Source organism: Spodoptera frugiperda, chromosome 26, assembly GCF_023101765.2.
Source record: "Spodoptera frugiperda isolate SF20-4 chromosome 26, AGI-APGP_CSIRO_Sfru_2.0, whole genome shotgun sequence".
Lineage (NCBI taxonomy): Eukaryota > Metazoa > Arthropoda > Insecta > Lepidoptera > Noctuidae > Spodoptera > Spodoptera frugiperda.
In genome coordinates this window covers 2,743,530-3,771,633 of record NC_064237.1, presented here as the reverse complement: position 1 = coordinate 3,771,633, position 1,028,104 = coordinate 2,743,530, and the positions used below count along the sequence as shown (strand labels likewise).

At 35.5% G+C, this 1,028,104-nt stretch overlaps 38 protein-coding genes and 2 non-coding genes across 69 annotated transcripts; 22 read left to right on the top strand and 18 right to left on the bottom strand.

Moving 5' to 3' along the window:
• Positions 1 to 803: 803 nt before the first annotated feature.
• On the top strand, positions 804 to 19,747 carry LOC118264180 (protein CLEC16A homolog). Of its 4 annotated transcripts, none has more exons than XM_050704719.1 (16): positions 804 to 1,299; positions 2,115 to 2,254; positions 2,564 to 2,712; positions 8,238 to 8,380; positions 9,453 to 9,539; positions 9,768 to 10,840; positions 11,483 to 11,677; positions 11,946 to 12,141; positions 13,261 to 13,387; positions 13,697 to 13,835; positions 14,424 to 14,584; positions 15,636 to 15,794; positions 16,192 to 16,333; positions 16,544 to 16,643; positions 16,861 to 16,996; positions 17,326 to 19,747. In XM_050704719.1, the coding sequence occupies exons 1-16, from the start codon at positions 1,097 to 1,099 to the stop codon at positions 17,443 to 17,445; spliced, it is 3,270 nt and encodes a 1,089-aa protein (XP_050560676.1). In that variant the 5' UTR covers positions 804 to 1,096; the 3' UTR covers positions 17,446 to 19,747. The 4 variants fall into 4 exon arrangements, with proteins under 4 accessions (XP_050560676.1, XP_035432495.2, XP_035432494.2 ...); XM_035576602.2 differs by having other exon boundaries at positions 16,532 to 16,643; XM_035576601.2 differs by having other exon boundaries at positions 9,753 to 10,840.
• A 147-nt stretch (positions 19,748 to 19,894) lies between these two features.
• On the bottom strand, positions 19,895 to 112,439 carry LOC118264443 (uncharacterized). 3 transcript variants are annotated; one of them, XM_035576946.2, is made up of 8 exons: positions 112,199 to 112,439; positions 51,963 to 52,105; positions 51,500 to 51,679; positions 27,010 to 27,165; positions 26,326 to 26,478; positions 25,261 to 25,400; positions 24,828 to 25,059; positions 19,895 to 24,646 (listed from the first exon to the last, which is right to left on the bottom strand). In XM_035576946.2, the coding sequence occupies exons 2-8, from the start codon at positions 52,002 to 52,004 to the stop codon at positions 24,353 to 24,355; spliced, it is 1,197 nt and encodes a 398-aa protein (XP_035432839.1). In that variant the 5' UTR covers positions 52,005 to 52,105; positions 112,199 to 112,439; the 3' UTR covers positions 19,895 to 24,352. The 3 variants fall into 3 exon arrangements, with proteins under 3 accessions (XP_035432839.1, XP_035432843.1, XP_035432844.1); XM_035576950.2 differs by having other exon boundaries at positions 24,837 to 25,059; positions 112,199 to 112,434; XM_035576951.2 differs by lacking the exons at positions 51,500 to 51,679; positions 51,963 to 52,105; positions 112,199 to 112,439 and adding exons at positions 50,053 to 50,894; positions 64,436 to 64,590.
• Positions 112,440 to 117,379: 4,940 nt separating this feature from the next.
• LOC118264025 (E3 ubiquitin-protein ligase CHIP) lies at positions 117,380 to 127,877 on the bottom strand. The gene is made up of 7 exons (XM_035576340.2): positions 127,541 to 127,877; positions 126,690 to 126,888; positions 123,251 to 123,392; positions 122,256 to 122,358; positions 122,003 to 122,059; positions 121,613 to 121,729; positions 117,380 to 121,342 (listed from the first exon to the last, which is right to left on the bottom strand). The coding sequence occupies exons 1-7, from the start codon at positions 127,658 to 127,660 to the stop codon at positions 121,217 to 121,219; spliced, it is 864 nt and encodes a 287-aa protein (XP_035432233.1). The 5' UTR covers positions 127,661 to 127,877; the 3' UTR covers positions 117,380 to 121,216.
• A 360-nt stretch (positions 127,878 to 128,237) lies between these two features.
• On the bottom strand, positions 128,238 to 133,842 carry LOC118264024 (uncharacterized). The gene is made up of 11 exons (XM_035576339.2): positions 133,676 to 133,842; positions 133,176 to 133,380; positions 132,583 to 132,703; positions 132,154 to 132,309; positions 131,757 to 131,837; positions 131,241 to 131,396; positions 130,413 to 130,580; positions 129,669 to 129,869; positions 129,138 to 129,269; positions 128,813 to 128,934; positions 128,238 to 128,705 (listed from the first exon to the last, which is right to left on the bottom strand). Exons 1-11 carry the CDS (start codon positions 133,776 to 133,778, stop codon positions 128,519 to 128,521), a joined length of 1,632 nt encoding a protein of 543 aa, XP_035432232.2. The 5' UTR covers positions 133,779 to 133,842; the 3' UTR covers positions 128,238 to 128,518.
• A 154-nt stretch (positions 133,843 to 133,996) lies between these two features.
• Positions 133,997 to 142,170, top strand: LOC118264023 (neprilysin-4). Its single transcript, XM_035576337.2, has 13 exons — positions 133,997 to 134,592; positions 134,730 to 134,858; positions 135,420 to 135,556; positions 135,932 to 136,100; positions 136,176 to 137,173; positions 137,256 to 137,406; positions 137,572 to 137,758; positions 138,067 to 138,185; positions 138,358 to 138,750; positions 139,261 to 139,433; positions 139,780 to 139,964; positions 140,450 to 140,593; positions 141,001 to 142,170. Exons 1-13 carry the CDS (start codon positions 134,012 to 134,014, stop codon positions 141,175 to 141,177), a joined length of 3,543 nt encoding a protein of 1,180 aa, XP_035432230.2. The 5' UTR covers positions 133,997 to 134,011; the 3' UTR covers positions 141,178 to 142,170.
• Positions 142,171 to 143,049: 879 nt separating this feature from the next.
• Positions 143,050 to 144,183, top strand: LOC118264717 (prostaglandin reductase 1). The gene has a single exon (XM_035577319.2). The coding sequence runs from the start codon at positions 143,087 to 143,089 to the stop codon at positions 144,092 to 144,094; it is 1,008 nt and encodes a 335-aa protein (XP_035433212.2). The 5' UTR covers positions 143,050 to 143,086; the 3' UTR covers positions 144,095 to 144,183.
• A 3,624-nt stretch (positions 144,184 to 147,807) lies between these two features.
• Positions 147,808 to 153,502, top strand: LOC118264098 (prostaglandin reductase 1-like). 2 transcript variants are annotated; one of them, XM_050704730.1, is made up of 2 exons: positions 147,808 to 148,361; positions 152,492 to 153,489. In XM_050704730.1, exons 1-2 carry the CDS (start codon positions 147,849 to 147,851, stop codon positions 152,975 to 152,977), a joined length of 999 nt encoding a protein of 332 aa, XP_050560687.1. In that variant the 5' UTR covers positions 147,808 to 147,848; the 3' UTR covers positions 152,978 to 153,489. The 2 variants fall into 2 exon arrangements, with proteins under 2 accessions (XP_050560687.1, XP_035432381.2); XM_035576488.2 differs by lacking the exon at positions 147,808 to 148,361 and having other exon boundaries at positions 151,864 to 153,502.
• LOC118264102 (uncharacterized) lies at positions 149,296 to 159,012 on the bottom strand. The gene is made up of 4 exons (XM_035576491.2): positions 158,563 to 159,012; positions 157,650 to 157,729; positions 150,062 to 150,224; positions 149,296 to 149,805 (listed from the first exon to the last, which is right to left on the bottom strand). Exons 1-4 carry the CDS (start codon positions 158,900 to 158,902, stop codon positions 149,645 to 149,647), a joined length of 744 nt encoding a protein of 247 aa, XP_035432384.1. The 5' UTR covers positions 158,903 to 159,012; the 3' UTR covers positions 149,296 to 149,644.
• LOC118264101 (prostaglandin reductase 1-like) lies at positions 154,481 to 155,667 on the top strand. Its single transcript, XM_035576490.2, has one exon. It carries the CDS (start codon positions 154,633 to 154,635, stop codon positions 155,632 to 155,634), a length of 1,002 nt encoding a protein of 333 aa, XP_035432383.2. The 5' UTR covers positions 154,481 to 154,632; the 3' UTR covers positions 155,635 to 155,667.
• On the top strand, positions 156,415 to 157,552 carry LOC118264099 (prostaglandin reductase 1). The gene has a single exon (XM_035576489.2). The coding sequence runs from the start codon at positions 156,496 to 156,498 to the stop codon at positions 157,495 to 157,497; it is 1,002 nt and encodes a 333-aa protein (XP_035432382.2). The 5' UTR covers positions 156,415 to 156,495; the 3' UTR covers positions 157,498 to 157,552.
• Positions 159,013 to 160,542: 1,530 nt separating the features above from the next.
• On the bottom strand, positions 160,543 to 162,163 carry LOC118264792 (prostaglandin reductase 1-like). Its single transcript, XM_035577427.2, has one exon. It carries the CDS (start codon positions 162,107 to 162,109, stop codon positions 161,111 to 161,113), a length of 999 nt encoding a protein of 332 aa, XP_035433320.2. The 5' UTR covers positions 162,110 to 162,163; the 3' UTR covers positions 160,543 to 161,110.
• Positions 162,164 to 163,751: 1,588 nt separating this feature from the next.
• On the bottom strand, positions 163,752 to 170,400 carry LOC118264472 (nuclear autoantigenic sperm protein). Its single transcript, XM_035576986.2, has 9 exons — positions 170,233 to 170,400; positions 169,317 to 169,492; positions 168,834 to 168,934; positions 168,469 to 168,629; positions 168,068 to 168,173; positions 167,551 to 167,691; positions 167,187 to 167,261; positions 166,842 to 167,086; positions 163,752 to 165,336 (listed from the first exon to the last, which is right to left on the bottom strand). Exons 2-9 carry the CDS (start codon positions 169,490 to 169,492, stop codon positions 165,124 to 165,126), a joined length of 1,218 nt encoding a protein of 405 aa, XP_035432879.2. The 5' UTR covers positions 170,233 to 170,400; the 3' UTR covers positions 163,752 to 165,123.
• A 245-nt stretch (positions 170,401 to 170,645) lies between these two features.
• Positions 170,646 to 172,459, top strand: LOC118264321 (uncharacterized). 2 transcript variants are annotated; one of them, XM_050704737.1, is made up of 4 exons: positions 170,646 to 170,818; positions 171,325 to 171,625; positions 171,909 to 172,167; positions 172,351 to 172,459. In XM_050704737.1, exons 1-4 carry the CDS (start codon positions 170,808 to 170,810, stop codon positions 172,404 to 172,406), a joined length of 627 nt encoding a protein of 208 aa, XP_050560694.1. In that variant the 5' UTR covers positions 170,646 to 170,807; the 3' UTR covers positions 172,407 to 172,459. The 2 variants fall into 2 exon arrangements, with proteins under 2 accessions (XP_050560694.1, XP_035432689.2); XM_035576796.2 differs by having other exon boundaries at positions 170,649 to 171,170.
• Positions 172,460 to 173,707: 1,248 nt separating this feature from the next.
• LOC118264471 (uncharacterized) lies at positions 173,708 to 225,124 on the top strand. Its single transcript, XM_050704735.1, has 7 exons — positions 173,708 to 173,913; positions 177,655 to 177,879; positions 196,061 to 196,199; positions 219,179 to 219,266; positions 219,674 to 219,781; positions 221,899 to 222,036; positions 222,247 to 225,124. The coding sequence occupies exons 2-7, from the start codon at positions 177,788 to 177,790 to the stop codon at positions 222,522 to 222,524; spliced, it is 843 nt and encodes a 280-aa protein (XP_050560692.1). The 5' UTR covers positions 173,708 to 173,913; positions 177,655 to 177,787; the 3' UTR covers positions 222,525 to 225,124.
• An 886-nt stretch (positions 225,125 to 226,010) lies between these two features.
• On the bottom strand, positions 226,011 to 237,305 carry LOC126912474 (small subunit processome component 20 homolog). The gene is made up of 14 exons (XM_050704718.1): positions 237,110 to 237,305; positions 236,582 to 236,868; positions 236,104 to 236,437; positions 234,652 to 235,881; positions 231,118 to 234,557; positions 230,868 to 231,032; positions 229,697 to 230,744; positions 229,368 to 229,594; positions 229,082 to 229,247; positions 228,822 to 229,004; positions 228,192 to 228,740; positions 227,700 to 227,891; positions 227,066 to 227,326; positions 226,011 to 226,660 (listed from the first exon to the last, which is right to left on the bottom strand). Exons 1-14 carry the CDS (start codon positions 237,152 to 237,154, stop codon positions 226,478 to 226,480), a joined length of 8,310 nt encoding a protein of 2,769 aa, XP_050560675.1. The 5' UTR covers positions 237,155 to 237,305; the 3' UTR covers positions 226,011 to 226,477.
• A 173-nt stretch (positions 237,306 to 237,478) lies between these two features.
• On the top strand, positions 237,479 to 240,303 carry LOC118264309 (hydroxyacylglutathione hydrolase, mitochondrial). Of its 4 annotated transcripts, XM_050704733.1 has the most exons (6): positions 237,504 to 237,582; positions 237,702 to 237,760; positions 238,429 to 238,657; positions 238,910 to 239,136; positions 239,224 to 239,453; positions 239,861 to 240,303. In XM_050704733.1, exons 3-6 carry the CDS (start codon positions 238,452 to 238,454, stop codon positions 239,999 to 240,001), a joined length of 804 nt encoding a protein of 267 aa, XP_050560690.1. In that variant the 5' UTR covers positions 237,504 to 237,582; positions 237,702 to 237,760; positions 238,429 to 238,451; the 3' UTR covers positions 240,002 to 240,303. The 4 variants fall into 4 exon arrangements, with proteins under 4 accessions (XP_050560691.1, XP_050560690.1, XP_050560689.1 ...); XM_050704734.1 differs by lacking the exon at positions 237,702 to 237,760 and having other exon boundaries at positions 237,479 to 237,582; XM_050704732.1 differs by having other exon boundaries at positions 237,557 to 237,760.
• Positions 240,304 to 241,012: 709 nt separating this feature from the next.
• LOC118264310 (uncharacterized) lies at positions 241,013 to 242,616 on the bottom strand. Its single transcript, XM_035576782.2, has 4 exons — positions 242,384 to 242,616; positions 242,067 to 242,310; positions 241,719 to 241,898; positions 241,013 to 241,180 (listed from the first exon to the last, which is right to left on the bottom strand). The coding sequence occupies exons 1-4, from the start codon at positions 242,533 to 242,535 to the stop codon at positions 241,103 to 241,105; spliced, it is 654 nt and encodes a 217-aa protein (XP_035432675.1). The 5' UTR covers positions 242,536 to 242,616; the 3' UTR covers positions 241,013 to 241,102.
• Positions 242,617 to 243,030: 414 nt separating this feature from the next.
• Positions 243,031 to 247,616, top strand: LOC118264295 (heparan sulfate glucosamine 3-O-sulfotransferase 3A1). The gene is made up of 6 exons (XM_035576762.2): positions 243,031 to 243,469; positions 243,567 to 243,775; positions 244,251 to 244,331; positions 244,681 to 244,854; positions 245,181 to 245,406; positions 245,666 to 247,616. Exons 1-6 carry the CDS (start codon positions 243,359 to 243,361, stop codon positions 245,900 to 245,902), a joined length of 1,038 nt encoding a protein of 345 aa, XP_035432655.1. The 5' UTR covers positions 243,031 to 243,358; the 3' UTR covers positions 245,903 to 247,616.
• Positions 247,606 to 254,289, bottom strand: LOC118264294 (uncharacterized). Its single transcript, XM_035576761.2, has 7 exons — positions 254,143 to 254,289; positions 253,094 to 253,258; positions 252,575 to 252,722; positions 251,605 to 252,325; positions 251,275 to 251,481; positions 249,331 to 251,047; positions 247,606 to 248,910 (listed from the first exon to the last, which is right to left on the bottom strand). The coding sequence occupies exons 1-7, from the start codon at positions 254,163 to 254,165 to the stop codon at positions 248,745 to 248,747; spliced, it is 3,147 nt and encodes a 1,048-aa protein (XP_035432654.2). The 5' UTR covers positions 254,166 to 254,289; the 3' UTR covers positions 247,606 to 248,744.
• Positions 254,290 to 256,303: 2,014 nt separating this feature from the next.
• On the top strand, positions 256,304 to 511,978 carry LOC118264716 (caskin-2). Of its 9 annotated transcripts, none has more exons than XM_050704725.1 (10): positions 256,304 to 256,586; positions 504,083 to 504,280; positions 504,607 to 504,803; positions 505,221 to 505,400; positions 505,880 to 506,092; positions 506,432 to 506,539; positions 506,887 to 507,030; positions 508,353 to 508,478; positions 508,980 to 509,561; positions 509,658 to 511,978. In XM_050704725.1, the coding sequence occupies exons 2-10, from the start codon at positions 504,091 to 504,093 to the stop codon at positions 509,964 to 509,966; spliced, it is 2,049 nt and encodes a 682-aa protein (XP_050560682.1). In that variant the 5' UTR covers positions 256,304 to 256,586; positions 504,083 to 504,090; the 3' UTR covers positions 509,967 to 511,978. The 9 variants fall into 9 exon arrangements, with proteins under 9 accessions (XP_050560682.1, XP_050560681.1, XP_050560684.1 ...); XM_050704724.1 differs by lacking the exon at positions 256,304 to 256,586 and adding an exon at positions 256,906 to 257,204; XM_050704722.1 differs by lacking the exon at positions 256,304 to 256,586 and adding an exon at positions 392,028 to 392,281.
• On the top strand, positions 374,588 to 374,667 carry Trnal-uag (transfer RNA leucine (anticodon UAG)). The gene has a single exon. It is a non-coding gene; the product is annotated as a tRNA-Leu (tRNA).
• Positions 511,979 to 513,310: 1,332 nt separating the features above from the next.
• On the top strand, positions 513,311 to 527,821 carry LOC118264297 (synaptogyrin). Its single transcript, XM_035576764.2, has 5 exons — positions 513,311 to 513,596; positions 515,333 to 515,567; positions 521,155 to 521,291; positions 521,688 to 521,865; positions 523,126 to 527,821. Exons 1-5 carry the CDS (start codon positions 513,495 to 513,497, stop codon positions 523,155 to 523,157), a joined length of 684 nt encoding a protein of 227 aa, XP_035432657.2. The 5' UTR covers positions 513,311 to 513,494; the 3' UTR covers positions 523,158 to 527,821.
• Positions 527,822 to 532,358: 4,537 nt separating this feature from the next.
• Positions 532,359 to 536,213, bottom strand: LOC118264162 (histone acetyltransferase KAT8-like). Its single transcript, XM_035576579.2, has one exon. It carries the CDS (start codon positions 536,122 to 536,124, stop codon positions 534,796 to 534,798), a length of 1,329 nt encoding a protein of 442 aa, XP_035432472.1. The 5' UTR covers positions 536,125 to 536,213; the 3' UTR covers positions 532,359 to 534,795.
• A 1,082-nt stretch (positions 536,214 to 537,295) lies between these two features.
• Positions 537,296 to 567,441, top strand: LOC118264163 (ras-related protein Rac1). The gene is made up of 6 exons (XM_035576580.2): positions 537,296 to 537,625; positions 560,002 to 560,073; positions 560,561 to 560,741; positions 561,817 to 561,951; positions 563,517 to 563,697; positions 564,659 to 567,441. The coding sequence occupies exons 1-5, from the start codon at positions 537,591 to 537,593 to the stop codon at positions 563,670 to 563,672; spliced, it is 579 nt and encodes a 192-aa protein (XP_035432473.1). The 5' UTR covers positions 537,296 to 537,590; the 3' UTR covers positions 563,673 to 563,697; positions 564,659 to 567,441.
• Positions 567,442 to 569,037: 1,596 nt separating this feature from the next.
• Positions 569,038 to 584,365, top strand: LOC118264031 (dihydropyrimidine dehydrogenase [NADP(+)]). The gene is made up of 22 exons (XM_050705164.1): positions 569,038 to 569,225; positions 571,417 to 571,527; positions 572,475 to 572,645; positions 573,146 to 573,307; positions 574,004 to 574,191; positions 574,548 to 574,674; positions 575,057 to 575,207; positions 575,646 to 575,815; positions 576,336 to 576,413; positions 576,775 to 576,907; positions 577,413 to 577,600; positions 578,216 to 578,422; positions 579,003 to 579,167; positions 579,928 to 580,080; positions 580,621 to 580,741; positions 580,986 to 581,069; positions 581,690 to 581,868; positions 582,390 to 582,566; positions 582,740 to 582,985; positions 583,563 to 583,627; positions 583,961 to 584,053; positions 584,197 to 584,365. Exons 1-22 carry the CDS (start codon positions 569,184 to 569,186, stop codon positions 584,285 to 584,287), a joined length of 3,102 nt encoding a protein of 1,033 aa, XP_050561121.1. The 5' UTR covers positions 569,038 to 569,183; the 3' UTR covers positions 584,288 to 584,365.
• LOC118264033 (alpha-(1,3)-fucosyltransferase 10) lies at positions 584,300 to 588,373 on the bottom strand. Of its 3 annotated transcripts, XM_035576352.2 has the most exons (4): positions 588,120 to 588,373; positions 587,863 to 587,936; positions 586,767 to 587,779; positions 584,300 to 586,176 (listed from the first exon to the last, which is right to left on the bottom strand). In XM_035576352.2, exon 4 carries the CDS (start codon positions 585,699 to 585,701, stop codon positions 584,346 to 584,348), a length of 1,356 nt encoding a protein of 451 aa, XP_035432245.2. In that variant the 5' UTR covers positions 585,702 to 586,176; positions 586,767 to 587,779; positions 587,863 to 587,936; positions 588,120 to 588,373; the 3' UTR covers positions 584,300 to 584,345. The 3 variants fall into 3 exon arrangements, with proteins under 3 accessions (XP_035432245.2, XP_035432246.2, XP_035432247.2); XM_035576353.2 differs by lacking the exon at positions 586,767 to 587,779 and having other exon boundaries at positions 584,300 to 586,715; XM_035576354.2 differs by lacking the exon at positions 586,767 to 587,779.
• A 176-nt stretch (positions 588,374 to 588,549) lies between these two features.
• Positions 588,550 to 594,980, top strand: LOC118264291 (DNA-directed RNA polymerase III subunit RPC5). Its single transcript, XM_050705165.1, has 8 exons — positions 588,550 to 588,728; positions 588,842 to 589,060; positions 589,497 to 589,656; positions 590,482 to 590,594; positions 590,968 to 591,108; positions 591,493 to 591,664; positions 591,974 to 592,170; positions 592,543 to 594,980. Exons 1-8 carry the CDS (start codon positions 588,690 to 588,692, stop codon positions 592,978 to 592,980), a joined length of 1,479 nt encoding a protein of 492 aa, XP_050561122.1. The 5' UTR covers positions 588,550 to 588,689; the 3' UTR covers positions 592,981 to 594,980.
• A 324-nt stretch (positions 594,981 to 595,304) lies between these two features.
• Positions 595,305 to 614,402, bottom strand: LOC118264356 (multiple inositol polyphosphate phosphatase 1-like). Of its 3 annotated transcripts, none has more exons than XM_050705166.1 (10): positions 614,235 to 614,402; positions 612,389 to 612,551; positions 605,011 to 605,156; positions 603,543 to 603,719; positions 601,511 to 601,630; positions 601,086 to 601,184; positions 599,619 to 599,747; positions 599,122 to 599,272; positions 597,818 to 598,019; positions 595,305 to 596,652 (listed from the first exon to the last, which is right to left on the bottom strand). In XM_050705166.1, exons 2-10 carry the CDS (start codon positions 612,543 to 612,545, stop codon positions 596,403 to 596,405), a joined length of 1,431 nt encoding a protein of 476 aa, XP_050561123.1. In that variant the 5' UTR covers positions 612,546 to 612,551; positions 614,235 to 614,402; the 3' UTR covers positions 595,305 to 596,402. The 3 variants fall into 3 exon arrangements, with proteins under 3 accessions (XP_050561123.1, XP_050561125.1, XP_050561124.1); XM_050705168.1 differs by having other exon boundaries at positions 612,389 to 612,548; positions 614,235 to 614,399; XM_050705167.1 differs by having other exon boundaries at positions 614,047 to 614,395.
• Positions 614,403 to 619,428: 5,026 nt separating this feature from the next.
• On the top strand, positions 619,429 to 625,303 carry LOC118264488 (eukaryotic translation initiation factor 3 subunit B). The gene is made up of 10 exons (XM_035577009.2): positions 619,429 to 619,612; positions 619,821 to 620,136; positions 620,494 to 620,680; positions 620,927 to 621,153; positions 622,711 to 622,887; positions 623,138 to 623,717; positions 623,811 to 623,929; positions 624,340 to 624,493; positions 624,710 to 624,818; positions 624,952 to 625,303. The coding sequence occupies exons 1-10, from the start codon at positions 619,486 to 619,488 to the stop codon at positions 625,047 to 625,049; spliced, it is 2,094 nt and encodes a 697-aa protein (XP_035432902.1). The 5' UTR covers positions 619,429 to 619,485; the 3' UTR covers positions 625,050 to 625,303.
• Positions 625,304 to 631,905: 6,602 nt separating this feature from the next.
• On the top strand, positions 631,906 to 920,516 carry LOC118263955 (uncharacterized). 6 transcript variants are annotated; one of them, XM_050704742.1, is made up of 20 exons: positions 631,906 to 632,156; positions 728,616 to 728,973; positions 749,598 to 749,749; positions 788,941 to 789,145; positions 813,067 to 813,207; positions 838,490 to 838,674; positions 899,009 to 899,170; positions 899,727 to 899,805; positions 901,927 to 902,030; positions 911,902 to 912,022; positions 912,705 to 912,809; positions 913,867 to 914,024; positions 914,424 to 914,621; positions 914,880 to 915,072; positions 915,286 to 915,418; positions 915,530 to 915,665; positions 916,003 to 916,208; positions 916,404 to 916,549; positions 916,637 to 918,176; positions 918,367 to 920,516. In XM_050704742.1, the coding sequence occupies exons 2-20, from the start codon at positions 728,855 to 728,857 to the stop codon at positions 918,700 to 918,702; spliced, it is 4,419 nt and encodes a 1,472-aa protein (XP_050560699.1). In that variant the 5' UTR covers positions 631,906 to 632,156; positions 728,616 to 728,854; the 3' UTR covers positions 918,703 to 920,516. The 6 variants fall into 6 exon arrangements, with proteins under 6 accessions (XP_050560699.1, XP_050560702.1, XP_050560701.1 ...); XM_050704745.1 differs by lacking the exon at positions 899,009 to 899,170; XM_050704744.1 differs by lacking the exon at positions 899,009 to 899,170 and having other exon boundaries at positions 899,712 to 899,805.
• On the bottom strand, positions 656,724 to 666,924 carry LOC118263736 (uncharacterized). The gene is made up of 2 exons (XM_050705134.1): positions 665,373 to 666,924; positions 656,724 to 656,809 (listed from the first exon to the last, which is right to left on the bottom strand). Exons 1-2 carry the CDS (start codon positions 666,922 to 666,924, stop codon positions 656,724 to 656,726), a joined length of 1,638 nt encoding a protein of 545 aa, XP_050561091.1.
• LOC118272538 (uncharacterized) lies at positions 682,762 to 683,941 on the bottom strand. The gene has a single exon (XR_007707268.1). It is a non-coding gene; the product is annotated as an uncharacterized LOC118272538 (transcript).
• On the bottom strand, positions 731,465 to 733,357 carry LOC118263956 (uncharacterized). Of its 2 annotated transcripts, none has more exons than XM_035576237.2 (3): positions 733,209 to 733,357; positions 732,353 to 732,497; positions 731,465 to 732,189 (listed from the first exon to the last, which is right to left on the bottom strand). In XM_035576237.2, the coding sequence occupies exons 1-3, from the start codon at positions 733,209 to 733,211 to the stop codon at positions 731,501 to 731,503; spliced, it is 837 nt and encodes a 278-aa protein (XP_035432130.2). In that variant the 5' UTR covers positions 733,212 to 733,357; the 3' UTR covers positions 731,465 to 731,500. The 2 variants fall into 2 exon arrangements, with proteins under 2 accessions (XP_035432130.2, XP_035432131.2); XM_035576238.2 differs by having other exon boundaries at positions 732,359 to 732,497.
• On the top strand, positions 735,144 to 743,012 carry LOC118263957 (uncharacterized). Its single transcript, XM_035576240.2, has 5 exons — positions 735,144 to 735,311; positions 738,192 to 738,314; positions 740,130 to 740,292; positions 741,894 to 742,007; positions 742,709 to 743,012. The coding sequence occupies exons 1-5, from the start codon at positions 735,279 to 735,281 to the stop codon at positions 742,975 to 742,977; spliced, it is 702 nt and encodes a 233-aa protein (XP_035432133.2). The 5' UTR covers positions 735,144 to 735,278; the 3' UTR covers positions 742,978 to 743,012.
• Positions 777,330 to 779,263, bottom strand: LOC118264108 (galectin-4). The gene is made up of 5 exons (XM_035576505.2): positions 779,133 to 779,263; positions 778,937 to 779,025; positions 778,254 to 778,446; positions 777,973 to 778,114; positions 777,330 to 777,442 (listed from the first exon to the last, which is right to left on the bottom strand). The coding sequence occupies exons 1-4, from the start codon at positions 779,151 to 779,153 to the stop codon at positions 777,995 to 777,997; spliced, it is 423 nt and encodes a 140-aa protein (XP_035432398.2). The 5' UTR covers positions 779,154 to 779,263; the 3' UTR covers positions 777,330 to 777,442; positions 777,973 to 777,994.
• Positions 920,517 to 921,861: 1,345 nt separating the features above from the next.
• On the top strand, positions 921,862 to 932,102 carry LOC118264668 (hydroxysteroid dehydrogenase-like protein 2). 2 transcript variants are annotated; one of them, XM_050704747.1, is made up of 12 exons: positions 921,862 to 922,040; positions 922,117 to 922,280; positions 923,404 to 923,495; positions 925,124 to 925,245; positions 926,967 to 927,053; positions 927,322 to 927,440; positions 928,104 to 928,200; positions 928,700 to 928,794; positions 929,852 to 929,931; positions 930,649 to 930,757; positions 931,020 to 931,148; positions 931,459 to 932,102. In XM_050704747.1, exons 1-12 carry the CDS (start codon positions 922,018 to 922,020, stop codon positions 931,569 to 931,571), a joined length of 1,230 nt encoding a protein of 409 aa, XP_050560704.1. In that variant the 5' UTR covers positions 921,862 to 922,017; the 3' UTR covers positions 931,572 to 932,102. The 2 variants fall into 2 exon arrangements, with proteins under 2 accessions (XP_050560704.1, XP_050560703.1); XM_050704746.1 differs by lacking the exon at positions 929,852 to 929,931 and adding an exon at positions 929,418 to 929,548.
• A 732-nt stretch (positions 932,103 to 932,834) lies between these two features.
• LOC118264822 (adenylosuccinate lyase) lies at positions 932,835 to 971,177 on the top strand. Its single transcript, XM_035577479.2, has 3 exons — positions 932,835 to 933,107; positions 969,064 to 969,359; positions 970,069 to 971,177. Exons 1-3 carry the CDS (start codon positions 932,940 to 932,942, stop codon positions 971,081 to 971,083), a joined length of 1,479 nt encoding a protein of 492 aa, XP_035433372.2. The 5' UTR covers positions 932,835 to 932,939; the 3' UTR covers positions 971,084 to 971,177.
• LOC118264824 (uncharacterized) lies at positions 934,587 to 966,145 on the bottom strand. Its single transcript, XM_050704751.1, has 9 exons — positions 965,977 to 966,145; positions 955,797 to 955,993; positions 955,267 to 955,396; positions 953,957 to 954,049; positions 951,913 to 952,023; positions 941,627 to 941,797; positions 940,203 to 940,308; positions 938,397 to 938,528; positions 934,587 to 937,305 (listed from the first exon to the last, which is right to left on the bottom strand). The coding sequence occupies exons 1-9, from the start codon at positions 966,025 to 966,027 to the stop codon at positions 937,160 to 937,162; spliced, it is 1,137 nt and encodes a 378-aa protein (XP_050560708.1). The 5' UTR covers positions 966,028 to 966,145; the 3' UTR covers positions 934,587 to 937,159.
• On the bottom strand, positions 971,146 to 1,006,557 carry LOC118264823 (uncharacterized). Its single transcript, XM_050704741.1, has 9 exons — positions 1,006,026 to 1,006,557; positions 982,050 to 982,358; positions 979,740 to 979,975; positions 979,277 to 979,474; positions 978,833 to 978,956; positions 978,199 to 978,309; positions 977,767 to 977,920; positions 977,226 to 977,438; positions 971,146 to 977,101 (listed from the first exon to the last, which is right to left on the bottom strand). The coding sequence occupies exons 1-9, from the start codon at positions 1,006,269 to 1,006,271 to the stop codon at positions 971,508 to 971,510; spliced, it is 7,185 nt and encodes a 2,394-aa protein (XP_050560698.1). The 5' UTR covers positions 1,006,272 to 1,006,557; the 3' UTR covers positions 971,146 to 971,507.
• Positions 1,006,558 to 1,012,777: 6,220 nt separating this feature from the next.
• On the top strand, positions 1,012,778 to 1,018,449 carry LOC118264382 (fatty acid-binding protein, muscle-like). The gene is made up of 4 exons (XM_050704750.1): positions 1,012,778 to 1,012,942; positions 1,015,614 to 1,015,783; positions 1,016,105 to 1,016,218; positions 1,018,033 to 1,018,449. Exons 1-4 carry the CDS (start codon positions 1,012,873 to 1,012,875, stop codon positions 1,018,090 to 1,018,092), a joined length of 414 nt encoding a protein of 137 aa, XP_050560707.1. The 5' UTR covers positions 1,012,778 to 1,012,872; the 3' UTR covers positions 1,018,093 to 1,018,449.
• The last annotated feature ends 9,655 nt before the right edge of the window (positions 1,018,450 to 1,028,104 follow it).

Below are 1,028,104 nucleotides of genomic sequence, written 5' to 3'. Positions count from 1 at the left end.
AATGGATTCATTTCAATGGATGCATTCAAAATTCAAAATGAATTAGCAAGACTAATGTCTAAGCAAACATCATTAGAGATTTTTTGGTTTTTGAATATTGCCTTGAAAGTTTTTAATAAGGAGTTTAAAAATATGACCGTTGTATTGGAATAGTTCCGTTTTAAATACCTACTTAAATTGGCATTAAAATATTTAACCAACATCTACCCTTTTTGGATTAAAAGGTGTGAATGTTATGTTATAATCATTCCCTATTTATTTATAAAATAGGTTGCAGTTATAGTGCTCCGAATCTGTAATACAATAAAATAAAGTACTTAATAAGTAATGGTTTCTAAAATTGTCACTACTTGTAAAATACTACTCCTCGGAAAGTAAACGAACTAAAATAAAACTTAACCTCATTGAAGAAAAGCCTTTGTGTTTATTAGAGTCTAAACCAAATACATAACAATAATATTTGGTGTTAATTAAAATACATAAATATTATGATTTAGCCAATGATCCAAATATAAAAGGGGGAAAATAAGATTAAGATTCAAAGCTATCTCTGTAAACGCTTACTACGTTTAGTTATTGCAAGTTCATACTTCGATGTCAGTCCTTGACAGCTCACAGCTGCTGCACAATAATAAAACAAGTGCGACGAAATAAGTAACTCACAAAATATAACCATACCACATACAATAAATATAATCAAGTACAAAGAATATCAATCGTTGTTTTAGCTTTGTACTTGAGAAACAAAAAATACAGAAACCAACAAGCTAATGGATCAACTAAACGAAGTTACCACTGTCATCGAGAACAACCAGAGTTCTGTCAAAATTACGTTGGTCAAGTAAATCGTGCGAGTAATAATTATAAAATTACAAAAATAACATAATTCATTAGTAAATTTCACATAGTTCAACAAAACACAAACTGTAGTTAATACGTGTAACACTATGAAGCATTAAAGTGGTTGGTAGTTTAAATAAATAACAAAAAGAACATGGTGCTAATGATCTTGTATGACGACGTGCCTCAATGAATTAAAAAAAATGAAAAAGTGTGTAGTTTTCGTTAATCAAGTGTAGAGGAAACAAGCGTCATCATGTTTCGCAGCAGAAGTTGGTTCGGTGCGTCGTGGGGGCGTCCTAAAAACCCCCATTCTTTGGAGAGATTGAAATATTTACATAATATTTTGTGTAAAAACACAACAGTGTCTGAGAGTAACCGTGGTACCTTGGTGGAGTCGTTGAGGTGTATAGCTGAGATATTGATATGGGGAGATCAGAATGACAGTTCCGTTTTCGAGTAAGTAATGTTTCTGTGATCACTATTTCATTATTTGTAAACAAAGTTGACATGGTGAACAATGATCAAGGTAAACTAGTTTCTGCAGAATTATTGAGCAGAGATACTTGTTTGTTCTATATGTAACATTTTATGAAGGTCTTTCCTAATATTATTAAAAGTAATAATATTTATCTGAGTTATGACCTCAGTGAATATTGGCACCATAATTTATTATAAGTCATAAAATCTTAGTCCGATGTTTGACTAACCATTAACTCATATAAGGAGTGTACTTCTTGCCTAATAAGTTGAATATATTGTACGCAAATTACTTATAATCTTTATGTTTTCTTAATTTGATTAACTAGTTAAAGTGCTATGCTATTTGTGCGTAAATGTTTTTAAAATATATCAGAGTCAGTACTGTTTAGTAGTTATCTATTTTTTAATAAGTTTAATTTTATTACAAACTATCCTTTAAGAGATTGGAAACAAAACTAAAAAAGGAAAATTACTTTTAAATAAAAAATTATTGGCACTTAATACTTAAACTAATTTATTTTCTGTTGTTTTGTCCTACAAACACAAACCAACTATTTACAACATTTTTTTAACTGTTGTCTTTATTTATTACTAGAGTCTGCCACCGGCTTCGCCCACATTCCTGTGGGACAAAAAGTAGCCTATATGTTATTCCAGATCATAATCTATTCCACATTCTGATCCCTTAACTAAATTTGCACGAAAGAGTAACAAACATCCATACTCACAAACTTTCACATTAATATAATAACTAGTAGGACTGTATTACTATCTCTTCTATTAACTTGCAGTTTCTTTCTGGAGAAGAATATGCTGTCATACTTCTTGAAGATCATGCGACAGAAGTGTGGAGGCTCATCCTATGTATGTGTGCAACTGCTGCAAACATTAAATATACTCTTTGAGAACATAAGGAATGAAACATCACTGTGTAAGTAAAAATAACATATATTTATTGCAAAATAATAACTAACTACCATGATTTTTATAAATTTTGGGTCTAAATGTTGGTTAATAGCTACTAATTAGAATTACTTGTTAACATCTTTAAATAATTTATTTGTTGCTTATTGCTAATTTTATATAGTAAATGGTATAAGCAACAGAATAAGACTATGTATTGTAGTCTATCTAAGTATAGAATAGTAATAGGATAATTTGTAGCAATAAAAAACAAAATTAAAAATTTCTGAAGTATTTTTACTTTAAGAGTTTTATTCAGTTTTAATATTTGTTACAGATTATTTGCTCAGCAACAACCATGTCAACTCAATAATAGTGCACAAATTCGACTTCTCCGATGAGGAGGTGATGGCATACTACATTTCTTTCCTCAAGACTCTCAGCTTGAAACTAAACAACCACACCATACATTTCTTCTACAATGAGGTAAGATCTCTTGACATAGGAAAACAATCTTTATTGACATGTATGTGAGTTGCTGCCAATGTCAAATTGGTGTGAGTTTATGTAATGGATTTTGTTTTGTTTATTTCCTCTTGAAGAAATAAACTAACATCTTTATTGTTTTGTATCTAACTAAAACTTTATTTTTAGTTTTGCCCCATGTGTTATAAGGAAAATTACTTTTAATATAAGGTCAGAGGATATGAGTAAACTACATGTGTTGGTAAAATTCCAATGAATGTTAAGTTTTACAAACCATTCTCAATAAAACCATCATCCACATTTAAATTAGTTACTTATTAAATATTTTTAAATTAGACAAAGTTTTAAGTAAGAGATCGCCTTGTGCGATAAGACCACCCATTGTACACTGTGCTTATTTATGTTGTCCTATGTGTTTATGTGGTGTACAATAAAGTATAAATAAATAAATAAGTAAGCAATAAATGTAGCTATTAACTTAATAAAACAACTAATTGCATTGGGTATGCTGTATACATTACCTATTTCATTGAAATACATAATTACCTTATCAGTATTGTATGATTTATCGTTTTAGGTCAAATAAGTAGGTAGGTACTTAATCTTTATCTTGTCCTTGAAATTTCCTGTAGTTAATAGTTAATTACAAATTCGTCAATAACTAGCTAATGAAATAAACAAAATAACACTAGTTATACATTTTATTGTAATCATCAATATTTGGATTTTTTTTACTAAGTTCCTAAAACACTAGAAAATGTTTGATGATGTTTTTTTAACTAACATTAGTATCAATTTCCCTTATCAATGGCCAATGTTCTGTGATAACGTCGTTAATGGTTACACAGCTGTGACATAATTGTGACGATTGTGTCATTCGCGGAAATGCAAATGTCACAGGGATGCTGAATATGATGCAAAAATCGATAATAATTAAGTACAAAAGAAAAAGACCAAAGATTATTTCGGTACTATGTTTTAGTATAAATCAGTACATTTTGTTCCTCTAAAAAACCTGTCCTATTTTACTATGTTCTCTTCTGTCTTTTTAATTTCAAGAAGGTACAGCAAGCATTTGTGTAAAAGTCGATATTTGAATCGACCTATCGATTCGGTCACACATTTGAATAGTGTATTTGAACAATCGAAATGCAGAAATGAATCGTCGAAATCGACATGTCGTGGATTGTTTCAAACAGACAGACAGTTATTCAAGGTTGAGTTTTCACGTGTTACAACCGAGTCACGAACTATAGCGTGTATTGTTTGCAGGCATCGCCACAAAATATCAGTATCACATTGTCACGGCATGTCTAGTACAAAATTTGTAATATTAATATAACAGTGAATTCAGCACTTTACTATTTTGTCTAGTGATCGCAAACATTTTTGGGTACCACGCTACCTTGGGGGTAATCTTGTCTTCGGATCGGTGATTTGACTTACCCTCTATAAACCTAAGGAACCTAGTTCACCTCTAAACTAGTCTACCAGGTTTGCAGACTTTAATAAATCTCTCAATGTTTATTTATTTTTAAAGTCATTCGAATTAAGGGGAATTCAGACATGTTGTTTAAAATGTGGGTGGCATCAGTAGGTACGCATTGTTTTAGAGCGAAACGAATGCCTGTAATACAATTTTTTTTTTTTTTTTTTTTTTACATTTAATGGGTCGACGTTTGACCGCTATCTCACCTGATGGTAAGTGATGATGCGGCCTACGGTGGAGCACGTCTGCCCATAAGCAACCTATTCACTCGGGCCTTGAAGACACCCAGGTTATACCCATCAGGAAACACAGACTCCGGCAAGGAGTTCCACTCCCTAGCAGTTCGCACAAGGAAGCTTGAAGCGAAGCGCTTCGTGCGAGTTGGTGGGATATCTACCATGAAGCGGTGACGCCTCGCCGATTGTCTTGTGGTTCGATGATGAAAAGGACTAGGGGGAATCAAGTTGTGCAATTCCCCCGCACACTCTCCGAAATGTATCCGGTAAAAAACGGAAAGGCTTGCGACCTTGCGCCTGTGTTCAAGGCTTTGAAGCCGGGCCTCCACAAGCGCATCATCGTTGATGAGCTTCTTGGCACGCCTTTCAATGTGTTCGAGCGCATCTAGCTGGCATTTAGCCGAGCCGTCCCAAAGGTGAGAACAGTACTCCATACATGACCGAACCTGCGCTTGGTACAGGCTCAGCAGTTGTTTCGGTGTGAAGTACCGTCTCACCTTCGAGAGGATACCCAACTTCCTACCAGCCAGATGCGCCTTCGACTCTATATAAGAGCCGAAGTTTAGCGTTGGCGATAGAGTTACGCCAAGAAGCTCTAGATGATCCGATATTGGAACGGATACATTTCGGAAAGTAGGAGCCAGCGGAAATTGACTCCGTTTGGCAGAGAATAGACACGCCTGGGTTTTGGTAGCGTTGAACTTGACCAAGTTGGCGTCACCCCAATCAGAGACCGCCTTCAAGGACGAGTTCAACCGTTCGACCATGGATTCTCTTAGAGACTGGATCTGTGTTCCGCTAGTCCGCGCATCGGACACATACCTTTCAACAACTGTGCTGTCATCTGTATACCCAAAGATACCGGGCTTAAGCAGGTCGTTGATGTGCAGCAAAAAGAGCGTTGCTGAAAGTACTGACCCCTGAGGGACTCCGGCGTTGATACCAAATTGGTCAGACGAGCAGCCATCGATGACTACTCGAATTGACCGATCCCTCAGGAAGTCTGCAATCCATCTGCACAGATCAGCGGGAAGTCCATATGCAGGAAGCTTGCCGATAAGGCTGTCGTGCCAAACCCTGTCAAAGGCCTTCGATATATCGAGAGAGACCGCTATTGCCTCCCCGTGCTTCTCGATGGCCTCGCTCCAAATGTGGGTGGCATACGCAAGAAGGTCCCCAGTGGATCGGTTGCGGCGAAACCCATACTGCTGATCGCTGAGGAGGTCGTTACCTTCAAGGTATGCCAGGAGCCTGTTGTTGAGTACACGTTCCATACTCTTACAGAGTATGGACGTGACCGAGATTGGTCGGTAATTGTTAGGGTCGGCACGACTACCTTTTTGGGCACAGGCTGCACGTTGGCCAGCTTCCATGCAACCGGCACTTGACCAGTCTCCAAGGAAAGTCGAAACAGGCGTGTCAGGATTGGAGACAACTCAGGCGCACAGGTTTTTAAAACCACGGCCGGGATTCCGTCGGGGCCACTGGCCTTGTTCACGTCGAGATTACGCAACGTCTTATACACCTCCTTCTGTCGGATGCGAATTTTCGACATTTTCGTCTCGCATACGTTATTTAGAGAAGGAGGTATAGCGCCACCAGTATCAAGACGTGAAGATTCCGCAAATAGAGAAGCAAACAGGTTTGCCTTCTCTACCGCGGTGTGTGCCAGCGTCCCGTTAGGCCCCAGGAGAGGTGGGAGTGAAGGGCGGCAGAAGTTCGATTCAACCGCCTTGGCCAGGGACCAGAATGCTTTACTACCCGCTGGGTAAGAAGCCAGTTTGTTCCCTATTCGGCCAATGTGGTTGAACCGGGCCATCCGTAATGCCTTTTTGCATGACTTGGCAGCCCTGTTATAGGCTCTCTTCCTCTGAAGAGTGTCGTCAGCCTTACGACGCCTGGCATCCGCCCATGCCAAGTATGCCGCATGCTTTCGCGCTTCAGCACGTCTGCAGTCGGCATCGAACCATGGACGAGTCCCACCGAAAGATGTCGCGTCAGAGAATGGAATGTAGTATTCCATGCCCTGACGCAACACCCCTGTTATGGCATCCGCACAAGCTGACGGGTCTTCAGTAGAGAAGCAGACAGGCCGCCAAGGATAGGATGCAAAAAAGGATCGCATCCCATCCCAATCTGCTGACTTGTACCGCCACATCCGCCGAGATCCTCTGGGACAAGGATCCGGTGGGGAGTACGTGGATACGGATTTCACCAGACAGTGGTCAGAGCTACCCAAGGGTGAAGATACTGACACCGAGTAGCTGTCTGGATCAGTTGTCAGCAGAAGGTCTAGGCAGTTGGCAGTGTGCGAGTCGACATCGGGCACCCTTGTGGCCTTCTGGACCAGCTGGGTCAGGCCAAGCGTTAGCGCAAGCTTACGCATTTCCTCCCAGCATGGTCAGTGCACTGGTATGGGAACAGCCACTCCTGGTGATGAGCGTTAAAGTCCCCCAGTAACACCAACTGGGCCGAAGGGTACCTCTGCCGAGCCGCATCCGCCGTCTCCACAAGGTGTTGAGCTAATCTGGTCGTCTCCAAATCTCCGCTGTGCGACCGGTAGACACAGGCATAGAGGATTTTCTCTATGCCTGTGTCTACCAGTATCCACAAGGTTGAAAAACTGGGGTCCTCAAAGTTTCGGAGACGCCGGTAACAGACGCCGTCTTGGACGTATAGGCATACGCCTGCACGGGGAACGAAGTTGTGCTCCAGAGAAAAGCCTGGGTAGTTCAGGTATGATACGTCCGACGGACATCTGATCTGGGTCTCCGAGAGAAACAAGAGCGTTGGGTTCTCGGTCTCCAGATGGTGATGGACCGCAATGAGATTTGAGTGCAAGCCTCGGATGTTGGAGAGGTGCACTTTGAGGGAGAGGGAGTGCAGCCGCTGTTGAACCCTTTTCTTAGCTCTCGTTTTCATAGTCGTAAATAAGTTGCTGAGAGGATGGCAGTGAAATGTTCCTCCTCACAGGCGACCCCAGACGCGCACTGCAGTTAGCCACATCAATGGGAGGCCAGCCTGGAGACTGCGGGGACGCCCGAGCCCCCCCACGTAAATCCATCGGGCCCTCTCTTCCGGTCGCCAACCGGCACGATGGCGTATACGTGGGATTTTTCGCTAGATGGCGGGGCAGCCTTTCACGTGTGGCTAGCACGCTAATTGGGCCCCCAACTATCTGCGGTCGGCCAGCGGTGCACCGTGCCTCGGATCCCGCTACCCTCCGCGACTGGCCACCCGATGCAGCCACACCAGCGCGCGCCAGATCGGTCTACCCATAGTGGAACAAACATTTCGACCCATCCTCTCGTACGGCGTCACCGAGCATCGTGGCGGAACACGGCTAGGCCGCTTGGCGACACGGTTTTGCTCGGTGGGTGGTTATAATGCCGTCGGCCGAAACCTACCACCTGAGTGTCACCTGTTTAGCACCACCCAGAGGCCACGTGTAGGGGTTCAGTTTTTTAAGGGTGCTCTCCTACGGACGAGGGTGACTCAGCCTCCAATTGGTGACTAATTGGTATATTTTATGTAACAAGCTCGTTAAAATTTCTCTGAAAATGTTTGTTTTGTGACCTTTGTAAAGGACTTTTAAATTGACTTGTTTTCTACATAGGTATACCTATGTTAGAAAAGTTTACTTACCTAGTGGAAACTTTTGGGAAGGATTTGCAAGTGGCAAGTGTCTAGGATAATAATTACAAGTATTATGAACTGGCTACTGATCAGTAGTGAGTCTGTAGTGTTCCTTATGTATTACAGTATTGCATTAGAAATGAATTAAGAATTAATATTCACAGCACACAAAGGATTTCCCGCTGTATACAGAGGCGATCAAGTTCTTCAACCATTCCGAGTCGATGGTGCGCATCGCCGTGCGTACGCTGACGCTCAACGTGTACCGGGTGCAGGATGCCAGCATGCTCCGGTTTATTAGAGATAGGTATGTATTATAATTTTTTAATCTTATTACTTCCGAATGAGACACAACACACAGCTACTTATATGAGATTATAGCTAGATACATAGTTTCTCGCTTGGATCTGCGTTCCGGCAAACAAAGACTAATTAATGGTTAAGATTATAAATAAAATCCTCAATGTTTTAAGATCTTCTTTATAATGTTCATCGTAAATTAATTTTAAAAATGTTCCATAAAATCTCTCGTTAAGTCCTTTTTGGGGTCTTCGATCCTTAGTTGCAAAAGGTTTAATCTTGAAGTACTAACGTAATAATGAAGGGATTTCATAAACTTAATATGTGTTTACAATAGAGATTGATTCTAGCACAAATATGGGGCTACTTATTATATTTTTAACTACATGGAACACTGTAATAGAATTTAGCATATTGTACTAATCTTTTCGCACATTAATGGCATATCATAATGTCAGTACCTAAATCGTTCTGCATTTTGATGCGAATTGATTTCCAAAGTAGGTTTGGTTAGATATTTGACTTTCCACAGTTGTTAGTACACCTATTTTCCACGAATGCGTGTCTAACCTCTATTGACATTGAACTTCAAACATTTACATCCTACAATTTATTATGTGGTCTTCGTTTCGTGAAGTCAAAGCGGCGGCGACGGCGCGCTTTGTATGAACACAGACGGGTTTCAGATTTCAACCAAGTCTAAACTCTATTTACTTTGTAGCTCCGAAATCCGACTTGTACATTACTGAGCTAAGTTTATTCTATCTAAATGTGAAGTGTTGAGTGTCCAGTGACGACCTAAACTAATTCAAAATGAGGATCAAAGATATGGACAATAAAATCTTGCAGTCTTCGACGTATGTTTTAGTTTTGTACAATTTGAGAACAATACAGTATTTTAAAGCTAATGATACAGTTCGTAGACTTTAATATAATCTATAAATATACTCTACATTTACACATTATTTTACGTTAGGGAATAAAACGTAGTAGTATTTAGAAGTCATGCATATTCAAGGAGTATCTCGGTCGTTTCATTAGTGGTCGTCAATATGCTAACACAACTGTGTGTCCCGCAGGACGGCGGCCCCGTACTTCAGTAATCTGGTTTGGTTTATCGGCAAACACATACTGGAACTGGACGCATGTGTCAGAAACGACGCTGAGTAAGTCCATCTATTATATTATTTGTGATTTTGTTTTGGTCTGTTTTGTTATGTTCGGTTTATTTACTTATTTATTTTGTAGATAGACTTATATGTAGATGTAGTTTGTTTTACTGATTCATAATCAACCGGTTACATACTAAATGTACCAAATTCAAAATCCTTTTTTTTATACAATTCGAACTCAGACTTTATTTATGACTCAAAATTCAGAAATTCTTTTTCCAGCCACCAATCACAGCAGAAACTCGATGATCTTGTAGCGGAACATCTCGACCACCTCCATTACATTAATGACATACTATGTCTCAACATTCCCGACCTCAACGATGTACTGACGGAGCATCTCCTGCACAAATTGCTAGTGCCTCTATACATTTACTCACTCACTTCCGAAAGTGTAAGACGGTTACAGACATCTTCACCGTACAACCGAGACCACATACAAAGCATTGAAGCTATTACAAGAAACCTAGAAGCAATACTTAAAGGGAAGAACGCGGAGTCTCCATCACGAATGACGTTCCCCAGACAAAGGATGGAATCAGAAGACGAGAGCAAGCCGTCGGTGTCGTGCGTCGTGTCCCTGTTTCTGTTATCGCAAGTGTTCCTTATTATAACGCATGGCCCGATTGTCCACGCGCTGGCCTGGATCATACTGCAATCAGACTTATCTGTGTTCGAGGACGGCGCGACCAAGATACTAGAAATGTACATTAGCAATGCAAAGTCCAATGTCAAATTAGAGTTCTCTAAACCTCAATTAAGTTTAGAGAAGGCATTAGAAAATACGTCAATTGAGAGGGACTACACCACCCCGGAGTACGGTGGTCCCAAAGCATTCGGATATGATACGGATCAATCGAGTTGCGATCTCGATCCCGAATTAGTTTCAACTTCTCTTCCGTCCACGTCGCATATAAGCGAATCATCGAGTATTGGTCACGACTCCACTGAGGATTTGGTGACACAAATACAGTCGACGAAAACTAATAGCTCAGGGACTCTCAAGGAGAACATGCCCGACTCGCCTTTGCCAGATTCTGGTATCGAATCGAGTTCGTCGAAAACGAACGAATACAACAATATTACTGATGAAGAGAAACAGAAACTGCTTGGCGTAGCGCCGAGCACGTCTGCCGAGAGAACTGTGACACTCGACAGCATCATAGAGAGGGAAAGTAAAGAGATCGAGAAGAGGCCGTTCTTAAAGACTATTCTGGATTCTCTGGATTGCAGCGAGAATGACTACAAAGCGCTGTTTGCTCTATGCTTGCTGTTCGCATTGATCAACAATAAAGGTGAGTACTTTATGTGCCATGTGGCTTGGATGTAATGTAGATAATATTGTCATGTGGTCGGATATTTATGATGCCATTCACTTTACTTTGGTTGGGAGTAATCTAAAACATAATTTGATATTTAGGCTATTGATTGTTCTTTATTTTCGGACCTTGTTTTGCACAACTTCCGAACAACGTAACCTTGGCGCCGCTCGAAGGTTGCTGCAAAGTGCAATGCTCGGTTATAAAAATATTTTTTTATTATTTTTGGCCGTATTTAGATATCAGGCTTGCATGTCCTTTACGTTAAGGCTCTTAAAATGTTAAAACGTTTTCTTTTTTACTAATTTTGTATTCTATTCTGTCCTTTGCTTTCTTTGGATTAAATAGTGGGTAAGTTAGTTACACTCATGTTTACGTCTCACGTTCAGGAATGCCACAGAATGTGTGCCGTGTGCTGCGTGACATGTGCATTGCTTTACACATTACATTTCATCACATCTGTAGTAATTATTGAAATGGAATGGTACGGAATGTTGTATGGATATAATAATGTAACATTTCAACACAGATAGACATCAAGTCATACTTAAATATTGTTTTGGTAGTGTGTAATAAGGAGGAAAAAGCAATAACAAACAATATATTTTTTAATTTTAGGAGTGAACACAGAACTACTAGACACGCTCCTATGTCCTGAGGAGGAGATCACGAATGCGCAAGAGTCGAGCGGTTCGCAGAGTTCAGCGCCCTCTGGTGACACAATGTCGCCGCCACCAAAACGTCCCCTGCAGAGTTTCAACGCATTGCTGATATCTAAGCTTATGGCCATCGCCAACTTGAGCTGTAAACCTGGTGAGTGTTCACTTATAGTACAGTCTTTCCTGACTTAATTACCCTTGAGATTGGTGTATGGATGTCCCAAGACTGAAATGGTGCAATAAGGTGCAAATTGCATGGTCGTGTAAAACTCTATGTAGGTGTAACAAAACATTAAATTATTTGCTCAACCACTTGATTGCCTGTATATGAGATTATAGAAAATATATTGTTTCGTGTGGATCTACGTTTTAATACCACGGGTTAATGTTTACAATTCTGTCATTATTCCCTTTCCTTCCAGCATCCAAGGTCCGTTTGGTGACGCTGGAGCTGAGCGTGACGTTGATGCGCGTGGCGATGTGCGGCGCGGGCGGCGGGGGCGGCGCGGGCTGCGCGCGCCACGCGCCCGCCGCCGACAACCTGCGCGCGCGCGCCGCCGCACTCGCGCGCAACTTCTACAAGTGCGACGATATATTCCTCGACATGTTCGAAGACGAGTGAGTCGCTATGTATAGTTAAGAAAATTTCAGGAAATTTAACGCCGAGATAAATCATTTATTAAGATTTTTATCAGCAAATATCATTAAAAGAATACAATTCACTTAATACTAAAACACATGATGCTTAATTTAAAATTCATCATCATTTATTTTGTTGTTGGATTTTAAGAATTTAATTCGCGTAAGATAGCACTCGTCTCTGTACAGTAATGATCCATTACTTCTAGAAAGTATCTGTCACCTAGTTCACGCAAGCGAATATAGATCTTATCGTTTTACGACATACAAATGATATTCCAACGAAATTTATGGTTCATTCCACATGAGTTATTGTTACTGAAGTATCGATGTGATATGTGATACAAAATAAATTCGTTCGAAATGCCAGATAATGTATTATTTCATATCGTATATGAACATTATCAATTACAATCATAAAAGCGTAATTCCGGTGTGTCAGTACAATATCTATTGATCATGTAAGCATGACTAAATACTTGTATAGTAATTTATTTATTTATTAACTTGGAAAACCAATAACTAATACATTTTGACTAAGAAAATAATGACTAGACACATTACAATAACTCAGGAAATGTAGGGATTACTACTAAAAATACTCATATACTTAAAGAACTTGACCGAATTCGTAAGCAATTAATTTAATAATTACCGGTACCGATCCCACATACACCTCTACACTATTAGCTAATGTATTTGTAATGGTACCAAATAGGTTTAAGGCAATATACCTACACTTTAATATCATATCTTTTATTAAGCTACTATGACATTAGCTAAACTATACTAATGTGAGAATTCATTACAGGACAATGTCTATAATATTAGATCTCTCTCTCCGGTCCTTTAGGTTGTTTTTTCTAGTAATAAAATTGGGGTAATAACCAATTAAAGAAATAGAAATGCTAGAAGAATGAGATCTTAAAAATGGTATCTAGTACTACTAACAAATATGTACATTGAATAAAGTGTGTATATAAACAATAATTTTAATTCATCTTATCCTAAAAACTAAAATCTTTTTCAAGCTACAACAGACTAAATATTTATCCCAAGTTTTATTATTATTAACATAAAGTTTGTTTTCCTTCGCAGGTATTGTGAAACGAGCAAACGACCTTTGAACGTGGAGTGGCTATGTATGGACGCGGCCATTTTGCTGCCACCGACTAGAACACCGATGTCGGGCATCGCATTTGCTAAGAGATTGCCTAGTGGAGAGGTAAATAATACGCTTTTCAATATAAGTAACAAAATAAATAAGATTTACCCGGACGTCAGGGCAACTCTTTGAATTATTAAAGCATTGCCTTTGGCTTTATCTAGTCATGTCCTTTATTACACTACTTGAGTCACCTTTACTTTGTTCTGACTGACAATTTACTCTTCCAAAAATGATATTTACTCTGGAATCATGTAAACGTATAAGAAGTTTTACTTGATACGATTTGAGAAGTTTTTGTTATTTGATAATAATAATAGTTAGGTATAAGTTTTTGTTTAATATTTAACTTTAAAACGTATCAAATAGATGGAGAGAGCGCGGCGAGCAATACGTACCTTCTTCTTGATTCGGGACCTGTATTTGAAGCTGACTGGGAAACCAGAAACACAGTTGCCTCTAACTAATCCGGCGCCATTCGTACAAGTTGGAGACGTTTTGGACCTTAGTAAGTTGCAGAATATATTATTTTAGTATTCTCCTATCAATTTAATTTCAAGCAACAAAATAATAACTTCATGAAACAACAAACAGTATTGTAATAAATATTTACAGATAAACAATAAAATTATTCAAAAGAGATCGTCAATATATTTTACATAACATATTAAATCTCTTTTGATGTACGAAATATTGACTGCTTTTGCTAAAAAAAAATTCGCCGCCATTAAACGAAAAACGAACAAAACAAAAAAAAGAATCTATATGGCATCATCGATTTTTTTAGCATGAAGTAGCCTGTATTTTGTGTAACTTTCATAAGCGTTAATAAAACTTTTTTCTAATTTACATTAAAACGCAACACTGGCAACTTTTGCCAAAAAACACCTCGATCGCCATTAGATGAAAAAGGAAGAAAAATTTAAAAATAATATTTAATGGCATCCTAATATTTTTTAACGAATAAAGGCCAGTTAATTGGCGTTTTGATATAAAACCTTTTTTTAAAAATACATTATTTTTGACAATTACATTTTTTTATTGGTTGTAAAAATGGCGGGATTTGAATTTTAACTGTTATATTTTTCTATTACAGATGATTCTGATCTCATATCGTGTGATATTATACAAAAGGATGGAACATGGCAACATAGGTTTCTCGCAGTAGATAATATACAAATAATTTTAGTTGAACCTGATAAACAAAGGCTTGGATGGGGTGTTGCGAAACTTGTTGGAAGTTTACAGGATTTAGAAGTAAGTTGAAATTTGTTTTATCTTTATTTACTTAAATACACATTAAATTAGTTTCATAAAATGGTCCTATTTATTAGCGGTTGCCATTGTAAACTATTAATGTTAATGAAAAGTAATTGTTAGAAGATATTTAAATATACTTATGTTTTATTTACAAAAAAAAATATTGATTAAATATTTATTAGCTTACTTAATGTAGTAAAATTTGTTAGAAGCTACGATTCTTTACATAATTGACAATGTAATAATATCCTACTGAAGTAAGTACATTTAAATGTTACCGTATAAAATATGTATGTACTTAAATGGCAGTCCGCTAGTGATATAGGACTCAGTATATTCTCTCATTTCTCTTTTACAACATAACATAACATAAATAGATTTCCAATAAATAATCGTTCTCATTCTGTTTTTCTTTGCGTTCTAGATCAATCAGGTACCAAATTGAACTAATTTTAGTTTTTCTAGTAATTTTTGTGTTGGTAATTACTGTATATTGTGTATTATATAGTTATGTATATTATACATTACGTATATTAGCACTTTTTCATAATACAAATACATACTTCACGTTTTTCTTCTATTATAAGTATATTTTATTAATTTATTGCTTTTCAATGTCGAATGTTCCGACACTATAACCAATTAAGCTTCATAGAATAAATTTTTAAATTGTACTTTGATTTATAGTCTTTGATACTTTGGTTATGATATAACTATGAATCGAAGTATAAATATGTTCCAGGGTTGTTGATTCATAGCTGCGGATTAATCTTTTTACTGATATCGTACTCACCTCACTTAGATGTCAAAGAAAAATATCTGTACCATAGACGAGAATTAGAATTTAAAAATTACATTCAAAGCTTTTTAAGGTATCTTATAAGCAGTACAAGTAGAATCATAATGTCTACCAAGGAAGTTATAAATTAATTTAAATGTTACTCAGTTGACATATACAACACTGGTACATAAAATAGTTACGCTTCTATTATTTCACATAAAACACCAACAATATCTTAAATTCCAATCTTCTATCCCTTTCTAATAGATACAAGGTGACAAGGAGGACCCCCGTTGCCTCCACCTGACGATCCACAAGCCTCGAGTGGGCGCGTCCGGCGCACTCCCGCGCACCGTACTACTTAGGGCCAAGTTCAAGTTCGATGACCATATACGCAGTATGGCTGCTAAACAACGACTTACTAAGGTAGATATTGATGTTACTAGTGGTTTTTCTTGGTCTTTATCCAACGATTTTGGAGGTTTTATTGAATGTTGTGATTAATTTATTATTATGGTCTATGTTGTATAATGCGATTTAAATTAATTTAATGCGAAAGAAATTAGAAACAGCTTCGATTACTGCAATCGTGGATTTACACCATAATGCATTACTTTGCTTTTGCAGGATATACAGGTAGATGTCAAAGTACCACCAAATATTCTGATTACCATTTGTAGAAAGTATTAGTTGTCCTAAACAGTATTTCTAGATACTTCTAGAGTACTAAGAATTTAATTCAACCACTTGTGTTATTTGGTTTTACTTTTAAAATTTCCTTGTTGGTGTAATAGTAATAAGTTATGTGACGTCTTTTCTCTAGGGTCGCACGAAATCCCGACAAAAGAAAATGCAGCAGATTGGTCGATTACTGGAAGTGTCGGGGATGTGTGCTCCTTCAATGGCGCCCCGACACCGACCGCTGTTTGCTAGGCCAGCACTCGCCACTGTACGACGATCCACAGGTAATTATTGCAATTTTAAAATTTTTTATTGTTATTTTTCATCTCAGTGATAGGCACTCGTATAATTATGTTGTTACGTAAAAGATTGGTCCTCAAATTCATACTTTCAAAAGACTTTATTAAAATAAAACGTAATTAACAATTGTTATAGTAATAATAAAATATTATTACAAACCCGCAATATGGTATTGTATACAGTGGTGTCGGTAGGGGGGGAGGACGACACGGAGCGGCGCCTGCGCCGGCCCAGCGGACACATGCTCAAGGACGGCATCGTCGTCTACAGGGAGCGGACTACTAGCAGGGAGAGGTATGGTACTACTGTTATGGTATATTACTTCACTATTTTTTAAGCAACAACTATAAAATCATTTATCACTACAATACTATACCATCAAAGTTTCAAGTTGTGCAAAGATGAAAAAAAAATTATAATTATATTCATAATCTTTCACAATACCTAAAAGACAGTATAAATCATGTAGTGGCATGAATATTATTAAAGATTAATTTTATTAATATTGCAGCAGTGTATCGCGCAGCAGTAGTGCGCACGGGTCCCGCGAGGGGTCGCCGCGGTCGCGGTCGGAGGAGATACCGCTCGAGGATATCAAGAGGAACAACGTCGTGTCCAGTCTCGCTGCTACTCCCGTGGTAACTCAGGTATGTACCTACATTTGTACATGAATTGAATATCCCTGCCATTTGTTAAATACAGAACATGTATTCACTCGCTATTATGTGGGACTCATAACATAATTGATGAAAAATGGTTAGATTGTATGTTTATACCTCCGTCCACCATTTAGTAGATGTAAAGGCGTGATAAAGTAGTACAAGTTGTTAAAAAGATCAAAACATTAGGCTCAATCGCGATTATTCCATATTTTTAAGGTGAAAAACAAAACCGCAATATGGCGCAATATAGTCTTTAAAATTACCTTAATTTTCAGTATAACTGTAGTAATATTATAACATTATTTCATTTCCAGAGCCAACCCAGCACGTCCTCGACACTTCTCAACAAAGTGAACAACTCCTCAGAAGAAACATCGTTCATATCGAGCGAGCCGTCACGACCTAAGCGCAAGGGGTTAGTGGAAACTATATGATATTAAATAGCACACACACTAGACAAATACTACGATAAATCGATGTACTTTTAATGTTTTAACTATATCATACCCGAAATTAATTATCAATACTTACTGGAAAGTTATTGGCTCACTCACATTACTAGATCTTAATTTATTTACTTTATCAGATTTCTTTTAAATCTTCGACTGCCTATAGTAAACTTTTCAAATCCTCCGCTAACTTCAGTTACCGATGACCCCTATGCCGTTTATAGTGACGTAACGTTTGGAAAAAAATGTAGTTTATTGTTTATTCAACTGTATTATTTACGGTATCTAGTTAATCGATAAGTCAAATCCTTGGTATTGATGTTAATTTCGGGTGTTGGTCAGATATTACAAACTTCAGTTCAGTCTCGATGTAACAGCGATGTTATGCAAAAATTGTGATAAGATTCGTGTCAGAGTATGACACCAGGACGGACAAGGCCTTTAAATTGTATTAAGAGTTTTGGTAAACGTAGTGAGAGGAATAGAAAACGGGAATGGGATGAATTTGTGGCTCAAAATGTGATGACAAATATAATTTCTGGGTCAATGATCTCCTTGATCCCTCTCCCTAAGAATATTTTACATGTTTTCAATTACTCAAACACGACTTGCTTTGAATAAACTTATAGTACAGTCTGTCCAAAGTGAAGAGTCTTGTTTTCAAGTTGTGTTTGAGTAGTTGGAAGAAAAGACGACTTGTATTCGTACTGTGTTAACCGGTGATGTGATTTATAAAATATTTTTTATTTACATACATTTTACTGCCTGTTATTTATGTTTAAATTATGACATTTATAGAAACGGATCGAAAGTTATACATAGATGATATATAAATCGACATTGTTTATTGTTTTTTTTTTATGATTGTCAGTTGTGGGAACTGTGGTATGGGTGTGACGTAAATTAACTACGTTTCATGGATATGTTCTAGTTGACAATAACTCAGATATGTTAGTTTAAGAATTGTCTTGTGACGGTTCCACGGTGACCGTGTGTGAGCCATCAATATGTATGTGCTAAGTAAAAGAGAAAGAAACATCTTTTATCTTTATCGCACACTCGACATGGAGCTTGCGTCATTGTGGTTACTTTAAAGTGACGTCATACCTACTCATATCATGCTTTGAGAATATCCAAGATTTCAAATACTTCATAGAAGTATCTTAGTAGTCAGTTTTCCCTGCACACACACGTAAGTATTATTTTAGTTACCTAATAAAACAATGTAATTCCTAGAAATCCTATACTTTGTTATTTTAAATTAGTTATATTAACGTAGTTTAGTCCTCATTGCACTTCCATTTCATTGTTTTAAATCGTTTCATAAATATAAATTACTCTTTAAAGAAGTTAAAACAAACATCAATTTTACAGTATATAAATAAGTAGTATTTAAAAGAATAGATATGGTGACAAATTAAATGAAACATTGTAAATCTTATTATAGGAGATTTCAAAGTAGTTATTTTTCTAAAAATTAACGGAATGGATCTCTTATTACGTCCATTTAGATTATGGAATGAAGTAGTTAGGTTGTTTTACACAATACGCTATTGGTGGCGCTTGTGTAAAATAAACTAACTGAGTTTGCGTTGATTGACTGCAAACCCGATTTACCTAGATTAAAATAGAAAGTAAATTCTCTGAAAGTCCAAATATTTCTAATAAATGAATGCTATTTACTTGTTTCATTATTGTGTACTTTTCAAACTTTGTGAAATTAAGCACTTTCCTATTACCATTGGCAGCGCAAACTCTAAAGTTAGATAGAAAAGAAAATGTAATGTATTTATGAAATATTTATGTATCGTATTTTGTATGTCTGACGTATTTATTGTATCATTCGATGTTAGGTGTCTCAAATGTTAATTCGGCGGTTGTATTTGTACGTAAAATAAGTTATATAAGCTTGCTTTTTGTGTTGTTTCACGTAAAACAAGATTTTTTTAAACATCGGTATATTTATTATGACTAACTCTGTGTGCTCTAACGGTAAATATCTCCATTAATGCCCAATACTGGAAATTAATAATATTTCGTTAAAATATCATTCCTTACAATGTGCTAATAAATAACAAATTTTATGAAATAACAGGTTAAGTATGACTACGATACAGATCTAACTAGAATATTCTATTGATATAGGTAAACCTTAAGAAATTTATGTTGTGATTTTTTTATTATTTTAAGAGTTGCAATAACTATCGATGTAAATAAATGTATTTTTGTGTTCTTAAATGAAAATATTGTAGTGTTGAAAGGAAATATATCACATGTTACATTTAAATTGTGTTTTACTCTTTTCTTTCTTTAATCATATTGTTTTTCTTGTTAATAATGTGCATCTTTTTTATTATTTTCCAATCTAATTATGACGGATAAATCGCTAAATTGGAGCGGTCAGAGGGGTATGGTATAAAATGAAACATCAGCGTCAACTATATTTTTGTTCTAATTTATTTGATTAATCGTCTGCTCTATACACATGATATGCACCAATGCCTATAAATAATATAAACGATGATGAACAATACCGGTAATGACATAAAATATTTACATTAACGTAACAAAACATATAACATACGATTGCTCTTTATTATTATATAAAACTCTATAATAAAAAATTACTTTAAGGTAACCCTTGAGCTATGTTATTAATTTTATTTCATTATACTCTGGAACTAAATGTTAACATTCATTTTTGTCCAACACGTCTTTACATCCTTCATTTAACAATAACATTTAAATCACAGTTCTATCCTTTAAGTTTGCACCTCAATTACATTCCTAAAATATAGGAAGATGGAGAATCCGCACACAGGTTGGAAACTTGAAAATAGTATCAGATAGGATAGCCTTGTCTTATTCACATTGTTCACGTAGAAGTTACATCTGTCTGTTAGTTGGGAAACTAATTTGTATCAAAAGATTAGAAGACTAGCGTAAAATCATTTAGTCAAGAAGTAACTACTTCATATTTTAAAATAAACAAAGAGCATAAATATTTCAACAATGAATCACATTTTAAGAATTATTTCGATAGAGAAAGGAACACTTTATTACAATAAAATATTATTTACTTTAATAACAGACTATAACTAAGTTTTAGCATCACGATTTGGTCGTCGCAACATAATGACAACACAGCTATGTGGAAGCGAGAGCAACTCATACACGTAGGTACACAGAATAAAAATATCACACATTAGGCTGATAAAGTTTTCATTCAACAATTCTACCTTATTTAAAGATTTTATTACACACACAAAAAGTCTATGGCAGGGAATATTTCACATATTTTATTTAATATTACGACATCATCCAAGTTTACTAGTAGCACGAGTTTTAACGTAACAGAATACACTATAAAAATAATAAAACATTATGAACGAACTAATTTTACGTAACATTTTGAGAAGACAGTCGATTATTATTCATAATCAAAAACAAACCGCTACATTGACCTGACAACAACTGCTGTTTGAGTAAAACATGCAATAGATAGTAGGATAAAGGCGCTCTGTCACAAAAGACTTAGTTTTCCTCTATTATCTTTATATAGCAAGTACACCATATTTACATAAATCTATCCACACGTAAACATCTGGAGGTTCCACAGACCGCGTGTCGATCACACTCCGCAAGTGATGCGAGGAATGTTACACTTACTTGAAAGTAACAGCTTACAATTATAATAAATTACGAAATGTTGAACACTGCGCTTAAATATAATCTATGAAAACATGCAGAATGCCATCAACACGCAGTCACTATTAGGCCCTGGTATTTGTTACTTAGCTCATTAGGTAAACGAATCTAGGTTCGACGCTTTGCCGTTGCACTTATTAGGAAATACGAAAAAAGCATCTTCAATGCAAGCTTTAATGGAAGCACGTATATACTAAAATATTAAAATATATCAACCGTGTGAAAACACTATCTCTTCGTAACCTGGATATTTCAGAGTACATCTTTCTATTTACGACAATTCAATTTCTGCAGTTGGCGCAAATGATTTATTTAGGTACATTATAAATTGTAAGGGAACAAAATGTAAATGTTTATTGGTGTATAGCATTATTACAATATCGGAAACAGACCAAGGTTCGACATCTCCATTGCTTATTTACACAATTTCATTTGGAGAAACAGAATGATTTTCTTAATTTTAAACATTGGTGTCTTCAGTACGAACTGTGAAGTGAAAGTTTCAATATGTCAATATTACAGTTTTTCTATAAAACGATCTATATAATTTTATATACGTAAATAAGCAGACGAATTTTCCTTCGTAAAATAGAAGTGATGTAGTTTCTAACAAGTAAATGAAAACTCGTCTGCTGGTAGACAAAAATAAATGAACCCTGTCACCAGTTTTATGTGCGCTTAGATCGTAGTAATCAAAAGTGAAGCGAAAATATTGTTACATACCAGGTGATGTTCAAACCAAAATGTACACACGATGAAACGAATGGACTACGAAGTATGAAGAATGCGAGGAGTGACAACGTTCAATGGATCATCTATTTCGTTAATGTACACAACACTTTGTTATACAAGCCAGTTAGTCTAAACGAAGCTCATATTTTTCTTAACATCTATGTACGTCTATTATGTTCTTGATGTCGAAATTATTTTATACGAAATTTAATTTAGGCAACTTGAATTTTAGTTACCATAATGTCTATCATGGCATGCATGCTCACCTAGTCGCCAATCGCAGTAAATCGGACATAAGTTTGTTTACATAACAAACAATAAAAACGACAAAATTGAATAAACAAATACGAATGTACATACTTCATTTGTATTATATTGCTATCCAGAATTTAGAGACGTATAAAGCATACCGACGGTTACGATGACTTTATAATTAAATGGAGTATTGTATGCATTAGTAGTAAGTACATGTAGTGCTCGATACAGACAGCAAGTAAAACAAAGCGAATCTTATCCCGAAAATAATACGTAAGTAATTGACCCTCCTTAGATTTAAACAATTCAAAGTAACTACTTTAATTTGATTACAAATATATAATTGACAAAAACTAATCAAAAACTTTTACAATAATTTTCTGTTTCGTCTACAGAAACGTAATTTTCAAAATATGTTTTTATGACACGTCGTTCAGTGTCTTCCACAATATTCTAGCTAAAATCTGCAGATATACATTTTAATATTTCACTACTAATGGTGCAAATATTTCTAAAATATATTATATATTTATAAACAGTAATCACTATATTGTGCCATATACAATGCACGCGTAACACACATGTATGTATTATTTAATTTACCGTAGTTACTTACACATAAAAACATTACTGTTACACAGTATCACTTGCTATACACCAACCTTTATGTAATTAGCTAACTATTATATTATATCCTTTGGTGTATATACGTAGTTCACTCGCCAAGTTAGTTTATCGTACAAAATGAAGCGCTCGACCAAGCTGCAAAGTAACGTTCCTTCTCTGTGCGCCCCGTGGCACGCGGCGCGCGGCTCGTGGACAGTCGGACACAGTGTCGGGTGTCGGCACTCGGCGCTTGAACTACTCACGATTTGTTGGACATAATCAAAATAAAATCAACGCACATACGCCATAACATTTTATACATCAGTTAACAATCATTATTGTCAGTTATAAATCTATTTTTATGAATTTTATATTTAAGTATAAATTCGCGTCTAGTAGTAAGTAGGCAGTTTTAAAACAATTGTTTATAATTACATTTACTATTTAGCTCCCGACTGCTACGAGGTGTGGTCTTGTATCTCTACTAATAAATTATTCTACTGTCTATCATGAACGTCTTAAATATCTTTGGATGGACTGTCACGTATTGTTCTCATTCTTCATTGGACGCTCTACCAAACTTCATTCGTATATTATAATGCCAGACTCTTTGGTCTCCGCTGGACCATTGTCCACTCTAGGAACATACATACTTAAAGATGTAAATGATTCTACTGTTTACTTTTTAGTTTGTAAGTCAGAGTAATAGTTGCCCGGTATCCCGGCCAATATAAATAAAATTCTGTTTAAATAATTTTTACTATACGTGTTGTAAATATAAAGTTGGCTATATGTAAATATTATATCGTTACAATTATATAAAAGTTTGGTCGTCAATACCACACCTCGTCGTGCAGCGCGGCGTCTACTAGTCGGCTGAGATGGAGGGATCTAGCACATTCAGTAATTAGCTACACAGTTAGAGTTAACGCTTACACTTACATGATACGAGTACTACGGTAAAATAGTTAAGGTGTTGCCAGATCGGTGATCGAACGTCACGCTTTGTGGCATAACCATGCAAGTCACTTACGTTTGGTCTGGCAGACCCTTTTCACTCGTTGCTCAATAAACATGCAGTCGAAGCATTCTGCCACAGAAACTGAACATATCTAGTCATGAAGTGTAACAAAATACAGGCAACTATTGTAATCCGACATAGGAAAGAACTTGTGTGATTTGAATTGTTTTGTTATACGTCAGGTATTGTTCTATAAGTCAGACTTAACGGAATATATTGTTCTGTGTGAAATGTTCTTTACAAATTGAAATAGGTTTTCATGTATTTTGTTACACGACACACTCTAATGTAGGCATTCCAAAAAACAGTCAAGTTAGTTCTAGCAAATTATACTTAAAGTTAGTTACGAGTATCGATAGGAGTTTGCGAGAATATTATCCAAACGTGCAAATAAATCAACGACCTCGTAGCTTATCGAATAGAAAATTCACTTAAAAACTTTAAAACTGTCAAGAGTCTCACGCTATCACATAACCGATATTCGTAGCGGTTCGCATCGATATAGTCACATCGTCCGAAGAGTATCTTGGTAAAAAAGGGAGTATTGCGAAAACCTTTATTGCTTGTGGGTTAGGAGCGAAGCTGTGCGGGGCTAAGCACGAGTTCGCCGTCGGGTCCACCGGCAAAGGAGACGTTGCGCGGGGGCGGGCGGCGCGCGGGAGCTCCGGCCATCGCGCTCGGCAGCGGCGGCGCCTGCGCTCCTGGGCTGGGCGACGCGGGCACGCTGTGCGCCGCCGCGGCCCGCGCGGGGCCCGGCACCGGGCTGTGGCCCGACCCGCTCCGCTGCAGGCCGCTGTGGTGCGACCCGTGCGACCCGCTCTGCTGCAACCCATTCGGTGAGCTTGCCCCCTGGTGCGCTGTGACCTGTCGACACATTTCAAATATAAATTACTTTTTCTGTTCATAAACTTCATAATTCAAACTCTTGTTAATATGGAATGTGGAATCGAAATAGGATCAGCAATTCATCTAAGCGACAAACTAACAGACAGTCAGACAGACGTCTTGCTCGTATGTTACTCGTAAATAAGTATGGATATCATACGTGAATGACCTGATGTAGTGGGGGTGGGTGCAGCGAGGCGGTGCGGTACCGGCGCAGGCGCTCGTCCTCCTCGCCGCTGGACAGCGAGGACACGTCGCAGGACGAGGCGTCGAGGCGGCGTGCGGGCGAGCACTGCGCGGGCCCGGCGCGCGCGCCGCCCGACCCTCCGCCCGCGCCGCCCCCCGCACTCCCCGCCAAAGGCATCTCCTCGCCTTCCCCGCACCCAGACAGTCTGAAAACACATAATCATAACTAATTTCAACCAATGGGCTTAGTTTATAAGGTGAAGAACGGCAAAGATACCAAAACCACGCATCAAATTCTTGACTTCCGAAAAAGATAGATATAAAATACTCATCGATTTTGAATCCTATTTACCTCTATTCTGATATTTCTAAATTAGTACAATGCTAATAGTATTAGATGAAGGTACCTTCTGTTCTCCTTGTAGATGGTTCGCCGTCGACAGCAAGGCTTCGCAAATATGCAGAAGAGAATACGCAGCAGACAGCAGGCCAGACCTGCGACAATGAGCGACGGACCCACCAGGCGTAGTGCTGGAGTCTTGAAACCCTGCAACAGTTATAACAACCCTCATGAATTACTGCAAATGGTATTTCTGAAAATTATATGAATCAACAAGAGTTTTGTTTAAACAAATCCAATACCAATACGAGAAAAGGTTGAAGTGATTTTTTTTATAATGAATATGAAAATAACGGTACGTTTTATTAATTAGTCAGAAAAGACAATTTGTATGAGACCAGATCGCGCTGAGCAAAGAAGTTTTTGAGTTCATTATAAACAAATTAATGCGCACGCAATGAAAAGATCCTAATTTATCAGTATAGAACAAATATTTACAGTTTATATAAGTCATTAAAGAAAAGGCACCCTAAATATAATATAAAATAACTATACTTCTACCACTACTAAGACTCACAATATTGTCGAGTGTCATAAATATGAGACTTTTCGCAGTGTGTAGTGGAAATAGACATAAAAGGACAAGCCTACGACCGACTACGCCGTAGCTCGTAGCCGCTACGAGCTACTACGAGTGCCTGTCGACGTTCATTGTCACTCGCTACATAAAGGATAACTTGTGCTCTTTTTACAACTTTTATGCACCCGCCTAGTAGTAACAGTAAAAGTTATGACGATATTTTGTGTAAGTTTTCACTTTATAACAATGCAAAATGTTTTAAAGTGACGATTTTTCAAGTTTAAAGTTACGCAGGTATGTATATTATGTGACTGTGTAAACATATTTGTAATTTCGTCAAATGATTATTATGAAACTGCCTATCATATAGTCGGTAATGAATCTCCAATATTTTCAATGTAGTAGTACAGCACCAACACTGTAAGAAAACAAAGATTGTTACGCCACATGTGATGCAGAAAAATACGCCACATCTGGAATGGAAGCTGACATATTTTTGGAGTTAGCATTTCATAGCCGTGGTGATAATAAACCATGAGGTTAGAGCTGTACCTTGTCGCCGGTCCCGACGAAGTAGACGACGAGGCCGAGCGCGAGCGTGCCGAGCCCGGCGTAGAGCAGTCGTGCGACGCCCCACGTGTCGCCGGCCGCGCCGTCCGCCTCGCCGTCCGACTCCGACGACGACCCGTACGAAGCGTCTCGCACCTGCAAACATTGCACCGCACTATAATATACTACACAAAGAAACAAATAAAGTTGAAAGTAAACAACATCAATATTTGTCACCGAACAACAACAACTCTTTGAAATAATTACATATTATATTTACAGAATTATGTACATAATTTACATGTTAGATAGTTGTTTATTTTTTCAATAACAGTTTCTGTAGACTCCAACGTAGCTGCATTCGAGTAGTGTACAGCCTGTAGACATCCTAAATTAAAATCCGTCGCCCTAGCACTACTTAGCTAACTACCCATTTACATCGTTTAATATTTAGCCTCAAGCTTGCTTACTTAAAAACATGATTTTAAAAGCTACACTAAACATGGTGTAATCCTGACTGATTTTTTATTGTAATGTACCATACAGTAGTATGTCCTCTTACTCTCTGATTCAATGGCAATAGAACGGAATTTGTCCCCGAAAATGCGTTATAATCTAAGCTATTCTTGATTATATAGTCGGTCTTCGTCTGGTAGCTGTAAATAAGACATTGGTATATTATTGTACCCGGTTGTTCCTGTGCCATTTGCCGGCCTGGCCCTTCCTTGCCCCGGGGTGGTCGCCGAGCACGGAGCAGCGCCGCGCCGCGCCGCCTGCGCCCGCGCACCCGCCGCCCACTGACAGCGCCGCCGCCTCCGCCCAGGCCGCGCGCCCGGCCGCGCACTGCACCACAACACACCAACTCATCAAACTTACTGGGTAAACACCAAGTTATCTGCTGTTAAATGATGTCCATTTATGGCCCCCATAAAACATTTTATTTTTTACTTCAGTTTCTGGGTAGGTTTGAATAATACAGGTAGATCTGTTCTAGATGCGTCTTAACGGAATAAGAACGTAGAGAGGTTTTTTCTAAGATATTTTTTTTATCCGATTATTTTATTTGAATACCCAAAACTAGCAAAGGCGGGTTCCTCATAAAATAATATCCATCTAAAATGTAAAAGTCGTGAAATAGATTATGTCCTTGTGTGAAATTGTATTATTTGTAGGTTTCACAAAGCAATTTCCTCGGTGCAGAATTATGGCCGGTCTCAAGTGCACAACGCCAATGGTTTAATTGAGCGTTTCGTTCCTCAGCCTCAGACAATTTCCATTCTGGTTAAAGCAGATTGCAATTTTCATGGAACTTAAACGTTGACAGACATAGTTTGAAATTGAAATTCGTATATTTGTAGTTTGCTGAATACGTTGTTATCACGAGAAACGTAAATATTATTTGTCGTAAAATGAAAATAGGTGCACATTTTTGTCGTGAAAAGCCTTGTTTATTTACTTTTCTATAGCTTTATATCGTACAAACCTCATATTGTCTTGTAAAACGAAAGCATAATTACATCCGATACTGAAACCAATAAATACATTAGAGGGCAACCTTCTTTCAGTAAAAATTGTTGATACAAGTCACGATTTCGATAAACGGAAAATGAGGACATATAGGTAATAGCCAGTGGATTTGAGAGCATATTACACGGCGTATTGGACCGCCCGCGATATTTCATGTCGTGCGCACAAGGAAACACTGACTGCAATAAAAATCCTCTAAAAGTGGCCGTAAACAAGTCCAAGAAACAGCGAAAGGAAGACTGTCGATATATCAAACAAGTTGTGCGGATGTCGCCCGCGTCTTATTGTTCGCGGGATTTTGATTTACGGAAGTGGTGTACTTTTGACCTACTATTCGATATAGTGATAGTTGACCGAGGCAACAAACTCAACTCAAGCACTGTTTTAGATGGCTTGGAGAGAGTGAATCAGTTCGTCTATTTGAATTCGATGCTTGACAACCACAGTGGCTGTGTAACAGAAATAACAAGAAATTTCAAATGGTTTACCAGACATCCTGATCAAGTTGACAAAAATTACATGTCTCACAAAGGATCAAAGTAAGACACTTGTCAAATCTTTGGTATTCTCAGTAATGTTATGCGGCGTGCAGACCTGGACTCAGAGCGTCGGAGTGAGAAACAGTGGATGCTTTTAAGGTAATATCCTGGACAACGAGACCACGAGATTGTCTATAATCTGCCTCAAAAAAATATTATTTTACTTTGGACATGTGCCTCGTTGAGAGATTGACAGTATGATGACGGGAGAAGTGAAGATAAGGATAGTGTTAGACGAAATAAAAAAACCTCACGGGCCTTCCAATCAACATTGCTCTCAAATATACAGATGACAGGAACTCATGGAGATACTAAAGACCATAGATATGGATTACCTATGCAGACACGACCTTTCTGTAATGAACAAACGAAGATCTAGATTACTCTTAGAGACATTAAAATTCCTGTGTCTATTGTTTTCATATAAAAAGATATAAACTAATACAACACCGTTATCTGTAAACATTTAGACAAGTTTGTTTTACATAATAAAAACATTTGCTGACACAGAACTTTTAAAAAAATGACGTCGATACGGAAATTGTCACAAATGTAGTCGTGGACAAAGAAGTTGTTTTATATAAGCGTACAGCAAGCCTGCAAGGGTACATCATAAGTATGCAAATCGTTCGTTTCTGGGTCAATAGACGACGTAAATAGTGAAATGATTGCGTCTAATAGTCTGCTTTAGCGAGCCTACTAAAGTATATAGCGCGTGGGCGGACGATGTTTCCACGGGCCGCCATTTTTCAAACACGCCAATATGCGGTAATAAATTGTATAGAATCTTTTATACGTAACCCGTTGTTTTTACCTAGAATAAATTGACCTATTAGCAGTATTTGGGGCAGGACAGCTTATACGTTAGCTCTTATTCAAGTGAAACAAGAATTGTTTGTTCGTAATTATAATGTCCAAAGTCGCTTGAACCCGCTTGCAATTCCTTTGCCCAATAAATTACAAGTTCAAGGAACACAGTCATGCGGTTTAATTGAGACTTTTATTCATAGCAACATCGAAGCCTACATTATGTTAATTTGAAGTCCTTTGTACAAATTATTACAACTTGATTTATGTGGACAAAAATGTTATTACACGGTGGGCGCGGCTCACGCTACCCTGTCATGCGAATGTGGCTTAAATGTTTTAAAATTATACTTGGCTTCATATTATACGCTAGTTGACTTCGCAGAAACACGGGTGCTTATTATCTTTTAGAAACACACAATTTATATGCAATGATTCTGTCGTCACGTTATGTTTCAGTCATTCAAACAATTCCATGAAAATATAATACGAGTAATGCAGAATTGGCTCAAGTAAGTTTTAATATTGATTTTAGAATGTTAGGTAGAATAACTTATTATTGTCTCATAATATGTGTACTACAACCACTCGTTTTTCGCTCTCTTCAAAGTTGCTGCTCATCCTATGCATAAATAAATACCTGGTACAACCAAAGGAAAAGTCAACCATTTATAGATGGATATAGTAAGTGTATATCAACATTAACTAAAGCCTAAAAGTTATAAAGTATCATTGTTCACCTAGTTATTATGAAGTTATTCGCTTATCATAAAGGTTACACCAAAGAGGTACGTTACTATAACAAAGTCACATACAGAAGAATGTTTAATCTGTACGGTAATAAAAAAGCTCTGTGACACAGCTACTACCACGTGAATTTTTCGGAGTAATTAAGAAGGGAAATGTTTAATATACGCAGGTATTTGGGTCACATACATAATATATAATGTATATGTATACTCGGGTGAAGTGTGTGTATTCTGTAACATAACCTTTTCCTTGGCTATTCGTTATATTATGCACGTTTGACACGTGACTATTATGGAATAAGTAGCGATAGTGCTAACTACTTCTTTTGGCAAATAGCGAGCGAGTACTGTTTTGTATGAGGTGAACATACAACAACAATTGAATATTTATCATTTGAAATACCCAATTAGCGCATCTTACCAAGCAGTTGGTAAAGAATATAATTTGATAATCAATGTGTAAACAGTAAAATTTTTATTTTTAATCAAACTCACTTAAAATGATTTTATGTTTCCCACTTTTATATTAATGGTCAATAATAACAAAAAACATAACACATACATCTTTAATATGAAGCCATGACATATTTGACTGCATGTTTTTAATTTGCAACAAACTGGCCCCGCTGGTACAACATTTTTCAACGAGACGAAAATGGTTTGTTTCAGTCAAAACTCGCGTCGTGCATTCACAGTCGGATCGATTGTTATACTTTGTTTTATAACTTGTTTTTCAATTGTTCCCACAAGGTTTGCTCGTTTCCAGTTATCGTTTGTATTTTTATATAACAAAAACTGTTTAAAGTTCTTTTTTGCTTAAAACCACGGTTTCTGTGATGTAGGTCAGTGAAACTGTTTGATAGAGTTAGATAGATAATATATGTAGTTACACAAATATTTATGCTTTTGCTTCTATACAGACGTTGTATAGTAACTAGCTTATAACATTCTTGTAATATAGGTATTTTAGTAAAACCAATTTTTACATACATAGTCATCGACAAAGTCAAAATACGAATACGTAGCTAATCAAAAGAGCAAAATTACCTCTACTCAATGCTCTATAGTTTCTAGATTAGTTTCACATTCTCTTCCTTTTTACTGAATATATGACATATCTTTAACCTCTGAGTTATTGGTAAGATCGAGTTTCTTTTACCCTGGTGGTTAAGTTTGACCCAAATTCTATAACCAATAGGAATCCAGAACAAAGCGTAAATTAGCTTTTCATTGGTCCAAAAGTTTATGTCAAAGTTACCCCCCAAAGAAATCCGATCTTACTGTATGTTATTTCCAAATAATAACAGTGAAAGATTTTTTGAATGCGTCCAGATGTATCCAACAAGATTATACGTAGAGAATGGATTTGTTGTATTAGCTTAGAAAAATCGTTCCTAATAATATAAACAGAAACCTAATAACATTTTAAAAGGCAAATTAAAAAGAACAGTTTAAAACGAATTGAACACGGTTGTTGCGCAAAATAATTATTATTGTGGGCCTTGTCTCAGGCCGTCGCCGTTTAATTTATCACCGCAAAGCCGCAGACGATTGCATCAAGTAATACATTAATTTCCACCCGACAACGTCTGCAACTTGGACAAGGAAAATATTTATTTTTCCTTTTAATTTCGTTGGAACAGTCGACAATTTCCATAATTTCAATAAATTGTACTTTTTTCTGAACAAAAACTGCAATTGGAGTTCATAAATCAAGTGCAGCATTTTAAATTTCGTAATGGAGCAATAAAATTATAATAAATATGATTTTTATTTTTCATCGCAAAATAATTTTATAGTCGACGAAATAAACGATATCATAAATTCAACATTGTGACGTTTAGGAGTTGCGATAATATTATTCTCGTTTTTATTTTGTTCTTTTGATAGAAATTTTGTTTCACATTCACTTAGAACATTTGGATTTGTTTGGAATTATCTTGAAAACACGAAGGTGGTTTACAGTGTGGTTTAATAATAAAAAAAAGTTTACTGAATTAGAAACTCACTAAATTCTGTCACTAGTATCGACAAAATATTTTAATCATACAAAATCCATTTGATGCCGTAATGTGCACCTCTGCTTACCCTTTCGGGGATAAAAGGCGTGACGTTGCACCAAATTACACTTGAGTTTTTAAATACTGAACTACTCTAGTCTAAATAAATCCAGTATCTGACACACTATTATAGACACACAAACACACACACATACCTGATACGTCATCAAAGCACTTAATCTTCAATCAACAACTCCTAAACCGCGACTAAGTAAGTCTCATTCCAAATAATAAGCTCACAAAGTAATGTTTATATAATATATTAATATTGCCCAGGCATGTCGCCACGGTTATCAGCACCGCACTTAGGTACGCCACGGTTCGTAATTTTTCGAGCAAATTAGCATTCACGTAAATTAAACATGCTATGAACTTACGTTTAGATTTCAGGGTTCAATAAACTTATGCGAATAAATTAAATATTTCCTTCCGAAACAATCTTTGTTGGTATTTTGATTAAGGACGTAATTTTCATTAATGAGTGTACATGCGATTGTTAGTTACGTGTTATAAAAAGGTCGTTATACTAAAATCCATGATTAATTTTACAGTAAGATAAGCTACCAAAGTAAGGAAATCATTAATTCCATCAAACATTTAAAGTTTCAAATTGCAACGGTCGTGGATGTTCTCCTGTGTCGTTTCTATGTTTACTAATATACAAGTTCACATGCACATGATTCCCAAACCCGAAACAACAATTTGTAGATCACACAAAGAGTTGATCAGTGCGGGAACCGAATCCACTACACGTTGTACGACAGTCAGTTGCCCGGCCACCGTGGAGTCTGTATTATTGCATTATTTTATATTTCCATTTTTAAAAAAGGATTTCATAACTTCAATACCTTTATTTACACACCAATTATAATATAAATACTATTTGTATAGCATATTGTATTTAATAGTTAACAAAAATCATATCATCAAAACACGAATCAGTGATTCGTAGCGAAGCTTCGTAGCAGTTCGTAGCACATTTCAAACATAAATATTTGCTACGCTTTCCGCTACGATTACGGTCGTAGCGAGTCACCGCTACAGTTCGCTTCCTCTAGGTAAAAGTCAGGTCAAAGGCAGGAACAGGAAACGGCAGTAACTACCGACTGTTAAAGAAAAACTCGATTCATGTTTAAATTGCTCTGATTTTACTGACGAGAAGTGAAAGAAAACATTTGTTGATTTAAACTTAAACTTTTTATAGCTTTACTAAATGTTTGTTATATTGGCCATTAAAACTTGTTTCAAGCTATCATAAAATGACTGTTCCTTTTGATAGTACATATAGAGAGAAATATTTTAATTAGAAATACGCGATGTGTTGTTAAATATTTCATTAATTATTTTATGTAATTACACAAAAGAAGCTTTCCTAGTGACTTATCCCAATAATTATGCTTTTATAAACATTATTTGTATCAGAACTCTGTTGTGACCATTTTTAAATTATAAACACACTATGGTGGGAGTTAAATCTATGCATTGGAAGTCTGTCGCTTCAAGGGATAGTCAATTTATTTAATTCTCATAATAAAAAAAATAAGTGGGAATCTTTGACACGGAAGCCGAGTATGCTAATAAGTCCGCCTACAAAAGGCTTTGCTTTAAAAATTCACGACGCGAAAATTAAGTTCCTAACTTCAGTATGCATATTTGAAGTTGAAAAATGTCCGAGTAAAAGTTTATGTCGACTCATAAATAAGGGTGTTTCGAAATTTTAGGGGACCAAGGTTGGGGCTCTTAATTTAATATTCAGCAGCGATAATGTATCAAAACCGGTTTTGTTTTCAACCAGCTTGGTAAGTACCTTTATATAAGTAGACGATAAGCTAATGTGGCAGCCTTCTGACCACCACAAATGGGGCCCAGTAAGGCTGATGCCGACTCGGAGTTGCGGATTGTCTAACGGGTTACGGGAGTTCTGGCTTGAAAAACAGGATTAGGAACAGTTTTTAGTCAGTAAGAGTCTGACACTCCCTCTAGCCTTGCCCAAGTAACGTACTTCAAAAATAGCTAATGTGATAGATAGTTCATGCCAATTACGTTCTATGTTCAAGTTTATCTGATACGTAGTGACTATTGAAACAGTCCAAGACATATAAATGTACAGCACGTAGGTACAGATGTACTCTTTGTATGTTGAATGACAAAGGACTGTAAACTGACATGATCGGACGGAGCCCTGTCACGAGATTGACGTCTTTTGTCGCTTTGGTGAGAAATCGACTTGAGATAGTGTGGTTTGGACATAATAAGTGATATTGCATTGTAAACATTACACTAATTTATGTTAAATTTATTAACGTATATATAATGTTAACAGCCGTACTCAGAGTCATTTAATGGTTACTTAACTCAATCCTTAGCAATTGTGTTTGATACAAAATCATTACTAAGGAATAGCTTAAGTAATCATCGTGTCTGAGTATGGCAGTTAGTTAAATAAACATGCTATTAAAAATTGAAAATGTCGACAAACTAAAATCAAATCATAAAATCAATTTTAAACGTAGAACGTCCACATCACTAGTTTTGATTCTAACCACGTGATTGTTCATTCGAGCTCAAAGATCAGAATTGTTCAATGACCGAAAATGTAGAGAGGCATTTTGGATGTTTAGGTTCATCCAACCATAGCCAACGTATATGCAAAGTGTAACGCGTCACTTGCAGCGTTCGCTCTGCAGTTTGGTATACGATGTGCTTTACACACGGTTCATTGATGCTTAGTACAGGCATAACTCGAATGAGAACATTTTGTAATAGGAGTTGCAATTCGTGCAATTCTTTGTGCTATATAATTATAGGAATGGTTGAGTATAAAGTAATAGAGGCGCTGTAGTGTAGTTTATGGGTGATGTGTAATGTGATCGAAACATTAGGTACCGTATCTATATTTGTAGCTCAAAACTTAATTTGTATACTTTATAGTTATGAAACACTTATCTTCCATGCATTCATAATATGTACATTGTTCACTAATGATGTGCACACATAAATATAACACATGACACGAGAAACCCACACGACCCGAGTTACTACAATCCATCAAAAATTCAGAATTTACATTACAAAGAATATTTTTTCTAGCTGTAAAATGTTATTTTTATTCCATTCAAACGCCTGACCATTATGTCGAATGGTGGAAATAAAAAATTCGTATGTATGTGGAGTCGAGTAAACGTGAACTGCACGATATCACAATACGTTCATTTTCCACCACAAGGATGGGTTCATAATATGATGTGAAGGAAATACACTATCGTTCCTTTCAACCCCGCCGTGTGATCATTAGAACAACGAAATAGCAAGAACATTATTACTTACGTACCTTTAAATATTTTGGCGTTATTTAATTGAATACAATATTGTTCCTAATGCACACAACACACCTTATGATGTAAATGTACAGTCGGACTATGCAGTTTTAACTGTACAATATTATCTATTCTTAATTCGATCTAGTTAAAACTATACAGTTCCACTGTTCTACTGCTCTACACACCTACAATTTAACGTTACAGTCAAAACTGCACAGTTAAATCGCAAGCTGTGTAGGCGGCATTACACATTCTATTTACCAATGTTTTACTGATACGTGTTTTTAATCTGTAGTTTGTTTAGGTTCCCCAGTTACGTACCTACATTAAAAATTGGTTCACGGGATAGGTTAAGGTTTCGCGTTAGTAACCTTTACTATGACGTAGGCACCAAAAGTCAGGCACGGTAAGCATTGCGTATTGTTCCTGCTTAGAATCGATAATTACTAAAACTGCGCGAGGTTCTAAGTTATAATTTAACACTATTGGACTGTAAGTGGTAACTAATTAGACTTTATTGAAAATCAATATCTATAAAATATTGAAGAAAGTTCGTTAGTGTATTACCTATATCATTTAATTTTATAGCACACAAACGTTGAACGTTTTCTAAAGGATTTTTATTTTAAAATGGAGACAAATACAATATACTTGATTTTATTTGTATACATAATATTATGTAGACAAATAAAATCAAGTTTTTTTGGTTGATTAGACGCAAGTGTAGAGCTACCAAATAAGTAAATCCTACTAATATTATCAATGCGAAAGTTTGTATGTTTGTTTGTTACTCCTTCACGTCAAAACGGTTGAAGGGATCGAGACGAAATTTAGAATAGGAGTAGATTAATATCTGGAATAATACTTAGTAGAGTATTTTACTTTTTAAAAACATTTTATATGAACAATGAAATTGATTCTAAGCCGATATACGTATAAACCATTCACAGACTTAGTAAATAACAAATGTAAATCTATCAGAATCGATTGTAAGTGTCCTATTACCTATCCGCTGTTTAATTTGTGTAATCCAAGCCACTCACTCGTATTCATTACATCTAATTCATTACTAATGCAGGTCTTAATCACATAGTTTCCACACACCGACTATACACACATACATAGAAACGTAATTATTGGTTTAATTTTCACGTCATTTCACATGACTACATATTGTACTCCAATAATGACCAAATTGAAGCTATAAAAATAATTTAACAAGAAGTAAAACGTTAATCATTTCATGGAACGTTTAATTGGCAGATAACGTACTATTGAAAGATTTGATTATGCAGGGTGAAGTCCTGTGAATTCTTTGAAGAAAAAGAAGTTCGAAAACCGTATTTCTAGAAATCCGTACGACATTGGGTAAAAAATTATATGTGACGTGAAGGACGAAAACTAGTTATAAAATCTATAGCAACACAAAATTTGACCCATTATCAGTAAGTAGGTTAAAAACGCAAACAGCATTGAACATTACTACTACGTGGTACGTAAAACGGCTAGTTATGGCGGCGCGATGCATGCAAACGAACGGATCGTTCCCGATCGACTCTCCGGGTCACTGATATTCATTGTATGCACTATGAGGGAGTTGCTTTCATCTGCCCTATATTTTCTCCAAAGCAAAAACTTTTAACTATGAAATACAACTCCTGAGAGAACTTTGAAAACACGAAGATTCTAGATCGTTTTACGTTTGAACTATTACAATGAAAGTAATAAATCTCTTTTATTCGCGACTTGAGACCGAGTTATTCTTGTGAAATACCAATATTTTATTCATTGGTGTTTTGAAGAATTTGTTCACATACAGTGCGGTGGGTCTTAGCAAAACCTTTAATTAGCGACAGAATGACATTATCTAATAAACATAGCTTGTATTAAATAGTGGAGCCATAAAAGTTAATAATAGTAGCTGAAAAAAATCTTAGAATGGTGCACTATTAGGACACTAAGAAGCATCCTAGTGTGCCCAGTTATCACTAGTTATTTATAGTTCTTCAAAAACACTAACATACGTCATCACCTATATGCCAGGTTAATTAAAAACCGTCAAACGTACATGTAAATGAGCCCTTATTGTGCATTACACAGAACATAGTACCCACGCATTCAGTTGGTAATTTGATTGATGCGAGCGCGGCGCACTGCGTGATGTAACTCGCAGTACACAATACCAGGTTATTACTGCCACACTGTCACTTCAATACAGCCACGTCGAATACTTGATTATCAAGTGGGAACTGTTCAAAAATGAATGGATTTTTTTCATTGATTTCACAGAATTCAAGGGCTTGTAGGCTTTGTTACCGTTTCGCAGCGTCACCTCGTGTTAAGGACTTGTCGAGTACTCCGCTGAACGTACGAGAGGGTTCGCAATTTTGCAACTGCCAATCTGATATTTCTTTTTCGTTTTTTAAGAATATTTTTAGTCTTGACGTGAAAAACTGACGTTCAAAAGGTCAAGTAATCCTCAGTTCGTGCTAGTGTGTCGCTCTCCCATAATCTAAAAGGACTAATTCTCATAAACCGAATAAGTAGAAAAATTTAATAACACGATCCCTAATTTAATGACTTGTTATGAAAAATATCATGAGTTTATAAAAAAGTATCGTAACAGCCATTACAGTGACTGATGAGGTAAACAAGTTTAAAATTTAAAAATAAAATCGGCCTGACGGTCAGCTGATAAAGCATGGCAACATCGAACGGGAAAAAAGATTAAAGGTGTTGCCAAGTATCGAACGATTATTTTGAAGTCAATAACTTAAAACGGTTGTTATAGCTACATAAAGTTCTTATCGATTTTACAATCAACAGGTGATTCACTTGGTAATCTGTTCAAGGTGTAAATTACGGGGTTGTATTGATTTGTTTGTCCGTCCTGTGTTTTTCCGTCGATGGCTTCAGACAGACGATTTTATGAGTTCAACTTTTGAACTTTTTGTGGATGTAAACTAAACATTTAACGGATGCAGTGTTTATTTCTTTACGTTTAAGAATAAATGAACTGCTACGAGTATAGTAAGTTACAGGTAAATATACTGGTGTAGATAAACATGACATACATTTTTGATTAAAATTATTTTGTAAACACAAGAGATATACACAGCACTGTTCGCCACGATGCCATACCTTATTATAGTCAGCGATGGAGGTTGTATATAAAAAAATCTAACATAGTACCTCCTCCTTTTTTAGATATCGGTAAAAAAGTAAAACACTATTCAAAAATGTAATTTCAGTCTGATTCAGAAATTATATCGGTAAGTAGAAAATATTCATAAAGAGTGCTTATGTAATTAACTAGCTTCTAAGTTGTTAACGTCTAAATAATTACTTTGAGCAATATTATTAAAAGAACAGATAGCTACTAAGTTAATTACCGAGACCATAAAACATACTGAGTACAAGTAAAAATAGCGATTTTATACTCTTAGAGAGACGTCATTGAAAGGTTTCCTCTGTATTTACTTTCGAATCAAATCCTTTTAAATTAAAAGGCAACTTTATGTCTCTGTTATTGTGTGTATTTTCTGTTTGCTGGTACTTAGTGTAGGTAAATAATAGAATTTATTGTTTTAAAACACATCTATAGTTATTGGTAATACACAATAACCACTTTTCGCCAGCTTTTGAAACTAATGAATGTTAATCTTGTGACTTTCACTTCGAGGCATTGCATGAAAAACTGCATATATTTTGTAACGCATGGAATGTTGAACTTAATTACAAAATAAAGAAAACTTAAACTTGTCTGCTCACACGTTTACCATTAATTGGCGGATTGGCAGACTGGTGTGCTGGCGTACTGGCAGACTAGCAAATGTCAGGCTATTTAGGTACAACAATACTCTATACACATCGATTTACCTCTGAATAGCCATGAATGAGGGTTCAAAGTCGGTCATCGATTTAGGCACGGTCACCATTACTGAACTTCGATAATAACCTCTATCAGCATCGAAATAGATCTCTTAACAAATTAACACAGCAACAAATTGCTGTGTATGTTACCTTAAACTTCCTTCATATTGCAATGTTTAATGCCTGTTTACGTCAAACTTACCTATAAATAAATAAATGGTATATATCTTGTTTTATCTCCATATTAGACGTGAATTAGACGAAGGTAGTTTTCAAAACACGATACTTCTACGACTGGGCTTTATTATGTTTGTTAATGAAAAATATTTGGCTCATAATCTTTGTCCCACTTCCTACAAAACGTTTGTACTAACATTTATCAGTTGACCAGTCCAGTAATTCCGTGAATTTGTTTAAGGTACAGTGTCGTGATTTCACCTGTCACCAGTTCAACGACTTTTAATGTCTCACAATAAAACAAAAGAGTCGCGTTACGTGTCACCCGGCGATACAATTTAATAGTTTAGAAAAAATACAAACGAAAAATACTGCTTAGTCAGAATAGCGAAATACAGCCATGTCCTGTAGTAAGCTAATTGTAGGTCAATGACCTTCAGTTTGTAATCGAGAAGTGTCAAATTAATTAAAATTGTAGAAATACAATGATCGATCTAGAATGTGCGAGGTATGGTGTAAAAGAAAAGGGCAATTGATGTGATGATGTCTGATATGGTGGAATGGAAGATGAGGACATTGCACCGATAAGGGTAGGGCGAAGAATATTGTCACAGACATAAACAAGAAGATAGACAAAAAGATTCATAAAGTGAAAGCGTTTTATCAGTCTTCAATACAAATTATTTTTTTCTATTTTTGTTCACCTAATTATTACTATGACTTAACTTCGAAGACTTTAATTAAACTTCGATTATGCCACAACGTCGCATAATTAACTATATTTCTATGAAGTCTCTAGCAAAATGTCGTTAAATTATTACAAATAAATATTGTTACGCTGAACCAATTTAACTTTTTAATTATTCATTCTGAGGACATTTCTGATATTTTCTGTAGATTAAAAATAACGAACGAACTTGCTTATGAAAAAACCTAATAATGTACTAATTTTGTTGACTCACTATGAACAAACTTTGCGAATCATGGTTCAGAAAACTTTTGTTCTGCTTGAAGCCATTTAAGGTAGAGGAGGCCCAGTGGATAATTATCCACTACTAAATCCTACATCAAATAATCCACTAGATCCACATGTGTGGCAGATAAATTCTATTATAATAAGTTCAATAAAAAATACACTTATTGTAATAGGTGTAAAAGATTGCAATCAAATGTAAACTCTCTTAAGTTAAAAAATCACTGACCACCGTGACCAGCCTTATCTTAACGTGATGATTCATCAGATAATGAAGTGTTCGTCATCGTGTCACGTCACTAGTCATCGTGGCTATCGATCGTAACGTCGATATCTGCATAGGCAGTCCTTGACACGCGCGGCCGTGTCACTACACTAGCCGTCAGATTTCTATTAAATATATGCTCTATGCTCACTATCATAGTGTTTGTGAATATTTTATCATCAGTTACGTGCATGGACGAGGCGCTGTGTAATTATAACACTATCAGTCTAATTGGTTTAGTTTGACCTTATTTTAGTAATGTACAATCGTATCGTACCTTTCGGATGTTTGTTGCGAATGCAATTGGAAAAAGTTTATTTACAAATATGTGTAATAGGGACATAAAACTGCTCATAGTTAAATTGTCTCAATAAGAAATCTTTATAAATAAAAATGACTATTATTAGAACTTATGACGGGATATTTACCATGTTTATTGATTTTGAGGAGTTTCCGATATTTCGGCACTGTTTCAAGCGCCATGATCACGGATTAACTAACTAAAAAAAATAAAAAAATAAAAATGAATCGCCAAAATGTATGTACGTGCATAACTTCTGAACGACTGGTTCGATTTGAAAAAATCTTTTTGTGTTGGATAGTCCATTTATCGAGGAAAGTTATAGGCTAAAACTACACGCTATGATCGAAAGAAGCTGAGCAGAACGCATGAAACCGCACGGAAGTAGCTAGTAATGAATAAGTTTCGGTTCGCAATCACAAAAAATACCAAAACCTATATAGGATGGGTTGTATTCTTAAATAAAATATGTAAACTGTTCTTTAAGAAAAACCTACTTGTGACAACAAATAGAAAACTAAAGTATAACGTTAAACAGTAATCCAGTAAAATCTAGTTAAATCCAGTTAAACACTTAAAACGTCCTAAAAGAAAAACAAATGGCAGAAAAATTAAACCAAGTACCTAAGTGGTTACATACTCGCATAGAAGCATTACTTAAACACGCTGTATTCGAGCGTTTGTTCGAGGCAAACAAACAGGGTGTTGTACCTCAGGATAATTGCTATATTACACTCAATTATAACACCACTTTATAGCACAACACCGTACTTTATAACAAATGGAAATGAATCGTTTGCTTACTTGCTATAATACTAGTAAGTAGCTAAAGTGTTGTGATAGTGAATTTAAGATTCTGTATTATTTTCTCAAGTAATTTGGGACTAAATGACGTTTTAGGTGGAACGGCTACCAGTCCACTTCTATTATGTTACATTAGAATTAATAATTACAAAATTAGTTTGTTGGCAACGATTTTGCATTTTATAGATTAGTACAAAGAACGATTTTTGTAGAAAATCTAGTATGAATCATGAGCACATAAAACATTTTCAGAAACTCCTCTTTGATAAATTATTTCGTGGTAATTTTAGCTCACCAAAACGACCAAAATTACATTTTGATTTTGTATTATGGCAATTCATTTATCATTTACCGGCATTTCATTGTTTAAAACAAGCGGGTTCTAAAACAATGTAGACCTCAAAAGCACCATCTCTTTCACCTCAACATTTCCTTATCACCTCAAAGATAAGATAGGGACCAACATTGTAAGGAAAATAAAACAATTTAATCATAAAATTGTCTTTTACAAAGCATTTACACTAGGTACAAAAGGTTTAGGACCATCTTCCGCAAGCAATTGCATTTTCCGTAAATTAATTAGCTTTGTGCCAGGGATTCTTGGAAAAATTCCGCTTTTCATATTTTCCGAGTGAATGCTGGCTGGTAGCCCGTGGTTGGTGGCTCAAGGCTCGTTGTGAACTCATCATGTTTTCCACCAAGTGTTCTAGCTAATTTAGTTCTGTTAGCAAAACTTTCTATCTCGGATTTTTACCGCGCAACTCTTTTTTAAATTAGTTTTGAAAAATGATTATAGTTTAAACGATGTTCTTTTCAATGCAGATTTTAACCATTTTTTATTTTGTGAGGTAAGTATAATAGATTATTCAAGTATATTCAATAAAACTGATTCCTTTCTGTTATTACAATTTGATTTGTTCTATGTATTCCACTAATAATCTAGAATGACTTCTAGGTTTGCTATCTTAATACAACATCATAGAAAATTTAGAAAACTTATTATGTCCCCAACCCCTGCAAGCGACTAATTACCTACGTTATACTTGTTAATTATGTAGACGTGAACCTTATTGAAACACTGCCATTAGCATGCACGGTAATAAATAAAATTGCAGTCAAATTGTATTACCATCTAACAACATCATTTGCAAGAAATACTTCCAACACAAAACTCCAAAATTAAAACCACAGCGAACAAAATATGTATATTTTCGTTCACAAAAATAATTTGGTCATTTCCTCAGTAAAAAGGTGTTCTTCGGTAAATAAGTCAGCCAGTAAGTAAAGCTTCTGCCGCATCATTCGCCTAACACAAGCTGACTTTATCATTGGCGTTCATCAGCGTTGTGTGTGCAGTATTTTGTACTTTATTGGGAAGGCAGTAAGGTGTGTTTTGGAATATGAAAGTTGAGTGATGGTGTTGGAAAGCGCTTGTGGGGCTGAGAGCGATAATAGCTTCCTAGCGATAGCTGAATGGGCCCTGACAGCACTCGCTCGCTTTATAAACTCGCTTACAAACTGAATGATTTTTCATAGAAGGTCCTACTTAAGGGGTGTTGCTGGAAAATGACGTAATTAGGGTATAATGTACAGGTTTTAAGAGCTCTTTTTTATCTTAACGCTGCTTTTGCTGTTTTACTTGGGTTTATGTTTTTATCTAGTAAGTCAAGTATGTCATTTATTTGTGGTTGGTAATTAAGGTACGTTTGAGTAAGGAAAGGTAATTTATCATGTGATTGTTAAACTTGTAAGATTCAAGTGGTGGATAGTGGAGGTATAAACCTGAAAATTTATTAAATTTAACCCTATACTTGACCATGTGCACTGTAATGCACACATTTAAAAAATAAATATAGCGACCAGACACAGCAGTATTTATGTTTTATTTTACTACTACTGTATAGATAAATGTACTAAAATGTCATAAAAAAGAGAATCAGTGTTATTTGGCAACACTGGTTGTCAGTCGGCTTCAAAATAGCAGCGCGTGCGCACACGTCGATGACTAACATGGTAAAAATCGATTATAATACTTATTTATAATCGCTTAAACTTGCGTTTTATAATGTTAATCTACTCTTGAATGTGTTTGCTTGGATGATTGCTAATATTTCAAAACGATGGCGGTAATTTGATATCGTAATATTTGTTTATTTCTTGATGTGTCTGCAAATGCACATTGCCAGCTTGCTTGCATTTCTACCTTCCCTATTTTGTGTGCATTCAAATGCACATTACCAGATCACTTAGTAGGTACTTATAATTGTAAATTGAGGAGGTTTACGTTCAGTAGCGGGCTGCAATAGGCTTATTGTATGTAATTAATAATAATGAAAGTCCATAGTAAAATTTTTATTTTCTGTACAAGATCAGAGGACAAAAAATATAGCGTTAGTCGCAAAGCAAGACTTGAGCAGGATCTGGCGCAGAGAACATTGATTCCTCAGGAGACGAACTAACGTTTCATCGTAGTATTTCTAATCATGGCCGCAGACGTGACTCCGACACAAGCTCAGGGACTCCATCCTTACCATCTTCATTAGAAAATCTACATTGTTGTGGAGATGGGATGGCTGGTTGATGAACATGGGTGGTTTTCTGATTCAAAGTTATTGGTCCAGACGGAGAGTCTAACGTTGTAAAAACTTCACAGAATTCATTCTCTTCATCTGACAATAATAAATGCCCAGGCATCTATTCTCCGCCAAACGGAGTCAATTTCCACTGGCTCCTACTTTCCGAAATGTACCCGTTCCAATATCGGATCATCTTGAGCTTCTGGGCGTAACTCTCTCACCAACGCTAAACTTCGGCTCTTATATAGAGTCGAAGGCGCATCTGGCTGGTAGGAAGCTGGGTATCCTCTCGAGGGTGAGACGGTACTTCACACCGAAACCTGCTGAGCCTGTACCAAGCGCAGGTTCGGTCATGTATGGAGTACTGTTCTCACCTTTGGGACGGCTCGGCTAAATACCAGCTGGATGCGCTCGAACACATTGAAAGGCGTGCCAAGAAGCTCATCAACGATGATGCGCTTGTGGAGGCCCGGCTTCAAAGTCTTGAACACAGGCGCAAGGTGCGACCTTGCGCCTTTCCGTTTTTTACCGGATACATTTCGGAGAGTGTGCGGGGGAACTGCACAACTTGATTCCTCCTAGTCCTTTCCATCATCGAACCACAAGACAATCGGCGAGGCGTCACCGCTTCATGGTAGATATCCCACCCACTCGCACGAAGCGCTTCGCTTCAAGCTTCCTTGTGCGAACTGCTAGGGAGTGGAACTCCTTGCCGGAGTCTGTGTTTCCTGGTGGGTATAACCTGGGTGTCTTCAAAGCCCGAGTGAATAGGTTGCTTATTATAGACGTGGTTCATCGTAGGCCGCATCATCACTTACCATCAGGCAAGATAGCGGCCAAACGTCGGCCCATTTAACATAAAAAAAAGATAACATAAAAACAAAGTAAAATTATATTTACTTTGAGTAACTGTTGAGATTATCACACAAAGTAAAATTATATTTACTTTGTGTGATAATCTCAACAGTTACTATCAGATTTTGTAGTAATTACGCGACTGCGACTCAAATTGTGATCTCAAATATAACTTATGTGATTCTTAAAGACTTGTTAAAATAATTAGTGTTAAGAATATTATTCCTGTACTACAGCAATGTGCATTCTGGGACACACACGCTTTTTTCCATTGTTATTCAGACCCCTTGGCAATGTGCATTTTAAGACACATGCAATATTACAATAACTATAGACGTAGGATTTTTTTTATTATTTTTTACAAGTTCCTTGCCCATGTCAAAAACAGGGTAAGAAAAAAAAATTTTAAAAAAAGCACCTAAAATTCTTTGCCAAGTATAGGGTTAATACCTTAATACCCCAGTTACTAAAAACACGTTGCGTAATTTAGTGTATAGGTAAAGCTGTCAAGATCTAAAAATATACATCATATGTATAAACATATGGTGAAGAGTTGAAATACTTTGTTTTTAGTACCGTAATATTTACCCAGAATAACGCACGTTCATATTATTAAACAATACTTAATACCTATTACGCTAAACTATCTAAACGTATTTCGATTGGTTGATATTCAGGCTATGTAAGGCAAATCGTAAGCGTTGCCTTTACGAGATATGTAGTTATGTCGGGTACCATTTGAAACCAGGCACAGTCGAGCCCAAACTGAAGGTCGCTACTACCCACGATACTCAGATAATTACTTAGGCACTACACTAACTACCTACGGACACTCGTTTCGAATACAATTTCGAAAAAGTTTTTAATGATAGGTATCCTCTTTTAACCGTTTTAAAATATTTATAATATTATAGAATAACAAAAATCTATATTTTTCAAAAATAATGAGCTTCAACAAACTATATAATTATCGTATCGTATACTATATTTATATAAGAAGAATTAAAGAAGTGATACCGTATTTTATATACTTTATGTCACGTTGCTGCCATGATCTCACATTTTATTCTACGTCAAGACCAGTATTTCTCTTTTCTGTGGTCAGTATATTTCCTTTTAACGTAATATTAATCTGTAATTGTTAGATACGTATAAAATACTTATATTCGCAATTTAAATCATGTAGCATAAAACCGCACTGAGATAGGAAGTACAAATCCAAACTTTATGCACGCATTACCGTAATAACTAGTACCGTAGTAAATATTATTATAACAACTACTCGAAACAACTGAACTGACAATTTACACGGTGCTTGAGATTTGCACAGCAAGTCACACCAAAAACTAGAGAAAATATGATAATTAAATTAACGTTTCTCAGAATGTACTCTCACTAATTACTCGCCCTCATTTCGCCTGATGGAATATGCAACGGAGTGTACGTCCTTCCTTTAGAGGGAACTATTATGCCACAGGGCAAACACTCACACAGAGAAACAACTCAACTAAGTTGACAAAGCATTGATATGCTTCTAGTTAGCTGGTTTGGAACCATTTTGACAAATTGTTTAGTCTTACTTTCTGTGTGTAATTTTGTGGTGAATTCAATTAGAAATAGGTAGTTCCAAATGAGGGTCATGTGATCGAACATGATGAAAAATAAATATCACACTAATTCCCTGTCATTTCCATATTTCCCTTTCTTTCCTTTAGATAATATTGCAATGATTAGTTTCAATCTTGCTATTCTACATAATAGTATAAATTATGAGCACGTGTAAGTATAAACTTGTCACAATAAAAATCAGAGTCGACCTATTGCTTTATATCTACACTGTGACCAGTCCGTTCCTACTTACCTAGATAATTATGTGCGTTCACTTAGAATGGTGTCACTCCGGTTCAGGGAAAGGCATTATTTATCTCGGAGACTGCACCAAACGGCATCCAACCTTATTGCTGTGTTTGTTTTATTTCACGGTGCAGTGGGTCATTCGTTGATGACATTATATCGACATTAGTAGTAGTTCTATTCTCGTAAAAAGTAGATCGAATTGTACATGACGATGTACGAGACCTATGTTGCGTCATAAATACTATGAAATGAGGTGGGAACTAATCCAAATTCAAAAGTGATAATATAGGTATAACTAGAGACTAGTTTTACTATTGGAAAACTTCACAAATCGTCAAAATGTAATTTTATTAAAGTCACCATTTTGAAAGTCTACTCACAAAAGTGATTGTACAACTCACAACAATGTGTAAACTAACGAACCAGAAACAAAGCTACAACAACTAAAAAACCTCTAAACTTTAACGTTTAAGCCTAGAGTCACTAGATGGCAAAACACAACTAAGTCCACAACCGAAAGCTATCCGTAAATAGAGAACATTACGATTCAAAATCACAAAACAAACTTTCCATACTTGATAACTCCTGGAAGTGGAACGTCACACAAAGAGTACAAACTAGCTGCGAGTAAGTACTTATTTGTATTGTGTCCCAGCTGCGAGCTGCGAGCCGTGAAACAAAAGCCGGCAGGCTGGCGTAAAGCTTGGAGGGGACACCGTAACTTATAGTCTGATTTTTCGTTGTTTCAGACACGTTAATACATGAGATTATTATTACGATTGCAAATCAATTTTTACAGTTTTATTTAAATAATTTACCTAATTTAACACATTCAATTTAAATAATGGCATACAAATACTATCACATTTCAGTTTTACATATAAGTTATTCAGATTAAAAATAAACTATCTACTATGTATTTATTTATTTATTTCTTTATGCACATAAATGTGTACATAAGGCGGGCTTAATGCCGTAGGCATTTCTAAGAATATTCTAAGAAATCTGAGAAAGTAATATTCCTTTTATTATGAAATTGCTCATTAAATATTTGATATCGTAAGCTCAAAATAAAGCCTATATTTATTTATTTTAGGATTAAGCTACAGTGTACCGTCCGCCCAGTACACAGTGAACGAGCCCGCGCGCGAGGACAACTCTTCTGATAAATGGCCGAGCCATTCGCCGTACATACTAAGTGGGCAACCATCACTCATTTTTATAGTCTCCCGCTCGAAATCTACGTATTTCATCATTGTAAGCCGAGAACTTTTGAATATATTGGCTCTCTAATATAATTATGTTGTGTGAGAATTGTTTTTATGTGCGTTTCACTGATTTTTAGGTATATTCGAAACAGGTTGGAAGTTTTTCAGCTGTTTGGTAGCGGTGGATGGACCTAGAGGATAACGTAATAAATGTAGAGAAAATAATATATGAATTATTAAAATAAAAAATCATCATATTTTTTAACTTATGATGAGATATCGAATTGCTATTGTTGATGGTAGCATTATCGTGTGACATTATCATCATTGCTAATTCTTATACATTAGAAATACTTTACTTTATAAAAGTAATTGAGCAATTGAATACTAATTAAAATAAAAAAGTAGTACCAGAACAAAATAGAACTGCATGTCGCCACTAAATATGTACGAGTATGTGTTACTTACAAAATTAAGTACCGGAAAAACAAAACGGTTAGTTAAACGGTTGAAAAAACGAAAGCTTTTAAAGCTATGCTTTAACTTTTTAAAAATAAGGTTTTTAACATCGAATATTCATGGTCATCGCAGTGGTGAATGTATGTTCAATTTATGGAAAGTAAAAATATAAAGAATCAAAATTGCCGCACGTCCTATAACAACATAACATATCTCAAAAAAAAATTATGACAATGTATAGCATTATACTTATCTTCATTTTTCACACCTTCATACGAAAACCCTGCTATCAAAATAGAGATATATGGTATTTTTGTATAGAGCCATTAGACCACCACAGATGGGGCCCAGTAGGGCTGATGCCTGATCCGGCTGATGTGTATATCATAAGTTTGTAGACTTAACTGTTTAGACCATTAGCATCTATTTAGTTTTGTTTTTTATCAGTTACTATGATTTTAATAGCACTGACGAATATGTCTCTGAAGACAAAGTCATATAATAAATTTAAAAAAAAAGAATCGACGACGACACGATTTTCAAAATGATTCCTACATAGAACATTTTTTTACATAATCTACGTTGTTGTTCCGGATCTTAATTTGTGAAACTGTGTTTTTGTAAATGCACTCACAACTTTTGAGAAAACCATAGTGTTAGATAGATATTGACAACAGGATTACAATTTGTTACTCCTTGAATTTTGTGCTAATACCGATACGTTTGGACGTATGTAGGTACATTGCTAATGTTGTTCGCTTGCCTGTAACTTTAGTATTTAATTTACCTTTAACCTTTTCATTTCAAAGAAAATAACTAAACTTATCAAATACGTCATTTAACATAGATTGACCAGCCAGGTCAATATAACACGGTTTTAAGCTTAGAGTAATATATTACTGAGTCACCGCCTACGGAACATTCGCCAACACTTCATCAAGCGATACCAAACACGTTACTTCCATGCTGCATTCCTACTATGTATAAATATAGAACCTCTTTTCACATCGAATTCAACAAACCCTCTTTTGTGCTTGATTTTATCGTACTTTGTTTAATTTTAGAACATTTTGCAAGAAAATGTTTGGTATATTTTACTTGACGATTATATCAGGTTGCATTGACGATGGTTTTAAGCATACAACACAAGCTTTAGCATTCTGATCACAATATCAAAGAAAATATACTTGTAGTATGTAATATTTTTGTTGGACCCAAGGATAACCTTGGGTTAGCTTAGTTTGATACATGTAAATATATATCGACAATAATCAAGCACATAAGAAAGTATTACGACATAACATCCACATAATACGCTTTAATCGTTTCTACCATTCAGCATGCAACCACACGTCTCATAAGAAGTCAGTAAGTACATACCCATGACGCCGGTGGGTATCGCGGGAAGGGCGCGATCAGTTTGGTCGCTATGTTGCTCGGCAAGTCGTGCTTGATTCCTCTCTTTAAACGCTGTTTTCTTCTCTCCCGCGATTTGCTTCTTAGCATAAGAGCTGCCTGCATACTTGCCAGGTTTGTGGCCGTGGATACGCGCTGCCACAAGTCTCAGCCAGGGGCCCCGGATAGCTCGCGGGCTATCCACTACGCACTTTGCTTCACTCACGTCTGTCCACTCACTTATATTTGACAAAGTTATCGCGAATCGACCACCTTTTACTAGTCTTTTAGTAACGTTTACAGAGAAGATCTACTTCTAGCGCATCTACTCTACCCCTAACTAGCGTTTTAAAGAGATAAAGATTATATACACATCAAACGTCGATATCACTCTTATGTTAATCCCATCACAGAATTAATTACTTTCAATTATTAAATCTCACTTTAGAATGCTTTAGAATTAGATTGAGATAGGCACAAGAAAGGCGCGAAACTATTTTAAGTTATATCTAATTAATTATTTATTTAAAATTTAACTATAATTATAAAGTGGTCGATCTTAGGTTTACGATATGTGAAAGAGAATACGTTATGGAAGCAAGCGCAATTTGGCGTTTTTAGTGTTGTTTAATAGTTTAGTTCGGAGTGTTTGTGACACGTATCGCTCATGTTTCGTTCCGCACGTCGAGCCGCAGTCTCTGGTTCTTCGACACCTGCCATCGGACGCTACTGTTCACTGGGTGTCGCAGTTTCATGGCCGGCCCACTTTGATCACTGCACTCAATAACACTTCACAGTAACACATGTTAAACGGTCTCTAACACGAGCTAAACACAACATTCTTGTCAACGAGCGGCTAATTACGGATCATTCGCGACTCATAAAAGGTGACGTTCCCCATAAGTTGCATTGTCTCAGTACATGCTTACATTTACTAGCTATGGATACATTGAACATTGAATACATACCGACATACATACCAGCGCAGCTACTATTGCTTACCTCTAGAGCATAGATGCGAGGCACAATGGGCCTCTGTACATACACAACACATATAATGAGATACCATGCTTACGCTAGTGTACACTGAACACATATTTACAGTACTGAACGGTATTGACAAACATCGGACATCAGAAAGAAATGCTCAAATACTAAATAACGTTTATATTAAATGTAAAATTGTGAAACTAGTCAATAAATCATTATAGGTACACTCAATAGATGCATTAGTAGAAGACATCCAATCAGCGAGTATTTGTACGAGTACATGATAATAATCTTGCCAACAACTTGCAGTATCCAATCATGTAAACAAGTCGAGGCTAGTCACGGAAAATTGCTTGTTGACGAGCGAATAATTTGTAATCGATTTGCGATCACTTCTGTGTGATGTCTGATGTTTGCAATAGGTAGTACTGTAGTCGTGTACCTCGATGAGTTCGCATGGCGAGGGCGGGTCGGAGAGGGGCGCCGAGACGCGGGACGGGGGCGCGGCGAGGCGGGACTCCCAGTGCTGGCAGGAGTAGGCGCGTACGCCGGTGGGCGCGGGGTGGAGCGGGCTGTGCGGCCGCGGGCTCGGCGGCGCGGGCTGGCGGCCGTGCTGGCGCGCCTGCGCAACAATACATCATGCTTACTTCATTTGAAGAAACACTTAGCTCTACAGAGCTTAATCAATTATACTCACATTAAGTTCTATGATACTACCGATCGAGGTGGTCCAAGTTCGATTTCCAGTTCGAATTAATTGATGTTGAAAATTCAAAACAGTCAAATATTCGTAGGAGTGACACAAAATTTTGGATGTTGCACTTTATGAGATTTATAACATAACTGTGCTTAATGTTACTTCTAAATAAAGAAATACTGAAGGTAAATAAAAGTTTGTTAATTACCTTACGGCCCGCGAGCGAGGCGCCGCCCGCCGCCGCGTACATGCACCGCCGGCGCCGGCGTTCAGCTAGCGCGCCGCATGGCTAGCACGGGGGGCGGGGCCATGCGCGCGCGTCGCCGCCGCATCCGGGCTACTCACCAACACCTGCCGTACCGTATCACACCATACAATTTAACGAATACAGTTACATTACACTACAAGAAGAAAATAAAAATATTTTTTTTTTACTAAGTTAAGGTATATGTAACATTTGTCGCAATATTTTGTACAGGTAAACAGTAGTAGAGAAGGGATTCCGTTCCATGCAAATACATGAAAGTGGTTATAAAGTTGTGTCTCTAATTGGAATTGCACTGCACGTAAATAATAGAGCACTGCACCCCTCTACAAAAAAGAAAAGGTACTACGACATTACGCAGATAGGACAGGTGAAAATTAAGGATATTTGTGAATTCAATCAAAATTAAACATATTATGTGCCTAACTCGCTATAATTCAAGTTTGTTCATACAATATGTTTCCCAATATCATTAGAAAGTCATTTCGCAACAAAACAATTTCCCAAAATAATCCACGGCGTCCTAATATTGAATTAATTGTGCCAGTCTGTAATTACAGCAAAATGTCCATTTGATAAATTAATTCGCGCAGATCGACCGGTAGCCGGTTCGGAACGTTCTCAACTAACGTGTGGGATGCAATTTAAATAAATTAACTCTTTAATGGAAATTAATTTTCAATTACTAATTAATTTGTGTACAATGCTGGTTTTATGCAAATAACTACATAATTAAAGAACGAAACGCTCTAGATTCAGCTGTATTTTAATTGATTTAGTTAAGCAATTATGTAACTAGTGACTAAGGTGTAGGTACGGTAATTTGGTCGTAAATTGCCTGCTTGTTGGACCACTGACGTAATGGGCACACAACAAATATTTTTGAGACAGTAGAGCTTTGCTTCGTGTAGGAATTGGTGATAAATTTCATTACAGTTTTGTGACAAGGCAGCATAATCGATGCCACACGTAAAATATGTACAATAAAAGTTAAGAAAATAACACCTACTCTATCATTTTCTACTTATTTCAAAGGTATGACTATAAAACTTTCCTAATCACTAAAAGTCTATAAACTAAGCTGGCTATTAAAAGCAGCTGGTGAATTATCATCGTGTTTAAGCCGCATCGATGCATACGATTAGCTAAGTAACTCAGTGCCAATGCATCACCTGCAGTACTGAGCCGTGACCCCGTTTCTCACTTTTACAACACCGATGTGATGTTTTATCAGATGCATTTGCATACTTGTATTTGTCCAATTTGTGATTTGGAGATAAAGACGAAATAAGTTTGCAAATGACGTAAAACGTTAATGTTATTTTAATGACATAACATAAATTAAGAAAATTGTTTTAATACGAAATAATTATGTTAGTAAAAAGTAAAGAACGTACTGAAATCAGTTAAAAACCTGAAAGTGTATATAAACGTTCAATCAATAAAACATTGGAATTCCTTAGAACTTTACAACTATAGGTACAATTCCACCCAGCTGCTATATTTCTAGAAATGTCTAGTAGAACTAGAAACATAAATTGGAAAAGCCAAATAGCCGTAATCACAATTACCGGTAAGTTTCTAAAGTTATTTAGTAAAAGGTCGCCGTAAGGTGATTTCGTGCATTGTCCGTCGCGAGCGCACCACAGCTCCGTGAACTGTGGCAGCTCCCGACGAACATAGAACGGTGCGAGTTTCCCAACAACGATATAAGTTTAATGGAATAAACAATCGAAGTGCTCCACCAATCTAAATTAATGACGCGCTCTGAAGCCGTTCACTGGATCTTGTTGTACAACGAGAGGTGCTTTACATTCGCGTGTCTGATGGACAGCCAATTGACTGCTTTTGGTAACTTAGTTATATATCTTTGGTGTTTAGAATTTTTTATTGATTGATTTAGTTTAGTTTACGAAAATGAAGAAGACAAATTAAGAATGAAGTTTACACGAGCCTATACAATTAAACGTCCATGATACGGAAGTACCTGAACCTATAATAAGGATATGCCACATGAATCTATCAGAAATTCAAGAGTCCGAAGGCCCGATTACACACCTTTCCAATCCTCAATTCTCCAACAACCCTTAAATTTCTATCCCTCAAAAGGCCGGCAATGCACTTGTAACGGATCTGGTGTTTCGGATGTCTATGGGTGGCGGCGATTGGTTACCATCAGATGAGCCGACTGCTCGTTTGCCGGCTTATATTATATCATAAAAAAGTTATATCAAATTATTATCCTGTACCCTTGAAACTCAGTACTCCTCTAATAATGAAGAATGGATGTTCAGGTACTACATCAGTTTAACCAACATAATAATCAAATTTAATAGCGTAACGCATGTCTGAGTTGTAATTAACATCTAGTAGGCGTTTGTTGAATCTTGTAGTACATAGTACACCTCCCCGAGGATGGCTCGACCTGTGTTACGTGCGGAATGATGTATCGTTCATTACATATACATAATTGTGCGTCGGTGTGTATGTACAGTAGGTGGGTGCTAGGTATTACGTGGTTTCATTAGAGGTGTGGATAATTCAATTGTTGGAGGTTATTCTGTTTTGAATTTAATGTTGTGGTATGAAAATAATTTAAATTCATATTTTATTTTATAATTATTTTTCAGTGTAATATACATCTGCACGTCGTGGCATACATCTTACTAATATTTAGTTTATTACCACAACAACTAATAAATGAAATACCAAAATATTATTTTCCAAAACGACTTTCTTTAAGAACAATTCCCAACGATCTAACCTCAAAAATTATGCGAGATTTAGTCAAACAAAAACGTTACCCGTACCGTTGTTACGTAAGCAACCCAATAACCGAAGTCATTTTAATATTTTCGTTATGTTTAGGAACTGAATTGGAATTCCGAATTGCTTTATGGTTACATTCTAAGGTCGGTAAAAGTTCAAAGAACGTTTAGATCGACCGATAACACAGAAATATCGTGACGCCGCTTCGAAGCTAAAGCGAAATAAGATTAAAATCCTATTCTGGTAAATTTAAAACTGCCTGAATAATGTTTTACTAGTAAACTGTTAATACACGATAAGATACTTGTACAAATTTTTATGGGGCACTTCAAATTAGAGCTTGCTACGAGAAGGCGTAGCGGTCGTAGCACTTTGCTACGCAGGTGCTACGACATTTTAAACGTAGATATAATTTGTGCTACGGTATTTTTATAGTTCGTTGTGTAGTTTGATAAATACCTTGTTTTTTAAGCCTCATTTTGTTTATTGTCAATGAGTTAAGGTTTAGCGGAAATTAAAAGTGAAGTGGAATTGTGGCTCATGTTGTAGTTAGTGATGGAAGTCAGGATTGCCATTAACATTACCAGTAAATATTCTTTTGAGAGATTTTATTGAACACCTTGTATAATAATATTTGTTTCTAAACTAGAAAATACATTAACAGTCGTGTTTAAAGCCACTTAAGATTTTCTTTTAATTACTATGCGTCCTTATGAATGACTTTTATATATTTTTAAAATTTATTGTAAAAGTATTTTTACATTTACGTTGCATATTTAAATTGAAACCAATTAGTGGCAATATGGTTATTCGCTTGTGTTTTCTTGGTTCGTGTTCAAACTATACGGTAGTCATAAATTCAGTTAATTCCCTCAAATTATGGCCGATTTATATTAAGTGAGCTAGTATTTCAACGTTTGTTATTAAGTTAATTACTGTAGGACATAAATTATAAATATTTGAGGGCCATATAAAACAACTTAAGTCAATGGAAATAGACCTAAGTTTATATACGAAGTTTTTATTTGACTATCGTCCCATGTCCCATTTCTAAAATTCAGAAAAAGCTTAAACACATTACAACACTTCTACAATCGACACAAACATCATTTATTTATCCACAAACCACGACCAAACAATACTCCTTAATTGCAATAACAGCTTTCATATCGGTACATCGTAACTCGATTCGTATTGTAATCGATTCTAATCGATTCAACTGCACCCGCTTATCCGAGTAACCATCGGTTAGAGCTAACTGGACTAAGTTAACTACTAACTGTTGAATTTCTGTAATTGTCGGTTGTTACGCTTGCTAATGCAGTTATGTGTTTCGAACGTAATGGTAGCTAAACGGCCTGCAGTGCAAGCAAATATTATTATTCTGTGGCAAGATCTACATTACATTTTATTTATTTTCATTTTTATAATAACCTGAATCCAATATATAGTATACCTGTATACCCAACTGCAATAAGAATATGAACATGATCTATTATTGTTCAAAAAATCAAACAGATACACGTTATGTAATAGTTTACAGATCGTGGGTAAGAACTTTATTTTAAAACAAACTGTTCAAAAATATTCATAGCTTTTTAAGAATCCACGACTTCAAGCTCAGCCTTTACTAATCTCAGTTATGTACCATTATCTTCACTCAAATAGAACTAAGTATAAGCATTTCTCACCCGCATAAACCGGTGCATAAAAAAGTAATATTAAACTACACATTAAAACTTAGTTTAAACAACACAGATACTATCTATAATTAAACTGAGATAACTGCGAGTTAACACGTATATTATTTTTAATTATAAAAAGTTGAACAATGGCTAATAAACGCGTTCGCGATATAAATGTGTTCATAGAGAAAGTTCACAACTCCAGTTTATACCACAATATGAAGCCATAGTTTTGTATGAATTCAAGTTAATTACTGACGAACTGACAGCTTGGAAATAGGTTAAAATTATGATGAATGAATTAACTAGAGGGCGGGTTATATTGAAATGGAAAATATAGAAAAATGCAGAAGTTATTGTCAATACAAAAAAAAAATATGTTCAGTTTGCTTAGCTTCTTAGAGTAGTTTTTAATTAAAACTGAATCCAATCAAATACATTTTTAAGCATTTATAATCTGATTGCGTAGTTTATAATCAAAACCCTCATAGAATAAATAATATAAAATATTTTACATTCCACACAAGGAGCGGGTTTTGGCTGGATAACCATATATTTATCTAATAAACGAACTACTAAAACGACTCATTATATACAAGTCGACCTTCTGTACCTATTTGCGAGTTCGCAGTCTATCGGGCAGGGCAGGCGTAAGGTAAAATAGGTGAGTGACGTCACCGAGCCACTGCCCTTTGAGAGACGTCAAACATCTGACAGTCTGGATCAATTGTTTTAAGCGGCACTTTGTTTTTGTTGGCTATCTGTTTGTACAGCTTTATAGGTCAGGGCTGTACTTGGGAGTGTTGTTCTAGATATTTTGTACGGAATCATGTCTTAGAACGTGCTGTAGAGTTTGTAAAAATATTGGTTGGAGAGTGGTAAGTTGGTTGGTGGTTTCTGATAATTTTCATCTTTCATTATTTACGTTACCTACTAAGTTTAGTTTAGTTGTAGTTTAGTGGAAAGTAGTTATTTTCTAACTGAATTAATTTGATATTCAGAAAGAATTTAACCCGTATTTAGACTGCAGTTTGCTGAGTTTCGATGTTTGTACTTATGGTGACCCGGAGGGTTAAGACGTCTAAAACCTACCAACGGAAAGTATAAACTTTCTAAGATCATTTAGGCACCACTAACAAATGGTAAAGGAAAAAATCGTGTGGAAACCTAAACTTATAATTTTTAATTATAAGTATGAAATCGCCAACACGCATTATGCGAGCGCGGCGATTAGTGGTCAGGTTCTTTGGTCAGCAGTGGTAACAAATAGGCTGTAAATGTGTGATGCGATGTGTGTACGAAAATTAAACAAAGATTAGCATACTTATCACTGTCTATACTGAAAATGGTTCAACAATTTGCTATTAATAAATAACAAGTTATAAAAATCACAATATTAAACCTTAACATTTAATGTAAAGACTACTGCTAAAGGAAACATTCATAAAACGTTCCAACAAAGGTGGGTAATAGGCGCAATTTGTGTTGTGTACTAAAAATTAATAAACTATCTGTTGCTGGTACAAAGTAATTGCACGATAGAATATTCCATGCAATTGTTATAGTCCCACATTATGTTCAAATTGCAAAGTTATTCAACAGTAATAGTAAGAATAAGCCATAAACTGTGAAACTAGTTTGCGTGAACATTTTGCTGTAGAGAAGGTAAACATGTGTAATCCCGACGTTCATTACATAAGTGAACATCATATAAAATGTGCACAATTTCCGATGTGAGCGCTGCAATAAGCGAGCCTATGCTGCCTCGAGCTGTGTTTACACGGAGGCAAGTAAGTAGTCTAGTGTAGTGGCTTGTACGAAGTTTTTGATAATAGTAATAAGATATAAATATTTTACGTAGCTTTTAGAGTTTTTTTTTAATGATATGCCAGGTATATCATACGTATTTTAATAAAAAAAGTACAGAGCTTTAGGTTTATTTCTGCTGAGCCATATCGTAAAATATTACTGAAAATAATCTTACACTGTATTTTGGGCGCCATACTATATAATACCTAAATAGTAATAATATCCATTTCTCTCCTTCACAAGCTTTTCATTCATAAAATGCAAGCACAGAATCTTAAATCACATTCTAGATAGCAAACCTCTTCTTGCAAACTCTCAGACCATCCTCAGCGAATTGACTCTCCAGTGTAAACGCGGCTTAGTTCTGGCGTTATTAATATGGGATTGCGTTCGCCCGACCCAAAACCCGCTGTAGGTTAATACTAGGTACGTATACTCGCACAGACCCACAATCCCGCACAGACTCGCACTATTGAATTTTAAAAATAAGCTCAATCTCACAGTGATTCAACATTTACGTGCTACAGAGTAAAACTAACAAAGGAGGTTCGTGTGGTACAAAGCCTGAATACAAGCAATGCATCAACCTTTATTCCTTTATTTTCATTTTTAATAAACAATATTGAAGAGAGCTCTTTTAAAAATGGTTTTCAATTTTATTTATCTTTGTTGGCTGGGATTTTTATTTTGTAGAGCTTGTAGTATTGTTTGTGATTTAATGGATTCGTGTTATGAAATTGCTTAGCATTGATATAACACGGAGAAGGTTTGAGCAATAATCAACACCCGCGTGTACCCAATGCGGGTTGGCGATTTCAAACTTATAATTAGTAAGCCCAGGTTACCATACGATATTTTCACCGTTTGTTAGTGGTGTCTAAATAATCTTAGAAAGTACATACGACTCAAAAAAATGTACAGTAGTACTTGCCGTTGGTAGGTTTTCGCGGTAACAGCGAGCGGCACGCGCGAGCGGTGCGTTATATTTTATTAATATAGTGAACGCTATAAATTCTTAGTATCGTTAAAGCAAAATGCAATTAAAAGGCGACAGAATCTCACCATGTCACCACCAAATGAGATTTATTCGTCACCTAGACAAGGTAAGTCCTAATGATAATTATTATGGAATTTTAGCACCCGGTGCATAATCTACGTAGTTACACATTGTATACACTGGATTCAATTTTAATTGTAAAATGTATCTAGGCACTTAACTACTTATTCCATGGATATCGCGTATTCGATAAATATTCCATTGAAAAAGTGTGGATGTGGCAGTTAGAGTATTTTGATACATTCTAAGACCGGAGTAAAATTATCTATGTGTTATAAAACAAAACCATAAACCTTTACAAACAAAATTTCCTTGTAAACATAAACTGTACTTAATTTTAAACTCAGTTACCAAATTTCAATCTTAAATTCGCTCTCCTGTAAAATTTAACTTTTTCAGTTACTTACTTATACTTAGGACGTGTCGATATGTACATGTATTATCAGAATAATAAAATACATGAAAGATGGGTCTTAAATCTTCTCATAAGTGCCTACCTATATCTTTTACAATTTTACATGTATTTATTTATTTATAAACCGCTTTTAACTAAACTGCTTCACTTGAGTCTCTAATCCAATAACTTATTACTTGATATGAAAATCGAAACTAATAATATTCCAAGCTATAAAATAAATATGCGAAAATAAGTCAAATTACGAACATGACTTACAAAAATTAGGTCAATTGTATTCGACCTGGTGGAATTAGAACAACGTACTGGAACTATTAAGAAGTATTACCAACTTCCTTTTTCTTTTCGATGGTAGATTTAAAAGAAAACAAAAACGGTCAACAGAAACAATGACCTTCCACTTTCGCAGTTTTTTAACGAAGAGACAAATATGATGATATAACTTTTGGTTAAATGGTATATACTAATGTATGCAGAAAATCAAAGCCTAATTATAGCAGCAAACCATCACAGTTCCTTATCTGATTTTCTACTGCGTTACAAAATACTAAAGTAGAAAATCTAAAGATAAATTATCGTTACTTTAATGTACTGGTTTTCCGACCCACACTTCACGGGTGGCATACACATTAGACAAGTTTATTGTCATACAGATTTAGTTAGACAACAATCAAAATTGACATCAACGATTATTAATCTAGAAATCAAACATCAATTAAGTGTTCTCTCTGTCTATTACTGAAATCAAGTATTTCTAATAATTGCATCGACAGCTGATAACAAACGTCCTATACACACATACATTAAGGGTCTCCATATACATTTCCCATATAACGACTGGTCATCAAAACAGGTCTACCTGATTGCCACTCAATAAACAAACAAATATACCTAGAAATGTTGTAATGTACTTTTAATCACAGCATGTTATTTTTATAAAACATGGTTGATGTCCTCACTATGTACAGGTTGATTCCAAAATATAGGTTGGATTGTTACAGCTTATAACGCTTTAGTTAATGACGAAACTATTGATTTATATGTCTTGTAGGTACTTATACTTATGTTTATAAATACCAATGGCCTAATAGTTTAGTAGTCTATCCAAAAATAGTTTTTATGTATTAATTCTATAAGTAATCTAGGTTTCAAGCGACTGGTTACTGTTTTATTTCTAACATTATTGAATTGAGTTTGAAAGTCAAACACATTAAAATACAAAGGAAGGTGATTAAAGCAAACTGTTACCTGTGGTGAATAAATTAATTGAGTACTCGAATAAATAGACAGGTCTAATAAGGTACTAATTCGATAGGTAAGGCTAATTAGTTGTAAATGTAATATCAACTAGTAGTTAACCACAAGAATAGGAAAAAATATTAAAAAAAAACGTTTAAAAATCTAGTTTTGAACAAAATGCTACAAAATTTAGTTATATAATGATATTTTTCGGATTGTTGTTATATTAAACAATGTCATCAAAATAAATGAGCTCAAACAGACAAACTCTATAGAAATGCTAGTATAAAACTAAGGAAATAAAAAAAGATTACCTTCAACCATAATTTAATCCATCCATCCAAAGCACGGCACTGTCACAACACAGCATGATCTGACATGAATCACTGTTATATAACAACAACAAGAAATATAACAGAGTAACCACAAATATAGTCTAAATTTTCGTCAAAATCTTATTCACTGAAACATGAAAAGTATCAGAATATGTTATTCAATTACCCACACATCTTTTATCAAAATTAAATGTACGTAAATACGGTATCGCGGTAAGTAACATATTTGGTTACTTATCGAAACATTTAATCAGTCGGTGGAAAAATAAACAACCTGTATGTAGCCCTGTACACTGTAGCACTCGTACATCGTTACGTTAAATGTATAAAATAAATAAAAACGTGTGTCGATTGGTTTGGTGTTTGTTATTGGTATCGAACGACTAATTGTTAATATGTAATGTAATTTTGTATTCAACAAGATAAAAGTAGATTTATTTGACACATTATTTAATATTTACAGGATTTTATGTGATTGATAATAAGGTTGAAAGTCCTATCTAAATCTATTTTGCCTCCTAATCGTTTCAGCTAAATTGCTTTAAACCAGGAATGAAGGGCTACCGATTCACAGACACGGCGAGGTGACAATCTCGTAATTAATTATTGACAACATTTTGAGTAATGATAGCTACGGTGTTTAGTTGAAAGTTTTTGTTCGGTAACAGTAAATGGTAAAGTTTTTCTTGTTTTTATTTATGACTAAGTAGCGGGTGATTCATGAGTATTTAATTTCTGTTGCTAAAGCATATTTTAGTCAACCGAATATTTATGAAGCTACTATTTTTTTTTTCTTTAAATGTGAGCAATTATTGGTATGATAAGATAGAAAAGAAGTCGTCGAAGTCATTTCTTTTTTAATTCAGAAAAAAATAAGGTTTATCGTCATACCAATTATAATAGTATATATTATGTTACACGTGTATTATAAAGTATTACCTTATAAACTTTTTATTTCGTATCTTATTGATGCGAAACAATGATAAAGAGTTTTAAGGAATCAATATTTCTGAGGTTGAGGTAGCAGTTCAATATTAAATAATTGGTTTTTGAAGTTATTCTTTGAAGATATTAAAACGATTCCCCACAATCACAGAAAGGTAGGTAATGCCATCATTTTCCTGCAATAATAATATTTCTGTAATATTTCTAAAGCAGCTTAACAATCATATTTTTTTTTAATCGGCTTGTGTATTTTACATTTTAACTCGAAGAAATTGATTGACATAATTTTGTTTTATATTTTATCGTCTTAAATCATCTTAAAAAATAACAATATCATTGAATTAGTTCTTAAAAGACAAAATACGGAAATAAAATAAAAATGGAACATGGAAAGAGTTTTCCTTACTGTTTTATTTTTAAAATTTTCTGGAAATCTGATTTGGCACTTAAAAGACATGGATTGGTCATCTGTCACCACTAATTATTTGAATTTAGTTTACAGAAAGTGTACACTAATATCTAGTGGTGGACTGTGTGTTTTTAGCGATTCAGTCTCTTTAATAGAATGTTTACTCCGTTGTTTGTAAAAATAAAATATGTTGATTACGTATTTGACCTACAGGGTAAGCTGTGTATTTCTTCCCCAGGTACGATTATATTACTTGTTTCGACCTTTCACGGTATATTTTTAATTAAAACCTAGTTTATAAATAAATTTAAAAAATATGTATGTTAGGAATTTTTATGTTTCTATTAACAAAAAACATTGAATGACGAATGTACCTACAAAATTCGGCCGTGACCGCTCAATTACTGGTTTGACCTTTTGAAAAATGTAACCAAACGAATGGAAATATTTTTGACATTTGCCGAATATTTGGTCCGCTTACCCAATATACACTAATCACTGTGAATATTGACTTTTGTACAGTCATTTGTGATTCTACAGTATTTCAAGTGAGTAATACTATTCTTGATTTCAAAATGTAGTTAGGTATACATAACTTGTGGTGTATTTTTAGTGCAAAAACTGTCATTAAGATTTGAAGGGGTTTTAGGTAGGTACTTTACATTCACACTTTACAAAGTCATGGATTTAGGCTGTATCAATTTAGATGTCTTACAATTTGTTTAGTTTAAGTACTCCTGAAGCAAGTTACGATAGAGAATACATCCTGTTTATATATTTTAGATTCGCCGAAACCAAACAGCGACGCAAATCCAAGGCAAGAATCAGTGTATCGCATACATATATAAAGTGTTATTGCCTGTAATATATTAAGAAACAAAGAATGTAATACATTGATGGAGATAGCTTGAGAAAAATACCGCGAAAATGTCGTACAAGTGGAGAGGAGCGGTATATTCATGTTATCTCAGCGAATACGGCGAAATATTTTATTGCCGACAGTAATATATTGTTCCATGGTTATGTGTAATACTAATACAGTGAAATGTTGGACGGTGCGTAGCTAATACTGCCAGAGATGGGCCTCGGAAGCAAACTGTTAACGTCTTTTAGTGTAATTGTATTTTGAATTTATTACAATTTTTTGCATGTGGAGTTTTTATTTCAGGTTCGATTGTGTTAAATGTTTTAATACTGCTTTGTAAAATTGTGACTGGAAAATCATTTTTAATTAAGTAATATGTAGGTATAGCTACTAACCTCTATTATTTCATTAACAAACGATAATAAATATTTACTTGTGAAAAAATATTTTACTTTGCAAAAGTTTTTCTTTCGAAGAAAGTTGTCATAAAAGTTTTAAAAGTAAATACTAAGTATCCAAACCTTCGATTGGGTGAAAAGCGTAAATGAATCATACTGCAGATATGTAGGCTTATGTTTGTTTAAACACAACGTTAGAATGCAATAATGTTTAGTAATCAATAAATAGTGAAGGCCGTAGTCCTGCGGATTACGCCCGCATCAACGACACCACTTATACATGAGACAATGCAACAATTAATCAACCAACAAACTTTTATTATCCACTAACACAATCGCGAATTTATCGCGATTACACAAAAATCGACCGCGGGAGTGACGTCACCTTTTAATGAAGAAAGAAACGAGCACGAATTTATGTGGTCGGGCGACAAACTGACCCACGATCGGGACGGCCGTTGCCAAACCCATAATCCCTTAATTAGCCCACCGTGTGCGACAGAATCAGGAGTAGAGAGAGTGCACCGGGCGGCGGTGGGAGCGCGGCGCGGCGCGTGGGACGCGGGCGCGTGGCGGGGCTCGGCGCGCGTGTTTGATGCACGGGGCGCGCGCGGGCGCTGTGTGCGCGATGTTCGCGCCACGCCGCCTCAGCCTCGACTGCCGGCATGGAAATTCGATTTTTCTGACGTTTCCTCCGCGCCTTGCTTCGCCACGATCGAACTGCACGCCACATGAATAGTCACCCACCGCTGATTTTGCACGTTCATTTTACTGTAACTGTAATAATTCCAAATGTTTTATGACACTTTTGGTCGAAGTAGACAGTATGAATGTGGTTAGAGTTTCGATCACGCAAAATTTCGATCTTTGCGATACGACCTCCGCGTCCTGACCTTGATATTTTTCGGTATCCGCTCATATTTGCTTATCAAAAGGCTGTAAATGACTAGAGGCCGCTACCTACAAAAATCATAAACAGAGTTTGGAATAAAGTTTTGTTTTTGTTTGGTCCGTTTAATTTAGTTTGAATCCCTACACAGCTGTACACCTGTTTTAAAATTGATGGTGTTTGTCAGAGTAGGTGGGTTTATCGCGGCTGTAGTCAACCCCAACATTTTTTAAGTTCTCGGCAAGAACCTTTGGTTAATGGGAGTGCGCGGCCATTAGGTCAATATTACGGAAGCGAAAATAAATTTCTCCTCACGCCATCGACGCACGAGTCATATACTTGTAGACATGAACGTATTCGAAGTTGCAAATGAATTTTTTTATGGTAACATGATACTTTATGCCAAATACAAGTTTGTGGGCCATGAAAACTTTTGCTAAGGAGAACTTTTATTTGGTTAGTAAATGTAAAACAATATTTATTTAATATTTTATTGCGGTGTCGATTAACGTAATAGCTAAGTGATTGTTTTTGACGTGTCTAGTCAAAAGTTTAGTTCTATTTTGATGCAATAAACATTTGTCTTTAATATCATGTTGAGTTTGCAGGTGAAGAGTAGAATATAGACAAGCTTGGCCATAATAAAAAGTAAACTGTCATTCAAAACTGATCTTTAATCTAATTACATTAAAGAACATGTTTTATTAAGTACCATCACGTGTGATAACAATGCGAGTCGCTGCCAAATCTTCAAGCGAGTGTTAACATGAGAGGGTTGGCAGCAGTCTCGATAACTTTAGACGATAATACCGCCTGCTTAGACTGTTCACTTTTATTGCTTGTATTCTCTGCTTTCAAACTACAGTTATTTGTAATGAAGGTTTATAGGACTAGTTTACAACAGACAGACAGTTTAATCTAGTCTAGTAGAAGAATCAGTTATTTTGTGTCTGATGGCAATCTGTCTAGCAGTTCCATGACTTCTAACAAAGTATTCTGGTCTATACATTTAGAACTGAATATTTTTCATTAAACATTAAACAAGTCATTTATTCCCCACTTTTCACCTCTACTCTCTCTTTATTCGACTTTCAACTCTAACCCAAAGTCCAGCTAGTGATGATGCAAGAAAGTTGTTTAGCTTCATGGCCTTGATCAATTGATTCCGTTGGTTTGATGTATAAATAATATTATAGGTAAATACACTTTATTAGGGTACGATGGGACTGACATACGCTGTGCGTTATAAAAGTCCCTAAACATTCATAAGAAATGTATTTGTATAAAATATACCAGAACGTAGTCTGAAACTATCCCAAGTCTAAGTCTATATGCATAATCTTGTTAGGAAGATCTACCTTCGAATAGCTGCATTATTAAACAGGGCAATTAGAGGAAAAATGCTGACTCCGTAGACGTAGCTCCTCGGGGTCCATGTCGGAATATCTTGAGATATAATTGGCAACAATCTGAGAACTTGCAATTTGTTGTTATGTAAAGTTTCTTGCTAAGACTTGCTTTGAGTGAACCAAACTTTGTTAGTTCTTAATTTCGTTGCTATTTTAGTTCTACTATGAATGTGAAACTGTGATCATATTTTGAGTAACATCCGAGCGCATGACAAAGTTTGTTTATATTTTTTTGTTTCTGGATGTAACCAAATGACTCGTTAATTCGAACTTATCGGCATCAAACTCTGGACAATTCGAAGTTGTAGAAAGAAATGGACAGGTATATCTCAGAACTTGCTGAGGTCAGTTCCGACATTGAGTCAAATTCGAATTTCAGTGTTTGATAATAAAAAAAACGGTAATACAAAATGTGAAAAGTCCCTCCAGTTTCGAATTAACTAGAATCGACTGTAGTTATATTCATCATAGCACATTTTTTTCAAAAATAAGATACTAAACGCTTCCATCCTCAAAATGTTATTTTTATGAGATTTTAAATTACAGTAAAACGTAACATAGCATATAACAGAGTCAGTTTACAAAGAATGCAGAGGTATTTCAACCAACAATGTAGTTTAAAAACCTAACCACAGTTGTGTGCATTAGAAACATTCAAAACTAAAGCAGTGGAACGTTTGATCGTAGCCACCGATACCTTACATGCAGGCGCCAATCGCAGTGTAAAAAATAAAAAATAATAGCTTCTTCACTTTACATTTACAGCAAAAAGCAATAAAACCCGAACTAACCTTCGTATTTCCGAGGAAAAAGTCTCTATTATAAAACGAAATTCAACATTTCCTTACATTTGTTGGCAAGCGAAACTGTAATTATTAACTGATACAGTCAACGAATTAAGGAGTAATGAAAGTGCTCATACATTACAAGCAAAATTACAGACGTTTAAATCTACATTACACTGGGTATCATGAAAGTCGAGCTACTTAAACACTAGTAGCTGGCAACACTCCAGCTCCCTCGTACTACACGCCATTATGGTCAAATTTCATTTTTTTACAAACACTCGATGCTATATTTTCATATACTTGCTACCTTTAAATATTTTCACTTGATGCTGAAAAATTTAATCACCTACAAAGTTTCTGACCATACAGTGATGAAGTTTTTCAGGAAAATGTGAAACGAATTTTTTGCATGACATTCTGCCTTTTGCCGTTTTTATAAAAACAGCGGTAGGTCATGTATGGAGATTCGCTTTTGTCTATGCAGTCCGTTCAAAAGAGGTATGTTGTGTGCAGTTGTTTATTTGTTTTTGTAAAGGAACGGTACTGTCGGTCGGAATACGGTACGAAGTTTTTAATCAAAATGCAATTAGTTAAAGGTAAATTGGATTCTTTTTTTTACTGAAGTAGTGAAATTCTTTGTTGTGTATTAGAAAGGTGTACTAAATACTACAGTGACGTGTATGCTTGTATAATATGTCTACTATTGTATTGAATATTTTAATTTAAGCAGGATTGTTTCCGATACAAAATAAAGGCACTACGCCACATATTAAAATGAAAAAAATAGTAAACCAAATTCTATTTCATTTTATTAATAAACTATTTCAACAAAAGAAATTAATTACCATACACATCGCGATTCGTTTACTACCCCGACTATTGATAATGCATTTTCCAAAACCTCGGTTACGTAATAAAATGAACCTTCAATTTTTGCCGTGTCACACGAGCAATATAGGAGAGATAAAGCCGTGTTCAATTCACACTGTCCATCAAATCCTATCTGTTAATATGTGAATTCAAAGCTACGCGAGCGTGCGAGGTTTTTTCATTTTTCAGTCCCACGTTGGGTGCCAATACCAGGCTCGAACATTTCAGTTTGTTTTTTCGTTAAAAAAATATTTGTTCGTACGTCGGATTTTTTATTAAAATAACAACTTGTTACATGTCGAAGTTTCATTTTTATTGTGTGATGTGTTTGTTAACCGCAAGCATTGTATGGAAAAATAAATATAGTTTGTATTGTACTTCATTTTGATTGCTCGTTCGACATAGACACAAATTTAATGGAATTTTTCTAGTTAATGCATATCTAAACTAGACGTGACAGACATTATCTTATCACTTATCTTATAAACACACTTTCCAAAAAATACTGAATTTTTACTTGATTTTCTTTTACTGCTCATCTAACAATAAATCTAGGCACGTTATTGTCTGATAAAACTTGCATCAGTCAATAACATAGATGATGCCTTCACTTACATCAGGCGAAGAGCAACATCTAGCAAATCTTTTGGGAAATCGAGATTTTGCCGCACAAATGCGATCATATAAATATTGTATACCACAATCCTAAGACCGTTACTTAGCCACCTGATACTACCTTTGTAGCTCTGTTTGCGGTTACCGACTACACAAATACACTGGGAGTTTATAAGTCAGATAGCAAACTAATAACTAGGTCGGCATGAGAAGTTCAGGTAGACGAGAGCAAATTCATAGATTTTATATCTATCTATCTATCTAGCACTGCTTTGCGATTTTACGTATAGATATATACGGAGAAATGAAACTCTTTATGAACTAATGATTTTATCACTTAACATGATTCTTTTTCACTTTCACTCTATTTTGATCACTGAACATGATTCTTTTTATCTTTATGGCCTCAGTAAAGATGTATTGTGTATTAGTTAAAAGTCGCATGTATGCAATAACAAAAGGAAACAGATCAATACCTATTTCTATTACCTATACTTTAAACATTAAACTGACTAGTAACAAAACTCTAAATAACTTCAACATATATTTATATAAGCAACAATAAATTGATAGCAACTAGCACAAAATCAAACACCATGTACGTTCACCGTATAAAGGGTCATTAGAGTATCAGAAACCGCTGCAATACCACTTTAGAACGGGTTACATTCAATAAGTAATTCCATTATGTCCGTTTATGTACCGAAATACGTACTCGTGAGGTAAACCGGTTAGTAGCCCGCAAGTCAATCTGCTGTCGAGTTTACATTGCAGCGCCCTGGGACGTTGCAACGTCTACCGCCGACCTTGTTTGTAGCGCAACGGGCCACGTACCACGTTGCTGCAACAGTTTAAAGGGAAGTAATGTTTGCTGTGCAGGTAAGTACATTATTAATAAGTGACATTATGTGTTGGGTTATGTGAAAAATGTGCTATGAATTCTTTTATTACTTTTTTTTATAGTTGAGTAAACTTTTTGGTTCTGTTTAAGTGTTTGTTTAAAAATGTTTTGCGTTACATGTATTCTTTCCTGGTTACAGTTGGTAACAAGCGTTGTTATCAGTTCAGAAAATATGAACCTAGTGATACGTACTACAAGTAAGTAATTAATATCGATACGGTACCAATGATTAAGTGCGTTACTTTATATCTCTAAAATGCCAAATTAGAACTATTCCTGTATTGTCAGTTTTACTAAATACGCCGGTACAATTTTAAACTCTCCACCTAACAAAATATAGTTCAAAATATAATTCAACGAGGTTTATTATAATTTCACTAATACACTAGCGAAAAAAGTTTGGGCGTTTCACTCAAGTGACGTAATGTCGACATTGTACTCAAGTTGGACACGACATACAACAATTCACCTTGGATAATAAAACATTAATATTCTATAATAAATGATAATTTCTGATTACATTTTCGTATTAACGTTTTTATGTGTTTCGGGTTCATTATGCACTTGATGGCTTACCTCGACGTGCCAAGGAAATACAAAAAATTGCACGCAGATTATTAGGTTATTTTGTAAAGCAAAGTTTAGACCACATAGGTAGTTTGCTACGTTTTACCTGTGAGAATTCGAATACATTCATACATAAAACAAAATTATTTAAATTATAAAATTGATTAACACAGAACCTCATTTAACACATCGTGTGCCGAAACGTAATGTACGTATTTTCACACAATGTATATTCTATTGTGTCTTATATACACAAGAGATTAATGAATTATAACTGTATCTATAGGTAGATGAAGAAGATAGTGACACAGTTAAAAAGGATTCGCTTAAAAATATTACAATAATGATTGTTTGCTCTGACCTGATTCGCTCTGGTCAACATGGGGTGAATACAAGAGCTTAGTAGCCAGACTGAAGAGCCTTTGAGAAATGAGCGAGATACCAGGGCAGGGATGAAAGCGAGTCAGCTCATCGATACTTGTGTCTCTGCTCTATCGCACCCATCTAACAATACTTGTACGTACTCACTTTAATTTTATCACTGACCCTTGTCAAAGGTCTTTGTTGTGATTTTCTAGAGACGTCAAGCAGGTGGGATAGGCAGATATATAACTATATCAACTAAATATAGAGTGGTATGTCTTATGTGTGCATTCATGTAAAATAATTTTTGCCTAAGTTTTTGCTAGTTCTACTGTTAAACAACAAGGATGGAACAGGAAATATCCCTACTTGATTAATGCGTAATAATATCATAATTACATGACAGACTCTTGGCCATGAATTAATTGAAATTATTTTGCCAATGCGACTAACAAGCATTTATAGCATCTATTTCCTCCACCGGCAGTTAGCTTATAATTTATGTTGTGTATCGTTTAAATACTCGTAAATATTTATTGTCAAGCGTACGTCATTGCTATAGCTAATTAAAATTTCTTCGGAACAAAAAGTGAAGAATTTACAAGGAAAGAAGAATCTGTGAGCACTAGAGCGACAAGGCCAGGCCGACCCATGCTGAGTGATAGCCGAACGTAATTTGTTTAAATAACATTCCACTTGATAAAAAATGTAAATAATTAAAGTAGCATTTGGGTCGTAACTTAAAATATACGCTGTACTTGACATTCGTTAGTTTAAAGATCGCAAGCATTAAGCCGAATAAATAAGAATACATGCAAAATCTAATGAAAAGATACATAGTAAAGTATATAACTTTCTAAGGATGGGTATTTTAATAATTCTGATTAGCTATAATTCATATAAATTCCATAGTCAATGCTAATAATAATGTTAAAGATCTCATCGTTAATCATCTTAATAGTAATTATCCTAAAATTTTGCAACTTTCATTCAACTCTCAACGCAATAATGATTCATTCACAAAACGGCAATTAAGTACCTAATATTAAAAGCAACAAAGTAACTTCCTTAAGGAGTTCATAAAATCTGTATAAAATATTCACGATCTTAACAGTCCCCGGGATACACGAAATAGCTTATTAATGAATAATGACAGGAACGGAACAACAAATATTCATTACGTCGAATTTAACATCCTATTAAATTCAAATTGTCTGCTAAACGATTTTGACACAAAATGGCGTTATTTTATGCCCACTAAAAGTCGGTAAACATGAAATTAGCTTATAGAAGTATACGTATATGTCCGTCCCTTGGGACTTACTATGTGAACTCGACTCACTTGAAGCAAAAACATATTTTTACTATCCAACTAATCGCCAAAGCACTATTGCTTCTAGTACTAACCGGAACGGTTGAGGTAATATATGCAATTGCATCTATATTCCGTAGTGGATTGTCAGGTAGTAATGGTCATAACTATAGTATATATTAATATAATCAATAACTTTACCACTTACAAATAATACTTAGATGACGAACGCACCCTACCCATGTGTCACATATTATTTGCAAATAAATGACCTGAAAACATTGACCACCAAGATTTTATTAAAAATTTCCTGTATTACCTACTACATTAAAATTTTTTGCACTCATTAATAACTCATTTACAAATTTTCGAGTGAAAAGTGAGTTACAAATAGTAGAGGTTTTAGTAATTAGTGGTGAATATTTGAAGGTTCCGCGGCTATCAGGGCAAGCGGTCTGTTTGCCCTCCACCCCTCGAACTATCTTCATACCCTCCACACGTTTTAAAATATTTACGTCAGCATACTTTCATAATGCAGACATTATTATGATGTATGCGGTCTGTGATATATTTATGAGAGGCAGATTTTATCAATTACTGATGGATAATATTTTAATGAAGTAATTTGGTTTCCTTTATTTTAATTTTAATAATTAACTAGCTTTTGCCCGCGACTTCGTTCGCGTGGAATAGTGACTTCCGGCAAATTTTTGGTTTTAACCACATAGTTCCCAATCTCGCGGAATCTCTTCAAAAATGAGATGTGGAAGATATTCCAGGGAACTCTTCAAAAATCAACATAATGAGCTCTGCGTTTGAATTTAATAGATGTATACTCACTTAGGGCATTGAAAAAATATTTTAAAAACGGACTTAAACTAACTTAAAACTAAAGAAAGCTACGAATTACGAATTTATAACAATTAAAAAAGAAACTATATTACAACCTATCCTCTATGCTATAATAACCAAGCTTAAACTAAATAATTTAAAAGAAACGACTTAAATCTAATCTAATTAAAAAAAATAGACTTACAATTTTATTCAAAAAACTAACTACAGTAACTACTAATAATCGATATCAAACTAAACCTACGTTAAATAGTTTAACCAAAAAACCAGGAAAACCCAACAAATAAACTTATTAATTGACAAATACAACGAAACCAATTTAGAATATACGAAACAGCAGGACCACTACAGACAAATAATCATACGACTGATAATACACTTTTTCTACGATAGTACCGAAGCGCTCGGCCGATACCCAACCAAATGAATGTAACGAAACCATAGCGCGATCTATTTCGATCCCAACGCCATCTATCGAGGATAAAGACAACTTGGATTATTTATTTATACTCCGTTCGGGCATTTTCTTTGTACTAAAAGTTTAATTATATTGATATTATTTTTTTCATACCTTTTTACTATTTATTTACTTTGTTTCGATGAATTAAAACAATAACATGAACCGAAGTCGTGTAACGATCGACATAGAATTATCTATACTCCGTTAGAGCATTTTCTTTGTACTAAATGTTTTATTATATTGATATTATTTTTTTCATACCTTTTTACTATTTATTTACTTTTTTCGATGAATTAAAACAATAACATGAACCGAAGTCGTGTAACGATCGACATAGAATTATTTATAAATAATTTATTTCTTATTTTTATTTTTTGATTTTTGAAATAAAAATATATCTATGTCCTTTCTAAGGTTCTAAACTATATCTGTACCAAATTTCAACCAAATCCGTCAAATAGTTGCGGAGATTAATGGTATAAGCATAGAATGTTCGACGTGATTCTTTAATTTGACATAACTTTTTTATTTATGAACCGATTGACATGAAACAAACACTAAATGTAAATTTAAGCATCCCACAATATATTCGTGAAAACCGCATCCAACTCGGATCAGCCGTTTCTGAGATTAGCGCGCACAGACGAACAGACAAACAGACAAACAGACAAACAGACAAACAGACAAAAAAACTGTTAATATTTTAATGAAGTAATTTGGTTTCCTTTATTTTAATACTTAATAATGACATCAGAACTGAACACAGTTTCATCTTCGGATATAGACCAAGTATGGGGATTATTTGTAAACAGACGGTCTTTGGTCAATTTTGGTCTCGAATTATTTGTAGAAGTCCAGGGAAGGTTTAAAAGGCGAGAAAAATAGTTTGTGGCAGCACGGAGTTTGCCGGGTCAGCTACTTATTGCTAAAAGAATAACTTGAAACAAAACTACCACCAACACAGTAACAAGACGAAGTGTTGATTTCAAGACGTCGGACACGTTGATAGGTCGGCGGCTAGTTTAATCTGTTTGTTCCTGGCGACCGTCCAGCGGCGGTCACACTCCACTACGCCTAATATATTCGATTTACACTACACTACATTTATCAGTTCAACAGCAAATTTTATTCAAATGTAAATTCTTATACTTATTCGGAAAATTTGTTTGGTGTTATATTTTACCTACATAACAAACAAACTGGAGATTTAGTTCTTGTAACTTGTATTATTTTTCTATTACCGTTATTTTTAAAGATAAGTACCAAATACTTAATAGCCAACACAATCCAGTTTCCATATAATGGTACGGGAATACCAAAATCCTAAACATACCAAGACTTTGCCTGGGACAAGAATCAAAACCAAAAACTTACGCTTCGCTCAATTGCAAACTCTCAGTGAACGATGAAGCAATGAAAAAAAATTTAATACCATTCTATTTACAACAGGCAATTTGCAAGTCCGGGCGCCAATTTGTGCCATCGGCAGCGAAAGGAAATAAACAACCATAAATAAGTAGGTACGTACGTACAACCATAAACAACTATCAATAATTACACGACGGCCGCCGGCCTCCAGCCATCTACGATTCTTGTCTATTATTATTTGTCTCTGATTTATTGAACTCGGCGTAAATTAATAACAAATTCTGTTGTCACAATTATTATTTTTATGGCTAATAGATCACTGTCCTTTCTGTTTGTGTTTGTCAAACAGAGTACTGCAGTGTACATTATAAAAAATCAATGTAAAATTACATTAACTATTACGAATAGGAAATTAAGGTTGTGTATCGCACTGCTTTTGAAATTATGCTGTTTGTACATTAAAATAAAATCTCGTTTCTCTCAAACAGAACAAAACAAATCTAAAAATCCTCCGTCAGTTTAAATATTTGATTCGTTAAAATCACAGCTCTACACTTTTAATATAAACCGTCTACAAGCACGCTCGGTAAAAAGAGAATAAAGATATCTGCGCCCAATTAAGTTTTTGCAATGTTCTAACGAGATACAAGATTCAATTAGAAATGAGAAACGGGAACATGTAATCTAATGGCGCAGCACATAATACCAAGATCGGATACACGTAAATCGCTTTATTCCCTGTTCTACAAACCGTTTTTTTCCACACGTACAACAAAATTGTCCTATTACAACACAAAATGATATTCCGCTGAACGGAATGATATTCCGACGCGCATCGGTTCCGTGCAAATCGAGTCCGAGCCGGATAACTCGATTGCATTTTAAATGCAACGGTGTATCGGACCCGGATGGGGTGGTCGCGGCGGTGTGTCAACCAGCAACTGTTCTAGAAGTCTAACTAGAACTGTTGAACTTTATTAGTATGAATTAATTATTACAGCATATTAAACCACATACATATAACAAAACCTAATAGGAGTGTTAATGCTTACTCATAATATGTATTTTTATCTTTCTACGTAACATTATAACTTTTAAATGATATGTAGACGAAAGTCAAATTTACATGAAACTCTTGGGTATAATAATTCATCTAGTAATACTATAGTAACTCTGTCTAAAAATTGTACAGCCAGGACAAACCTACATTGGTATTTTTCCATAAACCACAGTAAGTAAACCTTTTGCTCTTCATTGTGTTACGGTTGCAGGCAGATGAGAGGTGTGAGTGGAAACGCGAAGTGGCTTGGAAAGGGGTGTTGTTAAAAAATCAACGCCCATTCACACTCACTCGTAGTAAAACGCAATATGATTACATTCATGGAAGCACATTTTTATGAAATTGAATAAAATCGGTTATGGAAATGACCGATTTTAAAATGTCTGCCGTAATTTTCGCTTACATTATTTCCAGGCTTTTAATTTAAATATTTATTATATTCATGCATATTTACAGTTTGCCAATACTTGGAACTGAAATGATACAATTGAAGCGAGAACATTACCCATTTAATTTGAGAATGAATCTGGTTATGCCGTTTGTTGACATTTAGCCACCATCTGAATATAGTCAACAGTCCTTTCGATAAAAAGTAAACTGACGTTTTTACAGTACTTTAAATATGAGTTTTACAACCTAAACATTGAGCAATTATATTCTCTCCTCTCGTCGCTAACATGACAGTCGTGCATCAAATTTTCAGTTCAATTTCCAATTACGGCAAACCAATTGTTAGACTTTAGAAAACAAAATTTTGAATAAAAAGAAATCCTAAAAATTATCACACGTTTAATCATATGAATAAACAACATAACAGATTCGCTTTAACGGTTGTAAACACAATAATTTAATACGCGAGTATCATTACCTGCTGGTCGTTATTTATTGCAAGTACCAAGAACTATACGTCATGAGTGACAGTTGACAGGTCGAGTTTATAAACTCTGTCATTATAGGCTGCTAACAGGAATTTCTTTATTGTCTTTTTAATAGCTTAGAAATTTCCAGGACATACTTGAATAGATTTATTTTTATTTGTTAAGATTTCTTTTTATAATGATATGTAGTTTTAGCGTAGAGTTACTCATACTTTGTGATTCACCAATCAGTTTACTCGTTCGATCATTGCTGATCCAACCTGAATTTGAAACAACCAGTAAAAAATATTTGTTCAAAAAGCAACCTTATTCAGGACCTCATACACATTACGAATGTAAATAACAAGTGCAGTCAAAACACAAAACTCACGAAAAATAAGTAAATACATCCAATAACCCGAACCAATCACAAAATTAAACCTTACTTACCATAAATTAAACCTTAAATTTAATTAAACAGCTGTCAATAACACGTACGCATTGACAATGCATTTTGATCCTTGATTTGATCGTACGTCAATATGTCCGTGAACGGATTTATCCCCGTATCGCGACCGGCGACCGGCCGGTCAACGGACCGTGTCTGACAACAGGTGGTAATTACGGGTTAAATATTTAATACGCAAAGGGTTAAATGAAGTGGCTCAGCTAAACTGAATTATTGAACAGGAGGGTTAGCGAGTACCATTGATTTATTTTCTTTAATTGAAATTTATTTTCTGCTGAAGAAAGTCAGTTAATATCCCGTTGTCACGGAATAAATTGAACAAGATTTAAATCCTGTAGTCCGGAACTTAATTTTGGGAGAAGTAATAATATTTTTTCATAACTAAAATATTATATGTCTTTGGACTAGAGTATAAAGACATCGCATGCATAATAAAATTGTTAGGTACTACACATCTTCACCGAAGGAGTACATTGCTATAAAAATCTGTAAATAAACTCTAAAACTAAATCTATGTATAGACTCAGATTCTAAGTAAAATCGTGCAATATTAAAAAAATAACCATAACTTTCATATGTTTTCTAGTAATTATATGTATTACTTAGTCGCCAATCAAAATATGTAGAGTAAATCTTAATTTTTTTCACATCCATTTTTATTTTCTTAACTAAACAACAAGGAATCAAAATCAGCTTGATTTTTCATTGAAAACTCTCGTCTTCGTCTTCGTGTAAAAGTTACAAAAAGAAACATAACTATAAAATCTATATTATGCATTGAAACTAGTTGAAACTGTACGGCAGCGCCACCTACACGGTTTGGCGCGAACTAACAACAAAGGTAGTTAAGGTAAAGGTACACACGGTGGCGGGTGGCGGGTCAAACGCTCACAATGGAGCTGGCGCTCGATCGGGTTCATATCTACTAGTATGTAATGGGTAATGTTGTCCCTTTTACTGTAAATGATTGATTGTAATTTGTGCTAATAAAACAAAAAACAATATCACTAGGGTAGTTTCAAATATTAACATAACACATATGAAGCGTTTAGTCTCAAGTTTTTGAATGGATTCCTTTGCTAGAGTCCTTGTTTTCTGAACAATACCTGGGTGTCTTCAAGGTCCGAGTGCGAAAACGTGCTCATCGTTACCCACACATATAAAAATAGTGGCCAAACACTGGCCCATGAACAATAAAATTGTTTTAACAAATGTTTACATAATTAGCCAGTAGGTTTGCATTATAAATCGTAATATCAAATTGTAGAAACTCACATTCCAGTGTAAAATATTAAATATTTGCATGCTTTTAATAGATAAAGTAAAACATATAAATCTCATTTAAATTCTAAGATCCTTGAATACCATGTTTTTCAACAAATAAATCTATTCTTTTTATTATAGAAAACGATCAAATTAAAAAGCCAAGTTGAACAATAGAAATCTCAACAATGCTGCCTAACTCACAGCTTGCATTCAGAATTCCTATCGGTACAAGTTAGTCTTACAGTTCACTAACTATTTCAACTAGTTAGCATTTCGCTTCCCTGGTCTGCTTGCTGCGGTGGCGACTGTGGGCCGCTCTGCACTGGTTTGTTAGTAAAAACTTAGGCATTGAATAGATTGTATTCCAATTATTCCTATTTACATTAAATAACAACTTTAGAGTGCCTCATTGTGTAACAACAGCTGTTATATTTAACATTATTTTCATGTAAAAATGTTCAATCGTTTTTTCTCTCCTTCTCTATAACCACTCTAACGTCCAGCCGCGCACGGCATCCGAACCGCGCGCGACTCGCAAGTTCGTCGTAACAAAAAACCTATATAGCTACTGAACCGTAATGCCCAGGAAAAAGAAAAGAATACCAAAAAAAGATTGAAGAATACTGATCAATCTTAACGATTTTTTTAAATCTTTAGTTAATCTTTAAAATACAATAAAACGGGTTAAACATGAAACACAGAAAAAAAAACAGAATTATTTCTACCTTTTTAGAATATACGGCACAACTATTGCATATTTTATCAATAAAATATTTTTACAACAAACTAGACTCATTACCCTTTCTTTTGATGTATATATGATTATATTCGGTTAACTCTAAGTATTGTAATTAAATCGAAAGAAAACACTACTCGTAATTTTACACATCAAAAAACCTGAGGAACACATTGACATTATTATGGAATCTTCAATGAATTTAGTATATTTCTCTTTGAAAAATGTATTATTTTGCTTATTACGAAATGTATTTCGATATTTTATATACTATTGTAATGCAAAGTATGTAAAATATGTATAAACAAAACTAAAAGTGGCCAACACCAGACCGGCCATTTTTTTCGAAACAACAATCGTTTGAAGTTAAAATTAGACTAGATTTATCAGCTAAAACTGTGATATTTGTACATCATCGTAAAGCACAAATCTTCTAGTTTATTTTGATGTATAACACTTGCAAGATAAATTAAACAAAACTGTAGTATTTACGACATAATTGTTGGAACTCACAAAAACACTTCAAAAACGAGTCAACTAACTTTAAAAATTTATATTTTGTTTGTCAAAGCATATTACAACGCCATGTCTTATTTTTTCGTCGAACAATTTATTCAGCTGTATAGATAATCAGTCAAAACTCACCAAACAAGACCGTATTTTAAACTAGAGGGAGTTAAACAGAACTCGTCACTTTGGATACTATAGTATCCATGGACGCTAGAGTGGATAAACCATATCTCTCTCTGTAAACGTTTAGGGGATGAAAAATTTAAGGTAATATGGTAGTACAACGTTCTATGTTGGTACCTACCTGCTTCTTTAGATATATTTTTTTATTACTATTATTTTCTTTAGAGTAGATTTGCAATCGGTCGATGAACCATAAGTAAATTGGTTGTATGTCTTGAGGCTTTTCTGGTGAGGTAGCCAGTGCCGCCCCTACCAATCAATCTAGATATAATGAAATTGGATAAATACAACTTTTAAAAAGTCAACAACATTGAATACCTGAGCGACCAGATAAAACATAAACCCTTCCTCCTCAATTGTCTATAATAGAGTATCAATAACAGAGAAATCCTACGCAATTTGTAAAGGTCAATCAGCTCAACTTAAAAGGTAAACAAACAATAAACTTAATTTTATAATAGATAAAGTTTATTTTTGTTATTGCAGAATAAAAACAATTCGAATCCATTTTTGTTCTAGCTACTCTTACATTAACAAAAAAAGATTCTAAAATTATTATAACGATAAAATAAGGTTTTAATATTCCATCGGCACATGTAAATCGCATCGGGATCAGTATCGTTTTCGACCAAATGACCGTTTAACTGATAATGACAAAGAGGTAATCCACATGAACGAGTCATCTCTCTCTCTCTCTCTCTCTCCTCTAAATACCTCTCTAAATACCAAACCTGATATTGCAGCAGCATGTGCTACTAGATCAGTAATGATATCATAATGTCGAGAGCATTGGTATACTGGATACTAGGACTAGGTGATAAGGATCATTATCAACAGCCCGTGACGATTGACTGCTGGACTATGAGCCTCCTTTCCCAAATTATCTCCTGAGTCTGTAATTAGACGAAGATCGAAATCTATACGTAGTGTACATTATCTAAATGACCGAACTACAATCAATTGTATCAAGTATTCGTGCTAACTGCAATTTATTGTATCAAGACAGTTATTTACTGACTCTTAAGTAAAGATATAATCAAAACAGCATCGTATCGTAACGTATCAATTAAATTGCAACAAAACGCAGAGCACCAGAGATTGAAAATCTAAAAAGCTACTTCCTATGTTATTCGACTAGTAAATTATTATACCTACTAATTTCATTTTTAATGTGTTATGACAAACATTCGATTTTTTCTGCCAAATGCCAAGAAAGTCAACAAACAGACGTTGCTAGTTGCTACAACGAAAAGCGGAACACACTCTCCCCACCATTAGCCGACTTCGCAAACAATCATGAATCATCAATCAGGGTCGCTGGTGTTAACACTAGTATACGTTCCTGTCAACAAACATAAACTTACAACCAAAAAACACAGGTTTCTGACAATTTTCAACCCTATCACCAGTGGATAGAGGTGTTAGTAACTGACAAGTATTGTAAAATGATGCGGAATTTACGGGTAATAATCGAACATCCCGTATTGTTTGTTAGACAAGGTATGGCCTACCGGGCCCGTGATGATTTATGAATGCAAAGCTAGTTGATTTTCATATGTAGGTATAGAATGAAAATATTGGATTTTATATTGTAGTTCTGAAAAAATTAATAAAGAATTTATTATTTACCTTTTCCACTACTATGAGAACAGTGTTGTAAGTGTAATTTTATTACTTCTGAAGGCAACAAACTTTGTTTAAAATCTTTGTCGGTAGTGTCCACAAAGAAGCTCGAAGTTCGCTTTCACAAAATCGATCGCATCATCAATTTCTATTTGAAAGACATATCAAAGAAAAATCACCTCCGAACTCACTTTAAACAACATTACAAAATTCACAACACCAAAACGGCATTCCATTAAAAAGACATTTTTGACATCCCTCCAATTCTGTTCCACACAATAGCAGCGACCAGCATAAATTGACACTTGGATACTAAAAATTGTTTTAGAATGAGGGTTCATGGGAATTGTCGGGGGGTAATCAAGATCTGAGCTAATCAATCAAGGTGGGGTAGCAGGCAATCGATTGTTGATGTTTGGGGGGGGGGGATCTGATCGCTTTTATTCAAACAGCGTTATTGTTTGGCGATGTTACAACAAGCCGATCAATTTTTGGGGCGGGACAGTTTTGCTGTCTGTGTTTATCATACTTTGTATGGTAAGTTAACTTGTTGAGTTCAAATGTTATGTATTTTTATATAAGTAATTTATTTTTAATGTTCGAATCAATATTTTAAACTAATCTGTAACAAATATATTACTAATAGCGATGAGCTTACTCTTACTCTGCTACAACTCTTAGCAAAATTTTACGTAAAGACTTTTCAAATGAGCTAAACATTAAATAAAACGCAAAGATTACTTTAACCGCCTCAATTCAACAGTTTTCATCCCAACACCGATTCATCAGCTATAAAACGAAATAAACCACTTTAAAAATAACTTTAAACTTCCATTTAAACCAAAACTTCAGTTTGCCAGTTCCAATTTTCCCTCTAACCTCTTTCACTCCGACACGAAACTCGGAGGGATCAAGTTTAATTGCATCGGCACTCTGGCACACACAGGCTACACTCCAACATTCTTTAACAGCGCACTATTACAGATAACAATAGTGACTATTAAAGGAACAATATTTGTGGTCTGTGTATAGAAAGTAGAAGTTTCTTTAGTCCGCTGTTTAAAACAGTAAACAGTAGAATGTGTAGTCTAAATTACTCGTAAGTATTATAAACGAGAACACAAACTGAAATGTTGCCTTAGATTCAAATTAAATCTTAATTTTCATTCCATTAATTTACATAAGTACGTAAAATGAATAACTATTTAAACTTTATAGCCGTGCAGCTACGGCTTCATCATCATTATCAGCCACAAGACGTCTACTGCTGAACATAAGCCTCCCCCAATGACTTCTAGATAGGTCGATTGGAAGCGACCAGCATCCAGCGGCTCCCTGCGAACTTAAGCAGACTTGACGCTTGCTTATAGTGACTAAAACTAATATGAAAGATCAAATGACATTATAATCTTTCCTTTTTCGAAGAGATATAAAATATATAACATCTTTATAGCCAGCTATTTTGTAGAGTTTCTCAACAAATATTTCACTCAATTATTCACTCTGACAATTGTCTGTACAAGCACTTGTTTCCAAAGTCTCTAAGAACGAAACAACCGCTACAACGTATAATGCTCTTGTGTCGGCTGGCATGTGGTGATGCACTGTTCGAGCACTTTATTGCTGCGCTGGCTGAGGGCCAGTACTCTGCCATATGTGGCACTTTAACACCTTCTGCTGCTTGTACACATATTTTATAGCTAATACTACAAGCTTACTTGTTGTAGAACTATGAGTACTTAAATTTTAATTTACTTAAGTATTATTCAAAGTATTTGTACTTAAATTCCGTATAACAAATCTTTCCAAACACACATTCAGTCTCTTGTATCTATGAAATCAAAACCAATTCGCCTATTTTTATTTTCAATATAAAACTATTTAAGAACGATTGCAACTTCGAAACATAAAAAATGTTTACTCACTATCACGCCGTCATCGTTTCACAACACTACTACCGCCATCTAGTGACACTTTTCCGGAACTAAAATCAAGATTCCTTAGTAAAATCTTGCGAGTAAAGTTTGGAATCTCAAGTAGTTACTAGTTAGTAGTTATAATTAACTGGGCGATAACAGCACGTAGTTAGTAATACATTTCTCGGTTAGCGTGGCGTTAACTTTAACTTGCAAATTACTTCCTTCCGTTTACTTTTAATTAGTACGGTTCAACATTGAATTCAATTGTGTAGTGTTTAAAGTATTATTTTACATGAAACATGTGAAATTGTAATTTAGTGTTGTTTAAAAGTTGCAATATATTTTGTAAATAAAATAACTACTACAAATCAGTTATTTACTGAAATTATAAGATAATGATATCTTAAGAGTACATACTTCTACTTTTTTTTTACCAACTAGGCACCTCATAAACGATCCTATAAAAATAATAAACAAAACTAACAACAATATTTTAATGAATGTTGTCTCAACATTATTTCAAACAAAAATGCCGCGATGGTATGTTATATGAAAATAATTTTCCAAGCAAACTCATAAAGAATGTATATAATCATACATTTTGCATCTAGAATATTTCAATACTTTATTTATTCACCGAGTACTTTGCATAGTTTCGTGCTACGGGTAGTATTTTGCTTGTTTTTGTTTTACATAGCTATTCAAGTCTACATTGTTGTGTAATTATTGATTAAATTCATATAAAATGCTTACCAATGGAATATAAAATTTTAATTTGCACTTAGGAAAAATCTACAATATCAATTGCAAAATATGCACATGATATTTTTCTGAAAAACCATAAAATTATAACATAAAAAGTATGGATATTATAAAGAAATCCCTAAAAACAGCTTACATTGAACATAAAATCCTAACCTAACCTAACTGAATAAATCATCAAACATTAAACTGAAATGAACAAGGGGTTGAAACGAAATAATTTAATCAGAACAAAATAAACATATCAGAAATGACCGCAAACGGGTTCAATTCACTTTTGATACGGTGTACGGGCGGGCGACCGGCCGACCGGCTCGCTCGTCGGCGCGGCGCGTAATAAACCCAACGCGGCCGTTTATTACTGCCAATTACACGGGCCGCGCGGTTGGCACCCCTGCATTCGTAAGGTTGCTCACATAAGAAAGGAGTGAAGCGGGTAGCGGAGCGGGTTGATAATAATTATTACACTTCGTTGGATTCCTTTTGTTGCTCTGGGCTCTTATATCGTGGGTGCGTTCACAAAAATAAATTTAATAGGTTTTTCAGTCATATTCAAAATACTACCTCCTGTGCAGTAGCTCGTCAATTACTCTAGTTGATCCTTACTTTGCATAACAACGGATCACAGCAATCTAAATAAAAATTAACTAAATTTTACACCAACCTTCAAAGCAATCCCAAATGTCCACTGTTAAACAACAACAATTAATACGTTTTCTCACTCACACTATAACATAAAAACTTCAACAAAACATACACCTATAACACAAGTATCACCTAATTAATTACATCAAACTTATCGTCCCTACACTTTTCCCCACGGCTTGCAATCACGTTGGTAGATAAACCAATAAATAATACAGGTACAATCCAGTCCAATATCACGCTCCACGAGACATGGAAACTAGGTAACGTTCCCTCGCAGGCAGAAAACATGATCAACGAAGCACATACGACTGCATTACTTTGTTACACAATTCATACGCTTCAGGAAATATGTGATCTCAATTCTTGTGAAGCTGATACGTATGTTTTCTTAAATATAACATAGGAATAATGTTGGACAAAATTCAGTAAATTTACAAAAGGTTATCAAATAAATGACGTTGTTGTTTTTGTTAATTACATTTAAATTACATATTAACAAAAAATCAGCATCTCGTTTCTTTAGATGGTACTTACTAAGTATTGAAAAGTCAACATTTTCTAAACAATAGATCATCAGAGAATCAATATTAACCAAAATTATTTAGACATGTAGTTGCTACGAAACTGCTACGAGATTGCTACGAACTTCGTAGCGCTCGTTAGCGTAAGTTTATAGAACGTTTTTATATAGTAACGGACTTATATACTCGTTTTCTGTTATTTTATGGTGTAATAACAGCTGTTATTCACAGAGTTGCTTATTAACTATTTCCCGTTTTCACCTTACATCATAAGTAATGTAACATGGTCAGACGCACACTGATTGCGCTTAGTTACTAAAAAATATAAAATAATTTCACTAAATTACGTAAATAACTTCTTTATTTCACACTGATAATATAGTGACTATAAATATGAATACTGTGAAATAAGATGTGTTAAATTTGACATAAAACAAATATGTGATTATTCCTTTGATATTGGGACAAACAAAATACGGTACCGATAAAACATTATTCCGCTATGCTACCCGCTCCACTCTTTAACATATCCGCTCCCCATAGCGAGCAAGGTCTACGTTCGAGGCGTATTCTCTTGTGGCCGCTTACTATGCAATACAATGCTCTATTATTTCTACTTATACTCTTACTACTGCCTGATGTAATATATCATTACAGAGTTTTGGTAAAGAGTGTGTAGCGTCTTATACTAAAGATATCGATTGATTCATAAAAAATAATATTTTGCTATGTAGTTATATTACTTGATGTTACTTGGCGGTTTTTTTACTTACTTAACTTGATAAAATTTAGACAGATTTTTATATATGGGCTAGGCAGCAAACGACCATGAACCATTTATCTGATAGTAGTTCAGCGCCACTGCTGTGGTACATTGCCAGCCTTTTGAAAAGAAAAACAGTATTTTATTGAAGGTCATATCAGTTCATTCTATAATTTTCTTTCACTGTTAACATGCAACAATGTAAGCGTAACACATTTTTCCTTTACGTGCACCCATTAACATGTCGTGTATGCCATTCACGGATATAAATAACATTAGAAATCGCATGTAGACCAATGACTACATTTATTTATAGATCTGTTTTTATTTTGCAATTTTATACAAGAAGATTCATAATAATAAGGAATTGACATCTGTGTAAAAAGACAATCAACAATCACAGTAAGCGTCGAAAGCCTGAAAATATTATATTAAAAAATATTATGTTTAACGAAATTCTCTAAAGGATTATAACTTACAAGAAACTCCATAAACGATTCAGTTACTATATACCTGTCGATCAGTGTTATACCACAAATTGATTGGAAGATCGGTTCGAGAAACGTTTAATCACCTCACATTCGATACCTGGACCGGTGTCGAAAGCAAAACAAATATGGCACCAGATTTGCTCGCTTTTGCGTAAATATTTAATGGAAGGATGAAAGCCACCGGACGCCACGTGGGCTTCAATACACTTCCCATGTGATACGATGTAAACAACGCTACACAGAGCAGTTGAAGTGAACTGAGATATGTTTATTTATTATTAAATACAACTGATATATCTTTAAACCTGTGAGGATATTGGTAAAAAAGATTATAATGCATTTATAGAGGTGCTAAAATAGCCATAATATCTATTGAAAAAAAGAGGTTACTAATTTATAAAATGTATGTCTAAATCGCAGGAACTAAAACTGTTTTTAATAACAATAATATAAATTAATATAAGCTAGTAAAAACCAATAGTTTTATAAAATTCAACGGCACACATTTAATTCATTGACAGTCGGATGTTGGAATAATAATATATGCCTGTGCGGCCTGGTCCAAATGGGTCAGCACATCACATGACAGAGCTGCCAAAGGCATTGCCAGTGAAACCGAAATGTTTAATTAATTCAGTAGAAAATAGAAATAAATATATTAATTGGAGTTTCGGTGTTTGTCACTCAAACGTTCTCTTTCTAAACGGATTAACATATCAGCTATATTTATTACCTTATTTTTATTTTAAAGCTGTGAATTAATGTGTTATCGAAAATGAAAGAGAGAGAATAGTATGTTTCTAAACCATCTTTGCGTAATATTAACTTATTAATCTAAAACACTATTTCTGGATATTGTTTTTATGGTTACTACAATAATTTAACATTTTCATCAAAAAATCATTTATGCATCACATTGGATAATTATATTTTACTTAAAACACACAACACATAAAACGTCACGCCTTTTATCCCCGAAGGGGTAGGCAGAGGTGCACAATACGGCACGTAATGCCGTTATACAATGTACACCCATTTTTCACCATTTTTGTTATAAGGCCCATGTAATAGGGGGTGAGCCTATTGCCATATCCTGGACACAATTCAAGACTCCGTGCTACTATCGAGAAATTTTCGAAGATTCGAAAAAAGCCCAGTAATACTTTGCCCGACCCGGGAATCGAACCCGAGACCCCTTGTTCGGGAGTCGCACTTGCGACCACTCGACCAACGAGGCAGTCTTTACTTAAAACTTTTAAATATACTACCAACCTATCATATAAAACGATCCTTATAAAACTCCAAACACATAACAAAATACAACATTAAAAGCAGTAACCAACCATTACATCCATCAATAACATTCTAAATGAGTAACAACAAACGACAGAAAAATCCAATTAATGTAAAGAGGTTCAGAGTGACATAGGGCGTGACGTCATTGGTTAAAATCGAAATGAAAATGAGTCACCGGGCGATGGGAGAGCTCACTCGTCACTCGTTAGTGACAGGCCACAGAGCAAACATGAACAGTAGGCTAAACTATAGACACGCTATTAATTTTTTTAATTCATAGGTGAGAGAAATTGTGGATATTTTTTCTGAGCTATTATTTGGCTAACCGAGAATACGCGTATCATTTTTCCACCCCATCTCATACACACATACTTTTTACAAAATGATATGAATTTTTTTTTATTTGAATACCTAATACAAGCTATATAGCTAGTATACGGTAGTATACGGCAAGCTATACGGCTGAATAACATCGACTCAAAAATATACCCCTTAGGTTTATGAAAGCACTGTCTTACTAACGATTGAGTAATACTGTTGAGTACTACACTCACATTAAAAATCAAATACCTACTGAATATCTACGTTCACTTTATTTAAACTATGATGCATTTTACTACGGTATTTTATTTAACTTTTAAGGCAATAAAATGTCAGATCTGAAAACCTATAAAGCACTTTGACATAAATTAATAATTGACCTGCTGCTTCACGTTTGCAGTGACGAGCCATTCTCCGAAATCCCTGAAAGCTGAGCAATTAAAGCGCACTGTGAAACTGAATCTTTCACACCTTTTCATTCGCTGAAGAGCTTAATTTTCCTTTCGTTTCGCCAATTCTCGTTCAGAGATCATAAGGGTAGGTTTAATTCTAATTTAGTAGATTCTTTTTATTAAATGTTTAACGTGGGAAGTTGTGTAAAGGTCACGTTTGAGAACTTCCAACGGTTTGAATGTTGCGATTCCTCCGTAGGTGTATGATTTACATTTTATTTGTTTAATGTTTGGTTTTGTTAAAGCTATGCTGATTTGATCACCCACGGTTTGGTCTGCGCAGTTCCACAACTTCGTAATGAAATGTAGAGGACAATGGAGTGTAAAAGTAGTTGGAATTTGCATACAATTGAATTTTAATTTTATAAGCACTGCTTACTAACTGTACTAAGAGAAAATTTTAATAAACTTGAAAAATATAAACAACTAACGTTATGTTTATAACAAATCAGCTAAATCTTAGACGAAACTAAAACAAACTATCCAGGAATACAGATAGATTTAGTAAGCTAAGTAAGCTAAATGGCGAAGTACGAAACTGTAAAGTTTGGAGATGCACTGCCCACCGAACTGCTTCTAACACTATTGATAAATGTTGCTAACTTCTAAAGGATTGGTACAGGAGCAACGAAATGCACTCTAGCTTTAAAGCAGGCGATAAATTTAGATTGAAATTATTGCTATATCGTACCATTTGTCGGATTGTATGTGTATGCGTGTTTCCTATTATTTCACACAAAACTACTGAACGGATTTAAATAAAATTTAGCCTAAAGACAGATATTTTATAATTACTATTTTATGCCGATGACACCGGCAAATCTAATTGCGGAACTTCGGTCTTCCGTCGGGGTGATTACCGAGGAAAAAAGGGGAATTTAACATTTTTGGTTAAACGTAGAGGTTTGACCAAAAATGTAGCTTAACCGCAGAGGTCTAACCAAGAATTTGGAACAACCAGAAAGACGTGACAAGGGTCAAGCCGGGGTTACAGCTACATATTTTACGTATTTGCATGCCGATTGACATTTTTCACATATCACATTATCGTGCTTGTTTTTTCTTGAAAATAATTAACAAGAAATGCATTCTACTACATCTTATTTATAATGGAAGGTTATATTCTAAATTTTGAGCATAACTTTGTAATCTCCGTCGGCATTCTCTTTTTCAATACGGAAAAGCTGTATGCGTGATTCAAAATTCAAGATTTCGTACTCAACAGTCGCACAAGAGATTCCTTAATTATTCACATATTTCTCAATATATCCTAATTTCGTTAATTTCAGGTTAAGCATTAGAAGCTACGGCTCGTGAGAGAGCGGGTGTATCGGTATATATTACAGCAAATTATGCAGAAACATCCCACCCTTGATTTAAGAGTAATTGACGCGTGAGCGCTCATTAGTGAACGCAAGATCGGTTGATTTAGCTTGTTAGCGCGAACCTGTTATTTATAAAGCAACGCCTTTAGTCTGGGTAAGCGAGTAAGCATTTTTCTCTATAGAAAAATATTAATTTCCGCAATTTTGGTTCATCATAATTATTTAGTTCATTTAAAACATACTTTTAGTGAACACAAAGATAAATTATTGCATGTCTCTTAATAATGCTTCTAAAACCATCGATTGCACTAATAACCTAAGGCCAAAATTTTAAATGTATTTATATAAGTATAAGAATTATGTATCATTATTACAAAAAGAAATACGTAGCAATATCTTACTGGATGAAACCAACTCTTCCTCTGATTACAAAGGACAATACGACTTACTCTGTCAGACAGCAAGCAACAACAACAACATAAAACAGTACTAGCAACTTCCACATTCACATATCTACATTTCAGTCCTGAGAAGTGGAGTTAATACTATCTAGTGCCATAAATCCAGGTCATTAGGGGAGCGGATGAGTTCTGGCCGGCGGCGGGCCGCGTAATCGTTGCACGAATTAATGGGCCGTGGATAAATACGGCCTGGTTATGAACTATGTAAGATTCGGCCTTTGTTTGTGAGGAGTGCACTTGTCTGGTTAATGTGTGGAGATTAGGGGTTGTTGGTAATTATTTTCGCAGTCAGTGTGTTTCGTACAGGTAGTAACAGTTTACTTGGCCTTAACTAAACAATGAGCGAATAGAAGAATATAAATATGCTTTTCCCGATACTGCTAATTCTAATCTTATAAATGTAGATCTTTGTCTAACATAAAATAAGCAAACAATAGATCGCATTAAAAATTTAAATAAATTATTCACTTCTGTACAAAAATCCATGTCGTATTTTTTCGTAAACCAAAATGATCGTTTTACATTTCCGTGAAAAACCCTGGAGTACACTAGTTAAATGAGGTCGGAGTAAAACTTGCTTTTAAGTTTGAACGACACCTCGGAACGTGGCGGATGAAGCACGCTGCAGTTTAACATGTAAACTACTTAGTTTAAGACTTGAGAGCTCAGGGCTCATTGCTTCATTCATCTATTTCTCTTTCTGTCAAAAGAATTTAGTTTAAAAAAATATCCAATAGGTATTTAGTAAAAAAATACATGAACATACTCTCTTTTTCTAATTAATCAATATGTGGGCTTAAAGCGATAGGAATTTAATTCCGGACTCAATTAAAACGCGAATTAAAACCTAGTATGTTTCAGCATTGAAAGATTAAAAAATGCAACAGTATTAACGAAGCATCGGAATACTATACACATTTAAAAAATATGCTTAATAAAAAACAGCTTAAAGAAAATGGGGCTATTAACTTAGGATATTATTTTCATAAAGCCGCTTGGCTTATGAAACTGCTATGCATATAGGAACCATAAATCTTACTTATAGTTAAGGTGATCGCAGTTAAAATATGCCAACACTATTTTCCATGGTGGTTTAAATGAAACCGTGGACGGTCATAATTACTGCACGTTGTATTTTACACGAGGTATGCAGTATACTTAATGGGCTGAAGAACAGGCATTTTACAACATTTATGGTAATCATGCAAGGTGTAAGAAACCATTACTTATAAGGGTGCTATAATTAATAGAACGTGAGGTCATAGATTCTTAAAGAGGGAAAGTGACTCATAAATACCTTTGTCATTTCATGTGCCAATTTCGAATACTTGTTTAGTAAAATCAATAGAAAATATAAAATGTACTTTAGGCAATACGACTCACCTATTTTATTTATGTAGTTAATCTACTTAAAGCATCGTCACGCCTTTTATTCCCGAAGGGTTAGGTAGAGGTGCACGTTATGACATGTAATGTCACTGAACAAGATACACCCATTTTTCACTATGTGTGTTATAACACACATAGTGAAAAATGGGTGTATCTTGGGTGTCCCATGTAATAAAAAGGCAATAAGGCACAATTCCAAAATCCGTGTTGCTACTAAGAAAAATTAACTACTTACTGACGAAAAATTGGTGTAGTACTACCCACAAGTGACCCGTTTCCAAATCTTCCACAAATAACTAAATACTTTAAAGTAATTGAAACAAAGTCTAAAATCCCTTACACCACTCTTACAGTACTTACTGTTTAATTTGAAAAAATCCTGGAACATAGTAATAAGAACAAATATAAATCCTAGTTAATTAGTCTTTCAGTTAGAACCTGATTAGCTTTCTTCATCCCATCTCCTATGTAACTAAGTTTCAATGCAAAACAAGGAGAGCGGAGCGGGTTCCGAGCAAAATTAATGTGGAGCTAATCCTCGCGAGGCAGCTGTCTGCTCGTAATAATTAATTTGTCGAATGTGCACCTGTCGCATATTAGTAGGTATTAGCTAGATCCGATTAAATTGTGTTTAGTAAGCAAATGCTTCATTATTGATGGTAATATTCGACAGCTGCGTTTGAATTGGAGATGTGCAGTAATCTGATACGGATTGGGTTAATGCTTTCGACCCTTTGAATATATTGTAGATATATTAATCTTTATACAACTACCGTTAGTAATAATTATCTAATATATCATTTAGATTTCTATTCAGTCTGCGGTAGTTTTTGTACAAATTATAGCGATGTCATAATTATTGATGGACGAATCAAAAAGCTACAAGACTCTTAACTAACAATAACTAGCCAATGAAAAAAGAAATATTCACCCATTAAACCCACCCACAAAGCCAAGATTACATTTGCTGTAATCGATTTATTACGCACTTCATTGCTAAGGCATTATAATTTATGCATCATTGCACTGCAAATATTTTACATGTAATCTTGAAAAAACAACTCAATGAAATTAAATTTAAAGAAAAGTAATACAAACAAAATAAAACATAGCCCAAAAATGTCTTACAGTCTCCTTCCAAGTTGTTTCAAAGAACACGTTTCATTTCAACGCTATATAAATATGTAGGCCTCTCTTAGACCAGAGGCTAAGCGATAAGCTGGGAAAGACGGAAACGTACCGCGGATTCATATCAAAAAGCGTTTAAGTATTCTAGACATTTGTTTATGTTTTTGATTACGTGCTGGGCTGTACTTGAGGGCTGGACATGACTTCCTTTTTTAGTATTATTGTAATTATTAAAAGTCATACGTCGTAGCTTCCAAAAAATAATGGTATTTAGTTATATGGTTTATTTATTAAAGTCTTCCTATATTATTCTAGTTAAACGTTACTTTCTTTTTTGAAACATATATGATGAATTACCTTGTAATTATAAAAATACATACACAATATCACGCCTTTTATCCTCGAAGGGGTAGGCAGAGGTGCACATAAAGGCAAGTAATGTCGCTATACAATGTACACCTACTTGTCACCATTTGTGTTATAAGTCCCATGTAATAGGGGATCAGCCTATTGACATATACTGGGCACAATTCCAGTTATAAAACCCTATAAAAACACTTTTTAGACTGAAAATGTATACGTCAATGAACTAAGAAACGTTCAATACAACACTTGAAAAATAGTCTAAAGTTACTACAGCATTGTTTCAGGCAGCATGTAAACTAATTACTTATAATTGTTTCTAAAGAATTACTTTTAGCTTCGCTATGCTTTGTCGCGGAGCAAATGACAAAATAATTGTCATTCAAATAGTACGACAGTGCGGCATTTATACAATTGTACATGAATTATTATTATAGGTTTCAGTTGACGCTGTTACATTTCAATTTAGATGGAACAGATCACGATAAGGGGATAATAAAGACTGGAATAATCAGATAACGAGTTTACGCTCGCCTATAAACGTCACCTCCCGTGGAACGAGGGTTCAGCGAGCAGTGACGTGTCGTTTCACTTTTGAAAATTTGTTAGTTTTGATTTCACATATTTGTACTTGTACGTAGAATTCAGACGTTAAGAGGTTTATTGTAACAATCATTCTATACTAAAAACTATCATTCATTCACACTTAGTTTGTCTAATTATAAAAGTAACTATAAATGGCCTGCCTTTTTTCTGGTTCTATTTGTTGGAGCTTCTAGTCAGCATCTTAGTTAGGTGGCCAACAAGTAGACGGTTTAACTGATGGTAAGCGATCAGCGCCGCCCCTGGATACCCGCAACACAAAAGGAGTCACAGGGTGTTGTATTCTTTCTAAAGAAACGATACGATTCTCATTAACAAAAAACTATAACTTTTTAATTTACGCTGCAGAATAAACATAAGACATATTACTGCATGACTTCGTATAACATTCAAGAAAATAACTCTTAAAACCAAATATTCCAGAATGGCAACTGCAAAAGAACTATGCTAAAAAGCTGAGAGTAACACAAAAATGCGGTATTAACGTACAAACACTCGCCTTTAAAACCAGGTTTCGTGGGTAAATGTAAAGTTTTTGACTCAAAATGTGCATGTACGAAATACTTTCATGTTAAATACTTTTACCACAGACTGAAAAGACTCAGCGCATACAAGCACGTGAAAAATGCAACACAAGAAAGTTTTCTCATCAAACAGGTTACTGGTTTCTGTTAATAATTACTAATAGAGGAAACGATCAATAAAAGTTATTAGTTGAAATCTTATAATCGATTTTCAACTAAAGATATACTGTATAGAGATCACTCATGTGATTTAAATTAAACTACAAGAAGTACTGTCCACAGAAGCATAATATAACTAAATATTTCATACGTTATGTATACAGGTAACAAAGGATATAGTTCAAAAATGGACATCTCACGTTATATAATATATAACTTATTGACCCGTATCAAACCCAATATAGTTGTAAAGTAATGATAGGTTCATCTCATGAGAAATTCGAATCAAACAGCACAGTAAAATCCCAAAAACGATCAATTCTAAACAAGAGTAATAGAGAGACAGTCGCCGCTTCGTGTGTTGCGGAATACTGCTCATGAATATGTACCTTTGGCATGGCGTAAAACTAGTCGAGTTCCTCGTCAAATAGTTACATGGGTAAGCCGAACAACATAATAAGTAATTTAGTATGTCTCACGAAAGTTATAATATAAACAAGACTTTATACCTTACGGTTTTGCAATAAATTCGAAAATCAATTGAAGGAAAACAGATGAGGATAGCTTAGTATACCTCTGTACATCATCCTCACAATTACACCGATGAAGTAGTCAGACAAGTATCACCATTTAGATCTGATTCAGCGGATTTTCTTCGAGATTTCGGATACAATTTCCGCAGCAAACGTTACGTGTCGGTAAAGTAGGGAGGCAGTGAAGCGCGCAAACGTTTAATTATGAGAATTCCCACTGAATATGTTCCACGTTTAAGCAAGAATAATTTCTTGTTCCCAACGTCTTTACTGAGGGTTTTAAAGCAGATCTTTCGTACATTTATTCGAACGTAAAATTTAAAATCATACATACATTACATGTATATAATGTTATGCTACAAATTATATAAGAAACGATTACGATTCATATTCATAGATTAAAATTCATACATGTATGCTTTTTTATTTACTTCTTAATTTTTGTATTCTTCATTCTTGTTGAGGATGTTTTTCCACAACAGATGTGCTTTGCTAAGTATGCGTGGATAACACTGGTGAAAACGGACTCGGACGGAAAAATGCGTGCTGCACAGATATCAAATAAAGATGCATACATACATTAATCGGACATTAAAAAACTGTATAAACAAGACCCCATTACTTCTAGATAAATAAGAAGATTGATTGGTCAGTGTAGCCACATCCTTATAGGGCAATTATAATGACATAACATGTCATCTTTACAATGGTCATGGGAACGCCTAAAAGCAAATAATGGAAACAAAAATATTCTTCCAAGAAACCGTAAATTCTTGGTAATTGGTATTTTCTTTACATCTCCGTATGTAATTATAAAACAAATTCTTTGTCCGTCATTCCGTTAATGCGCTTAAAACTCAAGAACCAGTGATCCGATTAACGTAATTTTTGCTCTAAGTACCGTACATAAGAAGGTATTTTAGAATAATAATATATGTTTGAAGTGTATTTAAGTAATCGACGCAAGTGAGTTTAGGTAGAATTAATTCTATTTGTTTTTAGTGACAAACCTATACACTGGGTACGATTTATGACTGCTGCTAATACTGAGAATATTAAATCAAAACTCAATAATAAATGTCATAGTTAAGAATAAATTGACGAAACCTGATTGTGTATATCTTTGATCAACTTTTTTGTACACTGAAAAGAATAAGTAGGTGCTCTTCTGGGAATAAATAAATGGATATTATATAAGTACGTTATGTATAACACACATACCTATGTATGTCGGAAGTAGTGCCAGAGACCACTTCACTCGCTCATATAAAATATATGACAAATACTGTTGACCACAATGCGCTATGCGGTCTGACAACCAAATGCTACACAATCTATACGCATGTACCTACAAATACAATGTTTAGCGTTGAGAAAACAGTGAACAAAATTTGTGCAAATGGCTTGATAGTGATTGCTGGCTTGGAGTCCGGAATTATACTAGAAGACTGGTAATAGACACACCTCCTCCATCGTGGGAGTTGTAAGTTATGAGAACTTATATTAAATGAGGTATATTTGTGCTGCGGATTATAAAATAGATATCTCAGTTCTAAATAATGCCAGTAGGAAACCCTATTCGAAGCAAAACAAGATGGCAGTCGCTTCGCAGTACAAGACGAATAGAGAGAGAGGTCAGGACAAAGCAAGACAACGCCGCGTTAAGTCTCATGTTCTCTTAATAAAAAAGAAATGTCTCGTTCCAGTTTCCACAATGCAGTTATCCTCCAATTTCTTTCAGTCCAACTTCAAGAGAAATCGGAACTTAATACGAGTGCTCCTTTGATTCAAAACAAACTTGATATCGATAAAATCGTTTCATTTCAAACAATTTCCCAACCAAATCGCATAGCATTCATTACTTTATTCTTTGACAAGTACACTAACGATATTTGTGTCACTTTATGTTCGTTGTTGCAGTTTTTAGATTAACTGGTCAAATTAAATACAATTTAATGCGACACCTACTTTCTTTCTCTGATAGGATAGACGAAGAAACATTTCAAAATCACTTTTTGCCACTTGTTTAAACTTCAAAACGAAAATAGTTAAACAAAATTGTTCCTTAAATTAATGTCACAATGCCCTAAAACCACGAAGCCAACTACCGTATTCCACTAGTAAGAAACCGGCCGTCAGCCACACAGCCGACTAGTTGTCACTTAAAGTAAATGATCATAAATAGTAATTATTTGATGTGGCCGTCCTTGTAACGAGGACACGAGACGCACTGTTTCATATCATTTATTCATCATAATGACACAAACACCCGAATTCTGTTTGCTGACTGAACTGAATGTCTCATAAAAGGCATGACACATTTTATAGTACACGTGTTATGGTGCCTCTGTTACTAAATAAATGTGTTTATTGTATTTTTTGTGTTGTCAGCAGTTTCATGTGCTCGCCTACCTATTATGAGTTAATGCTCTTTTAGGGATAAAGCTGTGTGACGCGTTTAGCTAACTGGTGCTTGGAAGTGTTTAAATATCATTAAAGACTTTATTTTTTATTGTATGTGAGTACGGTGACATGTGACGATAGAAGTTACGTAATGGAAATTATAATGCTGTAATAGACGTTTTAAAGAAAACTCCCCTAAAAGCATACTATTTTTATACACATAGAAAGAATGAGAAAAACTAAAAGAGGAATATTAAAACACTAACAAGACTCAAAACGTTCTAAAAATATAGCACTAAATGCTATTTTAATTTCATTTCTTTATTTAAGAGAAACACAGTACCTACAAGAATTGGTTTCAGACAAGAGAGCATTCAGCTGGTTAACCGTACCAAAAATAGAGAGCACATTCGTATAGTCAAGATATATTTTAATCTTTACTTGTATTTTAAAGAGATGTTACATGTGTATGTGTGTGGCAAGATCCTTCTTAAAGGAGCTTGCTTTGAGGAGATTACGACAACAATAGATTTACGTCGATTCAAAAGTGTCTTTGTGTCGAGAAAATTCGATTTAAGCTGAGAATATGTTTGAAATACAGCAACAGTTTCGAGTTGTATAAACATATTTATTTAAACTTGCGTTATAAAATAAAATTCGTCGTTTAATATTTTATTTTTATTGTTTATTTATGTTTAATGTGTAGAAGTGTAAACACATTCGAGCTTTATCTTTAGATTTACTATGAACGCTACGACACTAAAAATATTTGTAGACAATCTATATACTCGTAAATTATTTGACACTATCCTAAGGAACATTTTATAACAAGGTGCTTGATATTTTCACAAACCATTTAATACAAGTGTGGGAGACCCATGCTTCGGCACTAATGGGCCGGCTCAACCGGAGTGACACCACGGCCTCACAGTAAACCGACGTGAAACAACGCTTGTGTTGTGTTTCGTTGTGTGAGTGAGGTTACCGGAGGCCCAATCACCACCCTTCCCAAATCCCGATTCCCCACCAACCCTTAAATTCCTAACCTCCAAAAAGCCCTCGTAACGCCTCTGGTGCTTCGAGTGTCCATGGGCGGCAGCAATTATAAACCATCAGGTGATCCGTCACCTCGTTTATTAGCTTATACAATAAAAAAATATGTGTTACGAAATTACGATTTCACAATAAAGAAAACTTAAATACCAACTGAATCGGTTCTAATATGACAAACTGCCGTAAAATAGATTTTAGAACAGTCAAAACCCAAAATTGTTCCAGAAGACTCAATCATACATGGCCGAAGGCGTGCAAAAGGTTGTCTTTTTTAACAATACAATAATAGGTATGTAACGTTTTTTTACAGAAACCGATAAAATCTATTATTATCATATAGGTCCATATATATAACTATGAGTCACAATTCTATCTACAATTTGTAAGTCAGTTCGTTCCATCAGAAGAGATGATCGTATCCTATCAAGTACTCGATATTAATTGTTGCAGAATTAGGTCAACGAGCTGTAATTTCCCCCGAGTGAGGGTACTGAAGGTACGTCACTTATTAAAAAGAATTTATGTTATCAAACTGTGTATGTGCTAATAGTTACATGTGTTTCAAACTGCAGTTAAATTGTTAGGAGTCTTTTTTTAAACACAGTCGTATCAACCTTTAAACATAATCTAAAAATATCAAATGGTCTAAACAGTTACAATATAGATTTGAAAAAAAAAATCTAAAGCACGACATCTTTTATAATCTTACATAATGAACACAACTAAACTAATATGGATGGATAACATAGAAAATGAAACATTTCATTTCAATGGGATTTCGAACTCATGATCAGTTGTACTTTCAACCACTACACCACAAAACAATCCACACTAAACACACACACTTTATAAAATTACGCCGACATAAAAATAAAAACCGCTTCTTGATCTAATCCGCGTACAGGCACGCCCTCTATTATTATGGCCAAACTGAGGTATCATTATCTTAATGCTTCACAGCGGGAATATTCCGTAACTTAATAGGCTGAACAGTGAAACTGAATAAATGATGTGCAACGCTCAGTTTACATTCATAAGCGGAGCGAGAGCGGGGAACCTGCGAAGTTGTGGCGAACATAAACTCCGCGCGACTCTAGCTAAACAGAAGTATGTTGCATATAAAGTTAGTGTAAACCAGTGATAGTAATTTACACAAAGTAAACAGGAACGCGGAGAACACAAATACGAGTAAATTAACAATACTAGGTAAACCACAAGTCTCTGTTTGCGTTTTATTTATGTGCAATTCTGTAATTAAATGTGTGGTGCAGTGCCAGTGCTGTTTTTATTAATGCTGTAATTAATAAACAATGTTTTATATTTGTTCTTCTTTTTTCTATTTCTATTCTATTTGTTCTATTCGTATTTTTATTCGCATTGTGTTTTGCTAATCCAGTAGCGGCTATTGCGATTACGGATCATAATTTCTAATAGATAATAACAATATTTTGACATCAAGGAAATACGAATTAGAAACAGAAATCCAAACTCTGAATTTTATAAAAATATCTGAGGTGAGTTTAGAAATGTTAGGTAGTATCGAAAGTGATTATAACCCTATAAGTTGAAGAAACAAAAGAAAAACTATAAAACCAAATTTTAATTAGCGATTTCTGTCCCTCTCAGCTCATCACTATATCCTCAGTAAGTGTCAATGGTGTCAGCACGGCGCGATGATCAACCGCATCATGGTTTATGTCGCCTGTTAGCATAATGTCATCAAATAAACCGCCCCTGTTCACATCCCGGCCTGGTATTTCAGGGAAATGCCGCACTATTTATCATCGATGTTGACTGTCACTGCGAGAATGTCACTATTATGGAACTGATAGTTTGTTCTCTACATGCAATTGATTTACAGATGTGTTTAGTTATAAAACATCAGTTTGTGGTCTTGAGCTTTGCTTAGTAATACGTGTGCTTGTGAAATTGTATCTATATTCTATATTATGTGGAGTAATTTTAAATGTAAGAAAATATGTTTTATCAGACATGCTAACATAAGATACTACTGAAATAACGAACTTATATTTAATATCAAGATCATAATTAAATAGCATTATATATGTTTTAATTTTCTAATTAAAGGCACTTAAAAGTAAGTGCTGTTACTAAGGAGTAAAGAAGATCTCTAAGATCAATATGAAGTTATCAGTAGATTTCATATTGCTTCACAACATTCAGCATTCACTCTACCAAAACCCAAACCAAAACTATTCTCCTCTTTAAATCAAAACAGTTTCTCGGAATCGGAAACCAAAAACCACGAGGTCAAGCGGAGCAGTCAAGAGAAATTAATTTGCAACTTAATCTAGGCCTTCTAAATTAAGTTGGGCCCCAAAAACCACCTGATTTGATTAACTGGAACACGACAACGGAAAGAAAAGTTCAGGCTCGAAGCAACTTTATGACTCCACGTCAATACTTTGTAGTTTATTGGACAGATTTCCATACGCAATCTGATTACAAGTTGAAAAAATATTCGCACGCGAACTCCTTACGTAAATGGTTCGTTCAACCGACATTATAAGTGCGCAAGTCAAGTATTCCAAAAAGTATCTCAAGGCTGTATGTTACAAAACTTCATAAGCTCGCAATTTCAAACAAATTACTAATTGTTAAGCAAATAGCAAGGAAATTCGGAATACTCAAATATTTATGAAGTTAAAAATACTTTTATACGTATTTTTATACAATAATGGCTAAAAATACATTAGAGTCAATAATATAAAACTGCATAATTAAGTTTTCATAATTAGAGCATTTTTGCATCAAAAATTAATTACGTAAGTACATTCACAAAAAAAAGTAATTATCATTTTGAAAATTAACTAGTCCACGAAAGTATGATAAGGTTGCGTTAAACGGAACCCCAGTGTAATTCCCTTGGCGACACAGTAGTCGAGTGTACCTGGCCTTATTTCCATAGCCTGTTTACATGACCTCGGGAACAAGCTGTAAATAATAAGAATTTGTCTGTCAGTACTATCAACATGTTATTTGATTATGTAATCTCAGTTCGGGATCACGGGACGCTCCCGGGCGGAAACTATCGGCCGGAATCATCTACAACTTCTTTACAACTTCCAAATATTTTGTTAAAGATTTTTCTTCTCTAGTCCGGTTTATTCCTTATGATATTGTTATATATTCTTCTTCCTCTTGAAATGTTTCTGAATCTCGCAAGTAATATTGAATTTCATTCGATTACAAAATTCCCATTGTAAGAACTGTTATAATTTGCATCTTGATAGTGCATACTATATGCTAGTCATAGATGACGTTTAACTTTTAGTTCTGAATTAGTATTCTTTAACTTATTTAGCAGGATAAAATTTAATTGAAATTAATAACAGACAGAGGAAACTATTATAATAATATAAACTTGCACAAGTTGAAGTTACGTTAAATGGCATTCGAGATCACACGACATAAATAAAATAATACGAGAGTGAATCTAAACAATAACATGGCATCACATTGCGTTGTAGAGGACAGATGGCTACCGCGCCGCTAAAATATTCCCATTCAGCCGAATCTGTTTAGAAGTCAGTACGGACTATGGACCCAAACCTATTTGGCAGAAGGCCAAGAGAAAGAAGAAGAACACACCACTGACTTGACTAAAAACTTGTCTATCTACAAAATGTTTTTATGCATTTTATGTAGAGCAAAATACTTGAGTACAATGTGAAGACAAAAGGCTGTCCAATACGTGCTTCAGGCTAAGATGTGGGCCCTTGACACTGGCCTCATTTGCAAGCTTAAGGCCACTTCCATCCGCCTCAATTTTATAATAAACTAATTCCGCCTCGTTGCTTCGTTCCTCCTTCTGTCCCCGAGCGTCGGATTTTTAACCCTCTTCGAGGAAAGGACTTTCAAAATGTTTGTGTTCTTAAATCTGAGTACTTGTTTGGGGTGAATTACTACTTAAGAATGAGTTCAAACAATTAATTGTGAAAAAGATTGTCTTACAAGTTGGAAATTTTAAAGGTTTTCTTATTTTTTTAAGATAGCAAGTGTAGGTATTTCAAGAGAAGAGAGTAGGCATAAATTACTTTTACTATTACTACCTATTACTGTAAGGTAACACGCAAAACAATGGTGTCACTGAAATACCACATAATCGATTGTGCTCAAAATAAATGACGATCGATGGCCAACAACGAATTAAATCTTCACAAACACTACATACAATGAAATGTAACACTAACACACTAACATACTTCTATGTATAACATCAATTCTTATCGAATTTGGTGACAAACATTCCATACAAAAATGATTTCATACAATATTTTTTACCGGCTTAATTAAAGGTAGTCTTTTTTGGGGGTGAAAATTATTCAATGTCTTCTCCTTCCTTTGGTAAAACTCTTAGAGAGTAAAAACTAGAATATATTATTATTGTAACTTCTCATACGAATATTATGACTTATATTTTCTAAAGACTTTTTTTTATAATTTGCCATTAATAAATTTAAATAAAATCCCATACAAGAGAAAATAGAAACACTACTAAATAGAAACACCCTAAATACAAATAAAAAAACAAGCACAAAAACTCACCAACACACATGTATCATCATACCGCGGCACCACCACATACGATACGATCGCACATAAATTCGCCAGAACTACTAACTCACAAGAAAATTAATAATACACTGCTCTTACTAAGAAAGCATCTTGAGTATTCTACATCGCTACCACTTCGTTCCCGTCCTAAGTTCACGACCCGTTCAAACACTGCCAGCTACTGCACTGGGCTATATAATAATGTCACTAGAGTTGCCACGTCGCGTCGCCTCGCCTCGCCTCATAGATTATACACTATGCATAGTGATGAATTGATACGTCGACGTGTTTGTAACATTGATGTCTCTGAATATGCAGTGGGAAATCGTATATGGATTAAGTTTCTGTTACCGTTTGTGTTTTTTTTTCTGCCGTTCAAAACCAGGTTGATTTTGTCCAACGATGTTTGACACCGAACTTAGTACTGACGACCTTCACTACGATTACTAAACTATCATCTGATTTAAAGAAAAAAACATCAACTTCAAGGACAGTTAAACACTGAAAATTCAATTGTACAATTCATTCAAATTGATAAATTAATTTTAACGTATATCAGTGGCGTTCTCTTTATTATTAAGTTCACCTCAAAAACGTATCTATTGAACCTATGTCAGTAGAGTTCAAAGAACCAAGTTACAAAACCAAGAAAGACCAAAGTTTCGTCAGCTGTTGTGAAAGGTCAACCAACCTAATGAGGCTTTAATGTATAATAAACTCTTCAATGAAGGGCATAGTTTATGACCCACCTACATACTTGTAGGGCAAAGAGCTCAATTCATTTCAGACATCACGCTTAATTAGACAGAAGTCGACTAAATAGAAAGAAAAACAAAAGCAAGGGAAGGATAATGGAATGTTTCGTTATTCTTCCTCCTACTTTATAAATGCGAATTCTCTTGGAGATGACTCACTGGAATTGTTAGTGTTTATGCAAAAACAGTTGTACAGGTTTCGATAAGATTTTTCACACAAAAACTCAAATACATTAGCGTTTTTAAAGAACACACATACATAAATAAAGTATCCTAATGTCCTTATACATGTCGTGTAGTATAGTCGCTGCAGCTGCAAGTAATGCAAGTAAGCAAGGACACAGAGTGACCTACATACCAGTACGGATGTGAGTTAGACGTTCGTCCGGGACCTCCATGTACCTGATAGCCCGCGGACAGTTTTGGCAACAGTCTCGCCGACGAAGCCGCTATTTGTTGCCGGCTCGGCTCTGTCAGGCCGTATGTCAGAAATAAGCTTTGGAATATATTTATTGGTTTACTTCATCTAGTTTCTAGTTCATGTGTTCACACAGGTTTTGGGAATTATTTGTGTGTTTTGGTCTGTTATTAATACATGGTTGGTTGGTATTTTATGTCTATGGTGGTGAACTAGAATAGAAGGCAAGGACTTACTTACACACACATTAGAATCATCGCATGTTGACTTGTATTCATATTATGTTACACATGTTTTTTACTTTGTGTGTTATTACGATAAGCAAAAATAGCTGGTAACGTACGGTTTATCCTACATGTACATTTTATACAATAAACTTACGTAATACTATTCAAGACTGACGTCAAAGTTAGCAAAATGGATTTAAATCAATTGAATACAAAATTTGTAGCAATTATAAAACATTTCATCAGAATAAGATGTTTATTTAACAACACAGTATATGTATATTTACGTTTTTTAATCCAAATACTGAGAACCATTGCAGATTCCCTAACAATCCGAAATCACGAAATCGAAAATCTTTTTACGTGTTCAGATTTTCCCAGTCATCGCTTGTGACAACTCAACGAACAAATCAGTGTACTAATTGAGTACTACATAATCTTCTGAAGTAAAGTTCTAATAAATCCTGTTATTAGAATAGATTACTGTGACGGAAACTATAGAGCGTTAAGTCAATACCGCTCAGGTTTAGTGTCGACTCATACAAGTTATTAAGTTAAGAAGCCTTACACTATAATCTGGTTCGTTCACGAGTGATTACGTAATGGAATGCCGTACTATACGAGGAAGAGCCTCGAAGATAAATAGCTGTAAATAAATTAGGGTCGTTTAAATGTTGTTGTTTTCGCTTGGAATGGGATGAGTGATGGAAGAAATGTAATTATTAACAATAATTATTTTAATTACATGATTCTACTAGTTTTTTCAAAGTTGAAGTAATAATCTGTAAATCCTTTCTTATACTCTCAACTACCACTCTTGTTAGTCTAGAACACTAGATCCTCATCTAATAAAACACCAAATTACAAGCTCCTTTCTCAAATAAGCAACAAAAAAATCTGTAACTTTTTACCAGTCCCCTTTATGTCCACTAGGACACTAGTACGTACGACCAGCCTCAACCAACCACCCAAGACGACATATTGAAAATTGAATCTACATCAGTTTAACATCGTTAGACAAACGATAAATAATTGATAATTCCAGTACAATAGTATAGCACTAGAAATAATAGGGCAGTCAAATCTGTTCACTATATTATTAAGGCCGCCATTGTCTCGGCGAGATAGTGCTGTGTCCGTGACAGGTGGAGTCTGATATATGGTGTGGATGTCAGAACGCCACGCCAAGCCACTCGCACGAAACTCGTCCTAACCGCTAACGTAATAAAGGTGATGATAACATCTATTTTTTGGTGTAGTCTGCACGATATTTTGTGGCTAGCCAGTTTTGTCTGCATTCTGTTGGTGGCCGATTGTATCTTGCATATGGAATTAGCTTTAAAATTCGGTGAGTGCATTACATAGGTAGATAGCGGTTTTATTTTATTGCTTAAAATTTAAAGGAATTTCTTACGATGATATGAATGAGTAAAGGTTTATAAAACACTTAACATTTTTAACACACCATATTATATTAACATTCTAATTAGATACTGCGTTCAGTTTATCCATTAACAAACTGACCATATTACTTTTCAAGTCACTCAAGGTCAAAATAGACTACAACATCAACGTAATTAAGACCCAGTCAACAAGAAAACAATAAAGAAACAAAATCCCTATAACAAAGTATAGCTACACAAGACAGGTACACATTGAGTTAATAAGTAAGTATATAACTAGTTACAGCCAGTTATTACTAGTAGCACGGACTCAATTACCAACGTATGCTTGGCAAACAACTCAATACTAATATAACCGTGTTCCAACAAAGAAGTATTCTGTTTATCTTGTCACTGTGTTATGATATTCCTCTACTCAGACTAATGAAACGAGAGGGCAATTCTATGAGATTGGCTTACTATCGCGACTTTCTTAGGGCGCGTTTATGTTTCACGTTTTGTCATACGGCTGATTCTCTTATGACTCCAAATTATGAGTTCTAGTTTTAAGATGTATTTTGACATATCAACTAGTGTAACTGAACTCCTAACAGAATGGCAGTGTAGATGGGTTTCTTCTATCAAGGGCCACCACCTTTATCAATTCTTTCCATCTCTTCTTGTGCCTTTAGGCTTCAGTCATTCTGTCTCCTGCGTTAAATTTTACCGAGGGAAGTGAACACTATCGTTTACTTTTCTTCTCCTCTAATTATTTCTTCTAATTTATTTCGTTGCGAGATCTAAGACAGTTGGACCGCTGGACTGCAGTATTTTGGTGCTTTCATTGTTGTACCTATTGTAGATCCTGGCTTATAGGAGTCGTAGCGATATGGGAGGGGGTGGCGGGCTTATCCCATAAAAAAAATATACTGGCCTAATTAATTGTAGTGTAAAATAGATCTTAATGTCATACATTCCAATCCCACACGAATACGTATAAGCCACACTCGAGAAACATTGTAACCAAGACAAATAAAAATAGTGTACCTGTCTTTCAAAAGATATTTTGAGGTAAACCTAGAGGAGACAAGCGTCAGACATCTTGGAAATGTCACTCACAAAGCTAATATTGCATGTGTCTGCAACCTGCTTTACAAAATGATTGCACATAGAAGGAAATTCTGCATATTTACCAAATATTTGACATGTACAATTTGTACAAAAATTAAAAAATGTATGAAAAAAAAGATAAGAATTGAACGCTGATCTCAACACTATCATGACGTGTTGTTTATAGAGTCTAGAAAACCTAGTCACATAAAGCCAACTTAGCTTAAAATGTTATGCCCAAATACTGAATGCTAATCATTTTTAAGTTATACTTAGATATAGTACTATCTCTGTAAATTTACAAAGAATTTGTAATAACAGAACAATTCTTAAGAACGTCTTGAAGTCAACGGCGTAAAAAATATCATAAGGTAGTAAATACACACCTAGCGGGCTCGATGTGAACACAGCCTAAGTTCATAAGAGTTTGTACGATAACGAGCGAGGTACAATGATGGATGGTTGCCTACAGTTATTGTATGTAATGTGGACGGTTCTGGTTAACTGATTTGTGATCGGACTCCTCCAAGATAACCGATGAGCTGGCGCTTTTGTTCACGGCGCGCTCATAACATGTTTTTGGGGTTTCGTTAGCGATATTTCATTATTATCTTTACGTGATTTAGCAAAAATAGTTTTGAAATAGATTACGAATGTCGCGTGTGTTGAGATAAATCATAAATGCTGAAGATCTAGCTTTTTGATACCTTCGAGAGTGTGACAAAATGTTCCAGAGTACGTAGAAAACAGTATACGTATCAAGATTCCACATTCAATAACGATGATGGAGACATGATCCCACATATATGCAAGTCTTTTACATTCATACCTTCAGTAGAAAGAATGAAATGCAATATTTAGACACACTTACTAAAATATAATATACAGAAGCATATTATATACTTTAACACCACCAATAGAAAAATTTGCAAGTAAAACCTTCACATAGAAAAATTCATTCACCCACATTCATACATCATACGATTTACTGTAACTTGCCATTATAGTGGGGTGTAAAATAAACCTACCACGTTATATACTGCGTGGGATGTCCGCTAAGTCGCGAGGAACCAGTACGTACTGTATAAAGACACCCCCCTACCCCCCTTCGCAAATCCGTGTCCTCAATTCAAGGATCGTTCTCATATGTGCGACGTCTCTGAATGTGAACATTTTATTTGAATATTTTATTCAATCAGATGCACACGTGTGCGAATTTATCTGTGTCACTCTAAATCTGTATGGGTTTATGTATTTATTTACGGTTATGTAATTTGTCTTGGTGAATTTAAAAATTTAAGTCAGTTTTGCCGGATGTCTAGGATGCATTGTATAGTGCGTAGATGTAACTCCAATGCATACTATGTGATTATTAATTTTTAAAAGTGAATGTGTTTCTTACCGAATCTCTAAATTCGGTAACTGTACCGACTTGTGTCTCTGTTAAAATTATTATTTAAAAATAATAATTTATCTAGTAAGTGAAGCGAACATAAAACCCAACTAAATGACTCAATCAAGAAAAAAAAGCTTAAAGAAAAATACGAAACACAAAATCTATTATTCAAATGCAAGCAACAAATCTATTTTAAATTGAAATAAATCACCATATCAATCGGATAAGCAGTTTCATATAAATTCTGTACATACACATCAACAAACAAACTTTTCTCGTTATACCATTAGTACAATTTCCGCCAGCACCCGTATAGTTTCAAACTATTTTACACATTGTAATAGGGCTGTTAACGTTACGATTCTTAAAGCAAACATTAACAGGGTTGTCACGCCATGGTTTACGAGATTAGTAGGTATTTGAAATATTTTAATACCTTCATCATGATAGCAGATTATATCGGAGGCCCGACACGGTATGATTTTGCTTTATAAGGTCGTTTTAGTTAGTAATCTAGGCAATTTGTAGGTTATAAGTACATTTATTTTATCGTAAAAATAATAAAGGATTGTAACTTCAATCATATAAACAAAACAACGATGTTTTACCTAAAGACTAACTTGAAATAAATACTAAATTATGTACTGATTATAATAGGGTAAGTATCAAAGTGAAAATAACATTTTAATCATACTAATGAGACTCCAAACTCGGCTTAATCAAGAGCTCATAATCCCGTAATCATCGGAATTAGCCAAAAGTTTATGATCCATCATAAAATCGACGAAACACTGGCCAGTAAGATTTCACAATTCATTTTTGGATAGGAATGATGACAGAGTATGAAAATTAAACATCTACATATATTTAACAGTATGTATTCCAGTATTCTTATTAGTCTATTAATATGAGATACGTGTTTAATTTTTTTTTTTTTGGAATAATAAAACAAAGCCTAGATAGTGCGAATTGAAGTTTAGAAGTTTAATATGTGATATTTCAAATCAATACGGTATTTAAATACGTATACAATATTTGTTTGAATCAATTAAACGTTTGTAATATTATTATATTGTACGGTACTAATTTATACGACTGAAGTTATCTTGTCATGTTTCAAAAATAGAATCCTGTTTAAATATTTAAAAAAGCAAACGTGCTCCACAAGCTGTTTTACTAACTGACTGTCATCACGACAAAAAAGGTTTTATTATTATTGTTATAATTTTAGCATTTTTAGCTGTTTTATATTTTTAGAGCCCGCAATAACCACAGCGACGTAACGAAACAGGCCCGTTTGAAAATGGGCACAAAAAAGCTTGCGGCGAATCCCTTTAAGAGGGGAATTAAAGTGTTCCCTTTGACACAGAGTGAGATTGGAAACGGTTGCATTCGTTTGTGGGCCGGCTCGTAAATAGAGGACTGTATAAACAACTACAAAGAACCAATGTGCCGTTACGAGAATACGTACTCACTAGATTAAATATATCTGATTGGGGATGGAGAAGTTTAGATATTTTTACTTACAAATACAAAGTGTTGTGTATAATGAATTCACTAACATTATAATATATATTTTGATATACTAAAAATAATTAATTAAGTCTGTTAATTTAACTCGATTATTTCAGTTTTAGATATAACATCAACGTACTTCAATATTTTCTCTACTCATCATTCTAATTCTAATTAATCTAAAATAAATATGACAAGAGATAAACTAAGTAATAAAAATGTTTTATTAATGCACTACATCATCATCACTCCATAGTATACCTTAAAATTTTGTAATATCACAAACATTTTACAAACTACAAGCTTCGTAGCTCTTGTACAAAACGGCGTAGCAAAGTCGTAGCAATTTCGTAGCAGTCGTAGCCTTGACTACGATGACAGTCTACGAGACTACGAGCTATTTGATTTGCCTTCGTGCTACAGCTGACATCTGCAAATAAATCCGCGGCTTCGCAGGTTGTATTCTAAGTGCATCTTTCAGGTGTTTTCAGTACCGTACCTAGTGAGATTTTAAATTGCTTTTGTCAAACGAGAGAGTAGCTGTGCGAACGAATTTGTTTGAAGAAAATTGAAACGGTGGAAGTGGAGCGTGTGTGCGATTTTGTAATGTAAAATGTCTCATATTGTTTGTAGAAAACGTACTTAGTACTTTAAACTGTGTACTGAAATCTACTGACGTAACATATCATCTTGTGATTAAAGTAAATCCTGATATTATATAAAAGTATTCATAATACGATCGTCTTACTGCTCATTTATGGTTAAGTTAAAAGGGTCCCATAAAAGTAAGCCGTGCACATTTGATGAAATCCTTTAATCTCCTCTCGAGGCGGGGCGAAGGGCGCGGGGGCGCGGGGAGGGGAAGATGGCTGCTAAGACATGGACACAATTTATAACCGATTATAAACGTATGTACGTAGCTCTGTTGTTGGATTAATCTTGTAAGCAAATTACGGGATTTATTTTGATTTATACATCAGATAACCTCATGGCTTTTCAATCCCCTTGGGGTAGGCAGAAGTGCATATTTAAATGTAAGGATATACTTCTCGTCAGTTACGATTTCGATGTAACGTTAAATGACGTTACCAATGCTGTTATTGAGAATTTTCTACAATTGTAATTTGGTCTTGATCCCAACCTGGAAATCAAACCTAGGTACTCGTCAACCAACAGGCTTAATGATACGTATTTGAAGATGTTAATGAACGACAGAGGACGTTATAGTCGGGTGCACCATAACCTCAACTGATCAGGAATCATCCTTTATTATGTCATTCTTAAGTGCAACTACTGGCCACTAGTGGACACTGCAAGAATTTGCCGTACTTACTAAGTCTGTAAGTATGCTATTTGATAATAAAAATAAAACATACCGTTATACCTATTCGGGCCAGAACAACTGTGAGGTTAGAGAAAATAATGACATAACCTTATAGTCCATATTCGTTAGTTACATCAGTTCTAAGTTGAATGTTAAATTGCTGTCATTCTTTAAAAATGCTGCTTATTTACACGTATAAGAGTGTCTCCATGTTTGAATATAAATATCAATTATCATGAAACGGGATTTGAAATATTAGCTAATACTATTACTTGTTTGCTTTATAAATATTAGAATAATATGTCCACCAAGAAATCTTATTTGTTTTCGACTATTATGTGAAAAATAAGCTTTCCTTGCCGTTAAAAAATCTATCAATATTTTGAGAAAGATCTGATGATAAATAATCCTCAATTCACCCTTTCGACTACTCGTATTCGTATTTTATTACGTTCTAAAGCTGGGTTGTAACTAATCATCAATCAATCATATTGAGCCTTCGAGCCCCTACCTTCGATGTTACAGCATCGTAACGGTAAATATCACTTATCAGTGAATGTCGGCCCCAAACGCGATGCTCTTCAATTAGGGAGCGATCGCAAGTTGTTACATATTGTATAATAAAGCAGGAGCTTGTAACATGATTGACAGTTTGTTGGCAGCCCTGTCGACTGTAACAGAAGGCAGCTACATGCCATGAACAAAATTCAACGCTTCGTATTATTACTTCATTATGACTTGTTGCTAAGTAAATATTGGCGATACGTTGTTAGTTTCTAAGACGTTTTAACATTAATGATCATTTCATACACTGTTATGATTATGTTTGTGTACCATGGGGTGCGATGCAATTAGTAAGACGTCGACATGTTCAGCTCGCAGTTGGTGGAGTGTTTAGGTTTGTAAGAAAGCTCACGAAAGGACTAACGATGACGACAGGTCGATAGAGAGCGATTGGAATGTTTTATGTAATGATTGGGGTGCGTGTCTCGTACACACCTCGCAGATATCCGTGGCTTTCAATAACAAACGATCACACTGTCCTTCGATTACGTAAACCGATACTGAATTTTTATAAATATTCTGTCAGAAACGAACGATACTTTGGACGATCGATAAGAAAAACGCTTCTATATAGAAAATTTCCGCCGCTAATGTAATGAGAAGGTGGCTCGAGGAACGGGTCGCAGTAAACATCACACGGCGCAGTCGCATAAATTGTCTCCGGGTATTAATGCTATCGGAAAAACCATTATTTACTAACGGATTGGGGTGGCAGTGCGTGTACGTGTTTACGCGTGGCGCGCTCAGGTGCAGTGCAGCGCGCGGTACTTACGAGACGGGCGGGTGCGTGGCGCGGCTCGCGGGCTCCGACGGCCGGTCACCTCGGGCACTCCATTGATGAGCTGAGGCGGCAAGCAGCGCGGGTGGGGTCGCATAGAGCGGGCGCGCGCGCGGGCCGGCGAGCGCGGCGGGACTGGCGGCCGGCGCCCGCCGCACGTGGCCGCTCAGGTATCAATCAATCGATGCGCAGCGTCGGCGCGGGCGCGTCGCGGGCGCGGCACATTCATGTCGCGCGAACAGCTGACGGCCGAGCCCCGTAAACATGAATCGGGCCCCTCCCCGGACCCCGCCGCGCGCCCGCCGCCCCGCGCTCCCCTGTCCTGACCTACTCTGCGCAGGGCGCTGCCGAACGCAAATGCTTACACTAAACACCGCTCAGCCAAATACGGTGAAACCTTTCAGTGAACGTGTTTCATAATTCAAGTTCTCAACTAAGTTGGCAAAACGCAACTAGTTGGCATCAGATGCTATGTCGTATGAATACATTAATGTCGTAGTCATATAATGGGCTTTCATTTAATTTCTTACACTGCTGAAACATGAAACCTAGCCAACTTAGAATATAAAAAATAGTCACTTCCTTTAGCTATTATGACATAATTATAAAAAGGATTACAAATATCTCACATGAATGTAGTGGATATTCTAGGATCAGTATAGAAGGGGCGGGCGGTGTGCAGGGCGCGTGCGTGCAGGATTTCGTCCTGATGCCACTGCCTCCGCATCTCGAAGGCACCAGTCCACTGGCAACCGCTGCGAAGCACACACGTACTAACTTCTCATCGACCTGCACATGATACACGGAATGATCGTAGCTAAAATATCTGGGATAAGTATTCTGTTACGAATAAGAAGCAGCAAATAGATAACTTTTGAAACATTACTTATTTTACATTGAACATTAAATTGATTTTAATGAACGAACATAAACATGACATTGAAAATATGAACATTCACTTATTTATTCTAGGGATTATAAGATACAAAAGTTCACACCTCATGCATATAAGAGAAACATATCCGTACTCACATAATAACCTCATTTTACTCACTTTAAAAGAATATTCCACGTCATAATGTTACAACACTTGCCACACACGACATTATTAGTTAAACTTTGACTTTTTATGTTATTGCTTTCTAGGCGATAAACATAACTTACAACAAATTGTAAACAACAACTCATTACGCAATTGATCTCACAATCATAACACCAATCCCAACATGAGAAAATGAAGAAAGTATTAAAATAAACCGCTTCATTCCTCAACTATAATGTTCATAAGAAAGTGTGACCATTCATCATGCGAGCTGGAGTTATATTTAATGTGTAATTGAATGGTAGCACCGAAACCTACTCGCCTGGACTGGCGCCAGGAGCAACAGTTCTAAACGAGGCTTCGATGCAATTGTTACAATACACTCTTTCTTTCTACCGATATACTTTGGCAGGGAATCAGGGTAAGGCGGGGGTCGTTTGAGAGCGGCGCGAGAAAATAATGGTTTTATAAAAAAAAATCTTATTGAAACGTGAAACGTTTAGGTATGGTAAGTTACGCACTTAAAACTTTCTGCCTTTTAGCATTAAAGTGAATTGAGTGAAAGGGACCGTCTTCAAAAGTTATAGTGAGAACCTCGAATTTTAATTTGTAATATACCTTAAACCTTCTCCTAAGTCAGAAAAATACTATACTAAAAATGGGACCAAAATCGGTTTAGCCAAACGCAAGATATTCGCATACAAACATGCTTACATACAGGTATACGTCCGTCCGTAGACGAAGTCATTATTTTGAAGTCAGAAAATAACTGGTATTTTATAGAGCACATTGCATAACATAACAGATTTTATGTATTCCCTGATGGGTAGGGCTCGTGAATATTTCCCCATTTTGACCTAATAAAACCCATAACAAATTAAAATCATACTCATTCTCGCTGACATAGAGACAAGTCCTTAACTTTTAAAATGGGCGTCTTATTTGAACACGGTCTATTTGGTTAGCGACACTCGTTCCCAAGTCAACTGCAGAATGAAAACGATACGCGCCATGACAACGCGATTTATCAACTTACAACAACTTGTAAGTGATTTTCTTTTCAGTTTCGACGAAAATTTTCGCCGATTTACGAAATTATTATGATATGTGGGCGGCACGTGGGATGAAAGTCTTGTGCTTATAATTAATTTCGAAAATAAATGGGCTGTTCTTTTATTCCTAAGATATATTTGGAGAACGTTTTTTAAGTAGTGGTTTTAAAAAAGTTTTAAGCATTTCATTTATATGTCGATACCTTATGCCCTATAAGATAACGACAGATTTAATGTCATGGGCATTATTTACAAATTTTATTGTAGTAGATATCAATAAAATTAGGGAAAAGCTTGAAGACAAATTAATACCATTAAATGTAGATATTATGATATAACACCATTCTCAATTAGTAAGTACCCAATGTGAATTTATTTATTAAGAACGCATCAATGAAAGCTTTAGACACAAATGGGCATAAAAGTGACTACTGAGTAAGGTGGACTCGGATTTGATTCTGGTGTCGGTAGAGTTACCAAATAGAATAAAGATGGTGAATGGTAGTCTCTAACCTACATACGTGTGAGTGCAATATATTTCTAGTCATATAGTACTTAATCAAAGTGGATGTGGTAACAGCAAAGATTTGTTGAAATAGCCTATCGACAAAACTGTATCTTCCAAACAATTTATTGCACTTCCAAACTTCGTATTCAGCTTTCTCGGGGAACGCGAGAGACTGCCAGGAGTGCCGTGATTTTGCGTGGTAAGCCAAACTCATTCATGTGTCAAATGTTCAATCTCGTACAATGGCATATTAGGTAAGTAGGTACTTAAGTAGGTATGTAGACCGATTGACTGCGTCTTGATTATACAAGTGGCTTTTTTATCTTTTTTAAATTTAAAAGGTACTCATTACGGCACGAAAGTAATTCCGTTATACAATATAACACACTTTTCACCATTTGTGTTATGAGTATGTAATAGGTGAGCCTATTGCCATATACTGGACACAATTCTAGACTCCGTGCTACCGAGACACTTTCGGAAAACCGAAAAACGCCCAGTAAAATTTTGCTCGGCCCGGTGCAATTGAACCCAAGACCCCTTATCCGGCAGTGGCACTTGCGATCACTGGACCAACGAGCCAGTCAATATATATACCGACAACCTCCTTCTTATTTGAAATCGGTTAAAAAGGATTGCGAAATGCTCTACTCTGCTGTCAGCAGCATTGTAACATCATAAGCTTAACTTAACGCGCTCTTGAATTAACCAAATTTCATTAAAGACGTACACTTTGACAAAGTCGGGACCTCATTAGCGAGGACTAATTTTGGCTGGCTAACTAATTGAATTTATCCAAACACCTCGGCCCCACTTGGCTATGGCCAAATTATTCATGTGCTCATTAACAGGCGCGCATTCCTACGTTTACCAGTGAGGTAGGTATGTCGGTCAGTATGTTTGCTTTGTGATTTCAAACGCAAATGCATTTTGATCTGCATAACTGTTAAGGAAGTTTAATAGGTACCTACCAATAATCAATGAAGGTATACTTAGTTAACTTAATAAGTATAAATTAATTGATTACTGGAATTATACTTACTCATATGGACTGCACGGTTGTTGGGGTGGCTGGGCAATCGGCTGCCGTACAACGTGTAGCGGGTACGATTCCCGCAAGGAACAACTCTTTCTGTGATCCACAAATTGTTGTTCCAAGTCTGCTACTTTCCTATCTACTTCAAATAAATTCTGGAATAAACATTTTCCGTGACACAAAAATAATTACAAAAACATTATCTTCTAAAAGAGTAATCAAACATGAAATTGCTATTCTGCGTTAACCGCATGCAATTTAAAGTGATGAAGAAACTTGCATAGGACCTGGAACTCGTTAGGCTAATGTCATTACGTCAGGGTTCGTTACCGATGACCGATGCACCGTGAAGGTAATAAGGGAGCCAACGAGGTAAGTAATATGGTTTTGTGGGAGGTAACTAAAATGGGGTGAATAGGATTCGAGAGGAGAGTGGAGACAGAAGAGGGGCGAATAGATATTGGGTAATTGTTCCAGTAGTTATCTATTCGCATTTCGAGGCCTTATAGGTACCTATGTTTTTTAATTCCTTAAGTTTTTCGAATAACAGACTAAAAAGAAGTTTGTTTGATACCTTACACTAGAATCTGCATCTGGCTTCTTTTAAAAACGCTGAAAATCTCAGCTTTGAGGACTATTTCTTAGAAAGTATAGGCAGAAATTTAATACATACAGTATTTATTATGATACCAAACACGAGACCCATTACTTAATACTCGGTACCTAATTGCACTCATATCCACTTAGTAGCCACTATAAAATTTTCCGCTTATAGAAACCTCCCCTAAACATTACCACTGCAACAATTGAACGAACAAACACCTAATCACAGGAATCAATCAACCATCAGACATAACACGAAACCCCTAATGAACTCCCTTTAATGACTTAACAAAAACATCGCACGCTTTAACACAAAACGTAGTACATTTCCGCATCTTCAAAGGCCTTTCAGTAGTCGTGGGGAACATAAAGTGCGATGTAAACACTCCGTGCGGTATCGCCGTGCATTAGAGAAGCAACAGGTAAGCGAAGTGGTCTTTAATAAACAATTGAACACGGTAACAGGTTGCCACTGTACTGCTTAATGCCTACCCAACTCGTGACGGTGCAACCCTTGCGAATTATAATTTGAGGTGAGTAGATAATATTATTGTTTGTTGTTTTTTTTTTTTAGTCAAGACGTGTAAGACAAAAGGCGTTTTAGTTTTTATCTTTTTGATTGAATTATCGTACTTTTAAGATATAAATAGAAAAATAATTTTCAATTCATAGACCAATTTTTGTATATTATCGGAATATTCAACTCCGCTCTTCTTACAATTGAAAAGATAATAGATAATCGATAAAAGTCCATTAAAATTCTTAATGCTTTTAAATTAAGATTATTAAATAATATAGAATATTGTTTTCTATTTTGTGTTGGTATATTATTGGATTGAATAAGTGCTTTTGGTATAAAATTTACGTAGTATAGTACCTCATCTTTTTTTAAGTCGGTGAAAATGGGACAAGGAGTAAAAATGAAAGTCACGGGTACAAAATAACATTTACTTAAACGTAACTTATTACAAGTGTCTGGTTACGACATACAAGTGAATCTGTTCCTCTAGCGATCCAATGTACCATAATCTCACACTTACAACAAACACCAATAAGATTGGCCCGCGCTAAATGAAACTGGGCAAACTAAATAACTATTTCTTTGTAGTATTTTTCAGTTCGTAATAACAATCCATCACATCAAGTCCAGAGTTGATTAGAGGATAAGTAGTTTCAAACAATTGTCATTGTAAATACCAGTTCATTTAGTGTGGACCAATCTTTTAACAACAAGCCCAGATGGCGCTACATTCGTTTCAACATTACCACAGATAACGCAAATGTTGGCATGCGTCAATAATATCCTACCATTACTTACCAATCAAAAATTAAATACTTTATGACTATAATAATGCTGTGTCAATTTTATTTGCAAAATTCCTGTAAATACCATTTATTGGTTCAAACAATATAACCTAAAAATTTTGTAAGTACCAAATCTACATTTGCTGACATATATTATTATAATTTAGACAATTTAAACAGCCATATATTAAATTTAAACTTAAATTATCTACTAATATAATTTTAGCAAACCTTGCACGCTTATGATGTACTGCGACACAACTACTAAAGTATGCATGATTTGTTAAACTTAATGAAAGCAGCGAATCGATAAAATAATCACTAATTAATAGAATACAATCGCATTATCAATAACTACTTACTAGGTACATTTTATCACATTTAAAAACAATAATAACATGAATTAATCAACATTTATGTTCGGTAGACATTATACGAACTTCTTAGATATAGTGAGCTCTCTGGTCTGGGCTGATGGTCCAAATAGTGTAGTCACTAGTCTAATTTAGTCAATAGAAAATTCAATGGTGTACCTCGAGTGAGTTTATCGCCAGAATCACAAATGTAGCGAGAGGTCTAATGGCAGTCATTGAACTTTCACAATATTTGAACAAACATGACCTAAAGCTACACTAGCGCCCTCTGGTGAGCACAAAAATGGTAGCCGTAAACCATTGACACTATCATTCAACAAATTGAATCGAAAAGTATCCTTTCTCTTCTATACTCTCAGTCGACTGTCGCTTAAATGCGATTCAACTCTGGTGAGAATTGCTGGCAAAACAGATTCAGTGTTTTAACACAAGAGATGTTTTTTGTTATCGACAACATTTGCAAATCATTTAGTACACAGTACAGTCTATAAAAGAAGTACGAAGATTTTATTGAAATATTGCATAAACAATGGAATTACGATATCGTAAAAACTCAGTTTAATGTTGTAAAAAATAAGGTGCCTTCTTATTAAAACAATTTCACTCAATATTTTATTTTAAAGAAGGCATTAAAACAAACAAAATTTTCCCATATTAATTTTTTTGTCGTTTTATACTTGAATACCTTAGCCCTTTACTGCATTTCTTATCGCTGAGATCTCTAATACAATCAATTGAAAAGCGCAACTAAGACTACTAATTATTACTATAACACGAATTATTTGAAAATATTCATATACAAAGAATTAGCATAAAAAGAGTAGGTAAACACATCAATACCATTATATAATGCATGGGTTTGTGAAGTTATATATTAAAGTACCAGAGACAAATAGAATTATGGTATTCATAAAAGTCATAACGAACTACATAAATAAGGAATTTGTTAAGAAACTCCATAAAACATATTGTAAGGAAACACTCCGAAAATTATTTACTATAAACTATTAAAAACTTTCAATTTATGAAAGATGGATAGTTTAGAAATAGGTAATTACATTATAATGTTTAATTAATTAGTTAGTCAAAATTAATTTATATAAATAATGATGAAAGAACGCTCATTGAAAACATTCAGATGTACCTAACATCAAAACTCAATGAGAGGGAAATTTCCAAATGAGAGTTAATGAGAGCTTGTGAACAAAACGAAATGCCCCTATCAGACCCGGAGAAAATGTAACAGATAATAATAATTCCTTCAGGATACTGTCGCGCAAAGAAACCCTTAACCCATAGCTCTTTCCATTAGGAGGCCAGAAGTCAGGGACCACGAGTGCGTACCCTTAGTACGAGTTTGCTTCACGTTTTAACGAAATCCAAACGAGAGCACGTTCGGCCCTCTGATTGGCCGCCTCAAAAAACAACCAATCAGAACGCCGATCGCTACCTCGTTTCGATCTCATGAAACGTAAAAAATTTCATTCATAACTAATGGATGGGCCTCTTGGCTTTTTCCGTGATATTATCAACCAATGAAAACAATCCGATTGTAGCTGACAGAACTGACTGGTTTAAGACACTTTGACAAACTATAATTTAAACTGTTTTCAACATACTTTGTGACTTAGTTTTCATCTTATTCACCATTGGAGAGTACATTTTTCAAGCGGTTTCCATTACATATTTCGTTCTATCTTAATTTTGGAGTATGTAAACGATGTAATTATAGTAAGTATAAATAGGTATATTATTCTATAGAAGGCAAGAGAATTTTAGTCCATTTTGTGCATAGTGCTTCGTATTTGTGAGCGAATAGATACTACTTGAGGCAAAAACAGACTGTACAGTCAACCAAGCTATTTGGTATAAAGGAAAGAAAATAAAGATTTATTCAATTTTGAGGCAATACTCATACAAAAAGTTCGGCTTCGTTATAAAGCGTAACGAGAGCTCTTGTCTTTGTACTGTTTATTATTCGCATACCAATTAACTTTGCTGACTGTACATGTCCGTTGCAAGATTAGCTTGTATTTACGTTTAGAAGAAGTTGGGAGTAACACGAGAAATTGAGCTAAAAGTCTATAACAAGCCACTCTAAGGTACTAAATTAATATAGAGACAGGGAAAACTAACCTTTATTCCTAAGGATTACAGTACAAAATCTATGAATGGTGTTGTTAGCAAGCTCATTTCCTTATATTCATGTGACATAATTACTTTTTTTCTAGCGATTTGGACTATTTATGTTTACCTTATTAATTAAGTTAAAAGGACCACGTTTGTTACATACTATCGTAGTATAAGACAAGTTTGTTTATTTAAGGCTACACGAGCCAACTTTGGCTATAATAAATTGGCTATCTCAAACATTACATTATTATTATTCCAATCATACAGAGCTTAATTTTCTAATGCACTATATTTATTCATAGGTGTCTATTGCTTGCAATTACATTTCTACTTTAAGTTTTTTTGCGTCGTGTAATTCGGTTAATAAAGAAGCGGCTTTAAAGTCAAAGGTTTATGGTCGAATTTGCCACAGCGACCTATACCTATGATCTATGTTGACTTTGATCCTCCTAATATTACCATTCTTCATTTAACTTAACACCGTATTCTCGGACGAACTGAGCCGAAAGTTCATGATTTAGGACCCCTATCTAGTTCGAAACTAGACGGGCTAACATGAAACGAGCACGTGAATGGAACCGGACACATTTGTAAGCAGTAATACCCCGACTTAAGAGAATTTTACTGATGTGGCAACTATTATTGTAACAGTACTTTTAAGCGAGCTCAAAATGTAGGTGGTAAAATAAGATGTCATTTGACATCAAAATCCTCCTCAAAGACCCGTCTCACATACTGGACATCGACCAAAATGTATAATTATTGCATAGCAGTATCATCAATCCGTTACATTCGTCATGCACATTTTAAACAGCTAGAGCTCTTGTCTTTCATTCAACCATCATTAAGTCGGGGTACTACTGCAACACATGGACATAACAACACACATACATAACTACCTAGACAACGACACGAGTACATAGAGATGAGCCCAATACTCAATACTCAGTACTAAGTACTCAGTAGTCGAGCGCCCACTCGTTCTCCTGCAGGAACGCGTCCACAACCTCCTTCATCGTGAAGTTAGGAATTAATTGATCCGCTGTCAACTTCACACGAGTCACCGGGTCGAAGTGCCCGACACGCTGTAAAAGAGAATTGTAGGTAGAATTAACTCATGATTAAGTGTTATTATTGGAAATGACAAAACTATGCGACCACGATTACTATAACTTAGTCGAAATGTTGAAACAACAAAATAACTAAAGGAGTTTCCTTTATTTTCTTTTGTAATTCCTCCATTTATAGTCATAAAACTACAATTAAGTCGATTATATTAAGTAACTACTTCAAACCAAAACCAAAAATAATAAAAAAGCTAGTACATTTATTTTAGAATAGGTAGTTATTTTTACCTCCAAATGTTCCTCGATGTCTTTCTTCTCATAAGTAATACCGCTGGGCGTGATCACCGGCTCGTTCAGTATCTCGAAACTGATCTTGCCGCACAAATAATCCGGCACGTCACGTTTCTATACATAAATACAATAACAAGTTAATATATAGTGAACTGAAAATCACGGTTTACTCACGTAAATTAATGGACAAAACCTCTGCTAGTTTCGAGTCACAGAGGGACTCTTCATCATGAGCAGCGTGTGCAGACGAGGCGACGTCGCGCAGTCTACTAAAGAGTCCCTCGGTGACTTTTGGTTCATTAAGTATGTCTCACGCTAGTTTTTATTAAAATTCTTACATATACTGAGTGAAATAAATTAAGAAATCTATTTTAAAATACAACATACCCTTCTTCTTTCGTCCATTTTAGAAAATAGTATATTTAATTCACTCCTGTAGTTATTCTGTAAACAAATAAATGTTCATTAGGTAGTGTTTCTTACTCATTCATTTCAAACTACTTACCTATATTAGTTCAACGAGCCATCCTTGTTCACTCTCTTAATACGGAGACAAGTCAATTGTTACGGATAAAATATAAACAACAAGTTTAGGTAAGGGATAAGCAAAGTAAACACAATTTTTGACTTATATACTTACACATTCGTCCTCTATTTTAGACGCCTTACTACTAACATCGTCCTTGTTATTAGCTTCTAATTTTAATGCTTCTATTCTACGCTGCATATCCTCATTTATTAACCTGAAAAAGAAGTAATATTCGTTAGTTAGTATTAACAAAGTAAACCAAAGCAACTTACAACGAAACAACCGACATTTCATTAATTTTGTATAGGTATGGTTAGGCCGTATTCATTCCCTACTTTGACATGATGTAAAAATATTCCATTCTTTTCATGAAAGAAACGGTTCTTTGTATTAAAAAAAAGTCGACTCAATATTGATGTCACCTTGCGTCCTAAGGCCCTAAGTAAACAGACTTAGGCCGTCGACCGTCTAAGCCAGTCAAGCAGTCGACCGTGATGTGCATGGAAGTGTATCTGAATTATTAATTCAATGCAAAGCTGTCCCCGAGCATACATAAATAAAGCGTAGCCACTGATGCATGACAAACAAAGCTACCTAATGTCACCATTCATTGATAAAATTTTTGATGTACGCATTCACAGTACAGGGCCACGTTTCGAAAATTCCTTCCTTCGAAGTTATCTCGTAGAATTTTGTTCAAACAACAACTTTCTTTGTTTTCGCCAATACGACATTGTGTTGACAAAAAAATGTTACTAATGTAAAGACAAATAGCGACTACTATTTAAATAACGAATGACGATTCTGCAGACAGAAATAAAAGGAAAACAAATCTTGATACTTTATAGGTTTTAAACTCGATACAAAAATCAATAGAGTAGGTACGATGCTTTGCTTTGAGTCAGAATAGAAGATCATAAAGAATACGAGTCAGTTGACTTATTACATAAGTGGTGAAATGCGAGTGTTACATTGCTTGAAATGTACACCTCTGCGAACTCCTCAGAGTTTTTTTTTTATTCTTTAATAAATATATTGGAGGGTTTAATCACATAAACTCCTCAGGGTTGAAAGGCGCAAGTTTATGTATGGAAATGTCAGTTTACCTATTCAAATAAGACTGCAGTTCGATCTCCTGCGCTATTCTCTTCTCTTCTTGTACGTTCCATCGCTTTTTCCTCGCTATACGGATTTGTGCGGCGATGTCATCGCCGAAGTTTAACTTCTGTTCACGCGCCAAGTCATTCGCTGGAACACATAATTAAGACACATTAACGATATTGCGTAGTTGTAAATAACTCATTACGATTGTACTTTGGTAACAAATAATTTATAAAATTTCAAATGCATAAGCTTAAACTCTCCGAGAGTTACTTTTGACCCTTTTTTAAGGCGGGAATACCATCCAATAAATTATCTCGCCATGGGTAAGGCGAGTCGGAGTGTCAGACTCTTATTGACTGAAAACCACCCCGTTCCTTCTCCTGCTTTTCGAGCTGGAGTCCAGTAAACCCGCTAGGTAGTGCCCTGCTCTGGACTCTTGACCCTATGCTTGGATATAGAACCAATTCACATCACGCTTTGTAACGTGTATGCTATACTAATAAACGTTAGCTATTCTAACACTCAAATAAAAAAATTACATCATCGACGAATTATCTAAAGTTGAGTCTCATAAAAACAAACAAGGAAACAGGCGACTATCCACTTTTTAAAATGTAAATAGGTATTTCCAGAACAATCTTTTAACATATGATTCATTCACTCATAATATAGAACAACACACACTTAGAATTCAATGATCACGGCTCAAGTCTACTTTATTTTCGAAACAACACATTTTGAATCATAGTTTTTGTATGGCTGCTAGCCAAAATAAAATTGTTGTAGAAAAACAATATTGTTTGATACAAAAAACTACTCTTTGAAAAATGCGGATTCTTCTAATAGGTAGTGAATACTAAACAAGTCACATCATAGAAGAAAACCAACAAATAGCATAATTATACAGGGTGTCCCTGAAGTCGACGTCCAACAGGCACCAGATGATCGGCAAGGTTCAAAATGTTATCAGAAAAATATAAAAAAAAATCTAAGTCCTACAGTTTTTAAATTACAGTGACTTATGTGTTATCCACGAAAAAGTACACCCTGTGCCAGTCTTTTGACTCTTGTTGCTACAAATCTTTATACAAATACATGTTATATCAGGAAAAGGGGAAAAGTAAAATTTTCACCTGTTTATTAATTATTATGGCGGTAGTAGTGGCAAATTTCATCAGATTTATACTTTGCAAATTATTTCAATTATCTTTCATAACATTTCAACTTAAAAAATTCTTCTAGTCAAATCAAAACCATCAGAGAACAAAATGATGTCAAATAACAGGCCCTTTTTAAGGGGAGAAAATCATCTAATTACTTCTCCTGCTTTGGGCGAAGCGAGAGGGAAAGTCAGACTCTTACTGACCAAAAACCACCCCATTTCTACTCCTGCCCTTTGGGCCAGAGACCCGGTAAACTCCCTAGGTAGTCCGGAGCTCCAGGAAATAACAGACCCTTTGCTAGAAATATTCATACCTTTTACTAGTGACTAATTACTTTCGAAATGAAACAAACTATAATATAATAAATAGTATTTCGGTGACAAAAGTGTCACCTTGAATTAGTACATATTAAAATTACTATAATTGGATATACATTTGAACTGAATCCTTTTGACTGTGTGCTAAAAATAGACTAACATTGATTTTGTAATTACAAGCCCATTATATTCTATTTACCTATATTCAGCTGATAGTGACGGAATGGTTACTGTCATTTAAGTTTACCTTAACAGACCCTATGCTAGAAATATTAATATTTTACTAGTGATTACTTTCGAAATGAAACAAACTATTATAATAAATAGTATTTCGGTGAGGTGTCACTAATGATATTTTACTATAATTGGAATACATGAACTGAATCCTTTTGACTGTGTGCTAAAAATAGACTAACATTGATTTTGTAATTACAAGCCCATTATATTCTATTTACCTATATTCAGCTGATAGTGACAGAATGGTTACTGTCATTTAAGTTTACCTTGTATTATTAATATTTAATTATATTTAAGTTTATGATAGTTAATGATTTTTAAATGTAGGATAATATGGAATGAATCTTCTGAAGTGTAAAATAAAATATTAACGTTGTTGATGATTACCTAACTATCTACATAATATATAGGATATTACCCTCTATTCCTGATGAATAAATTATTTTTATGTAGGGCAAAACTGGCCTGCAGATTGCTAGAATAAAATCAATCGGTACCAGAATTTATACAAGATAATAATTTTAAAGTCTATTCATAATTTTTATGGCTGGCTTCTTAATTCATAACAATGGGATTACAAGCAGTATTTTATTCACAAATATACTCTATTAATTGTTGGTCATGCAATGACAAATTCTTTTATTTATTATTTATAATGGCATAATGATAATAAAGAAAATAATTATGTTGAATCATTTAAATAAGTAACTATTGGAATTTCCAAATAATACAATGCATACTTATTTATTTATTGTGAAATACTTCAAGGCAGAGATGGTTATCTCCTTTGATTGAATAATAAAAATTCATAGATATTTCTAGACTGCCACAATAATTATAACAAAGAGTTGTTCCACCAATTTTGTTGGATAATTATCTAAGTAGTAACAAAATTAACTGTGTGGATGTGTATGTTTCTAAATACACCCACAACATAGGACAAAATCTTAATGCGACCACTTTGAAAAAAATGGCGAAATTGAATTCCTTTCCTCAATATTGTATTCAAACTTCAAATATTCTTGAGCATTACCAGTATTTTATTGAGTAACATACAATTTGTTTTTAATTAACATATTTTTGTATATTCTACTAGTTCTAAGTCTATATAATATGCACATATAAACTGTTTAAGGTCAAGGCTAAAGTCTAGTATTTAAATGAGACCTTCAAATTAATAGTAAATCAATTTTATTGAGTCACTAGGTCTCTCGCTGTGTGTTCTACTTTACTTACAATCACAGGTGTGAAAGAATTCAAGAATAATGACAGATAATAATTTTACCTGTAAGCTACATAATGGTAAACAATAAAACCACATTCCTCAAATAGATATGACTTAATTAAACAATCCATTTCCATATCAATTAGTGTAATGTATTCCTATCTAGCTAAACAAAAATTCCATATAAAATCCAACTAGCTAGAGAAATATTTATAAAAAAAAAAAAACTAGTTTCTAGCAATGCCATCATCTGCATTACTGTGATAAAAGTGTATGTACTATTCCAAATTATACCCAACCTGTGTCAAATTTCATTCAAATCCATTCAACCATATTGACATCATTGAGTAACAAATCAGTATTCAAACTTTCACACCTTGTATTTAATATATAGCCTTTTTACTCAGACTTTCTCCACTTCTGAGTGTCAATTTGCCAGGTGACAAAGGCCTCCTCCAATCTTCTCCATTCACACCTTATAGTATAGATCAATTCTTACCTCTATGCAGATGCTTAATGGCTTCATCGTAACAGTCCAGTTCCACCAATGCTTGTCCCAAAAAGAAATGGCCTTTCACTTGATTATTGTCTATGTCAAGAGCTCTGCGGCAGTCCTGGCACGTTGCCTCCCATCTCTTCATCTTCAGGTGGCACAGTGCACGGTTTGTGAAGTATGTCGCTACTGAAGGGTTTTTTATCTGTAAAGAGTCATCAATTTGAAGTTAGAATCACACAAAGAGCTAAATTATACATGTGTTAGATTATAATTTTACATATAAAAACAAAGATTGCTTTGATTTCAGTGTCACATTAACACATAAAGTAAGTACCTACCTAATTTGAAATAAAATACATAATGTAGAAAATGAAAATACAAACATAAAATTGTAAAAGTATATAATAGAGATGAAAATAAATAGCCTGTTAATATTAACCCACTTTCCTCATAGTCATACCAATAAAATTCTTATCTTATAAGATGTAGGTACAAATAAACATCACATTTAATATGTACTTTCTAATGAGAAATAAACATGTGATACTTTATGACTCATGGAAACGATTCCAAAACAAAGAAATTATCACTGGTTTAACATTTTCCTCTATTTTTTTTTATGTAACTTCAATAATGTCACAAAACTTAAACTTCTTGAAAAGAATATGGAGTTTGAAACTAGAACAAGCACATTTAAATTAAAAAAAAAACAAATGATTTATTTTCAAAATAAAGGTTTTACTTTTACCTTAGTGTGTGAAAATTAAATAGAAAATGAGTTAATTTCCTTTACTTTGCGTTGAAAAAATCGCATGTGAAGTAACTATATTTATAGATAAACGGTTAGTACTCACGATAGCCTTTGTATAGCAGTTCATAGCATCCTCAAAGCGCCTTAGGCTGAACAATCTGTTTCCCTGTTCCTTCAGCTCTTTATCGGTGAGGTTCGCTGTGGTATACGTATGTTTACTCATTTTTCTAGCAATATCCGCACTTCGTTCAAGCCTATTTAATCACATATATCATTATTCGCCTTAAGTAAACTAGTAAAAGTTTACGAAATATTATTTTCGTACACAATTGAATAAAATATCTTGTAATTATTTTTCTTCTAGAAAAATATGTTTGTCAGCCTTTGACATTAGCATTTTTTGTTTTTGACAGTCAAGCCAGTCAACGACAAGAACAGTGCTGCCAGTCTAACTAGAGTGATCAATGTTGCCAAGTAATCGTTAAACTAATTTTCCACAGTTTGTAGTATTTATTGACACAATGTTAATTAAATTACTTTTTTAACAATAGCGTGCATACTTCACCTGACGATAATCAGACGGTTTCAGCCTGGACGGCGGACAAAGCAACTGATTCCTCAGAAGTATTGATTTGAATTGAACATCTTTTTTGTTTTGGATAGATGCATTTTTGTGATATAAGACTAGTTACCTATGGATAAATAGGCTATAAAACATCATGTTACAACCAATAGGCGCTAAGCAAGTAGTAAAACTGTATGAAAATAACTTAGTATAAACAAATAATCAAACTCAGAACCATTTAATAATTTGTTTATTAAGAGTACCTAAATAAACAGAATAGCAAATATCTGATTATTATTCATTAACACATTAAATGCCATGGGGGCAGAAGTGACCGGCGCTAGCGGAGGATTTGCCTTCAACTGATTTTTGTAGACAGTCAATGTGTTAAAATATGTACCTACCTATTATAAACGGTTTATTTTCGCTTGCTCCATTTTACAATGACGCAAACATCGAGTGAAAATGTGTAATTTGTATAACAGATCATTAAATGATAAATCAATGCTAATATTATTATGTATCACGAAACTTCACTGGTAGGGTCACCGCAGGTAACTCAGGATTCAAGTATGATGGTATTTTGAAAACTCGATAAAGTGTCGATAGATCTCGGGTCCAAAGGCTAAATCGCTTCGTAATTTCTTTTGGGACATGGGCGAATGTACATTCTGATAGATTTTTCCTTTGCTTAGCTGAAGTGCTGCAAACACGCGAATTAATAATTAAATAAAGATAAAAATTAAACCATTTAACAAAAACTTGGCATTATTCAAACAAGATTTTAATATTGAGCCTTATAATTCTCACCTTATTATTGGATCCTGGTACATAGGAGGGATTAAAGGGATTTCCATACTGACTTTCATTAGAGGGCAAGGGAAATGCACATTGTTCCCCAAACACAGCACGCCATCTTCGTCTTCCATTTTCTAGAATAATAATCTACAATCATAACTATGTACTTGAAATTAATGATGTTCAAATTTAATATAATTATTTAAAGGCGGATTTATGCTAGTATTGCTAGATTAAAAAATGACGTATCTTAATGCGATCTCACTCTTTATAGAAAAAAAAAATTGGGTACCTATTTTTTTAAATGTTTAATAAAAGCTAAAGTACTTCGCATCACCTCTCTAATTTTTTGAATTTTCTTGGCGTGTGCGAGGATACAGTCGCACCATTTCCAAATGTTTTCATCTGTAGCACCGCGTCGCTCGAGCCGCTCTGATAGGTCTGCCATATTGCGTATCGGTTTCTGTACCTAAACAAATTAATAAACGTATTTAATTTAAAAATATGCAACGTCATGCCGTTTATCCCCGAAGGCGTAAGCAGAGGTGCACATTACGGCAGGTAATGCCGCTATATTTTGTACGCGCACTTTTCACGAAATATGTAACTTATCCCATGTAATAGGGGGTGAGCCTATTGCCATATACTGGGCACAATTCCAGCCTCTGTGCTATAACTGAGTAAATTTTTCCAACGATTGACGACGACCCGGGAATCGAACCCGAGGCCCCTTGTCCGGGCAGTCGTACTTGCGGCCACTCGACCAACGAGGCAGTCTAGTAGCCTGGTTGAACTTCCCAGAGTCCAATACTAACCAAGAGGTTCATATAAAATGATGTGAGGAGATATTTCAAATAAAGAAACGTACTATTATCGGCCTGACCAGTTTGCTAGGCAAGAAATGCCTTAAAGAGTACGCCCCAGCTGATCGTTCACTGGCTCTCATACTAGGTAGGGGTTGACGTCCTTTCGAAGGGGCCAAGCTCCATCCCTGGGAACTAGGTGGCGCGCCCTGGTCATCTTGAGTAGCGAAGAACTCTAAACTCGTGTCATGACGCAGCAATAATTCCTGGAAATGATAAATGTTGCATTATCATCTTTTTCATTATTGTGTAAGTATACAATTACAGGCTTCCTTCTCTACCTACTAACTACTCGTATATTGTATGTTTCCAATGAATGTTCCATTGTTTAATGATTCCGATATGATCATGTAGATGTAACGTTTTTCTGAACACCATTTCAGTTTCGCTGTCAAAAAAAAAAAAATGATAAGATGCTTACGGCCCTTGACTGCCCTTCGATTTATATCGATATAGAGTTTTGGAGTACTACAAGGTTCCCTTAACCTTGTATAACCGTTTTGAGCATTGTTTTTTAGCCTTAGACAATCAACATAATACTTTCGTATCTATGTATTAAAGTCAAAAATCTTTTGAAGAATAATAAACAAGTTTCTTAGCATCATGTACAATTCCCTTTGTATGAGTGCAGCGTTTGGCGCTCTGATTGGTTGGTTTATTCGAGCCGGCCAATCAGAGCGCAGAACGCGCTCTCGTTTCGATTACTTTATTCGTAAAGCAAACTCGTACTAAGGGTACAGACCACTTACATGGAACTTATCGAAGTCACTATTGATCTTGGCTCTAGTAGCTAGTTCCGCCTTCAACTCTTCGACTAGATAGGCCCAGTACTTATTGACCTTGCCATAGTCCCCCAGCTGCGCACGAGGCAGATAAGACAGGATCCTCTTACCAATAGCTGATGGTAGCATTTGTATCTGGAGGAACAAAATAACTACTTAAAATGTTACGAGGTAAAAGTGAAATAGAGACAACTTAAACCGACTGTTATAATGTATTATTTGTGAAGAAGACATGCCTTTAAGGTAAGCGCATGGTACGCGTCGGACGGATCACATCAAACGGATTAATTTTTCAGACTACGTCAACTGTATCGACAGCGATTGGTCGCCGACGCGAGTAGTTAGCAATCGGATTGTCGATCCCACTTTCGGATTTTTGTCATTGCCGATGAGCAGTCCGTACGGCGCGGATCATTGGACGCTGCTGCATGAGTTTCTATACAAGACAAACTAAACATGCGATGCGTCCGATGCGGGCCTATGGGCGCTTACCTTTATGCGTACCTACCGTCTAGACAGCCTCACAGATCTAATCAATAAGTTAAGGGTCAAAATCCTCAGCCGACTCTAAGAAATTAAACATTATTATGTTTAGGTTAGCTTTTATTCCACGTCAAGTTCAAGTACATAGTTTCACTCAGTCGATCTCAAGAGTTTTATGTATATAGATTTGTGGAGAAAACATGAAGAGCCTCACGTATCTAATCAATAAGCTAAGGGTCAAAATCCTCAACCGACTCTCCGAAATTAAACACTATATATGTTTAGCAAAGTAATATAATAATAACAACTTACGAAGTCTACAGTTTCCGTAACTTCAGGTTTAACTCGGTTAACCTTCCAGATCTTTCTCTTAGAGCCGTCGTTGAAAATCATTTCTATTTCGTCCAGTTTCAAACTATCCCGCATTGTCTTAATGGTGGCATTCCAACTAGCCAGGTTGGCGTCCAACTGAAGAAAGTAAAATTTATAGTGAAAATGAAAAGATTTCGATTGGGTACATAATTATTACCCGTATCTTCGTAATCTCTACTTGCTTATTTTTCTTTTAGTATCTGATGGTTGTGTTTAATTATCATATACTTTTTTCAATTTACTATTGATCCACTAGCAGTTTAATATTAGTCCATATTTATAGGCAAGGTAATTCCAAGGTTGCAGAAAAAATGCAATAGCTGAGTTACTGTAGTCCAACATGGAGCTGGAGTTGGTTGCTTAACACTAAAAGAGTATGGCGACAAATATGTTCTAAGTATTCTATCGTCACCAAAGATAATGTAATATTTTATTCAAATAAATATTTATACTCACCGCTTTATGTGCCTCTCCTGGAGTTGGCGCTGTTGCTGGAGACTCAGCCGAGTCGTGTTGAGTAGAGTCATGTTTTGTTTTCTATCAAATATAACATATTTTTTTAATGTTAGCTTTGCCATACGGTCCATTTTAGCAAGAGGGTTGGAGATCAAAGTTAAAAAATATAAGGGATTGTCAGAGAATGCTACTGGTTAGTCTCTGTTAAATATTGGCTGCAACAATGTAAAGGAGGATCTCATACAATTTCTTGTTTGAGGCTGATTAAGTTACGGTTTGTCTGAGGTTCGCCCCTTTGCGGTGTTGGCGACAATATGTAGTCCCTTAGTCGACTCTTGTGACCCACTCAGCAAGGGTAAGAGTGTTATCAAATATGTATACTCTGCCTACGTCATACCTGTTGCTGATCATTGAGCACGATGCACTCCTGTATGTTCTTCAGCATGAGCTCCCTGTTCCGTTCGAACAACATCCGCGCCAGTTTCAACACCTCCCACATGGCTGGGCCACCGGCTACCGTCATTAATTCCGACAGGACCAGGGCTTGTGACTCCTTGATTTCATAAAAAATGTTATGACAATGGCAAGTATACATATCGGGTCTTACAAAAAGAAAATATCAAACAGAGAGTGTTTTTTTAAACGTTGCCCCACACTAGGATTTTCTCCTGTATCGTGGGTGCGTTTACAAACATACAAGCTCACATAGGTACACATGACATCCAGACCGAAACAACAATTTGTGGATCACACAATGATTAGAATGATGGTAGGAAGAGCTTTGCACATTTATTTTATCTTCAGGCTAATTAAATGGGTAACAAACCGGGTCAAGTGATAGGAACCAAATGCGATCGCTCTTCATGACTTGCGCCAGAGTGTGCCCAGGCAGGGCAGTCCTGTTGTGATCCAGCGGCACTTGGTCGTAGCTGGTATACACGTTACGTCTGTACAAATGTTTAGAATTTAATACTTGATCCTTTTTAATTATTTATTTTATTACAAAAGTAGATTTGTTTTTTAAACGTTGCCCAACATTAGGATTTTCTCCTGTGTCGTGGGTGCGTTTACAAACATACAAGTTAACATGCACATAACAACCAGACGCAAAACAACAATTTGTGGATCACACAAAGAGTTGCTCCGTGCGGGAATCGAACCCACTACCCGTTGCGCGGCAGCCAGTTGCCCAGCCACCGCACCAACCGTGCAGTTAAACGTTGTATTATGCTTCTGTGAATGAATGCTACTTGTAGTTTTACCTAAGTCATATGAGTGATCTCTATTTGACGGAGGACATCATAATATTCCAGTAACCTAATTAAAACGTACTTTAGTCACCTATGTACGGAATATTAATTGATTTACGAACCATATCTATGAATAGCCTAGTGACTAATGTGGCAAGTATAAACTAACTCGCTAGCAGATAGCACTGCATCCTTAGGCCGACAGTTCCACATAGATTTGAGAAGCAGCGACAGCGCCCACGCGCTGCGCATGTCATGAAGTAAGGCGAGCAGATACCGCTTCTTATTGGAGTACGAGATGCGAGCGAACCAGTACTTCGTAGCCAGGAGGTGCTTGCTGAACTTCACTGCTTCTTTTGAATTGTCCACGTCCTCTGTAAAAGGAAAATGGGTTTTCTTATTACGTTTTTAGTACTAGTTTTGTATTCAATGGGAGAAAATCAGAAAAGGAAGGTAAGGTAAAACGGGATAAATAAATCTGTATTTATTCATCCCGTTTTACCTAGATATTCACCCTTTGAATTCTATTTACCGTGTAGTAACAGTAGTACAGTTTTTAAAGACATATACTGTTGTTCAGGTAACCTATCTTACAACTTACCTCACCTTACTTAGGCATACAATTATATACTACAATAAAATCAAACACAATATTATTTCGGTACCTACCACATGCCATATCAGCTAAAATCAAGTCATTAATTAAGTGCACTTGTTTCGTCAATTCTCCGAAGGATGTCACTCTTGGTACATTTTTATTGTGTTCAAACATTTTCTTCAACTCAATTTTATTTACAACAAATAAAACAACTTCGGTTATAAAAATAAATACTTCACTGTCTGACTTGTCACTTGTCATTAAATATTTTTACAAGTTTTTATTTTTCTCATCATCATCTCTGACTCCAACTGCCAGTACCTATATACAAATATTGAGTACCAAACATTTTCAAAAAGTTCTATTAAATGGGGTGAGCTAAATATAGTTTGCCTGCATAAATTGTGATGCTGATTGCAAGCAATTTACTTGCCGGCTGCAACAACAGGGTCAAGATTACAACGATCACTACGCAGTTCATATACCTACGTATGATGTTCCAGTTACGAATCTCCGCCGTTGCTCTGTCAGTCTGTCAGTCAGAAGCTGCCATGACGCGCGTGGAGACGCGGTTCCCAACACAAACACTATCAGTCAATTCGCGAACAAAAAGTGCTAATTTCTGTCGATTCCTGTCTGTTATAGCGTTTGCTACGTTTGTAGCTGTAGCATACTTCCTAATTAAAAGACCTTTTGACTCTCTAGGCGATCCTTCTGATCAGTATACTGTTAAGAATATTCCCAAAATCTACACGAAGTTAGAAGGGGTTGATCCCGAAGAAAGGGACGTGTTCCAAGGGTTCCGCACGTCGTTCCTGCCGCCTGAAGAGATAGTGCTTGCTCGTTCTAATGCAAAATCAAAACGAGAAGTGTACGAGGGTAATGTGACCAGTGATATTTTGATATGGGGCTCCTCGGACAAGCAGCATGGGACACCGACCAGGGTGAAGCGAATGAGTCATTTCACGTTTACTTCACAAGATTATGAGTAAGTTTTCGAATAATAAGTTGTATATTGCTAGTAAAGATAGACAGAACTCTATTTTAAACATATCTATTCACTTGTAGTTTTTATTTTAATTGCAAAAGGGATTTAGTATGTTGCCACAAAGCATGTTGTTTTAGCCAAGAAAGACATTTGAAGAATAAAGAAGAAGTCGGAGAAGCCGACGACGAAGGAAATGAGAGTGAGAGTGAGGTCGACGAAGAGTACGACTCCAGCGACCAGTACGATGAGGACGATAGAATTGATAGGTAAGCTAATACTTCATAGGTATTTTAAATGCAATAAATCATAGTTTAAACTCTCGCCTTTTCTCAAACACAAGCAATGTAACCGATGCTTTTGCCCAGTCATGATTCAAAATCCATATAATGCGGTTACTTAAAATTAATGTCATCCTAGTTAAGCAGTTGCATTTGTGACCACAAAAGCGTCAGAAGACGAAATTAATTGTTTTACGAATATTTATTTATACTATTATATTGTATCAATGTCATAAGTTTATTTAATGCAATGAAAAATAAGTTTATTTGTATAGGGGGGGCCCGGGGGCAGGGCAGTACCCCCGCCAAGGTACCCTCTTAATTAACCTATAGTAAGAACTCTTAGCTACTTCTTATGAAATACATCTTTCTATAAATAAACCACTAATATTACATAAGCAAACAGACAGGTTCTTAACGATTGACTGCCTCATTGATAGAGTAGTCACAACTGCAACTGCCGAGTAAAAACCCACTGAATTATTAAAGTATATTATGCCTTTTAAGTATTAGGTAAAAGTTGTTCATATTGCTCGCTTGACTGTACAGCATAGTCCGTCCGGGGATGCACGTGGACCGAGGTCCACTCGACGACGTGGTGGAACAAATCCGCGGCCAACCAGAACTGGAGGAAGGCGAGATGATCTCCTCAGCACACATTTACAAACCTTCCCAGTCTTATGCAGGTGATTATATTATTTGGAACAGTATCAATCTCATAGTAAATGCAAACATTTAATAAAAGTAGGTTAATTTTTGCGAGTTCGAGATACCTATATACGTTCAAATGAACCAGTTCAATCCAGTTCCACTTCACAGGTAATTCTAGGGTCCCATTAAACAATTTGTTCTCCTGTCCACACACAGTTCCATTGTATGATAGAACGCCAAACCAATTCGATAACAGTGTGTACATTGTGGTACGAATTATTCAATTGAGTCTTGTCAAAAATGAGCCAAGGTTAGTCATACGACAGTTTGCCAGTCTCGTGTACTATACACGAGATGTCTCAATTGAAAAACTGCACACGAGAAGTTCAACAGTACTTATTTTCATTCAGGTATTCATGCTTTCTGGAAAGGTCAAGGCGATAGAAACCAAATCAGAAATACACAAGCCAAGATAATGAAACAATACATGGACGCGGAAGCCGACCCGTGTCACGACTTCTACCAGTACGCATGCGGTAACTGGGCTGCACTCAATCCTATACCAGCGGACAAAGCAGGGTGCGTTATTGCATGATACTCGTAGCATACTATATGTAAAAACAGCAAATTAAATATAAACATTCACATTTTTAGGTACGATACATTTGAAATGCTCAGAGAAAACTTAGATACTGTTCTAAAAGATTTATTGGAATTCAAAAGTAAAGACAAAATACCTTGCAAGTATCCAGGATCTCATTTAGATCTAGATGATAACTTTTTGCTTACTTTGAACCCTATACACAAAAGATCTAAATCGCATTTTTACTCCCACTCCGAAGATTTGGATGTAGTGGAGTCACCTTCCAAAGACTTCTTTAACAACACACATCATTCCGCCTATACTAGCGATAAGGAAAAAGAAGAAATTGTGAACCGAATTCGAAGATATTTAGATAAAAAGTCCAAAGAAGTAATGAAACCAATATCAAAATTCAAGAGTAAATTTAGAAAGTACATGTCTCAGAATCATAAAAGAGAACGAGTGAAAAGAGCAACAAACAATTCTGAGGATGATCATAAAGTGTTTAGAAGGAAGTTTGTAATTAAATCCAAAGCAATACGATATGGGAGAAAGTTGATGTCGTATAGAAGTAGATTTAAAATCCGAAAAGAAAGAGAGACCACAGTGATTAAAGAATGGAGCACAACAAAAACGAAAACCGCAAAAGTAGAATATGAAGTTGAATCTTATACATATCCCACAAAGCCGAAAGTTGAGTCGGTTACCGTGCACTCGTCTAAAACAATAGGTAAAGTGGAAGCACAAACTCTTCTCCCAACAACAAAAGCACGGCCTAATGATGAACCAGCGCATGGTGATGCTGCGATGAAAGCGAGGTTCCTCTTCAAATCTTGCATGAACTATGAAATCTTACAAAAACGTGGTCATCAGCCTCTGCTAGATCTATTAGACCTCCTTGGAGGATGGCCGATCCTGAAGAATGAATGGAATTCCAGTCGTTTCGATTGGCTAGAACTAATGGCGAAACTTAGACTATACAATAATGATATTCTAATATCGGAATGGGTTGGACCCGATATCAAAAACTCCGATGAATTTGTGATACAGTTTGATCAAACGAGCCTAGGTATTAAAGCCAAGTATTTGTCTTCGTTATTTTAATTGTGGTTGATCAGTAAAGGTACTTATTATTAGATATTTTCTTACAGGACTACCAACACGAGATTATTTCCTCCAAGATTCAAATCAAATATATTTGGATGCTTACAAGAATTATCTGGTTAAAATTGCTATACTGCTCGGAGGTGATCCAGATCATGTGAAAATGAGTGCAGATCAATTAATTGAATTCGAAATAAAGTGAGAATCTATTTTGTACCCTTTGCACTACCTTCTTAATTCCATTATTTAAAGCTTTCCTCAATTTTCCTGTTGTAACATTGTTTTCTTATTAACGTGGTTGTTCATAATTTCAATTACTTTCATTGCTTATTACTAAAATTGTTTTATTGATACTTTTGTCAGACTAGCAAAGATTACATCAGCTCCAGAAGACAGGCGAAATGTATCAGAGCTGTACCGTAGAATGCCACTGAAAAAACTGGAGGAACTGGTTCCTCAAGTGAAGTGGAGACGATACTTGTGTGTGGTGATGAATAGGACCGTAGACCCCAATGAAACTGTTGTGCTGTTTGCTCTGTGTTACGTCAGGGTAAGTAGTATTTAAAAAAATCAACTTCAAAAATATCCAACCTAACCGTATCTGATGTTCGAAACAATTTCTGTGTTCCGAACAGATTTTTTTTGATTTTGATCACGCTACACATGAGACTCTTAAGAAGCCTGTTCCTTGGATGTCTTAAATGTGCTATTGTGTTACTTGACTATAAGAACGTGCAGTCAATGTAGAATGTCAATTTTGATCAAAATGTACAATTTTTGGCGAGCTATACTCATCCATCTTACCGACACAATATTTGTGCAATCTTAACCCACTGTAACGTATGTTTTCATTGTCAGCATTTAGTTAAATTGATAAAAGAGACTGAACCCAGCACGTTGGCAAATTACCTGCTCTGGAGGTTCGTGAGACACAGGGTCAACAACCTCGACGACAGATTTCAGTCTGCCAAGCAACAGTGAGTTCATTAATTGAATTATTTTTTACTAATAGCATGTTCATTTTTGTTAATTATTAATATTACACCTTTTAATATGCTTTCATGAATGTGATGCACAATAGGAATCTTTTGTTATTTTCTTATTGTCACCTAAATATATTCGTAGCTAAATCTATCTACATATTCTCAGATTCTACTTCATATTATTCGGACGTGAACAAGCACCACCAAGATGGAAGAACTGTGTATCACAGGTCAATTCCAACATGGGAATGGCACTAGGCTCCATGTTTGTTCGTAAATACTTCGACGAAATGAGCAAGAACGATACTTTGTACATGACAAGAGAGATACAGCAGTCTTTCCGAGAACTGCTCCATATGACAGATTGGATTGACGATAAGACGAAGAAATTGGCTGCACATAAAGTAGATGCTATGATGCTCAGAATAGGGTACCCAGACTTTATACTGAACAAGAAGGAATTGGATGATAGGTACAAGGAGGTCAAAATACACCCGGACAAATATTTCGAAAATATTTTAAATATTCTCCAGCATTTGACGAAAATGGAACAAGCTCGGTAAGTGTTGTGTTGGACTTTTTGTTTGATTGTGTATATCATTTTTAATTATGAAGATGTTTGGGATCGGAATTATGACATTTTGTTCACTTTGGCCTTTGAATACTTACTTAGTATAAAAGTTTTCCACCAACCCATCCATATCTAACGAATAAATCTGAGTATTAAGCAATTGCAAATCATGACATGTAGTGAGTTGCTACCAATGAACCGATGATAAAGTCAATGACTGGCTGGGAACTAAATCCCTACAGATTGCAATCGATATCAAATTTCTTGCTTGCGCTACGTTCAACACTTACTAGTTCTGTGAAGCAACATGTACTAGTATTCATTGTAATAAGATAACTTTATTACTAACACTAGAATATCTCTACCAACTAGACTATTTTCCAAATATTTTCCATATGCGGCATTAGTATTATAATTTTCAGAAGTTCTTACAGTTTAATTTTAACTTGATATATACCATTCCATAATAATATTATCTAGGCAACCGTAATTTTCCAGTATTGGCCAACCAGTGAACAAAACGCTATGGAACACTGCCCCAGCTGTCGTCAACGCCTATTACAGCCGAAACAAGAACCAAATCATGTTCCCGGCGGGAATCCTGCAACCACCGTTTTACCATCGACATTTCCCGAGGTCACTGAACTATGGCGGGATTGGTGTTGTTATAGGTACTTACTTATACCTGGACATTTATTTAAACATCAAATATTAATTTTATTCTACTGATAAGATGTTTACTTAAATGTCTAGGATTCAAATAATTGTCAGGAATCGGAATAACATCACACCAACAGATTCAGTATATATTAATGAAATGTAGAGTTAGTATTCATGTCACGGATAGTGTGAATTATCCTAAATTAAAGTTCTTCTAAACTTCCATTAAACTTCCATCCGTCCAAATATAACATTTTTTAGTTCTAGTCCAAATTAAATATACGATACTTTACCTATAAATTCCATATTTCATTTAATATCAATAAAAATAATGCATTTAATTAATGAATGCTGCAGGCCACGAGATAACTCACGGGTTCGACGACAAGGGTCGCCTGTTCGACTGTGACGGTAACCTCCACCGCTGGTGGTCAGACTCGGCCATCGAGGCCTTCCACCGTCGTGCGCAGTGCCTCATAGACCAGTACGGGCGCTATGTAGTGCCTGAAGTTAATATGAAGCTCGATGGAGTTAACACACAGGTAACCAAAAGTCCTTCTTTAAGACTTTGACAGCCAACAAAAATCTGTTAAAGGTAAATCCTCCGCTAGCTCTAGCAATTTTTGCCCCCATGGCGTTTAAGTTAAGGGATGATTTTCCAAGACCAGATAAATTTTATCGCAAGAATAATATTCAATGTTTGATAATTCGTCCATACTGAAAACTGTCAAAAATCATTTTTATTCTACTGAGGGCTACGAGTTGGTTTTACGTTTAACGAGATCGAAACGAAAGCGCGTTCGGTACTCTGATTGGTTGGATCATTGATGCCAGCCAATCAGAGCATTGAATACCGTCTCGTTTCGTTTTTATTCAACGTAAAGCAAACTCGTACTAAGGGTACTGATAAGATTTTTTTGTTAATTGAATTATGCCCATAGTTTTTATTTTAATGTTTAAGATAAAATAAAATGCAATCATGAGATAATATAACCAATATTAATGTCGTACACTATATTGCCACCAGGGTGAAAATATAGCAGACAACGGTGGCGTGAAGCAAGCGTTCCGTGCATACCTCCACTGGGTGCAGCGGCACGGAGTCAAGGGCGAGACACTGCCCGGCCTCAACCACACGCACACGCAGCTGTTCTTCCTCAACTTTGCTCAGGTTTATTTATTTTTATTTTCAGCCATGGTCGTCCCACTACAGGGCCTCCCGTCCCTCCTTCCACTCGTCTCTATGAATTACGATAAGATACATTAACCTCTTGTCTGTTGGTGTATGAAACACAATAGAGAACACATTATATCTCGCGTAGATTTACGTTCGAGACATAACGAATTAATTAATAATTAATACATTGTTCATAGACATATTTCAATAGTCACTTAGTCACTGAAGTGGCATCGTTTCTTAATGTCCCAAGCTATAGTATATACGGTGTGAATAAAAACTACAATATGAAATATGCTAAAAAATTAGTTGGTATCTACACTTACTTAAGTCGAATCTCTGCGATTTATATTAGCTTACCCATATTTTAGTTATTTAAAGATCAATTATGTTGTACATAGGTATGGTGTGGTGCAATGCGTCCAGAAGCAATGCGCAACAAGCTGAAGACAGCGGTGCATTCTCCGGGCCGGTTTCGAGTCATCGGCACTCTATCCAACTCACACGACTTTGCAAGGGAGTTCCAGTGCCCTCCCGGCTCACCTATGAACCCAAAACACAAATGTACTGTTTGGTGAAAGGATAAGATAGAGTCGATTCTGAATCGCTCTTTTAAAGTAAGGTTCATCATCGTTTATCATCGTAAGTAAGGTTTTGTGCAACATCACACGGCTTAATTAAATGTGTTGGAATAATTTAATCACCCGTTGACCTGATCCGCTTTCGGATAAATATTTGCGCGATCATTGTAATCAATAAATTATAATTTATGCAAGCAATCGTAGCTTATCGATTCGTGATTTGCAAAAAATACGTTAAATAATGAAAGACTAACATTGTGCTACGCTTCGTAGCAGATGTGCTACGAAATTTGGCTACGGGGCTACGACGGCAAATTTGGCTAAAACATCATAATAATTGTTATACTTTTATGAATTTACTATCAACTTGGATTATTAATCGTGTTTTATCTTTATCTTAATATATATTTCTGTTTTAGATAAAGTATTTTGCTGAGTGTTAAACGAAACGTACTAGAAATCATTGTGTAATTTTTACTTGCAATTCATTCATTGATATATTTTTGTTTATCATCTTTATGAATGAAAAGTCACCTGAAGATTCATTTCTTATCAAAATTGGGGAAACCTTACACGACTTTGTGTTTGTTTAGGTACTATTAACATTAGGTAGGTATATAAGATTTATTTAGAATGTTTTTCACTTATAAATGTTACCATATTTTTCGAGTTTACTATGAACCTGTAACATTAATGAATTCACGTTTAAAGGTAAGAAAATAAAACCTCAAAACTCTCATGAAAAATACGAAATATTGTGAGGAAATTGGATTTTTCTTAGTTCAGTACAAAAAATACATTTGTAACTAGCATTATACTCGTAGTACCAAAGTCGATTGTGATAATATTTTTAGCAATTTGTATTTTGTTACAGCAGTTTAGTATTATTAGTAGTTGTATATTTTATACTTAGGATTTACTTCAGTCTTTATATTTAAGCATTTTTATAAGAATAGGATTTTTGGTACCCAATAAATTAATTAATATGTACCTATTTGTTTTTGTTCTACTTAAACGCTTAACAAAACGCAATTTGCATTTGCTATTCTTTACTATAATCCACATAATTTGTCAGCGCTCTACGTAGTCCCATGCTTTTTCGGAAGTTCTTGAGATATTATTATATTTACTGATCCAGTGGTTACAAATTCTAATTATTTTATCTCGGTACCACTTAGAAATCGGTCATAAACAACAACCGAGCTTATTTACCTATTTGTCGCTGTACGAATTCGATTTCTTTCATTAAAACTATATCATATTTTTCAAAGACTCTTGTCTTTGTTCAACAATGGACGTATTCCGGCTAATAATGACAAGGATGATGTTGCAAGTTTTCGAAATTCGAAAATTCATTCGATATTCCTCGAATTATGTGCTTTCTATGATAATATCTTTACGATACTGAATCACGGGCTATTGAACCTGAAGTGTTATCGTTATAACCATATCGAAAATACTAGTATCTATTACTTGCATATCTGTAATCATAATCATTTACTAAAAAGTTATATCATTCTGATGATAAAGATAAGATGCTGCAATAATTTGTAAGATTGCATAATTCTTATTTTGGGTTTTCCAACATTGTTGATGTACAGAATTTTCAAGGAACTGAAAGGTTTACTATGTGCCTGTTTTGCTTTAGGTTCGCTTTTTTATATATTTTCCAAACTATCCTCTACCTATGAGATTTCGGGGAATGAACTTGATCATTTAATTGTTGTGCGATTACTTAACTATTAACTTATAATGACTTTCTTTTTCTATCCCACGAGATAGCAAATGCAAGTCATTTAATATCATATTTCTTATTCATATTTCTGTTATGACAAGATAACACTTGCAGTAGACAGATAAATAGCCCGCGCGTCAGTCACTCGCTATTCAGTATCGTAAAATCACAATGGTGAGAGCACGCAAGTACGTCGTAGTCAACGAGTTCAAGGGTTGGCCCAAACGTGAAGATTTCCAAATTGAGGAGCACGAGCTGCCGCCCCTCAAGGATGGAGAGATTCTGGTCAAGAGTCAGTGGCTGAGCGTTGACCCATACATGCGGGTCTATAGCTCGAAGCAGAAGTACGACCAGTTTGGTTACAATGTAGGCGTAGTGGTAGAAACAAAAGCCGCAGACTACCCTGTGGGCACCAAGGTGGTTTCCCATAAAGGCTGGTGTGACTACTGCATTCTGGATACCAACAAAGTTTACGCTGAACCCCACCGAACAGGAAAAATTTACAAACTTCCAGTCATGAAGGGTCTACCAGACTCCCTGGCGGTTGGTGCTGTAGGCATGCCAGGTGTTACTGCATACTTTGGATTCCTGGAACACTGCAAACCCAAACCTGGTGAGACAGTGGTCGTGACTGGCGCTGCTGGAGCTGTGGGCTCTCTGGTCGGACAGATTGCGAAGATCAAGGGCTGCAAGGTGATCGGCTTCGCTGGCTCCGACGAGAAAGTCAAGTGGCTGGAGAGCATCGGCTTTGACAAGGCGATCAACTACAAGACTGCCGACACCGCGGCTGCACTGAGAGCAGCTGCTCCGCAGGGAGTGGACTGTTACTACGACAACGTCGGCGGAGAGCTGAGCAGCACCATCTTGTACCAGATGAACCAACATGGACGAGTCGTAGTCGTCGGTTCCATCAGCTCGTACAACGAGGATCAAACCAATTTGCCCAAAGCTGCAATCTTGCAACCTGCCATATTGTACCGTAGACTAACAGTCAGCGGTTATATCGTATGGGATTCACGTGATAGATTCCCTGAAGCGTTCGATCAGATTATCAAGTGGATACAGAGTGGGAAGATAGTGGCCAAAGAACATGTCACGGAAGGTTTTGATAATCTCTATGACGCTTTAGTGGGAGTGCTGAAAGGCGACAATATTGGAAAGGCGGTTGTTAAAATATAAAACCCATACTATTTTATTACCTTTTTTATGTATGATTTATTTTATTTTATACCATCATGCTTAAATAAAACCATATTTTAATATAATAATTTGTATTATTTACTTTAATTACATTGTTTTTCTGTTTTTGGTACGTCCTCTACTTTGCTACGGCAGTATCAACAAACAGCAATCAATTTTGTCACCTTGTCTGCCTTACGACAAAGTCTTGTTCAACTGAAAATTTTATTTAAATGATTCCCGTACGAAAAAGTACATATTCTGGATATCGATGTGAATAACATCATAACATCATACCTTTGCCCCGAAAAGATAGGATGTGAACGTCATTCACATAATACATATTATACAATGTAACACTTTTTACCAAATGTCTTCTGAGTAGTTAGTTATAAGCAGAGTACCCAACCTAAACTTAGCCTACCATTATCAGGATTAAAAAAATGTTGAATAACTTTATAGTCCAGTCATTTGGTAGATAAAAAGGGGGTTACCTGGAAAGTTTTCCGGGAGTTTTGAAAATTGGTGAATTTATAGATTTGGGTATGCTCTTTTCGAATTTCAACTTTGCCACCTCGTACGCCCGCCGCTCGCGCCGCCATATAGAAAAAATGGCGCCTAAAAACGGTTTTTTATTAATATCTCCGTTCCGACGCATTTTACGAAAAAATATTTATTTACAAAATTTAACTAGAAAATTTTTTCTACAATTTATGTATTGATAACTTTTTCATAAAATCAATAGTTTTTGGCGTACGAGCGCCGCAGAGTAATATTAGTCCAGTCAAATTAGGATTTCACCTCGGAATTTGAGATACCCAGCTGTAATTTTGTATATACTTGTATATTGACTGCCTGAAACTTGTCTCAAAACCTACATATGGTAGGGTGTAAGCAACTATTAAATTTTAAGGTCCAAAGGTCCCAAAAAACGTTTTTTTTGCGCTTTTTTGGAAATATCTCATTTCCTATGGGTTTTTGGTATTTGCATTTAATACCAATATTGTAGAATACAAAATTCTCTACAACTTTTGTCTAAACTTTTTTTTATACGGTGCACCGTTTCCGAGATAGAGGGCGGAGAGCGCGCGGTCACTGCACCTCTTCAAAAATTTTTTTTTCGTCTAACCTATCCGTGATGGTTGTCTATGGATAGGCCATTAAAAATACGTCATGGTTCCTAAAACCATTTTTCGGCAAAATCAATTGTTTGAAAGATAGACACTTCCAAAGTGGAAAAATGAGGTCTATCGAATGTGTCCTGCCCTCTAACTTTTAAAATATGTGAGTAAGAAAACTAAAAAAAATATATGCTGTAGATTTTAATGGAAACTTTCAAAGAAAATTGGTTTGAACGAGATATCATAATTAGTTTTTAAGAATTGATACATTTAAAAAAAACACATAGTTTGTACACGCGGTGGTGCAGATGAATAATACTTTGCGGCGCTCGTACGCCAAAAACTATTGATTTTATGAAAAAGTTATCAATACATAAATTGTAGGAAATTTTTTGTAGTTTAATTTTGTAAATAAATATTTTTTCGTAAAATGCGTCGGAACGGAGATATTAATAAAAAACCATTTTTAGCCGCCATTTTTTCAATATGGCGGCGCGAGCGGCGGTTGTACGAGGTGGCAAAGTTGAAATTCGAAAAGAGCATACCCAAATCTATAAATTCACCAATTTTCAAAACTCCCGGAAAACTTTCCAGGTAAAACTACCAAATGACTGGACTATTATACAATGACTAAGGTTATAAAAACAGGCCAAGTCAAATCTTACCTATTTTAAATTACAGCAATTGTTATAGGTGTATCCAATAAAACATAGAAATAGAGTTTTATACTTGTTCATAATGTTATTTTGTTCCTATAAATACATATTTGGATTTTGTACAGAACTTGGCACTCATTTAGATCTCCATTCTTTTTGCGGCGAAGCCCACAACCAAGAATACGTTTTGTATTGAACTTGGCTTTCCTTTTTTACACTAATGTTTCTGGTGGGTTATATCATTACCGTAATTTTAATGCTCTAACCAAAAGCAGGTAACATCGTCAACCTAACCAATTTGAATAAATATAATATATTTGATAATTTTTAGTTTTCTTTATTTTTTTAGTTTAATTGTTCAATAAAATAAAGCTATGTTCAATCAAAAGTTAAGGACAATGAAATAAAATAAAGTTAAAAAAACAATTTGAACAATAATTACGTTATTATTCTTCCACAACCTTTCTCAGCGTGTTCAACAAAAAGTTCGTAAAACTTTCATTCGTAACTCTGATTTCAAAATTACATTATGGCCACAGTATTTAATTCTGCTGTAAATCATCGACAGCCTTAAAATTCTGCATAATCAAATGAAATATCTGAAATCATTTGAACTAATCGACTCATGATGGGCTGAATATTTGTGGAAATTAAATTGGTAAGTACTCGTAACCGGTCTACAATCTGCTACGCTGCGTAGCACGACGCTACGCTTTTGTTCGTAGGCGAAGTAGGTACGAGTAGTAATCTAACTTACTGGCTACGAACTTTTGTATCGATATAATAATATTATAAAACAATTACTGTGTTATAATCAGGCTAATCTTTATCTTATAACACATCTCTACATCTAAAACTAAATAAAATATTTTGCTGAGCGTTAACCGGAACGTATTAGAAATCATTGTGTTATTTTATTGGCAACTCATTCATTGATACATTTTTGTGTATCATCTTTATGAATGAAAATCGTGAAAATCATCACTTATCAAAATCAATTACTCGTCGAAAAACGGGTTTTCCAGAAATGTAATATGTACAGATTTTATCACCATTATTAAGCACACAAGTTTCTTAAACATCTTTTTTTAATGGAATAAGCTGGTAAACGAACAAACGGATCACCTAATGGTAAGCAATCGCTGCCGCCCATGGACACTTGAAACACCAGAGGCGTTACAAGTGCGTTGCAGGCCTTTTGGAAGTTAGGAATTATAAAGGGTTGTAGGGGAATTGGGGATTGGGAAGGTGTTAAAATTTATTATTCCAAAGTATTAGTATAGTGCTTTACCAAATACTGCTTCACAGTGCGTTTAATAAATCACTAGAGTTGATAGTTCCTAGTCAATAAGCGTAATGCTCCATGCAAGAAATCAGGGTTCGACAGATGCAACAGGAAGATAGATAAATTAAGTACTAATTTAAGTGTTTGCGACAAATCTTTTCTATGTTCAATTTATTATCTTATCAAAGCAGGAGGTACTTTAAATAAACACTACAAACTAATTGCTTGTGCTTGAGGCACACGAGCATTGTATAACCTAGGTAAGGTTACTGAATGCCAAATATAATTTTAATTACTTCAATACCTTACTCGTATTCTATTTCAATACAAAAATACATCAAACGACGTACGGTGTTAACAGATTTTATTCTAATTAGAGACAAACTCCAAACTGTATTTCTGCTTCATTCGAATAAAAACCATTTGATGATACGTTAAGATACATTCATAATGATTGATCGAAAACATACTTACATTTTGCATGATTTGTAATTATACACATGTATGATGCAACTTGCTATCAAAATGATTTACCTATTATTCAGGAAATGACTCCCATTTTCTACCCCTGATGTAACATTGCAAGTCATTTGAAGCACTTGTAATATGATATGATAATATAAGGACACAGATAAATATATAAAACCCAAGTGTCCAGTTAATCAACATTCAGTATTGTGAAGTAAGTCACAATGGTGAGAGCACGCAAGTACGTCGTAGTCAACGAGTTCAAGGGTTGGCCCAAACGTGAAGATTTCCAAATTGAGGAGCACGAGCTGCCGCCCCTCAAGGATGGAGAGATTCTGGTCAAAACCCAGTGGTTGAGTGTCGACCCATACATGCGGGCCCACAGTTCAAAAGAACGGTACGACCAGTTTGGCTACAACATTGCTGTAGTAATTGAAACCAAGGCCGCTGACTACCCAGTTGGAACGAAAGTGGTGTCCCACAAAGGCTGGTGTGACTATTGCATCCTGGATACTAATAAGGTATATGAGGACACCGGAAAAATTTACAAACTTCCAACGATGAAGGGTTTACCCGATTCGCTGGCAGTCGGTGCTGTAGGCATGCCAGGTGCTACTGCGTACTTCGGATTCCTGGAACACTGCAGACCCAAACCTGGTGAGACAGTGGTCGTGACTGGCGCTGCTGGAGCTGTGGGCTCTCTGGTCGGACAGATTGCGAAGATCAAAGGCTGCAAGGTGATCGGCTTCGCTGGCTCCGACGAGAAAGTCAAGTGGCTGGAGAGCATCGGCTTTGACAAGGCGATCAACTACAAGACTGCCGACACCGCGGCTGCACTGAGGGAAGCTGCTCCGCAGGGAGTGGACTGTTACTACGACAACGTCGGCGGAGAGCTGAGCAGCACCATCTTGTACCAGATGAACCAACATGGACGGGTCGTAGTCGTCGGTTCCATCAGCTCGTACAACGAGGATCGCAATAATTTACCCAAAGCTACAATCTTGCAACCTGCCATTCTGTACCGTCGGCTATTAGTCAGCGGTTATATTGTATTTGATTCGCTTGATAAGTTTCCTGAAGCATTCAAACAAATCACCAAGTGGATACAGAGTGGGAAGATAGTGGCCAAAGAACATGTCACGGAAGGTTTCGAGAATCTCTTTGATGCTTTAGTGGGAGTGTTGAAAGGCGACAATATTGGAAAAGCTGTTGTTAAAATATAAACTGAATAATATTTTATGGTACTTTTATTAAATAGTAAACGTAATTATCATTATAATCATCAACTTCCACCGCTGTACAAAGGTTTGTTGTAAGAAGGGATTGACGAAATCTTCACACTTGATAGTCAACATGGAGATCACAGTTGAATCGCCCAAAAACAACTTTTAGCTTTCAAAACATACTTGAATTCATATTAAATTGTATACCTGAATAAAATTTGTTTTGTATTTTAAGTAGTCACTGTAATCCTTGGTCAACATGCAAAAAATAAAACCGGGAATTTCAATTCGACCAGATGGGTGCTGACCTAGCATAGATATAAGAAACTAAAAACTGATCAGAGTGCTTAGTGTAGTGTATCAGTAGTGATGTTTATGTTATGCCTCACAATAGTTATTATAAAAATATAGGTATAAGTACAACAAGTACAAAATGAAAATGCCAAAATAACTAACAACAATCTTTATTAAATTAATTAAAAAGTATCATTAAAAAATTTAACTACGTACGTACAAAAATATAACGGAATAATTACAAAAATAGAAATGTATGGCTACAAAACCGACAGTGATTAGGTACTAATTAAATTACCCAAGCGACTAAAAATTAAAAAGGTACCCACAGAGATACGACATGCAACATTTTGTCAGTTCGCCTCCCTAAAGGAAATCACGTCGTCGACCATTTAGAAAAGCAACAAAACAGTAGATATAAATTATTTTTAAAATATTTTAAACGTTCAGTTATCCATTACTCGGTGACTAAGTAAATATTAGCGAGGTATAAACGTAGCAAGCTAATAAACGTAGTTTCTCATTTCAATGCTTTGGACATCGTCGTTGCTCCATAGAGTTTCGACTTCGTACTCCGAGCCCTGCGAGGCGATGGCATGCTCGCGCCGCTCCCACCTCGAGCGCACCAGACGAGCAATCTCCAGCCACAACCGCGCTTCCAATACTACGAGATAACGATGTTATTATTACTGGTTGCTATTATCTAAACTGATTAGTTTAGGACTGTAGAGATAGTGAAACTAAGGCCTAGTTTACAAAGACGATGATTTTGATTATCATTTCTAGTATTGTAAATGCGAAAGTGTGTTTTACGACAAACAAACAACAGTCTCAGTCTCATATCAAGTCCCATAGATTTTCGGGGACTATGGGGCCCAAATACCTACATTTAATATTTCTGGAAAATATTGAGTACTTACGGAATAAAAACGAGAAAGCAGTCAGGAAGAGAGGGTTGACGTTGCCGTTGATGACTGCCATCGTATAGAGGAGGGCTCCGGCTGTGGGGGCCTGCCGCAAAAACAGACCGCGGAGGGTTGCGCCTAGCCAGGGGAGGAATAGGTACTCACTTAGTGGAGAGCGCTGAAATATGAAATCAAATTATTGACACATTAGCATAAGTACAAAAACAAAATTCACTGTCTCAGTTACTTGACCAACACATACTCATCAAGATTTCTATCTTATATTATTATATCTCTATCTTATAATGTTGATCATTTTGGCTATTCGGTTGGAACCATGCAAGATTAAAAAAGTAAACTATCCAGTCGATACCAGCGTTATGTCACATCACGGCTGTGGTGATTACTGAATCGTAAACCGCGTTTTTTGAGGGAGAAAGTTATCAAATTACTTCTCCCTCTTTGGTTGATAAGAAGAGAGAGAGTGTCAGATTCTTAATGATTAAAAGCAACCGCGTTCTAACTCCTGTTTCAAGCAATAGTCCCGGTGAACCATATCTGTCTATGATGGATGATAGTTTTATCCAACAGTGAGGCTGGACTGGAATAATAAGCATTTCTAACTTTAAAATAACGAATTTGACCTTCAATATACGAATAATATTATTTTTAGACTATTTAAATTATTGCACAATATTTTGACATATTTGTATTTCATAATATGGTGCAATACATACCTTCAGGAAACTCTATGGAAGGTCTGCAATACATAATTATTATGCAAGTCATATCAACTTGTTGGTGATAATATTTTTAAAAGTCAGTAGAATAGTCAATTCTGTAATTCGTAAGATAGTAGTAAGTATCGTAAAAACACCATGGTGGAAGCACGCAAGTATGTCGTAGTCAAGGAATTCAAGGGTTGGCCCAAACGTGAAGATTTCCGAATTGAAGAACACGAGCTGCTGCCCCTCAAGAAGAAAGGGAGATTCTGGTCAAAACTCAATGGTTAAACGTTGACCCATACATGCGACTCCACAGTTCGGAACAGTAGTATGACCAGTTCGGTCACAATATTGGCGTGGTGATAGAAACGAAAGCCGCTGACTTTCCGATTTGGACCAAAGTGGTGTCCCATAATGGCTGGTGTTGACTAACTACATTCTGGATACTAACAAGTTTTATGAAGACCCTTCCGGAAAAAAATACAAACACCAGTCATGGAAGGTCTCCCAAACTCTCTGACAATCGATGCTGGATATATTTTAAACACGATATTAAATTTTTGAAAATAGCCTTGCGTCACATACGATATTTTTCCTGTGACATGATGAGTTCTCAAACAATGAATTTCACATTCATAGCCACGTCCAGATTCGGAAGAAAAATAAATGGATCATAAAAATTATATTCCGGGCAAAAATTTTACCCACGATATGCTGTGCAGCATCCACTGCGTCAGGCATTCAAAACTTTATTGACTATGATAACACAGTTTAACGTACTTTCTTATCACTACTTTGTTAGTGAAGACAAATCTAATGAGACAATCGTCATTTAGACTATTTTCATTGTAATTTTTATTTAGTTCTATAAAAATAATATTAGTAACCTAGACTTGTATGTTTAATTTAAAACGGAAATTGCAAAAACGATTTATACCGTGTGTCTAGCATACAAACTATGTAAATACTGTAGTCGAATCCCATAACACGTTACATTTTGGCACCAGGCTATTTTTAGATCATTTAAAGATTGCGCAACATTTTATCCTCAACATTACGATGAGCACAGCTGCTTCAAAAATAAACTGGATGCGATAGAACATGCAAGTCATTTTGGTTTGTCAGTGATAACAACATCGAAAATCCAGTTAAATAGCCGGCGTCCCGTCTCTTGTCAGTCAGTATCAGTGAAGACACAATGGTGAGAGCACGCAAGTACGTTGTAGTCAACGAGTTCAAGGGTTGGCCCAAACGTGAAGATTTCCAAATTGAGGAGTACGAGCTGCCGCCCCTCAAGGATGGAGAGATTCTGGTCAAAACCCAGTGGTTGAGTGTGGATCCATACATGCGGATCTACAGTTCGCCGCAAAAATACGACCAGTTCGGTTACAATGTCGGCGAAGTAGTAGAAACGAAGGCCGCTGACTACCCAGTTGGCACCAAAGTGGTGTCACACAAGGGCTGGTGTGACTACGTCATCTTAGATACTAACAAGTTTTATGACGAGTTTCATCCTTCTGGAAAAATTTACAAACTACCAGTCATGGAAGGTCTACCAGACTCTCTGGCACTTGGAGCTGTAGGCATGCCAGGTGCTACTGCATACTTTGGATTCCTAGAACACTGCAGACCCAAACCTGGTGAGACAGTTGTCGTGACTGGCGCTGCCGGAGCTGTGGGCTCTTTGGTCGGACAGATTGCGAAGATCAAAGGCTGCAAGGTGATCGGCTTCGCTGGCTCCGACGAGAAAGTCAAGTGGCTGGAGAGCATCGGCTTTGACAAGGCGATCAACTACAAGACTGCCGACACCGCGGCTGCACTGAGAGCAGCTGCTCCGCAGGGAGTGGACTGTTACTACGACAACGTCGGCGGAGAGCTGAGCAGCACCATCTTGTACCAGATGAATCAATATGGACGAGTCGTAGTTATTGGCTTCATTAGCTCATACAATGAGGATTCTAAGAACTTGACCAAAGTAACACCCTTACAACCTGCGATATTATTCCACCGACTATCGATCAGAGGTTACGTTGTATGGGAGTCACTTGACAAGTTCCCTGAAGCATTCGAACAAATCACCAAGTGGATACAGAGTGGGAAGATAGTGGCCAAAGAACATGTCACGGAAGGTTTTGAGAATCTCTTTGATGCTTTAATAGGAGTGCTGAGAGGTGACAATATCGGAAAGGCTGTTGTTAAAATATAAACAATGTATTGTCTAAGCCTCTTACTGCCGAAATCAAGGGAAATTTACTGATTACTTAAACTATTCCTTAGTAACGATTTTGTATCGAAAATAATTGCTAAGGATTGGGTTAAGTAACCATTAATTGACTCTGAGTACAGTTAATTCATCTTCTTTTTTATATTGATTAAATATTTTTTGTAATGCTTTTTTCTCTTTATATTTTTATTTAATATAAATGTAGTTTTAACAAAACTTTGATTGTATGTTGTAAATAAAATTGTAAATGTGACGCGTATTTAGTATTCAAAGTGTGGATGCTCTTGTTGTAAGTGTTCTAACATATATTTAACTTTATTTGCGTGAAGTTCACGTAATGCATTTACCACGAAAACTTCAGTATTGTATATTGTGTATTATAATATTTTACAAAAAATGGCGAGATACCTAGGTTTTCCTGAAAAGTTGATGTTTTTATTTTATTCAATATTCTGTATTATGATCTATTAATCTATGTATTATCAATCATGATATAAATTGTGAAAAGTGTGAATAATTGCTATTTTCTATTTAATGGTTTTTTTTTTGAGACAACATCGGTTCCTGCATTAGTTACTTCAAATGATCACTTGGTATTTTTGTAGTAAATACAATAATTCTGTAATACACTAATAATAATAAAATAATACTGATGACTGCACGGTTGGCGCGGTGGCTGGGCAACTGGCTGCCGTGCAACGTGTCGCGGGTTCGATTCCCGCACGGAACAACTCTTTGTGTGATCCACAGATTGTTGTTTCGGGTCTGGGTGTCATGTGTATGTGAAATTGTATGTTTGTAAACGCACCCACGACACAGGAGAAAATCCTAATGTGGGGCAACGTTTAAAAAAAATACTGTGTATTACACAATATTAGACTAATTACAATAAATTCAATATTATAAGTCCACTATCAATATACAAAAGTTTCGAGAATAATAATAAACAGCTATCACCAAGCGTTTGTTTTGATAGGTATAATATTAATAAACTATCTATAAAAGATAGTGAGACTTGAGTTTTATCATTATTCAAGCCAATGAGATATCACTTGCCAGTCACTGAGGCGCTTCAGTGAGATATTAAATAGTGAAGCCCAGTCGATTGTCAGTCAGTGTTTAAAAGACAGCAAGACAGATAATAGACTCCAAATGTAGTAATTTCGGAGATCAGTCATTTTAGGCGCAGCAGATTTCCAACTGAAAACCAAGGCGCTTCAGAATATACTTATGCTTTTAGGAAATTCTCTAGGCATAATCATATGAGGTCTGAATATTTGGTACTGAGACTTTACAATATTTTATAAAGGAAAACATAAATGAAAAGTTATATACAATCGTAGTAGCATTACTTGCATAAAATTATTAAACGTCAAGACTTATCATGAACATTTTAACATGATTTTCCTTATATTTATCAACAGCAAAATGACTGACAGAATGCGCCACTCCATACACGTACTCCAGTAATCTTCTAATCTGATAAACAGCTAATATGTAAGTGAGAAAATGAACATAAATATACAGGAAGCCTGATACCTGATACAATGACGATAGCATTATTGATCGAGTATAAACTACGGTCAGCTTGTTAATGAACTCAGTCGCTCGTACCGTCTCGGCAGCACAAGATCACAATGGTGAAGGCAAGAAAGTACGTGGTCAAAAAACATTTCGAGGGTTTACCCAAACGGGAGGACTACGACATTGTGGAATACGAGCTGCCTCCGCTCAAGAATGGAGAGATCCTCGTCAAAGTTGAGTGGATCAGTGTGGACCCATACTTACGAGCGTACAACTCGCGCTTCCCTGTTCCATACGACCAGTTCGGTTTCCAAGTTGGAATAGTAGAAGACTCCAAAGATCCCAGATATCCTGTCGGCACCAGAGTGGTCTCTCACAAAGGATGGTGTGACTACTGCGTCATTAATACAACTGATACTAGTGTTGCACCGGCTGAAATACCTCACAAGCTACCTAACTTGAAAGGATTATCAAATTCTTTGGGTGTTGGTGCCGTTGGTATGCCAGGGTGCACTGCGTACTTTGGATTCCTAGAACTTTGTCAGCCCAAGGCTGGTGAGACAGTTGTTGTGTCGGGCGCTGCCGGAGCTGTGGGCTCTCTGGTCGGACAGATCGCGAAGATCAAAGGCTGCAAGGTGATTGGCTTTGCTGGTTCTGATGATAAACTTAAGTGGCTCGAAGAGATCGGTTTCGACAAAGCTATCAACTACAAGACTGCCGATATAGCAAAGGCTCTGAAAGAAGCTGCTCCCAATGGCGTGGACTGTTACTTCGACAATGTTGGTGGTGAGCTCAGCAGTGCAATTATAAATCAAATGAATGAATTTGGAAGGGTATCAGTATGTGGTGCCATCAGTTCGTACAATGACGCTGAATTGCCAAAATCAACCATCCTGCAGCCGGCATTAGTATCGAAACAACTGAGGATCGAAGGGTTTATAGTGTGGCGGTGGTACAGTCGGCACTCAGAAGCGTTTGCTGAATTAACGAAATGGATTCTGAGCGGAGAGTTGAAGCCTAGAGAGCACATCACTGAAGGATTTGAGAATATGGTCGACGCTTTTGTGGGAATGTTAAAAGGTAATAATTATGGAAAAGCTGTTGTTAAATTGTAAGTTATGTATAAGTAAAATTAAGATTTAGCAAAATTTTTATGTTTTATTTACAAATTACTAGACCCACGGGCCTAGTGACTACATTCTATTAATTAAAAGATAAATGAGATAACAATTTAAAAAGTGAACTCTAATTCTTATATAAAAGTACGAGCTACATTTTGAATAAAATTAAATTGATTAAGAAACGAGCAATCAATATTATAGCTACAACACGTTGCTAAATTAATGCTATCCAAATAGATAGGGAATACTTGTAAGATAAAAACAACGAGAATGCTTATCCTAAAACTAAATCCGGTGGTGATATTCCAGTAAGGGAAACTAATTCTTTTAAATCTTTGCGAACCATAAAGTTATAAGTTATCGCAATGAATAAAGAAATACACAATAACAATTTTCGATTATTACCAATATTACTTTAGGAATTAGCATGGCCTAAAGATTAATAAAAATATATATTCATAACAATCTAAACTGAATTTATGTAACAAAACAATACAGCAATGCAATAACATTGATAATACTTATTCTTGAGGTCAATACACTTGTTAATAAATGTAATAAAAGGTGACGGCCAAGCCGGTAACATAAATACATGCATAATCTGAATGTTTACTTATTTTTTGTCGACAAACACCGGCACAAGCGACTGTGTGCGCGGTCTACACACACATTACTTATCTTCTGATAAACGACGAGTGTGTAAGCGAGAACATGACCATAACCGAGTGAGACACGAACATGAGTATGCACGTCGCGTGACACGCAATGACGATAGCATTACAGATCAAGTATAAACTACGTGCCGGTTGTTTATAAACTCAGTCGCTCGTACCGTCTCGGCAGCACAAGATCACAATGGTGAAGGCAAGGAAGTACGTGGTTAAAAAACATTTCGAGGGTTTACCCAAACGGGAGGACTACGACATTGTGGAATACGAGCTGCCTCCGCTCAAGAATGGAGAGATCCTCGTCAAGGTCGAGTGGGTGAGTGTGGACCCATACATGCGAGCGTATAACCCACGCTACCCAACTCCATATGACCAGTTTGGTTTCCAAGTCGGATTAGTTGAAGATTCCAAGGATCCCAGATATCCTGTCGGCACCAGGGTCGTTTCCCACAAAGGATGGTGTGACTACTGCGTCATTGATACCAATGACCCTAACGCCGGCCCCACAGGACAGCCTTACAAACTACCTAACTTGAAAGGATTATCAAACTCTTTGGGAGTCGGTGCTGTTGGCATGCCGGGACTAACCGCGTACTTCGGATTCCTCGAAATCTGCCAACCTAAAGCTGGCGAGACAGTCGTCGTGACTGGCGCTGCCGGAGCTGTGGGCTCTCTGGTCGGACAGATCGCGAAGCTCAAGGGCTGCAAGGTGATCGGCTTCGCTGGCTCCGATGACAAAGTCAAATGGCTGGAAGAGATTGGTTTCGACAAGGGGATCAACTACAAGAGTGCCGATATAGCAAAGGCTCTGAAAGAAGCTGCTCCCAAGGGAGTGGACTGCTACTTCGACAATGTTGGAGGAGAGCTCAGCAGTACGATTATTAATCAAATGAACGAGTTCGGAAGAGTTTCAGTTTGTGGTGCTATCAGTGCGTACAACGACTCCAACTTACCGAAAGCTACCATCCTACAGCCCGCTTTAGTATTCAAACAATTGAAAATTGAAGGATTCATGGTATGGAGGTGGTTCCACCGCCAAAACGAAGCATTCGCCGACCTTATCAAGTGGATTCAAAATGGAGACCTAAAGCCTAGAGAACACATTACTGAAGGATTCGACAACATTTTCAACGCTTTTGTTGGAATGTTAAATGGCGAAAATTCTGGAAAGGCAGTTATTAAATTGTAAGTTTATTTATAAAATGACAAAGTTTGAATAAAATATAATGTTGAATTTGTTACAATTAATTATTTAATTTGCTTTGCACCTCTTCTACACACTAGCATAGCAACGACTACTTATATTACTTATTTACCTACTAAAGAATAGTAGGAAGTTACCACGTTTGAAGAGTTCCATATTAGCAAACTGCTAATTAATATAACAAGACTGTCAGACGCCTCCACACACCACATCACACCTAAAACAACATAATTATTAAACATAATACTCTGGACACGATATCTAAACAGCATATACTTATAGATATAATACTATTATGCAATAAACGTAATGGGAGTTGGAAAACCGGTTGAACACTTCTTTTACTGTGTTGTGCTTTTTATAACAGAAAACCTTAAAAGAAACTCATATTTTGATAATGTAAATTCTTCATTATTACCATTGTGATCGTGGCACTGTCAAATATAAACGCAGTAAGTATTAGCAGTCAGGACAGGACTCAGCCTTAATTGATAAATTGGTCCTATTTTTAGCGTGATAGCATGATGATAAACGTTTGGCCCGACAACTCTTACAACGAGAATAATAATATTTTTATATATGGTTTGTACCTACTATCAAACCTGTTATTGAAGTTTCTACAGAATAAAAACATTGTTTTTTCTCGAAGACTAAGTAGGTAGGTAACAGAATCTAAAGGTCAACGTTTTATCATTAATTCTCGAAAGAGTGCATCGGCACTGTGATAATAGTGTCGATGCAACAGTCACAACTGACTCGTCTAGACACAGTATAGAGCAGCAGGTATATTGTGTGGTAATAGATGTAACCTCTTGTGGTAGGAACTTTAGAGGACGATTTGTTCATTAATTTAACCGAGTTGTGGGACCAAACCAATGGTGCTGTACTTTGACCATTTAACACGTCATTTGGACCTTGAAGCGTGAGCTCATACATACTATAACAAATACTTATAAAAAAGTTATATAATAATGCCTATTCACTATCGACAATAACACGATATCCTGTTATCGAATCTAATCAAATATCGACATAGTTTTGAACACTCACGCGACACGTCAATATCATCGATGTACAGCTTGTCCTCCTTGCTCATTAGCATGAAATGCAAGTCATTAGGCAGAGGCTCCTCGTCCACGGTCACCACCTCAAACTTCACGTTGCATACGAACCCTAGCATCAGACAGACGGTAGCGAGGAAGCTGGCAGACAGTGTCGCCCTCGAGGACTTCGCGTGCAGTTTCTCCGCTTGTGCGAAAGTCTTCTTCCTCAAATATTGGATGCTGGTGTCCACATAATCAATCAACGCCCCCAATACCGGTACTCTAGAATTCGAGTAAGTCATATGTTTAGGTAGAACAGTAACCGGCGCGTCTCCGCCACTCGCCATATCGAATAACCGAACTTTCTTAATTACTTTGAAACAAAAATTTCCAAAATATTTTTTTTGGATACTTCTTAATTTGACACTCGTGATTTCCTTTTCTGGTAATGAAGTTTGTTTGAAGTAAAAAGTTTGTACTCATTAATTAGATTCTATTTTTGCATATGAACTAGGACGTTGAAAAAAATGTCCTTGTATAATTATGGAAAATTATGTTTGGTCAATTAACAACAATCACCTAACAACATAAAGTTAGTATAAAAACGTGTAGCATTTTCCTACTCAGTAAACAGTCACGTTTTGTTTTTTTACCAAAAGATATGTTATCATGTACCTACCTAGATACTTATCTAATTTTTACCTAATGTAACAAAAGTATTGACATAAAAATCAACACAATTATTATCCAAGTATTTATCAATGAGAATTTGCAAATCATTTTCCAAATGGCAAATTCCAAAGGTCTTTTACTAGCTAATACTAAGTTAATATTGTCATGTTGGTTTAATGCTGACTTGTGTGACAACGTAAAATTGAAGGTCGCAGGCTTACTGCAAGTTTCGCTAGTTGTATGCATCATACGAGGGTAGGGACCCAATTCCTGATTATGGGATTGCTGCATAACTTAATATCAGAGAGGAGAAAGAGGGGGAAGGAGGAAGCTCCAAAATTGCCTCAGTTCTCCACGCTCTACAAAGGCTAACATAAAAAATAAAACACAATAATAAAAATGTCTTAGCATAGCAACAGTAGTGCTGTAAAGCCTTACTTATTTAACTGTGCAGTTCGACTGTACGGTTAAAACTGCACAGTTAAATCGTAAAGTGTGCATATGTTAAGTGTTTATAAACACATGATCTAGGTACTTTCTGAGCACTTAACAACGGCCTTCTATACTTTTGTTGATATGAATAACAACATTACCTATATGAAAACACTAAAATCCCTTTAGGTACTTATGCGACATTTTATCTGATACCAATAGGCATAAGATTGATATGAATACGTGACAATTCCTTTAATCAGATCAGATAAATGTATCAAAGATCGTTTACATATTACATAGGACACGTAAGCATAACATTGAAAACCCCAACGATTTCGTAACCAAGAACCTGACGAATTTTGAGAAGATTATTTATTTTGATACAAAGATTACGTACGGCTTTTTGTATAAAATTATTTTAACGTCGACTACTCTTGTAAGCCAGTAGACCAACTAAAAGCATGAGACGAAGAAGTAGACTCATTTATTGAATGTGAAGAAACTCCCATAACCTGACATGAGCCTTAACCACTTCTTGAAAGATATCTTAGAGCTTGTTCTTCCAGTACCAGATCAAGTTGCAAATTATTAAAAGGCTGAAGAAAGATACAATTGACTCATACTTATTTTTTCTGTGGGTATCGTTCTTAAATTAAATTCCCTTAGAACCAACGCACCGACTGCACCGTAGTTATGCATGTACATAGGTACATAATAGTAATAGGATGTTGGCAGTCGCATTAAATATAAGTAAAATGTAGTTAATATTATTGTCATTTTTTACACTTATGGTAAAGAGAATATACAATATAATAATATCTATATAAGTACCTCCAGCTAGCCTAAACTTATCTATAACAAGAGCAATAAAAAACAGGCCAAATTATCAACAATATATTTATATCAGATTTTTACTAACGTAGGCGAGCGATAAACGCACATAAATTAGTGATTTTTTTCAACAATAAGAATGATGAGGCAAAAAGCTCGTATCATTTTAGGCGTGATTTAGATAGACTAGGTATTTTTATTCTAACTAAGCATAAATAGGTACTAGGTACCTTCTTCACAAACTTGGTTTCTCTGTCTACGTCTTCACAATATTATCACCACATCAACAGCCTACATTATGTAGGCTACATATAAGTGGAGCACTGCTGACCATTACTCTTTTGTCACACGGAGAAGGTTTCTTAGAAATTATACGATATTTTCTTTCATCGTTCATCATTGGTGTCTAAATAATCTTAGAAAATACACATAACTCAGAAAAATCGCATTGGTACCCAGTTGCTATTAGTAGGTTTCTAACCAGCATTCTCATGCATGAGAAGTCGGCGTCTTAAACCTCCGGGCCACCATGACTTAGGTAGGTACTTAAAGTAAAATGAATCGACAATATTATTGAACCCTATGATGTGATTGTGATCATGATGTCTATAAAGATGTTACAATTTAACAACAGCTTTTCCATAATTGTCTCCTTTTAACATTCCCACAAAAGCGTCGAAGATATTCTCAAACCCTTCAGTAATGTGCTCTCTAGGCTGCAACTTTCCGCTTTTGATCCATTCTGTGCCATCTTTAATTAATTCATCTAGTCGATCGAACCATCGGTCAACATAAATCCCTTGGATAAGCAATTGTTTGTACAGCACAGTCATCAAAGGTATGTTTCCTGTAGCGCCACTGGGACCATTGTACGAACTGATAGCACCACAAACTGAAATCCTGCCGCCAGTATTCATTTGACTTATGACAGAATTGCTGACTTCGCCTCCAACATTATCGAAGTAGCAATCCACGCCATTGGGAGCAGCTTCCTTCAGAGCCGCCGCGATGTCAGCAGTCTTGTAGTTGATAGCTCTGTCGAAACCAATCTCTTCAAGCCACTTGACTTTATCATCGGAGCCAGCGAAGCCGATCACCTTGCAGCCCTTGATCTTCGCGATCTGTCCGACCAGAGAGCCCACAGCTCCAGCAGCGCCCGACACAACAACTGTCTCACCAGCCTTTGGCTTGCAAACTTCTAGAAATCCGAAGTAAGCAGTAGCACCTGGCATGCCCAAAGCTCCTATTGCTAAGGAATTCGAGAGACCTTGCAACTTTGGTAATTTATAGGGATCCCAAATGGTCTCACTGCTGTTAAACGTTTTAATGATACAATAATCGCACCACCCTGAGTGAGATATTATTCTGGATCCAACTGGGTATCTAGGATCCTTGGATTCTTCAACTAATCCAACTTGGAAACCAGACTGATCATATGGCAGAGTTTTTCGGCTATTGTACGCTCGCATGTACGGGTCCACACTCACCCATTCAACTTTGACGAGAACTTCTCCATTCTTGAGTGGAGGCAGCTCGTATTCAACTATTTCATAATCTTCACGTTTGGGATAACCCTCAAAATAGTTCTTCACGACGTATTTCCGTGCTTTTACCATGGTAATCGTTGAACAATTTACAATCAACTGTGCCGTGCCAGTGGAGCATGGTGCTTATATAGATACATTATACTTATAAAAAACAGAATTACCTGATTTGGAGTCACAATGACGATACAGTTATCTGTAAAAACGAAAGCATGCATGACATACCAAGTCATGGTGGTTTGATAATTTAAGTATGACTAAACGATGAGTGAACTGGTATACATTTATTTTGTTAAGTTTGTTCTCGAAACATATATTAGAAAAAGTTAGCGGACCTAAGCCAATACGAAATTGATCGAAGAAAAAATATTTGATGTACATATTTATTTATTTCTTACTAGCAAACTCGGTGAACTCCGTTTCGCCACCAATGATTTTCCCTGTTTACCTGCTTTTCTCTTGAATTTTTTCTGAATTTTCTTTGCTATAAACCTCACAGAGCCCGAGACCTTTCCAACGAATACAAAACCGTGAAAATCGGTTCGTGCGTTCTGGAGTTATAGCGTCAGGAAGGAAAACCCGACTTATTTTTATATTATAGACTAGCAAACCTGGCGAACTCCGTTTCGCCTGTGTTTCCTGTTTTCCTGCATTTCTCTTGCTATAAACCACACGGAGCCCGAGACCTTTCCAACGAATGCAAAACCGTGGAAATCGGTTCGTGCGTTCTGGAGTTATAGCATCAGGAAGGAAAATCCGACTTATTTTTATATTATAGATTATTTTAATTCTTATTTCATGTATATTTCTAAATAATAATGTACCTAATATACAAATAGTTGTGAAACATAATAAAACTCTGATATACATAATTGAGCTTCGACAATAATATTCAACGCATACTTTACAAGTAAATATTGTACGTTTACGGAGATAACGACTGAACATTGGCCAATTGCGTGGCATGATATAGCAATACTAATTCGGCAAGTCATTGTACTCAGTGATGTCTACGAGCTGCAAAGGTGACGAATGTGTAAATTAAATAACGCACCTAGGTTTTATTAGATATATTATGTTTAAATGCAAATGTCATTGCTGGTATTAGTATTTTTATAAACGTGTTTACAAACACATATTGTTTGTACCCACTAAAATAGTTCCATGCAGTAATCGAGCCTCAGATCAAGTTGCACAACAGCCGGTCACCCAGCCACTGCGCTAATTAAACTACTGACATTTCTTTCACCGAATTCTCGAATGATATATCACCATTTTTCTATTGTATAAGCCGGTTTACCGAGCCTACTGTTCACGTAATGGTAAGCAAACGCCGCCGCCCATGGACACACGAAACACCAGAGGCGTTACATGTGCGTTGCCGGGGGTTGCGGCAACGCACGGGGTTGCGTTTTGGGGGTTAGGAATTTAAGGGTTGTTGGGGAATCGGGGACTAGGAAGATTGAGAAGGGGGTATTTACCTAATATCCAATTATCCCTTTAAGTGTAAATATTCTATTAGTTTAATTCATATTCGTATTCTTCGTATTTTTAAATCATATTATGTCAATGTCTTCAAAACGAACAGTCTACAAAAACAGCGTATTGTGCTAAATTTCACACGCCTTTTGTTATATGTATGTATGTTATATTATACCCGCTATCCTTCAGTTTAAAAATAATATAAATACGATACTAAAATAAAAGACAAAAATATATCAAAACTATTAATTTTATTGTAAACTAAATGTGATATTACAATGTAAATTATTTAAGAACGAAATAGCTTAACATTATAACTTCCAAAGCGTTATACACTTATCATACCTTTTAAATCAAGATTAACGAAGAACAATTTCATTTAAGAATATTGAGGCAAAATTTTACATTTTGATATTCATCATAATCAATGTTATCAAAAGATAACATTCTTCTGGAAAAGCTATTAAACTTTGTGTTGTGTTGTAAAGCTTATCTTATTGGGTAGGTGCTAAATAATTCAGTCTGTCACCTATCGGGGGGGCGGGGGAGGCTTAAATTGGGAAACTATTGGGGTAAGAATAATTAAGTATAAATTGTTATTAATAATCTATTCCATCTATGTTATCATGTGTCTGTGATATCGAGAACATAACACCGATTGTTTAAAAATGTAACATAAAATACTATTATTAGAGTTAGATTTTCAAATCCCTATGAAGTATTCATAACTTAGGATAATACCAATAACTTAAGAAGAAATCCAATATTAAAGAACTAACAATATAAAAAGGTATTATTGTGTGTATTCAGGAAATCAAAAGGACGCTTAATAACTGTTTGATACTAATAAGAAATTAACAATATAATTCTTAGTTTTTATACCAATTATGTCGTTGTCCCAATTTTATGACGAAAAAAGTCAGTTCAACTAAACATAGTAGATTCTTTGATTTAAAATCTAATTACAACAAACTCAGAGACATATCTTATGTAAAACGAATTTAAAATTCTTAAGGACTTAATTGACCACACTAGATGTTTGATTATTAAAATTTGGGGAACAAAAATGTCCCATACAACCAACCTAACAAATAGTCAGACAAACACAACAAGATCCATACAAAATATACATCTGTTTGTGCTTTCATTGTAAGAAAGCATTTTCCTAGGACGATACATTCACTTGAACATTGACAATCACGCGTTTTTTTGTACACAAGGTTACTTGTTTGGGCCCCAACACTTAATTATAATAATTAATTTAAATAATTTAGACATTTTTCATGTATTTTCTTTGAGCCTAATAAGTTAATAGCATAATATAGTTATCAAAAACCGTAGTTTCTTCACCCTAAAACATTAACGAAACATTACCTTACATTTAAAACAAATAAAGATTATTGCTTTCTTCAAATCTGAGGTGATATACAGAGTGGTTTCATTTCTACATATTCGTTAAAAACTATATTGGTCCAGGTGAGATTTAAATGAGATTACTATTATCTGATAGACTCAAAGAATACATTCCTGTTCAACGATTTTTCAAATAATTTACAGATCCGTCGAGGCCCTTACAGGTACTTTAATGTGTTGGGCGGTGACATTCACGTATTGGCCTTCTTTGCAGCGGAGGAGTCAGCTTCTCCTTCGCTCGCCTTTCTCTTTCTCTTGATGAGATGGGAAATGTCGGAGGCAGCTGGTTTAGGAGCTGATGAACTAGAGCCTGCACCTGAGCTAGAGCTGGGTCCAGCACCATTGGATGTCGAAGCTCCTTCACCGTTCGACGGACACAGCGTTTCGCGAACTCGTTTTATCGTCTGTGAATTAAGTAAAACAGATTTTAATACTAAGTAAACTTCCATAGCAGGTTACTGAATATTTTTTCATGTTATGATCTTGGATTTTTCAAATCATTGCTAACTACTACTACAAACATAGCCACAAATGGTAAAAGAGTACCAAAAAAGTAGTTTTATTATATTGATTCTGCCTACCTCTTAGTTATTTGTCGTTTCCAGTAAAGTTTGGTGAATAAATAGACTAAGACAGTAAGTAAACTCAATAGTCGGAATTGGCCGATGATGTCGAGCAGTGACTGCTTGAAAAGATTCCTTATCTAATGACTTACTACCATTATTGCCAGTCATCTTATGAATGACATCATCAACATCCTATAAGTAGCCACTGCTGACCAAAGGTCTCTTCTCGCGCGGAGAATGTTCGAGTATTAATAACCGTGATTGCTAAATCTTTAGGAATATAGTTGTGATAAATATTTGCTCTCTAGTATACTTATAATTCTTGTTTATCTTCTTGATATAACTTCTGCTTTTTGATAAACAATGAATTTAAGTTGTTATGTTAGCATATTTCACACAGAGCACTTAATTAAAACCATGAACATCAATGGCCATGATCATAACAAAAACAAGCAACAAATCAACCACATGGCCATTAATGTATTGGGTACAATCTGAAATAACACACAGGGTTTAATTTTGAACAAATTTATTTCAAAATGTTGCAAAACACAATATAAAAATGGCCTTGTGGTAAAAATGTTGGCTTAAAACTAACATGATTCAGATAAAAAAAAATCAGTACATGGAACTTAAATCTACGAGTATTATAAATGCTGCTGAATATAGCTGGCAGTCTACATTATTGAGATTATAGTTTCTTCACATACATAAGCAGAAACTGCAGAAATTATTGTATAATCTATACAAGGCATAATACACACCCAAATATAAATTACCAATACTAACACTAAACAATTAAAGACACTGGAAATTAATTGTAACAGTACAAAATTATTAATAACCACTTTCAGTCCTTCAGTCTATCTAATTTCTCAGTCTATTAATCACATCAACAACATTCAAAATTAAGGCACACATTCATTTCAATTCAAAATTTCTAAAAATAATACTGATTATAAGTAACAGTCAATTATTAAAACAATCACAATATCACAAATTGGTGGCAACAATTTAGCAATTTGGCACAATATTATAATTTAGGAACAAATTCAATATTATGTAATAAGTAATATCACAATGTCATGGAATGTTAACGAATTACTCTTAAGCTTACACAAAGCTTGTCATGTATCTAAGGCTAAAATACTGATCAATGTATTTGTACACATACATTGGTCTACCTAATTATAATGATTAAACAAGAATGCCAATTGAACAGGTGTTTGCAACATAAGACTTCTGCCTTAAGCTTGGCATTCCAACTGACATTGAGACCTCTCCTTGATAATCATGTTGCGCAGCATTTTCCTAGTATCCTCAATGCAATCGCAAGGTCTTACCTCAGCCTTATAATCCATCATATCCTGGATCTTCTCCTGTATTTCAGGGAGAAGTTCCTTCAACTCCTTAATTTCTCCCTCGACGGAATAGAATGGGTCCGCAGTCGAGAACTTCTTGACTGTAGCATCTTCAGTAACAGTGGCGGGGTTCTCCAAAGTTTTGATTCTAGTTTCCAGAATGTTCGCTGCATTCTTGAAATGTGTGATCGCATCATCGAAGTTTGATGCCAGGGAGTTTGCGAGACCTGCAAAAATATGAGAAATGTTAAATTCACGAATGTTGATTGTTGTCTTTAGACTTAGCTTAAGTGCTAATGATATAATGAGTATAATGATTTTGCTTACCGATTTGGTAATGTGTCTCGGCAATCCGCCTGTCGTCGCTACGGTACAGTTCCTTTTGCAGATCTAAACAGCTTTCTGAAAATAAGAACAAAATACAATAAAGATGTGATGTTAACAGTGCAATTGCGTGCAGTCCACAAGAGTTATTGGATAAATAGCTTAGTTTTCTCTCTGTGAATGGCCCATTTTATAGTCCTCTACTTATTCAACTATTATGTTATTCTGATAAGAAAAGTACACTTTCCATATCAGCTAAGTTATGTTGTTAGTCTTTATTCACCATCAATATCTCAACCCAGCAGTTACCCATACTTTATTATAAGGATATTTAATTTCTTGTGTATAAGATGACGGTAATACTAACGCATATCAGTGACCGCCTTGTCGTAAGTCTCGCTCTCCAGCGCGACCTCTCCGAGCGCGAGGTGCACGTCGGCCAGCAGGGCGCGCGCCGCGTCGCCGCCGCAGTCCTGCACGCGCCGGTACAGGATACTGCGCGCTAGGTCTGATGGACAGATATACATGGTTAGTTATATTAATAGAAATAATTGCGACATTTACATCATACTTAGACAAAAGAAATGATTTAGTTCATCAGTAAAATGAATAAAATTATAATTTATATGTTGGCAAGAAAATATTATGGGATTTACGTCAAATTATGTTAAAGTTATGATAACAGTGATGTTTCACTGACTTTGCAATAGTTGTGTTATCTGTAAAAATTCTCAAGTTGGATTTATTGTACATTTTATATACTTCTAATTAAATAATAACAGGACTGATATAGTCAATAAGCTGCTATCATATAAAATTAAACAATAGTCTCAGCAGACCAAGCCATCTGAAATAAATAAATTAATGAATTGCGTCATACTTACCAAGCATCTCCCAAGCAAGTTGTAGGTTGTCAACATCATCCTCTGCATCCACATTCATCACAGATTCATCATGAGCTTCGCCGTCGGCGTCGCCATTTGTTGTTCCCTGGTACAAAACACAACTTTAATATGAAGTATTTTTATTTGAATTATGACTATTGTCATTGAATTTTACACATGACATATCACAAAACTTGCTTAATTAGAATTTCTTCTTGGAATACATAAAATATTACTAAACCTTTTAATTTTTGAAGGGATAGGGAAGTATGTAACATCTACTTTCCACCTGTTATCCAATCAGTCTCATGTAATAGGGGGTAAGACTTCTATCTGCTAGACATAAAACCCTAAAATTAATTGATGATGATCAATTAATTAGACTAAGTCTTCAAACTTACCGGCTCCTCACTTTCTTCAGGGGCAGCACTGCTGCCTGGCTCCTCATCCTTGGTTGTGGACTCTGCCTCACTCTTTTCAACTTCTCCATTTTCCTTCCCATTCTCTGCAGTTTCAGCCTCAGCTTCACCGTTCTCGCCGTTTTCTCCATTCTCTTCTTGTTCTAAAGAAAATATTTATTCAGTTCAAAAAGTCTATAAATACCACTATACATTATTTTAAAATTATAAAAAATAATAAGACCATAAGTAGCTTAGCATAGCTTCAAACTAAAAGATCCCTACTACAACAATATAGCTCCTAATATTACAAGAAATATATATTTTTATCAGGTAGTAAAAGATGATTACAGCCTTATAAGATTTACCTTCATCCTCTTCTTCTCCATCAGCATTTCCTGAGCCTGGCACACCATCACCGAGGACACCACTCTCTTCTCTTGACAGACCAAGCAAAGCTTTTCCATACCTGGTAAATAAATAAAAAGCTTCCTTAATAAATAGTTATCATATTTATAAAACCTCCAAATTTAGGTAGAAAGGTAGTTATAATAATATGAGCTTGAATGAAATAGCAGATAAAACTGCACATAGTAAATACTAAAAACCCACTTTTCACCCGTTATAAAACCTATGGATACAATAAGTACAAGTCTATTCCAGTCTATTATTACCACACCCAGACTCCATCCTATTATTTCTTTTAGGAAAAGTCTGTACTTAAGTGAAAATTATAATAACCCTTATTTTAGTGAAATTACTTTGAACAATTCATGTGACAATAAAAATATTTGAAATGAAAACTTTCTCCAACAAAAATAATAGATTCCCCGATTAGAAATAAGAATTACCATAAGTAAGCCTCAGCACACTGGTCGGCAGTGTCTCCATGTTCTTTAGCAAGTCCCTCGCAGGCTTGTGCTAAGGTACTGGCAGCCGCGCTGAAGTCTCTGACAGCCAAATGTCTGCGGCCTGCAGCCAACAGCTCAGTTGGGGAGGAGGTCGACACTTCTGATACTTCAGTCATCTGAAATTAAGACAAAGGATTAATGGTAATGGTAACCTCTAATATAAAAGTTTAGTTAGACTTTTGAATCTTAGTTTCCTTCTAATGTATGTTGTGTGTTGAAAATAGACTGAAATAAAATAGAAAACAGACTTTCGGTATAAGAAGTATGGTGTAAATACCAAATACAGTTTTTTTTAACCGAACATAGAATTGTTTGTATGGATCCACATTTCCTAAAAAGGCTGTCTATTATAATCAAGTTAGTAGACACAGTATGATACATTTACGCGGAAAAATGAGATAACATACAAACTATAGAAAAGATGACATCAAACAAGCTATGTATATATAGGTACCTACTTATGTAGTTATGTATAAGTTAAATCTACAAACAAGGAATGTAACAGGATGTCATGTTTAACTTTTAAAGTAAATTTACGTTAGAAAGTATCGAAAAACTCACAATGATACAGACAATAACTTTCTTTTCATCACTACTGCAATGTAACGGTCGGCTCAGCGGTATTGTCCTAATACCGACACAAATACAATGGTTAACTATCCAATTCCACGTGGAACAGCCGCAAAGGGTAATAAACTATAAATTACCTCGAAAAACATGAAATAAAGAAGACTTATAACAGAAATAATCAAATTATTTAGGAAATTAGACTATTGAATGAAATAACCGCGCGAAAATGTTGGTTTCCGCATTCGATTGCTAAGCACGTGAAACTTATAAGAAGGTCAATACTTACTCTGCCGGCTTATTTTAAGACAACAATAATCTAATTCCAACACAAATCTATGAACAAATTCTAAATGAATTCCGGTAAAACTTGAAGAAATGCACGCGTGTCGACTTTATTCCGTTTGCTCGTCGTTAAAAAACAGACAGATAAAACATTGAAGAATGAATGGAAGAAGAACTGTCAAAGAAATATTATCTATGTCATAATATTGTTTATGAAACTATGGTGTTGTGGTGAAATATTATTTTCCAGCGCACATTTGATTTTTTTTCACATTATAATATATTAATAAATAATCCATTATACTAGTTTTCACAATTTCATATAACTGGCTGTTAGCAAAATTGATTCTATGTCTAGATTGTCTAGTACATTGTCTATTCCGTCTGTCAACTGTCAAGGTCATCTCAACTCATCTGTCAGTAGTCAGTACTGTACTACTGTCAGATTTTGACGCGACGCGCTCATCTATTTATTTACCCTATAGTCGAAGATTTATTTACCCCTGTATTCAACCAGCCCTATGCCCTTGCCCTTACCATCAGCTAACCCAAATAGAAACCTAATGCCATTAGCATGTTATGCTAAACATGTTAGTTATCCCCATACTGTTTTATTATAAAACACTCCTTGACTTGTGACTTTTTAACACTCTTTGCGCTAAGTGACACCTTAGCTACTAGAGCATTCCTATCGGCTAGTCTTTTCTCTTTTTATTTGGTTTTAAATTGGTAAATTCGTAAATAAAATTGTCACTAAATGGCTGAAAAAAGAAAACGGAGTCAAAATTTTACGGATGACGAAAAACAAAAATTAATTAAATTGCTCATGCAGCATAAAGACATTATATTAAGTAAAAAAACAGATGGATCCACCAATGAAGCAAAATTATCTGCGTGGATGCAAATAACTGCTTCATTTAACGCTACTGGATCAATAATCAGGTATTAAATAATGCCAAATGTAAAGTACATAAATTCATTGAACAAAACCTCTACTAATTTCAAGTCCCCCCAGGACTCATATAGTTATTATATTTACATATTGTTTGGTTTTGGTGTTTATACCTTATGATCATGAACTTTTTTCATTTTATAGATCAAAACAATCTTTATTGAAAATGTGGGAAAAACTGAAAAGTGCTAGCAAATCATATTATTTTTCTACGAGAGAAAGTATAGAACAGACTGGTAGCACATGTACTGTTAAAAGGGACCCTATATTGGCACAGGTCTGTACCATGTTGGGTCACAGTTGTTCAGAAATTGAGGAAGAGAATGCTTCTAATGTTGTTGAGGCCATAATATCTGAATGTGATAGCGATAGTGAAAGTCTACCAAAGGTTGTCAATTGTGAAATTGATGTGGACATACCATTTGCAGCTAATGATCCATTAAAGGTAAAAGCAGTTTATAAAAAATAATACCTTTTTAAGTTTGTTTTTTCAATAAAATTGGTGAATGAAATATTGGAAACACTAAGGGCCTGTTTCACAATGTCTGGATAGCTGCTATGTTCCAGATAAATTTGAATTAAGAACGTAATTTGTATGAACCATCTGTCTTATAAGTTTATCAGGTACTTATAAAGTGGTAAAATAGGCCCTAACATTAACAACATAATTATTATTTATTACTAATAAAACTAATAAATGAAATGGTAAAGCTTGATCATTATTCTAGGTTCCTAGACTATGGTCCAGGTCAAGGAGACGAAGAACCTCCTCAATCAATGAAAGACAAGAAGCCATGAATTCTAGGGATTCTGGCTTCAAAGATGAAAAGAAGAAAGATGCGGATGAGTTAAAGATTATGTTACTTGAAGAGGAGCTTAACACTAAAAGGCAACTAAATGAGCTACAAATCCAGGCTGCTAGAAAAGAACTCATTATTAAAGATTTGGAAATAGAAATAAGAAAGGCAGCACTGGAAAGAGTACAAGGTACTTTGCCTGTTTAATAATTGTTTAACAATTGAGGCTGGAAATCTTCTTTTATTTTGCATAATTAGGATGGATTTAAAAATGATGTTAAAAATTACCTCTAAAAAAATAAAACACAAATCATCTATGTAGTTCCCTATTTCTGTAAGTGTATCCATAAAGAATCAATTTTTTTGTTTACAGGAGGTAATTTACCATGGCCATCCATTTTTGGAGGTCCAGTCAAGGAGGAACATTGAATTAGTTCTATTTTTAAAATAAAAAATATATTATAAGTAATATAGAAAAGTGATTTTTATTAACTTATTTACCTTCAAAAGATAATTACTAATTCCCAAGCTCCTAAAAAAAATTATATCTTATCCTCTGCAGTTTCCCAATGTTTTAGCTACCTAACCCTACCTATCCTGATTTTTTCGGGAGTATCGAGTCTACCTCTAATATTAACGGCTTCCTAAGCGTTTAGGTATTTAACACTTATAAGTTGTTATGGATAATTTGAAATTCTAAGTCTTTAAAAGCACATATAAAGTGGAAAAAGTCACATTCGATTACATGCTAACCTACACCCTTATGTTTAAGGAGCGGACTGGGGCTACCGACATTTAGAGATTGATTTACAAAAATTGAAATTAATGCACAAACACCATACCCAAATCGGAAATATTAAGTTGTGGATCAGTGGATCACACAAAGAGTTGTTTCATCGTTCGCGCAACGCGTTGCGTAGCATAGGTTGTTACGGAACCACTGCGCCAAGCGTGCAGTCGCATTGAAACATACAAATCATATTCACGGGAATAAGTATTATTTTGTATTACCGAAAATATAAAAAAAAAACTGAATATTTTTTCTCGTTAGAAGAGAAAAGAGAAGTAGGCTATCTACAGCTATCTACTTTATTTTAATTTTTTTCTAGTTATTGTTTGTACTGTGACACAAATGAATATTTCACTCATTAAATGATTAATAATAATAATATTGATATAGTTATTTTACTAATTGTGGTGCAGCTTGCATCGTATAATGACACGGGGTGGTATCGACTTTTCCCCACCCCACCCTAGCGGTCACCCGCCCAATCACACTTTAGTAATGTTTCTGCATTATCGAGACATTTGTCGATAAAATCTCAAGTACCTAGGCTATCAGACTCTTGTATTCTTTAAGTAAGTAAAGTTAATTCGTTCCTTACTCCTTAGTTACACAATAGGTATCAGTTGGCAGATTCAATGCCTACATGGAGTTGGAGAAATTTACATGTAAGGGCCTCTAAACTTACAGTACCTTATCAGCAACTTTAGGTTTCCTAATACTGAAAAGCTTATTTTTAGGGACAACTAGGTATTTATAATATCCACCTATTCCCTTTTACAAGGAACACCTTTTCTACTTTTTAATTAGGCCATGGTTAGTAAAACCTATACTTAATCAGTGCAATCAATTTTATACGCACCAAAATACCGCTTAAGTACCGAACGGACACAATCACACTTTACTACGTATCGATAAAACAGTTTTCCGACCGCCAGCACTAGATACCGCTACATTTTCCCACTTTCCCTCAGTTTGTCTGCAACGCGTGGACCGGGCGCTCGTGTCCGCGTGCACGAGAACCTCGCGGACCGATTACAACCCTTTATTGACATACCTATCACGCGAGATCTAAATAAAAAGTTTGTCTGTACTCTTTGAAAAATGTGACAAAAGACTACGTTTCATGCAAGGTGGTGTGAACACCATAAAGTAAGTTCTGATTTTTGTTTATTAGCCTTTCGTATTACGTTAGCATTTTAGTAAGTGTTTGTAAGTAGATAAAACCTTAGAAATACTTACGGTGCTTTTGGGATTATGTTTTTCGGATGTTTTGTGTGTTTTATTACTTCCTTATAGAAGCGTAGATAGGTAGCTCTAGGTAGCCTTTATTTAGATTTATTAGATAGTTTAGTGCTACGTGATACCTATACACACAAAAAGGCCGTTCAGTGAACCCATAGGATTTATTATAGGTAACTGAAGCCTACAGTCTCGTATTTCACGACTAGTGTAGTGTAAGTAGGTAACTAGGTACAAAATAAATAATATTGGTTAAGTTACACTAACATACAAATTCTTTTTTTAGCGAAGTGGTTAATGGCATTAGAAGAATACTGGTTGTAACAGTCATAGGCCTATAATTTCTTGAAATGCACGTTGAGAAAATGAATTAAAGACTAATAAGAGTCAATTCTATTTGAAGTGACTCCATTTGTTATAATTTCGTACCTACTCCCATCAGTAAATTGTATCATGCGATGGTTAATTACTCAGACGACCTTTAGCGAAGGTTCAGATATATAGAAGTTAATCTAGGTATCTATGTATACATACCTACTATGTCTATTCATGTAATATGGTATAGATGTACATACCTGACAACATATCTCCCGGGTACACATCATGAAGCAAATACAAAGAGGAGATGTCATAATGTGATTTGTGCACCGACAAAGAATCGGTATCTGCTTCATGGTACTCATACATAATTATATAAATATCGCACGGGGTTTAAACTCTAGTAACTAGATACTCTAGTAAAATTCTACATTTTTCCATAAATAACATGAAAATGTAGGTATTAAGTATTAAGGTGTGCTTAAGAAGAAAAAAATATTGAACAATAGGATTCATATTCTTATATGTTCTGTTCCGGAGTTGCAGACTGCTTAGCGAGTTACCGGAGCCCCGGCTGGAAAAGCAGGAGTAGGAAGGAGTAGGCTGGTTTTTAGCCAGTAAAAGTCTGACATTCCCTCTCACCTAACCCAAGGCGGGAGAAGTAATTGGATGATTTCCTTCCTCAAAAAAAACTCATCTGTTCCAATCTAATTCAGCGTAACAACCTGAAGCAGAGTTAATTAGCGAGTAACCTTTCCACATCCGTTAAGTTACGCGTGTCAATGAGATTAGGTTCATCTGTATTAGACGGTCATTTCATCATTCATCAGCGACGTCTCACAAAAACTACCAACAAGATCACCTCGGTAGTTTCTTTAGCATGTTTTAAGAGTCCCAACTTTGCCATTTTGCAAAGACCATTAAATAGATCACTAGAAAGAGGTGGTACCTTTCGTGTATAGAGTGAATGATTAATTTTTAGTAATAGGTAACTATGGCGGTACTCCTACCGCTCAAATGTGGTACATAAAAGACGGGCGATTACATTACAATGGTCATTTGACAAGCCTCAAAGGACTTATGAGTCCTTTAAAGCCTGTAAACGTATCCCTTTTATGTTCTGCAACAGGCTGTTTAAAATTACCCTAAGCAAACAAGGCGATAAAAAATAAGTGTCTACCGTTTATCCAGAACCATGGTCACTAAGGGAGAATAATCAAAAAGTTTTTATTCATGTGCAATGAACTTTTACGATCAGTTATCCTTGTTTGTGGCTCTCAGGGTTCGGGCACTCCCACGAACGAATTATGACGGTTCTACTTGTAGGCACGTGAACTCTACTACTCATAAGTGTTAAAAAATATTTACTGTCTTAATTCGATGACTCACGACTTCGTACCTAGGTATTAGTTAGTCATTTGCTTGTCATAATATGAAAATTAACTATTGGCTATTGGGATTTGCCGCAGCGTTGGAAGTCTCTTAATAACCGTTAAATCATCAAGTTAAATCCCTAGGGTGTTTTAACTAATTAATAGACATTATTAACAGTTCCTGAAAAAAAAGTATAAGTAGATACCTACGTAAAAACTCGAGGTCATTTTGGTACCTTCTTAGGAACAGGGTATGAGCTACCTAGGGTGAAAGGATACTTTTATCCCACCCGGGCGAAGCCACTGGTAGAAGCTAGTACGAATAGGTAAATAAAGCTCTAAATTCCGTGTGTAAACTAGATGAACAGCTAGGGGTACAAACCACAATTTGCTTGCTTACATTACCCGTATATTTCACAACCTGTAGGTACGAGTACCTTCACCTACCTCACTGTGACAGGTTGTGTAAACTATATTTATGCCTCAATTTAGGATATTAAACGTGTAGTACCAATAACTATATATCAGGCCGACACCTGTCTCCCATTGGTGCAGGCTGGAAAACCGATCGCCAGATACCCTGATTGAATGTCATGCATCAATCTCTCCATGCAATTTCGTCAGTTGAGGGAACTTTCAACATGTTTCTGCACACCTCCCTAGGTACCTTTTCGTGCGATATCATGACGCAGGTAACTACGTACCTAACCTGTTTGATAAGACAGCATAGGTAGGTACCTACCATTTTTAAACTTACACATTTTGTTCGTGCGGGAAAATGAAAAGAGCTTTATAAAGTTCCAGCAATTCATCTCAAGTAGGTACCTCCATCTTTTACTGGATACAAATGTACAACACTTACAAGTAGGTGGGTGACTACATAGTACATAGGTATCTACCGACACCCACCTGTGATTCTCACGCCGAGAGCGACAGTCAGCCAATAAATCAGAAGGTGGAGAGAATGTGCACTTTATTCAGAAACTTGTTGTGTGAGAATAAAATAACACCCGTCTTACATAACTCTGAACTTAAGGTATTATACACATATCTATATACTGAGATAATGCATTAGCTATATCCACAATATGGACGGAAAATAAATAAAGGCAAAAGAAACCTCTTGACCATAACGAGTCTATATACTTTATAGGCATGTTTCGACGAGGGGTGAGACTACGAATGTAACGTAGGCGTGACAGGAATACCGAAATCAGCACTTCGGAATAAGTAGGTTACTTAATAATGTACGCAGATTAATTTTCAACAGCTGTAAAACTAAGTTACTAAAGGACAATATTATTTTCACGCGTCTGACTTTAATTTAACTACCTAGAAGTCCTTCAACTAAGTTATTTAAAAAATATGTATTAAAATTCCTGCCACGCTTGTCCTCTACACAAAGACGCGTATGAATAACCTATTTGAAATATTCTGAAGTGTAAACGCGTTTGTCACACGCAAATAAATGGGATTAGTGTGAATATTTCCAACGAATATATTCAACATGCGGCTTTCGTTCGTCATTTAGGCTGAGATCAGACTTGCGTAGGTACCTACTTTAACCTACAGACAAAAAATGTTTACACATAGGCAAGCCTTAAGTAACTAGGTACGGTACCTAAGTGAAAACACAGGTAGGTTCGGGCAAAGGCACACTGATTTTATACCTAAGCCGCGTTTAACAAAAACTATTCCGTAGTATTCGAGTCGGCAGTAATCCTCTGAAACTAGCGGTTTCCGAGCCTCGTACTGTTTATTACCACTATTCTGACCTTTGTGCCTCGCCCAGCTCTAACATCTCACCCGGAACGATAAACATACGGTTTATTATGACTATTTCTTTTGTTCACGGAGAAATAAGCAAAAACAGATGTATTAAGTTCTACCCGAAGATGGGTTGGTTTCCTTAGAAATGTTTGCAGAAATAAATATTGTAACAATGGTTTTTGTTTTCTAGGTGAGGAGTATAGTCTCCTCAGCGACCAGATGATCAGTTTCAGTGTTATCGGGAGCGAGAGAAGGCCACAAAAATTGCTCCCCACGGCAGTCCAGCGCGCGCGTACATCGCCTATCACAAACTCGGGACAGGCATGGAGGCCCAGACCGCCACGCCGCAAACCGAGTGCGAATGTGGCGTACACCCTTCAGTCTTCTACCTGCTGGCCACCTTGCTCCTCACCAGGTTAGTACACGATAAATACTACGTCACAATATAATATTTTTGTTATTGTATTGTAAATTATTGATCTATAGAATATCGACACGTAAAATAAAGCTTCTGGGGTAATAGGAAGTAAGATATCCAGTGACATAATTTATCAGACAAGTTCTCCAATCAATCATTTATTGTCTTCGGAAACTTTCAATCATGTAATTTGACAATGGCACCGCCTCTCTAAAATGTAACAACCCATCGTTCAGATTGACGTGGGAGTTAGTGAATATCCCGGTAGACCTACTTACAGTCAACACAAAGTTTTTCATTCGGACGGCTCAAACCTGTAGGAGCCTCTATTCCATTAGCTCGTAGATTCTCGTCGTACCCGTCTCAAGTTTACGGCTTAATGTAGGTAGGTATCCCTAAGTTATTGGTAACCCGCCCAAATCGTAGCTAGTATAGTATAGGTACCTATATAAACCTCTGTAATAACTAAATACCGGTGGTTACAGAGGATAAAGTACTTATGATTCAGATGAAATATCGAATTGTGTGAAATATTAAGGCAAACCGAAATACGAAATTGCTATAAATGATTTGAAAATGAGTTTCGTATTTAAATTTAATTTGGCTTGAACACGGGCTATGATTAATTCATCGGGGAACGTAACTAACTCCGTTACCGTCAAAAATAATAAAGCTGCTATAAGATCGCCCGAGGGAATCAGTCTGTCTGAAGTCTTTGAGAGATCATTGAATTGCAAATTTTATCCAATCCAGCAAATCAGTTTGGAGTTGGACCTAATTCATAAACATACGCATTCATTGAATAAACGCTACATTCAGGTAGTAAGGCTGAGCTACCAAAACAAAATACGTTGAAAGTTGAAACAATCGCATGACACAAACCAATTTGATGTAGATCTCCGTCGGATTGGCCCATAAAAAATGTGTTTATCGAATATCAACATCATTTCGTCGACATTTATTGCTCTCGCTACCATCGTACAATAATCCGGGGTATAAATATTGTCAAAGTATGTAATACGAGTTAATTGCGAACTCTAGTTTTACTCGGAGCCTGCTGTAGCCTGAGAAGCAATATTCATCTTGCGACAAACGTCTTGTAAAATTGCCACTCGACGCCACTCCCGGAATATTTAATATTTTTCATAAAATTACAGTGGACGTAGAAAAACGAGGTTTCCTTTGTACAAAGTTAAATCTTCGGATATAAGGCAAAGCTTTAAATCGACGTTGATAAAATTGGACTTTGGAACACGCTACCCTTTTCGCTTTTCCAGAACGCGGATTTAAGGTGAAACGTCAGTTAGCTCTTTTGTAAATCCTTAAATTGATTGTAACAATTGTTTTAGTTGGATGGAGCTACCTAAAATATCTTAAGGATTTGTAAGCTTTAGTAATCTTAATTCTTGTTTTTGGTAAAGGGATATTTCGAAAATGTGAAATGTTTTGTAACTACCACCAAGTTTGCTTCAGTGGTACCTCAAAAGTTGTGAGATCCATGTAATACCAAGTCGGTTAATCAATTTAGTGTCTACTTGAAGGACCTTCTGTCTTAAGTTATTACATAAGTTATTATCATGCCAATATTAAAAATATTTAACGTTTTAAACAAATAGATTGACTTGGACATACTTACATGATTATTAGTATGTAACACTACACAGCGACGGGCCAGCGACCAACAAACGAGAGTTTCAATCGCGTGAGGCGCGAGAGACTAAAGAATCTAATATAATATTGTAATATTCATTTTGTTTTCATGGATGTCCAAGTCGATCTATTTGTTTAAAACGTTAAATATTTTTAATATTGGCATGATAATAACTTATGTAATAACTTAAGACAGAAGGTCCTTCAAGTAGACACTAAATAGATTAACCGACTTGGTATTACATGGATCTCACAACTTTTGACGGTAGAAAGACTGAGCTGCGAGACTTGGGTTTTTTACAGGATGTTTTTGATTATCTCACTTCTTTTTGTAGAGCCTTTCTTTTTGATCCATCTACTTCTAACGAATTTTGTTAAAGGTCTTATGATATTTTCTTATTTTTATATGTAGTGGAACTCTTTTTCTTTTCCGGTACTACCCCACCCTATACCCCCTCCCTTGCCTCATATGGTAGGTACCTATCTACACCTATTAAATTTATAACTACCACCAAACCAACTGCATAAATAACTTTGTAATCCCATATATTTATATGGGATTACAAAGTTATTGATGCAGTTGGTGTATTTGGAAAACTGGACCGAAATTACAAAATATTTAAGTTTTCCCATGATTAAGACACTAAACTCTATATGTATTCCAAATATGAAGCTTCTAAGTCTGCTAAAGTGCCTTGGACTTTTGATGACGGTGAGTCAGTGAGTGACAAAATTTAGAAACTTTAACAAGTTGTCATTTTAAACTACTGGTTCAAATTGACTGAAATTTTAAATATTCCGTGTTTATACAATGCCGGATTAGTTACAAGATTCAGGTTTCTTGCTTTATCCACAACCGAATTATAGGGGGTCGAAAAAGGCCGAATTGCTTCGAGAAAAGGATGGTACGGCCGTGCCGCTTCTCGACTTGCTGGGGAACTGCCGTGCCCCCAGATTTCGAAAATAAATGTTTTGTAACTACTAACACGTCTTCAGGAAAAATATTCCTCAAAAGCTTACATTGTCTCTTGGTGCATATTACTCGTAATAGCGAGACACAACGCGTCAAAAATATTATGTAAATGTTAGGTACCCCATTCTGTAAATATGGACAGAGTGATAGATAATATAATTAAAACTTATTTTTACTACTTGTATCATATTGAAATACAAAGTATCAACATTAAACACGTAGAAATATCCAAAAGAAGTAATAAATTATCCTAGATTATATTACGTACCTGGGCTATTTATCTTATAAATGGGATTTTGCTTACTGGTCGTGAGTAGATTTCTATTTACAAGATGGAACTCCTTGGACCCTTCCTACGAGGGTAAATATTACTTAGGCAAATAACTAACCGAACATTATATTATGTGGGAGGATTGCTTACCTGAGAACGTGACTTTTGGTTTAATTTATCGTTTGTTAACATTATATTCGAATGTTACTCCGTTTTATTTGTGCTACCTAATGTAACTTTAGGAAAGTACTTACTTGCTAGTTGAAATTGAATTTAATTATGTACTGTGTAGGTCGATTTTAGTAAAACAAAACTGTTAGTTTGATTTTTTTAAATTTTGTTTTATACGGTTATTTTGTTTTAAAAACTATTAGACAGACTTTATGCTATAGAGATGCGTGTTATGGATGGTGTCTAGATAATACAATAGTCTTTCCCGGCCGTTTTACTTAGTCCCGAAAATCAACTGTACTATTAATCTCGGGATTTTCATAGGACTTGACATTAAAGGAAAAGTTACAGCTGGACTTGATATATGAATGCTCCTAAAGTACAAATACAACAATGAATCAGGGTTGGCAAATAGTTTTCATTAGGTGAAATTAAAAATGGATCAACTCGTGGATATCACTTAGAAATAGCAAATAAATATCCTACCTCCAACCAGCGTAGAACGAGCGAGCGTTTTCAGCTGCTGCTTATATTGGCAATAAACTACGAAGCAGGCTTGGAAGTGAAACGTCTTTGATATTCCTGCTTGTATTTTCGAAATTCTAATTAGTTTTGTTGTGTTGTCAAATTTCTTGCAAAACAGTATTTTGTTTTGTCAGTTTCGTACTGTATTGTGTTGTGATGTGAAATTGTGCAACGATATTAAAATCATTTTTTTTAAATAACTCAAGTTCTGTTTTCATTTGAGCCCAATTAGAAACCACAAAGTCTACCACGGGATAGCCCTAATTTCGGGATTACACATTTAAAATCCCGTATTTTTATCCCGGGATTTGCTCGGGATTGTATTCTCTAATGCCCTACTATCGATACATATACTCAAGCTACACCTGCCAAGCACAGCTAATATAAGCTTAGAAAATTGAAACGGTCACTTAGCTACTTCATCTTCATAGCATAGCTACATAGCACACCTCTAAAGGAAAAGCACCCTTAGTTTCACCACTTGAACAACACGACAATGAATTTTAATACATTAGGTACTTTACAAGAAGTATCAACACAGCTAAGCACTTAGCTAAACATAACTAGCATTATTCTTTAACATTGTATTAAAATAACCCTCTCACGCCTCAACGACCAAACGACAAGCATTCGAGGAGGAAAAGTCTCAGCATTCAAAGAATTCTTTCTACTTTTATGAAAACTACTAACCCATAACCGTTTACATACATTTTCTTACTAGCTTTCCTCAATAAGACAAATGGATTGACATAATCATAAATTATATGTAATAAATAAGCTAAGAAGATGAAAGGGCTTAGGAAAACATTGCTTATGATATAAGAATAGAATTTATTTTGGTTGGTAAAGTTAGCAACGGTCAATGGGATGGAAAAGTAAGTTTTCGGCATTAGGACTAACTTTTTCTATTGAGAGCGCCATATTGTTTTCCACTAGAGACCACAAGGGTCGTTTCCAGCATCTACTTAATACTCAATTCAGTGCGAGCTATGATAAGTACCGTAGTATTTTTATTACTTAGAAACAACTTTGTTACTATTAACGGGATTGAATGATCATATAGTTACTTTGTACTTAATAGTTTAATTACATATCGTACTGTACTGTACTCATATTGATCTATCCTAATTAAATGACAACAATGCGTTCAAAAAAGATTTTCATTAGGTTTAAAAATAAATCAATTTTGGAGCAGACAAAACTTTTAAAAACTCCTACGCTGCGTCGTAAATAAATTAAAACGACTACAATATTCAGGAGCCCAAATTAATTACTAATCCAATTTATTAGAGCGCCAACCAGAATAATTCGGTTGTATTCTCTTGTTTGATCGATAATTGGATGGTTGCTAACAAAAACGGTGAAACAACAGCACTATATAAGCTTGGTTTTAAAGTAGGTAATGATAAAACGCTCGACGTTAAAAAACAACAACATTTCGAGCAATAGCGTGTTGATTACGTAACATTTTAACATATTGAACGATAAAAGTTGGCCACCAGGGAGTATTTGACCTAATTTCAAGGACACAATTTACGTCCATACTTTCGAATATTTTGTTAAGCCTCGTTAATCCGCAGATAATAAATAACCAAACAAAAAATATGGAGACAGCAACTATAATAATAGGTAGGTACCGCGCCATATTTTACTAGTGGCCGTAAAAGGGTCCATAAAATCCGAGCGGAAAGAGGAACATTACTACAAAAAGGAAACAACACAATACAAAGAAATAAGCGAAATTCTCCTGTCAACGATGCCCATCCGCGGACAAAAGTGCGTCGCTGCGTAGAATTTCACTCGCAAAACATAGATGTGAGTACCTCTACATACGTAGTGTGGTCTAGTAATATAACGTTTTGTTTGGTAATACGATGGGACACAAAAGTAAACAGGGATAGAACAAAAGACATGAAACTAACGCTAACGCCAAATTGACAGTATAAACATATTGACCGAACGTGACTACTAATGAAACTCGCAGCGAATTCGTATGTAAATGTGAAGATTTTATTCGATAAGGTTAAAGATACACAAGGACAAGGGTATATAAAATGTGCTGACGTTAGAATTACTTTAGAAAATACGATTTTTTATAAGTAAATAGACCCACGTACATTAGTGTGAATACAGAATACTGAGCAGCAACTAAGTCGCAGTACCCTTGTAGTGTCAAAAGACTACAGTCTACAATATTGACTTTGAACGACCCAATTGCGATTACATATGTCCTTAATTCAAAAGATACAATCTGCAGAATAAGCAGGCTGGTACAATTTTTGTCGTAAAATCGATATCGGCAGGTTACTGACGATAATATGAAAGTCGTCATTTGCATGTTCCCACCCAGTCAGCGAACGTTAAATGGATTCATTTCCTACAATTGCCTTGTACAAATTGCTTTGAAAAGATAAGAGGTTGAAACAGTTTTTTCCATTATAGTCAGCTACTACGACATTTTTATTATAATGAAAGAATTTGTTTCTTTATAAAGTAAAAGTTTTATAATTAACGTTACACGCCACGAATCTTTCGTTGTCTTTTCGTTAAAGAAAAAATTGTAAAGAAAGTAAGGACTTGTAACTTTGTGATGGCAGTTGTACGTACATTAAAGACTATGTTGTCATTATAAAGACTAGTACGGCTGAAAGGCCTTCTTTTAAAATTGTATTATATTTTTTGACCTATTTCGCAGTAGACACAGACGAATAGAAAAATATTTTCAGAAATAGAATATCTTTGCTCTTTAGCAAGGTTTTTTTACAGAACGAGAATATGATTTGGGTTCGAGACACTTTAATCTACCATTACCATGTTTCGACTTAGCAATAGTAGGCGCTTGTATCGACCGCACAATCGTCTATCTAGGTACTGCAGACATAGTAATTCCCACAAAATTGTTATCGACAGCAGGTATCAATTACAAACAAAATGGCTCTGAATAAACAAACAACTGGCTAAGCCAACCATTAGCATATTGTGTTCGTCGCCACTCGCTTCATCACAAAGTCCTTTACTAAACATTTATAATTCATTCGTACACAAACCATAGACTAGAACATGGCAGGAACTGAAAACTAATATCGTATAGTGCACGTAACTAATTTATAATGTCTATATTACCTTGTTGGTCGAGTAGTCACAAGTGCGACTCGGTCGGACAAAGTATTTCTCGGTTTTTTTCGGCTTTTCAAAAATATCTCAGTAGTAGCACGGAGTCCGAAATTGTGCCCAGTATGGCAATAGACTCACCCCCTATTACATGGGACTTATAACACAAATGTTGAAAAATGGGTATACATTGTATAGCGGCATTACATGCCGTAATGTGCACCTCTGCCTAACCTTACGGGGATAAAAGGCGTGACGTTGCATATTTATAACTCGTACGTATACATGCATTTAAGGACCAAATGTTCTTGATATAAGAACCTCTTAAGGAATTGGTTGTAATATACACTAAATGTAATACAATTCTCTTGCCCGGTTCCTTTCTCTTCTCACTGACATCTACTACAAGAGAGTACAGAACGATACCCTTTGTAAACCTTATCTTTTCTTCTTGCAACACTTACGTAATTCCTGTCTCCCATTACATATTTTCTCTTTTAAAGCGGCGATTGGGTTTTAATGAGTTTTCTTATCCCTAACTGGAGGAATATTTATAGCTGTTTTTCATTTTTGGTAAACTTTCGTCTGGATTTTTGGTGTAGCCTTTTCTCTATTCTTTTTTTTTTTCATTTATAAATGGTAACTGTTAATGGGGCTGTTCTTTAAAATGCTTCTTCACGTTCCCAAGGACGATTGTGTAATAATCATTAATTCTTTAGAAACTAATTGTATACTAGCAATTATGAATAATAACAGTAATGTGTCACCCTTGAATATTTTTCAAGTTGGATCATGGTATAATTACCATAATTATGGTTGCCTTCCTTGTACATTTTATAGAGTGTATAAAAGTATTCGTAATATATTGACTTTGTTCTACCACAAGCCATTCCGAAGCAAGGCTCGGATACCGGTTAAATTTTCAAACCGTTATTATGTACTTGTACGCAAAACCTTTACATTGGGTTTCGTTCGCGAAACCGGTTTTTTTAAACCGGTATTTGGAACAGTATTTTCATAAAGGTTTTTCGGATTAACCGGTTTAGAGCAATAAAAACCGGTTAATACGACGCACATCAAAGAAACGCCGCGCGCTGTTCAGCTTATTTCAATAATAATATTTCAACGCGTGTACCGACATGCCCCTCGTCGAATAAACCGGTTAATTTAGGTTAAAATAAAGTTCTTTAATGTTCACGTTCTTAAGAAAAGTTCGGAGGAAAACCGATATAAACCGGTATTAACCGGTATTTTTTAAACCGGTTCCGAGCCTTGTTCCGAAGTACCTAGTCGAAATGTCCAATATATTATTAAATTTTATGTGCTAAACAGACATTCCGAATCGAATCCAATTTCCTGTCTCCTGTTATATGTAGCGGACCAGCCCAATATCCTAGGATTTTATGTAGGTAGAACATTTGTTTGGGCATCAAAAAGCAGTTTTTACAAGGTCTTTCTTGCTGGAAAATACAAACTTTTTCATAGGCTGTACAACAATGCCGGTATTTCAATGACGCGTTGATCGGACTATGCAGTGTAGTGACAAGTGAAACAACACTGAAAACTCGCTATGAAAGCCTCGCCTCGCCTTTTATTTGTTGGGGACTGTAGCTTTTGTATGAAAATGGAAAGTGCCGCGTCGAAACATGTTATTGAGGAAGGCTGACATAAAAAAATATTGGACAGAACAAAGAGCCATCTGGAAATATTACAGAGAAATAAAACAGAACATACACGTTTATATTACCTATCTATATATTTATTTGCTTACCTAGTACAAAGCGACTATATCTACAGTTATTGGTAGGTAGGTATTTTCGAGACTGGTTTTGTCTAGACTAGACGATGCAACGATCTCTGATAGCAAACGCCCTTTGCCTCTTTAGGGATTTTAAACAAGTTTCTATCTGTACTTAACGAGGCACAATTCCTTTATCTGATCTACTGCCTGGGAGACACAGCTAATCTTCAATCGAATATTGATCTGGGGGACATATTGTCGGTACAGAATTTCGAAAAACAAAATTATATATTTTTTCAATATTTTTTAAAGGTGAACACCATTTTCTAAGCCCTTTTGCTTGTCGTTCTTTGTAAATAAGGTCACGAACTCATTAATGCGGTGGGTCACGTAAACTGGCAAGGATTTGGGCGAGTTTTATTATTCGCCCTCACTACTAACTATAGCATAGCAATAGCACTCATCCAATACCTGTTTCGGAAAGGACGATATTTTTCAACAACCTTTTCTGAAATAAAATGTATTCAATTGGTATAATTTAATTTTTTTGGGACGTAATGAAGCGTGACCTTATTTTCATGACTGAATATTGAGACCTTTGTTCATCAAACATTACCTATCATTGTCTATTTCTCTTTCTTACAATCCGCATTCAATGGTGAAAGTTTTTCTACTGTCACATATATTGCTTTATTGATCTTGTTGGAATGTAAAGCATCAAAGTTAGAACATTTTGGTCATTTAGTACGTCCGCAAGTGAAATTGGCAACAATAACTTAACGCTGAGAATAATCATGATGTATGGAGGTAGGGCTCCGAGCCTCCAAACCAGACGCTTTGGCGCCTCGCCCGACAATCGATGGAGCACCCATCCCACTCCCCGTCAGGTTAACCCAACAGACGTTCAAGAGCAATATACGTATTTATTAACACTGTCCGGGCGTTCGCAGACACCAAATTATAAGTAATTAACTTTAGCAGTGACGTGACTAAGTCCGTTATTACGTACTTACTTTAGTTTAGAAAATTGTGAACCAATCGGATGTTATTTATTGGGTAAAGTGAAAATCATAGACATTAGACGTCGTTTACACATACATGCTAATACATGCTAAGTATTTGGTATCAACAAAGCTATTGGAAGGAGATCACAAGACGTGCAGCTTCAATCACAAGCCATTGCGCCCCGGAGTATTCTTTCACGTACTCGTGATGTAGTATTCCATTCTGGTGCAATCTAAATTCTACAAGACTGAAGATCTGATTTCTTTTTCCTCGACTTTTCCCAGTTGAGCTACGAATTCAGTCTGCTTAGTATTTAAGAACTTCAATACGTATTTTACAGATGGCATCGACATATTGTTGGAGGATCAAATAAGTAGATATTTTTATTATTACCTAGGCTTAAAGTCTAGTCGTTTTTGATCAGCAGAAATAAAAAATAAAAGAGATTTCAGAGCTTCGGTATGAATTATGTATATTCCAAAAAGGTATCTGAAACTAAAATCAATTCTAGACAAAATGGAAAAATATTTATTATATTCAAATTCGGTGGACAAAATTGCCGTGGCTCAGTGATTTCTGTTTACGTGGCATTAAATTGGCTGTCGGGACGGCGAAGGTAATCCTGCACGAAAAGGTATACGCTCACTTTGTTTTTACGACTGTAGACTTCACCTGCATAAATCAGTTCTGAGAGGAACTTCGAAAACAAAGGCCTTTACATTGAAACCGGGGCGAATAACTTTGTCTTCATTCGTATGTATATTCCAAGTTACAGTGACAGAATCACAGAACCCCTTTCACGATTCGAGTTGAGTTTATCGAGGCGGCGAAACAGGGAAAATCTAATTCTAACACGATTTTCATTCTTATTGTGTTTGGATAGAGACGTGAATGCTTAGAATAAATTCAGTTTATTATATCTAAACATCACATATATGGCCTGTGACAATCATTGGACTGGACTTGGGATTTTTTTATTTAAGACGTTTGTCTAAATCTTCACCGTTGACAGTTTCGGTGATCGGTGATCGAAGTTAAAAAGTTCAGGTCTTTTTTTAATGATATAAGCCGGTAAACAAACAGTCGGATCACCTGATGGTAGGCAATGTCCACCGCCCATTGACACCCGAAACACCAGAGGCGTTACAAGTGCGTTGCTGGCCTTTTGGAGGTTAGGAATTTAAAGGTTGTAGGGCAATCAGGAATTGGAAAGATTTGAGAGGGGGCGATGATGAGGGAGCGATGAAAGAGCTATGAGAGAGCTGATATAACATACGGCACAAACTACATACTTTTATATCTGAACAATATCGTTGAAACTTGTCATAGAACATTAATTATATAGCATACAGCAAAATAGTAGGTACCTCATTGCAATATCATTAATCAAATTTGCGGAATCTTGAATATATACCTACTACCCACGTATCCCCAATAGACTCAACCAGGTATAGACAGATACGATGTTAATTTAAAACCAATCACTCGTCTTGGGCAATCACATCTCGAAAGGCTGTCCCGATCTAATCTCAAGTTATAGGGTAGCTCCCATAATATCCGCAGCGTAGGTGAGAGTTCACTTACCTCTCTTATTGGATCTACCTTACCTACGCTTACTTAAAACTTTTAATTATAAGAAATCTCAAGTGCCTGTTTAGATTCTATTTGTATTCTCAATTGGATTTAGTTCAAAATTTAGGGAATAGAGAGAGAGTAAAGTTTCCTAAGAAAAGGAGAATCCTCGGACCAGATGAGGTGATCATGCCTGGCGGGCTTTCTGCCCAACTGTTGTTCGTTAGGATTTTCTATCCATGATTATTCGCATATAAACTTCACATGTGCGATTTAGGATTTTTATAACGTCATCCGTTGATATGTTCGTCGATGGTCTATGTGCGACTTCACATGTGGCGAAACTTGTCATGTGTCGCCACAAACATATTTTAGATTCCCATTCAACAATTCATTCAAATTGAGTAAATTAAAATAAAAAATTGAAAAAGTACTTTTAACAAAAACAATTTGGTTTCGTTATGAAAAAAGTTGAGTAAATAATAAATAAATAAGGTAAAGGTAAGTGCCCATCTTCCTCGCCGTTCCCGAAGGCACGATGCTTATTAAGATAGCAATATCTTTCATTGGCTTTCTGAAGAACAAAGTTCATGGAAGTCGTAAAAATATATAATCTTTTTTGTTTTTTATCTTTTAAGAGAATGAAGTCTCGGCCCACCTGATGGGAAGTAAGTACTGGCTTTACTTCTTAGTAATACATCTTACTAATATTGTAAATGCGAATGTTTGTGAGTTTATGTGTTTGTGTTTGTTACTCAATTACGTCAATATAGCTAAAGGGATCGAAATGAAATTTGAAACAGGAGTAGATTATGTTCTGGTATCTGTATAGGATTATATTAACGCGGGTGAAGTGATTAACACATAGGACTTTTTATCCCACGGAACCGCAGGCGAAGCCGTTGTCAGAAGTAAGTATCTAATAAAGCCAGCGGCAAGAAACTGTACAATAAAATTATCCTTTGACTGCTATATAAAGCATTATTACAGGAATTGTAAATCTCTTTTCTTTGCAAGTCGAGAGACAATGTAACAAGATTGTTGTCGACCTTTTCCTTTATAAGACTCCGAAATATTTGTACAGTTGAATTGTGCGACGAAGAGTAAATTATATTGATTTTTATTACACATTTCTTTATATGTATGACTTATATATATATACTAGTGAATTTATTCCCGTAAATGGCGCTAATAGTAAGGTGTAATATAAATATTTTTTCTTTATTTCTTTCTTTCTTTCTAAAAGTGTATAATATCAGCCTAGACAAGACGTTCAGGACACATTATTGTAGGTGGGTGTTTATCCCTAATATCATAACACACATTAGGGAGAAATGTTTTATTTTATCCCTGATATTACGAAAATCTACGTCAATATTTGTATGAGTTGAAGGGCCTGTGTCTATAATAATTTATTTCATATCCAACCAAAGTAATTTTGTAAAAAAGAGCTTATCAAAACAGAATATGTTTATATTACGACCTTAAAATTCTTATTATTTTTTGCTGTCGACGGTTCAAAAATTTTACTATTTCTATTTCGCTCACTTTATTAAGTTTTCGTCTCTATCATTATACACATACAGTGTAAATTCCTCTACAAAATTAATTATAATCACGACTAAAGTACCAACACATAAAATCTCTGTGGAGATGCGTAGGTACCTTTGTATTTAATGAAATAGTTTATCTTGATTATATGCTAGACTATTTGATGCGTAGACAACTTACGATTTATATAATTGTGGTAATTTTATTCGCTCCACGTACCCTAAAAATAAGTGATGTTATGAAACTCCGATACCGAAACTATGGAACCGAAATTGTATCCGTTGAGCAAGTTTTTTAACCATCCATTGATTTCTCCCGTCCTGGATGAGGCGAGAGGGAATGTCAGACTCTTAATAACCACCCCGTTCCTACTCCTGCTTTTCGAGCCAGTCTCGGTAAACCCGCTGAGTAGTTGACAGCTCCGGATCAGGATCCGTTAAATAAGTTACGGTTGTATCATATGAAAGTGCAATCTAAATAAAACGACCAGTTTTATTCTACACAATATTTGTGTTTATATTTTACTTCAATCCCAGATCCGCAACGGAAACAAACGGTTAATACGAAATCGTTAACATATCCGTAACCGTATCCGAAACCGATATTATTTTATTTCTTTATCTATATCCTTATCCAGATCCGAAATATCATAATTGTAGAACATCCCTATTAGTAATCCCGTCTGGGTTTGTGTACGTGTGAAGTAAAAGATGACTAACATGTAGCTACACTGCTGACTAATTTGTTGCAGTTATTCGTTGAAATAAAACAACCGTAACCAGTCCTTTGTGGCTTTCTTCATTAGCTTTTGTAGATTGTTTTCTACTTATCTTGTCTAGTTACATTCGTTCTATTCTATTGCTGCTCTACACATTTCTTTTTTTGTGGTATAGGCGGTTAAACGACTAGACGGATCACTTGATGGTATGCAATCGTCGCCGCCCATGGACACCCGACACACCAGAAGCGTTACAAGTGCGTTGCCGGCCTTTTGGGACTTAGGAATTTAAGGGTTGTTGGGAAATCGGGTATCGGAATATGGGAAAATTAGGAAGGAGGGTAATTGGGTCTCCAGTAACCTCATTCACACGACGCAAGCGTTGTTTCACGTCGGTTTTCTGTGAGGTCGTGGTGTCACTCCAAGTCGGGCCATTACTACCGAAGCATGACTCACCGATACACTAAAGTTGAAATGATAAACCATAATAAAACTAAACAAGTTTGTTACAACTTCTACGGCATAAAGTGACTTGTTAATGTGTAACGTAAACTTGTATAACTTGTCATGAAGATGCAATATTTAATTTAATGTTTAATTTTATTGGTCTAGTCCAGATGTTTATGCAGTACATTCTCTGCAGCGTCCAACTTATGACAGCGGTTTTCATTTTCCTCAGCGATACAGCGTCTCCGTGTAACGCTGAAAATTTCATATTATGTAACTTCGCTGAGAGGTTGCCAAGAAAGTTTAACGAAACTCTCCGTCGAAGGAAGTTCAAAACGACATTTATGACGGAGTAGCGTTATCGGTTAACTTCCTTTGAATATAGATTTACAACGGTAATTCAAGTTTTGAGGAAATTGAAAGTCTTAGAAGTAAAATCGATAACTTTATTCCCAAAGTACGGTATCTATAATGTTCACAAACTTGTTATACAACATTTGTAGGTCAAGCTCATCTATCTAAAATATTTCAAACTGTATATAAAACTAAAAGATTTTTGTGTGTCAATAGATTACACAAAAATCTTTTAGTTTTATTAAGTATTCGCATTCGCTAAGTGCTAGACATTACTTCCCCAAAGACATAAGTACTGTCATTACAAATCCACATTCTGGATTATTAGGAAAATACTCTAGTCATAAATGTAGTAGGTACAAACCTGAAATCTCGACTGTAAGAGCCTCTGAGAATATGATTCCGCAAATGTTGATTGCTTCATTAATGTCTTTGTTCGTCTCAAACACAAAGACCTCAAGGCAGAGGTGTCAGTGTAAGTTGAGCTCCAATTTATGAAACTACTCGTCGCGCTATATATTATTCTACAAGTCGAGTAGGTACAATAATTGAAACGTCAAAGGAAGGCCCATTCTATTACGTAATGCTTCAACTATAAGTAGCTACTTATCTCTTTTACTTGAAAAGTTTTAATTGCCTTTCTTCCATTGAATGTTCTTTCTTCAGTCTTTTTCTAAAGAAAGAAAATATGTTGGCATTTGGCACAGAATACATTTAGTAGATTTATAAAACAAACTGTCTCAGTATGACTGGAAGACAAAGTTATGTAGGACGATAAACATGTTTATACATATATGTACTATCTATTAGGATTAAGAACATAAATCCATGTAACAGACATGTTGACAACATAATCTTTTTAATGCTTTATATTTTTTACCCTTTGTGTAAATAAATCGCTTTGGATAATATTCCACGTTTGTTTTTGTACAAATGCCTACGAGTAACGCCCACAGACATTAGTAGCTAATATTTTCAAATAACAGTGACATTATGATGCTACATGTACCTTCTACCTACGTTAACATATTCATAGAGATAAAATATCAAGTCACATACATTACTAGTTTAAATAAAACTTTGCATATTAAACATACATGTTCGAACTTCAACTTCGACATATAATATAGGTACCAAAGATACTTACAACCATTTAACTTTCGAACAGTAATTATAATAAATACAATATACCAGATACAGATAAAGTATCTAAATGGCACTACCTCCAAAATTCTTCAGATAAGTACGGTACCAAAGTTTTCGATAAATATTAATGGAATAAATTATAACAGCCAATTCGATTATAAACTATAGCTTCAAATTAATTGATTTTAGATCGAACAATGCCAAGGTTGGACATCTAATTATTTCTGAAGTATTTTATAAAGGAAGGAACTGTTATTCCAGCTATAAAAGGATTCGTGAAATATCATTTGCTATTGGTAATTATAGTTCAAAGTAAAACTGACGAACTAATTTGTTTATATTGAAATTGAGTGTTATTACAAAATACAAGTTAGTATTTTATTTTATTTAATACTGAGTGGGTATTGGAGGTGAAATGAAGGTTGTAATGAAATAATATACTCTGTTAAAGGACAATGGTATTGACAAAGTAATTTCGTTAGTAGCGTAGCGTGTCTTTGTTTGGGTGCCCTTTTTTGAGGGGGAAAATGATGCAATTTGAGGGGGGATAATCATTCAATGACTTCTCTCGCCTTGGAAGGGGCGAGAGAGAGTGTCAGTCTCTTACTGACTAAAAACCACCCTGTTGCTGCTTTTCGAGACGGAGCTCTGGTTACCCGCTAGGTAGTCCGCAGCTCCGGGTCGGCATTAGCCTTACTGGGCCCCATCTGTGGTGGTCCCCGTATAATTGGACTGGCAGAAACGGCGCTAGCTTCGCCCCTGAATTTCGTTATAATACTGCGATATGTCCATTACTAAACAATACAAAACTCAATAATAAATTCTGGAATATTGCCAAACAAAATGATATTAAGTACATACATTCACAAAAACCATTCGTGAAAACTGTTCAACATTTCCCAGCGGCGGGTTTTTATCAAATATTTTGCTGTGACACTTGACATTCGTTGGCTATTACGATGCAGCGGAAAATTATCGACCCGCACATAAAACTGTATCTTCCTACTCAAAACTTAACCCAGATACAACTGTTGAGAGCTGAGATAAATAAAAAAGGGGAATTTTATGACATATAGTCTGTATACTTGAGAATTTATAGCTGTGCTCAAGCTTTATTCAGATAAACTGTACAGCTTCTCAAGATTTAAGATACAATATTGTTATAAGACAGAGTCTTTAAATGTTTTTTGCATAAGCCGGTAAACGAGCAGACGGATCACCTGATGGTAAGCAATCACACCCGAAACATCAGAGGCGTTACAAGAGCGTTGCTGGCGTTTTGGTTGTTAGGAATTTAAGGGTTGTTGGGGAATTGGTTATAGGGAAGAACTACATCGTAACTAAGGAATAGTTTAAGTAATCATTAAATATCTCTGACAAAGACTGCACACTGCTCATTTCTTGAACTTTCACATATTGTTTAATATAATATTTATTAGTTCAACCCCAAAACTGTCTTCTGATTCCCTTTGAGACGTTTTCACGGATTTTGGATTTAGCACACGTTTTTGATATTAATGGTCCCATATTCTGACGATGGAAGCAAATTAAATGCGGGTTTCGGTATAGCATAAAGCAGAATTGACGTTTAAATTCAACCAGTTTTGTAGTCGTTTTCTCCCCGGTCTAATAAAATATGCACGCTCAGCCGCTATAAACTTTATCCAGTAAAACTTCAGTCTAGTGAATTCCGAAACATCTTCAAACTTATACCAATTGCTTTGACTTTTCTTGTCTTGGCGAAATTCTTCTAGTTGTTTTTTTTTCTTCTTTCTTTTACGACAAATAGAATTTTTGTCAAAAGAAAGGTAATTCAACTCTAAGTGACTTCTCCGAAGAGTAAAAAGTCGAGTATAAAATTTTTAAAACAATTCTTATTCTCTTCACTTTTATCACTTTCATCTAACGTGTATGAAAAATATATTTACCTAAGTCCTGTCAATAAAATTAATCTATTTTCTTAAATGAATAAAGTCTTTGCTAAACTATGCAAGTAATTTGATACGATAGCTGACAAATTACAGCACTTCGCACTTTGAACACCATTTATCTTCCAAGCCATCTGTTTCTAGAGTCACGTTGCTTTTTACCAGATGCTCTAGAGCCCAGTGATTGAAGAGGCAAGCGAGCTTAAGCGATTCCTAAACACATCGCTTAGGGATCGCTTCACTGGCAAAGAAGACTATAATGCATCGCTCATACGTGTTCCATTTTATATAAACGATTTCTTTAAAAGAGGATTTACGATTTTGCTACTTTGTAGTTACGTCACGATACAAGTGCTTTCCCACTAGAGATGTGCAATGCTACATTGTTGAAGATGCGTTTAGCTTCCACCAATCAAGTTCATTGGTACACATAGCTCAGCACTGGTAAAAACGGACTCAGCTAAGCTATGATTTTATCATTATAGAAAGATACGTGATATGGATTACTTCCCTACTATCGATACTTCGTATACTGATGCATCTTCCTTGCACATCTACATAGCTTAGTCTCTGTGGAATTAGTCACATAGTTTCACAGTTTAGCTATTACATCTTCGTAGCATTGCTACATAGTACATCTCTGGAGAAATTAATCTTAAAATTTTATCAACAGCAAGTAAAGTAGACTAAATGGTGTACTGGTGTAACTTTACGTCAGTATATAAGTAATGTACACCTCCAATTTACACGTTCGCGCTCTCACAGATTTTTGCTTCGAGCTCAATCGATCGGCTGAAAAGGTCCTGTGTCGGTTTTCTTTGCTAAGTTGTCAGTTATTCAGGTCAGGATTTAATCCGTGTTTGATTAATGGCTAGGGGCCTGATTTACGAGAGGATCAACTTTACTGTCACTCGGATATTCAGGGCGGAAAAATGTCCTTTTTTTGTTAGAACCTAGGTCTTTGTTCGTTGGAGTTCATTGGTGCTGGAATCAATTTGTTTCTTTTTTGTTGTAGCTGCTCGACGGCGATGCTATGTGCGGCCATCATGACAGAGCATTGGGAGCATGTGGTGTGGGAGCACGCTGCATTGGCTGCTCTCGCCAACGCTTCCAATACCGCCCTGCAGTGGCTACTCGACGAGAAAGTCGCAAAGGTTTGTTTTTTATTTATTCGCATTCGCATCAGTATTCTCAGCAGCTCTTATTTATGAAATGCTATACAAAAAAGTTTTAACGTCTATATTGATTGCCAAACAAAGTTTCCATACTCTCGTAGTACGGCTACGAATCGTAGCACGTAGCGCGCTACGAGCAATACTTCGTAGCAACTTTCGTAGCACCGCTTTATAGCCACGTAAGACTTTAAAATGGTCTTCCATTCGAAATTTAATCTAAAATTCTGAATCATCTTTCTGGGTATGAGGAAAATTGCACGTACTTAGATAAAATGTTTGAAAATATAGGTATAAAGGGCTTAGTTACTTTATATGTGATCAATCAACGTAATCAACCCAATTTAAAGTAAATAAAGTAGACACTACAACATAATTCATGTGTACAGTCACCATCATAATGGAAAGCTTGCATGACAAACGTATTTTACATGAACCGTCCCAACAATTTCCAAGGTTAAAAAACTCGTAACAAGAAATTGGTAAAGTTTGGAATTGATATACTTAGGGGTTTACACACACATACGTAAAGAGTCTATACATTACACATCAAGGTATGCAAAACCAGTATAAGCTGGCCGTTGAATGTGAAGAATGTTATACAAGGCGTCATCATGATAAACTAGTTATGTATAACTTGTTTTTAACATTGTCCACTACACTAGCATTTTCTCCTGTATCGTGAGTGCGTTTACATACATACATATTCACATACACAGAGCCGAAACAACAATGTGTGGATCACACAAACCGCCGTACTCAGAATCATATAAAGGTTACTTACCCCAATCTTTAGCAATTGTTTTCGGAACAAAATCGTCACTAAGGAACACTTTAAGTTATCGTTAAATGTCTGTGAGTGCTACAGAAAGAGTTGCTCCGTGCGAGAATCGAACCCGCTACACATTAAGTGGCAGCCGGTTGCCCAGCCACCGCGCCAAGCGTACAGTCGAAGCTTGATGTTAAGCCTGTGTGTAGTAAGTCGAGTTGCATTATTAATAAGGAATCTAGTCGACAATGGCGGAAACTTGCCGCAGACGAGGCGACGAGGTGTGTGTCACATCGCTGATGTTATTTCCCACGCGGCAGACTTTGTGGTAATTGGAATTGTTTGTAGGTTTGTACGTGTACAGGTAAAGGTGTGTGCGTGTAATGAATAGTTGCTGAAAGAATATGTTGATGAGGTATGAGGACATTTTTTTTTAATTTAATTTATTTATTTTTAATGTAAATTTTGAGACTTGTACTGATTGATAAGAAAGTAAGAATTTATAAAGGCTTGCACCACTTTTTTAATTATTTGGATTTTAATATTTCAGATTATATTTCTATTGAAGTATCTAAGTATTATTATTTAACTACGAGGTTGATTTTAAAACTTTCGTAACATAGTGTCATATGTGATAAAAAAAATAAGATTAAAAACATCTTTATACCCGTGGTGTGTCAGAACGTATATCTACGTGAGACACTATGTATTTTCTATAGCTTCCGCCCGCGACTCCGTCCGCGCGGATGTCGGTCTTCGCGTGGAAGTTTTATTTCTCCATTTTGAGTAACTCTGACAATGACATCTTATAAATATCTATTGGACCCAAATACGGCGAGGCCCATAATAATTAAGGAGATCCCTCTATTGGTCGTTCTGTAGAATAAAACTGAAAAATAAAGATATTATTTCTACGTATTTTTCCAGGATAAAAAGTATCCTTATACCCAGGATAATAAGGTATAATTATACCAAGTTTCATCAAAATCGAACCGTTAGTTTTCACGTGATGCATGAACATACAGACAGACAAAAATTAATCACATATTTGGGTTTGGTAACAATCCAGTGCCATTTATTCTTTCAATATTTTCAATGTACAGAATTGACCCTTCTAAAGATTTATTATAATATTTTTGGTTTTAACCACATAGTTCCCGATCTCGCGGGATCTCTTCAAAAATGAGATGTGGAAGATATTCCAGGGAACTCTTCAAAAATCAACATAATGAGCTCTGCGTTTGAATTTAATAGATGTATACTCACTTAGGGCATTGAAAAAATAGTTTAAAAACGGACTTAAACTAACTTAAAACTAAAGAAAGCTACGAATTACGAATTTATAACAATTAAAAAAGAAACTATATTACAACCTATCCTCTATGCTATAATAACCAAGCTTAAACTAAATAATTTAAAAGAAACGACTTAAATCTAATCTAATTAAAAAAAATTAGACTTACAATTTTATTAAAAAAACTAACTACAGTAACTACTAAAAATCGATATCAAACTAAACCTACGTTAAATAGTTTAACCAAAAAACCAGGAAAACCCAACAAATAAACTTATTACTCCGTTAGAGCATTTTCTTTGTACTAAATGTTTTATTATATTGATATTATTTTTTTCATACCTTTTTACTATTTATTTACTTTTTTTCGATAAATTAAAACAATAACATGAACCGAAGTCGTGTAACGATCGACATAGAATAAATAAATAAATAATTTATTTCTTATTTTTATTTTTTGATCTATACATATAATAAAATCGTAGAAAAGTGCTGTCTGTACATTGAAAATAAAAATAAAAAAAATAGCAGGGGTTATTGTTATGTCGATGTCGAACCCAAATATGTAATTAACTTTTTTTTGTCTGTTTGTCTGTTTGTCTGTTTGTCTGTTTGTCTGTTTGTCTGTTTGTCTGTTCGTCTGTGCGCGCTAATCTCAGAAACGGCTGATCCGAGTTTGATGCGGTTTTCACGAATATATTGTGGGATGCTTAAATTTACATTTAGTGTTTGTTTCATGTCAATCGGTTCATAAATAAAAAAGTTATGTCAAATTAAAGAATCACGTCGAACATTCTATGCTTATACCATTAATCTCCGCAACTATTTGACGGATTTGGTTGAAATTTGGTACAGATATAGTTTAGAACCTTAGAAAGGACATAGATATATTTTTATTTCAAAAATCAAAAAATAAAAATAAGAAATAAATTATTTATAAATAATTCTATGTCGATCGTTACACGACTTCGGTTCATGTTATTGTTTTAATTTATCGAAAAAAAGTAAATAAATAGTAAAAAGGTATGAAAAAAATAATATCAATATAATAAAACATTTAGTACAAAGAAAATGCTCTAACGGAGTATAGATAATTCTATGTCGATCGTTACACGACTTCGGTTCATGTTATTGTTTTAATTCATCGAAAAAAGTAAATAAATAGTAAAAAGGTATGAAAAAAATAATATCAATATAATTAAACTTTTAGTACAAAGAAAATGCCCGAACGGAGTATAAATAAATAATCCAAGTTGTCTTTATCCTCGATAGATGGCGTTGGGATCGAAATAGATCGCGCTATGGTTTCGTTACATTCATTTGGTTGGGTATCGGCCGAGCGCTTCGGTACTATCGTAGAAAAAGTGTATTATCAGTCGTATGATTATTTGTCTGTAGTGGTCCTGCTGTTTCGTATATTCTAAATTGGTTTCGTTGTATTTGTCAATTAATAAGTTTATTTGTTGGGTTTTCCTGGTTTTTTGGTTAAACTATTTAACGTAGGTTTAGTTTGATATCGATTATTAGTAGTTACTGTAGTTAGTTTTTTTAATAAAATTGTAAGTCTAATTTATAAATTAATTAGATTAGATTTAAGTCGTTTCTTTTAAATTATTTAGTTTAAGCTTGGTTATTATAGCATAGAGGATAGGTTGTAATATACATAGTTTCTTTTTTAATTGTTATAAATTCGTAATTCGTAGCTTTCTTTAGTTTTAAGTTAGTTTAAGTCCGTTTTTAAACTATTTTTTCAATGCCCTAAGTGAGTATACATCTATTAAATTCAAACGCAGAGCTCATTATGTTGATTTTTGAAGAGTTCCCTGGAATATCTTCCACATCTCATTTTTGAAGAGATCCCGCGAGATCGGGAACTATGTGGTTAAAACCAAAAATTTGCCGGAAGTCACTATTCCACGCGAACGAAGTCGCGGGCAAAAGCTAGTTTTTGAAATAAAAATATATCTATGTCCTTTCTAAGGTTCTAAACTATATCTGTACCAAATTTCAACCAAATCCGTCAAATAGTTGCGGAGATTAATGGTATAAGCATAGAATGTTCGACGTGATTCTTTAATTTGACATAACTTTTTTATTTATGAACCGATTGACATGAAACAAACACTAAATGTAAATTTAAGCATCCCACAATATATTCGTGAAAACCGCATCCAACTCGGATCAGCCGTTTCTGAGATTAGCGCGCACAGACGAACAGACAAACAGACAAACAGACAAACAGACAAACAGACAAACAGACAAAAAAAAAGTTAATTACATTTTTGGGTTCGACATCGACATAACAATAACCCCTGCTATTTTTTTTATTTTTATTTTCAATGTACAGACAGCACTTTTCTACGATTTTATTATATGTATAGATTATGCCTCTTATACCAGCAGACAAGAGGTTAATAATATCTAGCTCAAACATAAAATAACAATAAATATCAAAAACAAAGCTCTTCAACAAAAACATTAAACCCTCATTAACCGTTGTAAGCTAAACGATAAAAAATTATAGAAAATTTCCACTAAGCCGCTCTACACCATTTGTATCTGACAGGCGCAAACTAGAGTTTAATTGTAACTATTCGCTATCGACCTGCAGCTCGTTGTAACTTGAGGAACGTTGGAACTTCAGGCTTTGAGCACGTACTGGACTCTCATCTACAGAATACTTTTTATTTTTGTAAAAGAAAAATATTTTGTTTTCGTCCAAAGTTATAGGCAATTACAACTTCGATGTTTTAAAAAGAACCGACTTCAAAAAAGAGGAAGTTATCAATTCGTTGGCAACTTTTTTTTATGTTCACCGATTGTTTGAAGACGCCCCAATCGATTTGGATAATTCTTTCTTTTTGTTTGTTTGAAAGGATGGTCCCATGGTCACCAGATCAAGATCTGATGATGGGATCCCCGGGAAACCGAGGGTAGCTTCGTAGGGACAATTAGTGCGTTTGTTTTTTTTTTAATTAAGTATTTAAAACCACTACAAAAAGCAGAAGTAAAGGTAAGGAATCGATCTGATGATGCAGACGAGAGGCAGTCGAGGGAACTCCTCGAAGATTACCAGTAATGAAACTGTGTTTGGGCTTGAACTATTTGTGTTGATAAGAACTTTACACCTAGCAATTAGTATTAATTAATATATTGGACTGTGTTCTTATCCATTTGTCTTGCAGATTTTAATAAATTGTATAGACATAGTTCAAGAGATCGACGGCTCAATGTACGCCAGGCGTAATTAATTAACATAAGTAATTATCGCTACTATTACTCTTGGGGGATCTTAATTAATATAATACGCATGCCTATTTATATTTATTCTTTTTAAATTGATGAGGATTAAAAAATGGTTATTTACAAGCTTATTGAATTATTGTTACATAAAAAATAAATATGTAATGTAGAAATATAATATGCCTATTGATTATTAATAAAAAAATGTGGTTATCATTTTTTAAATTCATTCTATCTTATAATTTACAAGACAAAAGTGAGCTATTACGTAAGTAAAAGAAAATAACATCACCAAAATGCACAATTACTTCTACTCATATACCTACATTGTTTAAATTATTTCTAGAAGGCCGAGTTTGTCTTAGTAAGACAGATCAAATTTAGGGCACGACGACAACCAGTTGTCTCTGTCCCAGATTTAATTTATTTCGTTCCATATATCTTCGTCAGCGCTGGGATGTCTTCCTCACGGCTACCTTTTTCCTTTGGCATTGCAAATAATTATTTACTTAATAACAAAGCAGAATATTTTATTAATTTATTAATATTAATAAAGGTTTACCCACAGTTTCTGTATAAACAATATTAAGTGCAGTAAATACATGTCAGTTTTGTACAAAACTCTCATACTATAGATAATATTATGACTCTTTAAGTTATTAAAAAAAGGACAAACCAAACAAACAGTTTGGTTTGTCCGTCAATCACGCTGAAACTACTTAACGGATTTTAATGAAATTTGATATACAGACAGGGTATGAGCTGACTTAGATGATAGGACTGACTTTTTATCCCACGAGAACGCGGGCGAAGCCGCTGACAGGAGCTAGTAATTTATATTAGGTAAACATGACCTTTACAACTTTCAACGAAAATGAACCTCTTAAAAGATCAGGTTTCATAATCAAAACTGAAACAAGGCAAGCATTATTAACATTCCTATTTATAAATGAATTTTACATCGTCTTAAGTAAATATAAATACAGTTATTAATGTATTTATTATACATGTAACACCCACTTATCGTAATTAACCATTTTGATTATTATTAGAGTTATTTTGTTCGTACCCAATTTTTTATTCGACATTAAATATTCATACAATTTAGCTGGCGATAGGTGGGCGGGGTAATAGCAAGACTTTACTTCAAAAACAACTTAACCTCGCACGTAATTTTAATCTGAAAATGCCGAAGAAAATAAACCGTGTCACCTCGGATTAAATTTTAATCTTTAAAACAAACTTTAATGAAACTTTATGTTTGTGTTACATACTAAACTAACTACTCCCGCGAGGATTCATAATGTGTAAAGCCTTCTTCGATTATTAAACTATCTAACACAAATAATAATATTCAATTCGATCCAGTCGTTCCAGAGATTAAGCGCGTTCAAACACCATAAACTCTTCAGATATATATGTATAAAGTTTTGATAGTATAATTTGGCTATATTGAAGTAATTCTATGTATAATTTTTATATGTATAATTTTAGCAAATAATTATTTGAATTGCCAAGGAAAACCTTGGCAATTCAAATAATTATTTGCTTAATAACACAACAGAATATTTTATTAATTTATTAATATTAATAAAGGTTTACCCACAGTTTCTGTATAAACAATATTAAGTGCAGTAAATACATGTCAGTTTTGTACAAAACTCTCATACTATAGATAATATTATGACTCTTTAAGTTATTAAAAAAAGGACAAACCAAACAAACAGTTTGGTTTGTCCGTCATTCACGCTGAAACTACTCAACAGATTTCATTGAAATTTGATATACAGACAGGATATGAGCTAACTTAGATGATAAGGCTTTTTATCCCACGAAAACGCGGGCGAAGCCGCTGACAGGAGCTAGTAATTTATATTAGGTAAACATGACCTTTACAAGTTTCAACCGAAAACCGAAAATGCCGAAGAAAATAAACCGTGTCACCTCGGATAAATTTTAATCTTTAAAACACACTTTAATGAAACTTTAGGTATGTTTGTCTTACATACTAAACTAACTACACCCGCGAGGATTCATAATGTGTAAAGCCTTCTTCGATAATTAAACTATCTAACACAAATAATAATATTCAATTTGATCCAGTCGTTCTAGAGATTAGCGCGTTCAAAGACCACAAACTTTTCAGATATAATGTATAAAGTTTTGATAATAATTTGGTCATATTGAAGTAATTCTATGTATAATTTATTACATGTATCTATAATATATATTATCGTAACTATCTCTTTGTCTGTCGTCCTTGAATGTATAGCCAGGGCCGTAGTAAGTGAAATTAATTGCTTAGGGAAAAATATCCCCTTTTGTTTTGAAACACTACAAACTTTTTCCATTTCCATCGTTAGCAGAATGATAAATGGTATTTAATTTCGTTGACTGGGAAATAAATGGAAGCAAAGATTTCTTAGTATTTAAAAAGTAAGCTAGCTATTATATGGAAAGGTGTTAATAAAGTAATAGGTGTTTCTATTTTTTTCACGCATATTTCCGAACCGACTTCTAAAAAGAAAAAAATAAAAATTATTAGTCATAACTCTTACGTACAAATAAGTTACCCACCCACTGATATGTAACAACTCAAGGACATAAGGTTGAAACAAAATTTTTATACCCATAATAATTGAAACCTGATATGAAGCTATATACAATTGTATCACACAGTATGACTGTGATAATGACAGCTAAGTTATATTGTTTGTTAGGGACCTGTGGCATAGACTTAACCTAACCTACCAGTGGGTAAAAAGTTTCCGACGCATTCTTAACCTCCGAAGTCGATTAAAAAAGAAATAAGCAAGACGTTAACATATGTATACCTAAAGTATGACTCACCACACAAAACTTGAATAAATTTTCAACAATAATAAACCCTACCGCCTTACAAATAAGAACTCTTTATCGCAGTATCACATGTATGTACGTAATAATTTCCTTTTCCCCTTCTATTAGTACATGGTAAAAGTTTCTAATACAGTCACCTTGACGGATTTTTATTTCTCACGCGATGTTTCGAGTTAAACAGGCCTATTAAGTCGCAAAATATTTTTTGTCAAATTAAATACGCGAACATGTTTATGGAAGAAATAAAAATTCTAATGAATAAAACGGAGAAAAAGAGGTCATTGTGGCTGGAAATTATTTATTTAACAGTTGGTATATTGCCAAAATAGAACCTAATTATGTATCTGTAACTTTATCTTTTGGTACTAAAATATTGAAATAAAATCATCCAGTAGATTTAACTATACCATTTGTAATCTTATCTCTATATTTGTTTAAAAAATCAATTGCTGTTGCTGTTCGTTCATTCGATATCGGCTGAACAGAATTGGCTAATTTTGGTCTCGAGTTGGCTGTAGAAGTCCAGGGATGAGGGAAGGTTTAAAAGGTGAGAACAAAATATTTGAGGCTGCACGAAGTTTTCCGGGTCAGCTAGATTTCCAAATAAATACGCTGACAATTTAAAGTTTTCGATTGAACATTTAGAAGTATTTTAAATTGCTGACTGTATTTAAAAAAAAGTATCCTAAAATGTTTGACATAAATATAACATTTGCTACACATTTTATCGCTTCGCTAGAAATCATGTCAGATAAACGGTGATGTGTCCTCGTTTCGTCCTTTCGTTTACTTTCATCAAAACACGCGACCCAGATGTCATGGTTCGGTGATACAAGATATTACTTCTACCCCTCCCCCTAAACACGCTTAAAATTAATTTATTCTCTCTGAAACCACACAACGTACACAATTATTTACCGTAACAATTTCGGGTGCTTTCATTATCTTAGCTTCTTATGAAAAACAAATAAGTCGAGAGGATATTGGCGTCAATATCTCCTTGGCTTTGTATGATCTAGAGGAATATAAACTTCCTACTATAATCTGACATTTAGGACTGAAGGCACGATCCGCTCATATATCAGAATGTTATGATACGCCTTCAATGACCTCATTGTACCAGTATTAAGACGATTTGCACGAAAAAATTTTAAGCACAAACCTATTAACTTGAACCTCATTTTACATTAAGGTTTGGTGAAAATGTAATAAATATCACCCTGTAGAAAGGTTGTAAAAAGATACTGAGTTTATTTAAAACATGAGTCACAATTTGTAGTTTCTTTTTTGATTTATAACTTACATGTAGGAATATTTACTCTATTTACTTAATTGCCCTATTTAAATAAAATAAACATATTTTTAGGTATAATATTTGCACAAACATAGGTAGGTACTTTACTTGATATAAGAAAAACACCAGCTAAGCAATAACATAAGATATTGCTGATACCGAGAAATAACGCCATGCCAATTTATTCCACTACTCTACATATTATACACACTTATACACATACACATATAATATATACACTTATACATAAGTGCTTCATGTTATTATTCCTGGCTCACATCAACCCTCTCCATTTTTCCGGAAAATCAATCAGTTACAATGGGTGACAATTCACATCGTCAATTTCCATTGTATGCCGCGAATGGTATCAATCTTGTCGATCACAACGACGCATAATGGCCGCTGACATGAATCCATTATAACTGAATTGAAAATTGAAATCTACGCGAACAATGAGAGAAAATTATGTTGTTCTACGTTAAAACTATTTGATGAAACATTTTGAACTGTTTCGAGGTTTGAAACTCTCAACTATTTGAGTATCTCAGTAAACCACAATGTTTAAATACAAATTAAATTAAATGAAAACGTGAAACATAATCAAACATTACTAATTACTACATATGAACTATTGACTGTATTTGAACCAATAATACAGTCAATAGTTAAAAACCACAATTTTCAAATAATAATTTCAAACATAATCAAACTAATGTTTGATTATGTTTATATATGTATTATAGTATATATAAATACAGCCAATGAATGTAGATTTAGATTACTAAATCTACATTCATTGGCTGTATTTGAACTACTAGATATTTTAACTATTGACTGTATTTGCACCGATAATACAATCAATATTTAAAATATCCCCATTTAGGTAACACACATAATTAAAATGTTTCCATTTAATACACAATCAGGCGAGTATTTTACCGCCATATTGACAGCTTTGTTCCTAATTTAGCTGACCATAAACCGAACATTAACAACTTACATCACTTTGCTGTTAGCTTCAATAAAACAGTCCTACATTTTGAGTTACGATTTTGGTTTGAATGATCACTGAGCTTATCAATCCCGGCGATATTACTCGGCTATTCTTTTCGGGAGAATGTCTCCTGTATTAGTAAGCCCTGTTGATTGATGAACGAAGAATGAATGGATATCTTTTCGTAATAACTAGGTCATTCATTATTTTCGATAGTTTTTGAAAGAAAATCTGACTTGTTTCTATTGAATCTAAAGATTTTTGAGCTGATGTAATCAATGACTAATAATGACCTATTGAATGGCTATTAAAATTATGGAGAATTCTATTCGCCGTATTTTCGTAAATTGGGAATTACTCATAAGTACCAAAGTACACATGACGCTAAAAATACACTCTTTTATTTCATTTTATCGACAAGCAAAGAGCAATAATATGAAGAAAAGAATAACTTGACTTCAGAAAACAAACAATTGTGATTTTCATAACAATCCTTAGGAACGAGTCAAGAGTACTTTCATAAATTCCTTCAACAAAAATCACAAATATAAAAATGAATATTTGATCAAACATTCACAATACGTGTGCAGATTTCTTGTTCGTCATAGTGTTACGTCAGTGAGGTTCAACGTACGTTCGTGATTACCCACGTATCTACGTAACTGGAGCAAAGGGGTCAGAACAGCTCTCTAGCATATAGTAGATACCCATTTCATTTAAGAATATTCTTAGTTTTAGTGGCGTCCAGAGTTTGTCAACGTGTGTGTCTGTCCCAGTGGTGTAAGATTACACTTGAGACACAAAGTTATCGCGAAGCATAAATCAAGTTACGGTTCATGTTATCTGCGGTACCTAACAAAATATAGTGATTTTCGTCTACGTATAAAATTACCTAGTTCTTCTTGTACATACATTTAGTTTCCTATGTACAAGTGTTTGAGAAACACCGGAACAGTATAACTCTTACACAGGTATTAGGTTTAATGTAGCGTACTGCAAATGGGTAGAACATTGTACTAGAAATTAGGTCAGCCAGGTACTTATTGTTGAAATTTAAACAAAAGCATAGTAAAGTGAGCACCTAATATGCATTTTAATCATCTCGGGTTTAAATGTCGCTTGAAAGTGTAAGGGCGTATTTTATGGTTGGTTATCTTGTGCTATTATCATCGCTTTAGTTTAGTAGTACATTAAGCTCATGAGCTTACTAGTGTACAAAATACTTCTAGGTGGTATCTTGGTTTATTTATTAGTATCGTTACGCCTTTTTATCCCCGAAGGGGTAGGCAGACGTGCACTTTACGGCGCGTAATGCGACTGTACAATGTACACCCCAAATTCATCATTTAGTCTCATGAAATAGGGTTAATAGAAATAATAATGTTTTTTGTGATGGATTGTCCATTTATCGAGGAAAGTTTTATGCTATAAAATATCACGCTACAATTAATAGGAACCGAGCAGAGCGGGTGAATCCGCGCTGGAGCTGGTAAAATATATTTACCGTCTTTAACTTACCTCTCAGACTTTTAAGGCTCTCTCTCCTACTTCTATAATATTAACACAAAACACGGCGTCGCCTGTTTCCATTTAATATTTTCTGTTCCCAGAACAAGGTACAGCTGGCATACAAATATGATAATAACACAAATTGAGTGTAGCCAGTGTAGGCACAATACATACAAAATTCAATAGAAATTGGACGAAGGCAATGAAATTTATGTAAAAGCTCGTTAGAACACTTCGTTGTGGTCATGTTTAGCTTGAAAGAAGAGAAAGTGGTAGTGTATGCAGAAGGAGTTGCATTTTAATCAGATTTTCACGTGATTAATGTAATGTATGGACATATATTCTTAGATAATTCTCGAACATATAAAAGTATGATAAATGAAATACCTACCTCAAACACAAAATTTTCCTGTCCCTGGTCGCTGATCACTCATCTTCCATCATGTGTTCATTTATCTATATGTATATCCCATAAAAATCATATCCACACATCTTTTCTTTTTTAAACGTTTTAAAATAATACAAAAGAAAAATGCCCTTCGTAAAATATAGTACCATCGAACTACTTACGTATTCAGTGCCTAAACAGTGTAAATCTAGGAAAGTAATGGAGCTAACGTATCAACGTAATCGTTTTTACAGTAACAACACAACTGCACATTACTTATTCAAATACCTTTCTCGGAATTACAATTATTCAACTAAATTGGACCTTTCTACAGTCGTACTAAAAACTAAAGTAGGAGCTTGCTTTTTTTATCTCCAAAAAATTTGCTATTTTTCACTTACAGTCCTATTTTCTTTTTTTTTTCTTTGCCTTTTTTAATGACGTATCCCACAAAAACATTTCATGTTAAATGTTGCCAAGACGAGACCATATAGCTCGCACTGTCAAAAAGTAATCAGATCCCGTGTAGAGCCAAGTTTCTAACCCTATACTTTTGAACTGGCGAGTCGGCCGCACGGACTTTTTGCTATTCGTCATATGGGCTTGAGCTTAAAAATCTATTCAATCTTCTAAACTCTTTCCGTGCGGCCAACTCGCCAGTTCAAAACCGTCAACGACGTCTGCCCTCGCGCGTCTGCCCGCGTTCGGGTGCCGCGCTCGCTGACGGGCCGATTATTTTTAGCTACTGCGCGGGGACGAGGGGGCAGGCGGCGGGCGTTGGCGCATACTATACTTACGATGCTTATGTTCAAAAGTATAGGTTGATTAATAAACACTTACCGAAGTGAAGTGTAGTAATATTATTCATATCTAAGTACTTATGGGTTCATCGCAGCGGTAAGTCCCCTCTTTGAGGAGTGGCTTGAGAGGCGCCACGGCGTCCTCACCTACCGCCTGACGCAGGTGCTTACCGGACATGGGAGTTTCGGTAGGTTCCTGTTCCTTATTGGGCGGGAGGAAACGCCCGGGTGTCATCACTGTGAGGACCGCCCGGAGGACACGGTAGAACATACGGTGGCGGTGTGCCCTGCGTGGGCTGACCACCGCCAAGTCCTCAGGGATGTGGTCGGCGACGGCGACCTCTCGCGCCCGGCACTGGTTCAGGCCATGGAGCGGAGCGAGAGGGACTGGGATGCCGTCTCCTCCTTCTGCGAAGCAGTCATGCTAGCTAAGGAGGAGGCGGGGCGCTAACGTGAGAGAACAAACCTCCTCACGCCCCAGCCGTCGCGAGAGACACTCCGGGCGTCGGGGATCGCGAGACGATCTCCGGCCACCGTAAGTGCGGGCCTGCGGACGGCGAGCAAGGGTAGCTCACCGCCCGAACAGAACCAGACCCGTGCGTACGGCGCGTTGCGTTCCGCGCGCGCCTCAAAGAGCCATCAGACCACCACAGATGGGGCCCAGCAGGGCTGATGCCTGATCCGGAGCTGCGGACTACCTAGCGGGTTTACCGGGGCTCCGGCTCGAAAAGCAGGAGAAGGAACGGGGTGGTTTTTAGTCAGTAAGAGTCTGACACTCCTTCTCGCCTCGCCCAAGGCGGGAAAAGTCATTGGATGATTTTCCCCCTCAAAAAAAAAAAAAAAAAAAAAGTACTTATGGGTAGGATAATGTTTTGATTTGATGAAAAGTTTGTGTTCTATGTACTTGTGTATAATTTTCAGATCTCAAGCAGGAAATAGGGAATTAAGTTTCCCTATTTCAGACTTTTACCCCTCCGCGGCCGCATTCAGACCTCTAGCGTCAAAAGTTGCGGAAGTCTCGAACAAACTTTCACCCCTAGTTTAAGGGGTTGGGGGTAAAAGTTCCAAGTTTTAGGATTTTTTTGTTGTTTGGGTACTAATACTAGCTTACATACCAAATTTCAGTTTTCTAGGACTTCAGGAAGTACCTTAAGAATTTTGTTGATCATCAGTGAGTGAGTGAGTGAGTGAGTGACGAAATCGGGGTATTTTAGATATCAATAAAATCTAAAGTATAAGAGCTATGCAATTGAAACTTTAGAAGTTTATTAAGTCTACCACTGACATTATATCCTGAAAATTTTGTTTATCTGGTATAACCCAAACTCAAGTTATGAAGGTTCAAAAATACGACGAAGCGCTTCGAGAAAAGGTAGGTAGTGCCCTTGCGCTTCGCTTGGCTCGTCTTAGCGGGCACTACCGTGCCCCCAGATACTTTTATTTCCTTTTTCTAGGAAATATTTTTAGTAAAAAGGGAAGGAAACGTTTTTCCTGCCCTTAATATTATTTACCGTTTTTCTCGACATTCATTGTAAGTTTTTATCGTTGTTTTTTTTTGGTACTTGAAACATTTTTTGTCAATCAGTTTTTATTTTATTCCACATTCAGAACACTCTATACCCATACGATAATAAACAGAACTTAAAGAGGATTTCGTTCAAAGCAATCTTAACACGTTAAACGCCAATCGATGGTGGAGAATTAGCTGAAACGGCAAACTTCGTACCGCCACAAACATTTTTTCTCACCTTTCAGACCTGCGCTGGCCTTCCACAAATAATTCAAGACAAACAAAAAATTAGCCAGATTGGTCCAGCCAGTCTCAAGTTTTACCGAGACTAACGAACAACAATTGATTTTTATATATATTTCAAATTTCAAACAAGCGTAATATCTACTCTAACATCTTTACAACAAGGTAACAACCAAAACCGATAGTCCTCATTACCAACCTCCAACTAACCACGCTACTTAATTAAAAGGACAGAACGAACCGTAGCAACCTACAACCCGGGTTAGTTTAATTCCTAATCTACTGCCATGGAGGCAACACGTTCGCTAATCCCTTGCGGTCGACCCGGCTCGAGTATCTTACGTTATATGTTATATGTTACCGAACTAGGAAGTAATGGCTGCTTTATGGGACATTTATTGTGAATTCTGTTTCTTTATTACGTGTTACGTTTATGTTCGGGCGCCTTGGAAGACGGTTCATGTGATTGTGATTTTGAATTCTTAAAATGGATTTTGTTTTATAATCTAGCTAAAGGGTTCTCAACCTTTTTCTAGTCTAGAAACACTTTTATTGTGTTAGGGACTACTATTACTATATCTTTTGATCCCATCTCACACTCTGATTTTATCATTCACTCATAAAAATAATGTCTTTTGGATTATTGAAATCAGTTGCTCCACTCTGTTGCTTTTATTTTTTTGTTATAGGTTTAACTCAAGCTTATACCTTTATTTATTGGACAGAGGTCTTGTGTATTATTTTTCATTTCTCGAACCATTTTTTGCCTTCTGCGGACTACTATAGTGGTCCACACGGTCTAGCTACTACCATTGATCTAGTTAGAAGGACATTAAACCAAAAGCAGTTTCAATAGTGTGGTTTTTTGTCACTGGTTACACTGTAACTTTTTTTAAGAGAAGCACATGTGTATGTGTAGTATGTGTGATTGGTTTCAAATTATTTGACTATAAGTATGGAGGCGGTCCGCAGGATTATAGCTTGTAAGGTTTCGAGTTCAACTGTAAAGATGATGAAGATGACTAATATTATACACCTTTATAATAGGTCTTCCTAACACAATAACAAACAGCTCATTTAAAATACAAGAGCCACCTCTAGGTCCCCACTCTACACATCCGTGGCCCTAAAGGGCCGCCTGAAGTTAATGCAGGTGGGACTTCGGCGTGTTAAGCGTGAAGGCGGTTGCTTCCTTGATGCCTTCAACGAGTAGGATCTTCCCTCTCATGATCCTACTCTCGTTACTTTGCAAAATCCATACAATTAAATCCAAAGCTTGCAACCAGAAGCTCTCAAAAATTGTAAAAACATATCAATTAGAGTTGCCCGCATCCAACCCTATTCAGAAGGAAATATACTGCCCAAAAATCAAAACCAAATTGCAAATCATAAAGAATTCTAAATTAGAATACCTGTTCCATAAGTAATGTTGCCATAATGCCTCGTTATACAAACCAACATCAAATAAAACCCTCAGTGTATGAAGGTATTTTTCTTCCATTTATAATTCATACTTAAATAAAAAGTTACGGGCGTCGGTCCGTGGGATTTCGTTTACTTTCCGTGGTCCTATACAAGGTGTAACAAAAAGGGGGTATACATATCAAGTGCACGGTTTCTAGACAACATAACAAACGATACAAGAAGGGTTTTTAAATTCATGTTTTCATGAAACGAAGTTATGAATTCTTCCAAACCGAAACCGAAAATCAAGTGTAGGTAGATACAGGTCCTAGGCGATCAGATTTACAGAAGAAATGTTTCGTAATTAGTGACCCCGTATAGTGTATTGTGATACGTTTGTATGACGATTTAAAATCAAAAACCATGCGACACCAAGTATTTGGTACCAATTTTTTTTAAACATATTTTAAGCTGAAACTTTGTGTAGAGATTCTATTCAACCTGCATTCTTCAGTGCTTCTTGATGTATATGGGTATTTTGTTACACGCTGTATAACTTGATTCGCATAACAAGACTTGCTCATGGAACGGAGCGCAATGATGGCCGTAAAAACGTCTGCTTTACGATTTTACGTTGTATGTTTGTTTACATTTACGTGGGTCTCATACGTAGAGTAAACAGAAAGGTTATTACACTGTGCTGTGTACTGTTTGATGTTAAGATTGTCCGTTTCATTTTTAATGTATCAACCAAATCTGCTTTTAAATGAAACAATATTTTGTTATGATAACATGAACCTTTTATCTTAAAAATCTCATTGAAAAAACCACCTTATAAATACTATTGTTAAGCTTTTAGTTATAAAATACATTTACAAACCTACAAAATTGGTATAAGGAATTCTAAAAGTTTCTACCAATTTTGCGGTATATTAGCTACGAGCTAGCATTCCTTATCTGGCGCTACGTGATTGAAAGTGAGAGGCCATTTATCACAATCAATACGAATTCTGACCGACAGCTACATCGGAAACGATAAGGCTCACGTCCAAACTTATATCGGTCAATCTCTGGCTACGTAGTTCAATCACGCCAGACTTTGATATCTCTTACTAGAATTGTATATATGTGCCTATGTTTAGAAAGACGTAAGGTAATAATCATATCCTGATATCAAACTTGAATTTCTTTTGTACTCATGTGAAACACAACAGGTATCATTTGTAAAGTAACCAAAGAGTTAACTTATTATTAGACACTTGAAGTGCAATCTAAGACTAAGCAAGCATTACGGTTATCTCTGTCACAATGTTAATTTAATAGTCTCTGCAGTGCTATTGTCTTAATCTTCTAATAGGAGAGATCTACACACCTTCCCTACTTGAAAGTTGAACTATACTTATAATTTTAACTTAATCCAATCAAGAATAGATACAACTACACAGTTAAATCGTAAGATATATTGGACTATGATTTTACTAGTCCGATTGAAATAGCCATACTTAACACGAAAAAACCTTCAAGTTAGTATCAAACTAGGTGCACATTGTATTTCATTTTACTGACCTTAAAAGTAAATAAGTAGGTAACTAACATACACCATACACAACCTGCATTGTTAGAAATAGGATCTGATAGGGAGAAAATATACATTTCCATAGAGATAGCATTGAAAACTGATTCTATATAGATGTAGATAGCAAGACTTCATGGCTTTATTTGAAAGAACCACCCACGTCGCCTTGACCGCACCATAATGCATGCAACGTCACTTCATGCCAGGGTCTACTCTACAGGCATTCCATCATCGATTTTATTGCGTTCAACCCTAGCTGGCAAACGATTGTTCAACATGAATAATTAGAAAACACAATGGGAATATGGCGAACGCTCATTACGGTAAATGGTTTACTTGAATAAATTATTGACTAGCCTTTATTCTCTAGGCACACTGCTACAGTTAGTCTTTCATTAGCTAACTAGAAATTACAAAGGCCCTGAATAGAACTTCCTATCAATTTAACTCAATAACTGCATGAAACAGAATTTTCAAAGCCAGAGCCACTAATTAGATTTTAAAATACTTTAACTTTAACATTGTTTCATTTTAAAGCTATGAAAATGAATATTTAAGGTTTTAATCCTGTTATAACATGAAGAGAGTTAATTAGTTGTCGGCACGTGAAATTGGACTTTATTTCTGTGATATACGATTTTAAATAGCACGCGATGGAGAGCCATTTCGTAATTACAATACTTATATGGAACTCTTTGCTTTTATTGTATCAACATGCGTAAAGTGGAATTAGTCTAGTATTATTTTTTTAATCTCTGAGTAATTTTTGTTTGAGCACTTACCGATTACTATATAATTAAATTAAACTTTTATATTAAGGTAGCATTCCCAAATCATAATACATATTATGTATCTATTAGTAATCAACCTGGGTGTGTCACACCCTTATAGCGAACCTTCACAGTTTTGGTAATCATGAGATTTGTTTAACAAATCATGTTTATTTATTTAGTCAATCCTGTTATACATGTTAATAGGTAAACAACCCACAAAGCCGGTCAATTGTATGAATACGACAGACAAGTAGCTACTTATCCTAATTTATTTCACGTGTAGGTTTCAGGGACGCGAATGTACGATTATTCACTTGTGGAATATCTATTCTAGAAAGTTACAGAATATATTCCGTTTCGCTGCAAAGTCTCGTCGAACCTAACTTTTACGATATGTTTCCCGTCAAACTTTAAAAGTGATTTATGTTCGTTACGGGGTTACTGGGGAAGCTGAGAAATTGCATGTTTTTGCGCTAGATTTTACTCTTGATTTAACTGAAATACTTTTAGTAACCAAAGTACAATTATCTACCTATGCCCTAAATCTTTGAAAATATCATATTTCAACAAGATTATCATTCATGAGTTTAAGGAGAAAGGATGAAACTTATCACATTACACTTGTCACTTACTGTGTGTATGTCTTGATAGTATACGTAACACTATAACCAAATAACGGGTAGCCAACCTTTCATCATCATCATCATCATCTTATCAGCCATAAGACGTCCAGTGCTGAACATAGGTCTTCTCCAATGACTTCCAGATAGGCCGGTTGGAAGCGACCTGCATCCAGCGACTCCCTGCGACTTTAATCAGGTCGTCTGTCATAATCTGAATTAAGTTGTATACCACCCTTAACCACTCTCTAACTCCACCAAATTACACCACAACATTCAACAATAATATTACTGTAATTACCAAAATGCATCTGTGTTTACTACAACAGGATTACCAACTACCCGATTACCAGTTTGCCCTCAGAATTATCCGTGGCCACACGTGTAATTATAAACAACGATACGACTACAACGATACAATTAGACACGGGACATAATAACCTCACTAATTAAATTAACGATACACATTCGGTAATTGGTTTTACTCCGGTCTCAGATACATATTATTATAATTCAATTCACGAATTACACGTTGTCTCACTTCCCCAAATGAAAATATTTGCCGATTAAAGTTTTAATGTTTTAATTAAATCATCTTGTGCTGGAAGCTGGAAGCGAACGTAAATATTTGGACGGATAATTTGATGGTTTGGAATTGTCTAATTTGTTTGAATTATATTTAGACTGTGAGGCCATTAGATAGGTACATAAAACTTGTTAAACATTGTGCCATTTGTTTGTAACAGTGTTGTTTTGGAAAGGGTTGAATTTGGGACGATGAAGAAATTATCTAATGAAACTTGCTGCCGCGCACCGTGAAGCGGTTTCGGTTCCCGCACGGGGCATCTCTTTGTGTGATCCACCAATTGTTGTTTCGGTTTTGGGCGTCATTTGTATATGAACTTGTGTGTCTGGAGTGTGTATATGTATTTGTAATCCAATCTACTAAAACACCTATCAACGATTAAACAACATCCCAAACCCAAACGAATACAAAAATAATTGTTTTTTTTTAATACGAACTCAACTTCTACTCCGCCATTAATGTTCTATATTCAATGCCATTTTCCCGCCCCAACGGTTCAGCCTCGGCGCAACCCTTGATGTAAAGCCATCAATCAAATAGAAGAACACAGGGTTTCACTTGAAATCGATGTTAATGATAATGATTATATTCAATGCCTATATAATGTACCTACGTGTATTATTTCCCTTAATTCGTCTACTCTATGAAGGACACTCTTTGTAATAGGTTAAAGGTAATAGACGAACAGAGAATTAAGTTATACATACTTAGGTACATGTATCTAGAGTAGGTATGTGTGTGTAGCTACGGATTAACCAAATATCTACTTTGAACGCGACAGTAACGCAAATTAGTTTACGTAGGCAGATGCTTTGCATTTTGTCGTGGTTAAATTAAAACTGATTAGATACTTAATGCCGTACTCAGAGTCGTTTAATCGTGTGTTAACCATGTTCTCAGTAATTGTTTTCGATACAAAATCATTATTAAGTAAAGAATAGTTTAAGTAATCATTAAATGTATCGGAATGCGGCAATTAGTTCTATATGTAATTAGCAAACCTGGCGAACTCCGTTTCGCCACCATGACTTTTTTCTTGAATTTTCTTAGTTATAAACCTCACAGAACCCGAGACCTTTCCAACGAATGCAAAACCGTGGAAATCGGTTCGTGCATTCTGAAGTTATAGCATCAGGAAGGAAAACCTGACTTATTTTTATATAATAGATTACGTTCGCAATATCTTCAAACCCCTTTATATAATTTAAACCGACTTCATTGTGCGCAGCTTTTGTTTTTTCGTCCACTTGGTTTTTAGAACTTACCAAAAAAAATTGCTAAATAAGCTAACTCTATCGAACCTTTATCACCATTATCACAGAGCCTACATGCCCTACATAAAAATCTAGTAAAAGGCATTATTCGCAACAGACTGTTTTTTATTTTTAAAACATTACATTATCACAAATATAAAACTTAAAAGACACAGCAGTGCAGCACAATAGTTGCAGTGTTAAAATATAACTCATATTAATTATTGAACATACTTCGATATTACTGATATTGGCACTTGCGTTCAGTTCAAGGCTGTGGAAGCGAATAAAACAATGCCGTAATCAGGTGAGCACTGCCTTGAGACTGCACCTAAAGTTTGCACGCGACGCAACCGTGCAATGTTGAATATGTATTATTGTACATAGGTAGATATTGAATCTATGTTGGAACGAGAAGTTTTAATTTTATTCCAAGACACCCTGTTTTATTTACTAAGGCGTATACTGTAACGGTATATGTATTTCTCTCTTATTTATACGTCCACCCTTTTTGACGGGGGTAAGTCATCCAATGATTTCTCTTGCCTTACCCAAGGCGAGGGCGAGGGAGTATCAGCCTCTTACTAACTAAATACCACCCCGTTCCTTCTCCTGCTTATATGTCTACTCTACACTAAACAACAGTAATATTGTAATTTGTACTCGATTTAAAAAAACATGAGTCAGTTGTTTCTTCTTTCTCTATTAAACATATCTACCTTTATAAGTATCCACATAATCTACCTGTAGAATATTTCCAACTAATTCATGTAAGTATAATACTTTGTACAAAATACTGAAGCCCATCAAGTTCACACACTCCAAATGTTCCATATTTGCTTCTATGAAAATAAATCCCAACTTCAAAAGTTATTGGCCGCTAATCCTTCGCTTCGAGGCTTATAACTTTCGTAATATCCGGACAGTCCTCACGTTATTAGATACGTATCTAGTCATCTAGGAAAATAAATTAAATTATTTCGGTACCTAACAATATTATTTATCTCTTCTTAGCTCTTTATGTCTGTGATAGCTTACACATACATTTGCCGAATTGGTAGGCATGAACAACGTTCAACCCAGCTAGGTAATTATTGTCAACTAGTGGTCGCCTAGTGGTCGAGAAATTCAACCATATACGATTTAATTTACAATACCACTTAACATGCGTTCAAGGATAATTTTTATTTAACTCAAACTCAAACAAACTCTTTTATTTAAACTCTATTCATATGACACGTGAGAATATCATCGCAATGTCTATCTATTTTGACGTTTTGTCAAGTAGGATCAGATACTATGCATGTGGGTGTAATGTTTTATTTATTGATTTAATATACTTTATAAGCATTATTTTTGAAAAATATTAGCGTTCTGTACTTCTCCTACACATAAACTATAAGTGTACCAAATTTTATGCTCCTACGACCGCGCAATTTTAGTAAAAAGCGCTCCAAAGTTTTTGTATCACGTATTAATATATAGATTCCTAACATTCGAAGTGAGCTCATGTCATTGGTTGGGAGAATAATCTCGACCAATGACGAGCGAGAAAAAAACGAACAGTTTTTCCATTTTCAAATAGCTATTTAGTAAAAGAACATAGAAAATATGCTACAAAAAGCCTTTAGCTAAACTAAGTGGTACGATGGAATGGTGGCTCATTCTCAGTACTAATCTACCGAAGTGTGAGTAAGAAAAGCCTATTTGACAACATTTGCGTCGAGAATACTTTCCTTCGACGTTTCATTTTTGCCTTGAACTTGTTCAGGCGCGCGTCAAATACCTACACACTTTGTTCTTTACCTACATATAAACATAATCATGAAATATTTCCTCTTTACAGATTGAAGATACAAGTAATCGAAAGGGCGGGGGGACCTTTCTAGTGCCGATGAACGGAGGCATCTGGACGATGTGCGTGTCTCTTGAAGGTATTTCTATTTCTATAAATATTTTGTGCAATTTCTTATGAAGAATTCACGACCATGTGAAAGGAATTTTCCTTTTTCTCCACAAGTGGTCGTAAGGGCGACGGTCTTGAATTTCATTCCTGTTCTATGGGACAAGTGACCGCATTGTACATACAATTAACCCTCCTTACGCCTATGTGCATGACGTCATGTTACTTTTCTTAATAGATCTATTGTAATGAAGGTAATGAATACCTATGTGTATACGGATCTTCAGAATTGGTTAATTGGTACGTAATACCTAATGAGGTTTCGCATTTGGCTTCCAGATTATGTGAGCCGTCGCCGACATATTTAGTAGTCATTATAATAATATCAATGTTACTTACAAAAGTGTTTTCGAGTCTAACGCTGAATGTCTTTTCCAGAGGAAGAGGTGTCGATATTGTCCAGGGTCGGCTTCCCCTCGCAGCCAGTATGCACAAATTATTTAGCAAACAGTGACGATGAGGAGCCTCGAGCTGATTGGCAACATCGTAAGTACTTCGTTCCTATCCATTATGAATTTAAATAACTAAAAAATAACTATCTTTCATAATGAACTCCTTAGCGGTTAGTCTACCTACAGTGTTTAGTGAGTCTTATCGCCATACTCAGAGTCATTTAATGGTACTTAACTCAGTCCTTAGCAATTGTTCTCGGAACAAAATCGTTACTGAGAAATAGTTTAAGCAATCATTAATTGTGTCTAAGTGCGGCAGGAGATACAACTCTAGGGTTCATCATGACCAAAACAGTTTCGAAACTGTGAGATATAAAACTGGGCTTATTAATAATACAATTTCGTTAACATTATACCTATTTTGTCACATTTTTGCCTCACGGCCTTAGGCACCCTTAGGCTATAGCTTGACATTATAAAACATCATACGATACCTATTTTTTTTTAAATTAGGCCTAAAGGTCGAGGTCTACAATTAGGCACAAAGGGTAGGTTTGATATTTTTTTAAATGAGACCACGTAAAGCCTTTGCAAACTTTTTAACGTAATGTAAAAAAATATTTTACACCTAGAAACACCACCCGTTTCTTGCGTCACATAACGCTCATAAATGATACCTAATAAAAAAAGAAAAACAAATCGAATTTAGCATTTAAAATGAGTTGTTAACGCGACATAAAACTGTCATAATTATCCTTTCATGATAATAAAAGCTGTGTTCATTATGAAAACAAGAGGATAAATATTCAACGGCGATAAGTCAAGGTATGCATAAACAACGCCCTTTACTTCGCTCGCTGAGCAAGGCCTTGAAGAACCATTTGCTTTCGGCCAAATTCATTTATCAACGTGTTTTTCGAGTAAAGTATTCGAGTACCTGGAAGACATATTATCGGTAAATAGACCTACGTCCGCCTAGACAGGTTCGACCTAGTACGTACGTACCTAATGTACCGAATGAATGTGAATCTATAGGTTTTTTTATACTGTAAATACTCGTATGGCTTAACTAGAGACCTTCTTAAACGTAGGGTTTAGTAACATAATTAATGTTTAATTGTATAATTGCCAAACTCTGTCTACATACCTACATAGGTAGACACCTAGGTATCTAGATAAGTGCCTAACTCAGTTGATACCTACCCTACTTTATTTCGTTCGCAAAACTCAAGCCGCATTTTAAAACTTTTTTAATTTTCCTGATTACAAAGTTTCGGAAGTAGCCCTCTGCAACATTTTGGAAACGAAACCGACAGCAGAAAGTTTCGGTTTTATATCCACTTTCATAATACAATTAGGTATTTGGAGCACTCACTCAGAAACTTTGACATACGAAACGAAAAATAAAAGTTCATGGAATTAAATAATTGGTATTACATCTCTTATTACTACTTATATTGAAAACAGTCTCGAGGAAATATCTAGCCTTCGCTTACACGAAAACCTATCCAGCGTCTACATAATTATATACATAATTATCTACATACCCATGTAACTATAATATTTCTGCTTCATAAATATAATCAAACTTAGAAATGTAACTATAAGCTTTTAAATATTAACACAACACACACAACCTAGAAATATTTCCCAGTAAAGACACATTACTTGGCAATATCCAAATTAAAAATTAATGAACTAAGGTATTTTCAGCTAGGAAGTGGTACCTAATATATTTTCAGCACCGTCGTTAATCGCCCCAACCCTTTACATGTTTAAAGAGCCGACCATTCGCCTCCGACCTCCGACGTGGAACGATAAACACCTATTCGAATACAAAATCAACTTTCAGCGATTAATTAAATTTCAGAGCAAATGTTTGAAATCTATTTAGCTTAGGTATATTTACGTACCTATGTCTACAAATTCGATTAGCTAGGTACCTATAATAACTCCTAATTAATAAGTCAATATTGAAGAACTTCGTTAAAGACAACATTTAATATTTTAAGTCCAATTCTGGAAGTCTCGATAGTAATAAAAGCGACAGAAATCGGCCGTTACATAACATCTAACTCTATATATAAATGATAAGGTTGAAAATATATTGTAAATCCTACCCAAATTAACGACAAAGCGACTGAATCTGACTCATCGCTCACACGTAAATCTATTTTGTAAATTTACAAAAATCATATCTTGTAATTCCAGGTATGCAGAATCTATCCATATCATGCGCCCTAGTCTGCCTCATAGTACTGGGCAGCGCGGCCCTGGTGGGCGCGTTCGGCATCTGCAAGCATCAGATCAGCGCCGTACTTATTACAGGCGTCATGTATCTGTTAGCCGGTAAGTTAAGACATCTTTAACAACTATGCTTTTCAAAAGGAAACTATATTAGTATTTCATGATATAGAAAACGAGGACGACGAATATCGATAGTGGCGCCACCTTGGGAACTTTAATTATGTTGACAACAACTAGAAATTACAACAACAAATAGAGTTTATTGAACAACAAATAGAGTTTATTGAAGTCGTAATGTATCTTCGTTCACAGGTTTGTTCGCCATGTTCACACTAATGATCATCCACTTCAAGCGGGTGCAGCGTGTGTCAGCTCGTGGCAGCTCGCACGCAGACGGCACAGGGGACGGTGTAGTCGGCCCTCGAGGACCTGCACTCTCACTCCTCTCCGCTAGAGAGTTCTCCACCGCCTGGTCTCTCGAACTTGGCTGGGGAGGAGTCGCCCTCGCCACCACCACCTCCCTCCTCTGGATCCTCCTATCCAAAATCATGAGGTACAACCCTATCTCCGCTATGCTCCTCTTAATCTAATCACTCCTCGATTGAAATCTTCCCTAGATTTTCTTTCATACAAATTACTAGTCAATTACCAATTTTAAGGTTTTGAAATGTTGGTTAGCAGGCGTAACCGTGCAGGGAAGATCTCATTTGATGTTAATTTTATAAATACTTAGTACATAAGAATTAAGAAAAAAAAAGAACAATTCACAGAGATATTATTTGCATTATACCCCAAGGCTTTATAGAAAATAGTACGTAAACGTGCTCGTTTCGCGACCTTTTTAAATTCTTAACAGCTATGACTTACTTTACTCCAACGTTACGCTTTGAATTTGAATAAGCTTTAGATAATCGCCGAGCTTGCTGCCGTCCATTGCTATAAATGTTATTGTTATACTTCTCCTTTCTATTATTATACTTTTACGTAATTCCCTTACCTACCTATAGTAGGGGAGCCCACGAAACAAAATTTGGATTTACTCGAGCGTCTTCGTCTTCGAGAAACCTACTGAATTTTTGAGGTGATAGAAAGAAAAAATGGTTTAGTGACATTTCCTAGCACCGGTGGAGGAAAGGGGAACAAATCTTTAACTTTTGTTCTAGAGCGTATCAGATATTGCTCGTGTACAAGCTACATGTGTCTCTGATAATGAAAAACCCTTAATCTGCCAGTTTGGATAGTGGGGTTAAATGTTAGGGCCAACGAACACAACACCCTACCACTCGTAGAAATCATGCTCAAATGAGCATTTTTTCTTAAATGCTTCCTTTAGAATGCCTTCGATCTCTCTTCCTTTAATCTGTCAGAACTAAACAGACTCCATTTAGATATACATTTTTTTATTTTTTTAATTCCCCTGTCAAAGCAGATCGGAAATATGGTGGGTATATTCAACATGACACTAAGTATTGCACATACATATGTTAATTTCACGCGCTCGAGTAACTACTGAAATCCCATCATGGGCTCCCCTGCCACTAATATTGCTATCTACTAAACTAATTATACAATGTTACATACTTACTAAATAAATAAAGTTTTAAAAATATTTTAAGTATTCGCTCTACTTGTTCTACAGATGAACTATTAGACGCTTTCATAGTCGATAAAGTTCTGTGCATTTAATAAATTAAAAAATAATATTCGAGTTACCAGCTCCCGGCCTAATATTTAAAAATATATTTCAATATCTCACTGTTGGTAGTTGTAGACACACGAGGATAAACAAAAATAGTTTCAGAGTCTTAACCAATAATAAATATAAAGCTAATTATTATTTTAAAAATAATATTTAGCGTTTTAAAGAGTTATGGTGCTTTGAGTATCAAATTTATTGAGTAATTTAATTGTGTGTATTAGTAATACATGTTTTTTCGGAAAACGGAGTGAATAGAATTCAAGGGGTGAATAAATATTGAACATATTCTAACATCTATTCACCCCATTCCTGTATCTATTCATCCTTTGAATTCTATTCACCCCGTTTTACCGTATTATAGTAATAGTTGTGTATGCTTTGGTTTTACTATGATGAACCCTTTTTATTATACTTTAAGATATTAAATGTGAAATTGTCAGTCCGATATAATGAATATTGTACTACACTGGACAAGTATCAGACATTTAGATCACGCACATATTCTTTGTAAGAGTTTCGGTTCAAATTATAATATTACATATAATTTAAGTGTATCTAATATTAATGAGAATAGTTTAAGTTAGTTACAATAACTTAATAAGAAGGGTATGAAATATATAATTAAAATTACTTATACTTTATATTATTTCAGTAGAATTAAATTAAATCTCTATTTATAAGTATATTAATCTCGTAGATCGAGGGTGTACTTATAACTGTATAGTTCCATGGTTTGCATTAGATAATATGTTAAGTTCTATATAAACCTACTTATCTTTAGCTATTTATTTAAGTGATTCTGGCATACCTCTTTCGCTTCATCGACATTCATCAATCTCTTCATGCGTATTCGTCGATTGGAAGTATCGAAATGTACCTATCAATATGTCGACACCCGCTAAGTATAAGTATGTATCTGCCAGATACACGAAATGGTTTTTATTGCATTTTTAGCTTCAACGTACCTGTATCTATCCAATAAAAAAATATCAAAAAAATTGTAACAGCCGAACATGGTTTTTTTCAGACGCATAAGTATTTATCTGAATTAGCTAGGAAATAAATACAACGTACAAATATGGAAGTTCCAGTTAAATAGTAGTACGCGGGGGGATCGAGACGCGGGATGCGGGCATCTGCCGCTCGCTCAGTTCTTCGCGGTAACAGCGAGCGACACGCGCGAGCGGTGCGCTATATTTTATTAATATAGTGAACGCTATAAATTCTTAGTATCGTTAAAGCAAAATGCAATTAAAAGGCGACAGAATCTCACCATGTCACCACCAAATGAAATTTATTCGTCACCTAGACAAGGTAAGTCCTAATGATAATTATTATGGAATTTTAGCCATTCCCGGTGCATAAGTGTGTATCTACGTAGTTACACATTTATACACTGGATTCAATTTTAATTGTAAAATGTATCTAGGCACTTAACTACTTATTCCATGGATATCGCGTAAAATATTCGATAAATATTCCATTGAAAAAGTGTGGATGTGGCAGTTAGAGTATTTTGATACATTCTAAGACCGGAGTAAAATTAGTAAAATAAGTGTTATAAAATAAAACCATAAACCTTTACAAACAAAATTTCCTTGTAAACATAAACTGTACTTAATTTTAAACTCAGTTACCAAATTTCAAACCATAAATCCTTAAAATGACAAAGATATGACAATTTATAATTTTTGCAATCTTAAATTCGCTCTCCTGTAAAATTTAACTTTTTCAGTTACTTACTTATACTTAGGACGTGTCGATGTATTGAATGAGGTATGCTAGTATCCTATCATTTGGCGTTCTACTGCCTCTGCCTACCCCAATGGGAGACAGGCATCATATGTGTGTATGTTTAAGTGATTAATGTACTAAAATACAGTTGCTGATATAAAATATTACAACTACCTATGCTTAAAAGCACGTATTTTGTAAAAAGGCATCGTTCCCATTGTGATGTTCGTTCGTTCGGTGTTTTTGTTAATTGTTCTTTTATACTTTGAATGCATAAAGCAATATATTTATTTTGTTTATAAAAATGGAGTTTTATTCGTACCTGTCCTTTTGAGTTACTAAACTGTATGGTCAATAAGATTATCCTTTCCTTAAGGGGCGGCTCATATCTGCCGGAACATGCGTTGCGTATCATTTGCGTAACGCCAAAACAGACAAATGTATAGTAAAATAATTCACCGTTTACACTCAAACGATGTTACGTTAGTACGACCGATGATACTTTCGATGTATTTTACGTCAGATATGAACCGACCCTAGTAGAAAAATAAAATGCTACTAGTACCGACAGTACAGAGAACCACTAGAACGACTATGGGAAACTGGTAGTATAAAATAACGTCAATAAATAAAACAGTAAGTATTCGTTAACAAAATATAATATACATACCTAATAACTTGCTTAAAACTATATTTACAAAACTTATATCTTAAAAATAGCATATACGACTTACTGCCGATCTCAATCAAAATCAAATTAGATTAAGATTGAAATTGATTTTCAACATTAAGTTTAGTTCAGTCAAAAATGAAGATTTTACATTAATATCGGTTATTGAAATCGGCAGTTAGAATACAAAGTCAATTAACCTCTTGTCTGCTGGTATATGAAACACAATAGAAAACACATTGTGTCTCTTAATACTTCTATTAGATACTTATAGTATCCATAGGACATAGGATAGGGGCCTTCAGACGAAATATATGCTTATGTACCTACATATAGATACTAAAATAGCATTACAAACAAGATGTTAACATAAAAGAAAATTCATAAATGTTACTACATGAATTAAATAAATGTTTGATAGTAGTACTACTGTTATTACTCTAGTCGTCATTAAGCAGTTGGTCTTCAATATCAAAGTCCTCAGCTTTTCGTTTCTTAGGCCGCGGCCTCTTGCCCTGCAACATTTCCATTTTGACCTTCTTGAATTGTTTCTTCTTTTCTTTTAGTTGGAGTTTTCTCTTAGCTGCCTTCTCTGGATTGTTCACTTTCTCTTGGAGAAGTAACTGAAACAAATATCGTATAGTTAGTCAATAAAGCTCAATGTATGTTAAACGATTTTAGATATTTATTATAACTGGCAACATATATACTGTAGTGTTGCCAATTACTGGAATGTTGTTAAAATCGACTGTAAACTAAAAAGAAGTGTGACACTATAAACCAAATTACACATCAATAGATTCTAATAAAGATTTTGAACAAAATCTTCAAGCAATGCACCCAAAATATATCCGGAGCTGCGGACAACGTAGCAGTTACCGGGGCACCGGGTAAAAGCAGGAGAAGGAACGGGTGGTATTTAGCCAGTAAGAGTAAGACACTCCCTCCTGCCTCACCCAAGGCGGGAGAAGCCATTGGATGATTCCCCCTCAAAAAAACATCCAAAATATAACAAAATCGATACAAACCTTCTTCCTCTCAGCCCTCTTGATATTCAGCTTCATCTGTGCTTCAGCAACGAGTTTGCTATACTCTATTTCTCCAATCTTTCGCCGTAATTTCTTGCCAAGTCTACCGGCTAGTTGCTTGGCTATGGTTGCCGGCGTGGCCGCGTCACCCGTAGACAGTTCACGCACTATTGGCGGGAGAATCACGTCGATCACTTTATTCACGTCTTCGCTTTCTAAAGAGCTGATCACGTGTGTCCACATTGTGAATATTGATGTTCTCTGTGAAAATATAGCAAAGGGATATAAAATAACAACAATTATTAATTGACATGCGTATTACGGGCCATGGGTGTATTTTCTTTTTTTCGCACGAAATAATTATTTGTATAATCCACTAACTGTGGTTCCAGCTAGGCTATTCTGTAACTGTCGATAGGAACTCGATCGCATTCTCGCCCGTCATTGGTCGAAATTATTGTCACAACCAATGACATGGCGGGCCGCGATCAAGTTCACCTCAATCTTTCGAATTGAACGTTATAGAATAGCTTAGCTGTTCTGGATGTGAAGTCTATGTGAAATGTTAGCAAACGCACCAGAAAATTAATTCTAGTAGGGCAATACGTTTTTGTCGAAATAAGTATTAACTTACAATATTCATATTAGTAGGTGCTCTCGCCACTTCGACATTGATGGCTCTCCTCAGTTTGAACAGGATCCAGCGAATGTTCATCCTGCTTCCACCTTCAGCCTCCTCGCTGTCAGTCTGCTGAGGTTTCTTGTCTAGCTTGAAACTTGACATTGAGTGCACTAACTTTAGTATCAGGAATAATACTGCTGTCACCTGTAACAAAAACAATAATTGTAAATATTATTTCATCTAAAGTTAAGTTTATGAGTATAATATATTAAAAGCGTGAGTATAAATAAATGCATTATTTTTATCAATTGGCAACACAACGTTCGCCGCGTCGCGTGTTGGGCTATTCTGCTCAAAAATATGAGCCTCAAGCGTGGCTTGAAACAAGTTGAGTTATCTTAAATAGACACGTGAGTAACTCGTTAAATACAAATGTCTCATGAGAGTTTAAACTCTCATGAGACATTTATTTAAATAAATAATGCAAAAGAAGAGAAACCTCACCTGTTCAACCATTTCTTTCGAAGCCCCTGTAGTGTACTGCGCACATAAGTCCAGCACCAAACTCCTCAAAACGTCTTCAGTCTCATCATAAATAAATCCTCTATCACATTCCACCTTCTTCTTCACAATATTATCTAACTCTTCAGCATCAACAACAGACAACAACTGCCCCAATATGTGCGCAGATTTTAGCCTCACCCACGCATGAGGGTAAGCCAACAACGCTTTACAATGCTGTCCTATTTCATCAAATTCTTGCACGTACTTCTTATCAGTCAAACTGGACGCGCAATGTAAAGTGATCTTCTCGATCAAGTTCAATATTTGAATTAAACTGTGATCCTTTTCCTTCTGTTTGTCTTCATCAGTCTTGTCATCAGATTGTTCTAGTGTTATTTTTACAAAGCGACCCTCAGAAATGTCGTTGCTTAATAATAATATTTTGCCGCTAACAAAAGATAGGATTGTATTGAGTCTGCTCTTGAAATCTTCTTGTTCTACGTTTACGAAGCGCGTGCTAAGTTGGGCGGCTAATTCGAAGTGTATTGGCTATGAAAGTGAAAAAAAAACAGTGTTAAAATAATAATAACATTACATCAAACATGTTTAAACAGTTTTAATAACACATACCTGATTATCTTTGAAGAAATTCATAACTAGATTGAAGAGCTTATTCCTTTCTTTTACCGGGAACTTTTTAAGCATGGCTTCTATACAACCGGCGGCCGCGGCGCGGCACTCAGGCGCGCTGTCATTGATCATACATGTACCCAACGCTAGGAGGAGGTGAGAACCGTGCTTTGATAGTTGTGCCTGTAATAACAAGCTAGCTTTAGTATTTATAGATATGGTATAAATAGTACAATAAAACAAAAAACAATAAATCTTACCGCATTCAATTTATTTATAATCATGTCTATGAACTTTAGCGAAGATTCTCTACCGTGTTGAAGTTCATAGTTGAGCTGTGTCACAAAGAAATCTATGAATTTCTCCAGTCGTTTACCAGGAGAGTAGTGAGTTAAGTAATTGACGAATATCAAGCGAGCCTCATCTCTGAAAGTAATACACAATTTCATAAATATAAAAATAAATGTAATACTAAAAAAGTTTGGGCCTATGATTGCACCCTGAGGAACTCCTATTTAATTTAAAAGAAACTTATGAATCACTTACCGAGATCTAGCAGATTCACTCAATATACAGATCCTTGATATTTTCGTCATAACTTCGTGCAATTCATTGGATACTAATCTAGCTTCTAGTATGGCTTTCAATAGAGAGAATGAGTTCGATTGCTTCTCATCATTCTGACAATCTTCCTCTGCATACAGGAGTAGAGTTTTCAACTGTTCCTCTTCTAATTTGTAATATTTTACATTTCGGACTAGAACTGTTACGGCCTGAAAATGAAAATTAATTAATATTTTTTGATATTAAACAATAATCGAAAAAAAATATATATATCTTGTTACATTATAAAAATTTCACAGCAAATTTCTTACCTTAAAAGCTGTCCTAACTAAATTGAAGTTATCATTCTGTTTGCTTATTTCAGACGTGGCATATTTGTGTAGGGTAATAAATATAGTTTTAACAATATCTTGAATCATTTCTTCTAATGTTGGCGTTGACACTCTGATCGTCCACAAAGTCGCTATGCACTTCATGGCTACCGTCGTCACTTTTACATGATCACTCTTCAAAGCATCTACTAGTAGAGGTATAAGTGGATCTACAAATGCTCTACAATCCATCCTTGGTACTTTCTCTCTCTTCAGAATTACGTATAGAATATTCAAACTGAATTCTACTAAAACATGAGCGTTAGCCTTACCAGAAGTCCTAACGTGTTTAGCTTGAGATTCCTTATTACGTTTCGGAGTTTCAGGAATAAGGAAACAATCTGGTTTCGCTCTTAGCATTGATTCTCTTTGCTTTTCAGTTATCTCTCGCTTTGGAGCACCTAGTACGAACTCTGGTATGCTTTCGGAAGCCACGCCGTGTAGGAATACGAAGAGTGATTCAATGTCTATAAAGTTGTTAGTTACTAAACCACTTGTAATGTGCATGAGGGCTTCTTGAACTTTCAACACAATTTTCTTCGAGTGATGTTTCTGCAGAACTTCTTTGAAAGGCAGAACCAAATTGATAAGGCATTGTTCCGTTATATTTTGTGAGACTATCATTAGTGTCACGTAACTTTTCTTGCTGGGTTTTGCTTCTGGCGTCTTATAGTGTAGTTTGTCAACCTCTTTCTCTTCAGATAAGGCACCGAAGAGATCATTAGTACACACATCTAGTATGTAATGTAGATTTTCATTAAGATCTCCTGGTTTGAACTCTGATTTCAAAGCGTCTAGCACTGTGTGTATTGTGGCAACCAAGACATGTACTTGGAATCCTCTGGTTAGTAATAATGTTAAATGCTCAAGCAAAACTCCTAGATATGACGTTCCAACAGTCAGCATAATCTTCTTGACGATATCTCGCGCCGTTATTCTGACTTGTTTCAAAGGAGATTTGAGGAATGAACAGAGTTTTATGATGATTCTAAAAGAAACAAAACATAATTAAATTAAGATGGATTTTTTTTCTGATGACAACATGTTTTTAGTGTGGAGGCTTAACATATGAAACACTTGCCTCTATGTTAGTATACATAAATGAACTCACCCAGGCAATTGATGTTTCAGTAGATCACCAGGCAGTCTCTGCAACAACTTGACAAGCGCCAAAGCTATCGGCACTCGCAACATATCCTCTTCCTGCCGATCGAAGCCGGTCTTTCGCCGATTCACCTTATGAGACTCTTCATGTTCCGTCATTTTGCCAATAGCACTGAATAAAAGAAAATATATTTAGTATTATAATTACAATTTAATAGCATAATACCATTAAGGTGTATAAAAGGTTTCTTACTTACCGATTCAACTGTGGCAATAAACCAGCAGTCAGGGATTTAATGATCCTCTTAGCTACTGACGGAGATACATTTGTTATTCTTTCAAATGCTGGTACATTTGTAGCCTCTTTACTAGGTTCATCCTCTACTATTTCGTCGTCTGCTGCTTTAAGTTCGCTTTCTTCGTCTAATTCAATGTTTTCTTTAACTTCTGATTCATTTTCTTTCTCTTCGTCATCTTCGGCTACTTCTTTATCGTTTTCCACATTTTCCTTATTCTCCGACTTTTTGGTCATTTTAAATTGATGCACATTTGTTATAAGTGCTTTAGGAAGTTCTATATTATTAACTTTAGAGAAATCAAAATGGAATGCATCTATAATTCCAACCAATATACGAGTCAATTGCTTTTGATGCTCTGAAGAATGTCGCATTTTATTCAAATAAAGTTTTAATATCACTTCGTAATGGTACCAGGGTAGTAATCTACAACAAGTAGACACTACTTCTATACACGCATCAATTAAAGTATTTTTATCCGTATATTTGTCATCACAAATATACATAGACGCTAGAGGGAGAATGAAGTTAGTCAAGGTCCTGGGTGTAGGGCATTTCGTCATCTTTTTGGCAACTTTACAGAATTTTAACAGTGCTCGTACACGTCTGTGCATTTGAAGGTGACACATATTATCGAAGAAATCTACTTCTCTATCTTCTTTGTTCACGAAATGAGCTAGATCTGATATAACTACATCAGCGTCCGGACATTCTCTAGCAAGTTCACCAAGTAAGTTGATACACTCGTTTCTTAACAATTCATTTTTAGTATCTCTTATGCCTGTGGATATTAGTGACAAAACAGTGTCTCTAACAAGAAACTGGCCGTCGGGAGTGGACCTATATTTCATTAGCAGTTTTGGGAGTATCCGTTTTAAACATAGTCCAGCACTGTCGCGCAAACCAATATCCTTCTCAGTTCGAATAAAATAGAAGCAATTGTTTACTATTAATATTGCGAGATCTACGTCAATTTCATCTTTGTCTAATAACTGATAGATTTTCTTGTAGGCATCTATTCTTCTATCAAAATCTGGCTGTTCAATCCATCTTTTGTTGAAAGCATTCATTTCTGCGACTGTCTCCGCCATTCTAGTAAGTACATCTTTATTTTTGGTAGCGCCTTCAGCTATGGACGAAAGTAATTTTAGAAGCAATTTTCTAACTTCTACAGGACCGACTTTGTTGAACAACACGGCTATATTCTTTATGTAAACTTGAGGGTTTGAACTGTGTCCAAGCAGATTGATTATGGTATTCACAGCATGTTCCATATTTTCTTCCGCCATATTCATGCATACTTTCTTGACCAATATTGGTAGAAGGAGATTGAGTAGTTCATCACAGAGCTCGGGTGATGCAACCAATTCTGTGATTCTTGACAAGATCAACAAATCTCTCTTGTTAACAGTGTTTGACTTAGCAGAGTTCGCCATCCTTCGCTTCATGACTTCCAAGATACTCGGTATATGCGGTATCAGAATTTTACTACCGAAATTGATGACAGTAACGTTCTGAGGAGACTCGACTGGTAAAACGCTGAAAGATTCTATTCTGGGAATTTCTTTATCTTCTTCGTCTTCAGTTAAAGTGATTAATTTTTCGATCATATCTAAAATCATGTTGACTACACCTGGACTTGTTTTTGGGGCTAATAGAAGTTTAAAAATAGCTGGAAGTGGACTTATTGAATCCTTTTCTGATTTAGTAATAAGTAAAATGTAGTATCGAGGGTTTTGACACCATGCGTTTAACAGTCTCAAAAGTGCCGTTGGACTATGAATACCTTCAATATGTAATTTGGGCATCAATGGCCAGATTAATGTCTCGTACATAACAAATAACTCATCTTTATTCCAAGGGTATTTTGTAAACTGTTCAAATAGCTTCCTTGTGGTACCCAAGGCTAGAGTGCGAAGATTTTTCATGACCTTCACATATCCGACATGTACTTTGTCACCTTGGTTCAGTACTACTGCTACAGTACTACAAATGGCAAAATATATATTGAAGAGTTGTGACAATAACTCATCATTCATGTATCCTCCAAAATATTCTCGAACAACTTCAAACAGATTTAAAATACTATGAAGCTTTCCAGGACTGGTGACAGACTTCAAGTCCATTTCAGTCATGATTTTCTCAAATATCTCACGAGGTTTCATGTCCAAATATTCTTTGTAATAAGAGAAAGCCATTTCAATGAACATTTTCAGTTCATTTTCGTTACAACCAGCCAGATACCGCATTACAAGGGATCGTCGTGTTTGGCCACCTCCTTTCTTTTCTGCTACAAGTTTAGATGTCATCTTTCCATAAAGTATCCTTAATATAATAGGAACTACATGTTCCCTGTCCTCAGGCTGAATACTTTTGGCATCCTCAGTGATTTTAAACAGAGTTAGTTCATCTTTGAATTTCTTCTCATCAACCAAGTTGCACAAATTGCTCTTATACTGAATAACATTTTTGTTTTTATAGTTTAGTACGCAATCCAGAGCATACTTCTGCAGCCCAGGATTTTTGTGTTTTAAAAATTCCATGTAAAGTTCCCAGAAAACTGGCTCTTTATGTAAAGCTCTTGGGTTTTTAAACTGAGATAGCACTTGCATTATATTTATGAGAGTTTTAAAAACTATTTTTCCTGAGACAGTTTCCTTTGGATCTTCTTCTAATTCTTCAATGACCTCCTCACCGTTTTCAACATTTTGTTCTGGTTGTTCATCATCAGTTTCCATCTTATTAGCATGTGTCTCCATATCAATCTTAAGAGCATTCATTCGGTCATTCTTTCTGTATTCCTCTTCAATAAAATTCAAGAACAAAACTACGACATCGCGATTCCTAGCTTCACAAACTTGGATGCAATTCATCATAACTTTAAGGATCAAATTCCTATAATTGTACAAATCAGGTCTTTCACTAATGCTATTGTAGTCAGAATATAATTTCTGTAGTATTTCAAAATTCGTGTCAATTTCGTCATCGAATTGGAACTGTTTGAGATTTTTCTTTGCGTTTAAAAACGAGGATTCTAATGCATTATGAAAAGTCGGCCAGAAGTCATCTACATTTAAGGAGTTTCCATAACCGGCTATAAACTCAGTCACCGGTTCCCAGAGCAGTTTGAAATTGACATATAAAGTGCCGAGCATGTAATTGAGAGCAAATAGATGGAAATCTGTGTCCTTTGCTAGAGCATACTGACTTGTATTGAAGGCCATCTTCTGAAGCAGGTTCAACTGAGACCTATACTCCTGGATCGATGGCTTTATGGATTCGACTGAGTAACAATTGCTGAAGATTGAAAATTTCTCCACATTGCCACCAACTTCTACAGTTTTGTTGAGTTCTTCTATATTTTCAAACAGTTTGTAAATGTGAGTAGTTAGTAGGCGAACCTGAAAACACACAAAAAAATATTGTAGTACTTCTATATTCAATTTGAAACATAACTATAACAATATGTTCCTGAAAATTATAAATAACACTTACCACATGAAAAGGTGAAGATACATTCGTTTTTAGGTACGAATTGACTAATGATAAATATGGATAAGTTAATCCATTCTCATGTTCATAAGCTGTAAGATATAAGTCCAGAAGGTGCAGGGAGCAAAGGTAGTTAGGATCTGCAGCACATGGCAGTATCACTGGCAACAATGTGTCAATATCACAAATCTCTTTCAGCTTCTTACAACTTGATATATGAACTGCACTTTCTAGAGCCACTGATAGTATGAAAAGCACTTTCCTAGCACATTTTGATAGTGCAGTAGTGTCACAGTGGAATTTATTCTCTTTAGGTTGGTTCTCAAGGTTGTAACTCTTCAATATATCCAACAATTTCGTAATTAATTGAGCTAACATCTTCACACAGTGGTCAACATCGATTTTTTCTACATGGGGCAAACAGAATAAGACATTTGTAAGCTTCACAGGATTCTCCACATATTTCTCTATGTCTTCTGACATAATATTTTCAAAATGCTCCATAAAGTTTGGAAGGTTCTTCCCAAAATCCAAAGGATACTTCACCCATTCAAATAATTTTATACCATTCATTGATAATGGTGATTTTTTGAGGCATATCTTAGTCAGAGTGCCGAGAGCCTCATTATCAAAATTGGACTGAATCACAAACTTTATAAAAGGAGGTAAGATGTGTAAATCGAATTGTGAATACTCAACAACATTTTGTACAAAGTTAATCAATATATTTGGGAATGGCAAAGGCAGTAGTACTTTGACAATGATGCCAGCATGTTCTTGAGATAAAGAAACATTAGGAGAGAGTAGTAGAACAGCTCCAATTTGAGAACAAACTTCAAGAACACTCTCGGAGGCCTGTTCACAAATAACTTTTATGAGTAACAGTACAAACTGAGGAGGGTTTGTCAGATACTTCCCCTGCTGATGTTCTATGACCTGGCCAGCAAGCCTTAAAATGTACTCCAAGCCTTTACTCTCTTCATCATCATCTTTCAAGATTTCCTCAGTGAATTTTATGATGCTAGACCAGAACACACCATATTCTTTGTGTGATATGACTTGCAAACTGTCCTCTATTGTCTGTGTTAGTACTTTGAATAGTATTTCTTGGTGTTCCTTATTTTCTTTAAGATATTGCAGAAGTAAGGGAAGGAAAGTTTCTATGCAGCTATGGAACTTGCCAGTAACTCCTCGTAGTATTTCAAATATTAGATGGCCACAACCAGCGATGGCCTGTAAAGGATTAAAAAAATAACATTATAACACTGAGGATTAAATTTAACAGTGTGAGTAACTGACTCATTTAATTCTAACTACCTGTTACACAAAACATTGCTCACTCAACTCATTCAAAACTTGCAACTTACTTTACCAAAATTATCATGAAATTGAGCTATCAAACAAAAATAAAACTTAATTATAACAAGTTAGGTTAGTTATTAAAAAAATACTCACATCATCATTAGTCTGCAAATAGTTTAGTACAAGACTAACAAACTTCTTCTTATCCCTTATATCTCTGGCAACAAAAGCAAAGCTTTCAGCCGCAAAATTATTTATATACTGTGGTTGAGATTCACTCAGCAAAGGTATAATCCTCTTTAGTACAACTGCAATGTCCTTTTTCAAATATGGTTTGAGGATTTTGAACAAGAATGCCAAGCAAACCAGTGTCCATTCTAGTCTGTCCGCATCTTTTGTGCTTAGCAGTTTTATGAGGATATCCAAAAATCTTGGAAAGTATGGATAGAAATCTTCTCTCAAGTCTTTTGCTACTGACACTAGAATTCTGAAAAAAAAAATATAAACACTGTATTATCTGTTAACTTTGAAGAGGTCACTAATACTTATTCTAGCAAATACTTTGGAAATCAGAAACAGAATAGAAATGTAAGTATAGTGGAAAACAATTATTAATATTGTATATACTTACTCGAGCAGAGGCTGCAAGCATAGTTGGTCTTCTAGTTTCAAATATCTTTCCAATATCTCAACAACATCATCTTTCTTGTGAACAAGTTGTGGCACAGTTATAATACCAAAGACTTCCTTTCTAAACTTTTTAAAATTCTCTGTTAAATTGAGCACATGCCACTTTTGCAGAGCCACAAAGAAATGAGTTTCATTTTCTTCAGGCTGCTGGGCATATGCATGCTCAATGTGGTAAAGAGCAGCATGCCGGATATCAATAGCATTGATTCGTTCCGCAAAAGGAACAAACTGTAAAAATAAATGTTATGATGTAGTTTCATAAATACCATGTAAATTGTTGGCAGAAGGAGTAAAAACATGCATTACAACGTCTCACACAGATAATTTTGAAAAAGATAATGAAGATTTCTACGTAATGCCATGAGTTTTTCCACTGTGATGTGAATAAAGTAATTAAAAATACAGAAGATTGTTCAAACCTCGCACTTAACCTATATCTACATGGCAATAAATGTGTTTTGTAACTTACACGAAAAGTATTTGTTGACTTATGTTTAACGGGTTTGCTTTTCATGTTGCAGCCGTTTATTTAGAGTATCATTTATTTACACAATTCTCAAAAACTTTAACAAATTCAAATTGTAAATAAATCCACATGCCAACGACAGATCGTCAACTTCAAAACACTTCACTCGTGCTGCTTGACATTGACAAATTGACATTACATATTGACTTTGACACTTAGTTTTAATGTTGCCAACACTTATCTCGCAGCCCCTATTCATACCTCTTCTCCTTGGCTACATGGATTTGAAACTCGTAGCTCAAATTACTAATTTTATTCTTACTTTACCAAGCATAAAATAATATAAATTGTAAGTTGTAATTTTATGGCTTACGTACGATTTAAATGCACGACCAAAGACAAAATAATATTTTTATTGATCGGTAAAAATATCCGTCTGTCAGTATCTGTCAATACAGCAGCAGCTGACTGATAAGGTATTTTGTTTTTGCTTGTTTATCAATTCATTAAAAATTATAAAAAAATACACAAAATCTTCATTTAACAATTTTATTTTAAATGTAATAAACCAAGTCTATTATACAATGCTTGCCAGGTTTGTGAATTCTTTGCCGACTGGCTTATCGCAGAGAATCACCAAGCTGTACTTTCAAGGTATATTTTTTACATATTTTTCAAAATTTGGTTGACAATGTTTGATTATTCTGACTTTCTGAGTTGTCCATTGTCCATGAAAAAATAGAAAGAGTATCTAAGCATAAAGAAAAATTTAAAATCAGTCAAAAATATGTTATGAAAATAACAATTTTGGCATTGCTTTTCGTAACGTTTTCTTCGATTACAAAAACGGCAGAGATGAAAAAATCGAATAAATTGAAATCACGTAAAGGTTGTTAAATATATTTAATTAAATAAAATATAATTATACAAAAAATATAGTTAACAGATCATGAAACTCATTCAAGTACTTATCACTATGAGATAAGAAATACAATATCATTGTCAATATTAACGCTAGGTTGATAGGCTTTCTCAGTATGTATGTAAAGTAACAATAAAATCATGTAATAAGTCACTACACAGCACACACAATAGGGATTTCATAAATTTCATGGTTGCTATTGTAGTTACACCAATGCATGTAGAGCTAGGTAATTGTTAATTGTGCAAAAGAATTTGAAATCAACATTTACTGAATAATAATTTATACAAATGCTTGGGCTTGTTGTTTATAGCCACTTTGAATTAAGACTATACAATATGCAGACAATAAGAAAAGCTTCAATAGTACCTCAAAATATTTACAACAAAATTAATTTCAGTCCTAGTAAGGAACCAGCGCGAGATGCACAGTTGCATGGAACATCACCAATACAACAACATGGATGTAAAAATATTGCCTGCTCTCAAGGACAACTACATGTACCTACTTGTGGATAGGACAACTAATGAGGCTGCAGTTGTCGATCCAGTGGAGACCAAGACTGTCCTACAGGCTGTTCATGATCATAAACTTAAACTCACCACTGTCTTAACAACACACCATCACTGGTAAGTGAATAAATAATATAAAAACACAACATATTTCCTGGATTTATATAGCTATATTTTCAGATAAATTTCAATTTGGAAATGTGTTCATAAACCTAGCTCGTCACTTTTACCGAGACTAATTATTTCATGACATTTTATAATTATCTTAATTTTGCCCAAGTTCATTTGTTGAGCTTCTGACTATCAAGTATTTAAGCTAAATTGAATTTTAAATGATTTTGTTGCAACACAACTAAAATATTGTTACAGGGATCATGCTGGAGGCAATGAAGAGCTGGCTAAACAAGTTCCAGGGATTGAAGTATATGGTGGTGATGACCGTATTGATGCACTGACTAAAAAAGTGGAGCACAATACAATCTTCAACATAGGGAATTTAATGGTTCAATGCCTGTCCACTCCCTGCCACACAATGGGCCATGTCTGCTATTACGTGACTACTCCTGATGAAGGATCAGATGGTGTTGTGTTTACAGGTATGTTTTACTTTATAATGATAAAAATATATTGTAAAGATTAGTTTTCAAATCAATAAGTAACTTAATAATTGATGACTTTTACAGGAGACACATTGTTCCTGGCTGGCTGTGGACGTTTCTTCGAAGGCAATGCTGAACAGATGTACAATGCATTCGCAATCCTTGGCAGCCTCCCAGATAACACCAAGGTTTACTGCGGCCATGAGTATACTCTGCAAAATCTTAAATTTGCTGCACATGTAGAACCAAGCAACCAGGAAATTTTAAAGAAAATTGCATGGTCAGAACTGAGGCGTGAGGACGGAAAGCCAACGGTTTGTATACATTTTAATTTTTGTTTCATTAGGTATTTATTCATAATATACAGTGAAACCTCGATAAGTGAGACATCAAGGGACCTTCAAATTGGTATCACTTATAGAGGTATTCCACTAACCCAGTGTCTCAAATAACCAGGTATAAATAAACAGTTGTGTCATTTACAGAGGGGTTCCATTAATGGAGGTCAAAATACAGGTTATTTCAGATAAAGAGGTGCTATTCTTAAATGATACAATGTGTTATATGCACATTATAAATGAATAAGAATAAGTAAATCAACAAACAAAACGATGTTGTCTCAGTTACTGAGGTTTATGCATTAAAATTCACTTGTTGTCTCAGTTATAGAGGTAATTATGATGTATGTATTTAACATGAACCAAGTTTTTTTCTTCTCCAGGTGCCATCAACAATTGGTGAGGAGAAGACATACAATCCCTTCATGAGAGTATATGAGGCAGAGATAATGCAGCATGCCGGAGCACAGAATGCTATTCAGGCCATGAAAAATATCCGTTTAGAGAAAGATTCATTCCAATAAAAGAAATATATAATGTAACTTATCTTGCTTGTATACAACTATTCAAACAATGAAAATACCTACTTTGATAATAATAAATATCAGTAGGTGTACTCCAAACTTATTACTCTATTTTTTGCAGTTGAATAGTTGTGTACAATGAATAAAATATTTCGTCTCAACTTTTCGGATTATCGGGGTATATTTAAAGTGCTTTACATTCGTTTTTATTCTTGATTATATACTGACTGTTTGATAAGTTCTCTCACTCTCTCATAGAGAGCAGAAAATATGGTACCAGTAATAAATTTTTGTTATTTTTATTTGTTTTCTTTTTTTGTTTCAAATTGATTATTTAATTTTATCAAATATCCATACAAGAAAAAAGTTTTTTTATCAAGGGTAATGGTAGTAGTGAATTTATCAAAATATTTACAAGAATCTGAATGTATCTTCTCAATTTAATATAGGGTGAATAAGGCCAGCTGTACACGGACGGCTTCAAGCAGTTATAACCGACTGCTTGAAGCCGCGACTGCGCGATGAACTATAGCCATTCATTCGCTGCCGTACACACGACTGCTCGAGCAGTCGCGACCGCTTCAAGCCGTCAAATGCACGATGAAATTCCATCGTGCCGTCGACGGCTCGCAAGCAGTTGCGAGGCATACACGGACTGCTCGAGCCGTTGACTGCTCTAGAGCAGTCGACAGCTCTCCGACTTCCCTCCCCCCGCCCTTTGCGGCCTCGCGGTGTCTGCTGAAAAAATCAAAAGAAAATCAACTGCTCGAGCAGTTGGGTAGCGTGTACACAACTGCTCGAGCAGTCAACGACCGACGGCTCGAGCAGTCGACGCCGACCGCTCGAGCAGTCCGTGTACGGCCGCCCTAAGGATCGAGAGGTGAATGGGTACAGAAGGTTGAATAGATACTATGAAGAATTTCCCTGTACCTATTCACCTCTCTTCTGTCCCTATTCACCTTTTGATCCCTATTCAATCCGTTTTACCATATAAGAATAAATAATAACCAGTTGTATCTTACAAAATACTGTTTAATAGTTAACCTAATCTTAAAGCTGATGATCACAAGAAAATTAAGTGCTACTATTGGCTGGTAATTGTCATTGTTCCTTCTTTATGTAAGCTGACATCTGTTCTGCATACTTTTCCTTTGATCTCTCAAACATTGCTACATACACCTGAAAAATTAATTATAACTTTAAATTATTCTTAAATAAAAGAAAGTACTTTATATTAATTAATGGGACGTCCTGCTTGAATGACAAATGATACGAAATGATATGTTTTGATGCAATGCGATGTGAAAATTGACCTATGTGATTTGGTTCATTGCTTCTTAAATCATAGAGAAGTACAATAAACTTATTATGTAGTGTGGTCAGCTTCACTATGACTATGTGTAAGATAAAATCACATTGTATCACATTGTATTCATTGTTCAAGCAGGACTACCCATAAAAAAATCTCTTTATATCAAAATATTATATAATTATTAAAAATAAATAGTTTATTTTTTTAAGTAAATCTATTTAAAATTATTATAGTGTTAAGGTCTATCTCTTGTCTTGTCAAAAACAACAAAAAATATAATCTTATTCAGTCCTAAAGTATAAGAGTTCCAGTATATTGAAATTAATATTATTCCAGAAAATATGATAATAAATGGATGTATTTTGAATATTCAATAAATCAAATAAATAAAAGGGTAAAACTTACTCTCTTCTCTTCATTATTGAGTGCCCTCCAACGAGAAGCCAGTTGTCTGGTAACCTCCTGCTTTGAAGGTTCGGATCCCAACTCAGAGTTAGCCTCTGCTACAACCAATGGCCGCTGTTCTTGGCAGAATTGGAAGAATGCATTGCAGGGCTTTTTCGGTGCATTTGGATCTCTTTCAGGCTAGAAAATATATTATAAGTCAAAAGTTAGTGATAGAAAGATTACAGTTAGATTTAGTTAGCTACTATTCCAAAAAACTATAAAAAAGTTAGTCAACACATACAACTTGAATGGTTAATGTTATAGTCAAAATATCCTTGAATGTTTACAAAATAATCAATGGTTTACCTTATCTGCTTTACTCTTTCGTTTAGGTCCAGGTTTCTTACCACCAGCAGCATTCTGTTTCTCAATTTGTTTCGACACTGCTTGAGTTTTGCCACCAGCACGAGCTGGTCGCACTATCACCTCAGGTTTCGTCTCAACTTCCAAGCATGCAGTTCTGAACTGATCACCATGTCTGTCTAATCTCTCCACCAATAACTTAATATCTTTCCGGTACCGTTTGGTTATTTTCTTCGCTTCATGTATTCTGTAACATTATAAGACGTTAGCTCATTCACAAAATATCGTTTATCAACAATAATTCAATTCAAAACACGAACCTATTAATAATTCTCTCGTTATCCTGTTGTAGGACCTCACATCGTTCTAGCAGCAACTGGTATTTTCGCCTATAAATCTCCTCTTCGGATGGTAAACTAACCATATCATCAGAGTCGTCAGAAATATTCGAGTTAATCTGTTGGACTGTCATTTTAATTTATTTCACAGCTTCAAAGTTCAACGCGATCAAATTTCTTTTTATTTAGCTGTCGGCTGTCAACTGGTTTTGTTGTCTTGACGTTGGTATCACTGTAAAATACTCTATTACACGAAAAAAAAATATAACAAGATCGAATAATCGAATAAACAATCTTGTAAAAATCTTTAATTTGTTAAACGTTTTTATGTAAATGTACATAAAAAATATAATTTCCAATTTCATAAGTAAAAGAAGATATTAGATGTAATTCTAAACCAAAACCAAATTCAAAAATATTTCAGTTGGTATTTTAATATTTGGATATATGTACAGCTAAATAAATTATATTTTATTGGTACAATCGAATGCTCCCTTTTTCAATGTCCTTAGTACAATCTGTATCCAATAATAAATTTGGATTGCAGTTTGTTGCAACTTTTTTTACCAACATTAAGAACCGGAAATACGCTAATGCCGGGGGTCTGGGGAGCAGGCAGGGCGCGGTAAATTAACGTTCGCGCGAAATGCGATTTTCCTTCGGACTCTGTGTCGATACGACAGCGATTGCGCGCATCGTGATTCGTCCAGATTCCAAAGAAAATTACATCGATCGCTCGTAAACACTGCTGGTGCGAGAGTTACTTTGGTGTGAACAATGCAGTAGTTCTACCATGCATATCAATATTAATTAGGAATATCATGAAACAAAGAGTGCCAGAGTACTTTATTTTAGTTGTTTCAATTAAATATATTGGTGGAAAATGCTGAGTGATGTGTACTTCGTATATTGACGAAAGAAAAAACAAAACACCACAAATGAATCCTCAAAACAGCAATGAGATGGATACCAGTTTTATCAAAGCGAACTATGTTTATTTGTTTCATATTGTTATTTCTATTATATTTATTTTATGCTTTGAATTCTTGTTTAGTTGACGAAAACAAGGTAAGAATGCACCTAAACTATTAGGTAATAAGAAAGTACCTAATTTACTTAATTAATCAGATGCGATTAAAGCGCTAATTTTGAAATTCCTTTTCAGTTTACAATAAAATACATAATATTGAAGCAACACATTACTAAGTACAAGGCAGCCGGGGCACATTTCGCTTCTCTCTTTGGGTTCCACGTGGACGAGAATTATAAATATAGACATTTGAATCAAAACCAGATGCCGGTGAAAAGACTACCTGACGCACTTATTATTGGTGTCAAGAAATGTGGAACTAGAGCTTTACTGGAGTTTTTAAGGTCAGTTTTGAATCTTTTGGTCAAGATAGAGACTTTTGTCGTAACACTGTAAGATACCTACCTAAAAGTAAGGTAAAGTCAAAGCATTTATTTGAATTAATCCTTAATTAAGCACTTTTGAGACGTCAATTGAATTTTCCGTCAGTCTGTCTGTCAGTGAAGGTCAAGTAGATATCTAAGTAGGTCGTAATAGAGTTCCTTGAGATGTGCCTAATGGGGATTCCGATAGTCGTAGGTACTAAGGGAACCGGGCTAACTTTTACAAGTTTACAGGTACCTATAGATAATCGTGTAAACGGTAACTAAGTACTAGGGTGATTTAGGTGAAATAAGACTCGAAGTATCTTTAGTCACTAATCAGCAGCAATATTATAGTCTTAAAATTTAATCACTATGTATTTAAGGATGTCCTCATTACTTCTGTTCATTTAGTAAATATTTTTAAATTACTTTGATAACCTTGTTGTTGCTTCAGATTACATCCCGATGTGCGAGCTGCGGGGTCGGAGGTTCACTTCTTCGATAAATTTTATCACAAAGGCTTTGAATGGTATAGGTAAGATAAAAATTGCATTTAACTCACATATTTATATATGACATCACGCCTTTCGTTCAAAGGTAGGCAAAGTTATACAATTAAATGTAAGTAGGTAACCTACTTTTCAACAGTTGTGTTAATTAGTCCCACCCATGAAAGAGAGGCGAGCCTATTTCCTTAGACCAGATAATATCTATAGACACTTTCAGACCGCGTTACTACAGAGATACAAAAAAAAACAAAATTAGGTAAGTACTTATTACTTTGTCCGCCCCGGGAATCTAAACCAAGACAATTAACTCTCGACGTCAATGCCGCATTTAATTTAGCCCTATTAAAACTTCATAAAAATATTGTTTATTTCCAGGGACAGAATGCCCCCCACTCTTGAAGGTCAGATTACGATGGAGAAGACTCCCTCGTATTGGGTGACGAGGTCAGCTCCAAAGCGTGTGTACGCCATGAATCCTGGCGTAAAGCTGCTGGCGGTAGTCAGGGATCCGGTCACTCGAGCCATCAGTGATTATACGCAGTCAGCTAGGTACCTGAATTGTAATAATCAATGAATTATCTTTAAAGTTACCTAATGTTAAGATTTTTTCGGCCTAGGCCCATTCTTCCCTGTTATCGCCAATCCCCAAAAGGCCGGTAACAGCCTTCTTACTTACCTAGGTACTCCTCTTTGCTAGACAGCAGGCGAGGCATGGACTGCATTGCAGAGCACTGCCATCAAAAAAGGTAGACTGTGGAACAAACATCGGATTTTCAAACCATTTCACCAGTTATGTTTATAATACCCCATTCATGACCGCATGTAGGTACTCCTAGCTATGTATGAGGAGGTAATAATTATCCACTTCTACACAGTAAAAGGCCAACACTCCCTCGTTTCGAAGACTTGGCTCTGGTGAACAGTTCGGTCGGTTGGGGAGGATCACCGTCAGTGGTAGACGCATCATGGCCGCCAGTACGGCTGGGAGTCTACGCGAGGCCACTGCGCCGCTGGCTGCGAAGGTTCCCGAGACAAAGGCTGTTGTTGATCAGTGGAGAGAGATTGGTAGCTGATCCTGCTGCTGAAATGGCTAGAGTGCAGGTATTTTCTTAATACTTTATGAGCAAACTTGAGTATTTATTTAATTTATGTATCATATAAGAAGTTTCTCTATGTTGATTCGTTATCAATGACCACATTCTAAACCACAAGTTACTTGGAGCCAGTACAATATGCTTTCATTTTGCATTCTACTCTTAGATGCTATTTTATCACAAACTGCAAACAATTTTTTTTATATTGAATGTAAGCATGTAGGTACAAATTATTCAGTTATAAAACATTTCTTCTTTCTTTACAGGAATTCTTGGGTCTAAAACGCGTGATAACAGAAAAGCATTTCTATTTCAATTCTACCAAGGGCTTCCCTTGTTTACTGAAGTCTGAAAGTCGGTCTACTCCACACTGCTTAGGCAAGACGAAGGGTCGGAGCCACCCCCACATAGATCCTAGAATTCTAGAAAGACTGAGAGACTTCTACAGGCCGTTCAATGAGAAATTTTACCAGATGGCCGGGATGAACTTCCGATGGCCTTGAAATGTTGTGATTTTGAATTTTTGTTGTATACGGATTGAAGAGAAATATTAATATGTAAGTGGTAAGAATTTGCAAGCTTAGTATTAGGTATTTCACAGGCATAATGCACGAGCAAGAGCATTACCAAAGGCGTAAATTATTAAGGCTTCTTTGAGAATATTGTTTTTCAAACAAGAATTATATTTGGCCTTACAAAAATTAATATTTTATAAGCCCAACAATACCTACCTATTTGTGATTATGCTTACTTATGTAACTTCGTATGTTTATATAAAAATTCGTATAAACATACGTATTTCCTATAATGTGATATTGTTAATTTAATTATAATTAAAAAACACAATACCCTTCCTAATTGTGGCTGAATGTGCCATAAACATGATGTTGATTTTATTTTGTTACTTAATTTAAATTTTATAACAGTGATTGTTTTAAAATATTGCAAGTCAAATTGCATAGTTGTAGAATAAGTTCAAAATTATAAGTAGTTGCTTCTTAGTTCCTAGTTATCATTCCTTACTGATGTGTTCCATTGAATATCATTTTACGGTGATCACTTCATAATTTATACGATTATGAAGTTATATCATTATGTATTGTTAGTAAATATGTTTAATAATTTAGTAATGTAGAGAAAATCAAGAAAAACATAGTTACGTTAATAATGATAACTTGATTTGTAGAAAGTAAATACGAATTTTTATGTTGGTGACGATCATAATATTTCGCATCAAGCTTAAGTCATTTCCATATTTGATCAAGTCTCTTTCAAAACCATAAAAATAAATAAATAAATGTCAATATTAACTTAAAATATTATGCTAACAGGAAACTAAAAACTCACTACATATGTATTATGTATAACAAGATATATCCTATATTTTATTGTACCTGTCTTGCCAGTAATGTGAACTAAAGGTTGTGTAAATCGAACGAATGAGAGATAGGGTAAGCGTAACGTGCCATACAAGTTAGTTAGGAAATTAAAATTATATAGATTAGACACAATTTTGTACTAAATGCTATAGCGATACTCCTCGAATTTTGTTCCTAAATAGTTCTTAGTTATTATGACTTTTAACAAAATGTTATGACAAAATAATATTAATTCAAATATTATATGGCTCACGTAAACTCACGACAGGGTGTGGTAAAGTCGCGCCGCGCACTCAGTTCATGCACATGAGTGCCGGTCTGACTCGAAATTAGTAGATATTTCCTCGAATAGTTATAGTTTGCGTGAGTAACCTATATAATTTTGTTTACTATGATTAACTATACAGTGTGTAAACGGAACGCCCCCATGTTTTCGTGTTATTCCTGCAACAACAGCCTTAAGCAGTTGATTACAATTATTATTATATAAAATAAACATTGTTTTTTTTTTTTATATAATACTCGTTTCTTACCGTCGTCCCTTGTTTCTGGCGTTTGGTAGCGTTCCGTTTACACTCTGTATTATTCTAACAAAAAGACAATGTGTCACTGCGTAGTAGCTTTGGATTTGCTTTCTTCCTTTTGTAATACTTATATTCAGCTATGAGGAGTATAAATAATAATATAGTTAAATAAAGCGACATTGTATTAAGAATATTTGCACTGAGCCCTCCAAATCACTTGTGCCATGTAGCTGCTTACTAGGGTAGATAGCTAATATAATAATATAAGGCTGTTTTAAACGTTATTTAAATAAAATACACATATTGCAATTAAATGATGTTTTACTTTGAATAAATTAGGTACATCCTTTACATTGTTTGAATTTAATGAAAGTCCAAGTAGTTCCACTTTGCCTTATCACATCTACCCTGCTGTAGCCAAAGAGACTTATGCCCGAATACTCAAACGCTACTCAATTTTAAGACGCTCTCAAATGTAGTACTGTCACTATCAATTCTTTGTAAAATGACAGAGATAGCACGATATTTAAGTACAACCTAAAATTGTGTAGTGTTTGAGTATTCGGGCGTGAGTATTTTAGTGGGGCTCCGATATTAATCCCGATAAATTACATATTGCAGATTAAAGTACCATAAACATAGTAATCTGATCAAATACAATATTTACGTGAAAACTAGTTTTTGATACTGGTTTTGGAGTGCGAGTAAAAGTAGAAAATAGATTAGATTAGATTTTTTTGTCAACTCAAGTTACAGAACATAGGAGCATTAGTTCGGTTCTATTAAACCCTGTAGCTTAGAATAGGAGCGAAACAAAGTCAAAAGAAAGAAAAGTTGAGTTTATAGCGGTGTACAGTGGGGCTCCGTTGTCTAGACTTCATTCATGTTTGATTTCATTGAAATTTGAACCCTTAGTATAAGTTTGCTTTACTTTGAACGAAACCTACACGAAAGCGCGTTCGATGTTATGATTGGCCGGTGCGAATGGACCAACCAATCATAGTACTGAACGCACTCTCATTTCGATCTCGTACTGGACCATCAGACCTAGTGGAACTACTCGACACCAACCTTTGTTCTTGTATTAAACATATTTCATCATCAACACTAATAGATTGTTATTAGTTACTATAAAATTAGAGCTTTGACATGATTAAAAAAAACATTACAGAAACATGTAACAAGTCACACTTCTTACATTCAGTTTTAGTTTATTTTAAATTCAACCATGTTTGGTATGGATCAAGTAAGTTAAATACTCTTTAAAATATTTTGGAGTTTTACACAAAAAAGTTTAATGAAGTCTTTACGAGAAACTGCTACACATTTTTATGGAAGCATAAACGTTAAGAAAAGCAATCACATTATGATACAATTTATATGAATATTTTAGTTTACATTTGTACAAAATATTATTATTATTATACAACTTACTGCTAAGCTTATACTAAGTCATTGCTTGGAACATAGATGGGCAAGTCTATAGGATTGAGTTGTATGTAGGAGACCGATCCTAGGCCAACTATTGCAAATACGATTGGTACTTCGTCCTTGTATTTTGAATGTAGGGCCATCACATGCGACGCTGATGGGACTCCTGCCGATTCTCTGAAACGGACAATATTATGGAAAATTTAAAAGGGTACTAATGGTAAGATGGTTTGTGCATTTTTAAACGTTGCCCCAATAGATTTTTTAAACCCAGGCCCAAAACTACAATTTGTGGGTCACACAAAACGTTGTTTCGTGCGGGATTCAAACTCGTTACACCTTGCACAACAGCCGGTTGTCACCAGTCACCGCACCAAACGTGGAGTCAAAATATTGAGTATTTGTAAACTAAACAAAAGGAAGCAAATGTTTGCAAAGGTCATGGTAGAAGGCGCCCTGCATTTTTTGCCTATACTCATGAGACAAAGGTATCTCACCTTTATCTGGGGGCACGGTAGTGCCCCCCCCAAGTCGAGCATATATATATATTATATTATGTATGTAAAAAGTCATAAATGTACAAAAAGGGACACTTACTCTAAACAAACAATCCTAAAATGTGGCTTTGGTGGTTTCCTTTTCCTATAATTCTGTACATCTCTATTGTATACGTCGAAATCCACTTGCAGACTAGTTTCACAATCTGTGTCTCGATTATTTTCTATAATTCTTAGCTTTTCTAGTGCTTTCGACATATCGGTACTGTCCTCAAAATCTATTAAAGGTTTCAAACCCGTATTTACATCTGATTCGGCTAATAATCGTTCCCGCTCGTTATTGATTGCAATATTAGTTTCTTCTAAATACTTAAGAAAGGATATTTTGGCCTCTAGCCAGTTGGAATATTGACCAAATTGGTCTTTCATAAATTCTTGTAAGTATTGCTCTTTGCTGTTAATTAAAAGGCGCGTGTTCATATCGAATTTAGATACAATTTCAGCTCTTCCAAAATCGTCTTCTTTTGGCAGCCATTTTTCATTAAACGTTTTAAGTATATGTTCACTATATTTGTTATTTTCTTCTTTTCCAGACTCTGGTAAACTAATTTCGAAGCTATGTTCAGCCTGACTAGTGCTTGGGCCATTAAGGGCTGCTAACTTCTCAGTGCGCCGTTTTAAAATATTAAACGGATTTCTTAATTTCTTCCTTTTCGGTGCTGGTGCTTTTTCAACCACACATTCAGATTCTGAACTAGAATCAAGCGTTATACATTTCCTATCAATGATTTCATAATTATTACTGTCTAAGTAAATATCTGCTTTGTAAGATTGATTGAATGTTTTGATCGCTTTGGATAATGCTCGCCTGTGGGAAGCTGTTGCTTTGTTCTTTGATTCCAGATCTCTCAGTCTCAAAGCTAATTGTTTCAGTCTGTACAGATTCTCATCAAACTTGTCATCTCCATCATCTAATCTTGGTTTTTTACTTTTTGATTCTTCATCATCATCTAACTCTATTGTTTCAACAATTTTCTCATCATTGATGACATCAAAATTTTCACTCAATCGTAATCTAGCTTTGTATCTCATGTTGTAAGAGTGTAGAATGTTGTGTAGCTCTTCAAGTTTCCGCATGTCCGTGATACCAGAGATGAGACTTTGCTTTAGCCGAACAGCTGCATTCCTTATAGCTTGGAAGTGCGCCATGTTAGCGAGTCTACCGCGTTTCCTTGCGTTACTTACATGAGGGATAAAATCAAAAGTTCTCGAGAAAGGAGGTGGCCTCTGATTATATTGAAAACGTGCTTGGAAAAACATTAATTGGTAAAAGTTGATGTTATTTTGCGGGCGCCAGAAACCGTAAGGTCTGAATTGATACCTGGGGAAACGCATGTTGGGGTAAAATTGCTGATTATGAGATAGTTCGGTTCCAGAGGCGCTTCTAATGCGCCTTATATTCCTTCCATTGACTTCGTCGGAACTTGAATAAGAAGCGTCTGATGACGCGGAACGTCGTGATCTCGCTTTTATATTCTGCATATCCAGTACGTAATTTTCTTTATTTACAAATACATTTTTCGGGATGAACTTTTGATCAGGGACATTGATGGCAAACACGCGTTGTTTGGATAGGTCAGGAATATTCTCGAAATATGTTTGTATACTTCCTGAGTTGCTAGGCTTCATTTGCCTTTTGCTCATTTTGTCTATTTTGCTCACGTAAACTGAATTGTTTTGTTGCAAGTAATTAGTATCCCCTAGGCCTGTGTTCTTTGATACATTTTCTTTAATATCATCTTTATTTTTACCTGTTCCTGAAATAAAACCAATTTTACTTCTATTAATCGGAAATTATTATCTGAATCGAAACGAAATATATATTTTTTTGTTAATTATAAAATTAAAAGAAATGTATGCAGTTGCAATTTGAAATCAAAAGTTTGTTAATAGAAACATCAAACTTATTAACAGAGTTGTAATATACCATACTGATTATGATATAAGCAATTACAATAAATTATTTAAATTAAAAAATACTTACCAAGATCCACTAATACATTGGAAGTTCCTGCACTATTTTTTACTTGAACCGGCGAAGTATCTTCATTGATTTTATCATCACTGATTTCAATTTTATCATCACTGATTTCAATTTTATCATCACTGATTTCAATTTTTTCGTCGCTGATTTCAATTTTTTCATCGCTGATTTCAATTTTTTCATCGCTGATTTCCATTACAACAATTCCTAGAATAAATTCGAGTACATTTTAATATACATTTCTCTCATTATTGTTCCAAATTTGCTTTTTGGCTGTGAAAATATTTACAGGTCAAAGTAATATAGAATAAGTAATAAGAGAACACGTACCAGAATCAGTAGCAGTAACATGTTCAGTAGAAACTTCCATTCTATTTATGTTGGTATCACTTGAAGAAGAAACCTCTTCATTAGGTTCAGTCCTTACATTTGCAGTCTTTGTTACTTCATCGTCTACATCCATTTTATTAGGAGATTCTTTTTCTACTACTGTTTCGCTTATAGCATTACATTTCTCAGTACTATCTTCACTAACTACAGGATTATTACTTATTTCAACAACCTTATTACTTACTTCACCACTATTCACTTTTGTTAATTTAGTTTCTGTAGACATGTTAGCATCTTTGGGAACAACAGTTTTAATTTCTGTATTTACTGTTAAACTATTTGGAACACTATCTAATGTATCAACATTATCTGATTCTATTGCTTTATTAGTTCCTAAAGAATCAACATTTTTAGTGTTATCATCAACTGTTTTAATATCTTTATTTTCAGAATTGCTAGTATCTTCTGACATACTATCATTGGTAGATTGTGAATCTTCAAGTTGACTAGTGGTTGTTGCATTACCATGATCCCTTACTTTATTAACTTCTTGGGGAGTTTCATCATTCCATTTAGGACCTACATGTCTGAATACTTTGTAGCCTACCCTACTGAGTGATGCATACACCTGATATTGTATCCTATTTGTTGAATCAAGTAATAAAGAATATGCTTTTTGTAGTGATACTGTGACTTCATTGTGCTTTAGTTGTAGACAGTTCTGTAAAGAGAGTTATAGTAATAATGATTAGAAACTAGATAGAAATATTTTTTGACAAAAAGAAATGCCAAAAAGACATATCTAGTTTACTACAAAGCCCTGGATACACTAGGGGACAAATGTATATTATATTAAATGAAAATAAAATAAGTACTGACATTATCCCTATCACCAATTTTTTTAATACATGGTTGTGAGTTTTAGCTTAGAGAACTAAAGTACATATAGAGAAATAAAACTAAAACTTACAGTTTCCATTAAGAACAGTGTTTCCTCAGGGTTAAGAAACAAAGTTTTGCCAACATTATGACCTAAGTACTGCCAGTGTCCACCACTCTTCTGTGTGACTTCAGCAAGCTTCAGATCATCTCGCCAAATTGCATGGCTCAGGACTCCGCTGGAATTATAAAACATAATTTACTTAATACATATGTATAAATAATAACAGGTATTGTTTTGGCAGGTTATTATGCTTCTAATATAATTGCTAACTGTTCTAAAATATTTTTTTTTTTTATATTTGATGGGTTGACGTTTGGCCACTATCTCGCCTGGTGGTAAGTTATGATGCAGTCTATGATGGAGCACTATACTATAATATGGAAAGGAATGAAAATGTAAGTTGCCAATAATTTTATTTGAACAATAGTTTGACTTTCTTGATTGATAGCCTTGTATAAATGTGTGACTGCATGGCAACAAACCCCTGTAACTACCGTTATAAGCTGGTGAATGTTTCTCGAAGGGTAGAAATTAAAAAACACATACCATTTCTCAATCCTCTCAACTTCAATCAAATACTTCCTAGCTTCCAAGGCAGCTTGTATTTGTTTCTGCTCCAACCAGGAGCCATTGGGTGCAACATCTTTCAACCCTATTTCAGGCAGGGAAGCTTCTATTTTAGTAATACCTTTCGCTACTAAAGCTGCTCCCCTGAAAATAAAATTAATCTAATAAGAATATTTTTTTATATGTACACAATATTAGAAGACAAGACAAGGGGGCTAATAATATAAGGGGTGTTAAGTTGTTTATGCTTGCCTCTGTAATCCCATCACAGATTAAGAGATGTAACATTGTGTTAAGTAAAAAAAAAACAAAGTGGTTTCGAAGATAGAGGTTAAATTCCAGTGCAAAAGGATTAAACAATCTTAATGCCATTTTTTTAATAAAAGCTTTTTGTTGCGTTTCTTACATTTTTATAATAATTCTTTTTGAAATAGTTTTTAGTCTTGAGTTCCATATCAAGTACCTAATATATTAAAATAATTTTAGTTTAATTATGTAGGTATGGTTTATCAACATAATATTTATGTAACTTTGACAAATAAAATTAGTTAGTCTCAGTAATACAGTGAGCACCGGTTTATGCAGACTAATTGTTGTCACAGAATACTTACAGATAAATCTAGATAATTTTGTGTATGAAGAAAAACAATATAAGTATGTGTTAATAACTCTAATATGATAAGGTATCATGACGGTTCTGGCAGAGACATGTTTATGTGGAAAACTACTTAACATTAATTACATTTTACAACTACAATGAGGGATTAATAACCAAATTATTACAGTTTTTGGAAGTGTTCAATTACATAGGTAGGTAGTAAGTATACTGTTACACATTAAATATCAAGAAAAATGCGGCTGATTGCAAACGTTACAAGAAATTGTTTAACATTCATAAACTTGTTGTATCGTTCTAAAATAAAATCGAACATTATTTTTCAGAACTATTTATGTTCTTCAAGAGGTAAACCGCAATAAGGAAAAAGCAATGAATACAGAAAAAAATGTTTCAAAAATAATTTACTTACGACAGTACTCTAGTATTCTCCATTATTTATTTATACAAGGTTCATGACTTAGCTTTTCATATAATTTTATAAACGAAAACAAAACTCCGAACCCAATAATCTTGTGGCAGATTCTTTTGACACTTTTGTTTGACGGTGGTTTGACGTTTCATTTCATGTTTCGTGCCAAAAAATATGTATTATAGTGTAGTTTAGCATATCTTTTATTCAAGAAGTAAAGTCATCATAGAGAAAAACCATAGTTATGAAAGAGACAGAGAATTTGGTCATGTCAATTATCAGCACAGTAGAGGACGAAACGTTTCGTTTGACTTGACATTTCAGATAGTATTACCAAGTCACTAAACCAGAAAATACAAATATTTAAATGTATAATTTGGTAATCCATAAAAAACTCGGTCACCAGTTTACATCAGAGTCAACATAAGAAACTTAAAAAAAAATAACAATATTTCAGTTACTGCACGATCTTTATTAAGTTTTGTTAAACACAATATCATTTATAGGACATTATTTTCAACGTCCATGTATTGTATGGGACTCGGAGGTTTGAACGTTTCTTTGATGTACTCGATAGATGGCAGTAGTTGTAGCTTGTTTTATTTTCGGTTTCAAAGTTTCAAAAATTATTAACAACAATGTCGAAAAGAAGTTTTGATATGTTATATTGTAATGTTGATCGCTAAACTGTCATTTTTGATGCAATAAAATTGGAATGTTATCTCTTAAGGTCGGTACTTTATTTCACTCCTACTAATTTAAAGAATTTATAGAACATAACTATTTCTTTTATGTTTGTCAAATGTAGTTCAAAGTTACTTCATTATAATTATTGGTATTGCAACAATTTATGTCTTTAAAATCAATACAATCAAATTTATCTAAAATCTATGTAAAGTGAACCAACGCAATGAACAATTCAATTGAAAGCTGTTCACACTAATAAAAACGAAATGTTGATGGTGGACTCAATTATTAGCGGAGCAAAATATCATAGCTCGAATAAAATGTATTATGTATCTGCATTGGTGCAACCGGCCATCGCATCGTCGCGACATTGGCTGACTGCAAAAACAATTAACTAGAACAACACCATCAAAAAATGTACGGTGCGACAACCCCACTCGTAGAGTCAAGTTCGCTGACTTTTTAATTTAGTTGGATAACAACAACACAACCGTAGCGTAAGCTACAAAGTTGTAGACTCGCGTAGTAGCTACGTTGTAACGTAGCACGTTTGTAGCATGCCTAACGCGTATCGATTAGTCTCCCGGAATTACCCGACGACAGGCGAACGTACCCGAATACTTCCGACTTCACCCGAGATCTACGTCCATACATAGCGGAAGTAATGAAATGTACAGAAAGATATGAACCGGAAAAATTGTCGCTTTCTTTTTCTTCACGTCGCGTCTTATCCGGATCCCTAAAAAGGCTTCCTTTGTCGGTTTTCCCTTTCAGCGCATTTTGCCTTCGGGCTGTAACGAATGGATGTTTATATCAAAGATGACAGACGACAGACGACCATGCATTTAAATTCCAAGCTATTACCATTTTTGAATATTGAAAAATATTATTAGATAACATAAAATTAGACATCCTAATTTCAGAAATAGGACCAAGTCTTATTTTAAAGTACCTTAATAAAATTAAAAATTCTCCTCATACTTGTCACAAAGACTTCCTACTATAACAGAGAAAGCTACCCAAGTTCTTTAATGGAAAAGCGTCATTAAAGTTGTAGTTAATTGGCTGTATGGTGAGAGCCTAGTCGGGATGTCGCCGGGAAGTTCCCGTCGCGTTACGACCGCAGTCGGCGAGGGCTGGAGGCGATTTAACGTATTGTAATGTGAGTTTATACGACATGCCTCCCCCTCGGCCCCGACGCCTTGCAGCTAATGCCATAGCTCAATGATAGTCGCCAGTTCACGCAAGCTGAGCCCAAGCTAGCATCGATTCAAAGAATTTAAAATTTGAACTTTCAATATTCGAATAGAAACCAAACCTTCTGTTTACAGACGATCGAAGGGCGGGGAGGAGGTGGCGCACCCCAAATACATACCATGTTATTTATGGTATATTTTGACGTGCTCGCTCGCAGCTAACTTCAAGTCGCGTAGGATAATGGGGTGATGGATAGTGTTATCGGTCGCTATTCATGGTGTTCCGCGTTCAACTCGTGTATTTATTATTATTGTGCCGTGGAAATCCCCGTAATTATTTAAAATGCTAGTGAATAGTGTTCTTTCAGTGCTTTTCTAGATAGAAGACTACCGACCGGCATTTCTCTCAATGCAGATTTTAGAACAGGATAAGCTGAACTGGTTATTGGCTTGCAGTTTTCCTTTAGTTCTTGAGTTAAATTTTATGAATTCAACAGTTACAGTGAAGTGAATTTGATCCTCAGCGTTTTTGGTCCTGAACATAATAAAAATTTCACTAAGGTAAGTTTTAACCTAATCTGAAAATAGTATTACATTTTTATATTTATTTCAAAATAATTCCTAATACAAAAATAATACAAATTTTAATCAACGTTCTATAGATAGTTACTTTCATTCTAAATGAATGCTATTTAATTAAGTGAACATGTGTTTGTTTACTATTTTAAGTTAAGTATTGTTGTATGAAAATTCTATGCCAATCGTAGGTAAACATAGTGCATTTCCCAAATGTTTTGAGTACAGCGCCATCTCTTACTGGCTTTGATTACTAACGGTAGTTCACGCGCTTGCCGTCATCAGTGGCGCCAAAGTGTCAACCGGCGACACGCCTGCAGTCACGCGGCGTTGACGCGCGTCGCAACATGTTTGCGTGGGTGTAGATCGCATCGCGATAAACAATTTATGTGTTTTCATCCTTATCAAGTAATCAAAGAAGTGTACTGAAGTTATCTACAATGTTGTTAGCATAACATAATTGGAGATAGTTACGAATGTTTACAAGTGTGCATTGTGGTGTTCTTGTTAGTGTTTCGTATGTGTGTTTTGTTGTTGCCGATAACGAGGGCAGGATTTTGGCCGTGCAGTAAAGGTCTAGGGCCGGCATGAGGAAAATAAACGGTGAGGACATGAAAGTACAAAATGCTTTGAAGCATGCTTGCAGTGCATGAACTCGAATAGTTTAATAACATAGATAACGGCCATGTGAGAGTGTCACCGGGTTGCGTCCACTGATAACGCTAAATAGAACGTAAAGATCAAAATAAAACACGTTCAAATATTCAGAATGAATAAATATTAAAATTTCGAAGTTTATAGCAAAATGCTGTTGCCCGTAGCTATTGTGTCAAGAACATGGGGTGCTTGTAATTTAATAGGGGACCGGTGTGCCGTAATAATAGCTGCAGGGTTCGCACTTTTACCCTTGAATTTATCATCACAGAGACATTAACGTCCGCAAGTCCACTAACTTTTATAATTATATAGATATTCTATGACCTTCTGAAGATATTTCATAACATGTTAATATTCACAATAGAAAAATAATTTAACTATCTAATAGGTGGCTATTTAAATATTTGTCTTCAAAATAGAATTGCATAAGAGATGGTGGAACGACCGAAAATCATTAACCGTAGCAGATCCCATACAAATGGTCCATAAACGTAATCCGACAATGTTTGATGGGTTGCCGGCCGGGCGGCCGTTCCATTGCGAAACCGGCATTCTGGGACTGCCTAGACAAAAGTGGCGTATACATCGAGACTCACAACCTCACAAATATCCATCGTAGAGCGATGTATTAGTTAATGCATCCTTTCTCATATACCTATTTAGTAACAAGACTTCATCGGTCAAGGTCGCAACATAGAGATCGTTAAAACATCATCTACCGAGGACAAAGCCGATGATGTAATAGTTAACAACCTTAAAGGAAACCAATAGCATTATAAAACCATCGAGCTGCTTAGCTACCTACTTAATATTCCATGCAGAATCAAATTTAAATTTTCATACATAATTTAGAGTTTCCATTTTGTGAATATGACGCGTGAGGTCTGCGTTAGACGCAAAGCGAGATTTATTGTTTAATGATTGCGTCGCTAGTCGCTACGGTGCAGAATGTCTGTTTGCTTTAATAACCTGAACTTGTTGGAACAAAGTCCTTCAGACAAAGTTGTAAGGATGCCTCCTACTGATGTGATGGCTAATTAAACTGTATCCATCAAACTTTACCTGCCAATAAACAGGAATTCGGACAAAGTTAATTATTAGCCTGACCTTACGGACTTACGGTAACACGGTGCGAACATCAAACTTGCGGCAGTTTTATGAGCTCAAGAAATGATGGAGCAGGAGGGGTCGATGGCCGAAGCTTAGTTAATATGCTTGCACGTACCGGCACAAAATCAAATAAACAGTCGCTTTCATCTCCGGTTTATCGGCGATGCACTTGGAAGCCTTGCACTTTGTGTGTGTGAACAACTGTTCAGTCGCAACGACCATTACTCAGACATTCGAGGTTGCCGACTCAATTGCAATTCATATCTATTATTTAATTTGCATTGCCTGTCGACTATAAAAAGTGTACACTTCGCTGGCATTTCCCTAGGGCTTGATTAAAGTTTTAATTCCTTTAGTTAATTGTTGAGCAGTCGTCTTATTTGACTTTAATGAGCTTGAGTTAATTTCTTAAGGTGGATAATTAAGCTTCTCTGACTTGATGAAATTCCGTATAAACACACTATTGCATTACATCCTTCTTCTGGCATTTGCCAGACAACATAGGTACTCACAAATGCGTGTCTATTGTCTACACAGGGTGCACTTAATTCAAGTGCATTGTTTGTTATTCATTAACTCATAAAACAATTTCTAGCAATCATACGTCTAATAACCGATAATGCTTCTATTGATTTTGCCAGTGGCTCGGAACAGCACTCCAATATTGACAATGAGCGGTAGTTTAGACGCCACTACGTGCTTTGGGAGTTGATGAGAATGGTACGTGACTCCCAGTTCATTGCTCCAGTTTTTTGCCACTTGATCTTGTGAATGAGTTTGCAGACCTTGGCTCGAAGACAAGGATCTTAGACGGCAGGATTTATAGCTACAAAAACACTTTACGAGTGTCCGGACAAGCTCTGTGCATACCTACTCACTGCCTACTTATTCAGCGAAATAAACGTTTTACTGGCACTACGGTAGAGGCGAGACTGCCGAGAGCCGGACCCGCATTATAATACAATTGCCATTATTGCGGAACGATCATGAAACGTTGATGAGTCTGTGTGATAACGTTGTCAAAACGAGTTATCACTTTCAGCGACATGTAAATTGTTCCGTGTGAAATCAATGAGTGTAACTAGGCGCGTTAGTGCGGAGTCGACGCCGTGAATGCTGATTTTCAATAGCATCACATTAGGAGTAGTTGTGGTGGCGCCGCGCGTGATTGCCATGTTGATTGAGATCACACGTATGTTACAAATTGTCGCTCCAATTCGCCTGTGAGGAGAATACGCACTTGTGCACATAAAGCTCAACCGAACCGGCTTAATGAAAGTTTCCTTTGAATTGTTCTGATTGTGTAGGATTTTTACAGTTTTAATATTGTGTATAACTGGTTAATGAAGATACCGTTATTTATTTACATCCTCAATCTAGAGCGCAGGTAAACGAGTCTACTTGGCTCGTTTACCTCGAGAGGGTGGTGTGATATATTCAGGGCCCATTTAAATATTCCCAGGGGTGATAAGGGGAAGGGATGTGCGCCGGTTAATCAAGTAACGTGATCCATTTATCTGGAGCACTCTTGATATGGTGCCGGTGAACTTTGGAATATTGTAGGCTCATTTTGGGGTTGAGATTGAAAACGAATAGATAAGATGTATAGCTCACATTCGCTTTACATCACTTATTACTAAAAGAAGACCACTAACACTAATTTGGAAGGAAAATGCTATAATTTTGTGTGAAACTTGGCGGAATAGCACGTACACTTTATACGAGGCAAGTCACATTCGCATTAGCATCTAGCTTTGCTCTCACATTGTTGCTCGGGTACAAGTCTTTTAATAGCTTAATTAACGAGTGGAAAGTTTTCTAACAAATGACCAGACCAGGCCCAGTTACCATGTGTCCGTAGATAAGTGCCCAGGTATTGAGATATTTCCTTTATTTCTTGCTGTAATTACTTACAATCCGGACGCAACGATTTCTATGCAGTCTTGTACTTATTGACATTGAATTTATAAGCTTGTCTTATTTATCAACATTGCTAATGATTTACTATTCAAGTGTCGGTTATTATTTATAAAATTATCTGATTTATGTGGGACGGCTTGTGTAATGAATGAGAGTCAAACCTTTTTTTAAATAACTGAGCTATATGTTGATGACTTATTTGACTTAACTTAAGGTCCTATGTGCCCTAGAGGGCGTCCACAGAGGTCCTCCATTTCGATCGGTCTTGAGCTTCCCACTTCAACTTGCTCCATGTCATGCCGATGCTCACCTCTTCCACCAATACTGTACGTCGCCAGGTTTACCAAGGACGACCACGCTTCCATTTCCTCTGGGGATTCTACTCTAAGGCTTATATTGGAATGTGGTCGGGGCCTTTTCGGAGAGTGTGGCCAATCCATCCCCACTTGCGGTGTTTGATTTTGCATGTTGATTATTGTGACTTATCAGTAAAGTTATCGATTAAAGTTTGAAAGAATCGTTAACTACCTAGTTAGGTATTACTTAAATGCAAATCGTAGCCAGTACGATCCCTGTAGTACCTTGTCGATGTATTCTATTGAATTTCAGTGATCGCATTGCAGTGAAATGGTAATAGACATGTTCAGTGACTGGAGTGCAGTGTATGCAACGCAACGTTCCCGGTTTTACTGTGTTCGATCTATTTACGGGTTTATGAACGTCGATAAACTTGCGGCGCGTTGAACCGTGCACCCGTCAGCCTAGTGCCCAACTGATACGTCTGCATACAAATTGACTTGTGATATTATCATTGGCATTATACCAGTTAAACACAAATTTACTTTACCGTAGCCTTTTATAAGTTTTAATTTAAAACCTATTGAGTTATTAAAGCAAAGCTGCTAAGTTCTAACTTTAAACTTTGACGAACTTTACTCTTTCTGTACGATGTTTTTCTTAGAAATGTATGTTATAACTACAGGTAACTATTTGCTCAAGTTCGTCTGACTCGATTTTTAATCTTCTTGGAATACAAAACAGCGAAAGAAACTATTATTTCGCAATGCAGTCCAAGTTATGGGGAACTTTATGTTAATTCAATTTGCGTTAAAGGCTAAACTTGAATGCAAATTCAGGGAACACGTCTGCGACCAACAATATCGATCTTCCGCGATCCAAAGTTGATGTTGTAACTGGTTATAAAATTTACAATAAAGGAGGGCACTTAAATCTCGCCTGCCCAAACGGCCGCCCACATTGACCTTTAGAAAATTGGAAGGTATAAACTTTGTTCGGTCCATGATCCCGAAGGAATGCGGCGATCGGCATAGCCGTTAAAATTAGTACGTTAATCGTTGAAACCTTAACTCTAATACCAGTTTACACTGCTAGTTATCGCGTCGAATGCCTTAGCATAATGTAAGTCGTTCATCGGCCCAGGAAGTGACGTCACCGCTCGGCCTCACACACACTTCCTGTACGTCTTCTCGACCTTCACCTAAAAGCCTTAGATTGTTTGTTCTTTTTTGTTCAAAACCCTTTAGTTTTAAAGAAGAAGTGGTAATTTGATAATAATTAACTATGTTACTAACTAACTAGATAATATTAGTTAGTTATGTTATGTCAAGGTGTCGCTATACATATAACTAGTAACTATATAAGTCTGATACTTGAAAAAGATATCAAATTGAAATTGTATGCCTTAAATCATCAAGACCTAACTTTTTAGGACTTAATGTCAGAGGTTACAGTCATTTACGAAAGGCTAAGTGATATTCTATCTTCACTAAAATATTAGAAGCCATTAATCCTCTTCAAACGAGACGCCTACGTTCAATTTGAAGTTGAATTATTAAGCAGATCTCGATATGCCATTGTGTTTGCTTATAGCAAAAATCATTGTCATTTGGAACAAAGACGCCATAGTTCATAGTCTAGCCTTAGGGTATCCTGAGGGTCATGTTCGACAAATAAATAAACATTTTGTATGACTTTCTTTGCTGATTAAGCGTGGATCGTGAGTCACGAGGTTGTCTTAGACCATCTTGCTACCGAGTTCACAATGCGCTGTTTGGTTGCAGACTGCAACAATATGTGTTTGGACTTTCGACAAGGAAATGTCCGCTGTTCACCGACATTGACTTCATAATATTTCATTGAGAGACAATCGTTGCAGGCAACTTTGTCTTGTCCGACAGGTTGGCATAAATTGTGCATTGCTACTGTTTACTATTCGAGCGGGTTCATCCCAAGTTCCTTCTATTTGCAATATAGGTATGTGGGTAGGTACAACAGGAGAAACAAATAGTCAAAGTAGTTGTATTAGTTAATAGAATATTGTATATTATGCTGTGTTGTCGTTAACTTATTTCTTAATAGACGTCAAGGTTTTACTCTTTTTTATAAAATAAGTTTTTTGATAGTCACAATTTTGGCAAAAGTTGAATATTGAAACCGGATATAAGTTACAATAGTGGTAAAACCGGTTATTCTAGGAAATATCATGTGTTTTCTGCGTAATTATAATGACTACGAGTTAACTAACAGGTTTAACAGGGCTTTGTTGACAAACTCCCTGCCAGGTGCCAGGATCGCCCACAAACCACGCAAACGTTTAACGTTATAAAATTATAACTAGCTGTGGTGGACCTTTTGTTGCTCTTTGCAAACGAGACGTGAAAATTCAGTTTGATTTAAATAGTTATTGACAGCTCTATTTAAGGCGCTGTGCATAGTCAAAATAGGATTGATTTAACAGTGTTTTTGCCCAATATTTACATGTTATAGCAACAAAAAAAATATATGTTAATCTTGATCATGTTTATAAATGTTTATATATGGAGGCTGAGTCACCCTCGTCCGTAGGAGAGCACCCAAAAAAACCGAAACCCTACACGTGGCCTCTGGGTGGTGCTAATCAGGTGACACTCTGGTGGTAGGCTTCGGCCGACGGCATTATAACCACCCACCGAGCAAAACCGTGTCGCCAAGCGGCCTAGCCGTGTTCCGCCACGATGCTCGGTGAAGCCGTATGAGAGGATGGGTCGAGATGTTTGCTCCACTATGAGTAGACCGATCTGGCGCGCGCTGGTGTAGCTTCATCGGGTGGCCAGTCGCGGAGGGTAGCGGGATCCGAGGCACGGTGCACCGCTGGCCGACCGCAGATAGTTGGGGGCCCAATTAGCGTGCTAGCCACACGTGAAAGGCTGCCCCGCCATCTAGCGAAAAATCCCATGGATACGCCATCGTGCCGGTTGGCGACCGGACGAGAGGGCCCGATGGATATCCATGGGGGGGCTCGGGCGTCCCCGCAGTCTCCAGGCTGGCCTCCCAATGATGTGGCTAACTGCGGCGCGCGTCTGGGGTCGCCTGTGTGGAGGAACATTTCACTGCCATCCTCTCAGCAACCTCATACTCATAAAATGAAAACAAGAGCAAAGAAAAGGGTTCAACAGCGGCTGCACTCCTCTCCCTCAAAGTGCACCTCTCAAATATTCGAGGCTTGCACTCAAATATCAATGCGGTCCATCACCACCTAGAGACCGAGAACCCCACGCTCTTGTTTCTCTCGGAGACCCAGATCAGATGTCCGTCGGACGTATCATACCTGAACTACCCAGGCTTTTCCCTGGAGCACAATTTCGTTCCCCGCGCAGGCGTATGCCTATACGTCCAAGACGGCATCTGTTACCGGCGTCTCCGAAACTTTGAAGACCCCAGTTTTTCAACCTTGTGGATACTGGTGGACACAGGGATGGAGAAAATTCTCTATGCCTGTGTCTACCGGTCGCACAGCGGAGATTTGGAGACGACCAGATTAGCTCAACACCTTGTGGAGACGGCGGATGCGGCTCGGCAGAGGTACCCTTCGGCCCAGTTGGTGTTACTGGGGGACTTTAACGCCCATCACCAGGAGTGGCTGTTCCCATACCAGTGCACTGACCATGCTGGGAGGGAAATGCGTAAGCTTGCGCTAACGCTTGGCCTGACCCAGCTGGTCCAGGAGGCCACAAGGGTGCCCGATGTCGACTCGCACACTGCCAACTGCTTAGACCTTCTGCTGACAACTGATCCAGACAGCTACTCGGTGTCAGTTTCTTCACCCTTGGGTAGCTCTGACCACTGTCTGGTGAAATCCGTATCCACGTACTCCCCACCGGATCCTTGTCCCAGAGGATCTCGGCGGATGTGGCGGTACAAGTCAGCAGATTGGGATGGGATGCGATCTTTTTTTGCATCCTATCCTTGGCGGCCTGTCTGCTTCTCTACTGAGGACCCGTCAGCTTGTGCGGATGCCATAACGGGGGTGTTGCGTCAGGGCATGGAATACTACATTCCATTCTCGGATGCGACATCTTTCGGTGGGACTCGTCCATGGTTCGATGCCGACTGCAGACGTGCTGAAGCGCGAAAGCATGCGGCATACTTGGCATGGGCGGATGCCAGGCGTCGTAGGGCTGACGATATTCTTCAGAGGAAGAGAGCCTATAACCGGGCTGCCAAGTCATGCAAAAAGGCATTACGGATGGCTCGGTTCAACCACATTGGCCGAATAGGGAACAAACTGGCTTCTTACCCAGCGGGTAGTAAAGCGTTTTGGTCCCTGGCCAAGGCGGTTGAATCGAACTTCTGCCGCCCTTCACTCCCACCTCTCCTGGGGCCTAACGGGACGCTGGCACACACCGCGGTAGAGAAAGCGAACCTGTTTGCTTCTCTATTTGCGGAATCTTCACGTCTTGATACTGGTGGCGCTTTGCCTCCTTCTCTCCATAGAGTTTGCGAGACGAATATGTCAAAAATTCGCATACGACAGAAGGAGGTATATAAGACGTTGCGTAATCTTGACGTGAACAAGGCCAGTGGCCCCGACGGAATCCCAGCCGTGGTTTTAAAAATCTGTGCGCCTGAGTTGTCTCCAATCCTGACACGCCTGTTTCGACTTTCTTTGGAGACTGGTCAAGTGCCGGTTGCATGGAAGCTAGCCAACGTGCAGCCTGTGCCCAAAAAGGTAGTCGTGCCGACCCTAATAATTACCGGCCCATCTCGGTCACGTCCATACTCTGCAAGAGTATGGAACGTGTACTTAACAACAGGCTCCTGGCATACCTTGAAGGTAACGACCTCCTCAGTGATCAGCAGTATGGGTTTCGCCGCAACCGATCCACTGGGGACCTTCTTGCGTATGCCACCCACATTTGGAGCGAGGCCATCGAGAAGCACGGGGAGGCAATAGCGGTCTCACTCGATATATCGAAGGCCTTTGACAGGGTTTGGCACGACAGCCTTATCGGCAAGCTTCCTGCATATGGACTTCCCGCTGATCTGTGCAGATGGATTGCAGACTTCCTGAGGGATCGGTCAATTCGAGTAGTCATTGATGGCTGCTCGTCTGACCAATTTGGCATCAACGCCGGAGTCCCTCAGGGGTCAGTACTTTCAGCAACGCTCTTTTTGCTGCACATCAACGACCTGCTTAAGCCCGGTATCTTTGGGTATGCAGATGACAGCACAGTTGTTGAAAGGTATGTGTCCGATGCGCGGAGTAGCGGAACACAGATCCGGTCTCAAAGAGAATCCATGGTCGAACGGTTGAACTCGTCCTTGAAGGCGGTTTCCGATTGGGGTGACGCCAACTTGGTCAAGTTCAACGCTACCAAAACCCAGGCGTGTCTATTCTCTGCCAAACGGAGTCAATTCCCGCTGGCTCCGACTTTCCGAAATGTGTCCGTTCCGGTAGCGGATCGTCTTGAGCTTCTGGGCGTAACTCTATCGCCAACGCTTAACTTCGGCTCTTATATAGAGTCGAAGGCGCATCTGGCTGGTAGGAAGTTGGGTATTCTCTCGAAGGTGAGACGGTACTTCACACCGAAACAACTGCTGAGCCTGTACCAAGCGCAGGTTCGGTCATGTATGGAGTACTGTTCTCACCTTTGGGACGGCTCGGCCAAATACCAGCTGGATGCGCTCGAACACATTGAAAGGCGTGCCAAGAGGCTCATCAATGACGATGCGCTTGTGGAGGCCCGGCTTCAAAGCCTTGAACACAGGCGCAAGGTCGCAAGCCTTTCCGTTTTTTACCGGATACATTTCGGAGAGTGTGCGGGGGAATTGCACAACTTGATTCCCCCTAGTCCTTTTCATCATCGAACCACAAGACAATCGGCGAGGCGTAACCGCTTCATGGTAGATATCCCACCCACTCGCACGAAGCGCTTCGCTTCAAGCTTCCTTGTGCGAACTGCTAGGGAGTGGAACTCCTTGCCGGAGTCTGTGTTTCCTGATGGGTATAACTTGGGTGTCTTTAAGGCCCGAGTGAATAGGTTGCTTATGGGCAGACGTGCTCCACCGTAGGCCGTATCATCACTTACCATCAGGTGAGATAGCGGCCAAACGTCGACCCATTAAATGTAAAAAAAAAAAAAAAAAAAAAAAACCACCTTCTTCAAAACACGTTTTCTATAAATTTTCTCGATAGAAAAAAATCATAAACTAACCATTTAAATTGAAATTCTAGCCATTGTAACTATATTATTTATGAACATATCTTAATAAAATTAATAACAGTGACGTAATTTAAAATAATAAAAGGATCTGCCGCATTTATTTATCGATTGAAATGAGATATTTGTAAGGATTAATATAATTCATGATAAATAACTCAGAACGAATCGAACAAAATGTCGTCCGATCATGACATCTATTCGTTTCTCTTTCATTCCTACGCGGACCGGCAGTGACCGCTGAGGCGCGCTGCTTGGTGGACCTATGTCAGTTTGTGTCAATCGCCGCTCAGAAAATAATTATTCACTAACATATCTTTTTGCTGTTTGTAATATTTTATTTTGTAATTAGCATTTTCTAAGTTGGGTTGTCAGTATATTTTTTTGTACGAAATCGATTTGAATTATAAGTTGTGTAAATACAATTATTTTTTCTTATACTATTACCGCGTGGTGCAGATGACACATTCAGTAACGTTCCGTATCATTCTTAAAAGGAGAAGGGGACTTTTGGGCCCAGCAGTTAACTAGTTGAAATGTATATTAAAAAAACCGTCATATTTTTCTAAGGGAAATCACAAAATATGGTACCTTGTTTCTATCTAGGAAGCGAGAAAACTTAAATTAAGTTGTGTAATAATGTATGTAAAATAATGTATGTATAACGTACTCTTTGATTTAAACTTCTGTCTGACTTCAGTCAGTCACCGATTGACAGATGACACTTTCCCTATACTTATTATACTCTTTGGATGACACTCGTTCGCTGTGTTTCGTTCTAAGTGCGCACGTATTTTCCATGTTTTATTGTTTAACCCCACGACCTCGGCTTTATAAAGGACTTTTGACGGATCTTGAATCTATAAATTATCTGACTCTCTATTTTGGACAACTGCAACAAGCCTATCAATCGAATATTGACGACATAGATCGCTGTGTAAATTGTACGATTGCGACTGGTCGCTGTAACTCTATTGGCAGAAGAGTCTTGGAAGATGTGGCGATTTTATCAGTTATTCGTTAGTGGCGTGCATCTCAGCCTGTATAATATGGTATCTCAGTTGGGAAAGATACCAAGAAAATATACGTACCCCGAACCCCTACACAATTCTAAGATGACATTCTCCTAATTATTCAAGATGATTAATACATATTTTATACTAATATTGGTGTTTTATTTATATATCCTCCTGTCCCTTCTTTAGTTTTTAAAAGGTTAGTGCCTACCTACTGCTTCTTAGGGCCTATGCACACCACGTTTTTTAAACGCGCCGGGGCCGCGCGTTTGTATCGATACAAACGACAACAAACTACGCTGTAGGAGAAAAACGCGCCGTCGACGCACGTGTAGCGATACAGACGCGGTGCAAACGCGCGTGTGTAGCGATACAGACACGCGTGTGTAGCACTGCAAACGCGCGTGTTATCGATCCACACGCGCTAGTGCCGCGCGTTTGTATCGATACAAACGACAACAAACTGCACTGCAGGAGAAAAACGGCCGGCGACGGACGTTTCCAAAACGCACGTCGACGGCGTGTTTAAAAAACGTGTTGTGCATAAGCCCTAAGTGCAGAATATTGAATGTAAAAACTTGTCATATGTCGATATCACCATTCTTCATGACGAGAACCTCGTGAAAGCTGAAAAAGATAAACAAATAAAATATCTTGACTTGGCTCACGAGGTTGTCGACATGTGGAGTGTGGATTCGGCTATCATTGTGCCGATAGTCGTGTCAGCTAACGGATTAATACCCAACAGCCTCGACAATCACCTTAGGAGGCTGGGGTTGGGCGGATGGATCAAGGGCCTGATGCAGAAGGCAGTACTTCTCGAAACGGCACGTATTGTGAGAAGGTTTCTGTCTCTGGAGCCCTAACCACCGGTAGCTTGGACCATGCTCCCGCTACTGGTCGGCTCCTATTTTTATATTTTTAAATATTATTTTATTTTGTATGTTGTAGTATTTAAAAATGTAAATTTAGATAATTTTAAATAAATGTAGACAAGAAATTAATGAGAATTCAATGTACGCTGCGAGTATCGATAGCGATAAAAAAGATCTTTCTAATGTCCATCCCTAATCATGTGGTACTGAGAGACGTCAACGTCATACAGGCAACTGTCACTAGCGCAAAAACTATAGTAGTAGAAAGTTTATGTAAATTATTGTTCGATTTCGGTTTTAGTCATAAAAAAACAAAATAAAAAAATAAATAAAAATAAAATAAAAATGTATACAACATAATATTGAAAAAATAAGAAAACAAAAACTAATACGAGTAATGAGATTCGATCTTAAGGATCACGGAACGCGATTCTAGACAGCAACGCATTGGGCCAATCGTCCATGAAACTATGGAAGCGAAATTACGCTCCTAAATAAAATGGAATACGCGTATCAATGACATTTGCACGGTGCACCCCTCAGTACACGAGACCCACTTCACCTGCTTCACCCCTCAAATACATAAAAGTCGTCTATTCACCGCGCCTTAAGACTTACAGTCAATTTACAGTCAATTTAATCAAATCAAATATTGTTGCAGATGAAGAAGAAAAGCTTTGTATTAGTTTATGTGTTTATGCAATGCTATTTAGCAAATATTAAACATGAAGACAAAGTGTTTTGCGTGCAAACAGAAATGTTTGGAGCACAAACAGAAATTATTGTTTAATATCTCATCTAGTGCTGTTGAAAATTTGTACCACAGCATTTGTGACCAGCAGACTGAACGCGAATCGCTTGTCCGTGTAATTGCCTACCGCGCGACGTCTGTCGCACGCGGACAAATTTTGTATCGTGTACTATTATTAAATCTCCATAATAACACCACGATAGCGAGTAATGAGATACAATATTGTAATTGGTGGGCTATAATATTGCCTACGTGATGCATTCGAAACGATTATTTATTATTTGACTTGCAAAAGCGGGATCAGATAGCAAATGTAATAATAAATTTCATTGGAGAACAAAAAAAGATGTAAGAAACGTACTTATTATCAGATCCAGCCAGTAATAAACTAGTTACATTGATTTCTTAAAATACTTTTAGCTTGGAAACCAAAGAGGTATTGGACAGTTTCTTGTGGTGTTTACCCACTCAAGAATTCCAATAAAGATCAGTTCAACTTAAAAAAACGTCTGAATGAAACAGTCAACTAATTCCTCAATTTCAATTTTCTCTATTGCAATGATAATGAGTGAGAGCTAGCCTGTCATGTTTATATTCAAACGACAGCCCACGTGGAACAAGGGACCGGACGGTGGGAATCGCGACACAGCCCCACTCACATAACCGCACCATTCTTCACTACAACTCCACAAATCCATTGTTTTGCTATCTTAATAACCTATGGATCCTTACATTATTAATGGCGGCATTTCTAAGCTCTGTTCCACGTTTCGAAACATTATAATCTTAGGAGATGCCGGAAAGATCGTTTACATTATCTTGGTCTTAAATCCTTGTATGTTTTGTGAAGATAGTCGATAGCAAGATGGAGATACGATATTACCCAACGATGTATCCTATAAACTTGTCTACTTAGTGTTATTTGAGTGGAAATAGGTTAAATACGAGGAACACATCATTCTATACTGGCAGTTAAGCTAATTTAATCCACAGTCGTTAATGAGAGGAGTGTTCTTTATCGGACGTTTCGATGTGTTGTAACAGCTAACTATAATTAGATGATTGATATCGATATTGCATAATGGTATTATGTAAATCCAATTTAATTCATGACTAGTTAATAGACTTTAGGAAGGAGTATTACTGACAGATATTAACCAACTAACTACCTAATCCCTGACGTATACACTTTCTACAAAGTACCTAATTCTTGAAGACGCTATTTCAAGCTTGTAAATTTCTATGAAATGTTTGGACGGGACCCCAGCAGAGCCATTCAAAGTAGGTACCAATCAATGAGACAATGGCATGGTCGGTTCAAGATCACGACCGCGGTGCACGGTGGCGCGCCGTCATCGCTGTCTTACGTAAAGGCACAAGAAACTTTACATTCAGCCAGCTCGTTATGAAAGCCCGTGTACGTAGAAGCTACCTCGTAGGCTGCACGTCCACTGACCTTTGCTTTTATTTTGTATGTGGTAATGTCAATGTTCTTTTTTTGAAATGCTTTTTTTTTAAAAACAAATGGTGATGTGGGACACCAAAGGACAATAATTTTATCCACACTAGGGGGTTATCTATGGCTGTCACATAATTTTATTAGTTAGTAGCCGTTTGAATTTGAAATCACTTTTAAGAAATAAGAAAATAGAGGTGTCTTGTATTTTATAATAAGAAACTGGTTACTTAGAAATAAATACGGAATAAACTTATGTTGGTAGGTAACTTGATAATACAATTAGAATTAACATAATAAAAATAGATTTGACTAAGTAGTTATTACGCATTTACATGCGAAACTCATTTTGACAAGAATTGTTATAAATTGTTCTTTTTATCACAGAGTAGGTAAATCATTATAAGTGTTAACTTTCTCGAAAACTCTTTTAAAACTGTAATAACGAAGTTCAACCAAGTTGATACAACAAGTACTGATAAGTTATCAACAGCTACTTTGTCTTGAGACTTATCTCTGGGCACTCGAAAAAGGTTAAGTGTTAAAATTGTGCCCAATTGTGTTGCGTCAGTGTTTCGAACAAAGAAATCGAAAGCGACAAGATTAAAATCGATACAATTTAATATGGGCGAAAGAAACAATGGTCCCAAATACTAGTTACAAAGGCGTCCGGTCATTGAAAGAGCTGTTTCCAAATAGATTAATGTTAACGTCAACCAATGTCAACGAGCTCTAACAAGAAGCGTCAAAATGATATTAAATAATTTTGATGGAGATTATGTCACAGGTAACAACGCTTCGAGGAAGTATAGCCGACGACAACAGGTCGAATAAATTGGAGCATTGGAATTTTATTATGAATACAAAAACAGTTTCTATTAACACTGTAATAAGGACCATGACCATGAAAACATAAAATACACGTCTCGGAAGACCAGTAAAGTTCAGGAGGCTGTCAATATCGCTCACGGTGAACTGTTAAATTGAATGTTCCGAGGTTTTACAGCCGGATGCAATTTGCACTTTTATCAGTGTCTGTACGTGTAAGTTGTCACTTTCGAGTCGTGACTCACGAAGACAACAACGAGCTTTCGTTGCCTCCATCTAATGCTAGGGTCACTGCTGTCATAAATTGCGAATAGTTAGCATTTAATATCCTCGCACCCCTGACTTAAGGTACAAATCATATCGTTAGCATTAACTATTACTATTAGTAGCGGTTCTTGCTTGATGTATTGTGCAAGTGCTCTAATTAATAGCAATCTGTGAATGTCCACATCAATATTCATGTAGCTGATGTTATGTCTGTGTGTTTGTGTTTGTGCACGCGTGTGTTAAACGTGCGGTACGTAGCACATTGTAATGATATGATCTAGTTTATTTAAAAATCAGTTGCGAAATGCTACGAATGCTAATTACAATTCAATAGTGTTTTATTTATTAAAATATTGCAAGGTTAAGATTCCGTACTAGTTATTTCCATTTGTGAATAGAATGGAAAGGAAAATAGTGATTCAACACATTCAATGAATGGAACCTAATAAGCAAAATATTCTGCTTAGATAGAATGTAGAACAGTACCTAGAGATTCTTCAAAGTCTTTTTGAAACATGATTTGTTGATATTACAAGCGATTTGATAACATTCTCAAAGTTGTAACGAGCAATTTCGGTCACGTCTTTATCGAAACGATGTTTTTATACCAGAATGCAAAGTTATAAAACTTTCTTAATCAGTATTTTCCTTGGCCCGAGTGCGAAATAAGAGTTTTTCGTAAATAATTTTCATCCGAATTCTATCTTTGACTTCGTAATCATTCCGTCGCCATTATAATGTGACACCAATTCTCCGGAAATAAGGTTCGATATCCCGGCGACGGACAGTCGAAATCCGTAAAGTACTTAATGTTTTCAATTCCGTATAATCGGTTTAGAATTTCCGGAGTTCCGCGTCAGTAATTGGATTGGACGAAGTTGGCCGCTCCTGGGGTGAATTTTTCAACGGTTTTAACCGCAAAGCTTACTTAGGAATCAATGGTAGGCAGATTGCGTCTAATCAGCAATTTTTATTTATTCAATTCTCGCTTAAATTTCATTTTAACACTGGGTGACAATTTCACAGTACCAGGCGTTCTTTCAGTCACCGTAAAACACGCGGAATGATTGTCACTGCAAAATGTAGTCTCTCGAAGTCGTTTGCGAAATAAAACGTGAAGCAGACAATACACTCATTAACAATGTAGTTTATTGGAAAGGCTCATATCACGTTTCCCTTAAACGTCGTAGTTTGTATTGTCTACCCATGTTGATCTTCCTTCATTGATTTGATTAGCAGAAGAATATTTCTAAAGAGCGAGAAAGAAGCAAGGTTTTCTGTGAATTTATGAGGAGTTTGATTGTAAACAACTATGCGAACTCAGCATCACAGGAAACATAATAGACGACGAGATGTATGGAATCAGGCGCGTGACTTTTCCTGAAAACGAGGAGGATCAAATAAATATCTCGTGTAAGGATTATTGTCGGTTCGCGACCAAAGAGAGTGTATTAAGCTCGTTCTATACACAGTCAGGTTCAACACCGCCATATTTCCAGACGACGTTTTTTATAAACTCGCACCCACTTTGCACAAGTTTTAATATTGTAGGGGAGCAGATGTTCAAAACCTTTTACGTATTCGCGCTCATATCAAGGGTAGGCCTAATGTGCACGTCGCGACGCGTCCTACGGCAAAATGTTGAGAGTACTTCACATAAACGTTTAAAAGGAGAATTTTCTTGATTTCGTCTCACCTACGATTAGTTGAGAATTTATGATAGTATTTCTGCATTTTTTCTTTGTGTTTTAAGTGCTTTAGAGTAGGTGCATATTACTGCTAACGCTAATTTTCAAACAGACCTAGATTCGCAATATGCTTATTGTTTGATAGAGAATTTAACAACTAACTATTGAATTATTTTTGTATTTTTGAGGACATAGTAACTATGAAAAAATAAAAGTAAGGAACCCATTTATTGCAGTCAATTTAATTTTCTTAAACACATCTTTGTGTAAAATTCTAATTACAAATCACCTTGCACAACTTTGCAGTTATTATACCTTAGTACTAAAATCTGTTCCTCATCAGAAATACCAGCAATATGAAAATACTGAAAAGGTGTAGCTAATTCTGTGTCCTCGATACCCATTCTTGGTTCGCAAAATGTGCTTGAACCACGGCTGGCGACCTTTAGCTTGACATTCAGCACTCCGCGAGGCTTTATAGGCTCTTAACATTGACAATGGTGTATAGAACAGCATAGATTTTAAACTATAGCTTTAAACTGGGACTGTATCGGTTTATGGGTGCTCTCCATACATGTATGCCTCTACAACGGTTTCACTAAATCATTCTCGTTAAGGCATTTAACTCGGTCGGGGATCAAAGTCAAAAACATTTAAATTAAAGATATGGTACTCTAAAACTTTCTTTAAGTTATTAACTAAACTAAATTCAATATCTGAGTTGTTTTCTGTAGAAAGTGGTTTGTTCCTAATTTACAATTTATTATAGTAAGTTACATTTGAACTAGCAGTGACAAATGCCACTGATACGATAAAAGAAATGCCTGCTCCAGAAATTGTTATCTTGTGTCGAGCAAATATTCAATGAAAGTAAAGCGTGTGGGTCTAGTTGTCACTAGTTTTAGTGCGACACTTCACAGTCGCGTAGATATTGTTATCGATTGGTCGCAGGAAACGGAAACGTCGCGAGAAATGCTCAGGGAGCTGTTTGCGGCTGTCGTTCGTTCACCTCGCGACACTTTGTTGCGATGTGGCGTGTGATCATGTCCTTATTTGTCTGTGTGCTTCGTTTTGCTATTTGAATCTCGTTTTGTGGAATTGCAGCTTTTGTGCACCAACCGCTTCCCCATTCCTAGGTCATAGCACTAACATTAACCACTCAAATGTACATTGTATTTACCATTTTCAAACCAGCACGAGTCTTAATTAATAATACCCTCTTTAGTTTAACTTTCGTCTCAACGTAACAAAACATTCTATTAAGTTAGTCTGCAGCGTCTTGAGCCCACAATGCCATAACACAATAGTAAATGACTTCGTCTTGTTTAAGGCTATTATAAATTTACGCTTACTTAATCCCCAGGACGAGATATAATAACGCCTACTGCAAAGTCTGGAAAGTTGGGAAACGTACGACCCTTTTACACAGATCCATAGAACTAACCATCTTAGCACTCAGCTACCCTCATGAGCTCAGTGCTCCAAACCTTTTGAAATATTACCACGTAATTATAGTTGGTGATAACCTTCAAAGGGGCGATTGTACGACACCCGGTAGCACGTTTGAAATATTCAGAAGTATCCCAACTTAATTAGGCCGGGTACTTTTGCACAGGAAGAGAATTTATGAGTCGAGGGGGACGTCGTCAGACGAAAGTCATGGCCGATACAACCCGGCCGAATCGAGTGAAAGGTGTAATGTATGTAAGGGCTCAGCAATAAGTGTTTTCCCTTCTTGACCGGATTGAATTACTGGCGCCATGCCGTCTAGTGTTGACCGCACCTGCGTATCGATTTTCGGGACTCCCTCATGTGAATTCGTGTAATTAGAATGGAACGAACACGCGAACATTTCAAATTCAAGCGAACGAAATTTAATTAATATGAACAAGGGCAGGTGTAGGTAGTGTTGGGTTAATTGTTTGAGATATTGCTAAGCCGTCACTCCATCACAGCGTTAACGGGTTTAGCTTTCGTAATTCACGAAACATTTCCTTTTAACTAATCTCCCGATAATAAAAACTTATTTGAATTTGAGTAGGTAGTTCACTTATAAATTATAATTTCTGACTGGGTGTTGTGAATAAAATATGAAGTTTATTTTTGAAATGAAACATTCGATTGGTTCAATTTATCGACATCATTTCCATGTTTCCCAACACTAATAAGAGCAAATGCTCTCTGGTCTAAGTTATAGGGTCTTGAGCGACGACCGCCTGTCGCACACTATTTCCTCTTTGATCCACTCGAATATGTCGACGGCAGCTATTTCTTTTATACAATACTTTTCTCCCTCTTTTAGTAAATGTTTTGGATTTTTTCGATACTGTGGCCACCGTAACAGTAAATATCTTTTATCGTACAAGTTTGGTGGTATGCCAGTATCTTGAAGAAATGAAATTTCTAGCTATATGATACAAAATATAATTCACTTAAATAACTAGGTAATTAATTATACAGCAACACTTTTATTAATGAACACTAACACAATCTAAGCTGTTTGGCCGAAAACGTTCACCGCCGTACACGCCATTCTGTGTACCAACAACATGTAAAGCAAAGTTGTCAACGACACCAATTCACATTTATGGCTTGTACTTTAACTTGAACACATGTTAAGTGGTCACCCTAATGAAACAGCCGTTGCAAACGTTGAGCGAAACCTCACTTATTTGTAGTTGGCAATGCCCATCTTTCAAGCCCTTTGAACCAATATGGACGTCAAATATCGTCTGGGTAATTGACAAGGCCCTGACATTTTAAGCCCTTTGGTCCTCAGCGTGCATTAGGCGGCGTTGGTAAACCCGTCAGAGATTAAGGATTTCACGAAAATAAAATGGCCGTCCACGGTACAAGGACATGAAATCCGAATCACTGTCAACAGTTTAATGACGTGAATGTTGTGGCAACAGCGCCATGTTTTAATAAATTGTGGATTTTTGTGTTGTAGTTTATAATATGAAAGGTATTGTAGAAGAATAAATTGTATTCATACGAGGTGTCAAACACACTCATGTTTATTTTCTAGAAAGATATATGACAAATATGTGTTATTCAAAGCCTGGCTGGGTTAAGGTACCCCTATGTTTACTTACCTCTTCATATCCTCAGTCTTTGTAGGCGACAGGTGTTTTTTCATCGAGAGTTATGTTCGGACCCTCACAAAAGGCCGAGTTTTTTCTATCTGAATTATATATCAAGGGCTTAGAAGCTCAACCATAATCACAAGCGTGGAGATTACGAAGCGAATCATGTTTTAGGGGAGCACTAATTGAAGTTATCCTCAGAACTAATTACGTTTGATGAGTCACTTAGGAAGGAGTTCTTTTGGTAAATTTTTGAAGGATGTGTTAAGTGCTGTTGAATTTCAACAAATAATTAAGCTAACTACAGCTAAAACGTTTAGCGTTAATTCGATACACACTACAATAAAAGCAATAGTTAGGTATTTGTATTTAAAACAAATGGCTAAAGAGTTTAATACAATATAGATAACATCAAACAATGCTTAACCTAAATAAAAATGCGATTTCGAGCACAACAAAAAAGCGTAGACAACAATCGAATTTATTTTTAATGTCTGGGAACTGTTTTGGGTATCAAAAAAAAAGTTGTTTGAAAAGTAAAACGAAGAAAAAAATCCGCACGCGTTCACTTTCAAACAATGGTTGGCACAATATTTGCTGTGGGATTAGTGTGTTTGTGTTTCTCATGCGATCCACTCGGTCAACCGATGTGTCTTAAGCCAATATAATCCTTCAAACATTGTACAAGTTTCATAATAACAATGCAGACAGAGTCAAAGGCTTTTATGTAAGCGCAGATGAACCGAGCACCACTAAAATTACTTACTTTTTGTCGTCTGCAGTCAAACGGTTCTTGCAATAACGGATGGAATTAATATTTGATTTTTATTCTAAAAGCTATCAAGTTTTTATTGAAATTCTAGTCTAGGTTCATTTTGAAGTTGGATAAAAATGCGGATAGATAGCATTTTTGCATTGAATTTTTGCATCACTTAGCTCTAGACATGATTTTTTATCTTGTTGTATAACTGCAGGGTCCGTACTTTTGTGACCAGTGTCTTTTGCCCCTTGTATCCCTTCATCAGATGTTCATTACAAAGTGCGTGCAAGTCGTATTCACGCGACATCTTATTAATGGGCGACAACATTATCTTCACCATCGGCACCGGTACCTGTTTGACACGATCAGTATCTTCTGACACCTGCATCTAGTTGTTGCTTCGTATGTAGCACATCTGAACGAGTGGTGAAGGCTCGCTTAATTACTGCGCATCTTTGGAATTTGTTTGTAGTCACACCAGTTTATTTATGGAAATTATTTGTGTTTTTTTAGCTGTTTCGATCTATGCTGTTGCAGTATCGTAGATCAGAGATATAAAACTTCAAAAGACGAGATCTGGAATAATCTAGTAGAGCAACACCATTGTCATTGGGTAAATTATTGACTTATAAATTATCTACTATATTTTTTAATATATGTGGTGGCGCGATTGCGTCGTTATTAAGTATTCTATTTTCGCTTAATATTAATCAGAAACCCTTCAATACATTGCCAAATAAATGTAAGACATCTGTCAGGAGTCAGGCTTCCGCAATAAACATGTGCACATTGCGTGTATTCGTTGACACCTGCATTTACCCCATTTAGTTCGATACAATCTTATTTCTTTCCGAAAGTTCGCAGTTCTTACAATTAGTGGTAGTTGCTAATTATCTTAAAAACATGTTCGTACAAGGAAAAATTTGCACGATGTCATTAATGAAAGTGGAGTAGTTATTCCACAAGTGAATATCACTTGTAAAATTGTTTGGAAGTATTTCAGATTTCTGAGAGCTAAACTTACAAATCAGTCACTCAACATTTGGGTTTTTCAATTACTCTTATCTCGTGGCATATCCGTCTTGTAAATGAACGATTGTTGGCCAAATTGGCTTTGTAATCTCAAATTTCATCTCCAACCGCACAATTTTGCAAAGGATCACGCCGCAGAACATGTTTAATTCAGGGTATGCAAAATTAATTACACAGACTTAATTCAAATAACTCTCTCTGTAGTTCATTGTTAGCGCTAAAAAGCTTATTTTCCGCCTCCTAGGCTTTATTCTCTTCAAGATATTTTAGTAGGACGTCGAACAAAGCGTGGACTACTAATGTGAGTATTATGTAGATGTCCCAGTGCGTTCATTTGGAATACTTGCCGTAATTTCTGGTTTTAGTCAATATCACGCTTTCATATCTTTCACCGTAATTACAAAACCTGTTTTTAAAAGTCTGTGGGCGTTCTCGGAATCTGATAGAGGGAATACTTTTCTCGTTTTGTGAGTGCATAGTAACCCTTCAGTTCTGCGAAGAATCACGAGCTCGTGACAGTTGAGTCGGCCGTGCTTCCAAAAATGGTAAGACGGCGCGACTCGCGACGTTTGCGCTCGTCGATAGATCCACTAACACTGTTTCAGACCGCAAGTCTTCGCATTACTTACAAACTTTTAATCTAATCTTCAGAAGTCTGTTAACGGGCTTGACATAGCGCGATTGATCGTTTTCGGCCGACAACAACTTAATCCAAGTTCTTAACTTTCGATTTACTTAGACATTGTCGAGGTTAAGAGAGCAAGATGGTTGCGAAAATATTGTTGTTTTTGTAATCTTTATTTCTTTATTTATTTATACACCACGCAAAGGAAAAAATAACAATACAAATGTACATAAGTTAATTGTAATTAATAATTACATAGGGTATTCCCTAACTGTCTATAAAATAAATGTGTTGTTTGTCATTTCTATGATGTAACAAATGTGTTCTAACAAATGTGCAAAATACATAATAATACCTATGTACAACACATGTATCTTGTTTATTAATAAAAAGCTATAACTAGTCTATTTAATACATAAGCGGTCATGACTTGCGCGTACGCAGTGGGTCGTTCCGTGTCAGTGTCGCTTTAAAAAATATTGCTTAGCGGAAAATCTAGTTCAGGTCCGACCTAGTTTATTGGTTTACATTGTACAAATACTATCAGGGACAAGTTAACGAGCTCTTGAAAATGTAAAATTACATTGTACAAATTGTTACACCATGTTTTGTTACAATTGTCCCTTTGTAGGTTTACAGTTTGAATTGTTTTTGCTTTGGCAAATAAATTGTGTGTAGTTGTTTGATGTCAGGTCACTGAGCGGTTTCATATTGTGCTCTAAACTTCTGTTCTAACCTTTTTAAGCTTAAACTGTACAAGATCTGGATTTGTCTACAATAATGGGTTTTATTATTTTGGCAATGAGGTCATTATTCCTTTACACAGTCCATGGCTAAGTTCGTGGTTTCTTGAACACATTTATTATAAGGTACCTCTATACTATCTAGTAAGTACTAAGGTACATAACCTCATACTTAAGCAAATAGTTCGTCATATTTGCGAAGATTTTCAACCAGTTATGTTATATTCAAATGTCCTACTTCTGACTGTCTCCTTATCACTGGGAGATAAGTTTGACATGGTCTAATCTCTCTCGACATGGAGATTATGAAAACAGGGACTAACTGTGTTAGTCGGTAACATGTCTGTTACTGATGAGTAATAGTTATATCTGGTTTATGTGAGTAATAGAATATGTAGTTATCATTTTAATTTGGGAAGGCAGTTAGTTACTTATAGACAAAAAAGATAAAAAGATAGACTGAGATTGAAAGACTTAAATGAGCTTAAACTGCTTATTAGGTAACTATGGACAGAGTTGCTCTATCGTAGGTCGCAATATTCCTTACCATCAGGCGAGATAGCGACCAAACGTCGAACCACCAAATGTAAAAAAATTATAAAAATACACAGTTATTTTTGAACATATGCAAAGGTAAGACAAAGATAAATTACCTAGTTTGAGTTGCGAATGCTTGGTTTTCTTCTCAAAGAACTATTCGTAAAATACTAGCAATTTGACCATATTGGTCAAACGTTTCAGAATAAAAATAGTCATTCAGATCTAAAACACCCACAAACCTAGATTAGGAATGATAGCCGAAGAAGTGTTTTCGGTTCCAATTCCAAAGACTTTTGTTCTAGATATTTACTTGGAATCAACAGGTCGGCGTTTCCTTTATTTCTTTTGATCCACGGTTATGTTGCAAGATAATATGAAAGCACCTGTGGATCTGGTATTCGGACGGCCATTAAATTCAATGAATTACGTTAAACATTCATTTCGTAAGCATATTTATATCGACAATAACTTTTTTGTGTTGAAAAATTAATGGCCAGTATACCATACAGTGATAATTATACTTCGACAGATATAATGGTAAGTCGACGCCCCATAATGGAGCTAGTTGTCAATGATTGATGTCCGTCCAATGTCCCACGGTATTAATTTCCCTCAACCAACCGATTCTATTTAAAGAAACCGTCCGCATCAATCAAAACTGATTTTTATCTTTATCTGATTACAGCACAAAGTTGGACGCACAATCTCAATACCTAGTTTAGCAATGTTAAGACGGAATTTTACAAGTATTTTAAAAGATTTTTCTGTATAGTACTTAACTGTAAGTGGAATGCAGTGGGAACTTTAATGTGTTAATGCGTAAATTGTTATTGATATGGTTTTTCGAAACTTTATCTTAACGTTAACTGTTTATGCTTGTTAACACTGGCTTGATAATGTGCGAGGTATAATTAATTGATGATTTATTATACAGGAATAAGCTGCGGCCTCTCTTATTTTCTCGACGATAATTTACAGCAACAATAGTTTTACAGAATGGTGACAATATTTTCTTCTATGGCGACATCAACTCTAACGAGTACAACTGAAGGTAACTGTTCAAGTGTAAACAGTTTAGCGACCATAATGTGCCTCTAATAAACTCTAACTGCTGTCAAAAAAGCATTTACGTGTTTAAACATGACCTACCAAGGCACAAAAATGTTAAATGAAACTCATCGGGAATTCTCCTCGTGTCAGCCTTATCACGCGTATTATGAGTATGATCTATACAAAACAGATATTTCAAATCGTGCGTGCATTGTTTGTGCGAAAACAGTATCTCGTTTGCAACTCCGTCACGCAATTTTCCTCCTTTCTGCGTAAAAATAACGGAGTATGCGACGTGTGTTGCCATACTTCTCATCGTTCACGTAACACGTCATCACGGTGACGTGTTACCCGTTCATATAAAAATTTACGACTGTACCTCACATGTTAATATGTCTGCTGATGGCGTACCCTCGTATAAAAGGGAAGGTATTTTGTGTATCGCTAACAACGACATGTATAGGTCGGACTCCATGTACCGAATGAGGGATGTCCGTTTGCTCGTGTTCCACTTCGTTTCGGTGCGTCAACTAGCTGACTTGCGTTTGAATTTAGAATATTCAATTTTTTTCGTGCCAGTATTTTAGACAGTCTCTTTGGAAACTTTGCTTGGTATGGTGCACTTTGTGAACAGAAATGGCATTTGGCAAGAACGCGATTTGCCGTGATTGGAGAAACGTTTGCGATATTTTTGCTAGCGTGCCCTGTTTCAAGCCAAGTTCTTGGATACTAGAATGTAGAATGAAACTATAGAAAGTCTAAGAATTTAAAAAAGGTTCCAAAATATTTTCTTGCTTAATAAATTCAAAGCAAAAGTGTGAAAGATTGAGCTATTGTTGTGGTGTTGAGGTTGAGCTAATAGTCGACCCTCCAAAAAGTTCCATCCGCCTTCCTCATAACTTTATTGACTCTTCGAAAGATTTACTTTATAAAACCGCTGTCCAAAATTTCCTTTTGGAAACTTTCACGCGAAAATCTGGAACGTAAAATTAAGTACAAATAAAATTGTGATTGAAAAAGATGAATGAAAACATCAATCAAGAGTGTAGAGCGGTGCCTAGTTGGACCGAGGTGCACCGCTATCACTATTGAATGGGATTGGGAGTGTACGACTTGTGAATTGAACGTGATTGAAGCCAGATGAACCGAGATCATTACGTACTGTTGCTCTAGTGCCGTGCCACTGATGCAGTTTCATTGGTCCTATGTGTATGTGATACTTTGAATTGAGATACGGTACTGGTTTGATAGAATAGGTATGCAGGTGGATTATTCAACTTGCTGTTTCTAATGCAACAATGGAAACGATCTTATTTGGGTTCTTTATTGTTCCATTTCCAAAAAAGTTGATCAGTTCTGTTATTTTATTTCTGAATGTAGATTCCTTAAGTTTAGAATGCCGCTTGCTTACTGTTAACTTCCTTTAAAGAAAACATTTGCACGTTTCTGAAGAAAACAGCAAAAACTTAAGCCTTACTCATTTGTAAACTCCTCTTGATTAAAATAAATACTAAGATCGGCTTAACTAAAAACCCACGTACACTGGCATAAAATCTCGCTTCAGCCATTACAAAGCTTCGTAATTCTTGTCACGTCGTCCTATGCTTCAAGTATAACAGTACTTCAACACAAGTTTCTACAATAAATAAGGCTTTTACGACCAATGCTCAGGCACCTTGGAGGCGTCCGCGTTAGTCCGCGTTCTCCCGGACTCTCGCTTCCGCATCTCACATTATCGAGAGAGCTTTACCAAAACGGTGTTAGCATTCGCGCGGCGGTGTTTTTGTGGTCGTCTGTAGGTGCACTTATAATGTGTCATGCATTATGTATGGTCTGACCGTTTGTTACTTGACACTGTGAGAATTGAACGCGATTATTGTGCGGAGATTGTCGCTAGTTAATATTGTTTGTTGCCTGCTTTATTGTTTTTGGTTTTGATATTAAATTGGTTGTTTGTTTTCGGAATTTGTTTTTCTTTTCTGTTTTTGTTGTTAGATAGAACATTGATTCGTAACCTTTTTCAGAGAGTGTTCATTCGTGACATTTTCAATAGATTTGATATTTTTTAAAAAGAAATAGTTCGTTCTTCTATGAAACTTAATATTTCAATTCAGATGTTTGCTTTAGCATAAACACTAGTTCTTGGAAAGTTTCTAATATACTTACTCAACTTCCTGACGCCTACTAAGAGTGGTCCAAGTTTTATGACTTCTGCAGGCTATAAAAACTGGGGCACTAAGTTTTCTTAAACGTCTCTTGCGATTTCCGTACCAGATTTTTTTGTGATGAAATTATGCAATTTGCTATTCCCTGAGATAGTTATTGCCACATTAGTTACATTAAGGCGTTCTTTGAGTTCCTAGGCTAGGATTAAAGTTATAATGAAATTAAAGTATTATTTTACAGCAAGCATTTAAATGTGGGAGGACAATGCTTCGGCACGGATAGGTCGGCTCGACCGGGGTGATACCATGGTCTCACAGAAAACCGACGTGAAACAACACTTGCGTTGTTTTTAGTTGTCTCAATGAGATAACCGGAAGCCCAATTACCTCCCTTCCTAATCTTCAAAATTTCCGATTCCTCAACAACCTTTAAATTCCTAACCCCCAAAAGGCCGGCAAGCACTTGTAACACCTTATAACTAAAGATAAAATACAAATCATGAGCTCTAAACCAAAAATATTCATCCTAGACTTGTCAGCAAAACATGGCAGTAAGTTACACTAAGCTGCTCAGTCAAGTAGCGACCTAATAAGCTAGAACAATATAATCCTCTACACAGTCCACACAAGGAGCACAGAGGTCCGACCTTGTGAATTAGTGTTTCGGCTTAAGTCCGTTACGGTCCGTACATTAACCCCCAACATGAAACCAGGCGTTACTATTGGCTGAATAACTAGCTAGGTTCTACATATAAAATGTGGGCGATAAACACGCTAGTTGGCTGACTTCGAGAAATAATGTGTTATAACTATTTGATGCTTTTTCATGTGTTCGGAAACGTATAAGACCAGCAATGCGAAGGATGATTAAATTTGTATTTTTGATTGCGACTTTGACTTCATATTTAATAAAAAAAAACGTTATCCCGTGCTAGGTTTTTTTTCCTGGGTGCGTTTACAAACATAAAAGTTCACATATACATGACACCCAGACCAGAAACAATAATTTGTGGATCACACAAAGAGTTGCTCCGTGCGGTAATCGAACCCGCTACGCGTTACTTGGCAGCTGGTTGCCCAGCCACCGCCAAACGTGCAGTCAAAATGATTTAAATGATGTCAGAATGCGTCTTTTGGAGGATAGATTATAATATATAGTAAGAGTCGTGATCATAACTAATTAACTGGTGTAAAGTAAGTAAATAGGTATTTTCGGGGCTTAAGAGGCATGATTTTTCTATGTTATGCGATTTTAATCCATACTTTGGACTGTATCATCCAACAAAAATGAAAGAGGCGAAGAAAATACAATAGATTATTCGTTTTGCCAGAACACTTTATGTAGGTCGTTCACAGACGTTAGAAAAATAGAATTTTCTTCTATTTACTAACTTTCCACCCGTATAAGTTGTGACCACGGTTGGAAAGAACTAGTTATGTGGGCCAAACTGGAGTGTTCGTCCGTATCTCTATAGAGTGTTTATTGTTGAAGGCCTGGCACATATCCACAGCCCGCATACATCAATTAACTTTCAATAAAACAGCGATATATGAGCTGTCGATGGTTCTCAATCTTTGTTACTTCATTCATATTTCTATTTTGTTTGATATTATTACGAGTAACTATTAAGTCTTTGACTGCCAATAGAAAACTGTTGAAGGCAAATCCTCCGCTAACGTCGGTCACCGGTGACCCCGTGGCGTTTAAAGTGTTAACTAGTTAAATCTAGGTCTTAGCCCTTAGTAAAGTATATTACCTATATGTAGGTGTATGCCTGTGACATTTTCTCAGCAATTGTTGAATATTATTTCTGAATGGATTCCATTGTTGGATAGTTAAGTGAAAATCGTATTCTGTTTATATTTATAAACTTCCCGCACATTAGTTAGACATCGATCTATTGTTTATCTCTCTATGTTACTTAAACGTCTCTTTAACTCGTCTGTTTTTAATTATCCGAACAAGAAGTCTTCCTCATAACTTTATCTGATTTATTATAAAACATATTTTTTATTTGTATTTTTAATATAACTTTCGTGAGAACTCACGTATGACGTACCTAACTGTTTGGCGAGGAACTCGACTAATTTCAAACTGTTCTTGAATGAGGCCCTAGCATGGCTTGAAACTAGTCGAGTTCCTCGCCAAACAGTTAGGTACGTGAGTAAGCGTTAACATTATAATCAATATTTTTATTTGTTTCTTCTCAACTGAGATCTTGTGGTTTAACTCGGTTACAACAATAGTGCCTTCTCGTGTTTCTTGTAAAGAACTATCACGCATTCAACTTCTGTCTGCTCGATTTCAACTCGTTTCCACCACTGACACTTACAAACTTTCACAGAATGATTAACATCTAATAAATGCTGTTTTTCTTTAATTAATGCTCAGTGTAAATGTCAATATCTGTTTAATATGGCGCTGGTAATGTTATTTGTAATTTTCTGATCCCTTAGGACAAGTTTTCTTTACTTAGTTGCATGTTTCCTTTCTATACGCTGTGAATGTTGTTGGAAACGTTCAATTACCTATCTGAATAGTTAAACGTTTGTTTCCCCTGTTACGTGTTGATATATCTTTACTTAATGGTCTAACTAATGAGAAGAGAGAATTGATATAGTTAGTAAAGCCTATAAAACAGACTTAGATATTGCGTTACCTGAGTGAGGTAGTTATCAATAGGTTAGAAAATGACTTTTTGTTTTAATGTCCGTCTTGTAGATTATTTGAAAATATTAGACACGAATTTTATATTTACTTTTGACGTCATTTCTAGGTACGTTTTATATGCAGAAATAATGTTTTGGCTCCCGCTCCTAAACTTTGAATCGTTCTAGAATTATTTGTAGGTGCTCAAGATAGTTTCAAATTGATTTTAGTAATAAAACTAATATTAACAAACTAAGATGACGAGACTTGATCTAGATTTGTTCGTTCTAGACTTAAGTTTATTGCTCGTTTTAATACTTCAATTAGCTTCCAAGAAACACGCTGTTTATTGGGTAGTCTTATGTGGTAACTGGAACGGTGTTAAATATTATATTATTGGTGTTTTAATACGGTGCGGATAACTTCTTCGTACTTCTAACGTCAATGAAGTTTGTGATGTAAAAAACACACTAGCATTACCTACGGTGTCGTGGGTGCGTTTACAAACATACAAATTCAGATACATATGATACAACAATTTGTGGATCACATAAAGAGTTGTTTCGTGAATTGAACCCGCTACACGTTATTTGGCAGCTGGTTGACCAGCCACCGCGCCAACCCTGCAGTCAAATGGCAAACCTAAATTGGACGGAGATTTAATATAAGGCAATTCTTCTTACCTCCTTTAAGAAATAGTTTAACCTTTATTTATTTTGCCTAGCCCTTACTGGTTCACGCTTGTGGATTTCTTCGAAGCGTCATTAAAATTTTGTCAAATTACCATTCCGAGTATTACGCCTACCGTTTCTGTTTCTACTCATTGACTAGCTTTCGTAAGTAGCGTAAGTGCATCTTAATCTCAAGTGCTCCTCGATTTAAGTGTTAGGTATGCCTTTAAGTTAGACTTAAGTAGACCTGTCGTTTAACTAATGACTTTAAAATGACTTCCTTTTAACTTAAAAAGAAATGTATAGGTGTCGTAAACGCTTGACGCTTATCACATAGTTGCTTTGTTGCACGGAAAATATTTTTGACATCTTAATTAGTTGTGTTGGCGATAGAAATATATTTTTTTTACTACATTTCTCAATAGTGTTATTTGTTGATACTGTGTAGCTACATAATTGTGTATAGATTTTTGGATTACCATAATCTTATAAATTCTCCAAAGTGAATTAAAAAAATAAATTTGCTCCAGGATATACATAACTATAAAATAGGACTACAAACTGAAATTATTCATGTATAGAGTTTCAATAATTTTGGTAGAAATATCGAGTAACTAACTAAAGCTAACTATTTGATCAACCTAGGTTTCGAATGCAACACTACGTGACTCGCAACCGGGTATCCATATTATATTCACAATCACTAACTATAGTTAATAACAAGGTATAACTATAGCTGATTATTCCCTTATTACGTCTAACAATAATATGATTCTAATATGAAAATTGTGTTGTTATTTCGTGGAGAATGCTTTCAAAACTCGTGATTGTGGGAATGTTCCCTTTATTTGTGAACAAAAGAGCCTTATAACCTTTTAATTTATGAATTGTTGGGCTTATGAATGTCATTACCAGCCCTAGGCATGTAGGTATTAAAAAGAAGACCAATGTTATTTGATTTTAGTCACGTCATACTTTGAATAGTTACTAAAATTTCCATTATTGCGTATTTAATTCTATTTGCAGAAGTACGTAGCGTGATTTATTGGCGGTTTTACGAGTAACGTTTAAAGTTTGAGCACCAATGTGCTATCGGCTGTTCGATCGGAATGATTGATCAACTCACGCGCAGCCACTGGTGTGGTCCGCTGCCGTGACGCAATACTTCACAATGATGGGAATACTGTCAGCTGATGCTGCTTCAATTCTAATGATTTGTTGTTATTTGAGTCATGGTTTTACAATCTCCGATTGCTGTTTTTACAAATGCAGAAGGTCGTTTGCAATGAGCTGGCATACAATAGTCTACCTGTACTATTTCTTATTCTGCGGTCATAGTCTTATTTTAGAATATCTTTGAACCAAAAAGTTCAAAAAATGTTTCTAGAATAAGTAAACCGAACCAATTTCAGCGCAAATAATATTCCCAAGTTCTTTGTTACGCTTTTTCTGTTCATAAAAAACTTCGTGCCGATCATAAACGTTCAGTAAGTACTCCACGTTTTTCAATAAAGTTCAGCGTCAAGAAAGTTACTGAGTTTTAGTTACAAAACAACTTTACAACGTTTGTAAGTCCTTACACAAGTTAAACAACTCGTGCGCACTTGACGTCATCATTTCCTTCCGTGATCGCTAAGTGTTGTTCTGTAAAAGCTGTTTTATTCGATTTATGTGCTCGCCGCGTTCCCTTCTATGTACTTAAATGGCTGTAGTTTCAAAGAAACTATTTACATGTGAGTACGGTCAAGGGGTCCAAAGTTCCCAACTGTTAGTTATTCTGAGCCCGAACTAACCACAACTGTTATTAACTTCATAAGTTGAACGCTTATTTGATGTCATTATGTAGGTTTACTTTTGTGCGATTGAAAAGGGGCAAGGTTGTGGTTTAATCGGTTTTCATTTGCATGCGGATTGTGTGTTTAATTGGAACATTTCAACGTTCTTTTGTTTGGAACAAACGTTGTAAAATATCTTGTTAGTTTTATTTAGGTTACCTGTGTAATCTGTTAATACTTACAAATAATTTATGAATCAAGTCTTTGCTATTGCTGTTATAACCAATAGTTTTATTACGATTTTACGCAGAACTCACAAAATGGCGTTTTACTGATTTGTACAGTAACCATTTTTGTATTCGAATATATTACTGTAAGCTAACAATTTCCATATATCTACATATTTCGTTATAAAACTATTTGAAAAGGCAGATCGTAAAACAAATACCAGTAATTTTAAAGCCCGGCCGTTCACGAACGTGCGCTCAGCAAAATTAATAGCCAACATGGTATTTTTTTTATAAAAAAATCCTTGTCACCGCCACCGATTCAATTTCGGGGGAAAAAACTACACTACAAAATGGTTTTGTGCGAAAATTGTAAAATTCAATGCGTAACAGGAGTCACGGACTTGCGACCGGGTTGTGATACCAAAAAAGTGTAGTCGGGACGAACCGTGTTGTTGCCAGATTTGCCGGCGCTGCCATAGTCTGCCACACAGCCAGGATTAGCTCAATGGTCATCTGACGTTCGATTGAAATCACACTTCACTTTGCCATACTTTTTCAATCTTTTTTCCATTTTCAATCTTTTTCGATGCTGTTTTTTTGAGGAGGGAATATCATCCAATGACTTCTCCCTTGGGCGAGGCGATAGGGAGTATCAGACTCTTACTGATTAAAAACCACCCAGTTCCTACTCCTGCTTTTCGAGCCGGAGCCCCAGTAAACACGCTAGGTAGTCCGCAGCTCCGGAATATTTTTCGATGCTAAGCTAAATAAGTTGGCATTTGTTGTGACTAAAGCGTTAAGTGACGTTTACTTTTTTCTCTTTGTCTCGCATGAATGACACGTGTAAGTAATTGTGGTTCCTGGGTGGTCATTCACTGTCTGCTGAATGTAATTGAAGGCTCCATTAGTCTCATATGTGGCTCGTTACGGTGTTATATGAAGAGATATGATATTTTGATTACATACAGGTCGATGATTTTGATTCCAGTTAGAAAAAAATTTTCATGTTGATTCTAGGTGTATGGCGATATAGGACTAACTAATTACATATGTTTCAGGTTTTTATCACATATCGTTGTTTTATTATACTCCAAACAAACATAACCGCCGGCAATTCGATCATAAAAAGAAATCATACAAATAAACCGCAAAATATTCTAAATGAAATGATACAAACACAAAAAGATTGTCCTTTTAATATTAAAGCCACAAAAAGCGAGCCCGAGGTAAATTCAAATTTATTATTCCATCGTAATTTATCCAGTCTCCGTCTAGACTAGCTAATACGTGTGTATTCAGCGGACAAAGAGCCGAGTTCCCTGCGAACTTAATAAAGAACCTGTACCGCGCACCGTGACCTACAGACAAAGGGAACTTTGTTTTATATGACGTCATATGCCGTTTATTGTTGCCAACGTATAAAATATATATTCCCGACAAACAGAGCGGAAAATATCATTATTATTTTTTTGTTTACTGCATTTTTGTATCGCCCAGGGAATTCCGCGGGACTGTCCGATCTTTCGGGACCTTATGCTTCTTATTTCATTTTTTTCTATTAAATTTTATCAAGCGGATATTTTTGTTGATATGTTCATGTAATATTCATATTATTATTTTTCCTCTTGCTGAAATATTTGGGCGTTGTTTTTTTATCGTCACGTTATTAGACGGAGCATTACTCTCGATATTATTTTTGTAATAAATATGGGACTATGGATGGCTTCCTCTCTTAGTGGCCTAACATACTTGTAGCAAATATCTTTTGGCAAATGTTATGGATATACAAATATTTGTTAAGTTTGTCTCCAATATCATAATGTGATACATGATATTTGAAGTACTTATCCATTATCTACTACCTCTAACCACAAAAAAATAATCATTATAATCCTTTAAAATGCACGTCTGTTTGGTAAAATGCCCATAAACATAGATAACTGTTAGTAATCGGTAATTATCAATAAATAATTTAAATTAAATTCTGATCACAATCCTTCGTCAAATGATTTTATACGCAGGAGTTGTAATGATATCTAATTCTCATGTTTCAAAACTCAGTCAGATGTGGTTTGAGGTTTTACACCGATATTTATTTTTGATTACGTAATTATTATATTTTGTAATCAATAGTTGGTACCTAGTTTTTTTCTTAATTTATTATAAATTTTCTTGATCGGTGGTTTAGATATTTGGTAGGGTTATTAAGATTAAAAATGCTTTTTGGTCAGATTGTGTCTTGGGAATTTGTTAATAAAAATAACTGTAAAGTCCTTTTATGACTTTAATCGTATCTTCAATGTTATATTTCGGTTCTTATTTCAAACTACAGTTACATGAAAGCTTATCATAAACTTTAATTCTTGAAATGTTAGGCAGTAACTATATCCATCTTCGCCATTAGATGTCGTAAATTTCAATAAGTGAGTCTATAGCCAAACATTGTTGTAATTTCCGTATGATTTTAATATGATATCTCAGATTTTTTTTTGCTTAACACCTTAATACATTATGAACCTTTTTTATTTACACCGTGCATCATAAAACAACACCAAATTAGGTTTATTTTTTACAAAATTTGCATATCTGTGTAGCTCAAAGGCAATAAATCACTTTTTTTACATAACCAAAAAGGTTTGCAATCATGAAGTTATCGTCATCTTTCTCGTTTCTTTTTTAATTTTATTACCGACTAACGCCTTATTCTGCCACCAAATTATGGCATGTCAGTGTTCCATTAACACTGATATTTTGCTGTTATAAAATAAAACATTATATTTAATATGAGTTAGCAACCAATTTGTCATCTTTGAATATAAAATGTTCTTAATATTATCGTTAGTTGTTAACTTTAATATACGTTGACACACAAATGGGCGGTTGGTGTCATTTTCAATGTAAGAAATCAGATTAGTATTTCTTCGGTTGTGTTCCGTTGTTATGTCGGGCATATTTATGGCAGTGAGAAATTGGTGACTGCATCCATTTGAGTGGAAATTGGAATTCCTTGCCGGAGTCCTATATTTCCTTAAAAATACAACATGGGTGTGTCTTTAAGTCTCGAATGAACTAGGTGTTCATAGGTGCTCCATCATCAGTAGCCGAGATGGTGGCCACACCTCATCCTATTAAATACGTAAAAAACATATGTTGGGGATCTAGCCGTTGAAAAAAAGATTCGGAACACAGGACCTAATGTTAATTATTGAGATTTTAGGCACCGATTACCTACCTAATATTACATTACAGAACACCCATCGACTAGCCCAAAGGTGGAAAAAACAATGTTAGCTGTTCCATTACATATTCTAAATAGAAGCTGAAGCACAACTCCATACACCCAGATCAAATTCCACAAGTTTCCAACCTATATATAGTGATAATTGTGAATGTATTTACATCTTTTATGTACTAGGCGTGGCGTTTCGATTAATTTGTCCAGGGGACTGATTAAATAGATTTTCTCCCGGAATTTGTTCTAGTGGTGTTGAAAGCTTGATCTTTGATACTCGCCAGAGCAATTTGTATGGGTTGGACACGTTTGCAAAGATTTGTAAGAAGAGATTACTTATTTGGATTGATCTTGAACCAAGTTACACGGAAAATATTACGAAGATATTTTAGTAAATATTTTGTACTTATTTACAAAAAATTGGTCCTTTAGGTCAGTTAATGGTGTCAGTTCAGTTCGTTTTGTTTGTGTTTTTTGTAATGAAATTCCTTCAACAAGATTTCACAAAACAAAACTAAGTTTTTTCCATTTTGTTTCAGGTCAGTATATTGCGAAAAACTAGTAGATAATGGATGTAGAACAAAAATGGGAGAAGAAATATTTTCATGATCGGTAAGTATTTTTTATAGTAATCACCTTTTTATTTAGTGGAGCGTGTCGTTAGCAGACAGTAGACATTTTTTGTAATATCTCAATTCAATTGAAATCAAAGAAATGGCCGACAAGTTGGATCGTTTAACAAAAGCTTCGATCATTGTACGTGGTGTTGCCAGCCGTTTTTATTTACAGCCAGTCTTGTGTCCGCCATTATATCTAGACTAGTACCCATTCTATATTTGAATTCAATTCGATTTTCAAAAGATTTGTTTTTATGTGGCCTGTTTGATTACTTTATTAATTGAATAGAATCTTTGTTTATTTTTGCATTGTTAACAGTTTCTGAACAGATTTTTAAGTTGTTGATAGATAGATGTATAGTTTATTTTCTTATTCATTAATTTATTGTTGACAATGCGGCTTTCTAAAAACGTTTTATGATATTGATGCCACAGTAGCTGTATATTTAATAACATTTCAATCAAGATAAATAGTTAGTAGCACAACGTTTCCGACATAAAGATGGCGATCCATATAAAGATATAAATAACTTTGTGTTTCTCGAAACTGTCACGTAATTAGTGAGAGCCATGAATCAATATTAATATATTTTATAGCTTCTCATTAAACACATAATATTTCACCAATGACCCGGTCAAGCTCATCAGAACTATTTAATTTGCATGATAGTGGCATAATTAACAATCATCGATTCATGGTGGAATGATCGATGTGAGAACATTTTGGATGCGGTTTAGAGACTTGATGGAAGCTAAAGAAGTAATTGAAACTACGTACATACCATACAAATATTATGGCAACATATTATGTCGAATGACGATGCAGATGATGATAAATAAAGTTCTATTATCTAAGTCTATAATGATTTCACTAAGTGTCAGCATTGTGATGTAGCTCAGAAATCATATTCCAGTGTCATTCTGAAAGTCTTGAGGCGTTACAAGTGCGTTCCCGGCCTTTTGGGGGTTAGGAATTTAAGGGTTGTTGCGGAATCGGGGATTGGAAAGGGCGGTAATTGGGCCTCCTGTAGCAGCAAAACAGCACCATTTCTATATGAAAACGGTATTTTTGCCTCTTATAAAGATTGCTGCGCGCCGGTCGGCTAATCCCCGTGAGTCCGTCGAAGATATACGATTTTTACCTCCAATTAGCAAAATTTAAGAGTGAGTCATTGGCGAGACAGATGTGTTTGTTTTTTTTCTTTAGCCCACTTGACTAGAGACGTAAGTTGAATCGTCTTGGGACTGTTGGGACTGTCGTCGGATTGACAAATGTGTCAATTGCCAGCACCGGATGTTGGGTCAAGCGCTGTCGGACAAATCGCGTGTGTCAGCCCTGACGGCCGCTCGTTTGTGACCGTGAAGGGATAGCGTTTGTATGTACTAGAATTTGCTGTAGGGCTGTCCGATTAGAAAGTGTTTTAGTTTAGTTTTTCTTGGTAGTTTTTAGACTTATAATTTTCGATGATTATTAACTATTTAATCGTTATGATAAAAATACAATTAAATGAAATGTCCATATTTTAAATTGGTCGTAAATAAAGATGGTGTAAATTTTTTTAATGTGTGCTTGGCTGATTAGTCACTGTTTATTCACGGAATAAAAATTTTGTGAGTGTTATTTATGCAAATGGCGGACTTAAAGATCTAGATGTTTAATATTCATACCCTGTCATCACCCTATTGCACATAGCTTGTGTCTTGTATTGACACTTTACATTGTAGGTGCTTAAAACAAGGAAAAATGTTTCCCAGAAGTCGCAGAGAAACTAACTTACAAACATACATGCATGTTCAAACCATTTGTCAGTTCATTTTACTTTGTGTGGTCATGCACAAAGTATTCGGCACAGATGGATTGAACAATGACATTCTTCAATTTAATGTCAATTGTAGAGGTACGTAAGAGTACGTTTGAAGTTCATTATGATGATGTTGCGCGTGCGCATCACTTTTTGACTCCTCGTGCTGCTATGTAATTGAGAGTTTATTCACATGGTACCTACATACAAGATTTTTATTGTTGTTCTATTACTTAATGAACTGAATAAATTGAGCCTGGAAGACTTCATATTTGATATTATTTTTGAATTTGAAGTAGTCTGTAGTATGTCACTTCTACAAAATACAGTAGTACAGTTTGCGAGTATGAATTTGGCTTAACACTAACTACTACTTACATTCACTTCTTCCATTTTTCTTCGAAATCGAACTTCTCCGTTGCCTTGGTCAGCGAATAAATCTTTGCTATATACGAACTTTTACAAGTACGTCCTTATTTACTCGTGACAGCCCTACTATCTCCATCATCAGGGCTGTCAGGGTGTTTACGGCCGGTTTATTACGAGACGGATGTGTCAAATGGAGGGCGTTCAGTTCACACGATTATGAGGTACCCTAGCAATGCTCAATGTTAAATGAAATTCATGTAACACTACTAGTTGACACCCCTACGGAACGAATTGATATTAATTACGTTTAGTTCGTGATTTGAGGAATTTCTAAATAAGGATGTTACTCGTTGGTATTAATTTGTATACTGTAATAGTTAGATATTTATTGTTTTAATGTGTATTGTATTGTATAGTCAATGTATATGATATACACTAAAGTATGAAGTATTTTTTCTACAACCGGTGAGGGTGCTGGGCTTTAGGCCTCGTCTACAAAAGAAAGGTTTGCTCTAATCGCCATTATTGGCAAGCGGATTTGGGTGTTTATTGTTTTCACTATCAGATGATATATGTTTTATACGACTGCACAAGTGGAAGTGTAGATTTTTTTGTGAAGGTCTAGTTGGTTTTGCTAACATGACATGAAATTAAAATATACTAATTATAAAGCTGGACAAAACACGAGGACTTCAAAAACAGAATTTATTATTCATATAGGACATGAATATAAACAAACTTGACTTGATTAAACTATACAAAAGATAAAACCAGCTTCCTAATGATGATTCCACCACATTACCTTTGAACCAATGTTTATATGTTCATTTAACACTATATCGAGTCACGCTTATCTGCTTTGCATTAAAACGCATTCCTTTTCAGTTTACGTACAAAATGACCAAAATATCCTGACACGTATGCATGGCGCCACTTGCTAAATACATTGGTGGGATTCGGTACTTGCAGCTCAGTTCCCCATTCCGCCGCATGCCAAGATATACTGGCCTCTGTAAATAAACCCGTATCACTCAGCAACTGTGTTGTTCGTAATTGATCCCTTCATACTCCATTTCGCTTCCTTACTAACACTTTAAACGGTTCAATCTATTTTGAACTTTATGTTTTTTGTTGTAAAGTTGAGTGTGCCTAGTTGAAGGTTTTTTAAGAACTTTTACTATCGAATTTCTATGGAATCCTAGTACCGAATAGTTTAATGTTCTAGTAAGTTAAGAGCATTATTCTCTTTACGTGTTTGTTGGGGAATGGATATGGGAATACTTAGAAATGGAAACTTTCCTAAAAGGCTTTTAAAGTTGGACACGCAACTTGAACATAGCCAATTGATATACGTACTTTTTTATTCTCCACTTATAAAGTTGTTTATGGTTATTACTAGGGGTGCTTAGCTTAGAGGAGGAAATTGGTAGAAAGTACCTACCTATAAGTATTCGTTTCACAAAAGAAAGTTGAATGGATATGCGTGATTTTACGTTTGTCAAATGGTTGGCTGTGATTCCTTATCGTCTGGTGATTACTCCAAATGCTCAAAATAAAAAAAAATTAACGATCGATGATGATAAATATTTTTCAATCAATCATCCTTTAAGGGTGTGCCTGTGCCTACTCCTGCTATTCGAGCCGGAGCCCCGGTAAAAACGCTAGGTAATTCGCAGCTCTGGACTACGTATCTCTAAGTAGGATTGCATTATTCCATTGTCACTGTTTAATTCTTTAAAAGATAGACTTAATTAAATTAACGAATGCGTAAATTAAATCAACTTGTACATACATAAGTAAGTATCTCCATTCCTCCATTCGTCTTAGATTTCTTACAAGTTATCAAAAGAGGAGAATATTACCATACATTGACTATGTTTATTATCATTGTATCAAATACAATGAATGCTATTTACTCAGATAATATAGGATTTGCATATTACATTAGAAGTGTAACAAGGTTTCTATAGAAGCTGCTTGTTAGGATTATAATAAGAAAGTGGTCTGGTTTTGCGGATTAGTGGTATGTAGTAATAGGTATATTTTAAATATTTTATTTGTCATCGCTATTGTACTCAATGGGAATCATTTAGAAGACAACTTTTATAGGTTACAATCATTTTCTCACTTTTTAAACTTTCACTAAACTTCCAAAAATCAAGACCAGAATTAGCCAAAACGGTTCAGCCGTTTTCAAGTTTTAGCAAGACTAAGGAACAGCAATTGATTTTTATACATACATAAGATAGAAAAATCTATAATTTTATTTTATTTTTTCAACTTTTTTTTTATTTTTTCTTTCTCATCTCTCGTCTCTCTCTTTTTCCAGAACAAATATCTTTTTCAATAATATTTCACATTCGTAACATGAGTTTGAATGCTCTAGAAAGGCCAAGTAAAGTAAGTTCCTGTAAATGTAGACTAGTAAAATTCAATGGAAAATATAAGAAGTATTACAAATGCCTACACTATGTCTTAAGACGGATTTCAAAACTTCTAGGAACCTTAACCTCAGACGTGGTCAGGGCCCTCCACAAATGGACAATGACAGAATTCCTAGTCCGTAATGTATTTTCATTTTCTGTCTCACTTTAATATACTATGTTCTCTAATGTAAGAAAGGGATAGAACAAGTGCAGTACAGGTACTAGCTACTTGTAATTCTAGTGTCGTTAGAAACTTTGTTTCTTTGAAGGAAACAATTATCTATGTGAAATGCAGTTTGTGTCTTTGATCATGCGCAAGCAAATGACGTCATTAAATTAAACATAAAATTAATATGCTTAGTGTATCAAAACTAGTCAGGTCAGTATAGTGCAGTGTTCTCGATATAAGTCGTATTAATTTATATGCTTAGTAAGTACTAAGCATCTTATGTCTCTTGATGTCGATTAATAAGCTTGACATGATGATAATAATCGATAGTGGCGCCAACAAGTGGTTATTGAATACATTTAAAACACTTCAAGAACGTTTGTAAGTAAAACCTTTCTTAATTCTTGGATCACAATCAATTAATTTAAATCTTCTTATTTAGACAATTATAGTCTATGTCTCTCTCTTTCTGTTTTTAATAACCCGCCACAATAAAATCATCATCAGCAGCCAACAAGTGTCCACTGCCGAGTAAAAGCCTCATCTCACATGGAGAAGGTTTTTGCATTAATCACCACATTTGCTATACGCTTGTCCAATGCGCACGCAAACTTATGATTAGTTTTCATTTTCCTCACGATGTTTTCATTCACCACCACTGCTTGCTGCCAAAATATTAATTATAATAAAATCAATTCTCCCATCGTGTACAGTGAATCAAGAAGAGTGTTTACGGTTTCTCTGTATCTAATACGGATAATACAGTGTGTGTGTCTGTCTGTGTGTCAGTGAAACGCATGTCGTGACCTCACGAGCTGTCATTCTCACTCACTGCTCCGAGATAGTGTAACGATGTGATTTTTAGTTCATACTTCAGTTTGAGACAGGAGCTAGCGTGTTGATCGTATTTTAAGATGCTTAATGGGACCTGGTTTTGTTAATTTAATTTATTTGGATTTGTAAGTAAACTTCTTCAAATGGTGAAAAGTGGGTGTACATTGCATAGTAATGTGCACCTCTGCCTATTTCGTTGGTAAAAGGCGTGACGTTGTGTGTGTGTGTGTGTAAGTAAACTTATTTACAAATCCAAATAAATAAAATTAATTAATACCGTAAAGATATATTGAAAAGCTCTTAAATTATGAAGTTTGTTTAAATTACCGAGTGCCAGTAACCAGCATATTTGACTGCTTCTGGTGCTAAAATATAGAGGAAACAAAAAAGCATGTAGAAACGTATTTTTGTTTTTTTTTTTTTTTGAGGTCGATAAGTATCCATTGATCCTCCTTCTCTCGCCTTGGGCGAGGCGAAAGGGAGTGTCAGACTTTTACTGACTAATAACCACCCCGTTCCTACTCCTGCTTTTCGAGCCGGAGCCCCGATATTCCGCTAGGCAGTCTGCAGTATCTACGTATGATGTGCCGTTCAAAGCTTCACAGATGAACCATATACTCTGGCTATATGATTAAAAATATCCATAAAAGTAACATTACCAAGTTCTCATTGGAGTCCGCTTCAACTATCAATTTATACCACAATTCATTTCAGACGGGAGTACCTACCGAGTACCAAGTACCAAGGATAATTTGCGATTTGCGTCGCACCTTCGCTGCCACTTTCACGTAGAAGCCCTGATACAATTTCACAACACGATATGAGAACGGAGAATATAATATGATATATATTCTATATTAAATGAGATCACCTCTAAGAAAGGTGACGAAAATATACCTTCCATGAATACTACAAAGATGGCTGAAGCTAAGAGTGGTTGGCTTCGCAATTCTATTGTGGCCTTGTGTCACAGTATTATCATTCTTATTGGAACAATTTTGGATAAAAATAGGATAGGTTTCTATGGTTTTTGTGTCAGTATTATTACATATTATGTAGTATGGATATGGATGGAAATGGAATCGCCTATCTTTATCACAGAATCATCACATCATAATCAGCTAGAATAAGTCGACTGTTAAACAACATAGGGTTGTTTTTAGAAAGAGAAAAGCTACAGAGAATGTTGCTGCCCGTCTCTCGGTGACCGCAGTTTTAAGATACATAGCATCACTGAATCATAATCGCCTAATTTTAATTTCAGAAGCTCTTCAAATGGTTGTAGGCATTGCTGGGATTGATATACAAACATTCTGTCAATGGTTTTAGGGTTTATTTTTGCGGATTAGCCGAGCAAAAGTTTTGCCTATCATAAAAATAACTCAGAACCAGACCTCAGTACTCTATCAACTGCATTAGTAAGAGCAACATAAACTCAACAATCCGATGGTTTACAAGCTCTTGAATGCACAGATATAAACAGCAATCGGTACAAATAAACTTGCAAGTGGCTACCGACTCGTATTTTCTCACATAATTACCTATAAACTATAATGCTGCAGTATTGATTAGAAATGCCACAGTTGTTATGTGTTCTCAGTGATTCACGTGGTGGAAAATGTTATATAAGAACATTATTATTTCATAGGTTTCACAGTTGAATATTTTGAGAATCTGATTAAGAATAATTTCTCAAGGAATGAAATGTGGGAAATAACTATGGAGTAAGAACTGCACAGTTGGCGCAATGGCTAGGCAACGGAGAAAATCTTAGGGTCTAACGATTCATAAAAAAATACATTTCATTTTCACAATATCTTGAAAAATGTTCTACGTAAATTGCATTTGGGTTTTAGTATAAAAAATGCACTCCTAATAGTAAATTGTAAGATGTGATAGAACTCTTGTTACACCAGAGTCGTGATGCTGCATAATATTTAAGACTCAGATCTCACTCAGAATGCTTGAGAATGCAAACCAATTTTAAGGATTTAAAATGAGTAGTAATACGACCATCTCGTCTCCAGTTCCTACTCATGGCATCCAATTCTTAATACTGTTCAGATTTCAGAGAAACCTAAGATATAACTTGTTTACGACGATATTTTTTCTCTCAAAATAAACTGAAATAACAAGTCCAAACAAGTGTGATGATATACTTACTAAGTTGTTTTCTGGCAAAAATTCAATGTTATACAAAAACATTTCTTATTTATCTCTTTTAGGAAAAATAAATATTTTAAGAAAAAGATTGCTTTACAAAGGATTGAAATTATGAAAAGAAATTATTTTCCTACGTACATTAAATGGGTGGACAACACACTTAATATTAAAAATCAGTAAGTTTGTTTGTTTGTCCGTCAATCACGCTAAAACTTTTGAACGCATTTGGTAAACAACAATTTGGTGGTCCAGACAAGGTATGAACTGGCTTGGGTGATAGGATACTTTTTATCCCACGGGACCGTGGATGAATCCATTGGTAGAAGATAGTGTAGGATATTATGTAACTTCACATTTATTTTAAACATCAATTCGATTTCAAAATCGATCATAAACTCCATTAAGATCGATTTATTACGGAATACAAATCCTTCCTATATTGAACTTTCACAGTTTGCATCGACAAGAAGCAAAGTGAAGCATTTTTCATCATTATCCTATTTTCAAATGGAAAGTTAACTTCATTTAAATGAAAATAAACGTTGTAGTTACATTTATTCTATGACGTACTGTATTCCGCTTATAGCTCAGTGTGATAGGAAAGCTGGTTAGTTCAGGAGCGGGACCAATTGTACCGACACGGTTGGACGAGGGAAAGTCACCTCGCTACCTGGTTTTATACTATTATGGACACGTATTTTGCATCGAATATTAATATATTTTATTTATGCTGTGATCTTATGGTATGTCTCTGGTATTTTACTTTAGTTGGGTGAAGGTTTCATCACTAAGTACTTACAATTTTTTGTGGTATGTAAGGTAACCTAACCAAATAAGACCTTATTTTTATTACCGCCTAGCTCGTAGGTTTAAAATGACAATGAGCTGATAATTTCAAAATCTTATATTTATTTATTAAACTTTGTAATAATGGAATCAAAATGGCTTTAGAAACAAAATTTACAATTTTATAAACACAAATAACTAAAGTGTCACTTTGGCCTTATTGGGAACCCTATGTCTTAATAAGGCCTCAATAAAAACTAGTAAGTATTCAACTTCTTAATTATAACAAAACTTTGTCAATGCTTATAATAAATGTAATGAGATCTTATTAATTAATTTTTGTCATTATACATTTAAACGAGTTTCTCATCATGTAATACCCAAGTAACATCTTTGAAGTCATCGGCACCCCAGCATCAGTCAAACGAATGAGAATAACTTCTTGTTCTGTAGCCAATTTAGCGACCGACCTAGCTTTCGTGTAGTGGAAACCACTCTTTAGATGATGCGTACTTCTTTGGATGTTATATCTGGCTGCAGCAGCCTACCGGGTAAAATTCGAAGGGTGAATAGATACTATGAAGAATTTCCCGATATCCATTCACCCCTTTTCTGTATCTATTCACCCCGTTTACCCCTTTCTACCATTTTAACAGCGTTTTCCATCTTTTGCAAAATCCATTGGCTTTCTTTTTGACAGAAGCTGGTGATCCGTTTTCTTTGAAATTACTGAAAAACAACTATGCCGTAATAAGGCCTACACGTTTTTTTTGTAGGCTTTATTAGGGCATGGCACATGGGTAAACAAAACAACGATTATATGAAATAGGTACACCGATATTATAGCTATTTCACTAATGTAAGGAGATGGCTAAATGTATAATTGTCATACAGACAAATCACGGCACATCGTATACTGATAAATATAAAAATACTAACAGTTTATGCTACTCGAATTTTATAAAAACTAAAGTGCGCTCCACGTCGTGATTGTTTTCGTCTGTAGGTTCCAACATAATCGCGACACGGGTTGTTTGCTGTGCTCAAATTAGTTAAGTAATGTGCATGCACACTTCTACAAACTTTGGCGACCATTTGACATCGGGAAGAGGGAAATTTTCAAAATAGGCTTTATTGGGGCATAGGCCTTATTTGGTTAGGGTACTATATTTGAAGATTTTACTATCAAGATTATATAGAAGGCAAAATCATATCTACTTTAAAGTTGAAAAAATACTTATTTACTTGTATGATTACACCTAGATAACGGTTTAATTCTATTGTAAATATACATTATACATTTAAAATAATATTTTCTACAGCACAAAGTTATCCAGTATTCCCAAGTCTTTCATATTCCTATAATCTGGATGTTTCTATAACCTTACTTGGTTCAATGTTTCGTCGTCTTTGTTCCCAAAATGTTTACGCCATTGCTTAGTATTCTGAAACAACAATGATCAAAAACTTTACGAAATATTAAGTAGTTTACATTGCTTTAATGTATAGATTTTTCTCCAAATTCTTGTTTGGTATCTACGCAGCTTCTTAAGATTATACGGTAGATATTATTTTGGTAAATTTCATGGATCGTTATGGCGGAAATTGTGTATTTTTAGATCAATGGAATGATGATTGAATGAAGCTTTCAGTAGTTAGCTATTTATTTATTGGATAGTGTTTATGTTTCAGTATAGTTAATAGTCAAGAGGATAAAAAAATAAAAGAATTTGATAACTATGGCTATCAAACAGTTGACAGTTATTTTCAAATTAAAGGGGGAATATCGTCCAATGATTTCTTCCGGCTTGGGCGAGGCGAGAGGGAGTATAGGGACTTACTATCTAAAAACCATCTTGTTCCTACTCCAGCTTTTCGAGCCGGAGCCGGTAACCCGCTAGGTAGCCCGCAGCTCTTTCCATGAGGTCAAGAGTTCATTAATCAATTTTCCAAATACTAAATAACTAGTCCCTTCGAATGTGCATTTGTTCGGTAATACAAACGAGCCCAAAAATAATGGTAGATGAAATACTAATACCACTTTACAGTGAACTCAAATACCTAATTGAATTTCAATGTTAAACACTTAATTTCAATAGGGATTTAAATATTGTTAAACTGTTAAATCTTAGTGTAAATTCTATTAACAAAGGTGGATTGAATTAAGCATTATCTAAGGGTTAAGTTGATGAATTACAGCGATTAATACTCGAGCCCACAATGAGATTCAGAGAGTATAAATCACTAATGTGCTTTATTAATGTATTCAATAAACATGGGGTTGTGTAAACCGTTTGATTTGGTTAGTTGTGGCTACTTCAGCCGCGGTCTTGTTACGTCGAATGTCAATCTTTGTTATTTAGGGATTGGTGGGGTTGGGGAGAGGGGTACATGTTGATAAGTGCCTTTGTTCTACTTTTCTGTTGTTTGTAATGTTACTCATCTTCGTCGTACCTAATACTTTTAACTACCCATAAGTTCGTGTTACTATAGCCCTCTGTAACTTTAAACCAAATTATACATATAACTAACAGGAATCCAGGCAAAGCCTATATTAGTTTTTCATTGGTCCAAAAGTATTGTTCAAAGTTATCATGTAGGGTCTAAGAAACCTGGTCTTACGTTGTATTTAATCAATATCAAAATACACTCATATTAATTTTTGTTAATATCACAAGTAATTGTAAAAATACTTGTAATATTTTTGTTTAATTACTATATAATTATTATTTTTACGTAGCAGTACGGTAATGAAACAATGAAACAGTTTAGTCTCTATAGAAACTGTCACCAAACTCACACAAATAAAATGAAAGAGTAAAATAACCGTTAATTAAGCATTAGAAATACGCACACACCGTCACTAATAAAATTAAATTCACACATATGTAGGTACCAATAATAAAACTAACGAAGTCACGTACACATTGAAAGAAAAACAATTATTTTTTTATTAGCGGAACTATTTTATTACTGCGGTACATATTCATTGATTCCTGTTTGTAAGGCGGATACTAAATCAAATACATGCTCAAATGCTTTGCACATATTTGTACCTAATTTCCGGCCTGACTGCTGCCCTTTTTATCGCGAAACGGTTTTAAAGTTTTATTTAACCTGCGTGTTATTTTATCTGTAACATGTGTTTTACTGTGATTCCATTTTCGATTTTAAAAGAGATTGGTTTTAAATTCAGTATTCTTGTAATCACACTTATAAGTATAAATGTGAAAGTTTGTTTGTTTGGATTTTTGGATGTTTGTCCATCAATTACCCTAAAACTACTAAACGGATTTTGATGAAATTTGGCATACAGATAGGGTATGAGCTGACTTGGATGATAGAATTTTTTATCCCTATGGGCGAAGCCGTTGGCAGAAGCAAATGAAATTATAAAGAAGTCATTCTCTTTCCGAAAAGAAGTAGGCGTAGGCAGGCAAAAGTGTACTCCACATAACACCAGATTTTCATCTTTGCTTAATATTGACTATCCTAATATTCATAGATTGAAGAAAATACTAAGTATTCGGCGCTTATAAGCCACACATTTCTCCACTGAGCCACAGGACAAGTAATTAACAATCTTATAAACCCAGTTATAAAGTTCATTATGTCCCTGTATGGCTATTTCCTTCAAATGTCCTGTTATGATATATTGTTCCTGTAGTACATAGCAATGACATTAATAATAGTATTGTGTTGGGTCTGTATGACCTTAACCTTTGCGTAATTTATGGAAATGGGATAGCATTATCTAGGATGCCTAGGTTTTATTATATTCGGGAAAGTTTTGCTGTTTCCTTCCATCTGAAGTAAAGATTTTTCTTGTGGACTTTTTTCGTCTAGTTTTTTTTTGGCTTTAGGTTTATTCAAATTTTGTTATGATGTGATTGTCATCTGCTCTTCAGATCTTGCTTGTTACAATGTTAGTTACCGCCTGTGGTAACCGTACTCCTCCGAAACGGCTTTACCGATCTTTAGCAAAATTTTATATGCGTATTCAGTAGGTCTAAGAATCGACTACTATCTATCTTCTTCTTTTTCACCCTTAGACATATTAAAGTATTTGCGAAATTTTATAATGTGGCAAAGTTTGCCAGGTTAGCGCTAGTATTATAGAAAATTGTGGAATTGAGAACTTAGCAGGTACTTGTAAACACTCGACCAACGGCACTCTTTCTAATCCATATTCTAAGAATAATTATTCATGAAACCGCCTTAAAAAGGAAATAGGTAAATACCTAACCGATCTTGTTGACGTCATCAGCAACCGGAACTGCCTAGATAGAGATGCCTAGATTGTAACTATATCGATAAACAGGTTATATTTATCGACATCCAATGTCCAAGAATGCATTTATCGATATCGAAACAACATTTATCATTCATACGTTATAAGGAATGTCATATTTATCTCAAAAGTAAGGATTTACGGACAGCACATTAACATACACCAACCCTTCAAGCTTTTTCAAAAGATATCCAACCTTAACCTTTTAGCAATAAGGGTGAAAATCGCTTATAGAAATTTGGCAGTATAGGGTATCTTTACATGCGTTAGTCTTCTAAAATTGTTCGGGTTTCGTGATAAATCTCACGTACGCATTGTTTAGCAGACATTGTGGAGCCGTGTGACGTCACAGCTGTCGGATTGTCGGGTATTTAGGTATCTAGATAAGGTGTAACCTTGTTGCCTAACTCGGCGATAGTGAATCAATATCGACGTACAATTGTGTGTGCTATGTCAAACCACTAATGAGTCATGTTGTTCTTTGATTGGGGTCTGGTTTTATTATCTTTACATAGGTACTTACATAGTGTCTACGAAATTTAATTATGAAAGAAATCGGGGTTTCTTAAAAAGACGTTTTGTGCTTCTAATAACGTACACACATCAACGGTCTTTAGGTAACCACAACCACTGCTGACTAAAGGCCTCTTATCAAACAGTGAAGGTATTTTTTATTTACATTTGCTCTCCACGGACTCTTGGTCCGTGTCCTTGTACAATTTGTTTTCCGCAGCTCCGGGTATAAGTAGGATAGAATTCAAATTATTGCAATTTCGAAAGACAACCGCTGCAATTAAATTTCACCTGTAATTAAAATGAAGTCTCGCAAATTTCCCAGAATTCTAGTTAGTCTTGGATTGGGTAAAGTTCAAGGAAACAATTAAAACAGAACAAAGGGTAATAATGCTTCACTTGATCAGGTCAGGTAGGCACAGTGCACATGGTTGGTAACACACGATGTAAGACACGTACAGTACGTACACACATCTGTATTTTCATTTAGATTTCAATGTGTAAGCGCAATAGCGAGGTGATGCGATTTTGCAAATATGTGTGACCCAAATATATTTTTTATAAAATAAATACTTTGCTTCAGAAATACAATACTCCAGTGTCGTGGTCTTGGGTGACCCGACCCTAAACATCAATTTGTGGATTACACAAAGAGTTGCTCCGTGCGGTAATCGAACCCGCAACACCTTACGCGGCAGCTGGTTGACCAGCCATCACGCACGCTGCAGTCAATATCTATTCTAGAAAAAAAAATGCTGGGTTAAAATTAGTAGTAAAAAATATGATATTAAATTGGTACATGATGACTAAAGTATTTAGTGATTTGAAATATTCAGCAATATTACCTAGATATAATGATAGTTATATGAAATCTGTCAATAAGTATATTTTCTATTAAACAACCTACTTATTGTAAATTATGTCATGTTGTGATCTTATGAATGACACATAGGTACCTGCTATTATTCATCAGTAAATTAAAACAATGCATCAATCGTTTATTAATACCTTTATATTATTATAGCTACACGTTAAGTATTTTATTACATGACCGATAGTTGTGTTGTTTCCGTGTGAAGATTGTATGTATATGAAAACAAAGACAATGTTCTCTCACGATTCACTCTGGTTGAAGTTCACTAATTTCTGTCCTTTGATGAAAAATAACCACTTATCAGCAAAACTTTAAAGTAGTTATTGCTTCTAAATTTTGGTAGTACGAATCACCGCTACGTAAATTATTTAATCACCAATTCCTTCCAACAGATTCAACCAATACACCCAATACGCAGAAACAGCATCAAGACAAACACAACACTAGATAGCATCTCACATTACGACACACGAAGCGTGTGACGACACTACCTTAGATACTAACTACATAGCTTGATGCACTGCTCCGCAAAACGGTTAGAATAAATACCGATATTTAGCCAGGCTATTACAATACCACGTCGCTACGGTCCCCTGCAGCGAGGCAATTTGCACAAAAAGCAAAGTTCTGTACGATTGCTACACCGCGGCACCGCTTGACTCTGATCCACTGCATGTACTCGCTGTGTCGCTGATCATACTTTGTTGTGGCTTTCTTTGTCGTTTTTATTCGCAATGGTGGAATTAACTGGAAAAGGCTAGTGGAATTGTGAGTCTTTTCAATCGAGACTGAATTTCTATTAATTCTTAATGCGTTTTCTTGCATTGCATTGTACTCTGATTAGCTATCCTATTGCTGATGATTTGGTAAGGTTTGATAATGATTTGATAAAATTAATTTCCCCATGTTATCATAGTAGGTAGGTACTATAAATAAACGATAAACATTCTGCAGATTTAATGGGGATTCCCAACATATATGTACCTCTACCGTGATTTGGAAACAATAGTATTTGTGGATAGTCGCTAGCGACGACGTAAATATTTTGTATGGCAAATTTTAGTTCCACAGGTGACCGGTAGAGGCGTTGTAAAATTTGACATACAAAAAATTTACGTAGCAACTATCGACAAATACTATTGCTTCAAACTCATGGTAGAGGTACAGTTCTCACGGACCTTCCCCGGACTTGCAGATCTATCATGGAAAAGTGCCTATGAATTTCTTCAAGCACATTTGCAGTAAATCACAAAACTTGGCAAGGATACTAAGGTTACGTGTGGTCCTGTCTTCGCAAGGAATATAGACCACCCATCACTATCAGTTGCTTGTAAGTGATGGGACTATCCCAGGAAGAGAGGACAGACCTCATCTGCGTACTAATCAGATGCTAGCGCCAATTCTCTTGCCAAGTTGAGGCTTTGGATATTCATTGTCTACTTTTATGGCGGTCTCTCCATCTATGGAGAGTTCTAGTAGTCATAAAAGTAAAAGGTGTATGACCTATGATTATAGTTTTTCTGTCCATGTGCCCCTTAATTCAATCACTAGTAAAGTTTCAATTGATATCCTTTAAGATGTGTAGATTAGCTTTGAGTTTAAATGCTAGACAATTTTTACTAAGAGCCAAGCACAATTTTTAAGAATTCCTTTATAATTTTGGTAGTAAATGAGAGATTAGGGTGGAAATATTCGGATAGAAATTAGGGATTATTTTACCCCTACAATGTATTTATTTGAGGGGGTGGTCACCCTTTTATTATACACAGCAACCAGATGATCCCATAAAACTCCGTTATATTGCGCTTAATTACTCTCAAAGAATATATTCATTCACTCTCTGTTTTAAAACTGATAGCATTGCTTATTTAAATTGTACGCCGCCCGGGGTGAATCTATTTGTAGTTGTCACATCTAAATCTCCGTTTTAATTGCCTTTACTAGCACTAAGTTGTGGTGAATATTTCAATTTCATGTTCTCAATGTTTATTGCATGGTCTCGTTATTGATATCTCTGTATTTTATAGTTTATTGGAAATGCTGTTATTGTTTCCACGAGAAATCACACTATATTATTTATACTTATAGTTCGTGAAATCGATGTCGACTTGATTTTTAAAATATTGTAGAAATTAATTTGAATTAATGTTAGGTATTTTACTTGACCCCAATAACTACAGCGCCTTTCAAATTAATAAAACATACCTCAGGCCAATCTTGGTTGGTTTTACATTTGTCCATTGCAGACAAATCGCCCCCTAATGGTCGCGTCGTGATAGAGCAGCCTTACGTCACACCAATCGACTGATAATACACCCGATTTATCGATTCATTTGCAACATAATCGAGTAAAACGTTTTACCGATAGACCGCTAATTTTGTTATCGTTGCCAGGATGTTGTGACATCTTTGAAATCGTTTGAAATGCTCGTTTAATTCAATTACTTCTCGTTTTATGCGATGAAAGATTAAATCAATCCGAATTGATTTAAATTTTCTGTTCTGTTTACTATTGTTTATTGTGAAAATGTCGCCATAACCTAATTCACTAGGATCGATAACGAGCTCGATATGGAATAGATACAGTTTACGTATTCGGAATATTAAAACAATCACGTTGCGCCAGTCTTTGGTATTCTTATTCAAGTCACGGATTAAACAAGGCAAATAAATTCCTTCCCTAATAAATCTGTAACAATAAAGCATGTAAATGAAATTATTTGCTACATTAGATCAATTATAAACAAAACTTAGATCGCACCTGAGTCCGGGAGCCCGTGGGGCAGAAGAAAGTTCCCGATGTTGCCGTTGTCCTGGGGGAGGGCGCGAGCGTGCGGCCCGCAGCGGCGCGTTGATCAAAGCTAACAAGATTTATAACCAAGACGATATATAAACCAAATGTACGGAAGAACTCGCCGGACTAAAACCGTGAAATTCAGAACGAGTTAAAATTGGGCTTCAAATGAAACGCTTTGAAATTGTAGACGTGGTCATAAAGTTATTTGTTGGACGTTAGTCGGCGCGATGTTACAATTTGTAGGTTTCTATAATGTTTTGTGTGATATTAACGACCGTGTCATTGCTGCTAAGGTTGGGGAACTGTGAGTTATGTTCGACACTTCAACAGATGAATAGGACATATTGTCGACAGTTATGTCATGTCTAGGTAACACCATACAGACATATATTTAATAGCCGATTCATCTCGCACTTTCTATAAGAGAACTTATAAAAGAATCAATCACATAGTTTATAGTTATCATAACAAGTGACCGTAAAAATATGTATTGATTGTGTGCGAAAAACACCGTGGGTATTCTTCACTTAAATCAAAGGCATTCCATAAAATCTTTATTCAATAACACTTCTCAAGCGCAATATTCTCAAGAACTTCAATAAAAATTCTTCAAAGTTTCAATCGAAAAAAAATGTCGTAGAAAATGTGAAATTGTTTTAGATGTGCATGGGATTAAAAGTCGTCTTTACTTCATAATAATTTAGCAAAGTAACGCTATTATGGGCTGAAGTAGAATAAAAGGTCCTCACGAAGACGCAATAAATAAGCGAGGCGACGCCGCAAATTTCCTCATAGTATTTATTAAACTATGGCCAAGTTGAGTGGAGTCGATGAAAGGCGGTTTAAAACAAAACCCTCTTTGAAACGAAACTTATGCTGCGGCTGTGACCCCACCGATATACCCTTCCCAACCTTCTATTATATTTTCAAGAGCGTTTTTCCACCGCCGTCACCATTTTATTTTCTGACCCAATTTGTTTTTCGTCCTCAAAAATGTGTACAAACCTGCCACCATCGTTATTATATCAGAAAGTTTATTTATGCATATAAAACATTTTTATTCCTTTGTCAAATCAATACAAAAGAACGTTAAATTTAGCAAATTCCTTCTATTATATAATTTATAGCCTGATTTAAACTTGTCTTCAAGTAAAGTTATTTATTATGACGAACACAATATTATTCAATAATGTTAATGATTTATAAATCACGACTCCATGTTTTGAAAACATCGAGTGGCGCTTGAAATAAGATTAGCATAACAGTCTGTACTCGGAAGCAGAGTTTTGGTTACCAGTTAATAACAATCATAACTTAATTTGTAGGCCATGTCAACTGCATTGTTGGTGCTCAATTAGCAATTATAATTCCGTAGATAACATGATTGATTCATGTCGCAACTTGCTTCGATATTCCCATTCCCTCAGCCGTAACTGTACTTTGGGAATTCAGTGTAATCAATAGCCTATTCTGCATACACTATAGACGATGAGATATTCTTTTTTTATTTTTTTTACGCAGCAAAATAATATTTTTTACTCCGACTTGTTTGTCCAGACAAATCTTTTTCATTTTCAAACATTTCAGTTTAGCAACCAGATTGTTTCCAAATAGAAGAAATAAAGTTCATAGCATTGTCGGAAAATGTGCGACTCCCGGGGGAAATCAGAATAACCGCGTAACAACGAGTGGCTATCGGTCTGTCGTAAATCACAAAACCTAAATGTAGATTTGAAATAGACTCCGAAAATATTTGTACAAGCAAGCGAAACTTTAGTAGAGGGACCGAGGAAAAACAATAAATTGCAAACATGATGCATATTCGAAATCGTTTAGCACGTAATATGTAGAACAGAACCCCCTGATCGCTGACGCATCGGAAAAGGTGTTTGGAACAATCAATAACACGACCACTTTCATAGATCCCTCCTTGAAACTTGGGTTTTATTAATAAATTCAGCACTTGAGGGGATCGTAAGGAGTATCGGAGATCTCCGTCGCCTGGTCCTCAGCCAGTTCTCGCACGTCACTCGGTATAATCCGGTCAATAACATAAATTTCTTGGAGGCACGCTTCTTTATTGGATTTGTCGTTGGCGGCGAGCCGTTGAACCCCGCTCATAACCTATTCGTGTAAGGAACTATCGAAAATAAAATTTGTGGAAAGCAGGGAAATCTGTAGACGAAATTGGGTAGAATTATTGGGGCTTTGGCAAGGTGAAAACGTACTGTTGTGTTTGGGTCTAAGCGGTGTGGGTATCGACGACCGACGTAAAAGTCCACCTTACTTAGAGATATTGTTGTTGGGACGACAACGCATCAGGTGGACTGTATTTGTTTCCTAAAACATTGAATAAGTTTACGCCACTTTTCCTTTCGTAGTTCTTGTCTAGGTACGTCTGTTATTGAACAACTCATAATGATTAATAGACCAATATTCGCTTCTCAATTGTCGTCACATTAGTTACGCAAATCTTTCACGTGGTCGGAGCATGTGATTGTTAATAGAACTGATGTGTCTAGTTTATGTTTATGTGCCCTTGTTGTTGTTATGTGTGGGCCATCGATTTATTGACGATTGTCTCGTAATTACTATTGATAGTCGTCTCAATAATTACAGGGTTGGATAATTTGGGACGTGCACTATTAATATTTAACAGGTTTCTCTTAATCACCACATACTCACAAGTTTAAGTATTAATTAGAGAGAAAAGGAGATAAATGTTTACAAGCGCAACAGACGAGGTACATGTTCTACAAACATATTCATCAAAACACCACCAACTTTCCGCATTCAAGGTTTTGACAAATTGTATCCACTGGAGAAATGTACAAGAAACATTTCAACACATGTCTTAGGAACTCATGCAAAGCACCTCACTTGCAGTGAGCGTTTTGTCTAGACGAATGTTCAACATAAATGTTAGATATTTTGCTCCTGTCCCGACCGAGCAAAGTTCCCGCCTCTCGTCGGGGACTTGCATGCCTTTCACAGCAAAACTTCGCAGACCGCCATGACAAATTTCCAATTAAATGTTTCTTTGCAGATATCTAAAGAGGTTTAAGAGGAGTTTATCGCGTAAGTTCCCATTCCCGCGAAGCAATATCTGTTTCTTTCGCTTGTACATGCGAATTGTTATAGCTTCCTTGACATCGGCCGTTAACGGCACATGTGTGGCTTAATTACGTCCATATATCAATACACATATTTAGTAAGACAGTGTACGAGATCGGCGTCTCATCCAACGCCCGGTTGCCATAAAAGGATCGTCGACATTTTTCTTCGGCGGGAGAAAGTTTTTGTATGCGCGCCGACGACTCGGTCATCCCTGGCCTTTTAAAATATTTGCATTTCTTTTACATACACCATGCAGATAGGTTTTTAAGATTCTCGGTCCAGGTGGGCACTGTTCAAGGATTGTCTAGCATACTAATACAGGGATCGATTTGACAATCCTTCTATTAGTTCACCGAGAATTCTTAGATAAAAATTCTTTCGGATAGGCATTTTGGATGACTGCCAAAGATCATAGTCGGATTAATGGACAGAAAAGACATAGACCAAACGGTTTTCAACAGTTTTCTTTTTCTATTTTCCATTCATGCTATAATGTCTTTAAAAAGCTTGTTTTTGTAGATCGTTTTTAGTGAAAGAGATCTTTATTTATTTAAACCCTCATCAGTTTCAATATTTCTACATTGTTAAACATTCAAAGCGAAAGTTCGCATGTTTCAGAATATTTTTATAAGGCTTTGAGCATGATGTAGTTTAAAGGGTTTTTTCCAAGAGCTAACCTATGTCACGCTTGGCTTTTTATCATGTCTACATTTCAGTTGTTCTGAAGGATCGATATACACGAGTCGGTGCTATTATAATGTCATAGTCTACAGAGTGAAGATACGTAACCCGTGTCACATCACCGTCTACCTGCGCCGGGAACAATTAAAATTCAGCTATTGTGGTCCGACACGTATTGTGTCCTCCCTTTATCCGTGACGTCATAACCCAACCCTCACTATAGTACTACGGTCTAATTAAACCCTCTTTAATATAACCGGCGTTGCGTCGGCGTTGATTGGATTTTAAGGTGTTAAGGAAACGGCGATTGAAATTGAATGGGCGTCCTAGAAAACGTAGAAGCCTTAAGAAGATAAGTATTTTTAGGATAATTAATTCTGGGTCCACGTTAAGTGAATAGGAATTAATTTTTGGAAGTAGAATTAGATGGGTTCTTTTGTTCCTTTAGTTTTTATCAGCCTCTTCAATTACTAGTGATCTTTTGTGCCTTAATTTCCTGCACGTGTTTACTTGATATACGCCCGAATACTGAAACGCTACTCAATTTTAAGTTGTACTGAAATATCCTTCCATCTCTGTCTTTTATAAAACATTTATAGTGACACAACAATTTCTGAAAGCGTCTTAAAATTGAGTGACGTAAGTATTTGACCTATAGTCTATTGTTTTTCTGCTACTGTCTTTCTTACCATGGCTACTGCGCCACTAAGTGCAACTGTCATTAAACCCTACAATTCATTAACCTCAAGATAACTAAGAACAAAGTCAATGTCCTGTGCAAGTTTTACGGCATTTCCTGTAACCGCAGTAAAAGTGAAATGTTAGTAATTACTGCCAGTGTTATCATGCTGTTTACTGATAGACTGATCTATACAGAATGTGGGTCGGTACTTGTTTAATATGGCAGTTAGTTTATTGTTTGCTTACGAGCCAATTGAAAGCAACCCGGTTATTTCATCAGGAATTGATGAGATGTTTCGATGATTGCATTCCGATAACTTCGGTATCGATTGTTTTATTGTTGTCGTTCATCGTTTTTGTGCACGAATGTTTGTTTTTAAAAGGTATACAGAATTAAGTGTTTAAATATTGGACTGGGAATATTGAAAATTTTGTAAATATTTTTTTTTCTATCGATAATTGGGACATTGTATTGGACGTGTATTATTAACTTATCGGTGATTTATAAAACATCAGTATAAAACTTTTTGTAAAATAAATGACTCCCACATTACAAAGTAACATGACATTTTTAAATTAATGATCGAAAGTTAATGATTTTTACGTAAGTCTACACCTACGTAGAGTTGTGGAAAAGCCCTTTATGAACAGTTCATTATAATATTTCTAGACCAATAAATGATTTAACAGCACTATTACCACCTAATAAATTCTAAATGGTACATTAGCTGCTTTCAAGCAATTGCTAGATCCATTTGAAAGAACCCTGGGGGCAAAGTCGATAAATTTCAATAAGTTCATTGACTGAAATGGAATTCTTAAGACACATTAGATTAGATTAGTTTTAAAACACGTTGCTGTACTAATTGTCGGTAAAGTGAGTGATTGGTAACGTGTCGCCTTCGGGAACGTTCTGTTGAGTCCACACGAATTAGTTTTTCTCGATCTGTCTGTTACGGTTGCGTGTGAATAAGTTGTACGTGTCGTTTTATCGATGTTCAATCGATTGCTTGATGCTTTTGATTATTTTCTGGAGTGAGCTTCACTGTGACGATGAGATAATGACGATGGCGTTTAAATATAAAGGTTCATAATTAGTAAATCAATTGTTTGTTAGTGACAGTACCTATGTATATCTCCTAGGAAAATAAAATTGTGTAACTCCCTAAATACACGAAGTGTATGATTACCTTACCTGTGTAAATACGTGCATTTCCCCGTGACATGTTATGCTAATACCGTGAATCGAACTACGAAGAAACAAACAATCAACTAGAATCAGTTTATACGGAGCGTAATGCAGGGAGACGATCGAAGACAACGCGAAACAACACAAACAAGACTGTTAGCATATTCTGTATCATAATACACGAACAATAACCCCTAAACTAAACTGTAAGCTAACATTGTTTGAAAACTGAACGGTTCAGAAATTAGGCAGACGGCTCACGGTGCGGCTAAAAACCGCAACTCTCGATACGGAAGCGTACGTTTAAATGATGGAGGCGTCTCGACGGGGTCGTCGATCTCATACGTCATATCTAAGGTGCGATCCACACGGCGCGACACGCGATTAGACGCGCGGCTAAACGAATCCCGCGTTATCGAGGCCGATGAGCCGCGATATGTTTCCGATGCGGACGTCAATGGAGGTGTGAGATCAGATAATTTTAAACTGTGTGCAGAAATTTTGGGGTGAAAAGAGTGAAGGGGGAGATTTTGAAACTTGTGTGGTTGGTCTAGTTTTCGCAAATGAATTCTAAGTTTGACAATGTTTTCATCTGAGTGTACATATGTTATGTTTTTAGAAAATATCTGGTAAGTAATAGGAATAATGGTTATTCATCAATGGAAATTGACTAGTAGGTAATAGGAATAATGGTTATTCATCAATCAATCAGTAATCCTCAGTAGTATTTAAGACTTATTAAGAAAAACCAGGAACAATGGTTTCAGTTTCTACTAAAGTATACATTTACAATCACCTGTATGCAGGTAGATAATACACGTTATGTATAAACAAGGAGCCTGAACACACATCGCTCAATCGCCTAATGTGCAAACAGCCTAAAGCCCACGGCGGGTGCAAGATGATAAATAGTACCCGAGCGTATCCATACCCACGTGTTTACTGCATATTGATAGCTCCTGAATAATTAGGCGGCCGACTAATTAACGCGGCCGTACTAAATAATGCATGCTTATGAATTAATTACTTCTCTTCTGTTGAGCAAGATGCTGTGGGAACGTGAGATTGGAAATTTGATGTTTTTAATGTGTTTTAGGCGAGGATGGGAAGACTTACTAATTCATACAGTTTATGAAACAACACAAGCTACAGATATAGTCTTGACACAAATAGACATCTAAATATAGCCCACATCATCAATATTTTCCTTCTATCAATATCAGAAGCTTGTCAAACGTAAGAAAACAATATTAATATGCTGTCTAACCCCCACACAATGATATCTGTTCCCTATTCAAACTATTCCATAGGAAAGCTTATATAATAAATCAGCCATTTTTTTCTGATCACGCGTATTTGTAAGTACAATTTGTTCTTGTCCTGCGTCAAAGTGCCATCGATTTTCTCCTTCCTGGCTTCACTCCAATCTCTTTCCTTGGCCTAATATATTTGTGAATAAAACTGCGGGGTATTGCGTAACAAGACGGCTGTGAGTTATACGACGTGCCAGCATCAACTTTTTCGGTAAAATTAAAGTGTGTACCACGGAAATAGTGATTGATGTTCTTGAATCAACGCTCTATATTTGTCGGAAGTAATTTCTCGCTTACATTAATTTTAACTTAAGTGTATTAAAGTTTAAAAATAAATAGATAGTTACTAAGTACTTACATTGATTTTGAACAGTCTCTCTACGATAAATCATATTTAACCGACTTCCTAAAACTGGAGGATGTTTTAAATTCTATTCAGACCACACTCAATACGTCGAGGTTTGTGGACCGATTTGCGTGATTATTTTTATTAGTTCGACGCGGATTACCTGTTCTTTTTTTTAAATCCTACAACAACCCTTTAAATAAACTTCGCACTCATATTATAGGTATAGACAGAGACTATCATTATCACCGAGCTTGTCGCTCGTTTTACATGCGATAAACGAAGGTGCTATGTGCTAATAAAAATGGTGGATTTATTCCATAGAAACGTGAGGAGTAAGAAACAAAGCGGAAAGTTTGGGAGACTGCGGTCAAATCATAGGACCCTTGGGACTATAGTTCCTGAAACTTTTCGATCGCATCCAACTCACCTTGTGGTGCGGTCATATTGCTAGGAAATAGCGAGTTATCGGGTTGGTTATACCACCAGTATTACAAAACGCTTGTTGCTATTGTGACTAGCACCGTCGTGCATATCTTTATCTTATTTTTTTTTCTGTTAATTATTTTTATTACGGCGCAAACTGTTTTTCTTTCCTTGGCACTGTAATGTTTGTTACAGTGACTATCGTACCCCCAATTCCCTAAATCCACAATTTCCTAATCCCCAAAAGGTTGGCCACACACTTGTAACTCCTCTAGTGCTACGAGTGTTAATGGGTGAAGCCGATTGCTTACAATCAGGTGATACGTCAACTCGTTTGTTGCGCTTCGTGACATACGTTATTACACTTTATTAAATAAAATAATTAAATTAAACTTAAAAAAATCCTTAATGTAACAATAGGTATACGAGTAATTTTGTGAAAAATTTGATTCAGAAACTTTTTAAAACGTTAAGTGACATCTGAAATTGGAAGTAAACAACTTACGTTGCTTATTCTGTATGAATCTTGGTTGGACGTAGCCAAATCGCGTCCGCTTATACTACAGCCTAGGGCCTAGTTTAGCGATCCGATACGACCCTGATGTAGCTTTGCAATAAAAGTCTGAAATAAGTTCGAGCAGTGCGTCCAATCCGGCCGCCGTACACATTTATTTTATTTTGCTTTGAATATTTCACCACCACCGGCCGTTTAAATTTATTTAGTCTGGCAACTTCATTTTCTAAATTAAAAAGCTTGTTATTTTGTTTCTAAATTTAAATTTTATTTAGTTTTTTTTTATTATTACAGTAAATAAAAATAAAAAATCCCATGTGTTGTTATAAAACTTAGTAAAATAATAGAAATTTTAATTGAAACTGTATTTTAAATGGAATTATTGTTATTTGCAGGTAATTTATTCTTTCATTACTCGGGGCTTGGAGCTGGTAAGCGAGATTTAATATTCCTAACAAAGCGGTACTAAGCGATTTATTTCTATTAACTTGGCTCGAAATCAGTCGCCGGGTCTTGAATATTAGTTGCCGAACAAAGAAGTATTTTTTGGTAAGTTAATTATTGTTTTAAAAGGAAATGAGTAAAAAAGTATATGGTTTCAACAAGGCAAAACTTCAATATCCTGTGAACGGTGAAAGCAGTCGGATGATATCTAATGTAATTGTTTGACGTTATAATGTGCTGATTTGCTGAATCCATGAAATCTCTGGTGGATTAAAAGCTGGTCCTGCAGACTTCACACTGCATTAAGTAATTATATTTTTCACACCTTTTAAACCCTCCCTGGACTTTCACAAATAATTCAACACCAACATTGACCAAATCGGTTAAGCCTTTTTCAAGTTTTAGCGAGACTAATGAACATCAATTGATTTCAAAACACTAAAATGCAGCTATTTTAAAACACACGGAAAGTATAAGCAACTACTCTCAGCACCAACGTTGAACCGAAACTATATTCTATACTTATATAGACCCCGGATCTAAAACACTAAGCCAGCTACTAAGTTTAGGAACCACCTTCAAACAGGGAAACATTATGAACATCATCATAATAGTCTCCATTAGAATCTGTCAGCGTAACCTCGCTAACTGACGAGGACAACCGTTCATAAAGTTTACGGTAACTGTATTAGCAGGAGCTAACTGCTACAGTTAACTCGGAGCTTATTGATTCTGTCTTTAACATAAGAACTTGTTAGCTCTTCCTTCAAAGTTTACTGTTCATTATTTGGTGATGTTGACTTATGTATGGAGATAGTAAATAGATGAGTGGATTAAATAAAATCACACTAATATTATAAATGTGAAAGTTTGGATGTTTGTTCGTCAATCATGCCAAAACTACAGAACGGATTTTGAGGTATACAGACAGGGTATTGATGAGTATATGAAATAACATACATACATATAAGCGGACTTGGTGATAGGAAACATTTTATTCTACGGAAACGCTGGCAGGGCATATATTTGGAAAACAAATAATGTTTATGCACCTAAACGTAATAATTCCAATGATAAACTCAGGAGTGCCTGTATGAAGGCAGAGAATAAAGACTCGCGCACTTTTCCAAGCTCCAATGGCTCTGAAGAGGAATATTGAGGTACAAGTTGAAGTGTTTGCGGTACTCAAGTCAATCAGAGATACGTTTTAGTTAAATCAATACAATTTAGTACTTACTTACATCATTTGTAGGTGCACTTTCCAATGGCACTTAAACAGAAAGTGTAGGCAAAAACTAGACATCTTGAATTTAATAGTATTTGATTATAAATGATTTTTGTCCTTTTTTGGTTTTTATTTGCATGTTAAGTGTTAGTTTAGCCTGGGGTTAAAACCCAAGAATCCTAGATTTCATGCAAAATAAGTTGAACTTCAAAATCGGCTTGTAACCGTCTCACGGAAAGGCCAAGTTCTACTCTAAAACGGAGATTGAATGATAATGATTATTTTCAGATGTGGGCTGATAGTTTAACTAAAACAGTCTCAATATATCACTGCAGTAATTGGAATCAATTAAACCATTAATCCTATCCTAGTTATGACCAAATCTATTGCCATAGTTAGCTTCCAGACTGTATTTACCAAGCTATATGATTCTCAAACATTTCATAAATAAAGAAAAAACGTAAGTGAAAGTGCTCTGGTCCCAGTCCCGAAATTTATTTCTTTTATGTGTACTATCTGAAATCTAGAATAGGTCCTACATAAATCTAAAGTGCTCTTACACGTAAGTAGCTTTTTTTATTCAGGTCAAACTACATTTTGGCAGGATTTCTTTTTATGATATGCTCTTTCAACTCGTATTATGGATGGGAGAGACTTTGCTGGCGATTTGTGATTGTCATTTTATATGTTCCCATGTTTTATTGGAGTTTTGTGGCGGCAGGATGTTCTTGGATTATAGCTAGAAGATATTTTTATTGGTATTCATTGTGGAGTATGAATAAGAAGCTTTTCAATGCATGTGTTTAATATATTTCTCCCAGACACAAGAGTCTGGTGTGTAGACGAATATGCATTACATATTCGTCAAAAAATCTTTAACAAATTTAATATCTTCTGTAGCGACTGCACACAACAAATAGGAAGTGTAAAGAGCAAATAGCAATATACATATTACTGAAACAGTATATCAGTAAAAAAGTAATATACTGTTCTAGTAACATGAAAAATCAAGTTCAACATAAAGGGAACAGGCAGTTCGTCGATCATCAAAGCCTTACTCATGTTCCAAAAAAAAAAATTAAATTAAAAATTTAAAAACCCCCGACACAAAAACTTAGTTTCCCTTTAAAAAGTAAAAAATAATAAAAGAAACTTAATCTTAAAGTACCTAAGAATGTACTAAAAATTCTAAAAAAATACCCCTCTTTTTGCGTCGGGGGTTAAAAAAGTTAGGCCCGGAGCACCGCCTCAATGAAGATCCTCGCGCGAAGAAAGACATCAAAGGTCACGAGGACGTTATTGACGCACCTTAAAGAGCTGAACATCAAAAAGAAAGAATTCAATAAGCCTCATAATCCATTGTTCGTAAGTGTCATAAAATTCAATTCTGTTAGAAGCGGATCACTCAAAATAATACTTTGTGTTGAAAGTGTTAGATGAAAAAATGGCGGATAGAGGAAGATGTGATATGGGTATAGATGTGTTATTATACGCACATGTACGCACTTAATGAAGGTCTGTACCCTTAGTACGAGTTTGCTTTACGTTTAAAATAAATAATCGAAACGAGAGCGCGTTCGGCGCTCTGATTGGTTAGTTCATTCGCGCTGGCCAATCAGAGAGCCGAACGCGTTCTCGTTTCGTTTTCGTTCAATGTAAAGCAAACTCGTACTAAGGGTACTGAATACGTCTTTGGTCTAATAGACCACTATATTTGTAGATACTGTGGATTTATGACAAGGAGTTGTAATATATGGTTTTCCCACACTTGATTAAAAGTAGTTTTTTCTGAGAAACTTTGTTGCAACATAATTAAATTTCTCTCCTGTAGGTTCATTTCTGCATCATCGGTTAAATTAAGCAATTAGCAATGAGAAGAACAAAAACAAAGTCAGCATTTAATTTGTTTTTCAAATGAATGTCAATTTCGCTTGGATTGCAAAAGCAAAAGATTGGATATTTCAGTCAATGCTTGCATTGCATTCGGTAAATTATATGGTCAGTTGTCAAATTGTGCTGACTTCTTATTGTTTTCTCCAGTATATTATAAGTTCGTGAAATTAAGTAAGTAGGTAATTGTATTTTTTGTCCTATTCCCATGTTTTCTCCCGCCTTTGGTGAGGCGAGAGGGAGTGTCAGACTCTTACTGACTAAAAACCACCCCGTTTCTTTTGCTTTGAGCTGGAGCGCCGTTTACCTGTAACGTTGTCAATCTCGGAATGTTCTAGGCCCTAGAGAGATTGTTTGTCTATTGACTTGAACTTAGCAGATTTGAAGAAGTATTTCTAAAATAATTAACAACTATGAAACAAATAAGAAAATACCAACCACACTTCTTGTAACTTAAGACCAGCTACTTAATCCTTAGTAACAAAAATAAAACAAGATGCTATAATTTAATTTTCCGCGAATTCAGCGTCTATCGTAAAGTGAGAAGGGCTGTAAACGTTGAACACTTTTTATGACTAACTACAGTAACTACACAAGTATAAGAGTAACCATAAAAAGTTATTTAACGACGTAGACTTACTAAGTTTTACTTGTAAGTGTTGTTAAAAAAGTAAGAGAGCTGTAATGTTTACCTAAGCTTCAAGATTTGAGGTGATTGTGTTCAAGTTAGTGTACTTATGTATAAATTCTTCGAAGCTAGATGGTAAACAATTAACATTTTTAACATGACAGAATGTTAAATCTGTGTTGACGGTAGTCATTTATGCAAATGCAACATCACTCCGTCACACATTTTACCCCCGAAGGGGTAGGCAGATGTGCACATTATGGAACGTAATGCCGCTATACAATGTACACCTACTTTTCACCATTTGTGTTAAAAGTCTGATGTAGTAGAGGGTCAGCCTATTGCCATATACTGCACACAGTTCCAGACTGCGTGCTACCGAGAAATTTTCGGACAACCGAAAAAAGCCCAGTAATACTTATCCGGGAATCGAACCCGAGATTCCTTGGTCGGCAGTCGCACTTATGACCAATCGACCAACGAGGCAATAATCTACTTGATGCAAAAGCTTATCCTCCACAACATCCAATTCATAACAATAAATCAAACGCAGTTTGGCTCCACCGTTAATACATTAGTGAAAAGCGTACTCCAGTTGCACCTCTACCTACCCCTCTTAGAACAAAGCGTGTAATTGCCATGTTAACATCCAGCACAGCCGTACAGGTCACGAAGTCGCTTACCCACATTGCGTCAGTAAGGACGTGGGCTCATAAGCCACTAACAGTTAGAATTATGACATTTCATTCCGTTGCCCAACCACAATAGGATTGTCAGGCTCACACCTAAGTAATGAGACTGGTATGAGTTACTGCTTGAGTGCACCTTCCATGTCACTGCTATGCTTGTAGGTCGGTTGGTAATATGGAAACAAGTTGTTCTATTTTGTTGTTTTGCTTATTATGGTTTGGTTTTGTTTTATATATTCTTATATTATGAGGCTAGCTTCTGCCAGCGGCTTCCTGTGAGATAAATAGCCTATCATCCAAATCAGCTCATACCCTGTCTGTATACCAAAGTTTATCAAAATCCGTTTATTACTTTCAGCGTGATAGTAGGACAAAATTTCGGAATCAAAATTATGTAAATCATGACTTCGACATACGGTAAATGTTGAATCAATTGTATTAAACTTTGTGTACCCAAAAGCAGTGTGCTTATTGGAGAAAACAGCTCAATATCCTCAATAAACATCAGATCTTCATCCAGGTGTACTGGTAAGAAAATATATGGCTCCGACATTTGAACTCGCGTAGGTTTTCATTACTAATTATTGTCGATCACACGAGAGCTGCTTCACAGATCACAAATATTCCTAGTTACCAGTGAAATAAGGCTGTATACCGTAGTGTTTTATTGTTTTCGATGTTGCCACAGTATAAATAAATGCAGTATGTCAATTTGAATTAAATAAAATTTGAAACTAAATACAAACGTAACTGATTAGGTTTTGCTTCTTTATTTGAACTAGTGGTCGCCTAGTGGCCGAAATTCGACCATATACGATTTAATTTACAATACCACTTAACATACGTTCAAGGATAATTTTTATTTAACTCAAACTCAAACAAACTCTTTTATAAAACTCTATTCATAATTATAAGACGTGAGAATATCATCGCAATGTCTGTCAAAATTTTGAATAAATTTCGTTGCACTTCTGCGCATCAACCATGCTCTGTGGCTTACCATAAAACTGTCGGGATTGTCACGGCCAGGCTTCGTCAGTTAGGTCTGATTCATGTGCATGGTGACTATAAATGACACACTCCATGATATATGCTGGAGATAGCTCCGTTTGATTATCAAGGTGGACGCTTTCGAACAGTTTCTGATAAGCTTGTCAAGGCAGTGTTGTGTCAACATCGTATAAACTATAAGTGTACCAAATTTTATGCTCCTACGTCCGCGCAATTTTCGTAAAAAGTGATATAAAGTTTTTGCATCACGTATTAATATATAGATTGCCAACCCGCATTGAGTAAGCATTTTTTCTTTCGGTGGGAGGTGTTTATTTTCGGAAAATGTGCCCAAAATATCGGAAACTTACAATATTACATATAGGAGGCCTATATGTAACTAGCAAACCCGGTGAACCCCGTTTCGCCACCATTGATTTTCCCTGTTTTCCTGCTTTTCTTTTTAATTTTCACGTGATTTTTCGTTTGCTATAAACCTCACGGAGCCCGAGACCTCCCCATCGAATGCAAACCCGTGGAAATCGGTTCGTGCGTTCTGGAGTTATATCTTCAGGAAGGAAAACCCGACTTATTGCTATATAATAGATATTGTAAGTTATAGCCCATAATATCGGTCACGTCCATACTCTGCAAGAGTATGGAACGTGTACTTAGACAACAGGCTCCTGCGCATACCTTGAAGGTAACGACCTCCTCAGCGAAAGAGCAGTATGGGTTTCGACCTTTGCCCTGTAGTCGGACGGCTGTGATCACGGCTTAGCGGTCTCGCTCGATATATCAAAGGCCTTTGATAGGGTGTGGCACGACAGCCTTATCGGCAAGCTTCCTGCATATGGACTTCCCGCTGATCTGTGCAAATGTTGCACTTCTGCACATCGAACCTTGCTCTGTGGCTTACCATAAAACTGTCGGGATTGTCACGGCCAGGCTTCGTCAGTTAGGTCTGATTCATGTGCATGGTGACTATAAATGACACACTCCATGATATATGCTGGAGATAGCTCCGTTTGATTATCAAGGTGGACGCTTTCGAACAGTTTCTGATAAATGTATCTGTTCCAGTATCGGATCATCTAGAGCTTGTTGTCGTAACTCTATCGCCAACGCTAAACTTCGGCTCATATATAGAGTCGAAGGCTCATCTGGCTGGTAGGAAATTGGGTATCCTCTCGAAGGTAGACGGTACTTCACACCAGAATAACTGCTGAGCCTGTACCAAGCGCAGGTTCGGTCATGTGATGGATTACTGTTCTCACCTTTGGGACGGCTCGGCTAAATGCCAGCTGGATGCGCTCGAACACATTGAAAGGCGTGCCAAGAAGCTCATCAACGATGATGCGCTTGTGGAGGCCCGGCTTCAAAGCCTTGGACACAGGCGCAAGGTCTCAAGCCTTTCCGTTACTTGCCGGATACATTTCGGAGAGTGTGCGGGGGAATTGCACAACTTGATTCCTCCTACGTATAAAATACAAAATTATTATTAGCAAAATCTTTGCATAAACTGTACCTACTGGTCATTTGTTATTTTTTTTCGTGTGAAATTATTGTTTTTTTTCTTTCTTTCTATAAGCTGAAACTTATCATATTAACTAATACTCTGTGATGCAACACTTGTATAGTCTAAAGTTGAAACAAAGCCAATCGCACAGTTGCTATAAACTTCGTGGGCACCAATTCCCTACTTTCCTGTAGACAGGGTCTACTTGAAAGTCGTCAAACTGTTTTATCACAGAATTAAAATGTAATCTTTTGTTGGACGGAGTTTCATTTGATCTGCATCTTTTATTGTATTCTCGGATTTTACGGCGTAAACTGTCAGTTTGTAGCGCCTTACAAATAAACTAGGACGTCATGGAGTATGTAGAAAATGGAGCGGTTATTTGTGTATATCCGCGTCGATTGGTTCTCATTGTTAATGTTACTTGTTAGTGCGAATTGGTCTCAAATATGTATTTGAGACATCTCAATCGAAACCTCTGTTGATTATTGTCGTTTAATGCATAACTATTGTTTAGTTGTTGTGTTGTGTGTCAATTACCATTTTGAAGATATACAATAGATTTAAATGCCTACATTTCAATCATATTTTTAGTTGGTTGGTCAGGGTCTAACTAAATATTTTTATATTGTGTTAGCAAATTGCTCTATCTCAAAAGCAAACAAAGTTAATCATCTACATTCTAGCTAGACCAACCCGAAGGTATCATAACAGCTATCTCAATCGATTTGTCATTCAGTCTCAAATAGTCTGTTAATGTCCAACCATCAGTTTGTGCGTCGATAGGCTCATAAATCCACTTCTGACGGGGGCAATCTTACGATAAATTGAATATCGTTGGCCACATAAGCCCAGTATGGGCTAGTATCTAATATCTGCCCGCTGTGCAAATAGCCAATTTATACATCGGCGACTACAACCGGGCGACGGTGGAAGTCGCGAGTTACACGATAAACTCGATTGGTATTGCCGCGTTATCGTCTTCATAGCGTTCGATGTTCGAGACAGTTTGATAACGATCCAACTGAATTTTTCTTCTTAGTTTCGTTTCATTTTTGTTGTTATGAAGTTTAAAAGTACCTACACGTAGTTTTACCCTAGTAAAACTATTAATTCTAATACAAGTTCATTGTTGTGGTTATGATTGAATACAGACATTTTGCCATTTATATAGACACAATTCAACACTCCATCATATTCTATTATTAAACTAACTCGAAAATCGATCCTCGGCAGTGAAACTTCGATCAACAAAAATTTGCATTAGTGCGGATCTGGGTGTGACGTGTATGTAGAATTTATGTTTCCGAACGCATCCATGATACAATAGCAAATCCTAGGGTGGGGACTGGGGAACGTTTTATAAAAAATAGTTTTTTGGAGTGATATCTATGCGAATATAAATTACCATACTTTTTTGATCTGACTTTGTTTGGTAAAAAGATGAAAAGCTTTTTTGTACGCTCTCATTTCATGAAGTGTAGAAGCCAAAAACCTTTTCGGTTTTGATAGCTTCATTTTTGAGGTAAACCTTATGAAACTAGGTTTTTTAAGATTACATCACGTGGCTATCAGCATAAGCTAAAAAATTTTCTTAAAAGCCTAGGCGTCTGGAAATATTTTCAGTCTTCGGAAATAGGCTTTGAATATGTAAGCCTGTCTGTCTGGCTTGATAACTTGACACTAAAATTCGACATATTATGTCAAAACTTTTATCATAGGTACTCCCAATGCATTCGTTCAACTAAGGTTTAAATGTCAATTATCCAGAAGAGCTGATTGCAATCCGATCAATAACATAATTGACGAAAAGTCCTATAATGACTCTTCAGCCTACCCCTTTAGGGAACCAGCCAGATCATCGATAACTTCGACTAAAGATCTTTCGATACTTCAAAGTTTTTCAAGTTCATTGAAAACTTTTCCACATCGACTTTACCCTGAGGAGTAGGAGGGTTTGAGTCTATTAACAAACTGAGAGCTAATTGGAATGCATGCTGGATAATTAATCCACTTCAGTACGCCAACACCCTGTAGGTCTTAGATTAATTAAAGTAAAAAGTTATGCTACTTAAGTACTAAGTGTTGCATAGTTTCAAGCAAGTATCTTATGTTTGGTGTTTCCTGTGTTGGAAGAGTATTTTAGGGTGAAATATGTTTTTTTTTATTAATTTAACAATAAATATCCATATTTTTCAATTTCAAAAAAGCACTAATAATCCAGTTTGAAGAATAAATTAAGCTAAAAAGCTCTATTCTATACTAATAAATATCAAGAAATGTAACCTACAGAGTCCCACTGAACCAGGCTATCGAAATTCTTGTTCTTACCAAACACAACAGTCACAATACTCCAAAGATATTTCCCATCATAATAAAACTTCAGGCTGACAATACTAGGTCACTATTGTAATACCTAGATTGACTAGCCAATACAAGAATACCAGGTCAAGACGGTTTGAAAACACCAAGTAATAGACCTCCGAACAGATTTTATAGTATTGCTTTATTTAGACAACAGCTGCATTTGTGGGGGTTATAAGTGTGATATAAATCTCACGTTTAAGAGCTTGATTTACAATGGATTCTGGGCCATAAAATCTACGATGGTAATGAGAACTATTGGGAGTATCAGCGGTTTGTATTGTATGGATCATATTATTGCTAAGCTAAGCTTGTGCTTTGTAGACTACGTTTTTCATATCTGCATCGCAAAAATAAGATGGTTGAAGAAAAACCCATTTCTATATCGTGAGCATGTGAACCAACTTGGTATTCTATTCATATTTTATTTGAAAAAGAAAACTGCATTCCTGTGCACATAGAACGAAATAAATCAGTCGGAACGAGTCCCGATTCTGATAGCAATATCGTGTAGTCAACAGTTAGAGAACAGCTTTATAGAAAGCAGTTAGGTCCACAGAATGGTTCCGATAGTGCTGTGAGTGCAGGAATCTAGTCACAGTCAATGTTTCCAGCATCCGCTCACAAATCACTTGGCGCTTAATTGAACACCGACCGGTTTACACACGCAACTCTATTGTCCGCGGAGACGATTATGAGAGATGCTTTGAAGATTCTATTAGAACTCATTTGGGACATTTTATAAACTGAAATAGACAACACATGACGTTAATGCCATCCATAAAGACTGCAGTAAACGGTAAATAGGTAATATACGTTAGAAATAAAGCGGCAGGTATGTCAAATGTAAATTTATTCAAATGTATGGCAAATTGCGATGCGTTTTATGAACAAGATGAGCCATTAATCCATGGAATTTCTCTGTGCATCACTGAATTCAAAACTAAAGTCAATGTAAAGGCATACACGTCATTCTGTACATGAAGTGTTATTGTCTCGACTACTTATGGGCTTTGTCGCTCGTTTCACTTCTCTGTAGCCAATTTATTGCTTCTACGTCGAATAACATCGTCTGTTTATGTAAATGAGTACCATCTACAGTGTTTAGAATCTCCAACGTCGTATTAGAATTAGGTTCCCTATTAACAGTAAAACTTGCTAGTTTACCTCAATCAAGATGGAAGTTCTATTCTAGAATGTCTTTAAAGAAAGTTGTATAGTAAGTGGTGGTTTCAATTGGTCCCAGAGAATTTATCCTGATAACAGATATAAGACAATTTGCGTCGTTAAAATGGCTGGAAACAGTAGTTTAATCAGATTTAAAAGGTGACATCAGATAAATGGCCTCGGTTTTTCGTTCCTCGCTACTAAAATAATCTTACTGAAGAGGTAACCAAATTGCATGGTGGTATAAATTCCGCATTTTTGTCAAACCGGTTTGGACGAAAAAGGATATTAAGTGCTCCAGTCGGCAACCTGGAGCATTAACCTTGTTTGTTTTAACCTGCGTTTGTTTCTAAACAATTCCTTCTATGTATGTATTTTATTCTTCGTCTGACACAATTCCTGTTTTACTTAGTGTATTCAGGTGAACTTAGTCGTTCCGTGGTGAGACAAGAGTTTCACCGCGTGGGCTGTCACTTTACGGTCGTCTCGCATTAACGATTTGTGAGCGAACCATGTCACTGTTACAACACGCTCCGTTGTCTAAATCTTGGAAAACATTAACCAGACCAGAAATGGAGCACGTCCTTGATTGGTTGTCGTTTTGCGGCTTGTTTGGAGTTAAAATTGTTCAGCACAAAGTATTTTGAGTTATTTAGAAACGCGCTGCGGAAGGGGAAAAGGTTTTTCATAAGCTCTTTGTACGGTACTATGGTAGGAATTAAGGGTAAACTCATTTAAATCCCAAAACTCTTTTCATACACATTTTTAGTCTGCTTTTTGGCTACGTATAACAACGTAGAGTAGATGTTGTTTTACATTTATTTTGAAAACATTATCGGATATTTTTGTATATTCTGATGTTCAAGTTTACTTTGCGAAACTACAAAATCTACGAAAGGTTTAGTAGCTGGTTGAAATATTTTTTCTTTTATTTAAAAGTTTTAAGTAAAAAATAAGGCTCATGCATAAGTTAGTAAGTGAGTGTGTTATACGCTGTTGTATATTCATAAACTTTACGGTACAACAATTGAAAGAATAAAACAAAGCAATAAACGACTTGAATTTTTTTGAAGCTGAAAGAGGCAATATCGTTAAGACTCACAAGATAGCTTCACCAAGAAAAATGTTCAAAGTTCACGTAACATCGGCGGAATTCGACGAGAACTGAAGACGATTTTTCGAACAATCGGCCCCGAAGGGAGATTTTATCTTTATAGGCCAATGAATGATAAAATCACTTTATTTCATAAGCTCACCTAGAGCGTTTAATAATTTTATCCATTGTGGTGGCGATAACCTGGCAAGTTGGGCCGTTGGCGCAGATACCTCCATACTCCCATGATATACGAGCCACTTTGCGACAGTCCCGCCCAGGGTTAGCGAGTTTTGTTATTTAGGGTGTTAGCGTTAACGTTTGCCGTGGATTTTGCCAAGATTGCGATAGTTTATCAAGTTTGTTTAGTTTAAATTTCAGTGGAAACTTCGAAGAATTTAAATTTAACGCTCGAATATCTGAAGGCTAAGGAACTGACCTTTGATAGCCGGTGTTGACCTGCTCCTGGTGTTAGTTATCGCTGTAGTTAATGACGTCTTTTGGGGTAAAAACATTGCTATCATCTACATAACAAAGATCAAAATACAACAAACTCGTTTTTTTTATTCTTTTGCGTGTAGATGTGACTACAACGTATAAACATGTATGTGTAATTACAAAGAGCTCCGTCAAAGGCTCGTCTCATAGGAAAAAGGTAACACTTAGCAGACAGCCCTAGTTTTCCTCGCTTCCCTCTCGTCTGTGACACTCCTATGTCTCGGCACTTGATTTTATGAACTAGCACTCTCTTTTGTAATTTGAATATATCTCTGATGGAAGGAAGTGCTTTAAGCACTTAGCCTGAGAAACTTTGCATCATTAATTCCGTAGACATTTAGCATTATAGTTGGGTTTATTGGAATACTGGTGCTATTTGCTGATAATTATAATTGTTGTAAGTCGTAGGTTTTCGTCGTTACGTTTCTTTCAAGAATTTGATTCATAAACCCATATACGTGAATATTCAACATCGTATTAAGTTTTTAAATATCGATAATAAAAAACTAGGTACAACTAACCAATTACAAGAACACATAAGGTGTAAAGTTTCTGTTGCGGTATTCCAGGCTTAGGTAACCATGACGAAAGTAAATGCTATAAAATAAGGAATTTTGAGATCGTCCATAAAATATTGACAGTTTTACGCATCTGCTAGGCTTGCGCACATTCCTTAGGTAATTGATAGTGCAATCCTATGAATAATAATATAATTTGCAAGCCTTCATTCTAATGATATTAGTTTGCGACTTAATTGAGCACTTAGTTAATTTGGATAGAGATGTAGGTAATCATCATACATTATTAGATACATAATATACTATTTTTAGATGCTATCGACTCGAAATATTTCAATTAAAGTTTGTCAAAGTAAACTGGACTTTAATCGATGTAATAAGTAGCTTAATCGATGTGGGATAATATTGCCATTTGGTACACAGGTATTTAACCTATTGTACAAAAGAAAATGTTGTAATTACCTAGTAACTTCGTGTTACTTAGTTACGATCAAATAAATAGAAGAAAGTACTAAGTTTATGTTATCTACAGACAACTAACCAAATATTTTGATAAACCACGTGTCTTGTCTCCATAGGATTAGATTATAAATAAGTATAAACCAATATTGAATCATGTTGGAAAACGTAATGACGTAGATAAGCAGCCATGTTTACATTTGCGCGGGAAATATGACAGCTGTCACCTGTCACTTGCAGGTGACATGGCGTCGATAGACACAAACTTTTTAAATGAAAATAATAAATACGTTACTATTTGGAAATGACAAGGATATCTGAAAAACTGTACTGGACAATATTTGTAAAGTTAGAATAGTTTAAAAGTAGTAAAATATAGGATAGACGACTTGATTAACCGGCCTATGTAAGTAAATATATAACTATTTAATTGTCTGTCAGTATACTTAAGAATTAACTTCATGCAGTAAACACCAGATAATGGCAGAAAATAACTAATAAAATAGTAAACGACTTTCGTTAATTCAAAACTGTTGGGATTCATTACCGAATGTTCAAAATATGAAATGATTCGTTCAATTCGCTTCAAAATGTCGGTATTGACGTCTCAAGCTCTCAGATATTTCTGTCCCTTTCTCTCTGCAATTTCGAAATGTCGAGAGTTAGAAATAACCAATATAATAGTAAAGTCGACTCTCGTTAATTCGAAACTGGAGGGATTGATTACCAAATGTTCGAAATATGAAATGGTCCGTTCAATTTGCTTCAAAATGTCGCTATTGGCGTCTCAAGTTCTGAGATCTTTCTGTCCCTTTCTCTCTGCAATTTCGAATTGACGAGAGTTTGACGCCGATAAGCTGGAATTAACGAGTGATTTGGTTACGTAGTATTGATTTTTTTGTTCCAATTTGACCAATTGTATAAAAATGTACTGATTTAGTTCAAAATATATATAAAGAGATTTTCTAGGGACCTCGTGATAACTTCGAATTATAGAGAGGTTCGAATTATCAAAAGTTTGAATTAACGAGAGTTGATTATCATAACAACTTAAGGGAATATAACCTTTTCAGGTATTCCAATAATTTCAATTCTATCTGAAATACTGCTTGATTTCCATTATAAATCAAATGAATGTTTATTATAGATAGGCAGCAATCAGTCAGTATAAGTTTGAGTTTAATCAATAATTTTCCTTTGATCGACTGTTTATACTTCGCTGTAAGCCACAATTTATATAAACCGCTATAAATCTACCCACAGCCGCAAATTATTTATTAGTTTAAGTAAACTGAGAAATTTTTGCTTTCATGTTTAACTTTTAAGTAATTAACTTTTGGTGCGCTGATTAATAAGATTAAAGGGTTTTAAATAGCATGGTTCAGTGGTGTTGGGATATTCTTACTTGGCTATTTGAAGAGAATTTGTGGTTGAGTAGATGAGTTTCTTGTGAGGACTTCTGTACCCTCCATGATTAGAGCCAGTAGAATACCAGCGCAAGGCCCTGTCTTGCATATGCTGAACTGGTCCCATTTCACATCGTCAAATCTCTGCATAAACTGTACCTACTTACCATTGTTTTATGGCGTGTGAAATAAATGGTTTTTCTTTCTTTTATCTTTCTATATAATATTCCTCCTCAAAAGAAAAAGCTATGCATCTTTAACTATGTATAATACAAAAACCTAACGGTTTTTTTTCATTGTCTTTCCAGTTTATATCACTTGCATGATCTACATATCCTAACGTATTTTCGGTTCAAAATTCTTAACAGTCTATTAAACTCCTGTCAGTTGATAGATAAAGTGTAAGTACTTTAGGTAGCCTGATAAGGCGTAGGTTACGTCGCAGAAGAGTCGCACGCTCGTCATACTGATAACTGCTCTCATATTTTGTACCTGCACGATAACCGAACATTGAACTTATTGGCGATACACTTTCTATGCTTTTGGTAGATGGAATTCTTAGGATTCTTCATAAGTATGGATCGGTTTCTATGTAGGTAATGGCCCACCTTTTAAAAAAGGGGTGATAACGGTGCACATATCACATATGTAATGCAATGCTCATTTATGCCAATTATAAATCTCCAAAAAGTAAGTCTATTGATAGCAATAGACTTGACCGGTATATAGATACCGGATCACATAAACTGGTAACATTCACTATTTTTATTCAAGTAACGAATAGTTTTCGGTCCATTTTGCCACCTACAAAAAAAGTGTAATAGTGCCTATTTTATATATGTATAATCAATCACATAAACACATAAACATCATCACATTCACAATGACTGTCATAAATATAATCCAATCAAAAGATCAAAAAATATTGCCATGATTCGCAATTTTTCCTCATAAATTCGTAGCACGAGTAATTGTATGGAAACATACTTTATTTGGTTACTCGATATAAGCAATTTATTGCTATTTTATGTCTGTTTACATATTTAATTGGACAATTACAAAGTTTAGACGTAATGTGTTTATAATAGATCCACCATGGAAATTATGATTAATGAGTTTGGAATAAAAAGTTGCTAATACGTCAAGAATAAGCTTGCATGTGACCTACTAAACAAGTTAATATTAATTTAATATAAGGCTCATATTTATTTGATTCGTTATGATAAGTTTTTCATTCATTTTGTACTTAAATCCGTATAGTCTACTTTGAGATGAAATAAGTTTTAAGTACCTGTGACTGTACTTGACACAGTTGGAGCTCAAAAGGTGGGTTATGTTTTTAGTACTTTTCTTCTATTTTTCAGTATCGTTCTTCATCTGACTCATTATAAAAAAGTTAACTGTTCATTATAGTCCGCTCGGAACTGGATAAAGTCTAAAAGTTAATTTGTCTTTTGTTTCAATAATTGAACAATTATTATTCACGATATCTCGAGATTGGTCATCAATCATCATTGTCTAATCTCATATGCGTTGCAAGCAGTAGGCAAACCCTTACTCCTGTTCGCTACCTAAGGAGCGGCCAACTAGTCCCGCACGCACTACTAGATAATAGAAATCCTAACACGTGGTTATTTCAAACATGTAAAGGAAAAAAAAACCTTATAACAAAACTATCTCAAAGTGTTATACCCGAAGGTACATTCTGTTTAAAACGTGCGCCTCTGTTGACCTCGTGTATAATAAAAGGGCGTGTTATTATGTTATGTTAATAAGACCTGTCGATACCCACATTAATTGCCGGCGTTCATTATTAATTACCGCTTGCCGTTTTACTGATGTTTGTTCGGGTAATTGAGCCATTTGATGTATTCATTTTACTTTAATATTCGGTTTGTGTGATTGGTAGACGATTAGACAGATATGTGTCATTAAAATTGTAATTTATGACACTTAAGTCCTTTACGTCAGTTATTTGCTGTCTAGGATAAGTTGAATAATAAAAAGAAATAAAAACTTAATTTTTTTAGCGAACAAGCGTAATATCGCGCTTAAAAACCATTAATGAAATTCGCTTACAAGAATAGTTGTGAATGCTTAGTAAACCAAGCACATAACACACTTTTCCTAGGTCAATTTCGTTAGTTATATAACCAACTATTGTTCACTAGAAACTCAATGTAACATTGTACAGACCAGACTTGTTTATTTTATTGGTACCAGAAAAGTGCACGAATTAGTTCCAGAACATCGCCTTTACAATATCAAAAACAGAATAGAAAAACTCATTCACATATTAATCTTGTGCAAAAACCCGCCTCGGAGCGTCCACCCTAACCCTATAAAACGCAGGCGGGTCGTATCTACCCGAGGCATGCGACAATAAATCAGAATTTAATAACGCGTTACGCTGCACTAATACTTACTGCAACTTATTTATAGAAATAATATTGTTTACTTCCGCGTGTGTGGATGAAAAACGAGGATTTTCTAAGTTTTATTGCTTGCATTTAACGTTGGCCTCGCTCTTATTAATTAAAACACGAAATGCAAAGCTGTGCGGGAACACAGCAAATATGTGTGTATTTTTCTGCTACGGTTTTAACGTCGTTGTCATGTTTATCTTTTGATTTTAATTACGGTTTATACTGCCATGACATGTAAATAGGTTTTGTTGTGAAATCTAATTCAAAACCCATTTTGAATATAATGTAGATCTGACTTGTACCAAAGAGCTTTCAGCCTTTCACACGATTGTTAGATTCATGGTAATGTTGAAATGGGAATCTTATTTCATAGAAACGTTCAAAGATACAGCATACAAGGCAATTTGTAAAATGAAAATTAGCATGAACAAGACTGCGGAGGTGCTTCAGACAAATAGTTGTTCCCGTGTTCTCGAGACGATGCCCGTTTCAAGTGCACCGGTGGGTACGTATTTATTATGCTAATGAACGTCTGACTCCAGTGCTCTTGCCAGATTCTCTCAATTGTTACTCGATGTTTTGTATTTTCGTTTGTCATTCACGAGATTTTGATCGCATTAACCCGAACTTAATTAACAAAGCTCGTTATATTTCCGAACTAATTCCGCCAGACTGTCGAAACAAACCAAATGTGTTTTCCTATTAACAAACAACGATCGCTGCTCACGAAAATAGTGAACCACTTAAAACGACATCATTATTCTTCAAAGAAAACGACCCCCGAAGCGTCTACACATGAAAGAAAAATTTACCCTACGGCGACACACACAAAGATGTTACAGCCTCCGTAAGACGTAACAACTCCATTCGAATTTGTCTGAGAAGAAAAATTGTAAGCACCTGCAACTAAATGCATTCGAGGGTTGCTGGGAGCCCCGTTTGAAGTGCGCTCATTTCACACGCGTCTGGGGGGTTGACATGTCGTATCATTACAGACATGTGTCGAGGGTGGCAAGTTTGTGCAAATAATTCGGATGTTTTTAGTGCCACGCGGATCTTTGTACCACTGTGAGCGCGACGAGGTTAAAATGCGCAGCTGTGCAATGACACTGTTAATATTGATGGGACCGATTTAATAGACTTTTCTGTTTCATAAATCTCTTAGTAAAAAACCAATTTTCAAATAATTCTGTGTAAGAATATGAAGTCTTTAAATAAATAAAGTTCCTCTTGTTTTCTTAAAACCCATAATCGTTAACGCCTTGATTTACAAGATAGATTATAATTAAACAACATTATGTTCGGCGTACTAAAATAATTAAACTCGCTAATATCTTTAGACAAAGAGTTTATCCAACGAATTAATTTGACATTATGCTAAAAGTTAGCCCGGTTGTTACGGTAATGACGATGCAAGTTGGTAGGAAACTCGATGCTGGAGTTTTCCCAACGTTTCGTCCGTGTTGTCGGGCGGGCTGGTCGAGGCATCCGTAAATTGTTTCAAGCATTTGAGCGATCAACTTTTCCATATGTTCTTATCCTACACATGTTTACTGCGAATTCCTTTGTCTGCTTCATCAAAGCCAGGAATTTACCCGGTTGCTTTTGTTTTTCAAATGGAATGCACGTACAAATTGTCTGTATTATTACGCAGCCAGGATGCACTGCCCGAATTTTGCGCCGACAGAAAATGAGAACGGAGCTCAATTGAAGACAATTGGTGGTAAACACTGTTTTTATCAATCATTGTATTTTTGACAAATGATCTTGTTCTGGTTAGCGCCTATTGGTGTCTGTCTGAGTAAGCTCCTTGTGATATACTTTGCGACGCATGAATGAATGTATGCCTCACGCACGTACCTATTGAAGGATACAAAACATGAATCGGTGAGTTCTTAAAAAATATTGTTACCGAATAAAATTCTTAAAAATCCCTAAATAAATAGATTCACTATTCCTAACGAGTTCTGCTGGGACGATCCCTTTCCGTAACACATACCTATTTATTTAGAATCCTTTTTTATCTCCCTCGAATGTTTCGGACAATGGGCTGCACAAATACGAGCGAACAGCTATCGTACCGTCACTGCACATGTGACGAATGATGGGGTGCTCACGAGGCACAGGGGGCTCAAAAGTCCCAGGGTCCCTGCACACCCTCGCTAAGTAGTCGCTTCTTATTGTTATTTACTCTTTCCCACTCGAAACACGTCACTACACTGTTTGTTTTCCCCGTTTGTTTTGATTTAGAGTAGGATGCTTGTCGAGTGTACACGGAAATACGGTTGAAATATTGTAACTAGGAGTCTAATGTTGTGTAGCGAACATTTGCTTTGAAATATGCAGCGATACAAACATTGAGACAAAAGAAATGATAAACCTCTGGTAGGATTTTATTTATCAACATCGTCATATTGTTGGAAATCAGATTTCCTTCCTAAAACAACTTTAAGCATAACACTACGTTGCAGAAAAAGCGACCCATTTCGCGGCAATAAATATTTTAGCTGACGAGACACGGAAACCAAGTTTTATACAGGTTTTCAAAACTTAAGATTTATAGAGGGAGTTCCAGAGATTTATAGATATTTTTTTAAAGTATAAAAAGCCCTGAATCCATATCGATTTTAACATTAGTCGCGGAGGAGCTCGAATCCCTAATATTTCCGTCGGTTTTGCTCACAATAATCTTCTTTACAGAAATAATTTCGCTCGTTTCATTTTGGTTATTGGATTTTCCGGAGTGAGCCCCGAATTCAGTTCCGACTTGATATTTGTAATAAATTTTTACATTCCCTTTAACGCGGTCTTCAGTTTTTATTGTTTGCTTCATTTGCATTTATTTTATAAAGATTTCGACCTCTTTTGTGTCTGATTACGGGATTGTTGCTTGGTAATTGCCTAACAACTTAATGATGACATTATATTAGCATTAGCATGTCTCGTGTTTAAATCTCGTATATTTTTAGTCTAGTTTGTTCAGGAACTCGAAGGAAGAAAGTTCTTTTTTCCAAATAGATTTTTCAACTGGGATTCTGATAAACAAATCGTGGGTGTAGTGCTTGTATGAAAATGAAACTATGTTTCTCGTCTAAATCTACAACTGGAGCCTATAGATTTTAGCTTTCGTGAGATAAAGTCATGTTTATTAATGTTTACAGTTTTACTTACGATTATTTCGAGCTTTCCCGACCAGTTTCAATCTCTAACGGAATAACACAAAAGTGTGGGGCAGCAATGCTTCGGCACGAATGGGCCGACTCCACCGGAGTGATAGCACGGCCTCACCGAAAACCGACGTGAAACAACGCTTGTGTTGTGTTTCGTCGTGGAAATGATGTCACCGGAGACCCAATTAAACTGTAACTTTTGCTAAACATCTAAAAATCTTTCAGTTAGAAAGAAGTCAGAAGAAAATTCTTAGTTACCTCAACGTATTATTTTAAGTATGGACGTCATATTCTCTTTCGTCAAAATCACGGTATTTTTGGGACTGGAATTTATCACTGAATTATTTATGTAAAGAACTGTGGGTTTTATCCAGAAACCTCTGACCTCTTGAGGATAAGCGCGTTAAGATTATTTCGTTAGTAAATATTAAAATGTGTTAATGGAATTACGCAGTTTAATTAAGAATGGGCTCACGTGATACTGAGGTTATCAAATATTAAGTGGTGATCGAAAATAAAAGTGGTTTGAATGCTTAAAATGTAACCTTATCTGAATATTGGGAGCCAACCTACGCTTTGATGTAAATTTAATTTTAAAGTAACATAATAATGTGTTATAACTGTGTATTTTTGGGGACGTAATAGAAAGATATTTCAATGCATTAATCCCGCACACTTTTAGGCAAGAAAAATTTAGTTTTTATAATTTCGCTTACAATATTACACAGAAATTAGATAATTATAAAGAAATCAATTCACTGAGCCCCGAATAAATATCTATCATGCTATTGGGATGTAACATCCTTAGAGAGGAAATAACGTCTGCGAGCGAGAAAGTCCAGAAGACCAATTTACACTACATGTAAATTTCCATAGATATCGTCCAATATTTCATAAACTAACAACTCTAACAGCAACCTAATTAAAACTAGAGCTATACAGACAGACAGACAGACGGACATAACACATCAACTAAGCCAGTCGATATTCAATAAACAAATTTGGCGTCTACTAACAAGTTTCCTAGTCCATAAAGCAACTCATTAGGGTGCTAACCTCGGTCAACACGCGACTTTCTCCACTGATCTAATATCAATTAATTCTAACTCTTACTTTATGTTTATCGAACATGTAATTGAGCCCAAGTAATTATCGGCTACCGTAATACGCGCCCCGCCTGTACACTTGCGTGCATAGTTATTAGCTGTTTAACTTTAATATGACAATCGATTTTGTTGATTGATGCTATTTTTGTATATTACTGTACGTGGTCGGGATTTGGGTCTAATTAATTACATTATCTGAGGATAATCTTAGCACCGTCAGATGTAATATACTATTGTTGTCAATATAGGGCGAAGACACGAGTGTAAGGAGGGTAGGGAGGCCTTTGCCCCGCCATGAGACAACCATGGCTAAAAATAAAATAAATACATAATAAAGGCTCAATAATATTGTTACAAAAATATCAATGTTAAAGTTTCTGAACTTCTTTTTCAATTTCGTACATTGGATATGCTATATTTATCGATACAGGTATGTTTTATAACACTTGTCTATATTTTATTAATCACATAAAAGTCTCAATCGCCGAGAAAATAAAATATAAAATATTTTTACGCATTTTCCATTTTACGTTTATCAATTTATGGACGAAGGGCGATAGCCGACAAAGTAATATATAAGGGCCATCAATTAAGTATAAACGCTTCTAATTATGTGTGGGTAATTATTATCAACTGCTGAAGTGAGAAAATTTAAATAACATGAGTTCGGTTATTATTCAAAATCACTTTATATTATCAGAAAGTCATCTAGTGTCGAGCAATAAAAATTGTGAATAAATTATCGTTTAACGATTATTTTTAAAGTACATTCTACAAATGATATCAAGAAATGTTAATGTGAAGACGTCTGCAGCGATTTATGGAAATTGAAAATTTTATTTTAAAATAAAATACTGTAAATTGGTGAGTCAGTAATATTGTAGTAAATTTCTATTAGCAGTAATGTGAGTATGATTAAAAATACAAAGATATGAAATGTAATTGTCATCGTTTTGTCGTTTAAAATGATTATAAATTCGTCAGTGTGACTTATTTCGATGTGGTTATGGATATTTTATTTTAATATAAAAATGAAATCGTGTGTTTGTAGTGGGTTGATGTATTTTATGGAAATGTTTGGTTGGTTCATAAAGAATGAAACATACGCCAACTTAAATTTCGTTCCGTTAACCTCAATTATGTTTCACAGTGCAGTGTTGCGGTATTTTCACGGCAGGGTAGAGCTTTGTTTACCCACTGCTAACAATTTATACGTAGTGCCTCTCATAGCATTCACTGAGTGTAGTTCTCTTTGCGATTATGGCTACAATCGTAACTTCATACGAACATTAAGTTGACTACAGTTTTACGCGTACAATGTTGACTACTTTCTGTGCGATGGTAATTTTTTTTATTCACAGAAAATATAAAAATCAGATCACACATTTCACTAAAGCTTCTTAACGGTCTTTCTTTTAAAGCTTGCTTAGGTTTTTATCCTGATTTCCACCATACCAGGTTCATAACCAACGATTTTTCTCAAATATAGACATTTTAAATAACCAAATAACCAAGTCTCAATATGAATATAATCTACATACACAGCTAGCAACATTATCCCTTATTGAGTTTCATAAGACCGGACTGCCTACATCAGTCTGTCTGCAAAATACTCGGCGAATGGAAAAATGTGATTCGCTTATAACTCTTTTAGGTCGGGACCCGTCAGATTTATGTTCGGGGAAATCGGTTGCTTTTCCTTCTTCGACTACGTAAATCATTTTCACATCGCAAGCTAGGGTGCGGTGTTCGCTACACATATTTTGTACACTTTCTGCCTTGAGAAAGTGTGCAGTACCGCGCTGCTTGGATAAAAGGCCGATGGATTAAAATACCGGTCTAGGTTCGTTATCTGAAGCCGACTGGTATGATTAATGAGCCGTTTTTGGAGTGAACTTTTTTTTTAACGCGGTTATTTATGATATTTTTTACGTTTCAATTTATTTCGAGCATTTGTTTTGTAAAATTGAGTAAAATCTCTATTTTTATCTGATATTATAGCTATCTGTCGTATATTGACATTAACAATAATCATGTTTATTATTTTCACAAAAATGTAAATTAATTTCAATCGTGCTCCATTTTTTTGCGCCCGACGTGTACAAAATGTACATGCACACGTACTCGGGACTTATTTGCCAATTTAACGTCTGTTTCGCTAGAAAAATCTAGGCGATTTGCTTTGCTGCTTGCCTGCAAAAGGTTGTACATCAAGTACCAACATGAATTACGTTGCTCCGATTTTTATTTTGTTGTAAAAGAGTTTCATATGGATCGTTAGCAACAGCTTTCTGGGATTTGCGATTCGTAAATACTGGAGTTTGTGGTTTGGGTAAACATTTGGCTAGATTTGTGCACGTACACAGGTATATTTCTTCTTTTATTTGGCTTGTGGAAATACGGCGAGTTGTTCATTGATTTGAAGTTGTACCATGCGTTTGAAATTCGTGGTGCTTTAATAACTTTTTCGTTTGCAAATTAGTAAAGGATGAGACCATACCCAATGGTAGAGTAAACAATTTGGTATTTTGAATTAGTTTATCTGTACACTGTAGTTTAGATTTAACACAAATGTATACCTATAACAGGCTTTAGGCACTTAATTCTGAAATGTGTTGATAGTTTCAGTCCCAAAATATCTGATGAATACCTAAACAAGTCATAGCACTTGTAACTTTCTTAGCACTTACTAAGTAAAAGTAATTATGAATACAAAAGCTAAGTTCGTACTTGAGAAGTATTTTGTAATTCATCTTGTATAATTCAGCGTAATTCTGGAGCGTAATCCCATCTAGTTTTTTATTATTAATTTGAGCGAGACTTGAAGACCAATTTAATTAAAGTTTTTCGAGACAAAGTAACAATTGCTGAAACTTAGGATTTATTGAAATGAATTTAATATTAGAGATCGGTGGCTATAAAAATGTGACGGGTTTCAATCAAGAAACAAGTTGACGAGGACTCCATTAGAAATATTGCAGACGTTTTGAAATAAGTCTGACGAAGAAACTGTAATTAATTTTGTTAATAATTTTTCTTTTTATTTCATTTGCGCGAAATTGATTTTCATCTTTACAGGTGCATTTGATTGCTACTATTACTCGTTCTGATTTAATAGTCTCAGTATTTTATATCCAATCATAGACTAGAGGCAGATTTTTCTTGTTTCTTGATATAATTTACAATTACCAACTTCTTAAATTTGTGAAATGTTTAGACCCTTTAAGACAAGTTGTGTTTCAAATGTAACTGACAAACGCTATCACTTTAAAAGTTTACTTCTAATTGATCCAAGGATGTCTATAAAAACTGTAAAGAATCGTTAGAGCCTTCTAAGACGTAGTAAGGGATTAATTAAGATAAAACCGATAAAGCGATTAAAGATAATAACTTTCTAACTAGACCATTTTAGGCGGATAGTCGAATTGGGTGAATCGTCGAATTGATTGGTTGAAATTAATATGACGGTTCTTTAAAAGATAACTTGTAAAAGTATTTTCTATACCTTCTTCTTAGTATTCTTTGAGGGGGAAAATGATCCAATGTCTCTTTCCGCCTTGGATGACGCGAGAGGGAGTGTCAGACTCTCATTGACTAAAAACCACCCCGTTGCTTCTCCTGCTTTTCAAGCCGGAGCCCCGATAAACCCGCTAGGTAATACGCAGTTCTGGATCAGGCATCAGCCCTAGTATGCCACATCTACGACGCGCACGGAAATACATATATTCTAGTACGAGCACTAGAATATATGTATGTTTATAAAATATGTACGTACTTCCTGGTATATGTTTTTATATCAATTTATAGTTTTGTTGACGACGACTTTTTGTCATTCAAGTTGGTCAAGATGATGTTAGATAAAAGGGGAGGTGAATTTGTGCAGAGTTTGTTAGTTAAGAACGAAAGACAATGAATTTGTACTAAAGAAGAATTTTCTTTTAGAAGAGTCTAAAAGAAAATTCTTCTTCTTATCAAGCAACACTTTTTGTTGTAACTATCAAAAGTCAATTCATTCAGTCCTATTCGTTTTTGCTGAAACTGAAAGATGTAGACGGTGTCGAACTAGATCTCAGTGAAGAATTAAGATTGAAGCAGACGCATTAATGATAGTGAAATGTTTGATTGATCGACATTCAACTTCAGTAGTAATAGAGATAGTACTGTAATATTAGCTTTTAAATTAAGACTGGATTGTTCTATACCTACCTAAAAAAAGTTGGTAATTCAGTTCACACTAAAATGGAATGGTCCAAATTAGAATCTCGTAATTGTATGTGTTTACATTTAATTCACAATAGTAACTTATGTTTGTTACTTATACATATTATTGTATGGCTGTAGGTATTATTAATTTTTTTCTGTTTGATTTAGGTATTTTTTTCTTCTTTAAATATTTTTTCGCGGTTCATTTAAATATAGGTACACATATGCACAGTGCACCAAACTAAAGAACATTTGACTGTCACACTTCAAGATTTGCATTATAATTTGTGATATTCATATTAATAAAATGTAACACAATAATTTGTCGTGCACAATAAAGATGCGCACACTGTGCGGTACCCAGATTTATGTTTATACATTTTTACAGTGTCCGCGCACGATGTTACCGTGTATTATATCGGTGATTTAAATTTATTATTATAAGCCGTGCATTAAATACAGCTTTATTTAGTCGTAATAAAAAAATAAGTGTTTCAATTTTAGGTCGCTAAGTTGCTGTGTGAGGTCTCTGTTTGTCTCTTGTAGGATCACAAAGGTTGTGGTTTAAATGTGTGAAAACTTTCATGAAATTAATCATGAATTAAAATAAACTTGTATGTTGTTTTTGAAATTTATTACTTATGTAAGTATTTTATAGTTAGTGGGTTTAATCTGAGGCAATAATTCATTTGAATAACATCATAGTTGAGCGACTGTCTGGGTTTCATGTGAAGAGCAGGAGTACGAACGGGGTGGTTTTAGTCGGTAAGAGCCTGACCCTCTCGCTTCGTCCAAGACGGGAGAAGTCATTGGATGATTTCGTCCCTAAATAAAAGGTTTGATGTGAAGGTGATGAATCTATTGCATAATACCGGGCACAATCCATACTCCGTGATCTTACTTAGAAAGTATGGAAAAACCGAAAAAAAAACAACACACTAACAAAAATCTCTCCTTTTCTTTCTAATCTAAGATTAAAGCAAATGCTTCCTGCACACAGGAGGTCTAGGATACAGCCTGATTACGTCATATTTCTCAGCTAACCCAGGTTCTCATAAAAAGCAAGCAACGACTGGGCATGCAAGTAATATGTTAGTCTTGTGGGGGCTATTAGCGTATTATATTGTACACTTAGCTTTTATTATGAAATAGTTTAAGCTTATTTTAATCTGAACTATTAATTATTTTAATTTTAAGAGTACAGAAATGGTCTTGCTTGTAATCTTTTGTTCTCCTGTGAGCTTGTGGGAGATTTTATTGTGACAAATTGTTATGTGGATATGTTTTGTACGATTATATTAACTCTTGTATTTATTTTGTTGCAGGTAAGATAAGAAGTGGGCAAGTTACCGTCTCAGAAAATGTCGACAATTTGGGAGTAAAAAGCCTGCCTTACGTCGACGCGCTACTGAAGAACACTTGTTGGGGAATCGGGGATTGGGAATATTGGTAATTGGGCCTCCGGTAACCTTACTCAACTCAACATAATCAACAAACATTTCCCCACCGAAAATAACATAAAAATACCAGTTTTAATAGTAATTGTGAGAAGTAACAGTAGCCTTGTGTCAAAAGCTTTTCATTGTTTCGGAATGAATATAATCGATCTGATTACCGTGTTTAACTGATCAAAAGTCAACATTAATGGCTTGTACTGATTACTTCGTCAATATGTTGAGTTCACAACTCGTGTAATTAGCTGCTACCAATTAAGACGGCTTATTTGAGCAACGTGGCCATGTCACCTGATGAATGTCGTAGGGCTGTGTTTGTCATGACCGTTTATAGGTTCCGTATGTGTTTTTTGTAGTTCGGTAATGTCGGTAAAGTTATTAAATTAAGGTTTATTAAATAAATGTGATAATAAAAATATTTATTAAAAAACTTCATAATGATGATCTTAATCTAATATCACAGGTTATAATGATTCTTATGTGTGACATTAAATTTATCGCTCGTCCCCGAACTAAGATGATCCTGTATCTTGGGGACTTGAAGGGTTCAGCAAGAATTTTGGGGCCTGCGGATTAACCCAAATTGATGAATAAGTATAGTAATGTTACTATAAAGCTCGGCTGTCTTTAAGACATCTGAGATTATTTCAAATGATTTTTTTTTCTTAAACTTCTTACAAACTACTTTTGTTAACTTTTTCCTTTCACACTCACCTTAAAAAGCCGTAAAGAACAGTACACAAACAACATAATCTTGATGTGAAATAAAACAAAACATAACTGCACAACTTTGAACTTAGACAGCCCTAGATGGTCAACAATTGAAGGGAGCCAAGCATATGGCGGTGTTGCCCGCCAATATATTTCGAAATAAAACTCGCTACGACCATATTTGTTAGCGAAAGTTAGCTCTCTCGATGCAAAATATCGCTATAAGTATTTGTATTAAGACGTGTCGTGTCATAAACTTTATATCGACGCGAAATGTTCATAAACCACACGCTCGCTGATAAAATCATTGTGATAAAAATTCAATGCGATACTCGATTGTTATTGTATCGTATGTATGTGTGTGTCGCCTTAACTGGGTTGGAGAAATGACTCCATCTTGTGCAAAAGACATGGTTTTGTGAATTTGAAAATTGAAATGTGTAGGTAGTTAGGTACTTCATTGTAGTTTTGAGTTTTGAGCGGTTTGAGGAAAATAAATATCCAAAGGTTTATATAGGACTTGAGATGACGAGGCCTTCTAAACTTTACTATCATAGACTTTAATATAATCGAAGAAAACTCTTAAATAAGTATCACAAAAATAAAGCTATCTTAATTCTCTTTTGACAAGAAAATAAAACAATGGAAGTTACGACTAGCTATTATAAAAGAGGTCAGTCATAATCGTGTTAACCTTTGCACTTGAAACCTGATAGATAAACTTTGTGAACTTGCTACCATAACTGACTAGTCAACGAGCTGATCGAGTAAGGCATTGACTGGCGATCGACTCCACTGTCGTGAGACCAAGGCCCGGTTAACTGTTACGGCGACAGAACAAGCATAACGTTCATCTTAGTTCGATAGCTTGATAGGAATATTAATAATATCCAGCTTGAACCAGATTGGAACTCTGCCCAGTAAGTGCTGAGGTTAGTTTAAGTTATGCCCTATGCCCAATAAATGGTTCAGGTCTCCCTCAATATTGTGCGTCTATGAAATAACTAATTAAAGGAAACGTGATTTTCACCTTGCCTTTGGTGATTTATAGGCTGTTTTTGGTGCATTAATTAGCGTATTAAAAACCAGGCACAATAATTCTACGACGGCTTTTATCTGAATTTACACTTAATAAACCTTTACGACATTTCTAGCCATTGTCGATTTGCAATTATTATTAAGTATCGCCATAAAATTCTCTCAATTAATCGCCGTTTTAGACACCAACTTTCCCGCCATTTCCACGTAGACTGAGTCCGGTTTCGTGCGCCATGTTTTTTTCAATTGGCGCGAATTTGTTTATGCGGATTTCGTTCGGATACAAGTTTTTGAATGGTTTTTGTGCGGCTCAAGTTGGCGCAGGGATGAATAATGATTTTGTCGCTGCTGTATATCGGTCCCAGGTGTGGGTTGCATGTGTGCGTCGTGTGTCGTGTAGGAGTGCCAACTTTTGTTAATATGAATGCGGGACGCGGACCTTTTGAAATATTAACAACGAACCCGTAACAATTATATCTATGGCTACTGCATTGGCGTTTAAATGGGGGAATTGAGGGAAACCGCAAAAACTTAAAGTTTATTTTTATAAAATTTTTCAACGACTATTTATTTGCTATTAGAAGCCCTTGGCACGTGCGTTTCAATAGCGTGAATTGTAGCAAAAACTTTCCATACAATTGCCTTGAATTGTCCTGTCCATCTTGAGAGGCTTGGTGTCCCGAATGAATCCGTCGTGGACATGGCCGCGTTCGCTTTAGGTTTTTTATCGAGTCTAAATAAATAAGGCACGGGCACGGAGCAACCGCGTCGATGAGAGCCCTTTTTGATTTATTTATACTTTTGCTCGGAGGGGAACGATTTCCTGATTCAATTATTATAATTGTGCCGGGTCGGTGGCTCGGTTCAAGAGTTGTCGATAGCTGCTTTACGATTATTATCGATTTATTGGCGTTTTCTTCCGGCTGCTCGCACGGTGAGAGCCGACGATTGAGGCACTCTATAACAATTCAACTCTTACGACACCAAAACGAGATTATTTACGAGTATTATCTACATTACCTTGTTTCATAAGATCGCGAATTTATATCTGAAGGATCAATGTACTCTTTATTACGAGTTCGTTTCTTCTGAATTACGTCTGGGTTGCACTTTTATACAAGGTGCATCAAGAGAGTAATGCTGACTTAATGTAGGTACATCTTAAGAATAATATAACTAGTGTTTCTTTTCTATATCCAAACAACCTTCACAAAATTGTTGGCGAAGGTACGTTTTTAGTTCTCATTACTTGCTACCAAAACACTTACTTTTGGAGCACACAGGATTCGATTAATATTTTGCAAAAACGTATATAAAGGTTAACCATACTATACCCATTTTATAACCATACTATATGCGTAAAATGGTTAAAATTCAACACAATTAAATACTCCTACATGCATGCATTGAACAAAATCACATCGTGAACAGCTACAACTACGGTTCATTGGCAATTTGTTAGCACAATGAGCATCTAATTCAAGTATTTGTGTGCATACATTGCGCAGTGGACAAGCTGAATGGTATCGAAACGAAAATAGATACAATTGAATATTACGGGAAATAAGTATTGCTGTTTTGGGTTAATTTAGTGGATATTTTTGTCAATAAAAGTTACGGGTTATCGTGTAAAGTTAGTTATGTATGTTTGTCTGTAAATTAGCTGTCTATGTTTCAAATAGTAACAAACTTTATTTAAATTGTTTAATAATGGCTCGCATAACATTATAATATCCTTAACTCTTTATACATTCGAAAATTTTGTTTACAAAAACTAAAATCTGTCGTGCGGTTTTGGAACGCGCGTCTCAGTATTCAACTGATTTAAGAAATAACCGCGTAATCGCGCGTCTTATATTTTGTTTTAAGTGTACATTATTATACTATATTTACCTAAAACTTTTAAATACCATGTTTATCAATTAACTATTAGCACAAAACCATTTAGTTATTTATTAGGTACGCAGAAATACATAGTACCTACATACAGTCTACAAAGTTTACCGATCCGTCTAGACTAATATCCCTCATCTTTTGTGTTGTGTCTTTTGTGTTGCCTACCTGTATCCATGGAAACTGCTTTAGAATTTAGATGTTTATTTCTTAAATATTGACGGTTCCTCTCCATAGTTTAATTATTATTCAGACATTTTGAAACTTACTTGTGTAAACTGCTAAGAAATGGAATTCATTGGCGGAGTCTATGTTTCCTACAAAATATAACTTGGGTGTCTTCATCGTCAGGCACATCATCGCTTATCACTAGGCGAGATGGTGTGATCTGGAAACTAAGATCCTCTACTTTACTTGTTATTTTTTATTCCGTCCTTCGTCTTTCATTCTTCTATAATTAGTTACAAATAAAATTACATACTATAACATACCATACAACTAAATTCCTTCAAACTAGCGGGTTCAATGTCCTTCCTCTTCATACCAGAAACAAGATACATTCGTTGAACAAAAACAGCAACATTTAATATTTAATTTCCATTTCCAACAACGCGTTCCTACATATAATTTCCTCTATCCGACTACAAACTAGGTTTTATGTTTCATGTCCAGCTTACCACTATTTTCAATGGGAGAGGACGTTACAAATTGCATCTGGCGCGAAATCCGGAAGCGAAATGGGCGGGGCGGACGCGGCGGCGCCGGTGCACTCTGACCGCGTCGTGTGAGCTCGCTCTAATATTCTAAGCCATTGTGTGAACCAGACGTTATGCGCGGTGTAGGCAACGTATTTACTTACGTTGCTATTTTGTTTATTTCTTAATGAATATTTTTTTATGTGACTTATAATAACGCAAATGGTGATAAGTGGGTGTACATTGTATAGCGGCATTACGCGCCGTAATGTGCACCTCTGCTTACCCCTTCGGGATAAATGGCGATATATCGCGATCAAGTTTTATTAACAATCGAAAATGTATGTAAGGTGGCGTATTAACCAGCAAAGCATTTCAGAATGCTAGAATAAAGCTAATCATGGTAATGATACTAGAAAGCAAGGCATGTGAGAGTCCTTATAGATGAAGCTATTCTTAAGTGATAAACTTTGACTCACATATTCAATCGTACATTTAACAAGCAAACACGGTGCAAAAACTCACAATAAAAACATAACTAACTTACATTTAATTGAAGTAAAAACACACACCTTTAACCCACACTCAAATTATTTAAATTACTATGTAGTGTTTAATTTTTTAGTACTTAGTAACATTATTTTAATCACCTAAAGAAATTAAAGTTTCTAATTGCAGTAATGAGGTTTCTGTTAAATAAATGAGTGATGTATTGTAACAACTTTCTCCTCAGTTTTTGTTTGAATAACATTGTCTGGCCTGTGTCTGGCATGAGATTGATTGATTGCCAGACAATTGGTAGACTATTTGTCTTTATACACACATAGATTATATGTCTAGGTTTATTTGAGCTCGTGTTTGGACTAACTATCGACTCTCAAACTCCTCTAGGGCAAATACATTGCTAATTGAACCGTTCGGTTGTGTTTCTTTGTGTATATTTAGCTGTATTTATGTAGCTCGTTATAACAAGAAACTGTCGAAGGAATGTACAGTTTGTGTTGTAATTTATTAACATCCTGTCTTAGTTTTAATTTTGGTTTTATTGCTGTGTAAAAATGTGTTGGAGCAATAGTGTTGCTGGGTGTGAAAGCAGATCATTTCATTGCTGAACGGCTAATGGTTACTTAAAGTATTCCTTAGCAACGATTTTATGCCCAAAACAATTGCTACGGATGTAACCATTAAATGACTCTGAGTACGGCGATAAACCTTTTAAACTGCAAACTTAATTTTATTTATTCATTTAACCGTGTGAATTCTACAATACTTCAACTCTCCTAATAAGAGAATAATCTGAATGAAGGAGGTCTAGAGTCTAGCAGTGGACTATCACGGGGATCTCCAAGAGACAGAGGTGTTTCGCGAAACGTCAAGTTAAGAGTGGTTTATATGTATCAAGTCTTCCAATATGCTAAGTAAAGTCCTCTTCCGTTAGTAATCATGATAAAAAGGCAGAGGTATGTAAAATTAGTCAATAAAACTTTTGTAGGGGTTTCGTGACAAACGCTAATGTAGGCTCCTAAAGGCTGTGTGCTTTATCCTTAATTGGATGGCGATGTCCTCTTTAAAAGACAAAAGGAAAAAAGATCATTTTAAAAATTGGTGGGTTAGTAAATTGATTTGATTACATTAATTAATTTATGGGTTTTGGTGGTTCGTGCTAAAAGTGGGTTTAGTTTCCAAAGTATCAATACACATATTACATTTCCAGTGGGATAGACAGACTGCTACACTACTTACCATTGAACGATGTCTATTTATCATTATTTTTCAAACGAAGCGACAAGATTATTATGAAGATTATTATCAACATAAGTGCAACATTCTTCACGTTTAAAATGTTTATCATTAAATACACTTACTACAACTTATTCATTAAGGTAGTTCAGGAAAAACAACAACAATTAAAAAAATACTTTGTAAGCACACGAAGTTCGTAATAAAGACAAGTAATTTTGTACTTCAACGCCTATAAAATAAAGTTAATTTTGGATTATTCCTGCTCGTTCCTGCCACTGTAACACCGCAATTAAACTCGACGCTCATATAAACTCATTTCCGTTTGCAATCGCATTCTGTACTCGCGTACAATAAAACATTGTAAAGGTTTTAAATTAAGTATTTTGATGTACAAAGGAAATAACTTTTGTCTCGAATGTAATTCGTTAAATTACCTGGGCCTCGCACTTTTATACGATTTCCACGCTCTAAACTTTAACTTTTATATACCAACTTTTTTTAAACTGGCATTATTGAAACTCTTTGGCCTATCAGGATCATAACTACCTAAATGTTAATGAACGAATTCGTAATTCAAATTTAAAATCAGAGTTCCACCATAACCGACGTTACCGCCAATATTGTCGATGATTCTAATTTTAATTTCAAATTCGAAATTTAATTTGCATGCATGGAGACCTAGCGAGCGATCACTTCATCTTCTCAACTTGATTAATCTTCTATCTCTATTATGTGTTCTCTCGCTCGCACTGTCTTGTTTTTGTTGTGATTGCTGCTTCTAATTTCGCTCATGTTAAGACTCCAATATGCACGCGTTTGTCCCGTAGGTGGGGACGCATTACCATTACAAAGTCCTCGCGACGAAATTAACTACACGCATCAAGCCTTTGGCGTACCTTCGCGGATAGAGGCTCTTATGATGTGCAAATGAATGAGAAGAATATTTTTTTTTATTATTTGCCGTGTTTGTAATTGTACTTGAGCCTAGCCTAAGAGCTTTTTATTGTATTACGTACATTAACTGACGTAGTCGCAAAACCGTGATGTGTGGTTTGGCGACAAGAGCCAAAAAGTTATGACCTATTTCATCTGTGTCTGAGTATGTTTTGAGGTAGAATGAGTGATAATATTTATTCATTAAATAGTTATTACCTACTGCTTTTCATGTCTATGTCATTATAAGTGATAATAGGTATCTATAAACAAAACAACACAACACAAATATACTTAATACAGAAATTATTGTAACAATTATCCGAGCGTTTAAGCCGATTAGTAGCGAGTCTAATCGCATTAGCCAAAACGAATATCTGCCACCAAATAATTAATATAAACTCGTCAAAGGAGATTGTTTGTTTGATACCTAACCAATTTTCCGACACAAAGACTCAATTTTGGGCGTTAGGCGGTTTTAACCACATTTACTAAATGCGCCTTCGACATTATGAGGTAACTTAGTCATCTTTCCTTCGTTTAGAAGTCAATTTATTATTTAAAAGCCACAGAGTATATACTTAGAGGACTGTCACTTATCTCCGACGGATTACATTAAAGAGATGAAAGCTGTTTTTACAGGCGTGAATTTTAAATTGCGTTTACGTAATGCGGTGTACCTTGAAAATGCGCCATTTTGTTTTGTAAACAACAACGCTGGATGTCCGGGCGCGGCGGCCGAATTAATTAAAGTAAATAAATTCACTGTTACAAATGATCTGAAAATAACTAGGCGACAGTTTTGCATAGATAGATGGATAAATTAATTAATTGTTGTTTTATGTCAGTGGAAGAAAGATATTGAAGCATACAATGAAAATAGTCAGTTAAGTAGGTATAAAAAATATAATTTATATACATTTCAAATCGACATATCTCGAAAGTATTTATTTCCGTAAGATAATAAAAAAAACATATCTAATATTGTAAAATAATCTACAAGGTGGACATTAAAATAAAAAATAGTCATCTATCCTATTGTTTAGACTTTAGACTCCCTTTATATTATGGATTTTGTAACATAACTGGTGAAGTTAGGGCGCGTAGTCATCTCTGCCCACCCTTCCTTTGACCTAGAAGGCGTGAAGATATGACGTCATGTTATCTTGTAATCCAACCCGAGATGCTAATGTTTTTAACACGGTGAGAACTTTAGAGCAAGGTTCTATTGTTCTCAATAGACTAGTACATGTTTGTTAATTGTTTAAAGAAACATTACTATGTTAATTTTAAACTATTCAAATTCTAAGGAATTAGATCAAGGTCAAGGTTATTGTTAACCAAAAGTTGGTTAAATGGTTTCAACGTTAACAAGAGAAGGATGTATAATGAGAAGTACCGACAGAAATTAATTCATAATTTGAACGATTATTGCTGGTTTTCATTTAGAGGAAAACTAGCTTTTGTCCGCGACTTGGATGAAAAGTAGCCAATGACTAGCCTACACCATCATCTACCCCTGTTCCAAATTTCATCCCGATCCCTTCAGCCGTTTTGACGTGGTTGAGTAACAAACAAACACACAAACTTTCACATTTATAATATTAGTAAGATTACATATCTATTTAGATTTGAATCACTTTGCAGATTTACTAAAAAACTTTTGTAAATTATTAAGCAATTCCGAGACGTATTCATACCCGGAAAATTTTCATAAAGCTCTCCTACTCTAAATGCCACCCATATTAATAAACGTTCTAAAGCTATCTTCTCACTTGACTGTATCAAGTATGACACAGTCAACGACTTTAAACCCAGTAACACAATACTATCAGGTAGATCGCTAAGCAAGCAAACTTAACTGGGATTATCCTGATGCTCTTAATTCGCCTGTTTCCAAATCTGGCCTAAAGCCAAGGTCAATAAACCCTTTTGTTTATTCGTGCATACCTTAAACTTACAACAGCCTCTGTACCGCACCATATGAGAACACGCCCCAATCGATTTTGAAACGTACACGCCAACAATTAAAGTACAGTTTCCGCCGTGGATGTATATGTAAATAAAGAGGGATGTATCCTAAACAAATATACAGGGTGTCGCGCGGTAGCTATCTGCGACTGCGATTGTGAACGAGCCAATCTGTATTGGTCCCTGTAACCCCTGCGCTGGTTCACTTTTCACGCGTGTAAACTTTGCTCCTCGGTCCTAATTATGCTGGTTACAAACAAAGGTTATGATTTTTTAAACAGAACGTTCGGATTAAATGAGGGTGTACCTGAATATCTGTTTGTTATGAATCTCTGTGTGAGCTGGCTGTTAGCTAAAATTAGCTGTTTCTATCCATTCACCAGCTTGGCCTAACTTTCAATCTGTGTTTATGATCGTGCTTTGACAGATGTCTTTTTCATAACACATGTTTGAATGGAATCAAGAAGGATTCCCGATTGAGCTCCTATACAGGTTGAATATTTTTAGTTCTCAATGTACCTATGCTTAAAAAATAGGTGATCTAGGGACTTAAACGGGAATATTACCAAATCAATACTTACCTTATATTAGGTAATATCTTATATTAATACTTGTACAATAACACTATAGTAACAATGTTTGCATGCAAGCTAGAACCCAAGGGGTTATGTAGATTGCAGAGCACGCTATTAGATACGATCTTCAGATAATTGTGCAGTAACATAGCTTCTTGCAATTTGGTAGTCGACTCCTCTCGGGAGCGGGCTTGCGATATACTCTGCATATACTCGGTGATATCGGCTGTACGGTAACTCTATTTGTATGTTAAAGGAGCTAGTAGAATCTTAAGTTATATGATGCAATATTATTTAGGTACTCTGTGCATATAAACTAGATCTAATCACAACGTTTTTGGCTAGTCCATAGTTTTATATTGTCCATTGCTTGTAAAAATTGACTGTTCTTGGTATAATTTAATAGTAACTGCCCTAAAATTAAATTAACGTAACAAACCAACTACATATGGCAAGTAATGGCCTCCGTAAACAAAACAATAAAGATGAATCGATAAGTCACACCGTACACAAGCATTATGCATTCGATATTTATAGGCCCTGTTTAGGCATTTCGGGGCAAATGTTCCGCCGTCCACGTACACGCCAAACTAACCACTATCTTCTATAACACATGGGTTATTTTGCCTTTTATGTTGTGTCAAGTGAAGCATAAAGAGGACCATTCACGGACCGTGAAAGCCTGTCGCATAGACAAGGGAGGCACAAGCGCCGTAAAAATGATTTATGCTCGTCTAGAGGTCTTATCTAGTGTTGTCGAACTTTAAAAAATGGGTTAATGTAAAAGGTGCTTAATGGTGTTAGGTTTAGGGTCCAATATGAGGTTTTATTGATGTCTGGAGGCATGTGATAAAAAATATAGGTAGATAGATATAAAATATATTGAAATGTCACGTCATGTTTGATGTTCGTAATGTTTGATGGTGAGTAAAAATGGTTTACTGCTTTGTCTAGGTTCGTTTGTGGTCACAGATGCGAATTTTCCACTTAATAGGAGCTTTGATTTATCTGCTTCATATTATAAGTCCACTGCCGAACGTAAATACATCCCCCAATCACCCGCATTGATTCATTATTACATGTTGACTTTAAATGTTGCTAGTTCATATCTTATAGGGTATAGGAAGAACAATTGAACATCACATTACAGCTGCCTGCACATCAAGGTATTCCAAACTAAGGATAATGTTGATGAAAATCTAAAGTTTTTTTTTGGAGTGTTCCCTAATGTCTGTTTCTACGACTCACCTACTTATCGCTAAACCTTTTTATTACTTGGTACATAGTACACTGAAAGACGTATTGTATCTCGTATAGCAGTGAGGCTATCAAATTGGTGTGAATTGACCCTAATAACCCTTCAAACGATGGAATGTTTTCGTTTTTTCATCGTCTGTCAATAGAAATGCTGTTACTAACGCATTCAGCCTCTAACATTCTTTTTTCAACATGGCAATGAAATGTAAAATCATAAATCTGACGTTTCGAATAGTCCCAATAAATATTCTAACTTATTTTTTTATTTAACTTATTAATCTGTTGTCGTATCTACATTAATTTATAATTTGTAGTGTGAGTTGTGCGAGAATTTCCGAACATATTTTAATAAATCATGGCAACATTACAAATGGTGTTTTATTTAATTTATAAAACAATGTTTTATAATTTTTTATCTGTTTACGCATCTGTTAATTTGATTTTTTGTTTAACACGCGTGAGAACGAGTCAATAAACATTGGTAGTAAAATATTAGTTTTGACTATCGACGCCTAGTAAAATTAACCTTAACTAATTTTGAATCTTGTGGCTATGGTTATTAAATTCATTATCATTAAGTATGTTTCCTGACTATATAATTTTGATTTATTTATGGAAATGGCGATACGTACACAGAATATAATATTGAAATACGATATTGTTTATTGGTTTAGGAAACACCTGGTTGATATAGAAGTCTACATAATCTCGTAAAATATGCGAAATCATAATATGTCATTTTGAACGAATCTCATTCGAATTCACAAACTTCCATTTTGCTTTTATAAGTATACGTAAGTACATAAAATATAATACAAATGTTTAGCAGACCTAACATAAGCGACTACGCTATTTACTTTTCCATATTTGGCGATTTCTGCAGCGGTATCGCAAGACTGGAACAAGTCTGCACAAATAACAGGGATAACTAATAGGTTCCTAAACTAGACGCTGTATCTACAGACAGATTTGTTAAAGTAATCACACGGGAATGTCGATCACAGATACGCGTGCCTGGCTGCGGACATACGGACAACTGAGTTGGCGAGTAAATTGGGACACTAGAGCTGTTATATATTTCTATGGTTGTTGTAGTAGTTACAGGGTTACTGGGCTTACTGGAACCCGTTTAGTCTGGAGAGTTTTTGGTTGCTTGAGACTGTCTTTATCTTTTTTCATCAGGTACGTACTTAGCGGCATTCAGTTGTACAGCTGTAACTGAGTGACTACATGGGCGCGTGTGGATATAGAGAATTCAGAAACAATACTTGGTTTATTTAATAAATAATTAATCAATACAAAAATGCTAATCAGAACAGTTGCTCATAATGACAATAGTAATCAGAAAACTACTCATCATTATCAGTCATGTAGATTTCTTGTAAAGGGTGAAAAGATGATGACAGTCACAGTAGCACGACCCGTGTAGAAAATTGTGGCCCAACAAGTAACCAACTTGCTCATTGACCTATGGACCCGTATATCGTTAAGGGGCGGTCGAACTGAACCGATGTGATTAATGACGGTGACCCCACGGCATCGGCAGATATCGGTATCTACGTGAGCCGCGATCACTCTTGATTGCCCCGTATTGTTTGAGCTTACGGCTACTGTATCTACAACTATGTCGGATGAAATATTGGATACTGTTGAGAATGCTGTGGAAGGAAATCTGGTTGAAATAAAAGATAATGTGTCAGTGGATAATGTTGTTAATGATGTTGATGAAGTTGTTACTGGTAAGATAATCAGTAATTCCATTGTAAGTGAAGAACGACGAAAATGCGAAGAACTAAACGTTTCTTGAAGATTTTCAATTAGAAATCCAAATCTTTCTTCCTTTAGCATCCTTTGTTGTCTACATCCCTTCGCGTCGGGCATTGTCTTAATCGTCTATAGACATAAAAAATACTTCAAAACAAAACTAAATATATTTGAACCAGAAGTTTTGCTTTTGAAACCAATAATTATAACAAAAGTTACAAAGAGAGTAAAGATAAAAGAGAAAATTAACCTCCGCACAATAATTTGAAACTACAAAAGGTACACACAAAGGAAGGTGTCTCAAACACAGAAATTAAATGAGGCAGGCAGAAACACACCATAAGCTTAACCACAAGTAAAATTACCCTGAAGCGGGTTCCGTAGGCAAATGTAAAGCCAATTAGGTACGAATTAGATGTCGTAATATTACACACGGGTTCTTTGTTGCTATTCTTTGTGTAAGTGGTAGGAAATGTGATAATGTATCCCCCTAGTAAATTGGGCAAACATGAGATTTTGTTGGAGTTGTTTCATTTGTTTTTTGGGAATGAGCCTTTTTGTGGACGGCTTGTCACTCGTTCGTGATTTTGATTGTGTAGTCAATTATTGTACCTACAGACAAACTTCAAGATTATTTGCTTCCTTGATAATACGAATGGTAATTCGTAAATAAAGATATCTTAATGTCAAGTTTACCTTTTCATAGCAAAATAAACTGAGCTACCTTAGAGCATTAAATCGTTTCCACTCAACTATTTAAATCGTACGCATATTTTTATTTTTGCAACACTTAAGTTGGCATGTCAACGTTGGCAGAATAGGATTTTCCGTTGCGTCGGGGTGTGCTAATGATTTTTTAACGTCATAAAAATGCGACGCTTTTGTTAGCATTGTTGAATGAAGATGAGCGCCACGAAACGTAATGTGGAAAAAACGTAGTGTGAATAATGTTTCCAGGACTTTTTGTAGTCGCGACATATTGTTCAGAGACCAAGTTAGATGAACACTCTTTTATGTAAATATTTCATTATTTTGCTTGCTTTCATTTTCACGAATGAGTTCTTCAGATGAAACATTTTCTTTTCATACTTGTGTGAGCTTTTTAAATTGTCTTTTTAGCGGTTAGTTTTGTATATCCTGGAAATTATTCATCGTGATAAATGTGCCACATAAATAACATTGTCATGTCGATGTTGCTGTCTCGTTCACTCCGGTCAATGCACATGGGACTGGTGTACTGAAGAACAATACTCCTACTAATGTTGTTACCACAAAACAGTGAAGTTAAGTTCGTCAGGTCAGAACGGGGCGTGGTGTCCCCCATTAGGGCAGCCGCACCTAAATCCGTACTTATTTTAATCACTTGTACCCCGCTGGCTTTTATCATGCGTGTTGTTGATGGCCTATTCTGACCACAATCAATAAACAACGTTACTTCTTCAAGTTAAGGTTGATTTTACACTAAAAGAGCCACCCCAACTACAGTTGGAGAAGGAAAATAAGGATATAATGTGGATAGCGAGGAAAGCTGCATCATGAGGCGAATTGTTCTTGTAGATTTTTTGCGAAGGAATTGTTTAACCACTGTTTTCCTCATAGCTCTTTATGGAGCTTATAAAACTTTGCTTATTATAACAGTGGAATCCTGCAGTAAAGTTGATTCTAATCAACCAAGAAGCCCAAGATTCATTAAACCGTCTAATATTAAATCAAGCTCAAGATTTCCTCTCCATTTTAATCTAATAGGACCCTAGATTTAAGTTTCCATATTCCCAAAACTTTGTCAAAGGCAAACGGATATATTCGTCATCCTGACACCCTTCTAAAGAGCAAATAGACAAAACTGGAAGTGAATATTATAGGGGGCAATATATTGCAAGGGGACCCTTTACTGCTCAAGTAAATGACTTATTGCGAAAGTTAGGAGTCGATATGAGTCAGCCAGCCTCATGATGATGAGACAGATGGTATGGAGAAGGTTCACTGACGACTCCATAATACTATCTAACTAGAAGAATTATGTTTGTAGATCTCATTGTAAGTTATGTTATTGGTGGCTAGCCAACTAGGACAAATCTAACCTCCTGTCTATTGACAATATCTATGTAGGTTGGATCGGACCGGTCATTTAGTCTCTCGCTGTATCCAAAGTGATCAATTGTGTGTCTTAGCTCAGTCCGACCATGGCTTAATGCACTTGACTTGATAGACCTGACTGGAGTGGTATACAGAGGCTATAGTTCTTGCCAATATGATAGTATTACTCAGTCCTGCGCCAAATATATACAGGGCATTTCCTTGTCGTGTCCACTGATACTGTTAGTTTTAATTCTGAAATGATGTTTTATTCCTGAACCAATAAGTATATGATTCTCTTCATAGTCATTTCTATTTGGTCTTGTATTTCTGCTTGTTTCCCTTACAATATGATCATCTGGTTAATACAGTGATTTGCGTAAGACGTAGTGTGTGTTTAGGCGTTAATATCATTTCATATAATTGGGTGTCATTACACACGTTATCCGCCCAGTTTTTGCTTAATCAATCACTATATCGCTTAGTAGATTGCTTAACGGATATTTTATCGTAGGTGCTTTGGTCAAGAGGGATCTTAATATGAAGAAAGAAGAGACTTAAAAATATTACAACGCTGTAAAAATTGTCTAATTCGTCTTTGTCTAGACATATTGTATGTACTAGTTCAAACACTTATAGAATCAATAGAAAGGCAACTGCAGTGACATCTCGTTGAAAACATGCACCAAGATTATTAGAAGTTTAAACCTTATTTAGACGTCTCTGAATTACATAATTATTAAAAGGAATTAAGACAAAGATACACACCATAACAGGCTTTAACCATAATAATCTCACGAGCCATTGAAACAAATTCACCGAATCGTCAAACAGATTAGAAAACAATAGCTACAAATCCGGCCGGCTAGTTTATAAGCCGATGGTTAGCGGGGATTATCGCGGGTTTCAAAACGCACCCTTTCAGGGCATCGACCCTCGTTACTACCTACGAGCCGTTACACATGTGATGAATCTTTCCTGCGAAATATATTGAAGGAATGATGTGTTGGATGTTTCTGGGAACTAGAACTACGGATGCTTCTAAGGTTGTATTAAAACTGAAAGCTGTTCGTTAAAAATGCTAATAATTAGAAGTGTTTAATGAAAACCTAAGGGGTTTTTAAGCATATAACCCATTCTTTTAGATATTAACAAGCGTAATGCGTAGTCAAAAATTTGGTTGTTAGATTAGAATTTTTGTAAAGTAGGTCTTTCCGTCGTTAGTTAGATCAGTTCCATTAGAAAATGCCATTCGTCTAGAGTAGCTAAAAGGTTCTAAAATATAACTTTTTTGTAGTCATTCTCTCCAAAATCTCCATGTAATGTTTCCTATGTAAGTGATATATTTGTACATAGCTTCTGCCCGCGACTCCGTCCGCGCGGATGTCGGTCTTCGCGTGGAAGTTTTATTTCTCCATTTTGAGTAACTCTGACAATGACATCTTATAAATATCATCGAAATCGAACCGTTAGTTTTCACGTGATGCCTGAACATATATAGACAGACAGACAAAAAAAAATCACATATTTGGGCTTGGTATCGATCCAGTAACACCCCCTGCTATTTATTTCTTCTATATTTTCAATGAACAGAATTGACCCTCTATTAACAGAGTTATGGAAGAAGGAGAATCTACCAGCTACCCAGTAGAATTTTTAGAATCTCTTAGTGCTCCTGGACTACCAGCTCACAAAATAAAATTAAAAATCGGCGTACCCATAATGCTCCTTAGAAATTTAAGCCCACCAAAACTTTGCAACGGTGCTAGATTAAAAGTAACAAATTTACAACGAAATCTGATAGAAGCAGAGATTTTAACAGGGTGCGGAAAAGGTGATAGTGTTTTTATTCCTCGGATTCCTCTCATTCCAAACAATTTTCCGTTTAGTTTTAAACGAATTCAGTTTCCAGTGAGCCTATGTTTCGCCATGACAATTAATAAAGCTCAAGGTCAGACTCTAAAAGTTGTGGGTGTAGATCTAAGTATCAGCTGTTTTTCGCACGGTCAATTGTATGTGGCTCTGTCCCGTGTTAGCAATCCCAGCAGCCTGTATGCTTTCACCCCCGAAGGCCATACGTCTAATATTGTATATAGAGAAGCATTACAGTAAAGTAGGTTTTTTAGCTACCCAAAATTACCGTGATTATGATCCAAAATAAAAATAATCTATATATACTTATAATTTGACGTTTCAAAAGTGCCTAATTTAGGATTAATTGAAATAAATGCTTTGACTTTGACTTCGAATAAATCTGTAGAGAGGTCAATTCTGTACATGAAATATATTTCCAAAATAGTGACTTCCGGCAAATTTTTGGTTTTAACCACATAGTTCCCGATCTCGCGGGATCTCTTCAAAAATGAGATGTGGAAGATATTCCAGGGAACTCTTCAAAAATCAACATAATGAGCTCTGCGTTTGAATTTAATAGATGTATACTCACTTAGGGCATTGAAAAAATAGTTTAAAAACGGACTTAAACTAACTTAAAACTAAAGAAAGCTACGAATTACGAATTTATAACAATTAAAAAAGAAACTATATTACAACCTATCTTCTATGCTATAATAACCAAGCTTAAACTAAATAATTTAAAAGAAACGACTTAAATCTAATCTAATTAAAAAAAAATTAGACTTACAATTTTATTAAAAAAACTAACTACAGTAACTACTAATAATCGATATCAAACTAAACCTACGTTAAAGAGTTTAACCAAAAAACCAGGAAACCCAACAAATAAACTTATTAATTGACAAATACAACGAAACCAATTTAGAATATACGAAACAGCAGGACCACTACAGACAAATAATCATACGACTGATAATACACTTTTTCTACGATAGTACCGAAGCGCTCGGCCGATACCCAACCAAATGAATGTAACGAAACCATAGCGCGATCTATTTTGATCCCAACGCCATCTATCGAGGATAAAGACAACTTGGATTATTTATTTATACTCGGTTCGAGCATTTTCTTTGTACTAAAAGTTTAATTATATTGATATTATTTTTTTCATACCTTTTTACTATTTATTTACTTTTTTTCGATGAATTAAAACAATAACATGAACCGAAGTCGTGTAACGATCGACATAGAATTATCTATACTCCGTTAGAGCATTTTCTTTGTACTAAATGTTTTATTATATTGATATTATTTTTTTCATACCTTTTTACTATTTATTTACTTTTTTTCGATAAATTAAAACAATAACATGAACCGAAGTCGTGTAACGATCGACATAGAATTATTTATAAATAATTTATTTCTTATTTTTATTTTTTTATTTTTGAAATAAAAATATATCTATGTCCTTTCTAAGGTTCTAAACTATATCTGTACCAAATTTCAACCAAATCCGTCAAATAGTTGCGGAGATTAATGGTATAAGCATAGAATGTTCGACGTGATTCTTTAATTTGACATAACTTTTTTATTTATGGACCGATTGACATGAAACAAACACTAAATGTAAATTTAAGCATCCCACAATATATTCGTGAAAACCGCATCCAACTCGGATCAGCCGTTTCTGAGATTAGCGCGCACAGACGAACAGACAAACAGACAAACAGACAAACAGACAAAAAAAAAGTTAATTACATTTTTGGGTTCGACATCGACATAACAATAACCCCTGCTATTTTTTTTATTTTTATTTTCAATGTACAGACAGCACTTTTCTACGATTTTATTATATGTATAGATAACTCAATTAGATAAAAACAGTAAGATATAAGCATACAACAATACTACAAATGACGAGTCCCTTTCCTTTGTAGCTGTGTCGGTTTCCTGAGGACGTAATTTGGGATTACAATAAGAATAATAGAATGTTCCTGATGAAACGTTTTTGTTTGACGATCGAGTTTCCCAGGAATGTAATGACGAAAATATGTTAGTGAAGGTTCCGTGGATATTGTGCTGAGATGATACTGAGTTTAGTTGACCTATTGTTTTCTGAAGAGGTCTCTGTTAAGATGTTTTTCTTTCTTAATCGATGTGTGTAACCCAATGTAACTGGCATATACTTGTGTATAAAAGTTCCTAAATAAGTAAAGAATAAAAAAAAAAATAATACAATGTGGTCGAATAACTTCAGCTCCTTTCGTGTTCCATACGGCCTTAGGCGACACTAATCACTTGACATCAACACAAGTTAGTGATCCATCTGTTCGTTTGCTCATTCACAAAAGTCAAAACTACGAATAGACTATTTTGATTTTTTTTACTATCATAGACCCCATTATGAAACAATACAAATTGTCATCTTGGCGCCAGACTCCAAGGCAAGACCTCACACAAACCTTTGACTGTTGAATAAACAATCATAACTTGACCCAAACATGACAAGACGAAAAAAAAAACACTTTCAATTTCTTGCATCATTTCAACTACTATAATCTGGTCCGTCGCCTCACGAAATAAAACCAGTGCCATTTCAAAAAGATCACAATGTTCATAGCTCGTAGTAACAGCATTAACTAAACAAATGCTCGCCGCGGGTGGCAACCATTTTTTACGAGCGATTCTGTCACAAAAATTCGCCCCCGCTGTTCCTCAATCAGTAATTCGCATATCTCGGTCAACTCCACACGGAGGAACACACAATCTAAATATCTAATACACCAATAAATTATCGATTTTTATTACTATCTCCCGTTATTCGATTCTTAAGAATGCTCTTACCAGGCACAAAATACTAACGAAATTACCTGGAATGCCATTAACGTAAAATGAAACAGCAACTCACAATTTAACGTTCTCTATATTCGGTAAATCACTCGACATACATTAATTCATATAATTATAATTCGACAATAAAGTTTAACACAGTAACATCTTAACTCCTCGACGTCTCAACAACAACAACCACCGTAGGCATCGCACCGGTAAGCCCGGCTCACCGTCCTCTCCCCACCACGTCACGTGACTAGAGAGGTCGGCGTGCGACGTCATGGTGTCGATAGCCGAGTAGACATACTAGTACACATTATTTTAGTTTAATAAACGTGTGAATAGATCAAATTACTATTCTTATTTTTATTAAAATTATAGAAATATCTTAAAAATCATGACATTCGGCCATCAGACATCGTGCCGACTCCTGGCGCACGTCTTACTAACAATTTTATTACAGTTCTTATACAAGTGCATCTTTTGCTGTGATTTTGGGATAATCGACTGTTTTATAATAAACCTTTATTACACTTAGCATTACATCTAATGAACTCTTAAATCTACTTACTGTAATACAATAATATTGTAATAAACAAACGAATGGTAAAATTACAATTCGTAGCTTGCTTTTATTTTTACATTCAAACATAAAATCATGACATTCGCAAAATAAATCGCATAGTAAATGTTAATTAAGTATAATATGAGACACACAGTGAAAACCTAATCTATAGATACTCTACAGTAAATAATACATATTTGTTATGTTATTACGGAAATAGGTATAATAAAATACAAGGTATTGGTACCAAAAATAATATGTAGTTGGTAGACAGTTTAAATTGATTTAGACCCTGTATACATTCAGCCGCTGTTATAGTCATAACTATGCTCACTGGAGCTGCTATTGTCTGAATCATGAACCTCGACAGCTTTTACATGTATCCAGGGCCTTATCCTATCTGCCGCTATCACAGTCTTATAGGGCTTGCCCGTTCTTTTGAAGCCTGGGACATCGGCTATCCTATATCTATCGTTCCCTATAACCTCTACAATTTTATATGGACCTATGAACTTTGACAGAAGCTTTGTGCTCTTTCCATCATTAGCAAAATTGTTTCGCGAGATCTTTACTAAGGTACCTACTTCATACTTAGCAGCAGGGAGTCTATTTTTATCATATCTTAGTTTCATCTTTTCTTGCTCTCTCTGTATATTAGAACTAATGTCTTGTCTAAGGTCTTGTAAGTTAGGGGTCATGCATTGATTTTCGATATTGAGTTTATTTTCTAATTTGTCCCGCATTTTGAGCCCAAACAAAGCTTCTGTCGCCGTTTTTTGTGTTGAGGCATTCACGGTGTTGTTAATGCCCCATTGAATCTTCCCAAGACACTTGTCCCAGTCACGCTCATGACCAAAAGAATTTTGTGCCGCTAGTGCATTAAGAATAGTCTGGTTGAACCTTTCGGCTTGACCGTTGGCTCTGGGACAAGCGACCGCATTCAATACATGTTTAATTCCATGTCCCTCACAAAAGGTTTTAAAGGCTGTCGACGTGAAAGAAGTACCGCGATCAGAAATTATCCTAGCCGGAATACCGAAATCATAAAATATTTTTTCGAGAATTTTGGTTGTGGTTTTTGTTTTAAGGTCCTTTACTGACCTCACAAACACGTATTTCGTGAAGGCATCGACTACGGTCAAAATGTGAGTGTTGCCATCTTTGCTGCGAACGAACGGCCCGAGATGATCCATGTGGATCGTATGAAAAGGTATATTAACTTTTTCAATTGGGTATAAATGTCCAGACTTTTGTTTGGCCGCAGTATCTTTATTATATGCACACTCTAAGCAAGCGGCTACATATTTGTTTACATATTTTCTTAGTTTTGGGAACCAGTAAATACTTTTTATTCTTTCTAAAGTTTTAGAATAACCGTGATGTCCTATATCGTCATGATTAGCGCGACATACTTGCCACCTAGCACTTCGTGGCACAACTAACCGTAATTGGTCGTCAATTTTCCTATAAACAATGTGGTTTTTAACAACGTAATTTTTGCGAATATCTTGGCATTCTAGGTCATCTTCTGGTTTTAGAATTTGCAAAATACGCGAGATATCGGGGTCTGCTTTTTGTAAACTTAGGAACCAATTATCTTGCTCTATAGAATAGATATTGACGGATAAATGATCATCTGATTTCGCGGGTAGAGTAGTATTTCGGCTGAGGGCGTCCACATGCTGCATTTGTACCCCTGGCCGATACTCTATACTAAAATCAAATTCGCTTATTTGCAGCCACCACCTTGCTATTCGCGGAATTAAATCCCTCTTTGTTAAAGTCGTCCTAAGTGCAGCACAATCGGTAAAAATCTTAAAAGTTATGCCCAAAAGATAAACCCTAAACTTTTTTAAAGAACATACAACGGCCAGTGTCTCTAGCTCGTAGGAGTGCAGATGTCTCTCCTCTGGTGTTGTTTGGCGACTAAAATACGCCACTGGTTTTAAAACTCGCGAATCTTTCTGCCATTGCATCAATATGCCTCCTACGCCCAGAGAGCTGGCGTCCGTATGCAATTCGGTCTCTAATTTTGGATCGTAAAGAGCCAGAACGGGACGGCTAACGAGACGTTCCTTCAGAAGGGAAAATGCTTGGTTCTCGATTTCAGACCACTGCCATTTTGTCTCCTTCTTTAATAAAGAAGTCAACGGTCGAGCGATTTCCCCATAATCCTTAATAAATTTTCGAAAATAACCAGTTAAGCCGAGAAATTGTCGAACTTCGTGAATATTGCCAGGAGTGGGAAATCCCTTAACCGCTGATACTTTAGCCTCACCGGGTTGTATACCTTGTGGGGTAATCTCATATCCCAGGTAGCTGACTGTGGTATCGAAGAAACGGCACTTGGAGAGCTTTAAAGTTAATCCGTATTCTCTACAAAGTTTAAGCACTTCTTCTAGTCGCCGAAACATCTCATTCACATCCTTTGATGGTATCAGCACGTCATCCAAATAGGCCAAGGCATATTCGAATCGCCTGTTTCCGAGAATTTTGTTGATCATTCTCTGGAAGACGGCTGGAGCGTTAGCGAGTCCAAAGGGCATTCTCAAAAACTCGTAATGCCCATCAGGCGTGACAAATGCAGTGAGATGTCGGCTACCAGGAGCCATCGGGATTTGATAATACCCAGATGCAAGATCGAGGGTTGTAAAGTAAGCATTACCGCTAAGATTAGATATTTGATCTTCAATGAGGGGAAGAGGAAACCGGTCCTTGATTGTTTTATTATTTAAAGCCCTAAAATCAACGCATAGTCTTTGCTCACCGGTTTTCTTTTTGACCATTAAAATTGGACTAGCATAATCAGATGTTGACTCTCGAATGATTTTGTTTTGTAATAGTTCATCAACTGTTTCTCTGACTTTTTCGCGTTCGGAATGAGATAGGCGGTAGGGTCGGTAGACAATCGGTTTGTTATCAATGAGATCGATCTTCATCTCTACGTCAACCGCACATCCTATCTCTCCCAAATTGGTAGCAAAGCAATCTCGGTATTTCTGAAGCAACGAATAAAGTGCATCTGTTTGACTTATGTCAAGCCCTGGTCCAACTTTAATATCAGTTTTATCGAGGGGTTCTAACGTAGTGATATCCTCTACGATCCTATTGATTCGGAAAGTGTCTTGTTCAACAAAGGGAATTGCTCTGGCTATCAAAGTGTTACTTACAAAAGTTATAGTACTGTCAGACAAATTGCATACAATAACTTCACCCTTGCCACAAGAAATATGGTAAGCGCCCTGAAACAAACGGTATTCCTTCCGAGGTTCTGCCGCACTATAGCCCTCAATAAAAATATCCCCGGTAAAATCATGATCAACGTGTACAGGGACAGCACCGGTTTTCGAAACATCAGTGGTATTGGTAACGTAAAGTTTTAGTGTATTCTCGTGACTATCAAAAGGATTTTTATTAGGACTTAGGTAGAATGTCAGGCTGTTACTATCTTTTAAAACTGTAACGAATGACTGTTCTGTGAAATTTTGTCCAATAATTGTAGACGTTTGCATATGCACGTCATCAATCACTAATACTTCGATGGTCGATTCGATATCATCTACCTTCACGGAAGCGAATGCTTTATACAAAGGTACTACAGAAGACTGACCAAATCCTCTTACAATTGGAATATTGTCATAGTTTTCCGATAGTTTCAACTGTTTCGCGTCTGTTTTACGCAATAGAGTACATTCGCTCCCAAAATCAATATACGCCTCGAGAGAGTGACCATTGATTGTGATGGTTTTAAAGAACTTACTATTAGCGTCACTGGTCGTATTGATTTTGAGAGTGTTTTTTTCAGAATTTTCGTCGGTACTGTTTGGATTAGGATTGGTGGATGTTAAAGGGACTAATTTGCATTTGTCATTGTTGTGCCCTACCCGGTTACAACACTTGCATTTTATAATCGGTTTAGTACATTTAAAATAGGGATGGCCTTTAGTGCGGCAATTGTAACAAATTATAGAACTCGCATTTGAATTTTTAGTGTCCGTATTGGAATTTCCAAAGTTATTAGGCTTTTGAAATATGCGTTCACGTGGTTTATTATGGTTAATCATAGCCGGTTGTGATTTTTGAGAGGAAAGATAATTTAGTAAATCTTCGGGTTCCACACAATTAAGAGCTTGTGCCCCATTCCTAACGGATCGATCGCTAATGCCGTACACAATGCAGTCGACAGCCTTTTTACCAGTAATATCGCATCTATTTAACAAACCCAACTTATCATAAAAATATTCACGCAGGGGCTCGTCATTACGTGCCGTACGACTTAACATTTCTTCTAAAAGACGTCCGAAATTTTCCTCATTGGGAAATGACTTGCGTAATTTCAGCTGCCACTCGTTCCAAGTGTATTTGACTGTCTGCAAGGACTCAAACCATTTCTTTGCCAGTCCAACTAACTTTTGTAAAGAGTAGTGCATTGTTTGTCTATCCTCCCAACCGTATATAGAAGCGCACTCATTTACCTTTCGCAGCCAGCAATCGATAGTTTGAGTCCTATTAGACGGGTCGAATTCCGGAATAACATTATTAAAATTATTATTACTACCAAAAGAGTTCTTACTTGATTCTCCCTTCCATTTCGTCAGTAATTTCAGCACGTTCCTAGAGGTTAGTCTGCTTGATTCCTTACGCACTTTTCGCGGCGTCGGCTCATCACTGGATGAAGACTTGGAAGACGAACTCCTTCGCCTCCTTTGCCTTTTTGCCTTCTTCGGCCGCCGTCGTCGCTTTGGAGGCGTATCAGGCGGCGTGTGTCCATCATGATCAGACGACATCGCCTATAAATTCTGAAACGTTTTAACTTCATCTGAGACATAAACTGTTCATCATTTAGGTAACCATATACATAGAAATAAACTGGTAGTCGTAATAAAAGTATCTTATATTTACTGAAACAAAACAACATTCAATCGAAATAAAAAGTAGAACTCATAAAAATAAAATCATGCTTGGTATATCTCGTAACGATAGTATATCAGTTTTCTACCAGGCTATAAATTACTTGGTCTATCACTTTTCACACTTCCAGGCACAATTAAGATTGAGAGAATTCAGTAAGCATACATAACTCACTACTAATAGGCAAGAATGCGCCTACATGTGACTAGTGGGTAGCATACCTGCCACCAGCAAGATCGTACGTATGTGTGCACCGGTGAATAGATCATAGTTCACCCCATAACATAATCCGATGAACATACAAAGTCCACCTCCTAACATGATCCGATGAAGGTGCATAGTCCACCTCCTAACATGATCCGATGAACGTACATAGTCCACCCCTAACATGATCCGATGAACGTACATAGTCCACCCCCTAACATGATCCGATGAACGTACATAGTCCACCCCCTAACATGATCCGATGAACATACATAGTCCACCTCCCAACATGATCCGATGAACATACATAGTCCACCTCCCAACATGATCCGATGAACATACATAGTCCACCTCCTAACATAATCCGATGAACATACATAGTCCACCCCAATGACATTTAAAGTTAACGTTTATTCTCCCAAAAACTCCTTCCAATCTAAAAATATCTCTGCCAAACTGTTAAAACAGTTGGCAGATGTAGCTCCCATACAATTAAATTATAAAATGTATGTAGGTACTAATACTCCCGAACTCGAACCGAAGGACCACACAGTTCGTGCGCATGTCACCACTATTAAACAGCATAGTAACAACATACAAGTCATTTGGATAATGCATTATAATATCATCTGATGCTCAAAATGACCATGACCTATTTCGCACGTAAGTACACCTATTGTTCTTTAGTTATGACTGTAATTAGGGTAGTCGAAAGCATAACACGTCAACATAGGGTAGTTGAAAACAATTTTATGATCTTTTCCGCAAAAACCACTACCCGACTTCTCGCATTTTCACGATTGGCGGAGAAATAATAAAACGAAGCTGTATACCGGAAAATTATAATTCTCTAGTAGACAAAATCTAATCTTGAATATCTAATCGAGCTATGAGGATCAGCCACTAAATCTAATTTATTTTTATTTATTTTTTTATTATACCTACTATACGGGAAAAAAAAACAAACCTACTAAATATCAGACAACTTTACTCATATCACACCTATTTTCTAGTGAAAAATTACCATAAGTTATGTACGGTCGAACATCCAACATACACACTTTCAACTAACGACTTGTTCAGAGAATAGATTCTCATAACCAAAAATGTTGTAGGTTATATCGAGATTATTTGTCCGCTGGCAGTATTAAATATGAATAGTTATAAATTAACGATATTTTATGTAACAAACAAATTTTCTCGATACTTAAATGTTGAAATATTTGTTCAAACATACCTTTTAATCTGGTCTATCCCACTTCTGAAGTAAAATGAAACAGCAACTCACAATTTAACGTTCTCTATATTCGGTAAATCACTCGACATACATTAATTCATATAATTATAATTCGACAATAAAGTTTAACACAGTAACATCTTAACTCCTCGACGTCTCAACAACAACAACCACCGTAGGCATCGCACCGGTAAGCCCGGCTCACCGTCCTCTCCCCACCACGTCACGTGACTAGAGAGGTCGGCGTGCGACGTCATGGTGTCGATAGCCGAGTAGACATACTAGTACACATTATTTTAGTTTAATAAACGTGTGAATAGATCAAATTACTATTCTTATTTTTATTAAAATTATAGAAATATCTTAAAAATCATGACAAACGCGCGTATTCGAAAAATAAACATTGTGACAACTGTCAATTTTGAATTTATTGTTTATATTCGATGACCTGAATTAAAACATTAATAAAATAAACACCAAATGCTTGTGGCGTTAAGTATGATAACGTAATATAAAACTAAACACTTTCATTTTAATATCAACATTATGAACACGATGTTAACCTCTCCAATATTAAAAATAATAAATTCAACGGATCGGACATCCAAGATGGCGGATTGTAACAAAGTTATAGTGTTGTAAACTTCTATGATGAACAAAATGAATAATAAAATCTAAATATTTTGGCGCGAATGAATACTTTGGTGCTTTGCTTTCTTTATGGGTGTGTTTTTACATTTTTTAGGTCTAGTATGATGTAATTTCCTTCAAGAAGTATTATTATGTTTTCCAAGACTTTTCAACTGTTGTTAAAGAACACCCAAGTTTCATACAACCAGGACGCCATGTTTTATTTTCGCGTGCATTCCACCCGTTACTCACAAGGCATTGAATACTAATTCATCCTTTATTTATTAAATAACGTTAACTCTTATTTTATTTCCGAATCGATTGAGAAACGCAATAAATCACACCGTTAATTATTTTATAAATCCATATTTTGTTAATTAAAACCAATCGAAAATAATTCACGACCAATGATTTAAGTGGATTGCAATTAAATAACTTCAAAATGGTATCCCTTATCCGTACTTAAATAAGTTTGATGATATTGCATGTTTACAGTGTCGTAAATCTGCTGACACTCGAGATTTATTGTTATAGGATGCTGGGGCCACAAATTATGTTCGACACAATCCGGCCATTGTTTGAACCAAAACGATTTTTGTGATTGCTTTCCAAGACTGTCGTAGTCTAAGTGAATTGTTCTAAGAAACACTTCGAAATATTTCACTCTCAACTCTGAGTATATCAAATTATTCTAATGAATGATTAGATAATGTATATGTTTTCTAGTATATTCCTAATGTATTCTGAAGTGGTTCTTCAAATTGAATGCTAACAAATAGTTTCAGACTGTTAATTATTTGATAACATCGATACGCTTCATCAATTGAAACCAAGGTCGTTTTTATTTCTGTTGAAGAATTGTTATAATCACAGTTATATAACTTAAGTATTAAATAAATAAAAAATCTTTCTTTGCTCAAATGTTGTACATAATACAGGTGTTAGATATCTACATATAAGTAGTAAGTTCAGCACATTTACCATTAGCGGCATGCAAATTTTGAAAGAGAATGCAGAAGTTACAATATTAAATCTTGAGTTTGAGCCCACTCCACACAATGGAGATTTAACAATTAACACAATAAAGTAGAAAATCAATATACATGCGGTTACAATAAATATGTTTTAATTGTTTACGTATTTTTACATATTGTTAATACAACATTTATGCTTATAAATAGGTATCTATGAATGAATAATTTTAATTTACAACTCACAGAATTACCATTATTAATGGCTGCCCATTTGAAATTGCTATATCTTACCTATTTGCTTGATCTATCATCGCCAAACAATGCAAAGGATGCTTAAATATCTAATCACAACAATAAATAACAGACGATTGGTAGATTTAGTCCTGATGGGCGTACGTAGGAAGGCCTAGGTGTTCCTAATGATTACGAAATACAACTGACTCATGAACTTATCACGCAATGAAGTTTAAAGCCAAATTAAATCTGATTGAAGACGACTATTTGATGGTAATTTATGATACTATAGATATTAAGATACTTACACATCCAAAGAGAAGAGAAATATAAAACGAACTCAATAAAACCGAACAGGATGTCCAGCCTATAATCAGTAGAGATAGGCTATAGTAAATCTGTAATAACAGAAAAAATATACAACTCATGAATATCCGTGGCTGCGGTACGGAGCCAACCATGTAAGTTTGTAGGCGTACCCTGACTAGGGCCAAGTTATTATCGGGCATAAATCCATAATGATTGCCCGTCGCAAGCAGATAAGTGCCTATTACAAGTGATCGGTGTAAATGAGGTGCGTCACTCACATTAAACCTTGTTTCAGGTCTAATGCGTTGCCAGTAATGAGAGTGGTGCACTCGTAAGCAAATTAAGGTTTTAAAATCTGTTAGTAGACGTAATTATTTCCGTTGCGTTCTCTAAATGGTCGGAAAATATAGTGTCTGATGAATTATAGCTGTCGTGTGATTGGTTTTCGAGTTGGTTTACTTGTTTACTATCCTAGTGGTCAAAGGAAACTGGTTGCTATGGTAACCAGAGCTGTAGGTTAGTAGTCGCATTAAGCAATCATTATTAGTCTGATACAAGCATTATTTATTTTGAAAGTCTTGTCAAAGGAAAATGTTCTTCCGATCTTAATGATTAGCTTTAAGTTGATTCGTTGGTTAGGTGTGATCAAAGTAATCATTGAAGTGGTTTAATAATTGTGAGCAGTCTTCGTCACATAAAAGGGAATTTTTGCACCCTACTTAATACCAGTGCGTATTCTTTTCTTTTATTTTGTCTTGGAAACACCCCGCTATTTTCGACCCCTCTTCATGTAGGCAGCGTGGCCGAGTGGTCTAAGGCGCTGGTTTTAGGCACCAGTCCGAAAGGGCGTGGGTTCGAATCCCACCGCTGTCACATTCCTTTTTACATTTTGTTAATTCTTTTTTATTATTTCCTAAAAATTTTATGTAAATTGTGCAAATAATCTTAATTTTTAATTAATTTTAATGAAATTCATTCTTATTGTTACAGGTACGGTGCAAATTAGTATTCGAGACGACTGAAGATTTATTTCTGAGTGGTAAAGTAAAATAAATTAGCATAATTTTTAATTCTCCGACAGCCCTAACCACACGACATTAAAAGAAAAAGAAAAAAAATGTGCGGTCACTGAAGGGAATTTCCCAAATACCATAGATAAGTTGTGCCATCTCGCGTCTGTATTTGGAACTAAGGAAAATGTGTTTTATTGCATCGAAGTAGGGTGTAGGTTTGTGGTATAATTAAGTTTGTCAGGACGACAAAAACGGGGCCAGAAATCTGTCATTGCATTTGTCAGTGGCATGCCATGGACAGGGTGAATCGATGGGGTTTCGTCCGCCCGTAATGGTTTATTTTTTTGCTTTGTCTCAATATTTATCTTGTTTTCGGAAGCTTTCATTATTAGCTGCTATTATTATTATATGGCATGCTTTATTTTAGGGTAAACAAGTTTGTTTTCATTTGTCCAAACTTCTTTAAAATGTTCGTGATCTTTGGCTCTCAGGTTATCAAGTTTTGCCTTGAGACGATAAAATGAACCTCTGACATCATTATTAACACTTTTTCATTGTACCTTATCTAATTTAAATTGTTCTTGTTTATTATCATTATGCATTATTACGTATTTGCAATAATTTTGGTACGTAACTGCTTGTGCAGTTTAAGTTAACGCTTTATTCTGTTCTTCTTACAGTTTAATTTGAATTTACTAATGAATTTAACAATGGAGTTCTATTTTTGTGATTAACTGGGTAGTTTCTTCAGTCAAAAAATATATATCGACTTTTCAATGCAATAAAATATTAAAAAATAATCACACTCTCATTCGTAGATGTGATGATTTACTTAAAGGACATGGCTAAACCAAAGTATGGACGTCGTAACCCGTACAAATAAATATTGAATAAATATGGTACCTAGCAATAAATAAAGTCGCATAATTAAAAATTGATATTTTGTAATTAAGAAGGTCCAGAAACTTGGCATATCTGCGCAATCCTGAAAATAAAGTAGCGTTCCTACGTCAAACAACGTTACAAAAACTTCAAACTACAACTCATTGCTGTGAACTTTTACCAAGGCGTTTTGATGTAACTGAGCCGAAAGTTATTTATATATGAGGTAGATAGGTAAACAATTCTGCTTATACTAGATAATGAACACAAAGTAACCAAGGACAGACACAAAATATATAGTAAGATTGTGCAATCTTATACAAAATATATATTTTGTGTTTGTGTCGATCAAAACATTTACAATTATTTCGTTTCAGAAAAAAGTCATTATATTACCGTTATTAAAAATTGATGTTCGTTTAATTATTTCGATTTGATTTTCGGGGAAACTAATGTCCTAATAATAGCTTGCAGTACCTACTTCCGTGTTGTCATGTCAAACCACAACAGAAAAAAATCAATTATGAAACTTATTTTTTGTGAATTTTTGTTCACCAAGTTATAAGAATTAGTTAAACACAAAATAATTCATAAGTGAATATTTAAATGATACGGGTGAGCGTGAAATTCGTATTCTTGTTATTATGCCTGGGTCAGTCATTTAGCCATCTCCTTTCACATTTTTCTAGAAATATGTTTGCTATTTGAAGTAAAAATATTATGACAACATAACTCTCAATTTCATATAATATTCATAGAAAATATAGTTTTTGACGTTTCGATATAAGTATTGAATTTGACTAGTAGGAAACTAGCCTCTTCTACCACTGTTCCGTCTGACATATCCTTAAGACCTTTAACTCACCTTCATAATTAATTACATGATTAGATATTAATAAATAATTAACACATTAGAGGTCATGTCAGACAACGCTGACCAACGCTAGTGGAGAATAGCCTTTAACAGTTTTTTGATGGCAGTGAAAGGCTTAATCACACCACTTAAGTGTCTACATCACCAGTTAACACTAGACCTTCAAGAGTATATCTATCATTCAGCGGTTTTTCAAGAGGTCGGGTCTTAAGGACCGTTGTTTCATGGCTGTTGCCCACACAAGTATTGACTTTGACGGGCTCTTTCATATGAAATTCAAATTCCATGAATATTAGGAGGGTTAAGTTCCGTATGTGCCCGGGGCATGTAAATATACACTTAATAAAATTGGTTAGTCGGTTTATTGAGAGACATGCTGATAATGAATTGGATTTTGTGTATTATTTGAGTGTTTTAGGGAATTTTGTTAAGGATACTTAAGTACGCTTTAAGTTGAAATTGTCATTTGAGCCCAGAATTTTAATTCTAGACGTTATAATCTTGAGTTAAAAATAAACTAAGCCAAAAAAATGTGGGAAATGATCTTGGAAGTAATAAAATCAAAAATCCACACTAAGTTCAGATTCACTAAGGTAAGAATGTCAACCATTGATTTGTACTGATAATTTGTATGCGAACGACGCCACGGCGGTCCATCAGTCAGATGTAGTGTTTTCATGGAGCGTTCTGTATTAGGCTGAGGAAATACAACTCATTATGCTTGGACATACGGACAAGAGCGGAGACGAGCAGAGATTTTAGAATTTTATGCTTTATTTTTAAAGTTATTGAAGCTAAATTGCTGTAACTGTCGTTAGTGTGTTCTAATTTGGTTATGCTAGTCGAGAAATTAACTACTAACGTGTGAGATTTATCGTATCAGAATTCGTTCAGGCGTTATTCGAGTAAGACAAGCCAATTTAATTTCCAAAGCCAAATTCCAATTCTAATATCGTGTGCACACTCTAACTACTGTTCTGTGAGAATGAGCACAAGATCTGAAGCGTGGCGTAGTTGCTACAGCAAACAGCAATAGATCTCTGAAACCATTAGACATTCAGCTTGCAAACAACATGCTTGTTGATACCCAAAACAGTGTGCAGCTAAGCTGAGGAAATACAAACCATTACGAGGACTCTATATATAGCGAGGAACGCTCGTCCGTCGGTCACGTTCATAGCCCATTAATACTTGTAACTAAGAACGGGCAAACACTGAACTTGCGTCTTGTTCAACTTTGTGAGACGCTAAAATTAATATGTGAGAACAAATAAACGTTCGAGTTTCGATTTCAATATTCAATCTTGTTTTCGTTTTGTTCGACGTGAGAGGGTATGAGAAGAAAGTTATTAATATATTTTTATCTATTATGCTGTTTTGTTAACACGTTGTCTGAAGCGATTAATTAATTGGAAACATTCTGCGAGGATGATCAAATAAGACAGATTTCAAGTAGTTATTTGACCATATCACTATCCTAATAAAAGTCATTCTCAACCCTAATGACTTAACCTTACGAAAGCTTTAAAACACATTGTTTACTAACCATAAGGGATCGCCGTTAAATAACTTAACTATATCTTATTAGGGCCTGTTATCTCGTCACTCAAGCATCTAGCGTCATTTATAATAATAAAACGAGTTTAAAACTCGTGTGAACAGCAATCAGTGCTGTATGTAAACATCAGATCCTTGCCACATGTGTTGATAAAATGTTCGTCAGTTCAACTACAGAAATAGAACAATGTGGCTCCGGATACAGTAATTGAATAATTCAATTCTCTTTTTGGAGACGTTTTTTCTTTAAAAATTGATTGTGATTTGTATTCTGCTTTTCTTTTGCTCTTTTATTTTATCAATTAGTTTTGTTGTCGTTTTGAGTTTTAAGATTCGACTGGAGTGACTGTCATTTTTGATTCAGCGCTTTTGGTTGTTTGTATAAATGTGATAATCTATAAAATATATTTAATTTAAAAACAAAACATTATAACAATAAGCTTTCTTTTATTAAAGTGCATTCTGGTTGACTTATAAACATCAAAACTTAAATTTGACCCACGTGATACGAGGCTGAAATGTATATAGGTATGTCGAGCAGTGATGATGTTGCTAAATTTGGGATGGTGTATAAATAATAATGTTTGAATAGATAATGATAGGTTCGAGATCTGTGTAGCAATAACAATATTAACACATAACAAGAGACAATTCAAGGGGAGGACATCTGTCACATCTATTGGTCACATGTGATGGATGGACAACCACATCATGTGAGGAATTTTAATGGTTGAATACAATTTATTAAACTGTTACCTATGTACAAGTAGTCTACTCTTAAATTAGTATTATATATGATTTAATGCGAGTAAAACTTCTTGAGGAAAAAGAGGCTGATTCCAATTCTTAGCTCATTCCTGTTAATTAAACCGATATTGTAAGTACAGACACTTATTGAACTATCTTACTCTGTCAAGCCTCTCCGAATGATTAACCCAATTACAAAACAACAAACTTTTTAGTCAATCTGCAAAAATACCAACTTTAAGTGAGATTGAGCAACACGAATGAAACCATCCATTTCTCAAATCTGCAAATAAACTGCGCATTCTTTAGTGAATAAAACAACGGTTTTCCTAAGTCCTTGATTTTGCAAACGAGTTCCCACTGAATTAATGCTTTGGGCAATTAAAATTTTAACTCCGCCGACCTTCAGAGCGTGCAAAAAGGCAACAATTATGGAAGGCCGTACGTCTGACCATAGCCTGTGTTTTGGCGATGCATACCGTTTTAACAGCAACGAATTTTGCGTTTTTAGCTTTGATCACTTTGTAATTAATCTTTTTGTGTGTCCGTGTCGTCTTTGTGTTGTTAGACACGGCTCCACTAATTATTGTTTTATAAATGCTGTTGATATTTTTGCCGCGTCCGCCATGACAGATTGGATTCTTGCAGGATTGCGTAAGATTATTTTTTTTATTTGGAAAAAGTGCGTACCTAATTCCAATTGACAAGCAAAAACTCACATTAGCTCGTCGGTAAGTCAAATTAAGGGAAAGGTGTAATTTAATGAGGTTGCTCGATGACGCATTAGTTAAAGAAGCACCTGCTGCTACATAATGCATTCAGCTTAAAATTCAATGGAACATTGTCCCTTACAAGTTCCGGTTTACATAGGGTCATATGACCCGTTGTTGCTTTACCAAATAGTTCTTTTATAAGGTACTAGCTACTTCCGCACGGTTTCACCCCCTCTGCTTGGCTTCTATTAGCCATAGCGTGATGTTTTATAGCCTATAGCCTTCCTCGATAAATGCACTACCCAACACAAAAATAATTATTCAAATCGTACCAGTAGTTCAGGAGATTAGCGCGTTTAAACAAACAAACAAACTCTTCAGCTTTATAATATTAAGTATAGATAGATGTGACTAATAAAGTAATGATCCTTATATGACAATTGACACCCTAATCCAGTTTGAAGATGCAGTAAACGCAGTCTAATCGTACCTGTAATCTAACATGAATTTAATTTGGACCGCGGCCAGTAATAAATAAAACAGTAGCAACCTACACGGACTAAGCTTTTATCCCCGTTTCATTCGGCACGTAACATTTATTTTGTCTTTCGTTTACCGGTGTTTTATTTCTATTTCCTTCGTAGGAAACGGGAATGTTCGTTTGTGTCGTAAAAATAATATCCATTATTATAATTGGGCCGGCAGCTAGCCCACGTGCCGTACCTTCTAGTTTTTATGTTTTCTTTTAACATTTCTTCCTTGTAATGGTGAGGTTTTGTAAGGGCTTAATTAAGAGTGTTTTTCGCTATTTTATTAGTTTCCTCTTTGATTGCTTTGACTTTTATGTTTAGTTCATTTCGTGTTTTTTCTATAATGTTGCCTAATTTTCTGTATGTTTCAAGGCTTTTATGAATGCTAGCGTAAAGGAGTTGTGATATTTTTTCCTTTGCATCCTTTATATGAAGTTTTCTTGGTTTGTTTTCTATTTGTATGGTTATTAAACACGACTTGTGATGTTTATTTGCTCTATTCTTCGTAATCAACCATTTCTTAACTCAGTTCAGTATAGACCAATTCGTCTTATTTCCTGACAGAAATGCAATTTTCTTTCCTCTCCAAATGAAATTAATAAGTTCCTACAATGTTAGTGTTAGAAAATAATAAACTCAACTTATTAAGGACTTTAATGAGTTCCATGTAAAAAGTTCCAAAACTAATTTAAACTTTGTTAAGTTGCCGACATATTTAACTGAATCGTTTAACTTTTTAGTTTGGAAATCGTTCAATAATTAAATCACTTAGAATGTTGATGGTAACAAATGAAGAAACTGCAGTTTTGTTATTTCAAAATATTAATAAATCAAGATTGTCTTTTTTGTCTAGAGCCAAATTGTATAATTATGTGTATGTAGAATGTAGTTATATTACTGATGTTAAAGGACGATTGATGACCCCAAGGTTTTTTGCTAACTACTAATTAACCAAACTGATGTATTGTGTACATTTTATTTATCATTTTAATATTCTTCAGAGAAACAAATAACAATAAATAGAAATCAATTCACAGAATGACAGCTGCATTTATTTATTAAAGAATTCTTTAGAACCGACAATCTTACGTAATGAACAATTTTCTTAGAAGTTTTAGAGTACCTACTCTAGGTACCTTCCTGCTTTAAAGTGGAAAATGCGTGTGTTTGTAATGTTTAACAGAAGAACTTTATCATCATGTTTCAAGCATTTCTCTTGAATACATTGGTCTTCAAACATAGTATCGGGACTTTACCCAATGTTATAAGAATTCTTAGGTAATGCATAGATACCTAGCCGACTAGACCTGTAAATAAAACCTGCGAAAATAGAACTTAAGATTGTTTACACAGCTATACTTTTTACAACAACTAGGTACTATAAACTTTATAGTATAAAGCAACAAAGGTAAAATCTGGGTGTCTTCAAATCTCGAGTAAATAGGTTGCTTATGAGCAGGCGTGGTCCTTCGTAGGTGCATCGTCGCATCGCTTACAATCAGGCGAGATAGCAGCCAAACGCCTATCTATTTATTACCAATATAAATAAAAATATCATCTTCATCACGAACCCACAAAAATGTACACTTCCAACTTCCTTCCTCTACCATCGAGAGCTCGTACAATTCCTGTTATTTTTACAACAAAAATGGCTATAAATAATTCATTCACAACATGCCATATGGCACGACAACATTAATTATAAATTTAGATTTGACATTACACGCTTTAGATGTATTTGAGTCAGCCACACGTGAAATTATGGGTTGTCGAGCAACTCCGAGTTGTCTTTTATCTTTATCTTTCATTATAGTGTTGGAAAAAGATACGTATGTTATGTTGTTACACTCTGTTGCGTTGTAGATGAGTTGATTGTGTATATTATATCGTTTGTTTGTGTTGAACTATGCGTATAATTGTTGTATTTAAAGTTAGAACTACATATGAACGACATTGTGTATTAATGGCTAGTTCTTTCTTACCTGGATAAATTAAGTTTCTTTCAAATTCAAATTATTTTATTTGCGAAAGTATTGGTACATTTTAGGTCTTAAGCTGATAGCAGTAGTACAGATCCATAACACTTGCAATTTTGTGATCTTAAATTATAATAATTAGTAATGTCATACATCTTCTGGTAATTACGTTTAAGTTTAATAGAACGTTTAACTTTTAAAAGGACCTAGCTTAGAAATAAACACATAATTTGTTATTCGATAAAATTAGTCCGTCTTTATTGATGTTGTGTCATTAATGTATCAAAATTGGAATCATTCAAAATCAAAAACGTAATGAATGTGTTGCTTAGGTAACAATCGTAATGTAATGTCCCAATACTATATTAGATAACATACTTAATGTTTATCTACTTTATCATTTTGGGAAGTATAAATACTCGAAATTAATTTGCATATCAAAATGTAAGGTCTTGTGATCCAATCACAGTTCTCGATATCCTATAGATAAATGATCTACATAATGAGATAAAATCATCGATAAATCCATGCATATTACGTAGAAATTAGATTAGATACATTAAGATATAATTATAGAAAGCTATCGTGACGTCCATTTACTTTACAAGACAAGATCTTAGTTAAAAGATTGTAATTAAATACTATCATAAATACTGCCCTAGTCTAATAAATAGATAAGAAACATTAATAACTTTTAATATAATTTAGATTCGTTTATTAATTTATTGAACGTATCAGAGCCATCGTAATGTCCCTTCGTAGAATATAAATATATTACGCTAGAGCGGACCTTACCCTAAATTAATAGGCCCCTATCAATTGAGCGTTAAAATATGCAAATAAAATTGTCGAAAATAGCCCCTCGGTGACGGTATGACACGCTGTAGGACGACCACGATTTTAAATTGTTTCTGATATGATTGGTCTTTTTAAACTTACAGATTGATATTGAATAAGAAAATGGTAAAACCTAAGCAGCTATTTTAGTTTTTTGTGCGAATTAATGGGCTTTTAACATAAAATAAAAACCATTTAATAAGCCAGTCAGCAAACTCTTTTTATAATGGCGAAAAGAGCAAGATGGCGCTCTGCCGCGCATTTAGAGCCACAGATTACATATAGAATAATTTGTTATTTTAGTATTTTAACTAACAGTAATGTATTTGATTTTCTATAAGTAAATCATAAAATTAAATATACCTTACACGTATTCTGAGGAGTGTGTTCTTTTGTTTTTCATTCATCTTTAGTATCAAAATAAACGTCTTCTTGTACCAATTTACGTTTCTATAATGATAAAGCTTTACACATACATACATTCTAAGATTAACGCCTATTTTAAGAATTAATCTTAGCACAATGAAATGAGTAAATTGTCGAAAAGTCATTGTCGTACTACTTCGTAATCCTATACTGAAGCGCTCGAGCAATTAGCGCGCGGGAAACTTTGTATCCAATTACACAGTTTTTGTGTCAAATGAGATGGAATGCTGGCTCCGTGGCTCTATACTGCAACAGTATTAAGTAACATTAAGGAAATTTACATTAAAACACATTGTTTTGATACTTTTCTATGTATCTGTCGTTTGTGACGGGATATGTTATTTGGTCTTTTGGAGCTTAAATGAATGATGATTGTGAATGATGTCTTTTAGATTTGTTTATTGTGTTAAGTAAAGTATTAAGGAGTATTTATTTGTGAATAAAGGTGACAAACGATACTAGGATCATCAGAGATGACGATTACGGTCATATATGGATTCGTTATACAACTAATTACAAAAATATAAATTCTTTTGCACCTTTGCACACTACGGGGATAAAAGGCTTGATTTTATACATGTATGTTATGTTTAGAACCTCTAAAAGAGAGGCTTTATAGCATAAAAGTGAAGTGTTACTAGGCGACCAAAGATAAGATGGTCTCTTATGTGCCATAACCAAAGGGTAACTTAATCCTAGTGTTATGGTCCTACCGTCCATTGCTTTGTTGTAAAATCTTTTCCGTCTTAAAAAGTACATGTTTTAAAGGTTCAGGAACATGGAAAAGGTGGCTTTTTAAACGGCAAACAAACCTGAAAGAGAAATCCTTGATGTAAAATGTCTTCTGCATGACTTTAGATCTTCATACGTGACATTGCTGAAACATTTAATCACGTTCACAAAATGCATTGTAGCACTTATGCAGTCACCAGCACATCAAACTATCTCACATCGTCAATAGATTTTCAACGGTATTTCAATCCGATAAAGTTGAAAATCTACTTAAAAAAAGGAATACCTTGATATGCCACGTGATTACAAAGTTAAAAATAAATGTTTGTACTAAGAAGGACCTTGCAAGTTTAGATATGTATGAATGGTGTCTAACAATAAGTCGTTTGACCTAGGTATTGTTCTACTTAAGGAATGATTAGATCTATGACGTAACAATACAAATGTTTGAGCTTTATACAACTGCATGCCCAATCCGTCAAGTAAATTGGTATTCTATTGTCAATGTCGTTTGAACACGAATGAAGCTTGTCATTGTAATGGCTGCTTTTATTTTTAAGAGGTAATTTTTAGTCTGATTTTTATGAGGGTGATCTTGTTTTCTAAGCACAAGGTTTTTGATTAAGAGAAATGTTCTCACTTTTTTCCGTGAAGGAGTTGACAGAATCATACATTTAAATTGTGATCCTACTTTTTAGTAGTAACGCTAGTTATTATAAGTTCTGATTCTCACAGTATTTATCTTTTCTGTGTTCTGATGCATGTAGTAAGGTGTAAACATACTGCCATTTATGTACATAGTAGAAAAAATAGCTAATCGGAGAATAGTTCTGGATTCTGAGTTTGTACGGTTTATTTTAAATTTTTCTGTAGTGACTTTTGGATATAGGTAATGCAATAACCTTTCCCTATACAGCACTTTACCTTCGTCCTTTATTTAGCCTTCGCAACTGATCAATGACCGCTAGATAACTAGAATTAATGCACAATTAAGCCATAAATAGCAGCATACCACACAATGACGTTTGTTAACTTCGAACATCAAACAAACCTTTCAATCGTTATCAAGGGATGCAATGAGTGTAAATAACTGCGACAGCAACGCAGAAAGAATTCCAATAAATATAATCGATAGTACTATCAGTTGTGATAACGATGTATCGATCAATCACGAGTATCGATTGTTGCTCAACACAAATATGTTGTTTGCAGACGGTACGGCACCGGCTTATCACTGCTCTACTGTTATGAAATGCATTGTTTTGTTAAGAGGAGACAAAGTCCGAGAGTGTTGTAATACGTGATTTTAATTGCGGTTTGTGTATTGTAGTGGTTTTTATATTTTCTTGATCGTTTGTTCTTCGTCCAATGAATAACTGACTAGTGATATTAACCTACTATTTCATGTCACTGGAAGAGGTAGTTACTTGAGCATTTACCTCTATAATAGGTGGTGGTCATTAAGTCCTAATTAGAAATAATTATTGTTCATAATAACTATCGAATACTATATTTAAAAAAATACAAAACGGCCTAAATTGTTTCAAAACACCAAAATCAGAGCAAATTATTTTCGGTGCTTATCTCCATTTTCCGCGGACTTAAGCACAAATAATTGGATGTTGGCAGGAAGAACTCATTTGCATATGAAATATCTCTCAGCAGGTAGGTAATGTTGGAATGTTCGGTGAATTAGCATGAGAGGGCAACGGCACTCGTAATTACTCTGCACTCTGCAGACGATCTATACCTACTGTTTCTGCTGAATGAATTGAGGAGTCCGTATAAATTTTGGGTCTTTCGTTAAAATTATTTCGTTTGATCTGGTCTTTCTAATTTCAAAAGAGTTGGTCCTTAGTATTTCTATTCATTCAGTTCTGTGTACATGTTAGTCTTTTAGTGCTAATTAAGTACCTATAATTAATTCTTACGTACGTAGTGAATTGTTTATTTTTCAATAATTATCTAAAGTAAAAAATCTCGGTTATATAATTCCTTCACAGCTACTCCTTATTTATTTGCAAACGAAAAACAAATAAATTCGTTACATAATGTTGATTGGCTGATAAAAGTAGGATATATTGACCTGAATCATTCCATAAATGGTCCTTAACTCCTTAAACAGATATAAAATGAGCACCTAGCTCACATGTTAACTCATTTTCGCTGAAAAACATGACAGTTCCCACTTAAAGGTTCCCACAAAAAAGGAGAAACTAGGATTGTAAGGGATACGATCGTAATGGCTTATTTTAAAACTAAAATGGACTTAACTGGTCTCAGGTCTAAAGGACCAGTTACTTGGTAACCTTTGCGCAGATGGTATGAATAAAATCAATATAAAGTGTATTTATTTTGAAGATTTATAATTGTGTGTTTCTAATGGTCATATACATAAATGACACTGTTTTTGAGTAATTAAACTATAAGTTGATTCCCTTGGTCTTCCACGGTAAAAGGGGAATGATTAAATAATTTTTATTTTAATGAAGCCTTTACTGGTCTGTAGGCAGTATTCTTGGAAAACCGAACTTAATTATTATGTCAAAATTATGGCGTGGAAGTAAAAAGTCAAAAACGATGTTTCCTCAACTAGTGTGAAAGTTTTAAAGACAAGGCAATAGCAGCCTTATTGGCTTTTGTAAAAGGATACTTTTCAACAATACCCATTACCCGGAATTTACCTCATGAGTCATTATTTCTTTGAAGTTGTTAACTGTTTACTTACCAATTATCCAGTACCGAACAAATTATCAAGTACTCGAATTTGTATCATAAACACATGTAACATTCTCATATTTTATTTCAACCGCCATGTTGAAATATTATCCTGAACAGTTTTACAGTAATAACCTGGGGCTAAAAAAATACTTCAAATAAAAATAAAAAAGTAAAGTGATGTTTTAAAACAAGCTAAAAATAGCGTCAAACTTCTCGTTTAGAATAATTCTCTCATCTTTCTTCGGAATACGTATTCGCTCACCTATTATTGCTTAATTGGATGCAAACGGAATGCCAATCAATGCAAAACAGTCAGATATAAGAATAAACACAGTTTTATATTCTAACAATGCATCGTTTACACACGCCTACACATAAAGTTATACAAAACCATTTTATACTGACCTTTGAATATGCGGAAAGATCATACAAACCAGGATCATGATAAACTGGTTCTGTATAGCTCGATGTATGAGTACGTGATTAGTTATGTGGGTAACAGACTTCAGATTACAAAACATATCAGTTAAATACATTGATAAAATAACGCTTATGATAATATGACACATTCTGTTTTATGAAATCATCCTTATTATTAAACGAGTTTGGTTCTAGAATTTTATCGGTGGTTTACAAAAGGGTAAACCAAATCACCATTTCTGAGTCTTTTTGTAGAATATGCTGGGGCTTCTTCTTACTATCCTTATGATCCAAAATGAAGTAAAAAAGGTTATCCTTACCCTAAAATTAAGTAAAACATACCTACCAAATATGTAAGTTCTAAAAATAAGAAACAAGCTCATTCGTTCAAAAGGACCACAAACTTGGTCCTTTCATACGCAACACTAAAAAGCGTACCGGTGATGTCACCTTAAATCAGACGCAACCAGTGATCGCAACGCAACCTATTTACCAATTTAAATACAACCATAATTAAATAAACGAGGTTGTAAGTAAATCCATTAAGGACAATCAGTTGAATGAGAGATCAATTAAAAAAAGACCGAATAAAAATATGTGGAAAAAGTCTTGTTAATGAACGTGCCGCGTCGTACATTACGGACGGACGACTTGACGTTTTAATTATTATTTAATTTATATCTGTTGTACCTACACATAGTGAAGCTGAAACATTTTATTGCCAGATTGTGTATCTTCGTTTATTTGTTACTCGTGCTTCCAATGGCCGCCTGCTTTTATTTGTTGTTAATAACTTCATTGATTGGTCTAGTAATTGCGAATGTGACCGCTAGGCATGAGGCTTTAAATGTGATTCTTAAAGTGTGGTCGAATTGGTCTTTTATATGCATGTGGTCCTTATTTTTGTCTTTAATTAATATATGAACCTCTTATTGTACAGCTGTTGTGATGTACATTAACTATCTGTTTATAATTCATTGAATCAACACGAACCAAACTTCGCAAATTAAATATTTAAAACATGGTACTCAAGTAAAATTAAATGGCTGTTATATCGAAATCATTCGTGAAAAATATTAATCTTGCATTTAATTGGTCGATCAGCATTTAAATGTAAAAATAACGTATCCATAAGAAATATGTCGGTTGCGCCGGCGCCATTTATCGGTTCTTTATTTTCATCTTATGAAGATCTGAATATGTTAAACACTAAAAAAACCCTTGAATGGGACAAATGGCTACCATAATAAAAGATACCTTTTCAAAATAAACGTGGATACTTTTTCTACCTTTGAGTTTTAAAATAGCAGGTGCTAAATGAACAAGGTTTATTTTATGCAAACATTAATATAGTGTTAAATATTTATTTTTAGTATACTGAAATATTAAAGTAACAATTAAAACAATATCAAATAGGTAATCCTTAATACCGTAATCCTACGAAATGTTTTCGATTTATAAATGTAATAATAATATCTTCCATACAACTAATTTCATTTAATCTTTAATAATGTGTCGTGTTTTCAATTATCTTTATCCCTACTTCACAAATGTGCTAATCATGATGTTTTCAATACATTTCATTTAATCCGTATTATTTTCATCACAGTCTCGTGTACTACACAGTCTATTTATTGTACCCATACGAATACGAATTGTATCCATAAACATGAGAATATATGTGAATGAATAAGTAATAAATAAAATCAATTGTAGTCATCTTACTTTTTATAAAATTATAAGCATTCTTACATAAACTATTAATTATGAGATTATCGATAAGCCACAAAGAGAAGACGCCGTAGACCTGTCCGGTAACATTGTTGCCTCACATTGCCATAAATAATTGAATTAATAATCCATAACCGAAAGGCGCCAGAAATAATATTAATGATTGATGATGGACCTCAAAACATAATTATTATAATCTTGCCGAATTAAAATTGGCTAATGTACTTGAAGAGATGAATGTGGATGAAGCCAGTGATGTAGCTAACGAAACATTGGGGCTGCTATGAGGCTTATGTCACATTAAAAAAGTATTAAAAGATTACATCGACAAAGCTATGGAAAGATGTATAACGTTCAATCGATTGTGTGTAGATAAAGATGAATTGAAAGTCAAACACAAATAATATACAGCATGTCAACGAGTGGAAGCGATTGGACGAGAATGCGTGGCCACATGACAAGTAGGGCTCCCAAGAGCGTAGGCAGACGCGATTATGAACTCAAACCATGAAATATGATGGCAAGAGAATGAATATTGCAACAGGAAAAGTGAGAGAAAATACAAGGTGTTTTAAAACAGACTCACTGAAGATGGATTATGTTGTTGAAAATTAGTAGGAGTATTGGAAATTAATTCCTTACTTAGTACTAGTCGTAGATTAATAGTAAATTGACGAACATCATGCCTCATCTCATATTTTTAAGTGACGTACGTAGCTGTAACAAAAACTTTGAAGGAAAACAAGAACGAAGTATAGATTCCTTCAAGATAACATATTAAATTACATTGACATGTATGAGAAAACATACAAATTCATTGTAACACGCTACGTATGACATACGGTGTCAATAATTCATTAATGATTACACTCAACAACTTTACGAAGCCAAGTTAAATTGGTAACTGAAAGCGAAGGAAATTAAATGTCATACGTCTATTTATTTTGTATCAAGATGTTTTAAGATAACTTTCCAATGCTCTTAGTTCATATATTTCAAGTTAAATTAAATTTTAATATTTGAAGGCGGAAAATGAACATGATTTTAACAAACTTTCACCACATTGCAAAATGAAATATAATTTTCTATAAGAACGTGAACGCAATTAAGCTCCTCATTATATCATTCCTCCAAGTGTACAACTGGATGAATTACGAAAAGTTTTACAATAATTTCCAAGTTTTTACCATGTAGTAGCACTGCAATAATGTATTTTGAAAGTAGCCTCAACTGGCAAAAATGTTCGATCCAATCTTTATTTCTTGAAACTTTATCTCTTTCCCTTTCGAGTGAGCGAGTGCAATGACCAACAGCACCGGTTCATTAGCTAATTATCAGTTTTCGAAAAGATATTCCTAATTATGAGACCCAACATTTAAGGCTGAAGCTTCTCTTTCAATTCCTCCAGATTTCCAACCGGAACAACTTCGATGCCCGGCACCCTCAAAACTTGATTGATCTGAACATCAAGTTTAATGAAATAAATTGCCAAAGTTAAATTTTCGAAGCACAACTTGCTGAACTAATTAGAACTCGTTTCTGTTAATCCTACACAAAACTCAAAAGTTTTAATATCAACGTCTAGCTCCCATCAAATAATGTTAATAATAACGGGCGAACTGGAATCGTGACCCGTCAGACGTCCTTGAGGTCCGACCTTCCCAGAACTTATTCAGAAAATAAAACTAAAAGTACAGGGCCTCAAGCTGATAGACGGCTCTGATCCCAAACTAGTTTAACAATTTATCGCTTCTGTCCGATCTGTGTTGGGATGGGATTATGTATCTAATTACTCAAAGGAAAGATTTCGTTTTAGCGTGGAACATGAATTAGAAATAAATCCTTTTGGAATTTAATTTCATAAATCTGAATTCATATTTTAAACCAGTGTTATGGTTATGCATTGTGATACGGTTACATTAGAAAAGAAAGTCTTAGATAAATGAAAGAGAGTAATGTGGTAGCAACTTTGCAAAAGGAGGCTCATGTGAAATAATAGATTGAATGACAATGTTGGCCGTGGGGCACTCGCCAACTAATTCTTCATCAAATGAATTTAGCTCCTTTTTTTTTTTATGGAACAAGCCGGCAATCGAGCAGACGTATTACCTGATGGTAAGCAATCGCCGCCGCCCATGGACACTTGAAACACCAGAGGCGTTACAAGTGCGTTGCCGGCTTTTTGGGAGTTAGGAATTTAAGGGTTGTTGTTCGGGAATCGGGGATTGGGAAGATTGGGAAGGGGGAATTGGGCCTCCGGTAACCTCACTCACACAACGAAACAAAACGCAAGCGTTGTTTCACGTCGGTTTTCTGTGAGGCCGTGGTATCACTCCGGTCGAGCCGGCCCATTCGTGCCGAAGCATGGCTCTCCCACACTTAAAAGTTATTCTATTCAAGTTATTCTATTCTATTCTCCTGGAGTTATTCTATTCAAGTTAAATGTATCATATTATGTATTTTGTTATAATTAATGTTTTCGTCAATCGTCATTCAAATTGACATGATTAATCGAATGGACCTTTCAACTTTGAAATGTAATCGAAATTCATCCATCTTTCTAACATTGGATTTTACGAGTGTGCCTTTCTTTGTACACGCTGTCATATTATTCATATTTACATCTGGAAAAACATTATAATCTTTTGATATGGAATGTTCTGTGTTGTATTTATGAGTGAGATCATCTTTCACGGTGTTACATTATGTTGGAGTGTTTGATTGTGTCGCAGCGTTATCGATGCACTCGACGCTGCTGTCGCTGCATCGAACACCACACGTCAGATAACGGTCGTATCGTAGCGTAAATAAATTTTACAATCGGTTTATTATAAAGCTGAACACACTCTGCGAAGCCTACGCGCCTACACAAGCGCATCAAATAATGACCTGCTCAAATACCGCGTAAAAAACGAAAAGAAATTTCATATAATACAAAGGTAGGTTTCGAGTCATGACACTTCCATCGAGCCATCGACGGATTTGTTGGGTGCAGTGCACGGGTTCGGCGACAGCGCGGGAAGGGGGGAGCTACCGCGCGGCAACACCGGGCCGCGCCGCGTGCGTAGCGTCACCCGGCCGCCGCGACCAGTCTGCCAATCGCTGAGCGCAAGGACGGACGCGCGTTTCGGTGGTGCGACTCTCCGACGAGTGTTTAACAACTTGTGACAAAACTTAGTGCACTCCGATTACGAGTGGATTGGATTATCTGCAGTGTTTGTGACGTTCGTTAACAATGAAAGTGTGTTTTTAGTGACGAAACTTTTAAATTTAAAAGTTTTGTAAACCGAGCCGATGGTCCTCTTGAATAGTAACATGAAAATTAATGGTAAATAAAGTCTTCCAATAAGTTTTTGCATGTGTTCTTATGGATATGTTCACTGTCACTGTTGGTATGCTGTTATTTACCTGGATGATCTGATGATCTTGGCTTGCACGACGCACGACCCATTCGTACACACATTACGTGGTGGCAGCACACGGGAGATCTGGCACGGGATAAAGGATTCTGAGAGGAGCCGGGGTTTATTTATTAAAACTAGTGGTCGCCTAGTGGCCGAAATTCGACCATATATGATTTAATTTACAATACCACTTAACGTACGTTGAAGGATAATTTTTATTTAACTCAAACTCTTTTATAAAACTCTTTTCATATGAGACGTGAGAATATCATCGCAATGTCTATCGATTTTGACGTTTTGTCAAATACGATCAGATACTATGCATGTGTGTGTAATGTTTTATTTATTGATTTAATGTACTTTATAAGCATTATTTTTGAAAAATATTAGCGCTATGCACTTCTCCTACACATAAACTATAAGTGTACCAAATTTTATGCTCCTACGTCCGCGCAATTTTCGTAAAAAGAATTACAAAGTTTTTGCTTCACGTATTAATATATAGATATTCAAATGAGCGCGGCGATATTCCATCCGGACCACCAAAACGGCCAAAACAATAGCAGACCTTGTGTCTGGCAGGCGACATTGACTCTCCGAATGTAAATTTGAGTAAGCGCGAACAATCGAACCTAGTGAGTTAGTCGATATATGAATAAAAGCTAGTGTGTGTGACCGTGGTGCGCCTACGGGACCAGCCGCTGTGGGTGGACGGCATAGTTCCGAACCGCCTAGAACGACAGTGGGTGTTTGAATGGAGCCAGTTAATAATAATGGTGAGATTTAATCACCGCCATAGAGGTTACACAACAAAGCTATAAGCATGCCCATGGCTCGATTTGTAGATGAAAAGCCCTTTATAACAAGTTCCGAATAGTCACTAACAAAGCTTTCGACAAAGTAGCAAATATTTGCTTGTAGTTTTCATAGGTACTAATCATTAATCTGAATACTTGTGTTGTATTGTTTATTTCATGAATGTACAGCGTTAAATTTGTCCGTCTGTGAAATTCGAACGATAAATTAATTGTATCTAGGTGGCACATTTCACTAATAAAACCATAAAAACGTCAGAAGTTGAATAGATCAAGAATCCTTACAATCTCCAACATCCTGTTGCTGGTGGCGAGGGACATAAATTTCGCACATGTGACGGAATAGACCTCAGATGTCGACTGACAAAAAACAGACATCGTTCCGCACATGTGTGTCCAAATTCAGGCCAGACACCGACCCGACAAACGAAGGTACCATAATGGAATACAAGCATTCAAAATAAGAACGAACTCTAATGATAAACAAACGAAATGACGCCTTCGCAGCGAAATCAAAACAAAGGGGAGAAATTTAATTAAAGAATGAATTACTGAAGGTAACCATGTTATTACCGCATGCATCTGTCCGTAAATGATGAATGCGTTCGTTGAGAATATAACAAAAAAAGCTTAAGAGAAACCTGCGCGGGCGAGGGTGGCACGTGGGCAGGCAGATGTGCAAGCGCATCCCGAAGCATACGTCTCTTTATCTTACCATCTTACTGAGTATGCTTGCAGTTGAGATTTAAGATCCATTATTGTGCACTTTATACTTTAAAGGGCCTGATATAATCTCACAAAAGAAACTGCCAAGGGTCACGTTTCTTCGCCCAAAAGAACTAACACTTACCAAAAAAATACAATAAGCATGTTCATAAAGATTTTTGTGGGTATAGAAGCTGTACTTGAAGTAATGGGTGTCTAAGTCCCAAAGAGGTCAAGTCCGGCTGTTAGGACCGAGTTTTTCCATCGATTATGATCGCCTGTATCTCGTAGACGGCCGTCGCCTTTTACGGCAACCTGCACTTGCGCGGACTTAGTACTGACAACTGTGGGATAGTCGACATCAGTATCTGCGATAACTATCGACTCTCTAGGTGTTTTCATAATTTCTCTATCCTTACTCAAAGTATGGATATCGAGTACATAGTCTGTACCCATTGACTAAAATAGCCTTTGATATTACAGTCTACGATTCTAAAGCTCAACACACTGTCTCTGTGTGATTGATGTGCTTATTCACCAACTTTTGTCTTACACAGTGAGGTACAAACAAGCACTCATTATACTACAACTTCTTGTAAAGAAACAGCGGCAACTGGTTTTTGTTGTGTTTAGCAAAAAACGAGAAAACAAAAGTCTGCAGATGAAAGTAGTACTATTGTTGGTCATAATAACACGTTCCTAAAAACGAAAACAAGCAAAGTAATAAAGTATAACAATTTTACGCATCAGTGGAACGTGGCAACCAGCTTAAACATAGTTTGTAAGTGGCAAAATGTAATACAATACTTCCATTTGTTACCTTATTGACTGTTACTTGGTACGACAAACACATTGTTAACTTAACAGTTCTTAGGTAAAACGTATCGAGTGAACTCAACTCGGAATAATGTCTGAGAACGTTTTAGGAATATTAATGGGACACAGATACGTGTAAGCAGAAAATTATAACAGATGCCAAGCATCTCGAAATATATATTTAGCTTGCAGAAATAATATGTTACTCTTAAAACGAGGCTCGTGGATAATTATGTTGGTACTGAAAACAGAATCCGCTTTGAATAAATTACAACACAAAATATACTTACGTAGATGTAAATTATATTTCAAACAAGAATCTCTATAAGAAATAAGAAAATAAACATGTGGATGGAATAAATAAATCTGTTATACAAATTAAAAGAGGACAGCAGAGACCACATTTAGAAAAAAAACAAAATGAACTTCTAAATCCAGAAAGCAATCCAGATAAATTGGAATTTAGTGAAATGACAAAAACAGCTGGATCAACAATTGAAACAAATGCATTCGTTAATCAAAACAACCCAATAAAGATGTAGTCGTTCAATAGCGGGCACGTTCCAGCCACCTGCCCGACAGCTGTGTGAATTTACATCTGACGGTGAAAAATTACTCCCCTGACTAAATCCCACAAGTACGCAGATGTTTTTAAGTCATGGTGTACAAGCCACAACAACAATTTTGGAATTTCACTGGAATTAAACACTTTGGTGAAATGTAGTTTGAAGGCGCAAACTCGTTTATTTAATTGCAATAATTGAAGGTAGTTGGAGAATTGATCGCGGTGACGGTATTAGCGATGATTTAGAAAGCGCAGAAAGTTGATATGAATAAATGGTACCAAATTATTACGACGAAACGATAATAACTGTTGAAACAATTTCCAAGATAAACAAGTCAGTGTTTACTGTGCCTACATTATTAAAAAAATACTGGAGGAACATTTATTAAAGTTTCATCTTTTATCAAAGAAACAACATTAAAACCATCACAAAGGTAAAATTCGCAATAAGCTTTCAAGAGTTGCCAACAAGAAAAAAGTAACATAAAAACTTGATAGGAAAATAAAAATTAATAAATTCCGACCTCAGAAAGGCCTCTGACAACGTTAAGCTTCTTCATTACAGCATCTAACAGAGTTTCATTCCAACTTAATTTACTTCAAGAATCTTGACGGATTCATTTATAAAATTAATTCCTTGAAACGCACCCAAAGAAGGGACCTCTTAACTGAAAGTGCCAAAGACGAGCCGAGTCTAATATAATTAATCTCATCCCACCTTTAATCCCCTATTTCGTGCCCGATATTCTTCAAAGACCGTTTGTATCGTAACCTTGCGTACCCAAATTAAGTTCGTCCATGTGACTGCCACTTTTGTTTTCATTTACATACACATGTGCGTTACTCAATTCAATGAACATGTTTCGCCTAGCATACAGAATACATATGCATGTAAAATTCGTCCTACGTTTACACCCACATTAACACAAGTTAGCGACGTATCTATTCGGTAGAAGTGGTATCACATCTCCGACGGTGCGTCTGGAGAGGAAATTGAGCTGAAAATAAATCGCCCTTACAACGAACTTATACTAAAATAGTCAAACATTCGACGACTTCCATTTCTCTGCCACCATTACCATATCCTGTGCAGCGATGTGTTTGGCTGAGTGCGCGTGCCCATAACACTAAGTTACAAACATTTTTATGTCGCTTTTAAATTTTGTAAAAGCACTTTCCGATTCGAACCCTTCAGAATTAACTCAAATCATGTTGAGATTTTAATAAAAGTCCTGACACAATAACGATAAGATCATTCTTGCACCTGCATGTTTCATGTTGCATTTACCGCTACAATTATTGAAAGCAAATTAATTTGTTTTGTTAAGATGTCAAGTTAAACGCGAAATCGATCATATCGACCGACATAATGTGCGGTGGTCTGCATCTGAAGTTATGATTTCTTCGTCATTATATAATAACTGTTAATTATGGGAGGGAAGGTAATTTACTTCGCGCCAAAGCATTACAATATTGCTATTATATAGCATGACTTGGACATTGTGGCTTGACGAGGGGAGGTCCCGGTGACATTACATCGTTAATCACTCTCATTCTTCATAAAGAAAATTTTGATTTTCAATTTGAATGGCCCACACTGATTACCAAATCCAATACTTGTTGATAAATGACATTGGTTAATTAAAATTTCCAATACCAATGACTTGATGGGCTTTCTTTAACTCGGACAAGTTCATAATGGGTTGATTGAACGATGAGAGATATTGACAAACAGTTACCATTTCAAATACTCTACTCTCATTCTAATCTTTTTCTTTTATCCGTCATTTCTAATGCAATGTTAGTAACAAGTCTGAATTCCTTTTTATTGAATAAACAACGACGTAGGAAAGGATCCTTATGTCGATGGGAATTAACATCACCATCATTAGGATTTCCGACCATGTGAGATAACTCATTATTCCATAATTCATTCTCATCTAGTTATTCTTCCATATCCTTTCGCTCGTTAGGGGTTAGTTTAATTTCAAACATGGCTCAAGGTCCGGATGTGAGTATTTTTTATTTTGTTACTTTCCCATAGGGTTGTGCTTTTTATCATCCTGTTTGTATAAAATTAGGTCGGATTCGGTTTTGGTTACAGATGTTAGTTTTTAAATTTCCTCTGTTTTTGTTTTGACTGTTTGGGGTGGCTTTTTGTGTGTCCTTTGTATGTTTTTGTATGTATTACACTTAGTTTAGTATAAACATCTTCGTGTGATTCTTTAAACATGTGCTGATTTATTACTTAATATTTTTGTTTAACCGCTTCTGTGACTAAGTTGAGTAATATTACACTCATCTTTGTAATATACTGTTTAATTAACAAACTGTGATATGCAGCTTCATCAAAGCTTTTTTAATCACATCAAAATACACATTATCCCATTTTCTTTTTCATTTTTAGTTCAAAGCTTTGAAATGTAGGGCAAATTCATTACTTTGTAAAATAGAACAATTTCTGTTTTGCTATTTCTTTTCGTCTTCTGAATGTAATATGACGTCATTTTACAATTGTACCATCATGACTCAATTGTTTAGTTCACTGCGCTATCTCGTTGAAAGGTTGAAATGAGATCAATTGAATTTACGGTGTATTCTAGTGTAGCTAGTAATTCTTACTTATAAATTATTGTTACCTCAGTCTTGCGCACGATAGTCACGACTTTTAAACATAATATTGAGAAAAACGGATGTTAATTAAGACGACCTTGTGTTGAATGCATTGATATTACGTCATCATCTGACATTAACTTGTATAAACAATATAATTTATAGAATTAGGAATGTTTATTTATGGATAAAGTTAAAATTTACTTGTAACTATTGTTTTCTACAAAAGATGTTGCGATTTGCGATTTATATTATGCTTATCCATGGTCCCCAAAACGAGTAAAGTAGGTTAAACCACAGTTCTGCTAAAAGTCTGTAGCTTCTCAGTAGTGTAATTCACATTTGTGTTAACATAAACAATAAGCCAACACGACAAAACGACGCTTCTTCAGCTCCAAGTCTGAGACACAAATCTCGTGTAATACTGCTCTCGGTGTCATCTCGTACAGTGCTCCCGTTGAACACCTCACACCTGACGGGATGAGTGTGAATTGCAGGTACCTCACTCTGATTAATGTGCTGGCACACTGCCAGACTTGCTTGCAACAAGTCTGCGTCGCCTCCAATGAACTTTTACTCAGAAACGATCGTGTATTGTAAACAATCCGTTGTTGATATAAAAGTAAACGAACTTTGGACTTGAACTGATTGGAGATCACTGCTTGCTGGTTCTTTTGTAAATAAATACGATCTTTGCTAAAACATTCTTCTTGTAAATTCAATTCCTCGTGGTGTTCATAATTTGTTTGGTTTTGTCTATCACGTGCAGAAATAATATCAGACTAAATTGACTTTGTATTGTTATAATTGAAAGTTAAATCTTTCGGATCATCGTTACCATTTTCGCTATCTACTGATTCAAATCTACAAGCTTGTGTGCTAGGTGGAGCAACATCCTTACTATTGTTAAACCGAAAATAAACATCATCACACAGCTTTCTAACATATATCTAAACATACGAACACTAATAGTACACCTTGTACCATCGCTCAGACATTTTATCTCTCCGCCAAATCCGAAGACGTTCCTTAAGATTAAATCTCAGATAAAACCTTACCCATTTGCATAGCACCTAAATTAAAAAAGAAAAATGAGGTGTTTGATGTCCGATTATCTGCGCCACGATTTTTTTATTGCATTTAAAATGTTCTGGGTATTTTTATCCTGTCCGTCGTTAAAACTAAGTATTTTATTTAATCATCATTTGTCGCTGTTTCTCTTTGTTCCTCTCCATACTTTATCACGGTTTATTTCCTTGGCGTTGGCAGTTTGCCGACAGACTTTGGAAATGATGCGACGGTTGCGGTTGTAATACAAAATTATTATGCAACTGGAAATTTTGTTAAAATATTTGACAGTTATTTTATAAAAAGTGGCAAAGGTGGCATATAAAAGAAATGGATGTCATCACTCGCTAAACGTTACACGAGCGTCGTCCATGTCACAGGTGGCATGTAAAACACATTTAACGATATTAAAATTTTCTTTTACTCTTGTGAGATGTTGTAAGGGCACAGTTTAACTCGTGTATCCTCGTCGCTGTCTCACGTGCTCTTTTTAACAAAAGTGCATCTGTCTCGAGAACTTCGACCCATTTCGTTCCGTCGAGCTACGATTAGTCAAGGTGTCCATTCCGGGCGATGTTGTATCAAGCAAAGACACTTGGTGTAATCTCTGTACCATATTTGGCACTGCAATTAGCTGTCATTTCATTTTCCTTTGTGCATGTTCTGTTTGTGTAATTTGTATGAATGATGCATTGAGTCGCTTGTGTTTGTTTAAGTTTTTAACATGTGTTCACGTATTTCATGCCTATGTTTAATCTATATGTAACATTGCATTGTTTAGCGTTATTGTTACTTCATCCAAATATTTCTCTTCAATTAATCTGATCATGTTCTCAGTATCTTAAATACTAACTTGAAATATTGTACCAGTTTGGTTATCTTTATTGTCTGAATTGATGGTACCATAAATCCTATTATCACTTAACCCCTTCAAAGCGAATAGTGAAAAAAGTAATCGATTAATTCAACACACGATATATTATTCGAGCCTTTCGAAATATAAGACAAGATCTTCAATCGATTTGTCAATAGTAAAATAATAAATCAAGTGCATTCGACGAATTTAAATGAGCTTCGATTGAACCGCTTCACCTGTACGATATTTATCTTAAAATATGTAAATAGCTATGTTGTTTGGTTTGTATTTGATACATTCTGAACTAAGATATTTTATTACCGTTCGTTAAGATGCAAATAACTCTGCTAATCGTGGTATAAATCTTCAAATTCCTAAATTAGGTATTAGTCAAACGATCGATCAAATAGTCAATAATTTTCTGGTTGAAGCTTTCTTTCCAACGGTATTTTGGTAGCAACGTCTAAATATTTACTTAATGTCTTCTCAAACAAAATTAAAAACAAACTTTATAAGATCACGTCTTCTCAAGGCGTGACCACTCGGTTCGTCCACTACTACCTTAAGACCGTAATAAAAACTAATTAAGTGTTACGAACAAAGGATACGGTACAAGAACATATTATTACCGAGTTATCAGCTAAACAAAGGGCCGATGTGTCTAAGAAAGCCGTTTTAATGACTCCATAAGCTCCACGAAGCGTAAACAATGACTACATGAAGGTAGAAACACATTTATGTGACGCTACGACATTTGAGGTGTATGGAAACTGATCCGTATCAATAGAAGATAGTTTGGTAACGACTTCGGATATAGATGAAGTGCCAAATTTAGTCTTTAATGACAATGGTTTTAGGGATCAAAATACAATATGTAGGGATGTTCTGGGATGTTTCATAATGCATACAAGTAAAACAAAATTTTATGAATTCCACCAAGGAAAGACATTCTTAGTAGAATTTCCAAAGACACCAATTTGAACCCAAAAAAATAGGGAAACCTGTTCCCAGGTTTCTGTTATCAGCCAGGATGCGTGTACAACGTAAGTTTAGTATGTCGTAGCTATCACTGAGCGTGTCCACAGTAATTTATATTCACCCAGTGACAGCATGAATACTCAATTTATTTCCGACGATAATGTCAACCAACCAATGATTATCATCAGACCTACCAGTACCCCTGAGGTAACACGATACCAAATATCTGTCATCGGTAACACAATTGATTTTTGTTTGTTCAACTTTGGGCACTGCATTTGTCATCTGGTGGAATTCCTTACACATTTCCATGTTCCCAAGAACTTATTGAGCCATTTGTCAAGTTTTCTTACCTTGTTACGAAGGAATTTGTGTTAGAATTCGTATGGTTTATTGCTTCGACAGTATCAATAATTTCAACTTTAGTAGCAGCAGCAATGATATTAAAATTAAACTGCTTATTACAAGCAATCAGCGATTGTCGTTCCTATATTTTACTGGAGCTATTATTACGTTACGTTTTTAATCTCATTACTTCAATAAGTACTTTACACAAGCATCATGACTTAACTTATTACACATATTTGACTTTCACCATTCCAATAATGAATTTCAGAATGCTCTCGTATCCAAACATTATGATTATTAATTGAAACCCATAATAAATATTAACTTTTAGAAATTGGATGAATATACAATAGAATCGGAGTTACTACACTTGACAGGCCAATCCATCATACGACGCTTGTACGTACTATGAGTACAGTTAAACCACCTCCGGTCCAATCAGGGTTTTTATTTGATGTCAACGGCCGCTCAATAACGAGACGGGGAACAGAATCACGCCGTAGACACACACACAATCAAACCAAATAAAAATTATATTAATCACTATCTTTTACAATAGACGTTGTGAAGCGAAAAGGCATTTTTTATAGTAACTAGAACTCGTTCGTTTTTGCATGATACGCAATTACGACTAACGACTCTAATATGAGCTCAATACATTTTCGCCATGTCTCTATTGAACGCATTTTAACGGTATTAAGTATTCAGCTTTCTAATGCGAGCTTTGTCGTGAGGCTTTACATTTGGCTTAACATTCGATGTGTTTATCAGATTTATCGATACAACAATTATGAGCATGTCATGACGCTTCACATATTTCGAAACTGCATAATCATTTCTGAGCCGAAGTGCGTTCGTGGAAATACAAATCGATAATGTCTCGACATTTATGGTCGGTGTTCCGTTACGTATTGATAATCACTCAGAGTATCGTCATCGTGTTAACAACTGCTAACAAGCATACCATCGCTACAAATCACAGGAATTTGCATTGTCGTGTTATTATGAAGACCACTTGAATTTCCATGTAAGACGTTAAAAATACACTGACAGCTCAAATACTTATTTTACTTTTGGAAAGGTCCTTCTGCGACCTCACGTATGGGCCCTCGCCCAAAAAAACAGAATACATTCACAAAGAACAAGAGAATGTTTTAATAACTGTCAGACCTATCATGTTTTTGTCAGGGAAATCTCGTTAAAAATTGAGAGGAATGCACAAAAACTGGCTTTCATTTAAACAGCTGTCCGGTAAAAAGATAAAATAAAGGCCCTCACAACGTTCGTGCACTCGAAATGCAAACGAGACGACAGAGATTGGCAAAATTCTGTCACAACGTGCGGTGTGCCTGACATTCCCAATTTACGTCCTCACTCCGCTCCGCGCTCGAGACTGTAGTAAGTTGTAACACACTTCTGTCGACTTGTAATATTGTTTCCTATTTAGTTTTTGTTCACATTATTATGTCATCGTGTAATAAATTGGATGTAAGCGGTCGCCATCAATCTCGTTAGCTTCAGTAACCTGTATCTACGTCAATGTCAATGGCTCGACAAGGTGAGGTCGTTTACTATCCATTGACGAATGATTTGCAATTTCGTCGACCGTTCCTACATTTTGTCGAGTCTTTATAGCGGACCGGGTAACGATAGCCTTACTCGTGGCCCGGGGTAATTTAGGACTATCAGTTGGCCCCGCTTTCACTACTGATGAATGACCCGGGTCTCGCGTCCCTTCACACTTCATGACGTGCTATTGAGCGGCACAAATCGCTTCCCTTTCATCGCTCTCGCTGTCTTGTTTACAAGAAATTTCATTTTAAAGGCTCTCGTTAAGGTGTCAACAGCGGTGGCGTCTGCTAAGACTTCCAATAAGACTTTGCTTCGGTCGGCAGTATCAATTTCGCAACCGGCAATTGCTCTGTCAGTTGCGAATTATCAATGCAACAATTACGGCTTTCGATGTTGATCTGTTATTACCATACGTCTGGTATCCGATGCCCGGGGGACTCGGCAGATTAATCGATTGGATAGTCACTTTCTCTCATGCTGGGGTCAGGTATTGTTGGCACTAATGTGACTGGCGATTGCCGGTGGTCACCGTGCGAAAGTGCCTGTTGTTTAGTGTTATCAGTTTGTGGATTTCTCTGAGGCATAATGGATGAACAGGAAACTTAATATTCACTTCCCTATCTTGATGTCCAATTAAATGGTACAATGGCTTGAATAGAAGTAACGTAGGTTGTGTTTTGTGTGCAAATTAGTCGCTTACATAACAGTATGCTAAGTTATTAGACTATCGACATCCGCATCTCTTGTGATATTTTAGCGAACACGCTATAATTGTCTGGACCAACACGGGTGTTTATTTAATCAATTATTATGAGGCTTATTTTATCTCGGGGCGCTGGCCGTTGACTATTTTCTTGGTACGTTAATGTAATGCAAATTCGATTTATAAGCATTGAAGCAGGTGTTAATACTAAGAATACTAATTAGTATTAAGATGTTTGGTATTATTAAAAATATCTGGCGCCACCTATATTAACAGTGAGACATGTTCCAGTCTTCTTAGATTTTTTAGTCGCTGTTTATGGACTAAAAACTTACGATATACCTACCATTAGATAAACCCAATTTGTTCGTATTAAATAACAGTTATTCTTAAACTAGATTACATAGGAAATACAACTCGTTATGGAACTAGGTAAACTTAAAATGGCGTTGAAGAAAACTCGGCATCCTATTTAGCAGTTTAATACGTTGGTGTTAGTAATTGCTTGTATTTTCTTCTAATTAGAGTTGATAATTAGACAGCAATTGTAGGGTAAGCTTTCCAAGTGCTTTCTCTAGTTTAATTAACGCTATCAATTGTGAACTGATTGGTTCTCGTTGTCAGTTCCCCGTACAATATTCACTAAACGATTCGAAGCTTCAATTTACTTTAATGTATTGAGTTTGGGTTATTTTCTCGTGTGAAATATGCTTAGTAGAACATTATGTTTTATTCTTTTAATAGTGTTGTTTTACGCTATATTTGGTATACAATGATTTTCTAGGTTCTACCGTAGTAAAATTTGCATACCTATTTGTTATTTAGCAGATACCGTTTTGTTTCCATTTAGCATATCTGTGTTACAACTAAAACTTGATTCTAGAAGTTACGTACTGAACTTTGTGTCTTCAGATTTCACAATAAATCCAATAAGTACATTAAATTAATTAATCAGTGCAATATTCAGTCCTACATTATACCCTTAAATACCTGAAACGTTGCCAAAGCATGTCACCAGAACATACCCTGTAATTGGCTTATTACGTAAACTGATAGCAAGTCCTCACCATCACGCGAGTTCATTCAAAATTACAAACAAACTTTATCGATCTGAAGACTTGGTATTTACATTTTGTACCAATCTTAATGGATATCAAGTAGGTTAAAAGCTGTAATAATGTACAAAGTTATTTTGGTAAAAGGACCAAGGGAATACTGAGTTGAAATCTTGTCCTTGAACTCGCCTACATTTTAATGTTAATCGAAATTCGGCCTGTTATTGTTTTGACTATTGTCTTTGTTAAAATTCAGATCTAAATCTTACAGTTTACGACTGGTGACATCTATTAAATTAACCAAAACGGGACTCTTTCTTTCTTGGTGACTTAGTTTCGGAAAGGAATTTTATTTGCAATTCAAATAAGTACGTAATAGTGGTATTTCTTTGCGAGTTTCCTTTGTAAATACCGATATGTAGATAAATCGGTTTACGATCAGTAATGACATTGTAAATATTATTTATTATTGTAGTTTAACGATAACTGCTTGTCAGCAATGTCTTTGTACATTGGTAATTTACGTTCGTGATGCTAATTATCAGTTTTCTTACACCTACATACAGAGTGTTGTGGGCTCAATAAGTCACTGAAGGTCATTGACACACAGATAATATTAATTGGCCCTAACAACTGTTTGATGTCAAATAGTATGAAGTCCAACCTTTTTTCGGTTTCCTCCTTTTGATTTTTTTTTATTTTCTTTCGGCGTAATGGTTGTTTTCCTAGCCGGAAGCGGTTATTAAAAATAATAAAACGGATGAGAAAATAACGTTTTATATTTGGAACAATCTGAAACGTTCGCGATATTTGTTTTTATTAATGAAATGACTGCCTCATTGGCCGAGTGGTTGCAAGTGCGACTGCCGGGCAAGGGGTCTCGGGTTCGATTCCCGGGTCGGGCGAAGTATTACTGGGTCTTTTCGGATTTTCGAAAATTTCTCAGTAGTAGCACGGAGTCTGGAAATGTGCTCGGTATATGGCAATAGGCTCACCACTTATTACATGGGACTTACAAAATACATTGTAAAAAGTGGGTGTACATTTTACAGTGGCATTACGTGCTATAATGTGCACCTCTGCCTAACCCTTCGGGGATAAAAGGCGAGACGCTATAAAAAATAAAAATAAAATGAGATTTATTATTAAGTGTTTGTCTTAGTACAAAGATTGAATGGATAACAAACAATGTTCAAATGTCAGTGAGCTTGAAATATTATACAGGAGGCGCGCTATTTTATGTTATACAGGGTGAGCCATAAGCCACAGAAGCCAATTAGCAATTCTAATAGCAGTTGTGTCGAGCTATCGCGAGCTCATGCTGAGCTGCATCGTAGATGGATCGCTCTTAGAGTTTCACTAGCAAACACTAATATTTGTATCTTTGCTTATTGTGCTATAGAAGCTAGAAAATCTGTAAGACTCGCTGATAGATTTATTTGGTTTATAAATTCCACATAGAGATAGCGATGAAAGCTGCCATTCTATTAAATGATTTGCGTTGATTCTCTTTGTAGTTGCGTTATAGTTTTATTGGTGAGTTCTAGGTACAAAGTTAGAAAATAAGTTAATAATTTCAGATAAATATTAAATTGATGCATTTGTCCATCAATTACGCTGAAAGTACAGAATGGATTTTGATGATATTTGGTATACAGACTATGTAGGAGGTTATAGGCTGACTTGGGTTATAGAATATTTTTTATCTCGAAGCTAAAGCAAAATATAAGGAAAAACATTGTCTAGCAATCGGATTATCGTCTTAACATTCATAATATAATAAACCTATTAATACTTATACAAAAATATCCATGTCTAATTACGAATTACTTTCTTTGTACGTAATACCATTATCACGTATCTACAATTAGTTCAGGTATCTTCAATCTGGGAGTGGCTTCAAGTATTTCATATACAAACGTAATATATGTATACCTACATGATACATAAATATTTATCGTATAAATCCATCTTAGATACCTAAATATTTGTTTTAAATATCACGTAGCGGCAGTTGAATATGATGTTCATTACATTAATATAATTCTGTGACTGTGGTCATGTTCTGTAATATAGGTACTTTGTGAATGTGTGAGAGAGTCATGCTTCGGCACGAGCCGGCTCGACCAGATTGATACTACGGCCTCAGAGACAACCGACGTGAAACAACGCTTGCGTTGTGTGAGTGAGGTTAGCAGAGTCCCAATGCCCCCCCCCCATCTCAATCTTGCCAATCCCTGTAAGATATGATCATAAAAAGGACCAAACCAAATTATTTTAGCTATTTCTTTCAGTTCTCAATATTCACATATTAATACACGATTTATAAACAAGTACACTACGTATGTGTAAACATGCTAATTCAGCTCATCATGCCATGCTGTGTAAATAGTACATAATAGTAATAACATACGAATGTGCATTGAGTCATTTCATTGGCAGAATGTCGCAAACTCATGTTGAATTCAAAGATATCAAATGTCGCCTCTTTTAACATTGTAGTTGAATAGACTATTTATAAATGTTTTATTTTTATTAAACTTTAACTTATTTGTATTTGAATTCATTAAAACAAACATACCGGCCGAATTAAGAACCTCCTCCTTTTTGGGAAGTCGGTTAAATAGATAATGGTACAATTGCTTTTCATGGATCACAGTAAATCAAATAGGTACGCCTCATATTTGATGCCTGACAATCCCATAAACTTCTTTCTGTCCCCAGCTCCAGTGTAACAAAAATAAACCTTGATGATGGAACCTACTGCAAGTTTACAAACTAAGCATTTACGAAAAGTATCGTATGACATTTTTTCAACACTTAATTAATTGCGAGAACTGACAGCTGATTACGGGGTTAACGACCGCGGGATGGTCATCCCAATTTATTAAGTAAATGTCTGTAAGTAATTCCAAAACATTACTTTCGTTGTACTGGACATGAGAATGTATAGTTTTATTTTAACTTGAATATTCTTTCCTTTGTTATGATTTGATTAGATAGGACATTATCGATATCTAATCACAGGTAATTCCGCGAGCAAAGTTCTAAGATATGTGTCAGATTTGTCAGCAGTAAAAATTGTTTTAGGTCAAACATACTTTCAAACATTCATTTATTACAGAAATGTAGCTGGCCACTTAGAAATGGAATTGACACATTCGAAAAATATAAATGACGTACATTCGATAGTTAAATTTTGTTTTCGCTCCAAATTTCAATTTTCGAATGCGTCGCAGTCGGCGGTAATTTTCCATGTATTTACGTTGTCGTTGGTCCAAACGCCATATTTGGTTCACGTTACCCAACCGAATGCATGCATCATAATACATTACTGTGCCTTGTGTTGCAATCGCATGGCGTGTATTCCCCCATTAACCCACAACTTACACTGCACCACCATTTACGTACTGATCATTAAGAATACTTAAATTGTTTTCATCATTTAATCATAGTTTTTATTCGTTTATCGAAATTGTTTTATGTCGGCTCTCTGTGTCCGTTAATTGACACTTAAGGTGTGTATATTTCTTGATTTTTCTGTGAAAATAACGAGCCTTTACGAGTGCCAGAAAATACCTTATTGCATTTATGGCTATATAGAGAAATTCAGAAGCTTTAAGTACCTATTCATTCGCAGTATATTTCTGAAAAAGTATGCGTATTTCCATAGTCTGTTAATTAGAAAAAGAAAGCCGAGTTTGTGTGATAAATCATTAAATACGCCGCGGTATTCTCCCGCGAGTCTAAATCTGATACTTTATAACGCAAAGACCCTTATCAAATAAGATTCTCATTATCATATTCTCGTAGAACCAAATAACTCCGAAGTACAAAATGGAATGAACGGCCATCAGTTTTACATAAACAAATACGGAATTAGCAGCCAAAACATGGATCCCATTACACTTCACACTGTTGTAAACACAATTAAAATTACAAAAGCGTTATAGTACATAATCAATGGGTTTCGTAACTGACGCGACGGTTTCCGGCGCCCAAATCTTTGTTTAAAACCTCATTCAGAATAAGTGCCGGGTAAGTGGCACTGCCACTTATAAAAACTATTTTTAAACCGACCATTTCGAGTGCTACTCTAAAGCGCTGGTAGCCACCAAGTTTTCGGTTTGAGAACCGATTACATTTTTGCGATAACTACTTTTTCAACTCGAGTTTTTGGAAGTCAATATGCTTATTTAAATGAAGAGAGTATTTATAAAACTTCAAAAGAATATGTTTGCTAAAAGTAGTTCAACCTACATTTTTTGCGCGTATCCGCAAAAAAAAATGTACTGACATACATTTAGTGTATTCTTAAGTCTACAACTCTGTTATATTTCATAACAAATGGCTTCTAGGTACTTACATGTTCGTTCTAGTATACGCTTGACCGGAATAAACAGAATTGTTTGAGATGTCGCAATAGTAATAAAGTCGTCACGGAACTTGGTAAGCTGGTATGTTCTCATATAATTCGTTGCGGTCGTCACAGGGGGAAAGGTTACAATGCTGGTCGTAACTCAAACCATATTAATGACAGCAATTAGTCACTAGTCTAGAAGATCCTTAGACTTTCTGTCGGGGCAAAAAATCGTGCTAAAGTACGCAACATGCGGCCATAAATGAAATTGTCGTGTCTAGTTTGATTCTTGTTTCAACTGACTTTGAATTCAAATCTTATACAAGGGATTGAAAGCGTAACTGTGGACGGTTATTTACAGATTTGAATTCTGTAATTTTGAAAATGGAATTCGCAGTGTTAAAGTCTTTGCCAGCATTGCAGCTTCATAAAGTGAGACAAGCAACGAAGTAATACTACATATCTCTTTTATTTCTTTTTCTCTCAACCAAGATTAAATCTAGTCTTCTAAGATATTTTTCTAAAGACGAAGGTTTCTCAATTTCGAAACCATCAGCCGTGTCTAAATAGATTTTCAACGCGTTGTTTTTTACCAATAGCCAATATAAAAGTGTCTTGTGCAATGGTGTTGTTGTTTTCATTACAAGTCCACGGTTTATTTCACGCACGAGCGACTCCTGTTCGTTGTAAAATATCTCTAGGCTATGATAGGCAATAGGATGATAGACAGTGATAGGTGAAATGCAACTTGTGACGATGGTGAGAGTTTTTACCTTATCTATAGAATCTATTATAACCTAGCACTAGTTTCTATTCTACTTTTAATAAACATTTCTAAAGCAAATACAAATCAATAGACTAGAAATGTCCAGAATCAAAAACGATAATAATTATTACATCTTTAATGAAGCAGTAAATGAAATAGCCAATAATTTTCACTTGTAAAATCATTAAATAAACATGTATAAAAGACAACAAAATCAAGAATTCATATTTATTTACTGCCGTTATATCTGCGCTATGAATGAGGCGAATAAAGATTCAAGCGATAGAAACAACGAGGCACTGCCGCAAGGCACACGAGTATTTAGCATTGACTTATTGAAATATTGAACATTAATATTCAAAATGCTGTTCCAAAGGCAATTTCTAATTGCTTTGAAAATTAGCAAAAGTGTATTAAATTAATGGTCTCGCCTGCAGCGGTACACACGGTGGGTTTACCTTTGAGTTTTTTTTAAATTGCTTCTTTATCGTCCCTGGGCTTCTATACAATTATATGGTAGCGGTTTCAAAAGTGAAAGTCTCTTAATCTCTGTGGGTACCATTAAGGTTTGACTGGACAAGTAGTTCGAAGAAAATGTTGGGGACAAGCTTACTGATTTGAAGCAGTCTCAATTTTACATTCCATACTTAGCTAGCCTTTGGAAAAATACCCTTTGGTACATCTCAGTGGCATAATATATTGAGATCCCCTAAACCAATGAAGCAATTCGGTAAATGTTAAAAGAACTTGAATAATTCAGCCAAAGTAAGACAAATTGAACCGAGTATGGTACGTGGGCGCATGATGCAATCTCACAAATTTTATCTGTTCCACGCTTTAATAATGATAAATACATCAGAGTTTATGTAATAGTACGTGATGCTAATGATTATGGTGCATTTCATACAAATGTATCTACAGTAATGAGGCAGAGATAAATTAAAGCAGAATTTGTTGCTGCAACCAAAACCAAATAAATGATTAGCAGTATACAATTCTTTAATGTTTCCGCGTCATCATTATCATCTTTAAGTTTCTTTTGTACCTCTTCTTCATCTAGATTGAGGTTAATACTAAGTCTCAGATTCAGCTCTACATCATAAACCCCTATTCAATTGATAAAACCCCAGCAATCATCATTTATCTCGCCTCCTCTTTCACTTCAATTACAAAGTTCTTTTGAAATGAAAAAGAGACAGCAACATCGTTAAGAATTCATTAATGAGTCTAATTGACATCACTTCATTCAGCTTGATTGCCTCGTTGAGTCTTAATTGGTATCAAGGCTACAATTTATCTATCATTTACTTACATAATCATCAGTCCTACTTCTTCAGCAATGAAGATGTCAACCCACTCTTATATTGCACTCAGACTTGCAAGGCTAGAACTAATCTCTTGTCAATATTTTTGCAAGTCATATCCTGTCAGTTTGCCATACCACTCAAGTTTATCGTTCTATGCAAATTAACGAGCATTTTAACAACTTAACCTCAATAATTTACCAAAAAGTTAGCAAGATTGAAAACATAACATTTGAAAACTTTTAAACTTCAATTGTCGCTTTCTCAAAACATTCGACTGCTCTTGAATAAGGATCAAGTTGACGTCGAGTGTCCTAACAAGCAGGAAACGCTACCTAATTCGATAATTGTTCGAATTCCGTCTCACTAATCGGATAGTTTCCGAGGACAGTAGTGGACGCCAGTAGGCAGGCTAGTGCAATTGTTGGTAATTACGTGTCGGTCATTAGCCACTTGAATTGGCGGTCGAGTCCCACTGGCTCCCTGTGTGTTTATCACTTGAGACACTCGACGTATGTTTACAGTTCTAAGCGAGACTAAACAAGTATTTTATATAATGGTATGATTGTGTTACGAATGTGAATTATTTAATGTCTTTATTAAATAAACGGCTTTTCAAGGCTAAACCAACGCTTCGTTTGACAAAGCTCCCTGCCTGTTCATTGTATCTAATATAAAAAAGTTTTACAATAACACAAAGTTTGATGCTTGAAGACAAATAAAACACCGTGCCAGTTTTCCGTAATATGAAAAACAGAAAAATAAAATCGACAAATTATGACCCGTTAGAAATGTAATAAGTTAGTAAAAAAAAACTTTTTCCATGAAAATTAGGCCTGTCAAACGTTTCTGCGTATAAACGTTTCGTGATGGTATCAATAGATTCGAGTTTACCGCGGCGTCGGGGATGGTAAACAAATTTTATGGGCATGTTGCTCACAAGGTGCACTAGTCACGGCATTGTTGTTCAACTGCTGCCTTACACGCACTTAACACTATGTGACCAATCGCAGCTCACCCTCTGTAAAATGAAACATTTTATTCACCAGAATTCGACATCTACGAAAAACAAGAAACACAATACCAAGAAGCGTTACTGCTATCTTATAACAAGCCAAATTTTCACTAAAAAGTGTTAATTTTATTACCATAATAAAAATAAACTTTAAACATATGCTTATAATGAAGTTCCCAATTAATTTACACCTAGCATATCTTGTGACACTACATGTGAATCATTATCATAGTCGTGATGTGCCGCTTACATAGTGTTTGTTGTGTGACTGACAACTCACCGTCGCTTGTTCAAACGTGTGCTACACCAGTGTTTACTTCACCGAGACCATCATCACCTGTGTGAACCGTCGTGCAATCCAGGATACACTTGTAAACTCGATATTCAATTTGAGCGTTTCTTCGTCAGGTCACTAATTGGACATCGGTTAAAAATGACGATTGACAGAGCTGGCCGGCCGCCAGCCCCCCGGCGTGCCTCCTCTACGTACAGGAGCTACGATGAACTCGGAGTCATAGATCGCGCGAAACCTCTCAAGTACCGACATGGAGGTATTGAAGACCTCACCGGAATAGAACAGATTAGAACCTTCCGAACTTACGAACCACAAGACATGGATGATATCACTGTCATTAGCTCCGAAGAAGTACCAAAACCGAAAAAGAAAATAGCTGAGGGTCTAGCTAATGGTTTTAGAAGAACGTTTTCTGTAAGAAGTCGCAGAGAAGAATCAGAAGGCATACCGTTAGATACTTTCAATGTGACTTGTGAGGAGAACTTTGCGACTGTTAGAGGAGCGCCTTTCGGAAGGCGTCGGTCTTTGTCGAGGGATAGAGGTTCCTCGCTGCTAGGCAGAAGTTCTTCGGAGGGCGATGTGAGGATGGTCCCACCTCGAGCCCCACCGGCTGCGCCCGCGCCTCGTCTCCACCGCTGTCTACGAGCACTTGGCGGCAGTTGGAAGAATCTTTTACTATGTGAGTCTCCGACATATGTGGTTTCTCTGCTTTCTTTATTAATTCTGGATATCCTGACGACAGACTCGCGCGAGGATTAACCGCTAAGCAACCGCAGACTGTTGTAATTAACATCATACATTAACCATGTCTAAAAACGTTACCAATGCGTAAACATAACTCTTAACCTTTACAAATCCGGTTTCTGCTCATTATTCTGTTATTTAAATGGTAGTTAACCGTTTACTGCTCTCGCCTTGTCCGGGTTAATTATTGGTGTGACGGGAACAAATGACCACTAGGAGCTTAGTTAGTTTGAACCTGTGATTAACCGCGTAGCTTAACCGAATTAAACGCTTTCTTTTATGTAAATTAACTGATTGTTTGTACTAGCAAGTAGGGTGGTAATTAATCTCGGATCAGACAGTGCCAGTGTGGTTGTATTTTATTAGAAAATGATAGCGCTTAATTAAGTTTGACATAATAGCCGAATGATATCGATGGTTCATTAAAGTTTATTGTGATTTATCGCCCCATGGCGCCTGCCTTGACTAATTGACCATAAAATTTACTATAAAAAGAACAAATTAGACGATCAATCTTGTGTTTCGTAAACAAATCGTTGTGCCTATTATGTGAAGCCTAATTCTAGACACAAAACAGCGAGTGTCTGGCTTACTCGTTCGCATAATCGTTATCGCGGGGCTGCGATGTTCTAGGACGTAGCTTCCTATAGCCTTGACACTTAGCGTGCTCTCTACAATGTTTACTTAACTTTATCGCGTACATTTAACTGACAACATGTTACTTATAATGTTACATGTAGGTGGCAAATGTATTTAAAGATTTAATTTAATTAAAAATGTACAAGCCTTGAGTTTAATGGTTATACAAACATGTGTAGTACCAATATCCTGACCATATTTTGTAATAAAATTGAGGTTTACGCCTCTGTCTTCGCCTACAGAATCGTGTAGGAAGCGTATATCACATACTAAATTGTGTTTTAATGCTTATGTATGGTAAATTATTGTTTCATAGGCCCATATGGCTGTGTAAATGGTCATTTTATTTCTATTTTGACATTTTGTGGCTACCTCTCGACTATTTCATATGAGTTTCTGCTTATAAGGAATGTAACGTGCGTAAAATATTTGAGTCAAGTAAATATCAAGAAAATGGTAAATGAATCGTGGCATTTGGCATATATAAGGTATGTAAGCGTTTATTTAAGCCTGTGTTTCCTTGTAACGTTGCCTCGAAACGAGAGCACTCGGTGAAAACATGCTGACATAAGCTCCACATAAATAATGAACACATACCCTTTGTATTTGAGCGGCTGTTATCTCGTGTAGTGTCGTGTAAGCCATGCGAGCTAACCCCCGCGCTGCGAGTAGGCTCATTAAGAAAATTGCCTTTTTAATTTTCCGTTACACTGGCCTTACAGACCCTTGTCGAACAATACACGGTTAAGTGGAAAATGCTCCAGTTTTGTTCAGATAATATGTGTTAATATTTTCATGTGAGCCTTTATGAATACTTGCACTAACTAGAGCTAACAAGGCATACTTATAGAAGTATGTCTGCCATCATAATTGTAAAATTTTCTTTATTTGAAATAGAATATGAAAAAGAAATACATAATACCGTTTTAGCAAGTCGTAGTTAAAATTTATTACACGCTAAAGTTTTTCGAAGACAGATTAACGTCAAATCCAATGTTCTTAATAGTAATAATAACTGTTATTTGTATTAGTTTTATTGCGGCTTTTAAACTTCACATTCGAAGTTACGTTTCTATTTTAACGACCAATTGAAATATTACCAGAAATAAAGGTTGTTGTGGATCGAATATTTTGCTCTTAACATACGATCGACATTGATATTTCATCGTTTTGTAAGCAGTGAAGGGCCGGTCCTAAAAATTACCTCATTTCAGGGACATTTGGCACCAAAAACCACTATCAGTGTGTCAACCCCATACAAATAAAACATATTAATGTCGTCTACATAATCTGGCAGAGTTACAAATGTGCGAAACACCATGTTTACGGATATTTCACAAAGTCTTATGTAACATTTATTTTTTCCGTTACAATTTAGGGTTGACTTAAATAGAACAATTTCAACAACAAAGTAATTAATCTTCCGCATACATTTGGCAACAATACGATTAGCGGTCGGAATATCCCCTTTCCCTAATATCATTCTGAATATCCCTGTCCGCAATATCACGGGCGTTCGAGGGTTGTCCTGTCGCCGACTGTCCCGGATGGACACTGACAGAAGCTTGTAAGGCATTTTAGCGAAATTGCTTTTGTTCGTACATCTGTCGTTGTTCCTACCTTGTTAATTAATTATTTAAGCCATATTACGGATAAAGGGGGATTCGTGAACCGTGCGGAGATTCCCATAAATATTTCTGTTCACCGTAATGAATTTGTTAGAAATTCTCCTTATCGCTGGTTTATACACGTGTAGCTAATTTCGAATGCCTTGTAGTCTCACTCATTTTAATATTCCTGGGAATACTGACGGTGATTCATGCACGAAGGAACGAACACGTTACGCTACGCATAATTACTTACGTGAGTTGATGCATTTTGTGTTAACATTTCTCATCGTAAACAGAGGAAAATAGATAGGGGAACTAAATGAGAATAAATGTATTCATTAACAGTGAATTGGCAGTCATAACAGTGCTAATCTATTTTTATCTGGTGCGGGTCTGCCGAGCCACCTCACGTAGGCACAGGGTCATCGCAGTCACGTCAGTAGTGTTGAGCTGTGAGCATGATATCTGCACATTCCTCACGCAGAGCCAGTCTGTGCATTCGAATTATGAATTCCATGTTTTTTATTCCTCTTTTATAGTTGGAAAATTAAATGGCATTTCATTATAAATAGAAACTTGTATTTAAATTCCATTTAGTTTGATTTAGACCTTATTACAGTGTAAATAAGAGACATTTTTGAAACAAAAGTAACTTAGGAACGAATCTAAATGTGTAATGAAATCCCGATAAACATTTACATACGCACGATACAAAATGGCCGCTACCGCCAACACCCATAACTTGTACCAGAACATAACTGGAGTATAAAGATTACCCTCAGATTATTAGGTCAGAGCAAACGACACTGAGATTACACCACGACTCGCATGGCCGGTAATAAGGCCATAAGGCCATAAGCGGTGCCAATAACCGTCCACCGGCCTCCGAGGTACGTGTTTCAATGATCTCCGACGACATGTTTTGATGAATTTTATTAAGTCGTTAGATACAAGGACAGTTAGGTAACTTTCAGAGGATTTTAAACTAGATCATTGATGGGTATCCGTTTTTAAATGTGCGTCATTTTATGACAGAAAATAAAAAGTCAAAGTCACGCCTTTTATCCTCCGTGCTACCATTGAGATTTTTTTTTAAACCCAGTAATACTTTGCCCGACCGGGAATCGAACCCGAGACCCGAGTCCCTGAGTCAGGCAGTCACTAAGAATGAGAAAAACAGTGAAATGATACTAGTAAAATAATTAAATTACCCATTCAGATAACGAATAAATAACAATAAACCGTAAATAAATGTTGGTTAGGTACAAAATTATCTACAACATTATTAAACTATGAAGGTACTACAATTTCTGTTATAATGTAAACTATTGTTCCCATTTCCCAATTGTGGTGTAGAAGGTCTAAATTCATTACGTTATCAATATGCCTAGTTGGAGTCCCAACCTTCGTAATTAATAATAATAACGCGGTCAGGTCTGTTACTAATTTCCCGTCTTATGAATTTAATCCTTCTTGCTACTCTGCTTGCTTACAATTCATCAATTTCGGCAGACATTTTGGTTAGAATATTTGTTCTTGATATTTAAAGTAAAGTAGTAAACTAACTTGTTTGTAAATTAAAAAGTGTAGGAAATAAAAAGGCTTTTTTATTTCTTTTAAGTAAAGGCTGAATGTTTTGATTCCTTTGCCTATTTGCTAGTTGGTTACGGTGACATTTGTTGATTTTGAATATCGAATTCTGGTATTAGTCGTTTGTTTTTTTTTCTCGATGCAATCTTGGGTTTTAAGGAGGTTTTAAGAATAAGATTCTGTTAGTCTGAAATGTTTCTGATATTTAAACTTAAATACTATTTGATATTACTAATTAGGCGTAAGTTCTAAGTAATCTAAGTGCTTAGTTAGAAGTTATACAACTTAATTATAAGCTTTCGTATGGATTCCCTTAATCATAGTTTAACCTCTTGTGGGTATGATCGTTAACCTTGGTGTAATAACAGGTTATTTCGAGTTCCCCATACAATTACTTAAATGGTTAATTGTTAAAGTTAGAAATTAAACGGACTTAAGTATTGGGTCACTGACAACCTTATCAAAGTAACTCGTTGCTGTCACAACTAGACGATATACAAAAGCTTCCATGTCTTGTAAGAGTTTTTCATTTAATCCTCGATGATATTGCACCACCTAAAGGTTTGGCTGATAGAAAATGCTTACGGCATTAAGCCCACCTATGTACACATTCATGTGCATGAAGAGTAAAAGAAATAAAAAATATAGCCAGAAATGGTTAATCAATCAACTAAACTAACTAAAGTATTCTACATATTATTATAAGTGTTCTATTGACCGGTTCATTACTTATAGAGCAGCCGTTTAGTAGAACACCGCCCACACATTCAATCTGTTGCTTACGATACAAATGACACTGTTGCTGCCACTACTACTGTTCCAATCTCACTAATAATATTGTAAGTGAAAGTTTGTATGTTTCGATTTCTGTTAGGGAATTGGAAAATCAAATAATGATCTAATAATAAGTTGAATTTTATTTTACTATAAGATATTAAAAAGTAGATATAGGTACATGATGATGAAACACCATCAGTTTACAGACTTAAGTTAAGGCAATAGTAATTTCGATTAGAAAAAAAAACACATTATAAGTCTTTAACCAAATAGGAGACTAAGGTTGAGTTGTTGTAATACACAGGCCCAAAACATAATCCCCTAAACTCTAACCTAATCCCCAAAAAAGGTCCGGCAACGCACTTGTAACGCCTCTGGTGTTGCAGTAGATCCATGAACCGTGGCGATTGTTAACCATTCAGTGATTCGTATGCTCGTTTGACCAGCCCTGCACCCATAAAACGTTTATACAACTAAGACAATGGAATCTTTATACGGTTGTAATGTCATATAAGGTCAAAATAATAATAATATTATAAAACAAAACAACGTAGTACTACGCATATAAAACAAAATAACGAATGCATTGCATACTTCAAGTAGGAGTAATAAGACGCGATCAATTGTCCACCGGTCGGCAAATGTCAATTACAAAGCAATCAGAAGTAAATAGCGTGTAATAACAGTAAATCACGGCCTTGTTATTTATTTACTATGTCTTGTTTACTATGTATAGGAAACTTCCTCGTATATAAGAGAAAACAATTATTTATCAATTTTGTTTATCATTGTTATTGAATAATTCTAAATCTATTATCTATTATTATCATTCTAATTGAATGATTCTTACTTTTGTCCTATGATAAGCTATTCTTTTATAAGACCAAAACATAATATAATATCATGCAAACCTGTTGTATTTTGTGCCTAATAATTCTTGGCACAATACGAAGGAAAAAAGGGCTTAAATCATAGCAAGCTGTCTTTTACAGAAAGACCTAAATGATTAATTAAAGATCAACGAAAACGAAGCTTTTTGCATACATCAATAAGTATTTAATTACAACACCATGTAGGTAAGTTAAGGGACGCTAAGGTGTACTATGACGTAAGAGTCGGCCATCTTGTTTTGAGACATTTCGACTAAGGGCCAGTGTAGAATGGGTGGAGCGCAGTTTATGCCCCACGGTGTGAATAGTACCGTAAATTCAATTCGGTGGATGTATTATCAAGCGCCGCCATATACGGGCAAAAAGATACAGTTTACCTAGTTATAGTAAGTTATAGTTACATTTTGTGTCCAAGTTAGTATTATTTATTGAGCCAACCGGTGTTTGGATTGGACGTTTCAATTTATTCATTAAAATAAGGATTGAAATAGCATACAAAATTATGACTAGACTACATTCAGTGTCCTGAAATAAATCATCTTATGAATTAGGAAGGATACAATAATTTTGAACCGTTTAGCACCAACTCGTTGCTATATATGAACGCTACACCATTAGCATATACTCCTATGAACTATACTTGTAATTACCCATATAAGTAAGTCGTAGTACATATTACACATGTATGTTCAGTATTGTACAACAATACAACGTGATAATTTCACAAAACCCCGAAATCCACTCGCTCTCACAGATTCCATTACCAAAACGTACAAAAATTACGGTAACTGTACATTGTTCCCAGGTCCCAGATGTTAATCAATGTGTCCCACTTTTAATTTCAAGTGATTTTACAACGCACACTGTCAACAAATCCTATTGTTCGCAAACACATATAAAACTACTGTAATTGACACTTACAATGAAAGTTACGGTCGAAAACTCACTGATTTACAATCGATATAATATTTCGGTAACTTTCGACATGTTACCGATTATCGATAAAAGAATCGTTACTTTTTGTTTTTATCGAAGTCGTTCCTAATAAAGTAAGGTGTTCGAAATGTTCTTTCATACTAGTCGATTTTTCTTTTACCGATTAATCGGTATGTTTGTTCTGTTTTACTTATGTTTGGGATATTTAAAGTAATTTTGCACGATCAACTGACTGACTGTATTATTGACACAGTTGTCTTGTTCATTTCCAAAATTCAACTTGTATAATTTTCAACATTAGTTAACAAAGTCAGTAAGCAAATATAATTAAAATGCCGTTGAACTTTCCTTATTTCCTTAGCATGTTTGCCTGTCAATAAAAAAATATTAATAAGTGAATTGACTATAATATTTGTACGACTGTACTGTTTGTCTGTCGAATTTAATAATTTCATCAAAGCGGGTGTTTGTCACAATGGGATGTCTCCAAATAAGTAAAAGTTGACGATATTTTAATAAATCCCCGCTTTTGTCCCAAAACCCCGTCTCATTGCGCGTCAGACATTGAACAAAGCATTCGTGCAAACATTTATAAAAAGTTAAGCATTTCGTTTTTCTCCGCACGATTGTCCGTCCCCTTTTAGGGACTAACAAGAGGACATTTGCATTTAATGGATAGCCTAGCAACGATATCATTTCTGCACTTCTGTACACTTAATAGGGGATATGTCTATTGTTACGATATTTTTCTGCAGTTTCGACACGAGTAATTACATGGTGTGCGAATTCGTTGAAGTTCCAATTATATCAATCTTTATCTTTCAATCTTTACAGCTTATTGCAAATTGCAGACCAAATTATAAATTGATTGATCCCATGATTCTCGCTATAGCAATAAACCATTGATATAAAAGACGTGCTCCATAAAACACTTGATTCAACCCTATCAATAGAGCTCGCATCACGTCCAAGCTTTTTACTTTTTTTATCAAAAAATCATACGGTTTGTTTCGCGAGACGACAAGTCTCACAAAAAGTCGGACCTCGTAAAAATTCTTTGGGTACGTCGACTTGGATTCTCTGAGCTATTATTTGAAAGCATGTGCCCTTTCCAGACTGCCTTCAATACCTTTATTGTTCGTCCCTATACGCTGGCCCTTTGTGTCTACCCTTCGACCGAGGGCAAGCGGCAAAAGTGCTTAACTCAGATTTAAATTTATTCAAGATATTTTTGTTTGCTTTTTTAAAGGGAAATTCGAAGCGATTGTTTTCTTTGTTTATCTAAACATTTTCTTTAGAAGCGTTGCAATTTAGAAGTTTCTAAACTTTTCAAAGAAATACAGACAAACATGCATACGTAAGGTAAATTCTTCTAACCAATGACAAACACTTCTAAAAATTACTCTCTAATGGCAAAGAATGATATTACACCAAACCTAAGAAAATATTTTTTAACAATAAAGTTCTACGAAAACCGTTTACGTCTGTGGACTATTCAAAAAGGCGATATTTGATTTACCTCATTTTGCTACCCAGCCGTCGCTTTGTGTGCGAGTGAAAAACTTGTTTCCTACTTAAGCTCATATGAATAGAGTTGAATTTCCTTTGTGATATTATGAATACGGTTATTAGGTGGAATTAGGCGAAGTTTCGCGACACACGTGCTAGCGATTACAATGGATCAGGGATCCCACTCGTTCTATAGGAAATTAGATCTATTGAAGTGTGGAGTTGGGAACTTTGATAAATTGACCTATTAGAAGTGGATAATACAAACTTTATGAAGATATTTATTTATTGTTTTTGTTTCAGGTAAGTACTCGAGGCTGTTAACCCGTTTATACTTCAGTAAGTCGAGTTTAGAGAGAGTTCGGAATTAATTTGTTCGGTAAGTTTTCAGCAAGTTGGAAATTTTATCAGGTTCTTATAAAATTATGTGTTGTGAAGTTTATTTTGATAGAACCCAAAAGTTTGTTTGTCCATATTTATTAAATAGAAGCCGATGAGAAAAGTTATACTTCACAGTAGTGTAAATAGAATCTAAGATCTTAGACGTTACTCATTCTACTTATATAATCTCTAGCTTAAATTATGAACCTTACACCCAAACCATAAGATTGCCTATAAACCTGCCACCCACAAGATACTAAACATCATCAAGCATTCAGATCAATAAGATAATGCTAACTAATCGAAAGTGATTCAGAAAACAATTACTGGAGATGTGGGTCGGAGATACCCCATCGATCGTCAATCAGCACTGCCACCTGACCCACGATGCCATCAGTGTAATTATTGTAAACAGACTTCATATACATAGTTATGTTATCAGTAAATCTAGTGTTTAGGAGATGGAGGCGCCGGATATGGAAACAAGGGGTGGTGTAAAACATGAGAGAAAGATGATAATTAAGAAGACAGATCAGATATGTGTTCGTTCAATTCTCCAAATTTGGCTGCTTTGGAGAACTGAAGATATATTTTGGTATAGTTTCTGATATAAATGATAAAATAAAAAATGTTTTGGGGCGTAAGGAACGCAAAAGGTTAAATGAAGCAGGTAGAAGTCGAAACCCAAAGGGTTGATTTCATTCAATGCAGGTAAATGGCGGAAACCATGAATATGAACAGAATTTTTATTAATCAATCTTTTAAAAGATCTCGTAGTATTCTATCCGACTGTGTTAATCAATATAATTAATGCAACTATCAACTCAAGTTCTCTATTAAGCCATCGTCACCTCTTACACCTTGTCCCACGCACATAATGCTCGAAGCAAGTGTTGCCCGCCTCTGACGAGCCCCAAAGATAGACCGTCGAGATAAACATGTCCACTCTATGAAAACTGTTTACTTTGACGCCGCTGCGACGCATTTGGCATCACTCCACGATAATTCGTAGGCTCGGGACGAAATCGATCAACCGACACACTTGGGTGTAATTTGGGACTTAATATGGCCGTGGGTCGCTATTGATTCAGTTATGGGACGATATCATGTGAGTAGACAATTTAAGAGCAGTCTTTGAGATTGTTTTGCTTTTAGATAGGTTCGTTCAACTTTATGTATCGTAGGAAGTTACTTAACAAAATGGCTTTGTCAATGGATTAGATTTAAAGGTTAAATGTAACCACTTTGTAACCGATTTCATGAATTTAATATGTTTTATGAAAATGAGCAATACTCTACGGTATTTGTACAGAAATTGTAATATGATGTGTTATGAAACACAGAATAACCAGTCCAGCGCTTTTGCTAGAAATACAGACTTCTAAAACAATAAATAACAATACAATGAAACAAGATAGTCGCTATATAAACAGTAAATTGAAATAAAGCGTTGGCGGGCAACTTGCTAAGCCAGACATCTTGAACTTTTCTGAATTTATTACTACTAAAACTAATGTTTCTGGCATTAAATGTTAGTTCTAATGCTAAGAGGCTGCGGTAACACGAATCATAAATAACATTGAAATGATCATAATTTGAATTAATATATAACTTACTATTTAGTATGAAATGCCTAATCCAATGAATTGAGAGATTCAAATGGTTGAAATGATTCATATGTACACTTATAGCCGCTGTGTATAGGCATATTCTTTAAGTCTTTATAAAATACCCGGCCGGTATTAAAAAAATCACGCTATAAACCGCCCAGTTAGTAGCATAATACAAATAAGAACATGTTTCTTTTGTTTGGTGCACTCCCTAATGATGGGTAATCCTGCCAATCTCTTATAAAAAGGAAACGGGCCCTTAATTCCTCCCAACACGAGTAATCCACAAGGACTTGTTAGTAAGGAATGGGAAGGAAAGAAAAATATAACTGGAAGCTTTTCGTTACATGTGGGAAGAAGGAAAACTGTTTGTGAAAATGGTCATAAGGATTTAATGGTGGTAACTTATTCATATTTTGTTGGAATGAATTATTAAATTCGTTTGATTAAATATTCACACGAGCAATGAAATTGATCAAAATAGCTTACTCGTGGATAAAACTGTTCTATCTAACATTTTTGAAGAAACCTTTAAAAACAATGGGAAATCAAGGGCAAACATAAACGTCCCTAATAATAAAGAGAAATCAAACTGGAATTGAGATTCACATACAAATTCGCCGTAAGTAACTAGCAGATAGAAGCTGAATGATTTTATGACCAATTAGCGCACTGGAAACCGCCAGAGGAGATTATGTTTGAAATTCAAAGTGGTAAAGTGGACTAGTTTTTAATCTTAGAGTCCCAGTGGGATTTTATCGTCATGTAATTCCATATCTACTGCTTTGTAAATGTCAACAGTACGGTATAAACGTTCAGCTGGATCAGTTATCGTTGTTATATCTGTTGTTTCGAGATCTTCTCTATCATTTTCTTCATTAACCATTTTTGCGTCTATAGTTTCTGCTCGTTAATATTTTTCTTTAATTATAATTTTTTGGCATCAGAAGATTTCACACGCATCTAAATATAGATTTAATTTCAAATATTTACTTTTTTAATATCTTTTACCGTTATCATTAAACATGTTTGTTAACCCTAGAGAAGATATCGGTACCGTGTGAACGTTCACTTTACGATCGAAAATTACTAATAAAAGTGTGCAAAATTACATTTTTACATTTGCGTTTAAAATCGTTAAGGTATCTCTTACTTCATTTTATTGCCTCCCATCTTTAAGTTTAAGTGTGTTGACAGATATTTGGGTGAATATTTAATGTTTTGCCATTACGATCCGTGGATCTGGTGGTACAAGTGCTTGCTCAAGGCTATGTGTATATCAATATAGTATAGAAATATTGCATCACTTTAGCATACGCGTAAGGCAATATTTCTACTATAAACATTCATTTTAATCTACTAAATAAAGTTATTGTATGTACTTTTCCTATTACAAAATACTCTTACGTAGGAGCATGAGCTTTATTTTAAGAAATGAGTGCTTACAATGTTACTGTCACCTCAATTACAAGAACAAGTAATAAAACATCACCTTTTTAAGAAAATAAAGCAGTACATGCAACATTTATTGCCACACATAAATTATCGGTTGACGACTGTCCATCACAAGTTTGGCAGTTTTATCTCTTAATTTAACATTTACTTTTATTCTGATCACTTTTTTTCGGGCATTGTGTGAAAGTGTATTGCTGTAGGCGGTTTCGTACCATACGTCTTTCTAATAAATGGCACTTTCTAAAAAAACATTACTTTGTGTAAAACAGATCCTTGCATTTTGAATAAGCAATTCAAGATAATTCTTATTACAATTTCGACATTAAAGAAATAATTCAACCGTTGACAGTAATAAAAATCACGTTTCCAGTTGGAACTCGTAAGTACATATTAACTTATTATTGGACCTTAATTTATTGCCCCTGATACACTGCAATTATGGATTTAAAGCGAAAACATCAATATTTTCTTTTGACTGATGACTAAATTGTGGACTTCATATAATTATGATGACGATTTTATTGGTCCAAGAAGCTTTAATTGTTTTTGCAAAGTAACTGATAGACAACAAAGAGCTTGATATAAAACGTCGTGAATCTATTTAGTTTATTGTAAAATCGTCCGTATGCAGCAAACGTTAAGAAACAGTTTCCATCATCTTCATTTTTGACCATTTGGATGCGACTACTTCTTCGTCTGCTGTGCTATAATATAAACATTATAATAATTTATTTTAAACATTTTTTTTTTCATAAATTGCTCCTGTCTCCGCTATCACCTCCATCTTGGGCAGAGACGTCGACAGCCTCTCAGATTTCTCATCAAGTAATTGCATAACGCGAATCAGTACTGAGTTATGACTCTGTAATTGCAACTTTATCGATACTACCGAATCCATCAGCTTTGACCTCACCTGTAATTATATTCCAAGTCGAAATTATCTTTTCTTTGTTTATTTTAAAGGTCTTAATTAAATTTTATTTATGTGTTCTGATGTTGAGCCGTAATGGATACTATGGTCCATATACAATCGCAAATGAAGAAACAGTTATTTTATGGGCGGTTATTTGGCTAATGGTGGGAATTAAGATATGGGGAGGATGAATTTCGTAATTCCAGTATAAAAGTAATTACTGTTGTTAATGAAGGCGCCTCATTCTTTTATTGGGCTACTATACTGCGCGATGTTTGATTAGCTTTTCATCAATGATCGTGATATTTTAATATCGTATTTCTTTTTAAGTATTTTTTATCGCCTGCAATGTGTCCTAATCATACATCACACGCTAATGCTAATCACACAATCGCTCCTTTATCTCAACTCTAGTATCTAGTAGAGTTCACACCAAAACGATTGCTTCAATCACACTTTGACAGTTTAATACCTCTGTTCAATCTCAACTGCCAATATATTTGTATCACAACATGTTATTAAAATGTTAGGATACAGTTACAACCTTGTCGATATGATGAATCCGGGTGATATCAATGATATGAATGCTACCAATCAAGTAATATTCATAGTTAAGATAAGATATTATTTACGGTTACAAAGATCATCGAAGTTATTCATAAAGCAGTAATTGACTGGGCATCATTTGAACATACAATTTGTATTTTTATGTTTGGTAGCTCCTATGGGAGAATCTTTACGATATGGATTTGAAATGTATGTCATACGCAATTTAAATCTACGTATTTCCATATTTTTCTTGTTTACACCGCATTACTTTATTTGGAGACCAAACAACAACAGACATGTTTTCCACGTTCCAACCAACCCTTTATCAAACATCGCTAGTAGGCCAACTGATTTGTTTATCGTTCGTAAACCAATAAAGAACGTCGGTAGCTCCCTTATTGGCACAAATTTTGCTCATACTGTACGACAAACACAATTTTGTACCCCTCGCGTTACTGCTACACTTGTATCTACTTGTTTATATCGGGCGGCCTTGTACACGTGCTCTATCTGTATCAAGGAACAAAATGTGCACAAACACACGCTGTTAATACTCCATGGGAACTGGAGTTGAAGGTTACTGCATGGATTCGGAACGGCTATGAAATAATGGATGTGTTACGGCTATATAAAGCTACATTTTCTGTTAGTTTGGATAAAAACGGTATGAATATGAAAAAGTGTAAAGTGTACATTATGTACCTACCAGAAAAATGGAAAGCAAAGAAAACCCCAATAACTGAATAGTCATAGAAAACCGAGATATCTCACAGCAGCAGAATAACAACGTAGATCTAACACCAAAGATCTTTCACAGGCTTGCACCCACTCGAAAATCAAATAGGCAAATATTGATAAAATGCAAAGCCGATAAACTTGGCAGATGTCTCAGTGTTCAGAAGGCACCCTCCCATATAATTTAATGTCGTAGGGGGAATCACAATAGCTATCGATTCCTTTGTGCCCGAGGGAAATCGCTTCTTCATCCGCGTTTTTACAATGTCACCGCAAAACAAGCGAGCGTTGAACAGTCGCCGGCTGGAGGTAAACTGTACATTATTATGCATTAAGAAGCCAGAGAGATAAATTACTTGGGTATTTACTCACACACGCGTATTTATAGTATTCTGCTTTACGATTTCTGTTTTTGCTGTGGTTTGTTCAGTTTCTGTTCGCACACTGTGAGTAATGGCTTGTTTTGTTTCTCTCTCTTTCTGTCTCAGCCACGATTCACAAAACGTCACAATTTTTGGATGTGTCCAAGACATTATTTATTACGCTCCGTTCAAGTTCTTAGCCCCCAAAAATAAGAATAATCCAAATTGTGTATGTTCTTGTCCAAAACAATTATTCATGTAATTAGCGTACATTCATGAAACCAATTCTCAGTCCGAACATAAATCTTTCAGGTAAACGACTGAAGTACAAAAGCAATAAATTAAATTTGGTCGACATCGCATCATCACGTTTCCAAACCACATTGTTTCCACCTTCATAATTCTAATTTAGGAAAGGAAACACTTGGCGTTGATTCACAGGGAATCGGTGCTGAATAATTAATGGGGTTCTGGGGAGCAGGGCCGGCTGAATGATCGCTGCTGGCAGATCTATTGTCGCTACTACAGAAGACAAACTCGATCGTCATCTAGAACAAGTGAGAGATTAATCGCCATACTTAAGAAATGACATTTGAATGAAGACACACAAATAACCTCATCTCCGAACCGATGAAAAGGATTAAAGTAAGAGTTCGGTAAATTACTTATTGATTACGAAGTATCTCGAACTGGAAGTGACGAAAATAAATACATATTTCGGTGAAATCGAAATGATTCCGAACGTATGATGCCCTAAAAGCGTCCTAAAGGTCACGGTGATATTTGAAGTAATTGGCGATGAAATTATAGATTTTGATTCATTATTATATGTTATTTTATAGGTAATGAAGTTATTAAACTAAATTATGTGTTGGAATCTGATATTAACGCGTTTCTATGTAAAGACCCGTTATTTAATATTCAAATAGCTCAGTAATTTCTGACAATAATAGAGACATAGTAATTTCAAGCGTAACTAAAACATTTAGGGCATAATTTTCAAAGAAAACTAAAACCTACAATTGTGTCGTATTGCCCAAAAGTCAGGTAAATATCAGACCAATTTCGTTGATGGTAGAAAATAAACGGTTTCATCGCAGAACTCGGCTCGAAAGGGTTGAATTAGTATTTCCGCCAGCCTTTGTCGTACTCAACGCATGCGGATAGAATACTTAAGTTTTTCCACGTTTTATAGAGCCGATTGTAGAACCGTCGAGATTTGGGAGAAATACTTCTACATCTCTGTATATTTTCTTCAGTCTCTCGGCTTCCTGACCGTGTTGTTTGTCGACTGATTCGCAAAACTCTGCATAATATAAATTGCAAAATCTTTAGAACTCTCATTTTGAACGTGAGAACTGGCGCGATCTGCGTTACGTGTTTTTGTTATTCGGTCGGCTTTTTGCTTTTGTTTAATTCAGATGTCTGCTGAATATTTTGTTTCAGGATAATAGAAAAACCCACTTTTCTTTCTCTTCATGTGTTGATTCATCATTGTAGCTACATAAGTCCGTAGTAAAATTGCGTCCAATTGAAAAAGTGCTCTGACTCATAGTAAGGGACGATAGTAGAATGGACACGTTGTTACTCACTAATTTAATCAACACCCGTCCACAAAATCTCTTGCCATGATTGATCTGCCTTCAATATGATTGCACCCGGGGCCACTGTATCGTTTTATACGTCTATCTTCGTTATCTTTTACATTCTACACATACGAGAACTTTCTACAAAACATACTTTTCGTATGAATAGTTAATAGGTACTTTGACTGTTACTGAAGAAAGTACTACCTAGAAGGAATCTATCGAATCGTGAACTTTTCTGCCTGATTTATTTATTCATACGGAATAAATCGTAAGTACAAATTCGCAAAAACCTTTACAAATAAGATGCTTCATTTGAAATTACGAACAAATTCTCGGAAGGTGTCCCCACATATTTCGAATTCCCAACAAAGAATAATCGGAATATTTTTCCTTAATTTTTCATTCAGCTCAGTGGGGCACTGAATCCCCCGGGTTTGCTTTTACTTAACGGAAACCTTATTTAAAATAAACAGGCTGGTGTAAACGGGCGACGTGCCTAAAATTCTGAGCGCGTCGATACCGGTGTATTATTTTCACTGGCAATAAAACGAACTCGACCTAAAATGTGTTTTTTATTTGTTTTAACTTCTCTTTATTTATTTTCGCGGCGGTGATATTTAGAGGTGTGCCGATTGTATCTATTGTGTCATTGTGTGCTAAGGTACAAATATTGACTTTTATCGTTTTGCTAAGATCAAGATACTGGGTATACTTGTTGATACCGCTCATGTTACTTTCGTTTTACGTCAGGCGTTTAATACGGAATGTAATGGTGTGTAGGAACTTTTTTTTTATCTTTTATATCTCCGAAAGACCCCATACCGTTGTAAGGCTATAGACAGAAACGATACATCAGTGCTTGATGATTGCTTTTCCGAATTCGATGCGGTGTCCGATCACGTATTGTAGACATGAAATATTACTTTTAAAACCTGCAACGAGCGATTAACGGTTCTTTAGTCTACTAGTGGCTTAACCTGCATTTTGATGCCATTTTTCAACACTAAAAAGTCACCAAATCTGTATACAAGTTCTGTAAGCTATATTTATTTTGGTTTTAATATTAAAGATTAACTTGTATTAAATAAAGACACATGGCTTACTCTAATTCAGAGATTCCACGAAGTCTTAAGAAACTGAATTGATACGTCAATAATTACACCGACGTAAATCGTTGTTCGGCCGCAGTAAAAGACGCCTACTGGCGAGCAGATCTAGATTTATTGCATTGTTATTAGCACAACCATTAAACGAAACTGAATTCTGAGTAACAACCTGAAATCGATTTTATATGGATAATGTAATATTCGAATACCCTGAGTATAAAGATCAAATTTCTATTCCCAGATCATGCAAAATTTTATCACCATCTCTGTCTAACTGTACCTTTATCATTTCTTTTAAATTTCTCTTATCTATACCTACACAATAGTCCATCTCGTGCAAAATATTGCGCTCAACTTTAAGTTAAAGTTTATAGTGACAAAATACTATTTTTTTTAATGACTATCGTTCATACTAAATTAACTTAAAATAGCGGTTTCCTCACGTAAATTACAATAGGCTGCGTAACGCTGCCGCGTCTGCGCACGCTGCTCATGGTGAAGAGCCCCTCTGTGACTCGAAACTAGTAGAGCTTTTCTCAATATATTTACATGAGTAAACCGTTATTTTAGTTAAATGTATGCCTAAATGTACAACCTATAATTTAAAACCGGCACATTTACTAGGTTAATAGACTGAAAAATTGATAACTATCTTCACGATCGATATTTAAATTTGTTCAACAATTACTCCTAACCAACAGCTGTTAACAATTTTCTAATTACGATGTTTTCAAGAACAAATATTTATCAATATCGACCATCGAGTGCCTGGCATTTGCTTTGCCACCTGTTTATTGATAATTTAGATTGCATATCTAACTAAAGCTTAAGGTGAAGTGTTTTCTAATAATAACTGAGGTCACCAAGTATTTAAGTTGCGAATTTCATAGTACTGGCTTGCTCAACTTTGGTAAGTTAGAGTAAGTATGGGACCAGTACTTCTGATAAAAGAAATGAAATAATTGAATAAGTATCGTGGATTGAATTCGTAATATAGCTGTAGATATATGAGAACTATATGTGTTTTTAAAAGCACCCACGTCAAAAGTCTAATGCGGGTTATGTGGGACAACTTTCGTAAAAAGTACACTATTATTTTTAGCTAAGCTCGAATTCTAGCGATCAATCTTCAGAGGTCATATTTGAATGAACCTCTCAGTGGCACCCATTAATCTCTATGTGTCAACCACTTTACTAAGTAGCTTATACGAGTAGTTGTTACAGGCCGAGAGGGCAAACAAAACTTAGCAAGAAATGACTTAGTTGTTGGCTGGCCTACTTAATAGCTCTAAAGTAGCGACTCTTAGCCAGCGAACAAATAGAGCTAAGCGAGTAATGACAGAGCTGACCATTCGCATTATATGTAAAGTTATTCGCCGCGAGCGCAGGTAGTTCATCCCACTCGGCGTCGTGGCGGCGCCAGCGCACAGAACAAACCCATACATTTGATCTAAAACCAATCTAAATGCTCATTAAAATTGATGAATTCTCTAAACTCTTGTTTTGAGGCCACCATATTTACGTTTTAACATAAATTTCGTGGCTTATTTGTTGATAGAAGTGGCCTAGCCATTTCAATTCTTTGTTTACAGTTAGGTACTCGTAAAAACTCTTGTTTATGTCTGCCTTAAAATTTATTCGAATTCATAACGTTTATCCCATGTTGTTGAATCTTAAATTGTTCAGATACCGTTACTAGATACTGCAGTATCGTCAGATTTGTATTCATGTTATTGTTCCCTTTTGTGTCATCAATATTTTCAACAAGAGTATTATCGGCGTCGTTATTATCATTCAGAGCACACTCAACTATTCTAGATTCCCAGACATCACTTTAGATTCCTATCTTTATTTCCGCATAAAGTTGAAAAAGTCTATTACTGGTTTAGAATTCCTAATGTCTGTTACCGTCGCTTTGTGTTCTAATAAATTAGTGGCGCCTGCCTTTAGTGCCTTTACAAGTGATTAAGTGGACAAGCAATGTACTTCACTTTTACCTAGTTAGCGATCGACGACGGCCGCCAGTCGCCGTCCTACCACGTCTCGCCGTATCAATCATGTTACGTCGGTGTTGCCATGATTCTATCAGTTTTTATAGCGGTCGCTAAGCAGATTATCTTTACAGCTATTTTTTGTTCCATATTAGAAAATGTGTTGAGGTAAATGAAGATTAATATCAGAAAACGTAACTCCTGTTTTAGCTGTTATTTGTTCTATTATTACTAAGTAGTGAAGCCGAGACCATTAATAGAGGTATTTTTTTATTGATGAATTAGAGAAGCCTTAGGAGTCTGTTCGAAGAGTCATAATCCCTTGCCGTGTGTTTAAGATTTTAGAACATTCACGAAAACCTTCACAGTTTCAAAATACACGTACGTTACTAGTATCGCTAAGTTTATTCTAATTATTTTTATGGCAACCCAGCACGCGTGCGCGGCCTCAATAGCGAGCCAATAGTCGACGATAATTGAGTCACTGGAGCCTTATAATTGGCGCCTTTTTATTTAATAACACACCGCGTAATTGTTGTGACTAGACTATGACGGTGGTTGCTAATGAAAAATGGGGAAATAATTGTACTACCGACAATTTTATTGATATCCCTAGTCTGGACACAGTTTACAGTAGCCTGACAGGCCACTGAACTATCAAAATGGCTTACATAGTTGTTAAATTGGATTAGAAATCAGTTGCAATTGCAGTAAGCAATAACAGGTTGAATTGAGTTAGCTAATGTAAGTTGTTTACCTTAGTTGACGGTAATGATTTGCAGAACCCAACAGTATGAGGTCATTAATGAACTTCAAGTGCTGTAAATTTTCATTAAATTCAAATTCTAGTGCAGTGGAGTAGTCTCGTTAGGCTGATGTCGAAAGAACTTCTGTTGAGTACAAGTTTCCCGATAAGGCTACTGAAGTTTGCATAATCAAGAACTAAAAAAATACGAATAAAAACCACTAACATAAGCTTAAGCTTAAATACATGAGACTTTATAATGCAACTTGCGAAGTAAATTGGTGTACAACGGACGATTACCTAACTGTTGGGAGAAAATCTTGTCTGATTGAAATTCTAGAAAGAGAAGGATAATGAACAGTTTTCACAAGTCAAATTAAGTTTAGTGTAATTTCTATTAAACTATTTCGCTCCAAGGAAGGCTGGATAACCACAAATAAATTACATAAAGAATCCAAAGCGCTGACATTTATCCCTCAAGGCTCGGCCGCTTTCGAAGGCTGCCTTATAAAAAATCGTCTTTTATAGTTCTTTATTCGCCTCAGACTAACCGTAGTCATTTCCAAGCGATAAACTGCTATTTATAGACATTTCGTCCATTTTCTTGTCGGCCCGCGTATTATTCTGAAATGTATTGATCGTAAATTGAGACAAATTACATATTTGCGTCAAATGTTTTATTCAATGAGCATCAACGTTTGGTCTTGTAACGTTTCCATTGTTGGTTTTACATTGCTTTCTAAGGCCCAAAAAGTTAACGATGACAAAGGGTCAACAGCCGTTGGACATGAGACATAAGCAAATGTCATTCCAGATAATTTCAGAGATGGTACATACGACAGTCATAAATATAACATGGACGCTGGCACAATGCGTGAATTTTACAACGTTTTTATTTTACGAGACTCACTAAAACATTTTGGTCCCAACAATAAAATAGTCCGTGTTTTTTACGACACCTGAACGTGAATGCGCGTTTCAAAGTGATTTTGGACCAATACGGTGTTGTGTGGGACGTTAGTTGATGTATTACTTACGAATCGGAGCACGTAACTAGCCGCTGCGGTGTTAAAGGTTGCGGTGAGCCAGATCGAGTCTGTTTACTGCCATTAAAATTGGTCTAACTTCTCTAAATGGGGTCATGATGCCAATACTTGGAGTTTCATCATACTTACCACTATTTAGTTCAGTTGGTTTTGTTTGTTGGGTTTTTGTATTTGTAGGGCAGATTTTCTATTTTTAGCTTTCCAATAAGATGTTGTTTTTTATTCTTACAAAAATGGTTTAAACATTGTCATGTCAACCTAGTTCAAAACGATGTAATGGTCAGTTTATATTCCTACAGTGACTCAATAAATAACTTCCACAATGTAATGTTATCATTATTTCATATAAACCTTACATTCACATCCTGTGCGGATCACATTATTGCCACGTTCAATAAGTAAGCCTTCCTGTTTAGAAACAATTGCCTGCACCATATGTATGCGTTGTTATGATTCTCTATCATAAATAGTCCTTTAACAAATCCCGGATACCGTATACAGAATTGACTAATTTCAACGTACTTTAGAGGTCTAAGAATATAGTAAAAACCTAATGTAATATTCAGAATTTCTTTTCAAAATACATTGACTCAAGAAAACGGGCCTCAAGTCGGCAGCGGTAAGTAGCCCGCCCATAACACGTGTTGGTTATTTGAACATTCCCCCGCAATTCGCCAATGCATTCGATAACTTTAAGAGACTGCATCATGCACTTAGGATATTAAACAGCCCGGAACGTAGTAAACTAGTCCAACTACCGGTCTGTTGTCGATATATTTGTCAACGCTATCACAGAAATAGCACAGAGGATTATGAAACCTGATGTTTTGTGTTCAAGTATTGGATCAGAAGTCGGCGTAGGTAGTGCATTCCAATCGGTGTGGGCCCAAATAGCATCTATTATATTGTCTCCAAGTCACCACATTCCGAGGTTGGGCAAGATATTTATTGCCACGTATGTGTCCTTTGATACAATGTTTTTCCGGGTTCCTCGAGGCATCGAATGTAATTGAGGATTGCTGTCTTTCGCTGCCATTGAAGCTTGTAATCTGCATGGTAATGTGTCTGAAATATAGGCTTGCTTGCGCATTTGTAACACGCATTAATTTTAATGTGTTTGTACTTTCTCTTTGAAGTATCTCCACTTTATCGATCTGCTCCAACAGGTACGTTTTGACGTGCCATTTCGGCTGTTCGTGCGAGTGAGGAAGATCCGCTTACCCGTTTTTGCCTTTCATTCCAATAATGAAAAAATGTTCAAAAGAATTTGATTAAATCCGCTTTGTAAACATTAATTTAGTTTGATGGTTTTTCCTGTCAACGTTATCTTGATACTATCAGACTTTTGTCATTTAGATAAGCTGTCAGTAAAAGCAGGAAACATCGTCAAAGAATAGTTAACGGGTCTGTAATAGATTCTATTGCTTCTTTTATCTAGAATATCAGTATCAACACAGAAAAACGAACTAAAGTTGAATAATAGCAAGAAATCTTTTTCGGATTACTTTCTCTACCTATCTAAAAATGTCTGTTGTGTGTGACGGATAAATACGTTGGTAGGTGCGCTACTGTATCGTATTAATAGGATTTGATAAAGCTGATTATTGTATACTTGAACTAGGTGTTAAAGCTTATGTAAGGGAGTTTATAGTCGACACACGTGTTAGCTTAATGCGTACCTAAGGTAAAAGGTAGGTTTATGGCACAAGTTTACGTAACTAAGGACCTGAATAAAGAATATTATACAATTTATGTCGTGGATTGGTCTAAATATTTTTTTAAGTTAGACTTAGTGTATTATAATGAAGAGCTCTATGTCCAAACCAGACCACCGCGTATTAAAATAAAACCAATTAGGTACAAGACACATGGTCCCGCCCATTTCTCTTGGACCAGTATTTTGACCACACACGACAGTCATTTTGTTGATGAACAAACTGCCTAATTTTGTTTTCTGTCCATATAAAGAGTGTTGTTTTGGGTTCTTGAAGATATTTGGCATGTCTGTTTAATCGCTGCTATACTTATTTACGTGTCACTGTTGTAATTATTTTACCCAAACTAATTAGTTAAAGAAATTTAAATGTAAGTGACCAAAACCAAAAGTCAGATTTGCACAAATGCGGTTTCAGTAATGATCTTTTTTTTTAAAAAAAAAGCAGTTTCGTCGGTAAACTTACGATACCAAACTTTTTACCTATTCAAAAATATTGTGACCGCCTTTGAGTTCCAAAAAAAAAACAAAATCCTTTTGTTCACAATGTCTGTTAGTGCCGTGCGTCGCCGCGATGCCGGCAGATAGCCGGTTCGAGTCCGGGCTGCAAATATTTCCGTCTAATTACCTACGCTTTAGCTTAAAGGGATTTAAGCTAAGTATGGGATTGAGATAAAGACTTCTGATATAGTTCTACTGTTTTATTTGCCTCTACTGCTAATTCTTCGTAATAGGAAGGCGGTGAAGTGAAAGCTAGATTAAATGCAAATTGCTTGGGATGGATATATTTTACAGTCCGTTGTAGGAACGGCTTGCTGCCACATCTTATAGTACTTTTAACTCTTTACTTCTTCTTGTTTAAGACAAATATTTGTTATCTGTGTAGTTGATCCTGTTTTACGTGTGTATGGAGTTTGTATGTGAACCACACCCACGCTGAATCCTAGTGTGGGAACATTTTTGTTTTAATATTTAGTTCGTGTTAATTGACTTGACTGTCTCAAGAGCTCTAGTGTTGAGGTCTCATGTTTCCATCGGAAAGAGTATTAGTATATTTTATGATTATTGAAATTCTAGTATCCAGTATATGGCAATAGGCTCACCTCCTATTACATGTGACTTATAACACAGTGAGTGTACATTGTATAGCGGCATTACATGCCGTAATATGCACCTCTGCCTACCTCTTCGGGGATAAAAGGCGTGACATTATTTCGAAATTCTTAGTGCCAATCAATAAAAAGTCTGGAAATGTAGGTATCCTATATTACGTCATAGTCCTTTTAATATAAGTAACTAACATAACTGTTTACTTAAATCTATTATTACCTAACAGTGTTGGCTCTTGACAATCGCCATCTAAACCCTATATTTATAAAGACCTTGATAATTTTACGGGTTTAGTTCATTGCTGTATTATTTAATTAATGTTCTAAGTTTCCGCCATTACGAATTATTAATCTGAGTTAGTGGAGCACGATCGTTGTTCGCGCACGATTTGTGGATTATCATAGCGTAGGTACTGAGCCAAGATAGATATATTATCTTGTTGTTTTTAGGGGTTCATTTGATTTAGGAAGTCATATTACATGAGTAAATATTTACCTATTGAACACTAGACCAAAATAAAGAGGTCTTTTTTAAATAAAATCTGCTTTTCTCTCTCTCTCTCACGGTTTTAAATAAACACAAAACTGCCTCCACCCATTCATCATTCATCCAAAAGAAATTTGGAATAACTTCCAAACAATTTGTGAAACTCCAGTCAATCAAAATTGTATGTCAGAAATCATGTGTGTATATGTTTTATTAAATTGAAAAACTAAAGTAAAACATAACTAACTGCGTTAACCCGAACGAAGGCAACTCGTAAATAAAGCGATTGAATAATAAACAACAATAAAATAAGTTAACGTAAATAGACACGGCACTTTTTGACGGATTATCACGAACTTGAATAATGTTATGGACTTCTGTTTGGCGGCCATGTTGTTTAAACTGTCATCCTGAACATAGAATTTATACAAACTGATTGCTAGTATAAGTAAACATTTTTTGTTTGTGTGTGTGTGTCTCAAAATTGTGTTATTCTAATTTGTCTTTTATCTCTTTCCAGGTAAGTTCCAATTCTGCTTCAAAAGTTTTGCGTTCAAGTTGGCCATTAATATGGTAAGAAAAAAGAATGAACATTTTATCAACACTTCATGCATGATCGTAAAACAAATGTACCTATCACTTGTATAAATAGTATTTGGTTTTCTGGTCCGTCCCTAACTACTTTAAATGATACACATTCATTCGGCCAGGTCAATGAAACAACAAAATCACGAACCAAATTGAATCAGTTCCACAACAAACTGAACATCATCGTCATTTATTTGTAACGACGATCTGTGAACACAGCTCGCGTCATCTTTAATTACGGCAGATTGTACAACGCGAGGCTGACCAGTCTGCCCCGTGACGGCATCCATGCTACAACCATTTCAACCTGACCTTCCACATCTCTCTTCAATTACACCGTAATAGAACACAATCAGGTATTTAGAACGAAGTTTAGAGGTCCACTGTGAATGGTAGCTCAAAAGTGCAACATATCAAGGTTACCAGATTTTGCAACCGTATTATATTATGATATTAAAAATTCATATTGATTTTGTTGTAGCTTTAAGAGGAAATAAGAATAGCATTGCAAATAAATTATATATCACTGACGTCACTAATAAGATTGCACAGTTACTTCACGAGAACATACGTAACTTTATATTTTTGGAGATCATATTACTCTTTTAATGTTCCTTTTAATGGCAGTACTCATTATAAAAGTGGGATAATGAAATGCAAGCAACACAAGACTTGTTTGTTTTATTGTTAATAAAACTGTGAACTTGCTCCAGCGCAACTTTCTGTCTTACGACAAATTGATCACATATTTCTCCACGCTTCCCGTTTTACAAATACGTCGATATATTTTCGAAATATTGACAACAATTAATATGTAAAAATACTTTGTGCAGCCAAATCGCCGCCATTATCCAGTGCCTTAGCCGTCACACCAACATTCCCAATTTGTCGCCTTTCGCATTTCATCTTAAGACATTTATTTCATTTTAATTCTTATCTCGGGGTGATAAAGCACTCATTCGCGTGTTGTGATGTTTCATAATATTGTAGGTAGTTAAGTCCGCGAGTGTATAACGGTGCCGCACCATGGAGGGAAACGCCAAATATGGCGTGCTCCTGACATTCGATTTGTTGCAGTTTTATCTCGCCTCTTCCTCGTCTTAATGTCCGTACATTGCTCGGATCTTCATTTCGATAAAATCTTATTCTTTTAAAGATCGTTTCTTGAGTAAATTCTTTTTCTGGCAGATCTTGCACGGTATTATATCTACCGTAAGTTTATTAACCTCATACTCTATAGCTTCCTACAAAAGTACATTAACATGTGAATTCATTCATGAACTCATCGAAATGTTAATAATTTGGCCTTTGGATCGAAAACAATCAACCTCAAATGAGGTTCATTAAATTCAATAGCATTTAATAATCTCATTGTCAAACTAAATTAAAATAGTGTTGTTGAGCGGTGCTCACTCGGCACGAATCCGTTTAATATCGATTATTCGATTTAATCCATTCGAGTACTGAGTGTACGGATATCGAATAGTTTGGAGCTCGTTTTATGGTCCGGTACAATATAAGAGAGCAGGTTTTATGACATGCTGTAAGCAACTCTATCATGTAATTGGCTTTGAAAAAGTAATCCATGTTAGCGGTCCGTATTTGATCATAAGTTAAGTGTTAGCTTATCTCCGACTATCTCATTATATGATTAGATTGAATTAACTATTTGATTTCTTTTTCAAATTGAAAACTGGTTCGTGTATTTATAATGTCAGTTAACAAAACTGTTCAATCTTTCTATTTGACTGGCTAAATATATCTTTCCGTTCAAGTTGCACCTCATTAACTTAGGTATCATCGTTTTAAAATTAAGGTGTTCCGTTTTTATGATATCGTGGTTTAACAGTAACAAGGATTTTGGGTCTGTACCCTCATTAATAGACAGAGCACAAAAAGCCGAACCCACAATGTAACCTCGTATATATTTTGACAGACGCGAATTTCGCGTAATTATAAGCTGTCACTCAGTCGGATACACACTACGATAATTTTGCAACAACTATTGTTCGTCTCAAGGCTGTACGCCTGGATCTTTGCCAACTTAGATAAAAAAAAATAGAATGGTTATTTATGAATGAATGAATGAACACAAACTGGTTTGAAGCGAGACATCCTGATGTTACTCGTTCACTTCTTTATGATATTTAGAATTTGTTTAACGTTGCTATAAAAAGTCGAATGATTAATGAGTTGGTAGCTGCTTTTTTGATGAGGATTTGAATAAATGAGGCCAGAGATTCTTATCTGAGGATGTACTTCGTTAATTACTGAATCTAATTAAGGCAGGTCCCCATTCTGGTCATTTCGGAAACTGTTTTTGATCAGGGCCTTGATGACAACTACATTATTAGCTCATTTAGCTCCAGTGAAGAGTTGCATCCGTCTCGCTTGGAGTAAAAGTAGTCCTCCAATTTGCGTTTTCCATGCAAACGAAGTTGTTCACTGTAATGTGATACCACTAACTTAGAAAGTCTGTGCTGATTAAATCAAATTGCTTCATCAACATCTGAGATTGCAACAATCATCAACATTATTAACGAGACTCTGTGGTGCATTCCGTGGCTCTCACGTTTCTAGCATTCCTGCCTTATCTTCAACTACTTTATTAATTTCTTCAAGGACTTATTCAGGTTGCTTCGCGTACATTTAATTAAATCTTGTCATTGAAAAAGGAGGTTTACTCATTTGCCGTGCATTTCTATCTTCTACACCGTTACGAGCATTCCAAAGTTTGCAAGCAGAGATCTACATTAGGAACCTCTTCAGTTTTACTGGAAATGTGTGGTTGGTACGCACAAGCTCGTGTGTCAATGGAAACGGTGTTTCTAAGTAGAATCGCTCGGCACGTCTCAGTTTTCTTGCCTGTCACCGAACCCGATCTCATCGGTTCTTAGAACTACACTTATGTCAGTCGTTTTTGCACCATTATACAGGGCTGCATGCAATCCTGTTTGCATCCCACGTCGACGAAATAAAACATTGACGCTCATTTGATTTTCTTACAACCTCTCAACTAATTTAAATTCGTATGATCAAAATGATGCTGCTAGTAACAGTTAGCAATATACAAGACCTTAAAGCTATTACCATAAAAGTGCTTTCTTCGTAAAATTATTGCCATGGACGAGCCATTTAGTTTACCAAACAGAACAGCAATTATAATAGCAATGTTAAGTCGTAAAATCTACATAATATTGTTAGTAATTATGTAGCTTGTTAGTTTGCGCGTTAAAGGGAACAAAACGAGTGTTTACGTACATTTCTCCTACTTGTGACCTAGGCAATAGCTTCGAGAGTGTGGAACAAATTAGACAAACAAAGGAACCATTATTAGTATAGCAAGAATTCATTATAAGTGCGTCAAGAAACTTTACTGCTAACTAGCAAAGTATTTAAAGCTAAACAAACAGCTATTTTAGAAGAATCTCTTAAAACAAAAGATAGTTGAGTGTTTATTTGCTTACCTCTGCTCTTGTAACTGGCCAGTAAGAATAACAAACTATCGTCTATGACTTTATTTTTAAATATCGAATGATGTCATTTTAAAATTAGATAAGTATTTATTTTGTTTCGAGTTCCTAGTTAAAAGGCCCCACCATTTTGTTTGTAATTAAATCTAAATCAATTAATTTTATTTCCAAATGACGCGTACCAAAATGCATTCGTTGTAAATAAATTGTTTAGTTTATATTGCTGATTAGAAATTTATGGTTTATTAATGCTGTTTTACTAAAATTAGTTTGAAAATCAATGTTATTGGTAGTTAAACTTAGGCTCAACTGTATTAAATTAATTTTAAATAAGAGCTTCGACATTAAGTTTAATAATATTAATAGATCTGGTCTAAGATAACTCTATGATGTTTAATTCTGTCTTTAAAATCGATTGTACAATAAATCGATGTTTTTGCGGTACTCGGATTAGCTCATAAAATGTTATCTCATAGCATAAATCGATATTTCTTGTTTCGGAAACACTATCTTATTAATTGATCGTTTGTAGAACTGCTATTAGATTAGTTAATAAATAATAGGATGAATAAATTAATTTGAATATACCTAGTAGTAGTTGTTTAGGTGGATACCTAACTTTAAATAGAAATAGGTATGATGTTAGCGTTTAAAAAAATAATAAAACGAAAGACTAATTTAATTTGTCTGTAGCAAAACTATATTCCTTTATACAAACTTAGGTACGTCGGATGCCGCCAATTTATTTCATTAAAACTTCTTGCAACGCTGTTTTAAAGCTTCTAAACTAATGAAAACAAAAGAAATAGAGAACCATTTTTAGTTTTGCTCATACCTAGGGTGCGTCTATGCAATAGACAAATTGATGTTAAAGAATAGACAATGTACATAACATTGTCTCATGTGTCAAACAAGCTGTCACTAATGTCAGCTGTCAGTCAGTGACAGAGCAGGCTGTAAAAAGGTTTTATATTATTGACGACTCGGTTGAAAATTCTAGAAACATATATCGTTAGGTGACACTGGCTGATTAGTTTTTCTTTTTTTAGAACCTTGTAAACTGTGGCTCTTTGGTCATAGTCAGCTAAGTTTTACCATACTTTCGTAAGTTATTCATTGGCTTATACATTATGCAGAACATAAGTATAAAGTGTCGGTTTTCAATAGCTATGTCCAACCATAAGTCTTATTGAGAGACAAGCACGCGGAATTGCAATGTCAATGGTTGAATACAGAGGTGTCTCGATCCCAGACGAAGATTTATTCCTACATTGAGGTTTGAGTAATTGCGTCGCGGTCATGTCGGAGGAAATTAACGTGTTCATCTTTTAAGGACTGGTTGGTTAGCTGCCTTTGTCCTGATGTGGGTCAGGTCGAGGAAGTACCCCGGTACGAGTTACGACAGATTGATTCGCTTGAACCCTTGATTGTTTCAGATTGTTCGATATTGTGATTGATCGTTTATTGTTATGTGCGTGGAAAGTTCTCGGACGTTTTGTTTTGTTTATATCGCGTTGGGTATAGGAGAAATTGCGTATCTATTCGGATCATATTCATATTAGAAATGTTTACAGTAGTAACTTCCTCTAAAACGACAAATACGTAAAGAGGATTAATAATGCTCCCATAAATCTAACTTCGAAATTAATTTACTGCCAAAAAGCATCCGTTTTCTGTATCAACAGCGCTAACCAAAAGCTTCTCAGCGCAAATTAAACTCCTGACGCTAACCGCCTCAAAATATCTAACACACCAGTTATTCAGTTTCAAATAAATCGAGTATAAACCGCATAAATTCAACATAGTTTACGATCAACACGCGGAAGCGACAATAACGTATTGTCTTAGTTACATTGACAGGCGGCAGCGATCATTTCAAAGCAACTGACAGTGTAAACGCGCAAGGGAACGATAAACTGCAAATTGAATAGACAGTGTTATGATCGAGTTGTAACTACACAACTTTGATGTTCGTAGTTTGTAGAGATTTGAAGTGTTTGTACACTTTGGTTTTGCTTTGAATGTAGATTGTGGATTGTGCTTAAACATTCTGTGTTGTACATGTTTTTAGTAAATTGTGTATTCTGTGCTATAATTTTGTGTAAACAGCGGTTTGGTGAGAGAATATCCTGTGATTTTAACAAAAAGGACTCTTAGTGTTTGCTGTTTGCAGCGGACTGCCTAGCGGGCTACCGGGGCTCCAGCTCGAAAAGCAGGAGTAGGAACGGGGTGGTTTTTAGTTATTAAGAGTCCTCCTCGCCCAAGTCGGGAGAGGTCATTGGATGATTTTCCCCCTCAAAAAACAGTGTTTATTGTTTGCACCTCTTCTATTCCCTTTTTGCTTAACTAATAAATACACTACAGCACATATTAAGACCATATAACAAGCCAAATTCGGTAACCTAAACGTTTTCCCACTAAAATTGCGTCGTCAGATCTTTTGTCTCAACACTTCTATTGTCAACTATCACCATTACAATGTCCAATTGCTTTATAATACCATCAGAATCACCTCTCCCACGGTGCTTTACACCTTCGAATTGTGTAATGACAATCATTTGACATCGGCTAGTAAGCACGAGATTACTCTGGTCTCCTGTGGTCCGCCACGATCTCCCGTCGCTTTACATATGTCTTCACTCTAAATTGTGATTGGTTACTGTTTGTGTTTACACTCGTTTAGTAGTTAGTAAATGAGGCTTGGAATTTAATGGCTTATTATGTCAAAAATATTATAATTTAATTTATCATTAGAACTTAAAACGGGATGTGGATCTACCATCTTTGTTAGTTGATCATGGCTTGCAACAGTGCCGAAATACCGAACTCACAAAAATTAATAAACATGGTAAATGTCCCGTTTTAAGTTGGTAAATGGTGTCAGTTTAAAAATGTATATTAAAATTTTGATAATTGATTCTATGTCTATCTGTTTTACTTTAGCTATGTACCTATTTGAATACAGGTTACGATTTTCTGCTTAACATTTTTCTATATCAGCGAATCGATTCTTCGTGACGTGACCAAATTAAAAGCAATTGTCAACAAGAATTACATAACCATTACTTTATAGGGACAAGTACACTGACCAAAAAACGGTGTTCATTTCTGTGATTGAGTAATAGTGTCAAAATTCAAAGAAACACTTTTTTATCAACCAACTTTGGATTTTCCGACCATCTGCATGTCCGTATGGCTATCTTCGCCATCACAGACGCTTTCTTCATGGCCCGCGGTGTATTTGGACCGCTATGCTATACCACTTTTCCTTAACCTCTCAATATGGACGGCAAAATTCAAGATTATACAGATTAACACAAACTGGTATTGTTGCACACATAAGATTCTTGACGTTTTGTCACTTCACAGTGTGAGAAAGAGAAATAAATGGTTTAAAGTAGCAAAATACCGGTTTGTTGTGTAAAATATTATGTTAAATGACCATAATTTTGGATAAGGGAATATGTATAATACATGTCATATTTTTATATTACATATCAACTATTTATCTTTAATCTTTGTGTATGGAATAAAAGTTGAATCATTTAAGTACTTACTTACATTCACAAAAAAGCAAAAAAAATATTGGTTGAATTGGCAATGTTCAACGTATCACCTTTCTTTCTCCGTAAGCCAAAAACTAAGGATAATAAACAAGTTAATACAAATGAACCCTAACTGCAAAAGAAATGAAACTTTTCGTATCCATTCCTTGCGTGTATCAGCAACATAAATGTAGCTGTTATCAGCCTCAGTAGGTCAGCGGTCTCAATTTCCGCTTATCATTACGATTGAGATCTCCTATCGGTATGTTCTCAATCTTATCAGTCAATGCTCTTGTAACAAATTGAGAATACGTCTCTCTATACTTTGTTGCAGTAGTGGAAAATATTTCATGTTTAGCAAATAGGCTCATGTTACTTCGTTTCAGGTTTCAATTCTACTTTCTCTCAAATTGATGTTGGGTTGCATTTCTTGTTTTAAAGAAAGTTTAGGATGTTTTGTTATAAAATGTTCAAGTTTTTTTTTTAATGTGTCTGGTTTCATCTCAGTTTTATTGTTAAGAGAAATTGTAAGAATGAAATGAGCTTATTTTCATTTCCTTAATTAGATAAAAGAAAAAACCAACACTTATCTAATTGAAAACAATAGAGCGCTCCATTTTTTCTCTCTTGCTAATGAAAACAAAATAAAGTTCCCAGGATTTTGTACTAGAACCATCTCAGTTCCTGTTCTCGCGGCTGCTTTAAAGGAACAAGAGCAAACATGCAAGCATTTCCTCGAAGATAAACCGCTCATAAACGCTATCATCAAGATAAGCTTTGTTAATTTCTTAAGAAACTATTAAGCGGTCTCTGTGATATTCAAATCTGACCTCCGTAGAGTTTATTGTCAGTTTTTTTTATGTTTGACGTTTAGACGCGGTGTCAAATGTCATGTGTCAAAGCGACCAAAGAGTAAAAATGTGTTTAAAAAAGTTGTTAACTGATTAACTATTTATAGAAACTTGATTTTCATTTTGATCTTTTTAATTTGATTTGTCCAAAAGTAAATTGTTTTTTTTTTACAAAAACAGCAAAAGATAATTACTTCATCAGTTCACAGATAATACAAAAAGAGAGAACGTTCTCGTTGTGCAACCGATCACTATCCTGTCATGTTACATCACTATGGACATGTTGTATGTAAAATGTAAATTATATAGATCCGACTGCCCTATATGGTAGCTCGGGTTTACATTGCCGTCACTGATGATAGGGCTACCACGCTTGATATATATAGAAAGCCTACGGATAACCACAATTGACATACAGAACTGCAGCAAAATTAATTTCAGTGTTAAATTTCGACTGACTTGCTTTAAAATTGACATCGAATTAAATTAAATTTGAAAACGGCAACCCTGCTTTAGTTTATGGTCGAATGCACCTGAGTATGTCATTGACACAAAACGCATTTGGAATAAACATAATATTACTAGTTTGATATAATTTGTTACGCGTAGAAATGTAAACCACAGCTTGAATAACACGTAAAACGTTTTACGATGATTAATCCTCACCTAACATTAAGTTTCACGTCGTTTTAGTAATATTTACAGAAAGTTTTATGGCCGACTAATGAATATTCCCGATTCAATTAACACCTACATAAAATAATAACGCTAACAAACTGTTGAATAACAAATCTCACCACAATAAACTATGTTGGCGCCATTAGTTGTGGCATTGACCAGCCCCCGCTGAGCATGACCGACCGAAATCACTATCATATAAAGGGGTTTGGGTAAAGTTGGCGTCGTTTTGAAGTTGAGCGGCCAGTAATGAAACTTAAATATTATGAAAGAACAGAATACAGCGATCAAAAGCTATTATGGCCATATTTCTCTAAACCATATCGGAACTGAGATATTTGGTTTTATATTGGTAATTGAAATCGAAGAAGTTATTAAATGTTATTGCACTCTTTTGGGTGTCTGCCATATTTTTTTAGGAGTGCTAAATAAAATAATTCAAATACAGTGACGTAGATGAATCGAACGGACCCCCAATGTCTTTTATCTATGGGCCGATGGTGTTTAGTAACAGTAACAGTAACAGCTCGTCCCTTACTGTTGTGTGTTACTTTTTACGCTTCTAATCTCTCGTGGACTTGTGGATAATTATAACGACTTGGCATTTCATTGGACGTTTCATTGACTGACCCAGCATACAAAAAAAAAAAAATACGGTGCATTTTGTATCTATTGCCGACGCAGCTTAAATCGTGTTGGCGGCACTCGTCGTAGATCGTATAATTTGACAGGCTGCTGTTCGCATATAATGTCCATTATATGGTACATGGGATGGGGCAGATATCAAAATAATCTGACTCCGCCGGCACAATTTTTAGATACCATTATTCGACATGACATTGAGAACGAAATGGATGAAGAGAGTTAATATGTAAAAGTGTTTTTAAAAATCATGCAATAAATGCAATAAGGTATAATAGGTACTGTGTTTTTATTATTTCCTAGGGCCCAATACTAACGTCACATTTACAGACGAGAGGTCGAGAAACAGTAAAGCCAATAACTAATATCAATCTTCTAATAATATACAATAACTAAGATTTTTTCACACAGGACGGTATTTGAAGTATTTATAGAGACTACATTTTTAAATTCTTCAAACTCAAATATCTCAGCTTTGATATAACTTAGGATAAAAATAATTGAACATATATGTGTAATGAACACAGCAGAACAATGTAACATGAAAATTATTGGTGGCCGCTGAAAAAAAAATGACGCCACAAGTCCATACAAAGTTACTCAAACCCCTTTCGTATAAATTAATTGACATTTATGACTTTTAATATTTATTATATGAAAATATTTGAGCGAATATAGCCATGGCTATTGTCACTGAATCGAATTTAAATATTATTTAATCTATAGCGAAGATGGTAATGTTTTTAAATGTCACATTTGGCGCCTTTTTATTAATACAGTCGTCGGGCACAGATAAAAAATATCTACATAGTACTGTTGTATCTTTTGTTTTTATTAATATTCTGTCCCGTTCCTCGTGTTTCGTTATCAAGTAAGATTAAAAGACAATGTACAACAAAATATCTAAATGAAGTGGCATGCCTTCAATTGCTTAATGGAATATACGTGTAAAGCTTAAGTTTACTGCATTTATTTTCTGTGAGAGCCCGAAGCAATATTTGTGATATTTTAATCTTCATCCTACAAGCGTACTCATGACATAAAATAGAACATTTATTACCCAATATAAGGCCAGGTGTATACTATTACCGGCCATATTTATTTTTTGAAATTGCCTTTTTAGTGCGATACTTAAAGTAAAACTCTGACCAAGTAAATATATTGGTTATTAAAATTTTGTCCAACGCCACGTCAACGTTATTACAGAATGTTAGTTTATAAAATAACATAAACACGTCGGTGCCTGAATAATTTGAATAATTGCGTTGTCTGTCTGTTCATTGTAGCGTGAAATACGATAATAAACATTGTTTTAACCTTCGTTCATAAAGACTAACACCTGAGAATTGAATCTAACGCCTGGGGCAATTCAATTGTCACCAGATCCTTGCCTTATACAGTGGAGTAGGTAATATAAAGTTTCCTGTTTTGTACAATGTTTATACCCATGGCCTATAAAACTGAGTGAAACATTTACTAAGAAATACGTACTTAATTAATAATGTCGTAAAAATTGACATAAAAGTTTGTATAAGCCCGAAAAACAAAAGCTAATTATTAATATAGTATGAATTTAAAACGCAAAGCTATTTTTAAAAATAAATTTCGAACACCAAAGAGAAACCAATATCGTAAAAATTGACATAAAAGTTTCTTAAAACCCAGAAAAACAAAAGATAATAATTATTAATATGTATGAATTTAAAACTAAAATGCAATTTTTCAAATCGAATTTCGAACACCATAGAGAAACGAACTCGCGATAAATCTAGGACTACACCAAACGTATACCACAATCAGTGTATTGAACTCGAGAGATGCGCTCACACCGCGTTATTAGCGAAACGAGAATTAAAAATAAAAGAAGTATAAAACCAGTCCACACGCCCACGCCAGCAGGTCCGACCAGACCTTTATATCTAGAATTGCTTATTTATTACCTGCTTACTTGGCTGCATCGGAAACGTTTTAAATCGTTCGTGTTTTCAAGGTTTCTGTCGTACACCGTTAGATATTAAAAAGGATCTTACATAGTAGTTTACTGTTTGACATACTAGCATCGATATGATGCGACACGTGCCTTTAATCGATTTGCTTTTAATCGATATTAAAAAACAACTATCTCAAAATACTAAATATTATTTCAAGACACAGATTTAGCTTTGCTTCTAATTCTAATTTTATCTAATAATATCACAAAATTAGAAAATATTTTAATTTTGTATATTTAATTTTCGTAGATTTCTACAATAAAACACTGTTTTGACAATTTAATCTGTCACAACACAGATAAAATCAGCGGTGTGTTTTAATAAAATTATTATCTGTGACCATAAATCCATGAGATCTTTCTTAGCATCATATTTTGCTTAATAACATCCTCGGTTTCACATCCTATCATTAAATAATTATCATTAACGTGCACTTCATTTATCTAATGCTACCTTCTGATTAAATGTAACTCGATTTCAAAGCAAATTATTTAATTCGCCCACTCGTACCGTTTGGTGCAAGTTTTCTTTAAGAGGCAACAGATTATCTAATATCCGGCCATTAGGTAAATTTTTATGAATAAAACCTTGAACTTCAACGTTGCTGTTCGATTTTCAAACTAGGTGATTTGAATAATATAAATGATCTCATAACATTTACCTATTGCTTATTTTTATTATTTGTTCATCTTAGACAAAACTTTAGCATAAAAGTCCATACTAATCGTTGCATTTGGAAAGTTTTGTTATTTATATTTAACTTTCTTTTTACATAAAAAAGTCTATTCGATTATATCTGTCTACTCAAATCATCTATCTGTCATACACAACTGGGTATACAACAAATTAAGACATACGATAATTTTGTTCAACCCAATGACAAGATTATGGGTGAAAACGTTTGTTTAAAGCATCAAATGACATTTTAAAAACGTGTTAAGTTAATGCCCGTTGATGTAGAAAGTTTAATAGTATTTAACTAGAGATAGGGATCTCTAAACACAATCATAAACATTTTATTATGAGCATTAATTTCTAAGGGTCAAGCGAAGTGACCTTAAGGTGTTGATTTTCTTATAAAAGTGTGTTATTTGTAGTTTTCAATAAAATATAAATCCGATTTACATATTTGATGTTGGAATGAAATTAAAAACAAACCGAGGGACTTCGTATTTAAAACCTATTAGACTTACCTACATAATCTTTACGTAATTTATTATTCAATAATAAAATGTTTTAATAAACTTCTGGATAAACCTTCTTACCTATTAAAAGTAACTTTAATTTTTAAAGTTAGTTTCCATACTAAATACTTGTCTAAAAGCGACTATGAAATAGACCTATAATAATTTTGCTTCGGCATTTCTTCTCAGAGTAGTCTGTTAGGAAATGCCGACCTCATCTAGATTTTTTGATGGTAATTTTGACATATAAGAGTGATCTTTACAAAAATAAATTCATTGTTTCATTGCATGGTGCCATCTGTCTATACCTACCTTTATAAAAACCAAAACTACCAAGTTCTTGTAGTAACAAGAAAATTTATTAAATATTCATAAAGGTTTGTACACTTGTTCAGCGTTATATTATTAACGAGGCAGCCACAAATTCATTTTTGCATCTCTCCAGGGGTATTCATAATCGGATGGTAGATTTACATAATGCTTCGTTTACACCCAACGACTTTTCGCAAGGAGTTTTAATTTTACAGAAATAGTGTTATACTAGAATGTATTAATACTTAGAGGATTATATGTAGGTAATTGTGGTAATCCATTTACTTCATATATTGATAGTAATTGGTTTCATTAATTTAGCTTTGTTCCAATAGACCTACCATATATAATATAGCTTTAAATAAAGAAATAAACACAATTAACAGACAATAATAATAAATTACGTTCATAAGTAACTTTCGACTGAATGCCCAAATCTGCTCATGCGATTTCCTTCCCGCGATGTGTAAACGTCCTAATGTAAAGGTATAACTCATATTGTGTATTGTGACGATAATGACCCCCTACTGGGCGTCGTGGGGCCCCAACTTATGGGCCCCCGACCCGCAGGGAGTAAGCAGACTTGCTATTAAGACAGCGCTATGAACAGGTGAATAAGAGTAAGCTACCGAACATTTTGGGCGCCATCAAATATAATGATAATGTGTTAAAACAGCGGTGTAATTAAGTCATTACTTTATTGTACCGATGAAAGAGTCGTAAAATCTTTTCGCGTATTAAGTAAGTCTTATAATTATCTTCGTTGATGTATTTAATGATTTTATTGAGAAAAAACATAAAACAATGCATAAAGACGATAAAAACTTAAATAAGGATGCCATTAATGATGATCAGAATGAGGTACCGAGAATATTTCACTTTTATTTATTAAAATAAGGAAATATTCAGATATTGTCCTTTCGTTTGCAAATGTTCACATTAGCAAAGTTTATAAGAAAACCTAACAAGGCCCGCTCACAACTGCACTTCGCAATTTCTATTAACAATAATTTGCATGCGTGTCTATCGGTTCTAATCGAATGACTAAATGCTTTCGAAACACGGGATTAGCATTCCTGAATGATCGGTCCTCAGGGTATTGCTCGGTAGACTGGAAAGTGGACAGCAAACCTAGAAAGATTAGCGGTAAAAAGTTTCCATATAACTCTCCAATTTAGATAAAATGAGAAATTGAAACCAAATGGACAATATGTCGATTTACAGAGACATTACGGTAATGCCAGTAATTTGCACTCACACACAGTAGCAGACAAAGAACCCCCACCCAAAATACTTATTTTCTGAACCGTCAAGGACTATACAATCTATTTAAGGAGGGACTTGACTACATAGATCGTTTCTAAAGTTCACTAGTTTATATTAATGACCTCTATTGCTAGCCCAATCTGATGGCAGATCATGACCAGATGGCCGAATGACAAACTGGTTGTAACCCGATAGGAAACCTTTCCAGGCAGCAGGACTCAATACATTAAGACTTACGTACGACCTTTAACTATTGTTCGACTGTTTGCTTAGACTAAACTTGCTTCCTAACAATAGACAGCTGTCAGAAATTAATTACATTGAATTATCTTGTCCCAATTTATGTCTTCTGGTATTCAGGTGATCACCTACGCTTAGTGCGTTGGTTTCTGCAATTAGTGTAATCAAATGCATTAGACGTTCATCGTCTCCATTACATCGTACCTAAATGTGCTCTTAGCACGATTCAGTACTTACATAGAAGCCAAAGATTAAATCCAAATGATCAAGTCATTTAAACAGCTTCTTCTCCAACGGTATCAAGTATATTAAGCTTCTTATTCACACTTCAGTAGTTTGGTAGCCACGCCCTATCACTGACCACATCGCTCATCAGGTGGAATAGTGACCAAACAAGTTCATATCGATTACCGACCAAAAAACTTCCTCATATCATAGCCCGAGTTACTGTCCAACTAAATTTAACTACCTCATTCACTGGCTAAACAACGATAATGTAAGTTTAGAGCAGGATCCAAATACTAAACTATCAGAAGCATCCAAACTGTGACACGAGATAATTCCCGGACGGTCCCGTGCTTGTCCCGTATACGGCCCGATTATGCAAATGACACGATATCAGTTCGCTAACTGGATATGACTAGGCGTAGGTATATATGCTGCTATATGTTAGGATGTGCTTGCATTGGATCGGAGGACTATTTTAAAATACTACATCATTTTAAAACTTCGTTAAAGATTTTGAAGAACATACTTGAAAACTACCAAGACAACATTGCTACCATACTAGTCATCAACCCAAAATAGTTTTTAAGTCAATAGAACAAATCATATTTTGCCTTCTTACCAAATGTTTTTTTTGAGAATCTAGCTACTAGATGTCTTATGCAATATAAACACGCCCTATGCAAATTTGATACGTATCATACCACGGGTTTAATCGGGAAATTATATATGAAACAGCCCGGCCGTGGTTAGGAGCTAATTGGCTCACAAACGGACAAGTGATAGTGTACTTATGTGCGAACAAGCTTATGGCTACTTGAATTTTTAATAAGCATCGTTTTCTACTGGTAATATTTTGTGAACATGTTTGTGTAAGAAAAATACCGCAAAACATTAATGTAAAACTTTGCAAGGAGCTTTGAAAAATGGAATGACTAAACAATGTCTGTCTATGCCAGTCTCTGTCTATGCTTGATAAAAAAAGTTGTTAGTAATCTTCAAGATAGTTTCAATATTCCTTTTCTCCTCTTTGCTCTTCAACGTTTAAATGAATTCGGTGTAGTTACTATCTATTTCACTCTAATCTTCTCTTCATAAAACGGGTTCATCTGCTTGCTTATCAAAATTATGTTCTCATACGTAGTGGGCTTGTAATGTTACGGTCTTGCAACAGCTGGCAGTAATTTGTGGCCAACACGACTGTTCGCCACGACCCACCAGCTCACATGCTGTTGTGACGTGATGTTATATTATTTATCATGCATGGTTACCCCTGAAAGAGTAGGTTGAAATGTGTCTAATTTTTAGGTATTTGTACAGTTAAACCAAATGTGAATGGAAGTTCTTTGCTAAATACCAGTTGTAATTGAAGACTTTATGATGCTTTAACAAAAAGCAATTGAAAACCAAGTGGTCTCAATAGAGTAGCTTGTCCTTGTCAAGAAGACACTTTTGATTGAATATTATTTGTATAAGTTTTTTGGTAGCAATTTAAATATTTACAGATACCAACATAACTGATTCCGTAGACTATTTCATTACACCAACCAATACGAATACATGTTTATTAATTCAAATTGAAACAATTCTCTACCGTTCCATTACAACACATATTAATAAAAGTACTTGTTTACTTCGGTCCGGCATTAAAATGGCCGCCCATCGTCCTATTACCAACGTTACATGCAAATAATGTTCTATTAAACGCTTGTAATAATATGGTAACATCGACGTAAGTGTTGCCATTCTTAATAACTATTCTAGTTTTAGAACCTCGTTTATGTTTATTAGGAGTACGTTGGTATATAACTATTAAAAGCCTTATATGGTATTTTTACATATTTGCACATAACAGCTTAAACATAAAAGCGGGGAAAGGTATCGTTCTAACGCCATATCCAAAATAGAGAACAGAATCAACAACTTTATTCAAGAAAATCTAAGTGCTATTTTATATCTCTTTTAAGCTTAGAAAGGAATCAAAATCCCGACAATAACAATTCAAATAAGTGTGTGATCTCACAGGATCCTTTCACATAACCCTTTCAACGTTAAAGTCTGGTGGCTGTCGCCTCTGATTGGTTAATTCGATCGTTATGGTGTAACGTGCGCCCGGCCGGCATATACACCGCCCGATTATGCAAATGTGAGATAACCGGGGCTCCTGTCATGCCTAGAGCCTCCATGAACAGTGAGACAGCTGCAAAAATTTACTGGACTTTTAATTAAACGTGTAATTATAATTGGTCGTTGAAAAATCTAGTTTGATTTGCATGAGCAGTCAAGACGTTTAAATAGGTTAATTCTCGAACCAGTAAAGCAAGAAGATCATGTTTCGAAATAATAAGCAGAATATGAAAAGTAAGATCTTATAAAACAGCTTTTCCCAAGCAACCTTAATCACAGCCATCAATGACATTCACACTACACAACAAAACCAATGACTTGGCTGCGCATCTTAAAATTACTGTCAAAGATATGCATCTTGGAAATTGTCCGGAGACTTTAGAATCATATCTACCGTATCGCTAAGCACCTTAGAAGCTGTAAGCATCGGAACAACGTCTCCTCGCATTGAGGTCGGTACAATTCGCAGTTTGCATTGAAAGCGGTTGGCTTGTAGTTGCCTGTAGCGGGATTAGGGCATTATAAATAGCAGTAACAATAGCATTAACTCGCCAGCCTCCGTGTTACGCCTAACCCTATTGTATTTTAAAGAGATAAAAGACTCGCATTGTGGTTATCGATTGGTGTACTTTGTTTTATGGAGTTGTGGAGATATTGTTTATTAGAATGGGCTTTAAGTAGTAGCTGATGGTAGAAATTATGATGGGATATTTATGTGGAAAAGAAATTCGAATACGTCTCTAATGTTAGGGTTTCTTCTATGATCTCCAATGGCTATTGTACTTTTTGAGTTTATGCAACCACATAAATATTCGGTTATAAATGCGAAATAGCTGCCCACTTCTAATGCCATAACACCAAGCACTAATACTTACATTAATAGAGAGTTGAACATCGTAAATCCTTACCTAACCAAACCGTCTCCAATAGAATCAAACAAAAACATTCCCAAGTTGATCGGTTGAACAACATCGATGACCGTATGGTAATGAGGTTCCATTCAGCTCCAAATAGGTAACATAATTATGCGCGGCCCGTCTGCCTGTATGCCGCGCATCCACCTGACTGGTACCGGCTATTCAAGTGACTGGACTGTCGTGTGGAAGATGGTGCAAGGTATAGATGATGGCGAAGATGGACAAGTCGCACTGGAGAAGCTTAAAAATATGAGTAAAGATAGAGTAAATAGGCGAAAATAGTCTTTTGATGTAATAGCAACGATAGACCTTTTTGAAGTAGAAGGCGTAAATAGTTGGCATTTAACAAAATCTCTTAACATAATTTTTGGGTGAGGTTCAATGGAATTTACGTTCGCTTATGTTAGAACTTCTTTGCATTCTTTTTAGCACTAGCTTGCATTCTCGACCAGTTATCCTATCCTTTATTGTTGCAATAAGAAGCAAATTTGACAGATAAATATCTTAAGCGTTTGGACCCTTTCCTGCAGCGTCTTTTCAACTTGGACCAAGCAGGAAGATTTCAACGCATCCATGGTGGACAATGAACGACAAACATTAAGCAATGTGTCAGTTGTCAGTCGCCAGTCACAACCGGGAACCGAACGCCAAATTGTAATTCTAAACATACGCGCCTGATCTCACGCTGTGGAATATCTTGGAATGTTACGATCAATAAGCATAACTGTCTTTTTATTTACATTAAGACGTGTTATTTGTTTGTGATTGTGCGTAGAATTACATTGTGCCACGTTTTTTTCGATATGTCATTCTTGATTTATAAAGAAATTCAGGAGCACCAGCTAAAAAGTAACTCTAAGATAGTCCACTAAAGAAAAGAGCGTATTCCTTTCTAAAAGGCCGGCAACGCGACTGAGAGTTCTCTGGTGTTGCCGGTGTCCATAGGCAGCGCTGATCGCTTAATATCAGGTGACCCGAATCCTTGTTTACTGCAAACTATTCCATAAGAAAGACACAACAGCTACAGTTAACGTATTATCAAGCACCTTAATAACTTTATTTATTTTAGTAGTGTCCCCTCCTTCCAACTCTTGAGCAAATTCGAACGTATCTTGCTTCACTCAATAGTCAGGTACTTACTATGGATTCTTCTCAATCAATCATCAGTTGCATGATCACAAATCCTCTTCCCACGCCATAGCGCTGCAGTGTCTCAAACAAATATAAATCTTAGCCTTACAGAACAATTAGTCTTAATAACTCTGAGTGTTACAACAAAAGCCGTACAGTTCCATGTGACGCTCCCATAATGGTTCGATAGGGCTATGAAATAGGCGACGTGGACTTAGCGATAAAATTCTTTGGGAGACCATGCAAACGCACCTAAATTTTGTTCATTCTTGCGTTTGTTACAAAAAGCGGCTCATTCCTCCATACCTATTCTTAAAAAGATCGACCGGCAGATTACCAAGAAACTCTAGATGCACGTTACAGAAAAAAGGCCAAAAATCACTAAGTATTACGTCACCGTGTCCCAATTAAAAACACGTCGGGTCATTTATCAATGTTTTAAGGATAACAACCTGTCAAAACAATCGGATTGCAACGCAGTTTTTCATAACAGTTTTTTTTATTGCCGCATTCCATCAAGAATAAACAAGAAAAACATCAAAGGTAAACGCGGATCATTAATTTATTTATATTGAAATGAAATATTTGGCAGGTTTCTATATTATGACCTTTTTTGGTTAAGCCACAAGATCTGAGGGCCTAGCGCGAGTTCTTTTTAAGTTATCGCGATCGAAAGGTTGCCGCGTTTAGGCCTCTGATTGGTTGGTTAATTGGAGGTGGCGTCAAAATAACTCGCACTAGGCCCTCTGGTACCCCGCTGACTTTGTAGCCCATCTCCACACAGATGTAATCCACGGTGTTAGGTATTCGAAACCACAGTAATCTGTTCCACAGATTATTCTGTTACGCCATAAATTAATTATGTCAAATGTTTAACTTAATGGGGTTTAGTTATGTGGTTTTTGAGAGCTTTTGAAGAGGCTGTAAGTTGAACGAAGGGATTTGTTTGTAATTAATACTGTTATGGAATTTAATGAGTATTTGTAAATTCTCATTCACTTTACAATTTAGTCATAATTATGAAAAATCGTCGAAATAAAATGTTCATGCAATTTGCACCTCACACTAAAATTTGTAAATCATTACCCTGCGCTTGAGCAAAAAAATTAATGAAGCAATTCCGAATGACTTACAACGTACCGTGGTTTGCCCTTAATAAATTATAGTCCCCGCTAATAATGCCTACGCTTTACAAATTATATTAATGATTATGTACGTATGTCTTATCGCCATCTTAAGATCTACAGGTACATATTTATCCTGAATAAATTAATTGAAGAAAACAATGTCGCCGGCATTCCTTACCAGACATTTACACGGTACCATTTAAAGAAAATCAAATCAAACCGTGCCGTCAAAGTGAACGCTGCGCACACGCATACATAATTCAAAGGACGTCGCAACTAGTCCCGTGTAATTACGACGTCGAATATATTACAGAGAGCACTTTAAGAACATCTCGTTAAATATATTATGTGCTATAAATAAGTACCCGTCATTTGACAAATTGTATGAGAAAGTTGTGCTTACAAGTTACAACTTAGGTTACGTCAAATAGTAATGTGTTCTGGATCTAATCTGTTCACTAAAGGAAGTGCCATACATAAATTGGGCACTTAATACATTAATTCCAAACAGCAAAGCTCGCTAACTCCCAATTATCAATCTCCATACATTTACTAATATCCGATAGCTAATCTTCCGGATAATAAAATTAATTAGAGTCGATCATAAAACCGATTAATCGAGTAATTGCATTTAATGCTTTCTCAAATCGGATCGACATGGGACTTCTCGTTGAAGTATTAATAACTGAATGTCTTATTGATCCAATTACAGGTAATTAGAATAGTTAGTTAGCGAAAGGTGAAAATACATATTCATAAAATGTAATTTTTAATGGTGATATCGCAAATTTCTGTTATATAATAATTAATTGTGATGGAGGGAATAAAAGGTTGGACGTGGGAGTGAGAAGTGAAAAGAGATCGTATACCGTGATTGAGTTGTAAAACTTTATTGGTAAACATATTAAAAAGAAAAGTAGCTCAAACGAGAAATATTGACCAACGCAAACCTACGTGCTAAAACTATCGTCGTGGGAATATTTAAAATAACTTCTTTATTACCATGTGCCTAATTTAATTGATTCATTCGACCAGATACCTATGCAAACCGTTAATTAGTTGGACCATAACCGTCCAACTTAATTGGACGAAAATATTGCCAAACATTTGCACTATTCCGACCATTTTAGTCCACATTCAAATGAATTCGATTACTTTAAATACTAGTCTAGGTTAGTCCCCAAAACGTGTGGGCGAAATAATCGTGAGAGCGATCCCGGGGCCCAACGGTTATCACTGTAATTTACACCTGATAACGCACTTTAACACCTACACAGTAAGGATTATATTCGCTTATCATAGCCACAAAAATTGTTATAGATTAGGTAAATAACCTCACTCGTTTGTCCGCTCCATATCTGTATGTTTATCTATTTGATGTTTATTAGATGTAGCATCCTTACTTAGATTAACCAGAATAGCTTGATACCCCTAACGTCCTGTCTGCTTCGTAAATCAGATAGCAGTTGGTTAAAATTACAAGGTCTTAGAGGTCTCAATAAAATTGTTAAGTTTAACGTGTGGCTGTAATCTTTCATAAACATTATGACGTTTTATTGGTTTCTGTGTGCTGTTATTTACTTTTATATGTTGTAAAGGCGTAGGTGCTGTTTTTAATTTACGATGGGATCGATTTACTTAACTGTAACAATGTATACAAATTGTATTCTAGTATAGATATCGGTTATTTCCGTATTTCGTATACTTTACATGACGAAAATCTTCAGAAAACATTTTAAAGGTATTTAAACTGACAATGGTGCCTCATAACAACAGCTTTTCTGCGCATTAACACAGAGTAAGTACCTAATTCTAAGCCGATCATAAAATCCCAACAACGGCAGTCACAACAAAATGACAAAGGCTTGGCCAATCATTACGTAAACACCAAATTAGCAGGTGACTATTGACGGAGGTTTTTCTATAAATATCGCTGATTCCTTTCACTCCCGCCCACGTGGCCGGCCGGCGCCTAGCTCCGTGGACCCGTGGGTGCGACAATCCCTACGATATGCTATGAATGTCGAATCCTAGATAAAGCATGACTTGTAATTAAACTGGACAACGATTGTGATTTATAGTGTTAAGGTGCGCTCGTGATTTCGTGATGCGAACAGAATATAGACGAATTTAATGTCAAGTATGTCATCGGCTTTATTTATTGCTGAATTATCGGCGCCATGCTGTTTAGTGTTGGGCACTTGTGCGTTATAATAATTTAAATTATTCCATCCTTCGTATTTGTTTCATTTAACAAATATTTTGTATTATTCCCGAATCTCAAAGTATTTCTGTTCTAAAGAAAAAAAATAGACCACCGCGCACTGCATCACAGAATATATAACGCACATAAAACATTTTACAATGTTTATGATGTTTAATGTCATAATTTATTTTAAAAATGTCTTTAAACAAACAGAAAGAGAGAGATTTATTGCTTTCTTAATTTTTATCTTCTTTCCTGGCTTTTGCCCAACTAGGTTGGGGTCAACCGAGTTTGACAAGATTAGATACGATAGCTTTTGTTTTAGGTTTCTTTGGCAGTCAGGAGTAGGAACCGATATGACATTTTTGTCTAGTATTAATAGCATACCTTATACTTTTTTTAAAACGATGTCCCACACTAAGCATTCTCCTGTGTCGTGAGTGCGTTTTACAAATATACCTACAATTTCACTACTTGATCATAGCAAAACTGTTTCTAAAAGGCAGAGGATCCATTCAACTCTAGCATTACCTACCAAATGTTATTATTTAAAGTAACCTAAAATATATTTTATGGTTTTATATCTGGTCTCCAGTAGGTCAGGGTCTCAGAGTGGCTTCGCCCACGACGCCACCGGCGCCCTGCCCAATTCAAATATTCCTTTGATTTACACAAATCAACATAAACGCATAATCTAGACCATAAACTGACTGAGCCTTGTTGTTAGGACTTCATCAATATTCTGATGGACTATTGCTGTAACGACAATGTAGTTGGCATAAGCATCACAGGAATTTAATCCTTTTTAAAACAAATATAAGGAGGAAAATCCTTTTTTGTTTTTCGCTGAGGATATTTTTAATAAACTCCATTTAATTGGCTTTCACGAAAAGTACAGTCTGTGCTTTCAAACATGGCTGTCGAACATTTTATGAGCAATTAATTTTCTTTCAGTGCCTGCGTCTTACGTTTCGTTACCCGTATTAGCTCCTGCCGTAGAATATTGGCGATTTTATTTCCAATCGCTTCTCTTTATGGCTCTCGTGTTATGAGCTATGGTAAAATGAAATCGTGAGTAACCGGTTACGTATATGGAAAAACGTCTTATGTAAAATGTATGGGAAATCTGGAATATCAGAATTCGATGTCTCAATTTTAGCGAATATGGGCAGATGGTAAATGAACCAGCTGTTAAGTTCCGAAGAAACTGCTTAGATTAAGTGCCTTTGATTGCCTCAATCAGATTCGAAATAGAGAAACAAATCGTGTTCGGTTTGCAAAGGTTTTGATTTAATGCTATTAAGTTTTCAATCGATTTCCTTTACTTATCTTTACCAATTGTTCGAAAATGTCCGTGTCAATTTCTGTAATTATAATTTTTATCCCTTTTCTAAAATTCAATACTTAAAGTGTTGCTTAGAACTTTTAACTCATGTTTTCTCCATAACCTTAAGCATGAAACCCTATATTTAACAAAACTTTATCACGAACCAGTAATCATAACACTGTAACTGAATCATTAAACAAGTTGACCCTGTCGTAGTTGTACCGAAAACCATTAGAAATCATGGTTTCCATGCAGGAAGGAGAGAATCTAGTAATCAGCCAGCCTTTAGACGTTTGCCGGCTAAATGATTAACTCAATCAACATAAACTGAGGCAAAAGTAATCTATACTTAGCAATAATGTGTATGAGTTTCTAGCACTTTGAAGAGGAATGATGTGGGCCGGTGAGGAAGGGTCGTACAGGTTAATGACCCGACCACACCTATTACTGCGTTATTGTACATAAAATTAAACATAACACAGGTTATAGTGTCACGTGAATTAAGGAAGTTATGTCCTTGTGTAGAGTTAAACTTTAATGGTTTTGTATCGTGTTTTATTGTTTTGTTTCTGTTGGATTCGTTTCTAAAGTTTTTGAAGGTCCTAGTCGATCTTCTATTTATATCTTTTAGGGCTGATTTTTCAATCAACAGATTTGTATCAGTAGAATGAAATTGGTAATGACATTTTTTGGTATGGTAGAATTGTCAAATCGACACCAGCAATTTATACTACGCTAACTCGAAATTTAGAAAAAACTTTTTTTATGCCAAGTTGCTTAAAATGTGGGTTTACATACGTCATAAAAAAATTGAGAAGAAATATGCAAAAATTAGAAAGTTACAAATCTTATAAAACGCTAAGTAAAGGTACTTTTTGAAATCACTCGATTTATATTACGCCAACTATTATTAGCGGAGTGTGCGCGGGGATCACTTTGGTCAAAATCTGTGCAACATTGCGCTAACTCATAGTTAGCGTAGTTTAGTGCGTTCGTGTGAATACTTGTTCGTCTGTAAAATGAACTACTTAGCGACTTTTACATAGTAAATACTTATGTGTTAACGTATTAATTAGCTTATTAAGGGTACGTTGACTATTCTTTTTGTAAGTAAGTACATGTTCTTTATAAAATATTGAAATATGCATCAGATGATTGATCATGCACTACGACGTCCCGTACTAAACTACGCTAACATAAGTTAGACGTGTATAAGATGTAATTTTTTTTTGATGAATTACGTTAAATACGGCTAACTTGCGCTAAATCAAAAAATAGAAATAATTAAGAAAATATAAATATGAGATATTACAATGAATAAATTAAATATTAAGCATACCAAATTTCAAAAAAGTATCTTAATTAATGTAAAAGTTATCACGTTTTTCCCTTTAAACGCCTCTACTGTAAAGTACGCTTTTTGAGTTAGCGTAGTATAAATTGCTGGTGTCGAAATATTCAAATATTTATTTCAGCTCTTAAGCTTTTGATGTAGCATAATCTTTTAGCCCCTGACAAACGATCTTGGACAACACAACCTTTTTTTGATCTAGTTTAAGGCACATTTATAATCAGCAAGTCCCATTTACAAACAAATAAATTAAAAAACAAAATAGGATCTAACATAATAACTTTAACCAACAACTCCATCAATTTGCCTGGCACTTGATTAAATCTCAAATATTTTCTTAATTGAAATTCTGCCATCCTCATAAGGAAACGTAGAGAGGTTAAGCATAGTTAGTGCTTAATATGAAAGCCTAGTAATTACCTAATTCTTGGAAGTACGTGTGAGTATGACATGGATGGTAGTCAAGCAATCAACGGCCAGTATCGAGTAATAGAAGGCGATTTATAGGCATGCCTGGCGGGTCGCGAGCCGCTGAAGAGCCGTTACCTATTACGTAGCTAAATAGACATAGACTAAGCTGTTAGACAGACAATTGATAATTTATTGTAACTTTCGTGAGACATACTAAATTAATTATTATGTTATCGGCTTACTCACGTAATTGTTTGATGAGGAACTCGACTAGTTTCAAGCCATGCTAGAGGCTCATAATATAGGCTACACTGTAGCAGTGCGACAATCGCCGCGTCGTGTGTCGCGGAATGCTGCTCATGAATATGAGCCTCTAGCATGGCTTGAAACTAATCGAGTTCCTCGTCAAACAATTACGTGAGTAAGCCGATAACATAATAATTAAATTTATTGTAAATTACCACATTAAGATCATATGATAGATCAAATAGATTCAAAGAAAGCATGTAATGAAGAATCTATACGTACCAGTTTATGTTGGTATTCTATTGAAATTAATAAGAAAACGTACAAATTGGGTATTCTTAATGTCGTTAATGAATATTTGGAGGTTACGAAGTCAAAGCTTAGTAAGACTTTAAATATGAACTGTGGCCTGTAATCATTGTCTCAGTTTTGGAATCGGATTAAAACAAACTTATGTCAAAAGTTTAAAAGCATGAGACGTAAGCTCCACCAATCTTTGTTTATTGTTAAAATACCGCTATATGCTGATTATATCGTCCTTTAATAATGCAAATACATAATTAATTTGTATTTAATCCGCATGTAAGAGAGATTACGCTTATACGATTAATAGCGTGTCGTGAAAACGAGCTTTAATACATATTAATGTCGAATTTAATTAACATACCATCGTTATTCACGTATTTACAAGATTCGCTTGTCAAGAAACATAATTAATTTTTCATCTTCGGAATTTTTGCAAATTCTCCGCGTATCTTTGCAATCTAATCTATGATCGAGTGCGAAGTCTGCGTGCGGCGCTTGCGCAAGCGCGTCTCAGTGGCGCCGTCTACCGTGATCTATTGGCGCCGGCAACCGCCCGCCTCATTATACTCTTATCGCCTCAATGCAAATCCGACAACATTTTAATCTTAGAAAAGTCCGTTTTCGTGTAAATACTCCGCGTATTTTAAAGGCTCTGGCGGAGTGTGGGCGGCCAGGATTGTGAAATTCTGTACGCTTTTTCCTTTGCGCGTGGGCAGCTAATTATATACGTCTGAATATAAATTTATGTTGGATAATATCGTCGAAATTAATGGTGCACTGTTTGTATACTCTAGCGTGATAAGCGGACGAACTCCGTGCCATGCCGTAGATACGGTTACCTCACCTCACTTTGTTTCGGTCTTTACCAACTTTTAGAGAACATTAAGATTTTATCGTTCTGTTTATTAAATCTATGTTTCTTTTTGTTTTCAGGTAAGTACGAGTCTTTTCTCATCCACGGGCGAGTAACAAGTTTTAAATGAAAGCTGTAAAATGCGGTGTTAATATTCCGCTCGCTACACCTCCATTTTCACGAAGCCTGGTACACAGCAAATAAGATTTGAAGAAACAACGAATCCAAATTTAATTCCCCTGTTTATAATCGTATAAATGAATAAGTAAGTGTACAGATAAAACTATATCTTCAGGACGCGATACGAGCATGCAGGATTCAATTTAATAATTCAGACATAGGCGGGGGTACTACGAAACCATAAAAGCAATTCTAAAACTCGTATTTGACTCGTAAAATCGAAACGAAACGAGGAAAAACGTTTACATGCCCGTTCTGGGAACCGTACATGCGATCCAAAAGGTTAAATTAAGGAGAACGAATATTGTGAGAGTGTACAATTGGAAAATGAGTCGCTTGTAAAGTTACGCCGGAATGATAACACAGGGGAGTGAGACAAATGGTTGGAACTGTTCATATTTTATCCTAAAAACTGTCATAGGAGAATCAAACGACTCATTTGTGTAGGTTGTGTATTTATCTACAATCATAAAACATATTAATTACTATGTTTTTCGGATTATTACGAAATTATTTGACGAGGAACTCGACTAGATTGCTGCTCATGAATATGAACCTCTAACATGGCTTGACACCAGTCAAATAATTTCGTGAATAATCCTAAAAACATAATAATTAATTTAGTAAGTATGTCTCACAAAAGTTATAATATAAACATAAAAAATATTGATAACTTTTAGAACACATTGTAATCTCCCAGTTCATAGGTAAGAAAAATTGAAATGCGCAACGATTTCTGAATAAGTAATGCCTCCACTCCTACTCAAAAATATTGAAGCCTGTCTGCTTTTTTATGTTCATCATGATTTATTACGTAATAAAACAATACTTAAGCTTAAATAATATTTTCTTTGCGTTTTTAAAACGCTATAATCCTCGCAACCAATGTGTAGGTGTTCTCTAATAAGGGCCGGCCCGCCTGATTGCTAACGTCCACTTTTATTTTTCTCTTTAAGCATTTCATCTTTCATGCTACGTTTCTTTTTGTAGCGATACCTTTTAAAGATGTAGTTTTGAAATGAATTTTGAAAAATTGTATTTTGGTATATGTTTTTTATAGTTTTTCTTTCATGTTTGCTGACTTGATGATTGTATCGAATCTATAATACAAATGCACTCTATTGTGTCAATATGTCACAATAGCTCGGTGACAATAGCTAGCACGTTATTTCCGAATTTAATCACAATATTTTTTTAATCTTGAAATAATGCATACTTTAAAAACTTACTGCCAAACTATGTAGCAATACATACGCGTATAAAATAATATTCGCGAACATTTCTGAGAACCGTGCATAGTGGTTGCGTAGGAGGCGTGTGGGTACATAGGTTTTGTATTTTCTATATTTACGACGTTTTTACGCCTGTCAGATTAAGCCTTAAACATTTCCCGTGACTAATACATAATGTTTGTACATTTCGATTTTATGCCCAACTTGTGTAATTCCAAACAAACTAGGTGTTTAAAGTTCGCGCTTAAGTTACTGATAGCGATCTGCCCCCAAGGCTTACTTTAGTCAGATGTAACCCAAATAGGTCACAGGTATTATAAATATTAACTTGAAACTTTTATACGAAAACACGAATCTACAATCCCCTCAGGTCTATTCGGTTTCAACGTACATTTCGCATTTTTGCAAATAGAATAAAATAAGTTTAGCAATGTGGTTGTATTTTTCAATAGAATACACGATATTGTTTAATAAGTGCTTGCAATAAGGTCTAAAAGAAGTTTAACTTCTGTATTGACGTCATTCACAAAGAATACCATCTGTCTGATGTTGAAACCTTCATTTAAATCAACATTTATGTACCTCGCTCCCCCGCGTCCATCTAAATGTTACTTCACTCCGCCGAAATTTCAAATCCTTTTCAATCTAGCCTCGATATACAACAAATATTTTCTGTCTCGTTTATTATACACGTGTTGGAAAGAGAGGTGTGTATCAGAGGCCGTGTTAGAAGCAATCCCCATGGAAAATCAACAAGAGAACGTAAACAGGGGAGGGAGTATTCTTTTTCTCTGTATAAATTATTCAGGATCCCCCAACCGCTTGTTTGGACGACGATTTCATCAGCTGACTTACCCGCTTTGTATTCACATTGTATACATAAAAAACGCTTTTTTTCTATATCACGCAGATGATTTTTTTCTCGTTTTCAAATGGAAAATTAAGGGTTAACTTTCACTTCGCTTTGTTTTTCGCTCGACTGCTCCCGTTAAGCGCTTAGGGTGTTGATTAGGTGCTTGTTTTAAATGCATATTGAACCTTATTTCTGGTTAAATACTAGCCATCAAAGATGAATGGATTAAGCTAGTTTTGCTGCATAATATCCAGGTGTTAATTAAAACCAGCGGCGAATGATACCAGTCTTATAAAGTCCTTACTCAGACTAAATGAGAAATGTGTTCAGTGGTTCAAATAAATGTATATCTGTTATCAGTGTTCACACGAAGACTCAAGCTGAAAGGCAACGGGTTTTTATCCAAGTATGGTGATCGATGTTTAAATGTTATCGCGGTATTTGCAAAAAAATGCTGTTTGCTCTCTTGATAGAGTGCTGTTATTTATTTTACTCTTTGACGGAATTTCGCGCTGTACTTTACGAATATTTAAGGCCAGCTCCCTGACCTGCTTTTAAGTGATGTTCAGAACATTCCAAATAAATGTTTTAAAAAAACATTTTTCGCACTTTCACAGTGTTTGTGATGAGAGCTTGCAAACATCATTTACATAAATGAAAAGGCTCTGTTCAAACCACGCCCAAGTATTACTTTTTTTCGTTTTACAAAGTATCTAAGTAAGTGTTAGTGTCTGAGTTAGTTAGAAAACAGCCTTATTGTAAGAGTAAATTCATGTAAATACTCAACAAACATTGCTACATGCTCTATTCATTACAATATTAATTAACAAGAGCGTTGTTTATCACGAATTAATTAAAATGTACGTCTCGACAAACATAAATATCGTTGTGTCAATGTGACGGAGTTCATTTAGACAGAAATTCACATTTAAAATCTTATTACTACGTTTACGGGAGAGATCTATTCGCAATCTCATTTCTCTGCCATGTTCCCGAGTTACGAGGGAACGATGCCATCGCTTTGTGAATTATCCTTCCAACGAATGAATTATTTAGTAAAATAAATTGGTGCCTCTAATAATACTCTTACATCCATTCAGCTTTATGAAGTGAAAAACTGAGAGATTGAAAAATTTTCTCCAAGTGTCATTGGCCTGACTCGCCTTTTTCCAATTTAATTTTATTTGCGTAAAGACCATTCGGAACCCGCTTCAAGGAGTTCTCTAGAATTTTCATTCTGTTTTGAAACAAAATTGTCGCTGAATACGAAGACTTGTTCTCTAAATAAATTCATCAAGGAATTTAAAGCAAAGTTTATTTTCATAACAGTTGAAATTGAAAGAGCAAAACGAGAAAGTATTATAAAAGGAACAATAGGAACAGAATATAGTAGGTAACTCCCGCCGCTAACCCTAGACAACATCGAGTTTCCAGTACTTTTATACAAGTGCTGAGCTTCCAAAAGTTAATTTCGTCGAAATGAAAGTAGCGACTGTACAAAGGCTGGCTGGCGTGTAATTTTTCTTTCATTACATGTCAAAACGGGACTCCCTCCCGTGCTCTGACGAAGTAATATTTCACGAAGCACTCTCCCTTTTAGCGACACTCACTACAAATAAAATTTAATTCAAAGAAAACTTTTTTTTTTTTAATTTAGAACAATGCGTGATGGCCTTTTAAAGTCACATCAAACGCGTCTTCATTATTTATTTTAGTATCACATGCTTTATTTGACTGCGTGAGAATATTAAACCTTTTTTAACCGACTTCTTTGAATCTAGGAATAGAACAATGCAGGTCTAGGCATTAATAATGTATATTGTAGATCTAATTTATTAGCAATGCACGCGTTGAATTAATGATTGTTTAAACGCGCCATAACTTACGGCATTGCTTGAGGGGGATGGCATTGAGTGATGTTATTACTATAGCAATTAGAATGAGCATCTACTCAAGCAATGAGAAATGTGAAGTAGTTCTTGCAGTAGTCAGAGTTGGACAGTGGTCAAGTGTCAAACGTTTCAATTAAGTGTCGTGGTGACGTGCTCGCCTCGGTCGCTGCATTGTTTCTCAAAAATTTAATTTCCGCACCCAGCCTGGATTAGCTCGCACTCGTTCCGTATACTCATACCTACGTGCGTCCATCGATTGGCCGGTCGCCAAGTGATCTGTCACCTCGATCCCTGGTCCTAATGTCGCTATACGTTCTGCTAAATGACATGTCACGATTAGGATCTCATCACGACGTTTAATTAATTCATTATTGTAAATTAATCATTTCATTTGCTCGCTTCTTATGTGGGAAGGGAACTGAGGATGGCATAATTCTTTAATTGATAAGCAAAAATATTCGTATGCAAATTCGTAACCCTTTACATTTTATTCTTTATTTGTTCTTCTTTCACACAATTTACTTTGCGCACAACATCATCTCCCAAACGTTGTTTTTTATTGCCATTGTCATCAAATTCGATTTTAATCCATTCACGCCGCCATATTTATCGTGAACGAGACAGATACAAATGTGGTTTTATTAACTAAGTTGACTTTGTTACCCGAGCCGTTTATTGCAGGATATGGAGTCGATTCGTGTCGATATTTATCCTTTTATTTATGTATGGAGAATTATTGTCAAGCAGACTATAATTATTGCCTTATATATCTGATTGGCGATAAACTATGTAGTACTAAAGGTCAGTCGTTAGATCTCTAGATAGTGACGACGATACGTCTTGGTGTTACGTGTGTAAGGATTGACGATCTCGAAGATTTGTATGAATAAGTTGGAATTCCTCTCGTGAGCCATCGAGATGTAGATTGGAATCTTACAAGCATAAGCTTGTATGGATTGTTGGATAAGACACCTTGGTTGTTTCGCAGCCCGTTAGCTGTCTAGTCAGTTATTTACTTAGCTATCTCTCTCGTGTCAACGTGAGAAAATTTCTCATGGAAATGGTAGCCCTTATAGCAGTACAGGAATCGACCAGTCAATGGATAAGGAATACAACTGACCATGATGCGACAAACATCAACCTCTTCATGGGCTTAATATCAATAATTGGCACCTTCATTAAGCTATATTATGCAGACAAATTTTGATCACAAAATAAAACAAACGTGTGTCAACTTATCCTGAAACTATAGACACAAGCTAGGAGAAACTAGTTATTGTTGTACGTAGGCGATCTCAACCAGCTTTCTCTAGTTATGCGCTGTTACCCAACATAACCTGATGCATTGTATAAAATGTTCTCTTGTAGTTGCCTACACGCTGTAACGGTACAACACTACGACAAAATGTATTGTTTGCACATAATTTCAATAGATTCGCAAATGTTATCCCATTTTTCATTACATTAGAAAGTAGTTCAATAGTATCGTACTGCTAATTCAAGAGTATTTGACATCTGTCAACTCTTGTCACGTTTGACAGCTGTCAAAGTGACGTTTGTGGTGGCCTAGTAGGTCATTAGTACAAAAACGAAGTCAAGTGTTGCTTGGATTGCAAAATGCCGATAAACAGATATTTATATGTACCTAATTACCACCGTAAAGTAGTGAGATAACTATAAATTGAATGACCACAAATAAAAATAGCTTCCAGCTTCCATACAACCAGACAACAGAGACCTCAAACTTCTATGAACTATGATCTAATTCTGACATCACCGAACCTAGTTTTCGAAACGAATAAAATAACTCATTGATCCACTTTTTACAAGCCACAAGGACACGCGAACCTGATTATACGTATATTTTACTACATCGTCCTACATAATGTTAATATTCTGTTCTAGTTTTGAAGTAAATCGGTCGTTACGGTAATTAATAAAACCGCGAAGCTTCGCATCGGGCTGAGCCGCAAAATGTTGCCATGTGTAAATAAGTTTCGTTTAATATTTCACCTAAATGGTTTTACTGCTTCCTGATTGCAATAATTAATGTTATAAATAGATTGGAAATATTTACTTAATCGCTATTCATTTGTTGACGTACGAGTAAGTGCTTTGGGAAAGGTTAGCTGCGGATGCTAAGATTGTAATTAATTCGGATGCTCAATACTTAAGATAGTGGTTATCGTGTTATTAGTTAAGTGATAATATTTATGTTTATGGGAATATTTATGTTCTACAGCTTCTGTTTATAGATATTGAAGTAAAATATCATTTAGCTATAGCATAAATACTTTATTTCTCTCTCCATTTCGTTGATGTTTCAAAAGTATTTAAGTATGTATGGTTCAATTGGAATAAAGGTTTTGACTTTAACTTTGACTTCGTCCTTAATTCTGGATCTCTTAAGTATATTTTATTTTTAAGTAAAACTTGTTAATTACCTTCAAAAAATATTATTATTACTTTATTTATAGAAAGCTTAACAATTTGATTAAAGAATGTGGTATAATGTGACAAAAAGCCAATTATTTCACAACTAGTAGATACTTAGTAGAATCTATAGGTTTATTAAAAAGATACCAAAACACCGACAATGACACATAAATAGGTGCCAGTATTACTCATACAATTCCCAGAATGACATAATAATCTCCTACAAATAAGTAATTTAACAATTATTACGAAACTATTACTCGCTATCAGTGGAGACTGTCTCTGTTCTAATTAGAACTTATAAATCATATCAGATATCTGACCTCCATTGACCTCAGACGCCTCCGCAAACTAAAACTAGCTTTAAATGCTGGTTTCGTTCATTTAAATGTCATTTGATACCTTGATGTGGAGTAATTTGGTAAATGTTTTGATTTGTACATGAATGTAGTGCGATTATGAAAGGTTTTTCAAATTGACATCCAAAATATTGTAACAGGTCGTTGTTACAATTATTTAGTCATTAAAAATGTTTCCAGATTCAAATAAACTTAAGTAATAAAAAAAAAACAATTCTTTTGAAAATAGAATTCAATTTTTTCTACGTAAAACTGAACTTGCTTTTCTTTTCTACATTTAAAACGTCAATTTCGTTATTAGAAATGTGTGAATCTATTTGAGGTGTCTACCAAAGTTTAATATTATTATAACTATCTCTTAAAAGCTATTCCTAACATAACTTACAGACATTGTACGCCCATTGGCGTTACAAATGTGCCGACTCCAAGCACTGATATTACAAATTGGTGTCGTGAACCGTAATTAAATAGCATACTTTATTTATTAATATCTACGAACAGTAGTCACATTTATTCATAAATAAATGTAATAAAATGTCGGATTATATCATAACACTGGCAGTCTTCTGTCATTCGTGACATTTACTTTAATTAAATTAGGCATAGAAAAGCCGTGATTGAAAATGGACACAATTTATTCATTAAAATGTCTATCGTAATCAAAAAGAGTCTTTATTGTAACGAAATAAATGTGCTATTCATTTTGAATTATGGACATGACCCCTACCACAGTCACAGGTCAGTGCACTGTAATGAAAGTCTTAGAGAACAAACGCCCTCTCACTCACTAATTAATTATAATATTCAATGTCATGAACTCGTGAGTGATTTATTGAAATAAGACGTTGGAACCAATAGTTGGGCACGTCACGGATCAATGCCTTTCGACGTACTAAGGACCCACTTAGACTACATACATTAACCGCCGCACTCAGAGACAAAAGAGTACTTAAACTATTCGTAATCATTAAATGCCTCTGAGTACGGCGGTAAGTGTTCTCTTTAAACTAATAAACGTCACCTGATAAGCATGAATCACATTTAACGCGAGAAAGTAGGGTGACACAAAATGTCACTAACTCTAAAATAGGAAGGAAAAAATACTACTGTATGGTAACCATAATATATCTTTAAAGCCATTAAAATCGTACAAGGAAGCGCGGATAAATCAAACGGTCATACATTTTTATGTCTCTATCAGCCCGTAGAAGGAAAGTTGGCTTTTGCATTTTTTTTTCACCGCCACGACAAACGACATCTGTCGCCAATTAGAGCAAAATCGATTTAATAGTCACGTGTTATTTATAACGTTATTAATATTATAATAGGTATTTTTAAGTTCATAAAAGAATCTATAAATAATAATGAAGTTGGTAGCGAAATAAATGGTTTATGAGAATGAATGAAAGGCTATCTAGAGTATCATTAAGGTTTTAATTTAATGAATGCGTTTCTGATATTATCTGTTAATCAAATGATAATAGATATTGGATATTTATGTATACCACCCTGTTTAGTTCTTTAAATTAAAATATTTATGTCTTAATTCTGAATTCTAGATTTGGCCATAAATTATTAGCTTTCAATAACGATATTCTAATTTCAAAAATAACAGGTATTTCTGTAATGAGCTGTTCCTAATGAGTTTTAATAGATGTTTAGGAGATATTATACTTAATTTATTTTTAAATTAGAAACCAACAGATGTTTTTAGCCAACTGAAAAGTTTTCTATAGCTCCATAAATTGTTTTATTTTATTTATCCGTAATTGAAGTTAGCAGTAACCGCTATCGAGTTTTAACTTAATAGTTTCTTCAGATAATAACGATCGAATCGTAAAATATAATTGGCATTATAATCCTTATTTAATAACGCGTATTATACAGTTAATAAAGTAACATTATACAATTTGGTAGTAAATCTTTATGACAGTCTTATGGTACCTACCTAGCTACTGTTAAGCTTCTGTTAGCAGTCTTACCTATTAGTTAGAATATTCTGAATTCAAATTACATACATATAATCATACATTATACCATTAGCAATTAGGCGGCTAACGGCCTAAACAATGTCCGATTTCATTGCAGTTTTTAAACTGAAAAAAATATAAAATCGATTATTGTGGAGTATTGTGTTGTGCTTGTGGAGTGTCTGGCAATTGTAATCAACATGCAGATTATGGATTAAGAGCGGTTGTTAATGTCGGGTATAAGTAGACTAATGTCCTGCTAGAACCATATTATAGTATTAACTGGGCTATGGTCACACACAAATACACAAGCAGTATTCAAAGAATTCCTCTGGTGTCCATGGGCGGCGCTGATCATTTACCATCAGGTGATCCGTCTGATTTGCCTCCTATTCCATAAAAAAGTAGTCACATTCTTTAATATTCCAACAAACGTGATCACTACAATGTTGTATGGCAACCTTCCTACCTCTCATAGTTTTAATAATCAACACAAAGTTTCTTCACATAAAATCGTATGATGTCGGAGGCACGGCGCGACCTCTGCTATGGTGAATTACCATGGGGTCTCATGGTGGCGTGCTAATGCCGTAATTTATACCCCATTGTCTACCACCATGTGACAGGGGACGTGACGAGAACGCCTAAACTCTGCACGGTTTTAACCATTTTGTATGGGAAATAAGTTTTTTTTTACAAACGTAAAATATATTGGCTGCTTCGTGAATTTCGTGATCGTTTGCCGTGACGTTTTCCAATTTTCCCGCCTAAGTAGTTTTTTTTTCTATGTTGTTTCTGGTCTTACCGGCAACAACGTTCTTTTTTTCAAAATGCTTCACAGATAAAGTCTCTATAAAGTTTATTCGGTCATCATTTTAGGTTTTATTGACATTTATGATCAAATATTATTCTAGTTCCTTTTTATTAATATTTAATTTTATAACTAGGCTGGAATAGTAAATGATAATATCCAGTTTAATAAAGCAAAGGAAATTATAAAAACTCAAGTAATATTATAAAGAATGGTTGAACGATTTCATTAAACATAGATAGTTAGATAACTCCAATTCATTAGTGAATTATCCATAAATTATATTTCTTAAGATAAAATGACACAAAAAATTAACAGTTCCTTTTATAGGAATAAAACAGAGTAAAAAGTAAACTATAGACAACGCTAAAGACGCGATCAAAATCTCAACGGTTATTTTAAAATTTAGTGTTGTAATAATTAGCTGTTATAACGTTAACGAGTGTTGTGCTATTAACGTTATTAACGTGGTCACAACAGTTTTAACGATTAAGGGAAGTCGTTTTAACGAGCGCGACAAGAAAGTTTTTATTACATCACTATTTATTTGACAATTTTTTCCGCTTTTTCGGACTTTGTTTTCCAGTTATGATGACATTTTAATTGTTAATTTACAAGCTAAAGTAATTATGAGTCATTCGTAGAATTACCTTAAGAGTTCTTTGATGTTTGTAGATAAAAATTCCGAGAGTTAAAAGGTGTTGAGATCAAAGTTGTTTGCTACCGAATTTGTCCGTAGAGAATTAACACTGGGAAGTACTAACTTAACCACAGAATAAAAATACACGAGTAGTTTTACCAGTTGGTAATGTCATCACTTCTTATGTTACAGTCATATTATGATGTAGGTATAAACTCATAAAAGCATATGCTACAAACGTGATGTTTACTTCATGCAATAGGTACCTACTTAACACAGTTAGATTGAGTATAAAATAAAAACAACAAGACCAAGTTTAGTTCCCACAAATAATGATGATCTAACTGCTATTTACTATCCAGTAGGTATTGATACAGTGTGGCTAGACGCAACACGTGCAATACTTATACAAAATATGTAAGATGAATTATGAACAAATGCATATTTTTCTTTAAAATCTTCAATAACATATGGTGTTACAAATTAGTATATGTTTAATTTAACCTAAACTTAAAACCATCACCAACTCATCAAACTTCTTCAATAGATTTTAGACTTTATTCAAAAACAAATAAGTTATAAAGCTTGTTGTACCTAGTCACTTCAGAGACAGAACACGTCCCTTCTTTCAACCCTCAGCGGCCAAATCAAAAAAGCTAATTTTCATTTTCATTTCCTCCTGCCAAAGGTAGCGTCGCTGCATGTATATGGTGTTTTAATCTTAAACACGTTCGTTATGGCCGCCGAAAGCCGAACTCCAAAAAGGAAATGCTACTCACGACGTCATTACGTCACGGTTCCCGTTTGTATGTATATTCATAAGTTGACACTTGTCTGTGGTAGGTTCCTATAATTGACTTGAAATGAAAGGGATTTCCTCTGCCTCGCTACTTGAGTGATGAAATCAAAGACTGGTGTGTATTGCACTATTCATCATTGTATCGAACAATGCACTCGTTTTTATTATCAGCTTAATGTATTGAGGATGTTAGAGATTTATGTGAAAAAATACCCATCTGGTATAACTAGTTTTATGACAGTTTTATAACTATCTGAGATAGCGCATTGCATTTCCAAACATAATATTATTAGATTCAATAATACCACTAATGCTTCCTTATTTTCATAGCCTCTTCAAATATTATCGTTTAAATAATCAAACTGTCACAATAAAATCTATTTATAAAAGTTTTAAGTCATTTAAAGTCCCGCCACATCGCCGAAGGAGACGCGCCGTCATAAAAGTCATTGTCAGTTTTATTTCATAAATAAATATGACTGTATTTTCATATGGATTAGGTTTTATTTTGCTATTTTTATAAGGAATTATTCTGCCTTTTGCACATCGATGCGCTATACATGCTTAATTTCTATGACATTATCTAGAATACGTTTTAAATTTGACAGCTGTCAAATGTGACAGTTTTACTAATGTAGCGACTTTAGTTAGTGTCTTGATTACATTAAATTTTATATGAATTAAAAGATAAAGATGAACCTATTGTTTTTTTTTTCGTATTGGTATACATGGTGTCTTATACAATGTGTTTAATATTCGTCGGATGGTCACATTTGGGAATCGTGCCGTATGTTGCCACAGACCTCACGACCAAATAACACGATGCTTGAACGCCTTTTGTATGCTAATCAAACGATTTTTTGATATTTTAAATTACTTATTATTTTTATATTTTATTTTATTATCTTCGAATTTGATTTCAATGAACGGAAACATATTTACATTTTATTTTAAAAGTTTAGTTTAAAATGATAATTTTATTATGATCCAGACTTCGATCAAAAGTATTATTATATTATTGATAGAATTCAATTACGTAATAATTGAGCAAATTATTTGATTTTAGAAAAGGAAAATTTATTGGCATCATAAATATTTATGCCAATTTTGCAGTATGAGTTTTATTACAAAAAGGACAAGCACCACAGACGTAAAAAAGCTTGTAGGCTTTGATTGCCGTGACTCTGTTCCACGACATAAAAGTATAATCGTTGCATTATTAAGACCCCGGGTAAACACACAACACTGGCCGTTTGCCGCCACTTGTGCGGTCGAATTTGGGCCTAACGATGCATAAATATCAAGTTTGCACGTTTACGATGTAAAATGTATCACAAACCTTAAATGCAGGCTAAAGATTTGTTACATACAGGTTATATACGTTGGAAAGATTCATGTTTATAAACAAAATTTTATATAAGTGCAAAGTTAAACGTGACATTTTTGTCAGAAAATATTTTTAAGCCTTAATTTTTATGAATTACGGCTATCGGTTGTAATTTTTTCATTGTCCTTTTTTAAAATCATAATACACGTTCGCATTTTAAGGAAAAACAAGTAACACTTTATGCATAATGAATATTATCGCATAATGTGCATGTCGAGTGAACACGTCTAAATTTCGGCGCGACGCATAAATCTGAGACGCCCACCATTACGGATAGATAGGGCTGGCGACACAGAGAAACAGGATTCAAAATATAAAATAAAGTACTAATTCCAAGACACGTCGATTGGCGAACAAAAGAAAGTACACACAATAAAATTGATTCCCCAGAACCCTTCCGCTCCTCAGTAAAAAGAGTAAAAACTTTCTTGTAATTCGTTTTAGTTAGAGACCATAACAATTACATCGGAAAAACTTCTTCAACAACTGCCATAATATACCTATAGTACTTACTTACGATAGGTAGCTATTCCTCCGTTCCTGAAGTTAGGAATTTCATTGAGGGAGCAGGACACAAACAACTTGACCAATAGTGAGCGACAGGGAAAGCACTACACTTGTAACGCACTTCAGACGTTAAATTACCTGCAGTTTATTCAGAACCGGATCGCAAGTTCCGAGAAAACTTTTTTCTTTCCAGTTGGCATCCCTGCGTGTCGCCGAATAGGGTTGTGCCAACTCGTTTATTTACGACAAGCCCATTACAAATTCTGCGTGTGGGTCGAGGCGTGCGGTGCATCCCTGTTGCACAATGATGCATAAAAGAATACGTGATGCTTTTGAGATGAGCCGATTTGTCGTCGTTTGAGGACAACGTTATGTTGGCGACATTGTTCGCATTAGGATGTGTGTTTAATGTATACTGTGGTTTAGTGTCTGCGCAATTATGTTGTGTGATGTTACTGGATATACTTATATGTGAAAACCTATTAAGAAAAAAGCAAAATGAAGGTATCTGAGGAAGCAAAGTATTGACATATAGGTAACCAGATAATTGACGATGGCGCCACTATGATCACAAACTCACTCTTTAATCATAAACCCACAATTTTCCTCCCAAACTTCTCAAAACATATGAAAATCCAAGAACCTCACAAATTACATACAATCAAAACTCCTGCCCAGAGAAATAACCCTTTCGATGCGAAAAAAAGGAACGAAAAGTTACAAGAACTTCCCGCCGGCGGGTTTGAGATGACAGCTTGATATATAACGCGATATGATTTGTAACACATTGTTACATGTTACGGTTTGATTTGTTACACTTGTAACAAGCTTATTCTTTTAACGAGCGCGCAAAATAAAATATGTTACGTAATATTAGGTTTTAAGGATTCCTTTGAAGCGCTAAAGACATTCTTGATGCATAACTCCCATTAAATGATGGTCGTATAGTGAAATGAATGCGAAATGAAGACGAAAATGTAATTTTGTTAAACGGGCACGTAAAATAACCCGTAATTGTGGGAACGAGTGAAAAATTGCATCAACTATAGGTATGTACGTGTGAAATATTTTAATATGTAAGTATGTAATCGAGGCCGATGAATTGCTAAAATGAAATAAAGACTATTTTGAAAGCATGCGTTATTTAGTTATAACGATCATGACTTAGGTGTACACATTAATTAGTGAAACTACATGATCCGTGCTCGTAACATAACAATTATTGTGTTTCATTAGAAAAGCCACAAGTAAGTATAAATAACAATTTACTTTCTCGATACAAATCGATTTTTGCTCGAGCGAAAGTGTCCTATTGACATTTCGAGAGAGTAACGAGCCCCTTACTAACAAGAAATCTTACTTTGACGATATATCGACATCTTAATCAAATTACGCACGAATTATCATACGGATAGACACGGACGCACGAGTCTGCACGACAAACTGAAATTTAATGCGTGACAGCCCTAAACAGGGCTACCATATTTCTAGTTTTGAATTAGAAAGGACATTTCGTATTCCAATTCCAAATTCGAAAATGCTGCATGGCCAGTACGTGTCAATTTAATTATGTTATTGACGTTTGGCGCCATTATTTTACATTTTGGTATACATAGTACAACTATGTTACACATCTGAATATAATTTATTTAAAACATCATATGTCTAATCTAAAGTTTAGCAATTTCTATGAGTCTTCTGTAGATATAGGTCATCATTCCAAATATCTCAACACTCGTGCTTCATCTCATACAGCAATCTAAATCCTCTACTAAATGATAAAATTGAAAAGATACTTATTTGCAACTTTATACTCAATGAAAGAATTCTTCTTCAGTGCGTGGATAATGAAGTACAAAAACATGACAAATTAATTTAGGGTACCACAAGAGGGCAAACCGCTTCAAACATTCAAGGCCACAGATCCTTAAATAACCGAATCGGACAATATTAATAGCAGCCCTAATGTATCCAAAAGTCAATGGTGTGTAATGGGCACGGTCCAATCAATTAAGATACGGCTCTGTGTCCAGACAACGCCACCCGCACCGATGTAATCGCGGCTTTACGCCTCAATTACTTGCTGCAAGTGTGTGCCCGACTTTATACGTTATGAATTTTGCCCGACGAGTTTTGCACGCGACCACTAGCCACTATGTTTTACGAGTTTGATCCTAGTTTATGTTTAATCTGTGATCGGTTCATTTTGAATGTCGAATCTTGGTAGGAATTAGGTAGCGAGTAAGTTGTTATTAATTTGACTTTTAGTCTTCTTCGTGGTTTAAATTGTTGATAACGAATTTTAATATATCACACATAATTCAAGTTTGGTTTTTGTATAAGTACTTGTAGGTTCATAGGTAGTATGTTCGAGTACACAATTGCAGGTGCACTCTCTGTGCCACATGCACATTATCCATTGTAACAGCCATTCAACACGATTCACACAAGACATGACAAGCACAAGGGTCAAAGGCAAGACCATGTAAAGTTGGTATAAACAAAAATACGAATAGAAGTTATTACTTTAATTACTATAAACGAAATACTTATTATTTACTAAAGGAAATTCTCTAAATGAATATTAACTGTATCAGAGTTCTTGTAATTTCAGAAGTTGACCACTTAAATCACACCTACTCAGAATAAACGATTAAATGCTGCATAATGTTATCATTTTGTTCATAAATTATCTTCCTGATATTAATGAGGTGAATAAACGTCTTGTAGCAACAAGATTAAATCATAATATAAACATAGATAGAACAATTTACAGCCTAATTAAGTATACGTTATATCATGACTAACATAAAAGGGTGAGAAAAGATGTATGATGTGATGTACAAACAATTCAACGTCATTTATCTATGTTAGGTTACCTTCTAACGTGTTCTACAAGGAACATTGTTACAAAAATCCAGGGTATAAAACGTAGAATTTTTACGTCAAAATCTTTACAAGCCTTTCTGGCTTCACCTGCGCAAGAATCCTTCAAACGTCACATTTCCACGATGAAATATCACGCGCCGACGCAAACTACGACTTCTAGCGAGTAACAGATGGACGGACATGATGAAATTGTAAGAATTTCCACTCGCTGCTACATTTATATTAAGTCCTTTGAACTCTAGATATGAGACTAGCTTTTATTACGAACATTTTCTTTTCCATTCCTTCCTTGTTGGAAAATCTCATATGGTACCTTCTTTGTGTAGCCACTACCTTACATTGTGCACAGAATCTAAACACGTCGACTTTCTACTCAAATCCGTTAAAGCGTGCTCTCAAAATATTGCAGACCTTTCAGTTGTAAACGTCCATTTAATTGTGTAACTTAAACGCGAACAAACGCTTGAATGTTGGTACTTGAATAGTAAATTATGTAAAAACGGTAACAAAAGCAGACACAATATAAAGGGGGACAATTAACTAGCAACAGTGTCTGTATTTAGGGTTATTACGAACTAAGTATATTTATTTGCAGTGCTAACACAACTGCTCAATTATAGCCGTTCCTGCAGTGTTTCGGTCACCGATTTCTATCATAATGACGATTTACCGAGCTCTATACAATAATTATAGCCCATAGCCACTGCGGTGGATGGAGTTTTATTACTTCTATTGCATATTATCACGTCAGCAGATATCAGATTCAATTGTTTTTATTGCTTCAAATATCGTTTAAAATATTGCTGTTTTAATTTTATGAGTCTAAACTAAAGCTGCTGTTTTGTAATTGGTAATCCGTAACGTTTATATCGAGATGTCACGTTTAAAGGAAATACCTTAATACCTTGTCACCTTTTTATAACTCATAAAACTTTAAAGCGAACGCATATTAGTGTTCTTCAGAATCTGTAACCATTTTTAAACAACGTGTGAGCAAAAATTCAACATTTACAGAAACGTAGCGTCTACCGTGAAGCGGAATTAAGTAAGTAGACGTGACACCATCTTAAGTGGACTTTCTACTTTACTTCTAACTCCTTGTTATCATAACAAACAGTCATAAAACGGCTGTCAAGAGGTAATCAGCGAGGAATCTGTCGTGCACACACAAATGTCGCATTAGTAAGACTATTCTGAGAACATAGTTTCGAATCTTGACCACCATTCTTCGTTGCGGATATACTTCTTTTGGTTTTATTTAGTTTCACTTTTAAATAAATCGATTTTGACGTTATTTCCAAAGAACTTTACTTTAAGGTTAGTGATGAATATTTCTTAACTAACTTTTTGGTAAGACGAAGCTATCCCAACTCTTTCTCTTTCAAGATTATCATCTCATCCATTCATTCTTAAAAGTTGCTTGCAAGCTGCAAGTTGCATTCTTACCAAAAAAGTAACTTAATGCATAAAGTAATGCATCTCAGGAAAAGAATAATTCATCCAACAGTGACGAAATTAGTTAAGTTTACTTAGAAAGTCATGTTAGGACTTTAATAAATCTTAAAGAATCTCGAGAATAGCCGCGTGCTACTACTAGTTACAATACTACCAATAGCACAAATATACAATAGTACCATAGTACTACCAGTTTGTTTGTAGTTATCAATTGGCGCCTACCAAAGTTAGTTCTAATTATTGTTAATTTACAATTCTGTTAGTATCATTGTCTTTCTTTGCCGAGTTGTAAACGTTTTGTTATGGGGTTACGAAACTCTTTGGTTAGTCAGATTTTACCTCTATTTCTAGTGCTCGCTGTCTTTGCTGTAAACTTAGTATGAGTTTGCTTTACGTTTAAAATAATCGAAAATGTTTGGTTTATTCGAGCCGTCCAATCAGAGCGCCGAATGCGCTCTCGTTTCGATTTCTTTAACCGTAAACTAAGGGCAGTGAATGTGAGGATCTGGATTATATTCTTAGGTTGACTAAAGTATTGTGGGGTTTATAATATTAATTAAGAACTTGAGGTATTAAAAGGCTATTGAAACATATTCCGAAATAAATGAAAGAGATTATAATCAAGACTTTTTTGACACAGTTAGGAAGGCAAATTAATATTACTTAGCAAAACTTTGAATAAAGCATGTTCTTGTCACATTTCAAAGTATAATCTAATTAAGTTACACCTAATAAGACTACAGCCTAAATTGAGAACAAGAATTTAAATGAAACCAAACCTTATAATGTTGTAACAAAAACCAAACTCAAGTAATAATTTACTTATCTCACATGTTAATCAAAATCTACAGAGGTGTAAATAATTTACTGATTTCCATAAGATATCTACACATAGGAGTTTTTCTCGTTCCCCTTATATGCTCTGACTGACTTTCTAGGTAAACATGCACCTAAATAGGCATAATCGAATAATTCCAGTACTTGAATAACTTGTTAAACTCGGGGATAACATAATCATTGCAGTTTAATAGAGGAAAAACTGCACGCGTCTACATAATGTATTTTAAATGCTATACATACGCGAAGGTACACAGATCTTGTAGAGTTAAAACCGCTATTCAATTTATATGTTTAAACTGTACTATGTGCATCCATCTCTCTTTTATTCACATTAAACAACCAAATAGTCATCATAATAAATCATACGCATCTTAGCAAACATATTATTATTCATTTACCATACAAATACTGAGTCTAAAATAGAATTGTCATTTGAATAGTAAATCTTTGCTTTCCCTTTGTATAAACAAACCATAAATCATTGTAACGAAAAGCCATTAGATTGAAAGATGCTAACTCGAGATTGAACTGCAAGTCGGAACTAAGATCGCAAGAACTACTACTTTATCTGAAGAGATATGACGCCCACGTACGCCGCGACGATACTGACAATAAATCATTCATGCACACGCCTTTTGTGTATCCCCACCACTATCCAAAGTTCAAAACTTGCACCAGAAATACCTACGTTGCCGAATATCCAAAATATTCTGGCAAATTAATGGATATCTTAGGTTTTCGTCGAGAACTAATAATGTTATCTGTTGTGGACACATTTACGACTTTTCCTAGGTAATACAGTTAGAATACTGTAGATACTAACACCATTACGCAAGAAAGCTAAACTGTCTAAATGTGTTCGGGGTCTTCTATTGAGTTACTGCCGCACTACTGATAACTTAGATAAATACTCGGTTTATTACCGGCAGTTCATAATGAGAAAAGCTCTATTCAGGCCTCCAGGTGCTTGCCAATATAAACCGATATAAATGACAATAAACCGTTGATCTATCGCGTACTCACTTTTGTTTTCAAATCAAGCAATTTGATATACAGTACCGACAAACAACTGACAGATCATAACATAATTCAAACCGTTTAATGGCAAGCCGGTGTAGACATAACTTATTTTTAATAAAGCATTCGATTAAATTCGTACGACTGCCGATTGAGTGCAGAACTAATAAAATGGAGGCAAGCATCATAAATCGTTCCTATATTGGATATCGAGTGGGTTGGCGCCAAGAGGTAACATGCGCCAGCCATCTTAGTGAAAAATGCGCGTGAGTTGCCCGAACGCGCTAACAAGCTGCGTGCAGTGTGCCCGCGCACAACATCGTGCAACGCTCTCCGGCCATATTGAAATACGGCGCCTATACGACAATTTATCAAAATTAATACGGTTCCTGTCGTATGTTTACTTTGGTGACATAGTTATTTCCCAAACACCACAAACCTGTTGTGTTGGCCAAAGTTGTTCTATAAATAAATCACCAATAACTAAATTAACACCTTAAGGTGCGAATAAATGGTAATTTTGTAACACTATTGACAGTAATTGCGTATAAGACGTTTGGACACAGGACATTATTGAAGCATTATAATGAAGTTTGACGAGGACTTAATCAGAATCCATATGTTTTAAGATTAAAACGATTTAATAGACGGACACTGGCTGCTAAGGAAGTCGTTAATTAAAGCTTAATCTAGAACCACTGAGTTTATAGCGGACACCATTTTATAATAAGGGAAAGAGTTGGTGATTTATCATTACTGTAAGAATGACACATGTTCCAGAATATAATTATCAGTTCGAAAGTGTGACTTATATCAAAACTTCTTGATATTTGTTTAATCCTTAGATACGAATCAGAAACACAGAGTAAAAATGATTGGAAGCCGTCACCCACGCTCCAGATAAACAAATGCCCTTGAGACGGCGACACCAATTTAAATTTACACATTCAACACTTAATACCGAAGCTTATATAAGCGGGTCCAGCCAGGTCGGTCGTCCCACGTCCAATGGAACCTGTCCCTCTTTCATACCGGCTTGTGATAAAATTTCGCCGTAAATACCCTCAGATAGGGAGAGGAATGCCGATAGCAATCACGTGACACGTTTTATGGTCGGACCACATAAACGGACGATGGCATTCAATCTACGCAGAAAGAAGAAAGAATTTCATCTTTTTGCACACGATTTCTTATGATGGTATTGAAAAGTTAATCTTTAATTGAATCGTGGATAAGGAAGTCGTGGGCGCATCTTTTAGGGCCGTTGATACGTTTCTTAGAAGTGAGATGTTTTATATGGAACGCCAATTGTCTCGAGCCGTAGTGGGTGTTACGGATCATGTCATCGTAGACTTTCTCTTAAATCCGATGCGTGTATAATACCATCGTGTTCTCAAATAACTGTCACTGTCATGTAATCATACACCTGGACCACCCAGGCTCGTAAATCGGTCCAAAAACAATAATATCGTGTGTACCGAATATCGTTGGATATATAACCGATGTAGATAGTGGTATCATTAATAACGGCCATGTCAACAGCACAGCGAGTCGATAACATTTGTTAACAGCGGCCGGTGCCGCGGCACAATGCGACTAACAGCCGCTCGGACGTTAAAATGTGCTTGTGTCAACATCGCAGAGAAAAATGGGATCGACTAAATTGAAACCACTCAATTTTGACTCCATACATGTCTTTTAGTGATTTAGGACAGCCTTTGATGAAAGTTTCAAAGTTTTTGGAAGTTAGTAGACAAAATTAGATGATGTTTGAACTTAATTTTCTTTTACATCCATATATTACAGAGTAATTACCTATAGTATCTTTTTAAGGTCTCCACGAAAACAAAATTCTGTTACACCGGCAAAAATAAACATACAAAGCCACAGAAACCCTTGCCTGGTCCCTACTTGTAAAGTAACACAACACCTCAATTTATTTCACTAAGTTCGCGTCGCCAACAAGTATTCAGCGTGCGTAACTAACGCACCTAAAATAGTGCGGGTACCTGCGAACATCCGCCTAAAGACTATCGCAATTTAAATCGTACTGCGCCACCGGGAATAAACTTTAAATGGAACAATCTTGTTCATGCTACGTTTTAGTGCCCCGAAGACCGAGGATGCATACTGTTTTCGTAATGCAAAACTGCATCGGCCATGCTTTGTTGGGATACAAACGACGATCCGGTTTTACGATTGTCGGATAGCATTTTGACCCCTGTGGAGTGCCATCTAGCGAACAAAACACTAATCCTTATACTTATGTTGTAACCATACTTTGGCTGTTCGCACGCAGAATGTATGTTTATCTCAAACATGCGTGGATGTAACGACCTAATTCAGTGTTGTGGATATTCATTTTAAGGTCATGGTTTGAGTCCTTATACTGTTTCAGGAGCATCTATTTCTTCCTGGCTGTCTTTCTATTTTAACTTAAAACTAGCAATATATTATACATCAACTTAAAGCTCCAGCGATTGCCAATTTGAAAGCAATAGAAATTAATAAGCTAGTTATCTTTAACGATTATTGACAAACAGATGCCATCAAACTGGCTTTAATTATACATATTTCAATGAATATACACCTGCAATTAGCTTAGCCGGTCATAAACCGTCAACTAGTTATTAATTGAAATTTACCTACCGCGATTTTCTTTATCAATGTTTGATCAATACTTTCCTCACAAGCGCAATAGGCAATTTGTAATGACGAAGATTAATTCTAAATTCGACATGATAATAAGTACCTATGTTAAGAAAGTAGAAATTACTGTTTAATCCGTCTGAACTGCTCGCAAAATTACTTATGTAATCTATAGGTACACATATCTCTAGTATCACAAGGAACAACAGGTTCATTGCGACAATAATAACTTCAGAAAAGCAAAAGCTTTCTACTCAATACTATACAGTACACAAGTCACATGTGTCATTCAAATCACCAATAAATAACTTCGAGAATCATGTTAAATCATTCGGTTATAAATTTATAATCCCCGCTGATGGATTAAGAATCACATCGAAATCAGTGTTGGAATATCTATCAGCTGAAGTATTTATTTAATTGATATTAGCCAGCCATGTTTCAATTTGATTTGATTTAGTGTAATTTCCGTGAGATGAATGTGATTGATGCTAATCTCGTTACAGCTTGATACGACTTGATTCATCGGTTATGTGCTTAAGTGAGATTGAATGAGGATAGTTTTATAAACTGACTTGATGATAAGGAAGGATTTATTAAACGAATTGTTAAAAAGAATAAGTTAATTGAGGAATGAAGTCATAGAACCTTAAAAATATACATGCGCAATGCAGAACAATCTTCTTCACTAGATTATAAAAACCACATTAGGTGCAAATACCAAATCAATCGTATCATGCAAAAAGCCTAATGATAGACAGGTTAAAAACAAACAAAGGCGCTACCTAAATTAGCATAAGTAAAAACAACTGAATAAATAATACAAAACAAATAACAGCTAAAGAGCTATCAAATAATGCAAATAGACTAATACTAGGAATTAAAATTCCTAGAAATAAAGTCAGCCTTGCAGTAGACGAGTTCGCTATCAAACGCCTTACGTGACTCCAGCAACGTTGAGAGCACCACAGGATGATGTCAGAACAAAACTGGTTAGTGGTGCCACCAATGAGTCAAACTCAGGCGATTTTTTGGAGAAAGAAAAAAAACGCCAAACGGAAATTGAAATCGCACGATGCAATAAATTGACCGTGTCATAGTACCGCGAATTTGAAACAGGCTGTATGTTAAGTGAGAATTTTTAAAACGTTTTATTTCAATAATGATGTTAAGAAAAAAAGTAAGAATGTGTCGTATCAGATTCTGCTTAATCATGTTTGTATTAAACTTTGGGATATTTTGCTCAATATTGGCTAAGATTCTTCTAAGCAAAATTAATTCAACCTTTAAGTAAGTAAACGTTATCAAAATACCCTTTTAAACCGAACATGACATCTTCATAAAGATTAAAAGTCATAACTTATGCTTGCAATAGAAACGTCAGGCAGTGCATTAAAAGCAAATCTATAATATATCGGTAATCTTAAAATTTACGGGCAGTAAACATGTTGTGTGCTGGTAATCCGATGTCATAGGCTATCGGTAGCCATGTACCGGTAGCTTTGCCAACTAGGTACTCAAGCTCGTTACAAACGTACTCATGTAATGCTGGTAGCATGGTGGTGTAACCACATGTTTCCCGAGTGCTATCAATTAAGAGTTGAAATGTGATTTTCATTTTAATGAATTCTGTTTACGCAGGTACTTAATTGGTTATGAAATTAATGGGACGATGTCTGTAAGTTACAGAGGGCGTGGAAACACTGTGGGGAATGAGATAGATACACTCTTTGATTTCTGTACAGATTACTGATACAGCATTAAATAGTAAAGCATCATCAAGTTGAAATACAACATCGATAAAGTTTAAAAACAAAGATGACAATAGCAACATCTAAACAAATTGGTTCTTTTAATACACAAAATTGAAAAATCCTGTAAAGAGAGTAAAATCTACAGCAGCTTTATTGCCAAAGAAGACACCGTACCAGTTCTTTAGGTTAATCCCTTTACTTACGACAACACTCACACCATTTGTCACCATAAGCTGTAACTCAAATAAAAGAGCGAGTATTAAAATATGGCAAACAATTAAACGAATGACACGTGCGGTTTGAATATTAATCAGTAGATGTAAGGAGGTTATATAAATTGAACCTGTTTCGCTGGCGCCATACGAGACGTCAGCGTCATCAGACGAGACAAGTGTGCCACGGAAGAAAGGGAACTGTTGACTTTTGGCGTCTTTTGTTTATTATGTTTCTATGATGAGTGTTTCTGGTTTTGTCGAGTCATCAATTGTTACTTCGGTTGGAATTACATCAACATTCTGATTTACTGGCTACTAGTAATGTTATAAGCATAATAGACAATTTGACAATATTTATAAAAGAAGATGAAAAGATTTAAGACTGTAAGAAAGAATGAGAAAATGTTGTTAGTAACTGGCCCAACAGACATGACATCATGATTTAAAAGCATACAACATAATAATAAGGAAATAATTCTGCCTAACATAAATTCAAAAGCTTATCCCAGTACGACACAGAAGTTCAACACGAAGCCAATTCGAGAAATGTAATTCGGAACACGAAATCTGTCCCAAACTGTCACAAAGCTCAGTTACAAAAACAAATTGCCACAATTTGCTGGACCAATTGGCACTATTTATTCAGCGGCCAAATGCACAATGATACATTCGTCTTAGATTATAATCTGCGACGGACAAATCGCAATGGTACTCGTATTTGCATTTTGATACAACTTCAATTTATTCGGAGTGGAACGACCTGCTAATGTCTGTTGCTAAGTAAGTAGATGATACACGAGCATAAGCGTCTTCAAAATTAATTTCTAATGTGCTCAAAACATAAAGAATTTAAGGCTCATACTCAAAATCTGCTTTAAAATGTCGGATTTCAACTTACATATCTGCCCCATTAACGACTTTCCTCTTCATAATAGACATGTTTCCTTTCAAATGCAGTAACGTATGTCAAGAGAAATTATAGACATAACTGACAGCCAATAATCGGACGTCGTACCATGTTGGCATTTTAATACAGCATAACTTAAGCTTAAATTATTGCTAAACGACGAACCGTGCAATCCATCATCTCGATTGTGGGTAAATGAACTTTAAGACGCAAATAGAACTTCAAAGAAACAAACCAGAATGGGGATTAAAAATACAACTGCTCTAATGATGTTTTAATTAGGATTTATTAACGTTTAGAAAACTGGAAGGCGAACTAATTCGGGTTTTACCACTTCCTAAGTAACGGTACTATTTGGTTTGATGATCAATTTTGTTCTATGCGTAGATTATGACGGAAGTCATCAACACTTGTGTGAAATAGTAACGTACAGCAAAGATCCCTCAATTTTACCAAGTTTACCAAAGAAAGTAAAGCAGCTAGAAGAATGCCTGAATATTCACATGCAGAATAAATTACGTATAAATTGTCACCGATAGATAAAAAACCAGACGGTATACCGGTTTCTTCACCAACTGGAAATCATGACAATGACATTGAAAGCGTATTCACAAATCAAAACATATTTATTTTAAAACTACATCAAGCATTGACACCAATGCATTCAGCCTCAGGGTCGAGACGGCACGCTTTCTCCATACTACATCGTTTGGCGCCAAAATTCCTAACCTCACATTTGACAATCATATTCGAATTTGACATCTCACTTAGTTTTTTATTATTACTTATAAAAGAGAAATGTTTTTAAATTAATAAATTTGTATTTTCTGTATCATAAACAGGTTATTGAAACTGTCGTTTTAATGCGATACGCTTTAAAACATGTTCAGACAAGCGTAGAATTAGCAGCTAACTGAGAAACAAAATAGTGATATAGGTATGGATAGCAATGGACCGGGTTATTGCATATGACATGTTGACGTCTACTGCGCCACGACGATAAAATATAATAGAAACTTATTCTAATTTAACATAACGTTCGTAAGTGAGGAAGGATGAAATGTCACTCCATTTTGCACTTATCTGCTCAATGAGGGAAGATTGTAATCTATTTAATCTTTATAGCCTTGCAGAATAGTTGTCATAAACTAGGTTTAGTCTGACTAATAAAGGATTAACAGTAGCAGTTAGGGCTAACATTATCAGCACCTGTTTCATTAGTTGCGATTTATTAGTCAATCTATTCTCTAGTACTTAATGTGGCTGATGCAATGTCTCTATCACCTTAAAATTACAGTAATCGATTAAAGAAACCAAATAGTTGTTCCAAATTACCAACTACTAACGTAATGACCATCTCCAAGACCGCAGACATCCCATTATGAACGACAGTCGTCTTCCATTCTTCAAACTTCTCAACATATTTGATCTGTTGTTTGTCGAAGGCTCGTAAGTACGTACTTGTCGAACAGTAAACCATTACTATTTAATAGATCGACTTGACCCAGTGGCTAGTCACGACTGTCTGAACCCGCCTCACGTATGCAGATGCACGAGTCATTGTAATTTTTTTAATTGCGTTCTGTTATTGCATGCGTTGTGTTTTGTTTGCCGTGTAATGAGATTTAATTGTGAGGTTTGATAGTCTGTGGTAGTGTTTGTTAGATTGGCACCCCTGTTGTGCCAACTTAATGATACTGCAGGATACAAGAGGTTCTGTTATTGTGATAATGAAGAATTGACACTCCAAGAGTCAGCAATGACTCTTTTGACTCAATCATAATTTCTAGCAATTTAATATTGAATGCAACGGCCGAAGGGGTAGGCAGAGGTGCAAGTTACGCCGCTAAATAATGTACACCCACTTTTCACGCTTTATGTTATAAGTCCCATGTAATAGGGGCCTATTGCCATATACTGGACACAATTCCAGAATTTAATATTATAAAGCATAAATTAAATACTAATGAACTGTTTTCTTTTGTTTACAGGTAAGGCCAGATCTAAAGTCACACCACTGAGCAACATGGCTAAGTTTCTTATTTCTATAATTACCTATGACTAAAAGTCACCAATCTATCCGTGGCTTCGTAGGAACAAATCAAACTGCTTCATAAATTCTTCAATCAAATAAACGCCTAACACCAATTAATACAAAAGTAAATGAACTCACCAAATTATTTGCACTGCAATGATATCATTGATTTCAATAAGCAACAGGAATGGTTTAATCATTGTTTATTGTCGACTATAATTCATGTTATTGCCGCAAACGTAAGCTATAAAATAATAATTTACTGTTTTGTTTTAATTAACTAGTTACAATACTTGTGTTTCAATTCAATATCTGGAATTATCTGCTCTGATAGTGACGTCAGCATTTAGACTTTAGACATACCAACGTTCGATGTTGTTACCGAAAATCTTACTCATTGTTAAACTATAGTATCCAAGGAAATGTACGACTTTTATTGATAAACATACGTCGATAAGTTCGTTCTACAAAAAAAAAACAATATAATGTGCATTCGGTCAACGTCTTTTATATTTAAAAACAGAACAATGACATCGTTTTAAAAAAAGAACGAATAGGTACCAATTCGAATAAAAACTTTTTGAAATAGCAACATTCCTCTGTCCTATTAACCAGCTAATAAAAAATAAGGCATGGCATACAAATTGCGAAGAACAAGCGAACGTTCTGAAGAGGCGACTTTTTTACAACCACATTTAATTTAGCCCCCAACAAAATAATGAATAAGACCATTTACAAAATTGCTAATTACCTGACCGTTTAATGATGTCGGCCCGCCCCACGGCAAGGCGGCCATTTTAATTACATTTTATATTTTGTCGTATATTGTTACATGAATTTATTAACAGCCAGTAGTTATGCGTAATTTGGGTAGAAGCTTCGTAAAATATATTGAAATTTAATTATAATTGATGGAAATTATTACCGTTATGGGATATTAATTAGACGTGAAATTTGCCTCGTAAGTTTGGCGAATTATTACTGTTTATGAGGCAAAATAAGGGTCGAAGGAAGCAGTCTTTAACACCACACACAAATCTCTGCTTATTTTTATTTTAAAGGTTATTTTGAGTGAAATGTCACCACATACGTGTTGTAATTCATTTAAGCCTAGAATACAATTTCCTAAATTTTTTTCTCCAGTGTATACTCTTAATTTTCTTAATTAAAATTGTACTTAATTAGTTACCGCAGTAAGAACCTCATTATACAGCTTTTTGCCTGAAACCTCCTTGAAATAATTATACCTAGATACCTTGAGTAAAAAATGTAAAAGGTACAGATGTAATTATTTTTTATCAGTTTTGTTTTCTGATGTTGTAAAAATCAGTAGTATTCGAGTTTTATAACTATGTATGTAGTTGGGATATGAAACTTCTTGTTCTTTGGTGAGCCTTCCTCCCTAGGTATTATAAGGGTCGGCCACTCCCCTTTAAGGTAAACAAAACCGTTACTTTTACTGATTTATGCTTGTGTGTGATAAATAAAAATATATTGAAGGTTGTATATTTGTGACAGAGATCTTGAAAAACTACTTCTTACACATGTGTGTGTACTTCATCTTACAAATGTCTCTCGGTCAATGTATCTATTGCAATCTAATCTACTAACTACCTTAGTAATTCAATTTCATCATACAAACACAAAAATAAATTATCATTTAATTTTTCACCTGTTCCAACCCAACTAGGTGAGGTCAGCAAACTCGTCAGCATTTTACGGAACATCTGCCCTCCCCAAAAAGCATAATTAAATTGTAAAACAATACGCTTACAATCACAAAAGCGTACAATGGCCCGAAAGGGGCTTAAGCCCTTTAAAAACACAGTGCTGCCCTCGCAATAAATAAAATAAAGTAATATTTCAGTATTACGCGGCAACTGGCCACGTAAAAACGCCGCGGATCGATACGAAGATCCACAAATTTAATACCATCAGTTCCCCAGAAGCAATTAGAGATGAAACGAAAGGCTTCAATGGTCGTTCCTTCAAAATAATCCCGTTACACAAGTCGGATGTTACCTACTCATTTTTGTAAACCCCTTTCTCCCATTTTGCACCTTACGCCTTTACAGCAAAGTCTTTTTTTCAGATTTATTCTATTTATTTCTTCATTTTCCGGACACTTGTGATACTTCAGTTGTATTTTATTTGATACAATGAAAGAAGGCATCTGACATTTGACTGTCTTGGTGATCGAGTGCTTCTCAGAATGACAACAGAGTGGACGGTCCTCTGATTAAAATCTCAAGCTTTTGGACCGTAATTAGATTATTTCAAATTATTCAGAAATTGCCTGAAATTAGTAAACAATGCTTTCATTCCCCAATCCTTTTTAGAGAGATAATATTATTAACGTTTTGTAACAAAACTATAATGAAATGCTTTCACTACACATCCATACCTTTGGACCATACAACCTTTATCTATAAAACCATTGATTTGTATGATGAAAGCAGAGAAATTGTGTACTGTTCCTGACATCACACCCAATTATTACGCTGTCATCCACCATATCTTAACAACGGACCTTATTACTATGTAACATATGGTCTATATCCGATCGTATCTCAGTACCGTCCATTGGTTTGTGACAGTTCCGATAAAATATGTTACGAAATATAACAAGTGAATGTACAGTGAAAGAAACGATCCGAATTGTATGGGATCATCGATACCGGCTTTATTATTGTGGAAAAATACGGTATAGGCACGCTCACAATCTTTAATTGACAATTTCTTCGATACTTGTTCGTCGAACCGTTTGACAATGAGGTTCTTCATATCTTGCCAGGACAATGAGGGCAGCACCCTTAGTATGAGTTTCCTTTATGTTTAAAGTAATCGAAAAGAGAGCGTTCAGCGCTCTGATTGGCCGGCTCGATTAACCAACCAATCAAAACACCGTAAAGTAAACTCGTACTGCTAAAGGTACTAATCACATACCTAATCTAAAGCTTACTAACAGAGTTTCTTTAGAATATAGGGCATTACAAAATGCATTCATAATTCAACATCTTCAGTTGTAAATATCACATAAGACCAGAAAAGATCAGAAATCTTTTACTATTAAATTGATACGATCCATTTTGACATTCATTACGAATTCTTGTCGAAAGCACCAATTATCACAATACACAATCAAACTCATCCCTTTCCTCGCGTAACATTAGCAACAGGTTCTTTCCAAAAACCTTCACGTGTGTCATATCTTCTGACATCCATTTCCCATGGCCCCATGGCAGATGACTGATAGTGTCGACTGTCGAAGAAGCAAGGAGATCTAATAACACTCCACTGGCTTCTGTCAAGCCTGATTGGGGGTACTGTGACTGCTTGTGTTACGTGAGAATTATGCCAAGTCAATAAGGCAAAACATATTTTATGAGTACACATAGCTACTTATGTAGGTACGTGTTTCTTCTTTTATTGATATTAGATACCTGTTTTTTTGGCAATTGGCATGGAATTTTGTTATGTTGATCGTGTGTGGGAAAAGAAAATATAAATTTGATTGTGCTGGTGAATTCATTCAGACTACGATCTTTTTTCATGTGCAAACAATATCAATAAGTGATTTGCTTGAAAAAGTACTTAAGATGATTTTGACTTTCGTCAACAATTCGATTAACGTATGTATGTCGCTATTTCATAAAGAATTTTAGTTTTAATCAATTATTTTTCAACATTGAAACATTTTTAAAATCAATTTGTTGAACATTTCAAGATATTTATTACTTAATCTGCAACTATTTTCACAGTACATAACGTTTCTACGGTACTATAAACTGTGTCTAGTCGAACAAGGATATCGGCTATCATACCTCAGCTCGAACTAACGATATACTAAATAGGTTTTGACTGCAAACGCAACAGCTGTCATTATAAAGCAAAGAGATAGTTATTTGAAGCCGCAGCTTGCACTGAAGCACACGTTTTGCCTGCCAGGCAAGAGATATAAATTGGTGACGCTGACGAAAGAGCATGAGCTCATTTTGCAATGAAAGTAAAAGGGCCTGTCGTCCCTATTCCCTAACTACATTAACTAATATAGGTAGTAACTGTTTATCATCTATCATCATATCGGTCACAAAATGTTTTCTGTAACCTTAATACGAGTTTGCTTCAATTTTAAAGTAAACGAAACGAACGTTCGGCGTTCTGATTGGTTGGTTTATTCGAGCCCGCAAATCAGAACGCCGAACGCGCCCGCGTCTAGATTACTTTAAACGTAAAACAAACTCATACCAAGGGTTACTATTGTGCCTTAATAAGTTCTTTTAAAAATCATCACGAGTTATTGACTACAGTACCTATTTCTCTTATAACTCTACAAACTGCATACCTTAAAAGACTCCTTTCTTTCCGGAGCCCATCTATTCCATAGAGCCAACACTTCAGAGATATAGCTATTAACGCGTACACGTCTAGCCGCCACCTGGTGCGTTTAGTTATTGCTAATCATAAGTCCGTTAGAGAGGGAAAGTGGATGCCAAGATTCCATGCCTGTCGGACGCGGCGTCCGGCGTCCGGCACTGGATTGGACTCTGTTTCACTTCCTTCACGATCTCCCACGGTTATCAATAGATCGAAACGGCGACATTGTGTGACACTGTCTAATACAACTTTCTGTATATTGCCCCTTAAGGAGTTATGGTCATGGAATTTATTGTAATGTATGGAGAAATTGAAGTTTGTGCCCAGTGAACGGATCGGATTATAGTGTTGCATATACCTTAGTACGTGTCCTTGTACGGTTTTAATTTTTTATTAAAACTGCTCTTCTAAAAACATCAAATCAGTGACAGCTGTATTGCTATTAAATAAAACTTTGTGAACTTAGTACGTCACCACACCAATAGATGGCGTTGTATTCAACATCAGAAACAAGACTGCTATTTGCGTCGACACTTAATACGCGATGTGGCCTCGCGGTTACGATAACAGACTGGCGTGCATGAGAGCGCGGGTTCGAAACCAAGTTGCACATAATATTTATTCCCACTGGTTAAGTGGTGTCTTTACCTATGTAGGGATGCTCAAATTGGTGGGATAGAAAGAAAGGGTGAAGAGCAACAAGCAGGTATTGTCCAACGAGGCGCCGGCTTCTGTAGCAACCCGACATTTTTTACTTTATTTTACGTAAATATTAGCATAAAAATATATAAAAAAAATTAAATACCTGTTTCAAAATCCGTTACTTAAAGGGTTTTTTACAAGTACCTAACAAGTTAGGTTACGTACCATTTAAAAAAATGCATGTCATTAGAAATTGATTCCACATAACATAAATTAAAATTAATAACGGTGCCTTAAATAAATTATGGACATGTAAATATTAATAATTATATTCAAACTATGTTATGGCTGAATGAACTAGGAATACATTGGTAATGAAACTAAATTGAGTGTGACGTGACCGTTTATTATTTTAAATTAATACAATACACTAATAGTAAATAGGTAATGTGAAATATTATTTGACAGAAAATAATATAAAATTGATTGGAATATGACATTAAATTATTATTAAGTATTAAACTGTATGGACCCCACGATATTCGATTCTAACAATACCAAAATAAAAAAAGAATTAGCGAAATCGGAAAGTATTTTAGATGACTAAAATTCACATATAAAATTAAAAGTACTATAATAATACCTACTACAAGATCAGATTTGAATTAAAAATGAATATTAAACATAATGGAACGCAATATCAAAATTTTCTAAATCCAATTTTAATCTTCAGTATTAATAAACGGCACTGAAGCTCCAACGCTCACGATATTTCAATATAAGACGCATATTCTCAAAGCATATCATATTAAAATTAAAGCTTTAATCCTAGACCTAAAATTTATTACAGCCTTAAAATAAATAAGAATTCATCACGAATATATTAATTAATCACTGGCTAGAAATTTGAGACGAAATTGCAAAAACAAAACGCTGCGGTATTATACGACCTTGAGTTACTAAGTTCAATGACACTAGAAAAAATATGGCCGCTGCTAAATTGCTCTATAAATGTACAACACTGATTTAATTCACAACAGCGTTGCATAGAGAGAATTTAGCGTGAAATGTGAATTAGCGCATTCATACATTAAGTTTCGGCGTACATTGAGCAACAGAACTGAAGTTAATTGGCGTCGGTTAAGCCATTACCGTACAATGCCCTCGCGTCCCTAATTGTAGCCCTAATGAGTGATAATAGTGCCCTTTGTTTTCACTTAACGGACAGTAGGAACGCTCATTCCGTAATTTAGTATTTTTGATAATAGGTAGCAGGCAGGCTCCCCGCCCCGACCCCTATTGTTTTGATCACAACGCGTCGCTTCATTGAACATGTTTAATAACTTGTATTATATTAAATGTTAGACATAAATAAAGATTTGAGTAATGGACGGTGTCTTAAAGAATAGCACCTACTCTATTAATATTAAGTTCTGTCATTATTTCGCTAATATCAATTTAATAACATCAGTCGTTAATACACGAAGATCTAGATAGCGTCACTTAGCTAAAAATACATCAATCAATCGCACCGTGATTGATAGCCTGACGAAACTATTCTGATACTAAAAACACTTTCATAATTCCGTGTGTCGTGATATAATAACGATCATGCGTGTCCAACACACAATTGCAAACGATTACTTTCGTTGATTGATCACAATAAAAGTAAAGCGAGATACTTGATAAACTATGTTTACGTAATAGGAGCCTAAAAAGTGAAAGCAAGATTACGACTAAGGAGTTTCCATTATGCCTTCAGGGTACGAGCTCAGTTCACATCCTAGTCGATACTGCGGTTTATAATTATAGACGTTTCATATTTATTGTCCATACAATTATAATATTGATTCTCTTATCGACTAAAGTTAGTGCTTGTGAAGAAATTCTTCACATAAACTTTAAAAGACATAATTATGTAGATGCATACTAAACCAAGTCGTTTTCCCACGGTGATTGACATAAACTGCACGCGCTGAGCATTTTTTTTTAACTTCGGTATCTCGCAAATTGCCCTGTTATTGGACACTTAGGTATTTGTTTAAACCGGATGAACTCGATATTTAAAATAATTAAGCAATTAAACCCGAGCAGTTATTTATAACATGCATCTCAAACATCTTCTGCAGACAAAGTCTTATACAATCTCTTAAACCAATTATTATGGTATCGGCTCACTCACGTGTCTGTTTGACGAGGAACTCGACTAGTTTCAAGCCATACTAGAGGCTCATGAGCAGTATTCCGCGACACATAACGCGGCGATTACCAAGCGATAATTTAGTATGTCTCACGAAAGTTATAATAAAACTTCTTAAACAAGTCTTCATTGCACACCATCTTTTAAAGACCACCAATGAGTTTACTACCTCATTCTTTTCATAAAAGACCGTTTAAAATCCATTATCCATATTCCTTTCAAGTACTAAACACAGTATTTATAAACGTAAACACAAATTCCCAAAGTGATTACCATTAGGTAGTATTCGCAAGCCGCGGGCTTTGTAACTCGATCCTTTGGACAATAGTTGTACGTTAAACCAATAGTACAGTCAACAATAGTAGCTATGTCCACACCTAAAGGTTTATTGTTACGCAAATAGTGACATTAAGATAACTAAAGAGTTATTGGTGTGGTCCAATTTTGTGGAGACAGCGATAACGAAAGTATTTGAAGTGATATTCGTAATCTAATTTGGAGTACCTAATTAATTGGGATCGATTGAGTCAAATGCTATTTTGAGGTTTGTATGATAACATGTGTGTGGTAGGTAGTATTTAAAGTTCAAATGGGTATCGGATTGACTGAAAAATTACATTTAAAATTGGACATGGATTGTTGTTCTCGTTGTTTCGTTGAATTGACAATAGCCGTAGACCCAAAGATATAGGTTATAAAAAATTATGACACTAGGCGCCATTGCGGACTACCCAGCAGTTTTACCGGGGCTCTGGCTCGAAAAGCAGTAGTAGGAACGGGGTGGTTTTTAGTTAGTAAGAGTCTGACTCTCCCTCTCGAGAAGTCATTGGATGATTTTCTCCCCTTAAAAAAAGTCTGAATTAGCCTAACTTTCTTACTCATCTTTGATTAATAAATAAAACTATTACCCCAAACATCTCAATGATCAACTTAAACAACACTTTACAACTTAGATTTAAATAATTTATTTAATATAAACATAGGATTAGTATTTACGACTCAGTTCAAATAGTTAATCTTTCGTCCTTTCTAATCGTGAATCGTAAATTCAACAAACTGAATATCGAGAAATTTAAGACATCTTGTCTTGAGTCAAATGTCTGATTATACAGCCTTAGGACAAATATGAGAACGCGGGAAATGTCTTTGGATATTTTAGATCTGTTTTGGTTAAATAGAATTATTTTCTAACTAGCTAGTAATGCCCGCAGATTCGCTTGCGTGTATGTGTCAGTTGTGACGGACTTTGTGACTTTATTTCCAGAAATAAATGTAGCCTAAGTTACTCCTTAGTACATCAGCTGTCTCTCAATAAAACTCGCGTCTAAATCGGCCTAGCCATTTCAGAGATTAACTGGCACAAATAAACTGATAGATAGACAGACAGACAAAAATGTTTTTTTTTATTTTGTTATAATATGTATCCTACTTCATGTTTTTTTTAAATTGAATAACAGATTGGACTTTACCTTGGCTTGCAATCGTCATAATATCTCTAATAGGTACATAGCTCACTTATAAATTTGGCAGAAGTATTCTTGACCAATGAGGTAGGTTTATACATAACTTGACTAAGACTCACTAACTTATGGTACATGTCACGGTTGCTTATGACCAACGTCTGCCTGCCCTGTGGTACAATAACAAACAAACACAATTTATGTTAGCATGTGCATTTCCTCATGCATCTGCTTTACTTTATACCAGTAATAAAGTATTATTTTTATTTTATAAATATTTGTGGTTTTGACAGTTATTTTAATATTAAATTGTAACTGGCCGCACAGATGTCAGGGTTCTTTTTAATCTCAATAACCTTTTTCTTCGTTCGAATATTTGAAAATAGAATTAGACGAAATTGCTAATAAAAAAATAAATTCAATTAAACATTTTAATGTAATGTTCCAAAAATAAAAAACTCAGTCGAATGGTAGATAACATTAACCGAAGCATTTTACTCGAATAAAGTAAACACACTTTGTCATCGATACTCCGTTCCTGGAATTGATTTGAACAGCGCTTAATTGATTCCTGATTGATAACAAACTGATCACATAACGATAAACACGCAATATACTTTCCTTGTTTTTTCTGATTCATTTAATGATTTCAGATTGTTGATTTATTTTGTATGGTAAGGGTCTACTAGTAAATTAGTAATTATGACATCTAGCAGCTCGTTTTCAATATTATTTGACTTTAAGGATCCGTTTTCCCTTGGTACCTAATTTTCTAAAGCCATTTCTGAGTTAGTTACCATAGTGAAAGTCAAAACATGTATCCATATCTTTACACGGTGACCCATTGTTCGCCAGTCGATTAGTCAAACGGTTGATAACCCAGCACCAAGCACAAGGCTGTACGCGTAAATTCCTTTGACACGAACAAGGGCGGGCTTTTTGTTGGCTATGGTACTTGGCGGCCATGTTTGTTTGCCGTTTTGGATGGATTAGAAATTGTTATTTTCACAAAATTGGAAAGTAGATGGTAATGTTTATTATATTAAAATAGATAAAGACGGGAATGTTGCATAAAGATTGAAATTGTAGCAATGGAAAATCGGTAAGTACCTAATAGTTAGTTTCCCATTTTAAGAATTTTACGTAAACGTAAGTCTACTTCTAGTCGAGCTAAGTTAACTTAACTTCAGACTATGCATTTTTTCGATAAGTATTTTAAGCTAAAACGATTATAATATTGTAAAAACATTCCTAGACCCTACATAACTATGTTTGCAAATTGTTTCCTCGTTATATACTAAATTAATATCCCAACATTACGAGAACTATGACAGTTATTTAGTCACAAATGTTTATTATGAGTTTATAATTAATGCCCATTACTATAGTTAGCGACAATAGTAGCAGTGGCTATAAATAATTTAGATGATTTAAGACTCTTTTAATATAAGCATAAAGTTTAAACTAGTTTGACAAGTAGGTATAGAATCTGTTATAAAAATGATTATGTAAATAATGTTTGTTTTATTTTACTTAAGTTTTCATATTGCTCTTTAGTAAAATATTTATAAAAAATACTTTGATATAGAACAAGAATCAAAGATATTTTTATCAAATATTTTTCATTATTTTAAACTTTATTTTATTGATATGTACAGTATATACTTATAGAAAGGAGAGAATTAATTGAAATCAATACTTATGCCCATTGCTCAACGCCCCTATTAGTATTCTTATAAGATAACTTTTTAATGACAGAGTAAAAAGAGGAAACCATATTTCACTTTATAACGACGTGTTTACTAGCACTTGAGCGATATTTCAAAACCTAAACGAACGCCCTGAAAGTATCTATCTACTCTTAATAAGCAGTTATTAATACAATAACTCGTAGCAGATACTATCAAAACTTGAATTTTATTGCTAACGTGAATTCGTTTCAATTTCCCGTGAGAAATACTCATGCAATGATAATTTTCTTGTTTTATTCTATTTGTTATTACAAGCTTATGTTATCGTGTTTACGACTATCCACGTTATCAAACTCATCGGGCCTTTAAAATTATGCTTCATTGGTAAGCATGCAGCCATATAAGTAATATGGGCTTCTAAAAATAAACAACACATTGATGTCGGCGCCGCATAATTGTTAATAATGTCGGCTTGCTTGCGTATGTCAATAGATACCAACATTAGCGACTTGCTTCTGCAGATACGTCTAATTAACTCTATGCAACGCTACTAGATGGCGTCAGTAATGTAATGCAGCTGTCTATTTGTCCCTGTTTTTATTTTAACGCTTAAGGTAAGCTCATAAGAACGTACATCGAACAGCAACTCAATAAACCAATGGGAAAAATAAGTTTGTACTTGTTGTAATAGTGGCTTAATCACAGGCTTAATCGTCGAGAATTAGCAGATACGCACTTATTTATTACAAGCCAGAAGTGCTACCGTTTTGCTTATTGGTAATTATTATTGTAGCTCCCAAGCCAACCTGAGGAACTATTGCCTCGGCACAGTTGCTTCTGATAACTGTTATTTACTGCGACGCTTATTAAACATATCTGTTTGTATGTCAATTATAAAAGTAATAATGTTGTAGATGCTATAATCAAATTTTATGGAGTTGTATTTAATTAAATCCTCTAACAACGATAGGAAAGTTTGCTGTCACTTTAATTCAATCTAATGAAAGGTTTAATTTAATGAGTACCTTAATATCTTGCTTTTCCTTTATAAATGACACGTTTTAATATTCTATGGATTTCATTACTTGAAAGTTGGTTTTCCGTCCATAAAATGTTAGTCCATATAAGTCTTATGTTTATGAATCTTAAATAAAGACACTAATACAGTAATACTTTGGATTTATTTCGCAGATTGAAGCTAAGTTTAAAAATAACTATGAAAAAAGGAAGAATATAAAAAAATCTGTACGAAAAATTAGTCAGTCAGTCAGACAGACCCAATTAACCCCTCCGCAATCTTCCCAATTACCTAATCCGTCTTAAATTCCCCAAAAAACCCTTAAAGCCCGGCAACGCCTTTGTAACGCCTCTAGTGCTTTGGGTGTCCATGGGTTGCGGCGAATCCTTACCATCAGGTATCTGTCTGCTCATTTACCAGTTGATACCATAAAAAAAACCATCGAAATGTTCGTAAGCCAAGCAAGTACGCCACTATTATAATGACGGGGTAATAAACGTGAAGTGGGTGGCAATGTCTACAGGATTACTAACGAATCACCTGGATTATAAATCTGACATAATGACACTATTTGCTTATACTCTGACAGGATTAACTTTGACGAAAATCACGAGCTTTACGATGTGTATTTTATTTACACAATATTTTAAACTCCTCTCCCGTGCATCCAAAATTGTATTCTTTATTAAATAAATGAATGCGATGATTCAGACTGAAGATATAACTATGCATTACTTATTTTAATTAAAAGTAATTGGCCACTCAAATATGCAGATGAAATAAAATATACAGAGTATATTTTCACGTTGATTGCAAACTTTAAATTCTGTGCTACGAGAGTTACAGCTGTTGTTTTTTTAACGGGACATGCATTTGCATAGGCATTTATTTCAATCTTCAACAATTTCGCACGCCCCTCGATTCACATATCCGACGGTATTTTATTTATTTCTTGATTGAAACTCTTATATTTCGATATTGCGTGCGTGTAATTGAAGCCATAACTTTTAGTGGCCAAGAATGTTAAAGAATATAAAATAATGTTTACGCTTTAAACAACCGTACATGCTCCTCGCTGGCCTTCCAGGTAATTCACCCGTCGCTTTAATTTTGTTTTTGTACGAAAAACAATCTCGTTGAAAGTATCTAATGAAAGTTTTCTCTGCCAATTAACAGCGATAGCTGTTTACAAAACAAAAAAGCTTTTCAACAACACCAACCTTATTACTCAGGCGAGAAATTGTTATTAAAAAGTTCGTTCTCGCATAAATTCGCCAAGGTTTCCTATCAGGGGTTTACATCGCAATTAATTCGATGTCGATTTTTCCCGCCCATTAGTTAACGTTATCGATTCGACACAAGCAATTAGGTGGTCGATCCGATCCTCGCCGTCCGGGAGTCCGATCTCCACGACGGGCCAAACATGATTGATGACGTTTTTACCTTATTACCGAAGTTATCCCCTCCACGGCTTATCAGCTTACACCGAGGGGGGGAGGGGGAGCTCCTCATTACGAGATTGCGGTTACGTCGTGTTCAGCCTGATAACAGTGTTTGAACTCTTTGAAGGGTTTCATTTATTTCATTTACATCCCTTTGGGTTCCTTTTGCGTATTCATTATATTACGTTTTAAGGGTCTAAAGGCGAACCCTTTATTTGAGTGATGAGGTTTCGCTCCGTGTAAATATTGTACAAAGTTTAGAGGACACGAAGGTCGAACTAAATAATCAGCTTATAGTGTTCCAACTATTGGGAGTTTCACATCTTTTGTGGGTACGATTAATAGTTCGCTTTCTAGCAGTAACGACATTACTCCAGATTTGTATTTACCACATATCAGTTAAACCCGCTCAACAGTTTAACACCATGTTTAACAATTAGCACCTGATACGGAAAATTAAGAGATAATGTGTTACACACATTTACCCATATTATAAGGTCTTTCAACTTTTACAGCGTGATGCAAAAATTTGCACCTTTTTCCACAAACATAGATCATAAGAAAATTAATCATCAGCCCGTTTCCGTCAACAGTTCCACACAGGTCTCCAATAACATGTCATTAAGTGCAATTTTCATCACCTTGTATCGCCTACCAGCTAGTTTGTAAATTTTATGAAAACCCCCCTTAGTTTTAATTTCACTTTTAACTCCTAGTTTGTCTAACTAATCCTGTTCTTCATCATTCCAGTGGGCGGGATGTCTCGCGGCGGGAGCGGAGCCGGTAAGACGGCGACCGCGAAGCGCGTGCCCCCGCCAGCAGTCCCCGGAGACGCCTTCGGCACCCCGCAGCACCGACACTCGGGCTCCAGCTTCGGCTCACAAGGGTACGCCTCCTGCGAGGAACAGCCGTACCCTCAGCCGCCAGATACGCCGTCACATACTAGAGGTAAGTTTTTAAAGTCTATATTTACTTTTTGAGCAGATATTAAGAATATTATCTACAACTATGTAGTTGTCATCACCATCGTCATTAAAAACTTGTCACAATACTGTATTTTGTGACAATGGTATATACTACGCCATCCCCTGTCTTCATTGGGAAATATCAGAGTTATATTTTAATTCTATTATTCATCCAATGTTGCAATGTATTATTTGTCCTAATGTCACTCTAAACTAAAGTTCACAGATCTTTACGATGAGCACACTATATACTACCCTACAATGTTCTTCCAATTCCATTCTAATCAAACCCACCACTCTGTATTCCAGATGACCACTCAGACTATGGCAGCACGGTGTCCGGTGTGTCGGGCGTGTCGGGCGCGAGCGGCAGTCTCGGCAAGAGCCCGGCAGGGGGCGGCACGTTCACGTTCCCGCCGCCCGCGCAGCCACTCACACACAAAGCCGCAGTCTACTACCACCACCAGCTAGCACTCAGTGATGACCAGGGGATTGATATGACACAGGTAAGATCAAAACAATCATACACAAATGTGGCCAAGTTACTAAATTTCTCAACATTATTTCTCTCTTCACTCGTGCTAAGAAGTCAAAGTTGAAGCATTTATTTCATTCAATCCTAAATTAGGCACTTTTGAAACGTCAAATTGAATGTCCGTCGGTCTATCTGTCAGTGAAACTAGTTAGCACTGAAGACTTGTTGAAATAAACATATACATTGTACCTTACAGAATAGTAGTATAGTACAGAAGACCGTGTCCAATAGTCCAAACATTCAAAAATGTAGATACTCCATTACATTAGCATTACAAACATACATTAGTCTTTCTAAACAAAAAAATCAGGCAACTTTCAACCGACTCCTATCAAAAACAGGTCAAAAAGACAACATTTTCTTCTAAATCTTTTAATTAATCTTCCAGAGTCCAGGCCGCGACAGTCCGGGTTCATCATCAGGTTCAGCAGGATCAGGGTCTCGTCACTCGTCAGCGTCCCTGGACAGCGGACGCGCGTCAGGTCGCATGCCGCATCACCACCACGCTGCCTGCCACTGTGGGGACCTCGCTGACAGGGTCAGAGCTATGATCGCTCAGGGATTACCGGTTAGTATGGGCTTTTTAATGTAAACTTAATTCTTTTTATGGTAGCTATAATTTACGAGCAGACGGGTCACCTGATGGTTAGCAGAAGTAACACCACAGGCGTTACAAGTGCGTTGCTTGCGTTTTGGAGGTTAGGAATTTTCCCCCAACAACCCGTTGGGGGAAAAGGGATTGGGAAGGGGATAAATTGGCCTCCGGTTAATCTAGAAAGCAAATAATCTTCTATGTCAAATGATTTTCAGAGTGATATAGTGAACTTCATTTTAATGCATAATCTAATCAGTTTTGCTCCATAAATCTAAAGTTAGAGAAGATCAGAACGATTAAACGAATTGTGCAATCAAATCTAATCACTTTAATGCATCTATAGTGTAGTGTATATCATTAACAACCACCTGCAATAAACGACAGGAAATTAATAATATTTTCAAATTAAATCTTTAAAACATTGTCTTAAAATTACACCTTAATTTTTCCAGGACACAGACATAATCCACGCGTGCCTAGCAGACCTTCAGATGGAGGAGTACGCCCGTCTCTTCATAGAAGCTGGCTACGACCTGCCAACGGTCACGAGAATGACGCCCGAAGACCTCACAGCCGTCGGAATCAAAAAGCCCAACCATCGCAAGCGGTTAAAGGCTGAACTCGCCAATCTAAATGTGCCGGATAATCTCCCTGATTATATACCGGTAAGTATTACTTAGTGTAGTTATTGATCAAACTAATGAATTCTTGTAGAAAAGTAAATAGAATTATTCAAATAAGAAAGAAAGAAGTATCAGCATTTCTGTTTGTTTCGAAAATTCCAGGATTTAGTCCAAAATATTTTAAAACCTTTATTAAGTGAAAGATGAAAACTATGTACTCGTATCATCAACCAAAAGACGTCAAAAACACAAAATTCCCACCCCATTCACACTTTTTAACAATCTTTAAACAATATCTAAAATCTAGCAAACAATACAACTTTACTTTTGGGTAATGTATGCTTCTAACCAATGACTAAACCATTTCCCATCTGCTTCCAGGGTTCCCTAGAAGAATGGCTACGACTACTTCGACTGGAGGAGTACGGGCCCGCACTGGTAGCGCAGGGTTACCGCACCGTACACGACGTCACGCAACTAGCTTGGGAGGTAAGATAGAAAAACCAGTACGGTACACCCCTATTCTGGGTTTTATGTGTAGAGAAATATTTGGAGAGCGATTTCAACTGTAAAAAATTAATACACCTTTGAATAACACTAACAACCACACAAATGAACAACACATTTCTATATCTCCCTCTCTCTCTTTCACTCCATCATGTTTATAAAAAACATTTTAAACCTTTAACTGCCGACAAAAAAACTTAAAAATTAACCCAATTGTGGTCTAAAAATGTTTCGTCGCTAACAGAAGTCTTCCAAACCCCGTATAAAAATCGAGAACAACTTTTATCATCGACAAAATAATAAATAAACCCTACAATTCACCTTTACAGGATCTAGAAGACATGGGCATAGTCCGTCTGGGCCACCAAAAGAAAATTCTTCTTGCCATCAAAAGAGTGAAAGATATAAGGGCAGGAAAGAGAAGCATTAGTAACCAAGGGTCCTTGGACTTTACGAGAATACAACCGGGACAGGTCAGTACCATACACTAATGGACACACTGTCATTGTGTTTGTAGTGATGTTTTAGAATTTAGACTCTTGATAGAATAAGGACTTATTTTGTAGCAGACTTTTTTTAACAAGTGTCTATGGACTCCAAAACAATATTTGTTAAGATACTCTATGGTCAAAAGTCTGCTACAAAACCACAGACCTATTTATGACAGCGGATATAACCTTTTCCAACAAAAATTAAAAAGAAAAATTTTAAAAAATCCGCTTTCGTAATAAAAAAAAAACTAGACCGTGCAATAGAGAGCAAATTAGATTTTCTATTCTGTCAATCAAAAGATTATTTTCAAAGCATCACTTCAAATCAATATTGTTTTATTTTTATTTCGTTTTAATTTTATATGATTTTTTTTATTTTATTTTCACATTTTACATCTCATTTCATTCATCGGCCATCTTGATTTTTTTACCGCCAAATTTTCTAACCAAGACGAAGCTATTATAATTAATTAATAGTAAAAACTCTAATATTTATATTTTCTTTTATTACTAACAGCGTTATTTTAACAAAAGCGTTTTAATGGCTTCACTATTATACCTTTATTTTGACTAATTAAAGATTTCCGTTGGCCGACCGAGGCTTTTGTTGTTAGATCCATATTGTGTTAATCCTGCACAGAAATAAATGGCTGGAGAGCTTTGTTTGCTGACACATTATGGGAAATCTATAATAATTAACCGATTGGCATTTATAAACGTTTATAACAATACCTACCTAATTATATGTGTGTGGTGTTAAAATTGTTTCAAGTTCCCAATGCGTTCAGAGACGTCGTTATCATTTCGCTTAGAATCTAGGTGTACCTACGTCCATCACCATCGCCTTCGCTGGTCGGATGCCCAACAGTTCTGCGATTATTTTGTGCCAATATTTATCCTTGTAACATTACAGTTTTGGCTTCAACAGAAACTTTCTAACAGAAACTAAACTAATTTAATTGAATCATAAAAAATAATCATACATTACCGTAAAAGAAATTTGGAATTATGTAAATCTTTATTATCAAAGTGAGCAAATAGGAACTGTTTTTTCAAAAATGTAATCTTCTAGCCGGATGGCATCTCTACTTACCAATAAGTAAGTCGACCGTAATGTATAAAGAGACAGTGGCCAACGGCGCCATGAGGTATATTATATCGTGTGAGTCGCAGAGTTGTGGTCCGCCAGCCCACGTCCATCCGCTGCATCCACCTCATTCCACTAGCCCGAAGCAGCATGTGAATGTTTTGTTTTCTTTTCTTTTTCCAAACACAAACCGCACCTTGGACATAATCGGCTAAAGGATTTATATCCGAGGGAGCTACATTACCAGCCTTGGGAGCGACAACGGAGTTACCATAAACCCCCCGACCTAAACTTTGACGCCATACCGACGCCCCTTTGTGGCACAGATTTGGTCCCCATCCAGGTATGAGACAACCTCCTTTGGCACAGGTCTTGTCAGTTTGTTCTCGATGCACCCGAGCACCCGGCTTTTATGTGCACACGTTGTATCGTTAGTGACGCAGTGTTCCATGTGTGTGACTGTTTTACTTTACCCGAGTAAGCCTATCCCCACTACTTAGAAACCGCTGTGAATGATCTGTCCTGCACGGTAGTTAGATGTTCCACTTTAATTTTAATTGTTATTATTATATGAATTAATAAGATTTTATACTAATTGCGCATGGTTTTAATACGCTAACATTATGAATATTTTATTAATAAATTGACAAAACAAAATCTTAAACAGACAGCATGGTAAGAAGAGCGACAATAACATGAATATTGTAATATAAGTTGATGCCGTAATGTTTGTAACTGTTTTTGAACCAACTCTCTATGTAATTATAAACTTTGAGAATTTTATTTATTTGGTCGTTTACTTGAGCTAAACAGATAATAAAATGAGTAACCAAAATGTCAACAGATACGTCATCCGCGCGGAAAATCACTAGAGAGTCTAGAGGATCCTTCAGAAAGAGCGTCACACACGACGTTTTCACCGGAGGCCGGGTTCTACTACGGCGGGGGCCAGTGGCGGCGCTCGTACGACGACGGCGACATCACGCCCACCAACGACTCGTACGAGGGCGGCGGCACCCTGCCGCGGCCGCGCGGGCTCGTGCGCCCGCGCCCCGTCGCCAAGATCGCGGCCACGCCCGCCTACCGCGACAAGTCGCCCGACTACGCGTACGACGAGCGCGCGTACTCGGCGCGACTGCAGCGCGTCGCGTACGGCGCCAGCCCGCACGTGGCGCGCAAGCCACCGCCAGAGCCTCCCAAGCGCCAGAGCTCGCAATACGCGCCCTTCTCGCGATTCGGCCAGACGACTGTGGAGATCCACCCTGAGAAGAGTCTGCCACTATCTCTCCCTGCCTACCCGAGCTCGGACTCGCTGTCGGTGTCGCTGGACAGTACCGGGCTGCTGCCGCCGCCGCCGGCGCCCGCCAGCCCGCCGCGACGGTATGATGACGACAAGCTGCGCACAGGCTCTGATGCTAGTTTTAAGGTTAGTTGGACATACATACCAATCACAAAACAAGTTTCCATATACCATTTAAGGTTTTCGTAATACTTACTAAAATTTCCCATTTCAACTTTACAGTCAAGCTCCAGCACGGAATCGGATAGCATTCCATTTGCGAATGAAAACGCTGGGACCATAAAGCAGAACCGCGGGCAGATAGGCGGGCGGCCGCACACGGTGGAGTACGGGCGCGGCGGCCTGGGCCTGGCGGGGCTGCCGCCGCGCGCCGACATCAAGCCCGCGCCGCACGCGCCCGACCACAAGGACGACAAGAGCTCCGAGCCCGTCGACGTCCTCAACGACATCGGCAACATGCTCGCCAACCTCACCGACGAACTCGACGCCATGCTCGAAGAAGAAAAGCGCCAAGGACTCACAGATTCCTAAAACCCACACACTACACAACTTTGTACTCGAATACATTTATAAACTTGTCAAAACTTCCAAAGAATTGGACATCGGCAAAGACTTCCACTAATTTAATGTTTATGCTGACAACTTTTGATAACGCAAGCAGCTATATTATAGGCATCTACATTATTTTAGAAGTAGCAATACGTATTTAAAGCAATTTTTTGTGTATTGCGTCTTTATGATTGTGAATTCTGAATAAGGCAACTGAACGTTGATGGGTTTATTGAAAGCGATAGAATTCAGAGAGTTAGGGTTTTTATACAATATACAAAACTAAACCGAGCTGTGTAAGCATTTCTTCCATTGCATAATTATATTTACCTCTATTTCAAAGGACTGAGTAAAGTAGAATGTGATGTTAATTCGACTTTCGAAGTCTGGAGGAGTTGAAGTCCTCCATTTTGTAACGTGACAAAACTTACGGTTTATACAAGTTGCTTCAGTCGTACGTGACCATTCCAATCCCGCTGAGCTCGCTACTACACGAAGCCACTAGACGATAGTAATGTCACTTGCCATCAAACTATTCCTACACGACAGACAGATAAGATACGTACTATATAATAGTTTTGTAGCATTTTGTACGGACGTAGTACATTTTATACATACTTGTAATTTAAACGTATAGTTTGCTAAATGCCCTCTGTTATATCAATTTAGTGAGCTGTGTATTTTTGTTATTACAAATAATTAGTTCCTTGTAATATTAACAAATTGAGTGTTTTATTGGGATAGGAAAGAAATTAGATGTTAGACGGATCCAAAAAACAGACAAAAATGGCTATTTTTGTAAATATTGTTTTACTTAAATTATGTCATAGATAAAATATATCCCAGTAGTTAGTTTTTCATGTACAATAATTGTAGAGTATTTGATTATGATGTAGAGATTAATGTAGCTAGAATTTATACAAAACGTTAGTCTAGTGATAGTGTGAAAAATTAGGGTTTACATATTAATGTATTATAGACAAATATAAAGTTAGCTATAGCCCTCATAGACCTTGTATGTTAACAATCTTGTAACGCATTAAGGACATGGCGTTTGCCCCATTGGAAACAAAGACAAAGTTATGCTTCCCTCTTTATATAGTCTATTCCTCCATCTAAACGCTTGGCAACACTGCTTGCATCGGATTGCGGATCGCCCTCGCTAAAAATGTTTATGGTGTTATTGAATTACATTAAAATGATGAACATTTCGTACTTTTATATCTGAATACAAATGAAATTGAATTCTTTAATTTATTCTCCACGTTTCAACGCATGTCCAGTCCAGATGTGATATAAAGCGGCCATAAATAAACAGTACATATTTTGTGATGGCAATGTTAAGTAAAATGAAGCTCTTAAAGTACAGCAACACTTATAAAAGTACCTATATCTTTATTTGAATTATTATGAATTTTTAATTAAAAATAGGGGTTTTAAATTCATTTATAATCACATATTAGCGGAATATAATATCGCATATTAACGATTTTAACCCGATTTTTTTACTCAATATGATATCAAATTTTACCTAACATTGTATACAAAATAACATTGATAAAATAAACGAAACAAATAATATTTTCTTTACTAACACCGTGAATGTAATTAAAGAATAACATCTTAATAATTAGAACCATATATTTAAGCTTAACTTTGTAAATATCTAGACATATGTGTTTCTATACAGTCTTATTTGATATTCACTCTCAAATGTAAACATTTTGTATACCTAATAATATTTAAAGAAACTTGTTTTATTAACCACTCGTGTTTTGTAAGGTGCTAGAAAAATAAAGCAAAATGATTTACACGTTACGATTCAGTTGTTTTACGAACTAGTCAAAATTAATTTCGTTTCGAGTGGCAGCAATACTTGCAATCGTTTTTATATTTAATCTGAATTGTTTAAAATGTAATTTAATATTATTGAGCAGCTTATGATCCTCATTTAGTTCGTTTCTTATTTCAATAAATATATTTGTAATATCTAATTTGTGTGCTTATTTACCTGTGTTCTTATACCCTGCATATTTACATACACATATAAGTCGATATATAAAGAGCTTTAAAAGTATCTGTCAATGAAAACAATGATAGTAATTGTTTTCTTCAAAAACAGTGCTACCTCCCATTAAAGCCGTGGCAGATCCCTGCATAGCAAGTCAACACCAAAAGATAAGAAGCAATCCTTAAACAATTATAAAGAGGTAAAGCAAATCCGCAGCAAGAGCTTTAGGGAAAATGATTTATTAAAACCATCCTGCACACATTTTTTTGAGACAAGCCCGCTCAGCCTTTTGTCACGTGAACTATTAATACCACCACTATCCACTATCCCAGATTTAGAATATTCAATATTATTTGTTCTATAAGCCAGGATTTACCTACAGTAGATACAAACATGAACACAGGAACACTGAAGTCTGTGACAGGGGCGTCCCAGGGATATAAATAACTGTCTTGATCCCGGAACGACATTAATCAGAAGATACTATTATAGAAGAACAAAAACCGTATACACTTAGAAACTCCTTTCTAACAAGGGTTAAGCGACCATGGCCATCCATCCCCTATGGACATCTGCAACACTGCAAAAAAATCTTCCGCTATCCCCTATCTCGCTTGATTGAGCGAATGTACCTAAATGGCTTCAATTATGTTGATTTTTCAAATGTTTTGTTATGTTTATTAATTAGGTTATGGATTAGAATCTTAAATAAGAGTGTGTACCAAAACCCAGATTGATCTGTGGTCAGAAAGGGAGATAAAATTCAATTAGGTCCCTAATTTGACCCAAATAAACAAATAGGTCAAGCTAAATAAAACCGTTTAAAAATACATGCTCATGTATATGGAGGACAAATTTTCTTGAACCACTATTGATTAAGTATAATTTTAATCTCCAATCCTATACGAGGAAATCAACACATCTGTCTTATCACAAACAAATCCCGCGCTAACCTCATTCCGAACTACATTTCCGTTTTCACGGAACCCCGGAAGTTAAGAGCTCTCTCATCTCTTTCTAACCTACTTATTCATGTCAATGGAATTTTCTTTCACAATGTAAACTAATCTGCATTCATTGATTTAAAATAGCAAGACAATTATAATGTGCATAGAAAATGCCATAGTAAATAAATATACAACTATAAACATATAACAACATCATTTTAGGTGTAGGTATTTTAGTTGACAGCTCGTTTTCTACCACCCAATGCAATTTTCCGGAAAACCGATTTTCCCCGAAGCTTATTGGCAACCCTACGAGAGTCCTAAAACTCCGACCAATCAGAGCCCGCTTCAGCAGATCGATGCCGCTACGCGAGCACGGAGAACGCAGTACTGTCACATTTCCCTGTTGTCATCTGTGAATTTCGTCTGCGCGATCGATAACACGAATTGGCTATTCGTAGTTACAGAGGTTGGATACTTATTGAGCCGTTTATGGACGGATAGTTAACATTGGTGCTTCGAGTAGCAAAATTTTCATTGTAAAGTGTTAAAATGGACGCGACCGGGGCGTACGGCGGCGGCAAGGCCGGGGGCGCCTTCGATCCCCAGCAATTCATCCAGAGACCTCCCGTGATTGTCAGGGCGGTTTGTTGGGTAAGATACTTTACTTCACGATATGCGGACCCTCATGTAACATGCGCAACTCGATTTATTTATCTCATTTTTCAGACTAGTTAGAATTAGTTAACTCTTTTCCTTCTTTTAATTCAAGGAAAAAACACGCAGTGTCATCACAGGACATATCATAATTTGATAAAAGATCTCGTCGTTTGAAATTTAATTTATTTCTAACATAATAACACATAAAGATACGCCACGATCAAATAAAATCCTACGATAGTTCTCTTTCTAAATTAATTTTCCAAACAGAAGAACTGTTCGAATAAAGGCGTATCAATTTGAATATGGAATTATTTTTAAACATAGACACGCTGTTTTTCAAACACAGCATGTAGGTAGTATATGTATGCCATGTGACTGGCCTTGTGTTAAGTAAAGAGCTATATAACCTACAATAGACAATTATTATTATCTGTGCATACATACGTAGCTATTGAGTCTTGTATTACACCCACTCTGCACGAATGCACATTGATTGCAGCTTGAACCTTACATAAAAGTGACCAATAAAATATTTATAGACTACAACTGGGTCACAATGGATCATTATTAAATCTACTAGGTATTGCTTGGGGAGACTTTATGAGTGGAAGAAGTTTGCTCTCGGTTTTATAACTGAGAGTTTTCCTTTTACAGATTTTCTTATGTATATCTGTAATCTGTAAATGTTTAACTTCTATGCATAGAAGAGTATTTATAAACAGTTCCTACCTATTACAAGAAAGGGCAAAATACAAAATATGTAAGCTCCCCTTGGGCTATATTGCAAGTCGTATTGTCAATACCTATCAATCAATACCAAAGCCATTTAACTCTCATACAAAACTTTTACTAAAAAGTAAAAATTATCGTCAATTTACTAGTATCTAATGGCCTTCCAAACTACTTTTCTCGTATGTAATATGTACCGTATACATGACGGTGTGATCTATGATAATGACGTACCTATAGCTAATGTAGAACAATACACTACTGTTATCATAGTAGTCCATCATTGGGGGTAAGGTCAAGGGCAAACAATCAATAAAATTGTGTCTAAATATTATGTTCTTTACGTTAAAGTTAGTAAAAAGCCTTTGATAGCCTTTTTTGGATAGATAAAATGCAGAGAAGGGCAAGTAATAACTAAAAGTTGCCAGGCGAACTGCGGAATACCTAGCGGGTTCGCCAGGGTTCCGGCTCGAAAAGCAGAAGAAACGGGGTGGTTTTTAGTCAGGAACAGTCTGACACTCCCTCTCGCCTCGCCCAAGGCGGGAGGAGTCATTGAATGAGGCCTTTCCCTTCTCTTTTTTGCTGCATTTGCAATATGGCCATGCAATCTATGGTTGATGATATTCTATATTCAATAAGTAATAACAATGTCTATCAATCTAGAGGCTCCTCTATGTCTAGAAGCTGTCAGACGTGATGCATTTAGATGACTATCGTGTCTGAATTACTATTGTATAAGGTTTGTATTGTGAGAAAAGATCATCCGATAGATTAATGGTTAGGTTTAATTGATATGAAGTCGATAGCAAACAATTTTGTTTCTAAACACAAAGCTAAAACAAGAATTAGAAACGACTTTTAAAATTTCCTATAGCTAAAATCAATAAACAATGGAAGACAAAATAGTAAGATAAAATTTGCGTCATTTAGTACTATACAACATAAAACTATTAAACCTAATCGGCCTCTATAAAGTCCTCAATAACCCATTTCCTCAGCTCTTCAGCGTGATAGTGATGGGCTGCATATCAGCCAAGGGTTGGCGCACAGGAGAGGACGGCAAGGAGCACTGCGTATACAACGATGACACGAACGCCTGCAACTATGGCGTCGGCATCTCCGTGATCGCGTTCATAGCTTCCATCGGCTTCATCGCTGGCGAGTACCTCTTCGAGCAAATGTCTTCGGTGAAGACCAGGAAGCACTACGTACTGGCTGATATGGGATTTTCTGGTGAGTTTTTCCCTATTTACTTTTGTTTTTCTTGGTGCCTTAGAAGCCTTTTAGCACAGGTTTCGGATGACGAGTAGCCGGGGTTCAAGTTCAGGTACCCTCAAATTTATAAGCATGGATGCAGGTCGCTTCCAACCGGCCTATCTGGAAGTTATTGGGGGAGGCCTATGTTCAGCAGTGGACGTCTTATGGCTGATATGATGATGATGATGAAGTCCTAAACAACAATTAAATATTAATTAATTAACTAACAAAAAGCTAAAATCGTCGATGATAAAAATTATGAAGACGATTAGGAGGAGGATTCAATAGAACTGAAAATTCAATTTTCATTTCACACTCATGTCTGTGTGTCTGCGTAGATACGTTTACACTTGTTAAAAAGATGACGAATTAGGATCTACGGCAAAAGAGTTGCCCTGATCTAACTCGCGAGAGATTCATTGCGTAATATTGATGGGATGAGAGTGGAGACCTCATTCTAAACAAGTAATTATCTGAAGAGCGCACTCGATGGCGTAGGAGGTATTTTGCAATCTGCAATCTTAATTATGCATCTCATAGGAGACCGTAATTAATTAGGAACTGAGGATCAAAATAGTTCAGCGCAACTTTTAAAGTTTTAACAGATAACAATACTCATCAAAGTCAAAGTCAAAATCATTTGTTTAAAATAGACAAGGAAGGCACATTTGAACGTCAAACAAAAAAAAATATAGCTATTTGCTCATCCTAAAGTGTAAACACACACACACACACACACACTACACTTTGAGTCTACACTGGAATAGAAAACAAGGGATATAAAACTCCATGGGTCCCATAAAAAATATACATTATATGTGGTGACCTATGGTATATGTATACCCTTAATCAACAAGAAAACAGATTATTATTAATGAAGCAAAAGAGTTATGTTAGAATCGTAGCAATTGCCGATCCATAGTCTCTGCCTAGCCCCTTTGATTAGGTTTGTATGTTGACCTATTTCGTTACAATTCACTATATAACTTGTTCACCTTCTAGGTAGGTCACTTATACCCAGGCCCAATATTTTATAGATTAGACTCCCTCAGAGCTATTTCTCTAAAAACTAAAAGCTCGCTAAAACCTGATGATTCTGTCGACCTCAAAGCGTGACATTTACTCGTTTCTACCCCCGTTACGCCCCACGTAGAAGGCGGAAGCAACTAAACTACACTACAGTAATACTAAATAACAAAGCAAAGACTTTGTAACTGACATTAAAGAAATAAAAAATGCTGTAACAAGGCCAAGCTGTGTAGTGAAGTGCACCCTTGAACACCATTTGGCCTAAATACTCGTATACTTAATTGCAGCCATTTGCAAGTTGCATAGGTTCCAAAATCCAGGTCACGTTTCCCTAGTCTTAATGCAGATAATAAATATAAATACATATACTATAGCCAGGGCTACCTCTCATTAAGGTAAGTATGTAGTAAGAAACAATGGTACACCAAATAATACGGTTCTAGCTTCTGAGACACACCACATTTTATACAATGTGATAGGGGCGAAACTTCTAACCCGTTAAGGCTAAGTACTAAATCTAATTTTATCGTCAAAAAAAATAATATGGGGGTTGCACCCCCAATTGAAAATAGCGATTTATTCGGTAAAAATAATTCAGAAATGATTTTTTTTCTCATCAAAACATTATCAAACATATGAAAAAAGTAATGAATTAATTAGCCAAGGTTATTAGCTTCCGTTTGTCGATAAAATTACATGTAGTACTCAGCCTTAACGGGTTAGAAGTCTCACCCATATCACATTGTATATCTATTTTCATCAATACTTGATACTTTCTGCGAGAGATGCTATTTTTTTATAATACCGTACTTGATACCTATAAGTATCTGTTTTCTTTGCTTTGCTGAAGATGCCCCACACTCCCTAGTCTTTTATCTCCAGAAAGCTAGGCCTCTTTAGAAGTTTCCCCCGTCATCAAAAAAGGTCTATAGAATTGTGTAAGATGTACTGCAGAATTAGATTAATTGATTTAAATCAATACCCTTATAGTAATAACTAGCTTCCGCCCGCGACTCCGTCCGCGCGGATGTCGGTCTTCGCGTGGAAGTTTTATTTCTCCTTTTTGAGTAACTCTGACAATGACATCTTATAAATATCTATTGGACCCAAATACGGCGAGGCCCATAACAATTACGGAGATCCCTCTCTTGAGCTACTGCCTTGTTGAGCTCGCGTTCTGTAGAATAAAACTGAAAAATAAAGATTTTTTTTCTACGTATTTTTCCAGGATAAAAAGTATCCTATTTTATGCCCAGGATAATAAGGTATACCAAGTTTCATCGAAATCGAACCGTTAGTTTTCACGTAATGCATGAACATACAAAAAAAAATTAATCACATATTTGGGTTTGGTATCGATCCAGTAACACCCCCTGCTATTTATTCTTTCAATATTTTCAATGTACAGAATTGACCCTTCTACAGATTTATAAAATATGAATGAATGACTGAATGAATGAATGAGTTTTATAAACGTAAGAGTAGACAAATCTAATCAGAAAGCTCCGAACTGTTAAGCTATCGGGAGTTATACGTCTTATTGTGAGTCAACCATAAGAGATAGACATTTGCTGTCGTGGAATATTTTTTAAACAATTTTAAGGAGAACATTTCCGTCATATATTATTTCTGTGTAGCTTTAACCATTAAGGCTGCACACGCGACGGAAGCTTAAAAAATGGAGTAAGTTCTCCTGTTTTCCCAACATTTCCCTTCACTGCTCTGCTCCTATTGATCGTAGCGTGATGAAAAGTATACTATAACCTGCCCAGGAGTATGAAGAACAATTGTACCAAGTTTCGTTGAAATCTGTCGAGTGGTTTTTATTTCTATAAAGAACATACATACAGACAGACAGACAGACAAAATTTTTTCTGATTGCATTTTTGGCGTCAGTATCGATCACTAATCACCCGCTGATAGTTATTTTGGAAATATATTTCATGTACAAAATTGACCTCTCTACAGATTTATTATAAGCATAGATTGTCAAACTGCATTTCTAATAATGCAATACCAATTACATTCTCGCAAAATCACAAAAACGGTTGTCCTTCAATGTAAAGTGTGTCAATAAACCCGTGGTGAAGATAAATTGATTTTGAGGTCGAATTAATTGGCCTCATCAGCGAGCAGATTTGTATCTACCTATAGATGGCATGGGCTACCTATCATATACGTGTGCATTCCGAGTCACAGAGGTCAAATAACTGTAATACAATTTGATATAGGAGATTTACTTGACTTAAGGTCCAATGTCACCTGGATGGGGCAGAGGGCGTACACAGAGGTCCTCCATCTGGATCGGTCTTGAGCTTCCCGCTTCTCCCTCGGTCCACGTCATGCTGATATCCGCAGATTTCGCGACCAGGTTTGCCGAAGAAAGTCACGTTTCCTTTTCCTCTGGCATTTCCGTGAAGAAAGGAAACTGCATTTGTTTTGCTAAGTTAAATGAAGACCTAATTAATAGGAACTTAATTCACCATCATCATCAGTCTGTAATTTCCTAATGCTGAGAAAAGCATCTTCTCAGAAGAAAAAGTAATGAGCATTCGTGAACTCTAGATCCTACAAAAAAAAATCACACTATTATACTAATTAGTTATAAATGAGAACGTTTGTTTGTTTGTTTGGATGTTTGTACGTCAATCACGCTGAAACTACTGAACGGATTGTGATGAAATTTGGTATACAGACAGGGTATGAGCCGAATTAGGTGATAGGATACTTTTTATTCCACAAGAACGCAGGCGAAGCAAAAGCTAGTTATAATATAACAGAATCGTCAAAAAAAGATAGTTAAATTAGAAAAGCTCAAGTTCCTATAAAGAAATATCCACATAATTATGTATGTGTAACTGAATTAAACAAAAGACGATTACAAAGGAAGTTAATACTAGCATTAATAGCGATAACATAAGTTTATTTAAATTAGCGGCGAGCGCACCATATTAACAGTGATTGTAAAGAGAACAATTACTTTCCATACACACATATTGCCTTAACGATTCACTTATGGGGAAGAACAGGTGTAAAGTAGCAAGTGTGATGTTTAAAGAACCATTACAAATTATTACTGTTATGCCTTTGTTTTAAGTACTTGTAACAATTAGCTGTAGATTGTTATTCTATTATGGAAGTGAGGATACTAAGAGTACACCCTCGTAGATAGATGCGTGCAATAGAAAGGATTTTTCTTTTTCTATCTCTTTGACTGAATATTAGTGTTACATTGTTCTCTGTTCTCACATATGAAGCCATCGAAACAATGTAACTAAGAATTGTATTGTGAATCTTATTGAAAGTGTAACCTATGGAGTTTCTCGCTCGTTCTTCTCTATAGGAATCTACACTTTGGAACAAGCAAGTAGCTTGACTAGAGGTCTGATCAATATAAAGACATTTTTAATATTACTATATTTGCTTTGACGTTCAAATGTGTTTCCGGCTATTTGAAATAAATAAATGCAGAGTTACCGAATCTACTACACAGGTTAAAGAAGAACACATCTACAATCTAGGAAAGAAGCGCCTACTTCAAAATTTTAAGTGTTACTAGAACAGTAAGTGTAGCATAAAGTCTCAAATTACCTTAACAATGTAAAACTGGTACAAATCTGACCTATTCACAGACAAAACCACTTAATTCCTAGTCGCCGCATAGTACTTAGAATATTAATTGCATCCCATAAAATAAAATTGATCGGTGTCCATAATTCTTTACTACTTCCGTAACTGTCAGGTCATTCGTTCCTTTATTACGGCACAACAATGACGTTCTAACGCGTTCCGATCGGCTCCACAATCCCTCTCGTTCGATGTAAAATTTTATAGATCGTAAACTTCACCCTAATTTGTTACTTATCGTGTGAAAACGGATTCACGTTTACGAGGTCGAATGCGCTGTTGTTACAGGGAAAGCTTCTTTGATATGTAGTTCGACACAGGTGTGTCTACGATTTTTTTAGGAAACTATTTCTGATGTCTTTAGAAATGGGTCAATTTTTTTCTACCAGTAAAAGGTACATGAATCATTGATTTTAATTTTGCTAAAGCCAATACATATTTTTCCGATAGTTTTGCAAGACATAGGTATTGTACATTAATAGCAGGTGACAGTGTGGCAAATACTTATAAATACGGTAGAATAGATTGAAGTCTGCAAATCGTGAACCGTGTATGTTATGGCAAATCCCTTGTAAAGGAGATCCATAAACCAGTGACGAGAGACGTCCTATATTTGATCTACTGCTGAGTAGACTCATACAGGCTATTAAGACTAACCAATGTGGCCAGAGAAGTAGAGCTGATACCTGATTCGGAGCTGCGAACTACCTAGCGGGTTAATTGGGCCTCCGGCTCTAAAAAGCAAGAGTAGGAACGGGATGGTTTTTAGTTAATAAGAGACTGATACTCACTCTCGCCCAAGGCGGGAGAAGTAATTGGATAATTTTCCCCCTCAAAACAAAGTGGCCAGGGAAGCTAATAAAAGCTACCCATAACACGTACTTTACCAGGTATTTTTAATTTCCAGCATTCTGGGCGTTCCTATACTTCGTCGGGTTCTGCTACCTGTCTAACGCGTGGGGCAAGACCGACAACCCTCCGGTGGGCACCGCCAACAACATGCAGGGAGCCATCGCCTTCTGTTTCTTCTCCATCTTTGCTTGGGTGAGTTATTTAATATAGAAATCAAATTATTAAAATACGAGTATATGGGAACTATCTAATACCATACAATTAATATAATGACAATTGTAAGTCTACTTCAATGACCAATGATTTAATATAATTAAGGCACTTTTACTGTGTAACTTTGTACCTTATAGAACTTTTTTGTTTCGATGCTTTTTTTGTTGATTTGCTAAGATATTTTTTTCTTTAATAGTAACTGAGTCTCCAATACAGTGTTGTCCACTATACTGCCAGTGTCAGAAGTCTTGCGAAGATTTCTTCGCATTGTAATGTGGACATTCCAAGTCAAGTCAACTCGTTCAAATAGCATTAGATTCTACTACCACCATGCTTTTTCCTTCTTCCTGACTAACGAATGTACATCTTCCGCAGGTGGCCTGTGCATTCTTCGCGTTCCAGCGGTTCCGTGTGGGCGCTGACGCGGCGTTCGCGCCGGCGTACGAGGTAGAGGGCGCTGTGGGCAGCCCCGGCGCCTTCCCCGCGTACCCGTCCGCCCCCGACCCGCAGCCCGCCTACAGCGACCCGCCATTCTCGCAGACACATGCCTCTGGTGAGATTACTTCAAAAATATTAAAGTCCAATAACAGATTAAAAGATGTCGTAATATTTCAGGAATTTATAGTATAAAAGGTGATGGTGGATATAGGTACGCTTATAATATAATCTATGAGAGACTTGAAAGGAACACACAGTACATAGTACGGATGTATAAAAAACTATGCTTATCGATAAGTGACAAGCGGCAGACTGGCTTTGGCTAAAACTAGATTTCTCCAGAGATCTATGTTTAAGCGCCTGTTTGACCACGTATACCTAATAATATAAACGAATAATTTTTACATATTACTTCTAGACATCTAGAAAACTAGAAAATACTAGTGTGGGGCAACGTTTTAAAAAATATATATACTAGCTGACCTGGAAAATTTCAAACATTGGTTTTTCTCATCATTTAAACCCTGGACTTCCACAAATAATTCAAGTCCAAAATTTGTCATATCCCTCCAGCCTTTCGTGATTTTTAGCGAGACTCACGAACAGAAATTAATTTTTATATACACTTATAGATTATAGATTATCTGATACGTGGCGGCTATCAACACATTGTAAAACATGCCCTATATAACACTGAGAAGGCCTAAAATCGTAACAAAAAAGCATCACGTAGTCTAAAGTTTAATTGCAAAGCACTTGCCCGGTGCCTACACAAGGATCGAAGGCTATTGAGGGCATTGCCCTAATTCCCCTAATCCTTAATTAGTTGAACCTGCCTCGATTTAATACCGGCCTAACCTTGATTGTAAGCTATTGTATAGGCACCTACTACCTACCTGTGTAGATACTTATTGTTATTACCTAATATAGCCAGTTACCTCACATTTAAGCCTCTTTACTTACTATGTGAACCTATAAGGCCACTTTTAGGAGGCTTTTCCACCAGAGATTTGCTATGCTACGTTGCTGTGAATGCGTTTGGTTTCCACCATATTCATTGGTACACATAGCTTAGCACTGGTGGAAACGGGTTCAACTAAGATATGTTTTTATATGAAAATATTCGTGCTATGGATGCGTGCTAATCTATAGCGTGCTATGAAATGTACAATGGATATGTGCTATGGATGGTTTCCCTACTATCGATATATCACATACTCAAGTCATTTCCCAAAAGCTCGCTGACACCTATCAATTTCGATCGTATCTATGACACGGTCCACATTGCTGTACCTATTTTTAGAGCACCAAAACATTATTTTTCAAAAAAACACAATACAAAAAAGTATTATAAAATCCTGTGCTCACTTTTCAGGAAACATCGACTACACGGCCCCAACCTACTAAGCTGTATCGGCACGGGAATGAATAGAACATTATCAAGTTTATTTGCAAACACAACACTACTGGGCGTAAGTAATAATAATTCATTATTACTACAACACCTTCAATAAATAATACCTATAAAATAAAACCAATGAAAAACGATTAATTCGTTGTATTTAGTCGATTTTTCGTCACTCGATCATTAAAATCGATACCAACTTTAGTGAAATATAAATAACCAAAGATTTAAACAGTTCTGCTTTATATTAAGATCTATTTTATTAGTGAGTGGAGTTCTATGGATTATAGATTATTTTGGGCAATCATATATATTTTTTATGGCAACAAAAGTATTACTGGTTACATTTCCAATTGACTAACTATTCAAATTTTAAACTAAACAAATAATAATCTAGAAAATGACCAGTAAATAAATGAATATTTGCTGGACCGTTCTCAATAATTCATGAAATTATAAAAAAAGTCTCGCTCACTAATAAAATAGGGTTTAAAAACAAATGTATGTAATTATTAAAAAATATTTCAGTGATAGCAATCATGTCCATTTATTTTAATGAAGCTTATTTTTCTATTTATTTGTTAAGCGTAGTTATAATCAGTCATTAATACATTTACTATAATAATACCAAAGTTGATGTATATTATAATCAGATAATACTAAAATATATAAATATTTATTCAAATATATAAACGTGTTTTGCTTCACAGTACCTGCTTGTAGGTATATCTTGACAATATTCACGTGTATAATGTTATAACATCGTATTATATTGTAAATATCAATGTATGTACTCTAAACAGATTTATAAATATAATAAAAAATATTCCAAGGTCTCAAGCGACGTCATAATAATTAGAATGTAATAATTTTTAATTAAATTCTCGGTAAATTAATATAGTATAGCGTTTCCTAGTCTTGTAACTGCGATAAAAAGACAATGTTTCAATAGTTGTAAAAAAAGAACTATTTTTTTCTGTTTGTACTCGATGGTGCTGCCATCTAGTCGTTTGAGGCCGCAACTCAGTGATATTTTATTTAAAATCTCATTTTTTTCACTATAATATCATTGTGCCATGTCTTTGAAATTTATTGAAAGTTTATTTTTATAGTGAAATGTTATTTTTTTCTAAAGAACCATGTTCATTACCTCATTCTAGCTATGTCGTATAGGAAATACAAGTTATATATTACCTATTTATATTTAAGAGCAATCCTGGAATCATTGTGGTTACTACAACTAGATATAAAATATGTTCAAACAAAAGATATTACTCTTATGAATCTCAAAATTGTGAAAAAATATTACAAGCACCATTATAATAAACTCAAACCAAAATGATACCTATGTCTATAGTATTAAGGACCTATATAATACATAATATACAATTCTAGTAACTATCCCTGTTTGACGTACAAATAGTATCTACCTACAAAATACCTAATGTGCTTGGAGAAATGTTAAAAATCTCATTACTTATGTAAAACTATAAATGTATTATTATAAATGCCCATCATAATAATAGCAGTTAATATAAAGTGTTACCTATTTTATTAGATACAAAAATAGGTTTTTGATGTGGGTAGCTCTATCTATCTCACACTCCCTAGTCTTATTATAATTTCCAGAAAACTAGGGGCCTTTTAAAGGTTTCCAATCGTCATTAAAAAAAAATATGTTCTATCTGACTTTGAATGATGTTAATGCATATTTAAAAAAAAACATTGAAAGTATTGTAACTTTCAAGAATGTCTTGCTTTGGACTGGATCTTCTTTTTGTGATGAAACTTTCATGAAATTGAGATTTTCTTTTCAGAAAACTGTATTGAAATAAGCACTAACATCTTTCAAAAAACTGCCAAGTTGGGTAATTTTAATTTCAAGTCTAAGAATGTTTATTTTCACACTATCTCTTAAAGTAAATGTCTCTGAGTACCACAAAATGTAAACTAAACGATCCAATATACATTCAGTATTAATACATAGATTATATCATATACCTATGTATAACTAAGCGCTTTACCCAAGGTCATAGTATTTTTTTAATATAAAAAGAATATATTCTAGTAAATGCTATCTTATTACTATTAGACTACTAAATATATAATTTCTGGGCACATTTTTATTATTACTCTTGCATATTTTTAGTAAACTTACTATAATTGCTAAGCTGTCGATGTAATTTGAGCTCTTTTAGAGTGCTTTAAGGTCTAAAATTGAGTACAAAACAGTTGACCCCGGGGTGAATAATTGAAATGTGTCCTGTAGGACTTTGAGGAGTCGGCTTGCTGATAGTTTGATGTTTAAATAATGGAATATTATCTGTGAGTGTGGTTGTTGTACTCACTATGTGTAGGAAAGTACTTATGTGTGGAAATGGTGTTCTATTATATAATATACCTATTAAATATTATATCAATTGACAGATATATCTCATCAAAATGTATTTCATTTAATATTGCATTGTAATGCGATGTTAGTATTCATATTTGTAATGAATTAGGGTGTTAAATGTGTGCAATAATGGTTCTAAACAATATATATTTTCGAATATATATAAATGGATATTAGCGTGATATTTATCGACGTTGACTTCATATGTCAGCAAGCCTGTAGGTGTCTTTATCACTTCCATAGCTTGCACTATTGTTTATAAATAAAATCTTAGCAATAAATCTGTATTCAAATGTATTCGTCATTCAAAAAAGTATTTATTCACCGTTAATGTTGGCAACACTTGAATTTTTTACGCTTGCAAGCTTTAACGAGTGGTGAGTACATTTGAAATGTGTAATGTTCATATCAGTCTTATGTGTTAAGGGCATCGTAGTATGTATTTAAATACATTTCAGTCAAGGTATGTATTTTAGTAATATAGAAAATATTGTATTTAAAGCTTTATCATGTCTACGTAGGAACGAAATTACCAAAACAAAATATTAATAAACCTGTGACTTATAAAGTGTTTTACATGAAAAAAATATAAGATGTATTGGCACCCCTATTATAAAACATTGGTAGCCAAATAGCCCAAACAATTTTAAATGGATTTCTTTTTAGAAAATTCTAAAATAAATGCCCTTCAAGCACATGATTGATAGAAGAAATATTAATACTTTATATAAAATAAAAAAATGTTATAAATGTTTACAAAACTGCTGAAATGTAAACATTCTGTACACTATACGTAGATAAATTTAGCCGTAGATATCTTGTATGTTGGTTAGTATGTTCAGAAGATAATAAAAAAATCTACTAAACATTAAAAAAAATATCGTAATAAGTGTTGAGTATTTTAATGCTAAAGTCGTTCAGTGTTCGGTAAAATAATGTTAAGAGCGTATGTAAAGAGGTTTCTTGTCGATTTTATTTTTTTATTGCGTTTTATTCTTTGTACTTATCTATATTTGAGTTATGTACCAAAGCTATACCTATTTTTGAAAGAGATGAGGTGCAGAAGGTGCATTTGCTTTGAATGTTTTTGATCTCAGCTTTATAAAAAAGTACCTACTTGTATCTTGTATTTTTTCATAGAAAACTATTACAGAATAGTTATTTACCGTAACTAAACGAAACTATTTAAATGAAAGAGGTTCTCAATACCTACCCTCAATTTATATTTTATGAATATATTATATAAACAATTCTGCATGTCATCTCAAAATTAAGACATTCTATGTATTCATTTATGTTTACGTTCTGTGTACATTTTGTGTATAAATATCGTATTGAACTACGTGTTAATAGAACTTTAAAAAACCTAACCTTTTTGTTGGAAATTAAAACAAAATAAAAAAATTGCTGTTTGGATCTAGACAGGTTTAGGTAATGGGATTGAACAGTTTCAAAGACAGTCAGTTTATTCTAAAATGAACTTTAAGTAAGAAAATGAACAAGATACCTAGCCAAGATACCTAAGTAGGTAGGTACCTAACTCTCAAATTCTCAACCTATCTATACATACATATAGGTAAACTGTACAATACAATGTCAAACGTAATAGGTATGTATGCATTTTCATATTCAATCCAAACATCCATACATTAATAGGTACATTTTATCGGAACCAATATCACTCGTAAATAATTGCGATAATTTTACGATAACAAAACGCATAATTGAAATATTTTATCGTGAAATACAGTGACCCGATTTTTCTTATCAAAGATGGATTGATAACGACGTCACATGTTTGGAATGTAGGTCCGAAAAGAAAGTTATTGTTATCAAAAAAACGATCTAAATCGCTTATATATAGTTAGGTACCTAAATATATATAAAAAACTAAGTGTTATGCTTGGTTTTGTCCTCATGATGTGAAAGAAAGATAAGGATAAAACATACTTTTACCAATAATATTTTATGTAGCCTGAAAAGCATCACGAAAAATAATACCTATACCTAAAGTTTAGCAAGAAAGAGTCACTTTCTTGCTCGACTTGACTGGGCACGCTACCGTGCCCCCAGTTAGGTATGTGTAACCAATCATTATTATAGAATTTTGTTTTCGTAAAAAATCTCCAAACGCACAAACCAAGATGAGTTCAATTCGATATTTATATACATAATGTACCACTTTCTTTGTATGTATGTATGTTACTAATGTTTTCGATGTTCGATAATAATGTGCAAATGGTAAATAAAAATTAATTGGATTAATAGAAATTTCGTCGATTTCGTTTTATTTTTTACCCATCCCATGCTCCTTACTTCCCAAACATTTTATATTTTGCCAACAAAACATATACCTATTGGTATAAACTTGTTGACATAAACAAAGTGATTATAACTAGGTAATGAAATGTATTTAAAATCCTAATAGGTGAGTATTCGTAGAAGGCTATCAGAAAGCACGGATTTAGAAATTCTGGTTAAGTATAATCATATCTGGGCTTAGGTACTAATTAGTCCTTCCTTACTTAAGGCATTTTTAATTAATTATATAATATTTAGATACTTCAATCTCATATTTTCTTATTCGATAAAAATGGCCTTTACGATATACATACTACTACGACCCTATTTGAATTTGTATAGAAAACAAGCATCGAGAAAAGAACTTGGCGGGGCACTGCCGTGCCCCCAGATAACCAGTCGATGTAGATAACCAAATATTCAATTGACCCAAGTGTAACTAGCTGCTGTTTGTGTGTTTTGTTGAATAAAGAATAACTCTGAACGGTTTGGAACATGACTCCATAGTAACTTTTATTCAGCTTAAAATTACCTATCCAATGATGTAACACACAGTGGGTTACCGTTTCGAAAAGCAGGAGTAGGAACGGGGTGAACTTAAATCAGTAAGAGTCTGACACTCCCTCTCGCGTCGCCCAAGGCGGGGAAGACATTGGATGTTTTCCTCTTACAAAAAAAAACATACATAAATACCTAACTATAACATCGATAAACAATACTTCAAAGAAATGACTAGTTACTTGTAATAGGTACTTATCATAGCATTACGAACTTTCTACGAGACATGATAAGTGTATTATTAGCCCTAAAATATGCGAGATGTTGCTCTGATAACCTTTATAAATTGTGTTGAAGTAGGACGAATGTCGTCAGCAAATGTCCGAAAGGATTGAGGAGCCACATCAGATTTTTAAAATCTGATTTTACCATTATTTAGCAGCAAGGAAGCTGATTTTGCAGCACGAATTCTAGATTTAGCAGCAAGATATATAACTAGATATATTAATGCAAAAGTGGCTCCTCAATCTAAACGTTTAAATTGAGGAGCCACCTATAACTCGTTAAGTAATAGATGAATATTTTTGAAAATTTTGTATCATTTAGCAGCAATTTTGCATATTACCGTCTACAAATTTCGCTTCTGTGGCGCTAAAATGTAAGAAAATACAATACTTTTAGTATGGCTCCTCTATCTAAATTTAACAGGTGAATTTCTACTGGATATGAGCGATCAATTATTATATTCGACATAATGATCATTTAGTAGGTGTTGTGTTTGTTTTTGCAGTATAGGAATAAAATAGTAAAACAGAGTAAATTTTGTAGATGAACGCATTTTCTTTGGCTCCTCAATCCTGACGTTCTAATTATATATGTTTGACTGTACCCACCTGAGATAACAACGGAATCTAAAGCCAGAGATACTAGCATTTAGCAGAAATGTCTGCTAAATATATCTGCACAGTTCAGCAATGTATTTAATTTAGATTCTGAAAAAACAATACTTAACTATTTTCTTGTAAATTCAGCGTGTAGGGTGACCACAGTTTGAGGCTATCTACAAATTATTATTTCTCTTACCAACCGACAATAATATTTATTTAACAAAGTGTTCATTAGCAGTGAAGTATTCTCGTTTGTATATTCACGTAGAAAATAAATACTTAACTTGGATTTCCTATAAATATAAAGTTAATCATCACGTTTGTGTCATCATAGTTGAATTGTGGGGATATTAATAGGTGCAATATTGTGCAGTGATTGATAATTTAAGTGCAGTACGATATCCTGTTTTCAATGTAAGTACATTTTGTGCCGACTATTGCTATTATTTATATTTATTTAATACGCAGTGTTCGGATTCGAAGTTTACAAATTGAAATAGAAAAAATTTAAGCACTTTCATGTTCTAACATATTTGTTATTATTACGTTATGAAAAAATTCAACAACCAGTCGGAACCTGCGACTTTCGTGTCGTACCATGCTATATAAAAATTACTAAAAGTCATTTTATCCAACGAAATATTATTAGATTGATGATTGGTCGCTTCGACTAGATAAGTGACTGAGGATATTTATTATTATTGTTGTTTCAGAACCATTATGCCGAAAGGCCGCCAATCGATAGTAGATCTGGTGGATCAACAAAAAGTATTTTCTAAATATGCTGAGATACTACAAAATCCTAACATTAAAAGTACTGACCCTATTTTCTTATCCCCACAATTCAACTATGATGACACAAACGTGATGATTAACTTTATATTTATAGGAAATCCAAGTTAAGTATTTATTTTCTACGTGAATATACAAACGAGAATACTTCACTGCTAATGAACACTTTGTTAAATAAATATTATTGTCGGTTGGTAAGAGAAATAATAATTTGTAGATATCCTCAAACTGTGGTCACCCTACACGCTGAATTTACAAGAAAATAGTTAAGTATTGTTTTTTCAGAATCTAAATTAAATACATTGCTGAACTGTGCAGATATATTTAGCAGACATTTCTGCTAAATGCTAGTATCTCTGGCTTTAGATTCCGTTGTCATCTCAGGTGGGTACAGTCAAACATATATAATTAGAACGTCAGGATTGAGGAGCCAAAGAAAATGCGTTCATCTACAAAATTTACTCTGTTTTACTATTTTATTCCTATACTGCAAAAACAAACACAACACCTACTAAATGATCATTATGTCGAATATAATAATTGATCGCTCATATCCAGTAGAAATTCACCTGTTAAATTTAGATAGAGGAGCCATACTAAAAGTATTGTATTTTCTTACATTTTAGCGCCACAGAAGCGAAATTTGTAGACGGTAATATGCAAAAGTGCTGCTAAATGATACAAAATTTTCAAAAATATTCATCTATTACTTAACGAGTTATAGGTGGCTCCTCAATTTAAACGTTTAGATTGAGGAGCCACTTTTGCATTAATATAATTATCTAGTTATAATTATATCTTGCTGCTAAATCTAGAATTCGTGCTGCAAAATCAGCTTCCTTGCTGCTAAATAATGGTAAAATCAGATTTTAAAAATCTGATGTGGCTCCTCAATCCTTACGGACATGTCAGCAATGCTCTACTTAAATTCCTACTATGTATATTTCAAATACAAAACATCACCTTTAATCATCGATTGGATAGGCAGAGGGCGCACATGTACCTAGGTCCCCTCGCTATACCTACAAAATAAAACACTATAAGGTTTTACCATTTTTATTTTCGTCAAACCACATTACATTAACTATTGTTTTCTTTTCTTCTTCTTCCCCTCTAATAATATCTTTTGATTAATTTTATTGCGTGATCGAAGACAGTCATTCAAGTACCTGGGACGCGCCGAAGTTCCGGTGTTTTCATGGTTGTATCTACTGTAAATCCAGGCTTACAGGAGTTGCAGTAGTGTGGGGAGATGCAGCGGGCTTGTCCCAAAAAAACATATTACGCCTTTACTTCATACTGGACTGGCGTTTATACTTACAGACAACTAACTAATAACGGTAGGTACAACAAACAACCTACGAGGCTTGAATGAGATATTATGCACTAAGTTCATAATTATGTAGCTTGGCGCCAATGATATGCCTCTTCTTTGCATGACGGTCAAAAGGTCAATCAGGTCTGTTCGTCAGTACTAGGTCAGGCTAAGGTAGTCTAGGTTTGTACCTAGAAAACTCGTTTATATTTATTTAACTATTTTTTTTGTCGTCGCTCCACTTTAGGATACTCGTGTCGTGGGTGCGTTTACAAACACGTTTCACATACCAACACATGGCACTCAGACGGAAACAACAATTTGTGGATCACACACAGAGTTGCTCCGTACGGGAATCGAACCCGCTACTCGTTGCACGGCAGCCAATTGCGCAGCCACCACACCAACCCTGCAGTTAGTTCATCTATATTTACAGTGTGCCATTAACATAGGTAATCAATAATCATAGCAAAAATAATTTTCAATTAATATAAACTTCTATATCTATAACAAAAAAAATATGTACGTAATACGCGCGTGTCTACGGGCTATGGAGAGGAGCAGCCTCGGTATAAAAATTGTAGACAAACAAAATAGTGTCATAATAAGACAAAAGACCCAAGAGATAAACGCACTTGAAGTTTAAAGTGGAAATGGGCAGGACACATTGCCCGCTCTTCTACAGACGAGTCGAGCAAGCAACCAATTGGGTGGTCCCGGAGCAAAAAGGAAAAAGGGCAGACCAGAAGCAAGGGCAGGGCAGAAGGCTCGTTGGGTCGACGACATAACAGAAGTGGCAAGAAGAGACTGGGTGAAAGCAGCTACTGTTAGAAAAAAATGGAGGCAATTGGAGGAGGCCTATACCCGAAAGGGGCCATGACATATATAGCTTGTAATATTTTTATATACTTTAATAACTGTAAGCTGTTATTTGATTAATAAAGGTTTTTATTATTATTATATTATAGACTTCGTTGATTAGGAATAAGGGTTCACACAAAATAATACGAATAACTTTCTGCATTCATTTTATTTGACACTTTTACTTACAATTAAAATTATCACAAATAAACAGTGAAAATTACTGATGATTCACAGAATCTAAAAGACGGCAACGGCTAGACCTCTTCATTTCTAATGCAACTTGACACAACACAAAGTGACAAATTGTTATCAACTAAAGATTCTTACATTGCATATTAACATTACAGAATTTAAGAAAAACTTATCCTACTAAAAATATCTTGGATATTGTTCAGTACTATTTCAGAAATAAGTATTTCACAATAATTTCAGCGTGTTCTCCTCACTAGGGTGATGTAAGAGTTACTGTTTGATGCCGCCCACCTAGCAACACAAGTCGTTCAACTCTTTACATAAATCATTAGCGCGTCCTGAAGTTCCGAAATAGTCACTAATTAAATGGAACTTATAGGGGAAAAAGCAGTACAAAACATCAATACAATAAGTTTGGAAATCCGATGTGACTAATTGAACAAGTCTATTATAAACCAGATTCCTTGCTTCCTACTATGACGACATAAAACAAACTGGTCGGAAAGAGAATATTTTAACAATAACGCGCTGCCTACACACGGGCCTACCGCATACTTCTACGAACCCATTTTAGGGCACCGCCTTTTACATAACAGATTTCCTCAAATTAGCGAGCGACACTGATACGAAGTAAAAATAACAAAGATGTGATAACGCTTTCTAATATTCTTTTTTTTTGGTATTTCAAACATTCATTATTCAACATTTAATAGAATTTTTAATTACATATTTATACACATTTTTGTAAATTACATCGCTTATCAATACCGCCTTTTGATTGGACTTAAGGCAACGATTAATTAATATTAACAATACAGACATTCGATTTGTAGGTTTGAGGCAATTTGAACAGAAAAAAAATCCGCGAAATATTGCCAGTTGTCATTAAAACTAAAAGTCTACTTAATTACTAAGTTTTTGTAACAGTGTTACAGAAATAGTCGTAAACATATAAACGACGAATGTTTAAACTTAAAGCTAAAATAAACGTGCATACTGTCAGACAGTTCCATTCATCACTGTAGAACTTAATTTAAAACTTAATCATTAGTATCACTGTTACCAGTATAAAAAAAGGAACTGAATAAGTTGTTGAGTACAGATCTAGTTTAACTTTGGATGTAAGTGGCAAAGAGTTTATTCCTTATCAATTAACTATTTTTCATGAAAAGGCCAGTGCTTAGAGTAGTCTCTGAGCATCTGTAATCAAAATGTCAACATGGTAAAATTATCTTAAATATAGACATTAAGTAAAACTTCTTACAATCACCACTGAAGTTTCAAAAGTAGACTGCCGGCAACTCTATATCAGATTCATTACTTTGTACCATATCTTATCATAATTATCATTATGTAAATATTAGTCTAGTCATGTTAAATATAGATACTTATTAGATGTTTTAATGCATACAAATTGTAATTAAAATTATGATAATACTAGTTTTATGCTTTGAAACAATAGCATTAGAGTCACCAGTCTGTTAATTTATAATAAACCATTGCCAAATTAAAAAATAATACAACTGGCAAATAAAATACAGATATAAATAATTGGAGTTTAAACCACAAGGAATGCAAATAGTGACATAATAAGCGGTTTGAATCAGCAGCATACATTATGCATAATGCATGTAATTGGTCATGAACATGATCATTTAATGATGTGTATTATACATACTACTCACATTCAATGAGGTATTTACAATGATCTTCATTTAAAAATATTTTTTTTGTCAACCAAAGCTACTAATCAAAGGCCTTATTTTACAATAGTCTCTTTTGTATTACTTTTTTTCTTATTTTTTCTTTCTTTATACTAAACTTTCAAATGCTTTATTCCTTTACTGGTTACATTAAGAGTTTATAAACCTATCTCCACAAACAACAAATGACACAGAACATTTGATTTTACTTAAAGCAATGATTTGTAACTTACTTATAATACTCTAGCATTTTCTATACAATGCTTAGGATGTATTTTTAACATCCTGACAAAGTTACTGCAAGCTTCAAAGAGCATCTCAGTGCCTGGGAAGTATAGTAGCTAACTTGTTGTAATTCAAAAACCTGTTGTTAATTCAAGTCTAATCTTGATGGTAATGGAACAATCAAGTCATCATTACATTACTGTTAACAAAATAAAGATAATAATATATCAATCAAGATTACTATAGGACCTAAACAAGATTTTAAATTTCTTATAAGAATTCCACTATATTGCTTTAAAGGCACTTTGAATTACAACAAACACTTCAGTGATGTTAAATTTACATTCTATAAACATTAAACAGGATCAGTTATTTATTGAATTCTTTATAAACAGGCCAACGCTTAGAGGTAGTCCCATCGGCAGGACCTAGTATTCAGTTCCTCTAAGCCGTGCCTGTTAGCCTGTACTACTTTTTTGCTTTTGTCGAGTTACCCTGCTTGTGTGGAGGAGTCCATCTTAATGCAGACGGGTCTACAGTCAAACGAGGCTTCTTGAAATGTGAGCTAGCCAACTGTTCTGCGACTATTTTTGGTGTTACACATATAACATGCTGACCTTTCCAATACTTTACCATGTTCATTGACTGTAATGTAGAAATGATGTCAGTTTGAGATATCCCCGTCATGGAACTCAAGTCTTTGATGCTCAATGTGCCTCTACTCACACTTAATACTTCTAATAAGACATAAGACCAATAAGATCTGTAACTCAATTTGCCCAAATCTGATAATGGTTTTTCTGGACTACCCACTACATGTTCAAGTCTGGACAACTCGTAACTAAATGCTATAAGTAGCTTACCGTAACCTTGTCTCTGATAAGGAGGTAGTGTCAGTATACACGCCACATTGTTCCCTTCCGGGGAGTCCTTCTCTTTAGAGAAATATCCAACAAGATGTGCTCCTTGCTTGTCAACTTCACACAATATATAAAATAAGAATTGCTCTATATCAAAATATAATGTTTTGTGATCTAAGAACAATTTAGCAAGTAAACAAAGATTTTGACAGTAGATTTTATGTTCTTTGCCATCTGCCTCGAATATAGCTATTGTTCCCTTCCTGTATATCTCACTACCCTGTGGTTGTCGCGCTGTGCACTCGCTCAGGTGGTACCTGTACGTTTTCTCCATTCTCATGTATTTCAAACAGTATTCGCATATCCATAGCTTAGACTGCTTGCCATACTCGTCAGGATAAGGACTGAAGTACCATGTGTCTATCTCATATTTGCCGAATTGGATTCTATCGATGTATTTTACTTTAGTGATAGCTTCGTGTTCTTTCTCAAGCGCTGCCGTCGTCGGGTCCATCTCTGCGTAAGACTTCTGGACGTGATTAATTTCATCATGTTTACGTTTTTGGTTCCTTGTTATTTTCCGGCCGGATTTATCAGTGAGAAGGTGGTCACAATTTATGTTGTTATTCGACTGTTCGCACATGTCGAATCTATCTGACATAACCCTGTGTCGGGATACCCATTCATCGAGCCTTCTATCGTAGCCGACATAGTGCACATAATACTCGTAGCAGCCCTCCGTGGCATTGTATCGCGTCTGTATAATCTCAGCCGGGTGCCATGACTCATCCGAACGCCGCACCAAATAATGCTCTCCGATGTCGAGAGGCTGCTCCTGTGCCGATTCCGAATCTTCATGGTCCGTGCTCCGGCACTCCGGATTAGGTAATTCATTATTCACTATAGGTTTTTCTAACTCTTTATCACCTTTTGCCATATTCCAACTGAAATCAACAATCGTATCACGCAATACCGCGCAACGCGATCTATCGAAGTCGCCATAATAGCATAGATTATAGAAAATCAAGCGCGCAAAAACGTGCTATCATAGAGCTTCACCTATAAAGAACCGTAAAGAACTGTTATCGGTCATTATAATTAATTTGTGTTAATAAATAAACTCATAAAAGTAATTACAATCTAAAACATAATATTTTAATTATTATAAAGCGGAAATTTATTTATATAAACATTACACAATCTACAAAAAAATATTTGGATATTTATTGAAAAAAAAACTTTATTTCTTTGTCTATGACTCTAAAATGTTACTAGCATTAAAAAATAAGTCGCATTTAAGGGAAATCGAACAAAGTTAGGTGGATTTTCATAGTAATGAAAACTTTACAAATGCAGTCCTTCAAAAACACATACACTATAGCGTTACCGCTAATAAATAAGACGAACTGATTACGATTATCTAGAAATTTTACATATTTAGTAATCATAATCAAAATCGCAACATTGCAGATTACTTATTTTTACTGAAAATACTCAATGGTTATTCAATATAAATAGTCCTGAAATATTATCTAAATTAAATTTCAATATATCTAGTAATACAATAATTACGATTTAATCCACCCTTACACGAGTCTCACTCCTCATCCAACTATAGGCAGAACCATTTCGTTATCCGTGCAAGTAATAATTTAAATAATATTTGCAAGGAATTTAACCTCGGATCGAGGTTTATCTAGGTTTTACAACTAGTTTTAATTTGGCTAAATATTGAAAGAAGATAATTAGTTTTTTTTCCCTTTCTTTGCTTGAATTATGTGGCATTCATTATATTTTAAAGCTTTTTAAATTAGTAGTACTCACATACTATTATGTTTTCCAAATTATATATTCACGTGGGGATTTATAATTGGCTGAATAATACCTGTGCTAATTGTTATTTTTATCTGATTTTGATTAGCTGTAAGTCCTATATGAATTATAAATAAATATATTTAAGAAATATACTCATTTTTATTGTAATATAATACTTTTGAATAAAATATAGTTGTCCATCCATACGTTTACAAAATCCGTTAATTTTAAAATTTAAACTAACTATATTCCCCGTATATTTTTAGTAGAAATGGTAAAACTGAAGTTATAGTGGGCAACATTCTGTTTAATGCCGAACGTACGTAATCGGCGAGCGAAACGTCTGTAAAGTGAACGAAACGGAGGTTTCGGGAACAAATTACTCTTATCGCTAGCGAAGAGATATGAAATTAATATTTTTATCGAAAAACTGTGCAGTTCACTTGTACAAGTGTTGATTGTGATGCGGATGTGTATTGATTGAAACTAGACGTGGAACCAAGTGCAGTTTTACCAAGTCAGAGATATCTGAAGCCACCCTTAATAATTTGTGCTTTATTAGTGACAACGGTCGAGTAGAACGCAGAAATGCAGGCGATTAAATGTGTAGTGGTCGGTGACGGGTAAGTTTTCTATAATTATTTGAAATGCATGCTTTCCTAGTGTAATTGGTAAACTGTCTGACGTCATTTTTAAATTGAATCGTCTTCGTACAGAGTTGATTGGTGCCGTATCCAGCGCGTTCGATATTAGAGCTGGTTATACAACGATAATACACGTTTTATTTACTATTACCATTGTGCCATTGTGTTCTCAGGCTACGTAGTTTCAGTAAGAAGTATGAGTAACAAGGTGATAAAAACTAACACGCCAAGTAACCTACAGATTATTGTTCTCGGCCGTAGTAATGTTTGAAACATATGCCGTCATTGCTAGGGTCACGAGTAAACAACCAGATGTAGAAATGAATTGCAGGAAGTAGTACTTTCATGTTCCACCATAAAGCAAATGTTGCTGATTATGGGCTGCTAATGAATTTATGTTGTGTTCGAAATTTAAAGTTGAAACTGATGTTTTATTAGGGCAAATGGCCAGTCATAGTTTTATCTGCTTCATTAAGCATAGGTAAAGGTTTCTGACCCTCAGATATGTTACAGTTGGGTACTTAGAAAAAGAAAAAACACTGACTTTTGTCAAGCTACAAGAAAACAAAAATGAGTCATATTATTATGTTCTGATTTGAGCCTTAGCAAAATTCAAAAATCATACAGTAATTTCCACATAAAAGAACTACTTAAATATTTTGTGCAAAATGTATAAACCTATCATAGATTTATGTTTCCTTTCTCCAATTTAGGATGACATTTCAACTGTACTCTTACCATAAAACCTAATTTGAATATGTAACTTTTTAAATTAGCTGCAAAGGAAGTCATTGGACAATCACATACATGCCAAGAATACTAAATTGAGGGTAAATTGGCATGTTTATTTTTTTGTGTTTAAAAGGTCATCTTTTATTCGACATAAAGATAAAAATTGTACTTTTTAATATCTTATCAAGAACCCTAAAACTTACTGAGTAAAGATAAAGACTGATAAAATGTGATATAAGCTGAATGTGTGTAATTTATTTGTTTTATGATGAATAATAATACATAGATGTACAAGGAAAAATATGTTCTAGACTATTGTCCAATAATAATAACATTTTGAGGATTGTATTACAAAGTTGCATCATATTACAGTATTCTGTAATACTGAAAATTGACCTAGATGAACAGAATAATACAGACACATGTTTCTATGTACAGTTGACATGCAATCTCAGTTTGTCATATGTAGAACATTGATCTTAATATCCCAACTAGCACAGTAGTTGAAATAGCAGCCTATTTTGCAACTTTTTACTGTATAGTAGCACTTCAGGATTTCAGAAAGTGTTTTTAAGTTCTACTATTGCTTCTATTACTGCTCATAGCTGTAAATATCACAATGGGTAGCAGATATTGAACCAAATGCTACATTAGGTTTTATAAGCGATCATTTTACAACCCATTTGCCATCTATAGCTTTAAAAAAGAGATATCATAGAATAATTTGTAATGCCCCTGTATTGTTCTCACTTATACCTATGTACAATTATTTATTGGAAAATTGTATCAGTAAAAATGTAAACATGTATTTTTTCAAAGAGTTATGGATGGAGATTCTACCTCATTCTTCTCCATTCGAAGCAACACTTTAGAATAAGGACCTAGCTTCACTGACGGATAGACTATAATTTATTTCTTATTCTGTTGAAATTTCAAATGTACCTATTTATGGTATAATTGGAATAAATGATTTGAATTTAAACTAACTATAGCAACATAATAAATGTAGATTTCAAATGATTTTGTATGTAATTTCTTCAAGATAGTGATTATCAATTACAACATACAAGATGTCTACTACTGATCATAGTCCTACCTGTAATGACTTCTAGATTAGTAGGTTAGTAGCTACCTATATCGAGAGGCCATTGTCATGTACCAATTTATGACTTAATAATATATCATAATGTAAATTATGTACCTAAATACATAAATAGTGACATATATTTTATGAACAATAAGTACAATAGAAAGGAAAGTCATACACAATAATTATATGCCCCTAATAAATCATAACATTTAAACATACAATTTTATATGGTAAAGCCAAGTAATTTAACTCGTAAATTATACAATGTGTCATTCTCATTATGTCCATCTATGCTATACCATAAAATTACCTAAGTACCTAATTAACCGATTTTCAAGAATGATAATAGATAGGTAGTTAAAAACAACAGATTTAAAACCTGTTCTCTGAAATTTTTAAAGAAATAAATTCATTTAAATTAACATTACGGGTTTAAAGACCAACCTGTCTGAAGATCTTCGTGCTAGAGATAGACATTTACTTATGCCAAAACTAGCTTCTGCCTGCAGCTTCACCTCCATTTCTGTGGGATAAAAGTAGCCTATTTTTTATTCCAGACTATAATCTTCCTCTGTTCCAAATATTATCTCAATCCCGAGTAACATAAATAAACACTAACTTACAAACTATCACATTTATAATATCAGTAAGATTCTTTCTCTAGTATGACTTACCAGGATACTAAAATAATATTAAGATATTAAAACTTTTTAGCATTGTCTATTCTTCTCCCTACAACAGTAAAATGAAATGTACAGTACATTCTCATTAGCTGTGCTACGCATATCTTCAATAAGTTAAGTCTACAATCTCATATTGCATCGCAACATGCACAGATGCTGTGTAACTCAATATTATGCAGTTAATTGATACTGTGATATATTGCTGTGCTATGTGAACCTGCCCTTACTGAGTCATGTTCATGTAAATATGGCCTTATGAGATCATGAACATGTGCTGTCTCATAAATAAAAGTTTTATAAGTTCCTAATGAAAATTTACTGATTCATTAGTTGAATCAATCATATTAAGGTACTTATTCTACTTTTTGGAATTGTAATTGCATATTATTTGAAATTAAGCAAGTTTGCCTCGATAACTACTACTCTTTATAAATAATATGTTCATAGTTTTCTGGGCCAGGTACAAATAAATATGTCCTTAACACTTACTAAAGTACTTACTGTTAAAATTTATTACATGGTTTTCGGCTGGAATGCACAGAATTCATTGTAATTTATAGATACCTAATTTGTATGTATTTAACAAACATTATGTGAACATGACTAACACGAAATGGCATGGCTAGATTGGCTATTAACAAATAGTTTTAAACCATAACAATATCATATTTGCTACAATAGGCGCAAAAATATTTGGTATGATTAAATTAAAGTATGTGCATATTAAGGCAATGCAGTTGTATGAATAGTTGGTAGGTGCTTTTTGCCATTCAAAGATTGCATGTAGGGCAGGCTCAATTACTCGTAATGTTTGACTTCCTTTTAGCTGTCTTCTTACAAAGACGCATACTGCTATCTACATAGATTCTACAATATCAATAGTTAGTTTACTATAACCTCGAATATTTACGTGTAGTATATTTGCCGTATTTACATGTCAATTATACCCAATTAGCTAAAACGAATGACTGAACAATAACCTTATTTTTAGTTTTGACTTACTAAAAAACTACTTATATAAAGATATTTAATTAAATGTAAATATTAAATTTTCAGCTTAGTTCTTCCGCATTATTAATTATACAATAATAAGCTTACATAAGCTATTACAAAACTTCTTAGCTATTAAGTATTTCGCCTACTAACAGAATCATTGGTTTTAGCGCCTACGAATCACTGGTTTCCTCGGATAATCTTCGACCTTTGCTTTGGCGCACACATCCTTGAATTTATAGTAAATAGCCGCACATATGGCCCGCCATATCATAACGATGAGTCAGGGTCATCACCATATTCCCAAATCTATTACGTAGATACGATATAAACTCGGTTTTTAGGTGAATTAGGTTATATATAAAGAACTAGAACTAAGACCTAGGCTAATGTAGTCCACTAACACACTAATAATAAAAATCTATTTCTGTCCGTCACACATACTGATGTTTTTACAATTTCGCTCCGACTTTGAAGGTCGTTACACAGAATTGGACGCACCTATTACTTTTATTTAATACTGTTTTACGATATTTTGTATGTGGCTTAGTATTTCATTCAAGAAAGGTTTTTTAAAGTCTCGTATGGATTATTTATTTTTATAGTTACACTAGAAAGCTAGCGTTTCTTCACCTAAAAGTAACTAATTTACTTGAAGTAATAAAACCTCTAAGCTAGTCGTTAGCTACCGAAACTGCGTTCAAGGAAACTAGGAATTTGGTTGATGGTTTTAAAAGTAAACGAAAAAGAAAGAAGGATTTTATGGCAGAACTTTCAAACCAGTTCCAGCGAGCAGCTCGAACATTTTAGATTTATTTTGCGAAGCTACCCCACCATCGACATCGAGTTTACGAACGACTTTGGAAATAAATTACTCAGCAGTCTACAAGAAAGGGACTACAAACTGCTTTCTAAAGGTTGATCACAAAGTTATGTTAACAATACGTAGAACATTGTAATCAATCACTTTCATCTTGCCTATTCTCATGAAAACTTACTCTTATAAAAAGTTACTCTTATAAAATCCTGGTATAGTACCCATCGTTATTTAGATATGTGACAGGAAGGAGGGGCAACGATGAGCGATATCATCCGTCAATATGTGCATATAGGCAGACATACGGACACGACCTTGATCCTCAAAGGGCAGAGGTGTATTGTTAGGCCATAGACAGCCAATGACGGAATGAACTATTCGATCATACTGACACAAATAGAGGCCAATAAAATTGGTATGAGAAGAGCCAGGTCAAATGTTTATCTGCAAATTGTAAAAGGTTACTTTATTAACCTACTCGATAATATTTTTAGGTCAAATGGACCTGTGTTTTTCATCCGTGCTTTGGCGCTCTCATTACAAATTGCTGAAACAATGAATGTTGCAACATCTATTATAACTATCATACTCAATGATAGAACTAAATCCAATATAATTGTTAAGACAGTGGAAGCAAAGTTTCTATTTTTCGAAAGATTTCCTGTCTTTGTGGATAGAAGTCGAAACAATGCGCCTTTTAGTTATACCATAGTGCAAACAAGGCCCTAAAACACTGATCTTTTAAAAAAATTACATTCGTTTCGTTAATGTTTTACATGCCTACAATAAGAATGTTTTATTATGAAACTGAACACAATTATAAGTGTTATTTAATGGAATATTTTTGTCAACCTGTGACAACCTCCAATGCTGAATCACTTCCTTACTCATCCATCGACTAACGAATATAAAAATAACTGTATGTTTGTCACAAACTGAATAACTAATTTATTCAAATTGGGTAGCTAATTATAGTTAATCACACTAATATTATAAATGTGAAAGTTTGTTTGATTTGAAAGTTTCGATCTGAAACTACTGAACGGTTTTTGATGAAATTTGGTATACATACAGGATATGAGCTGGTTTGGGAGATAGGATAGGATTTTTATCCCACTGGAACGCGGGCGAAGTCGCTGGCAGAAGCTAATTTTTAATATTATTCAGTCTAACTATGTTGAAATAATTGAATACTATGTGTATGGTTTTAGAATTAGGTTACTCTATCAGATACATGATCGAACGTTTATTCTCAACACGAAAAGGAAAAAGCTAACCTATCAGTTATCAGAATAAATGATATGAAAATTCCGATAATATCCTGCGCTCTGCATACTGGAAAATACTAAATTGGTTAACTAAATATAGAACCGCCTATTTAGAACATGCCAGTATCGACGTATCGACTTTATCGAGTTTTTACGTTATCTTCATGACCAATCGAATATCGATAAAGATAGATTTACTGGGATTTTGCGTTTTAAGAACCTGACGTACGTTTTATTATGATTCAAGTAATATTTGCAATAAGGTGTAGGTAATTGAAACAAACTAATCACTGTTATCAATACAAACAGCTGGATAATCTAGTAGTTCTAACTGTGAATAATTTAGAAAGTAGGTACCTAATAGTAGTTTTAAAACTGATAATAAACTAGATATTGCTAACAATGATAGTCATTAGCCACAATAGACATTTGAGACTGACATACGGTACCAACTTACTTTCGTTTTTATTGTGTAATCAATGGATTAGAGCCGCGGGCATTCTTGCAAACGTTCAACTGTCCCCACGACTTCAATGTACGCCCGCATATACTTCATACGTAATCAAATTAGTAGTAACCGTAACCCCGCCTTTTAAACACGGCTTTCAACTTGACAATCTGATTGCTTTTATTCCAAGTGATCGATGCTGGTGGCTAAACAGACTGTTTGATTTAACTGCTATTGAAACAAGTCGAGTTATGTAAGCCACTGCGGTATGCAGCGCTTGTAACCTTTTGTGTAACTTGGAATTAAGATTAATGTGAAGCGAGATTAGTCAGGGTATCAGACGTTGACACCGTTGTCTAAAAATAGAGGCATTTTTATATTAGAAGTGCATAACTAGTTACATGAGTGCAAAGATCAGTTTGTTTGAAGGATACATGTAAAAGATACAAACAACGGTAACCCTTATCGTTTATAGCATTGAGTCCAAAATTATCTGCAGACAGCATAAGATAGAGAAAGATTATACTAACTACCAGAATAGCTCCCTGTTATTACGTGATAATACCAAATAAGATAATAATAAAGTTATTAATACAAGCAGTAATGACGTAACTTGCAAATTACAAATAGCGAGAACATCGCAAAGGTTGAAAGAATTAGCGTTTGTATAAAATGTAATCGCAGTCTCGGTCTGTAAGCTAGACATTAATTATCTCCGTCCTTGCTTAAACGTTCTCGACCAGTTTCTATAATGAAGTGAACCTTGGCTGTCTACTGAAACGCTTCAATGAAGAAGAGGAACAAGTATCGTTTTCTTTTGAATTGCTCATGATTCAGACTTCAAGTATCTTCGTGTATAAAAATATAAATATAGGTACATACCTACCTACATTCAAGAGCACGGATTGCTAAATCTTATAATCTGATTAAGGAGAAACACTCGTGTCTGGCTCGTATTTTTAATCGCTCGCCTAATTGGGTTCTCGGTATTTTGTTATTAAAGTTTTTTAAGAGCCTGCTTCTAAAATTGGGACTCAATGCCGCTGAACTCCTTAATTGCCCTTTAATGCTTGAAAATTTTAAGTCTGCAGTTTAAAAAATGTCCTTAAAAAGTTCAATTTGGTGAACAAATAGTGTATCATAATATAGTAATCGATCATGAGAAGCATAGCTTTTCAAAATTGTCATCTTTTATTTGAGATGTTAATATTAAATAATGTACCTAAATTAAACTAATTTAATTCAGGAAACACTTACAATATCTATATCTATACATAGTATAAAACAAAGTCGCCCATTTTGTCTGTAGTCCCTTCGTATGCATAAAACTTTAAAGTTACGCAACGGATTTTGATGCGGTTTTCACTAATAGAAAGAGTATTTTCTCCGACAGGTTTTTATATATAATTGAAATACATTGAAACTATATTAGCTGAGTTATAGCGATTTATGTCCAAGAAGTCAGAAAAAAATCTAATTGAAGATTGCATTTGTGCGTGCGCCGCTTATACCGTTGGATACAAGTAAGAACAATGTATAGCAAAAACATTGGTCTTTATTAGTTCTACAAAAAAGTCCGCGATGACATATATCCAGCTTTTTTATTTAAGTCACAAAAACTACTTTTCTGTATTAAAAAAACATTTAATTCGTTGGGTGATGTTTAACTGGTGATATAACCAATAATACATATATCCTTATCATAATAAGTAAGTTCATCATCACGAGCATTTAATTTAGATTATTTTTGCAGTTTACAGTGTGTTATTTAGACATATAGTTTAGGAGATATCACGATATTAGTATTGCGGCACGGTACGGGCCGGCTGCGGCGGCGGGGGCAGCGTCCCTATAAATAATATTAAAAAGTAGGTACTACGACTTTGATCTATACATATAAGACAAAAAAAAAATCTGTACATTACTTAAATATTTTTTCCAAAAACTGATAGGGGGGGCGATCAAAGAAGAGTCACAGAAACCAAAAAACATTTTAATATTTTAAACGCGGTTAAGGGAAAGAGAAGTTATTGTGAATTGAAAATTAGTATCCAATATGTGTTGGTGCGTTGACTGTATTTGTCGAAGTAGCGGGATACACGCAAACGAAGTTGCGCGGGTCAGCTAGTAAGTGAATATAATAAACATGAGATAAAATTAGTTTGTAATAAAATAGGACATGTAATTTTCCTTCTTATTTAATATTGTGATCCCAAAATAGAATAAACTAAATTAGATACCTATACAATAATCTAAATATAACCATGCAAAACTAATTAGGTACCACCGCAGGAAAATTTACATGATAAAATGTATTTATAGTTGGTAATTGGAATCAATTTAAAGGGAAGGATAGAAATTATTTATTTCTATCAATGCCTTTTAAGAGGTTTAAAATATTTGGATAGCCCGTGAAAAATGTTAATGTGCCCAGGACTATAACACACACACATATATATATAGCTTAAAATATGTTTATGACGTATTGTACGTTAAACGCTGGCCACAAGGAGTTCCATTTGTTCGGTTCAAGTACCACGTCCATTCGTCAAATTAACGTCACAATTCTGTGGGTTCGTAGCCCCCGGAACGCCACACTGAAAAATTTATGCTCCCACACATTTTTTTTTTGTTTTATCGCTGTCAGTCTGCCACTGTTAATCATAAAAACTCGTAAATTCCGTTTGGAATTTCATTTTTCATTTCTCTGTTTTCTGTCTCGTCTGGACATGGCAGGTTTGAAAAGTGGTGTTTCGTTTTTTACTTGTTAACCTTTTTTATCACCATTCCTTCAATTTCTTAATTAGTTCCCTTATTATGAACTCTTGCACGCTTTTTGTGTTCATAAAATGTAATTTAAACCTCTTCTAACTTTGACCTGTTTAATATAATCCAGATCCTTTTGTAAATATGTCCGCAGTTACCTTATCTAAAATGGGAGTAATTTTAAACTGCGTAAAAGTTTATGACGCGTTAGACAATTCGAAATTGTGGGAACGTAGCCATTGTTATTTAAGTCTATCCACCGTTATTGTATTGTACGGGTTGTATTTTTATACGGTATTGTATTTTCTTTGTTAAATTATTTACGGTGCTTGTTGTAGTGACGTTATTTCACGTGGATTATGTTATAAATTAGAGCTGCAAAATAGAAAGTTTGTAATCAAGAGTAAGAACACAAATTATTTCGTCATTTAGCACAATATTGGTTCGTGCAGTATCTAGTAAAGCGTCAGGAGTTTAACATTAACCTTTGAGGCCATTACTGACAGTCAAGACGGCCGTGGGAAACTAGCACCAGCTATACATAAATTATGTTTGATGACACGAATACTCCGTTTGTTTGATGTCATAGGCGATGTAGAGCCGATTGCGAACTCAGTGTGAATAAAAGCAATTCTGCCGTTTCAAGCGGAATATGAAATTGGAGCACAGTTTTGATTTTGATCACGGAGTTGGTATTGCGTCGCACGTGCGTGCTAAATAACGCATAACCTTGCTCTCCCCTCGTCCTGCAGGAACCGGTCGATCCGGCGCGTATACCGGAATTTCACTCGGAGACAATAGTGGATCCAGTCAGCCAGGCTCTCCCGATCCCCCGAGATACATCTCGTGCCTGTTAACAGACGAGAAAGTAAATAATGGCCAGGGATCAAGAAATCTGGTCAACTCACTTCAAACGAACTGCAGTAGATATATTCGCTTGAGCTAAAACCAAACACTGTAATTCATTGTTTAGGTTATCTTAAACTACAAAGTATAAGGTTGACAAATGAGTAATCTGTTACATAATATCTACTGGAACTAATTTGAATATGAACCGCGAGTGATCTTGTATTTCAAAACGCAGTTTCGTTTTTAGAAACCTGCAAGTATATACGCGTGGGTTCTATCAAGGCTAGACTGACGAGTTGCAAGCCACCGGGTAAAATAGCATGTCTGTCTGTAACGTATTGCACTCGCTCGGGTTTATTGAATCAAAATATACAATAAAGGCAGCGGGCACGAACAAAAGTACATAATTCTGTAATACCTTCCGAGAAAGTAATCCAAAGCACTTGTTTTGATTGGCTGTGCCTGCCACTCAAACGATAATTGATGTTATTGCTGGGCACTTGAATCCTACAGTGACGACAAAAAAAATATAGAAGCAGTCGACTTTCTAATTTCTGTTAAAGTCTGAACGCCAAGAATAGATAATGCAAAATGAAAATCGGATACAATAGTTGTTGCGAAGAAGCATGCAATAAAACAAACAAAGAATTTTCGAGTTAACCCACTTCCGTTTTACCGAGTAACTAGTCGAGATGGCTCGAAATGCTCAACAAGCCGTGACAAGAGACTATTTCCCTCACAAAGCCCTTTCAGCTCTGCCGGTTCGACCCTAGGCCGGTGAGCGTGTAAGTAATTACTGCTCTGCCCCAATTCCTGGTGCCTCTCTGATCCCGGCTAGCCAATCCACTGACCTGTTTGCTGTCGATGCAAACTGCATCGGTCTTTTCAATCGACGTGTTTCAATAGAGACCGATTTAATGACCACTTCATTGAACTTGTTTACTATGGAAATGTAGTGCTAACGTAAATTCAGATCTGAATGATGAAAGGTTATCGACTACCATTTCGAATATCTACATTGATAGTACGTCGAGTAAAGTGACGGATGCGAGTAATACAATTACTGTACGTTTGGTGTCTGAACAATGGGGTCAAAATAATTACGCTATCAACGCCGGCAGCTATTACGAATAAGAAATAGCATCGTGAGTGCAAACAATAAAGTTATTGTTGCCCACGACTAACATACGCGTTTTAGTTGCGTCATCGAATGTACCGCGTGTTGGGATCATAATAGTAACATTAGTAACATTTCTGGAGCTATTTATACATAAACCGTGCGGTTGGTAACTAACATCAAAAGGATCGGACGACCTTCCATGGGCATTGGAAAATTAATCAAAACCCGAAGCATCTCTTGAAAATCTTGATCGCCAATTATTTACGGAACGAACTAAATTAGTGTCAGTATGACAGCATCCTTAAAATGTTCTTTCACAATATTCGTTTCAATCTGTAGAAACGTTTTAGTTATGTAAATTCACAACTTGCCAATAGTTTGTTAAGACCGTACCAAATTAGAAGTGCTTGTATAAATCAATGAGCCACTCCATTTTGCTTTGTCTTTAGGTCATGCAATTCTCATCTCTACTGGACTTGAATTCATACACTGCACCTGTAGGAAGTGCAACTAGCTAGTGGTTACGTTATTAACACCTTTATTACCATCTCATGGAACTAACTCGTAAATGAGTTCACTGTTCATGGCAGTCTGTTTGTTGATCAAACAGATACCCTTTGTTTGTTAGCCACACTTAAAATAGACGAGCTTTTTGTGTAACCTGCCATGAAGACCTAGTTTCTATGCATTTTACTACCTGCCTATAAATAACACTGGTTTGCTTTGAACAAAAAACAAGAGTAACTACAAGCGATATTTTCCGTAGAAATATGTACATTCACAAAGCTACGTATTGCATGACTGCTACTAATATACCTGTTATAGGTACGTTTGTTTGAATGGATTGCATTGAACTGGTGACCTTTTGATTTGCAGTCAACAATAGTCTTCATGCCTTATGCTAGTTCTTTGTGTTGAATGTAGCACAGCTTTGTTCGTCCTTTTGTTACCCTATACATTTTTATCAATCCTTAATTCGTTATCATAATTCAAGGACTTACTCGGTATGCCAGAATTGTTTGTTACATTCCTTTGATATCAATGCACATTTGCACAATAAAGTCTGAACGTTTTGTACTCTAAATGCATTACGTGATTATTCATTTTATTCTGCTATTATCATCTCTGCACCGGTATAAATGGCGCTGCAGGAGTAAAATGAATTGCTTTCAGAATATGAACATTAAGTAGATGTGACTGCTTTTAGGCCCGAGTGCTACACCGCTACACCAGAGTATTAGGGCTGCGATTTACCGACTCTCAGTTGCTAGCACTTGTTAGTCTAGGGATTTAGAAGGTGTAACTGTAACTCCATTGTGGCTTAACGCTCGAGTTTACTGACTTTGTGTTAAAACGGTTTCAAGAGGGACAATGAAAAGCATTTTCGCTGAAATAAACTTTGTTATGTCTGTCGTACAGTTCATATTTCCTCAAAATGATATCCTTAATTTCAGTGTATACTGTGTGAGGTAAAATGTTGCCAGCCCTGGCGATGATTTTTACTTACCACCCCTTTATGTTTTGTGCATCTATGCTTACCGCTTTAACTCCAGCTCGTGTTTTATGGCTTGAGCTTCCCTATAAACTTACATTTATTATTCGTAAACGCATAGATCTCTGGTGTTCACTCTTCTAAGTGCATATTTCCATAAAATATGTAAAATGTTGCCAACTTATGTCGGTTTACAATACCTACTTTCTCGGTAGAAAAATTGGAAAGCCTATTCTCTGATGCCTACCCAGTTATTGCTTTAAGTTTGTGTATATTTCAGTCCAATTGTTTAGGAAATGTTGGAAAATATAATATTTATTGTTACTGCAATACAACACGCATGCCTTTCTGTTCCAACTTCTATGTCACGAACGTGTGAAATTATATGCTGTTGTGACTTGTGTGTAAATTATTGCTTTCCCATTGTTACCAAATTATTGTAATACATTAGTTTTGAAAAGTGTACTATTATGTTCCTACTTGTTTAAGTTATAAAACGTTACACTTGTATTGTATTAAAGTAGGGTAAAGGACCCACGAAACAGTCAATAGAAAACCCATATAACACTTAACTTACAATAGATTCTTGTTATTTCCTGTAAAATTGGAACATACTACAGTAATTAATACGTTATTTGTTAGTTAAAAATGGACAAAACAACATGAACAATATTCCTTAGCACAGACTTATTTTCCTGGGATAAATAGAAGGATACAAGAACCTACGTCAAATTGTGTATTTAAGATACTGTGTCAACTATGTACAAATGAGAATCCCATAAGGATAAATTAAAATCCAGTTCAACAACGTGGTTTTTAACGTTCAAAATAGTAACTTGCGGTAATGATTATAACGTCGGCAATGACGAAACAAATCATTTATCCTCATTTAGTACACCATTTGTAAAACAAACAAACTTATCTCCCATGTTGTTTTAAAGCTTACCACGTCCGCATAAAGCATAATTTACTTTGTTACTCTGTTATTTTCTATGTAAAGTTGGGATTTGCTTTTCGACGCATTTAGTGTTCCCTAGTGCGTGTTTCAGTTTTGTTATAGGTATTATTTTCCTTGATGCGGTTTATGTGGGAAATTGGTTGGTTAAACATTCAAATTAAAATTACTATAATAGTCACCTTTATATGCTGTTTCTAAAACGGTTATCGACGTGAGTCACGGGACCAAATCATGTAGGATAGGTATTATTTGGTCACGTAGATACAATGTTCCAAAACGTTTTAGTTATAACTTATTACGTTCTCAGAAATAACAGAACTTTTTAAGGGGTATAATCATCCAATGACTTCTCCCGCCCTGGACGAGGTGAGAGATAGTTTCAGACTGTTACTGACTAAAATCCACCCTATTGCTACTCCTGCTTTTCGAGCCGGAGCCCCCGGTAAACCCAAATAATGTTGCTCATGTATTTGTTTATCCTCAAAATCATGTACGTAATATTCCAGAGAAGACAGCACACAATACTCCCTGTTTACCTTAACAATAACTCTTTTATGGGCATCCAAATATTTGCTATTTCGATATTCACAAAAAGTGGGTCAAATCAGTGATCCCAAAATCCAAAACGGCGTACAAATACTTGGAAAAGGTTTGCGTGCGGAACAGCATAAATTCTCTTCCAACGATATGTAAAGTAACGATATTGAAAAACAAAATGGAAAATGAAAGAGAAAATATAATGGAGCATTCGTATATTGCGTAAATATTTATTTTCGAATGCGTTTTCCAATTGGGAATCGGAAAGTTGGGAAACACATTCTCGTTACGTCGGTTATTTGCGCACCATTTTGCAGAAAAGTTCCGGTGTTATGGCGGACGGCGAAACCATTAAGTGCGGTTAAATGTTTACGGTAAAATGGGAATAAATGTCACAATAATAACATATTTTCTACATTAGCAACGGTATAACGTCAATCCCTTTAGCTTTATTTATGAAGTCTATTGTTATTTGTGTAACTACAAAAGTAGTATTAATTTATTGGGTCTGTGGATTTTAATCGATGTCAATGTTGAACACTTTGAACTTTGTACATTGCCTTATTGACTCATAACGTGGTTTGAGGTTTCATTTATGATAACACCTTGCTAGTCCTGGTTGCCCATATTGGTTTAATGACATCAATTTAATGATAAAATTGGTACATTACGTGCAGAAGACGTTTCATTTGCCAATCTAACGTCCTACGAGAATCGTCCTCGTACACATTATTACGAATATATATGCAGATGGAACAATCATTCCAGTTTCCCTTGCATCACACAATGAAGGAGTATCGGAAACAATTCATCTTGATAAGACATTGACGTAGATGTCACGCTATGACATATAATATTCGGTTCCGTTCCATTTATCTCTTGTTTTGTTGGTTAGGGAGGCTTTTACCCGATGTTTTGTATTCAGGATGGTTGACAACCCTTGGAAGTTACACGGTTACCTACACATAATCATCATGTGCTGAATACTTTCCTTGTTAAAATGAAGCCATTACTCTGATCAGAACAATATTTTAAAATATATTCTAGGTCTAGTTTATTAATAAATAGAGAAAACTTTTTGAATATTACAACAATATCACTTGGATATTTTAATTAGTTGCTCAAGTTCACAGTCATTTTCTTAGTAAACGAGAATGCTTATCCAGAAGGATTTCTGGTTTTATTAAGTGGTGATATATTAGTTATAAAAGTATTATTTTAATACCTTGGGCCGTTAGTGTAAACTCTACATCCAAAAAGCAATAAACTGAACGATTATTATGATATTAAAATGATGATGAAAGCAAAATTATTTTTGTTTTAACTGAACTGAGAAGTGAGTTCTAAAAGTTATGATAAAGTTGTTAATAAAACATTCATCGTCTGTTGTGTTATAGAGCTGTCGAAATCGTGACGGAATCGTTGGCTCTTTATAGATGATCATAAAAACATAATAATTCGACCCAAATATTCGATTTCCCTATTATATCTAATGTTATAACTACTGAAAAGTTGCGATTGGGAGATTGTGACACAGAAAAGATTTTAGCAAAAAAAAACCTTTTTTACTGGTTCAATTAAAACAAAAGACCTGCAAAAGAAACATTAACATAACATGATACACAAAGTACCTAAATGCAGAGATTAAATTGCTTCCACGAAAAACTGCTTCCTCGTACAAGGGTCGCGGTAATATCATTATGTTTGAAATTCATCTCGACATCTCCAGCATGCCTGCCGTATGCCCGTATCAGAGTTCAAACACATAAACGTCTGGAATACCGCAAATGTTTGCTGAAACTGGGACCTACCGTCCCAACTTTTAATGCATTACCGTCTAGGTGAAAGTGGGTTTCTAAGTGTAATTGGATTTTTAGAAGGCTTAGTGCTCCGTTGTCATTTTCTTTCTTTCCTCACCCTGATTCATTCTACCATTGGTAACTAACGTCATTATGAGTCATCATAATTTTGCAAATAAAGTATTCTATCGTCATAAAATTCACGGGAATATCAATATTTCCTACATTCATTCAATAGTTAGCTTAGTAACGAAATATTAAACCAATAATCCACTTACGTCACACCAATAGCCTGCACTCAAAATTCACTTTACAGGAAATCAATTTGATCGAATAACTGAGCTATAAAGCGATGCAGTATGTGCTTTGAGTCGCTGTAATGACATTAGCATAGTGTCACACGATCGTACATCACACGATGGGAGTTAGGGCTATAGCAAAACTAGGGACATTCTGATAGAATAGGTTTTGGACATACTGCTTTATTTCAACGCTGAATCATCTTTAGTAGGTACAAAGTACTAAAGTACTAATTAACAAACATCATTTGGTTGCGGTCTAAATATGACGGCATTTACCATAAAACATCCAATGATGATGCTGCATAACTTTCAAATCCCCCCGTTAGCAATGACGTAAAAACCACATCACAATTTCATATTAGAAGCTTACGCATGATTACGCATCCATCTACAATTCCAGCTAACGGTTTCAAATGCATATTATTGCACTTAATGATATTTTAACGTTCCTTGACGCACATAGGTGTCCCGTTTATTCAATTTTGTTACTCGACGTTCCCAAGTTAATGAGAATCTCGGTGACTCATACGTTCATTACTCACGCAAGCTGAAGTGCTCGACCGGTGCTTAAAGTGCTAAATAGATTTAGTGGCCACTATAGATTATGTCGGTTGCCCAATGACCATAAATATGCCCATTGTTTAATAGTACATAGTACACACATAACTATATTGTATAGGCAATTTCGTGGAAAACGATACTCTGCCAAAGTTTTCTTATATTCTAGGGTTATTTGTAAGGAAAAGTTTTGAAACTCTTTCCCGGCTCAGAATTGTTTGTAAAGTCTTTTATCTCTTTGTTACAGCACATGTTATTAAAGTTTATGATGTCTGTCTGTTGGCAGGGAACGAATAATGTATGGTGTTCATTTAAAAGTTAATTTAAGTAAACCCTCGCAGAAAATAAACACGGGCAAACGGCAATCTATTCGTTTTACACGCCTGAACTTACGTATAATTTTAAGTAATACTAAACCATAGTTTCTCAATACTACGTCAATAATATCTAATTGCATATATGTACGTAACTATTTTCTTATTTATTATACAATGTTTTATTTAGGTATCGATTATTCAACTGATTTTGCAAAGCAATTTCATGTGCCGTATCAAATTCTTCTAAATTGTGTGTGTGGTTACATGCAATGTCGTCACAGTAGTTATATTTTGCGTTTCAATGTGGAAATATTTGTAATCCATTTATTCGTTGAATGATGATCCAAGATCCAACGTCATAGGATGCTGTTTACTGTCATTGTCAGTTGATAGGGAAGACCCAGTGGACATAATAGCTAGTACTTCGTCATTTATCAATGTTTTAAGAGCTCTTTGAACGAACGAACCTTTTGATTATTTCCTCTAATCGTGTTCCATATTGCAAATCGTACGTACAGTTATCTATTTCTTAAATGGTGAATTAACAGCAACGTTATACAAATTTAACAGTAGATATGCGGCTCTTATCACCAGACCTTATAATCACCGCGCTGCACCACATTTTTATCTCACCCTGCAGTTAGTTTGTGCACCAAATAACGATACGTCTGTTAGATAATACATAAACTCAAGCCAGCTTTTACGTTGATTTACTTTGTCTTTGCTCCAGTTTTCACATCGTAAAGATAAAACAGCAAACGTTAAAAATATATTTTGTTTCGTATTTCTGTACCAAGTCATTGTATGTCCGCCTATGAAGGAAATTATAAAACGTTCGCTTCTAACTATGATTGATATCCACGCGATTTGAAGCGAATATAAAATAAATCATTATTTCATGATGTTTCCGTTATTTATGAGTACGAATTGTAAACGATATCCGACTCTAAACAAGTACACACGATGATTTTCCGGCAAATTAACCTATAATTTGTTCTAGAAATAACTATGGCTTATACAGTTATCATGAACATACATTAGTATGATACTGAATCCGAATAAACAAATCGTCTGCAAAGGGCGTTGACCTCCATTGCATGGTGCATGTGTTCTCAAACGCGTACAACTCATGAACTCACTTGTAAAAATATTAATAATAAAATAGGAATGCTTGAATGCATGCAGCAGTAGTTCATTGACTTACAAAGAAATTGAATGGGGTCAGACAAGGACTTATTGACTGTCACATCCGATAACTCGTTTCACATGCACGCTTCTTATTGTAAAGGAAACTGTAACCATTTACTATGTATTGTTATATTATTCTCCGTTTCTGGTGAGGTAATCACGAAATCCCGTGTGCATATAAACTTTTCCTGTTCTAAACTGAACCATAATGTATAGATAATAGAGTTATTCAAAATCAATTCTTGGAAAGCAGATAAACAGAAAGTTCTAGGATGCAAAAGTAAACAAATTGAATGAAATGCATTAGTCTTGGAAATAAAAGAGCAGAGATCGTTTGAGTCAGCTGTGCTCACATCTAGCCAATGCGTCATCACGCCATTTCTTTATTTTACTAGGAAGTAATGCATCTGTTAATTGTACGACGGATTAGAAATAGAAAATAAATTAGTATAACCGTTGATGGGTAACCTTATACGGTTTAAACAGTGATTTAAACCTATTTAATTCTAGTTAAATTACTAATTAACCGAGATATTTACCATGTAATTTCGAATTTTAATACAATTTTCCCGCTACATACTAAAGTCCCAATTATTTAACAGGAAATCGAATATAATTGCTCCTTTAGGAAACCATTTTGTTTTAACTAAGCTGAAACTGTTATTTAGGAATATATTTGTTCTAACCTGCTCTAAATCTGTTAATCTAAATCTGCCACGTAGCAAATACGTTTTATGGTAGCTATTTATCTAACAGGGTAACTTCAAACCGCAAAGATACGACATGAAATGTTAGAAGTTCGAAGCAAAACATAAACTTGAGAACAAAAACTCGTAACGGATTCTGTGTATCTCAACCACGAGACGTGAGATTAGTCAAAACACGCTGTTGATGTTATCACAACAAAGCTCAGAATAGATTCAACACTTGTTGGATTAAATTCTCGAATGCCTTTATTAGTTACGAAGTTTACAAGGCAAGACTCTGATATCGATTTCCATGTTCACGATTGGATAAAGTACCTATATTATATTGTGTTGATCTTTTTCAGAATTTAAGGTCATCATTGTGAGTTACCTGGTGTAAAATGTCTAAATCTATGCTTGATGCAACGTTATAGTTACATCAAAAATAAATGTAAACTGTTTTTCATAGACTAAATATCGTGATGCTATGCAACAGCTCAACTGGTATTTTTACTGGGAAAACACTTAAAAATAAAAACAAAACCAAGGCTATCTCAACGTCATCTTTATTGCTGCAGCAAATAGCTAGAACATTTTTTGAATAACTTACAAACTCCTAGGAAATCTGTAATCGTTTTATAATTCCTTGAATTTAATTTGTAATTTGTTCCTCGTAACACTTAAAGTGGGTCCTGAATAGTAGATAAAATCTTGAACGATCAAATTCTTCAAACTCATTTATTTACAATCACTATAGAGTGAGTGAAAACATGACAACTTTAAATTATTCCCGTCTAGACAGATAAAGCACAAGACGGTATATTTCTTCTCAGCTGGCTATTACGATGAATGACTTCATGTATTTATACAGCCATAACTCCTCAGTTACTTGGTTTATTTATAAAATTCGAGTTACTCTCCCGCGGTGTTTTGATTTCGCGACAGCCGACAGCCCTACTCTTCAGCCGTAGTAACGCGCCCTCATTCCGTAATGAAACTCGGTATTTTTCTGACAGAAATATCCTCACAATTTTACCGTGTTGCAGGAAATTGTGTTAAGTTTTGAAGGCTCTATTCCTTCCTTGCTTTTGTGCGGTTACCGCAGTATTATTTATTACTTAAAGGTGTGTTTTGTCTGTATTACACGTAATTACTTTGCATAGCATCATTAGCAAACGGGTATTTGAAATGACCTTAGCTGGAGTTACCTACTAATTGTATGCTAAATACGCGAAACGCTATATCACACGGAAATGCTCTCCTGGGCGAATTAACGCGTTTGTTAAGCGAGTTCCACAATCCACACATGGTTAACATGTCACCAGATATTGTGGAACACGTGTTGTAAACGATCTGTGATATTATCTGTGTCCTTACAATAAGAGAGGAACAAAATTTCATTTATCTCGTGTATTATAACTACAAACAGTCATTTTGGAATGTTATTGATATAAGAAGTCTTTAAAACATCCCCTTGTATCGCTAAGTCCAGTTTTTATTGTTTATTTATAAACAAAGCAGCCTGGACACCGGAAAGATTAATACGATATGGTTACTTCGCTAACCTTCCCACTTGAGGCGAGAAAACAAACAACGATGCCCATGGGGCGACAAGTCCCACGGTTTTATTGCTGGAAATATTGTACGGAATAAATCTTGACGGACCAAACATTTACCGAATAATGTTTGCTTTCTTGACCTTCTTTGAGTCATGGACGATGATTCAGTCACGAAGCGTAGCGATATTATCAAATCGTTATGCTATTGACGCATCGACTCGACTTGTTTAATATCGAGGCGTCATGTTCTTTGTAATGTTTTGGGAACGTTGTGTGTCTTCATAATTTGATGTTTGAATTAAAACGTAATTCCTTTTTGTGTCAATGCGTGTTATGATAAAGAATCGATAGAATTAACACGCAATCGTTTACATTAAATTGAAATGTTTAGTGATCGATTATCACATCACATACATATTTCTATCTAAAAATACTAGTGTGAATCTTCAATAATTGACATTAAATAATTTTAATAAAGGTCTGCAGAATGTTTCTTTATTCTTTTCCGTTCAGCAATTTTATTTATTGATGACGGACAAAGCGTTTTGCAGTTAGCCATAAATAAAACAATGTGGGTCATATCTCCCCATAGATTGGCGATAACGTCTATCAAATACTGATACAAATCTTCTGAGAAAACATTAAGGAAGAAATATATCATTCTGCAGTAACGACATTTAATGACTCATACGATTAGTGACAAGTATGAAAAGTACCAAGTATACATAAATATGATGCATTATATTTGCTTCTATTATTCGATGACTAACAATCACAGGTCAGATGTTCCCATGTTCAGCGTTTCCTCCAGGCAGCCGCAGCCTGTTATGCAACGTGATTCATTTGTGGAATGAAGAGCGATCGCTGTAGAGATGCGTACGCGCCGGGTCGAGGGTTATGGGCGGTCAGTCGACGTTCCTTCTTTACATTCGTCAGGGTTCGCACTGGTTACACACAGTGATTCATAATGTTTTGAATTATCATTGTATACTGTATACGAGATAAGAATATTTATATAGTACGTAGGTAATTATGAGCTTTTACAAATTACACAGATAACACTACTCAGAAACGAGACTATCGTGATAATGATAATAATATTATACAGCATAGATTGTAGTATATGCGAAAGTCATTAACATTCTTCTAGGATTTTTTTTATATAATCGTATTTGCAATAGTATGTAAGTGAGTATCTACATAACAAATCTTACAATAATTTACCAATGTTCTTGCATATTAAAACAAAAACGAGTTTATCGACATCGACATTCCCTAGCCAGGAATATCTGACAGGATGTCGTACTCGGCACGATACGAGGGCGGAATATTAGCGATCGTTATAACACGACCAATTTATGTTGTGCACTCGTGACCTCTAGACGTGCCCGAGAATAGAGCACAACGATGTGTTGTTTTAAACACGGGATTTATATGCATGCATGAAGGGTACACTCGTAGGTGGCAAAAACACTGTTGGCTATTTATAACGGTACAGCAAATTGTACGGTATTTTTTAATCTGGATTATGGTAACTGTATTCTGTAATGTTTTTTCTGCAAGCAAGTTTGTTTTTGTTTACTCTTTTTCCCCACCAGTCTTATGCTTTCTTGCACAACACTTGTAAACATTACCGTGTGTATATTTTTTCGAAGCCACGAATAGCTAACTGCAACATTTCGAACATCAATCTTTTTAATTTTGTATTCTACGCTGATGCCAAGGTTTTTTACATTTTTTGCTGTGGCATGTGGTGTCCACTCAACTTATCACATCCTTCATCCTTAGCACGCAAGAACGTGCTCGAGTGTTGTTTTTTCTTTGGGTCAGTGTGAGGCGCCACACTGCCTTATTATTTGTGAACGATGAAAGAAAATACTGGCTGTTACAGACATTTCGCTAATTAGAAAGTCGTTAAATACTCATATATCTACGTTCCATATATGAAAATATTTTGAGCGCGGAATGTGTGCCTGATTAAAAAATCTCATTATGATTTGAAATGAGGTTGCAATTTCCGTTTCAAAAGTTTTTGTTGGCTTTTATTCTCTTCATAATCTCATCCTATTTCCGAGATTTATGATGACGGTTGTCACGATGAAATTGGAACGGACTCCGACGCTAGTTGTGGCTTTAATATTAATGCTTTCGTCGCTTGGGACAATGTTTAATGTTTTTCCTTTTTGTTCACAGAGCCGTCGGTAAAACATGTCTACTAATCAGTTACACCACAAATGCCTTCCCGGGAGAGTACATACCTACAGTGTAAGTATACATTTATGTACGATCTAAAACTGAAACATTACAGGCAAAGTTCTGCACGCTTCGTTAGGAAAGTTATCTAATTCAAACAAAATTGATCTCAAGATTGTATTTAAACATGGTTTATGTATGCGTAGATACTTGATTAGTTATTTGACCTATTTCGAAGCCGAATTTAACTTCGTCATACATTTAATTTCTTGGACAACCTTCAATTTTATTGGGATGTTGTGATTCCTAGTACTGTTCATCGTAAATTGATTTTATTGCTGCGATGACTTATGTTGTTTTAATGAGAACTTTTGGGCAATTTTATTGATTTAACTACGTCAATAGGCCTATGCCCAACACCCGTATTGAGGCGTTCCTCAGTTTCATTCGATACCTGATACAAGCGTGACAAACTGTTCTTATGCAAACCACCAACATGATGATTTCTATCATATTATTATTCTCCAGTAGTTATAAATCTTCCTATAAATGTTTCCAGATTCGACAACTATTCAGCGAATGTGATGGTGGACGGCAAACCAATCAACCTGGGACTATGGGATACGGCCGGACAGGAAGATTACGACAGACTGCGACCTCTCTCCTACCCACAGACAGACGTCTTCCTTATATGCTTCTCGCTTGTCAACCCAGCTTCATTCGAAAACGTGCGAGCTAAGGTGGGTCCTAAACATAGTTCAAAATCTAATGTGAATAGAAAGAAAATGATATAGAAAGTTGCCTGATACCAACATTTGCTGTGGTATTTAAACCCCCTTTACTGAATCTACTGATACAAGCCCTCATATTTCGTTCATATTTTTATATAGTAGGTAGCTAAACTCACCGCTATGTCAAACGTGGTTTTCAATACCTAGAAGACCAATTTTGAATTTCCACCTTAATGGCAGGTGGGTAGAGAATCAGAGTTGTTGATACTTGGTCAACGTTTTAGGACATCCTAAATCCATCATTGTCTTGCAGTTTTAAAAATAAATGTTACGTAATAGACTCCCAAATGGGCCACAAAGAATAAAACTGATCAAAGCCGTTCGCCGAACGCTGAATTGGTCACGCCATAGTGCGCTGAATTAGGAAGTGAGCAAATCGGCGCATTGATAACAGCACAAAGCAGCTGCACATGCGCCCTTGATGTAGTCCTTTGTTCTCTACTTAATGTAATAATCCTTTTGAAACACCTGATTGCTAACGTAATCCATGTATGATTACGAAGGAATTTGGCTTTCGTAACGTTTACAAATTGGAGATTTTTAGGCTCTGGTCAGAAATTGGATTCAAATTATTTATTTTGTTCACAAATAATTTACAACATTTAGTGATTGTAGCCTCATTTTTAGCATGGAATGCCTGTGTTAGGAGACTTTCCTCTTCCACAACAAATAAGTGCATCAAAAATTTCATGAAAAATTTGTTTTAGTTACAAAACAAAAATAATAAAATTAAAATACAAAATTAAATCAAATAGATCAAAACTATATTACGGTTTTATATGGTGTGTGAGGTGCAATAGAAGGTCTTGGCATACCCCAAGACTTAGAGGAATACCCCAAGTCTTTTATAATGCAGTGGGGAAAAACCTATTGGCTTTCACGTCAAAACTAAACTATTCGTACGAAAACATGTCATAATAGGAGCAATATTTTAGTTAAATAATATTACAATAAGGAAATCATCACAATAAATTGCTTTACATATTATGTATGTGTATATTAACGTCATTATTGTACATTACAGTGGTTCCCCGAAGTGCGGCATCACTGCCCGTCGACGCCCATCATCCTGGTCGGCACCAAGCTGGATCTTCGCGAAGACAAGGACACCATTGAGAAGCTGAAGGACAAGAAACTCGCGCCCATCACCTACACACAGGTACACTACACATTTTTACACTTTAAAAAACGTTGCCCCACATTAGGATTTTCTCCTGTGTCGTGGGTGCGTTTACAAACATACAATTCCACATGCACATGACACCCAGACCCGAAACAACAATCTGTGGATCACACAAAGAGTTGTTCCGTGCGGGAATCGAACCCGCGACACGTTGCACGGCAGCCAGTTGCCCAGCCACCGCGCCAACCGTGCAGTCACTTGTTTATCGAGTGTAATTACTTATTTACCATTTGCTAAAGGCAAGCTGCGCTTATTGGTCTGTTTCTGTAGTCTTCAAAGGGCCTAGTACAAGTTTGTTTTACATTTAACGAGATCGTACTTTTACCGCGTTCGACACTCTAATTGGCCAGCTCCGATGAACCAACCAATCAGAGGGCTAAACGAGATAGTAGATTTCCCTCTGGTTTCAAATGTGACAGACGGATTAGGAGATACAACACGCTTTACTTAAACCAGCTAAGTTGGATAACATGTAGTGCAGAACACTTACCAATCATTCACCTGCAGTAATACAAACTGGTCTGTTTTTCTAAACGATTAACCGTAAATAAGGTTACTCATACAATCTACACTTTTACATCTACATACTTCTACACTAATGTATAAAGCTGAAGCGTTTGTTTGTTGGAACGCACTAATTTCTGGAACTACGGGTTCGATTTGAAAAATTTCGTTGTGTGCAGCGGATAGTCCGTTTATCGAGGAAGCCTATAGGCTATAAAACATCACGCTACGACCAATAGGAGCCGAGCAGAGCTAGTCCGAAATATACGTGCTTACTACATGAGTAAGATATTTGACATTGGACTTATGAAAGCATGACTATATGTTTTGATATATCAAACCAAAACCAGTGATCATAGTAAACCACTAGTAACTCTCGTAATAGTGACAAAGTAAACAAACCTCTGTTGATGTGACACTTGATATATTTTCGCACCATCCGTCGTATAACGAAGTGGAAGGCACCTGTCGCTCCAGGATATTACAAATGTTAGCTCACGTAGTTATCACGCAAATGTGAAACTTATGTTTATGGTATTGTGTATCATATCATAATCTATTACTACACTAGCCGACCCGGTCGAATCTTCGTACCGCCTTAAATATTATTTTCGCACCTTTAAACCTTCGCTGGACTTTTTATACAACATGTGTATGTTTTGTAGGAATGACGAGATAAAAATGACCCATGTTATTACAATTTAATCTTTCTAATGGTGAATTTTTTTTTAACTCCATTTCGGAGGCTGCTCGATACAAACAAAGAGAACTCTTTGGTCTTAAAATATGATATCGATTGGGTGATATGATAATTGGCATTCACAGCTGAACATAGACCACAAAAACATCAAGTTTGGCTGATTGAAAGTGGTGGTCTGCAACAGCACGCCATTGTACTCTGCATCAGAGTGATACATCATTAAACTGACCGTTAACCTTTTATCTGTATTTTTATCTTTGTATAAAGCGAAAATCAAATTTGTAGTCTTCTTCTTTCTCTTATCACCTAATTAACACAATAATTTGTACGTTTCCAGGGTTTGGGTATGTCTAAAGAGATCAGCGCAGTGAAGTACCTGGAATGCTCGGCGCTGACACAGAAGGGGCTGAAGACGGTGTTCGATGAGGCCATCCGCGCCGTGCTCTGTCCCGTGCAGCCCATCAAGCCGAGGCGGAAGTGTAGACTGCTCTAAGGATCGTCTTACACTCGCAGATAAGGTAACTAAGAAAACAGTTAACAATATTAATTTGAACTATAGATATAGAGGCACTCCCGCCGGTATGTGCTAAGATCTTAACACTATTTGAATTATGCATTCCAACCTTCTTCCATTGTTGAAAATCGCATTATACCGTGTAGTTTTTGAGTTGAAATGATCAGTACCTCTATGATGAATTACAGTTACAATAATTGGACATATAATAAATTTATGTCGTCGCTGTAAAGTGGTGGTGGTCGATAGCCGATCGACAAATACTATTGCCTCAAACTCATAGTAGAGGTTCAGGGAACTTACTTTACTTGGTTACACAATACAGAATACAATTTATATACTGTCCTTTAATTGTCACTAAAAATGTAAAGAGAAATTGAGTTTTCTTCACCCATTCGTTTACATTGTAGCCTTTGAACTAAACAACCACTTTATTATCTATGTAATATATGTACATGTATCATGTTATTGAAGTATAATAACACAATACATGTATATCAATATCAAACTTGGTCCATTAAGGGTTAATAATAGACTATAATGACAGTAATGGAGTTTCACTTTCAACCTTGAAATGTTGATATATGATTGTATATCATTAACTAAAAGGGATATTAATACTAAACAAATACTTTTATGGACATTTTGATTAATGGTTTCTAACATTTTAGTTTTATTTATTAACAGTAATTTGTAGTTTATTATACTAGTACTAAACATGATTATGAACACCCTTTAAGAATGTTCCGGCGCTGCGGACTACTTAGCGGGTTTACCGGGGCTCGGGCTCGAAAAGCAGGAGTAGGAACGGGGTGGTTTTTAGTCAGTAAGAGTTTGACACTCCCTCTCACCTCGCCCAAGGCGGGAGAAGTCATTGTATGATTTTCCTCCCTCAAAAAAGTGTGTTATTATGTAATTATAAAAAATATCATGTAATTAATATAGTAATGTTTGTTTGTCCACAGATAGCGTAGTACAGACGTGGATGCCAGTGTTTACAGCATAGCTTACAATAGAGCACCAACATCAGAATCAATGTGCTAAACACGAGCGCTGTAATCAAATGGACTGCAATAAATGCATACATAGATGTTAATTTCTACTGTTAAAGTACGCATTATTATAATATGTAACGTGGGTTGGTGTGAGTGAGCTCCGTACTATGTATATTGTATAACGCTTTTTATATCGACCGGATATCCCCGTCACTGGCAGTTTTAGGCTGTACAAAGTTTGTCCTTTGCCTACTCGTTCGCAGTTTATTGTCTATGGATTCTTTTTTCAAATTTTTTGTATCGGTAATACTGACGTGAATTTCTACCTCTAGCCACTGTTCGCCATTGGATATTTTTATTGTACATTGTTTGATTGTTTCACAAAGTAATCATACCACCGTCTGTCAGTGGCTGCAAGGTCCTATCCGAGTATAACTCATGTCTGGGTGCTTTGTCATAAACCTGACCGTTGCTATAACGAAAATGTTATTACATTCCTACATCTATGATATTCGGGTACAAAAATACTTGGTCGCATCTAAACGGTTGTTTAAAAAAATGGAATTGTTGAAATTTGTGTTTGCCAGAGATTATATTTTTCGATTTATTATTGCTTTTTATTTGTTTCCACATTGTTGTATCAATGTTTTACGGTCGAACCAAACTCGTATACATATTCGTCCTTATTACTTGCTGTTAAGGTTCAATTTGTGTACGAGTTATCGGCTAACTAGTGGCGTAATAAGTACAGCATTCGTTCGTAAGAAAATGTTTAATCATTAAAGTTTCGTATCATTGTATATTTAATTATTAAAACGTTATATGTACCTTTGTATGATGTAAACTGTATTTCGTTAATATGCTACGCAGTTTCCGGGATAAATTGACTTGGATGTGATTCGTAGGTTATAATGTCTTAAATAAGGGAACCCACTGTCCTGTACAAACGTATACCCGAGCACACAAACCTGCATTTACTAATTCAATAGTAACATTTAATAATATTCTATTAACTACTGAAGTCTGCTTTCATTGGAGTCAACTAGGAAATACTCGACCAATACGCCATCTAGCAGATAATAATAGCTGTTGCATTTTATCTAAACATCAACATTCAAATTTGAACCTGACGTGGACGGGTTAAGCTGTATATTGCAATGTTGCGATTTCTTTCTCTAAATTAGCTAAAAGCTTGAGAGTAAACGCGCCGCGTGAATGGTCAATACTTAGATACATATCGTTGGTAAAGTGTAGCTATGCTATCGTGACGTCATTGTGACGCTAGTGGCCATAGATTTGCGATTTTAGACCTTAGCTGAAAATAAAGTCTACTTTCAAATGTAATAAATCGAAGAACTATGGTTCCTAGCGCAGTTCTCAGTAAGCAACAAGATTGTATCGCAAACGTTTAGTCTTCTACGGCTAATGTGAAACCGCACAACTACTTTTAGCATTACCCGACCGGGTCGCGATGGTCAGTACTCAGTTGTTCAGACGTCTCGCCCGCCGACCTCCCCGACTCGGTCGCGTTACTGTCACGGGAGGCATTTTTCGCTGAAAATGTGATAAACGGGTTTAGGCTCTAATTGACTGTCTAGACATTTTTACTCGGCCTCTAGATGAGACGCTTTTTTTACCTTGTACGCCTAACTTCACAAATATCGTAGAGTCTACAGATCGTTTCTTTTAGTAAATAAAATGGCACTAAGTTAATTACTGTCTAAATCCACTCCTAAAATATAAATGTTTATAATAAGTGAAACAGTACACGTAAGTTTGTGTTTAAGTGTGCAATTGTTGTTGCTTGACACCGAACGCGGCACGCCGTATGTCTAGATGCCATACAGATTTATTTGTTTTAAAAAAAACTTCATTCAAATATGGTTTCGTTCTTTTCCAAATTCAAAAAGCTCGAACAATTGCACAGAACATCCCTAGCCGTAAGATTTTAATGTATGTATTGTTCAGATGCAAATATTTAGAAGAATCAGCATGTAAATAACGGTAATTTAGTATTAAATACAAAAATAAAAAACGCCATTTACTTTGGTGTAACATTTTTATACTAGATCCATTTTTGTTTCTTAATGTATGAACTATGAACATTGAACATTTTAACGCTAATTCAAAATTAATTTTACTAAGTAGGTTTTATGTATCTTTATCGTAATACGTTTATGGTTGAATGGACTAACTATATTATGTCTAGTTATAAAGTATATAATTTTAATAATAGGCCAACAATATAAGAAATGTGTTGAGGCAGCGACGGGACGAGATAAACAAACAAAATATTTTTAAACTGAAACAAATACGATAATAACATTATTTTGTGAAGAAAACTAAAGTATTTAGCAATATTTTTTCAACGGGTAAAGAGTGGAGGCGTTATATAGCCGATATATACATGTAATCTAAAATATACCTTGAGACGACTATATAAAGTATTGTTTAATTGTATGTCTGTTAGTCCAAATTTTTCTTATGTATGTTAGACGCGTTTATTTGTATCGATGTTGAGTTGTCACCTTGTTAGTCTATTTGTTGGGTATGTAGTCACTTTGCCATGTACTGCATTTGCTTTTCAAAGTACCAGCTTGTATAATATTATTTTTATACAAAATTGTATATGTATAGATATGCGCTGTGTCTATAATTCGATTGTATTGATAGTTAGATAACGCTGTCGAGTAATTCTTCCAAATATTGTAAAGCCTCTGAATAATTCAAAATATATTTATATTAACTGTTCATATTATTTGTTTTATTTATGTATTTATCCCTGTTATATGTACAAACCTACTTGTAGATTATGAAACATATCTGCCTATTAAGTTTTATGAGACTTCTTTTCTCTTCTAGCCTTCGACCTACACTTTACTTAGAGTACACAAGATTATGATTATTATTTATCTTAAAAAGCCTTCACTATTCAATTACCTACACCTTCCTCCAAAATCACTATCCATTGATAAAAACCTCATCCGAATTCATTCAGTAGTTTTTGAGTTTATCGCAAACAGACGCGGCGGGGGACTTTATTTAACAAAACATGAGAATAAAAATGATCTTACCTACATTATAACAACAAGTAAACATGGTTGACCAGTGACCTTATAAATAGCAATTGTCATATCGATAAAAGTTGTCGTCATATTTACAAATAACAATATTATAGAAAGATAATAATTACGCAACCTTGGTAACAGATGTCGTGAAAACCCAGAGGAAATTTAATATCTTAATTCATACAAGGTATAGAGATAAAAGTAAATATTCTTAAATTATATTTAAATATGCTGTTACTGAGGGATGATTAAATAAGATTTCTTTTAAGATAATGATATTTTCTGGCACTTATCTATGTTGGTATCGATAAATCTGTTAAGTACCTATATTATTTTACTATAGGTAACTTTTGTGAGACATCCTAAATTAATTATTATGTTATCGGCTTACTTTCGTAACTAGTTTCAAGCCATGCTTGAGGCTCATATTCATGAGCAAAATTCTAGACTGTCGCGCTGCTAATCTTATTACTCTATACTCTACTCAAAATATGTTATATTAACAATTCTTTTCTTTACTTGAAGATATAAAGCAGATGATAGTTCTGTATTTACTGACTACTTGCATTTCAATGTATTAAATAAATGCGCCCAAATAGGGTCATGTACTGTAATAGTAATACATATATATTTTATTTATACATTTTTAGGGCAACCAAGAACTTATACAAAAATTTAAACATCAACAAGAAACCAATTACAGGTTTCCACTTGTAGAAATAGAAAAAGTAACAGAATACTTAGATAAATAAACTAAAATATTAGCAAGCACTAAAATAACTATAATACCTACCTCTCTAGTAGGTATGTACATTGTGAAATAAATAAATAATGTCGATATTAGAATTATGTATAACATTGATGCGTGACGTTCTTGTGATTTTCGTGTGTTGCATCGAATATAAACGATTAAATTAAACAATGAAGTACAAAGTTCACAAGTTGCATTCAACATCAACAGCTAACAGCTGTGTTTCAAGGTCACTGCATGTTTTGCTAAAGTAAGCACTCATGCGCATCTTTTATAATATTACAAGAAGTAAATTCATACATTAATAAATACATACATATTATGTGCACGTGCTAATGTCTAGAAAGAGAGACAATCGCTATGAAAAATCACTAATGATTAAATAAATATTAGCTCTATATTCTAACTTTAAGTCTCCACTCTTGTTTGACCTTCCCCCCCACACATTAACAGGAATAAACAAACACGTTTGAGGAGGAAACAAGAGTTCAATGTAAACTGGTTTGTGTAAAGATAGTAATACACATAACGTTTTGTAATCAGTCGCTTGAGTGGCGCTGCCAGTGAGCAGTCCCCGTGCGTCTGTTGTAAAAAAAATTAAATACAAGTAAAATAAACGTGCTGTCTTCCCAAAAATTAACTTTACTTTTGAAAAAATAAAGTTAAAATTGGCAAAATGTCGAAAGTGCTTCTGAGTAAGGAGTTGCCTGATATTGAGGTTGGTGTTATTCGTTTTTTTTAATCTTTCGCTCGAAGATAAACTGTTACAAATGTTCGTATCGATATTGTGTCATAGTTATCTCATCGCTAAAGTAAATGAAGCGTTCTATTTGATTTACAACCCATTTTTTACCCATACATTACTAAACAACGAATTGTTTCATCACACGAATTGTTAAAAATATTTTCCTTGTCCTCTCTGTGTTTTATCTCCAATATATCTACACAAATAACTAATTCCGCCTACACAAAGAATCGTACGCAAGTACTTAAATGAGTGCATAAATAAATAACATAAACTTGTATGGCGAGTTTTAATTTACATTACAAAGTACACATTCAGTATTAGGTACGTTCAAATTGTTGTTTGCCGCCGAGGCCAAATTATTTAGGAACAATTTCATAGTATAGACTTTCTCTACGTTAGTTTTATATGTTCCTGAATTCATTACGATTATAGCATTAACATGGGCTAGGCTAAACTAACTGGGTATTTTTCGGTTTCACAATTCCTCAGTGGTAGCACGGAGTCTGGAATTGCGTCCAATATAATTATGGCAATTAGCTCACCCCCTATTACATGGGACTTATAACACAAAAGGTGAAAAGTGGGTGTACATTGTATAGCGGCATTACGTGTCATTATGTTCACCTCTGCCTACCCCTTCAGGGATAAAAGGCGTGACGATACGTTATAGTATTAACATTTTATTGATGTTTTTTTTATTGTACCTATGCCTATGTAACGCTTACCGGAAAATGCAGTTCTACAGTCATGACCAGTATGAGGAAATGACGAACAGCATTGGCGCGTTGCAAGCTCATTGTCCGCTTGTTGGCGTAATGAGTTAACGACTCGCAAATATGTAGGGCAAGACAATTTTTTGCTAAATGTTGAATGCATCGTTAGAATGTGGTAGCACTGCCTAAGTAAAGTAAATGGAAGAGGGAGAGGGTAGGCAGGGAATGCAGGTGTCTCTATGTAGAAAATCGAATTTGGTTATGATTGAGAGTCAAAGTCAATCTGTGAAATGTTCTGTAGTTAGGTACATGTTTCATTTCTATTAGCTGCGTACATGTGGGAAAATTGTGACGTAAGAGTAAGACGCAACATACAAAATATTGAAAGTAGGCGAAGGTTCTGACCGAGATATTGGGAGGTACCTACACACCTCTTTTTATCAAGCCGGGGAAATACATGATTAACTTCTATAGAGCAGCAATTTTATTTTTACTCTAGAATCTATTACTTTGTTAGATTAATTTATGTCCCTTCAGAATTTTTTAAGTAAAATAAAAATAACTTCTAATTTAAATCTTTTTAGTATTTTTTAAATCGAATAAAATATTCCATGTTCTATAAATAAATAAAAAATGAGTTAGTATGGCGCGTCAAAACGCGAGAATATTATGACGTCTTTAAGTTGGGCATTGGGCAGTGCTGAGGTCTCTTGGGAAGTCGATAACATAATCATTAATTTAGTATATCTCACGAAAGTTACAATAAGACTATACTATCGTTGAAGGACTCACACAACATAAGCTCCAAAATGTCACTCAGTTAATATACCCCAATAATAAGAACAGTTTCTTATTTTTAGATTATAATTTCGTATCAAACACAAGACAATGATAACGCGGTCCATCTGTTATTGTGTTCATGTCAAAAGGCTATCTTTGATGTGTGAGAAATATTCTCAAATATCTACGCATTTACATGTCTATCAAGGTCAAATCATATCATTCATAACAGGCAGGCGTCTGTTATAATCCTAAATCCCAAGGCCCTTGTATAATTACGGCCAAAATGTTGGTGCCTAACGGCGCATTCCAATAACCTACCGATCGGTAGATTTGCCTACCAGCGGTAGAATTTTGACATAAGCTCCATACAAAATGTGTCAAAATTCTACCGCTGGTAGGCAAATCTACCGATCGGTAGGTTATTGGAATGCGCCGTAAGACAATTGAAATTTCTTACTGTTTTTACCTGCCTTTGCCTATCGCTTTGGAAAAAAGAAAAAAAGGCAATACATAGGCTATCGAAATATTGTGGAAATAGGCAATAGGCTTCAGCCATCATGATCGTCCCATTGCAGAGTAAAGGCCTGCAGTAGCCTACTGGACTCCTTCCACTCCGCGCTGTTTAAAGCTTAAATATTTAGATTAATTTGTTGAAATATTTGTAGAACCTCCTAAGGCTCAATCCGACGACGAAGCCCTACACCAACTTGGTGCCTTCAGCCCAAACCAAGAGGAACAAGCAGCACTGGAAGAGGAACGAAGACAGAAAATGTACCGTAAGTAAATATTTCTTGTTTGTTAGTTGTCAAGTAACTGGCGCCACTGTCGTCTAATATCTTGTATGACATTACGAACATTGAAGCAGTTAAAAGTTAAACAAACAACAAACTATTTAGTTCTCTTTAAAATTAGTTAGTGATTACTTAGAGGCATTTCAGATATAAAATTAATAAATAAATTGCATTTATTTCAAGGCCTGTGGCCCATACTTATAAATTAAAAATTAAAGCTTTCACTAAGTATAAAATTAAATATTACAGGTCGAAATTAACAAACAAAAAAATTCAATGAAAGAATTTTGAAAATAGATTTAAAAGTCAAACAAATATAAATTATATTGTGTTCAATTTGTAACCAAATGCAGCATTATTATTGTATTATCTTCGCAAAGAACCATGCGCTATCTATGTCGCTCTAAAAAAACACAAACTCTTTAAAATGACCCTGTAATATTTTTTATATCATTTTACACATTGATAAAAGTGCAGTATCAGACAGTATCAAACATGAGTATGCAGTAGCAGACGCGTGCACTTATTTCTAGATAATAATATTGATATTCTAGGTACCTACTATTGTTTTTAATAAATGTTGTACGAAGTACTTATAGTAATAGAATACTCAAGATACGTGTAGATAAGTAGGTATGTAATACCGCAATACATACTTAGGTACTAAAGGTAGTTTAAGAAAATATACTTATAATTACATGCGTAATTAGATGTTAAATAGCTGTGCCATACCTACCATACAAAGATTACATAAAAAATAAGTAGACCGTTTTAGGTACGTGACTACTTTTTTAAATAATTTACCTATATGCCCTTTATTGAACTACAGAGACAGCGATATTTAAGTGCAACTTATCATTAAATAGCGTCTCAGTATCCAGCCGTTGCTTATTTATCATTTTAGTAACAAAGCCTAAAACAATTTGTTCCAGACATGTCCATCGTTGACGAAGAATTTCGACGACATCAAACATACGACGTTGTCGGAGCGCGGCGCGTTGAAGGAGGCCGCCCGATGCCTCAAGTGCGCAGACGCACCCTGTCAGAAATCCTGTCCTACGCAGATTGACGTCAAGAGCTTCATCAGCAGCATCGCTACTAAGGTTTGTTGGATTGAATTAAAGATAGAATAATTATAAAAATGCTGTGTTCAGTCACCAGTAGGTCAAATTCCTTTATTAGATTTTCAACTTTATTGTTTTGATATAAAGTCGAAAATGATCTGATCTCATTACATAAGATCTCTTCTTCGATTTTTCATAAGATTCTTGGCAAGAAGCATGCCTGGTATTTACTGTAGCTTTGAAGTGTTTAGGTCAGTACCTAAGTTTTTCCCATAAGGTCACAGCCTGATAGCGAATTTCCAAATTATAAATTATTAACTTACTACCAATGTGTAAAAATACTATCATTAGAACTTAAAACGGGATATTTACCATGTTTATTAATTTTTGTGAGTTTCCGATATTTCGGCACTGTTGCAAGCGCCATGATTTAGTTCATCCGTGATCTCTCTAATGATATTACTAGTGACCATGTCAGTTTAAAAACTTGTAAAAATACTGAATTCTTATATTAATAAAAGTTTACAATTCCTTTCCAGAACTACTATGGAGCAGCCAAAGCGATTCTGTCGGACAATCCGTTGGGACTGACATGTGGTATGGTGTGTCCCACTAGCGACCTCTGTGTCGGCGGATGTAACCTCCACGCTACTGAAGAAGGGGCCATCAACATCGGTGGACTGCAGCATTTTGCTGTTGATGTAAGTAGAAATGGTAGGAACGCACTACAAATTCACTGGTAAACTCTAACTTAAGTCCACTTTTATTTACTTATTTATGTGTGTATCTTATGTATAACAACTCACCTCACGTTACTGTTTGACGAAGGAACTCGACTAGTTTAAAGCCACGCTAGGGACCGATTACCGGGGCTCCGGCTCGAAGAGCAGAAGTAGGGACGGGGAGGTTTTTAATCAGTAAGAGTCTTATACTGCCTTTCGCCTCGTTCGAGGTGGGAAAAGTCATTGGATGATTTCTCCTTCTCAAAAAAGAAAAATATACACAACGTGGCGTCACAAGGCGTTTGTGTGACACGCAATGCTGCTCATGAATATGAGACATGAGCCCCTAGCGTTGTTTGAACCTAATCGAGTATCCTTGTCAAACAGAGAACTTTTTTTTTTTTTAACGTTGCCTCACATTAGGATTTTCTCCTGTGTCGTGGGTGCGTTTACAAACATACAAGTTCACACATACACATGACACCCAGACCCGGAACAACAATCTGTGGATCACACAAAGAGTTGTTCCGTGCGGGAATCGAACCCGCGACACATTGCATGGCAGCCAGTTGCCCAGCCACCGCGCCAACTGTGCAGTCAAAAACTAGTTAAACATAATAAATGTAATTTAATATGTCTCACGACAGTTCTATAATTCAATCCACATAATTTCAGGTATTCATGAAGATGGGTATCCCTCAAACGTTGGATCCTAAGACCAAGCCTCTCCCCAAAGGTGGTGACCAGAAGATTGCCTTAGTTGGAGGTGGACCTGCCAGTATCAGCTGCGCCTGTTTCTTGGCCAGGCTTGGTTATAAGAACATTACTGTTTATGAGAAGGAACAGTATTTGGGTGGATTGAGGTTTGTCTTATTATATTAGTAGGTTAAATTGTATTAGCGATTATAAAAAATCGCCCTACACTAGGATTTTCTTTTGTGTCGTGGATGCGTTTACAAACATACAATTTCACATACACATGGTACCCAGACCGAAATAAAAATTTGTGGATCACACAAAGAGTTGCTCCGTGTTCATTTGACTGCACCTGACGTGCAATCAAATATTGTAGAAAACATTCTTGAAGAATATTATTATTTACTGTGCTGTAGCCCTATGTATTTTCCTCTTTCAAATATCACCAATACTCTCACTTTTCTTTATTATCCCTTTACAAAAACGCTACAAAATTTATTTCATATTGGCAATAATATTCCAGTTCATCAGAAATCCCGCAGTACCGTCTGCCATACGACGTGGTGCAGTTCGAAGTGGACCTCGTGAAGAACTTGGGAGTCAAGTTCGAGACCGGCAGGAAACTGTCCACGCAGGATATTACTGTTAAGGTGGGTATATGGCGAACGTATTTATTAACGTGAAATACTTTTTTATGGTATAAGTCGGTAAACGAGCAGACGGAACACCTGATGGTAAGCAATCGCCGCCACCTATGGACACCTGAAACGCCAGAGGCATTACAAGTGCGTTGCCGGCCTTTTGGGAGTCACGTCGGTTTTCAGTGAGCCCGTCATGTCACTCCGGTCGACCGGACCGTCGTGCCGAAGAATTAACTTTTTATCTATTTAGTTTAAAAGTTAAAATGTTTGGTGGTTTCTGAAATTCTTGCTTTGACAACAAACCTAAGAAAAAAAATGAAAATTTTGGTGTTTGTAATTTATTTTAATGATGTTAATTCTATTTATAATTTGAGCTCTTTTACTGTTATAGGGTCTTCTAGAGGATGGCCACGCAGCTGTATTCTTGGGCATCGGTCTACCAGAGCCAAAAAGCATTCCAATTTTCAAAGGCTTGAACCAGGAGATGGGCTTCTATACTAGCAAAGACTTTTTACCCCTCGTGTCTAAGGGAAGCAAGAGAGGTACATAATATATTATTTACTTGGCTATTGACAACTTTGCAAAATATAGACTATAATTACCATAAGCTTGATATGTTGTTAACATTGCTGTTAACCACGAGAATAACGTTTAAGTTTGGCAAAAAGCCTTCTGCGGTATAAACTATTGAAGGTAGGTCAAGTAATCTGTACTTACCATATTATAAGATTTTGAGTTTGCATTATCTGGAGGTCCAATCATGTTCTCTCTCTCTCTCTCTCTCTCTCTCTCTTTCTCTCTCTCTCTCTCTCTCTCTCTCTCTCTCTCTTTCACTCTCTCTCTCTCTCTCTCTCTCTCTCTCTCTCTCTCTCTCTCTCTCTCTCTCTCTCTCTCTCTCTCTCTCTCTTTCACTCTCTCTCTCTCTCTCTTTCTTTCATGAATCATTCTCTTTGCTTTAATGTATATTTTTCTTTTTAAAGGACTATGCGCCTGCAAGTCCCCTCTACCATCGTTACACGGTAACGTGATAGTACTGGGTGCGGGCGACACTGCCTTCGACTGCGCCACGTCGGCACTGCGCTGCGGCGCCAGGAGAGTCTACGTCGTGTTCAGGAAGGGAGTCACCAACATCAGAGCTGTTCCTGAAGAGGTAATACTGATCTTGTTTCTTTTATGGGAAATGTGGACAAACGTATTACTTGATGGTAAGCAACCAGTAGCCTAAGGGTACTTATATCTGAGGGTCATATCTGACGAAACATGCGTCGTGTATTATTGGTCACGTAACGCCAGAACAGATGAATGCATAGAAAAGAACTTGACCGTTCACACTCGATCGATGATACGTTAATACGACCGATGATATGCTCGGCGTATTTTACGTCAGATGTCAGATATGAACCGACCCTTTGCTTTACGTTTTAAGTACGCTCTGATTGGTTGGTTAATTCGAGTCGGTCAATCAGAGTGCCGAACGCGGTACAGGTCAGCGTTACTTACCTGTAACACCCGCAACACCAGTGCGTTGCCGTCATTTGAAGTGGAAGAGGGATCTGGCCTCCGGTAACCTCATTCACTTACATGGCGAAACGCCACGCCGGGTTTTAGTTAAGTATTCTATAAATAACTCGCTGTTTTTGTTAACAAAACAATTTTATCTATTCTTTAAGGTCGACTTAGCAAAAGAGGAGAAATGCGAGTTCGTGCCGTTTATGTCGCCGAGAGAAGTTATCGTGAAGAATGGAAAGGTAAGCTCCTTTCTTAATTTCTAACTAAATTATTCAAAATCTGTGAAATTTCTCAAGTGACTCTTGATCAATCGTATGTAGGATTTTCACTGTCACCTATAGTTTTCACAGCCTTTAGTAACCCTTTTTTAGAAAAAGAAAAGCAACTTCAACCTCCCAAAAATCCGGAGCTGCGAACTGCCTAGCGGGTTACCGGGCTTCCGGCTCGAAAAGCAGGAGTAGGAACGGGGTGGTTTTTAGTTAGTAAGACTCTGACACTCCCTCTCACCTCACCCAAGAGAAATCATTGAATGATTTTCCCCCCGCAAAAAAGCCTCCCAAAAATATGCAATAGTTTTAAATAACTCCTTTATATTTCCAGATTGCAGCGCTAAAGATGTGTCGTACAGAACAGTTGGACAGCGGAGAATGGATAGAGGACGAGGACCAGGTCATGCAGCTGAAAGCCAACTTCATCATCTCTGCTTTTGGCTCCGGACTTTATGAGGCTGATGGTAAGAGGTTTTATCCCATCTCTAGGTGCTTATGTGATTGTAACTAAATCGCTATGTATTGTTTGGGTGCTATATTCCTCTACTTGCGGTAATATTTAACTTAAAAAATTTCACCTTATTTGTAGAGTTCTCTTTTTATGGTATAAGGCGGTAAACGTGCAGACGGATCACCTAATGGTAAGCAAACGCCGGCGCCTATGGACACCCGAAATATCAGAGACGTTACAAGTGCGTTGCCGGCCTTTTGGGGATTAGGAATTCAAGGGTTGTTGGGGAATCGGAGATTGGGAAGGGGGTAATTGGGTAGTTGGTTTCAATTTCTGGTTTGGATGAATTACTTACTAAATGATGTGATTCAATTTTCGCAAATTCTTGTTTAGTATTGGCTTACAGTCAGGTGTATAGCATTTGGTAAAATAACTAACATAAAGTAACTGACATGTAATGTTTATGCTACCACAAAAATTCTTCAAACGTTGATCTCATGTCATCTCCTAATCCCTAGTGAAAGACGCGATGCAAGGAGTTGCCCTGAACCGGTGGGGCTTACCAGAGGTGGATGAGAACACCATGCAGAGTAGGAGCAACCCGAAGGTGTTTGTGGGGGGAGACCTCGCCGGAGTCGCCGAGACCACGGTCGAGTCTGTCAATGATGGCAAGACGGCGGCTTGGTATATGCACTGCTATTTGCAGGTTAGTTTTTGATTATATTAGCATGTTTCTTTATGTCTCTATTGCCCGAATACTGAAATGCTACTCAATCTTAAGTTGTACTTAAATATCGTGCTGTCTTTGTCATTTTATAAAGAATTGATAGGGAAAGAACTAGTTTTGAGAGCGTCTTAAAATTGAGTAGCGTTTGAGTATTCGGACATATAGGTACCTTTCTTAAGACTTTTGGCGAAAACTGATTGTGAGGGAAAACCTTACTTAAAACTATCCAGTTTTTAGTATCCTCACAACCAGTCTTGATCTAAATAGACCATTCTTGGTGCCTTCATTGTGCAACGCCTGTTACTGCCACGGGGTGTGATGACTACCTGCGGACTACCTAGCGGGTTTACCGGGGCTCCGGCTCGAAAAGCAGGAGTAGGAACATGGTTTTTAATCACACTCCCTCAGTTCAAATCTAATACTCCCTCTCCCCTCGCCCAAGACGACATTGAATGATTTTCCCCCTCAAAAAAGAAACACGGGGTTGTGATGACTAATGCTAAAACCTTTACCACGTGATAAGAGATCTTTGCTCAGCAGATAACTAAAGCCAAAAAGTAACTCCCTATCAATTTATTCTACCTTCCTTTCCAGGGTCTACCATTCACATCTCCAATAGAGCTGCCAAAGTTCCACTGCGCCATAGATGACGTGGACCTATCAGTAGAAGTGTGCGGCATTAAGTTCGAGAATCCGTTCGGTCTGGCGAGTGCACCGCCTACTACTAGTACCGCTATGATTCGCAGGGCTTTTGAGCAGGGCTGGGGATTCGCTGTTACTAAAACATTTGGATTGGATAAGGTAAAATTTCACTATAACTTTCGTGAGACATACTAAATTAATTATTATGTTATCGGCTTACTCACGTAACTGTTGAACTCATGAATATGAGCCTCTAGCGTGGCTTGAAACTAGTAGAATTCCTTGTCAAACAGGTACGTGAGTAAGCCGATAGCATAATAATTAATTTAGGTCAGATTTCATTAAGAATTATGACCATCATCATCACGCATGGCATTTTTATGAGATAAAACGGCAAACAGACGGATCATCTGATGGTAAGCAATCGGTGCCGCCTATGGATATCCGCAACACCAGCGGAGTTACAAGTGTGTTGCCTGCCTTTTGGGGGTTAACGATCTAAAGACATAAATCAGAAAGAAGAAAAGATTTGGAGATTGTGCCTTAGGTAATCTTATTCTCACGTCGAAACACAACGTCAACGTTGTTCTACGCCAGTTTTCTATGAGGCCGTATCACTTTGCAGCACTGGTTAAGCCGGCCCATTCTTGCCGAAACATGGCTCTTCTATGTAAAAGTTTTTATGTATTTTAAGCACATACTTTGATTTTTACTGGAGTATCTTTTATTTCAATCACAGGACCTAGTAACGAACGTATCCCCGCGCATAGTCCGCGGCGTGACGTCGGGCGAGCAGTACGGGCCGGGCCAGGGCGCCTTCCTCAACATCGAGCTCATCTCCGAGAAGTGCGCCGCCTACTGGTGCCAGAGCATCACTGAACTCAAGCGCGACTTCCCGCATAAGGTCAGTATTTTTTTTTTTTAAACGTTGCCCCACACTAGGGTTTTCTCCTGTGTCGTGGGTGCGTTTACAAACATACAAGTTCACATACACATGACACCCAGACCCGAAACAACAATTTGTGGATCACACAAAGAGTTGCTCCGTGCGGGAATCGAACCCGCTACCCGTTGCGCGGCAGCCAGTTGCCCAGCCACCGCACCAACCGTGCAGCCATTATTTATTATTGGACATTTTTAGCATACTGTAGGGTTTAGTAAGGCAACGAACACTAATGTAAGCGTTGCTTATATAACCTAGTGAATAAATGCTTTAAGTGAATACCATCTATCATTATACACAGCACCTAAAATACATTTGTCACCACTCTCTACGCAGGTGTCTTAAGAGCCGACTGAGAGGGCTTTTCCACGAAAGATGAGCTAAGCTACGTTTCTGTGGATGCGTTTGGCTTCCACCAATCTTATTCATTGTTACACCTATTCACATACATAGCTCAGCATTGGTGGAAACTGACTCAGCTAAGTTATGTTTTTATATGGAAAGATGCTATGAAGGCTTGCTATAGATATGTGCCATGGATGGCTTCCCTACTATCGATACATCGCATACTCGAGCCGCGCATCTTTCTCGCACAGCTACATATCTTAGTATCGGTGGAAATGGTCACGTAGTTTGACAGCTTACCTATAATATCTTCGAAACACATCTTTGGAGAAAAGCACCCTAAAGGTCTTTTATCTTGATGTTGTTATGTTTCCAGGTGGTAATAGCATCAATAATGTGTTCGTACAACGAGGAGGATTGGACGGAACTGGCTCAGATGGCGGAGAAGTCAGGAGCTGATGCACTGGAGCTCAACCTGTCGTGTCCGCACGGGATGGGGGAGTCTGGCATGGGACTCGCTTGTGGACAGGTTAGATATCATAATGATCATAGTTAACTACGGTAAAACGGGGTGAATAGAAATCGAGGGGATAATAGATGTTAGGACATTTTGCTAACATTTTGTAGTGTGTGTGACACCTCGCTCCTATAAGTAGAGTAAGTTAGTCGTATAAGGGAGTCAATTAAAGGTATTCATAGCATCAACACGTCACCTTATTACGCTCCCGAAGCCACGTCATTGCATTCACCCCGTTCCTGTATCTATTCACCCTTCGATTTCTATTCACCCCGTTTAACGGTATCATATGTGTCACAGATATGTAGACATATAAGTACAGTTTCTGTTTTTTTGTCATATTACTTTGAAGGTTCGCGTCCCATCTCATATCACCATTTTTTATTTTTCTGACACTTGAAACTGCTGCAAACGAGCAACATGAGGCTTTTATTAAACTGTAAACACTAGAAAATTTCAGTTCCAATACTTTTAAAACACTTTGATATGAGTTTTATTAGTTGAGATACCATTGTATAAAAATAAACCTGAATTGTTATGTCATCTCTACAGGACCCAGTATTGGTGAAGGGAATATCGCAATGGGTGAGGAAAGCCATCAAAATCCCGTTCTTCGTGAAACTGACGCCCAACATCACCGACATCGTCAGTATCGCTACAGCTGCTTATGAAGGTACGAACGATCCCTTATAATATCAGTGTCCTAATATCTTAACATTTTCCCTCTATTAGACACCATCCTAAACTCTCGTAGTTTAATTTTAGGGTATGATTTCGCTTGGCTACAGATTCTCTTTTAACGCAAGAGTCCAAACTTTTAAACGTAATTTTATTATGAACCTTCTTGCGTCTAAATAAGAACGTTTGAATATTTAATTAATTTATTTAAACGCATAATATGATAATGTTGATTACAGGCGGTGCGAGCGGTGTATCAGCCATCAACACGGTGTCTGGCCTCATGTCGGTCCGACCTGACGCCACTCCGTGGCCAGCTGTCGGTATGTTTATTATTTGCTATATCTGCTTGATTATTTGGAATTTATAATTCATCACTTAGGAAGAGGTGGAGCAGGAGACGAGGTGTTGCCAGTTGCCATAATTCTCTCGCTTCTTAGGTTTGAGGATCGCAGTTTAGGACATCGAAGTTATTTTTTTGGAATACTACGACCCTTAGGACGTCCGTTCCATTGAATCCTGTCTCAGCCTTTTGGTTGCGACCCAGCAAACTGCACCAAAGTACGTGATTGTAGTGGTAATACATACTTTCAGAAAATTTTAATCCTGAACAGGCTTAATTAATTTAGTCCATTATTTTTTATGACAGTATACGAGCAGACGTATCACCTGATGGTAAACAATCGCCGCCGTCCATGGACACTTGAAACACCAGAGGCGTTAGAAGTGCGTTGCCAGCTTTTTGGGGGTTAGGAATTTAAGGGTTCGGGAATTGTGGATTGGGAAGGGGAGAATTGGGAACTCACACAACGAAACATAACGCAAGCGTTGTTTCACGTCGGTTTTCTGTGAGGCCGTGGTATCACTCCGGGCGAGCCGGCCCATTCGTGCCGAAGCACGGCTCTCCCACACTTGGTTTTATTAATGTAGAAAACTTCACCAGGTGTGGAGAAGCACACGACATACGGCGGAGTGTCGGGTAACGCGACCCGTCCGATGGGGCTGCGCGCCGTGTCGGCCATCGGGAACAAGTTGCCCGGCTTCCCCATACTCGGCATCGGCGGCATCGACTCCGCCGACTCCGCGCTACAGTTCATCATGTGCGGGGCGCCCGTTGTACAGGTGAGGCGGTTCATATTATTCAAGTTCCACTAAACCATATATTGAATACCTACAACTTCCACTAAACCATAATATGGTTACCAATATATTATATTGAATACCTACTTACTTTTAGCAAGTTGTGTTGTTTTCTTGCTTCCACTTGTTTCGCAAGATCTTGGAGACAAACCTACAGCTAAATTTCACACAATTCCAGACGTTAGGCTGATATATGACTAATATTTTTCAAAAACAACCCAATATTTAGTTTTTCTGGATTTGCTTGATTTATGCATCTACTATTGGTTTGTCTCTGCATCAAGCAAAGATTTGGTTCGTAGAGAATGCCTACGGCATTAAGCCCGCCTTGTGTACGCATTTATGTGCATTTAGAGCTGAATAAATAAACAAACATATTGACTTCCACTTTGACAGAACTGAGTATCCAACCCAAAAACTTAACAGTCCAACTTATAAATAATCATTCAATCACCAAAATAGACACTGTTGGAAATATAAAACTGTTTACTACCTACTTCCAGATTTGCAGTGCGATCCAAAACCAGGACTTCACAGTAGTAGAAGACTACATAACAGGGCTGAAGGCGTTGCTTTACTTGAGGTCTAAAGGCCTAGACGGATGGATGGGTCAGTCACCGCCCATCTTCAAACACCAGAAGGGCAAACCCGTTCAAACATTGTACGACGAAAATGGCAAGGTAATTTGAACCTTATGTTTATTATTTTAGGGTTTATTTTTAGTTACTTACCTACTGCAAATTGAACCATAATTGTATAAACGAAAAGTTAATTATAAAAATCTTAATAAAATCTTATTCCTATAACAATAAAGTACATTATTTAATGACTAAATCACTTTCAAATATTCCAGGTACTAGCCCATTTCGGCCCATACAGCAAAAAGCGCGAAGAGTTACTCCACGAAGCTAGACTAAAAGCAGATTTATTGGGTGACAATAAGGTTCAAAGTTACGTGGCAAATGGTGTAGCTAACGGTCATGAGGAGGCGAAGGGGAGTGTGCCTAGGATAAAGGATGTACTGGGCGAAGCGTTGCCCAGGGTTGGCACTTACAAGCATTTGGACAATACCAAGCAAGTCGTCGCTCTTATTGATGACGTAAGTCGTTTCAGTTCACTTAGTTTTAGTACCAAGTCCATTGTCTCGTTGCTCGAGTGGTCGTGGCGACTACCGGGCAAAGGGGCTCAGGTTTGATTCCCAGGTCATAGCATAGCTAAGCTCTTTTCGTTTTTTCGAAAATTTCTCAATAGTAGCACAAAGTCTGGAATTGTGCCCAGTATATGGCAATAGGCTCACCAGCTTTACATGGGATTTATAACATAAATGGTGAAAAGTTGGCGTTTATTGTACAGTGCCGTAATGTGCACCTGCCATCTGCCTACCCTTTTGGGGATAAAAGGCGTAAAGTCCACTACTGGACCATGAACCTCTTCTACAAAATTGATTTATCAGAAATAACTATTGCCTGATTTCTGTCAAATATGTAGTCTTCGGAATATGTAATTATATTGTGAATCGAACAATTATTTCTGTTGCGGTAAACGAACTCGCCACAACTGCAATTGCTGTTACTCAAATATGTAATAGTTTGTCTATGTGTGCAGGAATAATAATATCTTATGAATGTGTACACCATATTTTTATAATTTCTGATTTAAAGTAATATTTATTTCAGGACATGTGCATAAACTGCGGTAAATGCTACATGGCTTGCGCCGACTCCGGGTACCAAGCGATCGAGTGAGTATTTCTCATTATTCAATCAAAGTTAAGCATATTTAGTACCATTCGGCACACGAAGGGTTAAATGGACCTAATAATGTATCTGATCATACGACCATCGAAGAAGGCCTTAGTTAAGCCTTATAAAGGGAAGAGACAATAGTGATTAGTGATTGCAGTATAGGCAGGACATTATCAATAGTTGTTTCCTGTGGCGATAAGAGGATAATCAAATCCATTTTCGAAAAACCCAACAATACCTTTCTACCCCGGACTGTTTTATCAACAGTTGCTGTTGGAAATCATTATTACCTAATTATTATCTTCTAATGTGTTTTGTATTATTCACAGCTTCGATCCTGAGACCCACATACCGCATGTGACAGACGACTGCACTGGTTGCACCCTCTGTCTGTCTGTATGTCCCATCATCGATTGTATATCGTGAGTACTTTTTTCATGTTGTAGTAAAATAGATCTTAAGACCTAAGTGTTAAGATTTATAATCGTTTGATGTTATGTAAGTCTTGAATGAAGTTAGATGTTAATAACATGATTGATTGATTTTAACGTGTTTTGTGTTCCAGGATGGTCCCCAAAACAATACCTCATGTCATCAAGAGGGGTATCCGCTACGACATCCTTCCAGTCTCACCTCTAGACGGTGTTTGCCAATAATAAACAATACAATTTATATCAAAATGTATATTTACGAAATAAAAACAATACAAAAATATCAATAATATCCATTAATAACTCTTTCGTATATACTTTCGGCACTACTTTTGGCATATTCCCAAGAGTACACCCAAGTATTATCAGGATTTACCTTTAAAGTTAAGGCTGACAGTGGCTTAGGACAATCATAGTGACTCTTATTCACAATATGTACTCCTATCTGACCATTAATTTTATCATGCAATCTCTCGCAAATAAAACATTCGAATTTATCTATAATTTTCACACCATCGTACTGATAAGGTCTAAAGCTATGCTCATCCAATAATCTCTGATTTGTAATCAACTGTTTCGTCTTATGTTCTAAATATTCTTCGTACAACCTATCATTGTGGAGTAATACCTGAATGTGTTCAAACATTTTCTTTGGTGTAGGGTAATCCTCTAATAATATCGCAGACTTTTTATTTGGTAACCAATCTTTGATAGTTGGGGAACCGAAATATATTGGGACGGAACCTACTTTGATGGCACGCCAAAACTTTTCAGTCACGTAATCGTTGCAAGCGCCGTTCTCTATAGCTATCACAAATTTGTACCTCGCAATAAACGCTAAAAATTCATCTTCATTCAAATTATTCAAGTAGTCATCCTTGAATTTCGGTGGCATTTGTTTATTATTCAAACAGCTGCCGTAAGAATCGACTTTTATCAACTTCATTAGTTCTTTAACATATGCATCTCTCTCTGTAGATGTTTCACAATCACTTTGCAAGTACATAATTGGGGCAATCTCATTCAATAATTCATTCTTCTTGCTAGTCTCTATAAAGTACTTCTTGCTTCTTATGTCCTCAAAGGAGTCTATATGTTGCAATGGATAAGGCACATCACTGAATCTACTAAATGTAGCAGAAAAGTTAAACAAACTTAACGCCTTTTCATGTAACAATTCCTCCACATTTCTTGGGGATTCCTCATGAAATAATCCCCAGATTATATCTTTAGGCTCTCTTGGTAATGGGAGATTCTTAAAATCCAATGTACTTGCATAGAATATGTATGCTCCTACATTGTAATATAGCTGCATAGCCTTGTCATTTTTACCATAAATGTTACATTTTACTCCATTGGAGCAATATTTGATACTTGATACACCATGGAAGTCCATGTTCCACCAGACTATTACAGGATACTTGGAATCTATTTTAGTTTCACTTACAGAATTCACATCACTATATGTCCAAAGTGTAACAAGAAAGAACACTGTAAAAATACACACAAACCACAGTAACACACGCAGCTTCACTCTCATAATTTTGTTCAATAAAATTGCTAACATTTGTAAAGTGTAAAAATCAATAGTCCATGTGCAGTGTTTTACTCTTTTCCACTTTATTTGATAATGGCACATTGGTTACCCTTCTTTATCATAATTTGTTATACACCCACACCCACACATTTGTAGAAACTACAGGATGTAGCTGGCCAACATTATCAGTACTTGTAGTCTTATCCATAATGTTAAAATGTTAAAATAATACAATAGTAAAGATAACAAAAATTTTAATTTACAATCAAAAAGTTATGCCTCTCTCTTGACGCATGTAGAATAAATCCAAAGAGAATGCTATTATTAAATCTGCATAAAACAATCCATATAAGGCTCCTATCAGTTTACCAATAATAAATAGATTAATGAATGCCAATACAGTGAAAAATAGCTCAATGACGACGTAATAAAACTCTGCCTCATATTGTACTTGGTCCACAATATAGAGCACCATTAAGAGTGTGGAGCAAACGACAGTGGGTCCCGCCACCAAGCAATGTAACAGGTCCAGAGGCTCGACAACGTGAGGCAGTATATTGAGGAGCAGTGCCACTACCTAAAAGTAAGAGACGGACCCACTTGTAAACTTGTAGATAACTAATCTAATAACAAAAATATCACAAAATGGGTATTATTGCACTTCTAGTATTAAGCTCTAATCAATTGTATAAACCTGTTACTGTTAGATGAGAGGTGTCATTTCAAAGCTCAAAACTACTCAATAATACGAATTGACATGCTTTCTAAAGCATTTTATTCAGCTTTTAACATTCAATCATTTCCGAGTAATGCAAATCCTCTCTCTTTGACGACCAAGAACAGATCTATGCTCAGTGCAATGAGTAGGTGACAATAGAATAGGCCGTATAGTGTGCCGGAGGGGCTACTGTATACCACTACAATCATAAATGCAAGTAAATTGAAGAATATTTGTAATATCAAGTATAGTTGTTCAGCCAGATCATGCACTTGGTCCACTAAGTATAGCACGGCGAACACAATCGCCAAGACGAGGGTCGGAGCAACGGCCAGGCAGTGAAAGATGACAGGCTCCGTCATAACAAACGGGATTATCATGAGGACCAGTGATATAACCTAAAAGTAACAATTTTCATGACACTCTTGCCTTCATGTTTTGTGACTTACCTATTTATTGAAGCGAAATTATTTAGTGATCCTTAATTTTAGATTTTTTTTTATATCATATATTATTTTTATAGTGCATTTTTACGCTGTTGTAGTACATTTTGTATACAAAACAAAACCACTGTGGCTCTAATTATTCGTTTGCAAGTGCAACGAAAACGAAACATAGATCATATTACTATGTTTAATTTGAAGTGCAAAAACATTAATGATCTTCACATTACTTATACAGTACTCATCATTTGTATTTGCAGCTAAAAACTATTTCACTGCACATTATACAGTGTTGTTATTATTTTGGCAAAAGTCATATGATTATGACAGGTGACACAGAGTGATAAAGTGATAGAGTGACCCAGTGACATAAAAGTTGTGTGTGATCGGTTGTCGTGTTAGTGTGACAGTAGTACTTTTTTTTTATTTAGGGTTGTCTAATCATAAGAGTGTCAGTGATTCTTTATCTCGTGTGATTGATAACAGATATTCAGATTACAAATAAAAGTTTAAGGTCCTAGGGTAGTATACTTTATAAATATTATTCTAATTCATATAACACAAAATAAAATGGCTTTTCACCATTATTAGGTTTAATCAAAAGACATTTATTCATTCATTCAATATTATATTAAAATACTATTTCTGCCTGGTACACGTAAGACTGATTACTTTATAAATTATTATTATGCACAACTAAAAGTACATCCTCTTTCATTAGCAATCAGAAACAAATCAAGTGTTAATGCACACAATAATGCAAAATAAAATACTCCATAAATTAACCATAGCCAAACTCTAACAAGATTTAATAAAAAACATTGAATGAAAGCACCAAAGGTAAACAAAATTTGAAAAAACAAATACATTTTTTCCATAAATAATGGCACTTTTCTTCGTAAATACAAGATTATAAATAATAGTGATATTACTAGTGTAGGGCCAGTTGCTATGCAGTACATATGCCCATGTGGTTTTGGCATTATTAACGGTAATAGTAAAATTACAAGTGAAATCACCTACAAGGAATAAAAGTGTAACGAGTATAAAGAAAATAATAAAATAAATTGTAAAATATTAATTGATTTAGTAATATACTTACGAATTCAACGAGTTTCATTATAAAAATATTATATCTTATTAATTCATTCCATTTTTTGTCGACTGGGACCGAGTCTGTAAAAGAGTAACGGTGGAATATTAGAAAAAAAAACAGGTAGAGGATGTAGGTACCTAGTATTCATTCAATCTATTCTGAAATATCCCAATATTAATTACGTCATGACACTACAACTAAAAATTAAGTCTGAGTATTTAAGCAATTATTTTAGATAAAACTTGGTTGGACAGCATTATTACCATTTATTATCATATCCGACATTTTCGAGTAGTATTATATGTCCTTTGTCCTTTTGAAATAATTATATCAATAGGTAAATTGTTAATTGTACAGGTTTAACAGTGAATGTTGATGAAAATCATATTTACAAAAATAAATTATTATAAAATAAACCTTTCTAAACAATATTTACGAAAATATGATAGACGTTTGTCAAATGCAATTTCTTTTATAAATTCAAGATGCCATTTTGGTCAGAAATTTATAAAATTCTTCCAGTGCCCTGAGGTTTTATATAAGTATGCTAAATAAATCTTCTTCAACATTTGTCTGCTAGGTAACACTCGTAGCGACTTGTCCCTCATAAATGGTAGAATTTGTAATTTTGTTAACTGCAACCCAACCCTACTTTATAGTCTATGACTTTCGAGTTTCAAGGAGTTTGATATCATTCATCTGTCAATCATATTTCATTTACAAAGTGGCCTGGCGTTTACTGTATCTACTAAAACGGTGGCGTTCCAGTGTGGTGTTTGTGAATTACGGATAGTAAATGCGGTCATGTTATAGTTTTACTACACTAAATAAATATGATTAAAACAGAAGAAGAAGATCCTGTTGTGCAGGAGGTGAATAATAGTTTTCTAATCAATAACAACGTGGTAGATGGTTGATCACGAGGTTATGTTATTGTGTGAAAAATGTTATCTTTTGGTGATATTTTCGTTATTTTTCGTTGCAGATCCCTGTGTTTCTATCGCAGGCTTTAGCACAGAATCTGTACATATATCAATATCCAGTGAGGCCTGCGAATAGGGACTGGAAAGATGTAAAAGTAGTGAATGCGTGCGTAAAGCCTAGGAACAAGATGGTGCGGCTAGAAGTGGGCTTGGACACGTACAGTGATAGGTACTGCTCGTCTAAGGGCGAACAGATCGCGCTTAACACCGACGGTCAACAGGTACGAATGAGTTCTTCATGTTTTATAGTTATTTGTTCCTAAAACTGTTTATGTATGCCTAATATGACGATAATGAACCATGTTGTGCAATGTTATTACAGCTGATCTCTTCATATAACTTTTTAAGTTGATTTAATTTCAATTTAACTAATGAAAGTGTAGCTGCAATATTTTAATGAGGAATAAAATTAGTTTATGTTGATTGTAGAGAAGGTCATTAGTTAATGTGTTTGTGGCAGGTGATGTATTTATTTATCAATAGACTTGCCTTCTATTGCATCAGACTTATAAACATAACTGTAGTATCTTGAATTTCCTAAAATGCCTGCAACAAACTTGGTACTTCATTAGTGTTGGTGATCAAGACATAAAAAAAATAGAAAAATAATATTTGTTTCTTTTTTCATTTACATTATAAAAAGATTTCATGTTACAGGAATCATCTTGGCATGTGAAGGAGAAGGATAAGTCCCAATACTTCAAGCATGGAGTTATGGACAAGATTGTCTATGAGAGCAGTGGACCTTGCACTGAGACACAGCACTATGCGGTGGCCATTTTGCAAGATAAAGAATTGCATTGTACACCTATACAAGGTATGTAAGAAGTATTTGTTTTTACACAAAATACTCTAATAGTCTAGTAGACTGTCTTTTAGGTATAGTCTGTACTTGAAAGGAAGTTTCATTGTAAACTGTATATATGAAACAATTTATAAAACTAGGTACTTTGAAGTACTTTCAAGGATGCATCATTGTAGTCTTGAATACAACACATAAAACAATTACCAAAACAAACAAATGAGAATGGCCACAAAAGATCTTTTGTCTTTAAATATTCCTCATACACATAATGCAATAGGGCAAAAATCCTTTTGCGGTTTTACCTTATTGCATTATGGCTGGCAGCATTGTTACATTGTATTATTATTTCTGCTTTTCAAGGTTGGCTTATCCTCTCAACAAAAGAATAAAAGAAATGGTTCCATCTTTTGTTCAAAGAAATACCTAGCCCTAGTTAAGGGCACAACTAATCTGCAGACAATGTCTTTGAGTAAATTTTTCAAACTTCAAACTTAAGTTGCTTACCAGCTTAGGTACTTTACTATTTATAGTTTTTATTGTCTAGTTCAGTATTTTGACTGTTGCTCAAGTTCCCAGCTTCTACCAACTCAGCTTAAGCTTAGTAAGAGTTAGTTTGCTTTTCTACCAGAGATGCTATGTAGCTATGTTACGAAGATGTAATAGCTAAACTTTGAAATTATATGACAGGTTTCATTGATACTAATCTATGTAGCTGTGTGAGAAAATGCACAGCTCATGTATGCAATGTATTGATAGTAGGGAAGCCATCCATAGTATGCATCCTTATTTTATAAAAGCACCCTTGTTCTAATGTAATCTGTATTATTTTGTTGGCAGGAATCATCCAAATGAGGCCTTCATATTCTTACTATGATAAACAAGACAAGCGAAAAACTGATAAAAACAAAGCTGATTCTGAGGATGAAGAGAAGGAACCTGAAGCACAGCAGGTAATTACAATTAATTATACAATAGAAAGAAAGAAAATAAATGGCGCAAAAGCAACATCACGTAAAAAGGCTAGCCCTCAGCTAAAATGCTGTAGCCCGAGTATGACGGCTCGAGTCACGGAGCTGATTTTCAGCTCTAGACTGCCTTGTTCATCTAGTGTTCGCCAATGGGACTATGTTGCAAGCAGTATATGGTTCGATTCCCGACTCATGCAAAGTTTTATTAGGTTTTTATGTTTTCGAAATTCTTAGTGATAGCAAGAAGACTAAAGTGCTATTTGTATATTTGCTCTTCAAGACTTTTCTTGTGTCGTACAGTCTGAGAGTGTTACACAAACACAATATTTCATAATAATTCTATTTCTTATTACAGGTGACGGTGAAATTTGCGCGCCAGGAAACTGAAGTATCTAAGAAGGCCAGAGAGAAGTCGTATGAAACTATCACACAGCGTATCAATGAAGAACCCTGGTTTGACGCTCTGTGGAAAAGTTCGGAAACTGATCATGCTGAGGTATGTTCAAAGAAAAAATAAAAAAAATACTTGCTACTTTAATAAATAGGTCGACATTGGTACTATTACCCAATATTCCTTTGGTTCCTAATAAAAGAAATTAAAAGCTAGTTTTATCTGATTAGGTGTCATCAGTGCACAAATATGTTGGTTATTATTTGATTCTTAAATTAATAGATTGTACATAAACAAAGCATACAAATAATCTTATTAATATAATAAATGTTAATTTGTGTGTATGTTTGTTACTTAGTAAAGTCAAAATGTCTGTAGAGATGGGGATTAAGTTTGGAATGGTAATGGTAATATGGTGTTTAATAACACACTTTTTATAAAAAAAAAATATGTAATGACAGTTTAAAATGTAAATATTTATATTTTCAGTTGGAACGATTGAAGCTATTCAGTGCTACTTCATCTGACGGGTCGGCGTTGACTGTACGCGCGCGGGAGTACGTGCGCGCGCTAGTACCTGCACCGCCTGAGGATGAGGCCGATATAGCGCCCACTAAGCGACCCTCGCCACAGGAGCAAATTAAGGAAATATTGATTAGAGGTGTGTGATCTATAATTTAATTAATGATATGTATATTCGATCATTTGTTATGATGAAAAATTGCAGTATTTTATTTATATTTTGGGTGAACAATGTTATCTAGTTTATTTAGAATCATTTTCAGTAATTTGTTATGAGCGGGTGGTAATCTTCTTATGTAAACATCAGCTAATGTTCAATCAAATGTAAAGAATTTTCTGTACACACTTATTCTCTCTCACTTATCGTCTCATATTTTTTTTATTTTGAAATATATCAACAAAGACTTGTTCTAAAGCAGTTCTTAAGAATTTTATTATGAATTTCCAGCAAAACTGATGACATTCAACGACCTCCGGGCCCTGGTCCGCACGGAGGAGGGTCCGCTGGCAGTGCCGGCGCTGCTGGCGGCGCTGAGCGGCGCGGCGTGCTGCGTGCGCGGCCTGTGGGCGGCGCGCTCCGCCGACCTGTACACGCGCGCGCTGCCCGTGCCCGCCCGGCTGCTTTGCGCGGCCCGGGACCACGTTGTATGTACATCATATTATTGTAAAATTGTGATATTATTATCTATTTTTTTAAGGAAGAAAATCATCAATGTCTTCCCGCCTTGGGTGAGACGAGAAGTAGTGTCTCTTACTGACAAAAAACCACGTTCCAATCCTGCTTTTCGAGCCGGAGTCTTAGTAACTCGCTAGGTGGTTCGCAGCTCCTAGTGGTCGCGCTTCATCTGCGGTGGCTCTTTGAGGGGCGCACCTTGTGCTACCCAATCTGCTAAAAAATCAGCTATGCATATCTACTTTTGATTTGATTAATTCAATGTGATGAAAGTTAAATCTACATTATTCAAGTTATGTAATAATGACTTCAAATTACTTACATGGTATATTTTTTGTTTTCAGTTATATCTCTTCACTCAACATTCCTACATCGACCGACGAAAGGTAGCCGCGGCAGTTCGTCTGCCTCCCGCCGAAGTGTTAGAAATTATCCGATCAGTCGCGAAGTTCAATCCTAACACGGGCTGGGAGCTGATCATACCACCTGACCTCGCGTTCGAAGCTAAATACCCAGACGTTGTGCAAAGACAGAACTTGTACTGGGAAGCGCGACAGAGGCTGTTCAATGAAATGTTGATTGGAGAAAACATACCTAAGAGGCAACGGAAGAAATCTCAAAGAGATTCAGTTTCATCCGACACAATGATGAGTCCCAAACCTCGCTGCAACAGTGTGACGGAAGAAGACAGTGATAAAAAGAGACATAAAAATAAATCTGCCACTGGCAGTGGTAAAAGGACTAGGAACACTAGTTCCAGCAGTGTGCAGGATGCGACGTGATTCTCTTCATAGATAGGTTATCAAATTGTAGTGTTACCCACCAGCTTAGTGATTGTAAGTGAACTGTGTGCGTAAACTAACTTGTTGTTGTACATTGTAAACATTTTGGTGCTGCTAATCATCGTGTGTATCAACATGACAGTTTATCAATGGACTTCCAAACAGTTTCAGTTATTTCAAATAGAAAATATTACTTTGTCATAATTATGAATTTATTTTCGGTCATAAGAAAATAAACCTGTTAAAGCTGTTTATACAGTGTTAGTACTGAACTTTAATCTTAATCTATTTTAATTATTATGTTATCGGCTTGCTCACGTAACTGTTTGACGAAGAACTCGACTAGTTGCAAGCTATGCTAGAGGCTCATATTCATGAGCAGCATTCTGCGACACGCGGCAATGCTGCTCATAGTGTGTGAGTGCTTACATGAGTGAGCCGATAACATAATAATTAATTTAGTATGTCTCACTAAAGTTGTAATAAAATCATATTTATTTCTTATTTGTATTGAAATTCCTGTACTACTTTACTATTTATTTTCTCATTTTTACTTCCAACACATTTCTTTGCATAATCATGCACTTGTTAAAATTAGTTGAATGTTTGTTGTTTTTTTAGCTAAAAATCTGACTTGAAAGTTTTCGCTTTGTTGAATTAAAGAGAGTTCATGATTTACGTGATATTTTTACAATTAATATTTAATATACGTCAAGATTTGAATGTTATTGTGTTTAATATCCTTGTAACACAGTTACATGCATTGTGGAGAATCTGGAATACTCAATGGGTGCTACTGTATCTTTGCTCACCAGTAACCTTAGTACGAGTTTGCTTTACGTTAAACGAAACGAATATGTGTTCAGCGCTCTGATTGGTTGGTTTATTCGAGCTAGCCAAACAGAGCGCTGAATACGCACTCGTTTTGATTTCGTAAAACGTAAAGCAAACTCTTGCTAAAGTTACTGATGGCGCTAGTGTGAACCTCTTTTCTTCTTCGAATAGGGAATTAGCTAGAGTAAACACCATTGGATGTTCAATATTTGATGGCTGCAGTGATTGGACAAAAATACATTTTTTTTTTAATCTTATCGCTTCCTACATTTGAGCCATTTAATAAGCTAAGAAATGGTAGCCCCCATTCCATCGATTACTCCAAACTAAGCATAAAATAAATTTAATTATGTTGATAACTAGTGGACTGTATTTTATGAAATAATGTTATAAATAGTGGCATATGTTATACCTATTACTGCATGGCAGTTTGAAAGTTTAGTTAAATAATATAGGTTATGACTATAGCTCATTTTTAATATGGAAATCTGGTAGTGAATCAACATGAATTATCAAATTAATATGCAAAGGAAATGTGCCTAAATGATGTCTCTGAATAGTTTGTGGAATCTAAGATGAAAATAATGTATTTAAGCATAAATTGTATATTGTATTTTAAACCATCACAAAATACTGTCTGACTACAGATTGGTGTCTTAAATTATAATCTACTGTTGACTCAGTTTATCAAACTGGAATAAAATGTATTTGGATACCTAAATCAGTTATTAAATGGTATCGCGTCCGAGACAAGCTTTTACACGGCGCTTATGATTTATATCCAAAAGTAGTCTAAGTAAGAAATGTCTTAGGTTTAAGTTCATTATTTTTTCTCATATAACAAATGTACTGATTTTCACAAGCAAATATTTGTCTCATTTATGTTATTTACTCTAGTAAAAGCTTGTTTTGGCCAAAATAATATCATTGGCACATTTTTATACTTCCATTGTCAATCCTGAATGAGTGCTTAATACCCTTAGTACCTACCGAAGTATACATTTATAAAGAAATAGCTATCTTACTAGGTGAAAAATGGTCAATATAATGCATTTGTATATAAATATCGTTTGTATGCTATCATAATGTAAAATTGTGTATGAGCCATTGTGATTTTATCGATAAGTTGTTAATTTTGTAAACGAAATAAAAAAATATGAATATTATTTATTTTGTGTTCTATTTTTATTAGTCGACAATTACAAGTCGACGTTAGCATTTCAGTCGTTATTTTCGTAGGTTCTAGATTCTGTAGGCTGTAAGACATAGCGATACATTTACGTTTAGACCCGAATCAGCAATTTGTGAATCACACAATGCGTTGCTCCGTGCGAGAATCGAAACCGCTACACGTTGTGCAGTAGCCGGTTGCCCAGCCACCGTGCCACTGTGCAGACATTCTAAAGTGAAAGCTCAATTCTAAAGACATGGCGTGGATCGATTTTTAGGGACCTATAGGTAGGTAATATATGAGAAAATAAAATCACAGATTAGTTTAAAACGTTTTATTTCAACTATTAGATAGTTCTATTTGGTGCGAGTTACAACAACAATATTATTATATTCTCAAACATCAACATTAAGCGTTAACTTATAAAGTAACAACTTTTGTAAATACATAAATTGTGCTTAATTATAAGTTTTATAAGTACTATGAAACGATAAAATTGATAAATATTTTAATTAGAAGAAAAAATACACCATTTGTCCATGATAACCACAAAGAAGCTCTCTAAAATACATGGACACATAATTAATAAAATAAATATAAATTAGATTTTTATAAAAAAGCGTGCGTTACATTTGATTCTAATACATTATTTACTTCCATATACATTTACACACATTTAAAAAGCATTAAATAGTGAAGATTTAACAGAAAACGTGTATTTACAAAGTAAATCGTAATTATTTGATTTTATAAATATAAAATTGTACCATAGAGGTGCGAAAGAGAGGCAAATTTTTATCTTATTTATGAATATTTTTTATGTTAAACAATATAGACTTCAAAGTTTATGGTTACTGAAAATGGCGCGAGAATGGGCAAAAAAGAGCGTCCCCTTAATAACAAAATGCGCGCGAATAGCGATCAGCCATTTTGAAGTTTACATCGAATAATACAAGATGGTTTTGTATATAAAAAAAAAACATTACGTTTAAATAAGTACCTAATTACATAATTTTCTCAATATGAAAAATAAAGAGTTTAATTCCTACTAGTGATGTTATGACTAAAGTTCTACGTTTGTATTTTGTCATCTCTGAGTCTCTGAGTAAATTACGTTCTAATTGCTTGCTGTTACATCATATTAGACTCAATTTAAAACTATCCCCGTCTTCTTTTATCTGCAAATATGAGAAAGGGATACAAGACTTTTTTGTTTTGCTCTTAACTTCTGTTGCAGACTTGTAGATGAATGGCTAATATGCTTAATATTCTATCGCTATTTCTTTATTTCCTTAGCAGTTAAAGAAAGAGAGAAAAATAATTCAAATTACAACAGTTACTCAGAAATGGCGAACAAACGACAAAATTGCAACAAAATGGAAAACACATATTTTGACCTAGGCATTCTAATACTTCTTTATATCCTGATGACGTAGCTAACAATAAAACCAAGGATTGCAATACTGATGCCAGTTAAACCATTCAAATTGTTACCGGAGTTACAAAATTTGAGGTCGCAGTTCTTTGTAAGGTCCCCGTAACGGCTTTTGATGAGTGACCAATCACAGAGCCCGACTCTGCAGCCTGGCAAGTTCATTGGTCGCTCGTTTTCTAGGAAAAGTACCTGGTATTCTTCGTTCACTTGGAAGTTGCCGTTTTGGGTGCATCTGGAATAACAAAGAGATTTTTTTAGTGCACTCATAGCTGTTATGTTTTAGATTCGGCGGAATAGAGTTAGTTTGTTAAGTCAAATATCATTTAGATCCGATAACTCTCTATGAAAGAGTAACAAACATCCTAACATTACAAAAAAGGGGTTTTCAAAGATTTTTGATGGGGCAGAAAGGTACTCCAGTGGAGACCGCGTACCGACAAGCGTAACGTAGGACGTCCACCCATAAGATGGACAGACGACCCGATTATGGTCGCAGGGAGCCGATGGATGCAGGTCGCTTCCAACCGGCCTATCTGGAAGTTATTGGGGGAGGCCTATGCACAGCAGTGGACGTCTTATGGCTGATGTGATGTGATGGGTCTATTGTTTAACATTAATTTAAGTGCCTACGTATTCTAGCTGAGTAAAACTTTGTGGTCTATTTTCCTGCCTAGGTTTCATTGTTAAAAGTTGTGGTTGTGGTAAAACGGATCATCATTCATCACCCATCACGCACTTACAGTCAATGATTCGTCATCGTATTGCACTTTAATTATTCCTAGAAGAATTGAGGTAATAGAAGTACCTACTATCTACTTCACAATACAATATAATTACTCAGGGGCTATTTTACCTTAATAAATTATCTATTGTATAATTATTGTAAATGAATACAAGGAAAACAGATAGATATATTACCTACATTAGGTAGGAAAAAGACTTCTAGTAGGAAGTTATTACTTAGTATACCTAATAATATGTATTTATCATTTACTTATTGACTGGGTAAGCTGTTTGTTTAAAGGACTAACTATGATAGAGTACGTAATAACTAACTGGACTAAGCATTAGGTATTGCTAGCTTTATGATTTTTGACATTACTATTACTATTGACTATTAAAATTGGTGCTGATTGTTGTACCTAACATTCTCACATAAGGGATCTACAATTTTCAGAGACTTAACTATAGGTACTATACTTAACAATAGCCGCTCGTCAACCAACTGGCAATTTCAACAACAAGAGTCATTAATATTATGAGATATTAAAGTTTTAATAGCTGCCTGGGAGTTTGTTCATATAGTCGGTTGTTGCGTATGTTGCTCATAATTATGAGCCCCCATCGTGGCTTGAAACCAATCGAGCAATCTTGTCGAGTAACGTTATAGAACTTACTTGTACAACACAGCAGCTAAGTTAGCATTGAACGGTGTCATGGTGGAAGTGGTCCACTTCCTGGACTGTACCACGGCGGAGTGGTAGTTGTCTCCGGTGAGGGGGGCGGAGTCTTGGTGGGCGCCCATCGCTGTCAGGGTCATCAGTAACATGGCTGCTTCCGTGAGGTGGATCATAGCGCGAGGCTTTTGAGGCTGGTCATCTGAGGATTAAAGATAGGTAAATTTATATAGGCAACCTTTTTAAGAAATTGGATTTTCTTCTTGTTGTTGAGATTAGTTTAGGCTTCTTTCTTAATTATCATGGACTTTTAAACATGGTAATCATTGAAGTATTTTCTTTAATAGGTATGAAAAAGTACCTAAATATTACAATATTTTCTTTGAGGGGGGACAATAATTTTTCCCACTAGAGGGTCCGGGGTTGGGCCGGGAATTTCGTTTAGTTTAATAGTAGAGTGAATAATCATCATATTCAAAATTAGGTACCTAGTACCAACTTCAATAATAACTTTATCAACGACTAAGTGGTAAACAAATTAGGTACACATAGGTAATTTCAATAAATTAATAACAGTATAATTAATTGTACCTAATGATTATAAAATAACAATAAATTACTCATAGACCACCATGTTTATGTCACAATTTGCTGAATACACACAAATAAAATATGTGGTCAGCAAATGAATTAGTTTACGTCAATTGTAACACAGGATGTTTACAAGGTTAACATATTTTTGTCACAATAAAAATGGCAGTTTCTCATCATTTGGTCACTCTGCGGATAATTGATTTAATTAAGTGTGGCGTTAGCACTCATTATTAGTATAGTTTCACACACTATAGGTTGGTATATCTTCAAAGACCAAGAGTCTAACTGCCACACTCAGAGTCATTTAATGGTTACTTAACTTAGTCCAGAGCAATTTCGGAACAAAATCGTTACCAAGGAATAGTTTCAATAGTCACTAAATGTCTCTGAGTGCCGCAGTTACAGTGTTTGCTGAAATCATGCCTTAATTTAGGTAACATTTCTGCGGAAAGTATACCCTGTTATTAAAGTCATGTGTGACAATTAAGATTTCTTTGTCTTGAAACGCACTTACTATTCAATATTTTCTAGTCTTAAGAAGTATAAAGCCGACTTAAAGACATACATATTTTACAGAACTTAAGTCGACAGTGACGCCAATTAGCGGCGAACAAGACTCAAACCATACTGATCAATGCACAAAAATATTTAATACTAAAGTAACATTCTAAAGATCAAAAATATCAGTAAAATATTTAAAGTCCACTTACTGTTGCCAACATGTCTCTCGAAGAAGGTCATCATGTCCTTGACGAAGGTGCATCCAACGTCCTTGTTCATTGGAGATCCGTAGCCGTATTTGTAGTACGTTTCCAAGTCTTCAGCATACTCCAGACGTTTGAGGTCTTCACGGGTGAAGGCCTGAAAGTGGATAGTGAGGACTTGAGAACATATCTAACCATAAGTGATAGAAAGGACTTCAATTAGGTTTTAGGAATAGGAGAAGACTGTTGCAAATAATTCGATTTCTATGATGCAGAATGTTTAGTTAGTTATTGGCGTTGCCATTGTGAAGGTAAAAGATAAAGTCTGGTTTGTCATATGGAAGACTAAAAGTCTTACAAATCCCATCGAAAATAAGGGGATCTATAGAAAATACAGATCAAGAGGACAGTCATTCACGTTGCATTAACCAAGTAACTCAGTATGTGACACTATTAATGAAAATAACACATTTGAAGCACAAGTTAAAGTTTTGGATACTCACGGCACACCAGGGCGATATCTTGCTGACATCCCACGCCTTGTTGTAGCGGCACATCTCGTAGATACGGAGAACGATCTCCTTCTGAATGTCGTAGTTGAAGCCCAGCCGAAGGGAGATGTTGCTGATCATCTGCAAAAAGGAGTTTGGTATAAGCCAATTATGGTATCAGCTGGTAAACGAGCAGACGGATAACCTGATGTTAAGCAATCGCCGCCGCCCATGGTGACCCGAAACACCAGAGACGTATGCCATGAGTTTTATGCATAAAAGTTGGCTGGGATCTGGGACTCAGATATTAAAGGGTAATCTTCTTCTTTACATTCCTTTTGCATGTTTTTTCTTTTTGAGGATGTATCCATCATTCATATCTCCCGCCTTGGAGGAGGCTAGACGGAGTGTCAGACTCTTACTGACTAAAAACCACCCTGTTCCTACTATCTTAGAAGAGGGTATCTTAGAAGAGATAGACTGTATCTTATTAGTAAACATCGGGCATTTTTCAAAATCTTGTTTAGAAGACTGGAAATCAAAACCCCAATACCTCTCATTCTTATTGCTTGTCATCAGTCGCTCTGTTATGTTATGACCATTGAAGCAGTAACGAATTTGTTCCAAACCAATTGGCACTCCGAATCCTATACCTCTACTTACCTACAGTAATTCAATCCACATAAACAAAGAATTAAAAATTAGTCTCAATTAGAATTGCGATATCAAAATCATCAAAACACATACAAAAAAACATTGTTCCGTGAAACTTGAACCTGGGTGTTTAATTAAACTTACGGCCAAGGTTACAGTCATGCTAAACGCTTTGCTAATTTTGGACTAAGGATTTTGTAATTAACAAATTGTAAGTAGGATTTATGAAAGAACTCATTTTTTGACATTACGTATTGCCTTGATTAGAGGTATTGGGCCTTACCTATATCACAAAGTAATACAGACATCCACAAGAACGGCGTATTGATGAGACTTTCAGGTACCGATTCTTTTGATAATCACATCACAATGAACAGTCTATAAGTGGCCACTGCTAACCAAAGGCCTCTTCTCACACGGACTAGGTTTGAGCGTCAATCACCACGCTTGCTCAAAGCGCGATGGGAATTTCAAACTTTTAATTAGAAATTATAAGCTCAGGTTTCCTCACGATGTTTTCGTTTACCGTTGGTTTGGTGTCCAAATAATCTTAAAAAGTACATATAACTCGGAAAAAGTCACATTGGTACATGCTGTTGGTAGGTTTCTAAACTGCACTTTCATGCATGTGAAGCGGGCGTCTTAAACTCCGGGCCACTACGATATTATTAGATACTGTGTAGGAGTTTTAGAGCTATTATGCTTTCCATAAGTCCTATATGCTGCACTTAATACCTTTCCAAGGCTTTCTCGTATCTCGTTTTTTTACTAGTACAATGTAAACTTCATTTTCAGAGTGAAAAGTTATTTTCTCTGTGTTCTTACCTCTTTGAATTCCATCTTGGATTCGAAGATGTTCAGCTGTGACATCGTGTCATTGTTCTCTTCGACGCTCTTGTTCCACGCTGGGCAGAACTTGAAAGGCTGTGAAAATTGAGTGGTTAAGGTCAATCAATGGTCAAGACAGGATTAACACATATTTCACAAATATACTAAGTTCTTTTAGAGGTACAATTTTTCTTAGAAATATAAAACGACTAAAGTCAACATTTTTTATGTATGGTATAAGCCGGTAAACGAGTAGACGGATCACCTGATGGTAAGCAATCGCCACCGCCCATGGACAACCGAAACACCAGAAGTTAGAAGTGCGTTGGCGGCCTTTTGGGGCTTAGGAATTAAAGTGTTGTTGTGGGATTGGGAAGATTGGGAAGAGGGTAATTGGGCCAAAATAAAGGAAATTAACTTACCCTAAGCAATTTTTCGTCATTTTCCCTGGGTATATCGAGGCTCTCCGCTTGGTCGCCGAAGAGACCTTCAGTGAACGACTTGAAGGTGTTGCTCGAACGTTGATCATTCACAAACTTGAACTGTAAACGACAAAAATCCCTTTAGTCTAAATCTTGAAGAACAAATTCGCCTGAATATTCTAGATTATGATCAATTTTCTATCAAACAAGCATGATTAAAGAAAACCTACTAACCTCCTTTCTCCTATCATAAAACCCTATAAAAATAACTCTAGTTCCATTTAAAACTAACATGAAACCACGTATTTAATAAGAAAACGGTACCAATGACGCCACATGCTACCAGGGACGCATGACTCACATAGAATATGTAATGTCACTGAAAATATAATGCAACTCCTTGGAACTAATGGTTCATGGAGCAACTCTGTTGTTAGGTATCTAGGACAGTCCTATGTCTAGATGCCTGGGTTAATGATCGATGAAATGGGCTAGGAATTACTGTTTTAAACTAAGTTGATGGTAATGCCTTTCTGTAATATGAATATTAAAAAAAAGATTCTGGATAAGAAAATAACTTATTTGTGTTGTATTTGTACGAATTGAAGTTTTGGAATATAAGATAATGATATGTAATGAAAATTTATGCGTATGATAATGGTAGATGAAATAGAAGACAAGAAAGAAAACGAGAATAATGAAAAAGATTGAGAATCAAATATAGCTGATCAGTAAGAAAACCTAAGTAAAATAATAAATAAGGCTTGATATGGAAACTGTTTATCATTGGTAGTAGGAAACTTACAAATAAAAAACTAAAGAGAAAGTAGCTAATTGGTATTTTTATCTGCATGCTATCCGTGCAAGTAAATTAAAGAGCCCGCATGATGAGTGTTGGCCCATAATGCTTAGCTTTAACGCAATAGCTGTTAATGTTCAATTTTTAATTGATACTTTATTTGAGCTTCTGTTAAATTACATTTAAAGCCGACTTAAAAAATAAAGGAGGTTCTCAGTTTGACGTGTATGTATGTATGTTTCTGCGTGATTATCTCGCGTTTTACTGAACTGATTTTTATGCGGTTTTCAAAATAGTATTCTTCAGACGTAAGAGAAGGTTTTAGGCATAATACCTGACTTTAAAATGAAGGCGGTAAAGAAAATTGAAGGCGCTTCCAGTTTTTTTTTAAATGGGGTTTGTTTTAAATGTTTCACGCCTTAATGAATATCAGAGATATATTATTACAAAAGCATTGCCGATCATATCCTACGTTGCGAAGATTTTCGTTTATAAGAGCGAATATCGCGAATAGGTTTTCCTTGATCGACTTATAAAAACCAATGATATTGTCGGCAATGTTTTCTTTTAAAGATTTCTGCAGACCAGCTGTCGTATACACACCAGCACTTTCAGCTACACCTTTAACATGTAAATCTTCAACCGTATCCGTTTGCAATAAAGTTGATTTTTGATTAAAGGATTTTGATGAATTGGTGTAGTTTGTTCTGCTGGTGTCCAGTTACGTAACTACCGAGGCATCCGTAGGTTTTATTACCGTTACATACGCACGTCACGTAGTAATATCGTTGGCGTTGGATAATGTCTGTCCCGAATCGGTAATCGAAGTGTCGCGGTTTTATGAAAGGATTTCTTTAAGGCAGGAAGTGATAGGTATTTTGTAATATGGTCAAGTATGGTATGGTGGATGTTATGTAAACAATTATTAACAGTATTTTGAGCATTTTGTTTGGATTGAACTGTTGTATTATGTTATGATGAATGAAGAATATTCAAATTTACCGTTTCATTCTGTACTTTTTAAGATAACTTCACCAATCTCTTTTAAAATTTTAAGGAACTTCTAATCCGATCTAAGATAGGTGACACGTCTCGGTTATCACCAAGTTTTGGTGTTCTCTATCTGAGATGGTTTGCGTGTGATAGTGAAAACAGCCATTAAAGTCTTAGATGTTCTCTATCTCAGTATGATTTTCTTCCATGATACCTACGTATATATTATGAAGCACTTACCAAATAGTTCTGGCCACTGGACGTCATAAGTCCAGGGAACCTTTGCTTCCAGGCTTGTGCAAACTGCTGTGTGGTCATGTACCCATCAGAAGTGAGATCTCCGGCGAACGTCAGGTTATGTCTGTCGTCCCATCGCCATTGTTCCAATAGGTTGAGATCTGATGAGCACATGCGTTGCTGTGGACAAAATTATGTAGAGTGAGTGAGATATTTGTGAAGTCTGGTTGGTTTACTTGGTTCGAACACGAGGAAAAATATATAATTAGTATTACGAGTTATATTTCGACCTATCATAAAGGTTTAAAAATTGTCTATTGCTATAGAAGGAAGCGTGGTCTACCCCGTCAAACCTGGCGTCGCAAAGTGTTGGCAGAAGCGGTGGCCATCAGAATGACGTGGAGCAAGGTGAAGTGTGAAGCTCAAAACCGATCGCGATGAAGGATTTCTATGGACGCTTACTGCCCCAACTAGGGGACATAGGACCTAAAGTCAAGCATGGCGGACTATGCGAGGATAAAAAATGCTTTAATTTTAGTTCAAACACTCCTACAATAGTACCTAGTTACAAGGCATTTGTAATTAATGCCATACTTAATGTATTGTTATCTCATACTTAACATGAGTCAGACAGACATCATTGACCCTCAAGGCTAAAGAGTACCAACAAAACATACAAGGTGCTAATAATGACCTTGATGGGGGCTTCACCTAAAACCGACCATGTAGGTACCTACAACAGTACATTTCCATTGCTTAGACAAACTTCCACTATTGAAGTAAGGCAAGCAAACTATCGGACTAGCGGACTTGTTGGCGAAATCCAAACATGGTACAGACCTGTAGAATTTCCAACTTTATCGTTTTGGAATAAGGTCGAAAATGTAATGGAGAAATGTGCGAGTTTTGGGTATCTTAACATGCTGGTGTTGCACATTATTGACATCTTTGGACAATGCTGTTTGCTGTTTGCGGTTTAGCACTGTCGTCTTTTACGTTTCTGTTGTCAAAACGATGTTTGGACTAAGAAATGTGATGAAATATTTGTTTTCTAAATATTGGTTCCTTAAATAGAAGGTGCTAGGTTGTTTAAGAGAAAAGCCATAAAATTATCCATCAAATTAAAGGTGATCTTCATGCTTATTGTTCTCCAAAAGCGTGGGTAGAGAAGAAACACCTACATTCTAAGCACATTATGTTACAGAGTCCCATTGTTTTATAGCGAATTGATTGCTAAACATTAGGCGTAAATTACAAATCCCTACTGTTGAGTATTTTGAAATCAAAGGCTTATACAGACACAAGGAACGGCGTTATTTTGAAAAAATAATTCCTCCAGTTTCCCAGACATTCTGTACGTTTATATACGCCCTAAATGTTGGTATAAATAAGGAATCACTAACAAGTAAACTACTTGAAAATATGTTTAGGGTGGTCTTTACTTAGTGGAAACACTTATAGGTATACTCACATTGGTGTTCCTAAAGTTGCCATTCCTGTAGTTGGTGACGATGTTGTTCTTCAAATCCCCTAGTTTCTGCAGTTCCACTATTTCATCCGCTTCGGGTTTGTGGGAGCCATGTCGGTTCACCAACCAGAAGGCAATCGGTTGGCAGCCTGTAAAAATGAGGATTGGTAAAGACTGATTCTATTTTCTATGAGCCCGTGGTATCACTCCGGTCGAGCCGGCCCATTCGTGCCGAAGCATGGCTCTCCCACATTTCACACACTTGTTTTGATTATAAATCTAAAAAGTATCTCATAAATATCCAACTAACCATAATGAACTACAACTAGAACCTGCTGCTGCCCTGACCAGCATGACTTCCACTCATTACATTAACGAGACAGTTTATATTTAAACTAATTTAAAGCAACACATGCCTAAAACGGTGCTCTATTTATACATGTCTATTACGTCAATACGTCCGGTGTTACTCGTCCTCATAAAACCATTTCGAAGTACATATACGTTGCATCTTCCGTACAGCTTATCATGGTCTCACTTAATATCATCCCTCCGTACATTCTACGGCCAGTTTATACTGGTTCTGTACCCTTACTACGAGTTTGCTTTACGTTTAAAGTAATCGAAACGAGAGCGCGTTCGGCGCTCTGATTGGCCGGCTCGAATAAATCAACCAATCAGAACGCCGAACGCGCTCTTACTACGATTTCGTTAAACGTAAAGCAAAATCATACTCGGTTCTGTATAGCTTCATGCGTGTACATCAACAACATCCTATGATGTTCCTAGAAAAAGGTAATAGCTGGTCCCAGGCAACGCATTAAAGATAATCTATCTTTGATTAGCTCCCATGGTGGTTGATGGTAGGACATATTCCCAGGGTTTGTGCAGTGGTTTATTTATGTGATGTTCTTATTTCTTATCTGTGCTGATGAGTGATGTCACAGGTAATGTTAGATGTATCTATTACGATGTTTTAGTTTCTAAACATATCATATTTTATGAACTGTTTAGCTTTGTGCCCTTTGCCAGTGAACCGAAAATGTGAAAAGACGCCTATTATGTAGAGGAAATGGTACATGTTAAACAGTATATTTAGATACTGGCATTAATGAAGGATTTGCTTTTAATAGATTTCTGTAGACACTCAAAAACTTTAATCAGCGTATTCAATATCCTCATAAGATCCACATATGCCTATTGAACCAGAGAACGTTTGCTCTGCTGTAACACACCCACTCCTCTAAAAAGTTGTGATAATTATTGATTTTTTTTTTTCATATAAAATCAACGCATCAAGTACAGTACAGTACTGCAAGTGCGAGCGATGCAATATCAATTAAATGAAATCTATTGACGGCCATTTGATTCATGACCCTATGGCCTGCAATAATTACTAGAGGCTAGAAGGTCTGAAATTCCCAAGCGCGATCGGCTCGCGTATAGAATTATTATAGTGTGAACGCTCATAATCTTGAAGCGTATATGGCAAATACTTTTCGATATTTGTGATCTCTTCATATGGCACATCCATTTTCCATTCATATAAGTATGGGAGAACCATGCTTCGGCACGAATGGGCCGGCTCAACCGGAGTGATGCCACGGCCTCACAGAAAACCGATGTGATGCAAACCCCCTTCCCAATCCCCAATTCGCCATTAACTCTTAAATTCCTAATGTAGCAGGTATTTAAACCCTGTAGAGCTTTTAAAATTTCCTTAAAAAAGGTATAACATGAATGTCGCCCCAGAGCAGAGCACTAGTTTTTGAGGTTAGATAGTATATTTAGGTCTCTACAAAGACCCATTACTACTATCTTTTATATGAACTAACGATTAATGATGATTACAAATAACCAATTACACGCTTTCTTGATAAAAGCTTAACACAAAGTCAGGTCGACCTCATAAATAAGATTGATCGACTTATTACCAACCATTTGTCAATCGTGCCCACCTATTAGATCGATATTTGCCACTATTGTTCAACTTAATTTGGATTATTAGTTAGGGCATATAATTGCGTTAAATAGGTCATGGTGTTAGAAGATATGGGTCATGTATTGTGACCTATCCTCTCGATTAAATGTTATTAGTTCTGCAATGAAGTGTAGTGAAGTAATAAGGCATTTATGTCGTCAATAAATTGCATGATGATGGTTCCGCTACATGGTAAGTTATTGGACATTTATTATCTACTAGACATACTATGGAATGTTTTATAGAAAATGATAGACAAATAAAGGGATCAGTCCAGAAATGGTTTTTATTACATAAAAATTCTAACCAGGGTAAGTTAATAATATATATTTAGATAGACATCTCAAACCTAGTGCTTCTAATGATATTATTTTCATAAAGTGAAGTCATCTATGAGTGCTTTAGTATTCTATAAGTGTGCCATTTTGTTTCTATGACGCTAATCCTGAAGAGCAATAAAGAGCAAATTCTGCCATAAGAAGAATCTAGACTCCAGACCATTATAACGTCCTGTCCTACTTATCCAAAGTCTTTCCTCCTACCCTTTGTGTCTAGACACATAATGGTTTGCTTGAAACAAAGCTCCCTTCATGTACAGTAGTTAAGAATAGCTTTGAAAAGTGTGTCATATAACCTACCTACGTCGGCACCCCACTGTCATCCCACTGAGCATCGGATGTGGTGTAAATGTAGCTAGATAGATTGGCCTTGTCCCAGCTAGTTAACTCGGGAACGCTTTATGGAGTAAACTGTAAAACCTCTCTCGTAGGTATTCTGACTAATACTATAAATGCGAAAGTTTGTATGTTAGTTTGTTATTCTTAGACTTTCGCTTGTATGTTTATGAACTAAACGTTTGTATGTTTGTTTGTTACTCCTTCACGTCAAAACGGATGAAGAGATAGGGATGACATTTGGAACAGGGATAGATTTATGGTCTGGAATAACACAAAGAGTACATTTTATCCCACAGGAAAGCGAGGGCAGCCGCGGGCGGAAGGTAGTTTCAAAGAAAAGTAGACGATGTTTTTCTACTGAAAAGGAAATTCTTCGTATCTTGACTTCGTATCCTCTTTATCTTATCGACAAGTTTAATTGAAGTTAATGAGGATTTATGGATTGGATTTGTGCTAATTTGATGATGAGTGCAAAACTCTCAAATTAGGGAAAGATTGCCACCGTTCGTTCCATGTGATTGATATCTTATGGAATATCTAAAATTGATTGATTATCACATTGCTATTCAAAATATCTTGTTTTTGTTTACTCTGAATCTGTATCTGTAACCGTTTTAGTATCATCGACGTTCCTGACAGTAACACATTGAGAATGTTTACGTGTTCCACGTAAACTGTTCACGGCAAGTTAATTTCCAAAGACCCATCGTTCCTCGGTAATGAAGGTAGTGACGTTCTTGGACCAGCTCCAAATATTAGAAACAGATTAAAATTTAAAATAGGGCATCGCGTCATGTGCACAATGATACAGAAAACTGTGACACGGAATCAATAAACAGTGGTACGATTACATGATTAAAGGCATCGGAAATATTTTGCAATTCTGTAATTGAGGTGGCAACTTGCATAATGTTTTGACAGGAGAGTTAATAAAATAGGTTTGTTTTTGGATTTTTTTATTGGTTTTGTTAGTATACATCCTGTATTTTTAACACTTTCCAATTTTTCTTCCGAAATAAAGGTTATTTTGACCATTTTAGTGTTCTTTTTAACCGATTTTCTTCAGTGAAGTCGGTTATTATTTCTCTTTAATTGTTTTTTTTTTATTATTTAAAAATGGTATGTATGAATGATACCTTACTCTCAGATAAAAAAATAGAGGGAAAATTGGTGACAATCTTGTTTATGTAAAAGGTTTAAAAATTAGTATATTTACATGCTCAAATTATACTTTGTTCCTGTATGTATCTCCATACACCGACAAAATTCTTAAAATGCCTGCCAACTGACACAGAAGTTTCAGATTTTTTGCGGACAATGATTTTATTATGATAATAACAACTGAACGAGGCGATGATAGCCGCAATGTCCAATTATGGAAGGTTAACGTACTATGTTTTTGTTCGTGAAATGCATTATGTTATACAATACGCGTCTGGAACGTGTGAATAAATCACATATTGTGTTACTGGGGTGAATGAGCCAGTATTGAAATGGTCTCTGAGAGAAAAATGGTAATAAGCTAGCGTAGGCATATACATAGGTATAAACCTACTTATTAGTGCAACTTGATTGTTTCTTATCGTCCGAGAAAGTAGCAAGAAGGCTAGGAAGAAAGCGGAGAGGTTTCTAAGCTTAATGATAGAGAATTAACGTATTTATTACTGCTGTAACGATAAAACTAATGAACGGTAAAGAATCATAGCTTATGAAGTTTCTATACACACATTATAATTTGTTTTTAGATAACACATTTAATAGAAAACGGACAGCACTGTCTTATGTTCTAATGAACTTGAAGCTTTAAACTGCGACCTCTAATGTAACCAGTACCCTCAGTATGAGTTTGCTTTACGTTTAAAGTAATCGAAACGAGAGCGCGTTCGGCGTTCTGATTGGTTGGCTTAATCCATCTAGCCAATAATGAATGCTGTATGGAATTAGCCAACCAATCAGAACTCCGGACGCGCTCTCGTGGCAAACTCGTACTAAGGGTACATTTAGCGAAACTATAAGATAATAGCAAACTTACATACTTATGGGCCACGCCATGGCTCATGGTTCACCAAGGGAATGTCCAAGGCTATTGTTTATACCTCATCATTAGTAATTACCTACCAGTCCATTAAAAAAACACATAATTCTGTCTTTATTAAAAATTTAACGTAGCTTCTAATACAATTAGGTCCCATACTGAGCATTAACCCACATTAAATATACTGAATTCACAATGTCACGCCTGCCTGGCTAAGTGCCTACACTCGTGTGGGCTACAATTAGTTAAATAGTCCTATCGCACACGGTCTAGCTATCTAGACTTAAGAACAAAGCTACCGACGTAATAATAGGATTTATGTGCAGCATCGGTGCGTGGAAGCTATCAAGGCATGTAGGAATTGTAAGTAGGAGATGCCATGTACAGGTGTCTATTAGGTAATGACCAATAATTAATTTAAATACGATTTTAGTCACGTGAATTATTCGAGAAAAGCTCTACTAGTTTCAAGACAAACCGGGACTCTTAATAGTAAGTTAATTATTAGTTAAGTACCTATTACAATTTAGGCAATAGGCTCACCCCCTATTATATAGGACTTGTTATAACTTGTAACACAAATGGTGAACATTGTTTAAGTGCTGTAATGTGCACCTCTGCCTACCCCTTCGGGGATAAAAAAGGCGTGTTTATGTATTACAATTTAGTACCTATGTCTCACAATAGTTTCATCAACGTGTCTACGGCAAACTCTTGTGTCAAAGCTAGCATTAAGCCGGTTCGATGGAATTTAATAACCGTATATTTGATTTTCTTCAAATACAAATAATATAATATTGACTATTGTGAACTGACTACTCCATAGTTTTACACCATAGAATGCCGTTATTTCTCTCTATGCGTAACCGAGCCAATAGCAAATTCAATCAATGTAATACAGGCTGAGGTTTGTGGCTTAGATAAATACAGGTTAAGTCTAACAGAATATGAGGAGTGGGAGTTATAGTATATATTTAAGAGTTTTGAGAACAATGACCAATAAAACCAAGTTTTTTCCTAGTAGAAAGATTGTAAGTACAAAGAGGTACGCTACCATGAAAATAAGACAGCATTGATATAAAAAACCAAAGATCTCCCTGCAATAGTAGTAGTTTGGCTTTTGGCCGCCGTGGCTTGGCTGCCGTGCAACGTGTAGTGGGTTCAATTCCCGCACGGAGCAACTCTATGTGTGATCCACAAATTGCATGCATGCGAACTTGTATCTTGTAGAGTAAATGCACCCACGATACAAGAGAAAATCCTAGTGTGGGACTAAGTTTAAAAATAAAGTTTGATATTTTTGTGAATTTATGTTTAATTTAAAAGTTACCTTAGGTGTCTGACGAAATTGCATTGCAATTTTTATAACAACGACATAAAATAGGATAAGTCATGATGCCGATAGGTACTAACTATAAAATAAAACAAAGAGTAATAATATTTTTATATGAAGTGCCTAACGATCATTAGATTTTCCGTTATTTTTCTTTTTTTCCATTTTCTAAGTGCTTTTGCACGTACATTTACTTATTTTACCATTAATGGTAGCGATCAATCATCAAAGACACTTATGTACTCGTAGATTTAATCAGATATGATTAATACCTTACGTTTGTATTTATTTTATTTATGTACATATTTAATGTAATTTACATTTGTTTATTTATTATTATTTCCATTTGTTTATGTTAATCTATAGGTCTTCTATTAGTATAGTACCTACATAGGTAACTGGTCAAACCTAGGTGCCATATTTAAAGTATCTTCTGCCTGTCTCTTTAGTCTTTAGTGATTCATGCAGTCAAAGTTAAAGTCAAAATTATTTATTTTAAATAGACCGGGACATTTTTGAATGTCAAAGCAAATATGTATTTAAAAAAAGTCTGTCTGTCGGTCAATGCTCTAGTGAAGCTATTTGCCCGGACGATAATGAAGATTCTTATGGAGAAGAGAAGAACGAGCAACAAACTCCATAGGTTACTCTTTTTAAATCAGGTTCACAATACAATTCTTAGTTACATTGTTTCAGGTTTGCAGGTAATGTTTTGGTTCTTTTGATAAGTCAATTTTGTAATCATAGCACGATTAATGTCCGTGTGGAAGACTCGATGACATGACGGCACGACAAATGACCTTAACTTGATGCATGGTTTATGAATATGATCTGCATTATAATGAGTCGTAGTTTAGTGTCACTTACATATACATAAGTATCTAATCAGAGTCAGAGAGAGTAATAAAAGACTTAAGGAATTAGTGAAAATCTGTCGATATTTTTTTATAGACAACATTACTACATTAAGAGACATACTAAACTAAAATTCACGGTTTACTCAAGTAAATTAATGGACAAAAAGCTCTACTAGCAGCCTACTTTATGCCGCTCATGATGAAGAATCCCTCTGTGAGTCTAAACTAATACAGCTCTCCATTAATTTACGTGAATAAGCTGTGAATTTTAGTTGACAACATTACTGTAGTAACTATTTCCTTACTGCCTTTTTATACGTAATTTTCATATTTATGCGATAGGTAAAAAAATATGTAGGTTTAAGATTAATTTTTGGTTAGGCCAAGGTCCATGTATATCACATTCACTCTCTATTTAATGATAGTTTTGATTTGACTGATCCGAGAAGCATTTAATTGAAAATAATTTAATAAAACACATATATTATTATAACTTACCAGGTATATCATGAGTTCTTGCAGTAGGGATGTCCTTGTTAGCGAAGGTGTAAGCAGTCTTCGTGCCGAACAGGAAGTAAGGGTCCTCCTGCACGGAGAGACAGGTCTCCTCTCCGCTGACGAAGGCCAGCGCCAACAGAAGGAATAACCACTTCATCTTCTTCTAGAGAATTTAGAAAAGAGAAGAATATTAACGTTGGGTAGAGATAAAGTCAGTAGAAGTCGCCTCTACATAGGTAATGCCGCTGACCCGGAGCTGCGGACTGCCTAGCGGGTTACCTGCTCGAAAAGCAGGAGTAGGAACGTGTAATTTATAGTTAGTAAGAGTCTGACACTCCCTCTCGCTTCGCCCAAGGTGGAAGAAGTCACGGGAAGAACCCCCCCCCCAAAACAAAACAAACAGGTAAAGCTAACCTCATTAGAGATATGGGTACCTACTGGAAAAATGCCAGGTGTATCTTATCTATTCCTTACGGTCTTTTACCGGTGTTTGTATGACCAGGTGGATTAATGTAATGAAAGCTAATTATTAATTAATTATGTTTGTAGATTATGTAATTATTTCTCACTCACAATTTAACACTGTCCAGAAAGCTGGGTTTACGTTTAGAACGTAAATTCAAGATTCTCAGTGTCAAAGTATTATGGAGTAAAAATTATAAGTATTTATAAAAAATATAGAAACTAAATTATAAGGTGTCTGATAATTATTGTATAAAATAAATTAGGTAATATGGACAAATATGACGATACGCCCCTTTTAATATCGGACTAATTACCGAACCGGTGATAAATTAATGATCTGTTTGTTTTTTAATGCTTGCATAAAAAAACAATGCATGTGTCCAATGTAGAAATTATTTTAAATAAGTACCTATTATACTTAAATATCTCTGCACCTAAAGATATTTACGATACGACGAATCCGGGGTATCCGAAAAGGATATAACAAAAAGTTTTCTACTAGGTAAAGCATGAAAATAAGATTTCCTTAAATAGAAATGGATAATAATAAATGAGTGCATGCCTATGCGCTCACTAAAATAAAATAAAAACGGTCGATTTTAAACTAAGATTCCTATTCGATTCTAAGCTACTTATATACCTATATAGATTTAGCTTTCCTACTAATATTGTATTATGCTAATAAATTAATACTTATTGCATGCATTAGATACTCCACGTGTAAAGTTTACTTAGATATTTAATAGATGTGTAATTTATAATTTAATGGTTATTGTACGATAGTTGGACCTATCTACATAAGTACATTGCTTTGAATTGCAAATGAAATTCATCTCATGATGTCAGTCGTACTATGGGAAGTATGAGAAGACTCGCAAGATCGTTATTTATATAAAAAAAACTTGCTCAACTAGTTATACTTAGATAGGTACCTATAACCTATCTATATGTGATATTAATTCAACTTGCCTACTATAAACAACTGGAAATTATAACGAATCGATTAGGTAATAGATTGGTACCTAAATGAGAGTGCACATGCACTCATATTTTTTATTTCCGTATGTATAAAAAATACCGGTTATTTTTAAGAAACATTTTAGATCTTAAGGAAAAGTATTGTGTATTTTAATTTCGTTACTGTATTGATCTCTTACAAAATAATTCAAATCGTCATTGTAATCTCTACCCACCTTTTATCTCAGTACCTAAGTACTAAAGTATCTACAACAAAAAACAGCGGGCACAAACTCCAAACTCAAAGCAAACAAATAACAAAAGCAACAATCCGCGTGAACCTGCACAAACAAATGTGGCACACTGGAACACTTCACAAAAAAGTATTTAACACAAAATAATTAAAACGGTACTACACTATTACCTTTGCGCGGGAATATTCGGGAAACACTATGTTGTCTGTGGTTCGGTTACGCGGGAAACGCGGCGGCCCGCGGGCGCAATGGCGGAGGCACTGACTGGACTGGGCTTGGTATCCGAATAGCAGAGCGATTGCCTCGGTTGCCTCACAACTATGGGCCCTCGTGCGTTGTGTGCTTACTACCTCAGAACATTAGCACTCATATTAAATTAAGTTGGAAGTTACATCTAAGATCCGTACACAATATTTTTTTGAAACAATTGCTATTCAGACTATTTTCTCTTCCAACGTCAAGTTGTTTAAACAGCTGACTTAGCATGCTTGAGTATGCAGTTGTAGTCATATACTTTATGTGTGTCATTTAAACAGAAATAAGTTATTTAGTAGGTATTACTATTACTCAATAAGTTCGGTTAACAGAATTTGCTACGAAGTATCTGTGAACCTATTGTAACCTTACTTACTTTACTTTACTCTACGCATCTCTACATCCGGTTTGCAACGCCCATTTAATTCAGTGATCTTGTGATCGTGGAAATGTCTTCATCAGTGCAAATTATAGGCCATTTTGTTTTAAAACCTTACCGTATTAGACACTTAGATCATTCCCTGAATAATCCTGTATTGATTAAGGGACTATACATAGTATTTGTGTCACGCTTTGTCCAGCAGCAACATGGATGACATCATGGTTTTGTTGAGAAAATAACATGTGAGGTAATCTAAAACGAAAGACGGGTACCACCTACTATGTCATGTACAATTTATTGTACTCCCTATGTAAACTGTGAACATCGCTCTGATTAAAATTTAATTCACACGGAAGGATTGAACATAGAAGACATTATTTTAGGGATTAACAATGATAGTTTTTCGACAGACTCCACAGTTGACTGAAAGTATTCAGGATTCGTTTTGGGTTTTAAACTAGATAACTACCCAGGGACGATAATGTACACTCACTGAAGATTGTTTCAAATTATGTTTTTGTTTATCTTATTCATTTCGGATATTAATTTCATTTCGAGTCAAGCCCGAAGCCCGTAGAAATCGTAATCGTAGATAATTGTGTAATAAACTCAGACAGTTTATTTTCAATAAATTTAGCTTCAGTCCCCAGTTTTCCGAGCCAATCACAAGAACACCGTAAGAAAATGACGTAAACCGTACGCCCTATTTTCCGGCCGTTTGTCTTATTATTTGATTGTGCCGAGGGAATAATCGCATGGGAACATTTCTCTGCTACGCATCATTGTTTGCAGTGTCTGTCTATCAAGTGCATTGTAATAATTTGCATCAATTTGTTTGTAGATACATATGAAGCTAGGTAATAAAAATCTCGTGTGGCACTCGCATTTGGGACATGGTAAAGAGTAAACATGTATTATAATAAAATTAATAAGATTTATTTTGCTATTTGTAAAAAAGCAGGGATTTAGTTATGCTTAGGATAAAATTGAGGTTTGTTTTCCTTTTTTAATTGCCTAGTTATATCTTATAGCTAGAATTTGGACTGAAGAACTAACGTCATATAATTCTGACTGTAGTATTAATTATTAAACTGCTAGTCAAAGTAGTGCAGTAAGTTTTTGCCTGACGGTCGACAGATTTTGACTAATATTAATGAAGAATGTTCAAAGACGAGTTTACGCAGTTTACATGCAAGCATTAATCACCGGGTTTATTACAACTGTGTTTGTTGGTTGTGAACGTGTAAATAATAACATGTGTACCTTGTCAGTCGTAAAATTATGTGGCGTACTGTATGTAGGGACGTAATACACAGATTTGTATACGAGATTCTTGGAAATGTTTGTCTAAGCCGTCCATGATATTATGATATTCATGTATGCTCGAAAATAGAGGAATCAGGATCAATGTTTCGATTTATTGATTCTAAATTGCTTACCTAGGATTTATTCACGAACTTTATTGTAACATCCACTATAACTACTATTTCTTAAATGTAGAAAGACTAATGTCAACTCCTTAACTCCACACAATACAAGCTTAACATAGCAAAAAGTCCAGTTAGAAAAGAACAAACATAGTAATCACAATACAAACCACAATCAACATCGGTCACTGGCACCGTCTGTGACGAAAGACGCGAAGTATTAAAACCTTTGCCGTACCGACCTACTTGTACGAGTATAAAGCTTGGAGCCCGAAGCCCGTAGAAAGTGATGGCGGCAAGCTCGACTCTACATACTTAAACCCAAGATAAGCGTTATGAAATGCTCTGATAAGGGGATTACTTTTCTCATTAAGGAATGCAAGATGCTGGGTGCATAATAGCTTTATTTAGGTATATTTTTAGATTTAGAGCTAAGTAGATGGGTACTCTATATAAGTAGATGGTTTGTTTTGATTTTATTTATATCTTTTGTCTATTTAAAATATTGTTATGATACAGTACCTGTAGTAGCAATATGGATGCATAATTATGGACGGGAAGACATAAACTATTCTGTGGGTACAGTTATGTACACACTTCTTTAATTTTGAGAAAAGTTGTCGATGAAGTTAACCATGTGAAAAAAATGTTGCCGTACCGTATCAGTTGATTTATCAAGCCAACTCCAGCTTACCAGTTTTTGAGGTTGTCTTTCAAGCATAACGGTATCTTCACGGCTTTGGTATATCATTACCAACCACACACCACAAATTGCGATAGGTAATCTATATTTGTTTTTACAAATTGCTTTAGGTAATAAACTAAGTAATAATGTGCAAAAGCACATTTCCGTATCTTCATGGCAATGCTGCTGAGGAAATGTTAACATAAGAAGAATATCTAAGTATTAGGAGCCTTTTGAGTAACTTATGTACTTAATTATACTAACTGCCCTACTCAGAGTCATTTAATACCTAGTTAGGTATTTAACCCATTCCGTAAAATTGTTTCGATGCAAAATCGTTACTAAGGAATAGTTTAATTAATCAATAAATGTCTCTGAATGCGGCAGTTAGTTGCATTTTCAGTTGTTTTGGACTAAGTACGAGAGCTGATTTGAAATCCATTAGTAACTAACCTTTTACGAAAATAAATTAAATAACGTGTGCCGAGCAAAATTCGACACATTTTAAATGTAAATAAGTACAAAAATATTATAATAAGTGGTTAAAATTTGTAGGTATTTCTATCTCCATTTTCCTTAACTGATGCCTTTTCATACGTCTACTAGGTATCTAGCCCAATACGTGAGATAACTCAATAACAACAGTATAAAGAATCTAATGAAACAGGAAATACTTCTGACAACTGCAGTTTACAAAAAATGTCTAGTCAAGTCATCAAAAGCATTGGAAACGAGACATTTAATGTTAATTAATCGAAACACGTTCGTATCGCATACCTTCGCGTTTAACCATTATTGTAACAGTTACTACAAGACTTCGTATAGGTAGATAAACGTACAGTACGCGGCGATAAATACTGCACATCAACGTAGAATCAAATAAAAGAGACAATCAGTCCAGTTGCCGCGTGTATGTCAGATTGCTCATGATTAAAAGATACTAAAACAAATCGAGCACTATTCTCGAATAATGTTTTCTTTTTAATATGCGTTGAGGATTTCCTCGTATGTTCGTGGGTGCGTTTACAAACATACAAGTTCAAATACACACGACACCCAGACCCAAAACAACAAATTGTGCATCACACAAAGAGTTGCTTCGTGCGGGAATCGAACCGGCTACACATTGCTTGGCAGCCGGTTGCCAAGCCACCACACCAAACCTTCAAAAAAAGAGCATACTCCTTTTTAAAAAGGCCTGCAACGCACCTGTGATCCTTCTGGTGTTGCGGGTGTCCATGGGCGGCGCTGATCGCTTAGCATCAGGTGACTCGTTTGCTCGTTTGCCTCCTATTCCATAAAAAAAAACAGCAACCAGCAGTGCAGTCTAAATAATATAATAAGTTACGATTTTGACAAATAAAATTTATTTGTAAAAATCGTTCATTTAATGAACGTAATATCACACAGAACAGTGTTTTTCCAAAAATCGATGTGCAGTATTTATCGCCAGGCACTGTATACAGTATACAGCTAGTTGAACACACCTATACGCAGCCCCGCAGTCGGTGCATGCGGCGTGACCTCAATTTTCATGTGCGGTGACCCGTCAGCCGTCCATAAATGCCACCTCATCTGTTACGGACTACACGAGATGTCGTGCTGTTGCAGCTAATTAAAAATGTTAGGTTTTAAATAGAATTAAGTAAGGTAATGGGCTTTAGCAGGTAGGTAGAGGTATCTATGTATAAAGTTTTATTTCTGTGTGATTAGGTACATTGATAAATGTGTGATGTTTAGATTTTGTTTATTTGACTTCTTTATAGGAGTTATTATAATTTTATTATCTAATAGGTACGTAAGTATGCGTCTTGGTATTTAAAGAATTTGTCGATAAAAAATTGCAAAGTAGGTATCTTATCTATAAGTAAGTTTGAGGCTAAGGCAACTAAAGCCTACATTGATGATGTATTAACTAAAAATAAGATATCTTACCTTTAGGAGCACATTTGTGTAATAGTAAACATGTGTTGAAAATGCATTTTCATTAAATTGATAATCTAGTGAACATAATAAATAGTAATAACTTGTACTTTTTTACATTCATTTATTTCTTATACTTTTGTTACATTTTTAAATATTAAATTAAAAAGAAAAAAATAAAACATTTAAAAATATAAAAAGCAGTAGCCCACCAGCAACGGGATAAATCCAAGCTACCGGTGGTCAGGGCTCAAGAGAGAGGAATTTCCGGACAATACGCGCCGTTATACATTAATACATTCATAATTATTATTTATACTATTTATAAAAGTATTAGTTTGTTTTTAGATAACTATAAGAACAAATTTGCAAAATTATAATACAGCAAACAATAATAAAAATTTAAAACTTAGACTTTTTCGCGCCATTTTTAGTTTTGTCTATGGATTTTCTGATGTCATACGACGTTTTGTACGCTTTCAATAGAAGTACTTTTGAAACATAAATTATTTATTAAAATAATGCTCTGGAGCAATATACTTCGTTAAATACATTATAATATATAATAATAATTATAAATAAGATTAAACATTATTATTTCTTTTTAAAAATCAATATTTTTTATCCGTAAAAAGTTTTTGGTACTAACTAAACGTAACTTCTTGACTCGCGAGTGAAAGTAATAAAATCGTTCTCTATGCTCAGTCCCTAATGGCGTGTCTTCCTGTTACACACGTTATATCGTCAAAATGGCTAAGAAAAAAGGAGACGAGAAAGTGAACCCACAACCTCAAAGTGATAATGAGGAGCCAAATTTTGACGAGGAGCCCGACTTCGACGATCCGGAGGGTTTCATTGACGATATTCCCGACGAAGGTGGGCATTTTACCAGTGACAAGTTTGACCGGCCATATGCGTCACCTACGCATTTTACAACTTTTCATTGATGTTATTGCTATTTTTAAAGTAATCGTCAAGCTCAGTGTGTGTTAGAAAGTGTAACTTGTTAATAACGTGAACTTTACAAGTGAGTTTTTCAGTGTCATTATAGTTGTAAAAACCTAACCTAACTTTGACGTTGCAGAGTTGTTGGCCGACCTTTTAGAGCAGAAACCGAAGGAATCAGACAGTTATGAGAACGTGGTCGTCGTCGACGGGTGCCCGCAGGTCGGACCCGAGCGACTGGAGAAGCTCCAGAGTGTCATAAATAAGATATTTAGTAAATTCGGGAAGATCGTCAACGAGTATTATCCGACTACTGAAAATGGAACCACCACTGGTTACATTTTCCTGGAGTACAGCAACCCTCAGAACGCCGCTGAAGCTGTGAAGGCAACAAATAATTGTAAATTAGATAAGCAGCACACATTCTTGGTGAATTTGTTCACCGACTTTAAGAAGTAAGTAATCTAAGTCCTATTTATCAAAAAAATTGGCGCTATTTATTCAAGGTTATTATGTAAGTTCATTGAGCTCTTGGCTATGGGATTTCTCCATAATTTATAGTGATATGTATCATGTTTTCCTGTTTTCTGCAAGAGTTATAGTTACACATCAATGAACTGTACATTATTTGTTTGCCGAACTGATTCCTGTGGTATTTATTTATACATGCTTTACTTATTAAAGTTTATGGCTATGAATATGCACCATTTTTCTTTATTGCAATAGGACAAATTACTCAAAAAACATGTTATCGTCAACAACAACAAAATTACAAAATAAATACCACATTCTTAACAATTTTCTTTCATCAGGTATTCAGACATCCCTAAAGAATGGGAGCCGCCAGCACCTCAACCATTCAAGGTCCAATCAGACCTGCAATGGTACTTGATGGACCCTGATGCGTATGACCAGTTCCTGGTGGGCATTGGTACTGGAGTGGCTCTCCAAGTATGGCAGAATGCACTGCCAGAACCAGCACTATTGCAGGAGAGACCTGTAAGTTGTTTTAAAGTGTTTATGTTGGACTTTTCATAGTGTGTTAGCAAGTTTGCAAGAGATGAGGTTGAATGAAGACAGCTTTGTATGTCATGGCTAAGATATCTTTATTGTTTATAATTAAACACAAAACGTTAAAAAAATAATGATTCTAAAACTAATAATTTATTGTATATTTAGTATCAGTCATGATAATTGTGCTAATTCACACTTGAAGTTGGTAACATAAACATTTCTATTTCTCAGAACTGGACGGAGACTTACGCCGTGTGGTCGCCATTGGGAACGTACTTAGCGACGTTCCACTGGAAGGGCGTGGCCCTATGGGCTGGCCCTAAGTTCTCCCAGTTCCAGAAGTTCTTCCACCCTGAAGCTCGGTTCATCTCCTTCTCCCCGTGTGAAAACTATATTGTTACTTTCTCACCGACTGGTGACAGGGGTGAAGATAAGAAACTCATTATCTGGGATATTAGGTAATATTAATTTTAATTTTTTTACTAAAATAATTATCATTATCATCAGCCGAGAGACATCCACTGCTGAACAAAGGCCTCCCCTTAGTCCTCCACATAGAACGATAAGCCACCATCCTGCATCCACTGGCTCCTCGCCACTCTGACGATGTCGTCGGTTCACCTAAAATAATAATAATTTTCGTAACACTTTACTCAGTAGTCACTTCTTTATTATTTACGAGAAATGAACAAGACCATTATTGATACATGTGTTAGGTTCAAAATCCTACCTAGACAGTTCAATGAATTGTTCCAACTCACGCAAACTGGTTTGTTATGTATTCCACGCGCGAACTTCGTGTGAGACAGAATGCTAACAGATTAATGTATACAAAAACTTGTGTTAGAGAGTGTCCTCCTTTTCATGCGGTTTGAAGTCTGTCTAGAATCTAGTACAGAACTAGATTTTCTAGTTCCATTACTAACATGATAAAAGCATCAATATTAACATTTTAGCTAATTTTTACCCGACTGCGCCAGAAGGAGGGTTATGTTTTTCGAGAGTATGTATGTATGTATGTATGTATAATTGTTTGGCACGCTCTACAGCCTAAACGGCTTGACGGATTTTGGCTTGAGAGGTGTCGTTGGATTCGTATTTACTGTGAGAGTGACACTGGATATATCAAAATAGTAAAAAAAACAAAATGGCGGATTTTTGGCGCCAAATTTGAATATTGCTCACTCTCTAGCCGGAACGATTCGATGTATGTCAGCTTGATAGGGGTCGTTAGATTCGTATTTACTGTGAGAATGACACTAGATACCTATAATTATCAAAACATAAAAATAATAAAACTAAAAGAAAGTAAAATAAAATAATGTAATTTAAAAAACTAAAAAACCCGACTGCGTTTCTTCATTATATGAAAATGAAAAAGCCCTAAAACAAGAAAGTCATCGTAAAATTAAAGCAGTCGGGACCCATTCTAGAAAGCAAGCCGTATGTGCCCTCACTAAGTCTTCATATTTAGAATGGGTCCCGACTGCTTAAATTTTACGATGACTTTCTTGTTTTAGGGCTTTTTCATTTTCATATTATGAAGAAACGCAGTCGGGTTTTTTAGTTTTTTTTCATAATAATAACCACCATTCTGTTTCCTTGACATATAAGAGAAAGGCATTATTTATTTAATTGAATAGAATAGTACTTATACCAATTACACTGCACAATACAACACATGTGCAATTTAATGAAAAAATAAGGAACTTTGTACACTTAATTATTATTAGGCACATTTACGAATTATACTCAATTCTACAGAATAGATGCTTCACGACACTTTTTTATGCAAATTAGTTTCATGTGGCAATTAGTTTACTAATGCCTGAATACTCAAACGCTACTCAATTTTAAGATGCTCTCAAATGTAGTTCTGTCACTATCAATTCTTTCTAAAATGACAGAGACACAATATTTAAGTACAACTTAAAATTGAGTAGCATTTTAGTATTCGGGCGTTAATGTGTCAATTATGCTAATTTCTTTACTAAATAGTTATCTTTTTCAAATAGGACGGGTCTAGAAAAGCGTAGTTTCCCGCCGCCAGACGAGTATGTCACCTGGCCCGTGTTCCGTTGGAGCAAGGATGACAAGTACTTCGCCAGGCTCGGCCAGGACATGCTCTCTGTGTACGAGACGCCCAGCTTCGGCCTGCTCGACAAGAAGTCCATTAAAATCCCAGGAATCAGGTAAGAGCCGCCATTTTGATTTAAAAACGTAGCATCGAATTTTATTGTTGTTTGAGTTTGTATGAAATTGAAGTTACTGTGTCAATAGTGTTTGTGTTTACACAAATCGATTGTATGTAGGTTGCAAAATAAATGCATTCCAAACAGTAAACAATTGTGCCACTAGATACTTTCATTTATGATATACAAGCATGAATCATGCTTTATTGTAAGAGAAGTAATTTTTATGTTTGTTATTTTTCATTCACAGAGACTTCAGTTGGTCTCCCACTGACAACATTGTAGCGTATTGGGTAGCGGAGGACAAAGATGTACCAGCTAGGGTAACACTTCTAGAACTCCCCAACCGCACGGAAATACGTTCCAAGAACTTGTTCTCAGTAGCTGACTGTAAGATCCACTGGCAGAAGAGCGGAGACTACCTCTGTGTGAAAGTAGACCGTTACTCTAAAGTTAAGAAAGACAAAAATGAAATCAAGTACTCAGGAATGTACTACAACTTTGAAATATTCCACATGAGGGAGAAGGAGATCCCGGTAGACTCGGTAGAAATTAAAGAACCTATTCAAGCATTTGCTTGGGAACCAGTTGGTTCTAAGTTTGCTATTATCCATGGTGATCCTGCTAACATCTGCATTAGTTTCTATCAAGTGAATACTGGTCAGGCACCAACTTTGTTGAAGAAGTTCGAGAGACAGCCCTTCAATCACTTGTTCTGGTCTCCGTCCGGACAGTTCATAGTTCTTGCCAACCTTGGACTTACTGGAGGTGCCCTGGAATTCTTAGACACTAATGATTTCACGATCATGAATGTCTCGGACCATTATCAGGTTAGTAAACACATTCCTTTAATGACATTTACATGTCAATAAGTAATATCAACAATGTGAACAAAATGGCTAATTGAAATCCTCTTTCCTCAGATGTCTGGCATCGAATGGGACCCGACTGGTCGCTTCGTAGTGACTGGCGTGTCTTCACTCAAGAGCAAGATCGACACTGGTTACTACATCTGGTCCTTCCAGGGCAAAATATTGAGGAGGTTGGTTTATTGCTTTGTTATCATTGAAGCTTTTGTTAAATGTATCGTAATCATGAATAAATATGGTCTAAATCTAAATGATAAAGCTTATCTATGAGTGCACTATTAGAGATTTAGTTGTCATTCGTAATTATGGCGCAATAATGTCATGGTATGTTTGTTCAATTAGCACCCCTTGAGTCATGAGAATCAGAAATGTTGTTGATTCTTTTTACTTTATTATTGGTTATTATTATGTCACTTACAATTTCAATGACTAAAGACTAGGAGCCATTTGCTAAACCAACCATACTACTTTGGAGTAAGCCAAGACATTTTCATAGAAATAAAAGCCAATTTACTGAAATTTCTTCTAGTTTCTAATGGAATTTGACAAATATTCAACGATATAACAAAATTCGTATTTACAGAGTAATGAAGGAGGGCTTCGCGCAGTTCAACTGGCGGCCCAGGCCCCCGACGTTGCTCTCGGAGAAACAGCAGAAGGACATTAAGAAGAATCTTAAGAAATATTACTCACAGTTCGAGTCTAAGGACCGTATGCGCAGTAGCAAGGCTAGCAAGGTAAAGTATTGACTGAAAATATTTGCTTTTACAGGGTTTACAGCGTTTTAGCGCATTGTAGCCAAGTCTGATTTAGAATATGAGATCTATACTAATTTTCGAAATTATCAAGAGGTTCAATCGTGTTGGTCTTATTTTATGATGACAACTATATAATGTATGATGTGAAGATTTTATAAAGATCATTTATTTATTGTTTGGTTGTTCGTGTTATAGGAATTGGTGGCTAAGCGTACTGAGCAGATGAAGAAGCACATGGAGTACCGCGAGGCCAAGGTGCAGGAGTGGAACGAGCAGAAGCCGCGCCGGCTTGAGCTCAGGAATTGTACGTATCATTTTTAGCCTGATGGTAGAAATCATCCAAAACGATTTTTTAGTAAAACTAGTGAAAATAAGACTGTCTATTTATGTGGAATTTATTACACATCTTCATACTAACTTATCTGTATCATCCGCAGACGTTGACACGGACGGTATCGACGCGGACTCGACGGCGACGACGGTGGAGGAAGTAGTAGAATTTTTCGTGAAAGAAGAACAAACGGTCATCGAGTAGTCATCATTCCGCTCAAACGTTAGAGGTCGGCGTACCCACACCGGCCTCCGATATACTCCGAAGACGGATTATAATACATTTTTAATAAACAGACCACATAATATACAGTTTTTTTATACCTTCATCCCGCTAAAGTCACAAAGGCATTTTATACGCGAGTTACATTATGTTCAGTGTAAGATTTCGGTTGATAAATTATACAATAGGTAATGTTTATAGAAATCATATTAAATTGATATGTTTCAAATGGAAAACTGCCTTTTAATACCTGTTTGTATTTATTTTTTGTTACATTTTATTATTTTTAAGATGATGGTATGAAATAAACAATGATAACATCCAATAAGGGCGAATTATTTATGAATACAGCCTAATGAAGAGTTGGAGGGAGTGAGTTACCTTAACACAAGAAGAAATTAAAATTACTTCATAAATATCTATAAGGAGCGTCAATTCCGTACATTGAAAATATTGAAAAATAAATAGCAGGGGGTGTTACTGGATCGATACCAAACCCAAATACATATGTGATTAATTTTTTTGTGTCTGTCTGTATATTTAGGCATCACGTGAAAATTAACGGTTCTATTTTGATGAAACTTGGTATAATTATACCTTATTATCCTGGGCATAAAATTGGATACTTTTTATCCTAGAAAAATACGTAGAAAAAATATCTTAATTTTTCAGATTCATACTACAGACCACGAGCTCAACAGCAGTAGCTGAATAGAGGGATCTCCTTAATTATTATGGGCCTCGCCGTATTTGGGTCCAATACATATTTATAAGATATCATTGTTAGAGTTACTCAAAATGGAGAAATAAAACATCCACGCGAAGACCGACATCCGCGCGGGCGGAACATAGTACTTAATATTTACAGTAACATCCCTGCAGGCTACGTGACCCTTGATGATTAACGTGCAATTCCCGAGGCACAAGTATATTGCCGACCATATGGGAAAATTACAGTGCAATTAAATGGGTTCATCGTCGGAACTTCCACCTAACAAGTTAAATGCGACAACTTTACTATTTCACACGTTAGACCAGTTGAACAGTACGCGCATTTTCACACGCTGTGCTCGGCTCTTACTGACCATACGGTTAGTGTGATGGTTTATAGTCTATAGCCTTCTTCGATAAATAGATTATCCAACACAAATAAAATTATTCAACTAGGACCAATAGTTTCTGAGATTAGTGCGTTCCACCAAACAAGCAAGCAAACTTCAGTTTTTTATATTAGTATATGCTCGTATAACATAGTAATGTAATAGAAGAAAAAAATATGAAAACGTATAATTCGTTACAGGCGCAACAAATAGCGAATCACTTCCAATTTGAAATAATTACAATAAAACCTCGAAGGTCGTATTTGATTCAAACTCATACTGAATTACTGATTCAATCGCAAACCGCGAGAATGTTGTGGTAAAGTGAATGGAGCTTGGAAATGAATTAATGATGTGGGAATCGAAGAATTGTACATGTTTGTAGTTATTTACAAACCATTAAATATTTACCAATATAAAAAAAGATAAGTACGTGGAGAGTTCTACTATTTGTCAATAGATGGCGCTGAGAGTCATTTTTATCTTGCCACGTAACCTTCCGTGCGCGAGTCTGACTATTGTTACTTTGTAATAATATTTTTTGAATCTTGAAAGGGTGAGCAGAGACACAAATCAAATGTATCTAGAACCTACTACGGTACTACTATGTTTAGGTGGGTACTTCACTAGTTATGGTATTCTTCCTACTTAATAGGAACAGACTGCACGGTAAGTGCGATAGCTGGGCAACCAGCTGCTGCCCAGCGATGCGGGTTCGATTCCCGCCCGAAGCAATTCTTTTTGAGATCCACAAATTGTTGTTTCGGGTTTGTGTGACATGTGTAGGTATGTGAACTTATATGTTTGTAAACGCACCCACGGCACAGGAGAATATCGAAGTGTGGGGCAAAGTTTAAAAAATAAATAAATGTCCATTGGTCTTTTCAATATTTCTCTAACAATCATGTATCTACATATCTAGTACTTGGTTGGTAGGTAAGGTAATAGATAGTACGTAACACTACAAATGACAGAGAAAATACACACACAAACACAACCGCAGTAGATAGTTAGCAGTCGTGGGCTCTACAAATGCGGGCAATGAATCGGTACGTTTCAATTAGCGACGCAGTTCTACCTGGTGTAGGCTATCTGTGGTAATAGGTACTACCGAACGTATACGTACACGGTGTCCTGTAAATAGTGCACCATTTTGTAAAAGATGATAGGTAGCTGGGATCAAAAGGTATCTACTTAAACAACACAATACCTATATTATAATCTTTCATCAAAATCAAACTTAGGTAGGTAGGTACTTACCTAATATTCTGTGATTCATGATGTATCCACTCGTACAAATTGTTGAAGGTATTCAATATTAGGTAACTAGATACCTACAGTTCGTACCAGGACTCTACCTATTTACAAGTCAACACAAAATGAAATAGGCCAAACCTCTCAAAAAACCAACAGCAAAACATGTAGATCTGTGCAAAACGAAAAAGAGAAAAACATAAACTTTCCTATCACAACAACGTATGTCCAGTTGTCCACATACACAGGTCAAATGGATTATCGTAGATGCCCGGCTTCCACTGCCATTGTGTACGCAAAAACTGGCCCATTTCCACGGCCCGGTCAACGAAGCCAACAAAACTAGATTTATTTATATTCCCCACGTCGAAGATAAGCGCCTTCTGAATCGTCAACTGTACTGTACCCTTAGTATGAGTTTACTTTATTTTTAGAGTAGCCTAAACGTGATTGCGTTTGGCGCTCTGATTGGACGGCTCCAATAAACCAACTAATCAGGGTCCTTCGTATGAGTTTGCTTTACGTTTAACGAGATCGAACCGAGAGCGCGTTCGGCACTCTGATTGGTTGCTATATTCGAGTCGGCCCATCAGAGCGCTCTCGTTTCGTTTTAGTTCAGCGTAAAGCAAATTCGTACTAAGGGTACTGATTGGCCGGCTCGAATAAACCAACCAATCAGAACGCCGAACGCGCTCTCGTTTCGATTACTTGAAACGCAAAGCAAACTTATACTAAGGGTACTGATATAGGTCGAAACCTCATCAAGCTCGTGACCTAATCACCTCGAAAAAGGTTTAATTGCGTCTTCTTTCAAAAAAGACGATCTATCTTTTCTCATAAGAAAGTAATTACGACTGTCGCGTTTTTTTGGTAACTCCAATTTATGGCAGTTGATTTGGATGTCGATTATCCGTCTATTTAAGTAGATATTAATTATTAATTGGAGTAATGCCACGGTCTCACAGAAAACCGACGTGAAATAACGTTTGCGTTGTGTCAGTGAGGTTACCGGAGGCCCAATTCCTTCACTTCCCAATCCCCGATTCCCCCCTTCCCAATCCCCGTTTCTTCAATAACCCTTAAATTCAACAAGCAAAGTTGCATTGCAAAGTCTGTCACCTCACTGTTTCAAGTGTCCATAGGCGGCGGCGATTGCTTACCATCAGGTGATTTGTCTACTCGTTTTGGCTTATTAAAAAAACAGGAGACAACCGAATGTGAACACCACATTTTGTGGAACAATTTCTATATAAGATACATTTTCAGACTCCGAGCTGTTGCTGAAAATTTGAAAACCTAAATATGTATGTTTGACCAGTTTTGTGTCATGATGAAAAATCATCAAATGACTGCACCCTGGGTGGGACAGACGGTGGGACGCGAATTAAAGTACTGACTAAAAACCACTACGTGCCAATTTCTCCTCTATGCTTTTTTAAGGGGAGAAAATCAATCATGCTTTTTCCCGCCTTGGGCGAGGCGCGAGGGAGTGTCAGACTCTTACGGACTAAAAACCACCCTGTTCCTACCTCTGCCCTTCGAGCGGGAACCCCGGTATGCTAGGGCCACGGCATTAATGCGTAACCTCGTCCGCAACCACTGAAGGACGCTTGAGACCACATAGCAGTGTTGTTGACGTTTCGACCATACTCAAACACAATACATATGACCAGTAAATAGGCTAGTTTCCTACTAATAATCAACACTTTTCTCGGAACATAAAAAACTATATTTCTATGTTTTTTTTAATGAAATAACGTAATGGCACCAATGATCGACAGTTTTAGAAGGTGGTGTGTTTGTTTCTAAGATTACGAGTATTTTATTATGTTTTAAAATAAAAGTGACGTTGTGTACGATAAAATATGTCCTTGAGATATGAATAGGCTATATTTTTAAATATGATGTGGACTAGTATTAAAACCAAAAATAATAAATATTAATAAAATCCCCAATATTCGACACTAGAACTCCAATAATCGACACCCAGTTATCGACAATTACCAGTTATCGACACCCAGTTATCGACAATTACCAGTTATCGTCACCCAGTTATCGACTATTACCCGCAATGAGACAGTAGACTGATTTGATACATTAGTTAGACCGTAATCAAAAGGAACAATTCAGTAAGTATTAATTTATTTGTCTTTTATGTTTAGGTACTCATACATTGTTTTTATAAAATTTGTCAAGTCTAATAACACTGACTACAAACTTTAAAAATCTTCACCAAAATAAGCTTTAATCTTGAATACTGTTTTATTTTGATAAAACTATACACTCTGACAAGATTAAATAAGTACAAATTAGGGAAATCAACAATAGTTACATATTTATTAAAATTAATTAATTTTATTTAGTACTTGGCCCCATACTACAACCAATGGAAGTTCTACGTGTTATTTTGTCATGAAGAGTAATTCTTGGTACTCCGAAACGTTGCGCAGCACTTGCTATCTTTTCTCCATTCTTAACAGCTTCAACTGCTTTTTCAATCTGGTCGAGAGTGTAATTTTTTCTCAGAGCCATCTGTAAGAATCAATTACCTATTACTGGTAACTTAAATATCTACCAATTCGGCAAAGAAAAGATGACCGTCGGTCACCGTATTCTCTTGTTAAATGTAACAAATAATTAATGAAATTGCAATGTGTCGAAATGGATAAGTATTTACCTAGTATTCATGACCTTTGACTTAAATTCAATATAAGTACTTAAGTCATAAAAAATTAAGCAATTATTTTTAATTCAAATCCAAAAATAATTTATTTCACAGTTAAACAAATTTTATTTTTATAACAGAAAGAATTATTATCAGTGTAATATATTTAATGTATAAAATACCTACTAAATTTAGTTTATAAAATGTATGTTCATTATTAAATGTAGTTTTTTTCTTGGATACATCTGTATGAACCAATTATCGACACATTTCAATCCCATTAATCGACATCGTGTCGAATACTGGTAACTCTACTTTGATCAACCTAATTTAAATATCTAACAATTCTGCAAAGAAAAGAGAACCATATTCCGTGGTTACACAAAAATAATTTTAATAAAATTATTATCGACACTCGTCGATGATTGGAGCAAGTCAATTTCTGAGGACCAGTAATCGACACCGGCAATTTAGGTTAAAAAAATAACCTCCTAACTTTTTTTATAACATAAATCGATCTTATCATTCCCATAATACGGCTTAAAAACCATCAAATTAATATAAGTTTCAATATATGAAAATAATGAACATATTTTGTACTTACGTTCTTACAGAATCCGCTAAGAAATGCCGTTATTTTATGAGGAACACTAGCCAAACTAAGTTCTCACACGGCCATTTGTAAAAAAAAGGCGGATTTCTTTCAAATTTCACTGGATGACAGCAGGAAGCGTATTGTCTGAGCCACAGTATAGCCATATTAAAAAATCGTATTATAACTCTTATTTTCTCTAATTAGAGAAAAGAATTGTCGATCATTGGAGCTTGTCGATCATTGGTGCCATTACGTTAGTGCGTTATGTATGAGGTCATCAGATTCTACGCCAAATAACAGACTTATTTCTAGAAAATTAGCTAGAAAATATCGAGAATTGAAAAAAAAGTTCATCAAATTTACGAATGAAACTGTGATTATTTTTAATATTTTATTCTATTGAAAAGTCAAAATAAATTATGTTTGTCTGAGGAAACTACTCAATTGAGCTGATCGCGAAGAATTATTAAGAGTTGTAACAGTCTTACCAAAACAGAGGTTTAATTACAAGTCATAATTGAAAACAGCATTAAGTGAAATATAAAATATTTAGAGTAAACGAAGCCACTGAATGATTTGTTTTAAAATTGATTCAGGGTAATGACATCTTCCTCTTAAGAGTTCAATCATCTTAAGAATATTTAATGATAATTCATGTTTGTTTACCGTACCGCGCATAACTAATACTAACAAATCAAGTCAATGAACATTGTTTACGTTTATACATTTCCAAGAAGATGCACGAAGATTCAGTGTTTCTATCTGTAAAAGAAAAGATGTCTGGTTTATTATAATAAAGTATTTTTATTTAATTAAATCAAATCAAATCGAATCAAATCAATTACTTAAAAAAATCAAAATATCATAATATCAAATCAAATATCAATCAATATCATTTAATCAATTGAATTAATTTAAGAAATAAAACAAACATTATTTTAGTTAAATTATGCAAGATCGGGTATTGTGAGAACGTTCTGAAAGATCGCAAGTTCTTTTGATTAGATCCGTGGCCGTTACGATCTTACAAGGGCTTGTACAGAATTTTCCTTGCTTTTAGAACAAACCCCGGGCGCCCAGTGCACTTAAAGACAAAAATATATTTTCCAGCTAAAGCGTGAAAAAGCTTAAAGTCCGTTGGAAAAACATTCGCTGTAGCTAACATGAGCGCGCATGAGCGTGGTCGCGACGACGACGCGTCCATTCAGAAGCGCCGCCCTTCAGTTCGACTCAAATTTTCTTCTGAACGCACGCCCGGGGACATTTTCCCGCGCTTTTCGAAATTCGAACTAATTTGAATTTTAATCGTTAAGTTCGCGCGCCTTTGTGGCCAGTAACCAGTGTTAAAGTGTCATACGTGTAAAAAGTTTGTATTTTGACAAGTTTTTAAGTTTTATTGAGTGTTGTTTTCAGTAATATTAAAGTTTTATTTTTGTTTGGGGCTTTCTGTTGTTCCGCTCGGCTTTTATTAATTGGTAAGTACTTATTGTAAGTTTCTTATTATCTAAACTAAATTAATTTATAAAGTTATATAAATCCTAGGGTATTTTTGACTACCCTCAGATTAAGCCATTATTTTTCAATATCAGTGTGTTTTTAAATTAAGAAACAAGGATTTTTACGACAACAGCGAGAAAATAGTCGTAAAGTGTGATTAAAATCAAAGGAACCACTCATTCTGCCCATCATGTGTCGAGTATAATGACACGTATATTTGTTCCACATGTCCCAGGTATCTAAAAGCAGCGACAAGATGTCAAATCTGTCACAAATATTTTAGACAGGCACTAAAAATATTATTACGTAGGTAGGATCAAAGATTTTTATATTTGGACTTCGTACAGAATTTTATTTTTGTTTCTTTATGTGAGAAGTAGTAACAGTCTGATAGTGATAGGTAGATAGATCAGCTGATTAAAACCAATCTAGTTTGTGAAATAAAACTAAGGTTTTATGTTGTACTGATGTAATTAAAGAAAGGTATTAGGAGAAAAACAATAAACTGAGAAGGTTTTCGTTGTAAGAGATTTATGCGGTCTTTCACCTTTATCTCCGGATTTTAAGGTTTACTTGGAGAGTTAAGACCTTACTTCGTAAACCTGAATGTAGGTACTTAATCTAGTATCTATACAAAATGATACAACAGTTTCACTGTGTATAAAATGTTTCAATATTTTGATTTTTTTTTGTTCAATGTAATACCTATTTTTTGTCGAAATGTGTCGGTTGGTACAGCTATCTCTGTATAATATCTAGGTAGGTACTTCATCTTAGATATACATCTTTACAGATGTACCTATCTATGTACCTTGTCTCTGAAGACATTAAAAACTAAAGAAGAAAAAAATTATCAAAACATTTATAATGTTCTTGATTATTATTTTATCCTCCTCAACAAGGATGATTGTAGACTCGGGTCTACTATCATCATAGCAAGATGTTTGCCGACATTTTCTTTTGAATTCAGTAATGAGGTACATGTCATTTGTTTTAATGTCCGTCTTGTAGATTGTTTTAAAATATTAGACACGTATTTTTTGTGATCTTACGGAAACAAATACTTTCGAAGATACATTGATTTGAAATATCGCGTGACGTCACTTCTAGGTACGTTTTATACGTAGAAATGACGTATTTACTCCCACTTCTAAACTTTGATTCGTTTTACCTAAGCATTGTTATCATATATGATAAAATAAAAAAATACGTGTCTAATATTTTTTCATTACCTAACTGACGGACTTAATAGATTTTTAATTTTCATACCCCGTCATCATCCCTATTTACAGGACTGCAAAATATTTAATATTATTAACCAATAAAATTTAGGTTTACGATAATTTTCTAAGCTTAGGTACATGTAGGATTTTACGGAACAAAATTATTCCATTAAAGAGCTAAGAGCTGTTCAATCCCGTCTGAAAATTACGCATTATGTGAAATTGTTGGGTCTTAGCGTTTTAATTAACTTCTGACCTTTACAACAATCGTTAGCATGATTTTGATTGCGTTATCATTTAAGATATTATTTAAGCTTTTTGGATAATAAAAGGAGTAATTGGGATTTAATTTTATCTATCCCAGCTTTTGAAAAATCGTTTCATGTGTTGAGAAAAAAAAATGCTGGCTGTACGGTGTACGCAAATACTGTATTACCAGCTTTTTAAAAATCGTTTCATGTGTCCACAAATTTAAAATCAATGATGCTGGCTGATTGTAAATACTGTATTACTTTTTTAAATTAATTTTAGTCAAATTCGGTGTTTAAAATTGACATAATGTCTTAACTATTCCGTGGTATTGTTTCTCTGTGTTACTGCGAATTTTCTTTAAATTGTGTATAGTAAAGTGTCTAATATTGATTGCTCTGATCGGGTACAGCTGATCGTGTGATAGTCTCATCATTTGAAGTTTTTCAATTGAAGTGTGAATCCATGTTTTGTGCTGAAAAAGTAAATGTTAAATGTTACACGAGATGAGATTTTTTTTAATTTTCCGAACTCGTTGATTGTTGTTCTCGAATTTCAAACAAACAGCAATAAATAATCTGTGTGGTGAATGGTGTAGAGTTAATTGAACAGTGAATTTGAATATAGTGGTGATTTTAAAACAACAGTTAACAATTATGTTCAAAATTTGAACTGCGTAAAACTGATTGGTCGGTAGGTACTTGTTTTTTTTTCAATTTCAATTAAAATTGCTTTACCTACATGGATAATTGATAGTTTCGTTGTTGACAAATAATGAAATGACAAATTGCTTTGTAATTTTATATGAAAGAAAAAATGTAAGTATCTGGAAAAATTATCAATCTGATCTAATCAATCATGACTTCGAGAGATTTTTGTTTTTCTTATTCAAGTGATGTATGCTTACTTATGAATGACTTTAAGATAACTTTCTGCCGTACTCAGAGACATTTAATGATCATTTAGACTATTTTTTAGTAATGATTTTGTTCCGAAAACAATTGCTAAGGACTGGGTTAAGTAACCATCAAATGACTCTGAGCATAGGAATTTAACTATTAGCAGGTAATTTAAGTTATTGGGGGAGGCCTATGTTCGTTGTTTTGGATGTCTTGTGGCTGATATGATGAAGATGATGATGAGGTAATTTAAATACTGGTCCTGGGTCTTGCTTCCACCAATTCAAACCACTCTTATTTTTACCCGACTGCGCCAGAAGGAGGGTTATTTAGAGAACAATTTTCCTATTTACCACGTGCACATCTCTAGCCATACAGTTTGTGGTCGACAACCAATAACTACCAATTTATCCAGCTACCGTAGTCTCACCTAGTCCTAACAATTAATTCGACGTACCGTGAAAACCAATTTAAACTTCACTCTTGATTTATTAGCGAGAGTAAATCTACTAATCAATGGAGTCCTGTAACTGAAGGATTATGGATTGTAATCAGTCTGCATCAGGATATGAACCGGTCCTGTTTAATCATTGCGGTTTTCTGAACAAACCCCGTTCCCGTCACAGGGTCATTCCGGGATGATTACCGGGTTTAACGGTTCCTTTCAATTCTATTGATTGAAATGTCACTGTGATTATTTTAATGGATTCTCTGAATATTCTTCGGTTAGTGTCATAATGCTAAACAGTTGGTACTCTGATCTCTCGATTTCTATTGGACTGGTTTGAATGGAACTTATTACATTTAGTAGTTTAAAGGTTATTCATTAGCAAAGCGTTTCTGTTCATTCTCCTGGACAGGCATAAGCTTACTTAGCAACACGTTATTGAGATCGATCGATTCTCAACTTTATAGCCACGTCATATGGTTGCAATCATAAAAATCACAACGCGTTGGCGTCTACCTACCTACGAGTTCCTATTATCACGTTATCTACGATATTTGTAAACGAATGACGATAGTATTTCGTTCGTAGAAGATTTATGTAGGCGTCTGTTTCCTAAAGTTAGTGAGTCCCTACCCATCTAGCTTGTATTTAGAAAATTCAATTAGTAAAGTGTGGCCCGGTAAGTAAGAGTTCGGAGTTATTTATAAAACGTAGGGCTTACACTTTTGTAACCTACCTAATGTTAGTGAAAAAGAAAGGACCTATACAGTTTCAGAATTAATTCCCAAAAAAAGTTTAATAGGCTCACAAAAGGTAAAAAGTGGGTGTACATTGTACAGCGGTATTACATGCCGTAATGTGCATCTCTGCCTACACCTTCGGGGATAAAAGGCGTGACGTTGCTTAATAATAATAAATTCCCAAAAAATGTGATGCAAGTAGATAAATGTACCTAAGCAAACAAAATATACATACAAGAAATCATTCGCGAATTCAATACAACCAATTATGCGTAATGCAGGGATTAAACCAAATAGAGATACATTTTTAACCGACTTCAAAACAGTACTAGGAACAATTTTATTCAGCAGTACCCAACCTAAAAGAGCTCTTAGTTCTAATGACATTCCGTGGGTAGATCTAATATAGCAGATACTTAGTATAACCTAATAGTGTTTATTTCAAAAGTCCTTCATGTTATGTAGTATACAAGTTTATTTTCTTTTCATTAAACGTTTTAACGTAGGCGTTGACGCCGCTGAGTCGGTGCGTGGCGGTTGAAGTATTGCGAAGGCGACGGCTAAGGCTAGACCGATGTGAAATGCAAAGAAAAATATACGCACTTACTTCTTATGGATATTTTTTCTGATGGTGTTATGTTGACTGCTTCATTAGTTTCATGGTTGCATTATATTTGTATTTATTTATTGCTTATTACTGAAGTTCTAGATAATCGTTTTGACTGTTTGTCACGTGTCTCATATCAAGCAAAAATAAGACTTAAGTGTAAAGAATAAAGACTACTTTTAAAGTAAGACTAATAGATAGAGGTACATAGATATTATTAGGTAGGTAATCAAAATAATGCGTAGGTTTTGTGCTAAGATGGGCACCTATTTTATATGTGCTGAAACCTATTGGTACCAATCATACTGGGTAAATAGGTAATGTAAATGTTTTTAGTACTGTGTAAGGAAGAGGTGATGAAATTTTGTTGTTAATGTTAAACAATTAATTGAGCCACAAAGTAAGTGTTTAAAATTATAAATATCACCTATATTATTTAATATCAGGCTCGATCATTCGAATTCATTTACGATCGTTAACTTCGGCAATAAATGTTAAACCCGTTGATATTAACGTTCCGTTTAATTTAATGGGTTCCGATGATCGTCCCGAAATGTGATGTTACGAATGATTTCACTAACTTTCACGTTTATTGCTATGCAATTCAGTGATGTTGATATATTTATTTATAACACTCTAAAATTATATTTTTAAACATTACTTATAAGAATAAAAAACAAAATAACATTTAAAAATATAAAAATAGGAGCCGACCAGTAGCGGGAGCATGGTCCAAGCTACCGGTGGTTAGGGCTCCAAAGACAGAAACCTTCTCACAATACGTGCCGTTTCGAGGAGTACTGCCTTCTGCATCAGGCCCTTGATCCATCCGCCTAACCCCAGCCTCCTGAGGTGGTTGTCGAGGCTGTTGGGTATTAATCCGTTGGCCGACACGACTATCGGCACAACGATAGCCGAATCCACATTCCACATGTCGACAACCTCGTGAGCCAAGTCAAGATATTTTATTTGTTTATCTTTTTCAGCTTTCACGAGGTTCTCGTCATGAGGGATGGTGATATCGATTATCATCGTGCGGCGCGCTTGTCGGTCTATCACCACTATATCAGGTTTATTGGCTACAATAGTCCTGTCAGTGATGATAGATCGATCCCAGTACAACGTGATATGGCCGTTTTCGAGAACTGGATCGGGCGCATACTTGTAGTATGGAACCTCAAACTCAACAAGTTGGTAGTGCAAAGCAAGTTGCTGGTGGATAATCTTGGCCACCTGATTATGTCTATGCAAATATTCACCATTAGCCAAACGACCACAACCAGAAATTATATGTCTTATGGATTCACCAGGACTATGACATGCCCGACATATGTCAACGGTCCCAATTCAGTGATTATTATTGGATTTTGATTTATATTACTTAATGTTCGTGATGTTAATATTAAGCAATGTTGATGATATTAAAGGATTGCTTTCTGTATCTTGTGAGTTGAGCTAAACCGACTTGTATACTTAAGGTAAGCGTCCACAGGCCCGCATCGTACGCATCGCACGCAACGGATTTTAGTTTGTGTTGTATAGAAACTCATACAACTGCGTCCACTGATCCGCATCGTACGGACCGCATCATCGGCAATGCTTACATGCAACGTTATACGGAATGCGTGCGATGCGTAGGATGCGGGTCCTTTGACGTTTTTTTTTAACTGGTGACTAAGAATGGAAGTGTCGAAATAATGGGCTTTGTAAATCAAGTTTTTTACACAACAACACAACAGAAAAAATGAAATATTGACCACATTTCAGCTACTTATGACATCGCGAAGTTCCTCTAAACTACCTACTTACAATTTACTTGCTTTAAAATTGGACGAATTATAACCACGTCCTTATTTATGTCGGTGAAAGAGGATTTAAATAAAATAAATTGTAAATGCAACCACTTTATCTGGAAGCGTTTTTATTCTTTGTAAAGTTCACGTTGGCCATATATTCTGTTTACGCCACAAACGCCGCACGTAAAGCAACCACCTTGAATTAATTTTTTACTCAGTATTTTCCTGTTCTTTCCCCGCAGTACGTTGAATCTATCTTCATTATGTAGGATTAAGGAAAAGGATTTTTTTTATTACTCGACAGACCGCTACAAATACAAGTGGTTTAAGGTAACCAAAGGCTTATGAAAACTTACGAATTGTTGGAAAAGAAATCCTCTTTGTATTAATGGGATCTATTTATTTATTTATTTCTTTTAAAACCATTGCTTGCAATAGTTAATCTCAATTAAATCTTTTCAGATTGTACTCAGAATCCTTTAATGTTTACTTACCGAACAATAGCAATTGTTTTCGGAAAAAATCGTTGCTAAGGAATAGTTTAGGTAAGTAATCATTAAAATATGACTTTGAATATGGCAGATAATCTCAATTATTTTTAATTTTAAACAAAGTGCATGCTTTCTTATTTAACCAACCAACCATTATGCTTTTACTACAATCCTACCACTAGATTTCCCAGTATCTCTGTAAGTAGAACTTGAAAAACCTCTTTAACGATTACTCCAACAAAAGAATCTACTTACGTTTGTAAAACCACTGAAAGTAATGCCTTTTCTTCAGTAAAATACCTAACTTTGTTTAGTGGATTAACTAAAATGAAATTGCACTTTACCTTAAACTAAACGTGTTCTTGTGAGTAAATTAATTTAGTCTTTTTGAGCAAATTAATGAAGTGGGGAGCGTGGTTGAACCGCGTTTTTAATTAAGTGAATATGAAATATACTTATGGCTTATACTTATTACTACTTAGTATAAAACAAAGTCGCTTTCTTTGTCCCTATATCCCTTTGTATGCTTAAATTTTTAAAACTATGTAACTGCTTTTGATGCTGTTTTTTCAATAGATAGAGTGTTTCCAAAGGAATTTTTATATGTATAATACATGCATAATGTATAACCATTGTACCCGTGCGAAGTTGGGGCGCTGGTATATCATAAATGTGAAAGTTTGTGAGTTTGTCTGTTTGTATGTATGTATATTGGTTACTCAATCACGTCAAAACGGTTGAAGGAATCGTGATTAAATTTGAAACAGGGATAGATTATGGCCTGAAATAGAGTGTAGGATATTTTTTTTTGTTCCATGGGAATAGTTATGCTGCAGGCAATATTTATTTCAGGTTGTCATCATCATCATCATCATCATCAGCAGCATCATCAAATATCAGTTTTCAGTATGTATGATTGCTTTGCACGTCCCTATATCCTTTTCGGGGATATATATATATATATATGTGTTTATTGTAAGCGCCTAGTACGTATATGTTTACATTAGATATCTGTATAAAACGATACATGTGTAGGGATACTAGATGAAGTCTATTCTTGACTACACGACCTAGGCAAACGTATCTATTACGTCTGCGGTGATAAAATATACTTTGTTATGGCATTATCGACGTTATTGCTCAATGATAAAACATCAGTTGCATAACTATTGTCATACAGTATCTCTCAAGAGTTGTATTCATAAGATTACCAAGATTTGATATTGATCATCAGATTTGATATCATAAATCAATCTATATTCTTCTTGAATAGGTACCTATTTATTTTGTGAGTAATTTATCTTATACACATTTAACGAAACGTGATAAAGACATTTTTATCTGCAGAATTTTCAAATCCGGTTTATTTATTTGAAAATATTGATGGAGCTCAAATTGGAGTCTGATATAGGTCGTCTATTACTCTTGAAATTGCTACAAAATTGTAAAGAAGATAGTTTATAATTTAAATGAGAGGTTGATTCCATTCAAACTTTACTCAAATATATGAAAACATCTTGTCCCGTCATATACAAATTGAGTGTTCGTTACACGTCGAAGTAAAGGAATCCATATTCTTTTGTGAATAGAAACGTGTAGAAATAACCTTTAAAAATACTATTTGTAAGGACAGCTTGAGATGTGGACATGACAGTTTCTGTTAATTGGGTTCCGAATTTAGGAGTCGTTTTTAGTCATTTCTGTATTGGTAATGATTCAGTTTGTAAATTGATCTTAAAATGTATTATAATAAGTTCTAAGTTATCTACGGACGGTTTTCATATATCGTTTAGTCATTACCTTATGGGTTCAGGTACCTATTTATTTTAATAATATTATGTGTATTGAAATTCTTTAATACCTGACCCGGCTTTAATATATGACTTAATACACAATTATTAAGATTTGTTATTGAATTATATGTAAAAATATTATGACTAGCTCCTGTTTAGCTAGCGATTGGTCGGTTTATTCGAGCCGGCCAATCAGAGCGCCGAACGAGCTTTCGTTCCGATTATTTTAAATGTAATAAATGTAAAGTAAACTCATACTAAGGGTAATCCTTTTCATCACGTTTACAAAAAAATATAATAATTTCCGCCATCTAAGTGAACACATTAATTTATTCTCATAATATTTTGCTTCAAACCGCAATGTTTGAATAATAAAAATAATATCTAGAGAACTCATTTAGCAAAGTGGTCGTTTCTTTAAAAAAGTATTCTTTTTTATGTTATTTTGCGAACGATTATTAAAATGTTTTTTTTTTGTTAGGAAATGGCCTCATTCAGTATAGAATATGGGCGTTTTTCCACCAGAGATGTGCTACTCTACGTTGCTGTGGATGTGTTTGGCTTCCACCAATCATATTCATTGGTACACATAGCATGGCACTGGTGGAAACAGACTCAGTTAAGCTATGTTTTTTTATATGGAAAGGTGTGTGCTGTGGATGCGTGCTATGGATGGCTTTCCTATTATCGATAAATCGCATATTCGAGTCGCGTATGTTCCTCGCAAAGCTACATATGTTAGTATCGGTGGAAACGGTCACATAGTTTTACAGCTTAGCTGATACATCTTTAAAGAACCACCAACAATAGCACCTTTAACAGTGTATTCATAATATATTCTCAACGTGTTTGTTTATTCGGTTCTCAGTGATTCTTTAACTAAAAACAAGAAGTTAACGAGAAAAGTTTTTGACAGAATTTGGGAATCCCGTTGTACATACTTATACATGAAGGATTTGTAATCCGCCATGAACGACGTAGATCTATACATTTATCGGGCTGCGTTCCGTCTGTGAATGGATGACACGACCTTAATCTCGTCCCATGCCATGGTGATCACGTGAAGCCATTTTTCCAGGCTGCCCCTTGATCTACGAATATCGACTTTACAAATGGATTTTGAAATGTTTAGCTTGAAGTTTTATGTGATCCACAAATTGTTGTTTTGGGTCTATATGTCATGTGCATGTGAAATTGTATGTTGTAATCACACACACGAAAAAATCATACTTCTTTTTTTCTTTTAAATAAACGTTGACAACGTTTATTTAAAAGAAAAAAAGAAGAAGAAATTATGAGGAATATCGTGTTGTAAAACAGGCCACTGTTTTATACATTTTGGTATAATGTTTGCAAACAAGAAAGTAAATGTACATTATTATACTTTCATTGAAAAAATCCGGTAATAATAGGCTGTGTCAGCAATTTTTGAGAGGTTATGAGAGCCTTGCTTTGTATTTTTTTCGAGATTGAATGGAAAGTACCAATACACGCAATAATAATGGTTCCAGTTTACGTTTTGCGTGAGTATATTTATATAATTATGCATATTTTTCTTGAAAGTTCATTATTTGATGAACCCATTCTTATTTGTAAATACTGGTGTAAAATATTGATTATTACATGATTAACGTAGTTCCTAGTTCCTACCTCCGTATTCTATCTAGGTAGTATATCTATCTTATCTCTCTAGATAGTAACTTATAGTCTAGGATACAGCTAGTTAGCCGGCTACGGGACAGGGATCGGTCGCAATACCAAAAGCTTTACGAACGGATTTAAGAAAATGGGTTAGCAAACAACGAACAACTAACTCAGGCTTCATAACGAGATACTCCTATTATTACTTCTTTTCTAGAAAGATCTTCTAATAGGATTTGAAGACATTTTACTGAATTAAAATCGTAGTAGAATTCTTTAATCTAACATTGTGTATTGTACCTATCTTTTTGGTACAAACAGCCTAAACCTTAATCATTAAATGCCAAATGTCAAATTTAAATTAAATCTCATTGAGTGGCCCACTCAGAGACATTTAATGATTACTTAAACTATTCCTTAGTAATGATTTTGTATTGAAAACAATTGCTAAGGACTGGGTTAGGTAAGCATTAACACATTGAACGCCGTGGTGGTCACCGGTGACCGACGTTAGCGGAGGATTTGCCCTCAACAGTTTTCTATTAGCAGTCAAAGACTTAAATGACTGAATAAATAAATGTGTGCGGCTGTAAGAGACGTTCATTAATTTCATCTCCAAGATATTTCGTGTTACGTAGCAAGATAATTGTTCCTACATTCGCAGTCGGAACACATTGCTAGCATGTTTGCCTCCAATCAATGACAATGTCAGGCATCTGTCATTCGAGAGAGGTTTATTTGCCCTCCGGAGAAGCCAGCTGGTTCACTTTGTTACATATTAAACCTACGACTGTAAATTACTCGCAGAAACTGCTAGGACATGATATAGTGTAAATTGAAATTGATACGGATACCTCGGAAGTGTAGAATCGTTTCCAATAGGGTAGGTGACTACATTTTATTTTAAAGTCAAACTTTGGTTCGTTTTATCTAAGTATTGTTATCTTATATGACAAAATAAACAATACGTGTCTAATATTTTTTATTACCTAACTGACGGACTAAATAGATTTTTAATTTTAATACCCCATCATCATCCCTATTTCGTACAAGATTAACGATTTTCAATAAGACATTAATAAAAGACAACGATACTTCTAAGATAATCCATTAGCAGTCTTTACGACGTATTGGAAAAAGGAGGACAACGCTCATTCAGGCTGGACGATACGGCGCGGCCAAGGGACAAGAAATAACCCCGATAATTTTCCACTTTCATTTTATTTCTCAAATACAAATGTACAGTAACACAGGGAAAATGAAAGAATCGCAAAATTATTTGATCAACGTTTATAGCTCATTTGTCGGAATCGAAGTAAATTGTGTTTGTTCGTGAAATAAATTATATCTGAAATGACGTCTATTCAATCAGGAACTCGCGGGGTGCGGGTAACGGACAAATGTCATTTTGCTGGACACAGGGACGGAGTCGGACTTGGATAGTTTTTTAATTTATTTACGTTTTTAATCGAGAATGAGTTCAATGAGAGAGACAATCACCGCCTCGTGTGTCGCGGAATGCTGCTCATGAATATGAGCCTCTAGCATGGTTTGCAATTAGTCGAGGTCCTCCTCAAGCAGTTACATGAGTAAGCACGAAAGTTATAATAAAATTAAGCATAATTCAGACCTAAAGAGAACCACTTCACTGTACCTGCTGGGTAATTTTGCATGTTGTGCAAATACCTACTACCTGGAAAATTGTCATGTATTATCAAAAGATATGTACGTGTATTATCGAGATTATGAAAACTTCAGTGACAGAAGATCCGATAGACACGTTATTATCTGTCTGTCAATATTTCAAAGGATTTAAAGATGTATTTTATATATTTAACATCGTGAGTTATTATTTGAGACTAGCTGACCCGGCAAAGTTTGTAACGCCTCAACATTCTTTTCTCACCTTTTAGACCTGCCCTGGACTTCCACAAATAATTCAAGATCAAAATTAGCCAAATCGGTCCAGCCGTTCTCGAGTTTAAGTGAGACTAACGGAATAGCAATTGATTTCAATTAGTATTAGTGCGAAAATAAATCTTAACTATCAACACCAAACAAAACTTGTAAACTACCACAATAGATTATACCTCAAAATTGAAATGAACTTCAAAATTGCGTTCGCCCGAGGTTCATTACCTGAGTCCGGTCCTTAACTAAGTCCTTAGTTAAATGCGGTCCGGACCTGTGTGCTATAACGTAATTTCTGTGTCTGACAGCTACGGAGGACCGGTACACGGTACACACACAGGTATTATATACAATACACCTATATACCTACGTATTTGTGTACTCCTGTTTTTATTTCCCACCCAATCGGTAAAAGTGATATAAAACCTGTAACGCGTTTTACGGTTTTTGTTTTTCCTAACCTTATCCTCTGTTCTGTTGAGGGTATTATTTATTGATTGTGTTTAATAGGTGTATGGGTATATGGTGGTTGTTTTAACGCCGTATCCAGAGTTATTTAATGGGTATTTTAAAAGCTAGTTCTTAACAATGTTTTCGGAACAAAATCGTTACTAAGGAATAGTTTTAGTAATAATTAAATGTCTTTAAGTACGGCAGTTTCGGATTTATTTTAATGTATAATGTTTTAGATTTATTGTGAATGTGAAGCAAATGAAAATGAATGATATAAGAATATAATCATCTACCTAATCGTAGTAAAAGAGGCATACGCGTTAGTCTTATTAACAAAATTATAATATACCTATAAAAACCTTAACTTTCCTTTAGTCAAATCCACGCTTCACTCTCTAAATTTTACTAAATAACTTCACATACCAGGGCTTTAAACAGATTTACAATACTCGGACGTTAATTAAAGTTTATTCCTCACACATTTTCAACTTTACCTAATACTTAGGACCCCTAAAATATATGGAAACGAAGTATTTATTGTATCCCCGGACCCTAATTTCGCGAGACCTAGGCACGAAATGAAATAGATTAAGGCACTGACCGTTCCCGTGAAATATTACATTGGAACCTCCTATTTGTTTCGAGGTTAAACGGATCAATGTTTCAACTCGACATACGGATATATTTTAAGTCGAAATGAAGACCTTTTTCACTGTAGCTAAGAAAAATGGCGGAATGTTTGGTAGGAATTGCGGGAACAACGTTTGTGCCATTTTAAATCTTGTTTGGTTCGGTTTCAGTGGTGAAAAGTTTGTGCTACAGTTAAAATTTTGAGAAAAATCTGATTTATGAAGAATATCTTGCTAAGCAGTCACAATAATCCCATCATACTAATAATATGAGCGAAATTTTGTTTGTTCTGATGTTTGTCCATCAATCACGCTGAAACTCCTGAACGGATTTTGATAAAATTTGGTAGGAATACTGACAGTGTATGAGCTGACTTGGGTCATAGAATACTTTTTATCCTACGGCTGATGAAGCCGCTGGCAGAAGCTAGTGGATAAATTTGGAAGAATTAAGGTAAGTCATTCATTGGAAGTTTATGGATTTATATTGGTGATTATAATAATTTATAGCTATCAAAAAATAGGTAAAAGCAATCTTAAACAAGCTGACTTTAGACGTGATTTCGCATTGAATGTCTTCTTGTAACATCATTATTTAATTATGTTGTTTTAGCTGACATTAAAGGACATTTAATTTTCCATACAATATCAATTATCCGAACAAGTCAAGAAAACACAAGTTATTTTGACACAAATAGCCACATTTTTTTGTTACTCGTAAAGCCAAAGTTTATAAATTACAAAGAAAGAAATATTTTCGTTGAGAAAACTTCGTAGACGTCTGTTCTCGAGAATAGGTCAAAGAAATGAAATATAGTACTATTAAACTTTTTCTTTTTGTAATTATATCGTTTTATGACTATTGTTGGTTTAGTTCATTGTATGCTTTCACATTATGTAGACTATTATAGTATTATCCTAGATTTCTAGGTATTAACTTAATGGGCATTAGGTTTCCCCTTTTTTAGGTGTGGTGACTGTGACTGACGCTTGACATAATCGTCAGTCACAGTGTGTGTAGACTGACAGATAAATTCGTATTAACAATCTAGTTTATTATTAGTGACTTTTGCTTTTTTAGGGTTCCGTAGCCAAATGGCAAAAAACGGAACCCTTATAGATTCGTCATGTCTGTCCGTCTGTCCGTCCGTCCGTCCGTATGTCACAGCCATTTATTTCCGAAACTGTTGGGCCTACATAGTTGAAACTTTGTAGGATGATGTATTTCGGTAACCGCTATTCGAATATTGAATAAAAATTAATAAATATAAAAATTAAAGGGGGGCACTCCATACATGGAACAGACTAAAAAAAATTTTTTTTTCATCTAACATATCCGTGATGGGTGTCTATGAATAGGTCTTTAAAAAAGACATTAAGGTTCCTAAAACCATTTTTCGACAAAATCAACCGTTTGAAAGTTAGACGCTTCCAAAGTGGAAAAATTAGTGTCCCCCCCCTCTAACTTTTAAAATAAGAGAGTGAGAAAACTAAAAAAAATATATGCTGTAGACTTCAATGGAAACTAACAACGAAAATTGGTTTGAACCAGATATCATAATTAGTTTTTAAGTAATAAAACATTTTCAAAAACCGCAAATATAAGTTTGTCGTTCATACAATCACTATGTAAAACCAAGTTATTTTAAAACTTTTATATTATGTCATCTACTTGCTGCTACGGAACCCTTCATGGGCGAGTCCGACTCGCACTTGGCCGGTTTTTTTCTTAGGTAGGATATAGTTTTTTTATATATAGTGGAAGTAAATGTGGTCTTTATGATTATAATGAGCTGCATATACGTGTGGACATTTTGTGTTCACTATCATCATCTCTACGTAAACACTTTATTTTTTAAATTACCGTGTGAATTAAAGCTATAACAGAAGAAATAAATACATATAAGTTTAAATTGGTTAAATAGTTCCGCATTCAAATTTTAAACAAAAATATCAATAAAACTTTGACTTCTAAGTTGTGATAAGTAAACTAGTGAAATGCATGGCTTCAGTCATTAGACCTTACGAAGGCGAGAATTTACTGAAGTAAGTACAAGCGGTGAAGTGTAGCAAAGGTTTCGTGTTCTTGACAAGCGTAACAGAGGCTCATGTAATTGCTTTCGCTAGAGCTGGGCTAACTATGTACATAGAAATAAATCGGATATATGTCTCGTTATAGCGCAGACATATCGCAGAGAATTAAGATTAGATAGATGTTCAACTTCAAGAAGAGAGTAAATAGGTTTCTTAAGGGTTGGCAAAGCGCATGTAATGCCCCAAGTTTTGTAGGCATTCATAGGCCACGGTAACCACTTACCATTAGGTGGGCCGTGTGTTTTCTTGCCACTGTGCGTCGAACAAACAACTGTACAAACCTTCATGTACTTTTTATATTATTATTTTTTTGTCTGTTCTGTGAGTTTTTCTGTGAGTCATACTCGTGTGGTCTTCTAGATGTCTCATTTTACTTCACTACAAAACAAAATATTGCCATCCCTAATTGTCATAGAAATCTTTTAATGTATTTAAGCGCTTAGATTTCGCATTCCTTCTTAATCTGTTTCATTTTCTGCTATTAATTTATTCTTTTTCATAAATTACACAAATGGCTTTGGCCTTAATGTATTTTTAAGGACGTTGAAACCTTTTCATTATTTTGTCTCCAAATATAGATGAAGCATTTCCTAATTTTCCGGAGCTGCGGACAACGTATAAGGTTACCGGGGATCCTGTTGAAAGCAGGAGTAGGTGGTTTTTAGTCAGTAAGAGTCTGACACTCCCTCTCGTCCAAGGCGGGAGATGACATTGGATGACACTCCTTCCTAAAAAAGCATTTTCTAAAAATATATTTGTTCCGACTAATACTTCTGTTTGTTATTTCCTGTCTTATGACTTAGCTACATGAAAGAAAGGCGGCCATAACGTTTTGTGCGTGAGCAATCAAAGGTGTGTGGTTTCATTGAAAGCCGAATGACGCTACGAGTATGAGTGGAGTGGTGTTGCTACCCTAAAGATTTTCCCTTAACAACCCTCCTTTTTTGTGGTCAAATCCTTTTTATTGGTGTTATGTAATGACCATTTTGAATTAAAAAAGATTAATCTCTATTTGGAAAATGTGTGAAATTATTTCTTTATTTATGGTTTAATTGGAATGAATGATTTGACTATGACTTAAATAAACAACAATTTAGTTTTGCCAAAGATGTTTAATTTTTTTTCGTTCCTTTTATTTCTTACTGACTCTGACTGACTGACTTGGCGACAGACTTTTGTCTGATGCGAAGGCGAGAGAAGTCATTGGTTGATTCCCCCCCTTAAAAAAGGCGCTAGATCGAGAACAAAGATGCTTTACTTTTACACAGAAAAACAAATTGACACACTTGAGCTTTAAACACATCCTCCTATATTCGTAGAAATCGATAACATAAAGGTCTGTGCCAATTTCACAGCTTTAAATCATAATAATATAACTAAATTACCAATCGTTATTCGATGGTTGCGCCCACGCATCGTATAGAGTCGTTACAAAGATTTTTTATCTGTGCCATATTATACGTTTAGGTAAATAGTTCTGGCCCATAGCCAAATAGATGTATATAAAGACGTTTACGCGCCGTATTTGTATGATAAGTTATGTATTGAATATTATGTACTAATGTCAATAGTAAATGAGACCATATTTATTTATTAACTGCGAATTTTTCGTGGAAATTCCTAACCTAGGAGTGTATTAGCATTCTGTGACGTGATGGAAATTGTACGAGAAAAACTACTAAGCTAAAGCTGAAACATTCAGTTTTCAGTGATTTTGTAACACAAACACAATTCCATAACCTGTAGAACTAAAATATTTTACAGAAAATTGATTAGTTGTAAACAATGTGTAAATGTAGAATTTGAAATTACTAGAAATTCCTAACCTAGGAGAATGTGAGTAATTTATCTGTTCTATAAATTTAAAAATTGGTAAAACGGTGTCTAAGTATTTGGAATAACTATTTATTTCTTACTAGCTCCTGCCAGCAGCTTCGCCCGCGTTCGCGTTGAATAAAAATTGGACTACGTGTTGTTCCAGACCATAATCTACTCCTGTTCCAAACTTCATCTCGATCCCTTGAGCTGTTTTGACGTGATTAGGTATAATATTAATTATTTTATTTTTTTATTATTATTTTTCGCCGTACAGGCTAAAGGCCTCTCTGTCCGACTCGGAACTGCGGACTACTTAACGGGTTTACCGGGGTTCAGGCTCAAATAACAGGAGTAGGAACGGGGTGGTTTTTAGTTAGTTTGAGTCTGACACTCCCTCTTGCCTTGCCCAAGGCGAGAGAAAACATTGGGTGATTAAGGGGAAACCCTTAAAAAACCTCCCTTCTACTCCACTCTGTTTAGAGCTTTCTAATTTCTATTATTAGTCGGATTAAATTTGTTCACCTCAAAACTATCATACAACATCAACAACATTGTAACTACACAACTTACTTTCTTCTCAACACAACACGTAAACAACTTTGCAGTGTAAATCTGGTTTTATTGGCTAACGTATAAATTTGGTTGCAATCGTAAACAGTACATTGTTGGACCTATAGGAAGCTATGCACGAGATGCGTCACTGTACTAAAATAAATCTTGCTCCAAGTACCTGCATCTTAAGGAGATTTATGTACCGACAATAAAGGTGAATATCGTCTGCAGTTTATGTCCTAGAAATTCACAGTGATATGAATATAAAGTTAGAGGTTATGCATTTTTAGTTTTAGTGTTTTCATGCTAAATTGCACCTTATTTTGTTGTAAAAGTGAAGTATGTGGTAAAAGACATATTGTACTGTAGTAAGCAGAGTTTAGGTGTAAAATTTTATATGCTTTTTGCTTGAATAATACCGAAATCTTTCGTTTTTTTACGATAAGTAGGTATTGTAACGAGTTTTAAGATTGTCGTATATGCAATGCTATATCTAATTCAATTCTTTTTTAAGAATCATTGCCCCATTCTAGAATTCAATCAAACGAGTTCACACAGACACCCAGACCGAAAACAATAATTTGCGGATCACACAAAGAGTTATTCCTTGCGGGAATTGAACGCTGCGTGGCAGCCGGTTGCCCAGCCATCGCGCCAATCATGTAGTTGTAGATAAGTCCCTGAACTGTAGATATTACTATCAAGGCACTACGTAAGTGCGGTATTAGGTAAGTGCCCAAACCGCTCCTTCGCGGTAAGACATCCAATCTGCAAACCGCTATCGGTAAGGGCATCGGCCCCATGCCCCATCAGATTTATCCGTTGTTAGGTTAGTTTCATTCACAAGCCAATGACGTCATGCGAAGATATATTAGTGGTGCCTAACAGGCTACTGACCCAATATCGCATATCCATTCAATCGTTTATTGTGATAGTGTGGCACATTTATCTTAAACTAGCTTGTGCTAGTTATCGTTCCTGGAAAATCCTGATTTTTCCAGTTTGTTTTTCTACATTCACCAAAGTGTATTGCCCTCGTATTGTTTAGATATCAAGAACGCTATCTTACAGACAATCACGCTAATCTTATAAATGTGAAAGTTTGTTTAGATGTTTGTCCGGCAATCACACTGAAACTATTGAATGGATTTTGATGAAATTTGGTATACAGACAGGATATGAACTGTTTATTAGGGATAGGATACTTTTTCCATGGGCAAAGCCGCTGGCAGAAGCTAATACACCATAAATGGTCGTTTATAGACGTAAATCATGATGATGTTGACACTTATAAAGGACCACCAGCATTTTCGATAGTACTTTATCTATCAGTCTTAAATAGACAAACTTTCAACACATCAACAATACGATAATCTTTCTATAACGTCTTTCACGCCCGTTTCTACATCTAGCCATAATACCTTAAAATCTCACAGAAATCCACTTTTCAAATTTCCGCTTTCATGTTCGCCGGTTAGATCAGGAATACCAATATTGTAAAAGCTTGTCAGAGGTCGATTTCTTGGCTATAGAATGTCGATAGCTCAAAGATTGAGACTGGTATCTTGAGCTAAAGTAACTAAGGTATATAAGGAAATGAAAACTATCGCGATATTGTACGGATTACTTTATTGATAGATTTGATTGATGGAATCGATTGAACGATACTCGTACAGTTTCTGGCCAAATTATTAGGCACAGTCACAGAATAATAAGTACAAGGCACAGTGTGGATTTTTGTTCAATTTGTTTCATCAAAATGAGTACGCTCTGTTTATATTTGGTACTTTTATGGTTAAGCATATGAGGGATATAGGTATATTTAAAGAGGAAATTTATTATATTTGTATTTATTTTCAATATAGCAAAACTTGAACACATTGTTTGTTTAAACGTGTTTATCCCCGGAAGTACTGTTCTAATTGAAAACAATCCTTTTTTTTTCTAGGATACATATACCATTTGTCAAGGAAGGTTTTGAGATATAAAACATAATGCGACGTCCAATAAACTCTATATATCTAAATAATGAACTATTAAGAAACTGTGGGTGCGTCTAATAATGTGACCAGGAACTGTAGATGTGGAATTTATTTACATTTCCCAATGATACATTTGCAAGTTTGAAATTGTAAAATTTATTGCGCTTACTAAGTAGGTTTGGACGTAACGTTTGTTGTTCGTATAACTATGAACGGTGAGAATATTATGCAACCGAATTTTCTATAGTTTCGTTAAGAGTTCTTTGTAATATATACCTACTAGCAAACCCGGCGAACTCCGTTTCGCCACCAATGATTTTCTCTGTTTTCCTGCTTTTCTCTTGAATTTTTCCTGAATTTTCTTTGCTATAAACCTCACGGAGCCCGAGACCTTTCCAAGTGCGTTCTGGAGTTATAGCGTCACGAAGGAAAACCCGGGTTATTTTTACATGTATAGGTAATAGATATTTTTTTTAGGGGAGAAAATCGCCCAATGTCTTTTCTCGTCTTGGGCGAGGCGAGAGGGAGTGTTAGACTCTGACTGACTAAAAACCACCCCGTTCCTACTTTTCGAGCCGGGGCTCCGGTAAACCCGCTAGGTAGTTTACAGCTCCAGATTATAACCTATATAGGTATAATATGTGTGAGCGCATTGTCATAGATACATCTAGTAATGTACAATTCCAGTTTCAGTGTACTGGGAATCGTCATATGTCTCCGAAATAGTGGTTTCGCGTGGAAATAGAATTCGTTGCATGCAGCGCAGTGCTTATCCCACCGGGAATTCTATACTGTAGATGTAACTAGTATACAATATATAGTAAATAAACATAATGGTTTAATAAAGAGATATAGAGAGCTATTCAACTTACTTATTCTTACTTAATATTATTTCTTATAAAAACTATTGTGAGACTTAACTCCACTCACATAAATATTCTGAGAAAATGTATACCTACTTATAGGTACTAGTTTCGAGTCACTGTCTGATGAAGCGTCTCTCTGTGACTCGAAACTAGTAGAGTTGCTCAGAATAATTACGAGAGTAATTTTAAACCGTTGTTTTTAGCTAACAAATGTGTATGTGTTACTCATTTATGTCAAAACGGCTGAAGGGATCAAGATTGAATTTGGAACAGAGGTAGATTATAGTCTGCAATAATATATGGGCTTTTTATTCAAGAAGCATGCAAGCGAAATTGATTACAGAAACTAGTAGAAAAATAAGGTATGAATAAAGATTTTTTTTATCAAAAATGGCATGGCAGGTATTTATTACTTTCGACGAATTCTTGGATCTGTTTACAAAGAAACCACTATCGTTCAACATGCACTTATGTAATTTAGGTATGCACGCATTATGACGCATATTTATTATTCAATACTAGCATTTTGAACTCTGTTTACAACGTCATTTTCGAAGAAATAATTCCTAACATCTAGTTAACACTAGTCGATTTCTATCTCTAAAATAGTTGTTTTGCTTTAACTAGTAATAGTTAACGGTATATTTATGGCTATATAAATAATATCGTAGACAGAATTATTGCCTAGCCAACACCTTCGAACATTTTTCTTGCTTGCGTGTCTAATAAATTATTTGGAACTTAATTTTCACCATATTTTAATCAATGGCAGAAATAATATATTGCTACTTGTTACTCTTTGGTGTAGTTCGATAAATGATCTCAGGTTTGATTCCCGGGAAATTCACAAATGGTTTTCACGACAAAAGAGTACGTTTGTTTTAACAAAAGAGTAACGATGGAGTTTCTTGTTGGTTCTTTTCCATTCGAAGCTACACTTTGGAACGAGCACCTAGCTTCACTGACAGACAGACTGACGGATAATTCAATTTGACGTTTCAATAGTGCCTAATTTAGGATTAATTGAAATAAATGCTTTGACTTTGACACGAATCTTGCAACTCGTCCATTATTACATGAGACTAATAATGTAATACCTGTAAAAATAGAGTGTTTCATTTTATAAAGTGCATTTTGAATTTCAGCTTTGATATAAGAAAATGTATCGCTATAATGTAACGCATAGAAAACATAGGATTATCTAGGTAATAGAAGCACTTTGCTTGCAAGTTCGTTGTCTAGAATTACTCCCACGGGTATTTCTTGCAGAATATTAATTTTCTTGGATGAAACTCATGGTTTTACATAATATTGTATAGAGCAATTTTTATTTTATTCACGCGCTCATATAAAAAGTAGATGTATTTAGTATTATAGACTTTTCTACATAATTGAAAGCTAGATATTTAGAGCTATTAAAAGTGTCTGCCTATAGTCTGTATAAATATTCTTTCTTTTTGTTGCTCTACGTTTATGTGTATTGTATAATCTATTATATAAAAATAAGTCGGGTTTTCCTTTCTGACGCTATAACTCCAGAATGCACGAACCGATTTCCACGGTTTTGCATTCGTTGGAAAGGTCTCGGGCTCCGTGAGGTTTATAGCAAAAAAAAAAAACAGGAAAAATTTAAGAAAAAAACCAGAAGACAGGGAAATTGGTGGCGAAACGGAGTTCGCCTGGTTTGCTAGTCTATACATATAATAAAATCGTAGAAAAGTGCTGTCTGTACATTGAAAATAAAAATAAAAAAAATAGCAGGGGTTATTGTTATGTCGATGTCGAACCCAAAAATGTAATTAACTTTTTTTTTGTCTGTTTGTCTGTTTGTCTGTTTGTCTGTTTGTCTGTTTGTCTGTTCGTCTGTGCGCGCTAATCTCAGAAACGGCTGATCCGAGTTGGATGCGGTTTTCACGAATATATTGTGGGATGCTTAAATTTACATTTAGTGTTTGTTTCATGTCAATCGGTTCATAAATAAAAAAGTTATGTCAAATTAAAGAATCACGTCGAACATTCTATGCTTATACCATTAATCTCCGCAACTATTTGACGGATTTGGTTGAAATTTGGTACAGATATAGTTTAGAACCTTAGAAAGGACATAGATATATTTTTATTTCAAAAATCAAAAAATAAAAATAAGAAATAAATTATTTATAAATAATTCTATGTCGATCGTTACACGACTTCGGTTCATGTTATTGTTTTAATTTATCGAAAAAAAGTAAATAAATAGTAAAAAGGTATGAAAAAAATAGTATCAATATAATAAAACATTTAGTACAAAGAAAATGCTCTAACGGAGTATAGATAATTCTATGTCGATCGTTACACGACTTCGGTTCATGTTATTGTTTTAATTCATCGAAAAAAGTAAATAAATAGTAAAAAGGTATGAAAAAAATAATATCAATATAATTAAACTTTTAGTACAAAGAAAATGCCCGAACGGAGTATAAATAAATAATCCAAGTTGTCTTTATCCTCGATAAATGGCGTTGGGATCGAAATAGATCGCGCTATGGTTTCGTTACATTCATTTGGTTGGGTATCGGCCGAGCGCTTCGGTACTATCGTAGAAAAAGTGTATTATCAGTCGTATGATTATTTGTCTGTAGTGGTCCTGCTGTTTCGTATATTCTAAATTGGTTTCGTTGTATTTGTCAATTAATAAGTTTATTTGTTGGGTTTTCCTGGTTTTTTGGTTAAACTATTTAACGTAGGTTTAGTTTGATATCGATATCGATTATTAGTAGTTACTGTAGTTAGTTTTTTTAATAAAATTGTAAGTCTAATTTATAAATTAATTAGATTAGATTTAAGTCGTTTCTTTTATATTATTTAGTTTAAGCTTGGTTATTATAGCATAGAGGATAGGTTGTAATATAGTTTCTTTTTTAATTGTTATAAATTCGTAATTCGTAGCTTTCTTTGGTTTTAAGTTAGTTTAAGTCCGTTTTTAAACTATTTTTTCAATGCCCTAAGTGAGTATACATCTATTAAATTCAAACGCAGAGCTCATTATGTTGATTTTTGAAGAGTTCCCTGGAATATCTTCCACATCTCATTTTTTAAGAGATCCCGCGAGATCGGGAACTATGTGGTTAAAACAAAAAATTTGCCGGAAGTCACTATTCCACGCGAACGAAGTCGCGGGCAAAAGCTAGTCTATAATATAAAAATAAGTCGGGTTTTCCTTCTTGATGCTAAAACTTTAAAACCTATTGAACCGATTTCCACGGTTTTGAATTCGTTGGAAAGATCTCGGGCTCCGTGAGGTTTATAGCAAATAGCAAAGAAAATTCAGGGAAAACAGGAAAAATCTGTGATGGCGAAACGGAGATCGGCGGATTGTTTTTTTTTGTTTTACTTATTTTATTGCGAAGTCTTATTCATGCTTTTCTTCTTCTTACAATTTTATAATTCCTTTTTTTTGTATATGTCAATGTAATTGGTTTTAAACCGTGTTAACATAATAATAATAAATAAATAATTATGAATCCAATTGCAATAAGGGTGACCTTAGAAAAGCAATACATTTTAAGTAATTCGAAGGTCCAATTCAGGGATCGAGTCAAGTAACACCTGCTTGGCTAGCGAAGCATTGATCAATGAAGCAGTCAACCTTTATAACGCATACCCCTTATATTACGAACCTTTATATAACGCTAGTTTTACATGCGGCTTTGTCTGGGTTTTTGGGGATGAAATATGGCCTATTATCTTCGTTGTACTCTTAACTATATGTACATGGAGTTGCGGACTGCCTAGCAAGTTACCGGTGCTCCGGCCCAAAAACCAGGAGTATGAACGTGGTTTTTTAGTCAGTAAGAATCTGAGATCAGACACTCCCTCTTGCCTTGCTCAAGGCTGAAGAAGTCATTGGACGATTCCTCCACCCCTCTTAAAAAAAACTATATGTAAAGTATTGTTTGAATTGGTAAAAACTAAAAAGTTAACAAACACATTTGTTGGTCCGTACTTTTAACTTTTTACTACGGACCTTGATTAAAGATACATTTAGATATAAAAAGTAGCATTAGTTTCAAGTATAAGACCTTTTGTTTTAGTATCTATAAATATTTATCTCACTTGACAATTCAGCAAGCATTCTCTTAAGTTTTATTAGCGAAAACGATTTATATTGAGCTTAAAAAGAGGAAAACCTACGGGGTCTCACGTTCTCAATAAAAACTGTGTGACCGGGAGAAGGCGATAAAGAATGCCCCCTGTCAGGGGGTCATTTACTACACGATTTGGGTTCTTTGGGGGTCAAGCCTGTTTTGTCACACTTTTTGAATGGCTGTACAGGAGATTTTGTACAGGTTTTTGTATGGTTACACAACATTGCTACAGGTTGAGGATACACAGATGGATGGAGTACAGATGTGTTACTGTACACATCTGTACTCCATCCATCTGTGTATCCTCACAAGCTAGTGGAAAAATAAGGTTATCAATCTCGTGATTTGAGGTTAATTGTATGTAGTTTCTTCCTTCTAATTCTAAGGAATAATGGAATCAATTTGATTCTATATACCTTAGTTTTCGTTGCTAATTGTGCTTAAAGGGAAAATGGAAAATATGGTTCTCTCTCTAGATCTATACTTAACAGGCATGGTGTTATAAGGCACGGCTCAGGTGTGGGAGCCATACTTCGGCATGAATGGCCTCATAGAAAACCGATGTGAAACAACGCTTGCGTTGTGTTTCGTTGTATGAGTGAGGTTACCGGAGGTGCAATTTTTTTCTTTTCCCCTTTCCAATCTTCCCAACCCCCGATTCCCTAACAAATTCTTAACCTCCAAATGGCCGGCAACGCACTTATAACCTCTCTGGTGTTTCGGGTGTCCATGGGCGGCGGCGATTGCTTATCATCAGGTGATCTGTTTGCTCGTTTACAGGTTTATATCATAAAATGGTTATTCTATCCCGTTATATCTAACTAATTGGATTTTTGTTAGCTTAACTGTACCAATTTTATCTTATTAACAAAAATAGATGACCTGTCCTAACTATTAAGATACGTATATGACACTATGAAAAGAATGAGGATATCCTATTCAGTTAATATATCTGTTCTATTCTTTCATAGTTATGTCGAGTAACCTACAAAACCACTCAACCGATTTGGGACATTCTTTCAGAGATGTTAGCTTAACGAGGACATCGGAAATCTAATATTACATAGAGAAGGAAGAATTTTGTACAATGTAAAGATTGGGTGATAATATTGGGATTACATTTTGGATTTTGTGTGATTTTCTAAATGTTTTATCTTAATTGCTTGCTAGATTTGCGCGGTTATATCTGGGTGATCAGTTATAAATAAAGTGTTAAATGGCTTTTAATGGGAGCTACCTCCCATGTTGTATTTGAAGATTACAATAGAGAAGAAATTTCGTATCCCGGACCAGTTGAGTAAGATAGAGTTATAACTCTCACATATTATAATATGTTTTATGAACACAGCTAAAAATAATGGCTTTGTTAAAATATGTAATATAAAGTAGGAATAAACACGTAATGTGTAGATTCCTACTTCATATTTTATTTGAATGCCATCTTCATACCTTTGCGAAACGTATTGTACTCGTATCCTAACAAGAAGACTATCAAACAAGATCGCTGGTAACGACAGGATATATAAAAAGATCGACAAAGAATTTGCAGACACAAAATATTGGGGCATAAAACGTGTTTAAAAAAATTGTTACAAGTTTGATCATGACCCACATTTGCAGTCATAATATTTTTATGACGCAATAGAACGCGGTGCTATCGACAGATGCTTCCAGGTGTAATAAAGCGTGCATTAAGAATTATTAACAATTTCATCGTAAAACCGCTGAAAAATCTATTCTTGTTCCTGAGAGGTCAATGACTTAGCAAGTCATAATGCGAGGAAAATATTTTTGCTCCTCCACACAGCTAGTGTTTGTGAAAAATAAGCGAGGTTTTTCTAAGATTTATTTGGTACTGTCTGCAAGAAAAGTTTTGTCGTAATTTTTATACATTAGGTTTAAGTACTTGTTTTTTAAATTGGGCTGTTTGTGTTTTCTAGATGACATTAATGTGATAAAGTGTGGGAGAGCCATGCCTGGGCCTGCTCGACCGGAGTGATATCACGGCCTCACAGAAAACCGACGTGAAACAATGCTTGCGTTGTGTTTCGTTGTATGAATGGCATTATCAGAGGCCCAGCTAACCAACTTCCCATTCCCCGATTCCCCAACAACACATAAATTCCTAACCCCCAAAAGACCGACAACGCACTAGTAACGCCTCTGGTGTTTCGGGTGTCCACGGACTGCGACGATTGCTAACCACCAGGAGATCAGTCAGATTTTTTTTATTATTTCGAAAAGCTTTCTAGCATTGCGTTGCTATCGGTACTAGGTACCTACGTGATTGTTTTTATAGACCCTGTGACAGGAATAAGTTTTCCGAATTTATGTTTATACGGGTACTTACAAATGTTTTTGTTGATTTTCTTTTATAAGTTACGAAGTTACAAACGAATTAGACTTTACTGAGTAAAGTTTTATTTTTGTTTTTACAATTTATGCAGGGAATATGTTTTAAGTATGCCAATAAAGTATGCTTTAGATGTGGCAGTAAAATGTTCTTTTAGGAAAATTAAATGTATCTAACACTCATTTTTGATATGTAGCTAAGTCATATTTCTGTCTGAGCACAATTTTATTACAAACAGGGTATCAGCTGACTTGGGTGATAGGGGCTGGTATAAGGTACATAGTTTTAAAATACAGTTACCATAATCCTCATTCTTGTCAACAGACTGCTACGATTAGTGAGAGGCAGTAGCGGGCTTGTCCCAATAAAAAAAAGAGACTACTGCTTGTCACCCAGCAGTAGCTAGATGCAGCTTTAAACCACACCCAGGTCCCAAACTACCAGTGTATAGTTTAAACCAAATCCCTTCGACACCGTTACTTAACCAAAGGTTAGTTTAGTTAGCGCTAAACGGTTTAACACGCGTGAATGACAATCTATGAATAAATTACCGGATCGCTACTCCAAGTTTGAACCAGTCGAGCTCGTAATCATACTATGGCCATGTAAAATTTAACTACATACATATCGTGGTATATGTTGTTGTAAAATCAAATTGTATATGTGTTGAAATAAATGGTTGCATTGATCATTGGTTGTGTTGCACTATTTGGTATCAGAGCTGAGTTATCTTGTTTTACAAGATGATTTTTTTAATATTTTGAAATAAAATTATAATTATCTTCTACTAATGAGTGGAAGTCTTAACTTGAAAGTTTAATATTTGTCTAGTCTATCCTATGATTTGATGCAGTGTAAATCAGTACCCTTAGTACTCTGATTGGTTGGTTTATTCGAGCCGGCCAATCATAGCGCCGAACGCGCTCTCGTTTCAATTAATTTAAACATAAATCAAACTAGTATTAAAGTTACAGTGATATCGGGCTAAGATTAGGAGCTACATTACAACATAGCTTGAACACTAGACATGTCCAAAGAGTCCGTCCGAGCAGCGGGACCGTCGACGCGTCGTGGGTCGCGGAATGCTCCTTATGAATATAAAGCTCTAGCATGACTTGAAACTAGTCCACTCGTTAAATAGTTACGTATGTAAGCCAAAAAACATTATGTTTAGTATTTATATAATATAATTTATACACATCCAAAGATTTTGAGAAATATCATGCATGTTATGAGATAATTACTAATTAACTTGAAGAGGTTGACAATAAAATCTATATATTAATACGTGATGCAAAAACTTTGGACCACATTTTACGAAAATTGCGCGGACGTAGGAGCATAAAATTTGGTATACTTATAGTTTATGTGTAGGAGAAGTGCATAGCGCTAATATTTTTCAAAAATAATGCTTATAAAGTACTTTAAATCAATAAATAAAACATTACACACACATGCATAGTATCTGATCGTATTTGACAAAACGTCAAAATCGATAGACATTGCTATGATATTGTCACGTCTCATATGAAAAGAGTTTTATAAAAGAGTTTGAATTAAATAAAAATTATCCTTCAACGTACGTTAAGTGGTATTGTAAATTAAATCATATATGGTCGAATTTCGGCCACTAGGCGACCACTAGTAATAACTAAATTAATAATTATTATAACACGATTAATTAAATTAAACGTCGTATGTCGACTAATTGTGTTAGCTAGGATATAGAGTATGTCCCAGTTTCGTGCAATTAATTTTCAAACTTCCACGTGAAACTCTTAAAAGTTAATCTCCTTCGCTCGTTATGTCGTCGGAAAATTTACTCCAGTAATAATTATTTTATACCAACTAAGATGGCGACCGTAAAAAAAGAAGAAAATTGTGATGCTTAAATATCTTAACAGCTAATTAAGAAGTGATCAAACGTTGTCATTAACATAAGATCTCATTATTATATATCTGTCTAATATCCAAGTATTTCATGTTAAAGATTTTGTATACGATACAAGGTAAATTAATTAGTCTCGTGACGTTTCAAGGGTGCTCAACTGCTTTCAAGCCACAACCGGGGCTCATAATCATAAGCGGCTGGCGCGGCGATACACTAAATAGCAAGTACATAATGAGCTTACCCATATCTAAAAATAGATATTTTAATCATACCTTTGACATTGACAAACGCTACTTTACAAAATACAACTTCTGAATTCTCAATGTCCGACGATAATATGTCATAATTATGTCAAAATTAAGTCGAGCAGGGTTCATTAAAAATATAATAATCTCGGACTAAATTAGCCGCCGTACTTTAAAGGGACGAGGGTACTCTTTTACTAATTAATCGTTGAAGCAACGGTGTATGCAATACAAGATAAGGTTCTTTATTAAAAACTTCAAGTAAATTAAGTACTGGGTCCGTACATTGTTTGAAAGATGATGTAGTTTGTATTTATTATATTTTACATAGAATTATAAGTAAGGTAGGCTAAATTGTACTTTAATGTTATGGTATAAGCCCGCAACGGATCACCTGATGGTAGGCAATCGCTGTCGCCCATGAACATTTGAAACACCAGGGCCAGGGGTGTTACAACTGCATTGTCAGCCTTTTAGGGGTTAGGCATTTAAGGGTTGTTGGGAAATCGGGGATTGGGAAGACTGGAAAGGGAAAAATTGGGCCTCCGGTAATTTTACTCACACAACGAAACCAAATGCAAGCGTCGTTTCACGTCGGTTTTCTGTGAGGCCGTGGTATCACTCAGGTCGACCCGGCCCATTCGTGCCGAAGCATCGATATCCCACATTTCTGCGTTGACATCACATTTTTCCAACGCAGGACTAGTTTTCAACCAATAAGTTCTTCTAAATAATTGCACTAAATTCCTCGAAATTAACTGATACCCAAAGCAGGATGTTTTGTCTCCCACCCTTAACTCTAATTAATTCTCACTCAAACTATACTTAGATTTCTCTTTAAAATTAAATTTAATTCAGAAGACTTACTGACTAAGCGTATTTTAATTTCGAATAGATTCTCGACCTTAATCGAATCTAGTTTTGTATTTGGGAAGGCAATACTGTCAAATTCTTAATTTCCAATATCTAGAACATTCGAGCGATTGGGGCCGAATCGGATTCCTGTCAAAACTGTGTTTTAAAGTTTCAATCGCTTACTAAAATGGCAGCCATTGGCCGCAAAAGTTTTGAATTGATGTTTTCTCGTTTATTTGTACCTAGATTTATTATTCGTTCTTGAGCTCGATTGGTTATTGATTGAAAATGTTTGTAATAATTCATTCTATCTTTCGATTAAGGGATTTCAAGTATTTACGGTGTAAGATTTTATTTCCTGCAACTCACAATTCATGTGTGACACACGTAATAGTGAGGATTTTAGTAAGAGACCGCCCAACCCATTTTATATTTTCTGACGGGAAATGATTATAAGTGGATAGTTCTGCTAAAGTTTCTAATCATGGCTTATCTATCTTATCTCGGTGGGGAAAACGATTTTTCCTACCAGAGATAAAGATAGTTCATATAAACGATTATTAAAACCATTTTTACAAAATTGACTTTAGTTTAAGCACCTAGATATAGCGATGCCACGGTTATCTAGATTGTATGAGCGTAGTTTAAATAAAAATATTCTAAATGTATTATACGCTTATAAGAGTAGCTCCTAAATCTCCTTCCTCTTTACGAAAGTCATAAACAGTAGACAAAAAGTGTTACGTCAGAAGTCACTTAAGGGAGCACTTTTTGTGCGACACCATGGTGTCGTCAACTCCTGACAGGTTGGCGTTGTGTGGTTCACTCGTAACCTTTTGTTTTTGTTTTAGGGCAGTAAACATTCTATATTTGTTTAGAGTCATTGTTATGTGTTTGAAAATTATGTATACTGCGCATGTAGAGATAGACGTTTATCAGGATAATTTCTGCAGCACTGCTTTTTTATATCAAAAAAAAAAAATAAAAAAATAAGCACCAATCAAAGGTGACCGTTTTTTTTTATTAAAGTGAAATTTAGAAAAAGTTTAGTCGCAAGATAAGTTCAAAGATAGAAGGATAGTTTTTGATTTGAATGAATGTTTTGAACTTATTATAATGTAGTCCTGATACTATGTACACTATCTATACTTGATACCTTGTATGTTCTACTTAGTGGCCGAAATAAAATACCACAAATTGATAAATGTATTCATTGGAAAAAGTACAGGTAATTGCATAAAATATTTACCTAAGCACCGAAATAAACGTCGTGAACGATATTTGTGATTTAGATTACGTGGAAGTAAAGTATAAATTCATACATTATGTCAGTTCAAGGTACTACTAAATATTCATATTTTATATATTTATTTATAACACTCTAAAATTATATTTTTAAACATTACTTATAAAAATAAAAAACAAAATAACATTTAAAAATATAAAAATAGGAGCCGACCAGTAGCGGGAGCATGGTCCAAGCTACCGGTGGTTAGGGCTCCAAAGACAGAAACCTCCTCACAATACGTGCCGTTTCGAGGAGTACTGCCTTCTGCATCAGGCCCTTGATCCATCCGCCTAACCCCAGCCTCCTAAGGTGGTTGTCGAGGCTGTTGGGTATTAATCCGTTGGCCGACACGACTATCGGCACAACGATAGCCGAATCCACATTCCACATGTCGACAACCTCGTGAGCCAAGTCAAGATATTTTATTTGTTTATCTTTTTCAGCTTTCACGAGGTTCTCGTCATGAGGGATGGTGATATCGATTATCATCGTGCGGCGCGCTTGTCGGTCTATCACCACTATATCAGGTTTATTGGCTACAATAGTCCTGTCAGTGATGATAGATCGATCCCAGTACAACGTGATATGGCCGTTTTCGAGAACTGGATCGGGCGCATACTTGTAGTATGGAACCTCAAACTCAACAAGTTGGTAGTGCAAAGCAAGTTGCTGGTGGATAATCTTGGCCACCTGATTATGTCTATGCAAATATTCACCATTAGCCAAACGACCACAACCAGAAATTATATGTCTTATGGATTCACCAGGACTATGACATGCCCGACATATGTCAACGGTCCCATCCTTAATAATATATTTCCGGTAGTTATTCGTAAGGATAACTTCGTCCATAATTGCAAAGACAAATCCTTCAGTTTCTCCAAAGAGATTACTGAATCGTAGCCAAGATACGGACGCCAGAAAATCTACACTGGGTCCATGAAGGGCCCGGAAGAAGCGTCCGTGGAGCTCCTTGCTATGCCATACCTCCTTGCGGTCATTGACGCTCAGTACCACAGGTTTACGCCAGTTCTCTTTTGCTAAAGATAGTGGAGTGAATCCATTGTCCATTGCTGCTACTTCTCGATGCATACCCTCGTTTACTTTCAGGAAATATTCCCTGAGGTTGCACACCTCACGGTTATGAAGGGTCTTAGCATTTAATAAGCCTCGACCCCCACACTTCCGCGGGATATACAACCTCATGATCGATGAACGAGGGTGATGCATACGATTTGCAGTCAGCAGTGTTCGGACTCGCCTATCCAGGGTGTCAAGTTCAGTCTGAGTCCACTTGAGTATACCAAAAGAATACATCAGAACCGGCATGACCCAACCGTTATAGGCTCGCACCTTGTTTCCGCCTGATAATGAACTTTTCAGCACTTTATTCAGGCGGCCAAAGAAGCGTTCCCGTAACGATTGTTTCATGTCCGGCCCATTAATGCCTAATCCCTCTGACATACCCAGGTACTTGTAAGTATCATTTGCGGAGAGCGCTCTTAGTTTTGTGAAATCTGAGAGTTCTAGACCCTCAGATTCCACAATCCCTCCTCGCTTCACATGCATGACAGCACATTTATCTACTCCAAATTCCATTCTGATGGAACTACTAAATTTTTCAGTTATTTTCAGTAGTTCCATCAGTTGTTTGTTATTTGGAGCAAACAACTTGAGGTCATCCATGTAAAGCAAGTGGGATATGACTAGACCCCTTCTCCGCAAAGGATAGCCTAGCCCTGAAGCCTCCAATAAAGTACTGAGAGGATTCAAGGCCAAGCAGAACCATAGTGGGCTCAGACTGTCACCCTGGAATATTCCTCGCACTATCCTTACAGGTTCTTCACTCCCTTGGATTTGTCTACATCCCGGATAGCAAAGCACAGTACTCCATTGCCTCATACATGACTGCAAGAAGGCGCGTAGAGTTGCATCTATCTTATACAACTCCAGCACCCTCATGAGCCATGTATGTGGCACAGAGTCATATGCCTTTTTATAATCTATCCAGCATGTAGACAAATTCTTTCGGGACCGACGAACCTGTTGGCTTACAACCATATCAATGAGGAGTAGCTCCTTAGTTCCACGAGACCCCTTCCTACATCCATTTTGAGATACAGACATAATGGAATGTTTTTCAATATGTTTTGTTATTTTTGTTCTCAAAATAGATGTAAGAAGTTTATAGACCGTTGGTAAACATGTTATTGGTCTATAATTTTTGGGTTCAGTGGAACTACCTGATTTATGGAGCAGATGGGTAACGCCTGTTGTTAGAAATTGGGGCAACGATCCAGCTTCTAAAGCTGCCTGGAATTGCGATGCTAAGCGAGCGTGTGAACTGGTGAACCATTTGAGCCAGAAGTTGTGCAGCCCGTCTGGCCCCGGTGATTTCCAATTTGGGACCGAACAGGCTGCACTGCTCACATCAGAGGAGGTGATTATCACCTCCTCCATCTCTGGCACAGTTTCACACCTTCGCTCAACATCACAGATCCAGTCATACTCTGTGTGGCTGACAGGCACCGACCAGATGTTGCGCCAAAATGTGTTAGTGGCTTCATCATCCGGTCGCCGCCCATCAGTCACATCTTGGTTGGATCGTTCCCAATTTCTATATACCCATCTCTGATCTCTTTGGAACATGCGATTCTGAGTATATCGCTCTACTCGTTTTTTGTACCGCCTGATACGATTTGCCCATGCGTAGATTTTCTGCTTCAGGAAGTCGATGCGCTCTGTAACACGTGACATGTATTCATGAGGGCTGGTTTCAGTCCCCACAAATGCACGTCTTACAAAGCGCATCACTCTAGGACGAGTATTGCCATCCCTGAAGCAGGATAGTTTGCCGATAAGCACCCTGGCCTCACTGATACGACGTTCAATCCTGCACTGCCAGGCTGGTACTGCTGGTTTTGGTCGGACTGCTGCGTCAAGATTCGAGAATCTGACGTTAGCCACTCGACAAGCTGCTACTGCCCCACAGTACAGAATCGAGTGTGTATCATAGAGGTTTTCGCTACTTTCAAAATATGTTTTAAGTAGCGAATCCAGAGCGCTTACCAGCGCCCTATTTCTTCCACACATGGGCAAACGTGGCAGTTTTGGTTTTAAAGGAGCAAATCTATACTCACGAATTGCATCCTCCAAAGCACTCCTCAGTCGTTCATTGCACTGAGTACTTACTTGTTCAACCCTGTCGTCCTCCACTCCAGCGGCAGGAGTGGTCGGTGTCACATTTTGTGACGCTGTAGGTGTTTGTACCACCTCTTGTGGTGGGGCGGGGACGACACGGTTGCGCAGTGCTTCTGAGCGTAGCCGATCAAGTGCAGCCTCGTCCAATCTACGATTGCGTTGGATGACCCGCACCTGATCCGAGAGTCGTTGAGCCGAGACGTTGACGGATGGCTCGAGTACCTGAAACATCGACAGCATCCTTTCACGGTACGCAGTGAGGTTGGTTCCTCCCTCCGTAGCACCGTAGTACGCGCGCATGACGTTCTCATTTATTGTTTGAGTCCATTTCATGCGCCGCGCACAACCACCGGCAGCGGGGACCCGTCCCGGGGTCTGTTGACCCCTGGCTCCCAAGCCCGTCGGTGGCCGGCCTCTCCTCGGCCGACGTACAGGTGGCGGCGACGTCGGTGGGGAGAAATATTCGTCGCTCGAGCTCGACGCTACTGCTGTCACCGGTTCGTGGTTGGGTTCCGGCGACGGCGAGGCGGAGCTGAGCGACGAGTCCGGGGATGGTGGGGGTGCGCCTCGTCTCCTCCTGGCTCTCGTCAACATGGTTTTATATAGTTTTCTTCATTTTAGTATATAATATTAGGTTTTTCTTATAGTTGTCACTGTCACTGTGATGTCACTGTTTATTATTATTTTTATAACGGTTTTTTTTTGATTTTGTAAAATATTTATGGGTAGTATAAATAGTTCTGAAACGGTGTTGATTTGATTTGATTTTAAAAACAATATGAGATGTATAAATTATAAATATAAAAAGCAGACAGAATTTTTCCATGTTGACGTCATGGTGTTGCCAGGCGATATTCATATAATTATTAATATGTCAGTATGCTAATGTTTTTCAGCTTGGTTTATACAATAAGTGAATGTATAATCAGTATATTTTTGTGGTTCCCAAGGATATGTAAGATTAAAACACAAATTTTGAAGCAAAATTATTATTCTTCATGTTATGAGGATGTTCATGGCTTTAATGACCACGTAGGTTACTAATTATCAACGATGGTTGAGTTTGTATTTTCAATAGTTTAATAATAATTATACATGTATGTTGTAATAAGTAGGATTTCGTTTAGGGGGAGGAAAATCATTCAATGACTTCTCTCGCCTTGGGCGAGAGGGAGTGTCAGACTTTTACTGACTAAAAACCACCCCGTTTTTACTCCTGTTTTTCGAGCTGGATCCCCGGTAAACCCGTAGGTAGTCCGCAAATCCGGAAGATGGTATACATATGAAGTTATTAAGAAGTTATATGTAAACCGTGAAGCTGTTTTGATGTTATTTTGAAATGAAATTTCATCCACAATTTTGCATTATTTCGAGAAGTTTCTAGTAAAATATTCGACACATACGTCGTAGTACTTGATGTTTACAAGTCAATCATGATGACACAAGTTGGATTCTGTTTAATTTGAATGACTTAAGCATATATTTGTAGGCGTGTTTCGCAGCCTCTTCAAACGAACGTTTGTTTTGTTCCGATGTTGTTCAGCTTTAGGCATTGTTTATACACGAAGAGAGATTACACTCTTCATACAATTGTTACGAAATACGGACGTAGCTGAAGTTTGTATATCTGCGCAAGCATTGCTGTGTCGTTAACCCTTTCATAGACACAAAACGTTTTTGACTTAAATGTCGGATACTTATTCCTTTTATAGCGCTTTTCTTTATTATTAAACTAGCGACCCGCCCTAGCTTCGCATGGGTGCAATGGTGATATATTATGCATGTATTATACATATGTATCTATACATATAATAAAATCGTAGAAAAGTGCTGTCTGTACATTGAAAATAAAAATAAAAAAAATAGCAGGGGTTATTGTTATGTCGATGTCGAACCCAAAAATGTAATTAACTTTTTTTTTGTCTGTTTGTCTGTTTGTCTGTTTGTCTGTTCGTCTGTGCGCGCTAATCTCAGAAACGGCTGATCCGAGTTGGATGCGGTTTTCACGAATATATTGTGGGATGCTTAAATTTACATTTAGTGTTTGTTTCATGTCAATCGGTTCATAAATAAAAAAGTTATGTCAAATTAAAGAATCACGTCGAACATTCTATGCTTATACCATTAATCTCCGCAACTATTTGACGGATTCGGTTGAAATTTGGTACAGATATAGTTTAGAACCTTAGAAAGGACATAGATATATTTTTATTTCAAAAATCAAAAAATAAAAATAAGAAATAAATTATTTATAAATAATTCTATGTCGATCGTTACACGATCATGTTATTGTTTTAATTTATCGAAAAAAAGTAAATAAATAGTAAAAAGGTATGAAAAAAATAATATCAATATAATAAAACATTTAGTACAAAGAAAATGCTCTAACGGAGTATAGAAAATTCTATGTCGATCGTTACACGACTTCGGTTCATGTTATTGTTTTAATTCATCGAAAAAAGTAAATAAATAGTAAAAAGGTATGAAAAAAATAATATCAATATAATTAAACTTTTAGTACAAAGAAAATGCCCGAACGGAGTATAAATAAATAATCCAAGTTGTCTTTATCCTCGATAGATGGCGTTGGGATCGAAATAGATCGCGCTATGGTTTCGTTACATTCATTTGGTTGGGTATCGGCCGAGCGCTTCGGTACTATCGTAGAAAAAGTGTATTATCAGTCGTATGATTATTTGTCTGTAGTGGTCCTGCTGTTTCGTATATTCTAAATCGGTTTCGTTGTATTTTTCAATTAATAAGTTTATTTGTTGGGTTTTCCTGGTTTTTTGGTTAAACTATTTAACGTAGGTTTAGTTTGATATCGATTATTAGTAGTTACTGTAGTTAGTTTTTTTAATAAAATTGTAAGTCTAATTTTTTTTTAATTAGATTAGATTTAAGTCGTTTCTTTTAAATTATTTAGTTTAAGCTTGGTTATTATAGCATAGAGGATAGGTTGTTATATAGTTTCTTTTTTAATTGTTATAAATTCGTAATTCGTAGCTTTCTTTAGTTTTAAGTTAGTTTAAGTCCGTTTTTAAACTATTTTTTCAATGCCCTAAGTGAGTATACATCTATTAAATTCAAACGCAGAGCTCATTATGTTGATTTTTGAAGAGTTCCCTGGAATATCTTCCACATCTCATTTTTGAAGAGATCCCGCGAGATCGGGAGCTATGTGGTTAAAACCAAAAATTTGCCGGAAGTCACTATTCCACGCGAACGAAGTCGCGGGCAAATATTAGAATAAATCTGTAGAATGGTCAATTCTGTACATTGAAAATACAGTATGATTGAAAGAATAAATCGACACCAGCAATTTATACTACGCTAACTCGAAATTTGGAAAAAACTTTTTTATGCCAAGTTGCTTAAAATGTGTGTTTACATACGTCATAAAAAAATTGAGAAGAAATATGCAAAAATAAGAAAGTTACAAATCTTATAAAACGCTAAGTAAAGGTACTTTTTGAAATCACTCGATTTATATTACGCCAACTATTATTAGCGGAGTGTGCGCGGGGATCACTTTGGTCAAAATCTGTGCAACACTGCGCTAACTCATAGTTAGCGTAGTTTAGTGCGTTCGTGTGTATACTTGTTCGTTTGTAAAATGAACGACTTAGCGACTTTTACATAGTAAATACTTGTGTGTTAACGTATTAATTAGTTTATTAATGGTACGCTGACTATTCTTTTTGTAAGTAAGTACATGTTCTTTATAAAAATATTGAAATATGCATCAGATGATTGATCATGCACTACGACGTCCCGTACTATACTACGCTAACATAAGTTAGACGTGTATAAGATGTATTTTTTTGATGAATTACGTTTATATACGGCTAACTCGCGCTAAATCAAAAAATAGAAATAATTAAGGAAATATAAATATGAGATATTACAATGAATAAATTAAATATTAAGCATACCAAATTTCAAAAAAGTATCTTAATTAATGTAAAAGTTATCACGTTTTTCCCTTTAAACGCCTCTACTGTAAAGTACGCTTTTTGAGTTAGCGCAGTATAAATTGCTGGTGTCGAAATATCAGGGGGTGTTACTGGATCGATACCAAACCCAAATATGTAATTAATTTTTTTTTGTCTGTCTGTCTGTATGTTCAGGCATCACGTGAAAACTAACGGTTCTAAAACTTGGTGTAATTATACCTTATTATCCTGGGCATAAACTAGGATACTTTTTATCCTGGAAAAATACGTAGAAAAAATCTTTATTTTTCAGTTTTATTCTACAGAACGCGAGCTCAATAGAGGGATCTCCTTAATTATCATGGGCCTCGCCGTATTTGGGTCCAATAGATATTTATAAGATGTCATTGTCAGAGTTACTCAAAATGGAGAAATAAAACTTCCACGCGAAGACCGACATCCGCGCGGACGGAGTCGCGGGCGGAAGCTAGTTATACATATAAACCTTCCTCTTAAATCACTCTATCTACTAAAACATAACCGCAAGAAAATCCGTTGCATAGTTTTAAAAATATAAGCATACAAAGGGACATAGGGACTGGGAAAGCGACTTTGTTTTACAACACTCAGTTTTTGGAATTTTATTAAGTAATCATTACAATAGACACATACAAGAAAATCACATCGTAACTAATTTTGTTAAAAGCAAAATAGGTTTCAAAAGATAAAGCTTACGTTTTTCTTCATTCATCCAATTTTACTTTATTTAATTCACTCGATCCATGGCCACAAATAGGAATTAGTCCATTGAGTTTCATTTTAACTACATTTCTATTTCAATAATGTAAGGGGACTGAGTTAAAACTGTCACTGTCGGGTTGCTAAGTATATTTTTAACTTTGAAGACAAATGACGAAGGTTCAATTACGTTTGTTTCAACATTTAAATGTTATTAATGGTTTAACGACTAGTCTGATAAATCAATATTGTTGTTGTAATTTCAAAGTAGGTAGATAGAAACCACATTTAGGGAATTAGATATTTAGTGTATAAAGTTTTAATGCGGCGCGGTGGCTGAGTAACTGGCTATAGTATAACGTATCTAGGGAGTTCGGTATCGTGTAACATATTCTCGCACGGAGCAGCACTTTGTGTGATCCACAAATTGTTGTTTCGAGTCTGGGAGTCATGTGTATGTGAAATTGTACGTTTGTAAACGCACCTACGACGTGGGAGAAAATGCTACTAAAACTAGCGCTTGATTAAGTCTTTGACTGCCAATAGAAAACTGTTGAAGGCAAATCCTCCGCTAACGTCTGTCACCTGTGACCACCACGGCGTTCAAAGTGTTAAAGAAATATAGAAATTTAAAATTTAAAGAAGTAATTTAAAAAACAAACAAACACATACACAACGAAAACAAGTCGTCAAATATTTCAGCTTGAACACATTCATAGCTTGAATGTTTGTCTGACTGTTGAATGAATCTAAATGGCTCTATAAAGTAAAGTCCTGGCTTTATAGAATTCTCAGCTTAAGGACATTATTCGAAGCTCTTCTCTTTTAGAATATGTCGCGTAGAGTCCATTATGGTGTTGTTATCTCTTTTGAAATGCCGTTAGATGACTGCAGGAATGCGTCGCTTTGATGTGAAAACGTGAACATGTGAAATTGATGATTTTATAGGAAGAATGATAATTGTTTGGAAATGGAATGAGAACGGCTTGGTTTAAGTTCATTTTGAAATATTATGTGTTTGTTTAAAATAGGATAGTTACATTATAATTATTAAAAAAAAATGATGCCTTATTCAATAGTAGCTTATGCCAGCTACAAATTTTGTCGAAATCCGTTTAGTAGTTTCAGTGTGATTGACGGACAAACATCTAAACAAACTTTCACATTTATAATACTAGTCTGATCACTTATTTTTGTCAATGTAAATATTTTAGTTGTAAGTTATAAAAGTGGTTTTTACCATAAAAAGTAAGTGTGAAAATTCAGTAATAACATTTTTAGTTTAGTCACTTTAAATCTTAGGGGATTAATTTACTTTCTTATCTTTTTTTCTTTAAAGAAAGTAAAGCTGGAAAATCTTAATAAATGTCTCTACTAATATCTTTATTGAGAAGCTTATCTTGTCTAACAATATTAAAATTTATATCATGGGATTTTGTTTCAATGTAAATAATATTGTTTTTTTTTTGTTTAATACACAACAATATTGGATTGTAAAGCCAAAAATTAATGTAGGTTTTAGAAAATCCTTTAATTTAAAGTTCATAATTTCTTGTGTCTAGTCTATTTTGAAGAAACTGTTTTTTTATTGCTGTTTACAACACGACATCCAAACATAGATACTATTCCGGAGCTGCGGACAACGTAAAAGGTTACCGGGGCTCCGGTTCAAAGCAGGAGAAGGAACGGGGTGGTTTTTAGTTAGTAAGAGTCTGACACTCCCTCCCGCCTCACCCTAGGTGGCAGAAGTCATTCGATGATGATCCCCACTCAAAAACAAAAAAAAAAAACAAGGATACTTATTATGGCAAACCTATTTGAGTAGATGAGGTCGTAGGCCAGGTGTGGACTATGATAGTAGCTGGAGATTAATAATACAAAAGATTGCCAAAAATAGATTCGTTTATTTACTTGTATATACTGTTTATTAAGGCAACGCTCTCAAATCAAACCCTCAATTTGTTTATAAAATCCAATCACATGTAACAGGAATTGGATATTTTCGATCCCCTCTCTCATCGTCTCGTGTTCATTGGGGACTCGACTGCTATCGATTTTATTTTAATTTAAACACATTGCTCTTATAAACACCGAAAAAAAGTTCCCGAAGGGATAAACAGAGGTGCATATTATGTCACATATGCACCAACTGTTCACTATTTATGTTATAAGGCCCATGTAACAAGGAGAGAGTCTATTACCATATACCGGGCACTATTTCGGATTCCGTGCCAGATTGAGAAATTTTCGAAAAACCAGTAATTCTTTACCTGTCTCGGGAATCAAACCTGAGACCCTTTGCCCAGCAGTCACGGTACAATAAATGTAGTCTTTGATAAATACATTTTAGTTATTAAAATGGCGTTAACATATAGTTGCCACTATTTTCTTGTGTCTTTATAAATATTAAACAAAAGAAGCATAAATACAAACTATGCGGTGACACAAAGTTGCTGCTTTGTGTAAACTTATAACGATGAAACGGAATATTCTTGTAGAAGAATGATATTGTCACACAATATATTTATGTAAACAATACGTTTGTTTGCAAATAGTGTGAGTGCTGCAAATCATCTTTATTATTGTGATGATAATGTATTTATATGCCATTTGCCAGCAACGTATTCTTTCGTACTTTGGCCATCCAACCTCAGAGGTGGTGAGAACCTGGAAACCTAATTGTGGTTGGGAACACCGAAGGCAAGAGATCGCGCAGACGTTCCCCAACAAGATGGACCGATCAGGTGAAAGACAAAAAAAATTACACGGTTGTAAGAGATGCACTGGACAGAAACCGCTGGAACCAGATAATCCGCTCTGATGCACCACGATCCTCAGACATGAGGGAACGGCCAGAGAAAGAGTGAGAGCGTTATTAATATAAGGCAAGTTCTATATATTTTCTGTACGGGTTATTCAGAGGGGAAAAACGTACAGGTGTGAGTAATCTTAATTAATCAGAGTACCAATTAATTACAACTCTATGATTCAACGTTTTTTATATAACAGATTTTGTTCCGCAAAAAAAACGAAGAGTAATTTGTACTTATTTAATTATTTTTTTCTACGAAATGCTACGGACCGCCTACGCGCGTAGCCGCGTAGCAACTCGTAGCGCTACGCGAAAAGTAATATTCTGCGAACAATTGATTTAATAGATTAGGGATAGGATTATCCAGATTGGATCAAGTTGGAGTAAATGTAGTAAAATACGAATGAAAGTTTTTTTCTGTCGTAGTCTGTTTAACTAATAATCGTTCAGTGAAATAAGCCAATCAAAATCAACCTTCACAATTATTTTTGATGAGTCTTGTTTTTTGACCACGAAAAGTGCAGGAATGGTAAATAGATTATTATTATGGTCACCTATTTAAAATACTCGACAAATATCAATACACGTATTCAATGCTAAATATCATGACACATATTCAAATTTCCTTTAAAATTAGCTTTGAACACTAATGGGGACTATAACTTTTTTAATGCAACGGTGAAAAGTTCATTTTTAAAAAGCATTTTGTGCACAAAGAGACATTATTGCTTTACAAAAGAGTTTTGCTAAAGGTCACCTTATTCAATCCTCTTTCGCTACACTTAGTTCTGGGAAATATTTCAGAATCTTCTTGTTGTTTTCAGATATCTTTTTATAGAGAAACGTTGGCGTTTAGGTGTCTTTGCTGTGGTAAAACATTAAGAGGATTTTGTTTAATATAAATGTAATATAACACCTGGTTTGCTTTGAAAGGTTAAGCGGGTTGTAATTTGAGTTTTAAATTATATTGTAATTCAGAATTTATTGTTGAATGCTCATTTAAAACCGGAATGCCCCCACAGGTGAACAAGGTTGTATAGATACAACCATGAAGCTCTACACGTAGATAGTAGATCCTAGCTTACAGGAGTTGCAGTGGTTTTGGGACGTTGGGGTGGGCTTGGCCCATAAAATAAGCTGAACAAAGCCTTCATTTTATCAGGGGATTTACCTGTATAGTTAGGTCATCGAAAGCCATTATCTATCAGCTTAGTGAGGGTGAGATCACAATTTAAAAACTTCAGTTTCATCAGAGAGTGTTGTTCCCAGAATCAACCAAAATTAAATGTGATGTCCTGTTCCTTAATTGGCACAATAAAATATACCTACTTCCACTTTCACAAAGTTTTAAAGGGTTCGATAATAGACCAAGTAATGTAAAGATTAAACACATTAATCTTTGTTAAACATAGTCTACGCTAAGATTACGAGCCATTAAACGTAAGGTGTGCTTGTTATCATAGGCTAAAAGAGGCCATAGAGTAATTCCGAGTCCCCTATATGCCATTAAGATTGCTGATATTTTCCGCTTAACGCATTAAACCAATGGGTTAATTTTCTTTTCTTTTTTCTTTTAATGAAACGTTGCCCCACATTAGGATTTTCTCCTGTGTCGTGGGTGCGTTTATAAACACACAGGTTCACATACACATGACACTCAGACCTGAAACAACAATTTTGTAGTGTATGCAAATAAATGGAGCAATATTTCAAAAGAGAAAATATCTATTAATATTTTTTATGTTACTGCTGAAATGCTGAAAATTCATATGTCGTGATATGAAAAAGTGCTAAACCAACTAAGCTTACAAATTAAGGTCCAAATATATAATGTAAAAATTCCATTTACTTACAGCATTAGCGTGTATCACGGATTACAAAAATAAATCACAATTTGCGCGCAACTACCTACTTTTATCACTCTAAGCTGACAGGTCGGAGAATAAAAAATACACTACAATAAGACAACAAAGGTCTAAGGTCAGGGACATATGGGTCTCATAACGCAAATTATCAGGGCTGACCCCAGATAAATTAGAACTATTAATTACGCAGGCTCGCTGAAACACGAGGTTTTACACTATTGTTTATGGTCGACCAGAGAGCCTCTTTTGTGGCGGCCATGTTTTTTTTTTTCGTAAGGAATTCTTTATCTATTGTTTGTTTTTTGAAACAATATTTTGTTGTTTTTTTTACTCGTGTTATGAAGGTCAATGTCAATGAACTGCTGGATGTAAGCCAGTATTTAATATAGAAAATCAACAAATATTATTTGTTTCAATACAATTTTGGCAATAATTCAGTCGCAATTCATTTATAACTTTTTGGAGAAGTGTTTTGACTTTGAATTAAACACATTTCAATTACAATAATATTATCAAGTGCCAACCCTAGAAGATTCCGGAGCTGCAGACTACCTGGCGGGTTTACCGGGGCTCCAAAGAACAGGGTGTTTTCAGACAGTAAGAGTCTGGTACTCCCTCTCACCTTACCCAAGGCGGGAGAAGCCATTGGATGATGTTCCCTCTTAAAAAAACCGTACAAGAAATCGCGTGAAAATAATAAGTACTCGTAAAATAGCCTTACATTTACTGAATAGCACCTACACGTGAATATTCACACATACATTCGTGGCATTGAGATTTTCTCTTATCATGTTTATGTCGTAAATCACACAGGAGAGCAAAACTCGCTCGTGTTGAAAATTGTGCCGCCTTTACCACGGAGTACGCCATTGTATCCCCTCTCGGCATAAATTGATTTTTATTTTGGTGTCTCATTTGCATTTTCTACTTAAAAATGTTATATTAAACACATTTAGTATAAAACTTGTTAAAAAGGTATAGATTAATGGTTAATTTTATAGTAGATAGGAATAAGTTTCTCGTAGATATCTTTTTCTCTACAGGTAATATCTTCCTCATTCAAGCCAAGTAAAATTACGCCCAGTAAAATTCCTGGTACTTATAGGCATTTCAAAAATAAAATAAAGATAACTTTTAAATTTCGAACCTATTCGATTCCCAATCTAAAATTCTAAATTTGAAATATCAGCTGCCAGTGTCAGAAATGACGTCAACCCGTTGACATGGCCGGTTCCGACCTCTTTCTAATATTAAATATCCTCTACTATAATATCATAATAGATATTTATTGCCACTTTTATTTTTATTAAGAAGTCGTCAAACTTTTGAGACTCAAATTTAATTTATTTTTCTATTTACAAATTTATTTTTGACGTTCATATTGAATATTTTAATAAATGATATTTAAATTAAACATTTTTGGAGTGAGATGTGTAATCCGTAGTGACAGATATAAGTCGGAATGTTTAAGTGGATTTAATATGTTTGTAATGTAATGTAAATATGAACAGTAGAATTGGAATATGAGAAACGTAAAAATTCAAGTAATAAATATTGTACTAGGAATGTAATTATCGTTGGTTGAAATCTAAAATCGATCGTTTAAATTCATTGGAAACTGGAATATTAATTTCAATGTAATTTCTAACGATAATATTTCTGTGAAACAGATAACATCTATTAATTATCATTATACACATTACTGAACTTTTTTAATGGTGATATTACTAAAGATAAAAAACTAAAATTAAAACCTACTAAAATATTCGAAAATTACGGACTGAAACGGTCGGCAGTTATAAACCGAAATTAAATTAAATCGGTCCGCTTCAAATTAACGAAGCACTTTAGAGTTTGACACATTTGACTTGGAAAATATAAAACTAAAATAGATTTACTACATTTGGACATAAAGTGAACTAAATTCGAAATGACTCGAACTATGGAACGTGATTCATTAAGTGCTGACCATTTCAAACAAAAGTAATGAAATGAATAATTGAATTTAATTCATTGTGACAGCTGGCTCGACAGCGAAAAAATACGATTTTTTGGAAAAGTAAAATAAATATATATTTGGTCAATACAAACGAAAATACAAAGTGAAGATTTTAGGAGGTCGAATAGGATCTCTTTAAAAATAAAAATAATGTTATGACGATGTTAATTCACAGCATACGGATATTTTCTTTTAAAATTGTACTCTTGAGATTGATAATTAGGTATACTTAAGTTATAAAACAAATTGCGAACCAAACTGTTTTTTTCATTTTAAATCAAAACTAAACCATAATATTGTACTGGTTGCCTGCACACCCGTTAGTCACTTGGGGCCAGTAGAATACCCTAACTTCGTTTCACGTCATTTGTTATATACTGTTAATTCAAGATAAAATTAAATTTAAAAACTTTTCAGCAAATACAAATTTATTCTCAGTCATCGAACAATTTTTTTAATTAACAATTTCCCGCCATTTTTATTTTTAAAAACCTCGACGTTCCATTTTTAAACAATTATTTTTAAATTACTTTATTTACTTTTTGAAATCATAAAAGAGGTTTAATATATAATATGAGTAATACTTAATATAATTAAATAATATTAGGTTAGATGCGTCTGGTGTTCCCAGTGGTTGTTAACACTCGGCCATCCTGTGTAGAACGTGTCCCACGGTCTTCGCTGCGGTTTCCGGTTGTAGATGCAAATTCCTGAAACAAATAAAACGTCCAGCAGTATCATTTGTATACAGTATTAATAGTTTAAGAGGCAGCCCTGGTAAATTACATTTTACATACAATACAGCTTATCTAAGGAACGGACAGTGTTCTCACAGCCGTTCTTTCAATCGAGAACTTGACCACACAGCTGTCCTTTTAATCAAAAACTTGATCACACAGCTGTCCTTTTAATAATGGACTTGATCACACAGCTATCCTTTTATTTATGGACTTGATCACACAGCTGCCCTTTTAATAATGGACTTGATCACACAGCTATCCTTTTATTTATGGACTTGATCACACAGCTGTCATTTTAATACTGGACTTGATCACACAGCTGTCCTTTTAATCATGGACTTGATCACACAGCTGTCCTTTTAATTATGGACTTGATCACACAGCTGTCCTTTTAATTATGGACTTGATCACACAGCTGTCCTTTTAATCATGGACTTGATCACACAGCTGTCATTTTAATTATGGACTTGATCACACAGCTGTCCTTCTAATCATGGACTTGATCACACAGCTGTCCTTTTAATACAGGACTTGATCACACAGCTGTCCTTTTAATCATGGACTTGATCACACAGCTGTCCTTTTAATCATGGACTTGATCACACAGCTGTCCTTTTAATTACGGACTTGATCACACAGCTGTCCTTCTAATCATGGACTTGAACACACAGCTGTCCTTTTAATACAGGACTTGATCACACAGCTGTCCTTTTAATAATGGACTTGATCACACAGCTGTCCTTTTAATCAAGGACTTGATCACACAGCTGTCCTTTTAATACAGGACTTGATCACACAGCTGTCCTTTTAATTAGCAGATGGTATTAGCTTAGGACTAGTACCCAGTTATTCTTTTCAATGTTGACTGAATTTGAGCAAAAGGCTACCTATACTCTATATATTTACATGGACTTTTAATTGCAATATTTTTGATGATACAAATAATACAGCTGAGTTTGCATAATAATTTATTGTCTTTCCTAAATGCGACATAATGCATAACAAGTAACATTTTCATTCATAATGAAGAAGAAACATTCTTGACGCCGAGTAAAGTATTTGTCAATTAGTAGGCAAAATTAACTTTCAAGAAGATCAATTAAGTCGTCCCTATCTATTTCGTGGTCGCTACCTGAGCTGTCATCCTCAGATATAGTGGTTTTATAAGGCCGCAAGGTCTCCCCACGTACTACTGCACTAAACCTTTTATAACCCTTCATACCTTTAATACTTGTTATAGTGTAACGGTCTATGGAATCTTCTGCTTTACAGACTTTGTAAGGACCTGTATATAACCCACTAAGTTTTTTTGTAACCCCAGCTTTTGGATCTCTAGCTATGCCTCCTTTCCACAGAACAAGTTGTCCAACTTTATATTTCATACATTTTTTCCGTTTGCTATCAAACCTATTTTTCATAGCTATCATGTTTCTATCCATACGACACTTAGCTGTGTTTCTATTTTTCTGTAATTCTTGTTGTTGACTTACAGAGGTTGATGGTGAATCAATCGGAAAAGATGGAAAACGGGAGTTTTTGTGACCAAACATCAAATTAAAGGGTGAAAATCCAGTAGTGGCATTTGGCGTATTATTAATTCCCCAAACTACATCGTCTAATTTATTATCCCATGTACATTCATTTTCAGACATAGTATTTAATCCATTCAGTAAAGTTCGATTGACCCTTTCGACCTGTCCGTTTGATCGGGGGCTGGCTATAGCATTTAAAATATGTTTAAATTGGTTTTCTTCAGAGAACTGTTTGAAATACCTACTAGTAAAAGCTTTACCTCTGTCAGTGATAACTCTAACCGGATAGCCAAACTGCATGATAATTTCTTTAAGAAGTCTAATTGTTTCTACTGAGCTACAATTTTTGGCAGGTCGGGCAAACACGAATTTGGTAAAAGCGTCAATAACTACAAGAATATACGTATTCCCTTTACGCGTTTTAACGAAAGGACCCAAGTGATCGACATGAATCGTATGCATAGGTATTGCAGGTTTCTCAATTGGATGGAGTTCACCTTGTAACCTCCCATAATTGCCCTTATTAAAAGCACATTGTAGACAAGAATTAATGTATTTTCTAATAAACTTAGTCATGCCTTCGAACCAGAACTGCGCTTTAATAGATTGTTCACACTTCTCAAGTCCTGGGTGCCCTATTTGATCATGTAGTTTCTGCAATAGTCCATATTTGGCAAGCTTAGGAATAACGAACCGTTCTCCAGCAATAGTTTTCCTAAATAAGATCCCATCTTTAACGATATAATTTGCAGTCAAGTTACGGTCAGAATTATCACGAAGCCTAGTAATTACATTTTGGATATTATCATCTTGTATTTGAAGAGTTACTAACCAATCTGAATTATCAATCATTAGAACTGTATTTGGTATGGGATTTCTACTTAATGCGTCTGCATGTCTCATGCGGTCACCTGGCCGGTACTCAATCTCTAAGTTGTAATCTTGGATCGTCAGCCACCATCGAGCAATACGAGGGATTAAATCTTTTTTAATAAGGGTAGTTCTTAATGCTGAGCAGTCCGTAATGACCTTAACTGGAATACCTATTAAATAAACACGGAAACGTTTAAGAGACTCTACGACGGCTAGTGTTTCAAGTTCATAACTATGATAGTGTTTTTCCTCTTTACTTGTGACTCTACTGAAATACGCTATTGGTTTCAAACTGCCATCTAACTGATATTGCATTAGTATACCGCCCAAGCCTATTTTACTGGCATCTGTATGTAATTCGGTTTTAGCTTCTGAGTTATATATGGCTAAAACCGGTCTTTCAATTAAACGTTGCTTAAGAGTTTCAAAAGCATTTTCTTGATCGACCCCCCAATGCCAATTAACATCTTTCTTAGTCAATTCTGTAAGGGGACGTGCAATCTGAGCAAAATTTTTTATAAATTTCCTAAAGTACGAAGTTAACCCTATAAATTGCCTAATTTCGTGCACATTCCGTGGTGGACTATATCTTGCAACACATTTGACTTTAGCTTCGCCTGGTTGAATAGTGCCAGCCGAAATTTCGTGGCCTAAATATGTAGCAGTACTTTTAAGGAAAGAACATTTGCTTAGGTTCAATTTTAAATTGGCCTCTGTTAGTAGTTGCAGTACTTTTTCCAGTAACTTTAATCCCTCCTGTACAGATACAGTTGGCAACAAAACGTCGTCAAGATACAAAGCAATATTTTGATCTACCCTACCAAGTGTCCTTTGAATTAAACGGGAAAATATAGCCGGGGCATTAGCCAATCCAAACGGCATCTTAAGAAATTCATATTGGCCCGACGGAGTTACAAATGCAGTCTTATGTATTGAATCCTCATGCATCCCTACTTGGTAGTAGCCTTGTGCTAAATCTAATGTCGTAAAGTAATATTTTCCCGACAGCTTATTTACTTGATCTTCTATATGAGGCAATGGATAACGGTCTTTAATGGTGTTGGAATTAAGTGCCCTATAGTCTACACAAAGTCTATAATCACCTCCCTTTTTCTTCACTAACACTACGGGACTAGAGTAATCTGACATTGACTCCCTTATTATACCTGCATCTAGTAAATCTTTAACTTTACTATTTACTATTTCGTTCTCCTTGTGAGACAACCTATAAGGCTTACAATGTACTGGCTTGTCATTAATAGTACGAATATGCATTTTTATAAGGTCTGTGCATCCTAAATCTTTAGTATTTTTAGCAAACGAATGAGAGTATTTGTTTAACAGCTGTAGTAATTGCTCATTTTCAGTGTCACTAATCTGGCCCACGTTTATATCTGAAAGATGAATTTGTAAACTATCTGTCTGATACTTGTCTATATTAAGAACCACAGGCTCACTACTCGTCTCTGGCATGGTTACTAGTTCTGCTCTAGCTATTAATTTATCAGCGCCCCACGACAGATTAACATTACCTAAGTTAAGAATTTTTAAATAGGTATTGTGCGACTTGATGACAGCTGCAGGTATGAAATACATTATATTACCTAATTGCACCCATACAGTTCGTGTCAAAAATGTGGACTCTGCTCGTAACTCTATATCACAATCAATATATACTTCTACGAATACCTGGTTCCCTTTAAGAATATTTACGGAGTGCTTTAAATAGATTGGGTATTTTCTATTAAAATCTGATGATTTCAAATTAATGTCAGTAAATATTTCTTGTAAAGCATTATTTTGCACAAAACGAATAGAAGTAGCAGAAGTTATTAAACTTATATTGTCAGTATTAATCATTGTTTGGCCAATTATTAAATCAACATCAAATGTAAGACAGCTAGTCAATTCTACTGCGCCTTTTAGTTCGACATTGTCTATTGCAACACACAGAATAGATAACACGTGCCTAATGAATTCACACAGGCGCCGCCAAAACCTTTCATAACTGTAGCGCTAGGTTGAATCTCTAATTGTAAATCTTTTGCTCGCAAAATTGAAAGAATGTTCAGTTTGCTACCAGTATCGACGTACGCTACTATCTGGCGATTATTAACGATCACAGTTCTCTTATAAATGTCACAAAATATGTCATAAGTTATATGCATTACATGGCTAACCTTTTGTTGCTGATGGCGTGAAGAACTCGGAGCAAACCAGCACGTAGCCGTGGTGTGTCCGTTGCGCCGACAGTTCTCGCAGCGCTGTTGTTGTCTGCAATCCTTTGCTTCGTGTCCTGGACGCCGGCAAACATAGCAATTCTTGGGCTGTTGTTGAACAGTCGAAGTTCCATTGAAGTTCCATTGCACAGCGTTTCCTCTCACCCATGAAGATCTACGTGTACTGGTTGAAACCACGGGTTTCAGGTTCTCCAGTGCCGATAAGTAGCCATAATACAGTTGTTCGGGAGTTTCACAACTGTATGCCTTTGCATTAGCCCTCAACTCCAGCGGCAAGCCTCGAATTATATACGAAATAGCATTTTCACCGTAGATGTTACACTTTCGTAGTAGGGACAATTTCTCGTGGTAATATTTAGTCATTGTCTCTTTGTCTTCTTTTGTTCTGGCCAGCATTCGCTCCAGTTTGTCAGCATAATCAGTCGATCTAGGAAAAGCAGTGTGTAGTGTATTCTTCCACTCTTCCCACGACATATTATATTCTTCTAGATCGTCGTACCAATCCCTTACGGAACCGCGTAATCGAAGTTGCATGATAAATATGCGGTCAGTGTCATCCCATCCATAAATATCTCCCAAGTGATCGATTTTGTGAAGCCACCCAGTCACATTGCTGTTGCTATCCTCATAGAAATTTTAGTATGACTTCAGCATCACGAAGGGCAACGTGTCTTGTTTTGACCTTCGTGCGTTGTTCATCGTCTTCCGAAAAAAAATCCATTATCCATGAACTTTTTGTCTTACTGTAGTTTCTTTGTCGTTTCCCCAATCCTCCCATGTAAGGTCCACACATTTCGAAAATATCCCACTTCTGAAGTGTTAATTCAAGATAAAATTAAATTTAAAAACTTTTCAGCAAATACAAATTTATTCTCAGTCATCGAACAATTTTTTTTAACAATTTCCCGCCATTTTTATTTTTAAAAACCTCGACGTTCCATTTTTAAACAATTATTTTTAAATTACTTTATTTACTTTTTGAAATCATAAAAGAGGTTTAATATATAATATGAGTAATACTTAATATAATTAAATAATATTAGGTTAGATGCGTCTGGTGTTCCCAGTGGTTGTTAACAATACTTTTACGTGTGAAATTAATGTTTTTCTTACAATTTTATTCAATCGACGTGCTCAGGCACTGTTATCTCAACTATCTTCATCAAACACGTTAGATACAGATATTTGAAATTGATTTCGGCCATTGTTCAGTCTCCAATACCAACTTAGTTTGCAGACTGTACCTACCAATACAATCCATTGTCTTTATTTAGGTCACCGTCCATTAGACAAGTGATAACAGAGTCTGATTTAACTCGATTAGAAGAAAAAAAAAGAAACTGCCAATCTCCCTTCTCGCGCAATTTGCTCTTAACGCAAATTGATTCAATTTTCAAGACGGCAACTCCAACAGGCCGTATTAACCTCACGTAGTTGAATAATGAACCTTACCACCTTGTGATAAGGTTGTCGTGATTGTCCTATTGAGCAGAGGCACGCAGGCTTCTGTTTTTTCTTCCGATGTGATTAAAGAAGTGCTTGTTTAATTTCCTGGCAAACCTTTGTTCGGATAAATCTTTGTATTGCAATGTAGATTTCAGTGGTTCGTTTTAATTTAAGTGTACCTGTAATTGATTTGCTGACTTTCAATTCCTCTATTTGATACTGTTATTAGTGTTATTGTAGTTCAATAAGGAACTACTTTTGATCTGTACCCTTAGTATGTGTTTACATTTAAACGAGAGCGCGTTTGGCGCTCTGATTGGTTAGTTTTTCGAACCGGCCAATCATGCTTTCATTTCGATTATTTTAAACGTAATCTCGTACTAAGGGTACTGAAGTGTTGCTATGAATATCGTTTTTAAAGAAGAAACATAATCGTCTGCTTGCACCTTGAAAAGAGACATAATATACTACATAATATAATTAATTCTTATTTCTCTTTGTCAACAGGTAAGTTGCAGACACCAAACAGAAAGACCACCACAAAACATGTTTATTACGATAGCACCTTGAAGACTTACAATCCAACACGCTCCCCCTTGATCAGTATTGTGGGCAATAAATAAGACAATTACTGGGACAAGGAAGGAAGCGGAGATTTGTCGTGAGTCGTGATTACGTGACGGTTTCGTCGTGTTTTCGTTTGTAGTACACCGACCATATTGTCGCTACATAGAGATTTATATACTTATTTGCAAGTAATCATAAAATTATTAATAAAATGTTTGTACATACGCTAAGAATACTCCATATCAGCACGAATTTCTTAAAACAAATAGATTTCGTTTGCTAGAACTGTGGTACATTAAAGATAATACAATATTTTTGAGATCCTTACATTTCACCTGGTCAAGCATGCTTAATATTACAGTAATCCATTGATAAAAATTAATGAATTATAATTATGTATTAAATGATTAGATATATATTAAAGAAGGGCTACATTAAAAGTACCCTTAACAGATGAGCATGCACGAAAAGACTGATGACTGTTAATAAAGTGCAAGAGGTAGGTAAGATTCGTAGCACTTGGCGTTCCATTGTCTCTGCCTACTCCCATGGGAACCAGTAATGAGGTAAAATGTAATTAATTATGTATTAATTGATAGCTTTCTAAATAATTACATATTACTATTACGTTTTTTTTGGAAACATACATATTCTTTTTATAACATACACATAAATTAAAGTCCATATCAACAAAGTAAGAGTAATTAAAAGATGTATTCTCCGTGTTAATAGTCTGAGCTTGTTCCTGAGCCCCGACTCCATCTTACAACTAAAGATATATTGCTCTTGTTGCAGTCATAAAATAAATAAGATAGCTCCATTTACGAACCGGAACTACACAGTTTTACTGTTTATTACCTAGGGGGATGTAAAGAAAAACTTTATATTCACTGCGAACAACTTGACAGATTTAAATGAGATCGGGAAAGCGTTTAGGGATGGCACTGACGAGTTTTGCAAGGATTTAGTCATTTGAAGTTAGTAATTTTCTATATTGTTAAGTAATAGGTAAGTTTTTCGCATATAATCGCAGTTATTTGTATTGGGCAAGCGTGGTGATTAATGTTCAAACCTTCTCTGTGCGAAAAGAGGTCTTTGGTCAGCAGGCGCCACTAATAGGCTGTTGATGTGATGTGAGGTTTTAAGACTTACATTACTGGTAATAGGTAACACACAGTCGTACACAGAGTCATGACAATAGTGATTTAACCCAGTCCTTAGCAATTGTTTTCCGAACAAAATCATTACTAAGTAATAGTTAAGGTACGGTACGGTCTTTGAGTACAGCAATGTCGAGAGTAAGTCTTAAAACTAACTGTTGCTAACAATGTTTCGGCAATATATCGCACCACTAGATGAAGACTCAGGTAACTCAAAAAAACAGTTTTTTCAGAAATGAAGAAAATCTGAAATTTCTACAAAAGAAAAGAAAAAAATGGTGGACGATATTGTTTCATGAGTTGTATGTCCGTGTAGACACTCGATACGAGGATTTGAAAAGGCCATTAACTCAAAACGTGCACTTTTTGAGTTACCGGAGTCTTTATCTAGGGGTGCGATATATTACTTTTAATTTTTTTGGTAATGTACCAAGTCTCATACCAAACTTTAGGATCTTAGAAAACTCTTCCTTAAGAGAACTTTTTTCAGCAGTGCCTATTTTCGCAAATTTTCTGGCCGATGAAGATAATTTTCTAGAAAATTCCAGACAATTTGACCTTTCATGCTACACTAATAGTGTATCCTAGACTGTATTATTGTTATGGCTAGACGTGCAGACGAGATGGTGTGTGCTTTAATGTGCACGATTTGTAAGAGAACACCGCCCCGGTCTCGTGCGCTCGCAACTCTAGTTCGGATTTAGAAATTGTTATTTTTTTTTACTCTTGGTGTTGTTTATAATTTTATTGGCTTCTTTCATGTGCTGAGTAGTAAAACGAGACGATATTTGCGAACCATGTTTGTTGTTATACTGCACTGTCATCACGTATTTCATATTTGTTTTGAAAACAGAACGTCACAAAGGACGTGTCAGGGAAATAAAAAAAAGAAAGCATTAAAGGTACGCGTCCATGGGCCCGCATCGTACGCAGCGGATTTTAGTTTGTCTTGTATAGAAACTCATACAACTGCGTTCATTGATCCGCATCGTACGGACCGCATCATCGGCAATGCCTACATGCGATACGTACTGATGACGTCATACGGAATGCGTGCGATGCGTACGATGCGGGCCTGTGGACGCTTACCTTAAAGGACTTGTCAATGTGTTGGGGTATTTCCTAAAATAAATGTGCGGGAAAATTCTCATCATTCCAAAACATTATACTCGTTTTAAAGCCCATTTCGTTTTCATGTCCTCCCTTATGGGTTGATTAATTAATTAATGGCGAACCTCGCTTCACGCTTGCGATTTTAAAATTACGTTTCAAAGTGACATGACGAGGCGACCGGCGACCGTGTCGGCGGCAAACTTTATTATAACTTTACTTGGTCGTTGCGTACATTTTCACGCAGTTTTTCCCCCAAGCTACGTAGAATTGTATACAATGTACAGAAGCCAGCAGGTCAAGCTGTTTTTTTACGCAAAATTCTTTATTGTTACATCAATATAATTTAAAATCTAATGGATTTTCCAATCCAATTATAGAATTAGCAGTTTGAAAAAGGTTGTCTTGCCAGTGTCCGTATTTACATTTCACTAGAATTATTGACGTTGAAATTACTACCCGAAGGTAGATTCTCGTAAAAAAATTAAGACTCAAAACCTTGAAATCGACTATTCATGAAATAGTTTAAAAACGGAATCCCTCGCCAAACCAGACGATAATCTTAAGTCAAGGAAGATCCTCTTTCATCATGGATCACACATATATAGGTAATATACATAAATATATATAATACTGAAGGTCTGGAGGTAGTCTCAAGGTCACAGTTATCGTACATTATCCTTCGTTCGGTTACGGTGTTCTCTCACAGAATCCAGCTTATCTCCCGATGGCATGATAACATGATAAGCCTTTGACGCAAGACAATATAATTTGAATTTGTGTTTATTTCGTCTGATTAGTTTGTTTTATTTCCTGTTACAGATAGTGGATTGCATATAATTTGCTATATATATGTAATTCTTTAAGAGTGTGTTAAACCTTATTTCGTAGTAAACTATAAAATCGAAAATTAGAAGAAATATAATATACAGGGTGTAAACGAAAGGCTCCTAAAAACCGCAAACAGATTACGGTAAACAACGAGATTTATTTTTAGGGAATTCAATGTTTATTTTATATAATAATAGTTGTAATGAACTGCTTAAGGCTGATGTTGCATGAATAACATGAAAACTAAAACGTTTAAAATTATAAAAATAACAAAAAAAGCGTTCCGTTTACATCCTGTATGTACTGCAAAATCGCTGAATCTATTAGTATCGTTTCTTATAGTGTATTGAAAAGACTGCTTACGTCTACTGAATATGTTTAGAGGATGCAAAATAAGGCCAAGACAATAAAACAACTGCAGGGATAATACTCTGTCTGTAGTTTCTACCTATCCCCATGCGGCAAGGCTTGAGTTTTGTATGTATTCTAATAAATAATATTCCCTCATTCTTCTTAAAAATAATTCACATTTGTGAAGAAACATCTCCCGTTTGTACGTAATGTTTGTTACGAAAAATTGCAATTTGTATTCATGAACGTACGCTAAAACTTTCTCTTGCTGACTTTCTTAGATTTTTCCTGCGAGAAATATTATTATAATTTTCTCAGATTTCACTTTTGGGATCGCAGTATACCTTTTATTTATTCACTTCTTTAGTTTTATTTCTGAAGAAAGTTTCTGTCTCAGTCTGTCACGATTCAACAGTTTTATTAACCAACTTCAAATAAAGGAGGTTCTCAGTTTCGCATGTAAGTTTATGTGCGATTATCTCGCGTTTGGTTGAACCAATTTGTCGGTCATTATTTGATGTTTTCTCATAACTTCATAATATCTTGTTTACATCATTATAGTGGCAATAAAAACGAATAATAGTTTGATATTTGAAAACAACAACATTTCACTGTAAGCAAATCTTTCATAATCGCTATAACTCATTATAAACAAGTCATTAAACTACTACGATAAGTAGTTAACCTCTTAAAACATTTACTAAATACCAGGGCATTAGAACTACAATAAATATTAAAGAAAAGTTTAAACAGTAATAAATTAAAACTGACAGCAAATGAACTTCTTTCATTATAATACGACTTTGACAAATGTTGTATTTTAAATGTTAGTTCACAATTTTTCATAAATTTTACTGAAATACCCTTATTTATTTAGATAGCTTAAAAGAAGTGTCTATTAAGATAAAATCTTCATTCGTACTGGGAAAATTTATTGCCTTATCGATTGCCTTCCTAAGTTAGTTTTATATCTTGACAAGAGCTTCACCATTAACTACCTTCAAAGACCTAGAAACTTCCATTTATATCTTCTAGTATTTTGCCAAAAACAAACAATTCAGAAGATTCCCTCATAAGACGAAAGTGAGGGATATAAAACCCATCTCTTAAATTCCATGAAACAGTCTGATGTTCCCGTCTTAAGGTACCAGGGTGTCAGTAACAAAAAGAGATGCGATTAACGACCTTAGGGTTGTTTTATTGCGGTCTATAAAACTATACGTTACATTGGAAATGAGTAGAACTTTTGGGTATCGTTTGAAAGTTCCCAAGGTCGGTTACCTTTGAAAGAGGGAGTGAAGGGAGTTATTTTTCATTAGGTTTGTTACCTCTTGTTTGTTAGTGGTTGAATTTATTAAAGTACTAGCTTTTGCCCGCGACTTCGTTCGCGTGGAATAGTGACTTCCGGCAAATTTTTGGTTTAAACCACATAGTTCCCGATCTCGCGGGATCTCTTCAAAAATGAGATGTGGAAGATATTCCAGGGAACTCTTCAAAAATCAACATAATGAGCTCTGCGTTTGAATTTAATAGATGTATACTCACTTAGGGCATTGAAAAAATAGTTTAAAAACGGACTTAAACTAACTTAAAACTAAAGAAAGCTACGAATTACGAATTTATAACAATTAAAAAAGAAACTATATTACAACCTATCCTCTATGCTATAATAACCAAGCTTAAACTAAATAATTTAAAAGAAACGACTTAAATCTAATCTAATTAATTTATAAATTAGACTTACAATTTTATTAAACAAACTAACTACAGTAACTACTAATAATCGATATCAAACTAAACCTACGTTAAATAGTTTAACCAAAAAACCAGGAAAACCCAACAAATAAACTTATTAATTGACAAATACAACGAAACCAATTTAGAATATACGAAACAGCAGGACCACTACAGACAAATAATCATACGACTGATAATACACTTTTTCTACAATAGTACCGAAGCGCTCGGCCGATACCCAACCAAATGAATGTAACGAAACCATAGCGCGATCTATTTCGATCCCAACGCCATCTATCGAGGATAAAGACAACTTGGATTATTTATTTATACTCGGTTCGGGCATTTTCTTTGTACTAAAAGTTTAATTATATTGATATTATTTTTTTCATACCTTTTTACTATTTATTTACTTTTTTTCGATGAATTAAAACAATAACATGAACCGAAGTCGTGTAACGATCGACATAGAATTATCTATACTCCGTTAGAGCATTTTCTTTGTACTAAATGTTTTATTATATTGATATTATTTTTTTCATACCTTTTTACTATTTATTTACTTTTTTTCGATGAATTAAAACAATAACATGAACCGAAGTCGTGTAACGATCGACATAGAATTATTTATAAATAATTTATTTCTTATTTTTATTTTTTTATTTTTGAAATAAAGATATATCTATGTCCTTTCTAAGGTTCTAAACTATTGGGCTCGCTGTTATAGCAGCGGTAAGTCCCCTCTTTGAGGAGTGGCTAGAGAGGCGTCACGGCGTCCTCACCTACCGCCTGACGCAGGTGCTTACCGGACACGGAAGTTCCGGTAGGTTCCTGTTTCGGATTCGGCGGGAGGAAATGCCCGGGTGTCGGCATTGCGTTGATCACCCGGAGGACACGGTGGAGCATACAGTAGCGGTGTGCCCTGCATGGGCTGAGCACCGCCGTGTCCTTAGGGATGTGATCGGCGACGGTGACCTCTCGCGTCCGGCTTTGGTTCAGGCCATGGTGCGGAGCGAGGGGGAATGGGACGCCGTCTCCTCCTTCTGCGAAGCAGTTATGCTAGCTAAGGAGGAGGCGGAGCGCGTGAGGGAACGATCCTCCTCACGCCCCAGCCGCCGCAGAAGACACTCCGGGCGTCGGGGATCGCGTGACGATCTCCGGCCACCGTAAGTGCGGGTCTGCGGACGGCGAGCAAGGGTAGCTCGCCGCCCGACCAGAACCAGACCCGTGCGTACGGCGCGTCGCGTTCCGCGCGCACCTCTATAAGACCACCACAGATGGGGCCCAGTAGGGCTGATGCCTGATCCGGAGCTGCGGACAACGTAAAAGGTTACCGGGGCTCCGGCTCAAAGCAGGAGAAGGAACGGGGTGGTTTTTAGTCAGTAAGAGTCTGACACTCCCTCCCGCCTCACCCAAGGCGGGAGAAGTCATTGGATGATTTTCCCCCCTCAAAAAAAAAAAAAAAAAAGGTTCTAAACTATATCTGTACCAAATTTCAACCAAATCCGTCAAATAGTTGCGGAGATTAATGGTATAAGCATAGAATGTTCGACGTGATTCTTTAATTTGACATAACTTTTTTATTTATGAACCGATTGACATGAAACAAACACTAAATGTAAATTTAAGCATCCCACAATATATTCGTGAAAACCGCATCCAACTCGGATCAGCCGTTTCTGAGATTAGCGCGCACAGACGAACAGACAAACAGACAAACAGACAAACAGACCAACAGACAAACAGACAAACAGACAAAAAAAAAGTTAATTACATTTTTGGGTTCGACATCGACATAACAATAACCCCTGCTATTTTTTTTATTTTTATTTTCAATGTACAGACAGCACTTTTCTACGATTTTATTATATGTATAGATATAGTATGTAGTGTTCGGTTATTCACACTATTGTTATATTAAGTTTGAACTGGTAAGTTCATAGTTTGGTATTCGTCATAGCGTTCTTTAATCTGTTTTGGTATAAAATTTTCTTATTTTGAGTAAGATAGAGATAATAGATACTAACTTTCACGCGCCTAACTTTTTATCATCACCACTTTCGTACGTGGCCGATAATGGAATGAATATAACATAGCACCCCTCTTTTTGCGTCGGGGGTTAAAAAGGAACAAGCGCGTGAACGCTTACAGAATAAAACTGGGTATATTCATAGAGGCACAAACTTAATGTTCCATTGATTGTTTCTCTATTAATAGTCATCATTGAACTTAGTACTGTGATTTTTGACTGAAGCTTTTGAAGTTTTCAGTTTTGTTTGTTCAAAGTTATAAAAGTTTGCAACATTTACTTGAAACCCACTGCTATAAATTTTGTGGTCAGACTATCGTAAAGTTTCATTCATTAACAAGTATTGCGACTAAACATAAATACATATTAATGAATCTAGTCAAAAGTTAAAGCAGAAAACATACAAACTATAAACTAGAACTTGTCTAGACGAACTAAATAAGTCTACATTTGAGATCTTGGCTTAACCTATTTGCGTCTTTACGACGCGACGGGTGTGCAAATGTTAGTGATCAATTATTTATTTAAAAGTAGAGGAATATTTTTTTTACACCCGATTGACGTTACAAGTGTACTGCCGGCCGAAGTGGATTTAGTCAGGAAGAGACTGATATACTCTCTTGCCTTGAAGAAGAAATAATTGGGTGATTTTTCCTTAAAAAAAGGTTTTATAAAATGGAAACCTAGTTATTAACTGATTGAGAGTTAAAGACTAAGTACCCAGTACATGTTTCTTCAAGAAAATATAGACAAAATCTTAATAATTATGTTAATATAGTCATCGAACTGTCCTTAAAATGACCTCTGACAAAGCTGTAACATCTATCCTTATTCTTTCATCCCGTAAAAACGAACCTCTTTTTTATCTTAGTCGGACAGCATTAGACTAATATGAATAAGTATGAGATCAGCAGTAAATATAAAAGTGATTTGAAATTCAAAACGGTATTTAAATGCGCCAGAAGCTATGGATGATAAAATTTTAAAGGTTACGGAAGGGTTGGCGTGGTCCTGAATGCTAATAGGTCAAGGGGTCTATTCCTCAAGGTGTCTTTAGGGTCTAACCACTTTTATAGGAGATTGGGTAGTTAGTTTAAAGGGTAGTCTCCTTGTTTATGTTTAAGGTTGGCATTCAATGAGGTAAGTGAGTATGAGGTAGTGATTTCTAGAGTCTTTGTTATAATTCAGTTAAGCTTATCTGTTGCCGTTAGCTCATTTTTTTTGAGATATGACTAGATAGATTCATTTGGCTACCAAAAAGGTTCGATTCCCGCACGGAGCAAATCTTTGTGTGATCAACAAATTGTTGTTTAGGGTCTAGGGGTCATATGTATGTTTGTGAACGCATCCACGACACATGAATGAGAAAATCCTAGTGTCCGGCAATGTTTTTTAAAAATGCCGCATAAATATTCTCATGTGGAGGCCGCGCACCAGCTAGCACAACGCAGGACATCCACCCATAAGGTGGATATACGACCTGATTAAGGTGGCAGGGAGCCGATGGAAGGTGGTCGTTTTCAACCGGCCTATCTGAAAGTCATTGGGGGAAGCCTATTTTCAATAGTACACGTTTTACGGCTGATATGATTATGATGATGATTATTAACGAATGTGTCCTGTAACTGAATCCCGTCGTATAACCAATATGATTCTATTCTATAGAAAAGCACTATACTAAACATGAATGAAAGCTTCAGTTGACGGTGTTATCAACAAGAACACGTGTATGTACTCGTCTATCACAAGGCGTTATCACAGGTATCAGTGTGGATATTATTTTAAGGTTTAATCGATTCGATAACCGCTCTAATGTCAGATTACAGGGAACTGAACTGAGTGTGAGGTTACTGATAGTGGATGTTATTGTTTCACCTTGTTCGTGTTAGGGAAGGTTCACATCTGACGGAAGAAACGTCGCGTGGACGCGGTTCAGATACATGCGAACGCCAGAACAGATAAATCTCAAATCTTAAGCTGAAAAGTTTGTGTATTTGAATGCGCTTTCTTTCAAATCCTCATAGTTTTTTTGAGCTCATCGCTATCGTTATCATCGTTATGTCTTTTAAAAAAACATTGCCTCACACTAGGATTTTCTCTTGTGTCGTAGGTGCGGTTACAAATATACAATTTCACATTCACATGACACCGAGACCCGAAACCACACACGAATAGTTATTCCGTGCGAGAATCGAACCCGCCACACGTTGCGCGGCAGCCGGTTATCCAGCCACGGCCCCAACCCTGCAGTCTAAATTCAGGTCGTTCGGTTAGGTCATTTATTAAGTAAGATTGTAGGTTATAAAAAACCACGCTACGATCAATAGGAGCTGAGCAGTGCAGTAGCTAGTATGATAAGACATTCAACCTTTCACATTTACCCTCACACAACCGATGATGCGTCAGTGCGTAGATCATAGGTACGCCGATAATACGCTTGACGTGTTTTCCGTCTGATGTGAAAGTTGCTTTAATGCGCAGGGCTTTTGACCTGTGTGTATGTGTGTGTGTGTAATATGAATGTTTGTAATATAAAAATGTGTAAAACGTATGTACTTTTTGTGTTATTATGATATGTTCTGGATTATAATAAAATACTTATTTGTGTAAACAATGAAACAATGAATTTATTTTTGCCTAAAAAAGAGCACACGTTAAAATTATTGTATGTATAAAACAAAAATCTAGATGAGGTCGGCATTTCCTAACGGACTACTCTGAGAAGAAATGCCGAAACAAACTCATTGGTCATTGCCCCTTTTAAAGTTCAGTTAGATAAAGTTTTAACGAGATTTAAATACAAGATTTATTTAAATCTCGTTAAAAATGAAAAAACAATATAGTTTGTGTGTTAATAACTATGCATAGCTGTTTCAGTATTTAGTAGGTTAAGCTGATATTGTACGTAATATCCAGCAGATATATAATGTTGAAACAATCACCACAAAAGACGACGCCATTGTTAAATTACGTAATGTTTGAAAGCAGAGCGATATTATAATTTATCTTAATGGCTGTGAAAGCAATAACAGATGTAAGAATGTTGACGTTATCCCTCAAAGACAAACAGACATCTTGTCAAATTCCCTTGTACATATACAGTCACAGATGTAAATTCTCCTTGTAATATTGTTGCTTCTTCAGTAATTAAGTACTCAAACCGAGGTGTCATGACATATTAAATTAGCGCAACACCTACCTAAATTCTCCTCTAATTGACGAACAGACACCTACATTTTACGCATCAAAATTAAAGGAAATATGCCCAAAATATCAAAACTCCACCCTAATTGTAGCTAGCGTAAGGTACAATTTGGAACACGGAGTTAGCACCGCACTAAACCTTTTTCTAGTGAAAATTGGACTCTAGGAAAAAGATGATAGAGTTGTAATTCCTTTGGTGTTTAGTTGTTAATATAAATAGATACGTTTGAGCGTGTAATATTAATTCCTTTGGCAGAATGATGTCGCGTTCAGAGCTTTTTATTGCTTCCTGTAGGGATGAGAAAAAGTAATTAAGAAGCATTTCATGGCAGGACTTATGATTAATTAGGTGATATAGATATAATGGCTGACTTTTTATATTTTACTTTTTATATTTAGATGTTTTTATGTCGCTTGATTGTGGTGGCGACGTGTTAACATTAATATAGAACATGAGTATAGTATAGAAGAGTCTTTCCGAACAGTTAATGTATTTTGGTGGTGAATCTATCTATACTCTATCTCTGTTGACCTATGGGATCAGTAGAAATAATATAGTGGGGTGTAATGATCATAATTTTGGAGAATTCAAAATTGTGTCCTATGTTTGACAATATTAGGCGATTTTTTCGAAAGAAGTATGAAGATTCGTAGTTATTGGCAGTCCATTTCTGCCTACCCTCATGAGAGACAGGCGTGAAGTTATGTATGTATGAAAAAAAAACGTGTTAATGATTAGAGTAGGTATTAGTATTGACTTTGGAGCGGCACATTTATTAACTAAAATTATTATAATCTTTATACATATCTTGTATTTCATGTCTAATTAAAAATATTAACCACAAAAAAGAACCATGAAAAATGAAAAATGAAACCCTCTAGAAAATTACGTCAACACCCATTAATTTAATTATTATAGCGTGCTCGCTCTGATTATGAAAAAAACTCTAAAGTTAGAGTTGAGGCCGGTCTGTTGGGTTCCGTAATTATTATTATCATAAGATATATCTTTGTAAAATACATTTCTAAATTCTGACACTTATCATTAGTTAAATATCGTGTTTTAATGGAATACGGGGCAAACGAGCTTATGGCCACCTGGTGGTAAGCGATCAGCGCCGCCCATGGATACCCGCAACACTAGAGGAGACACGTTAGTTACGTTAGACGAGGTGCGTTATGTTCCTGTAGTGACTTGGAGGTTTAAGAATGCGGGTTCGAAACCTACCATCGGCAAGTACCAATGTGACTTTTTCCGAGTCATATGTACTTTCTAAGATTATTTAAACACGACTGACAAATAGTGAAGGAAAACATCGTGAGGAAACCTGGGTATATAAGTTCTCCATCTCGATTGGTCTTGCTTTCCGATACCATACGACATACCGATGCTCCCCATTCTGCCATCACAGTTTGTTTTTTAAACATGGAACCCTAATAATGGCGGGCAGTTTGCAGCACTTAGTTGCCAGAAATAATTACCAGAATAACTCCAAAAAAGAGTTTTCTTTTAATTTATATAAAACGGGGTAGCTGGCCATTAAACATTTTCGCATTTTGTTGGCTTTTTACTTGTCTTCCCTAAAGAGTAATAATGTTACTCTGTGAAGTTCCATAAATTGATTGAGATTGATCATGAATTGACATACCAATAGAGAATAGGTTTATAATGATGATTTTCCCTATTTATTCGCTGTAGGTAGTAAAGATTTAAAGAAAAAAAAAACAAATTTTTAAACATCATTAAGATTTATCAGATATTATAGACAGACCAAAAGTTTAGAGTTGAACAGATTCACTGAGGGAAATGGAAACTATCGTTTTCTTTTTCTTCACCTCTAATAATATATTCTGATCTATGCGCCTTTGGTGTTTCGGTGTTTTCATGGTTGGATCTACAGTAGTAGATCCTGGCTTACAAGAGTAGCAGCGGTTTAGGGCGGTTGTGGCTTGTCCCATTAAAAAAATCTAAGTACACAGATTTATTTAGAAAAGGATTTTGGATTCAAACCACACGATTTCCTGATTCGAAAAAAAATTCGTAGCCAAATCCCCGAGAGTGGTTCCACGGAATGTAAAGTATTCAATCAACATTTAATGTATTTGGTTCGGAATTCATTACAACCGAACATTTCTCTAGAATCGAGTAATGTACTAATGAAGTAATGATTGTGCATTTCAAATTAATCCATTAATTTAAATTATAACGTATTTGTGACATAATTATTTTATTTTACAAACATAATTTTATTAAATCTCTATTGCTGTTCGTTAGTCTCGCTAAAACTCGAGACCGACTGGACCGATTTGGCTAATGTTGGTCTTCAATTCTTTGTAAAAGTCCAGGGAAGGTAAATAAAATGTTTGAAGCAGTATAAAGTTCGCCAGGTCAGCTACTTTTCTATAAAAATGGTTCTGAATTTAAGTAAAGTGAAGCAAAATAGAAATGTCACTTTGGAGTAAAAACTTTGTGATACAAGGGTAATTCGTTCCAAAGCGTTGGAACCGAAACTTGTGTAAAAAAGAGGTCATCAATAATTAGTTCTATACATTCGCAACATTTTTGTCATTGCAAATTTACTTTAAAAGGTACCTACTTAAGGTTATTTATCCAATGAACGACAGATCCATTTGGACCACTATTAAATTACAATTTATCTATCCAGTGTCTCTCCAATGCAATATTAAACCTAAGTATCTAATAAATAAGCATTAATTTTGGTGGCCATCCCTTACCTCCCTTACCTAAATGCGGTAAGTACTCGTTGAAGCTTCGGGTTCCGCGCTCGTTAGCGCCTGTGGGCGATAATTCAGGACAAATGGTTCCGTATGACAGCCGACGGTTGATGACCCCTGGCCCTGACTACTTAGGTAGGTACTTACCTGCCTTTGTTTATTTATAAACGTGCCAACTCCGTGATTTTTATTTCACAAGCGAATTTGTGGTGTTGAAATAAAGTAGGTAGTATTTTTTAAACTGATTGAATGTTATTGAAGTTTGTGTATGTGTTTAATGTAAAAAGTGACCTAAATGTACTGTTTTTAACGTGTGAAAATCATCAAATGACTTCTCCCGCTTTGGGCGAGGTGAGAGAGGGTGTCAGACTCTTACTGACCAAAAGTCGCCCCGTTCCTACTTCTGCTCTTCGAGCTGGAGCCCCGGTAAACTCTCTAAGTAGTCCGTAGCGCCGGATCAGGAATCAGCCCTGGGTCCCATCTGTGGTAGACCACCACTGCTGTTTGTTTGGATGGCTGTTTGAAGCGGGCGCGGAATACGACGCACCGTTACTTAATTATTAAATTGACTTCAATAAGAATCAAAAGGGATGGTTTTTACATTGACTGGTCTAAAGGTCGACAATATTATTGTGAAAACTTTAATAGTTCAAGATTCGATTGACATTTTAGACAAAACGATGAATTCAAGCGTTAAATGTCTCAATACTTTCAATATTTTTTTAGGAATTATTCATTGAAATTGTATTATAAAAGTCAAAGTTAAAGGTTAATAGTAAAATATTTGCTTAGTTTTTTCACATTATACATACGAAATTATACTCACTAGAAACACCGAATCAAATGTAATTTTACACAACACTAATAATTCTCACCCTTCCAGAAAACCGACGACTAACAAGGCTTGCGTTGAGTTTCGTTGTGTAAGTGAGGTTACCGGATGTCCAGATACCCCCTTTCCAATCTTCCCAATTTCCACAAAAACCCTTAAATTCCTAACCCCCAAAAGGCCAGCAACGCACTTGTACCGTCTCTGGTGTTTCAGGTGTCTATGGGCGACGGCGATTGCTTACCATCAGGTGATCCGTCTGCTCGTTTACCGGCTTATACAATAAAAAAAAGAATACAAATTAGTCCCCAACAAACCTTTTCAGTCGTCGATACATTATATTCGAATAATCACAATTGGAACGAATTCCAATAATTTGAAATTGCGTGTTTACCAAATTCGGTACGCCATTGAATTTCAAAGCAAAGAAAAACGTCTTTACACATAAAATACGTTGATTGTGAATAAAAGAATTTATCGGAATACACGGGTAAATTATTTACAGTACAAAGCGCTCGTTAGTTGGTTCTGTCTGTCTGTGCTAAGATTATTGGTAATTTTATATTCTAGTGAGTTGTGGCGGCCTTGAACAATGTATTAGGTGTGCTGAGGTCCATTCTGTGTGTGGAGCTACGTAGTGCGATGTCACGGTCGCTGTGGTTTCTTTTCGTGGAGAGAATTTGTAGTTAGTGTGTTTAACAATGAAACAAAATAGATGGTTTTATGTACGAGTCAGGTTTAATCTGTTACTTAATTTGATTCAATAAACTTAATACTATAAGGACTATCACTCTAAGGGTCATCCCACACATAAACGGTACTGATACGGCACGGCTGCATTTTTGCTTTGGAAATAATACGAAAATGCGTTGTCAGCATGTGGACTGTGCGTTTAAGCAACATAAGATATAAGATTTAAAGATTTAAAGTGGCAAGTTTATTATTCGGTTGGAGCGTTATATGTCCTTAATTATGCACATTTTGCAAACACAAAGGGTTTTAATGATCTTAAGATGTAATAAACAAACCAATAAATACCTACTGATGTACAAAATATAAATGGTTTTAGAATCATAGAAGAAAATATCAAATTCTTGTTAAATTATTTCCAATAAAATCGAATTGAAAGAAAACGAACAAATATCCCGCAGACCGACCGTAGTTTGTCAGAATTTATTTCACTGATCCGACGTCGATTTCAGCTGTAGTGTCTGATGAGAAAGATTTCTAGTAATATTATTCAAATTGCGCGCCATTTTATCGCATCGCACTGCACTGTGGGACTCTTTGTGGTAAACTCTCACGTTGTATGTTGCAATCTGATAAAATTGAGTCCTTCGATTCTATCTAGAAAGAGACTGCTTTTTTCTTGCATGCTACTTTTTAATGATCTTCGTTTTCTGTTAATAAAATCAATAATGAATTTATTTTTTAGATTGTATTGTATTGTATACAACCGTATGCATTGTATTTTTCTAAAGCAATACAATCGATTCGGTATATGTTTACCTGTATACTGCCGTACTCATCAACCGTACAAGCATTAAATGGTTTGTTAAACCAGACCTTAGTAATTGTTTTCCATACAAATTCGTTACTAATGGTGGCCACACACCATACGTTCTCCAATTGGCATGACGTAATCGGTTGGATTAGTTAGAACTGATCGTCTGTGGGCTTGGATTGGCATGACAGTTAACTTGATGGCATAATCGAATTTTGATTCTTTTGGCTTGATTGCCAATTGGAACATGCCGATTGGTCCGTGTGTGGTGGTCATGAGTTCAGTAGTGTCAAATTTTTTATCTGTGATAGAAGTTTTATAACTTCACTAACGATAGAAGTTTTACGTAAGTTTTGTTTATTCATTCGTAAATAATTACGATAATATTTCAGCGTAACCATTAATTCTTGAGTAAACTGTTGTCTTTTCAATAACCAATGTTTGCACCACTCTAAACGATTTTTATTTATTTTTCTGTTTCTTTACCACGAGTATAATTCGTAAAACTGCTAAAACATCGTCGTCTGCTATTGGTGACGCCATGGCTTCAAGTGAACGTCGCTGCCAATTGGAAAGATTGAAGTGATCGTGTGTGGTGTGTATGGACGAACTGTATTGGATCAAATCTGCAGCGCCATGCATTTTGGAACGATAGGAAGTATGGTGTGTGGCCACCATAAGGAATAGTTTAAGTAATAATTAAATTACTCATTACGGCTGTTAGTACCTCTTCATTGTTACAAATAAGTTCACAACTGATACCTTTTTGGTTATAACAAATCTTCTTTACTTAATTTAAAACTATCGGCTCCGACTCATGACACGTAGCCCGCGATCTGATGCACCAGCCTTACAATCAGTCTGAAAAAAGAAAACATAAGTTATTCACATCACATTCCATACCAGCCAGAATGAAGAAAATGTAAGGCTATTTATCAAATTAAATAAGATTATCCGAATCTCAGTACCTACGTACGGTGTGAGAGCCCCGAGGGTTCACAAGTAAGGTGTGATATTTAAGTAGGATTATTTACTCTGGCTAAAATAACTTGTCACGCCACGGCAGGGAATTTAATAGAGCCATTCATATTTTCTGCTACTTGAGACAATACAGGTAAACGAAGACATTTGTTAATGTTATTTTTAAGACAATTTTCCACCTGTTTTTTTTTTGGAAGAAGAATTAGTATTGTGCTTATAGAATTCTCTTCTACTTGTGTGCGTCACTGTGATTGTCTTAATTTTTTTAGACAATCTTATTAATAACTAGCTGAACTACAAAGCAGTTACAATTTATTGGAAATAACCACTGACTACGTTGAGTACAAGACATAGATATGAAGAGTACTGTTAATAGAGAGCCTCTAGAAGACAGAGATATCGAAGAGAAATAAAGCAAAAGCACGGAGCAACTCTTCTTTCTCCTGCACCGGGTCTGGGTGTCATGTGTTTATGTGAAATTGTATCTTTATAAATACATCCACGACACAGGAGACAGTCCTAGTATGACAACGTTTTTTAAAAAAATGAAAAATGTATCGATAGTAATCTTGTTACTGTATCACCCAAAGACAAGGATAAGCCAAAGGTTAAATTCAAGTACAAAGAGACGAATATTGAAAATAGAACACAGCGGTCATCGGCTTAACCCATCGGAAGCAATATCGGCTATCCGGGGTCTAAGTGGCCCTTGCAAGGGTTGAGATCGTGGCCAATTGGTTCCCGCCACTCACAATAACCCTAAGATATTTACGGACACTCGTACATCGTGACTGAGAAGTCAAATAATTGAACTGTTTTTGAGTTGTTGCCTGATTACAGAAAGATGCGTCTCGTGGCAGCTCTGTCTGTTCATCTTCTATTACCTTCTTGTGTTTAGTTTTACCGTCTGTGTATTATTTACAACTAGCTTCCGCCCGCGACTCCGTCCGCGCGGATGTCGGTCTTCGCGTGGAAGTTTTATTTCTCCATTTGGAGTAACTCTGACAATGACATCTTATAAATATCTATTGGACCCAAATACGGCGAGGCCCATAATAATTAAGGAGATCCCTCTATTGAGCTACTGCTGTTGAGCTCGCGTTCTGTAGAATAAAACTGAAAAATAAAGATTTTTTTCTACGTATTTTTCCAGGATAAAAAGTACCCTATTTTATGCCCAGGATAATAAGGTATAATTATACCAAGTTTCATCGAAATCGAACCGTTAGTTTTCACGTGTTGCCTGAACATACAGACAGACAGACAAAAAAAAATTAACCACATATTTGGGTTTGGTATCGATCCAGTAACACCCCCTGCTATTTATTTTTTCAATATTTTCAATGTACAGAATTGACCCTTCTACAGATTTATCATATGTATAGATGAATGAATGAATGAATGAGAGTGTTATAAACGTAAGAGTAGACAAATATAATCAGAAAGCTCCGAACTGCTAAGCTATCGGGAATTACTAACTGTAACTTTAACCATTAAGGCTGCACACACGACGGTAGCTTAAAATATGCAGTAAGTTCTCCTGTTTTCCCAACATTTCCCTTCACTGCTCTGCTCCTATTGATCGTAGCGTGATGAAAAGTATACTATAACCTGCCCAGGAGTATGAAGAACAATTGTACCAAGTTTCGTTGAAATCGGTCGAGTGGTTTTTATTTCTATAAAGAACATACAGACAGACAGACAGACAGACAGACAGACAGACAGACAGACAAATTTTTTTCTGATTGCATTTTTGGCGTCAGTATCGATCACTAATCACCCGCTGATAGTTATTTTGGAAATATATTTCATGTACAGAATTGACCTCTCTACAGATTTATTATAAGTATAGATAAGAACTTGCAATCACGATTAGTGCAACTTTGTCGAAGCGAGGAGCTAAAGAAGGGATAACTATGTATAATTAGACAGAATATGGAGAAAAAATATATCGTGGATTCTGGTGTTAAATTTAGTCTCAAAATTTGATTGAAACTCGGTTTCTTAAAAAATGTTTTTTTGTTTTATTATGCGTTTCGATCAATTAAAATTTTACTAATTAATCTTTTATCAGGAGGTGTACCAAGATGAAATTTCAGAACCCATTAGCCAGCCATTTATAATAAATTGGAATAAAATAACGAATATTATAATTGGCACTTTGCATATTTATGGCATGGCGCCAGTTTTAAAATAAATAATTTTTCGTTAAGGTTATAATATAATTGAGGTAGATAATATTTTTTCTTGCTCTTATACACGTTGAATTAGTTCTAATTAATTTATTTTCTCAGATTCATTTTCACTTAAGAAACCATGGCATCGGCATGAATAGGCCAGTAATATCAAGTTCCACTGAAACTACAGGTTTAATGGTGTGATTAAGGTAGCTATCCTCACCTCAAAATTTGTGTCGCGCCCCCGTGGTGTTGCGGGTGTACATGGGTGGCATTGACCACTAGTACCCTTAGTACGGGTTTTCTTTTCATTTAAAGTAATCGAAACTAGACTGCGTTCGACGATCTGATTGGCTGGCTCTAATAAACCAACCAATCAAAGCGCTGCACGAGATCTCGTTTCGATTACTTTAAACGTAAAACAAACTTGTACTAAGGATACAGGTAATATGAGCGCTCGTTTTCTCCTATCTCATAAAAAAATACATTGTAAATTTTCTCCACAATATCACGAATGAAGGAAAAATTCGCTATGAAAACGTAATCCAAGTTTCAATTCTCGTATGAAATAAGAAATGTGATGTAATCAAGTGTCAGTGACGGTATGAATGCTCGCTTTATGAATGGGACCTATTCAGTATGTGACTGAAGTTGCTTCATCTATGGTACTTGCCTCATGTATGGGAAGTTTTTTGTGCTGCCTTTTATTTGGCGTGTGAATTTTTAATTTTATTTTGCCTTGCTGACATTGTTTGTTATTATAATGAATGTAATATAGTAATTAGTATATCTGAGCACATCCATTAGTGGAGGATTTGCTGCGCACTGATTTTTGTTAGCAGATAAAGACTTAAATAGATAAATTAAATTCTTTATTCACTTAACTCATTTTGTCGGTTTTTCGAAAATTTCTCAGTAGTAGCTCGGAGTCTAAAATTGTGCCCAGTATATGGCAATAGGCTCACCCTCTATTACATAGGACTTATAACACAAACGGTGAAAAAAAGCGGGTGTACATTGCGGCATTGCGTGCCGTAATGTGCACCTCTGCCCACCCCTTCTGGGATATAATGGCGTGGCGTTATGTTGTGTGTTCTTTATTCACTTTAGTAATAGTATCAATCGAAACTTACCGATTCCTAAATAAATTTTGGAAGTACAAAAGTATTAAAATAAAATAGAATGCAACAGCTTCTAATTTTTTTAATCAACCTCTAAGTTAAAACAAGTATGATGTATGGATCCAACATTATTAGAAGACATTCGACACTGATGTATGTGTGTAAGTTTTAATAATATTTCCCGAAATATTCCCTTCAAGGTCAGTAGGGATCACTTTGTGAGGGATTGCTCTTAGTTTTATGCGATTATTCGTATCAGAAAACATAAGGAAAACCTCCATAATAGGCATAAGCCGAGTAAAACATGCTCATGTTTATGTTTCGACCTTTTAAGGGATCCTTATCTATATCTTACTGTCTTTATGAAAAACCGAAATAAAAATATAAGTATGGAGCATTTTGTTTTGGTATTAAGGGAAACTGTTGTATTTTCTGTAATCTATTAGATAGTTTTGTAATCTTTTGTAATCCTATCTAAAACTTAGTAGCTTTTTAATCATTATTTCGTAAAGTTATGCCTTATAAAATGTCTCAAGTTGCTACTATATACGCAAGTTTTGTAATCGACTAGATTTTCAGCCTGCCAATATTTCCAATACTGGGGTCGATGTAAAAAGCTCTATTTTCCATTCTTTTACCCTTTCTTGTCTGACTATTACAAGTCTATATATATACAGAAACTAGCTTCAAATCACTCTCGCTCTCCCTAGGGCTTTGCCTTAAAAGAATTTCCGTATAACTTGGAAGTAAATTGACGTGTACGAAGTTTCCTGTTCCCCCAGTATATTGAGGTAACCTTCAGTGTGCGATTCAAAGTTTCTATCGACCCATTTTGCTTAATATCCCAACCATATTGCAAAAAGTATTGCTAAGTTCTAATATATTCTGAAGTTAGTTTCTCTTTACATATAGCTTGATGTAAAGATACTAAATGATTTACTTTAAAAGAGTATAGACTTCCTTTATCCGGAGCTGCAGACTACCTAGTTGGTTTACCGGGGCTCCGGCTCGAAGGACAGGAGTAGGAACGGGGTGGTTTTTAGTGATTAAGAGTCGGACATTCCCTCTCGACTCGCCTAAGGCGGGAGAGGTCATTGGATGATTTTCCCTCCTTAAAAAAACCTCCTTTATATTAAAAATAATTGGAGCTAAACTGACCATTGCATAGCCTTATTCAAATAAAGCTATGATAAAAATTGTGTTTTAAAAACTCATTACGGTCTCTTATTAAAAACGAGTCGATGCTCACTGTCGCTTGATATTGGACGATACCAAGTCAATAGCTCGATCCTATATTAAAAATTAAATTTCATACAGTGGAGGTAAATGAAAATCGGATTACCTGCGTCCAAGTTGGAATGTGATAGTTGATTCTACCATTAATGGTTATTTGGTATTTGGCTTAATAACTAGTGCCAAGCTCTGATTTACGAGTTGTTTGTTAATTGAATTGAGCAGCATTTATGTAATGTACTGAAAATAGTTGAAATGAAACATTATATTTTTTTGTAATTGAAATGAAAAACAATTTGACTGCTCAGGTGGCGCGGTGGCTGGGCAGCAGTCTGCCGCGCAGTGGGTTCGATTCCCGCACGGAGCAATTTTATATGTGTGATCGACAAATTGTCGTTTCGGGTCTAGGTGTGATGTCAAACTCGCACTAAGGCTTCTGGTTATTTTACAAGAAATAGAATAAATATAATAACGATTACTGTCCTTTACATCGTTCTTTAATAGAAATAGGCAAAACAACAGTGTTTATAGTATTTTCACGATAAAAATATGTTTTTATACCTTGTATTTGAAGAGTGAACCTGTTAATGTTGCATAAAAGAGCGACAATATTATTAGTTGTATTTTATCTAGCGTTAAAATAAATCGAGCTTGTTGTTTGAACACGTTAAAGTCCACTGGTATTTTTATTAAATTCTTTGCAAACTCAGCGTGACTATTGTTTGAAGCGTGAAGGCCTGTAATCATAATATTTAGTTATTTATATACTACACTGGTTGACAATGAAATTAGGTCAAACCAAAACATTTGTCGTGATTATCCTCAAAATGAAAGTTTTTTTATGGCATAAGCCGGTAAACGAGCAGACGAATCACTTGATGGTAAGGAATCGCCGCCGCTCATAGACACCCGAAACACTAAAGGCGTTACAAGTGTGTCCGGTCTTTTGGGGTTAGAAATTTAAAAGTTATTGGGGAATCGATTGTAGTAATAAATTAAGGAGCGATCTATTTGTGTAAATATTTGTCCCTGTTTAGAAAAACATCCATGTTTTAAAGCGTCGACGTGAAATAAAATAGAACTGCATTTTTTATCGAACTGTGAAGACAAGTTAGTGCAAGTGACAAGGGAACATCTCCAAGTTTTTATTGAACGGGGTTTTCTTACTTTCCATTGTCGGAACAAAATGGAGCGTAAATAAAACTTTACTTGCTAGTTTTCCTTCTGGAATTATTCTGCTTCTGATACTATTTTTCTATATCTTCATTGAAGCCGATCTAAATAGTTGTATCATAATTTGAGGCAAAGTTCAGAAACCTTTTCTATGATAGTTTTTAAATCGTCGTTAACTCGCCCTTCAGCTATATGAGCAAAAGCTAAAAATTTTGAGATGACATGATGAGATTTTGATGTATTCAAACGACAAGCGTAAAATATCAAAGTCTCTGACTTTAACATTTATTCCAATTGGACCATAAATAGTTAGGTACTTTTGAAACGTCAACAAAGAAAGAAATAGATAGATAATAGTCTGTCAGTCTGTCTGTCAGTGAAGCTAGGTGCTCGTGCTCGTACTGCAAACACAACACTGCACCTCGTATTCACTTGTTAGTCTTTTGGCGTAGTTACTATTTTCATTGCGTACTTCGAATCACAAGGACTGGCCTCCAATAACATGTAGGTAAAATTGTACAATTTGTACATGCATCGCAGTGATGACAAATTTGGCAAGTGTGGCTAAATTCCGACCACTACATGTCGAGTTTCGGCCCAAACCTACTTGGGTAAAGGCCAGGAGCAATAATAGGAGATTTGTGTCATTACCAAGTTTATTTTAATGGCCACTTTATCAACAATATTTTGGTCCATTTTATATTATCTTGCTGGATGTGCTGCCAAGGTCAAGGGCATGGTTTCAAGTTCAAACTGTGTTGATGTTGGCAAGCTTCGGAATCCATGTTATTTGACACGAAAAGTGAAACTGCTTGTGGATTTATTTTACGATTTTCCTTATGATTTGGGAATTTGGATAATCTTAATGTTACTTCTATCAGTCTATCAAGTAGATTTTCATTTAGATTTTTTTTATGATATAAACCGGTAAACGAGCATACGGTTCACCTGATGGTAAGCAATGGCCGCCGCCCATGGATACCCGAAATACCAGAGGCGTTATAAGTGCGTTGCCGGCCTTTTAGGAGTTAGGAATTTAAGGGTTGAGGAATCGGGGATTGAGAAATGGGGTAATTTAAAATATATAATTCAAATTAATTTAACTTATTTTAAGATTTTGGTCGACACCGTGGTTGCGTTTACACCAAAATTCATTAAAATTTGAGTAGCAGTTGCATTGTTTGTTCATATAACACAAATATGCATTTTATTGAGAGCAGATTTGAATAATATCCTTGAGGGTTACTAAGTCAAGGTTCCTTATACAGGAGAACAGCCTTGGTTTAAGGATGACATCTCAATAAATAAACCATTACAATGGAATGAAGGTCCGTATGAAGGAATCTTCTTTTATGACGAGTTAATTCTGACCTCGGGTGGATCTTAGGACAATGTTTTATAACAGAAAGTGGTTATAAGGATTTTAGTGCAGGACTTTTCGAGGAAAGGACTTATACTTTCGCAAATGGATTAATTAAGAAAATTAACGTCATGTATTTTATAATACTAGTGGTCGCCTAGTGGTCGAAATTCAACCATATACGATTTAATTTACAATACCACTTAACATACGTTCAATGATAATTTTTATTTAACTCAAACTCAAACAAACTCTTTTATAAAACTCTTTTCATATGAGACGTGAGAATATCATCGCAATGTCTATAGATTTTGACGTTTTGTCAAATACGATCAGATACTATGCATGTGTGTGTAATGTTTTATTTATTGATTTATTGTACTTTATAAGCATTATTTTTGAAAATAATAGCGTCCTGCACTTCTCCTACACATAAACTATAAGTGTACCAAATTTTATGCTCCTACGTCCGCGCAATTTTCGTAAAAAGCGGTCCAAAGTTTTTGCATCACGTATTAATATATAGATGAACAGTAAAAGTGAATTTGAAGGTTAAGTTTAAGCAACTTTTTCAAGTTCTAATCTTAGAAGAGCTTATTACTACTTATTACATATATTGTACATGTATTAGTGGTTGAGTAGATATTTAAACTGCGATCGGGGAGCTAGAGCAGCTCGCTGTCCGACCAGAACCAGTCCCGTGCGTATCAGACCACCATAAAGTATCTGGGTCGAAGAGCAGGAGTGGTTTTTAGTCAGTAAGAGTCTGACAATCCCTTGCGCCGCACACTATGCGGGAAAAGCCATAAAATGATTTCCTCTAAAAAAAGGGTATGTCTACTACTGTCAACCTAATATTTCATTATATAGTGTTGTTTGAAAAATATAATACAATTATCTATAATTCCTGTGTCTATACCACGGAATCCAGAGCTTGTAATTATTATAATACAAATGTTGATACAGTTAAAATTGATGATAATATTAATCTCGGGATTCGATTAAAATCTCGGTATCTCGTTTCGGTTACGGGCGGCAATCAGTGAAACGTTCGCATTATACCCATTGTATTTTCTTTGTTCTGTTTTGTATGGAAGGTTTTGTGTACACAATAATGTATACCAGTACGATTATTTTCCCCATAGGGGTAAACAGAGGTATACGCCTGTACGGTGTTGACTCACGTAGATAGAAATTTTGTCAAATTGCTACTGAAATCTAGAAATCTTCTATGTATCAGACAAACTGTAATAGGGGGTAAACCTCATGCGAAATTATTAGTTAATATCTTATTATATGCGGCTGCGACAAAGCGTAATTAGAAGTTTTTTTTTTGTTTTTAGAACTTAGTAATATAGTACATTTATTGGTGGGACGCGGTGGTTGGGCAACCGGCTGCCGTGCAACAGATAGCGGGTTCGATTTTCGCATGGAGCAACTCTTTGTATATATGTGTATTCCACAAATTTTTTTTTTTTATTTTATTTTTTTATTTATTCAACAGGCACATCAACAATATGCATATAATACATTTTCCAATCATCTGACTAATACAACTCCCATATGCATATCTTTTACAGATGCACACAACATTCCCTGCATGCGAATTTAAACATAAAAGTAGTAGGATAGTAACAAAAAAAAAAAACTTACAATGGAGACAAAAATGGACGGAATTAAATGGATTCAAATAATAAAAACAATAATAAAAATTAACATAATTATCAATTATCAAGATAGAGATGAAATACACGAAAATTCGAAATCAAATTAAATTAAAATCAATAAAAACTAATAAAAATGAGTTAATAGGAAAAATAATCATAAATTAAATCATAATACACTAGCTATTAAATAATAATGAGATCAGTCCAGTTTAAGGCTTAACATTATTTTGCGCTTAAATTTGTTGATTAGGGTCTAAGTGTCATATTTGTGTTTGTAAACACACCCACGACACAGGAGATAATCGAAGAGTTAGGGGATAAGATTAAAAAAAAACAAAAATAAAATAATTTATTCTTCCTAATTATAACATACAACAACAACGCTAAAAGCAACGCATTTATGTCAATAAATTTTCTTTTTATTATCTTTTTCTGCCATTTCGTGTCTAATATGAAAGAGGTTATGTTCACGCGATGCGAGGTAGGTTGCACCTTGACATTAGGGCTTCTATATTAAATACTGAGTCTAGGATTTAATTAATTTTGAAGGACGATGTTCCCTGTAATGAAGGTGAAACCTAATAAACTAGACAGACTAGATTTTCTTTTATTAAAACAAGATTGTACATAAGTGAAGTATAAATAAGTAAATCATGCGTGAAGTCGGTCTTATATTGATTTAATTGTTAATTCTGGGTTTTAATTGTGTGATTAATTTAATCACATCTAGTTTTGAACCCTTAGTGTTGTTTTAAACCAGTCGAATTCCTCATCAAACAGTTACGTGGGCAAGCCTATAAGCATCTAGTTTCGTCATTTAGTTCGTCAGTCATTTAGTTTCGTAAAAACACAGAGATAATTTATTGTACAGAGATAGTTGTTGTACTTAGCAATTTTCGAAAGAGATACCCGAAAGTACCATATTGTTATACAGAAAACAATAACCCAAAATGACCTTTAAACATTTCAAACCACCTCTTGTTCGTTAACCCAACCCTGTAACAGCTCGGGTCTCAAAGCTTGTATCAAATTTTAAGGTCATGATATATTTTTCGCTCAACCAAAACGTGTTACTGAAAAATGGACACTAAATAACCCAATATAGGTTGAAAATGGACGTAAAAATATCTAGAACATTTTCCGGAGTCTCACAAAAGAATTTTATTCATATTCTGTTGTCGTTTTGGTAATGTTTTATTGCTTTACACAAAGTTCAGAATCGCGTGACTATATTTTGGAAGTACGCGAAAATCTTTATTCGTTAGACACAATTGCCTCGGGTTTTTTTTCTTCCTCACATTTTTATGAATGTTACTTAGGAATATTTTTTAGTTGAAAACTTCGTCCATATAGCCATGAAAATAAAAAAAAATGTCTAATATTTTAAAATTATCTACAAGACGGACATTAAAATAAAAATTAGTCATCTACCCTATTATAATATACCAAGTATTGATTGCAATACGATCTTAACTTAATAAAGCCGTTGTACATGAAACCAAATTGCTTACTGGAAGTTATTACAAGTACAAATGTTTGTGGGTTAATGAAGGCGAATTTTGATTTAATATTCCATTAACAAAGGGAAATTGATTGACTTGAGGAGCTTTTCTTCAATGTTTAAGGAGTTATGGTGAGGGTTGGAACGTTGGAACATGGTATACTTGGTTTAAAAAGTAAGAGGCTTACCTGTTTTGTTTATTTCGTCAGTGCCGTAAAGTTCTAAGGCATTGTAAGTATGAATACCCATTAAATGATAAATGATATTTATTTTTGCAAATAGGTTAACTCTTTTACACGTCCATCTTTCAAATAACTAGATGACGGCATTTGTTATCGGACTACTCTGAGAAGAAATGCTAAAACAAACTCAGAGGTAATTGTCACACTGAAAGTTTGTTTGTTTGGATGTTTGTTTGTTAGTCACGCTGAAACTAATGAACAGATTTTGATGAAAATTTCGTAGGTATACAGAGTATGAGCTGACTTTGGTGATAGGATAATTTTTACACCACAGAAACGCAAGCGATACCGTTGGCGAAAGCTAGTTTTCTATAAATACCTTATGGCCTTCATTTATCAATTATCGATTTTTAAATATGGCATTTGATACTTCAAGTCAATACGCATACCGAAATTCAATTCTTTAACAACTCGAGGTTAGCTCTGTTAATCCTGAGTTACTCATTATACATACAAAGTTACTTTTATAAACCCTTTCATTGTCGAAGTATATATTAAATCATAACGATAGCATTAACATTAAATCCAGTTCGAATTACCGCAACACTACACAATAGAGTGGTGGCACATCACACAAGATCCCGGCGCCGTGCAGATGAGGTGTTGCATAAGAGACACTAGAGATGTACACGAGTGGACCTACATACACGTGCGTTCCCGGGAAACGGGAACAATTATCTCCACAGTTTATGCTGTAGTAAATTATAGAGTAAAGTGTAGAGATTGTGTAACACTAAAATGTAGTGATTGTAATACATTGTCAAATGTGATGTGAGTTGTAGGATAGTGTTTCACTGTATGTTCGTTTGGTTCTAATTAGTAGTTGTGTGGAAATACTGAATACTTTGTACGAATACATGTTTTAAGTTTAGTTTGTGTGATTGAGGTTAGTTTTGGCTGCAACTGTTAAATGTATAAAATACGATAGTTGTAACCTATCGAAAGGATATCTTTTATTTGACCCGGAAAACTTCGTACCGTCTTAAACATTTTCTTCCTACTTTTCAAGCCTTCTCTGGACTTCCACAACTAATTCAAAACCAAAATTAGCCTCATAAAAACAACCACAAGATATCGACTGCTTATCCTGAGGAATTTAATATTACTGCCAAAATGAAAGACCTTAAATTGATAGACTCACATAAATTCAATACAGACATGTAATATTTACATTCCACACCATTATTTTCCCACAAAAAATCTTATGTTTTTATAAATATTTGAAAAAGGTCTTCATAACAGCTTATTTAGAATTATAATCCCTATAAATTGGTGTTGGACCCTGCCGAGGATTGCGTGAGAACCGTTTTGTTAAATGGCTTAAGGGCTCGACAGGTTTAGGGTCCGATAAAGTATCAGTTCATATTTGTTACAATCTTTGGCTGTGGAAATATTTTCGGTAATGACTTGATTTTTGGTCTTTCTGTAAATGTATTGCGCGGTTTACCCAAAGGATTTTCGGCAGATAAAACACAGTGAATTTATTTACTTTTACTTATATTTTTTATATACGAATTATGTATATTATATACGAATACTTTCATTAATGTAACAGCAGGCCTGCCTATTACCCGGTGCTGCGGACTACCTAGCGGGTTTACCGGGGCCCCGGCTTGAAAAGCAAGAGTAGGAACGGGGTGATTTTAGTAAGAGTCTGACGCACTCTGTCGCCTCGCCCAAGGCAAGAGAAATGATTGCATAATTTTCTCTTATTACTAACGTACAGACACAGCTGCAGGCTCGTTGAATAATTGAAAATTACAAACTAAAAAATACCAAATAATGTTTCTCAACTCACAGTAGTCGTACCTTATTAATTACAAAGCCTCCTCCAGATCAAATTAATCCAGTTTTCATCTAGCACCGCCTCGTAGTACAAAAATGAAAATTAATTATTTCCTTCAATTAAGCTAGAAGTATTATGAGATTTTTTCTCAATGGAGATACGGTAAGGTGTTGAAACGTAGTCGTGGAGTAAATTTATAGTGAGCAATAAATCCGGGAACAACTCCTTGGGATTAAGTGGCAGCCATTTCCTCGAGAGCCTTATCTTGGGCGCCATTTTCTGCAAATATATGCTCGTAATTGAATTTAATATTGAAACTGTTGTTTCTAATTTGAAGAGCCTTTTGAAACTTGTTTGATGATTAAGTATTTTGTTTATTAAGACGTTTCCCTGTTTGATGTTCGATTGCCTCGTTGCTTGGGCAAAGGTTCGATTGGGCAAATGTCACTGGCGAGTATGAGGCGTCGGTTGCGGTTTGGGTTGTAAATGGAGTATGTAAAATTAAGTAAGTAAGTAAGTAAAATGGACTTTTCTGAAAAATATTTCAGTGGGAGTAACAAGTTATTTCGTAAAGTCTAATTCAATAAAACTATATACATATGTTATTACAGAAAATATCTTTTTAGATAAAACTTAAACATTTACTTACATTTTGTATTCGACAGATTTTTATTAATTTTGTTTTCCAAAGCATTACGTATTTGGGATAACTGTGTGCCTACTTACCTAGAAAAATTGTTCAAAGAAGCGAAATTTATGAAGACGAAAACGTTGCTAGGTAAGCAAATTACTTTCTTTTTAACGAGCCACGAGACCGCGTCTGGTAGCTTGTAATTTTTATTTAGGGATAAAAAACGGGAATTTAAGAAAATATTCTCCCAAAAGTATCATGTTTATGTAATGAATATTTAAAAGTTATAAATTAAAAGTAAACGATAGCCTCAGTGAGAAAATGTCGTTTCGTTTCGTAAATAATATAATTATAAACTAAAAATAATTATAAACTATGGCCCTCTATGAAATAAAAGAATTTGTTATATCTCTACATTTGTCAAGTACTATTTTTAATTATGCGTTAGTGCTCAGTACCTCTACCATGAGTTTGAAGCAACAGTATTTGTCGATTGTCGCTAGCAACGACGTACATTTTTTTTTAGTTTCAGAGGCGTTGTATAATTTGACATACAAAAAAATATCACGGTAGAGGTACTGTACATAAAATTTTAAAACAAAAATATAAAGGCTAATTTTATTGTCTTCCCAAAGAATCGACCCTAGGTCAACCCTAGCTCCCCCAGGCTGAGTGATCACGTAACTAAGTTAATGAGGCAGCAAATTATTATATTCTTTATTCAAACTAAAAAATCAAGCCGCCATTTTGTCGGGGTCCCGTTGAAACCGTTTACGACCGTTTTCTTTTTCAAATTAGGAACAGTCATTTATTTTTAAGCGCATAATTTATATTACAAGTTTTTCATAAAATGCGTAGGTTGAAATATCCAAGTACTTTAATATTAGGGAAGTGATATTATTTTATGTTATCTCCTAGTTTTATGACTGAAAAGGCTGAGTTTCATATAGTGTTATAATTTAATGTATGGTTTAAAAATATTAGAGGTTTGAAAGGATGGACGGAGATTAAAATTATTAATATAAATGTTTCTATTTTCAATTACATTAATATTCCAAAAGTAAATATGCATTAAGTAAGTAAAGTTAGAAAGAACACTCAATCAAATGTGCTTTTAACAGCAACAACAATATGAAAAAAATATACGAAATATAACTTGTTAATAAAACACAATTTTGAATGAATAGTGTTATGTAGTAATAAGTTAGCTAGTAAAATGAAAGAAAACAAAAAGAGAAAGAGAAATGAAATTGGTGAGGCATAAGACCTATTTTCACGCGCGGCTTTTTTGTCTAAGACTTCGCAGCTTTAAATAAAGAACGTATTTTTTTTTGTCTGGAGTCTAGACAGTAAGTAGACGTTTGAGTGGAGGCTCAAACACCAACTTACGTTCAGTCTGGAATAAAAAAATTGAAGCTGATAGTATAAAGTTTCAGCCAATTTATTAGTTATTTACTTAATTTGCGCTTGAGAGTGGTTTTTATGAGAACGGTAAACGTCAATATTTTTAGAGTAATTTATTTATAGACTAGCGACCCGCCACAGTTTCGCATGGGTGCAATAGTGATATAGTATGCATATATTATACATATAAAACTTCCTCTTGAATCCATTTATCTATTAAAAAAACGCATCAAAATCCGTAGCGTAGTTTTTAAATACTTTAAAAGTAAAAGTTTATTTATTAAATCACAATTAATACTTTTCTTATTAATTAGCTCATTAGTGTTCGTGTTAAAGTTTTTTCCTAGAAATCTATTTCATCTTTTACTCTTCACAATAAAGAGGTCACATCACAACAATATTGAGACAAAAGGAAAGATGCTCAACTTCATTAGTCCTTACTCTTTAATTAGCGTCGCCCCTAACAACTGGTAGAGTGGTAGAGCATACTTCGCGACGATACTGCTAAGGGGCGCCATTGTGACGTCACGCACAGGCATTGTTCCTGATGGCTGATCATGATCATTCATACTTAGGAAGTAGCATTAAAGGAAATTTTAATTAGGAACTGCCTTGTCGATTTTGTTGAGGGAAATCGAGACTTGTGTTGAAAGAAATATGATTGAGATTTGATATTTCGAAATTGTTAGTAGGTAAAGTATGTGTTCTGCAATAGAAGTGCGTAGAACAGTCTAATGTGTTTGTATGTTGAATTCATATTCAATCGTGCATTCATTTATACGCCAATGAACTTATTATGAATTAATTGCTACTCGTAATTAGCCTGTAGGTACCTACTAGGAATAATAAGGTACCGAAACGATCTTTAATTTTTATGTTTATGAAAATATCTTGTTTTGTTATTTAAATGAAATAATTAACATATTATAAAGAAAAAGGTATATAATGTAATAGGTGTATAATGTAATAACTTTGAATCTAAGAATCTGTACTATGACCTTATTCTTTCACTTATTTGCTGTTTATAACTCTCGAGAAAGCTTTTCGGGGTTACCCTTGGTTAAACCGCAGAAATGGTTTAAAATAACCGTCAAAACAGCACTTCATTATGAAAACTCATATAATTTAAAACCACAGTTCCCTTCAGAAACCAAAACGCTTTATAATGACATTAAAAACATAATTATTCGTCCTTTTAATAGTCCGCAAAATTGACAAACTTTTAATAGCAGGGACGTCCACTCTACAAGACCTCTGCAATCTACAATGTTGTACGAAATTTCTAAGTCATACGAGAATTTTGTACAAGTCACAAGGGTCTAGATAAAATGGTTCTGAACTGTGAATTCTGCCATTTTGTTCGCGGTTTGTGAATTACATTTTAAACATGTGAGTCTTAATTTTAAATATGTTAACAAATAAACTAGATTAACTAAGTTGTACAATGACATTTCATTTGCTCGTAATTCCAATTTAGAGAAATTTAATTCGAGGCTGAATTGCTTTTTAGCTTTATTTAAAGGTCATTCGATTTTTTAGGGTTTTGTGCGAGTAAAATATACTCGTACGATGGATACAAATTGTAGGCATTCTGTATAAACAAAGAGTATAGTAGATTATTATTATTCATTGAATTAAAATTAACTACATGGTCTAGTTTATTTACATTAGATGTACAGCAACCACGAAAAGACTGATGACTGTTGATGAAGCAAATAACTGTCTCTGCCTATTCCCATTGGAGACAGGCGTGTATATAACATACACGCCTGTCTCCTGTATGTGTATGTAGATGTACTGAATAAAAACTTAATAAAAACTACTACGAGGAATGTTTCTGGTTAGGATGAAAACTCAGTATTGATCAGTTTTATTTTATTCACTATGCTACGTGTGATTTTTATACGTATCGCAAATACCAACAATACAGGCCAGCCAACAGAATTCAACACAAGCATAAACAAAGGCATTTTTCAGAAAATCCAACAAATAATACTCGTACTGCTACAAAAATGTCCCCGAAGTAAATATTTCAGCTGAAAATATTTAGCTTCACAATTTTCAGTGCAGTCACATAGTGCGAAATAATCCTTTAACAGAGGTCAATGTGGTATTATTTTGTAATCTTTATTTTATAAGTAGGGCTTTTTTCTATGAGAAATACGCATACCTACAATGAAGTAGCTAAACTATAAACATGTTTAGCTTGCCCTTAACCTTAAACATAAAATAATTAAATGATACAGTAATCTAGCCTCAAGGCCAATATGGCTGCGTTGTTATATGAGATTTAATATAACATAACACCTTTTGTTTCGCAAAGAGTTATTAATGGGCAGTGTGCAAATTATAGTCAGTAAGAGTCTGATATACCATCGCGTCTCGTGTCTTACTCGATGCGGGTGGAGGGAGTAATTTGATGATTTATCCCCTTTAAAAAGGTACTATTCGTAGATAAATAAACTTTAATTTCAATTTCTGTTGTCCCATGAAATAATATAGTAGAAACATTACTAGGCTCCATGCTATCAATGAAAATTTCCGTCAACCAAAAATCCCAATAATGTTTTGTCCGACAATCAGAATCGATCAACATCGGCACATGTTGTGAGTCCGTCTTATTCAGTTAACTGATTATATTATTTACATTTTATATTATATTATTTTGAAAATCTAGAATTTTCTTCTCTACAAATAAAATATTTTAGCTGAAAATATTTGTTTCACAGTTTACAGCGGGACATAGTGTGAAATAATTCGGCAACAGATGTCAATGTTGGCAGCTGTGTGTGGCCGGTCACGTGAGATTTAATTAAAAGGAGAGCGTTGGAACTGGATTAGGTGCTGGATTTAACTCGTGTGTGAATTTTAGTGGGTGTCCAATCTCGTTCTGTTATATATTCCATTTATTTATTTAACCTTCCAATATATTTGCTAGGTTATTTGCTTTTATAGTAAAAATGTGAGTTTGTTTCGCTGAAATAGTAATTGGGTGTACCTACCCACGACTTAGTCGTATACGCACGTTTCACGTATATGAAATGAGTTCTTTAGTAAACACTGGACTCTATGATAAGTAGGTACCTATTACATATATGTACCAACTAACTTTATTTTTTTTTAAATCGATGCCCCTAACTAAAATTTTCTCCAGTGTCGTGGGCGCGTTTGTAAACATAAAGTTTATATTATGCACATGACACTCAGAAGCATCATACCTGCTAGACGTTGCACGGCAGCCAGGTGCCTAGCCAATGTACCAATCGTGCATTCAACATAAAAAAAAATATATTTTTTTGCATACTTGTATTGCGATTACATAGCTTGTCTAATAAATGATGGAATATTTGGAGTTATACATTATTTTGGACTGAGGATATGACTAATAAACTCTGCTCCTATGTTTGAGTACCATCAAGAATACACCTTTAAAAAATAATAACATGAAAGTGCAACTGACCATAAAATGTCTATAAAGGTAGGTTTGATACGATTATTTAACGATCTCCCATATTTGAACCACCCCTTAGTGATGTGACGAGGATTTCATATTGTTGTCGATTTTATACCTTCCTGTGACTTATCGATTAGTTTACTCGCTTTGTCACATTCCTTCGTAGCTTCTACGTAGTCTTGTGCGCCTCATTCATTGGTAATTTATAGGGTCGCTTGTTAAAAGTCAATTCAAACTTATTTTGGTTCAATTTTATTTAATTTACCTTCACAGAATTGATCTAAGAATATTATTTAATGACAAAGAACTCTGTTATTGGGTGCTTCAGTTATTATTGCATTGTTGTTAATATATATATTTTTTAAAAACGCGGGAGAACGTTTTTTAGTACAGTAGGATTTTATCTAGTGTCGTAGGTACGTTTACAATCATAGAAGTTCACAAGCACTTGAAACGACAATTTGTGGATCACACAAAGAATCGAACCAGTTGCTCAGCCACCGCGCCAACCGTGCAGTCATCAATATTGATATAATCTGTCGTAACCCTATTTTATGTCTTTAGTAAAATTCTGTCGTAAAAAACACATTTTTACCAAACCTTTGTCGGTATCTGATCATAAAATTTAATATTAAAACAACACCTATAATTTCAATATTTATGATCAAATATTGATCTACTGTTTCTACAATGCAAGTACCAATATGACTTATTTAGATTAGCATGTATTTTCTAAGATTATTTAGACATCACTGACAAACGGTAAAGGACAACATTGTGAGGAAACCTGTACTTATTATTTCTAATTATAAGTTTGAAAGCGCCAACCCGCATTGAGCCATAGAATTGAGCAAGCGTGGAGATTAATGTTCAAAGCTTCTCCGTGCGAGAAAGGGCCTTTAGACAGCTGTGGCCACTTATAGACTGTTAAAACAAAAAAATAACTGTAGTATTCATCTACTGTTTCTACAATAGTTCGATTTTTAATAAGTCTGCGTTTGGCCACTCACCCTCTTACTACCAGGTTGGTGAAGCGAAGATGTGGCCGAAGATCGAGCACGCAGACTTAGAAAGTACCTATTCATTCTCACCTTGAAAATACCGATAACACACCAAATATATATTCTGTGTTTTTAACATTTAATCTTTAGCCAGATGTATAACTATGCCAACAACCCATTGGTTTAAATATGAGCCAGAATATGCAATACGACCATTCTAGCAACAGCAATAGAGCCAGTCAATACGTATATTATTTATTTACACTTTACACACAGCGAGCAACATCTATGCAATATAAATTGCAAGTTAGGATCGAGTAACCGCCGTTTATATGGTCCATTGAACGCTCCAGCCATTGACGCAGCGCCAATCCGTGTAACATTCATTGAATGCATAATAATGTAGTTTGTGTAACTTGTTTGTTTGAGCAACTAGATTGGATAATTTATATGTGTTGGTAAATGACGTTTATTTTATTTCTATAGGTTTTTATTTTAGTTTTTATTCCTTTTTTTGTTTTGGTATTTTTAAGTGGTAAATAATGTGTTAGTTAATATAATTAAATTAACAAGAATTTCAAAGCATGCCATTTATATAGGTTTCTTTATTAACTAACTAAAAGTGACTGTTAACGTGATTTTATAATTAACTAGCAAACCTGGCGAACTCCGTTTCGCCACCGATGGTTTCCTCGTTTTCTTGCTTTTCTCTTGAAGTTTTCCCGAATTTCTTTTGCTATAAACCTCACGGAGCCCGAGACCTTTCCAACGAATGCAAAACCGTGGAAATCGGTTCGTGCGTTCTGAAGTTATAGCGTCAGGAAGGAAAACCCGACTTATTTTTATATAATAGATTTATTACGTCTCTCGCTAGTTATTATAAAAATATAGCTTTCTTTATGCTTGTGTTTGGTTTATAATATCACATGCATCAGAATAACGCTCCTGTAAGTATCGTCTTATTTTAAAAGGTACTCAAGCAACAAAAATATTCAAGAAATAAAAATGTTTCAAAGTAAACACCTAGTTTAAAACCAAAGCTACCATCACATAAACAACAAAAGAATAAACTAGCTTTTAAGACCTAAAGATACTTTGCATTGCAGTTTCTTAAAAAATGTACTACGATCGTAAAATGTTTGATAATGGGTCGGAGCCAGGCATTCCTAAACACATAATAAAGCCGTAGTAAAAAAGGTACTCAAATGTATACGGTTCATAAGTCGGATAGCTCTTTTAATTATTAAGCCAGACACTTACTTTAGTTATGACCACCTTTATTGGCCTTTTGAGGGACCCAGCTTACTTTGTTGGTATCGTAAAATGGTGAGAAATCGCGGCCTGGGGCCTAGTAACAGGTTTGACCTTTATTTTTATCTTGAAAAGGTTTTTTTGTAGATTTTTTGAACCTAAATTTAGGTTGGTATATATGCTTGAGATGGTTTGTTTGTTATTGGAATACTGTCTGGAATTTGGAAAACAATTTTTTGATTATTATGTTTGCACAATCGCACATCATACAGTGCGACAATCGCTGCGTCATGCGTCATGTGTAGCGGAATGCTGCTCATGAATATGAACCTCTAGCATGACTTGAAATTAGCCGAGTTTCTCGTCAAACAGTTACGTAAGTAGGTTGGTAACATAACAGTTAATGTACGAAAGTATAACAAAACTATTTTTTATTAATGCAGCGTGTTCTAAAAACTGTTTATCTACCCAAATACATTCTTATTTAGTTTGAAAATAATTTGTGAAAGGAGCCAAATATTGATAACGACATTAATTGATTTAACGGCATTCTAATTAACAAGAAAATATATTTTCTCAACCTGAAATCAGAGTAACAAAGCATTAGTTTAAACGAACTTCATTCAGCTTCTTTAGAAAACTTCGATATTACATTAAGACTGAGAACAGCTGTATCTCTGATACAATTAACGACTTTTATAATTTAATAACGATATCTTTCTCCAGCGAGTATCGTATTGACCTGATTCGTGCCCTTAAGCTTAAGGGTGCTTTGCTTCCAGAGATGTGCTATGCTACGTTGCTGTAGATGCGTTTGGCTTCCACCAATCATATTTATTGGTACACATAGCTTAGCATTGGTGGAAACGGACTTAGCTATGTTTTTTATATGGAAAGATGCGTGCTATGAATATGTGCTATGGATTTGAATAGTAGGGATACTATCGATACATCGCAAACTCGAACTTCGCATTTTCACATATAGCACATCTTACTCGCACAGCTACATAGCTTAGTACCTATCAGTGGAAACGGTCACATAGCTTCACAGCTTAGCTATTACATCTTTGTAGCATAGCTAGCTACATAGCACATCTCTAGTGGAAAATCACACTTATTCTAAAACATTGCTTCAAATAAAAGTCTGACATATTTTAAACAACACAAGACGTCACGGATAATACTACTTTACGTTGCCGTATACTTACTTAATGCAGTTATTTATTTGCTTTACAAAGACTGAATAATAGTAGAACTATCTAACTATATTTTTAAACAAGTCACAACTAGTTTATGTTAAGAAAATGAACAAATCTAAGCACGACTTACGTTTATACACCCACTGTTTTGTGGAAAGACCCACAATGCGTAGGAGTTTTGAACTTAAGTAATATATGTATGTACTTGACTAGCTACACTCCAATGACGTTACGCAGTAATAAACAAATCCCCACATCCTACGTCTCGTCACACCTCTTATCCCGCCATTTATAAAGAGGTGGGCAGAGGTGCACATTATGGCATGTAATGCCACTATGCAATGTACACCCAGTTTGAGTTATAAGTCCTATGTAAGAATTAAGTCTATGGCCATATACTGGGCACAGTTCCAGACTCCGTGCTACTACTGAGACATTTTCGAAAAACCTAAAATGCCCAGTAATACTTTGCTCGATCCGGGAATCGAACCCGAGACCCCTTGCCAGGCAGTCGCACGCGGCCAGTCGGCCAACGAGGCAGTCACCCCACCCCCTTTTATTCCCTAAAATTCCTTTCGTCTTCGATAAACTTCAAGTCGAACAAAATTAGGTGCACTGTCTGTCAGCTTCGATTTAGTACAGTATTCGAACAAAGTTTTGTTAGAAACGACATGAGCGACCGTGTTTTATTGAGGCGAAACTTTTAGGGCGCACTGTTCTTTAAGAAAACAATATAGTTAGAAATAAAGTGGTTTGGACGTGGTTTATTGCATTGGGGTTGTATGTTGTACGGTTAGTTCCAAGTTATATTGATCAATGTTTTTGTTTCTTGTCTTCTGTTATTGAAGGTGAAAGTTGGTTTTAGTTTAATGGTATAATAAATGGAATTTATCATGTTTATTACGTCTTTTTGGACTATAATCTAATGTTAAAATATTTAATTTGTGTAAAGGCCCAGAAGGAGATGGCGTGACGAACTTGACACCTAAGATAAGGATTGGCTGCAGAAAGCTCTGCACAGAGAAGAATGGAAGGAGGGTAGGGAGGCCTTTGTCCTGCAGTGGGACGACAACAAAGGTTAAAAATAAAAAAGTGACATGAAATACGTAGAAAACAAAATTTCCAAACAATTAAAAAGTGTTTATCGAGTTTACCGAACAACGGCCGCTATCGAGCGACCACTAATGAGTTATTGATTTCTCTATATCTGCGTAAAACCATTAATTCAAATCTGGAATTTATCATTAGAACTAACAAATTGGATATTTGATTAATACTAAATTTGTTGCTCAACTGGTAGCAACCATTTCATCCGTATAGTGATACTTGAAACAATTTATTTATTTCAAGTATTTATTGCACATAAATTATTATGTACATTTGTCATTACAGATCGTAAATGTGTCAAAGTAACAATATAAAATAAATTATAGTCGTAATTTTTGATAATAGTGTCGGTGAATGTGAAAATAGTGAAATTAGACATTTGAATAATTCTTGAGTGTGGTTTAGCAGATTCCAGACCCAAGTTAAAATTTCTTAAAAGCAAATGTTTGGTCCTTATTACTTACTACCAGACAGAGAGTGACCTACAAGATTTAAAAACTAAGGTAAAGTAGGTAAACTAAAACGCACCTTACTAAACACAATATTAAGTTCAGAATAGAATAGAAAATGTAATAAAGGAATAGAGTGTTTAGTGAATAAAGTGGGTTAATATGTGTGTCCTCGGATGCTGCAGTCTGCACAAAGACTGGTATTGTTCTCATGTCCGTCCCCCACCGCATTCAACTACCCTGTTAACTGGACAGCAATATGTTCTACGGGGTTAGTTCGTTAGACTAGCTTGCCTCGTAGATTCACGTGTACCTAAGTATTAGGTAGAATAAATTGTGGGGTATGTTAATTTAGGCTATAATCACACTAATATTATAAATGTGAATGTTTGTTTGTTTCGATGTTTGTCCGTCAATCACGCTGAAACTGTTGAACGGATTTTGATGAAATTTGGTATACTTACAGGCAGGGTATGAGCTGATTTGTATGATATGATACTTTTTATCTCATGGGAAGCTGGCAGAAGCTATCCTATCCTATCACGCAAATCAGCCAATGTTCTGCCTGCATACCAAAGTTCATCAAAATCCGTTCAGTAGTTCTAGCGTGTTTGACGGACAAACATCCAAACAAACAAACTTTTACATTTATAATATCAGTGTGATTAAAGCCGGGGATTTTATGCAAACAAATAGGCATGACGATAGGCAGTGGAAATAATGTCATTACAAAATCATTAGTCCAGAGTTACGGAACGAAAATTGCTGTTAATTATGAATAATAACACAATTAGCTAAATATTACCATTCCGCGATATAATAACTGGACATTGGCCAGTATAATAATTAACAGTGTAATAGAATTATTGGTATTTGGTATTTATTGTTTTCCCACACTAACAAACAATGTCTATGTTAATTAATTTTGTATTTCTATTTAATCTAGTAATTGATAATATTCATGCGTTTATTTGCACGTATGATTTGATCTACAATTCGGATAATATAATTATTGTATGCAATTTGCAGGTAAACATAATGTCATATGAGACAACAATACTCAGATAAAACGAATCAAAGTTTAGGAATGGGAGTAAACACGTCATTTCTACGTATAAAACGTATCTAGAAGCGATGTCACGCGATATTTCAAATCAGTATATCTTCGAGAGTATTTATTTCCGTAAGAAAATAAAAAAATGCGTGTCTAATATTTTAAAACAATCTACAAGACGGACATTAAAATAAACATTAGTCATCTACCCTACAGTTATCCTACGGCTGTGTAACAGAAACAATGAATGAGTATGTCTCGTTAAAGTTCGTGTTAAAATATGATGTCGCATAACTTCGCGTTCCGTCTGCGCGTACATTATGTATGTTTTAATGTTTATACGTTCTCCACACGGAATGGATGACCCGGCCTGACAAATATTTTACTCCATAAAAGCCAGTTTTACAGTGCGGTTCGCATGTTCCGTTAATGTTAGGCTTTTTGTGATTTTTTTAAATACAAATAATAGCACAATATCATGACTTTTAGTACCAAAAGGATAAGGCTATTGATGTCGATATGAATGTAACATCCACTTTTATCTAAAGCCCATTTGAATCAGATATTCTAGGTCCGAATGGACAATATATTAAAAAATATCATTATAGGTAGATTTGTATTAAAGATAACTAAATCGATGCTCCTTTTAATAAAACTGCCTGTTTACAGCATTTTAGGTATTTTTCTTACACATGGCATTGTTTTAAAACGCTGAGCTGCGGACAATCCGGTCTTGCGGACACCTCACCAGGTCAACACCTAGCGGGTTACAGGGGCTCCGGCTCCAAGCAGGAGTAGGAACGCAGTGTTTTTTAGTCAGTAAGAGTTTGACACTCTCTCTTGTCTCAACCAAAACGGGAGAAGTTATTGGATGATTTTCCATTCTCAAAAAAGGTCCAGTACAGTCTATTTACCTAGACTATCACGTGGACCTAAAGATAACTAACATCTTCTATGGTCAACTAAGGTCTTCCCATTAAATCACCTGTCAACGTCAAGCCACTAGAAATTGTGTGTCTAACAGCGCTATGCAGATAGCTCCTGTTATTCCTAGGAAATTAAACAAAACATCAAATGTTTTCCTTTGCTAGATTGTCACTAGACTACCGGGTGACCTATGTAGGAAGCAGGCAATTATCTTTTAGCTGCTACTATGAAGCACTTTCATATTTATTTTGTGCCATCGAATATCATGAAACACTATATTATATAACACATATTTCTGCGTGAATGTAAAAAGCCTCGTTATGATGACTATTTCTATTGTATCCTGGTTCAACAGTCACTAGTACGAAGCATTTCTCGTTTCTAAATGTGGCACCAAAATAGGGTAGTAGACAGGGTGTGAAAAAAATATTAGACACATCTAATCTTGTAAAATAATCTACCAGATGACCAGTAACAAAAATAGGTTTAGTATCCTATTTTTTTAACTATAAGCTAGTTTAAAAAATAATTGAGTAATAGGGTAGGCCCTATTACAATTGAAACATTTGACCGAAACTGACACAACTTCAAACATTTGCCCAGATCTTTATTTTGTCCAACTCATCCAGTGTATTTGAACTCTGACATTATTACAATCTGTACAAATAAATTCGCGATACTCGAAGCGACGAGAATTTTACCTTTGAACCCATATTTGGCCTTGAACACATTTTTAAGGGTACTCATATATCCCTGGGGTTTGCCCTGCTTTTTGCAGGCTCACAATATATTCCGCCGTTCTTTTTGAGCCTCTAATAGCCTTAGGGAAGGAAGGATGTAATTTCCAACATCAAAACTAAAAATGGTTGGCAATTACAATTGTGTTAGAATTTAAGAAAACGTATTTTTTTATTTGGGCTTTGGATAATGAGGATATTTTTGGATAGGTAATTTATGTCTGTCGCTTCGTTAGTTTAGTCTGCTGAGCTCAAGGCTGGGATCCTCGCGTGATACAGAAAATTCGGTTGGCATCATATAATTTGAAACTATGCTTGGTGTACTGTACTTACTTATACAATGAGTTCAAACTCTGTTACATGGAAATAAGACTCATTACGTAAACATTAATCACTTTGTCTATTTGAAATCTGTAGGATAAATGTTTCAAATATTATTAGAAAACATAAACAATGTATATAAGGTGTGAAACACAGTTACGTTTTCCGATTTAAGTAATTATCATGAAACAAGTACAAAGGGGAGATGCCATAATGTGATTGTCCATTTTGATCCCTAGACGGTCACTAGACCTCTAGATGGAAAATAGAGAGGGACGTGGATTTGTAAGTAACGTCTCGCGCTCCCTTTAAAGTGTCAGGCATTATGTTAAAGGGAAATCCAGTTATAACATCTCTTTGTATTTGTTTCATAGTAGTTATACCTTAAATCATAAACTTCTAACTAGACGACCAATCTTACTAGCACATATCTACAAATACGACTAGAAATACGTTATCAGAATTCCAAATCACTAAAGCAATTACGAACAGATTCCCGGCTTTTATTTACCAACAATAATGTTATTTCCGACGTCTTATGACATAATCTTGCGATTTGCATGTGTATTATACCCGTCTAGACGCAATCAATACGATACGATACGATGGTAGCCATTTTACGACGCTATGACAAATCTAATAGACTGATACGTCAACAGATGTCTGGTGTATAGAAATTGTATACTAATGTAAAATGTGACTGCATCGTTGGTCGAATGATCGCGCAAGTATAACTGTCGGTTTTATTCCCGGGTCGGGCAAAGTATTGCTGGGCTTTTTCGGGTTTACGAAAATTTCTCAGTCATAGAGATTTTGGAATTGTGCCTAGTATATGGCAATGGGCTCACCCCCTCTTACATGGGACTGACAAAACAAATGGTGAAAAATAGGTATATATTACGTGCCGTAATGTGCACCTCTGCCTATCCCTTTGGGGATCAAAGGCGTGAAGTTGAATGTTGGATTGTAAAATGTGAGTTGCTTTCGAAGTTCTCTGGATTGGCGAATGCGGGAACTTTTTATACCTTTCTGTACTTGTTTGTTGGTTTCCTTATAAGTTTTTTGAGGTGCAATGATTTTTGAAACTTGTCAATACGTGATCGCCTGTTTTTGTGATATCCCTATATTCTGTTACTGTAATGTGATGTTTAGGTTATCGTACTTTGAAAATCACATAGAACGCTGGGCTGCTGCTGATTTGAATTTGAGAGAAGTTTGATTTAATTTAAATGATGAAAATAGTAATTAAAATCATCTTTCTTTTGTTTCAGGTGATTCGCAATCGGTGTAACGTAAACAAGTGCTTAGTGCTATTGAGTGTTTTAAATAGAACATAGTGTAAAGTGAAAGTAATAGGGATCGCGAAATAAGTTACGGACATTAATAAAATGCTGTAGACGCGTGCGTTCTTTGGTATACGTGTGTTCTCGTTGGTGTCACCACGCGAACTGCGACAAAACAACGATGGCTCGGCCTGAGGTTGTGCGATGAGCCGGCGGAAGAAGAGGGGATGGACGAGCCCAGCGCCGCCAAGCGGCCGTCTGTACTAACTATAGATAGGGCTGCCTTCCTACTCTTGAGGGTCAAGAGGGCCTTCAAGAAGAAGCGGCAGCAACGGAAAGAGAAACAGTGAGTATATTTGTCATTATCATCATACCCCAATCTAAACTCGGATCAAAACATAGTTTAAACGCTGGTTTATAAGTAACAGAACTTAAATGCATCAAAACATGGTGAGGATGTTCCAAATAAAATCTTCTTTTGCAGTTTAAAGCCCTACAACACTTCTGGTTAGATTTTACAAAGATTAAACTTTAAAAGCAAGACACGTACATCGCATAATGGTAAAGTTTGCGACAGTTTAGCTCGTAAAACGTATTCCCTAGCCATTCAACTATTTTGGTAGTTAAATATGAAAAGGTGTCATGTTACAGAATTGTTCTTTTGGGAATATAGTAACCATTTGTCATGAAGATTTCCCTCAAAGTTTTATTCACGTTTTAATATTCATAAAACTATTATTGTGGTTTATGTAGGGTTGTTGTGGTAAGTAGATGTTATATGTACCTATGTAGGGTTGATTCCGCAATTGTTATGCATGATGTACTCATGAATAAAGGGACTTGGTCTCGAAACTAGCGAGTCATACCTTACTGCATCATTAAGGTAATCGATTCCACCAAAAAGGTTAATAGAACCTATGTTTATCTTGTTGCTGAATCGCATTATGTTCCAGAAAAACTTTAATAAGGAAAAAAAAAACAATTTAAAAATATTACCACGAAGTGGCTTGGCTTGCACCCAAATATTAGGTTAATATTACTGGAACTTTATTAAAAAGGAACTATTAAAGATATGCAAAGAAGACATTAAAACATTATAGCGTCACATCTGGTGGAAATAACCAAAATGGGAACGTTGACCCGACTTCAATTATGTTGTTCCACAGTAAAAGCTTCTGACGAAAAAAAGGCCTAATTACCGTGACCCCAATCAGCCGTCCTGACCTCTCATTACACATTACCTGAAGATAATTCCCTTTGCTTATACAAATGCAAATAAGGGTAGTTTACATTAAAGGCACGTACCACGATTACTGAGCCCACGTTCTGCCTACGTAAATCGTATATGCGTCGGTCATATTGACGAAGCAGGCTTACATTGCGCGTTTGCAATTTTGGTATTCTTTTTGCGGACGAGTGTGGCAAGCAATGAATAGAAAGCACTGGATAATGGTATGGTTAAATAAATGTCAGAGGTACAGTTTTATTGTGATCCGGTCGTTATGACCGGCTTGCTTCGACTTATTGTTATCGTTCTTTTAGTACAATACCCACAGCTTACTGGTGGATATTATGCTTATTACCATAATACTCATAACATATTTAAATGTATGTATTAGTAGCTAATTCTCCGAAAGGGGTGGCTTAAATTGTTTTAGGTGCCGTCTTTTTCCTTACTTATTTTCCATCTGTAATTTTATTAGCTTCTCCATCTGCGTATAAAAGCTATTATAGACCTAAAACAAAAGACTAGATCTTTTGTTTTGGACATATGTCATTTGGATCGAAGGCCAGTTTAATAAGTACTGTCTCTAGGAAAATTAAAAATATTATACCAGAAGAAAATCGACGAAAGGCACTTGAACATCAAAAGAGAATTTTACTTGAACAAATTCTTAATTCGGTAACATTTTAGTATTCAGCCTCTTTCATCAAATTTCTTTTAAAGCAAGCGGAATCAAGATTTCTTTTTGAAAGAATTTCGTAAGAGTTAGCAGATCTATTTATTTGATCAGTCATGTCCTATTCTGGTTCAATCAATTATCTGATTTGATATTTTTCAAACGTAAGTAATATCTTTTTGCTTTCCGTCTTTTGTTTTTTAATATCTTTTCCATCCAGTTTGACTTACACATTTTGAATATTATTTGATTTGTCTATTTTGTAAGCATTCTGATAGTATTGTAATAAAATATACACAACTGACGAAATGTTTATTATTAGGATTGAAAAGGGCATGTTACGATGGTTTAGACGTGTAGAATGGATGGATGAAATCAGATTTACGAACGAAATATACAAGGCGGATAGATATGAATGTTGGTAGAGGGCGCCCTGGATGGACATATAGCGATAACATATAGCCAGATTGGCGATATTGAATGACCAAATTAAAAGTACTCTTAACTGACTAGCATGCATTATTGGATTGCTGAACTTAGGAACTCACGGTGTAGGCAACAATTGATAAAAAGCGTATATGTCCCGATTTTTCATAGAAATGTGTTTTTTTCTTGCCTCGTTAGTAACATTTTATCTCTTTGTGGAAGCATGAGTTGCTGTTTCCATGTGAACATTATCTCATCACGAACATGACGAAGTAGTAAAGAGAACTACACAGATAATGGTAGGTACTTAGTTTTAATTACAAATCCACCAGCTCTTTTGAATTGGGGCTTGACATGAAGGCTTCTAGTCATTAAGGATGAGATTGAGTAAACATTATTGAGACGAGAATATTACTTTTTGATGATTTGAAATCTGTCTATTTAGATTTCTTTAAATATTGAGAATGTATGAACTTACGCTAGCCTAGAGAGAAAAGTCAAAACAACAAATAAATCACTGTTCTTCTTTATTTACTACATTCTCATTTACACAGTATTAGGCTTGTTAGCAGGCTCTATTATTATCTTCTCTACATCATCTGCTGGCTTCTCCACCTCTACTACCTTTGCGGTGGTCATCTCCTTTGCGCTCAAGTCTTTTTTGACCGGTGATGGTGGCGGTGGTTTGAACAAGTCAATGTTATTCTCTAGTTTCTTATCACCAACTATTGTGATTCCTTCCTTGGGTACTATGTCTTTCTTCTTAGGAAACTTAGCCATCTCGAAGGTATTTATGACATTAGACAAATCCTTCTTCTTAGGGAATAAGAAGATTTCAATTGCTTTAGTTTTCAGAGGAGGTAGCATGGATTTGTTTGGGATTATACTGTCGAAGAGAAAAGGCATCATGGGTAAAGGATTTGAGGATCTGGATATAGGAGCTGGTTTCACAGGCTTAGGAGGCAACTCCAAGATGATTGTTCCTTCTTGAGCTATATGTTCGTGAGAATCGCAGCATAAAGTAGAAGATAATGGGTCTTTGTTGAAAGAGAACAGATCGTTGTTCGAGATGATTTTGTTTATAAGACCAGTGGGATTAGTTAAGAAAGACTCTTTGGCGTTTCGCATGTTGGAACAGGGACAGGGTTCCTCGATGAAGGGTTCATTTCTCGGGAAGTAAGGTACAGGAGCCGCCGGGGTCACTGGTCCGTGGTCTGGTGTACGGTGAGCCGGATCTGAAAGCATTTATCTACCTTATTCACTGACTTTCTAAGAAACAACAAACATTTTCTTTTAGTCCCGATCAAATACTAAAATGTCTATAGCAATCCTTTTGAGTACAATACATTTATATGATTTGTGCCCATTCGGGGCTCAGTCCTATCCTTACAATCTTACCGTTACCGTTGAAATAAAATGAGATATCCATTTTTCCGAGATTCACGAGGGAGTTGGTTATAGTGGGCAGCGGTCGAATCGTTTCCCTCGCGGAGACGACTGCCAGCCACCCCACGAACACACCCAACGCATGTGAGAACATTTTCTGCGAATAAATAAAATAGTTTCAGTGATATTTTTATGACCATTCTATATTTATTGTTGGCAATAAATTTGTATAGCTTCGTGAATAGATCCTGATTTGAGTAGCTATTTGATTTAAGGACAAAACTATGGTAATGAAAATTGATTTAAGTATCAAATGATGGCATGTGATTTACTGGATTTCAGAAAATACCTAACATAAATATCCACGAATATAAAATGAACGTTGTCTTTGCGATTTAATTTCTGCTAACTTACCCTGCTAGTCGGAACGCGAATAGTCTATTCATACTGTTTAATTGTATGTACTCAACTATCATTTCCTTTTCCTATTAGCGTAAGCAAATGCCTTAATGGATTAGGTTCTAATTGCACAGGTACAAATACGACTCGCTTAGTCATATTCAATTATTTTTAGATACTGACGAAAACTGGTATCGTGGCAAATTGAAAAGTAGCTTAATCGTTATAACTCTTATTAATATTACAAATGCGAAAGTTTGTGAGTTTGTGTGAGTGTTTTATTCAATCATAATAAAATGTCTGAAGGGATCGGGATGAAATTCCGGTCTGGAATATATTTTTGTCCCACGGGAACGCCGGCGAATCCGTTAGCTTAAGCTAATATGTATAGAAAAGTTTTTATTTAACCAATTGACCAAGAGATTATAAGAAAAAGTTTAAATAGATTATTTAAGATAAGCTTGCTTACCATTGTACTACTCTGTGAGCAATAACGAATTGATTGAAATTCGCTTCAAATCAAATTCTTTTCGTTTCGCAACTTTTCAATTCGGTTTTATTGGTTTTCCATTTTTATTGTTTCGATTGAGAAATAGGAACTGTTGGCAAATTGTTGGATGGATCGAGATTATGAATGATGGTACCTTCGAGGTATCTTTTGATATCTTTTGTAAATCTTTTGAACAAATATTATGGTTTGTCTGTCTTTGTTGACCGACTACGACCGACCGATTATTTTCGATGAAAATTACCTTACCTTTGAATCGTTGTAACTTCAACTGTATAGCAGGGGGGATCCTTGGCGTAGGTAGGCTTAGTAGTAGGAGTTGAAATAGGGTGATTTTTAATGAGCAATGCTCTGACGCTTCCTCCCCTTTTCCGGATTATTAGAAAGCACCGCTGCTCGGCTTCCATCAAATGTACAAGCCGTATACAGTACGTTTTGGAACGAGCACCTGGCTTCACTGACGGACAAACTGACAGACTGACAGACTGACAGACTAATTAAATTATAGATACTTTTAAAATGTATATTGTCTTTATTACATTTTAAAAGTATCTATGGCTTAATTGGAGTAAATGATTTGACTTTGACTTTATATGTAAATTGTACTTAGCATCATAATAGATAAATTGTTTATGTAAAGAAGAGAAGTTTGAATGAATATTCTAATTAAAGTATTAAATATTCTTGGATTTAGTTTACAGCAGAGGGGAGAGAATAACAGAAAGAAAAGATATAACGTAGAATTAGGGCCCCTTAGTGAGTGTACTTGTATAGGTACCTACAATATTATATGTAACGGAAGTTAGTTGACTAAGTTTCCAGTGTTCTAGGTATAATAACATAAATTCTACGAAACTACTAGTATTAGCCTTGTTTGTGCATAACTATATTATATTTCATATTATGTAATGTATTTCCATAACTGTCGTTGTATATAAGTCAAAGATTTTGGTTTCAAAGAATATCTGTTTTATTCTATTTCGGTAAAATAATAAATTAGAGTATATATTCATGTTATATTCTGGAATATTGTATGATAAAAATGAAGATAAAGACAACCAAAAGATTCATCCTTAATTATTGTAACTGTATGTTTACTGTATGTATTTGTAATTAAACGATTGTACAAAATCAAACATCAAAATTTCGACTATTTATTATTTTATTCATTACTCTTTTACAAAGGAACGCTGTGAAAGGTGTAATATGCCTACAATCTGTGGTGTCGTTCCTATTTTGATCGAAACACATTTCAGTATGGACGTATGCAAGCAATAAAATGCGCTTAAATTGTATTTATTTATAAACGTCCATTTCTGAAACCGATCGTAAAGATTCGCACGTTTTGTGTTGCTAGAGTTGATAATTTTCCCAGATTAATGGTAAAGAACAAGATACTTACAAATACCAGGCATTTATTTCAAACTATAATAACTGCAAATTGGTAATTTACACAATGGAAATAATAAATGTTTATAATTATCGAAACTTATACATATATGTAGATATCTAGGTTTTTTAAGGGGGCAAAATTATTCGATGTCTTCTCCCGCAGTAGACGAGGAGAGAGGGAGTGTCAGAGTCTTACAGACTAAAAAACACCCCCTTTTTACTCCTGCTTTTCGATCTGGAGCTTCGGTAAACCCGATGCATCGATCTGGAGATGCGTCTGCAGCTCCAGATATATATTTAGGTAGTTACTAGTATATGGAGAACCATTGGCAACAAATACTAGTTTAGTCTTATATGTTTATCATATATACGTTATCAATAGTTCCAAATTGTAAGCACATTCTCATCATTACGTAAGCACATTCATCCACGAAGATGAACAATGGACTTCATCAAATAAAAGAGAGTAAAACACCTTCACACATCGACGGACCAAATCACAGAGGATTTGAGCGTTGAACGAAGTTCTCTCGCAAAAAAGCCAGTCTTGATTCGCGTGGCGAAATTTCCTCCTTTTTGCTGGCAACACCGCTGCACTGGTGGACTTATTGGTTCGTTTCACGTCAACAGTAAAACGCGATGGCGAGAACACATTTGGCATTCACATTACTGGTATGTAGCATGTAGTATGTATTATGTACTGTTTGTTGAACACGTACCGATTACCGATTTTGTTTTACGGCGCGGCGTCTCGGTTCATGGAATTTTCGTCTTAGTCATCCAATATATCAATTGTATGTCCGACGAGATTTGTTTACGGGCTTACCCTTTATGAATGATGTTTTTTTCTGACGTTTGTGATTGAGGTGTATTTAATAAAATCCCGTCAGTTGTTTTTTAGGATTGGGCTATTGTCTCCCGTATTCGTTTTTTGTATTCATTTGTTTCTAAACTTGGAACCATTTTTTTTTGCCTTTCCTCTTTATAAAAATGTTGCCCCACATTAGGCTTTTCTCCTGTGTTGTGCTTGCATTTCATTTCAACATACAAAAATGACACCCAGACTCGAAACAACAATTTGTGGATCACACAAAGAGTTGCACCGTGCGGGAATCTAACCTGCTACACGCTGCGCGGCCGGTTTGCCCAGCCAACACGCCAACCGCGTAGTCATTAATTAATTTATCACTTGATAGTCTTGTTTAGTTATTTTATAGATATTTTCCCTACGATGAGAATTTGTATCAAATGTTAGTTTCTCATTGATCAATCAGTTGTCTGTCAATTCTAACTTATGACAGATAAAGGAAATAGCTACAAATACCTACAGAAATATTCAATATTTCAATACACACATAAGTGGTTACAATAATTTTGATACTTTCACATACGAATGTTAACAAAACATGGATGAATACAGTATTATGTTGACGTAAGGACAACGAAGTTAATTCGAATATAAGTAAAGTCAACATTATACCCACTTGGGGCCGTAATGTTGTTCGACATTCATAATTTATTTCGATTCCAAATGTCGATATTATAACTCATTTGGAGTTTTTATACGGTTTCTGTATTGTTAGTTCAGCCTGTGGTTTCAGCATACGAGGTTTCTTTCTGATGTCTTGTCGTTGATTTAAAACGGCTTGGTTTATTTTAAAAGCTTAAGTTATGGTTCGGTAGTAAGTTATTGACGATTACTTAGGTACCTCTTCAAATGTTAGACACATATTATAATTACTAAATAAATTATTATGGTTAACGGCTTATTCATGTAACTGTTTGACGAAGACCTCGACTAGTTTCAAGCCATACTAGAGACTCATAATTATACTACTGATCATGAATATGAAACTAGTCGAGTTCCTCGTCAAACAGTTGCGTGAGTAAGCCAATAACCATAATAATTAACTTAGTATGTGGTAATTAAATATATGTGTAATAATTCCCTTATCTATAATTTTTAATGACACAAGCAGTACATCACATGGGTTTTTACCAATTTAACATCGTAGTTACTGTTTTATTTTATCGCGTGTTAGTCAAAGGAGTAATTTTATTGTCACCGTGGGTAAAGGATCACTGTATGTGTGTGTGTGTAATTACCTATGATGGATCACTTTATAATTACACCTTGGCGGGTTTTTGTTCGCCTTCAATTATGAGGTTAGGTTCAAGATGACCTTTTGTTTAACAAAAATTTAATTTGGTTGAAAGGCACGCCAGTTTCTGTTAATTGTTCTTTTCGCCGTGCCTTTTTAACCGACTGCAAAAAAGGAGGTTTTCAGCATAGTATTTTTTTTTGTACATACGAGAAAACTTTTGGTATATTACCTGACTTAAAAAATTGAGGAGATAAAGAAAATAAAAAGCGGTTCTCTATTTTTTTTAAGGTTTTATTGATTTCTTGTTAGTTGCAAAGATTGGGCATCAGCATCGTAAGTTCGCATTTTCTTTTGGTCGGCGATTCGCTGTGTCATGCATAAACATTTTTCGCCTGCAGTGTGTACGAAACAAAAATAATACCACACCATCACACTAATATTATAAATGTGATTGTTTGTTTGAATGCTGGTCCGTCTATCACGCTGAAACTACTGAGCGAACTTTAATGAAATTTGGTATACAGACAAGATTTGAGCTGAATTGGGTGATAGGATACTTTTCATCCCAAAGGAACGCGAGCGAACCCGCTGACAGAAGCTAGTAACTGATATATCTAGAATAACATCTTAAAAGCATTTTTGATACACAAGAATAATTTTTCGTCGTTCGTCTTACAATATTGAAGAAAATTAGAGAATTAATGAAATAAATTGTTCAAGGGATTTGTAAAAATCGTAATACATTCGGTCTCCAGTCGCTTCGCTTTTTATAAATCAGTTGTATTCGATAAGAAATTGATTTGTAAACTTCATTATGTTTCCGCAGCGTATTCAAAGCTTGGCAGAAATATTGGAAATATTTTCATTTCTTTATTATAAATGAAATGCTTCGTTTGCTTAGTGAAATATTTTATTTGGTTAGCAGTGTATCGTTAGTACATTTCTTGTGTAATAAAACGATTTCTGGTTGATTGTTCAACAAATTCAGTAATTGGACATTGTAGTATACATTGTATATGGTAGCACATTAGTTGGCTATTTAAGTATTAATTGCATAACAGAATTAGAACAAGAAAATGTAAAAAAATATGTGGAAGAATTGATTCGGTGATCTGAGGAGCATCGGTTCCTCTAAGGTGGGGAGGGGAGTATTTTTAAAGTGCTGAATAGATACTTTGGAACTTTTACTATACCCTTTTACTATATGCTTTGGTAAAATATTATCATTATCACACTATTATAAATGTGAAAGTTGTTTGGACGTTTGTCCGCCAGTCACGCTGCAACTACTGAACGGATTTTGACTGCTGACTTGGGTGATAGGATTACTTTTTTCCTACGGGAACGCTGGCAAAGCTTCTGGCAGAAATTAGTTTGTAATAATATTCACACTGAAAATTTGGATTTAGTAAATAATTATAGTGATTAAAATTATATATTTCCATAGATTTTAGCAGTACTAGAAGTTTCTCTCGGGGATAACAAAGGGAAACACGCTGTAAACCCTAAAAGGCGGAATGAAATAGTCGAAGAAACATTTTTAGAACAAAAAGATATTTTACTAAATATGGTACGTAATTATTTTGTTTCCATGTTTAATTTCATATTCGATTCAGGAGGATCAACAATTTTAATTATTATAAGGGAGTTAATATTCACAACCGGCTACGTAACAAAAAGTGAGTTTGTGATCGAATCACTACTTAAAATTACTGCAACGTCACGCCTTTTCGCAACGCACATTACGGCATGTATTGTCGCTATACTTTGTACTACCACTTTTCACCATTTGTGTTAAAGTCCCAAGTAATAGGGGGTGAGCCTATTGCCGTATTCTGGGCAGAATTCTAGAGTCCAAACTAGTACTGAAAATTTTTGAAAAAATCGGAAGAAGCCCAGTAATAATTAATTTTTGAACCCGAGACCCTTGTCCGGCAGTCACACTTGCGAACAACGGGGCAGTACTTAATACTACTTAATAACTTGAAAATCACTCTAAAAGACAAAGAATAAAAGACAAACTTTCTAAAAACAGCCATTATTGCCAAAGGCCAAAATGAGCACACAATTACAGCCAAAAATATAGGAAACTTGGAAGGAACATCGATCCCAGTTGAAGAGATCACTTCTAACTTTCGGCTAAATTGGTGATCGGAGTTTTAGCACATCAAACAATTGCTCCGTTCAATGTGCGAACTTCGAAACAAATCAATTATCCGATGCCCGAGGGCTAGGGATCGTGAACTAACCTTGTTAGGTTACTCATACATCATGTAGCTACGGCGTGAGACGTACTTGTATTACATGATACTGATATTCTCAACGTCCACTGAATACCTAGCAAAGTTTGTGGAGCTAAATATTCGATTGTATGTGAGACATTATGCCTAGTTGGGTGATAGAAAGATAGTGACTTTGTAGAAAATGTCAATGTTATGTCTTGTGTTAAAAATATTTTTTTGAACCACGACAGAAAATGACTATGACTATATAATTTGATTTTATTCAACGTAATATTCTTCCTACCTTGTTGGTCAGGTGGTCGCAAGTGTGACTACTGGGTAAGGGGCAGTACAACTGGGCTATTTTCGGGTTTTCGAATTTCGAATTTTCTCTATAGTAACACGGAGTCTTAAATTGTGCCCACTATATGGCAATAAACTCACCCCTATCATATGGGACTTACAACATAACTTGTGAAAAGTGGGTGTACATTGTACAGTGGCATTAGGTGCCACAATGTGTACCTCTGCCTTCCCCTTCGGGGATAAAACGCCTGACGTGACGACGAGAAAAATTTTCTAATTTTTCTTTATTCACTGATTCACCATCTTTACTAACACCAATACTGTTGTCTCTTTTAGAACTAATGACTTATTTCTGTATCCATAAATCCACAACATTTATCTTTATTAATTGCTATTCTTCCGTTTGTAATCTATACATACCATCCACGGTCAAGGCCAAATCTATCATTCGTATACTCTCATTAGCTTTGATGTGATTACGCTTCATTATTTCTAGTAAATTGACGTAACGTCTGTAATTAAGGATCATCAATAATCTATTTATTACATAATGTCTGTTTTGTGTTAGTAATATCTTGGCTTTACTTATCATCTAAATCACTGTCCTTTTCTCTTATAATTGTCACTCTTTACATATTAAAATATTTGTTTTACAACACATGCACAAGCATGAGCAGCTATTATATGGGACTTGTAACACAAATGGTGAAAAGTGGGTGTACATTGTAAAACGGTATTACGTGCCGTAATGTGCACCTCTACCTACCCCTTCGGGGATAAAAGGCGTGACGTTGAAGTTGACTTAAACATAGCTTCTTAAAAATCACAAAATTCTTAAAAATAAATATCAATTGCAGTTAGAATCAAAACTCAAAGAAGTAAGAGACAAAAAGAAGAAAAAGGATGACAATGATTTCCATGTCAATAGCAACAGGACTTTGGAGAACGTTGATGTGAAAGTGAAAGTAAACGGTATCAGCGCTATTGGAGACGCCAATGTGGCACTCAAGTATGGAGTTGGTATGGAGCACGTCATTTTTAATTTTAATTTTTCAAAGGAATGTCGACTTTTACTTAACTTAGCAGACGGAAATCAAAGTCAAAGCATTTATTATCAATCAATTCTTAATTAGGCACTTTTGAAATGTCAAATTGAATTATCCATCAGTCTGTCTGACAGTGAAGCTAGGTGTTCATTTCAAATCACCTGATGGTAGGCAATCGGCATAGGAGTTACAAGTGCATTACTGGCCTTTTAGGGGTTAGGAATTTGTGGCACGATTAAATTGAGCAAAATTGTTTTTTTCTGTTATGATGATATAGGACTTAATCCCTAGTATATTGGGAGCGCAAATCTACGCGAGACACGATGAGTTTTCTATTGTGTCTCTTTTATCATACAAGCGGTTAATGCACAGAACGGTCTCGGTAAGCGTGATGTTAGCAGTGCATCGATCTCAGTATCTCTTCACTCTACCTCTACAAATTCCGTTTCTCGTACAAAGATACATGTATGGTCATAAATAACTTCGTCTGTAGCATCATCGGTCTTTATGAAATGAAGATTTATGAGCGCAGTATGGAAGTAAAATTTCTCAAATAACGCGGTAGGTACTAACATTTTGTTGAATTTTATCTACGCCTTCCTTTTAATATACGCCAAAGTTAAGTCAATTAAAGCAACTCTTCCATAAGTAATGAGTGCTGACAAAGTAATTTAATTAATGACGTAAGCTTTTAATTGCGTTTGGTGTAATACGGAAAGCTCTCGAACATAAAATTAAAACAAGTTCAAATAATTCAGATTTTTCGTGTCGTGGTTTTGGGTGAAAGTTTAATGAATGGTTTTAGGATGGTTTGAGTTTCAAATAAAATATTAGACAATCTTTTGCCGTTGAATAGATTATGTTTGATTTCTATCCTTTTGTTCGAAATGTCAGAAACAAAGGTTTCCTATGACATTAAGGACTTGTTTCACAATGTTTGGATAGCCGCTATGTATTAGGTAACTTTGAATTAATTTGTATGCACTATCTGTCACATAAGTTAATCGGGCACTTATATGAAGGTGGTGAAACAGGCGCTAAATAGCACATTTCATTTTGTATTGTATGTTTTGTTAAATATCGTATTGAAAAACAACCTAATTTTCGATTTTTATCTTATTATATTATTCACGTCAAAAAATCGCCTTGACATAGTTAATCACAATTTATTGTGGCTCGTTAGGTCACTAGCCAGCTGGGGGTTAGTTGAATGGCCCGGAAAATTGTTGTAAATCAAGTGAAACGAAGTGATGAGGTTATCGATATAAAAGACCTTATAAAACTACTTCATTTTGTTCTTGGAATCATGAATTGGAGTATTAAGTAAATAGGTTATTAAAAATAGCGGACCGAAAGAAATGCTAAGATTGTTTTTAAAAGTAGATTATTCATCATCATCATCAGCTGAAAGACGTCCACTGTTAAACAAAGGCCTTCCCCTTAGTCCTCCACGTAAGACCACAAGCCGCCACCTGCATCCACTGGCTCCCTGCGACTCACACGAGTCTGAAAACAAAAGTATTGTAAAGGATTATAATAATTAAAGTGCTTTTAATAAATCACAAACTATTTTAGGTAAAGGATCAATTGATTTGGAGGGTGACGGAATTTTCAACATAGGGAAGGTACGCATGGCTTTGGGCATCGGAGAGACTATCCAAATACCTGGCTTGAACAGCTTGTTCATTGGTAAGATTATTTTTACTTGATTACACACATTAGCCTGGATTTCGTAGAAGAATTCGTATGATGTATTACTTATAATAAATCTTATTTTCCATCACACTGCTTCGAAGAATGAACAGATGCTTTTGTCGTGGCATATAATTATGAATTTTCTATCTGTGATTGGTATTCGCTGGATAAAACAATTACCATCAACTGTGTCACTTTCGTGCTATCCATCTAATCACTTTTGAACTCAGTAATAGAATTAAAAACAATCAAAATCTTCAACAAACTTAATTTTCTAAAGTTCTCCAAGATATCTAGTTAAAACTTTAGTTTTAAGGCTTCCAAAATTAAAGGCAAAATTATTAAAAAATATTGTCTCATTACTTTTTTTAAATGTTCGACAGACTGTGAAACTGATAGGGTTGATGTCATTTTATTTTTAAATTGACAGCCTGAAGTCTTGTCTAAGTTATTTTTTGGTGACAAGGACTAAATAGAAATTAAAATACCAAATAATGTAACAAAGGTTGTCATTATAGGCATAATGAGATTGGAATTCTTTTTCGAACAAAAATTGTTATTTGGTTTTCTATCTCTTATTAATTGGAATTTATAAAATGAAGAGGACGCTATAAGAGACATACAATTTTCACTTTAACATTGATTGATTTTAGATACATTTTACCATAATTATAATAAAACCTTTATTTTCAAAGATGTTGGACACAAAAACCACTCAATCAACACCGTCGTAGCCCCAAACGAAGACGCAGCTAACAATAATACTCGTCGAAGTGAAAATGTAATCACTAATCCTGATCCTGCTTCTAATACGACAATTGGCAATGTACAAGGAAATTTGAACTCTAGTGTAATCGAAAATATAGTTGCAAATGATACATTTCTATCTTTGAAAGCAGCTCCAAGTAAGAGTACACTTGTTACTTCGGCAACTGTAGCTAAAGTTAGTAAAGATGGTGTTTAGTTTTTATTCAGTGGTAATAAAGAATTATTTGAGAAGGTTGTGTATATTTTTTATGATATTGTGTCATTTATATTTAAAGTCGTGGTGGCGCAGAGGTTTAAGATGCCCGCTTCCCCTTCCATTCCCGCATGAGAGTGCAAAACCTACCAATGGCAAGTACCAAAGTGACTTTTTCCGAGTTATATGTACTTTCTAAGATTATTTAGACACCACTGACAAACGGCGAAGGTAAACATCATGAGGAAACCTGGGCTTATAATTTCTAATAATAAGTTTTAAATCGCCAACCCACATTGAGCAAGCATGGTGATTAATGCTCAGATCTACTTTATGTGAGAAGAGGCTTTGGTCAGCAGTGGCTACTTATAAGACTGATAATGATGTTGATGTATATTCGATGAAGATATAACTTAGACGTAAACGTAAAAATCTCACACTAGTCCCGCTGTATTATCTGCTACAGAAACACTAATATGATAGTTATTATCATTACATCCGAATGAGCACTAAGACCACAATTCGCTGTATTACATAAAGAAAAACGTCCCCAATCATTACTTATCTTTTCCTTTTCTTGACTAAATTAAGTCAGACCGAAAGATCTATAATTTTCTGATAAAGATGAGTAATGGTTCCTAATTGTAGACACTTAATATTACAATAGCAATCGGTATTTGAACAGCTAATGATTCTGTATGTAGGCGTAATGGTATGTTTTCATTGGTGATACTTCATTATCTTGGCACGTGTAATATGTATGAAAAGACTGAGGCATATGACATACGGCCTTTCTGATAGGTGAAATTACTTAGTAAGGTAAATCTCCCGATTACGGTGAACCAATCTGTTTATTTAGACTAGTCCACTACGCAGGAGATATTATAGTTGACAAGTGTATGCGCAAACACAGGTGCTCTTTCTGTCCCTTCAGTCTTTAAGCCTGGTCGGCAGACGACACCGGAGAGGTCAGATGCAGGACCAACGGCTTTACGTGCTTTCCAAGGCACAGTGGTGAAATTAAATGATTGAACTAAATTAAATAACTTAGTATTGATTGTATAAGAACTAAGTAAGTCGTATTTGTTAATGGTAAGTCTAATAATGGATTTATACTTTTACTTTTTGAAAAAGTAAAAGTATAAATAAGTAGGTAAGTCTTAACGGGATTTAAGTTTTTAAGAATATGATAAAGTAAATTAATTATTCATACCTATTATCAACAATGTAAAAATCATATATTATCTTAAAGAAACAGAATTCAATGATGATAACTAAAAACTTTTACTGTAGAAATATCTATATATTAATACGTGAAGCAAAAACTTTGTAACTGTTTTTACGAAAATTGCGCGGACGTAGGAGCATAAAATTTGGTACACTTGTAGTTTATGTGTAGGAGAATTGCAGGACGTTAATATTCTTCAAAAATAATGCTTATAAAATACATTAACATCACCCTATATTAATGGGTCTATCAAATCTAAGACTTTAAACTATCTTTCTTCTCTTCCCTCTACCGACCACCCACCATTCTTCTTCAATCAACTCACAGCTTGTGATGTTAGAAAGAGCGTACTATCCATCAGTTCCAATGCAGTAGGGAGTGACAGTGTCAGCCGTAAGATGATACTCCCTGTCTTGGATGAAATCCTTCCTGTCATCTGTCATATCCTTAATTATTCCTTATCCAGTTGCGTTTTCCTTCTGCTTGGAAGGAGGCGCAAATCACACCGCTCCCCAAAAACCAAATCCTGAATCCTTTCCCGACTATCGTCCTATTTCCATATTACCTTTCCTTTCCAAGGTCCTAGAACGACTCATTTATAACCAGCTTAGTGCTTTCCTCACCAAACACCGTCTCCTTAATCCCTACCAATCTGGATTTCGTCCGGGACATAGTACCACTACGGCTCTAGTCCACATTACCGACGACATACGATCCGGTATTGAAAATGGCAATCTCACTCTCCTTACCTTGCTAGATTTTAGCAACGCCTTCAATACCGTTGATTTCGACATACTGCTTGGAATACTGAGCTCTCTCAACATATCTCCAACTGTGATTGATTTCTTTCGTAGTTACCTGTGTGGCCGCCGGCAGCGTGTTGCCGTTGAGGGTTCATACTCTTCCTGGTCTGACACGGCTGCTGGCGTACCGCAGGGGGGCGTTCTTTCTCCTTTACTCTTCGCAATTTTTATAAATTCCATCTCTAGTGAACTTCTCTCTTCCTACCACCTGTATGCCGACGACCTGCAAATTTACTCTCAGGCACCTCCCAACGAATTCTCCGAAGCGGTCAAGATGGTGAACACCGACTTGGCTCGAATATCGGAATGGAGTACGGCCTACGGTTTAAAGGTAAACCCCACGAAGACCCAGGTCATTGTTGTCGGTAGCCCTCGTCTACGATGCAAAATCACGTGGACACAGATCCCACCCGTAGTCTTCAACGGTACTACAATACCATACAGTGACACGGTGAAAGACTTGGGTATTGTTTTGGACCGTGACTTTTCCTGGGGACCTCAACTGGGACAAGTCTGCCGGAAAACGTTTGCATCGGCGAAGTCTTTGCGTAGACTTCGAAACTTTCTTCCGACTGCTACTAAAATTGCGCTAGCTCAATCACTTCTCCTTCCCATTCTCGATTATGCCGACGTCAGCTATCCGGATCTTACAGAAGCACAGTTAGATAAACTTGAGCGACTCCAAAATTTCTGAATATCGCGCGAAACTCAAGTGGCTGCCGATCCGCCTTCGCCGGAATACACATATCTTATCTCTTTTATACAATATACTGTTCAATCCTACTACCCCCCATTACCTCAAAGAACGTTTTAAGTTCTTCCATGACACACATTCTAGACCAGTACGGTCATCGGAGGAATTGAAGCTTGAGATGCCCCAGCATGCGAGCAGAGCCTTCGACCGATCGTTTACGGTTCTGGCTGTGCGACTCTGGAATGCTCTGCCGCTTACAGTCAGACAAGCACAGTCCCTCGCGTCGTTTAAGGTGCTCGTGAAGGAACATTACCTCTCCACGCTGTAGTTCACTATTTTTCCTCGTTATTGTTTTTATTTTTACTTACTTTCACTTATTCTGTCATTTATATCATTATTATTATTTATTTTTTTTGTATTTATGTATGTATGTATATATATATATATATATATATATGTATGCTTATGTATGTATACGTATGCATGTATGTATGTAATTATATATTCTATGTAAGTAACACACCTACACCTAGAACCACCTCCACTACCACTCAACAGCTCCTTCCACCCAAAGGTTGCCTGGAAGAGATCGCTATAAGCGATAAGGCCGCCTTTGTGCACTTTCATCCTATAAGATGTTACTTATGCTTAATTTATTTTAAGGTGTACAATAAAGGTTATTTATTATTATTATGTCTGTTCTTTACATAATCTCGGGACCACAGGGTCCCGGACCTTTGGAAGGCGTACGAGGGGCCGAAGCCAACTCGCAGAGGCCCGTTGAACAATTTTGATCTAAATGTAATGGGACATCAGCCGGCGATTATCCCTGTATGCACTATGGAAGTACACCAAAGGACAATCCCCGGTTGATGCAGGACTATTGTGAGATATGGTAAAAGGAAATGATAGGGATATGGGTGTGGGTGGCTGTGGAATAGTTAACCGGTTAACTATGGGGACTATGGCCCCTGCCCCTGACCAATATTGAAAAATATATTATTATTAAATCAATAAATAAAACATTACACACACTACCATGCATAGTATCGTATTTGACAAAACGTCAAAATTGACAGACATTGCGATGATATTCTCACGTCTCATATGAAAAGAGGTTTCTAATTGAAGGAGGTTTGGTTATTCATGATGCGCCGGAATATTAAATTGAATTTAATATATTCCGGCGTATACAAAACTAATAGCAATTCGTTAAATACAAATTATCCTTGAACGTATGTTAAGTGGTATTGTAAATTAAATCGTATATGGTCGAATTTCGACCACTAGGCGACCACTAGTATATGCAAATAGAAGAAAAGAAACAACACGTGCCGTCAGATTGAGAGACGCGACGTGAGTGTCTTGCCATTTGACAACCGACACGTTTGCACGACTTTTCTGTCTGACGTTTTTGTAAATCATGAACTAGGAACTCAAATTCCCACAGAGATTTATTTGACATTATTTAGAGGTGATCTGTCTTTCGATTCCCGCGGGGATAAGGAAAAGTTTTTTTCACCTGTTTTGTTATAAGTCTTATCTATGGGTGGGTCCAAACTTCTTAATCTTGCCTTCAAGTTTCTTACTCCATTTCACTCGAAACAAAAACTCACGATGATCACAGTTAAGCCCAAGAAACAGATTTGTTAAAGTTACAAAACATTACCTACGTTGAGTTTTAAGCACCAAACGATTTATAAGGAAACCAAGTATCAACCTATTTTTCTCAGTATCCACATTGAACCAAAAAAGTTTAAGTGAAAAAAAATATCTTTCTTTAGAGCGATATTATAAATGAAGAAAAGCCGGAAAATGTATGAATTAAATTACTCGTACTCTAAACTTGATATCAGTGTAAATGATGTCATATTCTTTCACATTTCTGTAAGCGTGAACTCTCGAATTCTATTGGACGATGCGGACGAAGTGTTTGGCGCGAAATGAGCACCGTTTCCCGCAGGCGGCTTCTCTAAGCGCCATCTTGCATTATGATGTCAAAGACACGGGTACAAGGAACGAGGTTGTTAAAAGGAGAATGTATTGACTTTGTAAGTTTAGAATTTATTACATGGGTTATTACATCGTATTATGACATGCTATTTTCAATTTTGGAAGATAATAAAAACTGTTTAATTGAAGAGAGCCTATTATAGTTTTTACCTAAAGGAATTTGTTTAAAAATAGGTATTTAGATCATTTTCCTAAGTTGTGACCAGCCATGGAGGGTTTGGCAGTAGCATTCTCAAACTTTCGGTTAACTATAAGCATAGGGATAGTAAAAATGCTCCTCTTCAAACTGGAAATACCTCTGTGCAGCGGTTAATGACTGCACGGTTGCTGGGCGCGGTGGCTGAACACGCGTTACCAAGCGTCAACGGATCCGCGTCGAACAAAAAAAGAATCATGTTAATCGGTACATAAACCTCCACCTAATCGGTGTACTTGCATAGAAAAATAAAGAACATATTAGCTGAATTGAGAACCTCCTCCTTTTTGGGAAGTCGGTTAAGAAACCAAAAACTTTAAATAAAGATACATCTGCATTTCACTCGCAATCTTCAAAGTACCAGGTTGTTTTCACTTTCTTTGTGGCTGATATCCGGGGTGAATGTCAAGGTGCAAACTATCCGCAGAGGTTACGTAAACAAAATGGCGACATGTGTGTGTGTGTGTGTGTGTGACTGTCGACTATAATCTGCAACCGCGGCTTTGCGTGTCATGTTCCTTGTTTCATATAATTTTTATGTGACATGATTTTTTCGTTCATTTTCGGGTTTATTTTTGTTTTTCTGCTGTCTGTTGGTTAAATTGTTATTTGTACGTAGCTAAGAATGTTTTTATTTGTTCGTTACATTCGATGTAATATTTTTTTGGGAAGTAATGCCATTTTTATTTGCTGAAAACATGTTAAAAACATGTCTAATTTTCACTTCAGACCTCGTGTATGCGAGTATATGAGACACAATAGAAAACACACTGTGTCTCGCGTAGATCTACTTTTGCCATACCAGGGGTTAATTGTAAGATAAATTTACGTTTGCCAATCAATGCATTTTATATCAACACTTTTAAAAATATAAGTTAATCGAACAAAATTACTTTTGAATAATGGAAAACTATTTTAATTCCATTTTCATAGCCATTTCCCGCACAGATTACAAATTACGAATAGTGGATCCAGTAGGGAAATCTAAATTTCAATTGGAACATAATATTGGATTCCCAACTGTTGGAATGGCAGTTCACAAGTTCCTGGCAGACTGTTTGGGCAAAATCGAGCATGTCGTTTTTGTAGGACTCTGGTTCAATTTATATCTGCTGCCAGCACCACTGGTTAGTTAAAAACTTTGGTCAGTTAGTTCTACCTATGTTTTGTAGCGGAATTTTCAGTACTTAGGTAAGCTACTTCTTGATACTTTTTTTAATCAGGATGGATATGTGAACAGTAAATAAAAAGTAAAAGAAAAAAAATTACATGTCAATAGGCTCATCCCCTATTACATGGGACTTATAACACAAATGGTGAAGAGTGGGTGTACATTGTTTAGCGGCATTACGTGCTGTTATGTGCACCGTTGCCTACCATTTCGGGGATAAAAGGTGTGACGTTACGTGTAAAAAGTAGTGCAGTACTTAATAATTATTTTTGATTTAGTTTAATAATTAAGACTTTGACTGCCAACCAATATCTGTTGTAGGAAAATCCTCCGCTGGCGCGGGTTAATGGGTTAATTGTTGAACTGTATTAAGTATAAAATGTACTGATGATCTTAATTATACTGTTGGTACCGATGACAGTGATAAGAGGATATGCATGATTGCAATATGACCTTGATCAGGTATTTTTATTAAGTATGTATCATTATGACTGAAAACGTGTATTTTTTGTTTCCAGTGCGGCGGCGGCAGCGGCGGCGGCGGCGGAGGCGCTGGGCGGGGGAGGACGACGCGCCCCCCCTCCCCTGCTGCGCTCGCGCACGCTGCCCGCCATCATCGCCCCTGGCTTCTCTATCCTACACGCTCAAATCGACCCACAACGAACTAATGGTAAGTCTTTTAAATAAAAGCGGTACTAACTACATTATGATATTTTATCAATTGATCATAATAATTATATTTCTAGGTATTGTAAGATTCTTGAATATAGAGGAAACTAAAGAACCATGGTCGTATCATTTGGAGTTACATTTTACCTGGCAAACTCAATAAGTGTCTAAAAACGCCAACTGCCGCACTCAGAGAAATTTACTGATAACTTAAACTGTTCCTTAGTAACGACTCTGTCCTTAACAATTGTTTTCGGAACAACAATTTAAGTAACCATTAAATTACTCTGAGTACGACGGTAACTATCTATGTATCTAATCAGTATACATTTTTCATACGATGCATAGTGTAGCATCGTGTTGACAGCTTTTTAGCACGGATTTGATAGTAATTATCAACATGCAAGCAATCATGATGATGGACAATTATCGGCACGTAAAACATTCTTCAGTTCCTATTCAATGCAGTAGTTTACGATAACATAAAAAAGCTTTGCAATCAACGAATGTTTTATGGTTTTTTATATAACATTATGAAGGCTGTAAACTGAAACTGTAATCGTGCGATTACAATCTTCAAACTTATTTAGCGTTGTGACAAAATTATACCCAACATTTTATGGCTCTATGAAAAATATTTCATTTTTATAATGATTGCATTTCCTGCTTTAGAAGTAAAACAAAAAATACAGTTTTGCTACCAATCTAGTTCTATAATGTACTAAAATTTTATCGACATGTTTTTGTGGTCGGTAATACTCGTACCTTTAGCTGTTTTCCGAATGATTGGAATTTCCGACTAACGGGCAAATCGGCATGTTTCCTCGGGCGGAAATAAATTGTTTGCAATTTACGATTTCGATTTATTTCTCTAATGCAATATGACAAAACAATACAATGGAAATGCCATTGATCGTATTGATTCGATTGATGTTTTTCATTTCGTTTTGCTATTTTTCTACCAAATTGTTTAAGATTTTCTCAGCGTCTTACACGTACATAATCACGAAATAAAACAAACCAAATATTTGGTACAATATATAGAAACAAAAGGAAGATAAATTGAAACTGTCAAGACGCTTGCTTTTTTCCAAGCTTTTTAAAACTGCGTCCATATTCCTGTTGTAAATAACTCCTTTGAGGTTTTCTACCTTTATTTTTTGTGGTAGTACGATAGTACTTACCTGTACAAACAAATGAACTCGATTTTTATCCGTGAAGTAGCCTTTTCTTTAAGAATTTTCTTTTTCACTCAAAAGTGTGGTCTTTGGAGTTAGTGTTGAATATTTTCTTCTTTCGTTTTTAAACTGCAAAGTGAAATGCAGACGCATTTTGAGTTGTTCTATCTTGTCTTTAAAAGTGTTTAGTTTAAATGTACATCTTAATTTAAAAATGTCGCAAGGAACCTTATTTTCTTCTCAGTGCAAACTGCATCGTTTTGGTCTATAAGTTTGTTTGTATTTTTTTTCAGAAATTAGATAGTACTGCCGTTGGTTTTTGCTAATATGTAATTATTATTTGTTAGACATTGCCTAGACTTAATGAATTAAAAGCTTTTATTTGCTGTTAAATGCAAAATTAAATAACGGGTTGTTGGGGAATCGGGGTTTGGGAATATTGGGAAGGGGGTAATTGTTTCACGTCAGTTTTCTGTGAGGTTGTGGCATGAGTTCGGTCGAGCCGTCCCATTCGTGCCGAAGCATGGCTTTCCCATACTTAAAATGGCTCTCCCACACTTTTGTTAGTTCCTTCACCTCTCATAAATTTAACTTATAAGTTCTTGTCTAATAACCTACCCACGAAGGTAAACATCGTATACAGGCCTCGGAGCCTATAAAACAGTAATAAGTGGGGGTCGTGACCAGGCCCCATTAAATAGCTAGGTTATGTATTTAGAGCTCGTTAACCTCTTATCTTTTGATGATAATAAGAAGAATTCATCAGTAAGAGACAGTAAGAACATTAGATAAAGGATTATTTTTTGTTTTTTTTTTTAACGTTGCCCCACCCTAGTATTTTCTCCTGTGTCGTGGGTGCGTTTACAAACATACAAGTTCACATGCACATGACACCCAGACCCGAAACAACAATTTGTGGATCGCACAAAGAATTGCTCCGTGCGGGAATCGAACCCGCTACCCGTTGCGCGGCAGCCAATTGCCCAGCCACCGCACCAACCGTGCAGTGCAGATTGTTTCGGTAAATTAACCATTTTAACAGTAAAATTGAAAAAGAATTTACAATAACTCACACCTTATAAATGTAAGAATGGGAGGGTGTTGTTGTTAGAGTAAAAGAGACCCAATGTAGCATAAGTTTTAAGTTTAAAATACCTTATTTAATAACCAACTAAAAAAGGAATGCGAATTCCTACAGCGTAGTTTGAGCGAGCAACCGTTAAGGCTGCAAAGTGAACTCCTTTGCTCTGAAGTAATTTAATTAGACGAAAAGTGAAACAAAAAGTGGAGCACTTTTTAACTTTTCTCGTTAGCAAACTGTATCGTGTCACCGGCGCCGTGTCTTTTAATCCTTTTTTATTTTATTATATGTCTTTTAACTTTTTCAAATGTGTTGAGTTCCATGTTTTTTCTTCAAATTCGTGATGTATTATAAAATTTAAATTTAAGCTTTGCAATCGCCAATTTATGGAAATGGTTTTAAACAATGTATTTTTTTCACTTTTCCGTTAAATCATGGCAAACTATGGTAGGTAATAAATGGCAAGTTATGATTTTAAATTCAAATTACCAGTTAGTTACGAAAAAAGGTTTATTTTTCATAGTTAAGTACTTGCAATTTCATAATATTCAACATTAACATAGAGTTACGCCTTCGTGATGAAATTAACGAGCATGCACATAGCAAATTCTTCCCTTATACTGTACGACTGCAAATCCACCATATTTCATGGCAGAACCTGCATAGAAATTGCCGCATTGCCGCATATTTACTGCCTGAAAGAGTGGCTATTATACCTGAAAACGTCCCAAGTTAAAAATAACCCTAGTGCTTCCTTACCAGTTAATGTGAGTTTGTAAAATTCCATTAAAGTTCGCGTGATTCACAATAGTTTCTCTAAAGCCCAGCCGGTGCATTTCCACAACACGCCATGTTTGGAGCTGTCGTTGAAAAAAAGCTATCTTTCAACAAAGCGTGTGAAGGTTGATTATCGTAGAACAAAGATAACAAGACTCTTTAGGAAGAATTATTTGAATTTAAAATTGGAAGCTACTGTTTTTGTTTTCATTTAAGCTGTTGTTTTTGTGCACTGCCAGTAATAATTATGTAGGTAGTTGAGTTTGTAAGTTGTAACCTCTTTTCATGCAATTTACTAAAGAGGTACAATAACCTTTTTGTATTTTATCTGTATTACAAAGGTAATTTCATAAGGTGTTAACAATTTAAGTGAAAAGTGTTCGCGTGTCAGTATAAAGTGTTTTTGCTAAGTTCAGGTCTTAAGTTTTCACCATAAAATTAGTGATTCATAAAGGCGTCCTCAGCGTAGCTGGCAAGTTATTAATATTTAAATATGGCTGATCTTGTTGAGTGCAAAGTTTGCTTAGAAACAAGTTCGGCGTCCTTGTAAACAACGTGAAATAATGACGACCCGGTCTCGGTGGGTCTAAGTAGCACTACTTAGCTAGGTCCCTTAGGCTTTTTATCATCATGTTGTAGCATCAACATTAACAATGATTAATCGTCTAAATGTTTAAAGCATGTTTCGAACCAATTCTACAGTTCAATTCACTGGACATGTATAGAGTTGTATATTATTTCGTGATCCCAAATCTTTGCTTGAGCCTGACGGTAGTTTCTTCAAAACTTTCTATCAATAATAACTGAATATTACGAATAATATTACAAGCAGCTAACATTTATATTCTGCGTCTACAGGTTACATTATCATTATCGAGTGTTATACCTACTTGTTTGAGATTCCGGTATAAGATTCATCAAATAAACAGCCAAACAATATTAATCAATCCAATAGATTTTCGACTTAACACCACACTAATAAAGTTGGATTTACAACACATAACAAATCCCTCTATCATGTCAAAGCTACATAATCTAGTCAATGAAAGGCATACAATTCCAAGTAATAATATCTTGTATCCACTAACGTACCAATTGAGTGGTATTGCTGATAGGAAACACAATTTGTCCAATAATGTTAGTAATCATATATTCAATACATATTCTGATATTATTGTAATGCTATGTGGCCCGATCGGATCTTGTATTTTGGCAGAGAAAGACAGTTTATTAGGAAAAAGTAGCATACGTATCGGGGGCAAACGAACAGAATATATATATTTGCAGCTGTTGTTAACCCGCCCATGGACAGGTGCCTAACATTTGTGCACATTCGGCTTTTTGCTACAGGCTTCCTGCAGGCTTTCTGTAAAACTGTACAGAATAAGACAGATCCGTCTGATCATTTTAAAATGTTATTGTTAAGGCCCAGAAGGAGATGGCGGGATGAACTCGATGCCTATGAAAAGGATTGGCCACAGAAAGCTCTGTATAGAGAGGAGTGGAAGGAGGGTAGGGAGGCCTTTGCCCTGCAGTGGGACGATCACGGCTGAAAATAAATAAATAATATTTTTTTTAAACTGAAATGGTCACTAACACTATTATTATCAGTTAATCCGTGAACATGGGGCTTGCAACAGTGCCGAAATATCGGAAACTCGATAAAATAAATAAACATGGTAAATATCCCGTTATAAGTTCTAATAATAGTGTAAATAATAATTGCTTGAACCCAGCATAAACATTCCATAAATGTCTCATCAAACAGAAAAGCGAAGCCTTAGCCAGTGGTGCGTTTGCTGTTGTTCAGCGAAGATGGGCCGGCGGCAGCATCACCCAACACGCCGAATCATTCGGTAATTCAAGGTTATAGGGCGGGGCTAGAGACTAGGTGCAAACAAACATTAACTTAGTGGTGGTCAGGCGCATGTGACCACCATTGTACATAGTATCGCACCATTCAAACCAGCCCATCCATGTCAAAGCATGGCGCTCCCGTATGAAAAAATAGAAATGAATACTAGTTAAAAATATTGTCCCTGTCGAATCAATGTTAATTTATTACGTGACTAAGTACCAACTTTGTCTCTTGTTGCCATGGAAAGCACTGGTTTAAAATAACATCATTGTAATCGTACCGTAAATCATTTTCTGACAATGTCCCATAAAAAGTTTGATCTAATTACTTTATTCTTAAGTAACAAAATTACGTTTTCTATTTACAAAAAGTTATTTTGATTGACTTTGATACTTTCTTTGGGATCAGATGTAAGTTGTAAAACTTTGTCATAATATTATTAAGTACAGACCAGACAGCCAACATAGTAATTATGATATTAAGCTAAGTTTAACTTTTAAACATCTAACTTTTTTCTATATTACAATTTACAATGAATTTAAAATATCTTAAAAGGTAATAAACCTTGTAAGATATTTTAAATACCTTGTGTAAATAACATTTGGTCCCTTGATTTACCTTCTTTTTTTATAAGCGTGTTTACCTGTTTTTGATACTCCTCCATGAAAAACCTTTCCTTAGATATACCATAAAAAATATCACATAGCACCTAGACTTTCAGCCTGAACAGAATCTACGAAAAAAAAAATTGAACGTCCACTAACTAAAGTTCAAAGAAAAAATTTTTCGGCTTCAAATAAAGTAATTATGAATTCTGCAAAAGTTCCTTTCAAAGCAACTAAAAGTCACAAATTGAAAGATCTCGACCGTAACCCGAAAAAAAGAAGAATTCGTTCCTCTATTTAGGTAAGAGGAAAAAGTTTTTCACGGAAACATGCCAAAGTACTGTAAAAGGGATTTTATTGAGTTTCTTGGTAGCTTTGATAGAGTCACTGTATGAAACTAAAATATATAAATCGGTTTTTATATATTGAGAGATCATGAAAAAGATCCGCGATTAGTTTTGAGTTACCTTTAGTCACAGTTATAAGATACGATCGTAATGTTAGGGTGGTTTTCTACCAGAGATGTGCTATGTAGATGTAATAGCTAAACTGTGAATGCGTTTCCACTGATACTAAGCTATGTATGCGATTATGCAATGTATCGATAGTATGGAAACCATATAAAGTACACATCCATAGCACGCATTCATGGCACGCATCATTCCATATATGTATAAAACTCAGTTTAGCTGAGTTCGTTTCCACCAGTGCTAAGTTATGTTTTCCAATGAATATAATTGGTGGAAGCCAAATGCATCCACAGCAACTTAGCATAGTACATCCCTGGTGGATAAGCACCCGTAAGACTTTAGCACCTAATTAAATTTTAGACAAATTAATTAAGTTTTTTACATAATGTGAGCGACACGTCTACCGGTTCACTATTAAGTTGGTAGTAGATATTAATTTTACAGTAATTTCCGGGCCATTTTGAGTTACCATATTAATTCAATAGAACCTGGACGCGGTTACACTAATGTATACCAATTAAGACCTTATTGTCTACTAGCAAGTCTTATTATTGTGTAGTGCTGAAAATGGGTTCGCTCAGCTAGGATTCCTCGTTCCTAATTAAAGCCATAATTTAGAAGGTATTAGGAATAACCTTAATTAACTTGTGAATTAGTTTTTATGATCATTGCTTTCGTATGTATTGTCTTAGAAGCCATGAAAATAATACGACGCAAGCAAGATTACCTAAACATTACTTTTGAAGCAATTTCAAGTTTCATGGGCTATTGAAATTACTAATTTGCATTACTTCTATTCCATCTTAGACCTGAGATTACGCTATTATTTGTATTGGAATAATCTGGATTCTAGACTAAGACTTGATGATTATATTAAAATTTTCATTTTTGTGGGATCTTCATGGAGAGCTGCCAAATTATTAAGATAGACGTTCGTCTATTTTGTTTCATATTAAAAAATCTTGGCTACTCTTTAGAATGCTGTTCGATGCAATTAATATCACATAAACTGATTCATAAATTGTTGAGTCATAAGAAAAATCCAGGATTTTCACAAAGACTGTTGACAAAAGTCGTGGTGATCCGGAGGTTTAAAACGCCCGCTTCTCATACTGTATGAGATGGCGGGTTTGAAACGGCAAGTATCAATGCGACTTTTTCCGTGTTATTAGATTATTTAGACACCATTGACAAAGAGTGAAGGAAAACGTCGTGTCCAGTGAAAACCTGGGCTTATAATTTCTAATCGCAAGTTTGAAATCGCCAACCCGTATTGAGCAAGCGTGGTGATTATAATCAAACCTTCTCCATGTGGGAAGAGGCCATCTATATCAGTGGCTGATGATGTGTTAACAAAATGACGTCACAGCCAAAAAGCTTTTACCCAAATCTATCGGATCCTCATTAATGTTTGAAAACCATTCACGTGAACACGTTTCCTCCGTTGCATGGGATCTTGAAGATTGATGAACCATGGATGTTTCCTTTAAAGCCAAAATACGCCTAAAGCCTTCACAAAAAGTTGTTTCGCAAAAGGATCACGTTGGCATTTGGCATGTAGATTGGCACTGAGCAAGGTTCGACGTTAAGCCAGTGCCGATCCCGTATTGTGCCGTATCAGTCGATGGGAAGAGTTACTAGACCAAAAGAGTATTTATTTATGGATGGAGATTAATTTGACTGTGATTTTGGTTGACTGGCCGTAAGTACGGCTGGCGAAGTCGAAGTATATGGCCAAGTACTGTTTGTAGATTTTTTTTTCATTCTCTATTAACTGCAGTTGCAATCAGTATATGACAATAAACTCACTGTCTATAACATTTATTCATAACAAAACATATTTTTGGTATTAAATTGTATATTTCTTGCTCAGAACCTCATATTTTGTTCAGTATGTTTAAAATACACGTAACATTTTACAAAGATACAACTATCATATATGTACGTAGTTATGTTTCAATTCCAAACTCCATGCAATTACTGTGTAATTTTCGAAAATGTACCAAATTACGTAAACGTACCGAAGATTTATAACGACAGTTCTAAACCACACGTGTTGTTAACTAGTGGAGCGACAATTTTAAATATCACTTCGAATGATATTTAATTTTACTTGGCACTGGCTTGTTTAGATAATTCTGTTTAAGATATAACTGACATGATATATTTCATGGATTACCATCTGAGCTAATATTACGACAAATGTTCTCTAAGATGTTGTGGTGATTAATTGTAATTTATGACTGTTGCTTACAACGATAATAGAGATGTATAATGTGAAGATTATTTATACAGTTAGCAACTAGTTGATTCACATGACGTGTCATGTAAATTTGTCGTGGTAAATAGTGTATTTTGATCGTTTTTTGATTGAAATGTAATTTGACTTGAGATTTTTTACTTTATTGAGGTAATTAAAAGGTGTAAGATAGATATCATTTTTGTAATTTAAATTATTTACTTTTTAAGCAGCTGCCAATTTCTTGAGAACAACTTTATTTGTAATGCTTAGTTAATGAAGTCTTGTAAGTGTATAACTCATTGATATCAGAATTTTCTCACTTTATAATGTCAATTAAACACGTTTTTGTGTATAATTGTGTTATACGTAGAGTGCTGTAAAATTTTACATGTTCCTAAATAAAACAGTTTATTAAATTAAACCAAGCAAAGAAAATGTTGTTACCCATTTTAATGTAATACAATTACACAGATGTTGAGTACATTTTGTGGTCAGATTGAATTAGTGCGGACAGGGAAACGTATTCATACCCTTCTATTGAATTTGCATACTTATTACTTAAGTGGTAGACCTTGTTTTTCACTGAAGGTTCCCATAAGCCCCGTGCTGCGGGGCTCTGTCGTTGAAGTGGCTTCGTAGCTATATTTTTGTAGGAATCTGAAGTTATTTTGCATTTTAATAACGTTTTTAATTCTATTTATTCTTTTGTATCTTCACGGATTTTTTTTTAAAAACGTTGCCCCACATTAGAATTTTCTCCTGTGTCGTGGGTGCGTTTACAGACATACAATTTCACATGCACATGACACCCAAACCCGAAACAACAATTTGTGGATCACACAAAGAATTGCTCCGTGCGGGAATCGAACCCGCTACACGTTGCACGGCAGCCAGTTGCCCAGCCACCGCGTCAACCGTGCAGTCAAGTCAATTATTAATAATTTCCCAATCTTAACTGCACAGAAGGAAAATTAGCACCTTTTAACTAAATGATGATAATATTTAAGCCAAATAGCAATTAGTCCCGTGTCAAGTAGTGGGCAGCAGGATTGGCAGGTTTGATTGATTGATTGAGGTGTCGGGAGCTCAGTCAGTTTTGTATTGATGGAATGGGAGGGCTTTTATCTTATTTCGAAGAGAACTAATAGATATTTCTTGTATAAGCCAATATGTTATAGGTGCTTAGCAACAACCCGTGTCAGTCATTGCTGCTTCTGTAAACCTCCTCTATATAGGTAGCTGTCGCATTCAGAATCATTTAATTATTACCTTAACTATTCCTTAGTAAAGATTTTGTTCCTAAAACAATTGCTAAGGATTGGATTAAGTAACCATTAAATGACTCTGAGTGCGGCGGTAAGTGCGTTTTCTATCAATCTAGGCTCTATATCCAACCGAACATACACCGGTTTAAAACTTCATATTTACCATAGTAAATATACATCGAGGAAAAGATATTTTTAAACGTAAGTTACGATTATTAACTGTTTATTATTGACACTAAGAAACCAGAACGAATTATCACACGAAAATACAATATTTCATGGTACAGTGACTCCGGCATCGTTCATCATTTATTATGACTCCTAAAAATCATTTACCAAATTGTAAACATCAACTTTAAATAGTTTTAGTACTACTAAAACACATAAGTGTTAGGAAACAAATGTACAGAATATATGTACCTATTAGCATTAACATCTGAATAGCTATCCACTATTCTAGATTTAGAATATGGAATACTATTTATTGTGTGTGTTCATAGCACTTTTTTGATGGGACAAGCTCGTCCCACTAATTTACAGTTGATATAAGGTATGAGCGTTACCTTGTTACAACAAATTATGAAATTACGAAAAACGACAGTCATTAATCTCCCTATATCAATGTTAGTTAGGTACCAACATCATAAAAAAAATAATCTACAAATATCTACATTGGCACACCGTGCATTAATTTGTCCATGAAAACCACGTGTTTTGCACATGTTCACAATTTCCACACAGCTGGAATCGTTTCATACTTCGCCTGATGTCGTCCAGTGCCAAGGTATCACCAGAAAGTACATCATAGATTTTCTGGCATTTTTCCAAAGCGATTATTGTGACCAGCGAACCACACCACTGATGCATGGAACTTGAAACGCCTATTTAGCTGAATGGCACCATAATTCTGTGTTGGCACTCAATTTATTTTGTCTTTTGAGTCAATGGACTGAGAATAGGTGTTTTTGCTGTTTTATTAGGTTTGGATAGAAATTTATAATCGAACATCTTCTTGGGCTTCTGGAAATATTCAAAGAAGAAACATGGTGTAACTTTTTTGGTTTGTAAATAGGTAGGTAGGTACACAATAAAAAATACACGCAATAACGTTATGTGATCCGTTAGGTACGTTTACCTGACTGTACGTCAGGTAAAATTGACCAAAAATCGACGCCTCCAATTTTCATTTACCAGCATGAAACATACCAGGACATGTTTTTATGTGGAGTGAAGGCATATAATTATGGACATAACCTCAAACCACGAAATTAATTCAGTTTATTAAACCAACAACACGCCAGACTGACCGCAGGTACATGCTAATTAGTTTATAAAATTACCGACTAAACTGAAAATTCATTTTGTAATATTACCATGCTTTGTAAGAGTGGCGAGCTTCAGCGGACTTTTAATAAATCCTTTGGGGAGTTTTAATATCTTTATGATACTCCCGGTGCCGTAATTCGGTTATGAAGCCAAGTCCAGTGATGGATACGTTGTACTTTATAATGGATAGCAGCTGTAAATCAATTTTTTTGGGGAATTTCTGGCCCAGATTTTGCTTATACCATTTTTGGGAAGGTAAATTAGATTCCAATATTAAAATCATGAAATGGTTAGTTCATGTAATATTTTGTAAAAGAGTATCTAGATAGAACTATATTTTTATCGTTTTAGCTGTGGAATAATGAGACCAACATTAGGTTAAGTAATTATTTCCTATATCGTATATCAAAACATGTAAACACTACAAAACAAATTATTTTTTTATGTTTTCCATTTTTAGATCATGTTATCTCTGGCAACAATGTAACGTATCGGATTGGCCTGGAGCCTCCCAATGGCTGAATATTAATAGATGGAATATTGGAATTGCCTACAACATTCCGAAAAATCCATATTTTATGTCGTATTCTGATTCAATCCTGAAATAGACTGAAACTCTTACCTAACCTACTTTATTTGCAAAATACAAATTGTATTTAATCTAATTAGCTTTTCTTCAATTACGTACCTAGTACCTATCAGAGACTGAGAATAAGTAGGTATCTATTCTAATAAAATAGCTACCTCAGTAATTCATCGACCTTTAGTCAAAACAATTTCTGACCCATTTTACAATCCTGAACAAGACAAATGCCTTTCTGAGGATTTAATTTAAGCTGCAAAGCAAAGGCCACGCTTCAAGGTAAGACATTTTACTCATATTTTAAGCTAAAAATCAATTATCCTGCTGAGTTTTATTAGCAGCCATGAGATACGGACAGAAGTTTCTCAATCCTTCCATATTTATTGAGGTTGGTTGGGACTTGATGTCTAAAGTCGTCCCGTGAGAGGTATTTGCATAATACCTTAGTTTTAATAGTTAGTTCTACCTGCGAGATTAGGGTTGCCGTGGCATCGACATTCGGATTTGTCCTCCGAAATATTTAAGAGCTGTCCCGAAGATTCAATTTACTTGTGACAGTTTGGCGGCTGTTGTTTGTAGTTAATTATTTACGCCGTGGTTTCATTGATTGGCGTTCCACGTTTTATCTGTTTGTATAGTATATTTCACACTAATTTTATAAATGTAAAAGTTTATTTGTGAACGGATTTTGATGAAATTTGGTGTACAGACAGGGTATGAGCTAACTTGCGTGATAGGTTAATTTTTATCCCACGGGAACGCGGGCGAAATTGCTGGCAGAAGTCATGAGAACTAAATAATAATGATATTATCAATGTCTTTGTACGTATCCGGGTTATATTGATTGTTCAACTGAAACTGACAAATATAACTGACTGCCTCGTTGGTCGAGTGGTCACATACGGCTAGACAATGGCTAAGGGACAAGGTCTTGGGGTCGATTCCTAAGTCGGGCAAAATATTAATGGTTTTTTTCCAGTTTTTCGAAAAAAAAACTCAGTAGTAGACTGTTCAATTAACAACATAACCACAAATATAAATAAAATTAAGACATAAAGACAGTACACCAACTAATTGCTAGTAACTGCATCTATTAGAAAAGTATTTCCCTCCGTCTTTACTAAAGCCAGATAATTTGCATCTCTTCACCGGAGCTGCACAAATTGAATGCCAACTTAAGGCAATGCTATCAATATTCATGTTATGGTAATCAAATCACGAATGCAGTTCACTGACGAGAACTTAACTTCAACATTTTGCTGTGAAATTTAAGTTTTTGGTCTGAAGAAAATGAAGTAGCTGTAATTATTTTATGTCTTTTTATGAAAGGTTTTTACTATAAGGGTCCTGATAGAAGTTTTTTTTTTATCAATAGTATTATTCATCTTTATAATTAGACTAGCAAACTCGGCGAATTCCGTTTCGCCATTAATGATTTTCGCTGATTTCCCGCTTTTCTCTTGATTTTTTCCAGAATTTTCTTTGCTGTAGACCTCACGGAGCCTTAGACCTTTCCAACAAATGCAAAACTGTGGAAATCGGTTCGTGAGTTCTGTAGTTATAGCATCAGGAAGGAAAACCCGACTTATTTTTTTATTATAGAATAGTGTGAAATTGTGACGGGATGACGGAGAAGTTGGCCTTTTTTATAACCCTAGTCCCAATTTTAGACTCGAAAACAACTTAGCTAGAAATATTTTAACATTTAGATCTTTTTAGAATAACTATCATGAGACTTTAGCGGTGCTGTCTACCTCGACATTTTATTAATTGCATTAGTAACAAGTCAGTACAAAAACCGACGTACCTACTTATAGGATTGACACTGACTTTCTGTCTTAAATTAGGTCAATCCACAGAACAGATAAAAGATGTAAACAGATAAACCTCTTTTATCTGCTCTGTGGGTCAAACCTACTGCGACCGATGTGTTCACAAATACATCACACACAAACCCGAAACAACAAATTGTGGATCACACAAAGAGCTCCGAACCCAATATACATTGCGTAAATAATAAAAACATACATACCTCCACGCCTTTCTCCCATGGTGTAGGCAGAGACAATGGAACGCCAATTGCTACGACTCTTACATACCACTTTCGCTACATCAACAGTCAATTATAAAAACATAACAAGTATAAAAACAATATCTTTATAAACACAATAACAGTACACATAAAGTCAATAATAATTCATAACTACTTACACTGTATAAATAAAAGGGAAAGTTTCAAAGTAATCGTAAAGTTATAGCGATTCAATTTGTAAAGTTCAACCTCATGTTAACTTAAACTCATGTTTAAGAACATTCTCAAACGTGATTCGCCTCGATTAGTGTTTAAATAACTTTTATGGGTAAATTATGGTGAAGGGGTGAAACTGCTACTATTTTGAAAGTTAAAAAAAAACTAAAGTTTAAAATGTATTGGACTGCGATACTTTAAGAAACTTTGATGTTAACTTCAAGTTCTAATTCATGGAAACGAATAAACTGGTTGGTTGATTGATGGTGGTTTGTTGATGGTTTTTACTCAGTGAGAGTCTAACACTCTCACCTCACCCAAGGTAGGAATAGGCATTGGATAATTGGCTCCCTTAAAATAATCTGAAACACTTTAACCTATGCTAACCTAGATTTTCCACCCTTAAATCCTCCGAAAGCATAAAAAATATCACTAATCCAACATAATCACAAATGTAACAAACATTTGAACACAAAAATCCAACATTTTAGTTGCACTAGTTCGTACAATTTCATCGCTCCCGGCTATCATTAAAAGTTAACCAAGTTAAATAATTAGTGTTGCCGGAAAATAATCAGTGGAATGGGAATGGAGCAGTTGTGAACACACTCATTTTCCTCCTTCTTTTTATTTCCCTGATGTATGGGACACGTTGCTGATGTATAATACAACAAAAAGGTTTTTACTTTTGTTATTTCGTTAAATAAATGTTCTCGCTTTTTGTTTTGATGGGAATTGTTCGGGTCCTTTAGGAATAGAGATCCTTTTTCGGAATAATTACTCGGACTTTGAATTACATAATGGTAGCAATTTTGAAATTGGTTTGGCCTTTAGACATGGACCAGTAGATATGCATGGGACCATGAAGCTAATACAAATAGGAGATGTCATAATTGGATTTCCCTTTAACATAATGCGTGACACTTTAAAGGGAGTGTGAGATGTTACAAAACAACGCTCTTCTCTATTTTCCAATATCGAAACACATACTTCAAACACATATTTTAATGTTTTGAGCGCTTATAACCTATCTACACCTTTTTTCTTGTAATAATATCATCATATTACATGAGACTTATTACACAAATGGTGAAAAGTAGGTGTACATTGTACAATTGCATTACGTGCCGTAATGTGCACCTCTGCTAACCCCTTCAAGGATAAAGGCGTAACATTACGTTTATTGAGTAATGAGTACTTTAGTAACAAGATTGACACGTTAAATGATGTGTTTTGAACAGACTGTTTCCTGTGGTACTCATACTACGAAGATTTATATTTTAGCACGTGTAATGTAAAATTCATGCCAGCTTCCCACCAAGGGCTGGCGAGAATGTGACTGCGAGTTAATGTACACTTCATAGTAATTTGTGCAAGGTCGCGTTCTTGTCTTTGAGACTAAGCGATTTACATAGATAAATGGTAGAGGTTTCTTCATTACTGAATCTTAAAAACTTATTATTATCATACTTATTTCAGGTATTTAATCTATTGATTTTTTTAAAATTACCTTTTTTAGTGAGGGGAAATCATCCAATGACTTTTCCCGCCTTCGGTGAGGCAATAGGACTCTTACTAACAAAAAACCAACCCGTTCCTACTCCTGCTTTTTAAGCCGGAGCCCCTGCAACCCGCTAGGCACTTTGCAGCTTCGAAGGCAGCTTGCAGCACCGGAAAACATTGTCCTACATTCGAATTTTCTCCTGTATCGTGGATGCGTTTACAAACATACAAGTTAACATACACATGACACCCTCGAATGGCAAAAAGTGGATTTTGCATAGTGAGTATTTTATTTTCCGACAAGGATAAGAAACATTGATATATTATTAATTTATATTCCACAAAAATATACCTTGTACCATTAACGAAAAATCTTAAAATGCAATATCTCAATCATCATTAATTAAGACACTGCAGTGAGCCACGTAGTGTTTAAACTAATGTTTATTCCTGTGGGAGTTACGACGTAATGTCAACGTGTGCTAGTTAGTTAATGTTATTTGTGCAAGGTTACGTCCTTGGTGGAAATCTGTTTAGTTTAGAGCATTTATAGTTTTAGTGATATGACGCGAGTCCTTTGTAAAAATAATGTAATAACTAATGCTGGAAATCAGATAGTATAAGTTTGTTTTACGTTTAAAGTAATCGAAATGAAATAACGAATTAACAAATAATGAATCTAAATTAATGATTGAAAACGAAACCAGACCGTGTTCGGCGCTCTGATAGGCCGGCTTGAATGAAACAACCAATCAGAGCGCCGAACATGCTCTCGTTTCTACGTAATGCAAACTCATACTCAGGGTACAGATATATACCACACAATTTACTATTTAATCCGTTTTATAGCAAATGAAACGTACGATCAAGTGTAACGCTTTCCTAATTGAAAGATTTAAAACATACTCCGATATTATCAAAACCATAAACAGGTAATAGAAAACAGACTTTCGTTAATAAAACGCTTTTATTTTATTTCCCATTCCCGTTTTTCAAGCACAAAAACCTTATGTTAAAGACAATTTCCAGTATGTTTTCTATACCCCATATTCCACCTATTATTCGAGTCACGTTCTTGTCTGCACAACGTGTCACGCTCCGCCATACAAACTTCCCCATAACATGAGATTTCTAAAATCAAACACCATAAAGGTTGCAAGTTATTAAAAGTGTACGCGTGACATTTACGACTGGCCACTAATGTTTATGGCTAGCCATTAGAGCAGTTTATAACTAGACTCGCTTCACTCAGCGGGTTGACTCGCGTTCCCCGGATAAAAATTACCCCATTATTCCATACTATAAATCTATCTCTGTAACTTTTATCTAAATCCGTCCAGTAGTTAAGTAAGAAATTTACCCTGAACTGTGAACTGTATAGCGAGTTACCGGGGCTCCGGCTTGAAAAGCAGGAGTAGGAACGGGGTGGTTTTTAGTCAGTAAGAGTCTGAGACTCCCTCTCGCCTCGCCCAAGGCGGGAGAAGATGACTCACCAGCCTTTGAAAAAAGTTACTAAGTTATAAATCCGAAAGTTTACGACTTCAAAAACTTCGAGTTTACCTTTATTTTTAGTTAATGTTAGTAGGAATTAGGATTAAAAGCGTGTTTTTACATTTTTCTTTGTGCATAAGGACTGGGAAGACAGATGTAACAATTTAGCTGACACTTATCATGAGTTTTATTTACACGTGATTAGAGTTGATCAACCGGGCTTACTTGTTTTTTCGCAATAACATATCTTAATATAACATCGCTTATCATCAGGTGCCTCGTCTGCTCGTTTGGCTATTCCCTAAAAAGGTTGCTTTAGAAGACACGTATCTCCTTTACCGGACATAACAATAGATCTTACTCCACATACGAAACAAATACCATTTAGTTGCCCAGCTAGAAAATACAACAAAGTCACTAAAGCACTTAGCCTAGAGCTAGCGAGCTAAACGTTTTAAAAGATTGTAACAATTTTTAGCGCTGGCAATAAATCTCGCAGCGTGACGGTTTATCGGGAAACATTTAGGTATAGGAGAAATACTGGAACAACGTAATTGTGATGAATTTATTGCATCACTGCTACAATGGTGGTGATATACGTTTTCATTTAGTTCGGATTAACTTAGGGTTTGAGTTTAATAAGAGTATCTTTTTGGTTTATGGTTGTAAGGGTGCTTTTCCATCAGATTTGTGCTATGCTGCGTTGCTATGAATGCGTTTGGCTTCCACCAATCATGTTCGTAGCTTAGTACTGGTGGAAACGGGCTCAACTCAGCTATGTTTCTTATATGGAAAGATGCGTGCTATAGATGTGTGCTATGGATGTGTGCTAGGGATGGATTCCCTACTATAAATACATCGTATACTCGAGCCCCGAATCATAAATTTCTCATAAGGTACGAATAATTTCAATAAGAAAATTTCCTAAGAAAAATATGTCTTTCAAAAGTTAATTGATATGAAATGTGCGTAAAGTACATTAAATCAATAAATAAAACATTACACACACTACCATGCATAGTATCGTATTTGACAAAACGTCGAAATTGATAGACATTGCGATGATATTCTCACGTCTCATATGAAAAGAGGTTTCTCATTGAAGGAGGTTTGGTTATTCATGATGCGTCAAAATATATTAATTAGAATTTTACAAAACTAATTCGTTAAATAAAAATTATCCTTGAACGTATGTTAAGTGGTATTGTAAATTAAATCGTATATGGTCGAATTTCGACCACTAGGCGACCACTAGTACTACATAACTACGCCACATGTTTTGGATATTAAAAAAGAAAAGAGCCTAGGTATGTCTAAATGTATTTTCATCGAAGTTACAATTGAAAAATGTTGTCTGGAATGTTATTAGATTTTTTTATACCTTACCTAATGTTTTCACCTTTTAGTCTAGCTAGCTTTGAACCTAAATTCTTTGACCTAGATATTTGCAAAAACTTGTACGTTTGACTAATATTTATCGTGCGTGTCTACGCAGGAAATTAAAAGAAAACTGGCTATTTATCAACTGTCTACCTTTTTTCGCGCTGGCAACCTCACATCCGTTGGGGTATGGGGTATTACCGTGCAAATGTTGCCAGAGTTCTAGAAAATTTATTTGATTCAGTTATGTCCGTGACGACATTCAGTTTTTACTAAGTGATTTGTAAAGAAAAAATATTTAGAAGATTATTTTATTTATTGAAATTCATGGGTGGTTCAACAATTCTGAGAGACTTACAAAAAAAATATGATCATACAATTGGGTTTCCGTTCATTACATTTCGACTATACCATCATTAGTAAAATTAGTCACACACACACCACATTTTAGTCTAGACTTTCGTGGAAAACGAATTTTATAGTTTATTTTAATGACCGTTTTTATTTGCAGCCGGCATCAGTCAGCTGCAGAATTTATTGGTATTAATTGAATCGCTGGCCGTGATTTAAATTACCGCGGATTACGCCTGTGAGTGATGCAGGGCTTATAGTTACCGGCTAGCTATTGATCTTGTTAGTTAATTTACAGTTCGCTAGAAATGTAATAAAAATGTATTTAGTTATTTGTATTCCGAGAGTTCTATTCTAGATTTAAATAATGAATTTAGTATATAGGTAGGTAAGTTAGTTTTGTTTCGCAACCTAATGTCACTCGTTTTCATACCCACTGATAGTGGGTTAACAGTGAGGTTGCTCTTCCACCAGAGATGTGTTATGTAGCTATATTAAAAAGATGTAATAGCTAAGCCGTGGAATTACGTGACCGTTTCCACTAAGTTACGTCGCTGTGCAAGGAAGATGCAGCTTGAGTATGTGATGTATCGATAGTAGAGAAGCCATTCATGGCACGCATTTTTTCATATAAACAGCAATGTAGCATAGCATAACATAGATATGCTATGCTACATTCGCAGCACTCTAAAAAAGTCAACAATGATATTATCGTCTACAGAAAGCTTTTAAACTAAGACTTTCGAGGGGTATGAATAAACTATCCCATCAAAAACATCCTGTAAAAAACCCAAGTCTCGCAGCTCAGTCTTTCTACCGTCAAAAGTTGTGAGATCCATGTAATACCAAGTCGGTTAATCTATTTAGTGTCTACTTGAAGGACCTTCTGTCTTAAGTTATTACATAAGTTATTATCATGCCAATATTAAAAATATTTAACGTTTTAAACAAATAGATCGACTTGGACATCGCTTGATTTGATTATTAGTATGTATCACACTACACAGCACGACGGGCCAGCGACCAACAGGAACGAGAGTTTCAATCGCGTGAGGCGCGAGAGACTAAAGAATCTAATATAATATTGTAATATTCATTTTGTTTTCATGCGATGTCCAAGTCGATCTATTTGTTTAAAACGTTAAATATTTTTAATATTGGCATGATAATAACTTATGTAATAACTTAAGACAAAAGGTCCTTCAAGTAGACACTAAATAGATTAACCGACTTGGTATTACATGGATCTCACAACTTTTGACGGTAGAAAGACTGAGCTGCGAGACTTGGGTTTTTTACAGGATGTTTTTGATGGGATCTCACTTCTTTTTGTAGAGCCTTTCTTTTTGATACCATCTACTTCTAACGAATTTTGTTAAAGGTCTTATGATATTTTCTTATTTTTATATGTAGTCTTCCTCTTTTTCTTTTCCGGTACTACTTCTTGAGCTTCAGCCACAGTTTTTCTCAAAGCCCACTCCCTGTCTCTCTTACCCACCCTATACCCCCTCCCTTGCCTCATATGGTAGGTACCTATCTACACCTATTAAATTTATAACCACCACCAACCACCAACTGCATAAATAACTTTGTAATCCCATATATTTATATGAGATTACAAAGTTATTGATGCAGTTGGTGTATTTGGAAAACTGGACCGAAATTACAAAATATTTAAGTTTTCCCATGATTAAGATACTAAACTCTATATGTATTCCAAATATGAAGCTTCTAAGTCTGCTAGAAGTGCCTTGGACTTTTGATGATCGGTGAGTCAGTGAGTGACAAAATTTAGAAACTTTAACAAGTTGTCATTCTTAAACTACTGGTTCAAATTGACTGAAATTTTAAATATTCCGTGTTTATACAATGCCGGATTAGTTACTGAAGATTCAGGTTTCTTGCTTTATCCACAACCGAATTATAGGGGGTCGAAAAAGGCCCGAATTGCTTCGAGAAAAGGATGGTACGGCCGTGCCGCTTTTTTTTTGCTCGACTTGGCGGGGGCACTGCCGTGCCCCCAGATCTACTAGGGATATAGATATCATAACGAAATTTGTCAGAATACATCATTAGAGGAACAGAAGTTTCGAAGAGCGATATCCAGACTTGAACTAGGTCGAAGTAACTAAAAAGTTCTAAACCTAATTTTAGAGAAACTCAAACTCCATGCTGCCTTGAAATCCTACAAAAGCTTGTACAAGGATAGAGCTGCCATGCAATTATTTTATGATTACATTCCCCAATTATGCATTTAGGGTCGATTATTCCATACTTAATAGTGCCATACTTATCCAATCCACTCAAACAGTTTTATCATTAGAACATTACAAAATGCACTCTACCGCTTAACAAATAGAGTTAATTTTGTATTGGACTAGGAAAGGAAATATATTCACAAATAAGCCAAGTGTGATACTGGTATGGGGAAAACAAGGTGAATTCGCTACTTATTATTCTAAGCAAGTGGCTCCCTCTGAAGAAACTTGATTAAAGTTTGGTTACCCTCTAACGAAGGATATGACGTCGGTTTAGCTGGGCTGGAGAGGTTAATTTGTTCGCGTAGAAAGTATATGTTATATGTTTGTTAATTCTGATCTCTACACCTATTGGATTAGATTTGACTTTGTTTTGGCGTAAATTTGTGTTGCGATGTTCGTAAAAATACAGATACGTTAAATGCGTACGTTTTCGCATTAAATCCAAAGCAAAATGTGATGAATTGTATTATTTCAGATCGTTATTATTCTTTGTTAAAATCTACAAAAGTCTTACTGCCCTACTCAGAACCCAGTCCTTAGCAATTGTTTTCCGAACAAAATGGTTACTAAGGAATAGTTTTAAGTAATCATTAAATGTCTCTGAGTGCTACAGTTAGTTATATAACGTAACTGATAGATATATTAATTGAAATTAATAGATTTCAAAGCAATATTTCATTCACTGCGATAATAATGAATCATAATATTATTTTAGTACATATAAACGTAGTTTGTAGTTAATAGGTCATAAATTAATATTAGTCTTCGATCAATTTATCTTCTTAATAACATTTATTGTTAAACCATTGTGTCTGCAAACTGACAGCTTTAAAGAAATTAATAGTGTCCAAAGAATTCCAAACAATTATCTTTTAAGTACTTTAGAATTTACTAATGATAGTCCGAAACTTTATATATTAACAAATTACGTTTGACTTTTAACGCAGAGGTCGCTTCGATCGAATATTTCTTTCACACAGATTTGTTTATTAAGAAACTAGCTTTGACCAGCGGCTTTGCTCACATTCCCGTATAAAAAGTAGCCTATGTTTTATTTCAGACCGTGATCTACCGCTGTTCCAAATTTCATTTCGATCCCTTCATTCGTTTTGACGTAAAGGAGTACCAAACAAACTTACAAACTTTCGCTTTTATAATATTTGTACGACATTTTAGGGTTCATAAAAGCAAAGGACTATCATTTTGACCCTTTTACCAATTATTGATGTACTTTGCAATGAACTTAAGAGATTATTTACTTCTAATAGACTCAATATTTAATGGATACAAGAACTTTTTCATTGTGAACATTGATGGATCTTTGTGAACTTTCTTTCTTTGAAAATCGTTAAAATTTGATCGCTACAAAGTTGCTCGACGTTTTATTACGAGTATATTGAAGTTATAAAGGTTTCGGTTATTGAGTACGAGTTCAAGTTTTGTTGTGATTTAAATTGATGTAGGTAATTGTTATTAACTTTTTGTTGTTTTGTTGTTTTGTTAATTTTCTTTTTGTTAAAGCGTTGCTTTTTTTTAAGCGGGATAAATCATCCAATGACTTCTCTCGCCTTGGGCGAGAGGGAGTGTCAGACTCTGACTAACTAAAAACCACCCCGTTCCTACAACTGCTTTTCGAGCCGGAGCCCCGGTAACGCGCTAGGTAGTCCGCAGCTCCAGAGGCAGTACACGAACGCGCTACACGTTGCGCGGCAGCCGGTTGCCCAGACACGCATCAACCATGCAGTCATCAAATTACTTTAATTATAATTTAGTGTTTGATTTCTCATTCAAGATTTTGCATTTATGCAAGAATAATGTTAAGAACACATGGCGACAAATTATCCTCAAATCAATGTTGATGATTATGGATTTGCCTTCAAAATTTTATTTATTTACGTTTAAAAATATAAATCAGATATTAAACCTATTTTCTAAGATTTTAATCAAATTTGACTGGTAAGCAAGAACTTCAATATTTAGTTAAAATTATATCAAGTTTTAATGAAAACTTGTGAAAAGATCAACGAATTCATCTCACTTCGAAGTTATTTTATGAATTGTACACGAATTAGTTTGTAGTTCTTGATTAAAATATTTTCTCTAATTAATTATTTTGGCTAACTGTTTAATTGAATCAAAGATTTGTATAAGTCAGCTTTGCTTTGTAGTTTACACTATGTTTAATCTTTTGGATGATTTCCTCTGCAATTGAAAAAGGTCGATAGGATCCGCGACGTCGCCGCGTCTGCGCTCGTTGCTCATGACAAAGAGAACCTCTGTGTCTCGGAAACTAGTAGAGAATAACTCCATTAATTTACATGAGTAAACCGTGATTTTAACTCTGTACATGGAACACTGTATCTTAAACTGCAATCCTGTCTACCAAGCCTAGAGATTAGTACAAACTATTTCTGTAGAGGAGTCCCTATGGGCAGCTGTGGATTGGCATGGAATTGTTGATAAAACGTGGAAAAGTATATTTCGAAGTTTCCAGTTAGAACTTTGTCTGATCCAAAGAATAACTCTGAGACCTTTTACATGTACCAGTAATTTTATTATGACCAATCGATCAACAACACCGCCAAATAATATTTGATGATTTATAAGCACTACAAATGCTAACTACAGCCTTCCATAATTCCAATACGCTCCAATATATATGATAATAATAATTACAGACTCAAATAAACATATATTCATGCTGAGATTGTGCTGTATATCATATCGGTTATGTCAATAATGTAATCGCTAATCTGAATCAGATAATGGCTCGTGTATTATTAGAAATGTCGATTATATTAGACAAATATTGTGAATCAGGGCTTAATGTAGTCAATTAGGAGATACAGCGAATCATTGTGTATGATAACGATGAAAGAATAGTACTTGATAGAGTACTTTCGTCCCGATACGATTTAGTTTCACGCAATATCCTTTACCGATCTGATCTCGGTTTAGTTCTGCCAGTGTTACGCAAAGAATTATTGAAATAGTGTATTGGTTTAGATATTTCAAACAAATATGGAGGCTGGAATAATGCTCTGTTCTTCACTTACTAAAAGAGACATCAGACGAAAAGCAGGTAAGTACTCCTACTCCTGAGAAGGTATTGTAGCTTCTTTGGGATTGAAGGAATTGTTGTATTAAAAAAAATGAATTTAGAAGAAGAAAAGGAGGGAGCTGCATATTACCTAACGAGTTGCCGGGGCTCCGGCTCGAAAAGCAGAAGTAACTAGAAACTAGGGCAAAGGATTACTGGGCTTTATTCGGTTTTTCTAAAATTTTTCAGTAGTAGCACGGAGTCAGGAATTGTGCCCAGTATATGGCAATAGGCTCACTCCCTATTACATGGGACTTATAACACAATTGGTGAAAAGTGGATGTACCTTCAAACATTTTTAAATCATCAGCTGTATATTCTGTACATCTTCTCCAATCTATCAGAATATTGTGTCGGTATTCATAAACTTAAACGGTATCCGTCAAGACGTTGATTAACCCTGTAATTAACGAAACTCGCGGTAAATTAGACAAGTTATTACAAACTTCTGACAAGATATTAGACAAGTTTAAATAGTTTTGGATATCTTCCCTTATAGGGTTGTTGTTATTTCGATACCATACCTAATTTTGTCGGTCAAATTACAATAAGCTGTTCTGCTTTAGGTCACTTTTCATAATAAAATATTTTATACCTACTTGCAATCCGTTGCTGATTTTTTTTATACTGCAGCTTGACACGAATTTTAAGGTATTCATAAACTTAAACGGTATCCGTCAAGACGTTGATTAACCCTGTAATTAACGAAACTCGCGGTAAATTAGACAAGTTATTACAAACTTCTGACAAGATATTAGACAAGTTTATAAAATAAAACAAAAAAGTTTTACGGAAATATCTAGAAACAGAAACCGAAATCCCCCAACATTAGTAGGAGACGTCAAAATGTCTATATTCGATACATTTTCACCTAATTTTGACGGTCACAATGATACAATAAGCTGTTCTGCTTTAGATCACTTTTCATAATAAAATATTTTATACCTACTTGCAATACGTTGCTGATTTTTTTTCCTATACTGCAGCTTGACACGAATTTAAAGTAATGCAATTAAATTTAATATCGATGATTTTTTATCTTTACGCCTCTTATTCCCAAAGGAGGCAGAGGTCCACATTATGGCACCTAATGCCACTGTACAATGTACACCCACTTTTCACAAGTTATGTTGTAAGTAAGTAATAGGTGGTAAGCTTAGTGCCATTATACCGGGCACACTTCCAGACACCGTGCTACTAGTAAAAAATATTTGAAAATCCAGCAATACGTCGAGGCAGTCCTTTTCGAGTTTATAGCAAAAAATCTGTTTATAAAATAAAACAAAAAAGGTCTTTACGTAAGTAAATAAGTCTAGAAACAGAAACCGAAATCATTGACCCCAACATTAGCTATTTAGGAGACCTCAAAATTTCTGTATTCTATACATTTTCACACCAAAAGTATCTTCCCAAACAAACCGAGAACAATAATCCTGACAATGATGTAATAATAGAATGATTCTGTATTCTCGTCGGTTCAGCGTCCCTTGTCCGTCGTGTTTAGCGACATCACATCGTCACTGGCTCCCGTCTGCTCAACCGAGCGTGGCCCACTGGATTATGTTTACTCAAACCCCAGGATTTATATGTCAGTTTCTTTTTGAACATTCCCCCGAATATATTCGGGGAGTGTTTAGTTCAGAGTGTATAACTTTTTTCAAAACCATGGTTTAGAAAAAAGTGTCAAATGTGTAGCTACGTCTATGTTGCCTGTTTTTTTAACACTTTCCCTTTTTTTTTTGGTTGGGTGTTAGAGATCATTTATTTATACAACCGATTTTACTGAAGAAAGCCGGTAAAAAGCATTAAAAGGATCAAAATGATTTTAATTTCGAAAGTCGGTGTTTCTCATTATTGTTTGTTTCTTATTTAACACCAATCTCCGACCATGACCATTTTAGTGTTCTTTTTAACCGATTTTCTTCAGTGAAGTGAGTATTTTTTTGAAAAGAGCTTTTTTTTAATGGAATGTTTGAATGATACCTACCTCACAGAAAAAAATGGGCAGGTGATAAAAAAATAACAGCCGATATATATGTTCTGGGATTTCGTTTTTATGTTTGCTGTGCATGAGTTTTTAAATGTGCACCGACCGAAATTCTGGATTTTATATTTTTGGTATAAAGTTTTAGTTCAGTGTTCTAGGAACTTGTTAGCTAGTTCCCATAACTACCAGAACTCGATAAATGTAAAAAGTGTTATTTTCATGACACCTTCGATCAAAATTGGTATATTGAAGTGGGTACTGAACTTAGGTAAACTCTAGGCATCTTAGACTGGAATTTCCAATTTATAGTTATAATTTTATTTACAATTTATAGCTACTTGACTAAAAAAGCAATTCAAATGTTGATCGGTATCATAGTAGACTTTGTGTTTTAATGGTATAATGAATTGAGTGCTTTCACATTAATTGTATGATATAGAGGCAATCGGACGGCCTTATATAAAGAATTGGCTTGTCATTGTCTATACTTTATGTGTACCTTTAACTATGCCAACATTATTCGTTTGCATTAGCAGAACAGCTACATACATAGCTACAATTAGCTACAGCGCAACGTGTAGTGGTTGTGATTCCCGCACGGAGCAAATCTTTATGTGTTCCACAAATTATTGTTTCTCGTCTGGGTATCATGTATATGTGAAATTGTATCTTGCACACACCCGCAACCTGGGAAAATCCTAGTTTAGGACAAGGTTTAAAAAATATATAAACCTAACTATATTAAAATACTCCACCATCCGCATAAATTTAAGTAAAATATACTTAAAATTTTCTCCTAACATATTAATATGTAAACAAGAATGACAGCATGAAGTACGACCATTATGCCTCGTAGCTGTCCGATTGACTGACGAGTAGCTCAGTCCGGTTTGACTGACAGATATAAACGGCTCCGTTTCAAACAGTCAATATCGACACCAGGTAAGTTTAAACTCTAGGGAATTTGAACTTTCGCCTGATAGGGTGATTAGGTAACATTGCCGTGTTGAAAAGTTCAATGAATTGAGTTTTTAAATTATCTGACTTTTATTAGATAATAAGTTTGCTAGTTTCTGCCAGAGGTTTAGCCTGCGTTCCCGGAATATATTTTATTTTTTGTTTATTAATAACATTGCCCCACATTAGGATTTTCTCCTGTGTCTTGGGTGCGTTTACAAACATGCATATTCACATAGACATGATACCCAAACCCGAAGCAACCATTTGTGGATCACACAAAGAGTTGCTTGTTGTTGTGGGGAATCGAACCCGCTACACATTACGCGGCAGTCGGTTGCCCAGCCACCGCGCATAGATGTATTATTGTAGACTATAATCTACCTTTGTACTAAACATACAATTCTTTATAAAGTATCGAACATCTAAACATCCCCAAAACTTTCGCATTTATAGGTAATATTAGTAGGACTAACTTTTACCTACGGCTTCGCTGCATGCAAAGCCTACGTCCTCCTTTGTACTCCCACCAAAAAATAAATTCTAATTTAAAAGCGTCTACAAATTTAATTGCAATTATAATTAACTAGCCATTTATATTGCAAATAGGTTTAATAATACCCATTCAAGCAGGTACACACTTGTATTACAAGACTTCAATATTGAAATTCCAATTTCTCTTTAATCCCAAAATTCGGATCAGAATTTAATTTATCAAAAAGGCATGTAGGTGGTATGTGATTATAGAGGTGATTAACCTATTTTGAACTCTAGTATTGGAAAGGTTAAGGTAAAATTTTGCTTAAATAAAAAGTAAACTGATGAAGAGTACGTTTCCTCCAGCGCAGAACTGTTTTGTAATGTGCTGTTACGATAGCATAGAAGTATAAAATGGAATGAAAAAAAAAAACAATATAGAAACCAAAAGGACTTTTTATTGGAATAAAAACACTGATAGTCATAAAGATAAAAGAAAAATATTTAAATAAAGAAATTTGGTTTCCAGTATTTGTTCATAAGTAAAAAAGTACCTGAAACACAGAAGGAAAATTGTTAATGTTTAAACTGTATATCGAAAATATTCATTTCCACGTGGGTGTGGGCTCGCCATCCTTTGGTATTACTGATGGTAGTGACTGGACCACGGTCTCAAAGAACACCAACAAAACATTACCACAGCGTTGTGTCACGTTGTGTGAAGCAATCGAATGAAAATCAATGTAACCAAGAATTGTATTGAATCTGATTAAAAGGAGTTTCTTGCTCGTTCTTCTCCATAGGAATCTTCACTTTGGAACGAGCAAATAGCTTAAAGGACTGACCGACAGACACATATTGTTAACATTACTATATTTGCTTTGACGTGCAAAAGTGCCTTCCTGGTCTATTTGAAATAAATATTTTTTTAACTTTGTGTCTGAGGGCAGTGGAGGCACAACCCTCCAAAAAGCCGGTAACTCCTTTGGTGTTGCGGGTATCCATGGACGGCGACAATTGCTTACCATCAGGTAAAGCGTCTGCTGTATTGCGATTTTATGCCATAAGAAAGAATGTAGCTTACCATTGTGAGATCGGGCGATGGCTCAGGCGTCCACGAAGGTGATCTGACTTATCGTGACGTCACCGTCCACGTTGACGTGGGTGATCTTATGGATTGGGATGCGATAAGAGTAATTGCAGAAATGTTTCCCGTTCAACTCCACCTAGCGGGGTTAAGTCAAATTAATATTAAAAAAAACTATATTTACTTTATTACGTTTCCATTTTAATATTATTATATAAAGACAAAATTCCAATTAAATAATAACGTTTGGTGTCAGCGCTCACCACTGTTCTACTTACCGAAAAATTATCTTCATTGCATTCAAATTGAGCTTCAAAATGCTCTCCCCTTACCAACGGCATGCCTCCACTGATCTCCTCATGACCCCACTTGCCAGAAATATAAGAGTTGCGAACTATTTTCTGCTCACCGAAGCGAGGGTTGAAGTGGAAAGCGATGTCCTCGCTACCACATTTCAAATTTATTGAAAACCTGAGGAAAAGTATGTTGTATTAATTTACAATACCACTTAACGTACTGAGGAAAATTTTTATTTAATTCAAACTCTTTTATAAAACTCTTTTCATATGAGTAGGTTGTATTAAAATACTATATTTAAAGGTAGTAGGTGTAGAAATTGTCAACGGGTCAGTTCAACGGCTAGCAAGGCTAGCTCGCCACTTGAGCAGACCAATCCGAGCGTATGATGCGCCGCGCTCCACACCTCAAAAAGCTACGAAGAAACCACCACAGTCGGGGCCCACTAGGGGTGATACTTAGCTGGAGTTGCAGATAAGATCACCATACACCAGGGTGATTTTTAATCAGTAAGAGACTGATACTCTCTCGCGCTTCACCCAGCGAGGGTGGTGTCATTGTTGATTGACCCAGACAAAAAGGCAGGCTGGCAGGTAGACGTGGTGGGAAACTGTATTATAATATAATATATGTTAGGGAATAAAGATAGATATTACGAGCTCACCTATCTGATCTGGGAGAGATTGCACCCTTAACGACCATTTTGCGGCCGGGGAGCAGATGCCCAGGAATGGGTCTTGTGAACGGTACTGTCTGGAAACAAAAAAGGGATGATATTGTTACATATTAGGGGTGGTGGTGGGTCTCCTATAAATATGAGGGGTTTGCCATAGTCTCCTAAATTAAAATAAAATACTTACCGGATTGTCGATTGTAGTCATTTTTCCTTCGGAGTTATTTATATGACGATCAATAGCCGGAAAAACGGAAATTGTTTCTGACACCCGTTGGATTTGACTGTCGAACTACAATGCAATTACTTCAAGTCCGCGCCGGTACTTTTATACTCACACAATACCTGCTTGCCTTCAATTAATAATAATATAATTTAGGCTTAGGTTTTCCTTTTAAACACTAATAGCCTGTAACGTCCGTTGGCCCACAGGTATTGTGCTGACTTCTAGTGTGAGTCAAGTCACTTTTACCAAGTTATTTGCACTTTCTAAGATTATAAAAGATAAAAGGTGAATGTAACAATTCGGGAAACCTGTACTTAATAATATCATAATATAAGCCTGAAATTGCCAATCCGCCTTGAGTAAACTTGACGATTAATGCTCATTCTTTCTCCGTGTGAGACGAGGCGTTTGCTCAGCAGTGAGGTGTTTTGATAGTTCTAGTCTGATGGGAGAGGAAACCCATTGTCGGCGCTGCTTTCACCCATTATGTTATTCCAGATTATAATTTATGTCTTTAACAAATTTTAGATCCCTTTGTAGTTTCTGCTTGGAAGAGTAGCAAACACATAACCTCCAAAATTTTCGCATTAGTTATTATAAAAATATACCTACATAGCGGTTAAAATCGTAATACTCTTTTTTGTAACTAATCTCAAATCACTTTCCAAGTTTCTTGGACGTGAACCGTGAACCTCAAAGAGCCATCAGACCACCACAGATGGGGCTCAGTAGGGCTGATGCCTCATCCAGAGCTGTGATGTGACTACCTAGCGGGTTTACCGGGGCTCCGGCTCGACAAGCAGGAGTAAGAACGGGGTGGTTTTTAGTCAGTAAGAGTCTGACACTTCCCCCCTCTCGTCTCGCCCAGGGCGGGAGAAGTCATTCTATGATTTTCACCCCTCAAAAAAAAAAATCTCTTGGACGTCCAATATCAAAATAAAATAGACAGTCCCACGAGTTTTACCTTGTATTGAATTATATACAAATAGGAGCAGTGGATTAAACAATATTAAATAACATGTCAGGACCTTTTCCCGATTTTTTTGGCAATGATAAGTCTGCGTTTGGCCACCAACCCGCTTTTTGCCAGACCGGCAAAGCGAAGATGGGATAGGAATTCCTGGTATAAAATCTTCCACCATATGCACGTCCTTTATCGTCCTAGCTATTATTATATTATCGAATTTCATCCGAATCGGTTCAGAGGTTTAAACTTGAATAAAAAACAGACAGACAGTTAATTTTGCTTTTATTGTATCATGGAATTGCACAAAGTTACATTTCCTTATATTTATTAATTAGGTTGTTATTTCAAAGTTATTTCGGTTTTCCTGTCTATTGATAGTTTACGGAACAAAACAAACCTAGGTAGGTTTAGATACCAAAATACCATAATAATAACTTAATGACTTCAAACTTTTGGTATTTTTAATTACCTTATTTATTATAAAATGGGAATTCCATCGAACAATTTTGTGTCATTTATTAATTTAATATTATTTTTTCCTTAACGAAGGTGTTTTATTTTATGAAATACAATTGTTCAGGAAACTTAACTTGATAATTTAATACCTAATGAAGTACTTACCTACCAATACCAAAACCGCGACCCATTGGTCGTGGATTTGTTTCCGGCGTGCTGAAAGTGCTTATAGACTTTTATTATTAGAATGCACTTATAATTCGGAAATACCAGAGCCGACAGTACATTCCAATTTTAGTGTTCGAGGTTGAAAGATTTAGGAAAAGCGTTGAAATAGGTCTAGACTGCACCTAGTGCTGTGGACTGCCGAGCGGTTTACCCCAAATGCCTACGTATTTGGGGTTTTTAGTCAGTAAGAATCAGGCACTCCTTTTCGCCTCACGCAAGTCGGAAAAAGTCGTTGGATGATTTCCTCCCCCCCCAAACAAGGACTCTAGACTGCTAACCATTTATGCGATGAGTATGGAACTACGGTCGCGAGCGCTGATGGAGAAAGCCGTAAAATACTTTGCGAAAGTAAAAATATTTGAATAAAAGTTGAAATAGGTCCACTTTACTTTTTTTCGGGAAAACTACGTCAGCTTCCATAGCAACCTGAACCTACATACATTTTTATGATCCATAAACAATCTCATAACACCTGTGCCATATGCGATAAGATCGTAAGTGAACTAGTTCATTCTGAGTGAATGAGTGAATGATTTCGTTCGTTCTTTCAGAGCGATCCATAATGAGCCGTCAGAAAGTCTCTGTAACCTCATTTATTAATGTTACATTTATGTATATATAGCCTGCCGAAGCCTGATTACTTCCTTTAAGATTGTGTACGAAGGAACTTGACAACATAATACAAAAACGCAGTTATACTAATATTTTAAATGTGAAACTATGTTTCCTTGGATATTAGGATGTTTGTCCGTCAATAACGCTGAAACTACTGCATTCAGTAATTTGAAGAAACTTGGTATAGACAGGCTATGAGCTGACTCGGGTCTGTTTTTTCCTTGTATGAGTTTTAAACTGATGGTCCTTTTAATCAATTTAGAAGTAAAATGTTTAAATCGTAACTCGTTTTAATTTTATTTTTACTTTACAGAAAAGTTAATTAATTGCCAGACAATTAAGTACTTAATTTGCTATCGAAATTATTAAAAATATTTAATCAAAACCAAAGATTTAACCCATTAAACACAGCCAGCGCCTAATTTGATTAAAAGCAATTTAAAAATAACTGAAAATCCCTTTTCAGGACATGTTATTTACCGAGACCCTGGATATGAACCCAATATTTTACAGAAAAATATTGTTCAATTATGTTCAGTGGGCTAGGGTTGTGTGTGCGTGAGTTGTGAGCCGTGTCGGGTACACTTGAGGTGGCTCGTCACACGGGAACAATGCATAACAGGATCGATGGCGCGGCACGATTTAATGAGATCCACCACTTAGGGGTGTCACGTCAAAGGAAAAGTTCAAGATAGTAAATAGTATGATTAAATTGAATAACGTCATTATTTTTGTTAAGTATCATTTATTTATGGTTTCTTGTTTTTACTTTAATGTTTAAATTAAAATTACATCTTAGATTTTAGTATTTTTTTACAGCATTGACTTAAAACTTAGATATGTTAAAATTCATAGATCCATCTACGTAATCAGGAGCGTATGGGCTACCTAGCGGGCTTACTGCGGCTCTAGCTCGAAAAGCAGGAGTAGGAACGGGGTGGTTTATAGTCAGTAAGAGTCTGACATTCCATCTCGCCTCGCCTAAGCCGGGAGAAGATATTGAAATGATTTTCTCCCTAAAAAAATCCATGTACGTAATATGTGCAATTTACGAATATATTGAAATTCCATATCTATACTGAAACTCCAAAGTAATCTTGATTTATAATGCAATATTTTTCGAAAGCCACTGTTTCCTGGGGCTGTAAAGTTTTACAATCAGGTGACATAAAGCAGAATTCATTGAACCGCACTAGTGACGTCATAAAGTCATTCAACTGAAACTAGTACGTAGGTGATCGTGGATAATGTACTGTATACCTTGTAAGTTATGTTAAACACACAATACATGTGTTTAGGAGTATTTATCCCCTCAGGAGAACCTCTAATTGATTGTTCCTATAGACAGATATTAATGGTCGTTATGTATCACCTTCAGTCTACAATTGGTCACTGCTGAACAAACTCCTCTTCTCACATGGAGAAGGTTTGAGCATTAATCACCACGCTTGCACAATGCCAATTTTAAACTTATATTTAGAAATTATAAGCCCAGGTTTCCTCATGATGTTTAAGATAAGCTTAGAAAGTACGTATAACTCGGAAAAGTCACATTGGTACTTGTCGTTGGTAGGTTTCGAACCCGCACTCTCTTGCATAAGAAGGGGACATCTTAAACCACAGGGGCACCATGACACGTAATGTGTATGTACATCTATAAGAGTAACTACAGGATTAGCGAGTTATTTTATTAAAAACACCTTACAATGAGTAAATTTTAGTCAAGAATCTGACCCTAACCTAGTTGAGAAATAAATTCGAAAATTGAATAATTTTATAAAATTGTATCAAAATATAAAACGTGACCACAAATCCCTACGAACAACCCTACGTCAAATAAAAGGCCGATGGGCCGCACTCTGCATTTTTAACGAGAAACGTGACAAAGTTATTTGGGGTCCCAAGATAATGACTTTGCACACCACGATAGACGTCAATAGAGAGATTTTTTCACAATACCTTCCAATTTTTATTTCCAAATTAAGTAGATGAAGCTTTGATGTTGAATTTGTAATGGAAATACTGATTTAGAGGGAAAAAGCGGCGGTCAAACATTTTACAATTAACAGAATAATTAATGATAAAGGAAAATCTAATAATACGGAAAATGGTGAAACAAAATATTGTTTATTAATGGTCATTTAGAAATAAATTGTTTGTAAGATTTGTTTTTACATTTTTAACAATTAGTACTCCTATATTTTTTTACTTTGTTGTGATTTTCAACATTTATCATGCTTTAGCAAAACCTAAATTAATGACCTAAAATCGTTCCCTGGGGAACACCACAAATAAAAACATCTCTACCGACCTTATTTTGTAAAAAAGGCATCTAAAACAAAAACCGATCTTCTAAATAGATGAAGCCTACATTCAAGAAAAAGTTACAGACTTCTAAATCAATTTCGGAAAGCAAAACTCGATGAACGAACGAGTCAGAAGGCTGGGACGAGTCTGTCAATGTTAGAGAAAATATTGATGATACAATGAACCGCTCGGTCCCTTAGTCCCTAGACAGTGTAGTTTTGGAACACAAATTTCGTTATCTTGAAGTACATGATATTTGACGTTATTTGAGAGACGTGGACAATATTGTACGTGGCAGTCATTGTGTTTAAGTTTCAGACGTTTTACGCTTAACAGATTGAACGTGAACGTTTGTCTTACAATTCGAGTTTCATTTTCTTTCAATCTTTGGTGATTTCAATAAGGTTTTGTAGGTGTTGTTTGTAACGTGGATATTTTGAGCCTTAATGAAATTTCAAGGTAATTGAATCGTTATAATAACTTTTTATTGTGTTGACAATGATCAAATAAGTTGTAAGTTAAGGAAAAAATAGTATTTTTTGTTTAGTAATAATTTTACCTGTAAATCATCATATTTATAAGAATAGAATTAGAACTTTATCAAAAGTATTCTATCTGGGGGCACGGTAGTGCCCCCGCCAAGACGAGCCAAGCGAAGCGCAAGCGCAAGGGCACTACCTACCTTTTCTCGAAGCGCTTCGTCGTATTTTTGAACCTTCATAACTTGAGTTTGGGTTATACCAGATAAACAAAATTTTCAGGATATAATGTCAGTGGTAGACTTAATAAACCTCTAAAGTTTCAATTGCATAGCTCTTATACTTTAGATTTTATTGATATCTAAAATACCCCGATTTCGTCACTCACTCACTGATGATCAACAAAATTCTTAAGGTACTTCCTGAAGTCCTAGAAAACTGAAATTTGGTATGTAAGCTAGTATTAGTACCCAAACAACAAAAAAATCCTAAAACTTGGAACTTTTACCCCCCAACCCCTTAAACTAGGGGGGAAAGTTTGTTCGAGACTTCCGCAACTTTTGACGCTAGAGGTCTGAATGCGGCCGCGGAGGGGTAAAAATCTGAAATAGGGAAACTTAATTAAAACCTACAAAAAGAAATGAAATCCCACAAAAACATTTCATGTTAAATGTTGCCAAGACGAGACCATATTGCCTGCACTGTCAAAAAGTAATCAGATCTAGTGTGGAGCCAAGTTTGTAGGCGTGCAAACCTTGGACGTAACTGGCGAGTTGGCCGCACGGAAAGAGTTTAGAAGATTGAATAGATTTTTAAGCTCAAGCCCATATGACGAATAGCAAAAAGTCCGTGCAGCCGACTCGCCAGTTACGTCCAAGGTTTGCACGCCTACAAACTTGGCTCCACACTAGATCTGATTACTTTTTGACAGTGCAGGCAATATGGTCTCGTCTTGGCAACATTTAACATGAAATGTTTTTGTGGGATATATGTTACGTCACATGATCAATCAATATCAGAAATGCCACAATTTGGTCCTATTTGAAGAAAATGTTTCTCTACAGTATAATTTCCGACCCGAAAGGAACATTTTTGATTACAATACAAACCACATTGTGTTGGCAATATCGCTTGAAAACGTATACAAATCGTTAAAAGGTCCCAATACATTTTGTTACGTACTTAGCGTCCACTCCAAGAGGTACAAAAAGGTTTCTGTATATATTCCCAAAGTAGGTTATTAAGGAGGATTTTTTAGAATTTTTATTTTGGTAAAAAATGTACGTCTACTCAAACGATTCGACAATAAATATCCTTATTACATTTACTGAGTTTATTGGTATAATAATAATTTTCTTATTGGAAAGATTTCAATTGAATAAATTCGGACCTCTAGGCGCGCTACTTTTGGTAAAATATTTTTTGGAACATTAATCGAGTTTGAACAAGCTTCGAATTTGCTTTCCATTCTATTGGCATTAGACAACGATATTATTATTTGCGAGCTACTTTCGCGCGGTTTCACCCGCTCTGCTTGACTGCTATAGGTCATAGCGTGATGTTTTATAGCCTATAGCCTTCCTCGATGCGTGCACTATTCAACACAAAAAAAATAATTATTTAAATCCGACCAGTAGTTCCTGAGATTAGCGCGTTCAAACAAACAAACTCTTCAGCTTTATAATATTAGTATTGGTATAGATAGAGGTGAAGAAACAAAAATAGCTTTTATTGTTTCTATTTAGGTGAAATTCTATCCGTTTGATATTTATTTCCCTTGAGAAGAAAAGTGGGATTTGGAATTGATTCGAACAAATCTCTTTTTATTTTTAAGTGGTATTTCTAGTAAAATAAAGATCAGTAGTACTACCTACTGATCTTTAATTCAATTATTTCCGTTTATCGGGCTTTCGGACTTAGTTTAAGTGAAACTTTATACTCTAGGAAGAGGAGGAGTCCAATTATTGTGACAAATAGTCGGAAGCGAGGGATTAAGAGGTACAATTGAATACGTAATGAGGGATGAATGATCTCGTTAGCACCTCCAGAAATGCTGAACAGGCTCTTAGTTAATTGGTTATTACTTAAGTATCTTATGGTTTCGTATCAATAAAAATAAAAATAATAATTTGCTAACAGCTTCAAAGCCATAAGCATAAATAAATTCCGATAAAATTCAGAAATTCTGTCCATTTTTTCTGTGTTTATGAGTTTTTTAGATGTAGTAAGTACTAACAGTGAAGATTCTTTAAAGAATAATATAAATAATTGTATTAAAAAAGTATAGGTTTTTTCTTTTCTATCATAAGCAAATCTACAGACATGTTAATACACACTTCTTAAGAACTTATCTTCAAACGAGTCACGAACTAAAGAATATAAGAAAAATATAAAAAAGTAAATTAATCCTAGCGTGAATCATTATCGTTAGCTTCAAGTGTTCTCTCTGTCCCTTCTACCCAAGTACCACTAAACTTAGGGCGATGAATTGTCTATAAAAAAACGTCTATAGAATTGGACGCCATTTTCTTTTAAAGAAATCATTCTTGACATATTTTCTTTAGTAAAATTCTTGCACGAATGAAGAGAAGTGCCTATCTAATACATAATTAGGAAATATCTTAGTGTGAGTGGGATTTTAATGTCTTCCATTTTAATTAATTTCATTGCTCGTGGTATTGACTTTTTAATTAATTGTATTTTTTTTATCTCGATGTTTTCACTATCAAATCTACAGTAATATTATACAGAAGAAAGATTTGATTTTTGTGTTATACATGTGTAAACGGAACGCTACCAAAAACCGCAAACAGGTGATGGTAAAAAACAATTTTTGTTGAATTACATGTTTTTTTAGGTAATAGCTGTAATGCGATACGAAAACTAAAATGTAGTGTTTTTCGGCAGCGTTTCGTTTACATCCTGTATAAAGAGTGATTTTTTTGTACCTTGTAAGTGGTCAGCTCTATCAGAACTTTGATCTATCGTAATGTTCATCTCTCAAATATTACGATTTTCATGCACAATTCGATTTCTTTTTATAAAAATGTAGGACTATAATAAAATCTCTGAACAATCACAATCAGCCTAGTTAAACCCAGTACAAACATATAGTACCCAGTATCTCATTCATATAAATTCTTGTAAAATGGATCTTACACAATAGGTTTCTGCTTAAATCTTACTGAATGGAAAAGCTACTTATCCTCAGATTGAGTTACTCTTTTATTTGCAAATAGCTTTAGACCCTAGGGCTCAAAGGAATGACATTGTCTGAATTTTAATCCTAAAGAAAGACCAGGCCTGTATCTTGGAAAGAAATGCCAGTCATGATTTTAGAAATTGATTTAGAATTACAATAACGAGTAGCTTATAAAATAATTTTCAGATTAACAAAACAGTCTGCCTAAAGTTTACAGAATCAGCATAATGAAGTTCTCTAAAGTCTATAATTTTACTCTTTTTGTCATAAATTAGGTATCAAATGAAATGTCATTGTTAAATGAAATTCACAAAGACATAAATCTATTAAGAATCTAGTGGAAGCATTTAAGTAAACCGCCAAATGGTCCATAAAATTTCCACAACTGAGACAGGCAAACCATACGAGAAGTGTAACATGAGAATTTATCCACACAAACGACTTGTCTAAAAATAATCCCCTTCCATCCGAGGACTCACATTAGCGACACAATTACGAACAAAATCGAGGTTCACCCCAATCAGCTCCTGTTTCTAACCCTTGAATGATAAATTGGAGGATAAGGTCGACACAAAGACAGGCATAAACCTATAATCAAAGCCCGCAATATAATCATCAACTTTGACCTTTGAGTATCGTTTGTTCTTCAAAATAAAAGGGACCCATTCTGCCCCTGAGACCGTTCCGATAAAACCCTTTTGGCAAAAAAATCAACCGAACAATTCGGGAGACAACTATCCCCCAATATCTATTTGGAGGAGGCAATAAAAAAATTCTTTCCTTCGCTTTTTCTCGGTCCCAAATATTTGTCTTGTATGCCAAATGTTCGGGTGTAATAGGAGCCGATGTGCTCACTGCATAAGCGGTTTGGTATGATTTTATTTACCCGCATATGGCTCCGAATGATGGTAGTGAGCTACTTTTAGGGGTTATTTGAATAAACAAATGGAATTTTGCTCCTTGTTTTGGCATTGCTTTGTGGTAGAATAACTTAATATTATCATACGGCTTCATTTTATCATGAACTTGAATGTAATATACTGTTTTTAAAACTAAGTTATTGATAAAAATATATACATTTTGTACATCTTCGACTGTAAAATTCTTAGTTAAGCCTTTGCTCGTGCGTCCAATAATTCTACCGCTAATACTAGTAGAGCCTTGAATTAATGATCTTACAATATAGCCTAATGGCGCCATTACTTGTTTCCAACCTATATTAGCTATGTTAATATTTAAACTCAACCAGTAACACCATCCACTGAGGTTCCTAAAGGTTTCAGCCAGATCTTAGGAAATCCATTATCGTCAAAAGGGATTCACAAATACTAAATACCTATTAAAGGCCAAAAGCTTCTCTTGTACACCTGTGGTCTCTTTCAAATAATACCATATCGGGTGTGTTGTGTTTCTTTAACTAGAGCGTTTTCGTTATCGCGTTGTAAATCGTACTTGACTATACCATTTTTGTTCAGCCGATCTGTTCTAAGAATTTCTTCATATCTTTTGTTACAGACATAACCCAAAGTCAGATGCTATGTCGGGGCGTGTCTGGACACAAAGTGGGCGGGCTGCGAGCGCACGCGCCGCGGATCTCCTTCACCAGCAAGGACGAGCCGGATCCTCACGAACTTCGGCGCAAATCCGCAAGCAGTCGCCTTGGAAGCTCGCCTAGAAGTAGTATTGCTAGTGAAGATAGAACTGATGGCATTGCTCTAAGGTAAGTCTCAATTAATAACAAATGTTTAAAATAATGTTATATTTTCAACCCGAGTTTTTATATCTTTAAAATTGCTGTGCCCAAACTGGGTCCATAATTGTTACTTTTACCATCTATTGTGGAAAGCAAATAACTGAATATGAATATGAATTTAATAGTGTACAGTATGGTATGGCCATTGGTAGGTATGAAAAGATTGATTGTGATTTTGTTAACTGATATTTCTAAAAGAGGCGTTGATTACGTGTGGGTCTCCATTTTCTTTCTTTTGTACTTGAACGCAGACATAGACATATTCCATTATCCATGGACATAGTCCTTTATTAAATAAGAATATTATAGGAAAGTGCGAAATGATGACAGGCTTAATAAATTCAACTTCAAAAGATTTATATCAAAGTCACAAAAGTTCCTCTGCATAGTTATATTTCAACCACTCTATATATTTCTATCATGGACTCATAGTACCAAGAGTCCATAAATTAAGCGAAAGATATAAACCTGACCAAAACGTGACTTTTATCACAGTTCGTTTTGGCAACGTTTACACGCGTAGTTCATTGTCAAGGCCATCCCGATTTGGGGACTTGGCAAACTGCCTTGGGGAACTCCTTATTTAAAACTTAATGCCATGGATAATAAAGTAGATTTTCGTAATCTACTTGGATGATAATCTAGTGTAGTCTTGTCTTGTCGTGTCATTAGTGAACTAACTACTTGTTGAGTATGGTAATTAGTCAATAACTAATGTAATACTTAATTGTAGGAGTGTAGCTTGTAGGAGTTATTGGTAGTAGACGGAAGCGTATAGTGGGCCCCAGAAGCTTTGCCAATCAGTAAAATGTGGTTCCAATTCAATATTGGCAATATTCTTAACTTGTTTATACAGACTGGAACAAGTTTTCACTGCACTGTTCTGACTGCCTTTAACCTAGTGGTCATAAGTGCGACTACCGGGCAAGGAGTCTCAGGTTCGATACCCTGGTGGAACCTTTTGGTGTTGGAATTTTTTGGTATTTCGAAAAATTGTCATTAGTAGCACGGAGTCTGGAATTGTGCTCGGTATATGGCAATAACACTTAACCCTCTATTGCATGGGACTTACAGCATGAATTGTGAAAAGTAGGTGCACAATGTACAGCAGCATAATGTGCTCCTCTGTCTACCCCTTCGGGGATGGCTTGACGATACATAATAATAAAAAAACAAGTATTCACGCCAATAAAATATGATTTTATGCATTTTAATTATGTCATTGAACAAGATATTTTCAGTAAAAATTATAGAAATTATGCTTTGAATGTGCAGTTACAAGAATTCATTGCCCTATTACGTGTGTCAACACTCGGCCCCATAGCCCCTGGCACAGTCACCATACCGCTACTTTTGCCGACATTACCATAAATCCCTATGTAAGCCCCGCTATGAAAATAAAATTTCGCTTTTGTAAGCCAAAATCGACTTTATCCTAATCCTGAATACGTGTCAAGCCTTTTTTGCGTTTATTTTTACAAAGGAACTATTCTTAAGTATGTTGTTGTGAGGAAATAAAGATAGTATATTGGTGTGTAATTTTGTGGTTTCAAGGTTAAAGAAGTTAGAGTGGTTTCAACGCCATTTGATAGTTTGTTGTAAGTTTGGAAATCATCAAAACATCGATCAAGTTAATTAAACTAAGCTTAATTAAATATTTATCAGCTATAAAAAATTATGCTACTTTAAGTTATTTTGAGCAATAGTGCTCACAAATTGAATATATCTGTTGAAGAACAAATTCGTCGATGCAAATGAAAGTCATGTTACTTTGAAGTGCTAGTTATAACAATGTTTTACTAAAGCAATAAATTTACCAGAATGTGTAAAAAAATCCTCACGATTGAAGGCAGTTTGGATTGGATTGTAAATATAAGGATTAAAACTATAATAAAAGTAAGTAATGTTTAAGTATACTGCGATCAACAAAACTGAGAGATCAACTAATCCATGAGTTGGCGTAAAAGTTCGATCATTTTAGGATTTATCAGCAAAACTGGGGAATCCGGATTAAGCTTACCTTAGGCAAAAGTTAGGGTCCAAGTTTTGGCATGATTTATCGAAAATAATAAAGTGTTGTTGAACTTAAGATCAAGCCTATCCTTGTTGGGCGTAGACATATTATTATTGATGGCGTAATTAAAAGACTTCTAGCCATTTATCAACCCGGAGCTGCGGACTGCCTCCCGGAGCTGCGGACTGACTAGCGGGTTACCGTGGCTCCGGCTCGAATAGCAAGAGTAGGAACGGGGTGGTTTTTAGTCAGTAAGAGTCTAACACTCCCACTGGCCTAAAAGAAATGCCATTTATCAAGCGTGGAGATTATGACAAACCCTTTAATGTGGAGGAGGAGTATAGTTCAGCAGTGCACTGCTGTCACGGAACTGGTTGTAGATAGGTGACATTTGAAATGTAGCTTCCCTGAAGACTATGATGTATTTACTTGACATCTAAAGAAGATATAGAATAGAGTCAGGCGTTACTTTGCGGAAATCCATGATACACTAACAATACAATACATTTTTCATTTGGCTTTTAGCATTATCAACTAGCATGTATTTTGCGGCACACTGCATGCTGAAAATACATCTACAAGCGGAATGAAAACTATAAATTTATTCTATTGTTAGTATCTCAAGAAGACAAAAGGACAGACACGACCACATCAAGCTGCCTCAATTGGCCAAAAGGTTTTCAACCTTAATTCCAACTACAATAAAGTTAAAAAGACATTGTTTTATCTAAACCGATCAAATGACTACACATGGTAAACTCTCAAGAGGGACGGTGGAATTAATTGCTTCGTTTTAACTACTTAAATGTTAAATATACTTAACGGTCGCCATCGACCCCTAAGCCCCCAAGGGAAACGTGTGACGATCAGACAATCTACTTACGTTAAAGGTCTACCGAACCTTTTTAGCTAATAGGACTTGATGAAGATTTTTTTTTATTAATTTAGGAGAATATTATCTTCGTTTTTTTTCTGTTATTAATTGTAATGTACGATGCTTATTAGTTTATGAAGAGCCATGGGCAACTCGCAAAAATATGTTTGAAGCTTAACCCTGCATTAAATGTCCGCTTTATGTGGATCGGCGACAACGCACCTGTGACTCTTTTGGTGTTGCTGTCCATGGTGAACGGTGATCACTTACCATCAGGTGACCTGTCTGTTTTGCTATTCCATTAAAAAATTGGATATTTGTAATACCCATATACCTATAATTGATTAGTATAATATTTCTCGTAGTCGAATGTACTAATTTTAAAGCTTACGAGTAAAATAACTAAGTAAACTTAAAGGTGTACAACTCTGAACACCACTACTATGCCTCATGTATGCCTTTATTCAGTCATTTCCATACTTAGCTTCATATTATTATGCATGTTAAACGTAATCACATTCACTCCGCAATCTGGTTTCCCTCGTCGTATGATCTGTTTGTATTACTGCAGTAATAGCTTACACGACTGACTTGCACGCCCTGGGGAAATGCATTGCATTCGTTATCAACTCCCCAACCTAAAAACAACCATAACCCAAACACATAAAGCTCAATCTCGTGTAGAACTAAAATTCAGTCCACAAATCTTTTCACTCTACACGCGAGAGATCAACTTATAGTGGTTCAATTTCTTATCATTTATTCAACCATTATAGTATGACACCTGACGTTAACGAAATTCCTTCCGAATACCGTGTGACATGAGGAAACGCATCCTGTTCGGGAAATGGATTTTTCTGATTTCGACTTTATTTTTGGGGAGAGAAAGTTGAAAATGGGTTTTGAGGTTTCGGAACTTAGTTTGGGGATGATGGAAGCGAAGGTAGGGAAGGTTTAAGTGGGGACGTTTTTGTGCTTCGCTAGCGAAACTAAATGTGATTTTCTTTTGTATAGGCTTTTCTTATATAACATTGTGGGATCGAATCTGAAGGTTTTGTCATCATTTATTAACTTAAACTCTTCATAATATTAACGACGTTTGAAATGTTTTACCTTAGAGTTTTATTTATTTGGCTTTATACACTTCACATTGTTATGTCTGTATAACAACCCTGAAATCACAGCAAAATAGTTACAACATTTTTTACCACAACATAAAATTTTAAGCTTTTTAACATTTGCGGTTGAATCTTTTTACCAATTACCTACATACCTACGTTCATATATCAATTGCTTATCTCAGTTCTCTCACACCAGCGCAATGATTGAGTTATCCACTCCCAATCCGTCATTGTCTCACGCACACAAATCAATGCATCTTCGCCTAAACCAAATTGATCGATTATGGCGACGGTCGCGGCGTCTGCTGAAGAGTTTTTAATAAAACCTGTTATTATGACACACATGTGACTAAGTGGCAGACGGACTGATCGATTTATTTTAGCTTAGTCCGTCGCCAAGACTTTGTAGGTATTACCTAGAGACTAATAAAGCGGTTTCAATATTTTTTCTTCTTTGTTACGATTGAGGATTTCAAGTATACCAAACTCCGGCTGATGTTTTTGATTGACGATTTCAAATATTTCGAACTGCGCCGTATCCACCACGTACTTTGTGTAATTGCTTTACTTTGTAAAATGTATATTAAATGTTAGATACTGTTCTCTTTAGAAAGGGCGTCTATATAGCTGGTGTGTAAGTTTTTCTGTTGTAACACACGTAAGTTACAAAATTTTCTCAAAGAGCCATTAGACTACCACAGGTGGGCCCCAGTAGGGCTGATGCCTGATCCGGAGCTGCGGACTACCTAGCGGGTTTACCGGGGCTCTGGTTCGAAAAGTAGGAGTAGGAACGGGGTGGTTTTTAGTCAGTAAGAGTCTGACACTCCCTCTCGCCTCGCCCAAGGCTATGACCAGAAAAGTCATAGGATGATTTTCGGCGCTCAAAAAAAAAGTTACACAACTTTAACACTGTTTTTCTATCAATTTATTGCGGTTAAACAAATTGATCATCTGGGTTTCCAAAAAGTTTTCTTGCCTAGATGTGTTGGACGTTGGGGTTGGGGGAATAAAAGATGAAATGTCCCATTGGTCCCATAAAGTTTTTGTATACATACTTTATGGCCATATGGCTGTGACATGATAGATAAGAAAATATGTCGGGAAAAGTTTATATGCTTGCAGATGAAAACACTGATCATTATCAATAGTTGGAGAGTATAATTTAATAGAAGTAGCTTCAGTTATTTATATGTATGTATGTCGTTGTTTTTTCCTGAAAAATTAGGCGTAACTTGTGCTATAGGTCAATTATAGTTTATTTTTTTGCACTATACCTGTTATTCTTTTATACATCACCTATGATTTACGTTTTTAAATAAAAATAAAGTTAGGTTATGGGCAATATCCGTTTATATAATTTATCAATATTCTATCCTTATGGTTTTACTATCGTTTCCATTATAAGATTACTTAAATAAAATACCACATTTCTACAATTCCGTCTTATTAATGAGAATACCGAAATTACAAAACCAAATTACCTGATCGTACAATCGATAGAACATTCATACGAAAAGCTTAACAAAAATACAAAATCCTTTGCATTTAAAGTGTTGTTATTGTGTAATCGTTTTTCCAGAGTACCAATAAATGTTTACACCGGACAGTAATTGCCTTCAGCGAACAGCTATCGTGAAGGATCGGACAGGGAAATTACACATCAACTAACAAAAGTTGAACAACTCGAACAAAGCTCTGATAATTCTCATTTATAGGCTTATCGGGATCTATATTGTGTTCTATTAGTGACATTAGTATAATATACACTATTGTCTATAGTATTATATTAATAGGCTAACAAAATAATGACCTTCATAAAGCCAGTGATTTATTTTTATATAAGCTAAGTGTGGGAGAGCCATTCTTCGGTACGAGTCGGAGTGATAAAACAACGCTTGCGTCGTGTTTCATCTTGTGAGTGACGTTACCGGAGACTCAATTGTCCTCCTCCCCAATCTTTCCAATCCCAGAATTCCCAAGAATTCTCAAATTCGCCCCTACCTCCCAAAAGGCCGCAACGCACTTGTAACCTTTGGTATTTCCATGGTCAGCGCCGATTGCTTACCATTAGGTGATCCGTCTGCATGTTTACAGACTGACACCATAAAAAAATCTTTGCAATTGCGATCTTAAACCTACCTACTAGACGTGCAGATCATGGTAATGAATCTTATGCCTAAAGTCCTGTATTGAACTATCACGAGCCATCGATGATGATAATTCCTTAAAGGAAAAACAGGACACGGTGTTTCAAGTTCATAATGTATTCAACCTTCAAGGAAAACTGGACGCTGATTAACCGCAAATTCTAATTACTTAGACACATATTTGAGGAAATCCTTTGGGTTCACCTTCGTTTGCTAATGAATTTGGACATTTCATTAAGGAGTTCATAAGGACAATGACCTTTTGTTTCATGAGTTGAATTGTTTCATGTCTGGTACTGCGTCAATGAAATATTCATAATAATAGACACGTGTGAGAGGATTTAACGCTGTCTAATCAGACTCTTATCACTGCACTACAACTTGTGATTGGATTTTCTATGAATCGATAATGTTTAACATTGTATTTCAACATTGTAAACTAATATCAACAGCTCATGACAATGATTGTGGTACTAGGGACCTCCTCTCCACAAAAAAGCTATAATCTTCAAGCCTATTGTTTTACAATTTAAAAAGTTCCACAAAAATTAGTTTGCTACTTGGTCTCTGTTTTAATATGGAGCTGGTTCCTTCGATGCCCACGGGAAGAACAGGTGGTACCAAACGAATCGCACTTGGTCAACCAACTTCATCCTCATTAATTTTGATGTTATCGGCCCTCCCGTAACTGTTTGACAGGCAACTTGACTAGTTTCAAGCCATGCTAGAGGGTCATATTCGGTAGCAGCGCGACAATCGCCGCGTCGTGTGTCGCGAAATACTGCTCATGAAAATGAGACTCTAGCATGGCTTGAAACTAGTCGAGTTTCTCAACAAACGGTTACGTGTGAGTAAGTCTATAACATAATAATTAATTCATCCTCATTGTAACTCATTAGCTTTACAAACTGAGTACAAGTAAACATGAAAACAAATAAAACGTAGGTACTGTCTCACTAGTCTATTTGATAAACCACTACGGACAACCGTAAACCAAGTTGACTGCCACATTAAACGGAATCATAAAATTTACTACGTATTTGCTCAGTTAATGTATGGATACAAGATAGTACCAAGTGTAGTTTACACACATATGGGCAGACTTTGTAAACTTAAATTGTTATGTTATTACATTTTATGATACAGACTACAAATTGTTACATAAATTACACAAACTTTTTGGTGTAAAAACCAGGTGATATATAAAATATCAGGCGTCGTTGTGTTTTAACACATGACCTTTTCAAATTGCAAAACTTTTTAAATCAATGAAAAACCGAAATATAATAGGATTTCTCAATGTCGTCAGTCATTCAGTTGGATACCGCAAAGAATTCCTAAAATGTATGAATAAGAAACGATTTCTTAGAAAGCAAAGCGTAAACAAAATGTCAAACAAAAGACATTACAAATATTAAACATTCAAATTACATCGCGAATTCCACGAATCAACAAAGATGAGATACCACGAGGATGTGACATTTTATTTCTCCTATCACTCGAGCAAGTTCCATGAAGTCTACCGTACCTCGAAAGAATTCATATGCCTTTGGGCTTCCTATATAAAAGAGACGTTTGCCATAATCTCCACGTTTGGCAAATAGGTTGGAGTTGCAGTTAATATTGCAGATTTTTTACAGCTATCTCTATCTGCCGTGTCCTTTCGCCATCGACATACCCGACAGCACTTCCATCCCCATCATATAGATGGTTGGCAGGCCACAACTGCGCGCTTCTCACTCGGCGGTATTACCGAACCGATACGACTTGTAATGCTTCAAGAAAAAAGCGTATTCCTTTTAAAAGACCGGCAATGCACCTGTGACTCCTTAGGTGTTGCGGTTGTTTATGGGCGGCGCTGATCGCTAACATCAGGTGACGAGTCTGGTCTTTTGCCCCTATTTCATAAAAAAACCGCTTTTTAGAGAATACCACTGCAGCTGGACAAATGTTAAATGCGTGGACTCGACTCTTACGACACCCGCGGGAGGAGTAATGATAAAATGTATCATTAAATGTGTGATAAGTTTTATCACACACAAGCACATTTGTTGTGTTTACTCTACACTGTCGTCACAACTTCCATTTACATAACAAATTCCATGAATCCACGAAGCTAAAGCTACGAGATATCGTGACGTTTCATTTCTTATTTCCGAACTCGTGCAAGTTTAATGTGACGTCATTGATGACAGGCGCTGTGACGTCATTACTTGTAGTCCAAATGCTTGTTCTCCAAAGCTAATGTGCTTCAGTGAATTTCTATTGTGGTGTTGATAATGCATGGTGTATTGTGTATAGGCGTTTGAGCATATCACCCGTACAATGGATGTGACATGGTATTATCTATGTTGGATTAGGTTAGATATCGGTTTCTGAACATAGGTAGTAGAGGTGATGTAGAGTTAATAATCGGCTATTAATATGCATTTAGGAAGCTTAGATTTTATGCTGTTATATTTTTTATGGTATAAGCTGGTAAACGAGCAGACGGATCGCTTGATGGTAAGCAATTGCCGCCGTCCATGGATTTAAGGGTTGCTGAAGCATGGCTCTCCCTCACTTAAAATTATAATTAAGAAGTTAAGTTTTACGTCGCTACGATTTCATCTTTCGGCCATTTAGTTTAATTAGTAAAGGGTTTTAGGGTAAGGCCTGTATTTTATTTCCGAGCTAATACTGTCTGTTAGAACTTTGTGTGAACTGTACGAGGAGAAGGAGGGCGGGGGTTGAGAGGTATAATCAATAATGATTAGACCCATTGTCTGTATTTTTCGCAATACTTGGATCACGAATTAAAGTTACACACTTCGAGGTAAGTAGAGAACTAAAATAAATGGAGTAGTATTGAACTTTACCAAAATTCTTCGCCCAAAACATTGCGTGGAAGGTTAGCAGCTGTCCACTCAAATATATTCAATTTCCCTTCGCTACTAACCCCTTATATTTTTCCTATAGGTCGTTGAACCAATAGCTTAAGGCTGTCAATTCATTATCGACCTAACGTAAGTGGGTATACAGTCTAATCTTTTATTCATTTATCATCGATTCACTTTTGTTTTTGTTTTTATTTACGCGTGCCTTTAGTGGAGTTCTGAAGGAAAAGTAGAAAACTGTTGTATGTGAATGCAGAAACAATCAGAAGCTCAACGGTATCTACCGTTTCTCTATAGACTAAATTCTCTTGCCATTTTTTTCTAAGCTCTAAATCTATACTATTAAATACAATTGGTTGTTTGTAATATTAAAATAACGGCTTTTTACTACATGCATATGAATATACATGCGATACATACACCAAATTATACTTTTTGAACTTGTCTGTCTGTCTTTCTGTTTGTTCTGCTAACCTCTAGAACGGCTGGACCAATTTTGACGGGACTTTTATTAGCAGGTAGCTGATGTACTAAGGAGTAACTTAAGTCACAAAACTAGTTAACCACGCGAGCAAAGCCGCGGGTTTCAGCTAGCTATGGAATAAAAAGGATAAAGGTTTAATTTTGTAATTTGTGGCAACTCAATCACGTTTGTTTACCTGAAAATCTCGTGAAACAGAAAAGGGTTATTTCTGTGTACTAAAAATATTATTTAAACATCTGTTCTAATATTAAAGTCAGTCTATCGTATTTTCTAAGTAGACAGTCTCCAAAATCCATAGTAAATAGTTTGTAGTCACGAAACAATGTCTAAAGGTGTTATTGCTTAATTTAAAGGCTTAGCATCGAACCTCAGCAGATTGTTTGAGGTCGGGTTGACGAGGAATCAGCCATTAAACCTACAGTTAACAATAGCTATAGATTTGATTCATAATCCTGTTTCAACAGTAATATAATTAATAACAAACAACCAGGTACCAAGGTACCAGTTAATAATATTGAAACTCCATTTTGTAAGACCCAATTATTTTCTCGACATTAAAATAATAATTCAATTAAAACTCAGTTGGAGCTCCTGTTTTCAATTGCTAGTAAAATATTTTGAAGTTGCTTAATTTACAAATTGCTTGGTAGTCCAGAAAGTCTAGATTTGTTTATTTATTTATCATTTATGTACAACAGATAATACTAAAATGGACAACACATTCTTAAGTGTGGTTAACCATGCTTTAGCACGAATGGGCCGGCTCGACCGGAGTGATACCACGGCCTCACCGAAAACCGACGTGAAATGACGAATATGTCTTTCGTGAATCTACTTTCATGCATCCTTTCTACGTAATATCATATCCTTTTAAAACCAAACATCTTAGTTCAGCGGAACATTACAATAGAGTACATTATATAAATAAATATCAGTAATTATTGTTAATATACAACAGTAATTGTATGTTGATTAGTCTTCACCCCAAAAAATCGTAATAATTGTCAAAAATATCGCATCTACTTTTAGAAGGTTATTGAACTTTTAACGTGAACCATTACATAGTAATCAGTAGAGCATTTACTTACATTGCCCCACTTATCATAAGTTGCCAGTCAACAAGTCCACCCTGTATAAATAATTCAGAACGTGGTTGTAGAGGTATGGTACAAGGTATAAAATTAAAGCGAAAGATTATCAAAAAAATTTAGGACTATTCACAGGTTTTCTATAACATACGTACAATACATACATACATAACCTCACGCTTGTCTCCCATGGAGGTAGGCAGAGACAATGGAACGCCAATTGCTACGAAACGCTTTCGCTTTATCAACAGTCATCAGTCTTTTCATGCATGTTTTTTTATCACAGTCGATGATTTTTAGACAATTATTATTTCGTCATTTAACTATAGCTCAAAGTACTTCCGTGTCCAGACAGATGTATAATTAATCAACATGTCGATGACATAAAGTTCGGTGAAGTATAAAAATTGTATAATGAAGTTTCATTAAAATTAAAATAATCTGTCAGTATACTAAAAACATCTTATATTATTGATCAAATACGAATCTAAGACAGTGGCTTTAACAGTTCTAATAATTAAATAATATGTTGTCGGCTTTCTCACATAACTGTTTGACGAGGAACTCGACTAGGTTCAAGCCATGCTAGAGGATCATAGCATGGCTTATAATGAATTTCGTATGTCTCACGAAAGTTATAATAAAATTGAAATAATATACACAACTTATATTTTATATCTTATAACTTGTACCAAACATAAATGCTCACAAATAGTGACGAAATAGCGTCAGTTCTATTGATTCTCTTCAAAAAGACTTTAGTCTGGATTCGCCTTTACGCGTCACTGACGTAAAAATGTGAGAAGCAAAAAAATGTGGCATTTATTCATACATTCATCTCATACATAAATCGTGCTGAATTATTCGAACCTTTTTGCTTAAGAAATGGTAAAATATATCGAATCAATGTCACTAACTCACTGCAGTGAACTGTAATAGGTTTATTTTATTCGAGAATTGAATAAAATGGAGATTAACTACATTGAATTTTTTGTGTTTTTTTTTATATTTTCGTTAGAAGCAATTTTTGGGTTGAGGTTTTGAGTGTCTAAAATTGTGTTGCTTACAAATGGTGCCACGTCACGCCTTTTATCCCCGAAGGGGTACGCATTAGTGCTCATTACGGCACGTAATGCCGCTATACCATCTACACCTACCCGACCCGGGAATCGAACCCGAGACCCCTTGTCCGGCAGTCGCATTTGCGACAACTCGCCCAACGAGACAGGCATAGTTGTTAACAAACGAGTTATTTTTTTTTCCAAAAATAGATTAGCGTTAATTCAATTGCCACGCATTATGTTAAAGGGAAATCCAGTTACGACAACGACCTCAATCGCTCTTTACTGGAATTAGATTATCATGTTGGTACTCCTGCGTTCCTGTGTTAACATCACGTCTGCCAACTGCAGGAATGTTTGACGTTTGTCGAATTAGTGCTTGCATAGTTGTGGCTGTGCAGACTGTGTACTAGTGTGAACTGGAAGTCTTGCGGCTTTCCCATGAATTATCCTGAGTCCTTGACTATGTATAATATGTATTGATTAAAATATTGATTGAGTAGGTATATGAAGTTTAAACAGGTGCAACAAACAAACTTATATTTGTTTGCTATATTTTTGTTAATATAGTCGTAAAGTTACGTAATTGCGTAAAAATGCATCATACTTCAGTCTGGTCTCCAATTTTACAAAAAATCGAATCCTATGAATACTATGATCCTTAAGAGTATTAACGGCATTTGTTCCTTTATTTCTATTTCTTCGTTACTTAAAATTTAAAACGCTATTTTGTATATTATTAATTAATAAACAAATATCATTTATCAACACAATAATTAATATAATAAACAAAAGTTCAAACTACCTCTAAAACTATCCAAATTCCCTTACCGTAATTCAATTTAAAGATCAGCTCCAACATAAAACAATACTTTCGAACAATTTAATCCGTTCAAATAATCCACATTGGGTTTAATGAACCAAGTAGCGTCATTCAAGGGTCATAGGACATTCTCTGATGCACTGCTGATCAAAGATATTCTGTTTTTAGATACTAGAAGCGTCCTCACACTTGACTTGCCAATGTGAGCGTAGTTAAGTGTTTCGAGTGTGCACGTTCCATACGTTCGTAGTTCAATGCTCTTTGTTGGTAATGACATTGATGGTAGGGTAATAGATAGTGTGTTAAAGGTAGATCATAATTATGAAATTGTTCAATAAGAGAACGTATTTTTGTAAAGATTTCAGTTTCTAAGGAAAATTGGTGAAATGTTCTAAAATGGAATATTATAAATTTTAGATAAACTGAATTGAATATTGAATATGAGTCATGGCCCAGAGGTCTAAGCCACACAATGTCTGAGACCCAAAACATACCAACGGCAAGTACTAATGTGACTTGTTCCGAATTATAACTAAGTACTTTCTAAGATTATTTGGATACTACTGAATAACAACGTGAGGAAACCTAGGCTTATAAATTCTAATTATAAGTTTGAATTTAGCGTTCGGGGTACCTTAATATAGTAAGTTGACTGTTTACAGTAAGTTCTTACAGTGAAAATTATTTGTTGCTTCAAACAGTTAGTCTTTAGTCAAGAGATGAAGTTTGAATAACTCCTTAATAAGTCCTGTATTATAAAGCATGTTCCGAGTGGATTAAATTGGAAATTTTTGTTCTAGAAAATTCTACATTAAATATTCATTTTCTTACGCTTTGTTTTCTAAATTATTAACGGTTTGTGCTTGTTTTATTGTCCGGTGCAGTAAATATGCTAGTTGTCGTACTTTAGTTATAATTTTTCAGAGTAAATAAGAATTCGTTCCTATATTAAACGACGAGTATGTATAACATTAAACATGTATATTTATAGTCGACATTATGAAAATGCTTATTAATATTAGAAATGTGTTTGTTTTTCTTTTAATCAAAGCCCAACAACGTTTAATACGATATTTCTATTTGGAAAGAGTTGAGGAGACTTTTTTTAGGGGTGAAAAGCGTCCATTGTCTTCTCTCGCCTTGGGCGAGGCGAGAGGGAGTGTCAGACTCTTACTGACTAAAAACTACCCCGTTCCTACTCCTGCTTTTCGAGCCGGAGCCCCGGTAACTCGCTAGGCAGTCTGCAACTCCAAATCAGTTTAGGAGGCTGGAAAATGATTACAGGTTTTCCTATTTGTACTTTCCTATGACTATGTGGACGACGCCACATAAATTTTTAGTGTATATTTTTTATATCTCGTTGATAAATGGTAATATATTGTTAAGTTATCAGATGTGAGGGTTTAGGGAAGAATATGACAACATTTTTTTTAGTTTAGGCTTTGTGTTCGCCTTGGAAACTAGCCAGTACTCTTCCAGTCCACGCATGATATATGAAGGTTCCTTATACCCATTGTATTTCGACAAGAACCGGGCTGAATACCAAGTGAAATAGCTTTTTGTTATATGTTCCAAAAATAGTTTGTATTACGTAAGTAAACAACTATTTTTGTTACAACTTTCGTGAGACATATTAAATTAATTATTATGTTGTTGGCTTACTCACGTAATTATTTGACGAGGAACTCCACTAGTTTCAAGCCATGTTAGAGGGTCGTATTCACGAGCAGCATTCCGCGACACACAATGCGGCGAATGTCGCGCTGCAATGAGTTTACTGCATTTACAAATTCAACGATTTACTTAAGTAGAAAGAAGGTAGGAGGCCTTTGCCACGCCAAGGGCTCATAATCGCGCAGCACACATAATAAAAAAATATGTACTTAACATCAATTTCAATTATTACATACACACTTTCATTTTGGTTTAGAAAAAAATTTTGCTTTTTTTCTTTTTTTACGATTATATTACGCAATCAAATAAAAAGTTATTGTAAAGTGGAAAGTTGACGAGCATTTACGAAAGAAAGTAATGTCAATTACGATTAAACTTGCGGTATTATCCCGTAGGTATGACGTCACATTCGCTGAGACTCCGTACTTTGTGACTTTTACCGTAAAATCTTGATGAAGTCGATTAAAGTGGTGCATAGTTCTAAACGTAGCAATGCTGACGAAATAGAAAGAAAGAAAGAAAACACATTTATTTGGTACAACACCAGGGACAAACAGTACATGCGAATAAAATAAGAAAAAAACGAACTATATAAATAAATGTGAATAATTGAATATACACAAATATTAAAAAAAAACCGGCCAAGTGCGAGTCGGACTCGCCCATGAAGGGTTCCGTAACAGCAAGTAGATGACATAATATACAAGTTATAAAATAACTTGGTTTTACATAGTGTTTGTATGAACGACAAAGTTATATTTGCGGTTTTTGAAAATGTTTTATTTCTTAAAAACTAATAATGATATCTGGTTCAAACCAATTTTCGTTGTTAGTTTCTATTGAAATCTATAGAATATATTTTGTTTAGTTTTCTCACTCTCTTATTTTAGAAGTTAGAGGGGGGACACTCATTTTTCCACTTTGGAAGCGTCTAGCTTTCAAACAGTTGATTTTGACTTATAATGGTTTTAGGAACCTTAATGTCTTTTTAAATACCTATCCATAGACAACCATCACGGATAAGTTAGCTGAAAAAAAAAAATTGAATCAGTTCCATGTATGGAGTGCCCCCCTTTAATTTTTAAATTTATTAATTTTTATTCAAAATTCGAATAGCGGTTACCGAAATACATCAACCTACAGAGTTTCAACTATGTAGGCTTAACAGTTTCGGAAATAAATGGCTGTGACATACGGACGGACGGACGGACAGACAGACAGGTTCCGTTTTTTTGTCATTTGGCTATGGAACCCTAAAAACACAAACACTAAAAATTTTTGTTTTGTGCCCGACGGTTGCACCAAAAAAGCTTTTGCATTTCCATAGAAATTCTATGACATTTTAGTTTATGTTATTTTTAGAAAGGGTAAGGAGACATATAGTATACTACTAGGATCCATCTGCTAACCATGTTTTTCTCTATACCTATATAATTTTAAGGTTTCCTGTTCATTTTATCTCTACATTTCTTTCGGAGATCCAATTTTTCCGTCTTTTCTAAACTAATTCCTCCTCGCGTTAGTAACTTGGTTCTTTCGCCTTTATTTTAGTTTTCTTCACCACGTCGAACGAGTCTAACTTAGTAGTCTAAGTTATTTACTTAATTAAGACTTGAACTTGCTGAATTTCAGTGGTGAACTCTTCAGCTAATTCTGTTAGATCGTGTTCCGTGCATAGCAATGTTGTGGGTACTTTATATTTAACATATACTCGTTGTTAAAGTAAAGTGATTCTTATGGCTAAGTATATCTTAAGGCTTAAAGGTTTAATATCCCTTGCACTTGTTTAATTAACACATTGAACGCCGTGCTGGTCACCGGTGACCAAACGTTAGCGGAATATTTGCCTTCAACAGTTTTCTATTGGCTGTCAAAGATAAGTCTTTAGCCATAGTCTGTTTTTACAACACACCTGATTAGGACTTGTATATAAGGTGACTTGTAAATCGGCGTATTACTATCGGGAGGTGATAATACGACTAAATTCCTATAAAGTTAGCCTTGAAGTTCCTGGTCCAAAAGTACGTCGAATTACGAGTACCACGATATAAAGTAAATGTAATTGTTTCCAGTCGTCTTCTTAAGAGTTTTTACTAAGAGATTTATTTTTGTTTGTATTTTACCTCAACAGATGGCATTCCGAAAGTGCTTGTGCCTCGTAATCGAAATGTTTTTGGTATCCTAAAATAGGTTTGACCTTTGCGTGCTGAGTAAGATGATACATAATTAATGGCTCGTTTATATTATACAAGTTACAAACCTTAACAAAGCATCTAGTTTTCAGTGCAGAAAGCCTTGAAAAGATACTTACTTGGTCTTGTATTCCATTCATGGGTCGTCGTATATAGTACGGTTGCTTATATATGATATTTTGAGAATTGTTCAGTTATAGATCATAGTCTCGCTATGACATTAAGCTCACTCTTATTACATGGGACCCATAACATAACTGCAGAAAAATACCTAAAAATGAACATTACGAAGTATACATATAAGGTAGAACACCTCCGCGTATTTGTTACACAGGTAATGTAATAATAATTCGGCGTAGTAATTACAAATTTCATGTTCAACATTACATACATGCATAACCTCAAGCCTGTCTCCCATTGGGGAAGGCAGATAATAGAAAGCCAATTGCTACTCTAATCTTACATATTTCTTTCGCTTCATAAACAGTCATTAGTCTCTACATACCTACATGCTTGTCGGTTAACGGTAGCCGTCATCTTCAGCCATCTTGTAATATAATTCAATTTACACAGTGCTATCGAAAGTGTGTCAAATCAAATAATAATTAAACCAGATTTCAAACAACCCTGTGTCTGTAATTAACGTATAACAATGTCTATATCGAATTGATCTACAATTTGTATGTCTGGCTTGCTCTGAAATTATTCCAATGACAGCACAGAGACAATACATAAATAATTGGAATGACGTGATAACTGGGTATGTGAGGACGTGCTAATTGGCTGCTCCATTATGTACGGTCCTAGCATCCGAAGTGACACAATGACTTGTCATTATTTAATTTTATATAACTACAAGTAAGACTAGTTTGGTCTTTTTGTAATAAGTAACCAATGCAGCTTAGGGAATAGTGAGTAAAGGACAGCCTCGTTGGCCGAATGGTTGCAAGTGCGACTGCCTGGCTAGAGTTCTTGGGTTTGATTCCCAGATCGGATAAAGTGTCACTGGGCTTTTTACGGTTTTAAGAAGGACCCTCCGACCAGGCGAGCTGATCGTGACTGGCCGGTTTTCTGCCCCACTGTTGTGCGTTGGGATTTTCTATCCATGTTAATAAATCGCACATATGAAGCTTACAGGATTTATGACGTCATCCGTTGATTTATTCGTCGATCGCCTATGTGCGCCTTTTGTCATATGTCATGTGTCATGTATCGATACACTTAGTTTCAGATTGCAGTTCAGTAGTAGATTTTCGGACCAAGAAATTATTATTGAGTAGAGTTTGAGGCTACTCAGGTTTTTCCTAAAACTGTGACTAGCCACCGAAGTATGGGCAGCAACAACCTTTAAGTTTTCGGAGACCCATAATACTTTTTCTTAGCAATTCAAGAAATAGGCTATCCATTTCAAATGAGTTTATAAGGCTGCGTAGCCTTATAAATAACAATAATCATAGATTCAAAATACTTGATAGCCTTTCCAAAAAATGTCTTCAATAATAATTTTTTTAAGAGCTTTTCCAAAGACTCACAAATATGACGACAACTATCAACTATCATCCCGTTCACCACTATCGAGCCATATTTTCCGAGAATCGGAAAGAAAAACCATTCGCAGTGCATCCATGCACGTCTATAGGAATCAAGTTGAGCGTAGCGGACGCTTTGAGTCGGAACCAAGCGACAAATACGAGTAGTATCGGCCAGGGCTGCCACGTAGAAAATTACAAATTATCTACACTGTCTATATACTTACCGGTAGAACTTTAGTTTTGTGTCGAGAACATGTAATTAACGTTTTGTAATAGTTCAGAAAGTATCCCTTATGAAATTGATACAGTTTATCTATGATTTGCCCCTTCGAGTCGGATAAAAAGACCTATGAAATAGTCTGCAGCCAATACCACGTAGCAATTTATTTATTGAGTTAATATTCTTTAGAAAATACGAACATACATATATAACCTCACGTCGTCTGTCTTCCATGGGGGTAGGCAGAGACAATGGAACGCCAATTGCTACGAATCTTACACACCTTTTTCGCTTCATCAACAGTCATCAGTATTTTCATGCATGCAAGGGTTAAAGTATCATTATCATTTCCATTATCCCTAATCAAAGTTAAATCATTTATTCCAATTAAAAACCATAAATACTTAGCAACTTTTGAAACGTCAACAAAAGGAACAACCGAGAAAATAATGGGTTAAAAAAATCAGATCCTCGGTTAACCACAACGATGTAATAGTATCAATACTTATCTCCACATATAAGAAAAATAGTTTAAACCAACAATGAAGTTCCATTTCACTACCAACCCTAGGCAACAAATCTAGCCTAGATCGGATAGGCTCTAGACTAGACAGGTCAGCTCTGAAAGGCCCTCCATCGGCTTTAGTTGGTCAAGTAGACAATACGCTTCAGGAAAAGGCTGCAAATACAATGTTTCTTTTACATTCTACAGTGCATTGTTTAGTTCTGTTCACGTTGCAAGCTTTTGCTGAAACTGTGTGTAGAAAAGCTTAACTTTATGTGATTTTAAAAAGAATGGGATTGTAATTTCTTAGTAGTAGCACGGAGCCTGGAACTGTACCCAGTGTATGGGAATAGGCTCACCACCTATTACAAGGGACGTATGAGGTGCACATTAAGGGCCGTAATGTGCACCTCTGCCTACCCCTTCGGGATATTTATTTTGTTTAGGAGACGTGCACAGACGCGGTGACGACATCGCGCCGCCAAGAAGATTTCCTCTGTGACTCAAAACTAGTAGAGCGTTATCTCCGAATATTTATGCGAGTAAACTGTATTTTTCAGTTAATGTAGTATGTCTTACGATTTATATTATAAAAATAACACAAAAGAGAACACCATAATAAACTAATAAAAAACACAAAAGAGTAAGTATTTAAAACTATAGGACAGATAAGTCTTACATCCACCACTAGTTTCAAACTACTGTAGCAAGTGAACGAGACTCCAATTAAAACAATAGAGCATCAATTTTCTAGAACAACGATATTTGAAGTCGGGAGTAATCCGTTTATACGTTCAAGCTGTACTTTATTTAACTTTACGGGGCCTCCTAACTTTACTTCTATGTTCGTTTTATGATATTTTGTTCCCTTGGCGTTTATTAGACGCAAATTATTGTCTTACTATGGATTTCTTGTTTGCTTTGATTTGATTTGTGATATATTTGAGTTATTTTTTAATAACTTCGCTTTGATCAATAAATTAATTATCGGCTTACTCACGTAACTATTTGACGAGGAACTCGACTAGTTTCAAGCCATGTTAAAGGCTCATCATACATGAGCAGGACGCGGCGATTGTCGCACTGCTACAGATACATGTCAAACAGCTACCTAAGTCGATAATATATAATATACTAATATATAATATAATACACAATAATAAAGTTAGTATATCTCACGAAAGTTATAATAAAATTATTAATAAATGAATTGATTTATGAATACTAAAATTATGTACTAAATCATAAATATAACCGATAGGTGTTTTGATTAATGGTCGTAATTAAACAGCACTAATATTAAACCACTTAGATAACATTTTATTCGAATACTTTGACGGTACAACATACAAAATTAAAAAACATAGCTATATTTTTCAACTCAAAACCTTAAGGTATAGAAATAATGCTAATTAGCCGCACGTCATAACCGATTACGACCTCTGGTCTTTTGTAAAGGTTAACATATTACTATAGCTTCCCACATAAAGTTATTTTACGTTTATCGTCAAAAATATTATAATAATGTATTCTTCGGGAGTAATTCCTAAGTGAACCGATTCATCAACACTTCGTGCGTGGGTTGTAGCGAAGAAGAAATTTTGTCGGTTTTAAAGGTTACAAGGAGTCTTTAAATAGGTTTACAGAGGCTACAGGCATAACTGAATGGTAGCGAGATGCGTAAAGGACCTTATAAGGCTTGATCACCTCTTTGACTGTTAAGACGCGACACAAATTCTAAGAAAGATCATTGAGAATGCTTTTTGGAATAAGGGTTCTTTTTATTATTAGAAAGCTTATTCATTAGATATTTAAATGTTACTAAGTGTCGCCCACGTGATCAAATGATTTTTTTTCTCTCTAAAACTGATATTTTACACCACTCTGAACTATTACCACCACACCGTTTTCAAACTCCGTAACTAACTAACTCCGTTTGGTTGCGTAACTCCGTCCTTAGCAATTGTCTTGTTTTCGGAACAAAAATGTTACTAAGGAATAGTTTAAGTAATTATTAAATGTCTTTGAGTACGGCAGTTAGACTGTAAGATTTAGAAGAATAATGGACATTAGATTTTGTACACAGTATTTAAACGAAAGAAATATGACCTAAAATTTAATCAGAAGTTTTTTAATAGATAGAACGAAAAATAAGTATCGATTGGTCATTGAACGATTAATTCCTCACTCACTATATACGAACCAACCCATTTAGTTTCTATGTAACCTATCTCTTTAGCATAGTCTAACTAAGGAACACTTAATACTAGGTATTATACAGAATTCGTGTCTTCTGGTGGAATTACTTAGAAATTCAAATTACCAACAACAAAGTCAGTGAGGAACATGCTCGTGCCCGCATTTCTCGTCACTTTTAAAGAGATTTTGTCCTTCGCTCTTGTTTAGTGTTTATTCTCAAAGGCGCCTAGTTATGTTGTTAGGGAGTGTCGACGTAAGGTGTAGTGGAGGACTATGTGTGAGGCTAAACTGTACCAGTGTTTTGGAGGAGCTTCATTAATAAGATGGTGTTGTAATAGGGTTGTATTCCTACTAGCTGCGAATTAGTTTTTTGACGCGTTCGATTCCCGCACGAAGCAACTCTTTGTGTGATCTACATATTATTGTTTCGAAACGAATATAGGAGAAAATACTAGAGTTTAAAAAAATGGTAATTTATTAGGTACTGTATCATAAAATAACATTTTGAAAAGTTTCTGTTTTTTTAGATACATTTTTATACAATTATATTGGTTACATCGGATCAAAAGGAGCTACTCATCGAATGACTTTCTCAAAACGAGTATGAAGCCAAAAATTAACTCAGCAGTTACGTCTACGACTATTCGAACAACAAGACATTTAAAATGAAAATGGTCACAACCACAAAAAATATACCATTAAACGAAAGAACTAAAATATTGTATACGTAACTTAATATTTGTAATTACAGGCGCCTAACGAGAGCCACATTACACACGTAGGATTATAACTGTAGATACAAAGTGTAATTATCTGAGCGACCTCTGAACAAAATGGCCGCCCACTGGATATCTTGTGGCGACCAATTAAATTACACTTGCCACACTGAAATACCAGTTTGTACTTAGAACACGTACTGTTTGTTAAGATCTGCTGCTTTTGTATTGTTGCTTTTTATATGTAGTGTTGTTAGACGTAGGTATTGTTCGTTTCAAGATTAAGAACTCATATTTTGTTATTTTCATTATGGAATCATTTATTTTTGGCTCTCTTTGGTGGTATTTTTTTAGTTAGAAAATAAACTATTCGTAGTTTGGGCAAACCTAAGTCCGTTCTAAGACCTCATGCGTGCCATATAGCTATAAATGAGACAAGCTATTTTATAGAAGCTGCGGACTACCTAGCGGGTTTAGCGGGGTTCCGGCTCGAAAAGCAGGAGTAGGAATAGGGTGGATTTTAATCAGTAAGAGTCTGACACTCCCTCTCGCCTCCGTCAAGGCGGCAGAAGCCATTAGATGATTTTCCCTCTTAAGAAAAGTTATACACACACACATACAACGTCACGCCTTTTTTCCCCGAAGGGGTAGGCAGAGGTGCACATTACGGCACGTAATGCCGCTATACAATGTACACCCACTTTTCACCATTTTGTGTTAAAGTCCCATGTAATAGGGGGTGAGCCTATTGCCATATCCTGGACACAATTCCAGACTCCGTGCTACTACTGAGAAATTTTTCGAAAATCCGAAAAAAGCCCAGTAATACTTTGCCCGACCCGGGAATCGAACCCGAGACCCCTTGTTCGGCAGTCGCACTTGCGACCACTCGACCAACGAGGCAGTTAAGAAAAGTTATAAACATAAAAATATGTCTGACAAATATATTACACACACAATTTATTTCCGAAAATATAAATAACTAATCCCTAAGTCAATCTGCTACAACAGCCTATTCCTACTTATACCATTATCTCCTAAGATTCAGCAGTCTAACAACTTGATAAGTCTGTCACGTTTGTAGGCTGTGTATTAAAAGTTTTCTTCATTAGTAGAGCCTTCCCAGTTGCCGACTAGCCAACTTGACCGGCGGCAAACTTCGCCACTTGGCAAACATCCCATCTTAGGATTTATGATGATTGCCTCAAATAAGTGCAATGTAAGGAAACTAGATCGTTTATAACCTGCGATGAGGATAGGTAAGATTTATTGGCAGGTCCTATGTAGCTACTATATATTTTTAAATTTCCTATGAGCTGAATGAAATGAACATGTTTATTTTCCTTATTTTAATGGAGAAAAGCTCTACTGCTGTAGGCTGCGCGACATCGCCACGACTGCGCACGCTGCTCATGATGAAGAGTCCCTCTGTGACTCGAAACTACATAGTAGAGCTTTTTTCCATTAATATACGTGAGTAAACCATGATGTTTAGTTAACTCGGTACTTTTAATATCAAAAATTTAAATACGTTTGTAATTGAAATTACTGACTTCTATATCTGGTTTAACCTGTACGACCTACCTTAAAATGACCTTGAAGTCCAAGACACATTGTATCCCATAGAAGTCAATTCAAGGACAAACAGTTGGCAGTGTCCAACACTGTCCAACACTGCCCATATCATTCTGTTGTCATACACAAGCGTTTGATGAGGGTCCGAATCCGAACTGAAATAGTTTCAACCGATTTCTATTGAGCCCCGACTGGACACTGACAAAAACAAAAGATTTATTGTTTTTCACCGATTTCCTTCGTAAGCTTCACGGATTTTATTGTTTCAGGAAAGTGGTCTGTAAATAATAAAAGGACTTAGCACGCTGTTTGTCATTCCGTGTTTGTGTAGACAGGTTTTATGAGTTTATTTTACGTGCTTGAAGATAAGTTGACATTTCGTTTTAACCGGGGCGTGGTTTTAATTGGACTTCATATTGTAGTGTTAGTCTAGAATAGGCTAGTCAAATTCAATACATTTTTCGAAACGTCAGTGTTTTTTTACAAACGATATTTTCAATAATTTTTGTAGGAATCAGTGCGTTATGATGTCATCATATTTTTTAGTTAAATAGCAGACTTAATACTAGAATGTTAGTTAAAAAAATTGAAAATTCGACAGACAACTTGATTAAGATGAGGATCCAGGGAGCCGCTGGATGCAGGCCACTTCCAATCGGGCTGTCTGGAAGTCATGGCTGATGGCTGATATATTATGATGATCATCATCAACCAAACTACTAAACATTGGCCTCTACAATTTCCTAATACATTTTCAATAGTTTTAATCTAACCTCATTTGTTCCAGAGTCCCAACACCTCGTGGGTCGGTGTCGAGCACGAGCAGCACCAGCACAGGCTCCCGGCTGGCCAGGCTACTGTCGCAGGGGGTGAGGGGCACTCCTGAAGATATAGCTGTCGATACACCGCGGAGGCTCAGCTGGGAACGGTGAGTTTTAAAACGTGTTTATTACAATTTTACATAGGATATACCGTTTTTGCAATAAGTTGTTCAAACAGGTCAATGGTCAAAGCATGTCAATCAGGTTTTTATCGTGAATCAAACTAACGATGTATACATTATATTTATGTAACGTTTTCATTCTCGAGTTTTGACGAGACAGCAATTGATAGTTCTTATAAAATTACATTATTACATATTTCATATTACCTTATCAACAACAAAGAATTAATACAATGTATAAATCATGATAGTGCGTAACTCGGCAACTGACAAAGTCTCATTAAAATAAAAATTAATCGCTTACCCAATAGGGTTAATTAAGACTGTTTTTAATAATAATAAGGACTGTTTTTAACATAGGTAATATAAAGCACGTACTAAGCTTATCATCACATATAAATTTATACCATAACCCCGAGAGAATAAAGTTACTTATTTAAAGTCCTCACACTAACAAAAATGCCTTGAAATATTACCTACTACTTAGGTAAAACACTAGACAGCTAGACTCATACTTCACACTTACTTCAGTAGACATATTTATTTCGTTATCATACTAGACATAGAAGGCAATATGATATGTTATGCTAACTAGAAATTTTGCCGACACACGCCAGGCTACGTGGGTGAAATATTGCTTGACAGTGTAATAGCTACTCTACTTGTAGAACAGCGAGTCTCAAAGTTTTAAGAAATTTTGTAGGTTTTTTTTTTACATTTTAATAAGTATTTGTGGTTATGGTTATGTGGTATTTGAAATTCGCACTGTTAGTGTTAGTACCTGAACTATTTGAATTCATGATTTCCAATATTAACACTATGATAGGTGACTTGATTACTTCTATACAGAAACCTTTTTTTGTCAATTATCTTGTTTATTGTTATTTTTCATTTTTTTTAACTTTGCCCCACACTAGGATTTTCTCCTTCCCATACACATGACACCCAGACTCGGAACAACAATCTACAGATCACAAAGAGTTGCACCGTTCGATTCCCGAACGGAGCAACTCTTTTGACACGTTTTAAGCAGCCAGTTACCACGCCAACCTTTCAGTCATATAAAGAAAAAAAAATATTTATTTTTTGTAGGTATTGTATTAGAAATTACATATTAGTATAGTTATATACAATTCATTGCTTAGTGTTTTCTTTTACTAAAAGAGAAAGTTATTCTATTACCAACACCCGGTTCAGGCATATAATTTCGAAATATAAACCTTTTACCCAGTACAGTACACAGTAGTTTTATTGTGTGAGTAAGGTTATTGGAGGCCTCATTACCCCCTTCCTAAAAACCAAAAAGGCCGGCAACGCACTTGTAACACTTCTGTTATTTTGGTATCCATGGTTGGCGGCGATTGCTTACCACCAGGTGATCCATCTACTCATTTACCAGCTTATACCATGAAAAACAGACCATATTATTATAGTTCACAGGACAACATAGTTAGGAAACTCAGCTCCCAATACTTATGGTAATTGTAATACTCGTACTAAACTCAGAAAATATGTTATTTGGTCCAAGGCCCCCAGGTAACGAGACGTCCAAGTCATGATTCACTTTGCACAGTCCATTTATTCACTTGGCCTAGTATCCTTAAAGTTCATTTTCGAATGAACATATATTATAAGGACTTTATTGAAGGTTTTCCAAATTGAAGCTATTTTTCTCTCTCACGTCATGATATGTAGGGGTGAGTTGGTAGACCAGAACTTAATAAGTATTTAGGTAGTCAAGAATGAATAAAAACTATAGTTGACAGTTCACACGTTTGCAATGGCCCAACTATACCTGACTGTATCGATGACGAAATGAACTATATGGTATATTTAGTATCAGGATTAATTTATGTCAACCGAATATAAAAAACAATCCTGTATTCTCTCCGTGTTTTGTACATAAATAAATAAAATAAATATAATTAATTTTACAAAAATATTCAACATTTTAATTTTACTATGTGTTATAAAAGATTTTTTATTTCAATGTTTTTATACATCGGCAAAAATAAATAAAGTGCCTTTTTTCCTTTTAAACCGCGGTAGCGTTACCTAAGTTTTTACATAAGCTAAAGTAAATACAGGCTGGTTACAACAAGAGACTCGCTAGATATAATACACAGCGTCCCGTGAGACTGCACCGTCTACTTATGATATTACAAGATAAACATAATGGAATACATTGAGATAATAATATGTAAAAAGTGTAAGAGGAATATGATAACAGTATTTTGTTATAAAAGTTTTTAATATACTTTCTTATTGTATAAGCCAGTAAATGAGCAAACGGGTCACCTGATGGTAAACAATCGCCACCGCCCATGGACAAACAGGCATTACAAATGCGTTGCCTTTAGGGGTTAGGAATTTAAGTGTTGTTGAGGAATCGGGGATTGGGAAAGGGGGTTATTGGGCCACCGGTAATATCACTCACACAACGCAAGTGTTGTTTTACCTCGGTTTCCTCTGATAATCATTCATGAATGTAATGATTGTACTGAAAATAATATATTATGAAAGCATATTGAAAGTCTAAAATAACTAGATTTCATAATTACAAAACTCCCGTTAAACACTGTAATATCAAATAATAAGATCCTCTATATAGAAAAAGAGATAATTATTTTGACAATCACATCATCTTTGAACAAATTACAACACAACACACATGTCATAATCACGCGACAATGTCACCCACAAGACAAATACGTCCCATTGGTCCCCAAATTGTAACACATATTGTTACACTAACACAATGTAACAACCGCATCTACAAAGCAATCTCGGAATGTTCAAGTGAATCCCGTAAATCTTAGTGACAGCTTAATAAAACAAAACCAAGTTTATACAAGTACACATATCGGGCTACACAAAACCAGTTTACTATGGTCTCGTTTTATATGGTCTTTCTGCACATTGAATGGTCAGCTTATACTGGTATTGTGTATCTTTATGTGTAGCTGTATGTATAGTGGACACAGACTAAGTAAACACAACAGATGGTAGAGGACATCTGGCTGATTGTTTGGTGTGCTTGTATGTAATGTAAATACTCTGTGACGTTCCGTGTGTGTTTGGAAGCAGTTGACGATACGGAATACTGTTGATGTTGACATTAGTTGCGGGTTTATAGAACGGAAATTGGAGGTAATTCTATGATTGTATTGGTTTAAAATTTTATATACTTCGGTAACTATGGGCTACTCGTCCAGATTGATTCACGTGATTTAGGATACCATACGCTAAATCACCCAATCTTTTTTTAAAAGGGGAAAATCATCCAATGACTTTTCTCGCCTTGGGTGAGGCGAGAGGGAGTGTCAAACTCTTAATGACTAAAAACCAGCTTGTTTCTAGTCCTCCTTTTCGAGCCGGAGCCCCGGTAAACCCGCTAAAAAATCACCCACTCTAAAATATTCAGTGTGTTTCTGTGTACCGTAAATTAATCTAAAGATAGATTATAAGTATCATTATAATAGAAGATGATCCAATTACTTTTCACAGCTTTGTTCACATCAATAAATATAAAGTGTCACAAATGTAAGTATTTGTCTTTAAGTATTTCACAAAAAAAGTTGAACAAATTTATTTATTTTCACATTAAAGACGTGTTTCCAAAGCGTGTAGATCATCTCAATGACTCAGGAGCAGTACCCTTAGTAAATAATTATTTATGTTGAACAGTGGTACCCACATACATAGGAGCAAATGCAATTAAACTTACAAAACCTAGACCTCACTGTCGCCCACCCATCCTCCCCTCCCCTATTCAAAAGTCAATTTGTTCAAAACTCACTCTTTAAATAAAACATACGTTTAAAACTTTAACTAATGCTATTCGTCTAGTTTCACTCGAAATTGAGATTAGAAAAGGTCAACAAAACTAAGTTAGATTACTTAAAATTGCTTCTAATGAACGCAGTTTTATTGAGATCTATTCCATGTTTTATTATGTCCCAATTTGCATGATTTACATTAAAAACTAATTGAGAGTTTATTAAAAAAGTACGCTTTTAAAAGAAAATCGACGAGTATTTTTAAAAAAGGTTTTAAAAAGGCTGTGCATTAAATTGTTGTAACAGAATTCAAATTATTTCTTTTAAGAATATAACTTTGTCTTAAGTATTATTTTCCATGAATTATAAGGTAAGGCTCTAGGCAAATATACTTGCTTTATAATAATTTTGGTACATGATTAATGTAAAACAATAATACACTCTCACATACGCTCACCAACACATCCACAATTAATCAAGATCGCGTTGTGTTGACTTGACAAACTACGACAAATAACTACCGCTCTGAAGTTTGTCACTAAAGGACTATAGCTGTCTCTATCACTCATTCCCTTCCCTGCATAGTTGTGTCTTGCTCACTCGCTAGAATGTCTAACTTCAGAGCGGTGAAGTAATTTGACGCGTACTTTAGGCGACAACTTCTGACAAGTCAAACATTTTGCCTGACTGCGGCACGTTGCCGCTAAGTTTATTAGTTTTCTAAACAACTGGGGCCCTAAAGTTATTTGGCTTAATTGATGTTGAACTTTATTCATTTTTAGCCTACTGGAAGAAAGTACTTTTGCTTTCTATATTAGGACTAGTATATAATAGAGTTGAGATTTGTTTGACATTGAAGTTTGTGAGGCATTATAATAGATATAATAGGTTAATTTAGTTACATAAGACTAATGTTATTAGAATCAGAATTATTTGAATTTGACATTCAACAAAGAAGCTACGAGAGCTTAATCATTAAGATAGTTAGTTTAACAAAGTCATGAACATTACAAAAGTAACATAATTAATCACACTAATTAATAATTCAGTTAAGAAACTCCAAGCAATGTTTCATCACAGAAAAACTATCGATGACACTTTAATGTAAAGTGTGTTTAAAAGGCTTTACATCATTGTCAGAACATAACTAACATTCACACTTCCTTCAGTCCCTCCGGTCACATTCAGACGCTACGATTAATGCTAGCTATTTATTTGTTGCTACGTGGCTACGACGCTACGAGACTACGAAGTTACGCGGCTACGTCGCTACGTGTGCTACGGTGCTACGGTAAAGTCTTGTATCCAGTAAGCTACGTTGCCTATATCGTCCGAGGTTTGCAATTACAGTGCAACAATATGCGTCTTATTGTTTTTTCGGCGTATGAATGCAATATGCAGTTGAGCATCAAATATTTTCAAGTTAAGACGTGGTACACAGAAATGTTTACGTTGTGTAACAAACCAAAACCGTTCAAAATTCAACTATGTTATTCTGAAAAAAATACCGTTGAAACAACTAAAATGTCGTGCATCAATGTCGGATATGACGGAAAATGTAAAAAAAACGTAGCCAATAGTTTTTTTTTGTGTAGAATGTACTTTATTTTATTCTTTCGAGAGACGTGTTTTAATAGGACATAGGCTATAATTTGTGTAGATACTTTCCATATATTTTTAAATTCTGTTAAGACTTTTAGTATGCAACCCGCAACATCCGCTTCAAAGAAAATCTATATATTACAATAGCATAAACTTAAAACTTATGTAATCTAAAGTTTAACCGTAAAATTTTAGGTTTCGATGAAGCAGAACTTACCGCATACCAACGTTTCAACGATTCAACCTAGGCTTCGTGCCAAGTTTCATAACCCACCTGGTTTCCGTTCCGCCTCGATATAACGACCACATTTAGAAACAGGTTAAATGTCTCATTTGTCTAGACCAGGACTTTGCCTTATTACTGCTATCCTCGTGTTTAAATTTTTACTATTAAGTTTTGCAAGTTTGTATGTATTTTTTAATTGCTTCGTCTGTTGGGCCCATTACACGTAAATGACAACGTATAACGTGACCGCGCGAATTGTCACGTCAAAAGAATGTTACTATCCCGCACAACTAAGCGAGAGATTTGATAAAAATTACTTATGACGTTTGTAATGGCCCGACTGTAGTCAAAAATGAGAATTATAAGTTCTTTTAAAGCATTTCTTAAGACTAAAATTACTAATAGTATAATTTTGTTACGTAATGTAAGGCCTTGACATTCACAAAACACAACGTAATAGCTACTAGTACTCTTCTTTATGTTCTGGTTTAGAAAACTTTATTCGAAGTAAATCCTACCCAACATCATTACCCACTTATTTTATTAGCCTCACATAAAAAATAAACTACAACACAAAACCAAATAAATCGACACACAATACTATAATTTCATTGCTACCTCTAGTCCGACTAAAAAATGGCCCCCAACTACCGCCCCGTCAAATAACAGGTAGGTAATAATTCCAGGACACTCTGTCACTGCTGTCGCCGACTGTACAACAAAACAACGTTCGCTTCGAGTGTACCTGACAGTTTTATTGGTGACATTACTCGCTATCTAGATACGAAGACAGGAAGGTGGGAACCATGTCACCTACTTCCTTACGTGATAGATATTAAACTCTATTTGTTTCATTTTAAGTCTGAATTTTGTTTGATATGTCCAGTGTTATCTAGGTAGTTTCAGGGTTGGTAGATATTAAATTTTATTTTGTAGACGTTAAATTTGAGTTTTGATTGAGCTGTTGAAGTTTTTCTTTTTAGTTATCGTCACGTACTTGTAAACAGCTATGTGCTGTTAAAGTCAATAAATGAAGATATATAAGGGAATCCTTAGGTTACACAATTCATGACGAATATATTAACCACACATAAAAGACTCAGCGTTCCTGAGCGGCTACTATTTTACATCTACTCATACTTTTCCTAAGGTTAATAATAAGTATGAGGTGTGGGAGAGCCATGCTTCACGAAAGGGCGGCTTAACTGGAGTGATACCACGGCCTCACAAAAAACCGTGAAACAATGCTTGCGTTGTTTTGCATTGTGTGATTAAATATACCCCCTTCCGCAATATCCCCAAATCCACCCAAAAGGCTGGCAACGCGTTTGTAACACCTCTGCTGTTGTATTGATTGATTGCTTACCACTAGGTGATCCGATCTATTCGCATACTGACCGACTAAGATAAAAAAATTAAACACTTAACCTTAAATACCTATACTTACTTACAGTATTTCACTTCTATAATCACTACAAAACACTTCGCAGTCTTCAAAATTGAAAATGCAAACCCAATTTCATTTTACCTCATTTTAAAAACAATCCCTTAATCAGTAAGAACGTCTAAGGCCTCTCCCCTAAAGGTGATCTGTCAAATAGTCTCGTAATTTATTCATACGACTTAAGTCAAGCCATATCTGACGTCACGCCCTAAACAGAATGATGAAGTGCTTCCACCTAGCGGTAAAAAGAAAAAACTTTATAATATTTTGTTAAGTTTCAAGGTTTCGCAAATTCGGGGAAGAAAAGTACGTTGTCTTATAAAAGAGTACGTTTTTTACGAAATTTTTTTGTTACACAGTTATGTTATGCTTTTTTTGTGGTGTGTTACATAATTGTATTTGAAGTTGATAAAAAATAATAAAATCTATGTACATATTTTATGGCTACGAAATTTATAGATAAATAAAATTGAGCTCGAAGTATAGGAACATTAACCTATTGACCGTCTCAGTCGAACTGTCACTGTCGGCCACAGCTGACAAAGAAATATAAATTTTTAAGCACATTTAATTTGTTGCTCTGCTATGCTAGCCGTCGTAGCGATCAAAAGGTTAATACTAAGATACACTAACAGAGTTTCTGTACTATACGGTTAGCGCGGTGGCTGGGCAACGTACTGCCGTGCAATGTGTGGCCGTTTCGATTTTCGCAATTAGCAACTCTTTGTCTGATCTACAAATTGTTGTTTTAGGTATTGGTGTTATGTGCATGTAAAATTGTATGTTTGTAACGGCACCCACGTTACAGGTGGTCGGCGACGGCGACCTCTCGCGTCCGGCATTGGTACAAGCCATGGTGCGGAGCGAGGGGGACTGGGATGCCGTCTCCTCCTTCTGCGAAGCAGTCATGCTAGCTAAGGAGGAGGCGGGGCGCGTGAGAGAACGAACCTCCTCACGCCCCAGCCGTCGCGAGAGACACTCCGGGCGTCGGGGATCGCGCGACGATCTCCGGCCACCGTAAGTGCTGGCCTGCGGACGGCGAGCAAGGGTAGTTCGCCGCCCGACCAGAACCAGACCCGTGCGTGCGGCGCGTTGCGTTCCGCGCGCGCCTCAAAGAGCCATCAGACCACCACAGATGGGGCCCAGTAGGGCTGATGCCTGATCCGGAGCTGCGGACTACCTAGCGGGTTTACCGGGGCTCCGGCTCGAAAGGCAGGAGAAGGAACGGGGTGGTTTTTAGTCAGTAAGAGTCTGACACTCCCTCTCGCCTCGCCCAAGGCGAGACAAGTCATTGGATGATTTTCCCCCTCAAAAAAAAAAAAAAAAAAAAAACCCACGTTACAGGAGAAAATCCTAGTGTGGCATAACGTTTATAAGAATAAAAAAAAATGATTGTGGAGTGATTTTGTAAGCGTAGGTTGAAATTTGAATCCTTGAATCTTCAGCAACTAAAACTGCAAACGAATAAGATTTAGTTTTTAAATCAACTTTGGTTGATTTACACGTAAGTCAATAACGTAGCTCTTTATTTGTTTAATTTTCAAAGAACAATATTTTCATAATATTCGCTAGTTTACTCTGAAAACGAGTTCATTTAACTTACTATATGTCTATTCTATTTGAGTTACAGAAATGTAAGAATTTTGTTATAAGATTTTCAGTTCATTTTTTATTTCTAAAGAAAATTTTAGTTTTATTAGAAAGTTATTTTAATGAATTTGCTGTTACTTTTAAAAATGTTGAAAATGACGAAGTAGTAGCTAAGTATGCAATAAACATTCATTATATTGCATTCATTTCATTAAACCTTCTTAAAACTAACAATTTAAAAATACCACTTAAATCACCATTTTGTTTCACCATTATCTCCATAAAGCCACCAACAGAAGAAAACTCTCGAAAATCGTTAAAATCATATTTATCTACATTTACGAAGTTAGCGCGCGCCCCTCGTGTCTGCTTGATTGAAAGCGACGTCGGTAACGCGAAGTCAATTGAAATTACTTGCGTGGCTGAACAGCGGGGAAATGTGTTACCAGCTTTATAATCATATTTCTAAAGCTCAGGTATTGATCACTGGTTTCCCTGTGTGTGTGTGTTGGTATCTTACCTCACATCACACACATCAACTGGCTATAAGTGGCATCTGCTGACCAAGGCCTCTTCTCAGCACCATACATAAAGCGGTTAAACTTTTGGTAAGCCTGAAAAATACTATGATGAAAACCGTATCAAAAGCGGTTCAGCCAAACGCGAGATAATTGCGCACAAACATACTTACATACAGGTTAAACTGAAAACCTCCTATTTTTGAAGTTGAGTAAAAAAGTACCTAAAGTCATATTTCAGAAAGGTGTTAGTTCCGTGTTAGGTATGTATCCTATCGAAAAAGTCTTTATCCTTCTGATCCTAGGTCATGTCAGCCTAAACGTAGGTTGTAATCCAAAAACTCCTTAAATCATTTAGCTTATGATCCTTTCTTGAAAAAGGGACGGGCTTCCTAAGCGACGTCCTAAGCTGAGTTCTATACCTAGGGTTAAGGCCTTTTCCCTTAACCAAGACTTATGTAATACCAAATTTTATGACAGCACTTGATCCTTGAATAAAACCCACGAAATATTGATAATTGAACTGAGTAAAGTAATAGTACCTAAGTATTTATGGTTTAATTGGAATAAATGATTTGACTTTGAGAATAGGACATAAGGAATAATTAAACACAGAACATTTTCTTTGTATATTGATCCCAGAGCGGTAGGCAGATAAACTATGATGCATCATCAAGGGGTGAGCTAATCGTCATATTAATTACTGGGCTTTTACAAAAAAAAAAAAAATAATTGAACACAAAAATTTACAATACATACACGATTTAGGAATCATAACCAAGAACCCTAGCTCGGTATTCAAGCAACGACGGATTTAATTCAATAAAAAAAATCATCTTTCTAAATTTCACAATACTAGCTCCAGTTTGGCCTTTTGCACAGAGAAATGTTGTCGACAGTATTTATTCAATTTTTTTCTAAATTTCATAATACTCTAGTTTGGCTCTTTTCACACAGAAATATACTAGCTAGCGATATACTAACAAATATTGGACCGTGCTTACCAGTTCGTGTTCACGTCACTGGAAGCGACATGCGATGCGTATCGGAATCACACCGTGACGGCAGCTGTTAGACGCGTGAACCACACGATTGTCAGTAGATTAGTTGTTAATTCGCTGTTTGATAGGCGGTGCTCCACTGTGTTGTTCTGCTGTTAGGCTTTTGTAGGTTTTGCTGTCTCGGTTTGTAGTTGTAGGTTGGTTTGTAGGTTTGCGCGTCTCAAAGAGCCACCAGACCACCACAGATGGGGTCCAGTAGGGCTAATGCCTGATCCGGAGCTGCGGACTACCTAGCGGGTTTACCGAGGAACGGGGTGGTTTTCAGTCAATAGTAGTCTGACACTTCCTCTCGCCTCGCCCAAGGCGGGAAAAATCATTGGATAATTTTCACCCTTCAAAATACTATAGGTTCACGCTTAACCAAAACCAAATACTAATAAATCGACACCAGCAATTTATACTACGCTAACTCGAAATTTGGAAAAAACTTTTTTTATGCCAAGTTGCTTAAAATGTGTGTTTACATACGTCATAAAAAAATTGAGAAGAAATATGCAAAAATAAGAAAGTTACAAATCTTATAAAACGCTAAGTAAAGGTACTTTTTGAAATCACTCGATTTATATTACGCCAACTATTATTAGCGGAGTGTGCACGCGGATCACTTTGGTCAAAGTCTGTGCAACACTGCACTAACTCATAGTTAGCGTAGTTTAGTGCGTGCGTGTGTATACTTGTTCGTTTGTAAAATGAACGACTTAGCGACTTTTACATAGTAAATACTTATGTGTTAACGTATTAATTAGTTTATTAATGGTACGTTGACTATTCTTTTTGTAAGTAAGTACATGTTCTTTATAAAATATTGAAATATGCATCAGATGATTGATCATGCACTACGACGTCCCGTACTACACTACGCTAACGTTAGTTAGACGTGTATAAGATGTAACATTTTTTTGATGAATTACGTTTATATACGGCTAACTTGCGCTAAATCAAAAAATAGAAATAATTAAGGAAATATAAATATGAGATATTACAATGAATAAATTAAATATTAAGCATACCAAATTTCAAAAAAGTATCTTAATTAATGTAAAAGTTATCACGTTTTTCCCTTTAAACGCCTCTACTGTAAAGTACGCTTTTTGAGTTAGCGCAGTATAAATTGCTGGTGTCGAAATACTTATTAGTACCAATACTAAATATTTATTATACCAAAACTAAACTTAACTAGATACCAAAGTATCTATGTATGAATGTACACAATAATCGCACTAAAATTATCCCCCATTTGATACAAATACAGTTCCATTTACGAACATCTGATAACAAAAGAATCGACTTTATTGCTTCCATTTTAAGTTGATATTATTATGGATGAAATGCATTCAAGGTCTTGGGAAGCTATCCATCATCAGACATCCGAGGTCAGGGTCGATTTATATCGTCAACTTGTTATGTATACAAGGTTTATGAGCTTCGACTTCGAAATAAAGGTATTGTAATGATAATACAATGTTTGAACTGTGTTTTATGTTCTTTGTCAGAGTGAATATTTTGAAACTTAGATAAATAAATACTTATTACAATAGGAAGATTTATAGCTACAAATATGACCCAGCTAATATATTCTAGGATTTTCAGGTGAGCCCGCGACGTTTCTATCTTAAAGTACTTAATACAGTAGGAATGATGACGGGGCATGAAAATTCTATTTAGTTCGTCATTTACGTAATAAAAGATATTAGACACGCATTTTTTTTATTTTGTCATATAAAATAACAATACTTTGACACAACGAATCAAAGTTTAGGAATGAGAGAAAATACGTAATTTCTAATTATAAAACGTACCTAGAAGTAACGTCATGCGATATTTCAAATCAATACATCATCGAGAGTATTAATTATTTCCGTAAGAAAATAAAAAAATACGTATCAAATATTTAAAAAAAAAATCTACAAGACGGACATTTAAATTACAATTAGTCATCTATCCTATTAAAACTTTTTCTATCACAAACATACAACTAACTCAACAAAATCCTACCTAAGAATTCGAACAAAATACCCACATTATCATCTCATTTAGAATTAAACGACGTTATCTGACCATCTAACGTCACCCGCGTCAATTTTCCCGTCAGATAATTATCCGATAATAGTGGCGGAAGGTCATTGGGCAGGGAATACTTATGGTGGTGACGTCATCTCCATTAGAACCTCTTTATCCCAAGCCTGTCATTGTTCCTCGAAGGATAGAGATCAGGTTACTATGACAATGGAATGGACAAGCCGGACATATGTTGACGTCGGTCAACATGTTCCAAGGATTCAGCTGGTTTGGAACTAATTAATGTAATATTGTATAGTGTTACCGTATATAATTAATTATTTAGCTGTCTTATTGCTTGAGTGGTCGCCCGTGTGATTGTCGAGGAATAGTGTCTGCAGTTTGACTTCAAGACTTCTGACGTACCTATGCTACAAAGGTGTAAACTGGGAAACTATATGACCGTGTCCACTGATACGTAGCTATGTTGCTGTGCGAGGAAGATGGGCTACTCGAGTATGCAATGTATCGATAGTAGGGAAGCCATCCATAGCACGCATCTTTGCTTATAAAAATCTTAGCACAACTGGTGTAAAACGTATGTTGTTAAACTATAATATTATGACCATAAACTACTTACAAATAAATATTTAAAAAAAATAGTATTTCTTGTATTACAACCCTTAAAATAGTCCTATGTACTTTCGTAGCCAACCTAATTTCTTCAACTCAAGTACCTAGAGTTGGTACCTAGAATTTCCTGAGCTAGATAGAATGCAGGTCACCTAAATAACTCGGTCTGCATTTCTGCCGTAATCTTAGAAAAAGTCGGCAAGTGCTTCTTGCTCACGAACTTTTAATTTCATCTTGTTTTCCCAACTTGAATCTGGTTTGCGTTTAAATAAAATATTATTTTACTTAAGGAACGTACCGGGTAGTGGCTTTTCCGAGATGAATTACATAATTTTAATTTTATATAAACTGCAAACGAGTTGTAGATGAATGTAGATGTTATATATTTTTCTTAATACATATAATATTATAATTATAGTGTACTGACCTCAAATAGATTTTGTAGTTTTTGGTAGCGGAGATAAATATCTCTTAGTAGTTCAATAAAATTGTTTTGTTATTTAAAAATAAATAAAAATTAACGTAATTATTTTTATTTGTATGAATATGAGCCTCTAGCATGACTTAAAACTAGTTGAGTTCTTCGTCACACAGTTACGAGTATGTGACTACATAATAATTAATTTAGTATATCTCACGAAAGTTACAATAAAATTAAATGAACTTAACACAATTTTCTCGATTTTTTCCAATCCCCAATCAAATATCATTCTATCATTTCGACGCTTGCCATTCCCGACACATAATTACGCACATAACTTCGTTCGTTCCATCAATCATTAGTTGGTGAATGAAGTTCCTCCATAACCCAACTTTCAATACAGTTCGCCCTTCGATATTGGCTCAGGAAATTCTGTTCCCGTCAGCATTACTTGCAAGAAAGTTTACCATAGACTTTAAGACGTTTCTTTTGGACTTAAAAGGAAATTTCGGTTAACAGTGACTTAATGTGGTCTATATTACTTAATTTTTTTATTGAGTCATTAAATCAGGAGATTTAGCACGAATTTGTTTTACGTTTAACGAAAACGAAACGAGAGCGCGTGTGGCGCTCTGATTGGTTGGATCTTTCTCAATAAATTGAATGAGTGAGAGTAAACCGTTATTCTCAATTAATCTAGGAGGTCTATGTCTCAAAATAGTTATTATAATAAACTAGGTGGTATACATTTTTTGGCTTAGTGTTTAGTCAACGACTTTTCAAGCCCCTAAAACACGACACACTAGTTTCGAAAACTACGTATTTTCCAACCTAAAATTCTAGTTTAAAACAACGCATTCTCTAAGTACGTACGAGTACTACAGAATAAAAAATGAAGTCTCGCATTTCTACGTGCACCTCTACACCTGCTAAAACGTCTACACATTCCGAATGCAATTTAAACTTGGAACGTATTTCTGGGAATGACACTATTTTTGGCGGGAACTTTTTCAATTTCGAACGGAATATAAGCTAGTTGGGTCGTCTCGGCCATAGACAACTAGACGAGCAAGGCTGTGGAAGCGAGTCGTTCGGCCAATCCGGATATTACAGTATCACTGCATGTCGTTTGTGGAATTTTCTAGGTTTATTAAAGGAATCCTATTGGAGAAGTTTTACAACGGACCATCTAGTTATTGGATTTAGTCCTACTTGCAATATCTTACTGTTGGACTTAAATCTGTGGGACTGATTTCAAATAATGTCCATTGTGTTTGTTTCAGTGAGTTTTTAATCTACATTGAATAGCAATAAATTTTATCAATTATTTTTAAACTAGAATAAAATTTCTTTACAGTAAGAATTCTCTAAATGAATATATAAGACAAGCCTAGTGATTTCAGTCCCAAAGTTTCAAAAGTGAGTGTGACTAGATTGCAAAGAACTTTGTTAGGTATATAACCTAACTTTTCCGGAACGTGACTGTGAATAATATTTCCTAATTTTGTGGCATGATATACACATAAAATGAAAGACTCCAACTTTAAAGCAGGAAAATGTTTATGAAACTTACCTATATTCAAATTATTATTATTGCTACATAATGTGCCCTAATACCACAGCTAATACTAATAATGATGATAAGACTGATGACTGTTGATGAAGCGAGAGAGGTGTGTAAGATTCGTAGCAATTAGCGTTCCATTGTCCCTGCCTACCCCCATGGGAGACAGGCGTGAGTATATGTATGTATGTGTGTATCCTAATCTTGAACCGGGACTTAAAAAAAACATTAATAAATAATCTATTAAAGCTACAAGTTCTAAGCGAAATCTCGGACATGTGGAACTCGGCCAAAGCATAGACAAACATTACTTTCCTCTATTGTCGTACCGAAAGAATGGGTCGCATGCTGCGATTCATCTCACTGAGAGAACTAGGCACTCTGCCAGGTCTCGTATTAAGATTTCGTGAATGAGAGTGTACTTAGTAATATAGCCAGTGTTTATTTGATATACCTACTGGGTTAGTTAGTTTAAAAGTTAGCCTGTATTTCGAAAGGTTCGAATCTTTAAAGTGTGGGAAAGCTATGCTTCGGCACGAATGAGCCGGCTTGACCGGAGTGATACCACGGCCTCACAGAAAACCAACGTGAAACAATGCTTGCGTGTTTCGTTCTGTGAATGAGGTTACCGGAGGCCTAATTTCCCCCTTCCCAATTTTCCCAAGCCCCGATTCCCCACTACTAACCCCCAAAAAGTCTATAAACCCTCTGGTGTTTCGAATACCCATCGCCGGCGGCGATTGCTTATCATCAGGAGATCCGTCCTCTCTTTTACTGGCTACTACGACTACGACAAAGGCCATAAAACAAAATTATTAGGAAGTACCAATGTGACATTTTCAATGTCCGTTCTTAGTTTATTTAGCACCACTACTAACACACGGTGAAGGAAACATTTTTTTTATCTATAATCAAAGCTCCGAACTATATCTGTTCTTTTAAAATTAGCAAGACCATTGAATTTTCCTCTAACAACTATACAAAATGCTATTGAAAGCAATGTTTAATTGAAACGAATATCTATCTATATCAATTACTACAATCGGCTTTATAAAAATATACAATATAAATGTGCATTGAATCAATTGATTGAGTACGGTACATATGGATCTATGGGGACACTAAACAAACAATGGTTTGTTAAACCCTACATAAGGCAGGCCGATTTGTCGGTCCGATATTGGCAAAGTTTGGCTTGGCAACAGTCGAAGTAACCGCCAAGTTGCCATTTTGTGTGGTTTCGGGAAGTACTTATGTGTCTTCTTAAGATACTTTTGAATCGAATGTGATTCAGGAAAAGTAAATACGTTGCCTTCTAAATTAAGTCTTATTAAAGAGATAGTTAGTTATTTTCTTTGGAGTGTCAGCGTTAAAATTAGATTTCTATGTATTTTTAACAAATTTCATAAAAGGCTGTTCTCTTTTTGACCTGTATTTGTATGTATGTACATATATGTAAAAACCGAGGTATCGTAAGTGACCCGGTTGTGGCCACTTTAAGAATTTTGTCGACTTTGAGGCTTTCTTAACTTATAGTTTTTGTTATCACGAACATATTTCTTGTAAAAAGTCATTTAACATGTATTAAACTTGCCTAAGAAAACCCCTTTTTTAAAGAACGTCCAATAGAAAAATAACTGTATAAAAAAGAAAAAAAAGGGAGTTTGTGCCATTTTTGGCCAGATTCGTGCCATTTCTGGCCACGGTCGTGTGCCAGTTCTGGCCATCAAAAAATACTATAAAAGTAATCAAAATTTATTAATTAAATTGGACATTTTACAAACAATGATTTTTATTTAGTTTGGAAAATATGAAATATTATTACTTCACTTTAATTTAACTTACAAATAAAGAGATCAACATTTATATGACGTTGGTAAAAGCTGCAAAGTAAACTGACCTTCCCTTTGTGTGAAGGCAATTTATTGCATCTCTGAAAATGAAAAATATGTAGGTATTTGTTGATATGTAAAGCTAAGGAAAAAAATCCACGATAAAATAAAGGGGAAGAAGTGGGGTGTCTATGTACACCAGCTTTGGCCAGCCATGTGGCCAAAGATGGAGAAATTCATAATTTTGTCTCCATTAGTGGCCACCTTCTAAAAACCTTACTTCAGAAACATATGGTGACAAAATAACTTTAGTTTCACTTAGACAATATATTCTTCATGTAGTATTAACATAAACATCCAAACAATAAGCAAAGATTTAAAAAATAGAAACGAAATCCTCACCCACTCGCCTTAGCCTTTTTGTTAAGATCTTAACAATTTCACCCTCAACTAAAAAGAATGACTTGTTGCATCGAAGTGAAGTTTGACACATTAAAGCTGCCAACGGTATCAGTGTCTCTAATATTCAATATTTTAAATACTGTACATCACAGAGTAATTTATTTGTCCATGCCTTAGTTATAAATATTTGAAGGCCCAAATGGCCACAAAGGGGTCGATGGCCACAACCGGGTCACTTGCCCTACGCAGTTTAACTGTTCAAAGCGGTTCCCTTTTTTTAAATGTTACTAAAAATCTTTTATTATTACATCTATTTCCATTATATGTATAGTTTTAATAATATGAACACTATGTTTTAAAGATCTATAAAAAGCTTTTAACTTCGTCTAGAAGTGTTGAAGCAAATAAATAATTTTTCTTTTTGTTTAGGAGAGCGGAAAAGTCCAGCTTTTGTTGTAAGAAAGAAAATAAATACGCCTCTGGGACAATGTAGCGAATCTTAAAAGGTTCTTTGGTTGATTTAAATGAGTGAACATGCAATTGATTATACTTTTGTGGCAATAAAAAACAAATTCATGATTAATAGTACTTAATTGCGTGTGGTATGTATCTATGCTACAAAGATGTAATAGCTAAGCTATGAAACTATGTGACCGTTTCCACTGATACTAAGCTATGTAGTTATGCGAGGAAGATGTGCAGCTCGATTATCGATATCGAGAGTACGGAAGTCATCCATAGAACGCAACCGTAGCACACTCTTTCCATATAAAAACATGGTGGAAGTCAAATACATATCTGCTGCTTTATCTGAAAGGGTATGTAAATAAGCGTAGTTGTATTATTTCACATCCATAATGTCTTTTATGTCAATACCAGAGAATACCTATGCAGTAATAGAAATGGACTTATTTATTAAACATATCCAAAGTCATGACATCAAAACAAACTTTACTGCTCCAAAAACTAAAATATAAGTAATATAGGTAAGTAAAGTATCCAATATTAAGATAAGTATCGCAGTGACTACTGGACGGATATTACACGGATACTATCAGCAATGGTGCCGGGCAGACATTGAACGAACTGATCAGATTGATTGGACCGATTTAGTTCTATATTTAGAGCATCACAATGTAAAAAAATATTTTTAGAACTGTATTATAAATCCTCGAAAAATCCTATTGTTGTTATAAAAGTGTATCTAAATTGAGTCCTATCAATTTTGTAAATCGGATTACAAAATTGGACTCACAATAGGGATGATGACGAGGTATGAAAATTAAATGTCTATTTAGTCCGTCAGTTAGGTAATGAATACATATTAGACACGTATTTTTATATTTTGGCATATAATAGGTATAACAAAACTTAGATATAACGAATTAAAACCTAGGAATAGGAGCAATAACGTCATATTACCCACAAATAAAACGTACCTAGAAATGAATAAGCGCGATATTTCAAATCTTCGAAAGTATTGGTTTCTATAAGAAAATAAAAAATGCGTGTCTAATATTTTTAAAATAATCTACAAGACGGTCATTAAAATAAAAACTAGTCATCTATCCTATTATATTGAAATCAAAAGCGCGTGATAACCAACCCGTATTGAGCAAGCGAGGTGATAAATGCTCAAACCTTCTTCGTGTGAGAAGGTCCTTTGGTCAGCAGTGACCACTAATAGGCTGTTGATGTGATAGTCCACTGCTAAACTACATATGAGGGTTACAATAATCTCTAAGTATACTGGGCCGATGAGTTAGGGGTAACAGTATAGTTCCTTAGTCGGTTCTTATGAACCAGATAGTCTTTTTATCCCACGGGAATGTGGGCAAAGCCGCTGGTAGAAGCTAGTGACTAATCATTTCAAAATAAATGTGAATTTATTATTTAGATTCTATTTTATGGGAACTACTACTAAACGTAAAATATTTATGAATGTTACCAAACACAAAATTAATAATGTATGAAGCAAATCGTAGTTTAACGTTATTTTCTTTAATATTCTGGCTTGGCAGCTTCATTTTTCACATGAGCGAGATATGCTCGTGCATATGCATTACTAGCTGTTAATAAAAACAACACAAAACTATAATGGGAGTTCACTGTACTGTTAAGAAATGATACATGATGTAGCCTCGTGTATCATTTTAATATCATATTCTCAATTTTCCAAACTTTGTAATATCATCATGAGACAACAAAACATGAAACAGCGTCAGTTCAACAAATCTATTATTTTTTGGAACCTCACTTAAAAAACCAAAACAAAGACCCTTACCCTTTACCATATTTTATCCCAAATTATCACACTAATATTATAAATATGAAAGTTTGTTTGTTTGGATGCTTTTCTGTCAATCACGCTGAAACTACTGAACGGATTTTGATGAAATTTAATATACAGAGATGGTATGAGCTGTCTTGGTTTATAGGATACTTTTTATCCCACGGGAATGCGAGTGAGGCCGCTGATAGAAGTTGTAGAAAATAATTCAATGACAGCAACCCACTCCCGCACAGAGCTTCACACTGCCAGTTAAATTCAAAATGGCTGCCGCGTTCGAATAATCTTTAAAAATAAGAAGTCATCTATCACCATAATATGTATTTACACAAACCCTCGCTTCAGAATACAAATGGAGTTTACAAACTCCAAGGAATGCTTTCACAAATCTTCAGCGCTGCAATTTTTAACAGCTTTCTAATGGAAAATGTTTTTCAAATGCATTTTCAACGCTTTCATACAAGATGAATTTTCTTCGCCAGTGAATTTTCTCTGTGAGTTTATTATAGTAAATATCAAGTTCTCTTTTAAACTTACTTTTACTTAGAATGGAGTTCGTAGAATTACTGGTATAAAACATATTATCTGTAATGTATGTATTATCATGCTTTTTTTATTTATTGGGTTTGTTTTTAACATCTGTACTTATATCGACTTATAGGAACGTAAATGCGAATACTCATGTCAAGCGAAGCGAATACTGCAGCATACTCCGAATTCCAACTTCGTTTTCCCTATTTTCCGATTTCGAAAACTCAGTTTCACGGAATTTGGGAATTGAGTCCGATGCAATAGGATTACACAGAGCTGGTAAATTGCTGCTGATGCTAAAATATTGGACTTTAAAGAAAAAATACAGCTGTATAGATCTAGATACTTTTAAAACAAAACCTTTAAATTATTGTGTAAAGAAACAATTGACTTAATGAAATCGTGAACGAATTAACCCAAATTCCCAATAAAATTATACCTAGTTAGTATTTAAGCTAGGTAACTTGTACTGGTAATATAAATAAATTGGTACGGCAACAATTTCGTACGGAAACCCTTTAGTATTAATGTGGCGACATCTGGCGGACGTTGCCGGTAGAATGGATGTGGTCACGAAACTGAACAAAGGCTTGGATGGAATATAAAAAATAAATGAACACCTTATTGTGAAGGGTGGACTCGAAATTCCGATACAAAATGTTGCAGTTCTTTTTTTTTCGTTGAAGTGTGATGTTAGGCTCCTAAAGCTATGTACCAAAATGCAACTCACATCACATCACATCAACAGCCGCTGTTGACCAAATGTCTCTTCTCGCATGGAAAATGTTTGAGCATTAACCACCACGCTTGGTCAATGCGGGTAAGTGAATTCCAACTTATAACTAGAAATTATAAGCCCCAACCCATTATAAGCCACAGCCCAGTTTTCTCACGATTTTTTCTTCGCCGTTTATCATCGGTTCTAAATACTCTAAGAAAGTAAATACATATGTAAAACTCGAAAAAAGTCGCATTAGTACTTGCCGTTGGTGGATTTTGTTTAAAATTTGAAGAGAGGTTTCAAGTAAAACGCACCTTTTTAAAAATGTATCAAGTTGTGTATAGTTGCATAGACAAAAAGATGGCGCCTAACAACACTTCGACCTTAGACGCCCCATTACAAAGCCCACACTAATGACATCGATGACCTATTAGGTCATAATAGAATTACTATACAATGTCAGTGACAGTTTACTCTATAGATATATGTTGATATAATATTTGATTATTATGATTCTGAAAAAAATCCATTATTCTTCTGTTGCTTTTGTTTAGTTTTTATCAATAGTTAAGTTTCTGCCAACGACTTCGCTCGCTTTCCCGTGGGATAAAAAGTATTCAATCACCCTAGTTAGCTCACACTCGGTCTGTAAACCAAATTTCATTAAAATGCCTTCAGTAGTTTCAGCGTCATTGACGGACAAACAAACAAGGTGTGATTGTGTAAAGTGTGATACATGTGCGTTCAAACAAACAAAATAACTCTTCAGCTTTATAATATTTAGGTTAGATTAAGAAAAGCGTTATCACAGTTGGTAAGTCCCAATATTAAAGGCAATTGGCTAGTAACTTCCAATTAGTATATATTTTTAAAATACAAATAGAATAATTATTTCACTGAATGAACGAACAATTTCAATTCAAAGCGTAACGTTTAATTTTCCACGTTCTTTTGTTTCCATACCGATTCTACTTTAACTTGCAAATCGTTCAACTCGATAGCGTCCTAATAGGAAAGGCGATTGGATTTGTAATTGCGGTTTACAATATTTATATTAGATTTCTTAATTTTATATTCATTAATTGAGATGAATTTTATCATATTTCTTAAGATTTTGATCAGCAGTCGATTAAGGGATATTTGACAGAGTCCGGGCAGTATAAACCTAGAGCTTATTTTTTTACTTTGACACTACTAGTTTTTTTCCTGTGTCCTTTGGTCTTTGGTCAGCAATGGCCACTTATAGGCTGTTGATGTGAAAGATGATGAAAAATATTTTTTCTTCTCTTGTTTCCATGTTGTCCAATAATAAATTGAAATTTTGGAATTGCACAACTTGATTGCCCCTAGTCCTTTTCATCATCGAACCACAAGACAATCGGCGAGGCGTCACCGCTTCATGGTAGATATCCCACCCACTCGCACGAAGCGCTTCGCTTCAAGCTTCCTTGTGCGAACTGCTAGGGAGTGGAACTCCTTGCCGGAGTCTGTGTTTCCTGATGGGTATAACTTGGGTGTCTTCAAGGCCCGAGTGAATAGGTTGCTTATGGGCAGACGTGCTCAGATCAGGTGAGATAGCGGCCAAACGTCGACCCATTAAATTGTTTTTCTAAAAAAAAAAAAAAACTTGTTACCAAAATAAGGCCCTATTTTGTAAATAGGTTAAAAATCAACTTATTTTTCTTGAGCTCTCGTTTTAAGAAACTAATATAATTGAACAAAACCCTCGTTTCTATAACGCTTAATATTAAAGGTGAAATAACATTACAATATTTAAATTAGAAGTCAAGATGTCGAAGAAACGAGAAACTAATTAAGTTCAAAACTTTTTCTTAATAAGTAGTCGAGGTTTGGTTTTTATATTTTTATTATTGAAACAGCTGGTAACACTTCGTCTATGGGTAGGGTTGGTACCGTCATAAATGTCGCGTAAAATAAAGAAAATTAATTACTTATATTCATAAATTCTCAGAAGATCGATTGAAGCTTTAGATTTAAAATATATTTTTTGTTAGATTTCTTCAGAAAAATATATATTTTCCGTTCAATTACTCATTCAGTATCAGCCTTTACATTCTTTTGTTTTTCGTGGGTTCAATTTCGACATATTTCGTAGATCCCAGACACACCCAAACACTGCACGATTAGAGCCCTTTTTTACATTCACTTTCGCCTCACCCAAGGCGGGAGCCTTGGGCGAGGCGAAAGAGAGTGTTAGACTCTTATTGACTAAAAACCACCCCGTTCCTACTCCTGCTTTTAGTTGGAACCTTGGAAAAGCCGCAAGGTAGTCCGCAAGTTTGGACAAAACAGCCTTACTACATTCTCTTCAAAAAAAAGTAATATTACATTAAACCAATAAAAAAACATACTGGCGAAAAGTTAGTACATTACAAGACCTATATTCGTTCAATATCTTCGGGGACAAACAAACAGACATGTTATTCGATGTTTTAGAACAGATAAAAGTAAAACTGGAAAGTACTTGAAGAAAGTTCTGCAACAGACAGTGAGTGGAATTGGAGCGGACGATTATTTTCTAGTGGATGGTACCTAAGAGGGCAACTCCGATAGAAGTTGACCATTCAATGACAATGTTCGGAGGATATTATTATTTTATTGTATTAGTTTTATTCGGTGTACCAGTAAGGGTGCTTTTCCACCAAAGATATGCCATGGTACATTGCTGTGGATGCGTTTGGCTTTCACCAATTATATTAATTGGTGCACAGGTTAATAATGGTGGGAACGGACTCAGTTAAGCTATGCTTCCCTCCATACATGGCATACTCGAGCTGCGCATCTTCCTCGCACAGCTACATCTCTTAATATCGGTGGAAACGGTCAAATTGTTTCACAGCTTAGCTATAAAGCACACTTCTTGTGAAAAAGCACCATAATATGGGTTTAGTGTTCCTTTGAATAATATGTGTTTGCGTTTATTATCTTTAATCTCATTGCCCTATATGAACTTGAATTAAATGAAAATCGATTTCCAAATATAAAGACATGTCAAGATGAGTTGCTCAGTAAGCTACGAGCTCATTTTCTTATAAATACAGCTCACCTATAAGACCTATAACTAAATTATTATACAACGAAAATATAAACCCGAAAAGCCATCAACCCTACAGAAGAATGTTTTAGTTCGATTAAAATGCAAATGGAGCGTTAAACACGAGCGGAGCGACGCGCCGCCGCCACACTTAGGCGCCACCGTCGCATAATAATAAAAGTAAATCATTAATTTTAATTTAGACCTTAGCGCTATGTGTGTGTACTGCAATTAAGCTGTTTACTTCACTGAAGAGCACGTTTATGCTCTTTTGTCTCTATACGACTTTAAATTAAGTGGTTGGCAATCAATTATCTAACAAAATATTTGTGCGGTTCCATATTGCGAGGTTTTATAGCAATGATACATTAGTTATTTTTAATTGACTAATGACAGAAACCCAAATAAATGATAGCGGAACTGAACTGTACTTTCACCTTGTAGTTTATAGAAAAAAAGAAAGAAAGAAAAAGAAAAAAAAATGTTTGGCACCCTTAAAACCACAATTCTGTTTCGTACTCCACTGTACTGAGTGGTGTCTCGATGATAAAACAAAAAGTAACATTAAAAATGTTTAACTCAAGAGTTATTTCCAAGAATACAAAACATGAAATTAATCAAAAATATGTCGAACGTCTCAAATTATCAAGAATACAAGACATAAATGAACCAAAATCAAGAGTTTACACAACGACAGCACTCCAACAAAACGAGACATCATACATCATACGTCTCCGAACCAACACACAACATTTTCCTCGCACAATAAATATTCAGGCTGTTGTATGAGCGTTGCTAACTTCCGTTATAAACTCCAAACTTACCCAAAGATACAGTGAAGGCTCTAGCGAAGTTTCATAAACAAAGTTATTGTAGTAATCACGGCAAGTTGCCGACACGGACTGCTTTCAGCTTAGTTTACTGAATTATGAATTAGTGTTAGCACAGGACGAAAGGAAATTAAAGCAAATACAATTTTGTTGGCTAACAACTTTATTAGATTGGTTAGGGATGATTTAAGAGGTCGATTGTTTGGAGGTTAGATCTTAGAAGTCAGCATAAGAGAGCAAGACTGATACGTAACTTGTTCGCTCCCCGCGGGTTTCTAGTTCTAGCTCTAAATCCACCCATGACTTATCCCTCCTTGGACGAGGCGAGAGAGAGATTCAGACCATTACTGACTAAAAACCACCCCGTTCGTACTCCTGGTTTTCAAGCCGGAGCCCCGGTAAACTGCTACGCAGTCTGCGGCCCATTGAAACATACTTTAATTGATACATATCTAATGTAGATAAGGGAAATCTCGGGGTAAAGTTTAAAAAGCTATTCCTAGCCATTTTTCAGAAGCATTACTTTTTTTTTAGCTGTAAAGACCTAACTAAATGGTCGACAGTTTTGTTTTATCTGTTGTAAAACTGTTCTGTTTGGCATACATGCACATGACTACGTGTTTCTTAATGTAGTTAAAAAGGCCTTATCTTTGAAATTTCAGATTTTTTGAATATTGGCTTGTATAAGTTCTAATTAGCACGTTATTTACAGAAATAAATAACGTTTCATTTCATGATTGACTTTCATAAACCTCCTTTCCTTGTTCCAGTCGTGAATCAGGCGGTCAACTCCCCCGCTCAGCAAGCATCGACTCAGTGGTAGAAGCAGCAATCTGCGCCCGTCACTCCGAACCCAGTCAGCCAACTACACTCCAGCTGCCAAGAGCTGATCGGGCCTTCAGTCTAGCGTCACCAGTCGTAGGGAGGAGGGCCAAGACTCAGAGAGGACAAGCTGGTAAGTTGCAGTAGTTATAGGATTTTAATTACAGGTGTAACTCATTTGACTTGTCATAATTTTGGCAGAGGGCAACCAAAAGGAGGCATGATATAGCTAAGGTCGTCGAGTGCAATTTAAATGATTACAAAATGTATTTGTTGTAATTTTATGTATTCTTTATTTCAGCTTTCTTTAGACATTTCTTTCAGGTGTATATATTTTGAGTAACGAAGTTAATTTAGTAAGTAACTAAATTAAAATGAAAAGCGACTTGAGCATGAGGACCAAATTATTTATTACACGTTTACCTGATAACACTCGTTGCCTTACTCGTTGGTCGGGTGGTCGCAAGGGTGACTGCCGGGCAAGGGTTCTCGGGTTCAGTTCTTGGGCCGGGCAAAGTATTACAGGCTGTTTTTCGGATTTTCGAAGAGTCTGGAATTACGCCCAGTATACATGTGTATAGGCGCACCCCCTATTACATGGGGTTTATAACACAAAATGGTGAAAAGTGAGTGTACATTGTATGGCGTCATGCCGTAATATGCACCTCTGCCTACCCCTTCGGGGATAAAAGGCATGAGGATACACATAAATATACTAGTGTGCATAACTAAAAACTCGTCACATATTCTGAAAATAATTGACAAGAAAACTAAGACTAAGTTTTGATCGCTCAAAATTTAGTGTCGCGGTCGCAAAGTTTGCAAGTTAAGCACATGTCGGTTGAACATGGAACATATAACTTCAATCTAGAAGTTGTTCCTAACACCGGTTTTACAGCACTTAGGTAAATATATTACCTTACCGAGGAAGACTTTGAACAAACGAACTTCTAACATTACAGTATCGAAGCTTTGATTTTTGTTCAGAAGCACTTACCCTCTTTACTGATATGCCGCTATAGTTTCCACGCTTTTCTTTCGTTTCCAGCTTTTTTTTTTTGAAGGGGTAAAATAATCCAATGTCTTCTCCCGTTTTGAGCGAAGCAAGAGAGAGAGTGTCAGACTCTTGGTAATTAAAATCACCCCATTCCTACTACTGTTTTCTCCTGCTTTTCGAGCCGGAGCCCCGGTAAACCAGCTAGGTAGTTCAGGCATCAGCCCTACCAAGGCCCCATCTGTGGTGGTCTGATACCGCACAATTTACCTTCAACCAAAATAATTCTGAAACAGACGTCCAATATACTACTAACAAAAGAAAATAAATCATAAACTTTTTTAATAAAGTCTATATTGCCACTACATTATCACTCATACGCAAATCTGCGTAATATAATGCGTATATATGACATAGAAGGATTTCTGTATTTAGAATAACGGTGCGAATATTTGACCTGAAGATGTGGTGGGAAATGCCAGATTTAGAAACTTGCTGAGTCATCTTCTTTTCTGTATTATCAATGCCTAACATAAAACCAATGTGAAACAACGCTTGCGTTGTGTTTCGTTGTATGAGTGATGGTACCGGAGGCCAAATTACCCACCTTCCCAGTCATCCCGATCCCCAATTTGCCAACAATCCTTAAATTCCGTAACGCCTCTGATGTTTCGGATGTCTATGGACGCCAGCAATTGCTTACTATCTAGTCTCCCGGGTGTCCATAAGCAGTGGCTGCTTACTATCTGCTCGTGATCCGTCGTTTACCGGCTCATACTATATAAGAAAAAAAAACTAAATTAAGTAACAGTTCAAGTGTACTACTTAACAAATCATCTTTATGAAATAGTAATGAAAAAATACCCGTCAACCACTAAAGAATCATTAAGCTAAAACAGACACAATACAGTCGATAGATGTGCGTTGCTCATAAATTAAAATCGTAAATATTTCCCCGCAGTCAACCAGAGATCACAACTTTTTTTTTAATCCCCCCTGTCCCCTGGGTACCAAACGTTGCTCGTAAATTGAAATTTCCAATCGGAAACCGTTCGAAACAGTTTTACGGTTTGATTCACAGCGATTTTTGTCTCGACGGAGCAAAATCCGTATTTTCCGTGATTCGTATTTATTACTCGTATTTGATTTTTATGATTAGGTGAGAAGGTTGACTTTTGTGAATCAACGAAATCTGTTAAATACTTTCTTTTATCAATTTCTACTTACTATTCAATGCAAAGGTAATTTTGGATAGTCATATCTCATCATTTATTTTTTATTGGAAAATCATCCACTGACTTCTCCTCTCCTGCCTTGGACGAGGCGAGCGGTAGTGTCAGACTCTTATTGACTAAAAAGCACTCTCTCACTCTACTTCTGCTTTTCGAGCCGGAGCCCTGGCAAACCTACTGGGTCCCATTTGTGGTGAAATGATGGCTCTTTAAAGCGCGCGTGGAACGCGAACACGCCGTACGCATAGACCTGGTTCTGATCGAACAGCGAGATTTAATCGCCGTCACCATATAAGACTTTATAAAGTAACATTTATTCAGTACCAGTAATCAATTTATATTCTTGTAATATAAAAATAAAACCTTTGTATTTGGTAATAGCTTAAGCTGTGCATGAAAATATACACCCATGTAATAAAGTTAGAATGAAACCCAAAAACTATTTAGTTACTCATCACATCAACTGATGGCTCTCAACTTTACTCAATGTTTAACGTGAAATATTTCACAAAATAACAAACGGAAATGATACCGCTAAGTCTCGTCGTCACAAAGGAGGTTGAAAAGAAAAAGTTTTTGTTTTTTTCTTTGCTCGTTACCTGTATAAGGCGCCATTTGCGGAGAATTATAAGGGTGCAGTGACCTTTGAGTTTATACCCCTAATCAATTGCTTTAAGCGGCTTTTTCTCAAGCTTTTGGTCGTTAATCCTTTGAGCCAAGGATATTGTAGTTGATTGAAAATTAAAATAGTTTTTTCGAAGGTTATGTAAGGAGCAAGGAAATATTTGTTTGTTGGTTAACATCCCAGGAATAAATGTGAAAGTTTGATTGTTTGAATGTTTGTCGTTTGTCCGTCAATGACACTGAAACTATTGAACGGATTTTGATGAAATTTGGTATACAGACAGGATATTAGCTGACATTGTATATTACGGGAACGCGGGCGAAACCACTGGCAGAAGCTAGTAATTTTTTTTTTAATTTTAATTTTGTTTCTACATAATATATATTTCTATAGTCGTGTATAGTAGTCGTTACTTAAAACATATTTTTTACGTCATATTAGTGTAATAATAGTAATTAAATTACCCAATAAATATTACCGCATGTGACCATAAAGTTTTCTGCATGCAAACTGAAACATACATAGCGTGATTAAAACACACTGCCATAAATCTACAGTTTGTAGCTGTTACTGTAGTTCGTAGCGTCTGAGCTAAACGCCTGCGAGACTGTTAATTGCTAACGAGATACACAAGTACACAACATGTTGCTATAAGCGTTGTGCAGGCGCTTGTTTATTTTGATTCTAATCTAACTGTCCGTGTAATGTTAATTGAATTGAACGTTAATGTTATCTTGTTAGTAAAATATACTCGTTAAGAATATTGTATTAATTACCTCATTGGTCGAGTGGTAGCAAGTGCGACTGCCGGGCAAGGAGTCTCGGGTTCTATTCCCGTGTCGGGCAAAGCATTATTGGGGTTTATTCGGTTTTTCAAAAACTGTATATGACTATAGGCTCACCCTCTATTATATGGGATTTAAAACACAAATTGTGAAAGTTATTTTGGTGTATGTGTCGTATATGCATAAAGTAAAAAGCTGTTATTTCAATATTACACTACATTTCTATTTATTAGTCTAGATTTATCATCTATGCAGCATACTAATTAACTTCTAAAACTATCCAAATCAAATAAACCCGAAAATTGTCCCTTTAACTAAAATATATGTAAGTTATATGTGTAAGTAAATAGTTGTGCCTGCCAATTATAAGTTTGCCGGCTGTTCCGAATAGAATGTAATAGTTACTGAAATTATTGCCGTGTTTACCTACTAGGGAACAAAACAAAACTACTAACTTTACATATGTTCTAGTCGGGTGAAAATTGACTTTTGTTTTTGACAAAAAACGAGTGTTAATAAATATATTTAATCGAAGTAAGATCATCCACATGTCACGAGAATGGAAAAATATAATTTTGTAGCGATTGATCCTTTTTAACCGACTTAAAAAAAGAGGTGTTCAGTTTGACCTGTAGGTATGTATGTATGTTTGTTCGCAATGATCTCGCGTTAGGCTGAACTGATTTTGTAGCGGATTTCAGAATAGTATTTTTCTGACTTAGGAGAAACTTTTAGAGATATTATCTGATTAAAAAAAATGTAAAAGAAATGGAAGACGGGTCCCTTTATTAAAAACAGTTTTTTTGTACTTTTCATTTATACTGTGTCCTTAACAATTGTTATTACATAAATAATAAAAGGACGATAATATTTTATTTTTATTTATTTATTTTTTTAAATCGTTTTTTAAAAATGCATTCAAAAGTAACAGTGCTACTTCTCTGTATTATATAATTGCTTGTCTGTAGCGTAGTAACAAAGTTATTTCAAAAAAAATAAATAAAAACATACGTAGATAGTTGGAATGTGTTTCAAAAGTAATTTTCCAGTTTTTCCGTACAAACAAATTGCAGTAAAGTTGCTGGCTTTTATTTCATACCTGCTTTAGAGTGCTTGTCCAACAGAGATGTGCTATGTAGAGCTATGTTTTAAATTCTACGTTTGTTAAATAAAACCGTCCAAAAATAGAATTACCTTTAATTGCTTTTTGTGTGGGTTGTCTACATACATGTTATATTGTTAATATATTATGTGTAAATAGCTCAATATTCCCTCGTTTCGATAAATATTGTTGTTATTGGGTTCCGCGGTCAAACAATAACAACGCTCTTGTTGAAAATACTTACGTTTTCATGGAAAATAAAATTGAGGTCGTGGGATGTGTTTGGTTACATTTTGCCCAACCAATTAATATAGGATTATTTGCATTTATTTTTATAGGAGGAGAATGTAAGTAATAAAAGAGGTATGTAGAATCGCAGCTACGTCAGTACGTACATATATTCATCTATGATCGCAGCGATTGGCGTTCTATAGTCTCTGCCTATACCTATGGGAGACAGACGTGATTATGAATGTAGGTATGTACCTAAGTTATTTTTATAATCTGGGAGGGATAAACTTTATTAAAAGAAAACAATGACGTATCTTTAAAAATATTCGCGACTTTGCGTATAATTTTTATCATTATTACCTACTCCAAGACTTCCACAGACAACCTTGATATATTAAAAAATACTTATTTATCTTTTGGAATAACGTACAAAATGTTAAGTTGCCATTTCAATTCATAATAAAATTATTAAACCAGATTCCTCATCAGAAAACATTACAGTTATGTCATTTCACGACACCTAAAATCTACTAAAAACCTCAAGAAACGTATAATATTATGAAATATATATATATATAAAGAGGAGATAACATCTCCCGCTCATTACCATGTCAAAGGGACGGAGTTGGCCCTTCAGTAACGCGAGTTTCACCACGAAAGGAACCTTGTTATTTACATTTTCGTACTTCTTACGTCAAAATAATACTTTTTTTGGAAATATATTTTCTGCGACAGAAGGAATTTGTACTTGAAGAACTTATGGGATAGGTATTTGTTTATGTTTCAGTTTGAAATGAACTTAGGTAGTGTTTTTTTTTTTTTTTTTTTTTTGAGGGGGGAAAATCATCCAATGACTTTTCTCGCCTTGGGCGAGGCGAGAGGGAGTGTCAGACTCTTACTGACTAAAAACCACCCCGTTCCTTCTCCTGCTTTTCGAGCCGGAGCCCCGGTAAACCCGCTAGGTAGTCCGCAGCTCCGGATCAGGCATCAGCCCTTTTGGGCCCCATCTGTGGTGGTCTGATGGCTCTTTGAGGCGCGCGCGGAACGCGACGCGCCGCACGCACGGGTCTGGTTCTGTTCGGGCGGTGAGCTACCCTTGCTCGCCGTCCGCAGGCCCGCACTTACGGTGGCCGGAGATCGTCTCGGGATCCCCTACGCCCGGAGTGTCTTTCGCGACGGCTGGGGCGTGAGGAGGTTTGTTCTCTCACGCGCCCCGCCTCCTCCTTAGCTAGCATGACTGCTTCGCAGAAGGAGGAGACGGCATCCCAGTCCCTCTCGCTCCGCACCATGGCCTGAACCAGTGCCGGGCGCGAGAGGTCGCCATCGCCGACCACATCCCTGAGGACTTGGCGGTGCTCAGCCCACGCAGGGCACACCGCCACCGTATGTTCTACCGTGTCCTCCGGGCGGTCCTCACAGTGATGACACCCGGGCGTTTCCTCCCGCCCAATAAGGAACAGGAACCTACCAAAACTCCCATGTCCGGTAAGCACCTGCGTTGGCGGTAGGTGAGGACGCCGTGGCGCCTCTCAAGCCACTCCTCAAAGAGGGGACTTACCGCTGCGATTACAGCGAGCCCAGCCCTCGGTTGCGACAGTCGTTGCTGCCATTCCGCCATGAGATCGCGCCGGAGCTCGTCCCGCCACGCACTGATCTGGCGCGGCAGTGGAGTTTCGCCCCGGCGACACGCGTCGGCGCGCAGACTGAAGACGCGCGCGAGCACCTTCGCCTCCAAATCCCACGGCGGTAATCCGGCAAGGAGGTTCGCCGCCTCCCCGGAGATCGTGCGATATCCACGAATCACCCGGATGGCCATGACCCTCTGAGACGTGAGCAGCGCCCGAGCTGGCCGCCGCATCAGGTTCGGCGCCCACACAGGGGCGCCGTAGAGGGCCATGGACCGCACGATCCCCGCGTACAACCTCCGGCAGGAGGCATTTGGCCCCCGAGGTTTGGCAGGAGCCGCTTAAGCGCAGCCCCCGTCCGCTCCAACTTAGGAGCCAAACGTCGGAAGTGTAACTTAGGTAATGTGGGCTTTGGTTTTCACAAAATATATTGTCTAATCTAATCCTTGACTCTATAGATATACAGAGTGTATAAGGAACTCTCTCAAACGCCGAATACAGGTGATGGTAAAAAACGTAAGTTTTATATTAAAAAAAAAAGGAATTAAAATATGTTTATTTTATGTAATAATACATGGTTGTAATCAATTGCTTAATAATAAGGCTGATTTTGCACAAATAACATGAAACAAAAACGATTAAAATATAAAAACAAAATAAACGTTCCGTTTACAACCTTATGTAGGAAAATATAACGTAGAGGTTATACACAATAATAAGGTAATACCCGATTGTACGGTGAATAAAAACCTTCAACTAGATTAAATTATTTTCATAACTTCATTATTAATACGTCGTATACTATTCACAAACAAATCTAAGATCCAAAGGCTACTTACCTCAAGATTTTCATTTCTCACATAATAAAACAGTTCGTAGCTAGCAGTATAGTAATTTCCTAGCAATCTTGTCTTCGTTTACCTGGACAGCACGCCCGCGGCCATTTTGTTACGACTATAACAGTGCCACCTTAATATTAGGGCAGGTGCTGCTCTAGCCAGAGTCTTCCTAATATTATACATGCGAAAGTTTGTGAGTTTATGTGTTTGTTACTCAATCACGTCAAAACGGCTGAAGGGATCGGAATGAGATTTGGAACAGGGGTAGGTTATGGTCTGGAATAACGCATAGAGTACTCTTTATCGCATTGGAAAGTAAGAGAAGCAACTAACCGAAGCTAGTAATAGGGGTTAAGCCTATTGTCATATAACGGGCACAATTCTAGACTCCGTGCTCCTACTGAGAATTTTTTGAAAAACCAAAAATAGCCCAGCAATATTTTGCCTAACACGGTAATCAAACCTGAGACCTCTTGCCCAGCAGTCGCATTTGCAACCAGTCGACCAATGAGGCAGTCTTTATATTTTATACTTACTCTACATTTTTTTGTATTTACTCGACATAAAACATAAAACTAAAATGCTATGTTTGATAGTGATCCCAGATAAAATGGATTTAATTTAAAATCAACACTACATCTAAAAGTAATTAATTAACAATTTGTAGATATCTACTTAAGTAAAGCTGACTCCCAATAGTAATTAAATATTGATGTAACTTCTATCTTATTAGCAGTGGCAGCCATTTTTCTTAATGTTTGTATTAACATTCCTCGGGAGACCTTTTCCTGAGCAGGTAGGGTTCGGTATAGAATGTTAAATAGATACGGCTTAATGTTAGACAATACGTGTTTACCTGTAACATACGATATCCTGACTCTTACCAGCTATGTTGATCTGATTTTTTATTTTATTTTTTGATATCTATATGAAGGGTATTTAAACAGGGTGACTGGTAATTAGTAATTTTTCAAACAAATTTCTCAATGAAACTTTTGTATACTCATTAGTTTTATTTTTATGACAATAACAAAGCAGGTGTAGGGACGTGGTGGTTTTTAATCGGTAATAGGCTGATACCTGTCGCCTCGCAAAAGGCCGAAGAATTCATTGCGTGATAATCCCCCTTAAAAAATAATAAAAAGAGCCAGAAACATCCCATAGATGAACCTTGACTAAGTATACGGTATAGTCTATATCTATAATGACTTGATAATTATTATTTCACGCATCACCTAAACAGCGTAATGTTATGGTTAATTACGATACTTAACCCTTTATCTACACCAATTAAAATTGAACATGGTGTTTCATTGGAAGGATAGCATAAATGAAAGATGTGGAAGACGAATATAAACTGCCATTTACTTTAAAGAGGACCAAGTCCTCTATGGATCAAGTCTCCTATACACGATTACATGTCTGATAGGTACTAGTATATAATAATGGAATAATATACAGCCTAATTTTTTATCACCAGCCAATATTTTTTCAGAGAGTTAGGTATCTTAAATAAAAAATATAACCGACTTCACTGAAGAAAATCGGTTAAAAATAACACTAAAATAGTCAAAATAACTTTTATTTCGGAGGTCGGTGTTAAATAAGAAACAAACAATAATGAGAAACACCGACTTTCGAAATCAAAGTAAATTTGGTTATTTTAAAGGTTACGTTTTTTTTTTGGAAAATGTTCTTTTTATTACTGTCTCTTACAAAAAATTGGCATGTCATAAAAAAATAATGTATTTTATATATTCATACAGTTCAATAAAAGAAACATTAACGTTGACAATTCGGAATATTCCACAACAGTTTATATTTAAACTCATCACTCACAAGCCCAACAAAAACACATCGTTTTACTAAAAATAACGACAATTATCTTTCATTAAGCACAATTTATTTATAAGTTCAAAAACACTGGAAAATTACATTGATCTTTAACCCGCGCACTAAAGACATCCGTTACTGGCCGGTGATCTACTGACGCGCAAACAAGCGTGAAGATGACCGATTCGATAAGCTTCTATTAACTTCTGGACACCTGGTACTTAGTGGCAGATGGTTTTAGTTTTACACCATATGATGCAATGGGAAAATTTTAAATAGCACGTCGGTTATTAAAAAGCGTATAATGTATAATGGGTGCATCCGTGCATAATACTTTTAAAACTTGTTTTATTTTTCTATAACGTGGGATTTTATGTCTTTATTTTTAATTTCTCTTCTCGTCAAACTCATTCTTTTAAGTAAAGCTGTAATAATAATCAATTTATTTCATTAAGTAGATATTTAATGAAAGTGATAAATAAATGAACCAAAATTGAAGTCAAAGTTAAGTTTTTGAATTAATTTTTTCCAAAAAACCATACGTAGGACATACGTACTTTTTAAATAAATTGATGTATTTACATGGTTCTGTTTATTGGCTCCAGCGAAGTGTGACGCATACAGGATAGCTCTCAATGGTAACCAGTTTATCAGATACAGTTACGTTACGGCCAACGCCCACGTCCATATTTCCTATATCGAGATTTTCTTCACTTCATCCTCTTTTTCATATGTTTAAGATGATCAAAACCTCCCATGGCCTTTGTTGATAACGGAATGTCCTCTAATTAAGAGAGTTAACTATAATCTCCACGTTTTGCATACCGGTTTGAGATCACAGGAATCCCAGGATGTAAATTAACTAAAATTTACGGTTTATTCACGTACATTAATAGAGAAAAGCTCTAATAGTTTCGAGTCACAGAGGGACTCTTCATCATGAGCACTACTAGAACTGCACACTGCGAAACTAGTAGAGCTTTTCTCTATGAATGTACGTGAGTAAACCGTGAGTTAAGTTTCACGATACTTAGTTATTATAAAAATATCCCAGGATGTATTATAGAGCACTGCTATAGGTACTCTTAGTTATTTACATACGTAACAAATGGATCGCCTATTTAACACAGCCTAATAAATAGAGTCGTCTAGATTGTCTATTTTTGGACAAAAATAATTAAAAACCTGTTGTAAGGCAATAAAATTTAAATTTGATTACCTGTTAATTCGCACAAAAAAATGTATAAGGCAGTAATTTAAATTTCGCAACGCAATATTTTCGCACTTTATAAATATATAATTATGTTAATGATATTTTTTAGTATAATTTGGGAAGCAATGATGTTTTTTGTTTCTTTTTTTAATATATGTAATAATATATATGAGTTTTATAACGTATACTAAAATACAAAGGATTAAATATTATAAACAGAGTAGATAAAGTCTAGACAAATCTGTGGAAGACGTTACACATAAAACCAAATTGAAATAAAAAGAAGCTTGAAACAAACGGGAACCAAACTCGCGCGGGCGCATACCGCACCCGGTTAGTCACACACTGCGCCAACTGTTACCATGACGTCATATTATTATGTAGATCCTATCTATAACATTACATAATGATGTTCTTTCAGATATTATACAGATGGAAAGTTATCATATTATCCTTAACTGTTTTATTTTTAACTTTTTAAGTACGAAACAATAAAATTGAAAATGACCAGTAAATGGTTAAATCTCCGAGTGTTTACTTAGTTATTGAGTTTGTGTGTATATTTGTTACTCCTTCACGTCAAAACGGCTGAAAGGATCGGGATGAAATTTGGAATAAAGGTAGATTATGGTCTGGATTAACACATAGGTTACTTTTGATCCCATGGGACCGCGGACAAAACCGCTGTCGGAGAGCTAGTATAGAAATACTTATTCCACCACGTCTAGATTTCAGGACATTTCCCGTGCGTCTAGATAGCTAAAGCAATATTAGTATCAAACTAATCCAGTTGTTTTAAAGATTAATAACTGTAAAAGATACAAATCCTTTTTTATGATATTGGTACGTAGGTACGAGTAACAACATCACATGCGTTACTTTTAAAAACTGTGATATAAAAGTAAGCCTGAGGGGCTTACAGAGCACGTGATGCGTTAAATTGTTATCAGTTACGGTAGGTCTGTCTGTTTGTGTGTTATCTCTTATCTCTAACGTAGTTACTTTAATTTGGTTTAAAAATACAAGGTGACAACGTCATAGAAGTGTGTTTATATTGATAATTACATACATACATAGTTTGTAACTAAATAGGGAAACTGTTTAATAGGAACTAACTAGAAGATTAAGGTAGAATCTTTGTTAAGACTCTACGTAGGTGTCTTATACAAAATCATAGATCGGATTTAAAAACAAAGATTAATTTATAATAGGTAGTCTTCATTTCTCTACGTCAAAGCCGGTCCTATATCTCATGCTTAAATCATTCAACTCAAATTACACTAAAACATTAATAAATATCAAAGTCGCCAACATATTTACAGTTAAGCAAAACCAGTTCAAAATCAGGCTACGTTAGTCTAAACTACAACTTAAGTCACATCTAAACGTGTATCTCAAGTGCGCTTACACAGACAACTTTAAATCTCCGAATGACGTTAGCGGAACTTGCAAATTCAACAAAAACAAAACAAAACTACCATGTATATGTACGCCTACATTGCAACGTGCATATTTTAATCCAGGGCATAGTAGAGGTTCTCTTATGAGCTTTTAAGGCTGCCCCATACTATCTCTCTCACTCCCACAAAAGTAAATAATATCTCTATCTCTTTTCTCCCGCCGCGCACGCCAACTTGCGGTAACCCGGCGAACTAGTTGACAGTTGCCTAAGCGCATGCACATGCCTCTTTGTATTATGTCGCGTTCTTGTTATTACTGCCTCGAATCGTTATTAAAGTGTTCCTTTTTTAAATGATATGTATAAAAATGTGTGTCTGTATGACAGTGTGTGGTACAAAACAGTGAGTTTGTGTCAGTAAATGGGTGCCCGTGGTATTGTTGACATACCAGGATTATTTTTCACTTGGAGCCCGAAGAACAGTATCAAAATAAAGCTCAAACGTACGTATTTATTTGAGTTATTGTTTAATTATGTATACGTTTATTATTGTTTAAGTAAGCATCATTGTGGAATGAAACTAATTAGTAACTTTTAAAATTATTGTTCTCAAACGTCCCATATTTGTTTTATTAACTCTAAAAGTCTAGTAGGTATATTATTATGGCAATAAAACTTTACCACATTGTTAAACATAATGTATGTTTCGTTGTAGTATTCAAATGTATGTTTTAATTAAATTAGGACTCTTTATGGACTCAAAATTATGAAAATTATTTTGATGAATATAATTCTTTAGGGCTTATAATATTAGCATAGGGCTACATGGAATATAAATAAAATAGTTACGTTACAAATAAAATATAAATAAAAATTAAGCTTTCGTACGTCCTGTGTCCTGGTTCATTCACCTTTAATTTTAGATAAATACTTTTTAAAACTTGTATTGACCACAACATTAGTGTCAATAGATCAATACTAAAAGTCTACAAACATGTACCTACTTGCCTAAACATATATTTTAGACGTATTAATATTATCATTGGCACTAATAACATTATGTATTTCCAATTGGAATAAAACCTTATCCATCATATTCCAACTGTATTTCTTCCTGATACCAAACTTCCCATTAGACCTTAGTTTTAAAATGTCCTTAATTTATATTATGTACCGTATTTTCCACAATACAACCTTGATTTATAACAACAAGAACAACACATAGTACATAAAAAGTTTAGTTTTTTAATTTGAAATTTTGCCAGCGTTTGTCTGACGACGCAAATCGCGGTTCGCATTTTAAACAGTGGGTAACATTCGTTAGCAAATTCCATATTCTATATTAGGCATAGTTGGGAATAATAAACGTGTTGCAGTGAACGGGTTATGGTACTAGGAAGCTGATAAGGACATTATAGTTTTTAATTGCACCGACCTGTGATATGGCGGTCACGTAATCAGTCATTGCAAGTAATACTAACAACTTGTTTTGCCATTTTTAGCGTGTGTTTCCGAGCTAATTTGCGAATATAATTTATGAGCTACACCTCTATATGTTGTGTTTATAGCTTTCCAGGTGTTCATTTATTTATTCGATTGTAAAACACTAGATTTTATGAAAACTAATCTTCTTACTAATTTTGATCAAGATAAGCTATTTCGATTTGATTTGAATTCAATGCAAATCTGCGTATTTTTTAATATCTTAAACACGTTAAAATTCTGATACAAAGATACCAGAATTTAAAAAAACTCTATACATCTTGTTTAGACTTTTATTAAGGAATTAGATATACCGTTTTGTAATAGATATTTTTGAAGACAGACAAACAAGAGTAAAAAATTAACAGTAAAATAAAGACACTTTCGCTAAAAACGCAACATTCCAACCTAAATAAATAAGAAAATTAAACCTACCTACTAAGAAAATGTTAATACCAATAGTAAAATATTAGAATGGTCATAAAACGGGACGTAATGCAATACCAATACCACAAGAGAGCGATAAACTCGCGTCGAAACAATTTTATCGCCTTCCAACCGTCCGTTGTTATGAGTTTAATGTTCAACAAGTAATAGAATTACATAAACATAAGATTAGCGAGCCTGTCCTACCCAGAAACATTGCTATGTAATAAAAACACTGGGCTTGCTAAAGAAATTTGCAAAAGGAAGCAGATTGAAAATAGACTCTTCTGCGTTGAGATAAGGCTTTATCAAAATTAAGCCCATATTTGTCGATCTACATTTTTGAACCAGTGGATACCAGTTCGTAGAAAAATATTGACACTAGGCAATATGTCTATCTTCAAAGCCTAATCTTGTTTATTTGGAATCGCAGTAACATTGCGAATCACGATAATGTTTCGAGATGACACTTTCAAGAGCATCAACAAAGATTGGACATAATGATGTCTAGACGCCATATTCAGACGTTGAAGTCTTATTAAGATCGATAACATAAATCTCAGTCTATTTTTTCAAAGTCAACTTCAAGCTGATGCAATTTTGCATCAGTCAAATCTAACCAAAACTCAGTTTAACACAAATTATTGTACGTTTGTTACAAGAATGGAAGTCATAGTATTAACAGCCAAAAAATGTCAGATGAGAGAGATTAAAGAGATTTCAGGAAAAAATACGAACTGTGTGTTCAAAAGCCCCATGATGTAATCATACTGCTTCTAAAGGAAACCCCTATAACCTAGCTAGACCAGTAATAGACGATTAAATGATGAGCTCATCTTCCAACCAAAAACTACCAGGAAAACAAATTTAACGTAATTTGAGCATACCCAATTCTTGCCATGTTTTTTGGTTACCTACTACAGAATCACACTAATATTATAACTGTAAAAGTTTGTTTGATTGGATGTTTGTCCGTCAATCACGCTAAAATTACGGAACGGATTTTGATGAAACGTATAACTTGGATGATAGAATACTTTTTATCGCGGGCGAAGCCACGAATATATTTGTCACTAATCCTATTCTTCCCACGACTGCCGACTAAGGGATTGCACATCCGATCTCCAACCCCTCTTACGTAAAGAAGGACTATAATCCAGTACGTAACCATCACGGGCTGTTAACATGAGATCATCCTCAACCCAAAGGCAACGACAAATTAGGTTTAATTCAACCATACCCAATGGACCTTATAAGTAGCAGAATGGCGCTTTCTCTAGGCTTTGGGGTCACCTAACGGGACAGTTTAGCGCCCAAGTTATTGAATGTATGTATTATAGCATCACGCATGACTGTGGGTCAGTGGTTGCGTGTTCGAGACCCGTGTCTGTCAGTATTGGACCACTGAACTAGAACATTGGTAACGTGTTGTTGCTTCGCGTGATGGCTTTATGAATGTGTCTGATAAATTGCTTCTAGGAAGTTGTTTTGGAAACTTTGTGGGTAGTGGAAGTGTCTGTTGGACGTTTTGGGTGATATTATATAGGTGTTAGACACGTTAGTTCGTACAATGGTCATAGATCATCGCAGAGTAGGACGCGGGTTCGTATACTTAACATTACGGGAAAGTATACTTATTTTCCAGTGTCTTATACTCTTATTACAATAAAACTAATGCCATAACTAACAAAAACTTGACTGTATCAATGTTCCCTTTTTTTAAGACGCGATAAATCATCCAATGACTTCTCTCAATGGGCGAGGCGAGAGGGAGTGTCAGACTCTTACTGACTAAAAACCTCCCTAGTGGCTCGATACTCTATCAGTAACACACGTTACATTACAACTTCGCGTATTTGGAAAAAGTATTTTTAATGTTCCTTTTTCGCCAGGAAAGACAGCCATTAAGTTAGGTTAGGTTAGTAATAATTTAAAGCCAAGTCTTGCATAACGAACGACCTCAAACGCGTAATTATAAGATACCGAAGTGAGAACATAATGACGCCGGCGCACAATACGACTGTAATGGCGTACTTTAATAAGATAATTGTTACGAACATAGCTTACAGAGTCACAATCTGTGGACCTTATTGTTTGTTAATTTTTATCCAGATAGTTAGTTATTATCGAAACGGAAGCTGTAGTGTATCCGGATCAACTTTGTTAATTTTATCGCCGTACTCAGTCATTTAATGGTTACTTAACCCAATCCTTAGCAATTGTTTTCGGTACGAAATCATAACTAAGGCATAGTTTAAGTAATCATTAAATGCCTTTGTCATAAAATGTGTACTTATACAAAATTAGAATATTGATTTTCACAAATAGATTAGGAATACGATAACTACGCCATTAAATAGCAAGCGCTAGAAATATTTTGAGCTAGAAATAAAGAAAGAAAAATAATTTATTCGGAACCGAGCTAGATGTTACGATATGTACGCAATACCAATCTTATCACTAAATAGGAACACCATGTAACACAAAAAGCAGATAAAATATGTACAAAAGGAAGTTTCGAACTAATTATGCGGAAGGCTTGCAATAATTAATCAGCGAGCAATTATTAAACTGCTATCAAACGTATCAGTGATGTGCTAACATGCACTAGTTACTGATATTTATTGCAAACGTTTATTTTTCACTGCTTCGTAATCGATTGGTCGGGGGTCGGAAGCAACTGTCTGTGAGAATTCGGGATTAATACAAGGTAACTTATAACCTCTTTAATTAATCCTCAAAAACGTAACTACTGATGAAAGTTAATATGTAACGCCCATTTTAGACCAAAATTTTTGTTATTTCCATAGTGTCTCCCATGATTGGACATTACTTCCAAAATTCTTAGAGATATCATAATAACTATAGTATAGTCATGAAGTCATAATAATATGTGAAACTGACGAAAAATACACCTTTTAAAACAACAAACCGACTGTTTATAATCAAATCTTCTATTTGCAAATAACATTAGCACAATCTCACCTTCCTGTGTTGTGAGTAGGTACTGTTCAGTCAGCCATATTTGGCCACTAGTCTAACTGCCAATTACTCTGTTGATGAAGCAATAAAAACAATAAACGCCTGGTTAATTGGTGTGTGGAGCCTTATAGGACTACTGCGCACTAGTTGTGTGGTATTCTGGTACTGTATCGGATGGTAAAGATGAGAAAATGAGGCCGCTGAAGGAGCTTGGACTAGGAGCATGTTCTTTTCATTTAGAGTTGGTTGCATAAGGATATTATGATATCTAAATTACTCAAAATTTACCGGTCTCTGGAAGTACGAAACTTAAGTTTGTATGTCACAAACTGTGTGATGTAGTCAATAATACCTAGTAAAAAGACGTCTGAAAGTCTCGGGCAGAAGGAGTTAAAGAGGATTAACGCTTTCAATTCTATAATAACAAACTAGCTTCTGCCAGTAAATTCGCCACCATTCCCGTGTAATAAAAAGTATCCTAACACCCAAGTCAGTTAGTCCCCCGTCTGTAACTAACTATACCAAACAAACAAAATCCGTTTAGTTGTTTCAGCATTTTTAGTTCATTAGTTTCAGTAGTATTGTAGGATTGGGACAAACATCCAAACAAACAAACTTTCACATTTATAGTGTGATTACTGAAGTCTGTGAAGTATATGTTACGCTGTCACATAAGTGTTACAAAATTATATAGCTTGGAAACCAATATCTTCACATTCTAACAATTGTGTGTTCACTAAAATTCTGAATAACTATTGAAATCATTTGGGTAAAAACAGAATCTCAATCTTCTAAGGCAAATACCAATCGTTTTCAGAGAAATTATTATTAATACTAAATCAATGCTAATCAAGATTCAATACAGAATTCAACCTAAATACTTAGTTATTTCTCAACACTAACTTCGGAACGTAAAACAAGCAACAAAATTAACAAATATAGGTACTAAAGTCACAATGATTCAAGTTGGACTCTAGCTCGTAATGGGACAGTAAAAAGTTATTGTTACCTTAACGATAATAGTTAACAAAGATATAACAATGAAACCAAACAAAGGAGTTATTAACTTAGGTTCTAAATTGACTGTTCATTCAAACTGTTTGTATAAAGATGATTTTAATAACTAATTGGTTGTTTAAAGATGTGTGATATACTGACACCGCGAATTGGGGGTTAGTAGATCGAAACATAGAAGTCAGCGTTACAATAGAAGTTTATATTTAGCTGTGGACATGTTATGGCTGATATCATGACAGATCGAAGAACTACAGAGATACCAACATTCGATAAATTATTTCAAACCTTATATCAAGTGAATAATTCACTTTTCTATCAACCCTTTCGACTAGGCCTTAAGTATTAGTTACATAAGTTAAAGGACAGGCATACCAAACAATGCTTAATTGTTACAAACAGACAATTACATTAGCTTTTCCTACATTAAGTAGGTACGGATAAATGAAACGCCAAATAAAATTAACTCGACGTTCTTCTCGAAGATAAAACTTGGTGTTTCGACTCGGATACACTTTATTTCTCGTAAACTGTTTAATGGCTTACTGCGGCAAACTCACTGAATCTTATAAACCGATAAGATTATAATTATGAGCCATAAAATTAATTTCCTTGGGCAATCAAGGACGGGATTTTATATCATTTCATTCTTGAACTCGTGTTGGTAATAACAGTTGAACTTGACATTTCTTGTAAGCTCTAAAGATGCCAACATACCTTAACTTAACGGGCAATATTTTCCTACAATATGTGGCTACACTAATGCCAACCGGTGGCCCAATTACCCCCCTTCCCAATCTCCGATTCCCCAACAACACTTGAACTTTCTAACCTCTCGGTTTAGAAGTAACTTTAAGTACCCAATCATTAAACTAGAAGACCTATATACCTATTCAAATGTTCTATTTAATATACAAATGGCTCCTGTGTGACAGTTTTCGTGGGAATGTAATAAAACAAAAATTCACAAACTTGCATGCCATGTCGTGTCGAAACATCCCCATCGATTTGGATGAGTGCGCGAAACAGTTGCGATGACATATGGGGGCTAAACACCATAATATTTACTGCGGTACTACTTTCGACAGCCGTCGGTCATGGTAAAATAATAGAACTACACAGTGTGACTTGTTACTAAAGGACCTAGTAATAGGGGTTGTAGAACAGGTTATTTCCAAAATTACGTATTTTTGTCTCGATATCGAATGAAGACTCGAGTTTAATTCGGTTAGGCTAAAGCTACAGCTAAAATATTGTTTGGGTTTTCGGTTCTAAAAAATCTTTAGTACCTAATTAATACTATACCTGGAATAGTGCCAGATACCTATATGGCAATTAGCTCACCCCCTATTACATGATACTAGTAACATAATTAAAAATGTGTACACCTGTGTATGCTTTCGGAAATTTTAAGTGTGGGATAGCCATGCTTCGGCACGAATGGGCAGGCTCGACCGGAGTGACATTACGGCCTCACAAAAAAACCGACGTGAAACAACGCTTGCTATGTGTTTTGTTATGTGAGTGAGGTTACCGGACGCCCAATTAAATCCCAATCTTCCAATCCCCTAATTCCCAACAACCCTTAAATTCCTAACATTCAAGAGCAACGCACTTGTAACCCCCTTGGAACTTCAGGTGTACATGGGCGGCGATGATTGCTTCAGGTGAACCGTGCTCGTTAACTGGCTTATAACATAAAAAATAAACTAAATTAATTTAAAAGCATATTTTGTACTGTGATCATGTGCACTCCTTGGCTGATTCAGCTTTCCTTTCCCGATAAGGATTGTTTACAATATGGTGACGTCATCGTCCGTGGTGGTATGTTGGTACTCGTATCATTTAGTTTCTATTTCCTCACATTGTCTCATGTCTGCGAGTCTGTCAGACGAAGACGTATGATAACACAAGTATGTGGCCACTGCGAATAGAATTGACAGGTTATCTTTTATTTTGACGTGTTATAGTTATTGCATTTCCGATGAGAATTCGTTCAATGAAGTACGAGTAGACTATCAGTAATTATCTACGGTCTCTTGTTTCAATTCCCAGGGTCAATAGTTCTGTTATTTTGGGTATTCAATTTCGATATTCTCAAAGCAAAGAGGTTCAATCGATACATACCTTATAGATGTGTGAGAGTGGGAATACTCTCAATAGTTAGCCTCCTAGAACCATATTTTGAAAACTAAAACTCACATAAGGTTAAATATTATTCACTAATTACCAATCACCCGATTTATAGTACTTTACAAAACTGACAAACAAAATACTTTATTGTTTCTTGGGTCACTTGGCCGGCAGATTAGACTAGATTTTTTTTTAAATTTCTTCAATAATGGAACTGAGTTTGCAATTGGTGCCTTTCTAGTTATTGAGGATTTAAAATAAGTACGTTCTAATTCAAAAGTTTATGAGTTTGTTACTCTTACACGCAAAAACTACTGAATGGATCGGGATGAAATTTGGAATAGCGATATAGATATCCTTTTCATATGTAGAAATTTAATATATATGGTTTGGATATTCCTTTGATCAAACGAATTTACCAATGTGTATTCTGCCAATACTAATTTCCTACTCCTGGAAAAAAATCCCATACTAAACAATGCGTTATGAAAACTAAACCGTGAAGAACAAACATGTATTTTATCGTCTAAAATCAAACCACTTGCATCTCGTTATAGTCTTAATATGTTCAAGTGATTGGCCAAGCATAGAGAAGGGGGTCTCGATTGATTGGGCGACCGTTCCAGTAACCACTACAACATAAGCAGTTCTATTTTAGAACGTCTTTCTAGTTTCATAACTACTAAGATTTAAGCACCAATTAACAAAATATGATATCTCTCTTACCGCCGCACCCAGAGTCATGTAATGGTTTCTTAACCCAGTTCTTAGTAATTGTTTTCGATACAAAATAGTTTAAGTAATAAAGTAAGGAATAGTTAATATACGGCGGTATATGAACAAAAACTTTTTAATGTCCCCTTTACTTTGGAAGATAAAAACTCAATACGGTATTCTATTTTAAACACCGTCATATTTAGGTACCACAAAGGCAATACTATTCTAAAATGATTAAACTGAAATGTATTGAGATAGTGGTGAATGTATTACTGTTTATATCATATTCCACGATGCCTTACAGTAGCTATATCGAGCAGTAACCAAATATTGAAGTCAAATATTCAATAGACAGCAAATATCTACGCTGTACACAAATGTCTTGCTCCAATTCAAAATGGCTGACTGTTTGATTCCCCAGTTCGGTTCTCAAATTCGAATTTCGAAGAAGCATCATAAATGGCCTTTGTGACAAAATCTACGTGTATTTCGATCCTGTCCTTTAAAGCAAGTTGATAGATTTTTGGGAATTTTGGGACCTTACATTCCATATTTAAAACGTACTTGTAAATAGAAGGTATGCAATGGTGGTAATGATGGCAATGATGGTAAGGAATTTCCGCCGCTCATCACACCTGAAACACAAGAGGCGTTACAAATGCGTCGCTGGCTTTTTGGGGGTTAAGTATTTAAAGATTGTTAGGGAATTGGGAAGATTGGGGGATAATTGAGCCTCCGGTAACCTCACTCGTAGTTACAACAAAACACAATGCAAGCGCTGTTTCAAGTCAGTTTTCTGTGAGGCCGTAGTATCATTCCGGTCGAGCCGGCCCATTCGTGCTGAAGCATGGCTCTCCCACATTTATAATGAAAACTGCAATAAAAAATATAGTAGAAGTAACTTTTTGATTTTGATTACATACTTAACCACAAAACTGATTTTCACAAAGAAAAACCGCACCAACAAACTGTTTATGGAAAATCACCCCAAAAAAACAAATATGACTAAGAAAAACATTAATATGCAAAGCGAGAAACAGAAATAACAGAAATAATTTGTCAATTATATTCTCGGACATGTAATTTGTAAAGTCCACATTAATAATCTTTTATAAGTACTTACAGAAATGATCTCAACTGGCATTTGTGTAAAAAGTGGAAGTCTCCGGCGTCCGTCAATTAGAGGTGACGACTGACGACCCTCGCTTGCGTCATCAGACGAGGATACAACCACAATGAAGTGATGTGGACGCGCAAAAACATTAATATTTTGAACTAATTATACCTTGGTAGGTGTTTACTGCTTACGTCATATATCATTAGTATCTTAAAGCATAGATGTAACATCGAAGGAGAAGCAGAATCTGTGCCTTTTGTTTAAAGACTACTTGTACATATAGGTATTTCAAGTAAGCTGCCAAGAAAGTAAGTGCCTATTTCAGTGAGATGAATCAAATAACCCTTCAGTTAGACAAAATGTGTCAATACTGGAATCAATCCTAATTAATTCTTCTATACACTCAATTATCTACCATCCATTTGGATTAATACGTAATAAGTGATAGAATGAAATTTACAGTTTTCTAAAACATATTAACCAAATTACAAAATCTATGCACTAATTGCATACAACTCCAAGATATAAAACCACTGCTTACCCCGGCTACGTATCACTTTTGCAGAATGTACGAGTCACCGCGAGCAAGCAACATTTGCATAACACAATCAAATCTTCAGCTTCGTTAGTCCTTTAGCGAACAAACTGACTGAATAATTGGCTAAATTATACTTATAGCTGTTCTCGTACAAATTACGTGTATTAGTTCAGACATATAGGACTTGTTCTAGTATTTTCCTACGTGTAGGTAGTGTAGGCAATGTGTTTATTTTCTCTAGTTTATTCGAGCTGAAATGCTATCGGCATTGAATTCTTAATTGGTCTTGTGGTTAGACTTTATTACCATTTTATAACTGTTTTTATAGTAGGAATAATGTTTACTATATACTGAAGTCTAAATGTGGATAGGCAATAATAGGTTCTGATAGTATTTTAGCCTAATTGAACCCACGAGTCTCTTTTAATTTTGGGTCTAAAACACTTGAAAAACTTGTCAAAATACAATTAATCAAAAACTTATAACCAAATAGCAAACTAAAAACTTTATCTCAAAATTTGACAAACCTAACATTGGCTACAAATCTCTAGATTGTCGAAATGGTAACCACAATTCCCCGGGTCAAGCAATATTCGCTCTTAAGACCGCAGTTTCCCGAGTTTAAGCCGCAATTATCCTATTAAACCCACAACCGGAGTGGTAAGAGCAGAAGCGTTATACTTCGCTTCAATCAACCCGAATTACACCAGCCACAGCTAAACGTACAGATTTGTATATTATTACGTCATCAAACTTTGTGTAGTTTTGTCTGCAACTGCTGATCATGTTTAAGTGAAATAACAGTTACAATATAGCTTTACAAATTGATAAACACCTACATAAAAGGGAAAATGTATCCTATTAATTGGCAACGTATGTCAAAGGAAAGGCAACTTCAGTCATTGCCGAATGGTTTCTTTATAGAATAGTGAGCAAACGAGCAGACGAGCAGAAGGGTCACCTGAACCATGAGTTAACCATGAGATTGAAATCTGAATACATAAGCGTCAAAACAACAGTTCATAAATGAAACTATATGGTAATGGCTCTATATCTGTATCCATTTTTACATCACGTGCTTTAAAACTCATTGACTGCGTACGATAGCCACGCTATCGTTATTTTGCGATACAAAAATACGGCGTGAAAAAAGCAGCTGAATTTTTACAACGAAATATTGTGCTATTAAAGTTTTGGAAGCTGTTGAACACTGCTCTATATTTTCCTTGTTATTTTTTTACTAGCTTTTTAAATAAACAAGGTCTCCCGCTTGTTATTTCCTCGTTTACTCCTGTTCATTTTTATTAAGAAAGTCAATTTGATAAAGATTTTAAAAGTTTACGGATAAATAGTTTTTACAATTAATATTATATATTAACCATGCGTTGGCCAATCGCTCTTTAGTATTTAGATTAACTACTAGATGTGAATATCAAAGGATAGAATGGTAAATTTTGTTATGGTAGAATTCCCAAATACAATACATATTATTATATTATTCAACTTACCATCGGTAGCAATTTTCATTATCATACGCCAGTGACAAAAGACAGATTAAAGTGCTCAGACTTGAGTACCAATGCACGTGCTGCATAATTGGTTTGCAGTCGGCTAGTCGATCTGTCTAGAAGGCATAACATTATGAACACTTCCTTTGCAATAAAAGGCCTGGGGCTCATTCATAGCCAACATTTCTTGGCACAATAACCTCTGACGCTTTGTACCAGAGCGCGGCTTCATTCATTGACTCATAGGGGTACAAATAAGGGCTGGAATAGGTACAGAGTTTGTTTGAGTTGTATTAGATAGGGTTTTGTCCTTTTACAATTAAATACTTACTGATATAACCTGGGTCGGGCCAACTATTGTTGGATCTTTTTTATTTTTACCAAAAATAGAAATGTCAATATCTCAGTAATAGTACGTTTGGAATTGTGTCTGATACTATTATAGCAGTAGGTTCACCCCAAACTTTCTGATATTCCTAATATACATCAGACCACCATAAATGGGGCACAGTAGTGATGCCCAATTCGGAGCTGCGGACTGCCTAGCTGGTTACCAGGGCTCCGGCTTGAAGAACAGGAGTACTGTAGGAATGCGGTGGTTTTTGGTTAGTAAAAGTCTGACACTCATCACTGTAAATAGATGATTTTGCCCCTCTCAAAAGGGAATGATGCTTTGAAAGTACTTAACTCTTTGGGGATTAAAATAAATGCCATTATCATGTAGTGTTATATTTTCTATAAAAACAACTACCACATAGAAAACATATAGTAACCCCTCAACACTGTCGCTAACGAACCCCAACACAACCAACATGATCGGTTCCCCATCAACACAAAACCTCTACAATTAAAATCAGCGAACGTTAATTAACAGCAGCGTATCTGCAAATTATTGACGCGTACGTCTGACATTTGACAGTGGCTTCCTGTAATTATTCATACAAGGGAAATTGATTCCCCACACACCATTATACTGGTGGTACTTATGCACAGTCGTGAGCTTGCATCGTGATTAGTATTGCAATAAGTGCTGTGTATTGGTTTTGTACCAGCTTTGTTTGATTGTCAGACGTGATTGTGGTGAATTCGTGATGTTATAGGTTATGACTATAATGTGAAAATGAATAGAAATTAGACTAGAATATAATGCTTAAGTTTATCCAATTTAACTTTGAGTGCTCTAATTTAACAGATTTAGAGAGACAGTTAGCTAAAAAATTACGGTTTACGCGCGTAAATTAATGGAGAAAAGCGTAGAACTTACTAAACTAGTAGCAGTTTCGAGACACAGAGGGTCATAAGCGCCGTGCGCAGTTTACGTCGCCGCGTCTTTTTTTTAATTTAGAATGTCTCATGATAGTTATTATAAAAAAATAGTCAAATTGAGTGCCTCCAAATTATGGTTAATTTTCATCTTCTTTTTGTTTCACATACAAAATCTGAATAAAAAGGGTGCATTATTGAGTGCTAGAATTCAACACTCGAGCTTTTAATTTGCGACCAGGCTAAACCTAACCAAGACCAACCTTTTTTCTAGACACTATTCACATAAGAACCTCATTAAAAAAACCACTAACATAATCGCAAATCGAGGTCAAAAACCAAATTCATAATGACACTAACGAAATAAACAAACAGAAAGAAGTGCTCTCATAATTATCATCATTTTCAACAGCGCTTCAGTTCTGCAGCTAAGTACGAGAACCATTGAAATCGTTGACCCACTTATCCTGGTGCTACTCATAAATATTCTGTACAGATGCCATGTTTCTTCTGCCAGTGTGACCCGCACCATGTTGATTTTAAGTATATATTAAAATCATTTAAATATGGCAAAATTACATCACTAGTATTTTCCGAAGATGTTCCGAAGACACTATGGCTTTCTCCTGTATCGTAGGTGCGTTTACAAACATACAAGTTCACGTACACATGACACAGACCCGAAACAACAATTTGTGGATCACACAAAGAATTGCTCCGTGCGGGAATCGAACCTGCTACAGGTTGTGCGGCAGCCAGTTTCCTGATACCGTGCCAAGTATTCAATTCTAAACTTTACTAAGTACCTATAACTTAAAATACACAACAATTTTAATATTTTTACATATTAAACGCAAAATTATTTTCTTTCGGCAATCAAAGACAAAAAATCATTCTAAACGAACAGGTAATCACTTGCGAGTTTGTTTCAAAAATCTAGGTACTTATTTAATAGTTAATCAGCTAAATACCCTATAAATAGTATTTTTCCTCACTAGCTTTTTCTCATTAGATCCATGAATAGCCTGTAAATTAACTAGACTCGGGAAATCCACCTGGATTTATAAGATTAATCGCCCTTGTAATAATGTTCCGTAATTCTATTGGGAAAAATAATTACATCTTCTAGTATATGTACCTAGAAATACATCTGTTAAATGAAACAGTAAACAATGAAAACCGTGGGGACAATCATATAAAAAGATACTTTTTGTTTATGTTATTTAAGCACAATTTCAGATGATGCATGAAAGAAGATGGATAACTGAAAAATAAATCAGATTAGTAGTGCTTTATCAGCATCATTAAAAGATATCCGTCAAGAGATCATCATATTTTTGTTCTGTCACATTAAAAAGGCCCTCGATTCAGTTACCTAAGCAAACAACAACGTATACACAATGGTCCATTGTTAACGTCGCTTACAACTGTCTGTATAAAATATAATTATTTAGGAAATACTCAGGAAATTGGATTCCTTCCACTTCGGGACGAAGGCTCGTATCCTTCGTTTGGATTGACTTGTGGATTACTAGACTTAAAAGGTGAGATAAAATTGTTGATACCCCAACGAAGTTCACCGGCTCAGCTGACATAATAAAAATAAAATCAGTAGTTGCTTTATTAGCATTTAAACTAGTAAATGTCAAGAGAGCATCCATAAGCGTCTCCTCTATTAAAATCCAGATTCAGTACACTAAGCCAACAACAACGTATACACAATGGTCCATTGTTAACGTCGCTTACAACTGTCTGTATAAAATATAATTATTTAGGAAATACTCAGGAAATTGGATTCCTTCCACTTCGGGACGAAGGCTCGTATCCTTCGTTTGGATTGACTCATTAATAGACTTAATAGTAGTCATTTTGTTGATACTTATTTACATAATAAATTCGGTAAATATATTTAGTCTAAACTAGTAAATACAAAGAAGTCCGCGTCTCTTTTATATAAAATCCAGAGAAACACAATACACTATCTATACAAACATGTAACACGTATTTTCGCCAATGATTCAACAATTAGAAGTGTGTGTAGTTCAGATTCTAGATTTTACCGCATACTTCATTATAGTTCAACCTAATCCTAATGAAAGTGTGTTTAAAAATAATCCGTCCATAAAAACTCATCAATCAAACATCCTCACATGACAAAAAAATGCACCATAGTCAAAAACATGAACCCGATGTCGGAACACAGGCTCATTATAATTAAGCGGGACATCGAACCATCATGGCCGCCGCACCACCAACTCGTTAGTCCTACAGATCTCATTACTGAACTCCTCAATTCCACACAAATCTACAAAACGATATTTCTACTCGATTGCTTGTCTTTTTGCAATCTCCACTTTTCTTTCAATATTGATTCCGTTCTGAATGCAAATTCCGCTTGAAGGAATTTTAATATCAGAACGTATAATGTTGCGGTTTTTATTGAAATAATTTGAATCTGTTTAACGGTAATTGAAAGCTTTAAGCAAATTGTTATTTTGATGTTCCTATACTCAAACGTTACTCAATTTTAAGATAGTCTAAAGAATAGTTCTGTCACTACCAATTCTTAGTAAAAGATAGAGATAGCACGATATTTAAGTGTAAACCAAAATTGACTAGCATTATAGTATTCAGGCGTTAGGTGTATAAAGGTTTCTTCATGGGGACTCTAAGCATCAGAACTTTTTTGACTTGGTGTGACATCACGCTAATGATAATAAGAAACAGTGCATTAATTATGTGCAATATGCAAAGCTTATTCAATTTAAAATAAAATTGATTGCACGGTAAGTGTATCTGAAATTGTATGTTTGTAAATGCACTCACGACACAGAAGAAAATCCTAGTGCGGGGCAACGTTTTAAAACAAAATGCAAGCTTTACTATTTCAGTTAAACTGCAAATAGCGCATCTCCAGAAGTGCTAGAGTGCTAAATAATTTAAGACTTTGTAGCTTAACACTGAGATCACAAAGTTTCAGCTGCACATCCGAAGTTGCAGAGAGAAGTACTGAGATAAAGTAGTTAAGTTTTTGTCTGCTAGTTGTAGATGTAGAATGAGTTATGCAAGTTGTAGAGCAAAGTATTATTGGATGTTCTATCGTTATCATCAGCTTGTAACCGTCTCTCTGTCGGCCAAATGTATTATTACGCATTGATCTATGACTCCTCTAGTGTTGCAGCTGTTGTAGTCCATGGGCGGCGCTGATCGCTTATCGTCAGGGGAAGACTGCGTGTCTGCCACCTTCTCCAAAAAAAATTACACGCTTATGCAAGACGCTTGATTACGCCTGCTTTAATTGTCAGCTTTAAAAGTCTATCATTCCTTTAATACATTCTATATAAGTCGTGTCTTAGATATGGCTTCTAAATATTCGCTTTGATACTTGCCAAGTTTTAAATCCAATGTAACCCGCACCCTTATACTTAAGAAGCGGGCTAGCATGTGATGGTCACCGAACGGTTAAGTATTATTTATTGTTCTTTTATTGGATGATGTTCTATGAGGGAAACCATGGGGAAACATATCAAATTGAGTTACTTACTTAAATGACAAAACCGCACAGTCACTTATTGCTTGATTTGTACTTGGTCATTTGGCATTAGCAATGACTATAATGTTACAAAATAAATTTTAGTAGATTAGCCTCTTGTATGTATTTATATATGTGTTTTTACTTTATTAAGTTAGGAATTACATAAACCTAGCGCTAGTCTATGTTGCCATTTGATCACAAATATGCAGGTATTGTACCTCCCAATAAAACATAGACGATTATTTATCAACAATATTGCAAAATTTTGGACACAACTTTAGACTAAAGTAGTTCAGAGAATGCGAAATGCCTAAAACAGAGCAAACCTGTAAATTGGACACGAGATCATAATAATAATGCTATTGATCACGAGCCACGTGTGTATTTAGCAATTAATAAATAACTAATTGCTACTAACTCATGCCACATATCTGGCTAATTACACCAAATAATTACAATCGTTTAGATGTGCCGTGATACGTACTAATAAATGTCAACCATTCTCCTGTAAACTGATTAGCAGTATTAATTAAACCGTCATTGTTCATCGGTCAATAACTGAACAACTTTAAATTGCTAGTTATTGGAAACTACACCTTAGAAATTCCTTAACTATCGTTAGGTGTACCAAGTTTGGTGTCAGGAAATTCCCTTTGGCAACGTAACAAGTATCGCGGTCTGGAATGTTCCTAGAGGTAAGTTGGAGCAATAGATTCATTCTCTTGTATATTTACTTGCTATTAAGTATTGTTCAGGGAAAAATTGTGTGATATACATACGCCATACGCATATAATAACAAAAATAATATTGTTCATTTTATTCCCCGGAGGATAAGGAAACAGGCATATCTGCCAATTATGTTTCCAATAGGTGAACTTTCGTCAACCGTAATATGGTGTTATATATATTTTTGAAACGATTTTGACTAACGATCTGTCTAATGACGATAAGAATAATTGAAATAATGGGCTGAAAGCCGATTCTTACCGTAAGACGAAATAAAGGAGACTTTTTCCCACCAATCGGTAGCAAATTTCTTCACCGACATATGATACTTATCTACCTTACAAGTGGGTCTTAAACAATTACATAAAACACTTAATAACATACCGAGATAAGGAGCGGTGAAAACTAATTGTGTAGGATGAGACTGGCCGAACAAAAGAACGCTTAGGTTGCGTAATTTTAGGGTCTTCCCATTGTGCCAACGATTTTAGTAAAAGCCGTTCTTTGTATCAGAATTTGTGGTAATGTGTGGGCGAGGCTCACATTTCCTCAATGTTTTGGCAGGCTTCGGAAAATTGGTGTGGATTCAGTGAATTTAAATTAAGTGGAGCGTGGTTGTGAGCTCAAAAACTTTCTGGTGTTGTGTTTATGGTAAAACCTTGATGTACCATATGGGACAGATCAAATCACCAGACCCAAAATAAAAAACCTAAACATTACTTCGTGGCTTCTTTCCTTGTTACTAAATCGGTCTAGCTTGTATCACATGAAAACACAAATACAATTTTCACAACATTAAACCTTACCTACTAGTAAAAACTATGCTTGACACAAACCAATTAAAACTTTATCAATAACGATAGAAAAGAACTTAATACCCAAAGAAATGCTTTCAAGTCTAAGTAAACGAGACTACCGCAACGATCTCATTGTAATCGCTTCCTGAATTGTTTCACTTGCGCCAGATAGCAACAGAGAGCAACAGCCGCCGGCCGCATAGCGTTCCATTGCACTTAGTTAGCAGCAACACTTTCACTATCGACACTACTCTAGCGTACACCACGTGTGTCGTGACAGCTGGTATAGTGTAGGATGTTTGTTTGTTTGTTTGGGATTTTGTTTTTAAACATTGTTCAGTTTAGTAGGACCAAGTTTGAGTCCTCGGTATATAGGCTAGAAGTCATTAGGGGAGAATTATATCCTTGGTGTCTTGTTGCCGACATAACTCCCTATTTATAGTACCTCATAATTGATGAGAAGTAGATGCAAGGTAATGTTCACTTCTACCAATTAAGAAAAACAAGTCATGCATACTTACCTATATATATATACATAACACCACGCCTGGCTCCCATGGGGATAGGCAAAAATTGTTGTACGTATTGGAACGTCAATTGCTACTAGTCTTATTATATACCCCTTTCGCTTCATCAACAGTCATTAATCTTTACATGCATAGATTAAATAGAAGTCGTTATGTGTATTAATATTGTATACTCTTATTACTCTAAAAAGTTAAATTTAACCCAAATGGAATGATACTAAGATTAATAAAAACTGTGTCTGATATCACAAGCATCCACGAATTCATCAGTTATCAAAATGCTACTTTGGTTTTATATAGATTTCATAACCACAAAATAATAATATAAATCGCACCCTTTCCTATTTTATTAAACGCTTATTTCAAAGCTCCGTCTGGATTGTAAGGTCAATTAAGTAATTCCACTTCGAACAGTTTATCAGTAATTGCTGACAAAGTGCTCAGTAGTAGTTCAAACTGAAATGTACTGTAACTGTGACGTTCTTCAGTATTCATGAAGGTTTTACTCCCAGAAGCTTGGGTAAATACCTGCTTGAAAAAATCTTTTGAAACACGAAACGTCGTCAAATCTCTTAAGATTCAGACAAGGAAGAGAATGAAAGGAATTTTCTACTGACTTCGCACTTTTTACAGTGCGGTGAAAATTATTGTTGCTTTTCTGAAACATTTGTCATTTGTACCTTTGCTTGTGTTTTGTAGTACCGCGTTCTTTAGCACGCGGTAGGTTTGGTATTTATTTTTATATGTTTACTTCAGTTGTGTGATTTTTAAACAATGAGGCGAGGCGGTTTAAGAAAATAATAATTAGTAATTGACTGCACGGTTGTCGCGGTGGCTGGGCAACCGGCTGCTGCATAACGTGTAGCGGGTTCGATTCCCGCACGAAGCAACTCTTTGTGTGATCCACAAATTGTTGTTTCGAGTCTGGCTGTCATGTGTATGTGTCTTGCATGTTTCTAAACGCATCCACGTTACAGGAGAAAATCCTTTTGTAAGGCAAAGTTTTTTGAATGAAAAAACAATAAAAAACCCCCGACATAAAAATTAATTTCCCTTTAAAAAGTAAAAAATAATAAAAGAAACTTAATCTTAAAGTACCTAAGAATGTACTAATAATTAAAAAAAAAATACGTCGCGTTGGGGGACCGCTCCTAATTATTTCTTACTTATCTACGATTTGTTCATAAGTATCACATGCTTGGTGTTAACATTAAAGTAAATTGATGTTTAAGTACTTACACAGAAAATAGAAATAAGGCGGCGGTGTACAGTCCGTATGAATGCGGTCCCCCAACGAGACGTATTTTTTTTTAATTATTAGTACATTCTTAGGTACTTTAAGATTAAGTTTCTTTTATTATTTTTTACTTTTTAAAGGGAAATTAAGTTTATGTCGGGGGTTTTTTAAATTTTTAATTAATTTTTTTTTTTATACTTTTTATAGGTAGGTTAGGTTAAGTTAGGCTTACTATATTACATATACTTACTTACTATAATTTCGATTCTTGTTAAGGTAAAGATTACATCTAAGGTCAAGCTCGTTCGCTTTTTTTTTACTTATTAATTACTAGTTTTTGTTTCTATAAGTAGGCTAAAGATTACATTGGTGCAAGATTTCTTGTTTATAATAAAACGTTAAATTAAACATTTTATATTTTTGTTATTAAATTTTTAATTTATTTTTTTATTTTTGTTAATACGAAAACATAATATCTTTCAATATCTTCTTTCAGTGCGGTTTAATTTGAGACCCCATCCCAGTATATTTGCAGACCTTCGGCTAATCTCCCCACTTTCACCGCCCATAACTTTAAAACGGCTCAACCGATTTTCATCAAACATGTCTAAAAACACTCGCACATAAGTCCCCTTTCATACGAAAAAAACTAAATTGAAATCACTGCATCCGTTCGTAGTTATGATGCACAGACAGACAGACAACAGACAGACAGATTTTTCAAACTTTTAACACCCCTCTTTTTGCGTCGGGGGTTAAAAAAAAAATAATTATAGCGATCGATGGTGCAATGGTGATGGTCTTAATAGACTTGTAAGTGTTCTTATAAGAACATTTAATGGGTGTTTAATAGTTTTAAAAAAAGTAGCTTTTATTAAACTTTCAAAAGTTCAATCACAGTTTAGTTACTAGTCAGCTATAACACAACGAACATTTTATTTCATTAATTTATTCGACAACTTTTGGTATTTTCAAAATCAAATAAGATCCCCAACTGGACTAGTCAACTCCATAAATTGATTTACTTTTAATTTTAGTTGCTATTAAATCACAATTTGATTTAGAAAATTATAAATAATAAAGTTAAGTTTTACTACTGCGTACGATAAAGAATTTAAAAATAAAGAAAAAATAAAAAAAAAGAATTTTATTAATGTCGTTGGTCTTTTATATATTACCAAACCGTTTTAGCAGTAAATTAAATTTTAATAAACTTTCTGACATTTATGAAAGTCGTATCATCATCATAATAATATTACATTAACACCTTATTTACAAAATTGTAAGAAACTTTCAGTGCATTAAAATCTCACTTAGTCAAGCGTAATTGTGTACAGCTACCTGCGCAAGAGCAGCATGCATTGAGCACTGATCGAACAGGTTCGTCAAAGTTCATTCGTTCCCCATTCATTACTACAGAGGCCGTTGACTGCGTTGTAGTGGCCGGTCGGCGGCGGCCATATTGGTCCGCCATATTGGCAGCATTGACGCCACATTAAGTTGGCACCCCTGCCGACCACAGCAAACTTCACGCACAACGGTTTTATACAAACGTTATGTTAGTTATGTTTTGAACTGTTTGTGTATCGGCGTACGGTTTCATAAATAAACGAATTTTGTAGTTTTCATCAATGGAACGAACTTGTTTATTTCATTTGACAATCGAATGTCGATATTTGTGTTGTTTTAATGTTAGTAAAAGTGTTGATAAATGTGAAGTGAACTTTTATAAGTAACGTTTCAGTGAAAGTTTGGTTATGTTGACAGTTGAACTCATTAAAGCAGTTGATTGTGGCGTGCGTATCACAAAAAAAGTTTTTAATTAAGTAATGGTTAGTTGTGATTTGTGATGTGTCGACTAGTTTACAAGTTACATGACAGGTTACCCTACAAGATCTCGCAGAGCCCGGTTCTAGACCTTCAACCGTTTATGGCAATGATTCGGAATAATTTTGTCTCGAAAAGGCACGATTAAATTATGGACCCTTGAATTAAATTTATGCTGGTAAACATCTGTTTCCGGTGAAACAGACTCCTCGTAAAAGTATCAAAACTTAATTTTATGAAGCTTTCGTTTTATGATCTCTGCGTTACTTGAAATAAACTAAAATAGTTACTCAACGGCTTTGTTCCATTTGCTTAATTTTACAACTGAATTAACATAAAACAGTGTTACAGCAGCGGGTATTAATTTTAATTATACACATTAAATAATTACAAAACACTTACGTTTATAACAACAAATACGATTTTTGTAGGTAATCGTGTTACACAAAATAATTATAGCCGAGTAGGTAGGTATCTATCGATATGTAACAATAATTAATTACTTGTACAAAACGAAGCAAAAACTTGAACTAGGTATAACTAGTCGTGGAAGTGAGCTAAAAATATTACAACTTTAATTATCTAGTTCCTTGTTAACCTTATATTAATCAAGTTATTTTTTTATAACTTATAATTAAATTATTTTACTGTATAGGAAGGTTATCCTGCCTACGTACACGTAGATCTTACTGAGAATCCATTCAAGGTTCTGAGTTTATATAGGATAATAATAATATATAGAATTAAAAGAAAGACATTGGAATCATCTAAGAATAGGCGTTATTTCCTCAATCATAATAAGAATAAGAAAATAAAATGCATATTTTCATAAATAATGAAAAGATTTCTTTGCATTATATTCTCGATATAAATAAAACAAAGGCTATTGGATAAATCTCTCCGCTTCAAGGAATGTGTAAAGAATGTGTAGAGATTGATTGATCCATTGTTTAGTCAATAATCTGTGAAAACAAATGAGAGCATTTTCTTTAGGATTGTCCTCCAATAACGCACAGAATATTTGATACTGTTCAGAATTTACGTAGGAACACGTAGGTACAATACAACTAGATCAAATCTCATGAGCACAACAAATACTCTACTTATAAATACTTAGGTATTATGATTCCATTCCTTAACCAAAAATGTAAATGTAATTATTTGACGTACGTCAAATTACCTCTCCATTGTTACCTTTCCAACAAATTCCATGCCTTTCGAAATTTTCCCCAAAAAGTTGGTAAAAATAGATATGGCGTGCTCAACAAACATGTATGAGACAAATTGCGCCGAAATTACAGGTAAAATTGTAATTGTAATAGAAACAGCGGAATAAGCAATTAGCGAAATAATAGCACAATGTCATATCGTTTGTACTAAAACTACAATTTTTGGTATAACAAGTCTCATTTATACCAATTTATCCTTTCATTGTAGGTAACGTACTTAAATGTTTAATTATGGGCTCATACATCAACAACATTTAAGTGGCCACTACTAACCAAAGGCGTCTTCTTGCATAGAGAAGTCACATTGCCATTAGCATTTTTGAACCCGCATCCTCATACATAAGAAGCGACCTTAAACCTCCGGGCATAACGATATGGGTTCACAAATTTTGGAGTAATGTAACTTAATACCGATGTATTACGGTACATTTTCCTAAATGAAGCAAAGATGTTCCTTTTTTTCGAAAATGTAACTAAAATTATCAGCATATAAAACTCATCATAGACATTTAAGTTATCTATATTTTATTGTTAGTACTATTGAACCAAATAAAAATACTTACCTAGAATGTTTTTTTTATAAAAAGATCGTGATTGTTTCGTCAGATAAACATGTTAAGACTAAAAGCTTGTTATTCAAAAGAAAAGGGGCTAAAACGCGAAACATGTACTTCATATTTTATTCCATGGCTTTTACTGCGTTATGTTCGTTCAGCCTCTTCTGTAATAATTTAGTGGGACTTGAGACACGGTGACATAACTTTTCTAAAACATCTCTGACTGCTCGGTTGGCTAGGCAACCGGCTGCCGCGTTACCTACTGAAAACAATTCATTAGATAATATAAACGTGTAGCGGATTTGATTCTCACACGGAGCAGCTCTTCGTGTGATCTATAAATTGTGGTTTCGGGTCTGAGTTGTGATGTGTAACGCACCGATGACACAGGGGAAAATACTAGAGTAGGGCAAAGTCCTTTTTAAAAAGAAGCATACGTAATTTCACAAAATTATCAACATCCGTATTGTTCGAGGATTGGAGCTTATAGAAAACCAATATTTATACAATTTGCACCCATTCTTTATTTGGTCCTCTGTGATTTTTGTGATTCTAGACAATATGTTTAGTTTATTGGTAAAGAATGATTCTGCGTATTTTCAGAGCAAATCTTTTCACCTAGGTGATAGTTGAGGTACCTACCTCACTATTATTTACTTTTCATCATTTATTGTTTCTCTATCTCCAATAGTTTTGGTCGGACATCTGTCTTCATAAACCTTTTCAAGTTACTGTTGGATACCAAAGTTTGACGACATCAATCAAGCTCGAAGTATTACGAAACCGAAACCTTTGTTTCTAAACAAGAAGAACAGTAACACGGTGTTCTTGAAAAATCTTATAAAACAACAAGAACACGAAGATTCGCATATAAACACGAAGTAACTTAAAATGTAGGGCACGGGAGCAGTACATTATGCTGAGGGTGCAATCAATCTTGTTGACGTGTCTCCATCCGATACAGACGGCACTGAACTCGAGTCCTCGATCTGGGAGATAGCGTTGTAACTCAAACTGTCCAAATAACCATCCTACAACGTCCTTAACGACACTGAAATACGAATTTCAACTCTTCAAAATCGCATCTGCCAAGAATATCCCAGAATTCCGCTCGAAAATCGACCCAACTCCCACCTTCCATCTCCATTGCGCAGTTTGCAGCGGAACGATATTCAAATATCTAAGGAAAAGATCGATGGAACGCAAAGCGAAGCTCAAAGGAGCTCTCGACTCGAAGGATGGCGTTGAGTGACATCGGAAATTACCATTTTAATAGTATTCTTTGGAGTTCGACTTCCGTAACATGCACAAAATCAAGTGATTTACATAAATATCAGTGGAACGCCGATAAAGGGGCTCTGGGTTAAGATTAAGACATTTCCTCTTTATTTTATAATGTTTTAGTTCCTGGATTATTTATTGAATGGTACAGGGTTGTTGAAAACTGTATTGAAGCATTCAAAACTTCACATGACTGACTGACATGCCAGTAATATCCTTCTCATGTATTTCTAATCTCTATATATAAAAATTAATGGCTTTTGAAAACTTGAGAACGGCTTGGCAGATTTGACAAATTTTTGTGTTGAAGGTTTTTGTCCAGGGAAGGTTTAAAAGGGGAGAAAAATAAATATTTGAGGCGGTACGAAGTTTGCCGGGTCAGCTAGTTTGAAATAAAATCTTGTAACTAGAAGATGAAATTAATAGTCGTTATTAGACTGAAAACTAGGGTCTATTATTATTATAGTCTAGTCTAGAAGTCGAAGCTACAAATTACGAAATTAACTCTAGACTTCGAGGAATCATAGAATATCTTGATATTTGAGACAAACAAGATGAAATTATGAAGACGCTGAACAGCAAACAATCTTGATAATAACATGCGAAAACAATTTTAACTTGGAGGCTTTTTGCTCAATAAATACGCAACTTCTGGCGTCGGCAACAAAATGTTAATTAAAGAAAATTATCAATTTACCCGGTTCCATTGCTCAAATATATATTTTAGAAACTTTTGCGGTAACATTCTGAGATTAGTTATATTGAGGATTTGTAAATATGTATTTTGTTTTGGTTTTGACACAATGCTCTTCATTGAGTCCTTGCTTCCTAGACTTTCCTATATTCTATCTTAAGTATGTTCGTATGTGATCGAGAATACCTAGGACTATAATATGTATAACACCTATTTAGGAATTTTGTAAGGAATTTTGTAATAAAAATATCTATGCACTTAAATTATATAGATATATGTAGTTTACTCATGTTACTGTTTAGAGAGGTTAACACGACTGGTTTCAAGCCACGCTAGGGGTCTTTATCATGAGTAGCATACACGACATATTTGCTCCCGCTCCTAAACTTTAATTCGTTATGTCTATATTTATATTATAATAATAGATTTTTAATTTTCATGCGCCTTTATCGTTCCTATTTATAAATTAAATTCTAGAACCATTTAATAATTTATTATATGGATATTTCCATACTAAATATAGCAGTTTATATGCAAATTAAACCAATTTATTGTATAATACGTCGTAAATAATACATTCTCACATTATGTAATAATATTATTACTTTGTAATAACTACATATTATTTATTGTTTTCACTTATAGTAACTAATGTACCAATTAATATCTACATGATGTACAATAATTAACTTGTTTATTTTCCTTCAATATTGTTATTGAAATGCCTTAAGTAGTTTATATTAGGTTAGGTTTATATTAGTAGGTAGTATTTAGCTGTAAACATGTCCTAAAATTACTTAATATAACTAACTATACATAATTAGAGCTATAATTGCCAAATAAAATATAAATATTATGTATTTCTAAAATAAAATTAGCCTAAGTTAGGTACTCCTTAGTACATCAGCTACCTGCCAATAAGAGTGCTGCAAAAATCGGTTAAGTTATTTCAGAGATTAGCCAGAATAAACAAATAGAATAGAAAATGTTGTTTCGGAATATGTATAGTAAAAAACGCTCCAATTTTATTTATTAGGCTAGATCGAAGCTATAGTCTAAGTAGGTAACATATTAATAAAAACATTGTACGGTACTTAAATACTGAAACCTATTTAATATTTACATAGCTACAATACATTTACTAGGTAAGTACCCGTTTACTTTTTGTTACATAAAACCAGTCATCGGAAATAATCATCATTTCATTCATTTTCCTCAACCATCCGTTTATATTTCATTTTATTTCAATCATAGCTAAAGCTTCGTCTATTGTATGATTTTTATATAAAAACATAGTCTCGTTCTATTTTTAATTTCACGCTGTAACGGATAAATGGCATCAAATCGCCTATTGTAGGTAACAATATCAACGAGACTACAATGATTTAAAACGGGTTTCACAAAACTGGCGCTAAAAAGTTTAGGTTTAGTTTTTAAGCTATATTATTGGTTACCTAATAGTCGTAAAAGTACCGATTATTCGACTGCACTTCTTCAATTGTGTTTCCTATTTCTAATAACTCGGTGATAATGGAGGTAAAATAATAATGATGGTTTGATTTGACAACAGTCTCCTCCCAATTATTTACTTACAATTATATACTTTCCGTATGTTACAATTTCTATTATATCTCCTATATAATATATCTCCACTATATACCTTCACACCTTTCATCCCCGAAACAACCAAGGCGTAGGCAGAGGAGCACATTATGGCACGTAATGTCACTGTAACTTTTTTTGGGAAGACTGTTGCCCAGCAACCGGCACCGTAGCAACCCGTGCAGATATTATGAAACACAAACACGTGCAATGAACTATCCTAAAACCAGTAAATATTACATAAACTGACTCAATTACTGAGGGCTTTAAGTACTTGGCCAAAGATTAGGAACGATAGAACGAACATAGAAAGGAAAGAGCTGATAATGATTTCGAGGCACTTTAACTGATAACAACATAGTTAAGTTTCTATGATGATATCATACTTTACTGATTCATTTGTTGTACCTAAGTACTATTATGACATGTGTACTTAGCGTAATATTTAAGTGATAAAAAAATATGGTGTTTGACCTCAACGTAAAACGTAGTTGCTGATACTCTTGTCCTGTGCTCTTGTCATACTGAGTCGTACTAGGTCTATCACAGAACACTACCTCAATCTTTTTGTCTTCGCTTAATTCATCTTCGATTCCAATAGTAAATTTTACCATAAAATATAACCCTATTTGGAAATTTATTGCTATTTAAAGCTCTAATAAAATATTGTAAGACGAGATGCTATCAAAACAACAAAATTTATATAAACTTAATGTAATAAACATAAGTTATGGTGAGGGTGCGGATTTGAAACTTACCACCGGCAAGTACCAATGTGAATTATTCCAAATGATATTTAATTTCTAAGATTATTTAAACACTACTGTCAAACGGTGAAGTAAAACATCGTGAGGAAACCTGGGACTATAATTTCTAATTACGTAAAAGTTAGAAATTGCCAACCCGCAAAAAGCAAGCGTGGTTAATAATGCTCAAACCTTCTCCATGTAAGAAGAGTCCTTTGGTCAGCAGTGGCCACTAATAGGCTGTTGTGGAATGTATAAACATAATCACCGAATTAACGAGAGAAAGTTATTAGGCATAATATTTTGATCTGTGTTATCTACGCAAAAAGAGCTACATAAAAAATTACAGTAACGTTTTTAACATTTAACCCAAAACTTGAGGTAATAATAATAAACCTAAAAAGCTAATTAATTTAAAAGCCTCCATGTCCTTTGAACTTGGCTAATTATAATTGTTGTCACATGCAGAGCCCTCTGTAATTAAGTTCCCCAAGTGACCGTGTTCTGAGACATATGTTTTTAATTACCAGCCTCTTTCACGGTACGGTAAAGACGTATAAAATGCGTCTAGTTGTTATGGAATCATTAATTATTATGTTCAGATTACTGTTACGAACTTACGAAGTACCTATGTTGGTCATGCTTAATATTAAATAGTTTTAAATATCGGAATGCACGTAGGTATGTATTTGGGGGTTATGTGCGTATGTAACTATTAAGGTTATTTTTCGCCAGAAATGTGCTATATACGTTTCTGTGGGTGCATTTGGCTTCCACCAATCATATTCATTGGTACATATAGCTTAAACTCTGGTTAAAACGGACACAGCTTAGCTATGTTTTTTAAATAAAAAGATGAGTGCTATGGATGGCTTCCCTACTATCGCATCGGTGGAAACGGTCACATAGTTTCACAGCTTAACTACATAACACATCTTTGGTTGTAAAGCACCCTTAAAGAACTCGTGTCTGGCTTCAAAATGAATGAAATTGGGTGTGTTACGCAAGCAGGTAGATATTTTTTATGATTAATTTTGATCGAAGTGTTTGCTATGCTATAGTAGTCCTCTCATAAGCAGGTGCCATGAGGGATTGGTGTAGTCAGTTGAATAAATGTTTTCAGTTGAGTTAGTGATAAAGTGATATCATGGCAGGTAACTATTTCAAATTGTTCGTGATCCTAATATATTATTGTGCAAGTTACCCATAGTAAAAAGAACGAGTATCAATTCTTATTTGTGATTATGATTAATGTCGTTTTACATCAATAAAAATAAAAACAAAATAATTAAAAACAATCCCACAAATATTTACAAGTATTTTCAAGTCGTTCATTCATTAAAACCAAACTTCTAAGGGCGCAATTTTTTTCCTTCACAAAAACAAAAACGTGTAAACCCAGCAAAAACTTCATAATCTTAAAAAGCTGTTGAAAAGTTAACGAAACTCTTTATTTGCAAACGCCGAAACGTAACAAAAACACCCGGAAACCTATTGAAAGATACAAAAGAATGAAAGAATTTAAGTGCGAAGGGTCCTCACTTAAATTTAGGGACGAAGCACCTGCTACCTGGTCGACGGCCGACCTATGACTAACTTCACGTCGGTTCCAAGTTTAAATTCAAACTTTTTTTGACAGAAGCAAGATGGACGCTTTGTTTGAAATGATTACTTTATGGTTTTATGCAATCTGTGCCTTTAAAAGAGCGGCAAAAAAATATGAATGAATGAATGTTATTCGTTTAACTTGAAATTTTTCGCAATGAAACAAACTAAATTATGATATGACCATTTTATCGATTATTTTATACAAACAAACTCTTTCATATAAAATTGTGTAAGCAAATATTTTGTATCGAGCCACAAAGTATTGTATAACAGTCCTTGGGTATCGACAAAGACGTTATTGTGTTTACAGTGAAGTTAAATATTTAAATCGAATTGGGTCAACTACGGAAACTTTATCGGGTTGCCCTCTTTTTACTTCTTTTATTAAATATTTAACGGTTTTGCTTATCAATAACAATGCTCAACATACAAACGTACTCACTAATAATGTCTGTTATTAGGCCACAGTAACAGAAATCTTATTAATTTTAATTGACTACGTCTTCTTAGAAATTCGACTGCTTAGCACGAATTAAATTTTTTGTCTTCCTCTTTTTTAGTTTATTCGTAGCATTAAGTTGAGTCTATACTCTGTTTAGTACAAGCATGGTATTAGGCCCCTAGTCTACTCCATTAAACATGAGAATAGTAATAAGTATAGCCACAGCCAGCAAAGTTAGACGGGAAGGTAAAATATCTGTACTACAAATCGTGGGTCATGCTTTCATTAATATGACGTTTCAAAAGTGCCTAATTTAGGATTAATTGAAATAAATGACTTTGACTTTCAGTTACATAGAATATAGTAGTTACACAGTTGCGTAGCTTAGAAAAATCAACTCAAGAGAATTATAACTCCTGAAAGAGAAATTCTGTACAATATTGACGCATTCTAAAATTATGAGACAGTTTTGCGTGACCATTCCACCACATAAAGAAAAATTAATTGTCACTCAAACAAAATATTCCGACAAAGTAATACCTATGTAATAACATTTAATTACTATCCGTACTCGCCTTACAACTAGCTTTTTTACAGAAAACAAGTCACAATCAATTAAAAGTCAACTCTCTATAAATTCAATGCTGACAAATTGTCTGCCAATATGGCGCCCATTATAGGCGTTCCATTACAATAATGACAGCGATCGTTTAATTAAATTGTTTCCTTTTTTAAAATATCTCAAGTATCTTCGACGGCATCTTATCGAAGAGTTATTGCGTTGTGGATTGCGAAGGGCGAATATTATAATGTCCGGGTGGCCAGTTCGTTGTGCGATATTTTTTTTTATTATATTCGAAAATGGAAAGAGTATCCGTTTCACAGATAAAATTTATTTATTATATTGTACTGTATTTTTTTATGTTATTGTCTAGGGAAGGTCATTTTACAATATTTTATTTGTTCACTTTGATGATTGCGATTTGAAATGCGGTTTTCCAATTAGATTTGGGAGTTGTATGGTACACAAACATGATTCTAACTTAATTTTTTGAGTTGTGTTGTTCAGTTCAGAATGCTATGTATATTTCGTATGACTTTGCCCGCTTAGAAAAAATACTTGTACCTACACAATCTAAAAACTGAAAAACCTTGTGTACGTAAATCAATATGACAAAATGACAACGGAATGGAATCCTGAAATAAAAATGTCGGACATTCAATTGTTTCCCGCTAAAAATTCAAAGCAAGGTCCAATTTCAAATTTAGAAATCGTCCGGTTGCCTGCAACTACGTTCGGCAAAATGGCGACAAAAAAGGTTGTAACAACTTCGTGGAACTACACATACGTAGCCAGGGATCATTTCTAAATATATTTTGTAAACTGAAATCTGACGTAGGACGGAGGAATATTTTTAAACTTTCACTTCAATATAATATCTGTTATCTAAAAACTGAGTGCATAACAAAAAGATCTTGTTTAAATATTTTCGTTTGAGAAACCGACACAAGGTCTGTAGATCATGTGTGTTATTGTTAATTTACGTCATACTGTGATGAAACTTGCTTCTAGTTTAGCACTCCTTGCGTCTTAGGAACTTTCGCCTCATTATTAAGTTTCAAACTATTATTAATAAAGGTTTTACTAAGTTGTAAGTTAGATAGTTTATAGATATTGAGTCTGTAACGGTATGAGACACTGTATTGATAAAATTAGCTTTTCTCGATAGAAGATATAATATTTTGCCTTACAAGCAAATTATTGTAGCTTGACATATTTATAGTCGTATTCAAAGTTCATTTTACGTTGTAAATACGTCAATATGTAGGTATGTATTAAAATATATGACTAAGAGATAGAATTTATCTAGAACGGTTCGTTCAGGACATTTGAAAATAGGGTAAAGTATATACCTGGTAACGCAAGTGTAATGTATTTTATTAATTTGTACTCAATTTAAAAACTTTCACTAACATAATTATGTTCCAAAAACCTCAATCGGAAATGCAGAGAATCATGTAACGATCGCAGAACAGTGAGCATTACCTAACGACTAACTCTCAAAGCAGCGAAGTTCTAAGACAAAGTTTAGCCTCGTTCGCTGGCAATGTCCAATAAATTAAATGAATGATCGATCATGGCACAGTTGTCGGCACACTCGGCGCCGCCAGCATGTTCGAGCTGTCGTAAATCAATCCGCGCCACTAACACGAACATTGCGAAAGAATCAATAATAACCTTAAAACCCAATGCACCTATACTAAACTTAACAATTCAAATCAAGTTATTACCGTGTCTCCAGTATTTATCTGAGAGTTCACGTCACAACAAATCTGACTCGTGAATGCGTATGCCAAACAATCCTATCTTATCAAATCAAATGATTGTGCAAACGAGAACAGTTTATCATCGCGCGCGTCGGTCCGGGCCGGGCTACTGCGAGGTCTACGGTCACAGCAGCCCTACCATTTACCACGTTGTTGCAGGCCGCATTCAACACTCCGACGCCGCACCGAGTGAACGTCGGGAAGGAAGCGACTCACGTAACTATCGTTAGTGAATAGAGTGCGCGTAGTCGATCGTGACGTGCAATGCCCAGGGCCCAGTGCGCCCCGCTACCCCTAACAGGGCTATGGATACCCTCATCGACAAGTTCAAGAGGGAGCAAAGCGGTCTACGACGCTCCAGATCCGTCCGCGCTTCCCTACGACTGATCGGCAACCGCTGGCGGTCCAAGGACGAGGATACCACAGATGATATCGACAAGATCAAAGGCAACGGAATCTTATTCACGAAGCCGACGATCTGGACGGAGAAGGAGTACGACGTCGCATACACGGGTATTGAAGGAACGTACAAACCAAAGACACCTGCCATGGCGAAACGGAAGCCGGAACCGCCTAAACAGAGGAAGAAGAGTGGAGACATCGACTTAAGTCTGAAGCCGCAGCGGCCGAGGAAAGTGGAAAAAAAGTTTAGTGACTTGTTTTCAAATAAAAAACAAAAGAGTGTGTCAGCTAAGGAACTCATAGTGCCAGAGAAAATACCACCGAAAGCAGCTGCCATCTTACACATACACTCGCCGGAGAATGACAAAACCAAGAAGAAGTTGAAAGGGATGGGAAAATCGGAGTCTGCAAAATCTATGACTGAGTTGATGACTCACAAGCGCGTGCGGCGGGGCTCGGAGAGTGATATGTGCCCGAACCAATCCCGTGGTTGTGTGAACCCTGCGTTTGTGTACAGTACGCCGCCGAAGGACAGGAAAATGCCGCTGTCTCCCACGGCGTTTTTGAGTACGTATATTACATTTTCATTTGCTACTTATTGTTGTAAGATTGCCGCCACAGAGTCTAATTTAAGACTAAAAGTTAGTCAACAATCTTGTCAGTTTGTCACATCTTGTGAGACGTCCTCTCCCCTCTGTAAGTTTGCTTAGGCTGTTGGAAAACTCATTGTGTACAACAATCGTTGTGAAGTGTCACTAAATATAATATGTACTTAGCACGGTACACTTGTACTTGTGATTAAGAGCTATCAGTTTAGTACTCGACATTATAATATAGTTATTAATTACGTTGCATAATGTAACTTGTTCTCATTTTATAACATTCATAGGGTTGTTTCTGACGCGATTGTACTTCACTTCTTTCAGAGGCACCTGAAAAATAATACGGAATAGGTTGATTATCTAGTCTTATATACTAATGGACTATTCTGTGTTTCTAATCAAACATAATATCTGGTACATAATGATATTATAATGCATGTATAAAACAAATGCATTTACAGCCGTTCTCAGAGTCATTTAATGGTTACTTAAACTATTCCTTAGTAACAATAATTGTTTTCCGAAAACAATTGCTAAGGACTCGGTTAAGTAACCATTAAATAACTCTGAGTACGGCGATAAAACTTTTACAATTATTTTCTTCTTGTGTCAGGTTCATACATGAATGGAAAAATTGCATTTGCCCTTCAGCCATAAATGATATCCAAACATGCCTTAAAGGCTTTACGTTACGAACAACCGAAGCAAATGCGTCATAATTTAGTAACTCCCTAAATATCACTAACTGTTTAATAAAGCTATCTACGTCAAACTTGACCTGAATATTTAAATCTTGATTTGCTTTTAAAACTCTTTAGCATTACCACCAATTAACAGACTCTTTAGTATTTCTAAATTAACAGATTAAAACGTTTTATTTGACATTTTCGTTACGCAAGTTAAACGGTATACGAGTATAATGCTCATAAAATTTATTATTTCCGCTGTTTCGTAACAAACTTGCTAAAAATTATGACTATGCGAACACGCGCTAAATACTTTTTAATCCTCACACATTTTATTTACTTTAACAAAGAAATCTCCCGTATTAATAACAAATATGTAATTATAAACATTCGCAATGGTTTCTTCTCCGTTTTAGAAGAGATCTTTGCTCAACAATGGATACGTTTTTAAAGTGGGGAAAATGATCCAATTACTCCTCTCGCCTAGAATGAGGCCAAACATAGTGTCAGACTCTTACTGACCAAAAACCACCCCGTTCGTACTCCTGCTCTTTGAGCCGGAGCGGAGCCCCGGTAAACCGCTAGACAGTCCTAATCAGCCCTACTGGGACCTATCTGCGGTGGTCTGATAGGTCTTTGAGACGCGCGCAGAACGCGACATGCCGTGGCAGTGGCACTTAAAAGCTGTTGAAGATGATAATGAATAAACATTACCTAATAAGCTATGCCTAAATGTTCAATTAATAATACGTAATCTAAACTATAATTTAGATAATAATAAGATAATGAAGTCAACACAAATGCATTTGCTTATCTATCTAGAATAAAAGCGCGGGCGGGGTGGATAGGACTAGAGGACTTAATGCAAAAACAGTAATACATGTCAGAATCGCAAGTAGGTGTATCAATATCGTAATTTTAAACGCAAACAGGTTTCTAAACAAACTGGTAATCCGTTTTGTTCGCTCGATTAGTAGTTGAGTCGCTGCTGTTTTTAAAATTCAACCGTCATAATATATTATTGATACTAATCATCACCATCAGTCGGAAGACGTCCACTGTTGAACAAAGACTTCTAGTAGTCCTCCACGTAGAACGACAAGCGTATTGATATTAATAACAAAGGCTTAGTCTATTCTTATTATGCCATATTTATATCACAGTTTCTCCACATTTCTATAGAAATATACCTCCCGTGGCCTATATATCCGCCCAGTTGATTGCCAATAGTGCATGCCCTTCCAAGTTCAGAAACATATTGCCTTAAAAGCACCTTTAAAATTATTATTTTTATGATAACAAAAAAGAAAAAGAATAAATAAACGAATAGTGCAGTCTTTATCTCATCATTACATAATAATAAATGGCCACGTATGTCCCAAATACTTATTTTTTAAATATTTTTTTCTTCTCAACACATTTCTTTAAGCAGCTTAAGCAATCAATAAAAAAAATATTTGCAATAACAAATCCTCCTTGCTAAACTCATTAACCTTGACCAATAATTTAAACTGAAATTAATTCCATTCATGTCAAATGCTTTTTGTTAGGATAACGATCTGGCCGAAGTTGCCAGTAATCTAGGTTTATATTTAAATTAACCAAAGATTAGTGGAAGATGGCCGAAATCTCCGGCTTGTTAGTCGTTGTTATCCGACAATAATTAAACAATAAACTTTGATCTTTGTGCTAATTCTTAAGACCGGATTTAAGTGCTTTTCAGCGGTTCTTCGTTCGTCCGTTTTGGATTGCGAGAATACGCTTATGATATTTTTGAAATAATGTTATAATTTTAATCTGTTTCTATAATATTTTATTTATTATTTTTTTCCTACTAAACTATAATAAATGTCTTTATTGGGTAAATGATATTTATGCCTACCTGGTTAGATTAATATTTTCACGGTTAACTCTGAAGGTCCCTCTGTAACTCGAAACGAGTAGAGCTTTTCTCTTTAAAAATACGCGAGTTATCCGTGATTTTTAGTGAATCCTTGATCTAATTAAATTCTAATTTCAAGTTTTAAAAAATACACATTTAGAAAGCTTATCATTCTAACTTTCAAACATGGAACCATAAAAAAAGAAAACAAATAAAAAAATATAATGTACATAAAAATGCTTTTAACAGAAATTGCACGGAGTTCAATGGCGCGGAACGAAACGCCCGCACAAACAAACAGATGCGGATGTTCTTTATTCTCGTGTATTGCTTAATCAAAAACCACCATAAAGGGTGAAATGGGAGAACACAAGTAATCTACAGCCATTCAAATAACCCCTCTGTTTATTTCCCAGTTCAAACGAGAACCACGAATATGCAGGAAATAAGGATATTCAATTGACTACCAATCTATTAGGTAGAATATCTCATAGATCTTTTTTTTCCTATTTCCTCTTATAATTGTGTTTTTAAAGTAATACTAATTATTTTTTAGTCCGTAGTCCGTAGTAATTATCCATAGTTATAACTTTTTGACAATGTTACTCAACTAATTTCAACTTCACCAGGGACCTATAAATGTGAACAAATAGCGCCGCAACCTTTTTAATAAACCTCACGATGTTCCTCATAAAACTGAATTTGATTGTTTTAGGTTTCCATATAAATAAAGTACTATTTTCATTGATATTACAGCTACTGTAGGTACATTTTGTATCGAATAACACGCGTTGAGGTCGTGTCGTACGCGTGCATAATGCGTTGCACCTTTATACAATAAAAACTGATCGCCGTGAACGGATCATTAAGTACTGTTGCACTGTTGTAAGTGTTAAAGTGATGTGTTTTTTGGTACAAGCCATTATTACTTAACACCCGCGTAACTAGCCACCAATTAACTATTGTTTCGCAACCATAACGTATCTACTTATTCTTAACATTTACATTTTACTGTAGTTGTAAACCTAGTTAGAACTAGGCGTAGTTAGATACTGAGTCCAATTTACACTCACTTACTGCAAGTTATATAAAAAAATAATAATTATGATTTAGTTAAATATAATAAACTGCGTGGTGTTACGTAAAAGTATTTTATTTTCACTTAAAATTTCTAACACATTGAGTTCTATATTTTGAAAGCAAAATGTAATATTTAAACTAAATATGCATTTCATTTAAAACCAAAAAAAAACAATGCATATTATCTATTAGCACATCCTAAGTAGGTAGTGCTTTTATTAATATTATAAAATTTTATTTTTGAGTGGCGAAAATCATCTAATCACTTCTCCCGCCTTGGGCGAGGCGAGAGGGAATGTCAGATTCTTACTGACTAAAAACCACCCCGTTCCTACTCCTGCTTTTCGAGCCGGTAACCCGCTAGGCAGTCCGCAGATCTTATACACCTAAAGATCAAGTTCAAGTACACAATGGCACTTAAGATTAAAAACCAAAAAGCAACATGCATCAGAATGCTGGCGTCATTTTATCGAAATGCTCATTTTAACAAGACAATTTGTGTGGATATGATAATCCTAAGACGACATTGACCGATGACATTGTCATTACATTACATAATCAACTTGCATTCGTGCCTGATGCAAGCCTATGACATTTTATTTTAGGCCGTTACGAATGTTTTGATAACTTGATCACTTGAAAAGCTTATCAATATCGTGATTTACAGGTTCTTTCCCCTAGTTTGCACGCGAGAGAGTGCGTTTTTTCTTCTTTTAAACAATATTTATAAAAAAGAGTAAGAGTAGAGTAATCTGGCCATAAGAATTATAATAATCTTATGGAATTGATTGTTAAAGTTTTTGAAATCTAATGATCACAATAGATATTCATTCGAGTCTTCAGTCTTCAACAGGAAAACAAAACAAAATGCACTTCATTACAATGGGTATAGAATTCAATATTCAAAGTAAATTGTTTATTTTCCCTCTATTCTAAGATTTAACAATGATTCACTTCAGTATCACAACAAAACATAGTGCAATAAGACACATCCCCCAAAGAGGTGTGGACTGCTCGTGATGACCGAATGTATCATCAGACAGTAAAGGAATCAATCACTTCAATTCCTATTTTCCAATGCATCCTGACGCAGCAATACTTAAGAAAGAATATCTTGACAATGGAACAAAATATTTCAGATAAACATGATTGTATGTTTTAGTCAAAACAATGTGATTTTATTGGGCACAACGATTCTTAGATGAAATTGAGTCATTGAAGTGACGTAGGTATATGAAGCATTTTTCAGCCTTTGTATGTTAAACATCTAATATGTCAAACTCCGTTTTACCACCAATGATTTTCCCTAATTTTCTACTATTCTCTTGATTTTTTCTTGAATTTTCTTTGCCTCTACCTGAAACCTCAAAAAACCCATACCTTTCCAACGAATGCAAAACCGTAAAATCGTAAGTTCGTTCGGGAGTTAAGGCGTCAGGAAAGAATACCTGACTAGTTTTTACCCCACTACGCCAGAAGGAGGGTTATGTTTTTCGAGAGTATGTATGTAGTATGTATGTATCTATGTATGTATTATGTATCTATGTAAATAAACGCCCTGCAGCCTAAACGGCTTGATGGAACTTGAGAGGTGTCGTTAGATTCGTAAACTGTGAGAGTGACACTGGATATATCATAATAATAAAAAAACAAAATGGCGGATTTTTGTACAAAATTCGAATATTTCACTCTCTAGCCTAAACGGCTTGATGGATTTTGACTTGAGAGGTGTCGTTAGATTTGTATTTACTGTGAGAGTGACACTGGATATATCAAAATAATTTAAAATGGCGGATTTTTGGCCCAAATTCGAATATTTCTCACTCTCTAGCCTGAACGACTCGATGGATTTCCGCTTGATAGGGGTCGTTTGATTCGTATTTACTGTGAATGACACTAGATATTATCAAAATATAAAAATAATAAAACAAAATACCATAAAATAAAAAAGGTAATTTAAAAAACTAAAAAACCCGACTGCGTTTCTTTATAATATTTAAATGAAAAATCCCTAAAACAAGAAAGTCATCGTAAAATGTGACTTCGGGACCCATTCTATCCCAGCCATAAGTATGTGCCCTCACTAAGTCTTCATATTTAGAATGGGTCCCGACTGCTTCAATTTTACGATGACTTTCATTGTTTTAGTTTTTCATTTAAATATTATAAAGAAACGCAGTCGGGTCTTTAGTTTTTTAAATTACCATTTTATAGATTGTTTTATACGAATCTATATAGAGAAATTAAAAATTCATTAAATTATTCATGAAAGTTACAAAAAAACAATAATTCCTACCATACAATAACGAAATCAGATATCTCTTTTTTATAAAAAAAATCTTATTCATGGAACAAAACGTACATGTGTAAATGAGGTAGATAAGTTAATTGCAAACGGAGGTACAAAAAACAAATTCACAGGCAACATAAGTCTTAAGAAAAACACATAATGCATTTATCTTCCTTCCTCATGTTGGTAGTACTTGTATCAATCAATTTATCAATGTAGCAACATCCTCTACTGCCAACTACTGTAAAGGGTGATGTTCTTCTTCATCCGAAGGTGTATCAAGTACTTTAGGCACTGTAACTTCTATTTTTTGATTGCAATGTTCTAGAACATCAATGTTATGTAGTTTTAGTTACTAATTTTGGTAAATTCGCAACCATTAATGGTTTTTGTGATATAACAATGATATATTTATCCCAACCCCGATTCCCCTACGACCCTTAAAATAACCTAACCCGAAAAAATCTAAAATCTCAGCAACGCACTTGTAACTCTGGTGTTTCTGTCCATGGGCGGCGGCCATTGCTTACAGGTGATCCGCATACTCGTTTACTTAACCGACTTATCCGAATAAAAAAATATATTTTCAAAAGCCTTTTCGAAAACCCAAATTACAGATATCAACGCATAAACTTAATTTAACTAGTTACAAAATATTCTTGTAAAGGTTCTCATACACATTAAATATTACAAAATTATTTTAACTTAACAACCAGTATAGGAACTACAAGTCATTTACGCAGCGTATAAAACGGATTCCATCAGACTACGAATTAATGTCTTACATTTTAGAGATAAATCTAACAAAGAGCCCATTGTGCTAATAAAATTCCCATCCGAGTGAAAATGTTTGATTTTCTACGTTAAATCCGATAATAGGCAACTATTAACACTTTCTGCAGCTTTAGAATTGGTTCATGAATAATACAATACATTATTTTGAATGTATTTTAAGTAAAAAGGCAAATACTTAATACCTATGTATATTACCATTATGGGGTGATTATAACAACCTATTGGTGTGTAATAAGATAAATACCAATAGCTTATACATGTGTGTGTACTCTACCCTTGCCCGTGCAATTTTCCTAAGATTTAACGCTTAACTTAAAACAATTGAGAAAATTTTGGTGAAAGAACAATACCTAGATATTACGTACTTTTCCAAAACATGTGACTTGTTACAAAACTCTCATAACATAACATTACACAATGGCGACCCAAATAATGTCAAAGGTTCGCAAAAAAAATTCGAAAAATTCCAAAAAATGGAAAGTTGGCACAAATATTTAAAAATTACTCTTAATTTAATGACTTACAAACAATAGATGATCAAAATACTTTTCGTTCGTCGCGTACAAGCAGGTACATGTAGTTTGAGAATATAATAACCCCTTACATAACGACCTAACCGACAATGGTTGGGAGAATCTCGAACAAAAGTACCAGTTACGAAATATTACGAGGAAAGCTGAGACATTGACCTTTTCTTTGAAGCGCCTAATGACTAACAAATTGCATCATGACACCGCTGGTTATTTGAAATAATCATAAGATCTACGTCTACATCTTCATATTAGTTATTTTGGACTGTTCTTAAAACTACCAGGGCTATCTGCATTACAATACCAAAAACTAGTTAGTATTCTCCTCAAATGTACACCTTTTTTTAAGGGGAAAATCACCCAATGACTTCTCCCGCCTTGAGCGAGGCGTGAGGAAGTGTCAGACTCTTACTGACTAAAAACCACCCAGTGCTTACACCTACTTTTCGAGCCAGAGCTCCGGTAAACCTAGGTAGTCTGCACTCCGCAGCTCCGGATAAAAGTACACCTACTTAATGCTATTTTCATTCTAACCTTTCCTCGTAAACTGATTTAAACCTGTGTCAGAATCACATCACAGAGTGCAACCTATTTCGATCTTCAAAACTCAGGTTATAAACCAAGCAATATAATTTTTATTCGGCACTCCATCTTTGTTATACCAACTATTTCGAATAGTGATGGGCACTTACCACTTTTAAAGGTCGATAAAAATTCATCAAACGATCCGAAACTAGATCAAAAAGTCGAATAAAAATTCCGTTTATTTCCATTTCAAATTACTGTTCCGTTGATTCGATTACTTTCTCTGAGATATTTTGTCATCGCCACTAGAGATGAACTTCTGTCGTGTAATTGGAATCGAATATTTTATTTATTATTCGATTTGCATAAATGTTTATCGATGTTCTGTTTCCTCGGAAGCTGTGAACTTTATAAATAACTTGAACTTATGTAAGAATGCGCCATTAGTTCATTTTTGTCACAATTAATGTCTGATCTAAATAGTCAAAAGCTCTTATATTGTTATTTATAATTAAAATACTGAAAAAACTATGAATTTACTAACTATTGTCAAGTATATTTCCGTATTAAAATAAAAAGCGGGCTATACATTCAATTATTAAGAGTATCGAAGAGTTTTATGATCGAATGTTCTCGTAATTCAATAAAATACGAATTTAATGTCATATTTTATATCCTTGATCAGAAAATGAAAAGCGTATATTAAATTTTCTAGCAATACCAACGTTAAAGTTAGAAAAGTTTAACTAAAAAGCATAAAACGTGGTCTGCTCGCTGAACTAAAATTATTAAAATCCTCTTAGTTAAGAAGAGAGTCCATTTGCGTTTGCCATCAGTGCTAAACTAATTTGAGAGCTAAATTGAACTTCCACTCAACCTAGTTAGGGAGGTGTCGACTCACGGGGTTTTAAAGCAGGGAACACACTGGACTCGCACGAAACAACAACTGATCTCATGATGAAATAGAGTGCATGTTCGATATTCCTATACTATTAAAGTCTTGTTTCTCAAAATAATTTATTTCTGTTACAACTAACCGACTAAAATTATGTCATTAATAACCAATTAATAGAATGCAGAAAACTGTGATATTAATTTCAATATATTTAAAAATTGGGGCTTTATTGACGGGAAACGATCAAAATTCTTAGAATAAATAAAAAAAAATAAACAATAGATTTTTTTGTTTAATTATTCGTATAAATAGGTTTTGCACGACATAAAACGGTACAATACACAAATGTACAAAATAATGATGAAGTCACGTCCTAAAAATAAGTTGAAAGAATAATGTTTGCGTAAAACTCATTAATCCGCGACTACACAATACTCTGTGGGCACAGACACGAATTATGATGTCGCTAATTAAAAAGATCTAGATAGTCCGCACAATGACCAAACTCGGATTCGTGCGACCACCTCAGTTGCAACTATGATACTGCAATGGAGCGACATGCTAGAATTTATAACCTGCGGTCAGTTCTTTTTTCAAAATCTTTTTTTTTATTTGGTGGCCAGTGAAGTGATTGGAATCGATTTACTCTTTGGTGTCGGTCAATTTCGGCCAGTGTTTTAAGTCGTGTTTTTTTACTTTTTATTCCAATTCGTATGTGGCGTCGTGTTTTAGTTTATTTTACCGTAAAAAGTGTCTGTTAGTACCTACAAAAATGGTTTCAAGTTATACAAACCATGTTTAACCATTTTATGGGAATCGAATTGGAATATTTCTTGCTTTCTCTTGAATAAAAATTGATATGTGGTGTAATTGTGTTTGTGAGTTACTTTGATCGTCTTTTACCAGCACAAAATATTTGGATTCTTGTACTAAGGTATTTCAAAACTTCTGACGGCATTGTAGAACCTACGCAAGACATAACACAATGCCTACAGAAGCTATTGTAAAATGAAAGCTTTTAACATAAATAAACAAATAGCTGTCAAGCGCAATAATCAGTCAACCGATGACCCCATGGCCGTCACCCCTCCATAAATTTTCACACGCGATGCAGCAAAGGTCAGAACTTAAACAGCCTTCTCACACTTGACCATATTACAAATTTATTCGATTTATTCGATGCTACGTTCCGCGTCGCTGTTGTTCCATGATCCTTCCGCGTTCTGTCCAATACAAACGATTTACGATACATCACTGTTGCTTTCTTATGTTTTTTTAAACGCGTTGAGTAATGATTACCCACGCGATGCGTCGACGCACGTCATTGGAGACATGCTTAGGGTTGCCTGTGTTCTCCTATGTAAATAATATGTGTGAGAATATACTTACAGGTGCTTGTTAAACTTTCGGACTTATACTGTCCATTTGTGGAAGTTTTTGAGCTTGAAAATTAAACTAAAACCATTGTGAAGCCAGATTAAAAGTCCTTTAATTTTAATCTGTTAATAACCTTACTTTTTAGATAACTTCAGATCTATAGAGAACAATAATTGTTCTTAAAAGTTAAGAAAATATTAACAATCATACAAAAAGTCTTCAACAAAACGACTACGTAACGTTTAAGGAAATAGATGTTCTTACATATCTTAGGCAGTATAATTAGTAGCCCCAGCCCTGGGGTCTCAAGTGATTGGAACAATAACGCATGCCCAACAATGATGGGAACCTTTCCCCTCGTTTCGTTCTGGGAATTTACTTCGTGACGCTTTCCTTTGTTTACGTTACGTTACATTCGCGCTGGTTCGCTTTAAAGCGTAATAGCGCTTTTTAAAGCGTAATAGCGCTTCAAAATAAATTGTCGATGGTAATTTTTGTGTTTTAAATTTTAGACCAATGGGTGGTGATGGTTTTGGCGGTGTGCAGATTTGCGTTCCAAATTTAATTGGATTTTGTTTTAATAAATAGTTACATTCGAAATCGGTTACCATGATTGGTAGTAGGTACCTTCAAGAAAAGAGCGTATTCCTTTTTGAAAGGCCGGCAACGCACCTGTGTCTCCTCTGGTGTTGCAGGAGTCCATGGGCGGCGCTGATCGCTTACCATCAAGTGACCTGTCTGCTCGTTTGCCACTTATTCCATAAAAAAGTACGTAGTTGCAGACATAATTATGATAGGTAATAGAAAGGTTTTAAATAAACATATCAATACTAAAACCTTAAACAAAAGAAAACAAACTACATTAGGTATCTTACTTATAGCAAATAAGTAAAACTTATACACAACAAGCAAATAAGTAATAATGAGAATTGCTTAAATCTTTAAATATTATGACTTACAGTACACAAGTACAAGTAACTCGTAATTATAATTGATGAGGTGAAAGTTGACAAGTGTTTCTCTCTTTGCAAAGATTTCGTCAAATCATGATGACAAATGTTTTAAAGAATTACGTGACTACTCTTACAAGACTTTAATGTCATCATTAAACTTGTTTAGTAGGTACTGAGGTACAGACAGACAGTTTCTAAGCAAAATAAAATGAAAATGGCTACTGAAACTCCACATTTAATGTTAGTACAGATGCGAATTAAACAATTGCAATATTGTTGGCAGATTTTATTAATTAAATTTCGAAATTAGGTGTCAATAGAATGAAATGGGGTAATAAGAACAAGTTCATTACATCAAATTATATTTTTTTTATGGGTTAAGTCGATAAACAACCGACGGATATGATGGTAAGCAATCGCCGCCGCCCATGGACACTTGAAACACCAACGCGTTACAAGTGCGTTGCCGGCCTTTTGGGGGTTAGGAATTTAAGGGTTGTTGGGGAATTGGGGATTGGGAAGGGAAGTAATTGGGCCTCCGGTAACCTCACTCACACAACGCAAGTGTTGTTTCTCGTCGGTTTTCTGTGAGGCTTAATACTTTTCTTTCTACTTCGTATGAAGGAAAGCGCGTAAAAACCCAATATCTATTAAAAGTGATGCTGAAATACGATTAAACATTTGCATTACGAGTTAATTTCGTGTGTAGCCACACAGACTACGCCTCTTACTATAAAACCATGGCTAGATAAGATAAAACTCCGTATTTTTCCATAAATACCTACTAATTACAGAAATTGTTTACCTTTCTATTAACTAAGTTACTAACTCATTACCGTACCCATTCATAAGTAATGCACAAATTATTTTCAATACAAATAAGTTTAAAACAAATAAGCCTAGTCTAACATACGAAGATATTTATTAAATTCTTGTATGTATGAGTAATAAACTAAACAGTACTCGTTATGTTATGAGCACACATTTGTAAGAACAATAGTTGGGAACTAGGGAACTACCGAATTGACTAACAGAAATTGTTGAAACAGTTAGTTATATCTCGTTAGTGAATTTTCCACAGAATACATGTAACCGTGCAATTAGATGAATACCTACTTTATTATTTTACTTGTGGTATTAACTGTTGGTTTGAGCTTTCGTCAATTATCTACACATCATCGTCATCATCTACAGTCCTTTATAAAGTGATAATCCAATTTAAAAATAATACTTGTTCTACTAAGCTGACATGTTTTGGATGCGCAGCTCGAGTATGCAATGTATCGATATTAGGGAAGCCATCCATAGCATGCATATTTCCATATAAAAACATAGCTTAACTGAGTCCATTTCCACCAGTGCTAAGCTATGTGTACCAATAAAAATAATTGGTGGAAGCCAAACGCATCCACAGCAACGTAGCATAGCTCATCTCTGGTAGAAAAGCATTATAAAGATAAACCTTTTAAATGACAATGACATGTAACAAAGCATCTTTATCTTTGAAAGTTTAAAAGTAAAATTTTCATGTCATAATACGTATTTCAAACAAAATCCCAAAGCAATTTTCGCCATTAGAAAGAAAATCTAAGATCTTAAAGTTAGACAAGATAATGTTTTTCCGCTTTCCCTTTCGCAAGCATCCGGTCCTTTGCTTGTTATGATAGGAATTCCGATTGGCTGTCGAAGTTTTATTAAACTGAAATTTGAACAAACGTAGTGACAAGGATTGAGACAGGAATGTCACGGTGGTTTGATTATAGAAGAGAATGGATGAAAGAAATTTGTCTGAAAAGAACTCTCTGATTATGTGCCCAAATATACAGGGGTTTTTATTGGTAATCAGCAAACTTTTAACTTACATTATATGATTAGGAGATTACTACTAGCCAACCTCTTGTTCATCTGGTCCTGATGATCCAGACGATGATCCTGATCATAATGTGGGTTTTTACCGCGTCATCATCATCATCAACTTATAAGTGGCCACTGCTGGTCAAAGGTCTTTTTTCACACGGAGAAGGTTTGAGCATTAATCAATCACACTTGTTTAATGATTTCGATTCGGCAATTTCAAAAATATTATTATAAGCCCAGGTTTCCTGAAAGTATTTTCCTTCACCGTTTGCCAGTGGTGTCTAAATAATCTTAGAAAGAACATAATATAACTCGGAAAAAGTCACATTGGTACTTGCCGTTGGTAGTTTCGAGAAGCGGGCGTTTTAAACCTGGGAGTATAGCAATGTTATATGAATTATGCACGCCTTATAAAATAACCTCTACACTCCACAGCCCTCCACAAGGTGAATATTCCGAATATCCGACAATGACATTGAGGTGAATGTAAGCTTTTTAATATTCTGACAGGGCCGCATGTCACCTTGTGAATTCAATTTGTAATCTATATCGAATTCGACACCTAATCACCATGTTTGTGCCGTCAGCTGCTGGATAAGGCTATGTAGCGTTACCTCGGATGTGCCTTGGGGCAATTCGTGAGCTGCTATACTTGTCAGTAACATATCATGACTTATAAAGTATAGCTTTGTAGTGTGGTTTAAAATTTTAAAAGGTTTGAACTATCACCTCTTTTAATTTGAACTGGAAATATCTACATAATAAATCCTTTTGATTTCAAGATAAAAAAACGCTATTTCTACTAATGATAGTCCAAATATTGGACTGACAAAACCAAATTTTCTTTTATTTTATTAGAATGTTTAAGAAATCTTTTCGAAAGAGTTATTAGCGCTACATTGGCAATCGACACCAGACAGCGATTAAGACTAGTCGAAACAATAGTCTCAGTTCAAAGCAAAGGCAATTACAATAATTCATAACTGGGTCGCTACGGACTAGACATGAATAAAGCAAATTTTACCTGCCAACAATCAATCAGCAGCTATTTATCACCGACCTGTTGAAAGCTGCTAATTGCACAACTCGTCTTAATGAAATCCTTTTAAATGAAGTACCTTTCAAATCTCATTATCAGGTCCTGGCGCCCGCAGATCAACCTACACCATCTTTCAACTTTTCTTATTGCAATTCCGACTTTAGACCAAAACCATAAGGTAGAATATTTAATAAAAAATGTGGCCTGTATACCTGGTTTATCGGAAGGTATTAAGTTAGTTACTTATAATAATATGTTGGCATAGAAACAGTTTGACATTGAAGTAATCATGTTCATTGTTAAATGGTTAACCTTTGGGTGTCGGTATATCGTGGGCAGTTTGATAAATTGACTGTACTAATGTAGGTGGATCGGAAGTTCTTAATAAATATGGAATACTGTACCCTTAGTATGAGTTTGCTTTGCGTTTAAAGAACGCGTTCGGCGCTCTGATTGGTTGGTTTATTCGAGCTGGCCAATCAGAGCGCCGAACGTGCTCTCGTTTCGATTACTTTAAACGTAAGGGTATAGATACCGCATTATTTTTTTTATATAATTTGTATACCTACGAAAGACTCGATTCTTTTTTCTCTTACAATAGGCTAATCACCTGTAACCATTTAAAAGCTAACCTAAAATGTAATTTTGATCACGTTACATTCAAAATGGGACTCAAATCACATCACAATAAAGGTGATTAATAGTCCTCCTGACACAAAATCCAGATATTCTCAAAATAAACCAAAGTAATTAGTATTTTACAAGAAAATATTGATCAGATGTAGCGCCATTTCTCAAAGGCACCATTAATCATTAAATCGCTGTTGTACTACGGACGGGACAATAAATAACCCCTTTTGTAGTTAAAGTGACATAATTTGACTAGGAACGCTGAACTTTGAATAATTTCTAGAGAATACGGTACTTGTAATTTATAGTGAACATTTGTAAACATTGTTTATCTTGACATGTTTTAGCAATCAAACTGCGTTGAAATCGCTTCATCAAATGAATTCATTAGTTATTAGTTGTTGGGTTGAATTGTCAGTCTTAATATGTAGGTAAATTGACGTTATTTTTAAGTGTTTTACTGCCGCACTCACAGACGTTTGATGATTACTTAAACTATTCCTTAGTGACGATTTTCTTCGGAAAACAATTGTTAAGGACGGTTAAATGACTCTGAGTACGACGGTTAGACTAAAATAAGACTAATCAAAATGAATCAAATCGTTTATTAACATATTTTAAGTAGAAGAATTAACGCCAATCATAAAAAAAATCCTTTTTATCGTGTTATTGTTTTTATCTTTTATTTTTTTGTTTCCATTTTGTTCATTTATCCCGTTTCTCCCTTAGAGCTGCAGTACGGCGCGCTTCTCGAAGGGTGCGGGGGGGAGTTGCCGTCGTTGAGCGCATGCGCGCCCCACCCCCCGCACCTCGATAAGGCAACACGTCGACAACAGAAGGATGCGCGCGCGCAACAAGACAAAATTGCACAAGTTAACATACATTTACACGGTATTTGTTTCGTTTTTATTTTCTTTTATTTCTTTTTTGTGTTTGTTTCTTATTTTTAACATTTATTAACTTCATATTACCACCTTTTACTAAACGATATGTTATATTTTTTTCTTAATATTTTTTATTTTATCTATCATTTTGTTCTTTCTAACATTACACTCACACAACACTGTTACTAATATTTAACAACAATTAACTAACATACTCACACCACTCACACATACCTAATCTACTTACTTCCTTACTTTAACAACTAACTTTATGTATTCAAACAAACCTCTCTAACTATTTCTACCTTCTTCAAAAAAGTCTTCGAAAGCCGGTCGCGAAATAAAAGTTCAACTTTATTCGAACTATCTACTAACATAATAATCTTTTCTTCTTTACTGTGGGGCCACACTAACGTTTAACGTCAATGCCCATTATCGCGATAATTAAAAGGCATTTCCCGTTAATGTGGCCCCAACATTAGAATAAATACAAACTGATATTTACCACAAATATCAGTACCGCAGTAGTTCTTTAAAGTGAATCTTAGTTCTGTTTGTTACAGCCCTGTTTGCAGCCGTCGAACATGGCTACCTCGACAAGGCGCGGAACATTCTGGAGTCCACTGATGTCGACGTCAACAGGTATGACCATTTACTCACCTTTACTTACCGTTACTTGACTTAGGACTTGTTTCCTCTCGAAGATGAATAGGAGTTTTCATATTCAGTAACTATTTTGGTCCTTCGCTGTAAGTCAAGTTGTCTCCTTTAAATTAGGTCATATCGTATTTCAGTTATAAATTAATATGGATTATTTTGAATGGTGGTCAGTTTATAAACAAAACTACGATAATCCTGACTTAGTAATAGACTAATAGGTTATCAGGACATAAAATGCAATTAGAGCTTTGTTCTTTTTATTAAAAGCCCCCAGTAGGCAGACATATGACACGGTTTTTCCATCTTCACACCTTATTACTACGTCACTGATAAAAAGTATCACCCGATAGGGTATACCACTGACCACATAATTCGCACGTAGTACAACTTATCAGATACCAATTCTTTTCTAATGATACATCCGTCTATTTCTCCCTCATCCATCATTTCCTCAATCATTGCTCATAGAAAACCCCAACTTTGAGTGGATAACTCTGATTTGTATGCTTTATCGACTTAGTAATCTTAGATTGGGTTTTATATACAAATCAATTTCAAATATTTATTTAAAATCCAGTTATCAAATCCCAACTATTCCAATACGTCAGTATTCATATCAGAGTTTTGCTATTCAACTGATTCGATTCGATTTTATCTATAGACGACAATAAACTGCTAGTAAGCACATGTTTCTCTTGTAACTAATTTTGAAGGCTGTACGACCTTCAATTTGGCTATACCTAATTATATAAACTATCTGCTGATGACGCTAACAACAAAAAACAATTTGATAAATCCAAAAACCAAAGCTATGACACAAGGATATTTAACAAAAAGCTGACACACAAAAATCAAACTACCAAACAAAACTAAATCAGAAACAAAACTCGTCCATCAAAGACCAAGTACCTCACTTTACTACAGTAAAGCTCACTTGAATAAGAACTAACGATCAATGCAGAATAAAACAAAATGCATCCACCGGGAATTTATCCCTGTCCAACTGTTACTGCGAGTGCACTTCAGGACACCTGGATTTGTCACGAGACAAACGATCTGAAACTGTTTACACATTCAGCATTGGTCTACGAGAGATCTCCTTCGGATTTCGTTTGTGACTATCGATGACTGTAGTACGTTTTTCGTTTGCAGTAACACTGTTAATATACTTTTTCTTATTGCCATCGAATTAATTAAACGTTGTAGATTCTCCTTTTTAATCATTAAAAAGTTTAGTTGCTTGTGGATGACGTGTATCAATATAAACTGCTTAGTTCTCGTAATTATTCATAAATCTACTGGTCAATACAAAAGAACTAGCTAAATTTTAGACATGTTCTTTGCCTATCATAACTACCGAAACACTAAAACCTTCATTATCATCATCATATCAGCCACAGGACGTCCACTGCTGAACATAGACCTCCCCCAATATAAACACTAAACTCTAAAACCTTACTTTCAGGCAATAATAAGCCTTATGTTCAAGTTCGGTATATCCTTACGAAACTCAAATCCCATTCATAACTTAATCAAGACCATAATTATAACAATGATCTATCATAGGCGGACCCGCTTTACGAACGTAAACTTGTAAATTAAATTAACCAACTTCTGCATGATATTGTTAGTCAAAGCCCTCTTTCTGCGAGCCACTTTACAAAAGTTAATCATGATTCCCTTTTGCCCTTCCCTCTGAGGCATTAACTTGTTGGGCCGTATACTTGGCTGTGCGTACCATACCTACTCGTTTAAAGTTACGTTAGTTTAATGAAATTGACCTTTGCAAAGTTGATTTGGAAAGCTTCCTAAACTACAAATGTTTTCTCATCAATCTAATTCGTACATATGTAAATAAATTCCTTTCGTAAAACGTTAATCCTCCTGAATTTTCAAGGTTTCTTGTTTTGGGTTTTTAAATTAAATCAACCTGAGCAAAGCTATTCCAAAAACTGTAAAATTGCAAATTCAAATAATAATATGAATCATACTTTTAACCAGAAATTTGAATAAAACCAAGTATTTTTATTATCTTTATAGGTACTTGTGTTGATAAAGGTAATATCTTGACTTTAGGTATTAATGGATCATATGGTTTTCCAGTCTCAACGCAGACGGTTTGTCACCATTGGACGTGGCGGTGCTGGCAACCAACAGACAACTTGCGAAAATGCTTATGGAATTCGGAGCTAAGGAAGGAACGCAATGTAAGTCATACTTTAATAGTCTGCATATCACAACTTATGAAATCAAAAAAGATAATAGCAACAGCAATTATGATCTTTTGTCTTTGCCCTTTCTCTGCCCTATGTAATCTACCGTGAAACAATCTGATATCTTCGAAACATCAATTTAAATCAAGTCAGGCAATACACATGCGGAAAGGGCAGACACGCCATAAAGACACATCGACGGCATCATGAACGCAAAGTTTCACAGGCTACAGATTATCAATTGGATACAAATGCATTTTAGTTAACAGGTCTAAATAAAGTAGCTTTGCAAACTAAGTAAGATCTATAAATAGACTTTTACGAAGAATTTTCCAAGCTAAGATCTCAAATAAAACTTCCACTATCGAAATCTCTGCTGTGTAAACTCGCTTACAAAGTTACAACCTAGACTACTACTATAACACAATCTTCATCTTTCCCGCTATCTAAATCAAACAGTTTGTTTTCAACATTTGTACCTAAATCTTTGCGAAACAAGAAGAAATCTTGTTTGTTCTTATTATTTTGGACTTAGAATGTCAGTTTTGTTTTTGTTTATGCGACATTATTAGGTCGATATTTATCTCAACAATGCCAATAACCCTTTCTAATAGGTAATGATCTGTAGCCAAAACAAATGATTCACTTTCGAAATGACTAGTTCCAGATCTAATCAGAATATTTCCAAGTCATGTGCTCTTAGAGTTGGCATTAACTGATAATAAACGAGATAACCTTGCTGTTGAATCTTTTCTCTTCATTTTGTTTGTGTGCTAATGTTTGTCCTTTTTACCCGACTGCGCCAGAAGGAGGGTTATGTTTTTCGAGTATGTATGTATGTATGTATGTATGTATGTATGTATGTATGTATGTATAATTGTTTGGCACGCTCTGCAGCCTAAACGGCTTGATGGATTTTGGCTTGAGAGGTGTCGTTAGATTCGTATTTACTGTGAGAGTGACACTGGGTACATCAAAATAATAAAAAAACAAAATGGCGGATTTTTGGCGCCAAATTCGAATATTGCTCACTCTCTAGCCTGAACGACTCGATGGATTTCAGCTTGATAGGGGTCGTTTGATTCGTATTTACTGTGAGAGAGACTATAAAAATAATAAAACTAAAAGAAAATGAAATAAAAAAGGTAATTTAAAAAACTAAAAAACCCGACTGCGTTTCTTTATAACATGAAAATCAAAAAACCCTAAAACAAGAAAGTCATTGTAAAATTGAAGCAGTCGGGACCCAGTCTAGAAAGCCAGCAGTATATGCCCTCACTAAATGTTTAGAATGGGTCCCGACTGCTTCAATTTTACAATGACTTTCTTGTTTTAGGGTTTTTTCATTTTCATGTTATAAAGAAACGCAGTCGGGTTTTTTAGTTTTTTATTAATTGTTCTTAGTTCTATAGGTCTGTTCTTTCTTCGCTACTTTAAGTTGAAGCTACAATTTCATTGTTTACTTCTAAGTTGGTATCTGTTACTAGTTTTCTATGTCTTGTATTTGAATTTTATTTAGATGTTAGGACTTTGTCCTTTGTCACTCTATTTTTCCTCACTCACAAATGGGTCTGTTGTTATGGGTTTGTTGTTGTTGTGTAAATAAATATTAAAAATACTTTGAAAGTTCCTAGTTTCAAGCCGTAACTGCTTTTAAAACTAAAAAACTCTGAAACGTACATCTCTGTAATAGTATCATATTAAAAATAACACCATTTTTCCATTTTGCTCGTTCCTCATACGAATCTGAATGTGGAATAGAATAAATTCGAACCCAACCTCAATATGAAGAGCATTCGAGCAAATGCACAATATCTGGATCCCTTCACTGAACTCATACATTTTTCAATTTCTGCCACTGTACCATTCATATTATGTTTTCCGTGTTCATTCACTACCTGACTTGGTTTTTCGATTTCGTTTCTTAAGACAGCTTCTTTAAAGTTTGTTATTGCTAGTTATTTTTTTACTTTTATTTATAAATCAATTCTACATCATAAAACATACTATTTAAAACTAAACTAGAAATACAAAAGTCCGCATCGATAGGGAAAGTGCCCAGAAGGATTGGCAGCATTACCACGTTGTATGGCAATGCTTATCCTCTGACTGAGGAACAAACCAGCCCTCTGGCACCTCTAGTCACGAGATACATCGACAAGTCGTTATTGCTTAAATTTACTTAATGCCACAGCTTTCATTTTGCAATTTATCTACAAAGGTTGAGTCTTTCTTTAATGAAAAACGATTGATTGTTAATTTTCTGTTTTGTCCAAGATCAAAGTAAAAATTTACAATAAGTATATAAGTAAGATACGTATCCCTTTAATCGATAATATGAGCCTGGCTAGCCCTGTCATTCCATCCCTGAGCCCTGAGGCATTTTTATAATTTGCATTCCTCACGAGATTTTTACGGGCTTCAAGAAATGTGATTTGGTGGCAAAGAATAATGTTCAGACGATTTTTATGGAATTCTTCGCGTGAATGTGAATTTTAAGGCACGTTATAGAAATTTTAGGTTTTTGTTCGGTCTACGACCTTGGATAAAAAAAGGAGGTCCTTATATAATAAATTAGACTTATACTTCTTACTCTCTTGTTTCGAGCATTCTTTAACTTGACGGTTGGACGGTTGGCGCGGTGGCTGGGTAACCGGCTGCCGCACAAAGTGTAGCGGTGTAGCTGTTTCGGTTCCTGCACGGAGCAACTCTTTGTGATCCACAAATTGTTGTTTCGGGTCTGAATGACATGTGTATTTTAACTTGTATGTTTGTAAGCGCATTCACCACACAGGAGAAGAAAATACTAGTGTGAGGGAACGTTTTAAAAAACAGTCATAATTTTGGTATAAGGAAATAGTGAAAAAAGTAAACGGAAACATGACAAAAACTGGGAAACGTAAATGGACAGTGGACACCCACGCAATGCGTACAATTGTAAAAGCACGCAATTTGAAATCATGTAAATGTCACTGAAACACAATGACGACGGAACTGCAGAATGCTAATACAGTTTACCGGCCATTACATATGCTGATGTCCAGTCACAATCGGACTGGAATTGGAAGTAGGTAAATAAACGATGATTTCATTAAAACAGACACTATTGCATTGATACACTGAAATAGACTTTAATGTTATTGTAATAAACGTTATATTGTTATCACGGATGTGCGGGTGACCGGAGAGGTTTTCGTGTTGTGTGTTGATTAATTGACTATCAGGACATCGGCGTGTGCATTTGTGCAACCCTACGCTGCCGGCGATACCATATTTGTAACGTGTCGCCAAACCAGTAGCCTTGTATAGGGTTGTCAACCTACCGGTTTTATGGTAGTACCGTATCAAAAAAATAGTTAAGTGTACCTAGAGTAAAAAAATGTCATATGACTTCAATAACTTACATCGACGACTGCAGACATCTGAAATTATCTGTCTGAAATACATGCATACGAAAAACCGATCGATCTTACTTAATTTGACGTTTTATCTCCCAGACAGTGCATCAATAAGTTATGTCACTGACTTAAAAATATTGTGCAATGCACACACCATAGTAGTACATGCTTAGGATGACTTTAAACACGTACTTAACGACTTCGTGCAAGATTATCCTGAGCAATACTTGCAGTCCCTTGCAAAAATACTTCCTTATTTCCAAATCTGAAAACCATCTCTTCAAATCTTCATCTCACGCCAATCTCTTCACATCCATGATTCCCTCAAGAGACATCAAACATTTCTTCCTTATACAATTATCTATTAAGCCGACGACATAAACCCGTGATATCACGCCTCATGGGAATTTCTCTGTCATAATGTAACCACATTTTGGGCAGTCATGTCCAGCCCAGCCCAGCTGTCTCGCTTGACAGACAACAGGGATGTTTGCGAATAGGACTGTGTTTATAAACATTAAATAAATTATTGTTATATATGAATTTTGGAACAAACTTGCCTAAAACTTAATTCTTAGTCGGATAAAACAATAGTTTGTGAATATCTCACGATTGACTGAACGGATTATGATGTGGTTTTCATGAGTCAAAGGGTGTTTGTTACACTTAGGAGCGGGTTTTAGATTACAAGTTTATCGATAAGTAGAAACAATTTGTTTTAAATCAAAGAAACATTCTGTATATTGCTCTCCATAATGTAACCACATTTGGCCATCGGACAGCCCTGTCCGAGCCAGCCGCGCTGTCTCGCCTGACGGACAATTACTTGTTACGTCGCGTGACACCATGCGCCACTCGTGACGCTCCTATACATCCAACTACAGTTATGTCACGAAATCTGGACTACAAATATGCATTTAACCGCATTCAGTGTGTAATTTCAATTTTCCACCCTATTTTCGAGGCGTAAGGTTGTTAGTAGAGTGGAACTAAATTTTGGTAAATGCATGCGAGGGATTTTCGATGTGTTTATAATTGGGTCGAAAAACGTGCTGGTATTATTGTTGATGTCTAGTGTTTATTCTAGTTTCAATGGATTCTTTACTTCTTAGTTTACGCAAAAAAATATATTATCATCGTACCTTTAATGGTGCATTTCCAAAAGAGATGTGCTATGTAGCTATGCTGCGAAGATGTCATAGCTAAGCTGTTAAACTATGCGACCGTTTCCACTGATATTAAGCTGAGCTAGATGCGGAGGTCGAGTATGCGATGTATCGATAGTAATATAAATAAAAAACATAGCTTAGCTGAATCCGTTTCCCCCAGTCTTAAGTTATTGTGTACCAATGAATATGATTGGTGGAAGCCAAATGCATCCACAACACATCCCTGGTGAAACGCACCCAATGCTAAAACTAAAATGTCCATTATCACCTTCAGAACAAAAAGAAAATCGGTGAAATTGAGCCCAATTATTTATAAACGCTTTCACGATTATCTGTAATTAGATAAAGACACACAGATTTAATGCGAATCGGGGCAACAAACAAATATTCTATGATAATGCTTTGTCGGTAGGACACACTATTACTATCTGTCCCTATCTCTAACTGATTACTCGATTACTTTCATACGATATCTACAGTTTTCATCGCTTCCACTTAGTGGGCGTGATTTGTTTTTCTAGAATTATCTTATTTCTATTCAAATGTATGTATGTCTGCACGTGTCATGCTTAAACGACTTGTCTGTTATTCTGTAGCTGATGTCTGAAAGTTTTAAATGATCAACATCACTTGATTGTTATTTTAACCTTTGTCTTAGAGTAGTACCTAATTATTGGTAAAACTGCTACGTATCAGTATCAGTAAATAAAACCAAGAAAAAATTGTATGCAACTTCCCATCCGGCTGTCATTTCCTTCAGTCCAGCTATGCCAGTACCTACATAGCATACATAATACGTATTTATGGCACGAACGACAAATCGCTAGAACCCTCATAAGTCAATACGACTTTTTACGAACGAGTGATAGGAAATAGAAAAAGAACAAAAAGTAAAACAAATAGGGGGATCTCAATGGCCTCCGGCAAAACTTTGGGATCCGAGGACAGCCGAGGAACACCCGAAGTTTACCGATCTATATGTGAAGCAAGCAACTGACCCGGGTAACTTTAAGACCGGTGATCGAAACATATCCTGTAAGCTTTGTAAGCCCAAACTTCCACGATTTTGTTCGGTTTCTTTAGGAAACAGTGAGATAAATCAACGCTGGATACGTTTTATTTATACCAAGGTAAAGCTTGTATTACATAAACTAAGCAACAACTAAAATGCATCGTCGAAATCTATACTTACCTATAATAAATCTGTAGAGAGGTCAATTCTGTACATGAAATATATTTCCAAAATAACTATCAGCGGGTGATTAGTGATCGATACTGACGCCAAAAATGCAATCAGAAAAATTTTTGTCTGTCTGTCTTCTGTATGTTCTTTATAGAAATAAAAACCACTCGACAGATTTCAACGAAACTTGGTACAATTGTTATTCATACTCCTGGGCAGGTTATAGTATACTTTTCATCACGCTTCAATGATTAATTTCCATGCTTGCGGGATCCAAGATAGGCATTCATGTCCCTGGGACGCACCGGATACTATCAATGTCTGTATGTTCATGTATCACGTGAAAACTAACGGTTCGATTTCGATGAAACTTGGTATAATTATACCTTTTATCCTGGGCATAAAATAGGATACAGGAAAAATCTACTATTTTTCAGTTTTAATCCAGCGGCTCAACAGGAGTTATTTGCAGCATTGTGTGGAAGCTTGTGGCTGCAGGCGGAAGCTAAGTTATATTAAATAAAATCATAACTTCTTTATGCAACAATGGGTCTGGGTCAAAGTAACATCGTTTTCTAAAAGTTGTAGCACGGAAATTGTGCCCAGTATTTGGCTATAGACTCACCCCCTATTACATGGGACTTAAAACACAAATGGTAAAAAGTGTTAACCAAAATGTCTGCAAAAACATCGTAAAAACCGTCAAGCTCCAAAACAAAAAAAAAACAACACCAATTAAAAATAATTCCAGCAAAACCTCTCATTGGCAGCGATAGTAAACAGCTTGTTAGTTCACCCCTTGAGCTATACACTCGATGCACCAAAAATTGGGAGAATTGCCAGCGAGCGCCCGGGAGGCACAATCGAGACGTATTCGCTCCAACAAAAATATATTTTGCACCATATTGCTTTCAAACGCGACGACGCGACCCGGCCGTACACTTGTGGTGTTTCTTCAATATATTATTGGAATGGAGATTTACTTTTCAAATATTCGTAGTAAATCTTTTTCAGTAGTAAACAGATCAGACGAGAATGAGATATTAGGTGGTATCTTCATGATTATTGAGACTTAAAATTATAATAAGTATAGGTGTTTGATAGGACTTCAAAAATTTATTATTACTTAATACCGGTTTTATTCAGAAATTGACAGTAATGATGCTTTTAAAGCTTAAAGTAAAGAATCTAATACTTCTGCTACAACGTGCGTACTATGAAACAAAGTCCTTGTCCTCCTAACATTTTGTATTGCATAGGTTGGGTACAAGCGTTGTATGCAGCAGTATCGTGTTCCATGCAATTCCAGCACGTCACTAGTGTCTAAATAGTCTTAGAAAATACATAGAACTCGAAAAAAGTCACTTTAATACTTGCCGTTGATAGGTTTTGAACCTCCACCACGACATACATACTTGGTATTAGTAACCAAATAATGCTTTTAAACCGTAAATACAGTCTGTTTCCTAACTTATGAATAACTATCAAAGTGGGTCGTATATTTCAAGTCTTCTAGGCGACCAAACATTGCGTGTAGCGTCAATGTATTCCTTCAAAATGTAAAACAGCCAACCTTTGCGAGGTTTTGCGACGCCTTCGCCCCCATATTATAATTTACTAAGGTGAATGAATAATTTTCAGGTATTTTGTATTGTATAACTTATATAGGGTTGGTTTTACAAACGACTGTATATCTAGTCAAGTAATGAGGTTTTTATGAAGAGGTGACATTAAGGACTTTTTTCATAATGTCCAGATAGCCGCTATGTAAAAGATACATTTGAATATGGTACGTAAATTGTGTAAACTATCTGTCACATAAGTTTATCGGGTACTTATGTATGGTGGGTGGGTGAAACAGGCGTATAGTATATAAATGTACCCACACAATTTTTATATAACATATTTCATATCCAGTTTTCCACATGTGCTAAATAAAGATCATGAATACTGTCACTCCAAAAAGATTGATAACTTAAAAGCCCGTATAGACTCTATAAAGCTAAGAGAAAAATATTTACGGCTTGGGTTCAACGACCGCTTAAACGTATAGGTACGCGAAAAAATGTGTTTTTCCGCCCATGTTCGTCGCAAAAAACTGTAGCAAAAAGGTCTGCGGACTTTTCTCTATATTTTAGTGGTAGGTATAAGGTTATTATATAACTTTTAATGATAGGTATAATGCTTGTTATGACGGATTATTATTTGGTACTTTAGCGTCATTATTTTACCACAACTGGTTGAAATGTTGTGACTGTTTCAAGTTTAAATAAATAATTATTATCATGGTTATTTTGTATTCGAGCAGATGAGCGACAAACATGACGAAACCGTTCATGGCTTTTACATAAAATTTCTTGAACGTCTATAAAAAGTTTGAAGAGTTTCGCCAAAGTTTCGCCGTTAAAATCCCGCAGGTTCTTACCGTAAATAGAACTCCCACACAATATAATATGCTTTCGAACTTCAATACTTATATTGTATCAATTTTATTGCGTAGAATACAAAGTTACGGTAACTTTACCCAATATTCTCAAAAGCCGACAACTCGAAATGTTTCCGACGGAAATGCCGAATAAGTTTTATTATTACGAGAGGAAACAGAATGTACTGTGACATTTATTTTTCCAGCGCCAAGACTATTATCCGCGTTGTGTCAAAGCGCTTTAAAGCACTCCGCTGGAACATAAACATTGATCTTACATCGCTGTATCGCACGTCACAAAAATACTGTTGCCGTTTTTTTTTTAAAGCAACCGTAAAAGAGGCCATGATCATGAATAATAATGCCTATAATGCCTTCACTTACTCTGAAACAAACAAGGCTGTAATAGAAGACGCTTAAGTACCCACCTTTAAGACGCTTTACCTTGAGTTTACATGGAAGAGTAATTCCGCTTATTCTGATAAAATCTCGCGTCTTATTACAATATCTGCTCCCTTTCTGGATTTGATTTTGAAATTACCTAAAAGATATTGTAACATCATGACGGTATTTTTTATGGATGGCATTTGGGGTAAAATTATTCAGTTCCTAACTCCCCATTCTCTTCTTAACTCTGATATAAACAAAATTTTTCATATTCTCTAGGTTAACGGGCTTACTACTCTTGCTAGCACGAGGCAATATTTTTCAATCTAGGCCCCTAAATCCTTTATACAAAACGTTTTGTTTAGGAAAATACGATCAATTCCCATCAAATTGTAAACGAAAGCATAAAACCAATTAGCCGTCGAACCGTGGACAATCAATTAGGCAGTACGTCAGCAAATTAATCAGTTTTGTGATGAGTGAACGCGACCAGCATGCAAACGGGACTTGAATCCACGATTAACCGTAGTTAGCAGGACTTAGTACGAGTTTATTTTGTGTTAGATCGAAACGAGCGCGCGTTCGGCGCTCTGATTGGTTGGTACATTCGCACGGGCCAATCAGAATGCCGACCACACTCTCGTTTCGTTTCCGGAGCTGCGGACTACCTAGCGGGTTTACCGGGGCTCCGGCTCGAAAAGCAGGAGAAGGAACGGGGTGGTTTTTAGTCAGTAACAGTCTGACACTCCCTCTCGCCTCGCCCAAGGCGGGAGAAGTCATTGAATGATTTTCCCCCCTCAAAAAAAAAAAAACTCTCGTTTCGTTTTCGTTCAATGTAAAGCAAACTTGTACTAAGGGTACTGGTACTGATCGCTGGTCGGTATTCAACTGATTGATCTAAATACATTTTGCAGTACGATCTGTTCGATCAGCCATCATTGAATGCGTGACGCTTTTGTTATTCCGATTGGAATGTTACGTGCGATGTTTGAGCGAAATATTTGGGTACGGGAATTGATGATTCTATTACTAAATTGGAAATAGGGCTTTAGAGAGAGTTTCAAGTAATTTCGGGAATTGAGGTTAATATATTCAATGCTTTCTACATAATATATTGTGTTTTCTACGTAAATATTTTCGTAATTTCATGATGTATAAAACCCTAATTCAAAGTATGAAATAGAAATATTAACGCTAAATTCGGAATCTACCTTTGAATAAGTTCTTGTGGGGACTAATGGGGACTTGTAAATTCCTTTTATTAGGTTCATTCCTATTCTCATCCTAATTAACTTTGTTACAGTCAAGAACTCCGACTCATTGGGAACACACCTGCGGCGGTTGGCTCGCGAGGCGGAGTCCAAGCTGCATGAGGTGACCGGCTGTGCACCTGAGAGGACCTGCAGGGAAGATGCCTGCACCAGGTACGAATAGAACCTTATCTTCCATCGTTTTCACTTTAGTTAATGAAGAGCTAAATCGTTATTCACTTTAAAATTATTTCTATTTTCAGCTTAAAGTATCTATTTTCTGAATTATACGTCATACGTTTATTATATCTGTGTTACATTTCAATACATGTGTGTAACTTAACCCTACCAAATAGCATTACCAACAAATAATCTAGGTGGTTAATCTTTTGAATAAATTACTTTTCTCTATAAATAACAAAAAAATATACATTTCCATTTCATTTAAATCTGGACTTAGTAATTTTATTTTACGTAGAAGGCATAAAGTCCCTGAAAATGTGGCGTCGTGGTGAAGAGAGAGCTTCACAAAGCGACGACCTAACAAGATGCTATGTATGCGAATATTAATCAACTTCATGTAAGAATTAACAAGCTTAACGAGACAACACAGACACTCGAGTGCCTTCTTTGTAGATATTTTTAAAATTAGTAGCTACCTACGTCATTTAGGTAAGGGTATAAGGATTTAAACCTGAACTAAAACCAGGACCAAAAGCAGATTATTATCAGGTGCTGGGTCCTAGGAGTTTTGGTAGAAGTAGAGGGTTTGTCCACAATAATGTACGTAATATAAAAAAAAATGTTTTGATGTTCCAAAACGCCATAGATGTTAATAAATTTCTTATTGTTGCAGATCATCAGCTGCTAACCAAGCTGGTACGACGGGATGCGCAGGTGGCACCGGCTCTGAGAAAGACAAGCAAGCACAGCATTGGGAGAGGAGAGTTAGGACGCTCAAGTAAGTCTTCAATAGATACTAGATCTTAAAGTTTGATGAACTAAACTCAATTTAGATTGATCAGTAGAAATTAACTGTACCAACTGAGTAGACGTTGTCAACTAATGACTGATCCTAAACTTTGCACATCCAAATCACGAATAGATAGAGGATAAATAGATAATTTCTAGTTGTATTTTCCATAAAGTTAAAAATCGCACAGCAACAAACAATTGTAGAAACACGCAATTACATTGTTATCTGCAATAGAATGAAATCTATAAAGAACCTTGTAACAGATTCTAATAAGAAAGAAGATACTGGCATTATCATAGAGATTACATCACTCACGATACGTACGGGTATGAACCTAGTCGAAGAAAGTGATGTTACGTTTACATTATCTGCTTGATTGAAACAATCTGCTCAATCACGACACTACTTCCAAGAAGCGTGTATACTTCTGATTGAAAAACATTTACGTGTAAATAAAAACTGGTTAAGACCGGACAGAACTGGATGAAGGCTCTGTACTGTCACAAACATTGATAAATGGCCCAAATGGACAATCCCCTTTTCAATTCTCGCATATAATAGGTGATATGAGATTTATTTTAGGCTTGTTTGGGATATTTGTTTTTGAAAACTCCATATGACATAGGACAATAGTGTGATGTAACTTATTTTTAAGACATAAATGTAAGAAGTGAATTAAAATCAACAGATGGGCACAATTGGACAGACGCAAAATTCGATCTCAGTTTACGTTTGACTCTGATTGAAGAGTGACCCTTAAAGTACAGAATTATAAATATTGTGGCATTAAAAAAATATTATTAAATGTTTTTACAAAATGAACTAGATTATTAAGGTGATAAAGTTGATTATCTTTTTGTATCTGATCGCGTGTCGATTGATTCAAGTGATTCCGATAAATATTTTGTGCTAAAACGTCTTCTAAGTAGTCAGTCATTGCACCCACATTATTTGATACATACTTACCATTCGTAGTTACCTGAAGATATCAAAAATTAAGGCTTTAACACTTTTTTTTATAAATCATCATGACTGTCTCCAGACGTCTAGTAGCAGGCTGGCAACAAACCCGTGTACCACCAGCGCCACCAGCTCCGGAGCTCGAAGTATGTGGAGCTCATGCCGTCACCGTGCGACTGAAGGACACGCGAGCCATGCAGCCCATTCCTAAGGACCAGCCCATCATCACCAAGTATAAAGGTTAGTGGCCAGTATCATTTCTGTTATGTAGGTACTGCAAAATTGCAAATAGTTTTTGGCTTCATCAAGAATATTTTAAATGTTATTCTTATTGCTGATCCATATCCTTTATTAACATGTCTATAGGTACATTAATTTCTGTGTTATTGGCTTACTCATGTAACTGTTCGACGAGGAACTCGACTAGTTTTAAGCCATCCTAGAGGCTCATATTCATTAGCAGCATTCCGCGACCTCCGCCTGGAATCCGATAATGAAATCAAAGCCGATAACATAATAATGAATTTAGCATGTCTTACGAAAATTATTATAAAATTATGTCTATACATTTTGTGAAGAATATTTTCGTATCTACGAGTACTTAAAAGAATGTCCCTTTAACCTGCCCATCTTCCACAGTCGAATGGTCGTCTCGAGCTGACTTCTCCAACGTGTGTGGTTGCCGTGAGGTGGCCGCGTCTGGCACTAACAGTGGCACCCGAGTCCTGGCTGCCGGCCTGACTCGAGGCAGACGGTACTTCTTCAGAGCTGCTGCAGGGAACATCAAGGGATGGGGAACCTACACCGTGTCTGTTCCAAGGAGTGTGGTACCTAGCAGTAAGTTTAATTTTCCCTTAATACTTAATTATATTGAAATGTGTTGTGTTATTATTAATGTTCTTAAATATTCTTTATGTTGCACTTCTCTTTTCTATAATCGAGATCTTGGAAACAGTATCTGACATCAATATATGTTTTGGATTAAGTGTTGGCTATGTGATCGTAATTAGTTGTTATATAATATCTGTTTGTTTTCGAAATAAAATAACCAAAGTCGCAAGCTCCTAAATCTAAATATGCATTGCCTATCTCTAGGTTGGCGTGACGTATCCGCACGTGGTTGCCGTGGGTCTGGTGGTGCGGCGGCTGCTCTGGAAGCCCTGACGGCGGCGGCAGCCAGTGCACGCGCCAGACCTCTCGCACCACACGCGCGCCTGCCAAGGAAGAAGACAGCTACCATCCGACAGCTCTTCACTGCAGCCAGCAAGTTCCAGAAAAACCTCAGAAGGTACCTTGTCAATTCTATGATATTTGTCTTCTGAATAATATGAAAAACCGTTTTCTTGAAACTTGAAACTTCGTCAAAGTTATCAACAATTTATTTTTTGAACAATATTGCCAACGAGGGAATTGCTGTATAAAAAATTATCTCATCTACCAGCAAGATTTCCGTTCCCTAAATATTTCTGCTGTGGTTAACCATCTTATCACAATGTTCCAGGGGTGTCTACCTTGCGTGCATCTTATACCACGAAGACAAAGTGTTGGTCACCAGCGAAGAGTTCCTCCCGGTCATCGAAGTGGATGAGACCTACCCTACCTGCATTTACAACGACTTCCATTGGCTCATGAAGGTAATTTTATCATCGCAAAACATTGCATTGTTTAAATATTCCCTTATTTCATTCTTCTTTACAATGAATCGGTTTCTCTTGACATTTAAATTATTTTTTTCGTTCATCCAGGTGTCATGTTCTTGGGATGACGTGAAAGCGCTGCGGTCGGATATGGAGAAACACACGTCTTCCTCCATACACTTCAGACTGAAACTCCTCACAGCGGCAGCTCAGATGCAGTCAGCATTGTGCATACAGGACTTAGGTAAGAATCAATTTGCTAAGTTCTTTCATAATCATTATGACAATAGGTATTTTTGTAACGTTAAAGTGGAGATACCTTTAGGGAAAGTAGGGGAACTTCTAATAATATATTTTACTATTTTATGCCCAGGATAATAAGGTATAATTATACCAAGTTTCATCGAAATCGAACCATTAGTTTTCACGTGATGCCTGAACATACAGACAGACAGACAGACAAAAAAAATTATCACATATTTGGGTATCGCTCCAGTAACACCCTTGCTATTTATTTTTTCAATATTTTCAATGTACAGAGAATTATGTATAGACTAAACCAGTATCTTCAACATTTCCAGGTCAACTGTACCACAAGCCTCTCCGTGACTCTCACGGTACCATCGTTCTGTCGTGTGTGAACAGCGTGAAGTCTGTGAAGTCAGTGTCCGCCCTGAACTCGCGCTGGGCGGCCGTGTCCAGGCTGCGGCGGAGGGTGCTCAGCGAGGACAACACCATCGGAGAACTGCTCATGGCTTCGGTTCATGAACAGATCGCTTATCATCAGGTGAGCAAGCAGAAAAAAGTGTTAATTACAAAAATATCAGATGTAGTGGGTAGCGTATTGCCTTCAGTTTTACGTCTTTTTCAATAGAAAAACCCAAAAAAGTCGAATTCAGTTAAAATTGTTTTCGTCTAATTACTTTTATAAATAGTGATTTTATTAGCGTCTTTTACTTACAAAAATTCGTACGATTTACAGGTATCGCGCGTACAGCTGCCTCGTGGGTTGTACCTGGGCTACCTGAAGCTGCAGTCGTCGGTGGAGGTCGTGAGGATCGTGGCCCCCGCGCGCACTCCCAACGTGCCGCCACACACTCGCGTCCGAGACAATCCACATGTATCGGCGTAAGTATATTACACACATAAAGTCCAGATACTTCTATTTCCTATTAATTCCTATCAATAAATAACCTTTTCTTCCTTCTTTTACAGTGAAGAATGGGAATACCTGAAAAACCAGTCGGGCAAGTCTGAAGACCAACAAACGATCAACAGCCTCGTCATCAGTGGCCAGGAGAAACCCTCAGAATCTCAAGAAATGTTCCTCGATCTTATCGCCTCGGGCGCACGAAGACTCTTCAAGGAGATGGACATTCCAATAGAAAGTGTCATATCCCACCGAATATACGACCTTGAAGTGGTCGAACTAAACAACGACGTCAGTTTTATCATGATATGTCCACCCGCGGAGCAGGCCTGCTCAGTACCAGGTCAGAAGGAAATTCTCTTGCAGAAAGGTGATCTACTCAGCTTACCCATACAAGCTTTCGAAATGATCCACCTACAAACGTATCACACAAACATTCTGAACAAATACTCAAAGCTCAGCTGTGTTTTAGAATTGGATGTGGCTCTAGCTGCTCACTCACATAGAGAGGCATTCTCGTGCACAGAGCTACAGACAGCCAAAGAGAGACTTACAAAACTAGAAGACTTGCAAAATAATCTGAATACGGTGTGGAAGGCAGAACGATGGCTCATGGACCTCATAGGCTTCGCGAGAGATAAAGACAAGGCAGCACCGAGTTCTGGTATATTGCTCAAATACATTTTAGACAAAACACCTTCACAGTCTGCGGAGAATCCTGTAGAGGTCAATGAGACAGATAGCAAATTTAAAGACTTTCTTCAGATACCTTCGAGAGACGGCAAAATTACCAAAACTTCCCCTGGTCGAGGGTCGTGGCCTGGTCCTGCCGGTAACGGCAACCACGCCAACTTACATCCTGAATTCAGTAAATCCGAACAACAGTTAAGTCTCTCCCCTCGGCAGACATCTGTGTCTACTATGAATTTATGCAGCTCACAATTCCTAAACCCGGACTCGGATAAGTTTCCTAGAAAAGGCAGCGCCGACTCCCAGTACACACAGTCCAGTGCTATGAGCAACAATTTCATGAGTAGTAATTCGCAATTCGATATAAAGTCTTCAGCTGGTTCCCACAACAGCATCGGTAGCAATCGGTTACCACCATCTCGAAGTGAAGACACCCTGGTACTCCAAAACGAAAACGTAGAACCGAAGCCCAGGCCGCACAGCATCAACGCTAGTTCTACCACATCAAGTCCTCTGCTGACAGTGAAAGGATATTATCCTGGAAGCATGATAAGTGTCAGAACATCTAAAGGCAATGTTTCTGAGTCCGCCCAGAGTCTGTCAAGTGATTCCGAAAGTCAAACCTGTCCACTGACGACAGTTCCTTTGAAAGTCCGTCCTCAAGGGAAGCATTATAGGAGCCCTTGTAATGTCATAGCATCAAAGAGTATGACGAATGTAAAAGGAGACGTAGACTTCACTGACACAGGACAGGACTACGCCAAGTCGAACCTGTGCGTCAAACGTCAGCCATTGTTGGAGACGCAGGAGGACGCTGAGTATAACAATAAAGTTCCAAAGACTGATGAGAGAAGAGAGAGCGAAGATGTGAAGACACAGGAGCAACGGGCGCAGGACCAGGCGGGGATACTGCAGGTACACATTATTTAAAGTTTCCGTTGTTATCGAGTTGTTAACTTTTTACTTGAATTGATAGATATGATACAAATTAATCAAGCGACTTCTTATGATGTAGACATACCTAAACACGATTGCATTTATGTAAATACGTGTTACATCAATCTGTATTTATGAATGCATGAATGATACATATAATTTTTTCCAGGTATTCGCTGCATACGAAACCGGCTTGGCGGCGGGTACCTCGCTCAAGCTGCACGTGACGCCGCGCACATCGGCGCGGGAAGTCATCGACCTAGTTGTCAAACAACTCAACATGGCCGCCGTGCTAAAAGGCAAAACAGGTCCCGTATATGGCCCAGAGAAACTACAGGACTTCTGTCTTGTAGCCGTTATCGGCGCTCGCGAAAGATGTCTCCGAGACGACTTTAGACCTCTGCAACTTCAAAATCCGTGGAGAAAAGGAAGATTGTACGTCAGGCTCAAACATGATGTGTTGGCAGCACTGCAACATTCAGCCAAGCAGCCTGCCTACATTTGAACAGATTTTATAAACTAGGCAAATAATAGAGATATTTTTTCGTGGCATAGAATATAGTGTTGAAACTTAGTCACCGTAGGAAGATAGTTAGCGCTTGTAAATAAACAAATTTGAATTTTAGCCGTTTGAATATTTTACCGCCTAGACATACCACACAGTTGTGATGAAACTAACGATTTCTTATACCTAGCTGCTTCCGATCGGTCATCGTTTTGTCAATTATACGGTTCTATATTTTCAATAAGTAAGACACTAGACACTTCCTAAACTATTTTACTTTCTACAGTGACTAACATTTTGTTACATTATTAATTTCATTTTGGTGCCAATTCTGATTATGTTAATGCTTTAAATAGTTAAGTGGAAGTTGTGAGTAATAATAGTGAATATTCCAGAATTTATGGTGCTTTTCACTGTAAAATATTGTCGCTTTAATGTCTATCAGATTTCCTTGGATTATTTGTTAGACTGGTACATAGTTTATGCTTAAAGAAATAGCTATTCCTGTTTAGATGAATTTCTAATTCTCGTCGTGCTGTTTACGTAGTTCTATCAATCAATTTAATCTATCTTAGATCATAAACTCAATTACTTACCTATCTTAAATGTAATTCAGATACCTTAACAAAAAAAATGGTACATTTCTCTTCTACGTCATAGTAAATATGAAACTTTAAAAGTTTCAAATTAAAAAATAACCGAACGCATTCATATTTTTTCTTCGGTTGGTACATAACTACATACGTTTTCTTCTCATTAATATTTCGAATGGTAACACTGATAAAAAATCATATCGCTGAGGAAAACAGGGTTACATTTATTACCTAATCCATGATACCTACTGTGAACAGTTCTATCAACCCTATGGATTTAAAAGCAATAAGATAACGACAGAAAGATTAAATGATTATCCAAAATATTAACCTGATGAGTACTGAGTATTATTTGTTGCATCATCGTGGTCGAAATTCATTCATTTTATCATCAATATTTTACCACCGTTGCTAAATAATCTACTTTGGTAGTGATAAATATGATAAGGACAACTTATCCCAGGCAATTTTATGAATAAAAAGTTTCTAAACGAATAAAGGAGTAGCGTAAGTGTAAATAATTTGAATGTAATGTAATCTATCTTAAATAATAATAATCAATTGTGTAGATATATTTTGATAATTTTAAATGTGTGAATGTCGAAAAGTTATTTTGTAAATAACTCGTGTTATCCACATTTTGTTTTCTTACGAGAAATTAAGTACGTCTAGGTTTACACTTAAAATATTATGATTTAACATTGTAAACAGCCACAAAATTATTTTCCCCTACATTTTGTAGGATTGTGTTATTTTTAATGAGTTTCATAGATGTTTAGATCTCCTAACAAATTGTTTTGTTATTTAAAAACTTAATTTAAATGAGTATTATCTTATAGACATGTTTGTGAAAGGACTGAATGACAAATTAATTTAAAATATATTATAATACTCAAGAGTTCTGTAATTTACAATGATTTTATGATACTTAATGTAATAATTGTAAATTCTGTAGTTTATTGCTATGTACAAAAGGGAGTGTAAATTAGAACAGAATAAAATTTATTAAATGAAATTATCAACGATTCGAGCCATAAAATAAATAAAGATATATTGCAATTTTAATAAAGCCTAACTGAATGTCTTATGATATATATAATAATTTAAAGTTTTATTTTAGATTATCATTGTATGTATTCACCCTATCCGGTGTTGTACATTAGAAGTTAGCGAGAGTGAGGATATGAAATGATGCACAAAAATAAATGTATTTCAAATCTTTCCTTGTCTTTTTATTTATTTTTGTAATTATCCTTAGATATATTTCTGGGTAAGAATAAACAATTAGCTAAATAATGAGAATTTTTCTCGATTCAAACTTAAAAATAGTGGCAGTCGCCTGACAATGACCATAAAGTCACATTTCTTAAATGTGTTCCTGAATTTTATCTAGATAAGGTGTACCATTTTCTAAAACTTGACGTCATAGACCTTTTCTAAGTTACCGAGCTATGTTAATGGTTATAACAAGTATGATTGTATAAACCATACCTTTATGCATCTATCCCCAAAGGGGTGGCCAAAGGTGCATATTAGGGCACGTAATGCAGCAAAACAATACAGTAGTACCCAATTTTCACCATTTGTGTTATAAGTCACAAGTAATAGGTGGTGAGCCTATTGCCATACACCCGTGCTACTACAGAGAAATTTTCGAAAATCCGAAAAAAGCCAAGTAATATTTTGCCCGACCCGGGAATCGAACCCGAAACCCCTGGTCCGGCAGTCGCACTTGCGACCACTCGACCAACGAGGCAGTCACCACCACCATCTGCCTTATAAAAACAGTAAACTCCCACTAGGCCATTTGGATGCTGGCAACACTTTCACGTCGTTTGTCTTTGTCACTTTCATTATCTATCGGTTGACTACTGTCAAAGTGGCGCTAGCATCGATGGTCCTACAAACTATACATTTATTTTTTAACAAATAAAATTACGCGCTATAGTATACGAAAATGCTATAAACTTAGAGTACATCATATTCTCTAACATAAAATCAATCGCCTGCTCTAGTTGAAACGTATACATCAGGAAAAAATAATTTACAAACAATTTTTTCTAGAATATGTCGGAATCATTTCGTGTTCACGTGTAACATATTTTCTCATACAAAATATCCAGTATAATGGGTCCATCGACGCTAGCTCCATTTTGACAGTTGCCAACCAGATTCGTTTGTAAAGTTCAGAAAGTTCTGTCAATAAGTACCTTCTTGTTTTATTTCTTTACCAAACACTTAGCTTACTTATACTGAATCAAATCTCACTAAATACCTATTCAACCACGATCAATGTAGTAAGGTTATCAACAAAGATAACATTTTATGGATAACTTATTAGAAAAGTGGCGTACTTTTCTCCTCCTCTACATCTTTCAACTGTTGTAATTTTGTATTATTATACTTATATGTTTCTATCGGTTCGTTTTTCCTTTTATTCTGTTCTAGATACAGCTTCATACAGTCTCATGCCGTCATATTCCCATATACTTAAATTATACTCTTTGCCGTCATTTATGTTTATGAGAAGTTGACACTGATTGCTGTCAAAACGAATTGACATAAAAAAAATCATTCACATTGCTGGTGGTGTTGGTTGACGTTGTCAAATTGTCAAGCGAATTATTTTAAAAAAGAAAAATAACATCGAACTGAATTTATTATTCAGTTTAGGATTTTTAAACTTTTCTTTTCTTTAAGATTATAAAATAATCATTTCAAAATGAGTTTAGTGGCTAACACCGGGTAAGATATTTGTATTGTAATATGTACAGTTGTGTGAACTACTTTCTTCTAATTTTTCGAATTGTTGTATAATTAGGAAATTGGCTGGACGGACACTGTTCATTACTGGTGCCTCCCGTGGTATTGGTAAGGCTATAGCGCTGAAGGCCGCGAAGGATGGCGCCAACGTTGTTATTGCCGCTAAAACAGCTGAACCGCATCCCAAGTTACCTGGCACTATTTACACGGCAGCTGAAGAAAGTAAGTGATGAAAGTAGCTTTAGTAACTCCGCATAACTTGTATTTATAGTGTTTAATTGTATTTCATTCATAATTGTATGATTGCTTGATGGTTTCTATGAGTTGGACTTTGCCCTCCATTTTACTTTGGACTTCGACCAACTTTATTGACCTAGATGGATTTGTTTTGTAAACGATCTAGAGAAATATGTGTAGATATGACCATTGAGTTGCAATGAATATTCAAAGTCTGCTTTAAAGGTTTAATTTAAATTGTTGATGAGGTTAATTACCTTTGTTTATTTACATTTACATAATAAAATATTATTGTCATTTCCTTCCTTATTTATAGAGAAGACATTTTACCTTACTGCTTAGAAAATAATGATCCATATGTACTGAGAAGTAAAGATATTTTTGCAACAATATTATTTTCCGTATTGTTGAAATTTTATCATAGGTACCTTATCTGTAATCAGCCGCAATCTGCTACATTACAACAACATGATCATTTTATGGCATCATTTATGTAATTTTGTATAACTAGGCTATTGTACATAATTTGTATGTACATCTATACATTTTAAATGCAACCTATTGGTGCATACATTTTATTATATATGCACTCTGAATAAAACTCCAACCTACTAGTCATAATTATTTATGTATAAGTTTTCCTTACATAATCATAATTTATTGTTAGGTATGAAAATTAATTGTTTTAAATCTCAAGTTAAACTTTAAATTTAAAGCAGTCTTAAAATATTCCAATTAGAATTGTTAAATTGGAATGTATTAAATTTCATTTTAAATTTAAAGCAGTCTTAAAATATACCAATTAGAATTGTTGATTTAGAATGTATTATAACTGTATAATATGCATCTGTACACAATCATAGAAAGTTTTATAAGAAACTATGTATGATGAATTGATGAAGAGTTCCTCTGTGACTTGAAACTAGTTAAGATTTTCTCAATATATTTATGTGAGTAAACCATTATTGTTAGCATTTTCTACTTAAGAGTAGAAAAAGTCAAAGTCAAGACTTCTTATTTATTTTTAAGGTACTTACTTTCAATTTATTTTCCATTCTGTATTTTGACTAAACATATACTCAGCTAAATATATTATGTTTTATTTTAGTTGAAGCGCTGGGAGGCAAGGCCCTGCCCTGCATTGTGGATGTAAGGGATGAGAAGCAGATCCAGAAAGCTGTTGATGAGGCCGTCAAGAAGGTAATATCATTATTGTTGAAAATTGTTTGTTGCCAAAATTCACTAAATGTTTTTGTGAGTTAGTTTTAGAATAGTGCTCAACTGTGTGTAATGTAGCTATATTTTCACAGGCATAATGAATAAATAAATTGCAATGTCATGTAGCTATCTATGTAACTGTGAGATAAACAAAACATTAAATTAACAGTAGGCAATTACGAGCAATGTAAAGTCTTTATCTTCTGTATTTGATTGTTTTATCTCACAAATTTTTAACAGGTCATGTTACCTACGTTACTCAGCGTAGTAATGTTGTATGATAGTAGTTTTCGTGTGCAATATGTGATTTTCTATACACACATACAAAATCCAGTACATATTTACTTATTTGCAAATACATACTTGTAAAATTTACATCATTACTAAGTCATAACTGGTTAACAAACACACTTGCACATTTATAAAATTAGTGTGATGGATATCATGGATTCCATTCTCCTTTTATTTGTCCTGATATCAACTGCTTCATTCGTTTGTTTTTCATTAATCTGTCTGCATCTTTATGTATGCGTAAATTGTGTAATAATTAGTAACTAGATACCGTTCAAAAATTAAGATGCTGAGACTAAATTCTTTTACTAAACTTATTGCCCAATAATGTTACAAAGGCGGACATAATACTACAGGCATTCTTTCTTGTCAACCTTTAGGTCAATCAACTCATTCAAATCACTAATAAGTTAAAGTATTGATAAGTCTTGTATTTTTATCATCTTAGTTAGTTATTTAAAACAGGCCAATAATCCAATCAACTGCTGTTGATAATATTACATCCAGTATTTTTCCAAATGATTATAAAGTTACACAATTGTCAGATTAAATTATTATTATGCATTTGGACTTTAGATTATATGTGATCAAAGTCCACAGAATTGAATGCTCAATGAATTATCTGTAGTCTTAAATAGTGACTAAAAATAGCAGTGATCTTTGAACAGTTTGTTTTTGGTTACAATTGTAATGTATAATCCGATATGTATTTATCTGTTGATAATATTCTTCCTCTGTTAAGCTCTTTATGAATTTAAAGAGGATGTGTGTATTAGGGGTTTTACCCCTAAATACATCCTATGTTACGTTGCCGTGGATGCATTTGGCTGCCAGCAATCATATTCATTGGTACACATAGCTTAGCCACTGGTGGATACATTCTCAGCTATGCTATGTTTTTTTATATGGAATGATGTGGGCTATGGATGACTCTCCTACTATCGATACATCGCATACTAGAGCTGCGCATCTTCCTCGCACAGCTACATGGCATAGTATCAGTGGTAACAATCATATACTTTCACAGCTTAGCTATTACATCTTCGTAGCATAGCTACATAGCCTATCTCTGGTGGAAAAGCACCCTTATTGTTATAATTCTAATACATTTCTAATGCCTTTGGTATTGCTAGTGATGACCCTTAAGCTTTATTATTACTGATAGTAGTATATGTAAAAGAACAAGTTATCTAATGCTTGTTCAATAACTTGTTTACAATTTTGTTTTACAACTTGGAAATACATACTTTGTTTTGGGCAATGAGCTTGCCTCTTGCTTGTTTTAAGTATGTATAAAGGTTTTTTTTGGTTCATTCCAGTTTAACGGTATCGATATCCTAGTGAACAATGCGTCCGCCATTGTGCTCACCGACACCGCCAACACGGACATGAAGAGATACGACCTCATGCACAACATCAACACCAGGGGAACTTTCTTAGCGTGAGTACACTGCACAAGACTGGTAAATGTACCCCCTATTACATGGGACTTATAACACAAATGATGAAATGTGGGTGTACATTGTATAGCGGCATTACGTGTCGTAATGTGGACCTCTGCCTACCCCTTCAGGGATAAAAGGCGTGACGTTGCTTCTTGTTGGTTTGTAATAAAGTCGGAAATCTATTGAGGTGAAAATGACTAAACTGAGATGCCAATTTGATATAGACTACTGTTGTTACATCCATAATTCTAAATATGTGAAACGAACTGTAGTTATACCTAATGCGCTCTAAGAAGGTGCGGCTGACAGATGCCAGTATGACGTTGACGTCTCTCTTTAGGGATGGACATTAGAAAAATCTTTTTTTATCGCTATCGATACTCGCAGTATACATTTAATTCTCTTGAATTATTTTATTAAATGTGTGTGTTATTTAGTTGTGCAGTCTAACTACGTGTATATACTTGTCAAAATAAATATTTTATGACCGAGCCCTGAGGTGTTTCAGAGTTACAGTTTTACAGAACCGTGAAGAAAACAAGGATATATTAGTTTGTATATGTTAGATTAAGTACCACCACGCATTATCAATGGCGCCGGAAATGTCTAGAAAAATGCCTACTACATATTTCTGCTTAGATAATGTCACTGTGGTTTGGGCAGAGAGAGCCGCGTCTACAGTGGATTTACCCACATAATTAAAGGTTTTTTAAGAATGATAATTGAACGACGCACGATTTTCGTTTTTTATTCTAAAAAAACATCGACTACCTATCCATCGTAGCCGTACATCCCATCACTAAACACGACTATGGCTTTACGTTATACGCATAACACTTTACTTTATTTTTCATTTCATTAGATTTTAATTGAATACTAGAACATTCCGGTTGGTTTTAATTTAATTAACTACGCATCCGAATGATTTAACATAATACGAATGTGATACAGCTAAAATATTAAGGCATAATTTTTAAATCGCAGCAACTTTCAAGAATGATACGAAACGTTACTGAATCTGTCAGCCGCACCTTCTTAGAGCGCATTAGGTATAGCTTAGTTAATTCCTGATTCTTGACTACTATTGAATCAATTTTAGTAACTGAATGATATCTACTCCAGCAGAATATAAAAACCAACACAAACAATATGCAAAATAGCGGCAGTACCGTAATTTAATAAATTGCCCTCTTGTTGAAATTATGTAAATTCTTTCAATGTATTTCCCTTCATCAAATTGAAGTAATCAGTCATGCCTTGGCTGCTTTGACCATGAAGGACATAGATGTAAACATTTTCCATTAATAAATAAACAACTTTATGGTACGTTTTTATTATAATTTTTATTAATTATACCTAAAGGGAATGGCGTGGTGGCCAGAGGTTTAAAACGCCCGCTTCTCATGCATGAAATGTGACTTTTTCCGAGTTATATGTACTTTCTAAGATTATTAAACTAGCTTATAATTTCTAAATTATAAGTTTAAAATCGCCAATACGCATTGAGCAATCGTGGTAATTAATGCTCAAACCTTCTCCGTGTGAGAAGCTGGCCACTTATAAGCTGTTGAAAGGATGATAGGAAACCTAAAGTTCGTTCATGTAAAAGCTATTGAAAAACCATACTCCGACACGAATGTGCGGGCTTGACCGAAGTGATACCACAGCCCCTTAGAAAACGGTTACCGTGTGTTATTCTATATGTGATCTCTTCCAGTTCCAAGCTGTGCCTGCCGTACCTGAAGGCCAGCAACCATGCTCACATCCTCAACCTGTCTCCTCCCCTCAACATGAACCCCTACTGGTGAGTACAACTATAAACAATTTTGTAACTTAATTCTAATATTTTGTAGCAAAGGTTGTTAAATATAACTTATTGTGGATAAAATTCACAGGTAGTAAAACAATTTTGTATAGATATTTCGTAGCTAGTTTCTTGATGTAGGTTTTTATATTTATCTTTGATGAGTTAAAATATTTATTTTTATCTAAAAATGTCTTTATTGAAGTTATAATTAAGATAAACGATAACTAAAATGAAGTACATAATAATATATTATTTTGTTTTCTAGGTTCTCCGTCCACGTAGCTTACACAATGGCTAAGTACGGCATGTCCATGTGTGTGCTCGGTATGGCTGAAGAGTTCAAGCAGGACAACATCGCAGTCAACGCTCTCTGGCCCAAGACTGGTATGTAATTCATTACTAATACTAATCCTTACTAATTGTGAAACTATAGATAGACATCTTGCTTTCACATCACAATGGAATGTTTCTTTTTTTATTATAATTTTGATGCCATAGGAGTTTATCTTTAAAGTACATTTTTTTACGTTTTACGAAAAAAAAACTATTTCAACTGTACCCTTAGTACGAATTTACTTTACGTTGAACGAAAACGAAACAAAAGCGCGTTCGGCGGTCTGATTGGCCAGCGCGAATGAACCAACCAATCAGAGCTGAACGCGCTTACATTTCGTGTTCGTTCAACTTAAAAAAACTCATACTAAGGGTACTGTTTTAACTGCCATGCATTTAAAAAAGATATTCAATAATCATGTGCGTGACATTAGGGAACACCATTTTATTTTACAACATGATAATGTTAATTATTATGTTATCGGCTTACTCACGTAATGTTTTGACGAGGAACTCGACTAGTGCTGCTCATGAATATGAGCCTCTTGCATGGCTTGAAACTAGTCGAGTTCCTCGTCAAAACATTACGTGAGTAAGCCGATAACATAATAATTAATTTAGTATGTCTCACGAAAGTTACAATAAAAACATGATAATGTGATATGATGTGATATACTAACGACAATGACTAACAGCAGTAACATTAACTTCCAGCTATCGCGACCGCCGCCATCGAGATGCTGACCGGCACCAGCTCCACCAGCCGCAAGGTGGACATCGTCTCTGATGCCGCTTACGTCATCCTTAGCAAGTACGTATTGTATTATTGTACTAGCTATTAATCCATTACAACATAAAATCAATAGATTTTATTAGCACTTATCATGATTTTTATTCAATAAATTATGATTTAATTAATTATTCACAATATATAGAATTTTCTAGCGTCCGCTTAATCGGATGTTATGCTGTAATGGGTAGCTTACGTAACTATTTGACGAGGTGATTCGACTAGCTTTTCTTTGTACTAAAAGTAGCTAGCACCCACAAGGGTTTCTACAGTTCCCTTGAGGGTTACGGTGGTTAAATCAATCTAACAACTAATAACAGTTGCCGTTAATGGACTCTTCAAAAGAGCGTACTCCTTTTTAAAAGGGCAGCAACGCACCTGTGACTCCTTTGGTGTTGTGGGTGTCTATGGGCGGCGCTGATCGCTTACCATCATGTGACCCGACAGTTCGTTTGCCCCTATTCCATAAAAAAATAATAATAAGAAAGTGGTATTTGTAACCAATTCTCTATGTTTACAGGGATCCCAAGACTTACACGGGCAACTTTGCTATAGATGAGGACATTGTGAAGTCTGTCGGCGTCAAGGACTTGACTCCCTATGCTTGTGACCCCAGTGAGTATAAAATATAATGTTACTTACTACCTTAGTTCCAAATGTTATTATTTTAATCACATTTTATATGAATCGTTTTACCTCCAGCTATCTCCTCCCGTGACATGTATTTCTTTTTTAGAAAACTAACAGCGATACAATAAGAGTATCTCGTATGTTCTTACTACTACATGCCATAACATCATCAGCGAATAAGCGGCTACTGCAGGCCAAAGATACCACGCTAGTTCAATGCGTGTTGGCGATTTCTAATTGATCTGAATTGAAACTATTCAATAACACAATTAAAGGATTTTGAAATGATCCATCCTTTCTCCAAAGAACTCAATCTCGACTTCCTAACTACATTTGAATTTCATTCTTCACATTTTGGACTAAACTGATCATTATTTTTAGGGGTCCTCAATACCCTGTGATCCTATCCACTCCCATGTTACATGTTTTAATATTTTACACCTTCGACATTCTAATGGTGTCCCATTCAACATTATTTCATCCTATGAAACATTTACTTCCATCTCTGTTTAACATATTACTCTGTGCAAATCTATTTACACTATTATTATTATAATATCGGTACTGTAGTTAAGAGAGAAATTACACAGAGTAATGATTGGTCACAGAGAATGCTGATAACCTATTACTGGATGGTTTCTTGGATGTCCCCGAAGCACTTTCACAGCACCAGAAAACTATTACGTCGGCTAACCGCGTCAGACAGTACCACACATCCGCTGTCCACTACAAGGAGAAGGTTTGTTGATGAAACCTTTGGTAGACTTGGAATATGGTGTATTGGTAGCAAGACTTCAAACCGTAGTTAATCTCTATTTCTATGTATCTATGTTAGTTTGACTTGAGTATACTAGCATGTAACAGCTTTGTATATAATCGAATGCTATTTTCTTTTCTAAACAGAAAAAATCAGTGGTCAAAGGTGAAAACGACGCTTCAAGGTCCAGGAAACCAGTCCAAAAACACAATAGGCCAAAATTTCGATACAAAAAAAAACAAAATTGTTCCGTTTTTCAAATTGGGAATCTCCCTTTGTTCACAGATAACGTAAACAATTTGCTACCCGACTTCTTCCTGGACCTACCTACTATGAAAGAGGGAATCAAATCCAAAGCCAAACCGGTGTGAATAAATTAAAAATAATAAACTGATCTATGACCATTTGTTTCTTCTGCATGATTGGTTTTATTTATTTTGTGTTTGTCTATCTCTGTTTGCATGTATTTTAACCTATATGTTAGATTAGTTTTTGAGCAATTTGTGTAGAATTTATTTGTTGAAAGTATCAAAAAGAAGGAGACATGGAATAGAAGGTGCAATGTGGTCTAATTACACTGTAGTGCATGGTAGAACAAGAACAGAATCAAATCTTAATTTTTAAATAGTTATTTAGTGAAGTTTGTTTTAAATAATACTGAGTTGGTGGTGGTGATTGGACTTGTACTTAACCCTTCGTCTGCTGGAACGCGAATCTACACGAGACACAATGTGTTTTCTATTGTGGTCTTATAGTGTCAATGGGTGTTTTTGTAATAACTATCGTGAGACTATACTATATTAACTAAAAATAACTGTTAACTCACAACGGGACTCTTCTTCATAAGCAGCGGGCACGTGAGTCAACCGGTATTTTTGGCTCACAAGTTTGCTCGAAATCATTTCTCATATAGTCTTTACCGTTGCATGGTTTCAAAATACTAGCCTATGAAATCAGTCTATATTTTATTATGAAAGTAAAAAAAAAACTGGTAAAATATAAGTACTACAATAGCAACAATATGTAAAATATCAAAAAAATATTATGACACAATCAATCATGAAATAATCTGGAATTTACAGGAAGGCTCATCAGAAGGTCAGATCCCGACCCTGTTTGCTTCCATCAGCAAAGTGCTCTCCTCAGACCTGGTACAAAAGACCCAAGCTGTCTACCAGTTCAATGTCAAAGGTATATTTTTTTAAATATTTTTATTTTATAGCAATGTAGTGTTGCGAATTTTTGCTATTAAGTTTTTTGGTAATTTTGATATCAGAATGTTAAAGGAGACTTATCTGAAGAAACTTTATCTATTCCAAACAGATAAGATCGTTCTTCTAGTCAATGCAGTTGACGAGCAGTAGTTTATACATACAATACGTGTTTTCCCAAGTTATTTTGAACGGGAGTTTTTAGTGTACTGTACTAATTTCTCCAAATTATTATTATGTAGGTAAAGAGGAGGGTGTATGGCACATCGACCTGAAGAATGGCGACGGACAATGCGGACAGGGCGAGCCCAAGAACCCACCAGACGCGACCCTTACCATGGATGGACAACACTTCGCTGAGATGTTTGCTGGTACTTATAATATAGATATTCCCACTATTTTTTCTGTAACCATTTTCTTTCTTGTATTACTTTTACTAATTAAAATGCTGAATGTCGGTATTTTATTAAACTCACAGCCATAACACTCTTGGCAATGGAATACCAAAAGCTTGATTGACCAAAATTAGCTATAGCTACGACGACATCCCACATGACACCATTTTATTACAGTCTCAAATAATTGTTATAATTTACAACTTCAATAATAAAAAAATCTTTAAAACATAATTGTATATTTATACTGTTATAAAGTTCAACAATTTTCTTTATATTTCCTCAGGCAAACTGAAGCCAACAACAGCATTCATGATGGGCAAATTGAAGATCAAAGGAGACATCCAAAAGGCAATGAAATTGGAGAAAATGATGAAATCACTCCAAAAGAAGAAGTAAAGACCCCTAAACTTTCCTTGGCATACTTGTATATAACTATGATATAGTACGATAGAATAACAAGTTCTTGCAAAGGAAGCGTTTTGTTATCATAAGAATATTTTAATTATACACACATACATAGGAGGATTTAACAAGCATTAAATTATGTAACTACTGGTTACAAATAAATAAGTCTTTGTACAGATCCTTGGTATAATGTGGCTATTATTTCGTTGTAAAGCAAGACAATAAACAGACTGCACTGAAAACTGTATATTATGTATGTTAACTTGTATATTTGTAAGTACATTGGACAAAGAATTGGAGTTGTTATATATAAACGTTTTATACAATGTTATGTACTGATTGGTTGTAATATCATGAAAGTTGTTTTAATGCAATCATTGTAAATTAATTACTATCTGGTGCCTTAAATATAACTGCCAAATAATTATATGTTTCATGCAGTAATAGTATTTTTTTATTTTAAAACCAAACATGTATTGAATTATTATAATGTTGTAAATAAAAAGTATTTTTACAATTCAACTCTATTATTTTTTTAGTTATAAGGTTGTATTTTTCGTAAAACTGGCAAATAATTCAAAAATTGGTACAGAACATCACACCATTGTAGTCAAGGTAGTCAAAAGTTTCCCCACTTAATTTTTTTAGCTATGAGACTAGACTCATAAATTATTAATATTTTTTGTTGATTTCACATACAATTTTTTACACTTATCTACATCTAAGTATCTTTCTGCTAAAATCGATTAAAACAGTAGCAACTAGATATTTTATTTTATGGAACACGCCGGTAAACAGGCGTACGTATCATCTGATGGCAAGCAATCGCCACCCCGCATGGACACTTAAAACATCAGAAGCGTTACAAGTGCGTTGCCTGCCTTTTCGGGATTAGGAATTTAAGGATCGTTGGGGAATCGGGGATTGGGCGTCCGGTAACTCCACTCACACAACGAAACAACGCAAGCCTTGGTTTACATCGGTTTTAGGTGAGGCCGTGGTATCACTCCGGTCGAGCCGGCCCATTCGTGCCGCTTTGGCACCAAAGTTAAACTTAGAATATTATAAGTACATATTCTGCTGAGAAATAAAACTAGGTTGCTTTCAACAATGAAGTAACATTTTGTTTGTGTTAACAGCACAACAACCAATCTACTTTCGTCACAAGTTATTTCTAATTTCGTCATACCACGAACATTATTAAGATAACCTTGTTATCGGAATCGAATTCTCCCGCCGTTTGACCGACCTTGATGTTGTTAGGTTATGTTCATTTAAGTGTCAGCTGTATGCGGCTATTGACGCACCAAGAAAACTACAGTGATTCTTACGACATAATAATAATTAACCGTGATCAAAATGTTCTCAATTGACGCCCCCGTGGAGATACAAAATTCTGAATATTGCAATTATCGGTCCCCATTGAGCACAAGATATGCCTCCAAAGAGATGCAATATAATTTCAGCGATCAGAAGAAGTTTTCGACATGGAGAAAGCTGTGGATTTATTTGGCGAAAGCTGAAAAGGTAAGCTTATTTTATTAATAATTATTTATTTAGTTTTCCTCATTTCTTGCTTAAATTATTTCTTGTTAATGCAGCATTGTTTTTTTTAATTGGATCTGTCAAAATTCAAAGTGAAGTGTTCAAGTGTTGTAGCTTTTTAAACTTTGGCTTAGTTTGGTACAAAGTCTTTTAGTCATAAAGGTCGATGTAGATATTTTATTAATATTATTTTACGCAGCTTGTCTAAGGGCACTGGCGTCCTAAACCCGCATAAAATTATGAAAATATAGGTTACTCATAAAATATTATGTGATAAAATTGTTTATTTGTTATTTTTTTACTTAATCATTGAGTTTAATGAGCTCGAGCCCTCTTTTACCATCTATGAATTTATACAATTAGTTAATAACAAGTTTCACTTGAGTATTATTGTAAAAACGTACTAATGATATGTGTAATCTCAAGTCTTTAAGTTGGTACAAAATTATGTTCTATGGAAATCTATCACCTATGAATATATCTCGTTGGGGCCTGCTGGATAAATGATTAACGCGGTAAAAAAGAACTGGCTTTTATGACTTATGTACTTGTACATGTATCATTGATATGGCAGATACAACACAAAAGGCGGCTACGCCCCAATATTGTACTATATTACATTGAACGTACATTAAGGATTTAGGAACAATTATTTATTATTTCTATCTTGTGCTTAATAATGACGAGATCCATCCCTAATCCATTGAATAAAAAATGGTCCCATTATACATCCCTGGGGAACGCCAAGTCACTACGAGTTGTTAAGCAGATGCAGAGTAAATAATCAAACTGATTAAATGGAATTTCTAGTTGTTCTAACGTTATATGACACCACCTACGAGATAATTATCTCGTCGCTTCATTTTAATATCGTTACGTTAGTTTTTGGCCATAATATAAGTCTAAAGCCTTCGTTTAATCTATATTCTTAAATTGACGATATTTTAACTCCAGCCACTACGACTTTGCGAAAGTCAGATACATTTTTGTAAAGCATTCCTAACACGAAGGTGTATTTTGTTTGCATTTTGTAGATGTCCGTGACCTCACAATGAATACAACAGACTGTGGGTTCGTCACGAATGGGTGGTAGAATTCGCTTTGGTTATCAGGCACGCGATGATCCACATCGCATGTCTGGAAAGATTACAGGGTGTTGTGCGTTCCTACGAGTATCAGCTGGTATTCCATCAGATATACGAAGGACCTTCTGGTTCTCATAACTCTGCGTCAAAAATTATGAATTGCGGGTATTTCGTTGTTTATATGTCGTGTAAATAGTAGACTTGGACGCTTTGGGGAGTCAGTCACAATCGCAATGGCGTGTTTTTAATTCAGACTGAATGGGTAAATAAAATCGATCTAATCATTGTTAATTTTATCCATTGAATAGTCTATGAAGTTGTATATCTTTATAATGATTGCATTTCAATGTTGTCTATTTGTTGAAATAAAACAATATTTAATGCTTTTATTTATTAAATTGTTACATACAAGATACATTGGGTTTTACAATTATTTATATTCTTACCGAAAGAGTTTAGTTTGTGAGTGACGCGGGTACCTTTTGTTATTAAAATGGGGAATAAATAAGGTAACATTAGCGCCGGTTACATAAGTTATATATTTTTATTTACATAATGTCGTATAAATCTTATTTGCCTTATAATAAACTTTCACAACTCATGTGATATACACACGTAAATTAATAATTATTTCACTAAAACTAATATTAACTAATCTTATGATGATGAAAATTATTTTATGCTACATTCTATACCAATCGAATCTACGACTATAGTTGAAGAAGACCTATTAAATACTTTTCGAAGAAATAAAATAGAAAAAGCTAACTAAAGTTCCTAAAGATAAACTAATGTGAACAAGAAAATATTAATAAGAAGACATGAGTTTAATCAGATCACTACAGTGAAGTTATAAGAGGTATTACTATTTTTGAAGGCGAAAGGATATTTCTGAATTTGTCAGAGAAAACTTAACTACCACTGGACGGATACTGATTACTGCTTTGGTTTATCCTCTAAATATAACTAAACATAACTTACAATTAACTAAATAAACAACTTAATTAACGTAACAATAATTTCAAATTCAAATAAAACGTATCTTTTTGAATGGTTGCCAGGATAAATAATTTTTTGAAGAATACAATTTTAGATATTAAAAACAACTCACGGTGGTTTGCTTCATTAAGTAATAATATGGAATAATTGCGGCCCTTACCATTATAAATTAATTATATCTTTAGATTTTATTGATATTAGTGAAAGTGTATGAAATTAAAGACATCAAAATTTTTCTTTTAACGAAATATTGACACGAATCTTTTTAAAAATGGTAAGAGCCACAAAAGCTTAAAAATAAATCTAATTAAATTAGAATTTAGCGGAATGTTACAGTAATAACCGGATAAACATCTTAATCTAACGTCAATTAAACTAAAAACGCAATAATTTAGAATATTTTCGTCAAAAAAGCAAATTAACAAAAAATCTTATTGTTTACACTCTACTCCCTAGCATTCTACTCGATCCCTAGTCTCTGCGATCTACACCTGTCTCACAGTCCTAATTAAATAAAAAAAACTAAATCATAATCCTATACTTGCACTTTCGGCCGAAATATTTTGCATTGTAATAGGCTGAATAACAAGCTACTGCTGCCAATTAAAAATATAGCTAAATAAGTTGCCATTGCGAAAAAAAGCTGCAATCTAAATAGCTGATTTGCGTGAAACTACACTTAAATACTGATTGTAGGTAAATAATACAATATAGGTAAATAGCTGCCTGATAGTTATCGCTTAATTCTTATAATTATTTACCTATTAAACCATAAAGCTGCCTGTTCATAGCAGTGTTTGTTGTATGGTTAATAGCTGCATTAATTGTTAGCTGTGAAATAATTAACTGCCGTGAATAAATTAAAGCTGATAATTGTGATTGTAATCATAATAGCTAAATTAGCTGCTGGAAGATTGGCTGCACAATAAAAAATCTTGAATAATAAAGCTGCCTTAACACAATGTAAAAAAAAAATATTTAAAAAAGCTACAATGAAGAGCAACTTTGGTCTGCAATTTGGTGTGCTTTGCGTGTCTAATGTTATTTATTTCAAGAAAGTTATAGCTGCTTAAAATAACTTAATATTATCCTGCCATTATTATTAAAAAATATTGCATTACCTAAAAATAAACTGCCTGTTTTATGCTGCCATGTCTTTTTTAAAGTTGCCTAAATATTATAAATTGCTAATTAGTTGCCAGTGTTTAGCTGCCATTAATTTATATTAATAAAACTAAATTAAATAGACTGCGACTATAAAATTAAAATACAATGATTAGTTGCCCGATTTTCACAGATTTTTATAAAGTTGCCTTTTTAGTGCTGCCTTTTAGATTTACAAGAATAAATAAAATAGTTGCCCACTTCCCACAAATATCTAAATAGAGGCCTTGCCAAATTAAAAAATTAAGAAATGCTGCCATGTATAAAAAAGAAAATAGCTGTCAATAGAATAGATACTTAGATACATAAACTCTAAATAAAAATAAGTAAATAGCTGCTCGTAAAATACTTACATAGAATATTAGCTTGAATATAAAATAATTATCAAAATTTAAAGTAGCTACTGCAGAGGGCAACATTGGGATATTGTATTAAAGATAAAAAGCATTAGCTACACAATGAGGCAACATATCGATAAACTTATATAGGTACACTTAAAAATAAATGGATACAAACACTTAACTACGATTATGTTAAAATAATACTCTTAAAGGTTAAACCTAAAAATAAAAGATCTTTGATTACGTAGGCTTTGCAACGGGCTTGGAAGAGAGAGCCATTAAAAAAAAACTGTCATTAAAAAGAATGTAGTGAAAATCAAAAAACTAAGTAAAATGAAAGTGACTTAACAATAACGCTTTGGTTTTGATAGCAAAAATGAATGACCGAATAATAAAAGGAATGAAGAACAGCCGAATTTAGAAATTAATTTAGAGATTCCATTGTTTAGTAGTCGGCTTCCTCTCTGAAGGTGATGAAGGCGTGGACGAGGAATACGACCACGTTGATTACTGCGAACACTCCCGAAGATATCAGGAGGTCGTATGCTTGCTTGTTCGGACGGAGGTTTGCGTAGTATGATCTGTGCCAGTCTGAAAAAAAAAGAAAATTTACATAACCTAAAATATATTTGCCACACCTAAATAAGTAAAGTCGAGAAAATTGTTTGAAAAACCAAAGAATGAATGTTGTTATGTTAAACAATGATTTTACTGCGACCAATTCATTTTAAAACACAACTTGTAATAGAAAGGAACGGAAGCTACACTTCACACCAATCCCCATAGACTAATTGTCTACATTTTTAATAGGCAACGCCAAGGCTCTGCCTTATACAGCCTAGTGGGCTCATAGGTGCACTGTGCATATCAATTATTTATTTAACAACTGTCCGTGACTGGAAATCTTTATTGAATAAGTAGATACTGAATGTTAGTAGCAAACATTTTGTTATTACTTCTAAACAAACGCTTGATTGCATCGTAAAACTATGCAGTTACAACAAATAGTTACCTACCTAAGTGTGGGCTATCAAATGACATAGGTACAATACCTTGAATTGAAAATACACAAGTACTTACAAAGTTTCTAGTCTTAGCTTGTTTTAAGGCAAGTTTAATAGCCGTACATAGCATACCACTTACATAATTAAACAAAGTATTTGTTTAATTAGTAAACAAGCACACATTTGAACATGGCTCGTGTAGGACCAGTTTGCTCGTAAAGTAGGATGGATCTATTGCGTCGATATTATACACGCTTCATCGGATCACTGCTCATGGAAACTACTAGATTACCATTCGTCTGATTCTTGAGTAAATCGCGTAATTACTGGTTGATACGCATGTAATTCGGGAAAAAATAAATCAGGCCGACACAAAAACATGAATGAAATGTTTTCCTCAAATTGTGAACCCTATTACTACAAATTGGAAAACAGGGATACATATTAATATTTTAATTGTTAAGTCCTTTTCCCTAGATATATCTATCCTTTAATGGGATCGAGCCCAATCCATACGTCAGGTTGAATTTTAAAGACAAACTCAAATAATACTTTGACCAAACCCAAAATTAGACTCTCAATACTTGAGCTAAGATACAGTAACCTAATTATCTATATTAAGTGACATCATTAATTAGTCTATTTACGAGTACCTAGATGTAGGATAGGAAGACTTACCATAGAATATAACGGCAGCAGCCGCAGTGAACATGATGACTCCCAGGACTGAGAAGCCGATGGACGTCCTCCAGCCGGGCGACTCTCCGAACAGCCTCGCGATGATCAGCACACCCGTGATGATGATGTAGCCTAAACACAACGAAATAGATAATGTAGATTTTGATGACATTAACTAAATATGTAGGGAACTCCAGCTGGTAAATAGTAATAGGACTTCTGTCAAAAGCTACACTTTGAAACGAGCACATAGCTTCATTAACGGATAGACTAACAGACTATTATTTATTTCATTATTTGTTGACATTTCAAAAGTATTTATGGTTTAATTGGAATAAATGATTTGACTTTTGAAGTTTTAAAAATTCGAAGTTTATTTGCGTAAGTGCAGTAGGTGAACTCTATATTACGATAGTTTCACGTTCCATCCAAAAACTTGCCGTTATTTATGTTTAAGTATTCTGTCAACAGTTTTAAACTAAAGTTAGCATTGGTACAATGTTGGTATTGAGTAATCTACTTTTGACAATTAATCCGTAACATAAAGTTATTATAAGCAATTTCGCGGTAACGGTAATAATATAATTCTTCAATCATCCGGTGGCTTCCAAACAAATTGATTAATACCAATGATTTAATTATTATGACGTGAAACTCAATTTTAGCGAGTTTCTAAATAATTTGTACGTTACAATGTAATCTTCGGATTATAGGATACCTAGATAACATTAATCTAGAATTTAGAACATTAATTAATGATGCGTGTGAAGAAGCATTGAACACACTATTACAAATAAATGTTTGTACTGAGAACAAAATACTAAACATTAGCGACTTGAATGATAACATGGATTAAAAAACAGGAAAAATGTCAGTAATATTGTTATGAAACACAATTCGAGCGTCGGCTTCGCATTCAGGAAGTTATCATAAATCGGTTTACGGTTGACGGTTTACGTTTACAAGTGTTTACAGGTTTCACTTTCACACACAAAGTTCAATGAAACCAATTTTCCACTCGAGTATTTAAGTGAAACCGATTTACTCGATTATAATGCAAAATATCATTCATCGATATTTCATATTTTCATCTATGTATTAATTCAAAACTAAAAAATCGATTCAGTGATCAATAATCGATATCGATACACGAATCGAGAATCGTTTTTATTCGTTCAAAAATCGATTTCGTCGTAATGTTGTTTTTGCTATTGGTGGTTTAGTTTAACAATAAATGTTATGGTAAGGTTAAAGTTTGCAAAGAATAATGTAGCAAGAAACGTTGACATTGTGACAGTACATTGTGTCCATTTATGCATGAAATTGTTGTTTGAGTACATCCGAAGTTCGAAGGATGGTGAAGGATGGTGAGGTTTGAATAACAATTACACACTGAATTAAAAACTAATTAACGAAGAGTCTGTTGACATTAAACTTTATGAATCATTTGATAGGACATTTAGGGCTTTTCAGTTACTAAGCTTGCTTAAAACTCTACGATTATTTTGCGTTATCCATCGTATTTAGTATGTATTGTGTTCCACTTTGCTTTATTCGTTAATTGTCTGCTTGTGAATTTGCCATGAAAAGTACTCTGATCAATTCTGTGACAATTGGTAAATTGAAAGATTAGAACAAATTCCTATGGAACGAATCGGGTCATGGCTTCAGATCTATCCTCTTAATGTCGTTGAGCAAAAACAAAAGAGATTTACTTGAAGTTTTTGTTGAAGTTTTTTCGTTTGTAGAAATCAACGACGTTGATGCAATAAGTGATTAATCAATTATTATTGAGGCTATACTTACTTGAGTAGGCAGAATAGATGACGGCAATGTGCCTATGGTCGGACTGCACAACTTGTGGGGAGTACAGAGCCCCGACAATGAGACCGATAGCAATCACTGCGATGATCTGAAAATAAATAGGAAAATTAGAATCGCAAAAAGATATATCCCTGATATCAAGACAACGTAACTTTAATTAGATAACTTTACTATATAGCATACTACCTAACAATATCTTTAAAAAAATAAATTGAAATTGACACTCTAATGTTAGACCGCTCTCCAACCGTTTTCGCGAGTCTTCATTAACTTTTTACATCGCCAATACTCGACATAACGCCATGCAATTCTTTTAGCAACTCTCCTAAATAACAAAGCTCACGTGCGCGAATAAAAACGCTTGATCGTTTAAAACAAGCGTTGTAAACTATTTTAGTGAAAGTATCTTCCGTACGTCGGTCTAGTGGTTGCATTGTCAAACACTTGTTTTCTCCTTTTAGTTATTCTTGAATACCGCAAGCAAGTGATTTTCCAATACCACAAGTATCTTCGTAAATGATTATTACACGGTTTTCACTTTCACGCATCGTTTAGTTCGCCGCAAAGGTCGTGATATGATTTGTAAAATGATTAGATGTTAGAGCTGTGTTTCCATTATACTTATTAGCTTTTCGCACATTAGCAAGTCTACAAAGACTTGCTTGTGCTGTTTCACGGACTTCAACCTTATAAGTCGGTCCGTTCCTGGCTTTAAGCGCAGTCTTTGAAGCCCTACATATCCTTTAAAGGAAAAAGGATAAGTCTGTTAGTTGCACTAACATTTGAGCATACATAATGATGATTTGTTTACAGAGCATCTAGATAATATTAAACCTGGTACAAAGTATACATATTGCATTGTACCTATTTTTCTAGGAACACAAACAACGGTAGCATAAAGATGAGTGTACTATTAATTAAACACAAGTACAAGAGCACAAGGGATCCTTTGACTTCAAGGGCAGTGTGTCGTGCTGCAAATTATCATGTCTTGAATCGCAACACGGCTGTTCCCATACGCGCCATGATTGCAGGCAATTACTGGCCGAGTGCCTAGCGATCACCCAGTTGTATCGATTTCCAATTATACAATGTATTAAATGGTTTTGTTTAGACGGACTAGTTCTTTGTAGAACATGTTCTACTGATTCGTGATTCTAGTTTTTCTTTGTGCCTATTGGCGTATAACTATATACTTTCTCGTCTTATTTGCGACTTGATATTTCTCATTTCGGTTGATTATTCTAATGTCTTTAGAAATGCTGCAGCATAATCTTGTTCCAGATCTCGTCTTATTTTTTTATTACCTCCAGAGTCAGATTAGCTTGCCGTGCAGTTCTAGTCTACCGATTCAAAGTGATGTCTTTCAAAACTTAAGTCTACCAGTTGTTGTCGACATAACTCACCAGTTCCAAGGCCCGCAGCCCCACGCACCAGTACTGCTTCAGCGCGGCCGCGGCCCTGCTGTCCCGGTCGTTGGACGCAGCCTCATCTCCCTTCTTGGCTTGCGCCTCAGCCTCTCGGTCTCCCGCCGACATCGCCCACACTACTCGAGCGCCACCTCCGTACTCAGAGACCTGATGGAAATCATATTTAATTAAACGATCATTGACCAAACCCCAAATTAGCCTCCCCTTGACCAACTTGTGACAATGACAAATTATTTGATCTGACTTGACATTAGTCGGGTTGCAGATTTAAAACTTTCTATAAAGCAATCAGAACTATGATTAGTTCTTAAGCTAGCATCAATAGAATTATGCAATTAAGTTTGTAATAACTTGGTATCAATTGTTGCTTAAATGCGCTTGACAGCAACAAATAATTTGTTGTAAAATTTCTGTGCAAATTGCGAAGTTTTTAAAAATTATTCCGACCGTACCTAAACGCGTCGCTTCAGAACAAAGATTTCTTAAAAAGGTCTCAGGCTATAAAAACAATGTTATGTTCTATTTCATAAGGAAGTCTTGCGGGGCCATTAACAGGGCACTTATGGTGTCCAATTTTATGTGCGTCCATGATTATAATGGTAACTATACTCTAGTCAGTAATGACTGTTATTGTGCTCCTGTTTGCGTGATTACTAGTCTTATTTTTTATAACGCAATTAGAACAATGATTCATAGAATAATTAACATATCTGGCTGTGAATGATGTGTCAAGTAAACATTAGCTTAGCGTGATTGAATCGGTTACATTCGTACGTTAGTGTAATTAATTCAATTAATACTAGGTTGTGTTAATGAGGCGTGTTGTTAAATATTGTAAAAGTATGTTGGTTGGACGACAATACATAAATCATAAACAGGCTGGATGCCGATCGCTGAATCGGAACGCACCGCGCGTTATGCTTTCCCAACAAATGTTGTTTTTTACAAACATTACTGGCTGGCAGACAGCGAATGAAATGTAATAACTTTCGTGACCATTAATGGACTTGATGTACCTAATCAATATGAGTGTGAGAAATTGATTGAAATGGTACATGTATGTGATGAAAGCTTGGATATTATTGTATTTAATTACTTTTCTTCGGATCTGATAGACTTTCTTAGTAGTAACATACAAAGTTTATGGTTTTTAGGTGATATGGTAAATTATGGTATTGGATCTAAGTAGGTACACAATAATTGCGTAGATATCAATATTGATAAACATCTTAATGAAAATCCATACTTAATAGAAGTCAAAGAAAACAAAATAAAAACAAATCTATGTAGGAATTGAATATTGAACCTTCATACTTTATGTAGCCACGTAAAAAAATATCATGAAAGCTTTTGAAAAGTTGTCCAACTTTTTCAGTCATTAAAAATCACTTAATGGATAAATATGAATTAATAATGATTTAAAACAAAGTAACAATTAATAATAAATTACGTTATATTACGTAGTATCCTGTTTGAAGTAGGTCATTGTTTTTGGCCAATATCAGTACCGTAGGTATTTGTTGTAAATTATTAACTTAAAATATTACAAATTTTCAAAAAGTAAAAAATTCAACAAAGGGATAACGACTATGGTATAAATTTATTCTATATACAGGCAATTAATGCATAAACTTATTAGTTTATGCATTTTATACCATAGTCGTTATCCCTTTGTTGAAATTTTAAACGAAAACCTTAATTTATGCATTAATTGCCTGTTCATAGAATAAATTTATACCATTTTTGTTATCCTTAAATTTTCAGTTAAATTAAAGTTGCTAACATAGTAGTAAATTACAATAACAAAAATAAAAAAATCTTACCAAAGATAATAAAACTAAAAGCTCCTAGCTGCTATATTGAACGCACTGTTTGATTTTTTTTTTTTTATTTCACTTGCACTTCGAAATTCAAAACGATGGACGCTTTCGGTGACGCGGAGTAGTTTCTAAGCTCGGTGCAGACACGAGTGCGTTCGGCCCACCGCGCGATGCGACTACCGCTTGCCCGACAATCGGCGCTCCTCTATGCTTCATTTGAAAATAAACTAATGGCCTCTGTTTATCCTTCCGTTTTCCCTTATGTCGCCCTTCGTAAAATGCTCTGAGGGAGCCATGAGAGGTCAAGGAAAATTGGCCGCTGAAGCGTAGAACCGGGTGCGATGGCGTAGTAATGCGTAGCATATGAGTAAACAGCTTTCATTCATTTGTAAAGTTAGTGTCTAGAACATTATTAGAACTTTATCCTTGTGTGCTCAAACCATGGTGATTTGAACTAAACTGAGAATTTGTCCTGATTCTACAATGAAATTCTAAGTAGGTACTTCTATGGAAGTTTGCCAGTTTAACTTGCATGCTCTAAATAAAACTTTACACTTTTTTTTTCTTATAATGTAATTAGATACTTATTATACACAAAATAAACATCTACAAACGAAATACACAATCGAAATTGTATATTTGGAGAAACATCGAGTTAATTACACTAATTATAATTTATTTTATAATTAGTTACATAAAACATAGCACCGAAACAGTTATTCACTTTTACATAAGTAATTCTGCAAAGAGATATCATATACATAGATACTTTTACATTAAGAACATTCGAGTGTTGTAACATGATGTTTACTAGGGCATCATATAAATAAATTTCCCTTCATCTGCAGTTGTATGGTCACCGAATTCCCTTTAAGCGGTCGATCAGTTTATTTTGGTACGCAATCGGTCCAATCAGCCATCAAAAAACTTACAAGTCCCAGAGTTGGTTGCGAAATACTCCCATTGATTAAATAATGGAACAGATCTATTTGGACCATTATTGAAGTAGGCTGTTTTCTTTCAAAGTTTACGATGCCTATTTTTATCGAGTTAAGAGTATTTTAAAAACTATTTGCTTGGAAGCTGAAGTGATTTCTATTGATTGTGGATAAAAATAAATAGCTTGAGTTATCTGAAAGTACTTGTATAGGTATATGTGTGATGTGTATGGATAAATTAATTGTTTTATTAAACCCAAGTTGTGATAAATATGGTCATAATTTTGTCGAAATTAATATTTCAGTATGTTTAACAATATGCGTGACAGAGTCATAAATAAACACAATAATAAACCGAACACCAAATTTTTCACAACTTCAAATGCAGTTTACAGACATGTTTATTTACATGTTTTGTTAATACATAAACGTCAATTTTATTTAGAAAATGGCCGACAAGAATGCGTAAACGCTTACAACTGTCACTTGAGTGAAAAACGCGCGAAACGTATGATATCGATATTATTATTCATGAAGCGAACGAAATGCATTTTTCTTTTACGAACGTAGATACCTTTCCATTGCAGTGCCTTGCCACGCCTCTGACTGACCACACCTTCGGTAAACTAAACGTTTTTAAAGATTTTAAAAAGTAGTCTAGTGATCCAGTTTTGTTTTACAGTAATATCATTGCCTATGCCAAGTTTTCACTGAAGTAGATAAATGTATCTTACATAGTTCTCTCATTTTCGATTTGATTAAAGATCAGACTATTTAAAAGTAAGATGATTACATTAACAAAACCAAGCCCCAGATACTAATACATAATTAAGTACCTAGTTCTGTTGTAACTTAATTAAAAATAACACAAATTTATTGAAAGGATATCAATCACACAAAACATTAATGTGAATTAACATCAACGCGCGTTGAATCGGCGCAAACTTATTTATTATGTAGCTATTCGTGAATTGAAAAGCCACTTTCTAGCGTTTTCCGGTCTAGAAGTCAGCGCGCATAACTGCACACATGCATGCGACTCGCACGCACCGCGATGGACGACGATAACTATGCGAAATTATAGCTACGATCGCTATAAACAGACATGCCATTTGTGATCTTTATTAATAGCCGAGATTGATGAATAAATGCGATAATTTTGTTCAGTGTCAACATTTATTTTAAGTTGAGGCTCGTTAAAGATTGCTAATATGTTGACGGTACGAAGGTGCTTTTGTATTAGTTAGTTTCTTAGTCGGATTTAAAGAAAGATCTTTTCTTTTGGTATATCATTGAATAGTGCAAACTACGATTACGACTTTTTTTTAGGGGGATAATCATCCAATGACTTCTCCCGCCTTGGGCGAGGTGAGATGGAGTGTCAGACTCTTACTGACTAAAAACCACCCCGTTCCTATTCCTGCTTTTCGAGCCTGAGGCCCAGTAACCCGCTAGGTAGTCAGCAACACCGGGATTAAGCGAACTTAGAAAGAACGGAGCTGTCTAAAATTGTGGTAATTCCTGATATTAGAAAAAATAGGCACATTGCTATGTTTGGTGCTAAGAACCAGTGTCCATCTTACACATACAACGTAGGTACCACCCACTATAATGATTAATGAATAAAATAATTTCCAGAACATTTTCCCGTATTTCAGACGTCAATAACAAGACTGAAGTCTTGTTTACAGCAGTTTTATTCATAATAATTGTCATTTATTTCGTCGGAATATGACTAATTGTTGTAGAATAATAATTGTTTAAAGGTCCATTAGTCATTTAATTACCTACGTAATTCAAGGACTGTTTTATGGGACTCATGGTTCCATTCAATAAGTTGATTAATCGGAACAAGTTGACCGAGTTTACAATTTTTAAGGAAAATTCAATCGAAATATAAAGAGGACAAAATAACAGATGACAACCTACTTGCATTACTGTCATAACATAACTAATTTAATTAGAACAATTATTTTTTCTTCGTGGCGTTACGTGCCATAATGTGCACCTCTGCCTACCCCTTCGGGGATTAAAAGCGTGACGTTATAAAAAAAAAGTTATTTTTTCTTCTTTAGTGGCAACCGAGACCGAATCTCCAATACAGTGCTGAATTAGCGCCTGTTTCACCACCTTCATATAAGTGCCCGATAAACTTATATGACAGATAGTTCATACAAATTAATTTCGCCTTAACTAACTTTGAAAAAAAAACTCAAATTTATCTGGGACATAGCGGCTATCCAGACATTGTGAAACAGCCCCTTAGAGTAATAATTGACTAAATCTAAATAAGTTCTACTACATGTCAACTGTCAACCAGACATCTAATTAATAACTGACACAAATGTCGGTAGTTACAAGGATTAACCTTCACGGTAGCCATGAAAACTGCGCATACGCAAGGCCGACATTGTATACAACAATTACGCGTTACAGATCTGTCTACGTACAATGGAAAAACGAATGTGACTAAGCGTGAAATATAACGTTATTATATAGAGATTGTTAATTAAGTAGAGCAGGTAAATATTGCAGTAGAATAATGAGAAGATACTGATTTGTAGTTCAGGATATTGTCTTATATCTTTGGGTATAGTAATTGAGATCATCATTTAGAATCAATTACTTAGTACGTAGCTTTATAGACAGTTTTGTTTTGTTTTATATAATTCTTAACTAATATGAATATACAGATTGTAAACTTTCATACTAAGTCACAATTCCGTCTTCACATAATAATACTATGTAAGTCTTTTTCAGTTTTAAAACCATAAAAAATTGATACGAAATCATTGTATTGATTCAATTATTATAGTTAGTGGTTTATAAACAGTAAATTCCTGTAACTAAAGAAAAACAACCGTTTTCATGAAAAGGTAGTCAAGTTTTTGCTTTGAACAAAAATTAAGTAGTTATGGAAGGAAACGTCATTTCAAGTATTTCAACGAAATAAGACGTCGAGTTTCCTTAACATGAATATTGTTTTAACTTGAAATCTTTTCGTATGCTGCATATAAATGAAATATTAGACCATAACCACGTCTCTTATTGGTACAGGCAAGAGTGAGCAATACGAACAATGAGTATTTGTCGCGTTCACGGCTAATGTTGTTAGACGTCCGCCGCAAGTATGGGCCATTGTTTTGAGACCAATACTTGCGAACAAGCAACACAACCGACGACATTTCGAATTTTTGGCATATTTCAGCTGTTGCTTAATCGCTGAAGAATTTTTAAGAATTTTGTGTTTGACTTGAATCACAATTCAGTTGTAGATGACATTTGAAGGTCGAGGACTCCGTCCAGACTTTGTTTTGTTATGGAATCGATATTATCAGACTAAACAACCCCTATTCATGTGATCGACCCCATATTTGTTTATTTCAACTGAGAAATCTTGTAGTATCTAGCAAGTAGCATTAATATTATCCCGTAAATGCATGAAATAGAGCAGTATCCCGCCAAGTCGGCGGCGTCGGGCGCCATGTTGTCGCCAGTTTTGGCGCCAAGGTGCCCGCGACTGGGGGTGCGCTCCCAGGCTGTTGTTACAGTGACCTATTTGTTCAAATGACACTGAACGTCCTCCTTTATTACCAGATTGTGTGTACAAGATCCCTAGTGTCTAATGTTGACGCAGCTTGTAATTACTGGTGTAAAATTGTAGGTTATGTCAATATCCTTGTATAGCAAGCGTTAAGGTTTTATATGTTCACACTCTATTCTTTGGCTTTGTAAGAAAGAGGTCGAATTGTAAAGAGCATTATCTTCACTTTGAAGTGCAATTGTAATTTAGAATTCAAGTTGTTGCTAAATACTACGCTACGTTGTTTGTAAATTCTTCAAACTGAATCATTCAGCTTATTTCCACTTGTTAACATTGTTTGTAAATCGCTTTGTATATTTTTTAATTTGAAAACTTATTTTTTACTTCTATTTATTTATTAATTAACTCACGTTGAATTCTAATATTCTCAAAGAATGCGTGTGCCGTTACTGTACTTTAAATAAGTATGTAGTTGGATCCCGTTTGGATTGATCAATGAAGCTCTAAGTGCTTATTATGAGATCAGGTGGACCAAGCAGTCGATGGAGGGAAGTAAAAAAATGCAGAATATACGATTACTTAACAATGTACTAACGTAATTTTGCTGTAACTGTGTTACGAGTATGATAGCTCTACACACGTTTTATACGAGTCAATAAATAGTACCTGGAGGCAATAGGTGCTATTGCACCTAACTAGCTGATTTTGTGCTTTAAATTTTATTTAAGTGCGTACTTTAACTCTATATTAACTTATAGATTACCTCATTTAAATGTTGAATTTGGAAGGTAGGCTTATAATCACTCGCATCGTGGGACTCCGGAGCAGGTCCATTAGAGGACCCGGTGCCCGTTACAGGTGCTGAGAATGACCACTGAGGATGGCTTTGGTGATGTAAAAATCCCACACTCCCTAGTCTTTTATCCCCATAAAGATAGTCGCCTTTTGAAAGTTTCCTCATCCAAAAAAGGGTTTTATAATTTCACACTTCGAGAGATTCCACGCTATGCAGTTCTAATTTTCATTAATCGATTATAAGAGTATGTATGCGTTTCTTTTATACATAAGTAGCTACTTAATTATACATGCGTATGTTTACGTTACCTATCTTACATTGACAGAGACCCGACTGTGTGAAAGAAGGTACTGTTATACTTTGTGAGTATTCTCACGTGATATTAAGTAAACAATAGAGGAACCGCAGCCAACATAATAGTGTAGTACAACTGGCTGGTAGGTATACATAACATCGTTACATACTCGTAGGTTCTCGCGTGATCGCCCGATGAGTGGAGCTTAAACATTACACAATGCACGTGCTTACTGCACCGTTGTTTTATGGTAATTAGAGAATTAAATATTAGTAATAATGGAGCTTTTATTTTATTCGGTAACATCCTGACTGTTATTCGCCCTAAGAAGTAGAAGTGTATGATTTAATTCTACTTCCATATGTAATGGAATTATGAACATTTTGAGTACAGTTTCTACACTCCAATTTTTTTTATAATACACTGAAACCTTGTTGAAGAGTCACCTTTCAACCAATATGGCTCTCATTGAATTATTAATTTTCGTTAAGATGGAAAAGACTTCCCCCTAGTTTTATAATAACTGTCGTGATACATACTAAATTAACTAAAAATCACGTTTTCTTGGGAAGGAAAGAGTCCCTCTGTGACTCCAAACTAGTAGAGATTTTCTCCATTAACAATACGTGAGTAAACTGTGATTTTAGTTAAACTTCCCCCTATTGAATGGAATAAGAAAAATACTAACAGGAATATTTACAACTGTAATTCACAGTACCTACGTAAGTAGTATAAAGTATTGATTTGTAATGACTGTGCATTTTGTTTACCTTTGTGTAACTGAGAGGGGTCTTAGGAATATCCAGCGCTTATTTAACTATTTAATCATGGCTGCTGGTAGCTAGTATTCTGGTTTTCGAGGAATTTTAAACATCAATATCAAATATTCATACAAATTGCAAGTGCAGAACTAGGGATAAACTCATTACATAACCTCTGAAAACGTTGAACTTAAGTCACTTGGGCGCACCTAACTTTTCCTTTGAGGAAAGGAAAGTACTATGTTAGTTTCACTGCGGTCGCAAGTTGCTACTGTTTTTCCCCAGTAGCATTAAGCATAGGTTTAGGTATACCTACCTTTTTATGTCGTTATAATCTTCCAATTGTTCTCCCGCCGTGGACGAGGCAACAGGGGGTGTGAGACTTACTGACTAAAAACCACCCCGTTCCTACTCCTGCTTTTAACCGGAGCCCTGGTAATCCGCTAGGCAGTCCGTAGCTACCTAATCCCTATGCTACTTTTCACTAGCGTTGAATATTGCATACCAGATAATATGCAGAAAGAAACACTGCGGGCTACAGGTACAACAAAATTAGGTTTTTAGCTCTTACAATTCTACAAGAGTTAATGGATCATACGTTCATACAATATGACATGTATAATCTCCTCTGTCATAAGTTTATGAGGCTCACAAAACAATAGATAAGAAACTAGGTAACGACACCTACTTCGTATGCTAATGACCCGGCCCTTTAGTGGGCTACAGTTAGATGCGCACGCGCGTGCCTCCGTAATGTCACTGGCAGTACAGTTACCGACGAAACTGGGTTGGCTTGACACCGACGACTTTGCCGAATTGTCATTTGAAAAGTACAATAAGATATTTTATATTTTACGGCATTACGTGCCGTAATGTGCACCTCTGCCTACCCCTTCGGGGATAAAAGGGGTGACGTTGCATTTAAGTACAATAAGATTTGTCTTTTGTCCTAAAATCGTAGGCTGATACTAGATATTTTGATTTGAAAAATTCTTACACATGGTACTCTACTACAAAGTCCGTAGATTTTCTGAGATTTCAGTCGAAAATTATTTTGTTCTTTCGTCGTGTTTGTGGCCTCTACTTACGATTAGCTATTTGATTAAAAGCTTTTAAATTCATAAGCTTTGTATGCATGTGTTGTATTAATTGTTTTAATAACTCACGTTTTGTTGTGAGCACTAGTGTTGGGCTTAGTCTTAATATTTTTTTTTTTTGATAGTTTTATAAAAATATCGAATAACAATAGGCTCCTCACTCAAAAATATTCACCATTTTTTAGGAATCTTTTTTTCTTTATTTATTTAAATATTTAAATATGGCATGTTCAAGATAAGACGCTAACGCCCGAATACTGAAATGCTACTCAATTTTAAGTTCAACTTAAATATCTTGCTATCTCTGTCATTTTGTAAAGGATTCGTAGCGACATATACATTTTTGAGAGCGTCGTAATTCCTGAAATTGTGTAGCGTTTGAGTTTTTGAACATAAATATCCAGTTTTTTTTAACCTATTCGTTGGGAAACTTTTCTTCAAACATTTATAAAATCTATGCATAAATGTGTAGAAAGAAAAATTGTTGTGGCCGATGGTAAATCTATGTTGTGTGTGTCTGTGTGTGTTTGATAATGCACATCATCATCAAATCAGCACGCAGCCGTTTCTGCTCAAAATAAATTAAGTACTTAATATTTTTCTTAAATATTAGTGGCATCACTACGTTGTACTCATTTCGTGTGCACCTTAACAATGCACCATACACCGGGTGCGTTGACGCGGCTAATGCGTGACACGCCTTATATTTTTACTCTGTGCTTTACGACTCTTACACTATGTTCAAGTTCCATTGCTCGTCTGTCAAGGAATTTACAAAATAAAGTCTTTACAAAAGCAGCAGTGGATATCGAAGGGATTTATTTGTCTTGGTTGGTTATGTACTGGTTTTGGGGTCACGGTTGTGTACGAATTAAGCTTATGTTTGTGTGTACACGTTTCATATGTTAACTGCAAGTAATTTAAGTATGAGTAGCCATGGCTCTTGGTATCGGTGAATACCTGCTTTTGTTTTCCTAAATTGTAAAAAAAATCTTAAAATATTTCACTTACGGAATCCGTTAAGGGCGCAATTTTGGCGGTTTCCACGTCGACTTCGCACAAAAATTCTCTCGAATCCGGCGCTATGGTTACCCAATTCTCGTACAGATGATCCACTTTTAATTTTTATTATTTTAAATAAAACAAAAATACGTAATTTTCCAAATTAAATTACACAAATTGTAATGTAATGTCAAAAAAGCGCGCGCTATTCTAATTTCTATTTTCGAATCGGAAATTTATGCGTCAATTTCTTTTTTTTTTCTCGTAAGGCAACAGTGTCTTTCTGCCTAGTTGTCGTGAAGTTTGCTATGCGAGGAATAGGAGACTAATCCAATGTTCATCACAGCAGTGAGTCAGTTGTTCCCAACAACAGGCTGATTACACTTAACCTGTGACCTTAGCCCCGACATTAATTTGACTGCATTGACCCCGGACACTTATCCCATGCTTGTATACCTGATATTTCCTGTCAAATCTACATAATCTTTTGAACAAATGTCTAGTATAGTGCTATTAAAAACAATGTGTTATCATTCCTGTTCAATAAAAAAATCTGGAACTTATTCATTAAACATTTAAAAACTTTCTACTCGTTGAAAGTGATTAGGTTATAATAAGAAGAAACGAATTTAACAACAAATGCAAATTATTGTTTTCATATCTGTTGTAGGTTTGTAGGGGATTTTATACTTTGGTACATAGGATGCGAAGGTACATACCTAATATATGAACTGTACTTCCCTAATAAACACGGAATAAGGATAAAACTAATTATGACGTAGTTTGTGTGTACATTTGTAATTGTAAATTTTATAGTAGGTAAGGACGTAAACAAATTCTCTGAGTCTATGGGATTGTGAGTACGATTGATTATCCTACATAGGTACGTCATAAATTATGCTCCATAAGGTTATATACATACGTAGGTACTTTCCTCTGTTTATACAATGAAGGTTTGTTTGTTTTATAATTCATGCGTAGCTACCAGGAATTACCACTTACAGGGAATATTTTAACTGTACTACATTATATAGGTCAACAATAGGCACGTAAATCCTCGGTAAAACAAATAAATCAACTTAATATTAACTGCTACAACTCTTTACTGGATAGTGTTGTAAGCCTTTAGATTTTTCAATCTACATTTGCTAAGTAGCACATATATAATGTCACTGAAGACAACGCCCAATTGGCACCAGTTGACAAAGATGTAGAGACTTCGAAAAAGGAGATGGCAAATATTTCCTTGTAATTGTAAATGACTTACTGTAGACTTTCCTGCAATAATATATCTAGGTGTAGCTATGGCTATCATAACCACATTTTGCTCACGTCATTGAATTTCCCTATCATCCATTCATGGTTGATAAATTCCGCAAATCCAAATTGTTTTTACTGGTTTCCTATAATACCTTATCTACAGGGTAAATAAGAACACACACTATACTCCACATTAATTAATTTATTTCAAAATAATAATTAGACTTTAAAAAATCATAACTGACATATAAAACAGGGTCTACATTAACTAACTTATACAGAAGGTGGGAAATATGATAGAAAATGTTTGCACGAGAGCATAATATATTGATACAGATTTATTTCAAAATGGCTTCTTCATTATAGTACACAGTTTACTTTGAAAACGTTCGTTAACGCGCTGCAATTCGAGCGTCGACGCGCGTAAACGTGCGTTCCTACGAAAACTATCAATCGGGATTCCCAAACACACTGCCAATGAGCATTCACCGCCGTACACAGAGTCATTTAATGATTGGATATTTAACCAGTCATTTACAAGATTACTTAAACAAAATTGTTTAAGTAATCTTTAAATGTCTCTGAGTACGGCAGTTAATTCGTGTAGGAATTAACATAATCGTTATTCGTTTGTCATAATCCTTATTATACTAAAATCCTCAGATCAAAATATAAAAGGATTGCAACTATTTACTGTAAATACTCGGATAATAGAGGGTCGTTCGTAAAACACTTAATAATACTTAAAATTAGAAAATAAAATTAAGTTTATTTATAGTACGGGCTAAGTTTACATCTCCTTAGTGAAATGTATGACGGAGAGTGCCGTGTCTAGGAGGTACACTGCGCCGTTGATCACGCAGAGGGCACCGACAGCAATACCCACCTGAAATTTACAAAGAAAAAAAATATAAATAAATAAGTTATTGTATCGGTCGTACGAAATCAACATTTATCACCACTTTTATGCTTGTGGGCGATTTTAGACTTAAAAGTTATATACTTAGGTGCTAATACGTTTCATCAAAAATCGATTCAGGAGTAGTTATTAAAACGTCAAAAACATGTATCCACAACTCTTTTAGTTGAGTAAATGTGCAATATGTGTGACCATAAACACTAGATCTCAAATTACTCGTGTGAGTGAGGTTACTGGAGGCCCAATTACCCCACTTCCCAATCTTCCCAATCCCCGATTCCCCAACATCTCTTAAATTCCTAACCTTTAACGCACGCAACGCAACGCACTTGTAACGCCTCTGGTGTTTCAAGTGTCCATGGGCGGCGGCGATTGCTTACCATCGAGTGATCCGTCTGCTCGTTTACCGGATTATACCATAAAAAAACTTTATATTTTGATCATGAACAACCTCGACATCATCGATCAAGTTTCATTGACATTCTCGTGAAATCATGAAATCATTTCGTTTTGAGAAAGTTTACCTAATTAAATTTTACTAAAGTCGACTAATTATTATTACCTATTATCGCCGTAACAACTAAGAATTATGCATTAAAGTTATAAAAACCGTTGCAAATGTAATTAATTACGTCCTTAGTCTTAAATCTAGGTAAAGTTTCCAAAATCATTAGCGGTTATTACGTTGCTGTGGGTGCATTTGGCTTCCACCAATCATATTCATTGGTACACATAGCTTAACACTGGTGGAAACGGACTCAGCTAAGCTATGTTTTTATATGGGAAGATGCGTGCTATGAATGCGTGCTATAAATGTGTGTTATGGATGGATTCTGTGCTATCGATACATCGCATACTCGAACTGCGCATCTTCCTCGCACAGCTACATAGCTTAGTATCAGTGGAATCGGTCACATAGTTTCACAGCTTAGCTATTACATCTTCGTAGCATAGTTACATAGAACATCTCAATTTGACGTTTCAAAAGTGCCTTATTTAGGATTAAGCCTTTCACTGCCAACAAAAAACTGTTAAAGGCTATTCCTCCACTAGTGTCGGACAACGTTGTCCGACATGGCGTCTAATGTGTTAATTGAAATAAATGCTTTAACTTTGAGTTTGACTCTCTGGTGGAAAAGCACCCTATGTAACGGTGCTCACTAATAAAACTGAATACAGTGTACCTGTTTCTCAGCAAAGACGAACTGGTATTGGTGCTCTCCCTGGTAACCGCCCCAGTAGTGCAGCGCCACGGCACCCACGGCGATCCACATGAACACACCCACGAAGTTCATCACTATCTCTGACATGGCCCTGGAAATATTAAGATGGTGATTAGGAACGGAATGATTGGAGAGCCCTATGTCCAGCAGTGGACGAGAACAGGCTGGTGATGACGATGAATTAGGAACGTATAGAATTAGAGAAAATGGCGGATTAGTTGTATGATTGATAAATGTTTGTTGATTTATCGAATTAAACTAAGCTTTGGAAAAAAATCTTCTTTTGGCATATTTATACCAACACTTGTTGTTAATTTTATTAGACCTTAAAGAAATAGAAGATATTATTTCTATTTTAAGAAGAATAATCGTAACACAGACGAAAGCCATTTTAAAGGCGAAATACATAATCTATTGTGAATACGTGTGCTGTAAACGTAACCACGTTACTTTAAAAATAAAACATACAATCAACAATAAAGGCACATTACCTCTTATGCTCAGTGGTACCAAAGAGGAATGTGATCATTTGCACGAGTGTGTAGATGAGGTAGCCCACGATGACTCCAGAGGCAACGATCTCAGCGTCCGGGTTCTTCTCTTCATTGAGGTTCCACGTACCTCCCACTCCCAGGAACTCTCCATTGTAACCAGTTCGGTAAAGAACCAGAATTACTATGTTCAATACCTGAGAAAGAAAAAAACGTTTATACAATTGAAAGTCTGAAAGTACAACATAATATTTTTTAACAATATTTTTTTTTTGTTTTTATTCCGCTTGTAGATGTATTATCAGCATGCGGTGTGCACCACCCTCCCGCTCGCAATTAAATGCTCATGCAACAGAGGTGCAACACAAAAACACACACACGAAACGCAACAAAACACTCGACACATGTTCCTTGTTGACTCGGCGTCTCCTGCAGCTCGGATATATACTTATAATATAATAATATTATTATTCTTTTTGTTAATTTCGTACTTCACCTATACACAAAATAAATCAAAACTAGTGGTCGCCTAGTGGTCGAAATTCGACCATATACGATTTAATTTACAATACCACTTTCCATACGTTCAAGGATAATTTTTATTTAACGAATTGCTATTAGTTTTGTGAAATTCAAATTAATATATTCCGGCGGATCATGAATAACCTTCTTCAATGAGAAACCTCTTTTCATATGAAACGTGAGAATATCATCGCAATGTCTGTCAATTTTGACATTTTGTCACATACGATGCTATGCATGGTAGTGTGTGTAATGTTTTATTTATTGATTAAATGTACTTTATAAGCATTATTTTTGAAAAATATTTGCATTTTTCACTTCTCCTACACATAAACTATAAGTGTACCAAATTTTATGCTCCTACGTCCGCGCAATTTTCGTAAAAAGGTTCCGAAAGTTTTTGCATCACGTATTAATATATAGATTACAATTAACTAGCCACGCCATTCTTAAAACATTCCTCCCAAAAAAACATAAAAGCCATTGAACCAAAAATCCTCTTAGATAAGGTTCAAAACTATTTATGAGTAAACTAATTTCTAAGTAACGACTTCCCAGTCTTCGTCCAAACAATGTTACTCATTAGTAGGTAGTATTTCCTGTTGTTCTGTTATCACCACTTCCGATGGATTAATCAGTGGCCGCTGGGTGCTACTGTTGCGTGGACATCCACTGAGTCACTGATATCACAAGGATTAAGACGAATTCTGCTGATGACAATCTTTGTCTGATAGGTTGTTTGTTTAGAGTTTCTCGTATTTTTGTTATCTTTGTATCCGGGTGTGGGGTTAGGCATTTAAAGACTTGTTTTTATTATGGTTTATTAGCTTCTGCCAGCAGCTTCGTTCACGTTCCCGTGGGATAAAATGTATGCTATCACCCAAGACAGCTTATACCCTGTCTGTATACCAAATTTCATCAAAATCCGTTCAATAGTGTCAGCGTGATTGGCGGACAAACATCCAAATAAACAAACTTTCACATTTATAATATTCTAGTGTGATAATATATCTTATTGATACATCTCAATGAAGATTTAGTATCTATTTGGTTGATTGCGTTTCGTATTCGTATATTTTACTTCTAAAACATTAGCGGTTGATTCACCTGAACACCCCTACCCCTTCTGCCTACCCCATCGGGAATAAAAGGCGTATAAAATTAAAAAGAAAGCTAACAAATAAGTAGCAAAGATTAAGTAACACTAGTTAAGTAGTTCAGACAAGTTACCATTAACAACATTAATTCTATTTCATACTTAGTATTAGATAACATCAATATTACACTTCTATCAAGAATGTACAATGTACATACACCTGACATCGCCCTAAAAACTATTATTATTGCCAATAAAAGTGAAAACTTGTGTAAATATTCGCAATAAGTATAGTACGAGTAATAACGCTGGGCATAAAATATTGGCGCGGCATCGATCAACTATTTGTGTGTCACGAATCGATAAGATACCGTATCGTAGAATTCTCGATAATCGCCCATACAGTCATTTCCAGTTATAAGAAACATGGCACCTTTTGTCTTTGATGCTATAACACGGAACTGCGTAAATATTGGAATTAGAAGGTGTTCCTTACTGAGAAAGTGATTGCATAGATACCGGGATTGATAAAAGACTAAAAATAATAGACTTTCTCGCTTATTACATAGGATTCTTAACTTAAGTATCACTTAATTGATTCTGTATTCTCTTCAGTCAGTACCTACATGAGCAATGAAAATAATCTGATGAGTAGATTCCTCGGGAATAAAGAAAGTTACATAACCTTACTTATTTAAATTCAGTTTTGTTGTATCAAGGAAAACATAGGAAAATATTAAATTGATTTCTATTACCTAGGTACATCACGTTTCTAGGACTCCTGATTGGTGATAGGTGCATTCCTAAACAAAAGCGATCCTATCACTAGTTTTTGTACTGCTACTTTTGGTACCTCTAGTCAAAACAATAGTGGTTTGTACTACCCGGAAATAAAAACCGTTACCTCTAGAACCGAACACTTGAACGAATTCGTCGTCTAACTGCTTTTCTCAGAGACATTTAATGATTACTTAAACTATTCCTTAGTAATAATTTTGTTCCGAAAACAATTGCTAAGGACTGGGTTAAGTAATCATTAAATTACTCTGAGTACGGCAGTAAGAATAAAATCGGAACCTCATCTCATTTTGACATTTCTGAAGTCGCAAATGCAAGAAAATGAATGCTTAACATAATCAATCGTCAATTCTTTCCATGAAAATGTACTTCTATATAACATTGCAACTATACTAAAAAAAGAAAGCATACAAGAATTATAACACAGGCAAATATTTGCTATATATGTAGTTTCATGCAAATAATAGTTTCTGAGAAAAAGCGTGCAGAAATGTAAGACTCGTTTTTAATGACAAGGTTAGAATCTCTAATTGCTTTACTTAATTGCTTACTTGAACTTTGCCTTGCCACGTGGAGCTTTGCACATATGGACTTTTATGGGGAAAGTAGGTGCATTCATTTACTGTAAGTAGGTATCTCCGACCCAGAACTGCATTGCTATCCTAGTTAAAGTTAAGTATCCTTAATTATTCTAGATTTTGATATGAATTTATTTTTGTAAATAGGCTTCAAAAGAGCACTTTAACATGTCAAAAAATACTATTATATAAAAATAATCTAGATGAGGTCGGCATTTCCTAACGGACTACTCTGAGAAAAAATGCCGAAACAAACTCAGAGGTCATTGTCTCTTTTAAAGTTCAGACAAAATTTAAATAAGTGATCTGTGAGGAATTTTCAAGTCAAAAGTCGTAATCAGAAACCAGAGTTTGAAAGAACACCTAAGTTATAAGTATTCTAATATCATTAAAAAATTGTCGTTTCAATCATTATTTTCACCTTCAATACTTGATTAGCAACTAACAATGAAACTAGCGAACCATCTCAGTACCAAAGAATAGCTAAAAATATATAAAAACTATTATCATTAATATTTCAAAGTAAAATATATTGATAAAAACTTGTAAGTAAGTTATTCTTGAGACATTATGTATTATCGGAACTATTTGTTGACATTGAGTATCGATAGCAAACTGACGTCAACAACTGAAATCATTGCCATTTGTACAAAAAACAAATCTTGCTAAACAAAGCTTGGAATGTGAGAAAAACGGCCTGTGGTCAATTGGAGTTCCATTCAGTTGACTTCCAAAAAATATTCATACCTAATACTAATACTTTTTGCAAAACGAAATATGAACATCTGTTCTGAACAAATGATGAATCGGAACAATGACTGCACGTTTGGCGCGGTGGCTAGGCAACTGGCTGCCGCGCAACGTGTAGCGGGTTCGATTCGCACGGAGCAACTCTTTGTGTGATCCACAAATTGTTGTTTCGGGTCATGTGCATGTGAAATTGTATGTCTGTAAACGCACCCACGATACAGGAGAAAATCCTAGTGTGTGGAGCAACGTAAAAAAAAAAAACTAAATTCATCAGTAACAATTTCTGTAGGTAATATTTTCAACACGTATTCCGCATACCAACAATTAAATTAATTAATCATAATCTAGTTCTTTTCCGCCATTTTTATCCACGTGCTCACGATTTTATGTCTTACCCCCATTAGGTACAGAAATTAGCACGATCGGCAATCCTTTTTCATTGCCATTTAGGACGTAATACCATAACATAACAACTTTAAGTGCTTTTTCGCACGCTACGGTTACTGAGGAGCCGGTACGAGTTATTACATATTTCGTTGTTCTAAAACCTGTGTATGTGACTATCCAAAGATTTTTGATTGATTGATTGATTTCTGATAATGCTCTATATTAGGTTTCTATCAAATAGTCAGATTGTTGCAGAGATTTAGATTTAAGTGCGGTCAATAATTCCGGAGCTGCGGACAACGTAACAGGTTACCGGGGCTCCGGCTCAAAGCAGGAGAAGGAACGGGTTGGTTTTTAGTCAGTAAAAGTCTGACACTCCCTCCCGCCTCACCCAAAGCGGGAGAAGTCATTGGATGAATTTCCCCCTCAAAAAAAAGGGCGGTCAATAATTTCGGTCCTTTTAATACAAAATAATCCATTTCAATGCAACTCCCATTAAGATCTTAGTCATCTCCGTAGAGATTGGCATGTGCTAGATAACCCTAGACCACACACAATCTCTTATCTCTACATTCTCTCCCTGTGTATCGAGGTAAATTAATGTTAATCCTATTTATATGCAATTAAGATTCTAGTTCATTTGATTATTTACATGAGTCACGGTATCTAGTTTATTTTTAGGTAATAATTTACGCAAACATTTTAGTTATTGCTATTTCGATGCACCAATGAATTTATGTCTTAATTAATGGACAAAAATACACCTAATTTACAACTACTTTCATGTAAGCACCAATGAATTTATGTCTTAATTAATGGACAAAAATACATCAACATCTATTTTCATACAATAATCCACTTCAAATTGATTAGATCATAAGATCGTACGTATTCGGTACAGAATTACGTATTCAATACGTGATTATTAAGTGAAATTGCATCTGAAATCGTTCAGCAGTTTTCAACATGTGCTCTTCAATATTATAGAATGAACAAAAACAATAATCTTGCGATAACTCAGTGAGTTCCAGTAGTGTTGTTTGACATTGTGTGACCCCTCGCATCAGTCAATGGATTGCGTCGGAATTATTTCATCGTTACGTTACTGACCCGTGTTGTGATGCCAGATGGATATCTACGTCACTTATTATAAAGTCGTGTAGAGAAATATGTTTACTTTAGATTATTTTGTGGTATATATAGCTAGGAATATAAAGAAAATATACCTACGTCGTTTTTCCGAACGAAAAAACTAGTTTGTGATGAAAGATGTACACTTTTTCTAATAGTTCATTATGTATTTTTATAGAAAGTCCACAGTATTATAATTTTACTGTTTAAATGTGAGCCCCTCTATTGTATCTATCTACTCATTTGCATGACCTTCTATGACCTATTTTTAGGTATGGCCGTAGGTAGGGCGCCACTTAATGCAACTCGCCCTTTCAACGTGATATTCTCTTTAAATGGCTTTAACATCATTAAAATCATAACTATGAACAACAATATGTCTAATCGTCTTCTTATGGAGAAGACCAAGCAAAAAACTTCTTGGTATTTTTCTTAAACATTGCCCCCCTTACACTAGGATTTTCTCCTGTGTCGTGGGTGCGTTTACAAACATACAAGTTCACATGCACATCACGCCCAGACCCGAAACAACAATTTGTGGATCACAAAGAGTTGCTCTGTGCGGGAATCGAACCCGCTACACGTTGCGCGGCAGACAGCTGCAAAGACACCGCGCCCGCCATGCAGTCATTTTATTTGTCTATATGCATTATTTAACAGATCCGATTCAAGATTGAATCTTCTCCAACATTAGTCACATCATTAGCAAAATTTATTCAATGGAGCGTAATGTGTGGAACTGCATCTGTCTACTCATCTCGTTTGTGACGCGCCCAAGGTCCGGATAACGACAATTACTTGACACAATCATTACTCATGGGTCAGGAGTCAGGAGTCAATGGTTAAGGAACACAGACTTCGCTCAGGACGTCGTAGAATAGAGGGAGGATGCTGGAGTATTTTTTGGGATTATACAAGTAGTGTTTTAAATTCAATGTTTATTTTAATAAAGGTTCAGTCTGTTAATCTGTTTTCTGCTTTAGGCAGTTTTTAAAGAGTCTAAATTACAAAATATTGGAAAGCTACTGTTTCTTTCTTAAAATTGACACGATTATATTGTCCATAGTATTGAAAGTGCGACTTGTTAGGCCAACTCTATTCAACTGTCATCTGTTCTTTTGTTAACGAGATTACCAATCAATACGAAGTAACAACACTTTATTCAGGCGCTTTAAATTAATATTTTAGACTAGAAAATCAATAAAAGAAATATTTCCACTCTAATATTATTTTGATGCAATTTAAATAATCCCCTTCTCATCCCAATTCCTCAAATAAGCAACATGTGAAACAGTTATCAAATGCTGGTCCCTGATGAGGTGTACTATTATAAGATTAGGTCTATGGAAAGAGTTTTCAATACAGAAAGCGTAACTGTTAGCTCATACAAAAATTAATGTTTGTGTTACGCAGCTAATAAAAAGAGAGGGTGTCCAAATCCGTTGCGCACGGATTAAGTCTTTGACTGCCAATAGAAAACTGTTGAAGGCAAATCCTCCGCTAACATCAGTCACCGGTGACCACCACGGCGTTCAATGTGTTAAACAAAACCAAAGTAAAACTAGAATAGGTATAAAAATTATCTCGACACACAGCAAGTCTACAATCTCTTCCCGTCACCGTCTAATTACCGCTGCTAACATCCTGCACATGTTTATCTGCTGCTCTCTGCAGCTGCCAATTACGACCAATAAGCAATAACTGCACCAATGACGTCACAGGACGGATCCCATACAATGCCAACTTCCTTTGAAATCAAAACAATTATTGTGGTGATTGTAATCAGTCTCATCGTGGTGTCAATTGTGATTCATTTACATTTTGTGATGAAGATGATGCTTGATTAGTAACAGCTGTCCAGTGAATTAGAGTTATGGGGAAAGGAGATGGATCAAAATTGTCCTACGGCTGCCTAATACTCATACGAACGAATTTTTCATAACAGCGCCTGAATTATTTTCATAGCAGTTTTTTCATTTCAAGGTGTAAAAAAGTCAAGTTATGAAGTATGCTATATTTTTTATACATGATTTTTGAGATATGTCACCGGTTTTATAGAACGGGGGCAATTTTGTACCGATTGTCATCCTTTTTCTTTATTTATGCATGTATCTTACTGTTAGTCCAAGCAAATGTGACAATTTTCAGTGAAAATTTACTACTAAATAGTGATTGAACTTTTGCTTGTTAGAGTTCTGTTGTTTAAATTGGATTACATATTAGATTTGATCTATACACGATAAGATATCCATCGCTTCTCACAAATTATTTACTGGTCTAAAATAACAAGTTGTCTTTACATTTTCTGCATCGAATGGTGAAGCAACTTCATAATAAGTACGAAATATTTCATCTTCCATTAAAAACGCAATCTGGTCTAAGATTAGAATATAACTCTCACTAACTTCAAAATAATCAGAACCAGTAGTAAACGATACCAGAAAATATGAATTTCTAAATCAACAATCAGGAACGTATTATAGTACTTGAATACTCAGAAGTCACAGAGCGGATCGATCACGTACATAATGTGGCACATAATGGGCGCATTCAAGGTAAATAGCGTACGATTTGATTGTCCACGTCGCCTGGGAGAGCCATTGTATGCGCGCGACTTGATCGAGATGTCATGCATCTGTAATGCGAGCTAGAAAATGCGTGTGCTTACATTCGAATAAGTAGAAGAGATACCGATACAATGCTTTTGTAACGCTGTTTAAGAACGTGGTTTCAATCATTCGTTTGACTTCCCTCAAAGAATAAAACCTTTCTTGGATTATCTGAACCTATAACTATGAATCTTGATGTTCTATGAGAAGACGCACATTCTCTCAAAACGTTTAGCAATAAATCCCATCCTATGTTTGGTTTCAGTTATTCCCACAAAAGGCAAAAACTGACTCATTTCAATCTTTATGGTCCAAAACCATCCCGAGTTATTACTTCATTGAAACTAAGCACTTATTACTCATGGCATTACTCATTGGTACTCTAATGTACCTTTAGCTGTGTGGTGTGTGGTGAGTAAAGCGTTATCTGATAAATTTGTTTGTTCTACTGTTTGTGCAATGTGCTCTGCGGTTGGAGGACCAAGGACCGCAGACTGAGTAGGAGGAACACGTGAATGGTGACTTGGCTTTACAATAATGTAACCCTTATTCATATTGTAATGTTACAAGCTAACATCATAACTTTGTATACGTGACTACACTAGGTAGTGTAACTAGCAAAAAATCTTATTGTAAGCAACAAAGTTAAAGCAAATATAAATACTGATGATGATATATTCGTTAATGAAGACAAAACTGACTTTGTAATTGCTAATCATAGACGAAATGAACAGCTCAAAGATAATTAGAACGCTTTAAGGAAGCTGTTTGTTAATGTCGATGTAAAATTTATCAATCCAGCTAGTGTTAATTCCACTAATTTGAGGTAATAATTTCAAGGTAGTATAGTAAGAATTTGTGATATTTGTAACAAAATATGAATGTGAATTTGAATGAATGCTAAAGCATGTTAATCTTAAAGTTGATAACAATAAAGGTGAAAATAGAGAAATAAATTAGAAAGCAGTAGAACATTTCAATGATTCCGAAAAAACTGTCAACCATGATCAAACGAATGTAAGTACTTTAATTAAAGTATGAGTTAGCGTTGTATCAAGTAGGTGTGGCTATCTCGTTATCAGCTTGATAGGGAATGAGGCCGCTAGGGCCGATTAACCTTAACGTAGATGCACAGAAATTAACAAATGGTAAAGAATTTACTGCTGGTGACGTTATTTTAACTGTATATATGAGTCACTTTTCTAAATATTTTGCACGTTCTTTTTTTCTTATCTTCTAGTCCGTCTTACTGGATAAATTACTTGTTCCATACACAACTATTTTGTTCTTCTCCTTAAATTATTGTACTTGTATTACATTTGCTTGTTCATTTGTTGGTAGTTTTCAACAGATACTTTCATTCTTTTGCCTTTGAGATCGTAATTGTACGCTTCTAATTGTCATTTAAGTCTTCTTCAAGATTATCTTATGCTATGCTTACAACTAAATCTACCAACGTATCAATTTGTGATTACTCGTCCTAATCTGTCTGGACTAACTGATATACTGTACTTCCATCCAGTCCATATTCATCAACTCCTTTATTAGTTTCTTTATCGTTTAATTTGTTTGATTCGTCTTCAATGAAAATATGTTTATTACTTTATTTTCCTCAACATAATTGTCTACAAATATCATTCGATAGATATATTTCTGTACTTATATTTTTATCAGTACCATGACATCACTCGGTACATTATTGTGGACTAAAATTGAAATTACTTGTTTTTTCTTTAATACTAAGTAAATATTCAAGTTTAAAGTTTATTTTAAATGAATCATGTTCTTTGTTCTTGGAATAATGACCCCTTTTACAATTAATAGTTATTTTAGTTTATTCTTTATCAAGTGTAATAGGCATTTGGTGTGGTGTCAAGGCAAATGTTGCTCTGTCTGTACTATTGACCCGTACTTTAATATCTCATTTATTTTCTTGTAGATGGACCTAATGCCACATTGTTTTCCATCAGTTATACCTACAACTACATGCAATTATTGCAGTTTACTTGCTTACTGTTTCGACTTGTTATGACATGTTTAATAAATATCCTATTAGAGAAAACCAACTACTATTTTAGTTTTATCCATATTGTAGTTGACCAATTTCTTTTCTAGCTTCGTCAGACATTCTTTCATGTCTTCAATATTCGAATATTGATTTACAGAAATGCTGTAGTAATCATCCTAATGGATAGCAATTGTTTTACTCCATCCGTGAACTAAAGAGCCTCAGTATCGGTGCCGCACCTTAATGTTGCCGTGTATGATGACATACATTCTTTCAAGTAATACTCAGTAATTGTACTTACAATTTTGAATGTCTTCACGACAATCGTCGCGATAGTTTGCACCGACACCATTGTCACTTGCACTCAGTATTCACCACAATAGTAATTTATATTTACACTTCTTTTGTCTTTGTGTCCGTTTTCGCCAAAACGTTGCCCGTCACTGTATGACTCTGGTTATCTTTTTGTATGGCTTTATCAGCACATTCGACTTCTAATCTTATCTCTAGCGAATTAGTAGGGCAGGTTGCAGTACCTTTTTACACCTGCTGTTTGAAATGTGATCTTATTGTAGTATTTTTAGATGTTATTTTTGTATTATCTTCTGGTTTTCGTTGTTGATCCAAGCTGTTATCAACATTTTAAGCTACTATTCTATTTTTTGTGATACATTAGAGCGTGAATCAATTCTTTCTTGATAATTGTTAGTATGTATTATTTTCTTTTCTAAACCTTTGGAACGTTCATTTTTATTTCTTTGTAGCGCCATCAACATAGCACGAAGCGTGTTAATTAAATGCAAATGTTGTAGTTACTGGAATAACATTCTAAGCAATTCTCCATTATTGATTTTATAATTTGCGCGGGAAAATAGCAACTGCTTGACGCCATGTTCTTTGTTCTGTACCCATAGGTTTAATGGTGCCCGTGCGTGCAGGGTAGTGAATGAACAAACATGGTGGAAGCCATAAAATATTCATGTCCATTTCCTTAATAGTTAATCTAATAACAAATGGAATGACATAGCATCATTAAATTAAGTAAGACCACAAACATCGTTCTGTATTGATTCTGTGTTCGGATTTAGAAGAATGTAGACTATTTTATTTTGCTTTAAACAGAACGCTAGCCAGATGCAAGTGTATCTTTCAACTGATCCAGAGCTGCGGACTAGCTAGCGGGTTGCCGGGGCTCCGGCTCGAAAAGCAGGAGTAGGAACGGGGAGGTTTTTAGTCAGTAAGAGTCTGACTCTCTCTCGCGCGTCCCACAAGGCGGGAGAAGAAATTGGATGATTTTCTCCCTTAAAAAAAGTGTATCCTTCAAATGAAATACCTAACTTGTGCATCGATTCCTTGCCTGCTATTTAGGTATGTGACCTGCACGAGTGAAAACAAAATAGAAACCTTTTCCTTAATTATTTTCCCCTGTAATACAAATTACATTACATACCTAGTAGGTACCTAGGCACCTACCTATGTGTATAAAATAACCACAACCTGAACACAATAATATTTCATAAACGGTAAAAAAGCAACAAATTCAATTTCAGAATAGAAAACATCAACCGTCATTATAGATTGGCAAGACTTTTAGTATTTAATTTGAGACCACCACAGCACTCGTGCGCAACTACTTATAAATCGCAATAATTAATTAATTGGCCAACTGCTGATTAACGGACAACCGTGACACATCGAAGGTTGGAAATCTATGAAGTCAATGTCCTAAATAACAAGACTCTCATTTTCTAACAAAAACTGTATTAACTAGACAAAGGGTTCTTGCGAAAGACCAAAATGGTTGGCAACTACAGGGTACGGAGTGCGAGTTACTTTTAACCGACTGCAAAAATGAAAAAGGTTTTCATTCTGGCCTGTATGTATGTAATGTATCTATGTATGTATGTTTGGCCGCGATTATCTCGCGATTCGCTGAACCGATTTTGATGCGGTTTTCAGAAGTGTGTGTGTGTGATTTTAGCTTATTAACCGACTAGTTAAGTCCTAAATAACACATACATAATAAAGTCACAAAATACAGACAAAGGGTTCTTGTGAAAGACCAAAATGGTTGGGAACTACAGAACTAGAGTTGGGAAACATTTCTATGTTTCGTAAACACCTTCCGGATGCCTTAAAACGAAGCGTGACGCATTATCTGTACTTGTAAGACTTGCAGGTGTTGATAACAAAGATTTAATGTCATGTGCTTACTCAATAATAGTAATACGTATTTGTAGTAAAATTTCTATCTCATTTCATTCCATGTGCTTATAAAATGACTCTTTAGTTAGCTTAGTTTTGATCCCCAGTCTTATACGGACTGGACACTTAAAATTGGTAGATTCACATCACATCACAACTATGAAATTCATTCAGGCACGACGGGTCATGGGGCTGAAAATAAATATGAACCTATATTTACCTAGACACCCACCACGTTACAAACGCAACGCAAGTTTTTCTCGAAAACAAAGACGTTGATTGTCACTTAGTCAACCACAAACCACAGTGCAACAGATTTATTATATCATGGTACAATTACAGTTTATTTTTCAATGGATCACCATCAATTTATAGGTATTATTTTAAATATTTATGACTTAAGACGCCATATGTATGCAATGACAAGACTGGAGAAGCTTCCAGCTCAGCTGTAGCATATAGGGTGACTGGTAATTAGTGAAGGATATTTAAACACATGATTGTACTCATGATTACAAACAACTTTCCCAAAGAAACTTTTTTTGTATACTCATTAGTTTTATTTTTATCACAATAACATAACAACAATATAAATAAAGTTCCACTCAATTCGCGGAAACATGATTCATTCTTTTGATAGTAAGATCCTGAAAAGTTTATAAAACCGAAGTTAATTGAAATAAAAAAAACTTACAGCAAATAAAAACTGAGATTAAAGAATTTAACCGCAACACATTGTTTACTTTGTCCCATTTATGTACCTATTTACTTATGATTTCATGAATGAAATAAGCTTCTAATATTTAACCTAAAAATAGCTTTGTTTTTAATTAAAATTCTCAATAAAACCTACAATGACTTACATGGCACAATTAGATCAAGGGTTCGTAACAAAAATAACATATTAGATCACTTTATGGCGCCATTTCTTAGAGTTAGTGCTGTTTTTATTTTACCTATAAAGTAAGGAGGAAAACATATTGAGAAATGCATTGTTTGACCTAGTAAACGGAATATAGGAGATAATTCATTCATCAATAAGTAAAAAGAATCATAAGTGGTATAATGGTTATAACAAAAAATACTGAGTAAAAACATCAAATGCAACTGCGATGCGATGAAGATTCTAAAAGAGTCTTCTGAAGAAGTCTCTGAAACTAAATTTTACTCTTATCAATTCCAGGAACTCGGCCTAGACGTCACCGACGAGCAGATCGCGGAGCTGGAGTCCGCCATCCATGACATCGACTTCAAATCAGCAGCGGAACATGAGAAGAAGGTCCGACATGACGTCATGGCCCACGTCCACACCCTCGCCGAGAGGTGCCCTAAAGCTGCCCCCATCATCCATCTGGGAGCCACCTCGTGCTACGTGGGAGACAATACTGATCTCATCGTCTTGAGACATGGCTTAGACCTCCTACTGCCACGCTTGGCTGCCATCATCAGCCAACTCTCCCAATTCGCTGATGAGTACAAGTAAGTTCATATTTTCTGCTTTATCTAATACCTGTGACTCCTCTGGTGTTACGGGTGTCCATGGCCGGCGCTAATCGCTTACCATCAGGTGACTCGTAGGCTCGTTTGCCACCTATTTTATATAAAAAAATTGTCGTTATCTGATCAATTTCGATTAGGGTAAACAATGTTTGTCTCAGTATAAACAAAGTACTTGCGAAAAGGACTATTTCGAAATATTAATGAATTAAAAACGCATTAGTATGAGTACCAAAAGTTACGCTACTGGTACAACGTACAACAGCTAAACAAATTAGGAGTTCAAACGTCGTCGCATCGATTACAACAGATGTGATTAGCATACAATAAATAACTTGGAACAATAAGCAATAATCGTTACCCACTGTTTATAACGTACGAACTATTCTATATCTACTGACACACTCATACGTAGGAATATCTTATTAATTGGAACTACTTCCTGATTAATTGCGTATTGCTAAGTAATGAGAGACCCAATCTATAATGAAGTTATGTCCTTTGAAACTTCATGGTCTGTTACGTGATTTATTAACGTATATTAAGTCATCCTTATTGTGATATATCAGCGTCTATACGTTTATATAGTACCTATTTTTGTGTTAGAGTTTAAGGGCGTCCAAAAAAAATCAATGTACGATTTACTTTATTTAGATTATTTGTAACAAATTTTTAATCTTACTAATTTCAGGTCGCTCCCAATGCTCGGATTCACCCACCTGCAACCAGCTCAACTGACGACTGTCGGTAAGAGAGCTTCCCTCTGGCTAAGCGACTTGCTCATGGATGAGCGTGCCCTCTCCCGCGCCAGAGATGACCTCCGCTTCCGAGGAGTCAAAGGAACCACAGGCACTCAAGCCTCCTTCCTACAACTATTCAAAGGAGATGGCGAAAAAGTTCGAGCCCTCGATAAAAGAGTCGCTGAACTTGCCGGCTTCGACAAACGGTACATTGTCACCGGACAAACGTATTCAAGAAAAGTTGATTTGGAAGTAATTGCTGCTTTGTCTGGACTAGGAGCTACCGTCCATAAGATGTGCTCAGACATTCGTCTGTTAGCTTCTCGCAAGGAGCTAGAGGAGCCATTCGAAGCCTCCCAGATTGGTTCCAGTGCTATGCCCTACAAAAGAAACCCGATGAGGTCGGAACGCTGCTGCGCCCTTGCTCGCCACCTCATTACTCTACATGCTAATGCTGCTAACACTCACGCCGTACAGTGGCTTGAACGTACTCTTGATGACTCTGCGAACCGCCGCATTACCCTCGCTGAAGGCTTCCTAACCGCAGATGCGACTTTATTGACTCTGCTCAACATCTGCCAGGGATTGGTCGTATATCCTAAAGTGATTGCTCGTCATATCGCTCAGGAGCTGCCTTTCATGGCCACTGAGAATATTATTATGGCCATGGTGCAGGCTGGTGGAGACCGTCAAGTGTGTCATGAGAAAATAAGAGTACTGTCGCACGAAGCTGGTGCTCAAGTGAAGCAGCACGGAAAAGATAACGATTTGATCGAACGTGTAAAGAACGACAGCTACTTTGCTCCCATTCTCTCGCAACTAGATAAGATCCTGGATGCGTCCACATTTATTGGTAGAGCTCCAGAACAAGTGACCGAGTTTATTGAAGAGGAAGTCAACCCTGTACTTAACAAGTACAAACAGTCTCTGGCTGAAGTAGCTAAACCTGTCGCGTTGTTGATTTAAAGCTTAGCTTTTTATGCTTTTAAAATGATAACACATTTAAACATTGTTAAATAAAAAACAAGTTATTCATTGAATAAAATCATATATTTACAAATTACAGCGTATTATTTCTATATTATTTTATAAAAATACAAAAATATGACTTCACTATTTTACAATAACATGAACTAGATAATGGTAACTCTAATTCCAATAATGAAAATTCACTAGGCTTAGCATTAGTAAGCTTTAAGCTGAAAATGATTATGCAATAAATAACTATGAAATAACATTAACAAAACCGAACAAATAAATAAGCAACTTAAACAAGAGAGAGAGAGACAAATCGTCCAACTGTTTCGAGGAGAGAGTTATGGAAAATTCGTGATCACATTTTTATCACAATTTCGATGGCACGACGAGATTGGCAACTATGTTAAGGTACTTAAAGAGCGTTGGTGAGGAGTGTGTCTCCCTGGCACGCGGGGCCCTGGCTGGGCCAGTTACACGCGCCTATGCTGGGGTCGAAGCTCAATTGCACTGGGCAGTTGAACACATGAAGCGTGAACCTCTGTTTGGTACAGTCCCATCTACACGCGTAGAACTTGTTGCACTGTTTCGGGTGTCTGAACAAACCAGCCCGCTGACAGTCGACCGAACCTTGCAACGTCTCGTCTCTGCTTCTCCATCCACCAGGACCGTAGCGGTCAAAGGCTTGAGAATCGATCGCAGATTCAGAACCAGATTCACCTTTAACATTTACAGATGGTGTAACTTCTTGGTTCAACAACACAGTTTGGTATGTTGGAGCAACAGTAACGGCCTTAACGCGAGGTCTAGCTCTAATATACTTTTCTGTGGACGACACCACGGCGGGTGTGCTTGATACATAGTTTTCAGAATATACAGTCTTGGACTTAGGCGTAACAGCCACATTGTACCCACTTTGGTCCTGGTAGTCTTGATAGTAAGAGTCATCGGGAACAATTATGGGGTTAAACGTGGAAGATACAATTGGAGCTGCGGTAGCTACAGAATCTACTTGTGATTGTAATTTACTATATCTGTCACCGTAACCTTCGTCACCGATATCTCCGCGCAGAGTACTTTCGTAGTCATTGTAGTCACCAAGATCCTGAGGAGCCTGAGTTGGTTTCTTTCCTTTCAATATTAGAACAGGTGACTGGCAGCTGCATACAGCTCCTAGTTTGCGGACGAGGAAGGGATTGAAATCATTGATTTTTGTTACAACGGCTACTTTAGGTTTTGTTCTTCTAGCAGGTACTGGGGATGATACAACTTCGAACAATCCTTGTTCAACAGGGGCGTATGTAGACGTTACTGTCTTCGGCGAGTATGAGTAAGATTCGGTGCTGGATACGACAACTGGTGCAGAGGTGGAGTATGAGGCAGACGAAACGAGTCCAGCATCAGGACCTACTGTACCGAACCCAAGTTGTTGAGATTTAGCTTTTTGAATCACAATGTTTTGTTTCCTTTGAACTGGGGCTGAGGTGGATGACACTTCTTGGTATGGATTGTATTTGATTTCAGATTGTTGTTCGTTGTATTTGTAAGTTTCATAGTTGACTTGGGATTCCAAATCATCTGAAGGTGGCAAGTATTCTGGAGCTTGGTACTCAGTGGTGGTGCTGTATTTATACGCAGGCCTAGCTGTTGATTTTACTCGCTGTCTGTATGTAGAGGATACAACAGGAGCGGATGTCGTATACGTTACTGGGGAGACTAACCCAGCGTCAGGCCCTACAGTTCCAAAACCAAGTAAATTAGACTTGGCAGTTTCTACCACAATGTTATGTTTTCTTTCTACAGGAGCAGCATTATGGGATACAGAAATTTGGTGAGGGTTGTATTGAATCTTCGTATCAGCACTCGCGTCATTGAAACCAAAGCTTTCGAAATTAACCAGTTTAGATTCAATATTTTCTACAGGAGCTAAATACTCTGCAGCTTTGTATGAATCTGCTCTGTAGGCCTGTGTAGTGGACTTGACAATGGGTCTAGCAGTGGTAGAAGGTGGCAGGTATTCGTTTTTGGGTTCTGCTGGTGGCAGATATTCCCGAGTTGTAGAAACAGTGGAGTAAGTTCTAGGCCTGTAAGTCGATGTTACAACCGGTGCGCTTGTAGATACTACGGGTGGTAAATATTCTTCACCCTTTGATACTACTTGGATCTCAGGAGCTTGATATTCAACCTGTTGATACGCAGGTGATGCCGTAGAACTGGGGAAGGAAATATGAATGGACTCTACTTTCTGAGGCTGTTCAACATGAGATGTGCTGAAAGAGTGCTGGTGCACTGCCGGCGCTGAATTGTGAACATTTTCGTACTGTTGCGAGTAATCGAAGTGGTCTTGACTTTGATAGTAGACAGCGCTTTGTTGGTTAGTTGGACTTGAAGCTGTAGAAACAGAATAAGTCTGAGGCGATACGTATTCTTGAGCTTTGTGAATTACAGAACTTTGGTGAACAACTGGGGCTGAAGCAGTTGAACTGACGGAATAAGATTTGTAATCTGTCTTTGAAGAGTCATACTCCTGACCTGAGTGAACAACTGAGTTCTGTTGGACGACGGGTGTGGAGGCTGTTGATCCAATGGAATATGATTGGTATTCCACTTTAGGAGCTACGTACTCTTGTGTTTGATGAACGACGGAGCTTTGATGGACAACAGGAGCTGAAGCGGTAGAAACTGAGTAGGATTTGTATTCGTTCTTTGGTGGAATGTACTCAGGAGCCTGGTATGTTTCTACTTTTGGTGACTCAACATCAGTGTAATGATTCTCGTAGACAAGAGTCGCGGGTGAAGTCGTTACATGAACAATACCTTTACCAGAATTGTAATTATGATTCACATTGGATTGATGATAGACTTGGTGGGATACTGCACTTGCATCAGAATAACCTTTAGTCTCGATGTTTCTTTGGATTTCAGGTTGACTATACGAATATCCTTCTTGACTTATGTGTACCTGCTGTTGTTCGTATTGTACAGGCTGGCTGACAATGTGCTTCACTTCGTGTTGCTGAATGACTGGTCTGTATGTCTGCGTGTACACTGTCGCTGTAGGCTGCACGTATGTTACTGGAGTCGCCTTCTGTGTGTACTTAAGAATAGGATTTTCATATGTTGAAACGGCTTGTTGGTAAGATAATTCAACCTTAGGAGCAGGTGTGGAAGAAACTGGAACATAGTTTTGGCTTTCCACCTTATGAACAGTTTGATGACTATAAGTCTGTGGTCTGTATGTAGAAGACACAATTGGTGATGGAGTAGAGTACTGGAACACAGTCTTAGGTTCCTCCACGAATTTCACGGCAGGTTTATTGTATACGTAACCATCCTCCTGGTTGTATGTCTGAACTTGACTAGCATCGACGGTGTGTAAGGTCTGCTGACCGTACTCTTGTGGTTCGTAGGTCGAAACAGAAGGCTTGACAGTAGTGTAACGAACCTGTTCGTTCACAGCTACAGCAGGCTTGGAGTATTCGTATCCTGAATCGACATTGTAAGATTTATTGTCTTCCACCTTATGTATTGTCTGCTGGCTGAATGATTGAGATTTATAAGCAGGTTCTACGTAAGTAACAGGTGTTGCCTTCTGTGTATATTTGATGATCGGGTTTTCGTAAACTGTGACTGGAGTCGATTGGTAGCTAACTTCGTACTTAGGTGTGGTTGAAACAGGCACATACTGGTTGGTTTGTTTGTGGATAGTCTGATGACTGAATGCTTTAGGACTGTATGTTGAAGATACGATCGGTGCGGGAGTTGAGTACACGTTCTTTACTTCCTCAAATTGAACAGAAGGTTGTTCGTAAGTGTATCCTGATATTCCTGATGAGGTTTCTCCAGAGTAGGTGTTGACGCGGTTTGCGTCCACTTTGTGGAGAGTTTGGTGACTAACGACTTGTGGCTGGTACGTTGATACAATAGACTGCACTGCCAACGCGGGTTGTGCTGTAGTGTACTGAACCACTTTAGGTTCTTCGAAAGTCACTCCAGATTTTGAGTAGTCATAACCAGTTTCAACGGATGCAGATTCAACAGATGGAGTATAAACCTTGCTGGTTTCTACTTTGTGGATAGTCTGATGACTGAAAGATTGTGGAGTGTACGTGGCAGCGGTTGGTTGAGAGTATGTAGACACTGATGGTCCAGTTGTGTAAGCTACGACCTTCTTGAAAGGCTCTTCATAAACGGGTGTAGGAGTGGAATAACCAAAGCCTACAGATTCAACATTATGAACGGTTTGTTGACTATGGCTTACACTTTCGGGTTGGTACGTAGATACAGAAATTGCTGGCGCTGCGGTAGTGTAGGAGATACCATCTTCAAACTTAATACTGGGTTTGGAGTATTCGTAACCAGACTGAACTTTCGTTTCACCGTTGTAGCTGCCCGAGTAATCCTTGTTCTCTTGCTGGTAGTTTACACCTTGATTGTGATGGGTAACAATCACCTGAGGTGTGACTTGCTTAACAGCGATGGCTGTTGGTTGTACATAGGTCACAGATGGTTGAGAAACGCCAAATATTTGCTTAATGCTTGTTTTAGGTGCTTCGGGAACGAAAGTAGTTTTGTACGTCACAGTCGGGATCGATGTTGTAACTGCGAATGGAGTGGCAGTGGTTGGCACTCCAGAAGACGTAGGAGTTGTCACATAGCTGTATCCGTCAAGGTTGTTACCATCAGTGCCAACATGGTTTATAGCAACAGCTGGTTGAGACACCAGTGAAACATGGGCTGGGTGTAATGTTTGTGTGGAGTGACTGTAAGCTTGTGATCCTTGATAGTTGCCCTGACCTGAGGCTTTAGAGTCAGTTGCGTAATAATTCACTTGGTCGTTATAATCAGCGTCGATCAGAGTTGTCTTACCAACTAATCCAACATTGATAGCTCCTGCGGTCAAAGTGTGAGATGAACCAGTGTAAGCCTTGGAGTCACTGATGTAGTTTCCAGCATTCGCTTCGCTGTATCCGTGGTACTGTTCGAAGTTGGATTGGCTCGAAGCTTTATCTCCACCGATGTGGCCATCAGCTCTGTACACTCCAGCTTCATATTGTCCAGAGTTGTCGTGTTTGTATGCTCCAGAGTTATCAGCGTTATAATCAATGGAGTAACCAGTAGAATAGCCTCCCTTGTAACCGTTGCTTCCAATGTTTCCCTCCACATACGCTCCAGAATTATCTTGAACATATTTTCCTGCGTTATCTTCAGTGTATTTACCTTCATAACCGCTCTGAGACGATCCTGCAGACGATCCTGCATATTTTCCATAATCATAATAATCTCCGGACTGTTTGTAAGCAGCATCATCGTGTACGTAAGGTTCGACAGGTGAGTCGATGTGTTTGTAGGGTTCAGCGTAGTCTCCTGAAGGATCGTGGACGTAAGCTCCTGAGTTATCGTCATAGTAACTTGAACTTTGGTACTTTAGACTGTTTCCGGTGGAATACGAGCCCGTGTATCTATTGTTTTGAGCAGTATTTCCTCCAGCTTGGACGGTGTATCCTGTAGCATGACCTGAATCATGAGCTGTATATCCAGCGGTATGTCCAGTCTGGGTGGAATAGCCAGCAGTCTGTCCTGATTGCTGATATCCATTTCCAGAGTTAATATTCTGGGCAATGTTAATTTTATGAGCAGCTTGTCTTTCAGCTTCATCTTTAGTAGGCAGCCTGTAGTCATCTAAGATAATGGAGCCACTAGAATATTGAGGTCGTTCTCTGTATTGAGTCGGTTGGACCAGACCTGCCCCAGAATAGATAGATCCACCGTCACCTCCTTGGTAAGCTAAACCATTATCAGTTTGGGCAGAACCTTGGCCTATTTCGTAAGAATGTCCAGCGTTAGCTAGTTCTTGGGAAGCGATGAAGTTGGAGCTCAAGGCGTCGTCATTGGTGAGGAAACCTCCTTGGATGCCGACGTGGTTGTTGAGAGACGCGCCGGAGACGAGGCTCTGGTGGGCAGCTACGTTGATAGCATCTGCTGTTTGACCTTGATAGCCTGCTGCACCTGGGAATAAAGTCATTTCATTATTCTCTGGTAAATATTATAGCTCATTTCTAAGAAATTTTTAAGTTACATTATTTATATTAATTTTTATTAAACTAGTAATTTCTGATACTGGGTAACTTACCAGTAAGAGTAGCAGCAGAGTACCCGTACGTCTCAGCCTCGTATCTGGCGATGTTACCGCAGGCTGGCACCAACCAGGGCCAGTCACACTTGAGTCGGTCGGCGTCGAATCCCAGACCGAACGGACAACGGAACTCGTACGCTGTCAGAGGAGACTTTCCATGGTCCAGACACGCGAAGAACCAGCGACAGTTCTCGGGGTCGGCGTAGTAACCTGGAAGGGATATTTTAATATTAATATTAATGGTTGAAGCTAAAATGAATCTGTTTAAGATTAATGTTAACGTCTGAGCATTAGAATTATGGCATATCTGTCTCATATAGAAGAGGCCCATTGTTGAGTAATGTTTAGTACTCTATTATTAAATAGAAAAATTTAGACCTACATTATTAACATTTTAGTGTTGATCATTTGTGAAATGAGTAGGAACTAATAAAATCTAAATTTTCTAAACAAAAACTTTATGTTTGTTGCTAAAGGAAACGACAACACCGCCCAAAATCAGCGTTAAATAATCACCTAAGTAAAAAAGACAATATACCTTCATGCTCAGGACAGATGAATCTGGTCTTTGGTACAGGTGCAATCTCAGAGGATCCAGGGCAGGCTTGTGAGTGAGGCAGACTGCCGGGCCAGACACACACCTCGTAACGATTGTCGAAGGCTAATCCCGCGGGACAGTCGAATTCGAACACCTGGAAAAAAGTATATCGTGTAGTAAAAATAGATTATATACATAGAAATATGGATAGAACGAGGAGATTATAAACAATACTTTGTTTTGCAGTACTGCAGTATGTTTTTTTTCAATAGGTTTTATGAAGATAATTTAAAGTATAAGGTTCTGGTTAGTATTGTAATCTCATCACAAGTTCTGGTATTTTCTGATCAAGTAACTGACGTATTAGGTACTACTAGTCTACTTGATCTAGTCATATACATATTTATTCAATGTTTTGATAGCAATACTAACGGTATAATCAGGTGAAAGCTGATCGAACTTGACGCAGCGGTAGAAGCGGGCGCAGGAGCGAGGGTGCACGAAGTATCCTTGACGGGAGCAAGAGAACTCAGTGCGAGTGTCCTGCAATGTAAGAAATGGCGGAATAAATACAATGCAAGCAATATAGTCAATCATCATTGGCCCGTTTCCGTACTACTTGAGGTAAACCCTCTATTATTGCACGACATTAAAGTATATCTTCAATTCGTTTTCATTTGCGTCTTCGCGTCCAATCACAGTCAGCCACAAGAGAATATGTAAAGGTACAACTTGAATTGATGAACATAAACATCGTTTTAGCCACAAATGTAATCATCACTTATTAGGTACACATTGTAAACATCTTAGTCATTATTTCACGACAAGGCAAAATTAGCGAGATAATAAGATTTTTTCTCTTTACACCTTACATTCTCTCATACATTGTTTTTTAATTACAATCTATAATTTTTTTATGGAATAGGAGGCACACGAGCAGACGGGTCATGTCACCTGATGATATGCGATCAGCACCCTTATGGACACTGGTCACAGATGCGTTGCCGGCCTTTTAAAAAGGAGTACGCTCTTTGTAGGTTTGAAGGTCGTATATTGAGGATCTTACCTCTCTAATGGAGTGTATGACACCGTCAGAGTCGACGACCTGTGTGATTCTGTAGGGCGACACCTGCAGCGCGTCCAGGGCGCGAGCATGACCAGGAGCCGACAGGATCTCGTGTTCCAATGACCTGGAAAATAAGTATACACTACTTTTAGTATTCTGTTGCACTTCGGGTTCTTTGTTTTAATTGTACATACACGCAAGAGTAGAAATAGATAGGAACATATGACAAGGCGATCAAGTCTCTTTTCGCTATCTAAAACAAGGTTTTCACAATCTCCTTAATTGCACTTACCGAATTGGCGAATTTTTGTAGATGTTTTATCTCATTTTAGGCTTTACAAGCCTACCGCTACCGAAACCATCTCGCATAATTATTCTAAATCATTCCAAACTCCGAGAAAGATCAAGATCTATATGTAAAATGAACATTCAAAGCACATTTACCTTAGTACAGCAGCTCTGGGCGCTCGACTCTGCTGGTTGAGCACCTTGGCGAGCGAGGCTCTGAGAGTGGGGCCGCAAGTGGTCTCCACGTCACGTTCAGCCTGGTGCAGGGCCAGTCCAGCCAGGCCACGGACCCTCGCGTACTTGCCCTTCACGTCGATTGAGGAGGAGTCCTCGAAGGAGATCCAGGTTTTGTTCCTAGAAAGTTAAAAATACTTGTTAATTGATTCGCAATGTAAAGTAGATTATGTTTGTATTTGAATTTAAAGAAATATTCGTTCAGTATGTGTTAATAGTTAGTGTTAGTCCGAAAATTTGTGAATGCAAATTAATTATTAAAGACATACATACAACAGTTTTTTTAGTAATTAATTTAGCTATTAGCTTAAAAATAAGCAAATAACTCTGTAACAAGCGCCTACAGAAAACCAAATACACTATAAACGATCTACCAATCACTCACTTAAAAGCATAAGGCGCTGACAGGTCCTGGTCTCGCTCCAAGGTCCACCGTCCGGATCTGAGCTGTCTGCAGAGTTCAGCCTGGTCTATTTCCTTAGGCTCATCGTCTACTGTAGGACTGCCAGGAGTACTGAGGGTCTCGTTGACGAGGGTGAACTGACGAGCAGTCGCCGGCAAGCTGATGACGATCTTTGATGATGGCACGCCGAGACCAATGACTAGGTCTACTACGGAGTCCTGTGAAATGTGTTATAAAGTTATTAACAAAGTTAGGTAATAATACACCCATTGAGCATTGTAATGAATAAGATAAGAGAACAAGTCCTTGAAAATCATTAAAGAACTACAATCCAAGAAAGAATTGAAAACTTCTCTAACTGCATCTGTCCGTACTCAAAGTCACTTAATGGTTACTTAACCCGGTCCTTAGCAATTGTTTTACGAAACAAAATTGTTACTAAGGAATAGTATAAGTAAGTAATCATTAAATGTCTCTGAGTACGTCAGTAAACTACCTACCTTAAATAAATATTAGGTTTAAATTAAGTATGTAATAATTTCTACTTAAACTTGTAATTATAAGTCCTAATTAAACAAATAAAGCGTAGAGCATCGCATACAATAATTACATTCACACAAAACGTATTGCATCGAACGACCTTAGTCCTATTACACGCCTTTTGCCCGCGACATGGCAATCAGTCACCAAGCGATAAAATTAATACAACGAGCATTCATTAAGTACCATCCATCCTTTTACAAGACACAGCATCCCACACATGCCATACAAGTTACACCGTTGTCAATTCAAAAGAGATGCACCTGTTTATAATTGTCCTACATAGCCTAAATTGATCAAATTCAACCATCTTTAGTCTGCCTTCCAATCAAAGCAATTACAACCTTAACGTTGAAAACTCAAGGTTTATTCGTATGAATTGCTAAGTTTGTTAGTTATTTTTTTCTCAAATGCAGTTAGCCTTCAGATGTGCGTTCTATACGTGACCGAAATACGAGTGATGGATAGACAGATTTATCCGAATGATTGATTCCTAATTATTGAAATAGCATGCGTGTAGGCAATTAAACAGTTGTCAGGTAATTATGTTCTAAAGATTGATGGGAATTATTTACTGTTCATACTGTATGGTGTTTCTATTTAGGTAGTTGTTTAATAATATATGATTTTTAATTCGATTTTCATAAATTTTGTTGCAAAATGTGTTTCACGGATGATTGCATAATGGTACTGATTTATGGCAAATAAGTATTAAAATTAACGATATCATAAAATTAAATTATAAAATAATAACATGTGTTAAGTCTTTGACTGCCAACCGATGGAAAAGTATTGAAGTCAAATCATTCGCTAACGTCGGTCACCGGTCACCAATGAAAGTATGTATTAAAATAATCAATAAAAATAGGAGGAACAGTAAAGTTAGCAGTATTCTCAAAGCCACAAAGCCCAGAATTTCTTTCCCACTGTCAGAATTGTGTTTGGAATAAGCAACTTTGTATAAAGACAATACTATATGTCTATTTACCAGTATAAATATCTGTATTAACTAACTTTGCTTACAATAAAGTCATAATAATAACTAAGCATCATAATTCAGACATTATATATTACTTGATATTAATATGTTTAAGATAACATCCTATTCAAGTATGCAATTTCTCAATCACAATTGGAGCAGCGTTCAATCATCTACTGTCTTTATATAACGAGCAGTACATAACTCTATTGTATCAGATTACATATATTGAATTACTTTCTTATGACATAGCATATTGTTTATTCACAAATTGTGTACTCATTACTCTTGTTTACAACCATTGTTAGGTAATTGTATTAGTGTAATTTACTATTGGGCTTTGATTTTATTTAGAACAATGTAAATAGAAAATTGTTGAATTATTATTCTTCATTTGTGCGATGCAGAGGAAATTCGAACTAAAAATATGCTGTTATAATATTAAATCTACTTTAGCTACATTCAATTAATGTAACTAACAATTCAGAATTTGAAAATAGAATGAACTAAAAAAATACAAGGCTGCGCGTCGTCGCCACGTGTGCGCATGCTGCTCATGATGAAGAGTTCCTCTGTGACTCGAAACTAGTAGAGCTTTTCTCCATTAATATACCGTGATTTTTTAGTTAATTTAGTATGTCTCACTATCACTCTTCATAGTTACATGAACAAACATAAAAAAATCTACTGTTTTTAAACAACAACTAGGCTACGATCGTACTTTAAAAATATTGATCTGCAACAAAATTCAAGTATAAAAAAAAACTACTCACAGTATTCATCATGTCCCACATGCCGCTCAGCCTACTTGGATGGTAGGTCATCTTCTTCACCAGTCCCAAGGCATGGGTCTGCACCATCAGGAGGTCCACCTTCTTCACCAAGGTCCTCAGGTCGTAGTACTTGGCCAGGAGTTCAGGGTGGGCGGGGAGTGCCATGAACAGTGGGCCACCTCCCGAGGAGCTGATGGCAGTACGAGCTGCCTCCACTGTCTCCAGGACCTTGGTCCTGTTGAGAGACTTGTGAGCATCGTAGATCTCCAATCCTTGGACGTGCTTCGATTTTAGAAGGCTGCGGAGATCCTGGAAAGAAGGAGGGTGGAATTAGTTTTGTGTATTTTGTGATTTAATAGAGATTTTGTTTATTAAAAATTGATAACAGTTTTGGAGTTTGGTTCTTAAGCTACCATGTGAGCTTGAAATAGTCAGATATAGGTTGAGCCTTGGAATTGGACCCAGTTACCTAGCTCTAGTAGTAGTAGTAATAATCTCAGTGGAAAAAAGAGGTGAGGAGAAGAACAAGAGAAAACCCAACATGGTTGAAAAACGAAGTTAAAGAAGAGTTGAACTTTAGATGTAAGCTGAAACTGTAAACCATAATATTTATCACATGCCATATAACATCTATATGCAGGTCGCACCTGCATATGACCTGCATATCTACATATTTTATCTTGTTTCCATTTCATTTCATGACCTGATAAACGTATCTCTGTATATATTGTGACCTGAACATAAATCACATGCGTACACGCATGTCACTTCAGATATAAGATCAAACGGACGGCGGTCCAATTAAATTCGTATAAAATAATTCATTGGCAGGAAATTCGTTATTAACTTAGTATTGCTAACTCGTTTCGTGACACGAAAATGTCCTGATTTTGTTCCAATTTATGTCTTTGACAGCTATCGAGAATTACGTGAACTTGTACAAAAACCTTAGGTAATAAATTGTAGCTATTAAAAAAAATACCTAAGTAATTAGCATGTGCCTAAATGATTTAATCGGTCAATCACTTTTTCAAGGTTCCTACTTACTATGAAATAAATTATTGAATAACTCTATTTCTGCTTATTTATTAATTCGAAAGGATATTAATTAATGAAAGTAGTGTTTACTGAAGCCAATGAAGGGCAACAGCCCTTTTAAAAGTACAGTTAATTTATAAAATGTCCTTAAGTTAGTAACAATTTAAGTCACATTTGCCCCGTTTAGCGTAATTTATGAGAACCATTATTTTTATTATGGTTGACGCAACAAGTAATGAAATGGTATCGACGTAAAAAATATTTAATGAAGGTTTTCTTAAGTATTTATTACATTTTAGTTAATAGGTAATTGATTTGTTTTATTCTAGGCTGTTTTTGACCTTAGGCCGGCCCCGGCATACTTTTTGTATCCGCCATATTTTTGGTAACGTGATTGTCCTGGTAAGTACCACGAGACCGACTAAAATATTGATATGGTGAAAGATTATTTCTGCTCTTTTTGCTGTTTCTTAGAAAACACACTTAGTCACACTAGGATGTTCTTCGGTGTCGTGGGTGCGTTTATAAACATACAAGTTCACATACACATAGCACCCAGACCCGAAACAACAATTTGTGGATCACACAAAGAGTTACTCCGTGCGGGAATCGAACCCACTACACGGAAGCCAGTTGCCTAGCCGCCACAACCGCGCAGTCAAGTCAAGTATCCGTCCATAGAAAACGCATTTTACAAAAACTCTCTATTACTTACCTACCTATATTCTTATCTACAATCCTTGTTACCTCATATTATCGCACCACTAGTAGCATATTAGAAAATCTTAATAGGATAACTAGATCTCGCTAAGCCGCTAGACTAGACTATCGTTATACAATATAATTGAATAATTAACTTCACAATGCCTTACATATTACATAGTGAGTCATAACATAACATTACATATTATGATAAAAATGATTGGTCTGTACAATGTCGTAACTCGGGAGTGACAGCATCGTGTAGGTAAACTGTGCCATTCACTGTCACTGTCTAGCGAGACAGATTTATTTATGAGCCTAGAAATATAAATAAAGACTAGCTGTTGCCTGCAACTTCGTCCGCGTAGAATAATGACTTCTGACAGAATTAGTTTTTTATCTTTTCTTTTTTAATAAAAAAAATATCTAATATAACCGTATTCTAAATTATTCCTTAGTATATAAGCTACCTGGCAGTAAAAATCTCGTCAAAATCGGTGCAGCCGTTTCCGAGATAAACCGGAACAAACAGACAGACAGACAGACGTACAGGCAGACAGAGAGACGAAAAAAACTTAATTGTGTGTCACTAAATCACCAAGCATAATATATTATGATGCTTATAGTAAAAAGCGGTTTCTTCAATATTACAATCAGACACTCCCATTTTATTTATTGGTCTAGATAGATACAGGTTTTAGATAGAAGAGATAGGTGATTATGGTATTGTGAAACCTAGTGACCAAACCAACGTTACCTAGTGATGATCCTTAATAATCATAGACATCAATTTAGTTAGGTCGGTTTTAAAAAGTATTTCGTATTTTAAGAATATTAAGTTGTTGTAAAGACCTTTTATTCAATATATTTAATTATATGTTTCTTGATGATTAAAGTGATAATACAAAATAGTGCACATAATAGTCGCGCACACCACTTTACTACCCTGTTTATCTTTTTGTTGGCCCCAATTTTCCCAAAAAATAACACAATGGGTATCGCTTAAGCATCTTTCTTTCGCTGTATAAAACTGATTTTTTCAGTCAACTACAACTACGTCAGATGACAAATTGCTCATCTGTTTAAATTCTATAATTCGTTTTATTTACAAACAAACTCTTAGACATGAGTCAGGCTGCAAAAAATGGTTTCAATTTAGCACAATGTCACAATATAGGAGTGCCTAGACTTAGTTTACGAGTATCTAGACCAAACTGCGTGTATGACCAATTCTAGTGTAGCTCTGTTAGAAGTTACAAGCCACTGTAGGTACTAGACAAGTAGGTAATGGAGCTGTGAGACTTTTTCTTAATTCTTTCGTTTCTTGACGACAATTGTTTTTTCTTACCTTTTATGAATTTAATAAATCTTTTTGATTATTTTTGCCATTTAAATAGGAATTAAAGTTAAACACGTAAGAATTTTATGGATAGGTAAATGACATCAGGGAATATATTTTGTGAATATTCCAAGACAATAATGGTTCAAGAAAACTTCAAAATGCTAAGATAGTTCTTAATTACGTAACAAAATTAAATTTCATTTCACTCTTAAATATTATTTGAGCCTGACAAAATGTTGACAGACATCCATAAGCTAAAAACAATGGTAGAAATATTTTAAAAAACTTTACTAAAACCACGGCAATATTGAATAGGTTTAACGAACCATAAATTGGCTTAGAAAAACAACTTGCTGACAGTTGAAAAGCGTCGTTATCTTACGATTGATTGATTGAGACAGCTTCACAATAGAACCACTGGTGCGGACCAAAACATTACAATTCATATATCATTCCAATTTGTAACCTAACTCAGTGACATAAAGTATCAAATCAATTTCACAGTAGATTATAATGTAAATTAGTCTAATGTCGTTCATATTTTAGGTTAACATGATTATTACGTGAGTAAATATGTATTAAAGGTGATATTTCTCAATGTAATTGAGTAGCAAAGATATTTGTTACAAAAATTGCTCTTGGCTATACTTAGTCGGATAAAGTTATGGCTATTGGCATATCATTGACATATTTTGGTGTAAGCCCAGGGTTAGCCAATATACTATATGTAGCAAACACATATGACTTAATTCAAACGACATATTTGTTATCATTTTGGCTAACAATTTACGAAAAATGAGCCAAATAGGCCCAGAAGGTAAGCCAAAAATTGCATTTTACTCTTTAAACTAATTTGAATAGTCTTTACAAATACGACATCATAACAGCCGCGCCACATGTCCGTAACATGCCTAGACAACCTACAACATTACAGCTCTTCTGTGGGCTTCGGTGGACGAGTAGGTATGAGATGAGTGAAACTTACCGTCGATATCAACCTTATTTTTTTGAGGGGTCATTCAATGACTTCTCCCGCCTTGGGCTAGGCGAGAAGGAGTGTCAGACTCTTACTGACTAAAAACCACCCCGTTCCTACTCCTGCTTTTCGAGCCGGAGCCCCGGTAAACCCGCTAAGACCAATATAAAAAAAAACAGGTGCAACTAAATAAAACCTTTGAATAGATCGATCTTCATTTCTGACAGAAACTATAGAACTAATGTCAAAAATAGATCTTAATCTAATCTTATCTAGATTTTAGATTGAGATTCGTTATTGAAATCGGCAGTTAATTGTATCAACACACTCCCACACACACTTGCATAATGTCCAGCTACTTATATAATTGATAAATTTTTACAATCCCCTATTGTTCTACTCCGGTTCTCGAATGCGAAGTTTTGTTTAATTTTCGGCCGTAGGTTTTATGGATTCACTAATGAAATTACTTAAAATAACGTTTTATTTTTAATTTAATATCAAAACCTATTTATTTATCTTCATTTTATTCGTTCATTTTTGTTCACAAAAGTTTGCAATAAATAGAATTGTAGTATGCAATCTGCGAAGTTTCGGACGAAACTTCGTTTTCCGTTGAATTAGAGTAGGCCCCCAGTATTTTACAGCTGCCTGCTAGATTCCGATCACGAGTGATGGATAGCTGGCTCTGTGCTAATAGGAGCGTGTCTGTCGAGGATATACCTTTCCATTCAGAGTTTAGATACATAGGACACCTGTTCTGCATTGGTCGTGTCGTGGACTATTTAGAAGGGATTATCAATAGAATTAATTTCACTTAAAATGATAATGTTTGAGTATACATACGTAAACGTTGGTATTGTAAAAGGGGGCTCAAGCATTTTTTAAGAATTATGTGGTTTAGAATTGGATCAAAGTCTTATGAACAAGTATTGTAATAAAATATAATGTTAGCGGATCTCTCCTTTCTTTGTCAAGTAATAAAATTAGTTTTAAGTTTTTTATTCATATATGTATAGTACGAGTTCCTACCTATATGATTCAACAAAAATAAAATACTAATGATAAAAATATTCATATAGACATAAGTTTGAACCTTTGAAAATCAAACCAGTCAGCAATAAGATTATTAAATAAATAAATGTACGAAGTTAATTACCTCTTTTTATAACACTTTAATATTTTACAAATTGAGACACAATTACGTAAGAATTTTATAAGAGTTTAGTAAATACTGGCCTTCGTCCGCCAATAACTATAAGTTAAGTTGGTATCAAGTTAGCAGTAACCTGATTTCCACTGACAGGAAACAAACGATAAATTTTAACTTACTCAAACACTTTAGTGTACTTACTCTAAAGGTAAATGTAAACTTATTGCAAATTTCGATTTGAGTTAGGTCTAACAGTAGCGCAAAAAAAATTGATTTAAGTGTGGGAGAGCCATGCTTCGGCACGAATGAGCCGGCTCGACCGGAGTGATACCTCCTCATCATCATCAAATCAATCATTCCTCCCAATCCCCAATTCCTCAACACTTAAATTCCTAACCCCCGAAAAGGCCCGCAACGCACTTGCAATAAATCTATATCGTCACACCTTTTATGAAGCATTATGGCATATAATGCCACTGTACAATGTACACCAAACTTTTTCACAATTTATGTTCTAAGTCTCATGTAATAGCTTAAATTTTCTAACAATTACTCACCTGTTACCTAAGTACTGACAAATGTTTTTTACTAGTCGAATAATTATTCTTTCAATATTACTAGTCATAAGAACAGTCGTTAAAACCGTCTGACATCACGAGAAGTAAACTTGTAAAGGATTCCACTTATTATTCCGTCCTCGTGTACAAAACACATTAAAAAATATGATCTGGACATGTTTGCTTTACAAAACATTTTATTAAACATGGTCTAGATTTTTGGCACAGGTTTCCCATAAATGATAAGCGTCTTTGTCCTTTTGCTTGACCTACAAATATGGTGAAGGACTTTCAAGTTTAATACAAGGTAGACAGTTGGAGAGACAGTTTTGTTTGTTTAAAAAATGTCTGTGCTTTTAAATCTAGGTAATACGAGCTTTAATATCTAGCTAATATTAAGCTTTAAAGTGAAAATACATATATATGAAACGGGACACAGTTTTCAAATTTTTATACACTTAGAATGTTGGACCAATTCTTAAAAAAATCAAAAATTACATGATGAACAAAAACACAAACAATCTAAATAAAAATTACAAGCGTGTTACCCACAACTGAGAATTTCGAAAACCATCAGAGATCTGGCACCCAAGACCCCTTATTCAATAGTGCGACCACTCGACCCAACAAGGCACTATTAATTAATTGGGAATTAATCTTATTACGAAGTTAATTAACAACAAAACAATGCGAACGACCTGCAAATATCTCAAGAAGGCCCTTGAAGTCAAAGCTACGCCTTTTCGATGTTCCATTGCGTGTTTAAATAGAGCTACTTAATCCATCGGCCAAATAAAAACAGCCTTGTATGCAGTGCAATGTATTTCCGCGGTTTTGTGTTTCCCCATCAGTGGCTTTTCAAGGAGACGATGACATCACAATACAATTAATGAGTTGACCCGTATTTTGAGAATAATTATGTGAAGTAAGGGACTGGCCAAGTTAAATTGTTGAATGGCCAAGATTTGGCGGTAATACCGCTACTGATCATACTTAATGTCAACAGTACTAAAGGTTCGATGTTACTAAATTACACCAAGAGATAAATTTTAGATATTTGTCTAAAATCAGGCTCTTGTTAGATTAAGAAGTGCTATGCCACGTTGCTGTGGATGAGTTTGGTTTCCACCAATCATATTCCTAGGGATATATAGCTTAGCACTGGTGGAAACGGACTCAGCTAAGCTATGATTTTATATGGAAAAATGCGTGCTATGGATGCGTGCTATCTATGGGTTCCCTACTATCGATACATTGCAAACAGTAGCAGCATGTCAAGCAGTGCGTGTATGGCAGCCCTTGGATCACTGTCTCCATAACCTAATAATAGGCACATTTTCCCTTTTTACAAAACAGTTTGCAATGTTAATGAAACAATAAACCTCTAAATTTTGACATCATTTATTCAGAGGCACGGTTACTGTAATAAAAATTACATGTTTGGCATACAAAACATAAGTTTATTAGCTGAACCTCCTTGAGAGTAACTACTAAAAAGAAGAACTATAGAGGTATAAACTAGGTCTAAAGTACAAATCCTGCCAAGAACATTATGTACAGTCAGCCAAGTTATTTGGTATGCAGATAAGATTTTACTGCGGACTACCTAGTGGGTTTATCGGGGCTCCGGCACGAAAAACAGGAGTAGGAACGGGGTGGTTTTTAGTCAGTTAGAGTCTGACACTCCCTTTCGCCTCGCCTAAGACGGGAGAAGTCATTGGATTTCCCCCCTTAAAAAAATAGTAACTGTACTTAGAAACATCAGGTGACTCGTTTGCTCGTTTGCCTCCTATTCCATAAAAAAAAAAAAAAAAAAAACAAATGAATAATTATTTTATACTAGCTACTTCCGCGCGGTTTCACCCGCTCTGTCTGGCTCCTATTGGTCATAGCGTGATGTTTTATAGCCTATAGCCTTCCTCGATAAATGCACTACCCAACACAAAAAGAATTATTCAAATCGGACCAGTAGTTCCGGAGATTAGCGCGTTCAAACAAACAAACCCTTCAGCTTTATAATTTTACTAGCTACTTCCGCGCGGTTTCACCCGCTCTGCTTGGCTCCTATTGGTCTTAGCGTAATATTTTATAGCCTATAGCCTTCCTCGATAAATGCACTATCCAACACAAAAAGAATTATTCAATTCGGACCAGTAGTTCCGGAGATTAGCGCGTTCAAACAAACAAACAAACAAACAAACAAACTCTTCAGCTTTATAATATTAGTATAGATATAAGTATAGATTATAATAGTTACATACTATGGGGACAATGACGAACTATTCGTCTTCGTCCAGTAGACTGGAAACAAATGATGATTGAACTATGACATCATGCTCCTTTATTACTTCACGGAAATTTTACAAGAGTTAATTGCAAAGATTACTGAATTTACAAAAAAATATATAACTGCTTTTGGAGGTTAAGTCTTCCTAACCTTGATACATCCATCATTAAATTATTTTAATTAATTTTGACTTATTTTATGATTAAGTTGTTATCATAGTATTACCGACCAACAACTTTATTGTCACTCGTCCGTTTACCATCCCAATCGTGTCAATATAAATCTTTCTCCATCAAAACTAGATTAAACATTGAACGTTTAAATTTACACTGTCTATCTTGAGCAAGAAGGTTTAAATTACAAAGTGACGTAATCCCATCATCTGAGGACATAACCATCAGTAATAAAATAACTGTAACACATTATATTTTATTACAAACCTCATCGCTATCACGTGCGAAAATTTTGCAATTTAATGTGCAAAATGATACATCATAAATTCATAATCACTGTGAAGCAAATATAGCCTATTGATTGATCAATCATCTGTCGAGCCTAAAACTTGAAACTAGATTGATCAATCATAATAAGTAATTGACATTTTAGTAACCTGTATTTAAATGGCTTTAATAAATTTAGATTAGCGTTTTGCTTAACTTCTTCACAAGTGAGTTAACTTAGTAAGTAGTTAAGTTAGGAAATGTTGTAAACTAACTATAACTCTATGTAGTAAACCAGGTTATCGTTTCATAGTATCTAAATTCTAAACTATCTTGATGTATGTTCCAGTATATTGCTAGTCGAACTAGGTAGTCGAACTCAATATTGCTTCATACAGACTTTTCACATAGGTGCAGGTAGCTTTAATAACTACTTTTACTAATATCTGCCTATTATGATTCGTGCCACCTAACCCTATATTGTTAATTCTGAGCATAGTAAGAAACTACCAATGAAGCTTTGTTTTATAGAATAAGGGCAAACTAGCAAACGGGTTTCTGATGGTAAGCGATCAGCGCCATCCATGGACACTCGATACACCAGAGGAGTTGCTGGACTTTTAAAAAGGAATACGCCTTTTTTCTTGAAGGTTTGAAGGTTGTTCTATGTTTCTTACTTAGCACTATAAAGTATTCATTTACACCTTGGTACCGTATCTTCATTTGTATAGTAAAATAATATTATAATTAATTTCAACATTTTGAAATTAGGCGTTTACGAAAATTATTAAAGTTATATAAATGCAAGTCATATTAAATCAAACACACAGAACATTCGTCATGTCATACCAACTTAATGACTACTAACCGACTTACCGGAGCATAAACAACGCCAATGACATTGCCGCTAATTGCAGCTTAAACAGTGTGAAAGGGTAATATGGGCCCCCTTACATTTATTATAGCCCTTATTACATACGTACTAAGGTCCATGTTTTAATTTATGTGCATACTGACATTAGGTGTGAAATCGATCTTGTTTTGCCATTATCATATATGCAAGTGTTTGTATGAGATTTTAAATAGGTGCAGTGGTAATGTTTATTGCGGTTTGGTGCACAATTTATGATAGCTGTTATATTTGCATACATTTTGGTTATAGGTAGTTCTTAGTGTTACCTATAATGATCGAACTCCTATCATTTATAGGAAGTAAAGAAAAGTAATTAAATTAATGACGTAAATGAATCATTTGGTTTAAAGAGTCGATAAACTTAGCCAAAGAAATTATGATATCGCTGCAGCAGTGCAGCTTTTTAAAGAGAAGAAAATCATCCAATGATTTCTCCCGCCTTGGGCGAGGACAGTCTGACACTCCCTGTGTCAGACTCTTACTGAGTAACAACTACCAAGTTCCTACAACTGCCCTTCGAGCTGGAGCCCCGGTAAACTCGCTAGGAAGCCCGCAGCAGCATTGCAACTTAGCTTTGCAAGTTAAGTAAGAAATTAAAACACCACAATTAAAAAAAAAAAAAAAAAAAAAAAAAAAAAAATAGTTCGAAGTCGAAGTCGAAAAAAGTCGAAGTAAACTATGAACTAAAGTGGTTAGGTATTTAATTCCAAGATCTAGACTGCGTTAGTATCTAGTTTAATTATTATTAATAACATAGTAAGCGTACTTGTCAACGGATGTAAACATTACCTGTAGACGTTAATGTGACAACTGGAAATAATTACTGGTCACAGACTTGGGTTAGTAACAATAACATTTTATTAAGCTAAAGAGGTAAACAATTTTAATATTTTATCGCGTTTAAATATTTATAAAAAAAACTTTACAAATCATCACGCCTTTTGGGAAGATTACATAGGAAGGGGTTTGGACCTCCGGTAAACTCACTTACACAACAAAACACGACGCAAGCTTTGTTTCACGTAAGTTTTCGGTGAAGCAGTGGTATCACCCCGGTCGAGCCGGCCCATTTGTGCCGAAGCATGACTCTCCCACTTTCAATTTACATTAATACACAATTATATTTGTTTTATCGTAATGTTTTACAGAAAGATACATAGGTAAAATATTTGTAACTATTACTAAGACGTCCTTTATAACAAAGTAACATGTTAATGGAAACTAGTCTATTTACTTTACATACAAATATTATTCGAACATTATTCCAGTATTCCAAGCTCCACATATCGAAAGGGCACTTGTATTGGGCGCGGCCGTTATTACGTATTGTGCTCTTGCGCATAAATTCTTTGATTTATGCCCATATGAATATGCATTGCTGTAATATGCAGGACAGTTTCGTCACGCAATTCGTGCATTATTTTAATTAGATCACCTGCATTATAATATATTTGTAAAGTAATCTATTGTGCCTTGATAAAAGCTGAAACTAGAATTGAAATATTGTGTAATTTTGTAGCAACATGAGAGACAAATTCTGCTATTTAGTCTAACTGTCGTACTCAAAGACATTTAATGATTACTTAAACTATTCTTTAGTAAAGATTTTGTACCGAAAACAATTGCGAAGAAATAGACCAAGTAACCATTAAATGAATACTCTGAGTACATCGGTTAGAGCTTAATTCGTAAGAATTTTCGAATGCGACTGCGCCCTAATAATATACACATGTGCGTATTTCGCATCACAATAATTATACAAAATATGGATTTTGCACATAACTTCCCAAACTTATTCATTACAGAAATTAATACGTAGATGAAGCACACACACACACACAGGAAACGTTTTAGACAATCAAATAGGAATGTGGATTTCACCAACTTAAAGCTTAACAATTATACAAGGAATGCCGCAGGCAGAATACTATAATAGGGTACCAATTACATATTAATATTCAAATAATGAATTACGGTCTAATTTCGACCACTTGTCTCTGTTACCGTGTAAGGTAAGTCGGCTTATTACAACAACAACTGTTGAGCAAATAAATAATATTCAAATAACAAGTTATCCTCATAAATGGACCGTCGAGTGTAAGAACTCACGTGGGTATGACTCAATTTATACTTCAACTGAGATAAGAGTTGTTAATCTCGGCCATGATTGCGCAAGACCCCATAAAACGAATAAAAATAAACCTGCGTCCTACAGAGCTGCGCGCACGCCGATATCAAGAACAGAGTGGATAACTTGCACAACTTTAGGATTTATATGTTGTGAACTAAGTGTAAGATTTGAGATTTGTTTAGCTTACAACTGTCAGGGTATTGAAACGGTGCTACAAATGGAAATAGTTATCACATTATGAAATTCCCTTAAAGTTTTATAACTTACTAGCTAACACGGCAAACTTAGTACCGCCTCCAAAAAAAAAATTCTCGCCTTTAAACCTTCCCTGGACTTCCACAAATAATTCAAAACCAAATCGGTCTAGCCGTTCTCGAGTTTTAGCGAGATTAACGAACAGCAATTGATTTTTATATGTATAAATTATTTGAAGGAGAGAAGGACACCTATAACGCAGGAACGGCTAGACCATAATGATGATAAACATCAGAAAACCCTGAAACCTGAAACAACATTCATTGATTCGCAGTTCACGAGGTCACCCAGGCAAAAGTAAAAAAACCTGACTACCGATAACCCCAGGCTAGACCAGTGACAAAGGTCGTAATATCAATAAAAACGGGTAACAAATGAACCAGATAAGTTAATGTTTCAATGTCGGCTCATGATCCATGATCCATTAATGGCAGCCAATCGTGACCGGTCTAATAAGGCCTTTCACTGATCCTTGCATTAAATTTGAGTTCTGCACATGATTTGCATACAGCGTGAGTGTAGCGCGCAATTAATTGCAAGTAAGTACTTATTGAACATGTAATTGAGGTATCTACGCTGATTAGTGGTTTGTGGCAGACATGTTATGTATACTTGAATTTAATGAGTCTATTGAAGGATTTTAATATTATTTAGTTGTGGTTAATTATAATAAATTTGTATTATCTATAGGTAGTATCAGATTTTCTCCTACTAGTATACCTTTAGGTACTATCAGCTCAATATAGATACTAGTTTAATCAAATGAATAGCAAAAAACATTGTATAGAATTAACAATCAAATATGTAAGTGAAATGAAGAGCGAATCGTAGTAGCATCGTTTGTTAAAACAATGAATTTATTTTTGTAAATAGGCTACAAAAGAGCACTTTTACACCTCTAAATTTTTGCGTCGTATTTTTTTAATGCATAGAATATAGTCAGGTAGTAATATAAACATCAACTAAACAGGTACCGGGCAGCACATGGCTAGAACCAGTAGCGTCGTGGTAGCGTCACATGCAGGTAACTATATCCGCGCTGCAGCAGTCCTATTATGTTACCCTCACACCTCACTTCACTGGCCGTTTTCATCTTATATGTATTGTAGATATTTTCCAATATAGACTTTACACATAGCTAATTAAAAAAAACGGACTGTTGTGAAAGTCTTCATAGGTCTTAACGCCTCAAAAGACTTAACGGGTTGACTCGTTGTTGGACTAGGAACTGGGTGGTTTTTAATCAATAAGAGTCTAACATTCCCTCTCGCCTCACCCAAGGCGGGATGATTAGATGATTTTCGATGGTAATGAGCACAATGATTAAAAGCATACAACCTTTTTACATCGCAATAAGAGCTAAGACTAAACCTAATATTCCTATTCCATCATCACACATAATAGTGTGTATTCTACTTTACCAGAATTGCTACTAGAGGCTTTGCCATTGTCAAAGGTTTTAAAATATGTTATTGTTTACAAATTAACCAGTGTCGACCCTAATTAAGTTATAATTGTCTTTTCGACTACAAGTACCTAATTACAACAATGTTTCAGTGGCCCTTTTGATTCAGTAAACAGTTTTACATTTTACACACGATTTTGTCAAAATAACTCCATGCATATGGTTTTTCCATTAAAGAGTTACGAGTATTAGGAAATTTCCTTGACAAATGGCGTCGTTAAAGAAAGCACTTACGATAAATCGGTTTTCTATGTTCTTTTTTAAAACAAAAGAGGATGTTACCTCATGACGAATGGACTGCAGTTACAGAGAACAACTGTTAAAGGTCGGTGTAACGCGGCAGAATTGCAAATTCTAATTATGCTAGTTTAAAATGTATAATCTTTTGTTAAGTGTGGAGTAAAAATAGAACTTAGGTATTTTTAGGTGATAAAGCTAAATAGGTAATTAGTTTAATTTTAAGTTTTCATTAAGTACAAGAACTAGTTATTTCAATTGGATGCTTAGATTACATCGAAGAGGCAGATTTTGATATTTAATAACTTTTTTTTAAAGGTTGCCCCACACTAGAATTGTCTCCTGTATCGTGGATGCGTTTACAAACATACATACATACACATGACACCCAGACCCGAAACAACAATTTGCGGATCACGCTACACGTTGCGCGGCTGCCGATTGCTCAGCCACCGCACCAACCGTGCAGTAATTTCCTTGATATTCCAATCATAGTCCTTTATTTTGCAAGAAAAGCTTTGTCTTTCTAACTTAACCTCAAAACAAACTCATAACCTGGTAAACAAGTACAAAGATATAGAATTTGATACGGAAGAAGTATTAAGACGTTACGATTTCAAAACAGCCAATGAAAGCGAAAGGATGGAGCGGTACGATCTCTTATCTCAAATACTAAGTAATCTATACTTAGTGTTTGAGATTACTCAGAGATATTCACCAGAAACACGTAAACTAACACTAGCACACTGATAACTTAATCTTTATCTTAAGGATTTATTTCGCAGAAAAGATATCTAACAATATTTATATCGCATCTTGTATTCTTCCGTTGTTATAAACATCTGAGTAATAATAAGGTATAGTTAGTAATTGATACATTTTAAGATATTAATACATAATATGTAACCCCATGGGAGGTAACCCCATCGGAGGTAGGCAGAGGCCTACCCCCATGGGAGGCCTGTCTCTACAATTGAACACCAATTGCTACGATTCATACACACCACTTATTGAGGATAAATTACGGAGTGTGTAGTGGTTATTTGGTTACCAGGTAGACGCCATAGATAATTAGTTGTTGATTCCATCATCATCATTTTAATGCCCGCACATTACCATACACTGCTGGGCGTATCCAACCTTAATCGAACAACCTACATTAAGCCTAGCAGCATAACATTTTTCTGGTGACTTGTTAAACCAAATCCGAAATTCTTGGTACCTATTACAATATGAATCACTTGACAAATTGATACTTTTCAACTATTCGTATGCGTAACAAAACAATCATTTGAATTGGCTCCAAGGCTTTTGGCGCTCAGAGCGGTTTCATTCAGCCTATGACGTCATGTGTTGCAATAGACGTAATAGAGGCATGAGCTTTCTAAGCATTTGCTTACGTAATCTGATCAACTGAAAACATTCTTGGAATAGCAACAAGTATTAGAATTTCATAACAGATTGCTAGCAAGAAAAATAAGAAAATATTCACCTGTAGAACTAAATTTTTTGCACTACAGATAAACAGGTACCTACATGATCAAAATTAACTGTCGTGTATGCTAATACACTGTTAGCTAGACATGTAATTTTAAATTAAATTTATTCAAAGCTACCAAGCACATGTAGCTGTAACGAACATTGCAAAACGTAATAGCAACAACATTTCAAATCTGCAAATCATGCAAGGAATGAGACAATACCAGTTGTCACCGCGTGCTTTCTGCATTCCAAAATCAAAACTTGACGCAGCTGTCAAATGTGACAATAGCCAATAACAATTGAGTGACCTTGACCCGATCTGTCATTCCAAGGTCAAGAACGGTGTCAGTGAAGCTATGATTCATTCTCACATTCACGAACGAACGAGAGCGAAGATTGCTCATATGATAAAACATGCTTGTAAGTATTCAACAATGAGATATTTAATCACGATAATTGGAACAAATATGGTTCTGTAACATAGTTATTGTAGTTGGTATTGTCGAGATAAATAATAATTAATAATAGAGTCATAGCTGTATGTGAGACATTTACTCAATTAAACGGATTTATCTAATATAGCAGGATAAACGATTATCCTAAAGTATCGCACTATTTACCAAATACGATTTCGAATCTTAGGCAGCTAGAAGCTAGAGCACAGAAACAATTGCCTTCTTCCATAAAATTAAACTTACTAAAACACTATATTTATTAGGCAAATCTACAGATACATAGATAGGTTACTGAAATTGACCATAAGTTTATCAATAAAATATTTCTCTTCACACCATAATTATTACTTAACTACTTAATGTCACAACCATTCAGATCATTTAAAACACTTCTAAATGAAACCAAACTGTCTCCAAATTCATTAGCATAACTAATGACCGTTCAAACAAGACCAGTTACTGGCGCAAGTAGGCGAGTCGGGAGCAAGTTAGTGGCGCCGTACGACATTGACAAGTCAAGTAGAACGCCCACATCATCGTCACCTATGTCGATCATTAATCGTTATATTACTTTAGAATTACACATTATAACAGCCACACTAAAGGAGGCATGAGTAACTATGCATTTGATTTTAATCTTAATTGTTATGGTATTAATGTTTCATTTAGTTACTTAAGTCACGGTCTTTTATTTTATGAAAATTCATTACTATTCTTACTTAGTTTGCCTATGATACATTAAACTGATTAAGTTTTATTAAGTGTAGAATGTCCTTTTTCAACATGTCTATCAATTAACTAAAAATCACGGTTTACTTACGTACATTAGCGGCCACGTCGCCGCGTCTGCGCACGCTGCTCATGATGAAGAGTCCTTCTGTAACTCGAAACTAGTAGAGCTTTTCTCCATTAATATACGTGAGTAAATCGTGATTTTTTTTAGTTAATTTAGTATGTCTCACGATAGTTATTATAAAAATATGTCCATCAATCTGAAACATCTAAGCAACCTTTATACTCGTATATATGACAAATTGTGTCAGCAACACTGCGTAACATAATAATATGTATATCAGGGTACATAAGTACTTTAATTTGAATTTGTATAAAACTCTACAATGTAATATGATATACAATGCAACAAATACTTTAAAGTATAGATTCCACAGCGGACTATTGCTAAACAATTCATTATTTGTATGATGAATTTGTAATGAGAGTGTGGGAAACTGGATACAGGTATGAGAACTAAACACAATGAGACAGATGCCTTCAAGGGAGTTGTAATCAATATTCGGAGACGAGGGTCATAGGTTTGAAGGTAACAGTTGTTATTAGCAGAGAGTAGAGTACTTACTATTACTTAAACGTACGCTGTTAATAAGTGATGTAAATTTCTAAACAAAGAATTAAGATAAATAGGAGTAAATCCTTAATTCTAGTTCAGAGTCTGGAATTAGCCCCAGTAAGAAAATAGGCTTATAACACAAATGGTGAAAAGTAGGAGTATATTGTAGGTACAGTGGCATTACGTTATGTACCCTAATATACACCTCTACCTAAACCTTTGGGGATATAAACACGTGACGATACTATACGATACGAAAACTACTATAGACAGAACTAAAAAAAAGTGATAAAACTATTGTCGTAAGAGCATGATAAATTTGGCAAGAATTAAAATACTTAAATCAGATAACCAAAAACAACCAGCATTATACAATAGGCCTGAACATACCATAGATCTATACCGATATCGATACAACAAGATGACAAGAAAGCAATAGGAAATGTTTTATAAGAAAAAAAAACACATTTTATCACTGGGCCTTCCTCAAGTTACTTAACACTATGTATTTAACTTAGATAAGTAAAGAAAGTGAATTTATCGATAGTTATCGTAGCGAAAGGAACCAATGAAAGTCGCAACACCTGCGAAACACCATGATTATATCTTACGTACCATTGTTATGTGGTTATTGGGAACGAATGAACTAAAAAGATCAAAAACTAAAGTATAGAGTAAACTATAGTTCGATGATGTAAAGATGTTGTTAGCGGCTGTTTGTCTTTTTAAATTAATTAGAAATAATAAGGTAATGACTGATAGAAGTTTGTAGAATTAACTTGTACCTAATTGACGTTGAGTTATATTTGGAAATAAATTAGGTTAAAGTAGAAATGATGATGGTCGCTTTCAACTATCTATCTGGAAGTCATTGGGGGAGGCCTATGTTCAGCAGTGGATGTCTTATGGCTGATATGATGATGACGATGAATGTAGAATTCTATATAAAGAATTGAGGAAATAATACATAGCTTTAACCAAGAAAAACTAAGACTACGATATAACTTTTTGCTACGATACTTACAAAAAAAAATGAGTTAAGTGTATGAATAATATAATAAGTTCATGACATCATTAAAAAATAAAAAATTAATACCCTAAAATATTAAACCGTGGCCTTTGTAATATCGATAATATTTCCGACACATGTCGACTTTTATGTAACGAAATAATTAACCTCGATCATTATTAGGTCATGTTTTAATTACAAAACGTATCAATGTGCCCCCGAGACCCTGCGATTTATAGGAAGCTTTTAGTGCAGTCGTGCAGCTTCAAAATTGCAATTATTAAACTAATGTTTATACGTAATTCATTTCCTACATCATCGTGTGTACTTAATGTCAGTTATTTAAAATTATTAATACCAAATTCTTTCACGATTACGCAGCCAGAAGTGGTCATAAAAAAAAATTGGTGGGTCTTTTCAGATTTTGTTTCGTTCTATAAAAGTTGCTAGGGTAAAAGCTCTTCCGGAGCTGCGGACAACGTAAAAGGTTACCGGGGTTCCGACTCAAAGCAGGAGAAGGAACGGGGTGGTTTTTAGTCAGTAAGAGTCTGACACTAAGGTGGGGGATGATTTTCCACCCTCCAAAAAAAAGGGTAAAAGCTCTTTCTCCTGTTAGTCTTTACTCATATACATATTATATGTAAACGAATTCGTCACCGTTTCATTCATTTTTAAATTAACACTTAACACGAAACCTACTTACATAATTTGCTTCAATCTTGGCACTACTGAACTTTACCTACATACAACTTGCAGCATATTTATCACCAATTTTGTCTTTACCTTTTCACAGTTCAACCAAAAAGTACAAATATGCTCAACAGGCAAAGGCCAAGTTTAAAAAAAAAAGTATTCTCTGCAAATTCAGAACGCAAAAAGGTTAAGATTTTTGCCAGAATGGCTTATCTTTTGCCAGAATTGCACTCAAATAGCGTAGCAAACTAATCTGTACCTAATCTAACTTCCAATGTTGATAAAGCGTATGATGCTGATATAGGATTTGTTAGAAATTGAAAGTCCATTATCAACAGTTTGACGAAGGTTTGAGAGAAGGTGTGATTCTACTGAATCTGACTAATACTTAGAACCACTCAAACCCAATATAAATAAGGAAAAGATCTGTATTTTCCATGGATAAAAGAAAGAGACTGGATTGGCCTTGTGGGCGGGCCACGCGTGCCGAGGGTGCGAGCCGGCGTACTGCGCGCTGTCATAACGCTCAAATGTCCATACTTACCGGCTAGCAATCGCTGTCATGTTTTGACAGCGTACGTATCTCCGCAAAAATATTATATTATGCCGTCTTACGCTATTATAACGTGTCGGAAAAGAAACCAGGTGTGTAGCATAGCACGAGAAGGAATTTCTTTTCACCGGTAAGTCCAAAAACATAAAAATACGTGTGATATTTGTAATTATAACATTAGTATTATGAAATTTATAGACAAAAACGATATAATCGCAAGCAGACTAATAGTAATACATTGCTTGCGATAGATGAGTACAATCTTGCACTACGTGAGCAATCGCGCAATGTATGACGTCCATTGCGAGAGTCCCGAGTACCGAAACAAAAGCTCATTTCCACAAAATCTATGACATCGATAGTGTTGGGCAAATTTGTAATCAATGTCGATTGTTACTATAATAAAGTCTATTATAATCAATAGCACACTTTATAATTTAAATAATAAGTATTATTTATTACGACTAATTAGTAATATAGATTTTGAGTGAGTTTTATGTTTTTATTTTTTTATAGAATGTGACATATGATTTATTTTAATATTATGTTTTAGGTTTCCAACAGATCCAGGTGTAACAAAATTGTGGATTGACACAACTGGTAGAATTAATTTTTTTTTCAAGTTCCACCACAGATTAGAAACTGCGTATATTTTTATCTCCACCATATTTATACAGACATTGGTCTTAAAAACTAAGCTTATATAATAATTAATAGTATAATAAATTATGTAGCAAGTTACACGACCAGGTTTAAAACAATTGAAATGACAAGTGGTGGGATTCAGGAACCCAAACTAGGAAAACCTGTACTATGGGCTCTTGGATTCCTACTAAATGTAGCATATTTCGTTCGCAACATTTCGATGTTGATAATTACATAATAACAAAGTCAGGGAAAAGAAACTTAAAATTAGGCGTTTATCCGCACAATATCGCAATGTGTAATTCAGTAAGTAAACTGATTTTATTTTAGAAAATTTTAAATTAGTCTCTTTAAATCAGTTTTTTTGTCTAAAAATGGCGATATTTAAAATATCATCTTTCGTAAATTTAAAAAATGAAATAATATAACCATGTTATTTCAATGTGTTCTGTACTTTCTTTATACAGATTATTGTAAATGTGAGAGCCCTGTAATTAACTGAAATCAAATTAGACTAGTAGAATGCATTTGTGTCAGCTTAGAGTTGTCATGCTCACTCAAAGGTCTCACTGGCGGTGGCAAGGGCATTGGATCGTTCGATTCCCTGCAACATGGTTGAGTTGGACGGTGCTGGTGTACGTGTCATGTTGGTGAACGAGCGCTGTCAACTGGGACTGGTCAGCTCCAGACTGTATTAATTTTGTTGTTCTTAAGGTTTTTTTTCTATCGCTTTGACTGAATATTAGTTTTACATTGTTCTCACATAGTTCAAGCAATCGATGCAAAGAAAAGCAATGTTATCAAGAATTGTATTGTGAATCTGATTGAAAAAGATCGAACGAACAGATCTTCGATCTTCTCCATAGGAATCTACACTTTGGAACGAGCAAATAGCTTCACTAGAGGGCTGACCGACAGACAGACGTTATTAATATTATTATATTTGCTTTGACGTTCAAAAGTGCCTATGATTTATTTATTTTTTACTGATTTTTAACTTATTGAGTAATAAAATTGGTTTTAAAATTCAGTTATGTATTTTTTATTTATTTTACTTTTATTACTTGATTTCTATTTCGCATGAATACAATTTCACAATATTCAACAATACTTGTAAAACAAAAACAAGATTACTTAAATTTTATCGATATCAACAATCGACCTTTGTCTCGCCCTAGCATACATGAGTTTTTATGCGTGTTAGAGTGTACGTCAAATGCAGTCATTGCGTTTGTGTGACAACCAATAGCAAATTCGAGATTTTAATGTGTGTTATTTATTTGTGGGGGTAATCCGCTCAGACATTGGTCTCTTGCTTGTAGTGAAATTAAAGGGTGGGAGAAACGGCGACACGCGTTCTGATACAAATCAGGAACTATTTCATTTCTACTCTCTTTATATGTTCTGTGGTCTTTTCCGAAGATTGGCTTCCATCTTAATTGGAATTCGACCAATGCAGCAAATAAAAATCTCTTCCCAGTCATCTGTTCCGCAATGTAGGTACTTAGTTCAGTGATCTTGACTTGACACGGTCCAGTGCTCCTTGCACCACCATCGGATAGTTTATCGTCTCTCGTATCAGATGTCATCTCGTCTCTACATCCTGCGTCTTTTTGCCTACCTCGTGTTCCTTGCGTGGGCAATTACATTTTTTATTGTTACATCTTTATTCATGTATAGTCTTTGATGTCTATTGGTTATTAGTTTTACATTTAGTTATGTCCTAAAGACCTGAATAATGGTGACCTATAGAATGAACACGTTTGATCAGACGTTGTGTCGGTATCAATGTCTACAAATCGCCTCAATCCAAGTACAAACCAAATAATAATACGGTATTACTTTGTACCTTTTATGACATGACCCATTCTAAGGCCTCTTTTATTAATTTTATGCAAGATTTTACGATTTTTCATGAATATTACCGATGGTTAGGTGCAGACGCACGTTGCAGCTTGCAGCCTACTGCCCGAGGTCGCGGACGTGAGAACGCACTCGTTGCATGACGTCATCCTACTGCAACCAGGTTTAAGGTGACATTTCCGCGAAATCAGAAACGTGATGAGAAATTTTAAAGATTCAATAAGGCTATTTATAGGTCTCTGATTTATTGGAATTTGTATGTATTATGAATGAAATGATAAACAAATCGGAATAATAATCATGTTCCCAGGCTAAAGGACATGAAGTTTATGACATAGTAATTACCGAAAAAGTATGACAATGTACACGGCCTCTTCTAGTTTTACCAAAATTACCAATGCCTAGAACACTTATTATGATGCTAAATAGGAAAAAACAAATCTTAAGTCAATATTTAGATTTTCATCGAAGTTAAACGGCCATTTTCGTTTTACATACATACGTAGTGCAATTAAAATGCAAAAAAAGACTTAAAGCAAAACATCTGTCGCATGTAAGATGCCTTAACTTTAACACAACCAGTTTGGACGTAATGTCGGTAACATTAAGCTGGGCCACGGGCCACCGTGCTCCACATACGGACCTCATTTCTGAAAAACTTGCGTAAGGTCAAGTCGACCATATTAATTTGACAAGTCAATCAAGTTATTTCGGGTAAACCAATGTTTACAACCCGCATTGAGCAAGCGTGGTGATTAATGCTCAAACCTTCTCCGTGCGAGAAGAGGCCTTTGGTCAGCAGTGGCCACTTGTAGGCTGTTGATGTGATGTGTGATGTTCAATGTTTACAAAGCAAAAATAAAATGTATGACAATGGCACGGACCAAGAGTCCGTGGAAAACAAAAATAAATAGGAAAAAAAAAATTTACAATGGCTTTGCGAAGTTGCGGCCATTGCATCATACGGTGTAATAAATAAGTACATAATATTGTTATGTTGCCGACAAATGAGGTTGAAATATGATTCATTTTTTGACAAGCCGTGTTTGAATGGCATACTTTTATTTGGGAAAATATCTAGACACATATTGTATGTTAACTGTAAAGTAGTAAAAATGTATAAATAGACGTACTTAAAGGTACAGACAAATACGAACCAACTTTGACTCGTATCTTACCCAAATTTGATAAGGGATATTTCAAACTAAACCAAATTGGCCAGGGCCAAAAATACTTTAGTACCTGTAAATACTCGAAATAAGAAGATTTTTATCCATCAAGATAGAATAAACTCAATTCTGTGAGACATTTGGATTTATTAGATAAAAACCGTTTTAGTTTATACAGATAAGTATTACAGAAAAATACAGAACAATTATTAAACTGTCATTTTTATCCGTTATTTATATTGCCAACCAGTTTACATACAATCTTACTATAGTGCATTATCTTTTAACAAACAATGTTATTAATAGCTCTAGTTTGTATTCAGAAAAAAGTAGTATGACTTAATCGTATCATGTGTCATAATCTAAACAAATCGTAAACAGTCATTGTCATAATGATATCACGACAGCTGACAATTAATATTCATTACAATAACATAATATTTACCGTGGGAATAAACGTAACGTAATATATTTTGTAGTAGCCGCACCTAATCTAGACTGGTATAAAACCTTTTTTAAGTTTCCGTTCTAACAGCTTGTAGTCTATGGTTTTCCGCCATTAATTTAAAAAGAACGAGTTCGCGCCTTTTCTTGATGTTGATTGACAATTTAATAATTCGTTTAGAATCGAATGATTTTTTTTCTTACTTCCTTCCACAGTTTTTTTAAATTATTATTTTTTATAGAGTTAATAATTGACGAATCAATTAATAACTTTGTTTGCCCTAAATAATTACGAGCAACCTAGGTACATTTAATTTAATTTAAACGTACCTATTAAAACATGTTTACTGCAGTTCACATATTAAAACGTTAAACAGAAATTAAAAAACAAAACTAACTAAAAGTTAAGCCTATAAGCATTCCAAGCTTTTCTATAGCGATCTACTTTCTTAAAAACTGCTCTTAGAGAAAAGTTGGACGTTTTAGGATGTTCTCATAAGGCACGGTCCACTTCCCAAACCGTGGTTAACAAGTTCTTCAATTAGCATAATGATTACGAAACAATGCACACTTGGTACCAACTCAATTAGTACTGGCTGTACACTTTCCATGCGAGTAGGACACTCGTTTACTTGTAACAAAAGAATACGGACTCATCTGTATGGACGAGACAAGTCGGAAGCGTTATTCAACGATCGGTAAAAAGTAATTAGTTTTATGCAATACTTAACCTGTCTACATGTGTTAGAACTTCTCAACGAAATACTGTTCTATAAATCTACATTTTTGACATACTTCTCGTAATAATTAAATTCTTACCTTGTCAGCCTCCGAGATTCTCAATATAACTTTCAGTCGGGGATTGATTTTCTTGTATTCCTTCAGTAAAGCGTCAAGTTTATCTCCTCTCGCGTCGCCCGCGTAAACGAGATGTGTGCACTCGGAAAATCCGTCGGTCGCGCGCGCGCTTTCCACATAACAGACAAGGCGGGCGGCGCCGGCGCCTGCGCTCTCGACGCCCGACAGCACCGCGGCCGCGGCGACGAAAACGAACCAAAGCCACATGATTTAAAAAATCAAACTGTCATTCCGAACGCGTCGTATTTTGAAAATTCGAATTATAAGTTTGGAAGCGCGTTGGTCGTGTCGTTAGCAAAGTACGAGTGGCGGAGTAACGCAGGCCGGTCGCAGTCATAGGCGCCCCCGCCCTGCCGGTGGTGGCCGGCGCAAGGTCGCGCGCTCACCGAGTCACCGTCGCCCGCGGGCTGCAGCGCACCAGCTCACTGCCGCCGCGCCGCGCTTGCACAGAAATGCTGTTACATTTCATGCGTCACCGCCGCCGCGCGGTGTGCCGCCGTGTGTCACATTACTGTGACTGATGAAGGTTCGAGTTAAAAGGCTGCCAGGATAATGAATAATTCTTCTCGTTACAAACCACTTAGTTGTTGTACTGTATTGCATAGAATTAAGTATAAATTGATATTCCAGAAATTCATATTTGAAAAACATTGTGTAAATCAAAACGATTTGATACAGTTTAATTCAAAATGTAAATATTTTATAAGCTCATTTGAATGAAAACTGCAATTATTGTCAATGTTGTTTTATAACGTGCGCTACTATCGAGAGCAGACTAGTCAGGAACTCTCACTCTCGATACTATCAATTATGTACAACCGCACCCATTAACTAATTATTACTTACAGATACAGACTAGACTAGCATAACACTAGATAGATAAGAAAGCACAACTACGTCTAGATTAAATATTTCAATATTACAAGTAAAATATCCAATATTTCACACAATCTTGTTACGAAAAGAAAGCTTTTGATGTAACTACATATTCAGACTTTGAATAAATCCTGGCCTACCAATCCGTATTTAGAGGTATTTAATAGTTACCTAAGGACTGAAAAACCTGTCAAAATGAAATTAACTTTTCAAGATCAGTTTTTCAGCTCGAATTTTTCATTTAGTTTAAACACGCTCTCCAACCTGCTTGCCAAGCGCTGGACAAAACCCCTCTTATGTAGAGGAGGCCCATATTCTAGCAGACTTCCTTAAGCATGGGAATCGTACTTTTAACTCGTCTAACATCCTAACCTTGATGAAAACTAATGGATAACCTTAGTATGATTATATTCGCTTTAAGTTTAAAGTAATTGGCCGGCTCGAATAAACCAACCAATCAGAGCGCCAAACGCGCTCTCGTTTCAATTACTTTAAACATAAAGCAAACTCGTACTAAGGGTACAGAGCGACGGTACCGAAACTTAATTACAGACCATTAATTACAATAGTTTTACGGAAAACCGTCTGTATATCTGTCTGTGTATCTATTGTATATAGGTACTTGTCTCATTTCCTTATAACTTGGGAATATTGTCCGATTTACTGACGAAGGTACATCTATCCATTGTTTGGTTTCGGTACTTAATGCTACTGGCAGTACTTGCACACATATCGCACGTAAGATCTGACCGAACACGATGTTATTGTGTTCGTATGATGCTATTTATTTGCATTTTAATTATTAGTAGGTAAGTATCTCCTTGCTCGTTGGTTATCTAGTCGAGTGTCTCGGGCCTCAGCCATATTAAGACAGGGTTGTTAAGATTTTTTCGGTTTTCGAGAACCAGGTCGAGTACAGCCTTCCGTGAATTTGTCAGGTATGGGGTCTAGAAATGTGCTCGGTAGAAACTCATATCATATCATAGTGGTGGATTGCATGTGTTATATGTTCTTCATCTTACTACCCCTTTGAAGTTTAAATCATCAATAATAATCATGACGTTATAATGTTATTTTGTTCCGTGATAAAAACATGTTGCTTTGCATCATTATTGTTCATGTCTTAATTAACATTAGCGATGAACTTTTATGAACTTTTCGTGAATCATTTGGCGAATAAGATAATCTAGTCTAGATTAAATTTACTTTTGATTAATAGATCAGATATTACACAGGATATCATAAAAAGCTCGTTAGTTTACTTCAATATATTGGCGCACATTAAACCTGTAACAACCTGTATACTAAAATATTTTACTTCAAAGTTCAATTATTAGTCCAAATTATTATTAATATAATATCAAGGGGCTTGAATAATAAACCACAGTACGTAAAAAAAAAACTTTTAAAACTATATGCCTTGTTAAAAACATGGGTACCTCTCATAGGTATATTCTTATATCTAACCTGTCTAAAACTATTGAACCAATTTTTTTCTAGGTAATCAACCTCGGTACATCATGTTTAGCTCTCACGTGCGGAACAACTTGATCAAGGTAAAGAAGACATACTAAGTGAAAAAAATATATCGTCATTGTTAGTAAACACTTTCAAAATAACTGCAACACTAGGTAACTACATATAGCATGATACTCGTATTATGCTATAGTAGGTCCTTATCAATTGTCATAATCTCATGAAAAAATTAAAAATATCAATGCGTCATTGTTACTACAATAAAATATTTAAGCACTTTTCTTATAGGTATAAAAATATACTGAAAATTGTTTAAATATGTAAACACAATCTTCATATTAATTCACATAACTCTAGACACCCCTCTAGAACCTAAAAAACAAATAATATTATATGCCTATAAAATAACAAACTCTTTAGCTCAAACCTTTTTATTACTTAGCGAGCAATAGACAGCACATAACAAAAAAAACTATGGATTTTTAAAAAAAGGAACTCTCAACAATATCGTTCATTATGAATTTTTAAAAAAGGAACTCTTAACAATATCAGTTGTTAAGTTCCGTGCTGATGCTGATCGTATCATGTAACCCTGACATTAGCTGACGCAGCCAGCAAGTACCGCACTAATGTTCACAATACTTCGGATACCTCAACAGCTACAACCATTAAGTCACCATGTGGTCTAAATACTTGTAAAAACAACAGGATATTAGTATTTAAAAGTATGTCTGTGATCTCACCGCTTTAAACACGCTTCGTCAGTTTCTTCTTTATACACTGAACGTTTTAACTTTTTTTAAACCGAAATGGTATGAGTCTGACCCTTACGTCAATCGCTCTACTGCTACACGAAGGAGGCTGCCGGGCAAAGGGTCTCGGGCTCGATTCCCCGGTCGGGCAAAGTATCACTGGGCATTTTACGGTTTTAAATTTATCTGTAGTAGCACGGAGTCTAGAAATATGCCCAGTATATGGCAATAGGCTCACCCCTTATTCCTTGGGACGTATAACACAAATTGTGAAAAGTGGGTTTATGTGCCGTAGTGTGCACCTCTGCCTACCTCTCCGGGGATAAAAGTCGTGACGTTGCACTTACTTACTTATCTTTCTGCGTTTGTACATAGCCAGGTAGCCAATGGAATTGGTCATAAAGGTCCTATTTCAAAATCCACAAACATTAACAAAATTTCGATCAAGTATTTCAAACCAGCTCCTTTAAATTCGGCGCTGGTAACGAAATACTTTTATTACAAGACATTATTACCAATAATCCAGCAATAAAAGTCTCACTTGGTCCAACTGTGAAATAAATAAGTATGGAAACCACATACACGTGTGTAATACGAGGCTTGGATATTGGCGCCCTGCCATGTGCATTTTCTGCAATAAAAATATTCTATGTGAATTGGCTGCATTAGGGTCATTTAGGAATTAAACTTGGAACAGGGTCTATGTAAGATACTGCCATGATATTCAGCCTTTCTTATCCTGAATGCACCTCAAAGCTGCTTAATAATATCTATACATTTTTCGATGCTGTGGATGTCATACATTAATAATCGTCGGTTAAACTTGTCCTAAAAATAATTGTAAATGATTTCAGTTCAGTAATCTGATAAGATCACTAAGATGACTGGATACAATTCAACCATGTTTAAAAATAAATCCAAAAAAAATATTAAAAAAAAAAAACGTTGCTTTACACTAAATTTTTCTCCTGTGTCGTGGGTGCGTTTACAAACATACAATTTCACATGCACATCACACCCAGACCCGAACAATTTTTGGATCACACAAGTAGTTCCTTCATATACACGTTGCACGGTGCCCAGCCACCGCGCCAACCGTGCAATCGAGATTGAACAGCTCCATCCAAAAATGTAATCCAAATATCTGTCAATAGTGTGCAATGATTCGAAGATGAAAGTCATTGTGACTTATCACCTAATAAATGATGGATTATTGAATATTACTTGTGTACATAAATAAAATAGCTGAATTCTGATGACACAGCATATGTACATACCTAAATGAAATTGTCTAACCTAAAACTGTCCAGTCAACATGAAACGAACTTATATTATTGCTATCTTTAACACCTGTATATATAAAACTCTTCCGTTACAAACTGATTGACTGACAGACATCGCACAGCCAAAACTACTGGACGAAGAAAACTGAAATTTAACATGTTATGCTCTTTAAGAAGTGTACTACAACTGAGAAAACGGGAATCACCTATCTATGCATACAAAGTCGCTAGCAGAAGCTTGTAAACAATAAATGACGTGGATGTCCTCACTTTTAGCACTAAATAAACATTAATTTGCTATCACAACATGGCTAATTACTTGTTCAGCACTCAGCACGAGACCATGATTAAGTAAATCCACATAACATTCAATGCAAGCCGGAACATCCGCTATCAAACGATTTGCTCAAATATTTGATCCATCGATTAAAATAATAAAAATCCGTTTTTCACTACTTACTTCAATAAATTATGGCAAACATAATTTAAGCTGATGAATCATAGCCTAGAATTATGAAAAGTAATATTTTACTCATGCGATACGCAAGGCGTTTCTGTTGACAAAGAGAAAAATAAAATTAATGTTACGACTAAATAATAGGGATGATGACGGGGTATGAAAATTAAAAATCTATTTATTCCGTCAGTTAGGTAATGAAAAAATATTTGACACACATTTTTTTATTTTGTCATATAAGATATACTTAGATAAAACGAATCAAAGTTTAGGAGTGGAAGCAAATATAATGTACTGAAAAGTGACGTGTTCCCTTAAGCAAATAAAAATACGTGTCTAACGTTTTAAAATAATCCACCAGCGCACATTAAAATAAAAATGAATCTTCGCAATGCTAAAAAAAAATTGATACCTTAACCATACCTTGCTTAAATTCTATTTTAGTTTTAACATTACAAAAACCTGTTAAATTACTATTAATCAATTACAAGTTCTTAACACGAGCTCTAATTTCAAAATACCTACACTAATTAGCAAAATATATCAATTTTTACTTACCTTTCGTCACGGCACGCCCGCGGGCCCAATGGCGCAGTGATACAAATAATTATGTAACTCGCAACAGTAACTTGAGTACAAAGAAACCAAGACACGTAGACTGAGGGCAGACTGGCCAGCTGACCGACAGCGACAGTCGGTAACCCAAATATACAGCCTGATTTTTTTATCAACAGTGTAACAGAAGTGGGTGTACATTGCACAGTGGCATTACCTGTCATAATGTGCATCTCTGCCTACCCTTGCCTTCGGTAGATAAAAGGCGTTATGATGTAAATAATTAAATAAATATTTTTAACATCAGCCAAATTTTTTTTTGAGAGTAAGGTATCATTCAATCTTTCCATTTTTAAAACTACATAATAAATTACCGACTTCACTGAAGAAAATCGTTTAAAAAGAACACTGAAATTGTTAAAATAACTTTTATTTCAGAGGTCGATGTTAAATTAGAAACAATAATGTGAAATATTAATTTCGAAATCAAAGTCAATTTGGTCCTTTTAATGTTTTTTTAACCGTCTTTCTTCGATGAAGTCGGTTATTTTCTTTGTAAAAAATTGTTTTTTTATTGAAAAACATTGAACTCTCAGATAAAAATTGTCTGGTGATAAAAAAAACAGGCTGTATTGTAACATCGTAAATTGTACCTTTATACTGCATGCAAGGTAATCCCTTGAATAATGATGTTTCTTTCACATATACCTTTAAATCATTAGCTGTTGACGCAATGGCGTGTCCCGTTTTTTGCAAAAATACATTTATTTCTTATCTTAAGATTTTTTATAGAAATCATGAGGAAAGTAGAAACATAAGTACACTGTGTTAAAAATAATAAATTAACTATATTAGGTTCAACTCACTCTCATAAGTCATCACGTAACAATTTGACAAGGCAACTTCACCAACCTCAAGCCACGTCAGGAGCCCACAGTCAGAGTAGCATAAGTAGGTATAATTAATATGTACCTATAAGTATGTAATAGGATTAGTGACGTTGTTTATTGATTATTGTATCCCTCACCAACAACGATTATATTTCTCTCGCTCGAAACTTATCGGATGAGCCCGAAACGTGTCGTGATAACTTGTTAAGAACGCGCGCTCAGTATAATAGGTATTACTCAAGAATAATATTTGATGCATAATTGAATGAATTGAACTTTGGATTTACACATAGAATATTCAACCATAATAAATATGAAATATTTAGTTTAGTAGCTAAAGCGATGTGTGATGTGTAAAACCAATATATTATTATAAGTTACTAGTTTCATTGATACGCTACAATCTAGCGCGGAATCTTATCGCAATGACAACGCATATATGCGAATTATCTCGATACTCGTATATTATACGAAACTAAATAATATTTTCGACATTACAGTTTTTAGACAAGAACAACAATGTCGTTCTCAGGCAAGAAATTCAGAAGAGTGCGATCGGAAAATATTGAAGAAATTGTTAATGCTACCAGTGAGTGTCTTTACTTACTTGTGTGTTTATTTATTTAATATATATAATATAGTTGGGATTTGTTTATTCCAATTGTTTGACAGTCATAGTGATTGCGATATTTCTGTGAAAAGGACTTTGGTCGGTAATATTTTAATTTTTTTTGGGCTAAACATTTTTTGTTCATCGTGCCCTTATAGTTTTAAGGTTTAAACAGTCCCTGCTTCCCTGGCCATGTTATTAGATGTACCCACATTTTTTTGAAGTTAATTATTTAGATGTTTAGAGGTTCCTATTGGGTGTAGTGTTGTGTTTTCTATCTCATAACTTTCCTTGACAAATGGTTTATCCTAGATCAGAAGATTTTTTTAATTGAAACCTGTACTTTCAAAGATAAGCGCGTTGAAACAAACATAGTTTTCAATTTTATATAAAGATATAGGAGTTAATCAACACTGAAATTACATGTTTAAAAAAATAAATACAAATCCAAAAAATGCAATAAATTTTCTCAATAATATAACACTCGTATGTATTAGAAAAACATCTATATGTATTAGAAATTGAACAAATAAAGAGTTATGCGTGTAATAATGTGGCCAAGGGACTAAGTGACACTCATGGTAAACTAACAGCAAAGTCTAAAAATAAAATGTAATCAGTGTTTATGTTCGGACCTACCTCAAAGTATAACTATTGTGATGAACAAAGATAATCACTGCTGTACACTTAGATACTCCGTATAAGTGTAAATAGCAGTTATTATGGGTTGCTTGCTATTTATTATGTCAAATATTAATAAAATAGTCCACCTAATCAGTTGGTACAAGACGCTAACAAAACCGCATATCCTCTTAAAAAAAATTAATAAGAATAGTGGAAATTAAGAAAACATCTAGAGTGCACGGTTGATGCAGTGTACGAGCAACTGGCTGCTCTGCAATGAATCGCGAGTTAAATTTTATACGGAACAACTCTTGTAGTCCAAAAATTATGGTTCTGAGTTTAAGTGCGATGTGTATGTGAATTTTATATTCTACACAACGCAGGGGAAAATAGTGGGCAAACATTTTTCTAAAAAAAATAGTAATCCATTGTGAAATACTTCGCCCATGAATCACTAATCCATGGAAGTTTATCTTGTCTTATCAAAAATGTCGAGTATCAATGCACCGCCTCACATTTATCCTTTCTAACTTATTGTTAGGTATTATCTTATCCGCTCACCTACTATAATACTATCTAACATTATTTAGACAGAAATGTCGAAAAGCGGAAAATTACAAAAAAAAAGAAAGAGCCTTGTTCAAAAAGATAAGTGGATATTTATCGAGTTTTAAAAATTCTGAATTTTAGCACAGAATCCAGATCTAGATCTGGGTTGATGTATGGGTTTGGCCTCTAGTGAAAAGTGGGTGTTTCATTTAGTATACTGTGCACTTCTACCTACTGAAACGATTCTTTATGTGTTTGGTGCGATGCTATTTTTTATAAAACCATTACTGAATAGACAGTTATCCGTATATATCATTTAGGTATTAGTGAATCATATTTGGCCTCTCTCAACCTACCTACCTATTCACGTATAGGCACTTACTGAAATCTATAAATTCCAAAAGAGAGTAATTTTCCTTCTGATAACCATTTGCAGCAATTGGATGGTTAGTCAGCATATAACCATGACCTTCAATATTTATTTTACATGTTTATTTAATGGATCACGTATTCTTATTATGTGCGTATACTGATCACTATGAGTCAGCAAGTTAATAGTTATATTCTCTCTTATATTGACAGTCCACTCGTGGGCTGATAGGGCCCAAAGTCCACGTGTGTAGATTGTCACGGGCTGATGATGAGCAAAAAATCAAAAGAATTACAAAATGTTCATTCTTACACTGCATGGCGCTGCTTACGCATACACTGGAAACACAAGAATGTTTGTTGGATGTCACATTTGACGTGATACTATCATAATAACAAACATTTCATTCAACAAGAAATATAATATTCATGAACCAAATACAAAATGTTCGCTTGTAACGGGCCTACATCGAGTCAGGATGACTTGCTATCAGAATATCAACTACCGTTGGTGTTATTGATTATTTTCACATCACGCGGAAACTGCATAAATCTTCAAAAGCACGATAACAAACATTAAGTACTTACCTACAGCTAAATATATTACTCCTTATCTTCGTTTTATTACACGTTTTTAATTATGTAATTGAATGTAATAAAAAAACATGTGTGAAGTATTGCTCGCCGATAGCGAGCCGGTTGATGACGAGCCGCTCGCCAGGCACAAGTGAAACATCGTCGCATCACGTGCTTGCAGCACGCGGTCAACGCGCCGTAAGCACGCTGGCAGCTAGCGGTAGCCACAATTCGAAGTCACACGGTACCGGAGTCAACCCGGAGTCGTGCTTATTATGCGTGTGCTGCCTTTACTCTGCTGAGTAGTCGACTTTTGTCGCCGTACTCAGAGTCATTTAATGGTTACTTAACCCAGTCCTAAGCAATTGTTTTCGGAACAAAATAGTTACTAAGGAATAATTTAAGTAACCATTAAATGTCTCTGAGTGCGGCAGTTAGACAAACTTTTCATTTGACAGAAACAATTTACCTTCACCAAATGGAATGTGTTTTAATAGAGTCTGCTCTAATTATGTTGTTATTATCTTCCCAGGTACAGATGAAAGAGTAATACATATGTTGACGAGCAACGCGCCGATCTTCTCCTTCACCCGTATCGACGAGGACCGCTTCAACTTCACACTGCACATGCCCAACAGAACCATGACACACGACTTCAAGCTGGGGGAGGAACATGAGATGGAGAGGCGAGATGGCTCCAAGGTAAATCAATAGACAAAGACTTCTCCTTTCTTATAAACTACTAACTGTCCGCGCGCGTGGTGAAAGAATCACTCCATCTATTAAAAATCGCATCTAAATCGGTTGTGGAAAACACTTTCTTTTATACTATCTTGTGCAAATTATGGTCAGTGGGTCGTTTTAGGGGCAGATTTATTGTTATTCGTTCAGTATCTCTATGACATATTATACAATGATATACACAATATTTTGAAATGCTGAGGAAAACTACTCTATATAGTTCTTGAGACCTTACATTCTTACGTCGTGTTATATTTATATTTTTCCTTTTGTGTTTTCTAGGTTAGAGTAACATACACGTTAGAAGGTGACAACGTTTTAAAACAAGTCATCATACCTAAAGATGGAAGAGTCGCATATTTCAGGCGAGATTTTGGAGAAAAAGAAGCTAAAATGGTAAGATTAATGAAAAAAAAATATAAAACCTCAAACTCATTTAATAAAAATCGTAATGCATAAAACCTTCAAGGTACATTGGTGAATTTAGAAACGTACTGGCTGTTTTAGACGAAAAATCAAGAAAATGCCATTAAAGTTTTCTTTTTCTTTTTTTTCTTTTTATTACATCAAATGGTATTTACTCATTTTTCGTGTAAATCAGCCAGTATTAAAATATTTTATTGCATTTTTTTATGGAAACTCTTTTTTAAATACTACAAAAAGAGATTGTCAAATGAAGACTTGTCTTATTGAATTTTTTTTTCTCTATATTTAATAATTCTTTAATGAGATAAAACTGAATGAATAATTATACCTTTCTCATAATATGTGAATAGATCACTTGAAGACCAAATGTTAGCCTAATTATTAGTCCGTAACGGTACCAATTAGAACTGCATAACATAAGTAACAGTGCCAATCACCACGTTCAAAGATTACATTCATAATAACAAATAATTGCCACACACTTACACGGACATCCGGATAACAATATGGCCACCTAGTTATCTAGACTAGATCTGCATATTATAATACGATACATGACAATTGGTAAAAAGAATACTCCAATAAGTATATGCCGCAATGCGTTGCGAAATTTTAGTTGCATTCACAATACTTTTCCTTTCACAATTGTAACTAAAATATACTATACTATACTGAAAACAAGAGGCTTCTTAGAGAGCGGTTTAATTAAATTATTCAATAACTACAATTAAATTAAATAATAAAATTAACACATTGAACGCCGTAGTGGTCACCGGTGACCGACGTTAGCGGAGGATTTGCCTTCAACAGTTTTCTATTGGCAGTCAAAGACTTAATATATATCTATAATTGGCCTAAGCACATGGCCGTGTCTTCATCTTGTTTTTTATTAATGTTAGTGTTTATTCTGTTGACGTGCCTTAATAGTAGTAAATAAATAAATAAATAAATCTCGCTACGAGATGCTACGACGTTCGTAGCACTTTGGGCGGGAATTCTTTACATACTTCTATTGGCCTATTTCTGGAAAAACAACACGAAAGCGAAGATAACTAGTATCCTGCTCATCTCTTCAACTCCAATTATTTACATATAAGTGACACGTGTTTATCACAAATCATACCTTTTTTTGAGGAGACAATAGAGGGAGTTTCAAACTAACTAAAAACCACCCCGTTCCTACTCCAGCTTTTCAAGCCAGAGCCTCGTAAAACCCGCTAGGTAGTCCGCAGCTCAGGACAAAACATACCAAGGTTTACATTCTAAAAACTATAGTTTCCCCTAATATAAAAAAACAATATTACGAAAATATAAACGGTTTGTTCAAGCACTGCAAAGTCTTGCCAGTTCATACACATGTCAATTTTTTATTGTTAAAAGATCAATTTTTCAACGAGTCGCTACGAACCGATATTGTACAGCCTATATATACTCGGGCTAATTCTGAGAATCGGCTCCGTACGCAGCGCGCTAACAATGCATATGGCGAGCGAACTATTGGTTATATTGTACCAAGACTTATTAACAGTATACCCGCAGAAGTAAAAAAAAATGTATCACACCTAAAAATATAAAATGTAAACTTAAGGAATATTACCTGAGTACTATTTAAGCAAGATTATTGTACCTACCTCCATATTGTAACATTTAAGGCAGATTCCATAGCACGGTTCTAAACCTTAGTGGTTTTTTGGTTGCTATTTGTTATTTATTGTATTATTGTGTATTTTGTGTAATTAAAAAAAAAAAAAAAACATTTTTTAATTGCTTTTTTTTGTTCACAGACAATCACAATGGAAGGCACAGATATAAAAGCGACAGTGTACTACGAACAGATTGAATAGCGTTTACTACAGCATCATGTGTCATATAAATTAACTTATAAACATATTACTATTTAATAAGGAGTCTGGAATTGTGCCCAGTATATGGCAATAAGCTCACCCCCTATTACATGGGACTTGTAACACATTGTATAGCGGCATTACGTGCCGTAATGTGCACCTCTGCCTACCCCTACGGGGATAAAAGGCGAGACGTTATATATAAGGACATTGGGTTAACAAAAAGTATTAGAAAAAGTATGGATAACTCGAAAATATAATTTTAATTTGATACTCCTTATTAAATAGTAATATAGCATTAAATGCGTATTCTTAATATTTAAGGTCCTAAATTAAATAAATATAATTTGCATTACATTATATTTGGTTATTCATTTTACAGTTTACTTCATATAATTTTTCATGTATGTAGTATTTTCCAAAAATCTACGAGCCGCTTAATTAATTTCACAACGAATTACATAAGTCATCCAAATGACGCGTTATTTGTTAAGATTATAATTTATGACATTATACACTACAAATATCATCACAATTCTATACAACATTTTAAACAACCAGTACCCTTAGTACGACTTTGTTTTATGGTTCGTTTAAACGACCCGGCCAATCAGAGCACCGAACGCGCTCTCATTTCGATAACTTTAAACGTAAATCAAACTCATACTAAGGTAACACATCCTACATCCTTTACCACATACTGAATACCCTATTTACCTCATTTTCGCTGCAAAGGGTGTTAAAAATAAACCGCTGTATATCAAGCGCTTGATTATAATCTCACCATGGAGCCATAAGTCACACAGGCGACGTAGTATATCACAAATACGAGTTATTTACATAATTACTTCACACCTGAGCTTATTCGCCACGCCCACCGCTATTGTTTAAGTTACACACAACATATGTAGTCTGAGAATGTGTAACATGTGACTGAATTACGGACTACATTATAGTTGCAGTATATCTACGATATTGGATTAATACATATACTTTTTTTATATAACACGACGGTGACAAGAAAGCACACGGCCCACCTGATGACAAGTGGTTACTGTGGCCTATGAACGATTGCAAAGGCTTAACGCTTTGCGACCCTTAAGAAACCCATTTACTTCTTGATTTACCCACTTCCTTCTTGAAGAACCCCATACTAATTATAAAATGATTGAACTTGCTGATAAATTGGTCAGTAACACACACAAAAGTCGCTTCGTGCTTTCAGTAAATGTTTTAGTTAAAGAAATATACATAACATTATATAATATGTTCCATTTATTCAGCTTCAGCAGTAAAATGTAGAATCAATCCACCTTAACGAATACAAAACTTAAATTTACCATGTATACTGCGAATCATTAAGGTATGTAATAACAGAGACTAAAATGCCTAAACGGTTAAAAAGAAAATAAAAGTGGTTTAAGAGCAAAAGCATGTTCATTCCTCATGACACACTGACATTACAAAGTAAATCAAGCTACCAGTGAGTAAAAGATCAAAGCAAAGAAAACATTGTCATCATCATTTCATCAATTTCAATTTTCAATGACTTTTCCCGCCTTGGGCGACGTGAGAGGGAGTGTCAAACTCTTACTGACTAAAACCCACCCCGTTCCTACTCCTGCTTTTCGAGCCGGAGCCCCGGTAAACCCGCTAGTTAGTCCGCAGCTCTGGATTTAGCAGACGGCTTAGAGATTGTAATCTGAAAATTAAGAAGCTATCAGGCTCTTTGATGCTGCACTTTTGTTGAATAGTTTTAGTATATACCTGGGTCCATAATACATTTGATATTATGAACTCATAATAAAGAAACAATGTGTCGTGTACAGATCACACGCGACTGCATCGAATTGAAGTATGTGGGTCAGCTGTGCTGCCTTTTGCGGGCACTGCGATGTAAGCCTTAATGAACGCATGCCGCGCCCCGGGCTCTATCAGCCGTGTAGGGCTGCTAGAAACAAAGTAAAAAAAAAAAAAATTATCATAAGAAAAAAAAGAGAGACGAATTTGACTTTTTATATTATCTATCTATACATACTCATATGTATAAGTTTAAATAAGTACACTGTCTCGTAAAGCAAGTAATATTTATCATATTTTTATAATAACTATCGTAGAATATTCTAAATTAACTAAAAATAACGATTTACTCACTTAAAGTAAGTAATGGAGAAAAGCTCTACCAGTTTCGAGTCACAGGATTCGAAGCAATACGGAATAGCCTGTGCGACGTCGTCGCCGCGTCTGCGCACGCTGCTCATGATGAAGAATCCTTCTGTGACTCGAAACTAGCAGAGCTTTTCTCCATTAAATTACGTGAGTAAACCGTGATTTTTAGCAAAAAAACTAATTATTACTTACTTCACATAATTTTAAATGTAACTCATTATATATCAATTAGTAAAAAAAAAGATATAAAAATGTATTATTTTGCAATTTATCTTAATAAGCAACTTTCAGTAAGTTTTCAACATTGTTGTCAACCCTGCAGTAACGCGTATAACGCGTACTCATAATCATGGCATTAACCTTATCGGACAATGACAAACGTACGGTTTAACTGTTTAAGTAGCCACACGACTTGGTAAACGTAACGTAATTAACTGTTAGACAACCATCTAACTGCGTATGCAAGGAAAACTCATTGTAAAACAAAAGAAAGTTATAGGTACTGACAATCAAATGTTTTAATCCCTTTTTAGAATCGGAGGTAATTAGGTACTTAGTATCGATTTTATTCCCAGTTATATCAGTAAAATTTTCAGTGAACCTTTCTCCCCAAAAACGATGGCGCATATAAATGGTTTTCTACATAAGATACTCTTGTTACGTGCATTAAATTTTGTTACTACCAAAAGTATAAAACGAATAAGCATTTTTTAAAGTTTGCATTGTTTAAAGAAACGAATTCAAACGCTCCCTTTTAGATACTCATATAATCGCGAATTGTTTATGCACAGTCTTAGATACTCATAAAATCGAGATTGCTTAGCTATACCTACCAAACTCTAAATACTTGTTATAGTTACTCCTTAATGACCGTGTATACCACCATTAACCCATATCTATTACATTTATTTACGAGTACGAGTAACATTAAATAGATTAAGTATATCATTTAGAACACAACCTAACCCAACACAAGACATATCTCCCACCCACGTGCAACAAAAAGCTACAACTCAATTTAACTCCAAACTATGCAGAATAACTATAAATATATTCAAATTTCTAATCAACAGACAGAAATCTAATATGGAGAACGTAGGTGTGGTAATTTAGCCAACAAACTACAATTTACTAGTGACATATATCCAAATGACTAACTTACGCAATGCACTTTACATACACCCCATATGCACTTGCGATTTTAACGTTCTGCATGACACCTGTCCAGTTGAACATGTTATAAATACTATGTCGAAATCCAGCCTGCACTGATAACGTATGTACTTGTAATATGTGCAATGGAAATGTAAACTAGATATGGCAGTAATGGAGTTATTGCCAAATGGATTTTTGGATCATAAATCCGTAGTGTCTGTGCGGCTGACTGACAATGTTATATTTAAGTTTTTAAACTGAGATGGTCACTAACACTAAAATTAAAATATCCCGTCTTAAGTTCTAATGTTAGTGACTGACAATGTATTATTTAGTTTTGCATGTACATTTTCTATATTATCAAGTATTACTTATTGGTCAGGTGCTTGCAATATGCTCGCCCTTAGAATAGAATCAACAACATAGCGGAAAATTGGAATAACCTAAAAGTAGGCTAGATTCAGTTTCTTAGAAGAAATTAAATCTTTTAGTAGCTATTTGTAGTAACCGCAAATAAAACTCTTTAAAGGATTAGGGAAAACCGCACCATTAACCACACGTCCTTAGATGAGATGTGAGCCTTTTACTAAACGTAGGTTAGGAATATTTAATAGTCATCTATCTACCTACCAAAATCTATCTACCAAGAGATGTTCAAAGATCTAAAAAAGTATCACCATGTGTAGAGTATACTCTACCTTCACCAGAGGTCTTAAAAGTTAAAAGTTTGCTTTACGTTTAACGAGACCGAAACGTACTAAGCCCTCAGATCTCAGTATTCAAAGTCAAAGTCACAGCATTTATTTCAATTAATCCTCAATTCGGCACTTTTAAAACCTCAAATTGAATTGTCCGTCAGTCTGCTTGTCAGTGCTCGTTCCTAAGAGTAAAATTAGTTTCGGATGGCTTAAAAAATAAATACACATACTTAAACCACGTCGTATGTTGCTATCCGTCGTAAAGAAAGCCAAGTTCATTGAGCCTGTTGTCACCAATCACATAACTAGGAGAAAGCGAAGCCCTTAAACGTACATACTTAGTTACTGCTTAAGTGAAATTAACAATTGCATCAATGTCGCTCGAGCTGCGTACGAGTGGACGCAGTAATCCGGATTACTGAGTTGACGACTTGCGCTTGCGTCACTACTGTTATGTCAAACATATGGTGAAGAATGGAATCTTAACTATGGAACTGTTAACGTGTGAAGGACTAGGAATAGGATACATAGGATATATAGGAGTCTAGAAACCGAGAAAATGTCTCCGACCTTCCTAAAATCTATATTTAGAGTAAGCAAATCACCTATATAAGGAACAAAATTTAATATGCAAAATCACGCAAGTGCTAACTTTAATTGAGACATTACAAGCCCATTCCCTTTCAAATCTTTCCAATCCCCGATGCCACAATAAACCTTAAATTCCTAATCCGCAAAAGGCCGGTAACGCACTTGTAACGCCTCTGGTGTTTCAAGTTTCCATGGGTGGCAGCAATTGCTTAACATCAGGTGATCTGTCTGCTCATTAACCATAAAAAAAATTGTTTCATCAAGAAAACTTGATAAACTAAAACAATTTATTCAATTATTGAGGTATTATTACTAACACACAACACAAGTTCTCCTTTCATTTTATCAAGTACTCATAAAATCAAACCTTGCTAATAAAATACTGAATTCATGTCAAAGTCTAGACCAGCTTGATAAGGAAATGGATCAGAGGTCGTGTTATTCAGAAGTCTGCAGTAACATTGACCATGGCTGTTGATTCAGAAACACTGCAATTACTCTCGACTAACCGACAAGTTCAGATTCTGCCAACGGCAAGGGCAGCTCCTTGACCAGATTGTTTATAGAGACAGAAGATGAGATGAGCATTACAAAACTGTAAACTGCATTTGAATACATAGAGATTGTAATACTGTGTGTTAATAGAGATGATGACAAGGCATGAAAATAAAAATAAAGTAGGTTGTCAGGTATGTAATGAAATGACATATAATACACGAATCAAAGTTTAGAAGTGGGAGAAAATACGTCATTTCTATGTATAAAATATACTTAGAAGTAATTTCGCGCGATATTCAATTCAATATATCTTTACATTGAAATAAAAATTAGTCATCTACCCAATTCGTTTTTTCAGTTGCATCGAAATTACAAATATCCCACTATTTAAATTGAATCTTGCGAAAGCACCTATGAATGGAAAGAAAAATCTCTAGTGCCTTTGCATAGCAGAAAAATAGCCAATACCGGGCAGCCGACGATAAATGTATGTTACACCGTACTAGTACGACTAAAATCAATCGCACATGAACATAAACGTTACGTCTCATCGACATTTCATAACATAGTGATGAATTAAAAGAAATAATTTCACACAATTTACATCAAGGACGGCCTGATACAGAATTATTCCGATTCCGATCTAGAACAAGCAATTAACACAACTTCGTACGAATTATCTTATCATTATTAATTACTTCACTCACGTACCTTACGTCCAACGGTTCCAAATTTACATATCTAAACAAACGTGAGCAATATCTTTATCTGATAGCTATGTATTAAGTAACTAATACGTATATAACATGCCTAGTATGATATCATTGCAGATATTTTCAATAGGAACCCCTGTAGGCATGACTGATTGCTAGATTAATGTAATAAGCACTTAGCTTAGGTCACACAATACTACTTACATAGGTGTTGATATATTATACAGCCTGATTTTTTTATCATCAGCCAATTTTTTTAATTAGAACTTATGACGGGATATTTACCATGTTTATTGAATTTGGTGAGTTTCCGATATTTCGGCAACTCACCAAATTCAATGTTGAGCGCCATGATCACGGATTAACTGAAGTTAATCCGTGATCATGGCGCTTGCAACAGTGCCGAAATATCGGAAACTCACCAAATTCAATAAACATGGTAAATATCCCGTCATAAGTTCTAATTATAGTGTTAGTGACCATGTCAGTTTAAAAACTTATAATTTTTTTCTTTTTGATTGTGAGATATTATTCAAACATTCCAAAATTACAAAAAGAATCGACTTCACTAAAGACAGTCGGTTAAAAAGAACACTAAAATGGTCAAATAACTTTAATTTTGGGGGTCGGTGTTAAATAAGGAACAAACAATAATGAAAAACGCCGACTTTCGAAATCAAAGCCAATTTGATCCTTTTAATGTTTTTTGAACAGTCTTTCTTCAGCAAAGTCAGTACATAATTATTTGTTTGTATTTTTTTAATTGATTTAAATTTATACCTAACTCTCAGAAAAATTGGCTGGTGATAAAAACATCAAGCTGTATATTGTATCTAGTCTATTAGCTATAAAGTTTTGCTATGCAAGTGATCGTTGCAACTATAATAGATAGTAATTAACGTATAATCTAATTAGACACTGGCTTGTGAGTAGCTTCGCTATTTCACAGCGTTCTCATTATTACATAAGATATTGTATTTATATTGGTGTCAGTATTAAGTCAGAGTCTTGGTGAACCAACTTGTATCATAAGTTTTGTTTTTCTACGAAGAGATAGTTTGAAGTTAGTTGGATAATAGGTCTGACCTGTCCTTGTAATGAGAGCCAATAAATTGCTTCTTATGTTTCTTGGTTTTCCTAAACATATAACTAAACTCGTTAGACGTATAGCCACTTTCACCTCTTCAAAGAAAAGTGTGTTCATGTTGAATTGTTAACCCACGTCCACTTCTGTTTGCATTTGATATTTTAGATAGTATTTCGCTGTCCTTTTTTGGTAAACGCCCGCAACAACCACCCCAAACCACTGCAAATCCTGTCCTGTAAACCATGGTCTACAGTAGATACAACTATGAAAACACCGGAACACAGAAATCCCAGGGATATGAATAACTATCTTAGATCCAGCAACGAAATAGATCAGATTAGTATTTCGACAGTCTTTAATTATTCCCGGAGGAACAAATTGAAAGTTTTCACTTCATTAATGTGGAAACTTTCAATTTATTTTGTCAAGCCTAAAATGCGTCTTAATTACGTCACTGATAAAGAAAATTCGTCAGCATTTTTAACATCAGCATCTGTCCTCCTGACATTGACATTTTATACAAAGTGGCTCACTTGGGTATCCCCATAGCTCTGGTTACGTGACCACCCTGGCTAAGCCTGCTAAGGTTACAGCAGGCAGTGGTCACAGGCCAGGCTACAATGGCCTCTACGTCTTTTTGTCCGTCGCGGAATCTGGATGGACTACTTTCGAAAACGTGAGGTGACCCAAATTTTTCTGCCCGGCGCGACGTGCAATGTTACCTGTTGTATATATTATTATACTATACGTGTATGTTCGGTTTTGATATCGTTCATTTTTTTTTTATTTTAGTGTTCCGTAACATTGAAAGTGCTATAAGCATTCAGGTTTAGCTACTAATCAAGTAAAACTAGATTATTTCATTGTCATCGTCATTACTTAATCATTTAGTAGATTAAACTTTAAAATCGAATCTTAAATGAAGAACCAATCATACGGAATACCGTTGCTATATTCCATTTCTGTAAATATTGCAACTATTCAATCGCTAAATATATCTACGGAACTCCATTAATCTTAAATAAAAAATCACTTATAACCGGATTCTAGTATCTGATTTTGCACTAACTCCAGGGTTAAAGTATTCATGATAATGAAGGTAATTCTAATCGTGCTACAGTTATTTAAAATGGTAATTACTAAGTACCTACTAATTGACTTTTGATGTTTAAACATCTGATTAATTTTCACTCTTAATAGTAGTTCTATTTAGACGTACATATGTATTTGAATGTCTATCTAAAAGATCAATAATCGACACATGTTGGGTCAGTTTTCAAACACATCGATTGTACTTTATTGAAAAAAATCAATTAACAACAAAAAGTTCGAGTATTAAATTACGTCTTACAAAACTACACAAGGTGTGTTATGTGTTTATTTTTAATTTTAATTGTATATAATGTCATAAGGTAGCGTGCCACCCTCCGGCGGTACTGCTCACAAGTTTGGCATTCTGTGAACAACCACACTTGGTACAGCCGTGAATAATGGCTTAATACTTTCAAGGATTGTAAATACTTACAGTTGTAGGCTGTAGAAGTAGGTTTTGTCATCGATATGAATCATAGATGGAGGCGGAGGTAATAAATAGATATTATTACAACTAATCTTTATAGAATGATTTATTTATTACATTTTACGGAAGGCTTACAGACTAACAAAAAAAATAAAATATAATAAAAACAGATGGCTATTATTACAAGCCTAAAAAGAAAACTACGATATAATTTGAAACAATTAAGAAAATATTAACTTAAATGTCATTATCACTAAAGGATGGTTAAAATAATAGGCGTCTAGTTTTAGTTACACTGGTACGGAACAAGTCGATTTTTCTCTCATTAAAGCAACGCGCGCTTCTTATTGGGAACGCTTTCCATCTATAGTAACTCCTTATGGAAGGTACAATCAATAAGATTTACTAAAAGATTTATAATTTTACTTCCTCCTAAATTTTCCTCAAGTAAAGTCACCGTTCATAGTCTTGATCCCTAACCTAACAAGAATGATGATAGTGGTCCTTGACCAAGAAAAGCTTGGGAATCCCTAGTCTAGACGTAATCTAGATCTTTGTGGTCTGGCTCTGAAACTTAGTAATCTTTATCATTAAGTAACTGCTAAAGTAAGTAGACATAAAAATGGTATTACAAAATCTTTTTCACAAAACTTGAATCTAAATGTTTATATTTAATCGAGATTGAGGAAAATAAAGTTGAATATTGCTTGATCAGTAATGGCATAGGTGTGGGCTGATATCACCTTAAGTGTGCGTAATATGTAGCAATAATGTATAATTGGTGTAAAATTTGTAATAGATCTTGCAACATAATGAATCACAAGGACTGGCCGGTGGGTCTATTTCGAGATTCAAATTGATAGGACTTGGTTACTAATTAGGTAATAAGGATAAATAGTTATAGCCTGTTCAGTTATGTCCTTTCCCTAGATGAGATAGATATACTTACTTAAGCAATCTAGGTACAGTATGCATAACTTTGATTTGATTTGATTTCAACCATTATCGTCCCACTACAGGGGCAAAGGCATATCTTTACGTTACCTAAATCGGTATCAGAAAATAGGAATAAGTGCGTTCCTTGACGTCTCATTTCACATGTAGCCCGAAAATGATATCATTAAAAACACTACTGCATAAATATAAACTTTAAAATGTTCTAATGAAAGTTCATATTTGCTTGAAAATTTTCGAAAGCTTGAGTAAAGCGTACGTACGTGTGTTCAGTCTTGTAGCTCACCTTCTAGAAAGTAAATGGTTTGGAAAATACGAGGCTACGTGGAAAACCGCAAAGTTAATATATTCATTAATGTATTAAGTAGTTATCTCGCAATTGGGTCCGACTAGTAACAGATACTTACATTTTAACATTACAAAATTGTATAATGTGGTGTAATAATGACATCAAAAGTAAAAACGTTATGTCAAAAATTCGCGCCAATACCAGTTGACAGTTCGTCCACATTGTCTATGCGTCGCGGCAAAACGAATTTGTTACAACGCGTAGTGCATCGCAACTGTGCTCAAAAGCAAAGCTTCCGTCACCCAGTTTCATGCCATAATTACGAAAACAAACCAAGGT

Bases quoted from the DNA above. Each gene is read 5' to 3' on its own strand.
- LOC118264180 (XM_035576600.2), top strand. From the start codon at position 1,097: ATGTTTCGCAGCAGAAGTTGGTTCGGTGCGTCGTGGGGGCGTCCTAAA. The intron at 13,836-14,423 runs GTAAGTTGCAGA...TTTCTATTACAG, and splicing joins TGGAGACGTTTTGGACCTTA to ATGATTCTGATCTCATATCG. The intron at 16,644-16,860 runs GTATGGTACTAC...TTAATATTGCAG, and splicing joins CGGACTACTAGCAGGGAGAG to CAGTGTATCGCGCAGCAGTA.
- LOC118264443 (XM_035576946.2), bottom strand. From the start codon at position 52,004: ATGTACGCGGCGGCGGGCGGCGCCTCGCTCGCGGGCCGTAAG. The intron at 25,401-26,325 runs GTACAGCTCTAA...TAACTGTTGCAG, and splicing joins TCGTCGGGACCGGCGACAAG to GGTTTCAAGACTCCAGCACT. The intron at 25,060-25,260 runs GTACCTTCATCT...ATGTGTTTTCAG, and splicing joins ATCTACAAGGAGAACAGAAG to ACTGTCTGGGTGCGGGGAAG.
- LOC118264025 (XM_035576340.2), bottom strand. From the start codon at position 127,660: ATGAGTAAACATACGTATACCACAGCGAACCTCACCGATAAAGAGCTG. The intron at 122,060-122,255 runs GTAAGTATATAA...ATTTGTTTACAG, and splicing joins CTAAAATAGAGGACGAATGT to AATAACTACAGGAGTGAATT. The intron at 121,343-121,612 runs GTAAAAATAACT...TCTCTTTTACAG, and splicing joins ACATCGAGGAACATTTGGAG to CGTGTCGGGCACTTCGACCC.
- LOC118264024 (XM_035576339.2), bottom strand. From the start codon at position 133,778: ATGTTTGAACACAATAAAAATGTACCAAGAGTGACATCCTTCGGAGAA. The intron at 131,838-132,153 runs GTATGACGTAGG...TATATTTGATAG, and splicing joins TGCTCAATGATCAGCAACAG to AAAACAAAACATGACTCTAC. The intron at 129,270-129,668 runs GTACGTTTCTTT...TAATTTGTTTAG, and splicing joins AACTGGTCAGGCCGATAATA to GTACAGAAACCGATACGCAA.
- LOC118264023 (XM_035576337.2), top strand. From the start codon at position 134,012: ATGCTGATTGCAAGCAATTTACTTGCCGGCTGCAACAACAGGGTCAAG. The intron at 136,101-136,175 runs GTGCGTTATTGC...TCACATTTTTAG, and splicing joins ATACCAGCGGACAAAGCAGG to GTACGATACATTTGAAATGC. The intron at 137,174-137,255 runs GTATTAAAGCCA...ATTTTCTTACAG, and splicing joins GTTTGATCAAACGAGCCTAG to GACTACCAACACGAGATTAT.
- LOC118264717 (XM_035577319.2), top strand. From the start codon at position 143,087: ATGGTGAGAGCACGCAAGTACGTCGTAGTCAACGAGTTCAAGGGTTGG.
- LOC118264098 (XM_035576488.2), top strand. From the start codon at position 151,970: ATGGTGAGAGCACGCAAGTACGTTGTAGTCAACGAGTTCAAGGGTTGG.
- LOC118264101 (XM_035576490.2), top strand. From the start codon at position 154,633: ATGGTGAAGGCAAGAAAGTACGTGGTCAAAAAACATTTCGAGGGTTTA.
- LOC118264099 (XM_035576489.2), top strand. From the start codon at position 156,496: ATGGTGAAGGCAAGGAAGTACGTGGTTAAAAAACATTTCGAGGGTTTA.
- LOC118264102 (XM_035576491.2), bottom strand. From the start codon at position 158,902: ATGGCGAGTGGCGGAGACGCGCCGGTTACTGTTCTACCTAAACATATG. The intron at 150,225-157,649 runs GTAACTTCCTAC...TTCATATTTCAG, and splicing joins TATGGAACTCTTCAAACGTG to CGCTCTCCACTAAGTGAGTA. The intron at 149,806-150,061 runs GTAAGTACTCAA...GTTATCTCGTAG, and splicing joins TGCTTTCTCGTTTTTATTCC to TATTGGAAGCGCGGTTGTGG.
- LOC118264792 (XM_035577427.2), bottom strand. From the start codon at position 162,109: ATGGTAAAAGCACGGAAATACGTCGTGAAGAACTATTTTGAGGGTTAT.
- LOC118264472 (XM_035576986.2), bottom strand. From the start codon at position 169,492: ATGACTGAAGTATCAGAAGTGTCGACCTCCTCCCCAACTGAGCTGTTG. The intron at 168,935-169,316 runs GTAATTCTTATT...TTTATTTACCAG, and splicing joins TGTGCTGAGGCTTACTTATG to GTATGGAAAAGCTTTGCTTG. The intron at 167,087-167,186 runs GTAAGCAAAATC...ATATTTTTGCAG, and splicing joins CGAGACACATTACCAAATCG to GTCTCGCAAACTCCCTGGCA.
- LOC118264321 (XM_035576796.2), top strand. From the start codon at position 170,986: ATGGCTGAAAAAAGAAAACGGAGTCAAAATTTTACGGATGACGAAAAA. The intron at 171,626-171,908 runs GTAAAAGCAGTT...TCATTATTCTAG, and splicing joins CAGCTAATGATCCATTAAAG to GTTCCTAGACTATGGTCCAG. The intron at 172,168-172,350 runs GTACTTTGCCTG...TTTTGTTTACAG, and splicing joins AGCACTGGAAAGAGTACAAG to GAGGTAATTTACCATGGCCA.
- LOC118264471 (XM_050704735.1), top strand. From the start codon at position 177,788: ATGGAGGCCCAGACCGCCACGCCGCAAACCGAGTGCGAATGTGGCGTA. The intron at 196,200-219,178 runs GTTTGTTTTTTA...TCCTCTTTACAG, and splicing joins TCGACGAGAAAGTCGCAAAG to ATTGAAGATACAAGTAATCG. The intron at 219,267-219,673 runs GTATTTCTATTT...TGTCTTTTCCAG, and splicing joins GATGTGCGTGTCTCTTGAAG to AGGAAGAGGTGTCGATATTG.
- LOC126912474 (XM_050704718.1), bottom strand. From the start codon at position 237,154: ATGAAAAGCAAACCCGTTAAACATAAGTCAACAAATACTTTTCGT. The intron at 229,005-229,081 runs GTAAGATTTATT...TTGTTATTACAG, and splicing joins TTATAAATAAATTGAATGCG to GCACAACTATCAAAGCACGG. The intron at 227,892-228,191 runs GTGAGGTTTCTC...TTTTTGTTACAG, and splicing joins CGAAAGAAATGGTTGAACAG to GTGACAGCAGTATTATTCCT.
- LOC118264309 (XM_050704731.1), top strand. From the start codon at position 237,899: ATGAAAATAACAATTTTGGCATTGCTTTTCGTAACGTTTTCTTCGATT. The intron at 238,658-238,909 runs GTAAGTGAATAA...ATATTGTTACAG, and splicing joins TTAACAACACACCATCACTG to GGATCATGCTGGAGGCAATG. The intron at 239,137-239,223 runs GTATGTTTTACT...TGACTTTTACAG, and splicing joins AGATGGTGTTGTGTTTACAG to GAGACACATTGTTCCTGGCT.
- LOC118264310 (XM_035576782.2), bottom strand. From the start codon at position 242,535: ATGACAGTCCAACAGATTAACTCGAATATTTCTGACGACTCTGATGAT. The intron at 241,899-242,066 runs GTAAACCATTGA...TATATTTTCTAG, and splicing joins GAAAGAGTAAAGCAGATAAG to CCTGAAAGAGATCCAAATGC. The intron at 241,181-241,718 runs GTAAGTTTTACC...TTAATTTTTCAG, and splicing joins TCAATAATGAAGAGAAGAGA to GTGTATGTAGCAATGTTTGA.
- LOC118264295 (XM_035576762.2), top strand. From the start codon at position 243,359: ATGAGATGGATACCAGTTTTATCAAAGCGAACTATGTTTATTTGTTTC. The intron at 243,776-244,250 runs GTCAGTTTTGAA...TTGTTGCTTCAG, and splicing joins GCTTTACTGGAGTTTTTAAG to ATTACATCCCGATGTGCGAG. The intron at 244,855-245,180 runs GTACCTGAATTG...ACTTCTACACAG, and splicing joins GATTATACGCAGTCAGCTAG to TAAAAGGCCAACACTCCCTC.
- LOC118264294 (XM_035576761.2), bottom strand. From the start codon at position 254,165: ATGGAGAATACTAGAGTACTGTC. The intron at 251,482-251,604 runs GTACGTGTTCTC...AATTTATTCTAG, and splicing joins TGTTACTGCTACTGATTCTG to GAATTGTTGTAATGGAAATC. The intron at 248,911-249,330 runs GTAAGTGTCCCT...TGTCCGTTTCAG, and splicing joins TTTAGGATTGTTTGTTTAGA to AGAATCGGCAGGAGTCCCAT.
- LOC118264716 (XM_050704720.1), top strand. From the start codon at position 412,330: ATGACGATTGACAGAGCTGGCCGGCCGCCAGCCCCCCGGCGTGCCTCC. The intron at 504,804-505,220 runs GTAAGATCAAAA...TTAATCTTCCAG, and splicing joins AGGGGATTGATATGACACAG to AGTCCAGGCCGCGACAGTCC. The intron at 506,093-506,431 runs GTAAGTATTACT...ATCTGCTTCCAG, and splicing joins ATCTCCCTGATTATATACCG to GGTTCCCTAGAAGAATGGCT.
- LOC118264297 (XM_035576764.2), top strand. From the start codon at position 513,495: ATGGACGCGACCGGGGCGTACGGCGGCGGCAAGGCCGGGGGCGCCTTC. The intron at 515,568-521,154 runs GTGAGTTTTTCC...TTTAATTTCCAG, and splicing joins GGCTGATATGGGATTTTCTG to CATTCTGGGCGTTCCTATAC. The intron at 521,866-523,125 runs GTGAGATTACTT...CTCACTTTTCAG, and splicing joins CTCGCAGACACATGCCTCTG to GAAACATCGACTACACGGCC.
- LOC118264162 (XM_035576579.2), bottom strand. From the start codon at position 536,124: ATGGCAAAAGGTGATAAAGAGTTAGAAAAACCTATAGTGAATAATGAA.
- LOC118264163 (XM_035576580.2), top strand. From the start codon at position 537,591: ATGCAGGCGATTAAATGTGTAGTGGTCGGTGACGG. The intron at 537,626-560,001 runs GTAAGTTTTCTA...TTTTGTTCACAG, and splicing joins TGTGTAGTGGTCGGTGACGG to AGCCGTCGGTAAAACATGTC. The intron at 560,074-560,560 runs GTAAGTATACAT...AAATGTTTCCAG, and splicing joins GGAGAGTACATACCTACAGT to ATTCGACAACTATTCAGCGA.
- LOC118264031 (XM_050705164.1), top strand. From the start codon at position 569,184: ATGTCGAAAGTGCTTCTGAGTAAGGAGTTGCCTGATATTGAG. The intron at 576,908-577,412 runs GTAAGAGGTTTT...CCTAATCCCTAG, and splicing joins CGGACTTTATGAGGCTGATG to TGAAAGACGCGATGCAAGGA. The intron at 584,054-584,196 runs GTGAGTACTTTT...TTTGTGTTCCAG, and splicing joins CCCATCATCGATTGTATATC to GATGGTCCCCAAAACAATAC.
- LOC118264033 (XM_035576352.2), bottom strand. From the start codon at position 585,701: ATGTGCCATTATCAAATAAAGTGGAAAAGAGTAAAACACTGCACATGG.
- LOC118264291 (XM_050705165.1), top strand. From the start codon at position 588,690: ATGATTAAAACAGAAGAAGAAGATCCTGTTGTGCAGGAG. The intron at 589,061-589,496 runs GTACGAATGAGT...TTCATGTTACAG, and splicing joins TTAACACCGACGGTCAACAG to GAATCATCTTGGCATGTGAA. The intron at 591,109-591,492 runs GTATGTTCAAAG...TTATATTTTCAG, and splicing joins CGGAAACTGATCATGCTGAG to TTGGAACGATTGAAGCTATT.
- LOC118264356 (XM_050705166.1), bottom strand. From the start codon at position 612,545: ATGAAGTGGTTATTCCTTCTGTTGGCGCTGGCCTTCGTCAGCGGAGAG. The intron at 603,720-605,010 runs GTGAGTATACCT...TTTTGTCCACAG, and splicing joins GCAACTTTAGGAACACCAAT to CAACGCATGTGCTCATCAGA. The intron at 599,273-599,618 runs GTGAGTATCCAA...ATCCACTTTCAG, and splicing joins AGATATCGCCCTGGTGTGCC to GCCTTCACCCGTGAAGACCT.
- LOC118264488 (XM_035577009.2), top strand. From the start codon at position 619,486: ATGGCTAAGAAAAAAGGAGACGAGAAAGTGAACCCACAACCTCAAAGT. The intron at 622,888-623,137 runs GTAAGAGCCGCC...TTTCATTCACAG, and splicing joins ATTAAAATCCCAGGAATCAG to AGACTTCAGTTGGTCTCCCA. The intron at 624,494-624,709 runs GTAAAGTATTGA...TTCGTGTTATAG, and splicing joins GCAGTAGCAAGGCTAGCAAG to GAATTGGTGGCTAAGCGTAC.
- LOC118263736 (XM_050705134.1), bottom strand. From the start codon at position 666,924: ATGTTGACGAGAGCCAGGAGGAGACGAGGCGCACCCCCACCATCCCCG. The intron at 656,810-665,372 runs GTAGTTCCACTG...TTTTTCCACTAG, and splicing joins CCATCTGCTCCATAAATCAG to CTTGTGAGGATACACAGATG.
- LOC118263955 (XM_050704742.1), top strand. From the start codon at position 728,855: ATGGACGAGCCCAGCGCCGCCAAGCGGCCGTCTGTACTAACTATAGAT. The intron at 749,750-788,940 runs GTAAGTCTTTTA...CTTTTGTTACAG, and splicing joins CGACCCACAACGAACTAATG to ACATAACCCAAAGTCAGATG. The intron at 912,810-913,866 runs GTAAGTCTTCAA...GACTGTCTCCAG, and splicing joins AGGAGAGTTAGGACGCTCAA to ACGTCTAGTAGCAGGCTGGC.
- LOC118263956 (XM_035576237.2), bottom strand. The intron at 732,190-732,352 runs GTAAGATTGTAA...AAATGCTTTCAG, and splicing joins ATTTTATTTCAACGGTAACG to ATCCGGCTCACCGTACACCA.
- LOC118263957 (XM_035576240.2), top strand. From the start codon at position 735,279: ATGGCGAGAACACATTTGGCATTCACATTACTG. The intron at 740,293-741,893 runs GTATGGAGCACG...AAACTATTTTAG, and splicing joins GGCACTCAAGTATGGAGTTG to GTAAAGGATCAATTGATTTG. The intron at 742,008-742,708 runs GTAAGATTATTT...TTATTTTCAAAG, and splicing joins CTTGAACAGCTTGTTCATTG to ATGTTGGACACAAAAACCAC.
- LOC118264108 (XM_035576505.2), bottom strand. From the start codon at position 779,153: ATGACTACAATCGACAATCCG. The intron at 779,026-779,132 runs GTAAGTATTTTA...TTTTGTTTCCAG, and splicing joins TGACTACAATCGACAATCCG to ACAGTACCGTTCACAAGACC. The intron at 778,115-778,253 runs GTAAGTAGAACA...TAACCCCGCTAG, and splicing joins GCAATGAAGATAATTTTTCG to GTGGAGTTGAACGGGAAACA.
- LOC118264668 (XM_050704746.1), top strand. From the start codon at position 922,018: ATGAGTTTAGTGGCTAACACCGG. The intron at 922,041-922,116 runs GTAAGATATTTG...TTGTATAATTAG, and splicing joins AGTTTAGTGGCTAACACCGG to GAAATTGGCTGGACGGACAC. The intron at 923,496-925,123 runs GTAATATCATTA...GGTTCATTCCAG, and splicing joins TTGATGAGGCCGTCAAGAAG to TTTAACGGTATCGATATCCT.
- LOC118264822 (XM_035577479.2), top strand. From the start codon at position 932,940: ATGTTCTCAATTGACGCCCCCGTGGAGATACAAAATTCTGAATATTGC. The intron at 933,108-969,063 runs GTAAGCTTATTT...TATCAATTCCAG, and splicing joins ATTTGGCGAAAGCTGAAAAG to GAACTCGGCCTAGACGTCAC. The intron at 969,360-970,068 runs GTAAGTTCATAT...TACTAATTTCAG, and splicing joins CAATTCGCTGATGAGTACAA to GTCGCTCCCAATGCTCGGAT.
- LOC118264824 (XM_050704751.1), bottom strand. From the start codon at position 966,027: ATGGTGTCGGTGCAAACTATCGCGACGATTGTCGTGAAGACATTCAAA. The intron at 954,050-955,266 runs GTACACTGTATT...TGTAAATTTCAG, and splicing joins TCGTCTTTGCTGAGAAACAG to GTGGGTATTGCTGTCGGTGC. The intron at 952,024-953,956 runs TAAACTTAGCCC...AAATAATAAAAA, and splicing joins TACATTTCACTAAGGAGATG to TTAAAAGTGGATCATCTGTA.
- LOC118264823 (XM_050704741.1), bottom strand. From the start codon at position 1,006,271: ATGTGGCTTTGGTTCGTTTTCGTCGCCGCGGCCGCGGTGCTGTCGGGC. The intron at 979,475-979,739 runs GTGAGTGATTGG...TTAACTTTCTAG, and splicing joins TCAGCGCCTTATGCTTTTAA to GAACAAAACCTGGATCTCCT. The intron at 978,310-978,832 runs GTAAGATCCTCA...CTTACATTGCAG, and splicing joins TCATACACTCCATTAGAGAG to GACACTCGCACTGAGTTCTC.
- LOC118264382 (XM_050704750.1), top strand. From the start codon at position 1,012,873: ATGTCGTTCTCAGGCAAGAAATTCAGAAGAGTGCGATCGGAAAATATT. The intron at 1,015,784-1,016,104 runs GTAAATCAATAG...TGTGTTTTCTAG, and splicing joins AGAGGCGAGATGGCTCCAAG to GTTAGAGTAACATACACGTT. The intron at 1,016,219-1,018,032 runs GTAAGATTAATG...TTTTGTTCACAG, and splicing joins GAGAAAAAGAAGCTAAAATG to ACAATCACAATGGAAGGCAC.